This window comes from Podarcis tiliguerta (assembly GCF_965153285.1).
Source record: "Podarcis tiliguerta genome assembly, chromosome: 5".
NCBI classification, from domain to species: Eukaryota; Metazoa; Chordata; class Lepidosauria; order Squamata; family Lacertidae; genus Podarcis; species Podarcis tiliguerta.
This window is the reverse complement of record NC_139538.1, coordinates 96,630,463-97,783,895: the sequence shown is the minus strand read 5'-3', so window position 1 is coordinate 97,783,895 and position 1,153,433 is coordinate 96,630,463. Positions and strand designations below refer to the sequence as shown.

The 1,153,433-nt window shown below is 43.3% G+C and overlaps 18 protein-coding genes, 9 long non-coding RNA genes and 1 pseudogene across 75 annotated transcripts in view; 17 read left to right on the top strand and 11 right to left on the bottom strand.

Moving 5' to 3' along the window:
* The window catches only part of LOC310677659 (potassium voltage-gated channel subfamily KQT member 1-like), a 343,781-nt gene extending 239,530 nt beyond the window's left edge, over positions 1 to 104,251 (top strand). For all 8 annotated transcript variants that reach the window (XM_083440777.1, XM_083440775.1, XM_083440776.1 and 5 more), the window contains one exon: positions 101,935 to 104,251. In XM_083440777.1, coding sequence (XP_083296903.1) covers positions 101,935 to 102,093 — 159 coding nt within the window. In that variant the 3' untranslated portion in view covers positions 102,094 to 104,251. The remainder of the gene's footprint in view (positions 1 to 101,934) is intronic.
* Positions 104,252 to 167,516: 63,265 nt separating this feature from the next.
* Positions 167,517 to 178,588, top strand: LOC310677769. The gene is made up of 3 exons (XR_014511430.1): positions 167,517 to 167,674; positions 176,279 to 176,437; positions 178,437 to 178,588. It is a non-coding gene; the product is annotated as an uncharacterized lncRNA (long non-coding RNA).
* Positions 178,589 to 188,234: 9,646 nt separating this feature from the next.
* Positions 188,235 to 207,553, top strand: LOC310677761. 3 transcript variants are annotated; one of them, XR_014511419.1, is made up of 4 exons: positions 188,235 to 188,709; positions 189,432 to 191,353; positions 204,402 to 205,192; positions 205,786 to 207,553. It is a non-coding gene; the product is annotated as an uncharacterized lncRNA (long non-coding RNA). The 3 variants fall into 3 exon arrangements; XR_014511420.1 differs by lacking the exons at positions 188,235 to 188,709; positions 189,432 to 191,353 and adding an exon at positions 201,228 to 201,470; XR_014511421.1 differs by lacking the exons at positions 188,235 to 188,709; positions 189,432 to 191,353 and adding an exon at positions 201,228 to 202,316.
* A 2,717-nt stretch (positions 207,554 to 210,270) lies between these two features.
* Positions 210,271 to 215,389, bottom strand: CDKN1B (cyclin dependent kinase inhibitor 1B). The gene is made up of 3 exons (XM_083441242.1): positions 214,423 to 215,389; positions 213,243 to 213,376; positions 210,271 to 211,561 (listed from the first exon to the last, which is right to left on the bottom strand). The coding sequence occupies exons 1-2, from the start codon at positions 214,913 to 214,915 to the stop codon at positions 213,255 to 213,257; spliced, it is 615 nt and encodes a 204-aa protein (XP_083297368.1). The 5' UTR covers positions 214,916 to 215,389; the 3' UTR covers positions 210,271 to 211,561; positions 213,243 to 213,254.
* Positions 215,390 to 252,864: 37,475 nt separating this feature from the next.
* LOC310677744 (cyclin-dependent kinase inhibitor 1-like) lies at positions 252,865 to 273,474 on the top strand. 2 transcript variants are annotated; one of them, XR_014511393.1, is made up of 4 exons: positions 253,335 to 253,384; positions 258,954 to 259,384; positions 270,933 to 271,209; positions 271,453 to 273,474. XR_014511393.1 is itself a non-coding variant. In XM_083440986.1 (3 exons), the coding sequence occupies exons 1-3, from the start codon at positions 253,377 to 253,379 to the stop codon at positions 271,518 to 271,520; spliced, it is 507 nt and encodes a 168-aa protein (XP_083297112.1). In that variant the 5' UTR covers positions 252,865 to 253,376; the 3' UTR covers positions 271,521 to 273,474. The 2 variants fall into 2 exon arrangements, 1 of the variants encoding a protein (XP_083297112.1); XM_083440986.1 differs by lacking the exon at positions 270,933 to 271,209 and having other exon boundaries at positions 252,865 to 253,384.
* An 18,980-nt stretch (positions 273,475 to 292,454) lies between these two features.
* GPR19 (G protein-coupled receptor 19) lies at positions 292,455 to 300,470 on the top strand. 6 transcript variants are annotated; one of them, XM_083440885.1, is made up of 4 exons: positions 292,455 to 292,570; positions 293,215 to 293,324; positions 296,326 to 296,568; positions 298,040 to 300,063. In XM_083440885.1, the coding sequence occupies exon 4, from the start codon at positions 298,062 to 298,064 to the stop codon at positions 299,301 to 299,303; it is 1,242 nt and encodes a 413-aa protein (XP_083297011.1). In that variant the 5' UTR covers positions 292,455 to 292,570; positions 293,215 to 293,324; positions 296,326 to 296,568; positions 298,040 to 298,061; the 3' UTR covers positions 299,304 to 300,063. The 6 variants fall into 6 exon arrangements, with proteins under 6 accessions (XP_083297011.1, XP_083297014.1, XP_083297013.1 ...); XM_083440886.1 differs by lacking the exon at positions 292,455 to 292,570 and adding an exon at positions 292,577 to 292,664; XM_083440889.1 differs by lacking the exons at positions 292,455 to 292,570; positions 293,215 to 293,324 and adding exons at positions 292,591 to 292,664; positions 294,753 to 294,865.
* A 789-nt stretch (positions 300,471 to 301,259) lies between these two features.
* On the top strand, positions 301,260 to 303,231 carry LOC310677756. The gene is made up of 2 exons (XR_014511405.1): positions 301,260 to 302,763; positions 302,795 to 303,231. It is a non-coding gene; the product is annotated as an uncharacterized lncRNA (long non-coding RNA).
* On the bottom strand, positions 302,111 to 309,986 carry CREBL2 (cAMP responsive element binding protein like 2). Its single transcript, XM_083440993.1, has 4 exons — positions 309,867 to 309,986; positions 309,196 to 309,393; positions 307,570 to 307,717; positions 302,111 to 304,432 (listed from the first exon to the last, which is right to left on the bottom strand). Exons 1-4 carry the CDS (start codon positions 309,879 to 309,881, stop codon positions 304,428 to 304,430), a joined length of 366 nt encoding a protein of 121 aa, XP_083297119.1. The 5' UTR covers positions 309,882 to 309,986; the 3' UTR covers positions 302,111 to 304,427.
* A 16,245-nt stretch (positions 309,987 to 326,231) lies between these two features.
* Positions 326,232 to 430,495, top strand: LOC310677779. The gene is made up of 2 exons (XR_014511441.1): positions 326,232 to 326,327; positions 429,866 to 430,495. It is a non-coding gene; the product is annotated as an uncharacterized lncRNA (long non-coding RNA).
* DUSP16 (dual specificity phosphatase 16) lies at positions 331,706 to 373,719 on the top strand. Its single transcript, XM_083440781.1, has 7 exons — positions 331,706 to 332,228; positions 357,428 to 358,051; positions 358,411 to 358,549; positions 367,475 to 367,638; positions 368,169 to 368,328; positions 370,903 to 371,026; positions 372,460 to 373,719. Exons 2-7 carry the CDS (start codon positions 357,821 to 357,823, stop codon positions 373,640 to 373,642), a joined length of 2,001 nt encoding a protein of 666 aa, XP_083296907.1. The 5' UTR covers positions 331,706 to 332,228; positions 357,428 to 357,820; the 3' UTR covers positions 373,643 to 373,719.
* On the bottom strand, positions 380,527 to 417,079 carry BORCS5 (BLOC-1 related complex subunit 5). Of its 3 annotated transcripts, XM_083440972.1 has the most exons (5): positions 416,922 to 417,063; positions 415,096 to 415,239; positions 402,280 to 402,437; positions 386,882 to 386,933; positions 381,948 to 382,167 (listed from the first exon to the last, which is right to left on the bottom strand). In XM_083440972.1, the coding sequence occupies exons 1-5, from the start codon at positions 416,977 to 416,979 to the stop codon at positions 382,097 to 382,099; spliced, it is 483 nt and encodes a 160-aa protein (XP_083297098.1). In that variant the 5' UTR covers positions 416,980 to 417,063; the 3' UTR covers positions 381,948 to 382,096. The 3 variants fall into 3 exon arrangements, with proteins under 3 accessions (XP_083297097.1, XP_083297096.1, XP_083297098.1); XM_083440971.1 differs by lacking the exon at positions 386,882 to 386,933 and having other exon boundaries at positions 380,527 to 382,167; positions 416,922 to 417,079; XM_083440970.1 differs by lacking the exons at positions 386,882 to 386,933; positions 416,922 to 417,063 and having other exon boundaries at positions 380,527 to 382,167; positions 415,096 to 415,315.
* LOC310677786 lies at positions 382,174 to 389,452 on the top strand. Its single transcript, XR_014511447.1, has 2 exons — positions 382,174 to 384,352; positions 389,215 to 389,452. It is a non-coding gene; the product is annotated as an uncharacterized lncRNA (long non-coding RNA).
* Positions 417,029 to 429,371, top strand: MANSC1 (MANSC domain containing 1). 4 transcript variants are annotated; one of them, XM_083440895.1, is made up of 4 exons: positions 417,029 to 417,524; positions 423,447 to 423,768; positions 426,059 to 426,199; positions 427,583 to 429,371. In XM_083440895.1, the coding sequence occupies exons 2-4, from the start codon at positions 423,555 to 423,557 to the stop codon at positions 428,386 to 428,388; spliced, it is 1,161 nt and encodes a 386-aa protein (XP_083297021.1). In that variant the 5' UTR covers positions 417,029 to 417,524; positions 423,447 to 423,554; the 3' UTR covers positions 428,389 to 429,371. The 4 variants fall into 4 exon arrangements, with proteins under 4 accessions (XP_083297021.1, XP_083297024.1, XP_083297023.1 ...); XM_083440898.1 differs by lacking the exons at positions 417,029 to 417,524; positions 423,447 to 423,768 and adding an exon at positions 424,664 to 425,093; XM_083440897.1 differs by lacking the exons at positions 417,029 to 417,524; positions 423,447 to 423,768 and adding an exon at positions 425,063 to 425,114.
* A 17,987-nt stretch (positions 430,496 to 448,482) lies between the features above and the next one.
* On the top strand, positions 448,483 to 538,043 carry LRP6 (LDL receptor related protein 6). Of its 3 annotated transcripts, XM_083440704.1 has the most exons (25): positions 448,505 to 448,842; positions 448,886 to 449,270; positions 454,482 to 454,875; positions 471,902 to 472,099; positions 483,244 to 483,440; positions 485,912 to 486,043; positions 493,952 to 494,348; positions 495,686 to 495,857; positions 506,368 to 506,584; positions 507,705 to 507,994; positions 508,797 to 509,023; positions 511,242 to 511,426; positions 512,868 to 513,194; positions 513,904 to 514,106; positions 515,370 to 515,581; positions 516,016 to 516,209; positions 520,837 to 521,046; positions 521,291 to 521,416; positions 524,529 to 524,765; positions 525,775 to 525,885; positions 527,604 to 527,834; positions 529,269 to 529,405; positions 530,433 to 530,530; positions 531,743 to 536,288; positions 536,542 to 538,043. In XM_083440704.1, exons 2-24 carry the CDS (start codon positions 449,216 to 449,218, stop codon positions 532,035 to 532,037), a joined length of 4,845 nt encoding a protein of 1,614 aa, XP_083296830.1. In that variant the 5' UTR covers positions 448,505 to 448,842; positions 448,886 to 449,215; the 3' UTR covers positions 532,038 to 536,288; positions 536,542 to 538,043. The 3 variants fall into 3 exon arrangements, with proteins under 3 accessions (XP_083296829.1, XP_083296830.1, XP_083296831.1); XM_083440703.1 differs by having other exon boundaries at positions 448,483 to 449,270; positions 531,743 to 536,298; positions 536,566 to 538,043; XM_083440705.1 differs by lacking the exon at positions 471,902 to 472,099 and having other exon boundaries at positions 448,505 to 449,270.
* Positions 538,044 to 549,323: 11,280 nt separating this feature from the next.
* BCL2L14 (BCL2 like 14) lies at positions 549,324 to 563,743 on the bottom strand. The gene is made up of 7 exons (XM_083440932.1): positions 563,576 to 563,743; positions 562,662 to 562,837; positions 559,057 to 559,493; positions 557,794 to 557,952; positions 556,419 to 556,489; positions 555,181 to 555,453; positions 549,324 to 551,205 (listed from the first exon to the last, which is right to left on the bottom strand). The coding sequence occupies exons 3-7, from the start codon at positions 559,484 to 559,486 to the stop codon at positions 551,164 to 551,166; spliced, it is 975 nt and encodes a 324-aa protein (XP_083297058.1). The 5' UTR covers positions 559,487 to 559,493; positions 562,662 to 562,837; positions 563,576 to 563,743; the 3' UTR covers positions 549,324 to 551,163.
* Positions 553,052 to 554,435, bottom strand: LOC310677852 (minor histocompatibility antigen H13-like; annotated as a pseudogene). The gene is made up of 3 exons: positions 554,377 to 554,435; positions 553,906 to 554,090; positions 553,052 to 553,781 (listed from the first exon to the last, which is right to left on the bottom strand). The product of its transcript is annotated as a minor histocompatibility antigen H13-like (transcript).
* An 11,432-nt stretch (positions 563,744 to 575,175) lies between the features above and the next one.
* ETV6 (ETS variant transcription factor 6) lies at positions 575,176 to 719,357 on the bottom strand. Of its 2 annotated transcripts, none has more exons than XM_083440857.1 (8): positions 718,420 to 719,357; positions 655,967 to 656,096; positions 600,788 to 600,952; positions 598,984 to 599,118; positions 591,425 to 591,970; positions 583,533 to 583,675; positions 580,847 to 580,947; positions 575,176 to 578,539 (listed from the first exon to the last, which is right to left on the bottom strand). In XM_083440857.1, the coding sequence occupies exons 1-8, from the start codon at positions 718,450 to 718,452 to the stop codon at positions 578,434 to 578,436; spliced, it is 1,359 nt and encodes a 452-aa protein (XP_083296983.1). In that variant the 5' UTR covers positions 718,453 to 719,357; the 3' UTR covers positions 575,176 to 578,433. The 2 variants fall into 2 exon arrangements, with proteins under 2 accessions (XP_083296983.1, XP_083296982.1); XM_083440856.1 differs by having other exon boundaries at positions 655,967 to 656,099; positions 718,420 to 718,997.
* Positions 575,176 to 779,393, bottom strand: LOC310677770. The gene is made up of 2 exons (XR_014511431.1): positions 779,245 to 779,393; positions 575,176 to 575,559 (listed from the first exon to the last, which is right to left on the bottom strand). It is a non-coding gene; the product is annotated as an uncharacterized lncRNA (long non-coding RNA).
* On the top strand, positions 631,506 to 648,608 carry LOC310677782. The gene is made up of 3 exons (XR_014511443.1): positions 631,506 to 632,254; positions 645,668 to 645,838; positions 647,560 to 648,608. It is a non-coding gene; the product is annotated as an uncharacterized lncRNA (long non-coding RNA).
* On the bottom strand, positions 635,317 to 641,427 carry LOC310677605 (uncharacterized protein). Its single transcript, XM_083440681.1, has 2 exons — positions 640,707 to 641,427; positions 635,317 to 639,937 (listed from the first exon to the last, which is right to left on the bottom strand). The coding sequence occupies exon 2, from the start codon at positions 639,895 to 639,897 to the stop codon at positions 639,163 to 639,165; it is 735 nt and encodes a 244-aa protein (XP_083296807.1). The 5' UTR covers positions 639,898 to 639,937; positions 640,707 to 641,427; the 3' UTR covers positions 635,317 to 639,162.
* Positions 757,497 to 760,596, top strand: LOC310677821 (uncharacterized protein). The gene is made up of 2 exons (XM_083441014.1): positions 757,497 to 757,561; positions 759,212 to 760,596. The coding sequence occupies exon 2, from the start codon at positions 759,508 to 759,510 to the stop codon at positions 760,558 to 760,560; it is 1,053 nt and encodes a 350-aa protein (XP_083297140.1). The 5' UTR covers positions 757,497 to 757,561; positions 759,212 to 759,507; the 3' UTR covers positions 760,561 to 760,596.
* Positions 770,043 to 796,940, top strand: LOC310677653 (protein mono-ADP-ribosyltransferase PARP12-like). Of its 2 annotated transcripts, XM_083440759.1 has the most exons (14): positions 770,128 to 772,083; positions 772,163 to 772,709; positions 775,353 to 775,485; positions 778,141 to 778,393; positions 778,507 to 778,629; positions 781,313 to 781,405; positions 783,210 to 783,333; positions 786,611 to 786,782; positions 788,538 to 788,658; positions 788,988 to 789,081; positions 790,234 to 790,321; positions 790,739 to 790,869; positions 792,050 to 792,201; positions 795,508 to 796,940. In XM_083440759.1, the coding sequence occupies exons 2-14, from the start codon at positions 772,414 to 772,416 to the stop codon at positions 796,014 to 796,016; spliced, it is 2,289 nt and encodes a 762-aa protein (XP_083296885.1). In that variant the 5' UTR covers positions 770,128 to 772,083; positions 772,163 to 772,413; the 3' UTR covers positions 796,017 to 796,940. The 2 variants fall into 2 exon arrangements, with proteins under 2 accessions (XP_083296886.1, XP_083296885.1); XM_083440760.1 differs by lacking the exon at positions 772,163 to 772,709 and having other exon boundaries at positions 770,043 to 770,447.
* A 1,788-nt stretch (positions 796,941 to 798,728) lies between these two features.
* TTC38 (tetratricopeptide repeat domain 38) lies at positions 798,729 to 883,400 on the bottom strand. 8 transcript variants are annotated; one of them, XM_083440808.1, is made up of 16 exons: positions 882,791 to 883,400; positions 851,963 to 852,049; positions 840,326 to 840,412; positions 833,905 to 833,982; positions 830,352 to 830,433; positions 828,975 to 829,146; positions 825,473 to 825,646; positions 824,100 to 824,175; positions 823,167 to 823,286; positions 814,860 to 814,919; positions 810,059 to 810,097; positions 808,559 to 808,640; positions 807,537 to 807,702; positions 805,467 to 805,626; positions 803,942 to 804,015; positions 798,729 to 800,815 (listed from the first exon to the last, which is right to left on the bottom strand). In XM_083440808.1, the coding sequence occupies exons 1-16, from the start codon at positions 882,872 to 882,874 to the stop codon at positions 800,722 to 800,724; spliced, it is 1,635 nt and encodes a 544-aa protein (XP_083296934.1). In that variant the 5' UTR covers positions 882,875 to 883,400; the 3' UTR covers positions 798,729 to 800,721. The 8 variants fall into 8 exon arrangements, 4 of the variants coding, with proteins under 4 accessions (XP_083296934.1, XP_083296935.1, XP_083296936.1 ...); XR_014511355.1 differs by lacking the exons at positions 840,326 to 840,412; positions 851,963 to 852,049; positions 882,791 to 883,400 and adding an exon at positions 835,354 to 835,886 and having other exon boundaries at positions 798,729 to 800,394; positions 800,580 to 800,815; XR_014511356.1 differs by lacking the exons at positions 840,326 to 840,412; positions 851,963 to 852,049; positions 882,791 to 883,400 and adding an exon at positions 835,354 to 835,618 and having other exon boundaries at positions 798,729 to 800,394; positions 800,557 to 800,815.
* On the top strand, positions 863,690 to 887,006 carry CDPF1 (cysteine rich DPF motif domain containing 1). 6 transcript variants are annotated; one of them, XM_083440697.1, is made up of 4 exons: positions 874,529 to 874,772; positions 879,094 to 879,310; positions 881,098 to 881,209; positions 883,412 to 887,006. In XM_083440697.1, the coding sequence occupies exons 2-4, from the start codon at positions 879,198 to 879,200 to the stop codon at positions 883,568 to 883,570; spliced, it is 384 nt and encodes a 127-aa protein (XP_083296823.1). In that variant the 5' UTR covers positions 874,529 to 874,772; positions 879,094 to 879,197; the 3' UTR covers positions 883,571 to 887,006. The 6 variants fall into 6 exon arrangements, 2 of the variants coding, with proteins under 2 accessions (XP_083296823.1, XP_083296822.1); XM_083440696.1 differs by lacking the exon at positions 874,529 to 874,772 and adding an exon at positions 875,359 to 875,861; XR_014511347.1 differs by lacking the exons at positions 874,529 to 874,772; positions 881,098 to 881,209 and adding an exon at positions 863,690 to 871,975 and having other exon boundaries at positions 883,412 to 883,628.
* Positions 887,007 to 887,850: 844 nt separating this feature from the next.
* On the bottom strand, positions 887,851 to 929,574 carry PPARA (peroxisome proliferator activated receptor alpha). Its single transcript, XM_083440840.1, has 8 exons — positions 928,999 to 929,574; positions 920,278 to 920,403; positions 911,463 to 911,711; positions 910,352 to 910,512; positions 904,969 to 905,107; positions 902,345 to 902,547; positions 897,321 to 897,768; positions 887,851 to 896,718 (listed from the first exon to the last, which is right to left on the bottom strand). The coding sequence occupies exons 3-8, from the start codon at positions 911,698 to 911,700 to the stop codon at positions 896,471 to 896,473; spliced, it is 1,437 nt and encodes a 478-aa protein (XP_083296966.1). The 5' UTR covers positions 911,701 to 911,711; positions 920,278 to 920,403; positions 928,999 to 929,574; the 3' UTR covers positions 887,851 to 896,470.
* Positions 929,575 to 933,681: 4,107 nt separating this feature from the next.
* Positions 933,682 to 934,019, top strand: LOC310677626. The gene is made up of 2 exons (XR_014511344.1): positions 933,682 to 933,758; positions 933,910 to 934,019. It is a non-coding gene; the product is annotated as an uncharacterized lncRNA (long non-coding RNA).
* Positions 934,020 to 958,622: 24,603 nt separating this feature from the next.
* On the bottom strand, positions 958,623 to 1,107,598 carry LOC310677753 (uncharacterized protein). 12 transcript variants are annotated; one of them, XR_014511395.1, is made up of 6 exons: positions 1,107,579 to 1,107,598; positions 1,106,852 to 1,106,915; positions 1,039,498 to 1,039,580; positions 992,276 to 992,375; positions 963,946 to 964,160; positions 958,623 to 963,035 (listed from the first exon to the last, which is right to left on the bottom strand). XR_014511395.1 is itself a non-coding variant. In XM_083440997.1 (5 exons), the coding sequence occupies exons 1-4, from the start codon at positions 1,040,234 to 1,040,236 to the stop codon at positions 964,100 to 964,102; spliced, it is 276 nt and encodes a 91-aa protein (XP_083297123.1). In that variant the 5' UTR covers positions 1,040,237 to 1,041,635; the 3' UTR covers positions 958,623 to 963,035; positions 963,946 to 964,099. The 12 variants fall into 12 exon arrangements, 3 of the variants coding, with proteins under 3 accessions (XP_083297123.1, XP_083297122.1, XP_083297121.1); XR_014511396.1 differs by lacking the exons at positions 1,106,852 to 1,106,915; positions 1,107,579 to 1,107,598 and adding an exon at positions 1,040,884 to 1,041,635; XR_014511398.1 differs by lacking the exons at positions 1,106,852 to 1,106,915; positions 1,107,579 to 1,107,598 and adding an exon at positions 1,040,888 to 1,041,381.
* Positions 1,042,256 to 1,043,684, top strand: LOC310677794. Its single transcript, XR_014511456.1, has 2 exons — positions 1,042,256 to 1,042,448; positions 1,042,845 to 1,043,684. It is a non-coding gene; the product is annotated as an uncharacterized lncRNA (long non-coding RNA).
* Positions 1,107,599 to 1,153,433: the final 45,835 nt, after the last annotated feature.

Below are 1,153,433 nucleotides of genomic sequence, written 5' to 3'. Positions count from 1 at the left end.
TAGGTAGTGCATCTTGACGCTCATGTTGCAGCCCAGGTTTCTGAAAGCAGTCAGCATGTTGTTGACAAGTTCTGCATAGTTTCTGGCCTTATTGTTGCCAAGAAAGTTCTTCACTACCAGAACAAATGCCTTCCAAGCTTCCAGTTCAACTTCGTTCATTGACTTTCCGAACTCTGGATCTCTGATGGATCTGAGGACCGTCAAAGATGCCAGCTTTCAACTTCTCCATGGTCAATCCTGGAAAAGCCTGGCACAAGTAAGTGAAGCAGTCACCATCCTTGTCCAGAGCCTTGGTGAACTGCTTGATTAAGCCGAGCTTGATGTGCAGCGGTGGGAAGAGTATTCTGTCTCTGTCCACCAGAGGGTCGTTAATGACGTTCCTTTTTCTGCAAGGCACCAATTCCTCCCGCACAGGCCAGTCCTTCGTGTAAGGACGGTCTCTACTATCCCACACGCACAGAAAACATGGGTACTTGGTGAAGCCAGACTGTTGTCCCAACAAAACGTTCACCATCTTCAGGTCAACACAAATAAACCACTTATGCTGATCCTAACCAATTTTCTCCAGCACATACTTCACCGCTTCATAGTTCTCCTTCAGTGTAGTCGAGTGAGCCGGGGTATAGAGGCAAACTGGTTGCCGTTGTGTAGCAGAACACATTTCAGTGATCACTTGCTGCTGTCAATGAACAGTCTCCAATCTTTGGGTTCATATTGTGGCACTCCAAGCTTGAGCAGAAGCTGCGCAATATCTGCACAGTACACCAAGTCCTTATCTTCCAAGAAAAAACAGAGGGACTCTTGATGCCTGTTGACGGAGGTTTTATGACTTCAAACTGATCCCTTTTCGACATAATCACCCAGAACTATTGGACCTGAATACTTCTTGTCATTAATATAATTATTCGACATGGCATTTTACCCCCACCAACTTCTTCTAAAATGCTCCACACAAGCGTACATGTGAACAAAAACGTAAAAAAAGACATGTGACCATAGCTCAAAAACCTGACCTGATTGAGCAAAACTAATGTGATATTTGGATTCAGCGCATCAGATTCGTCCTAAATCAACTGAAAAAATGCAGACAACAAATTTGTGGTTGATCAGTGTAGTCTGTTAAACATTAAAACTTCCCTAAACAAGGCTGCCTTCAGATGTCTTCTAAAAGTCAGTAGTTGTTTTTCTCTTTGACATCTGGTGGGAGGGCATTCCACAGGGGAGGTGCCACTACTGAGAAGGCCCTCTGCCTGGTTCCCTGTAACTTGGCTTCTCGTAACGAGGGAACTGCCAGAATGCCCTTGGCACTGGACCTCAGTGTCCAGGCAGAATGATGGGGGTGGAGATGCTCCTTCAGATATACTGGACCGAGGCCGTTTAGGGCTTTAAAGGTCAGCACCAACACTTTGAATTGTTGTAGTTGTAGTTTCCGGGTCACCTTCAAAGGTAGCCCCACATAGAGCGCATTGCAGTAGTCCAAATGAGAGATAATTAGAGCATGCACTACCCTGGCGAGGCAGTCTGTGGGCAGGGAGGGTCTCAGTCTGCGTACCAGATGGAGCTGGTAAACAGCTGCCCTGGACACAGAATGGATCTGCGCTTCCATGGACAGCTGCGAGTCCAGAATGACTCCCAGGCTGCACACCTGGTCCTTCAGAGGCACAGTTACCCCATTCAGAACCAGAGAGTCCTCCACACCTGCCTGCCTCCTGTCCCCCCAAAACAGTACTTCTGTCTTGTCAGGATTCAACCTCAATCTCTTAGCCGCCATCCATCCTCCAGACACTCACACAGGACCTTCACTGCCTTCATGGTTCTGATTTGAAAGAGAGGTAGAGCTGGGTATCATCCGCATACTGATGAACACCCAGCCCATACCCCCTGCTGATCTCTCCCAGCAGCTGCATGTAGATGTTGAAAAGCATGGGGGGAGGACAGAACCCTGAGGCACCCCACAAGTGAGAGCCCAGGGGTCTGAACACTCATCCCCCACCACCACTTTCTGGACACGGCCCAGGAGGAAGGAGCGGAACCACCGTATAACAGTGCCCCCAGCTCCCAGCCCCTCTAGATGGTCCAGAAGGATGTTATGGTCAACGGTGTCAAAGGCCACTGAGAGATCCAGCAGAACTAGGAAACAGGTTGGACAGGGTTCTCGAAGCTGTGAACATGAGTTTGACCAAACTGTGGGAGGCAGTGGAAGACGGGAGTGCTTGGCGTGCTCTGGTCCATGGGGTCACGAAAAGTCAGACGTGACTAAACGACTAAACAACAACAACAACTGCTAATAGCCTTGTCTTCCCCCAGGAAGGAATGTTTTCACCTGGCACCTGTCGGTGAAACAATGTCTCCAGATGAGCCTACCTGGGGAGAGCATTCCACAAACAGAGAACCACCACTAAAAAGACTCATTCTCCTGCTGCCACCCTCTGGACCTCCTGTAGAGGGGCCCAGTAAGAAGGGCCTCAGATTATGACTGCAGGGTCCCAGTTGGTTTATATGGGGAGAGGTGGTTCTTAAGGTATTGGGGTCCTGAGAGTCAAAACTAGCACATTGAATTGGGCCCAGAAACTAATATGTAATTATTATAATTGAAGTACTTAATTTCTATCCCACATCTTCCTCCAAAGGCACCCAAGACAGCAAACATTACATCACTAAAATAATACAATTAAAAATGTCAAAAAATATTTTAATAAAACCTTTCAAAAAACAGTTTAAAAATCCTAAAAATGATTACCCACTCTCAGACTAATAATTTGCGGCTTTCCAGGAACAGCACTATCAACCATCAAATGCCTGGTTAGACCAGAGCATTTTAACATTTCTCCTGAACTGAGGCTGACACACCACACTGGGGGTGGAGACCATTCCACAAAGCAGGGACCACCACTGTGAAGGAACATCAAATAAGGCTGTAATCCTAACTCCATTTACCTTGGAGAAAGCCCCATGAAATTCAGCAGGACTTACTTCTGAGTAGGCATGGTTGAGATTGAGCTCTAAAGGCTCATCCAGGGCACATTCACGTTTCACTTTGTCTGAGCGGTTTTCCGTTTTCTCCACTGCTTTCCCCAGGAAGCCCGCTCTTTCTTGCCAATGTAAATCTGTGGAAAACTTTATTCATGTTTGATCTGATTCAGTGGTAATGAGTGGGTTTCCCCGTGGGAGAGCGATGGGACAAATGCAAATATGGACAAGCTCCCAGACTTCATTTTGTGTTATGTTTCTAGGCACAGATCTGTGCTTTACCTCTATTGCTGAATTGGAGCAAACTGCAATCCAGAGAAAACCTGAATTGCCATGTGTTCCGATTCAGCAATAAAGAGCAGGTTTTCCTGGGGAAAGTGGCAGGGCAAAAAATAAAGGTGCTCAGGCACAAAGCTTTGAAGCACAGACCTTTGCCCAGAAAGTGTGGGGCTGAAGTGTGGATGAGCCCTAAGTCTTCCACGTACCTGAACAGCAGGTGTTTGCAGGGGTTCCAGGTGCTTACCTAACATTCATGTTTCCTTTGGAATGAGTGGTCTTTATGATATATGGTTTATGTGTATATAGACAACCTGAGCCTATGGTGGTGGGGTTTGCAGCATCAACACCCCAAGAGGATCTAGCTTCCCCTACAGCCATGCCTTGGATTCTAGTTCTGACCCTCTGCCTTCCCAGTCTGCTGCCTTGCTTCCAGCTTCTAGCTTCCAGCTCACATAACTCAGCTATCAACACTGGCCTTTGTCTTTCTAACTACCAGCAGGTTCAGGGAAGGGATCCCATCCATTTGCCATCTGGCACAGCAAATCTACTTCCTTTGTTACATTAATCACCCATTTAGAGGGCCATTATCACACCAAGAAGCAATTCCTGGAATTCCAGGAATTTAAATCCTTGCTTAGATTTTAACACTTCTCAGAAAGATGCCACACTGCTATGATGTCTGAATGCTAAGATGTGCATAATTGGCTCAAATCTCATGTGAGGTTCCTACTTCATTGCCAGGAACAGAGGCAATGAATGTGTGTTATTGGCTGTGGCTACATGTTTCTGATAACCACACACACCAGTCTCATAGATCCATGACACTGGAAATAAGTTTTGCACCATTAGACACAGTGGCACAGAAGTAGGGACCTTTGTGGTTGAGGCCCCCCTCCCAAGTTATTAGTATACAATGTTTATAGGGAGGATATCTTTGAAATGTGACTGTGAACAATGGATTGCCATGGTTGAATTCTAGTCTTTTAGTCCGTTGCATTGTTTCCTAGTCTCCGATTACAGTCAGTGGAGGCTGGTCCATTAGGCCAGGGGTTTCCTACATGGTGCCTGTGAAGGCCTTTATTAACTCCCCTGAACAGGGGCACATGATTGTGGGTTTCACTCCTTTAAAAAAAATAGGTCTCCAGCTCTTCTAAAATGGCTGTGAAACATACCCTTCTAAACAATTTCTATTAGATGAGTCAGCCTGACGTCTCCCGCCTGTCAGACTTTTTAGCCTGTGAGTGAAGTCAGACCTGTGATAAGTGAGCTTTTTGGGTCACCAGGCAATAGGAAGCACTAGAATTTAAAATGGTGCCGTTGGGGTAATTGCAGCAGGGCCAGCAGAGGCCTCAGAGTCCAGCGTTTTCATTTTTAAAAAGTAAGTCTCTTGCTGATCTATAAAGAAAGTTATGAAGCATAAGGTGCTTCTAAATTGGAGGTCACCAACCCAAAGCAAGCAGAGGAATGAATACAATGCTGCTGCTGCTGCTGCTGCTGCTGCACAGACCACTTACCTTGATGAAGGATGGAGCAGTGTGCTTGTGTGTGTGCGGGTGCGCACGCGCGCACACAGCTGAAGACCTCTGACTTTTGCATGGCTGGAATGTGTCCTACTCTACAAAAGTTTTTTAAAAACCACATCCATTGCTTTGCTTGCTTCTGCGTCTAGCCCTGCCCACTTTGGCCTCTGGTCCCACCCACCAGTAGCTTGAGACAAGGGAATGCAGCCCTCAGGTTGAAAATGCTTCCCCATCCCTGATGTAGATAATCATATTTGGCTAGTTGATGGCGTCAGTGTGGGCAATGAATCTTAGGAGCAATGTTCGCACTCTGAACAATTTCATTTGCACTTGGTGATATCATCTTGCTAAAACTGACTAACTGTGTGAGGATCTCGTGCTGTCTAAGGTGAGAAAGTCGAAATTTAAACTAAAAAGTAGTGCCAAAGTGGCAGCTAATCAAGGGTGCAAATTGCAGCAAACTACCTTTAAAAAGGTTAGAAGTGGAGAGGGGAATTTGGGTGGAAATCCCTCCTTCCCCTTTTCATGCTGAGATTTGTATCCTGAGAAAGTTCAGTACAACACTGTTTCATACACACACACACACACACACACACACAGGTGGGTGTGGGTGTGAAGTCCTTATTATTGTCAGTGAAACATCTAGCTCCATGCATACAACTTGACTCAAGACAGTCATGCACATCAAATCTTACAGATGCACACTTGCACAACCTCCAGTGCCAAAGTGATAGCCAATAATAACAGCAGTGTAGCAGCTGGATTTTAAAAAGACCCAAACATAACATAATTTGGTACATAATGCTGCTTTTTCAGTGCTGCAATTACTGCCATTCTGACAGATGTAGTATCATGAGAGGTCTCAGAGTACTTCTTCAAAAGATATGTCAGATGTCTTGATCTGTAATTATTACTAATTGTTGTTTATTACTGCTTCAACTGCTATTAATAATCCTGCTGGTAAGCCCTGCTTATGTGCATGGAGACTCTGCTTCAAGCTAAGATGACACCAGGCCTTTTCAATGACCTTAACAAATCAGACCTCTGAGGTGGTATGGGAATATGCACCCAACTGCAGTGCCTCACTCTTGGCCTGGGGAGAATAATGGGACTCCTGTAGAGATGGAAGGGATGCAGCACCTCGCTCCAGGGCCAAAAGCTAGACCACCAGCTTCTGTGATAACAAGGGGAAACTATATGAAGCCAAGTACTAATAGTCTAATACCTCCAGAGACATTGCTACATTTTGGGGTGTTTGGGGTTTCTTTAATTTTACCTAGTATGTACAAAGCTGCTTATAGGTTCTGTCTTTTAAAGATTCTAATACCCTGGTTTTGTTTAACCAAAAAGAGAGTGAGGTGTTCAGATGAAGAGAAAGAGCTATGCAGAATGGATCTGAACTGGCTTAGTTCCTTGTGGCTTCCAATGCCATACACAGCTGTTCTGCTCATGGTTAACACTAAAATGTAGGGCCCAGGATGACTTCCCCATGACTTTGCAGCGGACCTGCATAGCATGTGACCCCTTCTCCAAGTCAAATTTAGCCCTCCAGTCATGCAGTGTGCCTGCCAGCCAGTTCTTGCAGTTGTCTGGCTTCTGCAGTCTCCACTAGGTCAGTAGTGGAGTTTCACTGAGACCCTGTTGGGTTACCCTAGCTGTCTGATCACCTCGAGAAGTCTGCCTCAGGGTGTTGATATTAGAAGGAAAGCAGGTCCCCATTGTGCCCTTTTTATGTTCCATGAATAAAGTGTTTCAATAAGTGTAGCTTTTCTTTCCCTCTGGCAGGTTTTGCTACAGTGTCGTTTATTTTAAGGTTGGCAGTATTTGATCTTTTGGGGCGAAACATGAGAAAATAGAGGATGCAAACTAGTGATTCTGCAGCAGGTGGTGCTGTTTCCTCTGTCTATCTTTGCTTATTCTAATACTGTTTGCTGTTAAGTGGAGGGGTGTGTGCAAAATATATTTTTGCCAGGCTGATTAGTCACTACTGTCTTGTGACCTGAAAGAATTCATGACTGAAATTTGTATTTCACTTACCTATATCTTTGCTTTTGTGGACTTCTAATGTACTGTAAAATTGTAGGGTGGTCATTAACAGCAGGTTTTCCGTGTCACCTGTCTTTCAGCATAGTTGGCCACTGGACAGGTAGCTGGTTCTTATACCAGCATTTTGCCCCCTTTCCCATCTTCCATATAGGAAAGTGGCTGCCATCCCTTTTGAGCATTCTTACTCACTTCATTTCCCTGTCTTAATAAAGCAGAAATCCTTAGTTTAATTTAGCTAAAATTCTGAATGGAATGAATGGAATCATGTTGCAAAACAGGGGTGGGTCTGAATGTGGCTGCCTTATCAGACCCTTTGGACTATCCCAGGCCACATGCCTCATTGGCAATAAGTGGTCAGAGGGAGAAGATGGGAAAGAGGAGGTGGTGTAAGCTGAAGAGGTAACAGAGCTTAGTGAACGGGGGAAGTTTGTGGCAGAGAGCAGTCCAGACTTGGGCAGAAGCTGAAGCAGGAGAGTGGGACGAGGTAGGCCAAGAGCAAGCCTTCATCCAGACCTTTGATACCTGCCCCGGTACCCGGAGCGGCGCAGGGGCAGGGCTAGCCGCCTGCTGCCCGCACAACGAGCGTTGGGGGCGTGCCACTAGCCGCCCGCGGTAGCATCGTCCCTAGTGGTTCACCACTCGCGCAGCGAGCATCCAGGGCGTCGCCTGCGTGACGAGTGCCCAGGGGCGCTGCCCACGCAACGAGCAGGGGTGGTTGTGGGGCGATGTCACCTGCCCTCACGGCTGACACCTGGTGTGCACCGCACCCCCCGCACCCGCCTTCCTCCGCCAGTGCTTTGATCATCTTGGTTGCCCTCCTCTGCACACATTCCAGCTTGCCAATATTCATCTTAAATTGTGGTACCCAGAACTGGACACAGTATTCTGAGTGTGCTCTGCAAGGCAGCATAGAGTGGTACTATTGCTTCCCTTGATCTAGATGTAATAGTAACTCACACAATTAAATGACGTCACTTTTCATCACCACACATTATAAAAGAAAGCAGAGCAAGAAAAGCAAGGCTCTGCTGTTGGCAGCAGCTGTACATTTGCAGGAATGTCTACTTTTTGTGTGCGTGTTCCAAACACAATCAGATTTCTAATAAATCAAGGAAGACTGCTATCTACACCTTAAAGCACCAACGTGGTGTAGAGAAGTGTTGGGCCTGGAAAAATGTGGCCCTCCACATCCATGAGGCTTTCTAGAGCAGGGTTTCCCAAACTTGGATCTCCAAGTTTTTGGACTAAAACTCCCATCAACCCTAGCTAGCAGGACCAGTGGTCAGGGACGATGGGAACTGTAGTTCAAAAACAGCTGGCAACTCAAGTTTGGGAAACCCTTTTCTTGAGGATCTTCATCACTTACTGTTTCTCAGCTAGCTCTTTTCCCAGTGTTATATGTATGCCAGCCACCCTGAGCTCCATAAAAGAAGGGTCAGATTAAAATGTAAGAGAGTATATCAGCTGAGACACATTAAGTTCCAGTTAACAACAACAACAACAACAACAACAATAATAATAATAATAATAATAATAATAATAATAATAATAATTTATTATTTACACCCCACCCATCTGGCTAGGTTTCCCCAGCCACTCTGGACGGCTCCCAACCAAATATTAAAACACAATACAGCATTAAATTGTATAAATCAGGAGAGCTGGAACTACTGGGCTTCATATAATGGAGGTTCTAGTTATGATTGAACCCTACTCTGATTGAACCCTACTTTGATACAGAACAATGATTTAACAGAGAGTTACGCTGGCAGCTGTTCCAGTTGCTGCCATGAGTTGACAGTGCTTATGATTTAATGGCACTTTGGTCACCATCTGCCATTTCTTTTCGCAGCACCACGCTCATTTTCCATTACATACCCACTGACCAATTTCAGTCCAGGGGAGGGGAGAAGCATATGATAGTATACATCACATATTATAAAGCATGTGGATGGCTTCACTGTTGCATTCTTGGCTAAGCATATGCCATAGTCTTCGTTTCTCATATTTTGACAGCAAGATCCAGGTGGCTGTCTTTATTCCAAGGTTTGGGAAAAGTAGAAACCCAACTTTTGAGTGAGCTGTTGGAATCCAAAGCCCCTTGGCCATTTTCCATTGCTAATCAAAATTCACTTGAGGTGTGCACCTGGCGTGCAGTTGAAGCTCTAAGCACAACTGACAATTGCCAGAGGAAAACAGTGTGGATTTCTAGACTTCCAGGCCATAGAACTCCCGTTGAGCACAAGAATGTCATTTCCATTATCTTTATTTGGGGAGGATTGACTGTTTCTTTAAAGGGATAGCTTGGTAAAGAGTAAACTTCACAACAGTGATGTGGTTTAGTTTTTTCTGGTTGGCCATTTCATTATGGTGAATCCCAAGAGGCTTCTGGATTAAAAACAAAGACTGGTTTGTAAAGAAAGTTGCTGTTGATGGATTAGGGCAGTGTGCCTGTTGTAACCAGACCCACAATGCAAGTTCATTCATTTAGAATGCGGCCCTCGGACTCACATTACTCTCCCTCCCAACTCCACCCGTTGCCATCCAGCCGGTGAAACTTAACACCTCCTGAGATTTTATTGCCTATCGCAGTTCACCAACAATGTGTGTCGTGCTGTGAAAAATATAGCTATAAATCAAAGTCAAGGGTACAGTGGAGTACTAGCCTTTCTAAGGGGCCTCATTTCAAAGCTGTAACTAAATAGATTTGTGTTGTGTTTGTGTGAGAGAGAGAAAGTGAGAGCAATATAGATAGATGCTAAGCAAACAAAGGTAGATGCAAAGCACCTCAATATTTTAACCTAGATTTTTTTAAGTATAACAGCTTAGTTTGGGCAATGTTTTACTTTTATTATTGTTTTTAAAAAGAGAGGAGCATAGTAACAATGAGGACTGCAGCCTGATTAAAATGTATGGAACTGATTAACCAGTGGATTTTAATCAATTAAGCTGTCATAGAATTTTGGTTATGTAAATACCATGAAATAAATAAACCAAATAACTAAATAAATAAAACAATTGTTTTGCATAACATATCATATTGAGTGTGCTGTTTTTCTCTTACGAGCCAATCCATAGCTTATTTCCATCTGGTATTCTGAAGTATACTTTCTTTGAATGTGGAAAGTTCATTACTTAGAATTCAAAATAAGAACAACATTGCTGGATGGGACCAGAGAACTAGGTTGAAGGGGGCCTTGGGCAAAGTAGCAGGCCCCTTCCCTGCTCCCAGGGCTCTGAGCACTGCTGGGACACCAAATCTAGCTGCTCTTTCCATTTCCTACAGCAATGCCAGGTCTGAGTATATTGTGGGAAATCTGATGCTCCTCAGATTCCCGGTCCAGGGGGAAAGGAAGAGGAGTAGCAGGGCAAACATTGGCACGAGATGGTGGCATGTAATGATGCCAATCTGCCGTGCACTGTATACTAAAGGGCAGCCAAGCAGATGCTTCCCAGATGCTCACAAGCAACAATGTCCCCTTCCAGAGACTGATATTCCTTTCCTCTGTGCCCCTAACCATTTCTCCTCTGATTTTGGTCCCATTACAAGGAAAAGAGAATAGGGAAGTAGGGTAGGGAAGATGCCAGGCTATGATTCCTTTGCTCCAGTCAGCTCGGATTCCTTACTGCTGACTCCTGGCTCCTGCTCCATAGTTCAGGGCTGACAACGGTTTTCATTATTTATTCAATTTCTACACCACTCTTCATCACACAGCAGATCCAAGGTGGGTTACAAATTAAAAACAAACGCAAAACACAAGCATCCATTAATATAGCACTAAAACAAAGCCAAAAGCCTTACATAACACACTCCTTTTTAAAAAAATTCTTAAGTTTTGCAATTTTACATTCATCACAATAATATTGTTTCAAACAAAGAAAGAAATACAGTTCCCCCACCCCCACGACTTCCCTCAACTTCCTCTTCTGGTTTGTTACACAATAACATCTGCTTATTTCCCTTCCTTACATTCTTCCAATTATATATTTTTATATTCTTATCATTTTTCTTTCCCCCGTACTTATTTTTAAATCACTTCTTATATTTTATTATTTTCCAATTATTACATCTTGCTCTCTATCTTTGTTTTGTTAATTGTAAGTGTTTACTCAAACGCTGCTAATGAGTCCACTTCTTTACAATGTTTCTGTAGATAGAACTTAAATTGTTCCCAATCTTTTTTAAAGTCTCCATTGTCCTTATCTCTCAATTTTCCAGTTAGTTTTGCCATTTCCGCATACTCCATCAACTTTTCTTGCCATTCTTCTTTAACACACATAACACACTCCTAATCATTACATTTACAGCTGGTCTCATCCCTTCCCAAAATCTCAGGCTCAAAAATAAACAAGTAAAAAGTTTTAAATTCTGACCCAAAGATTGGCACATTTGTGTGTGTGGTGGGGAGAATATATGTTTGTAGAGTACATGAAAAATATTTTCCAGTGGAGAGATAAACATTGTGGAAAGGCTTGGCAATAGTTTCAGCTCATTAAAAATACATTTCATTCACCAAGATAACAATAAAATGGAATTAATTCCCTGCATCAATTGAAATAAATCCAGGTGTGTTTTTTAATTGAGTCAGAACACAAATACAAGAAATATTTGTAGATTGATACTTTTGCATTATATTATTGCATACATTCCAAGTGCAAGTGTCCCGATTTTCCAGGGAGAGTTCTGGAATTGCGAAAGCCATTGCGGCTTCTATTTGATCTCTGGATGTCTCTGTTTCCCCTGCCAGTGCCACCGCTGTGGGGCTCGGGCAGTAGGATGAGCCAGCACTTGTCCCAAGCGGCAGCGGCGGCTGCAAGGGAGCAACCCGTTGCCTGTCCATGGCCGCCACTACCGGCCTCCTCCCTTGGGCAGCTTCTAACAGCTGCTGGAGAAGAGGCAAGGAGCAGAGGCTGAGGCCACTCAAGCCCAGCCCTGCATGATTCGCCAGTTCCGAAGGCCGCCCTGGGTGGGGGGAAAGGGGGAGGGGCAATGAGTATTGGGGGCTTTTGGGGGGTGCATCTGCATCTAATCTTGCCCCTTTCTAACATTTATTTATTATTGTGTGTTTATCTTTTTGTAAATCTACCAAAGAATAAAAATAAAATAAAATCAGGATTAAGGGACTTCCTCTGGGTGGTGGAGGTTGTGTGTGCTGTGTCCCGTTGGTGAAGTGGGGGTGGCACTCGCCCTTCTTCTGATACGAAATGCTCTGGGGGGTGGGGAGTGGGGGGGGAGGTTGAGAAGGGTTCGTTGTGGGGGAGTAAGAAATGTCCCATATTCACCTGAGGAATGTTATGCCTTTATGATGTTCAACAGATGGGTCTCATCCTGCTTCTTTCATACTTCAGATACTTTCCTACTTCTTCAATAATGTCCTTGATTTGGGACAGTAGAATTGGGTGTGTAGAATCTGTCTAAAGATTGCTTTGTATCCTTAGGGCTCGTGTTCATCAGCCTTAAAATATATTTTAAAGACTTGCTAGGATTTTGTGGAGAACTGTAACTACAGCTGAAAGAACACACACTAAACTGGATTTATGATTTATTTTATGGTGTTACTGTTGGTTTTATGTTCTGCTGCTTTTATTGCCTTTTATCACAGGCTTGGAGTTTTATTGAAGCTTTAGATGCTATGGCTTTATTTTTTATTTCACTTTGAATACTTTTGATGAGTAGAACATGTTAGAAACAATGAAATAAATTGAGAAGGGTAAATATTTAGATGTTGTTGTTCAGATACTGACAAGCTGAGTAATTTACAATTAGGAATAAAGGAGAAACTCATTTGGTCGATGTTTGATGGCAATTCCCTGACAGTAGTTCTTGCCCTCTCAAGGCCTAAATGGTTTGGGAAATCTCCTGAATGAGTTCCCTCAGTGATGATACCTACTCATGAAGCTCTGCTCCGTATACTATCTATGGTGGAACTAGATTAGTTTCCACCAAAAACAGGGCCTCCAAATAGGCCGCCCATGCTCTGGATGACACTTCCAAGAGAGGCCCTTGCATTGATCCCCTTTTCTTTTCTTTCACAAGGCCTTTGAGAACTGTGAATCAGAATTTATCACTGTTGTATACAGTGCTATCTTTCTAGCACAAGAGATGCCGGAACTCACCCTGAACACCTCCCTTGTTCTCTTATAATGGCAATGGCTTCCTCCTGAGAGGTGCCGGAATTGAGTTTCAGTGAGTTTCAGCGGGGGGAAAACACCTGGTTGTATCTTAAACTCCATCAGTACCTAAAGCATATTCTCTTCTGGTCCAATACACACATGTAACATACCAGCCTAATCCTTTGAGCTGTTGGAATCCAAAGGATCTGAATCCAGAGGATCTGAATGTGCCTTTTTAGTTTCTTTAGGTCCTTTCCTTTAAGCTCCTTGTGTTTCTGGATGCCTGCTCTGTATTTATTGCCAGACAAAGTGGTATGACCTGTGTTGATGCAAGTGCACACAGAAAATCCTATTTAGATACTGGTCCCATTCCAGTCTAATGGATGATGGGCAATATAGAAATTTAATAAAGAAGAAGAAAAAGAAGAAGAAGAAGTCTGGAAGGCAGAAGCCTGAGCATTTAGCCCACATATGCTCGGGGGCCTATAAACCCTGCCATCAACATTAAATTCTGCTATCCCTGAGATCTCATTGACCCTAGTTTTAGTAATGTGCTTGTCTCTCCATCCTGCTGTCAGTTGAATGACACACTTCCTGAGCCCTGTAAACGCAGGAAAGAGTTCTGGGATTTGTAGTTATTGAGAGAGCTTGGTGCACCTATCTCTGGCTGTGCAAGACCTACCTCTCTCTGGCTATGGATAAAGCATCGGCTCAGGTACTTGCTTCAAGAGTTTGTAAAGCTTGCTTCAAAAGAAGAGGTGAGGCTTAAAAGTACCCACATTCTCTTCCAGAGAAGAATTACCTAATCTGCAGTTCCCCCTTCCCTTTCAGTTGTATGTACTGAGCTGCACAGCAGGAGCAGCAGAGGTGCTTCAGCAAAAATCAGGAAAGATGGAAGGGTGGTGTTTGACTTGCAGAATCATGAAATCATATAATTATAGAGTTGGAAGGGAGCCCAAGGACCATCTAGTCCAACTTCCTGCAATGCAGGAATCTCTAAATCATGGGAGTCTGTTCCACTGTCAAACAGCTCTTACCATCAGAAAGTTCTTCTGATGTTTAGTAGAATCACCTTTCTTATATCTTGAATCCCTAGCCTCTGGGACAGGAGAAAACAAGCTTGCTTCATCCTCCATTTGACCAGTGGTGGACCAAGATTTTGAGGGGCCCTTCACACCAATGTGATCTTCTTCAGTAGGGTTATTTCATGACAGATCACCACAGTTTGCCCATCAGTTTACATTTTTGGTGTCCACTTAAGTACTTTCATGAACTCATTGTTATTCCTCTAGGGTCTTGGCCTCTGTTTAAAAAAAGGGGGGCGACATTAGCCACCACAGAACAACCAACTTTCTGCAACACTCCACCTTTACAGCGTCTGTGCTACTGACTCTAAATCTTTGGGATTGTTGAAATATATACAACAAAAAGTTAATCCATTTGAGTTGTGTGGCTCATATTGGGTCTACTATTGAGTTTAAGCAATATAGACTAAAGTCACTTCTGGGACCCCTTGGGGATTAGGGGCCCTGAAACTGAAGCTTCATTAGTTTCATAGTAGATCCGGCCTTGTGTTTGACAGCCCTTCAGATATTTGTAGATGGCAGTGGCGGAGGAAGAGGGGCAGGGGTGGGCCGCCCGGGGTGCCATCTCTGAATGGGTGACAAGAAGGCACCCCACCGCCATTGCACTGCCGCAGCCGCATGCAGAGGACTGCGCTGCCAGTGCTGCAGCCGTAAGGAGAGGATCCCTCTGCCATCCATACAGCGCGCATGCAGCACTGCCGTACGTAGCTGCTCGCGCACATGTGCCATTCGTAGCAGTGCTGTGCATGCATTCACCTTTTTTGCTACTGCATCAAACTGTTGACTCAAGTTAAGCTTGTGGACTACTAAGACCCCTAGTTCTATAGGGAAAATGCGGCAGACTTGTTTATTGCCTGCATTCCCCCTTATTCTGAGTAGAGGAACTCAGAAAGGTACTTGAGCTCATGTGCAAAACTCTTGCTCTTTGTGCCCTGAGACTGGAGAATATTGCTTAGCTACACTTACAAGGTCAGACACAGTATTTTGTTGCTAGAAAAATTAGTCCCAAACTTCGGGAAACTGAGCTTCTCCTGCTTGTCATGTTTCATTTACTCTGATTCTATTTGAATGAAACTAATATTTGTTTAACATTAGACAATCTACGCTAGGAGAAATTAGATCCCTTTTGTTAGCAGGATTTCCTTTAATAAGGCATAGGTTAGTACCTTAGTGAGAGCAGAGCAGGTCCAAAAATGTGTGAACACACTACCTTTTCCAAAGGATTAACATTACCAAATGATTCTATCAGTGTTCTGTACCGCGTTTCATGTCTATATCACACATAAGACATACATTTGAAAGTATTTCCAGCAGGCTGTCAGGTTAAAAGGTTTGACTTTCAAAAGGTCCTAAGTTGCTGAAACTATCTAGTTTCAGCATACATGCCTGGCCACTAAGATAGGTTGGACAATCTCTAGGTTGGACTAACGCAATGAGGTTTCTGTGAGGAGGGTGAGTTTGACTTTGACGAGTGTGCAGAAACTAGACCACTCTGGAAAAGTTACCCCAGCAAAGCTCAATGTAGCATATTGGCCCAATGTTCAGAAAGCTGCACTGGCTCCCTTGTACTTTCTAGGGTTAATTTAAAGGTGTTCTTGTTTAATTTTTAAAGCATTCCTACACATTAGCCTTCTTTAGCCTCGTGCCCTGACCATTGGCAAGACAGACTGGGGTTGATGAATGTCATAGTCCACTGGCGTAGTGTGGGTTGCCTGTGCCAAGGCTATGTGGAGAGAGGTGGGAGGGAAGCTGAACGTTGGGGGTGGAGACGCTCCTTCAGGTATACTGGGCTGAGGCCTTTTAGGGCTTTAAAAGTCAGCACCAACACTTTGAATTGTGCTCAGGAACTGGGAGCCAATGTAGATCTTTCAGGACCAGTGTTACATGGTCTTGGCAGTCACTTCCAGTCACCAGTCTAGCTGCTGCATTCGGCATTAATTGTAGTCACCTTCAGAGGTAGCCCCACGTAGAGTGCATTGCAGTAGTCCAAGAGGGAGATAACTAGAGCATGCACCACTCTGGCGACACAGTCTGCAGGCAGGTAGGGTCTCAGCCTGCGTACCAGATGGAGCTGGGAGACATCTGCCTAGGATACAGAAATGACCTGCACCTCCATGGACAGCTGTGAGTCCAAAATGACTCCCAGGCACTACACCTGGTCCTTCAGGGGCACAGTTACCCCATTCAGGACCAGGGAGTCCCTCACACCCATCCGACCCCTGCCCCACCAAAACAGTACTTCTGTCTTGTCAGGATTCAACCTCAATCTCTTAGCCGCCATCCATTTTCCAACCACCTCCAGACACACAGGACCTTCACCACCTTCACTGGTTCTGATTTTTAAAAGAGAGGTAGAGCTGGGTATCATCTGCATACTGATGAACACCCAGCCCAAACCCTGATGATCTCTCCCAGTGGCTTCATATCAATGTTAAAAAGCATGGGGGAGAGGACAGAACCCTGAGGCACCCCACAAGTGAGAACCCAGGGTCTGAAAACTCCACCACCACTTTCTGAACACAGCCCAGGAGGAAGGAGCGGAACCACCGTATAACAGTGCCCCCAGCTCCCAGCCCCTCTAGATTGTCCAGAAAGATGTCCTGGTAGATGGTATCAAAAGCCGCTGAGAGATCCAGCAGAACTAGGAAACAGCTTTCACTTTTGTCCCTAGCCCACCGGAGATCATCGACCAGTGCAACCAAGGCAGTTTCAGTTTCATGATGAGGCCTGAATCCTGATTGGAAGGGATCCAAATGGAAGGGGAACCCACAGACTTGTCTCCAGCTTGGATCACCAACCCACAGCAGAGGTGGACCCAGTGTCTCACTGGGGCACTTCCAAGCCAACCCATCTAAAAAAGAGAACGAAAAGGGGAAACTCCAGCCCTTCCTTGAAGCTGCCTTTCATCCTTCTCCATCAATGAATCCTTAAAGAGGGAAAGGGGGCTGCATTGAAGGCAAGCCTCTTCGTGTTGTCATACCCTAGGAATAGATTGGCATATCAGGCAGGAGGGATGGGGCAGCCCTTTCAGTGGGAAAATACCCTTGCCAGCTTCCCTTCTTTTTTTCCTCCCCACCCCCTTTTTTATTATTGGTACACCAAAAAAGGAAAAAAACAAGACAAGAAATACAAACCAAACCATGATAAGGACAATATTAATTACAAATCAGTGAAACAAAAAGCAGTCCTGGGACTATAGACCTGACATCCCGTCCATTCCTTATTTCAATTATCTATTATTTGTTGCCAATACAGGTTTTTGTCTTAAATTAATTATTGATTTATCTATGGTTTCAGATCTTTCTAAACTCTACTACTAAAGTTATTCAAACGCTGCAACAGTTTAAACTACTGTAATTGTTTATCAAATAAACTTTAAAGACTTCCCATTTTGGGAGGAATTCGTGTTTTGTTTTGTTCTATATTTTTTCTGATAAGCTATCTAACTCCACATAATCTGTTAACTTTTGGATCCATTCCTGAATAGAAGGGATTTCATCACTCTTCCACTTTGTAGCGATAAGGACTCTTGTTGCCACTGTGGCATATAAAAATATACTTTTCATTTTCTGCGGGATATCCAAATTTATGATCCCCAGGAGGTAAGCTTCTGGTTTTCTCTTAAAGGAAGTCTTTATTATTTTTTTGTATTTCTAAGTGGATCCCAGAATGCCTGGATTTTTTTGCATGACCAATTACATGTGGTAGAAAGTGCCTGATTTATCTGTTGTTGTTGTTTTAAAAAAATATTTTATTAAGTTTTACATAAAGGATGAAACAACAAAAAGTAGACAACAACAAAAACAAAGAAACATACAAAATTACACAAACACAAAACAGAAAAAGTATCAAAGAGAAGAAAAAAAAGAACAAAAATAAAAACAATTTTATCTTCATTATATTCCTTGCATTAACTTATTTCTCCGACTTCCCCAGACCTCCCTTCTCTGTATTCCAAATCATACATTCAAACAGCAAATCCCTACCCTCTGTCTTAATTAATTTTAAATCTTAATTTAGTATCCTATTATAACTTAATCTTCTTGTATCTTAAAATATTAGATCTTTTAATTTTTTTAACTTTTTACTAATAACCTTTTACATTCAATCTGATGTCTTCTAACATTCATTAATCTTATAATATTTCTGTAAATAATCTTTAAACTTCCTCCAATCTTCTTTCACCGTCTCTTCTCCCTGGTCTCTGATTCTGCCGGTCATTTCAGCCAATTCCATGTAGTCCATTACTTTCATCTGCCATTCTTCCAGAGTGGGTAGCTCTTGTGTCTTCCAATACTGCGCGATGAGTATTCTTGCTGCTGTTGTTGCATACATAAAGAAAGTCCTATCCTTCTTTTGCACCTGTTGGCCAACCATGCCCAAGAGAAAGGCCTCTGGTTTCTTCAGAAAGGTGTATTTAAACCCTTTTTTCATTTCATTATAGATCATCTCCCAGAAGGTCTTAATCTTCGGGCATGTCCACCAAAGGTGGAAAAAAGTACCTTCAGCTTCCTTACATTTCCAACATTTATTATCAGGCAAATGATAAATTTTTGCTAACCTGACTGGGGTCATGTACCATCTGTATATCATTTTCATAATATTCTCTCTAAGGGCATTACATGCCGTAAATTTCATAGCAGTGGTCCATAACCGTTTCCAGTCAGCCAGCATTATATTGTGACCAACATCCTGTGCCCATTTAATCATTGCCGATTTCACTTCCTCATCCTGTGTATTCCATTTCAACAGCAAGTTATACATTCTTGACAAGTTCTTAGCTTTGGGTTCTAGCAGTTCTGTTTCTAGTTTTGATTTTTCCACCTGGAAACCAATTTTCCTATCCAGTTTGTAAGCCTCCATTATCTGGTAATAATGGAGCCAATCACGGACTTTGCTTTTTAATTTATCAAAACTCTGCAATTTTAATTTGTCTCCCTCTTGCTCCAAAATCTCCCAGTATTTTGGCCAGTTGGCCTCCATATTGAGCCTTTTTAGAGCTTTTGCTTCCATTGGTGACAATCTCCACACCTCCAGCAATTACTTGGGACATTTTTGTATATCTTTGACAATTTCCAAGGTGTTAGATACCATCGGTGTTGCATTTTTAGGAAGTTTTCTTTTGAAGTATAACAGTTTGTGAATTTCCAATTATTCTTACACAAATTTCCCCACTGTGGCATGGTTATTGAATACCCAAAGTCCTGTGACCACTTAACCATTGCCGCAGTGACCTCCTCCTCCTTGACTTCCCAGTGGAGGAAGTGGAAGGAAACAAAAGAAAAATGTGTGGCTGCAATGTTCAGTCAATATCTTTACTTGACTAAGTAAGATTGCAACAAATGAAAATTTTCATATTACAGTCAGTGACTGTGCCATGTGTGTGTGCGCTCACGCGTGTGTGAGAGAGAGAGAGAATAATGCACAGAAAATCCAGTACCATCACATGTGATTTCAACAGAGGAAACTTCCCAAAAATAAATAAACGAGGTTGTGTTGAAAGAAAAAAAGACTCTAGAGAAGCCTTTTTCAACCTTGGGTCCCCAGATGTTGTTGGACTACAACTCCCATCATCCCTAGCTAGTAGTAACAGTGATCAGGGGTGATGGGAATCATAGTCTGACAACATCTGAGGACCCAAGGTTGAAAAAGGATGCTCTAAGCCAGATATCAGATACAGGTACCTTGCTGGGAACCAGTCAAAGCAAGTGAAAAGATGGGAAGTGAGAAGGAAGTTGATCAAAAGGGATTGATGTGATCAATTGTTGTTAGCCCTTGGGCTTTTGGTTCAGAATAAGGACTAAAGCTGCTTTGCAGTGCAGCCAGGAGCCTGTGGAAAGGAACAGGAAATTGTTCTGCCCATCCTGATGGGTGATCAGCTTCAGTTAAAAACTAGAGTTGGGACCAAGGGTTTCTCCCAGCCCCCACCGTATAGCCACATAGGTGGGGAGACTATTTTTGAGATAAGATCATGGGCATAGCCAAGGGGGGGCAGGGAGGGACAGCTCCCCCCTCCCAAATTCATAAAAATACATAACTAACTGAGGTTCTGGTCCCCCCCCAACAAAAGGCCTGACCCCCCAACAAAAATCATGGCTATGCCCATACATAAGATATCAAAAGTTGGCAATATTTGGTGAGTGTGGGTGCGTTACCATCTGCTGCAGCAAGTGGCACCAGTGTTCCCAGCACACGCCATAGCCAATTCTCCACATAGTGCCTCTGTGGAAGGACACTGTATCATGACAGCATCTGTCCACAGAGATAGATGTGGGTGGGAGCGCTCCAGTATAGGGTTGGAATCTTAATGACACTTGTCACATGAGCAAACCCGGGGGGGGGGTTAATAAAAGAAAATGTGGAGGGAGATGCCTATACTACCTAATATTTGAAAAGTAAGGCCCCTCCCCCATTCCAAAATTAATCTGACCTGTGACAGATAGGAGGAGGACTGGTTCAATTTTCTCCCCCCTGTTTTCACTGCCTCTGCAGCCCCACAAAAAAGGTAGGAAGAGTGCTGCTGAAATGTTTGGCCCTTTGCCACTAAAACATGCCTCACTTTGTGTCTAGGTTTGCACTCTAATGAGTTAAGCAAAGACTTCCCAGAAAGGTGGGCACTGAGGAGATACTTTGGGGGAGGTGGCATCATGCAGGAGATTTGAGGAGCAGGTTGAGGCATTAAAAGGCAGCAAGCAATGTCACAGTGGGTGGAGATACAATCAGACATTTATCATTGTTTTGCTAATATGTTTTTTGAAATCAGCTTTTCTGAGCAGAGCTCTTGTGGAAAGAATGGCTCCTGTTAGCCTGTCACTGTTTTTTCTTGAGGGGGAGGGGGAAGTCTTAATGTCAGAGCCAGTCTCTGAGCCAGACAAAGCGTCTTGAAAACCTAATGAGATAATCAAATTGGATTCTGAAGGGGGAAATAGAAACATTTTGAACATGAGTTAAGAATTGCCCCTTGTATATTGCATCTCTTGCACAATACACAAAAGGTAAGTAGCTTAATTGAGAGCCGTGCATTGCGGCAGGAGGAACACGTGATGTGAATGGCATGATCGTGATTCATTAGAGCCTTAGAAAAAGTCAGTTCAGGCTCCAGTCCTTCAACTCTAGCTTGTTAACCTTATTAGAAATGGAAGAATGGCCAAGAGTTGAGAGAAAGCAGAGCTCATTGGCAAACACCCTGATTTACAGATTCTCGATCCAAATACCACCATTGTTGGGGAGTGTTTTATTACCCTTGTCGGAATTTTAAAGTCTTTAATCACTGTGTTAGTTAATACCCTATTTATTACCATCACTTGCTGTATATTAAATGTGCTAAGTTCCACATGTGAAAGCGCTTAGTGTAATCAGGTAATACATTAGTAAGGTGCTGCTCAGCTGTCAGTCTTGGGGGAAATTGGGATATTCCATGCAAAGCACAGCAAAGTAGGAGGAAGGTTGGTTAATCAAGGATCTACTTTAGCTGCTTATAAAGCTGTTTATGTCCCAAGAAATTGCGTTGCTGCCACCTTTTTGAAGTAAAAGAAATATGGCAAGAGTGTAATTTTTTGCGTAATGTCAAAAGTCACTGAAAAGTAAGAAAATACTTTGGGGGGGAGGGGAAAATCTATTTCTTAATGTTACTTGGTTCTCTGTGTCAACAGTTTATTAAATATGTAAGTGTGTGTGCATGCATGTTAAGGAGTCAGAATGATTTTAAGGGATTGACTAATCTGCATTCTAAGAATAGAACAAAGGTGTCACAACAGTATGCAGGCTTTCAAACGAAAGCAAAGTGCTTCATCTGGTGAGATCAGTGTCAGCCTTAGCATAAAACAGGGGTCAACAAACTTTTTCAGCAGGGGGCCGGTTTACTGTCCCACAGATCTTGTGGGGGGGGGCCCACAAATAATCCAGAGATGCATTTTACACAAAAAGACACATTCTACTCCTGTAAACACACGCTGATTCCCGGACCAACAGTGGGCCGGATTTAGAAGGCGATTGGGCTGGATCCGGCCCCCGGGCCTTAGTTCACCTACCTATGGCATAAAGCTTTAGATGGAATCATAGAATCATAGAATTTAGAATCATAGAATCATAGAGTTGGAAGAGACCACAGGGGCCATCGAGTCCAACCCCCTGCCAAGCAGGAAACACCATCAGAGCACTCCTGACATATGGTTGTCAAGCCTCTGCTTAAAGACCTCCAAAGAAGGAGACTCCACCACACTCCTTGGCAGCAAATTCCACTGTCGATGTGAGGGACTGGGAGCTGAGGCATTGTTATACAGTGGTTTTGCTCCTCCTGGGCAGAAAAGAAAGAAAATACAACCCACCCCAAGTTCTGGGCTTCAGCTTTTGTTAGCACTGGGTTCAAAATAAACATTGTTCATATTCTTTTTCAGTGATCATGCATTTACACTTTTATGTCCCTTTCTAGAATACACATATTTTCATTCCCTCCAAATGCCCCAATTTTTCAGGGACAGTTTCTGGAATTTCGAACGACATCCTGGCTTCTGATTTGATCCTGGAATGTGCCTATTTTCCCTGCTGCAGATGAGTCAGCGCTTGTCCCAACCGACAGCGCTGGCAAGGGACTATCTCTTTGCCTTTCCATGGCTGCGGCTGCTTCTCCTGATAGGAAATGCTCTGCAGGGGGAGGAAAGTAATGGGGGTGGAGGAGGGCCAGTTGGGGTGGGGAGTAAGAAATGCCCTTATTTTTATCTGAGGAATATTTGAATGCCTATGCAGCTGATGCAGTCAGTGCAGAGATCCCCCCCCCGCCTTTTACTTGGGTTGTATGAATGCTTTGAAGTAATGTCCTCAAAGAAGTGAGAACCTGCTGAAATTGATTTTGCTCAGCTAATCCTAGTTGAAGCCTGTTATTCTGGCAACTAAAGCTGCAGATGTCCACCTTTATTAAATAGGGCACAGAGTGCATCTGTTCCAAAACAGAAAAAGTGCGATGTCTTGCGTGTGAAATTGCTAGCTGAGCAATGGATCGAAATGAAGAACAGATTGTCTTGCCTTACAGAAATTCTTGTATGCTCCCATTTCCTTCCTTCATACAAATCTTCAGGTGCTGAGAATTTCCCTCACAGAAGTATAATTCCAAACGTTCCCTTGCTAGAAGAAATTACCATTAAATCAATTCACACCTATAATGTAGATGTACTCTTCTGTGTGGTGTAGGCAGTTCTTGAATTATTCGGTTTGTCTCTCCTCATCTGCTTTTATTTTTAAGAATTTGAAAATATGAAAAAGTTGCCATGGGCTTAGAATTCTCACCAGTGAATTTCCCACTAGGGAGGTATGCATGTGCCTCAGCCGATCCCAGCATTCATTTGCACCTTGAGCCAGTATTTTATACAGTCATACCTCAGGTTAAAGTTGCTTCAGGTTGAGCGTTTTCCAGTTGCACTCTGCGGCAACCCGGAAGTAACAGAACACGTTACTTCTGGGTTTCGCCACATGCACAGACGCTCAAAATGACGCCACGCGGCGAGTCGCAACCCATGCACGCGCATGTGAATGGGGCTCCGGAGCAGATCCTGTTCGCATCCAGAGGTACCTGTATTCTGTATTCTGCTGCAATTGCACAAGTCTTTTTTCTGTTTCCTTGTCAACTGGTGCATATATATTTTATTACATACAGACATGCCATCAACAGGTTTTTTTCAAATCAGTTACTTTCCCTTCCCTTCCCTTCCAAAGTTAATGAATTTTCAGCGGGAGAGCCCCACCAGTCTTCTGTAGGAAGAACAAGGAAGAATCTTGTGGCATCTGCTTAAAGTGTGCATCTGCTGAAACATGTTGCTCATTTATGTTTCAAATCGTTGAAGTAAACTTGATTTTGTGTTTGACAGCCTGAATCCTCAGACTTTAACTGAGAACAGATAAAATCAACAAGGAAGAAAATAGACTCTTTCGTTCTATATGAAAAGAACCAGTGCTTTTTTCTGGGGATGTGTAGGGGTACGCCTGCCCCTAAACATTTTGTGAACCTAAATGTGACTGGGAAGGAGGTGGAGGAAGCAGCGGCGGCAGCAGGAGCAAAGAGGCAGGGAGGAAGCGGCCGCCTGCGAGCTCCGCGGTCCTCTGGTCCCAGCGAGAGGGAGACCCGCCTGGCCTGGGGGGCCCGCCAGAGCCTCCCCCCTTGCAGATGCGCCCCTGCCCTTCCCCAGATCCAGGGTTTCCTCGTGCTCACTGACCCAGCACATCCCTCCCTCTCTCGCCTGTTTTCGTGGGGAAAACGAATGTTAGGAAAAGAAAAGGCTGCCAGGTCATTTGGAGAGAAACTTGAAGGTCCTTCCTATTGACTTCGATCCCTCGGGTGGGGGCGAAACTCTCTGCTTTATTTGACACTCGTTCTCTTCCCCCTCCTTCTCTCATTTCACTAATTTTCTCTCTCTGCTTCCCACCCCAATTGGAAGTAGCTGTCAATGTGTGGTTGTTGTCCCCCTGTTTTAGCATTTATTTTTGGGTACAGGAAGGCTTGGGGAAGGATTTAAATTCCCCTTCTTTTCTGGATATTTTTTTTTAAAAAAAATAATAATTTCTGTGATCCTTAATAATCAGTTCTTTCTTCCTTTTTTGGCTTAACCACAAATTTCTGAGGATTTGTGTTTTCCCCTCTGGGTTCCCTTAATTCCCCCCCCCCGTCCCGTCCATTTACTGTATTTATTTTTCCTGCTTTGAACTATAAAATGGTGAATTTCTTGAGTCAAAATGAAACTACCCCTAAACATTTTTTTTAGAAAGAAAGCACTGAAAAAATCGATAAGGAGTGATGAATTTCACTATCTTTCAGAGCAGAAAGCGGATTAAGGCTGCAATCCTAAACACATTTACCTGGGAGTAAGCCCCTGTTGAATTCATGTTACTAACTTATGAATAGACATGGTTAGATGGTTTTGCTGTCAGGACAGCAGTAATGACACCTCAATGAATATGTCAATCACAAAGCAATTTACTTACCTATACAAAAATTGTTTAAAAAGAGCAAACTAAGGCAAAAAACATAGTTAGCAAGAGACTGAACAGGCAGACAAGAGGTAGTCTTGTTTCCAACAGATTCCTCCGAAATCTTATTTTGCCATGTACCCTCTGGCATCCAAATAGATGTCGAATCCTAACTTACAATATAAAGTCAATAGATTCAGTACATGCGCTGATATTATTATTATTATTATTTTGGTTAAATGATTTCTGATGCAGCAGACAGCTAAGGCAGTTGGTGTCTGCATGCTAGATAGCAAAGGTCTGAAGGACTACTGACAGTCAACCAGCCAAGCAGGTAATCTGGTGAAAGTCAAGTAAAACAGCTCATGCTAGAGAGAGAGAAATGCCTGAAAATTACTGCCCACTGTGGTTGCCATGGCATGCCATCAAGATTCAATTCCAATGGTGCTCTTCAGCTCTAGCTCTGTTGGTTATATGCTTGCTAAAGGCCAGTTAAAGGCAAAGCCATATGATCCTAGCATGATCCTGCCCCTGTAAACCCAGTGAGTCAACTCTAGGGTTGCCATATCTTGAAGAGCAAAACAGAGCTGGGCCCACACGCCTCTTTCCCCAGCTTGGGCTGGCAGCGGCCACGGCCTGCAGAGCCACCTGAGCCACTGCCAGCCCAAGCGGAGGCAGGACCCCAGCTCCTACCTCATCTTCGCTGCAACGGCCTTGCTCCGCTGTGCGCTCCCACTTCCAGAGCACAGTGCCCTCTCAAGCAGGTGCATGCCCCCCCCCAGATGTTTCCTTTAAAATATAGAAATCTGCCTGGATGGGCATGTTGGCCCCCCAAAAGAGGACATGTCCGGGTTTTCCCGGACATATGGCAACTCTAGAAGACTCTGAGGAGAAGAGTAACATTTCATGTCCTCCCATCCCTGGGCAAAGCTGTGGGTGTGGAAAGAGACAGTGCTGTCCACAAGGACTTTTCTGTCTCCCTATAGGAATGAACTTATAAGGGGGCACCACAAGGGGAGGATCTGTTTCCTGCCTCTGCTGACCCCAATGTTTAAGAAATCGAACCTGTTTAATGGTGGTCATTCCCTTGGGTGTTCAGCCTTCATCCAGGTTGGTGGTTGTTGTTCAGATCTTTGTGTGAGCAAGAATGCCTTCATCTGAGATTCTTTTTAATATCGCAGGGATCCCTGATATAAACCTTTTAGCCATCTGCAGAACCATGTAGGAACGGGGTGGGGGGGGGGTAGCAGCATAGCTTACGTTACAGATTTAACATCACTTCCCAGCAAAAGAAATAATTGGTTCACCAAAGTTACTATCGAGTGAATCCTTATTATAAGTGAAGTTTTTGAGTGCTATTTTGTTTCGGTTTTTTTCTGGACATATTTCTCAGAGAAATGAATGAACAGCAAGAAGGAGAGCAGTTAATGAATATTTGTGTTATTTTGTACATAACACAATTTTCCTGTTGGGAAACACAGCCCAAAATTGATTTCACATCTCATACAAATTTCAAAATTTTAATTGTTGTTACTGCATTGTGCGGCAGACACTTTAGATTGTGTTTGCAATCTTAAACTAGCATACCTTGGAGGAAGCCCCTCTGCAGTCACTAAGATGCACTTCTGAAGAAAGATGCACCAGATTGCGCTCTTAGTTAATTAGATTACTTGATTAAAACATTTTGACTGATTAAAAAGTGATTTTAAAAATTAGTTTTATTACTAATGACAAGTTTCATGTTAAAATATATAGAGACTGGGAAGTTTTCCAATATATTTTCTGACTGCAACACTTACATGTTTCATCTAAAAATAAAATACCGTATTTTTCGCCCCGTAGGACGCACTGCCCCATAGGACGCACCTAGGGTTTTTTTGGGGGGGGGGGAATAAAGAAAAAAAAATCCCCCCCCCAGGGGCAGGGCTGGCGTGGGGGAAGGCCGAGCTTCCCCCGACCCCAGCCCCGAGAACAGCCTGCTATCTGCAAGCCTAGGGAGCCTGGCGGGAAGTCGCAGCGGTCTCCCCAGGCTTGCAGAGAGTTGCGCGAAGCCCGGGCACGCTCTTCAGCACGCCCCAGGCTTCAGAATGCAGGCAGCTCTGCGCAACCCTCGGGAGACCGGCGCGACCTGAAGCCTGGAGAGCAAGAGGGGTCAGTGCGCACCGACGCCTCTTGCTCTCCAGGCTTCAGCGAAAGCCTGCATTCGCCCCATAGGACGCATATTGCCCCTTCATTTTTGGAGGGGAAAAAGTGCGTCCTATAGGGCGAAAAATACGGTACTTAGCATTCAGCTAAGTAGTACTTAGAATAGACCTGCTGAAATTAATGAGCATGACTAAGCATGCAATGAAGAGATGTACATAAATGGAGAAATGTGTGTGCGCGCTATCGCCTTTGAAGATAAACATGATCAGAGAAGAAAATGCTGTGAATGAGCGAAACGTTGCTGTATTACACAATGTCTGTGTGTCCAATGTAGCACTGCACTGTTGTTGCCTTTGGCTAAGATTTCTAGATACACCTGCTGAAGCACAGTGTGGATAATGTATCAAGAACTGTGACAGCATTGTGACCAACTAGTCTTACGCACCTTGGAAGATTAGCACACGTTTTGTGAAATCAGCCTTCATGGGCCCCTTCATTGGATACATCAGCTTTATGAGCTCTCTGGTAGAGAAGAGATGGCTTAATGATCTTAGTCCTTGCTGCATACCAACAGATTGCTAATACAATGAGTTTGACATCAAAATATTGGTAGTCTTCAGCATGATGGCCCAAGCTCAGGCTGACTAGAAACAGTGTGTTACAACAAGGCTGGATGCATGTTAGTTCCCTTGAGGTGATGTTTTGAATTCAAGGCAACTAACATGCAATTTGGATTCAAAACAGAGTAGAACTTGGAATTTGAAAGGCACACAGAACAACACCTTGACTTCTGAAGCACATCTGGAGACCTGCCATGAGCAGATTATATAAAATAAGTCAGGACACAGATAGGGCTTAGTTAATCTTGGGCAGAATGTGTTTCTTGAGACTTTAGAATCCATATTTAAGGAAATGGGGGGAAATAATAATAATAATAATAATTTTTTATTTATATCCCGCCCTCCCCAGCCAAAGCCTGGCTCAGAGTGGCTAACAACAATAAAAATAGCACAGTTTACATAAAATCACAATCAATTAATTAAAATACATTCTAAAATCAATTCAGAATCAAATTAATGACAACCATTGGGCTAGAGTTCTATGAGGGTCAGACTGTGCCTTGGCTAAAGGCCTGGTGGAACAGCTCTGTCTTGCAGGCCCTGCAGAAAGATGTCAAGTCTCGCAGGGCCCTAGTCTCTTGGGACAGAGCGTTCCACCAGATCAGGGCCACGGTCAAAAAAGCCCTGGCTCTGGTTGAGGCCAGCCTAACTTCCATGTGGTAGGTATGAGGGTCCTAGGCCGTATAGAACTTTAAAGGTTAAAACCAGCACCTTAAACCTGATCCTGTACTCCACCAGGAGCCAGTGCAGCTGGTATAGCACCGGGTGAATGTGATCCCGCGGCGAGGACCCTGTAAGGAATCTCGCCGTGGCATTCTGCACCCGCTGGAGTTTCTGGGTCAGTCTCAAGGGCAGCCCCACGTAGAGTGAGTTACAATAATCAAGCCTGGAGGTGACCGTCGCGTGGATCACAGTGACTAGGTCAGGGTGAGAGAGGTAAGGAGCCAACTGCTTAGCTTGGTGGAGATGAAAAAATGCCGCCTTTGTTATAGCTGCAATCTATGCCTCCATGGAAAGGGAGATGTCAAAGAATACACCCAAACTCTTAACGGATGGTGCTGGCACTAATTGCGCCCCCACAAGAGATGGGAGTTGCCCCCCACCAATCCCATATCATCCCGACCCAGCCAAAGGACCTCTGTCTTCAAACGATTTAACCAACTGGCTCCCATGTAACCATCCCGCCACAGCTTCCAAACATCTGATCAGTGTGTCTGGGACCGAGTCAGGATGGCCGTCCATCAACAGATAGGGAAGGGAAAAATCCTTACAGCCATGAAGGATATATAATGCCTTCTAGGAGATCTGGGAACCTTAATAACAATTTACTGCCTGATCGACAAAACACATTGAATGACTGCTTCCATAACATGTTGGAAGGGACATGATGTTGATAATGGCTTGTTTCTGTCTAAACTGTTGGGAGTTATTGACATCTTGGCCTTTATTTTTTAAGAGATCTTCTGAAATCAGAGGCCAAGCTCCTGGCCAAATTATTAGCATATGTATGAATCATTTCCCATAAGCCATGGGGCATCTCAAAGAAATTTACAATATAATAGCATTTTTAAAACAATTACATATATGTTATATATATAAAATGCATATACATTTTAAAACAACTGTACATACACAACATCAATTCAAATCCAAGACAAATACCAATTGGGATGGAGATCTTAGAAGGCTTGTTGAAAGAAGAGCATTGTTAGCAGGCTCTTCTTGGGTGACGGAGAGAAGGTGGAACTGCTTTGCCTCTGTCTCCACCCAGAAGGAAAGCAGTGCCCAACCTGGTGATGACAGAATAAATGATGTCAGGAGGGAGCTGCAGCCCAATATATAGGGAAAGGGGTAGTAAGGGAACACCAGGCGACCTTAAAGGAATTGAAATCTCCAGGGCCTGTTGACCCTTGTAATGTCAGAGCCTTTTTCTATAATTTTGAGAATTCTTTGAAAACAGGTGGGGTTCCTGCAGATTGGGCAAATGTGGTCCCCATTTTTAAAAGCGGTGTGTGAGGAGAAGATCCAAGCAACTATCGACTGGTGAGCTTGATATCAATACCAGGAAAGGCCCTAGAACAGATAAGCAAATGGTCACAAGTGAGCATTTAGAAAAGGATGCTGTGATTACTGAGACCCAGCAGGGGTTTCTCAAAAACAAGTCATGCCAGACAAATCTCATTTGTTTCCTTTCCTTTCCTTTCCTTACAAGCTTGGTGTATCTGTGGAATGCTGTGAACATAGTGTAACTTGATTTCAGTAAGGCTTTTGACAAAGTCCCTCATGATATTCTTGTGGAAAAGCTGGTAAAATGTATGATGGATGAGGTAACAGGTTTTTGTTTTGTTTTTTGCAAATGATAATTTGTTATCATGTTGCAGATTGGACCTCTAACTATGCCGTCACATATCTAATTCTTCCAATGATGCCATTTAGGACTACTAGTAATAGCAGAATGGCGCACCTATGAGATGTTCTCTCATCACTAGACCTATATTGGGCTCAAAATTATATACAATAATACAAGCAGAAGATGAGAGCAGGCAGACTTATCTTGATATCGTTTATTAAACTATATCCTGTGTGGTTCATCCTGGAGGCTATTAAGTTGAAGGCAAACTTATTTCTGTTTTTTGACATGGAAATGTACATTGGAATCATGCTGAAGATACAGGCAACAGAAAGGAAGAATACCCCAAAACGGGTCAAGGTCAGTAATTAAAAGATTGAAGGGGGGGGGGGGAGGAAAGTCTGTTATGAGTCTTTGGTTTATCATGGGTAGATTTGTGGCAAGTTAGAGTAAAACAGCCTCCAGAGAAATTCATTAGCTTTTAAGAGACTTTTGGATGTGTGCATTATGTAGGCTCATTCCCTTTTACATTCATTTGCATTTTCATCTGGTATTTTCCATTGTGCTGCAATTGGTTTATTTTGCACAAGCCTTCCATTTTCCCCCTCCACTGATACAAAAACATATATTTTTTTAAAACTACCTCATACTGCATAATATACCTGGATATCTCAACCATCAACAAATCAATCAGCTTCCCTTTCAGACTTAATGTATTTCCAGTCTTCTGCAGCAAAAACAACCAAGCCCCTTACAGACAAGGTGAGTGAAGTGTCTATGGTTCCAGTTCTAACCATGTCTACTCAGATGTGAGTCCTGTTGAATTCAGTGGGCCTTACTCCCACATAAATGGAGTTAGGATTGCAGCCTATCCTGCTAGCTTGATTTCACAGTTCAGAATAACTTTGTCATCCAGTCTCATTTCTGTCACTTGGGCATCAGGGATTTTGTCAACTGACAAACTGATCTGCAAAGGATTTCTGTGCTGCACTGATGTGCTCAAGTAGCAGCTGCTGGAAACAGAATTCTGAGTTGAGTGGACCATGGCCAGATACACACACACACAGAGAGAGAGAGAGAGAGAGAGCCTTTTTTAAAAAAAAATATGAGAGCAAACATATTTTTCTAGTATCTCCTCTTTAAATTATGGATATGCCTCCTGTATCTGATCTCAGTAATGACTAATAATAGTCCAAGAATGAACTGAATATTTTTGTTCTGTGGTAAAGGATGGACACATTTGACACATTACTCTAAAGACGAACCATTCTCTGTGTATGCAGTTAGAAAAAAAGGAGTCCCTTGCAATAGTTATTAAAAGGCTTGTCTGCAGACATGAGGGCAATAATCTGACTGGAGCCAGCCAGTCCATGACCTTACATGCCCTGCATGGAGGGTGGGGGAACCACACCTCAAATCTTACCCTCCAACTTACTCCACCCTCTGTAAAACAAATCACACAACTCTAGTTCATAAATTTAAAGATATATTGCCCGTTTTTGTAATAAAGCTGTCACCAATAGGGATGACCATGGAATTGGGTAAAGTGTTTTAGATTTTACGGAAAGGTTTTTCTGTGCTCATCTGTAAGTTTATAAACAAATTTAACTCGGAAGAACATATAAGTGTATATATGATTTCAGTCAAAGCTAAAATAGTCTTTTGTAAAAAAGAAAGAAAATCAATGAATTTTCAAAATATGCAACTTAAATTTTGATTTTGAAATCAAAACTTTATATCGGATGTTGCAATTCCTCAGTCTGCAGGGGTAAAAAAAAGTAAGGTTAATAGGAATTGTACTGTTTTCATTTGTGAATCGCATACTTCAAATGTTTAAACATACCGTTTGCCAGCTCTCAAAAACTGTCAAAGGTTGACTGCTATTGCAGAAATCTTCACATGTCAGATGCTGATACCAAGCAGTCAAATATTTCTTTGAAGATACAAAAGTTGCAAAGGAGAACTCTGAGGAGCATATTTGTTTTCAACTCTAATTTTAGCCCCATTCCTTGATCAAACGCCCTTCTGCACCATATATTATTTATTATTGATTTGAGTTTTTATTCAAAATGCACACTCTGATTTTAGCATTAAAATCAGCTTTTGCAGTGGCTTAGATCATCAAAAGATGGAGAAAAATTAATGGTAGACAGTTAAATTTAGTAACAAAAATAATACATTACCAAAATGTTTTTAAAAAACACGGAAAACACCAAACCCAGATAGTCCTCAAAACAGCAGAAAAGCATTGCAATCAATTTTATACAACCGATTATATTTGTTTTTACAGTTTAATACATAAGAATGTATTCACAAGCCTTCAGAAACTAGAGAAGTAACCTAGGCCTGAAAGATCTCTGCCCCTCTAGAAATCATTGGCTCTATCCTTGGTTTATTTCTCTTAGTAAAAATGGTTCAGCTTCCCCACCTGACTTAAAATGCCCTGGGTGTTAATACTGTGGGTTTAAGCACACCTGGGGGGGGGGGCTTCTTTTTCCTTGTTTCCTTGTAGCTACTTGCCTAATTGAGACTTTCAAAGAAGAGCCTCTGCAGCTGCCCTTTGGGGGTTGCACTGATACGCATGAGTTATCTGACATAATCAAATATGGTGATAAACTGCCAAAAAAACCCTGTTAAGATTGGGTTATATTAGTATTAGAATCATAGAATTGTGGAGTTGGAAGGGACTATGAGGGTCATTGATTTCAACTCCCTGCAATGCAGGAATCTTTTGCCCAACGTGGGGCTCAAGTTCGCAACCCTCTCATGCTCTACCATTTGTCTGAATGCAATATTATATGTTATTGCTTGTTTAAACAGTTTCAAGAATTACGATATAGTATATCTCTTGCACAAAAGGTAAAGGTACCCCTGACCGTTAGGTCCAGTCGTGAATGACTCTGGGGTTGCGGCGCTCATCTCGCTTTACTGGCCGAGGGAGCCGGCATTTGTCCGCTTCCACGGACAGTTTTTCCGGATCATGTGGCCAGCATGACTAAGCCGCTTCTGGCGAAACCAGAGCAGCACACAGAAACGCCATTTACCTTCCTGCCAGAGCAGTACCTAATTATCTACTTGCACTTTGACGTGCTTTCAAACTGCTAGGTGGGCAAGAGCAGGGACCGAGCAACGGGAGCTCATCCGGTCACGGGGATTCGAACCGCCAACCTTCTGATTGGCAAGCCCAAGTGGCTCAGTGGTTTAGACCACAGCACCACCCATGTCCCAAACACCTGTATAAATGCATTTAATGAAGATTTTAAAGTGTGGACTTATTTTGTTGCAGATTCTGAAATTGAAATAGGGAGCTAAATTGTCATTTGATACTCCTCTAAGTACTGTAGGTATACAAATCTAAGAGAAAGTGACAGAAAGCAAGACATCATATTTATTTTTCAAAAGTGTCAATACTCCCTGAAGGTCAGCACTTCCTTTTTCTGGTCCTATTTCTGTGTCCTCCTAACACAAACAAAACAGCAGGTGGAACTTTTACTGGGAGGAAAATAAAGGCCGGGGGGGTGGAATCAAGTGAATAATTCATGTCAGGCTGTTGTTAAATGCAATGGAGCAGATCCAATAAACATGTGTCAACTGGAATTTTCTAGGCTCAGGGGCAGGCCGCCCATGAGGCAGCCACCTCAGGTGGCAGAATCCAAGGGGCACTGCCATGGGCACACCTGCCACTGCTGCCGGAGAAGTGAGGTGAAGTGGCAGTGGCAGCTTCTGGGTTCCAGGAAGATCTCACGAGAGCTGAGCTGAGAAATCTCACCAGAAGCCACAGCCGCGTGACCCTGTTAGTCACTAGGTTTGAATACTGGATGTGTCCAAATTTTTGATAAAAGCAAAATCAGCACAATAGTCATATGTATGGATGCTGCTGTGACTACCTGAAAACAGATAAATTTGAAAACAAATTAAAATTTAGTAGAGGTTCCACAGAGAAAGTTTGCAAATTTGCATTCTGAGAGTCATCTTTCACAGTCATCTTTCACAAACTTGAGAACAAAAATACTGATTATTTTGACTAATAATTCCAGATACTAAAATCTACTATCCATTAGTACTGAGGCAATTTGAAATACAAACAATATTATTTTTCAGCAATCCAATTGTGAAAATGGTTAGGAGTATTCATTATGGCAAATTTCCTTATTGAAATGCTGGTAATAGCATCCTCCTAAAGCAAGTGGCACTGTGGTCTAAACCACAGAGCCTAGGGCTTGCCGATCAGAAGGTCAGCGGTTCGAATCTCCGCGACGGGGTGAGCTCCCGTTGCTCGGTCCCTGCTCCTGCCAACCTAGCAGTTTGAAAGCACGTCAAAGTGCAAGTAAATAAATAGGTACCGCTCTGGCAGGAAGGTAAACGGTGTTTCCGTGCGCTGCTCTGGTTGGCCAGAAGCAGCTTAGTCATGCTGGTCACATGACCCGGAAGCTGTCTGTGGACAAACACCGGCTCCCTCGGCCAATAAAGCGAGATGAGCGCCGCAATCCCAGAGTCGTTCGCGACTGGACCTAGCGGTCAGGGGTACCTTTACCTTCACCTTTAATGCTCCAGAGGAGAATCTGGTCTGGATTAAACAGGTCTCTGTATGTTCCTAGATTCCACGTGATCACTGAAAAAGTGCAGTGAGAATGAATTTTGAGAATCTTGGTTCTGGGAGTTTTTCATTTAAAGAAAAACAAAACCAAGTAAGGTTTTAGCACTTACATCTGCAAATATAAGCTTTTATAAGTATAAGAAATGACTTCTGGAATATAACATTATAAGATGGAGGAACCTAACCTCTCCCTTTGCACACAGACACCCATGTTCACGTCCTGGATCTTCCTCCCCCCACCCAATCGCAACCACTCAGCCCCATTTTGACATGCACCCAATTTTGAAGCACCCAGCCACTCCTCTTCAGCCTTCTTTGTACTCAAGTTTTCACTTTCATCCCTATTTCCTTGCCTTTCCCTTTCCCCTCTTTCCCCGTCAATCTTGAAATGTTGTATGTGGGCAAAGAAGTCTCCTCTGAACATGTGCAGAGTGCTATCCCTTCCCCCACTGTGTCTTTTCCTATGACCTCATGGCACTTCATTTCCCCCTCTCTTCCCCCCCCCCTCACCCTTTGCCACACTCCCTCCTACTATTTCCTGTTTGGGACACTTCTCATTATCGTCTAACTTCTAACTAACTAATGGTTCTTTTGATTTCTATTATAGTATTGATTAGTTATGCCATGCATCAAGCCGAAACATTTATTATTTGCCTCATTTTTGCTACATAAAATATGAGATTGAATTTTTCTGTATCAATCTGCCCCACTTCCCCCTACCACTGTGGTGGGAAGGTCAACTGCGTTTCTGCGCTCTCTGGTTTCCATCAAGTTGTTCCATTTCACCAGAAGCTGTTTAGTCCTGCTGGTCACATGACCCGGAAAGCTGTCTGTGGACAAACTCCCTTGGCCTGAAGCGAGATGAGCGCCGCAACCCCAGAGTTGCCTTTGACTGGACTTAACTGTCCAGGGGTCCTTTACCTTTTTACCTATTGACTCACCCTTCCTGTTTTGGATCGTTGGAACACCCCACTTTTCCTTTTGTCCCCCACTTCTCCCAAACCATTTCAGGATGTCATAAATACCATGTGTGTGTCCTGCATATTTCACTGATGGTGTAGAAATGACAAAGGTAAGACAGGATGAGGCTGACTGCATTTTCCTCACCCCATGGTGACCAAGACAGCCGAGCTCATTCCTTAATTCTCATGGCATCCTTGCTCCAGTCTGCTAAAGGATTCAGGCATATTTTCCAACCTGAAGTCAGCAGACTCAAGCTGATAGAATGGCAGATCTGCCTCTTTAGGTCATAGGAAAATGCTTTTGCACTGGACATTTACAGTAGATGAGCCTTTTCCTTGCTTCAGGTTTATTTGGTGGCAGCAATAACACAAACGCAGTTGTTTGTCAAGCCTGTGGGTGAAATGGTTTGGTGATTGTCTGCTTGTCTCTCCAAGCCTTTCTGTCACTGTACTGTTTCCTGGTGATGGCTGTCAGCTTGTGATTTCAGGGTGCCACCTTCAAAGAGGCTTGGTGGCTGTCGCTTCTGCAAGAAAGGCTAGTGATGTTTGTGTTCTTCATTGAGATACGTTCTTTTAATGTGGAAGGGGTGGAACCAGGCCTACATTTGTATCAGGATTTCAGCCCTAGCATTTGTTTCCAGCTCCAGGGCTTAACCCTGGAGAAAAAGGATGAAAAAAAGTTCTCCAGGACAATTGCCAGAGCAGTTCCTTCACTATGAAATGGAACGAGGAATTAGTGAGAAGAGCTTCCAGGTCAGAGGGTTTGATGTCAGATAGACTTGAGCCTAGGCATTGCTGTTGCTAAAGAATAAATCCCGGGTATAGTTCTACCCAACACTTGGCTCCATTTTGTTCAGGTTATGTAGGAACCTCACATTAGAGATGAACTTAGTGTGTGGCTTTTATCACTAGCCACTCTTTTCTCCGCAGTATGAGTTAATAAGGTTGGACCTCCATATCAGAGTGATACAGGTAGGACCAGTTCCTGTGTATTCTAATACAGAATACAGGTTAGTCCATCCATCACCTTAGCATTCTACAACTTAATTCTGTGACCTGTGTAGATCAAGCTTAAGGCTACCCTACAAATTGTTGCACAGATTGTTAAGATAATGTAGGTTTGTAAAGTTGTTTGGAAAAACTCAATAATCAATCTATAGCAAAATATTTCAAAAATTGCAGGTATTGAATCTCCACCTGGAATTAATTTTCTCTGTGTTCCCTTAATGCATATATTAGTGATAACATAATATGGGTTTTAGGGACGCGGGTGGCGCTGTGGGTTAAACCACAGAGCCTTGGACTTGCCGATCAGAATGTTGGCCGTTCGAATCCCCATGACGGGGTGAGCTCCCGTTGCTTGGTCACAGCTCCTGCCCACCTAGCAGTTCGAAAGCACGTCAAAGTGCAAGTAGGTAAATAGGTACCACTCCAACAGGAAGGTAAATGGCGTTTCCATGCGCTGCTCTGGTTTGTCAGAAGCGGCTTAGTCATGCTGGCCACATGACCCGAAAGCTGTATGCCGGCTCCCTCGGCCAGTAAAGCGAGATGAGCGCCGCAACCCCAGAGTCGGCCGCAACTGGAGCTAATGGTCAGGGGTCCTTTTACCTTTAATATGGGTTTTCTGCAGCATTTTCAGCCAGAAATTTATCAAAGCCTCCTGGGCTTCTCTGTTAAGCTCTCTGTTTTTCATGAAACCAAACAGAATTGTCCCAGGATGTGTGTTCATTGCGGACACTTGTTGCATCTTGTCAGAGCCTGCAGTGGAGGTTAACGAAGCGCATGATAACATCAAACCTTACAAACAGAGATGTGGGGATATTTTTCTGCATTAATATCTTAGTGCACAAAAGCTGCTTAAATAAAATTAGCTCTCAGTAAATGACCATGAAATCATCACCTTAGTAATTAAGGCTAAAGCAACATTCTCATCTTCAAATAGTAGTATCTCTTTATATAACTATATTTTAAAAATTATTTTCACTTACAAAGCAATTTACAGTTGCCATTTCAAGTACCAAAAGCAACAGAAACAAAATTAAAGTAGCCTGTGAAAATATTTTAAATTACTCCAGGAACAGTTGTAACTGGCAAACCAGATGAAGCTGGTAAAAGGCACTCCTAGCCATGGGGGATATTTGGGTCACCAGTGACCATGATGTATCCAGGAGTACCCTCAAGCTATGTACTTCCTTTTTCAGAGGAAGTGCCACTCTATCCAGAACAGGTCTTCACCTGGGTAGGGAATATAAAACTCGCAAGGAGATGGAACCATTTTGCTTTTGCTTCTTCATTGCCCCTTCCCCCAACCTGAGTGCAGCTCCCAGTGACCTTGGGTGGCTGGGTAAGGGGAGGACAAAGCTACTGGACTTTACATTACACAGAAAAATGCTTCCTGCAGGTCAAAAAATGTCAAGAGACAGAGTAGTGTGTCCTTGGCACACTGGGGACCTTTCGCACACAGCCCCCTCCTGATGACCTGACCTCACAGTTTCATGTGGCTTTTGAGTAGTATGTTTATACACTCCTGTGAAAATATTAATTACAGGGATTTTTGTTAATAATTTAGGGGCTTCGTATATTTCATTAAGGGAGGTTTTTGGAATAAGAGACTACAGAACTGCAACAGTCAGGCAGCTGGGAGGAGGAGAAAACCATAGTGGAATATGCAAAACCAAACAAAAATAAGCAAAAAAGGAATAGTGTCTTGTTTAAGTCCATGCTCTTTCTTCTCACCTATAATTAAATCTTAAAATAAAATTCAAATTTATGTTTTCAAGTGAAAAAACCCCCTTTAAAATAGAATAAAATTATTTTGAGTTTCAAAAAGGCATCATTATGTGGAATATTTTTAAAGAACAGCTCCCGCCCCCAATCTAAGGAAAAAGTGAGCAGTTTGGTGTCTGCTTGGATTGGAAACAGATGTGGAAAGTTTGTAGGTGTGGAGTATTTCTATTTCTAAGTTAAGTTTTAAAATGGAAAGGAGGCAAGCTGGAAAGTTTCCTTTGGTTAAAATGCCTCTCATTGAAATGTTTTCATCCTTTCTCTTTTTATTAATAATATATTTGCATTTAAATGTTCAAAGCACTTCATGTCCTTTATCGCAGTAAACCTTATGAGAGCTCTGTAAAGTAAACAAAAATTATTTACGTTCTTATAGGTTTATCTTGTCCTTCCTCCAAGGAGCTGCATAGATATGCATAGACCCTCTGGCAGTTTATCATTTTCCAAATTCTAAGAAGCACGGAGGAGGCTGGAGGGAAGGACCTGGAACCTTTAATGCTGAATCTTGTTCTGGAATCATCAAGCCTTATTAATGATAGCAGAAAATTTGCAAGTGTGTGGAGTGGGGGGCAGGGAAGACACCAGTTTGTAGTTGCCTGCTCACCATGGAGTCATTTCACATTAGACCCTGAACCATCCAGGCATTGGGGGGGAATGAATCCAGATTGGCCCACTGCTTGCATATCTTGTGGAACGGGGAGCACCTTTTTTGCGACAAGTTCCATGGAGTATGGAAAGCAAGGAAACTTGAAGATAAGCAATAGAAACTTGAAGATAAGCACGAAACAGGAGGGGTCCCATGGGTGTGTTGCAACTCTGCAGCTCCTTTAGCATTATGGATAAGGCAGCCTCAGCTGAAGCTGTGGATCCGCAGAAAGGAAAGGAGGGAGCTGGAGGCAGGAGCTCTGGACCAGGCAGCTCTGGACACGCATTGCAACAGCCTGCTGCATTTTTCTTTAAAGCAGTGAAATGAGTGGTCTCTACTGTAAAAGCTCTTGGAGTAATCTCTCTACTCCAGCTCTTGAAGTAATCTCAGTCCTGCACCCCTTCAGTAGAAAGTTTGTACATCTTACCAGGAAAACATAACTTAGGTTGCGTTATACCTGAAAAGAATACCGGTATATTGGCACAAACATCTGGCCCTCCAGATGTTGTTGGACTCCAGATCCCATCATTCCTGACTGCTTGCTGGGGCTGATAAAAAGGTAAAGGTAGCGCTGACCGTTAGGTCCAGTCGCGGACGACTCATAGGAGCCCAACAATACTTGGAGGGCCAAGTTAGCCATTCCTGATCTAGAACCTGAAACATCTCTGCTCCCTGCTGCTTTCACCAGTTGGGCAAGGCTTTGAAATCAAATACCCTGCGAGGAAGAGAAGCTGCACCATCTGATCTTGGTACAATGGTGTTAGCTGGGCACCTGTCAACCTTACCTGCCACAGCAGGAGAGACAGGACACCAACAGGTGACTGAGGCCTGACCCTTCATGGTCAACAATTGTGGCTGCATTACAGTCACTTCTGAGGTCTGTTTTTTGACAATGAGCAGCCTCTTTCCATTCCAGCTGCTTATTGTAACATTAAGAACTTGGTACCCAGGTTTGCTTGTTTTCCTCTTTCCTCCCTATCTCCTTTTCTTTTCGAGTTGTTTCTTTTAAACGTTTAAGTCAGAGGGCAGTAAATGTCTTGCTTTCATTCAGTGATGGCCCAACTTGGCCCTCCAGCTGTTTTGGGACTACAACTCCCATCATCCCTAGCTAGCAGGACCAGTGGTCAGGGATGATAGGAATTGTAGTCCCAAAACAGCTGGAGGGCTGAGGTTGGCCATCACTACTTTAATTGATCTGTAAGCTGCTCTGGAAGTCTTTTTAGCTGAAGAGTGAGGGTATAAAATCAGAGGGTATAACAAGCACTCCCAATATCACCAACACAGTCCCCTTCTGCTTTACCATTTTTCTGGTGGCTGCTGCTTCTGTATCTTTTATGTCTTATTCTCTCCTAGTGTAGCTAAGGGAAGAGAATAAGGGAAGACATGGTTCAGGAACAAAAAGTTATTGCCCCAGGCTGCATACAGAAAATACAAGCAATTTAGAAGTTGGCTCATGCTGTTTCTCGATTACTTTCTTACTGCTGTATGGAAACTAGTCTGGTCATAATTTTGCAATCATTTTTGTAATTACACTCTCATGGGAAGTGGAGTATGAGCCCCCATTGTGCAAATATGGGCTTTTTCTGACATAACATGAATGATATCATAGGAGAGCATGGTGTTTGCTCATGCAAACGTATGCATGATTCACCTGGTTTATGTGAGTTGTATATGCTTTAATATATAATATACACAGGTACTTGATTCATATGTGACATTATTTGAATATACATTTATGTTCTCAGGATAGCTAAGAAAGCACTGTAGTAAGAAGCAATAACAAATAAAATACAAATGTAGATTTAAAAAAAAAACTTACAAACCAGCACAACAAACTAAAAGCTATAGCAAATAAATAAATAAAGTGAACTAAATTAAATACACTAACAGTGATTCTTAAAAGCCTGGGAAACAAAAGGGTTTATTACTGGGTGCCTAAATCATAGTAACAACATGGAGTGAGAAGCCGTAATTGCACAAAAGCTGTTTCTCAGTTACTACCTACTCCACTTCAGATAGGGACACGGGTGGCGCTGTGGGTTAAACCACAGAACCTAGGGCTTGCCGATCGGAAGGTCGGCGGTTTGAATCCCCGCGACGGGGTGAGCTCCCGTTGCTCGGTCCCTGCTCCTGCCAACCTAGCAGTTTGAAAGCATGTAAGCATGTTTGAAAGCATGGTGCTTTTAAAAAATAAAATCATATTATAAAAATCATGCATATAAAGTGCCATATAGTGATAGATTTTAGCAACTAGAGACGCAAGAGGTGAATGTGTCTGGTTTATTTTTTTATTACCTTTATAAATGGTATTTCTTCCATTACAGTCTAAATGTGTAACAAAAGATCCAACTTCAGTGAACTGTGTGTGTCTTTCTGTTGCTCATGAAGCACGCAGTGCTGTTATTCACCAGAGTCAGAGTACTGTTTCATATCTCCCAGTTTTGTCCTGCTGCAAAGCCTTTCTCAGCCCTTCTACATGAAATCTCTTTTGACCAATTCTTCTAGAATTGGCCCCTGTGACCTTCTGAGTTAAGGCTCCAGGTGGTTAGAGCACCCTGCATGCACTACTTTACTGGATGAAGTGCATCTTCTAACCGCCTTAAAAGGGTGTTTTAGGGCTCCTCAGTGAGAGCCCTTGTGGCCTCAGGGTCCTAGCGAATACCTCTTCCCTGAGCATTTTACCATGGGAAATAAGTGGACGCTAAACAAGGGAAATCATTTCGATATCTACCACTAATGGTAGATATCTGATGTACAGAAAGTTCAGTGCACGAGAGAAGAGTAAAACACCAACATCTTCTTTTCATAAATGTGTTTGGTTTTCCTTAGGCTTTCACGTTTTAGACAAACTTGCTGACTCTTACTGCTGTTGCTTTTCTGTTCCTTGGGGGCCCCAGCAGCTGCACATGTTGGCTGGGCAAGTGTTGCGTTTTGAAACAACAGCAGGCTAACCAGCCAGCTGTGCTGGGGTTCCTCACTTTGTGACACACAGGCATCCTTTCTGACTCTCACAATTCTACATAGGCTGACCACAATCCTATGCATGTTTGCTCAGAAATAAGTCCCAGTGAGTTCAATGAAACTGAACTCCCTACTGAGGGTGCATTGGACTGAACATGAGTCATTGCAGAATCATTAATAGGGTTGTACTGTGCACCTTAAGGCTTTGTGAGAAATCCATTATCAGAATTAATAGTTTAGAATTTAAATGCAATATACCTTATTAAACATTGACTCAAGCCTTAGTGTTCGTCCGATTTCCAGGGCAAGAGGATTGGGATTGAGAAAGGAGATGAAAGACTTCTTTATTTCCTATCTGTTCTTATGAAAATCCTGAAAGCAGTTGTATTCTTCATTCACTTTAAGCGGTCTAGCGTTCAGACTATAAGTTCATCTAAAAGGGTGGTCAATATAAAAAGAGAAGTGAATTATCTTAACGGACATGAAAAGTTTAACAGTCCAATGAGAGGTGCACTTTCAGATTTCAGTGGAAGAAATAGTTATTTAACAAATTCTATATACCACTTATATAGGGATGCGGGTGGCACTGTGGTCTAAACCACACAGCCTAGGGCTTGCCGATCAGAAGGTTGGCGGTTCGAATCCCTGCAACAGGGTGAGCTCCCATTGCTCGGTCCCTGCTCCTGCCCACCTAGCAGTTCGAAAGCACATCAAAGTGCAAGTAGATAAATAGGTACCACTCCAGCAGGAAGGTAAACGGTGTTTCCGTGCGCTGCTCTGGTTGGCCAGAAGCTGCTTAGTCATGCTGGCCACATGACCCGGAAGCTGTAAGCCAGCTCCCTCGGCCAGTAAAGCGAGATGAGCGCCGCAACCCCAGAGTCGTCCGCGACTGGACTTAACTGTCAGGGGTCCTTTACCTTTTTATATACCACTTTATTGTAAATAAAACCTCTAAGCAGGTGTGTGTGTGAGAGAGACAGAGAGAGAGAGATAGAGAGAGAGACTGAGGCAAGTGTCTGTTAGTTTCTAGGGTTCATTCTTGAATATCTTCAAAGTTCAACTAGGGGAGGGGTATCTGCTATTCTTCGGGGGAGCACATCACAGTAACTTTATGAATGTTATGAACATGAAAGATGTGTATGATTGGCATGACCAGCCTATATAATTGGTTTGGGGTGTTGGTTAATACTTCCTATTAAACGGCGAGACTCTGTAATGGGTCCTCCTAAGTGTTCATGGATATTGAGACTTTATAGGGCTCCTCCCAGTCAGGGTTACCAGGTGCAAAGAAAAGGGGGGCTTCTGTATCTTTAATAGCTGTTTAGAGAATCTGCAGGGGCAGATTTTGTACCTTTAGAGAATTGCAGTAAGTGCGGTTTTTCTCACTGTTGTTTGAAAAGCTAAACCTGCCCGTCAGAAGAGTATTCCAAGCCTCCCCTTGAAGGTTTCGTGGATTTTAAGCAAAAGGCAAAAATGCCAGCAAGACAGGACAAAACTACGTGTGGTGCTTGGTAGCCTGAGAGAATGAAGTCTGAAGGATAAGGAACGCAGGCAAGCTGTTTAAAAATAAATGGCACCTTAATTGTTTTATGGTACCATTAACTCCAAACTTTTCAACATCATTAACTATGGAATGGAAATGCTACCAGTGTTCAAGACTATAAATTAAGCTAAAAAAACCCCTTCTGCTTACTGAAACACTGAGGAAGGCTGCCAAGAAAGACTTTTAAGAAAGCAAGACAGAATGCATGCAGCAAAAGTTCAGAAGTACAGTACATCTATGCTTCCGTCTGGCCAGAGCAAACCAAATGCTCCTAGGCAAATAAAATGCATTTGCTTTGTTGTGCCAGGTTCATAAGATTAGGAAAGATTGTATGTAAAAAAAACACAGATAAAAATATTATTTTTAAAAAAGATTGTATTAAATATGTTTCCCCGTTGTCTGATCAGCCTAGAAATTGCAGTACAGGGGTGGGGAATCTCAGGCCTGCAGACCAAATATCTGACCAATTCTAGGCATCCATACTTGGTCCACAGGACTCTCTCCAGGCCACCCACCACACAGACCAATAATTGCCATGCTTCATACACTCTCCAAGTGCTTTTCTTTCCTTTTTTTGCCTGGAGAATGAATAATAGAATCATAGAGTTGGAAGAGACCACAGGGGCCATCGAGTCCAACCCCCTGCCAAGCAGGAAACACCATCAGAGCACTCCTGACATATGGTTGTCAAGCCTCTGCTTAAAGACCTCCAAAGAAGGAGACTCCACCACACTCCTTGGCAGCAAATTCCACTGTCGAACAGCTCTTACTGTCAGGAAGTTCTTCCTAATGTTTAGGTGGAATCTTCTTTCTTGTAGTTTGGATCCATTGCTCCGTGTCCGCTTCTCTGGAGCAGCAGAAAACAACCTTTCTCCCTCCTCTATGTGACATCCTTTTATATATTTGAACATGGCTATCATATCACCCCTTAACCTCCTCTTCTCCAGGCTAAACATGCCCAGCTCCCTTAGCCGTTCCTCATAAGGCATCGTTTCCAGGCCTTTGACCATTTTGGTTGCTCTCCTCTGAATGGAGAGGTGTGATGCGTCCAGGGCTGGCGAGTGGTGGTGGTGAGATTCTGGACTATATGGATGTATCACTGGAGTTAATTGGTTGCTCCTGCCAGTGAGTTCACCTCAGCCCCATCCAGATAAACTGCAGTAATGCTAGTGGGGATTTTTTTTGCTGGGGGGGGGCAGTTGTTCCAACACACCACAGGCAATGTGAAGAACCCTCTCTTTTTACATGGCTGAAATGTAAATATTTTCAGGCAGATGTTATGTTAACTTAACTGTATAAAAACAAGAGTCACATCCATTGTTCCTCCCACCTTTGACATGCTGCTCCCTGGAAGACTGGCAGTGACAGAATGCAGCTGTCAAGATGAAATAGGTTGCCCATCCCTATTGTGGTACATCACCAAGTGATCTGTTAACTGCCCAGATATTCAGAAGTAACAACTGCTTACATGTGAGGTGGAAACTGAATGTACCCAGTATCCCCTCCCCATGATATCTGTATGTAGAATATAGGCAGCGGAAGTTTTTTCTTCAGAAGCAGTGCTGTATATAAATTTATTAAAGATACCTGTATAAACAGATACAAACATATGAGGAAACACATTTTCAACAATGTGGCATCAGTTCAGTTGTTTTTAACACAGCCATGGCTGCAAATCACATGTCCAGATTTCTCTTTACTGTATTTTAAATACTTAAATTAATAGGTTGTAACCTATGCTGCATTTCTTTGTTTAACAGACACCCCATTACCAAGGTTATCTGAGTTACAACCTTTAAAGCGGTTGCCAACTTTTATCTCAATCATTGTGAGACCTGGGAGGGGTATGGGGAACAACAACAACAACAACAACAGTTTATTGTTTATACCCCGCCCATCTGGCTGAGTGTCCCCAGCCACTCTGGGTGGCTCCCAACAGAACATTAAACAAAATAAAACTTCAAACAGTAAAAACTTCCCTGAACAGGGCTGCCTTCAAATGTCTTCTAAAAGTCAGATCGTTGTTTATTTCCTTGACATTTGATGGGAGGGCGTTCCACAAGGCGGGCATCACTACTGAGAAGGCCCTCTGCCTGGTTCCCTGTAACCTCACTTCTCGCAGGGAGGAAGCCAGAAGGCCCTCGGAGCTGGACCTCCGTGTCTAGGCTGAACAATGGGGGTGGAGATGCTCCTTCAGGTATACTGGGCCGAGGCCGTTTAGGGCTTTCAAGGTCAGCACCAACACTTTGAATTGTGCTCAGAAACATACTGGGAACCAATGTAGGTCTTTCAGGACCAGTGTTATGTGGTCTCGGCGGCCGCTCCCAGTCACCAGTCTAGCTACTGCATTCTGGATTAGTTGTTTCCGGGTCACCTTCAAAGGTAGCCCCACGTAGAGTGGATTACAGTAGTCGAAGCAGGAGATAACCAGAGCATGCACCACTAAGGGCAGGGAGGGTCTCATCCTGCATACCAGATGGAGCTGGCAGACAGCTGCCCTGGACACAGAATTGACCTGCGCCTCCATGGACAGCTGTGAGTCCAAAATGACTCCCAGGCTGTGAACCTGGTCCTTCAGCGGCACAGTTCCCCCATTCAGGACCAGGGAGTGGCCCCCACCTGTCCACCCCATGTTTCCCCAAAACAGTACTTCTGTCTTGTCAGGATTCAACCTCAATCTGTTAGCCGCCATCCATCCTCCAACCGCCTCCAGACACTCACACAGGACCTTCACCGTCGTCACTGGTTCTGCCTTAAAAGAGAGGTAGAGTTTGGTATCATCCACATACTGATGAACACTCAGCCCAAACCCTGATGATCTCTCCCAGCAGCTTCATATCAATGTTAAAAAGCATGGGGGAGAGGACAGAACCCTGAGCCACCCCACAAGTGAGAGCCCCGGGGTCTGAACACTCATCCCCCAACACCACTCTCTGGACACGGCCCAGGAGGAAGAAGCAGAACCACTGTGTAACAGTGCCCCCAGCTTCCAGCCTTTCTAATCAGTCCAGAAGAATGTTGTGGTTGATGGTATCAAATAATAATTTATTGTATATACTCTGCCCATCTGGCTGCGTTTCCCCAGCCACTCTGGGCAGCTCCTAATAGAATATTAAAAACACTTGTGGTCCACAAGCAGAGATATTGGCATGAAAGCACTTTTCACAGCTGACAGATTACCTTGTTGCTATGCCAACAACACCCACCTTTGGAGAAGGTGGTTACGGTAGAACCACATGCATGCAGCTTACAGCCTCACGTAAAGCCATGTGTGAAAAAGTGTACTGGTGCTTGACACTAAGAGAAAACAATACTGCTCACTTTTACTAAAATTCTGATGTTACCAATCAAGGAAGCAATAAAAAGCCCTACAATTAACTTATAGACACTAAAGCTATGCTGTTGGCTTTCCTCACTAATTTGCCTACTAGGTTACGTCTGTATTTTCTGCATATGATATTTCTTTTTAAAAAATTGTTATAAGTACAAACCTGAGGGCTGATATTTTCTTTCAGCATGGCTGAAAAGCATTCTTAGTCTCCTTATTTGGAAAATTCTGCTGCCAAATCGGATATATAAAACCACAGAAGAGGGATATTGCTCCTTAAAAATAACATTTGAAGTTCATATCAGGCAAATGTATGAATTTATTGTCTGGCACTATATCCTGTACTTCGAGTGAGCCACGTGCCGTGGGGGTGTTCAAGTGTGGGGGGGGGCACTGTGTTGCTTTTGGATAGTCTCTGCTTGTATAGATGTGCTTTTGGCCTGTGTGGGCCGGAAGGGAAAGCAATGACCTGAAGAGCTGAGCACGGATCCCAGTTAAAACATTTACACAGCTGAAACCAAGAATCTCTCCGGCAAATAGGAAAAAAACAGATGAAACTGTGAAGCACTGCTAAAGCAAGCCCTGCCAAAGGAGGTTGGAGAATGAAGACAAGGCTTTCTTTTTTATACCTGGCTGGTACAGAATGTTGTCTGACTGTCTTTCTAAACTTGCTTCTTGAATAGCAGTTAGTAACCGATGACCCCTGGGCTAAATCCAGTCTCTTGAGGGGTTCCCACTGGCCTCCTAGTTACTATTCCAGAGATGAAAAGGGATATGAAAAGAGAAACCTCTGCCACAGTAGGATTTACCAGTGTGCTACTTTGGAAGTGTTTGGAAGAGAATAATAGTCTCTTCTCAAAGTAGCCCTCTAGTTGCTAACCAGGGAACAAAGAGGGGGCATAGTGCAAAAAGTCAAATCCTGGCAGGATTGGGATTGAAGTTGATTGAAGTTCTGAGACAGATCAACAATAAAGTTGATCCAGATGTAGTCAAGTACAGAGACATGAACTTTCCCCAAAACTGAGCTGCAGTCAATGCAAGAAGTGATAACCTTGAGAGAACTAGGAAGCCACAGCAACGTCAGGGTGTGACTATTGCCCAGGCCTGGCATGGAAACCTTTAAACCCAGACTAGGGACTCAGTTATACAGCTGCAAATACAGTCGTACCTTGGATCCCGAGCGCCCTGGAACTCAGATGTTTTGGCTCCCAAATGCCGTGATTGTTCCGGTTTACAAACCTCACAATGGCCGGCAGTTTTTTCCTGGTTCTCAGCCTCAATGCTGAGGCATTGGTTCCATTACTGTTGCAAAGGCTGACATACACATTCCATTTGGTTGGTTGGTTTGCTTCTTTTTTGTCTGTTAAGAGCTAAATAAAATCTTTTAAGTATGAATGCTAACATACAAATAAAGCACAGTAAAAACAATCCCCCAGTAAAGCAGTATTTATTAAACACAGCCATTTTAAAAGCAGATTAGCAGATAAGAGTGATTTCAGCTAATGTTAAAAAGAAGTCATGGCGGAAATGAAAAGGTCTTTGCCTAGTATGGAAAACACATTAGAGTCTGCACCAGGTGAACTTCCCTTGGAAGAGCACCATGACTTGTGCCCTTTTCAGAGATTGCTCTTGGCTGCATGACACCTGTGGCAGGAGAGATCCATCACAGAAGTAGGTTCAGTAGAATGCATGTAGAGAGCCCCTTTAATGCATGCAGCACCTCTCTGTGTGCTTAAAGAGCCCAAGAAGAGCCAGTGGCCCATGGAGTCCAGCATCCTGTTCTCACAGCGGCCAGCCAGAGGCCCCAAGAGGAAACCCACAAGCAGGATTCAAGCCCAAGAGCCCTCCCCTCCCCTGTGGTATTCAGAAGCATGGCTGCCTCCAGCTGTGGAGGCAGAGCAGAGCCATCCTGGCTAGTAGCCATTGATAGTCCTCTTCTCCATGAAGCACATACCACAGTGCTACACATTCACATACCACTATGCCACACATTCATTTAGGCCTAATATAACAACTGAAAAAAGCTTGGCTTAGTTTTGTATAAATTTTAGATATGGAGTGGTCAGAACAGAAGAAGATCAGCCCAAAGGCCTCCCTAGTCCAGAATCCTGTTGATGAAGAGCATCTACTGGGATGGTCCTGTGCCTGAAATCTTGTCCAGCTGCATTGGGGGAATCTAAATATGGCAGAGATCAGGCCAGCAAGCAGTAATGCCAGTGGACAGCGTACGACACCTGCATCTGGTTGCCAGGCTTGCTGTTGGAGGCAGTTCTTCGCCTGCCTGCACACCATCAGCAGTAGAACAGGGCAACTGACCAGCCCATTACCCATCCCAAGTGCAGTAGGCAGACGAGAGGTTGCTGCAACAAACTGCTCAGAGAAGTTGTGGATCAGGCTTTCAGAAAGCAGGGTTTGTTTTTCTCACTGTGCTGTTTTTTTACTTTTTTGCCTGGCAAAATAAAATAAAAACTAGAAACATGGGCTTTCCTTTGCTACTCCAGTTTATTTGAAACAAGATGTTTGGCAAAGTGAGTTTTTGCTCAGCTAAATACAGAATTTTTGATGACTTGGAAAACCCTTTACGTCACTCCAGTGACAAGGATGTGGTTGCATGTATAATTGAGAGGTGGCATTTCTTTCCAAGCAATACACTCCCTCGCATGAGAACTGAATGCATAGGGCAGTTGTCCAGCTGATGAGAAGGAAGGTCAGTTCTGACCAAACCAAGAAAGCTGTGCTGTAAAATCCGGCAGAAGTAACATACCATCAGATGCTGTGATGTCTGTCACTTGTGGCAAACAGTTTCTGAGGACTAAAATCAGAGCTTTTCATAAATATTTAGGATGAAATGTTGAGACTGAAAGGGTTCCATTTTACAGTATGAAAACCAATGATTTTACAACTGTCTTATGTAATCTTCTACTGCTCTTTAAAAAACAAAAAACAAACCTGACCTGAAAGAGTTTCCATTTCTGACTCATTTTAGAAACTCCAGTGAGCTGCTGGAACAGCTTTCAAAAATATTCATTCAAGAGCAGCACCAAATGTTATCCCAAAATAACCTCCAGTGGAAGCCTATGTGCTGTGCTAAAAACATTTTAAAATCTTCATTAAATTAATTCAAAATCTTCAAGAAAGTAAAACTGGATTTGAGGACTGTATACATTATGCATATTCCTCTGGATTTGCCAGGCCTTGAGAAGAGGAAGAAGTGGTGCAGAGCATTAAGTCCCATTTCTGATCACTAGGAATGATTCTAAGGTTTCAGCAGCCAGCGCTCACACACTTTGGGCATATTTTGAAGAGGGAGGAGGGGGTCCCTTTAAAATGGAAGCTGAGATCAGACCACCCTCAATACCTGCAATCCTTAGTGCTGGTGGGACCTGCAGTTGGCCAAGACCTCATCTGAATACCTATGTGCTTCCCCCTATGCTGCCAATCCACACACCCCCCCTGTGCCAGCACTGCCATGCCCTGACTGGCATCAGCGCCAACAGCACCGGGGGAGCCACCAGCAGGTAAAGCAGGAGGCATTCACTGGCAGCACCATAAAGGGAAACATGTGGCGCTTTACTGATGGCCCACTCAAACCTGGCAACCACCCCAAGAATTTGAGCTGTGTGCTCAGCACCACACTCTGTGTTGTTTGGAAACTGCAGTGAGGAATATATAAATCGGTCAGTCTTCCTTTCTTGATTTCTCCCTAGAGAAACGAACAAATGGCTATGAACAGTATTCCTTTTGACAAAATTTAATAAAATCTGCTGTCCTAGTAGCTTCTTTGAGTGCATAAAGCCTTCCACATTTCAGGCAGAGAAGGGCAAGGGTTCCTGTTCTCGTTGCATTTAAACTTTGAGGGTTTTTTAAGGGAGGGATAGGAGATAAAACAATTATAAACAGGGGCTATAATTCAGAGAAAGATTGTAGGCATGGTTGGATTGTCATGAGCTCAGGGTTTCTAAATGGTGGTTCATTTCCACCAAGACACGCAGCCGAGACTTTAGTGTCTCTGCTAGTGGTATAAAAGGCTCATTCACAGATATCTGAGTGAAAATACATTTTGTGGCTGAGCGTTCTTCAAATAACACTCCATTGCGTTGCATTGCATTGCCTTTGATTTTCCTTTGTATATTTAGGGTAAGATCTAAAGAGTGGACATTTAGGGTAAGATCTAAATAGTGGACATTCACCGGCAGAAGACAGAGAATCACTGATGGGTTTGTCCTAGCTGTTTTCCTCACAGCGGAAGAAATGGCTTGTTTTTTAATGGAGTACTGAGTTGTTTCTGCAACATTAGGAATTGCTGTGAGCAAAATGTCTAGAAAAACTCAATGAATGACATACACAATTCTTTCTTGCATGCGCAGGGACCTTCTTTGGATCTTGGCCATAGGGCAGGCTTTGTGTTGTAATGTGATAGCATTGGATTACTGTCCAACTAACACAGTACCCAAAAGCTGAAGGTATTTAAAGATAATATTGATAATTAAAATTCCTATCATAGAGAAGGACTTTTCTTTTGCTTTATTGTACAGAGTAACTGATGCTACGGAACAGTGCCAGCCCTATTGGATTGTTCTGATAAGCTCTTGGAAGGTTGATTAAAGGGGCCCAGGGCAATTTCAGACATAAAGGCAAGTCTAATCATGTTTTTTTTAAAGTCAGCCTTAGTATGCACAATTCATTATTAACCCAATAAGCCTCTGTTATCCCATTTCTTGAGTTCTATTGAAGTCTCTGTTTGAGGTTAAAAGTGTCCCACATCTGTTAATTAAGGCGCATAATCACAGAGGAAAATGCTGCATCTTTGTGCACTTGGATAATTAGCTAATGCTTGGCTATGGACACAAACGAAGTCTGAATCTTAGCCTGGCATGTGTTTGCACTGCAATTGCTCCATGCAATTTCTCCCTCTCTCACTGGGGGATTGTTCTAAAGATTATTTCAGTGACAATGAAAAATGAGTACCGGGTTCTCAAACTGGGAACGTCAAGGCCTTCACCGAGGAGCCATTGTGCTCACAGTCCCTTGAGTCATAAAAGGGAACAGGGTGTGCTCAAACACATCCCAGCCATTCACAGTGGGTCTTCAGCCGAGGAATTCAGAATATACTTAAAAGTAACATATATATGAATCTGTCACAGCTATGTATACCCTATATTCCAGTGAGTTCAAGTCAGCATAAAGAGAGTTTACATGTGGTTTCCTGCTTAGCTTCAGCATTGCAGTGGCTTGGACTATTTGGGCCCTTGCAATCTCTTCTGACTGTACAATCCTATGTTTCCGCAAGGTGCCTCTAGGAATTTTAAACGATGGAGGTCAGAGGAAAATGTAATGCAGAAAGTACAAAAAGTAGCCATTCACAAAGCAGTTGTTCAAAGCTCAGACATCCTGACATATAGTGTGATTAAAAACAAAAAACAACTCAAGCCACAGCTGATAACATTGAACTTTATGATGAACTGTAATTCTTTTTTCCTCAGTAATATTTATTAGTTTTTCATTTCGCTACAAAGAACAACCACATTTCTTATCTTCACATTTATTCTGACTCTCTCGAGTCAACTCCTTCCTCCCTTCCCCCTAGTTAGCTTTCTAATTACATTTCCTATCTTCTTCAGATTTCTATTTCCTCTTATTTACTTTATCTTGCTTAATTCAATATACTATGTAATTGTAAATAAGTTACAGATTCTATTTGCAAGAACCTTTAAGTCAAACCTGTTAGCGTTGTTGAATTTTTACAATGTTCTTTTAAATATATTATAAATTTACTCCAGTCTCTTTTGAACAGTTGGTCTCGGATCTTCCCGGACAATCTTGCCAGTTCTGCGCGTTCCATCATCTTAGTCTGCCATTCACTTACTGTTGGTATTTCTTGTTGCTTCCATTTCTGGGCTAAAAGCATTCTTGCAACCGTTGTGGTGTAAAGGAATATATTATAGTCTTTTTGGGGATTTCATCTCCAATGATACCTAATAAGAAGGCTTCTGGTTTTTTTGGAAATGTGTTTTTAAACCTTTTTTTCAGCTCATTCTATATCATATCCCAATAAACTTTGACTTTAGTGCAAGTTCACCACATATGATAGAAAAACCCCTCATGTTCCTTACATTTCCACCATAATTTGTCACTTGTCCTGTACATTTTGGCCAGTTTTGATGGTGTCAAATACCATCTATACATCATTTTCATTATATTTTCTTTTAGAGCTTTACAGGCAGTAAAATTAATACCCTTTTCCCACAATCTTTCCCATGCCTCTAGTTGAAGATTATAACCAAAGTATTTAGCCCATTCAATCATAACTGTCTTAACTTCTTTGTCCTTAGTATTCCACTCTAACAAATGATACATTTTGACATCATTTTACTTTTGCTTTCTAACAACTCAGTCTCCAGTTTTGACCTTATGTTTGCAAAGCCATTTTTCTTATTATCCGCTTTAAATACATCATTCAATTGGTGATACTGCAACCAGTCTGTCAGCATTCCTCTTAAATCTTGAAAAGATTTTAATTTTAATGTATCCTCCACTTCTACTAATAAGTGTTTATATGTGGCCCAGTTTCCTAACATATTTTTTCTTTTTGACTGAAATAGCTTCCAATAGTGTGATTCAGGAAACCTCTATGGACTTTCACTTTATCATACCCATAAGCCAGCCAAATCTATTATCAAATCCTTCCAAATCTAACATCTCAGTATTTTCTAACAAAATCCAGTCTTTTAACCAGCAGAAACAGGACACCTCATAATAAATTTTCAAGTCTGGCAGGGCAAATCCACCTCTTTTTCTTGCATCCGTAAGTAGTTTATATTTAATTCTAGGTCCCCGCCCCCCGCCAGATGAATTTTGATAAGATTTTTTGCCATTCTTTGAATTGTCTTGTTCCACTGATCACTGGAATTGTTTGAAATAGAAATAACAATCTCGGCAGCACGTTCATTTTTATGGTTGAAATTCTTCCTGGAAAAGATAATTTCATACTTCCCCATACTTCTAAATCTCTTTTGATCTCATTCCAAACTTTAACATAATTGTCTTTATATAAATTCATATTTTTGGCTGTTAACCAGACTCCTAAATATTTAACTTTCTTTACAGTCATCAATCCAGTATGCTGTTGCAGTTCATCTATTACTTTTTGGTCCATATTTTTAGTTATTAACTTCGTTATGGCTTTATTTAATTTGAATCCTGTTAGTTGCCCAAATTCTTCTAGCTTTTCCAGCGCTTCAACTGCACTGGATATTGGGTCTTCTAAGGTTAAAACAAGGTCATCAGCAAAGACCTTTAATTTATATGATGGTGAATTGTAATTCAGTGGTTTCACATGGCAATCTCCCTTTGGAGTTTCTTTGTTCAAAGGTGGCCATTTTCTAATCAGTTACAGAGTGTCCTCGCAGTCGGAAATGTTTTCCCATTTGTTTTTGAATACTGCCGTTTCAGATGTTAGATGTGTATCCGCCTTTTCTTTTGCATAGAGACTGGCCTGTGTCCTGTTCTCTGGGCTGGCGCTTCATATGGGGAGCCCAGCAGTATTTCAAGGCACCTGCAAGGATTCTGGCAACGTTCCAGGGTTCAACTGTAGTCCCATTGTGAGCTGTTGTCTCCACAAGTATCTCGCTCCAACCCTTATAGATGTTGACAGGACTGCAGTGCACAAAGCCCTCCCTTCCCCAGGAGCTGGCTGGCTGGCAGTTAAAGGGCCCCTGCCTTATTATGCCGTTTTGGGCTCCTGTGGGGTTGGAGTGACAAGGGGACCATGAATCAAAGGAGGGCAGCAAGACTATGGCCTCTGCTGAGGAGGGTCCTGAAGAAGGTCCTGGTGGGTCTTCCCCCAATGACAGAGCTACACCCTTCATAGCTCAGTTGGTAGAGCATTAGACTCTTAATCTCAGGGTCGGGGGTTCGGTATTCCTGCTTTGTAGGGGTTGGGCTAAATGACCCTCATGGGGTCTATGATTCTATTCTCATCCTCTGAGTCTTTCACACAGTGCATGGTCTCTGGGTCATGACAGCGTTCCCACATAGAATGCAGAAGGGCATTGCTAGCAGATGATGTGGAATCATAGAGGAATTGTAGAGTTGGAAGGGACCCCAGGGGTCATTAGGGAGGCAGTTCCACTGTCAATCAGCTCTTACTGTCAGAAGATTCTTCCTGATCTTTAGTCAGAATTTCCTTTCTTGGTGCATGTGACAGTCCTCATAAGGCTTGGTTTCCGCACCCTTTATCATCTTGGTCGCTCTCTTCTGCACATGTCCCAGCTTGTCAATATCTTTCTTCAATTGTGCTGCCCAGAACTGGACACAGTACTCCAGGTGTGGTCTGCTCTGGCTTTGGTGTTCCATTGTGCCAGAAGCTGCTTAGTCATGCTGGCCACATGACCTGGAAAAACTGTCTGTGGAAAATGCCAGCTTCATCAGCCTGTAAAGCAAGATGAGCACCACAACCCCACAGTCATTCGCAACTCGGCTTAACAGTGGTCCCTTTACCTTTACCTTTATAATTGATTGGGACACTAGACTTCCATTGATGCAGCCTAGAATACCAATAACTTTTTTTGCTGCTCCATCACACTGTTGACTCACGTTAAGCTTGCAGTCTACTAAGAGCCCTAGATCCTTTTTACATGTACTAATGGCAAGCCACGTGTTCCCCATCTTACATTTGTGCTGCTGGTTATTCCTGTTAGTATTTTTTGTTGTGAACTGCCCCGTGATCTTCTGATGAAGGGTGGAATACAAAACAAACAAACAAACAAACAAACAGTTTTTAAAACTGTTTTAAAAACAGTGCTATTATTGGCAACTCTTCTATTCAAAAGCCCTTGTAAATCACCTGCCACACAATTTCTCCCAACTGAAATTCATGTTGTTAGTTTGGGCGCAGTTCTCCAATCTGTTAAAGTCCTGTTGAATCTCACTTCTGTCTTATGCAGCATTAGCTATCCTTCCCAGTTTGGTGTCATCTGAAATTTTGATGAGCATCCCCTCCATTCCTTCACTCAAGTCGTTTATAAAGACATTAAGCAACAACAGTCCCAGGGCAGAGTCTTTCAGCACCCACTTTGGCCCTATACTGTGGTACCTCAGGTTACAGATGCTTCAGGTTACAGATTCCGCTAACCCAGAAATAGTACCTCGGGTTAAGAACTTTGCTTCAGGGTGAGAACAGAAATCACGCAGCAGCGGCGCGGTGGCAGCAGCAGAAGGTCCCATTAGCTAAAGTGGTGTTTCAGGTTAAGAACAGTTTCAGGTTAAGAATGGACCCCAGAATGAATTAAGTTCTTAACTTGAGGTACCTCTGTATTCCAGGATGATGAGGAACCGTTACTGAGAATTCTTTCTGAGTATTTCTCTGAGCACAATTCAAAGTGTTGGTGCTGACCTTTAAAGCCCTAAATGGCTTTGGCCCTGCATACCTGAAGGAGTGTCTTCACCCTCATCATTCAGCCCGAACACTGAGGTCCAGCTCCGAGGGCCTTCTGGCAGTTCCCTCACTACAAGAAGTGAGGTTACAGGGAACCAGGCAGAGGGCTTTTTTGGTAGTCACACCCGCCTTGTGGAATGCCCTCCCATCAGATGTCAAGGAAATAAACAACTATTTGACTTGTAAAAGACATCTGAAAGCAGCCCTGTATAGGGAGGTTTTTGATGTTTGATGTCTTACTTGTTTTGATTTGTTGGAAGCCGCCCAGAGTGGTTGGGGCAACCCAGTCAAATGGGTGGCATATAAATAATAAATTGTTATTATCAGTAGTAGGGTTCAGTCAGCCAACAAGCTACAAATCCTCCTAACAGTAGCCTTGTCCAGTCTGCATTTTACCAGTTTCTCTGCAATAATATAATGGGGGATTCTGTCAAAAGCCTTACTGAAATCAATATACATTATGTCCACAGCATTCTCCTGATCCACCAAGCCTGCAACTCTTAAAAAAAAAAGTCATGACTTATTTTTGAGAAACCCCTGCTGGGTCTCAGTAATCACAGCATCCTTTTCTAAGTGCTCACAGGCCAACCATTTAATTATAATTATCTGTTCTAGGACCTTTCCTGGTATCAGTACCAAGTGGACCAGTTGCTAGTTACCTGGATCTTATTTTTCCCATTTTTTGAAGATGGGGAGCAGATTTACTCATCTCCAGTTTGCAGAGACCTCACCTGTTTTCAAAGAATTCTCGAATATTATAGATAGAGGCTCTGAGATTCTATCTGCAATGTCCTTTAGTACACATTTGAATTCATTTAAAGTAGCTAGGTGTTCCCTTACCACCTCTTTTCCCATCTTGGGCTGCAGATTCTTCATTACGTCACTTATTCTGTTATCACAAGGTTAGGCCCTGCTTTCCTCCAGGGTGAAGACAGAGGCAAAGCCTTCTCTCTGTCACCCAAATGCATTTCTCTGTCTTTTTCTCGCAGACTACTTGCTCATTCTTCCTCTTGCTTTGAACATAGCTGAAGAAATCCTTTTTTACTATTTTTAACCTCTCTTGCAAGCCTGAGCTCATTTTGATCTTTGGCCTACCTGACCTTTTCTCTGAAGCTGTTGGCTATTGTGTACTTTTCTTTCGTAATTTCCCCTTTCTTCATTTTGTTATACGTGCCCATCTTAAATCTCAGCTCATCTGTGAGCAACTTATGCAGCCACATTGATTTCTTTAGATGCCTCCCACTTTCCTTTATTGTTGGAATTATCTGCATTTGTGCCTTCCATATTTTACCTTAAAGAAACTCCCATCCATCTTGGTCTCCCTTCTCTTTCAGTATTTCTGACCATGGGATCTCTCCCAGCCATTCTTTAAGCTTTAAGAGCATCAAGGTAGCTATTATCACCAGGACCAGGTGTTCCCCTGTCACCTGTAATATCTCACACACCCCCTCAGGATTTAGTTTAAAGCTCTCCTGATCAGTTTCACAAGACACTTAGCAAACACATTCTTGCCAACTGCTGTGATATGCTGCTGCCCATCTTTTCCCATAAGTTCTTTTTCAAGCAAGCCAAGACTATGGGCCAAGAAGCCAAGCTTTTCCTGACAACACCACCTGCACATTAAGTCGTTCACTTCTAGTATTTTCTTCTCTCATCCTGGATCCCAACCTTCAAGAGGAAGGAGTGATAATAAGACTACTTATGCCCCAAGGCTTTTCAGCTTCCTACCCAGAGTTCCTTGCTATACTTTGAAGGCTGTGTCTGACACTATGGTTTGTACCCACATGAATCACATGGCTATAGATTACATGTTTTAAATGGTTTTAACTGGGGACTACAAGTGATAAGTGGTGTTTGGTCATTTTCTCTTCTAGATCTGTCCTGTAATAGATAGTTATTGGGTTGATCAATCAATAGATAGCTCTGGCCTTGTTGATTTGTGGTTTCTTTCTTCAATGGCTGAGTATTGTCATTTGAGGAATGCCTGATGTAAATTCTGAAGTTGTGAGTCATTATCCAATTGGTGATTGCCTCCTATAGCTTGGTTGGAGACCAGGGATGGGAAATCTGTGCTGCCTTAGATGTTCTGAGAGCCCAGTTTCCATCAACTGCAGCCAACATAGCCAATAGTCAGGGGGGATAAGAGTCCCAACTTCTGGAGGGCCACAAATTAGCACCTGCTGTTGTAGAGAACGATATTCTAGGTGGACGCCAGAAGTGTGAAGTACATGTAGTGATCCGCAATACCTCTTTTATGTAGTAGTTGCACACTAGTGTCTAGAACGTGGACCTCATGCATGGGTTGGTCTAGCTTCAGGTTGGTGGTGTGGCAAAAGTTACGGAACTCCTGGTGGAATTAGACAAGTGGTCCTTGTCCATGAGTTCAGATGGTAGAGTTGTCATTAATATATCTTAGGTAGGGAATGAGCTTTTGGGAAAAGGGGCTGAGAAGGCATTGTTCTACATCAGCCGTGAAGATGTTGGCATATTGTGGTACTACACATGTGGACAGTGGGAAGAGCTCTGGGCTAAGTCAGAGGGGTGGCATTTTTGGAGTAGTGGGCCCTTGGTCCAGCCTTGAAGCCCTGGCCAGTACCTTAACCCCATACTCTCTAGAACTTGCCCTGAAAACAGCAATAACTATTTTAAAATGTGTAGATTCCTTTCTCATTTCATACTATTCAATTAATGACAATAATGTTTTACAGGTGCTTCCTTAAACTCTGTGATTATACCCTCAGGTTGTTGTTGTTGTTTTTTAAAAAATCCACTATGAGGTTTTGCTCCATTTATCATATTTAAATTATAACTTAAAGGTGTATCCTGTTTACCAAGTCATAATTATATCCTGGACTAAACAAGCCATTTTGGATACTTTCCAGTCTATTGTAGTCTGTCAAAATGGAGTATGACATATTAGGAAGTTCAACAGCAGCCAGTAGTAAAAGTTAAAAGCTCACACTTTAGCACTCTTCTACAAAACCGTAAAGAAAGTTTTATCTATTTTGGGGGAAACAATTTTTAAAAATGCAATTTGTATCCAGAATAAAAGACTTGAAAATATTAATAATCTAGCTGATCAGTCAAAACAAAACAAATTTGTCCTGATTCTTTAGGAGGTTATGCATTGTTTGGGTGAAATGTTAACTTCTGTACATGAGCTTTCATAAATGTGTGAGAAGTTTGAAAGTAGTGTCGTGTATGTCACCAAGAGTGTGAGTTGTAAAATCTGTCCCCAAGTTTCACCTCTGCTATGAGCTCCCCAGCTGATATTTTGCAAGCTACTTTTTGCACCATACGTTTAATGAGATATGATTCCTCTTTAAACAGTCATGGCTTCCCCTAAATAATTCTGGGAGTTGCAGTTAAGGGTTCTTAGAGGCACCAGAAAATAGAGCCTATCCCTGGTAAATTGGGACATTTGTACTAATCCATCTGAATTGATTGTCTTAGGACTTGTTTTACACAGACCTCTGCATCCCCCCCAAAAAAGTATTCATTCACTCCTCCAAACACTTCTGTTCTGAGAATCCATTAATCCTGCACTTGTCAGACAAAAATGTCAGGAGCACGCACCACCTCAGAGACTGTGGTGACTCTTCCATTCCAGGGCAAGGATGGACGACTGGCAGGTGTGGGGGCTACATCCAGCCCCTAAGGCAACTCCATTCGTGTGTGTGTGTGGTGTGTGTGTGTGTTTCCAAATGAGGCCTTAGAAGGGTACATAAAAATTCATGGCTTTGCAATTGGCATTAAACGTTTACTGTGTTATTTCTTAGAATCATAGAATCATAGAGTTGGAAGAGACCACAAGGGTCATCGAGTCCAACCCCCTGCCAAGCAGGAAACACCATCAGAGCACTCCTGACATATGGTTGTCAAGCCTCTGCTTAAAGACCTCCAAAGAAGGAGACTCCACCACACTCCTTGGCAGCAAATTCCACTGTCGAACAGCTCTTACTGTCAGGAAGTTCTTCCTAATGTTTAGGTGGAATCTTCCTTCTTGTAGTTTGTATCCATTGCTCCGTGTCCGCTTCTCTGGAGCAGCAGAAAACAACCTTTCTCCCTCCTCCATGTGACATCCTTTTATATATTTGAACATGGCTATCATATCACCCCTTAACCTCCTCTTCTCCAGGCTAAACATGCCCAGCTCCCTTAGCCGTTCCTCATAAGGCATTGTTTCCAGGCCTTTGACCATTTTGGTTGCCCTCCTCTGTACACGTTCTAGTTTGTCAGTGTCCTTCTTGAACTGTGGTGCCCAGAACTAGACACAGTACTCCAGGTGAGGTCTGACCAGAGTGGCACTATAACTATACAGTGGCACTATAACTTCCCTTGATCTAGATGCTATACTCCTATTGATGCAGCCCAGAATTGCATTGGCTTTTTTAGCTGCCGCGTCACACTGTTGGCTCATGTCAAGTTTGTGGTCAACCAAGACTCCTAGATCCTATTCACACGTACTGCTCTCAAGCCAGGTGTCACCCATCTTGTATTTGTGCCTCTCATTTTTTTTGCCCAAGTGCAATACTTTACATTTCTCCCTGTTAAAATTCATCTTGTTTGTTTTGGCCCAGTTCTCTAATCTGTCAAGGTCGTTTTGAAGTGTGATCCTGTCATCTGGGGTGTTAGCCACCCCTCCCAGTTTGGTTTCATCTGCAAATTTGATCAGGATGCCCTTGAGTCCATCATCCAAGTCGTTGATAATGATGTTGAATAAGACCGGGCCCAAGACAGAACCCTGTGGCACCCCACTAGTCACTCTTCTCCAGGATGAAGAGGAACCATTGATGAGCACCCTTTGGGTCCGGTCAGTCAACCAGTTACAAATCCACTGAGTGGTAGCATAGTCAAGACCGCATTTTACCAGCTTCTTTACAAGAATATCATGGGGCACCTTGTCAAATGCCTTGCTGAAATCAAGGTAGACTACATCCACTGCGTTCCCTTCATCTACCAGGCTTGTAATTTGTCAAAAAATGAGATCAGGTTAGTCTGACATGACTTATTTTTCAGAAATCCATGCTGACTATTGGTGATCACAGCATTCCTTTCTAGGTGCTCACAGATTGTTTGCTTAATGATCTGCTCTAGAATCTTCCCTGGTATTGATGTCAGACTGACTGGGCGGTAATTATTTGGGTCCTCTCTTTTCCCCTTTTTGAAAATAGGGACAACATTTGCCCTCCTCCAGTCTGCCGGGACTTCGCCTGTTCTCCAGGAATTCTCAAAGATGATTGCCAGTGGTTCTGAGATCACATCTGCCAGTTCTTTTAATACTCTTGGATGCAGTTCATCTGGCCCTGGAGACTTGAATACATCTAAACTAGCCAAGTATTCTTGTACTATCTCCTTAGTTATTCTGGGCTGTGTTTTCTCTGCTGAATCATTTGCTCCAAATTCTTCAGGTCGGGCATTGTTTTCTTTATCGGAGAAGACTGAGGCAAAGAAGGCATTGAGGAGTTCAGCCCTTTCTGTGTCCCCTGTTTGCATTTCACCATCTTCTCCTCTGAGTGACCCCACTGTTTCTTTGTTCTTCCTTTTGCTACGAACATACCCATAAAAACCTTTTTTGTTGCTTTTAACCTCTCTAGCAAGCCTGAGTTCATTCTGTGCTTTAGCTTTTCTGACTTTGTGTCTACATGTGCTGGCTATTTGTTTGAATTCCTCTTTGGTGGTTTCCCCCCTTTTCCATTTTTTGTACACATCCTTTTTTAATCTTAACTCAGTTAAAAGTTCTTTAGATAGCCACCCTGGCTTCTTTAGGCACCTTCCATGTTTCCGTCTCATTGGTATTGCCTGAAGTTGTGCTTTTACTATCTCCCTCTTAACAAACTCCCAGCCATCATGAACTCCCTTTCCTTTTAGTATTACTGTCCATGGGATCTCACCCAGCACTTCCCTAAGTTTTATGAAGTCGGCTTTCTTAAAGTGAAGAAATTGAGTCCTAGTATGCTTGGCTGCTCCTTTCCGCTGTATAGTAAACTTCAGAAGAGCATGATCACTTGCGCCTAATGATCCTTCCACTTCTACCCCATTAACCAGGTCATCAACATTGGTTAGGACCAGATCTAAAATGGCTGTTCCTCTTGTTGCTTCTCCCACTTTCTGGACAATGAAGTTGTCTGCAAGGCCAGTGAGGAATCTGTTTGACCTTATGCTCTTGGCTGAGTTTGACATCCAACAAATATCCGGGTAATTGAAGTCCCCCATTACTACTATCTCCCTTCCTTTTGCATGCTTGGCCATCTGTTCCAGGAAGGCATCATCTATGTCCTCCGTTTGGCTTGGGGATCTATAGTAAACTCCCACAATGAGGTCACTGTTATTCTTCTCTCCCTTAATTTTGACCCAAATGCTCTCACTTTGGCTTTGAGGTTCTAAATCTTGGATCTCTTCACAGGGATACACATCCCTGACATATAACGCCACTCCTCCTCCTTTCTTGTCTGGTCTGTTTCTCTGAAATAGATTGTATCCCTCCATTTTTACATTCCAATCATGGGACTTATCCCACCAGGTTTCAGTGATGCCTATTATGTCATATTTAGGTTGCTGTACCAAGAGCTCAAGCTCATCTTGTTTATTTCCCATGCTTTGTGCATTAGTGTACAGACATTGAAGTCCATTAGTCATTCCCCCGTGTCTCTTATTTAAGGATTTTTTCCTCCCACCACTAGGTCTGCTTGCTGTTTGCTCCATTTGGTCTATGACATTTGGATGATCATCTTCATCAATTGATAGACTCCTACCTTCAGGAGCACTGTCTCCCTCCCCCACATTAGTCAGTTTAAAGCCCTCCTGATGAGGTTTCTGAGTTTTTTGGCAAAAACATTCCTCCCAACCGTTGTGAGGTGCAGCCCATCGCTTGCCAAAAGTCCATCTTCAAGAAACTGCAGTCCGTGATCTAAGAATCCAAACCGTTCCTGTTTACACCATTTGCGAAGCCAGCTGTTTGCTTCCACTATTTTCCCCTCTCTCCCTGGGCCACGTCGTTGAACTGGGAGGACAGATGAGATGACGATTTGTGCATTTAATTGCTTCAATTTCCTGCCCAGAGCCTCGTAGTCTCTTTTGATCTTCTGGAGGCTATTGCTTGCAGTGTCATTGGTTCCCACATGAACCAAGAGGAAGGGGTATTTGTCAGTGGGTTTTATGATTCCTTGCAGTCGTTCAGTTACGTCTTGGATCTTAGCCCCGGGGAGACAGCACACTTCCCGAGACATCTTGTCAGGCCCACAGATCACTGCTTCTGTTCCCCTCAGTAGGGAATCCCCTATCACCACTACACGCCTCCTCTTAGGTTTGGTCGGGGTTCTTCCGTGAGCGGTCCGTTCCAAGGTCGCCTGCACATTCCCTGAGGACTGACTTTGCTGCTCATCTTCATATACCTGATCGACTGTAATGAGGGAGAGTTCCTCAAATGGAGTCTGCTCTTTGTCTTCCATGCTAGGGGAGAGGACCTCAAAGCGATTGTGTATTTCTAAACAATCAGAGCGAATCCTGGGCCTCCTACTTCTTTGAGTCACGTTTCTCCACATATCGGGCTCCTGTGTTGGTGAACTAGCCTCCTTCCCAGGGGAGTCTCCTGTCTCCTCCTTGGTGGAGACGGTGTGCTCTGCTGCTTCCAAGAAGAGCTCCAGCTCTCTAATTCTTTGGAGTGTAGCTACATGTTCCTCCAGTTGCTGGACTTTGTCTTTTAGGAGGGCAATCAACATGCAATTGCTGCAGGTAAAGCTGCCTGCAACCTTTGGCAAGATGGCAAACATTGCGCAGGAACCGCAGGCGACTGCAGCTGTTCCCTCCTCCTCCATCTTGAGAACGTGACGTTGGGGGTGGCTACTGCTGTCCTGCATCATAAAAAGCGTGAAGACAGGACAAATAACTCCCCCCCAAAAAACCTAGGTCTCCCCCAACAAACGTTTGAGACTAGCTCCCCTAAATCTAAAAGATGGATTAAGCTCCTCCCACAGCTAATCACCTGCCTCAACAGAAACCCTGCCCCCTCTGACCTTTGCACAGGGAGAGCAGCTAATCAGCCACAAAGAATCTCACACACAAGCAAACCCTTTTGGCTCCTTCTTCAGCCGCTGGCCTGCAAGGTCTGATAAGCTCCTCCCACAGCTAATCACCTGCCTCAACAGAAACCCTGCCCCCTCTGACCTTTGCACAGGGAGAGCAGCTAATCAGCCACAAAGAATCACACACACAAGAAAACCCTTTTGGCTCCTTCTTCAGCCGCTGGCCTGCAAGGTCTGATAAGCTCCTCCCACAGCTAATCACCTTCTTGAAGGACAAAAGAACCCCACTAAACATGAAGCTATATACTGCACAGTATGAGTTACTCAAGCAAAGGCAAGCTTGATAGAAAATGCTTTTCCGAGTAGATACTAAACTTACAGCTCTCCAGTAGAAGTATGGAGCAGAGAAAATAATGGCAGCAACATTTCTTATAAGCTAGGGTTGCCATGATCGTGAAGCTGAGGCTCCAATACTTTGGCCACCTCATGAGAAGAGAAGACTCCCTGGAAGGGACCCTGATGTTGGGAAAGATGGAGAGCACAAGGAGAAGGGGACAACAGAGGACGAGATGGTTGGATAGTGTTCTCGAAGCGACCAGCATGAGTTTGTCCAAACTGTGGGAGGCTGTGGAAGACAGGAGTGCCTGGCGTGCTCTGATCCAGGGGGTCACGAAGAGTCGGACACGACTAAATGACTAAACAACAACAAAGGGTTGCCATACGTCCAGAATTTCCTGGACATAGCCAGAATACTGCAGTCAGAAGCAGCTGGACATATGGCAACCCTTGGTCTAGAGTTTGCCGAATTTCTTTTCTTTTATTTATTGGATCTGAAACCTGTTTCTTTATTCAATACATCTACACACTGATACAAATATATGGTTTTATTTCAGAAATTGAAAGTGTCACATAGCCATTAATCTCTGCACATTCCACATTAGAAATGAATTCATAGGATTGGTCTAAATCACATTCCATGTCTGTTTTGTGCAGGAATATTTGTTAACATTACAGTAGAAGGATGATGGGCATAAAGGATGGTGGGCCCATGAGTCCATCCCCAATGCACTTTACAATGTACATAACATGGTCATACACAATTTTTACCATTAAAAAACAAAAGAGTTGCTGCAAGAGTTGCTGTGAATCACTTTGATCGTCTGCAAATATAGAGAGATGGGGGTGTGCCTACATCACAGGCTGCGCATAAGATTCTGTTTCTGTACAATGCAATTTGACTTGAGAGTGCAAGCATGGTTTCATTTGACTTTCTGCTTTCAAGGGAACCCTTTGCAACAATGACTTGGCTGCTGAAAAAGAGTTACTTGGCTGCCATGCAAAATACAGTACACAGGACTGAGACGCATGTTCCGGGACAGGGAAAGCCCAAGTTGGTTACGTCTCCCACCATCTTGACTGTGCTGGTTTGGTGGGCATTGATGGGTTTTGGAACCCAACAACAACTGGAGGGGACCCATATTCTCTGTTCCTGTTATTATTATTATTTTTCATTGCAAAATTACAACATAAAATATACAATAATCGAGAATATTGAAAGAAAAAAGAAGAAAATGACAAAGAAAAAGAAAACAAAACATGCATACATTTTGACTCCTTCCTACCCTTTAGAGACTTCCCCTTTTTCCCTTTATCTTAATTGTCGTGTTGTATATACATGTGTATATTAATTCTAACTTTAACCCTTTCCTATCTATTTCTTCCTCTCTTTTTTTAACCTTGCAAACTTCATACACACCGATATGTTTATTCCAGTACAATGTTTTTTCATATACTCTTTAACACAGTCCCATTCTTTTATTAGTTTTTGCTCTGATTGCCCTCTTAAGACTGCTGTTAATCTTGCCAAATTTATGTATTCACAGAGTTTGATTTGCCATTCTTTTATTGATGGGATTCCCCCCCCCCCCCTTTCCAGTTTTTTGCTATAAGTGTCCTGGCAGCTGTTGTCGCATATAGAAATATTTTCTTTTTATCGCCAAGGATATCATTTGTAATTAAGCCTAGAAGAAATGCTTCTTGCTTTTTAATAAAAGATATTTTAAACATCTTTTTGATTTCCTCATATATACTATTCCAAAATTGTTTAATAGGTCCACACTCCCACCACATATGATACATTGTTCTGATTTCTTTCTTACATCTACAGCAATTATTAGATTTTAATTTATAAATTTTTGCCAATTTGACCGGTGTTAAATACCATTGGTATATCATTTTCATAAAGTTCTCTTTGATTGTATAACAGGCTGTGAATTTAATATCGTATTTCCATAGCTTCTCCCACTGTTCCAGCCGAATTGTATAACCTATATCGCATGCCCACTTGATCATAACTTCCTTCACCTCTTCATTTTTCAAATCCCACTCCAGTAACAGGTTATACATTTTGGATATATTCTTTTTTGAATCTTGTAGGATTTTTTATTTTTTTGTAGTTTTGATTCTTCCCTTTCAAATCCTATTCTTTTATCCTGATTAAATATATGGGCAATTTAGTGATATTGTAGCCATGTGGTGCAGTATTGGTTCACTTCTTCGTAAGGTCTTAATCTTAATTGACCCTGCTCCTCTATTAAAAGTTGCTGGCATGTGACCAGTCCTCCTGTCATATTTTTCTTTTTAACGGATATTACTTCTAATGGTGATACCCACCATGGAGTTTTTGGTTCTACTAACCTCTGATGTCTCATCCAGACCTTATACAAAGTATTCCTAATTATATGATTTGGGAATTCTCTGTGCACCGTTACTTTGTTATAAATTAGATAGGTGTGCCAGCCATGTCTATTATTCCAGCCCTCCAAATCTAAAATATCTGTGTTGTCTAACGTAATCCAATCCTTGATCCAGCAAAAGCACAATAAGTTCTTAGGTCTGGGAGCCCAAGACCTCCTCGTTGCTTTTTATCTGTTAATAATTTATATTTGATCCGTGGCTTTTTGCCTTGCCAGATAGTCAAGTCCAATTTCCATTTTTTGAAACATTCTTCTTTACTTATTATGGGGATCATTTGAAAAAGGAACAGTAGTTTTGGTAAAATATTCATCTTTATACAGTGGTACCTTGGGTTAAGTACTTAATTCTTTCCGGAGGTCCGTTCTTAACCTGAAGCACCATTTTAGCTAATGGGGCCTCCTGCTGCCGCCATGCCACTGGAGCACGATTTCTGTTCTCATCCTGAAGCAAAGTTCTTAACCTGAAGCACTATTTCTGGGTTAGTGGAGTCTGTAACCTGAAGCGTATGTAACCTGAAGCATATGTAACCTGAGGTACCACTGTAGTCGAGTTTCTACCCCATAATGTTAATTTTAATTTTGTCCAAATTTCCATTTATTTCTTAATTTCATCCCTTTTTTTATAATTATTTTCAAGCAAATTTATATTTTATATGTACTTTCTCACTGGGGAAGCCTTCGGAGGTTGATCTTCCACTGCAGGCATGACATGGGGGTGGGGAGGCACAGATTCATGTACGTGTTTGTGTGGACTCTTACCAAATTTGAGCCAGGAGCTGCTGATATCAGACTGTCTGGTGTTCATATTAATGATTTCCTTCAGGTTTTCTTCTTTACATATTGACTTTTTAATATGGCAGTTCACTGGTTAAAGCATTTTAACTGATTGATTGTTTGCCTTTTAATAGTTCTAATTTAAGTGAATATACACATTATATAACCTAGTGCATGAAAGTGTCTTTTTAATGTACCAAAGGATACATGAGAACCTAACTTTTCATTCCATATTACTGGGACTGTATTAAATTCCTGTGAGCTTTGGTTTGTTTGCTTTTGTTTTTTGTTTTGTTTTTTAGCATGAAATAACATTTGGGGGGGACACAAAATGCTACCTGAAGACCAGGACTAGCTAAAATCCAAGTTTCTTTACACAATGCTTTTCTTCCTTTGCAGCTATGGTTTGTGGGTTCAGGGGGGAGGTCTCTCACATCTCTATTGCTTTATTTTATGCTCCCACTAATCCTCTCTCTCTCTCTCTCCCCTTGTCTCACTCACTCACAATAACACACCCATTACCAGGGCTTTTTTTCAGCTGGAACTTGCTAGCACTCAGTTCCGGCCCCTCTCAGGTGGGCTCCATTGCCATTATGAGAGAACAAAGGAGGTGTTATGGGTGAGTTCTAGCACCTCTTGTTCTAGAAAAATAGCCCTGCCCATTACAGTTGTTTGAAGGCTGGCATTCTTTTCTTTTTAAAAAGTTCAGGGATCTGCAAAATCGCTGCTCCATTCAAAAGTTATAAAACCAACACCGAAAGAATCAGGGTTTGTTTAAAGTCTCTCCAATCTGCCCTGCCCTCCGTTCCTTGTCCCTTTCCACCTGTTGAGACGTTTTCACAGTGGGATAGCAAACAGTCCCTTGGGAGCAGCCCCAGCTGTTAAGAATGGAAAACAAAGCCAAAGTTTGCAAAGAGGCTGTGTGCGCGTTTGCTTTTAGATCAGTTAAATAAATGACCACAGTGACCACATGCCCACCAGTTTCTTTGGTTTGGGAGCTCTGTACACAAACCCAAAAAGCAGGTGGTTGGTGGGCAACATATTGGTCCCATTGCTCCTACGTTGGGGTTAGTTCTTCAAACCAGCAACTCTGCTTTTTTCCCTAGAAGCCAAATAATTTGGCCTTGTCTGGCTTCATATCACTTGGACTTTCTTCACACAGTAGTGTACCTAGATTGAGCCAACAGTGACTCCTCCCTTGCCCATAAGCTGGACAGGGTGACAAAGTGGGTAAAGGTCATCTATAAACAACAATTAAGATGAGGTTCTCTTGCTTAGAGGCTTTCAGTTGGAGCCAAAGAACTCTGAGCAGAAATAAAATTGCCAACTAGTATTACTCTGTAGCGCAGATTGTTGTGTAACCTAATTTGAGTTCATTTGTTGTATTTTATGTATTCCCCACCCCTTCAACAGACTCCCAAGGGAGCTTTCAAAAAATCAAGATTACAATAAAACAGATAAGAGCAAGAACTTTAGAACATGATAAAAGCAGTCACTGCAATTAAAATGAATACTAAGCAGTGCAAAAACAATGTATAGAGCATTTTAAATCCTGAGAAAATACAAAGGTCTTTTCCTGGCACAGAAATGGTCTTGTGTTGTGCCTTCCTGGGACAGCACTCTGCCATCAGGGCATGGCCACTGGGCAGGCCCTTTGCCCTGTAGCCCCTCCATCTGCCATCCATCAAAGACGGTTGGTAAGGGATCATTCTCATGCTGCTTCATGCTCCAAAGGAAGCATTTTATGTATTTATTTATTGTGTGTGCGCGCTGCACCTTTATTTATTTATTTTTTTAAAGGTTGCAGTGTGGTGTTTCACTTTTTCCATGCACAGTAAAAACAGCCTCCTGGGAATGGAAGATGTCTCCCTCATGGGAAAGGGCATCTTTTGACCCAACCATAAATGCAGGCAGAAGCCGTTAGGATTTCCCTATGCTTACAGTCTAACATTTTACACAAATAGCCAGTCTTTGGTGACATAAACAGAAGCATCATGGGAAGTAATAGTTGCACCCTGTGTGTAACCAGGTTGCCATGTGTCCTCTTTTTCCAAGACATGTCCTCTTTTTCAGGGATAGAATTTGAGACAAATTGCATTTATTTGCTCTGAATGGCCATCATAGCATCCTCTTTGTTGCTCTTCAAAATATGGCAGCCCTAATACTATGTTCAGTTCGACCGAACAGACTGGTTTGCCTGTGCTGGGCTGAGCGGCATACATGGGGTGTGCAACAAAGATGAGGGGGGAGCTGAATGTTGGTGTCACCCAGGGCACTGCTGAAATTTTAAAGCCCAAAGTGTGCCACTGAACTGAATCTGGAGTATTGTGTCCAGTTCTGTATTTTTTTTATTCTTTATTTTAAATATGTTTATTAACAATTTCAACATAACAAATTATCAAACCATATAATCACTTACATTAATTTCCCCCCCTTTCCCCTCCCTTTCATCCTTCCCTCCCCCCCACCAAAGACTTCCCTCAGCTCCCATCTCTGATTTCTCAGCACATATTGTTCTCTGCATGTTATAAAATTGTACATATCCTTATATGTTATGTTACATCTAACATGTTATCAACCAATAAATTTGTGTATGTTTATTCAAAACCTGCCAAGGAGTCCAGTTCATTTTGTTGTCTTTTTAGATAATTTTTAAAAGCTCCCATTCTTCCTTAAAGTCACAGTTCTCCTTGTCCTGCAATTTATATGTCAATTTAGCCAACTCTGCATAGCTCATCAATTTTTCTTGCCACTGTTCTTTCGTTGGGGTTTCCTCATACTTCCATCCTTGTGCTATCCTATATCCTGTGCCCATTTGATCATAACCAATTTGACCTCCACATCTTTTGTTTCCCATTCTAGCAAAATACTATATGCTTTCTTCAGCAGCTTCCCTTCTTCTTCTATAACTTCCTTTTGAAATCTAGAAGTTGTATAACTAAACCCTTTCTTCTTATCTTGCTTGTACATCTCATGTAATTGTCTGTAGTGTAACCAACTCTGAAAATGGTCTTTAATTTCCTCATAGTCTTTTAGCTTCCATTTCCCTTCTTGATCCTTCAACAATTCTCTATATGTAGGACACTTCCCTTTTTTGCCAAGCGGTTTGAGTAACGAAGCTTCAATTGGTGATACCCACCAGGGAGTTTTTTGTTCCATTAAGTCTTTATATCTCTCCCACACCCTCATTAGTGATCTCCTAATTATATGATTGTAGAATCCTTTGTGGACTTTCCCTTTCCCACACCATAAGTATGCATGCCATCCAAATCTATTATCATGACCTTTCAAATCTAATGCTTATTCCATTTCCAGTTTTATCCAGTCCCTAACCCATACCAAACATGCAGCCTCGTAATACAATTTAAGGTCTAGGAGAGCAAACCCGCCTCTTTCTTTTATATCTGTAAATATCTTATGTTTAATCCTTGGCCTTTTGCCCCCCCCCCCCAACAAACTTCTAAATATCCTTCTGTCATTTTTTGAGGCAATCATCTTTCACCATTATTGGGACTGTCTGGAACAGAAAGAGCATTATTGGCAATACATTCATTTTTATCGCTGCTATTTTTCCTAGTAGGGAAAAGTTCATTCTGCTCCATATTTCTAAATTCCTTTTTATCTCAGACCACACTTTTTCATAATTGTCTTTGTAAACATTTATGTTTTTTGCTGTTAACCAAATCTCTAGGTATTTTACTTTTTTATGAGTTCTGGATGCTGTGTTTAAAGAAAGACATTGATGCACTGGAGCACGTCTGGAGACAGGTGACCAGGATGCTAGGAGGTCTGGAAACTACCTTGTGAGGAATGGTTAAAGAAATGGGTATGTTTAGCCTGAATAAAAGAACGTTAAGTGGAGACATCATGGCTGTCTTCAAACATCTGGAGGGCTGGCACAGAGAAAATGAAGCAGCGATTTATTTATTTTTAGGGTTATCTGTGAATTTGCTAAACGAGAATCATGAACCTAAAATGAGGTTTCTTCTCAAGTGAGGTAATTCAGAAGGCAGGACTAGAACCAATGGGTAAAAATGGCTGGGAAACAGATTTCAGATAAATCCAATGGTAGGAATGGAACAGGCAGCCTCAGGATGTGGTGGGCTCTTCTTCTCTTGAGGTGCTTAAGCAGAGGCTTGTATTATATTATATTATATTATATTATATTATATTATATTATTATAATTATTTCAATTATAGAAAATAAAGTGATGAAAGAGAAGGAAAGGGGGAAAGTGCAAAAATACATTAAGAAAATGTGGTATAAATCAGATACATTTCCATTCCTTTGGGAGTATAGGGCACTGTAAAAATAGATGTTTCAAAGAGGCATTATCCTTATTACATCTCCAACAAAGAACTACATTAGAGAGTCCTTTTTTATACATGCATAATGGAGTCCATTAAATTTTAAATATTATTTTCTGTTGTATAAGGCATAATTTAAGATCCATCAATACCATGGTTAGAGAAGCTAAAACATTTTCTCATTGACAAGGTACAACTGGAAGATCCAATTCTTTATTCCAATCATGTCTTAAAGTCTGCACATCAAACTTGTTTATTGATAACAAATATCTATAGAAAGCGATCGCTATTTTAATTTTATTTATAGTTTCAAAAGATTTATCCAATTCTTTCAATATCTCTGATGTCTCAGAAGCTGAAAAGCTGCCGGTTTGTTAGAAGATGTCATAGCTGTAGATATTGCCACTGGGCTGCGTCTGACAGATCACATTTACCTCTTAGAACAATATACATATACAACTCATCCTCCTCATCTATCAGTTGGTCCAAAGTCAATGCAACTGCTTCCATCCAATTTTTCTGTATTGCCATTTTTTTCCATTTTTAAAAAATAGAATTTCCCCACCAAGTTAGTTTAGTACGAGAAAGAGGATCAAATTTGTATTTTATTATACTTAAAGGCCCACAACAATTCTTAAGCTGTTTTAATTCTGATTCCTTTGACTGAGGTGCAGAGCTGGCTTCTGCAACAGTCACAGAAATTGCTACTTTTACGGCCCTGGTGCCATGTGTTGATCTCTTTTTAAAAACAAGTTAATCTGTTCAGTGGCAATTTTAATCTGCAGGTTGCAACTGTGTCTTCTCTTTCTTTCGGATTTGGTTTTTGCAAAAAGCAAAACATCCCAAAACAGGCTTCTGAGAAACTGATATCATCAGGGAATATGTTCCTAAATAGATGGCATGTGCTTTAGGCATACCTAAGAACTGACCCAGTTGTTGTTTGTAACAAATGGTTTTGGAGCAGCCTTCAAATGTCTGGGATATGTTTGATGGTATGTGCAACATGTGCACTACTGACAGTCGTCCTCTGTTACTAAAGTGCTTATTGCAGGTACAAATGTGCTTTGTAACACTGAAGAAAACAAAAAAGGGATGACAAGATTTTTTGTATGTGATATCATGCCTTATACACAGCTGTCATTCCAAATGCACCTAAGGATGGAACCATGTGCTATAACGATGCTATATAGACCTCTGAGTTGAGTAGAGTCATTCTAAGTTTGTTCAAGGCAGACTTGGGACATGAAATATGAAACCCAATTAATGTTTTGGCTGTACTGTATAGACATAATGCTGATCCCTGCACAAATACTGCCAAGTCCTGACACTCTTCTTCCCTCTTTACTGGTAAGTTACTCTTTTTTCTTTTCCTCCAAGCATGAAAAGTATTAGTGCTATTCTGAGAAGAATTCCTTAATCCTACACATTCACACAATCCCTTTGGACTCTGGATTACATCTTCAACAAGCACCTTGACAGCTGTGGATATATAATTCATATTAAAAGCCCTTAGACATCTGACAGTGATTTTCTGCAGCATTTTAAAGGCAGGTTTTCATGAATGTAAAAAATAAAAATGGGTCTGGTTTGAGAAAATATTTCTAAAAATAGTCACATTCCTTTAATTTGCTTTATGGTTGTGATGTGTGACTGGAGTGAATAGAATTGGAACCTCAACAAATCAGTAATCTGATGCAAATTACTGGATTTTTTTTCAGTTCTCCTAACTCACTACAATATGAAATGGAAGCTTTCAGAAATCCTCTTCAATTTTTTTTACCACTTTTATATCAGAATTGGTTCCTGAAGGACCTCATGGCAGTTAAAATACAATACAAATGATAATTCAAATGCAATACAAACTTCTGCTTGGGGGAGAGGATTGTCAGCGGGGCCTAAATCCAGGCATGTGCTCAGCTGTTGCTTCCCCTTGTCTCTGGCCTTGATTCTAGTAGTTGAAAGGAGGAGGATTTTTGCCTGGAGGAGGATTCAGACTGCTTAGAATCCCAGAATCAGAGAATTGTAGAGTTGGAAGCTACCTTGAGGGTCATCTAGTCCAACCCCCTGCAATGCAGGAATCTCATCTATATCACCCATGACAAGTGGCCATCCAATCTCTGCTGAAAACCTCTAAGCAATGAGAATCCACCACCTTTTAAGGTAGTATGTTTCATTATCCAATAGCTCTTATTGACAGAAGTTCTTCCTGATACTTAGCAGGAATCTCCTTTCATGTAACTTGAATCCGTTGGTTCAGGTCCTACCCTCCAGAGCAGGAGAAAACAAGCTTGCTCTGTCCTCCATGGGACAGCCCTTTAGATATTTGAAGATGAGTATCATATCTGCTCTTAGTCTTCTCTTTTCCGGGCTAAACATACACGGTCCTTCAACCAAGCCTCTTGTATTATTATTTTTTCCAAATAATATTTATTAAATTTTCCAAAGATACAAAAACAAAATTACAAATCCAAAAGAAGACAAAGTATCACAAAATGAAAAAAGGAAGAGAAAAAAATAAAAAAGCAAAAACCCAAAAATACATAAAAACACCCTCCCTCCACCCCACCTACATAGAAAAGAAACAAAAGGGGGGGGAAACCAAAAACATTCCAAAAATAAAAAATTTCCATTCTTCAGATTCCATCTTTCCAAAGCTTGTTTCCTCGGCCTCCTCCCACCTCCCTTTTTGTATTCCATTTATTAATCAAATCAGCAAATTCTTTCCATCTTTCACTTCTTACTATTTAATACTATTCACTTATGTGCCTTAGTCCATTTAAACTTTATTCTCCCTTCAGCATCTAAAGAAGAACAAAGAAAAACTTGTCCCAGCCCCAGTCTGCTTAATGGAGATAGAAGGGGGGAAAAGGAGAAAAAAGAAAACCTTAAATCTTATACCCTTAGGTCCTATTTTCTCAAATCTTTATCTTATTTTTACTAAAGCCAGATAAAAACATTCCACCATCTCCCAAAAATTCCTGGTCAAACAATCTTATGCCGAATACAAAAAAATTTTCTTTGAAAATTCCCAATTTTCCCCACCATCTCTTCCCCCTGGTTTCGGATTCTGCCAGTCCTTTTTACAATTCGTCAGTCTTTCCTGTCCACGATTAATTCCCTCAACCCGGTTCCCTTGTATCCGAGGCCCTTAATTCCTCTTCCTAAACTGCCTGCAAGTTTCTTTCTAAGCCTAAAATTGAGTCCCAAAGAACTTCTTTCCCAACATTTCCTTTTATCCTCATCAGCACACTTGCCCAAACTCCATATTTCAACTTATAGACCAAGAAATGTTCCAAAGCGTGCTCCACATTCTCTTTGAGGTTCCAAACTTTCCCGCAGTGCCACCCTCCAACATATCAACCACCCATCCTGCATCACTCAGTCCACATGGGGCACTGCCTTTCCAAATCTGTCCTTCAACCTCCGTAACCTCGAACTTAAGTTTATCTCCATCAATTTGAGGCTCTGTTACTGAGGCTTCCACATAAGGTTTCTCTTGCAGAAACAGAACCGGTTTGGGTTGCTTCATCTTCTTCTCCAGTGCTTGACTTTGCGAAGTTGATTCCATTTCTCGAACCACACCTGTTAAATTGCTCACATTCTGTACCAAAATCAATACATTTTCCTTCAGATCAGAAATGCCCTGTTCAAGAATGCTCACTTTCTTTATAACTTGATCCAACAGAGCTGTTATCCTGTCAGCCATGTTCCTAGGCTGTTTTCCCCAAAGTTGTCTGCTGCCCTTCAAGGTCACATTCACAGTCTCTTATCTGCAGTCTCCACGGGGATTTTCCATCCAAGGATGTAACAGTCCCAATTTCCAAACATGCGACAGTTAGCAACAGTTTCCTTTAGTTATTTTCCATTCACTTCAGTTACAAAAGTTACCGTTCAGCTCCTTTTTTTTCTTCCAAAAACCACAAATCAATGCCTAAAAATATATGTCTCTGATCCTCCTTCCGTAAAAATATAATCCATTCCTCCGTTGTTGTTATTTTTAGATTATAAGAACTTTTTTTTGACAGACCGATCCCCAGGCTTGAGACGGTAGTAAATTATGTCAACTTTTACTGTCCTGCAGGGCTCAATAATCCGTCAAAAGGATCTCCCCCTCTTCCCCTGCTTCCGAGGGGGGTTTCAGGAAACTTAAATGATGAGAATTTATACTTTGCGAAACACTTTTCAAAAGCTCCAGCTTGTAGCGGCTTTGCTTTGATCTTTCTACAAAACGGAAGGTGGGCTTCCTGTTTAAACCTTCACGTTCAAGTGCCAAATTCAGATAATTTTGTAATCCAATTCTGTTTACTTACGAAGATTATTTAAGTTCAAATGTCCACAGGAAAAGTCGGCACTTCTCTGGTAACAGCTATGCGGCTTCACTCCCTGAAAACAGCAGTTGACTCGATGTGCCGCGCCACTCACCCCACGTCACTCCGGAGCCCTGAAACCGGGGTCTCCCCACGAGTAGGGGAGGCACAAAAGGCACGTGCCGAATCCCAAGCCCACGGTCTTCCTCCAACCATGGTTTTTTGCGGGTCTCCGCCTCGCTGTGGCGGTCAGACCCTTCTTTCCAGGGAGCGGTCTCCTCCAGAGCGGAGGAAATCCACCATTAGCCAGGCGCGCCAACCCGGAAGCCCAACCAAGCTTCTTGTAAGGCTTGGTTTCCAGACCCTTCATCCTCTTAGTTGCCCTCCTCCGCACATGTTCCAGCTTGTCAATATCGTTCTACAATTGTAGTGCCCACAATTTGACACAGTACTGCAGGTACTGTGAGTCTGGAAAAGCCTATGTCCCAGCTGGAGGATCCTTTGGAAAAGATTGTAAGTCAAACATTGGCAAACATTTCAGCAAGAGCTGTGCTTGTTCAATTCCAACTTCAGCAGCTGACATAGAATCATAGAGTTGGAAGAGACCACAAGGGCCATCGAGTCCAACCCTCTGCCAAGCAGGAAACACCATCAGAGCACTCCTGACATATGGTTGTCAAGCCTCTGCTTAAAGACCTCCAAAGAAGGAGACTCCACCACACTCCTTGGCAGCAAATTCCACTGTCGAACAGCTCTTGAGGGCTCTGGACTCAGAACCACAGAAGATAAAAGCTAAGGGGATTCACTGCAGAGCTGTGGTTATTTCTGAAGGGCACAGACTTCCTACGTTTTCACTTTCCATCCTGTGTGCCTTGGACTGGTTGACTAGATTACAAATAACTTGAAAACTGGATGGTATGTTGAGGGAAGTTGGCCATGTTTTGCTTGCTTCTGGGCTAGACTATGTTTGGCTGGAGAGTTATTTTATTTATCAGCATGGTGACACTGTGCTATGAACTTTCTACACACACACACACATATATATCATGCTCATTGTAAGTCAGCAAGAGGCAGTGTTCCAGTTCAAGAGCACATTCCAGCCAGCATAAGAGGCTGCAAAGAGCACAGAGAGGAAGGCCAGTGAAGAGGTGTGTCCTGGGGAAAGGACTAGATAGAGAGGCATGAAAGTGCCCCTTCCCTCCCCACTCCACCATGGCCTGAGGTTATTGATGTTGTACCACCTTTATTTGCTTAGAACAGGGATGGGCAACTTGCAGCCCTTGACTAGTTTCATGCAGGGGAGAAGTCAGGAAATCAGGGATACAGGGTGACACAACTAAAGAGAAAGAAAGGGAGTGCCTCGCTCACTTCCGGCTCATGAATGGTATCCCAAACTCTCTTCAGTTCTTGGGGCGGGGGAGGGGAGGGAGCTATTGCCCAGCTCCAGCCTTGGATAATGTTGAAGTAAGGCATTTAACTGATGCCAGCCTAGCAGAAGTAGCTCACTGAGTCCTTTCTTCAGTGCACATTTTTAGCTGTAATTCACTGAAGAATTGGCGGTGAGAAATCATTTATATAATTATAGTCCCAGAACCCGAAGCATCCGCCCACAGGCGCAGTTTCACCACTTGCTGTGTGCTTTGTTACAATGATTTACTATCTAACTCTTCACTCTGAGGGCTTTCTGAGCTGCTTATGACAACTGATACATCTGAGGAAGTACCAATTCAATTCAGAAAATAAATGTGTCTCAGCTATCAGAAAACAATGTTTTGTGATTATGAAATGTTTTTGGCTCTGGTAGTGTCCTTGAGACATAGTTTGTCCTGATTCTAATGGTGATGGGTTTTGTTTTGTATCTGCATTGAGGGAAATGCTGGTACAGATCCAGCTTAGCTACCACAGAATCATGAGTTTACAAAGCTGAACACAGCTCAAATAAATGTGGGCCTAATTTATTTAATGATATTTCAAAATAGGAAAGTGAACATAGAGACCAGATGTTTGCACTGTATTTTTGCTGGAAGGTACACAGCTGCACAGAGGGGACGCGAGTGGCGCTGTGGGTTAAGCCACAGAGCCTAGGACTTGCTGATCAGAAGGTCGGCGGTTCGAATCCCCACGACGGGTGAGCTCCCGTTGCTCGGTCCCTGCTCCTGCCAACCTAGCAGTTCGAAAGCATGTCAAAGTGCAAGTAGATAAATAGGTACCGCTCCCGCAGGAAGGTAAACGGCGTTTCCGTGCGCTGCTCTGGTTTGCCAGAAGCGGCTTAGTCATGCTGGCCACATGACCCGGAAGCTGTACACTGCTCAGCCAATAAAGCGAGATGAGCGCCGCAACCCCAGAGTCGCCTGCGACTGGACCTAATGGTCAGGGATCCCTTTACCCTTTACCTTTACACAGCTTCCACAAGCTATCACGATGAATACAGAAGCTGTGCATGTCCTCCCTCAATATTTTGGAAATTCTCTAGCTCTGCTGCTATAGATATATATTTATTTTACAAACATCCACCCTAAAATAAATACTATCTGTCTATGCTAAGATTGAAAAAGGATGTCAGGACTTTGGAAGCTCTTCCTTCAAGCTGTCAGACATTGGTTCAGAAGTGGGGGGGGGGGGGGAGAGTGGTCCAAAATGGGCAGTAAACGTGACTTGTCAGGTTTGCTAGGGAAACAGAATGCCAGAGGCAAAGGAGTCAAGACACTTTTGCTTGGCTAGTGGAAGACATGGCTCAAGAGACAAACACACAGCTTACAAAGGCATCTGTGTTGTTACAATTTTAGGGTAAACCCTGGAAATGAATAAATTCTAGGATTGTAATTATTTGGTGTGGGAAGGGAGAAATATAAGCTGCAGAGGAATTCCTGGGTAGCCTGGCCAAGCTAGGGCCATTAAGGTAAGGTTACCAGACGTCCCCATTTCCTGGGGACAGTCCCTGGATTTACTAATCAGTCACCATACAAAATCCATTAAAGTTGAAAAGTGTCCCCAGATTCACTGAAAAAGATCTGGCAACCCTACATTAAGGGAACAATACGGGGCCATTGAGGGGCATTGCCAATGCAAGAGATATCCCCCCCCCTTCCCTGAGGTGTGAACAGAGACAGGGGTTTGAAAGGTTATCAAGGAAATGGGGTAGGCATTTTTTTAAAATATTTTTTATTAAAGATTTCATTGTTTACAAAAATACATGCATTGTCTCTTTTTTCAAGCTGTGTTTTCTACAGATCAGTTTCATTTGTTGTGAGACATTAGTATTGCATACAGAATTAGTTTAGGGGAAAAGAGGGGGAGTGGTGAGTGGGGTGGGGTGGTTGTGCTTCTATTCTACTTAGTGTATGTGTGGGGTTTTGTGTTGTGTTACTTGTATGGGCACTCCTATTATTCGCTTGTTGTGTTTCCTTGGTAGTGAGAGAGGTTGGGGTGGCCTAGGTTGTGGTTGGTTGTCTTTGATTGGCTGTAGTGAGATTTGGTTTTTTGTGTGAGTGGGGTGTATGTCTGTGTATTTTTGGATCAGGTTAGCCAGATTGATTCGTATGCTGTTGGCAGGTTATTGCCGTTTTCTTGTTGGGCTCTGTATTTGATAAAGGGTAACCATACCGGGGTGAAGGCATTTTCTTCTATTTGTCCTCATGTCAGTTTCAGCTTATTGGTTAGTTTTTCTAAGAAAGCTGTTCCCCATACTATTTGGTACCATTGGTCCATGCTTACTCCTGACAGGTCTCTCCAGTGTCTGGCTATGATGCTTCTGGCTGCTGAGAGTAGGTGGGTTATGAGCTCTTTATGATGTGAGATTATTATCTTGGAAGATGTTTAGTAGGGCCAGTTCTGGGGTGATTTCTAATACTTGTTTAGTTATTTTGCATATTTCTTGTATGACTGATGTCCCAAAGAGTTGGATTTGGGGGCATTTCCACCACATGTGGAAGTATGTGCCTGTGAAGGTGCATCCTCTCCAACATTTTGGTGAGGTTCCTGGATGTATTAGCGCTAGTTTCCATGGTGTTAGGTATCATCTGTAAGTGACAGAAAAAGGGTTTTCTGAGAGGAAGAAATGGAAAGAAGGGCTGCTATTCATCTTGGGAAAGGCTGGCTACAGGCAGATTACACTGCTGCCTCTGGGTATGACCATGCTGTAAGATCTGGACTCCCTCCATGCAGACTGAAGGTATAAATAGGTGAATAAACCATATTTCTTAAAGCATGACAGTCTCCGTCTCCAAAGACCTTGTGTGTGTGCCTGGGACCCCATGGGCTCTTACCACCACTCGACAGAGAGAGCGGCAGGCATCGGGCTTTTGTAATACTATAATATAAGAATGTCCTACATCTGGTAATATATATATAATATGTTTGTTTGTTTGAAATTTTGCAACAACTTTGCCCCCTCCCCTCAAAAAGCTTTTGTGTCTGGATTTTCACTTTTTGAAATATGACAACCCTACTATAACAGAAGAGCCAGTTTCCAATGTTCTGTCTCTTTGTCAGTATCTAGCATAGTCACCACAGCGCATCAATGAGGAAATCTGTCAGGAGGCTGGCTTTGGAAGAGAAGAGGAAAAAGAATTGCTTTCCTAGTTTTGGAGGAAAAGGCATAGCTTGGGAGAGCTGCCTGGGTATGTCCTTCCTTCCCCCTCGTTCATGCTAGGGAGAAGGAAGAAATGCCACTGTAGGGTATTTGGAAGGGGAGGGGAGGGCAAGGGGTACAAGACTGCAAGGGCCCTTCCCTTCACCCCGGGGCAGTTACCTCATTTTAGATGGTGGGCTACTGTAATGTTAACACTACTGTCTCAGCTCTGAAATGGGAGGGTAGAACAGAGACAAAAAAACCTGTATTGAATTTTCTGAGGTGAGTGGCAAAGCCTATATTTATGTCTGCAGGAAAGAAAGTTGCTGGGCAGTCAAACCTGTTCCATCAATATGTGTCAGTTTGCAAGATGCATCATTAATGTCAGTTAGGAGCCAAGAGTTGACAGCAAGAACTTGTCATAATGAGGCAAGCAAATAGTTTAATCATGGCAAATATTTGTTTAAGCCTGAAAGCTGAGGTGTTTGTCACAAATTTGTCCCTGAAGAAATACCTAGGCCTGTGTCAGGAGGACTGCTATTTGCTTAGTGTTACTGTGATTTAGTAGGGACGCGGGTGGCGCTGTGGGTAAAACCTCAGTGCCTAGGACTTGCCGATCGCATGGTCGGTGGTTCGAATCCCCGCGGCGGGGTGCGCTCCCATCGTTCGCTCCCAGCGCCTGCCAACCTAGCAGTTCAAAAGCACCCCCGGGTGCAAGTAGATAAATAGGGACCGCTTACCAGTGGGAAGGTAAATGGCATTCCGTGTGCTGCGCTGGCTCGCCAGATGCAGCTTGTCACGCTGGCCACGTGACCCGGAAGTGTCTGCAGACAGCACTGGCTCACGGCCTATAGAGTGAGATGAGCGCACAACCCTAGAGTCTGGCAAGACTGGCCCGTACAGGCAGGGGTACCTTTACCTTTACCTTTACTGTGATTTAGGATTACCAAATTAAAGCTGGTAACTGTTAAATGTATCTCTCGGATTCATAGGTGAAGAATTTGAGTATGATCTTCCCAAATAAAAAAGAGCCAAAGGATCATAGCAGCTGGGGCTAGTTTTGCAAAGAGGCACATGGATTTAGTAGTTGCAAGTTGCCCTTGCATGGGCGCACCAAGAATAACTGCAGCAGCAGCAGCAGGGCACAAAGTACAGGAAGGATCGCTGCAGGACATGAGTTACAACAGGATGGAAAAGGCACCACTTCTGGTGAATGGTTGTCAAGAGGAACAAAACAAGCTTCAAGCTTCAAGCTCCAAGCATCACAGCTATGAGTCTGCAGTGTAGATGAAGTCTTCTGGGAACCAATCAGAGTTTCCTTTCCGGAGCTGTCCAGACATGGGGACAAAGAGGAGTAATGCAGGAAGAATTGCAGCTGAGGAATGCTGGGGATGGCAGGAAAGGTGTACAACAGTAATAATTTTGGGGATTCTTTCTTACAGCTGCTTTAGGTTGTCCAGTTCCACATTTGGTAGGATGTTCTCAGGGCAGCCTTTTAGAGGATGTAGCTGCACCTTCTGTATGGTATGTGGCTTCTACCAAAAGAGAAGAAGAACGCCTCCTCCTTTTCTCTCCCCGGCAACATTTTGCAGTGTGCTGTTTTGCATTGCTTGAGGCTTCCTTCTACTTCCCTGTGTGATTCCGGCCCACGCATGCATTGTTCACATATGCACCAATGCTGCATTCTCTTGGGAAGAGGCCCATGACCTCACATCCGCTTCCTTCAACAGCAGTGCATTCTTCATTCTTGTCTGTGAAGCAGGTCACCATGTGTAAGAGCTACACATGATTGGAGCACCCGGTGTCCCATTTGCACACAGCAGGAATTTGGCTGTAGGAGTTGCTTCATAAACAGCCATGTTTAATGTATGGTTATCAAAGGAAGCAACTGTGATGCTGGGCTCCCATCATCTTACATGCAAGTAGCACATGTGTAGGGCTATAAAGGTAAAGGGACCCCTGACCATTAGGTCCAGTCGTGGCCAACTCTGGCTTTATTGGCCGAGGGAGCTGGCGTACAGGTCATGTGGCCAGCATGACTAAGACGCTTCTGGCAAACCAGAGCAGCGCACGGAAACGCCGTTTACCTTCCCGCTGGAGCGGTACCTATTTGTCTACTTGCACTTTGACATGCTTTTGAACTGCTAGGTTGGCAGGAGCAGGGACAGAGCAACGGGAGCTCACCCAGTCGCGGGGATTCCAACCGCCGACCTTCTGATCGGCAAGCCCAAGAGGCTCAGTGGTTTAACCCACAGCGCCACCCGTGTAGGGCTATAGTGAATGTCATTACACCCTAACACTATTTAGCTAGTCAGATTCAGCTGTGTGCTGGCATAAGTGAAGGCAAACAAAGCTAATTTAAAGAGAACATACTGTTTCCTGCACTAAATAATCAGGGAGCTAATGGCAAATGAAACCTATTTAGTGCTATGTCTGCTGAGCAGGTAAAGAATTTCATTTATTTTTCAATGATCACAAAGTGGGAGTATCTTGTTGTTGATGAAAAAACAATACCCCTCCTCCGCCTTCCAGCACACCCCTTCTTACAATATCACCCAACCAAATTGTTAAGCATCTATTGTTTCATCTCACACTTGCTTTCAAACCTGCTGCCATGCCTTGTTCTTTTCTCTGCTACAAGGAATAAATCCTTGACATTATGTGAACTGCTAGTCCTGGAAGATGAGATGACCTGCTGATTTATCCTATGGGGGCAGCACATTCTCAGATTTTGCTCACTGCTGTGTCATGCCTTTCTCATTGTCACTGCCATGCCTGTACTTTATTAATCTGCAGAAGCTGTAGCCTGACACTGTTCTACTTGGATCAGATATGAGTTAATTGGGCATCTGGCTTGTTGAAATTGTTACTAGAGCAGTCAAAACTGGAAATGTACACAAGAGCTCCCTCCCACCCCAAAACAAAAAATAACAATGGGAATCTAGTTTAAGATGAAAAGGAAGAAATAGGGTAGTGGGGGATTAGGGAAGACAGCCCGGGGCAGGGAGGGTAGACTTTCAAGTCTGGAGGCTTTGCTCCTTCCCCATCGCTCTGTGCAAGGCAAGTGATGAGAAATGCAGCACATTATCTGAACAGTCTAAGCCATTTGCATGTTGTTCAAAGGCTGAAGAGAAGGCTGCCTTAAATCCAAAGGGTGAAGGGGGTCAGTGAGGGAGGGAGGAAGCAGAAAGAGTGAAATGCAGAGGGGTGTTGTTATTCAGAGCCAGGATTAACCCTCTCTCCTCCAGTTCCTGGCAGTGATAAATGGCTGGGCTGACAGATCCTGTCAGGTCCTGCACACAGTGCCCCCCCCCCCCTGCTACTCAATTAAACTTCCCTCAGCTCTTCTCTCTCTCCCCCCCCCCCCCCCCTTCAGCAAACCCCTCAGTGGCAGCATTTGGGTCTGCAGGGGGTAATCGGAGATTCTGGGCAGTGCTCCATTTTAAAGCAATTGTTGGGGGAAGGGAAGTGGAAAGGATAAATGCTTTCCGTTGGTTTGATACCTTTCCAGTCTTTGCAGTGTACGGATTCACACACACTAGTTCAGTTTCAAATAGGCATTTCTATTGTTTATCCTTCTCACTTTGGGGGAAGGTGAAGAGGAAACCTCATAGAAACTGAGGCCTTTCTGAGAGGCTTATCCAACATATGATAGCTTACAGTTGTATACATTTGACAAGAAGATATAGGGGAGAACAGAAAGGGGAGGTGTGGAACCAGGGGCGATATCTATAAGGCACAACCTGGAAACAAAGCCAGAAAGAATGAGGCTCTATTGAAAATTCCCTCTTTGCCATAGATAAGAAGCAAACCTATTGTTACATCTGTTTGCTCTGAGGTCCACATAACACCTAAGAGGCCACCCTGAGGGCTATTTGTCTCCCAGTTGCCCAGCTTTGATGAGAGGAGGATGGAGGGATGGAGGAGACTTCAGCCGCCTCCCTCCTTTAGACCTGATACAGATTCCAAATGCTTGAAGGATTCAATGTCAATGACTTCCGTTTACAAGAAAGGAGCTTCTGACTCAGGAAGAACTTTCTGGTGGGAAGAGCTTTTTGACAGTGGAACAGTCTCCTTTGGGAGGTTCTCAGCTCTCCTTCGCTGGAGCTTTTAAAGCACAGATTGGATGGTCACCTGTCATGGATGCTTTAGTTGAGATTTCTGCATTGCAGGAGGTTGGACTAGATGACCCTCGGGGTCCCTTCCAACTGTGCAATGCTGTAGTTCTCTGAAGGGCAGCTAGAGTTTCAATCTACCCTTCACAGAAGAAGCTTGCAAACATCCAGGCCTTTCCTCCCGCGGCAACATGGCGTTTTATATGAACAGCTTTGCCACTTGATTTTACTGTACATATAGACTAAAGTCATACAGAGCAATCCTATTCAAGTCTGCTCAACACCAGGAAGCCACATTGAGTTCAGGGGGACTTATTCCCAGGTAAGCAGATCCCTTCCACTCATTCACGACAGCAATCATTTCCCTTTGGTGTTCCCATATGTAATGTGTAATAACCTTTATTTGACCGAAGAGCAGGATAAACAGAAGTTCCTATTACTGTATTGGCCTGAATATAAGCCACACTTTTTTTTCCAAATTCCAACCGTGAGAAGTTAAAGTGCAGCTTAAATTCACAACCTTGCAAAAATTGGTTTTTACAATATCACTGCTGAAACAGACATACAGTAAAATGGAACAAAAAATGTTTTATTGCCAATTTGCGAGCTTGAGACTGTTCACTTGCCATTTACGGGTGTGAGTGCCTGCAAAATTGTAGCAAACTGAACAGCGATTTGTGTTTCTAGCAATTCTGTGGTAATTTTTGCGGGCTTGCAAGATCAAAGGCTTAAATGGGCTCGGAGTTACCATTCTACCAATAGCAGTGATTTTCAGCCTGTAACCTAATTTTAAGGGAGCGGCTTATATTCGGGTATGGTCTTTTTTTCTCCACCCACCCTTGAATTTCAAAGGTGCGGCTTATTTGCAGGTGCGGCTTATATTCGGGCCAATACAGTATATAAAAGAGCAAGACCCTTAGCAGCATTTATGGATGGTCACATTTATATCATGCTTTTTCTGATGAAACTTAGCTTATTTTATCCTCAAAACAACCCTGTGGGTACACGAGTTTAGAGAAGGCAGGGGTTGCCAGGGAAGCAGGGCTTGGCCTGCCATGGAGTAGGGGGAGGCAGTCACCTCAGGTGGCAGGTGGCAACTCTCAGTTATTTCAATTGCCATTGGTTTTGTTTACAACTTGTCTGTAAAACATGATCTTGCGTAATATCTATATACTTAGTCCTGTAAAATGTAAGAGTTTAGAATTCAGAAGCAGATGCCTCCTGTGTTGTGTCTTGCACAAAACAGCCCAAGCATACACTAAATGCACAAGCATTTGGGGAAGCAGATTGGCTGAATTGTTGACCACAAGAATCAACACAGGGCTGGCATTTCAGGTTGCAAAACTTGGCCCATGGACAGTCAACTTGGATGGCCATGCAAGATGAGTTTAAACCAGTGCTTTTTTTTCCTAAAAAAATGTTTAGGGATACTCTCATTTTCCTACTCATATTGAAATACTGCCCTTAATGAGGCCAAACTTAGATTCACAAAATGTTTAGGGGTATGTGCACCCCTGCGTTCCCCCAGAAAAAAAGCACTGGTTTAAACCGATTGGCACAGAGAATGGGCAGCTTGAGCCAGGCTGCTGTTTTGTTTAGTGTCTGGAACGCTCGTTTTCATAATTAAGCCAGCTTTCCCCTTCCCCCTCCCCTCCCCCTTGTTTTGTTTTTTCAAAGGAGGCTGAGGAAATGAGGGACTCAAAGGGATTCCTCTCCCCTGTGTGTACACTGTTGTAGCAACTTTTACATTGCCTTTGTGTGACCCCTTGGATGTTGACTGATTTAAAAAGAAACTTCTGTGTGTCAATACATTGGATACTAGGGATGTGATTTCTGTTTTTTATAGGAAAGTAGGAAGCAATGAGAAGTAGTTTATATATTTTCTACCAACTATGAAAACAAGATTGCTGTGCAGTGAAAGAACTGGAGCCAGAATGAAGGATCATGGATTCATTCTATGTAGAAGTTGTTATGTCAATCAATAGTCTTGAGCTTTCTTCTTTTCCTCATTTTTTCCATCTTAAATTCTTAATATTTTAATCGAGTGGTGAAGGGTCTCCTCATTGTAGGTTCTGGGATACAAAACTAGAACACTTGAAGGTCCACTGTAACCAGTTTGATGTCCTGGATTAATTGTATGAACCTTACTTGCATGGATGGTTGTGTATTTTATGGGAATGCATTCCGTATCTTTCTTGTCTGATCATTGGGAATTATAGGGTTCACCAGCTACACCCTGAGGCACAAATGAGAAGGCAGTAGATCGTTGTTGTGTATGTGAGAAATGGCACATCTCTTGCCTGAGGGCAGGAAAATTAAAAACTCAAAGCTTCATGGAACCTGTAACCTGTTGGGAGATTGGCACAAGGCAGGTAGGCCTTTTTCAGCAGGGGGCCGGTCCACTGTCCCTCAGACCTTGTGGTGGGCCGGACTATATTTTGGGAGATGAACAAATTCCTGTGCCCCACAAATAACCCAGAAATGCATTTTAAATAAAAGCATACATTCTACTCATGTAAAAACACACCAGACCGTCTGCAGGCCAGATTTAGAAGGTGATTGGGCCAGATCCAGCCTCCGGGCCTTAGTTTGCCTACCCATGGCCTAATCTATAGCTAAAGTTAGCTAATCTGGAGCTGGACACTCAGTGTTACAGTGGTACCTCGGGTTAAGTACTTAATTCGTTCTGGAGGTCTGTTCTTAACCTGAAACTGTTCTTAACCTGAAGCACCACTTTAGCTAATGGGGCCTCCTGCTGCTACACCGCCGCCGCCACGCGATTTCTGTTCTCATCCTGAAGCAAAGTTCTTAACCTGAAGCACTATTCCTGGGTTAGCGGAGTGTGTAACCTGAAGGGTATGTAACCCGAGGTACCACTGTATATGGAAAAGCTTTTCATGCTTGGGAGAGAGGCAAACCCAGAAGAGAGGGCTGCTACTGAAGACTAGGACTCTCCTGAGAGTCTGGTCAGGACAGGGCTGTTTAAGTTCAGCAAAAGTGGGTGGTCTTTAAAGCTATTTTGCTCAGTTGGAGATTATACTGGCTTTCTGTAACTTTTACATACAATATGCTTTTCTTAAAATTCTACATTTTTGCTCGGTAAACTTTTTATTTCTTAAATCTGTGTGGTCTCTGCTTATTTTAAACACCCATGTGCTCAGAAGCCACAAAACCACACTACTCAGAGAGGTTTCAAGAGACCCAAGGAAGGTTATTGCATACTCTCCTACATTTCTCTGATGGAAATAGGGATGTCCTATTCAGTGATGATGATGATACCCCGCCCATCTGACTGGGTTGACCCAGCCACTCTGTGAGGCTTCCAACATATATAAAACACAATTCAACATTAAAAAACTTCCCTATGCAGGGCTGCCTTCAGATGTCTTTTAAATGTTGTAGAGTTACTTATCTCCTTTGCTCAGGGGTCACATAACTCCATACCCTCAAACATTTCTCCAATGAAAATAGGGACATCCTAAGGAAAAGTGCCAGGGACGTGGGTGGCGCTGTGGGTAAAAGCTCAGCGCCTAGGGCTTGCCAATCGCATGGTCGGCAGTTCGAATCCCCGCGGCGGCATGAGCTCCCATCTTTCAGTCGCAGCTCCTGCCCACCTTGCAGTTCGAAAGCACCCTTAAGTGCAAGTAGATAAATAGGTACCGCTTTATGGCGGGAAGGTAAACAGCGTTTCCGTGTGCTGCGCTGGTGCTGGCTCACCAGAGCAGCTTCGTCTCGCTGGCCACATGACCCAGAAGTGTCTCCGGACAGTGCTGGCCCCCGGCCTCTTAAGTGAGATGAGCGCACAACCCTAGAGTCGGACACGACTGCCCCATACGGGCAGGGGTACCTTTACCTTTTAAGGAAAAGTGGGGGGACGCTGGTGGCGCTGTGGGTTAAACCACAGAGCCTAGGACTTGCTGATCAGAAGGTCGGCAGTTTGAATCCCCGCGACAGGGTGAGCTCCCGTTGCTTGGTCCCTGCTTCTGCCAACCTAGCAGTTCGAAAGCATGTCAAAGTGCAAGTAGATAAATAGGTACTGCTCCGGCGGGAAGGTAAACGGCATTTCCATGCGCTGCTCTGGTTCACCAGAAGTGGCTTAGTCATGCTGGCCACATGACCCGGAAGCTGTACGCCGGCTCCCTTAGCCAGTAAAGCGAGATGAACGCCGCAACCCCAGAGTCGGACACGACTGGACCTAGAAAAATGGGATAATCCAGGATCATATCAGAAACTAGGATGGCTTCTGTCAATCTGGGACTGTCCCTGGAAAATAGGGGCACTTGGAGGGTCTATTATTTAGACTGATTTGCAGAAATAATTTCCCCATCAAGTGGTTGCAGCAAGTTCTAAAGTGGAGAAAGGAGGGTGCAGACAGAGGGGCACACAAGGCAGCTGCCAGGTTTCCCTTCCCAGGCCACACAGGATGCTCCTCAGGACAAGGACCTCCCTTTTTTTGCTTATGGTTACATAATTATGAACATTATTACCGTTATTTATAATGAGTCTGACACATTAAGGCAGAACATTTCTCCCTTCACTCTTTTTTCTAATAGCAGTATTATATACCGTATTTTTCGCCCTATAGGATGCACCGGCCCGTAGGACGCACCTAGATTGGGGGGGGGATAAAGGGGGGAATTATTCCCCCCCCCAGGCACGGGGCTGGGGTGGGGGAAGCCCGAGCTTGCCCCGACCCCAGCCCCCAGAACGGGAGCCAGAGCGATGGCGAAGCTGCGTGCAGCTTCAGCATTCCTCTGGGAGCTTGCGCGGCTGGGGGGATAGCTTCCTGAAGCCTGAAGAGCAAGAGGGGTAGGTGCGCACCGACCCCTCTCGCTCTCCAGGCTTCAGCAAAAGCCTGCATTCGCCCCATAGGAACGCACACACATTTCCCCTTCATTTTTGGAGGGGGGAAAGTGAGTCCTATAGGGCGAAAAATACGGTAATTTGCAGAATATCTTCTTTAAAATCCCAACAAAGATTCATTTTTTTAAAAAAGTATTTTATGCATGACTAGAGTTATCTAGAGTTATCCATCTATCAATGGACAGTTATTTGTGAAGCCTTTGTAACCAAAAAAGAAGTTGAAGATTTGAAAGCAAATCATCTTAGTGCAACAGACAGCAAATCCTGTCTTCAGAGCTAGTGACTTAACAACTTGAAAGGGGAAAAAACATGATGTTACTAAATCATTCTGATGCTGTTTGACATCATTTATGAATTCAGTTTTGCTGAAATAATTGGACTGAGCTATTAATGAACTGGGGCAATCCATCCACATGTCCATCTAGAGGAGATGAATGAGTTGCAGATTCATAAGTAGGGAGGATCTATAATAGAAAAAGGGGATTCCTAGGACATACCACTTTAGCTTCTATCTATGCCATATAAGGTTTCCTGCACATTTGAATTTCCCTATGTCTGTCTTGTATGCCTACAAATAGCTCTGAAATTTATTTTGGATTATGGAAATGCATTTCATAGAATCATAGAATCATAGAGTTGGAATAGACCACAAGGGTCATCGAGTCCAACCCCCTGCCAAGCAGGAAACACCATCAGAGCACTCTTGACATATGGTTGTCAAGCCTCTGCTTAAAGACCTCCAAAGAAGGAGACTCCACCACACTCCTTGGCAGCAAATTCCACTGTCGAACAGCTCTTACTGTCAGGAAGTTCTTCCTAATGTTTAGGTGGAATCTTCTTTCTTGTAGTTTGGATCCATTGCTCCGTGTCCGCTTCTCTGGAGCCGCAGAAAACAACCTTTCTCCCTCCTCTATATGACATCCTTTTATATATTTGAACATGGCTATCATATCACCCCTTAACCTCCTCTTCTCCAGGCTAAACATGCCCAGCTCCCTTAGCCATTCCTCATAATGCATCGTTTCCAGGCCTTTGACCATTTTGGTTGCCCTCCTCTGGACACGTTCCAGTTTGTCAGTGTCCTTCTTGAACTGTGGTGCCCAGAACTGGACACAGTACTCCAGGTGAGGTCTGACCAGAGCAGAATACAGTGGCACTATTACTTCCCTTGATCTAGATGCTATACTCCTATTGATGCAGCCCAGAATTGCATTGGCTTTTTTAGCTGCCGCGTCACACTGTTGGCTCATGTCAAGTTTGTGGTCAACCAAGACTCCTAGATCCTTTTCACACGTACTGCTCTCAAGCCAGGTGTCACCCATCTTGTATTTGTGCCTCTCATTTTTTTTGCCCAAGTGCAATACTTTACATTTTTCCCTTGTTTGTTATTACATTTAAATAACAAACAATCAGTAACCACTGGAATTTTATAGTCCTAAAGCTGCACAACTTCCTTTTGCTTAGAAGGAATAGAAAGGGCAAATGAATAACTGATTAAATAGGTCTGATCATTTCATGCAACCCAAAGTTGTATCCCTGCATTTTGTTACACTATCCTTGTATTTTGAATTGTTAATGATTAATTCAGCAGTGTACATGATGGAAAATCTGTTCCTTGGCACACTGGCCAAGATATCCTAATGGATATATGTATGTAAATTGATAAAGATCTTCTGTGAAAGCAAACTGAAATATCAAGAGTATTATACTAACCACGTCAAACTGATATGTAACACTGAAAAACTAAATAGTTTCTATTATTCTTGGTAGTAGTAATATTATCTTAAACCACTGATTGCAAGTCCTCTCTGTTGGTTAAGTCTGCTGCCCACTCAGTCATATTTCCAAAACAAGTATTCTGTGAAGAAAAGGGAATGACTGTTGTTAGTTTGCAGTATAGGCATGACCTTAGTGCAGTGGTTTTTGAAATGCTCAGCCTTGAAGAAACTATTTCTACATCAGCTAGTCAGCCACAGAATTCTTCACCTACCATGAGCAGTGGCAGACCTGGGGGTCTCAACTTTCAGCAGTGCCCTGTGCAACACCAAAATTCAGCACCCCCGCCTCTCACACTCCATTCTAAATCATAGATACAGCTCTGCGCCCAGGGCAACAGAACCAGTCACACTGCGCTAAATCCCCCTCTGCCATGAGCCCCTTGCATATTGCCCTAGTCCATTCTCTAGGGCACACATTCACTTTACATAAGCCTCTTGGGCCTCACTGTTGCCCAAAGTGACCTGTGAGTTCACATCAGAACACATCTGCACTGTCCCGTGCCTGCATACTGCAGGAAAGATTGGAAATGATGGAAAGCTTGTCCTCTATTACACCTATTTAGTTAATTATTTAATTGATGTAGAGATGGTATCGGACTCCTAGTAAATTGGCAAAAATCTGTAAGTCAGAATCGGTCCTGCTGGAAATGCAAAGGGAAAGAAGGTACTTCAAAATATGGTGGTCATGCAAAATAGCAAGAGCTTTCTGGGAATGATTTATAATGAGTTGGGGGAGAAATGATAACTTTTGTGAAAAAAACAGAAGCTTTTCTTTTAGGTATAATTGGTGGAGAAGTACCTAGTGAACAGAAGAAAACTTTTTAAGTATGCTACTACAGCTGCCTGAATGATTTATGCCCAAAAATGGAAGGAAAAAACAAGAGCCAGTGTGGTGTAGTGGTTAAGAGCAGTGGACTCGTAATCTGGGGAACCGGGTTCGCGTCTCCGCTCCTCCACATGCAGCTGCTGGGTGACCTTGGGCCAGTCACACTTCTCTGAAGTCTCTCAGCCCCACTCACCTCACAGAGTGTTTGTTGGGCGGGGAGGGATAGGAGAATGTTAGCCGCTTGGAGACTCCTGAAGGGGAGTGAAAGGCGGGATATCAGATCCAAACTCTTCTTCTTCTTCTTCTGACAAACAAAGATTGGCAATTAAAACTAATGGAGTACACAGAAATGGCAAAACTTACCGGAAAAATAAGAAAACAAGATTAAATACTTTTTAAAACAGAATGGGGGAAATTTAATACTTATTTGAAGGTACATTGTAAACAAAGTAAAACATTAGCAGGACTGATACGTGCAGTAAGTTAACTAGAGGGAACATAAGGGAAAATTAGTAAATAGACTTTAATTGGATATGCAATAATAAAATGACATAAAATAAATAACCATGGAAAGAAGGGGAGGAAAATCAAAGGGAAAGCACATTGGATTTGTAAAGATTATGTTTTTGTTTAAAATATTTGTAAAATGTGAAAATGAAAAATAAAATTATATAAAAATTATTTAATTGAAGGAACTACTCAGACTAATAAGGGCGCAGCAAGAGCACTGTGTGCTAGGAGCCGAATCCTATAATTTATATATATATATTTGAACTAGCATATGCAAATTTCAGTCTTTTTTTTTGGTAATGTTTCCTCTTTTTACCATCCTGTTCATAGTGAATGATCTACAAGGGCTAGTAGAGAATTTTTTTAAATGAAAGTTCAGAGTCTGGGCCCCCACTGGTCTTGGAGCAGCATATCAGTTCCTCCTCTAGCCGCTGCCCCCCCCCCCCATGGCAGACCTGAAAGAGCTGGTGCTGTGTGTTTCATGACTGTGCTTGAGAGATGCCACATGGGTGTGTTTGCTTGCATGCGTGAGATTGCCCCATACACACACACACACAAAAACACACAAAACCATCTGAAAAAAACCATCTGAAAAAGTCTGAGCTGTTGCTTTGATTCTGACATGCAACCTCTCACAAAGCTGATTTTAAGTTCTTGAGTGCATTGTTTAAGTAAAGATAAAATCAGCAAACGAAGTATTTAATTATAAAGGAAGGCTTTGTGAGAAAGAGGCAGATGCAGCCGCAAAATGAGTTGTTATGCCAATCTCTAAAAGCACCTGTGCCCCCAAGGTCCTGTAGGTATTAAGCAAACAGTAGTGTTTTGTAACAACTGCAATTTTTAAACATCATGTAATTTTTTTTGATGACTGAAATACTTCACACCTCAGTATAATTTTCATCTCAGATCCCTGCACAAACTTTTCAAGTTTTAATTAAATCTGCCACATCTTGTTGTAAGAAGGCATTTTCTACTCCCACTTTACTGAGCCAAGAGGACAAGAGTCACACAGGATGAGGCTGCTGGTGTTCAATGCCTACTCTAGCACAGTGTTTTCCAAACCAATAGCTGACGCTATTTTTTTCTGAAATGAAAAGAAAGGAAAAAATGCTGTTTCTTTCTGCCTCTGACCTTTCCTGCTTTCCAGAAGGCATTCTAGATTCTTGAGCACCTCCCACTGATAAGGAAGGTAGCGCTGTGCTCTTGAATGACCTCTTTAAGCGGAACTGCTTCCCAGATCCCAAGCAGCCCTACCCATGGCAAAGAAGGAAGAGCATTGATGAGCTCTTTGTAGGGTTGCCTCTTCAAACATTTCCCCCTGTCTTCCTTCGTTCTCGGATATTGTTTCCCAGTACGGGCGGGGAGAGAAATTATCTGAGGTAGGTGATTATCAAAATAAGAATTTCTGGCTTACATAAATGTATAGGCCTTTTATTTTGGACTGCAGTTAATTGATTAGTTAGATTAATCAATTGAAAACCTTTTGATTGATTAAAAGAGCCCACAATTAATTGAACGTCAGGTTTTTAAAAAAATAATAAGTTTAATACCGCTATAAAAACTTTAGTTTTTAGAAGAGGCATTCCCCGTTCTTACACAGAAAGGAATGCCTCTTGCAGGAAGGTGTCTTCTGCGACACACACTTCTGGCCATGCAAAACTGAAGAAAGGCTCCTGAAATTGCAGGAGAACTTGGAAAAGCAAACATATTTATTAAGCACCCCATTTTCCAGTGGTCACTTTGGCGTGTCCAAAAGAAGTGAGGGGAATGAGATATCCCTCCCTTTCCTCTTCCCACTTGCTATTTGGGTGCTGCTACAGAAGCCTAATAAACAGGGCAAGAAGAAAGATGGGAGGAGTTTGGGGGTGGATGACATGTTTCTGAATCTGGATTGCCTCAGAGATCAACCAAGCTATTTTCCAACTAATCTGACACAAGCTCAGAGGATTTTGCCCGTCTTCTGCCTCCATGGATATATAACAAATTTAAGACAATACAGACAACCAATTTACCAAGGCTCTTGTTTTATGTGTGTGCAAAGATATGTGGGTCCCATTAGTTATTTTGTCAACTAAAGCATATAGGATTGATAAACTAAGGCTTCTTTATTCAGGTAACAACCGTACTTTTATTGAAATGTTGGACATGCTACAAACCCCTGACTCTGGGAATCCTATAATTGAGCACAACCAATGCATTTGTAATTCCAAAACCTACAAGTGCATGCATTAATTTATCATGAAAAATTATCATTTAGACCCAGGCAGAGTTCTGTCTCTTCTCTCTTTCCTCCTCCATTTACCCCCTAATAATAAATAGTAAAATATGAGGAGGAGGAAACAGGATTTTTGTTAATTTAAACAGGAAAGGTTGATGGAAACCAAAACAAATGAAACTGTTGTCAAAGTAAAGTATGTTCTAGGTCACAAAGGTTCTAACACCTAACCTAAGAATGGGTGGGTATGTTTGGAATAAAGGAAGGGAGGACAGGAAAATGATGGAGTTTCATAGATAAGTTTGGTGGAATGAAAATAAACAAAAATGAATGGGAAATCAAAACAAGATAATCACATGGATTGCTGGTTTATTCCCTCCCTATATGGAAATGAATTATGTGTTTTTAGAGTTCAATATAATTTTAAAAGAACTCTGTTGAAATTTCCCTTCATTTTAATCACTGTTGGTTCCAATAACGTTGCCAATTATGTTGTTATGTTAACTATGTGTCATAGCTGAACCAGTGTAAAATGCCACACATGCAGCTACAACTTCAGAAAGGTCAGTGTGGTTCCACTTGGATCTATAAAACATCTTCACCCTGGCCTAGCTCCCTGGCTTAAATCTTGACCAGGCCAATTCCTATTTCTTCTCCAGATCACCAACCCTAACAACCAGCTTCTTAGGTACTGTGGCAGGTAACATTTCTTTATCTCATGACAACAAAAACTTTATAGATGGCCTACAATGTAGACATTACCACCTTAACTGACAGCTCAACCTATTTCTCTCTTTTTTTAAAAATAGCTAAAGTACGGGGTACCACGTGCATACCCTGCAACATTCGTCAGATGAAAATAGGGACATTTCTCACTCCCCCTCAAATGACCCCCCGTTACCCTCCATTGTTCGTCATCCCCCCCCCCCGAGCATTTCCACCACCACTACACAAATGGTACACAGCACACATGCCTGAGAAAACCCCTTAATCCCAGTTTTATTTTATTTTTTGGTAGATTTACAAAAAAGGGGGGCACCAATTAATAAATTTTAGAGGGGCAATAATAAATAAAGGGGCAAGTTTAGATGTGGACACACAAAGCATTCAATAAAAAAAATCAAAAAATCTATACTTCTTTGTACTCTCCTGTGCTTCCCCTTTCCTCCTGCCCAGAGCGGCCCTGCCCTCTGCTTGCCCACCAGAGCTGGCATGTCGTGCAGGGCTGGGCCTTGGTGGTGGCAGCTCCTTCCCCCCCCCCCCATTCTCCAGCAGCTGCCAGGAGCTGCCCAGTGGAGGAGGCCAGCAGCTGCCCTGGAGGGACAATGAGATGCTCCCTCCTGGCTGCCCAGGGCAAGCGTCAGCTCCTCTCCTCCTCCTCCCAGAGCTCAGTGGCAGCAGCACTGGTGGGAGAAATGGGGACATTCCAGGATCAAATCAGAAGCTGGGATTGCTTTCGTAATTCCTGGATTGTCCCGGGAAAATAGGGACTTTTACATATTGTGTTTTGAGTCTGGTCTACAGTTTAAACTGTTTTGTTTTGCTTTGGGAGACACCCAGAGAACTCCTGTTTTGGGAAGTCCTATAAATGCAGTTAATAAATTAACCTTAGTTTCCCAGGATTAAGCGCCACAGAATTCAATAGGACTTATTTCCAAGTAGACATGGTTAGACTTGCAGCCTACGGTAGCCATGAAACTAAAAAAACCTGGCTTGTTCATCTTGTTATATCTTCCCATGACCAGGAACTCTGTGTTGAACCCGTTAAAGTAAGGGAGCCTCATTTCCCTTCATTCATGTACGGTTCTGTTAGACGACTACGTGTATCCACGGTTACACTTGGTGCTCGTCCTACTGATACTAATTCTGCTGCATCTTTGTTGTCATCTGTGGGCCTGAGAGCACCTGGCCCCTTCCCAAGCCTCCTTTTTGCTGCTGAGGCAATTTTGGTTTTGTTGCTGGTGATTTTGTAATTTCTTCTAAATTTCTGGAACCTATCTACTCCAACTAAAACATTTCACTTCTACCTGCTAGGAACCTAAGGTGGCATTCATGTTTAGGAAGAAAACCATAACAACTTGTCCCCATCCATGTGAACTATCTGACCTCCGTGGTCATGAGCTGCCCCCCAGATCCAGAGCCTACCGGTTGCCACTGCCCAGCTAAAAATTTTGATTCAGTTCTCATATGGACTGTGCCAAGCTTGTGAAAGCCTTAGTTCTGTTGCTAACCTGTTGTTTAAATAGATTTTTTAAAAACTGTTTCCCTTCAGGGAAAAATAACATGCAATTAAATCGTTAGAACACTGAAACATACAATTCAAAGAGAACCCAACTTCACACTTTGAAGGGAATCTCAGGGAAAGTTTTCTGAACCATTTTGGGAGGGCTATGAGCTATTTTCAGTCTGTCTGATCCCATTTCTCCACATTTAGTGCTATTCATGTTGTGCCATTTGAACAAGTGGCTGTGTTTTAATTTTGGGACTGTGCGATCCATGGGCGTAGCCAAGGAGGGGCAGGTAGGCAGTTGCCCCCCCCATCAATATGAATCAATACAAATCTGAAGTTCTGCCCCCCCCCAAAGCCTGCCCCCCTCCCCAACAAAAATCCTGGCTGCACCCATAGTGCGATCATTTTGTAAATATTGTGTTGAGTCAGTCAGGACTGGTGGAAGCTAAACAAGCTTTTCAAGAAGCTGTGTGGCTTTTTCTATTTTTTTAAAGAGAGGAGCAATCCTTTAAATTCTTATTCCAGACTTGCAGTTAGCTTACTATTCAGCAAAATATGTAATTATCTCTGTCTCCATTCTTCTTTGCATTGTTTCAGTTTTCAATCCTATCCCAGGAGGACTTATGTTAAATCTTATCCAACATTGGTCCTTAAATCAAGGGAGCAGCTCCCCTGTGAGGAAAAGGGAGCAAGCAGTGTTTTGGACTTTTTAGTTTAAGGAAAAGGCAAGTAAGTAAAAATGATGTAAGGCATGGAGAGTGGGTGGAGGAAAGTTTCCCTCCCTTTCTCATAACACTGGATCTCATGGACATGCAATGAGGCCGGAGGCTGGAAGATTCAGGACAGAGAAAAGAAAATGCATCGTTAAAACTATGGAACTCACTTCCACAGGGGGCCACCAGCCTAGATGGCTTAGAAGAGGATTAGAGGAATTCATAGGGGAGGAGGAGAGGGCTATTGAAAGCTCCTAGCCAACAATGGAGGCAGCAGTGCTTCTGAATACCAGTTGCTGGAACCAGAAGGAGGGAAGACTTCCTCGTGTGCTCAGGTCTTGCTTTCAGGCTTCCCACCGGCATCTGTTGGCTACTGTGAGAACATGGGCTGCAGGGGCCACTGGCCCAATCCAGCAGGTTTTTCTGATGCTCTGATGCTCCTTTCTCTGCAAAACAACAAGAAAAATGCCACCCTGCCTGCTCTCTGAAAGGATCAGCTATGAGGGATGTAGTGAGGTAGCCCTACCTAGAATGCATAATAAATTGCTATTAAAGGCACATCCATCCTAACTAATTATTTGGATACATTTCTGGAGAAGATGGCATGCTCAGGTGTCTTCTCCCTCATGGGCTAATTTTTATATGCAGGAAACATATTGAGCTGCCACTATTTTTCTGAGCCAGCTGTTGTTAGATAAGCTCTGCTACAATAAGAAAGGATTCAGCCCAGCATTCGAAGCTTGTTTATGGCTTTACTTGACAATCTGTGCTTGCATGGGCTGTCACTTGGTCAAAGTTAGGCTGACACTGAATATGTTTTTGAAATGTCAACCCTTGGCCTTTGTCCCCCCTGTTTTATGTTCTCCAACCCTACACAGCTGTGTAAGCATCATGCAATGTAGACCCCATGGCCATCTCAGGGGTGGGTTACTTTGAGGCCAATGCCTTGACCCCTGCCAGGTGTTGCTGAGGCCTCCAGGTCCTTGTATTGATGTCACTGCCGTGGGCAGGAAAACAAAGTGGGAAGCACTGTGATAGGAGCAGAGAACTATTGAGCTACTCAACAGAATTGCATAAAGCGGGAGGGTGTAAAGAGGTAACCTGTAGCAGAACAGACTTGGGAGGTCTTAGGCAAATCTCTCTCTTTCCTTATGTCACCAGCAGAGAACCTGCAGAATGGGAGTGCTGATATTGATACTGATCTTGTATTGAGTTAATGTATGTAAAGCACTAGAGCATGTGTATCACTTCCTCCAATATTGAACACAAATGTTGAGAGCTGATAGGATCAGACCCAAAACAGTCGCTGGGAAACAACAGGGGAGGTGCCAGCCTCCAAGGAAACCCCAAGATTTACAAAATCTTTTTTAAAGAAAGTGCTAATGTCCCCAAAACCAATTTGGTGAGAAAAGATCATGCTCAACAATCATGGAATGCTGCATGTCAGCTGGAAATAAAGAACAGAAAATTGTGAGAGAGAGGGGAGACAGGGAGGTATCTAGATGTACAGCAGGGCTTTCCCTTTATTGGCAGAAAAGATGCAACAGCAAATGACCCATTTCAGATGTTTCCTTGTGATAACCTGAGAGTTGCTTCTCAGGTATAGGGTTGTTGTGCTAGTCTGCAGCTTTTGCATATGAGCCACGAGTGGCCCAAGTGAAGGCATTTTTTACACATTAGCACACCCAGCCACATGGGAGCTGCAATATACCATGGTGCTCTTCTGCATGGCTGTGGCACGCATGTGAGTACCCCAACCGCACTGGCAACATGAGTCTTTTCTATTCAAACATCACTGTTGTCTGTTGGTGCCAAATGTTCTCCATATGTTTTTGCTTCAAAAGTAGTGATTTGGGGTGACTAAATTTTTTTTAAATCTTTTTTTAAAAAAAATGTTTTAACTGTTTTAGCTGAGTTGATTGACATCCTACACCCTTTCAAAATGTGTTGGGGGTTTATTAGGTTGTTTTTATTTTGATTATTTTGTGGTTTTATATTCTGATTTTATCCTGTGAACCACCCTGAGACCTGCAGGTATAGGGTGGTATATCAATTCAATAAAAAATAATAAACACTGCACACACCACGGAAAAAACTATTCACACTCCCATGGTTTTCCACAGCTGTTTATAGTCATTGTCTCCCCTTTCTTTGTGGTGACCATTTCTCCTCTGCATAATTCTTCACTGAGTGATCTCAGTGCATCAGCGATACTGATATGATGACATTACAGGGTCACAGAACAAATCAGTGTATGTCCCTGCTACCATAACTTTTAATTTTATTTCATTCTATAAGCAAATTTGGTTCACAGAGGGAGGGCTATATTTCTTAGTCTGCTCACATGGCAATCTTAGAGAATCAGAATAAATTTTAAGAATCTAACTTTTAAGAATAATAATGATTGTCAAAAGGCGGAGGGGGCTTTCAATTCTAACTAAAAAAAGTTTACAAAACTGGTTGAGCACTAATTCACACATATTGCATCCATGTGAGGTAACACCAAGAGGAAGCAGCTGCAGTGAAGCTCTCCCCAGTGAGTTTTTGTGATGGGGGCCCATCTGTGCAGACACGTCACACACATGGTGGGCCTACCAATTAAGAGTCTTGGTGTGATATCAGCTACATGGAGTGGCTACATAACCAGTAATTATTTTTATGTGTGTGACCTCATCAGATTAAAATTTGCTGTAATACTCATTTGACTGGGTGAATGTAAGAAATTTAAAGGGACGCGGGTGGCGCTGTGGTCTAAACCACAGAGCCTAGGGCTTGCCGATCAGAAAGTCGACGGTTTGAATCCCTGTGATGGGATGAGCTCCTGTTGTTCGGTCCCTGCTCCTGCCAACCTAGCAGTTCGAAAGCACATTAAAATGCAAGTAGATAAATAGGTACCACTCTGGCGGGAAGGTAAACAGTGTTTCCATGCGCTGCTCTGGTTCACCAGAAGCGGCTTAGTCATGCTAGCCACATGACCCAGAAGTTGTTTGCGGAAAAACGCCGGCTCCCTCGGCCAGTAAAGTGAGATGAGCGCCACAACCCCAGAGTCGTCCGCGACTGGACTTAACGGTCAGGGGTCCCTTTACCTTTACCTATGTAAGAAATTAGCTACCAAGTGTTCTTTTGAAACTATTTGTATGCTGTCAACCATTGTTTAGCTTGTTAATCATCTGATTTTAAAAATTGATTTATTACATTTAAATAAATACATATCACACCAAAAGAAGTCTTTTGCAATGCCAAATGAAGTATAATTTGATGCTATTCATTGTTAAAAGGGTTTTTAATTTCGCTATAGCAGTAACAAAGCAAAATACCCTCAAGAATCAAGATGTATGCTCATGATTTGCAATCCCACCTATTAAAATGTCTCATCTCTGAGTTCTTACTTGTGCTGCCCAAGAAAGTACATTTTGCTGGTTACAACTAAGGTAATATGCACACTACAACCTAACCTAATGCAAAGTACAGATTTTGAGTGCCCTAACCAATCTACAATTCCAAGGATTTGGGGATAAAAATGGCATTACAGCTGCACTGTAGTATAATCATAGCCCACAACTGCATATGTGGTAAACTATATACTTTCTGGTTTCACAACAGGTCACACAGATTGACCAAAAGCTGAATGACATCCTGAATGCTCTTGAGGCTCAATTTATCAAGCAGCAATCAGCAGACTGGACATCATCTTCAGCTACCCCTAGAGCTAGGCGGTTGCGGTCTTCATCAGGCTCACCTCCGCTGAGCCGTAAGATGTGAAAACAACTCAACAGTATTGCACCATCTTTCTCATTCTTTCATAAATAGCTGTAGTTGGTGTTGAGATCCAAGTTTGCAACTGATTAAATGGATCCATGAACAGAAAGAGTAAGACACAAGGCACCTTCCCACATGCCCTTCTTTTAAACCTAACACCTTCCTCATCCTGTCTTCCTTCATTTCATCAAATGGAACCAACAGGATGTGGTGACGCTCAGAAGGAACAGAGGTAAGAAACTTGTTTGAGAGAGAGGCTTCACCAAGAAATAATATTAGTCAACTCTGTATGTTAGGATGAGTTCATTCCTACAAGAAGAGATGTCAAGGCTTGTCTGGAAACCATCTTCTGATCTGGACATTCTTTCTCTTGTTATTCAGCTGAGGACATTAGCACTCACTGATGAGGGAAATGCACTCTGTACTTGCTCAGAGGCAGTTTCATCTGCTCATGTGTATTCCAAAGTTGATCCACAACATCGAAAACATGTCATAGGCAAGTCCTGGCTCAAACAAAGCCCTGGATTGACAAGCCTTGTTTTCTAGTAGTGAGCTAACTCTGCTACAGTTTTCAAGCAAAGGATCCTAATCTAGTGAATGGTTAAGACATTACCTCTACACAAGACACCAGATTTTTCAGAATATATGTATAAAATGTGTTGAACCATACACATGCGTAATATGGCATTACCCAAGAACAGTAGTAGTGTGAATTCCCCTTTAATTTCCCCACTACCTTTCATAGTTTTGAGTTTTCCAGTTGGTTTTCAGTGAGATGAATATACTCCTTTGTGGAAAATTCCTGTTTTCCACAAGGTGGAGGAGTAGAAAACACCTTAAATTTATATTTTTTGATTAGCAAGTTATTGACAGCCATACTCTGTGTCACCGATGTAACACATCAAGGGAACTAAAAGAAGAACCTATGCTATTATTAGGAAACAGTGTTTGCAATGAGACAGAAACATGTTGAAATGAAGAGCAATGGTGCTTTGAATACAAATATTTTAATACCTGTAAGCTGCACGAATTCCCATTTATAAAGTTAATTTTCATTCATAAGTGAGACTAAGGGGAAACCTGACATTTTCTTTCTGCCGATGTTTCTGTCTTCCTACCATCTGGTGTCACATGATTTTTGTAAAGTGGATCCAAATTATTATTCTGTTTCACATGCATATTATTTACAACTGTGCATCTCATTCCACATTCAAAAGACAATGTTGAATTATTATTTTTGCATATTGCATTCACACTAGTATCCAGACTTGTGCTTCATGTTTTTCATTCAAAGGACAGGTCATGGTTTCATGTTGTCTATACAATTGACCCTCATGTTTCAGCCTATTGCCCATCATGTTCCTCCATTTTTAAAAAATCAGCAGTGAAATTCAAACCTGAGTAGATCCAAATTGTAGTTGTGTTGCCCCTTCAAATGTTCAAGCAGCAGCACTGTAATGTATTGCAAGTGCATTATTTATACATCAACACAGTTCTACACCCTTGTTGTTGCATATTGCATGGGAAGTTGGCTTGGTTGTCACAGGCACATTGAAGCCATTGCTTTTCAGCAACAATATTTGCAAACTTAAATTGTGGCTATGGAGATTTATTTATTTATTTATTTATTTATTGCTTTGGGGGGAGGAGGGCCCATAGCTCAGAGATAGATTCCTTTTGGTCATTTGCCCAGGTGGGCAAAGCTGAGTCTGATCCACTCCACCCAATTCACCCACCCAGGTCTCAGTAATACAGGCCAGGTCAACTCCCTCATCCACAGTTAAGTTAGAGGAGTGAGGTCTTAGTAGGAACCAACCAGCTATTTAAATGAAGCACTACTAAATCATCTCTGGCAGTATTGCTGTATATTGCAATAAACATTTTAATTTTTTTGAATGGACATGATGCAGATGGACACTAGCTGTTATGCAAATAAATGAGTTTTGTACATATAAAAATTGTTGCACTTTTAATGTAACTTTGATTGTTTATTGAATGCTAAAGTATTGTCTTTTTGAAATGTCCATGGTCTGTACATTGCCTATGTAATAAAGTATCTTGTACTTCAGAAAAGAATTCAAATGAACCAATTGGGAAATAATGTAAATAGCATGCCTCAACTGGAAAGTGTTCGTGTTTATTAAAGCCTCTTTAGACATTCCTTTTGGCATACAGTTTCTCTTGGAATTCTCCAGCTAGTTAGCATGATTGCAACATTAAAAGATGGCTTGCACATGTAAATGTCTCCTCACAGATGTGACTCCATCTTAGACAGAACAATCACATTGGCTCAAGTACAATGCTTTCCCATGGACTCAGTTCACACATACAGTTGCTGTTTGTCAAGGGTGGAATAATCCAGTGTAGCAAAGCAATGTGACATGCATGCACATGTGTGAAAAATCCTGTAGTGGGGTGAGGAACTTCAGGCCTAGAGGCCAAATGTGGCCTCCACGGCCTCTCCACCTGGACTTCATTATGCTCCCCAAGCTGCATCCCACACTCCTCGAGCCATACTCTTCACGGACCCTCAAGGGTGCTGACTTGGGCCAGCGTTGGAGCATGCTGTACTGTAGTGATGCTGCGATGTGACATGATGACATCACATGTGTCATGTCATCATGACAGAATGGCTCCGGCACTGTGGTGGTGGCTGGACCAGGGCCTCCGCACCCCCACCTGCCCCCACCGCCTTACCTCTGGCACTCAGTTCCTGGTCCAGTTGTTGCCATGACGGGGCCACACACTGAGGGAGCCACTGGGGTACGGGGCAGAGGCCAGGCACCCATGGGCACCCACAGTAAAAGGTTTGTGGGTGCCCAGGCACCAGTGCTGACCCTGCTTGGCACCCTCCTTGAGTGCTCTTGCCTGGGCCGACGGTGTCCCTGGACTGCAATAGCACTGCTTGCTTATCTGGATGGAGAATGGGCGTGTAAACGTGTAAAAAATTCCTCTGGCATCAGAATGGCTGGAACACAGCTGATTGCAAAGGTAAGTGTCACCTCTTGCTGTACCCATTTTTGCCTCTGGACCTACCTGTAATGGTAAATGTGACTATAACATTAAGGGCAAGCGGGAGGAAGGGCTGGAAGCCTGAATGAGATAGTACTTGAAGGAGAGAAGACCTGTTGTACATAGTTCTTTAATAAAACTGTTTCTTGATCAACTTCTCTGGCCTACTCATCATTAAACACAGAACATTACATTATTCACTGCTGGCAGAAACTCCCCGCTCCCTAGAACATGTGGCTTTTGTACTAAAAAGATTACCCACCCCAATCTGGAGAAATCCAAGTTACCCATGGTATCGCCCAATCCTTTCCATTGCCTAAGATGCAGGATGTTCTAGGTACAGCCGTTGCTTCTTTTCTAGAAAAATAGGTGCCAGTACTCACCGTGAAGTTGTTACAGTAAGTGCCACACTTTTTGACAACAAAAATAGAGATGACAATACTGTGTACCCTTGAGTGCCTCCTGAAAAAAAGCATTGCGTGCAGCATCCCAGAAAGGCGGTGCCTAATCCGTCCCTAAAAGTGGCTCCTGTGAGAGCTTCTGCACCTTCTCTGGACATTGCAAACTCCTATATGGACATGCCTTTAAGAATTTTGAACTGCTTCTGTCAGGGAACTTAGGGTATCATGCAGACTAAATAAATATGTCATTTGTTTTCTAATTTTTTGAATCTTAAATGCAGTTTGCACCATTCCCCATCAGGTTTTAAATGATTCCAATTTCATGCCCACCTTTCTCTCACCCAACATCACATTAAATTCAGCGTCATATGGGCTTAGATTGCAATCCCAACTGTTCCTTTGCAATGGTGCCTGCTTTCAGCGCTGTTTAAATACAGTGCCAGATGCAACCCACACTGTTTTCGTGCAGGCATGAATCCCCATTACAACATAAAATGTCAGGTGATTGACAAGTGGATAGTCCTGTCTGTCAATGGGAAGCAGCTGTTTGAGAAAGCTAGTAGTCTTGGACACATGGAGATGTCACATGAAGTGGCTGCGGAAACCCAGCCAGAAGGGTGGGGTATAAAAATAAACAAATAAATTATTATCTAGATAATAATGTCAGTACAGTATGGGGTGCGGGAAGAGGAGAAATGTAAAAGGGAAAAAACAGCTACAGAAAGTTTAAGCCAGAAATTGAGCTCAAAAATGGTTGAAGAAACCTTGTCATCATTCACAGAATACATGGTTCAGATTTTTAATCCCTCACACCCTACAGTGAAAAAGGTAGGAAGATGACTGGAAGGGGACAATGGAAGGCGGCCCGTGGTGGGTTCACTGCTGGTACGGTCCCTTACAAGCATGCCAGCTAAAAGCCCAGGCCAATAGTAAGAGTCTTAATTTATTTCTAGAGAATTTTGCTCCTATTGAATTTCATCTAATTCAAATGAATTTGATGCTTTTGTTGAAGCAAAGCCTATAAGGGAAACTGACAAAAAAAAAAAAAAAAGGTCCATACGGTGAGCAAAATTCCTAAGGCAATTTTTTTGCACCCCTAATTTTCCACTGAATTATGCTTATAAGCAATATATGACACCTATTTGAGGGCTCCTGCTTATTATTTAGAAAAAATACCTGCATACTGCTATTCATAAAAAAATTCAAAGCTGTTAAAACCTGTAAAATATGGTAAGAACAACAACATAATAATTAAAACATCATTAATTGACCATTAGCAGGCGTGTTTTTCTTAATTGTCTGCATAAGCCTGGCGGCAAATAAAAGTCTTCTGCAAATGCGTGAAAGTCAGCACAAATCTCTATTGGAAGAGCATTTCACAGGGATTATTGGGCCAATAATCCTGAAGCTCAGGTGAGCCTCACAAACTCCCATTTCCTCTCACAATTCCCAGGCTGGGTTAACATGCAGCCCCTCTCTGCAGGGAACTCTGAGGAATTATAGCTCTGTGAGGGGAACTGGGGTCTCTTAATATTATCACCCCTGCCTTAAAGTGACAATGATGATGCTTTAAATGTATAGTGCAGATGGGGCCTAAATCTAGACCAATTTATGACCCACAAAATAAGCTTCATGTGAAGGTGAAGTGCCCATACTGTAATAATTAAAATGATAACAAGGATATATGCAGCACACAGGAAGTTCTCGTCCTATACATTATCCTAAGAATTACCTCAGTAATTCTTTAAAATGCTCCATAACATGAAGCAATCTTATTGTCCTCCACTGCGGACTGGGGAAGGGCTGGGAGGGACAACAGCAGCAAGCTCAAGGCTGAGGTTAAATTTGAACTCAGGATTTCCTGGCTCATCACTTGCACTGTTTGCCACTACACTATTCCAGTTTATGCCTGAAGTTATTCTTTACTTCATGTTGCCCTATTTTCCCCAGAATACATTCTTCCCATCCTCCAGGGAACACTCAACCTTAAATAAGTTTTAGATAAGTTTTCTCAACCATGTGGTAAACAGTCTCATAAGACATAAAAGAGCGAGATTGCCATCTTATCTAAAACAAGCTTATTTGCCAAAATACCCATTATGCCGTGTTGGTCTTTACGATGGTGAATTATGGCTCCTGCGTCACTGTGAGAGCAGAGTGTCTGCCATCTTTCCCTAGTGCTTCGGGGGGGGGGGGGCAAACTGGATGGAAGTTTAGCATCTTCTGATGGCATTTGATCTCTTCTTTGGAGGGGGGCCTGGGGGAGGATGAATCAAAGTTCATTTTAAGCTTTGAAAGCAAAAGAGGGCTCTGTGCTCTGTGATTAATGCTGATCCTTTATATTGGATTTTGCACTCTATGATTAATGTCTCTTCAATCAAGATTGTGAGGGTTTCCTCTCCATTTTAGTGAAGCAACCATCATTTGAAGAAAGAGTGTCTAAGGCAGACATTTGCCTCAAATGTTTTGTTTCCTCTACGTGCAGTTTCATGCCTCACAAAACCTATTCCTAGCATGGCCTCAGATTCATTTATATATTTTTCTTAAGATAAAATACCATGCCACCTAACCCAATGGTTACAGTAACTTACAATACATATGTTACAGTAAAATAATAGTACAATACATATAATAAAACAATACATATTTTTCCTGTAAAATAATAAGCATTTAGCCCAATATTTTCCCTACAGTAAACCTTGCGTCTGTTTAAAAAAATAATTTTTATTGGGTTTTATAAACAAGAATAACGTTATACAAATAAGTATACCAAGTTTTCGCATGTCATTTGTATATCACAAATAAGCATAATAAATGGGCAGTAATATCTACAACGTATGGTTCATTATTAGTGGTCAATGTATAAGTTACGGGAAACCGTACCTGAGCCAAGTGCAACCCATTGTTGACTGAAGTGGGGGTTGCTCAGGAGTTTGCTTCCTTTGGGTTGTGTACTTCTTGTAGGAAGGCAATGTGTGGTTTCATGGTGTTTACATATGAGGTGATGTGTTTTCTTTTGATAGGGTTTCCCAACCCCCCCCCCCTTTAATGTAATTGCTTTTAAGCTTTTTTAATCTTGCTTATCTACTTTATAGGATGATTCCCTGCCAACTCGTCTGGGTTGCCCTGTGTCTCTCACCTTGTATTGTCTATCGAATCTTTTAAGTTGCGCTGACCTGGAGTGTGGTGGGTGGGGGAAGAGGGGGGTTGGGTTGGAATTAGACTTGGATTAAAGAATGGGTGGTAGATTACAGAAAGTAGCCTATAAGTATTCATATAGGTGTTTATTTGGGGTATCTTGGACCATCTGGCGTCTAGCCGGTTGGTCCTGGGTCTCACCTGGCACAGAGGGCCTTGTTTAAGGACAGGCCATCCTCCCTGTCATTTGGGAGTGGTCAGTGAGACGTGTTAAGCGTCTTTGTGACATCTGTGTTGGCTATAAGGTTTACACCCAAAAGTGTGAGTGGGGTCCAGTTAAGGGTGGAAGGTGGGGTTAGGGATTTGTAGAAAAGAGTTAAAAAGTAAAGGCTGGCAAGGGTGTGTTCAGAAACAGAACAACAACAACAACAACAAAACAGAAGCAAAACGGGGGAAAGGAGAGGGAAAAAAGGAAAAAGAAGAGAAAGGGGGATTAGAGTAAAAGAAGAAAGAAAGAAAGAAAGAAAGAAAGAAAGAAAGAAAGAAAGATTAAAAATTGCAGTGTGGTTCTAGTTATAATATGAGGTAAAAGACCACCAAAGGGGGGGGGTACTATTGAAAGTGGGTGGGGAGGTTTATGTATGTACGTGTAGGGGTGTGTGTATTTGTGTGTGTGTATTCTCTTTAAAGTGAAAAGGGAAAGAGGGAGGGGAAAAGGTGGGAAGGAAAAAAGAAAAAGAAAGGGGAAAATAACAATAGAAATAATAGTAACATGGAGTAAAAAGCTTTTTTGTTTTTTTAAAAAAGATGATCATGGGGGGGAGGACTCCCCCCTAAAAAGAAAGAAAAAAGGGATCAGGTTTTTATTTTATTCTATTTTCTTTCTTTCATTTTCCTATTTAATTTTTTAAAATGAGAAATAAAAAATAAATAAATAAGGTAGGAAGTCAGGGCTGAAGCTGTGTTCTCAGGAAGTAGCCTGTGTTGGTTCAGGGCTCCGTTTTGGATGCCGCCAATTTGATTCTTAAGAGTTAGAAAAAATGGAGGTAAAAAAATTGAAGAGAGAGTTAGAGAATGTATTAAAAATATTTTTTAAAAAAGTAAGGAAAAGGAATTAAAATAATAGTAAACATAATTTTTTTAAAAAATAATTTATTTATTTTTAAATCACACACATATATACATATACATTTACATATAGGTGTGTCCCTGCCCGCTTCCCTCGTGCCAGTCTCCAGAAAGGTCGGGTCAGGACCAGGTTGGGCCTGCCTGGCTCTCCCAGTCCCCTCCTCCCTCTCATCCCTATGGCTGCAGTGGTGGTTGCCAGTGACAGCAGAGGCTGGCAGGTGCTTGGCAGGGGGGTGGGGAGGCTCCGTTGCATTATCTGCTGGGTTCCCTCTGAGCTTCGCTGGATCCCTGCTACAGTCTAGGTCGTTGACTGAGTGGGGGCCTGGGGGCCTTGCACAGCCCCCTTGAGCATTGCGTTCAGTGTCCCTGGCTTCCCTTTGCCCTTATACCCCCCCAACCTGTTGCTGCCCTTACCTCGTTGCTAGTTTTGCATTTTCTGTATTTCCGCATTGCTGAAAAGGGATCAGGGCACTGTTGCCAGTTAGGCTTAGTTCGCTGTATTTAGGTTGCCAGGGGTGCTGTGGGCAGCTCAACAATTGAAGTGGCTGCGCGGCTGCAGCAAGCAGGATTAGCGTTAAAACTTTTAGCCCTTGCTCCACAGAGTTTTTTCTGATCCCCGCTGCATATTGCTGGGCAAAAATCCTTTTAAACTTTTGGGTTCATCCTTGCATACGGTGTTGTGACCACATGGCAATCACGGGGGCCGCTATTTTTGAGAGTTAAAGTAAAGGTTGTCTCTGCACTTGCTCAGAGCTTGCTAGCAACTTAGCTCTTTATCAGATCTATAAATCAGAGCTAGCATTTCAGGTTTTATGCTGGTTGCAGGGTTCTGCTAATTTCCTCAAAAGCTTGGTCCCAGTTCTTACCCCTTGGCTACATTGTTCCTTAATTGCCCAACAGTCCCCTGGGCAGCAGCTTGATTGCTACTTTGCTGATTACATTGTCCCTTAATTGCTCTGCAATTAACTGCCCAGCTGTTTGAATGCTATACTGCTAGCTGCTTTGTCCCTTGATTGTCTGCAGCTTCCTGCTCAGCTGCTTGTTGTTTTCCTAAGTGCACCGCAGTTACTTTATTGTTATGCTGGGCCTTTCTTTACTACAGGGCTAGCAGAGTTAATTCCTTTTCAGGGCATTGAACCCTTGTATTGAGGGAGAATCAGCTTTAATTTTGCCTGCTTCCTGACCATAGGTCTTATTGCCCATCCAGTTTAATATTGCCACGGGCCCCCCGGTGGCTGGTGCTAGCAACACACAAATTAAACGAAAGGAACTTTATTAGGAAAAGGATTATTGACAGCAACTAAGTAAATTGATTAGAAATACAACATTTCCCAACAATAACTAATAGTAACACACAATTATAGTGGTTGAGCAAATAAATAAATAAATAAATAAATAAATAAATAAATACTAACTCCTCACTTGGTTCCTATTGGGGAAAAGGGGAGGAGCTTTCAGGGCTCTTGGACTGGGCGTTGTCCAGGAGGGCCAATTCCCACCGTAAAAAATTTGGGGGAACACAGGAATGGAAAGATGGGGCCCTAGTGAAAGATACCACCATCTCCACATACTCCACTTCAGATGTGATACCAGGGGACCACCTCTCACCAAAAATGCAGGCCAAGATCTTGAATGGGGAATTTGTGGATATGTTTCACTTAGTGCCACCTTCTGAGGAGCTGGGGAGAGGTGAGAAGAGGCCTTCTTACAGCAAACGTAAAGAAAATGTATCCCAGGGTACCTAGTACTTTCGGAAACTGATGGTTTCCAAGCTTACATGGGGATGATTGTAGCTGCTTATTCTAAAAGAGCTGTTCATCTTGTGGCTTACTTATCTAATATTAGCCTACTCGCTCTCTGGGGAGGCTGCCGCTATTAGGTATGACAAGAAATTCCGTAGAAGGGCTTCTAGGATTCCAAATGCACATTGGGATCAAATTGAGAATGGCATTTGGTCAGTGGAGGTTGGTCCTTACATTGAGAAGAAGCCTCAGGATTTTTTTTGGACCGGAAAGTCAGATCCAAGGAAGGAAGAAAATGCAAGGTATGCTGGGAGTATAACAAGGGGCTTTGCAACAGACAATTGTGTACGTACCCACACGAGTGCGAAAGATGTGCAGATGCCCACCCAGCTTCTGCATGCTATAAAGGAAAACAGCCCTTTCATGGGGGACGGGCGTCCCATCAAAACGCGTGCCCCTGCAGCAGGGAACCGGAGATAGGGATCTCCTGGGCCTAGCCTTTTCGCTGATCAAGCTCCCCCCACCCACCCACCCACCCCATTGCAGAGCCTCTTAGCCTATTATCCAGACAGAAGGGCAGCATCCTACTTTTGGAAGGGTTTTTCCAAGGGCTTTAGAATTCCAGTGACCGACTCCCTAACTGCAAAAGAATCCCCAAACCAAAAGTCTGTCAGGGAAAGGCCCAAGGTAGCTGACAAGAAAATTGCAAAAGAGGTGGCTGTAGGGAGGGTGGCAGGCCCCTTTTTGCACCCCCCATACAGAATCTTCACCTCTCACCTCTTGGCATTGTACCTAAAAAGGCCCCAGGTGAATTCAGGTTAATCCACAACTTATCTTATCCCAAAGGAGGCTCAGTTAACGATGCAATACCCCCTGAGCTATGCTCGGTAAAATATCCCTCCTTTGATCAAGCTCCTTTGAGTCAAGCTCATCCGAGGCTTCGGGCGAGGAGATACAGTCCTTGCTGGGGCATTTTTAACTTTGCCTGCAGAGTGGTGTCCCCGGGATGCCCCTTTTGCTCTCGCCTGACTAGGTTATCAGCGGGCCTTAAGCACCCCCATCATAGAGTTAGGCTTCCAAAGTCAGTTAAGGCAGACCTTGAGATTTGAGTTAGATTTCTCCAACATGACAATGGGATCTCCCTATGGCAAGACAACCTTAGTTTGGCCTCAGATTTCCAGGTCCAATCTGATGCGGCTGGGTCACTGGGGTTCGGGCTGTTCTTTAAGGGTAGATGGTGCGCTCAGCGCTGGCCAGATAGTTGGCAAGGTGAAGCCATCACTCGGGATCTTCCTTTTTTGGAGTTTTTTCCCATAGTTGTGGCTGTCCACCTCTGGCCCGAGGAATTCCGAAATAACCAGGCTGTGGTTAACATACTGGCAAGACAGTCATTGCATTCCGAGAGGGTGTCTCGCCTGCTTCAATCATTTGTGCTGCTGTGCCTTGAGTGTAACATCAATTTTTTGGCCAAATTTATCCCAGGCGTTAATAGTGGCATAGCGGACGCTCTATCTCGTTTTCAGATGGTTCATTTCCGATTATTAGTGCCCTGGGCCCAGAGGCTGCCAGAACCTTTCCCAGACCACCTATGGAACCACGAAGTGATCAAGGGAGTATTGGCCTCTGTGGCACCCTCTACGCTCAGGTTTTATAAGAAAGTGTGGTGTGGTGTGATTTCATGGATTTCAGGTCCAAAGCCTCAGCCCTCTCCCCTAGCATCCCAGCCACTACCAATGATGTCTTGCAATACTTAACATACCTATATAGCTTGGGACGAGTAGCAAAAACCTTGAGAATTCACACAGCCGCCATCACGTTTTTTTAACAGATCCCTATTCTCCTCTGACCCATGCTCTGACTTCATTGTCCATAAAGCAATCGAAGGTTGGAGCAGGCTACAACCCTCAAGAAATGAAGGCCGTAAGCCTATTACGTTTGATCTACTTTGCCAGATTCGCAAGAAGCTTAGGTCTGTCTGCTGGTCCAAATATGAATCTCGGTTGTTCTCTGCAGCTTATGCTATCACCTTTTTTTGGCAATTTAAGGGTTGGTGAGATGGTAGCTGACGTTTGCTCAAGTGGCACCACACGTGGCCTCCTCATGGAGGACATTCAGTTGTCCGACTCAGATTTGATGGTGTGTGAACGTCAATCCAAGACCGACCAGAGCGGTAGAGGCGCTTTGGTCAAGCTCACAACTTCTGGTCACCAGGGTCCATGCTCAGTAAAAGATACTAGACAATACTTATATCTTAGACACACACCCCCCCCAGACCTGGCCCTCTGCTTATTCATAAGTATGGGTCCCGTCTGATGAGACACCAGTTCACTCGGGTATTACGTAAAGCAATTAATGCATGTGGATTCCCATCCAGTGATTATGCCGCACATTCGTTTAGGATCGGTGTTGCCACAATGGCCACCCATATGGACTTCCTGGCAGACAGGATCAAGGAGCTAGGTCACTGGAAGTCCAATGTGTACAAGGGTTACATTCAAAATAACATTTAGAACACTATCACTTACCTACTTTTTCATTTCTTTGTCTTCAGCCTCCCCCATTGTGCAAGTTTGGATCTGTGGCCACAGTATCGTCCACTGGGCCCGTCTGCAGGCTAAAGAATGTGGCTTTGGCTTCAATTTGGGTCTTCCATCAAGGGTTCAAGTTTCCTGGTTTTCAAGGTGTGGCATGTGCTGGGAAGATCGTATGCCACTGCTGAAGGTGAAAGCTGCTTCGTTTGGTTTTCCCGACATTCTAATCATCCAGCTGGGGGAGAATGATTTGACTTTCAGAAAGAGCGTGGACTTGCTTTGGAACATAAAAAAGGACTTTGATGAGCTGGCTGCTCTATTCCCCAGGACAACGTTGTTTTGTTTTTTAAAAAAATAATATTTATTAGAAGTTTAAAAGTTACAGAAAAAAAGCACAAGAAAAAAAAGAGAAAAAAGTTTAAAATACATAAAAAGACAACAAAAAACACAATACATCAAAACACAAAGAAAAATAAAAACAATTAAAAACACATCCAATATTTATCCTTATCTTTCATTAACTTATTTCCTCGACCTCCTCACATCTCCCTTTTTTGTATTCCAGTTATTAACTATATCAGCAAATCCTTTCCCTCTTTCACTGCTTTCTGTCATTTAATTATCTTAATTTATTGTAACATTATCTTACCATCAAAACCTTAACATTTATTTATACTTAACTTCTTATAATGTTTCTACTAAAGTCATGTAATTTCATTCCAACATTTCCCAACGTGCATTAATTTTACAATATTTCTCTAAATAGATTTTTTTTAAAAAATTCCCAATCTTCTTCCACCATCTCTTCTCCCTGGTCTCGGATTCTGTCAGTCCTTTCTATCAGTTCTATGTAGCCCATCAACCTGGTGATTTTCTATCCGAGGCTCTTAGCTCTTCTCCATGTCCCTTCTGCAGGTCTTCTTCATATTTATGCATACACTTTACTTTATCTTCTGCTGAGCTTGTTCTCAGTTTCCTTCCTTTGGTACCGAGGAGTAGATCCCGGGGGAACTCCATCTTGACAGTTCCTTTATTCCTTCTTGACAGGTCAGCCCATACTCCATAGTCAGAACTAAAGTCCAAAAGATATTTCAGGACATGTTCCAAAGTCCCTTCGAGGCTAAAGGCCTCCACAACTCCAATCTCCCCCTGGCCCAGATCCGAATCACAAAGTCCAGAGCATCCCTTCATAAGGGAGTCTGTCCAACTTTCCTTCTCCGATCCAAGCATGACACCATCTCTCCAAATCTGACTTTCAAAATCAATCACACATGGCATCAGCTTATATCCATCAAATTGTCTCTGTGAAGATGAGGCCTCCACCTGTGTTGCTTGAGATTCAAGAGCAGCTTTTTCCATCATCTTCTCCACAGCTTGCCATTTCGAGATGGGTTCCTGAGTCAATGCCTGAATATTTTCTGTACAAATGTTCACTTTTTGTCCAAAATCAGTTGTTTTTTGTCCCAAATTGTCAATTTTAATAATCATGACATCCGTCTTCTCATGAAGTTGTTCCAGTAAAGCACTTATCTTGCAAAATGCATTCACTAGGGCTTCTTGTTTTGACATTCTTGTCCAAGGTCACTTTATTTCTCACGGTCCTTGATTCTAACTGGAAAATTCCCCAGCTCCACTTCACTCCTGCAACAGTTTCAAAAGCTCCCTCTAGAGGAAAACAATTCTATTTGTATCTGTCCTTTTAGACACAGATCCAGCAACAAAGTTAATTTTCAATTTTCAGTTACTTTTTCTCCTTTTTAAATGCAGAGGCAAACAATGGAAACAATGTATATCTCTTATTTAGCTATCTGTCAGCATATGTTCTATTCACAGTCAATGAGTTTTCCCAAACCGTCAATCTTACTGACAGCCCGGTCCCAGGTTCAAAACGGTGGTAATTTATCTCTCCTCACTCTCTCTCCTGCAGGCTTAAACAGTCCAAAAAATTTTCCCCTCTTCTCCTGCTTCCAAGGGGGGTTTAATATTTTTGAATGATGAAAATTTAGTCCTTTACAAAAGGCTTTCCCCAGACTTTAGCTTGCGACATCTTTGCTTTGATCTATTTACAAAAAGGAAGGCGGACTTCCTGTTTAGAACCTTCCCGTTTCAGTGCCGAATTACGATATTTGAACATCCAATTTTCCGTTCTACTTACGAGTAGTTATTTAAAGTCCAATTGTCCACAGGAAAAAGTCAGCGCTCTCCGGCAACAGCAATGCGGCTTCACTCCGTGAAAAAAGCAGTCGATTCGAAGGGACAACGTTCTTTTGGTCCAACCTTCTGAAGAGAAGGGTTTAGTGAGGCTCCCATAGCCAGGGAAGATTCTGGAGCAGATCATTAAGCAAACAATCTGTGATCACCTAGAAAGGAATGCTGTGATCACCAATAGTCAGCATGGATTTCTGAAAAATAAGTCATGTCAGACTAACCTGATCTCATTTTTTGACAGAATTACAAGCCTGGTAGATGAAGGGAACGCAGTGGATGTAGCCTACCTTGATTTCAGCAAGGCATTTGACAAGGTGCCCCATGATATTCTTGTAAAGAAGCTGGTAAAATGCGGTCTTGACTATGCTACCACTCAGTGGATTTGTAACTGGCTGACTGACCGGACCCAAAGGGTGCTCATCAATGGTTCCTCTTCATCCTGGAGAAGAGTGACTAGTGGGGTGCCACAGGGTTCTGTCTTGGGCCCGGTCTTATTCAACATCATTATCAACGACTTGGAGGATGGACTCAAGGGCATTCTGATCAAATTTGCAGATGACACCAAACTGGGAGGGGTGGCTAACACCCCAGAGGACAGGATCACACTTCAAAACGACCTTGACAGATTAGAGAACTGGGCCAAAACAAACAAGATGAATTTTAACAGGGAGAAATGTAAAGTATTGCACTTGGGCAAAAAAAATGAGAGGCACAAATACAAGATGGGTGACACCTGGCTTGAGAGCAGTACATGTGAAAAGGATCTAGGAGTCTTGGTTGACCACAAACTTGACATGAGCCAACAGTGTGACGCGGCAGCTTAAAAAGCCAATGCAATTCTGGGCTGCATCAATAGGAGTATAGCATCTAGTTCAAGGGAAGTTATAGTGCCACTGTATTCTGCTCTGGTCAGACCTCACCTGGAGTACTGTGTCCAGTTCTGGGCACCACAGTTCAAGAAGGACACTGACAAACTAGAACGTGTACAGAGGAGGGCAACCAAAATGGTCAAAGGCCTGGAAACGATGCCTTATGAGGAATGGCTAAGGGAGCTGGGCATGTTTAGCCTGGAGAAGAGGAGGTTAAGGGGGTGATATGATAGCCATGTTCAAATATATAAAAGGATGTCACATGGAGGAGGGAGAAAGGTTGTTTTCTGCTGCTCCAGAGAAGCGGACACGGAGCAATGGATCCAAACTACAAGAAAGAAGATTCCACCTAAACATTAGGAAGAACTTCCTGACAGTAAGAGCTGTTCGACAGTGGAATTTGCTGCCAAGGAGTGTGGTGGAGTCTCCTTCTTTGGAGGTCTTTAAGCAGAGGCTTGACAACCATATGTCAGGAGTGCTCTGATGGTGTTTCCTGCTTGGCAGGGGGTTGGACTCGATGACCCTTGTGGTCTCTTCCAACTCTATGATTCTATGATTCTAGCCCTATGGCCATTGAAAAATCCAGGAAACTCTTAAATAACGTGGTGGTGTGCAAATTGTGCTATATGTATGGCCATGTGATTCTGCATGCTGACTTCTGCTTCAGCAAGTTGTCTTTGTTTTGTGATGAAGGTGTTCACCTTTCAGATCTCGGCAATGATATTTGGCTGGCCGACATCATCAGAAGCCTTAGGGATTGGTTGCAGCTGTGATGGTATTGGTGGCGAGTCTCTTTGGCTCGGGTGGCGGTTAGGCATTGGAATATGTTTGTGTATTGGAGGGCAAGATGTGGCCATCGCCTACCCCTCCACTTTATGGGTATTCTGGTAAAGGAATCCGGCGGTCGTGGGTCCTGTCTGACACCCTTGCTGGTGGCTAGGGTCATGGCACGACCCCCGGTGACATCAGGGGGAGCTTTCAGTTGTATTTGCATCAACAGGCTCCTCCCACTGGTGGTTAACCCTTGTTAGACTCACCCCTCCCTGAGGGGGTGGAGACATGCTCTGTTGTTTTATCCAGTGCCTAAGCCAATACCTCTCAAATGCTGTAATCAATAAAGTTGTGGCCTTTTTTAGCCCATTAACCTAATATACTGTGTCCATGTGTCTTTCTTATCCCCAAGCGGGTGGTGGGTCCTTGAATCACAACCAGTTGGTTGTTGGGTGCTTTGAATGTGCTGCATAAAGATGGCCTTGCAAGCACTGCCGTTTACCAAGCCCCACCTTTACCTGCCACCATATATGTTGTGAGGTGCAGGTAGATGGGCCTTGCCCTAAACAGTCTCACAGACCAAAGGGAGGCCAGATTAGTCCCACAGTCTGCAGGTTCGCCACCTCAATCTACCATTTTATTATTCTTATTTATTAAACTTGTTTGCCTCTTGTTACAAAAAGGTTGCCAAACAACTTGCAGTATATTAACAATATAAATGTTGTTGTTTAGTCGTTTAGTCGTGTCCGACTCTTCGTGACCCCATGGACCAGAGCACGCCAGGCACTCCTGTCTTCCAAAGACAGAAAAAAAAATATGTAAAGAAAAATATTGCATAGGAACAATATAAATACATTCTAATTATTACACATTCATCCAAAAACACTTTCATTTTTTAAATAACCCTCCATTTCAACCCCCCATTTAATGCTGAGCATGCTGCTGCTCTGCAGTTTTAATTTATATTTATCATTGTATGCATTTTTGTTTTTATTTTTTTTTAAAAAGTATGTACCTGCGAGAGTCTCTTGGGGACTGAAGAATGTATATTAAATTAAACATGAATTAATCTCTGTGTGTTGAGGAGCTTTATTAAGGTCACCAACAGACTTTTGTGGGTGACCAAAGTCAAAGTTATCAAAAGAGGATGGTTGAAAATAGTACAAGTGTTAAAGTTTGTAAGAGCAACTCTTTTTTTAAGTGTAGGTGGAGTAAAAGTGTCTGAGTCCTGAATGTTAATAGCAGATGCAAAAGGCCAACAGGTGCTTGGAAAGGTAAACAGAGCTGGAAAGCTGGAAACAGAAATTAAACTGCTTTCTTTCCTCCTCTCCCCCTCAAAATATTTCAGCTCTTTTTTCTTCTTTATCTGTCTCCAGCAGCCACTGACAGCTGACCTTTAAAGCTCCAGAGAGGGGCTCTAGCAGGTGATTTACTAACAGCTGTGCCAGGCGACAAAATGGAGAGTCAGGGGTCACCATGCAATGGATCCAGCTGGTGGATTCAAGAGCAGGATTTAATTAAATAAAGATGCATTGCACTTTTTATTGGTGGTATGGGGAGTGGGTGGGTGTATGTATCCGCACGCGCGTACGTACACACACACACACACAGACACACACAGTTTCTGTCCTGTGCTCCTGGACCTTTCTTCTGGTCTGCATCTCCCTTTTCCCCAGCCGCCCCTGTGGACAATGCACACTGGAATCTCATGTCTGCAACCGAGCCCTGAAATGCACAGGAACAGGTGGTGAGCAGTCCATAAACAGATGAGAATAGCAGCTGACAGAACATGGCAGTCTTCCATGAACCTCAATATTCATGAGGTGCTTTCTGGCTGTGTATTTCTCCTTCCACAACAGCCCTTTCTCCTCTGAGCGCTTCTATTTTTGGACTGTACCTTTAAGTGGATCAGATTAGTCTTGGCTCTTTTCCTCTATCATATATTTAAGGTTTGAGTCAGGTCCCACAAAAGGGATATGGGGAACCCACCTTGGGAAATGTGATTTTTTCATAGGAATGTGGGTTTGATTTTTGTTTTGCTTTCCTCAGAATGCTGTGTATGTGTAAGCAAGGACCCCCCCCCCAATTTTTTAAAAAAATCAGGTACAGGCAATGACCAATTGATGTGCGACTGTGAACATGTGCATCACACCAAACCCGGAAGTGACTTTAAAAATGGCAGAAAACAGCCCTAGAAGAGCCCAGAAAGGGCAAAAAATGTGCGAAAACAGCGCCTAGCAATCCCATGAGCCTTTGCAAGTGCAATTCCAGGAGCCCTTGCACCAACCAATGAAGCCTATGGAGAGTTGGAATTTGAGCAAGGAGGTTTGGAGGGAGCAATTGTGGTGGAGTTTGTCACCCATTCCCGCAGAGGGAGCTGAGGTGGCTTCACCCTGGCAACTCAGAGGGCCAGGGCTGATGCAGCTTGTTCCTCCCACTGGGCTGAGGAAATGAGCTACCAAGACCAGCGGGGGGCGGGGGGGCTCCAAGGCACCTGCCTGCCTTTGCCCGAACAGGCTCACTGTGTCTTTACTTCTCGGGTGACCGACCACAGGGGCGAGCTGGGGACTGGTGTGCTATGGCAGCGGTGGCTGAGACAGCTGTGTGAAAGCTTCATTTGCATGGTGGCCTCAGGCAGGGAGGAAGTAGTAACCCACTGAAGGGGGTAGTTTGATCAGCTGAGACACGGACTGACATGGGGCTGGGGCTGGCTCTTTCTCCTGGGAGAAAGAGGTAGTCGCCCATGCCAAGGCGGTTGCAGCAGCGGGAGAGGAAGGCACACAGGAATCTGCTTCAGCAACTGCCTTGGCATGGGCGGGGGGAGAGATGAGCAGGCTTTCCTGCTTCTCAGTTGATCAAGCCCTTGTTGATCCTTGATCCTTGATCAGTTGATCCTTGGGCTCATGCAGGGTGCCTCTTCCTCTCCTCACTCACCTGTGGTGGCACCTTGGCAAGGGGTATGTCAGGCGGGCTACCTCTTTCTTCTGGGATGAAGAGACATGTGAGCCCAAGAAGCCCACTTCTCAGCTGATCAGGCCCCCAGGCTCCAGCTCCTGTGCGGAGCAGTTTAAAGAAGCCACCTGCCCACACAGTTCCTCTGCAGGATGAGGGCCAGGGCATGCTGGTGGCTTCACCTGACATCTATTGTGGATGAAGCAGTCATCATGGTCTGGCCTGGGTGACATATCAGTACATAGTCCAGGCCTACCCAAGACCACAGTAGATCTTGAAGAAAGTCTGACATAGATGAAACGTGTGCATCATCAGCAACAACTCTGGACAGATGAAGGAAAGGAGGTGATTAACTGTAGGCTCAAGACAGATAACAGGCAGTCCTAATTCACACAGTACACAGTTAGTTTGTGGTATTCACTGCCACAGTTTGTAATGACTACTATTAGCTTGTCCAATGACTTCAACAGGAATTCAATACTTTTATGTAGGATATATTAACAGGCTTTAGCCATGATAACTAGATGGAAGTCCATGTACAGCAGCAGTATACTTAAGTACTAGAAGCCGTGGATAAAGACAGAGGCAGTCCATCACTTTCACATTTTACTTCCGGACTCCCACCTGGCTGCTAAAGGGAAGCAGTGGCATCAGTGAGGATTATAGGCGTATGGCTCTGAATTCATGTCACATAGAGGAGGGAGAAAGGTTGCTGCTCCAGAGAAGCGGACACGGAGCAATTGATCCAAACTTCTGCTGCTCCAGAGAAGCGGACACGGAGCAATGGATCCAAACTACAAGAAAGAAGATTCCACCTAAACATTAGGAAGAACTTCCTGACAGTAAGAGCTGTTCGACAGTGGAATTTGCTGCCAAGGAGTGTGGTGGAGTCTCCTTCTTTGAAGGTCTTTAAGCAGAGGCTTGACAACCATATGTCAGGAGTGCTCTGATGGTGGTTCCTGCTTGGCAGGGGGTTGGACTCGATGGCCCCTGTGGTCTCTTCCAACTCTATGATTCCATGATTCTATGATTCTATGACCTTCACTTGGAAATGAAGTCTCACTTTATTGGCCGAGGGAGCTCTTCCAACTCTATTATTCCAACTCTATTATTCTATGATTCTATGTACCTTTACCTTTCAGAAGTTGCCAAAACAGTGCCATTTCCCATACTATTTGGTACCAGAGTTCCATGTTCACTCCTGACAGGTGTCTCCAGTGTCTGGCTATGATGCGTCTGGCTGATGAAAGTAGATAGGTTATAAGCTCTTTATAATGTGAGTGAGCATTATTGTCTTGGAAAATATTCAGTACAGCCAGTTCTGGGGTGGCTTCCAATACCTGTTTAGCTATTTTGCATATTTCTTGTAGGACTGCTGTCCAAAAGGGTTAGATTTTGGGCAATCCCATCACATGTGGAGTTATCTGGCTCCCTCGGCCTGAAAGCGAGATGTGCACTCTAATCCCATAGTCGCCTTTGACTGGGGTCCTTTACCTTTTTTTTTTTACCTTATGTGCCAGTACAGGTGCAGCCTCTCCAGCATTTTGGTGAGGTTCCTGAGCGTATTAGCGCCAATTTCCATGGTCTTAGGTACCATCTATATGTAAGTTTCAAAGTGAGTTCCCTTCTTTTAGCTGAGATGGATTTAAAGGGAGGCTTAGACCAATTCTAGTCCATTGGGTAGGATTTGTTTTGTAGCCTATGTCGGGCTCCCATTGTTTTTTGATTGCATTGAATGGGTTTGTGAGATTCTGGAGCAGTATTTTGTATATTGTGGATACCATCTCCTTGCTGTGTCCCTTTGCTGTCAGAAGAAGGTTTTCGAAGGTGGTAGAGAGGCTGGTGCATGCACATAGCCAAGGGGGGCAGGGGGCAGCTGTCCCCCCTAGATCAAGTAAAACGATATAAATACTTAACTGACCAATCACATCTGTTTTGCCTCCCCCCCCAAAAAAAGGCCTGACCCCCAGAACAAAAACCCTGACTATGCCCATGACTAGTGGCCGCTGGTCTTGGGGAGGCTGGTCTGTGGGATGGAGGAGACAAGTAACCAGAAGGGATGGCTTTCACAGCACTCAAATATCAAAATGTGCCCACAGGCCTGAAAAGCTTGGTAAGCCCTATAATATACTTGCTATTGTAGGACTATGGCCTTCTGACTTCAGTCTGACCTTTAGACATTTCTAAATTTGCTTGCTTAAATATTTATAGACTCTCTTATCAGGTACACTTAAGATCTACTGTTATAATCAAAATCTTCCTTACGTTGGGGGTGGCTTCAAATACTCACGAACTTTCCATCTGCTAATGAGATACTGTACTAGCTGTTCTTGCACAAGCAAGTCTGGCTGGGAAACTGCTGGTTGAGAAAATAAATTTACTGTAAAACCACTGTTAAACCAGGGTACTTAGAACTGCTAGGAAAGATCCTTCCCTCCCCCTTTGAACTGTGATCTTAAGTTCAAGCCATCTTTGGTTAGCACAGGATGTGTACATACATATGTTGCTCAGAGGTGTGTGAACCAGTCCAGGGCATTTGCTAACCATGGTTCTCTTACCTGACACTTTGTTTCTGCAAGTTCATGTGCGTAATTTTAATATGCAACCATTACTCATGCACTCCCAAACTGTTGGCACCAAAAACATTAAAAATGTGCATTGCCTTGCTGTGCAATACACCACTTCACAGAATGTGACTAGGCTTTATCTGTACCACTACATATCTCTGTCAAAAGGAACCCTATGGCTGAGCCTGACAGCCTGAAAAATGAATGACAGTCTGCAATGAATGAGCACTGCGTCTGTGGTGATCACACAGGGTCCCTGGACATTTGACGGTCTATTGATCCCTGGGCCACCACTGTGCTCGCTTTCCCACTGCCACCAACCCATTACACACTGGGTACACACTGAGTCCAGACAGTTGTTAAAATTAAACCAAATAAACAAGTTTATTTTATAAGCATTAACAAGTTTATGGTATCTCAGATAATTTTCTTGCCAGTTTCTTAACCCTAGTTTCTTTACCGGCCTATACCTTCCTAATACCTTCTGACTGATTATCCCAACTGTTTAACTGACTCCTCTTAACAAATTATCTCACTCTCTCACATCAGACTTGCCCAACCCACCGACTTATCCTCCCTCTCTCTTCTCTAACTCCAGACTGACTTCTTAACAACTCTAGCTCCTCCCCTTGGGTTCCTATAGGTTAATCATTTTGCAATTAGTTAACCCTTTCCTTATGAACCCAGTATGATGTCACACACCTAGGAGGGCAAACGCCACATCGTCCTTTTCCAAAAGGTCTAGAATGGTGGTGTTTATATATCTAATGGTCCTTAGTACTATTTGATATTTTTATAGGTTAGGTGAGGGCTTGATTTGCCACACTCCAATGCTTTGTTGGCATGAGCCATCTCTGCTCCCTAACCAGTTGTTGCACCTTCTGGTTAGTTCTTTGTGACTAATGAGACCAATTACCTTCTTAAGAAGCATGCCTCAAGCTGAATACAAAGTGTGAGACAATACCGGCCCCAGGTCCAGCAGTGTACCTAGGCTCCCTTGCGCCCTTGGCAAGGAGGGCGGGTGGGCTCTTTAGCCACTCCAAGCCAGAATGGGGAGGCGCAATGTTTGCACTCCCCTGGCCAACCCCTAGGTACGCCCCTGCCAGGTTACATGGCTTCTTCTGGTCCCTTGCATGGTGAGAGATAACTTACAAAGCAGCCACTTCTGTCTATTTGGGCTTCTTATGTGATTTGGAGCCCAAGAAGAAAAGGGTTTTCATTTGTGCAGGAGCTTTCATGGGTAGAAAAGGCGCCCCATTTAAGAAGCCATCCCTTGACACAAGAGGGACTGGGAGGAGCTACACTCCTTGGGGCTAAATGTGTGGCCTTACGGTTCCTTTGAATCTGTGCTGCCCCTTCACACCAGTAGTGTGTGAAAAGGACTAAAGCAACTCTAACAAGCACTACTGCTCCTATGGCATTTCTTCCTTCTGCCCCCACCTGCCTCCCAGGGGCGTACGAAGTAGGGGGGGCAAAGGGGGCGGTCTGCCCCGGGTGCCACTCTGGGGTGTGTGTGTGACAAGATGGTCCCTGCCTCCCGCCAGCTGTAGAGTGGCCAAGGGCTCGCACTGTCCTTCTGGAATGCCACACATGCGCACTCCATATGGGCTGCTCCACCCGGGTGCTGGAGAAGGTTCCTCTGCCACTGCTGCCTCCCAGGCATCTTGGTGCAGTTGAGCCTCTATTGGAGCACAGAGTAGAAGAGGCAGACAGGAATAGAGATTTAGGCCTGACTATCAGCACACTCACTCAGTTCAGCTGCAGACCTGCTAATACGATGCTATGGGTGTATGCAAATTCCAGTGTCCTGGTTGGCTTGATTGCCCTCATGACAACAGGAGGGGGTGGAAACCTGTGAAGTACTAGTACAAGGTACAGTCGTACCTTGGTTTTAGAACAGCTTAGTTTATGAACAACTTGGAAATAGAACACTGCAAACCCGGAAGTAGGTGTTCTGGTTTGTAACTTTGCCTTGGAAGCTGAACCTGTTCCGCTTCCTGCTGCGTGTGTTCTGTTTGTAAATTGAGTCCTGCACTGCTAATCAGAGGCTTCCTGTTAAGTCTTTCAGCTGTTGAGACCCAAGCACCCATGCGACACAGAGGTGATATCTGGAGCTTTTGTTTTTTCTATTTTTTGCGTGTTGGTTTGTGTGGTTTTTTTGGTTTTTTTGACTGTGACTTGTTCTTCATTTTATGGGACTGATTTGTGACTGTGGCTTGTGACTTCGTTTAATACTGTCTTATTTATTTTATAGTACAGTACATTGGTTATTGCTTTCAGTTTATGGATCAGTGGCCTCGTTAGATAGTAAAATTCATGTTAAATTGCTGTTTTAGGGGTTGTTTTTAAAGGTCTGGAATGGATTACTCTGTTTTGCATTACTTTCTATGGGAAAGCACGCCTTGGTTTTAGAACACTTTGGTTTTGGAACAGATTTCTGGAATGGATTAAGTTTGGGAACCAAGGTCCCACTGTATTTCAATTGGCTGCCTGGAGACAGAAGGGAGGGACTGCCTAATCATAGCAATTGTTTTGGACTGGGACTGGCTGAGTAGTGCAGAAAGCTGATTGGCCTGAAAATGGGAGCCTAACAGAAGCATCACTCTAAATTCAAATGACAAGATAATCAGTGTATGGGAGATGGGAAAGACTGTGGCTTTGAGGTTTTTGTGAATTTGGGGAAAACTTCTTCTCACTCTTAAAAAGGCACCCCACTATTTATGTTAACCTGTCCCTTATAGAGAGACACCCAGGTGATTGTTTTCTGAAACCTTTGTGAACAGAAGCAAGCAGGTGCACCCTGGCAGAAATGTTTTGGTTTCTTTTGAGTGACAATAGCTTCATAACACACAGCCCTCTATGCACTGGCTGAAAAAAACAGGGAAAGGGTATTAGATAAAATGACTATAAACTATTGTGATAAACTATTGTGGTGATTTGGGGGTTTAATCTGAAATCAAGCTGGATTTGAGTTTGAGTTTGGTGTCTCGGGTAACTTCTCTCTCTTACATCATGGATGTTGGCAAATTGGATTTTAAAATGGCAAAATAATATTAGAACTGGATATATCATAAATGCATAAGGGAAACTCTATTTTAATGCTCAGGAACTTAGAAAATCTTTTTAAATATTATGGATGGATGTTCTGTATTATTTTATTCATACTATTGCCTAATACAAGTTTGCCATGGCCTTTGGCTAGAAAAATAAACTTACAAACTTTCCCAGACTTCTAAAAATGTAATCCCCAGTTGGGAACAGAGGCACTATGCCTCTAGTGTGCATGAATGCAAATCATGTGTATGGATATTAAGGGACCGGGTGGTTGACAGCCTTCCATTTTACATGCTGCAGCTCTTAAAATATATTTTCAACTGTTGGTAACACCCTATTGCCTGCATACTCTGTGGAATCATTGCCACGGGTTGGCCAACAAAACTCTGTAAGCTTCTTTGCACATTTACATGGGCCAAGTCCAAATTTTTCACTAACGGAACACTCCGCAGGAAGCCACAGCTGTTCTTGGCTCCCCAAAGTAAGTGTGTGTGTGGTAGGAATAACATGTTTGCAAACACAACTTTGTCCTACATTTTCAAGTGTGACCCTAATACCTAAAACATCTCAGATACACACCTAAACAATCTTGCATGTCATTTTATTAACTTGGCCTCATATTCAGGTAGTTCTTAAAATGCTTTCCTGAAAGCTCTCCTTTTAGTGTGCTGTGCAGGTACACTGAGTTGAGGACTGGTAGTAAAGGCAGAGTGCCAGGGGAAGGAAGGAAGGAAGGAAGGAAGGAAGGAAGGAAGGAAGGAAGGAAGACTGCTCAGTCCTTTCCTGTCAGCCATTTGTCTGCTCAAAGTTGCCCTCTCCGAAGCTTCTTGCCCAACCCCACATACCTGAAGAAAATTCCTCGGGGCGAAATGATTGCAGAATTACAGTTTTACTAGTGTTGGAATAATGGACATTTACTGTGAGGCCCACCACAGACCCCTGGAAGAAACAGACATTCCCTTTATTTTGTCAGAGACCTTGCCAGAGATTCATGGGCATCTGACAAGAAAAAGAATTGATGAAAATAATGGTATGGTGATAATGAAGGCTTATAGTTGAGCTCCTCTACAATAGAGGCTTTTAATTAGCCATCCTGTGTTACAATATCTCTGCTGTTAGTCACTATTTATATCTCTGAACATCTGCTCCAGCAGTGGAATGGCTTGCTGTGAATATTTCACATAGTGTAAATGGAGGCAGGGTATTATTTACTTAATTGTTCTGCCTTGAACAGCATAGGCAAGGAACTATTGTTTTAACTGTCTATGTGATCTGTCTCTCTCTCTCCATGTGTGTGTTTGTGTAAAAGGGGGGGGGGGATATATGTTTGAAATGTGGTGATGCTAATGTCACCCCAATCCCTTTTGATGGATAGTTCAGTTTCAGCTGCAGAACAACAGGCACACCGTGTTCCAATGTTGGTTGTTACCCAGGGGATGGAAAGTCCTACAAGTGAGTATAATGTTTTTTAAAGAGATTGTTAAGCAATTTGCCTGGGCAATTTCCCCTCAGTGCTTTACAGTCACTTGTAGCCTTTTCCCATGTCCAACGCACAACGCACCAATACTGGAAACCTTGAAGATGTTCATGGTGATTTATATGTACACCGCCCTAGACCCACATGTCTCTTGATCCAATAAAATAATAAATTACGGAGTTATTAGTAAAAGGGCATGTTTAATATGTCTGAAGAGTCAAGCATGCATGACTTTGGGGGTTATTTTTGAACCTAAGATATGGGAGAATTTACCAAAAGAATTGAAGGTGAGGGATACTCTTCTCAAAATTCCCCCAGGTTTGCATGTACATTAACATTCCAGTTGACAGGTGCATCTCAGTTTTTCTCCCTTCCTACACTACACTGAGACAGTTGCAAACTATTCTGAACTCTTAAAGGCACCAGATGAAGCAGTGGGTAAGAATCATAGGACAGTAGAAGTAGTGGGCTGTGGAAATCCGGGTGGATCCCCTTCTCTGGAGTTACAACACCTTATACCAGAGCAGGGCTGGCCCACCCAATAGGCAAGGCGAGGCAACTGCCTCAGGCAGCAGGATCCACAGGGGCAGCTGTTCTGGCCTCCAATGAATGCATTGTCCACTGTTGCTGCCACAGTGGCAGTGAGGGCTACAGCACATTTCTTGGAGGCTGGACCTGCCGTCTCCTCAACAGCCCCCCACCCCAATTTGCAATACCACCTCTACAGTGAGGGAGCACCATTTTGTGGTCCACCTCAGGTGCCAAAATGCTTTAGGCCAGCCCTGCACCAGAGCAACAATAGATTGACCAAACTATGTTTTTAGAGGAACCAAGAACCTTAACTAAGAAGGACAGAGACCAGGTTTAGGGCTGCCATATGTCCGGATGTCAAAAGCTGAATTGATCTTGTGGGGTTTGGGGCATTTTTGTAACTTTGCATTTATTTGGAAATTGGGGGGGGGGTGTTCCTTTAAAAAAGGGTCTAACCAGGCTGAGAATGTGAAAGTGCATATCAAGCTCCAGGACCCATGAGCAAGACAGAAAAGGTATTACAACAGACCCAAGACCACTGACTCAGAAAGTTACACTGTATGTAGGCTCTATTGGACTGTGCTCCTAAATCCCATCCCTCCTATTCCTCACCAGTGGTCTGTATCCAGTCTAAGGGGTCCAGAGCTGGTTTCTTTAGGACGTTGTTTCCCCTCTAGATTCCTTTAAAGTTACTTTAATACAGATCTGAGCCTGTGTTTGGTTATTATTATTAATATCTAGATCACCTGACCCAACCGTTAGATCATAAAATCAGTTGCCAATTAATGATGTATGTGTAACAGGTACCATCTCAAATTCTCTCTCTTATCCAATATTCTAGCAAGTTAACTAGTGTGTTGACAAAGCTGAAACATTCTTGCAAAGAAGGATAGCAGGCCCAAATCTCTTCCTCATCCAAATGCTGATATGTGTTTTATGTCAAATAATGCAAATTGCTACCTCTGGCACTCTTACACATGGGTTTCAGGCTATATGTTCGCATTATTGGCTTTAAACAGCTACCGTGCTATTCTTTCCCCTCAAACTGCATCAAGGCTGGGCTGGGGGCATGTATCAAAATGTAATATTTCCTAAGGAACAACAGGAAAGATAAAATAGTAGATATGGATTGTGGCCAATCTCCTCTATACACCACATTCCCACCCAGCAGTGGCAGCCCCCAAGATGCAGAGGGTGTACAAGCCTCAGTGCGTGTTGTGGGTGTGATGTCGTGTCTAACATGCGAGCCAGCAATTCACAAGGGCCAAAGAGGCAGCATCTAAGCAAACAGAACCACCTGGCTTCTGTTGCATGTGACTTGTCTTACAGATATAGGTTGATAATAACACGTTGCCATTTGTCTCCAATCCACTCCTGACCCTGTTCCTCAAGAGAAAATTGGCTCTAAGCCTTACTCCGTGCTTCACCCACCACAGCTATAATTGCCAGTGATTAATTAGAAGGCATTTCTAATTAGAACTAGAAGGCATTCATTCTGGTTGTGGTAGCTCCAAAGGAGGCTGTATTGTCACAATGGTAGAAAACACTATTTAAAGTTTAACAGCAGTAAGATGTTAAAATTAAAATTTTAAGAGTCTGCTGCTGTTAAACTTTAAGTGGTTTTTGCCACTGCAAAGCTGGAGCTGCCCAGGCACCTTCTGCAGCCCCCTCTCGCAGTAAACCTTGCTCAGGGGCCTTTCCTCAGAGCAAGGCGTGGGGAACCGGGTGCCAGGGATGCAGGTGGCGCTGTGGTCTAAACCACTGTGGCGATCACACAGAGCCCCCGGACGTTTCATGGTCTATTGACCCTCCGCCACCACTGCAGTTGCTTTCTTCGCTGCCACCACCCCGCTTCTCACGGGGACACACGGAGTCCAGACTCCGTTAACATAAACAAATAATCAAGTTTATTTTTAAATGCAGGAACAAGCGTATGGTTACAGTTTATTTTTCTCTTGTCAGTTTCCTAATCTTAGTGCCTAACAACTTCAAACTGAATTATTCCCAACTATCTATCTGACTCAACCTAACAATTCCTCTCACCCTCTCACAATACAACTCTGCCAACCCACACCTAAGCCTCCCTCTTCCTTCTCCAGCACCCAAGCCTCAACTCCCAACTGACAAACCTCAACTCTATCTTTTACTCCCCCCTTGCATTCTCACTGGCCAATCACATCACACCCATTTTAACCCTTTCCTTGACCCATCCTAGGAGGCAAACACCACAACCACTGAGCCTCTTGGGCTTGCCAATCAGGAGGCTGGTGGTTCGAATCCACACAACAGGGTGAGCTCCTGTTACTCTGTCTCAACTCCTGCCAGTTAAAAAGCACGCCAATGCAAGTAGATAAATAGGCACCACTCCTGCAGTGAAAACGCACCAGCTGTGCTCCTTGTGCTTAATGGTGGCAGGTGAGTGGCTTGGGTGGGGGAGGGATGCACAAATCCAGCGCCCTTTCCATTACACCACCTGAAGCAAATGCCTTGGTGCAACTAGCAGACACCAAGAAGCAACTCCACCATGTTTTTCTGAGCCTAACAGGCCCACCTTTTCTAAGCCTACCACCTTGCTCCCCTCACCCAACTATTGCTTTGAGCACAGGGAAAGGCAGCCTCTCTTCCTCCCAGAAGCAACTGAGGGCAGAGTGAAAAGTGGGCTCAGCTCAGCAGTGGGGATCCTTTCCACTTATAATCTTCACCCTCACTTTCTCTACTAGGGCAGAAGTAGGGAAAGGCAGTGTGTGCTTGTGGAAGAACACACCAGCTGCTTTCTACAGACGGACTCCTTTTCCCTTCTCCCAGTGGAGAAGATAAAAGAAGAGCCAGCATGCACAAGGAAAGCCACACCTGCGCAACCGTACGGCTCCCTGGGAGTTACAAATATGAGAGATCAGCAGTGTGATACATCTTCATCCATTGCAGGGAGAAAAAGAAGGGCCAAACTTTACCTCTCAATAACCAGTATTAACTATCCATTTTTCTGACTGCTGCCTCTAACAAGAGAAATACCTCTGTGCACCTGGCAAGGCTGATCCCATGCTGCAACTGCAGAGACGCCCTTCATTTGTTTTGCCATCAGTTTCAAAGGTGAAAATAACAGAACTGCTGTGCTTTAAAAAATATATTGTAGGCGCAAAATGGACACAGCTGAAATTGTCTTTGCTTTACCATCAGAATGTACAGGCCTGTTTTCGATTTGCGGGTGTTATAGTTTTGAATGCTATTATCTGCTCTAAGTCATTAGGCAAAAAGTTTAAATTATTGTTCAATAGCATTGCTGCCAATACTTTTAACATGTTTACTTCCAGAACACAGGTGTATTTTTTATTATTTATTTATTAAATTTCTATACCACCCATCAGGGACACAGGTGGCGCTGTGGGTTAAACCACAGAGCCTAGGACTTGCCAATCCGAAGGTCGGAGGTTCGAATCATCACGACGGGGTGAGCTCCCGTTGCTCGGTCCCTGCTCCTGCCAACCTAGCAGCTCGAAAGCACGTCAAAGTGCAGGTAGATAAATAGGTGGGAAGGTAAACAGCGCTTCCGTGCGCTGCTCTGGTTCGCCAGAAGCGGCTTAGTCATGCTGGCCACATGACCCAGAAGCTGTACGCCGGCTCCCTCGGCCAATAAAGCGAGATGAGCGCCGCAACCCCAGAGTCGGCCATGACTGGACCTAATGGTCAAGGGTCCCTTTACCTTTTACCACCCATCATCCAAGGTTCGCAGGGCAGTTTACATTTGTCCTGATCCCCTGGCCTACCTGGCAGTCAGACAGCCTGCCAAGACCAAGTCCAAAATCCGAGGGTCCATCAGCATTGGCAAAGTCCATAGTCCAAGATCCAAAGTTGAAGGCTGAAGCCAAGAAATAAGGTTCAGGGTCAATCCAAGTCTGAAGTCACGATGCAGTCCAGTGTCACGCCCAAAGTAGAAATCTGTAGCGGTCCAGGAGTAACCAATATGAGGTCCCTCAATGTCAGCAGTTGAGCAGCCACAGCCCCTCAGCTCTGCTGCCTTCTGATACTGTGTCTGCTGACTGCAGCATCTGGGCTTGATAAGCATGTGACCCTCGCCTGCTCCAGCTTGCCCCAGCTGAGGAGTCTATGCCTCCTTCCCCACCTGGCCAGCTAGTGAACTGGGCTGCAGGCCCTGGCCTGACTCTGCATCCTGGAGTGCTCTGCCCACTGTTCCCTATGTCTTAGGACCCGTTATGTTCATGGGGATGGGGGCCTCTCTGGCTCTGGGTCCCGCTGCTCAGCTTTCTGTGCACTGCCCCCTGCGCCCTCATCATCCTCTGTGAGTATTACCTACACCAACCTCTCCTTCCCAGCTTGCCCCCTTGTGACCCAGTCCCAGCTCCACCCCTCGCCGGGATCTTCTTCCTCCTCCCCAAATTCCTCCCAGTTCATGACAACAATATAAAAACACAAAAATACACATCATAATAACAAACAGGAAAAATAACCCCCACAGATAGAACCTCTGGCATGTATAAGTACCTTACCTTGGACTTCAGCATGAACTAATAAAACAGTACAGATACATCTGGAAGATAAACAATCGCTATCCCCAAAATGATTAAAATCAGGGGCATATGAAAAGAATGAATATGCACATTTCATTTAAAATCTATGGAATTATGGGGAATGCAGAGGGAGAATGGATGAGGGTTGTATATTGCCACTTGAATGGGCAAACCAAAAAAGCAAAGCAGTGCAAACCCTCCCCCCGTCGCCCTGTGCTGTGCTGTGCTGTGTTGGGGGGGGGGGATTAGATTGGGTGGAGGTGCAAGCTTGTCTCCACCAATGTGGTACTCCCTCTGTTGCCCACTGAACCTGGGGGCAGGCAGGTGGGCTCGTGGTGGGGTGCCCACTTTGGCAGCCTGCCAGACCCATTGAAATGGAGGCATTCAGAAGGCAAGGAAGGGTGAACCAGCCCAGTTAGACACTAAGCCTGTCTCACCACCATCACATGATGGCATCAGACCTGAGACGGGCTTGACTGGTGTCCCAGTTCCAGGGGCTGGTGCAACAATCTTACTGCCCCCACCTTCCAGCCCGTCTGCCACATGCAACAGGCATGTGGATGTGGTGATGGTGGCCCTGTGGCTCCATAAAGCCCCACTGGAGGGGGAGATTTGGACTGCAGACTAAACTATGTAAAATAGCAAGCATTGCAGACTAAATTATGAAAAATAAAAGCAAATTTGATTGCTGTGTGTAAAGTAAATGAACTTCAGACTGAATGTTTTTGTTTTGTTTTTTGTCCATTCTAATTAGCTACCCAACGTGAATGAGTAGACATAGATTTTAACAATGCAACCAATTACTATTGGTAATGGCAATAACATTTCCCCCCAGTCCTTAATTATCGTTTGCTTAATGCCACAATTGTCTCTGACTGTGATAAGCCTCAGTTAATAAGCTTCAAACCTGGACTACATCATCCACTCCCCTTTTCTCTGCCTCAGCTCTTTCTGTACTTAGCCGACTTAAAACTTGAAATTTCTACATTTCTCAGAGGCTGAAGTCTGCTGAATGTGACCATTGTCCCAAGTGGGAATACTGACTGGTACCAGCCACCACTTTGCCCTTCACAAGCTGCTTTGGTTATCTCAGCACAAATTACTAGGAAGGGTGAACTTTGTAAATTTTTGGTGGTGTTTCCCAAAAGTTTGTAACAAAACGTCACCCACTCTTTCTTCCTACCTCAGTCACCTTTATGCTAATAAGTTTTTATTCTTGAGTTTAATTGATTCACACATGGAGATCTTGAATACTCAACCCTCAATGAGAATGCTGTTGTTAATTAGGAAGATAGTGGTCATGGCCAGGGGCAAAACTAGGCTTTATTTCACTTGGCACCTGCACATTTACATACACAAACACACAGGCTGGGAGCCTCAATGGTGCCCTCTGGAGGCTTCACCCAGGGCAAAAAACCTGGCTAGCCCCTCCCTCCTCCATAGCTACGGCCCTGGTCATGGCCACCTTGTTGGTGTCGCTTGCCTGTGGTTCAATTAGGGCCAATTAATGTTGTCTCTAAGACAGAACAGAGGTCCTATTTTGAAAGCAGTTTCATTTAGCTGTCCTTTGAAGAGCAGCTGGGTCTGCAGCATTTCACATAGAAGGTCCATATTGAAAGGGTAGCATTTCCCCTCATACTGCAGCATACCCTCCAATGAAAATAGAGACATCCTAAGGAAAAGCGGGACATTCCAGGGTCAAATCAGAAACCAGGATTGTTTCTGTAAATCCAATACTGTTCCTGGAAAATAGGGGCACTTGGGGGGTCTGCTGCAGTGAAGTCTAGCAAATAGTGATTTTGTATTACAAACTTTCTCAACCTCTTCGGTTCGCCAGTAGTTTCCCCCAGTTGCCATTTTGTAATGTGTGACATTGCAGTCCCTTCCCTGCTGCCAGACTTGGGAGGAAAACTGGAAGAATGAACAGCAGAGAGAACGGCTGTGGAGAGAAGGTAAGGTAAGAAAGAACTATCCCCTCATGCCAGGGCCCAGCATGGAGACTCAGAGACAAACAGCAAGGCTGATTCTTTATTCAAGGAACAGAATACAGAGAAACCTACAGGCAAGATTGGCTCCAGTAAAGCAGTTGCCAGAACTGACGATCTGGGCCCCCCCCCCGTCCCCTGTCTCCTCCCCAGCCGGCTGTTTTTCCAGCAGTCTTAAACTCTTCATGCCCTTGGAGAGAAGGTAAAGGGGAAGCTGAATACCAGCAGGCTCCTGTGAATCTGTTGCAACCTCAGCCCCCTCAGCTGCCTGCAGTGCTTTCTGCCTCTTCTTCCTCTCTCTGACTCAAACGTGTTGTTTGTTCAGCATCCAACCATTCTGCCCCTCCTTCATCCTCTGACCTGTCTTCCGCGTTCCACCCCCCACTCCCCTCGCTCTGAGCTTTCCTCTTGTCAGGCTTCTCTAGGGGGTTCTCCAGCTGAAGCCTCCCCCCACTCCTCATCCAGCCCGTCCCTGACACCTCAGTTGTATTCACATCACAAGGTTGGGAAACCCACATTTGCTTCATAGCATGCAGGCCCACCTTGAGCAAGCCAATAATTTTTCATGCTCAGGCACCAATACCTCCATGTGAAATATAGGGATAAGAAGACTGGCCTGCCTCACAGGGCTATAGTAAGGATTCCGGAAAAGAATTATGCACTGATAATACTTAACAGCATGTGGCATTTTAAAGGCATTGCTATTGAGAATATGGAATTTTCATTTCTCAGTGGGATGCTTTGAAGTTCATAGAAATATGAACAGAAACAAGCACCTTTATTTTAACACCAGCATATCCCAAATGATCAAGAATAATAAATGCAACTTGGGCCATGATATTCCAACTCTGCCACATTTGGCGGTTGCCTCACTGAGCTCTTTTGGAGTCCTCTCATCCTTTGCAAGCAATCCTTTTATGAAGCAGCAATAGAATCTCACCCTACCACTCCTTTCACACCATCATGTTTTTGGTTATTCTGTGGGTTGTCTTGTGTACGTTTCCATGCAAGGAAATTGGTGTAGGCCCAAACAACAAGATTTAATACTTCCTGTGTGATCCATCACTAGGATGGGTTTGAACAGGTAGATTAATAGAGGCTGCTTAACTCTTTCAAGTCCAACCATTTTAGCTGGAAATTGCCTTCCACTCTGCACAGGGAAGTCCCTATTTCCCACATGGAGATGATAAAGCTGCTCAGGAGATTTTGAGCTGGAAAACTACTGGAGGGAGGAGAACAAACAGCCTCTCTTCATGCCCTTCCTCGACTCTTACAGCTTTAAAAAGTGGAGGGGGGGACGTGGAATCCATTGTAACATATAATTTAAGCTTCATAGCAGGAGTGGCCAATGTATTGCTCTCCAAATGCTTTTGGACTCCCAGTCAGCAGAGTGAGTGGTCAGGGATGATGGAAGTTGTAGTCCAGCTACACCAGGGTGGCAGATTTTCTAAGTCTGGCACCTGTGAGTCAGAGTGGAAGAAGGACGTGGAGAGAAGCTGCCAAACTTTCCAGGGGCCACAGCCCAATGGTAATTAATTTACAAATTAATTATTGAATTTGTATACCACCCTTCACCCAAAGATCTCAGGGCAGTTCACAGCACAAAAATACAGAATAAAACCACAAAGTACATAATAAAAACAAAACAAACCATTAACGCCACTGTTAATCAGCCAAAGGCCTGGTTGAAGAGGATCATTCACAGCATCATCGCCAACACACCTGCACCAGGCAAACAGTGCTGCCTCTCCCTTTCTCATGCATGCAGCCACACACTCACCATCAGGCAGGCAGGCAGGCAGGCAGGCGGAGAGGCCTGGCCTTCCCACCCAGCATTTCCTCTCCAGTGTTGGTGTGGGGTGCCTGCTCTTTAGAGAGGATCCAAGATTGGAGATGTTATGTACTGAAGTTCTCACCCTGGGCCAGCAGGGGGATACTGTAGATAGTTATGCAAATGAAGGATCGAAAGTGACGTTCAGTGATTGGATAGTTTGTATGCAAATGAAGGATCGAAAGTGACGTTCAGTGATTGGATAGTTTTAGAAAATGGCAATAGTTACATTGTTCTGGAGCTCTATATAAGTAGGCTGACTGAGCGCCTCAGTCAGTTCTGTTCCAGCTTACAAATAAAGAGCTGCTTTGGAAGAATCACTGTGTCGTCTGCTATGTCTACCCACAACTTAACACTGGAGACGAGGATGGGATCGATGGACATCAGAGCACAGCCAGATGTGGCCATCCTCTGAACTGAGCTGAATCACTGAGCGAAATCACTGAGCGAAGTCACTGAACAGAACCAATTCAGAGCTGACTGTTCTGGCTAGAGCACTGTGTTCCATCCATCGTCCTTCACGCCGGCATCGGAATCATGGCTTCACTTGTGCCTCTACCGCCGTTTGCGCCAGCCTCTGAATCATGGGACTCCTACCTTGCTCAGTTCGACTGCTACCTCCAAGCCAACGAGCAGACAGCAGTATCAAAGGAACAGAAGCGGGGCCTATTCCTCAGCCTCTGTGGGCCTGAGGTGTTTGAGACAGCCCGAGCATTGGTTGCGCCTGAAGCAGTCCAAGCAACACCATGGGACATGATCCAAGAGAAGCTCCGCAACCACTACGTGCCAAAGCCGTCCAAGATTGCTGCCCGCCATGCGTTTTACCACCGGAACCAGGCAGAGGGGGAGTCAATCAACAACTATGCCACCGCCCTGCGACAGGCTGCAATGCACTGCGCGTTCCAAGACTTAGACGGTGCCCTGATGGATTGAATCGTCTGTGGGGTCCGGGACATCCATCTGCAATGGCGTCTCCTCGCCAAGCCAGACCTCACGCTGCAGAAAGCCATTGAGGAGGCCGTGGCCTCAGAAGCTGCCGAACGCTCCGCCCAGGACATCCGCAAGGCCAGCAGCCCATGTCTTGCTAGGAAGCCAGTTCCAGTGCATCACGAAGAGGCCAGCAGTGATGAGGCATCCTCCAGTGAAGATGATGGTGCGCACCAGACAAAGCGGCAGCGCAGGAAGTTCCAACAGAAGTCCAAGGGCCAAGCGGAATGTGCCGGCTGCGGAGGCAACCATTCCCGTGCCAAGTGTCGATTCAGAGACGCCATCTGTCGGACGTGTTCCAGAAGGGGCCATATCGCTAAGGTCTGCCGATCGGCTCCGTCTGACACCCCCCCTTCACTGACTTGCAAGTCCAAGTTTTCACTCCAGTCCGCCAAGGAAAGCTGTTTCGCTCTCACCAACTGCCGCTGCCCATCTGGAACCACGATTGGCCAAACTGACTCGCCTACGCGACGCAAGCTGAACGTCACGGTGCTCATTGAAGGAGCTCCATGTGACATGGAGATCGACACTGGGTCTGCCCTGTCCATCGTGTCTTGGAGCACCATCAAAAGACTGGTACCCAGAGTGTCCAAAAGGCAACTCGACTCTCACCGCGTACACCTGAGAGACTACCAGGGAAACGACATTCCCGTGGTAGGCGTTGGCCGGTTCCGGATCACCTTCAAGGATTTCTCGGGCCTGCTCCGACTGGTGGTGGTCGAAGGTCAGCGGCCAAGCCTCCTAGGGCTAGACTGGTTTGATGCCCTCGGCCTGGAAGTCACCGGCATCAACGGCATCTCTAACGCAGAGACTGAGGGTCTGATCAAAGACTTTGCCAAGGTTTTTGACGGCACTTTGGGGCAATATACAGGTACGCCCATCTCCTTTAGCCTTGATCCACAAGTTGCCCCCATCAACCTAAAGCCACCTTTGCTAAGGTGGACGAACAACTGGACAAGCTGATCGCCCAAGGAGTTTTGGAGCCGGTTGACCACACCAAGTGGTTAACCCCCATCGTCACGCCTCTCAAGCCAGACGGGTCGGTGAGAATCTGTGCCGACTACAAGGCACTTCAGCAGCACGCTTATCCGGTTCCTGTTGTCCAACACCTGCTGCATTCCCTGGGTGAGGGTAAGGTCTTTGCTAAGCTGGACCTTGCCCAAGCCTATCAACAACTGCCCGTCGATGATGCCACTGCTGAAGCCCAGACGATCGTCACCCACTGAGGGGCATTCCGTTGCCGCCGGTTGCAGTTTGGGGTGAGTGTGGCTCCTGGCATCTTCCAAAGCCTTATGGAGCGTCTCCTGCAAGGGCTTCCGGGCGTGGTACCATATTTTCATGACGTCTTGGTGTCCGCAGACTCACACCAGCAGCTGTTTGAGCGCCTCCGTGCCGTGCTGACCAGGTTCCAGGAGGCCGGACTCAAGGTAAAGAGGGAGAAGTGCCAGATCGCCACAGGTGGAGTTCCTGGGCTATCTTATCGACGCCTCCGGCCTTCACCCGACCACATCCAAGATCCGCGCTATCCAGCAGGCCCCCATCCCAAAGAACAAGACGGAGTTGCAGGCATTCCTGGGGCTGCTGAACTTTTATAACATGTTCCTGCCCCACAAAGCCACGGTGGCTGAGCCTCTTCACCCACTCCTCAGCACAAAGACGCCTTGGTCCTGGGGTCATCGGGAGACAGCGGCCTTCAGCGCGGTCAAGGCTCTCCTTTCATCGGACAGTGTGCTGGTACAGTACAGTGAAGCCAGGCCACTGGTCCTTGCCTGCGACGCCTCACCTTTTGGCATCGGCGCTGTCCTTAGTCACTGTTTTCCAGACGGAAGAGAAGCACCGCTCGCCTACTTTTCCAGGACACTGTCTCCAACGGAACGGAATTACAGCCAGCTCGACAAGGTGGCACTTGTGGCTGGAGTGAAGAGGTTCCATGAATACCTCTATGGCAGGACTTTTGACCTCATCACTGACCACAAGCCGCTCCTGGGCCTCCTCGCCGGTGATCGTCCAACTCCACCGGTCCTCTCGCCGCGCATGCTGCGATGGACTGTTTTCCTGGCTGCCTACCACTACCGGCTCGTCCATCGCCTGGGGAAATCGATGGGCCATGCCGACGCCCTCAGCCATTGCCCTCTTCCAGCGTTTGTGGAAGACCCAGCTCCTGCTTCATCGCTCCTCCTGATTGAGGATCTTCTGGCAGCGCCTGTATCGGTTGCCACTGTGGCCTCCACATCTGCCCAGGATTGCACCATCAGCCGTGTGCTCAACTGGGTGTGGAGGGGGTGGCCACAAAGGCCTTTTGCATCGGAGTTCCAACCGTTCGTAACCAGACAACGTGATCTCTCAGCTCATCGCGGCCGTCTGCTGTGGGAAGACCACGTCGTGATTCCCCAAAGACTCCGTCAATGTGTCCTGGAGGCTCTGCACGTTGGCCACCCGGGAATTGTCAAAATGAAGGCGTTGGCTCGGTGTTACGTCTGGTGGCCTAACATGGACGATGCCATCACTGCCTGGGTGTCCGCCTGTCAAGCGTGCCAAGAATCGAGGCCTGCACCACCGGCAGCTAAGGGGGACACCTGGTCGAGGGTGCACATCGATCTGGCCGGCCCCTTTCACGGCCGGACCTTTATGGTAGTGGTGGACGCCTATTCCAAATGGCTGGAGGTGGCCCTGATGCCCTCCACCACTACCGAGGCTGTCATCCGGGTGCTGCGAGGCCTCTTTGCGACGCATGGGTGTCCTGATGTCCTTGTCTCTGACAACGGACCACAGTTCACATCAGGCACTTTTGAGTGGTATCTTTTGGGACTGGGCATCCGCCATGCCCTAACAGCACCATTTCATCCATCCAGCAACGGGCAAGTGGAGAGAATGGTGCACTCGGCAAGAGGCACTGGCACGCCTGGACCGGGGAGATTGGCATGAGCGGGTCGCCGAATACTTGTTCGTGCAACACATCACCCCTCATGCGGCCACAGGGCGGAGTCCTGCTGAACTGCTTATGGGCCGCCGCCTCAGGTCACCGCTCGACCGGCTGCACCCGGACTTTGCCATGGCCGAACCCCCAGGCTGTGCCAATGCGCCACGGTCATTTATTCCAGGAAACCAGGTCTTTGCCCGGAACTATGTGGGGGACATTCCTTGGGTGCCAGCCACAGTACTGGGAGTCACTGGACCTCGCTCGTACCAGGTGGCACTCGAAGACGGACGCTTGTGGTGCCGGCACATAGATCAGCTTAGGCGCGGGGTTGGGGACTTGGACACTACCGTGGTGCCCCCAACTGCACTCGTGGCTCCGGAAGAGACACTTTGAGATGGTGAGACTCCACCCACACCTCCCTCGCAAACTGCCAGCGTGGAGCCGAACCAAGCCACTTCAGAGGGTCTGCCAGACTTACCACAGGCTCAGACCACTCCACTTGCGGAGGCTCCACCCACAGCAGCGGATCCTGGGGATTTGGTTTCAACGCCACCTAGGGTCGCACCACAGCCTCAGCAAGAATTGTGTGCCCCCTCCCCCGGACTTGGCTACCAGTCCCCGACGGTCTGGCAGAGTTTCCAAGCGCCCAACTTATTTAAAGGACTATGTTGTTGGACTTGTATCACTGTTGGTCTAAGTATGTGAAATGTAACTAATATGCTTTTGTGCCTAATTGAACCATTACGTGTAGTGCTGTATATAAGGAAACCATTACGATTGTAACTAACGCCATATCTCGGTGGGGAGGGGTGTTATGTACTGAAGTTCTCACCCTGGGCTAGCAGGGGGATACTGTAGATAGTTATGCAAATGAAGGATTGAAAGTGATGTTCAGTGATTGGATAGTTTTAGAAAATGGCAACAGTTACATTGTTCTGGAGCTCTATATAAGCAGGCTGACTGAGCTCCTCAGTCAGTTCTGTTCCAGCTTACAAATAAAGAGCTGCTTTGGAAGAATCGCTGTGTCGTCTGCTATGTCTACCCACAACTTAACATTAACTGTCCCCTACAGTTAGAATGGACTTCCCATTCCATTCCATGTATTACATTTCTATGCCACTTTTCACTCACATGAGTCACAAAGCAGCTTACAAATAATAAATAACAATAACATAACAGATCACAATTATTAATTGTATTAATGAAACAACTAAAGAATAAGCTAAACAGCACAACGACAACAAAAGTAATAAATTCAAAAAGCATTATAGCACTCATAATCCACAAAGCATTATTAGCAACATTAACAGACCAAGACACACTAAGTTTAATATTGTATACACACACCTTCCCCACCCCCATGACACATAATCTCCACTCAGTTCATCACAAGACACAGACACATATTGCCCATGGCAGCAACTCAATTCTGAAGGCAAAAGGCAGGTGGAAAAAGTATTGCCTGATGGTCAGCACAAAGTCTCATGTTAGGTATTTGGCAAGAGGGTTTGCCCAAATTGGCCTCACGGCCCAGTGAAGAGGCCTGCTGTTCCCCAGCAATGTCTAGATCATGTACAGGTAAAGGTAAAGGGACCCCTGACCATTAGGTCCAGATGTGGCCGACTCTGGGGTTGCGGCACTCATCTCACTTTACTAGCCGAGGGAGTGGGCGTACAGCTTCTGGGTCATGTGGCCAGCATGACTAAGCCGCTTTTGGCAAACCAGAGCAGCACCTGGAAACACCGTTTACCTTACCTTACCTTTTTATCTACTTGCACTTTGACATGCTTTCGAACTGCTAGGTTGGCAGGAGCAGGGACCGAGCAACGGGAGCTCACCCCATGATGGGGATTCAAACCGCCGATCTTCTGATCAGCAAGTCCTAAGCTCTGTGGTTTAACCCACAGCACCACCCACGTCCCCTAGATCATGTAGGAACAAGTTAAAAAGCACAGGTCCCCAAACCAATCCATTTTCACATCCCTCTATTGAAAGAACTGCCAATTTCTTCCTACTTTGTTTCCAGTTTTTTAACCAGTTTGTCCCTAACCTCTGTTATTCTGGCTCACAAAAAATGTGCTACTCTTTCAAGTGCCACAGGGTGTTGTTGCTTTTGTTGCCACAGGCTTCTCTGGAAATTGTTCTGAGTGAGAAGCCAAAGCTCCTTGAGCATGCCAAAAGTAGCTCTTTGGATCTAGGTTTCGAAATGCACCATATAAATGCTAAGTCTTCTTCTTATTGTCGGCATGGATAGACATTCTATTGATAGCTCCACTTTGCCCTGCCAGGGCCCTTTCTGTACCCGTTCTGGGACAGCTGCTCCAAAGCCAAAAATTCTTTGCTCTCTCTGGCTAGTTCTTTTGACGCTGCCAGTGGAGCTCAGATTTCAGCAAAGAATTTGATGGTTGTCTGGTAAGTGTATAACTCATAATAGTAGCTTTGTTCCACAGGCCCATCAAACCTACTAGATCCCCTTATAGAGCTGCAGTTTACTGGCTTTCAATTTATTGCAATTAAGTTGTTAATATGAATTGTACAAGTTATTGGGAACCCATTGCATCTATTGCAGGAGGCTGAGATTTTGTGCTCATTAAAATAGTTTATTCAGAATGTTCCAACAATTTTTATTTATTGCATAAGCCCAGGAGGATGTGAAAGCCCCCTAGGGATAAGTAGCAGGAGGCTACTGTGTTTTATCCTAAAAGTTGCCTTCCCAATATGGTTTTTTAAAAACAAGTTTCTTAAGGCGTTCACAGGCCCCAGCAACACAAGATCATGAGCACTTTGCAGCCAAACATCCGATTTTAGGATACCTGCCCATTCTATAATGTGTGTTTCCAAAGAACAAAAAGATGGCAGACCTGGTGATTAAGTGCACACCGGTAGATGTTATGCATTTTGTGCCTTCAACCCAGGGGCATTGCAAGGTTTCTTGTGTGTGTGATTCTTGTGGCTGATAAGCTGCTTTCCCTGGTCAAAGGTCAGAGGGGGCAGGGTTTCTGTTGAGGCAGGTGATTAGCTGTGGGAGGAGCTTATCAGTGTTTGCAGGGCAGCGGCTGAAGAAGGAGCCAAAAGGGGTTTCTTGTGTGTGTGATTCTTGTGGCTGATTAGCTGCTTTCCCTGGTCAAAGGTCAGAGGGGGCAGGGTTTCTGTTGAGGCAGGTGATTAGCTGTGGGAGGAGCTTATCAGTGTTTGCAGGGCAGCGGCTGAAGAAGGAGCCAAAAGGGGTTTCTTGTGTGTGTGATTCTTGTGGCTGATTAGCTGCTTTCCCTGGTCAAAGGTCAGAGGGGGCAGGGTTTCTGTTGAGGCAGGTGATTAGCTGTGGGAGGAGCTTATCAGTGTTTGCAGGGCAGCGGCTGAAGAAGGAGCCAAAAGGGGTTTCTTGTGTGTGTGATTCTTGTGGCTGATTAGCTGCTTTCCCTGGTCAAAGGTCAGAGGGGGCAGGGTTTCTGTTGAGGCAGGTGATTAGCTGTGGGAGGAGCTTATCAGTGTTTGCAGGGCAGCGGCTGAAGAAGGAGCCAAAAGGGGTTTCTTGTGTGTGTGATTCTTGTGGCTGATTAGCTGCTTTCCCTGGTCAAAGGTCAGAGGGGGCAGGGTTTCTGTTGAGGCAGGTGATTAGCTGTGGGAGGAGCTTATCAGTGTTTGCAGGGCAGCGGCTGAAGAAGGAGCCAAAAGGGGTTTCTTGTGTGTGTGATTCTTGTGGCTGATTAGCTGCTTTCCCTGGTCAAAGGTCAGAGGGGGCAGGGTTTCTGTTGAGGCAGGTGATTAGCTGTGGGAGGAGCTTATCAGTGTTTGCAGGGCAGCGGCTGAAGAAGGAGCCAAAAGGGGTTTCTTGTGTGTGTGATTCTTGTGGCTGATTAGCTGCTTTCCCTGGTCAAAGGTCAGAGGGGGCAGGGTTTCTGTTGAGGCAGGTGATTAGCTGTGGGAGGAGCTTATCAGTGTTTGCAGGGCAGCGGCTGAAGAAGGAGCCAAAAGGGGTTTCTTGTGTGTGTGATTCTTGTGGCTGATTAGCTGCTTTCCCTGGTCAAAGGTCAGAGGGGGCAGGGTTTCTGTTGAGGCAGGTGATTAGCTGTGGGAGGAGCTTATCAGTGTTTGCAGGGCAGCGGCTGAAGAAGGAGCCAAAAGGGGTTTCTTGTGTGTGTGATTCTTGTGGCTGATTAGCTGCTTTCCCTGGTCAAAGGTCAGAGGGGGCAGGGTTTCTGTTGAGGCAGGTGATTAGCTGTGGGAGGAGCTTATCAGTGTTTGCAGGGCAGCGGCTGAAGAAGGAGCCAAAAGGGGTTTCTTGTGTGTGTGATTCTTGTGGCTGATTAGCTGCTTTCCCTGGTCAAAGGTCAGAGGGGGCAGGGTTTCTGTTGAGGCAGGTGATTAGCTGTGGGAGGAGCTTATCAGTGTTTGCAGGGCAGCGGCTGAAGAAGGAGCCAAAAGGGGTTTCTTGTGTGTGTGATTCTTGTGGCTGATTAGCTGCTTTCCCTGGTCAAAGGTCAGAGGGGGCAGGGTTTCTGTTGAGGCAGGTGATTAGCTGTGGGAGGAGCTTATCAGTGTTTGCAGGGCAGCGGCTGAAGAAGGAGCCAAAAGGGGTTTCTTGTGTGTGTGATTCTTGTGGCTGATTAGCTGCTTTCCCTGGTCAAAGGTCAGAGGGGGCAGGGTTTCTGTTGAGGCAGGTGATTAGCTGTGGGAGGAGCTTATCAGTGTTTGCAGGGCAGCGGCTGAAGAAGGAGCCAAAAGGGGTTTCTTGTGTGTGTGATTCTTGTGGCTGATTAGCCGCTTTCCCTGGTCAAAGGTCAGAGGGGGCAGGGTTTCTGTTGAGGCAGGTGATTAGCTGTGGGAGGAGCTTATCAGTGTTTGCAGGGCAGCGGCTGAAGAAGGAGCCAAAAGGGGTTTCTTGTGTGTGTGATTCTTGTGGCTGATTAGCCGCTTTCCCTGGTCAAAGGTCAGAGGGGGCAGGGTTTCTGTTGAGGCAGGTGATTAGCTGTGGGAGGAGCTTATCAGTGTTTGCAGGGCAGCGGCTGAAGAAGGAGCCAAAAGGGGTTTCTTGTGTGTGTGATTCTTGTGGCTGATTAGCCGCTTTCCCTGGTCAAAGGTCAGAGGGGGCAGGGTTTCTGTTGAGGCAGGTGATTAGCTGTGGGAGGAGCTTATCAGTGTTTGCAGGGCAGCGGCTGAAGAAGGAGCCAAAAGGGGTTTCTTGTGTGTGTGATTCTTGTGGCTGATTAGCCGCTTTCCCTGGTCAAAGGTCAGAGGGGGCAGGGTTTCTGTTGAGGCAGGTGATTAGCTGTGGGAGGAGCTTATCAGTGTTTGCAGGGCAGCGGCTGAAGAAGGAGCCAAAAGGGGTTTCTTGTGTGTGTGATTCTTGTGGCTGATTAGCCGCTTTCCCTGGTCAAAGGTCAGAGGGGGCAGGGTTTCTGTTGAGGCAGGTGATTAGCTGTGGGAGGAGCTTATCAGTGTTTGCAGGGCAGCGGCTGAAGAAGGAGCCAAAAGGGGTTTCTTGTGTGTGTGATTCTTGTGGCTGATTAGCTGCTTTCCCTGGTCAAAGGTCAGAGGGGGCAGGGTTTCTGTTGAGGCAGGTGATTAGCTGTGGGAGGAGCTTATCAGTGTTTGCAGGGCAGCGGCTGAAGAAGGAGCCAAAAGGGGTTTCTTGTGTGTGTGATTCTTGTGGCTGATTAGCTGCTTTCCCTGGTCAAAGGTCAGAGGGGGCAGGGTTTCTGTTGAGGCAGGTGATTAGTTGTGGGAGGAGCTTATCAGTGTTTGCAGGGCAGCGGCTGAAGAAGGAGCCAAAAGGGGTTTCTTGTGTGTGTGATTCTTGTGGCTGATTAGCTGCTTTCCCTGGTCAAAGGTCAGAGGGGGCAGGGTTTCTGTTGAGGCAGGTGATTAGCTGTGGGAGGAGCTTATCAGTGTTTGCAGGGCAGCGGCTGAAGAAGGAGCCAAAAGGGGTTTCTTGTGTGTGTGATTCTTGTGGCTGATTAGCTGCTTTCCCTGGTCAAAGGTCAGAGGGGGCAGGGTTTCTGTTGAGGCAGGTGATTAGCTGTGGGAGGAGCTTATCAGTGTTTGCAGGGCAGCGGCTGAAGAAGGAGCCAAAAGGGGTTTCTTGTGTGTGTGATTCTTGTGGCTGATTAGCTGCTTTCCCTGGTCAAAGGTCAGAGGGGGCAGGGTTTCTGTTGAGGCAGGTGATTAGCTGTGGGAGGAGCTTATCAGTGTTTGCAGGGCAGCGGCTGAAGAAGGAGCCAAAAGGGGTTTCTTGTGTGTGTGATTCTTGTGGCTGATTAGCTGCTTTCCCTGGTCAAAGGTCAGAGGGGGCAGGGTTTCTGTTGAGGCAGGTGATTAGCTGTGGGAGGAGCTTATCAGTGTTTGCAGGGCAGCGGCTGAAGAAGGAGCCAAAAGGGGTTTCTTGTGTGTGTGATTCTTGTGGCTGATTAGCTGCTTTCCCTGGTCAAAGGTCAGAGGGGGCAGGGTTTCTGTTGAGGCAGGTGATTAGCTGTGGGAGGAGCTTATCAGTGTTTGCAGGGCAGCGGCTGAAGAAGGAGCCAAAAGGGGTTTCTTGTGTGTGTGATTCTTGTGGCTGATTAGCTGCTTTCCCTGGTCAAAGGTCAGAGGGGGCAGGGTTTCTGTTGAGGCAGGTGATTAGCTGTGGGAGGAGCTTATCAGTGTTTGCAGGGCAGCGGCTGAAGAAGGAGCCAAAAGGGGTTTCTTGTGTGTGTGATTCTTGTGGCTGATTAGCTGCTTTCCCTGGTCAAAGGTCAGAGGGGGCAGGGTTTCTGTTGAGGCAGGTGATTAGCTGTGGGAGGAGCTTATCAGTGTTTGCAGGGCAGCGGCTGAAGAAGGAGCCAAAAGGGGTTTCTTGTGTGTGTGATTCTTGTGGCTGATTAGCTGTTTTCCCTGGTCAAAGGTCAGAGGGGGCAGGGTTTCTGTTGAGGCAGGTGATTAGCTGTGGGAGGAGCTTATCAGTGTTTGCAGGGCAGCGGCTGAAGAAGGAGCCAAAAGGGGTTTCTTGTGTGTGTGATTCTTGTGGCTGATTAGCTGCTTTCCCTGGTCAAAGGTCAGAGGGGGCAGGGTTTCTGTTGAGGCAGGTGATTAGCTGTGGGAGGAGCTTATCAGTGTTTGCAGGGCAGCGGCTGAAGAAGGAGCCAAAAGGGGTTTCTTGTGTGTGTGATTCTTGTGGCTGATTAGCTGCTTTCCCTGGTCAAAGGTCAGAGGGGGCAGGGTTTCTGTTGAGGCAGGTGATTAGCTGTGGGAGGAGCTTATCAGTGTTTGCAGGGCAGCGGCTGAAGAAGGAGCCAAAAGGGGTTTCTTGTGTGTGTGATTCTTGTGGCTGATTAGCTGCTTTCCCTGGTCAAAGGTCAGAGGGGGCAGGGTTTCTGTTGAGGCAGGTGATTAGCTGTGGGAGGAGCTTATCAGTGTTTGCAGGGCAGCGGCTGAAGAAGGAGCCAAAAGGGGTTTCTTGTGTGTGTGATTCTTGTGGCTGATTAGCCGCTTTCCCTGGTCAAAGGTCAGAGGGGGCAGGGTTTCTGTTGAGGCAGGTGATTAGCTGTGGGAGGAGCTTATCAGTGTTTGCAGGGCAGCGGCTGAAGAAGGAGCCAAAAGGGGTTTCTTGTGTGTGTGATTCTTGTGGCTGATTAGCCGCTTTCCCTGGTCAAAGGTCAGAGGGGGCAGGGTTTCTGTTGAGGCAGGTGATTAGCTGTGGGAGGAGCTTATCAGTGTTTGCAGGGCAGCGGCTGAAGAAGGAGCCAAAAGGGGTTTCTTGTGTGTGTGATTCTTGTGGCTGATTAGCTGCTTTCCCTGGTCAAAGGTCAGAGGGGGCAGGGTTTCTGTTGAGGCAGGTGATTAGCTGTGGGAGGAGCTTATCAGTGTTTGCAGGGCAGCGGCTGAAGAAGGAGCCAAAAGGGGTTTCTTGTGTGTGTGATTCTTGTGGCTGATTAGCTGCTTTCCCTGGTCAAAGGTCAGAGGGGGCAGGGTTTCTGTTGAGGCAGGTGATTAGCTGTGGGAGGAGCTTATCAGTGTTTGCAGGGCAGCGGCTGAAGAAGGAGCCAAAAGGGGTTTCTTGTGTGTGTGATTCTTGTGGCTGATTAGCTGCTTTCCCTGGTCAAAGGTCAGAGGGGGCAGGGTTTCTGTTGAGGCAGGTGATTAGCTGTGGGAGGAGCTTATCAGTGTTTGCAGGGCAGCGGCGCGCGCCGATAGGCGCGCGCAGTTTGAACCATCTTTTAGATTTAGGGGAGCTAGTCTCAAGCCCAACGACACATTCTCAAGATGGAGGGGGAGGGAACAGCTGCAGTCGCCTGCGGTTCCTGCGCAATGTTTGCCATCTTGCCAAAGGTTGCAGGCAGCTTTACGTGCAGCAATTGCATGTTGATTGCCCTCCTAAAAGACAAAGTCCAGCAACTGGAGGAACGTGTAGCTACTCTCCAAAGAATTAGAGAGCTGGAGCTCTTCTTGGAAGCAACAGAGCACACCGTCTCCACCAAGGAGGAGACAGGGGACTCCCCTGAGAAGGAGGCTAGTTCACCAACACAGGAGCCCGATATGTGGAGAAACGTGACTCAAAGAAGTAGGAGGCCCAGGGTTCGCTCTGATTGTCTAGAAATACACAATCGCTTTGAGGTCCTCTCCCCTAGCATGGAAGACGAAGAGCAGACTCCATTTGAGGATCTCTCCCTCATTACAGTCGATCAGGTATATGAAGATGAGCAGCAAAGTCAGTCCTCAGGGAATGTGCAGGCGACCTTGGAACGGACCGCTCACGGAACAACCCTGACCAAACCTAAGAGAAGGCGTGTAGTGGTGATAGGGGATTCCCTACTGAGGGGAACAGAAGCAGTGATCTGTGGGCCTGACAAGATGTCTCGGGAAGTGTGCTGTCTCCCCGGGGCTAAGATCCAAGATGTAACTGAACGACTGCAAGGAATCATAAAACCCACTGACAAATACCCCTTCCTCTTGGTTCATGTGGGAACCAATGACACTGCAAGCAATAGCCTCCAGAAGATCAAAAGAGACTACGAGACTCTGGGCAGGAAATTGAAGCAATTAAATGCACAAATCGTCATCTCATCTGTCCTCCCAGTTGAACGACGTGGCCCAGGGAGAGAGAGGAAAATAGTGGAAGTAAACAGCTGGCTTCGCAAATGGTGTAAACAGGAACGGTTTGGATTCTTAGATCACGGACTGCAGTTTCTTGAGGATGGACTTCTGGCAAGCGATGGGCTGCACCTCACAACGGTTGGGAGGAATGTTTTTGCCAAAAAACTAAGAAACCTCATCAGGAGGGCTTTAAACTGACTAATGTGGGGGAGGGAGACAGTGCTCCTGAAGGTAGGAGTCTATTAATTGATGAAGATGATCATCCAAATGTCATAGACCAAATGGAGCAAACAGCAAGCAGACCTAGTGGTGGGAGGAAAAAATCCTTAAATAAGAGACACGGGGGAATGACTAATGGACTTCAATGTCTGTACACTAATGCACAAAGCATGGGAAATAAACAAGATGAGCTTGAGCTCTTGGTACAGCAAACTAAATATGACATAATAGGCATCACTGAAACCTGGTGGGATAAGTCCCACGATTGGAATGTAAAAATGGAGGGATACAATCTATTTCAGAGAAACAGACCAGACAAGAAAGGAGGAGGAGTGGCGTTATATGTCAGGGATGTGTATACCTGTGAAGAGATCCAAGATTTAGAACCTCAAAGCCAAAGTGAGAGCATTTGGGTCAAAATTAAGGGAGAGAAGAATAACAGTGACCTCATTGTGGGAGTTTACTATAGATCCCCAAGCCAAACGGAGGACATAGATGATGCCTTCCTGGAACAGATGGCCAAGCATGCAAAAGGAAGGGAGATAGTAGTAATGGGGGACTTCAATTACCCAGATATTTGTTGGATGTCAAACTCAGCCAAGAGCATAAGGTCAAACAGATTCCTCACTGGCCTTGCAGACAACTTCATTGTCCAGAAAGTGGGAGAAGCAACAAGAGGAACAGCCATTTTAGATCTGGTCCTAACCAATGTCGATGACCTGGTTAATGGGGTAGAAGTGGAAGGATCATTAGGCGCAAGTGATCATGCTCTTCTGAAGTTTACTATACAACGGAAAGGAGCAGCCAAGCATACTAGGACTCAAATTCTTGACTTTAAGAAAGCCGACTTCATAAAACTTAGGGAAGTGCTAGGTGAGATCCCATGGACAGTAATACTAAAAGGAAAGGGAGTTCATGATGGCTGGGAGTTTGTTAAGAGGGAGATAGTAAAAGCACAACTTCAGGCAATACCAATGAGACGGAAACATGGAAGGTGCCTAAAGAAGCCAGGGTGGCTATCTAAAGAACTTTTAACTGAGTTAAGATTAAAAAAGGATGTGTACAAAAAATGGAAAAGGGGGGAAACCACCAAAGAGGAATTCAAACAAATAGCCAGCACGTGTAGACACAAAGTCAGAAAAGCTAAAGCACAGAATGAACTCAGGCTTGCTAGAGAGGTTAAAAGCAACAAAAAAGGCTTTTATGGTTATGTTCGTAGCAAAAGGAAGAACAAAGAAACAGTGGGGTCACTCAGAGGAGAAGATGGTGAAATGCAAACAGGGGACACAGAAAGGGCTGAACTCCTCAATGCCTTCTTTGCCTCAGTCTTCTCCGATAAAGAAAACAATGCCCGACCTGAAGAATTTGGAGGAAATGATTCAGCAGAGGAAACACAGCCCAGAATAACTAAGGAGATAGTACAAGAATACTTGGCTAGTTTAGATGTATTCAAGTCTCCAGGGCCAGATGAACTGCATCCAAGAGTATTAAAAGAACTGGCAGATGTGATCTCAGAACCACTGGCAGTCATCTTTGAGAATTCCTGGAGAACAGGCGAAGTCCCGGCAGACTGGAGGAGGGCAAATGTTGTCCCTATTTTCAAAAAGGGGAAAAGAGAGGACCCAAATAATTACCGCCCAGTCAGTCTAACATCAATACCAGGGAAGATTCTGGAGCAGATCATTAAGCAAACAATCTGTGAGCACCTAGAAAGGAATGCTGTGATCACCAATAGTCAGCATGGATTTCTGAAAAATAAGTCATGTCAGACTAACCTGATCTCATTTTTTGACAGAATTACAAGCCTGGTAGATGAAGGGAACGCAGTGGATGTAGTCTACCTTGATTTCAGCAAGGCATTTGACAAGGTGCCCCATGATATTCTTGTAAAGAAGCTAGTAAAATGCAGTCTTGACTATGCTACCACCCAGTGGATTTGTAACTGGCTGACTGACCGGACCCAAAGGGTGCTCATCAATGGTTCCTCTTCATCCTGGAGAAGAGTGACTAGTGGGGTGCCACAGGGTTCTGTCTTGGGCCCGGTCTTATTCAACATCTTTATCAACGACTTGGATGATGGACTCAAGGGCATCCTGATCAAGTTTGCAGATGACACCAAACTGGGAGGGGTGGCTAACACCCCAGAAGACAGGATCACACTTCAAAACGACCTTGACAGATTAGAGAACTGGGCCAAAACAAACAAGATGAATTTTAACAGGGAGAAATGTAAAGTATTGCACTTGGGCAAAAAAAATGAGAGGCACAAATACAAGATGGGTGACACCTGGCTTGAGAGCAGTACATGTGAAAAGGATCTAGGAGTCTTGGTTGACCACAAACTTAACATGAGCCAACAGTGTGACGCGGCAGCTAAAAAGCCAATGCAATTCTGGGCTGCATCAATAGGAGTATAGCATCTAGATCAAGGGAAGTTATAGTGCCACTGTATTCTGCTCTGGTCAGACCTCACCTGGAGTACTGTGTCCAGTTCTGGGCACCACAGTTCAAGAAGGACACTGACAAACTAGAACGTGTACAGAGGAGGGCAACCAAAATGGTCAAAGGCTGGAAACAATGCCTTATGAGGATCGGCTAAGGGAGCTGGGCATGTTTAGCCTGGAGAAGAGGAGGTTAAGGGGTGATATGATAGCCATGTTCAAATATATAAAAGGATGTCACATAGAGGAGGGAGAAAGGTTGTTTTCTGCTGCTCCAGAGAAGCGGACACGGAGCAATGGATACAAACTACAAGAAAGAAGATTCCACCTAAACATTAGGAAGAACTTCCTGACAGTAAGAGCTGTTCGACAGTGGAATTTGCTGCCAAGGAGTGTGGTGGAATCTCCTTCTTTGGAGGTCTTTAAGCAGAGGCTTGACAACCATATGTCAGGAGTGCTCTGATGGTGTTTCCTGCTTGGCAGGGGGTTGGACTCGATGACCCTTGTGGTCTCTTCCAACTCTATGATTCTATGATTCTATTCTAAGGTGGGGGAGCACAGATTCGTGATGCATTTGAAAAAAGTCCCAGGGCAAATTAAGATGGTGGCTAGCTGGGGCAGTTTGCAAAATGTGCAGTCACTTTGTAAGCAAAGCTTTATTCAATGTACAGTGGTACCTTGGTTCTCAAATGCTTTGGTTCCCCAATGCCTTGTTTCCCAAACACCCAAAACCCGGAAGTGTGTTTCGAACATTTTTCAGAAGCCAAACATCTGATGAGTCTGTCGGCTATTGTTTCTGAAGCACCTGCACTAATCACAAGCTGCACCTTGGTTTTCGAACATTTCAGAAGTCAAATGGACTTCTGGAACAGATTAAGTTTGGCGCTTTTGTTCTTGCTATTTATTTTGTGTTTTCATTTTTCAGGTTTTTTCGGTTAATTTCTTTTTGTGACTGTGTGGAACCCAGTTCAGCTACTGATTGATTGAATGTGTGACTGCAGAAATGGATAAAAGCCCCCCATCCAAACAATGACTATCATCAGTGCAGGTAAGAAAAAACAATTTTAATTTCAGTCATCTACAGTACTGTCTTATTTATTTCATAGTACAGTACATTGATTATTGCTTTCATCCTATGGATCAATGGTCTCGTTAGATAGTAAAATTCATGTTAAATTGCTGTTTTAGGGGTTGTTTTTAGAAGTCTGGAACAGATTATTCTGTTTTGCATTACTTTCTATGGGAAAGTGCGCCTTGATTTTGGAACGCTTTAGTTTTGGAACGGACTTCTGGAATAGATTAAGTTTGAGAACCAAGGTACCACTGTATGCTTTTTTAAAATGGTGGGAGGGGCAGGATATCTGGGACATGGCACAAAACACTCAGGGCCTGAATCCATTGGGATAGCCCCTTGGCAACACCCCTTCTTCAACCCATGCATGCCTAACTCACATAGTGGACCTGTCAATGCAGAAAAAAAGTTGTATGAAAATGTTACACATGGGAAGTCTGTTTTGGATTGTGGCTCCCATTTCTTGACTTCTTCCAAGGATTTAGCATCTTGTCACATCCCTTTTAACTCCTGTTATATATTTCCCCCCCCCCCCCATCTTTGTTACTTAGTTTTAAGTTAAACTCCGCTATTTTTGTTGCTAACCTTTGCCACTGTAAAAACTGGATTGTAAAAACTGGGGCAACTGATTGGGAAAGGTAGTTAGATGAGTTCATAACAGTTGACAGTCCAGTGGAGGTATGTAAAGCAGTGTTGTTACTATAAAAAGCCTCCAGTAAAATTGTTAACAATATAATCACAGAAACTGTTTTTAGAACAAGGAGCTATTAGCCAAAGTGAAGCAAGCAGTAAGCAGTAATGGTTCCTTTTTACCCTTTAACAAACATTTTGGGGTTGGTTAGAGTTGCCATTCTTCAAGTTTCAGTTCCCTTCCTCTGGTGTTTCAGAGTTAAATATTTGAGGGAGGTACAACCAAATAACATAAGAAGAGCCTACTGGATCAGGGTCACACCTTCTGTCTTTTCTTTTAATGATACACACTTATCCAACGTGACCTCTCCGGGGTGCAAGTCTGGGCCGTCTGCAGGTCCTGGCTGCCCAGATGACAAGACGGGGGCATCTTGACCTTGCTGATGTGGACCAAAGGAAAGGAAAGCAATAGTTTGGCACCAGCTTGGCTGCAGGAGTTGCAAGACATCATCCAACCGTCTTAGGGACTTCACTCCGGATTTGTGCAGGGTTTTCTTCTCCTAAGGATGTCCCAAAATGCAGTGGGTACAGATTTTTCCTCAGGGTTTACTCCCCAAACCTTTCTCATATATGAGTATCATCACAAAGGAGCAGAGGTTCAGGATCCGAGTTTTCCTTCTCCTGGATAGGCCACCTTCCCAGGTTGCTGAGCCCCACCTGCTCCTCACTCCCCTCTACGGTATGTGTAGATACTGCCTTTTTGACAGTTGAACCCATTATTTGTCTCATTTGCTCAATCCACCGGAGTCTGCCTTTGCCCACAGGGGAAGTCCCTAACTCACTGAGGGTTTGAAACACACACCTGCTTTAGCTGGCCAGTCAAAGCAATCCGTGCAGTGTGACCACTGTTGAATGCTGACAGCATCTAGAAGCTACCGGTAAGAGATGAGTGTGGGGTGGGGCTCAAAGGTGAATAAACTATCCCAGAATGAGCACCACGTGTCTCCCACCAAAGATACTGCCCCTCCCCTAACACTGCACACACCCCACACACTTATCCAGTATTTAGATGGAGATTAAATGAATAATTGTTAGATAACATAAAAAGCAGGAAAAGCCCTGAAAGATTATTTTGAATTAAATTTAAATCAATATATTGATAAGTTTGGGACGCCACGGTAATGAGAGGTTTCTTTATTCAGCAAAATGCTTATCAGAAAAAAGTTAGGGAAGAAAGAGAAGAAAAAGGAGGTATTGGAGGAATTGATTAAAAATGAGAAAGAATTAGTTTAAAAAGCCTGGAAAAGAATCAGTAAAACAGGCAATAAAAATGTTATATACACAATATTCAATGATAATTAACCAGGAAGTAGAGTGGAAAGGCTGGGCTGGATGAATCCCTAGCCGGAATTAAGATTGCTGGAAGAAATATCAACAACCTCAGATATGCAGATGACACAACCTTGATGGCAGAAAGTGAGGAGGAATTAAAAAACCTTTTATTGAGGGTGAAAGAGGAGAGCACAAAATATGGTCTGAAGCTCAACATCAAAAAAACGAAGATCATGGCCACTGGTCCCATCACCAGGATTCTAACCACACTTGTAAAGTAATGGAAACTGTGGATAATTTAGAAGGATAAAAACTTGGATAAGTATTGATATGCAGTTGTAAATATTAACATTAGGACCCAGGGAAGGGATGGGAGAAGTCAGGAGATTCAGAGCAATCTTGATATCTGAATTTTGAATTGTTTTTTGTTGTATGTTTATTCTTTTGAAAATCAAATTTATAATAAATACAAAAAGAAGAAAAGAAACACACACCTGATTTAGCCGGCCGGTCAAAGCCATTTGTGCAGTGTGACCACTGTTGAATGCTGACAGCATCTAGGAGCCACAGGTGAGGGGTGAGTGCAAGGTGGGGCCCAAAGGTGGACAAACTAGCACCGCATACACCCTACACACTTATCCAGGATCCAAATAAATAGTTTGGATGTGAAGTGCCATTAATGACAATTTCTTTAGGCTTCCAGGTAGGACTACCTTCCCTACTTCCCTCATGGCTAGTTCTTTCAAAGAGCATGCAAGGTGCTGTGCTTCTTGCTGTTTTATGAATAAAAGAACATAAGGGCATAAGATGAAAGGCCCACCTAGTGCAGAATCCTGTTCTTCCAGTGGCCAACCAGGTGCCTGTGCAAAGCCTGCAAACAGGACCTGAGCACTTGTATTCAGAAGCATTGCTGCCTCCGACTGTGGAAGTAGAGTGTGGCCACTGTGGCTAGTAGCTGTCAGAAGAGAGCAGGCAGTAAATCATACTGTTCAAGTTGGAGTTAACTCTTTATTAGCAAAAACTCAATCTGCACAGTCTTAGCAGAGTGTCAGGCCTAAGGAACACAGCAGGTCACCCCTGGTAGGACTTGCCCCATGGATCAGTTGCTGCGACTGAAAGCCCCCCCTCCCCACAGCCTGCACCTGTGTGAAGCCAACATTTCCTCTGGCCTTTTCATGCCTCTTCTGGTTCTGGGAGACAAGAGGGAAGTGGAGATATTTGCAGCAGTATATCTATATTGCAATGCGTAACTGTGTGCCATAGTGGTGGTTGAATGTCATATTTGCTGCTGCAAACTTTACAAAATGATGCCACAGGGAACTGATTTGTGGACCAAACAAACTTTGTGTATTGTTGTGAGGAAGAGAAGCACCAGCAGATAGTGAGGCTCTGCTGCCTCCGGTCATTGCTACTTTTACTTCCTGGGCTGGGCTCCCGCCCCACCATCTTCCCAGATGGGCTGGGAGTGTTGTTATCAAGTGAGCTCCCATGACCTTGGCTGCCCTGATGGGAATGACAAGAAGGCAGCATGTTCCAGCAAGGCCCCAGAAGGGCAAGACATCACCATGGAAGGTCAAAAACTTCTGGCTGCATTAGTCACTTCCAGGAAAAGTGGTTGTTTGGGTTTTTTTTTCTCAGGGGCTGCAAAAGCCTCCCTCGCTCTTCTTGGAAAAGTGAGTAACCACTTTCCATTATAGATGCTTATTATAAGACCTTGTGTTTGAGGGGGTTACACTCCCTCTGAAGGAATGGGTATGTAGCTTGGGGGTATTCCTGGATCCTTTGCTGCTGCCTGAGACTTGGGCCGCTTCAGTGGCACAGAGAGCCTTCCATCAGCTTTGGCTGGTGACCCAGCTGCACCTCTGTCTGGACAGATAGCCTAGCATCTGTTCTCTATTCTCTGGTAACCTCTAGGCTGGATTACTGCAGCATGGATTACTTCAGCTGCCTCTGAAGATGGTTTCGGAAACTTCACCCGGTGCAGAATTCAGCGGCCAGGGGCATATTACACCGATCCCGCCCCAGCTGCGCTGGCTGCCAGTTAGTTTCCAGGCCCAATTATTTTTGATCTATAAAGCCTCCACCATGAGAGGTCCAGAGGGTGGCAACACGAGAACGGGGCCTTCTCTGCAGTGACTCCCCGTCTGTGGAAAGCTCTCCCCAGGGAAGTTCACCTGGCACCTTCATTGTACATCTTTAGGTGCCAGGCGAAAATGTTTTTTCTTCAACCAGGCATTTGGCTAATTCACATTCTATAGCTTTTTTAATGTGTTTGTGGAAGAGAAGTTTCTTTGTTTTTCTTTTATTATACATTTTGCTTTCTCATTTTGTATTTTTCTGTTGTGAACCACCCTGGGATCTTCAGGTGTAGGCAGATATAAATAATAATAATAATAATAATAATAATAATAATAATAATAATAATAATAATAATAATTTTTTACTAAGACTATGACTATCAGTATTTTTCTTCATCTCTCTGCTAATGCACAGCAGTATTTTTCTTCATGTCTCTGCTAATGCACAGCAATAATAAAGTGGGAGTTATAGAAGCAATTTGAGAGGCGTGTGACAAAAGGAAGAATAAAAGTTAGCATGTGTATGTGTCCTCACTCCCCTAAGTAAGCTTCTGTCCAGGTTAACTTCCAACCTATCTGTAGACTTTAATAATGTACAAAGCTGCCCTCTTTTTAAAGAGCTGGTTGCACTTGCAGCCTGTCCAAAATCCTACACACAAGCCAGAAGCAGGCAAGTCAAAGGGGGCATTCTTGTGACATGGCTTGTGGTCAGCAGAGGAAGGGGGGAAAGGAACTGTGGATTTCTATTAAGCATAGGAAGAACTTCGGTTTAAAAAAATCTAGTGCATATTGCAGCAAATTTCAGGATGAGGGGAGTCAGTGTACATGAGCTGGTGGGACAACAGATGAGGAAAAAGTTTCTGTATTGACTGGCAGCCATTCTTCATGACAACGCTGCTCTCTTGCACAAGTTGCCGGTTTTTGATTCCAGACCTTCTGGCAGAGTCTTTTGGAAGCCTGAGGCAAAACAGGAAAGTGCCACCCTGCACTCATGCTGTGCACTACCCACCCCCTTGCTGCTTACTGGGGTCGAGTGGCTGTGGCTTTCAGGTTCTGGTGAGATCTCATGGGGCTCTCTCAAGATTGCGCTGGAAGCCTCCATAGCCACTTCTCTGGTGCTGGTGGTGCGGGCATGCCATGGAGGCACCTCTTGGATTCTGCTGCCTGAGGTGACTGCTTCAGTCTGCCTCGAGGATGGGCCAGCCTTGGCTACTGTCAACCCGTTTTTTATTGGTCTTGTGGCTGATGCTGGCAGATGTGGGCTGAACCTGTGCTTCTTTGGAGGTCTTTAAGCAGAGGCTTGACAACCATATGTCAGGAGTGCTCTGATGGTGTTTCCTGCTTGGCAGGGGGTTGGACTCGATGGCCCTTGTGGTCTCTTCCAACTCTAGGATTCTATGAATCCTAGCACACAGTGAAGGAGCTTCACACGAGGAATCTGGTTCTCCATGCATTGTAGCTGTCACCGCCAACAGACTCTGCAGCCACTGCTTGTCCTGTTAAGGATAGCTACAGAAAAGTACACACCCATGTACTCTGCAGTTTCTTTTTTTTAAAGTAATTTTGATAAAATTTTCATTAATAACAGTCCAATGGAGGCCACATTCATACCATACCAAATCATTTTTTGTTGTTTAGTTGTCTTAGTCGTGTTCAACTCTCCATGACCCCATGAACCAGAGCATGCCTTGGAAACTCTCACTTTCTTCTCAAAACTTCTCCTTTTTTCTGTCCATGGAGTTTTCTTGGCAAAATACTGGAGTGGATTGCCAGTTCCTTCTCCAGGTGGATCACATTTAGTCTAATCTCTCGGCTATGACCTGTCTGTCTTGGGTGGCCCTGCAAGGCATAGCTCATAGCTTCTTGGGGTTATTCAAGCCCCTTCGCCATGACAAGGCAGGGATCCATGAAGGGGTACCAAATCATAATACAATCAAAATAGCCCATTAATAAGTTCTGAATTCAATGTTTTGGATGACTTCCCGTGTTCCGGTTATCAGGAGTTGATGTTATTTCTTGGTCCTGCTCCAATTCTCTTAATTAGTCCAAATACAACAATTCTGATCTTAATCCTTTATTGTAGCAGCCACTGGTGTGATAACTTTCATTCATATTTTACAAATCCACATCCATGAACTTGCAAAGGGAATTTATATCCTGTACTTTCTGTGTGAAATATTTGTTTACATTCATCGTTTCCTTCATGTTGTAATCAATCAGTCCTCTTCAACATTGCCCCTCCTTCAAGGACTCATAGAATCATAGAATCACCCCACTAGTCACTCTTCTCCAGGATGAAGAGGAACCATTGATGAGCACCCTTTGGGTCCGGTCAGTCAGACTCAGTTCTCATTACGCCACAACTTCTCCATTTTGCCTTTCCAAAACCAAACGTATTCCAGCGTCTGGCCATGACTCCTGGCATACTTCCAGCATTAGTCTTCTTTTGATCCTTTCCAATCTTCTAACAAGCTGGTGTCTCGCCAAATCCATAATAAATCAGAGTTAGAGCCCTCTTCAGTAGACAGCATCACAAATCATCACAGTACCGTGGTACCTTGGGTAATGAACTTAATTCATTCCAGTTCATCCTGAAACCGTTCTTAACCTGAGGTGCGCTTTCACTAATGGGGCCTCCCACGGCCACCGCCACATGATTTTCGTTCTCACCCTGGGGCAAAGTTCTTAACCAGAGGTAACTACTTTGGGGTTAGCAGAGTTTGTAACCCGAAGCATTTGTAACCCGAGGTACCACTGTATTTCACACAGCCTATTTCTTCAAGTACTCCGTAAAGAAAATTTTAAAGTTCTTGTTGAATCCCTCTTGCATTGTATTCCATTAATAATTTCATTCCAGTAGTAATTAATTAATTAATCTTCAGTCAAGGCTTGCCAAATCATAGCATAGCAAATATAATGAAGAAAGAGAAGAAAGGCTCCCCTTCACTTACATAGCAATCCAATCACCACGAGAGTCCTCTCCAGATCAAAACCTTGGCACTCAGTGGCTGAAACATTTAGCAGGTTATCTTTCTCCTTCATCCAGAGCACGTCTGTTTCTTAAGTCCAAATTCAGAACCATTTTAAAAGAAACAGAAGTTTCATGGCGACTGCTTTGGAGAGTTTCCAATTCGTGCGGTGCTATGCACTCTGCGTCCCTGCCCCCACATTCCATCGGAGTGAGAGGCAGATATCAGACAATCTGTGAGAGGAAGCTCCCCCCCCCCCAACCTGGGGGGGGGGGCTTGCAAGGATAATTACTCCCAGATTATCCTTAATTAACTGCACGGCTGGCATCCGCTATCATGGCGGCAGCGCTGGAAGTCGGACTCTGCAGTTTCACATGCTGTAATATATGAAATGGTGCACCAAAACTGATCTCAGTAACCTGCTCTTGGGATAAAAGGAGATGCTGCTTTGAATCCGAGACAACAAAAAGCAAATGCGGGGCTCCTGCTACGGGCTGCGACTCTGATGTGGTGGGAAGCAGCGGTGGAGAGTGTTTTCATGGTGCCCAGGGCACACACATGTGCCAGGGGGACAGGGCACAGCCCACTGTGCACCAGCCCAGGCCCCACCACCAATGCTGCTGGAACAGCCCCAGCCCCAAGCTCAGCGCTGCTTTGCAAGGCCCTATTGGACTGAGGAGGCCCTATTGGCTGCTTTGCAAGCCCCTATTGGACTGATGAGAATGTTGCAAGCTCTACATGAATACTGTGATCAGCATGAGCTCCAACCCAACTATGCTAAGACCAAGATCATGGTCTTCTCTGCCCGACCGAGAATCCATCAATGGTCAATGAACGGGATCCCCCTAGAGCAGGTTAACTGCTTTAAATATCTGGGACAAGTAATACGGTCAAATAGGTCTTTTCTGGCCCATAGAGACTATATAACAACTAATGCATCTAAAGCAGCCATCCAGATTAGATCTCTATATGCTAAGAATCAGGCTCAATCAGTGAAGATAGCTTTGAGACTCTTTCAAATGAAAGTCCTCCCCCTTCTTTTGGTGGGCATCTCTTTAGGCTCCTGTAGGGATTTTTTGAAACTGGATTCTATTCAGACGCGATTCCTTAGAGCCATCCTTAGGATTCCCCCCTCGGTAGCAGGTGCGGTTATGAGATTAGAGGTCGGCTGGCAAGCTCTACGGTACGTGGCCTTGAAGACGAAGCTCTGGCTATGGCTCAAGCTTTGTTTTAAACCAGTGGGCATTGCCCCCTTGATATTGAGGGACGATTTCCAATCATCGTGGGAAAGGGAGGTCATTAATGAGGTTCAGTCCTGCGGATTGTCTCACCTTTACTTTGAGTCTATGACGTACAATCAAGCTAGAGCTGTGATCTCCCGGAGACTGAGTGACATTGCCAGGCAAGAGGACATAGCCCAGGTAAAACCAGGGATGGTCCTAGGGGACCAGATTTACCGGACCATACCAGCCCCCTACCTTGCAGAAATCTACTATGTGGAATACCGCAGACTTCTTACAGCGGCTAGATTAAATGTCCTTGACTCTGCGATATTGTGGGGAAGGTACAGGGGAGTACCATACGCCCAGAGAACCTGTCATTGTGCCATGGGTGTGGTTGAGTCCACCGAACACATTCTCTTGACTTGTCCTTCTTATGCAGAGCTTAGACAAAATTTTATAGCCCCACTTCTATGTCAATTTAGCTTCTTACCCGGAGAAAACCAGGTTTTACACTTGCTAAATAATGTCACTAGAGCTATACCTTCCTTGGTGGCCAAATTTCTTTTTTTAGCTTTTAAGCGTCGCAAGACTATAATTGACTGTATTGATATGGGGCTATCTGTTTAACCCATTTTAGTGTTGGTTAAGTTTTAAAAATCTTTTCGATGTTTTTAACTGTGTACTGACAAATGTTCCTTTTTTCTGACTGACGGTCGAATAAAAAGGTTGATGATTGATGATTGCAAGGCTGGGATCTGATCAGATCCAAGCCTCACAAAGTGGTGCAGGGCTGGTTCGGGGAGGGTTGTGTGAGCAGCATGCCCACCCAGAAAAATGTGCAATTCTGTTTATAAATAAAAGAGCAACACACACACAGCATTAATGCTTGTCCTAGGAAGCTGCCCCACAAAAAATATAAAGGGGGGGGGAACGTATTTTTTCTTCTTTGACTTATTCCTGCCTCCTCATCTGCCACCTTTGCTGAAGAAAAGAGCAGTTGCCAAAAGAGATTGGCTCTAAGACAAGCCTCTTTGGAAGACACAACTTGCCCACAGCTACTGATCTTCCTTTACCACACACAGCCTCAGGGAGTGTTGGGTGTCTTCCAGGGATTCTTTTCATTCCCGCCAAGTGATGTCAAGACTCTCCAAGCCTGGCCAGCATTGACTGACTGGGACAGGCCACGCGCATGCTTAGGGCACCAACAAAGCAGGGCCAATGCAGGGTTTTTTAATTTAAAAACAAACAAACAGATTTTTTTAAAGGACCAGAGTAGTCATCATGGGGAAAATCAGAACTCTGCTAGCTTAATTCCCCACATTTTTCTGTTCTTTTTATTATTTATTTTGAATTGCCTGCGGTGGACATAATCTTTGCATCTAAAAATCTTGATCAAGCCTGCTGGTGCCTCATAATTTTCTACAACTTCTAGGATTTCCAAAGCAGACATACTGTACAAGGATTCCTTGAAAGGAAAATTATTGTAATAATAATAATAATAATAATAATAATATACTGCGCTATGCCCAGAGGTCTCAGGGTGACACAAAATAATCATTAATAGGGCAGAGGACATCCATCAAATCAACCAAAGGCCTCGTTAAAAAGGAATGTTTTCGCCTGGTGTCTCTATTATACACCTTTAGGCACCAGGCGATTCTACACCCTTGGCCATACAGTGTGATTTCAGGCCCCACCCCAAGCCAGACGGAGAGAGGCGGGAGCAGGGCCCTCAGGCTCTCAGCAGGCAGTCCTCCTGGGCAGCAGCAGCAGTCCTTATAGATCAGGCATGTCCAAAGTCCGTTCCGCCGGTCGGTTTAATCCGGCCCTTTGGTCGACCCTCAGGACCCTTCAATTTGAAAAAAGTTTGGACATCACTGTTACAGCTAGAGCCTGTCCGGCCCCCCCTAGGCCAGGTGGAGAGAGGCAGAGTAGGTTCCTCAGGCTCTCAGCGGGTCAGGAGTCGAAAGCTGCCTGCCTGCGCTCTGCATACCCTTTGGAACAGGTCTCAGGTCTGTCTCTGCATCTCACAAGCAGCAGATGAGGTAGTAAGCAGGCATCTGGTCATTACTCTTCAGAGTGCAAGTCAGGATGATGCTTCGCACTGTTAAAAACAAACCCTCCTACAAAGAAAGCTCAAAGCAGGGAGAAAGGCTCTAGCCTAGCCCTTTCCTTGGCATGCTCATTTCTAGCTGTAGAAATCTTTTTTCTTCATAGTTAAGCATTCTATCCTGTGAGCTCCCCTCCCCACCTGGAATAGTACTGTCCAGACACACCTTTTACCACCTCCTCTGATGTTGTGAGCATTAGGTCGAAGTATCCTTGGCCTTAGCCAAGGCAAGCTATTTTAAGAGAAACATAGACGGTGCTTCCAGAAAACTGACTTGCCTTAAAGAAGACTATCTTCTTGTTCAGATTTCTCAGTTTCTGTGGACAAAACCATTTCCTTGGAGGGCCACTGCATCCTCAAATAACTCATATATAACTTGCCATAATCTCCTGGCCCTTTTAAGTCTATTTTTATATTACCTCATCCTAATTTCATCAAATTTATTTATTTCAAATTTCTATCTCAACCACTGCCAAAGTGGTCCAGGACAGCAAATATCAAAAGTTAACACAATACAATTTAAAATTAAAAACATAAACAAATTGAAAGCATTTCTAAGCAATTTAAAAGCTATCTAAAACATTTAGAGCACCTGAATACATTAAAAAGCAGTTGCAAACCCTCACAGTTACTAATTTCGATGTTCCATGACTTGTTGTCTTTGAGCCTGGAGAAGCAGGAAGGTTTTCACATTTTACCTGATGGTCAACACTGAAGAAGACAGACCCACCACACCAGGAATGGTGTTGCACTAACAGGGGACTGAGAAGCCCCTGTCATGGGCCAGCGCCAACAAGGAACGAAGGAGAAATTCAATTCGGTTCATATTTAAAGGCAAGCCTATCTAATTCACATTTTCCAAAACAATATGCAAATTGGGATGCAGATATCCTTTGAAATTTGCAGTTCCCCAAATCAGTTATTCTTTCCAGCTCTGTAAAAAAATAAATAAAAACAGACTTTGGACCAGAAGAAATGTAGTTAGAACAAGGTGCTTAGCTCTTTATCTTCTGTCATTTTTCAACTTAAAACCATACCCCCCCCACACACACCATTTTAATTGCTAGAGTAAAGCTACAGTGACCTTGCAGCTTCCCTCTTCTGTAGTTTGAGAGTGGTTTCAAAATTTAAAAAGGCTAGATAGAAAGAGATTAAGAAGCCTCTTCCCCGCACTACCCACAAGTGCTTGCCTGCCCCAGGCTGCTTCTGTTTTTTAAAAAATCCAGAAGAATAAAGCATCTCAGAACTGTGCCTAATGTTTAGTTTAGCCTCAGAGAAAAAGTTCTCCACTAGCTTTCTCCTCACCATACTAATATTGCAAGTATAGGAATTCCCCCAACTGTATTATGACATGGCACAGTCCCTCAAAAACTGCAGTTCTGCTGATTGTGTGGTTTGCCTGCAAATCCATAACTTTCTCCCAACATTTCTGACAAAATAAGATATTCTGTTGCTTCATTGTAAATAGAAGCTGCCAGAGAGACACCATCAGCACCACTCCAAAGCATGGTTTGACGAGGACGGCATCACTGCAAAAAAAAACCTTAGCAACTCCTACCCAGCATTTGCTTCAACTGCAACTCATTCAGTTGCATTAGCCCTCCTCCACAACAAAAGGCACTATAAACAGGTGCTGGCTCGGGGGGGGGGGGGAGGAAGCAGTAAGAAATAAATGGACAAAGGTTATTCAGGCAGCTAAATCCAATAACTCAGCCCTCTTCTGGAATGTTATAAAGCTTTCCCAACCAAACAATCACTAACGGAAGAACCCTATATAGCGCCAGAGGACTTTATAAGGACAGAGCAGTGGGGAGAAGCCAAAGCCCTGAAAGTACTGTGGATCTCCCAAATTGGGCCCCAGTAACAACGTCAGAGATTGAGAGTCTGGTAGCCCAACTGAAACAGGGGAAAGCCCCAGGGGCAGATTTAATACCAGTAGAGGCTATAAAAAATAATTTAGACTTTAAAGTATATTTACAGAAATACTGCAAAATTAATGAATGTTAGAAGAATGCTGGAATGAAGTTATATGGTTTTAGCAGAAATGTTATAAAGAATTAAGCAGAAACTGATTGTTAATGGGCCAAAGTGGAAAATTTAAAGTTAGATTGTGTTAAGATAAATTATAGAACAAAAAAATTGAGAAAGATGGAAAGGATTTGCTGAAATAGCTAACTGAACTAGAATACAAAAAAGGGAGGTGTGAGGAGGTCGAGGAAACAAGTAAATGAAAGGTAAAGATACGGAAATATTGGATGTGTTTTTAAATGTTTTTGTTTTTCCTGTTATTTTGATGTATTGTTTTCTTTTGTTTTTCTTTTTATTTTTGATGTATTGTTTGTTACATTTTCTATTGTTCCCCCCTTTTTTCTGTAACTATTAAACTTCTAATAAATATTATTTAAAAAAAAATATGGGTATGCTACACGGACAGGCATAAGATCGAGCAGGTCACCTGTTTTAAATACCTGGGTATAGCCTTCACTGATCGGGAAGCAGAAAAACCCATGGCGACGACCCCCCAAAACAAGGCTTTGCAAAAGAAGCTGCACAACTCTGAGCTGATCCCCCCCAAAATGGGGCTTCCTCCCTTTCCTTCTCTAAAAACTAGGTGTGTCTTATGGTCATGGAGCGAAAAATACGGTATGTTGCAGGGAATGCTCAGAGAAGCGCTAACGCCCTCCTTAGGTACCTTAGGTCCAAAGAGGGACTCTGCATACCGGCAGGCCTCAAACTGTTTGAGGTTAAATCGATTGCACAATTGTTATACGGTGCCCAATTAGGCCCCTTCGCCAACTGCGCTCTGTTAGAATTGGTGCAATCTAAATTCCTAAGATCTGTTCTACAAGTACCTAAATATGTATCCAATGCCACCATGTGCCTCGAAACTGGATTCATAAGAATCAAGGCCAGAGTGTGGCTTGCACTCTTAATTACTGGCTGAGACTAGCCTTCCTTCTGAGTGGCATTGCTTTCCTGACTATTAGATAAATTTCAGTCCACATGGAAACGAGCAGTGGAAAATATAATAACAACTATAGGACTCAATCCACAGATCCTACTCAACATGGGGCACGAACAAGCAAAAAACATTAAACAGTGTGTGGTAGATCTAGAACGACAGGTAGACCTAGCCAGGTCCCCCAAAATTTTAATTAGTGAAACTAGAAGATACTTGACTTCCCAAATGCCATACATAGCTAATCTCGAAATACCAAAACCACAAAGGGCTGCCAGGCAAATACCTCCTGCTTGGGTTCTTGGAGCAGTTCGACTGCCAGAGACACTGGACTCTGGATCTGCAACATTATCAACTCCATCAACCTGCTATATGCCACCCATCTCCCCTCTCACCTGTCACAGTTCAAAATTACAGAATTTAGGAAAATTCAGTTTGTAGTTGCAGATCTAGCATAACAGGTCATTTTACATGCCTGGAACCTGAATGTGAAAAAAAGGGTGAGGACTTGGATTTCTCTTCATTAGCTGCTTATTTTCCCATGCTAGGTTTCGCAAGAGTACAGGTGTTTGCCTCTAGTGTCCTGGCCACACTCCAAGTGCCAAACGATGTAATTACATGCTGCTTAACCTAAATTGCACCCCAGCCTCACGAATTTCCTTGAATGCAAGTAGTGTGTGTGAGAGAGAGTGTGTGTTCTCTTCTGCTAAAAGCTAACACGCTTGAGCTACACAAGCTGAGCAGAGTTAGAGCCTAGAGCAGCTGAAAGCACACCAGAACTGGTGGAATGTTGAAGAGCAAGCAAAGCCCTCCGGGCCTGAGAGAAAGAGTTGGTGAAGCATGTCATCCAAGGTAAGACGCTGCAAACTGGCACATATGATGCCACCACTGTACTGGAAATCATCATCTACAGGTTTATGTACTGACCCTCTGAACTAACAACATTGCTCAGGAGTAAAGCTATTGAAACAGCTGAACTTCTGGAGATGCTCTGACCTGTCCAACCACAAAGCCTTCTGCAGGTATATTCCAAACTGAGTTGCATCCACTCATCACTTCCATCATTCTTTATAAGTGAAGCACTCTTATTCACTCAATATATTTCTCAAGTAGGTGATTCCATGGGCTCGCTAAGTGACTTTTGCTGTTGTTCAATCACTCTGGAAGATGCTAAACCAACAGACTTGGCCAAAGTATAGATGTGCAACCAAAGACTTCCCAGAAACTCCACATAATAAAAATCAGGTCTCTGGTTGTGGCCTCCTCATTGGTTACCCATTGTACAATCTGTTCTGGGTACACACCCTCAGTGTGAGAAACTGGTTTTAGTGTCAGAAAACTGATCAGGTTATATGACTCTGCTAGGATCAGCTAAGGCCAGGAACTTTCTCGGTTTGTAAGCTGGTGTCCCATTTGAATTGGGGACAAACTAGAAGGGGCACTGGGACACACCTTTTTTATTTTTTTTACTGAAATGCAGCTGAGGAGGTTTTGAAACCTGTGTTTGTGTGTGTGTGTGCTTAACACATTCCCTCCCACAGAGTGGGGGAGAAGAGTGGGAGAGAGCCATCATCTTTCCTTCTGCAGGTGGGAAAGCAACAGGAAAAGGGGTGGTTTTGATAAGAAAAAATAGCCCAAGAAGTTGCAGTTGTGTTCCAGTGTTCTTTTAAGAAACTTCTGGCAGATTGATCATCTGCCTCACTGTTCCTCATGTAGTTTTGATATTGCTTGGGGCTGCAAAGTAGAGGGAGGCAGGTCAATATTGTCCGTGCAGCTCCCAAAATGCTTCCACTATCCTACGTCAGGGCCAAATGAGGAGCGGGGGCAGGAGAGCTGCTTGGCCTTTGCCTCAACCTCAAAAGCGGCTTCAGGTTTAGACATTGGTTGTGCTGGTGGTAGTCAGTGCTTTTTTTCTATAAAAATAGGTGCCAGTACTCACCATGAAGTTAAATAACACACTTTTTAACAACAACAAAAAGAGGTGCCCTGGAAAAAAGCACTGGTGGTAGTTATTTTAACATTTAATAAGTGTGTCATTCTAGTGACATAAATAGCAACCTGACTGAAGAATAGTCGTGGCTTCCATGAATTCACCAATCGTGTTGCAGGTAGCTTGGTTCTGGAAGCTTCTCATAGTTTCCAGCATTTTCTCCTGAGAATAGGCACCTGCACCACCTGTCAAGAAATAATTGGAAGTTTCCCACAGGCTATTTATAGTCCTTATTCAGTGTCTTTGTTGGAGCAACATTTCTCAGAAGAGCATTCACCTGCTTTTTCACTTTTGGCTCCGCACCCCATATAATGTTGGAGGTGACCATTCAAGACTTCAAGATGAAAGCCAAACAGTTCTTGAGTTTTTATAAGTTGCAAGTCTTAAGCTCCGAAGCTGAACTATGGTTCACTAGGTAGAAGAAGAAACTCAGCAAAGAGCACTTAAAAGAGCTGAACATAGCAGACCTAGTAAAAGAGGCAGAAATCTTTTGCCCAGCCACAAAAAAGGCTCTGCTCATCTCTTTTGCTCAGCCATGCCCAATTTGTACCATAGAGCATTCATTCAGTACCTTGTGGAGAGTAAAGACCTGGCTAAGGTCGACAAGGCCAGGGGAGCATCTCAGTGGGCGTTGCTTACAAAAACTGCACTGAAAAAAAGGAGGAATTTGAGGAGGAAGTGCTGAAAAGGTTTTCAGCAAATCCAAGAAAACTTGTTTTAGTTTAGATTTTTTTAAAATACTGTAAGATGAAAAAGGCATGTTCTTTGTAATTTTGCAAAATATACTTGTTAACCGCATGAAAGGTATTCCCTGATTTTAATTTTTTTAATTTAACTTCATAGTTTTCAAATGACTGAAAATTTTGACAGATATTTCTGAGCACATGGGGTCAAAAGAAAGTAATTTAATACAACTGTTGTTGAGACATTTCATTCCAAATCTGCTAGACAGAGTCAGACAGAGGATGATGACAGGTGGGTGTCCACCACCCCCCAATATAAATCCTGGCTACACCCATGATACTGGATTCCATCTACTGTCTAATTTGTTAACCTTTGCCTGGGGGAAACTGCCTAGTTTGCCCTGTCTGACTGAGGATCCATGACTGGCTCCCCAAGGCAAAACTGAAAACACCATCTCCAGATAGTTCTGGAGTTTGAGTAGTTCAAAATCTGTTTTATCTCTCAGTGAACCTTGCTTTCTTAAGTATTTGTACAACTTGAAATATCGGAAAATACTGACCCGCAGGATAACTATGGCTGCAATCCTCTACACACTTACCTGGGAGTAAGTCCACCTGAACTCAATGTGTCTCATTCCTGAGAATAGGAAGATGTAAGTTCTCCAAAGGTTCTGCCCCTGTGTTACCATATAGTACTACAAGATAGTTCTCCTCCTGTGCTTGCATGTCTTCTAAATATTCTTGCTCTTAATTTCTTGATCATCATAACATCATCATAATAGGAGACGAGTCAGAACTACATTTATATTTATACTTGAATTAGGCTAGAACATTTTTAAAAATGTTTTTTTATGGCTGATATCATGTATGTGGACTGTTTTAAGATCTAAAACACTATGAAAATTATAAGTATATTACATGCTTCTGCTCCATTGGTCTGTAGCTGTAATAAGTTATTCATTCATTCATAACTGCAACAGCCACTAATCCACCTCCTCTAATTTTTAATGCAGTTTGTCCTTCTTACTGTCATTTTTCATAATATAACTTCTTGTTAAAGGAAATGCATTTAGGACACCAAGGACAAAGTTTCCTCATTCTCTCTTTCCCTCAGCCCTTTTATCCCACCCCTTTTAACTGTGTTGAAAGAAATTGGGGCTCATTTTTGTTTTTCTGAAATATAGAAGATTATCAGGAAGGAATTGCTGGGTGCAACAAGGGTGGTCCTGCCTGCTTGCTGGTCCTCACCTCTCTCTCTCTCTCTCTCTCTCTCTCTCTCTCTCTCACACACACACACACACACACACACACACACACAGTACAAGGTAACTTCTAGCTCAGCCTTGAGCCAGGGGAAAGGACATGTGAGAACGTTAGCCCTAATAAACAGAAGAGGAAAGGGACGTGAATTTGGAAACCCACGCAAACTCATCTTCTGTTGTGTGTTTCTGATTTGCACAGATGGGGGAGGGGGCATTGTAAAGCTGAATTACTGTCTCCATCCTACAGCATCTCAGCCTCCTCCACCCCCACCCCACTCATCTATGAGAGCCCTTGTTGATGTGAGGATTTGCAGCGACTGAGGGTTATCTCTGGGCCACTTGCTGAATACAGGTCCATTGATCTGGAGAGAGAACATGTAGATGTTTTTAAAGTTTCCTCCCTTCCCCCACCTCTCCAAGCACCCGTGGAGATAATGAATCACTGTTTTTCCTCTATAAATGGCAGAACTTATTCCCATCCCAGTTTTCAAAGCCACAGGTTTTGTGGGCTTCAGCAGCAAGTATACAGCTTTCTTCACTGCTGTTCTAGTTATATATGGGAAATATTGATGTGGTGGCTGCACAGAATGTCCTGCAGTTTTTGGGTATGACTCCAAGCACGTAATAGCCACCATTCTGCAAAGCTGATGTTAGCATCCCCCCCCCCCCATGATGGGCCATCCATCAGCTTTCCCTGTAATTCTATTGCCCCAATTCTCACAAAGGTGATAAATCCATGTCTGGCTTGCAGCTCATCAGACTGCACATAGTTCAATACTCCTCTATACCAAAAGTGCCCTTCGCACTGTAAACTAGATGCAAGGCATTAGGTCAGTTTTGTAAACGGAAGGATCTTGTTTGTTTGGATGAGTGTGCCATCCTATGACCCCCCTTCTGCATTCTGTAGCAGCACAGCACTGATGACAGAGTCCAGACACTTCAGTGAGGATTCAGTGGTAGAGGGAAAGGAGCCACTTCATTCCCTGCATTTGTAAGAGGGCACCTGCAATTGTAGAGCATGAATAAAGGCAGAAGTTGAACACCTGTGTAAGGTCCGCTGCTTCTTCCCATATCACATGTGTGATGTGCCATTTTCAAGCCTCCCCACCCTCCCAGAGGTATCCAACAATTTGGAATTCATGTCATATGTCTGTCCCTGCATATTATGGAGAGAGCAGGAAGGACCTGATACCAAGGTTCCAGCATCACAGACAGTATTTATCAAACTCAGGTCCCAACTATTGTTAGATTACAACTTCCATAATCCCTAGCTAGCAGGACCAGTGGTCAGGGATGATGGGAGTTGTAGTCCCACTGTTGTTGAGGGCCCAACAGTTGGGGAGTGAACCTGTTTGAGAAACACTGGCTTATAATTTATTTGCCTGGAAACTCACATATGATGCATAGATTCACCGGCTGCAGCCATGAAGGGTTTTTCTGCCACATGATGTGGGGGAAGTGAGCTAGTAGTAAAAGTAAAGCCTATTTAAAATCAACCAGAGGCATGTTGTGGGGATGGGAAACCCTAGCTTAGGGAGATAAAATGCCTTTTTTATTTGCATTATAAATAACTTCATTTCTTATGCAAAACAGTTGCCTTTTCCAGGCTGCTCATTTTGATGTTGTTGGCAAAGCAAGAATAAAAGAAAGAAGAGGGGAGCCCTGCACAAAACACCATGCAAAAAGGGGGGCAAGCCTCAAAACAGTGCCAAAATATATAAGGAACTCTGATAAACGTGTCAGCTTCTCTGTATATTCACGCCCTCACCTTACGTGGGTGGGGTATGTGTGTGTTAAGCAAAATCAACTTCCAAATATTTCACTGGGCAAGAAATATTATGAAAGTAACCAGTCTTTCAAATACAGTCCCCTAAACCCAAGCAAGCTGTTTAGGACCTGAGGGAACCAGCATCATGATTGGGATTCGAAACAAACCCGAAGCCTGGGAAGAACAGAACATACTGGGCTGATATGCTCTGAATAACAAGCTCCTCAAACTAAGGTGGTAGCCTCATTCCACATGAGCTGAGCACTCCCTAAGAACTACCCCAGGTACAGGGCATCGCAGGTGCCTGACCTGGGTGTGACAAAAGGGTGTGATATAGAACTACTCTCCTGTCCACAGCCACAATCTGCCCCTCCAGGAGCAAAGCTGGTTCGGATGCACTCCCAGACTGCAGACCTGCTCCTTCAGGGGGTGATGCACAACAAACCACTTCCAGGAGAGGTTTCCTGCTGACCAAACAGCCTCTGTCTTATCTGGAGGAAGGATTGATGACGCACTCCAAATCCCCCAAAGTCCTATTGCAGTAGTTTCATATCTGCTGAAGGACATGTGGAATAAAACAGATACCTATGAGATAGCACAGACCCAAAATTCAGGAGCTACCTAAACAGTAGACCCCCAGCATCACCTTCTGGAACCTGCTCTCCAGGGAGAGCTGGACTTAGCACAGAACCTTTGGTTAATGTGGCTGGTCACTATGCCCAGAGCATAGATGCCAACTCCGAGGGGCCCAATAACATGTTTGAGGGGGGCCAGGCCCCCACAAAATTGGTGGACATGGCCATTGCCTCCGCAAGAAAGCACCAGCAACCTGGCTTCCCCCCAGCACTTGTTCACTTGCTCTCCAACTCCCCTCCCTCTCCCACCAAGCTTGGCACATGTGAATGGTGTGTGAGTGCCACTTCTTAAAATTAGAGAGACTGCGTGGCAAGGGCTCAAGGCACAACAGGGCAGGAGTTCTCTCAGTTCTGGCTAGGGCTGCCTGACATTCACAAGTCACCCATCTCAGGGCTGTCTGTATCATTCCAAGAGTGAGATTAAACTTCCCTTCCCCAAACACTTTAATCTTGCTGTAAAATCACCTCCCCATATCAATTTCAAAAAACAAAACAAAACATTGACAACACTACACACTTAATGTACTGTAACATGTCTAATTCCAAAAAGATTTTTATGCTCTCTTTTTTGCTGTATTTTATCTTTTATTTATTTTTACATTTATATACCACCTTTCTCTTCCAAGGATCTCAAGGTTGTGTACCTGGTTCTCCTCCTCCTTCCCATTTCATCCTCACAACAACCTGCGAAGGAGCTTGAGCTAAGAAGTGGCAACTGACTCCAGGGCCACCCAGGGAGCTTCATGGCTGAGTGGAGATTCGAACCCTGCTCTCCCAGATTGTAGCCCAACGCTCTAACCATTACGCCACCTGTGGTAAATACACACAGATGGAGAAACTGTTGCACATTTTTACACAATCAAAACAACTCCTTGCAATGTTTTCTCATCAATGATACGTACAGTACATATTTCAAAAGAAATATTACTATCTTCTGTCATGCAGTAGAGGAGACTACACATCTTAACATCTTTCAGGTCTCTTTGTGCCATCTTGGTTGGGTGTCACGGTACACCTGCTTTCAGGTTTGTTGCTTTAAAAAAGAACACCCATGTTTTTCCATATCTTTCCACATTGTAACATCCCCTTACTATGGAATGTTGAATAGGTCCCATTTTAATTTTCTGTTACTATATATACAATTTCAATCTAAACTGTAGTGTATTGTTATGAGATTTGGGGGGAGGTGAGTTTGGATGATGTCCTGAGTCCCTTCTAATTCTTGAGATCCTGTACCTGTTACAAAGCAAAATGTAGCTCCTCTCTGCTAAGACATCTTAAGAATTGCCACTGTCTGCCTTTTGCAGACTCCCCTGGTGAAGTTAATGTCTGAGAAGAGTTTTGAATTAGAACTGTAGCCACTGCACCAAACTGCCCTGGCTATCATGAGGGATAAGAGTGAGACCAAAGCCCCTGAGACGCTTCTGCAGTCTTCTTTTCCCATGATTCTTGGTGGAGGATGGCATTGGTGCTTTAAATGTATGGTGCGCTTGCATAACTAAACAGAAGGTTGCACTCAAACCTCCTAGATCCCAGTTTTGGCCTGCAGGACTCCAGCTGCAAAATCTGTATTTCAACACCAGCACACAACCCTGGAAGGTGGGATATAGTAAAGAAGAGAGGAGAAAGAGTCGTAATTCAGTGCCCTACACCCAAGATCCCTGGGAGGTGTGCAACATTAGCAACATAATTTATCATGGCTTTAAACACACAATACATTAAAATAAAATAATAATAATAGTAATAACAGATACCCCCCCAACACAATTTCTAGGCACAGGCAGAGTTATTTATTTGGTTATTATTTTCAGGGGTCTACGCTGAGTAAAATTAGTTGAAAAGAGCCATTGTGTATATTTTTCCCAGTGCTGCCCTGTAAAAATATTACTGGACTCAATACTCTTTCTGCATCACTTATTTCTATTTTTCACCTACCCCTGGTGACAGTTCTAAAAATATCTTCTTTTTATTGGTGACTTTTCTAAAAGCAGCAGGTGAAGACTTGGCCAGATAGATGCACAGTGCATTAGCTTATTTAGTTATAAAGTGTTTTATTCCAACCTTTAGCCAAAAAAAAAAAAAAAGCTTCCAGAGCAGATAAATAAAAAACAATCTAAAATAGTTGACATAAAAGGGAATGGGAATGGGGAGGGGAAAGGAAAGGAAAGGAACACGCTCATGCCCCAGTTCTTAAAGTTATATTGACCAGGTGGGGCGGAAACAGTGCAGACAGCTTGATGAAATGACTGCTGTTAGGTGATACTTGTGGAAGAGCCGAAACAGCTCTGCAAACTGGTGGAATATTGGCATTTGGTCAGTACCATGCGGGTAGTGCTGTGGGTTAAACCTAGGACTTGCCGATCAGAAGGTCGTTGGTTCGAATCCCGGCCACGTAGTGAGCTCCCGTTGCTTGGTCCCAGCTCCTGCCAACCTAGCAGTTCGAAAGCACGTCCAAGTGCAAGTAGATAAATAGGTACTGCTCCAGTGGGAAGGTAAACGGCATTTCCGTGCGCTGCTCTGGTTCGCCAGAAGCAGCTTAGTCATGCTGGCCACCCTCAAGAGATGAGCGCTGCAACCCCAGAGTCGGCCGCGACTGGACCTATAATGGTCAGGGGTCCCTTTACCTTTATGTCTATTTCCAGAATGGCCAACTTTTAAAATGTTTCCATCTAAGCCCTGATGTTTCATCCATCGTTTCATTTAAAGCCACACTGCACTGTGCACCTTCAACTACCAGACTTTTAGAAGACATCTGAAGGCAGCCCTGTTTAGGGAAGCTGTTAATGTTTGTTGGATTACTGTATTTTAATATTTTGTTGGAAGTTGCCCAGAGTGGCTGGGGAAGCCCAGCCAGATGGGCGGGGTATAAATAATAAATTATTATTATTAAATTATTATTATTCAAACAGCATTATCCATGGATGCAGCGGGAGACTCTGGACTCAGAGCATCAGCAGCTAAGACTTCTGTTCCTCTTTTTCATTTCAGATATCAAGAGAGATGCTTCTGCTGTAGTTCTTCTTGCCCATCCACTTACAGTAGTTGATGCAGCTCTCTTGTGTGGCAGCCTCCTTTAAGTTTCCCAACTCTGATAGGTGCAAATTGTTATATTTTACAGATGCAGTAGTTAATGGATGGCAGCTTGCTTCAGGCCTCCCACAAAGTTCTGTCGCCCAGGCTGGACTGCAACCCAGACCTCACAAGTAGCAAATATGCCTCAGCCAAGGGGACCACACAAGCTTGTATCTTACAACTCCTCCTGACAGGTCTCCCACAGGTATGCACACTGCTTTTTCTCTGGTTGCATGTATTCCTTTCTCCCCTCCCCTCTAAACATGGGGAGTAGTAGATGTTAAATGTAGTGGATAGCCAACATTTGAGAAGAGTTCTTCATTAAAAAATTGAGTTGAGTGGGGAGAAATGGCTAGAATATTTCTTCATGATGTACTAGTTTTCTAAGTTCAAGGATTGTTTCTGTAATTCTTTACCTGGGGTAGAATCAAACATGGAACAGCCCCAAATAAAGCTTCATCACATAGTTGTTGTTGCTATTTTGTTTACATTTTATCTTCATACCTACCTGCCAAGCAAAACGGAACCATCCGAAGTTTACAGTGGTTAGATATCATTTCACATAAATTTTGTGAGCAGTTTGCATGAAAATAGCATACATGAGAGAAGTGTCTCCAGGTAATAAACCTGACAAGCTACAGGCAAATAGATCAAGAGCAGTGCTATTTTTCTAAAAGAAGTGGTGCTGGAACTCACCCCAAACAGTGGTGCCAGAACTGAGTTCTGGTGAGCTCCAGCTGAACAAAAACCCTGGTTAAGAGTTTTTGTGCTGGGGACTTTTAAAGGGGGAGGGGTGTTGTGGGAAATGAGAACTCAGTGTGTTTTGCTTTCCCCCTGTGGTTTTGTGGGCAACAGTTTTATTATGAAAATGGCATACATTATAGAGGAGCCCCTAGTGAAGTAACTTTTCAGAAGGATGGGGTGGGGACTAGGGAGTTATGATGAATGAAAAAAGAAAGAAACCACCTCCACGCTTGTCTGCTGCTCAGCTGGCACGTTTGACAGCAGCAGAGGTATGGGTATGTGGCAGAGAGGCAGAAGGACTTAAACACCTGGCATTTTCCCAGCAAGCACCACTAACAGAACTAGCAAATACGTAAGAACAAGGTGGTACATGGCTTCAATTTCCCTTCTACAAAGCACAGCGACTGAGCCCTGGATCCCTCTTATTAGAAACCAAATCTGTCTTCCCCACCCCTACCTGTCACTGTGGCATTTTTCTTATCAAGTTTGGGAAGAAATGTTTCAAATTCTATGGGAATTTTAAACATCTGAAGCACTTTGGAGGCCCCCAATTCAGTTTGAGCCACTTTGGAGAGATCCCACTTCAGTTTAGACAAGTCCTAGATATACATGAAGTGGCTTCACTTTCTTTTTCTCTATTTGAGACTCATCAGAAACTTTTGCTAGCTAAAATGAAAGAATACACTCAACAGGAAGTGTGCCACACTTTCGATATTTGAGTATATTTCCTGTAGGTCTGCCTGTCTCCCTCGGTCCTCTTCCAGCCTTGCTGTCATCTGAATAATCCTTCTTGCTTGTGCCACAATCTTGGTTAGCAGCAACCAGGGGGAAGGGCCTTCTCGGTCATGGCCCCCCTTCCAATGGACTTGCCTGCTTTCTGCGTTCTGGAAGGCACACCAATGCTAATGACATTTTGTTTGTCATGCAAGATTTTTATTATGTCTGAGATCAAAGAACTGAATTCAGAGTGCCTGCTGGGCTGTCAGCTGCATTTTATTCTGATTTTGCTATTCTATTGTTTGAATATGTGCCATACAAATATTTATGAATAAAATCAGTATTACTAATATTCCAAGTAACTCCAAAGTGCAACCACACAATAATTATATTGGGTTAGTTGCATTTGGTTATCTTATTGCATTTTTGTTTTTGTGCCTTGTATGCCGCTCAGATAACTTTGGCCATAGGGTAAATTATAAATTGTAAAACTAAGATGAATATACAGTATATAAATGAATTAGATGTAGCTGTAGAGTTGTCAAGTATCACTGGAAATTTTACCCAAATTTCTCATATACCATTTCAGGTCTCTTGCAGATAGCAGAGTCTCAATTATACTCTTCATTTAAAGTTCATTTTAGCCATTAAAAATATTGACCCTGTTGGCCCTTTGGCATCTAAATGCCAAAGCAAACACAGTTAACAAGATTTTGCAACAAACAATTTTGTTTTTCTTTCAGTGAAATACAGCAGTTTACTTAAGAGCCCGACTCTCTGTCAACTTCCCTGACCCAGCTGCTGACCCATTGTAAACCAAATAAAGTGGTGGTGCAGAGTATCAGCCTAGCCCAGTGTTGTGTTATGTTCACAATAAAGCTAAGCTTCCAAGCAACTGAATGGAATTGCATCATATATCCATGATAAGTTTCTTCCCATGAGCAAAATAATAGGGCAATTCAGGACACTCTTACTTGGAAGTAAGTTTCATTAAAGTCAATGAGACTTGCCTCTTTTAGTAAATATACTTAGAAGCAAGAGTTCCTTTTGTAAGCACAGCTTTATTGTTTAGGCCAGGGGTCAGCAATCTTTTTCAGCCGTGGGCCGGTCCACTGTCCCTCAGACCATGTGGTGGGCTGGACTATATTGGGGGGGGGGGTGAACGAATTCCTATGCCCCACAAATAACCCAGAGATGCATTTTAAATAAAAGCACACATTCTACTCATGTAAAAACACGCTGATTCCCGGACCGTCTGTGGGCTGGATTTAGAAGGCGATTGGGCCCCTGGGCCTTAGGTTGCCTACCCCATTTAGGCAATGGGGAAATGTAAAGTGTATATATTGTTATAGATTATGGGGGGGAACCCCCTAAACCCTAGAAATTAATAAATGCTAGGATATTGGTTATTTGTGATATCAAGCAGTTCCAGGGCTAGCTTACGCAAAACAACCTGGCTGAGCCACATGTAAACAGAGACTGGGAATTTGGAAGGTTGCCAGGGCAACTGCCCAGGGGTGGAGGTTTGTTGGGAGGAATAAGAAGGAAGAAGAGCTGAGATCCATCTTGGGCAGGCAGGCTGAAGGACGCCTGCACTGCTGCCTCTTGAAATGACCATGACGTAAGACCTCCATGCAGACTGCAGGTGTAAATGGGTGAATAAACCATATTTCTTAACAGCATGAACAATCTCTGCTTTGTCTTCCATTCTCCAAAGGGAAACAGACCCTTTGTGGGTGCCTGGGACCCCATGGGGGCTTGCCAGTACTCAGCTGAGAGAGGGGCAGCACCCAACTTTTGTAACAATATGTTTAAATGATTTTACAGGTGACTCATATAGACTAGGGACGCGGGTGGCGCTGTGGGTTAAACCACAGAGCCTAGGACTTGCCGATCAGAAGGTCGGCAGTTCGAATCCCCGCGATGGGGTAAGCTCCCTTGCTCGGTCCCTGCTCCTGCCAACCTGGCAGTTCAAAAGCACATCAAAGTGCAAGTAGATAAATAGGTACCGCTCCAGCAGGAAGGTAAACGGCGTTTCCATGCTCTGGTTCGCCAGAAATGGCTGTCATGGTGGCCACATGACCCGGAAGCTGTACGCCAGCTCCCTCGGCCAATAAAGTGAGACTTCATTTCCAAGTGAAGGTCATAGAATCATAGAATCATAGAATCATGGAATCATAGAGTTGGAAGAGACCACAGGGGCCATCGAGTCCAACCCCCTGCCAAGCAGGAACCACCATCAGAGCACTCCTGACATATGGTTGTCAAGCCTCTGCTTAAAGACCTCCAAAGAAGGAGACTCCACCACACTCCTTGGCAGCAAATTCCACTGTCGAACAGCTCTTACTGTCAGGAGGTTCTTCCTAATGTTTAAGTGGAATCTTCTTTCTTGTAGTTTGGATCCATTGCTCCGTGTCCGCTTCTCTGGAGCAGCAGAAAACAACCTTTCTCCCTCCTCTATATGACATCCTTTTATATATTTGAACATGGCTATCATATCACCCCTTAACCTCCTCTTCTCCAGGCTAAACATGCCCAGCTCCCTTAGCCGTTCCTCATAAGGCATCGTTTCCAGGCCTTTGACCATTTTGATTGCCCTCCTCTGGACACGTTCCAGTTTGTCAGTGTCCTTCTTGAACTGTGGTGCCCAGAACTGGACACAGTACTCCAGGTGAGGTCTGACCAGAGCAGAATACAGTGGCACTATTACTTCCCTTGATCTAGATGCTATACTCCTATTGATGCAGCCCAGAATTGTATTGGCTTTTTTAGCTGCCGCGTCACACTGTTGGCTCATGTCAAGTTTGTGGTCAACCAAGACTCCTAGATCCTTTTCACATGTACTGCTCTCAAGCCAGGTGTCACCCATCTTGTATTTGTGCCTCTCATTTTTTTTGCCCAAGTGCAATACTTTACATTTCTCCCTGTTAAAATTCATCTTGTTTGTTTTTGCCCAGTTCTCCAATCTGTCAAGGTCGTTTTGAAGTGTGATCCTGTCCTCTGGGGTGTTAGCCACCCCTCCCAGTTTGGTGTCATCTGCAAATTTGATCAGGATGCCCTTGAGTCCATCATCCAAGTTGTTGATAAAGATGTTGAATAAGACAGAACCCTGTGGCACCCCACTAGTCACTCTTCTCCAGGATGAAGAGGAACCATTGATGAGCACCCTTTGGGTCCGGTCAGTCAGCCAGTTACAAATCCACTGAGTGGTAGCATAGTCAAGGTCACATGACTGAACACAATCCTAGATGCAAAAAGTCCCTCCACTTAGAAAAATTGTATCTCAGGGGAAAGTATTGGCTGAAATCCTTTTCTTTGCCATCTAAAGTTCTATGTGGATAGATTGCTCATTTATTTGTTTTTGTCCCCATATAGACAAGCATTCCAGGATCTGAACTGATATATTCCAGTCATAGTTCAACCACCTCAGTCAGGAGGACTAAATGTTAGAATGTTTTAGGGCATCTCTCTCTGTCTCTGTCTCTCATATAGCTCCCCTGAATATTCATAAGCTGAAATGTAGTACAGTATCCAAAAGTGAAAAAAGCTACAGATGAATTTTCTCAGAGAGTCTCGTCAGCGCTGATTTTAGGCTGGTGTGGGCACCCCTTACAGAGTGTCAAGCCAAGGAGGTGCAAAACTATGATGTACTGCACTAGAGAGCATGTAGAGAATGAAACGCAAGAGAGAGCCTTGCAATTTTACCAAAGTTGGCCCCTGGTCTCATTGTTGAAAACATTCTTGAAGTAGAAGGGAAAGGAAAGGGAAAGGAGGCGGGTGAAATGAAGAGAAAGACCTTCTTGCTCTCCTTGGAGCAGACCGGCACAACTTGGCAGTAGGTAGGGCGCAGAATTAAAATAGGCTCAACTTCTTCAAGCTTACTTTCCAGTTAAATGTATAATTGATGAGGGGGAGGGGGAGAGAAAACCCCAAAGTTACACACACCCAAAAAGAAAAGGGGGGGAGGGGAGGGCCAGAAGAATATAAAATAATAATAATAGTAACAGTAATAAATAAAAAGTAAAACTGTCCCTCAATGTCCTTTTCACCCCTCAGTGGCCTCCTTTTTGGCGCCCCAGCCACCCCTGTGTTCATGGCTGGCGGTGGTGGGTCCTCTTCAGGTCCCCTTCCATTTCTCGCCTCGGCTGGGCAGGGAGTTTTCCAGTTGGCCAGCTGGAACGCACCTGGCTGCATCTCGGGCTCAGCTCGTGGTTTCTTTTTCTCTCAGCAGACTTCCCTGAATGTCCCACTTCCTTCCTGTCTTCCTTGTTCCTTGGGGCTCAGGGAAGATCCGTGAGGAGGGCCAGTGGCGTGAGACATGGGGGCTGTTCCAAGCCTTGGTTGAGCCCTGAAGGTTGGTTTTGAGACAGGAAAGCACAAGGTGCCTGAGGCAGGGACGTAGGAAGGGGGTGCGGGGGTGCGCCCCCCCCCAGGTGTCATCCTTGAGGGGGGTGACAAAATGGCACACAGTGGGGGTCGGCACTTACTGCGGGGCCTGGCCAGCAGCACACCCGAGCCACGCATCTCCCCTGGGAGTGACATGGTGGCTCGGGGCCCCCCACTGCCCGAAACAGCAGCATGGGGCTTGCGTCCGCCAGGCAGACCCTGTGGGCAGCTCACCCCACTGCCATCCAGGGCAGATCCTGCAACGCCCCCCTAGGTGGATTGCTGCAGCAGCCCCGTGCGGCGCCCCCATGCGTGGATCTCTGCGGTGTCCCCATGGATGGCTCGCCCCCACTGCTCCAGGTGCCGGAGCAGCTAGCTACGCCCCTGGTGTGAGGCACTACTGCCACCACTGCCTCAAGAGGAGAGGGAAAGTAGGTGGGGGAGAGGCTGGGCGAGATGAGTGCTCAGCTACCTGCTAGGGCCAGGCGGGCACAGACAAAGCATTTTTCACAAGCCACCCATAATCCTTTGTTCAGCTGCAAGTGGCTCCTTAGAGCAACCAAGGAGTGGTGATCACAACTCAAAACATACTGTGCTATGCTTTTGTGCAACATTTTAGGGAAAATACCATAAATCTTTTTTTTATTTTATTTCATTGCTAGGTCAGCCATTGAATTAAGACTTCCTCCAAGCAGTTTCCTGTCTTTGCTGCAACCCCCTCGAGCTTCAGGGAAGGACCATGTGGCATGTACCCTGGTGCATGGGAAATTATACCAAGTATAACATCAAAGTGATGTCACAGATCATAAATCTGCTCCGTGGGAGCAGGGCCGGGGCGGGAGAGTGCTAGAGTCCTGTCTAGTCAAACTGCGTGGGATCAGTTCCAATCTGTTACCTCCGAGGATGTGGACAGGCTGCTTGGACGACTGAAACCAACTACCTGTCTCCTTGATCCTTGTCCATCCTGGCTTATAAAAGCTAGCCGGGAAGGGCTGGGCGATGGGCTTCTTGGGGTGGTGAATGCTTCCCTCCGTGAGGGAGCCTTCCCAGACCCGCTGAAAGAGGTGGTTATCAAACTGCTTCTTAAAAAACCATCTTTGATGCTGCCAATATGGCCAACTATTGCCCAGTCTCAAATCCTCCATTATTGGGCAAGGTGATTGAGCGGGTGGTTGCTGAACAACTCCAGGCACGCCTGGAAGAAGCGGACCATTTGGATCCCTTCCAGTCGGGATTCAGGCCTCATCATGGGACTGAAGCTGCCTTGGTTGCACTGGTTGATGATCTCCGGCGGGCTAGGGACAAAGGTGAGAGCTGTTTCCTAGTTCTGCTGGATCTCTCAGCGGCATTTGATACCATCAACCATAACATCCTTCTGGACCGTCTTGAGGGGCTGGGAGCTGGGGGCACTGTCATACAGTGGTTCCGCTCCTTACTCTTGGGCCGTGTTCAGAAAGTGGTGGTGGGGGATGAGTGTTCAGACCCTTGGGCTCTCACTTGTGGGGTGCCTCAGGGTTCTGTCCTCTCCCCCATGCTTTTCAACATCTACATGCAGCCGCTGGGAGAGATCATCAGGGGGTTTGGGCTGGGTGTTCATCAGTATGCAGATGACACCCAGCTCTACCTCTCTTTCAAATCAGAACCAGTGAAGGCAGTGACGGTCCTGTGTGAGTGTCTGGAGGCGGTTGGAGGATGGATGGCGGCTTACAGATTGAGACTGAATCCTGGTAAGACAGAAGTACTGTTTTGGGGGGACAGGAGGCGGGCAGGTGTGGAGGATTCCCTGTCCTGAATGGGGTAACTGTGCCCCTGAAGGACCAGGTGCGCAGCCTGGGAGTCATTTTGGACTCACAGCTGTTCATGGAGGCACAGTTCAAATCTGTATCCAGGGCAGCTGTTTACCAGCTCCATCTGGTACGTAGGCTGAGACCCTATCTGCCTGCGGACTGCCTCACCAGAGTGGTGCATGCTCTGGTTATCTCCTGCTTGGACTACTGCAATGCGCTCTACGAGGGGCTACCTTTGAAGGTGACCCGGAAACTACAACTAATCCAGATCGCAGCAGCCAGACTGGTGACTGGGAGCAGCCGCCGAGACCATATAACACCAGTCTTGAAAGACCTACATTGGCTCCCAGTACGTTTCCGAGCACAATTCAAAGTGTTGGTGCTGACCTTTAAAGCCCTAAACGGTCTCGGTCCAGTATATCTGAAGGAGCGTCTCCACCCCCATCGTTCTACCCAGACACTGAGGTTCAGCACCGAGGGCCTTCTGGCAGTTCCCTCACTGCGAGAAGCCAAGTTATAGGGAACCAGGCAGAGGGCCTTCTTGGTAGTGGCACCCTCCCACCAGATGTCAAAGAGAACAACAACTACCAGACTTTTAGAAGACATCTGAAGGCAGCCCTGTTTAGGGAAGCTTTTAATGTTTGATGTATTATAGTATTTTAATATATATATTTTTGGAAGCTGCCCATAGTGGCTGGGGAAGCCCAGCCAGATGGGCGGGGTATAAATAATAAAATTATTATTATTATTATTATTATTATTATTATTATTATTATTAATCTCTTCACAATATGTTTGCAGGTTGTGGATCCCTCCTCCCAGCAGTGTCCATCTCTACTCAATGTTTTATTGTGGGGAACCACCAGCAAACATCCCTGGCAGCAATGCTGCACTTCCCCATCATGCATCATGGAAGGACAGCATGAGATCCAAGCTAGTGCTACGTTAGTGCTGAAATCCACTTTCAACCACTGTGTGTATACAACTAAAGAAACTGAAAAACTACAGTACCACCTAAGACACACACACACACACAAACATCTCTGAAAAGCAAAAGCATAGCACTTCTTTTGAAATACAGGAAATCTCACAAGATCAAAATGCCATATAGGTACATAGACAGAGTTGAGCATTTTTGCATACTACCCCAATCTCTGAGTGGTGTGAGATTCCAAGGGTTCCACATACTTACCCAGGGAATGAGGGACAAGGTTCCAGAGGCTTACGTCCTTTGGGAATGAGGGACAGCACAAACAGTGGTGTCTTTATGATTTATGGTTCATTTACATCTGAGCCCACGCTGGAGGGGTTCACAGCATTAACACCTCGAAAAGGTCTTGCTTCTCCCATAGCCACAGACTTGGATTCAAACAGAAATCAAGCATTGCTCTCAAATGTTTCTCCGACTCTCTCCAACTTGCTGCTTACTTCTAGGATACACCACGGCCAAATTCTGCACTCACCTCTGGCTTTTTCTGTTGAGGGAGGGTGTCCTATACATCTTAACACCCCAAACTTACAGCAATATGTGCTCTACAATTCAGCCTCCATTTTTTTCTTCATGGTCATAGGGTGTTACCCTGGCTAGCCTCCCATCCCTTGATTCCTGGGCCCAGTAAAGTCTACCTGCCTCTTCCTACCTGGGCCCAGTAGACATCCTGAAAAGCATTTAACTACTTTGTAACTGGCTATTGTCCTTTTGATGTAGGAGAGAGGTAAATCTTATGGTTGGGAAATCATGCAAGTTAAACAATAAAGATGTGAAAAAGCAGCAATCATATTTAAACATGCTTGATTGTTATGTGCTCCCACAAACACTTTAAATGACCCTCTCGGCAAACCCTCTAATAACAGAATAAAGCGTTAATGAAGGAAGGAACAACATCTCCGTGGCTCTTCAATAAAGGGCAGGCTAGGAAGCAGTGAAGTGATTTTGCGTGGGCCTCATGTATGAAGGACAAGCATAAAGGTTTAGCACAGGAGGCACACTCACAGCTTAGGGAGGGCTTCCTTCCCCCTGCTTTGAAGTTATCTACATAGCAGCATAATGTTATATTGCATTATATTTATACTATAACAGAAAAAATGAAGGGGAGGAACTGTCAGTCATGTGTAAAGATTTGAGGGAAAAGAGAAATTAATTATAATAGAAAAACTAGCTATTTTTTGTTGTAAGAAGCACATGGCCAAAGATGTGGGGGGTTGTTGCAGGAAAGGAGGCAAGGCAACAACACCCACAGTACCTGCCTGAGATGTGTATTCTGCTGATGCCACTGGGCCCCAGCACCTACTTGGAGTTATGCCAGACTAGCCTGCCAGTTCAAGGGAGGAAGTAAAAGAGATTTAAATCAATAGCATTAATTTATATCTGTGTGGATATAAACAGTTGTAAATGCATCTCCAGTAGTTTTGGGTTCCAAACACTAATGGTCCTGAAAAGACAATACTTTGCTATGTTTCTGGGTGAACACTGGCAGAGCTCAGGACAGGAAGGGATGGCTCCTGGGTGCTTCATAAGAGCACAAGAAGAGTCCTGACTCAGGAGGCAGAATGTAAGGGGCAACTCTGTGGGCACAACACATACCTACACAAACATGCTGCCGGAGAAGTGGCTGTGGTGGTTTCTGGGTTCTGGCGAGAATGCAAAAGAGCCCCACAGAATCACACAGAAGTCTCCAGAGTCCTTGTGAGGTTTCTTTTTAAAAAAATATTTATACATTTTCTAAAATTACAATTAATCCAACATTTTCCAATTTACATTCCCTTGGTGTTTGACTTCCCCTCCACCCTTCCGTGGTTTCCTTGGATTATCTATCACTGCTGCATATTATGGTTATTTTATACCTGAACAGCAAACAGCTCAGCCGGCCTGCTTTTATAGGCAGCTGGCTGTCAACATTGTAGCAACAACAACCCAGGGTTTCCCGCCTAAAGTAACTGACGTGGACCTGAGTGAAAACTATATACACAATACTCCTGGTGGCCAGGGTGAGAACTTCAATACATAACATTACACATCCTGGAAACTAATTTTTCTCTATTTTCTATTAGTTCCGTCTCAGATTGGGAGCTTTCATCAAGCAATTTTCATCAACCCCATACTTTGCACGCAAAATGTCCCAGCTTCAATTCCTGGCATTTCAGCAAGTAACAGCATGAGGATAGCACCTCTGCCCCTGTCCTCAGAGAGCCACCATTGATCAAAACGCAATAGGCCAATGGTCTCATCCCGAATTAGGCAATTTAAAGCTCACAACCTTTAAAGGAGTATTAAACAAATTCCTGAAGGAGGATAGGCCTAATTGTGGGAACATTTATATAATTTAGCAGAGTTTAAACGATCCCCTGTTTGAGTTTATGTAGCGACAAGTTGGTTGCTAACTCGTTTGAGTCCTGTCAATAATTATACCTTCCTGGTTGATAATCCCTTTCTGTCCCTCTTAAAGAAAACACACATGAATCTGAATCATATTAACATAAACTACTCTACTATCAGATTCATTCAGGTTTACAGAGTTGTTCCTGAAGGCAGGCTTAGGTTACATAACAGATAAACAATGTACTAGATAGTAGTGAGTCATGAGAAGACTGCATCTGAGCAGTTACCAGTTAACATTCCTTGCAACAGCCAACCGACCGCCCAACTGACAAAACACAGAGGCAGTTAGTCCCCTCGGAATGTTGGACTTGACTGACAGCTTTATATCCCACACTATCGACAGCTAAATAGAACCTCCATGTGCAGGTGCCAGGTCCTGCCGGCCCATGAGGCAAGGTGAGGTAACTGCCTCAGGTGGCAGGATCCAGAGGGGCAGCAGATCCAGCCTGCAAGGAGTGCACTGCCCGCTGCTGCTGCTGCTGCTGCTGCTGCTGCTGCTGCTGCTGCGGTGGCAGAAATGGCTGCAGTGCACTCCTTGGAACCAAGATGTCCTCTCCCCAGCAGCCGCCCATGCTGCCTCCACAGTGGCCTCTTGGCAAATAGGAGGTGCTGCTGGTCTCCTCCTACCCCTAGGGAGGAAATGAGGGTTGCCCTCTGGGGTCTCCTGGGCTCTGCACCCACCCAGCATGATTCAGAGTGCACCCTTCCCCCCCCCCACAATGACCTTTGATTCCCACTTCAGCTGTCAAGTAAGGTTGATTAGATTCTCCCCACAATCTGTTCCCAGTGTAGTTTTTCACTCCTACCATCGTCCCAATATAGATCTTTATTCCCTCCTTGTTCCTGATGAATATTTTCACTCACCCTTTCTTCCTGGCGTGTGTGTGTGTGTCCATGGGCACAGTCGGGGGGGCAGTTCCCCCCAATTAAGTAAATCAATAAAAAATACTTTATTAACTGAGGTTCTAACCCCCCCCCCCAACATAAAACCTGACTACACCCATGTGTGTGTCCTATTTTGTAGCTCACCTCTGCTGTTCTTGGGCTGGCACTGCCAGCTGCACCATACCTCTGGGTATCAGTTTATGGGGATCAATCAAAAGTAGGGCTGCTGTATTCATGCCCTCTTTATGGCTTCCCAGAGGCTCCTAGTTGGCCATTGCTGGAATCAGGATGCCACACTGGATGGACCTTTGTTCAGATCTGACAATCCACACACACACACACACACACACACACACACACCGCTGCAGATGATTGGCTTTCGTTTGGAGGAGGGATCACAGGAGACTTGTGGTGCTTTTGTAGAAGTTGATTTATTCACAAATCTACAAATAGAGCGAGGTGGAAACCATCAGAATAGCACTGCTAGCATGCAGTGCCCCACATCTGCTGCATCCCAAGATGTTTTCTCTCCCCTTATCTCTGACTCTCCTAAGGGGGTATTTCTTCCCAAGTATACATGTAGCAGGAAACACCCCCCCCCCATCATTCAGTTTGTACAGACTTCACACACACTCACACTCACACACTACATACGCTACACTTCTGTTATAAATTCATAGAAAATCAACCATACATCAGATTTGCACTGTTCCACTTTTATTTTACTCCATGAAGGAAGGACTACAAAATGGGGAAGGTTTGATACAGGCCAGCCATAATCCCTTGAACATTCCAGCACATTCACAGGAGCCCTGCCCAGTTGCTATGCCAACCCTGATGGTTTCAGACAGAAAACCATCAACCCTGCATACACGAGTGGATTCAACCTGGACTATAACAAAAGAACAGTGATTGGATTTCCCCTCAGGGGGCAGGAAACTGCAATCTCCCCTTTGTCACCTGGAAAGTACTCATGGGGAGGGGGAAAGGAGGAACCAGCCAGGTGACAAGACACTCAGGTTACCACCACAACTCCTCCCTCAACCCCTCCTTTCTGTAATGTATGCATGATGTTTCTGGGGGTGGGCTTGACCTAGAGGAGGGGAATTTCAAAAGTTTTTGTAAGGTCTTGCACACCATTTTTCTGTGTCTTTCCTCTCTCCTGCGAGTGAGGGGAACACCCTGCTGCAACAGTACAATAAAGGCCAAGCCTACAGGCTGCTGATTTGCTCCAATTTACTCTGGTTGGTGTCTTTACTTTTTGTCCAAGGGAGCCCTCGGATTTTTCCGGCAACATACAGACCTTAGACCAATAAGAAAACAGCAGTTATCCATCCTGAGCAATCACCTCAACAAAGGAAAGGTATGGCCAGAAGAATGTAGACATGGCTGCAAAGCTGCACCCTGTTCAGTCAGCAAGCAGGGTGCAGAGTAGCTCCTACAGGGACCAGAGTTAACTTCCCTACTCCCTTCACAGCCTCTATACACAGATCAAGGAGAAATCTGTGTCAAGAAACAATATTTCATCCCAGTACAGATAAGTTTTAATGTCATATATTCTTGTAAGAAGGAGAGATATTTTACTTGACACCTAAAGATCTGGGTTGGTTGAGGCAGGGTGAGGTGAAAATGTGTATTTAATGTGTATTTAAAGAAAATGTGTATTTAATTTCCCTGGGAAAGCAGCAGGAAAGTTGAGAAGCAACACAATCTGAATGCTAAGACCAGAAATCCTAGTTTAGCAAAATATGTATGTGATTATTATATTTGTAGCTATGCTGCTACTGCCAGCAGAGGTCTCTCTTCCACTGACCCAACACTATTTGTTTTTCACTTTTAAAAGACTATTTTAAACAAATCTACACACATGCCTATATTAATGCAGGGATCAATTTAGCTACAATGGCTGCAAATGCACAAGCCTTTCATCTTGGAAAATTCATGATACTGGCAAACCATTATCTTCTGAATGGAGTATGGTATGTTTCTCCCCAACTTCTAGGAGAAAGGAAAAGTAGCCTTGAGGTGGAAGCTCTGGATGCTTTTGGCAGGAAGAATGTGGCTAGGCAAGGGAGATTTAGAGGGATGGGAACGGTAAAGGTGCCCCCAGATGACTTGTTTATTGACCATTTCTCCTGATTTTTTTGTGGGAAAATTAGACAATGTTGGCTATTTAATGAGCATTTGTTTTTATTTTCTTGCAGGGAGCCAATGGGACTGCGCCACTAGCTTTTTTGGTGGCCACCTTAGGTACTGTGAGGGAAGCATTCCCACCACCCCCTAGATCTCTCCACCATGTCTCTCTGCGGCTGCCTACAGAAGGCAGTTTTTGTCTCCAGCTCCGCATTGCTACATTTCTTCAGGCTGCCTGTCCAGATCTATCCATGGTATATCCCCAGGCAGGATCTTGCTTTAGTTAGCTGGCTGGAGGGTAGCCTGTTCCTCTCTGCCCACCCTACCCTTCGTATTAATCTGAGTCTCCCACTGCACTCCCAGGGTCCCAGCTATCTCAGCGCCTCTGAACACCGGCTGAGAGAATAGCCTCACTAAGTGCTTTGAAACTTAGCATATATCTGGGCCGGGCAATGTCAGGATCCCAAAGAGCTCTGGTCTCAAGCTGAGCACATGCTTACACTCCAGCAGGAGAATGGATGGAGTGGGGTTTGGGAGGCATCCTATACAAATGGCTATAGACTTGGAAGATGCGCTAGAACAAAGACCGAATTTCTCCCGCAGAAGAAATATCTAGGCCAGGCTTCCTCAACCTCGGTCCTCCAGATGTTTTTGGCCTACAACTCCCATGATCCCTAGCTAGCAGAACCAGTGGTCAGGGATGCTGGGAATTGTAGTCTCAAAACATCTGGAGGGCCGAGGTTGAGGAAGCCTGATCTAGGCCTATCTGGCTTCATTGCTTTTTGAAGGATTCATTCCAGGAAGCTTATGTGAAAACAAAAAAATTAATTCCTGGAAATTCCCTTCTGTATTTAAGATGTGGTGGAGGTGGTGGCAGGATGGTGGGCTCCTGGCGTGGAGATTTTTGTTGGTCAATGAGAATCGTAGAGTTGTAGAGTTGGAAGGGACCTGGAGGGTCACCTAGACCATCCCCCTGATTATCCACTCTGAATTTCAATTTGTGTCCCTTCCCTATATAATATTCTGGGTGAACCCAGCACTGGTGCTGTTTGGATGACCACTCCTCACCAGCACAGGAAACACAAAGCAGGTGAAGAGTTTCAATTTTCAATTTTTTCAATTTGTCTTTTGTGCTAGGCGCACACAAAAAAGTTCATGGGAGCCTACAGACTGGTTTGCTGCCAACTAGGTTATACTCTGAGTGGACCCATTGAAATTAGTGGCCCAAAGTGAGTCAGAGGGTCTACCCTGAGTATGGCTAATATTGGATAAAATCTGTAGTTCCCCCATCTCAGTGCAGATGAACTGAATCAGCATATGTGGTTTATGAGGTCAAGCAGGAGGTGGGCTTGGTAACCTGAAAGGTAAAGAGTGGAAAGGTTTTGTGACTGGACAAATAAGACCCACATTGGGTGCAAAGAGTACAAATTGAGAGCATTTGCATTTGTCAGACTAAGGAAATGCAATTATCTATTAGTCTTTAAGAGTATTAGAAAATCAAAGTACGATAGAGGACAAGAATTTGCAGACAGAATATATGATTTGGAATACAGAGAAGGAAGGCCTGGGGAAGTCGGAGAAATAAGTTAATGTAAAGAATACAAGGAGACAAAAATTGTTTTTAATATGTTTTATTTTCTATGTTGTATTTTGCTGTTTTGTGTCTGTGTGTTGTAATACTTATCTTTTCTGTTTTTTCCTTTTCTTTTTCTTTATGTTGTTTTTCTGAGGTTGTTGGTTTAATGTTGTTTCAAGTTTCTGTTGTAAAACTCAATAAAATATTATTTAAAAAAAAAAAGAGAGCATTTGCAGATAATCTTGTAATAACAGTAGAGAACCCATTGGTGAGTATACCAAGGGTATTGGATAAAATGTACGAGTTTGGACAGGTAGCAGGATTTAGGCTAAACCAAAATGAAACGAAAGTATTGGTAAAAAAAGATGACTGAAAAAGATAAAAATGAATTACGACTAGCAACACAATTAACATTTTTTTAAAAAGGTGAAATATCTGGGTGCATGGCTAACTATGAAGAATATAAATATATTTAAGGATAACTATGTAACAACTTGGAAAGAGATAAAGAGGAATTTGGAGATTTGGGGAAGAATGAATTTATCACTTTGGGGAAGAATTTCTGTTATAAAGATGAATGTATTGTCGAGAATGTTGTTTTTGTTTCAGACAATACCTGTGGCAAGTAGGGAGGGACACTTCAAGCAATGGCAAAAATATATAACTAAATTTAGCTGGCAAGGGAAGAAACCAAGGTTTACATATAAACTATTAGCAGATGACAAAGAAAGAGGGGGCTTCTCTCTGTCAGGTCTAAAATTGTATTATGAGACATCTTGTCTCTGCTGGCTAAAGGAATGGATAACTTTAAAAAACAGAGAGATATTAGAACTTGAGGTCATGACAACAGATCTGGATGGCATGCATATCTGTGATATGAAAAGACCACAGCACATAAAGGTTTTTTAAATCATGTAATAAGAAAAGCAATCTATGGTGTATGGGAAAAGTATAATTATTAAAAGTATAATTATTCTGTTGGAATAGAAAACACCATGGTGGCTTTCTCCAATAGAAGCAAAATCCTTTTAAAAAGGTTAACACAAAAGCTGAATGGGCAACTTATAAAGAATTGCTCACTAAGGGAGAACAACAATTGAAATTAAAAAGCATGGAAGATATAAGACAGCCACAAATTAGTTGCAATATCATCAAGTAAATGCTGTGTTTAAAGCAGATAAGAAAAGAGGATTTCATACAAAATTTTCAAGGTTTGAAAAGGAATTACTGGAAAATAATTAGAAACTATTATCTAGAATGTATAAATTGTTGCTAGAATGGCATACAAAAGACAAAGAAGTCAAATCAGTAATGATAAAACGGGCACAAGATATAGGCCTTAATATTCAACTTGAGTCTTGGGGAAACAATGGAAGGAAAATTTAAAATTTATAGCGTGCTGTTCGATGAAAATTTACAGCGTGCTGTTCGTGAAAATGATGTACCGATGGTATTTAACACCAGTAAAATTAGCAAAGATGTGTAGAACTGCTTCTAATTTATGTTGGAAATGTAAAGAAAAAGAAGGCACTTTCTACCATATGTGGTGGAAGTCCAAGGTAACAAAAGCATTCTGGGAAATGATATATAATGAATTGAAGAAAATGTTTAAAATAACATTTGTGGGGGGGAAACAGAGACTTTTTTACTAGGTATTTTAGGTACAGAGATTCCGAGAGAGCAGAAAATACCTTTTATGTACACGACAACAGCAGCGCAGATACTACTGGCCCAGAGATGGAAAGAAGATAAAGTTCCAACCAAAGAGGAGTGGCTGATGAAGATGATGGAATAGGCCAAAATGGCAAAATTGACCGGGAGAATCAGAGACCAGGATGAGAAGACGTTTAGGAAGGAATGGGGAAAATTTACAGTCTATTTAAGAGAACATTATAAACAACTAAAAACTTTGGCAGAATTAGAGAAAAACTTGTAAAAGGCAAAATATAATGGAAAAGTTAATAATAGATATAATAAATTTGGGGGGGGGGGATAAGCTGAAGAAAACGGGATTGGCAATGAAAACCAGAGAAGGGCGGGGGGGGAGTCAAGGGATTCCGAGAATCCTAAATGTGAAGGTGAATGATATGTTTAAACTGAAATCTGTTATGTAAAACATAATAAAAATATTTTAATATATATATAAGGCCCACTAGCACACAAACACTCTTAAAATGCTGTGATCCTTCGGGTAGGAAAGAATAATGGGTGGATGGTCATCTGTCATGTATGATCTTGTTGAGAATCCAGCATTGCAGAGGGTTAGACTAGGTGACCCTCAGAGTCTCTTCCAACTCAACAATTCTTTGATTCCATGATGCTAATTTATCATGGTAGGCTTTGACAGTTTTCATGGGGAGTGAAATATGCTTGAATTGGCCCTATGGGCAAAATATCAGTACTTTGCAATGGGATTATGGAAAAATTGCAGGTTTCTTTTCTGAACTATAAAATACCATTCATTATAATTATTACTATTATTATGATTGCACAATTGAGCCAACAGATATCATTGGGAAATGGGTTTTTTTTAAAAAAAAAATTATTTTTCCATTTTACAGCATTAAACAATACATATAAATCTACACAAATCAAATAATATTTTCTGCAACTTTCCTCTCTCCCCTTTTGTGGTTTCTTATCTTTCTATCGTTTTCTTACTGCGTATCTAAATTTATCCTTTTTTACAAATTTATCCTTAATAATTCCTTTAAATTTCTTACTGCTCGTGTTTATACTAATCCTGCTAATGTTCTTAAGTGTTTACAATTTGCTTTCATATATTCAATAAATTTCCCCCATTCTTTTATAAAAAAATCATCATGATCTCTTAATCTTCTGGTAAGTTTCGCCATCTCTGCGTATTCCATCAGTTTTAATCGCCAGTCATCTCCTTTAGAGCCAGATCCTCTTTCCAATTTTGGGCATATATCATTCAGACATAAATAGTTTTTTTTCTGCTCTTTCATCACCTCTTCTCTAAGTATGCCTAGAAGGAAGGCTTCAGGGTGTGTGTTTTTTAACAAAAGTTATTTTCAACATTTTTTTTCAATTCATTATCATTTCCCAATCTTACAAAACCACCACATATAAACAAAGGTACCTTCTTTCTCTTAACATTTGCAAAAAATATTGGATTCAGACTTTTACATTTTAGCTAGCTTACTAGCCGTCAAATACCACCTATACTGAGGATATTTCACCCCTCCCATTGCAAGGATCTGCTGATTTTCTAGAGAGGAGGGGGCGGATTGTGCTCCAGTACTTATTCCGCTCCAGCCTCACTTCAAAGAGGGAGAGACTGAGTGTTATCTCTGTGTAGATACGGTCGCTGCAGAAAGCAGCTGTAACACTCAGTGCAGTCCAGCGTCCCCATTTGTATATAGTTTGTATAGTACAGTAGCTGTAGTGAATAAAAGAAGATATTCTTCAGCACTATCGTCCGAGTGATTTATGCTCTGCTGTACTCTGCTGTGCATGGCTGTCTTCTGGAAGTGAGTTCGGTGCCCACAGCTCTCAGTTGTGAGTCCACAGCACTTAGACCTGTTCCTGCAGAAGAAGGTCTCTGGAAGTGCTACCCCAGCTCGCCAGGCCCAGTCGGGGCTGAAGTGGTTGAGCCCAGTCGGTGGCACTGGCTCAAGGGCAAAGCTGACATATACATCATCTTCATGTAATTTTATTTTAATGCATAGCAAGCTGTGAATTTTAAATCTCCATTCCAAAGTCTTCCCCATGCTGTCATGTCAATATTATGACCTATATTCATTGCACAGTTTCTCCTTGATGATGTGACCATTTCATCCTTTGTTTGCCATTCTAATAATAATTTATACATTTTAGACATTATTTTTTTATTATTCTTTAGCAGGTCTTCTAATTGAGAGGTTTGAATTGTAAAACCATTTTTCTTATCAATCTTAAATATCTCATTTAGTTGGTAATATTGTAGCTAACTTGTTAATATTCCACTTATTTCTTTATACTTCTTTAGTTTAACCTCCCCTTCCACCTCTATTAACAACTCCCTGAATGTTACCAGTCCTTTCCTCTTCCATAAATCCTCCCCCCCCTTACTGCTATGGCTGCTACTGGTGAGAGTCACATTGATGTTTTATTTTCCAGCAAGTTTTTATATTTATCCCATACTCTACATAATTTTTCCTAATTATATAATTGATGAAACCTTTATGCATTCCAGTTTCCCATACCACAAGTATGCATGCCAGCCAAAATTAATATCATGTCCTTCTAGGTTCAAAATCTGCATATTCTTCAATATAAACCACTCCTTTAACCAGCAAAGCCAAGATGCCTCATAGTATAATCATAAATCATTTGGAAATGTTAAAGAAGTACTTTACTCTCACTCACCTCACAGGGTGTTGTTTTGGGGTTGGAAGGGAAAGGAGATTGTTAGCTGCTTTGAAACTCCTTAAGGGGAGTGAAAGGCGGGATATCAAGTCCAAACTCTTCTTCTACTACTACACTCACATACTGAAGCTAAGAGAACTGCACCGAGGGCATGCATTGAAGGCATATGATGCCACAGTCTTACTAAAGGCAAGCATCTCTGGGTCTGCACAGTGCCTGGCTGGGAGATTTGCCTGGGTACGCTGTGGGTGCCACTTCGAGTTCCACGGGGAAAGGAGGGAGATTTAAATGCAGCAAGTAAATGAACTTTAATAGGATTATGTATTTACAGTGCCATTCTAGCCAGATGCATGCGCAATGAGGCTCACTTCTAAGTGAGGACTCAGCCACACATCCTCTTGCCCTGCTTTCCCCTGAGAAAACCCAGTTTACCCCTGAATCAGAACAAACGTCAATCACTTTTTCTGCGGATTGGCATTTGTTCTGATTCAGAGGTAAACAGTGGGCGTCCCTGTGGGAAGTGGGGGACAGCCACAAAATGGCTTGGAAACTTGGGACAAGCGGGAAGCCTCTCAGATCCATGCTTTCTAGGCACAGGACAAGTGGAAGTGGAAGCCCTGAGTGTGGCTAGGACTGCAGCTTCAGTCTCTAATCTTTTTCCCTAGAGGAATATACTGTAAAATGAGCAAGTTGTTTCCAACTGCTCACTATGCTCTGGCCAATGGATAGACATGTATGAGGATTATTGATTATTGACAAATGCTCAATTTAAAAAAGGAAATAAATTATTTAACAAATTAAAAACTTTTATGCAAACCTACTGCTTGTACCCTAAAATGTGTATTTTAAAAAACCAAACCCTTGGCTCCCTGTCATTACGTTTTGAGACCAGAGGGTTGCAAGGGGGATGGATGCTGGAGCCAGCATGGTGCAAGTACACAGTTGTCCCAGCATAGGACACCTCCACCATCAGAAGGACTGTCCACTCAGCAACATGTGCTTCCATGGTGCTGGCTGCAGCACTCCATGCCTCCACCTACCACTGCCTAAAGGTAAAAGCAAGAAGGCACATCCCACCTTCCCCTGCTACACTTCGGCAGCAGGCCATTTTACCTCACTTAGCAAACTACCTCTCCAGCTTCCACTGCCTCTAAGGGCATTTGCACTTGTTGCTCATTATCTGCTTTTGGCTTAAAATGCCTTTTATGTGCAATGTATATTCTAGCCACTGTCATTTTTAAGTTCTCGTTCTAAACATGAGAAATAGAAAATATTCTTTTGGTGTTCGGGTAAAAGTGCCCTTAGAGGATGAAGAAGCAAAACTAGGGCACCATCCAGAATTTAAACAACATGCCCAAAGGATAGGCAGCAAGTCTGAACTGCAGGAAACTGGTTCTCCCTCCTGCGTTCCAGTCCGGCGCCATGGCCACATCCCCCCCCCCCCCCGAAATAGATCTGAATGAGATTAAAGAAATAAATTTCAAAGGGAGAAATAGTAAAGCAGACAAAGAGGCTTCTTTAATTACTACACAGAGAAGAATCCTCTGTCCGTTGCTAGATCTTACTCACCACTCCCCATCCTTGGGAAACCCTCAGTAAGGCAGAGGGAAACTCCCATGTTGACTGATTGTTAATTGTGATGCCTTTTTAGAAAGGTGATGGGAGGGAGAGAGATCTGGGGGCGATGAGTTTTTTGCTTTGCCTTGTTTTTTGTAGTGCAGCCTGATCCTCTCCGTGCTTACTTGGAAGTTAAGCCTTGCTGAGTTCTACACAACCTAAACCACGTATTGAATTGAGTAGCTTTGAAGGAGAGAGAAAACGTTTATTTTTGTCACAGGTTTTTTAAAAAGATTATCACCAGCACATCATAATTTATATAATGCTTTACAGTGTTCAGTGGGTGTGATAAACACTATCTTGTTACAACCTCATGATGGCCCTGCAAGAAGCTGAGGCTAGAGATGGCCCGAGACCACCTCTTGAACATAGGTGAGATTTGAAGCAGGCAGTTATCGCTCTGGAGTTCAGCCTTTTATCCACCACATTTATCTCTACATTTCACATCCTTCTGGAACTAGAATTGCCATGTCTTTTCTAATGTCTTTTTCTATGCCTTTATAAACTTTCTTTTAACCACCCTGCCAGATTGACTAGAAGGCCACCATTGTTCTGTTTCTGATGGCAGCAAGGTGAGAGGTGTGACTGGTCGCTCCCAAGGAGCGCATAAAGGCAATGGCCAACCCCCTTTTTCTGCACTGAGAAGCAAACTGCCTCTGAACAGATGGCCACTGACAGACCCACCACCCATGAATCTCTATCTCTCTGTTGTTTCATATGTGTCATGTAAGCCAGTGGTCATCACTATATCTTGAATTCCATCAGTCACTTGCACATTTTGTGAAGAAAAAGAAGAGGAGGAAAAGAAGCTTTCCCCTTTAGCTTCCTTGCTAAATTTCAGTGTGTCAGCCTGCTGTTAACAACACAGGTGCAAGTCCAGTCAAAAGGGTAGTTGTCAACTTGAATTAAAAACCAACAAACACAGAATTTCTGACCTGTCGGCCATTCACCCAATCATAACAAAGCTTACTACCTTCTGCTCTGATTGTTCTCTATCGCTCCAGCCGCTTTCTTGCATGGAGAAATTCCACATCCACCAAATTATTAACTGTTTGGTTGCTCCACCCCTGCAACACACTCCTTGCTTGCCATCCATGGTAGAAATGAGGGAGAGGGGAAACAGCTGTGAGGAAATAACATGGCATTGGGACCCTGTCCCATATTCCATAACATAATGACCCCAGTATAGAACATTGCAAAAAGGACTGTCCATGCAGAGAGTTAACATGGGTGTTGAGTCAGGGGGATGGGGAAAGGTGAGGGGGAGAGCCCCACAGCTGCACAGCACACGATCTCCTGCCAAAAGATTTCAGGTTATAAATCTGGGAGAGAAATTCTGGAAAGCTGCTGTCAGTTAGAGTGTCAGCTCTAGGCTAGATGGACCACCAACCTGCTCAGTATGAGACAATTTTTTATGTTTGTTCAGTATATTGTGTATGTGTTGCTTGTGGGTTCTTTCTATGGGGAAGCTTTATTTTGTTTCTCTTCTCTTCATAAAAATGTAAAGCATTGGAAATAATGCTATTGGGATTGTTTTCAAATTGCAAACCACACAGCCAGGCACCACTGATTGTAACTTATTTTAATTCTGAATTTGTGGTTCTGATTTAGCTGGAACCTATGTGAGTGAGCACCATTGACCTCAACGACAGGCCTCTGCAGAAACACACCTGGCTTCCCATCTCAGGGTTGCGCACTTGTGACCCTCCAAACTACGCCCGGTATGTTGCTATCAGGGCAAAGTCGGTCTTGCTGGGAAGTCAATCCCCCGGACGTCGATTTGACGAAGTTCCACGCGAGGACGTGGGCTCCGGCCAGCCCCCAAAGCCGGCAAGGCTTCTCTCCCGGTCGGGCCCCGCCGCGCTCCCTGGCCGGGCGACGCACCAGCGCCGCTTGCTTGCTTCCTTCGCGCGGGGCCTGGCTCTTTGCTTCTGGCTGCGTCGGTCAGAGAGCGAAGCAGAGGCGGCCAGGATCTTGGCATTCGCAGTTGGGCAAGCACGTCAGGCCGGGGCGGCGGCGGGGCTGAGGGAGGAGGCCGCTCTCTTCCCTTCAAATTGCCTGCCTGGCCCAATGGGCGAGCAAGGAAGGGCAGGCGAGCGGACGGGACCCCCCCCCCCTTTGCCGGAGCCGCCTTAACGAGGGGAGAGGCAGCCGCCGGCGCCCCTGGCTGCCCGAGGCCCTTCGCGGCGCGGCCCCGCTTGGCGGGTTGGGGGCGCGCCCAGTGTGGCCCCCGGCGGGGAGCGAGGCGGCAGGCTTACTCGAGGTCGGGAAGAGGTTCCGCTGAATTCAGCGGGAGGCGGCAGCTCCCCGTCGGATGATCCGGCTTGCGGGGCTTACGCGGGAGGAAGGCTCTTCGAACCTCTCCGGCGGGGGGCTGGTTTCCGACTGGTAAACCCGCCAAGTGCCCGGTCCTCTCGCCGGGGAAGGGCACCGAGAGCGGGTTTAGTCCGCGCGCCCCACCAGAGAAGCAGCGCGGGCAGCTCGGCCCTCGGGGTGCGGCGGGTCCGCTTGTAAAGATTGTCTTCAAAAATAAAAATCCCCCCGGATGAAATCCGCGGGGTTTCAGCTGCCGCGAGGTGAGGGAGCGGAGGAGGAAGAGGAGGAGCGGCAGCGGCTCCGCTGGGCCACATTGTAAACGCCATGCTTGTTGCTACACTTTCGCGCGGGGCGGCGAAGAGCTACAACTGCGCCGCCTTCCTCCGCCTCCGCCTCCGCTTGACTTTTGAGTTTTCCTTTCAGGCCGGGGGGGGGGAGGGGCGGGCTTCCTCGCTTTCCCCTCCCCTCCCCCCGCTCGGGGATTCAAGCGCAAAGGCAGAAGAGGCTTCGAGGCGAGGAAACGAGCTGGGCGGGAGGGGCGGCCGCTTGCTCGCCTTCCCGCCCCTTCTCCGCAAACAACTACTCATCTGGGCGGGGCGCCCCACGCAGCCCGAGAGGGCAGCCCAGTTTACTCGGGAGTAAGCGCCGCTGGTTCCAATGGGGCTTACTTCTGAGCAGGCGTGCCCTCCTCTGAGCTCCTTCTGCGCGAGAATCAGACCCGGGGCGTTTGTTCCCTCCCGAAGCCCCACTTCGCGCCTTCTGTCTCTGGCCTGAGAAATCTTTCCCGGCGGCAACTCTGGTTTCCTTTCATAAAATGGGGCCTCTGCTCAGGAGAGCAGCCTTGCTCTTCCCGCTTCCACGCACCTTCCAGGCGAACCTGGGTCTGCTCTTGTCGCTGACGGTGCAGGAAGCAATGGGGGGGGGGGGTGACTGTAACGAGCGGGGCGGCGGCGTCTCCGTTAGTGTGGCTTGTCGGTGCTTCGTCGCCGGCGGCTCCGTGAGGGGGTTTCTCAAGGAAACGTGGCCTGGAGGAAAGAGGCGCTTGGGGGTCTTCGGTTCGCCTCCGTTTCGGGCTCGAGCCCAGGACTCCTGGCAGGAAGACGAGGAAAGCGGGCGAGGGGTTTTCTTAGAGAAAATCACTGCGCGCTGCTTCTGCCCCCTTCCGAAGCAGAGCCCCAAGACCCGAGCTGTGTAGCGGCGACCGAGAGCCCATTCAGAAAGGGGGGCGAGGAAGCAGGATGGTTTTCTGCCTGCATTGGAGGGTAGGGCGAGAGGGACCCCCAATCCTGGCCAGAACCCCCCTCTATCCTCACCCCAACCCCAGCAGGTGAGCCAGGCTGAGAGAGAGTGACAGGCCCAAGGTCACCCAGGGAAGCTTAAGGGGCGGTGTCAAAAGGCCATGCAACCTGTTGACATAGTTTTAAATTGTGTGATTTCACTTTTTCATTACAGAATTATTAAAAGTTGCTACTCCTGTGATTACTTGTCCAGTGGAGTGGGGTTGTAGAAATGGGTACTTGCGGCACTGAGCAGCCTCTTAACTGAAGGTAGGTGCAATACAGTGGTGCCGTTCCGGAGCCCTGTTCGCATCCTGAAGTGAACACAACCCGCGTCTGCACGTGCGTGATTCGCCGCTTCTGCGCATGCGCATGACATCATTTTGAGCGTCTGCGCAAGTGGCAAAACCCGGAAGTAACATGTTCTGTTACTTCCGGGTCGCTGCAGAACATAACCTGAAAATGCTCAACCCGAAGCTACTTCAACCCGAGGTATGACGGTATAAGCAGAACTGGTGGATATGCATTTATTTATTTTTCTTACATTTATATACCGCTTGAGGTAGAAAACCTCAAAGTGGGGGCCCATCTGAGCAGGAGCCAGTGCCAGAGGAGACAGACACACCCACAGCTTGTCACTCAATGTTATGCATATTTATCCAAAATATGTCCTACTGAGTTTAGTGGGGTTTACTCAAATGCCCATATGGCTGTGATTGTAGATGCCAGTACAGTGGTACCTCAGGTTAAGTACTTAATTCGTTCCGGAGGTCCGTTCTTAACCTGAAACTGTTCTTAACCTGAAGCACCACTTTAGGTAATGGGGCCTCCCGCTGCCACTGCGCCACCACCGCACAATTTCTCTTCTCATCCTGAAGCAAAGTTCTTAACCCGAGGTACTATTTCTGGGTTAGCGGAGTCTGCAACCTGAAGCGTATGTAACCTGAAGTATATGTACCACTGTAGTCACATATTCCCCCACACATTCAGGAAGCAATTGCTGATATTTACAGCTCCACAAGCTTTCCCCTCAACCCATCTTTGAAAAGTATTCTTTCTTGATAAAATAGAAAGGACAAAGAGAGTAGACTAGAACTTTGTGGAAATGGTTTTACTATTTATATGTTCACATTAGTCATTTGAGAGGACTCCAGACATAACAAGGGATGGTTGGTCTGCTGGAATGGTTTACTTCATCACATTTGTGAAGGTAAAGGACCCCTGACAGTTAAGTCCAGTCGTGAACGACTCTGGGGTTGCGGCGCTCACCTCACTTTACTGGCCGAGGAAGCCGGCGTTTGTCCAAAGACAGTTTTTCTGGGTCATGTGGCCAGCATGACTAAGCCGCTTCTTTTGAAACCAGAGCAGCACATGGAAATGCCATTTACCTTCCCGTCGGAGCAGTACCCATTTTTCTACTTGCACTTGACATGCTTTCAAACTGCTAGGTTGGCAGGAGCTGGGACCTAGCAACTAGAACTAACCTGTCGCGGGGATTTGAACCACCAACCTTCCAATCAGCAAGCCCTAGGCTCAGTGGTTTAGACCACAGCGCCACCCATGTCCCCCATCACATTTGTGTATCCCACCTTATTTCTAGGGCAGCCAGGGCAGCATAGTTGGGAACACCCCCATCTTATCCTATCAGTCCCGTAAAATGCGATAAGGTAAAAGGTAGTGTGACTTTGATAAGAACACTTCCTGGTAGTTTGTTTTAGTGACTAGGTGGGTGGAGTAGGGTTAGATCAGGAAAAAAGCCATTCTGGGCAGCCTGCATGTCCTTAATTGTAGCTTGATCTGCTGAAATAAGCAGGTGAAGCTTTCATGGCATGGAGATAAGAATTTCCCCTGCTAATCTTTACAGATCTTGCTGCTGCTAAAGCCATATAAGCAGGGACCTATTTTGAAAAAGTTGGCAAGACTTTTAATGGTTGTGTGAATATGTGCCATTTGGATTTTCTGCCTCAAGTAACAAAATGTCTTTGTCCCAGAACTGATTTTTATAAGGTTGCCCTTATAGCAACTTATTTAAGAATAGCATTATTGGAATACTTTTGGGTAGGTAACTTTAGTTATACAGTCTGAGGTATAGTGTTGCCACCAAAATCCTACTGTTGCTGGGATCATAGTACAAGGCAGGCATGATCACCCCCTAAAAAGTTATGTAATTTTTAATGAGGTCTAGGTCCAGGGCCATCTTTACCCGGGGGTGCAAGGCGTGCAGGGCACCTGGGTACTGAATTCTGAGGGGCGCCGGGCGCCCACCGCTGCAGCCACCTAAGCGTATTGTATTGAGCTGCTATGGGACAGCGGGGTCAGCGGCACCTTTGACATGACTGATTTCGTACCACCTGCCTGCTAATGCTGGTACAGGGAGAGCTCTTTGAGAAGTCTCACACACCAAAGCCGGGAGGAGGGGGAGTGGCAGGAAAGAGGGCGAGACAGACAGAAAGAGAACGTGCCTATCTAGCAACAGGAGCGTGCACAGAGTCCAGAAGAAGGACTTGTATATGCACGCTCGCAAGGGCCCTCCCAGCTCCTCTAGAAATACGGTTGCTCCCACAAGATGGCTCTCCCACGCATGCGCACAATGCCCACCCATCTCATCTTTCAGACACCTCCCTACGACCGTGAGTGCATGCATGGAGTCTTTACACTGACTCCCAGTGTGTTCTTTGTCTTCTTTAGAAAAGCTGGTTTTAAATAACCCCCCCCCCCCAAAAAAAAACTCCTTTTGGAGCCGCGCAGGCATGAGTGCTATTCCTCAAATGATAATAGTTACATAAGGCATAATAAAAGTTAATTTGGGGACACTGGGCGGATCTTTGCACCCCTGCGGTGCATATGCTAAAGATGGCCCTGTCTAGGTCTAGTGCTCTTTACACCTAGTAGCATCCCATGTGGTGTTGAGGGAGGGGGAGACCTTCCACTGATTGATCTAACAATTGGTCCATCTAATGTAGCACTGTTTATGCTGACAGATGTTCTCCAGGATTCCAGATGGATCTTCTCCCAGCCCTACCTGAAGATATCAGAAGTTGAAACAGTGACCTTCTGCATGCAAGACAGGTGCTCTGCCACTGAACTATGAACCACTGAGCTCCATCCCCCTGCTGCCAAAGCAGCAACTAAGGGAAAGTGGGCACAGGAAGCTCAATGCAGGTGAGAAAAGGGTCAGATCCCACCATACTCCCAACAACATCATTAGGGTGGCAGAGTCCAAAGAGAGTTTAGAATAAACCAAGCTCTTTTCTGAGTTCTTGAGACAGAGTTCATTTTTTCCAAGCCTGCCATGGGACATGCACCCCATCACTGATTAGACATTTATGGATGTTCCTTGTTTCCCTATTGAGGCATTACTCGTGTGAAAGAGTAACACAAGTTTAAAGGGCCTCACTTTTAGCCCTGTCCCCATTATCATGCAGCCCATAACAGCTTCTTTGTGCCCAGCTGTAACTTTTGCAGTTGGGAGCCTTTTCTGTCCATGAAGGCTCCCTGTGTTGTTTCAGGATATTGCAGGTGTTTGTGAACCAATCCCCAAATAACAGAGGCAGATTTGGGGCAGCGCAACTGGTTCCCCTGCACTGGACGCTGAGCCTAGAGAACAATGCAGGGCGTCACAGCTACGATGAAGTGGATTGAGCAGAACAGAAAGCAAGAGACTGGAGGCCTCGCAAGGGCGCCACTGAAATTTGAAAGACCAAAGTCTGCCCTGTAACTGGCTGCTAAAGGGGAAGACCAGACTTCACTATGGCCTGGCCTATTTACATAGGTGAGACTCACAGTAGAATCCTGAGGGGAAAGAGTGGGCTGTACCACTTCAGACTCCAGGTGCAGGGAGTGCCATTTTTGAATGTGCACTCATGTTAAAGAAAAGGAAGGAAAACTTTCTTGCAAGTATTATTAATAAAACTACCAGAGAGATGCAGCCCAACTTGTACCATACTGTGCTTTTATATTTCCAGTAAGTGACCTGATCGTGGATGGAGGACTTGACCTGGCATGTGTAACAGAGACTTGATTGGATAAAACAGATGGGCCTGTCCTTGCCGCTGATTGTCCACCAGGTTTCTCTTACGCACAGTAACCCAAGTCATGTGGGCGGGGGGGGGGGAGGAGGGTTGCAGTGATTTTTAGGCACTGCTATACAGTGGTTCCACTCCTTCCTCCTGGGTCGTGTCTAGAAAGTGGTGTTGGGGGATGAGTGTTCGGACGCCTGGGCTCTCACTTGTGGGGTCCCTCAGGGTTCTGTCCTCTCCCCCATGCCTTTTAACATCTATATGAAGCCACTGGAAGAGATCATCAGGGTTTGGGCTGGGTGTTCATCAGTTTGCGGATGATACCAAACTCTACCTCTCTTTTAAGTCAGAACCAGTGCGGGCGATGAATGTCCTGTGTGAGTGTCTGGAGGCAGTTGGAGGATGGATGGCAGCTAACAGATTGAAGGTGAATCCTGACAAGACAGAAGTACTGTTTTGGGGAAACATGGGGCGGGCAGGTGGGGCCACTCCCTGGTCCTGAATGGTGTAACTGTGCCGCTGAAGGACCAGGTTCACAGCCTGGGAGTCATTTTGGACTCACAGCTGTCCATGGAGGCGCAGGTCAATTCTGTGTCCAGGGCAGCTGTCTCCCAGCTCCATCTGGCACGGAGGCTGAGACCCTACCCACCCGCAGACTGTCTTGCCAGAGTGGTGCATGCTCTAGTTATCTCCCACTTGGACTATTGCAATGCGCTCTATGTGGGGCCACCTCTGAAGGTGACCCAGATGTTGGGATGCTGTCGGGGAGATGGGGGCATTAGGCAGGCCCCCAGCTGGCTCCAGCCACTGGCCGGCAGCCGGGCAATCTCCGGTTCTCGGAACAGCATCAAACAGCGACACAAGCCTCAGATACCTTTAGAGACTTGGCACGCTCTATCAGCAGAGTGAATAAATCTTCTCACAATGGAAGTGGCGGACAGAGACATGTGTAAGCGTTATTTACAGGCGTTTATTCAGCATAGTTCAGGAACAAAGGAAAAACATGTCTGCTTCCCTTTGTGTCCAGCAAACAGGAAGAAAACAAAAGCTACATACAAATGGAAGTTCCCAGCAGACTGTGCTGGATGTAAAAAGGCATGTGACACAACAGTCATGCATGTTCCCTTTTAAGGTGGAACGGAAATATATCCTAACACCGGAAACTGCAACCAATCCAGAATGCGGCAGTTAGATGGTGACTGGGAATGGCCACCAAGACCATATAACACCGGTCCAGAAAGACCTACAGTGGTTCCCAGTATGTTTCCAAGCACAATTCAAAGTGTTGGTGCTGACTTTTAAAGCCCTAAACGGCCTTGGTCCTGTATACCTGAAGGAGAATCTCCACCCCCATCGTTCACTGACGTCCAGCTCTGAGGGCCTTCTGGCATCTGAAGGCAGCCCTGTTTAGGGAAGTTTTTAATGTTTGATGTTTCATCGCTTTATTATTATTAATATTAATATTCTGTTGGGAGCTGCCCAGAGTGGCTGGGGAAACCCAGCCAGATGGGCAGGGTATAAATAATAAAATAATAATAAAATTATTATTATTAGCATTTGGGGTTTGTTTTTGTTCTGTTTTCTAACATAGGGAAGCATTCAGAACTGTAAGACACACCTGCAGTCAGAACACCACAGTTCTGCCTCCTCAGGGCTCCACTACCTTATTTTACTGCATGTGAGGCCTAAGCTTGAAAGCTTTGCGTTTCAAACACTGAAGGTTCACTGTGTGCTTTTGATCATCACAATCACTGTGATGAATGTGCACATGTGAAGCAGCCCAAGTTATGACTGAACAGATACAATTATGGTCCCAGGGCTATAACTGTGCTCTGCAGAGGTACTGCCAAGTTATAGAATAGTTTAGAGGCACCCAAAAAGTCCTTAGTTTCACCTCCAGTCTCTGGTTGGTTATTTGTATGTTAGTTGCTTTGTGTGTGTTTTTTCCTTCACTGCTGTCTTCCTGTGGTGGTGTTAGGGTTTTCTCTGTTTTGGGTTTCTTCATCGGAAAGTCATCTGTTTCTACAGGATCATGTATCCCTCCAAAGAAATGCATGCTTTCGTGAGATGGTTGTTTTCATAATGGTGATTTAAAATTAGATGCAAAGTGTGAATGCTGGCTAGGTTCAACTTCTTTCTCAATCCACTGTGCAGCATGGTGAATTGAGCACAGTTGAGTGCTTCAGGTTGAACAACTTGGATGTGAAGGGTTTTTTAAAAAACATTTTTAGAAAAGCTTATTCTGCCAGCATGTAGTGCACTGATTTTTTTTTATTAAAAAAAAGTTTTATTGAGATTTTTCATAATACATTAAAGACAAACTAATCTAAACAAAAATAAAAACATAAAAGAGAGAGAGATAGAGATGCAAAGTTCTCTCTCATAGGTAGATCTTAACTATTATTCCACACAGAAAAAGGTGAGCCCTCCCAGCTCTCACCTAGGAGCTTCCCTTTCTTCTCCCAGCCTTGTACCCTGGGAGATCTTTTCTTCCCTGCCTCTCACACAGGATTGGTCATCAACTAGCCTATCCTACTGGTTTGGAAGGGGAGAATTTATGTGATTGCTAACATTTCACTAGCACTCCCCCCCCCCCCCGCTTTTAATTGCACTAAATTCTGAGCTCAAGGAAACTGCCAGAGTGCCATGAGAAATAAATTACAAATGAATTTGTATAACCAAGGTATCAGCCTTTAGAGAAGGCTGCTTGCTACACCTCTAGTTTATTCTAGTCCTATACCCTTCTTAACTGGACTCATTTGGAGGATGGATGGTTTTGTCTCATCTCTTTGTATTGGCTGCTATTAGATAATCCAGTCACTTCTGATGCAGAGATGTAGCCATTATCTGCCCTGAGAAGTGGCATCCCCAGAATAGTGATTCATAGGGGTCTGGCAGGTAGTCTTTATGCTTTTGCAAATGTTCAAAAATTAAACTTTCTAAGATGTAAGAATGAAGTGTGCTTCGATTTTTTGTTCAATAAAGGACCCTTGAGTTTTCGAATTTGGGGGATTGCTGCTTTAACCATGATGTGGGATACAGAAATTTACCCAGTGAAGCATTTATTGGCAGAGGCAGTGCAAGACATTTTGGTGCCTGAAGTAAAACAATCTAAGTGGTGAAACTTCCTTGCACCCTGCCACATGGAGCGATGAACTAGCTAGTTTTTTCTGCACATACTCAATTAAAGTAAATACAGCAATCATTTCAATTAAGTTTGTATGGGATAACTTTCCAGTGAATGGGTCAGATGCGGGTTGTGTACACATTACTGGCTTAACACAGCTAGGTCATTCTTTTTCTCAATTTGGATCAAAGCTCACTGAGGGGAAGACACAGCAAAATGTAATATCCCATTAGAAACAGCTGGATAGATGTGGATTGTAGACAACATCCTGTGTACACAGCTTCCCAAACCAGTGGTGGGAACCAGTGTGTACCCAGCCTCTGTTAGATCTGGATTGCTTTTAATCCTAATCTTAGCATCTTGTTCAGACCTTAACTGAATTTGGGAGCAAACCCAGGCAAGAAGGAAAGGTGTCTGGACTCCCAGTTCCCAGTAGCAGCAAGAGGGTCAGCAGGCCCTGTTCCCATCCCTCTCTGTGCAGGTCCCTGCTAGGATGGATTATGGCATAAATTGCCATGGCCAATGGTATGTGCCATAAGCATGGAACACATTGAAATAGGCAAATTATTGGAGTCTTAAGGTGCCTGTGCTGTTCTGTACCACAGGTCAGGCCTGGGTCCCACACCAGCACACAGCAAGGAAGCATTTCCCTCCCACCAGAAATATGGCTTTGGCAATGGGAGCTAGTCTTACCTGCTACAACTAGTCACCAACCGACCCGAGAGTATTTATGATGTTGCTTGGGAAATAATTGAAAAGGCCTTTAGGTTAAGATTTGGGATATAGTGTGTTAGGAGCCAAGACTGATACTCCTGCTTCCTGTTTCCATGGGAGGTAATTTGTGGGAATGTTCACCTCCTACCATTTACAGCAGCATAGAATATTAGCACTAAGCAAAGGAGAGGGGGTCAGGGATTACGTGTGAGGCTGGGTTTCCCCGCGCATCAGTTTATTTGGACAGCAGATTCTAGAGTGGGTACTATTTTTGACCCTCCCATTTTTGCACATGGGTTGGGGTTTTTTTTTTTAATTTTCACTTCCAGACTACAAACCATATTATTTAGTAGGGAGCTAGGCTGACCTATGAACAAGTCCAACTGAGTTCAGTAAGACTTTCTTCTGAGTATGCAGCATTAGGTTTGTGCTGTAAATCCCTTTCAATTTACCACACACTTAGGACTGCGTGTACAGTGGTACCTCGGGTTACAGACACTTCAGCTTACAGACTCCGCTAACCCAGAAATAGTACCTCAGGTTAAGAACTTTGCTTCAGGATGAGAACAGAAATCGCATCTGGCAGCAGGAGGCCCCATTAGCTAAAGTGGTGATTCAGGTTAAGAACAGTTTCAGGTTAAGAAGAGACCTCCAGAATGAACTAAGTTCTTAACCCGAGGTACCACTGTGATGGTCATAGTACTGTCTGCTTGCTATCTTTTAAACCTTGCAGAAGTTTGTGTATTTATTGGACTTGGCTTGCAGGGCTTAAGGAAGGGTTAACTCTCCCCTCCACTAACTGTTTCCCCAGTGTAAATCCCCCTTAGCTGCTCTTTGCCTTGTTAGAGAGAGGGACTCTGGCTGGATACACCTTTACACATTGAAGAGGAGGAAAAATAGACCCAATGTATATATTTGGGAAGTGGCAGAAATTCCTTATTTTTTCAGGATTTATAAAACACACAACAAAAGTTAGTTAACATATATATATATATTTATATATGGCAGTTTTCTTTATTGATTGCTTGATGTAAAACAATATCAATTGGCAACTGTTTTCACACATTACAAAAAAAATATTAAACTTGGCTCAGTCTGCAATCATTTAAGCACAGCCATATTAATTAACAAAACAAATCCCCCCCAATAAAAACTAAAAAAACACACCCTATCAAATAGAGCATTTACAAATGCACAAGACACAGGCCGCTTTGGCTTTATGGGAAAATATCTTCTAGATTAAAAAAAAAATCTTTAACATAAATAAGTTAGTATAATTTCTCAGTGTCTTTACAAAGTTATGTACACAGGTACAATTCAAAACTTTATTTTTTAAACATACAGGCAATGTAAAAAATACTGTTTAAAGATGTAGTTTTCCTTTCATTTACCCAGCCATGAACATCAGGGACGTGAGTGAGATGAAGAAAGGTTGAAGTTCAGGGTTTTACTAATTTTCCTTCCATTCTATTCAGATGATTTATTTATAAATTACTTTTGAAATCATTTATAGTAATATATTATAGGTGGCAAAAATAAAAAGAAATAGAATTGAACACTTAAAGGGTCCTGGAGCAGGAGCAGGAGCCTTTATGCTGCTACATAATGGAAACACAGTTCCTCCATAAAGTCTAGGGCACAATTCCATGGAACATTCGTCTGCACTTGCTGTGAGCTTGATGTCTTCCACAACTGCCATTCATTTTAGTGGGATTTAGCATAGGCAAACTTCCCACTGAAACATGCTCTGAATAAGTAGAAATTTCACCAGCAAATTCTATCAATCTGCTGTAGCCAGTGTTAACATTGATTTTTAGATTCCATTAATAGGGACAGTACATCTTTAAGAAATAAACACATATGCTGCTTCTCTTCATACAAATCTCTGCTTTCTGGATCTTGGAAGCAGATTTTTTAACCCATCACCTTTTACCACCCCACCCTTTCCCAGAACAAACTAACCCCAAAGGGGGGGGGCGCAAGGAGAGGTTTATGTGCTACATAATGTAGGAACTATATACACAGGTAGTAGAGTGAAGCAAATGAGGAAAAACTGAATTGCAGAATGCTACATCCAATGCTTTAAGAGGCAGCTCTTTTAAGAGTGCCCGACTTTAGTGTTATTAAATTATGGGTTTGTTTTGTTTCAGTGCGTGTACAAGTTCTCCACTGAGGAGAATCAGTGATATGTTTTCTTTCTTTTTTCATATATAAACTCTGCATCTTCCTTGCTTCATGAACTTGATGCCTTCAAAGAACAAGGAAATGAATGTTCTTAATTCTGAAATTAAAGAAGAGAGCGGGCATTAAGTCGGTGAAGACTACAATAGCTCATTTCATTATTAAGGGTACAAAAAGTCACAAATGGCTATCAAAACACAGTTGGTCAACATTGTTGCTAGAGGTGGATCAAGGTTCTACTTTGCATGTGGGGCAGAAATCTGTGTACAAATAATCACTACTTGTTAAGTATAACTTGTCTCACCCAACCAACCAATTTTGTATGTGTTTTTAATAGCCTATCCAATAGAACCATATTTGTTTGTCAGGTTAAACTCTGTTCTGTCAGATTCTGATAGAAGCCTCCAGATTCTTTTAAGCAACAGCCATCTCACGCCTGATTTCATCCTAGCTCAGACTACAGCTAGTCACAGACAGAAACACACAGACACACCAGTGATGTCCATCAAGATGGGTCCCTACCTTCAAGAAACCTGCAATCTATATTTTGACAGAGGTGATGACAGCAGACAAGAAATCAGGGAGGGGAGACCTGCACTGGCTCTGTCTGCCCCAGCCCTACGACCAACTCCACTCAAGGGAACAGTATTTTTCAAATCAAAAGTTGGCACGGCTACCTGTAGGTACATCTAAATTGTTGTGAGGCACTGCTAATTTTGGCTGTTTTCTGGGGATGGGGAAGCACTGAAAACAAAATAATTGCAAACTCCCAATTTCTTTAATGCAATTTTTCTTTCAAATAACCAAATCAACAGAAACAATTGAATTTACACACTTGCCCCTGCTCACCCAAACAGAATGGATTTCTTTAAAAGTATCTGGTTCCAAAGCTTAACCTTTCTACTCATTTGTAGGTCATGTTTGTCAACTTTCTTTACAATACTACTGCTCTAAAAACTCTACTCAGGGGCTGCATTTCCTATACTCTTGTCTCTTTAATTAAGAATTTTTATTCCCCAGGTAGCTTTGTGTCACTACTATTAAGACAAAGTCCTAAACTCATTTCACTATCAAGTTCTATTGAACTCAGTAGGGCTTACTTCTGAGTAAAGAGTGTTGGGCTGCAAGCTTTTTAAGGATGGTAGACAAAAGTTCACCACATCCAAAAGCCAAATTAGACTACATATTTGAGCTGAAGAAATACTTTATTTTAAAAGAAGACAAAACCAGTATTTGCAGAGAATGGCCTTGCTTGAACATGTCCATTAATATTAAACCAGAACAACATTGTTCATTACAGTTAAGTGTAGAATAAGAATCAGTGGGGGGGAATTGAAATCTCTTTAGTACACACATTAATTAATGTGGCTATCAGCTCAACAGTAAATACAAATGAAGCATGTGCAAATTTACTCAGAAGTAAGTCCTACGGAGTTTAATGAAGCTCTGCTTCCCAGTAAGCACAGATAGGATTACAAACCCTAATTGGAAATATGTTCTCCAGGTTTTGGTTACTTTCTAATTAAACTGTAACTCCCACTGAAATCAATGAGTAAAAGTGGTATGGATCAGGCTGTAGGTGTGTTTTTAAGATTACAAAAAAAGACAGACTAGAGTCCTGTTCTGATATTATCCCCTCAGCTTGACAAAATTGCACTGACTAATTTGCAAAGGTTTACCAATAAGCTCAATCCACGGCACTGAGGTGCTCTCATAATGCATCCTTCATTTTCTGCCATCTGTAGAGATTTCACTAAATGCTATCAGGAAAGGAAACCTACCTAATAAACAATTTACGTTTGATGCCGTCTTGGGCTGGATTTCTTGGGTGTTTGTTCCACTGAGCAGGCACTGGAAGAGTCTTCTGAAATAGCCTCTTCTGTCATGTTGGCTCTTTTGTTTCGAGGAGAGGAATCTAGGAGGGGTGGAGGGGGGAAGAAGCTTAATGTTAAAAATATTTTTGCTGCCGGATCTTGTACTAAATATGAAGGAGGCAGTCGAATGAAGGGGGCGGGAGAAAACACATCCCACAGGCCACTCCTTGAGTCATCTGCCATTTGCAGGGAAGATGGGGCAACAAAGTTGCATGCCTTGATTATATGGTCTCTTTCACTATCTGCTACATCAGAAAGAATACCAAGTTTTGTAGAGTTGGGTTGGTGGCAGGGGGAGCCCAGGCCATTTGATTAGGGAATCTGATGCCCAGCGAACCTTTCACCTCCCTATGAGGGTAGACAACCATTTCAAGTCACTTATTTTAGAGCAGTCCCACTGGCTTCAGTTGAACTGCTCCAGAAAAAAATAGATGTGGCATTTGAAGCTCACTAGTAACCTTAATATCCCCAAGATTAAAACACCCCAGCCCCAAATATGCGGAAGTCACTATCATCGATTTCAGTGGAACCACCTAGCCTGCCTGACAGCTTGGGTTGTGGTTTTTAGGTCAACTTATGCTTTGGAGCTGCCCTGCTGCTTTATGGGAGACTTTCCCTACACAACTATCCTGAGGACTGCAACCTTGAAAAAGCACAGCTAACACAAGTGCCTCAAATAACTGGTAATGCAAAGTGCATTGCCCTCAGCTCCTTGGAGGAAGGGCAGGATACAACCCATCAAGAACAAGTAAGTAGGGTGCACTTCCTCATAAAATCCATGTGGAAGCAAAGAGATGTCCTTTCCCTCAGCTGACTGCTTGGCTTGGCTTTAAAAAGAAGAAAACAAATCCACGGAGTCCCAGGAGTTAGCTTAATGAAGTCTGCAGACTTCGAAGTACCGGTAGTTTAACTGCCAGGCGCTGGGAGCAAACAGAAAGATTTCCCTGCGGCACCTGGCTGGCGGCTGCTGCTAGATGGACCTTTGGTCGGATCCTGCAACGCAGGTCACGGGCAGCGCTCTCCTCCTCAATGCAACCCCGAGCTGGCCTGTTTGCGTGAAGGAGAGAGGAGCAAGTGGGTACTTTACCGTCCGCAGCAGGTCGCTTCCTTGGCCCGGGGCTCTGGCGCCCTAGATCCGTGGCAGCGCCCGCCGCTCCCGTCTCTTGCTCCGGCCGCCGCGCGGCGTCCTCCTCCGCCTCCTCGGAGATTCCCTGAGCGCGCCGGAGCGCCGTGGCGGGGCCGCGGCCGTCCAAGCCCCCCCGGCGCGGCTGGCTGCCGGCCTTGGCTCGGCCTCGGCTCAGCCGGGGGGGTCTGCTGTAGAAGTCGGGCAGGGCGTCCTTGGCCACGGCTTGCCACTCGTACCTGCCCTGCAGGGGCTGGCAGCGCTGGAAGTCGAAGTTCCACTTGCTCCGGCCGGCCTCCTCCAGCGCGCGGCTGTGCTTCTCCAGCTCGCGGGCCAGCTGCTCGTGGTCCACCGGGCCGAAGAGGCTCCGGCAAGCCGACGGCTTCGGGTAGTCCGCCTGCCGGGCTTCCATCCTCTCCAGCGTCGGGCTCCCATTCGAGAGGCGGACGTTGGACATCGCCCGGAGCTGTCCCCGCCGCCCGCCCGCGAGATCCGCCGGCCGATCGCTCGATCCCGACGAGCCCCGCGCCCTGCTCTTGCGCGAAGGGGGAGAGCGCAGCGGGCGGGTTTAAAACCGGAGCCCGACCGAGATGAAGACTTCAAAACAAAAACACAGCGAAGAGCCCCCCCGCCCGCCCGCCCCCGAGCAGCAGCAGCAGCCCTTGCATAAGCCAGAGGCGGGGAAAGGCGGAGAGGAGGGGCGCGGGGGGGGGCAAGCGGAATGTCTTATTGCGGACCAAGTGCACCAGCGGGGGGGGGGGGGGGAGAGAGAAGCAGATCGCGGAGGCGGCGGGGGGGGGGGGGAGCGGAGCAGCAGCAGCGCCCGGACAAATAGCTGGGCTTCTTCCCCGCGAAGGCGACGCCTGCCCCGCAGATCCTGCGCTTTGGCCCAAAGCCTCGTCCCGATGTCAACGCTTCGCTCTGTGCGGGTGTTTAAGGGGGGGGGAGACGAGCCTTTTTTTCAGCCAGTGGCCCAATATGGCGATTGAAGGGAGGCGGACGGAGGAGAAGCTGATTGACACGGCCCGTCTATTTAAACGGAGGCGCCGCGCCATTGGCTCGAGGCTCGGGCGCCGCCCCGTCGCCGCGCTGGGCTCCGGCGGAGCGAGCGCCGCTTTGTCAAGGGGGCCGGGACCGAGGCGCCGCCGCCCGGCCGACGGGCTGCTGCTGCTGCTGGGCCGCCGGGGCGCCTTGGTCGCGCCGGGCCCCTGGGGGACTCCCAGCCGGGAGGGGCCTCCGAGCGGATCCTTCGGGGGAAGGTTTTCTTCTGTTCGGTTGGTTCGTGAAATTTATACGCCGCTTGATTGTAAAAGCACACGCAAGCAAACAAATCCCTCAAAGCGAGAAAACAATAAAACCGAGAGAAATTCGCAGCTGTACTTGAAAACATACAAACGCCAGAATGCTGGAAACAACAAATTAAAGTAGGTCTGTTGCAGCTCTTCGCCCTCCGTGTCTTGCGGGGAGCTGCTGCTTGGTGGCTTCCCGACTGCAGTTTTTCCTCCCCCCTAAGAACTTAGAGCTGAATGGAATGGAAGGAACTTAAAATGGGGGGAAGGTGGAGACCTCCCTCTTTTTATCATTGAGTCCATACAGCTGAAACGAGATTATTTTATTATTATTTATTAAGCTTCTATCCCACCCTTCATCCAAAGATCACAGGGTCGTTTACAGCAGAGGTAGGCAACCTAAGGCCCCGGGGGCTGGATGCGGCCCAATCACCTTCTCAATCCGGCCCACGGCTGGTCCAAGAATCAGCGTGTTTTTACATGAGTAGAATGTGCCCTTTTATTTAACATGCACCTCTGGGTTATTTGTGGAGCATAGGAATTCGTTAATTCCCCCCACCCCAAAAAAAATACAGTACAGCCCACCACATGGTCTGAGGGATGGTGGCTCTTTCCTTCCAGTTGGAGGCACATTACAGCCCACGGCTGTAAAAGGTTGCTGGCCCCTGGTTTACAGCATTAAAAGACAAAATAGGTAATACAACAAAACCAAACAAACAGATAAACCAATACACGCGCACACACAAACACATTTTAAAGGCCCTAGGCTGTGTTATAGAGGAACATTTTCTCCCGGTGCCTAAATTACAGATTGGAGCCAAAGAAATGGGGGAAACCTGTCTGGGGAGGCACAAGACCCTCTTGCCTGAAGGGCCAGAGGCAGGGCAGAAGGCCGTTGTGTACCCTATTAACTATGCTGCCTGTTGGATATTAGGTTATTTATTTACTTGATTGAGGGCCAGCAGACCCCCTGCAACCCCTGGCTATGCCCATGACTGGATTCTCAATGCAGAGATAACTGCAGAAGAGGCTGCACATAGCAGCTCTGCATGAGTCACTGCTCTGCATCTTTCCTTCCAGTTGGAGGCACATTCAGAAGAGTGACCTATGTAGACTCGAAAAGAAAAAATCTGGAGCAGAGTGAAGTGTGCTTCCAGGTTTTATTCAGAAAGAAAGTGAGCATCAGCTACCAGAAATTTGGGGGAACATTGATCTACAAGATGGCATGATGACTGGCACCCAAAAGTACTCTTAATTAAGCTTGTTCTCCAGTTAGGATGGAATATTGCTTCCGACTGTCTCTGCGAAATGCACACCAGGCCTAGGGAATGTGCCACTCTGTAGAAAGGTGAACTGATGTGCTTGATGGTTGATGTATGTGTATAATTACTTGTTATTTATTTGTGGTGACTAGTTAGAATTTTGGCACATAACATTTATTCCAATAATCTGTAACATTTCTGGAGGAAATTTCTGTTCTATCAAAGATTCCCCCCCCCCATGTGCATGCAAGGTAATCTAATGAATGTAAATTGCCACCTGACTAAGAATGTCCCTTGAAAAGCAGAATATAAATGTGTTAACTAAATAAATAAAGCCTGCCCCAGTGTTGCTCCTTTCAGGTGAGGAGGAGAAAGGGAAAGCACCATTTGTGAAGAAAGGCAGCAGTTTCCCTAAGCAGGGGCTCCGCCAAAGACAAAGCAGGCAGACTCTTCTAAGTGCTAGTACAGTGGTACCTCGGGTGAAGAACTTACTTCATTCCAGAGGTCTGTTCTTAACCTGAAACTGTTCTTAACCTGATGCACCACTTTAGCTAATGGGGCCGCCCGCTGCCGCCACGCCACCACCATGCAATTTCTCATCCTGAAGCAAATTTCTTAACCCGAGGTACTATTTCTGGGTTAGCAGAGTCTATAACCCGAAGCGTCTGTAACCTGAAGTGTCTGTAACCCGAGATACCACTGTAATTCTGCTGTGTTTCTGCAATAGTGATTAGGAGGCAAGGCTGGAACAGGTGATTATTGCAGAGATGCAGCAGCCAACAAGGGATGGGTCCAAGTAGTTCCTATTACTATGAAGAAGGCAACTGCAATTACCCCACCCTTAAAGGATTCTAGCCAATCAAGGCAGAGGAGGGAGAAATTTTCCTGTTACAGTTTGACACCTTCCTCTTCTTCTTCTTCTTCTTCTTCTTCTTCTTCTTCTTCTTCTTCTTCTTCTTCTTCTTCTTCTTCTTCTTCTTCTTCTTCCTGGCACAGTGAAGTTATATATTTGTCCCCTTGTTGAAACCTGAGTTTAGTGAGTGGAGCAGAAAAGTTGGTAAGATGGAGCTGATCCAGAGGTTAATGGTCACACACATTTGCACACAATCGTTTGCAGAAGGAAATATCAGTTTGTCTCCCAAGTTTGCTATTGGTCGGAAAGCTTCGTTCACACATGGATTGCTGTACACTTGGGTTTGGTTCACACATGCATGCTCTATTCTTGTAGTATACAATATTAAGTACGTAGTCTTTTCTATGTGTGGACAGGCCATCATAGATATAAAAGCACTTGCACATTTCCCTTAAGACTACTACTTATACCTGCTTTTCAATGAAGTCGTTTAAAGCATTCAACAGCCATCATTAAATGAGTTCTCAAATATAAAGAAATCATATGATGAACATATATGCATGAAAAGCCAGGCCTTGATTTTGGGCTGTGGAATATGCGAACCAACTCCATTAAGAAGAAGAAGAAGAAGAAGAGTTTGGATTTGATATCCCGCCTTTCACTCCCTTTAAGGAGTCTCAAAGCGGCTAACATTCTCCTTTCCCTTCCTCCCCCACAACAAACACTCTGTGAGGTGAGTGGGGCTGAGAGACTGTGACTGGCCCAAGGTCACCCAGCAGCTGCATGTGGAGGAGCGGAGACGCGAACCCGGTTCCCCAGATTACGTGACCACCGCTCTTAACCACTACACCACACTGGCTCTCACTGGCCTAAAAGGCATTGCTGTGAACCGCCCTTTTTATGCTGTGAAACACCCTAAGATCTTTGGATCTCAGTATACAAATGTATTGTTGATGATGATGATGATGATGATGATGATGTGAGAAGGAAAGGACATTCCATTTGTAGTGTTATATTTGTGATGGTGCCTTCACACAGGTAAGTCATCATTCAGTGTTGTAAGTGTTGTAAGCCTGGAGTTGCAGCCAGTCACGGCTTCCTGAGAAATATACTTCGTCTTTTCTTTTTTTTTAATAGCTTTTATTTTGTTTAAACAGGTACATATAAATATAAACAACCAAAAATTACAAAGGAAAATTCCTTAATAGTAATGGGGGGGGAAACTACAAAAACTACAAAAAATATCGAAGTACATGACACAGAACATAAGCAACTATGGGAAATATAAAAGAAAAGGGGAAAAAAGGAAAGAAGAAAAAAAGAGGGGGGGGGAAGGAAGATGAGCCAAAGCAGGAAAGTTCATCAATTGTACACTTCCGTCAAGCTCACAACAGATCATTATTCTTATCAATTATCTCTATCTGCATTCCAAAGGAATCCCTCATTTTGGTATCAGGGAGCATTTCTCTATGCGGTATCATTCTAAACATAGCCAGATCTTTCTTGCTGAGCCCTTGTCCCCTAAATAATTATTTAAACATTCCCATTCTTCTTTCACCAATTTTTTAGGTTTCTCTCTTATTGCATCTGTCAGCTTTGCGAGCTCCAAGTACTCGCACAATTGGACTACCCATTCCTCTTTAGTGGGTATATTTTTATCTTTCCAGTGTTTTCCACTATAACCCTTGCTGCTGACGTTGCATACATAAATAGCCTAGTTTTGTTTTTGGGAATATTATCTGAAACCATTCCTAGTAAAAATTCTTCCGATTTCTTGCTAAATATAGTTTTTATCAATCTCTTTATCTCTTCATAAATCATATTCCAAACTCTTTCTATCTCTAGACAGGACCACCACATATGGTGGTATGTTCCTATCTGTTCCTTACATCGCCAGCAGTTGTTATTGTTCGATTTATTTATTTTTGCAAGTTTTACAGGGGTCAGGTACCACCTATAGTACATTTTCATAAGATTTTCCCTTATAATGAAACAAGCCGTGAATTTTATATTTTTAGTCCATAATTCGTTCCAAATATTGGGTTTGATCGTATGTCCCAGGTCCCTCTCCCATTTTACTGTAATTTCTTTGATATCTTCCTCCTTTCTTTGCCAATTCAAAAGTAGTTTGTACATTTTAGAAAGTGTCTTTTGATTATTATATAAAATATCCTTCTCCAGATAGGATATTTTTTTGTCAAATCCTTTGGTTCTTTTATCCTCTTCAAGGGCAGCTTTTAATTGATAATACTCCAGCCAGGTTATTCCCTTCTGTTTCAATTCATTTAGGTCCTTTATTTTCGGATCACTACTTGTTTCCTCTACTAAATCCTTATATGTTAGCCAATCGCTGTTCATATTCATCCTGTGAACCGACATAGATTCCATTGGTGACAGCCACCATGGTGTTTTGGTTACTACTCATCCATACTTCATATAATGCCCTTCTCACAATATAATTTAAAAATCCTTTGTGGGATTTAACCTTGTCATAGCCTATGTAGCCATGCCACCCGTACACAATATCCCATCCCTCCAGATCTAGGACTTCTTTGTTTTTAATTAATATCCAGTCCTTAATCCATGTCCAGCACGCTGCCTCAAAGTACAGTTTAAGGTCAGGGACCGCGAAACCTCCTTTTTCCTTCAACTCTGTTAGTAGCTTAAATTTTATGCGTGGTTTTTTCCCTTGCCAAATAAACTTGGCAAGGTCTTTCTGCCAATCCTTAAAACACTTAACGCCTCTAATTATAGGTATTGTTTGGAACATAAAAATCATCTTTGGCAATACCATCATTTTAACTGTGGATATTCTCCCCCACAGGGACAAATTCAATTTTCCCCAAGTCTCTAATTCTTTTTTTATTTCCTTCCACTTCTTCTCATAATTGTCCTTATATAGGTTTATATTCTTATTGGTGATCCAAACCCCCAAATAATTTACCTTATTGGCTACCTGTTGTATTTTCCAGTTCCTCTTGTTCTAACTTTCATAAATTTTTCGTTAATAATTTGGATTTTCCTTTATTCAGTTTGAACCCCGAGACCTTCCCAAATTCTTCCAATTGTGCAAACTTTTTTGGATACTTTCCACTGGATTTTCAGTGGTTGCGATTACATCATCGGCAAAGGCTTTAATTTTGTAGTATCGAGTTCCTAGGTTAATTCCTCTTATATTTTTATCCTTTCTTATTGCTATTAAAAGTGGTTCCAAGGTGGCAATAAAAAGAAGTGGGGAGAGAGGGCACCCCTGTCTAGTCCCCCTTTCGATGCTGAACTCTTCGGTGATCTTGTTATTTATTAGCAATTTTGCTTTTTGGTTATCATATATCGCCCTAATTCCATTAATTACTTTCTCCCCTATGTCCAGACCTTTGAAAGTTTCCAATAGGAAATTCCATGATACTCTATCAAAAGCTTTTTCTGCATCAACCAATAACATGGCCATCTTTTTACTTGGTTTCATTTCCACATATTCCAACAGGTCAATTATTATTCTTGTATTGTCTTTTATATGTCTATCCGGTAAGAAGCCCGCCTGGTCTCTGCTGATTATTTTGTTTAGAGTCTTGTTTAGAGTCTTTTTTAATCTATTAGCCATCACCCCAGCATAGATTTTATAGTCTGTATTCAACAGGGAGATTGGTCTATAATTTTTCATGTCTGCCAACTCCACTCCCTGTTTCGGGATTAGAGTGATCAGTGCTTCTTTCCATGATTGTGGTATATCTTTTCCTCCCAGTATATTATTCATTATTCTTTGTAATATAGGGAGGATTACTTCTTCCAGGTTCTTATAGTACATTAGTGTGATTCCGTCAAGACCTGGTGATTTGCCACTCTTCATTTTTTTTATTACTTGTGCTATTGTGCAAATATGTGCTTGTCTGTCAGCATATTGCACCACTGCTCAGAGACCTACACTGACTGGGGGGGTTGTTCCAGGCCGTATTCAAGAGTTACTGTTGGTATGTGAAGCCCTTAATAGTTTGAGACCAGTTTATTTCAAAAACTACCTAACCACCCAACCACTTCAATCTGAGGAACTGGTGCTTTCACAAGTACCACATAATGTTTGTTCCACAACAGCAATGAATTGATTTTTCATATCAGAGGCAGATTTAGGGTAGCATGATTGGTTCGCCTGCATTGGGCCCTGATCTGAGAGGACACTGCAGGGGGTGCCTCAAGAAGGACAAACAACAGAAGGCGAGAGGCAGGGGGCACTGAATTTTGGTGTTGCACAGGGTGCTGCTGAAATGTGAAAGTCCAAAGTCTGCAATTGTTCAGCTTTGGAACTCCCTGCCCATTGATATTCAGTAGTTGCCTTCACTGTACTGTTTCAAGCACCTGCTGAAAACTTATTTGTTTAAGCAAGTCAAACCAGACATGTAAATCTGATTTCTTCAGTAATTTTAATGCATATTTTATGTAAGCCACTTAGAGGGTTTGATGATTAAGTGGTGTATAAATCCTGTAAAATATGTGTGTGTGTGGCAATCAGATGCCTTTGTTACCAGGCAATAATGAATAAGGTACTGGAGGGGCTGAGCACCAGGCATGATAATTTTTGTTTCATCTGCACAGGAAAGAGAGAGAAGAAAGGTGAAAAATGAGCTCTAAGGTGAAAAATGAGCTCCAAGGCCTGCCATGGATGTTAACCATCCAAGGCTGTTTAAAATTGGTTTGTGTCATGAAGGCAGGTAAGATGGTCCATGAAATTAAAACCCACCATGAGATTTTAATTTAACCCCCCCCCCCCCGTCTATGGAGCCAGCTTTAGCCAGTTTGCTCCTGCTCCAAGGGATGGGGTAAAAACTGACACCTTGTGTCTCTTTTGGCAATTTTCTGTGCACACTGTGATATCCTTTGTTCAAGAAAGGAAGTCATAGAAGGAAAGTGTTAGTGGCTGGCATTTAATGCCTGTGCTTACATACCTGGCAGTCAGCCCCAATGAGTTCAGCAGAGTTGAGTCTAAAGTGAGCAGTGGAAGAGTTAAACTGGATCTATTACAAAGCTAGGGACTATCCTTAAAGTTTGTCATTCTGTGTAAATAAAAATGATCACTCCCTTGCCACTTATATCACTTTGCTCTGTTTTAACCTTTAATCATGCTGCGGTGCTCCTTTTGGATGGTACGTAAGCAAACAGCTCTCTCGCTAGCCATGTCTGTGTTGGCTGAGGCTGATGGGAGCTGGGGCCCAACAACTTCCAGAGGGCCACCCTGAATTAGAGAAATGTTTAATAGCAGATTCCAGGGCAGAAGTAGAGTCTGGGTGCCTGAATACCAGTAGCTGGGCTTCAAACAAGTTGGAGAGCTGTTGCCTTCATACCAAGCTTGTGCACCTTGCAAAAGAAGCTGACTGGTGGCCTGAGAAGCAAGTCCAAACCTTGACATTTCAAGTTCATTTTGAGCCCCAGCATGCTGCCTTTCCACTTCTAGCCTCACCTTCTTGGCATTCTGTGACTCCAGTTGTGCCAAGGCCTCTACCCAAAGGTTCTGAGTCCTCAACTCCAAGTAGGGAGTGGTAGATCTGGCAGAATAAGGAGGTGTGGCATGTATTCATTTTGTAGGAGATCTGGCCAAGAACTGTAACAGCTTAGCTCAGAGCCAGCTGGACTACAAAGATGGTGGTTTTGTCCTTGGCAAGGCTCCACCCTGATTAATTCCTGTTTCACCATTGAATTCAGAATTGCAAGTGACACAGCAGCAAAAGAAAGACATTTAACACATACTCAAATGCACAAGCCCCAACACTGAAAGCAGATTTCAGGGGTAGAGCCTTGTAAACTCCAGCTCCAGCCTTGCCTGCCTCATATGGCTGATTTGCATAAAATCAACAATCTCTTACATTGAGGGAAAATCCCTTATTGCAAAACAAACAAACCACAGTGACCTAGATTAAAAGATATACTGTTTAGCTGAGGTCACTCATGTTCTAGAGGATTCCATAAAACAAGACACCATTGATCCATAGTTTTCATTTTCCAAGTTATTTACACTTAAGTTCTTATTCCCCACATTTCTGGGACAATAAATGTAAGCTGAGCATATAAGGTTGCCAACTGACCAGCATGGGGGACAAAGCAACAAACTACCCAAGCCAGGTTTTTAAAATCCCCAAACTCTCCAAACTAGTTGTCAGATTTTATTTTTGTGCAATTTTGGCTAGTTGCCAAAACTCTTTGAGAAAACTTGCAATAAAAGTGGGGGAAGAAATGGAGAGCCAAAAGCCACCACCATCATTTTCATTTATTATGTGTGCTAGAACCATTTCACCCATGTATATTAAGAAGCCAGGCTGCTGAACTCAGTCCAAAATCCCATGACTCACAGGTTGCAGTGTTGGAGTCAGCAAGTTGCATATGGCTGCCTCCTCCACATGCAGGATCTGGCAAACTGAGATGGGCAGGTGAGAGAGTGATGTGGTGAGTCAGCTTGGTAGGGATTGTACCCAACACCCATTTTCCTGTGCAGCTCAATAGCCCTACACTGCTCATCAGTATGCTGATGACAACGTAGTGTGTGCACGCTCAGAGGATAACCTCCAAACCATCCTAAATATCTTTTCAGAAGCTTACAAAATGCTTGGCCTATCATTCAACATCCCAAAAACCAAAGTGCTGCACCAACAAGTACAAAATAACTCCTCTTAAGCATCACAAATCCACCTCAATGGTGTAACGTTGAAAAATGTTGATCACTTCTCCTACCTGGGCAGTTATCTTTCCACAAGGGCCAACATTGATGCTGAAAACCAGCATCACCTGAGCTCTATGAGTGTGGCTTTCTTCTGATTGAAGTGCAGAGTGTTTGAGGACCGGGACATTCACAGGGAAACCAAAATGCTTGTTTACAAAGCTACTGTACTACCAACCTTACTTTGCTTGCGGAACATGGACCACTTATAAATGCCATCTCCAACTCCTCAAAAGAGGAAAATTTTTACAAATCACTTGGGAAGACAGGCAAACTAATGCCAGTGTAGCAGAAGATGCAAAGATCACCAGTGTTGAAGCAATGATTCTTCAACATCAACTTCGTTGGACTGGTCATGTTGTGCGGATGCCTGATGATCGTCTTCCAAAGCAACTACAATGGTACCTTGGTTTGCAACCATAATACATTCTGGAGGTCCGTTTGTAAACCAAAAGAGGTTGTAACCCAAGGCGTGCTTTTGCCAATGGGGCCTCCCCAAAAAAATTGTTCATAATTCAAAAAAAAGAAAGGGTTGTAATCCAAAAATAGTTTGCAAACCGGGACATGCACTTCTGGGGTTGACGTGTTTGTAATCCAAAACGTATGCAAACCAGACTGTTTGCAAACCAAGGTACCACTGTACTCTATTCCGAACTTAAAAATGGAAAGTGTAATGCTGGTGGTCAACAAAACAGGTTTAAAGACTATCTCAAGACAAAGCTGAAAAAATGTAGTATAAACACCAACAATTGGGAAACACTTGCCTGTGAGCGCTCCAACTGGAGAACAGTCTTTACGAAAGGTGTCATGGGCTTTGAAGACACTCGAACTCGGGACGCAAGGGAGAAACGTGCTAAGAGGAAGGCATGCCCGGCAAATCCACACCGTGATCAACTCCCACCCGGAAACCAATGTCCCCACTGTGGAAGGACGTGTGGATCCAGAATTGGCCTCCACAGTCACTTACAGACTCACTGTTAAAATTGTGTTTATGGAAGACAATCTTCCTCAGCTAGTGAGTGATTGCCAAAGCAGCAGCAGCAGCAGCAGCAATGTTGCGTGCCCCCAACTGTGGGCACTACCACCTTTAGCTTTCCCCATTCCCTTCTCCTCCACCCCCCTTCTCCATGCACTGCTCTCTCATTGCTCCCAGGCAGCTCATGGGCTGAACTTTCCAGTCTTCTCCTTAGCTGCTGAAGGGGATCAACAGACCCCAAGGTCTCGGATGGACTGACTGGTGATTTTCCAGTTGCATACAAGCCACACTTGCACGCAGGCACCCACCCACCCTTGAGGAGGGTCGGGGGGTGAGAAATGTCCCTATTTTCACCCAAGGAATGTTGGAGGGTATGGGTTTGTGGAATGCTCTTCCTAAAGAGCTTCTTTAGGAATTAAATTTCTATGACCTTTGACCTTTTGAAGGAAAATGTTATGAAAATGTTATGAAAATGTTTTATAGATGGTACATTACACTGGTAAAATTAGCTAAAATGTTTAAAACATGTAATAAGTGTTGGAAATGCAAAGAAAAGGAAGGAAGGTTTTATCATATGTGGTGGGAATGTAAGAAAGTGAAAAGTTTCTGGGAAGCGATATATAATGAATTGAAAAAGATGTTAAAATATACTTTTGTAAAGAAACCAGAAGCATTTCTTTTAGGGATTACAGGAAAAGAAATAAGAAGAAAAGACTGTAAACTTTTCCATTATGTAGTTACAATAGCAAGAATTCTACTGGCCCAGAAATGGAAACGAGAGGAAATACTGACGATAGAAGAACGGAGAATGTAACTGACAGACTATGCGGAATTGGATAAACTAACTGGGAAAATTAGATATGTGCGAGACCAAAAGTTCATCGAAGACTGGGGAAAGTTTGTAGAATATCTGAAAAGTGTATGTGATGTGCAAACAACTCTAGTGGGGTTTCAAGAAGCACTGTAAAAGTTGAGATGTATTGTTAAAAGAAATAGAAGGGGGAGGGAAGACAAATGGCAATACAAATGAAGGGAATGCGTACTAAAAAGGTAAATATGGATAATTACCAGATAAGCTGAAGGAAGTTCAAAAAGAGATAATTTGTTAAAATTTGGATAAAACTGTATAATTGTATTGGAAAATTAATAACAATTTATGGATAAAAAAATAAAAAAATAATTCTATGACCTTTTAAATGTGTTTGTTGGGGATATTGTTTTGTTTTGAATCTATTTATTTTGTGCTTTTATCCTCTATTTTTATCTTGTGGAACATCTTGAGATCTTTTGATGAAGGGTGGTAAATAAATCTAATAAATAATAATAACTTTACAAAATCCTGGGAGATAGGTTAGGATTGCAACCTTGTGAGCATTTTTCCTTCAGAAAGGTATAAAGCACCAGGCCAGCTGGAGTGGCTGAGGAAAGGCAATAGCGACCTTGCTATGATCTAAAGTGTTTTGTTTATTGTCAGCCACCCCCATCCCTGTAGCACATAGTGAGTGATTGGGGGGCTAGGAGTGCACAGGCCGAGGTGTAAAATCTCCAAATATCACAGCAGCGCCATCCTCTTGTGCAACGAGGACATGACAACCAAGTGAGATGCAGAAGGGAACTGATAAACAATATGAAGGAGACACAGAGTGCTTTTAAAATCCTGCTTGACATTGTTCTAAACTCTGGCTGGAAATAAGCAGCAGCTTGATCCCGTCCTCTCAAATACTTCCTCCCAGCCCTGCAAGTCAAGCATTTTGCATGAATATTCTCCCTCCTTTTCTATAACTTTCCCTATAATTATATGTTTATTTATACCCTGCCTTTTCCTCTGACAAAGACTCAAGGCAGCTTACATATAAAATAGGAACACCTAAAGCATACAGGGCAGTGGCACGGGGGAATCAATCTTTTTTAAAAATTAAACATTAATAGGATTAAAACTATATATGGATGTAAAATATCTATTAAAAACATACAAAAAACCCACATTGCACACTGATTTCTCTTGGAGGAGAAAGTGAATGAAAGGAAGAGAAAGGCCATGTCATCTGCAGCTCAGTTAAGTGAAAGAATGGGTCTGAGTCCATTATTAGTTTCAGTAAATCCAAGAAATCTGCCTAAACTCAGCATAAATCAGCGTAGTTGTGGAGGGCAGGGGTAGGTCAGTTTGAAGAGCCCAGCACACAGGCAGAGGGAAGAGAGAATCTGGGCACAATCTGGCAAGCAGTTCTCCTGCATAAGCCCATTGATATGAGCTCTTACTGCTGCTGTTGCTGCTGCTGCTGCTGCTGCTGCTGCTTCTTTCAGTTGGGATGGTGCCTATTAACTGGCAGGGGCAGATGCAGAGGAAGACAGCGATGAATCGGAGCTCCTGTATCTTTGCTAGAAGGAAGTGCAGGAGCCATGTCTTTTTTTGGCATCAGGGCACCATAGATGCCAGTTTTTCCTCACTGAGCTCCTTTACCTGGAATGTAAACTTCGGCCACCTCTTATCTTAACGCTAGAAAAAGCTTCACCAAGAGATTTCTGCTGTTTGGAAGCACAGGAACTGTCCGTTGTCAAGAAGCACCTGCTTTTAAGCCTTCAACAGCTGCTTGATTGGGATATATTTAGACTTTTAAAAAATGTGATCTAAACCAGAAAGCCTATCTGCAAAATTTTTGAAAATGTAAACACCACCATTAAGGCCTACACCAAGTGAGGAGAAAGAGCGGAGCTACAGTTTGCTCACTGACACCTCCAGCTTCCAAGCTAGGTCTAGAATCTCATCCAAACTCTCCAATCACATCCGGAGCGACGTGGGGTGAGTGGCACGGCACATCAAATCAATCGCTGTTTTCGGGGAGTGAAGCCGCACAGCTGTTACCAGAAAGCGCCGACTTTTCCTGTGGACATTTGGACTTAAATAAACTTCGTAAGTAAACGGAATTGGACTACAAAATATTTGAATTTGGCACTTGAACGTGAAGTTTTAAACTGGAAGCCCACCTTCCGTTTTGTAGAAAGATCAAAGCAAATCTGCTGTAAGCTGGAGCTTTTGTAAAGTACTTGGCAAAGTATAAATTTTCATCATTTAAGTTTTCTGAACCCCCCCTCGGAAGCAGGGGAAGAGGGGGAGACTCTCTTGGTGGATGATTGAGACCTGCAGGACAGTAAAAAGACGACCTAATTTACTACCGTCCAAAGCCTGGGATCGGGCTGTCAAAAAAGTTTTATAACTTAAAAATAACAACAACGGAGGAATGGAGTATACCTTTATGGAAGGACAATCAGAGATATATATTTTTAGGTACTGATTTTCTGGTATTTGGAAGGAAAAGGAGCTGATCTGTAATTTTGTAACTGAAACTCGAATGGAAAATAACCAGTACGATTTGGAATATTTCTTGGTCTATAAAGTGGAATATGGAGTTTGGGCAAGCGTGCTGAAGAGGATTAAAGGAGACGTTGGGAAAGAAGTTCTTTGGGACTCAATTTTAGGCTGGGAAAGAAACTTGCAGGCAGTTCAGGGAGATGATTTAAGGGCCTCGGACATAAGGGAACCGGGTTGAGGGAATTAATCACTGACAAGAAAGACTGATAAAATTTGTAAAAAGGACTGGCAGAATCCAAAACCAGGGGGAAGAGATGGTGGGAAAAATTGGGAACTTTTAAAAATAGTATTTAGTATAATATTGTATGATTAAGAACTTTTGGGGGATGGTGGAATGATTCTATCTGGCTTTAGTGGAAATAAGATAAAGATTTGAGATATTAGGATTTAAGGGTATATGATATTAGGATTTAAGGGTATAAGATCTAAGGTTTTTTCTTTTCTTTTTTTTTCATTTAGTGAATTGGAGTTTGGACAATTTCTTTTTTAGATGCTTACTTACCTCGTGATGTTGATGGGAGAATAAGGTTTAAATGGATTAAGGTAAATAAGTGAGTAAGCAGTGAAAGATGGAAAGAATTGCTGATCTGATTAATAACTGGAATACAAAAAGGGAGGTGGGAGGAGGCCGAGGAAACAAGTTATTGAAAGAGGGAATTTGAAAAGTGGAAATCTTTTCTTTTTGAATGTTTTTCTTTTTTGTTCTCTTTTTGTGTTGGTGGGGTGGAGGGAGGGTGTTTTTTAGGTATTTTTGGGGTTTTGCTTTTTCTCCTTTTTCCTTTTCCCCCTCTTTTTATCTTGTTGTATTTGGTTTTGTTGCTCTTGCAACTTTGTTTTTGTATTTGTGGAAAATCTAATAAATATTATTATTTTTTTTAAAAAAAGAAGAAGTAACATTTATCAACTTGATGGTAGCGTCTAAAAGAGTAACTCTTGCCCCGTTCCCATCACACGCATAGATTCCTTCCACTTCCTGATTTTTGGGAAATTTAGTTTGCCATGCTGTTTCAACCAGGCAGTCTATGGTTGCTGTTGACCAACATTTGCCTTCAGCCAGATCACAGCCATGGCATACATTTAAAGTACACAGCTTCCCCAAAAGAGTCCTGGGAATGTACAGTTCTCAGCACTCTTCACAAATTCCCAGGGTTATTTGGAGGAAGCCATGTGCTGTAACCCAGATTCAGAAATCAGCTTAATACTGTGCTTTTTGTCTAGTCCTGCTTTGAAGACAAGCAATAGCTACTCCTAACTAGGGTGTAAAGAAGGTTATTATCACATGCAAATAAGAGGAAGAGTGAACAACCACACAGTACACTCTTAATAGCCAAACTATGGTTTTGCAATGATGTATAAGCTGGGCCTGAGTTATGAACCAGGAAGTCCTTGGTTCAAATCTTGCCTTAGTCATGAACACCCTAGTTGGCCTTGGGTGCAGTTCACATTTGCAATATAATAGGGGGATAATGCTACTCTGCTTTCTTGCAAGGTTCTTGTAATGATTACTGAGATAATATATGTGGAATACTGTGTAGAGACTCTATTATGTAAATCCTTAGTATTATTATGAGGAGTGGAATGTTGCACATTCTTTAAATGTACACTGCCAAAGCACTTTCTGAAAGATGTGGGCAATACATTTATGAATGCTTATAATATTGCTTTCCTTAGATTTCTTGAGGATACCACTGCATTACTTGAGGACTGTCCTGGTTCCTAAGACCCCATGGGAATGGCAAGTGGTATCCTCGTCGTTACTGTTAGTGGAGACCAGCCCACATTACTAATTTCAGTTGTGGCTGTTTGCATAGCAAGGCACCATAGCTAAAACTAATCAATGGTGTAATACATTCACAGATTCATGATGAAAATACATGTGTCAGATGAGACAGCGCTGGTCCCAGCACAGCAAATACCTCCTTATCCCTGTTATGTTATTTACACTGGAAATCGGGCTCCTCCCCCCCCCCCCCCCGCTGCTACACACATATATACATGATTTAGCATGGGGTAGAGGAAATTCTGATTTATGGCTGTGAAGGGACTGAAAGCCTGGGAACTCTATGCATCCATGGTGCATCCAGAAAAGCCGGGATCCCTGAGGTAAGAGTTCCTGCATCATTTCCATTGCTGCCACCACATGGCAAAGTATAAGGGCCTGATCAGGACCCAGATCTGGAGTTGTCTAGGGAACACCCAGGAACCATTCTGGATTATCTTCAGGAACAGATTCTGAGACTGGGTCTACTTTATTCTACACAGAATGATTGTGCTGCATTTAAGGGTCTAGCCTTTTGGGGTCAGAAATGTCTTCATTTCAAATCCTTTAAATTAAGATGTCTGGAAAAGATTGCTACAGCTTTTCTTTCTTTCTGAAGCATTGTAAAAATGTTTTTTCCCCTGTACTGAATTATAACTCTAAGAAAGGGGGAAAACTTACTGCAGTACCACACAATTAAACACTTGCCCACTCCATGATCTGGGTAAACAAGTTTCTCAAAGGGTTAGATTACATCCAGCCAGGATGACTCTGCGTTTGTTTTTCTACTGCCAAACTTGGAACCTTCCTGGGAAGGGGTTGTTATTTTCTGCCAGTATTTTCCCAAGTTCAATTCTTGAGGTTCCCAACTGATGACATGCTCTGAATGCAATGCTTTTTTGGCACAGGATGTACATCTGTGAAAGGGACACTGGCCCTGGTTTTAAGAGCCATTCATTAAATAAAAACACCCAGTGTCATATGTTATGTTTCCCTGAAATGTTTAAAGTCTTTAGTGCATGAAATTAGACAATGGCTGTAAATATTCTTCCCCTAGAATTCAAAGACTAGCTTCCAACAATTTTGGAAGAGGTTGTAGTTTTATTTCTCTTTGGAAATTAAAAGGGCAGGTTTTTCTGCCTTGCTTCCTTTGTTCCTTTCAGTAAAACACATATTTGGGTAAAGAAAGAAGACTGAAGATTTTCTGTGTGGCTCAGTTTGAACCATAGATAAGCCAGTTATGGCTAGTACATACACTGGTACCTCGGGTTACATACGCTTCAGGTTACAGACTCCGCTAACCCAGAAATAGTACCTCAGGTTAAGAACTTTGCTTCAGGACGAGAACAGAAATCGCACGGCGGTGGCAATGGGAGGCCCCATTAGCTAAAGTGGTACTTCAGGTTAAGAACAGTTTCAGGTTAAGAATGGACCTCTGGAATGAATTAAGTACTTAACCCGAGGTACCACTGTATTAACTTGTACCTGTGCTGTTACCAGTTCTTGAACACAGGAAGGGAGAGGCCTAGGCTAAACCCTTCTCCAGGAGATATTAGTTTTCTATGTGCAGGGAACTATTTTCAGTAGGCGAAACATTCAGACATTATCTCCCACTTTATTCTGCTGATAGTATAAATTGTAATTTGTAAAAACTATCATTCCAACACTTCCTTTGCTTTCACTGCCTCTGCCCCCACCGCACATTTTAGCATGATTTGAACATGCCACTTGGTTAGAAGCAAGCAAGCAAGCACCAAGCACTGTGCAGTCATTTGAGACTTCGTTTTCCCTTTCTTAAGTTGCACATATGCTTATAGCATTGTTGTGCCAATGTGGATCTTCTCCATTTGCAAGTGGCTGACCATGCTATTTTATAAGAAAAGTGATGAAGACATGACCTTGAATTTGCATTGTTTGGGCAGCAGCCTGCAGCAGGTGCTCCATCTTCTGAAGTGGGCCTGGCTCACTGTGATCACTGCTACCTGTGCTGCTCACATATATTTGCTGGCTGGTGTATGGGATTCAGAGGAAGCAGCAATTGCCGGAATAAAAGTTTCAAATCTCAGCAGTGCCGTATGTGATGCCCAAATTTGGTGCCCCTCTGCCTCTCATGCTCCATTCTAAATCATAGTTGTGGCACCAGCAGCACCCCAAGGCTCTGCGCCCAGAGCAGCCAAACCAGTCACACTCTCCTACATCCACTTCTGCTTTCTTTCTCTCCTCCTGCTCCCAGCCCAACCTTGGACGACTGTGCCTTCTGGAGAGCCTGTGTCAGTGTGTGCAGAACACAGAAGGGGCAGCTGAAGTGAAAACTGGAGCTGGCTTTGTGGAAGGTGGTGACCTAAAGTCTTGCTCTCCTTCTTTTTCTGTATTTGAGGTGGTGGTGGTGGCAGCAGCAGCAGCAGCAGGAGAGTCCTGTCACTGTAACGTGCAAATACAGAACAGCTTTGTGTTGATCAGTACTAGCCATGAGCACTGGCAGTTGTCTGATTACATTATTTCCCCCCAGAATTTATATGCCACACCTCAAAATGGACTACACAATACAATATTTAAAATAAGCAAAGCATTAAACAAACAAACAAACAAAAACTAGGAGTGTACACATTGGTCCAATTCTGTTGCATTCTGCTGCCCGTGGTCCTGGAGAGTTCATCTAATTTCCTGGAGATTCATCTAATTTCCATATAAAATTGTCAGGGGAAATCCTGAAAAGTAAATATGCAATGCACTGCCCCATGAAACTACTTGCAAGATGGTCCAAGGCATGGAGTGCTTTTGAAAGGTAGTTGTAGCTGCCAAGATGAGTAGTGAGTGCAGGGCTCCTATCCTGCCATGACACACATTGGTTTTGCTTGTTTGTTTAGATATTCATTTTTGAAATTATTTTCATGCTAGAGGGGAAAAACACTCAGCCCAAAACTCATGAAAAGTATGAAGGTTCATAACTCCTTGAAAAAGCATCTGTTAAGTAGGTCCAAGGACTATTTGACTTGATACAGTGAACAGTATTACACAAACTAGTGGATTTGTTCATCATGTAAATGTACATAACTCTCTAGAAATCCCTCCAGGCTTCACATTGTGCAGGTGAGATGCACTTCAACAGATCATAATTTATCCTGGCAACTGGACAGTTTAGAGCCATTGAATTAAGCAGCTGGAAGAAAATCACCAGGCTTTTCCAGACTTTGATGGGAAACTCTTTGTCATATTACACGAGAGTCAAATCCTTACTTCCTCCCCTCCAAAACCACCCATATCCAAGAATTTGGTGAGTGGATGGGGCAGACTGCCTGTCAATCACCTGGCGTCACATCAGGTGGTCCATTGTCACTTGCCTTTGCAAGGCCCAGAGATTAGCTGATTGTCAATGCTTGCAAAGCCCCTTACACAGCATTTTGCAAGCCCCAATGACTAGCTTATTTTTGGCCTTGCAAAGCACAGGGCACAGAGGCCATGTCTCTACCTGTCTCACGCCTGATATGAGGTGTCATACAGCTGTACACGGCTTCCCGGGTTAAATCATTGCGCTCTGCAAGAGAGGGCCTCCTGGAGAGACTATCTGATCTGGAGGTCCATCCTGTATGGAATCGGGCCTTTAATGTGATGGCACCTCCCCTCTGGAATCCCCTCCCACTAAATATCAAGCAGATGCAGCCTCTGCTGCATTTTTGGGGGCCCAACAAGTATTTCAAGGGGAGCTCTTTATCCATTTCTGAATTGGAACTATTTTAAAGCTGTTTTTATGTACGAAATATATGAAACTGTATGGGGTAACTGTGCCCCTGAAGGACCAGGTGCACAGCCTGGCGCAGATATGAGGCCTACTTCTGCAGACCTATAGCCCCTGGCCAGATAGGGACAAATATACACCACATCTAATGCAGCTAAATGAGATTGACAAAACATCCCTGATAGGAGGTTTGCTTGCTCCCCTCTGGGAGTTATATGTCGTTTCTCCTTTTTAATTTTGCTTGGTTTCCCTGTAGTGCAAAACCTCCTCATTGCTCAGCTTCTGTCTTCTAATATTCCAGTCACCAGAGCCCTTCCTCACTCACCTTAAAAAAAAAATCAGGAAAAACCAGTCTGAAGCTGGTGTGTGTTAACAGAAGAAAAACAGCAGGATTTAAATTTCTTTAGGCTTGTTTTTGTTTTGATGAAAAGAAGTGGGGTGAGGAGGAACACCACACCCATTTTCTCCGCCCTGGCAGTTTGGTGCACCTGTTATTCTGCAGGCTGTACAGCAAGGGAAGGGGGCAAATTTGGGCTTGGTGTAACCAGGAGGAGGGAAGGACACAGTCTCATTAGCATCAAGAAAACCACATTCCTCTTACGCCCATACTGACATGTGACCTGACCCTGAATTTTAATTTATTTTTGTTACCTCACACTAAAATAATACCCTCCATTTAAGGATTAATATTGTGCAGCAACTGGTTAGAAGGATGTGGATTAAACTCTGACTGTTGTATGTGCAGGCTTCAAAACAAAAATAACTTGAGCTTAATTTTCCCTTTGGTTGGGAAGTAAAGCATCATGGGCTGCACGAAGTGCCGTTGTACAAGCGCAGGCAACAAACCCCTGTGTTGGCCAGTGGTGGATTTAAGGGGAAGCAGTTCCAGGAGGGGGTGACTTGGAGCAAAGCACCTCCTCACAGCTGTGTTTTTTCCTGCTCCAAAGGGCCTCTTCTTGAAGCTGCTTTCTTAAGGCTGTAAGGGCTAAAATGCAGGAATCATTGTAGCTAGGAACAGAACATCCTGGGGTAACTGCAGTTGTCCCTTTTTGGAGCATGTGATGGCAGCCGGAACATTGTCCACTTGTCAACCACAGGACCCCATGGGGTGCAGGGGTGCTGCAGTTGGCAGGCAGAAGCCTGAAGAAGCCTGTCACTCAGCCTTTGCCTGGTCGAAGATAGCAGCACATTCTGCTGCCCGTGGTCCTGGATAGTGCAGCTTCCAGATTTGGCCTTCAGAGTAGCCACCTCTGACTTTTACCTGGCTTTGGCAGCACTGAAACAGTACATGCTGCAAGTTACTAGTTCTCATATGAGAGGGTTGCTCTAATCAGGGGTAAGTAAATTAGTAGTCAAAGGGGTGTAAGAGGTATTTGGGGAGGGGTACTCCCACCGATGTGAGGCATGGCATAGTTAGTTCACTTTTGGTACTCAGCCTGCACTCAGCTCTCTCCCGTGGCTCCTGGAAGCTGTCAGCATGCGACAGCGGCCACAGCCCAAGAATGGCTAAACCAGTTGAGGATAGTCAATGGGTCTCAAACGCTTTGTGAGTTACAGACTTCCCCTGCATGCAAAGGCAGACTCTAGCAGATTGAGTGGATGAGACCAAGAGTGGGTCCAACAGTCAAGAAGGCAGTGTCTGCATGTGCTGTAAAGGGAAGTGAGGTGTAGATGTGACACATTAACCTGGAACAATTGCAACAGTTGAGTAGCCTGGGCCTAGAAATTCTTATTTGAAGTATCTGATCACAGAGCATAAAGAGATACGGGTGGGAGATCTGTAGAATGGGTTTTTCTATCCAACTCAGAAGAATCAGAAATGAAGTGCAGGAGGAGAAAGGATCATATCTAGGGTTCATGCACGCTTGTCCCATGCCTAGAAGCTATGGATCCAAGCAGTTTCCCCCTTGCCCGGCTCCTTTCCGAGGGAAAGCCTGCTATTTAGTGCTAAATTGGAGCAAATGTCAATCCAGGGAAAGTCCGAATTACTGTTGTTCCTATTGAGTGCTAAAGAGTGGTTTTCTTTTGAGGAAAGTGGCAGGACAAAAGGAAGTGTTGTAGTGCTCTGAAATAGCTGCAAAATTTACAATACAACAGCCATACAAGAAATATGTAAAATAACTAAGCAAGTAATAGACATCACCCCAGAATTGGCCCTACTAAACATTTTCCAAGACAACAATGCCCATTTACACCACAAAGAACTCATAACCCACCTACTCTCAGCAGCCAGAAGCATCATAGCCAGACACTGGAGAAACCTGTCAGGAGTAAGTATGGACCAATGGTACCAAATAGTATGGGAAATAGCCCTACTAGAAAAATTAACTAATAAACTGAAACTGACACGGGGACAAACAGAAGAAGACGCCTTCACCCCGGTATGGCTCCCCTTTATCACATACACAGCCCAACAGGACAATGACAATAATCCACCAACAGCATACAAATCAATATGGCTAACCTGATCCAAAACACCCACCCACCTCACTCACACACGAAAACAAAGATCACCACAGCCAATCACAAGCAAACAATCACACCCTAGGCCAACCCCAAACTCTCTCACCACCAAAGGAACACAAGTGAACAACACAAACAACGCTGACCCCAAACTCTACATACATTAAACATAATAGAAACACCGCCACCCGACCCCACCCCCTTCCATTTTCCCTCTCTCCACCCCCCCTTTTTCTTTTTTCTTTTCTTCTCCCCCTAATGCCTCAACAAATGAAATGGATTTGTAAAAATGTTACATGGAAAAACAACAACGAGGCATTACACTTACTTCTGTAAAACAAGAAAACCCTTAATAAAAATTAAACTTAAAAAAAAAAATACAGTAGTTCATTCCCATGCTGTAAACACTAGATGTCACTCTAACCTTCAGATGAGAGGAAGAATTAGAAATTCACTTAGGATGTGTACACATGAGTGGCTTAAAATGCTTCTTGTCATTCTTTTCTCAATTCAGATTGAAGCTGGTTTGGGGAAAATGCATCAAAAAGCAGTATTTCATAAGAGATTACAGATAGGGATTGTGGTTTATGTCATCCTGTGTATGCCACTTCCCAAAACAGCAGGAGTGCAAACGGGAGTGTACAGCCTAACATGTCAGCTTTGGGATTCCCAATTCTGCAGATCCCATTCCTTTAATGTTACAGAGTATTGTTTAGGCAAGACGCAAAATTCATGTCATGCACCACATCTTCTGAGTTTGGGTCTCTATATGAATGGCATAGTGCAAGAGCTGTCCCTTTGTACGTCAAATGTGGGGGAAAGAGTACAAGCCAGACTTTTCCAGGGAATCTCTGTGGGTTGTTTAACATAAGACTATGTTTAAGGCTTCGAATCCCCACAATGGGCTGAGCTCCCGTTGCTCGGTCCCTGCTCCTGCCAACCTAGCAGTTCAGAAGCACGTCAAAGTACAAAGGCTGGGCTTTAAACAGGTACCGCTCCGGCGGGAAGGTAAACGGCGTTTCCATGCGCTGCTCTAGTTCACCAAAGCGGCTTAGTCATGCTGGCCACATGATCCGGAAGCTGTACTCCAGCTCCCTCGGCCAGTAAAGCGAAATGAGCGCCGCAACCCCAGAGTCGGTCACAACTGGACCTAATGGTCAGGGGTCGCTTTACCTTTTATGTTTAAGGTTGTACAAATGGAAATGACAAAGAACTGAAAGTGCAGGGGGACAAGATAGCCTTTTGAGTATCCAAAATACCATAGGGGAAAATTCATGTACCAAAGACAATTGGGGAGAGTCACCATGTGCAAGTGTTGGTATGTTAATACTAGCTGCTTCCCAGCCATAGATATAATAATGGAAACCTGGTGGAATGGAGACGATAGGGAGGACACAGTGATCTTGGAATACAAAGTGCATATGAAGGACAGAGAAGGGAGTCCTTGGGATAGATCACTCTGTACCCAAAAGGGCAAACTCTTCCACAGAATCTCTATGGGTGATATCAGACCCCCAAAGTAATTTAGTAGTGGAGATATGCTATCACTCCCCTGACCAAAATATATAGGGTGCTCTTGCATGGAGAATGAAATCAGAGAGGAAAGAGGAAGTGACATAGTAATGGGTGACTTCAATTATCCACACATAAACTGGGTAAATATGTGTTCCAGTCATGACCAAGTGGTAATGTGTCTAAATATGCTAATTGACTGTGTCAATGAATTAATCAATTTGTATTGTGGTCAAAGACCAGACAGCAGAAATAAATCAGCACCAAGGGGCAGATGTGATAGACAAAACTGAAAATTCCCTATATACTTATTTACATTAAAAACCCACACAATCCCTCAGCTAAAATCTATGATCCAGAGTTAAAAATGAGTATTCATTCACTGACCATCGCTGTCACTGCAGCCTGTCTTGTCCTCATTGCCATAAAACAGAATTTCACGACAGGCCTGGTGATATTCAGATCTTTGTCAGCAAGAAGGTATTTAACATGGGTTTCCTCTGAGCAGCCATGTAGTTTCCTTAATAATGGTTGAATTAGCTCCCTTCGGGTATCACAATGTAGCGGGCAATATAGGAGAACATGCCCAATGGATTCAATCTCATCAGAATTACATGCACATAATCTCTCTTTGACTGGGATATCATGGTCCAGAGACCATGATCAATAGTGCTCTAATAGTACTAAGGGGAGAGAAAAAAATAGAAATACTTTATTGTCACTGTACCACTTGTTTACAGTGAGATCAAACAAGCCCCCCACCCCCCAGTCTCTCAGTCCTTGTTACACTCTTTGTGCTGTCCTATGACCACCAACCCCAAATGTCAGCTGCAATGTTGCTGTCTTCCATTCAGCAGCCTCACGACCCACAGGTAGAAACTGTTCTTTAACCTGTTGGTGCGGCTTATCATTCTTCTGTATCTCCTGTCCGAGGGCAGGAGATTTAAAAGGTGCTGGCCAGGGTGTGAGTCATCCCTGAGAATGTTCCTTGCTCTTCTGAGGCGATGGTCTCCTGCAATGACATCTAGCGGACTCAGGGGACAGCCCATGATATCGTCTTCACCACCCTCTGTAGGGACTTTCTGTCCATGGCTGTCAAACCAGCGTACCACACCGTAATACAGTATGAGAGAACACTTTCTGTCGTGGACCGATATAAGGAAATAATCAGTTGCTGTCTAACATTGTTTTTTTGCAAGACCCTAAGGAAATGAAGTCTCTGTTGGGTCTTCCTAACCACCTGGGCTGTATTGACCTTCCAAGTAAGGTCTTCACTAAGATGGACTCCCAGGAATTTAAAGGAAGAGACTCTCTCCACACAGCCCCTCCGATATACAATGGGGCTAGCTCCCCTCTTTTCCTCCGAAGGTCCAACACCATCTCCTTTGTCTTGCCAATGTTTAGGTGCAGATTGTTCTCTGAGCACCATGTGGATACCTTTTGAACCTCCCCCCTGTACACAGATTTGTCTCCACCTGTAATTAAACCCATTATGGTGGTGTCATCAGCAAACTTAATAATTGCAGTAGATGGGTCCAGATGAAATGCAATCATATGTATACAACGAATACAGGTATGGACTTAGCATGCATCCCTGTGGAGTGCCAGTGCTGAGCTTCAGGGAGGTAGATGTAACAGGTCCAATCCTTACTCTTTGTGTCCGATCTCTCAGAAAGTCTTTAATCCAATCACAGATGTTAGAAGAAAGGTCTAGGTCCCTTAACTTTCCGATGAGAATATCCAGAAGGATGGTATTGAAAGCCGAGCTATAATCAATAAACAGCATTCTGACATAATTCCCTGGTCTCTCCAGATGACTCACTGCAAGGTGAAAAGCTGTAGCAATGGCATCATCTGTTGACCTATTTCTCCTATTTCTCCTCTGTTTATCAAAGTCCGGGGGGGAACATGTTCTAAGGTGTTGAAGGACCAATCTCTTGAAGCATTTCATTAGTACAGATGCTAATGCAATGGGTCTATAGTTATTTAGGCAGTTAATTGCTGTTTTCTTTGGGACTGGGATAATGGTGGCTGCTTTCAAACATGATGGAACACAGGCGGTTTGAAGAAATGTTAAAAATCCTTGTCAAGACCCATGCTAATTGATTGGCGCAATTTTTTACCCCTATTCCCAGCACCCCATCTGGGCCAGCAGCTTTGCTGGGATTCACTGCCCACAATGCAGCTTTCACCTGATGGTCATATAAAACAAGTAGATGTGAGTTTGTAGGCTGGCAGACAGGAGCCGAGATATCTGCTCTTTTTGTCTCATAGTGGGTGAAGTAGATGTTCAGCTGCTCTGCCAACATATCATTGGCCGTGACCATGTTCATCCTATTGCCTTTAGGTGCTGCAATCCTTCCCACACTTCTTTCGTATTGTTCTCAGCTAAGCAGTTCTCAACCTTGAGCTTATATTGTTGCTTTGCCGCCTTGATGCCTTTCCTAAGCTTTATTCTTGCCTCTCTATATGTTAAAGGCAGTATTTCGGGCTTTCAAGAGTAACCTAACCTCAGCAGTCATCCAGGGTTTGCTGTTCCCATAAACTCTAATGTTCCTCTCTGTCGTTACATTGTCGGTGCACACTTTAATATAGGGAAGTATAGTGTCTGTGTATCTGTGCAGATCTTGATGTTCAAACACACTCCAATCAGTACTTTCAAAACAGTCCTGGAGCTGACTAAGAGCCCCCTCTGGCCAGATTCTAACTGTTTTTATAGCTGGCTGAATTCTTCTTCTAAGGGGGATGTACTTCGGACATAAAAAGAGTGAGGAATGGTCAGATGAACCTAAGTGGGGGAGGGAGATTGCCCTGTACGTCTGCTTCAGATTAGAGTACACTCAGTCCAAAATATTCTTCCCTCTAGTGGGTGATTTCACATACTGTTCAAACTTAGGAAAAACTGTCTTCAGACAAGCTTGATTAAAGTCCCCCGCCACAACCAGGGCACCCTCTGAATGTATTTGCTGCTGCATGGAGATGAATTCATATAATTTAGAAAGTGCTGCTGTGACATTAGCAGCAGGTGGAATGTAAACGGCCATGATAATTATCACAGCTACTTCACTAGGCAGATATAATGGCCTGCATGTAACTGCCATCAATTCCACATCTGGTGAGCAGTGTGTATAGACTACTTTGCTATTAACACACCTCTCCCTATATATGTAAATGCAGATTCCTCCTCCTCTTGTCTTACCAGAATGACTGTCTCTGTCATGACGATAAATTACTTGATTAGTCAGCTCCACCGCTGTGTCTGGTACTGCTGGTCGTAACCAGGTTTCAGTGATACATTAAAATGGGCTCTGGAAAATGCCCAGTGGTGTTTAGGGTTGACCAGGGCACTTAAATAATTTGCTGGAAAGGATCTTTGAGGTTCATATAAGAATTTTGGAGGATCAGTTAAGATCAATTTGAAATTCTGTATCCTAGATTCATTCTTTAATTATACTTCTAGCACTTCCATTTCCAGGCCTAAAATATATTCAGGAGAAAGGTCATATAAAGCCAGTTTTCCCTTCCACCATTTTGTTTGATAATTATTACTCAAAGAGAGCAGCCCAGTTGGGGTCTTATTAAGTCTTAGCCGTGTGTACAGAGTAACTAACCACACCAGCTTCAATCCTATATAGGCCCATCTCCAGTCACAGGGATACATTGGGGACACATTTAGGGGTTTGGAGACTTGATATTAGAAATCCTGATTGTATTTTTTCATAAGGCTCCAAATTAGAGAAGGGGACTAGTTGTGCACCGTCTAATAATAGTGCTAGGGGTTTTGCAGCAAATAGTTTGATAGCAGCTGAGATGAAATTTCTTCCCTTTGCTCAATGGAATCTTAAGATTGCTGCAGTACTTTTTTGGACTGTAGAAGAGGTGTAATTAATATGGACAGTGTTCTTTCTTGAAGCTTGAAAGATGACACCCAGATATTTGAAACAGGTGATTTATTCAATGTCTTGGTTGTCTATATGCCTTCTGTAAGTTTTCCTTCTATGGGAGAAAACATTTTTTTCCGTAGTTTATTACTTATTGATCCTCCTTACAAGTTGGGTTAATTCCATAAGAGCTCTTTTAAGGCCAGTCTGTGTCTGAGACAGATGATGGCATCATCTTCATGAATCAGGATAGACAGCCTTTTATCTGTTAATTTTGGGGCATGTATATCTGCCCATTGAATATGTTTAATAAGAGAATTATATAAATGTTAAACACAAAGGGGGGGGGGCAATATGCAACCTTGTTTGACTCCCTTAGCTGTTATACTGTATTTGGATTAGAAAGTTGACCTGTCTGGCTGCATCTCACACAAAGCCTTGTGTTGCTGTAAAATTTGTATATCAGCAACAGCAGGCGTTGGATTTGACTGTACCCTAGAACAGCTGGTCATGGAATTGACCAGCAGGGTGGTGATTCTGGACTTAATATTGATGGGTGCCCAGGACCTGGTGTGCAATGTACATGCTGTTGAACTGATAGAGAAAATTGCCCCCAGTGCTATCAAATTCAACATTTATGTAAGTGGTAAGGCTGTGCACTGGATTCCCAGCCAAATCGAGCTGATTTGTGCCCTGTCCAGAATGTGTTGAAGCAATCACATAGTGCTATGAAGTTGTGCCTTGTCACAACTAAAGAGGGAGAAAGGGAGAAGGGGGAGATTCAAAGCCATGCCTGCCACTGTTGCCACCTCTGGAAGCAGTAGTGGGGGGGAAGAGTAGGTGTAGGTCTATAGCACTATACCCACTAGTCCTACACAGCTGACAGCAATGGCTTTGAACTTCCACTTTCCCCTCTCTCCCTATCTCCCCAGCTGCAGCTCTTGTGGGTGACTCAGATTCTCCAGAAGGATCCTAGCTCAGCATCACAGAAGAGGGAGAGGGAAAGAGTCCTCTCTTCTGAATCATAGAGTTGGAAGAGACCACAAGGGTCATCGAGTCCAACCCCCTGCCAAGCAGGAAACACCATCAGATCACTCCTGACATATGGTTGTCAAGCCTCTGCTTAAAGACCTCCAAAGAAGGAGACTCCACCACACTCCTTGGCAGCAAATTCCACTGTTGAACACCTCTTACTGTCAGGAAGTTCTTCCTAATGTTGAGGTGGAATCTTCTTTCTTGTAGTTTGGATCCATTGCTCCGTGTCCGCTTCTCTGGAGCAGCAGAAAACAACCTTTCTCCCTCCTCCATGTGACATCCCTTCATATATTTGAACATGGCTATCATATCACCCCTTAACCTCCTCTTCTCCAGGCTAAACATGCCCAGCTCCCTTAGCCGTTCCTCATAAGGCATCGTTTCCAGGCCTTTGACCATTTTGGTTGCCCTCCTCTGGACACGTTCCAGTTTGTCAGTGTCCTTCTTGAACTGTGGTGCCCAGAACTGGACACAGTACTCCAGGTGAGGTCTGACCAGAGCAGAATACAGTGGCACTATAACTTCCCTTGATCTAGATGCTATACTCCTATTGATGCAGCCCAGAATTGCATTGGCTTTTTTAGCTGCCGCGTCACACTGTTGGCTCATGTCAAGTTTGTGGTCAACCAAGACTCCTAGATCCTTTTCACATGTACTGCTCTCAAGCCAGGTGTCACCCATCTTGTATTTGTGCCTCTCATTTTTTTTTGCCCAAGTGCAATACTTTACATTTCTCCCTGTTAAAATTAATCTTGTTTGTTTTGGCCCAGTTCTCTAATCTGTCAAGGTCGTTTTGAAGTGTGATCCTGTCCTCTGGGGTGTTAGCCACCCCTCCCAGTTTGGTGTCATCTGCAAATTTGATCAGGATGCCCTTGAGTCCATCATCCAAGTCGTTGATAAAGATGTTGAATAAGACCGGGCCCAAGACAGAACCCTGTGGCACCCCACTAGTCACTCTTCTCCAGGATGAAGAGGAACCATTGATGAGCACCCTTTGGGTTCGGTCAGTCAGCCAGTTACAAATCCACTGAGTGGTAGCATAGTCAAGACCGCATTTTACCAGCTTCTTTACAAGAATATCATGGGGCACCTTGTCAAATGCCTTGCTGAAATCAAGGTAGGCTACATCCACTGCGTTCTCTTCATCTACCAGGCACTCTTCTGGACTCTTCCAAGAGAAGAACTGTCACACAGGAGTGTGGCTGAAACTTGGCCCTCCCTTTTCTCTTTCCATTCTCAAGTCCTCTCATTATTTTTGGCTTCACAATTTTTGGATATTCCTACAGAGCCAGCTGGTTCAGAAGAGGACATCCCATTCAATGGCCCAGTTCCCAGTGTGGGTTGATGCTTTGTTTCCCCATCTCCTCTCATTCTAAACAGTTGTAAAATGTTTGGTACAGTTTGTCTGACCCACATTTTTAAAGATGGCGTGGCCTGGATTATACCATTGCCCTACATTGTGTATTTGAATTTATTTATTTTTCAAAAGCCCTGGAAACGAAAAGCCAGAAGCTATGGACTGGAACAGAAAGGTCTTATCTAATGAGGGGTAAAAGCAAACAGGCAGGCAGTTTTTTGATAGAGAAGCTGGCTACACACACACACACACATTTCCAGATTAATTCAAGAGGAAGAGCATTCTTTCCATTCAACCTTTAAAAAGAGTTGAGCTTTTGCAAACGATTAGGTTCAAAAGCTTCCAAAAGTAGCCAATCCGAGTGCTCTGAAAAGTCTCAGAGGTGTTTGCTGAATGTCTACCTCCACCACTACAGTATACTTTCTCCCTATTAAGAAAAGAGAGTGGCAGCTGCAATGGGTGGGCCCAGGTTCCCAGCAGAGCGTTTCCCCCTCCTGGGTATGGGACCTTCAGCCTTAGAATCTCTGCAAGCAAAATGAGTCTATTTGCATCCTTCCCTCCAAGGACCAGGGGAGGCCCATCCCCACTGCCACTACTTGTCTCCTCCCTCTGCTCCAAGGTAAGCTAGTGGATCCTGGGGCATGGAACCAGGCGGAGGGGTTCCTTTGGCATTTGCAGGACTGAGGTGAGCAAGGCCTTGACCTTGGTTGTGTGCATTCATAGAATCATAGAACTGTAGAGCACCCCAAGAGTCATCTAGTCCACCCCCCTGCAATGCAGGAATCTCAACTAAAGCATCCCTGGCAGATGGCCACCCAACCTCTGCTTAAAACCTCCAAGGAAGGAGAGTATACCACCTTCCAAGGGACTCTGTTCCACCATCTAACTGACAGAAAGGTCTTCCTGATGTTTAGTTGGAATCTCTTTTCTTGTAACTTGAAGCAATTGGTCCTTTTCTCTGGAGTAGGAGAAAACAAGCTTGCTCTATCCTCCATGTGACAGCCCTTCAGATATTTGAAGATGGCTATCATATTTCCTCTCAGTCTCCTCTTTTCCAGGCTAAACATACCAACATTCATACTTATTTAAATGCTTGCAGCATCTGATTGCCAATTCATTTTCAAGCTGTGGTAAAGTCTGGAAGAACTTTGTATGGACAAACTCTCTATCCTTTTTCTGCATGGAAACATCATGCATGGAGGGGTTAAGACCTGGGGAGGGACTAGGTAATCAAGCCTTTGTTCCCTGCAGTCTACTCAGACCACAGGGCTCTCACAAGTCATTATCAAGTTCCTATAGTAATAATTAAGTTTCACCACTTGGGAACCATGTCTAGTTATACTGCCTGTGGAACTTGGATTTGACCTTTGGAGAATTTGTAAGTAAACCAATTTTAACTTACCAAACATGTGGTCTTTTTCTATGCTAGAGGAAGAGGGAAACTTTAGAAGGAGCGCAGACGGGCATATTTTAAAGGTCCAACAGACTATATTTCCACACTTCACTTTGCAGCGTATTTTGTGATTTTAAATCTCTGGTGGGGTTCTCTCAACAAAGAATACTTGCCCAAACCTGAATCTTGGCATCCAGAGAATTCTCCTTTTATATCTATTTTTCCTTGAACCAACATTTTTCTCCCCCACCCCAGGTGGAACATGGCATTTTGAAATGTCTGCACTGGCTCCTTGTTGTCTTTTGAAGTTCAAATCATGATGCTGGTTATAACAAAGGATGTTTTAAAGTTTGAAAATGTGGAGTCCAAGCAGATCGTAAATGGATCCATTTTGACCTCTGACACCTCCCTTGCCACAAGCACCCACCCCTGTGGTTTTTTGCCTCTCCAAGCTTTTACCAAAAGCAAGGGTTTTTTGTTGGTGCTGTCAAGAACTCAGGGCTGCTGGTTGAGGCCTGATCTTACACAGGGCATCCCATGAATACCAGAGAGTATGGAGAAACTGCACTTCTTTGCTCCCTCCTGGACCTGGATGCTGCATATGGGAATTCTCAAGGTATGCCTAGATAACGTGACCCATAGTCACAAAAACATCCAAGCCTCCATCAGAAGCCCCAGAGGTTCGTGGGAACCCTCTTTGATGCCTCCTGCCTTTCATACGTTTTGGCAAGTGTGCTGTTGGCATGCTCAGGGTGGGATTGATGGGGGTGGGAGGGGGCCTCTAAAACCCATCTTGCTCCCAGTAACATGATCAAGAGGACACTGGAGCCTGGAGGCATTGCAGTTTCAGAAGTTCAGTAATGAATTGTCAGCAACTGCCCATCAAATGAATCTAATTCACACAGACACATTCTGAATCAGACAAGCAGGGTCTGTCACTGGTGTGTGGGTGCTTTCTGCACTTAAAATGTTTGCATTTTGTGCTCAGGTTATTCACATCCTGTGTCTTCCAAAAAGCTCATGCCCCACTCAGGTGTCTGGTACATAATAAGGAGGGGGCCAGTCAGCTCTGCAAACTACTGTTGTAATACAGTGGTACCTCGGGTTAAGAACTTAATTTGTTGTTACTTCCGGGTTGGTGCCTCCGGTAATGGCGGAATTCCTCTGATCGGGAGGAATCTGCCCCGTGGAAATCTGGGTCTGGCCGCCACGGCGAAGGCGGAGACCCACAAAAAATCACAGGCGGGAGAAGCCTGTGAATGTGGGATTCGGCAGGCACCTTTTGCGCCTCATCTACTCACGGGGAAACCCAGTTTCGGGGATCCAGAGCGACGTGGGGTGAGTGGCGCGGTGCTTCGAATCGTCTGCTTCTTCCACGGAGTGAAGCCGCACAGCTGTTGCCGGAGAGCACTGACTTCTTCTTGCGGACAATTTGACTTCAAAGTAATTACCCGTGAGTAGAGCTGAAGTGGGAGAATTGGATTTCTAAAAGTTTAATTTGGCATTGAAACAGGGGGGTTCAACATAGGAAGTCCGCCTTCCCCTTTTGTAAATAGACTGAAGCAATGAGGCTGCAAGCTGTAGTCTTGGAAAGCCCTTTATAAAAAATTAAATTTCCACCAGTAAAGAACATTAAACCCCCCTTGGAGGCAGGAGAAGGCGGGGGGGAGTTGTGGACTGAGTATGCCTGCAGGAGAGAGTGAGGAGAGTTAAAATACCGCCACTCTGACCCTAGAAACGGGCTGCTAGCAGGACTGACGTCTTTTGGAATGTTCATTGACAGCGCTTAGAACGTTCATTGACAGCTAGCTAAATAAGAGAGATACATTGTTTCTACTGTCTTTGGCTGCTTCTAAAAAGGAGTAAAAGTAACTGAAAACTGAAACTAACTTTGGATTGTTTGAACTGTGCTTAAAAGAAGACATTAATGATTAATATAAAAAGAAAATGTTTCCCCCTAGTGGAAGCCTTTGAAACTGGTTATTTTACAAGAGCTGGGCTAGGGGAATTTCCAGCTGCAAGATAAAAAATTGTGAGACTCTGGGACTGACCTTGAATCTTTTAAGTGTTATGGCAAATGGAAAGGAAAAAACAGATCAGTCAACTGCTGAAAAAACATTAAGGCCCAGGAGAGGCTCAACATCAGGCCTTTCTGCTTCTCCTGCTGCTGCTTTTGCATTAGTACAATCAAAACCAAGAGGAATGTCGACTGAAGAAGTCTTAGCGGTTGTATTAAATAAGATAAATGACTCATTGGAACAACTAAACAGGAAAACAGACGTGATAAATGTGAAAGTTGATGCTACAACTATTAAAATCGACTTAAATACAGAAAGTATAAATAGTCTGGGACAAAAGGTGAATACTAATACAGAAACCATCCAGAAATTGATACAGGAATCCACTTTGATACAGCAAACTGCGGAGGAAGTCAGGGAGAAAGCTGTTGCTGTTGAACGCGAAGTAGTACAATTGGAGAGAGAGAGAGTCCCAGCCCTGCAGAGGCATCTTGATGAACATAAGGTGATGCTTGCTAAGAGTGAACTTAAAGAAAAACAGACGAATTTGAGGATTGGAGCCCTACTTGAATTGGAGGGGGAAAGTTTGACAGATTTTCCCACACAGGAATTTGCTGACTTTTGGGACTTGGACTTGGCTCAAGGAGAGTTTAGAATTCTGAGGGCCCTTAGACGTGGAAGAGGAGGGAAAAAAGAGAAGAATAGACTAAGAGACTGTTTGATCACCCTTCGAACTAAAGAAGAGAGAGATAGAATTTTGGGTTGGCATCACCAGAAGAACCTGGAAGTACAACAGTCAAGAGTGGAAATTTTTTAAGACGTCTTGAAATATCTTTTGGATCTTAGGCCTAACTATGGAGATATTGTTGCCCTGCTGAGAAGGAATAAAATCATCTTTAGGTGGAAGTTTCCCCAAGACTATCTTTCAGTTTTAAAAGAAGGAGAATAAAAATAAGATCAGTAGAGGACAAAGTGAAGTTTTTCTTTAAATACGAAGAAGGTTGATGGACTATATGGAATTGGCGGAAAGGACTGGCAGAATCCGAGACCAGGGAGAAGAGTCGGTGGAAGAAGATTGGAAAAAGTTTAAAGACTATGTATAGAAATATTGTAAAATTATGAATGTTAGAAAAATGTTGGAATGAAGTTATATGGCTTTAGTAGAAATGTTATAAGGAATTAAGTGTAAATAGATTAATGGAGTATTAAAGGGAAAAATAAGGTTAGAATGTGTTAAGATGATTATAGGATAGAAAACAGAGGAAGATGGAAATGAATTGCTGAAACAATTAACAGAAGTGGAATACAAAAAGGGAGGTGTGAGGAGGTCGTTGAAATAAGTGAATGAAAGATAAGATATTGAAAGTGTTGGATGTGTTTGATGTATTTTAAATTGTTTTTGTTCTGTTTTGTTAGTTTAATGTGTTAGTGGTATGTAGTGTTTTTGTATTGTATTGTATTGTTCTTTTTTCTTTTTCTTTTTTCATTTTTATTTTATCTCTTTTTTGTAACTGTTGGAAAAGTAATCAATATTATTTATTAAAGAAAAGAACTTAATTTGTTCTGGAGGTCTGTTCTTAACTGAAACTGTTCTTAACCTGAAGCATCACTTTAGCTAATGGGGCCTCCCACTGCCGCCACGCGATTTCTGTTCTTATCCTGAAGCAAAGTTCTTAACTCGAGGTACTATTTCTGGGTTAGCGGAGTCTGTAACCTGAAGCGTATGTAACCTGAAGTGTGTGTAGCCCGAGGTACCACTGTATGTAGTTTAGGCCTTAAGCAGAGACACAAAACTCACCTAAATTCTATGCCAAATATTATATCTAAACTGCTGACCTCTTCCATGAATCCAGTGCAGAAAAGCCCTCTCTCACACTGAGAGAGACATGCCCAGGCAGGAGGAGAGAGACATGCCGGGGGGGGGGGGGGTTGCCTAGATGACTAATCAAAGACTTTGAGGGACTTGCAGGGAAGAGCTAAGATAAACAACTTGAACATGTGAGGAAGTGGTCACATTGCAGCCAAGCAGGGGAAAGCAGAAACTGTGAATATTTCCACACAAAGGCCTCTTATAAGCAAGGAAGGTGCAGGTGGCAATGTTTTTCAAGCTGGAAAGGGAGTGCAGCAAGAGGTGTCAAAGGGCTGGCAGGTAAAGGGCAGCTCCAGGAGGTGAGTCCCTTGCTGAAGCAAATGATAAAGATCCTGGGGAGAAGTAAATGTGACTTCACCTTGTTTTGACTTGAAATAGGCCTCCAGCATTAGACGCAGAACTTGTATACACAATATATATTTTCATTTCATCCCCCCTCTCTCACACACATACTCCTGTTTCTCTTCTTAACATCAGATCATATAAAGTTCTCCCACTGTTTCTCTCCAGCAACTAGGAGAGGTCCGCTGCCTCTGAACATGCAGATCTTGCATGGCTAACAGCAACTGAGCAACTTTTTAAAACCTGGGCATAAATGAACATCACCATCTTGGTCACAACTATATTAATCACCTGTGTTCCAAATATTTAAGCTGAAATAATGTTCTTATCCAGGGGTCAGCAAATTAAGATCGGCGGGCTGGATCAGGCCCACCTGGGTTGTAAATCCAGCCCACACCCCGCGCTGCGAAGCCAAGACTCCCATCGATGGCGACGGGAGGAAGAGGCCAAGCAGTGGCGGCTCTGCCACTCAGTCACTGAGCCTGGTTCACCTCAGCACGGCACGGAGATGTCTCTGCCTGGTTTACCTCAGTGGCGTTTGATTGGCAGAGACGTCCCTGCACCACACCGAGGTAAACCAGGCACGGCGTGTGATTGGCAAGCCGTTCGGCCTCTTCCTCCTGTCGCAAGGAGGCAAGGCAGTGCCCACCGCCGGCTCTGGCTCCTCCTGCCTCGCCACCTCTGGAAGTTCATTTCTCCCTGCTGCCAGCTCCCACCTGTGCCGCCAGGAGACCGGCAGGAGATGCTGCGTCTCGGCGTGTAGCTGCACCCTGCCCTGCCGCTGGATGCACAGACACTAAGAGCCCTAAAGATGCGCTTACTCGCAAGTAAGCAGCAATTGTTTCAAGGCCACTTGTTCAGTGCCTAAAGATGTGCTCAAGCCCACCCACTGAGATAAAATGCGCTCCTGGGAAGGTAAACGCAGTGGCTGGCTGCCCTCACCTCTTCTTCCAGCCCCCCCCCCCGTGCCACTTCTCTGGCCCCCCACAAGGTCTGAGGGACAGTGGACCAGTCCACGGCTAAAAAAAGTTTCCAACCCCTGTTCTTATCCATAGAGCAGTAGCCTTATCCTACTGCTACCTTTCATTCGCTGTTGAATTTACCTTTTTTTTAAAGCCTGAAGGAAAACTGTTTACCAGTTTCTCACCAAATTATAGCAAGGGCATAGCGTGCTACAACTGGAAATAAATGGGAGTGCTTTTTCCTAATTTAGGAACAGACATTTTGTATCAGCGTTTTCGTGCCATTGGAAAACATGAGTACTGTACATCAAATCTTGAGAATGTTTTCAGCAGGACTTTCCTTTCTTGGAAAATAATGCTACTGTTACATTGTTTATTTGTGACTTTAAAACAAAGGCAGTCATGATTTAAGAGATTCAATAGTGGTTAATTGATAACTTACTAGGTTTGTTTCCCAGCCCTCTCATGATATTTGTTCTGTAACAACAACAACAACACCCTTTAAGCAGACAGACATGCTCATGGGATGGTTTACAACTGTACATTCATCATTTGATAACTACATTGGTGATTTGTATATGTGAAAAATTCCTCACTAATCAGACACTATGGACGGAACTTGTACATTAATTCAAATACAATGCAGTTTACAGAAGCAAAATGAGGTGACAGTTTCAAGTGGTAAAACGGACTTTGGTGTGTGGAGGTTGGCATTTTTAAATCAACCCCTGTGTAAAGGGGAATGTAAAGAAGAAATCTAGGACTGCAAGGGGGAACCAGCCAGGTGACAGGACTCAGGTCACCACCATAGCTCCTCCCTCAACCCCTCCTTTCTGTGATGTATGTATGATGTTTCTGGGGGTGGTCTTGATCTACAGGATGGGAATTTCAAAAGACTTTATAAGACCTTGCACACCATTTTTTCTGTGTCCTTCCTCTCTCCTGCAAGTGAGGGGAGCACCCTGTTGAAACAGTACAATAAAGGCCAAGCCTACAGGCTGCTGTTTTGCTCCAAGTTATCCTGGTTGGTGTCTTTGTTTTTGTCCAAGGGAGGCCTCGGATTTTTCCGTTAACAACAGAAACACAGGATTGTAGAGATGGAAGAGACTCCGAGGGTCATCTAGTCCAACCCCCTGCAATGTCCGGCATGAGGCTTCCCATAGGCATCTGGAGCGAGAGAGTTGAGAGAGTTTCTACTCTGATCCAGCAAGGCTCTCCTTATGTTCACGATTACACATTATCCAAATTCTGTAATGTAGGCAAATCACATAGACAAGTAGCTAACTCTCAATTCTGCAGAGAACTCAGTTATAGCAAATGCTCCCGTTTTGTGAACATTCTCCCCTCCTCAAGCGTATCGCCATTTCGTACTTATGTATTTACACGTTTTAAAAGGAAGAGTTTTCGTATTTCTACCTGGTATTGGCTTGTGCACTTAAATCAGTTGATCTGCACTTAATTGCACCAATCCAAGTCCCACCTCAGCAGCAAGTCTTAAAACAGTGCAGAATCGCATTTTCGCCTCGTCACTCTGCAAGCGGGCGCCGGCTTTCTCTCTCGGGTTTTATTTGGCAAACCTTTCCCAGTTGCGCGGCGGGCAAAGTCACGTTGCAAATCCAGGTGCCAGCGGGAGCCCGGAGTGAATCGGGCGAGGAGAAGCGAAGCGACGGATTTGCGGGCGGAGAGGGCTGAGCCGAGAGGCGCGCCACCTTTTCTCTCCCGGCTGACGTGCAAACGCAACAGCGGCAGCAGCACTGTCTTCCTGCCGTCTCCGGCAAGCGGCGCGGGCCCTGGATGTCGGCTGAGCTGCCCCGCGAAATTTGAAAGTGGCCCGAAGGCGCGCGGCGCTCCCCATCTTCTTCCCGCTGCTCTCCTTCGGGATCCCAGCCGAGGTCGCCGCCCGCATTCAATGTAAGCGGCCTCCCTTGCCCCGCGGTCAAGGAAGAGTTGCAAGCGGCCGACGATTCCGATGGCGGCTGATGCTCCCGCTTCAGAAGGCCGAGGCCGGGCCGCTTCCTGGGGAGCCAGCCGCGCTGACACGCCGGAGCTGAGGAACTGCAGCCTCGCGGGCGACCATCGCGCGGGCGCCCAGCATTGAGGGACCCTGCATTTCTGGGGCTGAGCCCACTGGATCAGTGGCATGCTGAGGTCAGTTTACCGCGTGGGTGTGCAGTGCTTGGGTGGTTTTGTTATATTGCACTTCGAAAAATCCTTTGTTGAAAAGTGCATGATAACTTAAAAAAAAACCAAAAAAATGTCCAGTAGCACCTTAGAGACCCACTAAGTTTGTTCTTGGTATAAGCTTTCATGTGTATGCACACTTCTTCAGATACTGGCATGCACACGAAAGCTTATACCAAGAACAAACTTAGTGGGTCTCTAAGGTGCCACTGGACATTTTTTTATTTTTTTTATATATATTTTGACTGTGTCAGACCAACATGGCTACTACCTGAATTAAAAATATATATATAATTGAATTTGAAACATATTTTAGGAAAGTAAGAGATTTTTAGCAACCGCGGCAACATTAAGTCATGTTGAATTTTGCTAATGTGCGTGATCGGCTTGCTTCTCAATAGTAAATAACAAGAGCGCTTCCAGGTCTTCTGTGTACAGTATGCGCACCTTTGAAATAGTGCTCTTCGAGGATACAATTTGATACAGTGGTACCTCTGGATGTGAACGGGATCCCTTCCGGAGCCCCGTTCACATCCTGAGCAGAACGCAAACCACGTCTGCGCATGCATGGGTCGTGATTCGCCGCTTCTGCACATGTGCGTGACGTCATTTTGAGCGCATGCACAAGCAACAAAACCTGGAAGTAACCCATTCCCTTACTTTTGGGTTGACACGGAACGCAACCCGAAAACGCTCAACCTGAAGCTACTTTAACCCGAGGTAATGACTGTACTTGGTCAATGCAGGCAGAGAAGGAAAGGGTAAGCTGGAGGAGCTGGAAGCAAGGTGGTTGCACTGCGGCCCCACAAATATACAGAATTTAAGCACAGTTTATTTGGGAGTAATTCCCACTTAGCGCAACGGGGATTGATCTTAAGTGAATAGGTGGTAGGACCCGGCTGCACAAACCTTAAGGAATCTCCAGATCTGTTCCTTTAAGCTTGTGCAACTTTCAGTGCAATCCTGTGCTTATGTGAAACCGTCTTGAGTAAATTCAGCAGCACAGCACACCTCCACGAAGCCCTATTGAGTTCATAGAAGCATAGAATTGTTGAGATGGAAGGGATCACGAGGTCATCTAGTCCAGCTGCCTGCAGTACAGGAATCTTTTGCCCAGCATTCAGTGGGACTTGTTTTTGAATAAGGCTGCTTGACTTCAACCGTAAGCCTGCTTTTTTTAGGTCTAAGGCTGTAAACTTGGGAAAATTTACCTTGAGGTAGGTACCATCAGACCTTTGAGTGAATATGCGTAGGTTTGCATGGTAAATCTCATTTAGCTCAGGCTTACCTCAGAGTAACCATGCATAAGATCAGAGTGTACAACAGCCCACTTTAAAAAGAAGGAAATAAGCTTATCCTTGTTCCCAGCCAAAAAAAGCCGACACCTGGCTTCATAGAATCATAGAATTGCTGAGTTGGAAGGGATCCTGAGGATCATCTAGTTCAGCCCCTGCAATGAGGGGGTCCCATACAGGGATCGAAGCTGCAACCTTGGCCTTAATTCACAAGGCTTTGTTTGCATAGTTTTGCAAGATGAAAAAATGGTACATTCTAAATTGAATATACTTACATATATAGAGATAGATAGATAGATATTTACATGACAACAGCTTGTATCCAGTGCATTACCTTCCCATTTATTGTGCAAGTTGGATTGGTTATCTGAAAAGCAAGATTTTGCGGGTCAAAGTCCGCCTCTGGAGAGGTGTTTACTCTGCTTGCAGAGAAAGGACTCAGCCATTCGAGACTCCCCTAGTGCCAGGCTGACGTCTGCCAAAGACCTGCCTCCTGCAAAGCCCAATTCCCGGGAGAAGTGGTGCGTTGGCTTCCTCCGAGAACTAAGGGGCAGACCTGTCAAAATGTAACCGCCTGAAGCCAACAGAGTTTGCTCTTTGTGAATGATCAGTTTTTTCAGATGCCCAAGTAAAACCTGACTTGAGCCGGTCAGCTTAGCACACCGACTAGACCCCCTAGCAGAGTGATGAAGAGGGAGTAGAAATGGGTGTGTTTGTTTCATTTATGTCCTTACCCCACAGTTCTTCCAACAAGCTCAGGGCCTTTCCCTGTTTTATCCTGGCAGCAACCCTGCTAGGTAGGCTAGACTGAGAGGGGGCAACTAGCTCTGGGTGAGCTTTGTGAGCCAGTGGGTATCTGAACCAAAGTTAACTCTGCTGAATATGTAAATAGCATTTTAAGCATTTGATGCAGTGCCCAATTAAACCCTGTGGAGGCCCCTAGGCAATCTGAATCTCAGGGGCTCCCTTGTTCATTTGCTATAGTGGGGTAACATGGAACTAAGAAAGCTTGATTGTAATTTTGTTTCAAGATCAAATTGATATTATTTGGTAATCCGCCATATTGGTAATCCTACTCTGCCTGTTTGGTAATCCGGCAGTGGTTTGATGTGCTTCACACACATTATCCTGTAGGAATCCTTGCAAGAAGCTTTAAGGCAAGTATTACTATTCCATAAGCCAGATGAGAGAGAGCAGGGCTTCCCTAGGGCACCTACTGAGCTGATTTGAATGTGAGCCTAATGCATAGCTCACGCTGCAATCCTTTACTTACAGTATCTAGGAGTAAGTCTCACTAAGCTCCAGGGACTTACTTCTGAGAAGAAATGTATAGGGTTGCACACTGTCCGTCTTTCAGTCACTTTTATCACATGCTGCACCACCTGTCTGTCATTAGATTAACCTCCCTACCTCTAGGTTAGATCACTGCCATGTGCTGTATGTTGGCCTGCTTCTGAAGACTGCTCAAAAACTGTATCCAGTGCAGAATTCAGTGCAGACTATCAATTGAGATCTGGTGATCTGAACATGCAACTCCATTTGTTGCCCAACTGCACTGGCTGCCAATTTGTTTCTGAGCCCAATTACTCAATTCAAAGTGCGATTTTTTTTACCTACCAAGCCCCACATGGCTCAGGCCCTCATAGCTCAAGGCTTTTAAATAAAACAAATCTACTCCAAGAGGTAAATCGTACTGAGTTCAGGGGGCTTACTTGCCAGGGTTGCATGTGTAAGAGTGCAATTCCATGCACTTCTACTCTGAAGTAGAACAGGCCAGTGGAAACTACTCCCAGATAAGTGTGTATGGGTCCTCAGCCTTTGATTTGTCAAATTCAGCAGGATTGTGGCATACACACTATGCCTGCTAACCACGTTGGAAACACATCCTTCTGTACCTCAAAGAATCCTGGCCACTGTACTTTGTTAAGGGTTGTTAGGAATTGCAACTTTGGGAGGGGGTAAGCTACAGTGCCCAGAATTCTTTGAGGGAAGGAATGTGTTTTGCATGTGCTTTAAAGGTCTAGTCTCCAAGCATGTTGTGAACTGTGCTCCAGGAACATGCCATCTTTCTTAATAAGAGTTTTCAAAGCCAGCATTAACCTGCAGCCCTCTGCAAGCCTGTTTGGGAGTAAGCTGCAGTGAGTAAATATGCTAAGGCAGAGGTTTTCAACCTTTTTTGGGTCCACGGCTCCCTTGACCAACCATATTCTTTCTGTGGCACCCCTGTGGGACTCAGGAGCCCAGTTAGGTCACCCCTTGCCTGCAGAGCCCCTCTCTTCTCCCCTCTCCTGGGGAGTCCTCTGGGCAGCTGCAGCTGCCACCCCTGGTCTCTGAGTTGCCTCCCTCCCCCCAAAAGGGGTGCCTCTTCACACTGCCCCACAGGGGCCTGGGAAGCATCCCTGGCCAGCCCCAGGCACCATTCCCCTGGGGAGCTTGCAGCCAGGGCTGCTGCAACAAACAGCTGTGCAAGCCTTGGGGAGGCAGAGATGCGAGAGGGCCTCCGAGGAGGGAGGGAAGGAAAGAGGGACAGCATTCAAGTCACCCCAAGGTGCCACGGCACACTGCTTAGCACACTTAGAAAGATCAGTTTTCAGTGGAAATTACATAGGCACTTCTCCCTGCCATGGAGGTCAGGGGAACTCAAAACATGCAGCTTAAAGGTGGTTAAGTCGGTGCCCTTTGCTTGCAAGTAACTGGAAAAGCTGCAAGGCAAAAGCAGAGTGAGAAGGAAAGGGAGAAACCTTAGACCGGTTTAAAATGGGAGGAGGCTGCTCAGGGCAGCTCAGGAGGGAAATGTGCAATTAAGTGGGAAAATCTCTTGGGAAAGAAATTGTGTTGGGGGCAGCAGAGATTGGAGGAAACTCAAATGGCGTGCCAGTTTCAGCCTGAGCAGGGGCAGGTTGGGATAGCAACCTGCATGATCCGTGGAGGTGGCTCTGCAGGTAAGCAGAGTGGGAGGCGCGTGGCGGGAAAGAAAGAGAAAGGTGGAGATGAAGCGGCTTCATGCTTTTATTGCGTGGCTTCGTGTTTGGGGGAAAATAGGAGAGAAAGCGAAATAATATTTGCTACTGGGCTCTTTTTTTAGGGTCCTCCCCAGTACCCAAGTAGAACTTTGCAGAGCTTGCAAAAGTTCAGAGTTCTACTTTCCTTAATTAACTGCTTCGGCCCAAGTTATTTTTTCCTGCAAGGAAACCCCGGATCCTTCACAACGTACAGGTGTGGCCCTCTTCCTTGGCAGTTTGAGTGCAGAAGTGAGTGGTGTGGAAATCCTTCAGGGCACTTAGGTCCTGAACCCATACACAGCTACATGGGAGTTATTCACACTGAACTTGGACTTATTTCAGAGTAAACACCTTTTGCAAAGTAAAACCCTATGCAGAACCTCAAAACAGCAGTCCTGGCAGTTAGCGCCATTTAACTCAATGGGGCTTACTTATGAGTAGACACATATAAGGTTACTTCAAAGTAAACCCCCTTAAATAAAGTAGGAGTTACTTCTAAATAAACATGCATAGGATCTGCCTGCACACATATTGTGGGGAGGAATTTGAAGGCTGAATTAAGAACAAAGGACCTCTTGCAACAGAGTGGAGCAATAGCAGAACAAGACTGGGTCCCTCCAGATGAACTTTCTATGGAGCATTCATCCTGATTTGCTTGCATAAAACTTGTGTGGAAGTTAGATTGTTGCTGGTCTTTATTGAACATTGTGACTATTTCCTTGTGGGATATCATTCCTTCATCCCACTCTTTTCAATGTATTTCCCCATCACTTCCCAAAAAACAAAAGGTCAGATTCTTCTTTAAACTGGGTTTGTTGCACTAAGGTGACAGAAACCTTTCATCTGCTTTAATTGCGCAAACCTAAAATTCCAGTATGCAGGCACATGAAGATGGCAGTCTGTGGCACCCTATAATGAATGAAAAATATTGTTGTCCCTCCAAGCCAAGATCATCTGCAGCAGTCGTTGTCTGCAAATCCAAGTCTGCCTGCAGGTTCAACTACTACTCAGCTATTTGGGGAGAATACTGCCAGCTTGCTTTTCCTTATATATAAGGGAAGCAGGTAGCTTTCAAAAATATGAGAACAGAAAACTGAAGGGAGGGCTTTGGTGTTTCCCGGGGGGCAGTGACTAGGCCTTCACAGAACCTGCCTCCTCTGGCTATGTCTCCATAAGCATGCAACACTTTGGCTTTGTGTGATAAAAAGATCTCAGTGAGTGTATTTCTGTTTTTGTTAGGGAACTGCTGCTTTGCTCTGTGATGAAGGACAGGCGGAAGGGAGAGACGGTGGAGCCAAGGAGATGGGCAAAAACAAACCATGTGAGAAGGAATCTTTTTGGCCCTGTGGACCACAGTAATCTGCAGCAGGACATCCAGCACATCTTGTGCACTAGCATGGAAAAGGCAAAGCGGAGGTGGAACTTTGACTTCCGGCAAGAGGTTCCGACTGAAGGCCTGCTGCGGTGGGAAGAGTTGCAGAGCCACGAGGTCCCCCCCTTTTACCATACTTGTGTGGTAAGAGAGGCTCCCAGACCCTTGCAGCCCATGAACCGAGCCGCAGCCAAGGAACCCAAAGCTCGCCACAATGGCAAAGTGATGGAGAAACTCCCAAAGATGGCAGGGAAGAAGAGTTGGCCTGGGAGGAAGCGGAGGCAGACCTCATTGACTGGTAAGCAGCATTTGCACTTTCATTTAATGTTTGTTGCTACCAGTATGCAGCACCACATGACAAAGGATGCACAACCCAGAAAAATCACCATTCACATGTCAGGTATTTGGTAATACAGAAAGTCATGTTGTAGTAGCTGTTCCACTCCCAGTGGCGCCCTGCATTTTAAAATTGAAATAGGAAGGCTGGGAAAGTTATAACTTTTCCCCACTGTGAGATGGCTTGTGAGATGTGAAGCCCTAAAGCTGTCATCCTAAACCCACTTACTGGAGAGTAAACCCCATTGAACACTGAAGTGCTTACTTTGGAGTAAACAGACATAGGATTCAACAGAAGTGTAGAGTTTTTAGAGTTTGAAGGGACCTGGGACTTCAGCGAATTCCACCACAGCAGAAGGCCATCAAGCCTCCAGCCGTGGAGAGACCCCTAGTCCCACCCCAGGGATTTCTTCAATTTTTGAACAGCTCTTACTATCAAAAGTGTCTTTTAACACTTAACTGTGGGCTGCGATTTTTATCCAAATACCAATAATTCTCTGCACACAAAAAGGTAACTTGCAGCTTTAAAAGGGCTTTAGCTCAACCTCTTTTCTGACATGCTAGTTTCCTCTGTGCAAGGAGTTGCCACGTGAGTCCCAACCTGCACTCTATAGTGGTAGAGTCCGGATAAAGCGAGAACTAGGAATCAGCTAAGTAAATCTCAAGTTGATCTGGTCCCATAATTTGTATTTAATTTAGACTTCAATAGCAACTTTGTTGAAGTTGATATCGGTGCATTAATATTGATGTTGATTATCCTTATCATCAAAGATTCTAACATGTACGACATTGTTGTTGTTGTTTAGTCGTTTAGTCATGTCCGACTTTTTGTGACCCCCTGGACCAGAGCACGCCAGGCACTTCTGTCTTCCACTGCCTCCTGCAGTTTAGTCAAACTCATTCTAGTAGCTTCGAGAACACTATCCAGCCATCTCGTCCTCTGTCATCCCCTTCTCCTTGTGCCCTCCATCTTTCCCAACATCAGGGTCTTTTCCAGGGAGTCTTCTCTTCTCATGAGGTGGCCAAAGTATTGGAGTCTCAGCTTCAGGATCTGTCCTTCCAGTGAGCACTCAGGGCTGATTTCCTTCAGAATGGAGAGGTTGGATCTTCTTGCAGTCCATGGGACTCTCAAGAGTCTCCTCCAGCACCAGAATTCAAAAGCATCAATTCTTCAGCGATCAGCCTTCTTTATGGTCCAGCTCTCACTTCCATACATCACTACTGGGAAAACCATAGCTTTAACTATACGGACCTTTGTTGGGGGCCACTAGGGGGCGCATTGGAAAATGGCCCACAATACCATCTCTCCGACCCACACGGGGTAATTAAGAGGCTGTTATGGGAGTAGGCAGCCTCCCTTGTTGCCCCAAGGAAATGGGGAACACTGCCCTTGCCTGCTGTGCCCATAAATCACCCCCTAATTCGAAAGAAGGGGGTGAGGGCCCTAGGCAGAATGCCCCCGTGTGGACCTCGGCTCTCCTGGACGCTGTCTCTGATCGCGCACTAGCTGCAGCAATTTGGAATAATTAATTACAAAAGAAGCAAATGCACATATTTCAAGTGAAGAAGGGGAGTGAAGTCTGCTAATTTAAATGACCTCTGCGAAAGAAGACGACGGGTTGGAGAAACAGGAATATTTTACGATGAAGATACACCAAAGGCTGGGTAAGTTGACAACGGGACTGAATGGGGGGGGGGAACCTTTTTTACTTTCCTTCTATATGATTTACAAGAACCCCTCCTCATTAGAATCGTCGGTTGAACTAACCCAAGCAGGATGATTAAGGTCTGTGTGGAGATAAACTTTAACCAAAAGTATGCTTTATGGAGATCGAGAAGCAATAAGAGCTTTTGGGAATGGCGCAGCAATTAATTCGGAGTCGCCATCTTGCCAAAGGATTTATAGCCGGGAGGAAGAACGGACTTGTTTTCAGACTGCATTTCTGGTGAATCTCCTCAGAGGTTTTGAGAAAGGAGGCAGATTGGTGAAGATTAATGACGCTAAGACTGTTTTGATGCATGGAAGTGATGTTATATGGAAAACGTCTGGATATGGCTACTGGATAAAAAAAATAACATCCACGCAGGATTACAAAATGTTCTAACCAGCTTGTGGAGACTATTAGAGGTCACAAAGAGAAAGGAAAAATATATGAAAATAACAACAAGAGATGTGGAAAAACAATAAGAAAGGGCTGGATAGTACTGTGAACATCATAAGGTTAGATTTGTGGACATTAAAACAGCAGCAAGAAGCAAGAAGTTGATTGGATCCCCTTTGGAACTTGAAATATGGGTACCCCCAACAAAAATTTAAAATTCGGCTGTGTAATTTGGAATTTATGTAATTTGGTTTGATTTGATGTGATTGGTCGGTTAATAAAAAATCATTCTAAAAAAAAAAACTATACGGACCTTTGTTGGCAAGGTGATGTCTCTGCTTTTTAAGATGCTGTCTAGGTTTGCCATTCTTTCCTCCCAAGAAGCAGGCGTCTCTTAATTTCGTGGCTGCTGTCACCATCTGCAGTGATCATGGAGCCCAAGAAAGTCAAATCTCTCACTGCCTCCATTTCTTTCCCTTCTATTTGCTAGGAGGTGATGGGCCCAGTGGCCATGATCTTCGTTTTTTTTGATGTTGAACTTCAGACCATATTTTGCGCTCTCCTCTTTCACCCTCATTAAAAGGTTCTTTAATTCCTCCTCACTTTCTGTCATCAATGTTATGTCATCTGCACATCTGAGTAGGACATAGGCACTATTAACAAATATAGAAATGCCTGACTACTTTCACACCACCATCTGATATAAGTTGATCCAATAATAGATGGATACTTGTTACCTCTGCAGCTGCAAATGAGACTTAAGAAAGAAGTAGCCAGCTTGGTCCCCCCCCTCCAGAATTTCTGGGCTACAATTCCCACCAGCTGTAGCCAGCAGGTCCAATGGTCAAGGATTATAGAAGTGGTCATTCAAGAGTTATGGAGAGCACCACACTGCCTGCTTCTGGCACCAGGTTGGCTGCTTCTGTCCAGTGAACTACAAACAGCTCAGAAGAAATGTTGCATTTTGTGTTGATAGGGGGAAAGCTCTTAAGATTTACCTTGCCACCTTTTATTAGTTAATAAACTAGGACTGAGCAAGCCACGGTACCAAAAGTCTGAGCAGCAGTGCTTTTAATGGCCACACATGAAATGAAGCCTGGTGCCACTTGCTAGAATAGTAAATATTGAGGTTGGGTGTGCTCACCCAGCACCTAGGCTGCAGCATATGATAATGAAAGTGGTGTTGCCTGCAAAGCCTTCAGTTCCTGCTGCAATGGTTCCCAGTAGCCTTCTCTGTTGCTGTCTCCCTTTACCACAACAGAGACAAGGGAAGACATCAGAAAGGCTCATGCATTCCTGCAATTTTGGGTAGAGCCCTGATTCCTGGGGGATGACAGATGGTCAAATGAAGGTGGGAGCAGATTCCAAAAGCCTTCCATCCTTAGTAAATGTGTATGCCAACTATGAATGAAACTTCTACTATTTAATTCATCATATGTTCCCCCTCCTGCTGTCATAGGCATTTCTATGGCCTTACATCTGATAGCCTATGTGAGATCCTAGCTAGCTGGTCCTCCCTCCCTCCCAGAGGTCTTCTTCCTATGGAAGGTTGTGATAACTGTGGACTTTGTTTTCCATCACCCATGCTCCTTATGCTCATCAGCAGTACGTGGCTCACCAATGTACACATTATCCCCCATCACAAATTGGTACTGGAGCAACTTAACAAAGTTGGCTCTGCAAATCCTACAGAATTCCAGGGACCTTGCCAAGAACATCTTTCTTTGGACCAAATCACGGCTTCAGCTGTTAGCAGAATGCTGGTTGCATTGATTGCTGGTTGGGTTGCATGGGGTTGGTTAAGCGATCATGGGAACTGCTTCTTCACCTAGTTTCATTTGGCACTGGATTGCTACTTTGATCATTTGCCATTGGCCCCTGGCTGGGTAGATACTTTGATTTTTCTTTGTAATTCATGGTAATTCTGAATGGCAACAGTCTCTGTTTGTAGAGGTAGTGATAGTGTCAAGTGCATTCACTGCTATTTATTAATTGCCAATGACCACTGGAGGAGGAAGAGGAGTGCGGGGGGAGCACACGTCTGCAGCGTGATCCCGGCAGGGTGCCATTGCAGCTGCTCCCCCGCCCGCACTGGGCGCCATGCCCCCGCCTGCTCTCCGCCCCCGGTGCCGGAGCATGAAGCTGCCACTGCCAATGACCAACGTACTGTTTGACATTTGAAGGAGGAATTTAAATCCCAAAACTTTGCAGCATTTTATTTTAAGCTATTGTGCAGTGAAGCCTCATTCATATGAGACACTGTTCACTTGAGACTTAGTACACCAAGGGATCTAAATGTGCATGTTACTAGACTGACCCCATTTTAGTTGCTGTTTCTAAGTCTTTGTATAGCAACTTCGGTGTACATGGACTGTCGTTACATATGCAGGGGAAATGCTTACAATCCAAATTTCAACACTGTGGGAGACAGGAAAGGGAGACAACAGTTTCTGCTATATGGGAATAATAATCTGCTCTTACATTATAGGACTCCTGCCTTACAAGGATTACTGAAGTTGTTTTTTAATGTATTTTTATTGAGCAGTTTTAACAAACAAATTATCAATCAATATAACCAATTACATTCCCCCCTTTTTATTCCCTCCCATCCCTCCCTCTCCCACCCTCCGGAGACTTCCCTCAGCTCCCCTCTCCGATTTGTTTGCACATATTATTCTCTGCATGTTAAAAAGTTGTACATATCATTACCTTATCTATCCTATGTTCTACTAATAAATTTGTGGATGTTTATTCAAAACCTGCCAAGGAATCCAAGTCCTTTTGTTGTCTTTTTAAATAATTTGTAAAAAGTTCTCATTTTTCCTTGAAGTCACGGTTTTCCTTCTCTCGTAGTTTATATCTTAACTTTGCCATTTCCACATAGCTCATCAGTCTTTCTTGCCATTGTTCTTTCGTTGAGACTTCCTCATTCTTCCATCCTTGTGCTAAGAAGACTCTTGCCGCTGTTGTAGCATACATGAATAAATTCTTTGTTTTCCTTCGCAAGTCTTGTCCTAAAATCCCTAACAAAAATGCTTCTGGTTTTTTTACAAATGTCATTTTGAACATTTTTTTCAGTTCATTATATATCATCTCCCAAGAATTTTAACTTCTCTACATTCCCACCACATATGCTACAAAGTACCTTCTTTTTCCTTACATTTCCAACAGGTGTTTGACCCAGTTTTATACATTTTTGCCATTTTTACTGGTGTGATATACCATCTATACATCATTTTCATACAGTTTTCCTTCAAAGGAGAACAGTCTGTGAATTTCAAATCTAATATCCACAATTTTTCCCAGTCCTCAAATTTATATTATGTCCTGTATCTTGCGCCCATATAATCATAACTGATTTGACCTCCTCGCCTTTCGTTTCCATTCTAGCAGAATACTATATGCTTTCTTCAATAACTTTGTGTCATCTTCTATAACCTCCTTTTGGAATTTAGAGATTGTATAACTAAACCCATTTTTGTTATACCTCAGGATAAATACGCTTCAAGTTGAGCGCTTTCGGGTTGTGCTCCGCGGTGACCCGGAAGTAACGGAGCAAATTACTTCCAGGTTTCACCACTCGCGCATGCGCAGATGGTCAAAATGATGCCCTGCGCATGTGCGGAAGCGGCAAAACGTGACCCGCAGATGCGCTGTCGCATCTTACATTCCATTTGGGATGCGAACGGGGCTCTGGAACAGATCCCGTTTGCATCCCGAGGTACCACTATACATCTCATTTAATTGTCTGTAATGCAACCAACTCTGAAAATGGTCTTTAATCTCATCATATTATTTTAGTTTCCATTTTCCTTCTTGATCTCTCAATAAGTCTCTGTATGTAGACCATTTTCCCTTTTTACCAAGCGGTTTGAGTAACAAAGCTTCAGTTGGTGATAGCCACCAAGGTGTTTTTTGTTCTATTAAATCTTTATATCTCTCCCATACTCTCATTAATGATTTCCTAATTAAATGATTGTAAAATCCTTTATGTATTTTCCCTTTTCCATACCATAAATATCCATGCCATCCATATCTGTTATCATGACCTTCTAAATCTAATGCTTCTTCCTTTTCCAGTTTTATCCAGTCCCTAACCCAAACCAAGCATGCAGCCTCATAGTACAGTTTAATGTCTGGGAGGGCGAAGCCTCCTCTTTCTCTTGTGTCTGTAACTATCTTATGTTTAATCCTTGGCCTTTCCCCCGCCCGCCCCCCCTTGGACTAACTTAGAAATATCCTTTTGCCATCTTTTGAGGCAGTCATCCTTAACCATTACTGGGACTGTCTGAAAAAGGAAGAGCATCTTCGGCAACACATTCATATTAATCGCAGCAATTCTTCCTAGTAGGGAGAGATTCATTCTGCTCCAAATTTCTAAATTCCTTTTTATCTCACACCATACTTTTTTGTAGTTATATTTATACACATTTATATCCCTTATTGTTAACTATATCTCTAGATATTTTACTTTTTATAGATTTCTATCTCAATGCTTTGCACCAAATCTTTTTTCTCTTCTTCTTTTAGATTTTTAACTAATAATTTAGTTTTATTTCTATTTAATTCAAATCCTGCCACTTCCCCAAATTCTTGAATTTTTTCTATTACCTTAGGGAGATAAATTTTTGGATCCTCTACTGTAATTACTAAATCATCAGCAAAGGCTTTCAATTTAAATTCATTTTTTCCCTTTTTTATCCCTTTAATCTCTTTATCTGCTCTTATATTTCTTGCAAGTACTTCTAGGACCAAGATGAACAGCAACCGTGATAACGGGCATCCTTGCCTAGTTCCTTTTTGTATTTTACATTAATTCATTATCACTTGATTTATAATTAACTTTGCATTTTGTTCTGAATATATTGCTTGTATTCCTTTTAAAAATTTATATCCGCAATTAATTTCTTCCAGCAATTTTTTCATGAAATCGCAGGAAATGTTGTCGAAAGCTTTTTCAGCATCTATAAACATCATTGTTGCTTTTTTCATTTTTTACCTCCAGGTATTCTATCAAGTTCAGAATATTTATGGTATTCTCTTTCATTTGTCTACCTGGAAGGAATCCTGCCTGATCTTGATATATATATTCACCTAATATTTTTTTCATTCTACTGGCTAAAATATTTGCAAATAATTTATCATCATTGTTTAATAATGAAATAGGCCTGTGATTTTTTTATTTGCATTAAATCCGAATCTTGTTTTGGAATCACTGTTATATAAGCTTCCTTCCATGTTCTTGGAATTTCACCTGTCTTTAAAATCTCATTCATCACATCTTTCGACGGGTTTGCTAATTGTTCACTTAGCTTTTTATAATATTTTGCCGTTAATCCATCTGGTCCTGGAGACTTGCCACTTTTTGTCCAGTTTATTGCCTCTAATACTTCTGGAGCTGTTATTTGGGTATTTAATATCACTAACTGTTCCTCTTTTATTTTTGGCAGATACTATTTTTTATATATTCCTCTATTTTAAACAAAAAACCCTTTCCTTTCTTACACAATTCTGAAAAGAATTTCACAAATGCTTCTCTTATTTCCCTCGTCTTACCTGTAATTTTTCCATTTATATTGATTTTATTTATAAAATTTCTTTGTTCACTTTTTTCAGTTGCCACGGTAGCAGTTTTCCTGACTTATTGCCATGTTCAAAATATTTTTGCTTCATTCTTTTTATTTGCCAACTAATTTCTTCATTAACTATCATGGAATATTGTATCCTAATTGCCTACTTTACTGACTCTTTATTAGCTTTTTTTGCAATTCCTTCTCCTTTTTCATAATTTCATCTAAAATTTCTTTTTTCTTTCAATTTCCTTTTAATTGAATTTTGTTGTATAAACAGTCCCCTCATCACCGCTTTACTAGCATCCCAGACCATTTGAAATTTAGTCTGACCCTGGAGATTTATTTCAAAATAATTCCCCAAGGTCTTCTTTGCTTTTTCCATAAAATTTTGGTCTTCTAATTAATCTTCATTCAATCTGTATCTAAATGTAGTTTGACTTTCTTTTTGGATTTCCATTATCATGGAATTGTGATCTGACAATGTTCTGGGATTAATTTCTTTCTTCTTTTTTTTTTTTTTACTTTGGGTTTCAACTCTTCGGAAATCCATAAAGCGTCTATCCTTGAACTGCTACCATGGACATAAGAATGAAAAATGAACTGTTTGTCGAATAAATGTTTTACTCTCCAGATATCTATCAAATTTAAAATTTGAACCAAATAAAAAAAGATCTTTGGTAATCTGCCTTCTTTTGTATCTTTCTTCCTAGCTGATCTGTCCTCTTTCTAATGATGGAACTCCGTTTAAATCTTCCATTAAGATGATTTTTTGATCTGCATATTCAAGTAATTCTGTTTCCAATTTTTATTTTTTTAAAAACTGCTTTTTTCTCATTTGGGGTGTATACGCCAACCAAAATTATGTTCTCTCGAATTTTTATTAGTACTATTAAAATTCTGCCTTTCTCATCTTTTTGGATCAATTTGGGTTCTAGTGCAGGATTAATATAAAAGACAACTCCTCTCTTTTTGACATTGTCTGCTGTGATGAAATCCATTCCTAATCTTTTGTTAATTAAAATTATTTTATTTTATTTTTGAAATATGTGTTTCCTGAAGACAAATAATATCCAATTTTTGTTTTACAATTACATGTTGAATTCTGTTACGTTTAGTTTTTGTCATTCAAACCGTTAACATTCCAACTTAATATAAAATATCCATTTTTCCACCTACTGCTCCCTCCAAAGACAGCCGCTCCAAGGCAGCTCTTTGTTCTGCTAGTGGGTCTGTTTTTATGTCATGTCTGGCATCTAGGTCTCTTCTGTGTTTTTCAAAAAATTCTCTGGCCTGGTTTTCTGTTATCAGCCTATATCTCTTTTTCATAGATGTAAATGAGAATCCCCTCTGGGTATTCCCATTTATATTTTATGTCTGCTCTTCTCAGAGCTGTTGTCAGAAAACTATATCTCTGCCTTCTAATTCTGAGTTTAAAAGGGATTTCCCTAAAAATGTCTACTTTCTGTCCAGCAGCCACAAGATTGTCCTCAAAGCTTTTTTGAAGGATTGCATCCCTTGCTCTTTTTGTAACAAATGTTAGTAGGACATCTCCTGGCTGCTTTCTCTGTCTAGTTTCCCTCGTGCGGACTCTGAAACAACTCTCAGTCATTTCCACCACCTTGACTCTCCCCCATCCATTCTGAAATTATTTTTGCAACATATGTTTCTAGATTCTGTTCTTCCTCTGAAATTGGTAATCCTCTTTTAGCCGCAAAAGAAGGATTTAGTCTTCTAAATCATTTTGTCTTTCTTGAAGGCCTCCCACAGTCCCCATAAGAACTTTCTGCTCCTCTTTCAGATGGCCCAGTTCCTCGGTGGTTTTTTCCAACTTGTCAACCTTAATTTCTAAATTGTTAACCTTCTCTCCCATCTTCCCAAACTGTTCCGTCAATAGGTTAGTAGATTTTTCCAAGTCTGAGTGCACTTGTTGCGCCAAACTCTTCATTTCCTGGGCCATCTCCTTCCTAAAATCAATAAATTGCTTCATAAGAAAGTCAGTGTAATCTGCCTTCCCTGTTTTCTCTGTTGTTGTCTCTTCCTTTACACTTGCATGTCACTTTTCAATGGAGGCCTTCCTGGTGACAGCTCCCATATCCTGCTTCCCTTTTTCCATGTCTGCACTAGAGGTTGGAATCTTTGTTCCTATTCAAAGTCACACCTGCATTTCTTAGTCCTGCCCAGAAGTGAAAACATTTTTCCACTCCCGAGCTCAACCATAAAATCTTCCCTTTGCACTTTTGGACCCTTTTCCTGCCCTTGCAAATCCTTACAACGAATAGAAAATAAAAAAGAAGGGGGAAAGTAAAAAAGAACAAGGCAAAAGTAAAAATATGACTCTGTTGCCATACCTCTTTCACCCAAAGGTTAGTAAATTAACTTCACCAAATCTTACTCATTCAAAATAGCAAGCCATATATCAAACAGGACAGTTCCCACATGAAATAAGACTGAAAAATAAGCAAAACCAACACAAACAATCAATGCAGAATTGTATACTTCTCTTCAATAATTCCTTTCCTTTCGAGAAGGTGGCGGTGAATGGGAAGTAGTCCAACTTTATGACTGTAATCCAATATGTTATACTCCACTTCTTTAACTTTATAATTCAGTATATTATAATACAGATCTTCAAGTTTTAAGCTTTAAAAGAGATGCATCCAAAAATATCAGAAGGTGTTAAAAAGTTACTTATTGGCAGGTAGTATTGCAATAAATTTCCCTGGTCTTCAGTAAGCACTTATATCCAATCCAATTCCAGGTTCTCTATTCTTCCTGGGGAATTCCTCCCCCAATATAAATAGAGAGTTCTCCTGCTTAGCTTCGGTTTTGTGCCTCCAAGTTCCAGAGTTTAAAGTTTTAAAGCTTTTCTACTCTGCCAAAGTATCAATCTGTCAAATTATCTCTGTCTGACTGTCAACTTGTATCTTAAAGTTACCCGAAGAACAACTTGAGACAACTATAGCCAATATGTACCCAAAAGAAAAAGAGTCTCTTAAAACTGAAAGTAGCTAAAAAGTCTCCATTGGCTGCAGTTACTATGCTCTGCTCCCATTCACAAAAAGTCCCCTTGCAGAGCCTGTCCACAGAAATCGGAAGCTGACTTCCTTTTTGGCTTCCATTTTACCAAATCAATTAATTTACACCTAATTTCTTCTTTTTGAAGCTTTATTTGGTTTTTGACCTCTAATTGGAAAATCCACTGCTTATGGTGACGGCATGTGGCTTCGGCTGTGGGGTGTGATGGAGCCGTGAGCTGACTCAAGCCTCTTCCCTTCCCGATGGGCAGGTCTGGGTTGCGGCAAGTTCTCCGACGCTCTGCTAGACCCCTGGAGTCCCCACTTGTCTGTGGGGGTTTTCGGGGGGGTGCCTAAGGATTACTGAAGTATTGAATGTGAATTTCTTAGAACTTAGCATAAGAAATATAAAATGCTAAGCAGCAGTAGTAGCAGAGAAATGTTACTTCTGTGTAAATAAGCAGTTGTATACTTCTCTAGATTTAGGTTCCAGCAGAAATGTTATTGTGTGCATTTTCTGCCTTCATCTGTTTCATATTATGTAAAGTATTCATATTTTGCTCAACTCTAAGCAAAATGGTTCCAAGAGCCATTCTAGAGCCAAAGACCATTCATAAGGCAGCCTCTGTCCTTGGACTTACAATCTAAAAGACGTGACACAAAAGGATTGGGCGTAAAGAGTGAGACCGTAACACACACACTCACCGCACTAGCTCTTACCTAAAAAGCTCTCATGGTGGAATAGAAGCAGTGGCCGGACACGAGGAGCCAAGAGTTGCAAGGCTTTCAGCTGAGCTTTGCTTCTCTCCCTTGATTTGCAGCCTGCTGGAATGGCATAGTATCCTAGAAATACCCAGCTGTGTACAGAAAATGTTAAAGGTTTGTTCCTTCTTGGACTTGAAAGCTTTGAACCTTTCAGACTTCATTACTGAGAGCCATTCTGTACATTACATTCAGAGTGAGATGGTAAACCAAGCTGAGAGGATTCTGGACTGCAGCACTTCAGCCTGTAGGAGGATTTCTTGCACTTTGTGGTGCGTTTCCCCAAGTAAAACCTTCTGCATGTGGTTAAGCTACATCAGGAAATAGATGATACAGGTAAATCTTTATATGTGATATGTTGGCTTTCTATATGCAGGTAGTTTCCCTTTTGCTTTTCTTGGCAGGGCTGGCAGCAGATAAAATAGGATGAGTCCATCTGAAGTGGTGCTGTTCAGAATTCTACTGCTGGACTCTGTAATGTGGCCGTTGGAGCTCAGAGCAATCGCACTGTCTCCCTTACTGCATGCATAGTTTCTCATTTCTAATTCTAATTCACCTGTTTGTTTGGTTTTGCCACAGATTATTACCAAGCAAAGAAGCAGATCAGAACGGATATGCAAACTCCTGTAAAGAAACCGGCCTTCTAGAATGGAACTTTGTCACTGGTTTGCTGGTTTTGTTGGCTGGTTGATTTTTTAAAGGAGCTTCCCAAATTATACAACATCTTGAAATGGTGCATTTAAATAATGAACACTTGGGCACTTCACACAGAGGCACAGGTTTTTGAAATAAAAAATGTGAACTTTCAGAACATCAGAATGCAGTCAGGCCGATTACGTTGTGTACCCTCTTCCTGCCTACTGCTTTGAAAAATAAGAGGAAGACGAGGAAGCAGATAACCAAGCAAGAAACAGACTAATTGTAGCCATAGTAGCACCTCAAAGGATGTTGCTTATCAGGAATTGGTCAGCATAAGAGTAAATATAAAAAATACTGTGTATGAACAATTTGTGAGTGCCATTATATGGTCTTGCATACTATGTGTTGTTATTTAATTACTATATAGACTTGCATGTCAGTGTGATCATCAATAATATTTTTCCAGCTAACTGAATCCCTCCCCAGCTTTTAACATTTTAAGTAAGCATAACAAATCCTTAATTTGGCTTGTATAAATGTTTGCCACTATTTTGCATATAAAAGTTATTTATGCAGATATACACAGATCTCCTGCCAGCAGTTGTCCTTGGTATCTGTGTCCAAACAGAGTCCATTAATATTGAAATCCTGGAATAGCAGTTCGATCTGAACTATACAGTCAGCAGAATCGTGGTTCATCTCTTGCTGGACACCCACTGTTACAGATTGCATGCCATATGTACAACTCACTGTTTAGAGAAAATTAGCATGCCTGGGAGAAGGGTTCTAACTTAACATTCTTTTTGCCATGCTACATTTTCTACATCTTACATTAGAACATTCCTACATGATATTTTACCTGTAGGCTGCCATTGGACTGTGTGATTAGTTGAATGTGTAGTTCTGCTTTAGGTTTACAGTACTGACCTTACCCATGTCCAGCCTTCATCTTATTCACTCCTTCTAGAGGCTCAACAGAAAAAGATTTTTTGTCTCCAAGTATGTTATGCTAATGTGTCTTAATTCTCTAGGGATACTAGGCTTGCCACTGGTGTGCACTTGAAGAGGATTCCTGTGCATTTAATAGATGTTTACTGGTTTGCTAAACATACTTTCCCCATGACTGTATTGAGAGTTGCTGTACCTCCATACACCTCTCTCCTGTGCAGCTATAAAAGGCACATGTAGGATAGAATAGATGGAGCACATTAGGAGCAGTTGAGTTTCAAAGTTTTATTTAGTTACCTGTCTTACAGCCCAGAATTTCTTCTCATTTCAAAATGATTCGGGCACTGTTTGTTTTAATTAATTGTCCTCTTATATTTTCTTACTTCTTACTTTGCAGCTTCCATTGCATCCACTAGCTCTCACCCAGCACAACTTTTTAGAATAATTAGGTCGATAAGGTCCTTAGGAGGACAACCAAATTTAAGCACAAATTTGACCCACAGCCGTGAGGCATTTGGAAGCTTTTTTGCGGAGAAAGTCCTGTGGCTCCACCATGACCTCCCTGCCAATTTAGATACAGTGACTGAACTTGACTGTCTTTGGGTCCAGTGTTGGACCATTTCGATCGGATACTCCCTGCTGATGTGTATAGATTCCTCCAAGCTGGTAGGCCCACCATCTGCCTCCTCGATCCGTGCCCGTCTTGGCTGATTAGGGCGTGTCCATATTTCACACAGACCCCGCTGGTTGAAATTATCATTTGTCCCTTGGCAGGGGGACATTCCCAGGGGAACTGAAGGAAGCAGTGGTGTGTCTGCTCTTAAAGAAAACTTCACTAGATCCTTTGTTGTTGTTTAGTTGTTTAGTTGTGTCCGACTCTTCGTGACCCCATGGACCAGAGCACAAGATGCTCCTGAACTGTGTGTGTTTATGTAACTTTGTGTGGTGGTATGTTCATTGTTTGTCCTAACACTCTGGATTATTATTCAAAAATAAATAAAAGTTGAAACTATTTGTGCTGAATCAACTAGCATTCATGAAAAAGATATCCTGGGAATGGGGGAGATGTTCATAAAGTATTGTGCCACTCTCCTGTTCTGCCTTTCTCTGGAAAGAAATATGGCAATTCAAACGTAGCAGGTGTGACGTACAACTTTGAACAGCTGTAATAACTGCATTGTATAGTTGCAGAACTCTCCAAAGTTTGATTTGAAATCTACCCTTGAAGAGTTTGTAGTCTAATGCAGAAGAGACTGCCATTCATTAAATTATACTGAATTAATTATGTATCATTAATAAAAACCCTGATCCTAACTACATTTACCTGGAGGTAAGTCCCCTTGTGAGACTTACTGGCAAGTAGGCATGTGCCCAAGTATGCACACTTACTGAGGAGTAAGCCCTTTGAACTCAATGGGACTTGCAGACCAATATCCTAATAATAATAATAATAATAATAATAATAATAATAATGTATTTATACCCTGCCCATCTGGCTGATTCATCCAGTATTAAAAGCTTCCCTAAACAGGACTGCCTTCAGATGCCTTCTAAAAGTCCGCTACTTGTTTTTTTCCTTGATATCTGCTGGGAGGGTGTTCCACAGGGCAGGCGCCACTACCAAGAAGGCCCTCTGCCTGGTTCACTGTAACTTGGCTTCTCGCAGTGAGGGAACTGCCAGAAGGCACTCAGCGTCTGGGCAGAACGATGTGGGTGGAGATGCTCCTTCAGGTATACTGCCAAACTAAATATTATTAAGGGAAAATAATTTTGAAATACTTGCTTTTTTCTGTCCAATAGTAAGGGTTTGGGGAAGAGACTCCACAAGGTACATTAGAAAAATATCTGCTCACCGGTCCGGTGGTGGGTGAGGTTTGGGGCCCGATACGCAGCCCCATCATCCTCCTGCAGCTACGCCACTCCAGCGGCTGTTGCTCCACCCCTTGGTTTCCATGAAGCTTTCCAGGTTACCGCCAAACCCTTTTCAAATTGACCTATCCACGGCTGCCTGAGGGGCCGGGCAAGAAGAGCGGACCATGACTGAGCAGGCTTCACTCCAGTCCGCTCCAAAAGTCCGCTCCAAAAGCCAGCAGCGGAGTCAGCCCCGGAGCGTCACCCCAGCTAGCCCTCCCTCTAATTGTAGTTTTCCTTTCAGGCTGACCTTTTTCCTTTCCAGGTCCATGGGCATTGCTACGCTCGGACGATGGTTGCTGTTTTTCAGAGCAAGGAAGGAATTTCCCCTGTTCTGCAGGTTTTGCTTTCCCCATAGCAATTGTCACAACTTTGGTGTTTTTAGGCCTTGGGCGGAATCCTTTAGTCCAGCCATCAAGGAAGGGGTAGTGTGGTGACTGACACCTTTTGTGGCGGTGATATCAGGGTTCTCTGGGGGTCTTGAGGGGAATGTCTCTGACCACAAGTGCACAGCAATGCAGGAGGGGGCCAGCTGTTTAAACACATGTTTTGCAGTGTCCCCATATTCCCTATTGACCCTGTTGGCCTCTGACCCCCAGCTGGGGGCTGAGAGAGATATATGCCCAATGCCTAAGCAAAGGTTTCCTACATCTGAAATTTAATAAAGTTGTGACCATTTTAATCCCAAATATGCTGTCATGTGTTTTCCTCGACCTGAGGTCTGGCTCGCGGAGGGGGTGGTCTGCGACTGGGTGTGCAAAGAAAGTTGCATCAAGACATTTTGATGTCACTTGAATCTTGTTTGCAGGTTTCTCTGAAAAGGTCAAGAATGGTGTCATCAGTATTAGCTTATGTGCTGTATGTAGAGAACATGCATTATGGCAGCAATCAATGGGGAAACCATACTCAGCCACATGGGCGGGGTATAAATAATAAATTGTTATTATTATTATTATATTATTATTATTATCTCTGTTCTCCAAAACAAGGTCCTTGTTTCTGCTGCTGCTTTTCACCACATTAGCCTCTAAAATGTGGACCATTAACTGTATTTAACAACTGATGTGGAAAATCAAAAGTGAATCTTTTAAAACAGACGTTCTAGAATATTACAAATGCACGAGTAGAGTATAGGAATAAATTCATTTAGAAGGATTGCCCTATTTGCAATATATTCCTGGCAAATGTATTTCCTCAGCGATAAACCCTATTGAGTTCGTTGGAGTTACTCCCTCTAGTGAGTGTGATTGGAATTACAGCATCTGAAAGTTTCAGAAACCTGATCCAGGTATTAAAAGTTGCTTTCTTCTTTACCCTTAAATTCAAAGATAGTGACTCTTTTCTTTGTGAAGGGTGCAAAGTGTATGTAACATTTGCTATGAATGATACATTATATAAAGTGTTTGTATATATAGTAAATAGATTTTAGGTGCAACACTGTGCATGTTTTTTCATAATATTTAGAAATGATGAATCTACTGTTAGTCTGTCTTGCTTTAGCAGAGTTTACAGCAAAACCACAATTCAGATTAGAACAGTGTTTCTCAAACTTGAGTTCCAGCAGGAGTTGTTGGACTACAGCTCCCATCATTCCCAGCTAGCAGAACCAGTAATCAGGGATGATGGGAGTTGTAGTCCAACAGTTGGGGACCCAAGTTTGAGAAAAACTGGATTAAAACTAAATTCAGAAATCTTGTCTGAAGTTGTCCATAAATTGGGTTACAGTTTGTCATAGTTCCATTAACAGCCAGCATACTGACCCTATCCTCATTTGCAGTCTCTGAGTCTGACGCTGAAGGGCTCTCTTTGGTGTCACACTTTAGTGCTTGTCCAAGACACAGCTTCTGGCTGCCAGTGATGATTCCTGTGAAGGAAAGGCACTAGGTCAGTGCGAGAGGCCTGTGGTGGCTCCCTATGGCTGACAGAAGGAATTAGTCCAGTCTGGATAATGAAGGTCAGTCAACAGCTGGGGGAGGAATGGGTGGGATTGCCTTCTGCCTTGGTTCCTCTTGCTGTCCTAGTGGCTGATGGAGAGGTCCCAGCAGTGGTGCTGAGGGCCTTGTGAAACTGTCAAGTTGCCATAGAAAGCTTTCTAAAGTTGCTTTAGAAAATCTTGGCAGAGAGGAAATTGCAGATTGAGTAATGCGTGAAACTAGAGCACTAGATAACCAAGACAGTTGAACCATCTGAGCCTCATGGTTTCATTTATATGTCCATGCACAGCACAGTGTTAGCAGAGAGCGGGACAGAGAAAGACAATAGCTGCCTCTGCCTTGTTTATATAGGTTTTGCCCAATACAAATGGAACTATTGTCCTAATAAAGCAAAACTGTCCTTGGAACATTCAAAATACTTGTTTGTTATAGTCAGGGTAAGCATAATATTTGCGTGTATTGTTTAAGCAGAATTTCATACACATCTGCTAAGATGGTACCTGGCATTTCTATATACAGTGGTATCTCGGGTTACAGACGCTTCAGGTTACAGACTCCACTAACCCAGAAATAGTACCTCGAGTTAAGAACTTTGCTTCAGGATGAGAATAGAAATTGTGCGGCAGTGGCAGCGGGAGGCCCCATTAGCTAAAGTGGTGATTCAGGTTAAGAACAGTTTCAGGTTAAGAACAGACCTCCGGAACGAATTAAGTACTTAACCTGAGGTACCACTATACATTTGTTACAGTATAAATCCTCTATTTTTTTTTAATTCAATGAGTGAGATTTGTTGTTATTTTTCAGGTACTTTTTCTGTTATGTTTGGGTTTTTGCAGTATTGTGCAGAATTATGTAAATAAGCTGAATGTTAGTGTATTATATCATCTGGTTATAAACTATTGACTTTTGCAATGTTTTCAATAAAATATGGTTTCTACATTATACATTTCAATAAAATATGGTTTTTCAACATTATATTGATATTGATTTGTCATGTGTAAAGTGTGTGTGTATCTTCAGTTCTGTTCTTCTCCAGGCAGCCAGTGCTGAGGTTGAAAACCTGCCCTTTGGGAAGGGGCCTCCTGCCCCAGCGCCTTCTCCCCAAGCTCTCATGGTTTGCTTCCTGATAGCTCCTTCTCCAGGATCCTTCTCAAATATGGATCTAGACCTTTACTACCATGGGAAAAACTCCCTCCAATTTAATAATGAATGAATGAATGCTCTCCCCAGGGAAACATTCGTGGCACCCACACTGTCAGCCTCAGATACCAGGCTGAGAAAGATGTTTAGGTAGGCTCATCAATTGATATGAGATTAATATCTGCTATGATGGTTTATTTTGTTCAATTAACTAGCACAAAATACAAAATCTAGAATCTAATATTAATTTTCTTCTTAACTATAAGGATTTTGGTGAATATATTGAAAAATTGCACAGCGCTAAAACAGACCAGTACATGACCATTACTAATTAACTGATCAGGAATAGGCCTGCATAGCCTGTGTTCTGATATTTGCGGCCAATCTGGACATTATGTTAAATATATTTTAAAAAATTAAAAAAATGTCCAGTAGCACCTTAGAGACCAACTAAGTTTGTTCTTGGTATGAGCTTTCATGTGCCTGCACACACAAAAGCTCATACCAAGAACAAACCTAGTTGGTCTCTAAGGTGCTGGACATTATATATGTATATATATTTCTACTACATCAGACCAACACGGCTACTTACCTGAATCTAGAACTAAGTATATTCAGAAATGGATAGTGAACAGCACTACCTTGGCTCTTTGCATATACGGGATCCTTTTACTTCTAGTTGCCATGCCGCTGCGTTTGCTAGCTGAGCTCTTGCTTTGTTTAGAGACACCAGGGTTTACATGCAAGGAAGTTCTCAGAATAGGACTCAGAATGCCGTATTCTCCAGCATTCCCCAACATTCTTATTTCATGCAATTTTGTAATTGAGAAGTAGAACTTGGTGCAAGCGGGAAGAGCTGAGATTTCAACTTAGGGCAGTGTTTGTCAACCTGTGGGTCCCCAGATGTTGTTGAACTACAACTCCCATCATTCCTAGCCAGCATGACCAGTGGTCAGGGATGATGGGGGTTGTAGTCCAACAACATCTGGGGACCCACAGGTTGAGAACTGCTGGATTAAGGGCACTATTGGGCATTGCTGGGCACTTGCACAAGGACCCTCCCACTGCATGGTCATCATACTGCCAGTTCTTGCTGCTTGGCATCACCACCTGTTTGCTCCTCCAGCTTTTTCCTTCAGTGATAGAGGGAGCAAGCAAGTGTGGACAAGGGAGAAAGAACATTTGTTGTCATCTGCTCATTCACTTCTTGCCTGTTGCCTGGACAGGTGAGCAGGCAATGGTGGTTGGAGAGCAATAGAACGAGGGGATGGACATATAATCAATCTATACCCAACCTGAAATACCTTAATTTATTGAAAGTTTTTTGGGGGGCATATGTCAAAGAGTTCTCTCCTCCCCACTTATAACAATGTATAAGGATCCGCAGGGGAAAGGTCGAGATCCCTTGTCTGAGGAGATGAAGTTAAAATCAGGATTTGGCGAGGAGGGGTTGGAGTCAGGATAGGCAAGTGGAAGAGAATCATGGTCGGGGCAGAGTTTGACAGGATTTGACAGGGTGTGTGCAGATTATGAGGAGCTCCAGGGTCAGTCACAAAACAATAGATACTGCTTCGTGAAAAGGACCACCTCTCCCAATAAGAACTGACCTGGACCCTGCAATTATCATCTAAGGCCCTTCTTTGTGTGCCTCCTACATGGCAGGTCCAGAGGGTGACAACAAGAGAACTGGCCTTTTCCTTTCCTTTCCTTTTTAATTAATTTTTTTTTGATTTTCGACCAGAATACATTTATGTACATTTGTTATACAAATAGATCTCATATACAACCTTTAGCTCTGCCGAGCTTCAGACTTCCTTCCCCCCCTTAGGTAAGTATCTTATAGTTTCATTACATCTCGTACTTTATTCGTTTATCTAATTAACCATATGCTGTTGAAGTTAATCAAACCCTGCCAGTGTCTTTAAAGATTTACAATTATCTCTTATATACACCAAATATTTACTCCAATTTTCAGAAAACTTCTGATCTTCCTAATCTCGAATTCTCCCTGATAATCTAGCCAGTTCCGCATAATTTATCAATTTAACCTGCCAGTCCGAAATAGTTGGTATTACATTTGTCTTCCAATTCTGGGCCAACATAATCCTTGCTGCCGTCGTGACATACAAAAATAAATTCTTATCCTTCTTTTTAACCTCCTTTCCCACTAATCCCAAAAGAAAGGCTTCAGGGTTTTTTTTTGGAAAGGTATACTTAAAGATTTTTTTAAGCTCGTTATAAATTAAATCCCAAAAGCCCTTCACCTTTCCACATTTCCACCACATGTTGTACAATCAATCCCAGTGATATGCAATGTGTTGTTGTTTTTTTTAAATAATATTTTATTGAGTTTTACAACAAAAACTTAAAACAACAATAAACAAACAACCTCAGAACAGCAACAGAAAGAAAAAGAAAGGGAAAAAACAGAAAAATAGGTACTACAACACACAAACACAAAACAGCAAAATACATCGAAGAAAATAAACATATTAAAAACAATTTTTGTCTCCTTATATTCTTTACATTAACTTATTTCTCCGACTTCCCCAGACCTTCCTTCTCTGTATTCCAAATCAAATATTCTGTCTGCAAATTCTTTTCCTCTATCATATTTGATTTTCTAATACTCTTAAAGTCTAGTAGATAGTTGCATTTCCTTAAGTCTGACAAAATATTAAATCTTTCTCTGATCACTTTTTCCCAAATACCCATTCACCCTCAATCCGATGTCATCAAACGTTCGTTATCTTATAATGTTTCTGTAAGTAGTCCTTGAATTTCCTCCAGTCTTCCTTCACCGTCTCTTCACCCTGGTCTCTGATTCTGCCGGTCATTTCTGCCAATTCCATATAGTCAATAACTTTCATCTGCCATTCTTCCAGTGTGGGTAGCTGTTGAGTCTTCCAATACTGTGCGATGAGTATCCTTGCTGCTGCTGTAGCATACATGAAAAATGTCCTATCCTTCTTGTGCACCTGTTGGCTAACCATACCCAGGAGAAAGGCCTCTGGTTTCTTCGAGAATGTGTATTTAAAGACTTTTTTCAGTTCGTTATAAATCATCTCCCAGAATGTCTTTATCCTTGGGCATGTCCACCAAAGGTGAAAGAATGTACCTTCAACCTCTTGACATTTCCAACATTTATTGTCAGGTAAGTGATAGATTTTTGCAAGCTTGACTGGTGTCATGTACCACCTGTATATCATTTTCATAATATTCTCTCTTAAGGCATTAGATGCTGTAAATTTCATACCAGTGGTCTATAACCTTTCCCAGTCAGCAAACATTATGTTATGACCCAAGTCTTGGGCCCACTTAACCATCGCTGATTTCACTTCCTCATCTTGTGTATTCCATTTCAACAGCAAGTTATACATTCTTGACAGAGTCTTAGTTTTGGGTTCTAACAGTTCTGTTTCCAATTTTGATTTTTCCACCTGGAAACCAATTTTTCTATCCATTTTGAAAGCCTCCATTATTTGATGATAATGAAGCCAATCTCGAACCTTACTTTTTAATTTGTCATAACTCTGTAATTTCACTTTATCACCATCTTGCTCTAAAATCTCCCAATATTTTGGCCAATTGGCCTCCATATTGAGTTTTTTTAGTGCTTTTGCTTCCATTGGAGACAACCACCTTGGAGTCTTATTTTCAAGCAAATCTTTATACCTCATCCAAACTTTAAACAATGCATTTCTGACAATGTGGATTTTAAACATTTTATGCACTTTGACCTTGTCATACCATAAATATGCATGCCAACCAAAAACATTATTAAATCCTTCTAAGTCCAACATGTCGGTGTTTTCAAGAAGTAGCCATTCTTTTAGCCAGCAAAAAGCTGCTGCTTCATAGTAAAGTTTCAGATCTGGCAGGGCAAAGCCCCCTCTTTCCTTAACATCAGTTAATATTTTAAATTTTATCCTTGGCTTTTTGCCCTGCCAGACAAATCTAGATATATCCTTTTGCCACTTCCTGAAACAGTCAGTTTTGTCTATAATCTGCAACGTCTGAAATAGAAACAACATTCTTGGCAGTACATTCATCTTTATCACAGCAATGCGACCCATTAGCGAGAGTTTCAAATTAGACCATGTTTCTAGATCTTTCTTTATCTCCGACCAACATTTATCGTAATTATCTTTATATAAGTTCCCATTTTTAGCAGACATGGTAATTCCCAAGTATTTCACTTTTTTCACTACTGTCAATCCTGTCTCATTCTGAAACCTTTCTTTCTCTATTTCTGTTAAATTCTTTGTCAAAACCTTGGTTTTGACTTTGTTTAATTTGAACCCTGCCAATCGACCAAACTCTTGAATCAATTCTAAGACTCTTTTTACACTGGATTCTGGCTCCTGCAATGTCAAAACTAAATCATCTGCAAATGCTCTTAATTTATATTGTTTAGATCCGACCTGTATCCCTCTAACCAATTGGTCCTTTCTAATCATATTCAGCAACACCTCCAGGACTGATATAAAAAGTAAAGGGGAAATTGGGCAACCTTGTCGTGTACCTTTCTCTATTCTGAACTCCTCAGTTATTACATTATTTACAATTAGTTTAGCTTTTTGTTCAGAATAGATTGCACTTATACCATTTTCAAATTCTTGGCCTACCCCCATACCTTGGAGATTCTTCTTCAAAAAGCTCCAAGAAATATTGTCGAAGGCCTTCTCCGCATCCACAAATATCAGAACTGCTTTTGTATTTATTTTTTCCTCCAAAAATTCCAATATATCTATTATATTCCTCACATTGTCAGATAGATGTCTTCCTGGGAGAAAACCTGCTTGATCTTTATGAATCTCCTCTATTAATACTTTCTTGAATCTTCTAGCCAAAATATCTGCAAAGATTTTGTAATCCACATTCAGTAGCGATATTGGGCGGTAGTTTTTAAGTTGATGTTTTTCAGTCTCTGTCTTCGGTATAAGCGTGACAAAAGCTTCTTTCCACGTTTCTGGTGCTTTTTTCCCCTGAAGTATTTCATTACAAACATCTTTCAACGGCTGAATTAACCAGTCCTTCAATACTTTGTAGTATTTGGCAGTCAGTCCGTCCGGTCCTGGAGACTTGCCTAGTTGCATATTCTGAATGGCACTCTGAATTTCTTGATCTGTTATCCTATCGCTCAGTTTCAATCTGCTTTCTTGAGATATTTTCGATAGCCCGTTCTCTTTCAAAAATTCCTCTATATCTGCTTCATTCTGGGGTTGCTGAAAGTAAAGCTGTTTAAAGTATTTTTGAAAGGCAGTCCTTATTTCCACTGGGTTCTGTATATTTCTTCCTTCCACTTCCAAATTTGTTATCGTGTTCTGTTTTTGTCTCTTCTTTATTTGCCATGCCAATAACTTTCCACATTTGTTTGCTGATTCAAAAGTCCGTTGTCTCATTTGCCTTATTTTCCATTCAATTTCTTGATTTATCATTTGCATGTATTCAACTTGATATAACTTAATTTCTCTTAAAATTTCCTGTGATTTTGGTTTTACTCTTAGTCTCTTTTCTCCCTCATTGATTTTCTCTAAGATCTTTTCTCTTTTTTCCTTTTGTAATCTCTTCTTAAACGTATTCTGTTGAATCAGAAACCCCCTCATAACAGCTTTACTTGCGTCCCATACAGTTCTTTTCTCCACCGTAGTGTTTAAATTTATCTCAAAATAGTCCTTCAGGGTTTTCTGGGCCTTCTTAGTTATTTCCTCGTCTCTAAACAGAGCGTCATTCATCCTCCATCTAAAGGAGCCAGTTGGTATTAAGTTCATTACCATCTTAACAGCATTATGGTCGGAACAAGTCTTTGGGCAGATTACCGCTTTTTTTGTCTTCGGTGCCAGTCCTCTCGTAATCCATATCTGGTCGATTCTTGTCCAGGTCATTTTGGCTTCAGAGAAGAAAGTACCCTCTTTTCCTAGGGGGTTTTTAGTTCTCCAAATGTCCACCAAATCCAGGTTATCAGTCAATTCAAAAAAGGTTTTTGGTAGTCTCCCGTCTTTGGTGACTACCTGTCGTTGTGCCTTGTCCATATTTGTCGAAACTACTCCATTCATGTCACCCATCAACATCACATTGTACTCCAAATAATCCATCAATGTCTCATGCAACTTCTTGAAAAACTCGGATTTTCCATCATTAGGTGCATACACACCTACTATCAGATATTTTTGTCCATGATATTGGATTTCAATTGCCAAATATCTCCCTTGTTCATCTTTGAACATAAACTTTGGTGAGAGGCTCTCTTTAGCATATATTACAACCCCTCTTTTTTTAACTTTGTCAGATGAGATAAATTCTTGGCCCAGTCTTTTATTAATTAAAATTTTCCTATGGAGCCTTGTCACATGTGTTTCTTGTAAGCAAATTAAGTCCAATTGTTCCTTTTTTAAGATATGAAAGATCGATTTCCTCCTTCGAATCGAGTTAAGACCATTGCAGTTCCAACTTAAGATTTGCAGAGACATGGTGAATTTATTCTATTATGTTCCTCCAGTTGCTCCCAACGTCTTATCCTTATCTGTCGAATCCGGTGGTGTCTTTTTCTTCCGAGTCCTCTTTGGTTTTGCTCCTGTCACGCCTTCACTCCCTTCCTCTGATGATTCCGATGGGTCTGTTACTTTTAAAATTCCCTTCTGTAGGTCCTCCTCGTAGGTTTCTAGGAATATATTCTTGTCCTCCACTGATTTTATCTTTATCTTTCTTCCCTTGATACTGAAAGAAATTCCTTCCGGGAATTCCCACCTGAAGATGATATTGTTTTTTCTTAGTTGGGTAACCAGGTCCTTGTAGTTTGACCTAAGGTCCAAAAGAAATTTTGGAATATCTTTAAAGATCTCAACTTTGGATTGATTAATTACCAAGGGTTTTTGAAAATGTAGTCCAAGAACCTTGTCTCTTTCTTCTTTGGTTCGAAACGTAACCAAACAGTCTCTAATTTTGATCCTTTTACTTGTTCTTCCCAATCGAAAGGCACTCAAGATCTTAAATTCCTCTTTCTCGGGTTCCAAGTTCCAAAATTTCTCAAATTCTTGTGTAAGAAGGTCCCGCAGGCTTCCTTCCTCAATTTCTGGTATATTTCTAATTCTCAGATTCGTTTGTCTCTCTTTCAGGTCCAGCATAGAAAATCTTGCTCTATATTCCTCTAGTTGCTTATTCATCGGTGGTAATTTCTCCTCTGTGGCAACTGCAACTTCCCTTGCCTCCTCAGCAATTTTTCTTGTCTCGGCCGATGCTTCCAATAATTCCTTAATTGAAGCTGTATTTTGCTTTATATTTGCAGAATTTTGTTCTATTTTTTGGAAGGCCTCTGTTACTCCTTTATTTGTTTCTGCGACCTGGCTTTTTAATTCCGTAACTTGTCTTTTAGTGTGTGCCAGTTCTTCTGTCAGTTTGTCTAAGGATCCCTGTACCCTTGCAAATCCTGCCGTAATAAGGTCTTCTGTCCCCGACATTACTTTAACTTTAGGTGTAACAGAGGCACTTCCTGTAGGTTCTGGGAAGGATCCCCTCCTTCCCGTGTGAAAAGATTTGCCAGATCTTGTTGTTTTGTCTTGAAATTGCTGTACTTTCCCTCTTTCCTCTGCCATAAGCCGACTGTTTCAAGGTTACTCTGCAGCTGTAACTTGTTATCTACTCCAAAGTAAACAGTGGAAATTTTTCTCAGTTATTTTGTAGCTCTGTAACAATTCCAGTAGCCACCAGGGGGACCTAGCAGATGTTGCAGCTGAAGGGTTAATATGTCTCCCACTCTCCTTTCACAGCAAACTTGTATCAGTAATGTTCCCTCTCAATATCCACAACTCACAACTCCATATCCATTACTCCAGTCCTTGTAAAAAATCCCTTTAAGCACTTCCACAGTCCATATGGCTTAACTTTCAGATCTGACAGGTCAGGACCAGGAGTCCAGGCAGTGAACTTTATAGTAAACTTCTTTCAATGCAGGCAATAAAAAAAAAGTTTTTTTAAACTCCCCCCCTCCCCAGTAATATGCAATGTGAGTTGCTTCAAAGAGTGGCAGAAGGATATTGCAAGAAGCCAAGAAGAAAATATAAATTATTAACAGATCTTAAAGACAGAGGTGGCTTTTCCTTACCAGATTTAAAATTATATTATTAAGCTTATTGCATTTGCTGGATCTGGGGTTGGATAATATTAAAAAAAAACACAGATCTATTAGATTTAGAAGGACATGATAATAGATTTGGTTGGTATGTGTATTTGTGGTACCAGAAGGCAAAAGTACATAAAAGCTTCCAGAATCATATAATAGGAAATGTGATTTTTAAAGTTTGGGGAAAATACAAAGATTTATTAGAACAAAAACCACCATGGCGGCTTTGCCCACTGGAAGCAATATCCATGAAAAAAAGTAAACATGAAACCTAATTGGGCAACATATAGAGAGCTGTTAACGGAAAGGGAATTTCAAGAAGTAAAGGAAAGGTAACAGATTGGCTACAATATTTCCAATTAAATGAAGTATTCAAAAATGATGAAAAAAATCACCTATGTAATTTCAAATTTACAGAGATAAATAATAGAAAGATATTAAATTATTATCAAAAATGTACAATATATTGTTAGAATGGAAACTAAGGATGAAGTGGTCAAGTGTATTATGACAAAGTGGGCAAAAGACGTGGGACATAATATTCAGATGACAGATTGGGAAAGACTACAGAAGAATGATAAGGCATGTACCTTACTTAAAGAGAACTATATTGTTATGGAAATTAGGGGGGGGGCATCTTTAAAGTTAAATGTTACAAATATTATGTCTGAATGTATCCTTTCAACTTGACAGCTCAGGGAAGTTACCTAGCTTTAAAAATAATATAAAATCAACTCCTTTGCCAGTTTCCTCCATTCCAAAGCTATTTTCCCCTTGAAAAAAGGACTCCAGGAAGTTCCCAGAGGTGACAATTGCTGAGCTGATTGTTGGCCAAGGAAAGCCTAACCCCATCACCAGACTTGCCAAGGGGTCCAGACATGCAAAGGAAATGTTATTGTACTTTGGGTGGTGGGACTTCAGAGGTGTTTGCCTATGCTAATCTTATACCTGGGTCTTGCCTTGACATGTCTGCTTATGCTAATCTTGTCCCAAGGACTTGTCTGGACATGTTTGCCAAGGTTAAACTAGTGTAACCCCTGTCTACCCCTCCCCTTTGTGACATGTCAGTGATGTAGCAATGATGTAGCAATGAAGCTGTATGAACTGTATTCTGGGATATGGTGGGAAAGTTTTAAACGTCTTTGTCACCCCATCCTCTGGGTTCAAAATTCCTCTTTGAACCTGTTGCGCAATAAACTTTGGTCTACAGCTATTTGCTCCGGTTGGTGGCTCGGCTCCTTTATTCCGCAGGGACCCGCGGTCTCTGCCCAACGAGCTGGGTGACTGAGTAGCCTCGCACCTAGATTTTTCCGTAACAATATGAAAATGATGTATAGGTGGTATTTAATTGGCAAAAATGTATAAAACAAGGGGAAATAAGTGTTGGAAATATAAAGTAAAAGGTACGTTTTATCATATGTGGAGGCAATGTAAGGCTATTTAAAAAGTGGGGGGGGAGATAGATAAAGAATTGGAAAAAAATGTTAAAAATAACCTTTGTTAAACAACCAGAAGCTTTCTTACTAGGTATCACAGGAATGGATCTACGTAAAGAATACAAGAATTTGTTCATATATGCAACAACGGCCGCTCAGATATTGCTAGCCCAACACTGGGAAGAAGAAAAAGTCCTCACTGAGGAAGATTGGCAAATTAAGTTAATGGAATATGCAGAAATGGCTAAATTAACTTGAAAAATTAGAAATTAAGATGATAACAAATATACAAAAGAATTGGAAATGATTATTGCATATTTACAAAGGCAATGTATGCAAGTTAATACATTAGCATAATTTTTTTAAAAAACACACTTGAAATGTGATAGACAATGTTTAAATTTGGAGGTAATTAGAGATAGCCTTTATTGACATACATAAATGAAGATGATATAATGGAACCAAGAGAGGGAGGGAAGTTGGTGGATTCAAATAATCCCACAGTGTGGATTTAATATTGATTGTGTATACAGTTGTTATAAATGTTTTATTTTATGTTTGTTTTCTTTAATGTAATGATTTTGTTTGTTTGTTTCTGTAGAATTTAATAAAAATATTATTTTTTAAAAAAATTGAGACCCAAAGTCTGTCACTGTTCCAGGCACTTAACCAGGGTTCGTGTTTCCTTTTGGAAATGAGACACAGTGGAGACTGTGGCGTCTTTATGAGATATGGCTTATTTAGACATATATACAAGCTGAGCCTATGATGGAGGGATTCACAGCATTAACAACCCAAAAAGGTATTGTTTCTCCCATAGCCACAGCCTTGGATTCAAACAGAAATCAAACATTGCTCTGAAATGTTGCTCTGACTCTCTCTCCAGCATGCTGCCTTTCTTCCAGGTCACATCACTCCAAACCTCAACTCTAAACTGGTTCTATCCTTCTAACTAACTGCAAGCTGAGAGAGGGGCTGCACCCATTTGCCATCTCACCCAGAGCCCCTTTCCTTTCTTTCCCTTAATGGCCCATCATGCAGGCTCTCAACACAGGAAGGTAGCCAGGCTTATATTTTAACACTTGCTGGATCCAGGCGTTAGAAAGGTCTCACATACAGCCTACTTCTTGCCCCCCCCCAACATCCCTCCCCCCAAAAAACACCTCATCACACTAATATTGAATAAATTTGTGACTTGTTTAAGAAAAGCATACAAATGGTAATAGGAAAAGGTCAAACCACTATTTAAGGGTAAAAAAATTCCACAACTTATTTATATAAGCAGGATGCTCCCTTCATAACTGTTGTGATTTGTGCTAATTTGTAAGGTTCCAAAACTGATGTACAAAATATTTATTAAGAAATAGCCTTCAGCATTGAAAGATAATAATTAAGCAACAATGGTGAGAGAAAGAGAATGGTGCATAAACACCATCAGCTGTACTGAAAATGTATTCTACCATGTAAAACTGAATATTTGTCTCTTCTCTCCTATTTAATCAAAACAGGCCCACAGCCTCACCTGGTGGAAATCAGTATATCTGTGTGAAACTGGCTTTTATATTACAATTACCATTTTTCTGTCATATACTTTTTTATTTTATTATTAATTCATTAAAATTTGAGGGGATCATCACACCTTATATGCTTAGTCTTCTTAAAGTTGCTACCCTGTTTTAACTTGCTAACTCACAGGTTGTTTTCAGCATCTGCTTTGAGGTCATTAACTTAACAAATGATACAAGAAGAAAATGAAGCTACTATGGGTGACAAGCTGCTTTCAGTTTCTGTTGGCAAAGAGACAATCTATTCCCTGTTCTTCAAGCATTGAAAAGATCTAGCAAGCTTGTTGGGTGGAAATAGATCTTCCATTTTACAGTCTCAGGATGGAATTATATGTTCTGCTCAAAATGGAACTAGCACCAAAAATGTAGCCCCACATTGTGTTCTCCCCATTTCACTCTATAACATTTAGGTTTACATTGTCTTTTTTTTCTTTTCACTTCTGCTTGAGGCGCCACGGAAGATGGCTGACAATACCATTGCTCCAGCTCCCACCAGGTAATTAGAGGCTGAGATGGGAGTAATCAGCCTCCCAAATTCTTCCCGGGGTAAGGGAAGATGCAGTCTTATCTGCGGATGCCCAATAAACCACCCCCAAGTTCGTAAAGAAGGAGGGGTGGGGGCACTGGATGGAAAGCCCCCAAGGGAGTTCGGATCTCCTGGACTCTGTCGCCGTGAGGACACCAAGTTCCATTACTTAAGATGAAAAATTGGATTAAAGTTTTGGACATGCTTCAAGTGAGGAGGGGGAAATTGATCTGCCAATTAAGCCAGCCACTGAGGTGCGAAAAGAGACGGAGTGGAAGAAGGATAACATCTAAGTTGGTATGTTGGAATGGAACAGAAAAAGGAGGGGGATACAGCCTTTTTTTACTATTGTACTCTGATTTATTATAATACTTGGCAACCCCCTCCCCCAGAACCGTTTGGATTTGAGAGTTTGGATTTGATATCCCGCTTTATCACTACCCGAAGGAGTCTCAAAGCGGCTCACATTCTCTTTTCCCTTCCTCCCCCACAACAAACACTCTGTGAAGTGAGTGAGGCTGAGAGACTTCAGAGAAGTGTGACTGGCCCAAGGTCACCCAGCAGCTGCAGGTGGAGGAGCGGGGAATCGAACCCGGTTCACCAGATTACGAGTCTACTGCTCTTAACCACTACACCACACTTTACACTATTTATGGCAAGCGAGATTGGAAAATACAAACTGTGTGGAAATAATAATATTATATAATTAAAGCTTCTGTTTTTTGAATTGCCTGGAAGAAGATAAAAGACTTTCCAAATGCTGATTTTAGAAAGAAGCAGGATCCCGTTAGCCGCTGGAGAGACTTCAAAAAACTTTGGACGGGTTCTTATAATTGGGAATCCGCCATTATGGAATAAAACCAAGCTGCAGAGTTATAAATAGTCATAGGGGGAGGTGAGCTCTGAATATGTCATTATATCTGTATTTCAAGTCCGATTTGGTATATCTCCTCTGGAAAGGCTAACATTTGATGCAACTGGTCTGGGAAAATTAATGAGCAAACGCCTAGATTTGATTTCATCGGAATTGAGAGAATATGGCATCTGCCAGCAGCGAAATGACTTTTGGATTGATTCAGCATAAACACCAGCGTGCGAGGAGATACTGCAACAATAGAGGAGAGTCATACATGAAACCCTCACAGAAATACATCATTGCGGGGGGCCACTAGGGGGCGCATTGGAAGATGGCCAACAATACCATCTCTCCGACCCACACGGGGTAATTAAGAAGCTGTTATGGGAGTAGGCAGCCTCCCTTGTTGCCCCAAGGAAATGGGGAACACTGCCCTTGCCTGCTGTGCCCATAAATCACCCCCTAATTCGAAAGAAGGGGGTGAGGGCCCTAGGCAGAATGCCCCCGTGTGGACCTCGGCTCTCCTGGACGCTGTCTCTGATCGCGCACTAGCTGCAGCAATTTGGAATAATTAATTACAAAAGAAGCAAATGCACATATTTCAAGTGAAGAAGGGGAGTGAAGTCTGCTAATTTAAGTGACCTCTGCGAAAGAAGACGACGGGTTGGAGAAACAGGAATATTTTACGATGAAGATACACCAAAGGCGGGGTATGTTGACAACAGGGCTGAATGGGGGGGGGGACCTTTTTTACTTTCCTTCTATGTGATTTACAAGAACCCCTCCTCATTAGAATCGTCGGTTGAACTGACCCAAGCAGGATGATTAAGGTCTGTGTAGAGATAAACTTTAACCAAAAGTATGCTTTACGGAGATGGAGAAGCAATAAGAGCTTTTGGGAATGGCGCAGCAATTAATTCGGAGTCGCCTTCTTGCCAAAGGATTTATAGCCGGGAGGAAGAACGGATTTGTTTTCAGACTGCATTCCTAGTGAATCTCCTCAGAGGTTTTGAGAAAGGAGGCAGATTGGTGAAGATTAATGACGCTAAGACTGTTTTGATGCATGGAAGTGATGTTATATGGAAAACGTCTGGATATGGCTACTGGATTAAAAAAAATAATATCCACGCAGGATTACAAACTGTTCTAACCAGCTTGCGGAGACTATCAGAGGTCACAAAGAGAAAGGAAAAATATATGAAAATAACAAGAGATGTGGAAAAATAATAAGAAAGGACTGGATAGTACTGTGAACATCATAAGGTTAGATTTGTGGACATTAAAACAGCAGTAAGAAGCAAGAAGTTGATTGGATCCCCTTTGGAACTTGAAATATGGGTACTCCCAACAAAAATGTAAAATTCGGCTGTGTAATTTGGAATTTATGTAATTTGGTTTGATTTGATGTGATTGGTCGGTTAATAAAAAATTATTCTTAAGAAAAAAAAAGAAATACATCATTGCTTATTTCAACTCGCTTGTGGAAAGAACTCAGAGGCCAACAGGAAGATTTAAAGGAACTATTGGAAAGACTATTCAAGGCAGCAGAGATATGAGATGATCAGAGCCCCCCTGAACTTGAAGCATGGGGAGTCCCAACAAAAAAAAATATAATTTAGGCAGAATATTTGGACTGTTTGATATGTATTTGTATAATTTGGAACATTCAATGTGATTTGATTGGATTGTTAAAATGGGAAACTTAATAAAAATGATTTTAAAAACCCAAAACATTTAGGTTTACTTTTCCGCATGGTTTCCCTGCCTTGCTCCTACAGTGGTATATAAAATGGTGTTGGGGAAACATGATATTATGCTACAGGTAAGTCTGCCTAAACATTAGAGAGGATAACTTTTCTTTGTGGTAGACCAGAAGACACTTCATGTCATGCTTACAGACTTCCCAAGGGCATCTGTGAAAACCGGAAGTTGAACTAGGTGGGCCTTTGGTCTGATCCAGCAGGAATCTTCTTATGTTTATTCTTTCATACAAAGTACACATGCTTCTTGATGTTGGCTCCATTAGAATACTAATCTCTATGGGATATACCATAGTAGAGGCCATGTGTGTGTACTTCTTGCTCACCCATCATACATTTAATTAATGCATTTTGCAAGTAATGCCATGAGCAGAGCATTCCTGGGGACCTCTTGTAAGCAGCTCTGATCTTTGGGAGGAAGAACAGGGTATCAGTGCAATCAATACATAGACAAAGGGGAATCAAACAAGCTGCAATTCCAGCAAGCTTTTATCTTTTAAACATCTATTTAGAAAAGATTAAGCAAAATTAGAATGCACAACAGACTGAATAAAGGTGATTAAAAACTCAATGCTATGATCCATACTCCTGTCTCTTTTAACCTGCTTCCCAAATCATGCTTTGCTGAAGCAGCAGAAGGCGGTCTCCTACCTCTTTACACATCTGCACAGATTTTCTCCCTCCGTTTTCTCCCTTTTTTATTTCCTCTAATTGCCAGGAGGGGGGCATGGTGACTGTTGCGGAAGAAAATAATCCCCTTCAACAATCACACAGCTCCATAGCAACCAGGACGTCAGCATGAGACAGCTGCAGGTTTCCATCCTAATTTCTGCCTTTCCTCGGGATCTGAAACATTTGAGGTGAGCAAGCAATGTGCGTGTCATGGGAAATGAGAATGATGGACAAAAGCAGTGGTTATAAAGGGAGATATTTCTCAACACAGTGACTGCAAAGGTAGGGTGTGGTTGTGAGCAGCTTTGTTTTTTAGATGGAATGCTTTTCCTTTAATTTTGATGCTGGCTATGCTGTGGAAGAGGGTGGCTGGAGAGCTGGAACAGAAGCTGATGAAATTATTTATTTGCCAGCATGGCAATTACTTTTGAGGGAATGCAGAGCAGGTTCACTCACCAGCCGTCCTCCAGAGACCCCATTGCTGTCCGTGCTGCTGCAGGTCTTTTTGATTATTTTTTTTAATGGCAAAAATGACTTCTAAAAATGGAAATGGTGGAAGTGGGGAATCACAGAATAATATACTCTTTTCTTTGACAGCAGGCAAGTACTGGTAAAAGGAGAGGGTTGGAAATAAAACATTTTCTTGAGGTGGACTGTTTCTGTTGCATAATAAACTGGCAGTTTTGGCCACAGATTTACCTGCTTAAATAAAAGGCAGTTGAGGGGGAGCCATGTGACCCATTTCTCATGTGATCAGTTCCATTAGCAACAGGGAGGGAGGATTGTACAAAATATTGTCTCCCTTTTAAACCTCTGTTGGATTAATGTGCAGGTGTAGACGTCTTCAGAGCAACTGTGAACATGTGTTTGATCTCCGATACAATGAGTGACAGAAATCCTAATGGAAAACCCATCTGAACTCTGGATTATACTTAGAAGCAGGTATGGCTTATTCAACCTTGAAAATTGTTTGGTTAAAGAAGGGAAGGGCAGCTCTCTCAATCAGATTTGCTGCTGAATTCATTTGTTGCTTTCTTTGAGCATTGCTAGTCTGCTTTTTAAAATCCATCCTGGCAGAGCTGAATAAGAAAAAAAATCTTTGAAATACACCCCACCCCCTGTTTAAATAGAAATTTGCCCCTTAAATACATAAGAAAGGTGACTTCACCAGTGATAATTTTACTTGGTGCAAAAATAGTGATTAAACAGAAATTTGACTTAAGCTAAAAGAACTACAAGCCCTTTTATCTTTCACTAATGGGCTTCCGTATAGCCACAGGTGTGTGTGTTCTCTCCCTTCATTGTCTTATAAATATGCCTTTGTGTTCCATAGTTGCTATTTTGCTCTCCTGATTTTAGGAGTGACACAAAATTTGAATGCATCAAGTCCTAGGTTCAATCTCCAGTTCAGTCTCTAATTCAATGAAAGAATGTGCAGGAAAATAAACCCCAGCTGGAGAGCTGCTGCCCCTAAGAGTAGGAGCAGGCCACACTGGGCCAGCAGGACCAGTGGTCAGACTTTGCACAAGGCAGTCCTATAGCTGGTCTCCTGTTGCAAGCAGGTAAATGCAAAGGTGGACTTATTGCATTTGAGCAGAAGTAAATGCATGACAGGAAGTTTATACCAGGCAGCCAATTTATTTCTTCTAATTAGAAGGATGGGAAAAAGTAAAAAACAAACAAAAAGTGAAAATCCTCTTTTGAAAGCTTAAGCTCATGACAACCTCCTCCAGTGACTGGAGGAAGTGGAGGCGAATTCCAGGTATCTTGGGAAATGTAGGAAATGTTTGTGGGTTTGAAGCTACAGACACTGATGCAGAAGGCTGGGTGGAAGCTGGTCTGTTCCTGAAAGGAGGCTGTTAAGAAATAACAAGACGTCATTAAAACTTTGTCACTGAAATGCCAAGCATATTAGAAGTCTTACAAACAGGGTAGTTTTACCAAACTCGGACCCTTGTAGGTTTTGCTGGGGGGGGGGGTTGCCTCAACAGCTTAAGAACAAGAACAACAAGGTGGGATATAAATTGAATGAATTGATAGTAACAACAGCAACAAGAAACTCCACAGAAGACTGTTAACAAACTCACTACTGGATGATTCCCTACTAAAGGGTAGCTATCCTTCAACTAAATTTTGGATTGGAACAGTGAGCTAAAATCAGTAAAGCATCTTGGTTAATTCAAATCCCGGTCCCGAAATTTGAACACCATCACTGGAGATGAATGAGGCCCACTTGCCCTGCCAGCACCCAGCTCACTGTGGCCTTGAAGCCTTCCCTATTCCCCCTCTCGTTTTTTGTCTTCCATTCTCTCTCTCTTCCTCCCTTTCTCCTCCTCTGTACTTTCCTCCGCCCCGACACTTGAAACGCAGCAGCTGTAGCTTCCCAGGCCCCTGGATGCCGTGGGAACGACAGGCCTCCCCCATCTCTAGCATAGCAGTGTCCCTGCTGTTGCCATTGTGGCCACTGCAGCAAAATAGTCCAGGTACTGAGTGACTCTTAAACATCACAGGAATTAAATATTATTGGCATGAAGTGATTACAGGCATTTACTGACTCTCGTCTTATTGAGAGAAGTTGCTCCTGAAAGCTCAAATATCTGCACTCTCTTGCCAATAAAACTAATTTGATTGGTTGTAGATTCAGGATAAGGGACGCGGGTGGCGCTGTGGGTAAAAGCCTCAGCGCCTAGGGCTTGCCGATCGAAAGGTCGGCGGTTCGAATCCCAGCGGCGGGGTGCGCTCCCATTGCTCGGTCCCAGCGCCTGCCAACCTAGCAGTTCGAAAGCACTCCCAGGTACAAGTAGATAAATAGGTACCACTTTCTAGCGGGAAGGTAAACGGCGTTTCCGTGTGCGGCTCTGGCTCGCCAGAGCAGCTTCATCACGCTGGCCACGTGACCCGGAAGTGTCTCCGGACAGCGCTGGCCCCCGGCCTCTTGAGTGAGATGGGCGCACAACCCTAGAGTCTGTCAAGACTGGCCCGTACAGGCAGGGGTACCTTTACCTTTACCTTTAGATTCAGGACAGACAAAAGAAAAGTATTTCTTTCCACAATGGATATTAAGCATATGGAACTTGCTGCCACAAGATACAGTAACGACCACTGCCAGTGCTTTTTTCAGGAGGTACTCAAGGGTATGCAGTGCTGGCACCTTTTTGTTGTTAAAAAATGTGGCACTTACTGTAACAACTTCATGGCGAGTACAGTGGTGCCTCACAAGACGAAAAGAATCCGTTCCGCGAGTCTCTTTGTCTAGCGGTTTTTTCGTCTTGCGAAGCAAGCCCATTAGCGGATTAGCGCTATTAGCGGTTTAGCGGCTATTAGCGGCTATTAAAGGCTTAAGGGATTAGCGGATTAGCTGCTAAAAGGCTATTAGCAGCTTAGTGCCTTAGAAAAAGGGGGTGGGGAGCGGAAAAAAACCCCCAGGAATCGCAAGACATTTTCGTCTTGCGAAGCAAGCCCATAGAGAAATTCGTCCTGCGAAGCACCTCCAAAACGGAAAACCCTTTCGTCTAGCGGGTTTTCCGTCTTGCGAGGCATTCGTCTTGCGGGGCACCACTGTACCGTCACCTATTTTCATTGGGGGGGGGGCACACAGGCCACTGGCACTGATGGCTTCAAAAGTAGAGTTAGCATATTGCCTGGACGACTGATCAGTGGCATTTCCCTCCAAGTTCAGCAGCAGTCTACCCTAAGAGAGAACAAAAAGTGTGGGGAGGCTTCATGCCTTCAGGAAGCTTGTAGGCTTTTTGGAAGTATATGACTGGTAATTGTTAGCAAGAGGATCATGATCTCAGTCTGTTTTGTGGGGGCAATTTACATTAAGGCTTTGAATGAATGCTCAAATATATTTTAAATTCATGAAAGCAAGTGATTAATCAAATGAAAATTATTTTATTTGACTGAGAATATTTTCTTTCTACAAACTACATCAATCATGCAGGCAAGAAAAATGTGGTGCTAAAACAAAGGAATTTATGCTGAATCAGAGCTGGCTATTCTGTGACCCTGCAGCCAGTCAAGGATGACCTGACCAGCATAATTGCAGTGAAAATGTGACCAATGGCAACAAGCTGAAGCAACTGAGCTTCCTATATATTCCTCTGAAGAAAGAAGCAGGTTTGACATCTCCGAATAAGTCTTTGAAAGAAGATGATTTTTGCCCAAAGTAAATTACGTGTCTTTGGTGAGTCAGCACGTAATGTTTTCAGCTCAGACTACAGAAGAACTCATAAAGTCATGTCTTTTATTCTGATGTATAATTTATACATGAACTGTGCTGCTGTTAAATATAGTGATGCAGGTAGCTTTGCATCATGATCCTCTGCATAATGACTCAGAATTAAGTCCCACTGAGGCCAATGGAGTTTGCTCCAAAGTAGGTGGATATAGGATTGCACCCTTGGGATACCTGTATGTAGAATATCTATATATAGGGATCTGTTTAGAGAGGAACGGTTTTATTCTGAAGATTTTTGCCAGAGAGATTTGAACCTGGAGTGGGATGCAGTATCCAGAAGGGAGGCCACAGTCTGTAAGAAGCAGAGCCGGCTTGGCCATTGGGCACAGTGAGAGCACTGCTTCAGGCAGCAAAAGCATCCCAGGCAGCAGACCCACCAGTAGAGAAATGCAACCGTTAGCAGCACCATTTTGGACGAGGGCATGCCAATGTCACCAAAAACCAGCATGATCTTGCCCCCAATCAGTGCTCCCTGAGTGGTGGATGCAGCAGGGCACATGGTGGCAGCAGAGCAAGGGGCCTCAGCAGCAGCAGCAGCTCCACTTTCTGTTTTGCCTCAAGCAGCAAATGGGATGGGCTACACACCACTTGCATTGCTTAAAAGTGTAAATAAAACAGAAAGACTCATAGAATTGTAGATTTGGAAGGGACCCTGAGGGTCACCCAGTCCAACTCCCTGCAATGCAGGAATCTCAGCTAAAGCATCCATGACAGAGGGATGTCCAATCTCTTAGAAACATCCAAGGAAGTAGAACATCCACTGTCAAACAGCTCTTACCATCAGAAAGTTCTTCCTGATGTTTAATCTCCTTTGTTGTAGCTTGAAGTCAGTGGCTCTCAAACTTTTTTCACAGGGCCGAACTTTCAGAACAAAAATTTTCTCATATCACACCAAATTTTTAATTGATAAACAGTGCTTGATTTATAATATAGAACACAACTACTTTGTAAGGTGATCATGGGACACCCAAAAAACAATGTAGCTATATAAGAACAAGAATCATTCTCTAAATATAATTATAAATGTGTCCTCTCCAGCCAACGGCGCTTCTGGTTACAGCTAAGATTGTCCTCAGCATCACTTGATGTTCTTGCTCTCTTTTTGAAAAGATAACTATCCATATTCTGCAAATAAATGAAAATATTTTGATACTATACTATAGTACCCTGAAATGTTTAAATGTTTCTTTGATTGTCCTTGAATCTTCCCTTCACCTTTGCCATCCTTTGCCAGGATGGTGCTCCACACCTTTTGAGAACTAGTGCTTAATAGGATTAGGGCAGTGGACTCAGCTAGGATTAATTATTGGCTGGGATTAATCCAGTATATATTTAAGGGCAAAATATATTGTTCTTTACTAAGAGTGCTTTCCCCCACCCCATTCAGACTAACACTTGGACTTCTCTCTCCATGCAGCCCTTGGAAGCAAAGGCTGAATATGTTGCTTGCCCATGATATGGATACCAACGCTGCTCTACTTCTTACCCCAACTTCAGGGCTGCTGCCGCAGAACCATGAAGAAACCTCTAGCCCTCTGGCAAGCAATGAAATGATTGCTTTACCCAAGGAACACGGGCTTGAGAAAAATGGTACAGCCTCACCGTATGAGTTGATGAAAGGAGAGATCATAGCAGCCAGCCTGCTTTTTGGAGCCTTATGGCTATTCTCCATCTTTGGAAACTCCCTGGTTTGCCTGGTGATCCACAGGAGCAGGCGGACTCAGTCTACCACCAATTACTTTGTGGTCTCCATGGCCTGTGCAGACTTACTGATCAGCGTAGGGAGTGCTCCATTTGTGTTTCTTCAGCTAGCCTCTGGGAGCTGGGCACTTGGGAGCATGATGTGTAAGCTAGTAAGATATTTTCAGTATCTTATACCCGGTGTCCAGAACTACGTGTTGCTTTCCATCTGTGTTGACAGATTCTATACTATTGTCTACCCGCTAAGTTTCAAGGTGTCCCGGGGAAAAGCCAAGAAAATGATTGCAGCATCTTGGATCTTCGATGCCGCACTAGTGTCTCCAGCTTTCTTCTTTTTTGGGTCTGGTTGGGACAACCATTGCAACTTTTTCCTGCCATATTCTTGGGACGGGGCTCTTTATGGTACCATCCATTTGTTGGTGGCTTTTCTGATTCCATCTGTTCTGATCATCCTTTTTTACCAAAAAGTAATAAAATATATTTGGCGGATAGGTACAGATGGTAGGACGGTTCGGAGGACTATGAATATAGTTCCGAGGACAAAGGTGAAAACTATCAAGATGTTCCTAATGTTAAATTTGCTTTTTCTGCTCTCGTGGCTCCCATTTTATGTGGTTCAACTTTGGCATCCACTTGAGACAGACTACAGAAAGAGCTCCTTGGTCTTTATGTCAGTCACTTGGATATCCTTTAGTTCCTCTGCTTCAAAGCCTACGTTGTACTCTGTGTATAATGCAAACTTCAGGAGAGGGATGAAAGAGACCTTCTGCATGTCCTCTATGAAATGCTACCGGAGCAATGCATATACCATCACCACCAGTTCAAAGATAGCCAAAAAAAATTATGTTGGGATCTCCGAAATCCCTGCGCCAGCCAAAACTGTTTCCAAGGACTCCATATATGATTCATTTGATAGAGAAGCAAAAGAGAAGAAGCTTGCCTGGCCTATTAATTCAAACCCAACAAATACATTTCTCTGATTAATTCCAGTCCTTTCAACAATTATTTGCACAATTGGAGCAAAGAACTATGAAAAGATTTGATCTATTTTGAGCTGGGGGGCGGGTTTGCATACAATTTGGCAGGGAGAATAAATGTTTTCTTAAATCCACCGATTTATTGTATACTGGATGTTTTCTGTTTTTGTTTTAAATAACTATTTCATGCTCTCTGAATTTAAATTTATTTTTCAACTGATGGGAGTACTGCAGATTGAACTGTTAATGTAAAAAGCAGTAAACTCATCAATTACTTCACAGCACAAGTGTCCTGCTAAAGACAGACCATCTTGTTATGTCTCTTCTATTATGCCTTTGGGGGATATGTTGGGGAGCCTTTTAAGAGATCTAGAGCCAAGTGGTTTTCACCCTTTCCCAATCTAGAAGTTAAGTGAGAGGATGCATCTTGACTGTAGTGTGTAAGCATGTAAATGCACACACATTGGCATGAAATGCTAGTGCACTGCTTCCTTTCCCCCATCCCAGTAATAATCTACACTAACAATAAAACTTGCTAAATGCATTTGACTTGCAGCTACTCCTTAAGTAAAGCCAGATCCGCTCTGAGTTTAAACATGGGAGGATCTCTGAGAATTGTGGTCCTATGACAAAGGCTAGGGAAATGCCTGCACAGATGGCTATGCAGCTGTGGTCATAGAGCGGAGTGGGCATCTGTGGCCCTGTCTAACTCCCACTCCTGGGAGGTCCCATCTGTACACAAGGCCTATGCATTTTGAGGAAAATGGACCTGTGAAATGGGGGCTTCTAGCAAAAGGATTGTCAGAGCCTCGTGACATGGGACCTTGATGTCACCGTTTATAGACATCCTTTCAAGTAAGGCTGCCACAACTAATCAAAGGCATCTCTAAAAAAGATACCTTTGGCACGATCTGGTCTCCCTTTTTCTCTTTTATTGAAGAACAGGATATTTTAATGCCACCGTCATCATAGAGGTGCTTGTGGAGGGGATATATCGATTGAAAATGTTGGGTTCCTATTTGGCAAGCTAACATGCCAGTGATGTGGGATTGAGAATCGGAGTGATCATTTTGTGATATTATGGCAGTGGACAAAGCTGTATACTTTTGAATAAATGTTTATTTAATTTTAAAAAGAAGAAAAAGAAAGCCACCACTGACCTTTTTTTCATTGCAGCACCTCCTTAAAGCACATTAGTTTTTTCTTATGCTTTGGGGGGAGGGTATTTTATTGTTTGTACCCTGCCCTTGGATTTACTTTGACAAAAGGCAAGCTTGAAATATGTTAAACCAAATAGGAGGTTATGAAAACAGGGGAAGGAATAAATCAATTCCTCTTCTGATCCAATTTCTTCTAAGAATCCTAATAAAATTATAATAGGATCTAAAGAAATTCATAGTTCTGCTCTACACATTCTAGGCTTTGCAGGCACAATGTAAACCCTGAATTAATGACTATCCTATGCTGATTAAATCAGTGAAGTATAGATGTTGTAGTCTGGGGAGGCTGGGTGCTACCTTGGTAAGATGCCTCCAAGGTTGTTGTTTTTAATTATTTAATTATTTCAGCTGGGAGTCGCCCAGCCCAGGGAAGAGAAACCCCCTTTCACATTTTACACATGTGAAGGAAAGGGGGGGGGGGGATGCCTCTTACTTCTGCCACAGGACACTGCTGTTCCCTGCTGCTCCAGAGAAGCGGACACGGAGCAATGGATCCAAACTACAAGAAAGAAGATTCCACCTAAACATTAGGAAGAACTTCCTGACAGTAAGAGCTGTTCGACAGTGGAATTTGCTGCCAAGGAGTGTGGTGGAGTCTCCTTCTTTGGAGGTCTTTAAGCAGAGGCTTGACAACCATATGTCAGGAGTGCTCTGATGGTGGTTCCTGCTTGGCAGGGGGTTGGACTCGATGGCCCTTGTGGTCTCTTCCAACTCTATGATTCTATGATTCTATGACACAGCTTCCCATTGTCCAACGCATTGATTCACGACAGACATGGATGCTATTCCCCATTTCCTCATCAATGTGGGTAATGTGGTCTGTTCCTGTGACCTACTTATCAGAATCCATTCATTCGTTGATTTATAGCACCTATGTAGCTTTCATTTATTTTAATGGAGCCCAGTCATGTCAACTGGTATGCACAACTTTCTATGGGCTCTCAGATATCTCCCACTGGGCAGTCTTGTCATTCACATTAGTACATCTAGTGAAGAAGCCTTTGTGCATCACATATAACTTCCCTGGATCTTGGAACCCTGAGATCCAGCCTTCACTGAGAGTTAACGAGGAAACCTTCCTACAGTCCTAGATTTTTCCCTGCACAAGAAAGAAGCATGGCAACTAAGATGTGCAAAGTGCTATACTAGAGGACACCCTTAGATGGGTAAGAAAACCTGCCTTCAATCTCTTACACAAGATGGGCCAATGTGTGAAAGCCCCAAAATATGTAACTTTAAACACGTGAATGCATTTAATGGGCTGAATTTCCCTTAAATAATAACAGTCACCATGACGAAGGCAAACAAAGTTCAGACCAGAGTGTGTATTGGGGAAGTGGGGTTAACGCTTTTACACCTCTGCCAGTTCCACCAAAACCTCCCCTCCCACGTTTGACCCAAGATGGGAGCTTTCATTGACACCCTTGGTAAGGGATGGGACAGGGCAGGGCAGGAATATACTAAAAGCACTTAATGTCATAGCTGTTCTGGCCCTGAAGTGCAGCGGACAGTGTGCAACGCAGTCCTTCTTTCTGCCCCCACCCTATGAAGAGCTTTTTGTTACCCCTGCTAATAAAAAGTGAACAAATGTTTGAAGTCACATCCACTTTAATATAAAACAAAAAAAGGACAGACTTGGGAGTCTTACAAGAATTTAAGCGTTTTCTTCACAGCAAATATATGTGTGTGATCAAGACATCAAGCTGAAAGAGATTAAATTTTCCCTTTCTGATGCACAATGCTACAGTCGGACTCTAAATCAGAGCTTTCCAAACTGTGTGTCACAACACATTAGTGTGTAGGTGTGTCACGTGAACGATCTTATAAGGGGTCAGTTTGACCTCAGGTTTGCTAGTAAAACTGAATTATTGTGTTGCGAAATGATGCATGTCTAAAAAGTGTGTCACCAACATGAAAAGTTTGGAAAGCTCTGCTCTAAATGGAGTCTGCAGGGCATCCTGCATCAAAAGCCCTGCATGGAGTCAGCCTGTTATAATACATCTACTCAACATGCTGCCTAAAATACCCACCCCACCCCAGTTCACCCTCTTGTCAATTTATGCACGGTCCCACTAATGAAGTTGCTTCAGCAAGAGCAAAGTCAATGTGATGAGAGATAGGCAGACCATTTCTCTTCCTCTCTTTCTCCAGCTGTCAGCCAGCCAGGTGAGAAACGCCATCCCACCCCATTCCCACTCAGCTGCTCCTTGGGTGCGTTGAGGAAGCAAGGAATAATGCATTAGGTTTTGACTCAACGATAGCATCAATAAGCAGGTTCCAAACAGGCACACAGTTACACAAGCTAAAGAAGTCTAAAGCAAAAGGGTGCCTGTTCAGATACACTCCAGCAGCATTTTACTTTCAAGGAGATAGTTTCACTTGGGTGTAAAAAGGGCCATCTCATGTCACAAAACAATGAACCCTTGAAAGATTTAATTTAATAGGTCAAATTAATCCATGGCTGGGTAGGCCTGCAGTAGGGGAGCCTTAAGGAGTGCCGGCATGCGGCATGCCTGAATGGGAGGAGGATGGCCCAGAGTCCCGACTGTGGCATAGAACAGCAATTCACCAACTGTGGGAATAGGGCTCACAAGCATGGCTCCATTTTTATAAAGGTACGTTTAAGCCACTATGTTGGACGTCTTCACCACCACTTTCATGCTGCTCAGTGCAGAGCAATCCTGCGTGGGGCTGCCTTCCCCTGCTCTCTACCAATAAGTGGACAGTGACATCATCCCAAAGGAGAAATGGGACACAGGGGGCTGCTAATGGAGCTTGCCCCAGAGCTGGTGGGTGTGGGAGAATCCCAGGAGTGTTGGCATGGCCCAGCCAACACAGTGCCATCCCCGATCCCTGGCTGACTGGGCAGAAGGGAGGGTGGGAAGCCATGTTAACTGGGCTGCCCTGGAACTGCAAGGAGAATGCCTGTCCATTAATTCTGCAAACAGAGATATATTTTTGAAAAAGAATGGAAAGTCTCCCTTCAAGCTTGATTTAACAATACACTTATTTACAGTTCTTTGCCTGTCAAATGTTTGGGAAACATTGACTGAGGCCTGGTCTACACAGGTGGCAGACTGAGGTGACAGAAGAACTTTAGCACTATAGACAGTAGGTGGGACATACTGTTTTTGATTGGTTCCTTACTACCAAAAAAGCAAGCACACACCTAGCATAACAGCCCGTTCCCACCTGCACCTGTGCTAGTTTTTTGTCTGCAGGGAGTTTTGCATAGGAATGTACGCGAAAAGCATCTCACAGACATGATAGCACTTGTGTGCTTAAAACAACCCTGTAGAAAGAAAGTCAGTATGATCACTCTGAATTGCCTTGCCTAAGGGAATTCATGGCAGAGGCGAGATTTGAACCAGGGACCTCCTCTTCTCAGCCACAATGCTGCACTAGGTCAGAAATAACAGAAGTGTAAACCCATTACATATTTCCAGCCCACCATGGGAAACTGGAATTATTATTACAACATGGACCACAGATAAATACCATACACATAACAGACTACTTTGATGCCAGATGGCCAAGATCTCAGCCTTTGCTGCACATGGTTTCTTAAATAGCCACTCCTATGAATACTAAACAGAAAAATCCAACACATAAACCATGAGCAATTATAACAGCAAGTTCAGAAATTTCCTTCACTGTCACAGCAGAAATATCTACATACACGTAAGTTGTAGTTTCTATATCTATATAACAAACTGGGGTTTTTTTTAAGTTGTAGGTTTAATTCTGTTGGCTTGCCATTGGGTTATTTTGGTAATTCACCTCAACGATCAAGTTCTTTGCTGCTGCAGCATTGCCACACATCATAGTGGAAGGGAAGCTTAGCATAAAGACTACAAATCAGTGTTGGTAGTATAAAATAGGGACTTTGATCTTGGCTGTTCCACCTTCACCCTGAAAGAGAAATAAAATACAACAATATTTTATAGCTATTCACAATTTCAACCAGTCAGACCAAGAAATCTTATCTGCATTTGTTATAGCCAGCATTAAAATATCTGATGGAAGGTTAAAGAGCCATTAGCCCGTGACTCAGTTTCTGTGGGAGTGAGATAATCCTGATGACCCCTCTGCCTTTGCTCAGTTCAAAATACAACCCGCCAAGCATGTAGTGGTCTGGCTTGCACAACATGCAAAGCTAAAACTGTATCTTAGTATGAATGCATGAGTGCTCTGAGAGAGGTAATAATGGCTGATTTGCTCCTCCTTTGGGTCATTCTGCTGTACTAAATCATCGCTTGGCATGTCATTCAAACACAGGCTCCTGGTTCAGCTTTCCACACACTAACCACACCCTGTAACCCAAACCCAAGTTTTTCCAATGGTGGTGGTTTGCCTTGGAGAACTAAACTGGGTTCAAACACCATGCTAAGCCAAGTCATGGCTTAGGACTGCAGAAAAGTAAAGAGGCTTTTATATTCTGTCTAGTAACCCACTGTGAGGCATAAGATTGGCCTTGCGCAATCAACCTTTCCTTTAAGGCCATAAGTCCTCACAGGAGCACTCCTGACCTTGTGGGTGCCCCAGCTGGGGTTCAATTGCCCAAATTATGGGACCAGAAGGAGCCCTAATCACCACAGGTAGCAGCCGTGGAAGGATCCAGCCCTGCCTGGTTGGGGTTGGCAGGTATAAATGATGCAGAGCTTGGGTACAGGACAACGTAGTTGATGTTGCTGCATCACGGACCAGACACAGCTGTTCCAGGGCTCCCCATGGCTGGAACAAGAAATTTGGTGATCTGATGCTGTATCTGGTTTGTCTGGGTGAAGGTCTTGTGGGGACAGTTTATTTGGGATTGTTTTTATGTGTAAGAGAGTGGTTCATGGGTTGGGGAAGTTTTACATTAGAAGTTTATTTTGTTCAGACAAAAGTTTTCCCCTCAATAAGTGTTTTATTGTCTATCAAAGATCCATTAAAGAACCTGTAATTGGCTAGGCAAAACAAGAACTTACATGTAAGTGTTGCTTAGGTACTGACTAGAAAATTTGCTGGACAAAAGACAGAATAACATTCCCAATCCTACAGATTGATGCCACCAGCAAATAAGTGACAAAGACAAGATGCAACCACAAGATGTTAAGACAATGGCCTTACATAAAGCATAGAAGGCAAGTTTACTTAAGGGTGTACATTGCTTCATTGCTCAAGACTTGGGGACTTTCAGTTGAATGTATGAACGGAATTCAATGAATTGAATAAGTATTGAGCTGCTTCATAAGCCATCCAGCCTGGCTTCACACTGTGGCCTCACTTCCCCTCCACCACATAATTAGCCTTCTATTTTTAATTTGAGGGGTCTGCACCCTACTCTTCAGGCAAAAGCTTCCCATACAGTGTCTACCAAAGGGAGAAGTGTGCACATGTGCACATACAGGTGAAACTCAAAAAATTAGAATATTGTGGAAAAGTTCATTTATTTCAGTAATTCAACTTAAAAGGTGAAACTAATATATGAGATAGACTCATGACATGCAAAGCGAGATATGTCAAGCCTTTATTTGTTACAATTGTGATGTTTATGGTGTACAGCTGATGAAAACCCCAAATTAACAATCTCAGAAAATTAGAACATTAAATGAAATCAGCAAAACAAGGACTGCAAATAGACCAATATTGGACCTCTGAGAAGTAGAAGCATGCATATGTACTCAGTACTTGGTTTGGGCCCCTTTTGCATCAATTACTGCCTCAATGCGGCGTGGCATGGATGCTATCAGCTTGTGGCACTGCTGAGGTGTTATGGAAGACCAGGATGCTTCAATAGCAGCCTTCAGCTATTCTGCATTGCTCGGTCTCATGTCTCTCATCTTTCTCTTGGCAATGCCCCATAGATTTCTCTATGGGGTTCAGGTCAGGCAAGTTTGCTGGCCAATCAAGCACAGTAATCCATGGGCATTGAACCAGGTTTTGGTACTTTTGGCACTGTGGACAGGTGACAAAGTCCTGCTGGAAAATGAAATCAGCATCCCCATAAAGTTCATCTGTGGAAGGAAGCATGAAGTGCTCCAAATTCTCCTGGTAGATGGCTGCATTGACCCTGGACTTAATGAAGCACAGTGGACTAACACCAGCTGTACTGAGTACATGTGCATGCTTCTACTTCTCAGAGGTCCAATATTGCTCTATTTCCAGTCCTTGTTTTGCTGATTTCATTTAATATTCTAATTTTCTGAGATTGTTAATTTGGGGTTTTCATCAGCTGTACGCCATAAACATCACAATTGTAACAAATAAAGGCTTGACATATCTCGCTTTGCATGTCATGAGTCTATCTCATATATTAGTTTCACCTTTTAAGTTGCATTACTGAAATAAATGAACTGCATTACTGAAATAAATGAACTTTTCCACAATATTCTAATTTTCTGAGTTTCACCTGTACACAGAAATAACAAATCCATGGTTGGAAAACCAGGGGCAGTCAGACAAACCCATACATAAAAACTGGACCTAGAAGGTCAGGGCAAATAAAAAGGTCTTCACCTCAGAAGACATCAGGCAGCAGCACTGGGAGTCCAGGTGTCAGAAACTGAAAAAGCCATATCACAGGTCACTGCCCAGCTCACCAGAAAGGCCTCTGAGACCGATCACGGAGACCAAGAAGACAGGAAAAGGTAGACCTTGAGCTACCCTGTCCCTCGACCCATTTTTTTAAGCCCTTAAGAAAGCACCTGGAATTTTCTAAGCTCGGTGAATGAGTTAAAAAATAAGTTGGCCTCCCCGCAGGTTCACAAACTAATAAAAAGGGGAATGGATAACAAAGAGAAAAGCACTCAAACAGGTTCTCCTTCACATCTGCTCAGCCAGGGTGCTCACAGGACAATCCACGATTTTGTGATGGACCTATGCTGTTATTTTCACATTGCCCTATTAATAAGCCTCCAGGTAGGCATGTTCTTTCTAAATGTAAGTTGCTGTACAGTGTGTAGCACTTGAGGCACTTAGCAGTAAGACCATATGACCCCTCTTCCCCACGTGCACATCTTGGTCTACTCTCGTAGCCATAAGAACCTTCATAAACTCGTACTTACAGGAACTGTGACTGTTTGCATCCATCTTTGAAGCCTTGCCAACCTTGGCCATGTTCTGCTGTGGTTTGCTTTGCTCTTCCCCGCTTAGCAGAGCTTTAATTTCAGAGGGGATTTTCCCTTGATCCATTGCTAAGCACCACTGCTTGTACTAAAAACACAAACATAAAAATAAACTGGATTGCAAAAGCAGAGGGCTGAACTTTTTTACTTTCAGTTGTGATCATTAGAGTTCTGTTGTTCAATACCAAAGATTAAAGCCATGGCTATCATCAATCAGCATGTAATTAGTTCTATCGGGAAGTTGCTTGAGGAAGACGTTCGTCTGCCATGTTCCTCCCCGGAAGTGTTGACATTTATTAATAATGAAGAGTCTCTTTTGGTCTTTTTATGTAAAAAGGAAGATGAATTAATCTATTTGGGTTGGACGATTGGGGAGATACTGCCTAACAGAAGGTAGATCAGCTTGGAGTCATTCTAGAGTGAATATTTTGTTTTGTGTAACTGACAGATGGAAAATCAGAAGTCCCTTTTATTTTTCTTCTCATCTTTTATTTTCTTCTTTTTTTGGTTTTCCTTTGTTTTGTTCTCTCTTTCTCTGTTTATTTTTGTTTTTATTTAGATTAGTTTCTTTCCTTTTCCTGTTTTAGGAAAAATCTTTAATAAAATCTTATTTTTAAAACAGAGAATTCTGCAGTTGTACATGTGTCATTACTGGACTGAGGATGTGGAAATGTTCATCAGCAGGGCTATGTGGCATTGCAGCAAGTTCTTCTCTTGGTTGCTTGTCTGTTGGTCACTTGGCAAGATTTTCTTCTTGGTCAAGGGCCATATTTTCAGTGTCCGGCGAAGTTCCTTGCCAAGTGGCAAAAATGGCAGAATAAAGGATGACAAAAAAATCAATAAACCTGGGAAATCTGCTTAATTTAAATAGTGTCAAACTTTTATTGGAGTTTAATTTGGATTTGTTTGTTTGTTTAAGTACACACAACTCTGTTGATGTACAGGGCGTCTCACTTTTCTGTCCCAGCAACCCTTCCTCGGCTATAGTAATTACATTCTGCCTTTCAATAAAGTTTTCAAATCAGCTGTCATAAGAAAACTGGGTAATAATTAAGATATCTTAAAAATCATATTCTGTACGAGTTTTCTGTTCTCTTCCTTGAACAGGACATGCCTTCAGGCATGTAAGCATTTCCAAGTAGAGAGTGGCAACTCCCTGCTCTCAGACACCTAAGCAGAGATCCTGGGGACATAATGACATTGGCCACAGGGGAAAACAGCACACAGTGGTACCTCTGGTTGCGAACGGGATCCGTTCTGGAGCCCCGTTCGCAACATGAGCAGAACACAACCCGCGCCTGTGCGTGCGCGAGTTGCCGCTTCTGCACATGACATCATTTTGAGCGTCTGCGCATGCGTGAGTGGCGAGGCCCGGAAGTAACCCGTTTTGTTACTTCCAGGTCGCTGTGGGACGCAACCTGAAAAGATTTAACCTGAAGCAAACGCAACAAAAGGTATGACTGTACTTGCATGAACGCACACAACTCAGAAGCTGTTACTATGCTCTAGACCCAAAGAACTGACTCAAAAGTGGGGGTAAGGTGGAAAAGAGAAAAAGCCTATTACCATTTCCAGCTCTTCTCTAAGAGCACATATGGCTCTCTCTCTGCTTGAAACCAGCTCTTCCAGGTACTGGTACCTCAGCTTCTTCCTCGCCCTGCATTCTCTCGCGCTCTGCCGGCTCCTCTCAAGTTTAGCTTTCAAATCTATTTTGGCTGGTTTACGGCCCCGTTTCCCTGGTTTCTTCACTTTCCCTCCAGCTACCTAGAAAGCAGAAACACATTTTACTTCGGTCAGGGCAGCATCAGGAAGAGTTCTCCATGGTGGTTCTTACAAAATTTATAACAGGACAGAAAACAAACGGGCAGAATTTGGTTTGAGAATGTTTCTGCCTCGACTGTGCTCCTGCTGCCTGGGGCTTCTACCAACAGAACACGTTGCAGAGAGCAGAGTGCCTGTGCACACGGGGCCAAAAGGGTTGGCAACCCTGGGATTAAGGCATATACAAATTTGATATATAATAATAACCATATGGCTTGGAGAGACTCCCTGCCTTCCAGTCGCCTTCCTGCAGCTGTTGGACTACAACTCCCACGACCCCCAGCTCTCAGGCCCGGTGGCCGGGGGACGAGACTTGTCGTCCAGCAGCTCCTCGGCCCGCCACCGCCTCCCGGGACGGAGAAGGGCCGCCGCCCCCCGCGGAGCCGCGAGCAGCTCGACGCGGCGCCTCCACTTACTTTGCTGTCGTCCATGGGTGCAGCCCAGCGCCTCCCGCGAAGGACAAGGCCTCCGGAGCCCCGCCCGCCCTAGGCCGTCGCCCCCCGGGGCCGCCCGCCCGCCGCCGCTTCCGGCTCCTGGCGGTGACGCTCTTTGCCCCGCGGGTGGGGGCGGCGGCGGCGGCGGCAAGTCCGGCCAGCCCAGTGCATTTCGGGAGCTGTAGTCCCGCTCGGCTCTGTCCTCCGCCCAGCAAGACGGAGGAGGGGCGTCCCAGGGCGCGAGACGCGGCTGCGTAATGACGTAGGATATCCTGGCGGGGGTGGGAAGTCGGAGCGGCGAGCCATAGAGGAGGCGGCGCTGCTAGAGCGGCGCAGGAGGCTGGCCGGGCGGGGCGCGTCTGCTCGCGGGGAGGAGGGCTTTCTTCCTCTCTCGTGGGTCCCGGGAAGCTGAGCTCTGGAAGAGGCAGGAGTCCTTCTAAGCTGATGGGGGGCTCAAACTGGGAGGCGGAGCTGATGCCCAGAAGACAGAATCGGAAATCAATAGGACCTGAGCAGATTGGAGAACTGGGCGCTAGCTAACAAAGTGAATTTCAAGAGGGACCAATGGAAGGTTCTGCACTTAGGCAGGAAGAAGCGGGTGCGCAAATATAAGTTGGGGAACACCTGGCTTACCAGCAGTACATGTGAAAAGGATCTAGGGTCTCGCTGGACCCCAAGCTGAACATGAGTCAACAGTGTGATGGAGCAGCAAAAAAAGCTAACACTATTCTAGGCTGCATCAACAAAAGTCTTGTCGGTATAGATCAAGGGATGTAATAGGAGCACTATTCTGCCTTAGTCAGACCACACCTGGAATACTGTGCCCGGTTCTGGGCACCACAGATTCCTGCATTGCGGGGGGGGGGGGTTGGACTAGATGACCCTCGGGACCCTTCAAGCTCTAATATTCTATATTCTATTATTCTAATTCAAACAGTGCAGAGTTAAACTGTGGAACTCACTCTTGCAGGAGGCAGTGTTAGAGGCTTAGACAAATGCATAGAGGAGGAGAGGGCTATTGATGCCTACTAGCCAGGATGGCCAATGGAAATCCTTATTATATATTTTATGTGGTTGTTTATTTGTATATATTTTAAATTTTTATATATGGATGTTTTATGATGGCGAAGAAGGCAAAAAAGAAGGCACTAATCTGAATCTGTGCCTCTTAGGAGATACAGAAATGTGATGTTTATGTGTATGTTTTTTGTTATGAAAGTGAAATGCTTCCTTAGGGTTTGCCAGTTGCAAAGAAGAATATGTTTCGTGTTCTGCTCCCTTTTAATCATTTTGTAGATGAAAGAATTGTGTGTTTTTTCAGATACAGCTTTTACATCTTCTTGACAAGCTGGAGCCAAGATTCCCTGTTCTACCTATTAAATTAATAATTCCTGGCCTCCTCTGTACCTCATCGCCCTAAGAAAACAACTTTTGTCTTAAAGTTTTGAATGTAGCAGAAATAAAAGTCTAAAACCTCCTGCACATTCATGCCCCATCTTTGACATTCACAGGTAAAGAAGTGACATCCTCAACATGGAAAAAGGGTGACCGAAATAATCAAGGGGGTGGAGTGAAAGATTTCTTAGCATTTCTGGCTAAGTGATGGTACTTCATAGAGGGCAGAGCCTGGCTGTGTCTTGAGGCTCAAGGTGAAGTATATTAAATCAGGCAGAAAACCCCAGACCAACAATGTTCTTTCTGCTGCTCTCATGTGGGGAAATGTGCTCCAAGTCTCAGAAGCCCAGTTATGTCACCCCTTGCCTGCAGGAGCTGGCAGCCCTTCACCCCTTTTTGAACACCCTCCATGGTGGAGTGTTCCCTCAGCCTCCTCTCCTCCAGGCAGCCCCTGAGCAAACCCCCCACCACCACCACCACCCCAATGAGAGGTTCCTCCTCACTCCACACACACACACACACACACACACACACACCCCGGGGCCGGGAAGAGGATTCCCCCAGCCTTAGCTGCCCTGACAGATACTGGCCAAAGGTGAATGTGAGGCCAGCAGCTTAATCACCCTGGGAGGCAGCAGTGGATACTGCTGGGCCGGCCTGGCAGAAAGACTCCCCTTTGGTGCGGGGGACTCAACTCCCAGGCAGGCATCGCACACAGCAAGCACAAGAAAGGCCAACAAGGCGCCTGCCCGGCCTCCCATTTGTCCGTCTGTTCCCAACAGCAAGGGCTGGTGGTATCACGGGCCAGGAGTCGGCTTCACCTGCTGAGCAGCAGCCTGAAGGAGCAGAAGGCAAAGTGACTCCACCTTCTGCTGATCAGCCTTCTTGCTCCTGATGAGAACCAGCTGGTTCCAGCTTTCTGAAGCAGGATTTCCAGCCTCAGTCAGTTGCTGGAAACAACATTGCTCGTTCCTGAGCAGACCTTGCTGTTTCGTGCTCCTCGTGACCCTCGGCTTTCTTGACCCCTGGATCGTCTGACTACATGAACTGAGATACTTCTGATCTTAGGACTGGACTGGACCTTGTATATGGACACTGCCTCCAGGAGAGCACCCCCCTGAGAGTTGGCTGATTGGCTGGCTTCTCCCTCCACTGAGGTCTGCCGTGGCTGGCAGCACAGGACCACGACAGGTCCAGCTGGCTGGCTGGGCTCCCTCACTCATTTGCTTGCTTACTCCGAGGCCACCTCAGCTCCTGGCAACCAGCACCCCATGGACAGCCCCAGAGGCACCTTCGTCTGGGGAGCTTGTAGCCAGGGCTGCTGCAACAAACAGCCACAGAAGTCTTTGGCAGAGGCAGAGATGCGAGAGGGCATCAGAGGAGGGAGGGAAGGAAAGAGGGACAGAGGCCAATGTTGCCCGCGGCACCCCTGACCAGCATTCAAGGCACTCCTGGGTGCCACAGTACACTGGCTGAAAACCACTTGCCTACCCTATTATCTCTATCCACTGACCCTGTGGGTCCCCCTGCCATCTCTTAGAGAACCTTAGAAGATAGATAAAGCCATGATACTTGAGGTCATATTCTAACAATTGACAATGTTGCTTGATGGTGGAAGCATAACATGGCATAAATATGATCTGGAACATGCTTCATGTTGCTTCCGAGGATGCCACCAAAATAAATATATTTTTGATGAGCTCTTGCCCCTGCCCTCTGCTCTGGAGGGGAGGACTAGAACCAATGGATTCAAGTTACAAGAAAGGAGATTCCAACTTTCTGATAGCTCAGCAGTGGAATGGTCTCCGGAGGATGTGGACTCTCCTTCCTTGGAGGCTTTTAAGCAGAGCTTGGGTCACGGATCTGTCACGGATGTGATTTAGTTGAGCTTTCTGTATTGCAGGGGGTTGGACTAGATGATCCTTGGGTCCTTTCCAGCTCTATAGTTCTATCATAATACTAACAGTTTATGAAATTCTCATCCTTTGGGATTAATGCATAATTGCATTTATTGTATAGGAATCATTTGAAGGAGCAGAGATTCTAATACAGCATAAATTACAATGTTTGCAGTATGTCAACAAGAAATTATGTATCTATTAAAATAATTAAAATAATTCTCCAACATAATATTGCAAAACTTGTGTACCTGATACCAAGAACTTTTCCATAAAAGGGCCTAACAGTTTGGTTGTTGTTTTCTCAGAGGTATGCCAATGTTCTGCAGCACTTTCTCAAAATTAAGCATTCATGAACATTTCAGGCTGAGGTTGCACGTCTCTTCATGTAACAACAACAATAACACCACATTTACCTTGGAGTTAGTCTCACTGGACTTAGTGGGGAGGATAACAGGAAGTAGAACCACGAACTCCTTGGAGGAAGGGCAAGGAATAATAATGATGATAATAAGAACAACGGAATGGGCTGTGTTACTGATGCTCAGTGATAGCCAGCTCTAATCTGGAGGGATGTATTTTAAATTATTGGTCATGTCCCATGGGCGTAGCCAAGTGGGGTAGGGGGCAGTTGCCCCCATAAATAAATAAAATAACTAACTAACTGAGGTTCTGCCCCACCAACAAAAATCCTGGCTACGCTCATGTCATGTCCCCAGAATGGAAGATACCACACTTAACTGCACTTTGCTTCGATGTGCTTTGCAGCTACAGTGATACCTCAGGTTACATACGCTTCAGGTTACAGACTCCGCTAACCCAGAAATAGTGCTTCAGGTTAAGAACTTTGCTTCAGGATGAGAACAGAAATCATGCTCCGACGGCACGGCAGCAGCGGGAGGCCCCATTAGCTAAAGTGGTGCTTCAGGTTAAGAACAGTTTCAGGTTAAGTACGGACCTCCGGAACAAATTAAGTACTTAACCCGAGGTACCACTGTATTGCTTCTTAGTAGGAGGTGGGTGCAGGTGCAAGCAGCCCAGCTGCTTCCAGGGGAAGGAAGCCCCCTGCCCCTCCCTTCTAGCCACAGGAGTGGAGCTGTCTAGGGCTGAATCCAGGTTTTCCCACTTCCACACCTGCAGCCAGGGGGGCCTGGCTTAATGGACTACACAGTATAGTACACAGTAACTTTGTGCATTGGGGAACAAATTTTTCTGTGTGTGACTTGCTTTATTGAGATACTCACTTTATTGTGGTGGTCTGGAACTCTGCCCACAATATTTCCAAGGTATGTCTGTATTAGACACATTTTTCTGCAACTAGAACTTTGCAGCCAAATGCCTGACTTGATATATCAAATAAATGTGTTAACTTCAGCTTTCTTTGCTTCTGCAGTTCCTGCCCATGTCCCCCTCTTCCTCCACCTATGTGTTCTTCCTGTGGACCCCACAAAGACTCTGAAGCCCAGCTCCCATTCTTCCCTGCTCTAGGTCAGTAGTGGCAACCATAAATTTAATTCTGGCAACTAGTAGGCCAAATTTCAAGCATACTTCACCATAGATATAATATTCCTTTTAAAGGGTTTTGTTTGGGACACTTCAAATTTGAATGGAAATTTTGCTATGAACACACTGCTGGCTGCTCTCCCCATGAAAGAAAACCCAACAATAGCTCCTATCCAAACAGCAGGGACAAAGATTAACTTAGGTTGCTTCTGTGGGGCAGAGCTTATCAACCCCAAGCAAAAGGGTTGGAACCCTGCCCAGCCAAGGACACCAAGAGACCCTCTGCTTGTCTTCCCTCTCCGGGACATAAGGGCATCTCAGCCAATTACTGGCAACAACCGACTGAAGCAAGTCCCAGAAGTGGCTGGAGAAGGAGGCGGAACAGGGGTTGGAAGGGCAGCAGCAAAGAAAGCTGAGCAGGGGGCAATGGGGCAGAGTGGCCTTAGGCATGCTCCGCCATCACATGAAATGACCTGGAACGCAGCCCCCACGCAAGTGCAGAGGCTTCACCACTGCACCTCAGCATATCTCAGTGCATTAACATATACACTGGAAGGAACACTGAGATTTTTGCAAAGACTTAACAAGGATTTAAAATACACAACTTGAAAGAAAAATCTCTGGCTATAAGAAAGGGTGGTGTTAAATTCTATGAATTTAGAAAACGGATAAAAGTTGGCCTTGCAGCAGCATCAACAAACAAGGTAGAGCATTACAATGTAGTTCATTCAGGGGTGTTGCAGCCATGCTGATATGTGTATATGGCACTTAAACAACAGGGAATTATGGCTGCTGATATGGTAATTCCAGAGGTACAGAGAAAAAAGTGGGTGGGTCATGTGAAATTCATGACATTCTTGAGGTGAACTCAGACAGCACAAGCATGAGTCACTTCAGTGGTGTGTGCTTGGTGTGACTTGCTTTGTACAAGTGCATTGTTCATTTTCAAAAGAGGCTCAAACATGTGCTCCATCTCAGAGCTATTTTTTTGTTTTTGTTTGCTGCTTTTTGTTCTAGAGAGATTTTTCTGACGTGTTTTCACTCCTTTGGCCTACGCAGAGAAATATGTCTATATATGCATACCTATTACAACCAGAGAACACATTGTGGTCTATGAATGACCCTTTCAGACTCTGCTGTGGATGTGTCCGTGCCTATATTTTAAAACCAGAAGGAAAAGAAGGGCAACAACAAATTAGTAATGCCTTGCACATTTCAGCAATGTGCCTTGAGCACATTCCCCATAAGAACCAGAACTCTGAGAATATACTCAATAGCTACACAACAGCCTTAAACTATAGTTTAGCTCCATGTGAATGCTGAAAATGGTAGTTTTGTGGGAGGAGTGACTAGGGATACTGAGAAAACCCAGCAAATTACAATTGCCAGGATTCCTAATGGGAGGCAGCCATTCAGAGTTGTACCTAGGGTTCCTTGCGCCCTTGGTAAGGAGCTGTATCTGCACACAACGCCCCTCCCATCACTTTATCTCAATAGAAACATTAGAAATGACTACATTTTATGCAACCCAAGTACTTGAAGCATCCAGAGTGAGGGTGAGACAAGGGGCAGAGACAGAAAAAGTTGCACACCTTTGTGCTGCAATGTGAGGACAGGAAACTTCCCCACATTTCCTCTCACCGCCACAGCGGCAGCAATCATGTACTCCATAGTCTCCAGCAGTAAACCTTCATACCACCTTGTCATTTCTCCTACTGTTCAGCTCCCAGCTCTTGTCTAAATATACAATCTTACACAGAAAACTGAAGAGGGATTTCTGGAGTGATTTTTTGCCCCCCCTCCCCCTTCCAGCCTGCACCCTTGATTTTACCAACTCCTAGGTACAACTCTGCAGTTAAACTCATATCAAACTGTTGTAAGTCCTTGAGTAGATATACCCTGAAGGAGAACACTGCTTTGAGAGGAGGCGGGTGTTAAGTTGTGGGTGAACATATCAGACGACACAGCGATTCTTTAAACGGCTCTTGTTTATTCACAGGCCAGAACAGCCAGCCTGCTGGCTAGAAAGCAACAGTAACCATTTTCTGTAACTATCCAATCACTGAATGTCACTTTCGATCCCTTATTTGTATACGTGACCTGAGTGAAAACTATCTGCAGTATCCCCCTGCTGGCCCAGGGTGAGAACTTCAGTACATAACACCCCTCCCCACTGAGATAAGGCGTTAGTTACAATCGTAATGGTTTTCTTATATACAGCACTACACGTAATGGTTCAATTAGGCACAAAAGCATATTGGTTACATTTCAGCTCCACGCCTGCAGTTTGTGAGAGAGGTGTAGGTGGAGCCTCACCATCTGTAAGTGTCTGTTCCGGAGGTAGAACGCATGGCGGGCAGCAATCTTGGACGGCTTTGGCGCATAGTGGTTGCGGAGCTTCTCTTGAATCGTGTCCCACGGTGTTGCCTGGACTGCTACAGGCACAACCAATGCTCGGGCCGTCTCAAACACTTCAGGCCCACAGAGGCTGAGCTTACGCTCCTGTGACACTTCCGTCAGCTCGTTGGCTTGGAGGTAGCAGTCGAACCGAGCGAGGTAGGAGTCCCATGATTCAGAGGCTGGCGCAAACAGCTGTAGAGGCACAAATGAAGCCATGGTTCTGATGCTGATGTGGAGGCGATGGATGGAACACAGTGCTCTAGCCAGAACGGTCAGCTCTGAATTGGTTCTGTTCAGTGATTTCGCTTGGTGTTTCAGCTCAGTGATTCAGCCACATCTGGATGTGCTCTGTTGTCCATCCATCCCATCCTCGTCGCCAGTGTTAAGTTGTGGGGGAATGTGTCAGACGACACAGCGATTTTTCAAACAGCTCTTGTTTATTCACAGGCCAGAACAGAACTGAACTGAAGGGTTCAGCCAGCCTGCCTATATAGAGCTCCACTAGAACGCAACAATAACCATTTTCTGTAACTATCCAATCACTGAACGTCACTTTCGATCCCTTATTTGTATATGTGGACCTGAGTGAAAACTATCTACAGTATCCCCCTGCTGGCCCAGGGTGAGAACTTCAGTACATAACAGCGGATGTTTTTGCTTGTGAAGAAGACACCTTGCCAAAACATGCTGCAGATTATTATTCAGTCCAGTTGATTTGCTATTTGGCACTGTGACATTTGTGACCGGTCTTTTCCTTTATTCAAGCAGGCCACTGTTTCAGAACACTTTAGTTTGATCACAGGTCAGCCTGTCCCAGGACTTATTTTACAGGACAAGGAAATTTTTGTAAACTGCAGTTGGAATCTCTACATGGAAAAACAGAAACATTACAATCTATACTGGTTAAACTGATTTTGCAGTCATATTCTTATTCCTAAGAGCCCCATGCATTGACTACAACATAACTCAGCTTAAAGTTTCCAGTTTATTTTATTTAACAGGATTTATATGCTGCTTAGAATGATAGATAACTACCACTGCAATGGTGGTTGGAGTTTCCCATGACTATCATATGTCTGCTTTTTGAATGTTTTATAATCTGATGTAGGAAAACATCATCCAAATCTTCAGTCTGGCTTTGAAGTCTATAGTAGAGACCCACACTAACAGTTGTTAGGTAACAGTTGTTTCTCTCTCCTGCAATTTTTACCCAAATACCTGGTACTCTCAATCTGCTTTTAATGCTCCAAGTCATGGATCTCTTCACAAGTGTACACATCTTTTACATATAATGCTCCTACTTCTCCTTTCCTGTTTCATCTATTCCTTTTGAACAGGTTATACCCCTTCATTTCTACATTCCAGTCATGTGTCTCATCCCACCAGGTTTCAGTAATGCCTACCCATAGGGTTGCCATATGTCCAGGAAAATGCAGACATGTTCTCTTTTGGGGGCCAACATGCCCACCTGGGCGGATTTTTACATTTTAAAGGAAATGTCTGGGTTGGGGGGTGGTGGCTTGGGCTCAGGCGTCTTGGGCTGTTCTGCATGCCACAGCCACTGCCAGCCTGGGCCAGGGAAAGAGACGCACATCCACAATACCACCCCCCCCACCTGGGCTCACCTGCTTCTTTCTCCTGCTTGGGCTATCCTCTTTTTTGCTCTTCAATATATGGCAACCCTACCTACCAGGTCATATTTTCCATTCTATAATAAAAGTTGAATTCATCTTTATTGTTTCCCATACTCTGTGCATTAGTATAGAGAAAACTGAAACCATGAGCTGTTCCCTCCAGCTGCTTCCTTCTTGTAGTTTCATGTCCCTTAGCAGATTTTTGTAGCACCACCACAGTTTCCTGTGCATCAATGAAACTATTATGCCTAGTACCAGGTGTTCCCCTGTCGTCCATAATATTGTCTTCCTCTCCCTCAGGATTTAGTTTAAACCTCTCCTGATCTGGGTCACAAGACTCTTAGCAACCACGCGCTTACCAACCACTGTTAAGGTGCAACCCATTTTGTCACAAGTCCTTCCTCAAGGAACTGGAGACCTGTGATTTTTTTTCAGGGGGTACTCAAAGCTACACAGTACCAGCACCTCTTTTATGTTGTTGTTAAAAAGTGTGGGACTTACTGTAACAACTTCATGGTGAGTACCGACACCTCTTTTTCTAGGGGAAAAAGCACTGCCGGAGACGATGGCCTCCAAAACCAAACCTTTCCTGATAACACAATCAGCACAGCCAGTGGTTTAGTTCCAGTATTTTCCTCTGTCTTTCTGGGCCATGACCTTCGACAGGAAGGAGTAATGAAAATACCATCTGTGCTCTAAGTCTCTTCAGCTTCCTGCCCATAGTCCCTTGCTATATGTTGAAGACTGTGTTTGCCAATATTGTTTGTACCCACATGAATCAGAAGGAAGGGGTAATGGTCAGCAAGCTTTATAAGACTTGGCAACTTCTCTGTAATATCATGACTCTTTGCACCTGGAAGACAGCACAGCTCCCGGGACATCCTGTTACCTCCACACACTGCTGCTCCAGTCCCCCTCAGTAGGGAGTCACCTACCACCTCCACATGTCTCTACCTCCTCTAGGGAGTGGCAGGAATTGTTTTGTACCTTCCATAGCCACATCAGTATATTCTGAGGTCTGCAGCTGCTGGCTTGCTCCTCTAGCCCAGAATCGGTGTCCAAAGTGAGGGCACAGAATTTGCAGCTCCAGCAGCTCACGGAAGAACCCCGACCAAACCTAAGAGGAGGCGTGTAGTGGTGATAGGGGATTCCCTACTGAGGGGAACAGAAGCAGTGATCTGTGGGCCTGACAAGATGTCTCGGGAAGTGTGCTGTCTCCCCGGGGCTAAGATCCAAGACGTAACTGAACGACTGCAAGGAATCATAAAACCCACTGACAAATATTGGTTCATGTGGGAACCAATGACACTGCAAGCAATAGCCTCCAGAAGATCAAAAGAGACTACGAGGCTCTGGGCAGGAAATTGAAGCAATTAAATGCACAAATCGTCATCTCATCTGTCCTCCCAGTTGAACGACGTGGCCCAGGGAGAGAGGGGGAAATAGTGGAAGTAAACAGCTGGCCTCGCAAATGGTGTAAACAGGAACGGTTTGGATTCTTAGGTCACGGACTGCAGTTTCTTGAAGATGGACTTCTGGCAAGCGATGGGCTGCACCTCACAACGGTTGGGAGGAATGTTTTTGCCAAAAAACTCAGAAACCTCATCAGGAGGGCTTTAAACTGACTAATGTGGGGGAGGGAGACAGTGCTCCTGAAGATGATCATCCAAATGTCATAGACCAAATGGAGCAAACAGCAAGCAGACCTAGTAGTGGTGGGAGGAAAAAATCCTTAAATAAGAGACACGGGGGAATGACTAATGGACTTCAATGTCTGTACACTAATGCACAAAGCATGGGAAATAAACAAGATGAGCTTGAGCTCTTGGTACAGCAAACTAAATATGACATAATAGGCATCAATGAAACCTGGTGGGATAAGTCCCACGATTGGAATGTAAAAATGGAGGGATACAATCTATTTCAGAGAAACAGACCAGACAAGAAAGGAGGAGGAGTGGCGTTATATGTCAGGGATGTGTATACCTGTGAAGAGATCCAAGATTTAGAACCTCAAAGCCAAAGTGAGAGCATTTGGGTCAAAATTAAGGGAGAGAAGAATAACAGAGACCTCATTGTGGGAGTTTACTATAGATCCCCAAGCCAAACGGAGGACATAGATGATGCCTTCCTGGAACAGATGGCCAATCATGCAAAAGGAAGGGAGATAGTAGTAATGGGGGACTTCAATTACCCGGATATTTGTTGGATGTCAAACTCAGCCAAGAGCATAAGGTCAAACAGATTCCTCACTGGCCTTGCGGACAACTTCATTGTCCAGAAAGTGGGAGAAGCAACAAGAGGAACAGCCATTTTAGATCTGGTCCTAACCAATGTTGATGACCTGGTTAATGGGGTAGAAGTGGAAGGATCATTAGGCACAAGTGATCATGCTCTTCTGAAGTTTACTATACAGCGGAAAGGAGCAGCCAAGCATACTAGGACTCAATTTCTTGACTTTAAGAAAGCCGACTTCATAAAACTTAGGGAAGTGCTGGGTGAGATCCCATGGACAGTAATACTAAAAGGAAAGGGAGTTCATGATGGCTGGGAGTTTGTTAAGAGGGAGATAGTAAAAGCACAACTTCAGGCAATACCAATGAGACGGAAACATGGAAGGTGCCTAAAGAAGCCAGGGCGGCTATCTAAAGAACTTTTAACTGAGTTAAGATTAAAAAAGGATGTGTACAAAAAATGGAAAAGGGGGGAACCACCAAAGAGGAATTCAAACAAATAGCCAGCACGTGTAGACACAAAGTCAGAAAAGCTAAAGCACAGAATGAACTCAGGCTTGCTAGAGAGGTTAAAAGCAACAAAAAAGGCTTCTATGGGTATGTTCGTAGCAAAAGGAAGAACAAAGAAACAGTGGGGTCACTCAGAGGAGAAGATGGAGAAATGCAAACAGGGGACACAGAAAGGGCTGAACTCCTCAATGCCTTCTTTGCCTCAGTCTTCTCTGATAAAGAAAACAATGCCCGACCTGAAGAATTTGGAGCAAATGATTCAGCAGAGGAAACACAGCCCAGAATAACTAAGGAGATAGTACAAGAATACTTGGCTAGTTTAGATGTATTCAAGTCTCCAGGGCCAGATGAACTGCATCCAAGAGTATTAAAAGAACTGGCAGATGTGATCTCAGAACCACTGGCAATCATCTTTGAGAATTCCTGGAGAACAGGCGAAGTCCCAGCAGACTGGAGGAGGGCAAATGTTGTCCCTATTTTCAAAAAGGGGGAAAGAGAGGACCCAAATAATTACCGCCCAGTCAGTCTGACATCAATACTAGGGAAGATTCTGGAGCAGATCATTAAGCAAACAATCTGTGAGCACCTAGAAAGGAATGCTGTGATCACCAATAGTCAGCATGGATTTCTGAAAAATAAGTCATGTCAGACTAACCTGATCTCGTTTTTTGACAGAATTACAAGCCTGGTAGATGAAGGGAACGCAGTGGATGTAGTCTACCTTGATTTCAGCAAGGCATTTGACAAGGTGCCCCATGATATTCTTGTAAAGCAGCTGGTAAAATGCGGTATTGACTATGCTACCACTCAGTGGATTTGTAACTGGCTGACTGACCGGACCCAAAGGGTGCTCATCAATGGTTCCTCTTCATCCTGGAGAAGAGTGACTAGTGGGGTGCCAGAGGGTTCTGTCTTGGGCCCGGTCTTATTCAACATCTTTATCAACGACTTGGAGGATGGACTCAAGGGCATTCTGATCAAATTTGCAGATGACACCAAACTGGGAGGGGTGGCTAACACCCCAGAGGACAGGATCACACTTCAAAACGACCTTGACAGATTAGAGAACTGGGCCAAAACAAACAAGATGAATTTTAACAGGGAGAAATGTAAAGTATTGCACTTGGGCAAAAAAAATGAGAGGCACAAATACAAGATGGGTGACACCTGGCTTGAGAGCAGTACATGTGAAAAGGATCTAGGAGTCTTGGTTGACCACAAACTTGACATGAGCCAACAGTGTGACGCGGCAGCTAAAAAAGCCAATGCAATTCTGGGCTGCATCAATAGGAGTATAGCATCTAGATCAAGGGAAGTTATAGTGCCACTGTATTCTGCTCTGGTCAGACCTCACCTGGAGTACTGTGTCCAGTTCTGGGCACCACAGTTCAAGAAGGACACTGACAAACTGGAACGTGTCCAGAGGAGGGCAACCAAAATGGTCAAAGGCCTGGAAACGATGCCTTATGAGGAACGGCTAAGGGAGCTGGGCATGTTTAGCCTGGAGAAGAGGAGGTTAAGGGGGGATATGATAGCCATGTTCAAATATATAAAAGGATGTCACATAGAGGAGGGAGAAAGGTTGTTTTCTGCTGCTCCAGAGAAGCGGACACGGAGCAATGGATCCAAACTACAAGAAAGAAGATTCCACCTCAACATTAGGAAGAACTTCCTGACAGTAAGAGCTGTTCGACAGTGGAATTTGCTGCCAAGGAGTGTGGTGGAGTCTCCTTCTTTGGAGGTCTTTAAGCAGAGGCTTGACAACCATATGTCAGGAGTGCTCTGATGGTGTTTCCTGCTTGGCAGGGGGTTGGACTCGATGACCCTTGTGGTCTCTTCCAACTCTATGATTCTATGATTCTACATGGCCTGTTTAGGGAAGCTTTTAATGTTTAACAGACTATTATATTTTTATATTTTGTTGGAAGCTGCCCAGAATTGCTGGGGAAACCCAGCCAGATGGGCAGGGTATAAATTATTATTATTATTATTATTATTATTATTATTATTATTATTATTATTATTAATAGTGGACAGTCCACTCTGCTCTATTAATAAATTTCTTATCTTGTCCCATATTCAAAGTGTTTGTAGGTGAACCTCATGTTCTTGCAGCTTCTCTTCCAGCAAGGCAACCACCTTGCACTTGCTGCAGGTATGGTTTTTCACATTCTCAGGCAGGAAGACAGGCATGGTTCAGGTGTTGCCGGACACTGCAGCAGTTCCCTCAGCATCCATGTCTCTTGGTACCATGCACACCATTAAGCAGCACTCTGGGCTTCCCCATCAAAACGCCCTCACAAACATCCCTGTTTAATCTAAATAGTTTATGTAAAAAATAATAATTAAAACATTGAAAATTACTGATAAAACCAGATGTTAATAACTCAAACTCTCTGTCTATTAATATTAGGCAGGTTTCTTTGGTGTAAAATCTTCTATGCCTGCTATCAGGGCCATCTTAACCATAGGTGCCAGGGTACGGGGCACCGAGGGGCGCCAGGCCAAGAGTCCGGGGCCCAAGAGTTGGAGTCCAGGGAAGAGCCTGCCCATTGGAGCTTCTATTTCGCCACTTGGTTTCACCGCCTCATGGGCAGTGTAGTTCCCCCACCTCGAAGAAAACAACGTCGCCTCAGGGTTGGGCTCCAGTAACGGGAGAAAGACCGTTTGGGAGGCAAGTGATGCCTGGTTGGCCCTTTGTTCGGTGCCATCTTGTCACATTTCTATGTTCTGCTTGCATGCTAGTCTTAGCGCCCGGTTGCCCTGTCGAGGAAAAGGGTGCTACCCAGCATCCTGTTCGCGCTTGGCATGGCCCTGGAGGAGCCGAGGCGCCTCGGGGAAGGATGCCGCCGACAGAATCAGGTGGGACTGGTTGCCAGGTAGGCTGGCCCCGCCTTGAGGGAAGGCCGGCAGCAGGGTCCACACGGGCAGCTTTTCCTTCCCCGCTTGCTCCCGAAGCAGATCTTCACTCTACTTCTTCCCTGGGAGGGTTGCGGCTTCTCCTGCTGCCAGGTAAACAAGAAAAGCCGCTCTCAGAGAATCATAGAATCATAGAATCATAGAATCATAGAGTTGGAAGAGACCACAAGGGTCATCGAGTCCAACCCCCTGCCAAGCAGGAAACACCATCAGAGCACTCCTGACATATGGTTGTCAAGCCTCTGCTTAAAGACCTCCAAAGAAGGAGACTCCACCACACTCCTTGGCAGCAAATTCCACTGTCGAACAGCTCTTACTGTCAGGAAGTTCTTCCTAATGTTGAGGTGGAATCTTCTTTCTTGTAGTTTGGATCCATTGCTCCGTGTCCGCTTCTCTGGAGCAGCAGAAAACAACCTTTCTCCCTCCTCTATGTGACATCCTTTTATATATTTGAACATGGCTATCATATCCCCCCTTAACCTCCTCTTCTCCAGGCTAAACATGCCCAGCTCCCTTAGCCGTTCCTCATAAGGCATCGTTTCCAGGCCTTTGACCATTTTGGTTGCCCTCCTCTGTACACGTTCTAGTTTGTCAGTGTCCTTCTTGAACTGTGGTGCCCAGAACTGGACACAGTACTCCAGGTGAGGTCTGACCAGAGCAGAATACAGTGGCACTATAACTTCCCTTGATCTAGATGCTATACTCCTATTGATGCAGCCCAGAATTGCATTGGCTTTTTTAGCTGCCGCGTCACACTGTTGAAAAGGGTGCTACCCAGCATCCTGTTCGCGCTTGGCATGGCCCTGGAGGAGCCGAGGCGCCTCGGGGAAGGATGCCGCTGACAGAATCAGGTGGGACTGGTTGCCAGGTAGGCTGGCCCCGCCTTGAGGGAAGGCCGGCAGCAGGGTCCACACGGGCAGCTTTTCCTTCCCCACTTGCTCCCGAAGCAGATCTTCACTCTACTTCTTCCCTGGGAGGGTTGCGGCTTCTCCTGCTGCCAGGTAAACAAGAAAAGCCGCTCTCAGAGGATTCGCACAGGGCCCGAGACCGCAGCCCACATTGGGCAGAGGTGCACCGACCCCGGCAGGTGGGTCAGTGTGGAGGCAGCATGGCACAGTGGTTAGAGCGGGTAGCTCTGTGCCACGAGTTGGGGGTGAGTGAGACAGCGAGGCGCTGAGGCAGCCGGCCGGCTCCACCCTCCTGCACACCTGGGATTGGCGTAGGGCCATGAAGAGGCGCTCCCAGCGCATGTTGCTCACACCATGAGCCACAGCCGCCCACCGCCTCCAGCTGGTTTGTAAAAAAGGTTGACAACTCTGGGGTCCCCCCCTAAAAACCGGGGAGGCTTGCTGGGCAGATCTTTGCACCCCAGCACTGCATATGGTTAAGACAGCCCTGCCTGCTATAACCTTTTTTGTTTAGTTAAGCCTACCTAGACACATAATTTTATTATGTAGAGTTGTTTTTAAAACTGTTAATTTAATTAACATTTGGATAATTTTGTATTTTATACTATACCATACACTTAGAGATTTTTATTTAAGCCCCGTATAAACCTTGCTAAATAAACATTCTGGAGAGTCATATGTTTTCTGGCCCCTTTTACAGGGATTTCAACTAGATAATATATGTGAAGTGATTGGAAAGCTTGAAATGGATGCATAAATGTGAAGTATTATTAACAACCTCCACTCCTCCCATCAAAAAAAGGGGCAAAGACTGTTATCCTTAGTAACCTGGAAATACAGTGGTACGTCAGGTTAAGTACTTAATTCGTTCTGGAGATCCGTTCTTAACCTGAAGCACCACTTGAGAGACCCGAGAGAAAGCTAATGGGGCCTCCCGCTGCTGCCGCACCGCCGGAGCACGATTTCTGTTCTCATCCTGAAGCAAAGTTCTTAACCCGAGGTACTATTTCTGGGTTAGCAGAGTCTGTAACCTGAAGTGTATGTAACCCGAAGTGTATGTAACCCGAGGTACCATTGTAAATGGTCAAGTGGACATACGGAGGTGAACAATGACCAGCACTCAGCTACCCTCTCAGCCTGTCCTTATGGCCACATTTCCACGCACATTACCCACATTTCCTAGTCGTAAACAATGCTTAATAATTTAAACATCAAACTTGAGCTATACAGTGGAGAGAGGTGTGTCTTTTTCTAAAATATACCTCCTCCGCTCCACTTCAATCTTTACACAGCAAAGCTATTTATTAACCAGAGACCTTGTTACTATAATATCCCACATATAAACATTAACCAAAGAGGCAATGGGTCTACAGTACTAACTCCTGACCTTTCAGATGGAACAGGTTGGCAGACAGCCACCACCTGCCTGGTGGGTCAGCTTAGCACTCCACACGCAAAGTAGCCAATCAATTAGATCATTTGCAAATTTTCTCAAATGCCTTATCAGATGCTTCAGGTCACTGGTCCTCCTAGCCCAATTACTATATTGTCTTTGTCAGCAATTTCCAAACTTGTGAGAGAAAGCAAGTATGTCCTGGTGATCAGTGGTGATGAAAGCTAGGTAATGTGGGACTCTCATCTTAACGGCCTTAGCAAGCCTTGGATAGCTCCACAGACCACTTCACCTGTGGAGCATACAATTAACACCCCAGTCTTCTCTGAAACCCTTCCTTTCCATGGCCATGCCATTCGGCAATGGCTTCTGCGTTCTAGATATATTAGAGCAAATGAACAAACAATATAGTAATGACTTATACATATATCAACAGTGAGCACAGGCACTTAACCCACTTAAGTCCTAGCACCACCATAGCTACAGGAAGAAAATGTGGCATTTACTTCTGCCCTGATCCTAAAGGCATTTACTTGGGAATAAGCATTATTTTGTAATAAAAAGGTAAAGGGACCACTGACCATTAGGTCCAGTCGTGGCCGACTCTGGGGTTGAGGCGCTCATCTCACTTTATCGGCCGAGGGAGCTGGCGTACAGCTTCCGGGTCATGTGGCCAGCATGACTAAGCCGCTTCTGGCAAACCAGAGCAGCGCACGGAAACGCCGTTTACCTTATTTATCTACTTGCACTTTGACGTGCTTTCGAACTGTTAGGTTGGCAGGAGCAGGGACTGAGTAATGGGAGCTCATCCGGTCGCGGGGATTCGAACTGCCAACCTCCTGATCAGTAAGTCCTAGGCTCTGTGGTTTAACCACAGCGCCACGTGTCCCTTATTTTATAGTAGAAGGGGGATAATGTAGTTTTAAAAGGAAGACATCATAAAATTTACTTTGGTTACCACATACATGTCTGGCCGGCTGCCCCATAGCTCTAAACTGTTTTTAATAATATGAAGAATGAATGGATTATGTAGCAGCTAGCATCACTTAAGGTACTGGCACCAGGCATACTTGTTACCGCTCCCTTCACCTGCCACTTTGAGTCATGGCAGCACGCATGGGCATGGCCAGAAAACAAGAGAAATACTTAACTGACCAATCACATCAGTTCTGCCCCTCCCTCCACAAAAGTCCTGCCCCCTCAACAAAAATCCTGACTGTTCTGCTTCGCTGCCAATGGTGAGATGTGAAGGTGCTTCGCTGCATGCCTGCCACCTGCTCAGCTTGCCCCCCCTGCTGAAGCCTTGCTTACCAGGGTTGTGAGGCCATAGTTTCCAGGTTCTGGCAAGATCTCGTGGGGCTCTGATGCAATCTTGCAGGGCTGTTGTGCATTTTCTCCTGAACCTGGAGGCTGCTGCAGCTGCTTCTTGTTGCTTCTCCCATAGCAGCAGCATTGGGGACACACCCACAGAGACGCCCCTTGGATTTTGTTGCCTGAGGCAGCTGCCTTAGTCTGCCTCATGAACAGGCTGGCCCTGCTCTGGGTGCTTGGGTGAGGGAGGCTCCAAAGTCCAGTCCTAGCTGTACCACTTATTAATTAAAGTTTTTTGCAGATAAAGTCGCTCAGATTCGGGAAGAGGTAGACTCCACCATGGGAGCAGGGCTGGGGCGGGAGAGTGCTAGGCTCCTATCTAGTCAAGTTGCGTGGGATCAGTTCCAATCTGTTACCTCTGAGGATGTGGACAGGCTGCTTGGACGAGTAAAACCAACCACCTGTCTCCTTGATCCTTGCCCATCCTGGCTTATAAAAGCTAGCCGGGGAGAGCTGGGCAATGGGCTTCACAGGGTGGTGAATGCTTCTCTCTGTGAGGGAGCCTTCTGAAAGAGGCGGTTATCAAACCGCTTCTTTAAAAACCATCTTTAGATGTGGTCAATATAGCCAACTATCGCCAAGTCTCAAATATTCCATTCTTGGGCAAGGTGATTGAGCGAGTGGTTGCTGAACAACTCCAGGCACGCCTGGAAGAAGCAGACCATTTGGATCCCTTCCAGTTGGGATTCAGGCCTCATCATGGCACTGAAACTGCCTTGGTTGCACTGGTTGATGATCTCCGGTGGGCTAGGGACAAAGGTGAGAGCTGTTTCCTAGTTCTGCTGGATCTCTCAGCAGCTTTTCACACCTTCGACCATAAGATCCTTCTGGACCATCTAGAGAGGCTGGGAGCTGGGGGAGCTGTTATATAGTAGTTCCACTCCTTCCTCCTGGGCTGTGTTCAGAAAGTGGTGGTGGAGTTTTCAGACCCCTGGGTTCTCACTTGTGGGGTGCCTCAGGGTTCCGTCCTCTCCCCCATGCTTTTAAACATCTACATGCAGCCGCTGGGAGAGATCATCGGGGGGTTTGGGCTGGGTGTTCATCAGTATGCGGATGATACCCAGCTCTATATCTCTTTCAAATCAGAAAGATTCCTGCAGCCAATCCAAAGCAGTGCCAGTGTTGTGGAAGTCAGTCCTTCAGTCTTCTGAAGGAAATGCTGCACCGGCTTAGCTCAGCGCGCGGGGACTGACTGAGTGGGCGGCAGGGTCCACGGGCTGGATTTACGAGCCTGGTGGGCCTCAGTGTCTACAACATGCTGTTTTATGAGAACTTTGCCCTGTTCGTATCCCATGCTGAGTAGCAAACCTGGAGAGAAGCTCAGGGTTGAGATTTTAGTTGCCACTGCCTGCTTCCATGTGGATTGGAAATCATCATTCATAGTTAGTGGGTCAAGTCCAAGGGGAAATAAAGATAGTCTGAGCCAGTAGTTGAGTATGGTCACCCACACTCTAGCCTCGACCTGTCTCTAGTCTCAGGGTGGCATTAGGGACACATTTTGGGACTTGCACAAGTTCTGGGGGTGCAAAAATGGAGAAGGGGCCCAGCTGGGCACCATAGAGAAGTTGTGCTATTGGTTTGGCTTCAAATAATTTGCATGCTGCAGGTATATAGTAGCCATCTCTTGTTTTAAGAAATTTAAGGATTGCAGATGAGCTCCTCTGAGCAATATCAGCAACATAACCCCCATGGGCTTTCCTACTGCCAGCAGAATGAAAAACTACCCCCAGATATTTGAAACAAGAGGCCTGATCAGTCTTGTGGCCATCTATGCTCCAAGAGCAGCTCATAGGCCGTTTGGCAAATGCCATGATCTTAGTTTTCTGATAGTTGAGTTCTAGCTGGTGCTCCTTGCAGTACTGTGTTAGTGCTCTCAGTGCTCTTTTGAACCCAATAGGTGTTCTTGAGAGTATTGCTGCATCGTCTGCATACAGCAGAACAGAGATGTGTCTTCCAGCAAGCTTTGGGGAGTGAAAGTTCATGTTGTGGAGATGGCCCACCATGGAATTAATGTAAGCCTTCACAATCTACTTTTCAGTTCTCCAGAGGCACATGTGTGAATCAGGATGTGCATTCTATGGTCTTATTTGGCAGGGCTTTTATTAAAAAAATCCATACACATTCATGAATCACTCTACCTAGAGTGGCAAACAACCTTGGCCCCACACTTACTGTAAATGCTATGAAGATGACAGCTTAAAAAATGATTGTTAACTCTGCAATCTTTCCAAGAGTTTGTGCTCATTTTGTTTCCCTCCACTATGTAGGAAGCAACAGATGTTTTCAATACGACAATGGGGAATGATTTTAGTTCCTTCAAATGTAAAACAAATCACTTCAGGTAATTTGCAAACTACTTCTAAAGATGAATTAAATCTGTAAGTCATTGCAGGTCAGCATTTGTTTCTTCCTCACATCATTGGAAAAAAATGTGCCATTAGTTATTGTAACATGTATATCCATGTTAGATGGTTATATGCATTATTAGATAAGTGAATAAAGGAACAATCTGTTAATATTTTTTAGGTAACAGGATTAAATTAAGATATAATTCATTCCTTCATGAGACCAAAATTGAATTTTGATATTTTCCCTGTCACCAATGCAGATTGCAAAATCTCGATTGGTTAGAATGTGCACTTGATTTACAGCACAGGGAGGAAGTTAATAGTTGATCTTTATCATTAGGATGATCTTCTTTCCTTGGCTATCACTCATAGCAGAGTAAGATTTACTTCCATGAATATGGTCTTAGCGGTTTATGGTGGTACAAGGAGGTCTCCATGGCAGGGGTCAGCAAACTAAGGGCCGCGGGCCAGATCAGGCCCAATTGCCTTCAGGATCCGGCACACGGACTGTCTGTGGCAGCGCCTCCTCCCTCCCTCCTCCCGGCTTCTCCCCGCCCTGCCTAGAGAAGGAAGGGGGCTGGGCTGAGCTGGCTCAGCATCATTTTAAGCAGCCCCTCTCTGGAGCCAGCCCTTTTGTGCTGCTCATCTCTCCCCCGCCCTGGTGCCCCTGTGGGCCAGAGAGCAAAGCGGACGAGCTCCCTCTGCCTACTCATGAGAAGCAGCGGCGGCGGCAGCCCCTGGGAAGGTAAGAGCAGTGGCTGGGTCTAGGGGGAGGACTAACTGCCCCCCTCGCCTCTTTTTCCAGCCCCCACCCCCTGGTGCCGCTTATCTGGCCTGCCACAAGGTCTGAGGGGCAGTGGACTGGCCCGAGGCGAAAATTTTTGCCGACCTCTGCTCCCTGGTATGAAGGCAGGGGTCAGCCTGACACTCCTTTGCCCCTCAGGTGTGTTGCCAGAGGGCCTCTCCTCCTCTCCCCTTCAGCTGCTCACTACCACGTGCAAATCGAGGCCCCGAGGAAGTGACCAAGTGCCCTCCCACGAGATCCTATGGGTGCTTTTAGGATGTGCTTTAGCCAAGGCCTTTAGTGCACGCAGTCCCGGCCTTTCCCCGTGACTTGGCACTTTAGAAATGCTCTGACATATTACAAACATTTAAAGAAGAAAGGGGGGGGGGGGAGAAGGGAGAGCAGCAGCAGCAGCGCGAAAGCGCAGGAGGGAGGGAGGGAGGGGGGGCTCTTTCTGGTCCCAACTTCAGGCCCGCGAGGCGAGCTCAGGGAGCTGCAGTCCCGGCCGGGCTCCTCTGGCTCCCGGTGCCTGGGCCGGTCTCTGCGCAGGCCAGGCTGGCCTCCCTCCCTCCCTCCGCCTCGGAGCCGCCCCTCTTCCCTCAGGCGGAGCTCATTCCCGGGGATTGGTTTCCAATGACGCCATCGCTTTTATTTTTACACCGATGACCTCATCCCCGCGGCAGCGGCAGCAGCAGCCTGCAAGTTGACTGACCAGCCAAACTCTTCTCTCCCCCCCCCCCTCCTTCCCCGTTTGTTTTGTTCCCCACATTCAGTTGTTAAACGTGTTGGCTCCCCCTTTCCTATGAGCCGCGGCTTTGGAGAAAGCGACCGGGCGGCGGGGTCCCCGGCTCCCCTCGAGTCATCTTCAGTGAGGAAGAAAGAGCTCGCCGCGCTTCCTCCCTCGCCTTCCTCCTCCTCCTCCTCCTCCTGCCCTCTTTCTCTCAGCGGAGAGGGGGGTCCCGCTCCCCCCAGAGGAGGCTCCGAAGCGCCGCCTGGCAGAGTCAGAAGAGGCTGAGGGCAGCTGCCAGTTTAGAAAGAGGGAAAAAAGTAAGTCTTGGGGGGGGGGGCGAAGAGGAGAAGGGGGTTGGCAAGGAAGGGGGGGAATGTTGTCCTGTGCTCCCCCCCCCCATATGCAGTTCTGGGGTCACTGCCTGGAAGCCACATGGGGGGGAGTTCTAAAAAATGTTTGGTGTGTCCCCCTCCCTCTAAAGAAAATGGAAAAGAAATAAAAGGTTCTCCACCCCCTGTTAAAGCACAGAAACAATCCTGGATTTCTTAGAAATATCTTCACTCCATGTCTTCTCCATTGCTGACTTGAGTTAAACGCCTGCTCTTCCTCCTTTAAATGGTTCTGCTGTAAAATAGTTTCATTATTTCACACACACAGTTATTTCAGATGGGATGAGAAACTACATATATGTAAAGATTTTGTGTGTGCTTCTGTGTGTGAGAGAAAGTTATATTCTTGCTACTATTAGCATTGTTTTTCCTTTTCTGTCTCTCGTTCCTTTTCTGTTCCTTATGGTCTCCAGTTGCTTTGGGGGTTGGTTTGTCCTTTAGGATTTTTATCTGTTGTCTGTATGAAGTCCCCTCTCATGGAATCAAAGAGGATCAGTGTGAGGCGCCACTAAAAACAAATATTTAAATGAAGTATCTTGTAAGATCTTTTTTAAAATGATCTTTTGTTTTTCAAATATCCAGTCACCTGTTCCTCTAGTTTTCAGTATCATGGCCTCAGGTTATTCACAGACTTTTACGATATTAAAACTTTTACATAGGAAAATGGGGCAGAAGAAGGAATGTGCCTCAGAAATGTAGAATTGTCTAGAGATCATGCTGGGTTAAATGATAGTTTATTAATCATCTTATAGTACATATTTGTGTAGAAGTAAATTCTGTTGAGTTCAATGGGATTTAAGTAAGTGGGTACTCTAGGATTGCAGCTTAGTCCACAGAGAGGTGGTGGACTCTCCTTCCTGGTATGACTTAGTTGAAATTCTTGCACTGCACCTGATGCCTCTTCCAACTCCAGAGTTCTATGATTCTAGGATGTCTGGATAATGTATAATGTATACAATTAGTGCTGCTTCCCTTTTCTCCCTGGCGGAACGGCTGTGCCTAAATCAGCTGCTCTAATCAGTAAAACTCTATGCTGGAAGCTTCACCTGGTGAATTTCTGCTTATCAAAGGATAGGGGGACCCTCCTCACAAACATTCGTTATTCTTGCTTCTAGTCTTTATGAGGAAATATTATGGTTTTGACTAATTTAAATAAAGTGCTACATGTATCTAGTTCCACTAAAGTACCATCCCAGAGAGATTGGAACACTTTTAAGAAAACTCTGTATTGCAGTAAAAGAAACAAAGAGAAATACTGTAGTTGGTGACTAACCTGTTGTTTTCTGTTCAGGTATTAGCTGATTTTTTTTTTTTTTAAATTTTGGTCACCCTCATTTGACTGATAGTTTAAAAAAAATTGTAGGGCCTTCTGCAAAAATGTCATTGGCAGAGAGAGAAATATCTTAGCTAGTTGATATTTTGCTGAGTAAGGTATGTGCAGTAATTCTGTTGCAGGCAGTTCTGGCCCACAAGCAGAGGTTGTGTTTCACTTATTAATTTTATGTAAAAAGAAATATATTGAGCTGTTAATTCTCAATCCATACATAGTTGTCTGGAAACACAGTACAGTAGTTCTACATTGGTGTGTTCAGGATTGTAGCCATTGCAATACTTTACTTCCATAATACTTAGAAATTATACCAGTAGATGAGTAACTTGTGAATTGACAATTTGGACAAAACAGGACTTGAGGAAAATGATCATATACTTGTTGAAGGCAACAAAGTTTTAATGCTTACCTTAGTGCGGGAATTGGTTTGTTTTTAAATTGCAAATATGTACACCTGTTTGAAAAAGATGTCTAATTAATAAAATGTTGATTTCAGAAAATATAATATGGCAGCACAATATAACCTACATACATGGCTGTCATGAGTGAGAATAAACATCAACTTCTCCATGCAACTTTAGGGCATGCTCATGTCTGCAGTGATTGTGTGCAGGTTGGAACTGACTGTGTGAAGAGCGCTGACATTAGGTGTGCAAGAATCAGTTTATTAAGGGCCTTAGTTCTCTTATCAAACTGCTCATATCATCAAGACGTTTCTCCTGAAGTTCAGCTGAAGACTTCTTAATTGTAACCCGAGCCCTTTAGATCTTGTCTTGGGGCAAAAAGAACAAGTCTTTGCCCCCTTTTTGTGGCAACCCTTCAGGTATAGTATTCCCCATCAGTCTTCTCCAGGCGAAACATAGTCAGTTTTTTTCATCTTTCCTCCTAGGACTTGTTTCCATATCATTGAACATTTCTGTTGTTTGCTTCTGAATCCATTCCATATTCATATACCTTTCTTAAAGTGGTGCTTGGAACTGGACACAGTACTCCAGATGCAATTGTACTAATGCAGAATAAAGTGGATATTTTACACCCCAAAACTTGGAAACTGTTCTATTAATGCAGCTTAAAATCACATTATCCTTTATTGTAACTATGCTGCACGGCTGATTTATATTTGGCTTGTGATTGACTACGATCCCAAGTTCCTTTTCACATGTAGCACTGCCAAGCCCAGGTATCTCCAATCCTGCATGTTTTATTTTAGTTTTAGCCTAAATGCAGAATGTTGCATTTCTCTCTCTTTTTAAGTTGGTTTCATAGAATCATAGAATTATAGAGTTGGAAGGGATCCCAAGGGTCATCGAGTCCAACCCCCTGCAATGACAGATGGAGAACCAACCTCGGCTTAAAAACCTCCAAGGAAGGAGAGTCCACAACCTCCCAAGGAAGACTGTTCCTTTGTTGAACAGCTCTTATTATCAGAAAGTTCTTCCTGATGTTTAATCAGAATCTTCTTTCTTAAGATTTCCTTTTCCTTTTTGTCTGTATCAGGCCAGTCTCCTATCAAAGTCATTTTGAATTTTATTGCTGTATTCTGAGGAGGTGTTAGATGTTGCTCAGAGTTTTTGTCATCTCTAAACTTGATAAGGATTTTCTCTACCCCATCACCTAAATAATTGAATGGCATCTTGAAAGGGTTTGGGCCCACAACAGAGCCTCCCCCCATTTGATGAGAAATCATAGATGAGCACTCATTGAGTATTGTTTGTATCACCATCTATACTATAAACAGTTTGCTAACCAAAATATGTGCTGACATCAAGATGATTTGATCCAGAGCATTCCTACAATGCACCAAGATTTTTTAAAAGAGATAAAATTTATCTGGCAGGATCTATTCTTGACAAATCCATGCTGCTAATCAAAACATTGTTAAAACACTTAGAAATTGACTCCTGTGCGCATCTTTATAACAATAATGCAGCCAGAATAACTGCTGAGAGAGTCCTGCACATTACCAGAATACATTGTGGATGGAAATTATTCCAGGTATTCCAATCCAAAATGAAATGGTGTCATTCATGTTGTGCTTATACTCTTCTCGATACTTCTTCGCTCATATACTTTCATCTTGGTTTTGCAATGGTCATTTGCTTGGGTGCTTGTGGCAAGTGAGAATTGCATCCAGGTGACAACAAAAATTTAAAAAGATTGTTATGACATGTTCAAACAAATGGCTTAACGTTGAAGATGTGTAGGCCAGCGGGTTCATAATTTTTCTGTGGTCTATTAATTGGCTATTAACTTCTGTGAATTTATTTGCAAGGCAGGTTTCAGCCAAGTTTGTAGCACTTTGTCAGAACTGGCTTCAGGTTCCCATGCTGAGTAATATTTACCGTATTTTTTGCTCTATAAGACTCACTTTGCCCCTCCTAAAAAGTAAGGGGAAATGTGTGTGCGTCTTATGGAGCGAATGCAGGCTGCGCAGCTATCCCAGAAGCCAGAACAGCAAGAGAAGAGGGATTGCTACTTTCACTGCCCAGCGATCCCTCTTGCTGTTCTGGCTTATGAGATTCAGAATTTTTTTTCTTCTTGTTTTCCTCCTCCAAAAACTAGGTGCGTCTTGTGGTCTGCTGCGTCTTATAGAGCGAAAAATACGGTATTTTCCAAAGATTTGGTCAGTTCTGCATGGTTATAAGTGGTCAATATAAAAAAATAAATAAAGGTACTGCATTATTCAAATGTTAAGTATGACTGTTTACTAAAGGATTATTTGAGCAAAAATATCTATATCTGTAGCTAGCTATGCTCGCATACCACACACAAACACTGATTTTATTTTATTTTTAAATAACTTTCCAAATTAGCTGTTACCAAACAGTAACTAATATATTGGAGTCATTGTTGCTTTGACTTCTTTAATCTGCTCTGTGAGCTGAAGCTGTTGACAAGGCAAACATCATATAGTACAGATTCACAATGAGTGTTTACTGTGCAGCATGTGCTCCTTAAAGTGCGCACTGCAGCAGCACATGAATTGATGGGATCTCCCCTCCCCACACCCACCTCTAGATCATTTTGGTAATCTCTTAATCAAATATATGAATGTGGATCTGGGGGCAGTAAAAAACACTACTCAATATTTTCTGTGGGTAGTTTAGAATGTTGAAAGTGCTTCATGACACATGCCAGTAATCCTTCTGGCAATTCTGTAAGTTGGCCATTATTATTGTCTTTATATGGCTGGTTATAGAATGAATCTGAGAGAAAAGTGAAATTTGAAAGCATACTGGCCCCTGCTTAGCTTTGCAAATGTATAGAGTCCGTGGATATACATCTATCCTTCACACGCATATCCACCAGTGTCCCAGTGAGTGTGAAGCAATTCTGCACGAATTCCCTCTCTCATCTTCTTGGCCCCATAAGCCCCATAAGAGCAGTATAGTAGCACCCTCAGGTCGTCTGCTCTGAGTCTTCTCAGCTTCCAGTTTTGTTCAGGTCTAGCTTGGCTTTGTAGATGTGAGACAACTCACCATTTTTTCCTCACCTTTGTACCACCTCCTTCTGTTGTCAGTACTGCCCTCTTTCTCTTCTCTTCCCTTTTTCCTTCAGCCTGTAGCCCTGGTGCTGATACTGCACCCTTTAAACCATTGCTGTATCTGTTTGTGTTTTCCTGTGAGCATTGACCTTGTAAGCTGCAAGTAGCTTAGCTGTTGTTTCAGCAGCAGTCTGAGATGAATTCTTCCGAGTCAGAGGAGGACGACATGGCAGCCTTGGGCCAGGCAGCTGCTAGCACCACAGGCTGTTCTTGTGAAAGTGCCCAGTTGCCAGGGGGGCATGTTGGCCAGTACTGCTATGCTGCCCTCTCCTCTGCTGCTTGCCAGGCAGGGATGGGGCAGAACAGGAAGGCGGCAAGGACAGGAATGCACCAGTTTGCTGGTAGGCGCAAGGGCAGGTTCCCCTACAGTGGCGTAACTGGGGCTTTTCCCACCTGGGGCAGTCACTGAGTTTGCCTCCCCCTCACTGTTCCTCATCTGGGAGCCCCACAGCCAGCATGCCAAGCGTGGTCAAACAAAACCAGGCTTTCTTGCACCCGGGTCAAAGACTCTGTTTGGCCCCCACACCCACCTTCCAGCACACATTTGCATACACAACACACACATCTACACACCCCTCAACACATTTGTTCTTAAAGCACATTAAAAAGTAGATCTCCTCAGAGACTAATTGATCATTGGACGAATCCTAAGAAGTATTATGACTGTAAAAGTGAATTGTTTGTCAAAAGTAGAACTTCCATGTGCAACAGTTATAATTATAATTATTTATGCCCCACCCATCTGGCTGGGTTTCCCCAGCCACTCTGGGTGGCTTCCAACAAAATATTAAAAATACAATAAAACATCAGACATTAAAAACTTCCCTAAACAGGGCTGCCTTCAGATGTCTTCTAAAAGTCAGATAGTTGTTTATTTCCTTGACGTCTGATGGGAGGGCATTCCACAGGGTGGGTGCCACTACCAAGAAGGCCCTCTGCATGGTTCCCTGTAAGCTCACATCTCACGGTGAGGGAACCACCAGAAGGCCCTCAGAGCTGGACCTCAGTGTCTGGGCTGAACGATGGGGAAGGAGACGCTCCTTCAGGTATAATGGGCCGAGGCCATTTTCAGATTATCTACCTGAGGTCTAGCTGAGTAAATCCTGTGGGACTCAGTGGGACTGACTTCTGAGTAATTATGCTTAAGATCGCAGTATACGACTGCACAATCTTTACACAGTTGCCTAGGAGTAGGCTTCATTCAGTGGGACTTCTGCGTAGACATGTAAAGACTTGCAGTATAAAACTCTAAAGAATAATATAAAAGAATAAACAATAACAGAATAAACACTCCACAAGTTTCCTTAAAAAAATGCTGGCTGCTGATCCACTGCAATTAAAGAATTTAAAGTGGATTGGCTACATTTTCCTTGAAAATTAAAGGAAGGGATGTCAGCATCACATTTCTTTCATTGCAGGTATTTTATTTTCAGTATAAACAAGACTCAGTTTTTGTAGCTGATTGTTTGCAGCAGTGCCCTCATTATGTATTCACATGGTGTAAACATGTATGTGGACCTGTATATCCAAACACACACACACACACACACACACACACACACACACACACACACACATTATAAGCAAGCAACAAGTGCTTATCTTGTGAACTTGCCATTTAAATTATTTAATCACGACAAAATATTCTGTTTCCAAAAAGGACAGGGGGGGTGGTGGTCTGATCTCTTCACCACTTTTAATTGATCTCTGAGACATTGAGGCGAAGAAAACAAGAAGAAATGATATTTCAGGAGGTTGGCTGGGTTGTGTACACATTACTGTTTACTCCAACTTTGCTTGGAGGGCATCCTTCCCCCACCCCTTCCTCTCGCCAGGTTTTCTTTCCCTCCCAGTTGCAAAACCAGAGAGAGCAGCAGCAGCCCACCCTTCTGCTTCAAAGGAAAAGAGTTAGTTGCCAGGTAAGAAAAGTGCCAGCACAGCGAAGGGGCCGTCCAGTGGCTCTCCCCCCCCCCACTCCACCGGCCTAGTGCCCCCTGGGGCAGCCCGCCCCATCTGCCCCTCCCTAGCCCCTCCCTGTGCTCCTCACCACTGCCAGCCCAGTGTTCCCACACTCTTACCACCTCCCTACCCCCTTCTACCCCAGTTCCTGCACCTCATACTCTGTGCCTTCAACTGCTTCTAGTTTCTTAGGTGCTTCTGGGGCTGGCTCAGAGTGCAACTCCCTGTCCTTCTTTGTGCCTCCAGTCTCATCCCTGAAGAAAGGGCGTCTGACCTGAGGGCATTGACTTACTGAGGGCATTGACTTATGTATCCAAGATCTTACCTTGTGTCAGCCTGGTGTCTTTTGTGCTCTCATTTCTTTTTTGGCAGGTCTTTCCCTACAATCCCCAACAAAAATGCCTCGGGTTTTTAAACAAATGTTAAATGGAACATTTTCTTCAATTCGTTGTATATCATTTCCCAAAAAATTTTAATTACCTTACAATCCCACCACATATGTTAAAATGTCCCCTCCTTTTCTTTACACTTCCAACATATATTTGAACGACTATGAACATTTAAAAACACAAGAAAAACCCTCTAAAACTGTTGTGGTGAAGAAGAAGAAGAAGAAGAAGGAGGAGGAGGAGGAGGAGGAGGAGGAGGAGGAGGAGGAAAGGAAGGAAGGAAGGAAGGAAGGAAGGAAGGAAGGAAGGAGAGAGAGGCGGCAGCATGGTAGACATTGTTTCATTTATAGCATTTCTATATTGCCTTTTTATCAGTGATTAATGAAAACATCAGAGTCTGTGTAAAAGCCAAGGCTTTACCCGAAGGGAAGGAACCAGTTGGGCAGGAAAGCCAAAGACTCATGACCCACGTGGCCACACAAGATTTCACAAGGAAGCAGAGCTCAGCTCTGGGAAATGTCCCTTTTTAATGCTTCACAGAAACACTTGCCCATAAAGAAACACAGTGTTGCTCTTGGGCTTGATTTAAGGACAAAAGTACCTGCGACGTGTAAATCTGTGCAACAAAGCAGTGGTTTTTTTCCTCCTGTGGTGGCCGTGAAACGATGGAATCCTGACCCTCAGGAAGTTCATTTTATCACTTGTTTCTTTTGGGAAGTAAATAAAGACGTTCCTATTTCCTACTTGAATTTATCTTATTTCTGCTGCTGATTTCTTATGCTAGCTTTTGTGTTTTAAATTGGCTTTTATGTTTTTTGTGTATTTCAATTGATGTTCTTACTTTGTAAATGGACTTGAAATTTTCTTGAAGTGTCGTTTATCAGTGGCATTGAGAGCAGACATCTCCTTTCCTACTTCTGTCAAGTCAGCTCTGGGAGGGGCAGCTCAGAAGACAGAAGGGGCGCTTGGCTTTTCAGCTGCTTTCCCTTCCCTACTAGGTTCCCGGTGCAAAGCCTTGATCTATGGATAGAGAAGCTTGGTGAGGTGCTCACACTTATTATGAAAGCATCCTTCGCTGTGTGTGTGAAAAATTAAAATGTTATTCAGGGAAGCTTCTACTTCTAATAGCTGTCATTCCTGCTATTAGTTTTCTTGGGTGGGGGTGGGTGGGCAATGGATGCAATGACTTATTGGCAACTGTTAGAACTCCCTAGTGGAGATCTTTTTGGCTCTCTGTATATTACTTTTTCTTCAATGACTGTAGCAGGTCCACGTTTTGGAAGAAGAGAAAAGAATTTAGGTTGGAGGCTTGTGTGAGAGAGAACAGGGTTTGTCCTTTCCTTGTGCTCCATTTGTGGTTTGCTACTGAGCCAAGAGTGACCTACTCAGAGTTGGCTCTGAATAGACTGGCAGGCTTCCATTTTGTGTCTCTGTGAAATGCTCTTGTAGATTTTTAATAACTGAGGTGGGATTTAAGAAGAAAGAGGGGAAGGAAAGAAAATTGTAATTAGTTTCCAGAGTAAAGAACTGCCCCCAGCCCTCCCAATTTTGTTTTACTCAGCAACCAAGTGGTGGGGAGAGTGATTTTCCTCCAAGATGTCTTACTTCTGCCTTTGTTTTCTCTCTCACTCCTTTGGGCTTCCTCTTGAGCATGGACCAGCTGATGTTCACAGCCCATTGGTAGGATTAGGATGTGAGTCACTTGATGCAGTAATTGCCAAAATTGTCTGGACACAGATTTTGTCCAGTAGAGTTGCCAAATTAGCTAGGCAATAAGGCATCATTGGAAGTAGTCACTTCTAGTATCATTAAGCATTAAATTCTGCTTACTTTCACAAACATTTGAAGTGTTTTATGAATAAATTACAGAAATATAAAAATAAAGTTAAAATGCTTTTATATTATGAACCACCTCTCCATAAGTAAGTTGCAGCCGAGAACAACTCAAACAGCCAATATGACATAAGTACTCTCCTTACCTGATAAAGTACTCAGCACTCCTGCCCCAAATACTGCTGCAACTTCCGGGGGTTTGTAGCCCAAACAGTGGAGGTAACAATATGCTGAAGCAAACGTTATGGATCTCTGACCCCATGCAATAACAGGGTCATGTCTGGACAACCAGGTCATCCCTAAGACTAGTTCTGAAGACAAAAGTTGGGATGAACTGGGAAGTGAACAGCGAAGTGAAGAAGGACTGGAAGAGAGAGAGCTAACAGACTCTCTCTCACTGGAAAGTGTCCAGCCTATCTGCCCAAGGTCACGGAGAGCAGATAAGGTAGCTACACAAAAAGCATATGGTTGCAAGATCAGGTTGCAAGAGGCGGAAGTGACTAGGGAGGAAGTGGGTGGAAACCTTAATTGGTCATTCTGAGAATGGCTGCTTTCTTCTTTTGCTGTGATCATTAAAGACTCTTTAAATGGTAAGCGACACTTTTTGCTTTGTCCTGCTTATCTACGGCCAAAGGTAGAGAAAGCCAAGTCCCCAAAGTCTGACAGGTGCCTTAGAGCTTACTTATATTTAGCAATCCTAAATATATGCACAGCTGCATGAAAATGTAGCATGTTAAATGAAGCATTACTTCCCACCCCCAGAGCTAAAATAAGGTTATTTGAGGGCTGTTTTGGCCCAGTTCTGTGTTCAGATGATCATCTCATTGACTGAATACTTAACATTTGCTGGTGGTTTCATGTGTTGATTGGCGTGTACAAGCACGACCTCACGGCTGCAACACAGCAGTTCTGTCTCATCTCACACTGCCTCACCTCAGATGCAACTTTCTTCACAAAGAGCACCTCTCATGCACTGTATGCAAGAAGGGGCAACATACAACTAAAAGGGTTGTGGGGTGTAGCTTCCCCTGCTACTGTATAAGGTGATGTGGCTTCCCCTAGCACTGATGTTAGATGTCCATACCCGAGCCAGGGAAATCTACATGCATAGGTTTCTGTGGCTCTGATGATATGGACTAGTAGTCATCAGGAGCAGGGGATGCTAAACAAGCTTGGAGGCAGGGCTGTTTTTGGAGCCCCAGCCCTTTATATCATGTGATATCCTTCAGGTGTATGACACAGGAAGGGGGATAGAGTCTCTGAGCACTTGTACACCCGAGAAAAGCTAGCTTCAGAATATTCCAGAACTTTAGCTGGAAAACCATTGCTCACTTCCTCCTTCCCCCAAAGTGAAAATCCGGCATGAGTGCTCTGCTTGAAGATTTGTTTCTAACTGCAGCAGAATGACAGTCTAGCCCAGTGGTTCCCAATTGGGGGTTTGTGAAATGCACCCAGGGGGTCTGCGGCCCCATTCCTTGCCTCCCCCCAAACTATGCTTTGTCATTTTTGCATGGGAATGTCAGGCTTCAGGGACTCGGCTTCCTCACCCACCCTTTGGCAGTAGATAAGCAGAACAAAGTGAAAGGAGTCTCTTAGCAGTTAGAAATTTTAATGATTACAGTGAGAGAACAAAGAATCCATTTCTCGGAATGAAGGTGCTCCCAATTAAGGGTTCCACCCACTTCCCCACCCAGTACTTCGCAGCTCCCACCATTCCTCCTCAGTGCAGCCCTCCTCAGCACAGTACCTGACAAGTAATATCACAAATTTTATTGTCTGTTTTAGCGCTGTGTGATTTTTCAATATGTTGGCCAAAAACGGTTTTGAAATCACACCTTGATAACGATTTTGACCTGGCAATAAGCAGCAATATATCGCTCCTTGCTTGAGGGAGAGGAGCGCTGCCAATTTCAAGGCACTGCCGATATCGCACAGTGATCTCAGCCGATCACACTGCTGATCTGAGCTGCCTTCCTTCATGCTGAGGGAGACCAGGGCAGTCAATAGCGCTGCAGCCTTCCCTCACACTGACGGAGAACAAGGCACTGTGGCATTAGCTTCCCCTGACACTGAGGCCGAGAAGCTTTTCTCAGCAGGATAACAGCAGGAGCCACAGTGGACATGCATCTCTGCTGGCTGCCACCACTGGCTTCCCTGCTGACAGAGACTTCATGCACCCCAGGTCCCCCTTCCCTCCCCCTCAAACCATGTGCTGGAGGTGACTCCGCTTGCTCTCCTTTCCCATCCATCTGATCTCCACAGCTGCTTTTTCCCTTATCCCCCGCCTGACACACAAACCCCCCTGCCCAATCTCCGTGACTGCTCCTTCTATCATTCCCACTCCTGATCTCCAATTTCAGACATTATGCTATATTGGAATATTGCACTGTTTAGTTGCTGATATTGAACACCAGGTATTGCTAGTCTGTTTTCTAGTATTCCCTAATCTGTCGGACTCTGTTGCCACCAGGGGGGCCTGACTTCCTCTCCGGCTGGAATCCTAGTACCTCTGAAGTCAACTGCATGAGTCTTTTGGGCACCAAACCACCTCTGGTGCATAACAGCACATCGGAGCCCATTAACGTGCCCATTCCATCATCTCAAAACATTGCTCCAAAGTTTAGTAACCTGTCTATCCTCTTCCCAAGTCAGTTTTTGCATTCATTTCTCAGTCAGCAAGTGTACAATAATGTACAGTAGACAAGCAATATATGAGCTTATATAAACCATGCCTCGGAGACGAGCAGCAGAATGCTGAAATATCCATTTCATGCTGTGCAAGTATAATGGTTTTGTAATGCGTACCTAGTCACATTTGCTTAAGAAACTGATTATGTTAAAACAGCATTTTAGACTAGGCAGCTCTAAACAGCTGATCCTTTTGAGCAATCCTTAGATCTCATCCTCTTTACTCGTATGGTGGGATTATTCCCTAGAAAGTAGCCAATTCAGATATGAGGAAATGCCCAGTGATTCTCTTATCTGTAGTTTTTATGGAGAATTAAATTCTGTTCTAAGCAATGAGGAAGTTTTGGTCTCCTTTTTGTTAGGACTTTGCACCAGTATATCAGCTGCACCAGAGTTTCATTAGCAATACTAATTAACTATTTGTTAATTAAAAATAAATAAAATTTCATAGAATCATAGAATCATAGAGTTGGAAGAGACCACAAGGGCCATCGAGTCCAACCCCCTGCCAAGCAGGAAACACCATCAGAGCACTCCTGACATATGGTTGTCAAGCCTCTGCTTAAAGACCTCCAAAGAAGGAGACTCCACCACACTCCTTGGCAGCAAATTCCACTGTCGAACAGCTCTTCCTGTCAGGAAGTTCTTCCTAATGTTTAGGTGGAATCTTCTTTCTTGTAGTTTGCATCCATTGCTCTGTGTCCGCTTCTCTGGAGCAGCAGAAAACAACCTTTCTCCCTCCTCTATGTGACATCCTTTTATATATTTGAACATGGCTATCATATCACCCCTTAACCTCCTCTTCTCCAGGCTAAACATGCCCAGCTCCCTTAGCCGTTCCTCATAAGGCATCGTTTCCAGGCCTTTGACCATTTTGGTTCCCCTCCTCTGGACACGTTCTAGTTTGTCAGTGTCCTTCTTGAACTGTGGTGCCCAGAACTGGACACAGTACTCCAGGTGAGGTCTGACCAGAGCAGAATACAGTGGCACTATAACTTCCCTTGATCTAGATGCTATACTCCTATTGATGCAGCCCAGAATTGCATTGGCTTTTTTAGCTGCCGCGTCACACTGTTGGCTCATGTCAAGTTTGTGGTCAACCAAGACTCCTAGATCCTTTTCACATGTACTGCTCTCAAGCCAGGTGTCACCCATCTTGTATTTGTGCCTCTCATTTTTTTTGCCCAAGTGCAATACTTTACATTTCTCCCTGTTAAAATTCATCTTGTTTGTTTTGGCCCAGTTCTCTAATCTGTCAAGGTCGTTTTGAAGTGTGATCCTGTCCTCTGGGGTGTTAGCCACCCCTCCCAGTTTGGTGTCATCTGCAAATTTGATCAGGATGCCCTTGAGTCCATCATCCAAGTCGTTGATAAAGATGTTGAATAAGACCGGTCCCAAGACAGAACCCTGTGGCACCCCACTAGTCACTCTTCTCCAGGATGAAGAGGAACCATTGATGAGCACCCTTTGGGTCCGGTCAGTCAGCCAGTTACAAATCCACTGAGTGGTAGCATAGTCAAGACCGCATTTTACCAGCTTCTTTACAAGAATATCATGGGGCACCTTGTCAAATGCCTTGCTGAAATCATTTCCTTTCTGATGATTCATAATAAATAGCATTATTATGCTAGTTCTAGAAAGGTAGCTGTATTTGACTGTCACTCTAAGTTTGCAGCACTTTGAAGACTGATAAATTTATCGTGGCATGTGTTTTTATTGGCAAGAGTGTGTTTTGCATGTGTTATATATCTGTCACAGTGTTAGAAAGATCTCTGGACAATCAACCCCTGAAAACAGGAATCTTGGCTAGTTTTGCTATATTTAGAATCGTTGCAGTTGTAACACTCAAAGGCCAAAGGGCCATGATTTTGCATGTATCCAGCAGTCTTGCTCGCCTGTCTGCAGTGGGCCTAAAACATCATACTCAGATCTTCTCTGCTTCGATTTCACTTTGCATTTTGCTGACTAGTTATGGATTTTAACAGTTTACCTGTTGACCTTTGAAAACAGCTGAGCAGTTTTATGGAAGCTTTGATAGTGACCTTCCTAGCTGCTTTAAGACTATGCTGCATTATGTCAATAAACATGACAGCCCTGTACAAATACAGTAGAATCTTCCAGGTCAAATGTTCCCCATAACTGTTGTTGCTACATTGAGGCCCACTCTAGAACATTAAACTACTGCTCTATATTTTTCTTCATTAGTAGTTCAGAGTAATACTTGCTTTGGTCCATAATCCTTTGCTACGTGCTTGTTGGTTACATATTAATATGTGTCTTTCTTCTGTTTGCAATCTTTCCTCTTTCTGTAATAATTCTGGGAACCGAATGTTGTAAGCTTAATGATGTAACTGTGACATAACCTTGAGATAAGTGGTGATTTCATTTGGCTAATGAAATAAATCCTTGCCTTCACCCTTGGCTCCCAAAGTTGTTTTTCTGTCACCTCTTTCTTCTTATTGCCACATAAATGAGTAATTAACCATCCCAAATAAATTTCTACATTTTACAATGATGTGGTAATTTCCTCCTGTCACTTGTCATTATATGGAGAAAGGGAAATTGCTGAGAAGCTTGTACTCTCTCTTAGAGTTAATGTAAAAACATGAACTTCTCTGGGTGTCTGGAATTTTCCCAATATTTTTGCTCTGAGATCTCTGTATAACTCCTTACTTTACAGATTATTTTTAACCAATTAATATATAAAGTTGTCAGAATCTCACTGGGGCTTGGATGGCTCTGTCCAAATCCAGACCTATAGTGTGTGTTCAAGTTCCTGAGCTCAGATTCTGCCAGCAGCTACCTAAGACATTTCTGTCTCTTAGATGAAGATGAGATAGTGCCACCAGTTGTACATACAGAGGCTAACTGTGTATCAGCCCTGATGATGGAACATGGTCCTCCGCTTCAGCTGAGGACAATAGCCTAGTTTAGGGGATACAGGACAGACTTTATGGCACACACGGCTCTGTCCTAAGAAGAATCCTGGTGAACCAGACCAAACGCCCTGCTTAGTCCAGCACTCTGTTTTCACAGTGGCCAAACCAATGCCTATGGGAGGTCTCCAAGCAGGACTGAGTGGAACAGCATTCCCACCTGAGATCCCCAGCAACTGGTGTTCAGAGGTCTACTACCTCCAGCACATCAGCTTCCTGGGGCAGTCTCCTCACTCTGTCTAATGGCAAGGGCCAGACGAACCCAGCTTGTACTCGGCCCTGTTAAGCAAACAAAGCCCAAAAACCACATTGCTGGAAGGCCTGGTCTCAGCACTTGGCATGGCTGGGCAAATGCCAGTGCCCCAGAGGACCCAGTGAGACTGACAGCAGAGTGCAATATTTCCCTTAGAACTGTCTTTATGTATTGTAGAACACCTGGTTTTGAAAGCACTTAGGTAATAATATTATTATGCCACCACTTCTTGGTGGTTGTATACCTGTTAGAACTTGATCATGCCGTGGCTCTTGAACTGGCAGCTTGTGTGGTGTCAGATAGGGATTCGGACAATGACTGAGCCAAATATAGCTTGGCTTTTCCACTGTTTGCAGGCTTCAGCTAGTGACCCCTTCTTGGACTGTTTTGCAGGGACCCTGTAAACATTGTTGAAGTATTTGCCCCACCCTTACCTGGTGCTGTTTTTATTTCTTTTACTCACAAGACTCCAGAGTGAGGGCAGGAAGCTTTGCCCCTATTCTGAGTTGGTTTCATATCAAAGCCACGTAACCAATGAGTTTTGGATATGAATTCAAATCGGACCAAGGGTCAGTGCTTTCTGCTCTCACTCTGAAGTCTCATGGGTAAAAGAAAAGAAAAAGTCCTGTGCTTCAAGAATCTGGAGTATGTTTTTTGGCATTCCCAAGACCACAGGCAGGAAGCAGAGGAGTGCAAAAGGTGAGCAAAGAGGACCTTTCATAAAACATCCCCATCTAAGGAATCCTTTTTGAGCCCAAAAAGTCCAGCTAAGAAATTCTGTCTCAGGCTGTGTGTGACACCATTCAGCACTGACGAAGGGAGGCAAGTGTAGAGACAGACAAGAATGCCTCTTTACACCTGTAGGCCAGAGCAAACCAGGTGATATTTGTTTGTTGTGTTGACCATATTCACCCTAAATTCCTAGGGTAGAAATAACACAGTTAAAACAAAAATGAGACAATATTAAATTTCATAATAATGCAGCAGTAATAAAAACCCAAGCCAATGTACCTGACCTTTCCCCAAAAGTCTGAGGGAAAAGGTAGCGCTTCACTTAAGGGCAAAATTCTGATCAAACTAATTCTGACCATACTTGTTTGGTCATTATCAAGTATACACTTCCAGAGTTGATGCTAAATACATTACTTTTGGTAAATGAGCCACCATAGCCACAGAAATTTGCGTCCTGGGCTTTTTAAACTCGTCTACCAATGTACTATCTGAAACAAAAGGCACGCATTTTTTCCCCAGCTCTCCTACCTCACTAAAGCAACAAAAAATCCCTGTGCAATGTCTTTTGACAGGAAGCCAATGTGACTTTCTTAAAGTCAGTGTGGTGTGTCAGGTTAAAGGCACAAGGGAATGAGAAGAGTTAAGAAAACTAAGCAGTGTTAAATGGGGCATGTTTAAACATGAGGCTGACATCACAGGCCTGAATGAACAATGCACTGTCAACTGAAAATTAAGCCAACCCACATTTTTTCTTTCAAGTTTTGAAAACTATGCTACATAGATATAACAGTACCATATCAGTCCAACCACTTTAAAGTCCCTTTATTTTAAACAGGTTCAAGCTGCACATGACATCTGCACACCAATATAGTGTCTAGGAAGCTATTCCTGCGCTCTGTGGAGCAGTTGCAGCAACTGGGGATCACGCCCCCTCCACCAGACAGAGACTATGCCTATGTGGAAGCTGCCTCTGCTCTTCCCGCTTCAATTCTCTACTGGTTCTGGGAAGCAGGGGTGCAGGAGTGTGTGGGGAAGCACCCAGCCCTTCACATGCCTTGCCCACTCTTCCTTCTCTTCCTCCCCACTGGCCACTCCTCCCTCTCCCAAGCCCAGCCCTCCTTTCCCCAGTGCAGGCCCTGATAGCATCTGGCTGGGTGCTGTGAGAACAAAGTGCTGGACTAGAATGTGCCATTGGCCTGATCCAAGTTCTTATGGACTCTCTAAAGTTTTATGGGTGCACCTGGGAGGCGTACAAAATGAGGAAATGAAACCGAGTGCAAAAGCACCTAAATGATGCTGTGAATCAGCCGTGCTCTGTTGTATTTCCCATGACTTAATGTGGAGCAGCCCTGGCCAGCGGCTCTTAACACAGAAACCACTTTGACATTTGAATGAACTAATGTGGTTTATTTACAAACTTAAGTGCAAGTGAGGTTAGTTATGGACATGTGAACCAGCATTTTTGGAGGGGTGTGTGGTGACAGAAATAGCCTTCAGCGGCTGCTGTTCAGAAATGCCATTCAGATGCAAGTCTTGCAAACTTGGGAGCTGATAACAGCAGATAACAGATCATGCAGTAAAAGGTTCCTGGGTGGTATTATTTGAATGTGGAGACATGGGGTCACTGAGCCTGAATGTTCCCTGGTTTTAGCAAAGTGGTATTAAAATGTTTACTTCAGGGAACCATTCTGTTCGTTTGATGAGGAATTCTTGTGCGCTGTGGAAGACTCTGACACCTGCATATCTGCAGACATTTCAGAGGTGAAAGCAGGGAGGCTCCTGTGCATGGGAGTGTGGGGTAGAGGCAGCATTTAGTGGAACAGCTGTGTAGCTTCTGGATAATGATCGGGCAACACAATATAGACACAATAATAAATTGTGTCATAAATCTCAAAAGGGAACTAAAAGTGTGTGAAAGTATATAGAGTCAGGAAACACAGAAGAAAGTACTTTTTCGCACAGTGCATAGTTGAACTATGGAGTTTGTTCCCACAGTAGGTAGCGATGGCCATCAACTGGGATGACTTTAAAAGAGGATTAGACAAATTTACAAAGAATAAAGCTATCAATGGCAAATAGCCCCCCCCCCTTCCCAGAGGCAGCCCAGAGTGCCTCTAAGACAAGTTGGGGGTTGCAAGTGGGGAGGGTGTTGTTGCGCTCACCCATCATGGACACGTAGCTGGTCACTGTGAGGACAAAGTGTTCAACTAGATGTGCTGATCCAGCATTGCTCTTTGTATGTTGTTGAAAGCAATGAGACAAGCTACACACAAATTAAACACATATAATATGTGTTCAATTATTATATGTGTTTACTATGCATACTATGTGATATTCATAACATTTGGAATTCTTACCTAAAATTAAGAAGCAAGGCTTACATAATGATGGTATATCTACCACACAGATTAAAGCTCTAGCCCTCTTCTCTATGGAAATTAAGCAGGGACCTGTACCTCTGTTGTAAGCAAACTACAACTTGAGAACATATGGATTTTGTTGTCCACACAATATGCAGTTTATTTCCCCTCCTCAAGCAGTTCTTCATAAAACATTCTGTTTGTACAACAACCGTCCCCTTTCTTCTTACAGGGAAGTTCTCCTTGTTTCCTGTTACGTTATGTAATTTGTGCCAAGACCTCATCAGGATTCAGTCTAGGATCTGTGTTCAGTACCAGCCATGGACAAAGCCAAGGGTGGGGCAGGGGGCATCTGTCCCCCCCCCCATCAATACAAATCAATACAGATCTGAGCTTCTGCCCCTCCCAACGAAAGCCTGCCCCCCTAACAAAAATCCTGGCTACGCCTATGGTACTAGCACTGAATCCTACAATATGGGGAAAAGAGCATGTAAGAACACAAGAATTCCCTTCTTGTCCATCTCGTCTTGCATCCTGTTTCCTACAAAAGGCATCAGGCAAGGATTGAAGACAATGACAAGTCATTAGCAGAGTGCCTTTCCCTCATTCTTGAACAACTGCTGTCTGCTGCATTCATACACATTTAAAATTTGCTAGCTGTTTGCGTTGGAGCATGTACTTAGGCAGTATTTTTATTATAAGAACTGAGCCTTCAATCTTTCACCCCACACTCCTCCTTTCTTCTTCTCTCCTACACATCCAAAAAAGGGAGTCTTTTTATTTTAAACTTAATAGCACAGTGGAATGAGGCAATTCATGTGTGTGTGTGTGTGTGTGTGTGTGTGTGTGTGTTTTATTAGAACATGAGCAACCTCATTCCTTGCCATTGCTCAGGAATTATAAGAAATCAAAAAATCGGTGCAGTTTTGAAATCAGTGCACTTTTCCATGCTTCAGTGTGCCATCTTGATTCCAGATAGTTCCAGTTGTATCTAAACATAGAGAAAAACCTGCTTAATTTCAGAAATGACCTCACAAATTTGGTAAAATCAGTGCAGTTTCCTCCCTCCAGTCTTTATTATTTTAAAATATATACATTTATGCAACATTTATATAACACTCTCTGTTTTTGTTTGTAACAAAAAAGAAAATGTTTTTCTTCTAATATTACTCAGTATGTGGCCCCATACCCCTCCATGTTCTTTTTCTTAACTTCCATTGCTTCTGTTGGCGAGGTCCACAGAGGTATTTTTGGTTCCAATATTCCTTTATATTTTATCCAGATCTTATATAATGATTTCCTTATTAGAGGATTCAATAAACCCCTGTGGACCTTCACCTTCTCATAAATTAGATAGGCATGCAACCCATATCGATTATCATATCCCTCCAAATCCAACACATCTGAATCTCTTAATGTTATCCAGTCTTTGAGCCATAGAAGACCTGTGGCTGCGTGGTATAGTTCTAAATCAGGAAGTGCAAAGCCTCCTCTCTCTTTTTTATCTGTTAATAGTTGGCATTTTATTATCGGTTTCTCCCCGTTCCATATGAATCTCGCCATATCTCTTTTTCATTCCTGAATGGTTAGCACTCTGGGCTCTGAATCAGTGCGGTTTTGGAAGGTCTAGTCTGCCATATTGACTCAAAATGGTATCCAGTTGTAGCCAAACATAGAAAACCACCTGCTCCTTGATCTTGGGAACCATAGTGCAAAATATGGTTACAATTATCTTAAGAGGTGTCAAAGTCCATAGTGAACAGGCAAGTGATTTTCAAAAATAAATAGTAGACTAGGCTATTTGTGTTTGAGACTCAATAAGTTATCCTCTCCCTCAAAATCCTTCTGCTCTTCATTGCCCTTCCCCCTTCAAGTTTAAATTGTTGCTCTTGGCAGCCTCGATCAAGCAGAAATCACCTGTAGTAAAATTATGTAATCTGCATGTAACTAATTCTTGTCTGTGGAAAGTGGATGGGGAAGAATTAGTAAATGCATTCAATATATTTTGCCAGTTTTTTTATCTCACAACTCAGAACCACAAATTATGTGAGAATTAGAGTTTTTTACATGCTCATGTTCTTGGGTATCCATTATACAAAACTATGTATGCTGCTTTGCTAAGCATTTAAACAAATGCCCATCCTGGTCTTCAGTTTATATACTGCACAATGCAAAAATAGAGGAAGACTGAAGACACAAACTTAGCTGTTCCAGTATGTTTTGGAGGCTAGAGGAACAGAGCTCTGAAAAAATAGGTCAGTCCTGGGTGAAATGGACTAAAATATGTGACATTTGGTTCATACAGAGCTGTGAGCTTATTATTGTGCTCTTGAATGAGTTCTAGACCACGTCCAATGCTCTCATGCAGCTGTAGATGGCAATAAATGTTCAGCAGTAGAAAGACAAGCTGTCCTTTCAGCAAAGTGTTTTCGGTCATTACTCATCCTCTGACTGAGGACCCCTCTGATTAGCTCAAAGGAATCCAGTTTGAAAACCAAATTTTAGAATACAGTATTGAAGTGTTGCTTTTAAAACAGTTATAGCATTTACTTTTCCTACTGCTGCTACAATAATTTTAATTTTTCCCTTGCTTGCTTTTGTTCCCATATTACAGTAGAAACTTTCACAAGGCATTCACAAAGAAATGAGGGGTGGGAAAAATTAACTTCAAGTAAAAGGAGACTTGCTTACAAACAATCATATGCATACACTATGACCAGGGAAATGTTTTTAAAAACATTAATTTTAAAATAGCTTTTAATATTCTTTTAGTAGACAAATTTTAGGGGGCATGGACAGCCACAAAAAACTGTAGGCATTGCAATGGGGATTCTATGGAAGCAGTCAGCAAGATATGCATATAACATAAAATATGTTGAGAGGAGGGATCCCTAGGAGCCATGGAACACTCTTCTAAAAATGATAATTTGCGGAGGAACAAAATATATTTGCGGGAGGAAGATAAGCAGCCTCAATTATTGGACAATATCCAACTGAAATAAAACATTTCAGAGGTCTGTTTCATACACTTATTGGGCTGTGATCTTCTTCACGTGGTAAAAATTATGATGTATTGTTATACAGTGGTACCTCAGGTTACATACGCTTCAGGTTACATATGCTTCAGGTTACAGACTCCGCTAACCCAGAAATAGTACCTTGGGTTAAGAACTTTGCTTCAGGATGAGAACAAAAATTGTGCTCTGGAGCTGCGGCGGGGGCGGGAGGCCCCATTAGCTAAAGTGGTGCTTCAGGTTAAGAACAGTTTCAGGTTAAGTACGGACTTCCAGAATGAATTAAGTACTTAACCCGAGGTACCACTGTACTGATAGTGCCAACTGACGAGGGACTCAGCTATACAGCTGCAAATAAAACGTTTGAAATGTGTTGTAAAGTGCAATAAACAAATGTGACACTAGATGGCGGCGGTGAGCAATGCAAAATTCAATGTACAGTCAAACCTCAGTTGTCAAACATAATCCATTCCAGAAGCCCATTCGGTTTCTGAAATGTTCAACAACCAAGGTGCGGCTTCCAATTGGCTGCAGGAGCTTCTTGCACTGAAGCAGAAGCCCTGTCGAACATTCAGCTTCCGAAAAACGTTCAAAAACTGGAGCATTTACTTCCGGGTTTTCATTGTTCAGGAGCCGAAATGTTCCAAAATGGAGGCATTCAGGACTGTATTTTTCAAAACGGTTTTTAAAAAAGCATTTTCACAGGTTTTTTACATGCGTGTAGATTCCACTACAGTTTCCTCAAAGGATGATGTTTCATGGACCCACCTGCTAACTTGAGAATGTTGCTCCACGTTTATCAAGGTGTTCATCGTTCAGAGAACAAGCAGGCAAAACTTGTTTTTAATTGCCTGATAGCGTCCTGTCAGAATATCAACAAATGATGTGGCAGCTGACCTCATCTGTATGAAGGTGGCTTTGCTCTGCTCATAAAGATTATCTTGCAAACATGGTATTAGTTGTACTTTAGATCAGTAGTTTTCAAAGGTTTTCAAATCACTGGGAATGTGATTCTGGGACACACCCTGTACTCCACTGCAGCAGTGCATTGTGGGAGAAGATTGGTACAGTGAACAAATGGCTTCTTCATGGAAGCTCATCCATCATTACTGATCATATTCCAAATATTACTGATCTTCTCGTGGAAGGGTTGCTGTAGTTTCAAAATTACTATTTAGGAAAAAGACCAAGGTTCTTTCACACAACTTTTTAAAAGTGCTTCCTTTGATGTGTATGTATTAGAGGGAGAAATACTACTCAAAGAGCACTTTGATAGACTTGGAAGAAGATATTTGGGGATATATTTTTATACCATCACAACATAACACCCCACTCCCCAAAAGAAAGGCTTGGCTTTTAAAAAAATATATCTGTTTAAAAGTTTCTAAGTTGGTTAATAAAAGTGTGGGGGGGGGGAGTATCCATTTAGAAAGTTCATTACATTTTTTCTGTTTTCCTTTTCTACTGGCCAGGCATAAACTCTAGTCCTTTATCCACATCCAAGCAGACTGTCTGGCTGCCTCATTAACAGGTCTGATCTTCTGCTCATTGAAGCAAACAGAACGACTTCTATTAGAATTGTGGGTGGGTAGGTAATGAGGTCCCCAAGAGTCTTTGAAAGTAGAAGCTCATTCTGTTCCAAAGAGCAGGGCATGAATTGTGCAGGAAGCCTCACTCCATGGGTTTTGTTCTTTTCCCTACCTTTTGCTAATTTTAGACAGTGGATCTTTGTTGGGAAGAAGTTGCCACATTCTCGATGCCTTCACGACTGGCAAAATATCCATAATTATGACCTACGTGTTTCTGTGGATGTAGTGAGTTTGCATATTGCAGAGAACCCTGGAGAGTGCAGTATATCTTTGCAGATTCTATATATAAACACACATAATTCCCTTCTCTTGAATTCGTGTCATTGGAGGTTGGATGCATGTCCTTGCAACATAGGACAAAGATTTGTGGTTCAGAAATGCATAAATGGGGATGTGACTAGTATCCCAAGATCTGTATTTTCTTTGTTGCTCACTATTTTTATTGGCTGCTTAGGCAGAAGACTGACTATGCTTCTGTTGTTAAATCAAAATTGTTTGAAAAATAGTGATTCTTGAATTAGTTACAGATGGGAGTGGAATTCAACATAGTGATAAGGTGGTTTCTGCTTGTGCAATGAAATGTTCTGCAGCTCTCCTCCCCCTCAGGCCCCCCTGAATCTGTTCTGGGTGTTCCCCCCTCACTCCTCTGGAGCAGATTTGGGGAAGGCACAGAGCAAGCATGTGCAGAGAGTGAAAGTCCTATTGTGCGAGTGGAAATCCTTGCAGTGACGGAACTCATTAGTTAAAATACTGCCCATTGTTTAGTTCATCTTCGCCAAATAATAATTTCTTTAATTCAAGAATTACCAACTGATGGCACATGGGCCATAACTGCTACCCAGAACAATTTTATCTGGTTGCTAGGCCCCATGTTTTGATTGGTATGGGAGAAATCATCTCCCCTGCTTCCATGAAAACTGTGTGAGCAAGGATGCTTTTTCAGCTTGAAAGAACAAGAGCTATTCAATATATTTAAATTGCATATCTCTTAAAATGAAATAAATCTTACGAAACTGCAGTTTTGTTCATATATTCATCTACTGCAGTTTCATAAGAGTATATATTTAAAGTAGATGAATAAATGAACAAATAAATTTGGATATTCAAAATATATTAAAAACAAATTTAAGGAACCACAGAAAGTGGAAAGGAAGTCAAGTATTGAACTGTTAAAATGACTGTAAAATTATTGAAATGTATAAATCTGAAAATCATAAGTAAAATTTAAAAAGAAAGAAAGAAAGAAATCTTTGCTATGCTCCAACAGTGCCCAGTTTCTCTAATGACAAAGCTGTCTCCTAGCTGATACCATTAATTTCAGACTATTACAGACTCTCATCACCTATGAGGGGCTTGGTTTTTGTGCAGCAAAAGGTATTTATGGTCCCTGGATCACTGGGGAATAAAACACACCCTAAGGAAATGACTGTTCTTATTCCAGTCAACATTTCATTCCAGTTGGGTACATTCAGCCTTTTAATAGTTGAGGTTTCTTCCTCATTAGTTTGGCTCAGCTCAGGGGAAATGTACATCTGGTTCACCTCTAACCAACTACAATGCTATAATTAAAACAGGACCCACACGTGTTGCATAATGATGGTGTGCGTAAACCCAGGGCCCTCCCTGCGAGTAGAAAGCTAGCAAGTCATGAAAGCTAGATCCTTTCTTCTGGGTAAGCTCTATGATATATTTAGGTTTCTGTTTTTAGCAGTGAGGAGCATTTAAAGAAAAACAGCATTCTCCACCAGCTGTCTGTAGTGGTGAAGTCTCTACCACTTAGGATGCTTTCATCTCATTCTTCTGCATGCCTTACAGGCAGCATCGTATACAGTTTCCCCCCCACAAAGGACTTGCCACAGCAGCAGTGTTCTAGATTCAGGTCTGGCTACTTTTCCTCACTGAAGGAAAATCTTACAGCAGACGCTGGAAAATTCTCAGACCAACTGCACACTAGGGTTAGAATTAGAACGTTGGTGGCAGACCTGGGTGGGAAAGCCAGGCCTCTGCTGAACTCCTGAAAAGCAGTGGGAGAAAAGATGAGGCCGTTTGGGGAGCAGAAGGAGTGCCTCTCTCTCTCTCCTGCCCAACTCTTCCCCCCTGTGCTCCACTCCCCTGCTCTTCCCTGGCACGTGTGTTGAGGAAAAAAGCAACTTCTCAGTACATGAGAAATGTAGGACTCACCTGCTACCTCCCCATCTCCGAAACCAAAGGGTCTGTGTCCTTGGAGACCAAGGTTTCTGGATCAAGGTCTCTCCACTAAACATCTAGTTTTGCCCTTAGGTGGGGGAATAAATGAAGTAAGGGAATCAATTATCATGTATGCATTTATTTTAAGAAAAGAAAAGAAGAAGGTGGTTCACAGCACATGTGAGACTTTATTGTGACAACAGGGAGAGTTAAGGGGGGATGGGATTATGGGTTGCAAACTCCTAGAGTCTGTCTTGTTTGTTTTGCTTTTCTTTCTGTCTGCCACTTGTCACCTCTTTCCATGTCTCAACAGGCTCCTAGTCCACTCTAAAAGCCGATGATGTGGGAACAAAGGTAAAGAATGATGTAATGGCAGGACCAGTCGAAAAGCAGCTTTTGTTTGAGTTGTGAAATGGCTACTCTATAGCCCAGGATGAATGGGATGTGAGGGGCTGCTTTAGCAAGCCCTATATAACCAGAATATCAACTGGGAGCCGGACGGGGCATTCATCTTTGGAGGACCCTCTCAAGAGAAAATGGGTCTAACTTTTCTCTTGCCAGTCACTGCCAGTATGACCTCATATACTGAATACAATGGAATGGCTAAGCCTTTAAGTCCATAGCCATTACATCACCTTCTTCATCTCTGCTGCAAATTGGAGAGGAAAAAGAAGGCAGTGGCAAAAGAAGGGCCTCTGCTGTTGTCATGGCTGATGAGATGAATGGTACTCAGCTGATAGTTGGTGAGAGGCTGGTGGCTTTGCTGGAAAGCGGCACAGAAAAATTGCTGGTGATTGACAGCCGCCCCTTTGTGGAATACAATACATCACACATCTTGGATGCCATCAATATCAACTGCTCCAAGCTCATGAAGCGAAGGCTGCAACAAGATAAAGTGCTGATCACTGAGCTCATCCAGCATTCTGCAAAGCACAAGGTAAAGAAAGCAGTGAGGGGTGTTGGTGAAATTCCTTTTTATAATATGCACTTATGCATAGGCACAGAATTAGAGGTGGAAGATTGCCAGTGAAGACATAGGAGCTCAGTTAGCATATAATGTTAAACCCAAGCTAGCAAGCAAGTGCACAGAGCAAATGTGGCTGCTTCACTTCTCCCCTGGTTCTGCTGCTGCTGCCATGTTACCCAGGACACAACAAAACAAAATCCAAGGGAAGATTAATATGGTCTGAATTAATAATAATAGGCATATAAATAAGAGCTTTCTTTTGAAAAATGTGCTAAAGTTTTTAAAAACTTGATTACATCTGATCAATCCTCCCCAATTATTTTTTCCAGGTTGAAATTGACAGCAAGCAAGAAGTTGTGGTGTATGACCAAAGCTCAAATAATGTGGCTTCTGTTTCATCTGACTCATTCCTCACTGTCCTGCTGGGAAAACTGGAGAAAAACTTCAGCTCTGTTCACCTGCTTGCAGGTAGGATGCTGGAAAACCACATGAGTGTGACACACATAGGGTAGTGCATATAATGCAAAGAGAGAGAGGAGAGAGGCAGTGACTGTGCCAATGTCACTCCGTGTGCTTCATGGCCAAGTGGGGATTTGAATCCTGGACCAAATCCAACACACTAACCACTACGCAACACTGACTAATGTTAGGGGAACATTAGGGAAATGGAATAAACTGCCATGTGAACTCAGTCTCGATGGGCTGTTTGGCTGCTGCAACAAGCTCATTATGTTTGTGAGTGTTTGTGTGTATGTTCACGACTGATTATTGTGTTAGATTTCAGTTGTGTTTATCCTTAATGCAATACTGTTGACAAATGGCTGAGATTCTACATATGCAGGAACTGAGGCAGGAAGCTGGGGGCCTCTCCAAACTGTCGGTATTTTGCAGGAGAGATTTAAGAGTGTACTAGAACTTTAGCTTTATGCAGTTGAAGCGGATTTAAGCACTCTGGGCTAGAGATGTAAAATTTCCAGAAATTTTGAAGCCCTGAGAAAAAACCATTCCCACCCTCCTGTTTTTTTCCAGAAAAAATGGAAATTTTGGAAAAATTGAAAAAAAGTTCAGTGTGGAGTAGTTTTACAAATTGTGTGAAATGCAGTGTACATAAAAGTATTATGTTTGCAATAAAACAGGTAACCACTGCTCTTTCCCTCAAAAGTAACAAAAAAACCAAGAATCTATCAACATAAAAAATAATCAGATTTGCCCCTTAGCAACAAATAAAGTTAAGAACCACCTCAATATTTAAGCTCCATAGAAGGTCTACCCTTTGAGTGGTGCTTAAAAAAAACAAAAAACAGAATACACAACATATACATGCAGTTTATACTATCTCATTTTTCTGAACATTTCCATATCTTCTTCCTCTGCCACTTTGTCATTTTTCTAAAAAACAGCTTTGGGGAAAAACGGGGGGACTGTTTTTCCAGGGGTTTTCCAGGCCTTCCCATCTCTACTTGAGGACAGCCGGGGCAAAGTTACTGAATAGTATGTTGCACTAAGGCTCAAACTCTGTTTGAAAGGAAAAGGAGTGTGTTTTTAAAATTGAATTTGTTATTATATATTATAAACCGCATGATGGTAAAAGAGCTTCTAAACAGTTTACAAAAATATACAACAGAACATTAAAATGATTGATAAAACACAGTTAAAAGCAGGTATTTAAGAGTATTCAGAAGATGATTAAAGTCAGCAATGGTTAAAAGGACGTAAATCGCATGCAGCTTCTACTTCTTCAGATGGGCGGCCCTCACAAAAATGTTTTGAGCAGTTGCCGGAAAGAGTACAGTGAGAGCACCTGCCTGGTGTCAGTTGGCAGGGAGCTCCAAAGTGGGGGTGCTGGAAGGCTGGGGGGGGGGAATGGAAAAACGGGCGGGGGGCAGTTTTTTCCTGTTTTTTTCCAAAGCCATTTTTTTCAGGGAAAATTGGGGAGGGGGGAATAGTGTGTGGAATATTCAAACTACATCAAACTATTTTTTTCAATTTTTCCAGGAAAAAAAATGGCTTTGAAAAAAACAAAAAAACCAACCTCTGGGATTTCCCCCCAATTTTTCTGTTTTTTCCCCTGGCCTTCCCATCTCTACTCTGGGCTTGTCCACACTTTTGCTTGACCTGTTTTGTGATCATGTTGTGTAGCAGTTGATTCCCCCGGCTCCGAGACCGTTTGTTATTGCTCTGTGGCTGTGCCTTGTGAAAATAGGAACTTACCTGCTGAATCAGATCTTATCAGATATGCAGAAAATCTGAAGAGATTTTGCTTACCAACCTTCTGATTCAGCAAATAAGATTTGTTTTTCTTGAGGCACAGCTGTGGAGCGGTATGAGGGGAAATCAATCAGGGCACAAATAGTGTCAAGATACAGGGCAAGCAAAAGTATGAATAACAAGTTCCTGTTTTAAAAAACAAAAAGCCACGTATAATGGGGGAAATGCACTAGAACATGTGGGTGAATGAATGGCTAATGGAAGAAATCAGGATGAATGCAGGTCATTGTCATATGTAAGCTTTGTGCAAGCAAACCAGGATGACTGCTGAAAAACAGGTCATCAGGAGGAGCCCTTAGACAGAGCCTTGTGGTAGCGGCAGAGGAAGCCGCTTGGGCACCTGGGGCGGCGCGTCCTGGGACGGGGCACTCCGCCCATAGGGGCAGGGGGCACCGCAGGGCCTCCGGAGTCTGCCTGCCTCCTCCCACTCAGCTGCCCTTTAGCTGGGGGGGGGGAGGCAGCGGGCAAACCATTTGGGCAGTGCAGAGCCTGCGCACGCCAAAGCTACCTCTGAAGAGATGCATGGCTCGGGCGTGCTGCGGTGAGTGCCACCCGGCATTTTGTCACCCCCCTCAGTGGTGACACTTGGGGTGGCTGCACCCCCCTTCCTCCGGCCCTGCCTTGTGGAGACATTCCCACTTCTGCCTCATGAAGCTGGGCTTCGTTCTTAGACAGGCATGTGGACTGCAACAACAACAATACTGAAAATTCCTGCACAGAGAAAACAAGCATCTCAGGAAAGATGGGCCTAGCCTAGCCTTCATCTGACAGTGAACATCCCATCAGGAGGGGAGAAAACTGACAAAAGGATGCTCCATCAGCACAACTGAAAGACCAGCAACCTCTGGTGCTTCCTTGAACTTATTCCACCCCAGAAGGTCATTAGAAAAACTTGCAACTTAACAACGTTTATTTCCTCCTACTTCCCAATACGTTTTCTTTTAGATTGCAAGCCAGTTGAGAGGCAGAGAAATACCATCTTGTCTGTAAGATCACCTGCAGGAGCTACTCTGCTTATTTCATGAGTTGATGGGTCTTATGTACCCAAGGGATGGTCAAGCTGGCCCGAACAAGGGCACATGCCCAGAGGGGATGCAAAAATCTCACCCCTGGTTCAGCTCCTGGGCGTGAATGGGGTGGCAAGACGCCTCTGCCTTGTGTATCCAAATAGAGAGAGAAACAGAGATGCTTCTCCCACCCCTCCAGCTCTCTCCTCATTCTACAGCTGTTCGGTGTGGGCAGGAGCCGTAGCCTGGCAGGGCAGGCAGCTGAGAGGAGAAGCAGGGCAGGCAGGCAGGCAGGTGTGGAAGGCTAGTGGGAAGGAGCAGGATCCTGTGCATGGCTTGATGTGAAGAGGAGGCTGACAGGTGAGGTGGGAGAAAAGAAGAGGCCACGGGAAAATGCTGCAGGAAAAGGAATAGCAAGGCTGCTGCTTTTCAAGGGAAAGCAGCGCTTTAAACAGCTATGCAGCAGAACAGGAGCATAAGAGTTGGAAAGACTGAGCACCCAGAGTTTTTTTAATATATATATATATATTATTTTTAAAGCAACTTTTAAAGGTGGGTAGCATGAAAATTCCTGGAGCTGCCTATCTAAAATTTGGAAGGTTAATCCCCTCTATTATAGGGGCTACTATGTCTCCATATTACATAGATTTTTTTAAAATAAAAAAAGTTACAGCTGTTTGGGTTTCCCAATGCAAGTCAATGTGATTTCCAATTAATTGGTTTTTCTGGATCGTGACATGGATTAGGGAGTCTGCTCCTGATTGCTACGAGTTGAGACTGATCCAAAGTACTGAATCAGGTCTTAAATCAGATCAGGTGTGTTTTGTGTGTACATTGACAGCCCTAGTAGACTGTCCTTTGTTACGCAGCTTCCTCCTTAAAAACTTCTATCAGTTGTATTTTATTTTTTTTTGTTAAAATTTTACTCATTTTCAATAACAATCTTCTAATTAATGACAAATCAAATCAATCCAAATTACAATAATAGCAATACACCAATTATATATTCCAATTATAAATAAAATAATTGAGACTTCCCATGTTCCAGATGTCTAGAGATAATCATCCTCATTCATATCTCTGCATTTTTGGCTATTTTTCAAATTCAAAACTAATATTATCCATCCTTATTCTCAATCTGATCAGTCGTTGTTTCTGTGGCTCTCATCTTCTGTAGCAAAGTTTTTATATTGTTAACACACAGGAGGCGTCCCGTCCCCCCATCATCTTATTCTCTATCCAATTATTTTGGTATTCAGTCCTCTTATCTCTCCTTTGTTCATCAAGTTCTCATTAAAGGCACCAGGCTTCATTCCAAAAATAGAGTTTATAAATGGCAAGTCAACAAGTTCTCTCCGATGTCTCTTAATGAGCTGGTATCCATATATGTCTGTATATAATGCTGTGTTGTGGGGCATGCTTCCCGGCTGTATATTATGTGAAAATTATTTAAATTCCTCCAAGAGCAAAAGCCCCCCCCCCCGCACTCCAGGCCATGAAAGAGCTGGCAGGGATCCGGCGCTCTCCATCCTCCTGTCCACAATTTTTGTCCACAATCATGTATAAAAATAATCCATACGAGCAGATGCATTTTAGAACAAAACACACCCCAAGTCCAAGGGAGCTCTTTTCCATAAGAATTCCATTTTTTATAACTGCACAATAATGATCGCCATTTTGGTTCCGTCTTCAGTCCAAGCTGCCATATCTGATCTTATTTTGCCAGCTCTGATTCTAATTAGAGTCTGTTGAGGCCTGTGCACCATACATTCAATTAAAATTTTCACCTCTTATGTTTCATTTAAGTAATTAAATTCTTTCTGGATGAGCTTCACCAAATCGTGATCTAATATAACAAATAAGGAAAGATAGTGGTCACTCACCTGTTTAATCCATGTTTCAAGATGAGAGTCTGTTTGATGTCCGAAATTCAGCATCCAATGACTGTATAATTTGGCAGTTTTTCCCCTTTTCCACCCTCCATCTGGAACATGCCTGTTTCTCCCCCAAATCTTATTATTTTATAAAACAGGTGTCTCCTGCATGTAGGAGTGGCTCTGGAGAGTGCCAGCCATGCTGTGCTTAGACCCAGCATCCCTGCAGCTTGCACCTCAATGCGAGCCGACAGATCACGGATGATCTGCGGGTCTGTGAGACAGTCCTCCCCCACCCTGGGCAGTCTGCCAGGGCTAATTACCCCCATATCAACCCTGAATTACTGGCAGGGCTGGGGTCCGTTCATGTGGTAGGCAGCCATTTTCCACAGCAGGAAGTCGGAAGTCCCTATCGGTTGGATTCTTGTATTGACATGGAGTTGCCTGAGATTACCTTTAAGGTCCCTTCCAACTGTGATTCTAACTTAGAAATAATATCTCAACATTGCCATGGTTTCTATCTGACTGATTTGATTCATGTTACGTTTCAGTATTGTTTTTATTTACTGTATTTGCTAACGAGTATTGCTTATAGAGTCTCCGGTGTTTGGTGTAAGGAGTACCTACCTTAGTATAATTGTGTAGGTGTAAGACCCATTACTTGCTTCTGAGTAGAGTTTCATTAGAATGCCCTCCCTTTGATCTATGTCTTTGAGTGCCACTTTTAGGCACCAGGGTAAACATGGTTTTATTTTAATCCAGTTTACTATGCTTTTATTGACTGCTGCTTGTAGAGTTGTTCGTGCTTATAAGAACTGGATGCTTTGTAACTTCATTTTTTCTGCTGTGGACTTTATTCTGTTATGATGTGCATGCTTTTATCATAAACACTGAAAGTTTATAAAGTGGCAAAATCCCATAAAAACAGGTAAAAATGTGAACCCACCTGGTGCTTTTGGATAGAAAGAAACCTTCACCAAAAGTTTAGCTCAAGTCTCATAAGTTTGTCAGCATTGCTTCCACCACAATCTCTAATTGCGTAGGTGGAGCTTCGTGTGGTATTGTAACCATCAGGCCTAATCATAATGTTACGTTACTGTTACAGCTGATGGTAACTTTCACATAACAAGCTGTTAGTGTGATAAAGACAATTTGGTCTCTATAAAGTCAAATTAAAAGAAACTTAAATGCTAGGGGTGCCAAGAGCTTCAGTAAGGTTCCCCATTCCATCCAAAGTATATTAGGATGGAACCTCCAGAAAACTGAGGTCCATTTTAATACATTTTTTATTAGAAAAATCAAGATATTATAGCTGCACTGTTACGGATTAGCATAAAACATATATGACTTTCTTAAAGTCGATTTAGTGCTACCCAAGAAAAAGAACAAAAGCAGGGAAATGTGAAACATCTGCAATGTGTTTAATTCTTAGTTTTCCTCTTTCTCCTTGCAGAAGAGTCTGCATGTGTGTCTGTGGCAGGTAATTGCCACTTCCTCAGTGCAGAGAATTCCCTAAGAAAAGTGATCATACCTTTGGAATTATAACAGTAACAAACATGTATGCAGAGTTTGAGGAAACTCCATTGTGCTTTGATCACAGAGAGGCTTTCAAACCACCCTATTTTCATGCCCACTTGTTGCATCCTGATAATTAAGTATGATACTTGATCTTGGCAAGCTTCTGCAAATGGAAGTGGGAGAGAGCCTGCTTTTTGCAAGCAAAGATCCGGGAGGTATTTGGTTACTGGAAAACAAAAGCAATTTGGGTTTTCTCAACCACAAACAGCTTTTGGCGCCTTAAGTTGGTTTCATAGAAACTCCCATCTGAGAATTGCAGCCACAAGTAATAAACGGAACAAGCCAGCACTGGAAAAGTTGCACGCTGCATGAATGTGGGGAAATATCCAGAAACCACCAACTAAATAAAACAGCTGGATTGTCTTTTAACTGACACCCTGACTTTCCATTGATGTATCCTCTCTGTTCTACAAGCTAACAAAGGGAACCAAGGATATTCTCACTCTGTTAAATAATCCCAAATTTAGCCATACAATCGCATCTGTTAATTTGCAAAAGGGTGGAGTTCCAAGTAGACAGCATAGCATAATAACCTTATTAATTTGTTGGGGGGGGGGTGTTTCCAAGCTGGAAAACAATACATCTAAAACAAAATTGGCCTTTCACCCTGTCCTTTCCCTGCTGCAAGGACAGCCAACGTAATACCCTCCAGATGTTGTTGGTCTACAGCTTCCATCTTCCTTGACCATTTGTCATGCTGGCTGTGGCTGATGGGGAGTCTGGTAACATTTTGAGGGCACTACACTGGCAATGCTGATCCACTGTTTGTTTCTGCATTGTCCTTTGCGTACACTGGAGTAAGCAGCTGGGGGAGCCAGTGCAAAATCTGGGCCCACCTCTGTGAGCTAACTATTTGGTCCTGCCAGTGTGGTGTGAAGAAGTGCAGCAACAGTGCTGGCTAGCTGGCCGCACAGCTCCTATGGATGCTCCCACTGGCGGAGGAAGAGGGGGCGGGGGGAGTGCACCGCCCCCAGCAGCGTGATCCCGGTGGGGTGCCATTGCGGCTTCCCCCCCCCCCCCCCGCTGGGCACCACACCCCCACAGGCAGCGTGTCACGCCTCCTGGGACGCACGGCAGCCGTGCCCCTGCATGAAGCTCCGCCACTGGCTGCCCCTTCCATCATAAATGACCTGCAAGATAAGAGCTCATCCAGGCTTCCTTCTTGCACCATGTTTTTAGGCACAGGTCCAGGTTTTCCAGGTCTACGCCCTACCTAGCATTCTTCTTCTTTTTGTCCCACCTCTTTCCCCAGGAAAACTGATCTTAACTACTGAATCCGAACAAATGGTAATTGGGTTTCCCGTTTGCTCCGATTCAGCAGTACAACACAGGTTTTCACAGGGAAAGCGCCAGAGCAAAAAACAAAAAGGCTCAGACCCAGACCCACAAATCCCAGATCTGTGCCCAGAAAGGTCCTTTAGGGTGAGCCCTAACTCATTGCTGGCTGGAGACTTGTAGCAAAACTTAAACCCTCTAAGCAGTTTGCAGACTCTGTAGGTTTTTTTTGGGGGGGGGGAGGGGGGCAAGCAGTATATACCATTTTGTTAAATATACATATCTATAGTCTATATATATATATATATATATAGTCACCTTTATAGAGAAGTACAGCCTTTTTTGTTCAGTACTGGAATAATAAAATACAACTCAGCAAATCCATATACCTTGCTAGGGGAATTTTCCTAAGTAATCCTAAATAATTAAGGACTGCAAGACTAATAAATTTGAGAAATGATCATATTTATCTATTGTATAATATTGCAATTTATGTGAATGGTGAAACATGCAGTAGAAATATCCTGTATCAGTTCATTCACTGTTTTGGAATGGTGTTTATGATTTTTTTTTTTTTGTCTATGCAGTAGAAATAAAATATACAATAATGAAGAAACTTGTGTAATCCACACAAAAATAGCAACTTTTTATTGCCTTTAATTAGCTAAATCCATAAATACCACTTCAAGATAGGCAGAAGGGGGAAAGGTTAATAAATGAGGCTGTGTCTTTGCAATCTTGCGTGCTCTCTCTCTCTCTCTCTCTCTGTTACAGAATTGCTTGTTTTCCATGTGTGCAGATGCAAGGAGGACATAATATGATTAGAAACGTTACATAAGAAGACAGTCGTGATATTCTTGATAGCTGTAGTTGGGTCTTCAGCTAACCATAGTTAGCCCAAACGATAAGGTTGTATCCAACTAAGTTATACTCAGAGTAGAAACATGAAAATGAATGAACCTAATTTAGCCATGTCCATCAATATCAATGAGTCTGCTCTGAGTAGGACTAGCATTGGCTACAACTTCTAGTTTGCAAACACTCTTCTAACCACGGTTCCAAACTGTATTGCAAAGTTTAGTTGGAGGGGGAAGCCAGGTACATATCTGTATACTGCCCTTATTTTACATCCTTGACGATTGGTGCTGAATGTGTGTACTGATTCAATTGACAAGCATGTTGTATGAAATAGGTAAGTTCTGTAATGGCCCATTCACATATGCATGAATGATATTTCAGCCACCATGTGACTTAATGTACATGTTTGACTCACCTTGATGTCTTTTCTGGTGATTTAAATCTGGTGATTTAAACAGAAAAAATAGGCTTCATTATGCATCACACTACCATCCTACACTTAAAACTGAAACTGGGGCTGTTGTTTCCTTCAGGTGGATTTGCTGAATTTTCCAGTTGTTTCCCTGGCCTTTGTGAAGGAAAATCTATTCTGGTGCCTTCTTGTATTTCTCAACCCTGCTTACCAGTCTCCAACACTGGGCCAACACGGATTCTTCCTCACCTTTACCTTGGGTGCCAGCGGGATGTCCTCAACAAGGTGGGTGCCCGGAAATAATATGGCACTGATAAGTGACTCAAAGGACAATCTCCCCCTGGCGTTGCATTTTCATGCGATACTCACCAATCAGTTACCTTGACTTCTTTCGCTGTCAAGCTGAATTAATTTCCCTTAATTGGTGATATTATCACTTAACCAACTCTGATTTTAAAAAATATGTTTTTAACAGCAAATTTTCACAATTCTGAAAAGTTTTCTCCATAAGAAGAACTTGCATTTAACCTGTATGACAACACAATGCTACATAGCCAGACAAATATAGCTAAGTGATACCACTGATAAAATGAGAGTGACACCAAGAGATGATAACATAGTGTGGTGAGCATTTGCATGAAAAAATAATTGAAAAGGGATTTGTTTGTTTGTTTTACACTGCCAAAAATATTTGTGAAAACCAGGAATAGTTTCGGGTCCCCTCAAATATATTTTCAATTAACATTCTCTTTCTTATATTGATCTGTGCGTGGTGAGACTTGTAACAGCTGGCCTTGGCTTCCTTTCTTTAATAGGAGCTGATGCAGCAGAACGACATTGGCTACGTACTGAACGCCAGTAATACTTGCCCCAAGCCTGACTTTATCGCGGAATCCCACTTCTTAAGAGTGCCTGTGAATGACAGCTTCTGTGAGAAAATCTTTCCGTGGTTGGACAAGTCTGTGGATTTTATAGGTAAAAAGATGGTGTCTCTTTTAAAAAAGAAAAAGAAAACCTATGCCAAATGGTTTACTTCCACTAAATGTTCTTCAAGCAGAAACATGTTTGCTTGACTCTGCGCTGCTTGCACGACTTCTCTCTGCTGACACGTCTGATGGGGTGGGATGCTTTCAGCATGAAGCCCAAGAAGCTCGCTTTCAGGTGGGCCTGCAGAAGGATGGGCCCCAGAGGCACAGGAAGTTGCTACAGCACCAATCCTGTCCAACTGTCCACTTACCACTGAAAATTAAAATTTGATTATTCATATGCAGGTGTGAAGAAGCCAGTGGCAGTATGAACCTGTATGTGGTGTCATGTTGAGAGTCCTGGATGTAAATAAGTAGGGGAGGGTTGGTGGTAGCCATTGGAGTTGGACCCCAGGGTGAAATCTAGTTGGCCTAGAGCAGTTTACATGTTCCTTTTTATTTTTATTATTTTTTATATCATTCCCATTTTTCTATTTGCATATCATACATTACTGTCAAATATTCTTTCCATATAGACTTCCCAGCCTAGCCTTCCATGGCATTTGTAATAGATCTAGTATCGCTGTATATCTGTCAGGGACCAGCAGGAATGGTGAGACCGCCTCTCCAGCCTGACCCTTCCAGAGAAGAAGACAGTTCGAAATTACAACAGGGGTTTGAGGGAGGTCACAGCTCAGAGGAAGATGAGGGGGAAAGTTGGGAAATAATGGGGGAGGAGGAGGAAGCAGAGCCGGAGCAGCAGCTGGCTGACCTGTTATCACTAGAAAGCATTCCAGACCCTCCATCTCCCAGAACCTGGCCAGCCATAAAAGTAGGAGAGCAAACGGCACAGAAGGGATGACGAATGAGGACGTGGGAGAGAATGGGAGTGGAGATTTACTCGGGATGCCATTATTCCAAGAGGCTGCATTCACAAGCCTCTCTCTGGAAATATTGAATAAAAGCAGATGGTAAAGACTTTTCCTTGTCTTATCTATTCCTGGCAACCTGCCCTGGGGTTGGTTCCTCTGCTGCCTGACAATATCCATATATTAATCCACCCTACTTTTTCTTTCCTAGTCCTTCTTTGTATTTAACTGTTGTTCAGAGAATTACCCCCTACTTGTAGTTTTTAGTATCAATTTTGTTTAAGGGCTCCCCAAAAGTTTCCCATTTGCCATTTATTTGTTTTCCATCCTGATTCCTTATTTTTGGCTGTCATGCTCACAAGTTTGGCATATTCTGTCAATTAATACAGCCATTGTTCTATTGTTGGTATTTCTTCTTCCTTCCAACTTTTAGCATAGAGTATGCTGGCTGCTGCTGTGACATAGTCTTTGGGGGAGCTCATCACCAATTATCGCTAATACAAAGGCTTCTGTTTTCTTTGGAAATGTATTTTTAAATTTTAAAAAATTGAGCTCATTGTAGACCATCTCTCAATATTTTTGGGAATATTTACACTGTCCATATGTATGAAAGATCCTTCAATCTCTTCACATTTCCAGCACAGTTTGTTTTTTAAAAATTTCTATATCACTTTCTATTTAGAGAATTTCAAGGTGGTTCACATTAAAACTTTAAAACAGCACTGAAATAACAGTATTGAAATAACAGTACTGTGTCACAACATCCACAGTGGGCAGCGGCAATGATCAGGGTGTTTTGGGTATAGGTTGAAAACCTACTAGCTGGAGCTCACTTCCTATCGATGGGAAGACACAAGGTAGGCAGCACCAAAGTTCATCTTGTGGATGCTTCAGGGTCCACATTCTGTAGCTCAACCAGGGGAGCCTCATGCAAAGGTTTTATTGAATGGGCAGGTCCATATGCAAGAAGGCATTCTCTCAAGTGACCTGTTCCCAGGTTGTTTAGGGATTGATAAATCAGTAATAAAACCTTAAACTTTGCTCAGAAGCTATGCAAGAAGTAAAGAAAATAGGAGGAAGTGGAAGTGAGTTGCTTTCCTCTTTCCTTAGGCTATGTGTGAGCATGCAATGTGGGAGTGGACACCTCTTACCTCACTTACAGGAGGCACAACTCCTCCTGTTGCACAATATCCTGGAAATGCAGAAAAGGGGCATGTCCTCTCACTCACTCCCTGTTTTGATCCTTCCTCATATCTTGCAAAGCTACCAAGTATCCACTTTGTATGAATTAATATCACCTACAGAGCCTTAAGTCAGCCCTGCAGGCATTTAGGCAGGATTATATGTATGTTAATGGATGGTGAAAAGAGGCAGCCGCTTGGCGCAAGACCTGCATCCAGTTTATCTCCATAGCTTGATTTACTTAAACAGCTCCAAGGATTATTACCAGTATTCAATGCATTCTTAGGTTTTGTCATAGTTGATGGTGCTTAGCATTTCAGGATAAAACTGCACATGGTTATGGCTATAGTGAAGCCACCATGAGAGCAGGGAGATATGCTTTTTAAAAAAACTAGTTGAAAATGGCTGTATGCTGCAATTTATTGATTTTTATTTTTGCCTGCGGATCCCTGGGAGATTAAACAGATTTTTCTCATTTTCAGCATCTTTTAGAGCACTAATGAGTGGTTTCCGCTTTCTTTCGTTTCCCACAGAAAAGGCAAAAGCCTCAAACGATCGTGTCCTAGTCCACTGTTTAGCTGGGATATCTCGCTCTGCCACCATCGCAATTGCATATATAATGAAAAGAATGGATATGTCATTAGATGAGGCCTACAGGTAAGGAAGAAGGGTCATTTTCTTGAGGAAACCAACACAAAGGGCTGACTTCAAATATTCTCATGGCCTCAGCTGCTTTCAATGGTTTCAGTGTGATTGGGGCATGCATGCTCAGAAGCCGTTAAATATCCCTGATTTTGTGTTTTCCCTGGGCATTGTGTGAAACTTACCGGTAATTGGTAGCTCCTGGACTCAGCTGCTTTTTGAAAGTGGAGTCCAGGACTGTGTGTTGATGCTTGGCCCACAATGGGCCCTGCATGGCTTCAGTAACGTTTATTTGATTGGGCTTCCTATGTAAATGGAACAGTAAGTGTGCAGTAAGTACTCTGCAGCAATTCTGCCAGCATCTGGGAGATATCTCCCCAGTCTTGCCATTTAGACCCCGTTTACCTTATTCTATATAGCTGTAATGCAAGCCCACCTTTCTTTTCAAGGGACTATGCTGTGCACACACCACTGTTTGTGCACCTACAAGACGAAGGTGACTGAAGTATCACCACACATACCTGTATACATACCTGTTCAAATGATCAACATTTTTTTTAAAAAACACACACCATCCTGAGGAAAATGTAGAGGAGACTACTTCTGTAGCAGCTCTCCTCATCAAGAATGAATTATTGCTATAGCAGTGAATAGGTACCTCTGTGGCAGGAAGGTAAACGGTGTTTCCATGCGCTCTGACACTCATCACGGTCCTCCATGGGCCAGTAGCGGTTTAGTCATGCTGGCCACATGACCCAGAAAACTGTCTGTGGACAAACGCCGGCTCCCTCGGCCTCAAAGTGAGATGAGCGCCACAACCCCATAATAGTTGCCTTTGACTGGACTTACCCATCCAGGGGACCTTTGCCTTTACCTTTTTACATGAGGTTCTACTGGTCAAGGGGTTGGGGTTTTGCAATAGTTTCTGGTCCTTCCCAAAGACGAGTTGATTGTCCTGAGCAGGAAAACTTTCTGCATAAATTGTGCTTAGCACTGCTACTACTGTTACAATGATGTTTCAGAGTGTTCCACTAACAGAAAAGACAGCTTCCTGGTCCAGTGAGTTTGCAATCTAAATTACAAATATGAGGGAGAAGGGGATGGGGGAAATGGGTTAGTTTGCGCAAATGCAGTTATGTGCCTAGGAGAAGATGAAGACTAAGGGGTAAAACCAACACTTTCAAGGGTAGATTGGAGGAAGAACTTTAAGGAAGGAGGATGCTCCAGCTATAGGGGCTGTCAGGGTTGCTTGAGGGAATAGGAGAATTTTGGATAGCAGGAGGTGAATTTGCTTAATGTGTGCACCTTACCTTGGTATAGCCTAGTGTGCAACACATGAGCTCTGGTCACTCTCAGCTCATGGCTTGCATTCAGAATTCAGTTGTGGTGTCATAGGCTAATGGATTGGCTGAACTCTTTTTTTTTTTTTAACACACATTTCTGTTTAGATTCGTAAAAGAGAAGAGGCCAACAATTTCTCCCAACTTCAACTTCCTTGGCCAGCTTCTAGACTTTGAGAAGAAAATCAAGAACCAAAGTGGCCAATCTGGATCCCTTAGCAAACTGAAGATTATGCATTTGGAAAAAAGCAGTGATCATGGACTGAGACTGGACAGCGGGCAGAGCAGCAGCAGCAGCCTTTCCTCTTTCCCGCTCTGTGCTACATCTACCTCGGAGACTGTGGAGCAAAAGCCAGTGGAATCTGGAAGCCACCCAGGTTCCCCTTTGCTGTCATCAGAGGACAGCCCATTGGTACAAGGCATTATTGGACTAAACATATCCTCGGACAAAGTTGAAGACAATAACAGGCTAAAGCGGTCGTTTTCCTTGGATATAAAATCTGTGTCATGTGTGGCAACCAGCACCTGTGTTGCTGCTTCAGGAGAGGGCTACCCCTCCTTGGAGGACACACTGGAATATTACAAGCATTCAGCCACCTTGGAAGGTGGAGCCAAACTGTGCCACTTCTCCCCTGTACAGGAGGTCTCAGAACAGACTCCTGAAAGCAGCCCCGATAAAGAGGAAGCAAAGCTTCCAGAGAAGTCCCAGAATACCTGGCTGCTGGACAGCCACAGCAAATGGCAGCACTTGGGGAGAACCGCTAGCAGCACCCAGAGGTCACTCTTGTACCCACTGCATCGAAGTGGCAGCATGGAAGACAACTATAAAACTAACTTCCTCTTTGGCCTTTCCACCAGCCAGCAGCATTTGGCCAAGTCTGCCGCTGGGCTGGGCCTGAAGGGCTGGCACTCAGACATCTTAGCCCCACAGGCTTCCGCGACACCTTTGGCCAACAGCTGGTATTTTGCCACGGACACCTCTCGCTTTTACTCTGCGTCGGCTATATATGGGAGCAGCACAGCAGCCTACTCTGCCTATAGCTGCAGCCAGCTGCCCACGGGGTGTGAGCAAGCCTATGCCGTTCGCCGGAGGGAGAAGCATGGCGACAGGGGGGACTCTCGGCGCAGCTGGCATGAGGAGAGCTCCTTTGAGAAGCAGCTCAAGAGAAGGAGCTGCCAGATGGAATTTGGGGAAAGTATCATGTCCGAGAACAGGTCCCGAGAGGAACTTGGGAAAGTGGGCAGCCAGTCTAGCTTCTCAGGCAGCATGGAGATTATTGAAGTATCCTGAAGCTCTGTTCTAAGATTTACATTTCTCCCTTTCTTCTGTGTCAAACAATTCCCTGTAAATCTGAAATTTGAAAAGAATGCAAATTGTGTGGCTTCAATGTGAAGGAAGTGAATAGGTTTGTGTGTGTTTGTATGTGTGCACAAGTGAAAAACTAAATGACAAATCTAACACATGCAATGGGCAATTGCTATTTCCCTGCTCCCCTCCCTTAAGGCAGAAGGCGTAGATACTCCTAATGTTTTTATTTCCCATAAGAGCTGGGGCAGTGAGATGCAAAAATGGTCCAACTTTACTGTGTTTTAAAAAATATTCCTTTGTAAACTAAGCAAATCTTATGGTTCATTTGAAGTAGTATTTAAACTGAACCTCACACGTGGTATTATCCACCTATTTCTTCAGCAATGCAGCTTAGACCTGGAAGGCCTTGGCTTGTTTCAAGAGAGGAAAACGAATGCAGCACTCACACTGCTCAATGCTAGTGCAGTTTGACTGAAAACCAGCATGTATTTTGTCTGGATAGTTTGAATACCCAGTTACATTGCTAAATCATATTCTTAAAATAAGAGACTTCAGCAGGTGTTTCCAGCTCCCTGTCTGTCAGTAAGTAATGCTATTTGAAAAATAGATGGCTTTTAATTGACAAGTGGTGCTATTTCAAAGGACAGATGGATTTCAAGTTCTCTACCCCATACAAATATTCTTTGGCTGGCATCAAGGATGGCATTAAATGTTTATGGTGCCCAGCATGCCTGCATCTGATTTCCAGCTTGTGCACTATTGGAGAAGCTGGTGTGTATTGAAAAATTAAGGCATCAGGTCAGAATCTAATATCTGATGTAGCCACCATTTTTGGAACAGAGCGTCTCCAATTAAACACCCCCTCAAAAAAATTGCCACTATATAGCCAAGGGAGGGAGAGCAGGTATCTGACTTCTGTCATACTGACTTCGCCTGTTCTCCAGAATTCCTGGAGAACAGGCGAAGTCCCGGCAGACTGGAGGAGGGCAAATGTTGTCCCTATTTTCAAAAAGGGGGAAAGAGAGGACCCAGATAATTACCGCCCAGTCAGTCTGACATCAATACCAGGGAAGATTCTGGAGCAGATCATTAAGCAAACAGTCTGTGAGCACCTAGAAAGGAATGCTGTGATCACCAATAGTCAGCATGGATTTCTGAAAGTAAGTCATGTCAGACTAACCTGATCTCGTTTTTTAATCATAGAATCATAGAATCATAGAGTTGGAAGAGACCACAAGGGTCATCGAGATTCATTTGACAGAATTACAACCCTGGTAGATGAAGGGAACGCAGTGGATGTAGCCTACCTTGATTTCAGCAAGGCATTTGACAAGGTGCCCCATGATATTCATGTTTAGCCTGGAGAAGAGGAGGTTAAGGGGTGATATGATAGCCATGTTCAAATATATAAAAGGATGTCACATAGAGGAGGGAGAAAGGTTGTTTTCTGCTGCTCCAGAGAAGCGGACACGGAGCAATGGATACAAACTACAAGAAAGAAGATTCCACCTAAACATTAGGAAGAACTTCCTGACAGTAAGAGCTGTTCGACAGTGGAATTTGCTGCCAAGGAGTGTGGTGAAGTCTCCTTCTTTGGAGGTCTTTAAGCAGAGGCTTGACAACCATATGTCAGGAATGCTCTGATGGTGGTTTCCTGCTTGGCAGGGGGTTGGACTCGATGGCCCTTGTGGTCTCTTCCAACTCTATGATTCTATACAACCCAGAAACATCACCATTCTCTAGAAAGGTGGTGGTGGTGGTGAAGATGAAGAAGTCAGCTGAGTATGCTTCAGTTTCTAACTTCATCAAAACTATTCAAGTAGCAGGTGTTTAGGTTTAAGCACTGAACAGGTCAGCAGAGAAATACAATTGCAGACAGGTGTGTTAAGATTTTAGGATAGATTTTAAATGTTGTCAAATAACGACCTATCCCTAACTGCATAAAATATTTGCCTGTGGCAGGAACAACTGATGGCAAAACTGAGCTTTTTTGTAGGGGGAGCAAAAAGAGGCAAAGGGGTGGAGCTTTTGTTTTTGTTTTGTTCAAAACTAAATTCAACTAGGTGGTGCCCTTCAGCTTTCCAAGAAAGTTTGGTAGCACTGTTTTCCGTGCAGGCTGCTGCTCTTAAAGAGAAGGGCTTTCTACTTCGGAGAAGAGATCGTGCTCTTCATTCTCCCCTCTACAAATGTTTATTTTCAACTCTAGGTCCAAGGGGTTGAAACTCTACCTAACTCTGTGTCATGTACTCTAGTTTCATATGAGAATGTATGATTACACTGGCATTTGGCTCATTCAAAAATTGAAGGGAGAGTACAAAAAGCATTAATGCTCAGTGGTTATGAGATACAAAAAGACACTAGTTGTGAGGGGAACATGGACACTTCATTTCACCAATCACTGTTTCCATGCATAGTGCAGCCTTTTAGGAATGCCATTCACTGCTGATGCTGCCACAAACGTATTTTGCCAAATAACACCTAGGGATTTTTTTGGTACCCCTTGCTGAAAACGAAGTACAAACTGTCTGTGCTGAAGAAGCAAGGATCAAAGGGCCTGTGATGCATTGCTGTCCTTGTAAAAAAGAGGATATTGGAGAAACTGGTGGGATCAAAATCAAACTGATCAGAGCTTTCACAACTAGATTCACAACTAGACTTCGTAATCTTATTTCAACTTTATTAGGACACATTACTAGGAGGGTTTAGTTTGTGCTTCAACATGGATGAATCTAACTCTGGATCAAAGAATTACATGGATTATATCAGAAGAAACCATATACATACTACTTCTAAGTGGAGGCTGATGGTTGAAAACAAACCCAGGACATCCCCAGTTCAAATCTTACCTCCACCATGAAGAAGGAGGAGGAGGAGTTTGGATTTGATACCCCGCTTTATCACTACCCGAAGGAGTCTCAAAGCGGCTAACATTCTCCTTTCCCTTCCTCCCCCACAACAAACACTCTGTGAGGTGAGTGGGGCTGAGAGGCTTCAGAGAAGTGTGACTGGCCCAGGTCACCCAGCAGCTGCATGTGGAGGAGCGGAGATGCAAACCCGGTTCCCCAGATTACAAATCTACCGCTCTTAACCACTACACCACACTGGCTCTCATGAGGATGACAAAGCCTCAATCTTACCCGTAGCATCTTAACTGCAATATGGGGATGCTAACTGCCTACCTTGCTAGGATGTCACGAGTTACTGTGACCACGTATAAGAAGTGTTAATATTAAGTCTTAATTGGTCCTATACTATCTGTCTATTCCATGTGATTCCCTTATCTAAACTATGAGTGGGCAAAAGAGCAAACCAAAAATATGGTCAAGATCAAATTTTAAAGGCAAAATGGCTTCTGAATTGCAACCCCTCCCCTCAGCCATTGGTGTTAGTGGGCACTCCAACGCCATGCCGGTAGCCTTCCCTTTAACATCACTCTGGGGAGATCAGTAGTATGAGCACACATCACTATTGAGTCCAGGATCAGTCTGTACTTAGTCCAATTTTATAATATACAAATACTTAAAATATTTCTTTTAAGCACAGGTCAGCAACTGCAGACACAAAGCCAAATCCAGCCAACTAAGAAACACCATCTTACTCCCAATTGTCAAGTCAGGGGGAAGTGAAGTGTGGGGAACAACTGGAGTGATAGCAACAGGACTTCAGGGGACTCTGTTTTTGGGAAATGGTGGGAGTAAGGAGAGTTTTCCATCTGCTGATAGAACAGCTGGGCTGTTTCTTAAAAAACAAACACCAGAAACACAACTCAGAAGAAAGCTGGCATGTCACATGTCCTTTAATTAATAATAAAACCAAACAGTAATAAATATTCCCAGCTGAAATAACATTGTGTTAGAGTAGCATCTACATCTTGCAATGTAATGCAAGACTCATCAAATTTGTACAAGCTGCATTGCAATAAAGGGAAACTACACAGTGCACCTGACACAAAGCTGTCAGAAACTGCTTCACCACCACTGATTCCCCCTTCTCTATTTCCAAGGCCTAAAAATATGAACACATTAGACGTCCAAATGTGCACCTTCAGCAAGCACTTTAAAACCCTGAAGAACGCTGCACGTCTGCCTGGGGGGGTTCCCTGAAGTTTCTGGGACATGTTCTAGAGCACAGTTTTCATAAGTGTTAGACAGAACTGTGAGGGCAGAAATGACAGCATAGGGTCACATTTCACAGACCCCTGGAGGGACAACTTCCCCAAAAGGAAATTCCACTTTGAAAACCACTGATCTAGGAAAAGTAGGCAAGCAATGTGTTTTCACTGCAGAGCATTTTAACATCTGGGTACCCTAGCAAGCCAAGTCTCAGTAAGGATCACCTACAGGTTTTCCTCAGAATTAAATTATTACAGTAGATAACAGTTGTGCTCAAAAGCGCAAATGCAGATTGAGAAAATGGTTAGAGAGCTGCATTTCTACCTGCATTCCAACTGGATAGAAATATGTTTAAAATTTAAGAGTGATGAGGTTGCATCATAGCCAAATACACACTGCAAAGCAGATATGCTTTCCGGGTTCCCAATCCAGTCTGGAAATCTGCATATGGCATCTCTCTTGCTAGCTCACGAGGGGCATATCGGCTGCTTGGACCGAATACCCCCCACCTCCCTTGATGGTTCGCTAACTACATAACTCTTTGCACTTTTACGCAGGAGTCCAATGCACAATATATTTGTACATGTTACATTTTCTACTGCTATTACACATAATTAAATGGAACACTGTGCCAAATTTGGCTCTCAACAGATCCAATACAATTCAATGCATTTCAGGAATTCAGTGCCTTTGCCTACCAAGTTCCACCCTGGTGGACAGCTTTGTGAATACATGCTTGGAGCAGAATGAGTAATGAAGACATTTATTTTCCCCCTCCATACTTTAAGGCTTCAATCCTGTACCCACTTACCTGAAAAGTAAGAGCCATTGAACTAAATGAGGCTTACTTTTGAGTAGACGTGACTTGCAGTGAAAATAGCTCAAAGGTTTTCCTGACTAGAACTATAGTCAATAAAGCAAGCAGAACTGGTCCCCCAAAATGAGAAACAAAGTGGTGTGATAACATTTTCCTAGAGCACAGCTTTTAGAATAATGCGTCCAAAGAACATGTTATCAGCCTTCAGTGTATGCCTTTGACTACCAGTGCTTGAATCTGGCAACACTGAGCATATTGTTCCAAATATGGCTTTAGCATTTCAAAGGCCAGCTGGTCTGCTAAATGCTATTTCTTCGCTAGAGTTGTGTTGTACAACAAAAAGTGTAATGCAGAAATAACACTAACTTGCATCCATTTTTAAGAGACCATGCCATATTTTGAAAGTAAAGCAATCAGAATATGACATTAGAATCTTCTAGAACTACAGCTGAACCCTTTCCCCACTTTTGGCTGCATCTGGGGGTTTTTGCAACACCTTGGCAGCCATCCATGTAAGATTGCTTATTATTTATTTACCATACTAATTTTCAACCAAAATAGTTATTTAAAATTAATAAGCAATTGTGCCAACAAAATAATACAGAAGGCAAAAATATAAAACAATGGCACAGTTGTCAAACTCCAAAACTATCAGGTAAAATCAAAGAAAAAAGGCACAATAAAATAAAGGTAAAGGTACCCCTGCCCGTACGGGCCAGTCTTGACAGACTCTAGGGTTGTGCGCCCATCTCACTTAAGAGGCCGGGGGCCAGCGCTGTCCGGAGACACTTCCGGGTCACGTGGCCAGCGTGACATCGCTGCTCTGGCAAGCCAGAGCTACACACGGAAACGCCGTTTACCTTCCCGCTAGTAAGCGGTCCCTATTTATCTACTTGCACCCGAGAGTGCTTTCGAACTGCTAGGTTGGCAGGCACTGGGACCGAACAACGGGAGCGCACCCCGCCGCGGGGATTCGAACCGCCGACCTTTCGATCAGCAAGCCCTAGGCGCTGAGGCTTTAACCCACAGCACCACCCGTGTCCCTGCACAATAAAATACTTCCCTCTAAAAGAAGGGAGGGCAAGAGTGTGCCAACCAGGATTCAAGGGGGCATGAACTACATAACTCAAGGGTTATTTTTGAAAAGGACCTGATGAATAGCTTCTTTGGAAAAAGCATTCCTTAAAATAAGAGGTTGCATGCGTAGGCGCTGTGTGGAACTTCTGTTAGCTGAAGAGGCACTCTGTCGCTGACCTCAAACCACAGATTGCTCATGTGTATTTGGGTAAAAGCTCTCCTACTATTCATAATCATTTCTGATAGTTAAGCATAGCCCTTTTTAGACATTTTCCTCTCACTTCCTTAATCATGATTTAGTGGTTGCTTCTCCTTTTCAAAGGAAGAGTGCACACTTCTGAGAACAAGTGGTTACATATACATATACCACTGGAAACATATACAGTAGTAAGAGCTGTAGGAGACAGACTTTGTCAATCCCTTCTTCAGCCTTGGAGCAATACAGCAGATTTCCTTTTTCCCCACCAGGAGTCCCTTCTCCAGTGGCTACCCCCACGTAGACCCTACTACCACAGAGAGGAGTATCAAGTGTCTTCTTTTTCCTTTTCACTCTTGGATTCATCTCTCAAGCTAAGTAATAACAGATAAAAGCAACTTTCCATTCCTTCCTTCAAAGACTTGGAGATAAGAGGGAATTCGAGTGTGGATAATATGACAATATTAGGATTCCTCAGACCCAGCCAGCAAAGGAATCACATAGGGAAAACAAAGCGGCAATCGCTCCAGTTGGTCAAGCAGCTACATACACAGACTGAAGACTTCAGTGGTATTTTCCACACTAGTGTACTACATAGGCTTGGATCAAAATCAAGTGCTTTACATAAATAAAAGTGTTTGAAATGCAGAAGGCAACTCTGAAATAGCCTCCAAACCCTTTTTAATTCTAGGCACAGCACAGCTTCAAAGCCGCACCAGAATTACAGAGCAGGAGACATCAGTCCAAACTAACATGGTTAGTTAGTTCAGGTTGCCCCTGAACTGAGACCATAAAGCAGCCATCTTTGGAGAGATTCAACTGCAAACAGCAAGGTGGCATTTTTATGGCATACCTCTGAGGTGCCTTTGGCATATGAGCCAACCTGTCCCAGCTTAGCAGGCTTTGCAGTTTCCTTTGGATATGGACATAACCTTGCCTCGTCATGCTTTATCCATTGTGTTAAGAATCATCTGGCAAAGCAAATTAATAGGATAGGGCAAGAGGCACTCCTTTCATTCAGGTGTTGGAAAACCAGCCTAAACCATCACCCAGGCTCTAGCTCTGCTGCCTGCAAAGCTGTGATAGTCACATAGCTCAAGCAGTTGCACATTTAATAGCCCTATAAAATAAGAAGCCAATTTAAAGAAAAACCCTAAAGGAGGGAGATCCTGCCCACCACCACAGGTCAACAAAGGTGGGAAAGATGACTCACCCATCAATCACCAGATTGACTTATGACTTCATATGATTGGCAGGCAGGTTGTCTCACCCCTCTGTCAAAGTCCCTTCCACAGCGCTTCTCAAGTGCCTGACAGCTTACTGGTTATTGGGCGCTTGGGAACCACAGCACAAGGGGGTTTGCCCTATAATTGTGCAAAGCACTTAGCACAGGATGGCAATGCTGTTTTCTGCAGAGACTGGCTGTGTGAACAAGTTGCAAAGCTGAATCTAGCCATGTCTCTACCTGCCCCACACATGATGTGCAGGTGGACATGGTTTAGGGGAAATGGCCTCATGGCCCAAACTGGGACCCTGCTCTAGAACAATGACCATCAAACTTCCTCTTCTCTGTGTTTTTCACACTCATGTGTATGCTGGAATTGCTAGGAGTGAGTTGTAGAATTCAGGTGTGTTAGAGAGGAAGGCTGGCAATGATGGTGAAGCTCTTGTGGGCAGTTTGTTTGCCAACACCAATCTTACAAGAAAGAGTTGAAAAACTACATTAGAGCATGCCCCAGAATCCTCTGCAGCTGGAAGGATTCCTCAGTAAGCACACTAATGTGCACAACAGTAGAGGAAGGATGTGAAGGTTTAAATCTGAACCTTGTTAAAGCAATGTTTTGGTAGGTGGAGGCAGTGGTGGCAAGCAGCTGGGAGCAGGAGAGGTAAGAAATGGCATTTCATTCCAAGTTGATGTGTGTATTTAACATTCCCTGCAAGCCAAACACAGTCTTTCTACCTAACACAGAACTGATACCTCTGCTCTACTCACTCAGCTTGTGAAGCATGTTCCAAGTAAGTTCCTTATCAAGTAGGGTCCAGGAAAAAGATGACTGAAGGCTGTATCAGAAAACTACAGCTTGAGCTCCCTGTCAGGGCTCATAGTAAAGGGTTCCAGCCTCTCGCTCTCGGGCAGCATGGCATTCAGTCTCTCCATCAGGGGAATGGTCAGGTCGACGCCCATCTGGATGCGACGCAAGATGGCAGACATCTCATTGACCTTCTGGATCTGCTCAGCGTATTTGGCATATCTTTTCTGGCGCTCCTGCATCAAGCTGTAGAGGGTTTCTACCGAAAGGTCCATCTGTTTACAAAAACAACAGGACGGTTGTGTTCAATTAGTCACCTCTTGGAGGAACGAGATGTTCTTTCCATGGACTGTGGGTGTGGAGCCAAATGTGGCCCCTGAGACTTTTCCTCAGCCCTCCATCTCTCCCAGCCCCCAACAGTACGGGGGTTAGCTGTACCAGGCAGGCACAGCAGTAAGGAATCTCCAGTTGGCAGCCCTAATGAGTCCTGCCAGGTCCCATTTGGCGCACGAAGCTGTTTGGGGCCAAAGAGGGGTTGCGGGCACTGCTGATCAGTGGTCCCTACAAAGCCCTAAGCACAGCACTTCGCAAGCACCAACAATCAGCTGATAACACCCACACTAGGAAATGTCTTCAAAATTAACCAGGAAATAAATCCTTTCTCCAGACAATTGAGAAAAGACTTTCTGGTTCACTCTGAAGCCATTTCCCACCCGCACTTTCCCTGGTAAAGGGATTTTGTAACCAGCCCATCTCAACCACAGCCCGCTCCTCACAATATACTAGAGGTGTGGGCAGGTGGGTGTGCATGGGGAGAGGAGTGCAGAAAGTTCCTGATTTTTGCATGACTGGAATATAGCCAACTGTACAGAGGCAATAGTTGCTGCCATTTTTCTGCTCGCTATAATAATAATAATAATAATAATAATAACAATAATAATAATTTATTTATACCCCGCCCATCTGGCTGGGTCCCCCCAGCCACTCTCCAAGCGAGAGATAACCAGAGCATGCACCACTCTGGCGAGACAGTCTGCGGGCAGGGAGGGTCTCAGCCTGCGTACCAGATGGAGCTGGTAAACAGCTGCCCTGGACACAGAATTGACCTGCACCTCCATGGACAGCTGCGAGTCCAGAATGACTCCCAGGCTGCGCACCTGGTCCTTCAGGGCCACAGTTACCCCATTCAGGACAGGGAGTCCCTCACACCTGCCCGCTTCCTGTCTTGTCAGGATTCAACCTCAATCTGTTAGCCGCCATCCATCCTCCAACCGCCTCCAGACACTCACACAAGCCTCTGGTCCTGCACACCACTGACATGCGAGCCCCCGATGGAAGCCCTTGGGGAATGTTATCCTTGTGCTGAGAAAGCTTTCCCCCCTCTTCCACAGCGACCACCAAGATTACTGACAAGTCATTAACCATTTTAAAAAACCTCTCTGTCCTTTGGTTTGCACCTCTCACATTGCTCCTTCCTTGTCTTCCCGATTTTTTGCCTCTCCCCCTGTATTACTGCCCCTTTGTAAACTCCTTGGGGCAGCTGGAGCTGTGCTTTCTTAGCTCTTGATGGAACTGTGCCCTAACAATAAGAGGCAGAAATAAACTTCTGGCTAGTCCTAGCTAGTGCTATTTTTCTAGCACAAGAGGTGCTGGAACTCACCCTGAACACCTCCCTTGTTCTCTTAGAATGCAAATGGCGCCCACCTGAGAGGTGCTGGGACTGAAAAAAAGCCTTGGTCCTACCAAACATTACAAGATTCCCCCCCCCCACAACACTTCTCTTAAATTAGTAAGATATACAAAGACACAATGTAGTAAGGATTAGTCATACACCAAACTTTCAGAAGTTGGTCTTGTAAAACAATCACCACCTCCGGAAAAACCATTTCTTGTTTAAACTTCTGTGAGGTAATGCATTTTCTAACCACTGATTTGGGGTGGATCAGCAAAAGTGTTCCAACAAATTTGGACTGCATTATCTCCCAATAATAGGTTTGAAATTTCCAAGTAGACACATGTAACCTTGCTTCGTGCTCTGGTTTGTGCTTCTTAAATGTTTGGGAACACCCGCCAAAAATAAAAAATAAAATTGGAGGCGCACTTACACTAGAAAATGATTACTTTTTAGAGTTAGTCAACCTCTGAAGAGCCCCTCTCTCAATCTGCCTTGAGCATAACTCTAGATTAAGAGATGGCAAGTTCAGAAGTACAACTCACACAACTGGCCTCCTCCTCTGAGGGTAGCTAATTCTGCTGTGCCTTGACTGTAGGAATGACTGAACGTCGGGATGTAACTGGAACCACCCAACTATAGTGGAGACTTATCTGAATAAAGCAAGACCAGAGCAGATACTCATGCCGAGTGGGCAGCCTCACCTGTGAACAGGTGCTATGGAATCACAGGTCCCCTTCATCATATTTCTTGCAGCACAGAGATTGGGAATCACTGACACAAGCCAGGTACTGTACTGGTGGCTAACAACATCACCAATTTCTCCCTGTGCTTTTTATTAGACAATAATACTGTATTTTAACCAGCTTGTGCTGGTTAAAATTGTTATCAGCTTTATCACAGCCATGACATGCCAACTGATGGGAATGTTAGATTTGCACTATTCAGGCAATAAAGTTCAGTTCCTCATCCTGCTTCGCAATCCCACCAGTGGTGTTTTGGGAATATGATCTCGTACTTTTTCTAACCTTGGGGCCCACCACCTTCAGACTGGCTTACAACACCACAATACCACCCATCCGCATGCAATTTGCACTGGTGGTTTTGTATGACAGCTCTTTTCAGAGCAGCTCCTTGGTGAACTTCAACTACAGTCCTGCACTTTTTAAATTTATTTGAACACCGCATACCTGGAGAGATCACAACATTGACAGAGTAATGACAGAACAAAGCAAACCTATAGTTAATGTACCTGCACACATTAAACACATGTATGGAAGGTTACGCATGTTCATAGATTTTTATTTGCTTTCTGAATTAACTCTACCAAATTCTTCTGTCTGTTTTTACATTGTTAATGTATGGTACTATCAACATACATGGCACCAGAGGTTTTTTCCCTTGGGGAACGCAGGGTTCGCATACCCCTTAACATTTTGTGAATCTAAGTTTGGCCTCATTGAGGGGCAGTATTTCAACCTGAGTAGGAAAATGAGAGTACCCCTAAACATTTTTTTAGGAAAAAAAGCACTGCATGGCGCCTCATGAAAACTATACATTTATGATTTATTGCCTTTTACCATCTCTGTTAAAATGTGAAGTAATTAAGAGAAAGAAAGAGAGAGAGAGAGAGAGAGAGAGAGAGAGAGAGAGAAAGAAAGAAAGAAAGAAAGAAAGAAACCCCAGAGTTTCCGCTGTTAGTCAGTCATAACAAATTCATGGCAGGCCAAGTTCCTGCTTCTATTATTTAAAACTGTGTCATTCAGTGAACAATCTCAAGCATAAGAGTCTCATTCAAAGTTGGCAGAAATATTCCAAACTCTCTGAAATCATCCCTTGCTGAAATTAGTGACCATAAGGCGAGTTCAGCCAGGCAATCTCAGTCTCTCTCCACGTTATGCTGAGCAGGACACTCAGGCCTTAAACGTGTTTCTCAGAATTTTGAAGAGGCCCCTTGCATGCAAGTCAACCAAAGTATGCTAGACACTGATACGGGATTGCAATTCCTTCACCCCTTTTAATAGCTCCCTAGATAGAACCTGACACACAATTACAGAAATTCTAAGAGTTGCCTTCCATTAAAAATAAACCTGTTGAGTAGAGGTTGCTTCACACTTTCAAGTCAAGGGCAAGTGAGAGTTGGCTGCGTCCATCTGATGGACAAAGAAACTGGCCTTAGAAATGGACTACTCAAGGAAGCAGCACATTTCTACAAGATGACACAAGGAACGTGCCATTGCCCAGCTCCTGGAAAGACAAGGGCAGCATCTATGCAAGTGATGCACTGCTCACATGAGTAAACCACTTGAACAAGCAGGGCTTTTGTGGGCGAGTCAATCCCGACACATTGCTGCAGGCCCCGCACAAAGAGAATGTGAATTTTCTTGTGGGCTTATGTGCATATTCCCCTGCTCCTCTGCAGTAGTACAGAAAGTGTGGGGTAAATGTGAATTTTCCTATAGGGGTTGTGATGGCACCTTTTTGGCAAGACTTTTAAACTGGTGATTTAAAAGGCTTCTGCTCATCCCCAAATTAATAATGCAAGTTCTCATATTCAAGATTATCATTTGGTCATGTAGACAAAGCCTGGGGGTTTTTCCACGCAGGAGCTGAAACCATCACTTTCCCCTGTTCTTTCTTGTGGCTTCCTTTCTTTTCACTCATGGAACAAAATTAAAAAGAGCATGCTGGGCATGGAAACAATATAAGCTTTGTGCATAAGTTTCCATTAAAAATAGATACACTGGACTTTAAAAACTTTTGTGTACTGGGGTTAGCCATGTAAATTGCAAAATGGAAAACAGACCACCTGCAGGTCAACTGTTGCCTGGGATGGAAGCAAATAGAAGCCATAATTTTAAACTGATCGTCCCACCTAATGAGACAGGGCTGCAGAATGGGAGCCAGCTAGAATGCTACCAAAACCATGTACTCATTAAACAGAGCAACACAAGGACTCCTGGTTTTTGAAAGGCTGACTCCAAAGAAGTGGCTTGGGATGGCTTTGCAATGCAAAGTTGTATAAAATGGACTGAGATTACAACATCCAAAGCTGGCAACTAATAAGCAGGAAATTGACTGCTCTTTGAATGCTGCAGCCCACTTTCTGATGGGGTTCAGTTGCACAGAGTGCCCTGAAACAGGACTTTAGGGTCTCCACTGTCTCCCTGCTGCTTTCCAGTATGAGGTCAAAATGGTGGCCATGATGTACACAAACCTAAATGGCCTGGGTTTGGCATATAAATCCACTTCCACGTTCCTATGAGTCATCCCAATCTATAAAGCTGTCCAGGAAATACTTGGGGAAAGTCTCTCACCTCTGGAATTCATTTCACCTGGAGACTCACAGAAACTGGGCCTCTTTGTTTCCTAAGAAGAAGTGAAAAACTTTTCATTCAAATGAGGAAATATGGAATTTAAACAATGTACCGTAAATTAAGGGTTTTGATAAACCTAGCCATAAATCAAATGGACAGAAAATTGGAATTTAAGGGCAAACGTTCAAGCAGATTAGCTTATGAACCTGGTCTCCCCACCAAAAAAAATTCAAGGCACATTTCAAGGTGCTGGTTTTGTTCTACCAGCTCACAGCTGCTGCTGTTGCTGAATTTGTTTAATTTATATCCCACCCTTCCTCCCCAAGGAGCTCTGGGCTGCATAAAGTTTTAGGCCTTACGCCCAAAACTTATTGGAGACCACCTGCTTGTTTTATTATCTCACAACTGTTGACAGATCAGCAGAAACTGCTTCCTTGACTTTACCATTCAAGAACCAAGTTGGAATAGCAACAAAACAGAGAGAGGTGTTCTCCTAGGCTGCCCTACAGTTGTGGTACTCTCTTCTATTGGAGACTTCTCAAAACCAGAGCTTGGTCCAGAAGAGGGGGGCTGGCATTCTTTTCCTTGAGAACTGGAGATTTTGTTTGGTTTGTGTGGTGTGTAGGTTCTTGTTTTTAACATTATAATTCACTCCAAGGCTTTGGAATGAGGAAGGAAAGATTACTAATACCTGAGGAAATGAAAGTTTGGTTAAAACCTAGCTAGTATCTATTCTACAATCCTGTACACATGCTAATTTCCAGAGAGAGTAGGAAGAAAGCAGCAGCAATGTCTTCTCCTCCCCTTACCACATTATCAACAGTAGCATTTTAAATGCTCTAGTAAAGCATTTATGTGCAGACAGAAACCCTGGGTACTTGTGATCCAATCCTCAGATTGAAAATGCACCAGGATTGGGAGGACTAGGGAATCCTGAGGGCTGATAAATACAAAAGAGTTCAATTTGCAAGTTACCTTCTGTGCATGGTAAGGGAAGAAAGTGCCTTCAAACTTCCGGATCACGGAATTGAGTTTTCTCTTCAAATGTAGCATCTGAACTTAATTTGAAGTTCAATACAATAAGAAACATGGCAAGCAAGCCAACCAACAATACACAACACAAAGGAGACACAAAGTCAACCAGGAAGCCTTCACCCCACTGCTGAACAGCCAGGGTCAATTGAAAATAGTGTTTTCCTGGATAGCTACCAAACAGACGCCTTTCATCTAGGTTTATTCTCTAAATCCAAATCCAGCGCCTTCTCTTCTATTTATGTAGCTTTATCTTGACCACAACTCAATACAAAGACATCACTATACTGGTACATTTACAAGAACACGGCAGGGCTAAAACCTCCCTCCTAATGCAGTGCCTTATATAATTAGGGCTGTGTACCTGCTCTCAGTCTACCAGAACACAGGCTATGTCTCAGGAACTAGGTTCTTGGAAACTTCAGCTTACAGAAAAAGCAAGTTTCTAATTCTTGTGGCTATAAATATACATATGAAGGTGTGACATAAGGAGGAATCTCAGAAGCCAGAGAAGTAGCCAAACAGGTTTTCCAATAGTTGAGTGAGAATTAGGATCACTGTCCTGTATAGCGCTTTTTAAAAATCTGTAATTAGCAAAACAAGAACAAATAATGCAAAACTCTAAAAGTTGCAGAACTGTGCAAATTAGGAAAATTTGCATAACACATATGGGTTTTGGAATTCAACTTTTCTTGGAATAGGATTTTTATTGAGAGTATACAGAACCCTGATTATAATGTTCTGAGCAAAATATTGTTCCCGAACATCCTTTCCTATGACTTCTTTAATGAAGAAATTATATCTCTGCAGATAATAAATATCTAAGGACCCACCCAGCTATCAAAGGGGTCTGCTGGGGGTGGGGGAAGCCAGGATCCAGCTTTCTGGCTGGAAAATATTCCTTACCACTGCATTAAAACAATAATACATGGTCCACCATAATATAACAATTCACAATAATCACAGCAACCAGCCATCTGGGTGAATGGTATTAATGGCCAGGAAATGCCTGAATAAACAGATACGTTTTCAAGATGTGCCGGAAACGTAATTCCATTGGCGCATAACTTATTTCTAAGAGGACGCTGTTCCAGATGGAAGATGCTACTACTATGAAGACCCTCCTTCAGCATGATTTATTTTCTGAAGGCTGCAGTACTAGGAGGCCTTCATCTGATGATCTCAGGAACTAACAGGGTGGTCTTCCCTTGGCTATCTTGGCAAAGCCATGATCTTTTAATATTCTCTAGAGCCAATATAAGCACAACTATATTCTTATCTGCTGTAACTTCCTTCCACAGGTCTCTCTGAAAGTAGAGATTTCTTGAGCGCAAATCACTGGAATTGTTCATCCTGGAATTGTATGCTGCTAAACATAAACCGAATGCCAGCAAGATGTGGAGGAAGCAAAAATCATGGAAATCTTTCATATTCATATTTTTCACCAGACCATATGTCATCTCTTTTTTTCCTAGAAAAATAGGTACCGGAACTCATAATGAAGTTGTTACAGTAAGTGTTACACTTTTTAAACCCCCCCCCAAAAAGAGGTGCGGGTACTGCGTACCCTTGAGTACACCCGGGGGGAAAGCAGTGTCTATGTGTCATTTCATTTTGGCTTCCGCTGCTAGTCAAAAACTGCTGCTACAAGGTGCAGTCCCAAACCACAGTATTTGAGGGTTCATCTGGTAAGAACTGACAGTAGTTAAGTGTGTCAGACTTGCACTATTAATTATTGTTTCCTTCTAGTTTTATGACTCTCTGTTATTACCTACATTTTTTACTTTTATACCATGCACACCATAAACTTTTAATAAAATTATGTTACTCTCTCTCTCTCTCTCTCTCTCTCTCTATATATATATATCAGTCTACTACTGCCACAAGATTAGTCTACTACTGCCTGAAGATTAGTTCCCACTCATAATAATAATAATAATAATAATAATAATAATACAGTGGTACCTCAGGTTACATACACTTCAGGTTACAGACTCCGCTAACCCAGAAATAGTGCTTTAGGTTAAGAACTTTGCTTCAGGATGAGAACAGAAATCGTGCTCCGGCGGCGTGGCAGCAGCAGGAGGTCCCATTAGCTAAAGTGGTGCTTCAGGTTAAGAACAGTTTCAGGTTAAGTACCGACCTCCGGAATGAATTAAGTACTTAACCCGAGGTACCACTGTAATAGTAATAATAATAATAATAATAATTAATAATAATAATAATAATTTATTATTTATACCCCACCCATCTGGCTCGGTTTCCCCAGCCACTCTGGGTGGCTTCCAACAAAATACTAAAATACAATAATCTGTCAAACATTAAAAGCTTCCCTAAACAGGGCTGCCTTCAGATGTCTTCTAAAAGTCTGGTAGTTGTTTTTCTCTTTGACATCTGGTGGGAGGGCATTCCACAGGGCGGGTGCCACTACCGAGAAGACCCTCTGCCTGGTTCCCTGTAACTTGCCTTCTTGCAGCGAGGAAACTGCCAGAAGGCCCTCAGTGCTGGACCTCAGTGTCCGGGCAGAACGATGGAGGTGGAGATGCTCCTTCAGGTATACTGGGTCGAGGCCATTTAGGGCTTTAAAGGTCAGCACCAACACTTTGAACTGTGCTCAGAAACGTACTGGGAGCCAATGTAGGTCTTTCAAGACAGTGTTATGTGGTCTTGGTGGCTGCTCCCAGTCACTAGTCTACCTGCCGCATTCTGGATTAGTTGTAGTCACCTTCAAAGGTAGCCCCACGTAGAGCGCATTGCAGTAGTCCAAGCGGGAGAAAACTAGAGAATGCCCCACTCTGGCGAGACAGTCTGTGGGCAGGGAGGGTCTCAGCCTACGTACCAGATGGAGCTGGTAGACAGCTGCCCAGGATACAGAATTGACCTGCACCTCCATGGACAGCTGTGAACCCAAAATGACTCCCAGGCTGTACACCTGGTCCTTCAGGGGCACAGTTACCCCATTCAGGACCAGGGAATCCCCCACACCCGCCCGCCCCCTGTCCCCCAAAAACAGTACTTCTGTCTTGTCAGGATTCAACCTCAATCTGTTAGCCGCCATCCATCCTCCAACCGCCTCCAGACATGGACTGTGCCCATTCTATTAATGCATTTTGAGACACTCCTATATAAGAGGCATCCTTTTGGCTTCTTTTCAGCCGGGTTTTCATTGAGGTTTTTATCCAAGCTGAATCCAATGTAATTGGCAGCCTGTTAACAAGTGTGTCTTTTACACATTTTGGAGGCACTTGAACCCCAACACATCATATCTACTCTCAGAAGAGACATGCCTCCCACACACCCCTGTCTCAAATAAGGACATGCTGAAACAAGAGTGGTTAGTTTCTCTGAGCCAGGTGACTCTTACCCTATTCAGCTGAAAGAATGAAGTATGCCCCCAATTTTATTTCAGGAAAAGGTTTGCTTCAGTCATCAAGAGGTTTGTGAAGTACAAGAACTCTGGAGAAGGAAAGACCCTGTAGGACAAAAATTAGGAAGCAGCTGTCTATTTTAAATTAAAAAGAGGAAAGTTAAAGTGCAGAGAGATATTATACAACATTAGCTTTCTGCACCTTAATATTATGACCTGCAGTGTCACAGGCCTCCTGTTTCCAATAATGACAACACATTAATCATCGTTAGAAATTTTAGAGGCAGACACAGCTGGAAATCTGTTATGCATAATGATAATTTAACATTAAGACAAATTCTGGGTTTCTTCCAGCACATCAGGATGAATAACCTGTTAAAAAGCAATAGACCAAACAGGAAGGGAGGAGTAGCAGCATTGTATATAAAGGATGTGTACACTTGTGAAGAAATCCATAACCTGGAGCATGAAAAGCTGATTGAGAGCATATGGGTAAAAAATGCAGGGGAGAGAAATGACAATGACCTTACTGTGGGTGTCTGCTATAGACCACCAAGCCAGACTGAAGACTTGGATGATGCCTTATTAGAGCATTCAAAAAGGAGAAAAATAGTAATCATGGGGGACTTCAACTTCCCCAATATCTGTTGGGACTCAGACTCTGCCAAGAGTGTAAGGTCTGATAAATTCCTCCATTGCCTCACTGACAATTTCATTTCTCAGAAGGTGGAAGAACCAACAAGAGGATTGTCTATCTTGGACCTGGTCCTCACCAGTAGGGAGGAATTGATTGCTGAAGTGGAAGTGCTTGGAAACTTGGGAGGAAGTGATCATGTTCTCCTGGGTTTCAGGATACAGAGGCAAGGAGAAATCGAGTGTAGTCGGACACGCACTCTGGACTTTAAGAAGGCCAATTTTGAAAAGCGGAAGGAGCTCCTGGGTGTGATCCCATGGTCAGAAATACTCAATGTGAAGGGAGTCCAAGAAGGATGGGAGTTTCTAGAAGGAGAAATGTTGAAGGCACAAATGCAGGCAATACTAACAAGAAAGAAAAGTGAGAGGCGTCAAAGAAAGCTGGTGTGGCTGCATAAGGAGCTTACAGATGAGCTGAGGGTTAAGAAGGGCATGTATAAGAAATGGAAGAAAGAGGAAATCACAGAGGAGGAGCCAACGAGTAGCCAACAGGGGGAAGGTCAGGCCGGCAAAAGCTCAGAATGAGCTCAGGCTTGCAAGAGAGGTTTAAAAAAAAGTTCATTTGGCCAAAGTAAGAGGAAAAACAAGCACGTGGTAGGTCCTCTGTGTGGGGAAGATGGAGAAATGCTATTGGATGACAGAGAAAAGGCAGAACTTCTCAACACCTACTTTACCTCTGTCTTCACCCAAAAGGAAAGTGATGCCCAACCTGGTGATAACAGAATAAGTGACATAAGGAGGGAGCTGCAGCCCAAGATAGGAAAAGAGGTAGTAAGGGAACACCTAGCTGCTTTAAATGGATTCGAATCTCCAGGGTTTGATGAGCTGCATCCAAGGGTACTAAAGGAGCTGCAGATGTAATTTCAGAGCCTTTGTCTATTATCTTTGAGAATTCTTGGAGAACAGGTGAGGTCCCTACAGACTGGAGGCGGGCAAATGTAGTCCTCATCTTCAAAAAGGGGGTAAAGGAAGACCAGGTAACTACCGACTATTGAGTTTCACATCATACCAGGGAAGGTCCTAGAACAGATAATTTAGCAGTTGAGCTGTGAGCATTTTGAAAAGGATGCTGTGATTACTAAGACCCAGCATGGGTTTCTCAAAAATAAGTCATGCTAGACCAATCTATTTTCTTTTTGTGATGGAATTACAAACTTGGTGGATCAGGGAAATGCTGTGGAGATAGTGTATCTTGATTTCAGTAAGGCTTTTGACAAAGTCCCCATGATATTCTTGTGAAGAAGCTGGTAAAATGTGGGTTGAATGAGGTAACTGTTAGGTGGATTTGTAGCTGGTTGACTGGCCGAACCCAAAGAGCACTCATTAACAGTTCCTCGTCATCCTGGGGAAAAGTGACAAGTGGGGTGCCACAGGGTTCTGTCCTGGGCCCGTTGTTGTTCAACGTCTTTATAAATGACTTGGATGAAGGAATTGAGGGGATGCTCATCAAATTTGCAGATGACACGAAACTGCAGCTAATGCCGCAGAAGACAGAATCAGAATTCAAAATGACCTTAACAGATTGGAGAACTGGGCCCAAACTAACAAAATGAATTTCAATAGGGACCAATGTAAGGTCCCTATTCATCTTAGGAAGAACCAGATGCACAAATATAGGATGGGGAACACCTGCCTTAATATGTGAAAAGGATCTCTGGGTCTTGGTGGACCACAAGCTTAACATGAGTCAATAGTGTGATGCAGCAGCAAAAAAAGCTAAAGCTATTCTAGTTTGGATCAACAGAAGTATAGTGTCCAGATCAAGGGAAGTCATAGTACCACTCTATTCTGCCTTAGTCAGACCACACTTGGAATACTGTGTCCAATTCTGGGCACCACAATTTAAGATGGATGTTGACAAGCTGGAATGTGTGCAGAGGAGCATGAACAAGATGATCAAGGGTCTGGAAACCAAGTGCTATGAGGAATGGTTGAGGGAGCTGGGTATGTTTAGCCTGGAAAAGAGGAGACTGAGAGGAGATATGACAGCCATCGTCAAATATCTGAAGGGCTGTCCCATGGAGGAGGGAGCATGCTTGTTTTCTCCTGCTCTGGAGGGTAGGACTCAAACCAATGGCCTCAAGTTGCAAGAAAGTAGATTCTGACTAAACATTTGGAAAAACTTTCTGACAGTAAGAGATACTCAGCAGTGAACAGACTCCCACGAGAGGTGGTGGCCTCTCCTTCCTTGGAGGTTTTTAAGCAGGATGCTCATCTGTCATGTATGCTTTAGCTGAGATTCCTGCATTGCAGGGGGTTGGACTAGATGACCCTTGGGTCCCTTCCAAATCTAAGATTCCATGACTCTCTGATTCTCTGATTCTAAGCATATTTTCCCCAAGTGCATTCTTTACCGAAATCCTGTCCTCCTCCTCCTCCCATTCCCCACATGCACATCTTTCAATATTTTTATTTCTAAAATTCAACTGATTTTTAGTTTAACTAAGTGAACTGCTTTTGTTTCAATGGCAAAATATTTTTATGTAAAATGTGTCATCAAAGTTCATCCCATCTGATTTGCAGGCTTTCAATTTGCTGTTAATCAGGTTCTTCTGTTCAGCTAGCAGCTGGTGCTTTCTACAGCCAAAGAATAAGGTATATGGCAACTCTTATCCAGAGTTTAAAATTTCAGCTGGAAGCTGCGCTAAGGCACTGTGGCACAGGGAGGCACAGGTCCCTCTTCCACCCACTCTCCAGCGTGCGCCCGGTCTACCATGCTACTGACTGTGGAAACTGCTCCAGGTGCGTTAGCTGAATCTGTGCATGATTCAGCTCACAATGGAGGCTGTGATGGGGGAGGGGGGTATTTGAGCACAGCCTCACTATATGCACTGCACATAATTAAAAACAATCCCAAAAGAAGCACACCTTTCTTTTTAAGCATGCATGTGTCAGAAATGGAATCATCTCAAAAGAGGTATTCTTGGATAATTTAGTTAATCATCTAAATTGTTTGTCTGTTGCTTTTCAAAATATCTGTATGACCAACCTGGTGCAGACCAAATGTGGCATCAAATGTGCCTGGGATTGGGAGCCCTGCAGAGATGCTTGGAACAGAAAACTATCCTGGGTTTCATTCGCTTAGATTCTGCCCCCCTATTGTGATGCTTTTTATGGGGAATTCTTCAACAGAAAGGAAGGGGGAAACTCCCCACCCCCCTGGATCCATTACAAATTGTTTAAATAAAAGTCTAGTGATCAATCAAAGGCACCTTTTAAAACTGATCCAAGGTTTTCTAACCAGTTCATTGGCAGGGGTTGTCAATGGGATGTCCGAGGGCATTTACCCACAGACGCCCTTCCTGGAGCACACCAGGGCCTGTTTCTGGACTGAAATTAGGCTTTACAATGACCCTATTGCCCAGCCGTGGTCAAGACACAGAGTCAAGGGCTTCAGTGTCTCCTGCTATGGAGTCCAGATCAGGTTCAGGTTCTGGATCTGTTGCCAGGCCCATCTCTAACCAGTGGTGCAGCTGCCGAGGGCGCTGCGGGGAGTCCGGAGTTGAGCTGAGTCGTCCGGGAAGAGCCGAGAGAGCCTAGCAGCAGGCAGGCAGAGCTCTTTTGCCAATGGCTCCCTCTCTGCTTATTCAGCGGCTCCGCCCCCTGCGCGCCACTGGTGTAGGGCCAGCCACGCAGCGCGCTACTCACACGAGGCTCCGTTGGCCGGCTTCAACAGTCGCCTCGGCTCGTGCAGCGATACTTGGACAGGGCCGGGGCAGGAGAGTGCTAGTCCTGTCTAGTCAAATTGCGTGGGATCAATTCCAATCTGTTACCTCCGAGGATGTGGACAGGCTGCTTGGACGAGTGAAACCAACCACCTGTCTCCTTGATCCTTGCCCATCTGGCTTATAAAAGCTAGCCGGGAAGGGCTGGGCGATGGGCTTCGTGGGGTGGTGAATGCTTCCCTCCGTGAGGGAGCCTTCCCAGACTCGCTGAAAGAGGCGGTTATCATCTTTAGATGCGGCCACGATGGCCAACTATTGCCCAGTCTCAAATCTTCCATTCTTGGGCAAGGTGATTGAGCAAGTGGTTGCTGAACAACTCCAGGCACGCCTGGAAGAAGCGGACCATTTGGATCCCTTCCAGTTGGGATTCAGGCCTCATCATGGGACTGAAACTGCCTTGGTCGCACTGGTTGATGATCTCCGGCGGGCTAGGGACAAAGGTGAGAGAGCTGTTTCCTAGTTCTGCTGGATCTCTCAGCGGCGTTTGACACCATCGACCATAACATCCTTCTGGACCGTCTTGAGGGGCTGGGAGCTGGGGGCACTGTTATACAGTGGTTCCGCTCCTTCCTCCTGGGCCGTGTTCAGAAAGTGGTGTTGGGGGATGAGTGTTCAGACCCCTGGGCTCTCACTTGTGGGGTGCCTCAGGGTTCTGTCCTCTCCCCCATGCTTTTCAACATCTACATGCAGCCGCTGGGAGAGATCATCAGGGGGTTTGGGCTGGGTGTTCATCAGTATGCAGATGACACGCAGCTCTACCTCTCTTTCAAATCAGAACCAGTGAAGGCAGTGAAGGTCCTGTGTGAGTATCTGGAGGCGGTTGGAGGACGGATGGCGGCTAACAGATTGAGATTGAATCCTGACAAGACAGAAGTACTGTTTCTGGGGGACAGGAGGCGGGCAGGTGTGGAGGATTCCCTGGTCCTGAATGGGGTAACTGTGCCCCTGAAGGACCAGGTGTGCAGCCTGGGAGTCATTTTGGACTCACAGCTGTCCATGGAGGCACAGGTTAAATCAGTGTCCAGGGCAGCTGTGTACCAGCTCCATCTGGTACGTAGGCTGAGACCCTATCTGCCTGCAGACTGTCTCACCAGAGTGGTGCATGCTCTGGTTATCTCCCGCTTGGACTACTGCAATGCACTCTACGTGGGGCTACCTTTGAAGGTGACCCGGAAACTACAACTAATCCAGAACACAGCAGCCAGACTGGTGACTGGGAGCGGCTGCCGAGACCATATAACACCAGTCTTGAAAGACCTACATTGGCTCCCAGTACGTTTCCGAGCACAATTCAAAGTGTTGGTGCTGACACTGAGGTCCAGCACCGAGGGCCTTCTGGCGGTTCCCTCACTGCGACAAGCCAAGTTACAGGGAACCAGGCAGAGGGCCTTCTCGGTAGTGGTGCCCGCCCTGTGGAACGCCCTCCCACCAGATGTCAAAGAGAAAAACAACTACCAGACTTTTAGAAGACATCTGAAGGCAGCCCTGTTTAGGGAAGCTTTTAATGTTTGATGTATCACAGTATTTTAATATGCTTTTGGAAGCCGCCCAGAGTGGTTGGGGAAGCCCAGCCAGATGGGCGGGGTATAAATAATAAATTATTATTGTTATTATTTGTGCACCCGACCTTGCAGCCTCCACCGCCCGCCGCCGACTCGGGACTCAGGCTCCGGCTGCTGCTTAGGAGCGCCAAGCAGGAGGCGTTGAGGCGCTGCCAGTCTGCGCAGAGGCTGAGTGCGCCCGGCCTTGCAGCCTCCGCTGCCTGCCACCTCAGGAGTCGGGCTCCTGCTGCTCAACAGCCAAGCAGCCGGGGCGTAGTAAAGGGGGGGCGGTGACCAATTATCAAGGAACAATTACTGCCCTACTAGGGCGGTTCATAAAAAACTGTTTTTTAGAAAATGCCTACTCCAAAGGTCTTATCTTACTACACTAGGGATTATATAGCTACATATGAAATTTCATGCATATCAGTTAGTATCTTGACCCTCCTCCATGAAAATAGCTGTTTACTTAGCCGTTTTCCTATGTTGTGAAGGCTGAAATTTCAACAAAGCATGTGCCTTTGCTAGACTCTTTTCAGGCACCTGCTAAAAGCATTCTTCTTAAGGCAAGCATACCTGGATGCTTAGGAAGCTGAAGTAATTTTAATCTTAATATTTTAGCTTTTGTACGTTTTAAAGTAGGATTGTTATTTTTTCCTGATTTTACTGCTGTGATTTTTTTTTTTTGGTTTTTTAAAATAAATTTTATTAAATAAATAAACAAACAATAAATATAAATAAAATACCACAAGCCAAAACACAATCCATCCTGTAGATTTAAGTATCTGTCCATAGTCACCTGCTTGTTATCAGAGGCTCAGATAACGTAAAACCATTTTTGCAGGTGAAAAAAACACAATGGGGGGGAGGTGACAAGAAATTTTCTGCACCGGGTACCACTTCATAGAATCATAGAATCATAGAGTTGGAAGAGACCACAAGGGCCATCGAGTCCAACCCCCTGCCAAGCAGGAAACACCATCAGAGCACTCCTGACATATGGTTGTCAAGCCTCTGCTTAAAGACCTCCAAAGAAGGAGACTCCACCACACTCCTTGGCAGCAAATTCCACTGTCGAACAGCTCTTACTGTCAGGAAGTTCTTCCTAATGTTTAGGTGGAATCTTCTTTCTTGTAGTTTGGATCCATTGCTCCGTGTCCGCTTCTCTGGAGCAGCACTTGACCTTCCTAGGCCTCTGCTGGCCTGTGCGCACCTCAGCCTGCCTAGAGGCTGTGTGCTTCCCACTAGGCGCACAGCCCAGCCTTGCCTCCGCCACCCTCCGCCTGCCCAGAGTCCAAGGCGGAGCAAGGGAGGCGTTGAGGTGGCCGGCCTAGATCCCTCAGACGTGCAGTCATGTACTCAAGCCCTTGCCACTGAGGAGCCATCCTTCAGCCCACCGGGTCTCACCTGGTGAATGGGGCTTGGGCCACAGGGCACATACCAAACTTTCTGTGGGATGGCCACCCCTGGAGCCCTTTCCAGTGACTGCCACAGAGAAGCCCGTTTATTTATTTCTTGGAGTATTTTAATCATAAGATCACAGAACTGGATGGTTGGAAGGGACCCCAGTAGACAGGCTTTTTCGAGCCTAACTACAGTGCAGGTAGGTGATTTCAGGGCTGTTGCCAGCCTCTTCCCTGCTGTGCCCCGCTCACCACAATTATGCTTCAAAGAAGCAATTTATTGGCTTTAGTAGAAACCATTTATGGGCTGGGTGGGTGTAGTTGTGGTGTGTGCATAGTGCCCAGAGCATTTATTTTCCGGTTTGTATAAGCTTCTGAGGTAATGGAAAGTCAACTCCAATTTTTAAAAAAGTTACGCCACAAATAACATCCCGCTCTATTCTTTGGAGCTAAATAGTAACTCTGTTTCTGGGAAGTGGCACAGTGCCAATCTCTCATTCTTTACTACTGAATTTGGCTGGTGTTTACTTACAGGGTCTACAGCTCCAGTGAGTTACATACAACAACTGGGCACCTTAATTACTGCTGTGTAGGACAGGCGCTGAAAACAGACACATTATGTGACAAATGCCTCTCTGCACTGCACTGGCCTCCAGTTCAGATAGCCAGTACAGGCAGTCCCATGGAGAGAGCTCTCTTCCTGTCTGTAATTCTGTTACCACAATTCCTCAAAGCATGTCTAAACTACTACTCTGTTTTCAGGGAATAAGCCAGGAGCATGAATGCTTGGGGGAATCTGGCGTGAAGGCTGCTGTTGTTAAAAAATAAACATTATTGTTTCATTCATGAATCACTTCCTATGAGATAACTCAAAAGCAATTAACATAAATAAAACAATTTTTAAAACAAAAAGCCAATTACATACAAAACTATTCAAAAAAACTACCAAAAACTATTACAATATAAAAAATCAATTTCAAATCCAATGCAGATATGAACGTGGATACCAATATCCACTTATAAGACTCGCTGATAGAGAAAAGTCTTCAACAAGTACCTAAAGGGCACTAAGATATGGCATTTGTGTGACATGTGATGGGTAACTTCCTCCGACACCATCGTGCAGAACAGACTTCCTAAGAAGAGGGTGTCTGCAGGATACAGTGGCTGACGGGGCAGATGAGATGACCTCTTAGGTTTCCTGCTCCCTCTCTAGATGGTCCTTTCTTCACCAGCAACCTGAACCACGTTGAGCTTGGGAACCTTTTCCAATGGGACCATGGCATTATTCTGCTACAGGACAGGTCGGTGGCAGTCCAGACATCATGTCTGAAGAAAAATACCATTGAGCGCAAATCACTGGAATTGTTCATCCTGGAATTGTATGCTGCTAAACATAAACCGAATGCCAGCAAGATGTGGAGGAAGCAACAATCATGGAAATCTTTCATATTCATATTTTTCACCAGACCATATGTCATCTCTTTTTTTCCTAGAAAAATAGGTACCGGAACTCATAATGAAGTTGTTACAGTAAGTGTTACACTTTTTAACCCCCCCCCCCCCAAAAGAGGTTCGGGTACTGCGTACCCTTGAGTACACCCTGGGGGGGGGGAAGCAGTGTCTATGTGTCATTTCATTTTGGCTTCCGCTGCTAGTCAAAAACTGCTGCTACAAGGTGCAGTCCCAAACCACAGTATTTGAGGGGTCATCTGGTAAGAACTGACAGTAGTTAAGTGTGTCAGACTTGCACTATTAATTATTGTTTCCTTCTAGTTTTATGACTCTCTGTTATTACCTACATTTTTTACTTTTATACCATGCACACCATAAACTTTTAATAAAATTATGTTACTCTCTCTCTCTCTCTCTCTCTATATATATATATATATCAGTCTACTACTGCCACAAGATTAGTCTACTACTGCCTGAAGATTAGTTTCCACTCATAATAATAATAATAATAATAATAATAATAATAATAATACAGTGGTACCTCAGGTTACATACGCTTCAGGTTACATACGCTTCAGGTTACAGACTCTGCTAACCCAGAAATAGTGCTTTAGGTTAAGAACTTTGCTTCAGGATGAGAACAGAAATCATGCAACGGTGGCGCCGCGGCAGCAGGAGGCCCCATTAGCTAAAGTGGTGCTTCAGGTTAAGAACAGGTTCAGGTTAAGAACGGACCTCTGGAACGAATTAAGTACTTAACCTGAGGTACCACTGTACAAGCTGTTTTGTTTCCCTCTGTTGGCAGATAGACTTCCCTGTTAGTTCTCCACTCAAGCTAAAAGCAAGAGAGTGACAGAAAGATGAATCTAGTTTCAGGAAGGTTTACAGGCTTTATTTGAATTAGCACAGTTTCTTCAAGTTGGCAATTAAAAAAATTGCTGGATATCGAAGTAATCTGCGTCATCAACATCTGCAGATACATTCACACCTTGTGTAATTAGTTGGCTTCAGATTATGTGTTGACCAAAATACTTTAAAAAAATAAAAACGGTTCACATCTGAACTGGGATTCAACACAGCATGAAATGATTGCAGGCATTTAATAAATGCAGTGAATCACATTATTGTTCATCTAGCCATATGGAAGTTCTGAGTTCTGAGTCATGCTAGCTATGAATCTTGGCTGCCCTGTATGGAAAGTAAGTAAAGATTAAGCAACCACCCAATAAAAATAGCATGTTATGTTCATTGCTTATTTTAAGAAAGGGAGAAAAATAAGAGAGAAAAGACACAGTGGTACAATCTGGTTTGCAAAAGGAAGTTGGGCAGAAATACTGATTGTGACATTTGCACAATTATTACCTGTTTAGAACAGAGTATGTTGAATTGTGTAATACAAGCCAATGATCTAACAATCTAAGTGATAACAACATTCACTGGTCAATGATTTTCTCCACATATTTGCTCAAATGCAATATTAATGCCAACTATCAAGCATCTACAACAGCAAGGAGATGTTCACAATCAAGCAACTGGTCAGTATTTACAGGAGTTTATAATCTAAAACAGATGATACACGAAGAAAGTAGGACTGCAGCTGAAGAATGGAAAGTGCAGCTTGCTTTGATTTATCTAACTTGTATATCACTTTTTACTAAAAAAATAAAGTCTCCATGATGTAATTTACAATGCAATGAAGTGTAATAAAAATACATTAAACCAAGCAAAATATCAAAACAAAAATGATGACCAAAACGCATACGACAGCCTGGACTGAGGATTCCTCCTCTCCATAAAGGGGTTCCCTCAATAAAGCTGGTAAGAGGGGCTTCCGTGGCTGAAGAGGCAGATGGACCTTTGCGTGGATGGAACTGAGGAAAGCTGTGACAGAAGCAGCTTAGAGCGGATGCTGGTGGGAAGAGGGGTGGAGCATGGCAACGCCTAGTAACACCACCACTTTGGTCCGACACAACTAGTGTAAATAGGACTTTAACCTGCTTTAAACTACTGTTCTCTCCCTCAGAGAGACATAATTATAGAGCAGTTTTCTCCAGTCATGTTACAAATGAGAGGTGGGGGGAATAAAGTGGGAAAGCTGAAGGGCTTTTCTTGCCTCAAAAGGGCTGTTGAAGAGGGCTTCACAGAACCCCCTTTGCTTCTCCAACCCCAGCATATTCCATACCTCTTTGATCCGTTTGACTAAAGCATTCTGGTCAAAGGCAACCGCTTCTGCGCATTGGTGAAGGTGGTCTTGGTATCGCAGGCAGAGCTGTAGAACTTGCTGAGAATCCAGTTTCTCCAGTTTTATGTTGGTAGGAGCTGTCTGCCCACTGAGAAGACCTAGAAGAAAATTGACAGCAAAGGAATTTACTAAAATGGCTAACAGCAGAACTAGCAAAGGGATTGGTGTGATCAAAAACAAAACACATGTAACAGCATCTCCACATAAATCCCCAGTTGTAATCAGCCTGTTCTTAGTGCCATTTACTATGTTACACAAAGACAAATCCAGAAGCAGCTCAACAGCTTACTGGTGATCTATCATGTAGGATACAAAGGCCTTCAAAGCACCTTGCAGGCAGCAAGACACTGCTAAAATGGAGGGGGGGGGGGCTTCATCTTGATCAGGAAGGCGTTTGCACTGCGTTAGATGTGGGAAACCTGCCTGCAATGGGAACTTGAGTAAACCTGATACTGTATACGCAGCTTACACAAAATTGAACACTACCCTCTGCCCATCAGCTCATGTCCCCCACCCATCAGAGTGATGTCAGCTGACTGTCCGGGGGGTGGGGGCATGGTATTGAAAAAATGACCTGATGGACTAAACACCTCCGAATCACCACAATGATTTTGTCTAACTCCCTTTTCCTTTCTCTCTTTCCTTCCAGCCAGTGCATGAAGGGCCACTCTGTGTGTTGCAAAACTATTATTGTGACTCCAAAGAAACCAGACCATTTCTGCTGGGGTGGTGTTCTTGCCTGTTTGCAGCATTTATTTCTTTATTGTGTTTTACTGTGTTTTGTCAGGCCACATGTTGTATACAGTGGTACCTCTGGATGCGAATGGGATCCATTCCGAAGCCCCGTTCGCATCCAGAAGCGAACACAACCCGCGTGCGTGCAGGTCGCGATTCGCCTCTTCCGCACATGCGCGTGACGTCATTTTGACCGTCTGTGCATGCGCGAACGGCAAAACCCGGAAGTAACGTGCTCCATTACTTCCGGGTCACCGCAGCGCACAACCCAAAAATACTTATCCCGAAGCTATTTCAACTCGAGGTATAACTATTGCTTTGGGCAGAACTCTCTGGAAACGAGTGACTGACACTTCGCTAGTAATTACTCATCATGCATGTAAAAATCTTCCATTAGGAATACAGTAAGCCCACAACTGATGCACATTTAACTTGTGTGCATTCAGCTATACACATATGGCAAAAAATGTAAAAAAGGGGGGAAGCAAAAGAGGGTGGAGTTTTGTTTTTTTTTAAAAAAAGGCTTTGCCAATCCCGCCCATCATTGAACCCAATGCGCTTTGACTACAAGATTTTGGCTTTAGGAGCAAACCCCAGGACATCACCCCACGTAATTTGCAAGCATGCTCTACTCATGCTGCTAGAAAAAAATGTTGAAATTGTTGCCTCTTACATTAACAGGAGAACAGTAACACTATTTCCTTGCTTTATTCGTTTTTTAAAACAGCAACGTATTCTCAGCTTTTCCAAGTGTCTATTTGCAATCATATTCTGGGAGGCAGAGACAACATGGGTGGCTGAATTATAAAAAGGAAAAGCCATGCAGAAGGTCTGCTAACAATCATATTCCATTTCCCCTCCCCTTCCCCACATTCAATAGTCATAAAGCTGTTTTACTCTCTCACACACAGCACCTCTGGCTATTCAGTTTCTAAATAAAGAGTGAGGTAGTTTAGACTATTTATTCCCAATCCAGTGTGCTGTTAGAGAAGTGCTGGTGCCACGTAAATTAAATTACATATTTAAAAAGCCTCTTGAGGGCCCACCCACAGAAGAGGGTGCCTGCTGTGTCCCTACATCATATACTGCACTTCTCTACCCTAATTGCCTACACTGAATCTTCCCTTCCTGGGATCAAGTAATTCTTCCCCAACCAATTCTTCCTGAGTAGTTCTTCCTGAGTCCAGTCAGGAAGCACTCCGCCATCCCTTCCAGGGAAACACAGAGAGGGCTCTTTTGGGGGAGTCTAATTTGTACTTTACCTTTACTCACAAAGTAAACGGCTGTGGGGGCAAATGTGAAACTGTGCATGCAAAATTTAATTCAAGGGGCAAAACTCCCCGGGAAGCACTGGAAGCTTAAGGAAAATAAAAACCTGTGCCACCAGGTGCCTGATCTGCAGCTAGGAACATCGCCTGGCTGTGAGGAATGAAGGCCGCTCTCCGCAAGGCCCTTTCCACCTGGCCTAGGGGGCGAGGCCCACACTTACCAGCCCCACTGAAGAGGCTCCTCATGGGGCTGGAGGAATATCGCCTGGCTGTGGGGGGGTGTAGGCCGCTCCCCGCAAGGCCCTTTCCACCTGGACTTCGGAGTTAGGCCCACACTTACCAGCCCCACTATGTTAAATATGTATTCTGTGGTTGACCTCCTTTGTAATGTTTTATTTTGAAATCTTTAAGAAAATATTTTAGTTTTCTGTTATGTTGCTTTGACTGTATACTCTGTATACAGAGTATACAGATTCTTTTATTTATGTTTTATTGAATTAATATGCTGTAAACCACTCTGAGAGTTTGCTTAAAAATATAAAGCAGTATAGAAATTTTAAAAATAAAACAAATAAAAATAAAACTAGTTTGCCAAACAGCCACTGGGGAGCTGCTCGTGTACCCTTCCCCTTGAACTTCCGCAAATGCCTTGCTGTCATGGCTTTACAGATACTGCTCCGCCACTCTCTCTTGTTTGGCTTGGCATCTCTCGGTGTGTGTCTGGATGCCTGTCTGTAACTTGGTGGCAGCTGCTGGTTTTGCGTTCCCGGGCTTCCACTTGCCAGTGCAGACACCTGACGTGCCTAACGGCCATAATTGCGTTGCTGCTCACAGGGTGCATATAGGAAAGTTTTAAGGGGCTTTGGGGTCTGTGCCTCATCTCACAAAGGAGAAAGTGACAAAGCAGAAAAATTCTTTAGGAGCAGGGGCTTCTCAGGCCCAGATGCCAGAGGCTGGCTCAAGCTATCAGGTGGCCAGCTGACTACTCACAAACGGCAATTGCCATGAGTTTCATAAGCCTGGCAAAATTTTGCTGTTGAATTTTGGCAATTTTGCTGGAGTGGAGACTTAAATCAGGGCAGCCCCCAAAATATCACCGGACAAGAACCACAAAGAATTATGCAACTTTAAGTAGGGAATTCTGTGCCATGGTTATACTATGGCGTAGAAAGACAGCAAAAGCATCCCTAATTTTTGTATATTTATGTACTCAAAGCCTGCAAACAAAGCAAACAAAGCAAGCTGCTTTTTTGTATATAATATGTTCAAACAAGAATTATGTCTGCAATGTTATCCAGTCCTCCTTGATTCCTTTCCCTGCCCCCTTCCTTCACCCCCTCCCTGCTTCTCATGTTATGCTGTTTGTGCAGAGGGGGGGGGGGGAAGAGCCCTACTCTTGCCAAGAGTGACCTCAGCTCATTCTTATTTGGTGATACACAGGAGAATTTCACTCAAGCAAACATTTGCAAAGTTTCAAAGTCTCAAGGTTATTGGCATCTTGTTGCTGGCTACATTTGCTGCTTCTTTTTCATTATTCTTTACTTGGTTTGCTCATGCAAGAAGTCATTATACTGGAAGAAGCATTAAAAATAAAGAGGTGACACTTTCAGGTCCCTGCACCAGTCTTTAGGAGACGCCTTTTGTCAGGAATTAGGACTCGTTCCCCCCTCGCCCCCCCCAACAGCAAGTGTGACTTTTGAGTCTTTTTGCATAAGGAATGTGCAATACTGAAGCAAGAGATGGTCAAAAATGCAATACAGGATTACACCCAAGATTAAAACTATCAAATAAATCACCCTCCCTATGAACAACATTTTTACAAGAGTCAAACTGTCAGAGAACTGCCATCGCCTCAGAGGCAAGAGATAGAAGGGCAGTTGTGTCACAGGGAGCCTCCGAAAATCTTGCGAAGCAGTTCCTCTTCTGGGGAGGAGGAAAGCCCCACCTCCAGTGGAGAAGAGAGGCAAGGACCAGAGGATGCTAGGGAGAGCCTCAACACCGCTCCTGAGCAAGCCAAGAGGAGGGAAGCACGCCCTTGCCATTGCCCGTCCTGCGCAGGGAGGGGCGGAAACGTCTGGGGGTAACGAAACTTTTATGTTGGGGGAGGTACAAAAACAGACCACTCCCGGATTCTGCTAGCGACTGAGCCAGACATGAACTTATGACGCTCTTTACTGTAAATAGTTTGCACCAAAATAAAGCCTGTAAAAGACAGGCCGGAGTCCTGCCTGGTTACTCTTGAGCAACCGCAACAGCCATCTGACACAAACCAAATCATTTTATGCAAGTGCAAAATAGAGTTATGAAGTCCCTACAAGATGACACAGCAAAGGAACTGGTCACTATTCATTTGCACATTTAAACAGCAACAAGCCTAAAATAAATACCTAAAAATTTGACTAGAGGCAGAACATTTAAGGCTCATCATAATTATGACCATATTTCCAGCACACTACAAAACTGATTTAGTAGTTTCTCACTAACTTGGTAAATCTGTGTCTGGGCTGTACCACTTCTGACTGTTCATATGACTGAATGTTCTTTCATAAAAAAATATCCTCCACAGAACTCTAGATGGGGGGGGGGGCAGAATGGTTTGAGCTAGCTTTCTATTTGCAAGGACTCTTTCTCTTTTTGCATGGAGAGCACTGAACTGTGTGGGGCCACAGCTGCAGGCTGAAGGTGTACAGTTCAGACACAGCCATGACAGCAGATGAACAACACAAGAACAGCAAGAGGTTGTGCATCCTTGTCTTCTATTGCTACAACAGCCCCCAGCCACACACACTGCTTGTCAGGTAACAATTCTGGACATGTACAGGTTCTCTGACTATGTAGATCTGTCAGGATGAGACTTGCTGGATGCAAAAGAAAATTAAGAGGGGTATTACTGTCATGATCATATCAAGGTCCCTTGCAGGCACATGATAAATTGTGCAGCAAGTTTTAGCGAAATGTCTCAATTTTTATTGTATAGGTAGCAAAATACTCCTACAATGCCATACTTAACGAGTAAACTAAAATTTTGGTGAAATGAAAGGCAATATCACCTGCCGCAGAAGAATTTAAATCTTTCTTGCAGGAAAACTGTCTAAGGGCAGAGATGCAGGCAGATGGGTGAGGGAGTGCAGCTCAGGGGTTTAATGATCACAACAGAAATACTGAGAAAAACTTTCTCCATCAGCACTCTCTCTCTCTCTCTGTGTGCATTCTGCTAAGGCAGGAACACTACTAGCCTAGGGAGAATGAGCAGAATTTCAATATATACAATGCATAAGCTTCAGAGGGCAAAGTGACATTTCTTCAGAATCAGGTTGGCTTCAACCCTCAGAAGTCTGAAACTAACACCAACAGGGATACATTTTGACTTCAGCAGCACACCAAAAAGCCAGCATCTTTTCACATCTTTGTACAAGTTGTTACACTCTTAAGTTTTTAACACAAGAGCTGCTATATCTTCTTTTTTGCCCCCTTTGCGGTTAACAAGAGTCCTGGGAGAGGAGGAAGTTAATCTAAATCAGAGGAAGCACTTTAAGTTTTGCAACATCAATTTGGCACTGTCTTCATCTATCCCTTCATTCCCTCACAGAACCATAGAATTGGAAGGGACCACAAAGGTCATCTAGTCCAAACCCCTGCAATGAAGGAATCTTTGACCCAATGTGGGGCTCGAACCCACAACCGAGCTCTACTGCTACATTGCCTGAGCTATCCCAGGCCCGGCCATGATGCTGCCTGGAAGGTCTGGAAATGTTATCTGAGTGGTCCCACTATCAGCCCATTTCAAACCGCACTGTTTCATTGGCATTAGAGCCTTTGCACTGTGGCCTCTGCAAGCAAGCCAATATTCAATGGTTCAATGCCCTATGGCAAGGGACCCCAACAATTCAAAATGTTTTTCGATTAGGAATGTCATCAATGGAGGAACAGAAGAGAAAGATTAGGAATTGACAACATGCTATTAACTGCTAACCCCCCCCCCCAATGTATCTATACAGATTAGGGGCTTATGGGTTGGTTGGTTTCTTTTAATTGACCCATTCTTTAAGATGCAGAATCAAATCATATATAAGAAAAGGGAAGCTGTGATTGGAAATATTTAGGATTCACAAAATCTCTAGGAAACTACAGAAATGCAATGTATGTATCTGGCAAATGATCGAGATTCACTTGGCTTGGTATACGCCCTGAAAATAGTTTCGCAGCTTCAAACTTCTGAGGTTGGTATGGCTGCATTTTTTATAGCTTTGTTAATAATCCTTTGAACTAGAGGTTTTCATAGATTTTTTTTTAACTTGCCTTTTGAGGTTTTATAAGACTGCTTTTCCTTAGCAGCAATTTGTGTGCCACACACACTTTTTATAAAGTCAATGGATTATTAGGGCATCCCTTCAAAAAAAAAAAAAAAAAACAGGAGCCAAAAAAAACTTAAACTCATAAAACTCCTTAAACTTATACAACAAAAAAGAAGGGAAATTGACTCTCTAGAAATCAATAAAACAATGATTAACATCCTATACTCTAAACAATGCTTTTACGAATATAGAGGGAAGAACTCCAGACTATTAGCAAATAGATGCAGGAAAAAAATCACTCAAAACAGGAATACACTGTGTCACTTAAAAAGACGGTAATAAGGCATCCTCCAGCAAAGAAATAACCTCAGAATTTTATGCCAACCTATACACCTCCTGCAACCCAACAGAACAAGAAATCAGAAGACTCCTAACAGGGCTGACCATGCCAACCTTATCTGCAGAGGAACAAGAATTCACGGAGAGCCCTCTCACCCCAGAGGCAATAGAGACGGTACTCAAAAACCTGAAACCACACAAAGCCCCAGGCCCGAATGGCTGTACAGCAGAATTATAGGGGGGAAATCAAAGAACCCCTGATGCCTTACATGACCCGCCTATTTAACGACATCAATAAAAAGGGCCCCCTCCCCAAAACCTGGGCCTCTTCCAAAATAGTCTCTATCCCAAAAGCACTCAAAGATAGCCTCAAAATAGAATCATACAAACCAATCTCATTGATAAACCAAGACTACAAGATATTCACATCAATCTAACCACCTAAAAATCTTCCTCCACAAACTTATCACCCCAGATCAGGCAGGCTTTGTTCCTGGTTGCAACGTAACAGACCCCAGGAGGAAACTATTGAATCTGGTAGAACACAGCAAAACGACCAAACTCCCACTGGCAATCAGGTCCCTAGACATATTTAAAGCCTTTGATTGCTTAGAGTTGAAATATCTATTAGCAGTATTAACTAACATGAAATTTGGGCCCAACTTCCTACAAATTTACTCTCAAACCTAAGCAAAATGCAGAATTAACAATATGGACTCCAATACCATAGCAATCCCAAGAGGCACAAGACAGGGATGCCCACTGTCTCCCTTCCTATTCATCTTGGCCCTGGAACCCCTTGCAATCCAACTCTGAGCAGCCCCAGATATCAAGGGTGTGGAAATAAAAGGTAAAACCTATAAACTAGGGTCGCAGGTCAACCTGATGGTCACGACACCAGACCCCATAAACACAGCAACTCAACACATCCGCAATGGTGTCGGGCCTGCAAGTAAACTTTGCAAAAACTGAGGCTATGTGCTTCAACACACACACACACACCGCATACCCAAAAGGAATTCACCAACATCACAAAGATAAAACTTTGCCGCACCAAATTCAGGTACCTAGGGGTTCAAATAACCAGAAACCTCAACAAATTATACCTCCACAATTACAAGCCCCTGTGGCGACAAATCAACAGTTACTTGAGGAAATGGAACAGTGCCAACTTCACCTTCTCAGACAAAATAGCCATGATCAAAATGATCACTCTCTCAAAGCTAACCTATTGATTCCAAATCCTCCCAATCTGGATTCCTCCAACCAATTCCAGAAGTGGCAGAAAAAACTACACTCGTTTATTTTATCACACAAAGAGCCAAGAATAAGCCCTAAATACCTGCACCTCGCCTCTTCAGAAGGAGGATAGGGAATCCCCAACACGGAATTATGTTACATCGCCAACCAAGTATACCACGTAATCCCGTATATTCTAGAAAACGAGTCTTGGAAGGGTCTTGGAGAGAGACACCGTTGAAAACATCTCCACAACAGCACACCCATTTCTCCAAAACAAACTAAAGAAAATCCCCACAACACTGAACAGATTCACACAGGGAGTGAAAAGTAGGCAAACTATCCCCATCCCCATTAACCCCCTGGCCTAACACCCACTATTCCAACACGCAGCACAAAACCTCCAGATAAACACCTGGCAAGCCGAAGGCCTGCACTGCCTAAAAGACTTCTACAAAAACAACAAACCCATACCAACACAAGAAATACAAGACAAACTAGGGGACACCCAAATACCTTGGCTAACACATTGTCAACTACAGTGGGGCCTCGCAAGACGAAATTAATTTGTTCTGCGAGTTTTTTCGTCTTGTGAGTTTTTTCGTCTTGCGAAGCACTGCTGTGTATTGATGGTTTCCCATAGGAATGCATTGGCGGTTAAAAAAAAAAGGCGCAAGACGTTTCGTCTTGCAAAGCAAGCCCATAGGGAAATCCGTCTTGCGAAGCAACTCAGAAAACGAAAAACTCTTTCGTCTTGCGAGTTTTTCGTCTTCCGAGGCATTCGTCTTGCGAGGTACCACTGTATACGCTTTCTTAAACAATCCAGCAGTAAAATCAGCAGCCATTAGGCCCTGGACCACCTTCTCCTGACAGCAGAGGGACACGGCAAAGGGATGGCATCCACAGTGTACAAAATACTGCTCCAGAATCCCACAACCCCCTTGACGCAATCGAAGAACAGTGGGAGCATGACATTGGCTATGCAATTAACCCCACCGAATGGACTAGAATGTGGTCTTACCCCTCTACTATTGTCCATGTCGGGTCGCTCAACCATTCTTTTAGCAGATCAAGATGATCAGGTGATAGCAAAAACTGCAAGGTTTTTAGCGGGGCAATTAGAATAAGATCTATTATTTGATTATTGATGTAAACCCCCAAAATGTATTTTCTATAGTTAAGTTTTTACCTCTATCTTCAGTACATTTTATTTTATTTTATTGTTATGGCTAGTGGCTGATGCAAATAATGATTCTATCTAATCTCCATATCAGCCAAAAGGGAACTTACTCTGAAACTCACCTACAGGTGGAGTCTCCTTCTTTGGAGGTCTTTAAGCAGAGGCTTGACAACCATATGTCAGGAGTGTTCTGATGGTGTTTCCTGCTTGGCAGGGGGTTGGACTCGATGGCCCTTGTGGTCTCTTCCAACTCTATGATTCTAGGTGGTACTTAACACCACGGAAAGTGGCGCTGATACGCCCAGGAACCTCAGCAACAAAAAAACCCTCTCCCCAGTCCTAGACTGACACTCCAACCACTACCTCCACCCCTGGATTATTCTAAGGAAGAGAAGGCTACACATTTCTTAAAAGAAATAAAGTAAGCATGTCACATTGTCCCGGCATTTGTCCAGTTTGACCAGTCCTGGGGGAGCTCTTTCTGAGCCCTGCTCCCCAACACTATAAACTGGGGGCTGAATCTGGGGCCGTGGGCTTTTCTGCCACATTCCAAGCGTCTCCCTCATTTCCACTCCGTTTTAGAAATGATTACAAAACCAATTTTTCATGAGGGTTTAACACGGAAAGGGCTTCACTCAATCCCCACTCTAGAGCTTGCAGATTGCTATTCTGCTGCAAACACCGCGAGTCCCTACCAAATAAAATTCTTTTATTGAGCTCTGAACGTCTGCTGCTCTTGGGAGCTGCAAGGCACCAGAGGCAGTGAAGAGTGCCCCCTGTGGGCTGCACTGGAATTGGCAAATTGAAAAGATCAACAATATCAGACCAGGCATCCCAGAAAACGACGTCAACTCACAGCTTGATGTGGTGAAGAGCTGCAGTGGTGAACTGGTTGGGGCACTTCACAACATTTCTGCAGCCTGGGCATATGAATCTCACTCTGGGCGTAGTCTTTACAGTAACTTAGGGCGAAAGTAGACCATGCAGTTTTACAGGCCTCTTTTTTAAAAAAAAACCCTGATGCAATTAAAATAATAGTGTGGCTCTTTGCCAAATGTGATCACTGTTAGGTAACTGAAAGACTCAAGGGTGGAGATCCGGAGGGGGGGGAGAGAGAGAGTGTGTGTGTGTGTGTGTGTTCCTGTCAGGGCTTACTCTAACTTCCCACTGACTGAGAAGGAAGATTCCTCAGAACCAAGAGGAAAATGTCTCTGCTTTGTAATGCAGCAAGACAGCAGATGAAGAAAAAAACAGCAAATGTGCAACAATAAAGGGAAAATGCTCAACTGTGCTTACTTCCACACAAATTATTTTTAGTTTAATGGAGTCTTAAACTTGCATTGGACTCCTGTTCTTGCCGCCAGACACAATGATGCAAAGGTCATATGAAGGAGTTTTGTAGAGAGTCAAACCACTGACTTAGTCCAGTATTGATTGATTGATTGATTGATTGATTGCATATCCCTCCTTTTCTCCAACGTGCTCAAGGTGGTGTACACTCACATGACGTCTGCCACTTCTCCCCTCCAAAACTGTCTCACTGGGTAGCAGGTACAAAAAGGAATGAACTTACCTGCCTTTGTGGAGGCATTGCCTATTGGAAGCAAGAGCTGGTTACCAGAACCAGCCCATGTTTGAGGCCTGGCCTCCTGAACAGTTGGCAGAGAAAATAGCTGTGCACTTTTCCCCGAGCACTAGTTTTTGTGAACATTTAATAAATGCTGTGTTTCCAATTATGCTTCTACCATTTATGTTGTATATTCCATGCACAATAGAATATTCCTATTATATACTCATCCTGTTCCGACTGTTAGTAAAATACAAAATAAACTCACTCACATCTTAGTGTTTCAATAACATAACAATAATGCAGATTCCCAAATCAAAATGTCTCACTATTTTTTGTAAAATGCTTAGAAGTTTTATTACAAGCAAGTAGTATATAAATTTTGGTGAATAGGCAAAATAAATAAACAAGGTTCACTGGCTGAAGTGCTTCCCAACTGGCACCAGATGTCAGTATATATGGATTGCCTAAAACAGTGGTTTTCAACCAGTGCGCCAATGGCCCCCTTGGGGTGCCTTGAATGCTGGTCAGGGGTGCCGCGGGCAAGGAATTGGCCTCTGTCCCTCTCTCCTTCCATCCCTCCTGTGATGCCCTCTCGCATCTCTGCCTCCCAAAGGCTTGTGTGGCTGTTTGTTGCAGCAGCCCTGGACCATGGGGTGCTGGCTGCCAGGAGCTGAGTAAGCAAGCAAATGGGTGAGGGAGCCCAGCTCGCCAGCCCTTGCTCTTGGGAATGGACAGCCAAGTGGGAGGCGGAGCAGGCAGGCGCTGCGCTGGCCTTTCTTTGCCTGCTGTGTGCAAAGCCTGCCTGGGAGCTGAAGGGGAGCCTTTACGCCATGCAGGCCTGGCAGTACCTTCTGCTGCCCCTGCTGCCTCCCTAGGTAAAGTGCCGGTCTCACATTCACCTTTGGCCAGTCTCCATTGGGCCACTAAGGCTGGGGGCATCCTCTTCCCTGGCCCCTGTGGGGCAGTGTGAGGAGGCACCTGTCTTTGGGGCGGGGGGGGGGGACAGGACTCGAGACCAGGAGCAGCAGCTGCCCGGAGGACTTCCAAAAAGAAGAGAGAGGAGGCTGAGGGAGGGAGCACTCCACCATGGAGGGTGTTCAAAAAGGGTTGATGGGCTGCCAGCTCTGCAGGCAAGGGGTGACATAACTGGTCTCCTGTGCCCCAGTAGTTGGTCAAGGGACCCATGGACTCAAATTTTAAAATTACTTCCATACCGTTTTCAAAAAACATATCCCGGTCTTTTAAGATTCCCCTCTTTGGCATGGAGAAAACTGGGAAACTGCCATTTTATTTACCAATGTACAGATCAAGATGATGTTGAAAGAGTGCAGAAGAAAGCATGCAGGCAGTACAGGCACCCGAAAATCAAGAGCAACGTTTACTGAATTTACTGTCAGATTATGAACAAGGGGATGCCTAGTCTGAGATAATGGGCATCAAAATACCATCTTAACTAAAGCACTACTGTTTCCCAGTTTATTCCTAGGCCAGGGGTGGGAAGCCTTACACCTAGGTTCCAAATGCAGCACTCTAGGCCTCTGTCTGGTCCACAGAATTCTCCCCAAGGCTACACCTCCCTGCTCAGCCACACACCTTCTCCCCAAATCTATTTTGCACCCTCCTGGAGGGATTTTGCCTAACTAGAATGTGTCCTTGGACTCCAATAATGCTTCTTTTTTGCCTTGATAGAGGAGAAACAGAGGAGTGTGTGAGTGTCTGTAGAAGCTGTACATTCATTGCTCCCTGCCCAATCTTGCCTGTGGACCCACCTGCCACTTGCATCCTGGGTCCAAAAGGGGTTCTCCACCCTTATCCCAAGCCTCCCATAAGGTTCATCTCTTCACACTGCAGAACAAAAAACTCAACAGAACTAGAAGCACAAATATAACTGCTTCCTGGACAAACTACAAACCACTAGCTTTAACACATCAATACATTAAAACATGTTTGTGTTTTACCCAGTTCTCTCTACCACTTTATAGCAGCATGAGGACTCAGCAATGCATGACAAAACAAATGAGAAGAGTAAAATGGGATCATCAAAAATCGGCACTGTTATGAACCAGGAGGCTCAAAGGGGAATGTGGGGGGGCAGACATGGGAACCTTATTTTTTCATGTAATATCTTACCTTTCAGAAGGGGTTGGAAAGTTGGGATTTCCTGCAACTTAATGACATCTGGGTCATTGCTGACATTCCGCGAAGACTGCGTCCCTTGTGCCACCACCACAATATCATCCATTTTAGCTCGCTGCTTGGCCGGTGAAGGAGATGCTGGGGAAAATATCCAGTCAAGTATAAGGAAGCACAAAGCACACCTAGGATTACCCTTCATCTGGTACCAGCAAAAAAGAATGACTTAACAGTGTGTTGTCGTAAAACACCCACACACTCAATTATTGTGATAGAAAGGTCCATTGGCCTGGTTTGCACATAATTTGAATCCATAGTCTAAAGCAGACCACAGTTTATTGTAAATGCGAAACATGCCAGTGCACCGTGTTCATTCACCCGCACCCCCTTCTCCCTATGCCACAGAGAGGGAGCAATCAGACCCCTGACATAATGCTACACGCACTTCTCCCAAACAAACCACAAGAACAGACCTTGGCTTACCACTTGTGGTTTGCATGTAACACAAAGTCAGTGTGTTGGTTGTTTCCTCTTCCCTGTGGCACAAGGAGCAGGGGTTTGGGCACGAATTAGCCACGCACACTCGCTTGCTTGAGACAGGCAAAAATCCATTTTAGACCATGATTTCACAAAACAGGCCGCTGAGCGAATTACAAGCAATCATCATCATTTTGTGCGGGAGTCCCGTTCTGGAGCCCACTCTGCCCCTTTTCATGACATCTCTATGATGTTTCGAGGAGACTTCCAGGTTCGGGGCTGGGCACGTCATGCATCATTTGGAGGCGCCTAAATCAGGAGTTGCCCGTATACATTTCTCACTATAATACTTGTAAAATTTAATTTCTTATTACACTGCACATTTTCTGTTCTTGTCTCTAGTTCTAGTAACTTCTATTTTGGGAGGCCAAGGTCCAATTCTTACATGCACGCCCATCACTTTGCAGAAAGTGTCACTTGCAAATATATATATGAACTGTGTCAGTTGTAAAGTGGACCCTGAGATGGGACTGGGCCCTGAATGTGGCATTTTATCTTGCTCTTCCTGGTCAACTCAGCTAAGATAAAGAGAATGACAAATTAGAGCAGGGGTCTGCAACCCGCGGCTCCGGAGCCGCATGTGGCTCTTTTACACCTTTGCCGCGGCTCCGGGGCGGATACTAGCGAGGGGAGGAGGCGCATTGTGCGCCCCGACACTCCCCACTGTGGCGGGCGCTGTACTGGCTGTGACGTTGCATGGGGGCGGTGCGTGCGTTAGTCACTCACCGTCCCGACGTCACCTTCCCAGTTTTGCGGCTCCCAGGGTTTTTTCTTCGGAAACGGGTCCAAGTGGCTCTTTTTGTCTTAAAGGTTGCAGACCCCTGAATTAGAGGAAAGTTCTGCAAAAGGCTGAAATAAAGAATGGTGCTCAGTCTGCACATGTAAGCAGAATGAAACGTGATCGGGCTGTCAGATAGCAGAGGAGAGAGTACCAGTTCAGGCTGCAGATCAGGGAACATTTTTGAGCATTGGGGGCAAGGCGCCTAGAACAGGCACCTTTTCCTCTCCGCCTGATCTGTTCGTTCGTTCGTAGCAAGTAATTTTAAAAACGTTGGTTTCACAAGTTTGTTTCCCCGGTGCCCACAAAGTAAGCTGATGGGATGCGGCTCACTGGCTGGGAGTGGGAGAGCAGATGCGACGCGTCCCAGAAGGCGAGCCTTTCTCCCGGTTTGCACCGCGGAGCATCCCGGAGCAGCAGCCTGGAGAGGCGCGGCTGGTGCGCGCGGGCTCCGTTTGAAAGAGCCCCCAAAGCAACCCCCGAAAGTGGGAGGGAAAGGGAGCCCCACCTGACGTGCTGGGCTCGGGGTGCCGGTTTTCCGCCTCTGCGCTCTGCTCGGCCCCCATGGCGAGAGAAATCCCCGGCAGAGCAGGAAGCGCTGCGCGTGCGAGGCGCAGGCAAGACTCCCCGGGCAAAGGCCTCTCTCCTCCCGCCGCCGCTTCCGCCTTCCCAGCAAGCAGCCTGTTTCGGTTCCCGGGTCAGCCTCGCCCAGCCGAGAGGCGGAGCGGAGGGCGCGGCGGGGCGGAAGCAGCGACTGCCTCCCGGCCAGATGGCGCGGCGCTGCAAAGCCCGGTGAGCTCAGCGGCGCTTGCTTCAAGGAGGAGACATTCCTGGAGCCGCAGCTTGAAAGGCAGTAAATCCCACCAGAGTCAATGCAGGCACAGGTCGGGTTGCTCGCTCGTAGAAATCATTCCCTCTGAGTGAAGGCGACGTCTGCTCGGGGTGCAGCTTTGCTCCGGTCCACCTCTTCCTTTCCCGCAGCTACTCGCCCCGGCCACGAACTCCTCCCTTGACTCCCGGGCGGAGACACAGCCGAGGAGATCTTCCCACGCAGCGGTGGAGGAAGCCGGCCAGCTTCGTCGGAGGGAGAGCGCGCCGGCTGCCTTGCCAGGTAAGCCCCACAAAGCGGAGCAGAGTTGAGCCGAGCGCTTCGTGGCCTTCTTGGCCGTGGGAGCGCGTGGGGCTGCAGACCCGAGCTTGGGATCGGACTCGGCTTCACTGCTCCTCGGAACAAGAGAAGAAAGATCCGGATTCCAAAGGATCTCTAGGATTCCTGGTGGAGAAAACGGATTGGCAGTCTGACCTGCAACCTGCAGCGCTGGACGCCCAGGAACGAGGCGTGTCCTCTTCGTGCTGCCTTTGGCAGAGGCCGCCGCTTCCTCGAGGTCAGGGATGGGGCATCTGTGGCCCTCCGGGGGCCGGGGCGGTGGCAAGGGTCAAGGGGAGCCGAAGTCGAAGAGCATCTGGAGCGCCTGGAGGTCTCCATCCCTGCTCTGGACCATAGTTTCCCCCTGTGCAGTAGTTCTGATAGCCCATTCTGGGGACGCCAAAACTCCAAGCGAGTCAGCTAGCAGAACTTTATATTTTGATGAAGCTTGATTTGTGCCTGGGCTCAGGCTTCTCCCCCACTCAGTCGTCTTTTAGTCACAGCCCTCTGCCCTAAAACAGCAAGTGAGAAGGCTAGTATTAATACTAGAAGCCTGCATCCAAACATTAGCTGGTTGGCTCAACTTAATGTGCAAATTCAGGCCTCCACCCCTTTTCTTGGACCTTGCAGCCCTCTTGGGGTTGCCAGGTCAAAATACAGCAGTGGCAGAAGAAACCACAACAAGCAGATTAATCTCCATTCATGCAGTGAACAGAGTCATGTTTCCTCCCCCTATCCCCAGTGTCCACACATTGAGTGTGGATGTCCATAGGCTTCTGCCCAGGGGTGTAGACATAATTTCCACAGGAACGGAAACCCCAACTGCACAGGGTTCCAGCTTTCATAGAAACTGAAGGGATATGTGTGGACCTCTTCACATTTATCGTGTGCGCAGGGGAATGCAGTAGTCCAGTGCTCCAACTCCCACCCTTCCATCACCATGATTACTATTTGTATTTGCATAATAGCCTTCCTCCCATCAGAGCCCAGGGGCGTGTATAACGTCATTAAAATACAATAATCTCAAAATATTAATTAAAAACCATGTGTCTGTTAAGAATAGGATTCTAGTTTAACACAGCCCACAATACTGCATCATCTATGAGGTTTTGCCACCGCCCTCCTTCCTTGGCTCCTCTGTGCTTCCACTCCCCACAGTTTTCTTTGGTCCCTGCTGTTCAAGCACTCTGCCTCTTGTCCTGACCCAGACAAGGCCCTTCCTTCTCCCTGGGAGTTTCTTCAGCGTTCTTAGCTCAGTTAATGTTTCCGTGGCCCTTTTCCTCAAGCAGCAAGGGGGCTGGAGAGGGATTGCCCTTACCTTTTGTGCAGCCCCCCCCCCCACTGTTGGTTTTTAGAAAGTAAGGGAGGGCATAATGTGGCTAAAATTAGGGCACTGAAGCAGCCAGCATTATCACCTCCAGACTCACCAGCATGGCCAGTGTCCAGGGATGGTGGGAATTGCTGTGTGAGCTTTCAGGAGGGTCCCTCTCCCTTTCCCCTCATGAGACCCAGGCCTCTTTGTCTGCTTCTTTGTATCCCAAGACTTCTTACCACACCACAGCTGCCTCTTGCCTGGGGCTTTAATTACAACCAAACTGACCAGTTTTCTTCCCTCATAGACATTGGTCTGGTTCATGTCAGAGGTGCTTAAGAAATAGTCAATGGTGCTTAAGAAATAGATTCTTAGAATCATAGAACTGTAGAATTGGAAGGAACCACAAGGGTCATCTAGTCCAACCACTTGCAATACAGAAATCTTTTGCCCAATGTGGTCCTGAGATTAAGAGAGTCAAGTAAGCTGTGCATCCTGGACACTGTACAAAAGTGGAAAGTGACAAACCTGCCCATCAGTGAATGAATGAGCTCCAGAAGAGGCACAGACTATAGTTCTCTTAGTGTTAAATAATTTTATGTAAAATGTTTTTGAACTGCACTTCATCTTTGCAAATATCAGGGCAGCACCCAATGGACATGACTAAAGTAATCATGCCAGAATAAAATGCAATAATACAAAAAATGAAATAAGTAAAACCAATTCTGAAACACTGAAAGTAGGAGAACAGACATATAGGATGATGACTATTTTAAATGCCTGGGCAAATTAAAAGGGTGTTACACAACTGGGGCACCACTCCTTTGTTGCTGCCTAATGCACCTCCTTTGGCAAAGGAACTCTGGGAAGGGCCTTTGTGGACATTCTTCGCCAGCCTGGGCAGATTGAAATAGGGAGAGGTATTTGGGTCTTAAGTCATTGAGGGTTTTAAGGTAAAGATGCCCACCTGGAACTGGGCTCTGAAGTGAATAGGTAACTAGTACAGCTCTTTGAGAATAATATGATGCCATCTAGCTGTGGCAGTTTGCATTCTGCCTGTTATATTCTGCATTGGTTGCGACTTCTGGGACGTCTTCACAGGCAGCCGTATGTAAACACTGTGAAGCAACTGGGGGGAGCATGGATCACTGGAGCCAAGCTATTCCTGTCCAGAAGATGCAACGCTGCTGCTAAAGGGTATGATCCTGGATCAAGAAGTCTCCTCAGCTGTGCGCCTCTTTTTTCAGTGCAAGGCCATCTGGAATGGATGGCGCACCCATTTCCTGGCCAGTGAGAAGCACCCCTGTGCTACTGTCTTGTCAGGATGTCTTATGGCTTTTCCCTCAACTTGTTAGTCCTTCAGATTCTTCAAGCATTAGGAGAAATGCCATGTAAATCACAGGATATTGTTCTTAGAATGGCTTATTCAGCCATCACATTTCCCCCAGGAAAATTAAGTGTGATGTATTAACAATAATGTAATGTGTGACTCTGTCTCACACATCAGGTAATTATGCTACTTTTTAAAATAAGGGTGTGGATCCCAGCCCGCCCCCTTGCCCTCAGTGGATTTAACACAATCTTATCTGTTATGGAGACACCCTTTAAGTCATACAAAGTTCTTTTCTTTGCTGTATGTGCTGAATTGCCCTGTGATAGAAATCTGTTGACACACCCAGTAATCTGACCCACCAGAAGGAAGTATTGCTTTATAAGATGGAGTGGTTGGGTTGGATCTGGAGTCACTTCCTTTTCCTTTTCTGGCAGAGCTTTGGATCCGCATAACTATGAAATATTGTTACTGTTAAAATAGTTAAGTATTGTTATAGCTCGCTTCCTGGCAAGCAGAAATTCAGCAAGCAAAGACTTCTCTGTCTTGAGGAAATGCATATCTATAGCTGTTTACAAAGTGCGTGAGCCCTGCCAGAAAGGAAAGGCCTCCATCACTTCATCACTCGCCCCAGTGACTTACGGTAATTTCTGTATGCCGGGCTGTTGAGAAAAACATTAGATGAACTCTCACCTGAACTACGTGGGAGATGATGATAAATTATGATAAGGATTCTCCCCCCCCCCCCCGGACAATATGTATGAGGCTGGAACAAAGGAATTTGCTTCACAAACAAGGCGCAGGATACAACAAAATATTAAAGGTACTGAATGTTCCTAGAGACTTTGGATGCTTCAAGTGGGGAAACACCTTGAAGCATTTGTTTTGTTGAGCTATTTCAATTGTTTTTGTTTGATTTGCTCATTGCAAATAGCAGAAAGTCTGTAAATTTTGATAATAAACCCAATTTGCAATGGGGGTTGAATGATTTCAGTTGCAACTGTAGTCCAAAGCACCCTAAGATTGCAACTCGCATTTCTCCCCCAATCCTCTCAATCGCTCCCTTTACCTCTTTCCTCTGGCCCTGCGCTTGTGCCTTTCAATGTAAAATGTAGGTGTACATTAAATGTATATAACATTTTATTGGGTATTCTGCCTACAGCACTCCTTAAAGTAACATGGGCAAGAAGGCAATTCAGAGTATTTTAGTACATAAACAAACTGAAGGAAGCCTTTTATGGCAAGCTCTCTTTGGGAAAGTGGATTTTCACAGGAAATCCAGCTACTTTGGTGAAATCTGCCTCGGGTCTAGGAAAGAAGGAAGGAGAGGGCCCAAACACACACATTCTTGCCCCACCTGTGCTCTGAAGACTGCGCAGATACCACCTATGTGGTGTGAGTCACACATCCCTGAGGAGGTGGTGGTGGTTGTTGTTATGCCTTCCATCTGACTCTCACCTGAGCAGAATGGATGGGACAGGAGGCAAGACCTTCAGTGGAGTCCTGGTTCAATGAAGCAGGAGACCTTCCAGAATGTCCAAGAGCTACTAAAATTACAATAAAACCTGCAAGAATCTGACACTGAACAGCTAGGTGAAGATCAGCTGTAATTACTTGGTTTAATTTTTTTTAAGACAAATTTTTATCATTGTTGGGTTTTTTTAATGCAAATGCACATCCAAAAACTAGTAAACACTTATCCAGCATTCAACATTCAGACATATTACTTTATGTAACCTCTCCACTGAGAATATTGAGCAGTTGGTACGAGATCTTGATTTTGTTCATTAACCTAGTAAAAGAAAGGGGTCCACGTTCCATGGAAGGTGTCTCTATTTGCTAAGCCTGAAATTGTCCTCCTATGTCTGGTGAGACGCTCAGACATTGCTGTATTCCAGATAATATTTTCGCATATGTTCATGGGTTTTTCAGTCTGGTTCTTCCATTGCTGAGCTAACTTGTTTGGTTTAATAAAATTAATAATATAATGCAACAAAACATGTCTTTCCCAAATTGGTCTCTACAGCCACAACAAGTTCTGTAACCTTCCAGCAGTGTGACTTCACCCCCAAAGGTGCAGCTCCTCCATTGTCTCCCAAGACAGATGGATGCCAATTCTCCGTGTATTTAATTGCCACAAACCTGGTGGGAGCCAGACCTAGCAGACTCCAGTTTGTGATAGTCTTGTAAAACTGTGGGTCTCAAATGCAGAAAAACTTCAGAAATCTTGAAATATGTTATCTGAGAGTGTCAGGACATTAAAATACAATCAGAAGCAAAGCTGGAAGAGTTAAATGTTTTATGCTACTGTGAGGATAAGAGCCCCCTCATTATATCCCCTTTCCTTCACTATTCTCACTATCCTTCCCCTCCTTTTTCATCCCTTCACTCATTGTAAGGATGATTCTAAATTTTTTGAAAGACTAGTGGTTCATATCTAGGTTGCCTACCCAGAAAAGAAAAAGTGGCATGGGAAAGAGAATGTGTTTAATTTGCCTTTTTTCTTAAGCCTTAAACTGGTGGGGGACATGTCATGCTCCTTCTGGAGTCCCCACCCTGCACTCAGCTCTCACCTGTGGCTCCTAGAAGCTGTCAGCATGCAACAACGGCCACACTCTGGGAGTAGCTTCAACTGGCCGGCTAAACCAGGTGAGGGTAGCCAACGGGTCTCAAACCCTCCGTGAGTTAGGAACTTCCCTGCATGGGAAGACCGGCTCTGGCGGATTGAGCAGACGAGACCAATAGTGGGTCTAACCATCAAGAAGGCGGTTTCTGCACATCCTGTAGAGGGAAGTGAGGAGCATCCACCTGAAAAGGTGGCCCATCTAAGAGAAGGAAAACTCTGACCTTAAACATTCACTGTCTTGTGGGATATCTTTGGGAGAAGGAAAGGCTAAGGAGTAAGTCCTCCTTTTGGCAACTCCTGCAGCCAACCTGGTGCCAACCCAATTGCTTTGCTTTGGACCACATCAGTGAGACTGAGAGGGTGGTGTCACCTGGCCAGGACCTCCACACTCACTGCCCGGCCTGGCGCCCTGGGGAGGTCACTTGGGTGCTGCTAACACAGCCGTTTGACTTCACCCCTGGAGGCACACTCTCTTGTCTTTCAAGACAGATGGATGCCAACAAACTTCCTTTTAATTGGTTTGAAAAATTAATTATACGTGAATATTAATGGAACTGAGAATTTATTTTTGTTTGTGGCATTAAACAGTAAGATATTATCTCATCATTTTTTCACTAGAACAAATGCAAACACCACAGCTTTCTTAAAATTGCTGTACCCTGAGTTTTGCTCACCCTGATGTTAACAAAAGAACTGTAAGGAGTCTGTCACAGCTAAGGGAAAGAGATGTCCATCCGGATTGCATGGTGCTCTGCTTGCCTCTTTGCCATGGCCTTTTATACCTTGCCAAAGCCATCCCAAAATCAAGTGTGTTCCACGGAGAAGATGGAGAACATCACTATTGACATCAAAGCAGCCTTTTCCAAAGGCATCCGGGGGGAAGATCCACTCCATGCTTCATCTTGGGAAGCCTGTGTTGATGTCTGCTGCTTGGGTGCAGGTAAAAACGGTGCTCTTTAGGTGCATCTACATTATAGGCTTAAATTGGTTTAACAGCCAGTCATTTCCCCACTCTAGGAAACCCTGAGAACTATTGTCCTGTGTTTGTGTGTGTGTGTGTGTGTGTGTGTGAATTATAGAATTCTCAGCACTTACACCAAACTACAGTTCCCAGAATTGAGGGAGGGGTGAGTATGGGGATCCATGACAGCTATAGTTGGCATAAAATCAGTCTATGTTTATCATATAGATGTGTCACTTGACTGCACTTGAAATAGCTGGGATGGACTGAGTTGGAGCTTGCAATCAATTGTGGGAGCTCAGATATGGCTAGTGCTTTCCTTCTAATCCCCTCTCCAAAAGTGACTTCTCCCCACCCCTCCTTCAGTCCCATGTTTCCAGCCACGTGCAGCTATATGTCAAGAGCATCTATAGCTCTGGAAATCATGAAGTACAGAAAATTTAATGTTGAGTATATTCAATAAGAGGGCTTAGAGTCTTGCTTTAATCTGCCCCCTCTAATAGTTCTTCCATGATGCTTACCAGAACGCACCCTGAGCCCCCCTCCCTGGAGCTACTCCCCACTTCCTGACCCTAATGTTTCACTCCTTTTCTGCCAGGCTTTGTCCCCTCAGTCTCAGGTTTAAGACTCAGGAGACCTGCCCACTCTAAGCCTCATCTTGGCTGGTAGTCTCACCACCTAGCTTTTTCAAAGCAGCTATGTCTGGCACACATGGGGAGCAGATGCTCCCAGAGTTCATATTCATGCTGCTTTTAGAAAGCCAAGTTCACAGCTGCTGACTAGGATGAATCATAGAATCATAGAATTATGGAGTTGGAAGGGACCCAAGGGTCCTCTGGTCTAACCCCCTTCAATGCAAGACTCTCAACGAAAGCATCCATGACAGATAGTCATCCAAGCTCTGCCTAAAAATCTCCCAGGAAGGAGAGTCCACCATCTCTAATGGGAGTGTTCCACTGCCAAACAGCTCTTACTGTCAGAAGGGTTTCCAAATGTTTAGTCAGAATCTCTTTTCTTGTTACTTGAGGCCATTGGTCCCACCCTCCAGAGCAGGAGAAAACAAGCATGCTCCCTCTTCCATGTGAAAGCCCTTAAGATATTTGAAGATGGCTATCATATCTCCTCTCAGTCTCCTCTTTTCCAGGCTAACCATACCAACTCCCTCAAGGCTTGGTTTCCAGACCTTTGATTATCTTGGTTGCCCTCCTCTGCACACGTTCCAGCTTGTTGACATCATTAAATTGTGACGCCCACAATTTGTGATTGTCATCTAGTCCAATCCCCTGCAATGCAGGAATGGATTGGTGAGTGCATAGCTAGTAACAGTTAAGTCTTTTCCTTCTCAGTATGGGACAGAGCCGGCTGCTGGTGTGGTTTTTCAACCTAATCTACCTCACAGGGTATATGAGTGTACAGAATGGGAGAAAAAGCACAGATTGCCTGGTACTCCAGAAGGAGGGTGGGATAAAAATGTCACAAAATAAGTTGAAAGGTTAATGAACCAGTTCCTCTGAGTTTTTTCAGCCTCTCCACCCAGAGGCAGATTTGCGGCAGCACCGAGCCAAGGGGGGCTCTGCAGGATACTGCAACCATGACATAGTGCACAGAATGGAAGGCGAGAGGCAGGTGGCACCAAATTTGGGGTTTGCACAGAGCACCACTGAAATTTGAAAGACCAGAGTCTGCCCTGTCAAGTTCAGAGAGGGCACTGGGGAGGAGAATGAGAGTGGTACCCATTGCTAGTGCTACTCAGAGTAGACCCATCAAAATTAAGGGCCATGACAAACTTAGTTTCATTAATTTCAGTGGGTCTACACTGAATTGAACTGGGCTGGATGCAACTCTGAATCTCCAACTAACATTGGGCTGCCCTAAACTGTGCCACTTCTGGAGCCTGACAAAGGTCTGGAATTCTTCTCATAGTGAGCATGACGTCATGACTGGGGTATACCACTTCAGAATGAGGGGAGCCCCACCATATGAAAAAAACAATTCTCCTTCATATAGAAACTAGCCTATTGGGTAGAAAGCTAGGCTAATAATAACGCTGACTAGCTAGCTAGTTACACACACACACAGAGAGATGAACGAACGAACTCTGGAAAGGTACAGCCCAGTAACAGGTTTCCTTCCCAAGTGGGAACTAAGCCAGCAAGGTGGAATATTGAGGACTATTCCACTCTAGATTGAGATGTCTTATAAATATATCAGATATAAAGTCTCTCCAGTGTTAATATTTAGGTTGTGTGTTTGTGTGTGTGTTTTCCAGACAGCAAGAAGTGCAACTATGTGGTCTTTAATACCAGGAGCAAAGGAAATTACACAAATTGCTACCTGTTCTATTATCCCACTAATGAAACCTTCCTGGTGAGACAAGTGTCAGGACTGGTGACCTACCGAATGATAAAAGGTAAACAATGATTTTTAAAAAGAAAAAGTGTTGATTGATAGTGGAAGATTTTCTTGCTTCGTGTTGCTGTTTTATTATTGACTGTTTTATTCAAAGTGCTGGTGCTGACCTTTAAAGCCCTAAACAGCCTCGGTCCAGTATACCTGAAGGAGCGTCTCCACCCCCATCGTTCAGCCCGGACACTGAGGTCCAGCTCCGAGGGTCTTCTGGAGGTTCCCTCACTGCGAGATGTGAGCTTACAGGGAACCATGCAGAGGGCCTTCTTGGTAGTGGTGCCCACCCTGTGGAACACCCTCCCATCAGACGTCAAGGAAATAAACAACTATCTGACTTTTAGAAGACCTCTGAAGGCAGCCCTGTTTAGGGAAGTTTTTAATGTTTGATGTTTTTATTATATTTTCAGATATGATGTAAGTTGCCCAGGGTGGCTGGGGAAACCCAGCCAGATGGGTGCAGTATAGATAACGAAGTTGTGGTGGTGGTGGTGGTGGTAATAATAATAATAATAATAATAATAATAATAATAATAATAATAATTTTATTATTTATACCCCTCCCATCTGGCTGGGTTTCCCTAGCTACTCTGGGCTGCTCCCAGCAGAACACTAAAAACAGAATAAAACTTCAAATATTAAAACTTCCCTAAACAGGGTTATGTTGATTTTATGATAAATTTTGATTTTATTATGTATTGCAATCTGTTAAACTGAATCTGTCAAAGATTCTTTAGCTGTGATTTCTGCACTGTAGGGGGTTCAACTAAATGATCCTTGGGGTCCCTCCAAAACCTACAGTTATATGATTCTAAGATCCAGTAAGTGTTGTGGTGTGTTCTTGTTTTAGCCAGACCATTTGCGGACAACACAGCTTCGCCATGCCAATAGGGATGTTTCACCGATTGTACAGGTTGTGCATTGTAGTCTTGTGTTAGAGCATCTAAGCATACTTGATCCTAGGAAAGTTTACTCTTAAGTAACTTCCACCAAATTTAATAAGGCTTACTCACAAGCAAGTGTGCATAGGATTGTTTTCCTACCAGGAGGCAAATCCCATTGAACTGAAGGCATGTCTAAACTATACATGTGAGCCAGTTTTGAACTTTTTGACAGTAATGGTTCCCCAGCAAGGGATTCTGGAAATTGTAGTTCTGTATAGGATTCTGAGTAATAATAATAATAATAATAATTCCCAACATTCCTGCAGAATCTGCAATCTCTAGGGTTCTTTGTAAGCAGAATCAGAATGCGAGTCTCCTCTACTGGGGTGCAGGATAGTGATTCTGAAATAAATTAAGGGCTCTTCACCCTTAATTTGTATTTGTGTGGGGACTTGCTTGTTGAGAGTATTAACAAATAATAACATACCTCCTTTCTTCCTTTTTAGATGCAAAGGTTCCCATGCCAACTCCTTCTTCAGTTCCGCTCTCCCACCCAAGTGTGAAGGGGAAGTCTGTGTCTGCACTGGCTGCTATGTTCAATCCTCACATCCCAACAAGCCCTCTGCATGGGTCAGGTCCTTTGCAAAAGCCAAGTCCCTCAAAGAGTGTGGAAATATTGAACCGCTTAGATGAGATGGATGGACACTCCCAGCATCCACAAAGCAGAGGGGCAAATGGTTCAAAGAGCTTGGGTTCTTCAACAATGCCTGAACTCAAGAGTCTGTTGTCCCCAAGTACTCCAAATGCTATTGAGCCTGGTATTCCCACTGCGCAGCCCACAGTTAAGTCACCTGCTATTACCAATGGCACCCAGCCAGGTACTATAATTCCTCACGTGTCTCCTAGAAAGGCAACAACCACTAGGTCTTCTACATCTTATCATAAGAATGCACCTTGGGCAACTACAAGTCTAAGAAGAAGTACCACTGTTCCCAACCCATCTACCACGGCTGGATCTACGGCTCGTAGCCTCAGCCCACTGCTTATGAAGATCTCTTCTGCTTCTTTACATGATGTCCATCTTGGCAATGGGCAACAAGGCTTGAAAGGCGATATGCTTAATGGAGAGCCAAGCAAGGAACTTTCCCCTCACTTTGGTGACAAAAGCATACTTACAGCTGCATTGCTTTTGGGGGTGGTCTTCTTTCTCTTCGTTACAGTGCTGGTAGGTAGAAAGATGCTTGAATCTCTTCAGAGAAGGCGTTACACTAAGCTAGACTACTTGATCAATGGCATGTATGCGAACATGTGACAGAGGAAAAACATGAAGAAGTACATTAGTGGTAAATTTGGAAGCTTTATAGATGGACTGGATTTGTCACAGCAGAGAACATGTTATCTTTCCTACAAGGTCAAGTTTAAATGTTTCAGTTCCCTCACAAATGGAGTCTCATGTGGTATCTTTGCTTGTTTGCAGTGTGTATCATGTGTTGGTTGCATATCAAATCCCCTGCTTTCTGCAACAAGAAGTCTGTGATAGTTTGGCATTCTATCCCACTTGCATAATAAGGGCAACATTTACATTTAGCCAGAGAAGACTGTGCAGCAGCCAAACTGACCAGACTGACAACCTCTTTCTCTGAATGGTTGCTGAGAATATGACATGCAGGAAGGGGGTAATCAGTCTGCCCAAAAAGAGTGGGGATGTTAGACATTACAGAAACAGAAGGCAGAACTTAGTTTAAATACGGTCTGTGTCTGACTGTATCTCCACACACAGTAAAAAAGCAACACAAATATCTGTGTGATTGGAGACAAGATGCCACACAGCACACAAGAGGCTTTCAGAGCAAACCATTTTACATTTCGCTTCTCACACAAAGTGCTAAGTATAACACTTAGAGCAGGCTTCAGTCAAAATGGGGCAGAGCAAAATGTTAAAAGAAACACGGGGCCTCTGCTAAGAATGGGGACTCCCTGCCATGTTCCTTGTGATCTCATTGCATTGTGCGGTAGGGCAACACGCAGTACAGTGATGTTAATTATGGACGAGTATCCCATTTTAGCAGCAGTCCCACATTAATAGCATATAGCTCTGCCATGAGGGTTTTCTTATGGGAAATATTGCGTCATCATTTGCTGTAACAATTAATTTTGAAAAAATAAACCCAAGCACAATTTAGACAACATTTCCCCCTTTAAAAACATTGTTTAGTCACTTGAAGACTATAGCCTACAGCTGCTTCAATGTATTTTGTAATTAGATTAAAACAAATCATATTTGGATTTTCTAAACGGTTTATAGCTGTTTCTGTTTTAAACATAATCATCTGCTCAAATTCTTGGTACAGATACTTTCTCTGGACATTTTGATTCATTGGTCTGCAATTCTTGATATCCTACCTAAATCTGCTCTTCTGCTATTTGAATTCATTACTTCTTCTCTGTCTACCACTAGATCAGCCAAAATCAGCAATATAGATAAGCGTTAGCTAATGCTTGCAGGAACACCCCCACCCCCATATTCTGCTACTGAATGTGGGTTTTTTCACTTTAAATTTGCTTACAGATACAGTGGTACCTCGGGTTAAGTACTTAATTCGTTCTGGAGGTCCGTTCTTAACCTGAAACTGTTCTTAACCTGAAGCACCACTTTAGCTAATGGGGCCTCCTGCTGCCGCCGCACCGCCGGAGCACGGTTTCTGTTTTCATCCTGAAGCAAAGTTCTTAACCTGAAGCACTATTTCTGGGTTAGCGGAGTCTGTAACCTGAAGCATATGTACCCCGAGGTACGACTGTACTATTTCTTGAAGGGGGGGGCCCTGAACAGTGGGCAAAGTTAATGTTCTATGTGAACACCAGAGGGCAGCAAATATGCTAACATGCAGGCTGCAATCCTAAACCCACCTTCCATGGAGTAAGCTACTAGGTCAGTGTGCTGTGGCCCCCTGGGCTGCCTTGAATACTGGCCGGGTGCTGCGTGCAACACTGGCCTCTGTCCCTTTCTCCTTCCTCCTCCGATGCCCTCGCACTCTCACGCGTCTGCCTCCCCAAGGCTTGCACAGCTGTTTGTTGCAGCAGCCCTGGCTGCAAGCTCCCCAGAGGAATGGTGCCTGGGGCTCCCAACATGGCAAAGAAATATATTCACTCTGCTGACACTGAGAGCTCAGAAAGATTAGCCACGTCCCACTGGGCTCAAGAAGGAACAATTTATTGCCCCACCGTATATATATGGCATTTATATGTGACTAAATCATTAGTGTACATAAAAATAACTCTACAGAGAATAAAAGAATAAAAGCAAAGCTGAGAATATAAAAAGGGGAAAGCATAGGTCCATGTTTTCCATTTCAGACAGTGTCCAGTATGGTGTCATCGGTCAACTGACTTCTGCTTAAATAAAAAATAGATTAAATTGCTGTTTTGCATACAGGGCTTTGCTTATGTCAGGGTGGTCAGCATACATCTCCAGCAACGGCTAACGGGAGTCCGATGGTGGAAACGGAGAAATCATTGATTACAAGAGCTGAAGCAGGCAGGAAAGTGTTTGTTGTTCTCATCCCACTATTATCTCTGGAATTATGCGGAACTCTGGAAATTGCATTGCCAGATTGATCAGAAGCAATAGTGAGACAAACTGGGTGGTATTGCTTTAGCATTCCACATTGCAATCTTTTAAAATTATAGTCTGTCTTCAGACATAATTCTGTTTTTACTGCTGAATCCTTTATTGTGCCAGGGTGCACACTGCCATGTTACAAGGTACAAATTAATTCAAAACTGAGGAGTTTCATCCACTGAAGAAGTTATATGCTTCATTCCTGTTTTATTTACTGCTGTGACCCTGCCAAATTCTAATCCGTCTGGATTTTGCAGGTAGAAGAAAGCTTCAAATAATTCTGCAATACTTCTGCATCGAACCTGATTAGAACTTTCAATCTTTCAATCACTCCTGATTAAAAGATAAAACATTATCGAATAAGTTTGCCCATTAAAATCTCTGAACAGATCATATCCAATCAGGAGACATACTCAGCACTGTGATTTATGCTACACAGGGAGGTGGAAAGTTGTTACTATTAAATTTGTATCCTGCCCTTCATCCATAGGTCTTGGGGCAGTTCACAGTTTGTAGTCACACAGACTTGGGATATGAGAGATACTGAGATATTGCTGTGAGATACTGTAGAATATAACATAATCCAGCCAGGTTTTGTCCCCTTTTTGTGTGCAGTTTTCATTTCTGCCACTGGGAACTGAAAACATGGATAGTTTATACTTTTTAATGTGATGTATGTAAAATAATTGGGACGTGGGTGGCGCTGTGGTCTAAACCACTGAGCCTTGGGGTTGCCGGTTGGAAGGTCACGGTTCGAATCCCTGCGATGGGGTGAGCTCCGGTTGCTCGGTCCCAGCTCCTGCCCACCTAGCAGTTTGCAAGCACGTAAAAGTGCAAGTAGATAAATAGGTACCACTCCGGCGGGAAGGTAAACGGCGTTTCCATGCGCTGCTCTGGTTCACCAGAAGAGGCTTAGTCATGCTAGCCACATGACCCAGAAAAACTGTCTTTGGACAAATGCCAGCTTCCTCGGCCAGTAAAGTGAGATGAGTGCCGCAACCCCAGAGTCGTTCGCGACTGGACTTAACTGTCAGGGGTCCTTTACCTTTTTATGTAAAATAATAGAATCATAGGGATCCTGAAGGTCATCTAGTCCAACTCCCTGCAATGCAATCTCAGCTAAAGCAACCTTGACAGATGGCTATTTAACATCTGCTTCTAAACCTCCAAGGAAGGAGAGTCTGCCTCTGCCACCTTCTGAGGGAGTCTGTTTCATGGTCAAATAGCTCTTAATGATCTTTAGTCTGAATCTCCTTTCTTGTAATTTAAATCCATTGCTTCAGGTCTTACCCTCTAGAGCAGGAGAAAACAAGCTTGTTCCATTTCCCATGTGACAGCCCTTAAGATATTTGAAGATGGCTATCACATCTCCTCTCAGTCTCCTCTTTCCCAGGCTAAACCAACCGAGCTCCCTCAACCCTTCGAGCGCTCTTGTTATTAGCAGTGGTTTCTAAGGCCCATTTGACTTCACACTCCAGGATGTCTGGCTCAAGGTCAGCAACCACACTACCTGGGGTGTACGAGACATCCATATCTTTCTGGTATAATTCCTCTGTGTATTCTTGCCACCCCTTCTTGATTTCTTCTGCTTCTGTTAGGTCCTTTCCACTTTTGTCCTTTATTATGGTAATCTTTGTACGAAATGTTCCTTTCGTATCTCCAATTTTCTTGAACAGATCTCTGGTTTTTCCCATTCTATTGTTTTCCTCTATTTCTTTGCATTGCTCGTTTAAGAAGGCCTTCTTGTCTCTCCTTGCTATTTTTTGGAAATCTGCATTCAATTTCCTCTATCTTTCACTATCTCCCTCGCATTTTGCTTGCCTTCTCTCCCCCGCTATTTGTAAGGCCTCGTTGGACAGCCACTTTGCTTTCTTGCATTTCCTTTTCATTCGGATGGTTTTCGCTGCTGCCTCCTGCATAATGTTACGAGCCTCCATCCATAGTTCTTCAGGCACTCTGTCCACCAAATCTACATCCTTAAACCTGTTCCTCACTTCCACTGTGTATTCATAAGGGATTTGGTTTAGATTGTATCTTACCGGCCCAGTGGTTTTTCCTACTTTCCTCAGTTTAAGCTTGAATTTTGCTATAAGAAGCTGATGATCTGAGCCACAGTCAGCTCCAGGTCTTGTTTTTGCGGACTGTATAGAGCTTCTCCATTTGGCTGCAGAGAATATAATAAATCTGATTTTGATGCTGACCATCTGGTGATGTCCATGTGTAGAGTCGTCTCTTGTGTTGTTGGAAAAGAGTGTTTGTGATGACTAGCTTGTTCTCTTGGCAGAACTCTATTAGCCTTTGCCCTGCTTCGTTTTTGAACTCCAAGGCCAATTTGCCAGTTGTTCCTTTTATCTCTTGATTCCCTACTTTAGCATTCCAATCCTCTATAATGAGAAGAACATCCTTCTTTGGTGTCATTTCTATAAGATGTTGTAAGTCTTCATAGAACTGGTCAATTTCAGTTTCTTCAGCACCAGTAGTTGGTGCATAAACTTGGATTACTGTGATGTTAAAAGGTCTGCCTTGGATTTGTATCAGGATCATTCTATCATTTTTGAGATTGTATGCCAGTATAGCTTTTGCCACTCTTTTGTTGACTATGAGGGCCACTCCATTTATTTTACAGGATTCTTGCCCACAGTAGTAGATATGATGGTCATCCAAACTGAATTCGCCCATTCCCGTCCATTTTAGTTCACTGATGCCCAGGATGTCAATATTTATTCTTGCCATCTCATTTTTGACCACATCCAGCTTACCAAAGTTCATGGTTCTTGCATTCCAGGTTCCTATGCAATATTTTTCTTTACAGCATTGGACTTTCCTTTCGCTTCCAGGCATATCCGCAACTGAGTGTCCTTTCGGCTTTGGCCTAGCCGCTTCATCAGCTCTGAATCTACTTGTACTTGTCCTCCGCTCTTCCTCAGTAGCATGTTGGACGCCTTCCAACCTGAGGGGCTCATCTTCCAGTGTCATAACTTTTATATGCCTGTTGTCTTTGTCCATGGAGTTTTCTTGGCAGGGATACTGGAATGGCTTGCCGGTTCCTGCTCCAGGTGGATCACGTTTGGTCAAAACTCTCCACTATGACCTGTCCATCTTGGGTGGCCCTGCACGGCATAGCTCATAGCTTCTCTGAGTTATTCAAGCCCCTTCACCACGGCAAGGCAGTGATCCATGAAGGGGAACCAAAATCCTAGCATTTATTAATTTATAGGTTTATCCTGTCTATAACAGTACTTAATAATTTCAAAAGCTATTGTCTAAAGTCATGGTTCCTTGTGCAATTTTCCTCAGCTTAAAGGTAATAGTTATAAGAGACTTTAAAAACAATTTATCAAATGTTGATTAATTGAGTTTATTTAAATGCCACTTTTCCACAATGAGTTGTGCCTGAAGAAGTTTACAGAAAACATTCAAAACACCGAAATACAGAGCATTAGAAATACAGATATACAAAATGCAAACAGGTCAGTAAACTAAAAAATGACCAAAAAAAAAGATTTTGTAAAGACAGAATAAATTACAAAAACCCCACATTCTAGGCCCACACACTCCTCCTCCAGAAAAGAGATCCAAATGTTTGTGATTATCCAATGTATCTTGGGTTTGAACTAGTCTTTTTAATATGAAGCATAAAATGAACATTCAAACAAGGATATATAATAAAGCAACACCGGCTGAATGCTGAACAATAGAAAATGGGTAGTCAACTAAGTTTTACTCAAATAGACCTTGAGTAACTTTTTCTCTTAAATTGTGTATATGTTTGTGCAACACCCCCCCCCAGCTTATTGTCCTCATTTTATGTCTGCTGGGTGGAAGAGGGTTGTTCAAAATGAAACCTTGCACCAATGGGGTGCAGCACTAGACTGGTGGAGAAGTCACACTACTAGAGGAATATCCTTGTGTGGGTGAGAAGCAGCCACTGCACAGCCCTGACAACCAGGATTTGCTAAGGCGGAGACGGGCGGAGGGGAGGGGGGAGGACATCCCACGCAGGAGCAAGTTCTGCCCCCCAACACGAAGGTAGCCTTACTTACTCTGCAAGTTGAAACATTCCAATGAGAGTAATGAAGAGCCCCAGATTACTGTCCTCACAGTTACAATCAAGGATAGGATTTTGACAGACTCTGTGGCAGTGGCGTAGCGTGGGTTGTCAGCACCCGGGGCAAGGCAAGTAATTTGTGCCCCCCCCCACGCTGCACTGTCCCTCCCCCAGATAGTCCCTCACTCTCCGCTCTGCACCGCACCGCACGCCTGGCACCCTCCCCTCCACAGTGGGCGGCGACCAGGGGCAAGGCAAGTAATTTGCACCCCCCCCCCGCTGCACTGTCCCTCCCCCAGATAGTCCCTCACTCTCTCTCCGCACCGCACCGCACACCTGGCACCCTCTCCCCTCCACAGTGGGCGGCGACCCGGCGCGGATCGGATTCGCACAGCCAGCACTGCAGTGAGAGAGAGTGAGTGAGCCAGGTAGGGGCAGAGAGCTGCGAGTGCGAGCGCGCAGTGGCATGGCATGGGTTTTCTGAGCTTGCACAGAGTGCTTTTCCTCCCTTTGGGCAGAGCCAGCTTGCTCCTAAATACCTGAGCTCTATAGTTAGAGACTCACCATTTCCCCAGTTGGCTTGGCCCCCAATTTCTCTTACTATAGAATTTGGGGCTGGTGGTGGAGGAAATCATTATTCTTCCCCCTTGCTACCCCCCCCCCCCAAAGCATAAGAGAGGGACTCCCAAGAAGGTGAAGCAGGATTTCACTCCAGGGTATCTCGGAAGCCCAGACCCCCGATCTCTCCCATCGCCGCTGGAGGGGTCATGGAGGCACTGAGCCCGGGAGGCGGGCAGCCAGCCAGGGCGCACGCACCTACCCAACCTCGCTGCGCCCAGGCGCGCTGCTCTCTCCAACTTTCCTCCCTGCCGGGCCAGTGGCTCCACCTCCACCTCTTCCTTTGCCTCTTTGAGCAAGCGATTAGCAGGCTCGGATTGGATCCTGCGGCAGGCAGGCGGCGCCTCCACCCTCCTCCTCCCGGCTTTGCTGCTCCTCCACCTCCTCCTCCTCCACCTCCTCCTCCCTGCTGCTGCAGCTGCTGCGCGGCTCTTTTCCCTCCCGCTTCCTCCGGCCAAAGGGAGACGACGATCCCTCCCCCCAACCAAGCCTCGATTGCTTGTCCCTTCCCTCTGGACTTGCGCCCCCCCAAATGTTGCGCCCGGTGCGGCTCGCACCCCTGGCACCCCCCACGCTACGCCACTGCTCTGTGGCACATAATAGCACAGCATCATACGTAGCTGTGTTGCCATGTGCCCGGAGTTTCCCGGACACGGGGGGGGGGGGGTCCGGGTGTGAACTCGACATCCTGGCGGCTTTTCCTGATTTTTGCAAAATGTCCGGGTTTGGTGGGCAGCATCGTGGTGACAGCGGGAGCGAGGGGGAAGCCCGCAGGCCCCCATCCCGCCTTCCCTTCAGGGCTCCTGGGCTCGCCTCTTCCTCCTGGGGGGTCGCGAGAGGCGGAGGCGAGCGGGGGAGCGGCGGGGCTCGGCAAAGCGGTGGCCGTGGACCGAGCCTCCCGCGCCCTTTGGCGAAGGGGCGGCCCGGGCGGCCCGCGATGCCGCGTCTCCTCCGCAGCCAGGAGCCTCGCTTGGACGCCGCGCCGCCAGGTTCCCGGAGGAGGGCGGGGGTCGCGATGCCCGGAGCTCAGGAAGGAGCCCCAGCCTCCCTGAGAAAAGGAAGAGAGAGCGGCAATCCCCGGGCCAGGGCTCCCCCCCCCCCCCATCAAACTCTGCGCGCCCGCGCTTGCTGGACTGCGCGGAGGGAGTTCCCCGGCCGGGGCGAGGCAGGCTCAGGCCGGAGCCAAGGGAGGCATGGCGGGAGCGCCTTGAAACCTGCCCCTCGAGGGGCGGGCAGGCAGGGACCCTCGGCGGAGAAGCGGAGCGAGCCCGCAGCTGCCCTGCTGAGCCAGGCTCTGCCAGACCCCCCCCCCCCGCCAAGACTCCCCGCCCTCTTTTTTGGTCTTGAAGATCTGGCAACTCTATCATATGGAAAATCCAGTGGAGAAAAATTGCTTTCCTCCTCGAGGAACCAGAAACGCCTTCCAACTCTACACTTCTATGATTATAGAAATGGAACATCTGCCCAGTTGTGGGGCAAGGCAGCCCTGTGTGGTTTGGGCAGCGAGTCTCATACTTTTCTCCTGCAAAACTGGAGTTCTTCGTGCCGGCCTCCTACCTGCAGCCCTGTGGTAGTTTGCGCAAGGAGTAGCACTGATACTTTCCTGGCTGCCCGGTTATATGCCGTGTGAGAACTGGGTTAGGGTCCATTAGGCCACCCTAGTATATTGATGGGTGTTTTCTGCACATGGCTACTATGATGCCCCCGTAAACAACATCATATTAGTGGGTGGTGTGGGGAGTTGCCAGAAATGTGGTGGTGCGGTCTGCTGGTACTGCCGTTGTGGCCTTTGTTCTGCAGTGAATGTTTTCCTTACTACGAAGAGAGCGCTGGGAATCAGGATTGGTGTGACTCTTGGCAGAGCAACAGACTACTCATAGCAGGATCTGAGGAGCATCCTGTCAATCAGTGTTCTTGGAAAAATCTTTTGGCCTGGCAAACTGCTTGAGGCAGACCTCACTAAGAGTCTCTGTATTTGTGGAAAGTTCAAAAGTAATTTGATTATGAAACATGGACTTGAAACAAGTGAAAATGGTTTGCTTGACATGCACACTCTTAAATCTGAGCAGTGTGTCACAGCATGCGTGTGGTACTTCTAGTCACCAGACCACAGGAACATGCAACTTCCAAATGTCCAAATGAGAGAGGGGAAGAATTCAGCAATGAAAATGTAGGATATGTTACAAGAGGTTCAAAGAGACCAAAGCTTCATAGCAGAAAAGGCATGTGCCAGAGGTACTGGAGGGAGTCACTGTTTCCACTGGCTTATAATATGCTAATGCGAGAAGCCTCTAAGCCAGAGATGAAGAACCTGTGGCAATACACATGTTCACTGACCTAAGCTCTGTAAAGGCAAGGCAACAACAAAAAATGTTTAAGGTTTTATTGACTTCTAGAACTGAAGGGGCCAAGCAAACATTAACTGGAAGAGTTAAGACCCTGTCCCATATGCTCACCAGCATAACCAATATCACCTAAGAATCAGATCTTTTTCAAAACAAATATGTCTTTATTTATAAAATCATGATTTACACAGAAATAATAATTTACATGAATAAATCTGATATTACTAAAATCAGCATTGCAATATATAAAAAATGCCCAAATTATGTTTTGTAAATTTGAATCATAGAACATATCATTCCTCTTATAAATCAGATAGGTCAATTTGTCCATTTCTGCTAATTCAAGACACTTCCTTAGCCATTCCCATATGGTTGGAGAATCTTTCCACTGCTGCAGTCAAGAAAATATTTACTGATTCTGCAGATACCTTCTCATTGATCCAATTAAATAAAATCAACATAGGATAGAGTCTCACATTATGCGATGCAAGACTCATCTCCAAAATTCAGAGGTACACTGGCAATCACACCACATATGTGTTAGATGCATGTTTACTGCAAAACACTTCTAGCATTCAAACCCAGAATCTTTATACATTCCGCTCAGCCTGATGGGACTTAAATACCAACAGCAAAGGTTTAAATTGAGCTTAACATATTGACAAACTCGGTTATCTCTCACAAAACACTATATCCAGGGTTATCTTGAGTCTTAGATGGTGAAATCCAGTTGTCGCTCCCCACCTTAACCTGGCTACTGACTCCACCAACAGGCCACAGGGGGGTTGGGGTTCTTTTGCTAGCAGACCCTTCAACTTATTATTTTTATTAGCACTTCCCATGCTGTCAGATTCAGTATCATCCATGTAGGACTTATAGCTGCCAAAAGCAATACTCCTTTGCTGGAAATATTGGAACCATGGTGGTAACCATCTTTCTACAATTTGAGCTATCTCATTCCAGTTACCATTCTTCTGTTATCTTTTAAATCCTTAACTTTATGTTCCCACTTTTCTTAAATTAGCAAATCTGATGATTAATTTCCTATTAGAAATCTATTATTTAAATAATAATTTATTTAAATTTCCTCTTGGAAATTTGTGTGTCTTAGAATATATTCTAATAGCAATACATCTGGGCTTACGGTAACACTGATTTGTATTCTACGTTTTCATTATTTAGAATGGTATTAAATTTTGTTTTAGCTAGTCTGTTTCAATTTATATACCCCACAGATGTTTCTAGTGCTTTGATGTTAAACTGTTCTAGCTGGTACAAAGTCTCATACCACTCTTCTGTGTTATCCAGAGAGTTATCCAAGCAGAACTTAGATTATGGGCAGAGTCAGACATGTGCAGGCTGTCCTTTAGGTAACCTGGTCCCAAACCATTTAAGGTCTTAAATATTAATAGATGCCAATGCAATTGACCCAAAATTGGTGTCACATATCCAGTCCAATCTGCAACCTGCTGCAACAGCTGAAGGTTCTTAGCCATCTTTAGAAGCAGCCCCAGTTAGTTCAAATTGCAATAATCCAGTTGAAAATAACAGACCAGAGGTGATCAAGGTCAGGTTATGCCACCCAAGTTAGGGCAGCAGCTGGTGGCCACAGGGGATGTACAAGCCTGAGATGACAGAATGCGGTCCGAGCTACAGCTACAAGCAACAAGCTCAAGAGCACTTCAAGCTGCAGACATGGTCTTCAAGGGGAATTGCAGCTCCATCTATAAGATCAAAATAATGCCATAGTTCTTAACGTTGTGGTGAAAAATCAAAATCCCACAACTGTTACAAAGTGCTGATTGTATAATTTCCTGTATTCCTGCAAGTGTGATAGACCACAAGTGCCTACAAATCATTGGGTGAGGGGATTGTTTTGAAGCTTTATGCTGAAAAGAGGAAAAATTGAATGTAAAACTTAATTGTTCAAAGGCAAAATCTCTTAATGTGCTGTGATTAAATAGGGATTTTGTTCTGTGTAAGCTACTTTGAGATCATCTTAAAGGTATTATGTTTTTCGTAAACACTAAAATGAGAAAAATGAGAAAAAGTTGCTAGAAAACATAATCAAAACTGTATTATAAGAATGGAATTCTAAGGTTTAGTCCAGCCTCTCAACCTTGGGTCCCCAGATGTTGTTGGTCTTCAACTCGCAATATCCCAACTAGCAGGAGGAGTGTTCAGGGAAGATGGAAGTTGTAGTCCAACATCTGGAGACCCCCCCAAAGGTTGAGAAAGCTGGTCTAATCATTCATTTTCTCATAAATTATAATGTGCCTATGTTTTAATTTGTTATTATGATACATTCCCTGGTAATGACAAGATTTGATTATTGTAATGTGCTCAATAATGGGGCTTCCTTTGGAAAATGCAACAGGTTCAGAATTCAGTGCCCTGAATTTTATGGTACAAAATATAGGGGTCATAGAGGGGTTGCTTTCCCAGGCTCAATTGAAATAGATGGTTTTGATTGTATAAAAAGTTTAGGCCTGTCCACACATGCCTCAGGGTCATGCGAGGCTGTACTTCAGGTGTCTCTCAGCCCCTGAGGTTTTTGAAGTCATTGTGCTATGAGTATCTAGGCTGTTTCTGCTGCCCTCCCCCATAAGTGGAAGCCAATGAAACTGATCCAGCACAGTGAATTTTACAGCACCATGGTGCCATGTCATGTGTTGTTTATTCATGACATTATTAACAGAATGAGTAGGAAGCCAGAAGGCATGTCCAAAGCCTTTGGCTGCTGCTTTGCTGCTTTGTTTCAAAAAATAAATGATCACACACATATGTATATAATATATCTGATGCCCCCTCCAATTAATAAACACCTTAAAATAATTTCAAAACAGCTTGGAGAGTTGATGTTGAAGAAGAGGTAGGTAGTGTCATGGCACTTGAAAAGATGAGTTCAATACCACCACCACCAGTGTATAGATCGTGATCTTGAGCAGAAAAATATATGTGTGTTCCAGGAGTGTGAAGGTACACTTTGGACACTTAAAAGTATCATGTCTGTCTTCACATTTAAACAGTGGGTTTTACTCCTGTAAGGTTAAAAGATAAAGGTAAACGTAAAGGACCTCTGGATGCTTAAGTCCAGTCAAAGGCGACTATGGGGTGCAGCACTCATCTCACTTTCAGATTGAGGGAGCCAGCGTTTGTCCACAGACAGCGTTCTGGTTCATGTGGCCAGGATGACTACACCGCTTCTGCCACAATGGAACACCATGACGAGTGCAAGAGCACACAGAAATGCAGTTTACCTTCCCACCACAGCAGTACCTATTTATCTACTAGCACTGGTATGCTTTTGAACTGCTAGGTTGGCAGAAGCTGGGACAGAGCAACTGGAGCTCACTCCATTGCACGGATTCAAACCACCGACCTTCCAATCAGCAACCTCAAGAGGCTCAGTGGTTTAGACCACAGCACCAACATGCTTAATAGGATTGATCTGCAAAGCTGAGAGGCATGGACTTCCGCCATTGTTCCGATCTAAGTATACTACAATACTAGAAATAAATTACAATACATATATAATTATTTCATTTTAAAGGTGCAGTGCAAACCACAATCTACAGTCTCCTGAGATGTGCAGGGCAGAATGTTGAATTCCTCTATAGAGTTCTAAGAAGAAAGCTATTTGCAGTTGCTGTTGTTTAAAAGGGACTCGCATGATAGTTAATGCAACCCATGTGCTGAATGTTCTTGAATGTTCTGTAAGCTCAAACAAATAATGTTTCAGGGCTTGGTGGTTAAAACACGATCTCGTTAACAAACAAAAAAGTATGTTTTGCCAATGAAGCCTAAAGTACTTCCAGTACAATAATAAGAAATTTCTTCAGATGTTTTAATAATTCTGCTGAATAATTTAGCAATTGAAAAGCAGTTGCCTGCCCTACGTACATCTTTCTAGCCAGGACTTTCCTTTTTCAAGCCTATTTCTTATAACCTTTTCTAGCTCTTGGGATGCCCTCCAGCCCTGTGATGTTATAATATAGCTGCAAGAGTGGCTTATGCAGAAGAGGAGGATGGCTAAAATGGGCAATCCAGTTCTTTTGTGAAGTAAACAGCCCTTGCCAAATCTGTTAAGCAACCCCTTCTGAAATGCAAGCTAGTGGCTGTAGCCACTGAAACTAAATAGATGGAGGCATTTTAGGAAGCTGACAGCCAGTATGGCAAAAGAGGCAAGGACTTCCTTCCCACCTCCCCCTGACTGTTTATGTGCAAGAGAGGAAAATAGATTGGTAGTTTTAGGAGACCCAGAGTCAAAAGGAGAGAGCAGACACAAAAGCTGAACCATCTTGAACAGTGCTGGAAACTCCCTAGAAAACTAATGGGTGAACAGGCTCTTTGGGGCTGCTAGTACTATGATTTCACCTACATGAAAGAAATGCCATAAACCTTGTGAAACATAAACTCAAAGGAAACAGCAGGGGTATAGACTGGAACCCCTGAATCTTCTCACTGCTCTGAGATTGGGCCATATGGTGTTAGAAACGGAAATCTGACTTACTTTGGCAGTACAGACCTGCCTGCATCTCTCATATTGGGTAGAAGAGTCAATGGGGATAAGAAGAGAGCCTCACCCAGGTTGCTGGCTGCTGGTCCTCCAATATGCTAATGGAAAGCCCGCAAGCAGAACTTGAGTGTAACAGTACAGTTTCCAGCAACTGGTATTCAGAAGCACACTTGTCTCTAACAGTGGAGGAAGAACATAGCCGTGTAGGAGCAATCCCATCAGGTGGTGCAGGTAGGACTGCAGCCAATAGCCAAAGTCCATGGCCCCACCGCCCCACCCCACCTGTGGCTACCCAAAGGGCAGCAGATGAAGGCAGATGAAGCAGACCCAGCATCAGTGCCTGGGCCAGCATAAGCATATTGAGGACTTTATTTTTAAAAGCGTGTTATAGTTGGAGGGAAACCAGCCTGGCATGTACACGGTAACAGAAGCTCAGTTTCTTATTAAAGGTAAAGGTAAAGGTACCCCTGCCCGTACGGGCCAGTCTTGACAGACTTGACAGATGGGTTGTGCGCCCATCTCACTCAAAGAGGCCAAGGGCCAGCGCTGTCCGGAGACACTTCCGGGTCACGTGGCCAGCATGACATCGCTGCTCTGGCGAGCCAGAGCCGCACACGGAAACGCCGTTTACCTTCCCGCTAGTAAGCGGTCCCTATTTATCTACTTGCACCCGGGGGTGCTTTCGAACTGCTAGGTTGGCAGGCGCTGGGACCGAACAGCGGGAGCGCACCCCGCCGCGGGGATTCGAACCGCCGACCTTTCGATCGGCAAGCCCTAGGCACTGAGGCTTTAACCCACAGCGCCACCCGCGTCCCTTCCAGTTTCTTATTACACATTAGATAATAAAAAAGTAAAAAGAAAGTAAAGGACCCCTGGTCCTAGGTCCAGTCAAAGGTGACTATGGGGTTGCGGCACTCATCTCGCTTCAGGTCAAGGAGCTGGCGTTTGTTCACAGACAGCTTTTGGGTCATGTGGCCAGCATGACTAAGCTGCTTCTGGTGCAACAAGTGCCAACCATGACAAGTGTCAGAGCGCACAGAAAAACCATTTACCTTCCCACCACATTGGTACCTATTTATCTATAGTGGTACATTGTTTCTCGAACTTAATCTGTTCCGGGAGTCTGTTCAACTCCTGAAACGGTTCGAAAACCAAGGCGTGGCTTCCGATTGGCTGCACGAGCTTCCTGCACTCAAGTGGAAACCGCGCCAGATATTCGGCTTCCGAAAAACGTTCGCAAACTGGAACACTTATTTCCAGGTTTGTGGCATTCGGGAGCCGATTTGTGTGGCAACTAGGCCATTTGAGAACCAAAGTATGACTGTACTTGCACTTGGTATGCTTTCGAACTGCTAGGTTGGCAGAAGCTGGGATAGAGCAACGGGAGCTCACCCCATCAAGGGGATTCGAACTGCCAACCTTCTGATCAGCAAGTGATAACACCATAAATGGTGTTTATGGCTAAGTAAGGCTACAGTCCTACCCCAGTTTACCTGAGTATAAGCTCCAATGAATTTAATACAGCATCTGTGTAGACATGGTTAGGATTGTACTGTAAATCTGTTCAGCATCAGGGCAGCACAAACAATTTTTAAAAATTTTATTTCTTGTGCTTTAAGTAAGTTAAAAATATAGAGCCTTCCTGAATCATGTCATAAGGAAGCCGCTATATAAATTATGGAAGAAGTATAAAGATTTACTGGAACCAAAAACTCCCTGGTGGCTATCCCCTCTGGAGCCCATTGCAGTGAAAAGAAAAAGATAATCAATTTAAAGTGAAAAAAAATCAAAGAAATCAGACATTACCTAAAGGACTGGCTACAATATTATCAATTAAACGAGGTTTTTAAAACAGACAGGAAAAAGGGTTTTGCAACCGAAGAATCAAAAGTAGATAAAGAATTAATACAAAATAAGAAGAGTAATATCCAGAATGTACAGGATTCTTTTAGAACAGGAGGTGAAAAATGAAGAGGTGTAAGAAGTAATGATTAAGTAGGTGAAAGATTTTGGTAAAAATATTCAACTATCAGCATGGGAAAGAGTATGGAATAAAGAATGGCCTGTCATACACTAAAGGAAAATTTTTTGAAGATGTCCTATAGGTGGTAAATAAACTCCCAGCAAACTGCCCAAAATGTATAAAATTAGAAATCTAATGCTTGCTGGAGGTTTAAACAGGCAGAAGGGACACTGTTTCATAAGTGGTGCGGCTGCAAAAAAAAAAAAAAAAAAAGAATTTCTGGGATATTATTTATGAGGTATTGAAAAAAATGTCCAAGCAAACCAGAAGCCTTTCTCTTGGGCATTTTGGACTCAGATATTCCAAATGAAAAAAGGAGAATATTCTTATATGCTACAACAGCAGCAAGAATATTAATTGCCAGAAAATGGGGAGGAGAATTAGTACCAACAAAAGAAGAGGAATGTCAGGATAAATTATTTGAATATCTCAAATTGGCAAAAATGACAGAGACAATTAGGAGACAGCCAAACCAAAATTTCAGAAAGCAGTGGGAAACTTATAAAGAATATTTAAAAAAAGTGTCCTCAAGTCAAAACCTGGACCATTGTAATGATAACTGTGAGACTGCATATGGACTGCTGATAACATTTAACATTGGATTTATCATCCACAGTGTAATTTTTTAATGAAATTGTTGGGTTTTATATAATTTTTATATAATATTTTAAATGTATTTATATATTTTTCTTAATTTTTTAAAAATCTATTATTATTATTATTATATCTTAGTCTTCTTTTTATTATTCTAATTCCTTTTCCTTAATTTTTCAAAAATATTTTTTTAAAAAAATTCTTTCCCCCTTCCCTTCCCCAAATTTCTAACCTCCATTTCCCCCTAACTCTTAAGAATCAAAATGGTGGTGCCCAGAAGGGAGCCCTGAACCAACACAGGCCACTTCGACTTCCTACTTATTTTTTATTACTCATCTTTTAAAATTAAATAGGAAAAATAAAGAAAATAGAAATAAAAACCTGATTCCTTTATTTTTCTATTTTTTTTTTAAGGGGGGAGTCCTCCCTCCACCTGCCCTCCCATTTCTATTGTAAGGTGGGAGTGTGGTTGCTCACGAGGATAACAGCCAGGACTCCAGCCTGTCCAGCAGTAGCTGAACAGCTTAGTAGGTTTCTGGACGAAACATCGGCTTTAGAACTATTTCAGTCCGGGTTCCGTCCGGGTTTTGGGACCGGCACGGCTCTGGTTGCCCTAACAGATGATCTCCGTAGACAACTGGATCGAGGCGGGTCAGGACTACTGATCCTTTTAGATTTGTCAGCAGCCTTTGACATGGTCAATCATGATCTTCTGGACCACCGCCTCGCCGACGTGGGGATACAGGGCATAGCCCGTAAATGGCTGTGCTCTTTTATCTCTGGTCGGGGACAGAGGGTGGCACTAGGGAGGGAAATGTCGTCGCGCCACACCTTGGTGTGTGGAGTGCCGCAGGGCGCAATCCTCTCCCCGATGCTTTTTAACATCTTTATGCGCTCCCTTGCCCAGATTATCCGGAGCTTTGGGCTGGGCTGCCACCAATATGCTGGTGACACTCAGCTCTATCTGCTGATGGATGGCCGCACCAACTCGGCCCCAGACACACTGATCAGATGCTTGGAAGCTGTGGCTGGATGGTTTCGTGGGAGCTGATTGAAACTAAAGCCTTCGAAGACAGAGGTCCTATGGCTGGGTCGGGATGGCATGGGGATGAGGGACCAACTCCCTTCTCTTGCAGGGCCCAATTAGTGCCATTGCCTTCCGTTAAGAGTTTGGGTGTAATCCTTGACGCCTCCCTTTCTATGGAGGTGCAAGTTACAGCAACAGCCAAGGCGACAATTTTCCACCTTCGCCGCATCAAGCAGTTGGTCCCTTACCTTTCCCGCCCCGACCTGGCCACAGTGATCCATGCGACGGTCATCTCCAGGCTTGACTACTGTAATTCGCTCTACGCAGGGTTGCCCTTGAAGCTGTCCCAGAAACTCTAGCGGGTGCAGAATGCTGCAGCGAGGCTCCTCACGGGGTCTCTGCCATGGGAGCATATTCACCCAGTGCTTTTCAAGCTGCACTGGCTCCCGGTGGAGTACAGGGTCAGGTTCAAGGTGCTGGTTTTGACCTTTCAAGCCCTTCACGGCCTAGGACCCTCGTACCTACGGGACCGCCTCTCCTGGTATGCCCCACGGAGAGCCTCAAGGTCCATAAATAACAACACCCTAGTGGTCCCAGGCCCTAAGGAGCCAGGGCCTTTTCAACTCTGGCTCCGGCCTGGTGGAACGCTCTGCCTCATGAGACCAGGGCCCTGCAGGATCTGATTTCTTTCCGCAGGGCCTGTAAGACAGAGTTGTTCCACCTGGCCTTTGGCTTGGAGCCAATTTGATTCCCTCCCCCTTTCTTTTTCCTTTCTCCTCCTGTGATGAGGCTGCATTTTAATATTTGTATTCTTTTGTATTTGTTGTATTTTAATCTTGTTTTTAAGTTGTATTCATTCAACTTCTTTTTATTATTGCTTGTTAGCTGCCCTTAGCCCAGCCTTGGCTGGGGAGGGCGGGGTATAAATAATAATAATAATAATAATAATAATAATAATAAATCACATACCTACCTACATAAACCTCCCCACCCACTTTCAATAGTAATGCCCCCCGCAGTGGTTCTTTAAAGGTCAAGGTCAAGGACTCCTGACAGTTAAGTCCAGTCACGGATGACTCTGGGATTGCGGCGCTCATCTCGCTTTACTGGCTGAGGGAGCCGACGTTTGTCCACAGACGAGTTGGCAGGGAATCATCCTATAAAGTAGATAAGCAAGATGGCTAGCTTAAAAGCAATTACATTAAATGTGGGGGTTGGGAAACCCTATCAAAGAAAATGCATCACCTCATATGTAAACACCATGAAACCACACATTGCCTTCCTACAAGAAGTACACAACCCAAAGGAAGCAAACTCCTTAGCGATCCCTGCTTCAATCAACAATGGGTTGCACTTGGCTTAGGTAAGGCCTACAGAGTTGCCATAATACTCAAAGCAAGACAATATTTCCAGTTTTGTGGAGTTTGTAAACCAAATCATTCTTAAACCAGACCGTTCTTAACCCGAGGTACCACCGTATTCCTCTCCTCTCTTTTACTTTGACCAGCATTGGATGCAGACATGCCTCTACTTGCTCCAGCTTTAAACACATGCCTGAAGCTGGTTATAGTGTGATATACTGTAAAGTATAAGTATTTTGCCTGCACAGTTTTTACTGCTGCTGCTGTGAACCAATGCACGATTATAAGCAAGTAAATTATATATATTTTTAATTTATTTATCAAGTTGTTGCTTGATTCTTTGATAAGTGAAGTAAGAAAGGGAGAGCTAGCTTATTTCATAGCTAGACTTGCTCAAAACAAGGTTTTACAGCCTAATTCCTATGCTTTTAATTTTGCTCCCAAGGATGGGATTTTAAAACTGTGTGCAACCCACGCCTTGGAACCGGGAGGGATAAGTTGCAATTAATATATCTTATGCCATCCATTAAAACCCAAAAGAGGACAGCTGTACAGAACAGGGAAATTCTGTAGATTGCATGTTTACCATTTCTATAGCATTTTCAGTACTGTTAAAGATTCATACGCATAGATGCAGTAATCCTGACACGGATCCTCTTAAAGATAAGCCAATATTATTGTCTTAATGTCTGAAGGAGGGAGGTACTGGTCGTGGTTTAAGCCTGAGCGCAGAGCAGCCTTGCTTGAGTTTAGGTAAAGCTGATGCCAAGGCTGGCTCTCCCGTTAGGGTTACCTGCGCGGTACTTCCTTGAAAGCAACCCTGCGAGGTGAGCCCCAGCCCCCTCCCCATTTCGAAAGGGGGCGCTGCCCCCTCTGAGACTGAGGGGCGGGGGGGGGGCTGCAGGCGCTCGGGCCGCCCGTCCCGGAGGCCTTGCCCGGCGGGGGGGGGGCGTGTGTGACGTCATGCACACACGAGCCCCCCCCCGTGTTGGACCCCCCTCGGCGCGTCCTTTTTCCGCCCAGTTATGTAAGCCGCCTGCGTGGCTGCCAGCTTGGAGCCTCCCCTTAGCTCGCCCGCAAGCGAGTCGCTCAGAACGTTCACCGAGGAAATAAAAGCGCAGCCGGTTAAGAGAGAGAGGGGGAGGGAGCCTCCTCCTCCTCCGCCGCCGCCGCCGCTCTTTGTGCCGCTCTCGCCGCGCAGCCCGCGTCCCCGAAAGTAGTTCCGACCCTCCTCCGGTCCAGAGCGTGAGATTCTGCAGCGCAGGACCTGATTCGCGGCGAGAGCGAGCGAGCGAGCGAGGCGGCGAAGGAGTCCCTGAGGAATGCGGCTGCCGCGTCGCCCCCTTTCCCGGGGGAGCTTCGCGGGGCGGGATCGGCAGCCCTTCGCGCGGCGGCCTTCGGGGCGTCTCTTCCCGGAAAAGGGGGGCAGGAGCGCCGGGCGGGGGGGCTCTTCGCGGGCACAGATGTGAGGCGCCCCATAGTTGCCGGAGGAGGAGGAGGGATCTTCTCTGGCTTTGCACCGGGGAGCCAGGAGGCGGCGGCCGAGAAGAAGGGGCTGTGCTGCTGCGCCTTGCCTTTCTCTCGGCTTCCCGAGGAGGAGGAGGAGGAAGAGGCTGCCCGAGGAGGAAGGAGCGCGGCCTGAGGAGCAGCAGCAGCAGCAGCCGCCCGGTGGCTTGGCAGCGGGCATGGAGGGCGAGGGCTTCTCCCCCCCGCTCTGGCCTTCCTCCTCCTCGCCGGGGCCAAGAGCCGAGGGCCAAGCAGCCCTTTAAGAGAAACAAAGAGGGCCAGGTTCGGGCGGCGGTTCCTCCGGTGCGGCTCCCTCGCTTCCTGCCGGCCTCCCCCCGCACCCACCCCGAAAGTATGAGCGGGCGGCCGAGGTGCTGCTGCCCCCGCTGCCCCCGCTCTCCGCCGCCGCAGCCTCCGCCGCCGCCCCCGCCGCCGCCTCCCCCTCCCCGCTGCCGCCGGTGAGAGCCCGAGGAGAGAAGATGGGCGCCGTCCTGAGGAGCCTCCTGGTCTGCGGCTTGTGCTCCCTGGCGAGAGGTGAGGCGGAGGCCCCGCGCGGGGCCAGAGGGGGAAGGAAGGTCCCCCGCGTGTCGCGTGTTTGTGTGTACGGTGCGCATCTCCGGGGGAGGGCAAGGCCTGGCTGGCCTGGAGACGAGGCCCCGGGAAGGGGCGCAGGCTCGCTCCTTCCTTCCTTCCTTGCCCAAATCCTGGAACATGGAGGAATTTGCAGGGGGAGAGATTGCCAGTACACACAAACACACGGAAGACAGTTCTCTTTCCTTCATGGAGGATTGCTTTTAAGTCTTTCCTTAAAAAAAGAACAGCATACTAGTCTTTATTAGATTTGGTGATTTTGGGGGAATTAGAACTTCGGAAAATTGTTTCCATCATTTCCAAGAAATGTGTGGCCATTGTAAACAAACAGCCCATTCCTATGTCTGTCTGCGGGTGCCATTGATTGATAGTGGTGGGACTTCTTTACAGTGAATCATGTTTAGAATCGCGGACTGGATATTCTTGGTTTGGGAGTGCTGATTTTCCCTTAGCAAGGTCTCCGATCCTAGCTAAATAGTTACTTGGGAGTAAGCCACGTTGAAATGAGTGGAACTTACAGCAGTCAACATAGTTAAGATCAGGCTGGAAGCTGTAATTAATAATGCAGTCCTGTACACAATTACCTGAGAAAGGCCTATTGAACTTAATGGAGCTTACTTCTGTGTAGACATGTACTGTATAGGATTGCACCGCTGGCAAATAACACATTTTAGATAGCAACTGTGTGGTCTGATCCACCAAGTTTAATGGAGTTTGCTTCCTTGTAATTGTGTGTGAGATAATATTTAGCCCGCAATCAGTTTGGAAAAGTTGAGTGACTCCTGAGCACACCTGTTTTCGGACATAAGTTCTGATGAATAAAGCAAGTGAAATTTACAGCTGATCATGACCATGCATACTCAGAAATAATATGCAATTAATATCCCTTTATGCAAAAGCTATGAAATGTTCAGGTCTCCTGCAAAGAACAGGTTTTTTTATTGCATCTGTGAAGTCTGAATCCTGTCTCAATTTTTTACAATTCCTCTGCATTTGCTTGCTTTGATGAACATTTTGGGGAGTTGAACTGGATTGGAGGGGAGACCTAGAAAGGCATTTGATAAAAACAACATACCGTATTTTTCGCTCTATAAGACGCACCAGACCACAAGACGCACCTAATTTTTGGAGGAGGAAAACAAGAAAAAAAATATTCTGAATCTCAGAAGCCAGAACAGCAAGAGGGATCGCTGCGCAGTGAAAGCAGCAATCCCTCTTGCTGTTCTGGCTTCTGGGATAGCTGCGCAGCCTGCATTCGCTCCATAAGACGCACACACATTTCCCCTTACTTTTTAGGAGGGAAAAAGTGAGTCTTATAGAGCAAAAAATACGGTAAATCCCATGTGCAAGTATATTCCTTTGAGGAAGGATAGTTGATTTATATGGCTCTCTGATTTTCAAAGGAAAAATGATTGTTTAAGTTAACTTTTTAATGCATAAAGTTTAGTCTAGTTCTGCTGTGTTGTCCATAATCAATAACCTGACTGAGAGTACAAAAATTAGCAGGATTTTGCCACAAATTATTCTTTTCTCCAAATGTTATGCCAAACTTCCATATTTATGAGAATTTCTACAGACTTCCTCGTGTATTGTAGAAAAAATGTTTCTAAAGATGCTTACTTTATAATCAAATATGGATTTAATATGCTTACCTTACAATCAAAACTAGGTATATTGACTGCGTTCGGATGATCGTATCTTGGATTAATAATAATAGAATCAGAATCATAGAAGGGGCCCTGAGGGTCATCTAGTCCAACCTCCTGCATTGCAGGAATCACAGCTGAAGAATCCTTAACAAATGGCCATCCAACCTATGCTTAAAAACCTTCAAGGAAGGAGAGTCCACCACCTTCTGAACAACTCTTACCATCAGAAAGTTCTTCCTGATGTGTAGTCGGAATCTCCTTTATTGTAACTTGAATCCATTGGTCCATTCGGGTCCTGCCTTCCGTAGCAGGAGAAAGCAAGCTTGCTCCATCTTCCATGACACAGCCCTTTAGATAGCTAAAGATGGCTATCATATCGCCTCTTATCTAGGTTAAGCATACTTAACTCTCTCAACCATTCCTTATAAGACTTTGTCTCCAGACCCTTGATCACCTTGGTTGCCCTCCTCTACACACATTCCAGCTTGTCAACATCCCTTCTTGAATTGTGGTGCCCAGAACAGTACTCCTGGTGTGATCTGACCGAGGCAGAATAGATCCTATCATGGATTAATTATGGTTTTCATGTTTGTATTATTTTGCTAATCTTCTTGGGTTACTTTTGTGTAAAAATCAACAAATACAATAATCATAAGACCCAATATGAATGAGCCTTATGGACACACACACCTGTTTCATACCCCACATCATGCTTGCAAAGCCATAAAGTCTTTAGTTAATTTCATCAGAACCACGAAACGGTCTAATGGCTTCAGAAAAATCCAGGATAAACCAAGAAACTCGTTAATTGCTTCAGAACAAGCCAGGAGATAAAGCTAACTTCAAGTCTGGTATAATATAATGACTTGTTCTGAAGCCCTTAACCATTGTTCCTGGTTCAGTTCAGATGAAATGGACAACTTTAGTTAACAGAAGGCCTGCATGCTTGCTGAAGTTATTAAATGAAGGCTCATTTGAATTTGGCTATACTGTATCTTCTATATGTTACATAATTTATATTGGATCTATGTGTGGGTTCAAGTGGGAATAAGAAATCGGAGCATTTGAACTCTGATTTTAAGGTGAATTATTTTATCTAAGAAAAAAATTGATGTTGGCTAGCTCTTTAGATTACGCAGAATTTCAGTATAAATACCTTTGGATTACAGAGAGTTTGTGGCTGTATTTTACAGAGGACCAGTTAGCTAGTATATTACTGCTGAGAAAAACAGGAATTTGGTAGGGTATAGAGGGTTAAAGATTGTGTATGCTTGTTAATTTGCTGATGAATGATGTCAGGCTGCCAAAGGCTGGAGATCCAGTCATTGGGACCCCAGTATTAAGATGTCACATTTTTAAATATACAGGATGAACATAGCAATTTTTCATAAATATATGTGTATGGCCAGAAACTTTTACCATTAATATGTACTAGTTATCTTTTAATTAGTATATTGTAAACTGTATAAAATGAGTATGCTTATATATAACGTATGATGTAGTGATATTTGGGTGGAGAGGGACTGATTTCAAATTCCCACTTGGCCATGAAACTCATTGTGTAACCTTGGGCTAGTCACAGTCTCCCAGGTTAACCCCAGCATACAGTATCGCTGTGAATATAAAATGGGGAGGGGTCACCCTGAATGTTAGGAATATAATAAAATATTCATGCTGGATTGCTGCATCCTTTTTCTGCTGTACTGCTAAGGCTGCTAGTTTTGACTTCAATGAAAATCAGGAAATTGCTTTCAAAAGCAACAGTAATTACTTTGCCATTAAATATGCAATCTGTTGGGACTGTATTTGCCAACTTGGCTAAAAACAGTTTTTAGACAGTCTTTTTTTACTTTGGAAAATATATTTCCTGATGTAAGGCACCTAGGTAAACATACCAGACGTGGGAATGCTCTTTACTAGACAAACTGACAACTCAATCCCAGGTTTGCTTCCTTTTTAGTGAGTTCCAGAGTTCATTAGGGCTTTCTGTACTCCTTTATGTTAATTCCAGAGTGGGTAGTTGTGTTAGTCACCATAGCCTTGTGGTACTTTGGAGATTAGCATGTATTTTGTGGCACAAGCCTTTGTGCATTACAAACGATCGGATGCAGTTGGCTCTAGTCCATCAATGCTTATTCTGTTAATTCTCAAGGTGTCCACAAACTTAGTTATTCCTTGCATAATTACTTGGATGGAAGTCTCATTGAACTAAGTGGTATTAATTTGCATGTAAACAAACACAAGGTCAGCTATAAACCTGCCAGGGTAATATATATGAACAAAAAAGGCATATAAGGATAATGCTCCCAGGGAGTAGGATTCTTTCTATCAGTTGTTAATTTGGGAATTCACTGAGATTTTTGTAACCACCTTATTCCTGAGCCTGTGAGTGCTGCTGCATTATCCAGTAATAAAGCCTGAGTTGCCGCTGAATATATGTAACAGAGAAACACAGCAAATCCTACCTGTCCCATGAGTGGTACTATATAGGTGTCACATTCACACTGGATACTATTTTAAAAATATTAATGCTCCAATTTTCCTATGATGATATGTTGAAAAGGAATTTCCATTATGCCCCTAAATAGTGTTCAAAATTCTATAGGCGCCAGGTGCATTTTGCACCTGGCTATAAGTTAAAAAAGGTAAAGCTACCCCTGCCCATACGGGCCAGTCTTGACAGACTCTAGGGTTGTGCGCCCATCTCACTCAAGAGGCCGGGGGCCAGCGCTGTCAGGAGACACTTCCGGGTCACGTGGCCAGCGTGACATCGCTGCTCTGGCGAGCCAGAGCCGCACACGGAAACGCCGTTTACCTTCCCGCTAGTAAGCGGTCCCTATTTATCTACTTGCACCCGGGAGTGCTTTGGAACTGCTAGGTTGGCAGGCGCTGGGACCGAACAACGGGAGCGCACCCCGCCACGGGGATTCGAACCGCCGACCTTTAGATAGGCAAGCCCTAGGCGAAGAGACTCACGGAACAGATTCTTTTCGTCTTGCGAGGCACCACTGTATACTGCTTCTAAATGCATAGGCTCTGTTCAGCTATCCTCCTTAGGAAAGCGCCTTTGACAGATCTATTCTCTGTGAATTTATCAAATCCCACTTAAAACAATCTTAACCAGTGCACATTTTTACTATTTGTGGCAGAACAACCTATCATTTAATGATGTGTGGTGTGAAGAAGTGCTTTTTGTCTTGTTGTCCAGACCCTGGGCTAGTCAGCTCAATTGTGTGTCTCCTGTGTTGTTACCTTAGGAGTGGAGGAGAAAGACTATATCCATTCTTACTTGCAAAGCTCTTACAGTGTTAAGAGTGAGTTATTGAAGTTGTTGTAACTATGATCACGATCACCTGTGATTTCAAATCCCTCATATTTTTTAGAAAGGTTCTTTTTTAATAAAAATTAAATATTAACTTGCTAATTACTTCACGTTGTGACTTGATGTCTGTTGAATCCTTAATTTGTGCAAAGCCCAGCTTAATGCTTTTCTCTTCTTTCCTAGGTTCTCCTCTGTTGCTATATGCAAATCGGCGCGACCTGCGACTGGTAGACGCTGCACAGGTGAATGAGAATGCTACAGTTGTGGTGGGTGGCTTGGAGGATGCAGCTGCTGTGGACTTTGTATTCATCCACAGCTTGATATACTGGAGTGATGTAAGCGAAGAAGCCATTAAACGAACAGAATTCAACAAATCAGGGAGTGTGCAAAATGTGGTTATTTCTGGGCTTTTATCACCTGATGGGCTAGCTTGTGATTGGCTAGGCGAAAAACTATACTGGACGGATTCTGAAACAAACCGGATTGAAGTTTCCAATTTAGATGGATCTTTGCGAAAAGTTTTATTCTGGCAAGAATTGGATCAACCCAGAGCAATTGCCTTAGATCCTGCAAGAGGGTAAGTTTTATTGTCCTTTAAAACTCTTGGTTGAGTGTGGGGCTCCTTTTGCTAGCTTGGTAAAAGGAAAAGAGTACAGATCAAAATTCATTTTGCTACAGCATTAGCTGCCAAAGCCTATATTCCAGTTGCAGTGTAATGGTGCTTATTACTAGGTGAACCTTTCTTGCAGAATGTCCTCTTTCTGAACTTCTGTTTGTGTCCTGAAAAGCTGTTCAGTTATCAAACAAACTAATAAGACTAAATATGTTAGTATATTATTTACTTGAGGGGTTGTCATGCACAGTGTCTATTCTGCGTGTGTCAGGAGTCACGCCTTTAGTATATCAGGACCTGCACTTTGGAACTTCATGCCTATTGACATTAGGCAGGTGCTATTATTGTATTCTTTTTAAAGCTTGTTGGAAATGTTTCTCTTTTGGGAGGCCTATTCACACACGATTGGCCACATATTTTATTGTGTTGCATTGTTTTTAGATGTTTTTAACAAGTTTAAAATATTTTTTAACATGTTTTGTTTAATTTTTAATTTTAGTTTTATTACAGGAGTGTTTGTCATCGGCTTCTTTGGTAGGAAGGGCGGGATATAAATCTGATAAATAAAAATACAGTGGTACCTTGGGTTACAAGCACTTCGGGTTACAAACACTTCAGGTTACAAACTCGGCTAACCTTGGGTTAAGAACTTTACTGCAGGATGAGAACTGAAATCGCGCAGCGGCAGCAGCAGGAGGCCCCATTAGCTAAAGTGGTACCTCAGGTTAAGAACGGACCTCCAGAACGAATTAAGTTCGTAACTTGAGGTACCATTGTATTTTAAGACTATTGTATTTTAATATTTTGTTGGAAGCTGCCCAGAGTGGCTGGGGAAACCCAGCCAGAAGGGTGGGGTATAAATAATAATAATAATAATAATAATAATAATTATTATTATTATTACTATTACTATTATTACTATTACTACTACTATCACCACTGTAAACAACTCCTATCAACCAGCATGGCCAGGGTTCTGGAATGATAGAACTTACAGTGGGAGGGCATCACACTGGCTACCCTTGCTCCAGACAATTAATTTTTAAACTGTTCAAAGAACGGTGTGAATCCTTAGAGGTAGATTGCCATTACTTTTTAATGAACCTAGAGACATGTTTCTGTTAAAGTCTGCTGGTGCATCAATGAGCTATCTACTTCTATAATGAGAAACTAATGAAGGATTGTTGATTGTGTGTCTAAGGCAGAGCTTTCCAAACTGTGTGCCACGACATGTTAGTGTGTCAGCTGCAGTGTGTATGTGTGTCAGGCGAACGCTCCCTGTGCTCCTCTGAGGGCTGGAAAGGGGTTAGTTTAACCTCCAGTTTGCTAGTAAAACTGAATTTCTGTGTTGCGAAATGATGCATGTCTAAAAGGTATGTCACCAACACGAAAAGTTTGGAAAACTCTAGTCTAAGGCATACTCTCAGTTCATGGTGAAATCGAACAGACCAGTATGAAATGTGTGCATACTTTTGCACAGTTCCTCAAATCCTTGTCATTGTACAGGGATTCCTTGGCAGACTAATCAAAATGGAAAATGTTCCATAACATTGGTCAAGATGTGAGTTGCTTTCCATGTATGTTTTTTAATAAGTTGGTTAGACATCTTAATTACTGAGCTAAAAACGTGTTTTCTGGGGGGAGAAAAAAGTAACATAGTTTTCTGTGTCTATCTGCACATCAATTCCTATGTGACTACAACACTATCCCTTATTCATATGGTATTAATTGCAACTCATAAAAACCTACTGTGGGCTACAAGATTTATTAACTTCCTTGAAATTGTCATTTTAAGTGTTGCCAGCAGCTCATTAGAAACATTTTTGGGGCTTCACTCAGTTTTTTGTGTCTTCACCTTGTTGTCACTTTGACACTGAAGTGGTTTTGACAGGTGAAATGCTAAACTTGTTAAATGGCTCAAAGATTGTGTAGAATTGTGTATTACTTTGCATGTATGGACACTTACCAAATTCTGTGAACTTTGCATTGAATCATGACTAAATGATCTGTTACTTGCACATATGTAGCTATACTGTCACATAAACATTTCGGGAAGCAAGTTCCACAGATTTACTGTACGTGGAATTTACTTTCAAGCTAACATGTTACTTCGTTGGGTATTCATTTCAGTTTTGTCCTTTTTTGTGTTCATTGCTTTAAAGCTGCATTAAGTGTGGTGGAGTCTCCTTCTTTGGACGTCTTTAAGCAGAGGCTTGACAGCCATATGTCAGGAGTGCTCTGATGGTGTTTCCTGCTTGGCAGGGGGTTGGACTCGATGGCCCTTGTGGTCTCTTCCAACTCTATGATTCTATGATTCTAAGAACAAGTCTTGGTTCCTGAATGTAGGATGCAAATAATAATTGTTGTATGTGGTTGTCTTGGCTGTTTCACAAAAAGAGCATGTACTAAGGATGTGGTAGTTTCTGTTTTGCAGCTAGGTTTACCAAGTGGATGAAGCTACTGATTTAGCAAAGTCCAATTTCTGCTCCTCACCCAGACTTGTTATCATGTCCTCCAAAGTTGCTGGCGTTCAAACATTTTACTTGCCTGCATTTTGCACTTCATAACCCTTTTTTCAGTAGAAGGCAGACAAGTAAAACATTTTACAGGCAAGATTAGAAATGCAGAAGACTGTCCAGCTCATTCAAAATGGAGGAAGAGGCTTTGCCTCCTAGGAGAGAATGCAATGGGCTACATGTGGACGTGAGGATTGCGCCATGGACAGACATATTTAAATGGGTCTAGGAAGACTCCCTCACAGAGGGAAGCATTCACTACCCCAAAGAGCCGATTGCCCTGCCCTGCCTGGCCTTTGGTTTTTTGGGAAATGTGAGTTTTAGAATCTTTTTAAATTGTGTATGGAACATTTCCCAATACAGTCTTGTACCTTGGCTGTCGAACGGAATCCGTTCTGAAAGTCCACTCGACTTCCGAAAACGTTCAAAAACCAAGGCACGGCTTCCAATTACCTGCAGGAGCTTCCTGCACTCAATCAGAAGCCACGGAAGCCGCGTTGAACGTTCAGCTTCCAAATTACATTCTCAAACTTTAACACTCACTTCTGCGTTTGCGGTGCTTGGGAGCCAAAGAAGAGTACCAAGGCGTTTGACAACCAGGGTATGCCTGTACTCTCTAGCATATTTACATGACCACCACATATGGATCAGTACAGCATAAATGAGACCTTTTTATATATTTTCACTAATTTCCTGGGTGTCAAGTACCACCTGTACATCATCTTTTGTCGGTTTTCCTTAATAAGATAACAAGTAGAAAAATTCATGGTTTCCCCCCCTATTTTTCTCCATGCGGACAATTTCATGCTGTAACCAATATCTGTGGTTCATTTTGTCATTGTTGCCTTTACCATTGCAGCTTTGGTCTCTCACTCCAGTAGAAATTTATAAATTTTCAAGATTAATTCATCATCCTTTCTTCTTACAAGTTTTTCAAATTCTGAACTCATTTCCACAAATCCTTTTTCCTTATTATCTCTTTTAAATACCGTATTTTTCGCCCTATAGGACGCACCGTCCCATAAGGCGCACCTAGTTTTTTGGGGGGGAAATAAAGGAAAAAAATTATTTCCCCCCCAGGCGCGGGGTTGGGGAAGCCCGAGCTTCCCCCGACCCCAGCCCCCAAACAGGCAGCTCTCTGCAAGCCGTGGGAGCCCAGTGCTGGCTCCCGCTGCTAGCGGAGAGGTCCGCGAAGCCTGGACGCGCTGAGCTCAGCGCGCGCAGGCTTCGGCATGCAGGCACCTCTCCGCCAGCAGCGGGAGCGCTCCCGCTGCTAGCGGAGAGGTCCGCGAAGCCTGGGCGCGCTGAGCTCAGCGCGCGCAGGCTTCGGCATGCAGGCACCTCTCCGCCAGCAGCGGGAGCGTTCCCGCTGCTAGCGGAGAGGTCCGCGAAGCCTGGGCGCGCTGAGCTCAGCGCGCGCAGGCTTCCGCATGCAGGCACCTCTCCGCCAGCAGCGGGAGCGCTCCCGCTGCTAGCGGAGAGGTCCGCGAAGCCTGGGCGCGCTGAGCTCAGCGCGCGCAGGCTTCCGCATGCAGGCACCTCTCCGCCAGCAGCGGGAGCGTTCCCGCTGCTAGCGGAGAGGTCCGCGAAGCCTGGGCGCGCTGAGCTCAGCGCGCGCAGGCTTCGGCATGCAGGCACCTCTCCGCCAGCAGCGGGAGCGTTCCCGCTGCTAGCGGAGAGGTCCGCGAAGCCTGGGCGCGCTGAGCTCAGCGCGCGCAGGCTTCGGCATGCAGGCACCTCTCCGCCAGCAGCGGGAGCGCTCCCGCTGCTAGCGGAGAGGTCCGCGAAGCCTGGGCGCGCTGAGCTCAGCGCGCGCAGGCTTCGGCATGCAGGCACCTCTCCGCCAGCAGCGGGAGCGCTCCCGCTGCTAGCGGAGAGGTCCGCGAAGCCTGGGCGCGCTGAGCTCAGCGCGCGCAGGCTTCGGCATGCAGGCACGTCTCCGCCAGCAGCGGGAGCGTTCCCGCTGCTAGCGGAGAGGTCCGCGAAGCCTGGGCGCGCTGAGCTCAGCGCGGGCAGGCTTCGGCATGCAGGCACCTCTCCGCCAGCAGCGGGAGCGCTCCCGCTGCTGGCGGAGAGGTCCGCGAAGCCTGGGCGCGCTGAGCTCAGCGCGCGCAGGCTTCCGCATGCAGGCACCTCTCCGCCAGCAGCGGGAGCGCTCCCGCTGCTAGCGGAGAGGTCCGCGAAGCCTGGGCGCGCTGAGCTCAGCGCGCGCAGGCTTCCGCATGCAGGCACCTCTCCGCCAGCAGCGGGAGCGTTCCCGCTGCTAGCGGAGAGGTCCGCGAAGCCTGCATTCGCCCCATAGGACGCACCCAGATTTCCCCTTCATTTTTGGAGGGGAAAAAGTGCGTCCTATAGGGCGAAAAATACGGTAACTTGTTCATCTGAAAGTACTGAAACCAATCTACTGTATGATCCAAAATCTGTTCTCTTTTTTTCAAGCAAACTCCTCCTCCTCTAAACTCTATAAGATTTTTGTAAGTGGTCCACTTCTCGTCTATGTTCAACCTTTTCAACTGAGATCACCTCAGTTGGTGATATCCATTTTGAGGTTTTTCACTCTAAAAGATCTTTGTGTCTCTGCCAAACCATGTATATACTTCTTCCTATGACATGGTTTTGGAAACGTTTGTGCACCCTTGATTTGTCATAATGCAGCTTTGCATGCCATCCAAAGCGTAGGTCAAAACCTTCTAGGTCTAAAGTGTTGGTATCCATTCTTTCATCCAGCAGAAGCACACTACCTCATAATAAAGTCTGAGGTCAGGAAGGGCAAAAACCCCTCTTCCTCTTATGTCTTGTCAGATTTTCTATGATTAATTTGGGGGTTTCTCCCCTCCCAGATGTTGTGAACGTTGTTCACAAAGGCTTTCACTTTGTACTCTCTCTGCCCAACCTTGATTCCTGTTATTTCATCATTTTTTCATATTTCTCTAGTTAATACTTCTAACATTAGGATAAACACAGTGGTGACAGGGACATCTCTGCCTTGTCTCCTTCTTGATACTACATTTTCCCATAACATTACTATTTATTATTAAGTTTGTCCATTGCTCTGTATAAACTCCATTTATTTTGTTGGAGAATGCTGTTCTGAATGCTATAATCTCTATTACTTTCCTCAGGAAGACCCAGGACATGTTGTCAAAGGTCATTTCAGCATCTGGGAATATTAGTGCTCCTTCTTTTACATTTCTTTTTTCCAAGTATTCAATCACATTTAATACATTTCTAGTATTATTCCTTAGGTGTCTCCTTGGTAAAAAAACAAACACACCAACCTGCTTGATCCTCATGAATATATGATTCTAAGAACACCGTCAGCCTTTTTGCTATTATTGCCGCATACAATTTATAATCATTGTTCAGTAAGGAGATCGGCCTATAGTTCTTGGGTTGGAGTATATCCTGATCTTGTTTGGGGAAGAGAGTAATGTAAGAATTCTTCCACAATGTTGGTGTCATTTTCCCTTGTAAAATTTCATTCATAAGATCTTTAAGGGGAGCGGATAATGTTTCTTTTAATGTTTTGTAATAGCGGCTGAAAGTCCTTCTGGACCAGGCTATTTGCCAGACTTTGCCTGCCATATTGATTTGTGGATTCTTGTTGTTTTATTGTTGGGCAGTGTATGTGATAAAGGGGAGCCATGCCAGAGTTTTGATATGCTAAAGAGACTCCATAAGCCAACTTTGCAGGAGACAAAGCCACTTCTGGCCTGCCCAGGAGGTGGGGTTGCGGGCTTCACGCCCACCCCACGTGAGCGGGGGCTGGTTTCAGCCCCGCGAGAGCAGGGGAATCCCGGCCGCGTTGTCCACCCAGCCAGCCAATTAGGTGGCTGGGGGGCGTGGCCTGCCCCATTTAGGGCCGGCATGGCCGGGGCTCGCCCTCTTTTGCCGGCTAGCCCCCACGTTTTTCCCACCCTCCCTCCCTTTAGGTAGGTTTCTGACTTTGCTATGGATTTCGGTCTGTCGCCACAAGGGGCATGGTAGGAATTTTTCCCAATTGGCAATTTATAGCCATTCGTTTTTTCGCCTACCTCGTAGCAACTCGTCACAACTTCTTGGCAGTTAGGCATTGGTAAGACGGGGATTAGAGGACGTGGGGGGGGGGAACGCCATCACCTCCCCCCAGAGAATGAAGGGTGGTCCGATAAAGGACTCCAGGGGGCGTGGCCCTGTCCGAAGCCTATGGAGGTGTGGGCCTAAGGCACGTCCCCGAGTGGTGACCCTGGGGAGCTCCTAGTTGACGTGCCTCAGCAGGAGACTCCCCCTCTCTGGTGTTAACCCTTCCAATGTCTCCAGCAAATGGGCTGGAGCCGGATAGTCGATAGGACCAATGCCTAAGCCAATGCCTCTCATTCCTGAATTCAATAAAGTTGTGGCCTAATTCGCCCATTTAACCTTAAGTTCTGGTGTCTGGTGTCTTTATTTATCCTTGGTGGGGGGCAGGAACTCGCCCCGCAAAGCTAATTTTGTAGGAGACAAAGCAAACTGTCCTGCAGTCCAGCAGATTCCGAAGACAGTAGCAACCTATTTTTGACCCACCCACCTCCACCTCTCCCTTTGCCCCCTCTGCCTTTGCTCAGCTGTTAATGAGGCACACATTTTAGCTTGCTTTCCCTTCCTTGCTTCTAGATAGGAGAGGGTGAATTGGTCTCTCTCAACCTCCTCCAAGTGGTCATCTCCCTCCACCCCCTTAATTCAGAAGAGAAGGGGAGTGTCTGGATGTGCTTTTAAGCAAAGTGAGCTTTGCTTCTGGAGAGAGGGAAGGGAATCAAGGAAGTGGGGTTGCTTTTTTATTTTGACAACTAATTTACTTCCTCCATTTGTGGGCATTCCTGTCTTATTTACATAATGAGGCGCTGGAAGTCTGCTTTTGAGAGGTTTGTGACCTCTTCTCTTCCCCCAACCCCTAATATTTAGGAAAACTATCATGGAATAATATTTAGGAGGATTATATGACATTTTAAAGATTTAACACATTTAAGCCCACTTTGTAAGTCTGACTTCTCCTTGTTTTATTGTAATGAATCTCATAATATTGGAGTCCCATTGCCTGGGACAAGAAAACCCTCATGATAGGACCTGGTGCCCATCAAGGGACAGTTGGAGGATGGTGCTCACATTAATCTTTTAATGTTTTAAGAGAGTCGCAAATTCTGGATATTAAAAGGAAAGCCTGCAAAATGCATTCACATTTGTTTGCCATGGTAAATGTGGTACCTTTCATGCAACAGGATTTTTGAAGGCTCGTCTGTACAGGCAGTCCTGCAAAAAACGTTATCTTGTGATTGGAGAGGTACTGCTCAAAAATAATGAAATAGGCTGCAATCTCAATCCCATCTGTCTGGGTCTATTTCGGTAGGATCTATTTCTGGGTAGAAATGGTTAGGATTGTGCTGTTAGGCCTGTTCTTCTAAGAAGTTGGATATAATAGACATATTTAACTGCGACTGCAGTCCCTGCTGAAGCAGTGACATAGCATATTGAGCTGGCATGGAATAGGGACAAAGTGGGTGCAGCCATGTGCCAACGCAGCTGACGCCCGCTATGCGATGAGCAGCAGCAGCAGCACGAAGGCTTCTTTCCCTCAGTCTCTGCACGGCCCCCTCTAAGTTACATGAGGGTCTGGCGCCCTTGTAGGTGAGCAGTTGCTGCAGAGATTTTTTGGTTTGAACATTAAAGTTTTTGGGATGACCTTGTAAAATGGGTGATAAAAAGAAACGGATGATCAAATCATAACATAGAGTATTTAATCCGGAGTGGACAAATAGATAATTACTTACTTACACAAGATACAAAATATTGTGCCTTGTTTGCTGAGAAGTAATAGCCGTTCTGAAGGAATGCAATCATTGTCGCCATTTCGAATTGAAACATCCTGACTTAAGTAAATTGGACACCAATGAAAAACAGATTAAAGCGTCCAATTTGTTGAAAACTCTCAGTCGGGAACAATGGTTTTTCAAAAAAGCAAAGACAGAAAATGAGGCAGCTACTAAGGTTAGTTTTCAGATTTTTAAAAAATTGCTGCTGCTGGGAAGTCTTTTACTGAAGATGACTTCATAAAGAAGTGTTTGCTGACTACACTTTCTGGATTATGTCCCGATCAAAAAGTGTTTTTGAGAATTAAGTTTGTCCTGTATGACAGTGCAGCGAAGAGTAGCTGATATATCCAATAACTTTAACGATCAATTTAATCAGAAGGCAAATGAATTCAGCTATGGGCAAAATAGTTTAATCTTTAATTATACCTTTACTTGGAAAGTGAGTTGCTAAAAACCTAACTTCGGTCCAAAGAAGTTTAGCCTGTTTTAATTTTTGCCCCTACCTACAGTGGTACCTTGGGTTATAAACACCTTGAGTTACAAACACTTTGGGTTACAAACTCTATTAACCCGGCAGTAGTGCCTCGGATTAAGAACTTTGCCCCAGGATGAGAACAGAAATCATGCAGCGGCAGCGGGAGGCCCCATTAGCTAAAATGGTACCTCAGGTTAAGAACGGATTCAGGTTAAGAATGGACCTCCGGAATGAATTAAGTTCATAACCCAAGGTACCACTGTACTGCCAAGTTGTGCGTTTCTGTTCTATGGGTTGACTTTTGAATGGTATTGCCTATTTTACCCTTTCTCCTGAAGCTTAGCAATCAGTAAGTGAAGCTATTCAGGGTACTGGCTTTTTCTGTCATGGCTATTCAATTACTGTCATGGCTATTCAATTACCTAGCCTCATTAGACTGAACTGTTTACTTTTGCTGGTCTTCAAAATGAGACAAACAATGTTATTCTCCTTTACTTTTGTAAGCAGTACATATATTTGTTTTCTAGTGTGCATTTTTTAGAACTTGTGCCGGAGTGCCAGAGGTAAGGTGGTGACAAGGCGGGGGGTCAGAGCTGGGCACTCAAAGCAAACGTTTTGTGGGTGCCTGGGCCTCCAGGGTCTCCGGAGCTGGCACCACTGCCATGGAGTTTTGAAGGTTGTGCTTCACATAATTGTTTTCAAACTCTTCTCACAATGTGGTCTACAAACCGGTGTTGGACAGTGTATTGATACATTGCCTAGCCCTATTAATCAGGGTTGGGAAAATAATTCTAACTTCCTAGGCACCACCTGGAACCAAACTATTAGGTTGTTAGCATACTTAGGAATCAAACGTTTTGTGTCTCTTTTTGTAGGAAATGTATACTTTTTGTGCATTCTGCAATTTCCATTTTTATTCAATTTATTGATTTGTTTATTTGCAACAAAGAGCAGGAGAATGTGCATAGACTAGCAGTACAACTTCAGACATTGGTGGGAGACCCCTGTATGAATGAACTTGGACTGTCACCTTTCATTCTCCTCTCTGATCCCTTTCTCATCTTGCACTATTGATCCATAGGAATTTGAGCACTCTGGGGAATTCCAGTTTTCCCTCTTTGCCAGGGCTCCTCTTGGTTGGTAATTAACAGTGTGATGTGTAAATAGTTCCTTGTAATATGTTTCTTCTTTTTACAGTTATATATTGTTTCTAAAGACACTAGACACTTGGACTGGGGATGAATCTGTTTCTATTAGTCTGAATAGAATTGTGATAGAGCAAATGCTTTGCATACTGTAAGTTGCTGATTCAGTCTTTTGCATCTCTAGTTAAAGGATCTTGGGTATCAGATCTGGGGAAGAATCTTTCCCTGACAACTTGGAACACTCCATGATAAAAGGAGTAGGCCAGTTCAGACTGTAATTCCCATCAGTCCCAGGCAGCATGAGCAGAAGTTGCAGTCCGAAACATCTGGATGGAATGAGGTTAGCAAAGGCGGGAGTAGCCAGTATAGGCTAGATGAATCAATTATCTGACTGACTGAAATCAGCATCATATGTTTGCTTTATTTTTAAAGAAACTTTTCTAACCCATTCTTCATCACAAGCAATATTCCTCCTTTGACAAACCTTTGTGGTAAATTCACATTAGTTGCTCTCATTAGCAGTGACATCTCATATTCCCCCACTATATAGAATTAATTTAAGATGCATTGCTATACTAATTTTGCTGATCTATTACTAATATTCTGCTGCAGTCTTCAATGGGAATGGCAAATGGCATTTGTGTTGTTGCTTCTTGGCAATGGAACAGGATGGGAAGTTGGAACTCACAATATGGTTCTCATTTAAGCAAGTTCTCTTTCCTCTGACATTCCCTTTTGAAGTTGAAACGAATGTTCATAGTTTGAAGGTTCTGACAAGATTGGCTGCTTAGCATGTCTCATAAGGAGTTATGCAGGGGATGCACACAATTATTGGCATGCATTTGGTTCCCTTCCCTTTTATTATTATTTTTCTTTCCAGATGACTTTTTAATATCTCCCAGATCACTTCTCTCAGCCTGCTATTGAAAGTCATGTGTTATATTAAGAAATCTTACACCATTGGTGAACATACATATAGCAGTGATATATAAACATGTTGCTCAATAGTTTTAAGCCTGTGGGTTTTGGTGTATCCTCATCTCTTGCTGGCCTATCCTAATCTTCTATTCGTTTTACTGCCTCAAGCACAGTCACTCTCTTTGTATATTTACAGTGGTACCTCAGGTTACAGACGCTTCAGGTTACAGATGCTTCAGGTTACAGACTCCGCTAAACCAGAAATAGTACCTCGGGTTAAAAACTTTGCTTCAGGATGAGAACAGAAATTGCGTAGCAATGGCGCGGCGGCAGCGGGAGGCCCCATTAGCTAAAGTGGTGCTTCAGGTTTAGAACAGTTTCAGGTTAAGAACGGACCTCCAGACGAATGAAGTTCTTAACCCGAGGTACCACTGTACTTTCTTTTCTTACAGTGACCACAACCTGGTATGATCCAAAATGAAGAATATGCTTTTAAATAGGGGACAATCTGCTTTTGCATGTGTTTAATGCCCTCTTCAACTACAAGTCAAGGTGACAAAATAGATATTGCGTTAAACCCAATTTCTTCTTGTTGGTTGTTTCACAGATATTTTTGTCTTGTAGATATGTAGTAACTCCTGTGAATAAATCTTAAAGGTAGAGAAAGGTAGAGACAGCTGTTAACTAGATTAGTTTCTACTCTGGAGATCTAAAAAATCTAGAGTGAGGCGGTTGGAGTAAAACCCAGATGAATCAAAACAAACAATGAACTAAATCACTTTAAATGAATTTTGAGAAAGATTTGTATATTGTAAAGATACATATTACATAATAAGATTTATTTTTATGGTACAGTTTAAAATACAACTGGAGCAATTAATCTTATAAACAAGGGTACAACAAGACATGCAACGCTTTGTATTCATCAATCGTGAGATCACTTGAGCCCTTACCTTCATTACACAGTCATTAGATGGATTTAAACAGATTTTTATAAGAAGAGGTAATGTGAGAAATGGCTTTTTGGCTTTGAAGAGAAATAGTATTTTAGGCCCACCTTGTGTTGTTCAGTTATAATAGAACCAGAAAGAAGACAGAACAAAAAAAGGGGGGGGGGTGCACCTGAATATCTTCTTATAGAAGGTACCTTCATTTTCACAAGAGTCTACATAGATATCAATGAATTCTTGCCATATTGCTGTGAATTTGTCCCTTTTTTAGGGTTGCCATATGTTAAGAGGTCAAAATCTGGACTCAAAAAGTCGCAATCGTCCAATAGTCCCTCTGCTGTAGCCGATCCAGAGCCTGAACTAGAGCCCAGGCTGTCCAGAACCTGAACCAGAGCCCAGGCCAGAGCGTGCGCGCGCGCGCACACACCCACACACACAAAGATTCAGGACAGTTGTTTTAAAATGTAACACATCACACACACACAATGGACATGTAGGACCCCCAAGAGAAGACACGTCCAGGAATTCCTGGGTGTATGGCAACTCTGCTTTTTTGTAATTTTTATCTGCTGCCAAAGCTGGCATGTCCTGAATCCATTTATTTACTTATGGGCCTTTTTGTTTATTATAAAGGTACCGTCATGTTTGTCTGTGCCCCCCCCTTAAACTGATTCTCTCCACGTTTGGAATGGGAATAGAAGGGTTCTCAGTCACTCACCCCCTTAAGAATATGGAGGTTTTTACTCCTCTTCTTGCCTCAAGAAGAACTTAGTTTCAGTATCCATTTAAATGTTCACTTAAACTCCTCTTCTTAGCGATCCTTTGACATCTGATAAATTCAATCTCAGTCCTTTACATTTCTTCTCCTGTATAATTTTTCCTTGCAGTGAGTGCTTAGACCACGTTGGGGGGACCTCCTTTTTTCCTCCCATTGTGTTGTCAGATTAAAGTCTGTCAAATTTTACGCTGATCAGGTAAGAATTTCGTTTGTTAATAAGTGGAAAATTTACCACTTGATGCTCAGGGCTTCTCGCCATGGGGCAATAAATGCTTCTTGCGCTGGAGTTTTACTCCGCCCCGTTCCTTGTGAAGTGGCAAAGAGCTCCTTAAAAGGTGCCACCGAATCTTCTCCGGGCTCAAGACTCCCTCTTGAGCTTTTTGGGGATACGCAGCACCTTCGCGTTTCCTCCTAAACCCCTTCCAACGTTTGGTTCCTTCTCTGAGGTGCAGACTCGCGCCCCGACACCATTATGCAGCAAACTGGAAGTCTCCTTGAAGACCCTGCCTGTCTCCAGTAGAGGAGAGTCATCCCAATCAGGAATGTCGTTCCCCCATCTGTAAACTGAAATTCACAGTAATAAAAATTTCCTTGTTTTAAATGCAAGAACAATAAGCCTGCAAACAACATTCAATAAAATCACCTTAAAATGGAGAAAAATGCAACTATATATCACAAACAAAACTGACAAGTGTACAAAAGAATAAAAAGTCCATTAAAGCTTGGGTAACCGCTTAAGTTTTAAACAGCTATCATTACTGTCCTGGCTGCAGGAATTAACTGAGGTAGGGCATTCCAAAAGATGGGTACTGCTGCCAAGAAGGGCTTATTCCTGCGCTGTCACCAAGTGACAATTCACAATTCTATTATTCTATTGTATAATTTAGTTGAGATTCCTGTATCACAGCGGGTTGGACTTGATGACCCTCGGGGTCCCTTGCAACTCTACAATTCTATGATTCTATGTTGTAGAATGAGCAGCAGGGTCTCCTTCGCTTTGCCTGTACCTGGGGCAGTGGACTGTAAGTTGTGCAGGGCTTTAAATTACAGCAAAACCTTCAACATCCTTTGGGAGCTAATACACGGCCAGTGCAGATATTTCAACACTGGTGTAACATATATATGTTACTTATAACTCATTTATAAGTTGAATACATAATTTTGCCTCCATTACATGCTAACAGCTGAAAGTCATTTGCATCTCCCCCCTCCCCACTCTTTGAGTCAAGTTCGTTATGTTGACATGATATAAATGAAAATTGACATCTTGCAATGAAGTGTTTGTGTGAATCTTTTTTTTAAAAAAAACTAGATGTAAACTTAAAATAACAGGGAACAAAATTTTCAAGGTTTATTTTTGGAGATGTTTAAAAACAAAATTATTTTTAAAAATAGCATATCAATAGAATTTAATTGTATGCCCTTTCCTCTTTCAATAAAAGAAACACAAAACTTCTCTTGATCCTGTTTGTTTTATAAGATTGAAGGAACACTTATTTATTACCCTTCCTCTAGTCCTAGCTTGATAAAGATTTCCCTTATTTCCCTTATTCAAATGGGTCTTGCAAATGAAACCACTTGTGTGATAAATAATAGGAGCTGTGGGTTCTTATTTCCTATTTGTCATATCTCTGAACTCCTATTTTGTATGCATAAGTAGGTGGTGTTGATTCATAGAATCATAGAATCATAGAGTTGGAAGAGACCACAAGGGCCATCGAGTCCAACCCCCTGCCAAGCAGGAAACACCATCAGAGCACTCCTGACATATGGTTGTCAAGCCTCTGCTTAAAGACCTCCAAAGAAGGAGACTCCACCACACTCCTTGGCAGCAAATTCCACTGTCAAACAGCTCTTACTGTCAGGAAGTTCTTCCTAATGTTTAGGTGGAATCTTCTTTCTTGTAGTTTGGATCCATTGCTCCGTGTCCGCTTCTCTGGAGCAGCAGAAAACAACCTTTCTCCCTCCTCCATGTGACATCCCTTCATATATTTGAACATGGCTATCATATCACCCCTTAACCTCCTCTTCTCCAGGCTAAACATGCCCAGCTCCCTTAGACGTTCCTCATAAGGCATCGTTTCCAGGCCTTTGACCATTTTGATTCTTACTGAGAAAGCCGGTGAGTGACTTACATCAGGGACGTCCAACTCCCAAGAGACTGTGATCTACTCAGAGAATAAAAAACTGGCATTGAGCTTTTTTTTTTAGGGAGGAAAGACAAAGTTGTTGAGCTCTTTGGGGTTTTTTTTAGGGAGATGAGGAAAAAGTCACTCACCGAAAGATCGATCAGAGGAAACAAGCAGCCTCACAGGGAAAACTCCGTCTTCCGTTCTAGCAATCATACGCGAATGGAGGGCGGGGCTGGATCCTCTTTTTCCCACGCAAACCCAAACCTCCCGAGGATCGACCAGTCTATCGCAGTTGACCAGTTGGACACCCCTGACTTACATGAAGAGCATTGGCTACATGTGATAATTGCTTGTATTGTACAGTGGTATCTCTAGTTGCGGAGTTAATCCGTTTCAGGGTGCCGTTCGCACCCCAAAAAGTCCACAACTAGAGCGCCTCTTCCGCGCATGTGCGCGGTGCGATCGAGCACTTTTACGCATGCATGAAGCGTACAGATCACTTCTGCACATGTGCGTGTGGCGAACCCGGAAGTAAACACTTCTGGGTTTGCCGCGTTCGTAAGCTGGAAGTCCGTAATGAGCGGAATGCAACTAGAGGTACCACTGTACATGTGTTTTCAATTTGGATGCCGTGTGCATTTAATATTGAAAAATTGATGGCTCCTTAGTGATAGCTGTCAATGCACAGGATCCCTTGCTCTTTCCTTACATAAAAGCCACATCATTTATTTTGCTACCTGTTATATTCCTTCATTGTTCCAGACCTTTCCAGAGCTTCCCACTTAATGGGGAGTGGAAGGAACTCAATGCACTTTGAGAAATGTATATGTATGATACAAATAAATGCAAATTCATTTGCTGTGTGTATCCCACATTGATTGCATTTTAAATTGTATCTTTAAAATATATAGAATATAATGCCTGAAGAGATTAGCTGTATTTCCAAGAGACTGCCATTTTCTCATTAAGAAAAGGCAGAATATTAATAAATAGAAGGTAGAACATACAGTGATGACTCATTGTTGTTTTGCCCTGCTGTCTAGGATATTGTTCAAGCTAGAATGATTTGCACCGTGTGATGTGGTGCATGTTTCTAATAGCCTAAGTGTGGAGAAGACCTTGTGCCATTTATGTCTGGCATATGAAGCCTGAAAAGGCCCCACTGAGGTATATGAAAAAGCACTTTCTTAGTGTTCCTGATGTTGGAAGACATAGTGAATTTTAACAAACTGTAGAATCAATTTTCTAATCTTAATTCCAATCATGGGAGGGGCTGTGGCAAAATGTTTTTCAGGAACCTTCAGCTTTTATTTTAAAAAGAAAAAAGCAAACCTCCGAGTCTCACCCTTTTTAGTCATGGAAATATACAGGAAAATGTTGTTGCTAAGATATTTGTTTGCTCTCAGCACTCCAGCCACTAAGACCAAGAGCATCGTTGCCTGTTTCTTTCTTAAAATTTATAACTATGCTTCTGAATACCTAGCAGGTAGCGAGTATGCAGAACCACTACCTTACTTTCATATTCATAGGACCATGTTTGGCGCATCCCATTTTGCCTCCTTGTCATTCTGCTGCCTGTTGCCAAGGCCTCCCTGGATGGTGTGGGAGTGCCCACGAAGTGGAGTCCAGGATGGTGGGTTCTGGCAAGTTTCTGCACAATCTTGTGGAGTGCACAAGATCTCGGAAGATTTCAGTGGAAGCTGGCAACGGTGGGGTGGGCGGGAATCCGCAAGGGCGCTGCATCTTGTGGTTCTGTCGCTTGAGGCAGCTGCCTCACCCTACCTTATGGGTGGGCCAGAGCTGCATAGGGCCACCCAAGTTCAGTGGTATTAGTGGATGAAAAGATGATAGAGACTTTCAGCAGTGTTGTCCATATTATAACCTTGCCGTCCCAGTTGCACCTGAAAGGCCCATTCACTTGACAGTGGTTCTGAAAATGTGTTGATTTTTATGTTTTAATGTTTAATGTTGCCATTATTTTCAGTCTATTACTACCTAATAATTTTTCCACAGTTTTATTTTTCATGTGACCATATATTATCTTCCACTGTGCAAAGTTGGTTTGATTACTGTTTGGCAGAAAAGTGGTATAAAAGCTTAATTAAAATGTCTATAATATAGCTCAGGGTGAAAGAGAATTGACATAATCCGAGTACTGATTATTGTTTGTTCCTCCCGTTGATTGGAAGAAGGTCTTGAAGGGCATGGGGAAAATGTGCTTAATATCTGATTTCCCTTTAAAAAACAATAGGTTCATGTACTGGACAGACTGGGGAGAAGTGCCAAAGATAGAACGTGCTGGGATGGATGGCTCAAGCCGCTCAGTTATAATCAACGCAGATATTTATTGGCCAAATGGATTGACCTTGGATTATGAAGAACAGAAGCTCTATTGGGCAGATGCTAAACTGAACTTCATTCACAAATCAAATCTGGATGGAACAAATAGGTAAGAGTTGTGTTTTGCTTTAAAAAAGGGAAAAAAACTTTGTGATATTGTATTCTAAATAAATACAACAGTGGTACAAGTATATGAACCAACTGAAGCCCTTGAATACCATGTTTATAGTTTGTTAAATTTCAGATGTTTGAGTTTAGAAGCATAATGTAGAGAGAGATCATAATGCAGAGAGAGATCAGACTGCAATTTGCTGAGAATCCCAAAGGGAAACTTCTTAACTTGCTTTATTCAAAAATGAGCCTATATTAATCTTCATAAAATGTAGTTCTTCAGAGTCTCCCTACAGTGCTATAGCAATGGTGCCTTTTAAAAGTACCGTATTTTAATCCCCTGCTTGGAAAATATGTGCATGTTGATCAAATGCACAGAAAAAAATAATGTAGGCAGTGCTCTGACTAAATTGGTTTGCTGGGGTGCCCAAAGTGTACTTTAGGTGGGGTCCAATAGCTTGGGCAAGCTCAGTGGAACTTTTGGTGTTTTCCTTTTGAATTGACAGATCTCTATCACATACCACAACCAACCTTTGAAAATTCTTCAGTTTCAAAAGATGATTGCCATGTATTATGGGAGGCGAGAGATAAAACTTTTGTTCAGGAAACACATGGGAGGCCCACACATTTTGGCCTGCTTAGGTAGCCAGCCGAAACTAAAATCTGATCTCTAACATTACACTGCACTTTGGAGCTACTTGTAAAATATTAAGAATATACTGCTTCTGCCCCCCCCCCCCGCAACCAGTGCTTCCAGTGTGAGTGAAAGAAGCAGCCCCACTTTCCTCATTAGATTAAAATATGTACTGGCAACTGGCAAGTATCTGTAAATTTATCCATAGCAGAGTTCTGAAATCTACTACATTGGTTGTGCCCTTTAAAGACTCATCTAAGCTGAGACTGTCAGAATATAAAATGATAGCCTTCTGCATTACAAATTGCAAACGAAGGGTAGTTTTTCTTGGAGTTATGAAATAATAATAGTTTGCATAACTGTGGCAATGTTCAGTTTGTTCTTGACAGCTGATTTTTCTTTTTGAATTGTAAGTTATTTTGCAACCCAGATATTCGAGCTCTGGAAGATTAGTGTGGCCTCATTTGCACATAACACTAAGATGAACATGGCTTAGTGAGAATGAGCAAACATGCAGCTATATTGCCACTTTACTTCCCCAGTCTTGCTGCTACCACACAATGCAGAGCTAAGCTATGACTTGGCTTAGCATTATGTGCAAACTTGGGGTCATGGTTTATCTTTCTCCCAGTAAATCAACAGTGGTAAACCAAGGGCATACCTTTATATGTTGGAAACAATACAAACCATGAACCTAGGTTTACATGCCATGCTAAACTAAACCATATCTTAGCTGTGGGTAGTGTTTCAGCAACAACTGGGCAGGAGCATAGTGGCCACAGTTTTGCTCTGGGTACCGACATGCTTGCTTGTTCTTGCAATGCTGTAGTTTGCTTTTGTGTGAACTGAGCCTGTGTTGAAAATAATGTTTGAAAGACTGTAGGTTTGTAAATGAATGGTGCTGTCCATCACATATATCAAAAAATGGTGTTCTTGGGGACCTCTCTAGGCAGTAGCTTAAGGCTGAGAAGGTGTGAATCAGCTTAGTGTGCTTAAGATTGAGGTTTTTGAGAACTTTTAATAGTGGTATGATACTGACTTAGTACTCAAAATTCACTGCCAGCCTTGAAAGATAAGTGCTGTTTTCCCATACAGTGGTACCTCGGGTTACATACGCTTCAGGTTACAGACTCCGCTAACCCAGAAATAGTGCTTCAGGTTAAGAACTGTGCTTCAGGATGAGAACAGAAATCGGGCTCCAGTGGCACGGCAGCAGCAGGAGGCCCCATTAGCTAAAGTGGTGCTTCAGGTTAAGAACAGTTTCAGGTTAAGTACAGACCTCCAGAACGATTTAAGTTCCTAATCCGAGGTACCACTGTATCACATTTAAGTTACAGCTGCAAAGGAAAAAGATTGAATTTTGTTATTTGTTTAGGTTTTTCGGTTGGTTGGTTGGTTGGTTTTTTGGTGTAACCTGCCTTGTGATCTCATGTTGCCGAGTGGGTAGCAATAAGAATATTTGAATTTGAATTCAGAGCTCAAATTGGGGGTGCAAAGGAAAATAATGGTCCACTTTGTCCTAGGTATTCATTTTAAAATTAAAACCAAATGCTACGGATCTGTGTGGTAGGGAGAAGCAGTTCCTGTTTAAACCATGACTTAAGTCCCAGGGCTGTGACATGAATATTTATTATTACGGCCATACTGAAACCAGAATTTCTGTACAGTTCTTTACAAAAACGATAAAAACAACCAGAGCGAAATTTTACAATCAATATACTAATTAAATAGACTTAAAATGTATATCTAAGGAAATAAGAACTCCATTTAAGAATTTAAAGAATAAGAAAAATTAACTATAAGCTGTAATGGTTAATGACTGTGCAGCAGCTTTTGCTTTCTTTGACTTATGGCTATTGCACAAAATCTAGCTGACATATGGATTCCAGTCAGACAAGAGCTAATTTAAATAATATTCCTCCATTTTCCCTGGTACTTTTTGTACAAGTGGGCTTATGAGAGAGGCTCTGGGATCTGTATAAAATCTGCAGTGGAATGGAACACGGTCCACTGCTTCACTTTGACCCCTCTTACACGGCAGACCCTCTCACCGTGACGGATCTTTCTGTATCTGTCTTCCAACAGTGCAGATGGCAAGACATGGACTTTAGCTTGCTTAATGCCTTTCTAAATTTGGGGGTGTTCAAATTCGTCAAATAATTTGTAAGTGCCGGGACCATTCTGTTTGTCCAAAGCATAGGATATAGATCAGCTTGAGCTAAATGGGTTTGTAGTTCAATATTTCTAACTCTTTGTGAAATTTTCACTTTTGCTTTATCGTATCCCTGAGTTAGGATTTCAGTCAAAAGCTTTCACAGACGACATGGTCCTGACATTAGAACAACCTCTGGAAAGTACCCCAGAGGCACTGGAGTTTGGGAAATTAGCAGGCTTTAAACTAAATAAAGATGAAACTAAAATTTTAGTTAAAAAAAATGGATGGACAATCAAAAAATAATTTAGAAATAATCAGTGGACTGAAAATAGAGAAAAAAGTGAAGTATCTGGGAATATGAATAACGGCTAACAACCATAATATTTTTAATGATAACTACGTGAAGAAATGGAAAGAAATCAAGAAAGATCTGAAAATACGGGGTAGAATGCAATTGTCCTTTTGGGAGGGAAATCTCTACTATAGAAATGAATGTTCTCCCAAAAATACTGTTTCTGTTTCAAACAGTACCAATACTTATTGATGCACGATGCAAAAAGAATGATCCAAATTTATTTGGCAGGGGAAGAAACCCAGAATAAAGCATATGATTATACTTTGAGGCATCGTGTTTGTGCTGGATTAAGGAATGGATCTTACTGAAGAACACCCAACTGCTAGATTCGGGAGGGCATGTTGTTAAATATGGACGGCACAGGTGTATGTGATATGGCAAAGCCCAAATTTACAAGAGCTTCTCCAACTATTCTCCAACAATCCTCTCCCCGCTGCTTTTTAACATCTTTATGCGCCCCCTTGCCCAGATTATCCGGAGCTTTGGGCTGGGCTGTCACCAATATGCTGATGACACTCAGCTCTATCTGCTGATGGATGGCCACACCGACTCGGCCCTGATTACACTGTTCAGATGCTTGGAAGCTGTGGCTGGATGGTTTCGTGGGAGCTGATTGAAACTAAATCCTTCAAACACAGAGGTCCTATGGCTGGGTCGGGATGGCATGGGGATGAGGGACCAACTCCCTTCTCTTGCGGGGGCCCAATTAGTGCCATTGCCTTCCGTTAAGAGTTTGGGTGTAATCCTTGATGCCTCCCTTTCCATGGAGGCGCAAGTTACAGCAACAGCCAAGGCGACATTTTTCCACCTTCGCCGCATCAAGCAGTTGGTCCCTTACTTTTCCCGCCCCGACCTGGCCACAGTGATCCATGCGACGGTCATCTCCAGGCTTGACTACTGTAATTCGCTCTACGCGGGGCTGCCCTTGAAGCTGTCCCAGAAACTCCAGCGGGTGCAGAATGCTGCAGCGAGGCTCCTCACGGGGTCTCTGCCATGGGAGCATATTCACCCAGTGCTTTTCCAGCTGCACTGGCTCCCGGTGGAGTACAGGGTCAGGTTCAAGGTGCTGGTTTTGACCTTTCAAGCCCTTCACGGCCTAGGACCCTCGTACCTACGGGACCGCCTCTCCTGGTATGCCCCACGGAGAGCCTCAAGGTCCATAAATAGCAACACCCTAGTGGTCCCAGGCCCTAAGGAAGTTAGATTGGCTTCAACCAGAGCCAGGGCCTTTTCAACTCTGGTCTGGTGGAACGGCCGGGTGGAACGCTCTGCCTCATGAGACCAGGGCCCCGCAGGATCTGATTTCTTTCCGCAGGGCCTGTAAAACAGAGTTGTTCCGCCTGGCCTTTGGCTTGGAGCCAATTTGATTCCCTCCCTCTCTACCTTTTTTCTTTTCCTTCTCCTCCTGTGATGAAGCTGCATTTTAATATTTTAATGTTTCAATATTTTAATGTTGTATTTTAATTTTGTTTTTAAGTTGTAATCATTCAACTTGTTTTTATTATTGCTTGTAAGCCGCTCTGAGCCCGGCCTTGGCTGGGGAGGGCGGGGTATAAATAAAAATTATTATTATTATTATTATTATTATTATGTGATCAGAAAGAACTTGATTAGAGTCTGGGCAAACACAAAAACCTGCTGGAAAGAAAGACACCACTGTGGTTATCCCTGACAGAAGCAATAGCTCGGAAAAAGATTAATATGGAGAAACAGTGGGGTACATATAGAGATCTGTTGGATCTTGTGGGGGGGACGGGACCAAAAATGAAAAAATAAATAAATAGAAGAAATTAAAGAGTATGCAGCGCCTGGTAAACTATTACCAACTTAATGCTCTATTTAAGGTAGACAAAAAATATGGTTTTGCATGCTCCACTTTTAAAGAAGAACGAGAGAAGTGCCTTTAAGCTTCTTTGTATATCTGCAACAGCATTTTTCAGTTGTAACTTCTATGTACCTGTTGAGAGCTATATCATTCCTAGATACCTGTAGGAAGTTACCTGCTCTATTTTATGGCTGTTCATTTGCCGTCTGTATTTCATCCTTTTCCTAGAGAACATAATAATCTTAGTTTTATCATAATTAATTTGTAATGATTCCTTTTTGCAATAACTCCCCAAGGCTCTCAACAATCACCTCAAGTCCACTTTTGTGAGAGACAAGAGTACTACATCGTATGCATATAATGTAATTTGCAGGGCTTTGTTTGACAGACTAGGATATTGAGTGTGTTGCACTTGTAAGCTTCCTACCAAAGAATTTATATAAGAAATAAAGAGTAGGGGCAAGGGCGCATCCCCGTTTTACTCCATTGAGAGAAGGGGTGGAGCAGGATAGATGACCTTTGCTATTACATCTCAGCCGCAAACGAGTGTTTTCATAGAGGCAGCGTATCAAAGTCAGTAAATGACAGTCTATATTTGTTTCTTCCATCTTGTCCCACAGCCTCTGTCTTGGTATAAGGTCAAAAGTAGATTTTAAATCAATGAAGGCAGCATAAAGTGCACCTCCAACTGGGGCTGTGTATTTCTCAACCAAGTGCTGTAGGACAAGCCCACTGGATTGATCCTTCCTGGAGCCTTCCTGCTCGTCATTTGGAATTTTTTCTTGTTCAAGACAGCCTGTCATTTTCCCAATTGATGGCTGACGTACAGTTTCCTAATAATGTTGGGTAGACCAATGGGTCCGTAGTTTGCAGGTTCTGTTCTTTTCCCTTTTTATATATTGGAAAGATTAACACTAGACCCCAGTCCTCAGGTATACATGGTGAAAGATCAATGCTTGTGAATAAAGCTACCAACATGGGCATCCACCAGTTGAAGCAGGATTTAAATACTTCAGGTGGAATACCATCGTTTTTGGGGGCCTTGCCTCTTTTGCGCATAGAGATAAGACTCTTAATTTCCAAGATGGTTACTGGGGGACAGTTTGGAAGTTAACATGTATTTACCCTTTTATTCTGTGCTACCTCTTGCCCTGTTTGCCCAGTAGCATATATACTATTAAAATGGGATTCCCAAGTCCTTGCAGGGATACGATACTCCACTCTGGTTGTAAGGTTGGGCCAGCCTTTGGCAACCAGCTTCCCAAAAGTCTCCATGTCTTTGCCCTTTGCTTCTTTTCTTAAATTACACCAAGCCTCTCTCTGGGCAGGGCCGTGACATAGTTACCTGAAGTTCCACCTTTCCCACAAACCCGTCCAGCAGCTGATAGTTATTAGAGGCCTTTCTCTGGTTGCCCCTTACTTCTGAGGTTTCCAGGAGAACAGAGCAGAGGAAACTATTGAGGGCAAAAAAGTTCCTTCAGAAACAAGAACTCTTGCTCAAATAAGGAGAACAAAAAGAACCACAATATTCAGCAAAAGAATTTTGCAGACAAAAATGAAATTAAAAAATGGAGAATTATACATTTGATGAATGTATAATTGGAAATAAAAAATTACCGTATTTATTGCTCTATAAGACTCACTTTTTCCCTCCTAAAAAGTAAGGGGGAATGTGTGTGCGTCTTATGGAGCGAATGCAGGCTGCACAGCTATCCCAGAAGCCAGAACAGCAAGAGGGATCGCTGCTTTCACTGCGCAGCGATCCCTCTTGTTGTTCTGGCTTCTGAGATTCAGAATATTTTTTTTCTTGTTTTCCTCCTCCAAAAACTAGGTGCGTCTTGTGGTCTGGTGCGTCTTATAGAGCGAAAAATACGGTAATTATACCAGAAACAGGAAATTAGCTAGGGAAGCAGCTGGACAGGAGACAAGGGAGTTAAAGGAATGCTGAAGCATTATAAGGAAAAGCTGAATTATTTGTTTGTTTATGTCCTCTTTGTGGAAGATGTAGGGCAGAAACCTGTGCCTGAACTAAGTTTTTCAGGAAGGGAGTCTGAAAAGCCGAGGAATATAGTGGAATGGTTTTATTCCTCTTAGTTTTATTGCATTGTTAGTTAAGTAGATTCATAAATTTTAAAATTTCTTTGCATGTTGTCCTGAAATCCGTTTTTGAACACAAATATAGTGGTGACGCTATTAGGTGGCCTTATGGACAACTAAAAAAATGAACAAGTTGCTAGCTCTGGATGTTACCCAGCCAAAAGTTCTTAAGAACTCAAAGGTGAAATTGCTGATCTTCTAACAAAAGCATGTAACTTAGTTGCTGAAATTGGCTGTAGTAGCCCATCCAATATTATTTTTGAAAGGGCTCTGTGGTGAATTCAGGAAACTAGTCCTGCTTGCTTAATGTCTTTTCTGTGGAAATCACTATTAAATATAATCAGGTATATAGGAGAGCATGTGTTGCTAAAGAAGAATTGGCATGTCTTCTGCAAAAGCCTGTCTACCTCTCTGAAAAAGTCATTCAATAAATGCTGCTGAGTAATGTGATCAGCCATGGCATAAGAGAATGAGTTATGTTATGGATCACTAATAACTTTAAAAAACAACTGAAGAATAGGAATAAATTAACAGTCCCTCACAATGGAGGGATGTAAAAGGAGGATCCACACATTCTATTTTGGGCCAGTGATTTTAAACTTGTTCATCAATGACCTAGAGTTAGAGCAAAGTGGGTATTGCTGACACACAATAATTCAGGGTGGTAAAAACAAAACTGGGTTTGCAAAGAGCTCCAATCCAAGCTTCCTTCAAGGAGCTGAGTGTGCTGTACGTGGTTCTCATGAAGGGATACGATCATGTTTGTTCAGAAATCAACATCTCTTCCTTAAATCATAAAAAAGCACAGCTGAAGTCCATTTGGGTGCCTTGCAAGCTCTTCCCTGCTTTTCCACATAGTTGCACTCAGGCAATTGTGATTAGTGTTTAGGAACAAACCTGTGTGCTTTTATAGCATGATAGTTATTGGTGAATTTGAAGTTTTCAGATTAAAGACTGCCCTGTTGGAGAATGCAGTGTTGATAATACTAGTGATTTGCATATGTGGTGGGAACATCAGGTTATAAAATACGAAAGCATGCCATTGGGTGGTATAAGTAAGTATAGAGTGCTGTTGAAAGCCCTCATTGTATTATTGAGATTTAGAAAAGATACTGAGGAACCACAGGAGTTGATGCTAATCTCATTACTACTTAAATAGCGCTAGCATGTGCATACACACACACTTGTGCACCAACCACAAGAGTCAGTTTGGATCCCGGTTCAACATGTTGAAAAATTGCCCAATTTAATCCAAGGTATTGTAAGGGCTGTCTAGTTCAGATCAGGTCTAAATCCCAACCCCCCAAAACACAGAATTGTGACTAACCCATTTATTAGAATCATAGAATCATAGAATCATAGTTGGAAGAGACCACAAGGGCCATCGAGTCCAACCCCCTGCCAAGCAGGAACCACCATTATTATGGGGACCTTTTTTTTTTAAAGGCTATAATGTGTTTTTTTACTCTTGATAGAATTGGTTGACATTTGCAGACATAGTAGCCCTTCTTAAGTGAATGAAGCCCGCCAAATAGGATTATATATTTAATTAATTTGCCCCAGCCCTTCCTTCCAAAGGAAGCCAGGGAATTATTGTGCTGATCACCTTTAAAAGGTTTAGGGAGGAGAAGATGAAACTTCTCATTCCTGCCAGCCTCCCAGGGTGAGGAGGGGTGCATGAGAGGGCTTTCTCAGGGGCTGCTCCCAGACTTTGGAACTCCCTCCCTGGAGAAGATGGACTGGTTCCCTCCTTGCTGTCGCCTGCTGTCAAGTGAAGACTTTCTTCTTCCAACAGGCTTTTGGGAACTGATTGCTTTGATCAAAAGGGTTGGTGCTGTTTTTATTGAAATTATCTGTATGTTTTTAAATACATGATAGGTAGGTAGGTAGTTTTATTCTATCAATGTTTAATTGTTTTTTAATTATTGTTTTCCTCTCTATGTGGATGGCAGCTAACGTATTGAGGTTGAATCCCAACAAGACAGAAGTACTGTTTTTGGGGGACAGGGTGGGCAGGTGTGCGGGACTCACAGGTCCTGAATGGGGTAACTGTGCCACTAAAGGACAAGGTGCTCAGCCTAGGAGTCATTTTGGACTCACAGCCGTCCATGGAAGCTCAGGTTTACCAGCTCCATCTGATACACCGGCTAAGACCCTTCCTGCTTGTGTACTGTCTCATCAGAGTGGTACATGCCCTGCTTATCTCCCACTTGGACTTCTGCAATGGAAATTTACATGGGGCTGCCTTTGAAGGTGACCCGGAAACTACAACTAATCCAGAATGCAGTAGTTAGACTGGTGACTGGGAGCAGCCGCTGGGACCATTTAACACTGGTCCTGAAAGACCTACATTGGCTCCCAGTATGTTTTTGAGCACAATTCAAAGTCTTGGTGCTGACCTTTCAAGCCCTAAACGGCCAAAGCCAAGTATACCTGAAGGATTATCTCCACCCCCATCGTTCAGCCTGGACATTGAGGTCCAGCTCCAAGGGCCTTCTGGCGGTATCTCACTGCAAGAAGAGAAGTTACAGGGAATCAGACAGAGGGCATTCTCAGCAGTGGCGCCCAGTAATTTTGTTGTTGTTGTTGCTGCTGCTATTTATTTGGTAGATGACTTTTATCCAAATGCCCTCTCCTTCTAAATAGAATTTCTATGGCTCCTTGTTATACATCTGTGCTGGGAGCAATGAAATAAGACGGGAAATGGCTAGAGCCCAAGTAGAGGAAGACTCATGCCTCATGTTGTATCTGACCAAACACAGGAGCATGGTCATGTGCACAGGGTGTGCCTGGGCACAGCCTAATGTTTTTTTTTTTAAAAAAGCCCAGGAATCATGGCAAGGAGGGAGATAGCACACAGCAACCTGGCTCCCTCAGCTGCCCAAGCAACTCACCATCATTTGTGGAGAGAGCTCAGTGGGAGTGAGGGGCTGTTTTTGCGGTGCGCAAGCAAGGAGGAGGAGGAGCCATCTGCCCTCCAGATCTGCCCTCCCTCTCGTCAGCCATGGGTCTTTTTCTGTGCATGAAAAATATATTATTTTGTCTTCTTGACCACTCTTGTTGTGGTTGTTTTGCTAGCTTTCTGACTCTTTACCTCTTTCTTGTCCTCATTTGCCTCGTCATTTCCCCCACCTTCCTTCCTTCCTTCCTTCCCGAAATAAATAAATGGAAAATTCCCCCAGTTGAAATGCCCAGTTGAAATGTGCTGTGCATGCCTATGCACAGGATAGAGCTCATCGTTGACCCTATTCTAGTGGTGGTGATGGTGAGAATTAACTGGATTAAATATTATTCTCTCTGGCTAGAATCTCTGTTAGAATATTAGATATCAAAATGCATCTCCTAAAATTCTCATGTTCTGAATGTTTTATCACGTTTTTCTTTTTTGAAATGCACCTCTTTGCAGTCCATTGTTTGTGCGACCTCTTTTTTCTTTCAGTGCATTTTGTATACTGATGTATAAAATATTAATTCAAATGTCAAGACCGCAATCCTATGTGCAGTGAATTGCAAGTGTAAGAATATATGTAACCCTGCGGCATATATAAAGTAGTATTAGAGAGAGGGACAGCAAAGGTTGGAGTCTGCATTGTTGAAGTTGACAGAAAGAGAAAGTGTATTTGAGAAGTGGTGCAATACTGGGTGGAGGAAGACTAATCCTGGATGATTTCTGTAAGGAAATTTTACTGTATATATTCTGTAAATGTGTAAAACATTGAAAGTGTACTGTATTAGCTTCCTGGGTTGTTTTGGTTACAAACTGCTTTTTAATGCTAAAATATTGACACGTTGACGTCCTTAGCAAATCATGAGTTTGCCTCTATGAGTTACTTCAAGCAGTGTGCAACCCTAAAACTATAAAATCCTCAGTTAAGATTTAAAATAAACCTATTCAGGTTCTCTTAGCCGATTAAGGGAAGATAAGGTTGTCCTAATTTTTAAAATAAATTTAGGCAATTTAGCAGTTCAGACCTAAGAAAAAGGATGGTTGATAAGAGTCCAATTAGAGCTTCTTTCCTAGATCTAAGGACTTTGTTTGTAGATTGAACATACGTTTTCCATTTGTTTTCCACCAGGCAAGCTGTCATTAAAGGGTCTCTTCCACATCCTTTTGCTCTGACATTATTTGAGGATACACTGTACTGGACTGACTGGACCACACGTTCTGTCCTGGCTTGCAACAAATACACTGGGGAGAACCTGCGTGAAATACATTCCAATATATTTTCTCCCATGGATATTCATGTGTTCAACCAACAACGACAGCCCAGTGGTGAGTTCTCTGTTCCCCCACCATTGCTAACTGCAACTTTGAACAGATTTGTAGAAGTCCCAATTTGCCTTAGAGTGGAAGAGTTCATTATAGATGCTTTCCTTGGTACAATTTATAAGGCAGTGAATTAAAAATATATCCCAAGAAACACTGGCACCAGTTCAGACAACACACCAAGTCATGGTTAAAGAACCTTAGCTATGATTAATCTCTGCATGATGGCTTGCTGTTGGCCAAAGAACAAAATTATGATTGACATGAACTGGTGAGTGAATCACCAACTCTTAATGTTTTTGATCTGAGTAGTAAAATCGTATTATTTTACTCTCCCTGTGTTTGTGTTTTCAGTTTGTGGCAGGTAGCCAGGTTGCTTTTTCTTTTACAACTCCACACAGAATTGCAGAATTAGAAGAGAACCCAAAGTTCATCTAGTCCAACCCCGTGCCATGCAGGAATCTCAATGAAAGTATCCTGATGTTGAGTTAAAATCTCCTTTCTTGTAACTTGAATCCACTGGTTTGAGTCCTACCCATCAGAGCAGGCAAAAAAACCACCCCTTCCTCTTTCAAATGACAGCCCTTTAGATATCGTAGGCGGCTATCATATCAGTTTTCAGTCTCCTCTTTCCCAGTTTGGTGTCATCTGCAGATGGGAAGAGCATCTCCTCATTTCCTTCATCCAAGTGATCTATATACATTTTGAACAACAATGGGCCCAGGACAGAACCCTGCGGCATCCCGCTTGTCACTTTCCCCCAGTATGGCGAGGAACTGCTAGGCAGCATTGGCCCAGCTCCTAAAGGTGTGGGGTGAAATCCATTCCAGCGCCTAGCGGACCAGGGCCGTCTGGTGCTGCTGATTTGCATCTAGTAAATAGGTGTCTACTCAGAAGAAAGCCGCACTGAGTTCAGATAAGGGGGGGGGGGGCTATAGTTTTTTATCTAGGCAGCCAGGGCTCCTCTGAATGACAAGACCTTTTTGCATCAGGTAAGTGAGGACCACTTGCTTTTTAAAATTCTCTGATATATACAGAGCTGTGTGCCATTTGGACTGTATCTGTAGGTTTCCCCTTCTGTGTCAGTTAACTGGGGTCAAATCAGTATTGTTTACTTTTTATAAGACATGGAAGATGGATCTCCCTTGGGAGTTTCTGGACTCTCCTTCCTTGAAGGTTTCTAAGCAGAGGTTGGGTGGCCATCTGCCATGGATGCTTTAGCTGAGTTTCCTACCTTGGAGGGGGCTGCACTAGAATGATGACCCTTGGGGTCCCTTCCAGCTCCATGATTCTATGTTTTTCTGCTTCAACAATATTTCATTGTGTTCTTATAATTTTATAGAAGTCATGTTTCACCTTTAATGCTATTTTAGATTCAACTTCTAATTTAGCTAACAGGACAGTAAAATACCCCCCCCCCCCGAGATAATTTGAACCCATGTTCTTTTGGCACAGATGTAGTACACACATTCCATTGTGGAGGAGTAAAACGTGTTTTTATAAATAAAACATATTCTGTTTACAGAGAGAACATTTAAATCGCTACCTTTCTACTGGTGGCGGCGGGGGCCACAGTCAGAAAAAAGTTGAGAAACACTGTCATAGGGGGGGAAAAGGAGACTGAGGGAGAAACAGCTTGTCAATTTAACTCCTCAGAGAGACAGAGGTGGCATTTATGCTTCTAATTATTTTGATCCTATGAAAGTGGATTTTCCCATGCTCAGATGGCTCCCTGGGATCAACCTCTAGGAGGGATTGCTATTTAGGCTATTGCTTTACATTCCTGACAAGGCAGGTCAGAGGATGAAATGTGGTGCAGAGGAAATGGTAATAGTTCCTGTTAACAGTAAGGAGGCTTCTGCTGTGCCAAAGTTTTCTGTGCCGCTTTCTTCACTTTGCATATCTCATATCATCTGTCTGTGTGAAGGCGGACCAGTCATTACGATAATAAAGTCAAAATTGGGTTTTATATTTATTTATTTTATTTATAAAATACTATGCCCCTTAATATATTAAAATTTCAGAGCAGTTTACAACAGAAATACAATAACAACAATAAAATGCAAATAGCATACAATAAAATTACCTCAGAAACTGAAAAAAATAAAATCACAACTGTATATCACAAACAAAACTGAAGGTTGTGAAAATGAAATTCTCAATACAGCTTTTCTTCAAAAGGATGAAATGCAGCTTTGGAGGCTAACATTATTTTGCAGATGTGGGGTGGGAGGCTTGGGTTGGTGTGCAATGCCTTCTTTGTATTTTTCGCCTCCTGTGTACACACAGTTCCCCAATCACATAAATATACACATATTCAAGTCACATATATCCTGTGTATGTGCACTTCCTTACTTATTTTGCTTGTTTCTGCTGTCCATGTTTCTCTTCCCTTAAACACATGTTATTCTTGATGTGCAATGTAATGTTTTTTAGTATTACTACACACTGATCTGCATGGTCTCTGTACTTGACAGCTGCAAACCCATGTGGAACCAATAACGGTGGTTGCTCCCATTTGTGTTTGATGTCTCCTGTCAAGCCCTCTTATCAGTGTGCATGTCCCACAGGCGTGAAACTCCTCGAAAATGAAAAAACCTGCAAAGATGGTATGTTATAATTTTAAAAGTTATTCAGATAATAGAGTTTAAACTGGCAAAGAATTTGATCTGTTAGCATAATTGAATAGTGTACCTTTCTGGCAAGGATGCTACAAGTCAAGTACAAAATGTACACTGCCACTTCAGTGTATGTTACAACAGTGGTTTCTCAAATTGTGGGGAGGGTGCAAGATACCTGGAGGAATGTGTGTGGAATTTTGATGTCACTCTGATCACATCAAACACAATGCTTTTAAAATGGTCTGTTCACATATTCTAGCTGTAAGTTATCAAGTGTTAGAAATTATAAAAAAATAAAACACCAAATTACTTTTTCAACTAATGTCAAGATTTTACTTAGAAATGCAGATAGCTTTTTTTAAAAAAAGAGAGCATTTTATAGGTTCATCAGCTGTTTCTCCTTGCTCATTTCCCCCCTTTGTTTCTATTTAATCATTGCTATGTGAATCCACAGAAAGCTTGCTTAAAATAATTTGTGCCATATATATCGTATTTTTCACTCCATAAGACACACCTGACCTAGTTTTTAGAGGTGGAAAACAAAAACAAAAAAATCTGAATCAAATGTTGTACTAAACTGTTAAATAAACTACCGGTATATCAGAATAATATTTCAGCCATGTAAAGTGAACAGGAGTCAACAGTGGCATTAAGAACCATCACTGTCATTAACAAATGAAGAGAGACTTTATCCCCTGGTAAGGGGGGCAGGCAGTGGAAATATATGAGCTTCCCACATTGAGTCCCTTAGATCTAAGGACTGTATGGTTTGGCCCTACACAATTATTTTAATAAAGCCAAAAGAAGTGGGACTTTCTTCCTTTTTTTTTCATTGCAGAGATCTCTGGGGGCTTTTATATGAGAGAGGAATGAGTGGGAAATCCTGTCCCGCTTTGCTGCTTTAAAACAAGCCAAGGAGGAGGGTATTTGCTTCATAAGACGCACAGACATTTCCACTTAATTTATAGGAGGGGAAAAGTGCGTCTTATGGAGTGAAAAATACGGTATATCGTAAAGAAACTGAAAGGCTAAACTAAACTTGCAGAATTTGTCCCTGTAAATTACCAACTCATTAAAAAACAGTTTCATTACTGTGACTTATAACTGCATAATACATAAACTAATTATCTTTATGTTGTCTGTCTAAATATTCTTTCAGGCAAGGAAGGATACAGTTCTGCAAAATTTGTTGTAGCTTCTTTTTCAAATATTCAAATCTTTACTCAAATATTCCAATCATTTATTTAATGACAATATAGCATTAGAGGCCTAGATTTGTTAGTACACTATTCTTTCATCTGTTCTCAGTTGTCACTTTGAAAATCTAACGGAAAAAGCAAATCCGTGTTTTCAGGAGATATAAATCCAAACAATGTTTTCTTTTCAGGTACGGAACAATCTATGCTGTTCTTTCAGTAAATATATCTGCCAAGAGCCAGTGCGATATAATGAACAGACTTAAATTTAAGAGACTAATGTCCAAATCCTGTCTCTGTCATGAACCTTATTGGGTGTCCCTGGGGCCTGAAATACAGGACAAAACTGTAGCAATAGAGGATATAGCATTTTATATGGAAATACAGGACAATCCTGTATAGGTACGATGGCAACCCTACCTGTTACAGACCAGATAGGTGCTTCTGGACCACATGGCATAACTTTTATATTATTTCTCTGTTGTTCATCCCTGTTATTTATGAAATCAATTTATCACTTTTTTATTTAAATAAATTCCATATTTGGCTTTGGAAACATATCAGCACAACACTTTCAGTTAGGCTTACATTATGTCCCAAGACTTTCCTTGGTAGTCAAAATTGCATAAAGCAATCAACATAAAATATTAACAGTGAGAATATGCTAAGTAATAATCCTGCAGAAAATTTACAACTGTTCTACAGATGCTGTAGATCATTGTTGCATAGGTTTGTCGCAAGGATGGAAAATGGAGGGAAGGTCTGGTCTTCTTCTTCTGTGACAGATAAGACTTGCTATGCCAGCAACAGTACCAGAGCTTGATGAATGCTAGATTTAGGATAGAGAAAAGAAGGTACTTCTTTATCAAATACTCCCATAAATTTAGGAATTGCTGTAACAAACTCTGGTGATGGTTACTGGCTTAGACGGCTTTTTGAAGGGGATTAGGCAACTGCAGTTCCATCAGTGGTGGTAAGCCAACATAGCAAGATGGAAGCTCCAATGTGCAGAGGAAGTATTTATCTCTATAGCATTTGTCTTTGGGACAAGCACGTGCAGAGGGCCCATTGCCTTCATATCCTGCTTGTGGAATTCACTGGACACAGATGGAAAGAGGCTGCTGGAATAGGCAAACTTGAAAGGGAATTCTTATTTTGTTAAGTAGCATAGATGACTAATGGGTAGCCAAATTTGAATTTACTTCCCATTCTTCACATCTGCCACTCCTTTGCACACCTAACATAGTTTTGAGTTATAAAACTGAGTTCTTTATAGATAGGCAGACTGCTTCCCATGTGCTATTTAATCATGCCAGTGAAGTCAATTAAACTTACGTTATTGCTTTACAATTTGTTTTAATTAAATTAAACAATAAGTATGGGAAGATGCAGTACGTTTCCGAGCACAATTCAAAGTATTAGTGCTGACCTTTAATGCCCTAAACGGTCTCGGCCCAGTATACCTGAAGGAGCGTCTCCAACCCCATCATTCAGCCCAGACACTGAGGTCCAGCTCCGAGGGCCTTCTGGCAGTTTTCTCACTGTGAGAAGTGAAGCTACAGGGAACCAGGCAGAAGGCCTTCTTGGTAGTGGCACCTGCCCTGTGGAATGCTCTCCCATCAGATGTCAAGGAAATAAACAACTATCTGACTTTAAGAAGACATCTGAAGGCAGCCCTGTTTACGGAAGTTTTTAATGTCTGATGCTTTACTGTACTTTTAATATTTTGTTGGAAGCCGCCCAGAGTGGCTGGGGAAAGCCCAGCCAGATGAGTGGGGTATAAATTATTATTATTATTATTATTATTATTATTATTATTATTATTATTATGCAAAATTGAAGACCGCTGGAAGAGAGGCGAGTGCTGAAATATTTTTTATTTTTAACCCACATAAATTAAATCCAACTGACCAATGTTGGTGCCTAAACAATACCAACATCCATTTTCCCAAATGGATTGAAAATGAAGAGGGAGGGTTCTCTGTGAAATACTGGTAGCTTAAATCTTATACTGGTTTTACTTATGTGATCACAGCTTTGCATGGGGCGGGTGGGAGGGTTTAAACAAATAAACAAAGAGTGGAGGAAACCCACTCTCTATTTGCTTATTTCCATACAACTGTCAGGCTGTCAGCAACTCCCATGGCTGGTTGCCCAGGAACGTACAAAGACAAGGAATGTTCTTACCGTCTGCTTTTTATTCAGTATTTACAGAGAGAGGCTATAGAACCCAGCCTCTTGGATAATGGCGTTGACCCGAGTGAATCTCCAGCCCGCCCGCCCCGTCTCTCCCACTTCCTCATTCGTCATCCTCATCACCTCCGCTATGGCTACTGGCAAGCGACCTCTGTCTTTGAGCCCTTTGCTCTCCTACTTTCAAGGCTTGCCAGGTTCTGGGAGATGGTGGGTCTGGAATGCTTTCTAAAGACACTGTCCATCAGCTGTTGCCCCCCTGGTGCTTCCTCTCCCTCCTCCTCTCCCATTATTTCCCAACTTTCCCCTTCATCTGCCTCTCAGCTATGACCTCCCTCAAACCCCTGTTATAAATATAAACTGTCTTCTCCTCTAGAAAGGTCAGGCTGGGGAGGTGGTCTCCACCATTCCTCCTCTGCCCAGTCCCTGACAGCCACCACCTGTGCTGCTTGAAGGCTTCGGCGGCATCCCAGAGCTGCCTTCCCAAAGCTGGTTAAGTGCAGCACTGTGCTTTGTTAATGAGGCGCGAGGGCTCTGGCAGGGTTCTGGAGGTTCCTTCCCAAAGCTGGGCAGGTGCTTACTGGGCTTTGAAAGGTGGCAAGAGGGCTCTGGGACACTGCCAGAGCCCTTGTGCTGCCATTCTGAAGCCGGGTAGGCAGCCGTCTGCCATGGGGGGGGGGGGGCAGTTCCGGGGGTTCCTGGTTTTACCCATTTTTACGTTTATGAACTCCCGGAACCAAACCCTTGTGTAAGACCTAATAGCATTTTTTGCAAGTTTATGGCAAGCATAATTTTTTAAAAATTCAAGTGTTCTGATTCTTTAAGTAACAGGAGTATTTTATTCTTCGGTGCATAAGGCTGGATCATCAGGAAGAGGATTGGGAGTGAGGGAACACTCTGTGAATTACTACAATTTATAGTGCCTTGGCATTGACAGATGATCCATACAGCCAAAGGTGAACCTGGCTGACCCCAGCAGAGTAGTTTCCATGTCAATGAACTTTTGCTTTCTCAATTTGCAGCATATAAAAACCACCTTGTATGCATGTGTATCTGGGAGAGGCAGTTGTAAACAATCACTTTCCCCCCTAGTTTCCTGTTTCTAGCCATTTTGGAAATCTTCAAAAGAAATATTCATCAAGGAGCTGAAATTGCAAATGGCATAGTATTACTTAAATGCTGTGTGAATTAATTCTTTTTGTCTGATAATAACTGAGTTGGGCACCTAATTTCAGTTTCCACATGTTTTCAAAATAACACTTAGCAATGGATGTAAGCCAAAAATCCTAGTTCATTAGTGAGCTGAGCCAAAATCATAGTTCAATACTCCTCCAGTGTCTCAGCTCGAAAGTGCCAAAACTCTTGTGCAGAGCAACAGAAATAAACTGAGTGTGATAGAGAAGCCAAGAGCAAGCAGTGTGTATGAATATGTGATGGCTACTGCTGACAACTTCATTTTACATAGGCTCTCCCTTTCATTGTACCAGATAAAGCTCTCCGGACTTTCCTCATGCCATGTTAGTGCGGTAGTGCTGTTGGGTGTGAAATAGTCTCTACCATAATAGAGGCTTGCAAAGTCAGGAATGGTATTGATCAAATAGATACAGAGACATTATTTCTCCGTCTCTCATAAAACTGAAACTCTGGCCATTCTCACCCACTGAAGTAGGTTCAGAAAAAAGGAAATCCTAATTAACACAAACTTCAACTAAGCTTATGGACTTCATTGCCACAAGTTCTGACAATGGCCACTGACTCAGGCAATTTTTGGAAAAAGATTTAACCTCTTCACTTCCTTTCTTATTTTAATGTACACTGAGCTGTTCACACATTATATACTGAGAATAACGGTCAGTCTGGTAAAAGCTTAAATGTACTGTCCATGTTTATGCTATTTCCATAATTCTGTGGTGGAAAACCTGTTTTTTGGGTTTGGGGGTTTGCAAAAAAAAAAAAGGTGTTTCTGTGGAAAATGCAGCACAGTTCTCTCTAATCTATGTTCACTGCATTCTAATTGTGCCTTGCTTTTGAGGGGCAATTATGTTTTAGTACTCCGGTGAGAAAAATAACCAAGAATACACTTCCTTCCTCCTGGCTGACAGTAGAAATGTACTGCTGCTGGTTACCAAACTAATAGAATCCTATATTTTCGTAGGAGGAGATGCTTTCAAGCTGTTTTCCAGAGGTGCCACTTGGCATTGTCTCTTCTCTCCCCTCAAAAAAATGAGTTTCAGACCATATGATTATTCCTCGGCAGTTTCAATACTTCTAGTTGCTGTGAGGTATACAAACTACAGCAAATCCTCTTACAATGTGTTGCTTTTTTGCAGTTTAGCCTGGAACATATCCAGGAGCAGTCCTTTGATCCTGGCTGTCAATCTATACTTCCCCCGTACCGAAACCTGAAATAATGCCCCTGAGTTTGCATTGACAAAGCCAGAATATATTAGCTGAATCTTCAAGCCGGCCGTTGGAGTCTTGTCTTACGTTTTTAATGTACACTGGTACCTCTAGTTGCCTTCACCTCCGGTTACATATCCTTCGGGATACGTACGCGGCAAACCCGGAAGTATTTTCCCGGGTTTTGCCGCATGCGCATGTATAGAAGATGAGAACCCAAAGATTTGCAATGGTTGTTGTATTTCCTGAACTGCCCCAGTAGAATAAAAATTTGGCTGTATATTCAACATGCTGAGGCTAGAACACCATTGCAGATAAGTCCATGAAAGTTAGTAGTCTACACACTACTGTGCTAGGATTTTATTATTATTATTATTATTTTATAGCACAGGGCTTGCCAGCCTTTTTTGGCCTGCTTTGCAAACCAGAAAAAACTTGTTGTGGACATCTATTGGCTATGATAGAATTTGTATTTCAATGGGGGGGGGGGGGGAGGAAACACTGTGGATGCCAAGAGAAGTAAGAGTAAAACAGAGACAAAATAACAGCTCCTGCTCCTGCTTGAAGATAGCTGATGGTACTGTCTCCAGTGGGTAGGTGAAGCGGAGTTGCAGAGCATAGGCGACAGAACACATAATCGTGTGCCCCACTCTTGGCTGCTTAATTGTGGCTAATGCCAATCAGGAAAGTCTGATGCTACTGTGCCGACAAATTCTTCATTTGCTTTTGTCTGTGTGGACTTGAAATTCAAAATGCTTTTCTGCTACCTGAACTATATTTGTGGGTAAATGCATTTTTAATGGTTCAGATATATGAGGGAATGTCTTGATCATTATGATACCAGAGTGCTCTTCTCATCTTAGCTTCTGAATGCTTAACACTATTCCAGACTTGTAAAGAAAACACCCTTAACGCCCTTAATGTTGTTTGGGGTGGATTTTCTATTTTAGGCTACATTCCAACACACCTTTGGAGTACTAAAGTGTCTCCAGATTGAACCATGGATGTGATGTTAGAAGAAGTCTGTTTTTCTGGATCAATATTTGTTTGGGAGACATTTTAAAAACCCCAATACATTAATAGTGGATAAGAGAAAAAGGCATTCCAGTGGCAAAAATCAACAATTTCTTTGAATTCCCCCCCCCCCAGCTTCTTTCTGGGTTTTTTTGCCTATTAATCCTACATTTTTGATGGATGCGGGGAAATACCCCAACATGCTACATTTACTGGGTGCACATGTTAACCCATTTAACATTCAGCTGATTTTCCTGGGATTTTCTTTGTCCCAGGTGCTTTATGTGTACAGAAGATAACTCCGAATGGTGAGCATTTGAAATTTGAAGAAACCATTTACATCTATGCATTTAACTATGTTCTAGAAGGATGGTAATGTAAACTTCGGTGTAAACTCTGAAAAGGAAGGGGCAACAGGCTGTAATTTTTACTCCTTCCCCAAAAAAAGTATGGTTAAGTGGTTCTGAATTGTGTTCCTTTAGGTTCTGAACTGGATTTTTCAGACAAGTGCTGCTTTTGTTCATGTGTTGTAGCTGCAAGAGATGATAATATTTTACTTTTTGAAAATAAAAATGTTTAGTTGTACAGGGTGGTCTTTGGCAAGTGACAAATTACCCAATCCATCTAAACCACAGAGCCTAGGGCTTGCCGATCGGAAGGTAGGCTGTTCAAATCCTTGCAACTGGATGAGCTCCCTTTGCTCGGTCCCAGCTCCTGCCAACCTAGCAGTTCGAAAGCATGTCAAAGTGCAAGTAGATAAATAGGTACCACTCCGGCATGAAGGTAAACGGCGTTTCCGTGCGCTGCTCTGGTTCGCCATAAGCGGCTTAGTCATGCTGGCCACATGACCCGGAAGCTGCACGCCGGCTCCCTCAGCCAATAAAGCGAGATGAGCATCGCAACCCCAGAGTCATTCGCGACTGGACCTAATGGTCAGGGGTCCCTTTACCTTTACTTGCTTGTGAAATGTGTAAAATTGGCACATTGAGCCTTTTAGATTAAGGGCATGGTACAAATGTAAGAACTTCTAAAAAAATATTTGGATATCTTTGTTCTAAGTTTTTTAAATATATGTATATATATATCTGTACAGGTGCCATGGAGCTGCTTCTGTTAGCCCGGAGAACTGATTTGAGACGGATATCATTGGACACTCCAGATTTCACTGATATTGTTTTGCAACTGGAAGATATTCGACATGCCATTGCTATTGACTATGATCCTGTAGAAGGGTACATCTACTGGACAGATGATGAGGTGAGGGCCATCCGGCGCTCTTTCATTGATGGGTCAGCTAGTGAGTTTATTGTCCAAGCACAAATTGCACATCCTGATGGCATTGCCGTGGACTGGATTGCCCGTAACCTTTATTGGACTGATACTGGCACAGACCGCATTGAAGTAACAAGGCTTAATGGAACCATGAGGAAGATCTTGATCTCAGAAGACTTGGAAGAACCTAGAGCTATAGTTTTGGATCCCATGGTTGGGTAAGATGCACTAATTTGCTATATCAAACCAATTCATTTCATGGGTTTCCAGTTTGCCCTGATTCAGAAACAGATATCTCAGTTCTGCATTACTTAGATTAAGGATAAGCAGTTGGAGACCTCAAGGCCACATCCATTCTAAAAGGATTTCCACTGTGTTTACAAATAGCCTGTCAGTCCCCTGACACAATACACTGTTATGCATCTCAGTCACTTAGCCGAGATGCAAGCAGAGGACTATTCTACAGTGGAAACAGCGTTGGCCCTTCTTACACACCTCAGCTACTTCCGTGGGAGAACTGGTAAATAGTGATGAGTAGCTGACATGACTGAACCAAGCAAGAGGCCAGCCTGGAGATTTGGACAATCAAAGAGGCCCCATTCTAGAGAGAGGCAGCTTTGATTTTTTATGTGAACCCCCTGCCTATGTTTCCTAGTCAGCTTCCTAAATAGCAGTCAATCAATCTACAAATCATTGGCTGAGTCTGTAAAGAGACAGTACCAGAAAAGTCCAGGCAGAGAATTGATCTGGTTACACAATCGCCAAGTCATTTGTACGCTGTTTCTGTGGGTCTAGGTGTTTTTCTGGAATATGGGATGCTTTAATATGCAGGCAATCCTTGTTAAGCCTGCCCCACCCCTTTTCACGGTGTCTTTGGGGCGTGTGATCGCGCCTCATTTGGACGCACCTAAATCGGGAGTTGCTGTTTTCTATTGTAATAAATCTCTGGAGTGGTTTAACAAAAGTTTAACATTGATGCATTTTTTTTTCTTTTTAAATTATTTTGATCAATTTTTAATCCTCATTTTATTTGTATGTTGCCTTTCCATAGTTAAAATCATGCTCAAGGTGGCTTACAACATGAAAAGATTTTAAATTGCCCTGAACCTTTTCAATAGATGACATGTTGACCATGTTTTAGGACAATATGGTGTAATTCCTGAATTACTTTTCAGTTCGTGTTTGAATAGCCACTCACTTGATCTCCCATATGCTTTATATGCAGTTTTATTCTTTCTGTCTTTAAAAATGTAAACATAAGCAGATGTAAGTCTCAGCCTGTAAGCATTAAATATTGTTCTATTTAAAACACTTTACTTTCCATTTGCATATACACTTCCAATGCGTATACACTTCTAGGTTATACATTTATGAGAAATTTACATCAGATTACAAAGCAGTTTAAATTAACTAATCTGTTTCAGTGAATCTCTTTAGCTAAAGAAAGCAAAGGCCACAGCCCAAATTCCCATCAACCCTGCTAAAATGCAAACAAATGACTATTTGTGTGTGTGATGATAGCGTTTTATTGCAGCATTTCTGTTTCTCCTTGCAGCTATATGTACTGGACTGACTGGGGAGAGAATCCAAAGATTGAGAGAGCTGCATTAGATGGATCAGACAGAATTGTCTTGGTGAATACTTCTCTCGGCTGGCCAAATGGCTTGGCTCTGGATTATGTTGAAAACAAGATATACTGGGGAGATGCCAAAACAGACAAAATTGAGGTCTGTTATTTCTGTTTTATATCAGTCGAAAATCCCAGATTTGCTTCTAGCTTCCTGAGACAGCCTATGATGAATTTGTGTTGAAAACTCATTAAGCAGTACAACTGGAAATAGCTAGTTCAGGATCATAATTAATTATTGGTGAATTTTAATATCGGCATTCTCTGTTGCCTTTCTCTGAGCCCTTTAAGGTTTATCTAAATTATATTTTATTTTCTGTTGAATAAAAGGTCAGTGCTGGTGAGTCAGAACAAATATATAAAACACAGAGTGTATTCACAAGGAAAGTGCTAGATATTACTGTCATTTCACAGAAATACGTAGCTTTTACCTGCTGTAGCTGTTGTGCATTTTTTTCACCAGCTTGGCTCCCAGTTCTGAACTTCATTGCTTCATACACACAGCTCTTAAAGCTGTAGACTAAAATGAGTATAAAACCCCACATTGACTGAAATTCTGAAAGTAGAGAAGCACCCCTGGGATAATCACAGAAATTTCCCGAGTTCTTCTGAAGGTTCAGAAAGGTTATCATCATCTTGGAAGGCTTTCCTCCACCTCCACAGAAACAGATGGCTCCATTCGTCCCCAAAGGAGAATTTGGCAGTCTTATAATATCCTCTTCTTTTGAGGCATGCTTTTATAAACCCCAAAGTTCTTTTTCAAGCTTGGCTCAGGAGAACTTCGCTAGCAATTCCCATTGTTTAGTTATTGTAGGTTTGCTTCTTACAAATTCTACTTTTGCATATGAAGCAATCTGCTTGTTCTTCCTGTGTTCCTGGCTGGATGTTAGACCCCCTTAATATATGTGCATATATATGTGCATATACGGCTATGTCCACAGCTACTTCCATGCCATTGAAAAAGCACGCAGGGTTTTCCACTCCTGTGGTTACTTCTGACAATGACCTGGTCTGCATGTCATGAAACCATAGTTAGACTGACCTATGACTTAAGTGCTGGTGCATGCTACTGAAATCACAAGTGCTTTGCTCCACTCCTGCTGCTGTTGGGAAACAAACCATACTGGGGGGCTTGGTGTTGCATCTGCACTAGGGTCAAGTTCAGACAAAAAGCTGAATGGTGGTTTAGCTTGTAGCATCAACAGGTGTTTCTACACATTTATTTCATGGGGCACTGGGAACAGTGGATTGGGTATATCCTCTCACATGACCTCAGGCAGGAGCAAAGACGTTTTCAATTTTGATCTCATTTTATTGTTGCTTTATTTTATCTAGTCTTCCTTAGTTTTAACTCCTGTCTTATGCAAATATCTATACAGTGGTACCTTGGTTTACAACCTTAATCTGTTCCTGAAGTCTAGTCTTAAACCAAAGCGGACTTAAACCAAGGCGTGCTTTCCTATAGAAAGTAATGGAAAACAGATTAATCCGTTCCAGACTATGAAAAGCAACCCCTAAAACAGCAATTAGACATGAATTTTACTATCTAACGAGGCCATTGAGCCATAAAATGAAAGCAATAGACCAGGCTGCAATCTACTACCCAGTATAAAAACTCTTACTGCATCCTGCCCACACCGTCCTGTGCCCTGTGAGGGAATGCCACGGCAGTCACTTCTGGGGCCGAGCCGCTTGGCGTTGCTCTGGGGCCTGGAGTGGCGGCTGCGCAGGGGACTCCCGGTACCAGGGAAGGGGGTGGTTGCTGCAGCAGCACAGCCTTTGATGCTGCAGTGACAGCGGCGGCAGAGGGACCCAGTGCCAGAGAAGAAGGAGGGAAAGAGAGGCACGCACAAGAGATGCCAGCTGCCCTACGCCAAAGCGCACTTTGGAGAGACCCCTGTTGGGACTTGGAGAGGAACGCGAGGGGGGTGTCACTTGTCCTTAGGATCCTGTGGCGGATAGAGCCGGGGGGTGCAGGGAGGAGAGTCCGTGGCAGCGAGCCCAATCCGGGTTGAGTTTCCTTTTGCTTTGCGCACACCTCCCTCCCCAAGGAGTGGAGATTATCGGTCCGCCTTCGGCCTCCTTCTCCCCCGAGGTGCGCTGCCTTTAGGGACCTCCTCGCGAGTCAGCCTGGCGGCTCCACCGTGCGCGCTGTTGCCGATGTGGACCGGCAGCAGCTCGCCGGGGGTTTGGGCAAGGGATGGCCTCCCTCTTTTCCCACCAGCCCTGTTGGTCTAGCCTCTTCGCCCGAGTTTTCTCGAAGATAATGATCACCCTAGTGGCGCACCTGCGTCTACAAGGTGTTCATATTTATCCATTCCTAGACCACCTGCTCCTCCAGGCAACAGGCTCACAATGTGAATTGATGTTATTGTTTTAAAACAATGCAGATCAATGTAGAAAGTGAAATAACACACGTGAAACTGGCATCAGGTATGGCTTTGGGGTAGCACGAATGGTTCAGTTGCACTGGGCGCGCAGCTTCGGGAGTGCTGAAACTATAATGAAGAATGGAGGGGCACCACTGAAATTTGAGACCCCAAAGCCCACCACTGCTGGCATAGTCCAGAAATAGACTGTCCAGAAATAGGTGATCACTAGGTGCATTGCAGAACTACTGGGTGATAGTACACAGCTATTACCTTGCAAAAGGAATATCCCCTTGAATCCCCATTTTACCACAGCAGGCTGGTTGAAGCCACATACTGCATTACGTCTATATCACTCTGTGGATTTAAAGGGTCTTGGCATCAAATCACATTGGGGGGGGGGAGCAGAAACTGGAGTAGGATGAGTAGCTCATTTTGCCTTAGTTTTCTTGGTGTGCAAAAATGGTTGTAGGATTAAAAGAGAATGAAAATTTCTTTCAGTTTACAAAGGCAGAGCATTATCTCAAACGCTTGTTATAATGCATAATTTAACCAACGTTAAATATAGCAACCAAGTTGCTATATTTGGTTAAAGTAAGCATCATAACAATGTAACCATGTGATATACAACACTACAGTGGTACCTAGTTTCCAACCGCTTTGGATTACAACCGTTTTGGATTACAACCACGTCAAACCCAGAAGTGCGTGTCCCTTTTTTTGGATTACAACCCATTTTCTTGGATTACAACCAATTTTGGAGGGGAGGCCCCACTGGTGAAAGTGCGCCTTGGGTTACAACCTGTTTTGGTTTTACAACCGGACCTCCGGAACGGATTATGGTTCTAAACCAAGGTAAAGGTAAAGAGACCCCTGACCATTAGGTCCAGTCGTGAACGACTCTGGGGTTGCGGCACTCATCTTGCTTTACTGGCCGAGGGAGCTGGCTTACAGCTTCCGGGTCATGTGGCCAGCATGACTAAGCCGCTTCTGGCGAATCAGAGCAGCGCACGGAAACGCCGTTTACCTTCCTGTCGGAGTGGTACCTATTTATCTACTTGCACTCTGGCGTGCTTTCGAACTGCTAGGTTGGCACGAGTAAACCAAGGTACAGTGGTGCCCCGCAAGACGAATGCCTCGCAAGACGGAAAACCCGCAAGACGAAAGGGTTTTCCGTTTTCAGAGGCGCTTCGCAAGACGAATTTCCCTATGGGCTTGCTTCGCAAGACGAAAATTGACGAAAAATTTTGAGGGTTTTTTCCGCTCCAAAACCCCTTTTTCTGAAGCGCTAAGCTGCTAAAAGCATTTTAGCAGCAAAACCGCTAATCCCTTAAGCCTTAAAAAGCCGTTTTTAGCCCTTAAACTGCTAATAGCGCTACTCTGCTAATGGGCTTGCTTCGTAAGACGAAAAAACCGCAAGACGAAAAGACTCGCGGAACGGATTCTTTTCGTCTTACGAGGCACCACTGTACCAATGTATTGATTCTGAAAACGTATAATGAACCTGGAGGCAGTTAAGTTTTATATGATTTTGCATGTAATATATAAAATCTGGGAGTGCTATAGACTAGAACAATAGGAAGTTATTTCAAAATACATAAAGTCACCTTTTTCTTTGCACATGCAGTATTAGTCATATAATAAGCTTGCCATATCACTAGAAAAACAGGGGATGTCTCTTGCAAATCCAGATTTTGCATGTGTTTTTTAACTGCTGCATATGTGGTTTTTTTCTTTCAGCTTACTGATTCATGCTGCACTGTTGCATAGCCCCCCGGGGGGGGGGGTGTGCTAATGGAGACTGGTGGGGGGAGGTTCAGCAGGGAGCTTTTGTTTCCATTTTATCTGGCAGCCTGCAGCAGGCAGAGGAAGGCTGTGGCTCAACTGCTTCCTCATTTATCTCGATCAGGTTTCACTGATAAACATCTATTGAATTGGATGGCTGCTATTGTGCTTACCAGTGGGGAAGATTTCTCATTGAATTGCTACAGGTTTAAAGCATATTTTCCCCTGCTGTGCCATGAGGTTAAAAATGTATGATATGCTCTGTTGAATTGACTTCATATTTATTCATTCCCTGCTCTAAGTTGAATATGAGTCGGGGTGAGGGTTTTCCCCTTTGCTTGTGCTGGTCACGTATGCTACCCATCTTCAAAGTATCTAGCATGGGTGTAGCATTTATATGTGTGTTGTGCATTTTTGCATATTAAGAGCAGGCTATATACCCTTGCAACTAACTTCCCAGCTTTTTGCATATGCATATGCTTTTTCTTTTTCTATTTATTATCTAACCATTCTCTGTTTTCTATTAATTACTTTGTTCTTCTCTCATCCAATCAAGATAGAAAACCATACACTAACACCCTAACACTAACACACCAACCCCCATTCTCTTTAATTTTTAGTACTTTTAGCAAGGGGTTTTTCACTCAGATGTCTGAATCTTGTTCTGCCATTATTTTGCTCAGCTTGATGATTATACACAAAGAAAGTGTTCCCCCTCAACATATGCATTCAATCCCTCAGAAGCCAGATCACTACCCTACTGCAAAAACCTTTCCTTTTAAATTCCCTCCCTGAAAGAGGGTCTTCCACACATTGTACTCAGAGAAATAAGGGTTTGCTTAAAGGTGAAGTCTACTGGCAAGTGCACCCTTATTCATTGTCAGAAATTTAAATGTTGCAAGTGCTTATCCATTTCTTGTATGCCAGATTTAGGAAGCCATTGGCTGCCAATCTACCACCTATAGTTTATCAGTCCACTTCAACGAAGTGTACTCCTATAATTGTTCTGGGTTCAGTTGAGATTTCACACAACAGTAATTTGTAGAGCAAGATAATTTTTGCATCAACTTTCTGTTTTTATTAATAAAGATACTGCTTCTACTAACAGAAGCACATTGGCTCGTAACATGCACAAACATATAGCCTAAAGTAAAAAATAGTGATTCTTAGACTTTACAAAGTCTAGATATTCACATTTCAGTAGTTCAAAGCAGGAAGCGTTTTTCCATGTCTAGGTCTTGCCCGCTGTTGTTGTTGGCCAGCATGGGTTCAGGCTAGTGAGCATTAGGAGCTGGTATATTCATACTCCAGAGCACATTTCTATAGTTTATGAAATAGTAAAATAAATAGTTTCTGATAATCTAAGCATATGAAGACTCCTTTAAAACAGTACAATTCCTTTTTGAACAAGGATGTTTTGGGTTGCATTTGCTCTGGGCCTGAGAAGGGATTATGTGAACCTACAGACATCAAGGGTAGGGCCAGCAATGAATTATTGTTTTTTTTAAAAAAACAATAACTGGGAGGGGCAAGATAGATATCATTAATCTTCCATTTACTATTTTCCAAGCGCAATTGAAATTTCTCTTTGTAATGCAAGGCATTTTATGTTTCCCCAGCTCCGTAAATCCTAGACTGTGTAGTGAGGAACCGTAGTGTGCAATGATAAGGATCAGGTGTGCCTTGAAAACTGAAGTCATTATGTTTTTGCATCTAACATCATGTGTTCCTCAGAACACACTCTTAATATTCATCATTAGTTCCCACATTCTCTGCCGAAATATGGACAGTGACTTAATTCCAAAGGACTTGGACACACCAGAATTCCCAGTGCTAACTAAACCGTAGCGGACTCCTGTGAGGGGAAATCCGAAGCATCGCCATTGCACCATGCTGCTTTGGCTTACTGGGTTCAGGGGAGGGTGAGAGGCAATATTAACTGGGCTGCCTCACTCTTGTAAGAAGAAAGTCTTCACTCGCTCTGAGCCAATCAAGAAATCAAAGATACAAAATTTTAAGAGTAGAGTGAAGTGTGCCTCTGCCTCCTGTTTTAATCCACCCATCCCCATATCAAGTATTTGGGGGAAATTGTCCTGGTTTTTAGACTCCCCCCCCCCATCTCAGAGACTTGAATTATGATGCACCAAGATTGATCCCACGTCATACCTACTGTTTTCTGTTCCATCCCCCTCTCTCCACAGCCCTTTCCAAAAAAAGAGATGAAAATGGATAGGCCAGAGCAGTTGACTCATTGCCAAACTGAGAGCAGACTGTTACACAGTTTGGTTTAGTAGGGGGCCAGAGCTTCTGCAAGTATTAAGGGAAAAATGCAGACGAAACAGATACTCCAAACCTGCTGACTATTGTAATTCTAGAGCTGGTCAGACTATTTCGAAATGAGCAAATGAGTTTGTATATAGTGTGCATATTAGGTTGTGATTAGGTAGGCATTTCTCCAAATTATTTAAAGTCCCCCACCCCTGCAGTGGTTATAATCCTAAATCCATTTGCTCTGGTTTGCATGGGTTTACTGAAACCAGTGGTCTCTCTGACTAGTAATAATCACTCATGGCGAGACCAACAGACCTTGAGATTTTGTTGGATATTTAAAAGTTTTACAGTTGAAGGTGGGGAACAAACCAAGAATGATTTTTATAGATTCAAATATCAAAATTGTCAATATTGAAGTTCAATTGAGACAATCCATATGAACCCCCTCCATCCTCCTGCACAGCACCTCTCTATGCTAAGCAGAGGAAGCAGGCGCATGAGACTGCAGCTCACACATGTTCCTCCAAATCATGGTATATTTAGGCTTTGCTTCAGTTGGAGACAAAGGAGTTAAGCCAAAGGATTCACATAAGGGGTCCTAGGAAGGAGATCCAAGCACAGGGAGACAACATGGAAAAATAGTAAAGTTATTTAAGGCAGTATTTAGACTTTGGGTGGCTGATAATAATCAGAATTTCAGAAAAAATGGTTGTGGACAAGACACAACAGATGGGGCATATCATGAAGGGCTGTGGGGGTACTTACACTTGCTTGGAAAGGAACAGGAGGCAAATAAAAAAAATTGAGGAGTATAACTGAATTGTATGGATAATGGGAGAAGAGAATGATTAAGTTCCAATGAGAAATATTACATGGAAAATGACTTGTATGCTGTTAGCACATGTATTTCAGAGCAGTTTTGCACTTACTTTATGTTACAAACCTGAACTGGAACTTTCAGTTCCTTCTGCTGCAGATGGATAGGACCCTGAACCAATGGCTTGAAGTTCAAGAAAGGAGATTCCAACCAAACATCAGGAAGAACTTTCTGACAGTAAGAGCTGTTTGCCAGTGGCACAGACTCCCTCAGGAGGTTGTGGACTCTCCTTCCTTGGAGATTCTTGCATTGCAGGGGTTGGGACTAGATGACTCTCAGTGTCCCTTCCAACTCTACAGTTCTCTGATTCTAGTTGTAATGGCTAAAACAGGCCTCCCCCCCCCCCCTTGTGGGGAGCTTAGTCACTCTAGGAAGAAATGTAGTGTGGGGAAGTCACATCTGTTTTCTGTCTTAGTCTGTATTGTTGCTGTGGTTTGAAGGGTTTTAGGAGTGGCCTCAAAATGTGAAATCCAACCACATAGTGGTTAAAATGAGCAGAAACCACTGGAGACACCAGCTGGATGCAGAAGGGTTTCTTGCAGATTGAGAGTTTTTCATTTTTATTGAAAAAGTAACTCTGCCTAGCACATTTCAAACAAAGTTACTGAACATTCATAGCTGAGCCTGTAATACTAATTTACTGAAGTGTATTTATTGTCTTATTTTCTTTTCTTCCCAAATATACTGTGAATGGACAGACATTTTGTCACCCTGGACCCACCTCTTTTTAAAAATATTATGGGATAGCACTTCCAATTCAGGTTAACAGCAGATTGCTGCAACCTAGTAACCCAAATAATTGCAAGGTTCTCAGTGGCCCCTAGTAAACCTTAAATTACCTGTTGGGGGATATCTATCTGTCTTGTCTGTCTGTCTACCTACCTACCTTCCTATCTATCTATTTCGTATACACATACTCTTCTTTTCGGCTGAAAAGGGGAGGGATTCAAAGTGTCATACAACAAAAGGGGAAAGGTACAATAAAAGGAAACAGAAGAAGACCAAGCAGCTTAGTAGACAGCTTTTGAAGCTAACTGAGGTGCCAGCCAGTCAAAAGAAGTGTGTGAAAAAGCCACTTCTCCCCTGGTAGTGTTTGCTTCTCATTCAGGGCTAAAAGAGGTGCTTTTCAGGTGAGAACCAACCCTTTGTATGGCACAGTGGGTGGTGTTGGCAGGCCTCAATGCAGCTTGAAGAATGAGCCTGCCTGGGTGGTAACATGCTTCCAGATTTTTCCCCTGTGCACATCTTCTTGTCCCACCAGGAATCCATGCATGGAAATCACATTTAAATAGGGCAAGTACACATGTAAATAGAAGCAAGTACTAAAAAGCCTGAAAAGCATAATAGACTTCCCTTATAGGCTCTGAGAACCGCTCATACTTACGACTTACTTCACCAAACCTTTATTAGGCATTACAAGTATAAATGTAAAGGGACCCCTGACCATTAGGTCCATTCGCAGACGACTCTGGGGTTGCGGTGCTCATCTCGCTTTATTGGCCGAGGGAGCCTTCATACAGTTTCCGGATCATGTGGCCAGCATGACTAAGCCGCTTCTGGAGAATCAGAGCAGCGCATGGAAACACCATTTACCTTCCCGCTGGAGTGGTACCTATTTATCTACTTGCACTTTCACGTGCTTTCAAACTGCTAGGTTGGCAGGAGCTGGGACTGAGCAACGGAAACTCACCCCGTTGCAGGGATTCGAACTGCTGACCACCTGATCGGCAAGCCCTAGGCTCTGTGGTTTAACCGACAGCGCCACCCGCGTCCATTATAAAACACTCATACAATTTGGGGCTATGCATGACTTGGGGCTAGATGGCACAATTTCACTTCCATAGAGATAAATTTGGGAAAGATATTAATTGGCTAGATCTGATTCTAGCCAATTAAAATCTAATTCTAATTCAAGCAACTTCAATTAACTATATTTAAATGTCATTTATGCTATTGAAAAGCATTTACTTTCTCCTTATGTGTATGAGACTTTGGTAGGGTTCCAGGCTTCAGTCTCTTTACAAACCAAATGTTTTATAATCCAGCTCTCACACATAATTCTTATTGTTTTAGGAAATAAGAAGTGTGGGATCTACATGGGATTCTGTTGGTAACATAAGAGGAGATGCTCTAGTGTTGTGCACCTGATATTTGGAACGGAGGGGGAAATCTTTCACAGGATGTTCGCAAGAATTGTCTCATACCACTAGGTTTTGTTTGCAAATCACCATCAATATATATATAGCATTTTACAGAGGAGCAAAAACACAAAGGGTTTTCAGTCTTAAGCAAGGAACAGACAAAGAAGGTGATCCACCAGATTGACTTTCCTTTCATGCACAGATGCACACACATCCTGTTTTCAAGTTAATCATTACTTATGCTTACATTTCTTGAGGGTATGGATATATGGTGGTGCAGTTCAGCACTCTGGTGATTTTCAGTGAATTCTGAAACATGCCATGGATTTGCAACTTCTGCAAAGGGCAACCTGTCCAAACGCAAAAAAGTGTGTTAGACAGTGCGGGGGGTGGGGAGTGGGCATTGCTGCCTTTCCATTGCTAGAGGCATGAATACGTCACCCGTATGACATAATTTTGTTAGTGTTTTCTGTAAAGGTGGTGTGTGTGTGTTTAACGTTTATGAGGAATTAAAGCCAAAAGAAGGAAAGAAGGAATGGCAGAGCATCATCTGTATATTCAGTGGATACTTCTTCTGTAGATGGATGCTGTTACAGAAGCCCGTCTCTCTGCCAAGAGCACATGGGGCCACAGGCTCACACACAAGGTGTGTGTCCCTTTGGAGAATGGAAGACCCAGGGGAGACTGTCATACACCTTCAGTCTGCATGGAGGGGGTCCAGATCTTACAGCATAGTCATTCCAAGAGGCAGCAGCATAAGCTGCCTGCAGCCAGCGCACTCCAAGGATGGATCTCCCCCTTTTTTCCTTCTTCCCAGAAGCCCCCTTGCCCTCCACCAGAGCAGTTGCCCTGGCAACTTCCAAATCCCCAGTCTCTGGTCCCACCTGGGGCAAGTCTTGTCTTGTTAACGTCCCTCAGTGGCTCTCTATTGTTCCCGTAAGGCCCCTAGCTTGGCCAGGCTACCCAAGAATCCCTTTGCAGCTTGTATTTCTCCCTTCATGCCACAAATACGGAAAATCCTAGCATTTATTAATTTTACCCACATCTATAACAATACTTTATAATGTTGAGTTGCGCAGTTTGAGATTTATTGATCTAAATGGTCTGATAATCATTGCTTTCTAGGTACTATCACTTATATTTGTATGTTTGTTTGTACCTGTGAAGGTCATGAACACAGATGGAACTAGCAGGAGAGTCCTTGTGGAGGATAAGCTTCCTCATATATTTGGTTTCACTTTGTTGGGGGACTATATTTATTGGACAGACTGGCAAAGGCGAAGCATTGAGCGAGTTCATAAGCAGACAGCGGAAAGGGAGATCATCATAGACCAGCTTCCTGACCTCATGGGTCTGAAGGCTGCAAATGTCCACCAGATACTTGGTGAGTATCCTAGAAATCTGAACTGCACACGATTAGGTTAAAGAGGGTGTTTAGTAATCAGGAGAAAAGGGAGGTGTTTCAATTTAGGAACCTTTCTGTGTGTTTAACCACAGAGTGAGAAAGTGGGGACTTACTTCATATTTTTTTAAAAGCAACAAACTCAGTCAAAAAAAGTCCACGTTAACTTTGGTGAAATGTTCTTTGTACCACCTCAGTATCCAAGATAAGGGACTAGATCTAATAGCAGCTCCAAACGGCAAACTTTATATTTAATTCACCTGGGGATACCCACCCTTTTCTCCATTCTCCAGAAAGAGAGTTCACGTTATGTTGTACGACAGCTTTCAGTTTACACTGGGTTAATGCCCCAGGGATAGTGTGCAAAGCAAAAAAAATCTTATAGTCGTAACACATTGGGTTCAATATCAGGGGGGATTGCCAAAGTCTCTTTTCCTGGACGCCCACCCCCGTTCCACTAAATGCATGCAAGTAGCGAGTTACCTGTACAGTTAAGTCCTGGGATTCTTTTTAAACAGCTTCCATAATTTATGCATGAAAGAGAAGGTTCCATAATTAACGCCAAAGAGAAGGTTTCCACTGCTCTAAGCAGCTGATAAATGAAACTAAAAATGCAACCCTCAGATTATTTATTTATGTATGCAGTTTTTATAGGATTTCCCCTTAAAAATATATGCTCAAATGGGACACAAGGTAGCACTAGCACAGGATGACAGTAGTTTGAGCCATCTGCCCCTAGTGAGAATGAGGAGGACCAAATGTTGTTTATTGTCAGTGGCCTGTAAAAAAAATGGATTCAGAAAGTATCTGCCCCCCCCCCCCCGTCATCATTTGGCAAGGATAATTACTCCCATATTATCCTCAATTAGCCACACGGAAAGGCTCCGCCGGTCTGGGAACAGCTGTACGCCATGGCAGCCAGACAGGAAGTAAGTCTGAATTGGTTCAGTCCACTTACGTGTGTGCGCAGATAACGTGAGTTAACTCTGTATTGCTGCACTTTTGGGAAACTTTGGAGCGCCAACAGTCCTTCAGAATCGTGTTTATATTAGTCTCACATCAGAGAAGAATCCTAAATGGTTTCCCCCTTCTCTCTTCTTAGGTACAAATCCCTGTGCAGAGTCCAACGGGGGTTGCAGCCACCTCTGCCTGTTCAGGCCTCAAGGTTTGCGCTGTGCCTGCCCCATAGGCCTGGAGCTGATCAGTGACATGAAGACCTGCATAGTCCCAGAAGCTTTCCTGCTGTTTTCTCGCAGAGCAGATATCAGGCGGATCTCTCTTGAGACGAACAACAACAATGTTGCCATCCCACTCACAGGAGTTAAAGAAGCTTCTGCTCTGGATTTTGATGTAACTGACAATCGCATATATTGGACAGACATTTCATTAAAGGTAATGCAGTCATGCAGTCAACACTCATTGACTTCAGGAAAAATTGAGCAAAGCCGCAACATTTTACTAGGTACTTGGAAGAGAGTTTTATCCCGTTGAAAGTTTTGAGAACCAGCCCAAATGTCTGCTGCTTAAGGGGAGTAAAAACGCTGAGGATATTGGATGCCCCCACTCTTCTGTCCCTTTGGAGTAGGGCAGCCCCATGCAGGACCAGCCAAATACATTTTGGCACCTGAGGCAGACCACGAAACAGTGTCCCCCTCCCCGCCAGGGAAGAAGGGGGGAGTGAAGACCTACATTAGGAACAAGGGGGACTAAAGCTCAGGGTCAGGATCAGCTGCCCCATGGATCCTGCCACCTGAGATGGTTGCCTCACCTCTTGGGTGGAGCACAGATACTTCCTCTGTTTGTCGATACAGTGACATTGCAAGCAAGGGAGTATAGATGTACCAGGGTTCCTTGATACAGTCCATACTGCAGCTGGTAGCTGTGGGGAATCCTAGAAATCTTTTCTGGCAAGACAAAGGGGGAGTGGAGGATGCCAGGAACGTTTACATGGAGGATATGTCCCCTAGAAGCTGCTTGAGAAAACTTAATCCAGTGGCACCTGGGAGAACCTGCACTAAATGCTGTGTGAATCAGATGGGGGCGGGGGGGAGAGACTTGACTAAGAAGAGCAACATTGCACAGGACCACACTGGAGCTCTAAATAAATGCACTAAAGGAGTGTGCTGTTTACTAGCTTTCATGTGTACGCTCTGTCTCTTGCATTCCCTCTCTCTTCTGCTACTTCCCATTGCAGACCATCAGCAGAGCATTCATGAATGGTAGTGCCTTGGAGCATGTAGTGGAGTTTGGCTTGGATTACCCGGAAGGCATGGCTGTGGATTGGCTTGGAAAGAACCTGTATTGGGCCGATACTGGAACAAATCGTATTGAAGTGTCAAAGTTGGATGGGCAGCATCGCCAGGTTCTAGTGTGGAAGGATTTGGATAGTCCTCGGGCATTAGCACTGGATCCTGCTGAAGGGTGAGGTGCTTGCTTAATTTTCTGTGTTAAGATGCCGACTCAATTTCAGCAAGGTTTGAGGAAATGCTGACTGTGCTATGAGAATGATCATTTAGCCAGTGATTTCAAACCTTGCTACCTTTCTGTTCTTCACATGTGTGCTGATGAATCTCTCTATGTCAGTCACAAACCCCTTACATGTTGCAGTGTTCTTGGTTATTTCCTACAGTACATTCTTAGTCCACATGTGGTGCAAGCCAGGCCTGCTGGGTCTCATCCTAGCAGTGGATGAGTTGAGAGTATATCCTGTTACATTGATCATGGCAGGAAAATATTAATTGTGGTAGACAAAAAGGAAATCTTCTTTACTTGTTGAATAACCCCAGGTAAACCCTAACTCATCAAAAACAAGGTTTGCCCATGACAATGATTTTCAAACATGTAAGGCCAAGGAATAATTGGAATAAAATAGGCAGTATAAGGGTATGATAATGTGATCCATAGAGTAGATAGGATCATATGTTGTTACACCAGAGGTAATGGACTTTACTGTACTACAGTTGCCATCATCCCTTCGTCTCTCACCATTGGCTGTGTTTGGTGGGAGTTGGAGTCCAACAATGTCTAGAGGGTCACAGGTTAGTCATCATCACTGTCCTCCTTACAATCCCATGCCATGACAGAAACAGTCTAGATCCAAAGCTACAGGTTACTTGGCAACTAACAAGCTGTAATAGCTTATTAAACCTTCAGTTTATTTTGCAGTATAAAAAGATGTCAAATTTCCCCTATACAGTGGTACCTCAGGTTACATACGCTTCAGGTTACAGACTCCGCTAACCCAGAAATAGTGCTTCAGGTTAAGAACTTTGCTTCAGGTTGAGAACAGAAATTGTGCTCCGGCAGCGCGGGAGCAGCAGGAGGCCCCATTAGCTAAAGTGGTGCTTCAGGTTAAGAACAGTTTCAGGTTAAGTACGGACCTCCGGAACGAATTGAGTACTTAACCCAAGGTACCACTGTACATTTTTCAGGCAAAACCATTAAAAGATGAGTGCCAATAAAAGCAATGTATCTTAATATAATAACCAGGGCTTTTTTTCAGCTGGAACTTACTAAAACTCAGTTCTGGCCCCTCTCAGGTGGGCTCCATTGCCATTATAAGAGAACAAGGGAAGCATTCATGGTCAGTTCCAGCACCTCTTTTTCTAGAAAAATAGTACTGATAACAACTAAAATAACCAATTAAAATACAATTAAAATCATCCAGCATCCAGCATAGTGGATTATAATTACCACAACAAACAGAAAAATCATTAGGTGGTCTGCCAAGACTCTAAGCAATTTTCAAGTGGTCTGTGGGGAAAAGGCTTGAGAACCACTTGCTCTAGTCCGTTGGCTGCTGCCCTCCATGATCTTACTGTATAGTCCACTTTTCCTCTAAGACACTCAGAGCGATGTACAGTGGTGCCTCGCAAGACGAAAAGAATCCGTTCCGCCAGTCTCTTCATCTTGCGGTTTTTTTTGTCTTGCGAAGCAAGCCCATTAGCCGATTAGCGGTTTAGCGGCTATTAGCGGCTATTAAAGGCTTAAGGGATTAGCGGATTAGCTGCTAAAAGGCTATTATCGGCTTAGATCAGCTGATAAGCGGCTTAGATCAGCTGATAAGCGGCTTAGATCAGCTGATAAGCGGCTTAGATCAGCTGTTAGGCGGCTTAGCCATCAGCTGTCAAGCGGCTTAGCGAACAGCTGTTAAGCGGCTTAGCGAACAGCTGTTAGCGGCTTAGGGGCTTGGGAAAAAGGGGGGGAGGGGAAAAAAACCCCAGGAATCGCAAGACATTTTCGTCTTGCGAAGCAAGCCCATAGCAAATTCGTTTTGCGAAGCACCTCCAAAACGGAAAACCCTTTCGTCCAGCGGGTTTTCCGTCTTGTGAGGCATTCGTCTTGCGGGGCACCACTGTACATATATTCCTTCTTTATCTTCCACAGCAGCCCTGTAAGGTAAGTTAGGCTGAGAGTCATTAGTTACCCAAAGCTACCCATTGTTTGCAATGGCTGGGTGAATATTTAAGCCTAGGGATCTATTATACACAGTAAAGTGAAACTATTTACCTCTCAAAAGAAATGAAAGTTATGTTGTGTGCTAAAACAAATGTTTAAGCATTATAGTTCTGATATATTTCTATGTTTTGTCTTTGGTTCTGTATGAGATGAATATGGAATATTTGATCTATATTTTCAGATTCATGTACTGGACAGAATGGGGTGGAAAGCCCAAAATTGACAGAGCTGCCATGGATGGTAGTGAACGTACAACATTGGTGCCAAATGTGGGACGGGCTAATGGGCTGACAATTGATTATGCTAAAAGAAGATTGTACTGGACTGATTTGGATACCAACCTAATTGAGTCTTCAAATATGCTAGGTACAGTTTTGCTGGTTTAGCTAGGATTCTTGAAGTCAGCTGAAGTGGGGATCAGGGTATTTAAAATACTGCCTGCTCCAGTAAACCCAACTGCTAAGGTCTCCAGTGAAATCTGACTGGCCGGCTAGCTGGCTGTCTCTTTCCCCCCTCTTCCAATCTACTGTATCTGATCCATTCCTCTTGATGTTTCATTGCCTTGTGAAGACTGTCATTCTCCAGTGTGCTCTCATGGTTAGTTATTTCAGTCCCTGTATTGTGATTGACTGGTTCTGATACTAATTTAGTGCCTTTGTTTTCTGCTGACACATATTTTGTTTTCTTACTTATTTTTTAATGGTATGCAATGTTTTGAACTGTGGTGCTTTTGAGAGACAGAAAGGGGATATGTACATTTATTTTACATTGTCAGAATTACTTTGTTCTGGTGTGACTAAAAGGTTTGCCCATAAATTTCTCCATTCATTCTCCATTCATTCATTTGCAAAGTTTCACTTACTGTATTTTTCGATCTATAGGATGCACTTTTTCCCCTCCAAAAATTGAGGGGAAATGTGTGTGCGTCCTATGGAGCAAATGCAGGCTCCTTGGCTTCAGCAATAGCAACGCTAAGCCTCCAAAGCGCAGAGGGAGTGCCCCCTCCGCGCTCCGGAGGCTTCGCGTTGCTTTTGCTGAAGCCTGGAGAGCGAGAGGGGTCGGTGCGCACCAACCCCTCTCACTCTCCAGGCTTCAGGGATAGCCGCCTGAAGACTTCCGAGTGCAGCACAAGTTCCCGCGGTGTTCTGGAGGCTTCAGGTTCCTTTCGCTGAAGCCAGGAGAGTCTGCGCTCGGAAGGCTTCAAGGATAGCCGCGCGCAGCCCCTCCAGTAGGAAGGGGCTGCACGGGGCTATGGCTTCTTTAGCCCCACGCAGCCTTTCCTGGCAGGGAGAGATTGCACGGGGCTAAAGAGGAAGCCAAGAGAGCGCTGTCGTGGCTTGTGCCATAGCCGTGCGCAGCCCCTCTGGAAGGGAGAGGTTGCGCGCAGCCTGTACGCTGCTCTGGGGGGGGGGGGGGATAAGATTTTTTTTCTTGATTTCCACCCCTAAAAACTAGGTGCGCCCTATGGTCCGGTGCGCCCTATGGAGCGAAAAGTACGGTAATACTTGTTTATCAAAAGGAGCTCAGGGTGGCATGCATTATTCTTCTTCCCATTTGTCCTTGCAGCAACCCTGTGAGGTAGGTTAGTGATTGGATGAAGGTTACGCAGCGTAGGTTTGAAACTGAGTGTAAATTTGAAACTGAGCTCCCAACTTGTAGTCCTAGTAGCTAATCACTGCACCACACTGGCTCCCATGTTCATTATATCTATGAGTTACTGTAGATGTATTTGATTGCAACTGTCCTTCCGAGTGTGGGAGAGGTGGGGAAATCTTGACATCAGTATAGATTTTTCTTTCTAAAACAGGTCTTGACCGTGATGTTATAGCAGATGACTTGCCTCATCCATTTGGTCTGACTCAGTACCAGGATTACATCTATTGGACAGACTGGAGCCGGCGAAGCATTGAACGTGCCAACAAGACCAGTGGCCAAAACAGAACTGTCATCCAAAACCACTTGGATTATGTGATGGATATCCTAGTATTCCATTCATCTCGCCAAGCGGGCTGGAACGAATGTGCCTCCAGTAATGGGCATTGTTCCCACCTCTGCTTGGCAGTGCCTGTTGGTGGTTTTGTCTGCGGATGTCCAGCTCACTATTCCTTGAATTCTGACAACAGAACATGTAGTGGTAAGCCATAAACACAGTTAGGTGGTGCAGAGGGCAAAGGGCTATGTTTTCGTGGTTCGTTTCAAATATTACAGTAACGTTTGAAATTCAAACCAAAATGAGCTATAGCTGTAGTGGATGGAGCAGGAATATGCCAAATACTGAGCCATTTCCACTTGTAACAGAGACAGGTTTGTTGATATAACTTGAATCATGCAAGATTTGAATATAGGTTGCATGTGTTAGGCTTTTTGTTTTTTATTCATGGCTGAAAAACTCAGTAATTTTCTGTTTAGTTGTTTCCCTAAATGCTCAAAACACATTGTATGAATTAGTTCTCTAATCCTAACACTAAGCATAGGCCACTAGTAATATACCTATATTTCAGATTGCAGAACTCAGGGAGCCTAGAGCCTTGTTGGAGGCTATCCAGCAAGTTCATGGCTGACAACATGCTTGAATTTAAGATTTGAGCTTAATTCTTAATACTAAAACCATAATGGAGACTATCAAGATATCCAGAGCAAAATAGATTAAAAAAATTGTGTGTGAAAAACAATTTGTATGTCACACACCCCTCGCTGTTTAGTTAGTTAGTTTTGTTTTGTTTTTGCCAATTAAAGATAGCAGCCCTAATTTGCTAAGTAGCATAAACATGTTTTTGTTAAATGAATAGTTTAATAATTGTTTTTGAAAATGACCGGTTGGCTTTTTTGTATTTATGTTTAAGCCCCTACCAGTTTCCTGCTCTTCAGTCAGAAGAATGCAATAAATCGCATGGTGATAGATGAGCAGCAGAGTCCAGATATTATCCTTCCAATCCATAGCCTCAGGAACATCCGAGCCATTGACTATGACCCTGTAGACAAGCACCTGTACTGGATTGACTCTCGGCAAAACATTATCAGGAGGTCACAGGAGGATGGCAGTCAGGTATCTTAAGTGTGGGTTCTTTGGGTTTCCAAAGTGGGGCGGGGGGGGGGGAATAGGGATCTTTAAAATGGTATTCATGTTCTAAATATTTTATAAATGAATTTTGTATACTAAAATCTACTGAGTACATGTTTGCTAGTGGAATATGGTCATAGATGGAGAACAGATGTAAATCGGAATACCTCAATTTTGAGGAGGAGATCATATTATTTTTCAAACCTACCTATCTCTTAGTTTTATGAGTCTTTGGCGAATTAGCTAAAATTAGCACAGATGCTGTAGATTTGTGAACAGACATCCCACAAAACTAGTAAAATACAACATTTGAGAGACCTTGCTTTAGAAGTAGAACCACAGTATATGTTATATTTTTTCTGTCCCTATTAAAATGGGCATGAGAAGTCAAGCTGATGTTTAAATATTCTGAATATATGTACTAAACTTCCTTCTGATACCTGAATATTAACTGTAGATTGTGTGTTACAAACAGTGCCAACCTGGTGAATTAAATATCAAAGACTGCATTTATCTGGACAGCTATTTTACTTCTTTGTTCACTTTAAAATGAAATAAAATGAAAATGAAATAAAAGACAACAGCAGGGGTGCATTCAAATGCTTCAACATGCACTAAATTGGGAAACATTTCCTGTTATATTCAAAAATGAACTCATGCATGGATATATACATGGCACCGACTGTGGGAACCACATACTGCTGACACAGCAATCTCTCTGTATTGGAATTACAGTAGAAGCATGAAAATGAGAAGTGCTGCACTTTTAATGGATTATTGAATCTTTCTTTCTTTCTTTCTTTCTTTCTTCCCTGTTTCCTTGCTTTCTTTCTTTCTAAACCGCCCTATACCCGAAGGTCTCAGGGCAGTACTTATATTTGATACAAGTTTATGTGACTTTTTGTATTGTATCAGATTGTTAATGTTTGAGGTTTTATTATGCTTTTAAATGTGTTGGAAGCCACCCTGAGTGGCTGGGGCAACCCATCCAAATGGGTGGGAAAGAAAGAGAAAGAAAGAAAGAAAGAAAGAGAAAGAAAGAAAGAAAGAAAGAGAGAGAAAGAAAGAAAGAAAGAACATTATTATTATATTCTGTTTCAACGCTTGGCTGTAACTTGAGCCAAGGAACTTTGAGGCTCTGAATTATTGTAAAGCCATTGCTTTCATATAGTAATTCTGCATCGTGTGGCTAATTCTCTTCTGGTTGCTTCCTTGGATCAGTCTTCAATCTTTTTCTTTCCACCCCAGAGCTTTACGGTTGTGATGAGTCCAGTTCCAAATCAAAACCTAGACATACAACCCTATGATCTGAGTATTGACATCTACAGTCGTTATGTTTATTGGACTTGTGAAGCCACAAATGTAATCAATGTTACACGCCTGGATGGAAGGCTGATGGGGGTGGTGCTGAAAGGAGATCAGGATAGGCCCAGGGCCATTGTTGTGAACCCAGAAAAAGGGTAGGTAGAGTGTTGCATGGAATATACATTCTTAAAACTCAGCAATTAAAGCGCCAGGTTCTCTTTTTCATCAGCTCACCTTCTTGAAATAGAAGGTGCTTCTGTGACAGAGTAACTAATGGAAGAACGGTTGGCAGCAGAGTGGAATGACATGTTGGGTGGACTTAGAGACTGGTAGAGGGATGGCAGTGGGGAGTGTGGCTGTGTAAGAGAGAAAAACGGGGTGGGGGAAATAAAATGAGAGAGATTGCTATAGTTGAATAGTTAGGGGATAGCTGTTATGAAATTTGACATTGATCGTTATTGGATCAGGGAAATACAACTTTAAAATATATATAATATCAACATCTTAGATATTATGCTCCATAAATAACTATGTGGGGAAGGACAGCTTTTAAGAAAAGGACATAAATGATCTAACTCTGTTTTTATAGGTACATGTATTTCACCAATCACCAGGAGAGGTCTCCTCCTAAAATAGAAAGGGCTGCATTAGATGGAACTGAACGTGAGGTCTTATTTTCCAGTGGACTGAGCAAGCCTGTAGCCTTGGCAATTGACAACCAGTTGGGGAAGTTATTCTGGGCAGATTTTGACCTCCGGAAAATTGAGAGCAGTGACCTTTCAGGTAGAGTAAAACAACAACTTCCTTTTACCAATTTTAATCAGTGTTGTAAGTATTTCATAAACTGGTAGGAAGGAATGGGTATTCTCTCTTGCTCCATTGCTGGTTTCCCCTTTCCTCTTTATATTTTCATTGTAGTGAATTTGCAGAAATTTTTAGGCAAGAGCAGACTACGCTCAGTTTAAATATACAGTCATACCTCGGGTTAAACGTGCTTCAGGTTGAGCATTTTCTGGTTACGCTCTGTGGCGACCAGGAAGTAACGGAGCATGTTGATTCCGGGTTTTGCCGCATGTGCAGACACTCAAAATGACGTCACGCAAATGCGCGGAAGCGGCGAATCGCGACCCGCAGGCGAGGGTTGTGTTCACGTCAGGATGCGAATGGGGCTCCGGAACAGATCCTGTTTGCATCCAGAGGTACCACTGTACTAAAAGAATTGCTAGTGTACCCACAGAGCATTTTCTTGTGCTAAGCACTATGGAATTGGGTGATAACCAGCTCTGTAAAGCAGCTTATCATTTTCCAGGACTTATTATTTTCCAGGACTGAGCTCTGCATTAATCTTGAGAATGTCAACTAAGGGATGGATTGGATCTTCTGGCTAGAATCCAGAATGGACCTACAACTAATTGGAAACACCAAATTTTTTCCTTGGTATCCACTCCTGAAAACAGTATTTTAGAGTTCATTATCTGACCAAACTCTCACTGGTTTCCTTAGGAAGTGCTTATATTGAGCTGCATTTCCAAGTGATGCCCATTGCAGTCTTGGATGGCTGCTATATAACAAGGTCTCCTCCATAGACAGAGCGTGTATTTGTAGTCATCTTCAGGTCAACACTCATTATCTGTTAGCCTGTCCCCTATGGCTGGGCAATATTTGGTTTTCAGGATCGCAATATACCACCAGCTAAACATCATGATTTTTCAGTACATCATGATGTCTGATAGCATGCTTCAACTCATACATGCCAACTTCATGGGTCTGAGGACAGTTCAGTGCCCCAAAGTATGCTGGGATGGGGCTGAGCACCCCCTGCCCCATGTTGAGGGGCCGGCCCCAGCTGGGCCTCCCCATGGTGGTGGATGGCCTCCCTGGGCCTCACAGCCTCCTCCCAACATGCGTAATGTTACATGTGTGTGACACATGCACATGCAATGCACATGCAATGAGCCCCCCCCCCCCAATGTCGCGTGGAACTCTGCGCCTCTATGCAATTTTGTGGGCATTTTTTCAATTTAAGTAAGTAGTTGATTTAATAAAAATATTAAATAAATTTCCATATAATATATTTAATATATTTTCAACTAAATTAAGAGTAGTTCAAGTTGCATCTGTTTCCGCACTCAGAGGTCTAAGTGGAATAAGCCCCATTGAATTCAGCAGGGCTTGCTTGTGAGTAGACCCATTTTCTTGCACTGCTTACTGACAAACACTCTCCCCATCATTCTCACCTCATGTCACATAGTACCCAACCTCCTATTTCAGCATAAGGCAGCTAGTTAAATCTTCCTCCTCCATTTCCCCCTGCCACAGAAGGACACCCCCCCGAAAAAAAACCCATCTCAAAGGGAGGGAGGGAGGGAAGGCAAGCAAGTAAAGAGATAGTAAAGGTAAAGGGACCCCTGACCATTAGGTCCAGTCGTGACCGACTCTAGGGTTGCAGCGCTCATCTCGCTTTACTAGCCGAGGGAGCCGGCATACAGCTTCCAGGTCATGTGGCCAGCATGACTAAGCTGCTTCTGGTGAACCAGAGCAGCGCACAGAAATGCTGTTTACCTTCCCATCAGAGTGGTACCTATTTATCTACTTGCACTTTGATGTGCTTTGGAACTGCTAGGTTGGCAGGAGCAGGGACCGAGCAACGGGAGCTCACCCCATCGCAGGGATTCGAACCGCCGACCTTCTGATCGGCAAGTCCTAGGCTCTGTGGTTTAACCCACAGCGCTACCCGTGTCCCTTCCAGCAAAGAGATAGCCTCCTTTAAATAAAATTTAAAAACCTTCATTTTTAATATGAGGGGTAGCTATTTATTGGGAACCAACAATGTAAACACCACCAGAAAATCAAAATACTCCCCCCTCATGGGTGTGGATCTTTGATTGTCTAGCCGTGGGGGGTTCCTCCTGGATTGTTAGCTGGCTCTGCACAATTAGTGCTGAAGAGTTTTGGGGGTGAGAGCAGGCAGTTCAGCTTAAAGAGTTTGTGCTGGTTTGTGTAAGTTTGCAGGTGAGGGCTTATTGTCATCACGAGGGGAGGGAGGAGCAGGGAGAGATGGTGCCTGCTCTCCAGAAAAGTTCAGCTGAGCTGTCCCCTGGGAAGCTGTCAGTCTTTTGTTCATATTTCACTCAAGTGTTTCAGCCAGGCAATATGCCTTATCATGATGTCATTTCAACATCAGTATTCAGCGGTATAGCAATTTATACAGACCCAAGAGATTGCCTTCTGAAACTTCCATTTGCACAAGCAAGCAAGTATGCCCCCACAAAAATGGTCCTGATTGTCTCTTTTGAGAGACAGTAATAGCTTTGTGACATGCAAAGTGGCCCCCTATGCACTGGCTGTCAAAAAAATAAAAACAAGGAAAAGGAATTAAATAAAATCACTATAAATTGTTGTGGTGATTGGGAGGTTCAATATGAAATCAAGCTGGATTTGCGTTTGTTGGTGTCTTTGGTAACTTTTCTCTCTTACATCATGAATGTTGTCATGGATGTATGGTCTGCGTTATTTTATTAATACTGTTACTACAAATTTGTCAAGGCCGTGGGCAACAATCGTATGAGCATAAAAATATAAATTTCTCTAAGATCTAATCTTTAAAAGTTGTTGTTTTTATTATGCTGATATAGTTCAATTTTAATTGATGAAAGCCACTGTGACGGACAGCAGAACCAGACCAGAGCCTGACGATGCAATCCCCTGAAATTCCACCAGAGGGCTGGAGCCTCTCTCTGATTGGCTCCAGAGTCAGCTAGACACAGAAGGGGAGGAGCAGCACTCTGGGAGGGAGAATAAAAGGAGCCGTTTCTGAGGGAGAGAGGAGATAAGGCTAAGGTTCAGGTTCAGGTAAGGCTGAGAAGGTAGATAGGGCTGGAGAGCTGATTCAGAGGAGAGCTAGGGGTAGGATAGGATTTGACTGAGGGAGACCTGGTTCTGAGTTGAGTTAAGCATCCACCCTGAGGAGACCATCTGGAGCAAGAGGACACTCTCAGGAGTGTTCTGGGAGGTGGAACCTGAGGGAATTCAGTCTCCCTGGGTCTCCGTCCAGCCAGGAGGGGAGAGTTCTTCCGGGTCCAGAAGACTCCCAGGAACAAGGGGGTCTGTTAGACCATTGGGAATATCTCAGGTTGTTAGGAGAGCGGAAAGTGAGGGAAAGTGCCCCTCACTCGTCAGCTAAGGTCTTGACCTAGGAGGGAAGCTGGGCTGCTTTAAAAGTATTTAACTGCCAAAGCTAAGTAACAGAAGCTAAAGTTTAAGAAGAGCTATACCCATAGAATTGTGTTTAAGCCTGTGTCATCTTTTTACCTCGTTTTAGTAATAAGTTAACCTCTACTTGAAAGAACACATTTCCTGACCTGTTTTGTTTCACAATCTTCTTTTTTAATAAAATGTTTCTTGTTTGCATGATCAGCTGCTGCCTGAGACTCTAAATCATTAAGTTTTCCCTCACACAAGTTCCCCCACATGATAGCCTGTGGTAAATTGAACAACTTCATGTAATTGGCATGCAGTGAGGTGTGTTGCTCTATATTTAATTACAGTGGTACCTCAGGTTACAGACGCTTCAGGTTACAGACTCCACTAACCCAGAAATAGTACCTCGGGTTAAGAACTTTGCTTCAGGATGAGAACAGAAATTGCGCAGCAATGGCGCGGCGGCAGCAGGAGGCCCCATTAGCTAAAGTGGTGCTTCAGGTTAAGAACAGTTCCAGGTTAAGAACGGACCTCCGGAATGAATTAAGTACTTAACCCGAGGTACCACTGTATTAATTGGTGATAAGTGATAGGATCTGCTACATATTAGTTATGTAATTCAACATGTATATTAGAAAGACAGGTTTTACACACCCACACCCACCCACCCACTGTCCTGGATCAGACAAACAGTTCACCTAGTACAGCTTTCTGTTTCCCACAGTGGCCCACCAGATGTCTTTGGGAAATCTAAGTTTGAGGGCAAAAGCTGTCTCCCACTGCTGAAACCTGGTGGTTGGTATTCAGTGGCACAGTGCCTTGTAATCTAGAGTTTATATATAGCATACAGGGGGTGTTGAAGGCTTTTGTTCCATCTTCTGGCTGTTGGCCATTGGGGTGCCTCAGGATGCGTCTTTTCCTCTTGTTTGTCTGAGGGAGGCTGTGAGGAATCCTGAACAGGTATGGAGGTTGCTTGCTTCCTTTCAGCCCAAAACTAATGTAATCCAGGTATTAAGATGGGTTGGGAAATTTGTTCATCTGGATAGAGACTTGTAATCCGTTTTGGATGGGGTGATTTCATGAGGTGACATTCTCCTTGGAAGACCAACCAAGCACGTGAGTGGGGGCAGTGAGTACTTACTTGGTGCATCATTTCTCATTGAACCCTTGTTGCCACATTTTCCAACTATATTTCCTCTCCACTCCATAGGAGCCAATCGGATAGTCTTAGAAGATACCAACATACTACAACCAGTAGGTCTGACTGTGTTTGAAAACTGGCTGTACTGGATTGACAGACATCAACAGATGATTGAAAAGATTGACACAACACTTCGAGAGGGACGTATGAAAGTTCAGGCTCGTATTACCCAGCTCAGCGATATTCATGCTGTTAAGGAACTCAACATACAGGAGTACAGTAAGTGTCAAGCAACGTAACAGGGAAGGAAAAACAAAATGACCCATATCATACATGGTTAAGATTTTGTTGGTTTCTTTGTTATGCTGTTCACTACCATTGAGGGATCCCCCAGTAAACTCCTAATGAGCCGTAGGGTTACCTGGAATGTAATTTGGAAACCACTGATATATGCTGTATTTTATTTTTTAAAAACAGTTTTAATACATGAACAATAAGTTTCCATTCTTATTTTGCTCCATAGGACAGCACCCCTGTTCCCAAGATAATGGTGGTTGCTCACACATTTGCATTGTCAAAGGTGATGGAACGACACGTTGTTCCTGCCCTGTGCACCTTGTCTTGCTTCAGGACGAACTTTCTTGTGGAGGTAAAGCTTCTTTTTATTTTGCTTCCATTTTTAAGTGGCATCATTCCCCCTATATAAGTCAATACATGGAGGGACGCAGGTGGCGCTGTGGTCTAAACCACTGAGCCTAGGGCTTGCTGATCAGAAGGTCAGCGGTTCGAATCCCCGCGATGATGGGGTGAGCTCCCGTTGCTCGGTCCCTGCTCCTGCCCACCTAGCAGTTTGAAAGCACACCAAAGTGGCGGGAAGTGGGAAGCCCAGGTAGTGCTAACCACGACTAAAATCATATCATTCTAAATCATGATTAAAACAGAGCTGGCTTTGGCTGGGTTGGGGGAAAGAGAGGAAGGAGGAGTGCACAAGCTTGCATCTTGCTCCAAACCATTGTTAAGAGAGATGCCTCTGCAGTCCAAAGCTAGACATTTAGGGCAGTTAACATTTTTTCTCTGTCTCTGACCTAACAGAGAAAGTGTGAGGATTTTGAAGTGTTAAACCAATGTGAATTAGCTAGCTTATTTCCACAGCAAACATGTCTACATGCTAGAACAAGGGTATTTCAGCAATGTTTTCCTAGACATTTAATGCTATGCTAAAATATAAGTGTATTTGAGAAAGAGAAAGAAATAGATATCTCCAAATTTATGCTCCATTCAATCAATAGTAACTACAGTTTTGCTAACTAGGGTGGAATCTACACACAAATAAAAACTGTTCTGAAAATGCTTTTTTTAAATGTGTTTTTAAAAATACATTGAATTTTCTATAAGGCTCAGCATCACCATCTAGTGTCACATTGTATATTTCACTTAAAACACACTTGAAATGTTTTATTTGCAGTTGTATAGCTGAGTCCTAGGTGTGAACAGCTGCAGTGAGATTGTGGTGGTGACTGGAAGGAGCTTAAAAAGCCCTCACTCTGAAACAAGACCTATTGAATGCATTTATAGAAAGCACATAACTAGACACTGAGTCACTGTAGTGCACCCATCTGCTGTACATTATATCCCTTTTTAATGTTTTCATATAGACTTATTGTAGAACATTGGAACATGAGCTGCCTTCATGAACACAACTGGATTGCACTAAAAACAGAACTCTTCATGTCCAACTGAAACATAAAGGCATAATAAGGAGCTTATTGCCCAGGCAGGTGCATTATATGACCCATAAGAGCAGCAAAATAACCAGACTGTACAACAGTGATGGCATAAAATCAGGCCAAAACTTTACTAGGATCAGTTCATAATTCCACAAGCCCCATATTGATGGAATGAATCCACTGGGTTTGGACTACTACAAACCTGTTCCATAGGAGTTGGCCAGTGTTGAACGTTCCCGTGGTGCAAGCCAAGCAAGCAAGATCTCACTGGGGGACCAGGGTGCAGATTCCAACCAGGCAGATACCCAACCCAAGCTTGGGTTTGCTGTGGTCAATCCCTCCCTCAGGCCCCTGTGTTGATCCTGTTCAATGCCATTTCCACCCTCATACAAACAGTGTTCTTCCACCTAACAAAGGAAGGCCATAATTTCACTGAGGGAAAGTGGGGAGGGAAGCCCAACGAAGTGCCAATCAGGTTGAGGGGGGCAGGAATCCTTCCTGGCCCTGTCAACCAGCAACCCAAAATTGCTCACTGTAGGCTCTCACCTGAGGTTGGGCAGGCAGGATGCTCTCAAAGCAAAATGGCTCTGAGTTCCAGGGAAAGCAGCCTTATATAGGCTTCCTCCCTCCCCCTTGCAAGGACTCATAGTACAGCTTTTCCCCATGAGCCATTGCACAGAGAGGATAGTGGGCAAAACCTTACCCAGTATTTTGCTATTTTGCTGCAATCTATAGGCCACAGCGCCGCCAAGCAAAGGCCCTTATTGGGCATGGAACACCTAGCAGAGGCAAAGAAGGATTCTCTGTGTGTGTGAACTTAACAGCCTAGTGTAGGGGTCAGCAACCTTTTTCAGCTGTGGGCCAGTCCACAGTCCCTCAGACCATGTGGTGGGCCGGACTACATTTTGAAGAAAAAAACTGAATGAATTCCTATGCCCCCAAAATAACCTAGAGATGCATTTTAAATAAAAGCACACATTCTACTCATGTAGAAACATCAGGCAGGCCCCACAAATAACCCAGAGATGCATTTTAAATAAAAGGACACATTCTAATAATGTAAAAACATGCTGATTCCCAGACTGTCTGTGGGCCGGATTGAGAAGGCGATTGGGCCGCATCTGGCCCCTGGGCCTTAGGTTGCCTACCAATGGCCTAGTGAGATGAGAAGAAAAGACAAAACTCAGCAGATTAGACCCAAGTGCTCATTGTTCCCAACAATGCCCAACAAAGCAACTGTTGCCCTGTTTATAACCAAGTATTTCATTTAGTGTATTGCCCAGAAGTGCCCTAAAATACTGCAAAGTTTGTATGCTAGTTGGCATAAGAGTAATGGCTCATGGCTTTCAGTTTATATAACCAAATGGCCCAAAGTACAACTCATCTGTGCCATAGCTTGACAACAGGCTAGTGGATTTCTCATTTTAAAACAAAGGGAGGAGAGACAGAGAGGGAAGATTTTACAAATAGTTGTGTAGCTGGACATGGGATTGCCCACTCCCTCCTCAGATTGAAATCTGCCTTCTTTCTTTGGTTGTGGCACTTTCAAAACCATAGTGAGAGTAGCTGGGAGGGGCAGTAGGAGGGGAGGGGTGGGGTGAGTCAGGCATCCTCACAATATCTCCTTGAGGATAATCCCAGGGACAAAATAACAAAATATAAATAGACCCATTATCAGCACTAGGTTGCAATTTATATTTAACACTGATTTTGTTTTGAACCCGGAGTGTCTATTGCTCTTGAAACCATGTAGATCTTGAGTAGAAAAGACATTACATTAGAGGCTGTTTCTGTTCTGCTGTGTAGATTCCGGAGTTTAGTTTGACTATACATCATTGCATCACCAAAGTTCAGTCATTGCAGTGGGAGAGGCAGAGGTTGGTTGTTCACAATTCAAGCAGAGCCTTAGTTTTGGTTTTCCATAAATATGGCTTCTATCTTCCCATAGATATTTTTGACACTTGATCAGACGTTTATGTGCTGTTACTTCACAGTTTCATTCTTCTGAAAAAAACCAAAACTTTTTCGTAACAGAACCACCAACATGCTCTCCTCAGCACTTCACATGTTTCACAGGGGAGATTGACTGTATTCCTGCGGCTTGGCGCTGTGATGGGTTCACTGAATGTGAAGATGCCAGTGATGAAAAGAACTGCCCTATGTGCTCAGAGTCCCAGTTCCAGTGCGAGAGTGGCCAGTGCATTGACAGTATCCTTCAGTGCAATGGAGAAGCAAATTGTCAGGACAGCTCAGATGAAAAGAAATGTGAAGGTATTAATTTTTCCAGCTCATGAAAGAAACTGGAAAATTGATTTGGAGATGAAAAGGAAGAGAAACAGTGGCAACTTTTTAAACAATCTTGATATACGTATTTCAAACAACGAAAATCTCTTTAGAATGAATTGTCTGTTCTAAAAGATACCTACTGCTGTATGTATTCTGTGCAGCAATAAGAAGTACAATTCTGAGCTTAGGAAATCCAGTTTCTTTACTGAGAGAAACTGAATTCTGAAACTTACTGAAACCTTGCAAATTGAGTGAATTTGCATAGTTCCTGTTCTGTAATTTTACCAGTTTGTGTATTCCAATTTTGTTTGCTGTTGGGAAAAGCAAAGAGTCATATGGGACAAGCACTGGAAGCCTTTTTAGTCCCCAGCCCCCGGCTCACACCTGTAAGGATATATTTACAGCCCAAATGATTTAAAATTTGCAAAACTCAAATTCTTGAGAAGCTGAATTTTGCATTCAGTGCCATAGACTCTCTGACTTGTGAGGAGTGATACCTGCCCTCTTCCCATTGGCAACTCCCTTTGTCCCTTCTTCCTTTATGAAATTTTCTGAAATGGATGGAGGACGGGAGAGCTAGAAAACAAGAGTGATTTTTATCTCTCACACTCTCTCTCAAGAGCCAACTCTGCTCTCTTCTTTTGCTAGTGCAGACTAGCCTGTTCCTCGCATGCTTGAGGTTTTAGGTAACATATAGTGGGCTACAATAGCGGTTTCTGAATTGCCGGAGGGTCTCTAGAGAAGGTGGATTAGGGTCTTATTGATTCTCCCTATTTACACCTGCTACAAAAAGCAGCCACCTGCCAGAGCCCCCAGGGCCTCAAATTTGTACATTGTTCAAGTCAAATAGGCTAGATTTGCCTCCTGATTTAGAACTCTCACAATGATAGGCTTTGATACTATTCATTATCTTGATTTTTATGCTGAGCATTTGGCTAGTTGTTTCAGAAATTTGTGATACTAAGTAAACACGTTTGCTTTTATCCTCCTCCAGTGCTTTGTTTAACAGATCAGTTCCGATGTGCCAGTGGGCAGTGCATTGGGAAAAACAAGAAATGTGACCACAACTTTGACTGCAGTGATAGCTCTGATGAACAGGGATGCTGTAAGTATGAAGTTTAAATACAAAACAACTACTATTTTGATCCAGTTCATAAGTTATATTGCTTGTAAAATACAAATGATAGAAGTTAGCTTTATATTAGTTGAAATAAAGATAAATAGCTTACGCTGCTGTTATTCTGGAATTGAAGTGAGAGAATGAACAGAATAAACAGAATTCGGAACCAGACAGCATCCGTATATCACATTCTTTACCCCAGCTACACCTTACAGGCTCTTATCATGTGGAAAGAATCAGTCTTCCTGCTCAACCTTCCTGACAGACTAGGACACGAAGACTTCCCACATGGTTGAGACCATCCATGCAGTTGAATTTTAATGTACAGCTGCACAATGCCATTTTTGCAACAATCCCATGGCTCCAAATGGTATGTGCTTCAGCTCTTAACTCTCATCATCTAGTTAAAGAATACCTTTATCCATTCTCAGGAGAGCTAAAATGTCCCCTTTCAAGCATCTCTGCACAATTCATGCACAATTTCATGCACAATTTCTGCATGAAATTCCACAATTTCAAGCATCTCTGCACAATTCCTGCTTGGCAGGGGGTTGGACTCGATGGCCCTTGTGGTCTCTTCCAACTCTATAATTCTATGATTCTAATCCCATCAGTTTCTTGCTACCTCACTTCTCACTTAAGCTAGGAGCAGATATTTCATCACATCCTACATCTCCCACTAAAGATGTGTGGCAACTTAAGATTCATAAGGGATCAAGGTATTCGATTTCTGGGAATGGAGTTGAGAGATGACCTAACCTGGGGAGAAAACAGCAAATACCTGATGAAGAGAGCACAGCAGAGGTTATATTTTCTGAGAATCCTCAGGAAAAAAAATCTCTCAAAGGACCTGTTGATGGCATTTTACCATTGTACTGTTGAGAGTGTATTAACTTATGGTCTGTGTGTGTGGTTTGGGAGCTCACGGTCAGGGAAAAAACAATGCTGTCTAGGGTTGTAAAGACTGCGGTGCACCCTTCCCACCTTGGATCAAATCTATGCTCCCAGGTGTCATAAGAAAGCTGCAGAGATAGTGCAGGATAGTATGCACCCCGGAAATGATCTCTTTCAGCTTCTGCCTTCTGGAAGAAGGTACAGGGTTATAAAGACTAGGACTAGCCACCTGAGAAACAGTTTCTACCCCAGAGCCTAGGACTTGCTGATTAGAAGGTCGGTGGTTTGAATCCCCACGACGGGGTGAGCTCCCATTGCTCAGTTCCTGCTCCTGCCCACCTAGCAGTTCCAAAGCACGTCAAAGTGCAAGTAGATAAATAGGCACCTCTCTGGCGGGAAGTTAAACGGCATTTCTGTGCGCTGCTCTGGTTCGCCAGAAGCGGCTTAGTCATGCTGGCCACATGACCTGGAAGCTGTACGCCGGCTCCCTCGGCCAGTAAAGCTAGATGAGCGCCGCAACCCCAGAGTTGGTCACGACTGGACCTAATGGTCAGGGGTCCCTTTACCTTTAAGGAGTCTCTATGGGAGTTATTGTAGTTAAAATGTGGTATCAGAGTTTTTAGGGGGCTAACCAGGTTGGAATAGCTGGCATAGCAGGCTTGTTGGGCTTTGAATGTTTTACGTAGATTTTTCAATTTCGTTGTTCCGTATGGGACAATGACAATAAAGATTATCGTAATCATATAGAGTGGCAGGACTCTAAGGTTCAAGTTATTTAAAATGTGTATTTGTTATCTCCTTACTTTTAGACACAACAGAGGAACCCGCCCCGCAAGCCACCAATACAATAGGTTCTATCATTGGTGTGATTCTCACAGTTTTTTTGGTTGGTGCTATGTACTTTGTTTGCCAGAGGGTATTGTGTCAGCGCATGAAAGGGGATGGAGAAACAATGAGCAATGACTATGTCGCACATGGACCAGCTTCTGTACCACTGGGCTACGTTCCTCACCCAAGCTCTCTCTCTGGATCTCTTCCTGGTTAGTCACCAGACATACAAGCATTTTGGAACTTTGTTGTCTCTTATGTTCTGTCTGAATGAAGCTTCTCATAGTTTTGCTGATGTGTGCCAACAAAACAATGTGAATTTTGGCTTCTATTTTTGGCAACTGTACTTGCAGAAGCTGCAACTAGAATCCTCAAACATTATTATTATAGTCAGTTGGAGTTTTATGCACCACCCGCTTCTTCCACTGGCATAAGTGTGGCAATTCCTAGGCTCAAATATATCCCAATTAACAGTTTACTGAAGCCCTAATAGGCTGATAGGAGTGGTGCTGAAAAGTGATTAGAGGTAGACCCGGTGGTGTTATTGTGAACTCAGAACAAGGGTAGGTGGAGTGTGCCATGTGGAAGTATATGTTTTAAGACTTACCAACTAAAACATCCACTCTAACTTTCACCAGTCTGGTGCCTTAGAGCTTTATTGGACTGCATCTTCCATCACCCCCAGCAAGCCCAACTTAGGTGGCTAATGCTGATGGGAGTTGTTGTCCAGTATAGCTGGAGGGCACCAGGTTGGCGATTGCTGGTCTAGTCCTTTTGATTGAGTGCTGGCTTTCCTCCGCCATCTTCAGATCTTCTTGGCAGGAATTAACTGCCTTCCAGTAGCACTCTGTGTAGTAGTCTTTCCTAAAGTACATGCATACGCCAGACCTGGACACATTATCTAATAGCAAATAAAGCTCAATTATGCAACCTGTGTAAGTTATGCAAATTGAAAACGTTTGTATGATTTCTTAAACTTTGAATATTTACTTTTGCCGTCATTACCTTCCTAGTAAAAGTGGGTGTCCAGTGTGTGGGTGATAGGACAGACCAGGAGGGATCTCTTTTATAGACATTTACAAACAAACGAAAAGCCCAAGCACAGGAACTGAGGGCTGTCAGCAAAAGTTGATAGCAGAGAGACTGGCAGGCAAATTGCTTCCCTTCAGCCCAGGACCCCAATGGAAGAAGGGTCATGTAAGCTGTGAGTTGTCGCTTTACAGTTACTGTCTTGTGTGAATAGTAGGAAGCCCCCACAGAGCTGACCTCCAAAGCAGCAAGGTCACAGGTGCTGGGAAGATGGGTGGGCAGGGTGACAGTGAGGGTGGGGTGGCATAGGAGTGCTGGACTAGCCCCACCTCTGCATCCAAACCAGTCTACCCCCACCCCATCCCGAAAAGTGGCAATGGCCCACGGCCCACTCGGTGGTTTAACAAATGTGTGTAGAAGTGGTACTTGGTGGAGATTCTTTAAAATGTGTAAAGCCTCCCTAAAAGAGTAGTTATTCATGTTATTTGGAGAAAATATGGGTGCTATTAAAGCTTGCTTGGGCATATGGTCCCTGCTATCCAGAATACTATTGTATTCTATATTGTCTTGTATACTATCAATGTTGTGAATGTTGATTGGTTTTCTTTGTGTTTTAGGAATGTCCCGTGGCAAATCTGTGATCAGCTCACTCAGTATTATGGGTGGAAGTAGTGGACCTCCATATGATAGGGCCCATGTTACTGGGGCATCATCCAGCAGTTCTTCAAGCACCAAGGGCACTTACTTCCCTCCAGTAAGTCACTTCTGATAAACTATTCTTTCTGTAATTTGTAGCACTGCTGAGCCTAGCTCTGAAAACTGGACCATAAAGCCTCTTTTTGCAGCACAAGAAAAGGACAAAGTTAGGTCAATATTCTAACAAATCTCTAATGTAATATTGAGCAGGAAAGCTAAATATTAGATAGAAACTTATTATATAAATATTTTTTCTCCTTGGAGCTTTCAGTTTGAAGGCATAGTCTGAAGGTACACAATATAGCAACTTTTCTGAATCTAAGAAGATTTGAATCTGATCAGTGCCTTAATGGGAGACTACCATGGAATTCAGGGTACACTTTCTTAAATTCCACTATGGAAATAAGACATATAAATGAAGTGAAATAAAAGCAAATGCTTCTGAGCAGTAAAAATGAGTAGTATGTTTAGACCACAGTGCCACCCGCATCCCCCTTAGACAAGCTTAGCCAGATGCTTAGAAAGTTGAAGTAATCTTAACCTGTTTTAGTATTTTAACTTTTGTATGTTTTACAGTATGGTTGTGTTTTTTTCTCAATTTTATTGTTTTATAGCTTTGAGGGTTTGGGGTTTTTTTACAATCAAGCAGTGTATAAATTTAATTAAGTAAATATATATGACATTTCTCAAAATTCTAAGAAACAAAAAAAAAAATCTACACTTTTGAAAGGTTAAGTCGTGATTCAAAATGGTGTTCAACAGTAGACAAAAACCTGCTCCTTGATCTCAGCGACTGTCAGAATGGTCACAATATATTATGAGGTGTCATAAAGAACTGACTGCAGGCCTAATCTCCCATGTTTTTTCCAGTGGTTTTGCTGCTCCTTTCTCACCTTTATTCCCACTCTAGGTGGTTTAACAAACTTGTGTGCACAAACAACTTTCCAAAATATATACTAAATGGTAGAAGCTAGTGCTGTGCTTACTAAGGATTGGCTTACTACTGCTGTGCTTAAAATATTGCTTTTAAACTTTGTTTTGGTTCTGTTAAAATTGTCTCCCCTCCTCTCCCTCTCTCTCAAAAGATTTTGAATCCTCCTCCATCGCCAGCTACTGAGCGTTCACATTACACGATGGAATTTGGTTATTCTTCAAATAGTCCATCTACCCATCGATCGTACAGGTAATTTTATTATTTGCATTCATTAGTACTGTAGTGTGGCATTTCAAATAAGTCTACTAAACCTGTCCAGTCCACAAACATTTTTACTCCATACATGGTGTGCATGTAGTCATTTGTAATACACAAATGTCATGCGGAAAGAGAAGAGTCCTCCTCCCACTTCACAAAACTCCATCTAGAGACTGCCCGGGCTTACAGGGTGCTGTTTACAAGCTTGCCCATGCGCCAGCTGCTTTCTTAGCAGTGAATCAAAGGCACCTTTAATTCCCAATATTTGTAAGCCCATGGGCTGCCTTTGGGATGGCCAATTGGGTTGTCTTTTGGGGTATGCATATATGCTTCCCGAGCCAGGACAGTATCAAAATGGAAGGCAGAAGCAGTGAACGAATATACCACTCCCTGAGCAAATAAGATTTACTGAAATTTCATGCAAAGCAGGTCTTTCCTTGCACTGTGGAGGCCACACAGGGAGCTGCCTTCATTTTTCATTTAATGCAAAAGCTGTCTAAGGAGAAAAACATAAAATGTGTTTGGACTTTTCCAAAATGTCTTTTTATTGTGCATTCATGATTATTTGTTGTGTTAATAATAGGATCAAGGCAGTTAAGCACAATCTCACTTTCCATTCTGTTTGCGCCTGCAAAATGTTCAGGACTGACATACTGCTTCATTTTCCTATCAGTGCATGTCCCATAGTTTCCTGCTGAAATCCTGTAACTTTTTGTACCAGAAATAGCTCAGATAGCTCACTTGGTCAGAGCATGGTCCTGATAACGCCAAGGTTCGATCCCTGTAAAGGACAGCTGCATATTCCTGCATTGCAGAGGGTTGTACTAGATGATGCTCAGGGTTGCTTCCAACTCTGTGATTCTATGAAATGTTCTGGGTTATGTTGCTGCTTTTGTTTTGATCCTGCCTTTGTTGGGCACATATTTCCCTTCCAGATGGCAGTAGTGCTGTAGTGCTCTAACACTGGGGAACCATTGCAGGACAACTAATAAAGTGAAATTGATGTGTGGATGGTGCAATATCATTCAGCCATCAATGTACTTTTATTGCACCAACAGCATGTTGCAGGAAACACCCACACCCACAAAAACAACCCTTTGCCTACTGATCATGTTGGCATGTTGCATGGTCAAGGAAATCTGAGATTCCTTTCAAGTGTTGATGCATCTTTTCTTCCTAACTCTTTTTCCCTTCCCATCCCAGTTACAGGCCATACAGCTACCGGCATTTTGCCCCTCCCACTACACCCTGCAGCACAGATGTTTGTGACAGTGACTACGCCCCCCCCAGCCGTAGAGTGATGGCAGCTGCGGGAAAGGGTTACACCAGTGATTTGAACTATGATTCTGAGCCTGTACCCCCACCGCCCACGCCGCGCAGCCAGTACTTGTCGGCAGAGGAGAACTACGAGAGCTGCCCCCCATCTCCATACACAGAACGGAGTTACTCTCACCACCTCTATCCGCCGCCCCCGTCTCCTTGCACAGACTCCTCATGAGAGACTCCCTCCCTCCTTTGACTGCCTCCAACCCACCAGTGTAAATACTAACTGTCCTTATCGAGAGGGGGGAGGACATGAGGCAGGCTATAGGGTGTACAGCTGAAGATTATTAAATGAGGGTGGGGGTTGTATTGCATATATCTTGTACAGAAAGGGGGTGGGGAGAGAGAGAAGGTTATTTATATATTTTCCTAAAACAGTTTGCTGCTTTGTGCCATAAGAAAATTTTAAAATTTGTATACGAAGTTTGTTGTTTATTTTTCCAAATGGAACACAAGAAGATGCCTTAAAATTTGTGAAGTGACTGAGCACATAGGGAAATAGAAGGATCAAGGTTGTGTTGCTGTTCAATGAGCCAAACACCAAAAAGGAAAAGAAGAGAGCTTTTGACAAGGACTAGAACGAAGGGAACCGACCATAAAGCAGCACATATAAACGTCTTCAAAGAGCTGAATAACCTCTGGCATTTGCTCTGATGGACCAGCAATTCAAATTAAAGCTGAAGAAAACTGATAACTAATGGTACATAAACCGGACAGATAACTAATGGTACATAAAGGGCTTTATTCTCAGAAGTGAAATCATGGATGCTTATACACTTTTGAAAATTCACATTTTCTGAAGTAGCCAAGTTGCATCATTTCTACGTTTGTCCCTTTCTAGGTGTTCTATCATTTTCTTGGCTGTGGTTATGTTTCAAGTCGCTGTGTGTGTGCTAAAAAGAACAATATAGGTGTTCAGTGGATTGTGGCTGTTTATTGGGTGCCACAATAACCTTCTGGCAGGAGCATAAGGAGTGGGCCTCGAGCTTGCTTACTTCTTCCCTTATGTCTCCCTGTTCCATTTTGCAGGGCCAGGAAGGTCTCTTTGTTAGCATCTGTCTGCTGTAAGAGAATCAAGAGAAGGAGTGCACAAACTTAAGGACTGTTCCTAGTTCCACCACCATGTTAACTCTTTGGAGCTGAGTAAAGAATGAATGGGCCTTTTGTGAATCTGTAAGTGTGGGTGGGTGCATGTGTGTGAGAGGAGTCTCCCCCCCCCCTTCCTTTCCTGGCAGTACAATAGGATTCTGTTCTACCAGGTCAGAGCTATTCCCATCATAAAGACAAGGGTAATTATACCTGAATACCTTTTCCTGCCAGCGCTTTAAAATGTTTCAGTGCCCAGAAAAGGTGTTGTTGTATAAAAATATAATGTCATCATCATCATCATCATCATCATCATCATCTAGATGTCATATTTATGAACTATAAAATTTTACTTTCAGTTCTTAGTTTAATGTAAATGAAATGTTATGTTCTTGCAGTACTTTCAGTGTCTAGTGAATACCGCAGTATACAATGCTTACATATATATTTTAAAATGATATTTTTCTTGATTAGGAAACATTTAAGCGTTTTTCATTCAGGATGCACTCTGGACCTCCTTGGTTGTTTGAAACACGTCTTCCTGTTGAAGTTAAGTAACCCAGTCTTTGCAGTGTGATTTCCACTTCCTCTTCTATGGCAGAAATTCAGTTCTTAAGCATAAACTGTTGTGAACAACAGGTTTTTTTACCATCATTCTTTGCCAAAGTATTTTGTTATCTATCTATCTAGTTAGTTTCATTTTCTCTACAACCCTTCCCTGATTTGGAAGGGGTGCCAGGGCTTCGTTTTATGGTAGCTTTACATGCTGGCAAGAAATCAACATGTGAAAAAGGCTTTTCTGAAGTTCAGGCTTTGGAACTTGGACAGCTATCACAAAGAGGCTACAGAACCTTTCTGCTAGAATAAAAATAATAGCATTGTTACACTGATTGTAAATAGATGTCAGGAAATCCCATTATTTTCACTAAGAGCTGTTTCATACATTTTGTGGAAATCATATTAGCCATGATTGCACCTGCATTCCCACATTGGATGCTGAACTAAATGAGAAAAACACAAAATTGAGATGCGTGTTTTCAAAAACTTGGGAATACAGAATAGACATGTCCCGGAAAGTTGCAATGGGCTACTCCTCCTTAGAGCCTCCTCCTATTGTATTTAGAAATAAATCACAATTTCATGCTTTGTGTCATGTAGGAAATACTAGTATAATACCAGCATGGGCATGGCAGCCGCAACTGCTATATAAAAGAAGCCCTTTTATGTCTGAAAGTTTTCAGGCTCCAAACATGACCTGCCTTTGAATCTGTAACTTTCATGGGGGAGTTTTTTGGGTTGTTTTGTTTTTTGCTAACTTGTGCACTGTTACATTTCATTCTCAGAAGCTCACTTTTATTTCAACTCCATGAGCAACCTTGGCATTTGGAAATCTAATGGATGTACACTATGTGCCTGAAGAAACTTTAAAGGAAATCTATTTGTATTCTAGACCTAAGTGCATTGACATGGAAGTAAACTTAAATGAGTTAAATGAAATTTGCTTCCAAAGTTATGCTTGTCAGGATTGCAGGCCAAATTTTGGAATTAGGCTTTGGTTTCAAAGGCTAGCTTGTACATTTCTACACCCCCCCCCCCAAAAAAAGTGCTGAATTACAGGAGCTTCATTTCACAAACTTGGAAGTTATCTAGCTGTCCATTTTGAATTTTTGAACACAAAATATTTACCTGGGATCACCTGGAAGTTGCAGAATAAGGAAACTTCATGCAGTACCTAATCTGTGAAGAATATTTGAGGTTGAACAGAGGCTGTAATGCTGGTGGGAAGTGACCCTTCATTGTTGACATCTTTAAGTGAACACCATTCTGACTGGAAATTAGCCCATATAAAATTGCACTGGGGAATTCAGAATATTGCGTTGCTTTATCTCAATCCAAATGTTTGTACTGCGTTGGCAACAATCTTCTTCTTGCAAAGTGTGTATTTGTGCCAATTTTTTTTACAAGGTGGTTGAGCTTATGCTGTGCTGTGCTATCTTCTTTCAGTGATGGAGTCAAGATTTCTTGCCTCCTGTGCAAATTCATTTAGATGACAGATAACTGTCAATTTTTTGTGGTGCACACGGGACAAACCCTGGAAAGAAAGCCACTAACTTAGAGCAAATGCTATGTTGAGTCAAGCCAAGGATAAGCTGTTTCGCATCTCTGTAGACCAACAGTTGCATACTAAAACAAATCAATCTAAGAGTTGAATTTACATTTGAAGATGAGCAAGAGCACTAAGAATAGAATCTTTGTTCTTGTTTATAAAATTGAAAGTGCAACAATATAATAAAATAAAAAGAATAGAATAGAATGAACCCATTCTAGGTGCCTAGCTTGTCAGCTTGACTTGCAGCATTTCCTCCACTTCTGTGCAGTGCAGTGTCATGGCTTGACTTTTCCTGTAATGCTCTGTTCATCATTACCCATGTTTTGCCTATAGCAACAGAAGGGCTTTCCGCCACCAAGAATCAGGGAGAAGGCTTGGCTAGAAAGAAATACAGGGTGGAGGCATCCAAAGTCACAGGAGAAAATTACATTTATTTGCGGGTGCTCTCCCACTTTCTTCAGCCTAACGTGTTTTGAGTTTAACTCTTCACCAGAGGTAGAGAGGTAGTAGTCAGTCACTTTTTGTTCCCTGAACCAAGGAGCTGTTTTCACTTAGGAGGTCATTTATACCCAACAGAAAACTTTCTCCTGCCTTCTGTTTTCCAGTTTGTCCATAGTTTTCATTAGCTGTCAGGATCCTTCCCCATATCATCCCCACAATTTTATGAAAGATTGTGTGAACAGGCTTCTTGTGCATATGGACCTATGCAAAGGGCAGCCAGGTCACAGGTTATGGAGTTTGGTACCACAAGATGTGGTGATGGCCAGCAACCCTGACTGCTTTCAAGGCGAATTGGACAAACCCAGGGAGGCTGTCAGGGGCTAGATTATTATGTAGGCATAACACCATTAAGACTTTATATGCAAAGTCCTATTGGTTATATGCTGACTGCAGAGGCATCTGGTTAGCCACTGTGAGAAACAGGATGCTGGGCTGGGTGGGCTCTTGGTCTGATCCCGCAGGTCCTTCTCTTAGGATGCCTGGGCATCCATTCGCCACCATGCGAAGACAATCCTTAGTCAGGCAGAGACCATAGCATTCCATATAATCAATATTATTTGTGTTTCAGTTACCAAGTGTTCACCTTTGACAAGTGTTTTTAAAATAAATACCTGTCTAATAGACATTTGCAGAAGGTATTCCTAAACTTCCTGATTGTAGCCTTTTCCAATTCTGCTTTGGCAAGATAAAGTCAGAAAGTCAAGTTAATCTTTCTCTAGTAAAGACTTTGTGAAATACCGTATTTTTTGCTCTATAAGACTCACTTTTTCCCTCCTAAAAAGTAAGGGGAAATGTGTGTGCGTCTTATGGAGCGAATGCAGGCTGCACAGCTATCCCAGAAGCCAGAACAGCAAGAGGGATCGCTGCTTTCACTGTGCAGCGATCCCTCTTGCTGTTCTGGCTTCTGAGATTCAGAATATTTTTTTTCTTGTTTTCCTCCTCCAAAAATTAGGTGCGTCTTGTGGTCTGGTGCATCTTATAGAGCGAAAAATACGGTATTTATCAGAAAAGCGACCATGATGAGCACCTGTATGATTGATAGGAACGGGCAACTTCCATTTTATGATATAGTATCATTTAGCTTTAATTGCTAAAACAGTACTCTACATTAAATTATTTTACAGCCACAGAAAAAATATTTATATTTATTTAACTGGGTTCCCAGTAAATGAGTTCTGCAGAAAGCTATTTAAAAATAGTTTCTAAATGCAGTAAACAAAGTACAAAGTTTTTATGTATGAAACTACTTTTAAAGTCTCTGGGTTTGTTTGTTTTTACTAAAATTACACTGGTGGGGATGCATGATGACAATCAGTCATGAATGCTACTTTTTATTTAAGAGATTTATAATTATTATTTTTTAAAAAGAAGCCAAATAGGAAGTTGAATGATCCAAACCATAGGTCACAATTACAAAACAGAATGCATGCAAAACTATATAACATGCATCCCACTACTAATGGGATGTTTAAGTAAATGTGCATAGAAACTGTAAATGCATTTTTTTTATTTCCATTGATTTCAGGGGGACAGAAATATGTATGTTTCAGTCTTTCCCATTGCAATCAATGGGACTGAAAAGAGCGGGCTTTTCACCACACAGATAAGCTACCATTCTGTTACATGCTACAGGGTGAAATCTGTTAGTTGTTAATTGGTGGAAAGCACCTGTTAACAGGAATGACTGAATTTCGTAAAACTGTACTTGTGTTGTTTGCAGGTAAAGTGATAACTCCAAAATCTGTGTGCGAGCACAGGCACGCTGAAATTTACTTGTCTCTGTCCATTTATGGCAGTTTTCATTAAGGAGGGCAATTTTTGTCTGGCATCCATTTTAAACTTTAAAATGGAAAATAAAAGAGATTTTTTTTGAGGGGGGAGTGGAGGAGAGTTCACTGTTGCAGTAGAAGCATTGGATGCCAAAAAGAGGCTAAAAGGATGCTGGCCCCGAGGCCTAAAACAACAGGGCAGGGGAATCTCCCAGTCAAATCTACCATTGCCTTTAGTCAAACTGGGGAAGGGATGGAGTCAGGATATTTTCACATTCGAAGATACCAGCCACCATAAGCTGAACAAGCCTTGTTTGCAAAGTGAAGGATCTGGTGCTGCTTTTAATATTTTAAATGCTCACATCTTGTAATTTTTATCTTTCTTTCACTGTCTTTAAAATCCAATTAGTGTGGTCATAGACTTATGTATGATGGTGCTTTGCAAGGATGTATTTGTTATAATGACCAACATTTGGTCAACCCTACTCACTCATTCGCTAACACTTCTTTTTGAATTGTAAAATAAAAGTGCTTTACTTGCAAACTGTATATAACCCTTGTACAAAGTTCCCATCCCCCCTTTTCAATTATTACTATACATGGAGTTGTAACAAATAAAATGTTGATTTTTTTATAATAAAATTGAATGGAAGATAAATTTATTGACAGGACACAGGAACTTACATATGGCTAATTAAATGATCTATGCCTTTTACACTGTGGAGGGGTTATTGTTTTTGTTCATTACTATGTTTTGTGTTTTATATTGTAACCTACCCTGTGATCCTTGGCTGAAGGGCTCTAGTTAGTTAGTTAGTTAGTTAGTTAGTTAGTTAGTTAGTTAATAAGAGCTGATAAACCTGAAATGACAAGACAAAAAAAGCCAAACTGATGTGTACAGTGAACATCTTTCCCTGAAGTATGTGCTATACTTTAACTTCTCATTCAATTTCATTGAAACACTGCAAGATGGAAGCAATAAAATAAGCTTTAAGAGGCTGCACCTGTAGCAAGAATAGATATGCAGATATGGATACATAAATGCAGCAGACTTCTTTTCCGTAGGGAATAGCATTTCATAGTGAAGATGTCACTATAGAGAAGAGCTGCTGTAGCCACCCCCTATCTGCAATGGTAATTTATTAAAGTCTTAAATATTGGCAGAATGTCTGTGTGTGGTGAGCCTGCTTGAAGACTTTATAGGGCTCCCATGATTTCTTTCTTGACCTTCAACATTTATTAGTTTTTAAATGTACAGAAAAACAAAAAGGAGGGAAAGAATCCCTCCCTTAGGAAACAACAATCCATCATGTACAATTTTCATATGCAGTCTGAATTACAAAACATAATTTCAAAAATCCATATACAAAGATAGTAGAAAGAGTTTAGTTAAAAATTAACTACAGATAAACTAAGTAAAAATATCAGGCTATGTTTTCAAATTAATATCTCGGAAAGACCTTCAGACCAAAAGGGCAAATTAGCATTTTGAGATCTAGTACAATTAAGACAAATAAAGTGTCTTCACAAAAGAATATACAGTGGTACCTCGCAAGACGAAAGAGTTTTTCGTTTTCTGAGTTGCTTCGCAAGATGGATTTCCCTATGGGCTTGCTTTTTTAAAAAACCGCCAATGCATTCCTATGGGAAACCGTCAATACACATAGGTGCTTCGCAAGACGAAAAAATTCACAAGACGAAAAAACTCGCAGAACGAATTAATTTCGTCTTGCGAGGCACCACTGTATAAGACAGGCCCCAGTGCCTGAACTATCTTTTGCAGGAACAGAGCCTGAGGAAGTAATAATGGACAGGCTTCAACTGGAGGACTATGTGTGGTTGGCAGAATATGCTTTTAGTCGTTAATCCTGCACACACACATACCTTTGGGGGGAAAGCCTAATGGGGGAGGGGGGCGAAAACTCAATGAGGATTGACTAAGCATGCTCTGTCGCCTCAGACTGTGTGATGGGGGGGGGGCAGAAGAGAAATCTGGGGGGGGGAGCAGCAATAGAATCACATACTCTAGTTGTCGCCCTGAGGTGGAGCACTCTACGAACCTTTTGAACTTGGGTGGTCAAGTGCCTCTCTGCTTAAAAGTGAAATGCTATAGCAAGTTATATTTGGAGAACTCTATGTATGCAGAATTATAGGCATTTGTAGATCAAAAAATGGTCCAGCAAGGGCCAGTGAGCTTCTGGGTCTTAATGCTGCTACTGGTGAAGCCTTTAGATATGATAGCCTGATAGACGCTTATTTTTTCCTCTCCCAGACCTTTCAGAGGCTGAGAATACACCACAATGTTTTGTTGTAGTCCTGTACTTTTATAAATGAACAGTAATGAGCATGTCCTGTGACACTAAATTTCTGTTAGCAAACTCACTTAAATTATGCAAATGAGCCGAGAGAGAAAAATCCTGATAACACTTTACTGAAGAAACTGAACAAAAATGGAATTTGCCTTTTCCAGTTGCCACTGCATAAACTGAACTGACATTTTCAGAGGTTTCCAATGAATGCATAACCTCTGGGTTTACATAGTCAGGCCACATATCAAGGGCGGGCAGTTGGGTGTCCTTTGGATGTTTGAAAAATAATTACCGTCAGACCCAGCCTCCATGGCCAATAGTTAGCGATGAGGCTCTTGATCTCAGGTTTGTAGGTTCAAGCAAAAAGATTCCTGCATTGCAGGGCATTGAGCTAGATTATCCTTGTGGTTCTTTCCAAAATTACAATTCTATGGTTCTCTGATGTGAGTTGTAGTTCAAAACAGCTTGAGGGTATGATGTTCCTGATCCCTGTTTAATCTGAGGAAAGTATGGTTAAGCAATCAATTTCCTTTATTCGACCGATAGTCAGAAATAAAACATTACACAATAAATATAATCTATAACATCATGGGGGTACATAAATAAAGTAGGGCGACAATACTAGACCTCTCACAGATAACCCACATTAGGCATTCAATTATACGCTTCCGACACTTGAGTGCCAGGAAAAGGAATTTAGCCACTGACAAAGTTGTTTTCCCAGAAGACTTATTTAGCAGATACGCTATCTGCTTTCCTCTTTGTCGGGAACTGAGCTGGGGTAAGTATGGAGTTATCCAGTACTGTCTTAAATCGTTGTAGATGGGACAGCTCAGTAAAATGTGCTCTGTGGATTCTACCTCGCCCAATGCACAGTGGCATAATCTCTGGTCATATGGGACTCCTCCATATCTTCCCTTCAGAACCGCCGAGTCAAGAACATTCAGCCTAGCCGCAGTAGGTAGCGAGCTGGAGCAGCCCGATACAACTGCTCCCCCAGAAACAACCCAGGTTTCACACGGGCCATGTCCTCCTGTCTGGCAATATCCCTTAATCTTTGAGCGATCACCGCCTTTGCATGGCTATACGTCATGGACTCTATATAAAGGGAGGACAACCCGCACTTCTGCACTTCCTCCACTATCTCCCCTTCCCAAGGAGATTTAAAGTTGTCCCTCAGAATCAAGGGGGCCAAACCCACCGGTCTAAAACAGAGCTTGAGCCATAGCCATAACTTCGCTTTCAGGGACACATACTTAAAGGCTTGACAACCAGTATGGTTAAGTGTTCTCCTCAGGCAATTTAAACTGAATTTGTTAGATTATGGCTGTGCCCCACACATTATATTTTCTATTGTTTTTGAAACCACCAAAAACTTTTTAAAAAGCAAAACCTGCAGAAACAAAGCAAAACCACCAGAAATAAAATCTCATAAAAATAAAGAAAACCACCTGAAGTGGAAAAGACAAGAAAGTACCCAGAAATGAAACAAAGTCAAAAGGAGCATGAAAAACAATGGAATAAATGCAAATTCACTTGAAAGCTAAAAACAAAACAATGTTGGCTATTTGCAGACTAGTTGCACCACAGAAGGCGTGCTGGAGAGACCACACATCACAAGGAACACAAAATAACTTTAGCTAGGTTTTAATAACAAAAACTCCTTTTACACTAATTATAATATTATTATTATAATATATCAATAAGCATGACCCAACCACCAGGGTGCTGAGAGAGCCAGGTGCTGCTCTTTATATACTATACCCAGCAGGTTAATTACCACACCTTAACAGCACCTGCTATACTGCTTCACAGCTGTAAAACTAGGTCACATTATTTGCTCTGGCCCTTAAAGAAATACACATCTTGTGGAACAATAATAAACCTTCAAATTTAAAGAGACCATTCAACACTCCAAACTCAAAAACTTGTGGAAAAGAACTAGAACCATTAGCAAACAACATGGAAGAACAAAATAACCAGAAACTGCAAAACAAAGCAACATTTAGCATATTAGCTTTCACTATCTCTGTTTCTTGCTTGTTTATTTTCTTCATTTGGTAGTTTTTCTTGCTTTGGGGATTATCGGGTCTCATCAAAATGAAGCAATACCAGCAGAAATGCAAAAGCCAAGAAAAAACAGAAATGAAGCAAAGACTGCAACACGAAAAACAAGCATTTCAATCAGGCTTATTTCTTCAATTCAGTATTTTGGGTGGTATTACTTCTGTTTTATAAGACCTTCAGACCAAAAGGGCAAATTAGCATTTTGAGATCTAGTACAATTAGGAGAAATAAAGTGTCTTCACAAAAGAATATATAAGACAGGCCCCAGTGCCTGAACTATCACAACTTTCAAAGGTGAAGAACCACCATACGCATTAACAAGCGAACAAAGGGCCTAAAAATCTGAAACATGAAGATGAAACAAAACCACTAGAAACTCAAAAACTAATGGAAAAGAATCTAATGGAAACTAATGGAACTAAAATCACTAGAAACTAATAAGCAAGCAGCATGAAAGAGCAAAATCACCAGAAACTCTGAAACCAAGCATCATTTAGCATACGAGTTTTCACTGGTTTGGCGTTTCTGGAGAATTTGCTTTCTTAATGGCCATTTGCCCCCCCCCCCCTTTCTTCTTCTTCTTCTTTTTTTCTTTTTGCTATTCTTTTAGTTCTGCTTCTTTATCATTGCCTTTTACGTTTCTGCTAGTTTCTTTGTTCCTACTTGTTTTGCTGGTTTCGGGTTTATCAAATATACCGCCTCGGAAGGTTTTGCTTTATTTTGGTATTCTGGTGACTTTGTTTCTTTTCTAGTGGCTTACTCTACCCCTAACCCTCATTCTAACCCTAACTGTAATTCTAATCCTAACCCTAATCTGAACCCTAATTCTAATCCTAACGCTAAAACTAACCATAACCCTAACTGTAATGCTAACACCAGTGCTTTTTTCTGGGGGGGGGGGCGCAGGAGGACTTTGGCCTCATTGAGGGGCAGCACTTCAATATGAGTAGGAAAAGTAGAGTACCCCTAAACATTTTTTTTAGGGGGGGAAGCACTGACTAACCCTAACCCTCATTCTAACCCTAACCGTAACTTAAATTCTAAAACTAACCTGGACACAAATTTTAACCCTAACCTTAATCCTCATTCTAACTCTAACACTTACCCTTATTGTACTTCTAATCATAATCCTAACCCTAATTCTAATCCTAACACTAAAACTTGTTGTGTTTCTTTTATTCCTGCTTCATTACAATTGCTTTTTGCTTTTCTACTAGTTCCCTTGTTTCTGCTTGTTTTTCTTGTTTTGGGTTTATCAAATATACTGCATCGGGAGGTCTTGCTTTATTTTGGGATTCTGGTGATATTGTTTCTTTTCCAGTGGCTTACTCGAACCCAAACTGTAATTCTAATCCTGACCCTAAGCATAATTCTAACTCCAACCCTAAACCTTATCCTTACATTAAGCTTAACCCTAACCATAACGCTAACCGTAACCCTCATTCTCACCCTAACCCTAATTCTGATTCTAAACTAACCATAACATTTAACCTAATTCTTACCCTAACACTTTTCCTTTGGCTTGGCTTGGCTTGTTTCTGTACTGCTTGTGGTTTTGTTTCATTTCGGCCGGGCTTATTTATTCAATTTAGTATTTTTGGTGTTTTATCAGCTTTGATTGATTTGTGTTTTATCAGCTTTGATTGATTTGTGGGTTTCTTGCAAAATTGAGGTCTTGGGGGTTGGATTCTTTCTGGTGCCTCATTTCACTCATATCATTTCCTTGTTTGTTGGTAGTTCTGTGTCAGGCTTCAGGGACTTTGGCTTCCTCCCCCACCCTTTGGCAGTAGATAAGCAGAACAAAGTGAAAGGAGTCTCTTACCAGTTAGAAGCTTTAATGATCAGAGAGAGAGAACAAAGAATCCATTTCTAGGAATGAAGGTGCTCCCAATTAAGGATTCCACCCACTTCCCCCCTCGTCATCCACATCACTTCCACGTCTTGCAACCTGATCTTGCAACCACTTTTTTCTTTCTCTGCTGCCACCTTATCTTCTCTCCTTGACCTTGGGCTGAGCGGGTGTAGGCTTTCCAGCGAAAGAGAGTCTGTTAAGTTTCTCTCTCCCAGTTCTTCTCTTAGCTGTTCACCACCCAGTTCCTCCCAACTTCTGTCTTCTGAACTATGTCCCTCTGCAAACCACTGTTCCAAATTTGTACTGTCCCGCTGCTCCTGGGAAGATTCAGGATCCTGATCAGGAGCAGGGGGAAGGGGAGACTCCCACCATTCCTCCTCAGCATGATCCCTGACATCATCCCCCCCCCCGAGCTCTCCTCCTTCTTCCACCCCACTGGCTTGGGTCTATGGAGGTGGCTTGCATGAAATGCCTTTCACAATTCTGGTGCATGCACATGCTCTGCATACTCCCACAATCTTTCTGCTGGCCCATACCCCTTCCACCCAATTAGGTACTACAATTTTTCCCCATTGCCATCAAGAGTCTAGGACTTGCTCTACTTCGTATTCCTCCTCTCCTTCCACTATGACAGGAGGTGGAGGAGCTTCCTTAGGAGTCTGGTACGGGTGTGCAGGCACCACTGGTGACAACAGTGATCTGTGGAACACCGGGTGAATCTTCATGGATACAGGCAACTGAAGTCTAAAAGTCACAGGATTAATCTGGTCTATCACTTCAAATGGACCCACTCTCTGATGATCTAATTTCTTGCATCTGCCTTTTTGCAAATCGCATGTTGACAACCACACTTGATTCCCCACCATGATCTCACTGCCAGGCTGACACTGAGCATCTGCTGCCTTCTTATAGGCCCCTTCTTATAGGCTCCTTTAGTAACTCCAGGATGGCTGCCAACTCCTCTACGAATTCTTCTGTGGCTGGCACTGACAAGGTGTTGGTTGGTGATGGAAAGGAACGAGGATGGTATCCATAGCTAGCAAAGAAGGGGGTCTGCTGAGTTGAAACGTGAAGGGCATTATTGTTTGTGAACTCTGCCAAAGGGAGCTTGGCTACCCAATCGTCTTGTTGGTAGTTTACGTAACAGCGAAGGTATTGTTGCAGTGTAGAGTTACTTCTCTCCAGCTCTCTTCGGGTGTCTGTCAGAGGAAAGGCACAACTCCAACTTGAGTAACTGCACGAGTTTCTTCCAGAACTGCGAGGTGAATTGGGTCCGCAATCTGAAATGACTTGGAGTGAAAGCCCATGCAACTGAACACGTGGTCTAGGAAGAGCTGTTCTGTTTCTTGGGCTGTTGGGAGTCCCTTACATGGCACAAAGTGTGCCATTTTGGTGAACAAGTCCACTACTACCCAGAATACTGTCTGCTGCTGCGACTTCAGTAGATCCATTATGAAGTCCATAGCAATGGTTTCCCAAGGCCTTTGCGGGGTAGTTAACGGTTGCAGCAACCCTGCTGGTGCTTCTTTGGGCCCCTTTGCCTGTTGACAAGTCTCACAGGCTCACACTTCTTCCTTCACCTCCTCTCTTACTCTTGGCCACCAAATATGCCCTGTCACCTGGTATAATGTCTTGTGCTGTCCAAAGTGATCCACTGTAGGGTTATCATGACATTGACGCAAGACCTTGGCTCTAAGGTCAACCACTGGAACATAAAGAGCTTCTCCTTTGTACAATAGTCCCTCTTTCTCAGAGAAGCCCTCTGCCTCATTGGTGTCTCCATGCCTCTGGCGAAGGCATCCTCTCAGGTCTGCCATTGGAAGTCTGCTTCATTCCCCACCGATCATGCAGCCAGCTCTAGCTGTGTCGGCTTCAAGATATGTCTACATACCGAGACTGGTGCGACTCTTTAAAATGAAAGTCCTCCCCCTTCTGCTGGTGGGCATTGCCTTGGGCTCACGTAGGGACTTTGAAAAATTGGAATCTATCCAAACCCAATTCCTTAGGGCCATACTCAGGATCCCCCCCCTCCGTGGCAGGCGCGATCATGAGATTGGAAACCGGTTGTCAAGCCTTTAAGTATGTGGCCCTGAAAGCGAAGTTATGGCTATGGCTCAAGCTCTGTTTTAGACCGGTGGGTTTGGCCCCCTTGATTCTGAGGGACAACTTTAAATCTCCTTGGGAAGGGGAGATAGTGGAGGAAGTGCAGAAGTGCGGGTTGTCCTCCCTTTATATAGAGTCCATGACGTATAGCCATGCAAAGGCGGTGATCGCTCAAAGATTAAGGGATATTGCCAGACAGGAGGACATGGCCCGTGTGAAACCTGGGTTGTTTCTGGGGGAGCAGTTGTATCGGGCTGCTCCAGCTCGCTACCTACTGCGGCTAGGCTGAATGTTCTTGACTCGGCGGTTCTGAAGGGAAGATATGGAGGAGTCCCATATGACCAGAGATTATGCCACTGTGCATTGGGCGAGGTAGAATCCACAGAGCACATTTTACTGAGCTGTCCCATCTACAACGATTTAAGACAGTACTGGATAACTCCATACTTACCCCAGCTCAGTTCCCGAGAAAGAGGAAAGCAGATAGCGTATCTGCTAAATAAGTCTTCTGGGAAAACAACTTTGTCAGTGGCTAAATTCCTTTTCCTGGCACTCAAGTGTCGGAAGCGTATAATTGAATGCCTAATGTGGGTTATCTGTGAGAGGTCTAGTACTGTGGCCCTACTTTATTTATGTACCCCCCATGATGTTATAGATTATATTTATTGTGTTATTTCTGTATTGTGTAATTTCTGACTATTGGTCGAATAAAGGAAATTGATTGATACCGAGACTGGTTCCTTGTCCTGATATTCCAGCTTCTTAGAAAGGCATCCACCCCCTGATTCTGACTGCCTGGACTCTGAAATCAAACCTGGCAAAGAACTGCACCCAGAGAATCTGCCTCTGATTCAAACACCTTGCCGTCTGCCAATAATCTAGATTATGATGGTCAGTGTGCACCTCTACCTGGTGCTGTGCCCCTTCCAGGAAGTGTCTTCACATTTCAAAGGCTTCCTTGATAGCTATAAGTTCCTTCTCCGAAATGGTGTAGTTCTGCTCAGAAGGAGTTACTTCCTAGAGTGGAAGGCACACAGAGGTTGCCATCTGGGTCTGACTGCAGCAGCACCACACCCACTGCCCTGTCAGAAGCATCCGTTTCCATTATCAGCGGCCGGTCGTGTGCTAGGTATACCTCCGAAGAGAACAGGGTTTTGAGCCATTCAAACGCCTGTCACGCCTCTGCGTGACACTGGAAGGACTTCTTGCCCTTCAAACAATCTGTGAGAGGTGTAGTCAGCCTTGAATAGGCCAGCACAAACTTATGGTAGTACAGTGGTGCCTTGCAAGACGAAAAGAATCCGTTCTGTGAGTCTCTTCGTCTAGCGGTTTTTTCGTCTTGCGAAGCAAGCCCATTAGCGGATTAGCGCTATTAGCTGTTTAGCGGCTATTAGCGGCTATTAAAGGCTTAAGGGATTAGCGGATTAGCTGCTGAAAGGCTATTAGCAGCTTAGTGGCTTAGAAAAAGGGGGTGAGGAGCGGAAAAAAACCCCCAGGAATCGCAAGACATTTTCGTCTTGCGAAGCAAGCCCATAGAGAAATTCGTCCTGCGAAGCACCTCCAAAACGGAAAACCCTTTCTTCTAGCGGGTTTTCCGTCTTGCGAGGCATTCGTCTTGCGGGGCACCACTGTAGTTTGCAAACCCCAAGAATCTCCCCCTCAGGCATGAGTCTGTAACCCAGGAAATCTACAGTTGAGACATGGAATTGGCACTTTTCCAACTTGGCATAAAGCTGATTGGGAGAAGATATGGACCAGTTGCATAAGCAACCTACTTCCGTGTTCAGAAGTGCATTGATTAGAAGTATGGGAGGACAGATATCAGAAGCAGATTCTGCCCCTGAGCACCCAGTTTCTCCTATCCAAGAGCAGCTGAGGTTTTACAGGACTTTCAAAATTTCCAGTAGGTAACATTTATTGGCCAAACTGTTCGACACAGACAGCTATAGTTAATTTTTAATGTGAAATTGGGCACCATATAAGAGAAAGCAGTGAGCAAGTTTTCTTTTCTTTAGTTTGTGAACAAAAGCTATTTTTAAAGAAAAAAGTGAAGCCTCCAGTCTACCTGGAAAATTAATACCCCTTGTTTTTGAGACTGCAGTTGTGGGGCCAGATATTCCCTACAAGTTAGGCAAATTAGAAAGTGTTTTACATAGGAGAAAGAATGGAGGCATTTTGCAGGAGTCCTTCCTGCCTCTTTTCCAAATTATTGCAGATTAGGCTAGTGGAGAGTAGTGACAAATTTAAAATGGGCCAGTACAATGGAAAGATTTTCTGTATGTATTTTGAACTAGAGGAAGAAGTGTCCATCAGCTGGGTTAATACAGCTGCAGAACTCTGTGTATGGAGAGACCATGTTTCTTAAAAGATTTTATGTGTATGTTTTATTAATGTCTTTTGATTTAAGTATATATATTTTTTATCATGGTAATACTAGATTTGGTTTGCAAACATAATTCCAACTAACAAGGAACCAAATTTGAATCTGGCTTTAAAAGATTTCCAAAGAATAAAAATTCAGAAATAAAAGGTTTTACTTTAATTGCAGGAAGAGGGACTAGATGTCTCTTGGGGTCACTTCCAACACTACATTTTTATGCTTCTCTGTGCGCAGGGTCACTGGCTCCCTGTCCCTTCTTGGACCCTCACTGGGGGACGGGGGCAATGTACTTGCAGGAGAGGTTCTGGGTAGGCATCTCTGCCAAGGCATCTCTGCATGGAATCACAGAACCAGGGTCATCCGATCCAACCCCCTGCAATGCAGGGGTCTCAACTAAAGCATCCATGACAGACGGCCATCTGACTTCTGCTTAAAAACCTCCATTGAAGGATTTATAGCAGATAAGAAGAGGGTTTCTGACACCTGGTTCTGCAGTGAAAACCGAAAAGAACAGCCTGTTGGGTGGCTGAAACCGAGAAAGCTTTGTGGATAAGAAGAATTTATATTTTGTTTTAGGGTGAAAAGACTGTGAGCTCAATTTATCAGTGTTTTGGCCACATTGCTGTTGGCACTCAGCCACATGGGGTTGAAATCAGAGGGAGTGATGTGCAGGTTATCCAAGTGCAGCCGGCAGTCGGGTCCACCACCCGTTACAGTGAACTTCATGCTCCCGTCAGCTCAGGTTAGGTTGGGGGAGAAATTTGATTCTGGTTGTTGTTTTTGTTTGCATATCCTACCTTGTGGGACATCTTCAGGAGAAGAAAAGGCTGAGGAGTAAACCCTACACAAATCTGAAGCGGAGTCCCTAAGGTGGTTGGATGGCGCCTTGTATGCCTTCTTCCAGGAACTTTTGCAACTCAGCTGGTGCCAGTTGTATTGTTCTGCTTTCCTTTGGGAGAGAGAGGGGGGAGTCTTGTCATCTGAGCAGCTCAGGACCTCCAGACCCATTGCCCAGGCTTGCGCCCAGGTCATGCAGCAAAAACAACTCAGGAAGCAGCAGTTACAGCAGGCGCTGTGGTTCTCCAGCAGGTGGGCTTCACTCCCATAGGCTCACTCCATTGTCTCTCAAGAAAGATGGATGCCAACAACATATAAGTATTTATAATGTAACAAAGTATAATAACGGATGCCAAATAAATCAAAAGTAGAAAGGGCAATCTAGAACTAAACATATAAGAACAAATCTCCGTACTAAAAGTGAATGTAAAAATTAATATCACAAGGTTGATTTCTTCTGTTTATTTCATAAAATTTATGCACTGCTCGATTGTAAAAAAAGAAAAAGAAACCTCAAAGTGGTTTACAAAAGATAAGACAAGAAAATCAAGAAAAATCTACAGCTATACCTTAAAACATACACAAATTAAAATACTAGAACAAATTCAAAATTCACATCAGTGTTTCTAAGCATCTGGGCAGGCTTGTCTGAACAATAATGTTTTTAGCAGGAGCCCAAAAGAGTACATGACCTGAACATGCAGGGGGTTCCACAGTGCAGGCGTTGCCACGCTAAACAATAAGAGTTCTCACAAATGTAGAATTATGTGGCACTTGTAGTAGGGTCAATTCTGCTTATCAAAGTGATCAAGTGGGTGCACGTAAGGTAATTTGGCACTAGATCCTGGTGTGGGGTCCCAGTGTTAGTCCTCCTGAAATGTAAGGTCACCCGGTGAGCTTCATGGCCAGGTGGGGATTCAAACCCTGGTCCCCCAGGTCCTAGTAGTCTGATGCTCTAACCACTATGCCGCGCTGGCTCAAATATAAATATATGTGTTTGTACATGTGCAGAGGCATACCTAGGGGTTGGTGAAACCAGCCTGGCTAGGGGTGCAAATATCACCTCAGAAATCTGCCTCCAGTTATCTCCCCCACCCCCGAGGTAACACCATATTTACTTGTGCTGCTTTAGAACAGCATCACAGTAGTGGCAAGATCTTTGTTTGGTTGCCTGTGTGAGCTGTTGTGATCTCAGAGGTTGCTCCTAGTGGGGGATAAGCTGGATCAGGTTAGATTCCCTCTACTGCCACAGTTCCTCTGGAGTCTTCCCCATTTGCCAGGTTGAAGTCCAAGCCGTGTGACACAGCAGGTCTCAGACCTGTCGGCAGCTTCCTGGGAAAGGCCGCTTTGTGGAAGGCGGCTCTGGCTGTCATTAAGCAGGAGTTTCTCTTGACCTGATGCTGTATTGGCCTTAGAGAGGCTCCTGCATCCCAGCCCTTCCTTTTTCATTTTCAGATTGTCGAGGTAGGAGAAAGAAAATGAAAGCCACCACAACCATCACAGTAATTGAGCTTGGAGAAGCTCTGCTTCTTCTGCTGCTGCCTGGGCACCTACTTTCTGGCTGCTCTGCCTCAATATTCTGCTTCAAGCTATTCCTGTCACTCCCAGGGTCATCTAGTCCAACCCCCTGCGATACAGGGGTCTCAATTAGAGCATCCATGACAGAAGTCCATCTGACTTCTGCTTAATAACCTCCAATGAAGGAGGTTCATTGGAAATGAATGCAAGGGAATTCTCACAGGGGAAAACTTTCAATTATTCTGTTACCCCACCAGGTCTCAAGTGGTATGGTTCAGGGATGCTACACAATGTAATGTAAACACACTTATCTGTGAGTCTGGGCTACAGCAATGGAAGAAACTGTAGCTGACTAATCTCTGTCCTCCAAGCACCCATTAAAAAGGCAGGAGCCCTGTCCCATGCGGAACCCATCAATCCTACTCCTGAGATCTCCATTTTTATATATAGGTTTTATTATTGTGATTACGTTCCATTTACACCTACAAAAATGTCTCTTGCACAAAAGTACTGAGAGGTTTCTCCACCCGAACAATGTGTCATTGAAGCATGTTAACCAAAGCACTAAAAATGCCACAACCTGCTGTGACTTGCAACATGTACTCCAGCATCGCAAAAGCAGCATGTTCTTATTGCACAATGCACTGAACTATCAGTGCCAATATGAAACCAACGAAGTCTTTTGATTTAAGGGGGGGGGGCGATTGTTCAGCCATCCCCGATCCCAGTTCCAAATGAAGAGATGTCTCATGAAGGACACAGGCTTTCATCATTCTACTTCTTCTTGGTCTGGTAATCCTAAAGCTTTCCCCTGGAAGTGAAAAGACAACCCAGTCAGTAAGATTTATACAATTCTGTATGTTTTGGGGTTCACAGCAGAGCAAGAATCTCTCCCCAGTGCTAAGGAGACCAAATACAGACTTATGCCAATTAATGCACAACGTCTGATCCATCAGTCCAAATGCATCACACTACAGATTTGCAACACAACCTGTTTCTTGTGCCTGCAAAAGCAGCAGGAGGCAGTGGATGCTAGTCGATTAGGGAGAATGAGGCAGTGGGGCATTGCAGATGAGCCTGCGAGAGATCCCTCCTGAAACCTGAGAGCTGCTGTCAGCCAGTGTAGACAATGCTGAGCTAGGTAGACCAATGGTCTGACTCCGTAAGACAGCCTCCTATGTTCCACTTTGCTCATACTTTATAGCCAAGAGGGTGGAGCTCATCCTGGGAAAATGATGGTGGTGGGGATAAACTTTTGGCTGATCAGCTACTGGAGATGGGAGGAAGAACAACACTGATTCCTGGACAAACCACTCTCTGAACCAGTTGCCTTGGTAATGCTGAGCAACTCTCAATACACTACTGGAGGTATGCACACTAATGTGCGTCTCTGCCTTGCTCACTTGACTCTTACAACCTATGTATCCACTTTGGACAACGCGTTAACCAGCTTCAGACAGATGGGCTCTTGGGAACCAGAAAAGGGAATCAAGCCTTCTCTGAAGCAACTAACAGTGCTACTCTAAAGCTTTGGACCCACTTTGAAGATTTGGAGAGACACAGTCAATTGAAAAGGCACACCCCTCTTCCTTCTTGCCCCAAGTGCTTTCTAAAAGGAAAATGCCAGATGGAGGGAGAAGATGGACTATAGTTTTGTGACTGACGAATCTAGCTCCTAACTAGTAAATGCTGGATATTCAACTCCCACCTCTGCCACACACATCCACCCATAATTGTCATAATTGTCACAAGCACTTTCAGTGAAAACTGATGCCAAATTCAGTCAGAAAACTTTAAAAGCTTCAAACTGTTATTCATCCATATTGACCCCTGCAATTTTGCAGGGAATTTACCTAGAGGTATCTATTTACCTAGAGGTATCTATATGATGGAGGGACACGGGTGGCGCTGTGGGTTAAACCACAGAGCCTAGGACTTGCCGATCAGAAGGTCAGTGGTTCGAATCCCCGCGATGGGGTAAGCTCCCGTTGCTCGGTCCCTGCTCCTGCCAATCTAGCTGTTTGAAAGCACACCCAAGTGCAAGTAGATAAATAGGTACCGCTCCGGCAGGAAGGTAAACGGCGTTTCTGTGCGCTGCTCTGGTTCGCCAGAAGCGGCTTAGTCATGTTGGCCATATGACCCGGAAGCTGTACGCCAGCTCCCTTGGCCAATAAAGCGAGATGAGTGCCGCAACCCCAGAGTCGGCCACGACTGAACCTAATGGTCAGGGGTCCCTTTACCTTTATCTATATGATGTACCATATGTTTATGCCAATTGCCAACAACATCGTGAGGGGAGGAATCCCTTTTTCAAACTAACTAACTAACTAACTAACTAACTAACTAACTTTAAAGGTTTATCTTTACCTTGTCTTAAACATGGCTCCACTCAGAAGAGGCTACTTTGCCCACAGATTTCATCCAGGTGTGACAAAAGTTTAAAAGTTCTTCAATAATTTTTTGTTTTGTTTTAATTTGTGAAGCAAATTCACAATACAAAATTTAAAAATCAACTCCAAGTTTCCCTTTCTCTCCCCCTTTCTTTCTCCCCCCCCCCCCCCGTTTTCTTCTTCGCACCAAGACAATGAAGCTGGCATCAAAAGACAGTTGGTGGAAGGGGCAAAGCTGCTTTCTTGCCCCCACCTGCCCCAGGCTGCAGACAGGCAAGTAGACAGACAGAGAGAAGATCAATAAACAGGCCCCTCCTCCTGTTTTCCACCCCCTGCCCCACCAGTCTTCAGACAGATGCAAACGTACAAACACACGTGGCTGTTATACGATCCAGTTGTCTTTTAAAAGACAAAATTCACTTGTGGGTGGGGTGGGGTGTGGCCAGCAGATGGAGCTCAGCTGGCTGAGCTTCCCAAAGTCATTTCTCCTTCTTCCCTTCTTTGGTATCCTCTGGCACCTCCTTGGGGGCAGAGTTCTCCTCATAGCTGAACATCTCTGCCACTTCTCTCTTCACCAGAGCCACCAGGAGAGGGAAGCCAATGCAGGCTGGGACCAGGTAGAGCAGGGCTGGCTGTGCATGTTTGAAGATGGTGAGGCCCAGCCCAAAAATACCGTATAAGCCACAAAACTGGTGTGGAAGTATGTGTGCTTGTTCCTTTTGAGGCTAAGCATGGCAGTAAAGCAATGAAGATTACTGGGATGACAATGCCCCCAAGCCCATCATGGCAAAGCTGTCAGCCTCCAAGTATTTCTCTAGCAGATCTTGGGGGGAAACCAATTTTATAGGTGCTTCAAATGACTTTGCGAACGTCACCATAATGTTGGTGCCAAAGACACAGAAGGCATCATACATGAAGAGCCCACCAAGCAGAATGCAGCCGGTGCTGACATTGTTCAAGTTCAGCAGCTCCACCCCACTGAGAGACCCACTGAGACCTCCGGGCAGTATATAAATTCACTGAATAATAAATAAATAAAAATTGAGAGGGAAGGCCAGGCCAAAGAAGTTGTTGGCAATCCAGTGCTTTCTCAACAGGTACCAGATTTCCAACACTGCTACTCATGGCCAGGCAGACAAGGTCCACGGTGTCAAACTCGTGGTCAACAAGCTCTTCCTTAGTTTCCTCAGAGCCCTGAGTGAAGAGAAGCTGGTACTGTTTGTTGGGAAAATTCAGGGAGAGTAACAGGCTGATGTATTCGTGAGATAATATTTTGAAGAAGAGGTGGAAGCCTAAGAGGGTGCAGCTGGCAACGACAGGAAAGCGGGCAGCATCTCAGTTGGCAATGGTCTCTGGCATATCCAAAGCACTCTTCCCCTTTGCGCAGGAGACGGAGCGCAGTGCCCCGAAGAAGATGGGCAGCAGGGCCATGAGCTGCCATAGGCCAGAGCATGCCCCTGGGGGTGGCAGGAGGCAGCCCTGGCCATGGAGGCATCTCTGGCCCCACTCCTGTTCTGCACCTCAGTGTGCTCCATAGCCTCCAGTCAAAAAAACGCAGTCCCCAAAGTTTAAAAGTTATAGCCATTTGTTACCCCGTCCCAAGAGGCAACTCAGCTTTCTGAAGCTTTGGTTTCCCAGACAAAATGAGCATTGCCTAAAGCAGACCGAGGGAGATAAGCTCTGACTGAATCTGAAGCACCAACTTAGAATCCAATTTGGGTCCCCCCTCCCCCCACGCCCGTCTTGAATATATACACTACAATCTTTTATCGGTTTTACAGTGGTACCTCGGATTAAGAACTTAATTCGTTCTGGAGGTCTGTTCTTAACCTGAAACTGTTCTTAACCTGAGGTACCACTTTAGCTAATGGGGCCTCCCACTGCCGCTGCGCCACAGCCGCACAATTTCTGTTCTCATCCTGAAGCAAAGTTCTTAACCCAAAGTACTATTTCTGGGTTAGCAGAGTCTGTAACCTGAAGCGTCTGTAACCCGAGGTACCACTGTATAGTCATTTCACTGCCACAGCTTTATCTGAAGAAAACTGGGAATAAAAAATTGGTAAATTGGCTGAGAATTTTCCTAGCCAATGGAATTGCAGTTTTCAAGATTCCCTAAGAAGGGGTATAGTTGTTAAACAAATTTTAATCTGTAACCTAGTTATATCCTAACATAGTGAGAGAGCTCAGTGCAAGCTTGTAGGAATAAGAGCACACATAATAATTTCTACTTTCAGAATGTCAGAACAAATGTCTGGTATGTAGCACAGGGTACCCAATGGATTCACACCCGACTGTCATGAATGGCTGCCAGGCCCAGCAGCCCCAATGGAAAGTTCAGAGGTAACTATTGTTTAGAAAGGGGCGGATGCGCCAGCAGAGGAAGCAAAATCTCTTACCCATCCACCTTGACTATGGATCCAAGGGCTGAAGTTTTCCTTGAGGTATTTTGCTCCAAAGCCCAGTATGGTGTTCATGGGATGGTTGTCTATAGCAGTGAGTCTAGTTATGACTTCAATAGCAAAAGCAACCTTGATACTTTGTGCTTGCACCTCAGAGTCTGCTGTAGAGTCTGCAGGTATCTCTTCTAGGAATTGATCGGCAACTCTGCTGAAGAATCCATAGGACATCAGTTCTGAGGCACACTGAAAGAAAGTCCTGTCATTTTGAACCTGGAAATGAATGTAAGGCATTTGTCATTAGGAACAAACAGAGGTATTGGTCCCATTTCAGGCACAACGATCTCTGAACACAGCAAGTTCAAGGAAGGCTTTTCCTTGTAAAATATACAAATAAGAAATAATTGCTCTCCAATTCTCTGGTAAGTGTGGATTTGTGAGACAACTTCTTTTTTACAGCCAACTTGTAAATGTAGTTCTGGAAAAGTGCTTTCAGCTCTCCAAAACCCCAAATAATTCTTTGGAAAAAGATTACTGAGGCCTCCTTAATGTACACACATTTTATGTGGATATAAACAAATCTGATGGATCAAATTGGGCACCACAGTGGATCTAGGGCAGCTGGAAGGTGTGCAGAAGAGGGTGACCAAGATGATCAAGGGTCTGGAAGCCAAGACTTAAAAGAAACAGTTGAGGGAGTTGGATATGTTTGGCCTGGACAAAAGAGACTGAGAGGAAATAAGATGTCACATGGAAGATGGAGTAAGCTTGTTTTCTGCTTCTCCATAGGGTTCCAGATACAAGAAAGTAGATTCTGACAAAACATTAGGAAAAACTTTCTGACAGTAAAAGCTATGTGGAACTGACTACCTCAGAAGGTGGAGGATGTTTTAAAGCAGAGGTTAGATGGCCATCTGTCTCCGATGCCTTAGTTGAGAGTTTTGCATTGCAGAGGGTTGGACTAGATGATCCTCAGGATCCCTTCCAATTCTACTATTCTATTATATTTTTATCCAAACCTACAGTAATATGATTCCACAAAAGGCTTTCTCCTGTCTTCCTTCCCCTGCAGCTGCTCTTTAAACTATATCTTTCTCCCCTTTCTATACATTCAACATTCTAGAAAAGCAATTCACAAAATTGTAAATAATAAAATAGAAAGTTCTGCAATTAAATGCTTTAAGATTCAATGCAAGTAAAAAACAACATAGTACAAATTGCAGCCTCAAACTGGTTACCTTTTCCTGCAGTTTATCTCCCGATGCTCTTAACAAGGCAACTATTTCTTTTATTAACTTTTCTTTCTCATCTGGTAAAACAGAAAAAAGAAGCAGCGAATTTTCTGGTTTAACACAGGATGTAAAATAATCATTTACATTCATTAAAACAAATTATTTCGTAAGCTGCCTCAAGAGCTTTAAGTATTTATGGAATGCTTTTTCCATGTGTTCTATGTATATTATCTCAATCAGAAGAGGTTGTCTGGCAATACTAGGGACACGGGTCTAAACACTCTTGGGCTGGCTGATCGGAAGGCTGGCAGTTCAAATCTGTGCGATGGGGTGAGCTCCCGTTACTCTGTCCCAGCTGCTGCCAACCTAGCAGTTTGAAAGCACACTAGTGCAAGTAGATAAATAAGTACTGCTGTGGCTGGATGGTAAAAGGCGTTTCATTGAGCTCTGGACTCGTCACGGTCCTCTGTACACCAGTAGTGGTTTAGTCATGCTGGCCACATGACCTGGAAAGCTGTCTGTGGACAAACACTGGTTCCCTCAGCCTGAAGTGAGATGAGTGCCGCACCCCATAGTCGCCTTTGACTGGACTTAACCGTCCAGGGTCCTTTACCTTTAACCTTTACCTGGCCATACTATCAGCTGCCTTGTGTGGAGAATACTGACCATCACTGAAGGTGGCTGAGAAACAGTGTGATAGATAACCCATAGGGCACAACTGTGTTATATATTTGAATATGTTTAAATAAATCTGAAGGTGTGTTTCAGTTACGGTGCTTCCAGACAAAAGCCATATTGCAGATGTCTGTTACTTTTCTGAACACACATACAGTTTTTAGTAAAGGTAAAGGGACCCCTGACCATTAAGTCCAGTCACAGATGACTCCATGGTTGCGCACTCACCTTGCTTTATTGGCTGAGGGAGCCGGCGTTTGTCTGCAGACAGCTTCCAGGTCATGTGGCCAGCATGACTAAGCCGCTTCTGGCGAACCAGAGCAGTGCACGGAAACGCCGTTTACCTTCCCTCCAGAGTGGTACCTATTTATCTACTTGCACTTTGACGTGCTTTCGAACTGCTAGCAGGCAGGAGCAGGGACCGAGCAACAGGAGCTCACCCTGTCGTGGGAATTCGAACCCCCGACCTTCTGATTGGCAAGCCCTAGGCTCAGTGGTTTAGACCACAGCGCCACCCAAAAGGCTTTGCCAGTATGCTGAAGAATGTGTGCTGGAATCCTTTGCAACATCCAGGGGTTATGTGGCAAGTGTGCAATGGTTCCTTGACAGACAAATCAATCAGGAAAAGGTTTCTTCAAGAAAAAAAGTTTTTGAAAACACAGACTCTACAGAAATGCCATTTGGCTGCTGAGGAAAAGCAGGTTACCTTTTTCAACATCATTTTCGGGTTTGGTGGCACACCCACCATCTGCTTCTAGGCTCAGAGTCTCTTCCAGTGCTTTGAATCCTGTCCTTTGAGGGAATGGCGTGGAATTATCAACTATTTCAGCAAGCTTGTCTACCACAGCATTGATGTCTGAATCACCTGTTCAGAAACAAATTGAGACAAATTCGCTGGCTGGTTTTCTTACACCCTGCACAATCTTGAAATTATCAAGCATGTCACCCTTAGAATCCTCAAATGCTTTAGCCTTTCTCCATAAGGAACATGCTCAAATGCTGATCCACTCAATCCGGTGCTGTAGATGGTCCTCGGGCAGCAAGCTCACCAACAAAGACCTTTCCCAGTGCTGCATGCGATCTACCACTGAGTCGCAGAGGCCAAGAGGACAGCTTTTCGGAACCCCAGTGGCATGGGAGACTATCTGCACTGTGAGTTCAGCCACCTGTGACCCTGCCCCACTTCTGAAAATGTTCCCTCCACCTCACATAGGATCGGGGAAAGCCTTCTGTCGCCTCTGATAGGAAGTTGAATGGTGATGTGCTTAGGCGTGTGGTGTGTGCATGCCTGTGGTGTGCCATACTTCCTTGGAGTACCCTTCCTTGCCATACCCACGTCTCCTGTGCGTTGGCAATGAGGCAATGTGGCCCTCAGGCTGAAAAGGGTTCCCAGTCCCTGAGGCAGACCCTCACAGAATTAAGAACCAGCCCTTCACAATGGACGTGCATCGCTTTGGTCAGAGAGGCTGCCAAGGGGAGCAGATTTCCCCATAAGAAGTCTTCTTCACTCTTTAGAGCTGTGGTTCCCAACGTGGGGCACACGCTCCAAAGGGGGGCAAGTTGATTTTTAAGGGGGGCAATTCGAGATAGACCAAGTTAATGGCTTTTTAGGCCTCCTCCATGTGAATAGGAGTTCACTTTTTGAATAATAAGAATTATATGTCATGAGGGGCGGGCATCAGGATTTTATAGATGCTTAGGTGGAGCATGGGGGGGAAAAAGGTTGGGAACCACTGCTTTAGATAGTTTGATAGATTAGCTATGTTACTTCTATTTATTTATTTCATAAAATTTAAGCCATTGCAGTGGCTTAGCTATCATCCCCTTAACCTACGGAACTGTAAGGAACTGCAGTTCTGGGAACTTAACCTGCAGAACTGTTTTGAAACCAAGGCTGAAAACCAAGCAATAGTTGCCACTAATGTGCTATTAGAGTGTTTAACAAATGGGGGGGGGGGATTAAACCCACCTTGCTCTTCTAGTGAAAAAGCAGAACAACTTCCAACACCCGCCAGCAGGCTTAGTGCGCGCCCATTTACAGCATCACCCCTTCTGAGCGTCTTCCCAGAATCCTCTTCAGCTTGCACCCTTAGACAGGAAGGAAAGAGAAAGTTCTTGCAATGGGACTTCTTCTTCTTCTTCGTCTTCCTCCTGACTCTGGTCAGCTGTCCTTGGTCCTTGGGAGACGAGTCTTGATGTGCCTTCTCCTTACCTGGCCTCTGCTCTCTGCCTAGAGATGATCCCTCTTGGCCTTTCGCTTCCCTTTCTAAAAGATGCCCGTATTTGCTCGCGGACAGGCGGCGCTGGGCATAAGCCATAAGCACTCTGTATTCTGTGCTGGTTCTACTGACATCATCCAAAGGGATTTCTTCCATACTGGAAGAATTTGTCAAATTCATGATGCACCTGCAAAGATAAAACAACAGCAACACCTTTTTATTGGTATTACCAAGTAAAGGTAGGAATTTCTCTGGAGTGCTTTGCTATAATCAATTTAGAGACGTTAACACATTGGCAAAAAGTGGGGAAAATCTGAGCAAGCCAAGTTCAAACAGGAAACAATTTGAATCTCCTTTTGTTCTGTCTTCTCACCTTAAAAATTTCAGTCCGGCTCTGAGGAGCAGCAAGTCTTTGTACACAGAGGAAGGGCATGGACAATCATTTGAACACCTTGTCAGGCTCCATGTAGTCTGTACTCAAATAAAGTAAAATTCTATTGCAAAGTAGCACAAACTTTTCATCCCATATAGGGTATGAACTTTTCCTATTCTGCAATTTTGCATATTTATTTTACTCTTCTGCTTCTGTTAGGCATGGTCAGGGGCAGGTGCAGCACCAAAGGCCAGTCAGGCCACACCAGGGTCTCTGAAGGGCCTTTCACGGTTCTTGCTGGGTACTTTTCATCAGCAGGTGGGAAGTGACTTTGGCTTCTGTTCACAAGCATCCCCAAGTAGGATGTTTTATCTCTGAAATCATTAGGTACAGGGCACTGCAATTTGGGTAACTTAAACTGGTGGGCAGTTACTGTGGGTGTGGGTCACACCTAGATGCCTTTCCATTGCTGAAGTGTGCCTAGAGATCTGGTGGAGGGTGCTGAGTGCTGCCACCACTGCTTTGGAAGCAGGGCTGGCCCCCACCCTAGAAGGGTTGTATGTGCTGAGGGAGGGGCATTGGCAGCACTATGCCAAGGGCTCTCTGATCAAATAAAACCTTATTTAACAACTTTTATCTAGGTGCTATAATTCCTCAATTTACATGCACTTTGACTTATGCAGTTTCAACCAGATGTAGTTGGTTGGCTGCATGAAATTTCATAAGCCAAGTCCCAAGCAAGGCAGAACACTTCAGAGCTCTTTTGGCACAGCGTCCACTTGGGGATAAAGGTAAAGGTAAAGGGACCCCTGACCATTAGGTCCTGTCATGGCCGACTCTGGGGTTGCAGTGCTCATCTTGCTTTATTGGCCGAGGGAGCCAGCATACAGCTTCCGGGTCATGTGGCCAGCATGACTAAGCCGCTTCTGGTGAACCAGAGCAGCACACAGAAACACCGTTTACCTTCCCACCGGAGCGGTACCTATTTATCTACTTGCACTTTGACGTGCTTTCGAACTGCTAGGTTGGCAGGAGCAGGGACCGAGCAACGGGAGCTCACCCCATCACAGGGATTTGAACCGCCGACCTTCTGATCGGAAAATCCCAGGCTCTGCGGTTTAACCCACAGTGCCACCCGCGTCCCCACTTGGGGATAAGGTAAAAGTACCCCTGCCCGTACGGGCCAGTCGTGTCCGACTCTAGGGCTGTGCGCTCATCTCGCTTAAGAGGCCGGGAGCCAGTGCTGTCCGCAGACACTTCTGGGTCACGTGGCCAGCGTGATGAAGCTGCTCTGGCGAGCCAGCACCAGCACAGCACACGGAAACGCTGTTTACCTTCCCGCCATAAAGCGGTACCTATTTATCTACTTGCACTTAGGGGTGCTTTCGAACTGCTAGATGGGCAGGAGCTGGGACCGAAAGACGGGAGCTCACCCCACCGCGGGGATTCCTAGGCACTGAGGTTTTGCCCACAGCGCCACCTGCGTCCCTCCACTTGGGGATACCTGGCCTTAAAAGAGCTTTTAAACTCTCTGTCTTGATTGCTAGGCAAGGCCCACTCAATGCAGAGCCTGGGAGACTCTGGGATGCAGACTCTCCCCACCCCCACCCCTCAGCTGCTAGCTACAGGGTGGCTCTGGGGGTTTGAATGTACACATATACATTTCCACATATACACATGTGAATGAGCTTTGGGCATAAGCACCTCTACAGACAGATAAAATTGCTATGTTCTCTCATGTTTGTGTTGTTCCTGAACATTTCACTGCAAATGTTTGGGAGGCAATATTATTCAAGAAAAATATCATTTCTAAGAAGTCTTAAAAATCATTGCCCCTTGGTAAGAGAAAGTACAGACTTACCATATATTTCAGAAAACCTGTCTCTGATCTTTGTAAGTCAGTCCTCACCTTCCTGCTTTCACTGACTAGAAACTAACATGGAAGTGGCAGCAAGTGATTTATTTTAGGATATGTCAGTTTGTTTGTAACAGATCCAAATTGGCACACCTGCTGTGGAACCAGATAAATGGCATAAAGGGCAACCGCTAATGATTTACAACAGAGCTTTCCAAACTGTCTGTTGCAACAAGATGTCAGCTGCAGTGTGTAGGTGTGTCACAGGAATGCTCCCCACATTTCTGGGGCTGGAAAGGGGTTAGTTTAACCTCTGGTTTGCTAGTAAAACTGAATTACTGTACTGCAAAATGATGCATATCTAAAAAGTGTTTCACCAACATGAAAAGTTTGGAAAACTCTAATGCTTCTGAAATACGAAGTGCCTCACAGCCACTGCTTCTACTTATAGTCTCTAATTCTATACTACCAGTACTCCTCCGGATTTATTACAATTAAGTTTACATAATTTCAATTTATTGTTTTTACATGAAACTTTAGTGCAACAAACTCATGAGCTATGCACTTTTTCAGGGTAGCCTAAGAGAAACAGGATCATTCCAAGATCTTTCAACAATACTTGTTTAACACTCAACCATGTCTGGTCAAGCGGAAATTCAATAGCTGAATGGAACACATTCAGCAACCATTCCAGCAGAAAGTGCCAGGAGACAGAGTTTCACTTGAGGCTAGAGTCTGATTCCCCCCCCCCCCCCCACATAATAGTTTTCAAAGTACCTTCCAGCGGGAAGGTGAACGGCATTTCCGTGCACTGCTCTGGCTCGCCAGAAGCGGCTTAGTCCTGCTGGCCACATGACCTGGAAGCTGTACGCCGGCTCCCTCAGCCAATAAAGCGAGATGAGCGCTGCAACCCCAGAGTCGGCCACGGCTGGACCTAACAGTCAGGGGTCCCTTTACCTTTAATTGCTTTCCACTTATGAAATATCTGCATTCCTGAGAGAAAGGCAGTTCTGACTGACTTTCCCCAGCCCAGTCATATATTACTCAGTATGAAAGTTCAAGAAAGTTTCCTGTAAGACAGACAGTATTCAGGCTTAAGCAAATTATAAAATACTTTGGGTAATTACCTTCAGATAATGTTTCACAAACAGCCCCCGAAAGGATCACTTGTTGGTGACCCGTGAATGCCGCAGTGTTGTGTCCGCTTCCTTGTTTTAAGTTCCGCTTTAGGAGAATAAGAAACCAGCTCAAAGAGCCCAGCTGCTTCGAGGGCACTTTCACTTCCTTATTGGAACTTTGTTTGCTGAGAAATGAAAAGGGGTGGAGCTAAGAGCCTGGACACTTTAGCCCAGCAGCCATTTCCCATTTGTTAAAAGAAACACACCCACTTAAAGCCATTCTGACCTTGCGCCATTCATTCACCATGGATCTAGGATTATCTGCAAACTGGAAGTATATGTGCCACAAAGGTCCTTCTGGTCCACCATCCTGTTTCTAGCAGTGTCCACTCAGATGTGCCAAAGGAGGCAGGAGAAGGAGCCTTCCTGGGCTTGGTAAACAGAGCTACGCTGCCTCACACCCACATCCGACATTCATCTCTAAACTAAAGCTTTCTATAGTCTAACTTTACCAAAAGTCTGCAAGTTTAGACTTTAACGATTTCTGTAGGAATAAGCATCTGTTTCCTGCAAACTCTGGCTGTGCCTCTGTTTCCACTGCTGTACTTAAGAATATGAAATGAATGTAGGGCAGCACTGACACCTAGTGAGCAAAAACGTTGCTACAACAAGCCAGTTGTTACTGTAAGAATACAACTTCTGGAATGGTACTTAGTAACTCCCTGATTTTCCATCAAAGGCATACCAAAATGCACAATTTTTCTGCTAAAATACATGGTGACATTTGATCTGTGCTGATAATATTATGCTTATGGTGAGTTATAAAAAGTAATTATAATAAATGCTCTCAATGCACATCAGTGATAATTTTGGATATAGAGTGAGTGGCGCTTTGAATCTAGCTCAGGGGTCAGCAAACTTACTGCGCCTCAGGCAGGTGTCTCCAGCGCCAAACGCACGGTGGGCTGGAGGGTGGGGGAGTGCGTGCCCATACGCATGCGCACACGCTATTTCCGGCGCACTTCCGGGTCGGAGGAGCACTGGAAATAGCTTGTGCACATATGCATGGGCCTCCTCTGACTCGGATGTGCACTGGAAATAACGCTTGCACATGCGCGCAAGCTATTTCTGGTGCTCCTCTGACCCGGCAGTGGGCAGCAGGAGGCGGGGGTCTCCGTGGGCCAGATAAGCAAGTCCCTCAAGCCTTATCCGGCCTGTGGGCCTTAGTTTGGGGACCCCTGATCTAGCTGAACCTGGCTCAGAAATATTGTTTGCCCTCACACTCCTGAGATCTGAAATGCAAATGGCACTTGCAGGGAAGGGTTTGCAAATGAAAGGCATCTTGATTTGTGAATGGCAAGACTATTCCTCCCCCCCCCTTTACAGGAGAGTAGTCTTGATAATTGCCCTCAAGCAGAAACCCATGTATGAAGATTGGTGGGTTCACACATTTTTTTCGTCTTATGTAGGGAAAGAAGTTTGGAGTGGACAAATTCTTAACACAATTTTTTAAACACATGTTTTTGTTTAACTCTTTGGTGAAAGAGTTATGCAACACACATGTTATAATCAAATCTGGAAATCTCCACAGCTGCATTAAAGTTTGGGTTGTTGTTTTTTTAAGTTACAAGTAATCTGAATAGTACAGATAAGGTCCTCTCTCTACATATGTAGCTTAATCCTAGAAATAATGTGAACTTGGAAGCCACTCACTGCAACAGGATTTCCTGGGCCCAGTACATACACTGAATGTGGATTGGGGCCTCTCAATTCCCCATCTCCCACAATATATTGACAAAAACTGCTGCTTATGTACATATATTACCTGCAGCCTACCTTACATGGCTATAGCCTTTCCTTATGTCACCTGCCCACCTAGCAGTTCCAAAGCACATCAAAGTGCAAGTAGATGAATAGGTACCACTCCGGTGGGAAGGTAAACGGCGTTTCCGTGTGCTGCTCTGGTTCACCAGAAGCGGCTTAATAATGCTGGCCACATTTATGATTAAATGGGCACAAGATGTAGGTCACAACATTATGATGGAAGATTGGGTTAAATTATGGAAAACGGACTTAAAATTTACAGATTGTTCTCTATTGAAGGAGAATTACATGAAGATGATGTACAAATGGTACACAACACCAGTGCAGTTAGGGAAAATGTACAAAACTAGTTCAAATATATGTTGGAAGTGTAAGGAAAAGGAGGGAACATTTTATCATATGTGGTGGGATTGTAAAGTAATTAAAAAATTTTGGGAAATGATATACAATGAACTGAAGAAAATGTTCCATTTAACTTTTGTTAATTTTTTGTTTGGCTGAAGCAGGGCCAAAATTGGCATTCTGTCACTTGGGTCAAAGACCCAGTTTGGCACTCCCCCAGATGCGGGTTTGTGTACACACACCCACACCCACACACCTCAACACATTTATTTGTAAAGGGCATAAAAAGTAGGCAATATATAATTTGAATACAAAGGAATCCTAAGAAGTATTATGACTGTATGACCAAAGGAAAAATGAGCATCCCTTCCATCCTATATCTGTGCATCTGGTGCAAAACCTTCCATTTGTCCCTATTGAAATTCATTCTGTTACTTGCACCCAGTTCTCCAATCTGTTAAGGTCATTTTGAATTCTGATTCTGTGGCATTAGCTACCCCTCCCAGATTGGTGCCATCTGCGAATTTGATGAGGATCCCCTCAATTCCTTCATCCAAGTCATTTATAATGTCGTTTAACAACAGCAAGCCCTGCGGCACCCCACTTGTCACTTTTTCCAGGATGGCGAGGAACCATTAATGAGTAGTCATTGGGTTCAGTCAAGCTGAACCTGCTCACAGGCCGACTGTTCTATCTAATTATCTATTCTAGGACCTTCCCTGGTATTGATGTCAAGCTCACTGGTCTGCAGTTCTCTGGGTCTTCCTTTCCCCCTCATTTTGAAGATGGGGACATTTGCCAGCCTCCAGTCTATACGGACCTCACCTGTTCTCCAATAATTCTCAAAGATAATAGACATGTGGGATGTACAGTACAGTCAAGTACAGCATGATTTAGTTCCTAGAGTGGACAGAGACAGGGGGATGTATAACTTCCTGTTCCTGCTGTAAGTGACTCAGCAGATGAGTGTGACTATAAAAGCTGAGTACTAAGCAAATTTAATAAAACAGAAAAACAAACAAACAAAAAACTCTATAAAAGCAGAGTTACACAGCCATTTTGTCTTTCTGTTTGATTCAACTCTTAGTTTAGCCTTATCCATTTTGTTGTCTGCTGGCTCTCAGCCAGCAGCGCTTGAGTCCATCCTCACAAAGGATGTGAGCCACGTTATAAGTTTGTAACCTGAAGCTTAAAGCCTGCCTTCTAGGATGTGTACTGTGAACAACTTGTGAGTAAACTTATTGTTATATTTTTAAAAACAGACTTGTGAGTCTTTATTGTATTTTAAGAGGCAGAAAAGGGGGCATCGGAGATAATCCATCTGGGCAAGCCAGTTTGGATTAGTCACTTTGTAGAGATTCAAATGAATCTATCAGCTAGCTTCTGGGAATATAGAGGGTATTTGTGGGAGTGAAGGAAGGATAATACTTAACAAATATTTCCTTGTCTATTATCCTAAACATCCCCACAAGACAAAGGCTCTGAGATTACATCTGCAAGCTCCTTTAGTACCCTTGGATGCAGCTCATCAGACCCTGGAGATTCGAATCCATTTAAATCAGCTAGGTGTTCCCTTACTGCCTCTTTTCCTATATATTGGGCTGCAGCTTCCTCCTAACATCATTTATTTTGCTATCACCAGGTTGGGCATCGCTTTCCTTTTGGGTGAAGACAGAGGCCACGTAGCACCACCTCAGTTTCCTGGGCATCAATGAAGCTCTTATCCCCAGTGCCAGGTGCCCTTTTGTCATTCTTTTGTTTTCTCCCTCCCCCTCAAGACCTTCTTTAAAGCTCTCCTGATCAGATTCTCAAGACTCTTGGCAAACACGCTGTGAGGTTGCAGCCCATCTTTCGCCAGAAGTCCTTCCTCAAGGAAGCGGAGACCATGATCTAAGAAGCCAAATCCTTCCTGACAACACCACCTGCGCAGCCAGTGGTTTATCTCCAGCATTTTCCTCATTGTAATACCTTTTAAATTGTTATACCTTTTAAAGCAACAACATCGTCTCTCTCTTTTTGCTCCCAAACAATGAACGCAGTGCCTTTGAATCAAACAAGGGTTGGCAGGCTATAGTAATGCAGTCTATCTCCATTCTATTGATACATCATCAGTGGCCTATGCTGTCCAAAGCCTTTGGAATAGAGATTGTATCAACATTTTGATATATGCTGGATATACGGAATGTCTGGATATTAGGACATCTCTGAGACTCCCTTATAAGCTTCACTCTTTAATATTTGAAGAAAAGTGCCATTATGATCAACCTGCTAATATCATCACTACCCAGGAATTCCTCAATTGAACCATTATGGGAGATCATGGGAAGGATTGAAAATAGACCCATTTTGAGTGAATTCATACTTCTGTTGATGACTTGGCTGGTGGAAAGAGAGCCCACAGCCACAAATTGTTGCAAGCAATAGATGTATTTCAGCAGGAGACAGAGGGCTCGTTTAGACAATCTGGACATACAAGCTGTCACCTAGCATGCTGATATCTGTGACCCTTCCTGCACACATTGTTGTGTGGTTCTGGCCAAGCACACTCCTGAGGTGAGTTCTGATTATTACCATGTGAAGGATATTATCAGCAAGGCCAAAAGAAACTAAAGCACAATCCTAACAGTGCAATAGGAAAAGTAAGACATATTGAATTAAATGCTGCTTGCTTCCAGGGAACTTAGGATTGTAGTCTAAGAAATGTAATCAACAAATAAATATTTAATATTTATTTTTAACATTTAGCTATTAACAATGTCTTCTGGGAGGGGCACAATTTTTAAGTAAACAAACAAATAAAAGCAATTTAAAAAATAAACTGTAAGATCAATGCAACTATTTCTGTAAAACACACACAAGCTGTAGAAAGCCATTCTAAAGCAGTATTAAAGCTCACCTAAAAATAATTTGTTCTCAATACTAGAACGGTTTGGTCTGTATAACCAAAGTTCTAATGACTTTTTAAATAGAAGGCTGGTCAACTTTGTGTTAAGAAACACAAGAAATAAAACAGAATAACACCGTGAACCCTCCACATTAATTAGTTCAGGACTTCTGCTAAATCAAAGTCGGCATATCAATCCAAGAGAAGCAGGAAGCACTGAATTGTCCTTCACTTTGCCAACAGTTGGTGGCACCTTGTGCTGATTTACTTCTCTTTGCTTTGGCAAGGATGACGGCAGAAAAACAGAATATGAGAGAACACTTTGCTCCCGGCTATTTTAGCAACAGGCAAGCTGAGCAGCTTTTCTATGAACAGGGTTAGCCAGCTTGGCCCTTGGTTGTTGGAGGGAGTTGGTTTGGTGGCAGGGGAGGATTTTGCCTTAGAGCATGGATTGTGAGGTGCTGTGGGGAGAAGGGATGGAAGGATCTGACTTTCTTGGTTCTCTCTCAGCCCCCCCCCCCACCCTGCAATCTGAAATTCAGTTCCGCACAACACTTACTTACTTACTTACTATGATCTTTAAGGAGGTTCTTCAACATTTTACAGTCAGAGATAGCAGTGCTTCTGAATACCAGTTGCTGGAAACCCCAAAGGGAGGCGGGCTCTTGTGCTCAGCTCCTGCTTGATGGCTTCCCACAGGCACCTGATTGGCCAACAGGAGAACAGGATGCTGGAACAAATGGAACATTTGCCTGACCCAGCAGGATCTTATGTTATTGGACACTGTGAAGATATGGATGGGAATATACAGCCCTAGAAATGGCACAACACAACTTTTGTGCAAGACTAATTTTGGATCTTGGCCCATATGGCTTGACATTTTATTAATGTTAAAAATAGGTTAAAAATTGCCAAAAAGTTCCATAACTGGACCATCTAGGTAAATGATTAGTTTACATTTCCTTAGAAGACTGATCTTGATCAAGAGAAGTTGGACAGTTCAGCAGAAAATCCTCTCCTTTTTTCAGTTCCAAACAGTGCATGACTCAAGGCTCACATTAAACCCTGAAATTCCTTCTACTCTTGTCATCTGGAATTTTTGTTCTTTGCTTCACAGTGAATTTGAATTCTTCATCAAGATGCATCTTTCACCCCCTTCCTCAACCCTTGCTCCTGAAAACCATGAAGCTGAGGCTCAAAATCCTGTCAAATGAAGTACTTGATGCAGCAATTATATTTCCCCGCCTCCAAATGCTCTTGGGTTGTCATAAGACCATGAAATGCATATTTCCTTGGAGAACCATGGAACTTCTCTTCAAATTTCTGGGTTTCTTAAGCATTGTTCATTGTTTCTTCAAGTAACACTTAGTTAATCGTGGCCACAATTCATAAGCTGACTGGGGTTGCAAGCTTGCATTTCTTAAATTGTTAGATTAATCAAGAGGATTGCCTCTGGGATTGCCTCTCTCTGCCTCCGGGTCTGAGCCCCTCCCTGGGGAAAAGGGTGCCTCACTGGCTGGGGAGAGAAAGAGGAGCTGTGGCTGCTGGCCACCACACACATTGTGTGTGTGTGATGTCCAGTGGCGTAGCGTGGGTTGTCAGCACCCGGGGCAAGGCAAGTAATTTGCGCCCCCTAACCCGGGGCAAAGCAAGTAATTTGCCCCCCCCGCTGCACTGTCCCTCCCCCAGATAGCCCCTCGCACCGCACCGCACGCCTGGCACCCCCCCCCCCACAGTGGGCGGCGACCCGGCGGCTCGGATCGGATTCGCACAGCCAGCACTGCAGTGAGAGAGAGTGAGCGAGCCAGGTAGGGGCAGAGAGCTGCGAGTGCAAGCGCACCCCCCCCAGATGTTGCGCCCGGTGTGGCCGGCCCCCCCTGCACCCCCACACTACGCCACTGGTGATGTCACATGTCCACGTTGCAGCAGAGGACACCCACAATCCTGAGGGCGAGATGGCCCCCCTGTCCCCGGCCAGGCTGCTTCTAGACCAGCCTAAAATACCTCACAGGATTGTTTTGGGATTGAATGAGGAAGTGGAGAATTATGTGTGCCACCTTTAGCTCATTGGTGAAAAATATGGGATATAAATGTAGAAATAATAAATAAATGCCCACTTGCTGTTTCCTCCCCAGGTTGCTTGTAATTGCCATCAATGTAATTGCCATCAGGGAATGTGGCAGAATTCGGAGAAGCTGCTGGGTGCAGCACTTATAGGATGTGAAGTGTGGCTGGAGAGCATTCAGCCCCCCCCCCCCCGCCTGTGCTTTTAATTGTCCCCAACTCCTCACTCTATATGATTCTTATGGCTGCTCTGATTTTAATACATAGTTATTACATGGAGTCTGAAACTAAGCTGCCTTTTGATGACACATGCCTGAGTGCAGGAGGACAGAAGAATCAAACGGATTTTCATAGTTTTTTGTACGTCAGATGCAGAGCAGAGAAATTCAATGGAACAAGAGAACAACATAATTTAACTTGAATGTTAGCCAATGCAGCTTTTATGTTTTTACCATGCTTGTCTGCTGTAGTTGTGAATCTTGAACTGCTTGCTTGGCTGGCCTGCTTGCTCTCTACCAGCTCACCTGTATATTTGTAAGCAGACAGATATGACAAAGTCAGCCCATGTCTTGGGCAATTTTCCTTTCATTCATAAGGAAACGGCTGCCCTGGAACTTCCTACCATTTGGGGGAAGTAGGAGCAGTAAAACAATGCTCACTTTGTTAGACTCACCTGTCATTCAGCCTCTTCCCCTTCACCTGCCAACACTGAAAAGGGATTGTTAAAAAACAATGCATACTGAACAGCTTTGGCTGCTAATCAATTACCTCAGGCTAGCAAACTGTCTTTATAAGCCAACTGAAGATCTGCTGGTCTCCTGAACATCTGCCGTTGACCCTGGTAACTGCCATTCTTCCAACGTTTTGAGACACTGGGAGATTCTTATGCACTGGGGTCTGCGGGGTTTTTCCTCACTGCATGTCTTGCAACTAAGTATGTCAGTTATAAAGGCCTGTATTGTGCTTTGTTTTTCTTTGTTAAAAGAAGAGATTGTGCCTTGTAAAATAAAAAAGCAAGTATGACCTCCAGCTGCCTCCCCCTTACCTGCACATACATTCAGCAGTTCTCTGGACCACAATTGAAGAATGGAAGAGGACACTAAATGGTTTATTCCTTTTGACCCTGCTGTGCATATTTATGTCCAGAGTTGCTGGAATATAGCTTCTAAGGACTGAAGTATGTCTGCCAAGGGCACCCACATTTTTGTGCTCAAGCCTTTCCCATTGAGCATGAGCAGCAGTCTGTGGTGAGCCAGAGGTCAGGACTGATAGCCTTGCCTGAGCTAAAATACTGGGGAGTCAGAACACATGGTTTGTGACTTCATTAAATGTCCCTTACTTTTCCTCTCTCCAGTTTTTAATATTGAAGAGTTTGGATTGGATATCCCGCCTTTCACTCCCCTTCAGGAGTCTCAAAGGGGCTAACATTCTCCTTTCCCTTCCTCCCCCACAACAAACACTCTGTGAGGTAAGTGGGGCTGAGAGACTTCAGAGAAGCGTGACTGGCCCAAGGTCACCCAGCAGCTGCATGTGGAGGAGCGGAGACGCGAACCCGGTTCCCCAGATTACCAGACTACCGCTCTTAACCACTACACCACACTGGTTCTCAAAAAAAAAGCTGTGCATTGGTGATTTTTGCCCTTCCTAATCTTCCTGCAGTTCTTGAAGCACTGTCAGGGACTGGACTTAGGAGGGTGAGATGCAGGAGGAGGAATGGTGGAAATCACTCCCCGCTTCTCCCGGCGCTGCAGGAGGAGGAGGAGGCAGCACTGACTTACAGCAGGGCTTTGAGGGGTCTGAGGAAAGGCACAGCTCAGAGATAGACAAACAGAAGAGTTGGGTTGTGTTAGAAAAAGTGGGGGACGGGACTGCGGCAGGGCAGCCAGATGACACATTGTCACTGGAGAGGATTTCTGATCCCCCGTCTCCCAGAACTCGGCATTTGTTAAGAGTGCAGGAACAATGGAATCAGACATTTGACCTCGAGCGGACACCGTAAGGGAAGGTGCTGTAGCGAGGAAGGAGGGAGGAGGAGCCCAGTTAGGAGCAACACCGTTGTTAAGGCTTGTTGCGTTCTTTTGCCTCTCGCTATTATGACTGAATAAACCCATTAAAAAGGACTATACCTTGTTTATCTACTCTTGCTGCAACTGGGGGAGGAATAGCCTTGACAGAAGCCTTGACAGGTACCATGAAACATTTTAAAGAACTGAGTGTGCAAATCCCGCTTAACTTTAGACAGGCCCAGAATCCTTCTGAATAATAGGATTTGTTGATATCTGCCTCCATCGTACTTGCCACTGACAGAGTATATCTGTGAAAAATTATTGCAGCTTCCCATGTCAGGTATGGGTGACTCCCCACTTATGTGGGGGTTACAGTCTGGGCCCCTGTGCACATAAATAAAATTGCATAAGGGGGTTTGTCTGGTTCCTAATTTTTCCTGTCATCTTTGCTAATTCTATATAGACATACAGACAAACCAAAAGTTTAACAAAGAATGGGATATATACAGATTATATTTAATCTGTTCCTGTATGAAATCTTTGACATGCTTTGATTAACTTCTGCAATGTCATATGCTACAAAGATTATAATTTATGATGAGTTAAATGTCATACAATATGCAGTCAACAAGGAAACGAAGGACCCACGCTGAGGAAGACGGAAGTCTCAACACATGGAAGAACTTTATTTTATATGTAACATTTTTTTTGTATTTGATGTGTTTTCTTTTTTCCCCTTTTTGTAGTGAATAGATGCAATATTTAAAATCAGTAAGGATTTAAAATTTTTGAAAAGAAATTGCGTAATGTGGGGCGCACCCTCTAAACACCCTTTCTGCTTCTCTCTCTTCAATTCATACCAAAATACTGTAGTTCCCTGGCTGGCAGGAGTCTGGGACATGCAGGGAAGTGGTTACTGCTGCTGCTCTCTCCCGCCCACCAGCTGCTAGGTGGGGAGGCTGAACAGTCTCTTCAGGGCTTCTTCCACCTTGACTGATGCCCTCTGGGCTCTGGGCAAGGTCTCCTCACAAGCCCCAAGGACTCTCCAGCTCTCTCCCACCATTTCTGGCTTTGAATGGAATTATTTACTTCCCTGCGCCACACATATACACGGTGCATGGAAGTGTGCCTGCATTACAGCCTCTTCACGCATTTTGCTTTATAGGCATACACCTAAAGATGCAAGATTTCAATGTATTACTTTATTCATACAGTATACTATGAGCAAAGAGCAATTCCGTTCTCCTTCTATTACCATAGTTAATTCCCAATATTATTGCATAATAAGTTAATGTTGTGAACTTCCCTGATATCTGTGGATATTTGTATAGGGCAATATACAAATTTAATAAAGAAATAAATGAGCAAATATTAAATATTTTGTATTACAAATAGCAATATCTAATGTTGCTGTTCAAGTTATTGTTCAAACTTCTTCCAGGAAACATCCAAATGGGGAATTTCCCCACTGCAAAGTTTCTGTAATGACTGTCATATGCATTCATGCCATGAACTTATTTAATAAGATAAATCACATAATCAAAGTGTCAAGAGATTGAAGTAATGTCATATTAAAAATCAGGGCTGCCATATGTCCCGGCGCTTAGTCCTGGATCTTAGGCAATTCTATCGAAAAACCAGTTTACTTTTTGAAATATGGCAACCCTATAAAAATAGCACTTAGCAGCCAATTGTTTCAGCCAAATCTATTAATTATGGAACAACTTTGAAAGTTAGTCAAAACTATGTTGTCTCCAAAGACAAAAACTTACGAAACACACCAAAGGAAGTTGTTACTGGAACAGCTTTTATTGGATTACTTTACTTCTGCAGTAAAACAGTGGCATTGGAACTGAGGCTTACCCCTGACAGCTGGGCTAAAAAGCAAGTTTCTTGCTTTGCAATTTTTAATTTATGAAGGCAGACCATCAATGTACCTGGCTTTTATTTTCCTCTCACTTCCCCCCTGTACTCTGTGACAGTGGGCAACCAAATAAACACTGAGGAAGATCATAAGTCCATTATTATCATGGTAATGCAAGAAAGTCCACCCAAGTCTGGGCTGTTTGAAAATCTTTGGAAATCTGCCAGTGTAAACTCTTTCCTAAAGCAAAATTTAAGTATATACTTCTGTCCCATATTAAACAAGTGAGCAAGCAAGCCTAGATTTGATCATGGTTACCAATATAATTTTGAGTAAAAACTTGCTGAAGTATAATATTCAATTCCATTTTCACATTCTGCTGGTTACATTGAAGGAAACAGGACATTATTACCTTTGCTATCAGATATTGCTGTCATCACCAGTAAATTTATCAGGCAGTGTAAAAGGTGAAGACTTGGACAAATGTTGATGTCAAAGGGGGAGGGAATGCAGACTGTATCTGTCCATGCAGACAGGGCATTATGTTTACGATGTTTGGGAAGGGGTGTTCCTTGATCATGCCTAAAGGTAAAGGGACCCCTGACCATTAGGTCCAGTCGTGGCCGACTCTGGGGTTGCAGCGCTCTCTAAATGGTGATGTGGGAGCCCCTGTTCAGACCTCGGCAGAACACAGCTGTAAGGGGGATTATGTGGGAGTCGGTCCAGCCCCAAACTTCCTCTCATGTGAAGGGCAAACCTCTATAGACCTATTGAAAGCCCAGATGCAGCAAGAACCAGAGCATATGGGAGAGAGGTTGGTGAAGAGGGAAGCTCCTTTCACGTTCCAAAGATCATCGGTGTGCAAACAGTAAATCCACTTCCACAGTCACAACACTTCCACAGTTACTTCAGCCACAGTTTACCCTCAGAGGTAAAGGACTGGTGCTCCTGTTACATGCTCAGTGGGAGAATTGTGCTATTCTCATGCACTATTTTAAAAATAAAATGCAGGGCCAACCTAGCAGTTCGATAGCACAGCAATGTGCAAGTAGATTTCCGTGCGCTGCTCTGGCCAGATGACCCGGAAGCTGTACGCCGGCTCCCTCGGCCAATAAAGCGAGATGAGCGCCACAACCCCAGAGTCGGCCACGACTGGACCTAACGGTCAAAGGTCCCTTTACCTTTAAGGTGCAAATGTGAACATAGTCCACATTAGACCTCTAGCAGGCAACTAGAAATCCTCTTAAGTTCTTAAAACAGACAAGACTTTTTCATGGAGGTGGAGCATGTTTCAAGTACATACCATTATACGAGAAGAAATGAGTTTGGAGCACAGAATAGAGCTTCAGACTCAATTACCTTTGTTTGCTGTGCATTACAACTTCAGTGTTCAGTGTTCTCTCACATGATTAGTGCGCTGCTAAAGGTGGCTATTAAAAAAGGTGGGTGTGGTGGAGAGAAGAGGGAAGGTAAAGCCTCAAACACCTTGAGTTCTTACCTGCAGCATATACTTGCTTAAGAAAAAAACAACAGAACAACTTTATATATTAAAATTTTTATTGAGATGATGTAATTACAAGCATTTAAAAATTATTTGCAACTCACTGGCCCTGAGAAGAGGCATTCTTGTTTTCTTTGTTACATTCATTCAGTTCAATCACCTTAACCCCCACACCTTGAAGAAACAAAAAGAAGAGCCATCATCAACAGGCTACAATTTACTTAAGATTTTTTAATAAAAGAAACAGCATTTCATTCTTAATTCGCACATAGCTGCAGCCATTTAAAGAGAATGTCAAAGAAATCTCTGCCCTTATGTGAACCCAGGGGTCCTTGCAATGTTCATTTTGTATACTGTGGTACCTGGGGTTAAGTACTTAATTCGTTCCAGAGGTCCGTACTTAACCTGAAACTGTTCTTAACCTGAAGCACCACTTTAGCTAATTTATTATCCACGCCGCCAGAGCACGATTTCTGTTCTCATCCTGAAGCAAAGTTCTTAACCTGAAGCACTACTTCTGGGTTAGCGGAGTCTGTAACCTGAAGCATCTGTAACCCGAGGTACCACTGTATAGGTATAGGTGGGTTTTATGGTAGGGTTCCCCATTCCCCAATAACTTTTAAGCATTTCCCTATTCCTATTTGTTCTACCCATCACTGACTACTGCTGGGGAGACAGGGAAGTGCAGGACATCTTGTGAACAGTTGCAAACCCGGCCCTACAGCTGCCATTTTCAGAAGCAGCCCCTTATTAATTGGTAATGGTTATAGTTTGGCCCCAGAGAAACAAGAACTCATATTCAGTTCCTGAATATGAAAAAACCACACTGTTGCATCCACAGTTTTATTTAACAGCCATCCAATGAAATGTCGTCCACCCCCCCCCCCCCGCCCACCTAGCTGTTGCTTCTGTAGTCACAGAAGCTGGGCTGCTTACATGGATGCAAGAACAATGGGACCATAGTGTGAGTGTGGATTCATGAGCTTTTAGAATTGCAGCCTTTGTTGTGACTGAAGGGAAAGTAGGCAGTAGGCTTCCCCCTTGTAAAAGTCTGCCATTCATAAAAATATGTTAAGAATCTGCATCAACAAAAATGAACTGCCAAATTCAAACACAATAAATGTAATTTGAGGCCCCTTTCATATAAAACAGACAATGTGAAGCTTCTTAAGTCAACAATGAGCAGGGTTTGAAGCTCGATAGAAACAATTCCATAAAACTTGTTGATCCACCTGCAGCTCTAAATCTGGGATGCAGCTGTTCTGCTGAGACTCCTTTCCATTAACACAGAGTGGATAGTATCTCTTGGCCAATGTATGCTGCACTGGCTACGTAACTGGTATGAAAATTAAGGGACCGGAGGAGCTACCTGTGGGGAATGAAGAGTGATGGACAAATGTGTGAAAATGAATGCTTTAAATGTATGTGCAAGGTTCTTTTATTTTCACATGTTGCATCTTAGATTTAAGAGTTTTATCCCTTATCAGTAGTATGTTTCATTTCACTATTTAATGTTTTCTCAGGGTGGGGGGAAAAGTCCCAGACCAGTTTTTAGTGAATACTGCTGTGAAATTTTTATAGTGAATGACTTTTACTGGAAACTGGTAAGAAACCAGCCAATGACCAGGGCTGTGTGTTTTATATAACCTTACCATGCAAATGCAGAAACATATTGAGTATTTCACTTTAATTTTTCTTTTTAAAGAGCAAGTTTTTAAAGATTCAGAATAAATTTTAGAAGCCAGAAGGTTGGCGGAGCAGAATTACCAGTGATGGAGAGGTGGAGAGACATCAGCATAGCCATTCCTTTCCACCTTACCCCACTTATAGACACAGAACTCTTTATGCAAATTAAATCACAGCAAATATGCTTAATTTGAATATCAGGTCCAAGTGATACAATTTCAAATTCTGCATTCCTGATGCAGAATTATGGCACAGAATACTGATTTCATTAGCATTTAAGATACATACAGCCCTGTGAACAGCTTTCCTTGAGTGTGCATGCTGCAGCACAGACAGAATTATGTCATTATGTGTACAGATGAACATATGAACTTTATGAAGAGTAAGATATTTTGTGGTAGAGAACCACAGGGTAGCATACTGCTAACTTCAGAATAATTTAACAACCTTCTTGATGTTTAAAGGGCTAAGACCTCCTACCAACAGAGGTGCACACAAAACTCCTCTCAGCAAAAAAGCTACAGACCAATCTGGAGCTGCAAGAACCTAAAACATTTAAAATTAACAGGGCATGAATCCTCATCCTTTAAAATGAAATTCCATATTTATGGGTAAGATAGCCAGAAAACTTCACTTACAACAGAGCGAAACATAACCAATGCAAAGATCAGCTCAGAAATGCAATCTGTGTTTCCCTGCCAGCACATATAGTTGTGATGACAACCCGTCAGAGCTTCTAGAAATGCAATTTTGCCATTTTAAGGGCCTTAAACCCCTTCCTTCTCTTTTTATGACAAACCTTTCTTCTGTCCTAGAGATTGTTGGCTGGCACAAAAAACAAAAACCCTCTTCAAACTGAAAATACCCTGGTGATGGCTCAACAAACTCAGTCAAGCAAAAATCCTGTCCTATTAGTATGGTTTTCATTTAAAGCTTCCTTGAGTTGGAAAATTGTGGAGATGCCTACTGACTTTGGCAGAGCTCTTCCATTTATCTCTCCTTGTGGGACTGAGGTGCTTTGCAGACACTTTCAAGTCACAATGCTCACTCAAGATAGGCCACTCATGGCTCTCAATTTCTTATACCTTTCACCATGGATCACCATCCAGAATCTTTAACCTTTGTGACAAGCGTGAATAAAAATAACTCCAGCTTTTATGGCATTTGTCACCATTTGTTCCTATCTTAGAATCATCTTATGAGACTTTGCACAGAAAACAGTTGTACTACATTTCCATAGGAAAGCCTTCAGAATAAGCAAAAACTTGATGTTTTGCTCAACAAACATTGCTTTAAAAAGGCCAAGTGGCATATTAATTAGAAAAGAAAATCCTCAACAAACCAACCAACCCAAAAACAAAACTAAACAAAAATATCCCCGGGTGAGGGAGACTCTAAAAGGAGCAGTGCAGTAGTGCTAAATTTCCCCTCACTCTTTCAAGTCTTGCTGCCAACACCTTGCCAATAGATTTGTTTTTTCTAAGGTACTCTGGGCTCTTGCACTGTCTCCAAAGTAAATGCTAAGTCCTGGGGTCTCATTTCCCATCTGACTGTGCCTCCATGTAGACTGCTCTTCCACAGACCAAAGTGAAGCAGGGGACTTGGTTTCTTCAGCACTCATCTTCCTGGTATATTTGCTCATCCAGTTCCTGAGATTCAAGATGCTCCAGGCGGTCGGTGCGACCACTCATAATCTCATCTGGAGTCTTCATGAACCTGAAAACACAAGCAACATAGAAATGCATGGGTAAGGTATTTTGTTCTTACTGTACTGGTATCTGAAAAAGTGTGCCCATTTTATCATAACATTTTAGATAGCAATTTACTTCTGCATTCCAACAGTTCAATTTGAAATCTAGATTTTTTTATCTTCATATCCTACTTTCTTATCACACAAAAAAACATCATTTACTTGATGATACTGCAACCTATCTGTAAAAGCATCTTCAATTTGTTCCTATGGCTTTAATTTCCAACCTCTGTCAGTTTTCATTAATATCTCTTCATAGGTGGCCCACCTCCCCTCTAAATTCAATTTCTTAACTTCCTGAACATCAGTTAATTTAAATCTTTTATCTTTGTAATAAAATGAGACCCCTTCTGGAAATTCCCATCTGTGTTGTATTCCATTTTTCTTCAACAATCCCATTAGTTGTTTATATCCATCTCTCTTTTGCAAAAATCCGGTAGGGATCTCCTTAAAAAATATGATTGGTTTCCCATCAATAAATAATTTATTATTATAACAGAACGTATTTCTTTCCAAAGGCTGGAGCTCAGCACGTTAGAGTTCTCCCAACCAAACCACAGAGTCTTCACCAGGGCAAAAAAAAAAAATCTCTTTAACTCCCACAAAAACCAAAATTCACTACAACGATAATCCCTGCCTCAGCACTTTATACAAAGTATCTGAGGACTTTCAGTTTAACACTCACACAGCAGGGTTGTTCACTTCTGTCTTTACTCCTGCAACTTTCTTTCCTGCACCATCTTCCTTTCCTGCTCACTCATCCACAGCGCCACATCACCCCTTTTGCTCAAACTACCCACTTCCACACCCTTGAGAGATGCTCAACTCTCACTGGCTGCCCCTCTTGCTTCCCCTTCTGCCACAAGCCGTGCTCACTTGCTGTGCCTGCCTGTCATTGATGCTTCCCTCATTCTGGAGCATGTGCCACCTGTCACCAGCGTGACAACGGACTTGTACAAATATTATAAAGAGCTATATGCAGTCCAGAAAAAGAAAACCCAGTCGCCTGTTTTGGTCTTAATAGCTCTGAATTTTTTGAAAATGCAATTTTTGGCTTCATGCTGACATTAATGCAATATCGCAAATTCACCACTTGCTGAATATAAGTCACAGTTTGATTTGATTAATCCTCCAAGTGCCAAACTGTATAATAATAATAATAATAATAATAATAATAATAATAATAATAATAATTTATTATTTGTACCCCGCCCATCTGGCTGGGTTTCCCCAGCCACTCTGGGTGGCTTCCATTAAAACCAAAAATACACTAAAATATCACAGATTAAAAACTTCCCTGAACTTAAGATGTTTTTTGAATGTCAGGTAGTTATTTATCGCTTTGACATCTGATGGGAGGGCATTCCACAGGGCGGGCGCCACTACCGAGAAGGCCCTCTGCCTGGTTCCCTGTAGCTTTGCTTCTCGCAATGAGAAAACCACCAGAAGGCCCTCAGCGCTGGACCTCAGAGTCCGGGCAGAACGATGGGGGTGGAGACGCTCCTTCAGGTATACTGGGCTGAGGCCGTTTAGGGCTTTAAAGGTCAACACCAACACTTTGAATTGTGCTCGGAAACGTACTGGGAGCCAATGTAGGTCTTTTAAGACCGGTGTTATGTGGTCTCGGCAGCCGCCCCCAGTCACCAGTCTAGCTGCCACATTCTGGATTAGTTGTAGTTTCCGAGTCACCTTCAAAGGTAGTCCCATGTAGAGCGCATTGCAGTAGTCCAAGAGGGAGATAACTAGAGCATGCACCACTCTGGCGAGACAGTCCGCGGGCAGGTAGGGTCTCAGCCTGCGTACCAGGTGGAGTTGGTAAACAGCTGCCCTGGATACAGAATTGACCTGCACCTTCATGGACAGCTGTGAGTCCAAAATGACTCCCAGGCTGCACACCTGGTCCTTCAGGGGCACAGTTACCCCATTCAGGACCAAGGAGTCCTCCACACCCGCCCGCCCCCTGTTCCCCAAGAACAGTCTTGTCAGGATTCAACCTCAATCCATTAGCCACCAGCTGCACATACAGTCTACTCAGTGGCCTCATGGAATACTTCAACACTGATAGATACTGAGATATTGGTTTTAATGCTGTGAACTGGTGAACCCATCCCCAGCCTTCAGATATTCAGAAGTTTGGTTTTTAGTCAGGTTAGCTACATTTCTGGAGGGCGATAACCATTCTATTTTATAGCTTCCTCTAACATTATCCATAAGGAAATTTAGAAAAAAGAATTTCTTGCAAACAACAAGGATGAAAAATGAGGAATTATCACCTGAACAAAAGTCGTTGTCCTGGCTCCTTTCTGATAATATTTAGTTTATAATAGTGGCGCAGGGCTCTAGACATTTTCTCATATGTCATATTTGTTCTGTTCTGTAAAGAAAGAAGAAAAGCATGAAGCAATAATTAAATCATAATAATACAAAGAAAAAGGTGGTTGATGTTTCTGTCTTTCCTTTTGTTCTGTTTCCCACATATATTAGTAGGCTACAGAATTGGGGAAGGAATCACTTTATCTCACAATATAATAAAAATCTAACAATGTCATCACACAGCCCCCAATTGCCTCATCCCAGTCCTTGATATGCAGTATAGGGGAGGAAAAAGGAAGGCAAAGTGCACAACAGCAGTGGTCATGGCATGGGAGCAAGAAGGGAAGAACAATGAGAGGGTTTAAAATAATGACAGAAGTTTGAATAAAGCAGCAATGGAGTAAACTAAGAGGAAAACGGTGGTGGTTTAAGTAAAGTATGGACTATTTGTGAACTTCTTGTCCTTTAGCTCTCACACATGAGGCAGCTCAGAACCATAGAATTGGAAGGGATTCCAAGGGTCATCTAGTCCAACCCCCTGCAATGCAGGAATCTCAACTCAAGCATACATGACAGATGGCCATCCAACTTCTGCTTAAAAACCTCCAAGGAAGGAAAGTCCACCACCACCTGGAAGAGGCACAAGTACAGCGAGAAGGGAAGAGCACTGAAAAGGCAAGAATGGTTGTTTTAAGCAACTGCAAAGTTTGAAGTGGGGATGGAGAAACATTGAGAGGAAAACTGCTGTTTTAAACAACAGCAACAATTTGTGTAAAGCTAGGTGGGAGAAAAGCAGAGGAAAACAGTGGTTTTAAACAGCAGAGATTTGAGTAAAGCAGGGATGAGTAGAAAACAGTGGCAATCTTAAACATTGCAGAGGTCTGAGTAGAGCATGCAGGGGATAACACTGGGGGGGGGAGTGGTAGTTGAGTACAGTGACAAGGGAGTTTGGAAAGGCTTGGTTATCTTAGCTTTTTGCTGTTCATTTCAAAGTACCCATCTCTGCTATTTCTCCTTGTTAAAACTGCGGCTTTTTTGGGGGGGGGGCAAGGGGAAAGCAACCCTCAGTGTATCTCCGTGCCTGCTTTACTAAACCCTGGGCTGCAATTTAAAAAGGCCACTTTTTCCTCTTCTGTCCCACTCTCTTCTTGCTGTACTTCCCCCTCATCAGGGCTGGAGTGAGGTGTAGGTCAGCACAACACAATGAATCGCTTGTGGCCAGTAAAGTGAATTATTCAAGGAAACAATCCACAGCTCCAGCCTAGTGGTCTTAGAAACGATGAAGCAGTTGCAAGGACTGAAGGTCCCCAGTGCCCACTAGGACTCCTCCTCTCCAGGGTCTTTCCCGCGCAGTCTTAGGCTATGTATGCACATAACCCCCCTCTGCTCTGCCCCTTTCATTTCTCTGTGTGTCCTAGGAGAATGGGGGGGGGGGGGGGAGCTAGTCACAGCAGCAGCAGATTCCTGGGCCTCTTCAGCAGCTTGCCTCTCTGTCTTCTGGTCCCCCTGCTCTCCAGCCCCCACTTCCACCTCAGAGTCTGAACGGTGCTCTGCCACAGCCTCTTCCTGTTCACTAAACCCTGCCACCTCTTCTGCTGTTGACACCTCCTCCTCCCAGTATTCTCCCTCAAACCACTCACTGTTGTCCCACCACCAGTCCCCTGGCTCTGAGCCTTCTTCCCCAGAGGGTTCCCCAGCTGGATCCCCCCCCCCACTCCTCTGCTTCCAGCCCCTCCATGACAGCCCTCCTCCATTCCTCAGCTGCCTCATGTGACAGATAAAGGATGTGGAGCCCTCATTCCTGGTAGCATTCAGCGAGAAGTTCTAGAATCAGTGTAATAACTTAGAATAGACAAGCGATGTACAACATATGGACAACATCCATTACTTAACTTAACCTTCTCTAACTGAACAGGATAACTGACAGACTTGCTCTTAAGATTCTATTCATCTTGGAGATACAGTGATATATATCAGCAAGGCAAGTGTGCCTAAAGGGGCTGCAGAAGAGGAGAGGAGGAGGCCTGCAAATGTGGGTGGTCTGTGTGCAAGGGGCAGTTGAGAAAATTAGGGAGGAGGTATGCAATGGGGTTGAAGATGAAAGCGGGGACTGAAAATGTATGCAGAAGAGGAGTGGTGGCAGAAGGTGAACAGGGTGGTGGCTGCAAGGTGTGGTAGGAGGAAGGTGCAGGAATTATGATTGTGTGCAAAGGGCATTGCACAAAAGGAGGATGCACAGACACAGGAGTGAAGATGAAAACGGATGTAAAGCACGGCTGCAGAACAGAAGAGTTGTGGCTTCACAAATGGGGCTTCAAAGGTGAAAAGCTCTATTTGTAGCTGCATGGTTTGACAAGGGAAAGCTCTAGGGATGTGGGGGGCTGGGAGGGAGGGAGGCAAGCAGAGTGAGTAAGGATGCAGCCCCTAGTCTACATAAAAAAAAATATCCCAGTTATCACAATTCTGTTACACCCAAGCCATGGACCAAGAAACAGCAACATGCATGGAGCCAGATTGTGTAGATTCTTCGTAGCCCCTGTCTCAGGGACACTGTTGCCTTGAGATCAACACCTCTCCCTTTCTCTGTCCAACATTGCTAGGTTAGGTCAGCAATACTTGGTGTACTAAAGCTAAGCTGCTCTTTACCTTATGGTTTCCCCACAGCCTGGCCAGTCCGTTAGGATCCACTATCCGGAATATTTTGGATTCTCTGTCCTCCCATCGGATGAAGTTCTCGTACCGGCTGTCTGACAGCAGCTGATAGACATAATCCCAAAGGAGCCTGCAGTCTGTGAAGAGGACACAAAGGTTTTGAAAAGGCCCACGCCTGGAATGAACTGGGCACCAGGAATGATGCTGACAATTCAGATTTCCACCTAAGAACACCAGAGTTGTCTCGGGAGATCAGATGAGAGGTTCATTCCATCTCCCACCGCCAGAAGTCAGTCAGACGCCTCAGGGAAATTATAAGCAAGATCAGGAAACAGACGACAGTTCCCTGTTGATTGTCCTCAGAATCTGGTATTCAAAGATATACCGTGTCTATATATGGCGGCTTTGGCTATCATGCACATTAGCCTTTGATAAACCATGTATTTGTCTAATTGTTCCTATTAAAAAATTATTGCACATTTGAAATAATTTGTTTCTAGAAATTTTGTGTTTTTGTCATGATCCTTGTTTGCTAATGTAACAGAAAATTCCATATGTATGTCCCTTAACACTTTTCTCCAACTCAGCATTTGCATAATTCTGTAAAAGCATTGCAATTACTTCAGAGCTATTAAGTAGTTAAATGCCTTCACTTTTGATAATTGGATTGAAATTTCACCCTCGCTAGATCTCTAATTAAAGGTCTAACAGATTATTTAAATTTTGATTACTTCTCCCCTCCTTCTTTCATGCCAGTATTTTTAGATTGGTTAAGCAAAAAGGTTAGTTCTCCCCACTCCTTCAGCTTCGTGCAAGTAAATTTTACACCACAGGCATATTCAGTGAGAAATTTAGAATTCAAAAACTGGTTGCAGACCAAAGCTAAGAAATCATCACACTTCAAAGGCAGCTTTTTTATTCTGAAAGGGGAAGGTTGAATTTCACACCCCATGGGATGGCATTCAGCATAGAATGTATTTATTTGAATTTGTTTATTGTCTCATCACACTAGTTTTCTAGGTGCCCTATAAGTACACTGGTGGACTTACAGCCCCTAATTTATTTAAACATTTCTGTACTGCTTTTCTGCTGAACATGGTCTTTAAATAGCTCATGCCAATATGAAAAGATACAGACAACATATCATTTAAAAGATTCAAATCTACTTTAAAACAAGCCAGCAAACCATAAACATTAATTGAGAAAGAATATGCACAAATAACAGTCTCAAACCAGCTTACAAAAGTATGGCAGAAAAACACTACCATTTATTTTCTACTGATGGAGCAGATCTGGTAAATTTCCTGCAGGAATAAATTCCAGCAGTGACAATGCCTGATTTATAGCACCAGGAAATTTTACCTCAGACAGAAATGGGAATCAAATTATATATATTTCATTTATTATTATAGAGGAAGAATAGATCATTTGTATTATAAAGAAGAGCATATTGTATATACTCTTGAATGTCTTCCTATATATCATGGAATTCTACTCAATTCTTGTTAGCAGAGTAAAAACTGAAACATGTTGCAGGATTCCCTCCCAAATAGACCAGAGGCAATCACCTGTATTTCATCCAGCAGAGCTTTACTGCTACTGAAGACAAATGAGCAATAATGGTCACAAATCCAATACATTCAGGATTGGCACTGCCCATAAGAAATCCAGTTGCAGCAGACTTAACTTAAACTTACAGAACTTATAATAAGTCTAAACCTTAATGCTAAGCATACTATGTACAGAACACTACACCAGAAGAAAAGAGAGAGAAAGTGAAACCCAGGCTCCTTCTGGCCTTACTTTTAGAGTCAGCATGACCTTGACAGAGAACCAGTTTAAGCCAGCTGTACTCAGCTTCTCTGAAGGAATAACCCAAACATCAGGATCCTTCTCATTGTTTCTTTCACACAGAGAAACTTCCAGAACCCTACACATCAGATCAATACTTTTTGTACTAAGAAATGCAAACTGACACTATATGCATAAAAAATGTGAGGCTGTTGTCATGCTGCCGTTCACATGGCATAACTGGCCACATCAGCTCCAGGATGGCAAATGGCAGGCAAGCAAGCAGCACTGGTGGCAACTTGCCCAGGAAAGCTATTTGACAGAGGAGGGAGAGGTGATTCAAGAGCGGTTTAGCAAGCCACTTTATGAAGCCCCCACTCCTTTATGAGGGGGTGGGGCTTGGGCCAAAGTGCAAGGGGAATGGGAGGGCCTTGGAGCAAAGGGGTGGGGGAGGTATGGGGGAAGGGCAGATGGCAAAGAAGCTGGAGGGTAGTTGGAGAAGTTGGAGGGTTGGTGAGCAGAGTGAGCAGGGGTGGTGGTCCTAGTACTGCACAAAGTCGCTCAATTAGGATTTGATTAATTCTGATTTATCAAGTATTAAATTTAGGTACTGACAAAGTGATACTGACATTAACCCTATCAAGACAAAAGGTTAGAAGGAACTCAACACATGTTGTCTCCCTTAGTAAGGACATTTTCTGGGGTACTTCCATATGGGGTCTGCATTTGCAAACTGGTCACTGAAAGATTGCAAACTGGTAGTTGGCAACAGGTTACTTATTCCATTTCCCTCAGTTAAATGGCGAGGAGTCCAAAGCTGTGTGGATGCTACACAATGTATGCAGGAATAACACCTTTAATAATAAACTAAACCTCAGGAAGAACTTTCTGATGGTGAGAGCTGTTTTGTGTGGTGCAGTGGTTAAGAAGGACAGATGTCCTAGTGCTCACTGGAAGGACAGATCCTGAAGCTGAGGCTCCAATACTTTGGCCACCTCATAAGAAGATAAGACTCCCTGGAAAAGACCCTGATGTTGGGAAAGATAGAGGGCAAAGGAGAAGGGGACGACAGAGGACGAGATGGTTAGACAGTGTTCTCGAAGCTACAAACATGAATCTGATTAAACTGCGGGAGGCAGTGGAGGACAGGAGTGCCTGGCGTGTTCTGGTCCATGGGGTCACGAAGAGTCGGACACAACTAAATGACAACAACAACAGTGGTTAAGAGCGGTGGACTCGTAATCTGGGGAACCGGGTTCGCGTCTCCGCTCCTCCACATGCAGCTGCTGGGTGACCTTGGGCTAGTCACACTTCTCTGAAGTCTCTCAGCCTCACTCACCTTACAGAGTGTTTGTTGTGGGGGAGGAAGAGAAAGGAGATTGATAGCCACCTTGAGACTCCTTAGGGTAGTGATAACTTCTGAGTGTGTTGAGAATTTCAGCTTGCATCTGCTCAGGGATCATGTCTTAGGTTCAGTCTCTGACTCGTGGTCTGTTGGAAGTCTTTTCAAAGTTTTGGAATGAAGCAAAGGGCTGTATGGTTTACATGATACCTCCTAAATGTTTGCTAATGCATTGTATATCTTGGCCATCTCTACAGTTTTCTGGGGAACTTGGAGGAATGAAATAGCTGGGGTGAAAGTGAAGGAAGCACCAGAGCACATGTTAGGGCTTATTCCACAGCAGTGGTGTCAGAAGAGGGCTTCTCTGCTTCTATTGTGTCTATGCAATGTTGGCTGCAGGATGCTTTTAGGGGCTGGGAAGCATTCTGAATGTTATAATTCATTAATATAATTACCATTCTTGTTAGGGAATGTGAATTATGGGAATATGATGCACCGAACTAATTGCCTAAGTGCATGGCAGAATATAAAAAAAGTAGTTTCATAGCTAGGTTGGTTGCATAAGGCTACAGGAATCAGGGAGCATGGGAACTGAAATGCACAGCCAGGAGGCACCAAAGATGAAAGAACAAGGCAGATGGAACTAAGTGCTGCCTTGTTCTTTATTTCTTGGCTATGACTAGCACCAAGCAAATATTCATGACTTGCTTGGAACCCTGAAGCCAAAAACAGCAAAGAAGGAGCAGCTTCCCACAGCAGGCAGGTATTTCCAGTACAGATGCAAGACTTTTCTCAAGCATATGTTTCTTCTACAAATCCAGGACTGGTCAAAACAGAATTCATAAACGCGGGACACTGAGTCATACCTGAATCGCCCTGTGATCTTCATATGAGGGGTGGTATATAATAATAATAATAATAATAATAATAATAATAATAATAATAAATAGTTCTATATAGTTAGCATTTGAATTTATTCTAGCAGGGCAAGTAGCCATTATGTGTGTGTAGGGGGTGGAAGTTAATCCCTCCACCTCAGTGCTGTGGCCCAGACCCAATTTCACCCCACCCATGTTTGCTTTTCAAGTAAATTAAAAGAGAGATAAGCAATCATAAATCTCCCCTGTCTCATCTAGTTGATGAGTGTTTGCGGGATTAATTGTTAAAATAAATGGAGAGGGGGGAAACTTGCATGGAAGTTTCTTATGACTGAAAGGGTGTTTTGCTTTATTATACAGTGATATAGGTTGCTTGTGCTTCTACATTCTTATTTTACACATCAGATAGAACTTTCATTGATATACCTTGGCTGTTTGTCCAGCTAAGAAGACTTTCTAGCAGATTACGTTTCATTCAGACTAACCAGATTAGCCAGGGGAAACCTAAGCAATCCTGCCATTTCCTTCTTGGTTTATCACTTTGCGTGAAGTATTAGAGCCCCCTTTTAGTTTCTTTTGAGTGTTGCTTTTTAATTATAAGTCAGCAAAAAGTGCTTCAGTGTTCAACAATGGAAAAATGTTTCATAGATTTCGTATAAAAATATTTGATGTATGCAAATGAGCAGCTGTCTCTTAAAATGAGACATGGCTTCAGCAAGCGCTGCAAAACTGGTTAGACGAAGAAAGCCCTGCCTCTGAGGAATAGTTACGGTTTCTCCGGGCTGCAGGTAGTAAAATCCCACCTGATTAATTCTGTTGGTTGTGGGCAGGGAAGAGCAGTGTTAAACAGTAAGCCATGTCATCAATTTATCAGTTTAATGACCTGCTCCAGGTTTCTGTGGGCTCCTTTCAACCTCTCTCCCCCCCCCCCCCACCTCATGGCTTCAGTAGTGGTCACTGCTTTCAGTCCTCCCTCGTGAGCATGCCAGCACAACAGGTCTGCACTGATAGCAAAAGTCACACTACAATCTCTCCAATGCAGTGGGAGATCTGCTCAGCGGTCCTTGCGCTCTGGGGCAAGTTCCCATTTCCCCATTCGAAACAAGGATTGTTCCATGATCCCTTGTCCGTAGTGGGCCCCCTGCTGCTCTGGGAATGTTGGAAGGAGCCCTGTTATCCCAGTCACTGACTCACGGTTCAGACTAATGGGACTGTTCTCCTGAGTTCTTACACTTGTGTCAATGGGTGCTATGCAAGTACAAGTAGACACAATAAGGGCCTGCATAAATCCTCATCCCACTAGTACAGACCCCGTGCACATCCAGTCACATTGGGCCAGTTCTCGCCTTCCACTGAAGACATGGCAGTCAAGCGATGGCAACAGCTGCTATAAACACTCCCCACTTCCATGCATTTATTCAATATATGGAATGGATAGTGAAAGAGAGCTAATGTTCCAAGCTGAAATATTTAGTATTTAGGTGAATTACCATATTTTTCTGTGTATAACACCATAATTTTTTTGCTTTAAAAAATTTGGCAAAAATTGGGGGTCGTCCTATACATGGATAGTAAATGCAGAGGGAGGAGTGCATGTGACCTGTGGCGGCAAGTGGGCAGGCGATTGCTGTTGGCGAGTGGATGTGTGACTGGTGGCTGTGGCAAGCGTGCATGCAGGTGATTGGCAGCGAGCGGGTGGGTGGTTGGGTGATCGGTGGCAAGTGACTGGCAGTGGCGACCTCCCCCACAAAAACTCAACAACGGAAGGGCAATCTCCCCCCCCCCAATAAATATTGATTTCTTAATTTGGGGTTCAAAAATTAGAGGTAGTCTTATTCATGGAAAAATACGGTAATACACACAAATGAGCAACAGTCTTTCCCCCCCTTTTAAATCTGCTACAAGCCTACAAATGTGCTGAAGAATCTCTCTCTGGCTCAAGGATTTTAACAGGCCTAGTAAACTTCACTCATCTGGAAGTCAGCCTTGAAAGGAAAGTATCACAGACCTCATTTCTGGTAAAAACTGGTATGGAGATCTACAGTCATACCTTGCTTCTTGAATGGAATCTGTTCCGGAAGTCTGTTCGACTTCCAAAAACGTTAAAAAACCAAGGTGCAGCTTCCGATTGGCTGCAGGAGCTTCCTGCACTCCAGCGGAAGCCGTGTTGGACATTCGGCTTCCAAAAAACATTCGCAAATTGGAACACTTACTTCCGGGTTTGTGGCGTTCAGGAGCCAAAACATTTCAGTCATAAGGCGTTTTAAACCAAGGTACAACTGTAGCAGTTTTGACAGCTTAGTCCCAAAACAGCCACCATTTAATTCTCAACATTGAGCTCAAGAGAGAAACAAGCAAGCAAGCAAGCAAGCAAACAAACAAACAAACAAACAAACCCAAAACAGCCAGTAGTCAGCAAAGCTGTTTTTGCAATAGCTGCAAGCATTGCAACCCCTTGGAGGTATAAGACTCTGGATTTCTCTAGTCTGGAGGCTCTTTCTAGTGAATAGGTGCACTGCCCTCTCACGCTTCCTTTGAAGAGGGAGGGAGTTTCAAGGAAGAGCAGATTATTCGACAGCCTGTCACATTTTTGTTGTTGCTGCTGTAATGCTTCAAGGAAGGAATAGCAATTCAGTAAGGACACAACATTATTGAATGCCAATTGGGAAGGCCTGTTTGTTTGATTTGTTTTTGAGTTACTGCTAAGAGCTGCTTGCTTCCATAAAAAACTTTTCACACAAACTGTGCAACGTGGTAACTACCAGCTCAGGAGATGTTGCTGCTGCTTCCATGAACCCAAAAATACAGACTGTTCAGTTCAGAGATGGAAATGGGCAATTACCTACCAGTTGTTGAATTTCTGCTAGGGTTGCCATATTTCAATAAAGTTCAGTAAGTGACAACAGGGGTTCTCATACATCCAGATTTTCCCAGACATTTTGCCGATTTCTGCCTGGGCACTGCTTCCGATAGCAGAATTCAGTGTATGTTCAGGAAACCCCAGATGTGTGGCAACCCTAATTTCTACCTTACATACACTGCTCACACAAGTAGACTGCTGATGTGAGCAGCTATCTGTGGAAGTGAGCAACTGCTTGATTAAACTGAGTCTGACTCTCAGATTCATGAAGCAGGTGGTCACAACCCTACCGACTGAGCTTCACATTATAATAAATGCAGAATGGCCCGTTTAAAGCAGCAGGCCTGCATTGTACCATGTATAACTGTCACAGACAGGGAAGGAAAACCTGTGGGCAGGACATTTTTTATTGTTTCACAGTGCTTACTAATGTTTAGGTAAATCGTAAAGAAGATTAATAATAACTTATTAGAACCCCTTTATGTTTGCACTGGCAGAAGAGAAATTAAGATCCCTCCTTCCCAGAGCCAATCCAAGCAAATAAGGAATGTGAATCTCTGTTAAATTTAATACAATAGAATTAAGCATCCTTTTACTGGAATCCTTCAAACTTAACAGCAGTTAGATTGACCTGGGCCATGCTCATTCATTTAACCTGTTGCAGTATTAATTTGTTTGCTGGGAAACCATGACATGTAATAATACATAAAAAGAATGTATTTTGAGGAAAGATGTTCATGGGAAAATGCAAGGAAGATTAATCAGGAGCTGGTGGTCGTTACTTTGTCAGAAAGACCATCCATAATTTTTGGGATTTGGGTTCTAAGAACAAGATGATGGCAGATCACCATAAAGTAAATACCTTTATTTACCCATTTGCTTCTCTAGTACCTTCAACCTACGGACTTCTGTTTGTCTTCAAATGAAATTAACAAATTTCCCAAGCATCAGCCCTTGGGAAAACGTATGGTGGATACCAAAGAAACATACATGACCTGGAAGATATCATACTAACCTGCTATCCTTCCAATTGGCATGGCATGCTCTTCGGGTGGAGAGACGGAGACCATGATGTGATTCATGTATGCTAATTCTTCCCGATGGGACAGGTTGATGGGTTTCACCTCTCTGTGCATCCCATCTTCAGACAACCTGGAGGCTTTGAAATCCACAGAGTGTCTGGGGTTCAGGATCAAGGGGTGCATGATGGGGCTGGGCATCAGCTGAATCACCCTTGTGTTTTCCTGGCGGGGACTGGAAGGCTTCTGAAGCACTTCGGAAGGGGTTGGGCAGTGGTTATTCTCAATAGGGGACACTGAGAGAGGGTAAGACTCTTGGCTATTGTTCTCCTGGTGGTGCCTCATTCCTGAGAGCCGATCAGCTGGTGAGAGGCGACGGATAGTGTTCTCCAATGGGGATTTCAATGACCGCTGCTCAGGTTCTGGTGAAGGCCTGTGGTTGGCACTAATGGGGGATCTAGAGCGATGCAATAATTCAATGGTAGGCGGGTTGTGATGCATTGTGTCAGCTGATTGTCTTGAAGGTCTCTGGACAAAGTTGTCTATATAGCAAAAGAAAAAGAAAGAAAAAAGTTGTGTATTCTGCGCAGGAATGGCCAACTGGGAGCTCATAGGTAACACACAGGGCTTTTTTTCAGCCTGAGCTCACTGGAACTCAGTTCTGGCACCTCTCAGGTGGGCGCCATTGCCATTATAAGCGAACAAGGGAGGCATTCATGGTAAGCTCTGGCACCTCTTTTTCCTGAAAAATAGCACTGGTGACACATAACTTAAGAGGCAATTTTAACTGGATCCTTTGGTTACAGCCAAATACTAACTAAGGTGGAGTAAAGACCTGCCCATATTTGTTCTCTCAAGGACAAAAACATTGTTTTGAAAAGATGAGACAAATATATTCATACCATGACAGGCTTTAAGATAGAGCATATGGACTGTGTTTACTCCCCATAAAAATGTTAAAATTCTATGCCAAGAAAAGCTGTCTTATATGACTTGCAACCATGATGCAAATTGTATCACATTTTGCATCAACTATTCTGCAAAATTTACCCTGGTTTTGCTAGACCTGTGGAGACAAGAACACTGGTGTCCTGTCTCCAAACCCTGAAAGGACTGTTCTCTCAGGCTTCTGAGATGTCAGCAGTGTAGGTAGAAGATCTGGAAACTTGCTTTTAAAAAAAAGAAAATGAAAGAAAGTGAAGACTCTCAGAAAGGAGAGTCCACTGTTCCATACTTTTTGTGGTCCTCTGCAATTATGGCATACACTATACACTTAGGATAAAGTTAGGTTGTTCAGTAAAAATTTATTTCTGTTATACACCCCCAGAACATTGTGGCTATCATCCAATTAATTTTGATTAAAAACAGATCCATTTATTTCAGTTAAGCATATGCTTAAATGCTTCCCATTAAAATTAATGGAATTTAAAAGTAATTAATATTGAATGAATATTGTCAGTAAAATTACAAAATAAATGGCTGTGAAAGTTTAAAAAAACTTAATTAAAAAATAACACATCCTTTTTAAAAATGTTTGCTCTAAAACACCTGCAATTCCAGATCCCTGAAGCACCACCCAAAAGATGCTATGTACTGTCCATACACAGCACTAGCACGAGATTTGCCAGTAGTGAAAATTGCATGATGTCTTGATGTGGAAAGTACACTGTTAAAACCATTTATTTAAGCCTTGCTCCATGTTCATCACTTAATAGAAATAATAAAAAATGTACAAAGCAAACATATGGCTACATATATATCCAAAAATCTGGGGGGGGGGGGGGGAACGACACATTCTTAATGGAGCTAAAACAATTTTCAGCCTTTCATGGCACTCCAAATCTGCCACACCTTGAGGTACGCATCTAGATTAGGTTGTTGTATTTGCTCCTTCTCTTCCTCCGTCTGTGGCTACCACTGTTGTCTTAAAGGGTCAGCTCAAAAAGAACAGAGTGGTGCCTTGCTTCTAAAATACAATTGCCATGAGGTGCAAGCAAAAGGCCTCTTTGAAGCCCTGTGAACTCGGCTCCCAAAGTTCTGCTTCCCCCGCACAAGCTCTGTGACCTTAGGCTGACTCCAGGCCCACTCATCAGGCTGTCCACCTCCCAATGGATCTTGCCAGCAACCACCAATTTCCTTGTTACTGCCCAGGAGGAAGCGACATTGGTGTGGATTTTATGATTCACACGCTCCAAATCATAAACAAGAAAGGTCTGTCTTTGTCTGACTACTCAGGTCAGTAATAACGAAATGGGCACAAGGAAGTGAAACTTCAGAGCCGGGCCATGCCCTGTCTGCGGTGACTGAACAACAATGTCTTAAAACTGGACTTGCAAAGAAATAACCCTTTAAGCATATTTCAGAGCCATGTGTGCCACCAGATTACCTAGTTGATGTGAACACAGGAAGTCATGATTTTTGTCCAAGGAGGAGTCGGGTGCAGCCGACAGAGTGGGGGGCTTGAACTGCAAAGTTCCAACCCTGAAGCCCATTGGGTGTCTTTGGGTACTGCTTCTCTGCCTAGACTACCAGACAGGGTGGCTATGAGGGTGAAATGGGAAGCTCCTTTGAGTCCTTAGGGAAATAGTAGGCATATAAATGAGTTGAAAAAACAAAAACAAACAAACCCCCAAATGATGTTGTAATGTGTAGAGTACAGCTGGGCATATAGTTCGCTGGATCTCATTAAGATTTCTAGAAATCTCAATTAAAAAAAAAGTTTCTAGTTCACATGGCTACACAGATACGCTCAGAAAAGCAGCAGAATTAGGATGAAAGAAAATGTCTGTAGAGTGGAACCTCAGGTTACAGACACTTCAGGTTACGTGATTTGGGTTGCACACCGCGTCGAACCCGGAAGTAACAGATCAGGTTACTTCCGGGTTTCGGCGCTCGCACATGCACAGAAGCACAACATCACGCTTTGCGCATGTGCAGAAGTACCAAATCACAACCTAGGCGTGTGCAGACACGGCGTTGAGGGTTGCAAACGTGCCTCCCGCACAGATCATGTTTGCAACCCGAGGTTCCACTGTAGTTGTATGAACATACAGAACTCAATGTGAATTATTTTTGAGAATTATTTCTGGGTGGGGTTATAGGCTTGCATTGTGTTTCTCTCTCTCTTTCTGTATCTGAGTTAAGTTTTTTGCATGTCAAGGTCACAATAACCAAGTAAGAAACATTTCACCATATGCAGTATACACGTTCACCCACTACACGCTATTTGCCATATGCATGGAAATAAATGCAAAATATTGATTGATAGGACATCACTTCAATTGATCTCACATCTCCTTAAAACTCTGCCCTTCTGTCAGGAAATGATAGTAAAGTGATGGCAAGATAGGGTTCTCTGATGTGCTCTCATAAGGAAGGTATGAGCAGCATCAGAGGAAAAGGTGGTTCACACATCAACTTCTGGAAGGCATTGGATTTTTGCCAAATAAATGATCAGGCTCTGCAATGAAGTTGGTGCCATCTAGAAGGCTTCCCAGGGCTCATGGAGCCCATTCGCTCAGACACTGCACATTGCATGATAAGCCATGGTCATTTGACACAATTCCTGCATGCAGTCCAATATAACATTAACATTAAACATACATAACATTAAACAGACATAACATTAAACATTTACACCTTTAAGGCAATGCAAAGATTACATTTGAAAAGAATGTGTTTCTTTTTCTGCATTAAAAAAGATCTGAATTAGGGAAGACACAGCCTGTGTGTTGCCATCCTCAGTGACACTTGGCAGGAGTGCCAGGGAGGGCCCTGTGAACTGCCGGTTATCAGCCAAAGTGTCCATTGAAAACATGGCTGTGCACCACAGAAATGGAACAGCCTGTGGTCTGTAGGGTCTGCGTAACAGCCTAGGAACTATTTTATCCTCAGTTAAAACTGGAGACCCTCTTCCATCATAAGCCTAAAATGTATTTTTAAACGCACATGAAAGAGCTATCATCATGATTTATTAAATTTATCTACTGCCCTTTATCCAAGGATCACAAGGCGGTTTATTACATAAAAACACAAAAAGACACACATGACATAGCAACCGACCAAAACAATACCCCTTCCAGTTAACCCTTCATCTGCAGAAGAGCCCACTTTCTGTATTTCTGCATTGAATCCCTAATCAGAAGTGCCCCTCCTGACTGGAAAAATTGCAACAGGACATCTCCTTTAAGGGCAAGTAATTTGTCTTCATATTAGGTGTGGCTGGCTCACTGGATCCTTCCAGATACAGAAATTATTCCCCCATCCTCACTGAGGCTGATTGGAAGGAGACAGGACCAGAACAGTAAATTGTGCAGAGATGCAGCCAGCAGTCTCCTTTGTAGGTGGGCTTTTGGGGCTGTTTGGACATAATGGCAAACCATGCCTAGGAATCAGAAGCACAAAACCCTTGAGGTTTTTCAGCAATTTAGTTCTTGCAGGGCTCCAACAGTTCTTTTCTCCTACACAACACTCAGGAGAGGAAACAGAAACCATACTCAAGACTGAATTGTAAAGATCGCCCGGAGAATGCTTGCCAGGCCCTTTCCCTCATATGGCCATTCAAAGTGAGCTGGTTGGAGCAGATACATACCCCAGAACCCAATGAACCACAAACCCAACAGGCAGTGCAGGGCTATATTTAGCTGTGTGAGTTCTTCCACCAACAGGAAAGAGGCAGCACAAGTGACTCAAAGTACACAAGAAGCCCTCATTACCTGCCTGTGAAGTCTTGGCACAAAGGGCTTCCCTCACTGCCCAGAGTCTGTGGCTGGAAGTAATCCATAATTAAAACAAAATGCTCCTCCTCGGCTTTTAATTTCTACCAAGAGGTGCCTTTTTTAAAAAAATGTATATGCGAAAGCTTTATTTTAGTGGTTGGAAGCAAAATTGAGGGGAAAGGAGCAAAGAGCCAAATTATTCACCAAGCACTTGGAGAATACAATAAAACAAGGGTAGAGTATGGCTATAAGGGACTGGAGGTGAAAAAGACCCCAGACTCCACTGAAGCGGAAGGTGCCATGGCACACCTGATGCTGCAGAACTAGCCAGCACCTCTTGGTCTTGGCATTCCTATCTGACATCACACACTTAGAACAAAAACCAGTCTTCCTTCTTATGGGTTGTGTCCATAGAAGAAGCTGAACAATGTGCAGTCCTTGAAATCCAGCCACCACATGTTTTGTGCAGAGCAGTGGTGGGGAACCTGTGGCTTATGGGAACCACATTTGGCCTGTGAGACTATGTTGGCTAAGCTGTGCCCAAATATGACATCAGGCATGGAGAAGGTAAAGACACAACTGGGCTGAGTTTGTGGGATGCCTACAAGTCTTCTGCAAAGTGTTCTGCACTTGACATTGCAAACTCCAATGACAGGTGCCTATGGTCAGGTGTCCATCAAAGGTGACAGGCTTCTGTCCACATGTTGAAATCAGGCCCTGTGCACCTGGTCTTGCAAGCTCAGGTGATCATAAGGTCTTATGAAGCGTTGTGCATGGAGATACGCAATCTCAAAGATCATAGAATCATAGAATCATAGAGTTGGAAGAGACCACAAGGGTCATCGAGTCCAACCCCCTGCCAAGCAGGAAACACCATCAGAGCACTCCTGACATATGGTTGTCAAGCCTCTGCTTAAAGACCTCCAAAGAAGGAGACTCCACCACACTCCTTGGCAGCAAATTCCACTGTTGAACAGCTCTTACTGTCAGGAAGTTCTTCCTAATGTTTAGGTGGAATCTTCTTTCTTGTAATTTGTATCCATTGCTCCGTGTCCGCTTCTTGTGAAGTTGCCTGCACAGTACTTTGCAAAACCAGACAATCTGTTGATTGTTGGTGCTTTTTGTCTTTGCCTGCATGGTTTGATCACAAACTGCATGAGCAAACAGTTACCAATGTCACTGTGATGCCAGGTAATTGGCTGCCAGTTCCAGTCCTGCATGTATCTCCGATGTAGCCCATACCCTGAAAGAGCAGGGAAGGGGATCAAGATACCAGCTGGTAAGAGAGCCTAAGGGGCATAGTAGCTGAAGTACTGAACTTAAACAAGGATGACCTGGCATCACAGTGACATCCTTCCTCAGAAATAGGGCTCTCTTGGGGAGCTTGATCCAGAGTTATTGTGAGGATACAATTCAGAAAGGGGGAACCGTGTATGTCCATACCTTTGTAGGATAAAAAGTAATAAATAAGATGAGGCAGAGAGTTCCCTAATGAATACATCTTGGGATCAGCTGATCACCTCTTCTCTGAACAAGTGCAGGGTGTACTGTACAGGGCAGCAGTGGAGTGTCCAGCCTTTGTGGCACAGAAAGGAGCTCCAAGTTTTCAAGAACTAAGATGGCACAACTTAAAACACAATTTTGAACAACAGAACTTTGGAATAGTTAGTTAGAGAATCAAGCCTTATGGTTCCAATGCAATGTGGCTGTTTGTCATGACAATGCACCCCAAGAGCCTTGGGTTTGTGTCCTCCTCCTCCCACACAGAGATTTGCAACTTCTGTTCCTGGTTTCCAGCAAATCAGAGTGGATTACAATCTTGGCACAAAGGGAAATGTGAACCATGCAGTTTGGATGAAACAGCACAACTACATTTTGCTGAAAACCAGGAACAGGAGGTGGTCATTGTAATGCATGAGGGAAACAGGAAGCATGTGAGACGTACGTTTGTGCTTCCAATTCCAAAGTATGATTTGGCATTACGCCCCCAAAGCCCCCATGTTTCCAATTAAATTTTTAGACCATACATCTAGTTCACAAGATGCACTAGCCAGGCCTGTTGCGGGACTCAACATGAACTAAAAGGTGCCTTGAAATACACCTGAGGTTGTGCATTGCAGAGAAGGATGGATTGTGGTGGGCAAAATCTCTTCTGAATACAGTTGGTATCTTTGGGGAAATTTTTCCACCCTTAATGCTCATCTTATTACAGTTCTTCCCCAGTCCTGTTACCCCTGGTCCATTTTAACTGGAGCAACCAGGAACTGATTCTACAGAGTTCTGCATGCAGACCATGTGCTTTCCCACGGAGCAACGGGCCACTGCCCAAATGATGTTTTGCTTTCTTTAAATAGAAACTTCATGTGAAAGGAAACTGAAGCAAAGCGGACACCCAGGATAAAAGGCCAATTCACACATTATGTAGTGGTTGCCACATACACACTTGTGTTTGATGCAGGTGTTACCAGCCTGCCATTTCACATTATGTAAGTGAAGCAAATAGGTCTACTCTGTAGAGCTAAACACTCTTTTGACAACAGAGTTAGACTCAGGATCTGGCTGTACGCCTTCTTTGCATATTATGACAAAAATAAAATAAACTTACCGTTATTACTTCAAACTCTGGCCTTCTTTGGTTTCCTTAGTAACATATTTTCTAACGGTATGGAGCAATTCTGAGTTCATTTTTAGAGGAGTGCTCTAAATTTGTAGCCACAACCATGGTTATAATGTAAGGGTTCGTTTTCACGTCCCCCCAAGTATCCTATTTAATTCCACAGAAAGCCTACAGCTAACACTGGTTGTAAACAAACAAACAAAGAGATATTTGTTGCTACCTTCATCATGGTTTTGATGTAACATGATATCTGGCTGAGCATGGATAGAGTTCCCAGGATGGAAGAAAGGTGAAAACAGCACATGAGAATTCCTTTGCTTCAAGATATGCTGAAGAAGCTCGTATAGCACATCACCTAAAAGACAAACAGACCATGCAAGTGAATGAAAGATATATGGTTACTCTATGTTTGCGCCCCTTGGGACACCAACTACTCAGGATGAAATGTTTCCCCATACAAAAAAAATTTCTGCACCATAGAAAACTATTACCATATTTTTCGCCCCATAGGGCGCACCGGCCCATACGGCACACCTAGGTTTTTTTTTGGGGGGGGGGGAATAAAGAAAAAAATATTATTTCCCCCACAGGCGCGGGGCTGGGGGGGAAAACCCCGAGCTTCCCCCGACCCCAGCCCCCCAGAACAGGCTGCTATCTGCCCGAAGGCTTCGGGATGCAGGCAACTCCGCAAACCAGGTCGGGGAATAGCGGGATGGTGGCGCTCCGCCTCCCCGTTGTCCCCCGAGCTTGTGGGGCTTCCCAATATCTGCACGATGCTGTGCAGCGCGCCCCAGGCTTCGGGATGCAGGCAGCTCTCCGCAAGCCGTGGGAGCCTGGCGGGAACTCCCACAGGCTCCCAAGGCTTGCAGATAGCTTCCTGAAGCCTGGAGAGCGAGAGGGGTCAGTGCGTACCGACCCCTCTCGCTCTCCAGGCTTCAGCGAAAGCCTGCATTCGCCCCATAGGACACACACACATTTCCCCTTCATTTTTGGAGGGGGGAAAGTACGTCCTACAGGGCGAAAAATATGGTACATTAGAGCAAGGATACCATCTCCTAGGAGGCAAGCTCTTTTGACCTCCCCTGATATTTTTGGGAGGGGCTGCCCCCCCCCCAACATTCAAAGGGAGAGGAGGAGGCCAAATGGGGAGCTGAGCACAGCAGCACTTCAGGGCCCAACTCCTTCTCCTCCTCCCCCTGCCATGGAAGGAATGAGATGGTCAAAGCAGCTCCCTGCCAGTGACAGCGGAAACAGCAGGAGTCACCAGCCACTGAAGCCACACTGCGGCCACATTCAGCTCTGCCCCCGGCTCCTCCCAATGGCCTGACGTCACGCTCAGTGTCCCCCCTCCCCATTGCCACCTCTAAATTTGACAGAAGAACATCTTTCCATGACATCTAGCTTTTGAAATGCAGCTCTCATCTGTGAGAAGGCTAGAGCCCTTCAACAGCCTGGGACCGGGGTACTTGAAGGACCACCTTCACCTGCACAAACCTGCCCAGGACTGCAAGACTGATTGCAGGCCCCACTGCTTCCACTGCTCTCAGAATTTACTTCAGCCCCCTTGCCCTTATTCCCAGTGGTGTGGTTGCTATGTCCCAAGAGACACAAAACAAATACCCAAAGAGGGCTTTTGTGTACCAGTCCTACGCAATTTGATAGGCCAAATCCTGGCTAAGTGTGAATGACCTAGTGTGCGGGTACTCACAGCAAAATGCACAGGGGCTTCACTCCTGCCATGCTCCTGTTGTGCTATCCATACCTAAGTCCTGTTTCGGTTTAGCATTAAGTTCAAATCTCACTCTAGACAAACCACAAGCACTAAACCAAGGCTTGGATATAGCGAAGTCAAGCCATGGCTTAGTTCTGGGTGCCACAACATTAGCAAGCCCAGAGCAGGAACAAAGCAGCTGCGATTTGTGTTAAGAATACCCACATGCTTTCTCGTTCATGCTTACCCATACTTTCGCTTAGCACTACATATGAATGAGGCCACATTTCCTTCCTTTTTTCTTAGTACTCACCCGAATGTGGAGACCTGTATCGAAAATCCTCTTTGGTTAAAAGCAAGAGCGCTTTGCCATTCATCTCAAAAGTGTTGCTGTCAATGGGTCTTAATGAGAACTCCTTTTCAGCCCACTTCAGCCAATGGGCTACATCATCTCTGCTCCAGTAAATGGGCTGCAAGCCTATAGAAATGATTGAATAATCATACACTGAAAAACTGAAACCAAAATAAAAATATTCCACAAAATACAAGGGAGAATCTGACGCAGGGATTTCACTATTTACTGAGCATCATGTTATGGGGTTACACATATCCCCAGTGCTTTTCTTCTGGGGGGACGCATACCCCTAAACCTTTTGTAAATCTTTGTACTTTTGTCCATTTACTGTATTTATTTTTCCCAATTTGAACTATAAAATGGTGATTTTCTTGAATCAAAGTAAGAGCACCCCTAAACATAGAATCATAGAATCATAGAATCCTAGAGTTGGAAGAGACCACAAGGGCCGTCGAGTCCAACCCCCTGCCAAGCAGGAAACACCATCAGAGCACTCCTGACATATGGTTGTCAAGCCTCTGCTTAAAGACCTCCAAAGAAGGAGACTCCACCACACTCCTTGGCAGCAAATTCCACTGTCGAACAGCTCTTACTGTCAGGAAGTTCTTCCTAATGTTTAGGAAACATTTAGGAAAAAACCTTTTTTTTTTTAAAGAAAAAAAGCACTGCGTATCCCTAACCTGGGCATCTGTATCACATTTTGTGCCTTCTATGATGGTACAGAAAATATCTTTTCAAGAAAAGAAGAACGCTTCCCCTCCACCCACAACGGCCCAGAAGAAAATAAGAAAAGACCTGCAGCATCAGATTGAAGGCCTCCCTAGCCCGGCATTCGGTTTCCCGCAGTGGGGAGCCCCACAAGCAGGACACCAGTGCAGTACCACTCTTACCCCAGGAATCCATGGGGACCCCTAAAGCTTTTAAATCATGAATGAAAAATCAAAACACTATGGAAAACCGTAGTACATACTGGAATTACAGTATGGGATAAACATAAGAGTATATCCAGTGCTTTTTTTCTGGGGGGACACAGGGGTACGCATACCCCTAAACAGTTTGTGAATCTAAGTTTGGCCTCATTTCAATATGAGTAGGAAAATGAGAGTACCCCTAAACATTCTTTTTAGAAAAAAGTACTGAGTATATCAGATATGTTGGAAGCGAGATATGCTCTGTGTTTATCCCATGTTTTAAGTTCAATATTTAAAACATGGGATAAACACAGAGCATATTCTGATTCTTTTGACCATCCATAATACATTTAAAATATCTGCTTCAAAATAAAATTCAAAATCAGGACTCCGCAGTCCTCCCTTCCAGTGATTCCCTCTCACTATAACTTTTGATATGCTTACCTTTTTCCCTAAGTTGATATTATTTTCCTTTACCATTTGTGATGTAAAAACATGGGAATGTTATGCAGAAAACACGTTATTCTTGTTAAAACATTTATCTTAATTAGGCTTATTGCCCCACAAACATTTTTCCAGAATTTTGGATCTTGTTGGATCTGTTATGCCAGATCTATCTAATCTAATTTAGATCTAATTATCTTTGAATAGTTCTGTTAGGTAATCTGTGATTTTGAGACCCAGATATTTTACTCTACTACACCAGCTAAATTCTTTTATGCGACTCTCATATTCAATCTCATCATAATATACATTTGCTGGTAATAATTCATGTTTTGTTATAATGATTTTTAATTCAGCCACTTATGCTCCTGTTTCATTTTCCCAATTTATTTTGGCTGATTCTGTGTAGTGAAATGAAAAAACTCCCATATCATCACAGTGAAAGCTGATTTTATGTTCTACTTCTGCTATTCTTATGCCTTTTATTGTCTTACTTTGTCTTATCAATTGCACTAGAGATGCCTCTGACAGCAGGCAGCCTTGTCTTACCACTCTGCTAGGATATAACATTGGGAAACCTCAGTCATTAAATATCACCCCAACCATATTTCTATATCTATCAGCTTACAGAAATATATATATACATATATTTAAACATCTGCATTGAAAGCATTGAAAGCTAAAAAAATACATAATTATATGTGCACTAAATATGGTGAGATGTAAATAAAAGAAAGAAAAAGAAAAAGAGAAACAGAACCGGTGTACAAGGAAAAACAAAGGGGGGAGAGGGAAAACCCCAAAACTGTATACAGTGGTACCTCAGGTTAAGTACTTAATTCGTTCTGGAGGTCCGTTCTTAACCTGAAACTGTTCTTAACCTGAAGCACCACTTTAGCTAATGGGGCCTCCAGCTGCCGCCGTGCCGCCGGAGCACGATTTCAGTTCTCGTCCTGAAGCAAAGTTCTTAACCCGAGGTACTATTTCTGGGTTAGCAGAGTCTGTAACCTGAGGTACCACTGTATTTTACAAGGTTGTTATTGTACTTCACCAGATCTTAACCTATTACAGTATTTGTAAGAATGGATTCAAAATATCATTGAATTTGTCCATGGCAAGTCTGTGTTTATATGCAAGTTGTTCAAATGTTGCAAATTTGTGTAAGTCCCCAATCCAATCATAGAAGGGAGCTGCATTTTTATTTTTCTACTAATTCATCAGTATCAGTCTTTTTGCTTTAGTCAAGGGCAGGGAGAGTCCACTCGTGTTGTCCTTTTGTAAGGTTCCATGTGCTGGGTATATAATTCAAGAGGATATTTTGCTCTGTAAATGTAAGGTTGTTCCGTACAGTTCTGTTGATCGTTTCAGTTACCTTCTGCCAAAAATATTTCAATCTTTCAGCTTACAGAAATTTGTTGGAAATACAATCCTTTCCAAAAAAAAATCCTTCATAACCCCAACTTGAACCAGCCATAAGCTTATTCTTCATCCAGAAACCAAGAGATCGCATAATATTTAACACCCTTCTTAAACTCATTATTATAGTTCGTCACTTAATAAAACCTGTTTGATCTTTATGCACACATTTTTCTGTTACCCTGTGGAGGTTAACATTTTACAATCAAAATTCAATAGGGCAGACATTGAATCTTCATTATTCTCCCCTTTTAATATAATACAGATATGATTCTTATTTTCTATTTCTGGGGCAGATTTCCAGTTTAAATTTAGTTTAACGGCTCCAATAATGGTGTTTCTATATTGTCAGTATTTCTTATATATATATTCTGCTATGAATCTATCTGGACCTGGAGATTTTCCACTCTTAGAAAGTTTTATAGCTTTTCTTATTTATGTCCTGTTTCTTGTTAGTGTTTACTTCTGGTAAATGAGCCCATGGCATAAAATCTTTAATGCCTTCTCTTGATAGTTTCTGTGACTTACCAAAAAAAATTGTGAATTTCTCTGTGCTTATTCAGGGCAGTGATCTCCAACCCCCCCCCCCCCGGACCATTTGACAAGTGCCAGGGGTCTTGTGGACTACCTAGTGGTTTTTGTTGCCGGCTGCAGCAACTGTAATGCCCCAGGTGCCATGTGAGTTCTAACTGCAATGTATACCATTGTTACATCTTTAGATCTTAAATCTCAAAACATTACTTTAACACCTCTCCCTTCTGCTGTCTTGTCTTTTCTGCACTGATTCTGTTTGCAGCCATATAAAGAGAGAGAGAGGTTCTGTACAAGCAGGCCCAAATATTATTGCAGACAATTCTTCTTTTTACAATACTAAATTCTCTCTCTCAACTTCCTCTTTTAAAGCTCTCATTTTTATTCCTGTCTTCCTGCCTAAATTGTCCTCTATTTCAACACTTCTATGCATTGCCTATCCTCAGCTATCAAGCATTATTGCACTTTTATCCTTACAATCTCTCTGAAACCTGTTCTGCTAGTTTCCCTCAATTCTCTTTAATCTCTTTAATTACATTACGTAACTATACGTAATATTAGTTTGTTTATTGTAATATATGCCCATTTTGAGAACCTTTCCAAATAATATTTTCTTCCATTTTTTTCTTTTATACGCTCTATTTTTAACTCTAATCATTCCTGAAACCCCTAAGCCAGTGTGGTGTAGTGGTTGAGAGCGGTAGATTTGTAATCTGGAGAACCGGGTTCACGTCTATGCTCCTCCACATGCAGCTGCTGGGTGACCTTGGGCTAGTCACACTTCTCTGAAGTCTCTCAGCCCCACTCACCTCACAGAGTGTTTGTTGTGGGGGAGGAAGGGAAAGGAGATTGTTAGCCACTTTGAGACTCCTTCGGGTAGTGATAAAGCGGGATATCAAATCCAAACTCCTCCTCCTCCTCCTCCTCCTCTTCTTCTTCCAAAAATGTTCTACCAATTCTAAATACAATTCCTCAACAACTGTTCTTACTTCCTTTTTATGATTCTTACAAGACATTGCCTACTACTATTTCCTTTTTTTCATACTCTTATTTCCAATTATGTTAGGAATTGTCTTTGAAAAGAGAGAAACAATCCTGCTCCTATACTAAAATTTTATCAACAAAGTTTGTGCCGTGTACAAAACCTAGACTGAAATCCTTATCTACATTCACATTTACACCTAAATATCTATGCAGCAATGATAACCATTAAATAATCGATCACACAAAAATGAAACTAAATGTATTTAAATTGATTATTACATATACTCATGAATTATATACATTTCCGGGAGATCTACCCAATTTATTACAGAACCTTCTTTTATATATATTAATAACTGATGAGTTAACAATTAACAATTTTATCCAGCTCTTAAAAATATCTGCCTGACACTTCCCTTTATACTTCCAATATCTTGTTAATGCCATTGGAGTTAGTCCATCAAAACCTATTAACATTAGCCCATCTGGAGACACACAATCAAAGCATGGTGATGACAACAACAACAACAACTATTATTATTATTTATACCCTGCCCATCTGGCTGGGTTTACCCAGCCACTCTGGACAGATGGCTTTTGTGTACCCAAGCACCTGGTATCCAGAGGTCCATGGCCTCCTGATCATCTCTAGCATCTCCTCCGGCACCAATTCAGCCGGCTCCAGGGCTTTCTTTCAGCCGAAACTCAGTACTGGCACCTCTCAGGTGAGTGGCATTGCCATTATAAGAGAACAGGCGATGGAAGGCTCCATTTTATGCTCCTCTTGCATGTTCACACACACCTCCAATTCCTCCTGCTCATGCGCACAGATCTCTTACACCTTGTCTTCCACAGCAGACTCCCAAGAAGTGAAGAACTCAATCAGCCGCAGCTCCTCAGCTCCAGACAGCTCCCCCTTGTACAAAGCAGTGTCTTCTCCCTTGCCTTCAGCTACCAGCTGCTTCTCTTCGCAGTCCCGGCCCCTCAGCTGCCCATCCACACTCCAGATCTCTTTGGCCACTCTTTCCATCTGGGTGCCTTGCAGCCGGGTTTCTGGGTCACTTTCAACCCCCTCTTGAAAGTTTTTCTGTCCACAGAGGCTTCTCAGTCACTCTGCTAGCAGCTGTTCCATTTTATGCAACTGCCGGCGCTGCTGCCGGCTTTCTTGCTGCTTCGTTTTCTTAAGTTCCTCAAGGAGTGTTGCTATTCTTCCCTCCATCTTGACTCAGGCACATCTCACTCACAGGCCCTCCTCCAGGAAACACAAATCCCACTTCTAATACCAGTGTTGCTCCCCCCACCAATCTCTGAGTGGTACAAGATGCCAGCGGTTCCAGGCACTTTCCCCAGGGTTCTTCTTTCCTTTGGGGAATGAGGCACAGCGGAGACTGTGTTATCTTTACGATATATGGTTTATTTACACATATATACAACCTGAATCTACAATGGAGGGCTTTGCAGCATTAGCACCCCGAAAAGGTCTTGCTTCTCCCATAGCCTGGATTCAAACAGAAATCAAACATTGCTCTCAAATGTTTTTCTGACTCTCTTCAGCTTGCTGCTTTACTTCTAGATCACATCAGTGCTAAACTCCGCACTCAACTCTGGCTTTTTCTGTTGATTTTAGATGATAATTTTGTTTTGTTTTTAAATTGGGCTGTGTGCTGAGGATGCTGCCAGTGTCTTCCTTGGAAGGAAGATGCTAATGAGGGTGGAGGTCACTCTGTACATGCTCTGTACTTTTCCTTGTCACTTCATATCTTCTTATTTTTAAAGTAGGGCATGGCCACAGGTGGAATGGGAGAAGGCTAAACGCTCATGGCTACAAGGTGAAGCTTGTGGTTACAAAAAAGGAATTCCAATAGTACCTCCAAGAGGATTCCTTCCCCACCACACCACACCCTATACAATTGCTCTGTGGTGCTGGAGGACATCTAAGTGATTTAACTGGAACGCTTCTGTGTGAGGGGGTGGCTAGAATGCATTTCTAGTGGGCAGGGGAATGGAAAGCAGCTAAGAAACTAGAATACCCGAAGGCAAGTCCTGCACATCATAAAAAGGGGTGGGGAGGGGGAGCAACCATCTCTAATTACAGCATCAAGACTCTGTCCAACCACGCAATCCTGGCAAAAACATACCAGCCTTGAAATTAAAGCCGGGAAGAAAGGGCAGGGGGCATTTCAGAACAGAAGATCAGGATAAAGGAAAGGGGGCTGTTTTGCCAGCCACAGATGCTCAAAATTATGAGTCAACCCCCAATCAAGAGAATGCATTTTACAGTAAGGGCTTGCTAACAAAATACTGTAAAATGTAAGCTTTGCTATTGTTCTTCTGTGAACTTTCAGGTCTTGCACATCAAAGCTGCATTTCAAAAATTTTACCAGTCATCATGACGACTAGGAAACTTAAAAATAAATAAATTAAAAAGTAGTAGTTTCATTGGAAGGGATTCAGAAAAATTATGGTTTCAGGCACACAGAATGTATCACACAATCACACAGATTGTTGGTGTATTTCTGAATGTTTATATGTAACTACAAGGAGTTCATTAACTGGTTATATAAGATACTGAGATCTGAAAAACTGATAAAATCCATATTTTTTAGGCTCCATTCTTAGACCACTAGTTTCTAGCAATAAGCTACCCGGTTTCTACACTAGCTCTACTCCAGGTTTCTCCAAGTGTTTCCCGTCCCCTCCAGATTCCATTAGATTTTTACAGGCTCCACCTCTCACTCATCAAGTTCTGCTTTTGTTGTGCTTATCATTCCCAAAACACTACGAAATCTTATGCCAGTCTTTATTATGATTAATTTTTTTATCTATTAAATCTCTGAGGCGGACCATCCTCCCTCTACAGTTTTTATTTTCTCCAATTTCTAGGACTAAAGTGGCTTAACTTCCTGATTAGGACCAATTTCCCTTTTCCCACTGGACGTTTTACTTGTTTTGATGTCTTAAAATTTTAGCCATGTTGCTTCTCATAGTCACAATGTTGGATAATGTCACAATCAACGAAGCTAGCAATAAATAAATCCCCCCCTCTGTTTAAATGGACTCCACTTATAAGATGCGAGAAAAGCGTATTGATTAAAACACTTGAGAAGAATGTTCAGACTCAGAGTCCTTGCTATGAGGAAATAAATCTTCCAGCTCTCCAGAATCAGAGCCAAGTGCTGCTTCCTGGAAGCAGTGACAGCCCCTTTCTGGAACCAGAGTGAAAATCCCATGTTCCATCAACCCTGCTGACCTGCTGACATAACACACCGCTTGCATTTGCTTATCAGGTGTACAAGCAGGACTCTAAATTAGCTCACTGGGCAGTGATCGCCTGCAGATTCATGAAAGTTGACTACGTCACCAATTTAAGGAAAAGGAGAGTGGGGTGGCCTGGAAGACAGAAGCTAAATTCCTATCCCTCTTAAACCCCTCCTCACATTAAAATTGCTCCACAAAGGGAAAATACGTTCTCTGTTCTGAAATCAAGAAATTTTTTAAAGGGCCAGGATCTACAGCTAAGGAACCTACCTGTTCCCAATACTGATCCTATATGATCCTACGGGGGAAATACTACAATAGCAAGGACAAAATAGTGACAAATTTCATTAGGCTACTGCAGCCAACAGTCTTGTAGTGTATGCTTTTCATGAACTACAACCCACAATGTTTACACTAAATTATTATTAGACCTAAACAGACTAGAAAAAAGCTAGGGATGCGTGGAATCCCATCCCCGCAGCTCTCTACCATGAAAGCCCAACATGAAAATAGGACGCCCATAGGTTTTTTTTGGGGGGGGGGATAAAGAAAAACAAATTATTCCCCCCCCCCCCAGGTGCGGGGCTGGGGTGGGGGAAGCCCGAGCTTCCCCCGCCCCAGCCCCCAGAACAGGCTGCTATCCGCAAGCCGTGGGAGAGCTGCGCGAAGCCGGAAGCCTGGGGTGTGCTGAGCTCAGCGCGCCCCAAGCTTCTGGGTGCAGGCAAGCTCTCCGCTAGCCGTGGGAGAGCTGCGAGAAGTCGCACAGCTCTCCCACGGCTTGCAAATAGCTTCCTGAAGCCTGCATTCACCCCATAGGACGCACACACATTTCCCCTTCATTTTTGGAGGGGGAAAAGTGTGTCCTATAGGGCGAAAAATACGGTACTTTCCTCCAAGTGCCTTCACTCCAATGAGCAACGGCCGTTTTTTATTCATTGGAAGCTTCAGGAGCTAAGAGCTAAGAACTTGGATGGTTGTGCATCTAGATGCACTCTCTATTCTCCATGGGCGAGAGGGAAGGAGGCCACAGGTGCATTTTGCCACACAAACTGACTACCCATTGAAAACAATGGTTCTATCTCGCACCAGGGGAAGTTATGTACTGTGCATTAAGGGAGGGTTGCCATATGTCCGGATATTCCTGGATATGTCCTCTTTTTCATTGTTAAAAGTTCATTACGACGGATTTTTAAGATTTGGTGACTGAGGGAATGGCAGCCAGCCGGGAGGGCTGAGAGGACATGCAGGCGGGAGTGCGAAGAGGTCCTTGCAGTAGCGGTGCGGAGAGATGCATGAGGGCTGCCTGCAGAGGCTTGGAACAATCGGTGCTGCAAAAGGGAAGAGCCTACAGGATGCTGGGTGCTAAGAGAAAAGGGTTGTGCGCAGAGAGGGTCCCTCAGGGCTGGCTAGGAGTGTGCCGGGGAGGGGGCTGGAGGCTGGGGGACTGGAAATGGGGCTGTGGGCCTTCGAGGGCAAAGCATGTGGAGCTGGAGGAAATGACTTCTGCCAAGGGATAGAGAATGCGAGAGGACCAGGGGATCTGGAGCAGCATCGCCAGGTGAGAAGGCAGAGAGGAGCTTCTGCACCTTTAGCAGGACGTGCATGCGTGGAAAGGCGAATTTCAGCAGGGGTGGTAGAAGTCAGCAATTTTTCCTCTTGTTTGCTCTTCAAAATATGGCAACCCTAACTAAGGCATAGGGTCAGCATACAAGCCCATATGTTAACAGATTGCACATGTTGCATACGAAGTACAAAAAAGGAACAGCAGCATTAAACTACAGAATATCTGTATTTCTTAGAACCTGAAAATGTCTTTCCTTTTCTTAGGAGTGCAAAGGTGAGTAACATTTTCCCCAGACCTTGATTCAATGTTTTAAGGACTAGTCAAAGTAAAGCAGAGTCACCTTGTGGTCTGCAGGCAGCATTCAGCCTGCAAAGCAATTTTATGGCCCCAATTTTACCAAATTTTAATGAAGGTATGGCGAAAAGCTTCCATTTTTGGAAGAAACGTAGCTTGCCATTTTCTCCATACCTGAAATGCCTACTTCAAACCATGGGTTATATTTTATTAGGCACAGTTTAGGATTCAGACATAGGGACGCGGGTGGCGCTGTGGTCTAAACCACTGAGCCTCTTGGGCCTACCAATCAGAAGGTCAGTGGTTAGAATCCCCGCGACGGGGTGAGCTCCCGTTGCTCGGTCCCAGCTCCTGCCAACCTAGCAGTTTGAAAGCATGCCAAAAAGTGCAAGTAGATAAGTAGGTACTCTCCAGCGGGAAAGTAAACAGCGTTTCTGTGCGCTGCTCTGGTTTTGGTGTTCCATTGCACCAGAAGAGGCTTAGTCCTGCTGGCCACGTGACCCGGAAAAACTGTCTGCGGATAAACGCCGGCTCCCTCGGCCTCTAAAGCGAGATGAGCGCCACAACCCCAGAGTCATCTGCAACTGGATTTAACTGTCAGGGGTCCTTTACCTTTAACTTTTTAGGGTTCAGACAAAATCACAATGTGCAGCATGTTGGAAGTGAAATTGGAAGTGAAACTTCCAACTGCCTCCTTATGGCTGTACCAGAGAAGGGGAAGGGCAGGGACAGCCCACGAGCCTAAGGCCTGCTGCAGTGGCCCACAGCGAGAATTGCTGCTTATACTTGTTTCTGTTCATAGACTCCTGCAGTTACATCACTTGCCCAGGATGAGAACCATGTGACCTAATTGAGAATAAAGAAAGCAGGAGGTCTCCTAAATGTGTATGCATGTGTGACTATGCTTCTTGCAGGCTGGGAGAGCAAGGGCCCTGTATTTCCTGCCACTGCGAAAGGAAATCATGTGCTGGAGGGGCACGTGCAGCGGGAGGCCCCATTAGCAAAAGTGCGCCTCAGGATAAGAATGGTTTCAGCTTAAGAACGGACCTCTGGCATGAATTAAGTTCATAACCAGAGGTACCACTGTATAAGGCATTTGTTAACTGATTGGCTCCAATATCATCAGCTAAATGACATTTTTAAAATGGATAAAGGAAAGAACTCTCAAGATTACAAAAAGACTTGTTGGAAAATAACAAAAAGGTTCTGTCAAAATATATAAAATGTTGCTGGAATGAGAGACAAAAGATGAAGAAGTAAAATCTTTAATGATACATTGGGCAAAAGATGTGGGTCATAATATCCAACTTGATTCATGGGGAAAGTTGTGGAATGTGGATTTAAGATTTGCTACTTGCTGTTCATTAAAAGAGAATTATATGAAAATGATGTACCAATGGTATTTAGCAAAAGCCTGGGAAATGATTTATAATGAATTTAAAAAATGTTTAAAATAACTTTTGTTAAAAAACCAGAGGCTTTTCTATTAGGTATAACAGGAGAAGAACTACCGAAGGAGAAAGAGGTCCTATTTATGTATGTGACAACAGCAGCAAGAATGTTGTATGCCCAGGGATGGAAGGAAGGAAGAAAGAACCCCATTGAAAGAAGAATGGATATCGAAACTGATGGACTATGCCGAAATGGCGAAATTGTCTGGGAAGACAATTTCCCGGACAATAAATTTTTAAAAGCATGGATTAACTTTATAGAATATATGAAGAAGCACTGCAAATACCTAAAAATGTTAGCAGGATTGGAGTAGCACAATATACCGGTAATTTGACAAGGGATATTAAAAAGGAGATTTAATAGTTTGGATAAGGGTATTTAGATGCAGAAAATAGAGGAGATAATTAGTGGAACTAGGCAGAGGGGTGGGGGGAAGTTCGGGGGCTGGAAGAACCCCCCATAAAGATACTGAGATTGTTTGTGGACTAATGCAAATAATAATGTATGTTAAAACTTTTAAAATATAACAACAATAACAACAAACAAACAAACAAACAAACAAACAACAAAAATTTATACCCCGCCCATCTGGCTGGGTTTCCCTAGCCACTCTGGGCGGCTTCCAACAAAATATTTAAAATACAATAAAACACCAGACATTAAAAACTTCCCTAAACAGGGCTGCCTTCAGATGTCATCTAAAAGTCAGATAGTTGTTTCTCTCCTTGACATCTGATGGGAGGGTTTTTTCACAGAGCGGGTGCCACTGGCTCCCTGCAACCTCACTTCTCACAGGGAGGGAACCACCAGAAGGCCCTCAGAGGTGGACTTCAGAACTTTTGGTAATATTATCAGTTTGTGAAAAACCACTCATCCCCATGGTCACTTTTTGGTTCATTAGAGAAAAGTGAATTCATTCCCCTGCACCAGACACTGGATTCTTCAAGAGATCATCTGCTTGGAAGGTTCAGAAAAATCTTTTCAAAAGTTCAAAGCACTCAAATCCTGGGAATCGAATATGTGGTTACTGCAAGTGCAACTCTCCTTAGAATCACAGACACATTTAGCTGTTTAGCACATCCCTAGTTAATAAACATAAAAAGAGAAAAGAAACATGGGAAGTGTGAACACATAATATCAGAATATGTGTGTAAGAGAAGCGGGATTTTATAGGAGCCATGAGGCTGGGAAAGGAGGGAGATTTTAGAAAAGCTTCGCCCTCCATGTTTACCTGACCACCATGCCCCTGAGGGTGCTGGTACTTGCCGTGTGGGACAAATGGTACCTTTGGGGGGGAATTAAGCCTGGAAAATGGTGTGCGGCCAGGGCTAACCTTCTCCCCGTAGTTATCTAATCCAGGGTCACTCATGGCTGCTTTTAAGAAGAAAAATAAAAGGAAGACCAGAAGTTCACAGAGTATTGTTTCCATTTGCTAAATTACACTATAGGCAACTTTTACTATCTTTCTTTCCCAATTCCATTTTTCTATGCAAACAATGACTGCAATTAGCTTTACTATCTTGCAAGTTTAGTGGAATTGAGGCTCAGTATTTCCCCATAATAATGTGGCCTAAAGCAGGGGCAAAACTAGGCATTATTTCACCCAGGTCAAAGACCCACTTTGGCACCTCCCATGCGAATCTGCGCACGTACACACACACTGGGAGCCTCAATGGGGCTGCTCTGGAGACTTCACCTGGGGCCAAAAACCTGGCTAGCACCCCTGTAGCTATGGTTCTGCCTAAAGTAGAAAATGTGCGCTCTTTCTCAGTCAAGTGATCAAAGGTTAATAATGCCAACTGCCCCAGTCTCCAACAGAGAATCCCCTTCCAGATCACTCTCATTATATTTACAGCTCAATCTGCTTGACAATGTCTATTTTGCAAAAGTAAAGACCAACAAGGAAGGTGGACTGAGTGCAGAGCAATCCTTTAATAAGGCTGGACGGGGTCCCCTGTGGAAACCAACAGCTGCTACAACCACCCAGAGGGTTCTGACCATGTGGAATCTTGTTTAGGGCTCCTGTGTCAATCAACCCATAGCAAGCCTCAGGAGGCTGTTCACATTTGGAACTACATTGGCTGAATTAAGATGGACTCAAGACAGCTTCTTCCACTGGGTATAATACGATGTTGTGCTCTGGCCTTGGGATCTCTTAGGCTGCAAATGCCTGGATGTCTGAAAAACCATACAGCAATGGAATCAATTTTCCAAAGAGAGAAGGCACGTCTGGAAGAGAATTCAGAACATCTAGCTTCCAACATAACAACTCTTGTTATATGCTCATCTAGATTAGCTAGTTTTTGTTCTTTCCTCCCACAAGTAATTCTGACCCCCACCCCCCTCCTTAGTTGCTGTGGTCTGAGGTTTAGAATGCTTCTATTATCTGCCCCCTCCAGCATCCTCTCTGACAGGAAGTTTCCCCAGCATTTTCCGTCACAGGAAATTTCCTGTGGGGAAGTGCTTATTGGGCAAACAAGTTCCACAGCGTAACAAAAACAGCAAGTGAAAAGCTGAAACAGCATTTAGGTTCTTTTGGTAAGGAGGCTGAGGCAGCATTAAATTGTTTTGGAAATGAAGAATTATTGTTTTAATTTATTGGATCAGCCCCTGGTCACATGAACGTTACTATTCCAGGGACAGGACAGGTAAGACAGGCATGAAGGGAAGCATCAGTTGTCTTGATAGCTTAGGAAACATAGACTCAATTTATAGCTGTATCTGTATCGCACCAGACTGAACTGGAATTGGAATTATTAACAGATCGCTACTTATTCTTTGTGCTGCAGTGATATTCAGTGGCCGTTGGGCAGGTGCAGTTTGTCCTACGCAGTGCAAAGAAACATTCCCAAAGCAGCTCATTGCACTGATAAAAAATAATAAATTAATATTTTACCTTCTGGTAGAAATAACACAATCATATATAAATGTTTACTCAAAAGTAAGTCCCATTGAGCTTAATGGGTCTTACATCCAAGTAAGTGGGTATAGGTTTTCGCACTTATTTGGAAGTAAGTCACATTGAACTCAGTAGCTCTCTTCTCCAAGTAGGGTCGTAGCTGGGGGGGGGGGCGAAGTGGGGCGCAAAATCAGCAGAAAAATATGTCCATACATATGTCTATAAATAAGAATATTGATTATTGCCTCACAAAAAGGTTTTAAATAGAGGGTGAATTGAAATGGGGGGGGGGGTTGGAGGTCAGGCGGAAAGAAGAGCTAATTTGTCCGTGTCTAGGGGGTGCAATCTGGATGGTTCAGGGGCGCAAGATCACCCAGCTACAGCTCTGTCTCCAAGTACAAATGTATATAATTGCAGAGTAAATCTATAAAAGGCATAACCAGTTCAAAGAATGCCCACTCTATCCCTGGAAGTTCAAAGGCAGTAATGAAGGTGTACATGTGCAAACTTGCAGGGTTGCCTTATTCTACTTATGCTCACTGGACTGCTTCAATCTGTGGTACCGACACTGTCACAGGTGCTTGTAAGAAATGGATCTGTTAGTTGTGGCAGCACCTGCACACGGGAACTCTGTGTGTACTGAAATCAGGCAAGTGCCTTCATTGTACTATTTTCAGTGTCTACCTATCCAGACATGCAGAGTGTTGATATGTGTTTTAATCCCTTTTTGATACTACAGCATTGATCTTAATAACCTTTTGAACATTTCTGAAATACCCATCTTTTACTAATAATTTAATTATTTTAATCATTTTGTAAGCCACTGATAGGTTTTATTACGATCAAACATGATATAAATGTTGTAGAATAAAAATTTAAAATCCGTCAGACTGGTTAATTCAGCCGTTGAAAGATGTTTGTAATGAAATACTTCAGGGGGGAAAAGCACCAGAAACGTGGAAAGAAGCTTTTGTCACACTTATACCAAAGATAGAGACCGAAAAACATCAACTTAAAAACTACCGCCCAATATCGTTGCTTAATGTGGATTATAAAATCTTTGCAGACATTTTGGCTAGAAGATTCAAGAAAATATTAATAGAAGAGATTCATAAAGATCAAGCAGGTTTTCTCCCAGGAAGACATCTATCTGACAATGTGAGGAATATAATAGATATATTGGAATTTCTAGAGGGAAAAATAAATACAAAAGCAGTTTTGATATTTGTGGATGCGGAGAAGGCCTTTGACAATATTTCTTGGAGCTTTTTGAAGAAGAATCTCCAAGGTATGGGGGTAGGCCAAGAATTTGAAAATGGTATAAGTGCAATCTATTCTGAACAAAAAGCTAAACTAATTGTAAATAATGTAATAACTGAGGAGTTCAGAATAGAGAAAGGAACACGACAAGGTTGCCCAATTTCCCCTTTGCTTTTTATATCAGTCCTGGAGGTGTTGCTGAATATGATTAGAAAGGACCAATTGGTTAGAGGGATACAGGTCGGAACTAAACAATATAAATTAAGAGCATTTGCAGATGACCTAGTCTTGACATTGCAGGAGCCACAATCCAGTGTGAAAAGAGTCTTAGTATTGATTCAAGAGTTTGGTCGATTGGCAGGGTTCAAATTAAACAAAGCAAAAACTAAGGTTTTTATAAAGAATTTAACAGAAATTGAGAAAGAAAGGTTTCAGAATGAGACAGGATTGACAGTAGTGAAAAAAGTGAAATACTTGGGAATTACTATGACTGCTAAAAATGGGAATTTATATAAAGATAATTACGATAAATGTTGGTCGGAGATAAAGAAAGATCTAGAAATATGGTCTAATTTGAAACTCTCGCTAATGGGTCGCATTGCTGTGATAAAGATGAATGTATTGCCAAGAATGTTGTTTCTATTTCAGACGTTGCAGATTATAGACAAAACTGACTGTTTCAGGAAGTGGCAAAAAGATATATCTAGATTCGTCTGGCAGGGCAAAAAGCCAAGGATAAAATTTAAAATATTAACTGATGCTAAGGAAAGAGGGGGCTTTGCCCTGCCAGATTTGAAACTTTACTATGAAGCAGCAGCTTTTTGCTGGTTAAAAGAATGGCTACTTCTTGAAAACACTGACATGTTGGATTTAGAAGGATTTAATAATGTTTTTGGTTGGCATGCATATCTATGGTATGACAAGGTCAAAGTGCATAAAATGTTTAAAATTCACATTGTTAGAAATGCATTGTTTAAAGTTTGGATGAGGTATAAAGATTTGCTTGAAAACAAGACTCCAAGGTGGTTGTCTCCAATGGAAGCAAAAGCACTAAAAAAACTCAATATGGAGGCCAATTGGCCAAAATATTGGGAGATTTTAGAGCAAGACGGTGATAAATTGAAACTACAGAGTTTTGATAAATTAAAAAGCAAGGTCCGAGATTGGCTTCATTACCATCAAATAATGGAGGCTTTTAAAATGGATAGAAAAATTGGCTTCCAGGTGGAAAAATCAAAATTGGAAACAGAACTGTTAGAACCCAAAACTAAGATTTTGTCAAGAATGTATAACTTGCTGTTGAAATGGAATACACAAGATGAGGAAGTGAAATCAGTGATGGTTAAGTGGGCCCAAGACTTGGGTCATAACATAATGTTCGCTGACTGGGAAAAGTTATGGACCACTGGTATGAAATTTACGGCATCTAATGCTTTGAGAGAGAATATTATGAAAATGATATACAGGTGGTACATGACACCAGTCAAGCTTGCAAAAATGTATCACTTACCTGATAATAAATGTTGGAAATGTCAAGAGGTTGAAGGTACATTCTTTCACCTTTGGTGGACATGCCCAAGGATAAAGGCATTCTGGGAGATGATATATAATGAGTTGAAAAAAGTGTTCAAATATACATTCCCGAAGAAACCAGAAGCCTTTCTCCTGGATATGGTCAACCAACAGGTGCACAAGAAGGACAGGACATTTTTTATGTATGCTACAGCAGCAGCAAGGATACTCATCGCACAGTATTGGAAGACTCAACAGCTACCCACACTGGAAGAATGGCAGATGAAAGTTATTGACTATATGGAGTTGGCAGAAATGACCGGCAGGATCAGAGACCAGGGAGAAGAGATGGTGAAGGAAGATTGGAGAAAATTCAAGGATTATCTACAGAAACATTATAAGATAATGAACGTTTGATGACATCGGATTGAGGGCGAATGGGTATTTGGGAAAAAGTGATTAGAGAAAGACTCAATGCAACTACCTATTAGACTCTAAGAGTATTAGAAAATTAAAATATGATAGAGGGAAAGAATTTGCAGACAGAATCTTTGATTTGGAATACAGAGAAGGAAGGTCTGGGGAAGTCGGAGAAACAAGTTAATGTAAAGAATATAAGGAGACAAAAATTGTTTTTTTTTTTAAATGTTTATTTTCTTTGTTGTATTCTGTTGTATTTTGCTGTTTTGTGTTTGGGTGTGGCAGTATTTATTGTTTTTGTTGTTTTTTCATTTTTGTTGTGAGGTGTTGTCTTATGTCTGTTTGTAAAACTTAATAAAAGATTATTTAAAAAATAAAATAAAAAAATAAAAATTTAAAATCCGTGGACCACATGCAGCCCTTTCCCACATCCCGCCATAGGTGTCCCAAGCCAATGCTTCCCGCTTCCTAAATGATCTCTGCCTGGGGGCAGAGAGCATGATTGCAATGTTTGTTTGTAAGGCTCAAACAAAGTCACTGCTGTGTACCTTCCTTTGGGCGTAAATCACATGTGCCTATTCTGCCAACAGTAAGATAGGGGAAGTAGTCTATAGTAAAGGTAAAGGGGCCCCTGACCATTAGGTCCAGTTGTGACCGACACTGGGGTTGTGGTGCCCATCTCGCTTTAGTAGCCTGCAGGAATTAAAGCTTCTGCCGAAGTGCACAACAGACACAGAATGGTCTGGTTACAGAACAGAGTTCCCTGAGAACCTCACCTTTCATTCAAATGGCAACAACAACTCTAGCCCTTATGCATGAAAAATCTCTGAGAAATAACTAAATAAAAGATGCAGGGGCCAAGGCTGCATTCTCCTATTTGCTCCTCCCCTGAGTTTGGATTTGAAGAGTTTGGATTTGATATCCCGCCTTTCACTCCCTTTAAGGAGTCTCAAAGCGGCTCACATTCTCCTTTCCCTTCCTCCTCCCCCACAACAAACACTCTGTGAGGTGAGTGGGGCTGAGAGACTTCAAAGAAGAGTGACTACCCCAAGGTCACCCAGCAGCTGCATGTGGAGGAGCAAGGAAGCGAACCCGGTTCCCCAGATTACGAGACTACCGCTCTTAACCACTACACCACACCTGAGTATCAAAACCATTTCTATAATTTATATAGGTTGCAAAATATTATTTGTTTGGCACATAATTTAGATACCATACACACAGATATATATTTTTAAGTGCCTTGCCTTGCTGTGCAAAGGGGACGACAGCACAACCACCAAGGAATGGATAAAGTAGGAATACCCCAATTCACTTCTTGAGGGCCAGAAGTATGAAGCTGCCTGAAAAGCAGCCTTTGACAGACTACAATGTGGCAGAAGTAAAACCTTTCCAGCCTTTGGATCTTTCACACGTAGAGAAGAATCCAGCTACAGCTAGGAGCCAGTTTTTCACTTCCTGCATATGAGCAACTTTCACCACAAATCCACAACTTTGATTGAATGCTTGTCCCTGCAACACTGAGAAGGGAAATATATAAAAAAACACAACCACATAGTTCAAATTCTATTTCTGGATTGTATCATAGCAGACATCTGATAATGATCCTTCCCTCCCGCCTTCTCTTCCACCCAGTTAACTGCAGCTGTGGTAAAGAGGCCAACAGACCCACAATGCACTCCTCCTCCACAGGAAGTTCCAAAGATCTCTTCCTGCACAGGAAATTTCCTGTGGTCCAACAGACATTCCTCTTAGCTTTTATCACCACCTTACATTTGTTTCGGCGCATATCTACTTAAGTAAGAATAAACAGAGAGCTTGCAAGTGGGTTACATAACTGGTCTGTCTTTCTTCTCCCATGATAGGCAAACTTTTACTGCAGAGGGAGATTTCAACTGTCCCCTACATGTATTTTTAGTTGTTACATGTGAGCTCTGTGTTAGGGAAAATTCTGGACTGAGAGACTACTCAACAGCTTAGCTCGTCAGGGTACAAGTGCCCGCGGGTCTATGTGGTCAGTAAAAGAAGGAAATTCCAGCCAAGCAATTTGGAGCAAAACAGCAGACAGCAGACGAAGATCCTTTACTGTTGCACAACAGGTTCAACAGCAGCGAGTGAACCCCGAGGATGGGGCGACATTGACTTTTAAAACTTCACACCGCATCCCAGAATACAGTTCGCACAGCATCATCAATACATCATCTTTACATCACTGACATGTCACAAAGGGGAGGGGTAGACAGGGGTTACACTAGTTTAACCTTGGCAAGCATGTCCAGACAAGTCCTTGGTACAAGATTAGCATAAGCAGACATGTCAGGGCAAGACTCAGGTATAAGATGAGCCTAGGCAAACACCTCTGAAGTCCCACCACCCAAAGTACAATAACATTTCCTTTGCATGTCTGGACCCCTTGGCAAGTCTGGTGATGGGGTTAGGCTTTCCCTGGCCAACAATCAGCTCAGCAATTGTCACCTCTGGGAACTTCCTGGAGTCCCTTTTCAAGAGCAAAATAGCTTTGGAATGGAGGAAACTGGCAAAGGAGTTGATTTTATATTACAGTAGGCGCTTGGGTTGCGAACGTGACCGCAGCGTTTGCAACCCGCGTCTGTGCGGGTTTGATTCAGTGCTTCTGCGCATGCGCAAAGCGTGATTTAGCACATCTGCGCATGTGTGACTGCTGAAACCCAGAAGTAACGCGTTCCAGTACTTCCGGGTTTCGGCAGTCTGCAACCCAAAAAAATGCAACCTGAAGCGGCTGTAACCCAAGGTATGATGGTATTTTTAAAGCTAGGTAACTTCCCTGAGCTGTCAAGTTGAAAGGATACATTCAGGCACGATATTTGTAACATTTAACAACTTTAAAAATGTGGGGGCCCCCCTGTAATTTCTGTGACAACTGTTTCATGTAATTTACTACATGTTAAAATGGGTGCTAAGCTTTTATTGAACTGAATGAAGGCTAATAAACGGAGGCTCAGTCCCTCTTTTGGATGGGGTTTCACTCCCCCTCAAATGTTTGCAGCTAAGACATGCTCAAATTCAGCCGGCTCTTGATGCCGAGGTGGCATGTGTGGCGTGACACATCTTTCATCACTGTAGTTCACTGCACTATCTGCAGTCCTTCCCAGACAGAGACAGGCTTGCTACAATTATCCATCCATACCATGTACCTTCAGAAGCTTCAACACAGCAGCCAGCCTCTTGACAAGTACTTGCTGGTCTGAAGACATTTCAATGGTGTTAAATATGATTTTAAATGTCTCCTAGTTTCTTTTCATAAACAACCATTCAAGACTGGCTAAAAGGGTTGGGAAGGGAAGCCTTCTGTTCCCCTAACCCCAATATGACCCTGTCCCTCCTAAAGATCACCTTCGGAGCAGGGCTGGCCCAGGACGCTTTGCCACTTGAAGCCAAACAGAAAATGGCTCCCTCACCTCCTTGGGGCATCGATGGTGGGGCAACGGTGGCAGCAGGCGACAAGTGTGAGAGGCAGCGATGGCACTTGTTTGGGGACCCTTTCCAGCTGGCCCCTGCCTTTCCATCCCGTTGCACCAGAAGCAGTTTAGTCCTGCTGGCCACATGACCTGGAAAGGTATCTACAGACAAATGCTGGCTCCCTTGGCCTGAAGCGAGATGAAGCCTGCACCCCATTGTCAAATTTGACTGGTCCAGGGGTCCTTTACCTTTACCTTAAAGACACATATTTTGGTGGATGACTTCATTAACATTGATATGTCTGCTAGTGCTTGACGCTGCAGTCATGAAGCCACTTACTTGGGGACAAGTTTATTGTTGTGTTTATTAAAGTTTGCTAATGTTCTTCATCATTCTCTGAATGAAATGTGGTATGCAAATCAGGACTGCATGATTTGATATTGCACTGGAGTCTCCTGTGTTTCTTTTAATAGTTTGACAGCTGCCTTGGAGGTTATTGCAACTGAACGTCAGGATATAACTGTCTTAATGAAGTAAGTACAAATATGGCTGCCACTTTTTGATTGCAAAATTTCTGGTGCAGGGCTACAGCCAGATGGTGGAATCAGGAAGGGGAGGAGCCACAATGCACAGACAGCACTAGCAGCAAACACTTTCTGCTTCTTCCCATGATTGGCGCTTGAAATTAAAAGTGTCTGAACCTGAGCTTGGATTTTAGGGCTCTGGAAGATGGAGTTGTACAGAGGCATGGGTACACCCAGTTGCTATATTGCTCTGCCGCCACCCCCCCCCCCCATCCTACTGCTTTGGCTTAAGCCAGGGGAGAGTCGAGGGAACTGCTGTGCATTCTATTTTCCCATGAAGCATCACGTGAAACAGTGAGCTAGAACTGAAGGGAATATCCTTAATGGGTTACTCACCACAAGCATATATACTAAATGGAAGTTGTGGGGTAAGGCAGAAAATGTTGTATGCATTATAAAACTTTTAAATGAAAACTTTCAAAAATGATAGGGAATACCTGGCTGCATTACACATAATGATAACCCACAGTTTCTTTTAACAAGCCACGAGTTGTCTCACAGATTAGTCATGATTTGTTTCTGAAAAGTTTGGGTTGTCTTCCAGCTGCTCTTGCCTTGTGCCTTTGTGGTAATAATTGCAATTGGAATGCAGAGGACAAAGTCAGGCTTCAGACTTAAGCAAGTAGTCTGGTATGGAAACTGAGGAAAAAATATCCAGGGAGTAGAATGAATGAAATAGTTAAAGAGGCCAGTTAGGTTTGAAGTGGTATCAATGAGAGTATGAAATATCAGGCAAAGAACTAATCTCAGTGCTTACTGATATATGGTACAATTGTGACCTGACCTCATTGAAAAGTGTAACTTCAGATGCAATGCAAATCAATATAAAATAATAATAATAATAATAATAATAATAATAATAATAATAATAATAATAATAATTTCATCTTGATTTACATTGCCTCAAAAGTTACACTTTTCAATGAGGTCAGGTCACAACATAGACATAGTTCTGCCAGTACCTTGTGCTCTGTTTTGTTCTTCAAAGCTAGCATTAGATCCAGGTGAGTAGGGTTGCAAACTGACCAGGAAAACAACGGCCTGGATTACCGTATTTTTTGCTCTATAAGACTCACTTTTTCCCTCCTAAAAAGTAAGGGGAAATGTGTGTGCGTCTTATGGAGCGAATGCAGGCTGTGCAGCTATCCCAGAAGCTAGAACAGCAAGAGGGGTTGCTGCTTTCACTGCGCTGCGATCCTTCTTGCTGTTCTGGCTTCTGAGATTTAGAATATTTTTTTTCTTGTTTTCCTCCTCCAAAAACTAGGTGCGTCTTGTGGTCTGGTGCATCTTATAGAGCGAAAAATACGGTATTTTTTGTCTTTGCCTTAGTTGCTTAAAAACCAGAATTTGACTTAGTCAAGTGGGATTTTAACACAAAGCCATGATTGGTGTAGCCTATGCACAGCATAGATTGTAATAATTACCTTCCTTATTAAGGCAGAAGGCAGAATATCAACAAAACTCAAGGTAATAGATAGACTTGGAAGAGGCCAGGGGACTAATTTGTACACTAGGGCGAGTTCCACACTTGCTTCCAAAAACCTTAGGGCTGTTTTATTTTCCAGCAAGACTTTGTTTACCCCAATGGCCTCTCTTGGTTCTTAATTCTTTCCATTCTTTTGAGATTTCAGACATTATTTCCTTGTTGGCAATCTGCTATATCTTTCTCTCCCATTCTCAGACAGTGAAGCACAAAGGCACTGAAAATTAAAACACTTATTTGCATCAACCTCACTCTCAGGCACCACTTGTCCATTTTACAATGGGCACACTTTTGCTTCTCTTAAGAGTGCCTGGCTGTGAGGAACATACAATGTTTCGTTTAATATTTGTCTCCTCAGGCCATACATACCTGAGGAGGCTGGCCAAACACATTTTGGCACCTGAGGAGAGCAACAACATGCCCCCTGCAATTAACCCAGTTGGGCCTGAGACGGCTGCTTGCAAAATTAAGTTCATATTGCATGAGGAATGCTTTATCTATAAACTATGATAAGACGCAGGTCATTGTATTTGGGAAGTGTTCTAAAAAGCATGTTTGGCACCTGGATGAACACATCATAAACCAAGTAAATACGTTTAAATATCTGGGATTGATTTATTCAGAAACGGCATCTTGGAATACACAGCTATCCAATATTAAATTGCAAGCCTATCAGCAAAAGCTATTTTGAAATTTGCTGCCTGTAAAGGTGGAAATCTGGTCAACCCAGCTCTATCTGTGTATAAAGCAAAAACAATGGCCCAGTGCAGAGGTTTGGGGTACCTCAAAGGTCTCTGGTTTGGAACCCCCACAAAATTATTTTTTAAGAGTTCTTTTAGGTTTACCCAAAGACGTGCAATCTGCCATGGTCAGCTTGGAAACTCACATGTTGAGCATAGAGAGCCAAATAGATAAAAGAATTCTCTGTTACTGGTTTAGAGTTCAACAGATGGACAACACTAGGCTACCCAAAAAATGCCTGATTGAGCTCTCAAATGGATTACCCCTTAAAAACTGGGTACATCACGCTGCCCAACTGATGGGCAAATATGACCTCTCAGTGACTGAGATTAAAGAACTTCCCTTATATTCCCAGAAAAATATCTTTAAATGAACCATAAGGGCAGTGGCAACTAAAAATGATCTATACTCTATGTACACATCTACATGCGCCCCATTAAATTTTTAACTCAGAGAGGCCAATGAACATACATCTTATTTTAATGAATTGACTTTTGCACAACTTCGGAAAGCTTTTACAGAGTTACAATTAAATACAATAAACTCTCCTTATAGAGATGGGAGACACAGAGGCATACCAAAAAACGAACATGTTTGCATTAGGGGATGTCCTGAAGTAGAGGACCTTATGCATTATATCTTGCGCTGCCCCTTATATAATGATGCAAGAGAAAGATTTTTAGCACCTATAATGACAAGGTCCCCTGGCCAGAACGCCTCTGTCATAATTTTATATCTCCTCACAGACACAGATGTGACCTGGCGTGTAGCACTCTTTGCAACTGCCGCTAGGAAAATCAGAGCAAATTATATAGCCAAGGTAGCCACCAAGTGTAAAGGATATGAATTTATTTGACCCTATCTACATCAAGCTATATTCTATCTTTATCACCAAACTCTGAATATAATTGCACACTGTATTAATTGACATTGATTTTTGATATATTAGTGGCCATGTGACGATTTTAGCTTATGAATTTTATTGTTTAATGTCTTGATTTGCATATTGGGGTACTTTTATAGCTCTGTTTAGAGTATGTAATGTTTTGATAATATAAATGTTTTAAGTCTTTTGTATCAATCTAGTATATTTTCTTTTAATTGTTGAATGATTCTGTGTACATTGTGGCAGCCTTTGGCTATGTGCAATAAAACTGACTGACAACTGCCCCCTGCAATTGTGCCTACCTCCACCTGGGCTCTCACATGGGCTGGGCTCTCCCTTTCCTATCAGCGATTTGTCTATAGAGACGAGATCCCACATTATTGATTGAAAAAGAGATTGGGGCAGGCATGTGTGTGGGGGGGGGGGAGAGAAATTAGGTCAGGGACTTCTTTCTTGCTAATAAAATAAAACAGCCTTGGGACATCCTACACAGGGCAGCCTCCCATCGCATTCATATGCCTACTACTTCGTGGGGTGAAGCAGTTGTTAAAAATGCACAAACTATCCCATATTCCTTCTACTCTTGATTTCATTTGCAAGGAAATTCTGCCCCTTAAGGCTGCAGCCCTGGGATACTTTCTTGGGAATAACTCCCCCTGAACTGGAGCAAGGGACTTCTGTCCTCTTCTGTGTGCCCTCAAAGTCCTTTCCGGAGGCTTGGGAACCCTCTGGAGCAGATTTTTGGGGCAGGTGGAAGAAGGGAAGGAAATGGAGATCCCATTGCACCAATGACAGATACAACTCACAGATACAAATTTTGAAATTTGGATTTTCGAACTGTGCGATTAAACATGCTTAACTTTGGGGAACCTGGCTACTGCAGAATAAATTACAGTGGTACCTTGGGTTACATACACTTCAGCTTACAGACACTTCAGGTTACAGACTCCGCTAACCCAGAAATAGTACCTCGGGTTAAGAACTTTGCTTCAGGATGAGAACAGAAATCGTGCAGCAGCGCGGTGGCAGCAGGAAGCCCAATTAACTAAAGTGGTGCTTTAGGATAAGAACAGTTTCAGGTTAAGAACGGACCTCCAGAGCGAATTAAGTTCTTAACCCGAGGTACCACTGTACAACAGGCAAAAAGGGGCTTTCAAAGTGTGTAATTGTAAAGGAAGATACTTGAGCAGCTGTTCTTGGTGAGGATATGGGGTGCCATAAATCCAGAGGATTGTATCTATTTTCATCAGTGAGATGTTGGGTTGTGAAGCTGACTTTGCAACACACTTGCAAGGCAAAGTCTAGTGATGCACTAGAAGCATTTTGCAAGTCACTTCGGGTCACATATCATGAAAAAGTGTCTAATAAATGCAGTTTATGTAAGAGTAACAGCCACCACCACCAGCAGCAGTCCTTTAGCTTCCAGGAATTACGATTCCCGTATCTGGTGCTAATGTCAACTCTTTCAACATTCAGCAACAACTTTGGCAAAAAAACGGTTTACATTTTTGTAAAATATGCAAAGCCATACAGGTGATTGATTACCTAGGGCTGCCATAAGTCCAGAATTTCCCGGACATAGCTGGGGTTCGCCCCTCGTAACCAGCATCTGGGTGGAAATCGCTTAAATGTCTGTGAAAATCCGGATGTATGGCAACACATGTTGAAAGTGTTGATTTTGGCAGATTTCTTTCTTTTTGCTCACCAAGTTTTGCGTCCGGATTTTCAGTATTTGATATATGGCAACCCTAGATTACCTAGTTAATATGTAAAGCACAGAGGCTAAGCAAGTTATTGATTAAAATATTAAATATGCTATAAACTCACACAATGGGGTTAGGCAAACCACTATTCACTTGGACTTTATCCCCTCTCTCCTATGATATGAGATTAATTATGTTTATTTTCCACATTGTAAAGATGGTTTAATAAGATACATTTAATAAATGCTTAGAACACTTGAAATGTGCTATATGAATATTTGTGTCATCACCATCATATTAATATTATCAATTCTTAATTTATCAGTGTGAGCAGTTGGTGGGGGCTGTGAAAGAAATACTGTGTCACCTTATGGTGGCTTCTGAGAAGGGAAGCAGGAACATCTTCCAGGGAGTGATTTAGTAATGTCAGAATTCTATCCCTCCCTAACTCTCTGCTAATGCACATCATTCTTTCCTGATTAAAAAAACAGGGTCCCACCTAAAATCCTACTTAAGCAGAGGTTTAGGTGTTTGATTCCAAAAAGATTCCTAATTCAAAGTATATTTTTCCAGCTACAGAGGGAAGCCTTAGTTCAATGCTGCCCTTCACACAGAAAGAAGGTGGTGGTGGAACTAAACGTATATTATTTATTTCTACTGACCTCCAAACCTGAAACATATTCAGCTGGGCAACTAATTTCTTTTAAGAATTAAAATTTATGCTGCCTCCAACACACATAAATCTGATGTGCAGATGAGAAAGATGAATACAACCCCATTATCTCACAGAGTTCCATTAAAGTATTGTATATTATCTGCTCTGTTACTCTGTGAATTATTATGGTTGTTTTTGCTGTTAATTCTACATAGTTGCAAGTAAATAAACTCTTACAGCTATCATTTATATTTCTGTATTATATTATGTTATTACACGAATGGAGTGTTCAGTACTTGCATGGAGTTAAGTTGCTTGAAAGGAATAAAAGGTGTTTATACTTCTGCCTTGATACTGATCCCACATGCTATGCTCTCCTTTCTTCACCATCAGAACTTCAGTTTAGAAGATAATTTCTCCTCCCTGAAAGTACGACGTGTTATGGAACAATACTATATCAGTTCTCATAAAAGCGGCGGGGCTTTCACTACCTCCCTCCCTCTCTCGCTTAACAAAAATTGCTTTACTCTGAAAACAGGTGGAACCAAGATCATCATAATGAAAGTTAAAACAAATCTGACTCAAAAAAAATAGACCTCCAACTCCAGAGACATCTCCATAGCTTGCTGCAAGACAGTTGTAAATTTTATAACACATTATCCAGCATTTCCTCCAAAAAGCTCAAGGTGGTCACATGGTTCTCTCCCAACACCTGCCTATTTTATCTTCACAACAACACTGAAGGGGTCCTGAGCCTTCAGTCCTAGTTTAGCAGTGTAACCCTGGCTTCCTTCTGCTCAGTCTCATCAGCAAGGCAGGATAAGTAGAAATAAAATGGGACACTGAAAACAGCAGCTTTCTGTCTGAGTAGCATAATCAGAGAAAGCCAAGTATCTATACAAATTCCACACTTTTATGTGTAAGCGCGTTTAGGAACTATGTCTTAAGGTGGCTTGGAAAGGCTGGGAACAAGAGCGGGAACTATTGTCTTTAAAACTCCTAGGGGCTGAGGGGGCTATTTGAGGGGGTTGGGCCATTCAAATACAGTGGTACCTCAGGTTACAGATGCTCCAGGTTACAGATTCCGCTAACCCAGAAATAGTGCTTCAGGTTAAGAACTTTGCTTCAGGATGAGAACAGAAATCGTGCTCCGGCGGCACAACGGCAGCGGGAGGCCACATTAGCTAAAGTGGTGCTTCAGGTTAAGAACAGTTTCAGGTTAAGTACGGACCTCCGGAACGAATTAAGTACTTAACCCGAGGTACCACTGTAGTTAATAGGTGCTGCCATTCAAACTGTGTGTGTGCACCATGTCATGTGATCGATTAAGTGGGGTGGGGCTTACCTGAGCCCCCTCAATGTTTATTCTAGTTGGCACCCCTGTTAGCACCTCAAAGTGAGTATACAAATCGCCTTTCCATCACAGTACATATGCCTTTGAAAACGAAGGTGGGCAAAGGACAAAGTCCTTTTAAAGACAGAGAAGGTGTCTTGTTTTGTGAAAGGAACCAGAAGAGTGAAACTAGGGACAGGGCATTTCTGAACATGCCCAGAATGCCCAGTGCTCTTTTCTTTGCACAGGCTGTCCTCATCTTTTAGCTCCATTTCATTCGCAGATCTAACTATTTGCACATGTGAGCCAAATGGAAGCTGAAACAAGTTTAGTTTAAGTGTTTATTAGCATACTAATAAGTTGTCTGTCTCACCTTTGCATCAGAAACGGAACTAGTGTATGATAAAAATAATTATACCACATATCAGCTAAGCAAAAGCCTAGAACATTTTTTTAAATGCCCTTTTGTCACTGAAGTGCTAACACATTTTGATTTTTTTATTGCCACTGTGCCAGGTGAAGACAATTAAGATGTCATCGGGATCCTTAATGCTTGTGGAAAATAAATGTCAGACAAGTTCCCTTTGGCATACCAAACAATTTGTTCACAGAAGATGCTTAATCTCCTAATGGTTATTTACTGAAGTGGCATTTGCTGTGCTAGAGAGAGAGGCATGTCAGAGGGTGGTTGCACTCCCTGAAAATGTTTTTGTATTAGTATTTTTTACTGACAATCTCAGCTCTTTAACATACATATGGGGGAAACTCTTGAGGCTTCCCACAATACCCAAATATGTGAATTGGGCCATTCTCTATGCAACGAGGAACATTGCCCCGCATAAGATGGCAACCTTCAGCCATCTTGCCTCTATAGTAAGCCGCTGCCCCCCCCCCCCATGCAATTAATTCTTTCGTTAAACCCCAAAATTTGGGGGGCATTTCTGCCTTCCCCAAAGAGACTTTTCAGCAGAAGAATGATGGTCAAGGGAAGCAGCTGTCACCCTCTGCTTGCCGGCCCCTTTTTTGCAGCAGACTGAACTGTAATAACTGCAGTTATGTGGCAGGGACCTTGGTTGCCAGACCCAGTTGTCTGCACAATGTGTGGTTTCTACATATTCCCTGAAAAAGAACTGAATACAGCTTAAAATTGGGGTGGGGGGCTGGACATTTTGCTTTAAACAAACAAAAATGGGAGTAACAAATAGCCACATCCCACACAGGAAATATTGTGTCAGAACACTTCGTCCTTGTGTTTCTTGTAGCCGCTCTTTGTCATCATCATTCAAAAAAACCTACATTTACAGTAATCATTCAAAGCCAAACATCTGTAAGTTTTTTTAAACATACACACACACCTCTTATGCCATCTGTTCAAATGGAACAAGTTACAATTAACCTTTTGCAGAGAGGGTGTTGAAAAGAATTCAACAAACAACGAAGGAAGATGGTAAGATGTGGGTTGAATGAGGTTACTGTTAGGTGGCTTTGTAGCTGGTTGACTGACTGAACCCAAAGAATACTCCTTAATGGTTCCTCGTCATCCTGGAAAAAAGTGAAAGTGGGGTGCCACAAGGTTCTGTCCTGGGCCCGTTGTTGTTCAACGTCTTTATAAATGATTTGGATGAAGGAATTGAGGGGATGCTCATCAAATCTGCAGATGACACAAAACTGCAGCTAATGCCGCAGAAGACAGAATTAGAATTCAAAATGACCTTAACAGATTGGAGAACTGGGCCCAAACTAACAAAATGAATTTCAATAGGGACCAATGTAAGGTTCTGCACCTAGGCAGGAAGAACCAGATATACAAATATAGAATGGGGACACCTGGCTTACTAGCAGTACATGTGAAAAGGATCTAGGGGTCTTGGTGGACCATAAGCTGAACATGAGTCAATAGTGTGATGCAGCAGCAAAAAAAGCTAACACTATTCTAGGTTACATCAACAAAAGTCTAGTGTTCAGATCAAGGGAAGTAATAGTACCATTCTATTTTGCCTTGGTCAGACTACATCTGGAGTACTGTGTCCAATTCTGGGCATCACAATTTAAGAAGGATGTTGACAAGCTGGAACATGTGCAGAGGAGCATGAACAAGATGATTAAGGGTCTGGAAACCAAGTGCTATGAGGAACGGTTGAGGGAGCTGGGTATGTTTAGCCTGGAAAAGAGGAGACTGAGAGGAGATATGACAGCCATCGTCAAATATCTGAAGGGCTGTCACATGGAGGAGGGAGCAAGATTGTTTTCTCCTGCTCTGGAGGGTAGGACTCAAACCAATGACCTCAAGTTGCAAGAAAGTAGATTCTGACTAAACATTTGGAAAAACTTTCTGACAGTAAGAGATACTCAGCAGTGAACAGACTCCCACAAGAGGTGGTGGCCTCTCCTTCCTTGGAGGTTTTTAAAAAGAGGTTGGGTGGCCATCTGTCATGGATGCTTTAGCTGAGATTCCTATTTTGCAGGGGGTTGGACAAGATGACCTTTGGGTCCTCTCCAACTCTATGTTTCTATGAATGAAGGCTGAGACACCCAATGCCAGGGGCAGGCATCCCGCCCTTACTGCAACATAGTTTTGCAATTTTCCACAGAGAAATGAACATTAGCTGCCATAGGCAAAAGTCAAGGGATGCACTGAGTGATATCACTGGTGGTAATGGGAAAGTAGAGAATCCCAACCTTTAAAAAAGCAACCCTGGAGCATAGCTGTCTCCTGCTTCTTGAACATTGCTCAAGAATGTTGGGGAAAGCATCTTAAGAGTCCCTGATCTAGGCACACAAATGCAATGACGCTGCCCAACCAAGTGCAAGCCCGGTCTCACCTAGAAGCATCTTCTGGATGCTTCTTACTCTTTTCTCTTAGGGAACAATGAAGGTGATAAGGGAAATGGACCACTCACCCTCTCTCCGCCATAATATGGAACTGGACACTTGCTTGCCTGGGAAGTCTCACAAAAGCCCAGTTCTACCAACAACAGCTTGCTGGTAATGAGCTGGGTTCAATTCCTGGGAGTTCTGTTACTGCAAGGCATAGAGGTGCTCTCCTGGTTAAGTGTTGCTGAGAGGTGGCTGCCAGAACCCTCCTCCATAGCTTTCGGGATAATGGAAGTTGTGCGGCTGGTAATATTGCTGTGTGTGGATACTTGGGCTGTTTCCCAGATTGCTGCTTGGACTTCTTCTTCTGTCACAGCGGCTATAAGGAGCTGTAGCTCAGTTCCTAGTTATTATTTTGGAACCAGTCGGCTTTGTTCTGGCTCTTCTGTGCACGCAATCTTCCTTGACTCTGATGCACCTTGCCAGTGCCTCCCTGGTCTCGTATCTGGGGTACACATTATATTAAAATGTCTTTTTCAGAAACTTGATGTGGACTTCCTTATAAATGGTCCTTTGCTGCCTTTCTCTAACTTTGGAGTGGCTTCCTTCTTGATTGGTGGTTTTCATCCTGCAAAAACTCTGTCTCACTCTCTTCTGAGATGGTTTTCCCTTGAAAATGGATACTTGTTCACCCAGGATCACTCTGATGACTCGATCATTTACTAAATTTGTGACCTGAGTAGTAAGACTATCCAGAGAGAAGCAGCAAAGAGGAAGAAGGATCAAGTAGGGTTAATGGATTACAGCTTCAATGTATGAAGAGCCCTCCACCACTGTTCCCTGGTGAGTAAGAGAGCTGAAAGTTAACAACAAAACAGTAGTAGATAGATGCCCGCCAGAGACATCTTTGGAATGTCTGTCAGGTTAGTGAGAAACAGTGCAAGGGCTGGACCTGAGCGAAGACTTCAGTTCAGAAACCAACCATTCAGTTCTGTTGAGAGCAGACTGGGATGGAAAGAGGAATTTGGCCCTTGATATAAACAGAGAGTTAACTAGACAAAGGGGACATCCTTATTCCTTAGTAACTATACCAAGTTTAAAGTGTGTGGGTGGGGGAGTTATGCATTAATCTGTTCTTGACCTTTTGGGATGAGACAGTCTGCAAATGGAACTATATCAATAACTGGTCATTATCAAATGAACTGTACCAGTAAGAGCAGCATACTAATTTAATAAATAATGATGATGATATCTTCATATCTAGGGTTGCCATATGTCTAGGGTTTCCCAAACATGTCCTCTTTTGGGGGGCCAGCATGCCCCTCCGGGAGGATTTTGGCACTGTACATTAAATGTCCAGGGTTTTTCTTTTTGGGGGGGGGGTTGTTTATTTTATTGGGGGGGTGGAGGGGGACACTCATGCCACCAAAGGGTGGGAGAGGGCAGGCGCTCTTCTGGACCAGCCCCTCTCTGCCCCCTTCATGCTCTGCGGCCTTTCCGGTCCTGCCTGGGCCTTCTCCAGTAGCGGTGGCAGCCCCCAACAGCTGCTCAAGCTACATTGGAGGGCAAGGCCCAGTCAGGACCAGAGGGCCACAGAGTGACAAGCCTCCCTGCCCAGGCACAACCTTGCTGGTGGCCACATGGAGGCCGAGGGCCTTGGGGGGGCTCCCCCTGGCACCAGCAAGCAGGAGCCTCGCGCACAAAGGGTCCTAGAAAACCATGCGACTGGGAGCAGGTGCTGGAAAGGAGTGCGGAAACAACAGGAGAAAAACCTTTGCTTGGTTGCAGCCTCCGTGTTAAGGGCAGGTCTGTCCGGGAAGGCCGTTTTCAAAATATGGCAACCCTATCACATCTCTTAAGGGACGCGGGTGGCGCTGTGGGTTAAAGCCTCAGTGCCTAGGACTTGCCGATCGAAAGGTCGGCGGTTCGAATCCCCCCCGTCGTTCGGTCCCAGCGCCTGCCAACCTAGCAGTTCGAAAGCACCCCTAAGTGCAAGTAGATAAATAGGGACCGCTTTATAGCGGGAAGGTAAACGGCGTTCCGTGTGCTGCGCTGGCTCGCCAGATGCAGCTTCGTCATGCTGGCCACGTGACCCGGAAGTGTCTGCGGACAGCGCTGGCTCCCGGCCTATAGAGTGAGATGAGCGCACAACCCTAGAGTCTGGCAAGACTGGCCCGTACGGGCAGGGGTACCTTTACCTTTTTATCACATCTCTTGCCAAAACAGTAAAGACGGAAGATGTGGATTCTCCTATCTACCAGTTCTCTAGCCCTGCTGTCCATCCATGGGAAGTAGATCTCCAGGTGCAACACCCAGCAGGTGAGGGAGAGTTGGCCAAGAGGCCTGGGAAGCAAACAGACGGGAGGAGCAGGGGTTGCCTTCTGCTGTGTTGCTCTGGCACATGTCCAGAGTAAGAGATGCCAATCCAGTTTTCAAACGTGCTGCTACTTGTATTCATGAACAGAAAGTAATGTGTGTGGATTATGAAATCTTCAACGTGCTGGAGAAGGAAGTGTGCCCCTTTCCCCTGCTTAAAGCCCCTTGCATTGATTGAGGAGGAAGAGAGTTATTTGCTTAGCTTTCTCAACACCTGAAGAAATATGCAGCTATTCAAATGTGTAGCAAAGGATTCAGTTCCTCCATTTGCTCAGATCATTTCTCAGGATTGTGTAATTTAGCCTAGGGAAAGTTCCCAGTTTGCACAACTCTGGTCAGTTGTTATGTATAAAATATGTAGATGGATGGTTTGCAATGGAAAAGAAAGAATCATCTGGTGGATACAGGCAGAAAAATCTAGCATTTTTCTTTTTGTCGATTACAAATGAGACCCTGAAGGTCATGCTTAATTCTAGGAGAATCTGTTGGGGTCATATTTACACCATGCATTTAAAGCACATTTATACCACTTTAATATATTGAGATCAATATATTGAGATCAAGTAGTCACTTTGATTGTATTCTTTTCTCTGCCTGCTAAAAATGTTCTTGTTTAGATAAGCCTAAACAGATGCTTGAAAGTTGAGGTAATTCTAATCTGATTAGTAGTTTATGTTTTAAGGTATGGTTGTGAATTTTTCCTGATATTGCTGTTGTTGTTATTAATTTATATGCCATCCTTCATCAAAGGAAATCAGAGCAGCTCACAAGATAAAAATACAAGATAAAAGCACAAATAGTTAAAACAGAAACATATAACACCGGACCTGAAAGACCTACATTGGTTCCCAGTACGTTCCCGAGCACAATTCAAAGTGTTGGTGCTGACCTTGAAAGCCCTAAACAGCTTCAGCCCAGTATACCTGAAGGAGCGTCTCCACCCCCATCGTCCAGTCTGGAGACTGAAGTCCAGCACTGAGGACCTCCTGGCAGTTCCCTACCTGTGAGAAGTGAGGTTACAGGGAACTAGGCAGAGGGCCTTCTTGGTAGTGGCGCCCGCCCTGTGAAACACCCTCCCATCAGATGTCAAGGAAATAAACAACTACAGTAGTACCTCGGGTTACAGACGCTTCAGGTTACAGACTCCGCTAACCCAGAAATAGTACCTTGGGTTAAGAACTTTGCTTCAGGATGAGAACAGAAATTGCGCAGCAATGGCGCGGCGGCAGCGGGAGGCCCCATTAGCTAAAGTGGTGCTTCAGGTTAAGAACAGTTTCAGGTTAAGAACAGACCTCCGGAACGAATTAAGTTCTTAATCCGAGGTACCACTGTTTCTGACTTTTAGAAGACATCTGAAAGCAGCCCTGTTTAGGGAAGTTTTTAATGTTTGAAGTTTTATGAAGTTTGAAGATGTTGATGGGAGCTGCCCAGAGTGGCTGGGGAAACCTAGTCAGATGGGCAGGATATAACTAATAAGGTATTATTATTATTATTACCCTCTCTCCTGTAAACATATTTGGCACCAGAAGTGGCAGCGGCCTGCAAGTCCTCACAGCGGCAGCGGGAGGTGGTGGCAGTGGCGGTGGCGGCCTGTGAGGACTTGCAGTGGCCACGACACAATCAGTGGGGCTTGCAAGGCCTTAGCCAGGCAGCGAGAAGTGGCAGTGACCTGCAAGTCCTCCTGGTGGTGGAAGAAGTGGCAGCTGCCTGTCTCAGCGAGGCCTTGCAGGCCGCCTCCACCTCTGCTGCCGCTACCGCAAGGCCTTGCAGGCCACCACTACTGCAGGCGCCCCGACAGGGCCTCGCAGGCTGCTGATTATTGTGCCACTTATGGCTGCCACCGCTTCTGCCCCCCGGCCATTGTTGATTCTGCCACCGCAAGGCTGCTGCCGCTTCTGCCGCTTGCAGTCCCTGATTATTTATATTCACTATGACTCAACACCGTACTTTGGATTGTCCTGAATACCACCATTTGGTAGCCAATCCCAAAACAAAAAATCCTGTTGGGATGCATTTTGGCTTGCCTGCTAACGAAAGTGACCATGAGGTGATTGGTAATATCATCATTTATCAGTTTTAGACCCTTAAGCAGTAACAGTTCCCAGGACACTATCCTGTTCACCTCTGGGTAGTTCCTATCAATATATCATAATATTTAGCTGATATTGAAAACCAGATATCGCCCAGCCCTAGGAGGTACACATAGAGGATGAGCACAAGGTCTGGTCAGTTTATATAGGGAGAGATGATCCAGTACTGAACCATTTAAGGCTTTATAAGTCAAAATTCGGCTCAGAAGGCAATTGTTAGCCAGTGCAGTCAGACCAGGATTGGTGTAGCATGCACAAACTGTACTGTCGCAGTGAGCAACCTCGCCACTGAATTCGGCACTAATTGAAATTTCCAAACTGCCTTCAGAGCCAGCCCTATGTATAATATGCTGCATTAATCCAGCTTTGAGTTTGTTTGTTTGTTTGTTTGTTTACAATCAAGCAGTGTAGAAATTTTATGAAATAAATAGCTAAAATAAATAGTAATTGCTTCCTCGAAGAATACAGGGAATTGCAGTTTAGCCCTCACAGAACTACAATTCCCAGCACCCTGAACAAACTAAGGTTCCCAGAGTTCTTTGGGGAACGCCATGTACTGTAAATTTATTGTATGGATGTAACAACCCAGATCCTATGTACAGTGGACCCTCTAGATATGGATGTAATTTGTTCCAGGGGTTCGTATGTACCCCAAAAAATCCGGAAGTAGAGGCGTTGCTTCTGCACATGTGCGCGCGCACAGAGTGCTTCTGTGCATGTGTGCGCGGCGAAACCCAGAAGAATACACTTCCGGGTTTTCCGGGTTCACAACCTGAGAGTTACGTTACCCAAAGGTAACATAACCCGAGGTTCCACACATCTCTCTTTAGCCATCTCTATTATCAATTACAGTATGCTACAAGTTTCATGCCAGATATATTAAAGCAAAGAACATATTATGAAATAAATACCTATGAATAAATTCTCTTAACTGAACTGCATTCTACAATGTTGATACATTACAGACTACAGAAACTATTAATAAGCCAGCATCTGAAGCCACAGTTGGCTTGTTTGAAGGCCATTAGGGACAGTTCTCGGTTCTAATATAATGGGAAGCTATGCTTAACTGTAGCATCTTGGATCGTCTTCCTACTTGTGTGACAGGAAGGGCAAAGCAGGAACATGAAGCTTGTTCACATCTGTTTATGAAGCTGAGATATGATCATGTGACCATGGCTAATGTAAAAAAAATAAAAAAAGACTGTACACATTTACTGGAGACATGCAGCCCTAAACCAGCATGCATAATATTGCAATCTCAAAATCTTAGCATGAGCATTCTGCAAAATATATTGGACATATGGATATCTATCCTGAATTATTAGGCTTCTAGAATTTCCAGTCTACTGAAGAGAGGTGGGTTCAGAAGTTTAATCACAGATTACTGTGCTTTTTGTTTTGGTTTCTTCTTCTTCAAAGTATTTCCTGATTTTGACAGTAGCATTTTCCTACTAAACAGGGGGTTTCCTCTGTTTGCATCTTTTTTCACCTCAGTGTCATGAAATGATGAAAAGCAAACTTTGTGGAAGTTCTGATACTTTAGATACAACTGGAACTCAGAACAGAATACCGAGAATGCCAACCTTCTTTTTTGTGTTTTTATATGAAAACATTTCTAGCCCCCAAACCTGCAAAAAATAAGTTGGGAGAGACAAGCAAAAGGTTAAAAGAAGCAGAAGGAAAGCAATCAGCTACCTCTCTATTCAGTTTTTCTTTGCTCATATTTTCAGAGTCTACATTTCTGAGATTTTTGAAGGTCTGGCTCACTTTTTCCATAATGGTGGGAACAATCCTGGCAGGGTCCTGGCCAGCTTCCTAGCAAGGGCTGGCTCAAAAGACCACAGCTACACCTCTCCATCAAGAGATGCAATGTCACCTGCTAGTTTCCAGATACAATTCACAGTGCTGGCTTTGACAATTACGGATCTCCATGAACAGGATACCTGCCATAAGTAAAAGTTGGTTTTGCTGAAGCAGGTTAACATGCCTACTCCTCTGGGGGTACTTGTTAAGGCAATTTAGGGGGTCAACTGAGCAGATAAAATTGCTTTATACTGAGTAGGTCTTTCACAGGCCTGATGCCTAAGCATTTTTAAACTGAGCAGTTCTAGTGGTTGAACCAAAAAAGCACCATGCAATGTCCCCTCCATGCCCTTTGGAATGAGAATCGAGAAAGGAGTTGTCTTCAAACAGACAGACTTTGCATTAGTCAATAGTATGTCAACAGCTGCCTTTTCCAGGAAATGTGCAACCAGGGCACTCCCTCTACCCACATTAGAGTCTTCTTTCACATTTTTGCATGACTAACTTCCTCAGAAAGGAAATTTCCCTCAAGCAAAACACCAGTTGTTCCTTTGAATAGTTCATCTGGTCATAACAAGGCAATATGTGTTAAAAGAGAGAGAGAAAAGACCCCATTTCTCATCAGGCCTTTCAGAAATACCTGCAGAAAGCTTTACCAGATGCCTTTGAAGCAGACACTAATTTTCAGACATCTAGGGACAGCTTTGCACATCATAGTTTTCAGAATACACTTTAAGTGCATTTTAAGTGTACACTTCACATATAGTGCAGAATGTGAATACAACACAAATGTATTACAAAGAGAAACTTGTCATATAGTTGTTATTGACTGCACTTTCCTGATGAGTTCACACTTGGTGGCAAATGTGGGTTTGCCTCTGGGGCATTTGAAATAACATTCAAAGCAGTAACTACATTATTCAACTCTAAACCTAATTCCATAATTACGAAATTCAAATTCTAAAGACCAGATAAATTTCCTTACATTTATCTGTCATACATAACTATTTTTGCATTTGAAATGTCCTGCTCTAAATTCTGTATGTGTGTACATATATGTGCTTATAGACTTCTCTTCTGAATCAGTGATTGGTTAAAGAACAGGAAGCAGAGAGTAGGGACTTTTCTCACAATGGAAGGGTGTAAGACGTCCACACCACACATCTAATGCTTCCCTCAAAGAATCCTGGGAACAGTAGTTTACCCCTCACAGAACTGCAATTCTTAGCACCCTTAACAAACTAGAAAGTAAGGAGCTTTGCATTTACTTCCCCAAAGCCCCTGCTCACAGAACGATACACTGGGCAACAATTTTTTACTTTTTGATTTCTACATCTGATTTAGGGTATTTTTGCACTGCTGAATCAGGAAATGGCATCCGTTTCTCTCCATCAGGTCAGGTTTACTGTAAACTGAATGGTGGGCATTGATAAAGGTAAGTACACGTAAATTGCATGTTGCTTCACCATTTTTCAAACTTCAGGGCTTGAACTTCTTGGAACTCCTGGAATGCTCAGCGGCAGGGAGGTCTCTCTTCAGAGTCCAACAGTAGTCAGCCATCATGACTGCGTCCCAGCGACCCTGATACCTGGTCTCCATCTCTTTCATGTCCTGATGGAATCTCTCCCCCTGCTCGTCACTCATTGAACACAGGTTCTCAGGAAACCGGTCCATATGTGAAAATAGGTAGTGCATCTTGACGCTCATGTTGCAGCCCAGGTTTCTGAAAGCAGTCAGCATGTTGTTGACAACTTCTGCGTAGTTTCTGGCCTTATTGTTGCCAAGAAAGTTCTTCACTACCAGAACAAATGCCTTCCAAGCTTCCAGTTCCACTTCGTTCATTGACTTTCCGAACTCTGGATCTCTGATGAGCTGACGGATCTGAGGACCGTCAAAGATGCCAGCTTTCAACTTCTCCATGGTCAATCCTGGAAAAGCCTGGCACAAGTAAGTGAAGCAGTCACCATCCTTGTCCAGAGCCTTGGTGAACTGCTTGATTAAGCCGAGCTTGATGTGCAGCGGTGGGAAGAGTATTCTGTCTCTGTCCACCAGAGGGTCGTTGATGACGTTCCTTTTTCTGCAAGGCACCAATTCCTCCCACACAAGCCAGTCCTTCTTCGTGTAATGCTGAGCACGGTCCCTACTATCCCACATGCACAGAAAACATGGGTACTTGGTGAAGCCAGACTGTTGTCCCAACAAAACATTCACCATCTTCAGGTCAACACAAATAAACCACTTATGCTGATCATAACTGTCAGGGGTTCAGGAGCAGAGGCACCAGAAAGGGAGGAAATGGAGAGCGAGGGGGAGGAGTCCGAAGGAAATGTTAGCGATGACAGCGGTCCGAGGTCTCTGAGTCTTTCCAGCGAATCGGAAGATTCACAGAAAGGGGCTCCCATGGTCAGAGCAAGGGGGGTGCCTAGGGGGGCACCCCAGGAAGAAGGGGCCAGAGGGGACTCAGAGAGCAGCCGTAGGGAATCAGTACCAGCGTCCACACCAGAGTGCAGTAGGGGGGAGGAGTCCCAGGCATCGGGATCAGGCGGCGCACTGCCAGCGGGAGGACATGAGTCAGGATTGGCCACGCCTCCATCGGGGAGCGAGGAAACGGTCGAGAGGAAGGTTGAAGGCTGGGCGCGCGCGCCAAGTTCAAATGTACAGGAGGGCGGCGCAGTTGGCAGCCCGGATAGGGAGCCAGGTCCCAAAGCCCGCCGAAAAGAGCGGGAGGAGTCAGGGGGGTCAGCATCAGCGTCAGAGGAATCCAGGAAGGAAGGGACCCCGGGGGGTAGCAGGACCCAGAGGAGAAAGGAGAGACGGAAGAGGTGGAGTAAGGCTAGAATCTTAAACTGGTGTACAGGGGGCGGAGATTCAGATGGAGCTTCGCCGATCTAAACCCTAGACGTAGAGCTGGGGCGCTCCGGCTTGAAAATGGAAACTGTACTTCAATAAAGACCTTTGTACATTACTACCGGCTAGCGTTGGTCCTCTGTGAGCTGGGACCTGGAGCCAGCTCTGACAATAACCAATTTTCTCCAGCATATACTTCACCGCTTCATAGTTCTCCTTCAGTGTACTCGAGTGAGCCAGGGGTATAGAGGCAAACTGGTTGCCGTTGTGTAGCAGAACACATTTCAGTGATTGCTTGCTGCTGTCAATGAACAGTCTCCAATCTTTAGGTTCGTACTGTGGCACTCCAAGCTTGAGCAGAAGCTGCTCAATATCTGCACAGTACACCAAGTCCTTTTTCCCCGAGAAAAAACGGAGGTACTCTTGATGCCTGTTGTGGAAGAAGCTGATGCGAGCACTGTCAGAGAGGAGGTTTTTTTCCTTCAATCTGGATGCCAACAGTTCGGCAGAGTCCTTTGACAAGCTGAGGTCGCGAACTAGATCATTCAACTCCTTTGGGGAAAATGGATGTGGAGCATCATCTTCAAGAACCACTTCTTCTTCTTCATGTCCTTCAACACTGGAGGCATCTTCGTCACTAATGCCAGTTGTTCTCCGAAGATAGGCACTGGAATTTCATCACAATGAGCTACAGGACGACGTGCTGATTGAAGATCAGGATACTTCATGGGGCGGCTGCCCCATTAACTTAGTTTTAATCCCCCAACTTTATGCTTTGCTGCACCAATTTATGGAAGATTTCAAGGTTTTATGACTTCAAACTAATCCCTTTTCGACATAATCACCCAGAACTATCGGACCTGAATACTTCTGGTCATTAAAATAATCATTTCCAATCAATTATTCGACATGGCATTTTACCCCCACCTGTGATTCAGGTAGGTAGCCGTGTTGGTCTAACGCAGTAGAAATATACAAATATATATATAAAAATTAAAAAAATGTCTAGTAGCACCTTAGAGACCAACTAAGTTTGTTGTTGGTACAGTGGTACCTTGGGTTACAGTCGCTTCAGGTTGCAGACGCTTCAGGTTACAGACTCCGCTAACCCAGAAATAGTACGTCGGGTTAAGAACTTTGCTTCAGAGTGAGAACAGAAATTGTGTGACAGCAGCACAGCGACAGTGGGAGGCCCCATTAGCTAAAGTGGTACCTCAGGTTAAGAACAGTTTCAGGTTAAGAACAGACCTCCAGAACGAATTAAGTTCTTAACCTGAGGTACCACTGTATAAGCTTTCGTGTGCATGCACACTTCTTCAGATGGTGCTACTAGACAATTTTTTTTAAAAAAAATTATATATATTTCATAAAAGTATGATGACAACAAAAGCCTGATACTAGCCTTGGAGACTGACAAACATAGAGATCCATCCCTCCTCCAGGGCTGACAACATTTTTATTCTGGTTGCCCAGGCTGGACTGTGCTCAATTCCTCCTCTGCCAGCCTGCTCACTTGCCTGCCTGCAGTTCCTTATCACCAATGGTCAGCAGATTAGTCCATAAAAAGCAAGTCCTTTTATATGTGAGGAGAGTGGGGTGTGGAAGTCAGGTATGTATGGCAATGAGCTAGACATGTGCCTCAGGCAGAGCCGGCCCGTCAATGAGGCGGGGTGAAGCAACTGCCTCAGGTGGTGGAAGTACTAGATGCAGCGCCCCGTTTGCCCACTGCTTCTCTTGGCAAAACGGGAAGGACTGCGCCTGGCCTCAGGGTGAAGTTTGGTGTAACAAGTTTATAAATGCTGGAGTCAAACTACTTCCCTGGGACTTTTGAGTCACGTGGTGGAAATAGCCAAACAAATTAAGAACAGTTCATAAAGGAAACCAGTATTTCTTTGGTAGGGAAAAAGGGAAAGGTTTACCTTGTGCAGATTTGCTTTTATAGAGAAGGTTCTTTCACAAAAGACATTTGCTCTTGATTGAAAATGAGTCAGACAAAGAAGCCATATTTAACTAGAACCATCAGCAGGTAATTGCTAACAAGGGTGAAACTGAGATCACAGTCAAGGGGAGTCTGTGGGAAGGATATGCTTGAAGCCTCAGAGTGAATCCTGTCAGGAGAGAAGCATTTTATTTTCATCCTGCGCGGGAGTGGAATGGTGCATGGGCTGAGCTCATCTGATAGCTGTTTTGAAGGGAATTGGACTGCTATGTCTTTAATTTGTCATTCCATTATGAACTCTTTCCCCATCCAATAAGCCTTCAAGTCAGGAAGCTATGTCTGCCCACACAGGAAATTCCTTTGCAGCAACTTCCCCAAAAAGGAAATTTCCCTCAGAAGTGTGGCCTTTGAGCGGAGGCTGTTTGAAGAGATTTCTTTTTTTCTTTTTCTTTTTTGCAAGCTCAACCTACGCTGCTGCTGGTTCTGCAGCCAGAATTTGGGAATGAACAGGTCCTCTTTCAGGCAGGGCAAGCAGCCCCCCCCCCCCCGGTTACCCATGATTGTTTGCCCACAAACCTCTCCCTTCCTCCACAGACAGCACTTTTTAAAAAGTAAGTCCACCTCAAACTCTCTCTCTCTCTCTCTGGAAAAGTCTTTGCACAAGCAGTGTTGGCTGGGATTTTAGGAAAGTGAAAAAGGAGAAATAATAGCAATGACGAAGCAGGGAAACGGGGAGAATATCCTACATGCTAATCCCCTGCTTTGAAATCAGGAACAAAGAACCCTGTGCTTAGCACACTGACAAATTGATTGTAAAACAACTTACGGACAGGCAAATGTGTTTAGGATTGGAGCCAAATTGTTCCATTATATTTCCTAAGATCTGGCAGGACAGCATTTTGGAGTCAGCTTTCGGGGTTGTTGCTTTTTTAATGTGTGTGTGTGTGTGTGTGTGTGTGTGTGTGTAAAGTGCAGTGTGGTTTTATTTTAAATAAACTTTCACAATGAGGAACTTTATTTTTAAAATGGGATTCTTTTGAAAGGGGAGCTAAAAGAGGGGAGCAAACCTATAAAAACTATTCTCACAGACCTCTTGTGAATCTTGTTGAGAGCCAACACTTAATGAATAACAGAAAACATTTTATGAAGCACCTTAGCACAAGGGATATAACCAGATGCACTGCCAGACTTACAGTAAGTTGCAATTTTCCAATTTCAGGTCAGAAAACAAGTGTCTCTCCCAGCATTCAGTAAATGATACAAAGATAAGGAAACTATTCATAATCTAAAGGTTTTTAAATATATATATACAGTTGCAGTTTTTTTGGGTTTCATTGAAGATTGCAGAACCAGGGGTAGGAGTTATCCTTTATCTTTTGCACAATCTACACCACCCCCTTCAGAATTTTCATAGTTTCTATCAATTTCTTCTGCCTTCATTTGCAACATTTCATACAATACACCGCAGCCATTGTTACGCATTTCATTCACATACACAAACACTTCATCTAGTTGTGGAAACATGCCAGTTTTAGGACCCCTTGCGCCTACGGAAATACAATACACTGGCAGCACATGCGCTGAGAATTCTACACTCACAGCTCACAATGCACGCGCGAGAAATGCGTATCCACAATGCCACCTTGTTGTTCTGTTTAAGTAGCGGGGGGAAACACAATTATATCATGCAACAATTACATAATGAAAGGTAATTAACCAATTTTTGGGACTGAAAAAACAGGGTGTGGCAATTATGCGGTGAAATAGGGTATTCTGTTGATCAAAAAATCTTCTCCCCTTTCAGGATCACATTGCCTCACACTCTTGGCACATCTTTTCTTTGACTGAACCATGGTTTTCTCTTTCCAGTTCCCCAACTCCTTCCACCCACTATATCCCACTCTCACAACCATGGAGACTTCTTTCTTACACAGCACTCTTGCTAATATGCACTCCATTTGTCATGTTCTCTCTCTCCTTCTAAGACGCTTCTGAACACGCTGTCCTTAATCTCATCAACTATGGAAAACCAAAGAGTAACTCTTTTAATATTTTTGCAGGCTTTCTTTTTTCAAAATGTGCACACCATACCTGATTTTCAGCACATCATACTCATGCATTACAGTTAATATTGGATTGATAACAGGCTTCTTTTTAGCATATACAGTGGTACCTCAGGTTAAGTACTTAATTTGTTCCGGAGGTCCGTTCTTAACCTGAAACTGTTCTTAACCTGAGGTACAACTTTAGCTAATGGGGCCTCCTGCTGCCGCCGCACCACTACTGCGCAATTTCTGTTCTCATCCTGAAGCAAAGTTCTTAACCCGAGGTACTATTTCTGGGTTAGCGGAGTCTGTAACCTGAAGTGTCTGTAACCTGAAGCATATGTAACCCAAGATACCACTGTATTTGCATCCATGAAGGCTTTAAACTTGCTTTAAGTAAAATTAAAGCAGAGACCCTTAGGACTCTGAATTCTGCCTGCAATGCTGTAATCTGGGATATTCTGCACTTGTATGGTAGCACAGCATATATATGGCTTGGATTGCCTTCTCCTCATGAAATGGAATCATAATTACTGTAGTAGAGTCAGTGAGAATAAAACGAAAAGCCTGGGCCCAAACCACAAAAAGGTCACAGAGATGTTTTTAAAGAAGCTGGATATTAACTCCAGTGCCTTACACAGGAAAAAAGAGGGAACAAGAAGTAACGGCATGAGTGGGGAATTTTGAAAAGATATCTCTGCCAAGTCATTAGAGGGAAGTGAAAACCAGCAAAAAGTGCAAATACTGAAAGGGGTAGTTGGCTTCGAGGAAATGAAAGAGAGAGAATAAGCTTGGTATTCTTGCAAATCAAGAAATTCATTTACCATCATCAGCAACTGCACCAAGACACATCCAACATGCATTGCCTTTCAGACTTCTCCCTATTCGCATTTTATTTCTGTTGTTGAAGAGCCAATGAAGTACTAGGTAGTTGTATTACAAGTAAGGGAAATTATATCCAGAATGATCCACCAAGCCACTTAATTGTTTAGCTTTTTGTGGCTTAAAAAACAAATTCACTTAAGGCAAACTTTATATCAAAATTGGGGTTGAACTTTTAAAATGTATTACTGCAGCAGCTTTCATATTGGTGGATTACGATCTTAAAGTTTTTTGTGGAATGATTAGAGCTCTAGATCTTCCTTGCTTCCAGAGAGGATCAGAAGGTAGCAAGGACAGAGAAATATACAAGTGACCTTGTGATGGGGAAGTCTATGCTCTAAATGGCTTCTGGCCTTCCATTCCTGCACCTTGTTCGCATGCAAGGCTGAAACATGCTTCACCCCTATCTGCGTGAGCAGGAAGGAGCCACCATGAGACTGGGGTTCGTATGTTGCCTCTCTTCCCTCCTTCACCAGCATTTGTTTTAATTTTAGTTTATCCTGAAACTTTGTCTAGTCATAAGTTCCAGCAATCATGATTTAAAATTCTGGTCACTCTCAAAGCAAGCCAACTTCAAACCACAGTAATTGAGGACTCAACTGCATTCCTTATAAGGGAGGATGTTATAATCAGGGCTTTTTTCTGCCGGAACTCAGTTCCAGCACCTCTCAGGTGGGAGCCATTGCCATTACTGTATAAGAGAACAAGGGAGATGTTCATGGTGAGTTCCGGCACCTCTTGTGCTAGAAAAATAGCACTGGATAAATATTAATAATATTAATTGTACCATAAGCGTTGAGAAAGCATCTTGACACTCATGGTAGAATTAATATTAAAGAAAAGTGAAATGGGATTTGAAGACAAAGCATCTTTTGGGAAACAAGGTAACTGAGTCAAGTTGCTGAACTGCATGTGTTGTTGTTGTAGTGTGTGTGTGTTATATTAAATATATATGCACTAAATATCTTCAGTGAATATATATATATATATATATATATATATATATATATATGAAATTAAATTCTGTGGGGGAAGTTGCTCTCCAAGGATTAAAAGAAAGAATATTATACTGCTCATATTCTCTTAGCAGCATTTATAACCATGGGGAAGAATTGCCCCTTCAGCCTCCTTCCTATTTTTATTAGTAGTAGTAGTAGTAGTAGTAGTAGTAGTAGTAGTAGTAAAAGTATATTAATATGCTGCCCTATACCCACAGGTTTCAGGGTGGTTCACAACATAATTGCCTGAACAAAATAGTCATTGAGGGGTACACTAGCACCCTTTCGAAAGTCATCTATTTGTTTTACAAATGGAAGCTTATGGAAATTGTCCTCCTGAGACTCTTGTACATGGGTAGGCAAACTAAGGCCCGGGGGCCTGATCCAGCCCAATCACCTTCTACATCTGGCCTGCATGTTTTTACATGAGTAGAATGTGTCCTTTTATTTAAAATGCATCTCTGGGTTATTTGTGGGGCATAGGAATTCGTTCATTCCCCCCCCCCCCAAAAAAAAATATAGTCCGGCCCCCACAAGGTCTGAGGGACAGTGGACCGGCCCCCTGCTGAAAAAGTCTGCTGCCCTCTGCTCTTGTCTCAGGTGTGGGGCGCCTGTGGAGCTGCAGGTGCTGTTGAACCCTTTCTCACTTCAGCCCCAGCCAGTCCTGGCCAAACGTCAGGGATGACAGAAGCTTTAGTCCAGTGGCTCTAGGCAGCCACCAGCTCCCCATCTCTCCTCTGTTTGAAGACTTCAGCAGTTCTTCTATTCTCCAATCCTTTGTTCTGTTGTGCTTTGAAAATTCTCTTCAGGACAGAGTGGTTCTTACTTTCTAAACTTGGTAAGGAGAGGCTGGTTTAAATATCATTCCGCTGCTCTGCTGGCTGGAGCTGACGGAAATGGTCTTTAAAGCTCAGCATCAAAGCATTTGCTTCATAAGCTGGAAAGCCTCACGTCTTGTGCCAGCAAAAACCTCTCCCCATAATTAATTAATACTGTATTAATTGTGCATGTTCTGTGGAAATGAAGGAGCATGGTGGGAAAAGCCCTCTGCGCAGGCTTGGGGGAGGGGGGCGGACAAAACAAAAAAGGGTTCTCTCAAAAAGGATTGTAGAGGAAAACCTGTCAAGAAGTCCACACAAAGATAGTAAAACTATGCCTTTCTTAGGACCAACCAAAAAGAAAAAAGGAGTGAGCAATTTTACCAGAACTCTACTTCAGACTGCATGTTTCCTTTAAAAAGGGTGCAGTGAGGAGAAGAAAAATATGGAGATTATGCTGGAACCTGCACTGTAATGAGCAGAAACACACCAGCACATCAGATTTCGTGTTGCTCATTTTATCCACTTAGCAGGATAAACAAGAGAGTAAACAGCTCTACAACAAGGATAACCTGTAAAAGGAAAACCTGTGCTTCTAATCCAAAAGCCATTCTCTCTTTAGAGGAACGTCAGTAAATAAATCTCCCTTCATTTTCAAAATTAACACACAGAGAGAGTTATTTATAGCTGCCTTTACTGGAGCTACTTCCTTATCAGGAAGCATGTAGCTGGGAACTGGTGTCTGCCTTCCTTGAAAATTCTTTCCAGAGACACAGAAACCCAAAAAGGGAAATTTCCCTTCAAATACACAGTGGGGGGTTTGTTGCTGTTGGCTTTAAGCAGAGAGGGCCTGGGAGGGGGAGTTTTATACCAGGCTGTATATAATGACCCAAAGCTCAGAGAAAACATTAAAATGTTCTTTTTAAAACTGAGACTGATCCAACTCTCTTGTTTTGAAATTAATTTGGACTTAAAATGCTTCATGTTGGCTCGATTACACCAGTGACAGGCTCCACATCAAGTTTAATTGTACACTACATTTTCAGTGTTTTAAGAACAATTCATGAGAAATAAAATTATCAGCTTAACAGTGGGTGTTTTTGGAATAATTCTTTTTTCACTCTTTACAGCATTACTTAACACACACACATAGGTGCCACCCATCGTGGATATAATCAGCATGCCAGCAGTGGTGGAGCATATGCCCACGCTGCCCTGCAGCCGGGGGCGCAGCAAGCCGCCCACAGGGATGGACCGAGCTGCACATGGCGGACATTCAGCCGCCGCCCGCCCGTGACTACCAAGCCCCTCCCAAGCCGTCAAAACAAAGGGGGAAGGGGGGAATGCTGCCAGCAAAGTGGCGCAGCTCCCCCACTTACCCCAACAGCTCCGGGGTAGGCTTGGGAGTCACGGGCACGCCAAATGTCACCCCCCTCAGTGAGGGCACCCAGGGTGGTCCGCCCCCCTCCTATGCCCCTGCATGCCAGAAGGACTTCAATCCAGGAGTTAGTACAGAATGTAGAAAAGCAATTCAAATGGCACCCAGTGGAAATCCACAGCATGAAGGCTTTCCTCACTGAAAAGTAGATTCAGAAAGGCCTGTAGCATATAAATCTAATAAAACTGAAACAATACAGAAAAAAGCCTGAAACAGTATCCAGTTAAGGCATGGAAGCAGGCTTTTGAAATAACCTCTCAATTAGGTTTGATGGCTACCAAGAGGTCACTGCTCCAGTAAGAATTGTATGATGTACTGCAGACAGGCACTTCTTAAAAATTCCTGCTCATGAATTTAAAAATGGGTGTAGGGGAACAGTTTGGGAAGGGAGTGAACTCTCTCCTTCCCCCTCAGCTTCCAAAATGTGCAACAACTGAGGCGCGGCTTCCTATTGGTTGTAGGAGCTTCCTGCACTCAAGCTGGGCTGGAAGAAAAGTGCCTGAAACATCCCCTTTAGACGCTTTGATTTAGGCACAAAAAGGGCAGGCAGATGAGCAACTGTAGGTGCCTCTGCCACGCCTAGGTTGGCCCTCAGGAGTGCAGCCTCTGGAGACCATTCGTTCACAGGGCCTTGAGCGGTTTTGCTGCCCCTGCTCCTCAAACACTGCACACACTCTGCTTGGAACAGTTCCTCAACAACCTCAGTATGCAGGCAGTAAACTAACACACATGTCAACAAGAAGCAAATCTGCTCTAAGTGCCAACTGAAGTAGGTCTTTGACTTTGGGTCAGCATATCAGTTCATTTCAGATCCAGGAACTCCTCATCACCCATATATGGGGAAGCTGAAGCCCACTGCACTGGACCAGAACAGCAAGAATTCTTTCCTAGCCACTTCCCACTTCACCAGAATGTTTTGGTTGCTTCTTACTTCCCAAGGGCTTGATAGTGTGACAGAGGCAGGGAAGCAAGTACAAATTAATACAGGCCTACCTCAGAGATATTGGGAGTTCGGTTCCAGACCACTGCAATAAAACAAGTTACACTTTTTTGGTTTTGTTTCCCAGGGCATATAAAAGTTATGTTTATACTGTAGTCTATTTAGCCAGGCCCCACCTGGCTGAGGGTCAGGAGGGGAAAATCCTAGCTCTAGCCCTAGCCAGCTCCACTCCCATGGCCTGAAGAGGGGCAGTGGGGGGGGGGGCTTCCTTCCCCTGGAAGTGGCCAGGCTGCCTGCAGCTGTAAGGAGCAATATCTGTGAAGTGCAATAAAGCAAAGTATAATAAAATGAGGTGTGCCTGCATGTGGTCACTGTTGACTTTTGCTGTGAGAGGTACATATACAGTAAGTGATCTGATGAATGAGAAACTGGAATGGTCACAAGCCTGTCTACTTTATTGCCCCACCTATTTTTATAAAGCACTGGAGCGCCTCACCGAAAAATATTCAGCCAGAAAACCAATGGAATATTTTTGGCCCAAAAATGGCACCCCATCAAAACTAGACAGGGACACTTTGGGGTTTGGGAGGGATGATCTTCCTGCTGTGAACTCCACTTGCTCAGTGGCTCCCTCCCTTTGGGCAGTGGCAACTGGGCTCAGAAAGCAAATTCATCACTATCACCTAGAAGAAGAAGGTAGCAAGCAAGCAAGCGGAGGTAAGTAAGCAAACAATCTGCAGGCAGATGCTTTGGCAGGGAGGCATGTGAACAAGCCACAGCAGAGCTGTATGGAGCAGCAGTGGCTCTGACCCCCCCATGCAACCGGGCAGGCACACATGCAGAGGAGGAGGGCCCACCAATCCAAGGGTGCCCAAATCTCCCAGGCAGTCCAGTTGTAATTGATGGTGGCTGGTGGCTGGTCCTCAGCAGTGGTTGCCCCAACGGTGTCAACTCTAAGGCCAGGTCCTAAGCACCTATGAATCCCATCCTACTCCCACATTTTATACTCACACACTGGCTGTGACAGCCCCTCTTAGCTCTGCCCCACCTCCAATAACAGCTATAGCTTGAAAGGGCTGCATCTGGCACATGAAGTCCTGGGCTTGTTCACGCTTAGCAGGGTCCCACCAGATTACAATCAGTAAACACGAAGTGGGGAGAGAAAGTGTGTGCCTTTAACTGCTCAAGGGAAAACATCTGGAGCTATGATATGCCACAGTTCCCTGGATGTATGTATGTATGTATGTATGAATCCAGGGTCTATAGAAATAAATGATTATAGGCTATTCCCCATTTGTGCATTCTGAGTCATTGTGTGGGTCGACGGAGTGAACGTAAACCCAGCCCAGGCCCCTTCTGGTGGGGCTGCCCCCTCTATAGACAAATGACTATATGCAGTGTCTTGCAAAACAGCAATAAGAATAAAATATTGGTGCAGCCTCTCAAATAAGCACACAGAGTTACTAGCTAACAACAACAAAATAATTACTAGCCCATCTCTCACCGCCCCACAGCCCCAAAAAAGGGTTGGCCGTTTTTGCCACAGCTGCAGCCTGGAAGAAAAACTGTCTGCCTTTGTCTTCTGGAAGCATTTGCCAACCACAACATGTGATGGGTTGTATGCAAATTGGCACTAGCAGTCATGCCGAGCTCTAATTAATGATTCTGAAAATTACAACACAAATAGGAAAACCCGTTTTTAATTATACTAATTTTCTTTTTATAAGTGGTGGGAAACAATAGATCAAAACAATTACAACTTTGCAATTAGAAAATTATCAGTGACAGTTAAAATGAATTCCTCTCAATATGCCTGACTTAAGAAGGACTTCAGGCACATCTTTTTACACTTCAGAGAGGCCCAAACCAGGCCTACCTAAACCACTCCTACTACCACCCGAGATCAGTGTTTCCCAAACTGTGGCTTGCGACCCACAAACCAACACCAAATAATAACTACTTTTAATCCTTAACTGAAATGATGAATACCTCTTCCAACTTCTTGTTTTCTTGGCATATTCTTAATGTTGTGTTGATACTTATAACTGAATGTCAGAATGCCACTCCAAGTGGCCTTGAGTGGTTTATCCTCAGGGAGGATAAGGAAAGGCAAGTGAGGTTTTCTAGCCCTGTACCAAAAGGCCAGGTGATATATGCTTTACAATCCAGGCACTGCCCTCAGACCACTCTTCTTTTTCTTCTTCACCACACCTTCCGCCACAGAATGGGCTTTGCTAGTTGCCCTTTGGAGGCCCAGTAGGAATTTGGTGGGGTAGCAGGAAGTCCCTGATTGGCCTTTGGAGATCTTACTTTTTGTGTACTTCATGCTGCTGGAAAATACTAATTGGGTTTGCAGCAGCATATACATTAATATAGGAAGGCGAGAGAAAATTTTAAAAACTGGTTGTTAAAAAATAGAAAAACACCTTTAGGGTTGGCATGCACACTTTGGCAAACGTTGGACAGCAAGGAGGGAGCATTTACCTCCAATTCTTTGCCGTGTTTGCAGGTGTAAATCCGCCAAGGAGAAAGAAAGGACCTGCCTCTACCTGATTCTTCCTTGCTATACGGACCACGATGACCAGGGCTATATTGCCCTGATGATTTGGTTTAATTGGTTTTTGCAGATCTTCTCATTTTATTATATTACATTTAATAAAATAGAACCATTTTAACACTTAACTTGCCTCTCAAGTTATTTTAGAGTCTGATGGCAAAGGCTTGAGTCTCACAATTTAACACTGGGGAGCTGCTCTCTGGCGGAAGAACTGTGGACCGTTTACTGCAAGGTGTGTGGACTGAGAGCTGTTTCAAGCAGCTATTACAATTTGTGTCTGATGCATGTAGGATTAGTTAATAGATAAGCCAAGAGTGATCTGAAATTTGCTTAGTCAAAATAATAAATACTATCTTTATCAATAATGATCTGAGCCTATGCCTGACAATCACCAACCCCTGCATAAATGTACTAGTTGCAAAATAGAAGCTCAGTGATCCCACTGACACCTGCCTACACACACACACACACACAGAGAGAGAGAGAGAGAGAGAGAGAGAGAGTGAGTTTGTATAACCATATGTTTTTAGAGTAATTTTTGTAGCTTATGAAGCAATATCCTGCAATCAGATGCCTGGTTTTCTTACATTCCCATAAAGAAAACTGTGAATAACTTTGTAAGTGCTACAATTGTGTAAACTTTTGCTTGGATGTCTCAAGCAATGGTTGCAAAACAGGCAGTATTGAAATTAAACTGTACAAAGCTTTTGGCTACTGGAGGTCTAAAGTCCAAAATTCATGTGCCAGTAAGACAAGAAGTCACCACACCAAAAAGTCTGGTAACCACTGCCCTAGACAGTTCTTATAGTCAAGGGCTGGTTTCTCCTCCACTCTCACCCAAAAAGGTTGGCCTGCTTTTCTCTCCTCCAAAACCCACAGCCCTCTCCCACTTGCTCTCACTTTCAGAATCTCTTAGATGTCTTTAACTGCACCATTCACTAGTGGAGAACTGTGTTAGAAAACAAACCCCAGCCTGTAAGCATGTGCCTATGAAATGCCTTAACCCATAAACACAGTTAAGTAATTGATCTTCAGTACATACATTGTTATGCTATATGGGAGCAAAAGAAATAAAAACTCCAATGCTGGGTTACATTTACTGCGAAGGCCATGGAAAAAGAGAGCAAAATAGAGTTCTACCCCATCCTTTCCGTCCTCCATGTACTTGTTAAAAATCAATGATTCAAACACACTTGCGATTTGGCACTACATCCAGTGCTTCTAAGGGAAGGGTTTTTGCTTACCTGTTTCTGGCAAACACTACAAAGTGCCCTCATATACTTTTTGGGCATTTCCAAGAAGAAATTGCCCCAGGGTATTCCACACACCACGTGAGAAAGCACTTAATGATACATGGTAAGACCATCTTGTGCAATAGCACAAAGAAACCAAAATTCTGGCAGCATTTCCCCCCTTGGGCTGTTTGAGTGGGGAGAGGAAGCAGTTTCAGGGCATCATTACAGATAATGAGCTGAGGTTAAAAAAGTTAAAATGGGACATTGAAAAGGGACAAGAGGAAGTCTGGAAATCCAAATAACCCAACAGATTAAAGCACAGTACTAAGGGGGCATATTAATATAGCTTCTTAAGCGCAAGCTTTCACTCCTGCAATCTGTCCCAAACACCTGGTGCCCCACAGATAATGAGGGACTCCCATCAGCCATAAGCAGCAGGGCTAATTTTCAGGAATGATAAGAGTTGTAATCTAAAACATAAGGAGGATACTGGGTTGGGAGCGGCTGCCCTATACTGATTTTAACATACAAAATTGTCCCCATTGAGTTTCTGAAGCACGTCTGGGAAAAATACTGGGCTAGATGAAGGTAAACAATCAGAACCTTAATCGAGGCAAGACAGAGATTCTGTGCAGGGGGAAACCAATTGCTCTATTCAACTTCTTTTAGATGGGGTTGTGCTCCCCCCGAAGGACCAAGTTTGAGCTTGTATGAGCTATTGGATTTGGTGCAAACAGAGAAGTCCAAGTGGCAGCAGTAGCAGGAGATAATTTTAATCTGCATGGCTGGTATGGCTGCTGGAATCCCTATCTAGGGAGAAGAAACCTTGCGACAGTCGGCAATGCACTGTGGTACCTTGGTTCTCAAACTTAATCTGTTCCGGAAGTCCGTTCCAAAACCAAAGCGTTCTAAAACCAAGACGTGCTTTCCTATAGAAAGTAATGCAAAATGGATCGATCCGTTTCAGACTTTTAAAAACCCCTAAAACAGCAATTCAACATGAATTTTACTATCTAATGAGACCATTGAGCCATAAAATGAAAGCAATAAACAATGAACTGCAGTCACACAATCAATCAATCAAGCTCAACTGGGTTCCACACAGTCACATAAACAAAACAAAAAAGCCACAAAAACAAAAAAGCAAAATAAATAGCAAAAACAGATAGACCTCAGCATAACACTCAAAACGGAAGTGTGGCACTCAAAACGGAGCACGTTCAGCTTCTGAAAAAAGTTCCCAAACCAGAACACTTACTTCGGGTTTGAAGTGTTTGGGTTCCAAGTTGCTTGAGTACCAAGGCATTTGAGAACTGAGGTACCACTGTATTAGTGAATTCTTGGTGCTGCTTCTGAAGACAGTTCAAAAACCAACTGGTTCAAAATGTGCCCACTCAGCTCTTGGTTGGGGCCAGGCAATTAGAACACATTACACATATTATTGTGTCAGGTACACTGGTTGCCAGTGTGTTCTGGGCCCAATTCAAAGTGTTGGGGCTGACTTTTAAAGCTCTAAATTGTTTGGGATGAGTTTACCTTAAGTGCCACATGCACCTGTATCAACCTGCCATCCCACACTTTAAGATCCGTTCAGGGGGAACCTGTGGAAATGCCAGATGTAGCACCAATGAGGTTGGTGAACGCATGGAATGCGGTCTTTCCAGGAAGTGTCTGCTCATTATGGAACTCGTTTCCAAATGGGGTCAGGCAAGCCCCATCCCTTGTTAAATGGGCCTTGCAGGTTTTATCTTTATGGCCTTCGGGTGCTGCTCTAGAATACTGGATGACTTTAGGTGAATTGCTTCTTTATCTGGAATGATGCCTATATACTTATTTTGGATAAAACTGGGCATTTTAAGTGTTCTGAATGGTTATATTGTTGAATTTTAAGCATATGTATTTGGATATTACTGTAAACAGCTTTGGTAGGCAATTTTGCCTAAAAAGAGGTCTAAAAGCCTATAAAATAGTTAAATAAAATAATCTGAAATACTACCAAACAGTTAAACACAGACCTTACTGGTTGTAGCATGAGCAAAGCAGCGCACTACATGGTGCTTAAGTCTTCACACACATCATTTAAATGCATGTGCACTTGAGTCAAGTGCCAGACATGCACACAATGGTAGGAACTCACACTAATCATTTTAATGTGATCTCCTAAAAGGCAAAATAGAGTAAACATTGGACACTGATTTACCAAGTGCTGGAAAAGTTGAGGTTGTTCATATTAGGTGTGCTCTGCCTATGCAGAATAATCTCCAGGGATCATTGCTAGCAAGTGGGACTATCTGGAGTAGAAAATGCACCTGAAAACACCATGCGACCAGTTCAGAGCACCCTGTGTTCTGCCAGTAAAGTAAGTCTTTGGGAAACACAAAGCCCAACATGCATCTGTCTGTTGGTGGTGCAATATGTATCACATGACAGTCAAAGAACCAGTCCGTGGAAGGAGGAAGGAAGAACAAGTGTCCATGGCATTTGTGAGGAAAGTCCACTGTTCTAAATAAAAGCTACAAATACAACAACAGCAAAAGAAAGGCGCCTCCCACCCCAATGATACCAGCACTGGAGGAACACTCACGGAGGTGGGCTGGGAGCCTGATGGCATCTTCCTCCATCCTGATCGCTCGAGGCACTGGGACATGTAATGGTGATGACGAGGAAGTATAAGTTGGTACAGGACTCACTGGAGGGGTGTATGAAATCCTTTCCTGCTGTGATGGATAGGAAAGAACAAATAGAATAATATGAAATTGGGGGCAAAAGATGATGAATTAAAATAAGACATCTTTGAAGAAAGGAACTCTATGGCAGAGAACTGATCGGCAAGCCCTAGGCTCTGTGGTTTAACCCACAGCACCACCTGCGTCAGGTAGTTTTTAATCAAATTTATTCAACAGAGCCTAGGACTTGCCGATCAGAAGGTTGGCGGTTCGAATCCCCGCGACGGGGTGAGCTCCCGTTGCTCGGTCCCTGCTCCTGCCAACCTAGCAGTTCGAAAGCACATCAAAGTGCAAGTAGATAAATAGGTACCGCTCTGGCGGGAAGGTAAACTACGTTTCCGTGCGCTGCTCTGGTTCACCAGAAGCAGCTTAGTCATGCTGGCCACATGACCTGGAAGAGGGCGCTGGCTCCCTCGGCCAGTAAAGTGAGATGAGTGCCGCCATCCCAGAGTCGGTCACGACTGGACCTAATGGTCAGGGGTCCCTTTACCTTTACCTGACACAACATGATTCCAAAAAATACTTGGTTGTGCTTAGATTAATTTCAGACATAATGTAAAAGAAAACTGATTAAATAAATGAAAACAGATTGTTTGTTATTTAAGAGAAGTGTTCAAGCCACAAAGAAATAGAGGGATGCCAAATAATATAGCAGGGATTCAAACTAGTTTAGCAGAACAGAAGGAAAGTGACTGTGAGGAAAGAAAGATGAAAAGAAATACAAATGCAATTATTTTTCTGAGAACCTTGGATATAGAATATTTAAATTACTGTTTGTATCCCCTCGCTTTTTTTGTGCTGTGGGAGAAAAGAAGGCACAAACACTTTGTTAATGGGGTTGAGTCTTCTTAGGGGTTCACGTATCCTGTTGAAAGGGAAAATTATTTCCTGTGAAAATTTCTGTCAGGAATGCTGTTCCCAAAATGCATAGGCCTACACACACAAAATAAAATCTATTATAAAATTCATTAAAATCCATTTAAAAAAACTACTCTAGAGACAAACTCAATGTGGGAGTACTCAGATATTTACCTGTGGAGAGTGATGGTCCAGTACTTAACCCTTTTATTTCTCTTAAACAACCCCTGGAGCAAAGGTTTAGGGCAATCTACATTTCACGCAAGGCACATATAAAGGGGTACTTCTCACTGCAGTGCCCTCAATGGTTCCAAGTTTTACATTAAGAAATTTCAATAAAGTTTCATTTGCACAGAATAGCTTTGCCACCTCTTGGTTTAAACCTCCTTTTTCTCTTTCTCTCTCTCTCAAGCTGACATAGCCTCTGTACATGTACAAAGGTAATGATTCAGCAAATCTATTATACCATTTAACAAGGGTGAAAGAGGAGAGCGGAAAAAATGATCTGAAGCTCAACATCAAAAAAACTATGATCATGGCCACTGGTCCCATCACCTCCTGGCAAATAGAAGGGGAAGAAATGGAGGCAGTGAGAGATTTTACTTTCTTTAGCAAACATTGCCCCCCTTTTGCCCCCCTGTAGCTCAAGACCACCCCTCAGATACATCATACCTCCAACACAGAAAAGGCGGGCTACAGCAGAAAACCTGTCTGGCAGGTTACCTGAGAATGATAACTGATTGCATTATTTGGGCAGTCTGGCAATTCCTTTGTAATGGTAAATACTCAGTTCCTGAGTCCAGGTCACAGGCTCACCCTATTCATATCTTAAATGTGCCCTTAAAACAGGATTTGTGAAAGAGGCAATGGGGAGATTTCCCATTTCCTTTGACCTGGCAGAGAAATATTTGAGGTCATTTTGGGAGAGAGAAAATAGTTTCAGGACTTTTCTGTGGGTTTCAGACATGTTTGGTACATTTATGAACATCTATTTAATATATATAAGACCTTAAGATTCTTATAACAGGTGGAAGGCAGGCAGCCTCTCTTCCTGCTTGGTTGCCCCCCCCCCCCCACTGAGATTAAGGAGAGAATGACAAGCAAGCACACAAACCAACTCTTCAAGCCTAACTTCCTGCTCGCTCACCAAAAACTCAGCGCTCAGCTAATTATGCAGAGCTTGCTAAGGATCCAGGAGCAACACCCCCCACCCCCACCCCCCCAGCTAGGCAATCAAAGATCCAGGCCAAGTAAACCAATAACATAGAACTCGAACGCGCTTCTTCCTTCCTTCCACTGTACCCACCCCTACTGGTGGAAAAAAGGAAGTGTTGTGTCCGTCCCCCCCTAAATAACTTTCCTCCATATTAAAAAGGAAGGTTGGTTGGTTGGTTAGTTATTTGAGACTAAGTCTTTGCTTGCTTGCACTCCCTCCCTCTGATAAAAAGGAAGAGATTGGTGGGATGGGGGGTTTTTCGGGGGGGGGGGCTTCTGTGTCTGGGGGAAATGGAGGGAAGAAGATTTAACTGGCTGCTTTCTGCCAAAATGGGAGATTAGGTACTGTGTGTAAATGGTGGGGAGGGTGTTTTTCGGTAAGCAGTGCAAGCAAATGTGTGTCTACTCACAAGGAAGCCCTACTGAATTCAATGGGGCTTACTCCCAGGAAAGTAGAGGTTTAGTTGAACTCAGTGGGGCTTATGCATGTTTGGATTCCACTTAGACCTCTGAGTGGGAAGCAGACACAACTTGACACACTACTCTTAAATAAGTTGAAAATACGGCAAAATATTATAAGACTCTTAGTGGACAACTGACACCAGTGCTATGGGAAGTTATTCTGGGAATAACATTATGAAAGAAGGGAAAATTCTGAATACCTGGAAAGAGGCATATATTACTTTGATCCCTAAGAAAGACACTGATTGCTTGAATGTAAAGAATTACAGACCCATTTCATTATTGAACAATGATTATAAGCTATTTGCAGACATCTTAGCCAATAGACTAAAAAGTATTTTAAATGAGCTAATTCATAAAGCAGGTTTTCTTCCTCGTCGACAACTGAAAGATAATGTTAGGAATATATTGCATATAATTGAATATTTGGAGACCAGGAACGACAAACAAGCGGCACTAATGTTTATTAATGCTGGAAAAGCTTTTGATAATATTTCTGGCATTTTATGAAAGAAAATTTGAAAATGATGGGAGTGGGGGAGATATTTTTGAGAGGTATGGAAGCTATATATTCATAGCAAAAAGCGAAATTGATAGTAAACAATACCTTGACTGATAATTTTGATATAACTAAAGGTACTAGACAGGGGTGCCCGTTGTCACCATTGTTATTTATTACGGTCCTGGAGGTATTAAATAAGAATTTGAGAGAATTGCCAGAAGTCAGAGGTATGAAGATTGGAGTAAAAGAGTATAAATTAAAAGCCTTTGTGGATGATTTGATCTTAACATTAGAAGATCCACAATCTAGCGTACAAGAAGCGCTGGTGAAAATTGAGGAATCTGGGCAAGTAGCAGGATTTAAACTCAATAAAAGTAAAACCAAAACCTTAGTGAAGAATATGGTTAAGGAACAGATAGATGAATTGCAACGTAGATTGGAAATCATGGTGGTAAAAAAAAATGAAATATCTTGGAATTTGGTTAACATCAAAAAGTATCAATTTGTTTAATGATAATTATAAATCCACATGGAAGGCAAATAAGAAGGATTTAGAAACAAGGAATAGATTAAAGTTGTCATTTTCTGGAAGAATATCAGTGGTAAAAATGAATGTACTACCCAAGATTTTATTTCTATTTCAAACAATTCCAGTGATCAAAGGGACAGGACAATTCAAAGAGTGGCAAAAAGTATTATTGAGATTCACCTAGCAGGGGAAAAGACCTAGGATAAAATTTAAATTGTTAATAGATAAAAAAGAAAGAGGTGGATTCGCCATACGAGACTTGAAACTCTATTATGAGGTGTCCTGTCTGTGTTGGTTAAAGGAATGGATAACGTTGGAAAATACAGATCTTTTGGATCTAGAAGGTTACGATAACAGATTTGGGTGGCATTTTTATCTTTGGTATGCCAAAGTGAAAGTGCTTAAAGGTTTACTGAATCATGTGATTAGAAGGTCGATTTATGAAGTGTGGGAAAGAAATAAAAACTTACTGGAAAGGAAAACACCAAGGTGGATTTCACCCATTGAGGCATTGACGGTCAAAAAATTAAATATGGAGGGAAGGTGGGCCACATATGAAGAGATGGAAACTGAGAAAGGTTTAAAACTTAAACCATTTGATCAAATTGAAGATCTTCTTACAGGGTGGTTGCAATATCATCAAGTTAATGATATCATCACATTAATGATATCACGTTAATGATATCATCAAGTTAATGATATGTTCAACGTGGATAAGAGGAAGGTTGGTTCTGAGAATAAAAAATCAAGATTTCAAACTGACTTGTTGGAAAGCAGAAATAAATTATTATCTAAGATGTATAATTTGCTGTTAGAATGGTTTACAAAAGATGAGTAATGATAAAAGAAGTGATGATAAAATGGACATTAGACTTTGGGCATAATACTGAATTTGATTCTTGGATAAAACTGTGGAATGAAGATTTGAAATTTACAGCATGTGCGGCATTAAAAGAAAATGTAATGAAGATGATGTATAGATGGCATTTGAGTAAAGTTAGCTAAAATGTATAGAATGAGAGATAAAACATGCTGGAAATGCAAAGAATCAGACGGGGACTTTTATCATATGTGGTGGACATGTGATAAAGTAAAAACATTTTGGGAATTGATCTATAATGAACTAAAAAAGATGTTTAGATATACCTTTCCCAAAAAACTGGAAGCATTTTTTGCTAGGTTTGATGGGAGAGGAAATTGCAAAGATAGATCAAAGACTATTTATGTACGCCACAGTGGCAACGAGAACTTTAATGGCCCCAAAGTGGAAGATACAGTAAGTACCTACGATTTCAGAGTGGTAGGTGAAGATGATGGACTTCGCAGAACACGAAGGACTGACCTGCAGGATTCGAGACCAGGACAATAAAAAATTTCAAAGGGACTGGAGGAAATTTATTGTATATTTGAATCATAATTGCAAAAATTTGAAGACACTGGCAGGACTGAAATAAATCCTACAATGTAGACAATAGATGAAAGAACTAAAATGCGAGACAGGATGTGAAAGCGGAAAACCTACTGAAGGGAAGGAGGGAAGTCGCAAGCTCTGCAGAGCAGAGTTATTGTATTGTTATTGTATTGTTGAAAATATTGTTTAAGGAAGAAAATAATAAAAATATATTTTTAAAAAATAAATAAGTTGAAAATATATTAAATATATTATATTGAAGTTTATTTTATCTTTTTATTAAATCTACTACTTCCTTACATTTTAAAGTCCTCAACCGCCATGGGGAGGCATACCAAGGCCCTCCACCACCGCTGGGAGGTGCGGCAAAGCTCTCCGCCACCCCAGGAAAGCGCAGCGCACCCTCCACCACGACAGGGCACGACAGGGCCCTCCGCTGCTGGGGATAGGTGTGGTGGGGCCCTCCTCCATCGCAGGGATGCCCGGTGAGGCCCTCTACCACTGCAGATAGGTGCAATGAGGCCTTCCTCCGCCATAGGGATGCCCGCGAAGTCCTCTGCTGCTGCGGGGAGGTGCAGCAGGGCAGTCCTCTGCTGCGGGGATTCCCAGTGAAGCCCATCGCCACCATGGATATGTATCATGATATACTGAGATACCGTGATGTTTAGCTGGTGATATATTGTGATACTGAAAAACAAATATCGCCCAGCCCTGCTCATTACCAGCCAGTGCAGTTGGATCTGGATTAGTGCTATATGCTCAAACCATCTTGCCCTGGTGAGCAAGGTGGTTGTACCGTCTTCATATAATGTGTTGCAGTAATCCAACCTAGAGGTTACAGAAGCATAGATGACAGATTATGCTATCCTTGGGCAGATGGGCCACCAGCTGAAGTTGACGGAAACCAAGGCCACCTCAGAATAGAATAAAAATTATTACAATGTGCCTCCACAGTTTTAAGCAAAGCAAAAATCAATAGCACTGAAAGTTATAAATTCATCTAATTGGCTAAGGCCACAAATATTATAGACAGTCACTTGAGCAGACATGCATAGGATTGCATTTTAAGTGATTAATTAGTGGGGATCAACTTTAATTGATGCTAAGGCAGACTGTTAATAATACAAGTTAAAATTCAGGGAGAGAGAGTCATATTGGTTGGTATTTAAGCACCTAATGACAAAAAGGCAATCTTCTTTAAAAAGTTAGCCTGGTAGATGAAGGGAACGCAGTGGATGTAGCCTACCTTGATTTCAGCAAGGCATTTGACAAGGTGCCCCATGATATTCTTGTAAAGAAGCTGGTAAAATGCGGTCTTGACTATGCTACCACTCAGTGGATTTGTAACTGGCTGACTGACTGGACCCAAAGGGTGCTCATCAATGGTTCCTCTTCATCCTGGAGAAGAGTGACTAGTGGGGTGCCACAGGGTTCTGTCTTGGGCCCGGTCTTATTCAACATCTTTATCAACGACTTGGATGATGGACTCAAGGGCATCCTGATCAAATTTGCAGATGACACCAAACTGGGAGGGGTGGCTAACACCCCAGAGGACAGGATCACACTTCAAAACGACCTTGACAGATTAGAGAACTGGGCCAAAACAAACAAGATGAATTTTAACAGGCAGAAATGTAAAGTATTGCACTTGGGCAAAAAAAATGAGAGGCACAAATACAAGATGGGTGACACCTGGCTTGAGAGCAGTACATGTGAAAAGGATCTAGGAGTCTTGGTTGACCACAAACTTGACATGAGCCAACAGTGTGACGCGGCAGCTAAAAAAGCCAATGCAATTCTGGGCTGCATCAATAGGAGAATAGCATCTAGATCAAGGGAAGTAATAGTGCCACTCTATTCTGCTCTGGTCAGACCTCACCTGGAGTACTGTGTCCAGTTCTGGGCACCACAGTTCAAGAAGGACACTGACAAACTGGAACGTGTCCAGAGTAGGGCAACCAAAATGGTCAAAGGCCTGGAAACGATGCCTTATGAGGAACGGCTAAGGGAGCTGGGCATGTTTAGCCTGGAGAAGAGGAGGTTAAGGGGTGATATGATAGCCATGTTCAAATATATAAAAGGATGTCACATGGAGGAGGGAGAAAGGTTGTTTTCTGCTGCTCCAGAGAAGCGGACACGGAGCAATGGATCCAAACTACAAGAAAGAAGATTCCACCTAAACATTAGGAAGAACTTCCTGACAGTAAGAGCTGTTCGACAGTGGAATTTGCTGCCAAGGAGTGTGGTGGAGTCTCCTTCTTTGGAGGTCTTTAAGCAGAGGCTTGACAACCATATGTCAGGAGTGCTCTGATGGTGTTTCCTGCTTGGCAGGGGGTTGGACTCGATGGCCCTTGTGGTCTATTCCAACTCTTTGATTCTATGATTCTTGGAAATTAATGACAAAGTTACTTGAAGAAATTAAATATGGTCCTAATTTTTAAAAAGGAATATTAGCAATTTACTCAGAGCAAAGAGCAAAACTAATCATAAATCAGGTGATAACAGACGAATGTAAGATACAAAAAGGAACTAGACAAGGATGTCCATTATCACCACTGCTGTTCATCCTGGTACTGGAAGTACTTGCCAGAAACATAAGAGCAGATAAAGAGATTACAGGAGTAAAAACTGGGAAAAGTGAGTTTAAATTAAAAGCATATGCTGATGACTTAGTGATAACTGTGGAAGATCCAAAAACTTCACTCCCTAAAGTTATAGAAAAGATTCAGAAATTTGGGGAAGTGGCAGGATTTAAGTTAAACAGGAATAAAACAAAATTACTAGTTAAAAATTTGAAGGGGGAAAAAAGGAATTGGAGCAAAACATTGAGATAGAAGTCCACAAAAAGGTTAAATATTTAGGGATATGGCTAACATCAAGAAATATAAATTTATATAAAGACAATTATGGAAAAAATTGGCTCAAGATAAAAAGAAATTTAGAAAATGGAGCAGAATGAATCTCTCACTGTTAGGGAAAATAGCAGCGGTTAAAATGAATGTGCTGCCAAAAATGCTATTCCTTTTTCAATCAGTCCCAGTAATTGTGAAAGATGAATGTTTTAAAAAATGGCAGAGAGAAATATCCAAGGTTATCGGGGGGGGGGGGGCAAAAGGCCAAGGATAAAACATAAGATACTTACAGACATAAAAGATAGAGGCGCTTTTGCCCTCCCAGACCTTAAATTATATTATGAAGCTGCATGCCTGGCATGGATTAGGGACTGGATGAAGTTGGAAAAGCAAGAAGCATTAGAACTGGAAGGACATGACAACAGATTTGGCTGGCACACATATTTTTGGTATGGGAAAAGGAAGGTACATAAAAGTTTCTATAATCATATAATTAGGAAGTCATTAATGAGAGTATGGGAAAGATATAAAGATCTGTTAGAACAGGAGACTCCTTGGTGGCTCTCACCACATGAAGCTTTACTGCTCAAACCACTCAGAAAGAAAGGAAAGTGGTTTACATATGCTGATTTGTTAAAAGATCAAGAAGGAAAATGGAAATAAAGAGATTATGAGGAAATAAAAGACCATTTTCAGAGTTGGTTACACTATCGACAATTACATGAAATATACAAAGACGATAAAAAGAAAGGATTTAGTTATACGACTTCCAGATTTCAAAAGGAAGTCATAGAAGGGAAGGTGAAGCTGCTGAAAGGTGCATATAATATTTTGCTAGAATAGGAAACAAAAGATGAAGAGGTAAAATCAGTTATGATTAAATGGGCACAAGATATAGGCCATAACATAATGTTTGAAGACTGGGAAAGATTGTGGAAAATTGATTTAAAATTTACAGATTGCTCTCTGCTGAAAGAAAATTATATGAAGATGATGTACAGATGGTATATAACACCAGTGAAGATAGGAAGAATGTATAAAACCGGTTCAAATATATGTTGGAAATGTAAGGAAAAAGAAGGGACTTTTTACCATATGTGGTGGGATTGTAGCAAAAAAATTTTTAAAAGGGAAATGATATATAATGAGTTGAAGAAAATGTTTCATTTAACATTTGGGGGGGGGGGAACCTGAAGCATTTTTGTTAGGGATTGTAGGAAAAGACCTGCCAAGGAAGCTGAAAAATATTTTCCTGTATGCGACAACGGCAGCAAGAGTCTTAATAGCACAAGGATGGAAGAATGAAGAAACCCCGACTAAAGAACTCTGGCAAGAGAAATTGATGGACTACGTGGAACTGGCAAAATTGACACACAAATTAAGAGATAAGGACAACTGTGACTTTAAAGAAGAATGGGAACCCTTTACAAAGTACTTAAAGAAACAAAGAACTGAACTGGACTCCTTGGCAGGCTTTGAATAAACATTCACAAATCTTGTATTGGCAATATACAGATAGAAAAATTAAGGATATTTACAATTTTATAACATGCAGAGAATAACATGTGTTGAAAAACCAGAGAGAGGAGTCGGGCGCGCGAGGGTTCTTTGCTTTTGGGGGAGGGGGGAATGAGGATGATAAATTGTTATGTTGAAACTTCTAATAAAAAATCTTTTTTTTAAAAAAAAAAAACTTTATTTGATGCTGCCAGAAAGGAAATACAAGGTAGTTTAATTTCTGACATTATTTATTTCTTGTATCCTATGGGAAATGTAAATATGAAACAGTCTAAAATCTGTGCCTATGCATCTTCCAGAAGTGATGGGACACATTCTTTTCCAAATTGGCTCTTGGTGAAGAGACAAATATGCTAGGAAGATCAGCACACTATTATGCCACTCAAAAGTCCATGAGGTGCAGTGGTCAGTTAAATAAGTAACTGACTGGAGGCAGTGGAAGACAGGAGTGCCTGGCGTGCTCTGGTCCATGGGGTCACGAAGAGTCGGGCACGACTGAACGACTAAACAACAAACAACAACAATCACAGATGTGCTATGTATTGTTTGTTTGTTTTTATCTTGAAAGTTGGAAGTATGAACAAGGAAAACAAAAATTAGCTGCTGTGGGCCTTGAAGCCCCAGACATCCACACACTTCCAGCAGCAAGCTGCCATTTCTCCTGGGAGCCCAGCTTCACTTGGGCAGACTAAGCCCATTGCTGGTTCCACACACACACCTTTTTGAAGGCTAAAATGTTATGCAGGAACAACTTATTACCATTTAAACTACTAGCACACAGTAGAGAACCCATCAAAGGAAAGACGTAGCCATTGATCATTTTCCTCATTCTGTGAGTTGCTCTATACCAGGAGTGGGGAACTGGATGCAGCTGGTGGGTCAGATCCTGCGTTCTCCCACCCTCTGTAGGTAAGGCTCTGCCCACCTGCCAGTCAGTCACCGGCTGTCACTATGATGTCAGAGGAACAATGTGTCCTTTGTACTGCAGCAAAGGAAAAGGATGAAGAGCAGAAACATGGACACTACCTTGAGCTCTTTGGAGGAAAACAGGATATAAATGCAGTAATCAATGAATGAATGAATGCCCATCTACTCCTGGGCAAAGTAGCCAAAATCTAGTAACATTTGTAATACATGATCCTGTAACTGGTTTAGGACAGTGAAAAATACATTGCAGAAGGAACATTCTGGGGGGTGGAATCTCTCTAGAAGGAGGAAGTGCAGAAATACTTGTGTTTGGTCTTCTGTCCCCTTGCTGTTTTCTTTAATAGATACTGTTTAATATAGCAATTCACTTCAGGATGTATAGCAGATCCAATTAAAATACTTTTAGCAAATAACGAAAATTAAAAACAACAGCAAAGAATGCAGAATTTTGGAAAGGACCCATATGCAAAGCAGCATTTGGAAAAAGATTAACATCTCATTTCCTGAACACAGGGAGCCAAGATTGTTTTATTGACCAGAGTGATTCCATGGAGTTCATTTCCTCTGCAATCTCCCTTTCAACAGAATTTGAATCTGCAAACACCAGGACAGGAGAGAGACTCTCATATTTCATTCCCTACTTGACCAAATTTCCTCAAACAACTGAAAACTATGGAGGTGCTGCAGTTGATCACAAGGAAAGGAAAGAATATGACACCTCGGCTCTCTTTTATTTCAGTTAAATTAAAATGTTGCCAATAGCTATATTAATTAGTGTTGCAAATGTTTAGCTGACTAAGAATACTTTGGTTGAACTAAAAAGTGCCCAAGATTAATCTTACAGCAAACTTATTTCACAGAATCATAGAGTTGGAAGGGACCCCAGAGTCATCTATTCCAACCCCCTGCAATGCAGGAATCTCAGCTACAGCATCCAGGACAGATGGCCATCCAACCTCTGCTTAAAAACCTCCAAGGAAGGAGAGTCCACAACCTCCCGAGGGAGACCGTTCCACTGTCAAACAGTTGTTACTGCCAGAAAGTTTTTCCGTATATTTAGTTGGAATCTCCTTTATTGTAACTTGAAGCCACTGGTTCAACTCCTACCCTCCAGAGCAGGAGAAAACAAGCTTGTTCGCTCTTCCATGTGACAGCCCTTCAGATTAAGGGAAGTAATAGTACCGCTCTATTCTGCCTTGGTCAGACCACACATGGAATACTGTGTCCAGTTCTGGGCACCACAATTTAAGAAGGCTGTTGACAAACTGGAGGGCAACCAAGATGATCAAGGGTCTGGAAACCAAGCCTTATGAGGAGCGCTTGAAGGAGCTGGGTATGTATAGCCTGGAAAGGAGGAGGCTGAGAGGAGATATGATGGCTAGCTTTAAATATCTTAAAGGCTGTCACATGGAAGAGGGAGCATGCTTGTTTTCTCCTGCTCTCTAGGGTAGGATTTGAACCAATGGCTTCAAGTTGCAAGAAAGGAGATTCTGACTCAACATCAGGAAGAACTTCCTGACAGTAAGAGCTGTTTGCCAGTGAAATGGTCTCCCCCGGGAGGTTGTGGACTCTCCATTGCAAGGCATTGGGAAGATGACCCTCAATGTCCCTTTCAATTCTACCATTCCATGATTCTATGAACTCAGCTGAGTTCACACTGTAATAGGGAGTTACAAAAATCTCTAGCAACAGAACTCTGCTGTCCAGATGAAAATGCTGCACCACAAACTTAGGGACAGGCTGGCGGTGGCAGAGGACGTACCTTGCATGCAGAAGGACAATGATTCAACCCCTGGCACCTCAAGGTAGGGCTGGAAATGTCTCTCTTATGAAACCTTGGGGCGCTACTGCCAGACCACCTCAGGCACAAGATACCGGAGGAGATACCTCCTGAGCCTCCTGGTCATTTCCTTCCATGGCTTGCCATAAAGCTCCCAAATTAGCCTGCTCCCCTCAGGTGCACTGGAGGGCACGATCCCATTTCCAGTGTTGAAGGAAGATTCAACTGCAAGGCTGCTCGGCTTCTGGTACATGGCATGGGAAGAATCATAGAATCATAGAATCATAGAGTTGGAAGAGACCACAAGGGTCATCGAGTCCAACCCCCTGCCAAGCAGGAAACACCATCAGAGCACTCCTGACATATGGTTGTCAAGCCTCTGCTTAAAGACCTCCAAAGAAGGAGACTCCATCTTACTATTTGACTATCAAAATGTCTTGAGTCCACATAGCAGAGCATACCAACTTAGACAGACCAGCAAGGGCCTGATTTGGTACAAAGCAGCTTCCTATGCTCCTAACATTTCTCCTGTTAGAAGCCCAATTAGCACACTGGTTACATGATCCGAACAAAGGGAAAGAACAAATTCGTTGACTCCAGGGACAACACAAAAGCAGCTCTCTCTCCCCTTATCTTTGATATGAAGATTCTAAAGAGCCACTTAAAATGCAGCTGGGAATGAAGAATTTGTCAGGCAGAGTGAGTATGCAAGGGGGAAAGCTGAAGGCTAGTTGGTGTGTTCAGAACAAAAGCAGCTCTAAGAGATTTCAAGCAACCAGTTTAGCTTTGGGATGAACAATGTCAGCTGAGCTCTTGCTTCTGCGCCTCCAGCAAAACCTGCTCAGTGTTTTCTCCAGTCTTCTCCCTCCTAATCCTATAGCTAATTTCCCTCCAGAAACTCTTACCCTTCAGGGAGTTGAGGTGCAAGGAAACAATATTAATAATCTACAAGGTGAGTGCAAGATAGCATGACCCCATCCATTACCCAGAAGTCTGCAACTTTTTAGTGCAAATAAACTATCACAATGTACTCCAAATATTCTGGTCATTTTTGCACTGTTTATCTAATTATTGGAAAAAACTCAATTTCTCAGTTCTTTTCCTCCATTTATATTTTATTTTTTAAATAGCACTGTAACCTACTACCACCTCAAGCCTTAGGGGTAGCATAGATTCTTCTAGAACAATGCTGTTCAACCTTTGGTCCTCATATGTTGCAGGGCTAAACCTCCCTTCATTGTGGCTGGAGATGACAGTTCAATCCAACAACATATGGGACCAAAGGTGGAAGAGCACTGTTCTAGAGTGATGTTCCAGAAATGCCTTTTGGTATTCACCTTCTGAAAGGTTTTGCATGCATAGATGAAATACTGCTGGTCAGCTGAAATAGAGGAGACAGGAATGGGCTGCATTTCAGGAACTTAGAATTGTTCTCCTGGGAGAGACAGCCTCCCATACATCCGTTTCCCATAGGAACTAGAAGGCTTGTGCCACTGTTTTCCTGTTCCTTTAGGGACATCAGTCTCAACCCTCATCTTGAAACTATTTGTATACTTGGCTATCAACACATATTAAGGAACGGTGAAAAGGCTACCATGCTTAGAAGACCAGGAAAGAAAGGCTAAAAAGTAAGTGTTGCCATACATAGATGAACAACAAGAAAGCACCTACTCAGCTATGGCCCACCTTAATGGTCATGCTTCTGGATGCTTCCCCACAATTTGGTGGGCAATTCACTAGTATAAATATAAACAAACTAAAGAAACAAATGAGATGCTGGCTCCATTTTTCTTCAGTATTAAATAAAACAACACCTCATTTTTAATCAGCAGAAGTCATAATGTTTATTCATGGAAAAAGTCCTGGAGGCTGTGAAACTGGGGTTTAGTGACATGGGGGATAATGTACAACATGATCTATGGCGAGTTGCCCATGTCACATGCTAGAATGATGACAGCCACCTCAGGTAAGTATTTCTGCATGCGCCATGATGAGAATGCAGCACACAGTAGTTTCACTTGGCAGCAATGTGGAATTTTTACTCCAGTGACTTTTTAAATGCAACTTGTCTCCTACAGAGACAGCGCAGTGGGGAAGCATGTGTTTTACAGCAGCCTTTGCCAACCTAGTAATCACCAGCTCTTTTGAACTACAACTTCCAACATCACTACCACTATTCCTACTTATTAGTTTTCAAAGCTTTATCAAAGTTCCTTATAGCTTCTCACCACAAACATTCCAACTCACTATGCCTGAATCCAGACTTAGCATAAAATAAAGGTAAATGACCCCTGGATGGTTAAGTCCAGTCAAAGGTGACTATGGGGTGTGGCACTCATCTCGCTTCAGGCCAAGGGAGCCAGTGTTTGTTCACAGACAGCTTTCCAGGTCATGTGGCCAGCAGGCCTAAACCACTTCTGGTGCAACGGGACACCGTGACGGAAGCCAGAGTACATGGAAATGCGGTTTATGTTCCCGCCGCAGTGGTACCTATTTATCTACTTGCACTGGCATGCTTTCGAACTGCTAGGTTGGCAGGAGCAGGGACTGAGCAACCATTGTGCAGATTCCAATGGCCGACCTTCCAATCAGCAAGCCCAAGAGGCTCAGTGGTTTAGACCACAGCGCCACTTGTGTCCGTGTGCTCTGGCTTCCGTCACGGTGTTTTGTTGCGGCAGAAGTGGTTTAGTCATGCTGGCCACATGACCCGTGACCTGTCTGTGGACAAACACTGTCTCCCTCGGCCTGAAATGAGATGAGCGCCGCACCCCACAGTCGCCTTTGACTGGACTTAACTGTCCAGGGGTCCTTTACCTTTTACCTAGCATAAAATGTGTCCCAATTCATTTTGGGGCAGCAAAAACCTTTTCCTTTTCCTTCAGGCATGCTCACAAGCATACAGTTGGAGAACCTGAAGCCATCAATGATTAGATCTTCCTTAGAGACCATTCACAGGTTACTTGGCAGTTGAATTGTGTGTGTGTGTGTGTGTGTGTGTGCGTGCATTTTATGAAATTTTATGAATTTAATAAATAAATGAGTCCAAGTTCTCACTGCATATAGTTCTCACTTTTTATACATAAGCTGCATATGAACGCTTACATGACAGCATGCCCTCCATACAAAACAAAAACAACCACCACCTTGCTTTCTACAAATTTAGATGACAGGTCAGTGACAGTGGTTCACCCTGACATTCTATGATGTGTAGGAAAAATTTGTTTCACTTCTGGTGAGGAGCTTTCAGTCATGTGAGCAGCCACCTGCAGTCTGACATGACACAGCCTGGACAGAGGTTTACCAACTTGGTGAGAACTGGGCCAGAGTGTTTGGTGACAAAAATAAATGGTTTTCAGTTTAATGAATGGAGCAAGTCACAAATGTAAAATGGCAAACACAACTACACTGCAGAGTGTAAGCTGACCGTTCTTTGGGAAGTGGAAGTGGAAAATAATTCCCATCTCAGTGGCAATGGACATAGGGAAGGAGTTATGAGAATTATCAAGCAAATATACTTGAGTCTAGTGATGAAAATTTCCAGAAATTTTGAAGCCACGAGGAAAAAACGTCCCCCCCCCGTCCCCCCGTCCCCCGGGGAAAATGGAAATTTTGGAAAAATTGAAAAAAAGTTCAGTGTGGAGTAGTTTTACAAATTGCACGAAACACAGTGTAGATAAAAAGTATTATGCTTGCAATAAAACAGGTAACCACCCCCTTTCCCTCAAAAACAACAAAAAAGCAAGAAACCATCAACATAAAAAATACTGTAATCAGATTTGCTCCTTAGCACCAACAGCAAAAAAAGTTAAGGTCCACCTCAATATTTAAGCTCCATAGAAGGTCTACTCTTTTTTAAAAAAATAAGACACAACATATGCATGCAGTTTATTCTATCTCATTTTCTGAACTACTGCTATCATTTTCCATTTCTTCTTCCTCTTCGCCATTTTTCTCATGGACTTCTAAAAAACGGCTTTGGGGGAAAACGGGGGGAGGGGAACGGACAGACACCTGTTCCCCCCTCCCCAATTTTTCTGGTTTCCCCCCAGGCCTTTCCATCTCTACTTGAAGACAGCCAGTGCAAAGCATAAGGGAATTTTTTTGCATGCCAGGCCCAGAAGGAAGCAACATCCAGTTACTGAATAGTATGTTGCACTAAGGCTCAAACTCTGTTTGAAAGGAAAAGGAGTGTGTTTTTTTAATTGAATTTGTTATTATATATTATAAAAAGCATGATGGTAAGAGAGCTTCTAAATATTTTATAAAAATATACAACAGAACATTAAAATGATTGATAAAACACAGTTAAAAGCAGGTATTTAAGAGTATTCAAAAGATTATTAAAATCAGCACTGGTTAAAAGGAAGTAAATCGCATGCAGCTTCTACTTCTTCAGATGGGCGGCCCTCACGAAAATGTTTTGAGCAGTTGCCGGAAAGAGTACAGTGAGAACACCTGCCTGGTGTCAGTTGGCAGGGAGCTCCAAAGTGGGGGTGCTGGAAGGCCGGGGGGGGGGATGGAAAAACTGGGGGGAGGGAATACTTTTTTCAGTTTTTTCCCCAAAGCCAATTTTTAAGGAAAAATTGGGGGGAAATAGTGTGCGGAATATTCAAACTATATCATTTTCCAGGCCTTCCCATATCTACTTGAGTCTAATGCACACCCAAGTTTTCAGAGCGTAATTTGGAAAGAAGGGTGCACATTAGACTTGAGTAAATACGGTGCTTTGTACACCATGCAAGCGAGAGTTTGCTTGGTGCTCTTCTGTATGATCCAGAACTATAGAACTGAAGCAGAATATCATTGGTCTGAAGCTGGACCCTAAGCCAGAGAGCGCTCCTCAATATGTACGTGTTCAGGCCTCGAAAACATCTTCAGGTTCAGAAGGGGAAACACCCAGAAGATTCTATATTTAATATGTGTCACTTCCAGGTAGATCTGGGGGTTGGGGGTAAAATCCTGCCTGACACTCCATAGTACCACTGCCAGCTAAATTAAACAATACTGAGGTGGATGGACCAAAAGTCTGTCTCTGCATGAGGCAGTTTTCTGCATTCCTTCCAGAGGAATTTAAGAGCCCTGCTGGATCAGGACCATCTGATCCAGTGTTTCCCAATCTTTTTCTGACTGTGCCCCCCATGGGTGGAACCAAGGGGGGCAGCTGCCCCCCAATAAGTAAAAAATCAATACAAATCAGAGGTTCTGCCCCCCAACAAAAGCCTGACCCCCCTAACAAAAAGCCTGGCTACGCCCATGCCCCCTCTTACCAGTAGAAAGGTAGCTATCTAATTTTTTTTTTTGTAAATAGAACATATTATGTTTATATTTCTTATAATTTATACAAAATTCCATTACTTAAAATGATAGGAACATAATGAAGTATTGTTGAAGCAGAAAAACATAGAATCATGGAGGTGGAAGGGACCCCAAGGGTCATCATTCTAGTGCAGCCCCCTCCAAGGTAGGAAACTCAGCTAAAGCATCCATGACAGATGGCCACCCAACCTCTGCTTAGAAACCTCCAAGGAAGGAGAGTCCAGAAACTCCCAAGGGAGATCCATCTTCCATGTATTATAAAAAGTAAACAATACTGATTTGACCCCAGTTAACTGACACAGAAGGGGAAACCTACAGATAGACTGTATTTTTCGCTCCATAAGACTCACCAGACCACAAGAAGCACCTAGTTTTTGGAAGAGGAAAACAAGAAAAAAAAAATTCTGAATCCCAGAAGCCAGAACAGCAAGAGGGATCTGGCTTCTGGGATAGCCTCTTGCTGTTCTGGCTTCTGGGATACCCAGGCGAAGCCACTTCCGGGCAGCGGGATGAAGGCTCCCCCAAGAGTTGCACTCCCTTTAAAGAGTGCGCGGAGCATGTGTGCGGCTCTTGGGGGCTTTTCCCCGAGGAAGGAGAAGGGCAGCCCTTCTCCCTCCTCGAGGAAAAGCCTCAAAGAGCCGCACACACGCTCCATGCGGCTCTTTAAAGGGAGCGCTGAGCAGAGCCTCCCGCCTGCACTCGCTCCATAAGACACACACACATTCCCCCTTACTTTTTAGGAGGGGAAAAGTGTGTCTTATAGAGCGAAAAAATGGTAGTCCAAAAGGTGCACAAGGAGTTTTGTGTGTGTGTGTATGAATTTTTAAAAGCAAGTGTTCCTCACTGACCTGGTGCGACAAGATCTTGTCATCCAAAGGAGCCCTGGCTGCCTAGATAAAACACAAAGGCCCCCACACAAAGGCCCACCTGGGAGCAAGGCCAGGGCCATCTTTACCTGGGGGTGCAATGGTTGCAGAACACCCGGGCACAAAATTCTGGAGGGCATGAAATGTATACCTACTGCTATATGCCGGTCCCTCTCGATCGGCGACAGTGAAAAGCAATGGAGCAAAAGTCCCCACCCCCTCCTCCGTCGCTCTGTTACTCCGTAGTGTTAAATATTCCCAAAGAGTCAGGGAACAAAAGAAGTTTTCCCCCCACTGTGTCATTGTTATGGGTGAGTGATTTCCCCTCGCTTCCCGCGGCCCAAAAAAAGCTTAATAAAAGTTCATTTGGGGGTGACTAAACTAAATTTGGGGGCCCTGGGCCGATTTTTGCACCCTGGCAGCACGTATGCTAGAGATGGCCCTGAGCAAGGCCCACTGAACTCAGTGAAGCTTTCTTCTGAGTAGACACTTGGTTATTTACTAGATGCAAGTCAGCAAAACCAGACGACCCCCGCTTGGCTAGGTGCTGGGGTAGATCGCACCATGCACCTTGCAGAGTCAGGCCCAGGCTGCCACCGGACCAAGCATTGGCGGCAGCAACAAGCAGCTCTCCCAGCCCTGCCCATTGCCACCCCACCACCCCACTTACCTGACCTGGGGGTTCTGGATCGCAGGCCCTACTGGTCAACATGGGAGGCCCAGCAATCGCCCTCTCCCTCCAGAAACAAACCAGGACTGCTCCAAGACAACGCAAGTGACAAAAAGGAGCATTAGGCCCTTGTGGGTCACCCCCTTACCCACTTCTGATTAGCCAAGCAGATAACCAGTCAATCAGATTTAAAAAAAAATAAATAATTCTTCACTTCTCCTTTGTAGTCTCCAAGCCTTGTGCTGTGCCCCCCCCCCCCATTTACGTGATTTTCACCTGTGGCCCTCTTGGAATATCTGGGGGGGGGGCATATGGCCCCAGTTGGAAAACACTGATCCAGTCCAACATTCTGGTTTTAGAGTGGCCAGTGAAATGGCCATTGGGATGCAAGCCGGGCCCAAGTGCAACGCTCAGCAGCTGCTATTCTGAAGGAAGCAGCCTCTGACAGCTATCATGGCTATCTTCTACCTCACCCTATTCTACCAGTCCAAGCATCCCTGTCTTCTAATGCTTTTCCTCCATAGGCCACCATCACCCAATTACACAGTCTTGGCTGCAGATGTATGCAAATATAATAAAATTCCTATACAGAGAGAATTAGTAGGTCAGGTTCTAGCCTACATTTCTCCGTGGCATGCTTATTTCCACACACATGAGCATCCAGTCATGTGAGCTCCCACCTGCAGCCTGAAACGGTGTAGTAAACACACCAGGCTTATTGACTCAGTATCGGCCACTCCCACCATTTCCACCATGCAGTGCACAGAGAGTGGAGCGTGGTGTTTGTCATGCACCCATATTTGCAGCTAAGGGGCAAGGGTGTGGAACTGACTGATTAGGAGAAAAGACTTGGATGACAACACGCCTGGGGTGGGGTGGGGGAGAAGAGCTGTTCTGGCATGTGAGAGGAGACAAGTTTACCAGCTCCATGAGAACTAGTCCAGAGGCACACAACTGCAACCAGTCCTGCTGCACCAGCCCATTTGCCCTCTTCAAGGCATTGCTTCCTAGCTCTGGGAGCTCCCGGGATAGCTCAGCTGGTAGAGCTTGAGACTCTTAATCTCAGGGATGTGGGTTCGAGCATTGCAAGGGGTAGGACTAGAGGATCCTTGTGGTCCCTTCCAACTGTACAATTCTATGATTCTATGAAGAAGAAGAGATGTCACAGGACTAAGGGGGAACCCCAAGCAGCTGGTAAGCAGGCTGCATGCGTGACTTTTGCTCTCTCTTTGGTCTTGGAATCAGAGATAACGTACAACATGAAAGCAGTATATTTTAGGGTCCTAAAAAAAACCCTTTGAAAAACCCTTTGTAGTTAAATTACACAGAAACACCAAGCACAAAATAAAAGGCCCAAGAACACCAGCGGCATGACCCATAACATTCTCTCCTATTATGGAAGACAACACTCACCTTTATCATATTTATCAGAGGTTTTTATTGCATCATAATTATCAGCTGGTGATTATTGTCCAGGCACTTGAATCAGTCATTATTATATTTTTCCAAATTGTGGCATATTGGGCTGGAACGTTTTTTTAAAAAACTATCAATCTTTTTAGAATGAAAAATAAAACTTCTAAATTCTGCATAAAGGTGCCCTGTTTCATTTATCACTTGATAGTGTAAATTTGATGTGCAAGCTTCCCCACAATGGCAGCCCCCCAACATTCACTCCACCAGGTTTCCATTGCTCTTCTGCAGTTGTGTTATCATAAATCTGACTGTGGCTAATGAATCTGTTAATGCCCTTAAATACTACTCCTACAATCCCTCACTGTAAGTCAAACAATGAAAGTAGCATTAAGTTTGGGTTTAAGAGTTGTCTGCCCAGTTTGGAAATTGATCTCCTTGAGTATCTCATGCTGAAAAGTGACAAAAGCTTTCAAAAGACAGATAAATCACCTTTTCACCATAATAAGTGTTTTTTTAATCAAAGAGCTGTAACTCTGGTATGACATAAAAATAACTCCTTAAAATACACCCACCCACACCCCTCAAACCATTGTGAATGATGAAGGATATTCAGGTTTAAGTTGAACTTCCCTGGCTTCAACAGATGTTGAATGCTCCCCCCCCCCATTTAAAATAAAGAACTAATTGGAACAAACTTCTTAGATGAAGGGAACGCAGTGGATGTAGTCTACCTTGATTTCAGCAAGGCATTTGACAAGGTGCCCCATGATATTCTTGTAAAGAAGCTGGTAAAATGCGGTCTTGACTATGCTACCACTCAGTGGATTTGTAACTGGCTGACTGACCGGACCCAAAGGGTGCTCATCAATGGTTCCTCTTCATCCTGGAGAAGAGTGACTAGTGGGGTGCCACAGGGTTCTGTCTTGGGCCCGGTCTTATTCAACATCTTTATCAACGACTTGGATGATGGACTCAAGGGCATCCTGATCAAATTTGCAGATGACACCAAACTGGGAGGGGTGGCTAACACCCCAGAAGACAGGATCACACTTCAAAACGACCTTGACAGATTAGAGAACTGGGCCAAAACAAACAAGATGAATTTTAACAGGGAGAAATGTAAAGTATTGCACTTGGGCAAAAAAAATGAGAGGCACAAATACAAGATGGGTGACACCTGGCTTGAGAGCAGTACATGTGAAAAGGATCTAGGAGTCTTGGTTGACCACAAACTTAACATGAGCCAACAGTGTGACGCGGCAGCTAAAAAAGCCAATGCAATTCTGGGCTGCATCAATAGGAGTATAGCATCTAGATCAAGGGAAGTTATAGTGCCACTGTATTCTGCTCTGGTCAGACCTCACCTGGAGTACTGTGTCCAGTTCTGGGCACCACAGTTCAAGAAGGACACTGACAAACTAGAACGTGTACAGAGGAGGGCAACCAAAATGGTCAAAGGCCTGGAAACAATGCCTTATGAGGATCGGCTAAGGGAGCTGGGCATGTTTAGCCTGGAGAAGAGGAGGTTAAGGGGTGATATGATAGCCATGTTCAAATATATAAAAGGATGTCACATAGAGGAGGGAGAAAGGTTGTTTTCTGCTGCTCCAGAGAAGCGGACACGGAGCAATGGATACAAACTACAAGAAAGAAGATTCCACCTAAACATTAGGAAGAACTTCCTGACAATAAGAGCTGTTCGACAGTGGAATTTGCTGCCAAGGAGTGTGGTGGAGTCTCCTTCTTTGGAGGTCTTTAAGCAGAGGCTTGACAACCATATGTCAGGAGTGCTCTGATGGTGTTTCCTGCTTGGCAGGGGGTTGGACTCGATGACCCTTGTGGTCTCTTCCAACTCTATGATTCTATGATTCTATGATTCTAGTCACACAACTGTTCCTCTAAGGCAGTGGTTTTCAGACTGTGTTTCTGGGAATCCTGGGATTTTTTTTGCATGCTTAAGGCTTTGTGTATAAAAAGTTCAGTGATGACAGAAACAATCTCTGCTCATGTCAGGAAACAGTGTGGTCCAAATGTCATGACCAACATGGAACATGAATGGAGTCTCTGGGCCAGATTCTTGTGGAAGAGGCAAGGGAAGACAGAAAGGTTTCTCCAAGTCCAGCCCAACCAGGTAAATCACCTGAGATGCCAAAATTCCAAGGAAATCCACTTCAGCTTTGTTGAAGCTTTGGGTGATTCTCTCGTTTGCTCCTGCATGTTCTGGCTTCTTTTCACCCCTACCAATTAAGCTTCCAATCTGCCAGATTTCTGAGGCTCAGGGAACGAGCCTGGGGGCTAAGTGGGGGCAGCCAGGAGATGGAGTCTGCTGTGTAAAGGTATAGCCTGGAAGAGGCAGAGGGCGGCACCTGGTGGGTCAAAGAGCAGTTCAAGGTAGAGCCTGATGGACACTGGGGCACAGTCAACAGCAGAAGCTCACAGGGAAACAAAATGCCCTGGCCCCTCAATGGTATCCCTCTCTCTCACTCTAAAGGTTTTACTCCTTTCTCCTGAAAACAAGATGTCCAGAACTCTGAAGGTTCAGCCCAAGTTCAAGAGATTGCTTTGCCCGTGAACATCCATGTTTCAGCCCTGCTCCTTTCCCAGTTGGACTTCTCACTCCATAGGCCGGCATGCAAGTGAATCTGCTTGCACTGACCATGTTTATCATAGAATCGTAGAGTTGGAAGAGACTCCCAAAGGTCCTCTAGTCCAACCCCTGCAGTGCAGGAATCTCAACTAAAGTATTCATTAAAGGCAGCCATCCAACTTGTGACGGATAAGGCAAATCATGCACACACTATGGGCCATTATTCCTGTGCTATATTGCTATTCACTCCTCTGCCCAAGAGAGATAAAACTGCAGTATGACACAGTGGAGTTGACATATAGTGAGACTTGTAGTGGCACCTGTACCTTTATGTTCACAGACTGTGGCGGGAGGATTCATTTAAACACACACACACACACACACACACACACACACTTTAATGCAAACTGGCAAAGTTCTGTGAATGCTCATGGCATTCATCTTGTTTGAGCAATAGTTGTGGAACCAGTTTCATTTATTTTTGGCAGTTCTCTCTCTCAGCTCTCAGACTCTTGTCAAGAACCAGGACAACAGAAAGCAAACAAGCATTAGACTTTCTTAATACTAGTTGAAAAAGAGCAAAGCAAGGTTATTGTCTGCAACAAAATGCCAATCATAAACTTCAGCTCAAATATGACTCAGAAGATACACCACTCGGTATAATCCATAAGTTGGGATAAGAATCCAGGTTTAATTATTGTTATAAGATTTACATTAGTTGCTCGGCCCACTTTTGCCGCCACTGTTCTGTGGCCCCTATAAAGTTGCCCAGAGGTTTTGACAGTATGCAACCTAAGAACAGAGAAGGGGTAAAGAGGCACACAACTCCTCCCTTGTGAGTGGGTAAAGGAGAAAGTTTGGTAGATAAATTAAAGGCTAACAAATTCATTATGGCAGAAGCTTTCATGAACATCCTACATCAAATGTATGTAGTGTAAAGGTAAAGGGACCCCTGACTGCTGGGTCCATTCGCAAACGACTCTGGGGTTGCGGTGCTCACCTCACTTTACTGGCTGAGGGAGCCGGCGTTTGTCCGCAGACAGTTTTTCTGGGTCATGTGGCCAGCATAACTAAGCCGCTTCTGGTAAAACCAGAGCAGCACATGGAAACACTGTTTACCTTACTGCCAGAGCGGTACCTATTTATCTACTTGCACTTTGACGTGCTTTCGAACTGCTAGGTTGGCAGGAGCAGGGACCGAGCAACAGGAGCTCACCCCGTCGCAGGGATTCAAACCGCCAACCTTCTGATCAGCAAGCCCCAGGCTCTGTGGTTTAGACCACAGCACCACCCGCATCCCTTGATGTAGTGTACAGTAATATAAAATGAGATACAGTACAATAAATACAGACTCTATAAACAATTTCTGCAATGCTACAATCAATATTCCATAATATGGCCAAGTAACACTTCAGGGAAAGCCTTCATAAACAAAAATGTCTTTGGTAGCTGCCTAAATACCAAGAGAGTGGGCACCTGTTGATGCCAGGGGGCTGGAGCCATGAATTCATGCACACACACATGATAGATATAGATGACAGATAGATAGATGATAGATAGATTAGATAGATGATAGAGCTAGATGATAGATAGATATGTATCCACAACTCAGGATAATATGGTACTTCATGATGAAGTTGACAGTAATCCATGAAAGCTTGTGCCTGATCATTGGCCATGGTAGCTGAGGATAATAAGAGCTGCAGTCCAGAACATTTGGCAAGCACCATGACAGCTACCCGTTTTAAATTAATTACGTTACTATAAAACTCACACCTGACAATAAACGTGGTCTTTCTTTAAAGTTTAATCCCACTCGGTTCTGAAGGTTTGGGAGTTAAAAGCCAGGAAACGCATACACTGGAAATCAAAGCTAGGAACGGAGGAAGCAGCATCACACCAAGTTAGACGGTTTGTTTTTCCATCTAGACTGTCTGCATTGCCTTTTTGGGCCCATGGGGATATTCAGGCAAGTGCCGTGGGCATTGCTCCCTTGGGCCTTTCCCTTCCCTCAGAAGCTCAAGGAAGAAAAAATGAGCCACCCTCACCACAATGTGGGCAGCGACAGGGTGGGAGCCAGAGGCTTTCTGAATGACAGGAGGTAACATCAAGGGCACAGGGGCCATACTGGCAACCTCTGCTCTACTCTGACAGGCAGACAACTCTCCGGGTGTCTCGGGCAGAAGTCCTTCTCACCACCTGTTACCTGATCTTTTTAACAGAAGATGGTATGGCTTGAACCGGGGACCTTCTGAATGGAAAGCACCTGTTCTATCACTGAGCTAGCCCTCCATGACATGTTAAAGTAAAAAAGGGGAGCCACTGAATAGTCACGAAATTCAGTTCTTAGGAAAAAAATCCTCCAGCTCCAGCTTCACCACAATCATCAAAAGCAGTAAGCAACAACAAATCTTCCAGATGTTTTGGTCCACATTTAGGCAAACCTATAACATTGAAGGAATTTCTTAATTAGAGGGCAGTAACCAAACTTTGGCTTACCACTCGTGGCTTGTTTATGAGAAAAAGAATCCACAAGCACCGCTTCATAGGTAATGCTAAGGAGGCGCTCTGTGGTTTGTTTCCCCTGACCAGTTAAGTAAGAAGTGGGCAAAACTGAGAGTGTGTCTCAGCACACTGGAGCCCAATGAAACAGTCCCAGAAAGCAACAGGAGGAAGCTGCCCAGAGTGGCTGGGGAAACCCAGCCAGATGGGTGGGGTAGAAATAATCAATAAATTATTATTATTATTATTATTATTATTATTATTATTATTATTATTTATTATCTGGTCTAATCCTGATATTTTCCACTAATGAACAATTAGGACCCTACCCCAACTACATAAAGTGCACCCAATACAGTGGTACCTCGGGTTAAGAACTTAATTCGTTCTGGAGGTCCATTCTTAACCTGAAACTGTTCTTAACCTGAGGTACCACTTTAGCTAATGGGGCCTCCCTCTGTCACTGTGCAATTTCTGTTCTCATCCTGAAGCAAAGTTCTTAACCCGAGGTACTATTTCTGGGTTAGCGGAGTCTGTAACCTGAAGCTTTTGTAACCCAAAGCGTTTGTAACCTAAGGTACCACTGTACATGCAACCACTTAGCTCTGCAGGGATCCACCATCAAGCACAAATTGCCAACATGCCCCCCCCCCAATCTACACTGGAGCCCAACTATGGAAGATTGTGGATTAGGACCCAACTGTGAACCTTCGATATTGTGTTTCAATGTTGTAACCCACCCAGGGAATTGAGGGTGACCAGCAGGTAATAAATTCTAAACAACAATAATAGTACTAGTAGTAGTCCCCACCCCAGGAATTGGAATGTGGGGGGGGGGGGGAGTTCCCACTGAAGTGAATGGAGATTCCCCCCCCATGTAAATTGCTAGTGGGGGGCGTCAGATCTGAATTGTGATCAGACCAAGAGCACAAAGGGACCCCCCACGCTAGTTTAACATAGTTTAACCCTCAGTCTAGCCCCGTATCAGTTTCCTATCTTGTCTTCACTATATAATCCTCCATTCCACCTGCCCCTGCCTTCTTCAAATCCTCAGCCACTCTCTCCCGCACAAGCACACATTGAGACAAATGACTCCCTAAGTTCCTGTTCACACTGGAAAGGAGGAAGAGGGAGGAGGGCAGAGTCCTCCCCTTACTGAGCAGAGGACAGAGCCCCTCTTCCTGTCCACAACTGGATGAAAGAGGTTCACAGCTCTTTGGCCTCTGCTCTTGTCAGCAGAGTCAATGCTGTGTCGCCCTGGCTGCACATGGTGCTTGTTAAAAAATGGTTGTTGATAAGGGCATAAATATTCTCATAAAGGAATATCCTTTTCAACAAGTAAACTGCATTTATCAAGCCATGCCAGGACTGAAGCAGTAAAGACTCTTTACATCAAGGTATTGTTGCAAAAAGGTCAGATAAAATCACGGGCCAAAGTTTTAGGCCCGAGCTGTTTCTCAAGAGGTCACTCTGAACTGACACACCTACTTCTCTGGACAGAGTTTTCCTCCAGAATGATCTGGACTTTCCTTTCAGAGAAAAAAAAAGTCTTAAAATGTCCCACTAAGCCCTGAGTTTAGGAAGGTTTTTCTAGTATTGTTGCATGCTTTTTACAAGGAAAAAATTAAGGCACCAGACATGCAACTTTCATTCTAGAATTTAAATTTAAAACCTATTGCCTATTAGAAAGCGTGTAAAGCTTCACAGGTATGTTAACAGGATTTGGATTCACTTTCCCCAAGGATGTCCCAGGAGCACCTGTGGCAAATCACATTTCATCTTCCTTTCAAGTAGAGGTAAGAGGAGAAAGGGAAGGGGCAATCTGGACTTGCATTTCAGATCAAGGTTATATATGTTGTATATCATGCAGTCTTTACTTCCTTATTGTTCTTCCCCAAAAGGTTGCCAACCAATCAGGAAAAACATGCCACAACCCGCTCCTCTCCTTTTAACCAGCAGCTTGGTCTACGGAAGCCCATTCTCCAAGATGCCCTCAAGCTATTCGTTTGCACGTCTGCAAAAAGCAAAAACAAAGGGGGGGGGGTTCTGCCCCAATAGTTCTGCATAATTACACCTGACAATACTGGAAATTAAAGGCCTTGCAAAGCAGGTCAAAACTGGACTCAAATGTCATACCACCGTGTAAACTCTTTAGAATGCACAGTGTTCATTCTGAGTGTTCACACTTTACAGTGTGAACAGTTTCTCCACAGCTCAAAGGCCTCAGATTTTAATGTTTCTTTCTTCAGACTCAGACAACGGGGATCAAACAGGTTGGAATGTCCTTTGCCACAAAACTAGAAGCCCAGTCAATACAGTGGAAGAATGGGATGTACACTTTCTCAGTGGCATAGTGTGGGCTGCTAGCGCACAGGGCCATGTGGGGTGGGGGGTGGGAGGGAGGCAGAAAAACGGACGGAATACGCCTGCGCATTCAACTGCCTAGTGACATCCGAGTCACCCAGAAGATCACAGCCACAGAGATAAGAAAAGAAGAGCCTTTCTGTTGTCCGGAGAAGTCACTTCCTCGTTCACAAGAAGAAGCTGTTTTCAATGGAGCCCAGCGACGGAAGCACACAGCGGTATTGCGGCAGCACCGGATGCTGAAATTTTGTGCCCCTAACAATTTTGTGACCACTTTGCAAGTTTCCCTTCTGCTACCAAATCAAGAATTACTTTCTCCACCTCTCACTCCCCTTTTTAGTCAAGAACTTTTTGAACTCATTACTTAATTTTTTTTGTTGATAGCAGTATTTTATTTTAATTTTGATATTGTTTGTCTTCCATATTAGTTAAAGGTTTAGGTACCCCTGACCATTAGGTCCAGTCATGGCCGACTCTGGGGTTGCGACGCTCATCTCGCTCTATAGGCCGAGGAGCCGGTGTTTGTCCGCAGACAGCTTCCGGGTCATGTGGCCAGCATGACTAAGCTGCTTCTGGCGAACCAGAGCAGCGCACTGAAACGCCGTTTACCTTCCCGCTGGAGCGGTACCTATTTATCTACTTGCACTTTGATGTGCTTTCGAACTGCTAGGTTGGCAGGAGCTGGGACCAAGCAACGGGAGCTCACCCTGTGGCGGGGATTCAAACTGCCGACCTTCGGATCGGCAAACTCTAGGCTCTGTGGTATAGACCACAGCGCCACCTGCGTCCCGTCTGCCAGATTAGTTACCTTGATTGGGGCGGAAACCAGGTATCAGCTGATAACTGAACATTTTAAAATGTGGTATACAATGGGTGGGTGAGAACCTAAAAATAATCTCTTTCTCTCATTTACTCCCACTCTAGTTGGACCCCTATCTCCCAGCATGGTCAGTGGCCATCAAGGATGGGAACTGTAGTCCAAACAACAACTTGAGGGCCACAGGTTCCCCATCCCTACCCTGCACACCAAGTGAAGTATGCACAGGAATAGTGTGAGATGGGATAGAGAAAGCTGCCAGGTTCTCTGTTGCTCTCTGTATACTAGCTTAATGTTCTGAACAAGAGTCCAGTGTAACCTGAAAACAATAAGTAAATTGCTGCTTAGGGAGCACTAGGGTGAAGGCTTAGGACATCACAGGGTCTGACCTAGCTCACAGAGTGAGTGAGGAAGTAGCAGCACCGGAAAAGCAGCCATCATCTTTCAGCTTCATAACAACTCTGGTGTAGCTTATGCAAAGAGGGTGTGTGAGTGGCCCAAGAGCATCATTGCAGCTCACCGGGATTTGGAGGTCTCCCAAGTCCAAATCCAGCACAGTAGCATTTCTGTTTATAGTTAGATGCGCTTGAGTTCCAGAAGAAGAAGAAGAAGAAGAAGAAGAAGAAGAAGAAGAAGAAGAAGAAGACGAAGACGACATATGTGGTATCTAATCACTTATCCATAGTACTTGACAGTAGGGATGTCAACTAACCAGAACTTTGCCTTTGACCAGAAGGTTGATCTGTGAAAGTCATCAGGTAAAACTTCATAGCATGGAGATGAGCATCATCATTTGCTTATTTGTACAGATAAAGTTAATGTTAAAGGACAAAACTGTAGAGACCAGGACTTTTGTTATGGGGGGCAGAACCTCAGCTTTGTATTGATTTTTACTGATTTGGGAGGGTAGCTCCCCCCCCCCTTTGGCTATGCCCATGGGCCAGAAACATTAGCAGTTCTGCTTCTCAATCCCAAGGGCTGACAGACCAAGAGCAGTCATGTGATCTTTCCTGGTGGTGGCAAGAGTTGACAACAGTAAATAAAGAGGCCACTGTAGCACAACAGGCAGGGAGGGTTTCATCTCCAAGAACTGGTTGGTCCCCGTCCCCCTCGCACTGAGTGTAATTATTGGGAAAGACTAGTTGAGGAAGGGTGGGGTGGAATCCAGCTTGAGTTATGGAAACAGTAACAACAATGCAAGATTGCAATATAGAAATTAAAACCAGATCAAATGATACACTAACAACTGTTGCATCCCTGGGGTAAGATAAGGACGCAGCATTGCTTCTAAAGTAGACTTCCCATACTCCTTCAATAAGTATTGCTACTAATATCCTGCCAGTTAATTAAGGGTGTGTCCACCATTTCTTTTCTTTGATCCTTTAACTGCTTCGCTAAAGCTGCCAGTAAAATGCAAGAATGGGTAATTCGACTCTGGGTATTTAAATCTGGTTTTTGAATCAAAGCCACTTGTTCCATATACCAGATACTAAATATATCATATTTAGTTCACATTATAGTACAGTACTCAGTGCATTCAGCCTGAATGAAGTGAATTGGGGGCGCCCACCCCTAGCGTATGTACATTTAAAAATCCCACATACGAAGGTCCTAATATCATGGTTGATTCCTGGAAATCAGTTCAGGCCTATGATAATCAGAATTTACCCACATATTTGCTTTAAAACAGTGTGACCATGCATGGACCTACGGCCTCCAAAGCAAGATAATCATGCAAATAGGCAGAAATTCATGCTTTCAGGCCCCCAATATGTACCCAGAGCATTTCCACACATTATATAGCAGCCACAGCCAATATAAGCTCCCCAATTAATCTATGTACATGTACAATTCTTGTATATGCATACATTTGTTACACATACACTTACTGTATTGGCCGGAATATAAGCCACACTTTCCTCTCCCCCAAATTCCGACCGTGAAAAGTTAAAGGGCGGCTTATATTCGCAACCTTATGATATCGCTGCTAAAACAGCTGCCCTAGGTCCTTCCAAGGCTGAAATGGAGAGTGGCCCCCCCCTCCCAGGAGGGCTGCCAGGGGTGCGGGACAACGGCGCCCGTCCCAACAGTGGCTCCCAAGCCTCCCCCAAATGCCAGACAGAAGGGGGAAGGGGGGAAGGCCACTGGAAAGTGGCACAGCTCCCCCCCCCCCGGAAGCAGCCCGGGAGCGCGGGTGTCAGAGCTGGCTCCTGGTCCCAGCTCACCAAGGACCAACGCTAACCGGTAGTAAAGTATCAAAGTCTTTATTGAAGAATAGTCTCCATTTACAAGCCTCAGCGTCCCAGCTCTACGTCTGGACTCTAGACCAGCGAAGCTCCGTCTGAGTCTCCGCCCCCTGTGCACCAGTTTAAGACTCTAATCTTACTCCACCTCTTCCTTCTCTCTCTCTTCCTCTGGGTCCTACTACCCCCCGGGGTCTCCTCCCTCCTGGACTCTTCTGAGGCAGACGTTGACCCCTCTGACTCCTCCCCCTCTCTTCGGCGGGCTTTAGGACCTGGCTCCCTACCCGGGCTGCCCACCTTGCCCCCCTCCTGTACATTTGAACTTGGCGCGCGCGCGCGTTTAACTTTCCTGATGACCGTTTCCTCGCTCCCTGACGAGGGTGTGGTCACTCCTGCCTCACGTTCTCCCTCTGCCCGCGCGCCACCTGATCCCGATGCCTGGGACTCCTCCCCCCTACTGCACTCTGGTGTGGACGCTGGTCCGGATTTCCAACTGCTGCTCTCTGAGTCCCCTCTGGCCCCTTCTTCCTGAGGTGCCCCCCTAGGCACCCCCCTTGCCCTGACCATGGGGGCCCCTTTCTGTGAATCATCCGATTCACTGGAAAGACTCAGAGACCTCGGACCGCTGTCATCGCTGACATTTCCTTCGGACTCCTCCCCCTCGCTCTCCATTTCCTCCCTCTCCTGTGACTCTGCTCCTGAACCCCTGACAGCGGGGGAATGTACCCGTAGGATTTTCTCCTACATTTGCCATTTACGGGTGTGAGTGCCTGCAGAATTTTAAGGGAGCAGCTTGTATTCAGGTATTGTCTCTCTCCCCCCCCCCTTGAATTTTAAAGGTGTGACTTATTTGCGAGTGTGGCTTATACTTGGGCCAATACGGTACATTTTTTATATTACCTTCACAAATAATTTAACGTATGACATAGTTTTATGATGTTCCAATAGAAAATAAGCAAGCACACTCCATTCTCAACATTTATTTGATGACACCTAAGTTTGCCATGTGGAAATCAGAAGCTTCATGGCAAATGCAGTATAATTCTATAGGAATAGACTGACTGTATGCACAAGGAAAGCGACCCGTTCCAAGCAGTTCCTTACTAAGATTACCTAGTATAAGAATACTATGGGGTAGCTACCCTTCAGATGTTGCTGGGTATTCAAAGCCAGGTCACTGGAGGTTTTTAAGCTGGATGGTCCTCTCTCACAGAAGCTTTAGCTGAGATTCCTGCACTGCAGGAAGTTGGACTAGATGACCTTCTGTGTCCCTTCCAGCTCTAAAATGGTAGCCTCTGGAATCTTCTCCCTCAGGATGCCCACAACTTTTCAGAGAAGTTATAATCTCTCTCTTCTGCAAGACTTGTGGGAATTTGCTGGCTGTGTGGAATAACTGTCTTGTGTTAACACAATATACATTCCAGTCTCTCAAGTAAGCCTACTTTGAAAAAGGATTTACCAGCCCCCCCTGCCCACACTAAGATGTGTTAGTAACGTGTGGCCTAAAGAGACACTTTTTGTAAAGCTGTTCACCCATCATTTGACAGAAGCAACTAAGCAAGAGTCTATTTACAAAGCTGATACAGCCATTAGCGTTTTATTGTTGAACAGCATTTTACAATTTTAAGTTCTTGATTTAAATGGCAACTACGTATTTTACTGTGTTTTAGCTTTATTTGCAGTGCTGGAGGTCTCTTTGAGGCAGACAGGTAAAATACAAATGACTGAGATAAATAATCATTGGCCAAATCTATAACACACACAAACAGACACACTGGAAGTAAACCACCTGTCCTGATGTCTGGCAGTTTTCATACACATTGCCAACAGCAATGCCAGCTTTGTGGGTCAACATCTGACCTTGTTTACCTCCCTGTTACCTGGACTCACTGACATTTGTAAAAAAGAAAACTCATCAAATTCTCCCCATGCATAATGTTATGGGTCACAATAAACATCAAAACATATTATGCTCAGTCAGACAATGCAAAGACCTACTAATAATTAGGTTCCCCACCTCCTGACTGAAGGGATGCTTTTTGTGTCTTCAACAGCTCCATGCCAGGAAGAAGTTTCTTCCCTCTTAGCCTATGCAGCCCTCACTGATAAATGATGCCAGCTATAACAGGGACTTTTACTATCTGGAAAGTGTGAGGTCTACAGTTCTGGGTCACAGATAAGGGTTGGACTGGCTCCCACAGAGAACACAGAAGCCAGACATCCCAGTATTTATTCTAGAAAAACTATTCACAATGTTGGCATAGATAAGGGTTTTAAAGCACACTGCTAGAAACTAAATTGCTATGTGTCCTGTATTCAGATTTTGTTCAGGAGGAGTCTTCAAACTTTTTCAGCAGGGGGCCGGTTCACTGTCCCTCAGACCTTGTGGGGGGACAGACTATATTTTTGGGGGGGAAATATGAACGAATTCCTATGCACACTGCACATATTGTATTTGTGGTGCAAAAAAAACAATACAATATTTAAAATGAAGAATGGTTTTAATCAACATAAACTTATAAATATTTCAATGGGAAGTACTGTGTCCAGTTCTGGGCACCACAGTTCAAGAAGGACACTGACAAACTGGAACGTGTCCAGAGGAGGGCAACCAAAATGGTCAAAGGCCTGGAGGAACGGCTAAGGGAGCTGGGCATGTTTAGCCTGGAGAAGAGGAGGTTAAGGGGTGATATGATAGCCATGTTCAAATATATAAAAGGATGTCACATAGAGGAGGGAGAAAGGTTGTTTTCTGCTGCTCCAGAGAAGCGGACACGGAGCAATGGATCCAAACTACAAGAAAGAAGATTCCACCTAAACATTAGGAAGAACTTCCTGACAGTAAGAGCTGTTTGACAGTGGAATTTGCTGCCAAGGAGTGTGGTGGAGTCTCCTTCTTTGGAGGTCTTTAAGCAGAGGCTTGACAACCATATGTCAGGAGTGCTCTGATGGTGTTTCCTGCTTGGCAGGGGGTTGGACTCGATGGCCCTTGTGGTCTCTTCCAACTCTATGATTCTATGATTCTATGATTCTAAGTATGGACTTGTTTTTGGCTAACAAGATAGTTGATATCCAGTTCCATATTTGTCACTGCTAGTACAGTGGTACCTCGGGATGCGAACATGATCTGTTTCGGAGCCCTGTTCGCAACCTGAAGCGAACGCACCTGCATCCGCACATGCGCGTGACATCATTTTGACCATCTGTGCATGTGCACGCGGCAAAACCTGGAAGTAACGCGCTCTGTTACTCCGTGGAGCACAACCCGAAAATACTTAACTTGAAGCACATTTATCCCGAGGTATGACTGTAGCAGCAAGTGATGCAAGTGTTCATCAGTTAGTCTGGATCTGGTTGGAGATTTCAGATGTTTCATTCGGGGAAAAGTCTGTTCACAGACATAGGTGCTGGCAAAGACGGCTGCAAATTTGAGTGCATGGTTCCTGAGATTAAGATATGTCTCAGAGGGGAGAGATGCATAGAAATTAGTGAGGCTGCTTGATTTGAATGCGTCTTTCAGAGAGTCACAATTCTGTAGTTTGGCCAATTCCATTTGGTAAATCAGATCAACAATTTCAACAGAAAATGGGTTCCGGAAAAGCTGTATGTCCTGTTCATGGAGATGAAGCTCTTTAAATCTAATTTGAAACTCCTTTTGCAACGTTTCTAGTAAATCCACACATGTTTTGTTTGGGAATGCAACTGCTGGTTTTTCCGCCAACAGGTTTTGAGTTGTGGGGAGATGGCAGAAGTTTTCCTCCTTCACTTGTTTAATGAGGAGGTCTAATTTTGAAAACTTGCTTCTGGAGCACAGGTTGCTTCTCCACCGACAGGTAATGTTCCTGCAACCTGGGTCAATAATGAATGGGGATAGTAGGTGTTTTGGGGGGCAGGCAGTTAAGGGAGTCACTGAGACTGCAATCCTAGACACGCTTTCTTGAGAGCAGGTCCTGCCAAACTCAGTGGCACTTACTTTTGAGTAGGCATGCCTAGGGTTGCCCTGCAAAACTTAAGAGATCCAAACCGTTCCACCAGGCAATAAAATCGTCCCTTAAAAAAAATGCGAGAAAGGACACATTCTACAAAATTAACCCAGAGATGCATTTTAAAAGGACACATTCTACTCAGGTAAGCCACACAACCCCACAACTCTCCCCTCCCTTCTCCACAGCACCGGACGAGCCCCGGTGGCTGCTTACCTGTGTCTTGCAAGCGGCAGGGGCTGGTGGCGGCAGAGGGATGATGAGCGGCATGCAAAAGGGCTCCAGAGATGGGCTGGCACCAAAAAAGCCCAAATTGAGCCTGCTTGCAATGTCGGCCGCTCGAGCGCTAACGCTGCTGCTGCTGACACCAACAAAGCCCAGCCCCCTTCCTCTTGGCTCTAGGCAGGGCGGGGAGAAGCCAGGAGGAGGGAGGGAGGAGGCGCCGCCGCGAAGTGAGAGAGGGGGAAAGAATGTGCTGTGCGCACTGGCGCAGCCCGAACAAGCAGACCCAATTCCCGGACCATTAAGCGGGCCGGATTCAGAAGGCTGGTGGGCCAGATCTGGCCCGTGGGCCTTAGTTTGAGGACCCTGATCTAAGGCATTGAGAATGGCTATTTGTGGCGTTCGTACGGAGCCCCCGGACGTCTCACGGACTATTGGCCCGTACACCACTAATCCGCTGCCACCAACCAGGTCCTCCCTGGTAAAATCACTTCAGTCTCAGTCAGCTTTTCAATTCATAAAGAAGAGTGTATTTTATTTCAGACTTAAAACAAAACTATTACAGCATTCCAAACAGTGTTCCTCTTTACTTTCTTAGTCTTATGTTCCTCTCTCTATCTCTGCTACCTCCCCCCCACACTCACGGACCAACTGCCCTAACTGTCTCTCTATTACCAACTGCCTTTCCCAACCAGCCAACCCATGAAATCCAACCAACTACCCACCCAACAAACTCCTCTCAGAACTAGTTTTATAGACCCACTGACTCCACCCCCCTGGGTCCTGTCTGTGCAGCCTACTTAACTATTTCCCCTCCAGCCATCTCTCATATATGGTAACGTCACACTATTGTTGAGTCTTTTACCTTCCCACTTAATGATGGAAACATCAGCTGTTGGATGCAGCTCTTATTTCTGTCTTTACCCTTCCAACCATGCTACACAAGCAAAATTCAGGACATCTCACAGATAGTTGACAAAAGTGTAGGCAGAAGGAGCAGACAAACAGAGGTTGTGACATTGTCACTGATGTTGCTCTTTAGTCTTAACTACAGTTATACAAAAACTATTCCCTTCATTACCACAAATAATCTGTGAAGAGTTTCAGAAATTCATTCTTTCCCAAACAACCCCTGCACATTCGGGATTCTTGTTTCTTGCCCTCACTGTCTGTCTTTCTCTGCCTCCCTTCCTCCTCTCTCTCTCTCTCTCTCACACACACACACACACAGAGAGAGAGAGAGAGAGAGAGAGAGAGAGAGAAGTTGTGCAAGCTGACTGAGACATGTGTTTTAAGTAGTTATGGAAACTGTGGCTAGAAATCTGATTTGAGGGTAATATAGCACTGGCAAGCATCTATAATCCAATGCATATATATTCATTCATTCATTTTAGATACTGCTTGATTGTAAGAAAGAAGCCTCAAAGTGATATGAATTCAGTGGTGTATAAATGGTGGCATATAGATCTAACACAATGAAAATATTGTTTGTGGGATGCTGGCCCCAGGAGGCTTGCCTGGAGCCTTCACTAGATATCTTTTGGTGCCAGGCAAAAGCATTCCTCTTCTCCCAGGCCTTTAGTTAATTAAACAATCTTTGGCCTTTTAAAGTGTGTTGGGGTTTTTTGTTTGTTATTATGTTATGTATTTTTGAGTGTGTGTTTTTTACTGTAAACTGCCCTGTGATCCTTGGATGAAGGGTGGTATAGAAATTTAATAAATAACAATAAAACTTTTATCCATTTAGTTATTTCAATAGTTTGCACACCCAGGCACCAAACCCCGCCCCCCCCCTTGACAAAACTGAATATTCAAAAGGTTTGAGATAACTGTCCACACCCATGCAGCACTGCCAGCAGAGGGCACAAAATATAATAACTGAGCACTGCTGTAACCCTAGGGGTGTCCACTTGAGGGACTTAGAATGAGAGATGGAAAAGGCTTCATATGTAGTGGAGCAAGATACACAGGCTGGACACACCCACCCATTCGCACCCTGATGGCAGCTGCACAGTCAGCTTTAGAGAGAAATGGATGTAATGAGTGTCCAGCTATTGCACTTAGACCTCTTTCTCACCAAAGCCAAACCCATGGCCACCACTGGATTCTAGACCAGAACCTGAAGCATGGGCCATTCTGTTTCTTTCTATGTACAGCTCCCACATCTCACTGCCGATTAGAGACACTCTTCCAGCACAAAGATTTCATTAAAGATAATGACTTCCCTCCGATTTACAAAAGCCAGGCCACCTGATAAGTAACTTGACAAAATGTTGTCCCCAGCGGATCCTTGTGTATCATGTTGACATTGATAACATGAAGCAGCAACAGTTAGGGAAACGGATGGACAAACCTGCCCAGATTTTGAGATCTTTGGGGGAGGCCCGTCTCTCAGTCCCACCACCCTCACAGGCGTGCTGGGTGCAGACACGGGAGAGCACCACCTCCGTGGCCGCCCCCAAGCAACTTTGGAGCTCCCTCCCTGGAGAAGCTGTCCAGCCTGGTTGTCCTTCCACCAGCAGGTGGAGACTTCCTTGTTCCAACAGGCTTTTGGGACCTGACTTTCAACGAAAGCGCTGGTGCCGTGCTATTCTTATTGTGATTATTGATATGGTTTGATTCTATTACTGTTTCATTGTTTTTTAATTATTGTCTTTTCTATGTTTTTTGTGTGTCTTGTTTTATCTGTAAGCTGTCTTGAGTCCCGTCAGGGAAAAAGGCAGGGTATCAATTAACATATAATGAAGAAATAATGATGGTGGTGGTGATGATGATGATGATGATAGGTGCACTCCTATTGCTTCCAGCAGAGGCTGGTTCACAGGGGCAAATAGACCACTGTCTGACCAACCTCAGACTGCCTTGAAACAGTCTCCTCCTGCTTGTCTTCTTACTTAAAACCGGTCCAGAGGGTAGCCCTGGATGTCAGCTTCCTTCCTTGTCTCTGAAGAACTCAACAGAGGGCTCATACAGACTTCCGCTTGCCTCACCGCTTTCCCTGAGAAAACCTGATCTTTATCACTGAATCAGAGTACATGTCAATCAGGTTTTCTGCAGATTGACATTTGCTCTGATTTGTTGCCAAAGAATTGGTTTTCCCAGGGAAAGTGGCAGGGCAAACAGAAAATCCTCAGACCCTTTTTTCCAGGCTTGGGATGAGTGGCAGTGTGGACAAGCCCAGGGAGGAGGGTGGGGCCCATAGCAGAATTGGTTGCTTTCAGCTGCTCTTGGCTCTGGCTCCATCCATTGTCGGCCTTGCTGTTTTCTGCTCTACCAGTCTCAATGTTCACTAGCCATCACTGGTGGGACATGCTTCAGAGTAGACATGCCTAGGAGTGTGCTGTTAATGTGGCTTTAAATGTTATGCTTCAACAAATACAAAACTTTGTTTGAAAATTGTTTTCGTTAGAGTATTGGAGAATATTTTAAGACATGACTATGCAACAGCATACAATTTCCTTAGGCTGTCATTTTCAGGGAGGGGGAAATAACCACTGAAAACTGTTAAAATACAGTACTAATGACAGCTTGTCCAAACAATTGTGCTTGATACTATGCATGTGTGTTTGTTTGTTTGTTTGTTTGATTATTTGTTTATACAAGCGCTCTGTATGTCTCCTAGGGATACACACCGGGGATGGTGGGTGGGGAGTACAACTTTGAAACTGCCCAAGTTGACCGGAAATGTATCAGTTTCTCGAGTTGCTAATTAATTTTATACAATAATGCCTTTTTAGAAATGATTTTTTTTTTCTGCAGAAAATTTACTGTAAACTTTCTATCTTACACCCCTGCTCACTTAGAGTAGGCTGCCCACTGCCGCTCTAAATGATTTGCTGGCTGGCTTTGCCTCTTTCCAAGCAGTCTCCGCTGAGGGAGGGAGTTCTGCTTCCTTTCTGCATCAAGTGCCATTAAATTGTTCAGGGTGTCCTTGATGCAGAGAAGCAGCAGGATTATCTGCCCCCAGAAAAGGGGCTGCTGCCCCACTACATTAATCACGGTTCTGTGTTCCAGCAAGGGAGCGCACCCAGATCAGTGGCCCTTCACAGAGTCACAAAGCACATAATCCTCCCATGCTGTAAAAGTAAAGCTTTTCAGGTGTAAAAATGAACTGTGACCAATTTTAATTCAGGGGTGAAAAAAGTTTTCGTTTTCTGAAATTTAGAAACACTGAACAAAAACAGATCAAATGTACAATTCCCAAACATCTTTCCAGTGACTCTACTTTAATGAATAATTGAAACTCCGGAATCACATCTAGGCAAACGAGGCAAACTTCTCCCTTGACCTAGAGAAGCTGAATGCATGGCTAAACAGGCTTGGACTGTCTGTCAGCAAAAGCGGTCCAGAACTGCACAGATTTGCAGCCATAAAAAGGTGGAGATTGCTATGTAGAGTTCTTAGACCTTAACAGAAGGTTCAGAATATGCAGTTACCCTTTAATTATATTTAAAGCAAATACATCTGTATCAAAATCTCAACTTGGAAAACGACAGAGAAATACAGAACACAGGTTGGAAGTATTTGAAAAACATGTAAGGTTGCAATGTTGTATTTGTTCTGTATTACAAGCACAGTCTTAATCCAGGTGCCAGATGTTTAATCGCAGTCAGTCCATCATTGGAAAAATAAGACTTTGGAGCTGTCTTGCCCATAAATGGCAACTAAACATTCCGTTTTGGCAACTGTATCCTTGGTTTAAAAAGCCATTTGGCTCCTAGCTTATATATCTGAGTTTCTACCACTGGAACACCGGACTGTGTGGCAGGCACGGATCCAGAGATTAATTCTCCACTGGCAAGTATCCCTCTCCCTGTGGGGCCAAGAAAGTGGGGTGGGCAAATTCAATGTGGTGAGAACACGTTTTGGATGATTACTAAGGCTGGTCAAAAACTGTGGACCTGTAGGAGGAGGAGTTCTTATGGATAAACTAAGAGAGTTTGGTTTATTAGCAGGTTTTAAGATTAACCATCAGAAAATGAAAATGTTAACCAAGAATATGACAACAGAAGACCAGAATATTTGGATGGAGAAAATAGTTTCAAACTGAATATAATAAGTACTTGGGTATAACCATGACAAAAAGGAACTGTACATTGTTTCAAAATAATTATGTCAAAACACAGGCTGAAGTTAAACAAGATGTGTCAAGATGGGAGAAGTTAAAATTGTCACTGCTTGGTAGAATTTCAGTGATAAAAGTGAATGTTTTGCCTAGAACGATGTTTCTGTTTCAATCAATACCTATTGTGAATAATAGATAGTTACAGTAACTATCACGTTTCTTAAAAGTAAAATGGTTTGAAAACAAATTTGAATTTAATATAGTGAGATGACTTGGTAACCCCTCAGTCCAATAGGGAGACCACAGCTATAAATGAGGATACAGCACATTACTTGAGAAGAATGCTAAATCTCAGAGTCCAGAGACCCCTCTTCCCACCCGCTTCTTTCTCAGATAGAAAAACAGTCTTTAATTAAACAGATGGGCATGTTTTAAGTGTATGCTTTAACATGTTTGGGTTACTCATACTCCATTTTAATCCAGAATTCTTTTTCAAGACAGACTATTAAACTGAACTGAAAAAAGTTTCAATAGTCATATATATATATATATATATATATATATATAATTTTTCTCCACCTGACAAACAACAAAAGAACTTCAACCTAATAAATATAGTGAATTACCCTAGAGTTTGTGCAATTAAAACAATAGGCCACCACACAATCCAGTTTCAACAAGAAGAGAGGAAGTGAAGAGTTTGGCCACAAGAACCGCCACGTCCTCACAGTGCCCTGGTTTCTACAAATTGCTTTTTTTCTCCTTGGGGTGGTTGCCATAAAAACCTGAGGACTGAGATTTCAAATTTCATCTGCCACCCACACTCTAATTAAAAAACATTCACGTAATCTCTTGCCATGGAAAATTACAACTGACAAAACTACAGAAGAAAGAAAAAGTTCACCATTGTTATTGTTGTGAGTTGGGAGGAGCATACCTGAGCCCCCTTCTAAATCCTGGATCCAGAAAGGGTTAAAATTTAAGCAAGGATTCAAATTGTTGAAATAGCCAGACAAGTGTCTTGGGAATGACCCTCCAAGTATGGGCGATAAGGTAAGAAGGAAGTGACTCTGTGCCAGGCAGCAAATGAGGGCCCTCAGCTCCTTGGTAATTGGAAAGACAAGGACCAGAATTGGTAGTGGAGATTGGTGTGAATTAGAAGCTGGAAGCAAGGCTGCAGGCTGGGCAGCTGGGAGACAGGGCCATGCTTGGTTTCTGCTGGAATTCAAAGCTGTACCTTTGGGAGAAGCAAGACCCTCTTGGTGTGTTAATGCTGTGAACCCCACCAACGCAGGTTCAGGTTGTAAATGTGTGTAAATAAGCCATATATCAGGCAGACATCACATTCTTTAATGCTCCTCATTTCAAGGAAACTGAACCCTGGGTAAGCGCCTGAAACTCCTGGAATCTTGCACCACTATGAGATTGGGGTAGTGTGCAGCATTATAATACTTCCAGTGTCAAGGATCATGGCTTATAGGAGCGGAGGGTTTTTTACTTAGCTTTTTTGCAAGGAGCTTGCATAAGGGTTGAAGCCTGGAGAGATTTCCAAGGGCCAGATGGACTTGTGGGAGATACCCCTGGGTCTGATGGTCCATATCTATGCTCAGAAAGGTAGACTTTCCTCTGCATCACAAAGCCTCAGCCAAACCTTCTCACACATTCTTAAAAAGCACAGGAATTCCAACTAGAAGAGGATCTTGCGGCCCGTATTTCCCTACTGATCCGAATGATATTTCTCAAAACACGCACAAAGGAAGCCAACACCCACCCACCCTCAAAATTTCAAGCCAAAAAGCTTGCATAAGGCAACTGTCAGGGACAGACACCTCTACCTAGAGGTGTGCACAACAGCTGCTATCAACATGTAAAGGCCCACCTACAATGTTTTTCCAAGGATGTGATTTTACGTTTTGGTAACTTAACCAAAAGACTAAAAAGTAATACTACACAAACAGTCCTCCTCTGTGAAAAAGAGCTTGTTGGTCATAAAGAAGTATGATTTCTTTCTGGGGAAGAGAAAGGAGGCCTCAACTGAGACATCATGTTTAACCATGGTTTGCAGTAATCATAGTTTAGAACACAACCCATGATTTGAGCTTTCAGAAACAAAACACATAAGCCATGGTTCAGAGTTGATGGTTTGCTTCTCTTTTCTCTTCTCTCTGTTCCCCACATCCATCACTTTTATCTTCATGATACAGCAGTCTCTGGAGGTGGAGCCATGGTCGTAACTATGATTTATCAATTCAGACATCACACCAAACCATAGTTAAGCTCATTTAAAACCAGTATGGCCACAATGAGCCTAAGTTTATACAACAAAGCAGTGAGGCCTAATGGCCAGTAACCACAAAAGAGGGGAAGGTAAAGAGGAGGGCTATAATGCCAATTGTAAAATAGGGGTGTATGTGAAAAACCACACAGAAACAAAACACATTTGAATATGTATTTTAATAACGTAAAGCTAAAATCAATGGGTTGTAGCCAACTAAGATATAGTCAGAGCAGACCTACTGAAAGCAATGGAATGGATGGATTTCAATGGGTCTAGTGATAGCTAGCTAAATGGCTCAGTTGGTAGAGAACGAGATTCCTGCATTGCAAGGGGTTGCACTAGATAACCCTCGTGGTCCCAACTCTACAATTCTGATTCTATACTTCAAGTGTGACTTAATTCAATTCTGTGTCCAGGGCAGCTGTCTACCAGCTCCATCTGGTATGCCGGCTAAGACCCAACCTGCCTGCAGACTATCTCACCAAAGTGGAGCATGCTCTGGTTATCTCCTGCATGGACTACTGCAATGCACTCTACGTGGGGCTACCTTTGAAGGTGACCTGGAAACTACAACTAATTCAGAATGTGGCAGCTAGACTGGTGACTAGGAGCGGCCGCCGAGACCACATAACACTGGCCATAAAGGATCTTCACTGGCTTCCAGTACATTTCTGAGCACAATTCAATTTGTTGGTTCTGACCCTAAACCATCTCAGCCCAGTATACCTGAAGGAGCGTCTCCACCCCCATTGTTCAGCCCAGACATTGAGATCCAGCTCCAACATCCTTCTGGCGGATCCCTCCCTGCAAGAAGTGAGATTACAGGGAACCAGGCAGAGGGCCTTCTTGGTAGTGGTGCCCATCCTGAGGAACGCCCTCCCATCAGATGTCAAAGAAATAAACAACTATCTGACTTTTAGAAGACTTCTGAAGGCAGCTGTGTATCAGGAAGCTTTTAATGCTTGATTTTTTTACTATGTTTTATATATGCTGTAAGTCACCCAGAGTGGCTGGAGAAACCCAGCCAGATAGACAGGGTATAAATAATAAAATTTATTATTATTATTATTATTATTATTATTATTATTATTTGGATAGAACCAGATATCTAAAAGAATAATACCAAAGTTTTGCAAGTGTCACTCTTCTTCAGGGGATCACTTACAACTATTCTGTTGACTTATAAAAGAATGATAACAGAAAACGCCTAAGATTAAACCAGCCATGTCTATGGTGGGCAAAGTGGAGAGACAAAGACATTACAGATGTAGGAGGGAGATAGAACAGGGTTACCCGACGTCCCGGTTTCCCGGGGACTGTCCCCAGATTTGCGAATAAGTCCATGGACAAATTCCATCCCCGGATTTTATCTAATGTCCCTGGGAAATGCAGCTGCGACAGTCTCAGCAGCCCGGAGCAGTTGGCTCTGCCTGGCTTCAGGAGCTGCTTGGAAGTCCCCATATGATGGTGGTGCAGGGGCTCTCAGATGCAGCTTCCGGGCTGCCTCCACCTTCCCTCACCCCAGCAACTAAGCTGTGAAAGAAGGCATCATGCCGTCTATCGGAGCAGCCCCGATCCCAACTCCTACTTTCATGCAAGCATGAGCAGGGCGGGGATCTCTCAGTTAGGCAATGGGAAGCCTCCCTTCCCAGCTGAGGGATCCCCACCCCCTCCTGCTTGCACGCAGGTAGGAATGGGATTGGGGCTGCTCCAATGGGAAGGGAGGCATCGCGCTGACTGAGCCTTGCCGCCGCCTCTCTCAGCCCTCCTTCTTCGCCTTCCATGCCTGACCCTCCGTGCACTGTTTCCCCACCACCACCACCACCACCAAAGAACCAACAACTCAGGGGCTGCCCAGGCTCATGGAGAAAGGAGATAGAAGCCTCGGAGGAAGGGGAAACATGGCGGTTGGGGTCAAGGTGGCAGCCGCCCCTCTGCCACTGCCACCACTGCAGCATCACCGTCCTGAACGTGCAGTATTGATTGATTGATTGATTGATTGAGTCCCTGGATTCATTGAAAAAAATCTGGTAACCTTAAGATAGAAGGCAGCTGTAAGGTCCATCACAGCTTCCCTTTTTATGGTATATTTTGGGGGTGGCATGACAAGAATTAATGGACACACAGGCAAACGGCACCATTTGAGGGACATTTGATGAAAATACTGAACAAAAAAAGGGAAGAAAGTGAAGAGAAGCTATAAACAGAAGCAATAAAAATCAGACTGATGAACATGGGAATAGATCCACAGTCAAATATTTACTTTGGACATTATTACTCTCCTGTTATTACATCAGGAAGTATGAAAGAAAGCTTTCCAATAGTAAACACACAGACCTTTCTTCTAAACACAAAAAGCCTCAAGGCAGAATTCTTAAGCTTGTCTGTTGTGGACCACTATTCTGGCCACTAATAAGTTAGCTCATTTTCTGTAGACTCCTGCATTATGATTACCATTTGCAAATCCACTTGAAATGCTTCCGGATTAAAACTTAACACTCTGTCTACACTCTGAGGAAGTTTTGTGAGTCCGCAGAGTAACAAAAAAGCTTTTTGTTCCATGTGATGCTCCTTTCAAAAAGTATCTGAAAGTTACAATTGGCTGTGAATGGAGCCACTTCCTGGGAGTCAGGAGGCCTAGTAAAACAACTACGCTGGCTTCTCTTTTCTTTTTTGTAAGTGTCCGGATCCAACTCAGAGTGAGCGCAAGATATCTGTAGGGCATCCTTCTCCCAAAATCTTCCAATGAAGCATCCCTAGAGGTTTATCTAGTTGGGGTCCGAGATGGGGATTCTCAGCCATGGGGCTCCAAAAGGATGGCTCATCTTTTCCCATGATCAACAGGTTTTGGCCATGCCGTAAAAGCCTGACATTTTTATGAAACCTTTGGGCCATAATTTTTAAAGTCCTGCTAGCTAAATTGTTTTAATTTGCTGGAAGCTGCATTGATGACACTGGTTTTTAATAGCAATTTTATTTCATTTTTTATTGTTCTGCTGTGCATTAAGTGTCATTGTTTTTATTTCTTATAACGGTTGTTTTCGGCTTCATTGCCTTTAGTCACCTTTGCCTCTATTGAGGAGAGATTGGGTGTAAATGATTTAAATAAAAGAAAAAGCTGGGTGTGCACCTGTCATTCAGACATTTGTCAGTCGTGCTATTATTTGGGATTTGTATTTCACCCAAAGCGCTCAGTAAAAGCCATATCAAAGTAGAGAAATATTATGCATTGCACAACCCACACCACTGCCATGAAATAAATTTTGAACAGAAAGAAGCACAGTAAAGAGCACTCTCATTTCACAAGGAGCACCACTCTCTGGCTCCTGAAGCCCCATCATTTTGCAAGTTATGGAAGCAGTCCCAAGATGTGCTGCCAACTCATTTTCAGGTCAAGGGTTTCAGATTCTGTACCGTTAAGCAATCCCAGTGCAGAGAACCAAACAAACCTGGAAACTGCCTATTTACAGCACAGCATTAAATCACGTGATTCTGCTTCAAAGGATCTTTCCGGTACTTTACTTGGCAGACTCTAACGTTTGCATCACTGATGCGATATATTGGCCTCTCTCTCGGCCTCTTAATAAATAGTAGTTATATGCCTTCTCTGTTTTGCTCCATTAATGGAAGCCGGTAATAGCTGCCATGATAAGTCTTGAGTTTCTAGTTGATTTAAATTGCTACGTTGCCACATTAAATTAATTTAAACACTGGATGTTTGGCAAAGGCTATGTGCAGATATTTATGGTTTTATGTTTCCCAGCTGGCAGTTCAATAGCCTACCATCTGCACTTACAAGGGCAGGAAGAATACAATCACAGAAAGAAAAAAATAACATAGGAAAGCTTCTGCTTCAGGTACTACTCCTGCCCCCCCCCCCATGCAAAGTTTCCCCCACATTGTTGTTGGCTTAAGTCTGTCCCAAGAGACAAAGGAGTGCACCTCCAGGGGTGAAGTCAAAGCACGGCATTAGCAGCACTTAACATGACCTCCCTGGGACACAAGCTTGGACAATGTGTCTGGAGGTCCTGGGCTTCCCAGACAACAAGGACCCGCCCCCCCAGCCTTGCAGATGTGGTTCCAAGGAAAGCAGAGCAAGATGTGTGGCACTAGCTTGGCTGTAGCAGTTACCAGGAGGCAGCATACAAGGCACCATCTAACCACCTTAGGAACTCCACTCCGGATTGGTGTAGGGTTTGCTCCTGAAGATATCCCGCAAGGCAGCAGAGGCATAGGATGAGAGTTTTTCTTCTCCTAGATGGGCTAGCTTCCCAGGTGGGCCACCCCCTACTTCCCTACACAGCACATGTAGAAACCACCTTCTTGATTGTTGGACCCACTACTGATCTCTTCCACTCCATCCGTGGAGCCTGTCTTTGCATGCAGGGGAGCTCTGTCACTCCCTGAGGGTTTGAGACCCATCAGCTTCCCTCACCTGGTTTAGTCAGCCACTTGAAGCCATTTCCTGGGGTGCATGGGGTGTTAGGGGAGGGGTAGTACCTCTGGTGGGGGACATGTCATGCTCATTTGGGGCTAATTTGTCCACCTTCGGTCCCCAGCCTGCACTCGGCTCTCACCTGTGGCTTCTAGAAGCTTCCCACACAAGACAAATGGCATTTACATGCTTTACACTATGTTCCCAGTACAGTCGTACCTCGGAAGTCGGACAGAATCTGTTCCGGAAGTCCGTTCGACTTCCAAAGCACAGCTTCTGATTGGCTGCAGGAATTGTTATACCTCAAAAAAATCAAACCAAAAAAAGAAAGAAAGAAATAAAGAAATAAAGAAAAAACCCCACCCCTGTACTTATGGAGTCAAACGTCATACCATGCCTTTATCTGATTGTGTCTTGATGTCATTTGGGGAAGATCAATTTTATATCTGATGAAATTATTATATTGTTATTAGGGATTTTGTATGGATGGGGGTTTGGGGGGGGTTGAGTTTGCTGAACTGATTTTACTGTTCTTTCCATCCCCTATATTCTGATTATATACATTGTCATCTTTCTGTGAACCACCCTGAGACCTCCAGGTACAGGGCGGTATATAAACTCAATCAACCAATAAGATGATAAGGTAAGATAAGATAAGATAATTGGGCCTTCAAGGCAGTATTCTGTTGTCAATGACAGCCAGCAATGTCCTTCCCTGTTATATATCAATGTATTATGTAAAGGTGTGCCGTTTTTAAATATAGAATCAATTTAATAACCATATCAACAAACCTGGGATAGCTAAGCCAGTAGCTCCATTTGGCACGCCGGCTGAGCCCCTGCCCGCCCGCGCACTGTCTCCCCAGAGTGGTACATGCTCTAGTTATTTCCCTGAATTCCTCTCTTTCCAGTTCCTTATGCTGTTCATGGTCTGGGAAAGGCTCCCAAGTCTGGAGGGTGGGATAAGGCATGTGGAAAAGCCATTGCCTGATGGACAGAAAGTCTCTCTCCCCTCACAGTTCTTCCTCTGGAGCAGCAGTCTTACGGCTTCCAGGGCTGGAGGGTGGGACAAGGCAAGCAGAAAAGTCACTGACTCACTGACTGTTGAAAACTTCCTCAGGGCTATAGCTCTCCCCCCCCCCCCAAATCTACCCCAAATAATCTAGCAAAGCAGATCCCAAGCAGAGGTCCTGCTGATTTGTGTTTGACATGTACAGCTAAGGGAAAGGAGGGGCTGGGGGGGCAAGACAAGGAGATATTTGTTTTTTAAGGAACTATTGCTTGTGTTGTTCCCAGCACTCCCCATCTCAGCAGCATTTGAAATTTGCCAGGTGCCCGTAGCATTTTGCACCTGGCTATCGGCCACTTGTGACGTCTCCACCATCTGGAGGTGCAGCCCTGGGGATCCTTGGATCGAGACTATTTTCACACCAGCAACAAATCCTGTAGAATTCTATTCCATAAATACCAGACTACATTCCAGTTTTCCTCTCAGCCACAGCACATAATCACCTAAACTTGCCCTGCAATATGAAGACTAAAAGAATGGTTTGCATTTGCAGGACATGTTTTGATGAGTTGTGGGGGATTGGCTGTATACCTGAGTCACCTTCTAATTCCAGGATCCAGCAAAGGGGATTCCAACTAAACATCAGAAAGAATTTTGACAGTGAAACAGACTCCCACGAGAGGTGGTGGCCTCTCCTCCCTTTTTAAGCAAAGGTTGGGTGGCCATCTCTCATGAATGTCCAAACTTTTTTCAAAGAGGGCCAGATGTGATGAAGTTGACATGCCTCAGGGCCGACCAAAGTTGTTGAGCTTTTTTCAGGATTTTAACCCAGGAAATAAACTGCCACAGGGGCAGGATTAAATTGACCGGTGGGCCAGGTTAGGCCCCCAGGATGGACTTTGGACATACCTGCTTTAGTTGGACTAGACCAGTGGTCCCCAATTAGGGGTCTGCCGAACATACCCAGGGGGTCCACAGCACCATCCCCTGCCAGGGACTCACTTAGCTTGTTAATTGCCCAGTGAATGCCTTGTGAGAATGTTGCCGGATGGCAAGTGAGCCGGGATTGGGTACAAACCTCTGACACAGTTTCTGAGGGTTCGTGTGATTGTAGGGGAGGGGGACGTACAAACAGCTCACCTGCTTATCATTAAAAAAAATGTATGGGATTCCTTCCCCCTAATCTCTACTTTTTAACTGAAAATAACTTCTAATTGCTTTCAGGTTTAGAGAACTCGCCCGCTGCTTGTAGGGAGGGTTTTCAGTGAATCTTGCCTTATGTGTTTGGGATCCGTGTCCCTCCTTGGAAGCCCAACAGGGGAAATAACTAAGCAAATTTCCACTATGATTAGCACAACAGCTCAAGCTCTGATGATTTAGTTTAGTGCTTGGACTGGGCGATGCTTTCTTTTCAACATCGTGAAATATCAGCAGCTAAATCCTGGTATATCACAATGATTGGAATTTATCTCAGCTGCTTCTTCCCGCCTTAGGGAAGGAAGCAGCAGCTAAGATAATGGCCCAGCTCTACACAGTGAGCAAGTCCCAATGAGCAAGTCCCTTTGTTGAACTGTTCAACTGGGGGGGGGGAGGCCTCCTGGCCCCCAGCTGAACGAGCCAGCGGCAGGCTAGGGGCTCTGTTAACTGCTTGGCTGAGGGAAGCGGCAACCGACCCCCCCCCCCCCAGCTTGTATGAGAAGGTGGCAGGTCAGGGGCTCCTAAAACTGCTTGGCTGGGGCAAGGGCAGTCACATGGTCCTCAGCCAAGCAGATTGAAGAAGCAGAGGCTCCTCGCCGATACAGATTGTTTCTCCCTCTGCCAGCATGAGGCCAGAGCAGGATGGTGGCTTCACTCAGCGGTATGTCAACCACTGCAGCTCCTGAGTCCCACTGCTACCAGCGCCAGCTGGAAGGAGCCAAGAGCAGTGGTGGGTTCATTTGCGACATACTGCCGAGTGAAGCTGCCATCACAGTCTGCCCTTCATACCAGTCCTGGGCGATGTCTCAATACATTACCCAGGCCGATTTAGTGCAAAAGGCAGCCTGCATGGATGCTGTTTTCTTGTTTTCTGCGGGAAGCTCTGTGGCTACATTTGGGGGTGGAAGGAAACAGATGTCCGGCAGAATCCTAATAAGGTAAAAAGTTCATTGTTCCTATTGGGTAATCAACAAGAATAAAAACCTCACTCCAAATAAGTACTGTATTTAACTAATTACAGTGGTACCTCGGGTTACATACGCTTCAGGTTACAGACACTTCAGGTTACAGACTCTGCTAACCCAGAAATAGTACCTTGGGTTAAGAACTTTGCTTCAGGATGAGAACAGAAATCGTGCTGCAGCAGGAGGCCCCATTAGCTAAAGTGGTGCTTCAGGTTAAGAACAGTTTCAGGTTAAGAACAGACCTCCAGAACGAATTAAGTTCTTAACCTGAGATACCACTGTAATCTCTTTAAGACAGGGATGAAACTTGGGCACAGGAGAAATAAATAAATAAATAAATAAATAAATAAATAAATCCAACATTACAAAATTACAGCTGTTTTCTACTCAGTCTTCACCAGTACTTTATCAAGCCCTGACCAAGTCTTCACCTATGTCTTGAAGGTGCAAGATCCCTCAATTAGAAGAACCATATGCTGCAAAGTTTTGCTAAGATGTACCATATCAGATTACGAGTAAGGAATACTCTCTCATATAAAAAGCCTTCTGCATATAGAATGCTTGCAAGTTGGGGACACAATTGCTTTTTTAATATTCAGCTGTAGTGGAGCAATGGAGAGAAGTCTGGGGACAGGCAATGTGTGGTAATATCACAATTTTTATGGTCTGTTTTTAGTATATCTAAAATCCTTTGCTTATTAAGGGCTACCCCACATTTTCTTCAAAAAATTGCTTTGCACAGGTAACTACCATAGAGCGATCAAAATTTTCAAAAGGAGGGGGTCTGTGGCTTGGCTTTTGAAAAATAGGGGGTCCTCAGTAATTTGCTAATTGTGAACCACTGAATTTGATGATCCTTGGGGTCCCTTCTAACTCTACATTCTATGATTCTATGAAATAAATGCCATTTTTCATGCAGAATCAGTCCAAAGGAGGAAAGAGTATGAATTCCTGTCCTTGCTTCTATTGATTGTTAGAAGAAGACACAGTGATGCCCAATCGCATAAATATGCTAAAAACTTACTTTCTCCACTGTTTCTTATGAGTGTCTGTCACATTGGCAAAGACATGAAAATAAAATCAAAGATAACCAGGAAATCCTGTTTTAGGCAAAGGAATGACCACTCTGCCTGTTGCAGTTGTTCTATGGTTGCCACAAACTGACTATGCCTGGTTCTGCCACAATAGGCACGGGGAGGGGTAGAGCTAATAACAAAGCTCTCAAGCCAAAAGAAGCCCATACCTTTGCTCCTGACCCCTCATCCTAAGATTTTGCTCCTGCCGCTGGATACCTTGGGTGGAACATGTGTCAGATGACCTCCCTATGCATCAGTGAAACATGCAAGGGGTGTCTGAGGTTACACAGATAAGCCGCACCTACAATGTGAATACACCAGTGACCATGTTTTCGAGGTTCTCATATACGTCAATGTACATGCATAAGGTTCTCTACGTGAGAAGGGCTCTAGGCCTGCATATTTTGTACTTGCCAAAGTACAAAGCTCCTTTCTGCACATAGGAAGCAGAGGGACACAAAATTCCTGCTGAACACATAGAGAACAGGGAGTCTGGTCCCGAGACACGACAGCAGCAGGGCAGTGCGAGCCTAGGCAGCAGCCCAGCCCCCATCATTCCTTGAATGCATAGGGCAGGTGTTGTTTGAACCCTACTCCTGAGAAGGAGACTAAAAGCCTGCAACTTCAGATCAAACTCAGAAGCCCTGGCAGTAGCTAGAGACTGCATTAAAGCAGAGCATTTTTATTTCAACAGCTCTATTTCCAAGCAGATGTGAAGTAATTTCTAATCACAAAGAATACTCTATGGATATTCAAAACACATCATGAAAAGGTCTTTGGTGATTTGGTACAATGGCCTGGGAGGCTCTGGAGTCCTCTAGAAAACAGTTTTCCTAACTAGTGTAACTTTCTGTGTTCATCATTACTGTTCTGACGAAGTAATGCTTTCAGTATTTGACCCTGGTTTTACTAACAGGGCAAACACCAATGCTATGCTCCCACAGGCAGGTGCTGTATACACAACACATTCCTATTTCAATAGTCTAGAAGACTGTTCCGCTAGCTAACAATTCTACACAATTGTAATCAATGTGTGGTAAAAACCTTCCTAACATTTTTACTGGAAAGGAAAAACAAAATGGTTCTCTAAAACCACGCAATGGAGCAAGAAATATACTATACTTAACGTCACAGCTCTTTGGGGGTTTCATGTTCAATAATGCCCCAGGCACACCAGATAACAGGTGCCCAGTAGCCATAGAGCTCTTCCTGAAGACTTGTAAATAGCTACAATTGCCTGTGGCAAGTAAGAATCTCCTCCAGGCAAAAACAAAAACAAAAAAAGCTGTCATAAACAGGAAGGGAGCTAGTGCTCTCCATCTTGTCCTAGGTTGCAGAAAAGACACAGGTGACAACACCTGCCCTTCACATATGAACATGGAGACACTTTGCACATAAACTCATCTGGTCCAGCGCCCTCTTCTCACAATGACCTATGAGATGCCCATGGAAAGCCCACAAAACAGAAACAAGGAGAAGGATGTCAATATGCAAGCATTTACATGCAGGTTCATCACCCCACCTGCAGACATCTAACTTTAGAGACCAAGGGAGGAAGCAGTAACCTTAACAAAGGCAATCATGTTCACAAATTCTTCAGAAGACATCTCCAAGGATGAAAAAAGAACTAAGAGTTTTCAGTACCGCAAAGCACAGTACCGTGTGCTGATCTACCGGTAGTTCTTTTGGTCAGACATGATGCTATTTTTTTCATACTGCTAAGTGTCCTGAAAGGGATGCGGGTGGCGCTGTGGGTTAAAGCTTCAGTGCCTAGGACTTGCCGATCAAAAGGTCGGCGGTTCGAATCCCCACGGCAGGGTGCGCTCCTGTTGCCCGGTCCCAGCGCCTGCCAACCTAGCAGTTCGAAAGCACCCCCAGGGGCAAGTAGATAAATAGGGACCGCTTACTAGCGGGAAGGTAAACGGCGTTTCCGTGTGCAGCTCTGGCTCGCCAGAGCAGCAATGTCACGCTGGCCACATGACCCGGAAGTGTCTTCGGACAGCGCTGGCCCTTGGCCTCTTTGAGTGAGATGGGCGCACAACCCTAGAGTCTGTCAAGACTGGCCCGTACGGGCGGGGGTACCTTTACCTTTAAGTGTCCTGAAGCTTAGATCCTCGGACACAAAGGGTGCAGATGGACATCTGGGAGGGGAAGGGACTTTAAATCCAAGTAGAAAATGGCTTTGCTACTTGATCCAGACTCCTTGCCCCAAGATTTAACTCCTTCCTCTGGAGACCTGAGAAGGCAGCTAAATTCCTAAAATGTCAGGACAGAAACCCAGTGACTTATCTATGTGGTGCTGGTGTTGTCTACTTTCAAACTTTGCTTACTGGAAAGCAGAGCTGAACCCCAAGGGTGCAAAAGTTGGGAGTCCCCAGTTCAGGAAAACTATGTGTAGCCAGAGTTAACAGTGTTCAGTAATCTCAGGTGCCCTGACTGAAGACAGCTGCTATCCAAGACACTTTCACTATTCCTTAAGGATGGGAGGAAGGTTTAGAAAAAGCTGCTCATATGCTGGGAATACAAAGCCCCGAGGAATCTTAATCTCAATAGTATATTCCACATACCATTCAGAGAACATAGGCACATAGATAAACAGTGTTTGGGACATGGGAGTGTACCGCTTATAATTTGTAAAATTGCTCTGAGATTAAAAAAAAGAGTTCTATAAAGAACTGAAGGTTTCCATTTAATTGGGATATCCCAGATCAGAAGTTTTTTTTATTAAGTTGCCTCCCAGAAAGCTCTCAAGTGGAACCTGTTGATTTAGTTTCTTAAATCAACTTCATCCAAGAAATACACTTTATCGTTTATATAGTACACATGTCAAACATCACACAACACATCAATTAGACATTAGTATTTTAAGTGGTGGAAGATCTTCACAAACATCATAAATAATAATTCTTACAACAACCCTGAATGGCAAGCCATTATCATTTATCTCCACTTTGAAAATGTAGACAAAAAAGAGCCATTCAAGAAATTCATACCAATTTATTTATTAATTAAGAGATTTATATGCAGACTTTCAGCAAAAAAAATAAATGTTTTCATAAGCATCATTAAACTGGTTTAAGTCATCAGCCTCCATAAGCCTGACAAAAAGGTGAGCTTTTACCTGGTTTCTAAAATAATATAAAGTTGGGGTGAGACTCACTTCAATGGGGAGGCCATTCCACAGATGTGAAGCTACCGCTTGCTGCAGTAACAGCACACCAGACTTACAAGAGGAGGCCTGCTATACTATTTACAGCTGCAATCTTAGGGACAATTTACATATTACTGCACACAAATTACTGCGAGAACAATTATATGGTTCCTAAGAGCAAGTAGCAAAACACACAAAGGGTAGTAATGTTTGACAATCCCTTACCACGTGCACTGCCAATTTTGAGGCTGGTGGTGGCAAGGGGATGCTGAGTTCTGCAAGATTCACACCTGTGAGTCCAAACATCAGACCAAGTGGGGTGCTGGCACCCACACAGGAGCAGCAGGATTTACGTACCCTGAGTTAAACATTCAACAGCAACTGAAATAGATGCCCTGCAGGCAAACAGATTCGAATTTGCCCTGGTCATATCCTGCTCCTACTGTAATAGCTTAGGAATATGAAGCAGTGATCACCCACAGAACTATGCCAGTGTCACTTCCAGACAATGATGTGGTTTTCTGAAAAAACTTGAAAGAATCCCCTAAACAGATTGAGATCATATTGATCATATATAACTTTTAATTTAGTAAACGGTAAGTGTGGCACGTTAATTTTTCATGTTTGTCTGAGCCAAACAATTTCATTAGGAAAAACAGGCAATAAAGCACCCTTAGCGTGCTTTAAAACTTATATACTTGAAAATTATATTTATTGGAAAACTTCCAGTAAATAGCATTTAAGCCATACTAAGGGTGCTTTATTGCTTATTTTTCCTGATCAAATGTTTTGGTTCAGAAATTTACAACACTTGTAAATATTTTAAGATAATTCAACAGCATGGACTTCCCTTATATTATTTAGATTTAAAGCAGGTGAAATATGGAGTAATTAAAAACCATTTAGCATATTAATTTTAGTATAACCAAAATGCTATGCACTAGGTATTTACTAGATACAGTCATCTGTGGCGGGGGGAGAGGGGGCTAATTACAACTTTGAAACTGCCCTGTATGACAGCAGTTTTTGAAATTAGCCAGGCACCGGGCGCATTTGGCACCTAGTTTTTGACCACTTGCGACCAAGTGAAGATGCCTGGGTGCCAGAATGGGGCCTGAAATCTCTACCATCTGGAGACGCCTGCCTGGGGATCCCTGGATCTGAACTGTTTTCACATACTAATATCCCAGCCTGTAGAATTATATCAGTTGTATGTTATCTGCACAACTGGAATGAATTTCTGGAAGCAAACTGCCTTCTGTGCAGCCTAAGCAGGAGCAATCTCCAAAAAAGAGGTGGTTGGAATATATGTGGCAGTGTTAGAAACTCAGATATATCAGCTAGGCACCAAATGGCTCCTTAAACCAGGGTTACAGTCGCCAAAATGGAATGCCTAGTTGTCATTTTGGGGCCAGACAGCTCGAAAGTCATATTTTTCAATACAAGCTTTTGGTTCCACTCAGAAATTCGTTCTGATTGTGCAGATAAAATATAACAGATAGAATTCTATAGGGTGCGTTGCTAGTGTGTGAAAGCAGTGGTGCCTGGTGCCTGGGCATCTCTGCTTGGTCGCAAGTGGCAAATAGCCAGGTGCAAAATGTGCCTGTCACCTGGCAAATTTTGAACGCTGATATGTGGACTGTTCCTGGATAAAGTGACTTTTCTTCTTCAAGCTCTTAACCTGGCTCAAGGCTGTCATCTGAACTAGCCAGATGTTTAACTGAGAATCAATCACAGTCAGTCCATCATTCAAAAAATAAGAGAGCTGTCTTGCCCAGGCAACTAGAAATTCCATTTTGGTGACTGTAACCTTCATATAAGGAGCCATTCTGCAGTGTAGATCGCATCCCTGACTCTGCACCCCTCAGAGTGGAGAGGCCCCCCTGTACACAAGCAGAGACATCATTCCAAAGCAAAGAAAATGACACCATAGAATTCCTTGGCACAGGTCAGAAGCCTCATCACTGCTCAGGATGGCCAAGAGGTGGGTGGGGTGTCAGGAGCAACTATTGACTGGGTTATCTTGCAGGGCACCCTGAAAGTTGTTGAGCTTTTTTTGTTTTTTAACGGAAATGCCAAAAAGACTCGATTTCTCATTTTACTTGCTGAAGATCCGGTTGCACCTCTGGTTAAGAACTTAATTCATTCTGGAGGTCCGTTCTTAACCTGAAACTGTTCTTAACCTAAAGCACCACTTTAGCTAATGGGGCCTCCCGCTGCCGCCATGCAATTTCTGTTCTCATCCTGAAGCAAAGTTCTTAACCCAAGGTACTACTTCCAGGTTAGCGGAGTGTGTAACCTGAAGCATCTGTAATCTGAGGTACCACTGTACATATGCTCTAGAGCTCCTCTATTCAACCAAGTCTCCTGTACATGTAAAGTCACCTCTTTTGAAAAAGTGAAAAAATACAGGCAACTCCCCATTTAGACATGCCAAACCTGGAAATGAATTTTAAAAATGCAAAAATGGCCTTAGAAGAGCCCAGAAGGGTTGTCCCCTGTTGCCATTATTGTTTCTTTTAGTATTAGAGACCCTGGCAAAGAACATAAGATCTGATGAAGAAATAAAAGGTGTAACAGTTGGGTGCAAAGCGTACAAACTGAGAGCATTTGCAGATGACCTTCTAGTAACAGTAGAAAACCCGTTGGTGAGTATACCAAGGGTATTAGATAAAATATCTGAGTTCGGACAGGTAGCAGGATTCAAGTTAAATAAAAAAAAAAGAAAGCATTGGTGAAAAATATGACAGAACAAAAAAATGAGCTACAACCAGCAACACAACTGATCATTGAAAAAAGGTGCAGTACTTGGGGGTATGGTTAACAGCTAAGAATATAAATATTTTTAAGGATAACTATGTAACAACATAGAAAGAGATGAAGAAAAATATGGATGTCTGGGGAAGGATGAACTTATCACTTTGGGGAAGAATTTCAGTTATGAAAATGAATGTATTGCCAAGAATGTTATTTTTATTTCAAAGAGCAGGACACTGGCAAAAATATGTTTCTAAATTTATCTGGCAGGGGAAGAAACCAAGGATTAAATATAAACTACTAATGGATACCAAAGAAAAAGGTGGCTTCTCTCTGCCAGATTTGAAATTATAGTATGAGGCGTCATGTCTCTGCTGGCTATGGGAATGGATAATCTTAAAAAATACAGATATTTTAGACCTTGGTTGGCATGCATATTTATGGTATGAGAAAACCTAGTGCATAAAGGGTTTTTGAATCATTTGGTAAGAAAAGCAATTTATGGTATATGGGGAAATATAAAAACCTGTTAGAGCAGAAGACACCAAGGTGGCTTTCCCCAGTGGAAGTGATATCCTTGAAAAAGACTAATGCAAAAAGTGAATGGGCAACCTATAAAGAGTTGCTCATGGAAGTAGAACAACAATTGAAATTGAAAAGTTTTGAGGACATAAGACAGTTAGTAACAGACTGGCTGCAATACCATCAATTAAATGAAGTGTTTAAAATAGATTTCAAAAATTGTTTTAGTAAAGAATTTTCAAGGTTTGAAAAAGATTTATGAAAAACAATGTGAAGTTACTTTCTAAAATGTATAAACTGTTGCTAGAATGGCATACCAAAGACGAAGAAGTTAAATCAGTAATGATACAATGGGAACAAGATAGTTGGTACAATATCCAATTTTCATCTTGGGAAAAGTTATGGAGGGAGCATTTAAAATTTGCAGCGTGCTGTGCGTTGAAGGAAAATTATATGAAAATGATGTATAGGTGGTACTTAACACCTGTAAAATTAGCAAAGATGTATAGAACTGATTCAAACGTCTGCTGGAAATGCAAGGAGAAAGAAGGCACATTCTACCACATGCGGTGGACGTGCAAGATAACAACAGCATTGTGGGAAATGATCTACAATGTTTAAAATAACGTTTGTGAAAAAACCAGAGGCTTTTTTACTTGGCATTTTAGGTGCAGAGATTCTGAAGGAGCAGAAATGACTATTTACGTACGTGACGACAGCAGCGCAGATACTTCTGGCCCAGAGTTGAAAGGAAGATAAAAGTCCCGACCAGAGACGAACGGCTGATGAAAATGATGGACTAGGCCGAAACGGCGAAATGACTGAGAAAATCAGAAACTAGGAAGAACTTTAAGAAGGAATAGGGAAAAATTACAATGTACCTAAGAGAACACTGTAAACAACTAAAAACTTTGGCATGATTTGAATAATGCTTGTAATGTACCAAAACAACTATAGTATAAATGGATGATTAAATTTTTTTTAGAGAAAATAAGGGAAGCAGTTGGAAAGAAAAAGATTGATAATGGTAGCCATGGAAGGGTGGAGGGGAATGCTAAATGATTATGGTGATATTTAATGTTTGAACTTAAATTTGTTTTGTATAACACAATAAAAATATATTTTAAAAAATAAATAGAAGAGCCCAGAAAGGGCAAAAAGGCATAAAAACAGCACCTAGCAATCCCACAAGCCCTTGCACTGACTGCTGAGGCTTGGGGGGAGTTGGAGTTGGAGCAAGGAGGTTTGGAGGGAGCGATTGTGGTGTGCTGGGGCAGAGTTTGGCATCTGGTAAGTGCTGCTGGTTTTTAAAGGGGTTTCCAAGGGTTTCCCAATGGGTTTAGAGGGTGTTTTCCCCTCTAATTATTTTTCCAATGGTGTTTCAAATACACACAATTTCACTGAGGTGTGTGGTGCTCAGAACATAACCCCGTGTAAATGGGGAGTTGCCTATACTTCCTTTCTGGAATGGAAACTTGGAAAGCCAATGACCAGCAAACAAGAAGAAAATCCTGTTTTAAACAGTCAGATCCATAAAAAGGTAAAGGGACCCCTGACCGTTAGGTCTAGTCGCGAACAACTCTGGGGTTGCGGCGCTCATCTCGCTTTACTGGCTGAGGGAGCCAGAGTCTGTCCACAGACAGTTTTTCCGGGTCATGTGGCCAGCAGAAGCATTTGCCGTTTCTGGCAAAACTAGAGCAGCGCACGGAAACGCTGTGTACCTTCCCGCCGAAGCGGTAACTATTTATCTACTTGCACTTCGTGCTTTTGAACTGCTAGGTTGGCAGGAGCAGGGACCGAGCAACGGGAGCTCATCCGGTAGCGGGGATTCAAACCACCAACCTTCTGATCTGCAAGCCCTAGGCTCTCTGGTTTAACCCCCAGGGCCACCCGCGTCCCAGTCAGATCCATAACCCTACCGAAATGCTTAGTTACAGTTGTACAAAAGAACACATTACTCAAAGAGCAATCCTACACATGTCTACTCAGAACTAAGTCCAACTGAGGTCAGAGGCACTCACAGGTTAGTAGATCTTAGTTTACCATAAACCTACTGTAAACAAACTATGTACTGTGTGCCCCAGAATGGTAAAGGAAAGATAAGGGGAAATATGTACTTAATACAGTTGGAGAACATAAAACAGTTTGAAAGTGAAACTTTCAGTTGCTATGTAATACTGTAAAGATTCAGTCAGCAGCCACCATAAGCAATATATACCTCACACACGAAATACCCTTCATTGGTGCTGATCACCCATCCCTAAAACGCCACATTACATAGAACCTTAAGTTTATTTGAGTGAACATGTTGAAATGGAAATCCTGGGTGTGAAGCAACACAACTTGTCCTGAATAAAAATATAAATTAGGGGAATAAAAAAGGAACTTTGCTGCCCATATATGGACCCTTGCAATTATTAGGCATAACTGCAGGGTGAAGCAAGCAGGGTGGGGTTGGGGGGGAGGTGGAAGATTCTCAAGGGCCTGTAGGAGCTCCTTAAAATGAGACATTTCACCACAAGCTTGTTCAACAGACCAAGAAATAACCATCTTCAGAGCGCTCACTGGGATGCAATCCTATACAAACCTGCTAGGAGTAAGTCCTACTGAAATCAGTAAGACTTGCTTTTCAATAAATGTAGATAGGATCAGGCTACACAATTAAATTCCCCACGTAATGCTACTACACATGTTCAGAGATAAACAGTAATACTAAGCATTTATATGGAGCATTTAGAATATTCAGTGCTTTACATTCCATTATTTCAGTAATCTTTTAAAGCCACCCCTCTAAAAGGTAGGAAAGTAGACGTAGCCCAATATTACAGATGAGACAACGGAGGCTGAAAACTATGGCTTGCCTAAGGCCATCTGGGGAAGGTTTGAATTGGCCACTGCAGAAAAACAGCTCTCAAAAGAGAGAAATGGTGCCATTCCTGAAATAAAACTGTGTACAAACTTGTGGTACATATTCAATCTGTATTCATGACCTTGGTGCAACCCTATCAATGTCCCCTGGGAAATGCATCTCACAACAGAGGAAGGACTACTGTATGTTGAAATTGCTGCTTTGCAATTTGAAGCAGATTTCCTCAGAGGGAAACCATCCAAGTTATATGGGACCTATTCCCTAATCAGCCTAGCAACTTATATGCTCACTTAGAAGTAAGTCTCCCTGGGCGAAAGAGTTCATTGGATCACAGCATCAGTAATTTTGAGAGAAATACATTGCTGGATTAAAAAAAAAAGTACAGAGAGTTAAAAGTTTTTGAGATGTGACAATACCTTTTCTGGCTAAATGGAAATGCATATTCAAAAATTTTCAAAAGCAAATTTTGGAATTAGCTCACTGAAATCATGCTTCCTTTTTCATAATCTGAATGAATCCCTTGGCCACTAGACACAGAGCAACCTATTTAATTCTATCAAATGTTCCAGAGAACTTTGAAGGAAGTTTGAAGTTTGTTAGAAAGAAATGCAACTTTGCAGCAGAAATATCAAACAACAAAACAGCCCCCTCTATTTATTTATTTATTTATTTTATTTCCTATCTATACGCTGTTTGATTGTAAAAAGCCTAAAAGCCATTTACAAAAAGATAAAAAAATAAAACTGAGAAAAGTTCACTGCCCTATTTCAAAACATTAAAAAGTTAAAATACTAAAACAGATTTAAACTACCTGAACTTTCTAAGCTTCTGGGTAGGCTTGCCTAACCAAGAAAGCCTTTTAGCAGGTGCTGAAGAGAGAACAGCAAAGGTGCCTCCTTGATCTCACCAGGCAGGCTGTCCCAAAGTGCAGGCGCTGCCATACTAAACAATTGTATTCTTACAAATGTGCAGCAGTGCCAATTCTATCCATTCTAGGCAACCAATAAGTAAATTAATCAAGTAGCAAATGTATGTAGTAATAGCAACACATTTTAAAAATAAGCTGCTGACAAAGGTTGTTTCACACGCACACCCTCTCCTCTCCCTTCCCTCCTTTGTATAGCGATCTCAAAATAATTTTGACATTAGCCTCTTAGCTGTCAGACTTAATCACCTGATTCTGGACGTTAGTAAGGCAGCCTATACAACGTGTTAAGCTCAATATTTATAAAACACAGAGCTCCCCTTCCTTATGGGCTGCACACATACATACCTCTACTCTGAAGCAAGTCTCACTGAGTTGAATGGGGCTTACTTCTGAGTAAATAGGAAAAGGATCACATTGCACAGCCACTCAGAAGTAAGGTTACAACTAACTCTGTATGTACTTGGGAGTAAGTGGGACTTACTATCAAGTAAACATACCTAGGCTGCTCAGGATTGGAACCTGCCATAAGCGTCTTTCTAGTTTGAAAGGGTGGAGAGCGGCATCTCTTTTTAACTGCAGCAGCTTTAGTGAAGAATTCCAGTTTGCAGTGTGGAGGAACTTCTCCTCTGAATACTACAGAAAGTTCAGGCTGGCTTCAGAGATCCCTGTGCAAAGCAACATACCAGCGGTGTAACAAGAGTAAAGCCCACTCTGGGTTTACAGCCAGAACTCCCCTGCAAATAAACAGAAAGCAAGCTTGATTTCTGCCTCCGTTTCTCCCGACGGATCAGGGTCGACCTCCTTTTTAGACGAAGAAACTCAAGGTTACAGGGAAGGGAGTCTCGCCAAGGCAGAGGAGGAAGAAAATGAAGAGACCCGGGCGCTTATTTCCGCTCTAGGCGACTCCTTAAAGCGACCGAGGATTAAATACACAATTGCATCTTTAGTTTCGGGGGTTGGAACATACATTATCAGCTCTAAGTACCTTTTAAAACAGGGTTTTTAAAAGGAGCTTTTACCTTGATGCAACACTGGCCAGGACCCTCAGACATGTCTCAGAAGAGGAGGAAATAAAGAGACCAGGAAGTTCTCGTCTTTCTTTTTTTTCTCCCCTTTCCTCTTTCCTTTCCTCTTCCTCCAACCCCCGCAGAAATCCTTTCCCAGCCAACCGCAGGCGCTTTAAGAAGTTCCTCCGATCATCTTTCCAGAAAGACAAATCCACAAGGACCGCAGCCGATCTGCCCGGGGAGATGCGCCCTGCATGGCTCACTTTGGCATTTGGGGTTCTCAGCAGATACAAAAAGAAGAGGACGGGAATTTGATTTTCCGATTCTTTAAAAAAAGAAAGTGTTTCGTGCTCCCGCAGAGCTGCAGTCGCTCCTCCGAGTCCGCCCCTTCCCCCTCCTGCTCTCGCTGCCCGCGAATGTGGGAATTCTCCCTTTCCTGGAAGAGAGAAACTGAAAGGCAGAACTGCGAAAAGCGGCTCTTCTTCGCTCATTGATCTGGAGAGTTTCTGGGTTGCAAAGTGACGTGAGTTCCCAGCACTGAGCTCTGCCTCTTAAAGGAGCCGGATCCACCAGGAAACGGAGAGAGCGGGGGGCGGGGGGGCGGCTGGCTCAGGTTACAGGGAAATAAATAAAAGGGATCTTGTGAGAGAGGAGGAGGGGGAGGATCGGTAGGCACAAAAGCGCGCTTCACCTTCGCGGGAAAAAGCAGCTGGAGGGAGCGGCGAGCTTACATTTCCAGACTGGCACGGAAATGGGAGCAAAATGACAAGAAGGCCACTTTCAATCGAGGAAACGAGAAAAGAGCGCAAGGAGATGCGCGGGGGTTGGTCTGGTCAGCTCACGGCTGCAAAGCTAGGATAGCAGGTTACTGGGTGCTGCCGCCGCCGCAGTCCTCCTGCACACCGAAGACGGAGCAAGCCTGCGGAACTCCGGGAGACTGACTTCGGAGACAGGCGCGTAGGATCGCGCAGACACTGCCAAGGGGGGCTGAGGCGCGGCTGTTGCGCGTGCACGGCGCGGCAGGCTAAGGGCGCGCTCCGAGCTGCCCGACTTGTAAAGCTGCAATAATAGACAGAGCTACTACTTGGGAGTAAGCCCCGCTGAGTTCGGCGGAGCCTCTGCCGAGTAAAATGCGCCCGGGCTCAGCCTGGCGGGGGGGGGGGGCTTCGCACGAACTTCCGCACAATCCGTGTTTCCTTTCGAAGGAAGGAGTCGCGGAGCAGCGCCCCCCCCCCCCCGCCGAGAGCCGGCAGCACCACGTGGTTGGCTTAAAAATCGCCGAGCCGCGGAAAGGTGAGGGAAGCAGCAGCACAAGGGCCTTTTGTCCGGGCTTCGCTCTGCGCTGCCTCTTTAAGAGGATCCGACCAGGAAACGAGCGCTTGGGGGGGGGGGGAGCTGCCTTCCCCCGCCAAGGAGACAAAGGCAAGACGGGGTCAGAGGAGCCGAGGGAGGAGGGAAGGAAGGAGTCCGGGGGAGGAATCTCTAGCATCTTTATTGCTGCTTTAGTCTCTTTACAGTGGTGAAGCGGTGTTTTCTTAGAATGTGTGTTTTTCCATCTTCTTCAATTTAAAGAAGAAAGGGAAGTTAAGTCCAATACTAAGTATTGGAGTCCCATTCAGCTCAGTCGACTTACTCTGCTCCGCGGTGGCCAGGGCTCCCTGATCCCCTTTACTTGCTTCGTTCTACCGCTCAGAAAGTGCAAACAATGATTTAAATTTGACATAAGGTAGTAAAACTTTTACATGCAGCTTTCCAATGCCTTTTTGGACATAGCTTACTACTATCTTTATACATGGAGGGAAACAATTCACAGACTGGGAAAACAAGTTAGTGTATCTAACTTGTTGGTTGCTGTTTGAAAGCTGCTTGTTGTTGTTTAGTCGTGTCTGACTCTTTGTGACCCCCTGGACCAGAGCACGCCAGGCACTTCTGTCCTCCACTGCCACCCGCAGTTTGGTCAAACTCATGCTGGTAGCTCACTGTCCCACCATCTCGCCCTCTGTCGTCCCCTTCTCCTTGTGCCCTCCATCTTTCCCAACATCAGGGTCTTTTCCAGGGAGTCTTCTCTTCTCATGAGGTGGCCAAAGTCTTGGAGCCTCAGCTTCACGATCTGTCCTTCCAGTGAGCACTCAGGGCTGATTTCCTTCAGAATGGATGCGTTTGATCTTCTTGCAGTCCATGGGACTCTCAAGAGTCTCCTCCAGCACCATAATTCAAAAGCATCAATTCTTCGGCGATCAGCCTTCTTTATGGTCCAGCTCTACTTCCATACATCACTACTGGGAAAACCATGGCTTTAACTATATGGACCTTTGTTGGCAAGGTGATGTCTCTGCTTTTTAAGATGCTGTCTAGGTTTGTCATTGCTTTTCTCCCAAGAAGCAGGTGTCTCTTAATTTCGTGACTGCTGTCACCATCTGCAGTGTTCATGGAGCCCAAGAAAGTAAAATCTCTCACTGCCTCCATTTCTTCCCCTTCTATTTGCCAGGAGGTGATGGGGCCAGTGGCCATGATCTTCCTTTTTTTGATGTTGAGCTTCAGACCATATTTTGCGCTCTCCTCTTTCACCCTCATTTAAAGGTTCTTTAATTGCTCCTCACTTTCTGCCATCAAGGTTGTGTCTTCTGCATATCTGAGGTTGCTGATACTTCTTCTGGCAATCTTAAGCTAGTCCTAAATAAATGCAGGAAAATATTATTCTGTTGGACGTGTGTGGACGGAAAGAAGACCCAAGAAAATATCTGTGAGCTTGAGATCAATACAAGGAAAGGTCCTAGAACAGATGATTTGACAGTCAGTCCGTGAGCACTTTGAAAAAGTATGCTATGACTACTAAGACCCCCTCCAAAAAACGTGCCCAGGACAATGGCCCCCTCTATCCCCTCCCCCACTCTACGCCACTGGACCTGCCAACCAGCAACAAATCCACCAAACAGTTCCCTTGTTGAATCCACATTTTACCAGCTTCCTCTCAACAGCATCATGGGGGACTTTGTCAAAAGCCTTACTGAAATCAAGATACACTATGTCCACAACATTCTCCTGATCCACTCATCAAAAAAAAAAAAAAGAAACAGAAACGAGGCTCCCCGTGATACTCTAGTGGAGAATCGGGTAAAATGTAGGCTGAATTAGATGAGTGTTAGGTGGATTTGTTGCTGGTTGACAAGTGGGGTGCTGCAGGGATCTGTCCTGCGCCCCTTGTTGTCCAATGTCATTCTAAATGACTTGGATAAAGGTGTTGAGGAGATGCTCATCCAATTTGCAGATGACACCAAACTGGGAGGTGTGGCCAGTCCCGCAGGAGACAGAATCGAGATTCAAGATTACTCATTCATTCAACCTTTATTGGCATAATTTCAATATTACTTTTAACAGATTGGAGAACTGGGCCCAAACTAACAGAATGAATTTCAGTAGGGACAAATGAAAGGTTCCACAGTTAGGCAAGAAGGACTAGATTCACAAAGATAATATAAGCTAAGGACACCTAGCTTACTACTTGTACGTGTGAAAAGGATCTAGGGGTCTTAGTAGGCCATATGCTTAACATGTCAGCAGTGTGATGCAGCAGCAAAAAAAGCTAATGCTATTCTAGGCTGCATCAACAGGAGTATAGTGTCCAGATCAAGGGAAGTAATAGTCCCACTCTATTTTACCTTGGTCAGACTACATCTGGAATACTGTGTCCAGTTCGGGGCACCACAATTTAAGAAGGATGTTGACAAGCTGGAACATGTGCAGAGGAGGGTGACCAGCATGAGACAGGGTCTGGAAACCAAGTGCTGTGAGGCATGGTTGAGGGAGCTGGGTATGTTTAGCCTGGAAAATAGGAGGTTTGACAGCTATCCTCAAATATCTAAAGGTCTGTTACAAAGAGGATGGAGGAAGCTCTGAAGGACAGGGCCTGAAACAGTGAATTCAGGTTACAAGAAACGATATTCTGACCAAACTTCAGATGTGGGGGGGGGGGGTGCGCCGCCTGCACTGAGCGTCCCGGTGGGGTGTGTGTTCCAGGGGGTGTGCTGCCTGCACCAAGCACTGTCCCGGGGGGTGGCACCTGGGGCAAGCCGTACCCACTGCACCCACCTTGCTCCGCCTCTGATAGCAACTAGCCATGATGATGGCGTACTATCTCCAATACTGGAGACAGGATGTCTCTGAATACCAGTTGCTGGAAAACGCAAGTTGGGAGAGTGCTATTTTGCTCCTGTCCTGCTTGTGAGCTTCCCATAGGCGTCTGGTTGGCCACTGGGAGAAGAGGATGTTTAACGAGATGGATCTCTGGTCTGGTCTGTGTGGGGCCTGCTTTCGAGGAATAACGAGCCAGGTAGGTGGCCTACCCACTGCCCTGCAAGGTGATCCAGGTCCAAGAGGATGCCACGGTCAAGGACAGTGAAATCCACCAAAAGAATCACACTCTGTCTGTCAACCTAGTAGCAATTTGTGCAGGGAGAAGTTTCTATCACATAATAGAAACTTAGCTTATTTCAAAATCCAGTATTTACCAGTGATGACCCAGCCAAATTTGAGCACTTTTAAGTTCCACTTACTAAAATAGGAGAGAGAGATGTGCTTAACTTACTCACTGAAAGCAATGAGGCTTAAATAGTGAACTCCCTTTACTTGGGAGATAGAATCATAGAATCATAGAGTTGGAAGAGACCACAAGGGCCATCGAGTCCAACCCCCTGCCAAGCAGGAAACACCATCAGAGCACTCCTGACATGGTTGTCAATATATTTTAGGAGAGTGAACAATAAAATAAATAATAAAGGGAATATTATAATTCCAATCAGATAGAAAATAGATATGCATACACAAACAAATATTGGAATTATATACTTATAAATGGGTAAAACAAACTGCAAAATAAAGAAATTTTGTGAAACTCTTCAACTTTTATAGGAATGAATGTATAGGCACAACAGAAATACTGTTTTACCAGTCTGTTGTGCAAGTTTACTAACAAAATGTTTGCTAATTTAAAATGCAAAAGTGGGCAGAATTTCTCCAGCTACTGCTAGATTGCCTGACCAATAAAGGAGATAAACAATATGTTCTCTGTTACAAGTGAGCCAGCAGTTAGAGAATTGGATGTTCTACAACTCTGTTTCTACAAGTACAGCGTTCCTTCGTTCTGTCTTCTTGCACAGCACCCTTTCGCAACTGCTGTGTGCATTGCCTGGAAATAAGACGCTTGGTCTGGAAGCTGAACTTCCACAGGCATTCGTGGCTGCACTATAATCATTTTTAGCTGCTGGCAATCTAACTTTCATGAGCATTACTATGATTGTTGATATACTTATCCTCAATTAGTTAATATGTTTTCTAATAATATGCTAGCTAAAAGTTCTTACCAGCTATACAGGCTTTGATGGCTGGTGTACATTTGGTCCTGTACACAGGGGTGGGGAGGACATGGATTTTCTGATCCAGTACTTTGTATGTGGATGAGGTTCTCTGACCCACTCACAGAAGAGGACACACATTTACATAAAATTTGCATGTGCAAATTTATGCCCTCTTTGCAGGTGGTGTGGAGGTCCCAAAAATAAATCATTAGCTACACACATAAAAAATGTGAACAAGTGAAGCTCTCCCAATAATTGCATTTCCATACTAGAAGTAGCTTAATTTCTGCAGGCCACATAGCTGATCCCTACCTTTCCCCAATGCCAATCTTAAACCAAAGTCTAGTCTATAATCCAGTGCCCACCTTCCTGGGAGTGCACCCATTAGAGACAGATAAACATGCACACCATTGCACTGGAAGTTGGTTGTGCAGTGGATTCTTAATGAGTCTTCAGTTCCTGCCCAGCTGAAGACATGCTAAGCCTCTCTGCAAAGCTCTCAGTTTTCTTTAACTTCCACTCACACTTATTGGTATTTGCAGATATATATATTATATTTGCAGATAATAACATATATTATATTATTGGTATTTGCAGATAATAACTTATAGGGAGTACCAGATCTCAGACGAACCCACACAGAAAATATGCATCCTGGTTGTTAGGAAAAAAAGAAAGGACAAACTACAGAAATTAAAAGGACTAGAAAATGAGCAGAAGTGCACTAAAGGAGGGGGGTGAACATAGCTCTTTGGGACCCCAGAAATTCCTGTCACCTAGTGTCCAGACAACTCACTCATCAATCACATCTCTGACTTTACTCATTGGAAAAAAGGACTGAAGGGCTGGCTCATCTCACTGAAATCCTAGAAGGGTACATGCACATTTTGCTTCATGGCTTCCTTTCTAGGAGGGCTAGACACTTGCCTTAAAAAGAAATGAAGATGAAAGCTGTGTCTGAGGCCCCTGCTGGCCAATGGCCCATCAGCCACTTGCCAACAGCATGGCCAGCAGTACCTACTTGACAGTGGTCCTTCTTGTACTTTCCATTCCCAACCATCAGGCAGTATCAGCATGCTATTTTGAGGAAACTGATGCTGCTTTGCATACAAGGGCTGGACAGAGAGGGATGCCACAAGTTATGCCAGGGAATTTGAGGCGAGGGACCAAGCCAGGAGTCAGAGCTGAAGAACACACTGAAACTTGAGAGCAAGGAAAACTGGAGTTGCTCAAACAGGAAGCCCTTTATATCCTTTTCTATCCTTGGACCATCGGCTGGGTGAGGACTGCAGGGCCTGCTCCCTTCCAGGGCCTTCTCCAACTGGCCCAGGGGGCGTGGCCCAGGCCCTCTCTCCCGGCTATAAAGGGACTCCTGCTGCAGGAAAGCCTCGGACCATCGGCTGGGTGAGGACTGCAGGGCCTGCTCCCTTCCAGGGCCTTTTCCAACTGGCCCAGGGGGCGTGGCCCAGGCCCTTATCTGGAACAAACTTTTGGGGAAGTGTGGGAAGTGTTCTGCCATTGCTTCCCTGTTCCAGGTGGTCATCGTGCTTTAAAATGTCCTCAAGCAGTCGGTGGCAATTTAGGTTTTTATTCCTTTTTTTCTTTTTTCCTTTGTTGGGGGTGGGTGGGTGGGATGGATAGTTGGTTGGGGATTAATTTTAGTACAATTGTTCTGTTCCTTTTGTTGTTGTTTTATTGGTTTTGTATAGTTTGTGTTTTGTTTTTAAGGGGTGGGATCAGGGCTGCCTGGGAGTGGCTCCCCAGCCAACATAATGGCTGGGACAAGTTTCACAGGGGGGAAAGCACTGGGACATCCGATCTCGGTGATCATGGGCAGGAGGCGGAGTTACGCTAAGACCAGACCATGTCATTACCGAGGAGGCAGGTTTAGTCGTTGTCTGAGGACTATCCCTGCCTCCGGGTCTGGCCTTGACCGGATGGATACTGGAATCAACAGGGGAAACCCACATGACCTGAAAGTGTTGCTGTGCAATGCCAGGTCAATGATGAATAAAACCACTGCCATCCACGACTTGATTGTGGATGGAGGATTTGACCTGGCATGTGTGACGGAGACCTGGCTGGAGGAAGCAGATGGGCCTGTCCTTGCCGCTGCTTGCCCACCAGGTTTCTCTTACGCACAGCAACCCAGGTCATGTGGGCGGGGAGGGGGGGTTGCAGTGATTTTTAGGAAGTCACTAGCTTGCACCAGGCGTCCTACTGGGAAGATCCAGCTCTCTGAGTGCATGTTCTGGAAGTTGGGCAATAGGGGCAGTACAGGATTCCTTTTGGTGTACCGACCTCCCCGCTGCACCAAGGATTCCCTGTCCGAGCTGCTTCAGGTCGTGGCGGATTTTCTCCTGGAGACACCTAGTTTGGTTGTCCTAGGGGATTTTAACATCCATGCCGACACGACCTTACAAGGGGCTGCTCGGGACTTCGTGGAAAGCATGGCCTCCATGGGGCTGTCCCTGAATAAGTTTGGCCCAACTCATAGTCATGGACATGCCTTAGACCTGGTGTTCACCTCTAGTGACGTGGGTGATCTGACACTAAGTAAAAGTGAAACAAAAGAAGTGCCATGGTCAGATCACTTCCTGGTGCAACTGGACTTCTCCGCGACCCTTCCCCTCTGCAGGGAGGTGGGACCAATTAGGATGGTCCGCCCCCGCCACTTAATGGATCCAAATGGTTTCCAGAGAGTGGTAGGGGATGCTTTAGCCCATGTTGATCGCCTTTCAGCTGATTCCCTGGTGGCCCGCTGGAATGCGGAGTTAACCAGGGCTATCGACTGTCTGGCTCCGAAGCGCCCTCTCCGATTGCATGGAGCCCGAACAGCCCCGTGGTTTTCTTCGGAGCTGAGGGCGATGAAACAATCGTTGAGACGGTTAGAGCGTCGGTGGCAGAAAACTCACTCCGAATCTGACCGGACACAGGTTAGAGCTCAACGTCGAGCCTACCAAGTGGCGATAGCGACGGCGAAGAAGACTTTCTTCACCGCCTCTATTGCATCTGCAGAAAATAGTAGCAGGAGACTCTTTCAGGTGGTTCGTAATTTAACGGAACCACCTTTACCACCGGGGCCTTGTAAAGACCCCAAGATCTCCTGCAACGATTTTGCAAAGTTTTTTGCAGATAAAATCACTCATATTCGGAAGGAGCTAGACACCACCGTGGGAGCAGGGCCGGGGCGGGAGAGTGCTAGAGCTCTGTCTGGTCAAGTTGCATGGAATCAATTTCAATCCGTTACCCCCGAGGATGTGGACAGGCTGCTTGGACGCGTGAAACCAACCACCTGTCTCCTTGATCCTTGCCCATCCTGGCTAATAAAAGCAAGCCGGGAAGGGCTGGGCGATGGGCTCTGCGGGGTGGTGAATGCTTCCCTCTGTGAGGGAACATTCCCAGATCCGCTGAAAGAGGCGGTCATTAAACCGCTTCTTAAAAAACCATCTTTAGACCCGGCCAGTATGGCCAACTATCGCCCAGTCTCAAATCTTCCATTCTTGGGCAAGGTGATTGAGCGCGTGGTTGCTGAACAACTCCAGGCACGCCTGGAGGATGCGGACCATTTGGATCCCTTCCAATCGGGATTCAGGCCTCACCATGGGACTGAAACTGCCTTGGTCGCGCTGGTTGATGATCTCCGGCGAGCTAGGGACAAAGGTGAGAGTTGTTTCCTGGTTCTGCTGGATCTCTCAGCGGCCTTTGATACAATCGACCATAACATCCTTCTGGACCGTCTAGAGGGGCTGGGAGCTGGGGGCACTGTTATACAGTGGTTTCGCTCCTTCCTCCTGGGCCGTGTTCAGAAAGTGGTGGTGGGGGATGAGTGTTCAGACCCCTGGGCTCTCACTTGTGGGGTGCCTCAGGGCTCCGTCCTCTCCCCCATGCTTTTTAACATCTATATGAAGCCACTGGGAGAGATCATCAGGGGGTTTGGACTGGGTGTCCATCAATATGCAGATGATACCCAGCTCTACCTCTCTTTCAAATCAGAACCAGTGAAGGCGGTGAAGGTCCTGTGTGAGTGCCTGGAGGCGGTTGGAGGATGGATGGTGGCTAATGGATTGAAGTTGAATCCTGACAAGACAGAAGTACTGTTTTTGGGGGACAGGAGGCGGGCTGGTGTGGAGGACTCCCTGGTCCTGAATAGGGTAACTGTGCCCCTGAAGGACCAGGTGCGCAGCCTGGGAGTCATTTTGGACTCACAGCTGTCCATGGAGGCACAGGTCAATTCTGTATCCAGGGCAGCTGTCTACCAACTCCACCTGGTACGCAGGCTGAGACCCTACCTGCCCGCGGACTGTCTCGCCAGAGTGGTGCATGCTCTGGTTATCTCCCGCTTGGACTACTGCAATGCGCTCTACGTGGGGCTACCTTTGAAGGTGACTCGGAAACTACAACTAATCCAGAATGCGGCAGCTAGACTGGTGACTGGGGGCGGCCGCCGAGACCACATAACACCGGTCTTGAAAGACCTACATTGGCTCCCAGTACGTTTCCGAGCACAATTCAAAGTGTTGGTGTTGACCTTTAAAGCCCTAAACGGCCTCGGCCCAGTATACCTGAAGGAGCGTCTCCACCCCCATCGTTCTGCCCGGACACTGAGGTCCAGCTCCGAGGGCCTCCTGGCGGTTCCCTCATTGCGAGAAGTAAAGCTACAGGGAACCAGGCAGAGGGCCTTCTCGGTAGTGGCGCCCGCCCTGTGGAACGCCCTCCCAGCAGATGTCAAAGCGATAAATAACTACCTGACATTCAGAAGACATCTTAAGGCAGCCCTGTTCAGGGAAGTTTTTAATCTGTGATATTTTATTGTATTTTTTGTTTCTATGGAAGCCGCCCAGAGTGGTTGGGGAAACCCAGCCAGATGGGCGGGGTACAAATAATAAATTATTATTATTATTATTATTATTATCCAGGAGGGCTCAATGGCCAACCCAAAGCCTGAGAAAATTTTGCACACCCTTCCCCTGCCAAAGATGCTTCCACTTGCAGTTCTGGTGGTTCACCACATGGGGCAGCTGTGCACAAAGATTAGGGTTCCTGGTTCTAACCCCAGCAGCTCCTGACATTGGTTGCCTACCTGCTGTCTCTTATGCACAACTAGTGTTATTTGTTGTTTGTTTCACAAAATTTATACACCACTTGATTGCAGAAAAACCTCAAAGCAGTTTACAAAAAAACAACAACACAATAAAATCATCACTAAAAAAATTACAACCATAATTTAAAGCATACAAAAGGTTAAAACCACAATAGAATAGACTAAAACAAATTAAAACTCATACAAACTTTCTAAACATCTGAGGAGGCTTGTTTAAATAAGAATGTTTTTCTCAGGCACCAGAAAGAATTCAGTGAAGACCCCTGCCTGATCTCAATAGGCAGGGAGTTCCCAAGTACTCGTGCCGCCACACTAAACGACCGAGTTCTTACAAATGCAGTGCAGGTATTATGCGGCACCTGAAAAAGTTCCAGTTCCATCAATCAAAGCCGTTGCATAGGTGCATATTGGGTAAGGCAGTCTTGAAGATCAACTGGACCCGAGTTGTTAAGGGCTTACATTATGGCCTAGTGCATTTCTCCAGAAACAGATACTACAGGAACAGAATTAAACACCTGACGAGAAAACTTGCTAGGACTGCCTTTAAAGCTCTCGCTATTAGGGAAGGATTCATTCCACCCTGAATTTCATTTAAAATAACATTCAACGCCACATTCAACTGCCCCTCCTCAGCCATGGCACATCCCACACCTGGTGGCAGCAGAGAGCAGCCTCCCTGCCCCTCTCCTACCCTGAACTGTTGTGCACCCCACCCCTCCGCGCCCCACCCCCCTTGGGCACAAAAGTGCCAAGATAAGTTTAGGACTTATAATCTTTAAATGGAGAACTACTTAGCCCTACATTAGTTTCAAGGTGAATTGGAGAACTTTGAAATACCTTGCAGGGTTTGGGAGAAGATAAAAATGGAGCAGAAGGCGAACCATGTTGGAGCTTCTTGGACGAAAGGTGAGATATAAATGTAGTACATAATAAACTCTGTTTTCCCCTTATTTTTGGTCATAGTTTTCATCAGGACCAAAGCATTGGGCAGGGGTAAAGTAAAAGGCAAAGGACCCCTGGACGGTTAAGTCAAGTCAAAGGCGACTCTGGGGCGGCAGTGCTCATATCACTTCAGGCTGAGGGAACCAGTGCTTGTCTGCAGACAACTTTCCGAGCCAAGTGGCCAGCATGACTAAACTGCTTCTGGCGCGACGGGACACCATGACGGAAACCAGAGCGCACAACAATGCTGTTTACCTTCCCATCAGCAAGCGCCAGAGGTGCAGTGGTTTAGACCATGGTGCTCAACGTCGAGCCTATCAAGTGGTGATAGCGATGGCGAAGAGGACTTTATTCACTGCCTCTATTGCATCTGCAGAAAATAGCAGCTCTAACCTGTGTCCGGTCAGATTCAGAGTGAGTTTTCCACCACCAGCGCTCCAGCCATCTCAGCAATTGTTTCATTGCCCCAGTGGCGTAGCGTGGGTTGTCAGCACCCGGGGCAAGGCAAGTAATTTGCGTCCCCTAACCCGTGGATTTGCGCCCCCTAACCTGTGGATTTGCGCCCCCTAACCCTAACCCCCATATGTTGCGGCCGGTGCGGCCGGGGCCCCCCTGCACCCCCCACACTACGCCACTGCATTGCCCTCAGCTCTGGGGAAAACTGTCTGCAGTGGGGCTGTCTGGGCTCCATTGCAATCGGAGAGGGCGCTTCGTAGCCAGACAGTCAATAGCTCTGGTTAACTCTGCATTCCAGTGGGCCACCAGGGAATCAGCTGAAAGGCCATCAACATAGGATATAACATCCCCTATCACTCTCTGGAAATCATTTGGATCCATTAAGTGGCAGGGGCAGACCACCCAGATCAGTCCCACCTTCCTGTAGAGGGGAAGAGTTGTGGAGAAGTCCAGTTGCACCAGGAAGTGGTCTGACCATGGCACTTGTTTCACTTTTACTTAGTGTCAGATCACCCACATCTATAGAGGTGAACACCAGGTCTAAGGCATTTCCGCGACTATGATTCGGGCCAGACTTATTCAGGGACAGCCCCATGGAGGCCATGCTTTTCACGAAGTCCCGAATGACCCCTTGTAAGGTCATGTCGGCATGGATGTTAAAATCCCCTAGGACAACCAAACTAGGTGTCTCCAGGAGAACATCTGCTCAGGCAGGGAATCCTTGGTGCAGCGGGGAGGTCGGTACACCAAAAGGAATCCTGTACTGTCCCTATTGCCCAACTTCCAGAACATGCACTCGGAGAACTTGGTCTTTCCAATACCAGAATATTTCCTTTTGGGAATTATAGGGACAGAACTACCTAAACTGTATAGAAACTGATTCATGTATGCCACTACAGCGGCAAGAATGTTGCAAAGAATGTTACAAAATGGAAAGAAACAGAAGTCCCAGAAAAGGAAGAATGGATACAAAACCTTATGGAAAATGCAGAAATGGCGAAACTTACCAGAAGAATAAGAAATCAATATAACATATTTTAATAAAAGAATGGAAATGGTTTATTGAATATTTACAGATAAATTGTAAACAGATAAAAACATTGGCAGGATTATTGTAATAACCTGCAGTTTCTTAAGAGTATATATTTAAAGAAGATGAATAAATGAGCAAATTAAGTTAATTTGGGTGAGATATGCAGAAGATATTAAAAATAAATTTAAGGAACTACAGAAAGAGGGGGAAGGAAGTCAAGTTTTGAAATGTCAAAATGATTGTAAAAATAATGAAATGTATAAACTTGAAAAATATAAATAAAAAATAATTAAAAAGCTATGCAAGCTAGTGACCACCATATAATTTGACAATAAATTCCATAGGGGTATTATTGTGCAAGAGAATTTTTTCCCTTTATCTGTGCTGAACCTTCTTCCAATTGGTTTTGTTGGATGACACCCGCTCATCCCATCCCAGCAAGCACCAGTATTATCAGAGAGAGAACAAATTCCCACCCCTCATACTTTCCACACCATTCATAATTTTACACACCTTTCTCCTTTGTGATGTCAGATCATGCTAAAGCTGTTTCATGGCAGGTCTGAAAAACAAGCAGTAGCTCGCAACTCTTGATTAAACTCACCTAATATTCTTTAACTACTGTTCAATTCAAATTTCATGGAATATTGTTCTTCACTCTCATGACCTCAAAGTAGAGTTCATGATGCCTCATTATCTCAGGCAAATATGCCAGTGAGAAAAATGGGAGGGAAGTCTTCTTTGCGATTAATCTTGGATAAGGCCAGAAAAAGAGATCTTATCAGCTGCCCCACTTTCCAGCACTGGCAATTATGAAAAAGACTGAATTGCTCCTGGGGCAATCTGAGCAGAAGACGCAAAGGGAACACCAACTCAGCAAAACAGATCAGTTAACAAAATGGGACTGGTTTGGCTGGGATAAGCTATATATATATCTTTCTTTCAAAAGTGAAGTGTCTTATCTACAAGCATATAATCAGGAATGAGGAAATGCCACAAGTTATTGGTAAGTCTGGCCTTTCTTCGGACACTCCGAGTTCATTAGACTTTGAGATGGCATCTCGCCACATGAAAAGATTGCATTTCTGCCTGCCTGCCTGTCTTGCTATGGCAAACTCCCCATTCAGACTCCTCACAAATATCAAATGAAGACAAACCTTTACAGCTCTGCGGCTACAGCCTATGCGCTCGGCCATAGTTGAAGGGTGCCTTCGTCAGATCCCTGAAGAAAAGAGAGTTTGCCAATGTGGCGATGATGTGCCTGAAGATTTATTTACCCCACTACTTACTAGTCTGCCCAAACTGCAAGGACGTAAGAGCAGTCTTGTTCAAAGACTTATTATTATTTATTAAATGTGTATACGTAGATCTCAGAACACAAAATTACAATATAAAAAACACAAAATACATAATGAAAACACAAAGACAACCCAAAAATCCCCCCTTCCACAACACCTGAAGCAACACCTGAGTTCTGCTCCCATGTCATCCTGCACAAAGCTGTGCAAGGTACTCTGGCCTTGTCTTCTGCTGAGGCTTGCACCCAGAAAACAGAACAGTGTACACTCACAATATTCCAAGCAGAAAGGAAAAAATCAAATAAAATCACTGGGGTTTTTTGTACAAAGTAAGGTCAAGAGGTCAAGCACCGCAAAAGACAACAGCAGGTGTGTCACTCTACATCTAGAGCAGTGTGGGAGTGATCCACTCCCCACAAGCAGCCGCTGGTGATGAATAGGCACATCAAGATCAATAGCATAAAAACACACCTCAAGAGAGACAATTACTTACGTTAATGAGCTGGCCGCTCCCAGAATGTGTTGAGACCAATCTCCAGAGTGTCAAATAATTCCAATTCAGCAGCTTGCATATTGCAGTGTCTTTGCGAAATGCTCATTTTCCAAGTGTGGCACTTGAAGGCTTGCTCTAGAAGTCCTTGGGGAAACACTGTTTTCTTAGTGCCGCCCTCTTTTAATGTCTGTGTTGTGTCCATTTATTCTCTCAGACAGGGGCTGACCTGTTTTGACCCGCACAACAAGAGAAGGGCATTGATGGCAAATGTTGGCATACATGACATTTTAAAATGTGCAGGTATGGCCAATGTTGTTTGGTCCCATTAAAGGTAAAGGTAAAGGTACCCCTGCCCGTACGGGCCAGTCTTGACAGACTCTAGGGTTGTGCGCCCATCTCACTCAAAGAGGCCGGGGGCCAGCGCTGTCCGAAGACAGTTCCGGGTCACGTGGCCAGCGTGACATCGCTGGTCTCATTAGTGTTGCCTAAATAGATGGGGGACAGAGCTGTCCTTGGGTCTTGCAGCAGCTTTGAACTCCACAAGAGAAAGGTGGAGATGGCGAAACTACACATGATGTTAATCCCACTGCCTGTTCTCCAGTGCAGGATTTTGCTTTCACAAATAATCCAGCCTGGGGCCTTGATCTCTGTGTGTGAGGCAAAGGGACCTTAACCCTTTGTCCCCTGTTGCAGTCCAAATTGCATCATAGACACCTGCCATTTGCATGAGAAAATTCACATTAGTTTCAATTTGAATTGGAGAATTTTGAAAGCTACTTAGGACAGCTACTTAATATCTTCCTAGAGTACAATTTGGTGCTGGAGGAGACTCTTGAGAGTCCTATGGACTGCAAGAAGAACAAACCTATCAGTTCTTAAGGAAATCAGCCCTGAGTGCTCACTGGAAGGACAGATCGTGAAGATGAGGCTCCAAGACTTTGGCCACCTCATGAGAAGAGAAGACTCCCTGGAAAAGACCCTGATGCTGGGAAAGATGGAGGGCACAAGGAGAAGGGGACAACAGAGGACGAGATGGCTGGACAGTGTTCTCGAAGCTACAAACATGAGTCTAAGCAAACTGCAGGAGGCAGTGGAAGACAGGAGGGCCTGGCCTGCTCTGGTCCAGGGGGTCACGAAGAGTCGGACACGACTAAACGACTAAACAACAACAGAGTACAATTGCATTTTCCAAATAGTTGGGAAACCTTGGAAATCTACGCCACCAAATATGTCATACTAAATAATAGATTTATGTTATCAAGAATGTTTTTGGTGGTGATATCATTGGACATTTCACACTTTACAAAAATTCCAAATTCCAAATGGAATACTGAAGAGTGGGTAAAGACTGACAGCCTTTAATTTGAAATAATAATAATAATCAACAGTACAGTGATGTCTACTAAGACCTTTCTGAATATTTTATTTATAATTTTCCAACAATACAGTAATTCACACGTTAATAATAAACATCACGTTAACCATTGACTTCCCTTCCACCCTTCCATGGTTTCTTCTAAATACCATTTGCTGCTGCATATTATAATCAAGCCATACCTTATTTTTCTCCTTTTATTCTCAAAATCCCTTTTACTGCTGAATTTACTCTCGTCCTACTAACAATCTAACCTGTTTACAATACTTCTTCATACAGTCTACAAACATTTTCCAGTCCTCCGTAAAAGCTGTTTTGTCTTGGCCTCTAATTCTGCTGGTTAGACTTGCTAATTCTGCATTCTCCATCAGTTCCAACTGCCGCCTCCCACCATCTGTGAGCATATAGAATTTGGGCCGCAGTAGTTGCACATTTAGGTCTTCTCCTAAGCCCTATTTAGTTCAAGAAGGTTTAATGTTAGCAGTATAATTTTTTATGAATACTAGAGGCTGATAGCCCTGCTTGTTTTGCTTGCCCTCCCCCACCAATCCCTTTCCCGTCCCAGTTTCTGATTTGTGCCTATTTTCATAGGAGCAATGTTGGAGGGTATGTTCTAACTTGCAACCACCCAACTCCCAACTCTGGCCTTTGTCTTTCTAACTGCCAGCGAGTTGAGGGGGGGGGGCATTTGTAATCTGGCACAGAGCCACATCCTTTGTTACCTTAATGGCCCATATTTACCTCACAAGGAAGCTAGCCTGGCTGCTCCAGGAATTGAATCCATGCTGTATCCAGGAATTAGAAGGGGCCCTAGCATACAGCCTACTCCTTGCAAAACTCATAACAATATCAAATGTTCTGTGCCCTAAAAACACCTAATTGATATTCAATGTTAATTTTGGTGGAATAAAATTGTTTTACTTCTTGGCAAACAGTGACGTACACAAAAGCTCTGCAGAATGTGCAGCTCTACAAAGCACAGGAAATCCTTGCAAAAGCCAGGCATTAGTCACCCAAGAGACAATATAAAGCAGTAATTATGATACTCTTTATCGTAACAATTTCCAGATGGGTAGTAGCTGTGCTAGTCCATTGCAGCAAAACAACATGCTCACGTCACCTTTATTATGACATAAGATTTTGTGGGCCCACTTCATCAGATGCACAAAAGCTAATGCCATAAAATTTGTTAATCTTTCAGATCCCACATGTCCCTTTCTGTATAAGTTTGTGAGATGTTTTATTGTGTTTTTAATATCCTGTTGGGTGCTGCCCAGAGTGGCAGGGGCAACCCAGTCAGATGGGCGGCATACAAATAATAAAATTACTGTCTATTTCTATTACTATTATTACTTTGCCTGTCTCTTGCCTTAGCTAAACAAGCCTAGATGACAGATCCAGACCTTTCAACATTCCTTCATCCCTACATCTTCTTTGCTAAACCTCTTCCCAAGGACTGGGACATGCTGGAAGAGGAGCCCTTACAGATCATCTACACTACACCTGCCCAGGATGTCTATGTTGGTGGTCTATATCATTCTGCCAAGTGATTTTACTATAGATAGAATCATAAAGGTAAAGGTAAAGGTACCCCTGCCCGTACGGGCCAGTCTTGCCAGACTCTAGGGTTGTGCGCCCATCTCACTCAAAGAGGCCGGGGGCCAGCGCTGTCCGGAGACACTTCCGGGTCACGTGGCCAGCGTGACATCGCTGCTCTGGCGAGCCAGAGCCGCACACAGAAACTCCGTTTACCTTCCCGCTAGTAAGCGGTCCCTATTTATCTACTTGCACCCGGGGGTGCTTTCGAACTGCTAGGTTGACAGGTGCTGGGACCGAACAATGGGAGCGCTCCCCGCCACGGGGATTCGAACTGCCGACCTTTCGATTGGCAAGCCCTAGGCGCTGAGGCTTTAACCCACAGCGCCACCCGCATCCCTGATAGAATCATAGAAGCACATAATTGTAGAGTTGGAAGGGACCACGAGGATCATCTAGTCCAACTCCCTGCAATGCAGGAATATTTTGCCCAACGTGGGTCTCAAACCCACGACCCTGAGATTAAGACTCTCATGCTCTACCAACTGAGCTACCCCATATCTGCTACAGATGTTTGGTAAACCCTAAGGTTTAGCACTGTGAGGAAGGGAGGAAAAATTATTTTCACACTGTGCAAAACTTTAGAAACCTGGAGTAAGAAAAGGTTAGGGGAGACGTTAATGTCATCAACCTCTTTTTTAAAAAAATAATATTTATTACTTTTCCAACAATTACAAAGAAGAGATAAAATAAAAAATAAAAAGAGAAAGAAGAAGAAAAAAAACACAACACAATACAATACAAAAACACTACATACCACTAACACATTAAACTGACAAAACAAAACAAAAACAATTTAAAATACATCAAACACATCCAACAGTTTCAATATCTTATCTTTCATTCACTTATTTCCACGACCTCCTCACACCTCCCTTTTTGTATTCCACTTCTATTAATTGTTTCAGCAATTCCTTTCCATCTTCCTCTGTTTTCTTTCCTATAATCATCTTAACACATTCTAACCTTATTCTTCCCTTTAATACTCTATTAATCTATTTACACTTTTTTCCTTATAACATTTCTACTAAAGCCATATAACTTCATTCCAACATTTTTCTAACATTCATAATTTTACAATATTTCTATACATAGTCTTTAAACTTTTTCCAATCTTCTTCCACCGACTCTTCTCCCTGGTCTCGGATTCTGCCAGTCCTTTCCGCCAATTCCATATAGTCCATCAACCTTCTTCATATTTAAAGAAGAACTTTACTTTGTCCTCTACTGATCTTATTTTTATTTTCCTTCTTTTAAAACTGAAAGATAGTCCTTGGGGAAACTTCCACCTGAAGATGATTTTATTCCTTCTCAGCAGGGCAACAATATCTCCATAGTTAGGCCTAAGATCCAAAAGATATTTCGAGACGTCTTTAGAAGTTTCCACTCTTAACTGTTGTACTTCCAGGTTCTTCTGGTAATGCCAACCCAAAATTCTATCTCTCTCTTCTTTAGTTCGAAGGGTGATCAAACAGTCTCTTAGTCTATTCTTCTCTTTTTTTCCCTCCTCTTCCACGTCTAAGGGCCCTCAGAATTCTAAACTCTCCTTGAGCCAAGTCCAAGTCCCAAAAGTCAGCAAATTCCTGTGTGGGAAAATCTATCAAACTTTCCCCCTCCAGGTAATGTCATCAACCTCAAGGAACACTTCTTCATCAGATGAGTCCATAGTAATTGGATAGGGCAGGCAGAGAAATCTTCAGAACTGGTTAACATCCAGTAGCTTTTTGTTCACAGGGTGACCTTGGGCCAGTCACACTTCTCTGAAGTCTCTCAGCCTCACTCACCTCACAAGGTGTCTGTTGTGGGGGTGGAAGGGAAAGGAGAATGTAAACCGCTTTGAGACTCCTTAATGGGAGTGAAAGGCGGGATATCAAATCCAAACTCTTCTTCTTCTTCTTCACAGTGAGGTGGGTGCACTATATTTAACTGGGGGCAGTTAGCGGGAGTGGATCCACCATTAAGTGGTGGGTCTTTAGGGAAACACCAGGTCTCCATCTTGGAGCCCCGCAAGGCTTGTTCCCAGAGTAGTTTAACAATCAAACCCTCATCCTAGGGAACTCTGGGAACAGGGCTCTCCTAACTCTCAGCACCCTTAACAGACTACAGTTTCCGGGGTTCTATGGGGGGAATCCATTGCCATTTAAAGTGGTATGCCACTGCTTGTAAATGCATAGTGCAGATGGGACCTTAGTCCCAGCCTGTTTACAGCTTTAAAATCAATGCCAGTGCTTTGAATTGGGTCCACAAACCAAGTGAAAGGAAATAGCATTGGAGTTATATGCAAGGGTTAAATCCATTGCTTCCACATTCTGGATCAGTTGTGGTTTTCAAACATTTTCAAAAGGCAGCACCACACAGAGCACATGGCAGTAGTCTAAGCGGGACGTTATCAAGTCATGGCAGTGTCAGATCCTTTTTATCCAAGAGATGACACATCTGGCTACCAGACAAAGGGCTAAAATGTGCCCCTGCCCATGCTGTATCCTGAGCATCCAAGAGCAGCGCTCGATTCAGAGGTATCTCCACACAGTGAACTTGAGAATGTGACTCTGAACTTCAAGCCATTCACAACTCCATTGGTCCAAATTAATTTTCAGTTTATTTTTCCTCATTTATCCCATAACTGATCCAAGACATCAGCTAAGGAGCACAGCTGTCACCTGAAGTCTAGGGTTTGTCAAAGTAGTGCCTGTGGGTGCCAATAAGCCTGCCAGGAACTCCTATGGTGGCAACAAAAACCCACAATGTGTGAGAAAGTGTTAGTTCCTCTTCTTCACTCCCTGATTATACTCTCCTACATGGAACATTCTTACATTTTATTGGATGCCAGGATTGAACACACTCCTATTCTGAACAGAGGATAAGTGCAAAAATGTTTCTCTCTGTGAGCAAGCATAGTGATGGTGGATGTTTTCCCATTGATGTGGAGAATGTCCACATCATGCTCTTAGATGTGGCAGCCATTATGTGCTACGCCACACCTCATGAGATTATCTCAAAATTCCAAATGTGCCAAACATTTGGTGACCCATCATCTACATGAGTAGGAGAAGCAGAGTTGGGTGCCATACACATAGCAGAGACACTGTACCCCAAACTCTTGCAAGCCTCTACCCAAGTGCTTTGTGTAGATGTTAAATAGCATGGGTTACAGGATGGAATCTTGCTGACAATTGAATAGTTACCAACATCTGATAGCTATACTCTAGCAAGGACTAGACTCACTGCAAAACAGTAGCTCATTTTCTGAGGTCAGCAAGGCACTCAAAAACGTTAGCATAGTTGCTGGTATCAAATGTTGAGAGGTCCAGAAGAACCACACTCCACAAAAAATTGTGAAAGCAGCCTTCAACGAAAAACCAGGCCACAAAGCAGATTCATTGCTACAATATCCAGCAGAGCTCAGAGCTAGATTATCACCACACATTCAGGTACTTAGAAACAGCATGTTAGAAACATAGCAGTGTTATGTAGAAAATGAATTTTGTAGACACATGAATCCCACAAACAACACTCTCCCTCTCCCAAACAACACACGCATACCTAGTTACAGGTGCTTGTCCATTGTATTCTGTGGGACAGACATCAAATACAGAACCTCAAACTGTCTAGTGCTATATGAAAGGTTATATGAAAGCAATTTCATACTATCATCAAATATCTAATATTTTCTCAAAAATGATAAAATATCAGATAGAGGCACCTGGGAGATATTTTCTGCCAGGGCTGGTTCAGCTGCAGTTCAGCACAGAAACTCAGATGAGCAGTAAGCTTGATTCTTTACTCAGACAGACAGAACCCAACAGAGAACTCCACGGGCAGGACTAGCCTGATGAAGCAGCGGCCAGAACCCAGGATCTGAGTCTCTCACTTCCTGCATGCCCAACCGTTGCAAACTCCTTTGAGGAGGGGCTCTCTGTACCTTTTGTTCTGCTACGTGTAACACCCTCACCCCCAATTCTTGGGGACAGAGAAGGGAGAAGGAAACAGTGGAACTGGCAGGGGCTGGAGGTTCAAGTCTCACTTAAACCTGTTGCTTGCTCAGCCTCCAACCCGTCTGCACTCCCTCTTATCTGTCTCCTGCATCCATCACCATTCTCCTGGCTCACAGCCTTTCCACTCTGATGCTTCCCTGGGGGGTTCCCTGGCTGTAGCCTCCCACCATTCCTCCTTGTCTAGCCAGTCCCTGACATCACCCCCCTCCAGGGTCCACCTCCTCCCTCCCACCAGTGATTGTGGCTTGAATTCCTTCTGAAGCAGTGGAGCATGGATGTCTTCCACAGGCTTCCAGGATCTCTTGTCCAGTGCATAGCTTTTCCAGGCAACAAGATATTGCAGCCTTCCCCTCCTTTCTGCATCTCCCTTTCCGCAGCTGGTCCCGAGTGGAGAGCCACACTTGATCTTGATTTCTGCTCCAGTTTTTTGGTGCGTGTCCTCCGTCTGCTTTGTAGGCTTCTTTGGCATGTTTGAGCTGCTCCTGCGGCAAGAATTGCATGGCTGTCAAATCCTCAGCTATTGACACTGAAAGCATGGTAGCTGAGTTGGGGAGGTTCATGGGTAGAATCCATAACTGGCAAAGAAAAGGGTCTACTGCAAGGAAGGAAGCATGCAGTGCATTGTTGCAAGCAAACTCGGTCAAAAGGAGCAAAACCACCCAGTCATGTTGGTGATAATTGACATAATAGCGCAGGTATTGCTGCATTGCTGCATTGCTTCTCTTCACCTCTCCTTTTGTCTCCAGATGACTAGCTGAGGAGTTCCATTCCCAGAAGTTGTATGACCTTTTTACAGAACTGGAAGGTGAACTGTGTTCCTCTCTCAGACATGATCTTCTGTGGCAGCCTGTGCAGCCTGAAGACATGTTCTACAAAGAGCGGGACTTTCTCTTGGGCTCTTGGAAGTTCCTTACACGGCACAAAGTGCACCATCTTGGTGAACCACCATCCAGATCATGGCAAGTTTGGTAACTCAGTGATGAAGTCCATGACTATGGTCTCCCAGGATCCTTGAGATGTGGGAAGTGGTTGTAGCAATCTAGCTGGTGCTCCTCGTGGCCGCTTGGTGTGCTGGCAGGTCTCACATGTGAGAATGTGCTCCTTGATATCCTTGCACACCCGTGGCCACCAGAACTTGTCACAACAAGTGGTACAGGGTCTTGTGCGAAGTGGCCGGCGGCCAAGCTGTCATGGCACTGATGCAGGCTCTTGGCACGAAACCCCCCAGCGGGCACATGGTGCAGCAGGCTATCTTTCTCAGAGAATGCCTCCGCCTTGCGGCTTCCCTCCCATAGTGCTGCCAGCTTGTCTCTGGTAAAGGCACCTGCTGGTGTCTGTTGTTGAAAGTCAGTGGCTGCCATGGCAGGCCTCACCGCTAGCTGTAGCTGTGCTGGACACAGTATGTCTTGTGACCTGGGTGACCTTGAGCATTCAGGCAAACACTTCATTATTGACCTATGGCCCAGGTTGTGCCTTTCAGGCACCTGTGCTCTTGAAGGCTAGTGTGAGGGACTGGCTGGATGAGGAAGAGTGGTGGCAGCCAGTGGTCCAGGAAGCACCTGAGGGGTAAGGGGACTTGGAAGTGATTTGCCCGGGAATCTCAAGGGCTTCTTATGCAAGCACCCAGGCAATCAGAACATTGTGCTTCTGACTGTCAGTGACATAGAGCTTGTTGGCTCTTGCCTCTCTCACAGCTTGAGGTGGGGCCTGCTTTCCTGCAATCCAACCTCCCACAGGATTATTCTGGGGTAGCAAATTGTGACTGTTCTACTCCTGTGGGGGTATGTGAAATAGCTAAGTTTGCTAGACTCTGAGAACGTGTGTGTTTGTATGTATGTGTGTGTGTATATAATATAATTGTTTGATTAATAGTTATTTTCACTCATCAGAAAACTCTTGGAACTATAGTTCTGGGAGGGGGCTAGGAAGTCTCTAGAAGAGAATTCACAGTAACCTTGTCAAACTACAATTCAAAATGTGTGTGAGAGGAGGAAGGGGGTGCCAGCCTGCCTGCCTGCCAGAATATAAAACACACACCAACTTATTCAAGTTTGTAGCACAGATATGTTCATAATTGCTATCCTTCTGCATGTCTTCCTTTTGGCTATTCCCTGGTAGAAGAGCAATTCATTCCAAAGAAATTGGAAAACTGGGATTTGCTTCCGTAAATCTGGCTACCCATGGGATTTCTAGAGTAACCACATGCAAAAGGGGATGAGGCTTCCTGAGTGTTCCACCTCCTTACTAGACAGAAGAGGGAGTTTCTGCAGGTGTAGGTGCACCTGCTGTAGTTCCCTCTTCTACACAGGCAAGCACCCTGTCCTGTTTTGCATCTGGTCACCATAAGGATTTTGTTCTTGCCATTGACTAAATCTGATTATCCTAGTTCAACTGGAACCTTCAGTGGTTTCCTCCCTGGGGAAAAGGAGGGGAAGTGCAATGAGAGTTGTGATGTCAACACTTTCCACACATTGTATATTTATACATTCTTTGATGGCACTCCTGATATAATTGTTGCCCTCACGCAGAAGCCCAATATAGCATCAGCAAAGCTTGGGCACCAGTTATGAGTCTCCAGTGATGTTTCAATTGTTTCTGAGCCAGTGTGGTGTAGTGGTCACCAAGAGCAGTAGTTTCGTAATCTGGGGAACCGGGTTCGCGTCTCTGCTCCTCCACCTGCAGCTGCTGGGTGACCTTGGGCCAGTCACACTTCTCTGAAGTCTCTCAGCCCCACTCACCTCACAGAGTGTTTGTTGTGGGAGAGGAAGGGAAAGGAGATTGTTAGCCGCTTTGAGACTCCTTCGGGTAGTGATAAAGCGGGATATCAAATCCAAACTCTTCTTCTTTTTCTTTTTCTTTTTCTTCTTCTTCTTCTTCTTCTTCTTCTCCTCCTCCTCCTCCAGACTGAGTTCACATGGAGTATCAATGATAATAAGTTCTAGATTAGGCTTGACTCCAAAAGTCCCAACGATTGTGGCTACAACAGGTGGCGCAAGATTCTTTCCAGTGATTAAGATAAAGCAATAGGAAGGGAAGCCCTGTTCCCAGTTCCCACTGCCTGGCCGCTGGGAGTATGCTGCCTCTAAATAGGGAGGTTTCATTCCTTCCCTATCATTATATCTATAGATAAAGCTCCTGCCCCCTCACCAATTAATTTTGTACACAGAGGTCACTCTGGTAGTAGAAGGAGAGAGGAAAATTACAAAAGCTGCTACAAATCCAGTGGTAACTTTATGATCATTAAGTATTCTCAGAATATAACATGTACTGCAATATGATTCTTTTTAAGAGGTCAGTTTATTTAGAAAAAGAACTATACTTAGCCATTATTTGCAGTTATCTGTCTATGCATATCTAACAGTGGCAGTATTTTCCATCTACAAGCTTTATAGCAGTGAACAGAATGTGGTGATTAGCTAACAGTTTTAATTTGTTACCTAGTAAAAACCAGCACCTTTTCCAGCTTTACTCCTGTATGGTTTAAGACTACAGTCCTGTTCCCACTTACCTGGAAGCAAGCCCCATTGAATTCAGTAGGACTCACAATTGCTTTGAAAGTTCAGCTGTGTTCACACATTCAGAATACTTTGTGGGGGCTTTCAGTTCCATCCTATGTGCATCTATCCAAAGTTAACTCCCAGGTATGTGGCTATAGGACTGCAGCCTTAAACTGAGGAGGAGTCAGTAGCATGTCCATGACAGCTGAATTTTACAAGCCTCCCCGTGATTGGGGCCCCTGCTCCCAATCATGAGAAGGCTTGTAAGGGTATCTATTCAAACAGGGTCAAACTGCACTTAGGCATTTGCTCAGGCGACACAACAGGAACAGCGCTGGATTTGAGAACCCTTTCCACCCACCCACCCACCCACTGCCAGCATGCAGGACTCTAGGGGTGCAGCCACAACTTTGCTGCTGTACTTCCTCAGAGCAAGGGATTGTGGGCAAGTTGGCCTCGGATAACGTCTGCACTGCACCGCTATGCTTTGGTGTATCAAATGCTGTTTAAAATTTACAAGTTTAACATCTTACTACTGTTAAGGTCTACCAGTTTGCTGCTCTTAAGCTTTAAATAACAATTGTCCTGGCAGCAGCAAAGCAATGCCGGTGCTCTCTGAGGTCCCCTCATCCACAATGGCCTCACCTCTCTGGGAAGACCCCCTGTTCCTTAGGGTTTTATGTCAGAGGGGGTATTACCAGGTGGGAGTTTCTGGAAAGCCTTTTCACACACAAACTACTGTTGTTGATACAGAAGGAAACACAAAAGGATGAGGAGGGAGAATAATGTCATGCATGTGGGGGGGGGGGGGCAGCAGCAGTATCTCTTCTTCAGGGGACACAGAATGTCTTGCACGAACCCTGCTGCTGCATCTGCATATTGTTGGAAAATAACTGGGGAATAGCAATTAATCCTGAAGTCCCACATGTGTAGGAAATTAGAAAAAACCCCGACCAATTGCCTGAAATCTGTAGCTCTGTGGTCTTTAACCCTTCCTTTGCAAATAGATATGCATTGCTAGGTTTGACTCAGACTTTTCCACACCTATAAGCCCCCTTAGACTTTCCTGCTTAATGTGGAGATGTTGTGGCTGGAGAAGGCCTGTCCACCTTGACCTCTCCACTTCAAGCCTTCGTGCTTACTTTTGACCACATAACTAGAGCTTTTGTCAGACTGGAAATATGTAAAATGTTGGTCAGGAATTTTCAGATAGCTATATCCCCCATTTTTTGTTTTTTGCATCAGTTGACCTGAGATGACCGGGGAGCAGTTTTCCCATTGCACATTTATACAGTGGTACCTCGGGTTAAGTACTTAATTCGTTCCGGAGGTCCGTTCTTAACCTGAATCTGTTCTTAACCTGAAGCACCACTTTAGCTAATGGGGCATCCTGCTGCTGCCGTGCCGCTGCTGTGCGATTTCTGTTCTCATCCTGAAGCAAAGTTCTTAACCTGAGGTACTATTTCTGGGTTAGCGGAGTCTGTAACCTGTAGCGTATGTAACCCAAGGTACCACTGTACTACGTTTTGTCTTGAGGGATTGGCAGCTGTGAACCCTGGGCCAAACCTAGTTCCATTGAGCACAGCTTTCTAGTTTCCAGGCTGATAGAGGGATTTGGAAGAAGTTGCACCTGTTATAAAACGAAGCACTAGAAGAGGTTTTGTGGGATGAGGCTTGTGCATTGCTGAGCCAAAACTAGTTTCTGATTAACATCTTATGACGTTTTCTCCGGAGGAGCCCCATATCAAAACATCTTGACCTGCCATGGCACTGAGCTGAGCTGTAGTATCTTTCTGGGCATTTTGATGGAATCCTAGCAGCTCCATTTCACCCTAGGGCAGCTGTTCATATTTTTCATATACTGTCATCCAGCAAGGGATCCCCTCCCACGTATGGATCTAGGACTTAATTAAGCATGCTATTTACTTCTCTTAAGGACTAATTATTGATTCCATGCTCTGTTGTAATACTGCACCTGCAAAGGTAGGATCTACTTCCTAATTATCTTATGTGTGCAATCAAACCATTTCCTCCCATGGTGAGAAATGAAACTGTTCCATTAAAGACACACGCGCTATTGTTCAGGCACAGCAAAGGACTCTAAAGTTCTGTTCACTTCTGTAAGAGAGTTAAGCAGATGTTTTCCGGATAGGACTGAGGGAGTACAATGTAGATTCAGAAAATGTTGCAAGGGAAGAAAGGGGTGGGGGTGCGGAAGTGAAGAGCAGTAGCTTATGTCAGAGGATCGACTGTTGCTTCTCCTGTGCTAGTTAAGAAAATTAAAGAGATGAGATCGCTATCAAGAACATGTTATCCATTGATTCTGAAATTGAAAATAATTCAATAACTGAGTGGAATAAGTTATTATTGTTCTTAGGATTTATAGTCCTGATTTTAAAAAATACTTCAAAATAAAATTGGTTATTGTTCATCTTCTGCATTCCTTGAAGTTTATTACTGAAGTCTTTTCTTTTTACTTTATTGAGTAATTTGAATAAGGAAAAATGAAAGATTTAACATACAGAATGAGAGAACAAGAAGAATGTACGTTCAAAGAAGACTGGAAAATATTTACTGAATATATGGGTGAAAACTGTGTTCATTTAAAAACACTGGTAGCATTAAGATAAATTCAACAGTGTAAATAAGTTTTGATGGATGTAACAATGGATTACTGAATGGTTTAGTTCATATATATATATGAGCTTAACGGTGGTTCAAATAAACAATATAGCCAGATATGTCAAAGAAGAAGAAGATAACTATTTTTTACAAGAGACCCATATTAAGTCTCAAAAGGAGTTATACCTTAGGAGTTTAAAAACCCACATCAACACAAAAAGAATAGTTATATACATTAAACCAACCATTGTTCGCATTATTAAATGTAAAGAGAAAATACAGGAGGATATATTATGTTAAAAGGAATAATGATTGATTTAAAAAAGTAACTTTGGTTAATGTGCATGCCCAGAAACATAGGTTTCTCTGTAAGAAATTGTTTGATGAGATAATGGCCTTTTATATTGGAGGCGAATTTTCCCTGGTGGCAGACGACAGAACCACGAGACTGATGTAAAATACTCAAACAAGAGTTTTATTAGGACTATACAAACAAGAAACAAAAAGCATGTGGGCGTTCTCTTTCTGCAGGCAGTTGCAAACTGCAACTTCTCTCTTTATACACATCACCAGCTATGCCTAATTAGCCTGGAAAACCACACCCAGAACTCATAGAAAATGTCCTTAAAGCTATCTGCACCCTTTTCCTGTTTCGTGACGAATGATACCTAACATTTTATGTATTTGTGATATATGCAGGGGACCTTAATAGGATTATAAATCCAAAGTTGAACATGAGACCAGAAATACCAATAATATTCTACCTCAGAGCTACTTTAAGGGAACCAAACTTTATATCTGATTGATGCATGGATATGGAATAATATAAATTTATGAGAGAATTTATTGAGGACTACAGAAATACATTAGATCCGCAAAATGTTCATGAGGCAGAAAACATCTTGAATTTTACTCAAAAAAAATATTTTGAGAAAGGGAATATAGCTGATATGGTATTAGCATGGAAACTAACAAGAGAATGTGAAAAAGCCCTGATCCCACATGTATTTTTGAAAGAACAGAATAGAGGTCGGCCTCTGAAGATGGTTTGGAAACTTCAGTTAGTGCAGAATTCAGCGGCCAGGTTGCTCACCGGAGCAAGACGGTTTGAGCAGATTACACCGACCCTGGCCAACTCCACTGGCTACCAATTAGTTTCCGGGCCCAATTCAAAATGCCGGTCTTGACCTATAAAGCCTTAAATGGCTCAGGACGCAATACCTCAAGGACCGCCTCTTTCCATATGAACCTATCCAGACCTGAGATCATCTTCAGAGGCCCTCCTTCATGTGCCCCCTCCTTGAGAGGTTTGGAGGATGGCAACACAAGAACCGGCCTTCTCTGCAGTGGCTCCCCATCTGTGGAATGCTCTGCCCAGGGAAGTTTGCCTGGCGCCTTCATTATACATCTTTAGGCGCCAGGCGAAAATGTTCCTTTTAAAGCAGGCCTTTGGTTGATCTGATTTACATCCTGTGCCCTTTTAAAATGTGTTTTTTGGGGGAGGGAGTTACTGGGTTGTTGTTTTTATTTTGATTATATATTTTCTGATTTTATATTTTAATTTTGTTCTGTGAACCGCCCAGAGACTTCCAGGTATAGGGTGATATATAAACTCAATCAATCAAATGCCTGAAACTCAGGATTTGCTAAGCATTGCAGCAGAGATCTTGTGCCATAATTCCTATTAGCTGAAGTCACCAAGTAGCAGCTCAGGGCTCATCCATACTCTGTCTTGTCCCAGGTTTCTTCCACTTGTCCTGCCATTTCCTCCAGGAAAACTCACTGCTTACCGTTGAATAGGAACAAACGTCAATTGGGAGAATTGTGAACTACACTAGCAACTTGGATCCTATTGGCTGAAGCTGCAGAGATCCTATAGGTCCTTTTGCTGCTGCCTGGAGTAGAAATTTGCTACCATCCGCTACCAGCTTCAGTACTGCACTGCCTCCAGTCTGCTGCTGCCACCTGCTGGAACAGTTGTTCCTAAAAGACCCCAATTCACTTATTGAATCCTTGAACTACTGTATGAGTAAGGGCAAAGAACATAGGCTTTTGTTAGCACATCTAGGCCTTGGGAGAAGGGGGACAGTGTTCTTGAACTTGATGATATCTTTGTGCTTTTGTCTATATAATCTGTTGTTGATGGTGCCGTTTGTCAATTTGAATAATTATGGTTCTTTGGGTTGGGCTCAAGACAGGATTAAATACAAGAGAAGGAAAATAAAGAGTAAAAAGTCACCTAAAGAAAAGCCAAATTAAGCTCCATCTATTTCAATAGGGGAGTTAAACACATATCATATGAGAAATCAATAGAATTTAAATGTGTCTTATTCTGACTGTACAGTATTTTGCCATGCTCATTTAAGTATTTGAACAGCTTCTCAAGAAGACAATACTATTATACAAACTGATATTTGTAAAGTCACTCACATACTCCGTGAATGATCTTCCAATGATATTACATGCATCATTTTAGCAGAAAATTTTTTATTTCCACAGTTACTGACATGTTGGACATCATAGCACCCTTTGTTTCAATTCAGAGCAGCTGGAAAAGTGGATATATTACAACTGCAAAAGGCACACTACGTGGTATTCCACACCAAGTGACACTTTCCATTATCCTCCCATTCTTGTAGTGGCAGCAGCCTAGTGGGCACCTGTGTCCTTCACCAGCCCTTGCCTCTCTCTATGGCTGGTAAAATACTGCAGGAGGCACCAGATGTAGGTAATTGGGTGCCACTTGTTCCTAAAAAAATGTTCTGGTGCTGAGGTTCATTCTCCTGGGGGGGGGAGGAGGGAGCAGCTGCCCCCCTAATACAAATCTGAGGTTCTGCCCTCATAACAAAAGCCTGCCTCCCCAAAAAAATCCTGGCTACGCCCATGCATGGGTTGCTGAAGGAAGCAGGTGGCATCTGTCTGGTTCTGAAGTTTTGCAAAAAAAAAAAAAAATTTGGTCTTTTCAAAAGCAGAATGGTGCAAATAAGCCAAGGAGAGAATGTAGAGAGAGCGAGAGCAAGCAGGAAGGCAGATGAGCAGAAGCACATGAGTTTAAACCACTGGGTACAAGTAGGAACTAGTTCCCAGAAAAATGCTTCTAACAAACTGTGATGGACAGCAGGGTCTGGTGATGCAGTCCCCCTGAAACTCCACCAGAGGGCTGGAGCCTCTCTCTGATTGGCTACAGAGTCGGCCAGACACAGAATTGGGAGGAGCAGCACTTTGGGAGGGAGAATAAAAAGAACCATTTCTTGGAATATAAGCAGTTTACTTTTGAAAACAGACTGAGTGTAATCCAAACTCCACTTACACAGAAGTAGGCTTGCCATATGTCGGGCATACTCCTGACACACCCTGGTTTTGGGATGTAAAAATGGTGTCAGGGGGTGTTTGCCAAATGGGTAAAATGTTTGGGGAAACGTGGATGTACGGTAACATGATGGAAAAAGCAGCGGAAACAGCTCTAAAAGCTTAAAATGACTAACAATTTTGGTTTGTTCCACAAAAAACAATTTTGGGGTCTTCCTAAAAAAAATCTCAATAACTTTGCGCGTTTCAGGAACTAATTTACTTTTTGAAACACGGCAATCCTACACAGAAGTAAAACCCCATTGCATTTAATGGACATGGTTAGGATTGCAGTGAAAGAAGAAAAGCCACAAAGCTTTCAAGCACTGAAGCTTTCAAGCACTGAAGTAGCACTGAGAGCCAGTGTGGTGTAGTGGTTAAGAGCGGTAGTCTCGTAATCTGGGGAACCGGGTTCGCTTCCTTGCTCCTCCACATGCAGCTGCTGGGTGACCTTGGGCCAGTCACACTTCTCTGAAGTCTCTCAGCCCCACTCACCTCACAGAGTGTTTGTTGGGCGGGGAGGGATAGGAGAATGTTAGCCGCTTTGAGACTCCTGAAGGGGAGTGAAAGGCGGGATATCAAATCCAAACTCTTCTTCTTCTTCTTCTTCTTCTTCTTCTTCTTCTGAAGTAGTCCAATGGCAAAAATGGAAACAGGAGGTCCAGCTGCTTCCTCAGTGCTGGTAGACTTGTCTGCCTGCTCTAAAGTCCCAAACCTTAGTGGTAGTCCCCGGGTTCCCCTACCGGGAGAGTAAGGCCAACGCTGCCCAGCTGTCTAGGGCCAACTCTGATATCTCTTTAAAATATATATATATATATTTATTAGAAGTTTAAAAGTTACACAAAAAAGAAAAACAAAGAGAAAAGAGAAGAGGGAAAAAAAGAATAAAAAGTTACATAGAAAAAAAGCAAAAAACCCACAATACATCAAAACACAAGGAAAAAAACAATACATCAAAAAAAAACACAATACATCAAAATCCTTATCTTTCATTGACTTATTTCCTCGACCTCCTCCCACCTCCCATTTTTGTATTCCAGTTGTTAATTATATCAGCAAATCTTTCCGTCTTTCACTGCTTTCTATCTTTTAGTTATCTTAATTTATTTTTACCTTATCTTATCATCAAAACCTTAAAATTTATTTATACTTAACTCCTTATAACATTTCTACTAAAGTCATGTAATTTGATTCCAACATTTCCTAACATTCATTAATTTTACAATATTTCTCTAAATAGATTTTTAATTTTTTTTCCACCGTCTCTTCTCCCTGGTCTCGGATTCTGTCAGTCCTTTCTCTCAGTTCTATATAGCCCATCAGCCTGGTGATCTTCTATCCGAGGCTCTTAACTCTTCTCCATGTCCCATCTGCAGGTCTTCTTCAAATTTATGCTTACACTTTACTTCCATCTTGACAGTTCCTTTATTCCTTGTCGGCAAGTCAGCCCATACTCCATAGTCAAAACTAAAGTCCAAAAGATGTTTCAGGGCATGCTCCAAAGTCCCTTCGAGGCTAAAGGCCTCCACAACTCCAATCTCCCCCTGGCCCAGATCCGAATCACAAAGTCCAGAGCATCCCTTCATAAGGGAGTCTGTCCAACTTTCCTTCTTCGATCCAAGCAGGGCATCGTCTCTCCAGGTCTGGCTTTCAAAATCAATCACGCATGGCATCAGCTTATATCTATCAAATTGTCTCTGTGAAGACGAGACCTCCACTTGTATTACTTGAGATTCAGAAGCAGTTTTTTCCATTGTCTTCTCCACAGCTTGCCATTTTGAAATGGGTTCCTGAGTCAATACCCGAATATTTTCTGTATAAATGTTCACTTTTTGTCCAAAATCAGTTGTTTTTTGTCCCAAATTGTCAATTTTATTAGCCGTCACATCAGTCTTCTCATGAAGTTGTTCCAGTAGGGCGCTTATCTTGCAAAATGCATTCACTAGGGCTTCTTGTTTTGACATTCTTGACCAAGTTCACTTTTATTTCTCACAGTCCTTGATTCTATGGAAAATTCCTTCACTCATGCAACAGTTTCAAAGGCTCCCTCTAGAGGAAACAATTTCTATTTGTATCTGTCCTTTTAGACCCAAATCCAATAACAAAGTTAATTCTCAATTTTCAGTTACTTTTTTTCTCCTTTTTAAATGCAGAGGAAAGCACTGGAAACAATGTATGTCTCTTATTTAGCTATCTGTCAACATATGTTCTATTTGCAGTCAATGAGTTTTCCCAGACTTACTGACAGCCCGGTCCCAGGTTCAAAACTGTGGAAATTTCTCTCTCCTCACTCTCTCTCCTGCAGGCTTAAACAGTCCAAAAAGAATTCCCCCTCTTCTCCTGCTTCCAAGGGGGATTTAATATTTTAAATGATGAAAATTTAGTCCTTTACAATAGGCTTTCCCCAGACTTTAGCTTGCGACGTCTTTGTTTTGATCTATTTACAAAACGGAAGGCGGACTTCCTGTTTAGAACCTTCCCATTTCAGTGCCGAATTACGATGTTTAAAAATCCAATTTTCCGTTCTACTTACAAATAGTTGTTTAAAGTCCAATTGTCCACAGGAAAAAGTCAGCGCTCTCCAGCAACAGCAATGCGGCTTCGCTCCACGAAAAAAGCGATCGATTTGAAGCACCGCGCCGCTCACCCCACGTCGCTCCGGATCCCCAAAACCGGGTTTCCCCGCGAGTAGGGGAGGCGCAAAAGGTGCCAGCCAAATCCCAAGTCCACAGGCTTCTCCCGCCTGTGGTTTTTAATGGGTCTCCGCCTCGCTGTGGCGGTCAGACCCTCGTTTTCGCGGAGCGGATTCCTCTAGATTAGAGGAAATCCGCCATTGCCTGGAGGCGTTAACCCGGAAGTCCAACCAACTCTGATATCTCAGTAGTCATGGAAATAATGAGGATTAAATATCCAGCTGAACAAGCAGCAATAAACAGGAAAGGAATAGTCGTGTCATTTGAGGCTGTGGAAAGATGGAACTAATAATGATAATGATGATTTATATACTGCCCTATACCTGTAGATCTCAAGACAATTCACAAAACAAAGTTACAACACAAAATACATAATAAAAATAATTTCAACAATTAACAATACTAGTGCTCGCTTCGGTAGCATATTTACTATTAACAATACTAATGTATACCAACTAATACAAAATACACTCCCCAACAAAAGCCCCTAAACAATCCCCCAGCCCACAAATACAACTATAAATATACAAACAAAAATAAATAAATAAAGACAAAAAATCCAAATTAACATACAGTGGTACCTCGGGTTACATACGCTTCAGGTTACATACGCTTCAGATTACAGACTCCGCTAACCCAGAAATAGTACCTCGGGTTAAGAACTTTGCTTCAGGATGAGAACAGAAATCGTGCTCTGGCGGCGCGGCAGCAGCGGGAGGCCCCATTAGCTAAAGTGGTGCTTCAGGTTAAGAACAGTTTCAGGTTAAGAACGAACCTCCAGAACAAATTAAGTACTTAACGCGAGGTACCACTGTGTAACAATTTAAAACAACTCCACCCAAGTTAAAATTCTATCCTCTGTTAAAACTCTGACGTGCCAAGCCCCAAAAGACTACTCCCTTTGGTGTCGTCCGCTTTGGGGGCAGCCCCGCCCCTCGGGTAGGCAGGCTTTATAGCAACTGGTGCACACCTACCTGGGGCAGCAGGTGTTTCCCATGCTGCCTGTCTGTCTGCCCAGGGTCCTGCTCCCTGCACTACTTGCACAGCTGAAGGCAGGTCCTGGTCTGGAAGTCCCTCAAGAAGCCACAGGTTCAGCAGGTGGGGGGAGATGGAGATTCCCCTAGGTAGCAGCTGAAGGCAGGTCCAAAGTTTGCTCTTTGTGAAATAAAAATTGGCAAGAGGTTTGGTGCATGTGATAATTCATAGCAGCTTGTTATCTGGCTTGAAAAGCATAATTTCTGGGTGATCGGCCTTTAGCATAGGGGTAGGGCCCTAAAATATCTGGCAACCCTGCCTGCTTGATCACCAATGGGTCCCGAGAGAACTGCCATACTTGATTTGATTCAAAATCACTTGGCACTCTGGATTTCAGTGCTATATGTGTTTACATGGTTGTCATGACAATATGGCTTTGAGTCAGCTCAATTTGTTGTGAAGAAGGCTTCGGGTTCCAATATTGTTCATTGACTTTGTGTGCTGTGCTGTTGGAAAGCTTCTTCCCAGCTCTGGGATCTAAAAGCCTTTCACAAACATAGATGCCTTTGAGCAGCCATGGTTTTGCATAAAAGTGTGGTGAGATTTTGGCAGGTGCTTCTGGTCAGGACAGAGACCTGCAGGGGCACCTGCCAAAACCCTTTCTTCTACACAAATATTAAAGCTACCAGAAGCTCCATCAGTCACCCTATACAAAATGTAATAGTCAGTTGTGTGGGTTAGTTACGTTGAAGGACATTATGGGAGATGGTGATTACCCTTGTGGCCTTCTTCCAGGCTTCCTGGAGCATCTGTTTTGTCACTTTTGGAAACTGGATGGTGGGCTACAGGGAAAAGAATCTGAAAGTGATGTGTGCTTTGGACCACACCAGATACCCCCCCCCCTTAAAGAAAGGAGTATGCCTTAGATGCACTAGCGTTATAACTGGCCTAAAGTTTCATTTTTGTGCAACACACATTACTATGTGATAGGGTTGCCATGTGTCTGGGAATTCCTGGGCATGTCCTCTTTTGGGGTCCTCCATCCCCATCGGGGGGGGGATTTTATATTTTTAAGCAAATATCCTGGATTTGGGGTGTTTTTTTTAATGTGGGGGTGGCTGTGGTTCAGGATCTGGCGCAGGTGACCTGGGCCTCTGGCTCTGGCGTGGGCAGCTTGGGCTCAGTGGCGATGGAGGGGCTATCAGGCAATTTCCCTAAAAAAGCTCAATAGTACACAACTTTTTGTGTCCGGATTTTTACCACTTGAAATATGGCAACCCTCGTATGTAATCCCCCCAAGTGAATCCTTAGGAATAAGGAAGTAGGAGATGGGCCTAGGCACAAACTAAGCTCTGGGGTTCCCAGCTGCTACTGGAGGACTAATCATTACGAGGCATCAGCGCTGTATTTTGCCCAAAGTTTGCTTTTTGTGCATTTACATTGGCATGGGGGCAGCACTGAGACAGGGCACAGCTTCTAGGTGGTGCAACGGTGTAATTTGGGGTGACCCAAAGCTTATTTCTTTGGGTGGTGTCAAATCCATGGTTCCTTGTTTATAAGCATGGTAAGCTTGCTGGACAAGGGGATACTAGGTGATGGTGACATGTACGATTACTCAGTGTTAATGTGAGTTATGTAAACCTGAGTTTTTCCTCTGCAGGTTGCTCATGCAGCTCTTTTGTCTAGACATGCTGTCAAGACATTTTGTTAATAAATTGCACAGCTTGTTATAATGAAGTGGTTAATTGTTCACAACTCTTTCTGCTAGAGCAACACTCCACATGGGCGTAGCTGCCCCACCATATCAAGTAAATAAGTAAAAATACTTAACTAAATGTAGAAATAATCAGAATAACTGAAATTGAAATGCTTGCTGAGGTCACTTTGATGATGGAAAAAGAGGAGACTGAGACTAGCCATCTTCAAACAGCTTAAGGGCTGTCACATGGAAGAAAGAGCGTGCTTGTTTTTTCCTGCTCTGAAGGGTAGGACTCGAGCCAAGCAGAGGTTGGATGGCCATCTGTCATGGATGCAGAGGGTTGGACCAGATGACCCTTGGGTCCCTTCCGACTCTTAAGATTGTACGATTCTATGTTGTGGTGCATTCTAGAAAGGCAACTGGCAACCCAACAGAGTGATAGGTGTGGCTTCTGCGAACTGACCAATCGTGTCGGAGATAGCTTGGTTCTGTGTTCCTTTGGAGAATTGAGACACAGAGTGGAATCATAGAATCTTAAGAGTTGGAAGTGATCCAATGGCCTTCAACCGGCCTGCCCAAGATGGATCCCAGTCTTCCTTCCTTCTTCTTCCTCCCAGCAACCCTTGCTCAAGCTTCTCTTTTCCTGTCACCTCACACGCAGTTACCATGGCAACCTTCAAAATGCCCAGTCTCGACCAGGCAGGATTTCTTCCTGGGAGACAAATGAAAGATAACATAAGAAATATAGATGTTATAGAATACCTGTGTAGCCTTATTGGAGTGCACTAATTGGGTCTGCGTTGCTCCAGGACAGGAGGAAGGAAGTCAAATGACACCGAGGTTGATTCAAAGAAAGAGTTTATTCTGCTCTCCGGATAGCAGAAGGCACTTGCGTGATCAAGTCCACAGGAAGTACAAAGAAATGACAGGTTTCATGCAGTATATATACCCTCCAGGCACCCTCTCCCTCCTTCCCATATAAATCCAACCACATCAGCCTATGTACGCAGGTTGACATCACATATGTTCTTGCTCTGGTATTCTTAACCATAAAAGGGAATTCCTTCCTGTACTTCTGACCATAAAAGGATCTTCCTCTTCCTACTCTTATCTTGGAGGAAGAGGTCGTCATCTCAGAGAACACGCTTTGGCGTTGTTCCGGACTTAGGTCTGTGCGTCTTTTGTGGTCAGCACATAAGATAAGGTACAGATGTGTCTTCTCTGTTCTGCTGGTGCAGTCAGGGTCATCCCTGCCGTCACAAACTGATAAAGGAGAGGGCTCTGAGCACAGCCGGGTTTGTGTTTATACATTGACTCAGAGCTCAAGTTAATGGATTTTAGCTAAGGAAAAATAGGGATTTTGGTGCCGTTTCAAACTGCCTGCACAGTCAGTTTTGGGTTTGGGAAACCCATTCCTTCACCTGGAAGTGAAAAAGCAAGCAGCATTGATGTTTATAGATGCAGATAAATCCTTTGATAATGTCTCTTGGGAATTTATGAAAAAAGTATTTGAAGAAATGAATTTTGGAGATAATTTTAGAAAAGGAATTCAAGCTATTTATTCAGATCAAAAAGCAAAATTAATTGTTAATCAGGTGGTAACAGTTGAACTTAAAATACAGAAAGGAACAAGGCAAGGATGTCAGTTATCACCTTTATTATTTATTTTGGTTCTAGAAGTCCTGACGAGAAATATAAGGGCAGATGAAAGGATTACAGGAATCAAAGTACGGAAAAAGTCATATAAATAGAAAGCATATGCCGACAATCTGGTAATTACAGTTGAAGATCCAAAAAATTCTCTTCCGATAGTGTTAGAAAAATTCAGGAGTTTGGGCAAGTTGCAGGTTTTAAATTAAATAAAAATAAGACAAAGTTATTAGTCAAAAACCTAACAGCAGTAGATAAAAAGGAATTATCTCATGCTACAGGAATAGAGATTCATAAAAAAGTGAAATATTTAGGCATATGGCTCACAACTAGAAATATCAATATTTATAAAGATAACTATGAAAAATGTTGGAATGAAGTTATAAGGAATTTAGAAATATGGGGAAGAATGAATTTATTCTTCCCCTAGAAATATGGAGAAGAATGAATTCTTTAGAAAGAATTGCAGCAATTAAAATGAACACATTGCCAAAAGTGTTATTTTTATTCCACACAATACTGGTAATAAGTAACATGGTATGCTTCAAGAAATGGCAAAAATATATTTCTAAATTTATCTGGAAAGGGAAGAAACTAAGGATAAAATATAAAACACTTACAGATAATAAAAAGAGAGGAGGATTCTCCCTGCCAGATTTCAAACTTTACTATAAAGCAGCTTGTGTTACTTGGATCCGGAATTGGATCAAACTAGAAAACATAAGATTTGTTAGATCTGGAAGGACATGGCAACAGAGTTGGATGGCATGAGTATTTATGGTATAATAAAGTCAGGCATAGGAGGACTTCCGGCGAGGCAACATGGCGGCTGCAGCAGTAGAAAGCTCCTGGAGCCAGCCAGAGTAAACGGCTCTTTCTGGCCCCTCCACGACCCCCAGGACTGCTGCCGCTAACGCAGAGAGGGAGTGAAGGGGGGGAAGAAGAAGGAAAAGAAAGAGAGAAAAAAGAGCCCCTACTTTACCGCTGCTGCCCCCATCTCTGCCGACGGGAAACAAGAGGAGAGGTGAGCACGCGAAGGCAAAAGAGGCTCTGAAAAAACACGTGGCTGAGCCGGCAAGGAAAGCCGCATAACAAGGGAAGAAGCTACCCCCTTCTCTTTTCCCTTTTTTAAAAATCCTTTTTTTAACCCCTTCCTCCCCCTCTCCCTTTTTAAAATAATAATAATAATAATAATAATATTTTTTATTCCCCCCCATATACCCACTTTTACCATTCTTCTTTTTAAGAGGAGCCACTGCTGCTGTAGCCACCCTTTATTTGAATTTTTATTTTTATTTCTACCTTTTCTACACACTATTTAAAGACACACTTTTCCACACACACACACCCTCAATTTAAACCCCACTTTATTTTCACCTCAAACTCCCCTCTTAAGAATTAAAATGGCAGTACCCAGAAAACAGCTCTGAACCACCACAGGCTGTTTCCTGGGACTGCCACTTCGCCCCAGACTTTCCACTCTCTTTTAAAAATTTTTTATAAATAAATAAATAAATAAATAAATAAATAAATAAAAAGCTCTATCTATCTATATAGAAAGACAACCCCCCCCTTTTTTTCCTTTACCTTTAATTCTCATTCTTATCTTTTACCCGTACATTTTGAATTACTTTTTTACAAACAAAGAATAATAACAATAATTAGGGGGAAATATTGTGTGTGGTTTTTGTTGTTGTTGTTGTTTTTAAAAGAAGACTAACAAAAACCACACAATTATTATTATTTCCCCCCCCCCTTTCTTACTCTTTTTAAAGCCCTTTATTCTCTATTTGTTGGCTTGCTCTTGAGGGGGGAACCTCTCACCCCCAGCTACGACCACCACTCTCCTTTAAAACAAAAATTTCCTCCATACCACAACTATTGCTATTGATACTCTCCCCCTCAACTCCCCCCCTTTTATTTTCCTCTCCCTTTTTGCCCTCCTCCCTTTCTTTCTCTCTTCACCCCTCATTTTTTTCCCTTCCTATTATTCACCTCTTACTTTCCATCCCCAATTTTGTTTTCTATCCCCTTTATCTTTTAAAACCAACCCCCCTTTTTTAGCCTGTTTGTCAGTTTGTCTTTGAGGGGAGAACCCTTTCTCCCCACCCCCTCTTTTAAAATAAGACTTTCCCCCCATACCATTGCCACAGCTCACCCTCCCTCCCTCCCCTCTCTCCCCCCCTCTCTTCTTCTCCTTCCTTTCCCCACCCTTCCCCCTCCTCCTCTCCTTTTCTCTCCCTCCTCCCTCTCACCATCCCCCCTTCCCCTAAAGGAAACACACACACACATTCATCATACTTTGCCCACCCCATACTATAGCTAAAACCACCGCTACAACCCAACACCGCCGATATTACTGTACCATCTATCCTCTCTTTTTTCAACGCTCTTTTTGTCTCTCTCTTTTACTCCAATCTCCCCCCGCCTCTCCCCCTCTTCTCTCTTTCTTCTTCCTCCCTCCTTTCCCCTCCACCCTTCACATATAGCCTACTTGTCTGTCTCTGTTTCTGAGCGCACTCCCAACCCCAACTTCCACCTCAACTGGACCCCAGTACCCCTTTTGGGCACATACAACCCCCTCCTAAACACATACTTCCCCTGGCCCCACCCCTCTAATCTCTTGCATCTCTACCTGCTAACCCCCCCTTTATACGACCTGTCTGTCCGTTAGTCTACCCATCTCTGCTTACCTGCCCCCCCCCCCCGCTTTGGCGGCACTGCAAAGGCAACTATAGAAATCCTAGAGAAGTTCTTAAAACACAGGCTAGAAGTGACACAAATGACCACCTAATCAAATGCTCTGCGAAAGCCACCAGCCAGCAAAGCCTGATCAGCTCAGCAACCCAACAATACCCAGGAACCACCACTGCCACAACTCCTAACTACCACACGCCCTACCCCAAGAGGACGCCAAGCCAACCTCAAACCAAAACCATCAGGGAGGCTGAGGTGACACCAACCAGGGAGATGGCAAACAATGCTAAGACGGTAACTCCCCTTCAAGATGATGAGCACCCAATAACGAAACGAGATCTGAGGGAAATGGAAGCAAGATTAGAAGCACGATTAGAAGAAACACTGAAGGCCACAGTGGCTCCCATACAGGTACTAATCAACAATCTAACCTCCAAAGTGGAAGCTCTAGAGAACAAGAACCAAATGCAAGAAAGAATAATAGAGCAATACCGGGAGGAGAACGCACGTGTGAACAAGAAACTGGACGAACTGGTAAACCAAATGGAAGCAGAACACAGAGAGATGAAAATTAAGCAAGCCGACCTTGAAGACCGAAATAGACGTTGTAACATCCGTTTCCGCAACTTCCCTGAAAAAACAGAGGAGAAAAGCCCAGCAGACCTAATTATACACTGGCTGAAAAACACAATCCCAAACCTGAAACTTGAGGCAGATGACTTGGAGAGGGCTCACAGAGCCCTAAAACCTATGCCAAAACCCAACGCCCCCCCAAGAGACATCATTGTATGCTTCACACGCTACAAAAAGAAGGAAGAGGTGTGGAACAGCCTCAAAAACTCAACCAACCTCCGATATGGAGAAACCCCCATTCTGGCCTTACAGGACTTATCTCAGGACACCCTAAACCGGAGGAAAAGCCTGCGCCCATGCACCCAGCGTCTCCAACAAGCAGGGATCAAATACCGATGGGGCTTCCCCTTCCGCCTCATTGTAACAACCAAGACAACACAACACATGGCTAGCAACATAACTGAGGCCCTGCAACTACTAAAGAAGCTTGAACTCGACCTCCCACCGGAATGGCAACTGACAAACCCACCAAGTGACAGCCCCAACCACGAGGAAACAACAGCAAGCAACTGGACAACGGTACAGAAGAAAAAGAAACAACAGAAGCGGCACAACAGTGTAAACCAATACAGAGAAGCATCACGCTCAGAATCGTCCCGCCGGCCATACGACACAAGAAACCAGACCAAGATCAACCAAACCAATTCATCGCAGACGGACAACCCTACAACAACAACAACCCCAGCTGAATGAAGCAACCAAGAAAAAAACCACCACAAACTGAAGGACTGGTGATTCCCCTCCCTTTCCCCCCTCCCCCCCCAAAAACATAGAGTTAGTTAACACCATCAACACCCCCCCAGCCCCGCACCCCCACAGAAATCCCCAACCCAACACCAGTCCAGACGACCTCAACCACATTACCCATCACCCACACCTTCAACACCCCCACACTCCATACTAAGGAAAAACAACTCTTCCAACCTTAATAACACAACCCACAATCAGGCTAAAATCTGATACCCAACCAGCACTATGGTGGCACCAGAGCGTACCAGCACCCACATCCCCACCCCAGCACACCAACAATGTTGCTCATAACATTGGCAACATTGCTTATGAACCTTATACCTGACAGTGACGTTACAAAGTCACTTCACACTGTCTCACTGATCACCCCGTATCGCAAACAACAGGGGGGAGGGCCTGTCTTTGAAGACGGCCTTCCACACCAGCTGAGACCTAGGACCAACCGGCTAAATGCCAGATGGCCTAAAATATCCCAAACAAACACCTACATGACTACATATAGGAAACTCTCTACAACTTACCCCCTACTCTTCAACCCAAACCTTACTCTAACCCCATTAGCCACCCACCCACCACACCCGAGGTCAGCGCAACCCCACTGGTACCTTAAACAACACGAAGAGAGAGATACAAGACAACCCAAACGGGTTGGCAGGGAATCGCCCCACACAATAGATAAGCAAGATGGCTAACCTAAAAGCAATTACATTAAACGTGAGGGGGCTGGGAAACCCTATCAAAAGAAAACGCATCACCTCATACATAAACACCATGAAACCACACATCACCTTCCTACAAGAAATACACAACCCACCCAAAGGCAGCAAACTCCTGAGCGACCCCCGCTTCAGTCAACAGTGGGTCGCACGAGGCTCAGGGAAAGCTCGTGGTGTAGCCATAATACTCAGTAGAGACCTGAACTTCACTGCCACAACAGTCCTCAAGGACAAAAAAGGCAGATTCATTTTCGCCAAAGGGACACTAGATGGCAAAATCAAACTGACAGTCGGCTCCATATATGCCCCAAACACGAAACAACTAGAATTCTTCCAGAAGACACTAAACAAATTCCTCTCCTTCTCTGAAGGGGAAGCAATCCTAGGAGGGGACCTCAATCTAAATATGAAAGGTATATCCCTGAGAGATATCCACCCTACAACCCCATGGGCAACCTTCCTCCGAAGGAAACCCCCAACAACTAGGAACCCTTACAAGTTACTAAAAATGCTAAAAAACAGGGGTCTCTACGACAGTTGGGGTGAGCAAAACCTGGGAGACACCAGCCATACATTCCAATCGGGACGCCATAATACAGTGTCCAGACTGGACAGCATTCTACTCACACAGGGTCTGATCCCCTCAGTGGAATCAACAAACATAGGTAACATTAAAATCACAGATCACGCCCCAGTAGAAGTCATAGTTAAAATAGGAGAAGGAACACAAACCACCCCAACATGGTCCTTCAGTCCCATCCTAACTACAAACAAACAAACAAACTAGAGAGAGTCTCACAAAAACCCTCCAAAACTACTTCAAGGAAAATGATGTAAACAATATAACAACCCCCCTCCTATGGGACGCAATGAAAGCGGTCACCAGAGGAGCTTGCATAAGAGAAAACATTCCTTAAAAAACAAACCTCCTCAAAAATTAGCAAAATAGAACAAGACATCACAGCCCTCTCATCACGCTACAAACAAACAGAATCTAAAAAACTCCTCAAAATTATAGAACAAAAAAGGAGAGAACTAGACTCCCTAGAAATTGACAAAACAATGATCAACATTCTATACTCTAAACAACGTTTCTACGAATATGGAGGGAAAAACTCCAGATTACTAGCAAATAGATGTAGAAAAAAAGCACTCAAAACAAGAATACACTGCATCACCAAAAAAGACGGCAACATAACATTCTCCCCCAAAGAAATAACCTCAGAATTTGCAGAATTCTACTCCAACCTATACACCTCCCATAACCCACCAGAGAAGGAAATCAGAAAATTTCTAGCAGGACTGACCATGCCTACCCTAACTGATGAGGAACAGGAATTCATGGACAGCCCTATTACCCCAGAGGAAATAGATGCGGTCCTCAAAAACCTGAAACCACACAAAGCCCCAGGACCAGACGGCTTCACAGCAGAATTCTATAGGAAATTCAAAGAACCCTTGATGCCCTACATGACCCGCCTATTCAATGACATCATAAAAGGGGGCCCCATCCCCAAAACCTGGACCCACTCCAAAATAGTCTCCATCCCAAAACCACTAAAAGACAGCCTCAAAGTAGAATCATACCGCCCAATCTCATTAATAAACCAAGACTACAAGATATTCACATCAATCTTGGCCAACCGCCTAAAAATCTTCCTACACAAGTTAATAGCCCCAGACCAGACTGGCTTTGTCCCTGGCCGCAATATAACAGACCCCATCAGGAAACTACTGAACCTGATCGAGCACAGCAAGGCAACCAAACTCCCGTTGACAATTATGTCCCTAGACATCCTCAAAGCCTTTGATTGCTTAGAGTGGAAATACATATTAGCAGTACTAACTAACAAGAAATTTGGCCCCAACTTCCTACAAATCCTCAAACAAATATACTCCCAAGCCTCAGCAAAATGCAGAACTAACAATTCGGATTCTAATACTATAGCTATCCAAAGAGGCACGAAACAAGGATGCCCGCTGTCTCCCTTCTTATTTATCCTGGCTCTGGAACCCTTAGCAATCCGCATCCGAGCAGCCACAGACATCAAGGGAGTGGAAATAAAAGGCAGAACCTATAAATTAAGGCTCTTTGCAGATGACCTAATGGTCACAACACCAGACCCCATAAGCACAGCAACCTCCCTAATCAGAGAACTCAACACATTTGCAATGGTGTCGGGCCTACAGGTAAATTTTACAAAGTCAGAAGCTATGTGCTTCAACACCCCTCCTCACATCCAAAAGGAACTCATGAAGGTCACCAAAATAAAACTTTGCCACACCAAGTTCATATACCTAGGGGTACAAATAACCAGAAACCTCAGTAAATTGTACCTCCACAACTACAAGCCCCTGTGGCGACAAATTAACAAAGACTTAACGAGGTGGAATAGCATGAATTTCACTCTCTCAGACAAAATAGCCATGATCAAAATGATCACACTCCCAAAACTAACCTATCTATTCCAGGCCCTCCCAATCTGGATCCCCTCAACCCAACTTCGCAGTTGGCAGAGAAAAATACATTCTTTCATCTTCTCACATAAAAAAACAAGAATAAGCCCCAAATACCTGCACCTCCCCACCTCAGAAGGAGGATGGGGAATCCCCAACATAGAAGCATATTACAATGCCAACCAAATACGCCATATAATCCCATATATACTAGAAGATGAGACAAAACAATGGGTACACCTAGAGAGGGACACAATTGAAAATACCTGCACCACAACATACCCACTCCTCCCAAACAAACTAAAGAAAATTCCCACAACACTTAACAGATACACACAGACCATGCTCAAAGCATGGAAAACACAAATAGGCAAACTATCCCCAACCCCATCCCCACTAATCCCCCTGGCGCACCACCCATTATTCCACCATGCAGCACAAAACCTCCAGATAAAAACCTGGCAAACCAAAGGCTTATATCACCTAATAGACTTTTATAAAAATAACAAACCTTTGTCAACACAAGAAATACAAGACAAACTAGAAGACACCCAAATGCCCTGGTTAACACAACACCAATTACATGCCCTCTTAAACAACCCAACAGTAAAATCAGCAGCAACTAGGCCCCTGACAACCTTCGAAAACCTCCTCCTGACAACAAAGGGAAACGGTAAAGGGACGGTATCCGCAATATACAAAATACGGTAGTAAATCCCCTAGATGCAATCAAAAAACAATGGGAGAATGACATAGGCTATGAGATTAACCCCACTCAATGGACCAGAATGTGGTCTAAACCCCCCTTTAAATCCATATCAACGAAAAGAAAAGAACTCACACTGAAACTCACCTACAGGTGGTACCTAACACCAAGGAAACTAGCGCTAATACAACCAGGAACCTTACCAAAATGCTGGAGAGGGTGCATCTCCACAGGCACATACCTCCACATGTGGTGGGAGTGTCCCAAAATCCAACTATTCTGGACAACAGCCATACAAGAAATATGTAAAATAACTAAGCAGGTAATAGACATCACCCCAGAATTGGCCCTACTAAACATTTTCCAAGACAACAATGCCCATTTACACCACAAAGAACTCATAACCCACCTACTCTCAGCAGCCAGAAGCATCATAGCCAGACACTGGAGAGACCTGTCAGGAGTAAGTATGGACCAATGGTACCAAATAGTATGGGAAATAGCCCTACTAGAAAAATTAACTAATAAACTGAAACTGACACGGGGACAAACAGAAGAAGACGCCTTCAACCCAGTATGGCTCCCCTTTATCACATACACAGCCCAACAGGACAATGACAATAATCCACCAACAGCATACAAATCAATATGGCTAACCTGATCCAAAACACCCACCCACCTCACTCACACACGAAAACAAAGATCACCACAGCCAATCACAAGCAAACAATCACACCCTAAGCCAACCCCAACCTCTCTCACCACCAAAGGAACACAAGTGAACAACACAAACAACGCTGACCCCAAACTCTACATACATTAAACACAATAGAAACACCGCCACCCGACCCCACCCCCTTCCATTTTCCCTCTCTCCACCCCCCCTTTTTCTTTTCTTCTCCCCCTAATGCCTCAACAAATGAAATGGATTTGTAAAAATGTTACATGGAAAAACAACGAGGCATTACACTTACTTCTGTAAAACAAGAAAACCCTTAATAAAGTCAGGCATAGGCAAACTCGGCCCTCCAGATGTTTTTGGGACTACAACTCCCATCATCCCTAGCTAACAAGACCAGTGGTCAGGGATGATGGGAGTTGTAGTCCCAAAACATATGGAGGGCCAAGTTTGCCTATGCCTGTAATAAAGGGAAGGTACATAAAGGATTCCATAATCATATAATTAGGAAATCATTGGTAAAAGTATGGGGAAAATATAAAGATTTATTAGAACAAAAAATGCCATGGTGGGTATCCCCAACAGAAGCAATTTCAGTTAAAAGAATAAATATAGAATTAAGATGGCCTACATATAGAGCTGTTGATAGAGAGAGAAGGAAAGCTACAGCTTAAGGATTTTGACGAGATAAGAGAATATGTTTATGACTGGCTACAACATTGCCAATTAAATGAGGTTTTTAAAGAAGATAATAAGAAAGGACTTAGCTATACCATATGTAGATTCCAAAGAGAAATAATAGATGATAACACTAAACTTCTGAAGAAAGTGTTTAATATACTATTAGAATGAGAAACTAAAGATGAAGAGGTCAAAAGGTAATGATCAAGTGGGCACAAGATTTGGGACATAATATTCAAATGGAAGACAGAAAAATTATGGCAAGTAAATTTAAAATTTACCGATTGCATATTGTTAAGAGAGGATTACATGAAGATGATGTATCGATGGTATGTTACACCTGCTAAAATTGCCAAAATGTATAGAACAAGCTCCTGTACTGCGTTAAAATAAAATGTTATGAAAATGGTATATAGATGGTATATAACACCAGTGAAGTTAGCAAGAATGTACAAAATGTGTAATAAATGTTGGAAATGTAAAGAAATGGAAGGGACTTTTTATCATATGTGGTGGGAATGTAAGAAGGTGAAAGGCTTCTGGGAAATGATATATAATGAATTGAAAAAAATGTTGAAATATACCGTTTTTTTTGCCCTATAGGACGCACTTTTCCCCCTCCAAAAATGAAGGGGAAATGTGTGTGCGTCCTATGGGGTGAATGCAGGCTTCAGGAAGCTCTCCGCAAGCCGTGGGAGAGTTGCGCGGAGTCGCAACTCTTCCAGAGTGGGTAGTTCTTGTGTCTTCCAATACTGCGTGATGAGTGTTCTTGCTGCTGTTGCTTCTTTAACACCAGTTGGCCAACCATGCCCAGGAGAAAGGCCTCTGGTTTCTTCAGGAAGGTATATTTAAACACCTTTTTCATTTCATTATAGATCATTTCCCAGAAGGTCTTAATCCTTGGGCACGTCCACCAAAGGTGAAAAAATGTGCCTTCCATTTCTTTACATTTCCAGCATTTATTATCGGGCAAATTATAGATTTTTGCTAGCTTGACTGGTGTCATGTACCACCTGTATATCATTTTCATAATATTCTCTCTTAAGGCATTACATGCCGTAAATTTCATACCAGTGGTCCATAACTGTTCCCAATCAGCCATCATTATGTTATGTCCAACATCTTGTGCCCATTTAATCATAGCAGATTTTACTGTTTCTTCCTGAGTATTCCATTTCAACAGCAAGTTATACATTCTTGACAAAATCTTAGTTTTGGGTTCTAACAGTTCTGTTTCCAATTTTGATTTTTCCACCTGGAAGCCAATTTTTCTATCCAATTTGTATGCCTCCATTATCTGATAATAATGAAGCCAGTCTCGCACTTTGCTTTTTAGTTTTTTAAAACTCTGCAATTTTAATTTGTCTCCCTCCTGTTCCAAAATTTCCCAATATTTCGGCCATTTGGCCTCCATATTGAGCTTTTTTAGGGCTTTCGCTTCCATTGGTGAAAACCACCTTGGGGTTTTATTTTCAAGTAGGTCTTTATACCTTATCCAAACATTAAACAGTGCTTTCCTGACAATATGGTTTTTAAACATTCTGTGCACTTTAACCTTTTCATACCATAGATATGCATGCCAACCAAAAACATTATTAAATCCTTCCAAATCCAAAATGTCTGTGTTTTCAAGGAGCAGCCATTCTTTCAACCAGCAGAAAGCTGCTGATTCATAGTAAAGTTTTAGGTCTGGCAGGGCAAAGCCTCCTCTTTCTTTTGCATCAGTTAGAATTTTAAATTTTATTCTTGGCTTTTTGCCCTGCCAGACAAATCTAGAAATATCTTTCTGCCACTTCTTGAAACAGTCCATTTTGTCAATAATTTGCAGTGTCTGAAACAAAAACAGCATTCTAGGCAATACATTCATTTTTATCACAGCAATATGGCCTAGCAGTGAAAGCTTCAAATTAGACCAAATTTCTAAATCTTTCTTCACCTCCGTCCAACATTTATCATAATTGTCTTTAAATAAGTTCCCATTCTTAGCTGTCATATTAATCCCCAGGTACTTCACTTTCTTGACCACTGTCAAAAGCTCTTATTGCTTCTCGATCTCCATAAAGCATACTTTTGGTTAAAGTTTATCTCCACACAGACCTTAATCATCCTGCTTGGGTCAGTTCAACCGACGATTATAATGAGGTGGGGTTCTTGTAAGGCATTTTTGCTGGGAATGGTAGGAAATGAAATAAACAGAAAAGATTATAAGCTTTTTTTATATGCAGTAACAGCATCAAGAATACTTCTAGCCCAAAAATGGAAACAAGAAGAATTACCGTCGATGGAAGAATGGAGAATGAAGTTAATGGAATACGCAGAACTTGGTAAATTAACAGGAAGGATCCGAGGCCTACGAGACCACAGATTCACTGAAGACTGGAGTAAATTTGTAGACTATTTGAAAAGTATTTGCGATGAACAATTAACGTTTGTAGGTTTGCAAGAGGCTCTGTGAAAATAATATTAGAAATATTGTAAAAAAGGGAATAAGAGGGAGGAGGTTTTTAATAAAAGGCAATATTAGATTAAGAAATGCGGAAGGACTAAAATGGAGGATTTGCAGAAGAGCTGAGGGAAGTCAAAAAAATGTATTTGTGAAAAATTGTGTTATGTGTTTTTATATTTTTGTATTGCAAAATGAATAAAAATAATTTATTTAAAAAATGTATAGAACAGGCTCCAATAAGTGTTGGAAGTGTAAAGAAAAAGAAGGCATGTTCTTTCATATGTGGTGGAATTGTAAAATAATTAAAAAGTTTTGGGAAATGATTTATAATGAAAAGAATGTTTAAGATAACTTTTGTTAAAAGACCAGAAGCTTTTTTATTAGGCATTTCAGGTCAAGATATGCCAAAACAGAAGAAAAAAACTGTTCATGTATGCTACAACAGTGGCTAGGATTTTACTAGCCCAAAGATGGAAAAATGATGAAATACCAGTCAAAGAACAATGGCAAGAAAAACTGATGGAATATGCTGAAATGGCGAAGTTAACTGAAAGACTTTGAGACAAAGACAACAGAGATTTCAGAGAAGATTGGGATTCTGTACGGAATCAATGTAAAGAAATGGACTCACTAGCAGGGTTTGAGTAAACGCTTACAATTAACAATACAAAACATAGAAGCTATAAAGATGAGGTTAAAATGATAAGAATATAACAACATTTAATTTAAGGATATAATACTGAAGTATAGTATTGAAAGCGGGACAAGTTCTTATGTAAAAACCAGACGGGGAAGTTGAGGGAAGTCATGGGGGGGGGGAGAGTCGGGAACTCAATTTGTTACTGTTTGGTATGATGTAATTGTGATAATAACAAAAAAATTAAAATTCAACAAATATTATTTTAAAAAACAAAATGCCCCGTCTCTGTTCACACCTCCAGGCCGGGGGGGGGGCATTTCTTTTGCATTGTCAATGACTCTCAGTGGCCCTGTCTTGTTGCTTAATGGCCTAGCCAGCCTGACCTGGTCTTTGGCAGAGGCCAGCCCAGGAATTCCTCCGCAGCTTCTCTTCTCCATGCTACCATTTATTTCTAGGGTTTAGACCCACCCCCATCTCTAAGAATATTCTAAAGTAGTTTTGTTCTGTTATAAATCAAGTATCATCACTCAATCATTTATTGTATTTGACTAAAAGCCATTACAAATCCAGTTGCAGGTGCTGCAAGTCGAATAAAAGCTATTAAAATAAATCCAGAAATATAGCGCCATTTACAAGAAAATCAAATGAATGAATCCCCTGCACAATCTACAGCATTGTCTTTTATGTAGCTAACACAAATACTTTTAGCGGTTTTTGCAAATAAGGCTGTTTTATATGTCACAAGCAGGTCGCAGTCAGTTAACAGCCAACACATTTTCTCTTTCTGGGGTTTTGACAGAGCCTACAATTGAGTATGTAACGGGAAAGATCTTCCCCACAAATGCAAAATCTGAAACGCCTTGCAAGAGCCCCAGGCAGCGGCTTCCATCCCGGACCGGCGGGGCCACGGCGAGCTGTTGCTTCTTTTTGCTTTACAATGTATTTCTTAGCGGTAAAAAGGCAGGCCCGGCCCTCGCAAATGGGGATGCTGAGAGGGGGGCCCAGAGAACAAAGTTTGAGAAGCGCCGCGCTCGCCAGTTGGCCGCCTGGGAGCAGCCCGAGGGCCCGCCAGAGCGCAGCCAAGGCGCTGGCCCCGGCCCGCGTCCCCACGTGCGCTCTCCCCGCGGGTCTCCGCCTCCCTGGGGCGGAGCGGGCCGGCCCCGCCCGGCGGCTGCCTTCGCTTTCGTTTCCTCGCGCAGAGCGGCGCGGCGGGCTGGGGCGAGCATGTCGGACCCGGCGGTGTCGGGCTTCCTGGCCAAGCTGCTGTGCGCGCACGGGGGCCGCCTGGAGCGAGCCGCGCTGGGGCAGCAGCTGGAGCTCCCCGAGGAGCAGCTGCGCCAGATCCTGGAGGCGGCGGGCCCGGAGAGGTTTCTGGTGCGCGCGGAAGGGCCCGCCACTTGGGTGCTGGCCGTCTCCCCGCTGCGCCTCTGCGTGCGCAAGGAGTGTCCCGGCTGCGCGCAGCTCCACCTCTGCAAGCTCAACCTCAAGGGCCGCTGCCGAGCCAGGTGAGGGGCTCCGGGGGGCGCAACAAGGACGGCGGAGAAAGTTCTCTCGGGGCGGTGCCATCGTGGTCATGCGCCGGACCCGGGGAAGGGAAAGGCAGGCGGGGCCCAGGACTCACATCCTAGGAGCCCACACAACACTCTTGCTGGATGGAGGCTTTATTTTGTTTTTTATCTTATATTTTGGAAATGCACATCCAGGCCCCCCCTTAAGTTCTTTGGGGGGCCCCAAGAGAGTGGAACCCTAAGCTATAGTTTGTTTAGCATATACATAAATCCGGCCCTGGCCATACCAGATGCCTGACGGGTCTCTTGCTTTATTGAAAACGCTTATTGTCTTAACACTAAATAAAGGTGGTTTGGGGTAGGACTTGGGAGGCCAGATCCCCACCCAGCTGTGCGGCTCAGCCTCACCTGATGTTATTATTAAAATTTATATGCCCCCCCTTCACCCAACGATCACAGGGCGGTGAGGAGGAGCCTGAGGACCAAGCGCATCATCTGAAACTCCTTGGAGGAAAAGGTGGGGAGATGGGTGTTACTAAGAGTTAATCCTGTACTTAAATCTCAGAAAGTTAAAAGTGCTTAACTCTTCTCCCCCCCCCCATGGTGTTCTCCTTTCTAACCATTTATGTTTCTTTAAAATATTAAATATCTTCTGTAGATAATGAGAGCCAACAGTGCTATAATGATGAGATCAAGCCACCCACAAGTTAAGGGATTTTAGCACCTTACTGAAATCCAAGGGATTTGAAAGTGCTTCCAGTAAATGCCTTTCTGGAACTAGATTAAAATGGGGGTCAAATGCTCTTGACAATAGTTGAGAGTTGCAACTTGTAATGTTTATCCATACCCACTCAGAAACAATCCTCTATCCTGAAAAATAATGCCATGCCGTGGTCACTAATCAGTTGTGCGGTACAGTATAAGGTGCTTTATAAATCAAAGTGTTTGGGCTATTTAGTTTAGCCCTGAGGGTGGAAGATGCCGACTAGGCAAAATAAGATTGCATGCACACATTACATTTAAAGTACTGTGTTTATGTGAAGCTAATGGGCCATCGAATCTAATGCACACCTCAAATTTCAAAACCTTGAAACCAAAAAAGTATTTGCTGGCGCCATCAAATCTAAAGTGCACCCTAATTTTCATGACATAATTTGGCCAAAAAAGGGGTGCATTAAATTCAAGTAAATATGGTATCCAGGGAACTCACAGAGCTACAATTCCCAACACCCATAACAACCATAATTCCTAGGATTCTTTGTGTGGGAGGCAGGTGCTTTTAATGTCTAGTGTGGATGGAAATATGTCTTAAATTGTAAAATCAAGCCTGTTTTGAACAGAGTTTGTGGCTGGACATGTACAGTGGTACCTCGGGTTACAGACGCTTCAGGTTACAGACTCCACCAACTCAGAAATAGTACCTCGGGTTAAGAACTTTGCTACAGGATGAGAACAGAAATTGTGTGGCGGCAGCAGGAGGCCCCATTATCTAAAGTGGTGCTTCAGGTTAAGAACAGTTTCAGGTTAAGAACGGACCTGCAGAACGAATTAAGTGCTTAACCCAAGGTACCACTGTACTCTGCTTTGGCACTCCTGCATTTAATACTTGACCCTTCATTTAACATTCAAAATAGTTGATAATTATGTTTATAAAATAGCTGCCTTCATCTGAATGGAGACTTGGTAAGAACCACCCATGTAGCTTCTGGGAGAGTCTGATGATTCATCATTTGTGAATCCTGCAGCCCCCAAGTCACATGAGAACTGAAACTGAAGGCAAACAGAACTAACAGGAAGGAACAGGAGGGCAGAGTCTACACAGGTGCTCAGTTGCTAGGGAGCTGCTGCGTTTGGCTTAAGTTTCGATTCTCGTGTGAGCTGGGCTGGGAAAGGTGGAGCCTAATCTGTGCTGGAAACTAACCAAGCCTTTTAAGTACAAAGGAAGGCAGATCAGAGAAGGAACATGTCCGACGCCGTTGTGTGCAGTTTCATCACAAAGATCCTCTGCTCTAAAGGAGGGGGCTTGGGCTTCAGTGAGCTCCCCTCGCTCTCGGGGCTGCCTGAGCGCCAGCTAGAGGAGATCCTGCAGGATGCAGGGAGGGAAAAGTTTCTGGTTGTCCCCCGGGACTCCTTGCGCCAGGTGCTGGCTGTGACCCCAGTGCGGCTCTGCCTGAGGAACAGCTGTGGGGGGTGCGAAAACCTCCATATCTGCAAGAACTACATCAAGGGCAGATGCTTCAGGCCGGCTTGTGGCAGATGGTGAGTGCGAAGGAATGAGAGAATCTGTTGTTATGGCACAAGGATAAACTGAATAGCAGGGAAATCAGCATCTTACAAAGGGAAAGCTTGTGGCTTGGTCTGTCTGTCCCCCTCCTTGCTCACCACAAACACAAATGTGCCTAGGCAAACTGATTTGTGACAAGAAAATCCTCCAACTTTGAGGATACACCAAATTGCTGACTTTTTTTTTACTGAGTAAACTCTGGCTTCTCAGATTTTAGCAGACATTGCCTACCAGTGTTTATCAAACGTGAGTCTCCAGCTGTTGTTTGACTACAACTCCCATCATCCCTAGCTAGCAGGACGTGTGATCAGGAATAATGGGTATATAGTTCAACAACAGCTGGCGACCCAATTTTGAGAAACACTGGCCTGCACACTTCCTTCAAGAGTATCTAAACAACTATAAAGTGCTGAACACCTGAGTTTTGTGAGGGTTTTGAGAGAAGAAATGAAAAGTGAAGTTCTCAGAGAACTGAATTCTTTGCCCACTACCACATTCTATACTTTTATGTACACCTGCGGAATTGCAACATATAAGAACCCTGGATATGCCACAGTAGAAGTACTACTAGTAAATTCTATATGAATTGTATTTAGATAATTTTGCCCTGAAGCAGAAAGGGATGTCCAGTCCTTCGGCACCGGTGTCATATTTCCCCCCCTTTTTCTTTCTTTTTATTTGAAAACAATTAATTTTATACAGTCTTAACATCAGAAGGTTTTACAATGATAATAACCCAAATACAGTCAAGAGCACATCTCATATGTTTTCAGTAAGTAATGGGTATGGGGGAGGGAGGCATTGGGGTGCATCTGGAAAACTGTTAAGGATGTATATGTGACTTAAGAGGTTAAAATGATGGAGTCCAAAGAAGGAGAATAATATGAATGAAGAGCAAAACAAAGGATTTCGTGAGGAATTTGGTACTACTGGAAACAGTGTCAGATTTTCTAGTGTCAGCATTGCATGGGATTCCAAATACAGTTTCAAATTCCTATGTGCTTCCAGCAACAGATGTTTAGCTGTCTGGGTGACTACTAGGTAACAACTGTTTCCCCCCCACTTGTATTTTTTCATGAGTGCAACTCAAAGGCACAAACTACACAAGCCCTTGTAGTCAGTGTTAATGAATTTTTCCTCATTTTTTCTGAGGTGGAGATTTTGTGTGACTCATAATATTGTTGGTCCAGGGTTGATTTGCTTTGTACAAAAGCCTTTTCATATTTTTTTTTTACGTATATAACCAGTCCTGCAAGGAAGATTTCATGAGTCTCCCTCTGCTGATCCGTCCAAGCACTGTCATACATTCTGTTGTCCTAAAGAAGTGCTGGGAAATCCTCCCCACTTCCTTAATTTAAGACTAGAATGAGAAAAACACAACATAGCCTGAGGGGTTGAAAGACAAAGCAGAGAGATCCTGCAGTTCAACCACGGCTGGTGAACCTGTGCCCCAGATGTTGTGGGACTCCAAGTCCCATCAGCCCCAGCAAGCATGGTCAATAGTCAGAGATGGTAGGAACTGGAGTCTAACAACATTCTGTAAAAGCACAGGCTTCCCATACCTGATCTAAACAGTCAGGTTGTAGCAATTCTATAACAAGTCGTCCCTTGATACAGTATGAAGAAGGTGGTTTTTTAAAGTCTGAGCTGTTTGCTTGTGCTTTTAAATACCATCGTCACTAATCTCTTGTAAAGTGTCCTGTCAGTCAGACTTTGACCTCGGTTCCTCAGAATAAACACTGAGCAGAATTTGTTTCTAGGAGTAAAAATTCAGCTCCTGGATTGTTTGGGCCTTGAATCAGATTCCAAAAGGAGAACCAAGAGTAGACTCAGTGGATTGGAATCTGCCAGGAATAATGCATTAGGTGCAGACACTGAAATGGTACCTTAGGCTGAAATCTCACAGCATGAGAATTGGGTGGAAGGTATTCAGTGCGGTTACTAATTTACCAGCCTTATCAGTGTGGTGACTGATGTGTGCATCTAGGAGGGGGATTTGCATTTTGGAGCAACCTTGTGCAGTGCTGACCACACAGTGGTGGAGAGCAGGCTCTTCCCCCCCCCCCCACCGCAATGGACCCCCAGGCAGTGCTTTGCCTTCAGCTGCAAGAGTGAGTGGCAACTATTCACGTAAAGGAGGCACTCAAGGACACGGTTGTGGCACAAGCTAAGCATTCTCTCTGCCATTATTGATGTTTGCCATGCTGAGGATCTTCAAATGTTTTACCTCACCTTGGCATTTTGTTTCTTGGTCACTTTAAAGTAGGGGATCTATGGCCTTTAAGATGCCTTTTCCCACAACTCCCATCGTTCCTGACTATTGGTCAAGCTTTCTGGGGCTGTTGGGAGTCCAAAAATATCTACAGGCCAAAATTTTCCCATCCTTGGTGTAGAGTATGCAAGAATTTGGAAAATGTGTTCAATAGAACAGAATAGATAATACAATTTTTTTAATAGTACATTATTTCAAGGAACTCAGGTTATTGTACAAATTCAGGATTTGTAGCCTACAAAAAAGTGAAGGGTCCTTGGAATATATAGGCTCTCACTCCACATACATATTCCCAGGTATTTCTAATACCTTGATTATGATTTTTCTCCTTTTACTTTTATCCCAGGGCATGCAAGTATTCTCATGAAGTTTTTTCAGAGGCTAACCGAAAAGTCCTGAAGGCTCATGAACTTTCTGGGCTCAATGAGAATGAACTGCGTGTTCTCCTCCTCCAAAATGATCATTTTCTCTGGCCTGATGTAAGTTATGAATATACTGTAGCATCACCTAGATATTTGTTTGCCCTCTTCTATAGGTTGCCTTTTTAACTGGTTAAGGTGAGGAAACAGAATGGATGATGACAAGAATTTTTTGTAGAATTTCTGCATTATGAAGTTAGATGAGGCAGGGTTAGCCACATTTGTTTAATCGCGTTTCTGTCCCACTCATGTGTCAAGAACCTTCACTACAAAATATGTGCATGTGTAACATGGTCAAAATTCATTGACACAGGTCACACATTACTTATAAGCATAAGAAGAGCCTTCTAGATCAGGCCATCTAGTCCACCATCCTGTTTTCATGGTGGCCAAGCAGATGCTTATGGGAAACCTGGAAGAAGGACTTCAGCCAAACAGCTTTCTCCTCACTTGCAATTCTCAGCATCTGGAGGAATGCTGCCCCTGACAGAAGAGGCAAAGCAGAGCCATCGTGGCTCGCGGCCCTTGCTAGCCCCATCCTCTGTGAATCTGTCTAATCCTCTCTTAAAGTTATGCCACTCCCAGGCTTGTTTTTGTTTGTTACCATGGTGTGTGTTTTTATATTGAAAACCACCGTGCGGTCCTCAGAAGGACAGTGTAGAAATTTAAATTTAAAAGTAAGTAAAAGCCTTCCAAGTTGCTGGCCTCGCTGCTTCTTGTAGGACCAAATTCCCCTGTTACCTATATCCTTCACTTCCTTTTGTTTGTCCTAAATCTTCAAACGCTCAGAGTTTTTGGGCGTTCATGAGTTTTAGTGTTATGGAGAAGGAGAAAAGCCTCTGTGTCCTCTCTGTCCATACCAGGCAACGTTTTATGCAGCTCTGTTGTGTCTCCTCTTTACTCTCCTTTACACTGAAAAGGCCCAAGTGGAGCCTCTCCATGCTGTTGATCATTTTAATTGTCCTTTTCTGAAACTTTGCCTGGTGTATTTTTTGTGACTCAGCAAGATCATAACATTTCTTTCAGGGAAAAAATCAGATGGCCCAAATATCCAAACATAGAATATTTTGCCATAATTTGTGGAAATAACTAACTAACAGCATGTTCACAGCAAACAGTAACAATCTCCATGGTCTTCAGTGCCCCTTGAAGAGGGTGCTCTCTGTAGGCCCATGAGAGAGGCACACACAAGAGAGAGGAAGGCCGAGTCCTCAGCCACAAGGTGTCTTATCTCCCTCTGGAATTTTGAAGAGGCCTCCTCTTGCTGCTACTACAGTTTGGGCTTGTAATCAAATTGCAGACTAATCTGTCAGCCTAACCCCTGCCACATGCCTTCTTCCTTATGTGGAGTTTCTGTTGCCTGATTAATTGCTTGAACACTTTTTCCATAGGAAGAAGGGAACTCCAAATGCAAAATTGGCATGTTGAAGAGAAGAGTTCAGCTGATCTGCAGTTATGCTTGCTGTGTTTTTCAAATATCACCCTGTGCTCTCCCTGCTATATATTCTATAATATCACTGGATGCTACCTACTAGGGCTGGGTGATATATCAATATATCGCCCCAAACCAGTTTGAAGTTCATATCACCATACCGGTTTCAGAATTTTCGACCTGACAGTTCATCGCAAATCATGGTGTGTAGGTGTGCTATGCAAAAATCATGCCACGGGAAAAACTGAAGCCAACCAATGCCTCTACATAACTCCATCCATACTTCAGACATCGTGATATATCAGTATAGCACAATGTTACCTGGTATGGTGTCATGTATGTCTGGGTATATCGCCCAGGACCGGTATGAGGAGCAGACCACAGTGACAGCTTCACTCAGTGGTATATCGCTGGTGAAACCACCACTGCTTAGTCCCTTTGCTAGCGACTTGGTCCAGCGAGTGTTGCTAGCAGAGGGTCTCATGAGAGGTGGCAGTATCACAAGCAATATATCACTGAGTGAAACTGCCATCCCACTCTGCCCTCCTACCATGCAGAGGGAGAAAAAGTGCACCGGCGAGGCGCCAATACAGCTTGTTCCCCCCTCTGCATCTTTAATCTGCTCAGCTGAGGAGAGTGTGATTGCTGCTCCCCTCAGCCGAACAGTTAAGGGCTCACCGAGCCCAGCACTGCCTCCCGCAGAAGTGGGGGGAGCAGCGGGGATGGCTCTGCTGGGGATACAGAGCCCTCCCCATCCCTGGCAGAGCCGCAAAAAGGAGCCCCGTTGCTCTCCCCACAAGGAGGGGGAGCACAGGGGATGACTCAGCTGGGGACCAGGAGCCCTCCCATGCCCCACCTAAGCCGTACAAACAAGCTGTGTTGCACCACAGCCCACTAGGCACTGAGGTGAAACAGCCTCAGCTCCTGCGGTGAGGGCTGTGGCAATTTCACCCAGCGCCTTGCAGGCTGAGGCCAATGCAGCTTGTTTTTTCAACATTGCGGCATATCGCCAGACCACAATGTTTGGCTGGCGTTGAAAAGCTGAAATCGCCCAGCCCTAATACTGTGATGCTGACAACCAGATATCTCCTGGCCCTACTGTCTACACATTTTAAAAATACATCTTTGCAACCATAAGCAGGAAGTCTTCAGCTTCTGTATGTGATACAGCTGCTAAGGATATTATCAAAACTGGTGTATTTGGCCACATTACATGCAATTCAGACCAGTGCAGTATTAATTGAAATTCTTGTGTGTTTCTTACTTTCACTTCCTGTTTCCAGGTATGCAATTTCTACAATAAAGGGGATGGGAATTGTGCCCAGCAAGATAATTGCACAAAGCTTCACATTTGCCGGTATTTCCTGAGAGGGGAATGTAGGTTTCCTAAGTGCAAGAGGTCTCACAACCTTTTGCAACCAAATGCTCTGAAGCTGTTGCTCGAAGGAGGAGTGGATGATCAAGTGGCCTGGAACATCCAGACAATCTGCGAACACAAAACTGCTGTACTGTCGAGAGAATTGGGTCCTCGCAAGGGTGAGTGATTTATAGGAAGGGGCTTGTGGGCATCATGTCCGGCTTGCATCACTCTGGCGTGTGAAAGGACCTCATTTCTCCTCATCCCTTGAAGCCCTTTCCTATTCTTTTAGGTAATTTTGCAAGACCTGCATCAAGTGGAGAAAAATCAAGTGCAGGAAATCCGAGAGAAGCCAGACTTAAGCAAGCATCTAGCATACCTAATCTCATGGACCTCAACCTGGGCCCTGACCAAGGTGAACCAATTTACTTTCTTAGCAAAGGATCCAAGTTGATTGAATTAGGCCTGAGATAGAATATCTGCGTAACTTACATTGATCAATTACCAACTACATTTTTCAGCAGTTGCCAGAAATTTGGGTAACGCTGATGTTTTCATAGCTATGTGCCAATAAACTCAGATAAATTTGGGGAATGGCAGAATATACAGTGGTACCTCGATTTTTGAGTGTCTCAGAAGCCAAACGTTTCAGTTTTTGAATGCCAAAAACCCAGAAGTACAGTCGTACCTCGGAAGTTGAACAGAATTCATTCCGGAAGTCCGTTCGACTTCCAAAATGTTTGGAAACCAAGGTGCGGCTTCTGATTGGCTGCAGGAAGCTCCTGCAGTCAGTCAGAAGCTACGGAAGCCGCATTGGACATTCCGGTTCCAAATAATGTTTGCAAACTGAAACACTCTCTTCCGGGTTCGTGGCGCTCAGGAGCCAAAACGTTCGAGATCCAAGGCATGACTATAATGGCTTCCATTTTCTAACGCACCTCGGAAGTCAAATGGTCTTCCAGAACAGATTACATTCGAGAACCGAGGTACAGTTCTGGAGGTCTGTTCTTAACCTGAAACTGTTCTTAACCTGAAGCACCACTTTAGCTAATGGGGCCTCCCACTGCCGCCGCACAATTTCTGTTCTCATCCTAAAGCAAAGTTCTTAACCCGAGGTAATATTTCTGTGTTAGCAGAGTCTGTAACCTGAAGCATATGTAGCCCCAGGTACCACTGTAATATATCCCACAAACAGCGTAGATTGCATACACAAACTGCCACAGTATGTTACAGTGCTGAGTGCTACTGCTCCAATTTTGTCAGACAGCCATTGTAATGGGTTTGGCTGCACAAATAAATAATATATGAGAGCCATGCTTTGCTCTACTTTAATCTTTTCCACCAACCCCATCCAGCATTCTATGAGTCCTCCGTTCTCCCCTGCATAATGGTGGCAGTGGTGGGTTCTCAAAGCCTGCCGATGTGTCCCTGTTACATGTGGATGGTACCATTCTGGACTAGCAAGCACTTACATATGACTACTGCTGCTGCCACCACATATTTGGTATATATCTTTCTCTCGCACACAATAAACTACTGCTGTATGTGAACTGACCCAGACCCTGCAAGCCTCCTGGTTACCTCCTTGGCAAGAGACCTGGAGGGCAGCAATATGAGACGGGCCTCCTTGTGGAATGCCTGGCCTGGCACCTTCGTTGCATATCTTCAGGCGCCAGGCAAAAACATTCCTCTTCTCCTGACCTTTGGCTAATTAAACAAGCTATGGCTTTTAAACTCTCTGTGTGGCGAGGGGTGGGTATTGTTTTTGTTTGCTTTATGCTTTGTATTTTTGTGTTTTTATATTGTAGACTGCTCTGTGATCTTCGGATGAAGGGCAGTATATAATTTTAAAATTTATTAATTATACTAACTTATATCAGTTTTATAACAATGTAGTGTTGGGTTGGAAATAACTGGCAGCAGAGTCGGAGGTGTGCATCTGGGAGGCGTCTCAAAGCCGGAGGCTAAGAGTGTCCCTTTTATTGTATATTGGGTCAGTTGCACCATATATGCTAGGTGCTGATTGGATGCAGTGGGCAACGTGGGTAACGTTCAAACGTCGCACATATTACATACATAGAACATACGCATCAATATAGATACAGAGGGAGAGAGCACAAGAACATAACAACCTAAGATAACAACCTAAGATAGATAGGGATGTCTTACGCAGGGATTATAAGAGTGCACTTAACATTCTTCTAGTCCGTGGCAATAAACATGGGAAGTTTATAGTTAGATTAGGGGGTCATGACATCAGCTAAGCTTAGGGATCTTTCCGTACCAGGGCCGGACAGAGAAGGCACAAAGTGAGGCTTTTCATCTACGCAGTGTCTCTGAGATATGCAAGGGAACAGACAGACACAGACCATAAAGGGGGGGGGGGGGAGAATCCCTTTCTAGGCATACACAGGGATCCAGAAAACCCACTCTACATCGTAGCTGTTGTTGCCTCTCAAAGAATTATTCAAACTAGTTTGATGCTGATGCTGATTTAATTCTGTTTGGGATCCCTCACTCACCCAACCCCAACACAGTTCCCGGGGGGGGGGGGGCGGAGAAAAAGGTGCCCCTGGTGCCATGCCCACTTCAGGTAAGATTGTGGTGGACCACACTGTCAGTCTTAAAATTAGGAACAATGCATTGTGCCTTGTAGCATAATTTAGGGTTGATTCCCTGTACTCCTAATTTGCATTAGCCTTATCCTGAACTGACAGTGTTGCTGGCTGCTCTTTGTCGGTGTTTGGATTTGGATTTGATATCCCGCTTTATCACTCCCTTTAAGGAGTCTCAAAGCGGCTCACATTCTCCTTTCCCTTCCTCCCCCATAACAAACACTCTGTGAGGTGAGTGGGGCTGAGAGACTTCAGAGAAGTGTGTGGCTTTTTCAAAAAATGAATTTTTTTATTCAGAATTTTTATAAAATACATATAACAATAAACTAAGAAATCCAAACAAGGTATAGTGGTGAGCATAGTTGCCTTCCAAGCAAGGCACATATTTGATACCTCTTTGCATGCTTTATCACGTGATTCTTCTTAAGCAAGGTTTACTAAAGATTATGTTCCTTTATTTCTCCCCCCGTCCATCTTTTACAGGTGTCAAAGCCACTAAACCACCTCAGAACGCAGAGAAGGAGAAAAGTGATGAGATATGTCTTTTCTATGTCTGGCGGTTCTGCAAAAATAAAAGTAAGTCCCAACAGGCAAGTCCAAGGCCAGTTTTCCATTTAGGCCTTCCCCAGGAGTAATAATGCTTTCATTTGCTTTGCCAACTTTGCTTACATTGCTTCCACCTGCCCCATTTGCCCACTCAAGAAATGGCCTTGGGTGCAGCAACAGGATCCAGTGTATCAGAATGAGGAGTGAGGGTGTCAAAGAAACTGGAATGTTGGGACGGGGAGGGGGCTGGAGCTCTCTGCTCCCCCAACCATCACATTTGATAGTCATATTATTTGTCTGATGAAAGGATATGCCAGGTATTGATTTGTAAATGTTGTTGGCATCTGTCTGCCTCAAGGCTCAGTGGAGTGTGTGCCGGGGGGGGGGGGGTTAAGTCAGACTGCTGTGTTAGCAGCACTGAAGTGACCTCCCTGGGGTGTAAGTCTGGGCTGCCCACCCTATTTTTTATTTTTATCTTAATTGAGTAGTGATGCTGCCATTGAACGAGTGACCGGGTACTGTTACGGGCTATTCAGTGGAAGCTTAACCTGAGCAAGACCTAACGGCTGATGGCAGGCTGCCTTAGGAATGAGGAATCCGTGTTTTTGCTTGTCATGGATGAGATCAGCCTCCTGAAGCAGCTGCTTCCTGGCCCTGTCTTGCTGCCTGATCTTCACTGGCAGCGGGGACTAGGAGCACCTCTTTACCAGCTCTGGTTGTAGTGCATCTTCCTCAGATAAGAATCTGTCTAACTACCATCCTTGGCTAGATGGCTGTGATCAGTGTGAGATGGAAGGAACGTATAGCCCTAAGTTTAAGTCACTTGTTTGCTTTTGAGTCTTGACTCAAGTCTTGCTTCCAGTTCAGGACAGTGGTGCCTTGTCATTCAGACCATGAATGTTCTTTGACTCTGCTCTGATACTCTGCCCTGTTCCCTGAGAAAGGGGGGCGGAGAGGCTCTGCTTGATATTCTGTTATTTCCTCAAATAAAACGGTAAGAGTTTCTATATAGTGGCATCCACACTGTGGCATTTCTTACAAAAATAAACAAGGGTTGGATCTGTGTCCAGACCTTCTGCTCTGCATCAGTTCACATGCTCATTTGTAAGTCTGCTGTTCTGTTCCCACATCAATGCCAAAAAGTCAATGTCAAAAATAAGAATACATATAAATTCACTTTTTTTACAAAATATATTTTGTATGCATTTACTAAAAAAATAAATGTATATGTATCTTAACCTATAATACACATTTTGATACTTTTTTCATAATACATTACAATAAAAAATGGTTTGTTTGTTTATGCTAAACAAAAGCATTAAAAAGAAAGTGAAAATACAATGTCCTCTTTTGCAGATAAATCTTAACTAGTCCCCCACAGAGAAAGGTGAACCCTCCCAGCTCTCGCCTGGGAACTTCCCTTGCTCCCCCCATCCTCCCCCCCCCCCCCCGACGAGAGCTTCTCTTCTCTGCTTCTGCCACAGGTCCTTCATCAGCTTTCCATCTCCTTCATTTGTGTGTGCCACGTCTTGTGATCGATTATGTGGGGTGGGGTTTACCTGGATAAAATACCCAGTATTTTACTCAATTTGTCATCCCTGCTCTTGCTGATTCTGATTGTTTGCTCATATGTTTCTCTCATTTTAGCATAATTTGGCTTTTTATGGCTTTTAATAGCAGCTGTGTTAGCCACTTTCAGCATTTTGTTAAGGAAGATTTAAAACATACAATGTTTTACAGGCATGCAGAAGTTGGACTCTGATTAGTTTTGTTTTCTCACCTTGCATATCAGTTGAAGCAACCTGTGACTCACTTTTGCTTGTTCTCTTTACAGCTAACTGTAACATGATTCATTACGATATGCCTTATCGATGGCAGGTACAGACTGCAAATGGTTGGAAGGATTTGCCCCGAAGAGAGGAAATAGAAAAAGCTTATTCTGACCCAAGTATTACCAGGTATAAAGCTGGTCTTGGTATTCCACAGATATGTGCAGACCTCTGCCAGTCAGCTGGTCCCACAGACATGCTTAAGCTGAGTGGGCAGTTGCTGCAATGGAGGAGGAGTGGGGAGGGGGGCTTGCCTGGAAACACTCCCCACCCACCCCCAAAAAGGGGGTGCGATGAAGGGAAAAAGAGTCTCTCGCTGAGGGTGAGTGGCTTGGAAGGAAGCTATCTACAGTGAGGGGGGAAAGTATTTGATCCCCTGCTAAATTTGCCCGTTTGCCCTCTGACAAAGAAATGACCAGTCCATAATTTGAATGGTAGGTTTATTGTAGCTGTGAGAGACGGAATAACAACAGGAAGAAACCCAGAAGACAAAAGTCTGAGATTGATGTGCATTATAATGAGTGAAATAAGTATTTGATCCCTTTGCAAAAGATGACTTAGCACTTGGTGGCAAAGCCCTTGTTGGCAATTACAGAGATCAGACGTTTCTTGTAGGTGGCCACCAGGTTTGCACACATCTCGGGAGGTATTTTGTCCCATTCCTCTTTGCAGATCCTCTCCAAGTCAGTAAGATTTCGAGGCTGATGTGTAGCTACTCGAACCTTCAGCTCCCTCCACAGATTTTCGATGGGATTTAGGTCTGGAGACTGGCTAGGCCACTCCAGGACCTTAATGTGCTTCTTCTTGAGCCACTCCTTTGTTGCCTTGGCCGTGTGTTTTGGGTCATTGTCATGCTGGAATACCCATCCTCGACCCATTTTCAATTCCCTGGCTGAGGAAAGGAGGTGCTCACCCAAGATTTGATGATACATCGTCCCTTCAATGCGGTGAAGGTGTCCTGTCCCCTTAGCAGAGAAACACCCCCCCCAAAGCATAATATGTCCCCCTCCATGTTTGACGGTGGGGGTGGTGTTCTGGGGTCGTAGGCAGCATTCTTCCTCCTCCCAACACTGCAAGTTGAGTTGATGCCAAAGAGCTCAATTTTGGTCTCATCTGACCACAACACTTTCACCCAGTTCTCCTCTGGGTCATTCACATGTGCATTGGCAAACTGAAGACGGGCCTGTACATGTGCGGTCTTGAGCAAGGGGATCTTGTGGACCCTGCAAGATCTCAGTCCTTCATGGTGTAGTGTGTTACCAGTTGTTTTCATGGTGACTATGGTCCCAGCTGCCCTGAGATCACTGACAAGTTCCCCCGGTGTAGTTCTGGGCTGCTTCACGAGATGAGATCTTGCATGGAGCCCCAGACTGAGGGAGGTTGACAGTTATTTTGTGTTTCTTCCATTTGCGAATTGTTGCACCATATTCTCACCAAGCTGCTTGGCAATAGTCTTGTAGCCCAGTCCAGCCTTGTCCCTGACATCCTTGGACAGCTCTTTGGTCTTGGTCATGGTGGCTACTTTGGAATCTGCTGGATTGATTGCTTCTATCGACAGGTGTCTTTTGTACAGGTACAAGCGAACGAGCTGGGATTACAGGTAAGACCTCTCCCTTACAGCAGGTGCTTCTAATCTCAGCTCTTTACATACAGTGAAGATACCAGGTAGCCTGACATCTGGCTGGTTGATAGGGGATCAAATACTTATTTCACTCACTATAATGCACATCAATCTCTGACTTTTGTCTTCTGGGTTTCTGGGGTTTTCCTGTTGTTATTCTGTCTCTCACAGCTACAATAAACCTACCATTCAAATTATGGACTGGTCATTTCTTCGTCAGAGGGCAAACGGGCAAATTTAGCAGGGGATCAAATACTTTCCCCCCTCACTGTACCAGCTCCAAAAGTTCTCTTTCCCCTCCCCAGTTCATGAACAGATGGAATGAAGCCTTGGGGAAATGTTCGTTATTGCTTGCTTGAAAAAAATATATTCTGAATCCTAGAAGCCAGAACAGCAAGAGGGATCGCTGCGCAGTGAAAGCAGCAATCCCTCTTGCTGTTCTGGCTTCTGTGATAGCTGCGGGGCCTGCATTCGCTCCAATAAGACGCACATACATTTCCCCTTACTTTTTAGGAGGGAAAAAGTGAGTCTTATAGAGCAAGAAATTCGGTACTACAGAGAAGTTTAGGAACTTTTGCTGGAATTATGACGTGTTTGTTATGAATATGTGTTAACCCATAACCTTAATGCCCACAAGAATATCTCACACCAAAGGAATAAAGAAATAAAGAAATATGAAATAGCAGTGACAGAATATATAAATGCTGCTAAAGACCAAAAAATTACAATTTAAGCAGGCAGCAACTCCTACAATACCCACGCCTTGTTATGAAAAGTGAAAGATTATTTTAAAAAGCCTACAGAAACGTAGGTGTGACCGTTTTGCTAGCAGGACCCATACTAAGAGCAAGAAATGGAAAGGGAAGAATATACCTATCCTTAAGGCAGAGTGGGTGTGTGCTGTTCTTGAGAGTACTGAGAAAAAATGAGTTCTTCTCTTTGGAGCTGGAATAGGAGCTAAAATAGCTACTGGGTACAGGAAAGTTTTAGTAATATTTTTAGCTAATGCCTTTTAATAGGGAAGGGAGGGGCTTTCAAATGAGTAAATTCTGCTCATTTTTCACCTTGTCCATCTCCATCTTGCAAATTAAGAGTTTGGAAGAACTCTTAATTTCTTAAGGAGAAAATGACTAAAACTGGCCATCTTGTTTGCTTCCCACTCTGGTGTTTTGCTTTAACGTGAAAAACTGTGATCTTAGTAAATGATTAGCTGAGCCTTGTCATCTTTTTGTCTGTTCCTTGCCTTTGTCTTGATAGCCTCCTATTCAAGTGGGAGGTAGACTGTACTTGGGAACTTAATTTTATGGCATGAGGCATTTCCTGAATGTTGTGAACTGCCCTGAGATCTATGGGTATAGGGCGGTACACAAATTTAATAAATAATATAATGCCTTTAGGATAGTTTTGAGAACAGGCTGGTATCAGGGTTCAAAAATGGTTCAACGTGGAGGGTCTCCTGTCTTAGAATTAATGTCAACCGTCTCGTTTTGCCATGGTCTAATAAACCACAGAAATAAGTTCAGATCCACACCTTCTTGTTCACAAAATAACTTATTCAGAATATTTCCAGTCCTAATGGTCAGGAAATAAAGAGCATATCCCCATGGGCTTACCTTTGTCTTCTCCATGCCAGTTCCATCATGGCAGAAAACTTGGGTGTTGGAAGGTATGATGATAATATATATTGGAAGATCATTAATTGTCTAATTAGAATGTGCAGTATTGTATCTGTAAAGTTGGTACCCATTTACAATTAGACATGTTCCCTCTTGCACATTCGCATAGTATTTCAGATCCAGAATACATCGATTTCAGCACCATGACCACTTCTATGTCCCTTGTTCGACGTCTGTCCACCCCATCATCTGTCACCAAACCTCCTAAGTTTGTAATGACAACAAAGTGGCTTTGGTACTGGAAGAATGAACTGGGCCAGTGGACTGAATATGGGACACAGGTCAGTATGAATTCTGTTTGTTTCTGGTATTGTGCAGAATGCCTGCTGCCAGGGTCTCTGGACCTGTTCAGACATTGCTACTTGGAGAGAAATCTCAAGCCCATTAAGAGTCTCCAGTTTTTGCAAACAATGAAGACAAAGTAACATTTGATCCAGGCTCCTATTTGTTTGGTATCATAAGTGACCCCCCCAACAACTCATGCAAAAATGCTCCTTTGCACTCTAATCCTATGTCCCACTGTGCTTAACTGGGTTTCCTTCCCAACAATAATGTTTAGAATTGTACAGCTGGGCTGTCAGTATATTCCATTTGTTGTTGCAAGATAACTTTTATTTGAGGATTTCACTATAAAAGCACTGAGTGCATCTAGGGCAGTTGTATTTAAATGATCCCTACTTTCATTTTTACAACACAGTAGATTCTTTTCATTGAAGATAAGGTTCAATTTATAAATTTATTTTATACACACACACATACACACACCCCTCTCTCTCTCTCTCTCTGGGAGGCTTCATAGTCAAAGGTAAACATGCAGGAGTAAGATATGAGGTTTATGGAGAGCCCATACCACTTACGAGCTATTCTGGAAAGGAGGGAATTTTGACATTCCTGCACTTAGACCATGGTAAGAATTGCCAACATTTGACACTCCTGAGCCCAAACCCCTTTCTCCGATTATTGCTGTTTCCCATTTCCTGATCTGCCAAAATTGTGTCGCTTAAGAACATAAGAGTCTGCTGGAAAATATACTTTTTATGGGTGGCTGGAAAAAGCAAAGCTCTTGTGGTGTGAATAGTCTTTTGCCTGCTATCCAGATGCATCTTGTGTTAATGGGTGGGAGGCCTGAGGGCTGAATGTGCTCCTCCTGGCCTCTTCTTCTTGGGACTCTGCCCAGGCCTCACTGGTCTTGCTTTGCACATTCCTTGAGTGTATTTGAATTCTGATAATCTTTCTTGCATTCCTTGATGGAGGATAGAGGGGTGGGGTATGTGTAGAAACTATTCTACTGTACAAAGGTAACATTGAATCCTCCTGTTTGCTCACTCTTGCCTCGGACTCTCATCCACAAGTGGCATATAATGCCCAGAAAGAAATGCAGTTCTCTGGCGGAAACAGGTTCTCTACTCCTGATGTATTATAGAAATCATAGAATTGTAGAGTTGGAAGGGACCCCAAGGGTCCTCTAGTCCAGCCCCCTGCAATGCAGGAATCTCAGCTGAAGCATCCATGACCGATGGCCACCCAACCTCTGCTTAAAAAGCTCCAGGGAAGGAGAGTCCACCATCTCTCCTGGGAGTCTGTTCCACTGCTGAACAGCTCTTACTGTCAGAAAGTTCTTCCTGATGTTGAGTTGGTATTTCCTTTTTTGTAATTTGAATGCATTGGTTTGAGTCCTCCTCTGCAGAGCGGGTGAAAACAAGCATGCTCCTTCCTACATGTGATAGCCCTTTAGATATTTGAAGATGCCTACCATATCTCCTCCCAATCTCCTCTTTTCCAGGCTAAACATACCCAACTCCCTCAACTGTTCCTCATAAGGCTTGGTTTCCAAGTTCTAAAGTCAGTTTCAGTACTTTGATTCATTTTCATTTGCACTAATGTGCATCCAGTAAGCTGTTTTAGCAGTGTTTGTATTTGCATGCCAGTGGTATTACATAAGCATTTCATTTTAAATTGGGAAAACACTTGGCTGTGCTGATCCTAATGACTTTCATGTGGCTTTCCTTGTCACATTTCACATTTTTCCTTTACAGGGTGGACAACTCCAGGAATCCAGTTTAGGTTCTGATGATTTGGAGAATTTATTTCTAGCAGTTCCAGAGGGCAGTGTCCAGTTCAAAGCTGGCTCCCAGCAATACGAGATCAGCTTTAAAGGTACTGTAACTACAATGGCCTGCAGTATATTCAAGGTTTCCCAGAATTCCATAGCATCTAAGAGACCTTTGTATTCCATCGTAACATTTAATGCTGACTATGAAAATACCCACTTAAAGCTTAGAAATGATACATAAAGGAAGAATTGCAAGGGTGCGCAGAGAATCTGCCATTCTGCTCTCAAATTCCCTTGGAGGTGTAAGACTTTTTAGTTGGCTTTTGGTGGCCAAAGAACAGCTGCTCTGCTTCACCCTTTACTGTTGGGAAAACAGAAAGTTGGCTTGTGTTCTCTGACTTGCTGGATTAAAACATGTGTCCTCTTTTTCAAGATATGAAACAGAGAAACTTGCAGTATCAAACCCAGAGAGAGGTTCGGAGACGCCCCAAGTTTGTTTCCTCTGAAGATGTAAAGACAAAGAAGGGGTATAAAGTCAACATTTTTATCATCTTTTGCTTTAAAAAGCAGACTATCCAGCGTATGAAATTATATCTATCTGTGCTTATACCCCAGAGAGACTGAATAATTTCATTACACACTTTGGGAAAATGTGCTGTCTTGTTTTTAGCCCCCTTATGCTACCATAGAGTGTTTGGCTTGTGTGGTTTCTGACCATGGTGCCAGGCGATGATTAGAGCCTAGTTTCTCAAACTAGGATTTGGTAAGATGTCCCTGGAATGAGACATGTGAGAATGGTGGATACATAGTTCCAGTGAGGTAAATAAAGAACCCTGAATGAGACAGGCTGCCCCCACACAACCACAAATCCTTGTGTGTTAGCATTGCACCTTCTCTCTCTCTCTCTCTCTCTCTCTCTCTCTCATTCTCTCTCTGTCTCTCTCTCTTTCTCTTTCTCTCGCTTTTCTTTCTGTCTTTCTTCCTCCCTCCCTCCCTCCCTCCCTCCCTCAACTGCTTGACATACAACACAACATTCAGTATGGGAAATTTCCTATATACAGTGGTACCTCTGGATGCGAACGGGATCCGTTCCGGAGCACCGTTCGCATCCTGAAGCAAACACAACCCGCGTCTGCACGTGCATGAGCAGCAAAACCCGGAAGTAATGTGTTCCGTTACTTCTGGGTCACCGCAGAGCGTAACCTGAAAACACTCAACCTGAAGCTACTTCAACCCGAGGTATGACTTGTACAAGTATTGATGAGCAGGGGAATCACCTGCAGCTAAAGACAAAATGTATTACTTGTGATAAGTGAGTACAGTGGTACCTCTGGTTGCATATCCTTCAGGATGTGAACGTGGCAAACCCGGAAGTATTTTTCCGGGTCTCACCCTGCACACATGCACAGAAGTGCTCTACTGCGCCACACGCTTGCACAGAACAGGCACCTCTGGTTGCAAATTCCTCGGGATCCGACCGGAGCTCCGGAACGGATCCCGTGCGCAACTGGAGGTACCACTGTATTGTGAAAAAGAGGAATATACAAATCAAACATAACGTCGGCTGTCATGTTTACAGATAAAACAGTTTCTTATTGCAAGTGGCAGCAGCCATGAGGAGCTGCTGCATTTAGAGAAAAAGAAGCTGCAGTCAAATATGTTCTCTCTCTTCCCTCCAGCCACACAAATCAGGCTCCAGCGTCTACTCCATTCACAGACTATCCAAACACCTGGGATAAATCAGCACTGCCTGCAATTGGGTACAAGGTAACTGATTCACTGCAGGAAAGGATATAATTTTTCTAGGCTGACACTTGTACATGTCATTAATGCCGTCTATGTCTAGAAAGATCTTTTTACATTTTTCTTTAGTAAAATGACAAATGCAAACATACACACTTGCGGGATCTGAACTAACAGTGACTGACAAGGAGCAAGACCTTCAGGGTGTAGAGGATTTCTTAGTGAAGATTTCTGTGGTTTGCCAAGATATTCAGCACTTGTCAGCTGATTGATGGGTGGGAAACTGGGAACCACTGACATATTAAATGATATTGTGTATCACATTAGGATTTTGTATATTGTATAACTGTTTAATATAACAATTTTTAAAAATTGAATGCAGTCAGTTTTCTCTGGGGCCATGGGAATACATTCAACACATTGTGATACCTTTCATTTTAGGCTGTTGAAGTCATCAAGACGTCTCCTGAATATACTAAGATTGAGACTCTTTTTCAAAAGACAATGAGCAATTATGCCATCGATAAAATAAAAAGAATTCAGAATCCGTCCCTTTGGCAAATCTTCCAATGGTTTGTTTCTATTTTATCACATTATCCTAGTCAACAGTGCAAACCAGATGTTTAATCACTGATTAATCACTGAAAAGCAGCATATGATCAGGAGTTTTAAAGTATTCAACAATTTCTCTCCCGCGTGGCTCATTCAAAATCTTCATCTCTCAACTTGGGAAATTAAATTTTGAATGGCAAACAGCAGAGGGGCGAAGCTTAAAACTTTAACTGCTTCTGTTCTTTTTAACTACAATAGTCCAACTATAGTCAGGTTGTTCATGCAGCTCATGTGTACAACCTCGTTGGTGCTGATAACTTTGCCTGCATCATATGAAGTTTGGCATGGACTCCTAAATCTTAGCACCTTCACCTTCTTGGGGGAAAAAAAAAAAAAAAAGCTTTGAGGACAAAACTGGATAACTCACTAATCCTGGTTCTAGACATGGGCACACTGTAAACAATAAAACGTAAGTCACTTGCTTTAGAGTAAATGTAGTTCCAGTGCTGTGGTTCCCTAGAAGCAAGAAAAGCACAGAATGTGGCATAGAATTCAGAATCTGTTTCCACAAGCATTTGCCATTTCATTTCACGCAGTCTGACACCAGTGCGTCCGTCATGTGAGGTTATTGACACAATGCCCATCAAGGACGTCTCTGGGCTGACACTTTCCTAGGTCATGATGGGGATAATAATGCAGATGATAATAACAATGCAGGGTGGGATTTGTAAACTGTACCACAAATGCTAATCTTTTCATATTGCTGGCAGAATGAAACACATATGTGAAAGTGTCATTGTATTACAGTCAAGTATTTATGGGGGAGACATTTGTTGTGTAAAAAATAAATGAACAAAGTACTGTCTACTCTCGTTGTGGTAGCTCAGTACTGAGCTCTTGCCTATGTTCAGCTGGACTTCCTTGGCACTTTCCATTTGTTCTGGTCATCTCCCCTACTAAACTGGTGAAGATGGCCCTGAGGAGCGATTGCTGCTTGACTCATCTACCTTTCACAGAGAGACCAGGGCATTGATAGAAACTGGCCAGCTGTGCCAGCTGGAAACTCCCAGAGTGTTTAGGAATCCTTCAAATCTCATTTGATCCAAATTCAAGGGGCAGATTTTGCCCATCACTCCAGCAGAGGGCAATGGTTGCTGCCTAAACTTCAACAGGAAGTGAGAAACGTTTGTTTCATTCTAGGCAAAAAGAACAGATGAAGAAGAAAAATGGGGGAAAGACAGTGGATGAGAGACTTCTGTTCCATGGGACTAATCCTTCTAGCTTGGAGGCCATCTGCAGTGACAACTTTGATTGGAGAATCTGTGGAACCAATGGGACAGCCTTTGGAAAAGGTATGTAGAGTGTTAAATAAGATACCAGCAAGCTCACTATAGAAGCCACCGCCCCTGCTAAAAACCGAAATTAAAAAGCTTCAGGAGTTTCCAGGGAAGAGAGATAAACAAGGGTATTTCCCATTTGAAAGGATGTTTTTTCGATCAATGATGATTTCCCTTAGGAATCTGTTCCTGACTGTGATGTGAAAGTTGAGGAAATTAAAATCTGAAAGAGCAGATTTTGGAGTTGTGATGGCCAGGTATGTCAACGTACAGTTCACCCTCCACCCCAAAAACAAAGAGGAGAGTGATGTGAGTGCTGACTTCACCTCTCTTCCAATTGAACTCCCTTTCATCAGTGGGGGCTGGGAGCCCTGTGACCTGTTCAGGTGCCATGGCAAAGCAGGTGGCTGAGCCATCCCTTAGGACCTGTAGCTGAGCAACATCTGGCGCCACCTGGTGTGAAGTCCCATTGGTTTCAGGGGCACTTAGCACACACCAGTCTTTCTCACTGAAACAAGTGGGTTTTAAAAGTGCTTAAATTGTGAGTTCAATGTGCCCCATTGTTGGTTTTAAAATATGATATGATATTATTACATTACATTACATTATAATTTATACCCCACCTTTTCCCCTGACAGGGATTCTTAGTGGCTTACAGATAAAAATAAGAACAGCTAAAAGCCTAGGGAGGGAAACAATTAGGCACTGAAATATTTCTTTCCCTCCCCCCCCCCAATATATTAAAACTATACAAGTAATTACTATAAAAACAGCATAGCACCAGCCCTTCCTAGAAGAAGATTCAAATCCTGTAAGCTCTTACATAGGAGTAAGTTGCTCTGAGAAGACATGTAGAGTTGCACAAGACAGGTCCCTGCCCAGAGACGTTTACACTCTAAAATGTAAGAAGAGACACGTTGAGGGTTGTACTGTTCATCTTCTTTCCACCCAGCTTACATGTTTCAGCCTTGGCCCAGTCATTGGCCTCACCTCCCTTGACATGGATGTTGTGAGGATGCAGTGGGAGAGCTTCCTGTTTTGGCACACTCAGTTCCTTGTGGAAAGGACAACATACTGAGACGATTGGTTCTTATCTCTGTTCAACCATGAGACTGATGAGCTGCCCTTGGGACAGCCATTGTTTAGTCTCCTGGCTGGTGGTGTGAGGTGCCTTGAAACAAATGCAGGATTTAAACGAGAGTCACCTCATTTTTATATACTTTGATTTTACTATTTTTCATAGTTTGATCTCATCCTCTATAAAATAAAATCAGTCAGATGCAGAACTAGAATAGTGGGCTGCACGTGAGGCAAATCAGTTAACGGACCGTTCGCACTTAGTATTCCAATGGATACTTCTGGGAACTGTATGTTGGAAAGTGCCGCCTATCAATCAGATGTGGTTTTCATAGCTTTTATGTGAGAAAAAAACCGTAGTCTGTTCAAGGCTCTGACTGACACAGACTTGTTCTACCGCCTCATGCTCCAGGGATTCTGTTTAAATGTCCCCTAGTGAGTTGATTGAAGTCAGCACTCACAGTCCCCAACAGTGGTGTAAAGGAAGATTCCAGGATTTCTTTAACAAGCTCATCGCTGCACTTCACAATGCCTTTCAAAAATACTTTTTTAGTATCCTATCCTTCCAAGAAGCCAGGTGGCTGTACATTTTTTTTAAAATAAAATTTATACACCGCTTGATTGTAAAAAGCCTGAAAATGTTTTACTAAAAATAAAACTGTAAAATCAAGAAAAAATCACAACCATACTATAAAATATGCAAAAGTTAAAATACTAGAACAGATTTAAATTACCTGAACTTTCTAAGCATCTGGGTAGGTTTGTCTAAACAAGAAAGCTTTTTAGCAGGCCCTGAAAAAAGTGCCCAATAGGCAACCACGCTCTTATCAGTGCAGAATGACCACTATGTGGCACCCGTAGTAATGCCAGTTTCACCTCTAGAAGCCATTGAGTGGGCAGGTATGGGGTGAGGCAAGCTCATAGGTAGTCTAGTCCCAAGTTGTTCAGGGCTTTATATACTAAGAGCAACACCTTGAACTTGGCCCAGTAGCAAAGTGGCCAGCAGCACAGATCTCTGAGCACAGGGCTTAGATGCTGACAAGGTCTCCTTCGACCAGCGGTTGTGCTGCTGCTGCTTCTGCATCACGTCCAGGGCAGTTCAGCCATCCAGTCTTGAAGTAACCAGTGAGCTACTGTGGCAGGTACATGGCTGTTAGCCATTTGGATCCTCGCTACAACCGTGGAGTAAGTGTGACGTCCGGCCCCTGGTCCTTTAGTGAGCTTCCTGGATGAGTGAGAATTTCAACCTAGGCCAGCACAAAATCTGCTTATTCAGCCGCAGGATTGGGTTGGATCTGTCAGTATATTGAGTTATGGAAGGGACTCGCTCAGCACTTCATGCGATGATTTCCCTCATATTAAAATATAGCACATAATGCTCAGATATTTTACTATACAGTTGCCATTGACCATGGACTGGCCCAGCTGACTAATTTCAACTAGTATTTTTATTCACTTTATTTAAAATGGGTGATAATCTAACATTAGTTGTACTCGGAATAGACCCATGGAAACCAAAGGAATCAAATAACTTCATTGTTTTCATTCTTTGAGACAGAGCCATAGCTAGGTGATCTTGCGCCCCTGGCAGAACCATCCAGATTGCGCCCCCAGCCAGGGACAAATTATCTCTTCTTTCTGCCTCTCCTCCAACCCCCCCTTATTCAATTCACCCTCTATTTAAAACCTTTTCCTATGAAGCAATAATAAATATTTTTATTTATGGACATATTTTTGGCTGATTTTGCACCTCCGTCCCTGGCGGGGACCCACCTCACACACACCATATTTTTATTTATGGACATATTTTTGGCTGATTTTGCACCTCCGTCCCTGGCGGGGACCCACCTCACACATTCCCTGACTGGGAATGGATCTACTCTGAGTATGGCTTGTTTAGATATCACCTTATTTTATATACCATCTCAAACCATATCAAGGCAGCTTACAAATCTATTAATTCAATGTTAAAATATTCATTAAAATCTGGGGACTATTACTGCATGGAGTACCAAGTACTTCTAGTGTCTATGTTTTTAATTGCTCCATACAGGGAAAGCTTTCATTTAATTTCCTTTTGGTTTTAACTTTTTCCCAAAGACTTATCAAAAATGCTTGTAGTTTGAAATGTCTTCAGCTGCATAAAGTGTCAGCTGTCCAAACCTGTGTCAGCTCTGTTAACAGCACTCAGCTGTATGTGTATGGACTTAACATTTTGAACCCCTGCCCCTTGCTTCTTCCTAGGGAGCTACTTTGCCAGAGATGCATCCTATTCCCACCACTACTGCCCACGGGATGCAAACGTGAAGGCCATGTTTGTAGCTCAGGTTCTGGTCGGTGATTTTGTTGCGGGGAATGCAGCATATACTCGTCCCCCAGAAAAATCCAGTGGCATGATCAACTGTTATGACAGCTGCGTGAATGATGTGGCAGACCCGTCAATTTTTGTCATATTTGAGAAGCCTCAGATTTATCCTGCATATCTGATCTCTTATCGTGAAGACAGACCGTCAGGCTATGTAACCATAGCAAGAGGAACGACCTCCGGGAGGAGCAGCACCCAGGTGTATCTGCAGCAGCAGCACCAGTGGGTGCCTTCATCTCGGCCAGCTGCAACAAATTATGTCCCTCCCGTATCGGTTGCCACAGCCACAGCACGCGCTGCAACTTCCACTTTCACTCCCACATACCTCCCGAGACAGATGGCTGCCAACAACAACAAAGAAGAAGAAAAGAAATGTGTTATATCATAGACAACTAGATGGCATTTTCATTGCTGTTATGTATAATTTACGTACTGAAGTCTTGTTTTGTAATGAATCAGATTTTGGGGAAGCAATAGGTCTCTTCGGATAAGTAAGAAATGTTGAATCATTGCTGTAGGAAGACAGGAATCAGATACTCAGTTTGTATCAAGTAGCAGTGTTAAAATACACCGCATGAAGGTTTTACGGAAGCAATAGATCTCTTCAGATAAGAAATGCTGAATCATTGCTCTTGAGGAAGATAGGAATTGGATATTCAGTTTTTATCAGTTGGCAGTGCTAAAGGACACTGCATGGAGAAAAATGGATAACCGAATAGTCCATTATAGACGAAGCTGTAAAATTGCAGCATTTTTAATGTATATTACTGGTTTCATATGTTAAATAAAAGTAAGTTTAAAGCCATTGGAATGCTTAGATTTCAATGTCTTGCGATCTTTTATGGATAATGTTTCATACGTCAAATATGGTAGGACGCACTGATACATTATTTTCTGTCCTACTAGATTGATATTAATCTGCGTTGTACCAGGGATATATTCCGAATGGTTGTATGAAAAGATAGTCCTGTGCATTACGGCACAGTACAACCTCCTGTCAAGCGTAAGACTTGGCTGGTTGCGATACTCTTTATTTCATTGGCCTAAGCTGTGAAAATTAATAAGTGTTGGATGGCAAAAGGTTTCTTCCCTTTAGTATTTTAGCTGAGCAATATTATTACGTGCCTTTGATTGATACGCATAATTATACATGAAAAATAGTTTCCTATTAATTAGCAGAGCAGAAGACTTTTGACATGAAACTTCTTGTCCAGAGGTGCTCCGCAACTTCGCTTCAGTGCACAACCCTGATAGGATGCATAAAAAAGACTGTACTTGGTTTTTGATTTTAATAAAATTACTTGAAATTTTATTGGTTTGTTAACAATTCTCTTCCCAGAACATCTGTGAGTGGTATAAATCTGTTTGCGGTTAGTGCCGAAAAGCCCCAACCTAGTAGTAACTGAGGCAGTGGGGTGGTGACAAAGAAAAGAATGGAACACTGAATAAGATATACTCCTGTTTTGAATTTCCATTCCACTCTTTCTCTACTTTTTAAAAAAGGTGAAGATCTTAAGATTTAGGTTGGCCGGAACCAATGCCACATGAATAAGCTTTAGTCAATGCCTCCCCATGACTATCTTTTCCATATCACAATAAGCTTGGGCCAGCCCAAATCCTACATCTACACCTCCAGAGAGAGTGCCTTCTATAAAAAGGCCATTATAGCATGTGTGGCCCAATGCTGCTTTCCGTGGTAGGTCATCGTCAAACAAAAAATCAGAACCTTCCTCCGGAAAAGTTTAATGAGGGAGGAAATGACTTTACATCAGAGGCTACAGCTTTATCCTTTCAGGAAAACACTAGCTCTATAGATGTACAACACGTTCATGATAGGAGAGTCAAGGCTCAAATTAGGCCTTCATTCCTGAAGGGAGAATCTGTTTGCAGTAGTCTGGATGTATTGAGCATGACAAGAAAATGTGTTCACTAGTATTTCAACTGGGATCTTTCAAAAAAGGGGAAAATATGATAGTAAACTTTGTACACCAGGGTAAAAGACCCAGATTACAATTTGCTGTGATCTATCAGCATTCTCGGGAGTCTTGCTTGACCTCATATGGCTATTACCTAGCCATATTCAAAATATAATTGGAGTAATACGTAACGCAAATGATAAAAGGGTGGCAAATGGAGTCTGGTAGAAATATATAGAGTACTAAATCTACCATTTTTAATATAAAAATATTTTTAATTCTATAATCCATTTGCAAAGGCAGATCTGAAGGTAGGGAATACATGGGCTCCTAAATTAGCTCCTTCAATCTCACCAGGGATACTTTTTGTACTGCATCCACTTTTCTTAGATGACAGGAAGATAACTTCAGAAAGAGAACAAATGAGCCACAAGGACACTCCAGTGCTCTCCCTCCATTTCCAGGTCGGTATCTATTTCCTGGCACTGCACATATACATAGTCATGCACACGTCGATCACGCGTAAGTGGGGGGTCACCTGGAGTGTCTCTTACATCACACCCGAAGTTAAACTGCAAAGTGCCACAAAACCTTTTACTCTATTGGAAAATTTGATTTTACATATAGATGAATATACCAAAAAAATCTTTATCTACACTCTTATCAAATAATGAGTTAACAATTGGAGGTTGTAACTCCTTGAAACATCGGTGGGAATGAGATTGCAGAGGTAGAGTGGAATAATTTGTGGACTAAAAAAACCACTAAAATCAGTATCTAAACTCTGATATGAGAAAATACATTTAAATTATTACATGGGTGGCATTTGACACCATTACAGCGTAGGTATGTTAATAAAACAATCCCACCTTTGTGCTGGAGAGGCTGCAATAGTACAACATTTCACATGTGGGCATGTGAACATAGACGCCCTTCTGAGAGAGGGTATTTACAGATAAGAGCTATATTACAGGTCAACATGTTGAATGTACCACAAGTTTGGGAACTGTTTTTAAAGAAGGGCAATCCGACCTTTGCTATAAAGAACCATTTCCTTTTTTAGTAGCAGCATGCCTACTAGTGGCACAGAATGGGAAACGATTGGAACACCAGTGTATTTCTCATTGGGGGGAAAAGTATGGTTTATTGCTGTATCAGAAAAATTAACAAAGAGATTACATGCATTGTATTATTCAATATATGTAATATCTTTATTTTTATATATATATGGTTTTGTTGAACTATTGCATCCTTATATAAAATACTGATAACCCTTCTTGTAATTGTTATATATTGGAAATCAATAAATCTCTTTTTTTAAAAAAATCCCAACCCACAAGTAATCTCTGTATCTTTACAGTCAAGACTAGACAGTAAGAGCAGCCTTGTCTCTTTCCTTTCTTCCTCCAGAACCTGTACTTTGTCCTTATTACCACATTCAAAAGAGATACTGGTGATTTTATCACTACATATGAGATTGTGTTTGCTAGTTGCTTGCTTTTTTAAAAAAACATGGCTTTTCTATTGTATTATTTTTCAGTGACCAAAGAGGATTAGTTTTTGCAAGGTGTTAAGTGTTAATAAAAAAGAAATTCTGGGCCTCTTCAGATGAGCGCTTGTAAAATGCTGTTCCCACATCATCTGAGTATTCTCATGCTATCCATGCGTCACAGGAAGGCAGCACACGGCAGTTCTCATACCACAAACCTAAAGTTGGAAGAAGCGCATAAAGTGTGAGGAGCTGGTGCAAAAAAAAAAGAAAGAGCCACTGGAAGATGACATGTATATGCTCATCAAATTTTATCTGTTGCTCTGAATGAGAGCTTCTGCTGAACTGTACATCCAAAAATTAAATTTTGTTAAAGAACTGTTTCATTTCTACCCTGGGAAGCAGCAATTATAGTGACAAATTTCCATTCCATTAATGAATTACATAAAATGTTCATTGTCCAAAACGTAAGGTAAGACGGGCACAGGGAATGTTATTCAAACGGAAACACGGAGATGTTTATGGTCGATGGGAAACAATTTTTATGCATAAACAGAAGATAAAATTATTAATAAAATTATAGTTTGCATAATTATTCCAGTACTGCCCCCCCGCCCCCGCCAAAGCATGATTAACAAACACTCACTACAATTCTGGGTATTGAATGTTTTGCGAAAAACAAGGCTATTTTTACTACATGGCATCAATTCCTAGTCATAAAAATATTGTTGGAAATTACAGGCATTAATGAAAAAAATGTTATTCTATCTGATCAGATCCACAGTTGCTCTTGTTGATTTACACACAATTTAGTTAAGAAGAGAACATTGTAACTATATGATAACATTTTCCAGTTTACAAATGATAAGAGAGCAGGGAAATAACGTAAAGCAACTATTGCCATAATCCCCCCCCAAAATGAAAGAAAACACTTCCATACTCCAAGGTTGTCCACAAGATATATTCACAAGCATACCCAAGGCACTTTTGGAGGTACCATGTGGAAAATTTGTATTATAAAATTTGTGTATTCAACTTGTAGTCCCCAAACTATTAATTGCATCATGATAATAGTTTCTGAGGCTGCCAAGGCACAAAGGCAATGCAGTTTTTACAGCACTGGTGCATTAGTTTCCCAGTTATACCATACAACTTCATCCCATGCTATTCTGGAAACAGCAGTACAGTCATAAATAAATGCGCTTTAGGATAAGTATTTTTGGGTTGCGCTCTGCGGAAACCCGGAAATAACGGAGTGCGTTGCTTCTGGGTTTCGCCACTTGCGCATGCGCAGACGGTCAAAATGACGTCATGTGCATGTGCGGAAGCGGCAAAATGCGACCCGCGCACATGCAGATGCGCTGTCGCGTCTTATGTTCTGTTCAGGATGCAAACAGGGCTCCGGAACGGATCCTGTTTGCATCCCAAGGTACCACTGTAACCTTAAAAAAGAATCTTCCTGTAGCTATCTTGTCATGCCCCACTCCCCTTAGCCTCCCTAAATAGATATGGGAGCCATTTACTTTGGACAGTTCAAGAAAGCAACTTTATGAAAGTGGTGCAAAAGCTGAAGTGAAAAAAAGGCAACATAGTGTCTCCTCAATGTGGTTTGCTTCTTGCCATAATAGGAAATTGTTGATTAGTAAAGCTGATGACGAATCTGTTGAACAACAAGGCTTTTCCGAGGTTTATCCCAGAGCATGAAGGGCTGTGGTCTTCCGCAACAGTCGCTCAGTCAATGGTGAATTTGGTCTCAGCTCATCACGTTCTAGAAGCAGGCACCTGAAGGTGAAGAGTATAAATAATAATAATATATTTATCTGCTTGCCCATCTGCCTGGGGTGCGGCAGCCACTCTGGGTGGCTCCCAACAAAAAATAGTAAAAACAATATAGCATCAAACGCTAAAACTTCCCTGAACAGAATCCTTTGACTGGTCAATGGTCATCTAAGTTAACAGGCCCACTCCATTGTTTCTGTTTTTTGTAAGACTCTCCATTAAGAGCTCAAGTTACTTAGTTTAATGCTTTTGAGAACTGCATCCCATTAGAAGCTCCAAAGTAATTTATATGGTAATAAAAATCACGTTAGGAGCAGTGCTACCTTACCACGGCATCTTATCGATATTTCATCTACATCTGTGAAACAAACAAAAACCGCTAGTGATAAAGCACTTACCAATTCTATGACATTAAATTGAAGAGTAGAAGAGTAGAAGATGTGGTACCTCCAGTTACGATTTTAATTCGTTCTGGAGGTCCATTCTCAGCCTGAAACCTCTTGTAACATGAGGTGCGCTTTCACTAATGGCGCCTCCCGCTGCTGCTGGCGTGCGACTTCCGCACGGGGCAAAGGTCGCAACCGGGAGCATCTACTTCCGGGTTAGCGGAGCTCGTAACCCGCAACGTTCACAAGGGGGACGGGACATAACACGAGGTTCCACTGTACTATATAATACACCCAAAGAAGTGCAACACGAGGAATCTTGCTTGAGCAGTTATTCACACTATTGTTTGGGGCCCTCTGGCATATTATAGCAAACATTTATTTTATTTTTATTTTTTATTTGCAATATTGATATTACATACAAACAAAAAGAAATACAGTTATACAAATAATACAAATTACCTTAACTAACATGTACCAAAAATGAATAATAAAAAGAAAAAATACAAAAATACAAAAAATAAAAAGTAGGAAAAGAAAAAATAAAAATATCAAAAGAAAAAGAGAAAAGGAGATATTTTTTTTACTTCCTTCAACTACTACATGGTTCCCATAATCTCATATTTTTTGGTTGTCTGTAATCATTTTAAACTTTGTGGAGAGATAATTTGTTTACCTGTGGAGTTTTTAATCTAGACTGAGCCAATCGTAATTTGGGGAACCTACCTTCTTCATATAATTTATAAAGACATCCCATTCTCTCCTGATTTTTTCACTTGATTGATTTCTTACTATTTCAGTTAGTTTCACCAATTCAAGATATTTGCTTAATTTTAGTAACTATTCGCCTTTTGTTGGAATTGTATTGCTTTTCCAGTATTTTGCAATCGTAATATTATAGCAATCATGACAAAATGGGTTCTTGAGGGTATTGTGACACAGACCACTTTTAATGTTCCAGAAAAGCAGGGCGAGATAAAGTGTGAGCGAAATATAATACTTAGCTTCTTCTTTCCAAGTCTCTTTGAAAAGAGAGAAATGTGTGTTGTCAGAATGTCATGTGCAAAATCTACATTTCTCTGCTTTGAGTGGAACGTGGTGAGAAGGGAGGAAGCGCAGGCCACTCCATGTTTCCTCTTCTGCTTCTTTTTTGGAGTGTTTAAAATGGCTCACAGTGATGCCTCCTCCCCACTCAAAGTGCTTCTCTCCCAGCAAGTCAGGGGACAGCCAGCCCTATCAGACAACAGTGCACTGAGTCAGCAAGCTCAAAACTTACTAGTTACGTTGGGTGCCAGGACTGATTAATGGACCCAGCCTATGCCGGATGGGGACAAAACCCTCCCTGGAACACCCGAGAGACCATGGGCAACGGAGCAAGTTGGAACCAAAGGTGTGAACCAGAGCACTCTTCCTAGTTTCCTGCTGGAAACATATCTCCATATATATCATCCAGAAGGGAGAGAGAAACACAACACAATGGCAATGTGTTGAACTGCCTAGAAGGGCATGATAAAAAAGTCCATGGCAGAAAAGGAGAAAGGGGGCTGAGTTTTGTTTTCTTACAGGATAAGCATATGGAGAGCAGCTTTCACCAGGCTGGTGCCTGGTCGGCAGGTTCTATCAGCTTCCCTCCCGTATTGTAATAGAACTTTATCAATGCCCCGGTGGTTTTCTGTGCTTTGAGCTTCATTGCAGAGTACACCCAGATATCTAAATGAAGAAGTTTGTTCTATGGACTGCTGATCCAAGCACCATCTGTAACTAGGATTGTGTCTGCCAAAAACCACAATCTTGGAGTAATTTATAGACAGACCTTCCTGTTCACAGTAAATGTTGAACACCTCCAAGAGATTTTTGAGACTCCGTTGGGAAGAGAGAGGATCACTAAATCACTTTCATACATTAATATGGAGATCTTTCTCTTCCTAATATTACTGGAGAGGGGGAGTTTGCATTGGCTAAATAAGGCACCAAATCATTAATATAAAAGTTAAAGAGAGTGGAAGCCAGAATGTGACTGTGCTTTACTCCTTGTGACATTTTAAAAGCATCAGTCAAACCACCACTTAAACCAGGGGTCAGCAAGGCTTGCCAGCCATGGGCCGGATCACTCCCACAGAGATTGTCTGTGGGCCGGACCAGCGCAGCGCTACATCGGAAATCCCATCTGTGCATGTCTGTGGCACTGGAAATCACTTCTCTGCATGCCCAGACGCTGAAAATCGCGCCTGCACAGAAGTGATTTTCGGCACCTGGGCATGTGCAGAAGTGATTTCTGGTATTTGCGTGTGCGCAGATGTGATTTCCGGTGCCGCTCGGCGAGTCCCCACGCCGCACTGCGTTGGTTTAGCACAGCATGCAGAGGACTTGCTGAGCGGGCGGCTCGTAGGTCAGTAAAATGGTCTTCGTGGGCCGGATCTGGCCCATGGGCCACACGTTGCCAACCCCTGATTTAAACCTACTCTGACCCTCCATTCTGTGTTGCTGTATAGTTATTAGATCAGTAGCAGAAGTCTGCAGCTGATGGTTAACATAAGGAGAACATTCACATTCCCCCTAAGGGGATTTAAACAGGTAGGGCTGCCATAGTTTCAATAGAACAAAATTGCTTCAGCTGGGCAGATTCCATCCTTCCTCCCTTCACTGGCCATTGCCACCCCCCCCTCCCACATTTATGAATACATCCCAATGCTTAATTCAAGTAATAATCAGAAATTTGTATTTTTCAGAAGGTGGCACTTACCTAGCAAGTTTTTGGTTAGCTTTAGATTTACATTTCAAAGCAGCATGAATCAGTAACTGGGCAAAAATATCTCTCTGGAAAAAAGATAACACCACAAGATAAGTTATGGGGGACTGGCATTGGGAGAGAAATCCCAATTGCTAACCATTTATCCATAACTATAGTTTGGATTTGCTACTGTTTTTGTGTTCACTTGCCTGTTAGTTCCTTTAAATACTACATGGAACAGTAAATTAATATTGCAGCCCAAATTCCCTGAGTACATTGCTGGTAAAGTGATTCAACAAAGGCAACCAAGGGCTCAATATCAGACAATACCCATTTGCTTCTGTTATATAGTACCTGTCAGGCACGCCAAGTAGGAGGGCCCCCTTAAAATTTCCAATGAAGGGGACACTCCTCACAAAGTTCCACAACGGCCATATGCACACACCATGGGGCATCTGAGCAACACATCAGCCTGCACCGTGGTGATGTCAGCACACTATGGGGCATGCATGCACGGCACGACCACACTGCGGGATATACTGACATCATGCATGCACACAGCAGGGTGTGCTTACGTCATGTGCACACTCCATGGGGAATGCATACATTGCATGCTGACATCGCGCGGGGTCAAGGCAGTGCACGCGATACCTGTTGCTACTGATCATAGGGAAACAGAATAAGACTGGAATTGTTGGGGAAGATCGGACTGCATATCAACTATCTATTATATTTGGTATATGGGTGTCAGCTGCGAAACAGGTAAGTGCCGGCTCAGTTGACCAGATGGCTCAGGAGAGCAAGCAATGCAAAATGCTTCAGATACTCAAACACTCCACATGCATCATTCAGGCAACTACTCATTGATACAGGGGTTATGTTCCAAGGCATCACATGTGAAATCATGTATATTGGGAACACCATTGAAAAAGCCTGAAAATAATGATGATGATGATGATGATGATAATGATAATAATTTATTATTTATACCCCACCCATCTGGCTGAGTCTCCCCAGCCACTCTCTAAACCACTGGAAACCCTTGAAAAACCCTCTTGCTCAAATGGAAGATTTGAGACTGGGCCATATTGACCAGGTCCAAAGATGCTTTTTAAGAAGCGGCTTAATAACTGCCTTTTCATAGCATTCAGAGAGTGGCAGCATTTGCCCTCAGTGATCGTCTTTCAACCAGCGTGAAAGAATGGTTGCTTATTATGTCTACATTTGTAGAGTTACAGAGAGACTATGAAGCAGAATGGGAGCAGCTTCTAGCAGGAAAACATACCTTTAGCTAGGGGGAGCTCAAGCTGTCAAGCTCTGGGCATCTATGGAGCAAGATCACAGAACAGTTCTGACATGGTGTACTCAACTAACCCTAATACAACGACTCTTTTTAAGATTTTGTTTTCAAAGCTGAAGCTATGCCTTCACTGTGCCCTCACCCACGACTCTGGCCTCCATTCTTCATGCTTTAATGTCACTCCACCAACAATGAACAGAACAGTCAACAAACTGAGCATTAAAAAAAATCCCTCACCTGAGCATTGCTCCCTCCTATTTCAACAATTTGGTAGCGAATGGGATACAGTAATTCCACTGCCTTGTCATAATTGCCATTATCAAACTCTACAAATGCTTTCAAAAGAGGCAGCCCTAATTTTGGAACTAAGTTTAGCTCATGGTCTTCATCAGGTGCCCTGGAGAAGAGAAAGAGAGGGAGAAGCGAAAAAAGGAGATCAAAATATTTATAAACCAGTAAGTTGTTGGTGAATTTGCACATCCAGATACTCAGGACTCTGGCAGAAAACTGAACACCTATTTAACAGAATATACCGTAATTACTGTAGGAATTGTGTTGTAATTAGCTGCTTTATTTTACCTGGATGGTCGTACACCACCAACCTGATGCATCAGTTTATATCTTTAAGCAGATTATATACAGCTGTTAAGCAACACTCATTTTGTTTGACAAAATAATACCTAATTAACACTTCAGTATGGTGTGGTGTGCACAGACAAGATCTTAAAAGCATCGCACGGAGACACACACTTGGGACACATGGAAGATAATGAGATGCTGGGAAGCTCCAGCCATTCCCTGGACTTATGGGACAAAATGCCACAGTATCTAATTTGCTAATCAATTCCAATTCCCGAGTGGTCTTCCTCTGAAACTTTTTAAAATTAACTTTAAGGTCTGCTACAATATGTTGTGGGAGAAAGAAATGCTTCCCAGGCAGATTTCCAAGTGTTCCCTTTTCATGTATCTCAACTGCGTCTGTCTATCTTCATATACAGATCAACCTGCTTGGCCTTCTGGAGGGACATTGTTGGCAGACAATGATATATATTACAACAGAAGATGCACAGATGATTAAGCCCGTAATGCTATGGTTATTGTTTAGTTCCACAATAGTACTGGAATGATTTGACTTGCTCACTTATTTACACTAGCCATCTTGCAATGGCTATTTATCACCAGTGGCTAGTTGGGGACTAGGTCACATCCATGTTGATTGCATTTTACTCATTTGTTTATATTTTCTATCCCATTTTGCAGAGATTGCACAGCATTGACTCTTGCATTGCTTGAAATTTTGGCCTCATTGTGTTTGTTTGTTTTTTAAAGGCACAATTATTTTCTCCACCATGACCAGGTATTCATTATTTACCCATCTGGGTGATCATTTTATGTATCTGATTAAATGGCTCTGGCCCACAAATGCTTATGCCACCAGTGCTGGGTTCAGGGTGGTGCGGGGGGTTCCCCAGCACAGGGTGCTGAGCCGAGGGGCTGCAAAACTGAGAAGATCAATAACAGAAGTTCCATTTGGGGGCACCAAATTTTGGCCCTGCACAGGGCACCATATTACAGAAGATTACCGAAGTCCGCCCTGGACACTACAGTAAACCTTACAGCATCTTCAAGCAGCAACAAGCTATCACTTTTGAATCTCTGTTCTGGGTTCAGATAGCAAGGGCACAATGTAAGGGAGACTGCTCTACCCCTCAATGTGGCTCTTCCTCCCGCTGCATAGCCTGAGTGCCTTTCTGAGAGAACTGCATTACTTGCCTGCTAGGGCTTAGCATTAAATTGGGCAATAGAGAAATTTCCATAATTTAGATGACATCTTACTGCATTGTGCTTATTTTTTCCCTTCCTGTGCTTGAGCTGAGCTTTCATGGTATTTCTGGGCTATACATCTAAAATAAGCAAACTAACCATTTCCCAACACGTCTGTTTTGTACCCGCTGACAGCAAGTACGAGAGTAACAGCCAAATCCTCTCCCCTCCTGCAGCAGAGAAAGCACCCCATTTGAGATAGACAGGGTAGACATGTCTCACTCAGCTCCACTTGGCTCTAAATACAAAAAAAGATCTCCTTGTACATTCTCCTAGCATGAAGCAAGGTCGGGCAGGGGTTAGGTGCAAGGTTGCCCTCAACCCTTCGCACATCTTCTTGAAGTCTGGCAGCTCCATCTTTACACTGAGTAGAAATTCTAAGGAGGGGGTTTCACATGGCATTCAGTGCCCACCCAGTCCCCTGAAAGGGGGCAAAAGCTAAGAAGAAGAAAATGCCTATTCATAAAACTGTTTGCTGCTTACTGGGAGACTTCATGAAGAGTTGCTAAGAGTTCATCAGTAGTTTTGTGGTCCTGGGCTCCTAATGAAGACATCAGAATATGAGCATCATTGAAAACCAGGATGTGATCTTTGGCATGTTTTTTTGTCAGCTGGTTTACTGCTTTCCACCTGTCACCAACCTTCAGACCTAGGAGAAAAGTTAACACGTTTTTTAAAAAGCAACTTAGAATATTAAAAATGGCCATGCACATTTACTTCAGAGCAGACCCCACTGGAAATAGTGGAACATACTTTGGAGTAAAGATGCTTTTGCTGCAAAGCCACTGAGTGCAAAACACTTCTTTATATGCACTTTAATGTCTATACTCATACATAAGCATTTAGGACTTCTCCAGAGTGGTTTTTTGATTTTGAGATTATTCTGTAACATGTTTTTGACATAATAATGCTGTATTAGTGGCTGATTTATTCTGCTTTAATTTGTTCTGCAATGCTTCCACATTATTGCTGTCTGGAGGACTATAGCACAACAAAACAAAAGTAGTACAAAAAATATTTGTTGTATGAAAAATTATGGGATTTCAACAGGACGATGCAGGATTGGAAATGAAGGAGCCCCAAGAGATTTGCAGGTGAAAGTCTTGAAAGTGGACTCACTTATGACTGTCCTGAACACAAATCACTAGGCATATGCAATAAAAATGATGTCTGGAGGATCCTTTACTGGCTATATGGATTCATGTCTCAGTCACTGCTGACTGGAAGCTGCCTCTAACCCAATTCAGTTGGTATGGGTACCCAATACATTGAAACAAAACAAAAGAGATGGAGGGGCAGAGAAAAGTAGCCAAGAAAATTGTGAGATCTGCTATAGTAGCTCATGCACAGTATTGATCAGGCCAGCTCTTTTTCAGTCCTTCTTCTGTTTAGCCAGGGAAGGGAGTGAAAGGTAGAGCAAAGAGATTCAAATGCATAAAATAAAAAGAAAACTGTTGCCAGCCTAAATAGGCAAGAGCACAGCCTCTTCAGAGTTTCTCTTTTACCTTCTAACTGAAGCCGATACAGCATGGAGCAATTGTCAACAACATCCAGCATGGTTCCACTCAACTGGCACCTGGGAGCAATCTGTAAACCGCAAAGCATTCAGAATTTGGATTGGCCTCACAATCCAGATTTAAGATTTCTAATATTCTCCTTAAACTGTGCTTTAGGAGACAGCTATCTTGCACTTTGCACTTCCTCCATCCCCTTGTGAACCTCTGAGCACCATCCGTGTAAGAAGAGTTTGGTTCTCCTCCTCCTCCTCCTCCTCTTTACACAGACTCTTTTTTGCTGCTGCTTCTCTATCTCCAGTTCTTCTAATTCAATAAGGGACTGTTCTTTCACAAAACTGATTAGAAAGTCTCATTGGGAGAGAGAGAGCACCACATACTTTTGCTGTTCTTGTTGATCCAAAACCACATATAAAAATTAAAAGAATTAATAGAAGTTACATGTTTCTTTGGAAGACTGAAATAGCCCAACAAATGCTTATGATAGGAAGAAAGACATGGGTGTTGATAAAGATACAAGGCGCTTTCTATTTCACATAACACAGAACTATAGAAAAGCTACTTCTCAGATTGCCAGGCCAATGTGGATCAGGAAGCTAGGATGTGCCAGCAACACACCTCCTTTAGCAACCCATAGTGCAGTTAATGCCCAAATTGTGACCTGGCCATAGCAATGCCACATGTAACAATGGGAAGTCCCATGTGAGAGATCAATGAAATAATGAAAAGGATTCTGTGAGCCCAAGGCTCCTCTCCACAGAGGAGCCTCTGAAGGGAACCTGCAATTCTGCGAAACCCCTGCCTGAAAGCTAACCTTCCCAATCGAGACAGAACATTTCCTACCCACAGAGGAGACTCAACAGTTGTACCTCTGTGTAAGTTGCTACCTTGAGTTTGCCTTCTTTCAATCAGAATGAATGTCCAGAGCAATAATTTCTACAAGGAGTTATTTCCTTCTGTTACATACTCCCAGGGTAAACCTTTCTAATGCAACAATGAAGAGAACTTCCAAATTTACTTCAGAAGAAAAAAGAGTGCATCTCAACTATCAGAAACAACGTTTTAGTGCAAACTCAAGAGAGTTCAAAGCAGATGAACTAGCCAACCCCCCGAAACACTTGAACTATGCTTTCATCTTACAAAATCAAGGTTGTAAAGCAGAGCTATGTATATTCTGAGCTAAAGCACTGTTTAAAAAATGGACCAAACTGGCTCAAATTCTGCAACAAAGTAGGCTGGATTATCAAATCTGCATCTATTATGTTGTATCTGGCTAATGTTGTAAAATCAAGCATGAGCCTGCAATCCTATACACACCCACCAGGGTGTAATTCCCCTTGAAGCCAGGACTTAGCTCTGAGAAAATATGTTCTTCCTGGTGCTGAAATTATAGTTATTTTAATGGGGAGTGAAAATGCCAGCCTATATACAGCAGAAGGAAAGGCACAAATATGGTTTCACGTGTCTGTTAAGTATGCTGCTCATACTTACATGAGTGTCATAAATTGTCAAAGCAGCCTCGTAGTCACCCTACAAGAACAAGGAGGATTTCATTTTATTCGTGCATTTGCAAACAGTCAACTCATCATATTGTAACTTCTGTAATTAACCATGCATTGGGATCAATAAATTAGACTACAGTGGTACCTCGGGTTACATACACTTCAGGTTACAGACTCCGCTATCCCAGAAATAGTACCTCGGGTTAAGAACTTTGCTTCAGGATGAGAACAGAAATCGTGCGGCAGCAGCGGGAGGCCCCATTAGCTAAAGTGGTGCTTCAGGTTAAGAACAGTTTCAGGTTAAGAACGAACCTCCGGAACAAATTAAGTACTTAACCCGAGGTACTACTGTATCAGATTTCTGACAAACTGAAAGATGTTTTAAATGTGCAGGTAAGAGAAAATGTAGTTTTGTTGGTGGGTGGGGGCACTGCACATTGGCCACAAAGTTACCACCCTTTGCCCCCAGGGAAACAGCTGCTTCGGTGTTGAGGTATACAACCCAAGGTACTGCCTGCCACCAGAATGCAGTTCCTGGGAGTAGATTATCCCCAAGGGAGTGCAGCTCCCCATAGAGCGGAAAAGCCATACCATGATCTATAGCCACACCCACAAGTTGCTCCTTCATGTGTTGTTCTAATGGGGCTTCCCATGGCATCTACTGAAGGTTCATGCCTATTTAGCCTGAGCAGTGCTGCAGGATGGTATGGAAGCACTTAGAATCATAGAATCATAGAATCATAGAGTTGGAAGAGACCACAAGGGTCATCGAGTCCAACCCCCTGCCAAGCAGGAAACACCATCAGAGCACTCCTGACATATGGTTGTCAAGCCTCTGCTTAAAGACCTCCAAAGAAGGAGACTCCACCACACTCCTTGGCAGCAAATTCCACTGTCGAACAGCTCTTACTGTCAGGAAGTTCTTCCTAATGTTTAGGTGGAATCTTCTTTCTTGTAGTTTGTATCCATTGCTCCGTGTCCGCTTCTCTGGAGCAGCAGAAAACAACCTTTCTCCCTCCTCTATGTGACATCCTTTTATATATTTGAACATGGCTATCATATCACCCCTTAACCTCCTCTTCTCCAGGCTAAACATGCCCAGCTCCCTTAGCCGATCCTCATAAGGCATTGTTTCCAGGCCTTTGACCATTTTGGTTGCCCTCCTCTGTACACGTTCTAGTTTGTCAGTGTCCTTCTTGAACTGTGGTGCCCAGAACTGGACACAGTACTCCAGGTGAGGTCTGACCAGAGCAGAATACAGTGGCACTATAACTTCCCTTGATCTAGATGCTATACTCCTATCGATGCAGCCCAGAATTGCATTGGCCTTTTTAGCTGCCGCGTCACACTGTTGGCTCATGTTAAGTTTGTGGTCAACCAAGACTCCTAGATCCTTTTCACATGTACTGCTCTCAAGCCAGGTGTCACCCATCTTGTATTTGTGCCTCTCATTTTTTTTGCCCAAGTGCAATACTTTACATTTCTCCCTGTTAAAATTCATCTTGTTTGTTTTGGCCCAGTTCTCTAATCTGTCAAGGTCGTTTTGAAGTGTGATCCTGTCTTCTGGGGTGTTAGCCACCCCTCCCAGTTTGGTGTCATCTGCAAATTTGATCAGGATGCCCTTGAGTCCATCCTCCAAGTCGTTGATAAAGATGTTGAATAAGACCGGGCCCAAGACAGAACCCTGTGGCACCCCGCTAGTCACTCTTCTCCAGGATGAAGAGGAACCATTGATGAGCACCCTTTGGGTCCGGTCAGTCAGCCAGTTACAAATCCACTGAGTGGTAGCATAGTCAAGACCGCATTTTACCAGCTTCTTTACAAGAATATCATGGGGCACCTTGTCAAATGCCTTGCTGAAATCAAGGTAGACTACATCCACTGCGTTCCCTTCATCTACCAGGCTTGTAATTCTGTCAAAAAATGAGATCAGGTTAGTCTGACATGACTTATTTTTCAGAAATCCATGCTGACTATTGGTGATCACAGCATTCCTTTCTAGGTGCTCACAGACTGTTCGCTTAATGATCTGCTCCAGAATCTTCCCTGGTATTGATGTTAGACTGACTGGGCGGTAATTATTTGGGTCCTCTCTTTTCCCCTTTTTGAAAATAGGGACAACATTTGCCCTCCTCCAGTCTGCCGGGACTTCGCCTGTTCTCCAGGAATTCTCAAAGATGATTGCCAGTGGTTCTGAGATCACATCTGCCAGTTCTTTTAATACTCTTGGATGCAGTTCATCTGGCCCTGGAGACTTGAATACATCTAAACTAGCCAAGTATTCTTGTACTATCTCCTTAGTTATTCTGGGCTGTGTTTCCTCTGCTGAATCATTTCCTCCAAATTCTTCAGGTCGGGCATTGTTTTCTTTATCGGAGAAGACTGAGGCAAAGAAGGCATTGAGGAGTTCAGCCCTTTCTGTGTCCCCTGTTTGCATTTCACCATCTTCTCCTCTGAGTGACCCCACTGTTTCTTTGTTCTTCCTTTTGCTACGAACATACCCATAAAAGCCTTTTTTGTTGCTTTTAACCTCTCTAGCAAGCCTGAGTTCATTCTGTGCTTTAGCTTTTCTGACTTTGTGTCTACACGTGCTGGCTATTTGTTTGAATTCCTCTTTGGTGGTTTCCCCCCTTTTCCATTTTTTGTACACATCCTTTTTTAATCTTAACTCAGTTAAAAGTTCTTTAGATAGCCACCCTGGCTTCTTTAGGCACCTTCCATGTTTCCGTCTCATTGGTATTGCCTGAAGTTGTGCTTTTACTATCTCCCTCTTAACAAACTCCCAGCCATCATGAACTCCCTTTCCTTTTAGTATTACTGTCCATGGGATCTCACCCAGCACTTCCCTAAGTTTTATGAAGTCGGCTTTCTTAAAGTCAAGAAATTGAGTCCTAGTATGCTTGGCTGCTCCTTTCCGTTGTATAGTAAACTTCAGAAGAGCATGATCACTTGCGCCTAGTGATCCTTCCACTTCTACCCCATTAACCAGGTCATCGACATTGGTTAGGACCAGATCTAAAATGGCTGTTCCTCTTGTTGCTTCTCCCACTTTCTGGACAATGAAGTTGTCTGCAAGGCCAGTGAGGAATCTGTTTGACCTTATGCTCTTGGCTGAGTTTGACATCCAACAAATATCTGGGTAATTGAAGTCCCCCATTACTACTATCTCCCTTCCTTTTGCATGCTTGGCCATCTGTTCCAGGAAGGCATCATCTATGTCCTCCGTTTGGCTTGGGGATCTATAGTAAACTCCCACAATGAGGTCACTATTATTCTTCTCTCCCTTAATTTTGACCCAAATGCTCTCACTTTGGCTTTGAGGTTCTAAATCTTGGATCTCTTCACAGGTATACACATCCCTGACATATAACGCCACTCCTCCTCCTTTCTTGTCTGGTCTGTTTCTCTGAAATAGATTGTATCCCTCCATTTTTACATTCCAATCGTGGGACTTATCCCACCAGGTTTCAGTGATGCCTATTATGTCATATTTAGTTTGCTGTATCAAGAGCTCAAGCTCATCTTGTTTATTTCCCATGCTTTGTGCATTAGTGTACAGACATTGAAGTCCATTAGTCATTCCCCCGTGTCTCTTATTTAAGGATTTTTTCCTCCCACCACTAGGTCTGCTTGCTGTTTGCTCAATTTGGTCTATGACATTTGGATGATCATCTTCATCAATTAATAGACTCCTACCTTCAGGAGCACTGTCTCCCTCCCCCACATTAGTCAGTTTAAAGCCCTCCTGATGAGGTTTCTTAGTTTTTTGGCAAAAACATTCCTCCCAACCGTTGTGAGGTGCAGCCCATCGCTTGCCAGAAGTCCATCCTCAAGAAACTGCAGTCCGTGATCTAAGAATCCAAACCGTTCCTGTTTACACCATTTGCGAAGCCAGCTGTTTACTTCCACTATTTTCCTCTCTCTCCCTGGGCCACGTCGTTCAACTGGGAGGACAGATGAGATGACGATTTGTGCATTTAATTGCTTCAATTTCCTGCCCAGAGCCTCGTAGTCTCTTTTGATCTTCTGGAGGCTATTGCTTGCAGTGTCATTGGTTCCCACATGAACCAAGAGGAAGGGGTATTTGTCCCTTCCTCTTGGTTCATGTGTCACTTCATTTTCTAAACCCGCATTCAGCTGATTTTAGCGAAGATAAGTGACTCGCAGGCAGGCACAACCTTACTATAGAAATGGGCTATCACGTGTTATCATGCTGTGTTGCCATTGGTTTTACTGTATTCAAATGAGTTCTATATGTTCATAAAATAATTATACATTGCTTTGAGCACTTAAATGGAAAGGAAGTTGGCCTGGAGATCAAATTCACTGCTTCTTACTAATTAAAGTCTCTAACTGTAGACAGACACAAGAGGCACCCTGTCATTCTGCAGAGCATTCAGGGCAGAAAAGAATTTAAAGACCCTAGCAAATATTTTGACCTCACCATGGATCACTATCTGGTTTTCCCAGCTGTAAAGAATAATTTATCACATTCCTGCACTGGTTGGGGGTGATGAGAGAGTGCAAAATATGAGGCGGGAGTGTACTTGTTCCCAAGTATGAGAAAACTTCAAGTCAGGTATCCAATATGAAGAAAAATGTCAATGCTCTCTGTCCGTAACAATTTTTGTGTGAATGTGAGATACAAATATATTAAAGAAACTAAAATGAGATAAGGAACTTAAGTGTAAGGGTAGTCAAAGGATGAAAGATGAAAGGATAGCAGCAAATGAAATGCATTGAAAGGATTTTCTTGCAGACTCAATACAGTTACAGAAGCATCCACATACCTTTTCAATAAAATACAAAGCCCAGTGCCAGTAGTTATGGCAAGCAAGCATGTCGCTATCCTGGAAAAGATGAAAGAATGATGAATAAATGTTAAACATAGTTTTTTAATGGTCTACCATTAGAAAGTTACAGAATGTTAACATCAGAAAGTAATCATAGATTGTCTAAGGGAAACTGTAGCATTTAGACTTGGCTAGTACAGTGGTACCTCGGGATATATACGTTTCAGGTTACAGACTTTGCTAACCCAGAAATAGTACCTTGGGTTAAGAACTTTGCTTCAGGATGAGAACAGAAATCGTGCAGCAGTGGCGCAGCAGCAGCAGCAGTGGGAGGCCCCATTAGCTAAAGTGGTGCTTCAGGTTAAGAACAGTTTCAGATTACGAACGGACCACCGGAACGAATTAAGTACTTAACCCGAGGTACCACTGTAATGAAAAAAACAGAGAGCTCCAATATAATGATCAAAATTAGGTTTTGAGAGCAAAACATTAAAGCATGCCAGAGGAAAAAAACTTTCCTATATTTGGGAACAAATAGCCAATTTAAATAAAGCATCTCATTCTTAGAACTGGAACCTGGCAAACACTGAGAATATGAAATAAGGATTAACAAACTAGAATCATAGAACTGCAAAAACAGAAGGGACTCAAGGTCCTGAGCTGCCACAGGAAACTGTGTAATAAGGACAGTCAGCTCAGATGCTCAGGGCCTCAGCCTGGCCCACTGAGGAGCTGGTGGCCTCTACCAGACCTCCTGCAACCATAATCTTTCCACTAACCTTGTAGGGTAGGCCAGTTTTCATGTGACTGATGGAAAGGACTGAGGTTGAGAAAATACTGCCTTGTCTATCAATACCTTCAGCATGTCCGTTTGCATTTTTGGGTGAAGAAAGTATTGAACTATTAGGTGAAGAAAGTATTCATCCTATTCTAACTGATTCAAGATCAAGGGAGTTCTGGAAGCTTCTCTGTGTGATACAAGCTGGAAGTTTCTAGCTGACAAGCAAGCTTCTATTCCAGGGATCAGCAAATCTTTTCAGCAGAGGGCCGGTCCACTGTCCCTCAGACCTTGTGGGGGGGGGGGGACTATATTTTGAAAAAGAAAGAAAGAATTCCTATGCCCCACAAATAACCCAGAGATGCATTTTAAATAAAAGGACATATTCTACTCATGTAAAAACACGCTGATTCCTGGACCGTCCACAGGACGGATTGAGAAGGTGATTGGGCCGCATCCAGCCCCTGGCCTTAGGTTGCCTACTCATGTTCTATTCTGCCTAGAAACAGGAAGAAGATTCCTGATGTTTAGGTTATTCCTAAACAGCTGGTTTAAACTGGTTCTGTTATCTCTTTCACTCAGGGTCATGCTGGAAGCCAGAAGGAGCCTGGGTTTCGCTTTATCTCTCTTTTCTTCTGGTGTGATGTTCTGTATATAGTATGCTTAGTGTTAATGTTTTAGTCTTATTATAAGTTCTTGTAAGTTTAAGTTAAGTCTGCTGCAACTGGATTTCTTATGGGCAGTGCCAATCCTAAATGTATTGGATTTGTGACCTTTATGCTCATCTGCCTTCAGCAGCAGTAAAACTCTGCTGGATGAAACACAAATGCCCCTGGTATATATTTCTGGGAATCAAAACTGCAATGTGTTTAAAATTTTACTTTGTTAACTATACAGTGGTGTCCCGCAAGACGAATGCCTCGCAAGACGGAAAACCCGCTAGACGAAAGGGTTTTCCATTTTGGAGGTGCTTCGCAAAACGAATTTCCTGTGAGCTTGCTTTGCAAGACGAAAATGTCTTGCGAGTTCCTGTGGGTTTTTTTTCCTCCCCCCCCCTTTTCCCAAGCCGCTAAGCCGCTTAACAGCTGATCCGCTAAGCCACTTATCAGCTGATCCGCTAAGCCCGCTAAGCCGCTAATAGCGCTAAGCCGCTAATGGGCTTGATACGGAAGACGTATCAAGGAGAGCCTGCGGGACTACCTGTCACAAGAGTTTGTGAAATTTTGGGAATTAGATCCAGAAAAGGAAGAAATAAAAATTTTGAGTGCCTTCCGACTGGGAAGAGCAAGTAAAAAGATTAAAACCAGAGATTGTCTGATCACATTAAGATCCAAGGAGGAGAGGGATAAGATCCTAGGTCTGCATTTTCACAAACCTTTGGAAATTTCTCAATCGAGAGCTGAAATTTTTAAAGACATCCCCAAACTTTTGCTCGATCTCAGAGCCAGATATAAAGACTTGGTGACCTTGCTGAGAAGAAATAATATCATCTTCAGGTGGGAATTCCCAGAAGGACTCTCCTTTAGTTTCAAAGGACGAAAGATTAAAATAAAGTCAGTGGAAGACAGAGACAGTTTTTTGGAGGCCTGCGGGGAGGACCTACAGAAAGGGACAGCAGACCTACTAGAGGAAAGAAGGAAGAAGACAGCAGAGGCAATATTGAATCTAAATTTGGATGGAAAGACTCCACCAGGAGCAGAAGAAGACAAGTTATCAGAAGCAACGGGAGGAACAGAATAACAATAATACAACATGTCTCTGCAGCTTTTGAGTTGGAATTGTAATGGTTTGAACATTTCTCGGAAGAGGAAATCCATTTTTCACATATTAAAAAAAGAACATGTGGATTTGATTTGCTTGCAAGAAACACATGTGACCAGGCTTCACAGAAAAATTTTAATTAACAAAAAGTTGGGACAAGAATTTATCTCATCGGACAAAGTTAAAAAAAGAGGAGTTGTAATTTATGCTAAAGAAGGCCTGGCGCCAAAATTTGTTTTTAAAGATGAGCAAGGAAGATACTTGGCTATTGAAATACAGTATCATGGACAGAAATATTTGATGGTGGGCGTATACGCACCCAATGAAGGAAAATCAGAATTCTTTAAAAGACTGCATGAGACATTGTTGGATTATATGGAGTACAATGTGATTCTAATGGGAGATATGAACGGAGTAGTCTCAACGAATATGGATAAGGCACAAAGACAGGTAGTTACCAAAGATGGGAGACTACCGAAAACCTTTTTTGAAATGACTGATAACTTGGATTTGATTGACATTTGGAGAACGAAACATCCCCTGGAAAGAGAGGGAACCTTCTTTTCTGAAGCCCAAAAGACTTGGACTAGAATTGACCAAATTTGGACCACTAGAGAACTGGCCCCAAAGATAAATAAGGTGGAAATCTGCCCAAAGACTTGCTCCGACCATAACGCTATTAAGATGGTAATGAACTTACAACCAACTGGATCCTTCAGATGGAGGATGAATGACTCTCTTTTTAGAGATGCGGAATTTGTGAAGAAAGCCCAGAAAACTCTGAAAGATTATTTTGAAATAAATTTGAACACTACGGTGGAGAAAAGAATTATATGGGACGCAAGTAAGGCGGTTATGAGAGGCTTTTTGATCCAACAAAATGCACTCAAGAGAAGATTACAACAGGAAAAAAGAGAAAAGATTTTGGATAAGATCAAGGAAGGTGAAAAGAGATTGAGAACAAACCCAAAATCACAGGAAATATTAAGAGAGATAAAGTTGTATCAAGTACAATACATGCAATTAATAAACCAAGAGATTGAATGGAAAATCAAACAGATGAGACAAAGAACATTTGATTCGGCAAATAAGTGTGGAAAGTTATTGGCATGGCAAATAAAGAAGAGACAAAAAATGAACACTATTACAAGTGTGGAAGTTGAAGGAAGAATGTTGCAATATCCCAACGAGATCAGGAGTGCTTTTCAAAAATATTTTAAAAAGCTCTACTCTCAACAACCACAGAAAGAAACAGAGATAGAAGAATTTTTGAAAGTGAATGGGCTACCAAAAATATCGCAAGAAAACAAACTTAAACTGAGCAGTAGGATAACAGAACAAGAGATAGAGAGTGCCATCCAAAATATGCAACTAGGCAAAGCTCCGGGACCTGATGGGCTGACTGCAAGATATTATAAATCATTGAAAGACTGGCTAACTCAACCCTTAAAAGAAATATGTAATGAAATACTTCAGGGGAAAAAGGCTCCAGAATCGTGGAAAGAAGCTTTTGTGACTCTTATACCAAAGACAGACGTTGAAAAACATCAACTTAGGAATTACCGGCCTATATCATTGTTAAATGTGGATTATAAAATATTTGCGGATATCTTGGCGAGAAGATTGAAGAAGGTACTAACAGAGGAGATTCATAAAGATCAAGCAGGCTTTCTCCCAGGAAGACATCTATCAGAGAACGTAAGAAATATAATTGATATTTTGGAACTTTTACAGGAAAATATAAATACAAAAGCGGCGCTGATATTTGTGGATGCGGAGAAAGCCTTTGACAATATCTCTTGGAGTTTTATGAAGAAGAATCTCCAAGGCATGGGGGTAGGCCAAGAATTTGAAAATGGTATAGGGGTAATCTATTCTGAACAAAAAGCTAAATTAATTGTAAATAATGTTTTGACAGAAGAGTTCAGAATAGAAAAAGGAACACGACAAGGGTGCCCAATTTCCCCACTACTTTTTATATCGGTCCTGGAGGTGTTGCTGAATACGATCAGAAAGGACCAATTGGTTAAAGGGATACAGGTCGGAGCTAAACAATATAAATTAAGAGCTTTTGCAGATGACCTGGTTTTGATGTTGCAGGAGCCAGAATCTAGTGGAAAAAAAGTTTTAGAACTGATTCAAGAATTTGGCCAATTGGCAGGCTTTAAATTAAATAAAACAAAAACTAAGGTTTTGACAAAAAATCTGACAGAAATTGAAAATGAAAGGTTTCAGAAAGAAACAGGTTTAACAGTAGTGAAGAAAGTTAAATATTTGGGAATAACTATGACAGCAAAAAATGGGAACTTATTTAAAGACAACTATGAGAAATGCTGGACGGAGATAAAAAAGGATCTAGATACGTGGTCTAGCTTGAAACTCTCACTACTGGGGCGCATTGCTGTAATTAAGATGAATGTATTGCCAAGAATGCTATTTTTGTTTCAGACACTGCAGATTATTGATAAAACTGACTGTTTCAAGAAGTGGCAAAAAGATCTATCTAAATTTGTCTGGCAGGGCAAAAAGCCAAGGATAAAATTTAAAATATTAACAGACGTTAAAGAAAGAGGGGGCTTTGTCCTGCCAGACCTAAAACTCTATTATGAAGCAGCAGCTTTCTGCTGGTTGAAGGAATGGCTACTTCTTGAAAACACAGACATATTGGATTTAGAAGGGTTCAATAATGCATTTGGCTGGCATGCATATCTATGGTATGATAAAGTTAAAGTGCATAGAATGTTCAAAATTCACATTGTCAGAAAAGCACTGTTCAATGTCTGGATTAGATATAAAGATCTTTTGGAAAACAAAACCCCAAGGTGGTTGTCTCCAATGGAAGCTAAGGCAGTAAAGAGACTCAATATGGAGGCAAATTGGCCGAAGTATTGGGAGATCTTAGAACAGGATGGTGACAAACTGAAACTGCAGAGTTTTGACAAACTAAAAAGTAAAGTCCGAGACTGGCTTCATTATTATCAAATAATGGAGGTATTTAAAATGGACAGAAAAATTGGCTTCCAGGTGGAAAAATCAAAATTGGAAACAGAACTATTAGAACCTAAAACAAAAATATTGTCTAGAATGTATAATTTGCTGCTGAAATGGAACACACAGGATGAGGAAGTGAAATCGGCTATGATTAAATGGGCTCAAGACGTTGGCCATAACATAATGTTTGCTGACTGGGAAAGGTTGTGGACCACTGGAATAAAGTTTACGGCATGTAATGCCTTAAGAGAGAACATAATGAAAATGATATATAGGTGGTACATGACACCAGTCAAGCTTGCAAAAATGTATCATATGCCTGATAACAAATGCTGGAAATGTAAAGAAGCAGAAGGTACCTTTTTTCACCTTTGGTGGACGTGCCCAAGGATTAAGGTCTTCTGGGAAATGATTTATAATGAATTGAAAAAAATATTTAAATACACATTTAGAAAGACCCCAGAAGCCTTTCTCCTGGGTATGGTAAACCAACAGGTTCAAGTGAAGGACAGAACTTTTTTTATGTACGCTACAACAGCAGCAAGAATACTCATCGCGCAATATTGGAAGACGCAAGATCTACCCACGCTGGAAGAATGGCAAATGAAGCTCATCGACTATATGGAACTTGCAGAAATGACCGGCAGAATCAGAGACCAGGGAGAAGAGATGGTGAAGGAAGACTGGAGGAAATTTAAAGACTATTTACAGAAGCATTATAAAATTACGAACGTTTGAGGTTATCAGATTGAATGTAAAAGAATGTTATTATAAAAATGACAATGTTAAAGAAAGTATACTTAATAAGACATAGGGAAATGTAAGGATAAATAAGACAATAATATTAATCTGAACCAAAGATACGCCAGAGGGAAAGAGTTTACTACCAGAATATAAGACCTAGAATACAGAGTGGGAAGGCATGGGGAAGTCGCAGACCTAAGTTAATGCTGAAGAATATAATGATACAATATTTGTTTTTAACTCTTTTATTCTTACCGTTTTCATTTTTCTTTTTCTTTTTGTATAATGTATGTATTGTTTTTCTTTTGCTTTTTTCCTTTTGATGTGTTTGTCGATTTGTTCTTTTTTTTGTTTATTGAATGTGGAAAATAAAATATTATATATATAAAAAAAAAAAGATACGGAAGACGAAAAAAACCGCAAGACGAAGAGACTCGCGGAACGGATTCTTTTCGTCTTGCAAGGCACCACTGTATATTGGAAGCTGCTCTGGATCAATATGAGTAGAATTCTTGACACAGAAATTTTGATGACTGTGGCAAGATGTGAAGCAGAGATTTTCCAGCTCACAAGTAAACTACAACAATTCTCAAAACATGTGGTGCTTAATTCATTATTAAAAATGTAAATCCATAGGAAAGTTTGAATTAAAAATTCCATGAAAAACATGTTCCAACACAATGCCCTATTTCAAACAATAAGGTATAAGAACAGGGAAATTAACCAGGTTTCCCAGAAGGTCTCTGAAATCGAAAGGTTTTGCCCATCTTTTCAAAAGATACATGTGAGCACCCCAAATTACAATCTGAAAAGGCCCTTTTGTCTCTGACTTACCTCAGAATGACAAGGCACTCAAAGCGTAGCCTCATCGGATGTGCTGATATTTACACACTAGTGGCTGTGCTCCTGCTTGCTCCATTTACACCCCCCCCCCATGCCACTCCCATTAATCACCTAGAGCTTCCCCCACCACCACATGTAATGACTAAGTATACAAAGCACTATCACCTTCACCCCCGCATTTCCTACTTCTTCCGTCCTTTTTTCCAAACTCTCCCTTGCACACTCCCTTATTTCCATGCCTTCTCCATGCAGCCTCTTACACAAGCTACTGTATTTTCAAGATGAATAGATTTTTAAGAGCAAGCCTGTGAATTAAACTATTCAGTTGAAGAAGATCAAGTTCAGTCACTTGTTAATCAACTATCTCTAATCACTACACTGATTCTGGAACTTCACGTGGAAGACAATACATGGTAAAAGGAGTGAAAAACCAGATTGTACGAAGGAACTATGGAATATTTGAAGTGAACAAAACAGACCTTTCCCCAGTTCCCTTCTTCAGATCATCATCATGATTTATTAATTAAATTTGTATACCGCCCTTCATCCAAAGATCTCAAGGCAGTAAACTGCTCAGAAATACAGAACAGCACCACAGACCTTGTTTGAAACTGCTGTGCACACAGCCGTTCCCTTTACTCACGCCTCTGCCATTGTTTAAAATCAAAACTTTGCTGCTCTTTGTTTCCTTTATTCAAATCTCTGCTTGATTCAAACCGTTATTGTTGTTTTATACAACCATTTTGAACATGCCTTCTCTTATACTCCCCTCTCCCATGCAGACTTAATGCAAATCCAGGATTGTGACGAGGCACCACAAATACAGTGGTACCTCGGGTTAAGGAATTAATTCGTTCTGGAGGTCTGCTCTTAACCTGAAACTGTTCTTAACCTGAAGCACCACTTTAGCTAATGGGGCCTCCTGCTGTGCCACCACCACATGATTTCTGTTCTCATCCTGAAGAAAAGTTCTTAACCCGAGGTACTATCTCTGGGTTAGCGGAGTCTGTAAGCTGAAGCGTCTATAACCCGAGGTACCACTGTACTACAATCTGGACTGCATAATGGCAGCCTTACATTTTTATGTATATAGGAAGATAACTTGCTGTGCGGAAGAACATGCCATGGAGCAGGCCTTTCAGGGTGAGAGTGTGTGAGCAACCACCTCAGAAAGCAATATATTTTACCTTCCAGTTGTTTTCAGTTTGCTTCATAAATGACAGCCCACTCTTCAGATCTGCCTTCATTTCGTTCACGTGAGCTATGGTGTGGACAGACCATGCATCTGTTTGGTTGATAGCTAAAGCCTAACAAAAGGTTAAGAGGAAAAAATTGTACTTGTTAGCTAATGTGCTCTGTTGCTAGAAAAGCATAAATAACACTTGGCTTGGTTTCCTCTTGGCTGAGTGACATGGTGGAAAGGTCATTCCAGATGCAGCTGAAGAATATTAGAGTGGTACACCACAACGAGGAGCAGGGGAAAGGATTCTAGAATGTTTCTGGAAGAGTCTGTTGACACCTATGAGGAAGTCACTTAAACTGAGGACATCAGAATAGCAAAACGAGGTTGCGTGAGATGAGGAAATGAAAATATGGTCTGCAATATCTCCCAAGCTGTGCCCATTCCTGGCAGTATAAACTGGGGAAGCCAGGAAATCTCAAGAGGCCAAAAGAACTATTCCTTTTAGTTCTTGATGGGCCAGACTGGCATAACTACTAGGCGGTTCATAAAAAACTTTTTTTAAAAAAATGCCTGCTCCAAAGGTCTTATCTTACTACACTAGGGATTATATAGCTGTATCTGAAATTTCATGCATATCACTTTCTTGACCCTGTTCCACTGAATTGAAATTTCAGCCTTCACAACATAGGGAAATGGCCAAATAAACAGCTATTTTTGTGGAGGAGGGTCAAGATATTAACTGATATGCATGAAATTTCAGATATAGCTATATAATCCCTAGTGTAGTAAGATGAGATCTTTGGAACAGGCATTTTTTTAAAAAAAGTTTTTTATGAACCACCCTAATAACTATCCAGCTTACCACCAATTACCTCTCTCACTCACCTACACAAAAAAATAACTTGAACACCCCATATTTCAGCCTTTTATTTTTTACCTCATAGGCAAGCTTCTCAGCACGATCAAAGAAATTGGTTTCCATCAGTCCAAAGGAGTACATGCCTTTTAAGTAGCTAAACAGAAAAGGTAAAAACTGACAGTCAATATGAGATTACTTAACAGCACCTTGATAAATACCTTAAAATAAAAAAGAGAATTTTACTTGATGAAACTACATAAGAACTAGCATTTGCAACAGGTTCTCACTAGAAATTAGTACATTCAGGAAATTGACACTTTATTCTTAACACATGAGAGCATGTGTCCAAATTTCACTTCAGTCTGTAAAGCGTGTCAGCTCCATCCCTCCTCTGGTCCCGGGTGCCGCAGAACCCCAGGTGGTCTCTTGTACTCAGAGGACCTTGAGGGAGTCCCTTACTCGGTTGCATCCGTTTATCACAGGACACTACTCTGTTTGGTTCTGTATGTAGTTTATTTTCCTGACAGTCTTTCCTCTCTTCTCTGAAGTTAACAGCCACAGACCCTTCCATATGCCCCTCATGTCTGTCTCCTTGCTCTGCTGGATTCCTCGTCTCTTCTCATGGTCCTCCTCTTCCCTGCTGGGACCTGGGCTGGATGCTGACCCTGGCCTTTAAAGAGCGGCTGGGTGCTCTCTACTTCCTTAGGATGAATGGCATTTGCAGGTAGGTCCTTCTCCGGTCCCAAGGCCTCCGTGTTGCATCAGACTGGCCAAGGAGCTGCATGGAGACTGACAATGCCTGCCAGGCACCTTACACACAAGCCTTCTGTTCTCTCAGCCTCAGATCCTCTTTCTAGAATCTTCCCCTCCAGTTCAAAGGCAAGTGCCAACCATTCTGTAGGCAAACAGCACCGACCTCACACAAGAGGGAGGTATGAGTAAGGCTCAGGGAACTGTTTGTATTTGTGTTTACCTCAAACAACAACCACTTTAGGCGGGAAACAGCTCAATGAGGAAAGGATTATGTGGGATCAGAATGCAGATTAACAGTTGTCAGGTGGGGTTTATAAAACCATGGGGGATGGAATTGTCATGGAGATGGATGCAGCTGACTGATGGGAATAGTGAATGGGAGCCCTCCAGTTTGTCACAGGTCTCACTTGCTTAAGAATATTAGTACTGGGGGGGGGGGGGACAGTTATTCTGAAAATTGAGCTTTTTATTATGAATCTTTCTCTAAAATCCAGGTGTATTGATTTACATGTACTTTTAGATCGTACACTTGTAGACTGATCTGGACACCTTTTTTGGCTGAAGAGTAGGGTAAACATGTTTTAAAATAATAAACAAATAAGCTGGACTGCAAGATCTGATAATATTTCTTATCTGAGGTTCTTGAATTTGAGCATGCAGTAGAATCAGAGAGCGCAGCAGAAGCAAAATGATCTTACCTACTAAGAGGAATGTCTGGTGTCCAATAAGGATAGACTCGAGCAATGGAGTCTCTCATCTGGGTTTGATGTCCCAAGTAGAAATACGTGTCATGTGCAAATTTGAGAGCTAACAGGTCAGTTGGGTGGTTCTGCAAGATTTGATCCCAGGTGTCACAAGCTTTTGGGAGCTGCCTACACAGGGGGAAAACCCAAGGCATATAAATATCCTTCAAGGCGTATAAATATCCATTCACTTAGTCGGTGCCTATTTTGCACAGATAACCAGGAAGAAATGCTGCAATAAATAATGTATTCCCCGCCCCCGCCCCCCTTTAGCCAACAGATCATAACCTTGTTTGGACAAGAGGGTTAGTAAAAGTTGTTTGCACCAACTGGTAACTTTTGTGGGTTTGCGTGCAAGACTTTTTCATACTATAGACCCGTATTCTTATATTTAAAGGTGTACAATGCTGCTAAAATAATGTGAATGAGATCTCCCATATTTAATTACTGATTACTTGTGACTTTCTTTTTTGAAGTGCTATTTGCTTACTCAAGCCTTCACAGCTTATGACCCAGGCCACCTAGGGCAGCCTGCCAGGGGCTGGGGGTGGGGAGAGTTGCCAGCAGGCGCCTGTGGGTGGCTGGAGGGCTGTGTATGTCCTTGTGGGACACAAGAAGCACAGGTATGACTTAATTTTAAGAGCTATATGTTAAAAGAAGCAGCCCAAAGGAACTGTTTCTAATCCTTCTGTGTCTGAAGGGAGCAACTAAAACTATTGGCACTGAGTGTTGAGAGCTACCGTTTGTGGAAGAGATTCCATACAATTAACAACAATAAGCTAGAAGCAGGTTAGACCCTTGAAAATATATTTTTCGTTTAAGAACTCAATTTGAAACATCATGTGTTATTTCACTCATTATATAGGACTATCAAACAGCATTATAACATTATGCCTTATGGACAATGAGGAAAGGAAGTTATTACAAGAAAAGACGGGCCTAGTCTTTGAAAAAAAGTTAAATATCTGGGGGTCAATTTGTCGGTGAAAAACTTGAATCTACATAAAGATAACTATGAGATAACTACGAAGGACCTGGGTGGCGCTGTAGGGACCCGGGTGGCGCTGTGGGTAAAAGCCTCAGCGCCTAGGACTTGCCGATCGTATCGTCGGCGGTTCGAATCCCCGCGGCGGGGTGCGCTCCCGTCGTTCGGTCCCAGCGCCTGCCAAGCTAGCAGTTCGAAAGCACCCCCGGGTGCAAGTAGATAAATAGGGACCGCTTACTGGCGGGAAGGTAAACGGCGTTTCCGTGTGCGGCTCTGGCTCGCCAGATGCAGCTTGTCACGCTGGCCACGTGACCCGGAAGTGTCTGCGGACAGCGCTGGCTCCCAGCCTCTAGAGTGAGGTGAGCGCACAACCCTAGAGTCCGGCAAGACTGGCCCGTACGGGCAGGGGTACCTTTACCTTTACCTATGAGAAATTATGGAATGAAATTAAGAGAGATTTGGAGATTTGGTCGAGTTTGAAATTGTCATTAATGGGCAGGATATCTGTAGTTAAGATGAATGTATTGCCAAAGATGTTTCAAGCCCTACCAATTATTGATAATGTGAAGTGTTTCAAAGAATGGCAAAAAGCACTATCTAGATTAACTGGCAGGGGGAAAAACCCAGAATCAAATATAAATTACTAACGGACTTGAAAGAAAGAGAAAGAGAAAATAGATTTGAAGATCTATTTTGAAGCAGCAGCTTTTTGCTGGATTAAGGAATGGATACAACTAGAGGACACTGATGTTTTAAATTTGGAGGGATTTGACAATGTGTTTGGATGGCATGCATATCTATGGTATGACAAGGTAAATGGCTTTAAAAATCATGTGATTAGAAAATCTCTATATAATGTTTGGATTAAATACAAAGATCTTCTAGAAAGGAAAACCCCCAGATGGCTTTCGCCAATGGAGGCAAAGGCCCAGAAAAAGTCAAATATGGAATCCAAGTGGTTGAGATATTCAGATTTGTTATTGGAAGATAATGAAGGATTTAAATTAAAACCATTTGACCAAATCAAAGATAAAATAAATTGGTTACATTATCACCAGATTAATGAATTGTACAAAATAGATAAGAAAAATGGTTTTGCTTTGGAAAAAACTAAATTGGAAATGAAGTTGTTAGATTCTAAAGTTAAAAATTTGTCTAACATGTGTAATTTATTGTTGGAGTGGCATACAAAGGATGAACAAGTTAAATCCGTGATGATAGATTGGGCAAGAGATGTGGGACATAACATAATGTTTGAAGACTGGGAGGAAGATTGTGGAGTAAAGGGGTCCAGTTCACTGCATGTACAATGTTAAAGGAAAATATAATGAAAATGATGTACAGATGGTACTTGACTCCTGTAAAGTTAGCAAACATTTATCACAATAGTGATAATCTATGCTGGAAATGTAAAGAAAAGGAGGGTACCTTTTACCATATGTGGTGGACCTGTCCCAAGGTGAAAGACTTCTGGGAGAAGATTTATAATGAGTTGAAAACAATGTTGAAATATACATTTGTTAAGAAACCAGAGGCCTTTCTTCTTGGAATAATAGGTTTGGAATTGCCCAAAAAAGATGCTAGACTGTTTTTGTATGCCACAGCTGCAACTCGAATTTTATTAGCCAAAATTTGAAAAACACAAGAAATACCAACAGTAGAGGAATGGCAGATGAAGATACAGACTTTTCGGAGCTAGCCAACCTGACCAGAAGAATCAGTGACCAGAAGGAGGAGGAACATCAGGAAGAATGGAAGAAATTTAAAGACTGTTTATCGAAATATGCTAAGATAAATTAAACAGAAATACTTGCAAAATAACAGATAGGCTAAGGACTTAAATATGTGAAATTATAAAACAGTATGATTAAAGTTAAGATGAAAAGAGACAAAGATGTTAAGGAGTAAGTAAATTTTATGAGAAACTGTCTTGGAAAAGCGTTACAATGATATATAATGAAATTCAGTCAAGGGAATTTGAGGAAGTCATTTAACTATGATATTAATATTGCACTAAGTTCATTTTTGATTTCTGTTTGTTTAAAAATGTGGAAAATTAATATTTTTTTGAAATATATATATAACATTATGCCTTAGGTCCAAGGGTAGATGTTGCAAAGCTATTGTTTGGCAAAGGAAAAAAAGCAAAATCAGAAATGTTTTAAAGGAAAGTAGGGAGGGCAGGTGCCAGGCCTTTTTTTCAGCCAGAACCCACCAGAAATCAGTTCTGGCACCTCTCAGGTGGGCGCCAATGTCACTGCAAGAGAATGAGGGAGGTGTTCATGGTGAGTTCTAGCACCTCCTTTTCTAGAAAAATAGCACTGGCAGGTACACCAAATCAAGTTTTTTACAACAGACATTGCCCCTGAGAAAATGAAAATAAACTGCTTGTTCTGCAGATTTTGAGAGCTAGTTTTTACAGAAAAGGCAAAAAAGCTTTCCAACTTCACTGCCTAAAAACCAAGGACTTACCCATTAGCAAAGAGCTCCAATGCAGAAACGTGTAATTTCTCTCGTTCAGTCAATGGCTGAGACTGTGACAGGGCCACCATTTTCTTTATTGCACCATCTAGTTTTCTGTCAAGTCGAGGTGAACTCCCAGTACCAATCAGAACCAAACCATTAGCAATCACATGACCCATTACTGCAGATAAAGTCAGAAGTAAAAACTGTACGTAAAAGATTGTATCAGTGGACAAAACCTGCGTCCTTTACCTAATTTCATGCAGATTAGGAGGAGCCTGGAAGGAGAGGAGTGGGGACGAAGTCAAAACTGATGGAGTGATGGAGTGAAAGGGTGGCAAGCCCTCTGGAAATTATTAATTCAGACTTATTACAGGAGTGGTCTGTGTGTCCACTGGCAACTCCTTGGTGGGCAGGAAGAGAAAGGGGTGGCAGAAAGAGGGGGAGAGGAAGAAAGCGAGAAGGGGGCGCCCCCAGTTGCTTTGGGCTTGTGCATGCAGCCCTCAAAAGATTGCCCAAGAAAAGGGGGCCCTCAAGAAATAAAAGTTATAGTCATCTTTTAGTTATATAATAGGTTGTTCCTCAAACATATTTCTTTATTTTCTCAACTATACGGACAGCCTGTTTGTAATGAACCTCTATGTGGTTTACAAAGAATCAAAACAAAATATTAAAAATATCAATAAAAGACTATTAAAAACAGGTATTTAAATAAAAAAGATAGTTCAAATCAACAAGAGGTTTAAAAGATGTGTTTTAACCTCAATGTTTACATATGTGGATAGGCTTGCATAAACAGAAATGTTTTAGACAGGTTCCAAAAAGGGTAAAGTAAGGGAACCTGCCTGGTGTCAATACAGAGAAGGCGGCCAGGTAAAAAAAAAAAAAGTTCTATCCATTCACCTCCAAGAATCACATCCAAAGTATTTTTCACCATATATTTGAATCCATGAAGACTAGAAACATTAGCTTTTCTTTTTAAAAAAAAGAAAAACAAAACTTAAGATCCGACTATGGTGAGAAACTGGCCAATCTAGATTCAAACCGTGGCTTACAATGCAAGTTTATTTTAAAGTAACCATATATACTGTTAAGAGAAGTTTTTTTCTGTTGAGATGAAATGACAAATCTCAGGTAACTAAAAGCTGAATGCATAAGTTTCTGAAGGAGAGAGGATGGGGGGGCAGGTGAGCCCAGGGGCCAGAGTGGGTCAGAGTTCAACCATTATGGGCATTGGTGGTCCCAAAGAAAATAAGCATTGCCCCTCCCTCCCTCCCTCCCTTCCTCTCTCTCTCTCATACACTTTTTTGGCCAATTCTTCACATTTTCTACAAGGAAACAACGTTAGGGCACACAAAGATGGACTGAAGTCGTTTTGTTACTTACAAAAATTAGGGTCAGCTGCCTGTAGTTTTGAAAAAGTTCCTTCAAGGCCCCCTAAACTATTATCGTTTTTCCAGGTGAAATACTGTAAGAAATACAAACAATACACTGGTTAAGAATCCAAGAAGAGATAAGTTTCTTTTCATCATCTCATGCAAGCGAATCTTACATTAAGCAGAAAACAAATTTAATATATTTCTGCTTCTAGCTCATGTGGCTAGAATATGTGGCATGGGAATATTCTTAAGGTGATTTTCTTAGTTCCATTAATACAGAATTCAGAACTACTAACCAACTTTAATTCTGTTATTCCAGTCTGGGACAGATAAGTCCAATTATTCCTGAGTTGAGTTCATGATTCCGGGAACTAAGATACTACTGGGGGCGGGGGGGGGGGGGGCTGAGCACTGCATTTCCCTGCAAAGGCAAGAAGGGCAAAAAATATTGCTCCTGACCTGACTGCAGCATGTCTGTTGCTGTGCATGGAAGCGCTGTTGCTTCAATTGTTTTAACTCTTTTTAATTTGTGTGGTGGGTGTGTTGTTGTTTGTTTTTATTGAATGAGAGGGGCTCTCGTGTTGGGGAGAGCAGGGAGGTTCCCCAATTGCAGTGGTTCAGGGTGGGGGGAGGCGTGGTGTGGGAGGTGGTGCAGGCTGGGTAAGGGGCAAATGGCACAGGCAGTTATTAGTATTATTAAATTTGTTTATATCCTGCCTTTTTCCTAGACTGGGTCTCAAGCCAGCTCCTCCTCCGACCTGGGCAATTGTGGTTGTCCTGTCAGCCAACCTTTGGGTCTGTTGATGAATGCCAGGCTGGCTCGGAGTAAGACCTCCCTCACCCATGACCTGATTGTGGATGAGGAAGCACATCTAGCCTGCATCACTGAGCCTGGACGGGTGAACAGAGCAGAGTTGATCTCACCCAGCTATCCCCACCTGGGTACTTAGGGCAGCAGCAGCATCAGGACAGATTTGAGTATTGGGGAGGAAGAGATACTGTGGTCCAGAGATTTTCCTCTCCCTCTCTCTCCAGGCTGTTTGTACACTTGGTGGGAAATCTAGAGTGTGTGTTCCTGGCACTGGACAACCAGGACAGAAAAGGGGATTCTGCTGGTTTACCACCTGCCTCGCTGCCAAGCAGTCTCCCTGCCTGAGCTGACAGAGATGGTTTTAAAGGTAGTGTTGAGCACTCCCAGACTGCTGGTTTTGGGGGACTTCCAACGGCCATACTGAAGCAACTGTCTCTGGGGTGGCTTAGGACTTCATGGCTGCCACGACCATCATGGGGCTGGTTCAACATGTCATTGGTGCATTGCATGTGGCAGGCCACACACTGAACCTTCATTTCTCAACCGGTCAGGAACGTTTTTATAGGAGCATCTCCACCCCCATCATCCATTCTGTGCACTGAAGTCCAGCGCTGAGGGTCTTCTGGCGGTTCCCTCACTGCGAGAAGTGAGGTTACAGGGAACCAGGCAGAGGGCCTTCTCGGTAGTGGCGCCCTCCCATGAGATGTCAAGGAAATATACAACTGCCTGACTTTTAGAAAACATCTGAAGGCAGCCCAGTTCAGAGAAGTTTTTAATGTTTGATGTTTTATCATGTTTTTAATATTCTATTGGGAGCCGCTCAGAATGGCTGGGGAAACCCAGCCAGATGGGAGGGGTATAAATAAATAGATAGATAGATAGATAGATCTGAAAGTGGAGGATATGGACATCAGTTCCTTGTCAAGGTCAGATCACTCCCTTTTCAGCACCTTTTTTCCTCTTCAGAGCCAGGGGACTTATTAGGATGGTCTGCCCTTGGAGACTGATGGATCCAGTAGGTTTCAAGGTGATTCTGGGGGATTTTCCAGTTACTATGACTGGTTCTCTTGTCAAAGTCCTGACCGACTTCTGGAACATCTGAATGTATCAGGCTGCTGCATTATAGTTCATGAGCAACCTGCTTGGCTCCTTGGTATACTCCAGAACTTAGGACAATGAGACAAGCTACAGCAAGGCCTGAAGGCAAGTGGAGGAAAACTGGGACTGTCTCTGAAGATGGTTCAGAAACTTCAGGTGGTGCAGAATTTGGGGGTTACCAGAGCAAGACAGTTTGAGCATAGAATGCCAATCCTGGCTTGACTGCACTGGCTGCCAGTTAGTTTCTGTGCTGAATTCAAAGTGCTGGTTTTGAAATATAGAGCCTTAAACAGCTGAGGACTGCAATGCTTTAAGGACTGCCTTCTCTCAATATGAACTGACCTGGACCCTGCAATCAGCATCTGAGGCCCTTCTTTGCTTGTCCCCTGCTTAAGAGGTCCAGAGGGCGACAACATTAGAACAGGCCTTTTCTGTGGTGGCTGCCCACTTGTGGAATGCTCACCTGGTGCCTTCATTATGTGTCGTTAGGTGCCGGGCAAAAAGACTCCTCCTTTAACAGGCCTTTTGCTAAATAAACTCTCTATGGCCTCTTAAACTATTGGGGATGCAAGTGGCACTGTGGTCTAAACCACTGAGCCTCTTGGGCATGCTGATCGGAAGGTCGGTAGTTCGAATCCCCATGACAGGGTGAGCTCCCATTGCTCTGTCCCAGCTCCTGCCAACCTAGCAGTTTGAAAGCACGCCAGTGCAAGTATATAAATAGGTACCGCTCCGTCAGGAAGGTAAACGGCGTTTCCGTGTGCTCTGGTACTCATCACGGTCCTCTGTGAACCAGTAGCGGTTTAGTCATGCTGCCCACATGACCCGGAAAGCTGTCTGTGGACAAATGCTGGCTCCCTCGGCCTGAAAGTGAGACGAGCGCCGCAACCCCAGAGTCGCCTTTGACTGGACTTAACCGTCCAGGGGTCCTTTACCTTTTAAACTATGGGGGGGGGGGATTATTGTTTTTGTTTGTTACTATGTTACGTATTTTTGTGTTTTTATGTTGTAATCCTGTGATCCTTGGATAAAGGGAGGTACAGAAATTGAATAAAAATAAAGATTGCTTTAGATGGCTTCACAAAAATAATGGCTCTCAGACACAGCAGCAACCATATCTTTTAAATGCAACTATAACTACTGCTATTATAGTCTAACTAGGGGCTGTGTTCCTGCTCACTCCACTCATCAAGAACCTGGGAGACCAGGGCTGAAGTCCCCAGCTAGTCAAGAAGCTCACGGGGTGACCAGGCCCAGCCGCCATCTCCCAGGGTAGTTGTGAGGAGGATGAAATGGGGAGGAGAGGAACCAGGTGCGCCACCTTGAGTTCCTCGGAAGATTAAGGTGGTATGTAAATGTAATAAAAATATTCATTTATCAAACAACCATTTCCTTCACCTTTCTTCATACTTTTCGAGAGCATGCAAAAGCAAACTAAAGGGAATTTTATCACTAAAGGGGATCTTTATTTTCCCTTTATTGATATGAATTTTCCCTTCACACCTGAAAGACTAACACGGCCCCTCTGTAATTGCAATTTTCTTACTTCACCCCTCCAAAATATATGGGAAAACATATCTAATATTTACAAAAGGTTATCCATTAGAATAAATATTGTTTTTATGTGCCATAATCTCTTCTTCTTTCCTACCTGAGTCAGGGCAGCATCATACATTTTACAGGCCTCATTACTGGTGGTTGAAAGAACAAGTCCCGCATCCTGCCAGGCCTGGAAGGCATAAGACACTGCTTACTTTATCTCTGAGGTAGAAATATTAAAATTCTGGAAACTCTGAAGTCATAACAGAAAAACACTTAAAAATTTTTACACACACACACTTACATTTTATATACTACAGTGGTACCTCGCAAGACGAATGCCTCGCAAGACGAAAAACAAGACGAAAGAGTTTTTCATTTTTTGAGTTGCTTCGCAAGACGAATTTCCCTATGGGCTTGCTTTGCAAGACGAAAACGTATTGCGCCTTTTTTTAAAAACTGTCAATGCATTCCTATGGGAAACCGTCAATGCACAGTGGTGCTTCGCAAGACGAAAAAATTCACAAGACGAAAAAACTCGCAGAACGAATTAATTTCGTCTTGCGAGGCACCACTGTACTTGAGTGTAGTAAGATCTCAAAGCAGTTTAATAAATACATGAATTGTTAACTGTCCTCTTCAGATGAAGAGTGGTATTGAAATTTAATAAATAAAAAAATAATTTAGAGCATTTGTACCCTTGCTCTTCAGCCAAAAAAGGCTCCCAGAGAAACTTGAATACAATCAATTAAAACAAGACAGCTTCAGCCTGCAGGCTTACAAACCCACAAGCGCTGCAGCCAAGGGGAAAGGGACAGGGAGGGAGGAGGAAAGAAGCAAACTCAGGCACCAGCTGGCAGAGCAAGGGCCCAGGGGCAAGAGGCAGAAGACGGGGCTGGCCTGGAAGAAGCCCTGCCCACCATCACGCCCACCAAAGCAATGCTGGCTTATCCATCATGCCTAAAACTTAGGAGTTTAAGAACATTAACCGTATTAAGGTTCAACAATGCATTTTCCCACAGAGCCTCTAAAATCTCTCTTCTGCTATTACAGTGTCATCATGAGAAGGAAATGTGGAAGTGAGCATTTTATGTCCACAAAGACATTTTATGTCCACGGACTTTGACCACTGTTTAATTTTCCAGTATGTTGCGTTTTATCTCTGCCTTTTTAGTTAATAGCTGCATCGTAAAACCTTTATGTTTCTGAACGTAGATTATACAACTTAGAAAGATTCAAAATCAACTGCATTGAGCAGATGAAGGCTGCGATCCTAGCCCCATTTCCCTGGGAGTAAGCACCGTGGAATTCAACAGGACTTGCTTCTGAGTCGCATCAAATAAAGCATTTCCAAAGGGCTGCTGCTAAAAGTTTTCCGTTTCCGCGGTGTAAAGAGCACCTGCTCGCGCGCCCTCCGCCCTTTCTCTCGAGTAAGCGCAGCGGGACACTGGACTTTGCTCCAGGCAAAGCCAACCTTCTCCGTTTCTCCCGCTCTCTCTCCGCGCCTTCGCCCCCCATTTCTGCCCCGGAACTGAAGCGACGGGGGAGCCGCGCGACTCACCTTGCAGTCGCGGAGATGCGCCATCTTCCCGCCGAGAGAGAGGCTTCGCTCTCCGCCCCGAATCCGGAAGCGGCGTCGGAAAAGAGCCTGGGAACCAGAAGTCAGCCCGGAGTAGCGAAGGCGAGGTTGCGGCGCCCCCGCGCGACTCCTTCTCGGAAAGAGGGGCTTCGCCGGAGGAAGGAGCCTGGCTGCCCCGCGGCCTCGGGGGCTGGCCGGACCCGGGTGGGGCGGGGAGGCTGCTCCGAGGGGCCGGGAGAGCCTCGCCTCCTCCGGGCGCGCCAGCCGCGCCTGGGCTGCCAGCTGACTGGTTTGGCGTGGCGTGCGAGGGTGCTCACTTTTTTAGTTTTAGAGGAAGTGCATATTTTATTACCCAGTCTTAAACGGAAAGCATTTAAATTTGGGCCACTTTAATTTCTTAAGTGTGCCGAGAATGTAGGTGCGCGCGTACTTGTTTCAAATGTGTGGTGCAGACACGGGTCGGGTGTGGGTAAACGAGCTCAGGGCTTCCTTCTCAGGCTTTGCTCTGATGGAAATAAATGGTGTTAGGGAAGCTTCTTTTGTAGCAATGGCCTGCTCTTCTGTGGCAGAGGCCTTCATCCTCTCCCTGACCCGTCTGGATTTCAAGGTCAGACCCCCATCGGAGTATGGGGGCTTGACCTTGTGGCCCATAACTTGGTGGCCTTTTGAAGGTGAAACTATAACGTTGTGAGAATTGTGTGATGCCAGTGTGACTTGCTGCAAATGCATAACTGGGGGGGGGGGGGGGGGTTAGGCAATGTTAGGTTTTCAACATCACAGTGTATCATCAGCCGAACATCATGGTTTGGCTATAAACCACCTCCGCTCTCCCCACGGGAGCTGAGGCGCTTTCAGCCCAGCGCTTTGCAGGCCTGCCGCTCAGCTCCCCAGATGAGCCAGCCCATCTCTCTTTCCTTGGGGCTCCTTCCTGAGGCTTCCTTCGCCAGCATGGGGGCAGGTGAGCTACCTCTTTCTTCCCGCTCGCCCCCCCCCCTAAGACAGAACAGGCGGCGTTAGCCAAGTGCACAGAACCTGATGTGGAACTGGAGGGCGAAGTCTGCAAGGCCCAGGGTGCAAAGCCACCCTATCTGTGGCTTGCAGAGTGGGGCTGCCTGAGGCTGCTGGCGGGCAAGCAGGAGCAGGATGGGGGCTCTTTCAGCTGGGGAGCGGGAGGGAGTCTTTTGGTGCTGTGCACACCAGCTGGCTGGCACGACATTGCAGCCACACCAGCCTGGCCAAGTGGAGACATTAGGCACTGACCTGGACACCTCCATTTCCTCACAAAAGGCTGGCACCCAGCTAATTTTGAACGCTGCCTGAGAGTTGCTGGAACTGAGTTCTGGCATGTTCCGGCTGAAAAAAGCCCTGTTTACATCTGTCCTGTTATGTACTGAGTTGAATAGGATCCAAAATGCAGCAGTCTGATTGGTCCTAGAACAATAGGATTCAGAATGCAGTAGTCTGATTGGTCCTAGAACAATGCAGCGGTATGATTGGTCTGCAGGAGCCACCCAATCCAGCTCCAGGTGGAAGTGAATCCGCAACCTGATTGGCCTACAGGAGAATCCCAGAATTAGCCAATCATGTGCCGCCCATTGTGTAAATAATGTATATAAAGCAGATTTTGGGGGGAACTTTCATTCCTCCTCACCACTATGAGCTGAATAAAGAGCATGAAATCCACTCTCGCCTCTGAGTATATTTCATGTCCTTCAACTTGTTTAATTTCCCTAGCTCTGATGTATAGCAAGAAGCCAGATGGGCTCTATAAAGCAGGATCATCACCTTGTCATGGGGAGTGGGCTTGAATGTTCCTGTTACCCTTGTGAGCGAAGCCGTCCGGAGTCTCGTACTCCTGGTAGGGTCACCCAAGGCGGTAAGGTCAAGGGGAAGGAGTTAGACCAGGGGTCAGCAACCTATTTCAGCCGTGGGCTAGTCCCTCAGACCTTGTGGGGGGGCGGAATGAACAAATTCCTGTGCTCCACAAATAACCCAGAGATGCATTTTAAATAAAAGGACACATTCTACTCATTTACAAACAGACTGATTCCCAGACCATCTGAGGGTCAGATTTAGAAGGTGATTGGGCCGCATCTGGCCCCAGGGCCTTAGGTTGCCTATCCCTGCACTAGACAAAGAATGATCCAGGAAGTCCTCAATGGCAAAATAGGCAGAAGATAAGTGACATGTTACAATGGCTGTGAAGGCAAATGAAGGCTGCAGCATGCTATCGTAACAGAGTCTTACTGCAAAGACTGTGCGGTGCTCAGCATGCACTGATCTGATTCATGCACAGGCATCTTCCAAAACCCCATAACGGACTCACTGTTAATACTGTGTTCATGGAAGACAATCTTACTCTGCTACAAGTGATCAAAGAAGAAAAAGAAGAAGGTAAAGCAGGAGAGGGCACGTAGGAGTGATCATGGCCCAAGGGCATTTGTGTATTCCACAAGTCAGCCAGGACTTCAACATAGCAGCCATAAGGTCCTGAGCCGCCCCAGAATTAATGGAACCAACAGTTTTGGAGTCCAAGACTATCTCTGTCAGCTCAGGCAGGGAGACTGCTGGGCAGTGAGGCAGGCAGTAAACCAGCAGAATCCTTAATCTGTACCAACTGCCCAGTACCAGGCACAAGCCCTCTAGGTCTCCATTCAAGCAGGGCAAAGCCTGGAGAGAGAAATAATTCCTATAGACTACAGTAAATTCTATCTGACCCCAGAGTGTGCCCAGTGCTCCACTAAATACCCAGGTGGGCAAAGCAGGGTGAGACCATCTCCACCGTGCTCATCCAGACAGGTCTTGATAATGCAAACCAACTCAGCTTCCTCATCCATAATCAAATCATGGATAAAAGAAATACATCAGTAATAACTTTTGATACAAAATAGCAACAGGAGCGAATTCCAACTCATCTAAAACTTTAACCATATCATTCATATAAAAATTAAATTTAAAAATGTCAATATATATTCTTGCTGATGCTAACAAGTGTCTATATTTTCTAGGTAATTTTAACCTATACAGTGGTACCTCAGGTTACATACGCTTCAGGTTACATACGCTTCAGGTTAAGAACTTTGCTTCAGGATGAGAACAGAAATTGTGCTCCGGCGGCGCGGCAGCAGCAGGAGGCCCTATTGGCTAAAGTGGCGCTTCAGGTTAAGAACAGTTTCAGGTTAAGAACAGACCTCTGGAACGAATTAAGTATTTAACCCGAGGTACCACTGTACTGATGTATAGGAAATAGTCAATTATATTTACTGTTTATAATTTCTGACCCAGTGGGAGTCTAGCAATATTACGGCATGCTACTTTCAAATCAATGAAGGCAAAATAATAGCCTATGGAATTTCTAAAATGCAGACAGCCAGCAATTTATTCAAGTAAATATACATAACCTTTTATTCATTTGTACAGCACAAACATAATCATTGCTTTATATTTAAAAAGATCAGGAACAACTTGTTATACACACACACACACACACACACACACACACACACACATATTGAAGAGGAATCAGGAATATAAAGAAAGAAATAAAGAAATGTTACTTCTGTATTGCACGTGAACCTTAGTTGCTTGGGGCAACAGGTAAAAGATTCTAGAATTAAAACAATTATTGTGTGTGGAACTGTTGATGCTGGTAGTCAGCTGCTGCTCCTGAACCATCAAACCAAAGATGCTTCTTGTCTTCCTCTTCTGTTACTGTTCTCAGTATGCAACAGCTGTACCCTTTCGTTTTCTACCACCCCCACTGTTGGTCACCTGCTCAAACCCACAACACCGTGTCTATCAGAAGCATGACAATGAACTTCGTGTTTCATGCTTCTGGGATGAGAGAATTGACCTGAAATATTCAAGAGCCCAAAGTCTGCCTTCAGAGATCAAGGAGGAAAAGCTGGACACCGTACCCCCTCCTCATTGTCAGTGGTACCAAGACTCCATCTTGGTAAAGAATACAAATCGCTGGTCAGGTGAGCTGCTGTTAGGTGCAGCTCTGACTCGGGGAGGCCTCCATCCACCATGGGCTTTTATTCGTATCACCGTGCAGTGTGTATCTGTTTCGTGCCATGTAGCCACATGTGCTCATAAGAACCTAACAATTGAAATTTCCAGGCAGGATGTCCGTCTTTTCCTCCTCTCGCCACGTACTTTACCTATTCATGAGTGGCAGCCAGTGCAGCTGGGTTGGTGTGCACGCCTCAAGAGTTCCACCTGGAGTTACCGCTTCAAGAGTCCAGGGGGTATTCCTGAAGACCTCCTCATCCCCAGCAACCTCTATAGCGAGCCACTTGCACCTACTGTTTATCCTCATGCAGAAATGCACCAAGCGTGTACATCATATTACAGCTACTACATAACTGTGCGCTACCACCTCCGTGGATTCTACACCGCTTCACTCCATATTGAGAATGGGCCTCCACTTGGACGTAGCCTGAGCTTCTATGTGCAGCCTACTCTGCTCCATGTGTTCAGCACCTCCTCCACACTGCTCAGCCTTCCTCACAGGACCCTCAATCTTTCATGGACTCTCCAACCCCTCAGCTCCAAAATAACAGCTTACACACTGGTGGATGTGCAGGGTGTGGAGGAATGGTCTGACTCCTACAGTTACAATCCTTTTGCTCTGCAAAGTGATTTCTGTGCTGTTCGCAAACTACAAAATTCCAGGGAGAAAGTGGTGGCCAGTGTCTATTTTCGTACTAATGAGAAGATGCCTGAAAAGCTGGCAGGAAAACTTGATTTCTTTAATAAGACTTTGATTTTCAGAGCAAGCACTGGAGCCGCAACTTATCTCACACTCAATCCACAGAAAACTAGAAGAGGCATCTACATTTTTAGCCATACACTGGGATTGTACTATTCTACACAGGAAGACAGCACTGCTACCACTAGGAAGGGCTACAGCTCCCACTATATCTTTTATGAGGAGCAGAGCCTCTGTTACCTGATCATTGTTGAATTCATGCAGCTGCAATTGTCCAAGTTCAGCATCCATGTGTATCTGAATCGTAAAGGGACTTTGTTCAGGTCTCTAGGAGAAAAAGATATTGAAGTTCACGTTTTCAATGGACATTCTCCTGACAAAAGTTTGGTCTATATTGTGTGGTTTATTCCCATGCAACATCCACTGCTGCAGTGTGAGTGGGTCTTTAACCTTCAACTTTTTAATTCCAGGAAAGAGTACCTCCTTTGGAACAACACTTATTCTTACAGTAACGGTGTCAAAGATGCTGCCCATTTTCTCCCTCCCTCTGTTTTATCTATCCGACCTTCACAATACATGGGCTTTGTAGCCAAAGTGAATTGCAGCAAAAGTGGACTTGCACGTGCTGTTTTAAAAGCCAGTATCAATACTTTCGCGTCAAAGGTCCTACACCCAACAGTGGCCTGTCAGCAAAGTTACTGTCATGAACTGACAGCTGTAATCCATAAACCCGGTTTCTCTGATCCAATCATACATTATAAGAGAGAGTCAGCAATTACCTTGCAAGCGACTGCAAAGGCACAGTGCAGAACAAGTGCAGATATAGAGATACTGTGGAAAATCTATAGCCTTGAAGCTGCATATTCTATTCCAGACTGGCCAAATCCTCTTAAGCTACCTGATGAGATAAATACAAGTGGAATCATATTTCATATACCTAGAAATGTCTTATTTTATGGCTTTCATCATGTAAATATGACCATGACAGTGTACCTTCCTGCATATAATATAAAAATCATGGAGTCTGATTCAGTATTTCTCCAAATTCTAGAAAATGACCTGGTAGCAATCATAGCTGGTGGTTTGTTCCGGACAGTTGGTGTTTCTGATCATTGGACTTTGGATGCATCTGCTTCTTCTGATCCTTATTCAGCCAACCCCCTTGAAGGAATCACCTTTAATTGGTATTGCACCAAACGGGAATTGGACTATTCAACAATGAGGTTGAGCCCAGAGGGAAAATGCTGTCCAAATCAAGTAGATATACGCTGGACACATTCAAGTGCTCCAGTTCAAAAAGTAGAACCTAATACATTTCAGGCAAACACAAAATATTATTTTATTCTAGTAATTCTGAAGCAGCACAAATCAGCCCATGCATTCCAAACAGTTCATGTGCTGCCTGGTTCGGTACCAATACTGGATGCCACTTGTTTAGAAAATTGTGGGAAAACCATCAAAGTAACAGAGCGATTCATTCTGTCCGCAAGATGTCTAAATTGTGCAAAAACTAGTCAAACAGTCTACCTTTGGTCACTTCTTTCAGCAGACTTTAAGGAAATACATTTTGATTGGGCTTCCAAAACTACAACTGGGAGATCAAAGCCATACATGCATATAAATTCATTGGCATTCAGATACATGGAAGACAAATTCTATACTCTTAGCCTGAAAGTAAGCACAAAGGGGAAACAATCAGCTGTTTATAGGCATTCATTTTATGTTAGCTCTCCACCTCGGACTGGAAAATGTATCATTTATCCAAGGGAAGGCATAGCATTCCATACAAAATTCATTGTCCAGTGTACTGGATTTGAAGAAAAAAATGGACCTCTTACATACAAAGTGATAGCACATTCAGATCTAACAAGAATGACTGCAATATCTTCTGTGCAAAATAATACATTTGGAATAATAGTGTATATTGGTCATCAGCAAAAAACCCCTCCGTCATTTCTTCCTGCTGGTATTCCATCTAAAAAGTATGCCTTGGGCATATATGTTCAAGTATATGATGCCTATGGAGTATTTTCTGAAGTAACTTTGGAAGCAAATGTTTATGATCCAAGAAGTAAACCAACTGTTCTTCTCCATGAACTGTATGGTTTAATCAGTGGGCAAAGTGGCCCTATGTCCTTTTTCCTTGAAACTAAAGATTACTTTAATATAGGCTTTCTTACCTATATGGTGGCCTCTGTATTAAATAATATTGAGACTCTGCCAACCAGTCAAGGCTCTAAAACTGATATGCGGGAAACCCTCCTTAATGTGTCTGCAGTGATTCCTTTGACTGAAATACAGATGATAGCCCAAACGGTCTCAAGTATTTGTCAAGTGACACAGGATGCTAATGAAGTTAATAGGAAAGCACAACTGTTTGCGGTCAGAACACTAAAAGAGGCCACTGAAGCTCTCAAAAGGCTCAGGGACAAAGATCTAGGGTCACAGGAAGCAGAAGTCCTTGGCAATGGTATATTTACTGGCTTGTCCAATGTGTTGAGTGCTTCTCTCTTAAACCATAGAAATGTCAATGTCAATGCAATTAAAGAAATAATTTCTGTGACAGGAATATTAGCTGACCTCATCTTACAAGGTAAAGTCCCTGGGGAACATGAAACTAATATGGAAGCTAAAAACTGGTCAATTCACTTATGGAAAGGTGAAAAGTGGGAGGTTTCTAGGACTTTCTCTAAGGGAAGACAATGCAAGAACTACTTTTATCCTCAGCTGAAGCAGGAGAACCACATTGAGTTACCAGCAGATGCTGTGGTTTCCACAATTCATTATGTGTTTGAAGAGAATCCCTTCCCTTGGGTGGCAGATGCAGCAGATATTCATACAGCGGTGACTGGATTCAAAATGGTAGGAGTCAAAGCTAATGGTGATATCTTGGGGGTTACCCCTGCGGTGGTGGAAGTTATCATGGCAAGGAAAAATAAGGACTTTGCAACATTTAATCTGACAATTGGGCCAGATAAAAAGCTTTCCAAAACAACTGGTGGATTTAGTATTGAAGTCAAAGGAAACTTCAAGTATGTATTTATCCAGATTTTGTGCAATATGGAAGTTACTTTCAACATATCAATCTATCTGGGACTCAATGTCAGCCATTCTCCACTAGCTTCTTATATTGTTTTCCATGACAAACCTCCAGCACCACGTGAAATGAATCCTGGCATCACTAACTGTGCATTTAAGGCTGTGCGCATACTTTGTCTTCCTCAGTCATTGCTTCAGTCTTCACTCCAAGGCAATAAAGCAAGCAAGTGGAACATTTCAGTTGTACTACAATCACACCCAATTGTGAGAGGACAAACCAGAAAGATTGTCCGCATTGCTGTTTATACACCCAATTGTCTAGGTATGGATGGCATTCAGAAACAGTGGAAAGAAGGATTGTGCCGTCTGGGCTCTCAGACCACCTGGTCCAAGATACACTGCATCTGTGAAGCAAAAGCCCACAGCACAACAAGAAGTAGACGCCGATCACCAGAGGCTTCTCATGCTGTCAGATTTGTAGCTGGCAGCTTCATTTTGTACCCTAATCCTTTGGATATAAACAAGGTCCTCTCAGCAGACTTTGACACAAACCCAGTGACAATGCTGGCTGTGTTTTTCATTTTTTCAGCCTACATCTTGTGTACTACCTGGGCCATGATCAAAGATAAAGCTGATTTGAAAAGAAAAAACAAAATACTAGTTTTACCTGACAATGACCCCTACCATAAAGTGCGCTATGTGGTCACTGTATACACAGGAAGTCGCTTGGGATCAGGAACCACAGCAGATGTTTTTCTTGAATTGATAGGTAAAAATGGCGTCAGTGATGTGCATCACTTGAAACACCCACAGTTTCCAACTCTCTTTCGTGCAGCTGTTGACACATTTCTCCTAACTACTAAATATGATTTAGGGGATCTTCTTTCTCTTCATGTCTGGCACAATACAGGGGGTTCCTCCCCTAACTGGTTCTTAAGCAGAATCAAAGTACAAAATATGCACACTAAAAAATATTGGCTGTTTATATGTAGAAACTGGTTAGGTCTTGGCAAGGCTGATGGCAAAATAGAACGGACAGTTGTTGCTAAAAACCTAAAATCAAGCTTAGATAAAATGGATTACTTCTGGATAAGCTTTGCCAAGGACTTGGAAGACAATCATATATGGCTCTCAATATTTTCTCAGGTTGTCACCGGTTCTTTCACAAGGGTACAAAGGGTATCTTGTTGCTTAGTAATCATGCTGTGTAATTTGCTATTCAACATCATGTTCTTCAGTGGTGCAGATGATCGGGAGATTCTTTCAGTGCAACTACGGTATCTGAAATCCATGTATATTGGATTTGTGAGCGCTTTGTTTTCTATTCCTTTACAACTGACCATACAAATCTTGTTTACATATTCCGAGGAGAAGCCTTTGCTGCATAACACGAGAAATGGGTCAAAAAGAAGCCCCTCTCTTATGCCTGAAACCCTTGAGAAAGAAGGCGAATCAGCAGATTCAAATGGGAAAGACCAGCATCTGCCATTACCAGAAAGCAATGCTAGCAACAATAATGCAACAGACAAGGACACAAGTACTACTTTCGAAAAAGAGGAGCAGCTGCACCCAGAGTTCATGTTCTTTAATAAAAAGCCACGCTTTTCATGGTGGTGCAGATATGTCTCTTGGACACTGGTCTTTCTCATCTCTGGAGTTTCTTCTTCTTTCATTATATTATATGGTTTGACCTATGGCTATACAACATCAATGGAGTGGTTTATAGCATCCATGACATCATTTTTTGAGAGTGTGTTTTTGCTGCAAACCATGAAGTTGTCTCTCATATCTGCTATGAGTACTATAAGTCTCAAATACTGTAAAAACATCCCCTGGATAAGCACAGAACAGTACCAGAATATGAAGCTGATCCAATCAAGTGTGGATGAGAAAGATCTGAGAAAGATTCACCATGATCTTTCCAAACTTAGACACAGCAAGGAATACGAACCTTTAACAGAGGATGAAGTCATAGTTTTGAGGAAAAGAGTGAGGGCTCAACACTTAGCATTTGTGTTTGTAAAGGACATCGTAATTCACCTTGTCTATTCATCCTGTGTTTTCATTGCTGCATTTTCCGCAGAACCCACCACCACTTTTTATTACAATAAAGCTATATATAATCAATTCTCGTTTGGTTTATCAGATGTAAATAAGCTGGAGCATATTTACACGTGGACGAGCAATGTCTTCCTGCCCTTAATACACAATGACTACCACCCTACCTATGTTTCAGAATCTTGGTCTAAAATTCTTGGTTTGCCCAGAATGAGGCAAGTAAGAGCGAAGAATACTGAAAAGGAATGTTTCCCTGCTCACAACTTTGTGCAAGGTCATATGATTAGAGAAAGCCACTGCCGCTATAAATATAACAGTGATCCAGAAGATCAAAGTAACTATCTTGGGTCATGGACAATCCCAACCGATCAACCAACTTCCAAGCACTCCAGCAGTTTTCAAGGATTTACATACCAGTCAGACATTGACCAATGGGAATATAAATCATATGGTGTTGTAGATTCATACGGGCCTGGAGGATATTCCTTTTATTTTTTTCCTGGAGAGCAACGAACCAATACAACAATGAGGATGGATGATCTGCAAAGAAACAACTGGCTTGATAATCGGACCTGGGCAGTGATTTTTGAGTTAACAACTTTTAATCCAGATGTGGATCTATTCTGCAGCATTTCTATTGTATTTGAGACTACTGATGTAGGTGTCGTTAATTCAAGTTTGGTAGTTCATTCTTACAAACTCTCTATTTTCCAGTATGAACCCACCTCTAAGAGGGTTGTGTATGGAGTTATAGTGTATATTCTTGCCTTTTATCTTGCTGATGAATTTAACATGTTACGTCAAGAAAGGATAGGTTATCTTCAAACAGCAACTAACGTAAATAACTTTGCAATAAAGACAACCTCTATGTTTTTTCTGTTGTTAATTGCACTGAAATTTAAGTTGGCATTTACATTGTTGGAATTTCATCTACTTAATCCAGAACAATTTGTTCCCTTCCATGTAGTTTCCCAAATCGATCAACTCTACATGATGATTTCAGGTTTTTTGGTCTTCCTTCTGATTTTGAAACCATACCGATATTTCAGATTCCTGTACAATGTGCGCCTTGCAGAAAAAACTATGTCAGTAGCTTTTCCTGAGTTTGTTAATTTGACTCTGTTTGCGGCCGTATACTTTTCTGTATTCACATCATTTGGGTACCTAACATTTGGCCAAAGTGAGTGGAGTTTTCATACTTGGATTCTTGCCCTCCAGACTGTAGTTTCATATTGTTTTGGAGCAGTTAAACTGGCTAGTTTTAAATCCAACCTGTGGCTAGGGATATTTTTTCAGGCTTCATGTTTGTTTACAATGATGTTTATTTTCATCAATTTATGGAGAGCCCTAATAATCTCTACTTATAGCTCAATGAAACAACCTACTTATGAACAACATTCTGATGAAGCAGAAGCAATAAACTTTGTGGTTCTGAAGATCCAAAGTATTTGGTTTTCCATCACCCGTCAGACACCACCCACAAGTGACAGTGATCATGTCAGCACTGTGATATTTGGAAGATCTGTGGTCAAGGATGACTACGTGTGCGGCTTGAGAAGCAGGGAAGTAAATGGCAAGAAAATTGTTTATCTTTCTGTTTGAGAAAGACAGAGTAAACGGTGAATAAATTGCATAATATTTCTATCCCAAGCTGATCTCCACAGTTTCCGTTCTCTTCCTTCATAATTATTTCCACTTCAGATGGTTATCTCATAATTTAAAATTGATTCTCCTTGGGTTTCAAGTACGTATGAACTCTTATACAAAATTAGGAAAAAGATATTTAGTTCAATGTCCTTTAATAGACCAGTCATCCCAAGCAGAGCCTGCAGGGGTGGGTCAGATGCCATGTGCCAAGGGGGGGGGGGGCGAGGCTAAGCTCACCTTTTCCACTCACTCACTCTCTCTCTCTCTCTCACACACACACACATATACACGCACAGCTTTTGTCCACTCAGAAGGTCTGTCTGTCTGTCTGTCGATCATATCACACTCCTGCACTCAGCCCCACATGCATAAAGATACACACACAGGCTATGTACACAAGGCATTTTAAAGTGGATTTGATCTATCCAATATTTGCATTTTTTAAGGATTCTCCAAATGAGATTGTCCTCATCCAAGTGGCAAACTGCACTTTACCCCCCTTTAATTTGAATTCTTCCAATCTGTGGGAAATGTGGTAAGGAAAAAAAATCCAGCATAGAATCAAATGTTACCCAACTGGTTGTACTGTAGCACATTGTATGGGTAGGTTTTTAAAACATGTTCAGGGATGTTTGGGTGGGTGCCATTTTATCACCACACTCCCCTACTTTCATTGGTGAGGCATTCCTGGTGAGCTGCTGGTGAGACTGAGCACAGGATCACACTTTTTAAAAAAGACAACTGGTTATTTTGTTCCAAGTCTGGCATATCAGAAAACTTGTATCTCATAAACGAATGAATGGCTAAATGCACAGTCAAACAAATACTTGTGCACATGCCCACAAGGGACCTTGGGTTTGCAGAACTCTCAGAGGATTTTGTTGTTGTTGCCATCTGTCTGTCTGAAGAGACAGTGGAGTGTGCCTCTGGGGGCAAAGTCAAACTGTTGAAGAATCGCAGCATTTGCTCATAACTGCTGCCTCCCATGTTTTGCTGCATCAACAGCACCAAAGTGGCTTGAGCAGTGCATATGGAGGTCCTGGGCTGCCCAGACAAGACCCCCTTCTCGGCCTCAGTGATATGGTCCAAAAGAAAGCAGAGCAATGCGTTTAGCACCAGCTTGGCTGCAGGAGTTGCTGAAAGGAGGTATACAAGGTGCCATCCAACCATCTTAGGAACTTCACTCCTAGTTCGTGAAGGGTTTATTCCTTAGCCTTTTCTTCCCCATAAGATATTCTGCAAAGCAGCGGTTGTTTACGATCAGTTTTCCTTCTCCCAGATGGGCTATCTTCCTTGGTTGACCAGCCTCACACTTCCCTCTATAGCATGTGCAGAAGCTGCCTTCTTGACTATTGGACCCACAATTGGTCTCGTCTGCTCAATCTGCCGGAGCCTGTCTTGGCATGCAGGTGAGGCCCATAGGCTACCCGCACCTGGTTTAGCTGGCAGTCAGGCTGTTTCCCGGGGTGTGGACGCTGTCACATGCTGACAGCTTCTAAGAGCCACAGAGTGGGGACCAAGGGAGGACAAACTACCCCAGAAGGAGCACAACATGCCCCCCACTAGAGGCACTGTTTTTCACCTAACATCCCATAGAACCCTCTGGGAGGATAGGAAGTAGTAATTGAGGGGATGGGGAGACAAACAGTGTGAATACATTCCATCAAGCGCTACCCACTAGTGTGGATTGGAAATATTGAGATAGAGTTCAACTGAAGGCATGCACAAAAGTGCACATGGGAAAATCGGATCTGTGTATGTGCTTTAATACTCTGTTATGTACATAGCCATAGTCTGTCGCGTGTGCACTCACCCTAAGTGCACCAGGATTGTGAGGTTTAAACCTCCACTTGCACCTCTCCACTGCCATACCCTCCAACACTTCCTCACCCAAATCTGGGGCATCCCCTTCCCCGCATCATGCTGTCCCCCTGTCCCCACATCACCTCAGCCTCCTCAGCCTCTTTGCGGTCTCCTTGGCCTCACCGTGGCTGCCGGAAGTGGTGCATGCATTTCCAGAAGTGTGCTTCTAGATGTGCTGTGCCCGCTTCCGGGAGTGCAGTGGAGGCCGCCATGGAGGCCGCGGCAGCTATCATGGCTGCCACATTGGAGGAGGCAGCAGCAAGACAGCGGAAGCAAGACACCCTTGATTTCAAACAGAAGCCACATTTGCTTCTGTAAATCTCACACTAAATACAGTGGTACCTCGGGTTAAGTACTTAATTCGTTCCAGAGGTCCGTTCTTAACCTGAAACTGTTCTTAACCTGAAGCACCACTTTAGCTAATGGGGCCTCCCGCTGCTGCCGCACGATTTCTGTTCTCATCCTGAAGCAAAGTTCTTAACCCGAGGTAATATTTCTGGGTTAGCGGAGTTTGTAACCTGAAGCGTATGTACCCTGAAGCGTATGTAACCCGAGGTACCACTTTAACTCTGTACAGTATATAGTTTACAAAAACTCGTTAATAGTAATATACAGATTCATGAAACAGAGATTGAAATCTGGGTACCTCGTTGTTGGAGTGTCATTGGAAGTGCACCAACACAAGTCTACACACAGAGAGTTTCTCTCATGGACTTGAAATGCTATATAGTACTGTTGGAATGCTGTATATTACTGTTAATGAGTTTTTGTAAACTATATGCAGAGTTGTTTAGTTTGTGGTTTCTCTCTATGTATTCCTTGGGCTTCTGTAAATCTGGCCTATCCCAGACAAAGCTGGACTGTTGGGTGGTATGCAGCTGATTTGTGCTGGAAGATTCTGATGGTCCTGTGTGAGCTTCTGATTTACCAAGGCAGCCCACTCCTAGACTGCAGGAAGGCCATTGTATCTCCAATTGTAAAGAAATGGCAAAATAAAGTAATGATTTCATTAGACCACTTAGAGGATGCCTTTAACACACAGGACTGGTTTTTGTTGACTCCCCCCTCTCCCCTACATCCCCAACACTCTTATTTTATCTTATAGGTCGCAAATTACAATGGCCTTTGGTGAGTTAGGATATGAGCTCTTTATTTTAGTGTATTTGTAAGCCATTTGTTCTGTATTTTAATTCCTTATTTTTGAGATTTCATTGTAGGCTGTCCTTTTTTGTAATTTTTTTGAATTCCATTCCTGTGGAAAGCTGAGGTATACATGTTTTAAATATCACCATTTTTACCACTTACTCATTCTAATAGTGACCTCTAATAGTATCATTAATGTGCATGACATAAATTCAGCTTGAAGGAGGGGGAGGTGAAGGGGAAAAGGAGAAGTTATTTAGGCTAAATTTCTGTGTGATGAGTTGTGTACTCAGTGGTTCTGCCAAAGACTCCATAGGAAGAGTTGGCTTGAAAGAAAAGAGAGGCACCTTTACCCAAAAGCCAACAGGTAGCAGTTGTAATATGTTCCCATCTCTCATGGGGTAATTTACAGAGAAAACTCAAGATCTGGGATTCCCAGTGCTTATGGGATTCATAAGATATAGAGATAAGCATACATGCTCTTTAGATGGAATATAATCATGGGAAATAATCAGTCAGGCTCCAGTTTTATCACAGTCATTGCCTTTTCAAAATTAAAGTCCTACCAAATATTCTCCAGTAAAATTGTAATAGATACATCTGGGCAACGTGGCAATAACACGGGTTTATACAAATCCAGGGTAATGTGATATGTGAGGACTATGAAGAGGAGTGTGGGATTCAAACACAGAAAAAGACAAGGACTATTGTGGCCATATTGAAAATGGGCATGAGTTGCCTAAGGCAACAGCGGTTCTAGAATCCATGCAGACTTTCTTTTTGTGCTGTTGCTAGGAGATAACTGTTACCACTGAGTCAGGTTTCTTTTTCCTGTCAATGATGAGGTACCTTTTATGTCATGTCTTCCTCTTCTGCTGTTCATGTTGCTTGCAATACCGAGTGGCAGCAGCTCCTCTTGATCTCCTTCCACCACCATTGTTAGTCACTTGTTCAAAGCCAGAAAATCGTGTTTATCAACGTCAAGATAATGAACTCCAGGTTTCATGTCTGTGGGATGAATACATTGAATTGTGCTACTCAAGAGCACGAGGAGTGAATTCTAAAAAGAGAGAGACAGACTTACAACCCGCTCCTCATTGCCACTGGTACCGAGATTCCATCCTGGTAAACAGTACAGATAACTGGCTAGGTGAGTTGGTACTGGGTCAAGGCCTGCCAGGGGAAGGTCCCTATCCACCATGGGCTTATAGTCAGATCACAGTCCAGTGTACATCAACTTTGTGCTCTGCACCCTTGTGCTTTCACCACAACCTGAGCATTGAGGTTACCGGGCAAGATGTCCGGCTTTTCCTGCTCTGGCCACGCACCCTTCCAGTTTTTGAATGGCAGCCAGTGCACCTGGGTTGGTGCGCACGCCTCAAGAGTTCCTCATGGAGCTATCGCTTCAGGAGCCGAGGGGGCAGTCCAGAAGACCTCCTCATTCCCAGCAACCAGCACAGTGAACCACTTCCATTTGCTGGCTACCCTAATGCAGAATTGTACCAGGTCTGCGCATCGTACTATAGCTACCACCTGACAGTGTGCTATCCCCATCGTGGATTCTATACCGCTTCAGTCAGTGTTCAGCATCGACCTCTGATTAGCCTTAGCATAGAATTATATGTGGAGCCTGCCCTGTTGCATGTCTTTAGTGTACGTTCCAAATTGCTGAGCCACCCACATGGGACAACCAGCCTTTCCTGGAGTCTTCTACAGCTCAGCCAAGGAATAGTAGCTTATAAACTATTAAGCACGCATGATACAAGAGAGTGGTCTCACTTCTACAATTACAACCATTTTGCTCTACGCAGCAATTTCTGTGCTGTTCGCAAACCACAAAATTCCAGGGAGAAGGTGGTGGCCAGTGTCTATTTTCGTACTAATGAGAAGATGCCTGAAAAGCTGGCAGGAAAACTTGATTTCTTTAATGAGACTTTGATTTTCAGAGCAAGCACTGGAGCCGCAACTTATCTCACACTCAATCCACAGAAAACTAGAAGAGGCATCTACATTTTTAGCCATACACTGGGATTGTACTATTCTACACAGGAAGACAGCACTGCCACCACCACCAGGAAGGGCTACAGCTCCCACTATATCTTTTACGAGGAGCAGAGCCTCTGTTACCTGATCATTGTTGAATTCATGCAGCTGCAATTGTCCAAGTTCAGCATCCATGTGTATCTGAATCGGAAAGGGACTTTGTTCAGGTCTCTAGGTGAAAAAGATATTGAAGTTCACGTTTTCAATAACAGTTCTCCTGAAGACAGTTTGGTCTCTATTGTGTGGTTTATTCCTGTGCAACATCCACTGCTGCAGTGTGAGTGGACCTTCAACCTTCAACTTTTTGATTCTAGAGGCGAGTACCCAGTTCAGAACTATACTTTCACCTACATAAATCATGTCAAAAATGCAATGCAATTCATTTCTGATTCTTTCTTAACTTTCAACTCTGCCCTCTTCACTGGTTTTGTAGCAAAGGTGAAATGCATTGGAAATGGACTTATGCCAACTATTTTAAAAGCCACAGTCAACACTTATGCTTCAAAGGCCCTCAGATTTAGCATAGCTTGCCATCAAGAACCCTGTTCTATTAAGGAAATTAGTATCCAGAAGCCAGACGCTTCTCAGCGTGTGGTGTATTATACCCAAGGAACAGAGTTTACTCTGGCTGCTGATATACATATCACTTGTCCAGGTCCTAATCAAACAAATGCCATTTGGAACATCTATAAAGTTCCAGATCTGACTACTACACCAGATTGGTCAAAACCTTTTAATCCACCTGGCATTGGAAGAAGAAATTCCACCATATTAAAAGTACCTGGTCCTGTCTTAGATAATGGCTTGTATCTCTTTAATTTTACAATGAATTTAACCTCTTTGGATACATGGAAGAGCATGGAAGGATCTGATTCACTGTTTGTCAAGATTGGATCAGATGCCTTTGTGGCTGTCATTGCTGGAGGCAGTATCCGGACGGTTGGATTTTCTGATGAGTGGATACTTAATGGATCTGCATACTACAATGGTAAGGCAGTCCAACCCTCTAAAGGGCTGTCCTTTACGTGGTATTGCAGCAAACAAAAAACAGACTACACATCAATGACTCTAAGTGAAAACGGGAAATGTCATCCAGATCAGGTAGATTTAAAATGGATAACATGCTCTGTTCCAGTTCAAAGAGTGCAACCTGAAACACTTCAAGGAAATAATGTGTATTATTTTCGCCTGGTGGTTCAAAATGGTAGCAGAATAGCTCAGACGGAACAAATAGTACATGTGGAAGCTCCTCTTGCCATAATCCTAAATGTCACATGTATTGAGAATTGTGGTGAGTCAGTAATTCCAACAGAAAGATTTTGTCTTTCTGGCAAATGCCTAAATTGCAGAAGTGGCAAATCTCTCTATTACTGGTCACTTTACTCAGCACAGTCCAGTGAAATAAATTTTGATTGGTCTTCAAAAAGTGCAACTGGAAGATCCAGTCCATATCTGCATATAAATGCTTATGCATTTGTTTCCATGGCAGAGCAGTCATTTACATTTAGTCTGAAAGTCACCACAAAGGAAGGACAGTCAGCCATCTACAAATATTCTTTTTATGTGAATGGCCCACCTCAGATAGGAAAGTGTGTTATCAATCCAAAGGTAGGCATGGCATTCCTAACAAAATTCATCATTCAGTGCAGTGGATTTGAAGACAAAAATGGACCTCTTACATATAAAGTGATAGCATCATCAAATCAAATCAAAACCAGTGCCGTATCTTCAGTAGAGAATAATGTTTTGGGAATAATAGTGTATGCTGGTCATGAGCCTAAAACTCCTCGTTCTTTTCTTCCAGTTGGTATACCATCTCAGAACTCCACCTTAATCATATATGTTCAAGTGTATGATGCTCTTGGAGCATCTTCTCAGGTAATATTACAAGCAACTGTGTATGAGCAAAGAAAAAATAAGCCAACTCGTGTTGCTCAGCATGATCTACGTGGTTTAATCAGCGGACCAACCGCTCCTATGACAACTTTGCTTGCAGCTAAAGATTACTTTAATATAGGTTATTTTGTATATATGGTGGCCTCTGTATTAAATAATATAGAGACTTTGCCAACCAATCAAGGCTCTAAAACTGATTTGCGACAAATCCTTCTTAATATAACTACGAGGATACCTACAACTGATGTTCTGAAAATAAACCAAGTGATTTTGAGTATTTGTCAGGTAACACATGAAACTACTGAAGTAAACAGGGAATCACAACTGCTTGCAGTCAGAAAACTAAAAGAGGTCAGTGAAGCTCTAAAAAGGCTCAGGGCCAAAGACTTAGGTTCTAAGGAAGCAGAGATCCTTGGCAATGGTATATTTATCGGGTTGTCCAGTGTGCTGAGCGCTTCTCTCTTGAACCATGGAAATGTCAATGCCAATGCAATTAAAGAAACCATTTCAGTGACAGAAATATTAGCAGATCTAGTATTACAAGGTAAAGTCCCTGGGGAGCAAGAAACTAACATGGAGACTGAAATCTGGGCCATGCATTTACGGAAAGATGAGAAATGGGATGTTTCAGGAACTTTCTCTGACAGACAATATTGCAGGAACTGCTTTTATACTGAACTGAAAAAGAGTAATCATGCTGAATTACAGGTAGATGCTGTGGTATCCACTGTTCTTTATGAATTTGACAGAAATCCCTTTCCATGGTTGCTTTATACAGAAGACATTGGAACAATGGTGACTGGATTAAAAATGACAGGAACCAAAGCTAATGGTGACGTAATCAGTATCACACCTCATGTGGTTGAAATGATCATGGCTAGAAAAGAGGAGGCCATCTTTGACTTGACAATAGGACCAGACAAAAATCTCCCTAAAACAACTGGTGGCTTTAGTTTTGAAGTAAAAAGAAGCTCCAAAGATATTTTTATCCAGATTGTGTCTAAAATAAATATTACTTTTCATGTATTTATATACCTAGGCCACAATATCAGCCACCCCCCTGTAGCTGTGTATGCTGCTTCCCATTCCAGTCCTCCTACACCAACTAAAATGGATACTAATGTCACTGATTGTGCAGTTAAGGCTCCATATATCCTTTGTCTTCCTCAGTCATTGCTTTGGTCTCTTTTCCAGAGCAATAGAGCAGACAGACTGAATATCTCTGTTGTGTTACAATCACATCCAATTGTCAGAGACCAAACCACAAAGATAGTTCGCATTGCTCATTTTGCAGCAGCCTGCCTAGACCTGGATGGAATTCAGAACCAGTGGAAAGAAGGGAGTTGCCATCTTGGCCCTCAGACCACCTATTCCAAGATACATTGCATCTGTAAAGCAAAAGAGCGTAGCAGAAGAACAGCCAACCCCAGGCCATCAAGGACTTCAGGACTTGGTATCCAATTTTTGGCTGCCAAAGTACTTTTATTTCCCAATCAAGTTGATATGAAAAGGTTCCTTTTAGCATCGAGTGGCCAAAATCCTGTAACAGGGTTGACAGTTCTTGCTATTTTTATAATCTACATCTCTTTGGCTATCTGGGTCATAAGAAAAGATAAAGCTGGCATCAGGGATCAGGTCATAGATTTGCCAGACAATGATCCCTTTCACGAGGTGAGGTATCTAGTCACAATATACACAGGAAGTCGTTTAAGATCAGGCACCAATGCTGATGTCTTCATTGAACTGATTGGCCAAAATGGGGCCAGTGATGTCCATCATTTAAAACATCCACAGTTCCCAGGGATCTTTCAGGACGGATCCATTGACACCTTTCTCTTAACTACTGAGAGAGACTTAGGAAACATTTGTTCTCTTCATCTCTGGCGCAATAATCATGGCTTTGGTCCTAACTGGTTCTTAAGCCGAATCAAAGTACAAAACATGGATACTAAACAGTCATGGCTATTTATATGTAGGAAATGGTTTGATCCTGGCAGGGATGATTGCCAAATAGAAAGGTCATTTACTGTTACAAATCCCAGTGTACCCTTAAGCAAGACTGATTATTTTTGTATTATGATTAGCAATGACCTGTTCAAGAACCATCTTTGGCTGTCTGTCTTTGTTCATTTAGACGATGACTCTTTCAGCAGATTCCTCAGGCTGACTTGTTGCTTAGCAATACTCTTAAGCTGCCTGATGTTTAACACTCTATTCTTCAACAATATTGATCAACATATTTATTCAGTAGAACTACAGTATTTGAGATCTATAACAATTGGAATAGAAAGTTCTTTGATTTCAGTTCCTGTGCAATTGGTTCTGGTAACCTTGTTTAAGCATTTATCAAAGAAACCTTCAGCCCACAATGCAGCCCAAGCTCACCCAAAAGGAAGGTCCTCCTTTTCATCTGAAAACCTTTGTGAAGAAGGCAATTTAAAAGCTGCTCCACCCTCAGAGATGAAGTCCCAGCAATTCCCCCACAGAGACACCAATTCCAGCAATAATGTTGAAACAGAAAATGAAACAATTTCTGAGAAAATACACAAACCACAGTCTACTTGGTGGGTTCTATACATCAGCTGGATCATTGTGCTTTTTGTATCTGGTGTGCTCTCATTCTTCATTGTACTACTTGGCCAATCCTATTCCACTAAAACCTCTTTTGAGTGGTTAATAGCTTCCATTACCTCATTTTGCCTAACTGTGCTTTTCCTTGAGACCTTTAAGGTAGTTTTTTTTACAGCCTGGAATAGCATTTATCCAAAATACTGCAGAAATATCCCATGGACAAGATACCAAGATCTTACGTTTAATGATAGAACTATCTCTGCAAACGAGATGAAACAGTTACATGATAACCTTGTCAAACTTAGAGCTTCAAAGAAATACCAACCAATTAAAGGCGAAGAGCTTATAATATTGAGGAAGAAAGCAACTATTAAGAGTCTAGGTTATACTTTAGCAAAAAATATGGTCTGTCACTTTGTCTTTTTAGGTTTAATTTTAAAGTATACTCATCCTACAGAAACCACCAGTAGCTTTCACTACAATCGATTTATGCGTAAGAAATTTTCTCTTGGTTTATCTGAAGTAAATAAAGTAGAAGATATTTACAAATGGGTGAAAAATATCCTTCTGCCGTTGATACACAATGACTATCAACCAACCTATATTTCAGAGACCTGGTCCAAAGTCCTCGGGTCGCCCAGAATGAGACAAATAAGAGGTATACATTCTGACAGGGCATGTACCTATTTACATAGCTTTCAAAAAGCATTTCTGACGGATATTCACTGTGTGCACCGATATGGAGGTGACCCAGAAGATCAGGCTGACTACAATGGGTCGTGGTCAGCGCCAGTCAATCGGCCAGCTGCCCACCCCACCAGCTTTTCAGGCTACACTTATGAACAAACCATTGCTGAGTGGGAATATGTGTCTTATGGCGAATTAAGCAGCTACCCATCCAGAGGATACAGCTTTTATTTTTTCACAGGAGAACCACAAATAAATTCAACAGAAAGATTGAAGACTTTGGAAAGGAACACCTGGCTTGATCACAGGACCTGGGTAACTATTATTGAGCTGACCACTTTTAATCCAGATGCAGATCTGTTTTGCAGTATTTCTGTCATATTTGAATTTTCATATGTTGGCCCTCTTGTCAGCAGTGTGTCAGTTCATTCTTATAAGCTCCCACTTTTAGCTGACCAAACCAGTAGTCGAGTTTTCTTATTTTTATGTATTGTAGCTATACTTATATTTTATATTGTGGATGAATATCGCATGCTGCGTCAAGAAAGGCTGAATTATATAAAAACAGCTGCCAATTTAATTAATTTTGGAATTAAGACATTCTGTCTAATTTTTTTGCTGCTGATTCTATTCAGATTTAAGCTTGCTTTTGAGTTAATGCAGTTTTATTTGTATAATCAAGAAGAATTCATTCCCTTCCATGCAGCTGCTCATTTCGATCGAGTTGTCAGAACAATTAAGGCATTATTGGCTTTTTTCCTAGTTATGAAAACATACCGGTATCTCAGGTTTATGTTTGATGTCCGCTTGGCCCAAAAGTCATTGTTTGAGGCTCTTCCTACAATTACTAACTTGTCTATAGGAGGGGCCATTTTTTTTTTGGCATATATGTCAGTTGGGTATTTAGGATTTGGCCAACATGAAGAAAGTTACCGTACTTTGCTTTATTCCTTTACTACTGTGTTATCTTACTGTGCCTTAGCATTCAGGGGTACTGAATTTACAGCTGATAGGTTTCTGGCAGGTCTCTTTTTAACTTCCTTTTTGTTTGTGATGATTTGTGTTATCCTCAATTTATTGCAAGCTATTATGATCTCTGCTTATACGGAGGCAAAGAGATCTATCTATCCAGAACATGCACATGAAGCTGAAATGATGGATTTTGTGATCCAAAAGATCTATAGTGGATGGGTTTTTCTCACCACTGGTACACGGACCACAACACGGACAGTCATGTTTAACAGAATGCTGTATGGAAAACAAAGAAAAAACTATGTGCAACAGTTTAAAAAGGAAGAATAATAATAGAATAATTGATAAATAGCTTACCTTCCAGTTTGAAAAAGAGATTGATAAGAAATTGATTAATTTCTGCCATGTTTTCCTATACATTTCTTATACATTTTCTTGCTATATCATCCAAATACGCAAACTTGCGTTAAGGTGACTTATCAGTCACCTTTCCGTGATCCCATCTCTGATATCTCTAGTGATTTCCATAATTACTGGCAGAAGACTTATCAGTGAACATATACATTCTAAATATACACTGATTCAGTAATTTCAGGAACTTCTCAGCATGCACATGTTTCTGCAGAGGAGGGAGAACCTCTAAAAAGATGGGGAACTGAACAGTTAAATGTGAAATAGATCTTGCTACGCTTGGGGATGTGTTTGGCACACAGCTGCTGAATTGTGGTTATTATCCAGCCTGTATCCCTACCACAAATTTACCTCAACAGCTCCAAAGTTTTCCAAATAAAGATGAGTGATAACCAGAGATAACCAGCAGGCAGGATGCACTGCATATATAGAAACTTTTGATGGTAATGGAATAGAAATGCTTTACACAGCATGCCTTCCTCTCCGAGTTTTAAACTCAAATTTCATCATTTTCCAGGAAGCCAGTTTTCTGTGGCTGCATCCAGGTGTCTTAGAGTAACATTACCTAGTTGTTAACACAAGATAGTTACTCTATGTAGTTAGAAGTGTTTGTTCATACAATTAGTCTACACCTTTTCTTAGGAATTCCACTGTTATTGCACAATATATGTTTGATGTTTAAGAAGTTAAAGTGGGGTGGGGTTTTCTTTTTTAATGAAACCATAGTAAACATCCCTTCAGTGTTAACTTTTCCTGCTCATTTGAATAAATTCTATAGGTTTCACAAAGTTTTGGTCTTTGACAATTCCTCCTTGAATTGTGTTTATTTCTTTAATTTACATAAAATAATAAAACATAATTAAAATAAGGTTGCTTCTACCCATCTGACTGACACACAGTATTGCTCTGGAGAGGAATAGGTGGACTTTGGGCTTTAAAATTTCAGTGGTGCCTTGTGTGGTGCCAAGTGTTGGTGCCCCCACTTTGCCTTCTGTTATTTATCATTGTTGCAGCACCCCCTGCACCCCCTCTTGGCTCAGCACCCAGTGCGAGCAAACGGATTGGGCTCCCCGGGGTCTGCTGTTGGGGCTGTGCCCACTCCCTTCCATTCTGTCCCTGAGGGCTTGGCCGGGTGCTCTTCCTTCCTTCTCCTGCAATGGCAGATGTTTTCATACCCAGTGGCGCAGCGATAGGAGCCATGTGAAGCAGCTGTACTGTGCAGTGATGATAAGATTTGATACCTGATAAGGAGACTTGAATTCAGCCTCCCAAATTTTACAAGTTGCTCTGCTAAAGTATAAATCTACTTAACACTAAGAAAACATAGGTTCAAAAGACAACAGCAAATCACTCCTTTCATGCTTAAGGGAAAATAGGAAGAACCGGTGAGGTTGACATCAATACAGTGGTACCTCGGGTTAAGTACTTAATTCGTTCCGGAGGTCCGTTCTTAACCTGAAACTGTTCTTAACCTGAAGCACCACTTTAGCTAATGGGGCCTCCCGCTGCTGCTGCACAATTTCTGTTCTCATTCTGAAGCAAAGTTTTTAACCCGAGATACTATTTCTGGGTTAGCGGAGTCTGTAACCTGAAGCGTATGGAACCTGAAGCGTATGGAACCCGAGGTACCACTGTACCAGGAATGGTCCTAGAAAAGATAATCAAATGGTCTTTCCATGATTATTTAGAAAAAGATGCTGTGACTACTAAGACCCAGCATGGGTTTCTCAAAAATAAGTCCGGTCAGACAGATCACATTTCCTTTTTTGAAGGAGTTACAAGCTGTCTTTGCATTCAGAGAAAGTTCCTAACTCACCAAGGGTTTGAGATCCATTGCCTACCCTCACCTGTTTGAGCCAGCCAGTTGGGGTGTGTCCTCTGTCACACGCTGGCAGCTTCTAGGAGCCCCAGGTGAGAGCTAAGTGCAGGGTGGCGACACCAGAAGGAGAACAACATGCCCCCCACCAGAGGTACTGCCTCTCCCGTAACACCTTACCCATTACTTTAGCTGCTGGATCACACATAAAACTCGAATGTTAAAAAGAGAAAAGAAAAGCACATTTGATGGCAATGGGGAGTGGAGTGAACGAAGCTGAAGGGATCGTTCTTGGGCCACAGCAATTTAAGGTTGTGTAGCTGAAGTTTTTTGGGGGCGGGGAGGTTGTTGGTTATGACAACTAAATGTTCCTCCAGAGCAGGGATGCCGACAGGATTTTGGGGTCCCAATAAACTCTTTGTAGATTGCCTTCCTCTGCTCACACATAGCAGACACCGCAATCTATTGCAGAGTTTTCCCAACTTTTCATGTTGGTGATACACTTTTTAGACATGCATCATTTCATGACACAGCAATTCAGTTTTACTAGCAAACTGGAGGTTAAACTAATCCATAAGAGCTCAGGGAGCATTTGCACGACACACCCACACACTGCAGCCAACACACTAGCGTGTTGCAACACACAGTTTGGAAAGCTCTGATCTATTGGCAAGAACTTAGCCTACCTTACCTCATAAGGCTGTTGCAAAGATAACAGGTGGAGGGAATAATGCATATAACCTGGAGTTCCTGGTGGAAGAGCAAGATACAAATGCATATTGCAGGTCATGCAAAGCAAAATAAACAAGCACGAACCTTAGAAAAGCCTTGCTTTAATTGAAATGTTTCATAGTCCTGATGATGCAGGAAAATGTAAAAAAGAAAAAAGAAAAAAAAAGCATTTTGCTAACCCTGAAGCACTGCAATATCAATGTTAAAACGTTGCAACTCTCTTGCAGTGATGGCAGTCCTGTGCTCGGGATTCTCATTATCTGTGTTATCCAACAAAGTCTGTATATTCCAGTTCCAAAGTTCAATTGTCTTTTACGACTGCTGGGTGGTGATCCAGTCAGGGGAAAAGGGAGGCAGACTGTGTTTAGAGCACCTTTTCTAGCCCTTTCCCTTTTTGGGGTGAGCAGAGTGGATCCTAAATAGGGCTGCTCAGTATTGCCTTAGAATCATAGAATTGCAGAGTTGGAAGGGACCTTGAGGAATGGGCAGCTGCCCCATATGGTGCTCAAACCTGCGAATCTGGTGTTATCAGCACCGCACTCTAACCAGCTGAGCTACCCAGGCCTTTCCTGATTTTAAATTTGTATACATTCTTTCTTTTGTATAGAGACTGGCCTGTTTGTCCTTTGTAGAACTCAGTGGACTCAGCGCTAACTGGGAGTGCTTAGGTGGTAGTAGAGGCCAGGGGCAGCTTTTACCAGCTTAGGGTCCAATTAGGTCCTTATCCAGCCTATCTGGAGAGAGTGGACTTTGCCCCAGTTATCCATGGGGGCTAGACTACTGTAAGGCACTCTGCAGGCAGCTGCCTTTGAAGATCATCCAGAAATTTCAGTTGACGCAATTGTAGCCATCTGTCTACTGGTTGGAGCCAGATTGTCAGAAGTAAAGGTAAAGGACCCTTAGATGGTTGAGTCCAGTCAAATTTGACAATGGGGTGCAGGCCTCATCTCATTTCAGGCCGAGGAAACCGGCGTTTGTCCGCAGACAGCTTTCCAGGTCATGTGGCCAGCAGGACGAAACCACTTCTGGCGCAATAGAACACCGAGACAAGGGCCAGAGTGCATGGAAACGTTGTTTACCTTCCTGCTGCAATAGTACCTATTTACTCGCACTGGTATGCTTTCAAACTGCTAGGTTGTCAGGAGCTGAGACAAAGCAATGAGAGCTCACCCCATTGCATGGACTTGAACTGCTGACCTTCCAATCGGCAAGCCCAAGAGACTGAGTGCCAGCCACCCCCAGATGGTCAGAATACATATTGTACCAGTGTATTTCCAGACCCAATTCAAAGTCCTGGTGATTACCTTTAAATCCCTGAATGGTTTGGGCCTGGGTTACCTTACATTTTGCCTGCAGCTGTATCAACCTATGTGTACTCTATGATCTTGGAGGCCCCGTTGAGATGTCTTCAAATAAAGATAAAAAGGTTGTTGGGCACATGGAACAGGGCCATTTTGGCAGTGGCCCCAGAGTTATGGGATTCAGTCCCACATTAGATAAGGCAAGCCCCATCCCTCAGTATTCTCAAATGGGTCCCCCCACAAATACTTTATTATTTTCACTTATTTATATGAGAAACACGAAGCAACAATCAACGTTCAGCAATCCCACCCAACCCCATCAGAGGCAGCAGTTGACTACTTACAATTAACTTGTTCTATCAATGCTGCACGTTGGGTCTCTCTCTCTCTCTCTCTTTTTTTAATGGCATATTTATTTCTGGTGTCATTCAGGCACTGGGTCGGGTGAGATCCCTGGTCACATGACAAGGAAGGAGCAGAGATTTCTGAGAAGTGGGCCAGCACATCTCCTGCTTTCTTCCCTGCCTTGTTGACAGCCTTTTATTTGCTCTGCAATACTTGGGCCTTTTTATTTCCTGATCTTATCTTTGTTCTAGTTGACTTTAGCCTTCTCTGCCTTACGGATTATTCTGCCTGAGCTCCCTCACAGCCCTTCTCCTCACCCTCCAGAGTGGCTGTGCGCCTTCGCCCACCCACATTTAGTTTCCTTCTGCAGCTATTTTTTCCACTAAAACTTTATGAAATTACAAAGAACCTTTCTTCATTTTCTCCCTTTCCTTGCTGCTGCTATTGGGTGGGAGTGATCAGAGGACATGACGGGGGGGGGGGGCCTCAGAGTAGTCCTACTGCTTGCCTGCAGTTTCCCACCCAAAATGCTTGCTTTGTGGCTGGTGGCCTTGCGCCCTCGCTCCTGGCACAGGTGCATATCTAGCCTTAGCCCTGCTGAAGGGCTATTTTATTGAGCTATTCCTCTTCTGTACCCAGGAAGGAGATAGAGCAGGAGATGGTGGCAGCAACAGTACCTGAACCCTCTTGTGGGTCCAAGGAAAGCAGTGCAGGAGTCTAAGCATATAGACTGTGCAGCAGAGGCTTTGTGCGTGCAGAAAAAGGCAGGCTGTGCTGAGATAGAATCAAGAAGAGGGTGACCTGATAAAATCTACTCCTCTCCCTCAGCAAAAGGCTGCAGCGTCCTCTGAAGTGCCTGGGGCACAATTCCAAAAACTGGAGTGGGGGATTACTTCAGCCATCAGAGGAATTATGTAGTGTTTTTCATTCTTCCTCCTTTGAGGAGGATGAATTTATGGGGTTTTAAGAAACAGCTTCTTAAAACCATCTTCCTGAGACCTTAGGGAACTGCTGCTGTTCTATGTTTTAGGGAACTGCTGTGGTACTATGATCAAGGGAGGAGATTTTTATTTTTATTTTGATGAGCTGGGAAGCATGGATACTGGTTGCCCAGTGATGAGTAGAATTCTAGAATTCCCAGTCATTCACTCTATGGCAGTTGGGGCTATCAGGAGACGGTGGCTGCTTCTGGTCCAAGTTTTTATTCTCACCCACAAGATGCACCTTCTATTATTCTTCACTCTCCTCTTCTTAGGCTGGGGTCATTTTCAATATGCAGCAGCCATGACCCCTTATTTACTGCTACCGCCATTGCTGGTCACATGCTCTGACCAACAAAACTCCATCCATCAGCTACAAGAGGACAAACTCCAGACTTCATGTCTGCAGGATGGGCATCCTGGGCATAATCATTTAACAGCTGTAAGATTTGTTTCAAGGACTGGGAAACAGCAGACAGTATTACCATCTGCTCACTGCTGCTGGCGCTGGAAGGTTGCTTTCATGTGTAATATGATTCTTTGGTCAGGCCGGATAGTGCTGGGCCCTAAGTTAGGAAGAGGAGACATCCGTCCATCGCGCTGCATTCTCATACAGTGTGCGTCACCTGCATGCCTTCACCGCAACCTGAGCATTGAAGTGTTTGGGCAGGATGTCCACCTCTTCCTGCTTTGGCCGCTCACACGTCCCATCCACGAGTGGCAGCTGGTGCAGCTGGGCTGGTGTGCACACCTCAAGACTTCAAGCTGGCGTTATCACTACAGCAGTCGGCAGGGTCGTCTCCTCCCCACCAGCTATCATCCAGATTCTGCACACTTTGCCCACTACCATAGTGGTGAACTGCTCCACAAGTGCAAATCCTTCTTCAGCTATCGCCTGACTGTGCATTACACGCACCAAGGGATATATATTTCTTCCCTCCACATTAAGCAGAGGCCCCAGATTAGCCTTAGCCTCGATTTGCAGGTGGAACCCATTCTGCTACACATTTGCAGTACCCATTCCAAATTGCTCAGCATCTCTCATAAGAGCATCAGCCTCTCTTGGAGCCTCCTACCTGTCAACTCCCAAAAAATGGCCTACAGACTATGGGATGTTAAGGGTAGAAGGGTCTGGTCTACTTTCTACAATCCGTATGCTCTACAGAACAATTACACTGTTGTGCATATCCCACAGCATTCCAGGAAGAAAACAGTGGCCAGTATCTACTTTTGTGTAGATGAGGCAGGCTCTGGGGAGCTAGGTGGAGAACTTGGCTACTCTAATACCACCTTAAATCTAACATCAAAGAGTGAGCCCCGGGCGCACCTCACTCTCAACACACAGAAAATCAAGATGGGCACTTACATTTTTAGCCGCACGCAGGGGCTTTACTATTTCACCCAAGGAGGAAATGCTGCCAGTTCCTCCGGCAACCTCTCAAGCACTCACTACTTTTTCTATCAGCATCAGTCTCTGTCTTATTTGATCGCAATAGAGTTTATCCAACTACGGTGGTACAAGTTCAGTGTACATCTATACCTTAACAGGAAAGGAGCCCTTCTGAGTTATTTTTCAAGGAAAGATATAGAGATTCACATTTTCAACAGTAGTCCTTCTTTTTTACAAAGTGTGGTCTATATTGTGTGGTTTATTCCACTGCAACACCCTCTCTTGCAATTCAAGTGGGCCTTCAACTTAGAATATTTTGATTCAAGGAAAGAATACCTCTTTTGGAACAATACCTATGCTTACAGGGATCATGTCAGAAATGCTGCCCAATTCATTCCTCATACAGTTTTACCTTTCAACCCTGCCCTGTATGCAGGGTATGTAGCCCAAGTAAACTGCACAAGAACTGGGAATGCTCAAGCTGCTTTGAAAGCTACAGTCCACACTTATGCTTCAAAGACTGTGGAATCCACAGTGACTTGCCTTCAAATGAGTTGTTTAATTAAGAAAGTGAAGATCCAGAAACCTCATCCTAAAAACTGTATCTTAAACCATATTAAAAGGGTACCATTTACTTTGTCTGCTGACACAGAGGTGAATTGTCCAGGTTCTAAACTACGAGACCTAACCTGGAAAATCTATAAAATCCCAGATGTGAACAGTACTCCAGACTGGTCAAAACCATTTAATGCACCTGGCATTGGAAGCAGAAATCTTCTCATGTTAGAAGTTCCTGCATCTAGCTTAGATTATGGTTTGTACCTCTTTAATTTTACAGTGAAATTAATTGCAATGGATACTTTGGAGAGTGTGGAAGACTCTGATTCAGTCTTTGTAGCGATTGGACCAGGCAGTCTTGTGGCTGTCATTGCTGGAGGTGCTGTGCAGAGAGTTGGTTTTTCTAGCCAGTGGACTCTGGATGGATCCGCTTCTTCTGATCCTGATGCAGCCCAACCCTTTGAAGGACTCACATTTACTTGGTACTGCACTAAACAAAAAACAGACTTTGCATCCATGATCTTAAGTGGAAATGGAAAATGTTATCCAGAACAAGTGGATTTGAAATGGACATCTTCCTCTGACCCAGTTCAAACAGTTCTACCCAAAACGCTTCAGGGAAATGCTGTTTATTATTTTCTCCTGGTAGTTCAAAAAGGAAGCCGAACGGCTCAAGCTCAGCAAATGATACATGTGCAGTCTGACTCTGCACTGATGCTGAATATCACATGTATTGAAAATTGTGGTAGGTCAATAATACCAACAGAAAGATTTTGTCTTTCTGGTAAATGTCTAAATTGCAGAAAATCTAGCAGACCACTCTACCACTGGTCGCTTTTCTCACCAAGTTCCACCGAAATACATTTTGACTGGGACTCTAAGACTACAACTGGGAGATCAAGTCCATACTTATGTATACGTTCTTTGAGTTTTGTGAATATGAGAGAACAATCATATATGCTTGTTTTAAAAGTGAGTATGTGGAAAGGAGAGTCATCAGTCTATAGTTACTTATTTTTTGTAAACTTTCCACCAGTACCCGGAAAGTGTGTCCTTAGCCCTGCCACGGGAATGTCATTCTTAACAAAATTCATTGTACACTGTAGTGGGTTTAAAGATACAAATTTGCCTCTTACATATAAAGTCAAAGCAGTATCAGATAAATGGAGCTCTACTAGACTACATTCTCCAGACAGCGGTATATTGGGGACAATTGTGTATTGTGGGCATCAGCCTAAAACTCCACCAACTTTTTTACCCACTGGTGCTTTAACAGTATATGTTGAAATTCATGATGCACTTGGCGCATACTCCCAGATAACTTTACAGGCAAGAGTGAATAGTCCATTGAAAGGCAAGCAAAATGATGCCATAATAAATGAATTACATGATTTAACCCACGGACCCACAGCTCCAATAGCATCTTTCCTCAAAAGTGGAGACTATTTTAGGGCAGGTTATTTTGTCTACATGGTGGCTTCTACTTTAAATGATATTGAAGCCTTGCAAAAATTTCATTCCTCTAAAACTGAACTGCGGGAAATCCTTCTAAATAGGTCTGCAGCTATCCCTACAATAGACGTAACAGGGACAAACCAAATGATCTCAAGTATTTCTCAGATAACACAGGAAACCACTGAAATAAATAGGAAATCGCAACTACTTGCCATAAGAAAACTCAAAGATTTAAGTGAAGAAGTGCAAAGGCAGAGCAATGACAACCTAGGTTCTAAAGAAACAGAGGTTCTTTGCACTAGTATTTTTGCAGGGTTGTCCAATGTCCTGAAAGCTGCTCTGTTAGAACATAGAACTGTTCACAAAAATGGGGTTAAGGAAACCATCTCTGTCAGTGAGATTTTAGCGGACCTAATTTTACAAGGTAAAGTTCCTGGAGAGAGTGAAACTATTATGGAAGCCAACGGTTGGAGCATCACATTAAGAAAGCACGAAAAGTGGGATGTTATCAGTGCTTTCTCAAAGAGGAAAGACTGCAGGAACTGCTTTTATCCCAAAATGAGACAGGAGAACAATGAATTACCAGTGGATGCTGTGATCTCCACTGTTGTTTATGAGTTTGACAAGAATCCTTTTCCTTGGTTGCCAAATTCAGATAACATTGGCACAATGGTGACTGGATTCAAGATGATAGGGACCAAATCTAATGGTGACATGCTTGGAATCATGCCTGATACAGCAGAAATTATAATGACCAGAAAAAATGAAGAAACTGTCATCTTTGAGTTGATGATGGGACATGGTAGCAAACTCCCTAAAACAACTGGAGAATTTAGTTTTGAAGTCTGTAAGAATTCCAAAGATATTTTCATTCAGATTATGCCAAAACTAAAGGTCACTTTCCAGGCGTTTGTATACCTAGGTTTAAGGAACAGCAATCTTCCTGTAGCGGCTTTTAGTATTTTCCATAACAAACCTGCAATACCAAGCAGAAATAGCTCCAGTAATAATGGCTGTGCACTTCAGACTCCGTACATATTTTGTCTTTCCCAGACATTGCTCAGAACAATATTCCAAGGCAACAGTGCAAAACAACTGAACATATCCATTGTTTTACAATCCGACCTTTCTGTAAGTCAGCTAGTTGGCATTGTGATTTTTACTGCCAACTGCTTACACATGGATGGAGTCCAAAGTCATTGGAAAGAAGACCTCTGCAGCCTTGGCCCTCAGACCAGTTGGCAAAAATTACATTGCATTTGCACAGGCAAAAAGCGTATTCCAAGGACTGCAAATTCTCAGCCAAGAAGAACCTACAGAGATAACATCAACTTTTTGGTTGGGGAAGTAACTGCATATCCCAGTCCAGTAGAAATGAAAAAGGTCCAGTTAACCCAAAACGACAAAAATCCTGTGACAATGTTGACGGTACTTTTCATTTTGATAGTATACATCTTCTTGGCTATTTGGACAATAAGAAAAGATAGGGCCGATTTGAAGAGCAGAGACCATGCCATAGTCTTGCCAGACAATGATCCTTTTGACCAAGTGTGCTACCTGGTCACAATATACACAGGCAGCCGTTTTGGAGCAGCAACCACAGCCAATGTTTTTATTCAGCTAATAGGCCAAAGTGCTGTCAGTGACGTACATTGCTTAAGACACCCCAAACACCCGACTTTTCTTCGAGGGGCCATTGATACTTTTCTCTTGACGAGTAAGAATGACCTCGGAGAAGTTTATTGCCTTCAAATCTGGCACAATAATGCAGGTTCTTCCCCTGATTGGTTCTTGAGTAGAGTCAAAGTGGAAAACATATACTCCAAACAGTCTTGGGTGTTCATGTGCCGGAAATGGTTTGCTCTTGACAAGGCAGACGGCCTAATAGAGAGGACATTAGTTGTTACTCAGCCAGCAGCACCTTTAAACAAAATTGATTTCATAATGATAAACATTGCCAATGACCTGGTGGATTGTCACTTATGGTTCTCGATCTTTGCTCCTGTCTGTACAACTTCTTTGAACAGGCTTCAACGGCTTTCTTGTTGCTTAGTAATACTATTGTGCATCCTGCTTATCAACGTTATGTTCTTCAACGCAGATGAGGATCGAAACATGTTTTCTGAAGAGTTACAGTATTTGAGATCCATAATAATCGGAATCCAAAGTGCTTTCATTGCTTTTCCTTTGCTAATGATTGTAACAGCTTCCCTGAAATATTCTCAGAAGGAACCTTCACCACTGAATGCAATGGAGACCTACCCTCCAGAATACTCTGCTTTCATGTCTGGGGACTTTAGAAATTGGCAGGAGCGTCTGCAGAAGTGGTACCTTGTAGAAACTGGTTCAAACATCCCAGGACCTAATTTCCCAAGGAGGCCTTCCAGTGTCTCAGAATCATCCGAACTGGAACAATCAAAAAAGATAAAATGGCGACAGGCAGGAAAAAGTTGGACGAACTGCACAATTTCTGAGGGTGATGCAAATGTAATTGCAACAGAAGAGGACATAACCCAAGATTCTAAGCCCAATATCAATTCTAGTAATAATTATGTGAAGAATGATATGTATCCTCAGATAAAACCACCAAATATTCCCCACATGCTCTTTTATAGAAAGCCACAAATAGTGTTTTCATGGTGGAATCAATCTATTTTGTGGATGGTGGCCTTGGTCATATCTGCCGTGTCATCATTTTTTATCATATTTTATGGTCTGCACTATGACTATGAAACATCATTTGAGTGGCTAACAGCATCCACCATCTCTTTTTCTGCTTGTGTATTTTTGCTTCAAACTCTGACCATAGGGATTTTTTCAGCCTTGGAGACACTTTATCCCAAATACTGTGAAAGTGTTCCATGGTCAAGCAAAAACACCTTCTTAGAGATTAATCTGGAAGATGCAACTATGGATGCTGATGATATGCGAGAACTGCATTATGATCTCGTTAGAGCGAGAGGTACCAAGCACTACCAACCCCTGGAAGAGGATGAAATCACAATTTTTAAGAAAAAACAGAAGATTGAACAACAAGCTTTCATTTTCATAAAGGACATAATATGTCACTTTGTCTTCTTAATTCTTGTTTTAAACATTGCTTACTCAATGGAAAACACTGCTAGTTTTTACTACAACCAGGATATTCAAAACAGGTTCTCTCCGGAGCTTTCAAGTATCACTAAAATAGAGCACATTTACAGTTGGCTTAGCAATGTCTTTTTGCCTTTGATCCACAACAATAACCAACCATCCTATCTTTCAGATACCTGGTCCAAAATCCTTGGGTTACCCAGAATGCGGCAAGTTAGAGCAAAGAATACAATAAAGGAATGTTTCTATCCACATAGTTTTGTACATAAATTTGTGATTAGTACAAGCCATTGCCTTCACAAGTATGGCCATGACAGCGAAGAGCAAAGAAACCACTTTGGGTCTTGGGCAAACACAGCCAATAGGTCTGTCTCAAATAATTTTGCCAATTTTCCAGGCTTCACTTACCACTCCCTCACTGATCCTTGGCAATATAATTCATATGGAGAACTAAACACTTATGGCGCAGGAGGATACACTTTGGATTTTTATCCAGAAGAGCAACTGCATAACTCAACAAAAAGAATCAATGCTTTAAAAGGGAGCAGCTGGCTTGATGAAAATACCTGGGCACTGATAGTTGAGATGACAACTTTTAATCCAGATGTCGATTTATTTTGCAGTATCTCAGTTGTATTTGAGATTTCTAATTTAGGCCCTGTTAACACAAGCTTGATGATCCATTCATACACACTCCCCATTTTCAAGCAGCTAAGTGGTATGAAAAAGTTTGTCTATATAGCTGTTGGCTATATTCTTGTCTTTTACATCATCGATGAGTTTTCTGTGGTGGAGCAACAAAGGCTAAAATACATAAAAACTGTTTCAAATTTAATTAATTTTGGGATAAAGGGTGTGTGTCTCTTCTTCCTTTTGCAGCTTGCCTTCAAATTTAAATTGGCTTCTGCAATAACAGAATTGTTTTTACTTCACCCAGATGAATTTGTTCCGTTCCATAAAGTTTCCCATGTTGATCACACATTGCGGATAACTCTGGGTTTCTTGGTCTTCCTCATAGTCTTGAAAACTCTCCGGTATTCCCGATTCTTTTATGATGTGCGCCTGGCTCAGCGATCTATTTTAGCAGCCCTTCCTGGCATCTGTTCTATGGCTTTAGTGGTGGCGGTGTACTTCTTTGTATACATGGCATTTGGTTACCTGGTATTTGGACAACACGAATGGAATTACAACACAATGACTCATTCTGCTCAGACAGTATTCTCTTACTGTGTTTCGGCTTTTAAAGACACTGCCTTTACATCCAATAGGATTCTGGGGGGTCTCTTTCTAGCCTCATTCATGATGGTGATGATCTGCGTTTTGATCAATTTATTTCAAGCTGTGATTATGTCTGCCTATGAGGACATGAAGCAACCCGTCTATGAAGAGCCTTCTGATGAAGCAGAGGTAGTGAATTTTCTGTTTCATAAGATTCGCAGGGTCTGGTTTTTTGTAACCTGCAGGTCGGCATCCACAGCTGAGGCAGAGCTTTTCAACAGAGTTCTGTTTGGGCATCCTGAGAGGAAAAGCACTCACCACCTGGGGCTCAAAGCCAGAAAAATAAACGGCAAAAAAATGGTTTATCTTGTCATTTGATTCTTAAGCTGGCTTTTTCAAAACTGAATGAAAACTGCACATTTAAAAAGACAGAAAGGAAGAAGTAAGGAAAAATGGATTGCTCCGAATATTAATCAGTGCTAATTCCCAATGAAACTGCTTTTCAGTGCCGCCCTCCACATCATCCCATTTATTCACAGAAGCTATTATGGAATGATTACACTTAATTAACTGCAAGCACTCCCATACCACTAGTCTGGATGAAGAACCAGTATCGGTGTAACCTCAGTTTCTTACACCTCCACCTGTGCCTCCCTCAACCTCTCTTGTCAGGTGAGAAAACAAGGAGGGAGGGGTTATAAAACTGTAGGAAAGGGTTGGGGAGCAGGTCTTTGGTGTATGTATCCTGCATTAAAAAACCCTGTTATTATTATTGTTGTTGTTTCAAATAGAGATTTCATTTGGGTGACCTAATTTATTATCTCTTAATCTCTTAAAATACAGCAATATACAATGTCTGAGATGAGAGGGTGTGTGTGAAGTGTAATGAGTGCCTTTTTGCCAAAGAGGAAGACTGTAACCTTAATAGTAAAACTGTCCTGCCATATGCATGAGGCGTTTTGTTTGCTTCACTATTTTATTTGTATGTCATTACTACTATTATTTTACAATTACTTTGTGGCATTATTAATATCAGGCTGGATCAATTGCAGAGCCATGAGAGGTAATAACATTCAGGAATGAAACACATTGCCCTTGATTTCATCTTTTGTACCCCATATGTTTGTAGGACTACTGTGCCAGGCATGTGCTTATGAAGATGCAGCTGAGCATGCAAATAGCTATGGTGTGCACAGACTGTACAGTACTCATGTTGACAAATGCAGCATATATGCTAGTGAATCTAGAGACCAGCCCACTAATTCATGGGTTATTAAAGATATTTCAGCTGAACCCTATTGTGTAAGGCTACCGCAACCCCTGCTCATGGCACCCCTAGCAACTGTGTCTTCAGCATACATAAGAAGTAACACTACACATCTAGAGGGCTTCCTCTGAAGAGGTGTTCCTGACTGGGCCAGGACCATCACCAACACCTTTGCCATGGAGCAGCTCTGCATGTGTACATCAGTTTGCATGTGCTCCTGGGTGAGTGGGTGGCCAATCAGTGTGTCAGCAATGGGAGCAATGGGGTTAGCCCATGCAACCCTGCAGCTCCTTTGAACCTGGTTAGGGATACTTGGCAAGCTGAAATGTGGCACATATGTGGTCCAATAAATATTGAACACTAAAAGTCTAGAATGAGACAGGACATAAAATGCTCTGCCTATGTTACTTCCAGACTAGCTGAAATTTTGTCATTTGGTATAGACAGAGTATGGGGGGGGGGTCCATTCCATTTACAGGTGTAAAGGTGCTTTTGGATGGAAATCTGCTGATTTCTTTACCTTCTCATTCCACTTTTATCAGAATATCATTTAGTACAGCACCATTCCTTACAGATTTATACATTTTTACATCTATGGTATCCAGGCAACACCAATGCATGGTGCATCACTGAAAGGGCCTATTTTTTCCCTTCCTGCCTGCCCTTTCTCCATGCTTCCCATATGCTACACTTCATTGAGCATGTACAAAAATGACCAAGCTAGGAGTATTTTTTTGTAATTGTCTGGCCACGGAAAGCATCTGAGTGTACCATGGATTGTGCAATTGTTGTGCACAATTCTTGCTGCACTTGCACGTGTGTGTGCTTAAACAGGAGCTGAGCAGAGCTTGGCCACCAGCAACAAGCCCAGCCGGGAATGTATTACAGTGCTTCTCGTCTTTCCCTTGCCCAGTGTAGTGGACTGAGTGGGCAGTTTGAGGCTACATGGCAAAGGGCAAAGGGCTTGCTTGACCCTTCCTACTGCCCCTTTCCTTTTACACACTTAACACATCCCACCAGTGCCACAAGAGAATCACAACCAGTCAGACTTGGTTTCTGCAGGAAGGGAAGGAGGAACTACTGAGGAGGCAGCCCATTTCACCACAAGCACCTTGGATGCCTCACCTGTTTTGCAAACTTTACACACGCCCCGGGACGTGCACACCAACAAAGAGTTGAGCAGCAAAATTCCAGGTTAGGCTTTTAATGGTGCATGAGTCCTGTTCCACTGCTACAAAGATGATAGATAGATAGATAGATAGATAGATAGATAGATAGATGGATAGCTGTGCCAAACGAGAGCTGAGGAAGCATGGCAGTAGAGCAGCTCTCCCAAGAAATGTCACAAAACACGTCAGACATCAACCGCCTCCCCAAATCAAATGGTTCCACTTTGAAACAGCTGCAGCTTTGAAGCTTTTGCCCCTACGCCACCCTTAACTGCACCGACTAGATCCCCTCCCCCAAGGAAGGGTGGGGAGAAATGGGATGCTGTTGACTCCAGCACCATGTTGTGTGGATGCCACCCCCAAAATTAGTGCCCTCCACCTCAGAGGCTTTGCAGTGGCCACCAGAAATGTTTCTGGAAATGAGAAAAAAACTTATGATAGGAGGGGAAACTATTAAGTTACATCATCACATGTCTTAACAATCAGATCTGCAGATTTTATTGAAGAACTATTGTTTATCTTTACTGAAGAATTAGAGCTGAACCTTTACAAAATGATACCTCTTTAAAGTTTGCATTGAACTTACACCTGCAGCTCCCCAATTCTCCAAGTAGTGTGGGAATTTCCAAGGGCAGCTGCTACAGGGGTGTGTTTGTAATCAGAGTCAACACTGACAGTCAGCATCGCTAACCACTTGCCAAGACCCACACCTCAGCTGGGGGCCCACGGCCAACTCTTAGAGCTCCCGGGCCCTCCCGCTGCTGCCGCTGCCTGCACACGCCTACCCACCCTCTCCAAGCAAGCCAGCTCTGAGAGGAGCAAGGAAAAGAAGCAGCAAGCTCTCTTCCTCTCTGGAGAGACGTTGCCAATGAGCCTGCAGGGAAGACCTAGTCAGGCATTCAGGGCCAGCCCAAGACATTTTGGCACCAGAGGCGAACCAGAAAATGGCATCACCCCCGCACCAGGGAACTAGAGGCTGAGTGAAGATCTACATCAGGAACAAGGGGGAATGAAGACCCACATCGAGAACAAGGTGAAAATCTCTGTGCATTTAGTGTCAATGAAAATCACTCCATGCAAAATAATAATAATAATAATAATAATAATAATAATAATAATAATATAAAACCTCCCCATGTCAAAGAGAAAAACAACTACCAGACTTTTAGAAGACATTTGAAGGCAGCCCTGTTTAGGGAAGCTTTTAAGGTTTAATGTTTAATAGGTTATTGTATTTGAATATTCCATTGGAAGCCGCCCAGAGTGGGGGCTGGGGATACCCAGCCAGATGGGCGGGGTATAAATAATAAATTAATTATGATGATGTGAAATTTGATGAACATGTATTGAATTCCGCCCCCCTCAAAAACTGGCGTAGCTGGGTTTATTTTATACCTCTGGAGGAACTAGAGCTACACTGGTTTTTATCACCTGCGTGATTCAGTTTAGATTCGTGCCTTGGAGCGGGGACGGACACATGGCCCTCGGGGGGGTCCTTTCCAACTCTACAGTTCTATGATTTACTTGGAGCCTAGACCTGCCCCTTTCAGCGGGATTTAATTCCAAGTATTTTTCATTGCTTGCAGACTTCACTTCCGCTGGTCCTATTTATAGGTTTGCTCGGAAATGAAGTCATGGAAGTGGGACTTGCGTCCGAGTCAGGGAACTCTCTCCGAATCGGAAGACGTCGCGGCGGCCGGGAGAAGCAGCTGGTTCCCCGCGGGGCGCCTGCCACGCTTCCCCGAAGGGAGCCTTCCTCTCCCGCTCCCTTAGAAGGAGGCGCCGGCGCAGGATCGGAGGAACAGGAAGTGGCTGCCGAGCTGGGAGCCCCCAAAAGAGGAGAGCAGCGCCACGCCGCCGCCGCCGCCGCCGGCCTCTTGGTTTCTTTTTTGCAGGCGGTTCTGACTCGAAGCCGACTTCAAGAGGGAAGCGACGTTGCAATGAGCATTAGCTAAAGCCACGCCTTCTCTTTCCGCCGGCAGCTGCCTGGTCCTGTCCGCTGCTTCCTCGGAAGTAAAGGTCTTTTGTTTGCAGCAGCGCTCGCTGCTGCCTCTCCAAGTGGCGCCTCCTCGCTGGGCAGCGGACCTTAGGAAGCGGCCCCTTCGGCCAGGGCGCTCCGAGCGTAAGTGACCCTTCGGGCTCGACTGCTCTAGGGCGGAATCGGGGCCCGCGCCATGTGGGGAAGAAGTTTGGCGAGCGAGTGAGGAGACTCCGGCGCCGCCGCCCTCCGCCCTTGGAGGCGCGTCTCCCTCTCGCACTCGGAGCTGCACATCGCACAAGTGTCTCTTGCTTCTCGCCGCTTCCTGGTCAAGCATAGCAGGTCCCTTCGAGGGTCATCTAGTAGTTTCAACATGCGCCCCCCCCCCATCCACTTTGAAACCATACCGGCCCCCGCTTCACTCTGCCAATGTGCGAGCAGTTTTATTGCTGCCAGGTCTGCGAAAAACAGATGTGGAGATAGACATGCCCTTCTCAATAATGGAATTGCAACTAGACTGTAATGGCCGGCTTTGTGAGTTTTCTCACGGGGGGGCGGGATGTGCACCGGGAAGTTCTGTTCCTGCCCTCTAGATGGCAAGCGGAGTGGGATTCTTGAATGAGCTCCCGACCTTGAGTGCAGGGACTGCCAAACTTTGTGGTCCAAGAAGGCACATATTGAAGTTTGAGGAAAATGCTGTGGGCACCACAAACTGGCTGCTATTTGGGGTTTGTGGCATAACAAAATTAGAAGAGGGTCATTTGCTGTTGCTCTTCACACCCAGACAGCGTCAGGTGGTAAGTCTGGAAGGTCCTGCTGGAACCGGTCTCATCACCACACATGCCTCTTCCTCTCTCCCTCCCATTCACAGGTCACAATTCATGCTCTTGGTCTTTCTCACCTGCCTGCCCCTCTCCATCTCTCTTTCTGACGCAGAGCACACTTCAGTAACCCCCCCCCCCATGCACACATTCAGAAAAGAAGGAAGGGCCTGCTGTCAGCTCCACAAATTCTGGTGGGCTACAGCCAGCTGAGCATATGGGATTATCCCTGTCACTTCTCCCTCAGCTAGTAATGCAACACCCCTTTTAAAAAATAAATATCTGATACCTTCATTTTACATTTGCAAATTGAGTTACTTAATATAATTACCAATAAGTGAAAAAATGATGATGAGCACACCAACTCCAAATATTTACAGGCCCCGATCTTATTCATTCACGTAGTAGTCCACATATTTCCCCTCCTCATTGACTAAGAGTTGATAAAATAGCTGACTTCCATGTTTTGCCGTTGATGTGCATGCTATGGTTAGCATATATGCAGCTAATACAATGTTTGTGCTCTTCTAACTTCTTATTTTATTGCTCTCTAACAACATGATTTGAGGGTTTTGTTGCATCCCATTTCCTACTTTCTAATACCTTGGAGACCCCTTTAATCATGTCTGAATGGAGGTGAGGAGGCAGTTTACACCTTCAGGGGTAGATGAGGGCAGCTTGATCCTGAGAACACTCTGCTACCCAAAGCTGTAAATATGCTAATTGGTCCTCCTTGGCATTTAAACAACCACGTGTGCGAACTCCCTGCAGCGGAGGAAGGCCACAAGTGCCAGTATGAATTTAATCTGGTAAAATTAAATAAAGGGTATGGAAGGCCTCCCTGACATAAACCCAAGATTCAGTTCAGGCTTGTCTGTGCAAAGTACATCTGTTTGTGCTTCCTTAATATGCAGAACAATTAGCTGATAAAGAGCAGCTGTGGAGAATTAAAAGCCACATAAAAATAGTCACTCTTAAAGGCTTGCATAAGAAGAGGAGAAGCAAGTAAAACACGATACCTGCCCTCCTTACTTTGCTGTCCTCTCTGGATTTGTAAGAGAGCTTCTGGAAGGAGCCTCCATCCTTACTGGTTCCCAGCTCACACATTCACATGCCTGAAGATTCCCTCCCAGCAGTGCACATGTGTTATGTGGGCACGACATGCATTGGCCTCTATGCCTTTAGGCCTGATTTGTGTGACTATCCTCCCCTCCCCCCACAACACTTTTGAGGGCGAAGGACATTGGCCCAGCATGTTCAAGCATCGTATCCCTGTTCTCCCACCCTGTGGAAATCACAACCCTCAGTTGGTTGAGCATATAAACTGGGCGCATGGTGGTAAATAGCATGTCTTCTAGTGCAAATAGTTGTATGATAATGACAGTCTAATCTCCTACTGGTTCAACATCATGCTATCTTCTCAGTGAAATCTCATTATACTCTACACCATTCATGGTTAACTTGTTTAAGGATTTCACGTGGAGCCACCTAGACGGTCAGAGCAGTTGCACAACACAGCCCTGTTGTGACTAAATGCTCCCCCTCCATTTCTCTTTAATTAAACAACAACAACAACAATCCCTGCTATACATTCAAAATTAGAACATCAGAAGGAGATTTCTGACCTATTTCCCAGGTACACTAAGTTTGTAAGTGCTGAGAGTTTTGGTGCATAGTTAATACAGTGGTATCTTGGTTTACAAACTTAATCTGTTCCGGAAGTCCGTTCTTAAACCGAAACTGTTCTTAAACTGAGGCGCCCTTTCCCTAATGAGGCTTCCTACCGCCGATCCCCTTCCACCGTTCGGATTCCGTTCTTAGACTGAGGTAAAGTTCGCAAACCGGGACACAATTTCCGGTTTTGTGGAGTTCGTAAACCGAATAGTTCATAAGCAGGGCTGTTCTTAAACTGAGGTACCACTGTATTTAGTCCCCAGTTCAAATTACTCCTTAGCCTTAACACTCATGTATCCTGTACATGCCTACAACCTGGAATATGGAGATACTCTCATCTACAAGATTGTAGAAATGAATAAGCTAAAACATGTAACCTGATCCCCATGTGCTCCTGTAACTAGTCAGTCATTCTTCTTCCTCTTTCTCCCGGCCTCCTTTCCTCTGCTGTCTCTTCTGCACCTGTTGGGGAAGAGACCTTTCCTCCTCGCTCTTTGTAAAAGGTGGCGTCTGCTTTGAACACTCAAAAGTTCTAGGTTTGTCTTATCCCCAGCTGCTAATCCCAAAATATTTGGTGACATGAGTTCCACACATTTTCAGAGTAAGCAAATAATAGCTCCCATCTTAATTCCACACTGGCTGCTTTGAGATGTTATGAAACGGCTGACTGTTTTGAGCAGATGAGAAGATCCCTATTTAAATCAAAAGCCCACCTCACCCCACCTTCTGTTCCCTGTATGGTGGCCAGCCAGATGCAGACCTCACTCTTTGCATTCTGCCTCTGACACTGGAGGAAATTAAGACCCAGGACTGTGATTGCCCCCCCCCCTCCCTGGGTGTGTAAAAACATGGGGTGCTGCTAATGCAAGTCTAGCTTTCAGTTTCAGGTGCAGCACATGTGGACCACTCTGGACAGTCCTGGACCAGCTGAGTGGCTCCACGTACAAATCCATCTGTTTGGGCATTTGGTCAGCAGCAGTCCCAGATGAAGTGCAGCAAGGAGTCCCAGTGCTGTGGCACTTTTGAGTGTGAGTTGTGTGGATTAACTGCCCCGTACAGCTACTACGGACAGAAACCTCCAAATGCTGCCTGTGTTACGTAAGTACATCTCTTACCACTTACTCCCTGTGCTGTCCACCAATGATAGTATCTCCACTATGGCAAGCAGCTCCTTTGAATGATCAGTGCCATGGAGCTGAGGGCCAGTGGCTAGCCCAGAGATGGGAATTTCAGCCACCTGGTCTCTTTTTGCAGTGATTTGCAGAGCAGCCGTGATGGGTGGTCCCCGGCTTCTCTTCCCTTCCCTTGTCTGCTGCTTTCTCCTTGCAAACCCCAAGCAGATTTTCCTATGAAATTGGGAAAAGTAACAGATTATGTGTGTAAGCACCTCCCACACCTGTGTCTTCTGAAAACTAGGTTTGCACCTGCACAGAGAAGGGGAGTCTCAGTCATGTGTTTTTTGCCAAATGTGTAGCTAGGACCAAAATATTTGAGGAGTCTTGCTTTCCAAAAAGTACAAAGAGCCTTGTGGCACCTTCAAGCTGAACTGATGTCGGGCCTCTTCCCACATAAAGTATGAATGTGGCAAACAGGCATCCAAGAACAACTGGTTCTTATAAGTTCACTTCAGAAGAGGTCCAGAAATTATACTTGGTGAGGGTCTCAAGAATTCCCTGCTAGAAATCTTGAGCTCTGCTCACTGTTTCCTGAGAACTGAGAATGAAAGTTCCAGAGTGTGACCTATAGCTATGGCCTTACTGCAAAGTGATGCCCTCCAGATGTTTTCGGCTACAACTTCCAGTGGCCACAGTCAGCATTGGAAGCCGTTGGAAGCCGCCCAGAGTGGCTGGGGAAACCCAGCCAGATGGGCGGGGTATAAATAATAAATTATTATTATTATTATTATTATGATGATGATGATGCTGGCCTGTGCTGAAGGGAGCTGTCGTCAAAACATCTTGAGGGCACCAGGTTGCAGAATCCTGCATTATGGATTCAAGAATGGCTTGCTAATAAGACAGCAGAAACTGTGGCCATCTAACACGGGACACAGTTTTATTGAGAGCTTGATATTTAATGGGGACCATGTTTCTATCCTTTACTTTTTGCAGGGAGTGGGGAGAAGGATCATTTTCAGTTTACCTGTCAGTGATAAACAAAACTGTTCCTTTGCCTCACAGTGACCCTTCACTGTTTTTCAGCTGCATTCAAGAGTCCCCTAGTTTCATGATGAGAAAATCTATTTTGGTCCCTGGAGCATTCAGCATCTGGTGTCTGCCAAAGACAGGCAGGGTTGGGGCCAGGAGCAAGTTGTTCTGTGCCCTTTTGGAGTGTGAGAATTGTCCTTTGGAAACAGCAGGTTAATTCCAGAGAGGGCACAAAACGGTTGCCGTCTCTGGCAGATCCCTTCTCTTGTTTTGCCCCTCAGCTGCTCTCTCCGACTTGCCTGTGTCTTGGCTCATGCACGGGAGTTGGTTGCTGAAGGCCGGAAAGAAAGCAACTCCTGACATCCCCACTGCTGTGGTCCTTGCTGGGATGGGCTGTGGCCTCTAGAGCCTTCGCCTTTGTCTTGAGAAAGTCGGCTGAAGAGGGGAGCTTAGGGAGGGATTCAGTTAAAGCTTCCATTCCTGTTCACTTTTGAGGGAGGTCTGGTGTGCTGCTTCCCACAGTGGTGAATGGAAAGCCCGTGAGAAGGGTATCATGCCTCTCCCCCGAAAATGGCTCTGCCCTGACTCAGTGCCATTAGCCCTTCAGCCCTTTACTCAGTGCAGATCTAGTCCCTGCTGAGTATTAGCCACCGACCTGGTCCTTAAGATTGGATATGGGAATGTGAGTTGCTCCTTGCCAGTGCTATCTCTTTAAAATGTGGAATGATTCTTTCCCAGCCTTCTGGAGGAATGCTACGTCATGAAAGATCCATTCACCTCTGACAAGGACAAATTCCTCATACTTGGATCTCAGTGCAGTTTGTGTTGCAAGCATGTGTGCGTTGGCACAGTAAGTAGCACGTGATGCCTGCTGCCTTTATATCTCTGATGTTAGTTCCATAGGCTGTGACCTAGAGGCTGAAAATCAAGCCAAGTGGAACATAACCTTTTTTCCACCCTTGCTTTGCCGTTACCTTTTATATACTACAGTTCAAAATACAGTCCCATAATTCAGTTTTTTAATGGCCCTCTGAAGGATCAACACCTTAAGTGCTCCTTTTCTCTGGTCATTCTCTTATCAACAGTTCAGGGTCATTCTGTTCCCAGGCCTTCTGTGAATCTCCTGCCAGGCTCAACAGAAAGTCTTCACCAGCAGGTGAACAATTGGCCATCTCACACTTGCCCTTCAGCTGCTTGAATCTTCATAAATATGCTGTGGAACCACAGGACCTTAACTACTGGGTGGGTGTGTTCGTGATCTCAGGACAGTTGGTTCCAGTCACCAGAGTGAGCCTGTTATTTACATTGCTCACCGTAGCAACATGCCATATCTAATGCCTGGATTATTTGACCATGAAGGGAATACTTATACTGCAAATGTATATTGGTTTTATGCCATTTTCATTTCTGTGACTTCCTCCAAAGAATGCTAAGAATTGGATTTTGCTGACGCATTGAGAGTGTTCCTTGAGGAGACACTTCTCCCCTAGGCTGTGTTTCTAGAGTTTTGGGGGGCAACAAGAATTCTGCCATTTATTTTCATTTGCACAGGACATAGCAAACCGCACAGTCCTTTTGGGAGACTGTTTCTTAGCTTTTGAGCTTTGTTTGGCTTCTTTTGTGATGAAGATCTGTGGGTTGCTTTGGTGTTGCAAACTTCTCTGGATGTTATCTCATATAGCCACATTGCTACACGTTGCGTCATGACAGGCAGCCCTTGCTTGAAGGAGTTGTGGATATAAGGAACCATTATGGGGCGTTGCAGGAAAAACGGATTTTCCCAAGTTGTGCAACTTGAGGAACTGTTTCATCACATCTGCTACATGCTAAATGTTTCCCTTCCAACAGTAAGATTCTCTGAAAAACATAATCCATAACCCATTTCTTTCCCTGCTTCCAGTTCTCTAAAATGATATTGAGCTAAGGATTCCAGATTTGTTCAAAGCAAGTCTGATAGGAATCAGTTTTGGCCTCCTCCTGGAACAGATCTTACACCCTTCATTGGCCTATAGCAAAATATATTTATTTAGGCTCATTATATAGACCTTGCACAAGTTGTAATTGACCAGGGAGCCCCATGCAGTCAGGCCAAGGCTCCATTAATGTTGGCTATAGGTCAACCTTCTGCACTCTGATGCCCTGCATATGTTGAACTCCCACCAGCCCCATTCAACCTGGTCAAGGGTCAGGGGTGATGGGAGTGGTAGTTCCAAATGGCTAGAGAGCATGAGGTAAGCTTCCATAAGGGCTGCATTGAAGATGGTGAGCAGGGCTTGAAAGGAAAGCAAGAAGAGTGTTGCTGTGTTGCTTGCCCACAGCTTTTGGTATTCAGCTTTTCATTGCCTCTGACCTTGGAGCTTCCATTTAGCCATTGAGAGACCATGGATTTGCAGATTTTTAAAAATTAAAAAGCAATCCTGTGCACATTTACCTGGGAGAAAGCTCTACTGGACATGGTGGGACTTCTGAGTAAACATGAACAGGGTTGGACTGCACGGCCAGTGGCCATCACCATGTCTTTGACCACGATTTCCTTAAGTGGAGGAGGATTGCAGACATCTTAATTCTCCTGCTGGATTAAAGAGACCTTTGATCTTAGATTTTGCTTCATTAATTAGTCACCCTCAATCCAGCTGCAACCGAGCTACTGCCCCATTGGGTGTGTGGTCCGCTTGCTGAAAATTGGTGTAGTAAAATGTAATAAAGAAACAGAGGCTGCTTGTGAGGAACGTTTAAAAGAGCTCATACAAGCAGGTGGAGCGCAAGCCACCCCAGATGGCAAGACTGGCTGTTAAATTTTAAGAAGTGGCTGGATCTGTATGTATCTTAATTGCTGAGCACAAGGGGGGGGGGGGTTCCAGAGCAGTTCAGCAGCAGCATCCTCGAGTCCTTTGAGTTTCAGGTGCCACTGAAAGCTAAGAAATGAGTTAGTCACAACTACGCCTCATTAAAAGCACTTGGACTAACCTTTTGGCTGGATTGGGGCCATACATAAGAGTAGATGTAATGTGTTAAGTTTGGTGAGTTTAGGAATTTCTCTGTTCTTTTTCAGGACTGTAGCCTTTTCTACGCAAAAAGATTCTGCCTCCCCTGTCTTAAGTTACACTTAAATGAGTTTCCAGTGGAAATAAGGCAAGATTTGGAAAAGAAAACTCATTCTCAACACCAATCTTCAAAAAAGGGAGATTCCAAGACTTCAAAGAAAAACTAGGTTGTTTTTGGCCCAAGTGGGGGTTTTTTGTAACAAATATAAAGCTGTGTCTGATGAATCTCTTCTAGAACAGTTTTTATGCAATAGTTCAGATGGAGGATTTAATTTAAATTTTTGCAGTGTGTCAGCCTGGTGCCCACCACGTGTTTTGAACTAGAGCATCCATCAGCCCCAGGCAGCACAGCCGTGGCAGAAAGCCCCAGTGAACAAAGTGCAGGCTTACTTCTGACTAAACAGTAGGCATGCACTGAACAAGTTTGCACTGCAGGTAAGGAAACAAGCCTGAGCAGCATCAGACAGAGCTCTTTTCCTGTTTAGACTTGTTGATTGATTAAACAGGAAAGTTTTATCACCAGATTAGAAGAATAATGAACTGTGATTACCATACATATAACTAACGAGCATTTATGACTGTTCTATCACCTCTCTGCATATTTTATTAAAAACTTACCACCTTGGGGCAATGAAGGGTCGTCATGACTTTCAGCATGACTCCAACTTCTCTGTGCTATCACCACATTTTAACTGTACCTCAGAATTTTTCCAGCTGCTAAAATCTTATAATTATGCCAGGGGATGTTATCAATAGTTAAATCCTCCAGCTCAACAATGAAAATTGTGTTGGTTAAATTGAACACCCAAGGCAGCTCATTGCTACCCCTTTATGTCAACCATTGTCATAGCGAGTAGCCAGTAGGTATGCTGGAGAAGGGCTGGTTAAAAACATAAGAAATAAAACTACCAAGATCCTGCCGCATTCAATGTGGTTCTGGTAGAGCAACAATTCAGCAGTCCATATCTATCAGCCGATGACTATGGAAGCCTGCATTGAAATAACTGCACTTAAAGGACCAAGCCCATTCCTAAGGCTCTGTAGGAGCTGCATTTGCACAGGAAGTCCCATAAAGTACAGAACAGGATACAGAGTGCACCATTCTTGATTTTGCTTGCTATGCTAAAAGGAAGACTTCACCCTTTTTCAGTTGCAAATACAGACCTGCAATTGTAGACACTGCTTCTGAAAGCTGGGAAGTGAAGCAAAGAGAGAGTCCCGGTGATTTGGGAGGGGCAGATCTTCAGTGCCTTTGCTCTTCTCCACAACTGGCAAGACCAGAATGATGCAAGAAAGGATAAAATGAATAATAACATTAGGGGGAAGCAAAGCCATGCAAATTATGTGGACTGCAGAAGTCTGCTTGTGTTGGAGCTGTATTTTAATCACCATTGCATGACCAGTCTTATCTCTCTTTAGCACACACAGCCTATCCAAACACATCAACAGACAATAGCTTGAATGACCTTCCTCTCCGTCTATCTTGAACCTCTTGGCTATTGGATATTAAACTACATTTTAAGGGCATTTCATAGATAAATTATTGCATAGGTGCAATGAATTTAAGTGATGTAGTAGAGCATCACATAGGGGTTTCATACTATAAAGGTTTTGCTGAGAAATTGCAAATGGGTCATTGACAACAGGTGGTGGTGTTTTTACACTTACCCCAGAAAAGAGAACACTAAATTAAATGGGGAAAATGTGGGCTGGCATGATGTCATATGGATGCAGCAAAAAACTTCGCGTTTGAGAGCACAGATCCCACAACACACACATACCTGGAGGCATCCTAAAGGTGCAATCCTAAAAAAACCAGAAACCTGGGAGGTGAGCCCTCTTGAAAACAAAGGGACATATCTCTAAGTAACATGCATATAATTTTGCTACTGTGTTAAATGTCACCACCAGAGGGTAGCAAATAAGTCATGATATTGTAGGATTGTTTTTAAAAAATGCACTCTATATTTATGATTGGCTAACAACAGCACTATATGTTATTTTAGCAAAGTGTAACTTTCAGGGGTTGACTTGGCAAATGTTGACTTTCAGAATATGTCCCAATCCCAAGACTGAATAACTTGCTTAGTGTCAAACAGGTCACTCATTACAAGCTTTCTTTAACAAGCACATGTTTTACTTACCATCTTCAGAAGTCTCAAATGAATTGGGGGAATAATGAGCAAAGGGATCAAACATCCTAAATTAGGCTACCAAGAAAGATCAAATACAAAATCCCAATAATACATCTAATTGTAAAGAAACTTTTAAAAAATAAAATAAAATGCAAAACTATTGAATTTTAGAGAAACTAAATTCTCTTTAGTATCTCCTGTTCACATCAGTGGGACTTCTGCAGGAAATTTTCAAGATTGTGGCCTGTCATCTTAGTTCAATATTTGCTGAACACATAGCCTGTCTTCTATATAATGGAGCCACAAATTCTAGTCACACAAAAGTTCAGAAGCCTATGTGACAAGTACTGTCTAAGCCTTGAACTTTAAGCAGTAGCATATGATAGAAATATGCATTTTAGAGTAGAAGGTGCAATTTAAGTGATTTCTGCTGTAGATTTAATCTTTGTACTACAAGCAAGTAAAGTGGAACTTACAAAACATCATAGTATGAAGTGCTTCTTTTCAGGATACTTCTCTATGTTCCTCCACCTGTTTTCCACTCCTCCAACATTCAGCCAATATTGCATGCACATCAAACACTTCAAGTCTTCAGTGTGATGGCTTTTGTTCCTAAATGTTTCGTACTTTTGCAACCGTGCTGGTCCCTCCCTTCCCCTGAAACAGCTTCCTCCTGTGTGCAGCTGGTGACATTTTGACTTCAGAGACCAGTGATCACCTCTTTAACATCAGAAATAGAGGAAATAATAGTGATTGAGCATCTACTGCATGCATCAAAGGATGCTTCCACACAAGGCCTTTAAGGGAGAACAGCCATGCCCTGTTCACTTAGCATCACCTATCCTGTTTCCCAAGGCTGCGTCTGGCTTTGAGAAATGTAGAAGAGGAACACAATCCCTAAAGTTATCGATGCCCTTAGCTCTACTGTTTCAAGCGTTAAGAGGTGTGGTTTGGATGTGAGCAGGTGACCCTTTCACAGCTCGTCACACATTCAATATAGCCTTTGTGGCAGGCAGCATTTTATCACCTTTAATTTTAAAAGTTGCTCTTTCGTGTAGCAATGTAGTGCTTTGCTATATTAAAAAATTTCTGCAACCTGCCTTTTTACACCTGTCTTGCCCCACCCTCCAGCCCTAGGGGTCTTCAGGGGGAGCTGTTTCTCCCCTCACAGTTCTTGCTCTGGACACTCTCTTTGCCATGGGGGGGGGCTGGTTTCACCTGTGCTGCCCCACCTGCAGCCTGAGGAACCTTCAGAAGGGAGTTGCTGCCACAGGCATTATTGGCAAGGGCCTTTTAATGCACTGAAAGATTATGAGTCATGGGGGTGTGGAGTGTGCCTGAACTTAACCCTGCTTAGTTTGTTTCTTGGCTCCTGTTGTTATGAATACTGTTTTATAGCTCATAAATGCAGTATTGATTTGTTAATTAAATATGACTTAATTATTAAAGATTTTCTAGTTTTACAAAAGAACGTGCGTTCTCTTTTTTCCAAATTGTAGAATCTTCTTTACTTTTGATGTGAGAATGTGTTGTTTCGAATACTGTTGGGGAAGGAGAAGGGGGTGGAGGGAGGTGGGGTGGTAATACTTAATAGTGGGCATGTGTGGTTTTACACCCGTGTCACTGGAGTTCTTTCTATTTAATTATACAGCCAAGACAACCAACCACGCCCAACTTCTCTCACTACCAAGGGAAATAATATATGACTTTTGCTTTAATTGTGGTGGCGTTTTCAGTTGTTGCTTTGTTAACAGTGTTTTATAGATTGCAATTGTTTCACTGATGATTTGTTAGTTATTCTATGTTATTTATGCTGTGTTTGTGATGTTCTATTGTGTTTTATCATTTTACTGTTATTTATTGTTTGCAAGCTGCTTTAGAATTCATTTGAACAGAAAGCAGCACAGGAATATAATCCGTCAATTAAGTGCAAGATGCAATGCTTTTTCTTAGAGCAGGCATGTCCCAAGTCTGTTTTGGGGGCCTAATCTGGCCCTTGTGGGTAAAAAAAAGCTCAACTTCATTCCTAAAAAAAGGTCATCTTTGGTTGGCCCTCACGCATGTTCACATCATCAGATCTGGCCCTCTTTGAAAAAAGTTTGGGCACCCCTGTCTTAGAGGCTAACAAAAGCTGTCGTTAAATGTGAGAGGGGTTGCTCTGGGGGTGATAGTGCCCAGAGTTTGTTTTTTCCTACACTTTTCTTGTGTGTCATGTGTTTCAGAATAAGCTTAAGGGCTGTGGTTGTACTGTGTGTGGCAAAAGGGTGGGGTAAAAATGCTTTCAGAATCTAAAGTAATAACAATAACCAAGATACATTTTAAATGAATATTTTATTTTATGAAAGACTATTTTAAACCATTAAGGCAAAAATCACACTGTGAAGTGTTTTTACATACATTCATCAGTCCTTACAGAGTTTAAAGTACACACAGATTTGGACAATATTCCAGCAGACTCATTAAATACATTTTTTCTTATTCAATCCTTTGTTGTCTGAACAGGAAAATCAAAATGTCAAAAATTAGAAAAATACATTGTCAATTAATAGGCATTTTTATTCTAAAATGGAACGACCAGATTTTAATATTCTGGGTGAGTTTTTCTGCAAGCAGAAAAGGGAAGAATCAATGTTACTCCTCTATAAAACTCATATTTTACTAAAGAGATTTCATACCCACATCTAAATGCTACTACATGCAGCTGTTTTATTACTGAATTTAACCTGAGTTAAGATTCCAATCCTGTAAGCCCCTTTCAACTCAGCAAAACCTTATTTCTGAGTGAACATGCTAGGATTGCATTGTTAGTGTTACTCTAAAGAAGGCAAATAAGAATCCTCCATCATGTAGAGAAGCTACATACAAGAATATAGACTGTTCGCCCAGCCCCCCGCAGGCAGCAGGGCACACTATCCATTCCCACCAGTGGGGGAATGTGCAAATTCCCCTTTTTTCTTTTTTAAAGGAGCTTGTTTCATTTTCACTTCCTCTAACCGTAAATGCAGAGAATGACTTAAACCAATCTCATAAATCTCTTCAACAGTTTTTGCAAACAATATGATGCATTTCCACAGGCTATTGTACATTGCAATATAATCCAAGGTTAAGTTTAAAACAAATAATCCAAAATACGTGTGAAGTTATTTCATTTTTATACATTTGTATCAAAGAATGTAGTATCGCCTATGATACTGTACTTAAATACCGCTATTCAAAATTTCTTAAGTCTCTGAACCTGCAGATCACTCCAAAAGGCACATGACAGGATAGTAGAATTAAGGAAAACATTTTAAAAATCAAGTTGCTCTTCTGCCCTGCTTCACAGCTTTAACCCTGTAACTGATCACTTCAGCCAGCAATGCATATAGCTATTAACTGGTAATAAATGAAACCTGCATGTCTAGGATTTCCCATGCCTTAATCCTGGTAGCTTTTATGAAGCTTGAAGTTGCATTTAGCTTATTCAACCAGAATGTTGTTACCTATCATATGAACTGAAAGACTGAGCTGCTCAATAACCAGGACCTGAATTTAAAACCCAACACAAAATCCAGATTATGATGTGCTAGACGATGAAGTCTCCCCTAGTTACAACTATTACATTATGAAAAATGTTGTTAAGCATTGCTTTGTTGTTTAATGCAAGGCCAATTAAAGCTGGAATGCTCTCCTCCACTACTATTTCTCAAGTGTATTTATTTATAAAGGAAGTATAATACACATTTCCTCTTCCTAAAAGCTGTTTTGCATTTCTCAGCTCCCTGCCTCATGCTTAAAAGCAGGTGAAACATAGCAAGTCTTGCAGTAAGTCAACCCTTGAGGTGGGATGAGGGAATGCATTGAAGGGAAACAAAGGAAAGCTGCTAACAGGCCCCCTTTGTATTACCCAACTATCACTTTCATAGTGAACATAACAAGTCTTTTCCCTTCTCCGACTCAAGTCCCTAGAGAGAGAGAGATCTATAGATTATTTGAAGTGCAGCTGTCTAGCAGAAAAGCACTATTAATAGAACTCAGTACAGCCATACCTCGGGATAAATGTGCTTCAAGTTAAGTATTTTTGGGTTGTGCTCTGTGGCCATGCACACATGCATGCGCAGATGGTCAAAATGATGTTGCGCGCATGCGCAGAAGCGGCAAAACACGACCCACGCGGACAGGGGGTGCGTTCGCTTCAGGATGCGAACAGGGCTCCGGAACAGATCCCATTTGCATCCCGAGGTACCACTGTACTTTGATACTGTGCACATGGATGCACAAATTCTCACAATAGTGGCAGCTCTAAAAGTATCCCAATCATTGTGGAAATCAGACCATGGTGATGCTCCCTATATAGAGAAGTCAGATGAACCCAACCAGGCCATGCCCCCCCTCCCGGTGATTTTAATGGTGGGGGAGGGGCTGCATTTCTCATGAAGCATGTGTCATGAAGCATAAACCCAAGTTGTTTCTCTTCCCTCCGTTTTGAACAAATATGACTAAAGTTCCTTAAAAGCTACTGAACTGGAAGGCAGAGCTGGGAAGTCTAAAGGCCACCAGACTCTCTCAAGGGAGATGCCTGGAGTTAAGTTCTCATCCCCAGTATTTCATTAAGTAACCCACCTTCAAAATAAGGCAAAAAACCCAGCTTCAACTGAATTCTGATAATAGTTGCATTAGGCGCATTGAAAAAACTGAAAACATCAGATTGTTCAAGTGGCAATCTAAACGGGGGGTGTTTGAAGCAGCCTGGATTCCCTTCATCTCATTTGCCAACTTGTCAGTGGGATCTCGTTTTGGAAAGAATCAATTAGATAAATGACTGTTCCTCTTTGCCCATCATGTCAGTGTAACCCTAACTGTTTTCTTTCATTGCCTTGGAAATCAACATGTTGATAGAATTTTCATTAATTGTACATTTCCTAGGCATTAGCTAGTAAAGCTTTTAAAAAGCAACACAAGTCATTGAATTAGAAAGGACGCTCAGGGATTACTTCCTTCTCCATATCTGTAATGAGTCTACCTGGCATTCATTGAGTCCATTAATCCTTGGGTGAAATCCTAAGATCTTTCCTTAATAAGTCTCCATTTGTGAAAACTGTTCTAAATGCAGACATAAGGTTTGATCCTTGGTCATTTTCTTAGTCTAACTCTTGCTTTGCTTCCCCCTCTCCCAATTATGATTTAACAAACATCTTTAGAAAAGCCTGATGACCCAGGAGCATAACAGATTCAGAAGCAGAGTCTCAGAAAGTAAGCTTACAATACAGTTATAATACATCTGATAGAGCTTTTCACTGGTTGTTTTATTGCTGCCTAGAAAAAAATAAACAGTGCAGAAAAATAAAGTTATAGACTATGTTGTCAGTTAGGTACTCTGGTTCAAGTCCACGTTTTAAAATTGTTCTACACAAGGAGGTGTAAATTGTAAATATCAATCAGTAAAAGCCATTGCAAGTAGAGCAGGTATCACCTATGTTGCTCAAGGCAACATATTAGAATGCTTCCAAATAAAACTAAAACCACAAATATTTAAGTTACTAACATGTTTTTATATGAGGTTTGTTTCCATTAGCTCCAAAGTAGACATAATTGGAAGCATCAGGCTCTGTCTCTATGGCTTGTCTCTTTCCTTGGGCAATCAAAAGTCACCATTAAATAGCACAGCCTACCCAGGAATGGTGCTGTGCAACTCTCCCATCCATCTCAATGGTGCTGGCACATTAAGTGGGTTGCATAGTAATGTTGGCTTATTAATTGTTCCCTATATGTTTTTTAAAAAGTTTTAATTACAAATGCAGTGCAAATTCAGTGCAAAACATACTTAAATCTAAAGTTTATAGCAACAGAAATAAGCTGGTGGGTCTAATTATGCCTACTAGACCACAGATAAAAATCCTAAAAACTGTAAAATTCAGGTTTATAACTATTGTAAACAGTTATATTAGAGTCTCCTTTACTCACTGAAGAACTAGCCGTGCGCATGGATGGCAACTGTAACTGTAACATAACTCTAAACAAGCCCATTACTGCTATAATATACAGCTCCCAATTTTTCATCTGTGAAAGTGTCCATATTATTGAAAATATTTGCATATTTATAACTGTGAAAAATTAAATTTAACCCAATGCTTTCTTTAAAAATTGTTACACCACCAATTTTCTATAGGTTTGTTCATGGCATTATTTATATGAAATGGATCAAAACTATCACGTTTGATTAAATAATAGCAGCACAACATCAAATATATTTCAAAACGGAGAAGCATAGCAAATTCAACATATATAATTATTTCCAGGTCACAGTGAAACATCATGAAATGAAACCCAGAGGAGAGTTACACATATAGAAAAGACAGAACAATAGGATCAGTATGGGCTCACTTCTCAATTACTCTTATTATCCCATTGAAGTCAAAGTCAACAACATCAACTGAGACTCAGTTTGAGGGGGACAGCACAACTGCACCACGCCCCAGTATAACATGCTGAGGTGGTGCTAGATGTCAAAGTGAAGAAATTCTACAAGGCACTGATAAGCAGCAGCTATAAATATGGGCTTAAAAAGAAATCTAGTCACAGGGCCACAGCTCAATCTACGCCTACTTCCTGTGCTCTCATTGAAAGTGAGCTTGTGTCAGTGTCCATGTGGTGCCATTGCTGCCCAAGCCACGTGAGGTACTGCCCACCCTCCACTTCTTTTGGTGGAAGTCAACTGTACGGATCTGTTTTAAGAAGCATTTTTGTTACGTAGAGCTCTCTGGTTTTGGTTAGCACAGGGGAAGAGAAGGGAACTGGTATCTCCAGCGCAGAGGCCACAGAGAAAAATCACGAACTTGGCAGCTGGTGCTGAGAGATCTTTGCAGGACTGAAAAGCGTGTTCGGCAACATGGGACTTTACAGGAAAACTGCATTTGCCACTCCTATGGCACACAAAATCTTGCTGTAGTGTGAAAAATGTCAAGCTTTATGGGCTCACTTGGGGAATAGGGAAAAGTCTACCCCAATGTGCTCGAGGAAGCGAGGGGAGCAGACTCAGCTCAAATGTCCATGCCTTTAAGTGCCCCCTCACATTATAAGTAATAATTAGTAGCTAACAGTTAATGAAAGTGCCACAGGTTAAATACACAGAAATAATGCAACATGGATATGTGTGCAAAAAATAAAGTAGTGTGACTCCCCCCACAAGCTACACAATTTGCATGATGAGAGTAGATATTAGAACTGTTTCCAGTTACCTTGGACTTGCAACCCTGAGTCATATATTATAAATTTATTGAGCTAGTCAGCTTGCTGCCTTCTTTTTCATAATTTGTTGAGGTAGCCAATTTCATTTTTGGAAAACATTTTTTTCTTCAACATTGCACCTTGAGTTATGGTCCCAATCCTGAGTACTCTGAATGATAGTGCAAGCAGTCTTCTAGTGCACTTTCTGACAGTGCTTCTCCTAAAATCCACTGATTAACATATTACTGAAGTTCTGTAGGCTCTCAAAAGTTATTTCAGCACTTGTAATTCATAGGTGCAACCCACAGGTATTCACAAAATACTAGAGATCTTCACATCATCTTACAACTGCATCCCATAGCATTCTAAATTATTCTAAATTACATGGAAGGCCACGGAAGGGAAGTCCACAGAGAGAAAGCAAAATGCTGGTGATTGGTTAGTTAGAAACCAACAGCAGCTTGCAAACTTTTAAAAACAACATGGTAAAAAACCCCAGGTATGATCCTAGTTGATTGACATTCAGCCAGAGTTCTCCAGCTTGGACACCAGAGTGAGCCCGGCCTTAATATAAGCGAGGCTCTTCATGCCACAGCTGGGGCACAAGATGAGGAGAGCCAAAGGGCTCTAATACTGGTTTCAGTCTTAATAAGCCATGGTTTAGGAAATACAAAAGATTTAAATGATCTGGAGAAAAACCAGCATATAGTAGCCAGGAACAGAAACCTGAGGCAGGCCACCGTTTCAGGCTATACAGAAACCAGGTCGAATTTTAAAAATAAGGGATTGTCATTCGGTAAAGTAATTAAGAATGTAAAGGGTGGAACTATTTGGATCTTGCAATAAAACCCGATACTTTTTACAAAATCACAGAATGCCCCTCTTGCAAATGCCGTCCATGTATTTTAGTGGGAAGATATTTAATGGAAAGATGGAGTTGCCACAAAGATAACCAACTAAAGCAGATCTAGGATTTTTCTTCTTCTAGCCAAAATCAAGGTGACTGATTTTGCTGTGATCTTATATAAAATGTTATCTTTGAAACAGATGTTCTAATAAGGTATTTGCACAGAATATAAATGAAGCTATCCTAAAGAATACAGAGGACCTCACAAATTACAGTTTTAGCAGACACATGTGACTAGTTGCAGTGTGTAGCCTATAAAATAAAAGGTAAAGGGACCCCTGACCATTAGGTCTAGTCGTGGCCGACTCTGGGGTTGCGGCGCTCATCTCGCTTTATTGGCCAAGGGAGCCGCCGTACAGCTTCCGGGTCATGTGGCCAGCAGGACTAAGCCGCTTCTGGTGAACTAGAGCTGCGTACGGAAACGCCGTTTACCTTCCCGCTATAAAGCGGTCCCTATTTATCTACTTGCACTTTGATGTGCTTTTGAACTGCTAAGTTGGCAGGAGCAGGGACCGAGCAAAGGGAGCTCACCCCATTGTGGGGATTCGAACCGCTGACCTTCTGATTGGCAAGTCCTAGGCTCTGTGGTTTAACCCACAGCGCCACCCGCGTCCCTAGCCTATAAAATAGTAGTATTTAAAAACATCAAATGTACACACCTAGAAATACAATGAATTAAAAACAAACAAACCCCAGCACAGTTTTTGTAATATCTGCAGCCTTTCATGTGCATCCATTAAAAATGATCCTCCAGGGAAACACTGTTGTGAGAAGTTGTGTATGCATCTGATATAAAGAGCTCTAGGGACATATCTACACTGCAGACATGTTTGATACCATTTTAAAGGTTATGACTTTCTCCAAAGAATCCTGGCAACTGTAGAATGGTGAAAGTTCTGAGACATCTGAATGAGATTCAGAGCCCCCACCCCAAAAAGAGTTCTCAGGGTTCCAGGAGAGGGAAAGCCTATATGATCGGTTTTTGTCTATAGAATACAAAAACTATGTGTAACAACTTGCGTTAGTGCTGAGCGTCTGGTTTAAACATAACCTTAATAAGCTACTTATCTAGGTTACAGTATTGGAACACCTTGGCCTCTATGTGCCCCCCCCCCCCCGGTATTATTGCTTCGGTAGTGAAGAAAGGGCACTGAATTAGAATATCATCCACAAGTCCAAACAACACACTACTCTCACTCCTATTCCTTGTTTCAGTGCTGCATGGAAGCAACATTCTGCCAGATACATCAACTTTCTTGTATCTATGGTTCACTATAAGACCAAACAGCAGGTTAACATGAAGTTTGCCCAGAGCAGAGCTGTTTTAGAAATTCAATGTTTCAAATTCAAACTCAAGCGCCAGAATACACAAGAAATTATGAATTGGCTGTGTATTGATCCTGCATAGCTGACTGGAAATAAGCAGTTTGGCATGAACCATGGAAGAGGGAGGGCCTGGTTGCACATCATGAAATCTATTTCCCAATATCATTATGGCTTTGACATGCCAATGGGATTTCATTTCAGTTAAATAAATAAAACAGCACAGCAATCTTACACAAGTCCCAGTGGCTTCTGTGGAATTTATTTCCCAGAAATTGTGCATAGGATTGCAGCCTTAAGTAGGAAGAGAGCTTTTAAAAAATGCATCCTTTATGGAAAACAATCGAGGTAGGGACAGGATCTAAAGAAACTACAGTAAGCCTACAATTTATTTACCTTTCAGTTTGTGCGCATTCAGTTTTATGCACTTGGCAAATACAAAAATAAATAAAAGGGGGACAGACATCTGGGGAAAAAGACTTTGGCAATCCTACCCGCCGGTGTGGGAGCCCAATGTACTTTGACTATACACAATTTTGGCTTTAAGCGCAATCGCCAGAACATAACCCCAGCATAAATTGCGGGCTTACTGTACTTCAGATGCAGGGCTAGTGACTAGGGTGCTCTTCAGATATTTTATTTTATTATTTTTAAAATTTCTATACCGCTTTATATTTTTAATAAAAACCTCAAAGCGGTGTACAGCATATTAAATCAATAAATAATAAACCAATAGCTGGGCGATGTTCCTCTGGCCTCATGAGGAGCCTCTTCAGTAGGGCTGGGCGAGTGTGGGCCTCGCCCGCTAGGCCAGGTGGATTGTGGACCACAATTCACATTACCTCTGACTTTTGGTCATGCTGGCTGGGGCTTATGGGAGATGTAGTCCACAACATCTGGAGAATACAATATTGGCTATCCCTGATTTAAGGGATAGGGTATGTCCAGTAGCATATGACTTATTTTAATGGCAGACATCTCTGCCCCCACCATGTCAAATCCCAAACTGCTTTTGAAACACCTTTGAGTTTCAAAATGTAACTCAGCACAAAGCACGGAGGACTGCTGTTGGAGAAAAGCTGCTAAAGCTTTAATGGACATCACATAAAAGCTTTTGGATCTTGGCCAAAACCCCTAGCTTTCTTACAGTAATGAAGATGATGGGAGAAAGGCTTAAAAGTGCAGAAACTTCAGAAGAAGTGTATGTTGTTAGTAAGTTCAGATGTACTATAAATGATATTATCACTGTTGCCCAAATTTCAAGTCAATCACAGCTTATTGCCATTTTTTATACATACCAGACAGTTTCTCTTAAGTACTTAAAAATAACTCCTGGCAAGAAAAACATGATATTGCAGCTACCTATCTTTTAGCTCACTAATGCTTTGAAATAAAAGCACAACAGAGAGAACTGTGCAAAGTAGTTTGCTCCCATCTATTGCTTTTGTATTTTCACGTCATACGAAACAAAAAACAAAACGAAACAAAAAACAGCCTTAGTACATATCCTTGTAGATTTCTTGTAGTAAAGGATGTAAGTGTGCATCAGATTCAGTCTTTTTGATAATCTGAACAAGCTGAGCATGTTCTGTGACAAGCTGCCGGAGGTCGGCCATTTTCTGTAGAAGCTTTGGGAAAAGGAAGATGTCATCAGGATGGTTGTTCTGCAAGTGGAGTTTCAGTACATGAACAATGCTCTCCTGCATCTTTTCAATGTGCCTTATGTTTACAAGACCAGGGCGATCTGTTCACCAAAACAAAACAAAAAAGCGCATCAAGTTATTGTAGAAGAGTTAATCTGTGACCACAAATTATATTTGCTTAAGACCCTACTGAAAGACCCAAGAATGAGGGTAGTAGAGTTTTTAAGACTGCTAGACTAGGAAAAACCCGCTTCAAGTCCTCATACAGCCACAAACCACGAGACCAATATAAACAGAAAGTAGCTTTTAAGCAGACAAAAACATGTTTTTGATCTGTTAAACTGTTTTGCCTTGTCATTTATAGCTATCCTTTTGTCCATTTTTGCGCTCAACCAACTCAAACAACTTATGAAAGGAAATTACTAGAAACAGGGAAAGGTAAAATTCATACGAGGTTAATGAGGAACAGCTGCTAATCATTCATTCTGCACAGTATAACGCAAGAAATATTCCAGTCTTTCCATCTGTTTCTCAACCACCCAAAATCTACTGTTATATTCTTTACCTTACTGTAACTTGCTTAAATAATTGCTTTATTGCTATTGTTAGGTGCCCTGAATACTATTGTAGAAAGGTGGGAAGGTAGTATAAATGGAAATAATCATTAATTAGAATACATAGGTATAGAAGCTTTAAGTCTTACCTCCGCAACAAATTATAGCAGCCACAAAAAGAGCTATATCACTGTCATCTAACTCCAATGCATTGAATTTCATTGCAAAATCAAACTTCGGTTCCATGATATCACAAAACGGCTTCCTTAAACTTTTGAGGAATTCTCGAGTTATAAAACCATTTCCGTAGGCTACTAGCATTCCATCTTTGTTCATTACAGAGGCTAACGTGGCAAAAATGGCTTCATAAACTCCGTATTTTAATAGCGTCACCTGGTCATTCAAGTCTAGAGTAGAGAAGCCAGGGATGGATTTGGCAAATTCTGTAAGTTCTGTTACAGCTTCGACGGAGGTACATTGGCAGCAGTGGAAAATGCGAACTTCTGCCTCCTTGTTTTGTATTCCATTGGCTACCAGTTTTGCCACCAGTGTCTTCTCTGCCATACACAACGTATCCATATCATGTATAACAAATGGCTACAAAGAGATAGTAAAAGTAAATATGTTAACTATTTACAAATATACTAATAGCAATGGAATATACTAAGATATTAAGAGGAACAAAACCAATATAATCAAAGCCCCGACTGAAGGTGTGTCTTCAGAACCAGGTTCAATGGAAGATGGGATCCACCAATGTAATAAATTGTTTCAAGAACATTCAGCGTTTTGAAAGAGGTAATGAATACACTGTAGGTTGACACCACCAGAAGCATTTGCCACATGTGGATTTGCTTGTCTCACAGCCTAAGGTAGTAAGCTTGTAAGACAATGGTTTGGAACCCACAGCTTTGGGACCACATCTCACAATGGCACCCCAACCCCACAGGGGCATATTCTCAGAAGGCAGAGAGAGCCGCAGGTGGAAGGCACAAGCTAATGGCTTTGTCACCAAAATGCCCACACCCACAAGCAAGAGGGAGACATCTGTGAGCATGGGTGAATCCCAAGATCAGGCGGCTGCACACAAGGAGGGGTAGAGGAAGAGTTATGCCTGCGTAGGAGAAGGCACTCAAAGCACCTTCAGTGAGGGGCTTGTCAGCCAAGCCACCTGTTCATTGCACAAGCAGCATTCAAAATAGTCAATGGAAAAAATGACTGTATTGGGTCTTGAGGGAGGAGGAAACAAGACCACTAGTGTGGGGAAGGGAGCAGGAGCACATGGAGATATCACACAGGTTTGGTTGAGGGTCTCACACATGCATTTATTTCCCTATAAAAACAATTTAAAATATTAGGGTGTTTTATATTTTTAAAAAATATATATAAATCAAAATCAAAATATAAATATATCAAAATCAAAATATATATAAATCAAAAAGAAAAAGTCTATAAAGATCAGGATAATGGTTGAGGTTGGAAAAAGTTTCCCTGCCGATCAGAAAAAATAGGGGTTTTGGGTGCATAGGCTGCTGGTGCTGGTATAAACACCTAAATGGGCATATTGATGTCAAAGGGTCAAATCCTTTTTGCTCAAAAAAGAAACGGAAACGGTGCTTGTTTGATCTGTGTTGACAACACTGCTATTGTCATTGGGATATTTAAAAAGTGATCACAGCCAATGTTCTTACAGTATATACCTTTTGCATTTAACCATTTAATACTGACTCCGACACCACCTCCATCTAATATATCACACCTTATCTTGAAATGTATCCAGCCTTACATGACAGACCCACAATAACAACCCTTATATAATGCACCTGAGATCTTTCTATAGTTTAGGACTGGCATTGTGAGAGAGCAGGGCTCTTGTGCCTTAAACACCGGTAACAGAAGAGGCACTATATTTGCGGCAAGCAAGAATACAAAAGTTTTTGCTAGTATGGAAGTACAACTATGAAAAAGCTGTGCCTGCCAATCGGATAGCTTTTTACTTCTGTGTGTGTGTCTCAATTTATCTTTTCTGTGGGTCAATGGCCCTTCATATAAAAAGGTTTCCTACCAGTTTGATATTTACCAAAGGAAAAAGATGGGGACAATATGTCCCCTGACCTGGTAACATAGCTGTCAACATTTCCCTTTTTTAAAGGGAAATCCCCTTATTCCGAATAGGATTCCTCGCAAGAAAAGGGAAAAGTTGACAGCTATGCCTGGTTCTTACCACTTATTCTTCTCACTTATTTACTTATAAATCTGCAGCTACACAAGTAAATTAACATATTCCATTGTTATGCAAATATGCTTATCTTTTGAGGGGAGGGTAGAGGATCTGATCGGCAGCGCACTTTGCCCAGAAAATTATGTTAGCACCTTTGCCTCTGTTTGGAGGAATGCCTTTGAACAGGCAGTACTAGAGTCATTGACTGAGTTCATTCATGTGCTGCTTTTCCGCAATGAGCTATGCCTAAAGTGGCTTAAAGCAAACTTTCAAAACAAATACAGAGTATTAGATATATGAATATACAAAATACAGAACATGTCAGAAAATTCAAAAACGACAAAAAAATTTAGCATACACAAAATAAATTCAATATAAGTAACAACAACCATGTAGGTTGTTGAATAGGTACATTGAATAGGTACAAAGCAAAACAAAAGTTAACTGCCAATAAAGATTCTGCACTCCTAGGAGCCTGCCTTAAATGCAGCTCAGAGGGAGGGGTAGATGGCCATCAGCTGGCTCCCCCACCTCTCCTCCAGAGGAGGCTGACAGCAACACAAGGTAAGTGTTGGGGAGAGCAATGATGGCAAGTCTCTTCTCCAGCCTCCTGGAAGTACCAACTGGTAGTGCGGGTCTTAAAGCACTTGGCTATTGCACTGCTAACTGTGCCACTGAGGCCTGCTAGAGTGAGGGTGCTTTTCCACTACTGTGCGTGTTGCGATGCAGGGTGTGTCTTGCAGGGTGTACAGGTTCATTGGCTGCCTGTGTGTCGTGATAGTAGACTGTGGCAATGTTTCTGCAGATGCTGTGGGCATTTGGTTGTTTGTCTGATGTGCTTATTTCTCCTGATGTTGTACTTCTCTGCTCCTGACTACATGGACATAGGATTTGGAGGCTGCCTCAATAGAGGTGTATCAGCACACCTAGCATAAGGCAAGTACAGGATTGCAAAATGTAACTACAATCCGATGCCCATTTATCTGGAAGCAAGTCCCATTGCCATTATTGAATTTGTTGCGGAGTAATCCTGGATAGAATTGCACCCATCAACCAAATATTTCAATTCAGTGTGGTAAAGACTCCAATTCAGTTTATTCTGGAAAACCCACATCATTAGGACTATTCATGTGGATTAAAGAAAAAAACACAACACATTTTTCTTTCTTTGACACTCTAGCAACTCTGGCAAAATTACAACTTACTTTTGAAAACTGCCCATTCAAAATCAGGTTATTATGTACCACCATGGATTGTAAGACGAAGTCATGGTATACTGAGCAATTAATTATACGTATACATTGCCTGAATACTTTCATAGTTACATGTGATCTTAAAATAATATAATCTTTACTGCGATGAGGGCGGAAGAGCTCCCTATTGATTCAAATAGACATACTACCTTTAAATGGTGAAATAACAATCCCAATTTTCTTTTCAATCCTGTGTTCATTTTTTTTGCTTTTGATGTAAATACAATTAGAGAGGAATGATGTAAGGCCATTTCAGACCATTTTAAACTAGATGTTGTAAAACTTTGCTGCTTTTGCTTTTGCTGGAGAACTAAGGTATTGCAAGCTTAGTCATTTCTAAAACCCAGTTAATCATTTCCCAATGCAGTCAAAGTAGTTCATTTAGTAACAGAATCTCTCCCCGTCTCCCTCATTCACCCCCCCTGCCCCCACAAACACACCCCAGTGGATCTCTCCCCCCCCCCCACAGCTTTAGGAACTGTCCAGTGTAAATTTGGCACCCTTGACTTGAAATGAATGAGGCTGAAGCATGGATTATGGCATTAATATTTTAGTTCAACTTTGGCTAGTGTTAGTATTAGTATTAGTATTAGTATTTTAATCCAACTTTGGCTGGATTATGGCATTAGTATTTTAGTTGATTCGTTTACGACTTACATCCTCTAAAAGAGGGGGAGCAGGGGAAACCACCTTCAGGGCAAGATCCAACCAAAAGATAAGCACTTCTAAATCCTGTTGGACTTGTGAGAAAAAAATTCTGTGTTTCCTGGCGCCAAGCAGATAAAGTTTCACATATCTCCAATTTATCTCTTCCTCCTCCCTTTCCTTCTGTCCCTCTCACCCCCAAGGCAAAATCACCTAGCCTAGTATGGCTACCACATAGAACAACAGGCTCAAAAGTAAAAGGGACCATTTCAGCATACAGGCTGCAACTTTTCATCTATGGGCAACACGACAAGGGGTGTGGGTGTCCCTATAATTAAAGCCCCATATCCTTTATTTCTTTTTCATTTGCTTAGAAGCAGTTGAAGAGGTTACGTGGTATGAGACTGCCCAGTTCAGCTGTATACTTCTATGAAAATGGCTAAATACGCAATAGTCAACTGCCTAGCAACAATACTTCAAAATGCCAGAAGTTACGAAGTTCCAGTCCTTAGGAAAGCTTTCATCACCAGCTGCTCAGAACGATTGGTGTGGGTTTAACTCACCATTTACAAAAGTATCCAGAGGACACTCTCTTTAAGTGTTACTTTCATGCTGCTCTTTTATATTGTGCAATTTTTATCTTTCTGCTTTTATTTGTTTTACTGTCTTTTTAACTTTATGTAAACTGTCCAGAAAACTTGTTAAAGGTGGGGTACATATCCTCAAAATAAACAAATAATAATAATAATAAGGCTGCCTCCAGATTAAAATAAAATTTGCTCATACAAAGGCTTTAACAGATCAAGCAATTAGTCATTAAAATCTACATAAATTTGCACTGAAATAAACTAATATACTTTGAAGCAATTTCCATAATGCATGTCACCAAATAAGCCCCTCCTCCTCCTGAGAGAGAGAGAATGGGAGAAGGCCTCTTCTAGCACAGCCAGTTCCATCCGCAGGTCCTAGAAGGGCTTTTACTTGTCTTACATACACACTAGCTCACCATTTGCTTAGTTTGCTATTTTTAAACTTTATGATGGCAAATACTTACTGGATTGTTGCTGGTTTTTCCTGCAAGTATGAGTCTGGCTTTGACCTTGTTCATATTAAAGTTTTTCAAATACGCTTCATAAATTCTCTTGGCGAGTGATTTAAGATCTGCGATTTCAGAATTTTCTATACAATGATCACCTGTTAGAATTTCAGCTTTCAGCTTTGCCTTCTCTGACCTTGGCATCCGCCCAAATCGAATTGCTGAGGAGAAAACATACATTTAAAGTGGAACAGCAAAAACATTTGTTCTCCAGTTGTAAGCCTGATCTTAAGCTCAAATACTAGCTTACCAGGATCCTAGCACCAGCAGCACAAGGAGTAAACTAGCCCCACAGGCTGAGGCCCCATTCCTATCTATTTGTGACCCCATAAAGACTTCAAGATACCGGGTCTGCAGCTCATTCCCACATCTTTTTGGGAAAGGTCTACTCAAGCCCATCAGAAGTGGGAGAATCTCCTTTTACTAAGAAGCACATGGTAGCAGTGCCACAGTTTTTACAGCCTTTGTGGGTAGCTAACCCACAACTCCTTAATTATGTGAATTGCTGGAAAGCTGCAGCTAAACTGAGGAAGAAGGCTTAGAGAAGGTGTGTGAAGAGGAAAGAAACACTGCAAAAACAGAGACAGAATAAATGGATGGGAGAAAGATGAGGCTTTGGAGAAACCTGTAGAGAAGGGAAAGAAAAAGGGGCAACAATGAGGTGCAGAGTGATGAAGTGAGAAGAAGAGGGTGCAATTTGAAGCAGAGAAAGAAACAGAGTGTTAATGTAGTGAGTTCCCACACACTGCATTAAAACTGCAATACAAACACTTCCCACAGATAAATGCATCAAAAACATCTTTCTTATATTAATAAAAACCAAGAAGTGGCTTATTTGAGTTGTGTATCACCAACCAGACCACAGTCCAATATAGCAGCCACCAGTACTGTCCCTCCCTAAACTGAATTCCTATCTGCACCAACAGCACACAAACAGTGCAACAACTGAAGCAGTGACATTGATTCAGTCACTGGTGTTATCTCGGAATGGCGCACCTTCAGATTCAGACCTAGCAACATTCTGTGTCCTATTGTAGCAATTTTACATTGAAATTTGTGAATGAATTTTAACTACAGTGTTCAATACATGAATAGTTTGAAACTGATTAGAGGCTTGTAGCCCAAGATAGGAAAAGAGGTGATAAGGGAACACCAAGCTGCTTTAAATGGATTCAAATCTCCAGGGCCTGATGAGCTGCATCCAAGGGTACTAAAGGAGCTTGCAGATGTAATCTCAGAGCCTTTGTCTATGATGTTGGAGAATTCTTGGAAAACAGGTGAAGTCCTTGCAGACTGGAGGTGGGCAAATGGTGTCCCCATCTTCAAAAATGAGGAAAAAAAGGATGCAGGTAACTACCGACCAGTGGACTTCAATACCAGGAAAGGTCCTAGAATAATCAAATGGTCGGTCTGTGAGCATTTAGAAAAGGATGATGTGACTACTAAGACCTAGCAAGGGTTTCTCAAAAACAAATCTCATTTCTTTTTTTGATGGAGTTACAAGCTTGGTGGATCAGAGGAATGCTGTGGACATAGTGTATCTTGATTTCAGGAAGGCTTTTGACAAAGTCCCCCATGATGAAACTGGCAAAATGTGGGTTGACTGAGGTAACTGTTAAGTGGATTTGTAGCTGGTTGACTGTCCAAACCCAAAGTGTATTCATTAATGGTTCCTCATCATCCTGGAAAAGGGGCACCACAGTTTAAGCTGGAATGTGTGCAGAGGAGAGCAACCAAGACAATTGTTTAAGGGTCTGGAGACCATGCCTTAGGAGGAACGGTTGAAGGAGCAGAGTATGGTTAGCCTGGAAAAGAGGAGACTTAGATGAGATATGATAGCCATCTTCAAATATCTAAAGGGCTGTCACATGAAAGATGGAGCTAGCTTGTTTTCTTCTGCTCTGGAGGGTAGGACTCGAACCAGTGGTTTCAAGTTACAAGAAATGATATTCTGACTGAACATCAGGAATAACTTTCTGAAAGTAAGAGCTGTTCAACCAGGGAACAGACTCCAATGGGAGGTTGTGGACTTTCCTTCCTTGGAGGTTTTTAAGCACAGGTCAGATGGCCATCTGTCTTGGATGCTTTAGATGAGATTCCTGCATTGCAGGGGGTTGGACTAGATGATCCTTGGGGTCCCTTCCAACTCTACGATGATTGCATTCTTTTCCCTTTGCTACCTTGCAATATCTGGAATTGCTCATGACAATTCTGTGTTTCTTCGCCTTCTGACATCAAACTAGATCCGAAGACTGGAGAACAGAAGAAACATAGCATTCAATAAATGCTTGTGCAAACATTCATGCAGTGTTATATTTAGTAGGCTCCTATAGCAGTTCTCATGTTTCTCTCTGTGCAAGTAGACCATCAACTTTGGATTTGACTTTTCTAGCGCAAGATACAGAACAATATTTGCATGAGCAGAAAATGTATTCCATATCTGGATGGGAACATATGAATCCAAACCATGTTTGCTTCAGTCCTGTATTTGCATAAGATGTCATACCAGCTATCCATGTAGAACCATTGTCCAACTTATTTTTTGTTGAAGTAAAACAAAAATTATGGTCACTCTTACCTACCATTATGAGACATTCCAACTGAAAGGCACTTTTGAAAACGGCAGTACTGACATTTATTTCGATTCTTTTTCTGAATTTTGCAGTTGCGATCACACTTGTCGTATATAAGTTTTAGTCTGATTGTTCGCCTAAAAAAGCCCTGTGAAAAGTTTAAAGACCAGACATTAGCATATAATAAAAGCTTTTTATATTTGAATTGCATTACAATCCTAAACCTGTTTTTTTATGAGAAAACACTTAAAGACAGTAGGACTTACTTCCAAGTAAAAATGTCTAGGATCGTTCTATACATTTCCCCCCCTATTCAGCTATACAGTATGTAGATGTTAGAGTAATAGTAGCAAATTTTATGTAAAATATTAATTTACACATAATACTACACTCCTTGCTCTGATGAACATATCTACCTATGGTTAACATGGACATAAGAGCCAGATTTTCAGGCTCTTAATTTTCTCCATCTCATATATACTCAGGGTGTGAATGTTTTCAGTGGATCTGTTCAATACCTTGCCTAAAGGATCATTTATATGGTAACTGGTTTAGTCATCATCAATCTTTATTATGGTCCAGAGACCCAACAAATCATTACAAAGCAATACACAATTCATACAGCCTACCTCCAGGTTAAACAAGCATTTTGTTTAGAATATAGGGATCATTTGTTCTTGCAACCACCGATAAAAACTTTGCCACTGCTAATGTTCTAGCATTTGTCCGGTCTTCCAGTACTGGTTTAGTAGTATAAGGATGTATAAGGAAGTATAAGGAATTATGTTCCTTTGTGTATGATCCCTTTTTATAGGACCATTATTAGCATCCATACTTTTTTGCATTTCATTTCCTTCTGACATATCTACTACTCAGGATAATACTTTGTACATCTGATGTAGACTGTAGTCTACAAAAGCTTATGAACCAATGTAGGTCTTTAAGGTGCCAAAGGACTCTTCGTTTTTATTATTCCTACGATCATTTCTGGTTTTGCCAGGGCTTTAAAAATTGTAGATCGATAGATTCAACAGAAGCCTCAGCTGGACAAAAATGTGTGTACACATTTTGTGCAGGGATAACTCTCTCAAACCACATTCAGTTCTCTTAATCTCTCTCTAGCCCTTATTAGAAGAGGAATCTAGCAATTTCAATCCAATCTTAAATTCCAAACAAACTGTCCACTAAATTACACCACCACTCAAATTATTTGCTTAGATTACATGAAATAATTGGGATATTTGAAGCTTTTACAGAATCAAGACATGTGGGAACCTAAATTATCGTGTCTTATCAGAAAAACAGACTTCCAACTTTACACAGGTAAATTCCAACACAATTAATGCAAATCTTATTCAACAACCTTCTGCAGCTCTGCCAACTCCCCAAAGGCAAGTCTGATGAAGCGAAGGTGGTAAAACATCCCACACAGTTGCACCAAGCTTTAGAGATGCAATTATGAGAAATGATTCCCACCCACCTCTCCAGCTCAAAACTAGAAAGGAGCTGCTGTCTGGCCGGTGGGAGACCCGTGAACTCCAAAAGCCTCTGTCACCCCCTGCCAATATGAGCCAAAGCATTCCTTTTCTAAGGAGAAAGGTGGAGGCAGATGTTTGAGCACAGCTGTGGGCAGGAGTGCCTCTGCCACCACCCACCAATGGCCACATGAATGGCAAGCAGCAGAGGCAGGCCAAGTGTTTCTACACCCAGCCAACCAGCAAAACAAGTCCCAGAGGGGAAGGCAGGAGTGGCTGTTTGGGTTGCATGGTGCCACTATACAAGATCCTGCTCCCCGCCTCTAACACTGTTCTCAGAGTTAAAAGAATGGCAGAAACTATTCCCACAGTGAACCTGGTTTTCCAAGCTCCTCCAATGCCTGGTGCAGGTTGTGGAAACCCGGCCACCCTGTCTCCAGCTACAGACTTGGAAGGCCGAGGAGGGAAGCAGGCAATGGACCCTAATATTGTATGTAGGATACAGCAAGAGGTCAGGGGCGAACAGCCCAAATTTATGCATATCTGCAGTCCAAAGCACAGTTACTTATAAGTAAGCCCCACTGAACACAGTGAGACTTGTTTCTGAGTAGATATGCATAAATTTGTTCCAGCAGGATCTCAATTACAAGTTTTGCCTTGGTTACCAAGGTCTGCCCAAGTTTATGGAGCTCTGAACATAACAAGTCAAATGAGATACTTTGAGTTAACAGCATAGTGTTAAAACAGATCGCATGAGGCCTGTGTACCAATAATTCTTTATATGGCATTTGTCATAGGCACGTCCCATTTTTCTTAATTTCCAGTTCTTTAGCTCGCTTTGCTACTAGATGAATCCTTATTTTGCCCCAGTACAAATCTCTCAATTATCTGTCAGTAAAAGCATTATGATACTCATTTCATAATGCATTGTATGCTAAAGCCGCCTCCCCAAGAAGCCTTCCCCAGCCTGGTGCCCTTCAGACTCTGGACCACATTTCCATGAGCCCCGGCCAGCCTGGCCAATGGTCAGGTATGATGGACATATGATGGAGGTATGATGGCACCTCTTAGACCAGCCTTTTGGAACCTGTGGGTCCCCAGATGTTGTTGAACAAGGCCAGAGCTCAGGGATGATGGGAGTTGTAGTCCAACAACATCTGGGGACCCACAGGATAAGAACCACTGTCTTAGACTATGTTATTGTCCGTGCTAAAGATCGCCATGATATGCTCCTTATCAGAGCCATGACAAGCACCGACGACTGCTGGACAGATCACCGATTAATACGCTCCACGATGGCTATCAAAATTATACTTCAACGCAGGCTACAAGGAAGGAGACCAAGGTGCAAAATGAACACTCAAGTGCTTCAAGATCCCATTAAGTGAGATTGCTTCCAAATGACTCTTAAGGACCATCTGCATTCAGAATTCCCTGATAACATCGAGGAACACTGGACCAAGCTAAAAACATCCATTATTGCAGCCTGTGAACAAACTATTGGCTGAAATCTTCAAAGTGGGTGGAACTGAACTTACGCAACAACTTCACAAGCTCATCAAAAAAATCTGGAAAAGAGAAGAAATCCCAGCAAACTTTTGGGATGCCAAAATTATCAATCTCTTTTTAAAAAGGTGACAGAACTGATTGTGGAAACTATCAAGGCATCTCTCTATTAGCGGCAGCTGGCAAAATTTTTGCAAGGATCTTAGCAAACCATCTCTTAACAATATCCGAGGCGACCCTTCCTGAATCCCAAAATGGTTTTTGGCCTTCTAGGGGGAAAGTGGACATGATTTACACCACTTGACAGCTTCAAGAAAAATGCAGAGAGCAAACCCAACCCCTGTATATGGCGTTTATTGACCTGACTAAGGCTTTCAACACTGTAGATCGTAATGCCCTGTGGACTGTCCTTCTGAAAATTGATTGCCCAGATAAATTTGTAAACATCATTCGGCTCCTCCATGATAATATGACAGCAAGAATCACAGATAACAATGGCTCTCAAAGTGCACCATTCACAGTGGGATCAGGTGTTAAACAGGGTTGTGTTATTGCCCCAACTCCATTATTTTCATTGCCATGATCCTACACTTTGTCGAAGGGAAACTCCCCACCGAAGTAGAAATCATATATCGAACAGATGGAAAGCTCTTCAATCTGAGCAGGCTGAAAGCAAAGAGTAAGGTTACCGTAACTTCCATCATAGATGGATGACAACGCTGATGACAACGTAGTGTGCGCACGCTCAGAGGATGACCTCCACGCCATCCTAAATATCTTTGCAGAAGCTTACAAAAAACTTGGCCTATCATTCAACATCCAAAAAAAATCAAAGTGCTGCACCAGCAAGTACAAAATAACCCCTCTGCAGCGCCACAAATCCAACTCAATGGTGTAACGTTGGGAAATGTTGATCACTTCTCCTACCTATCTTTCCACAAGGGTATCGCTTGAGCTCTGAGAGTGTGCCTTTCTCCCAACTGAAGGGCAGAGTGTTTGAGATTCACAAGGAAACCAAAATGCTTGTTTACAAAGCTATTGTACTGCCAACCTTACTATATGCTTGTGAAACATGGACCACTTATTAACGCCATCTCCAACTCCTCAAAAGATTCCATCAGTGGTTTCTCCGAAAAATTTTACACATCACTTGGGGAGACAGGCGAACATGTATCAGCATACTGGAAGAAGCAAAGATCACCAGTGTTGAAGCAATGATTCTTCAACATCAACTTCGCTGAATGGATCATGTTGTGCAGATGCCTGATGATCGTCTTCCAAAGCAACTACTCTATTTTGAACTTTAAAATGGAAAGCGTAATGCTGGTGGTCAACAAAAGAGGTGTAAAGACTCTCTCAAGGCAAATCTAAAATAATGTAGTATAAACACTGACAACTGGGAAACACTGGCCTGCGAGCCCTCCAGTTGGAGAACCAAAGGTGTCCTGGGCTTTGAAGACACTCAAACTCAGTACGCAAGGGAGAAACATGCTAAGAGGGAGGCACGCCTGGCAAATCCACACTGTGATCAACTCCCGCCTGGAAACCAATGTCCCCACTGTGGAAGGATGTGTGGATCCAGAATTGGCCTCCACAGTCACTTACGGACTCACTGTTAAAACCGTGTTTATGGAAGACAATCTTACTCGGCTACGAGTGATTGCCAAAGAAGAAGAGAAGGAGGAGGAGGAGGAGGAGGACATTGTAGTCCACAACCTGTAGGGTGCACCAGGTTGGAGAAGGATAACCCAGAACATCAGAGGCTATCCCTCAATCCACACTTAAGCACATTCCTGCCCAAACCCATTACAGTTGTGCTCACAAACTGAGGAATGCTGAGTCTTACTAAAGCTGAAGCCATTGTCCAATTTACAAAATGGTCAAATAAAACCATTCTCAAAACATCAAACAAAAGCCTGGTTTATGAGCAAAGTAGTTATAAACTTATTCCAGACTATTTTCAGTAATGTAATTTTCTGACTGAATTGTATATAGTAAAACAACATAGTTATGTGCCCTGCTGCACAGGAAAAGGTAGTTTCCATCTTAAATCATAGTTTACATTTAAGTTGTAATACCAAAAAACTTCATGTAAAAAAATGACACACTACACTTTGAAGCAAAATTAATTAGAAGTAAGGCACATGGGTGTCAATAGAGTTTGTTTCCAAGTAATCATGCTTGGAAACTTACAGCACATTCTCCCCATATCTCAGAAGCTAGCTTTACTGAATTCATAGGGGCTTACTCCCAGGTAAATGGAGCTAGGACTGCTAACTTCACAAAGGACTTCTCAATAAGATCCAACTACTAATTTCTAGATTAAAAAAAAAACCTTTTATTCAACAGCTCTAAAGTAATTAATTCGCTATTCTGGAATATCGTCATGCAGGGAATATTGTGGACAGTACCTTACAACCTTCACAAGCATGGACTCCATAATGGTAGCCTGAAGCTTTATCTCCACATATTCTACATTCAATATTTAACGATGCACTTGGCAGTTCATCTTTGCTACCCGAAACTGTGGAAAAATTCACAGACGAGGGACTGGATGCTGGCGAGAGAGAGTCTGAAAGTTAAAAAAAAAAGTTAGCAAATACTAACAGCAAACTCAGGTGACTGAAAGCCTATAAGTTTGGAAGCTAAACAAGACAACTAAAAATATTTGAGAGGCACCTATTTAAGCAAAAGAATATATACCTGTGAATTAAAAGAAATTACTATTTTCCAACTGCATGACAGGAACCTGTGAGAAAATATGGAATTCTGATGGCAGCTGAACTTATAGAGGATGGGTGGGTGGAGTATGGAAGAAAAGGGTTCTAATAAATAATAGACAAGCACACTGTATTGTGTCTACCAATCAAGTTTATGGCTGAGCGTGCCTGTCCCATCTTGGCAACCCCTGTTTAAGCCGGGGAGATCTAAACGGAAGAGGCAAGAGCTGAGCAACGAGAGCAAACAGTCTCTTGGGCACGGTGGGTCTCTTTTGCAGGTCCCTTGGGGGTGCTGGTGGACACACTGATGACCCCTGGTTTACACAAATCCCAAATCATGTTTCAGCAATATAGCAAACCAAGTACAGTGGTGCCCCGCAAGACGAATAACCCGCAAGACGAAAGGGTTTTCCGTTTGCAGAGGCACTTCGCAGGACGAATTTCCCTATGGGCTTGCTTCGCAAGACGAAAAATGACGAAAAAAATTGAATTTTTTTTTTGCTCCAAAACCCCTTATTCTGAATCGCTAAGCTGCTAAAAGCATGTTAGCAGCAAAACCGCTAATCCCCCACCCCTTAAAAAGCCGTTTTTAGCCCTTAAATCGCCAATAGCGCTAATAGCGCTACTCCGTCAATGGGCTTGCTTCGCAAGACGAAAAAACCGCAAGACGAAAAGACCCGCGGAACGGATTCTTTTCGTCTTGCGAGGCACCACTGTATTTCAAATTGTATTAGGTGTCATAAGGGTACATAAAAGGTTGCTGCCATACATTAAAACAAAATCTGATTAAATCCATTCTTACCTGTGATGATTGATCCATCAGACCCAGCTCCATTTCCCAGTGACTGGAAGTCTGTTACACTTAATGCTCCTGAACTATCCCCACTTATAGATTGTGAGAGCTCTTGTATGGAATCCATATCTTGTAAGAATTCTTCAGATAAAGGACTACCAAGATCCTCATCCTTTAAGGGAAGGAGGGGGCAAAGCTGGCTTTCTGTGTCCACCATTTCGGTGAAGCAAAGTATGTCGCTCAGCATTTATTAGGCGTCTGAAAGCAAAACAAATATCTTAGCAAGGTAAGATGAGCCACTTATTTGCCATATTTGTATGATTCCCACTCAAAATACCCAGGGATGTAGCTTATAGCATCAATGGTACAAACCACGTTCAAATTTTCCGTATTTCCGTACTTCCCAGTGTATAAGACGACCCCCAACTTTTCCAGTTAAAATATAGAATTTGGGATATACTCGCTGTATAAGACTACCCCTCTTCCAACGCATAACAGGTTAAGAACGTGCTTCAGGTTAAGAATGGACCTCTGGAACGAATTAAGTTCTTAACCTGAGGTACCACTGTATTCACATGTTGCTTTTTCATAGAAGTGAAAAGCAGGACAGCAAGTCATGGACTCAACATTCCTATGGAATGCCTACCAAAGTCCCCCCCCGGGGGGGGGGGGGCTTGAATACAATAAAAGGTAAAGGGACCCCTGACCATTAGGTCCAGTCGTGACCGACTCTGGGGTTGCGGTGCTCATCTCGCTTAACTGGTCAAGGGAGCCTGCGTACAGCTTCCGGGTCATGTGGCCAGCATGACTAAGCCGCTTCTGGCGAACCAGAGCAGCGCACAGAAACACCGTTTACCTTCCCGCCAGAACAGTACCTATTTATCCACTTGCACTTTGATGTGCTTTCAAACTGCTAGGTTGGCAGGAGCAGGGACCGAGCAACGGGAGCTCACCCTGTCACGGGGATTGGAACCGCCAAACTTCTGATCAGCAAGTCCTAGGCTCTGTGGTTTAACCCACAGCGCCACCTGTGTCCCATTGAATACAATACAATACAATACAATACAATACAATAGCAACGCAGCAGAAAAATGGCAGGCACCAGAACATACCTGTGAAAAATGCAAACCAAAGCTCATTTTTTTGAATATTTTAAATGGCTGTTTTAAACTGATTTTACCATTATGTTTATTGTTTTATCTCTCTGTTTTAAAATATATAATCAAGTGGTGTACAATTTTTAGAAATGGAAATAAATAAAAAGATAAAAAATGCCTGGGGGAAAGGAAAAAAAATAGTCTAGTCAAGTCATGGGTTCATGTTTGCAAGTTCAATCACAGTCGTAAACTAGCATTATTTATTTTTCATTTATTTAATAAATTTGTACACCACTCTTCATTTGTAATATCAAGGCAGTTCGCAACATAAAAATACAATATAAAAAACACAAAATACATAGTAAAAATTAAACATGTCATGGGGGATGTTTCCCCACCCACACTGGGCTCTAAATTGCATATAAATATGTAACTAACATTTTGGAGGTGATATCAGAATTCTCAACACTGCTACCATAACTTGGGATCTGAGATAACCGATCTCCCTTAAAACATCTCCCCTCCCCAAGAATTGCTGTACTGCCTGGCATTCTCACAAGTGCTGGTAGGTGTGGGCTTACATTTCTTGGTAAAGGATTGACAATTCAAGAATAAAGCTAGCTTTCAATGGCAAACTTGTGCATCATCATCATCATCATCAGCTGGACCAGATCAACAGCCCAGCTGTTCCAGCATCTTGTTCTTGCAGTGGCCAACCAGATGCCTGTAGAAAGCCCACCTTCCGTTTCTAACAACTGATATTCAGAAGCATGCTGCCTTCAAGAATAGCCATGATGACTATGCTCCATGCCCAACAGCCACTGGTAGCCTTATCCCCCATAACTTTGTGTCTAATAATCTTTTAAAGCTATCCAGATTGGTATTCCAGATCATCTTTCCTCACTGCACTGCTAGCTACTCTGCCAGCTACTCTGTTAGGGAGTTGGACATGTTAAATCTCTTTCATTCTGTCAGATAAGAAAAATATTGGTTTTTTCCATCGAAATAGTTTAGTTCTCATTAATTATTATGAAATGTCCAAGCAAATAATTTTACATAGAGAAAATGGAATGCACATGCAGCAGTAAGGAAGTGTGAATGTTGCACATATAAACAAATAGGCAAGGAGGGACAAAATAAACAGCAAATAAATAGATCCATTCATAGTTTTTTCGTGCTAGGAGTCTTTTGTTGGTGGGGAAAGGTAGTACAGGATTAGGGAAAAAATGTAAAGGAACTCACCACCATAAGGTGGGGGCAGGCAGAGAGAAGGAAGACAATGCTTAAATCCAAGATCTGCCCCCCCAAAAAACATTCTCTGGTGATTCACGGTGTGTCTCATTTTTATTATGGAATGGTCTTTTAAATCCACAGGCTGCACTGCTCTGGCAGCCAAAACCATCCAGAGTCATATCTCTTTGGAGTTGTTTTCAACCCTCTAATCTCATGTTCCAATAAAGAAAGATTACCAACTGTCCTTGAAAGAGTAGTTAAATATTCACTTCTCATTTAGGACTTTTGACCTCAAGACAACAACACCAGCTTCAACAATAATTCAAGTGCAGAATACTGCGTGATCACGCCACGTGTCCAGGCCCCCCCCCCCCCTGTATCTGTTATGTTATAACTGCATTGGTTTGTGGTCTTTACAAACCATGATTTAGCCTTCAAACTATGCTGAATCTCTGGTTTATGCAGATTCTTTATTTAGAGATAATCTTTTAGAACTCTGCCCTGCTCTCGGTTTTATTTCATTTTTCTTACTTGACTACTTTGCAAAACAGTTATTGAACTCTTGCCAGTTTTGTACAATTCTACCTCTTATGTATTCTCAAAGATACTCAACAGCACAATGCTACTTGGTCTCCAATTAATACTTTGGCCTTGTTTTTATTAGTAGTATGGCTCAATAAGGGCACCATTTGGGAAAACTTGAATGCAAAATTGAGATATGAAATACAGTATAGACACATTGCTTCCCAGCAAACTATGCTAAAGTTTCTTAAATAATGATTCTATAGAAAACTTAAAATTAATTGGAGAGCTATAATCATATGCAAGGAGAATTTAAGGGGGGGGAGGGAAACCAGAGGGGGTGGAGGGAGTCATTAAATGCAAATTTGGATTGGATATGTATAAACAAAAGAAAAATGCTGTTATTCTGAAACTTGAAAAAGAAAATATTAAAAAGGAAAAAAAACTTGTAATCCATACAGAAGTATAGTAAGCAATTCCATCCACAGTCACAGTTTTCTATGCTGCTTCTGCTGAATCCACAGGGCTAGAGGCAAGTCATTGTTTTCATTGCCTCTTCAGCAGTAGGAAGCACAGTAACAGAAATTCCATGCGAGATTCTCTCCAGATGTGCATTTTGTTTATTTGGACTGTACCATAGTTTCTAGCTACACAAGAATAATCTATCACATGCTACATTTTCTTGTGAACTCAAACCCAGAGGAAGATCATTTAGGAAACTAGTATCATGACTTCACAGCATAACATCTGAACGAAATGTTAGTACACTCTGACTTTTTTTATTTAGCAATTAAATATGTTCAGCAATTTTCCAGTCCTAGATAAGTGTCTTACCTCATCAATATCCAGCACAACCAATGCTTATTATTCCTATTCACAGCAAAACTTAAATTTCCTTCAGTTCAATTTATTTCTCCCACTCCCGTTCATTTTCTCTCTCAGCTCTTTTCCTCCTCTCCTGCCTCCTAAGGCGGCCAGTGCACTCCTCCAGCTCCCCCCCCCATCCCAGCTCTTCCTGCATCTGCACAGCTGCAGCCCCCACACCATCTGTAGCCCCGGCACCATTCATTACAAAATACAAACAGACCACAATTATTTACAAGTTGAAAAGCTACAGTGAAACTAGCATCTGTTTGCGGAAGAAACTGCACAAGAATGAATTCTTCTTCTGGGCTGAAGAGAAAAACGATACTATGTCCTTTCACTGGTATTCTTTCTTGCTTTTACTGCCAATGCATTGCATCACTCAGTGCTACAATACAATATCGGGAAATACTGAATACAACAACTCATATCAGCGTCTTCTTCCTTGTTTGGTTATACACTTTATACATGAACACGTTTTCTGCTGCATTTTCTCAGCAGTAGATACAGAAGCACACATGCTCTCTCATTCTCTCTCTCTCTGGTCAGCACTTGCATGTTCTGGCAACACAGAGGGAGGGGGGCGAGGAGTCTTCCTAGCACCTGCTCTCCTCTTCATCCCCTCACCTGTATTTATGTACAGTGGTACCTCGGGTTACATACGCTTCAGGTTACAGACTCCACTAACCCAGAAATAATACCTCGGGTTAAGAACTTTGCTTCAGGATGAGAACAGAAATTGTGCTCTGGTGGTACGGCGGCCGCGGGAGGCCCCATTAGCTAAAATGGTGCTTCAGGTTAAGAACTGTTTCAGGTTAAGAACGGACCTCTGGAAAGAATTAAGTACGTAACCAGAGGTACCACTGTATACAGAACAGTGGAAGTTAAGTTAAAATAGCTCATAAAGGTTTTCAAGAATATAACCTATTCAGCATATATCTACTTCAATAAATAGCTTTATTTCTTTTTTATTTAAGTATTTATAAACCACACATTCATAGGAAACATAACAAGGACAGGGCCGTCTTACCCATAGGCACTAGCGGTGTGGGGCACCCGGGCGCGGGCTGAGAGTCTGGGGCAGAGATTTGGAGTCTGGGGATTGGGAAGTGCTGACAGCTGCTGCCGAGTGGAGCAGAGCCTGTCAGAGTACCACAGCTCTTCTGCTGCGGGCGAGCAAGGTGCTGTGGCAGCCAGCCGGCCGGATCCACCCTCCTGCGCGCCTGGGATTGGTGGGCTGTTGAGAGGCCTGCCCAGCGCACACTGCTCACACAAGGCACCTGGCTTCAGTCGCTGCCACCGCTGCCACCTCGGGTTTGACTGTTGTTGCACTGGGCTCTGCTTGCACACACCCCAGGTGCCCGGCCCCGCTCTGCTGCTGCCTTGGGCTTCTCTGTTGCTGCTAGGGCAGCTGGCCAGGCCAGCTCTGCGTGCCTCACCAGCCCACCCTAAAAAAGGTCAACAACTCCGGGCAACCTGGGGGGGGGGGCGCCAGGCGGGTCTTTGCACCCCGGCGCCGCATATGCTTAAGATGGCCCTGAACAAGGCAGTATATAACATAAACCTTAATATAACAGCATCTGCAAAAATATAAGTACGATGTCAATATAACTTGGTTGGGGGGAGGGAATCACATTCCAAATGCTGGTTTGAGAAATAGTTTTTAGGACCCTAAAGGAAAGCAGGTAAGGAGTTCCACAGGACAGGGCCTGCCACACTAAAGGATCACTCTTGCTAAAAGCTGGCTGAACTTCAGGGGCACGGAGGACCACCAAAAGTGGCCCATCAGAAGATTTCTGTGATCCCAAGGAACCAGGCAGCTCTTAAGGTACTTTGGAGGCAAACTGTTTAGGGCAGGCATAAGCAAAATCGGCCCTTCAAATGTTTTAGGACTAGAACTCCCACCATCCCTGACCACTGGTCTTGTTAGCTAGGGCTGATGGGAGTTGTAATCCCAAAACATCTGGAGGACCGAGTTTGCTTATGCCTGGTTTAGGGCTTTGGGACTTAACACAAGAACCTTGCCCCTGGGCAAATCAGCAACCAGTGGAGTTTTCTCAGCAAAAGAGTTAACATTTTGCCAGTAACCTGTCCCAATGAGCAGTTTGGCCACCGCACTGCACACTAGCTGCAGCTTCTAGACCCCATACAAAGGCACACATGAAGCACATTCCACTAATCAAGTACTGATATCATCTGAAGTAGTTATATTCCGTAATTAGTAGCTCCTGCACTAATTATTTACTTTTTTGTTTTAATAAAATTATTCATATTTACAAACACATTACATACTCCTGAATACAAAGTTGTAGGATACCCTACATACTAACCTCTCTTTCCTTAATTCCCTGCATTTCCCATCATCCCAGGAAAGCCTATTATACACCCTGACACCATAAATAAGCTCCAGAGTAGTGGCTGCAGCCCCAAGCAGCTGTCCGTCCATGGCCAGTTTCTGCATCCCCAAATGCCACTCTCTCAGATTTAAGGATATCCTCAGACAATTCACAAGCCCAGTTGCCAGTTCTTAAAATGCAGACATACAGGCTCCTTGATCTTCTACAAGGATAAAAGAGAGATGTAGTAGCACTTTACTCATCAAAAGTAAAGATTAGATCTTCTAAACTAGTAAAATAAATACAACAGAATTCTATAATGCATTATTAATTTAATATTATGCTGCTGTAATGCTATTTATAGGCACAGGACAGATAAGAAAATGTAGAAGTCTACATTTTTTCATTAAGAAGGAACGCACAGTAACATCATTCTGCAACACCCAGGGGGGAAAATCCCCCAGAAGGTGAGGAGTAGAAACCCGTGAGAGGGAATTTCTTTGAGCATCCAGTCTCTGATTCTAAGCTGAAATGACTAGATAGCTACATTAGTCTCTGACTCTAAGACTTGTGAAATACCACCGCTATCCTAAATCATGTCATTTCCACAGCTAGACATTGCTATTTATCGAGACTTGCAACGTGCCATTCTTTCCCATAGACCTGGGTGGTGTACCCTCTCAGACCAAGTGGGCTGCAAGAGTACATTGACATAGAATTTGTGTGCCAGCACTGAATTAAATTTCCGTATCGTTAATTAAAGTATTGACAATATAATATTAGTTAATATACACGACTAATATATTTTATTAAATAGATAATCAAATACACCTTTAATAAATGTAATATAGTTAATTATTAAACAAATTTAATATACACAATCGGGATGAGTACCTGACAGATTGATACCGGTAGAAGCACAAGACAGAAATGCAGGAGAACTCAGGATGGGAATGTGTGTGAGAATCTGACTGCTGAAATCCCACCCAGAGAAGAGACAAGTGCAGGGAAAGGGAATCAAAGCAGCCTCCAAACAAGTGACTTCCCAGTCAAGGAGGAGCTGGTACATTTTGGAAAGAGTTTTCATTTAGGAGTTGACCAAATCTGTTTCCAATCTAGATGTTTCTGTCGCAAACAGAATCTATTTTTAATCTATTTTGAATGTTTCAAATAGTTGATAACATTGGAACCAATCCACTATCCGTTCTCTTATCTCTTCAAAGCTTTTCAGCTTTAGTTAATATTATATTCCGGTAGTAGTTTTGGATCTAAATAAGGCTTTGCATGTATTACTAAACCACTTTTTATCAAATTATTAGAAGAGATAAAGTCTAGTCCCCGTCTCTTATTTGATAAAACTCTTTTATGTTTTTTTTGCAACATGGGCCTCTCACAGGCATATTATGTCATGCTTTTGTTTTTCTAAAACATGTGCCACCCTGTTTGTCTTTGCTTTTTCGTTAAGTGCATTCACATTCCATGTGATAATTTTGAGATCCATACTTTATTATAAATTATGACACCTGACACATTAAGTCCTTTCACAGCTACTGAGTGAGCAGTGCTCAAAATTGGGATAGGAGAGCAAGGCGCCACATGGCACCTGGAACCTGGGTTGTGGGTGTCAAAACACAATGTGTAAATACATTTCTTCCCTGCAGATCTCCCCGCTCGCTTCGTCCTTTTTTATTACTTGGTGGAAGCTGCCTGGGTCTGGTTTTGTCTGACCTCAGGCAGCGATTCTCGAGCCTCAGCAGCAGAGGGCTGCTCCTGGTGGCCGTGGGGGACAGCAGCAAAGGTGGCAGCAGGATGCTGATGGCCTCGGCAAGAGGTGCTGGGGGTGCTGCCAAGGAAAGGAGCGCTGCAAATGTGGAGCTGCTTGTTTGGCTGTTCCAACTTCGTAAGCAGCTCTGGCAGCTTCTGCACTTCAGCATCAGCACGACCATGGCTCCAAAGAAGCCCGTCACTCTTTCACCCCACAAGGCAGCAGCAGGAGAGCTCCTCTCCCCTTCTTCTATTCTCTCTGTCTGGTGAAGCTCCCCCCTCCCTCCCCTTCTTCCGCATCTCCAACGTGGGGAGAACACTCTAAGGCCGGGGGAATCAGCTGGCTTCCGCAGTATTGGAGAATAGAAAGAAGAGAACAGAATGAGGAAGCTTCACGCTGAAGTGCAGAAGCTTCTACAGCTGCTTAAGAAGTTGGAGCAGCCAAACGAACAGCTCCACATTTGCAGCACTGATGAAGCTCTGAGTGGCAGCCCCAAACAGCTCCTCTCCTCGGCAGCATCCCATCAGCACTTCTCCTCAGCAGCAGAGGAGACCCTTCAAGAGTTGCTGCCTAGGATGTTTCGGCACATGCGTCTTCTGGTACCGTGCTACCCTGTCAATCAGGCAGGGCAGTACAGCAGCAAAAGAGGCATGTATTTTGGTGCCCTGATGCCCCACAGACCAACTGACTGGTGTGGTATTGCCAGGGGGAGATGTTAGGCACCAAACAATGGCGCCTGGACATCTGCACTGCCTCACAAAAGGTCGGCTGCCAGTCAAAATTAGATGGGCTAATTTTGAACGCTGTGAGTGAGCCAACAACAAAATAAGAATTGAACTCTTGAGCTAATGTGAAACAAAACAGATCAGGAGTTATGATATTATAAAAAATACTATTTTGTCAACTTACACCTATTCAAGCAAGAATATCTGTAATAGTTTCTTTCCACAGTGCCTTAAAGAAATCAGAGTGGTTTGCATAATATACAAAATGCTAATTTTACTTACCATTTACAATAGATTCTTGGAAAACTAGAAACAAAAACTGTATCCATAATATGTTTCCCTTCCATTTTCTTGGCAGACTTGCTTGTTGTTAGATTCACCATGAATTCTGGATTTCTAGTGTTTTCACTTAAAAAGAAAAAGAGTACTACATAAGATAAACAGAACCTGGAAAGGGGGCTCTTAAATGCAGCTAAGGCACATGCAAACTTCCGCAAGTCTGTTGCCCCCTCCCCCACACTTTAATAAGGTATGTCTATTACTATCCAATCTAGCAACCGCACTTTCAAAAAATCTAATCAGCAGGTAAATTATTAGTCCCATATATTAAGATCTATACAAGCAGATACTAGATATCAAGAACAAGCCTGGTTTTATCAATTTGCCCAAGGCTTCTGTCTAGGTATCTTTAATGTTAGCTCTCTAAGCAAAGTGCAGACTTCAAAGCTCTTTGGGACGCAGCGCAAGACACATAACTATTTTACAAAGATTTCAACTATATCTTGAATATTGCATAATTCATGCTTAAGCAGTGCATTAAGAGTTGTGCTCTAAGCTGCTGTTTTCTTCCCATTTTAAACTTTTGCTAAATATCTTCAAGATTTATGTGCATGAGATCACTATTATTTCCTCCTTTCAGTTCTCCTGCAAGGGAGCCTAGAAAAGCTTTTCTATTTCAGAGGACCCGCCCCTTCCAGGTAGATCTGCTCTCAACCTTTTATGTCCTTACCAAAAAGTTTTATTTGTTTAATTTGTGTGACTCATATTGCTGCAACTGAATAAATATTCCAGCCTTTTCTTACATTTTCCCCTATGTATACTATTTCTAAGGTTGCCATTTCCACCCTTCGTCCTGTGAATTTTAACAGTCCGGCTCACACAAAAAAACTAAGAAAATGAAATATTTCGTGGCATGGAGAAAAAGTTATGAGGAAAAAACCATCAGCTTAATTTCTATATGCCAGGCTGCTGCTAAATGCATAGGACTAGGGCCAAGAAAAGAGGTGGCAACCAAAGCAAAAGTCCACATTCAGAATCAAATTTGGGAAAAGATTAGATTAGCGATCTTGGTGAATGGAAATTACACAGTGGCCAAGAATGAAAATTAACAATGAAAATTAACAAAAATGACTGATTATCGACTTTAAAGTATTATTATGCTTAGGTGCAACCACCCAAATATCCAATGCAGCATAATTTTGTAGTGTTTTAACTACACAGTTACTTGCCCAAGGCTTAGAGATAGCAGTATGTGATACAAACTAAAATAATTCTATTTCTAAAAAGAGTGCGTTTTCTGACACCTTAAAGATTAATAACCTAGATGATCTAAATATCTAAATTAGCATATTTAGTTTACCTGTAATTAGTTTATTTTACCTTTATTTAGTTTTTTAAAAGCTAAAAACTTTTGAAATATCAGACCAAGCTTGCCTAATACTGTATTTGGAATTGGTAGCCATGGTGAGAACAATATGAAATGAAGAAAAGTAAAGCTTGTTATAACTATGCTATTAACTACGCCAGTGGTTTGCAACCAGTGTGCCTTGGCACCCTGGGGTGCTTTGAATGATGGTTAATAATAATAATAATAATAATAATAATAATAATAATAATAATAATAAATAATTTATTATTTATACCCCGCCCATCTGGCTGGGTTTCCCCAGACACTCTGGGCAGCTTCCAACCGACTATTAAAAACACAATACCGCATTAAACATTAAAAACTTCCCTAAACAGGGCTGCCTTCGGATGTCTTTGAAAAGTAAGATAGTTGCTTATTTCCTCCTCTAATGCCCTCTTGCATCTCTGCCTCCCCAAGGCTTGCACAGCTTTTTATTGCAGCAGCCCTGGCTATAAGCTCCCCATGTGAATGGTGTCTCTGGGGCTGGCCAGGGTTGCTTCCCAGGCCCCTGTGGGGCAATGTGAGGAGGCCCCTCTCTTTGGGGCAGGTGCGAGGGCAGCAGCTGTTCATAGGACTCCCCAGGAGAGGGAAGAGGAGAACACTCCAAAAGGGAAGGTGTTTGAAAAAGGGTGAGAGGCTGTCAGCTCTGCAGACAAGGGGTCAAATAGCGGGGCTCCTGAGCTCCACTGGGGTGCCACAGAAAGAATGTAAGTTGGTCAAGGGAGCAGTGGACTCAAATAGGTTGAAAACGACTGAACTAAGCTATTAACTAGAAGCTGTCAGCATGCGACAGTGGCCACACCCTGGGAATGGCTTCAACAGGCTGGCTAAACCAGGTGAGGGTAGCCAATGGGTCTCAAACCCTCAGTGAGTTACAGACTTCCCCCGCATGTGAAGACAGGCTCCAGCAGACTGAGTGGACAAGACCAAGAGTGGGTCCAATGGTCAAGAAAGCGGATTCTGCACACACTGTAGAGGGAAGTGAGGGGCAGATGGGGCTCATCAACCTGGGAAGGGAGCCCAACTAGGAGAAGGAAAATTCTGGTCCTAAGCCTCTGCCACCTTATAGCTATACTCACGGTAAACCATGAGGAAGAATCCATACCTGCTGCCTCTTTGGGAGAATAAAAGGCTTAGGAGTAAACCCTACATAAACCCGGACAAGACAATCGGATGGCGTCTTGTGCACCTCCTTCGGGCAACTGCTGCAGCCCAGCTGATGCCAAACATCTTGCTCTGCTTTCCTTTGGGCTGAGAGGGTCTTGTTACCTGGCACTCAACTGTGTAACTGACCTTAAGGTGGTCATTCTTAAACAAAGCAATTAGAAAGAGTAACACTTTGCATTGACCAGAATAATACTTTGCATTGAAGTGGACTGTAGACAACAAAAGCTTATGTCATGAGCAAGAATAAATTTGTTTAAGATGATATCCTACAACTTCCTTCCAGTGCATGCACACTTCTTCAGATGCACACGAAAGCTCATACCGATAACAAACTTAGTTGATCTCCAAGGTGCTACTGGAAGGAATTTTTTTATTTTGTTTTGACTACGGCAGACCAACACGGCTACCTATCTGTTATCCTACAGCTTAGTTGAATATCACCCAGTCTTTAAGATGCCACAAGACTCTTCGTTGCTTTTGCTGCCACATAAGCTACCCATCTAGAAATAGTTACATTTCTAAAGCTGAAATTGTGCAACAAAACTATATTTATGTCACCTACAAATACCCACAGTCCTGAGAACCACAATTACTTATGTTCATACATTTCTCCAGTTGGACTCTTCCACCCTTTACAAGTCTCAATTGCAGAAAATAGCTTTCACAATGAATATTCATCATACACAAATAGAATCATAGAATCATAGAGTTGGAAGAGACCACAAGGGCCATCGAGTCCAACCCCCTGCCAAGCAGGAAACACCATCAGAGCACTCCTGACATATGGTTGTCAAGCCTCTGCTTAAAGACCTCCAAAGAAGGAGACTCCACCACACTCCTTGGCAGCAAATTCCACTGTCGAACAGCTCTTACTGTCAGGAAGTTCTTCCTAATGTTTAGGTCGAATCTTCTTTCTTGTAGTTTGGATCCATTGCTCCGTGTCCGCTTCTCTGGAGCAGCAGAAAACAACCTTTCTCCCTCCTCTAGGTGACATCCTTTTGTATATTTGAACATGGCTATCATATCACCCCTTAACCTCCTCTTCTCCAGGCTAAACATGCCCAGCTCCCTTAGCCGTTCCTCATAAGGCATCGTTTCCAGGCCTTTGACCATTTTGGTTGCCCTCCTCTGGACACGTTCCAGTTTCTCAGTGTCCTTCTTGAACTGTGGTGCCCAGAACTGGACACAGTACTCCAGGTGAGGTCTGACCAGAGCAGAATACAGTGGCACTATTACTTCCCTTGATCTAGACGCTATACTCCTATTGATGCAGCCCAGCATTGCATTGGCTTTTTTAGCTGCCGCATCACACTGTTGGCTCATGTCAAGTTTGTGGTCAACCAAGACTCCTAGATCCTTTTCACATGTACTGCTCTCAAGCCAGGTGTCACCCATCTTGTATTTGTGCCTCTCATTTTTTTTGCCCAAGTGCAATACTTTACATTTCTCCCTGTTAAAATTCATCTTGTTTGTTTTGGCCCAGTTCTCTAATCTGTCAAGGTCGTTTTGAAGTGTGATCCTGTCCTCTGGGGTGTTAGCCACCCCTCCCAGTTGGGTGTCATCTGCAAATTTGATCAGGACGCCCTTGAGTCCATCATCCAAGTCGTTGATAAAGATGTTGAATAAGGCCGGGCCCAAGACAGAACCCTGTGGCACCCCACTAGTCACTCTTCTCCAGGATGAAGAGGAACCATTGATGAGCACCCTTTGGGTCCGGTCAGTCAGCCAGTTTCTGGCTGTTTCAGTTTCATATATTTCATATATTTTATATATTTTCATATATATTTCATATAGTTTCATATATTTCATATATTTTATATATTTTCATATATATTTCATATAGTTTCATATATTTCATATAATTCATATATATCCCTGTTTCAGTTTCATATATTTTAACATCACTATATCAACCAATCAATCCATCATACACTTTATCAAAGTCACAGCTAACCTTAGAAGACACAACAGAAAAACTCTGCAACATATAGGAAATATAATTAAAAACCTTATTTGTTGTTCTGTATTAAAACCTGTCAGAAATTCTAACAAGCTGTGCAATAGGTCTTCCAATTTGCTGTTTTACTTCTCTGTGAAAATATTAACAGCATTCTACAATTCAAAAGTCTCACAATTGTAGTAAAAGATTAAGGATAAGTACATTCCTTGTTTCTGCTGGTGTTATGTACACAAAAACAATACCATGCTTTTGCAGTATCAGTAACACCCCTATGGTAGGCGTTTCATTTACATACATTAAAATGCTCATTTAAAAATGAATACACACCTAGTCACAAGAGGCCTAAATTTAAAAATGACCTGAATAAATCCTATCTCTTCCACACCCATCCCAAAGGGGGAAAAACAAATGGAAACTTAGGCTTAATGGATGAGAGCAAAAGCTGGAAGGTATACGAGTCTAAATAAGTAACAGACAATTCTTACATTTAAATTAACTCCTACAACAAATTAAAGAAAATATTTGAAACATTACTTTCATTTACTTGCTACAACAAGCTTTTAATTTCTCCACAACTAATCTTTCCATGTTTGATTTAAATCTCAACAGGTAAATTAAAACAGATTAATAAAGTGTATTTTGTGGCAAAGTTTCCCATCTAGAATTACATCAAAACAACCCATCACATTTGGGCTAATAAAACTCTTGTGATGACTAACACACTGCGTTTGGGGGGGGGGGGGATCCAACCTGATAAGGCAGCCATCATTACCCATGAGAACACCAGGCGTGCAATGCTGGTCCACAGCTACATTTATTCCAATGCAAAAACTTTGAAATTCACATTATATTAATGAAAAAGGCAAGGGTGAAAAAGTAACAAATAGTTAATGTTTAAAAGTAAAGCAAGCAGGTTTAACATAATCTAGCCACACAAATCCTCAATTCCAAAATCCCTACCTCCATCTTATTACTGCAGCAATGCAGGGCACAAGGAACTTGGCAAGATTCCTCCTCCCACGTCCCATGATAACTATGCCATGCTTTCCCAAAATGGAAAGTGGGGGAGGGGAAGGAGAGAAGGAATATCCTATGTACTTGGATCATAGAAAGCAGGAGAGTCACCAAGGTCAATCACCAAAACGCTCTTTGCTAACATAAGATGAACAATATGCCTCTGAACACAGAAAGATCACCAAGGAAAGTGTTGTTGCCACATGTTTAAACTTATAATTAGATGCTTTTGCAGGCCAATCTTTCTAGTGTTTACCTGGAAATAAATAATCCCACTAAAATGATGGAGCAGCCTTCATTATTATGCAGTGTACAGCACAAGTTCAATTATAGTATAGTATAGTATAGTATAGTATAGTATAGTATAGTACAGTACAGTACAGTACAGTGGTACCTCAGGTTAAGTACTTAATTCGTTCCGGAGGTCCGTACTTAACCTGAAACTGTTCTTAACCTGAAGCACCACTTTAGCTAATAGGACCTCCTGCTGCCGCTGCACCGCCGGAGCACGATTTCTGTTCTAAACCTGAAGCAAAGTTACTAACATGAAGCACTATTTCTGGGTTAGCGGAGTCTGTAACCTGAAGCGTATGTAACCTGAGGTACCACTGTATAGTATAGTATAGTATAGTATAGTATAGTATAGTATAGTCATACCCTGGGATAAATACGCTTCAGGATAATTATTTTCGGGTTGCGCTCCGCGGAGTCCCGGAAGTAACGGAGCGCGTTACTTCCGGGTATCGCCACTTGCGCATGTGCAGACGGTCAAAATGACGTCACGTGCATGTGCAGAAGCGGCGAAACGCAACCCGTGCACGGGCAGTCGCATCTTATGTTCTGTTCAGGATGCGAACGGGGCTCTGGAACGGATCCCGTTTGCATCCCGAGGTACCACTGTATACCACTATATAGTATAGAGTATAGAGTATAGAGTATATAGTATAGTATAGTATAGTATAGTATAGTATAGTATAGTACAGTGGTGCCCCGCAAGACGAATGCCTCGCAAGACGGAAAACCCGCTAGACGAAAGGGTTTTCCGTTTTGGAGGTGCTTCGCAAAACGAATTTCCTATGGGCTTGCTTCGCGAGACGAGAATGTCTTGCGAGTTCCTGCAATTTTTTTTCGCTCCCCACCCCCTTTTTCTAAGGCACTAAGCTGCTAATAGCCTTTTAGCAGCTAATCCGCTAATCCCTTAAGCCTTTAATAGCCGCTAATAGCCGCTAAACCGCTAATAGTGCTAATCCGCTAATGGGCTTGCTTCGCAAGACGAAAAAACCGCTAGACGAAGAGACTCGTGGAACGGATTCTTTTCGTCTTGCGAGGCACCACTGTATACTATAGTATAGTATAGTATAGTATAGTATAGTATAGTATAGTATAGTATAGTATAGTATAGTATAGCAATGTATTTCACCTACAAAGTGTAGTTACAACCTACTAAGGCGTTACTCCAGTTATGAGTTGAAGGCTGGGTATAAGTGTCAGCTTACAACTGATAATTCAGATAAAATGGTAATTTTGTCTAGTCTGCCACCTAAATGCCATTTGCCAGAAATACTACATTTTAATAAAATAAATTATATTCATCAATCCACCCAGGAGCAACAAGCCTCCTGCTTTGTGGGCATGGATAGCTTCCAACTATTGTTTATGCCAGGGACACAACTGTTCTGCCCTCGTCTCAAGGATAACACTATCACCCATCCAAGACAACATAATCAACCCACCTATGTTGGTGTGCATATGACCCACATCCAAAACCAAAGAAATACTTCACATATTCAACAGAAAGAATTACCACCTAAATTGTGATGGCAGCTTCTTACAAGATCTTTCTTTTGCGCCAACCTCTATGTTATAGATATTTTAAGGCCCTTTACGTCAGAATTCACAGGCAGTTTCTCTTGAAACACCCAGCCTTTGGTTAGGATACAGGGCGCAGTCTACCAACACAAAGTCCAAGAGTGTGATAAAATGCAATTACATCATCCCAGCCTGAGCTTTTGATTCACAAGAACTGATACAGATCATCGTTCCCCACGTCATCTTGAAGAGGAGTTCTGCGAAACTCAATCGTTTACATAATCCTCAATAGTCTAGCCAATAAAATATGTAAGATACTGGTTTTGCTAGCCTACCACATTGGTACTGCACCCTGCCTTTAATGAGTTCAGGGCGGCAGACACAAATGTAGGTTGCCATCCTCACAACAAGCATGCCAAGCTGGTTAGGCCAGGAGGGAGCAATGGGCCCAAGGTCACCGGCTGAGTTTCAGAGCTGAGCAGGGATTTGAACTGTGACCCCTTGATTCCTGAGACCAGGAAGACGGTGGGGTGGGGGAAATCCACTCTTTTATCACCACTAATCCCTGCATAACTTGCACATAGCTCTGAAGACTTTTTTAAAAGTTTGAAATAAATAATAATTGCTAAGAGATCTTGACCTATTTTAGCCTATTTTAACAAGAATATTGTTGGAACATTTCCCCCTCAAGCTATTTATGCAATACCATTAGAGTACAGTGGTACCTCAGGTTAAGTACTTAATCCGTTCCGGAGGTCCGTACTTAACCTGAAACTGTTCTTAACCCGAAGCACCACTTCAGCTAATGGGGCCTCCTGCTGCTGTCGCGCCACCGCCACACGATTTCTCTTCTCATCCTGAAGCAAAGTTCTTAACCTGAAGCACTATTTCTGGGTTAGCGGAGTCTGTAACCTGAAGTGTCTGTAACCCGAGGTACCACTGTATCTGGACTTTACAAGGTGACAAAAATGGAGCTTAAACTCTGCGTTTAGACCAAGAAAAGGGAGAAGACCATATAAGACAAAGTTAATTATGCTGCACTTAGGTTTTATTTCAACTGAAAGAGAGGAATACGCAGCCAAACAAACACAGGGTTTCCACTTTTTAATCTGAAAAGGATTCCTATACTCTCTGCAGTCTTTGACAGGCAGGAATTCAACATGTGCAGCGTTCCCTCCCCAGGTGAAACTTTCCCAATTGCTACACCTGTTGCATTTCTTCTTGACTGCAAAGTTTGAAGGGAAGCAGGCGGCCCAACGATCCCTTCTTACTTCTGTCCTCCCCGAAGGAAGGAAAGAAGGAAGATTAGAAGCAGGAGGAAAGGCGGCTACAAGCCTAGCATTGGGGAGCAAAGGAATACACATACCGTGGAGCAAAACTGACAGGCAGAACTTCAGGCAGCGCGGATTCCCTCAGCCTGGAAGCGCTGCCGGGACGAGGAGCTTCGCCGGACGGCGCGCCAGGGGCCTTTCGCGGGTCCGCGCGCCGCGCAGCAACCACCTCGCCTCGCCGGCGGCTTTTATATAAATAAGCGAGGAAAGAAGGTCACGGGCGCCCTTCTGGAGCCCGCCAGACAGACAGCGATTCAACCAGTATAGCTCCTCCTCCTCTTCCCGCCCGGAGAGGTTCACTTGTTGAATGTGCGCCTTGGAGACGCCGCTTCAATGCACAAAGGAGCCGCTGCAGAAAAAGGCCGAGCCGCTCGCCGCGCTTCCGCCGAGGAAGGAGGTCGCGCACACCTGGCTCCCGACCTCCTGCTCGGGCGCCCTGGCTCCCCTCCGCGCGCTCCAGCCAGCCGGCCGCGTCCCGGGCGCGGGGTTGGGGGTCCCAGCTGGCCCGGCCCCCCTCGGACTCTGCCCGCGGAGTGGCAGGTACCGGAAATGAGGTCGCCGTGTACACAGCAGCCCACGTCCCCGGCCCACGCCCGCACACACCTCCCGCCAGGGCCGCCTGCTATTGGGCCGCGAAGGCCAGGGGGACGGGCCAAGCCAGCGGGCGGGGGAGGAGGCGGAGGAGGAGGGGGGCCGCCCGGGCGGGAAGGTCGGAGGCGCGCCAGGCGTCGCTTGGGCAGCCGGGTCCGCGGGAGACGCGGCGCCCCGAGGCAGCAGCGGGGCAGAAAATGGGCTCAGTTGCATTTGCCATGTTCTGTTTGTGGGAATGTTCAGGAGGCAGGAGAGGATAGATTGTTTAATTATATCCTTCCCAACTTGTGTTAACAAGTTCTACAATTTTTAAACTTACACCGCGGACAGCGTTTTTGCCAGGCTTGTTTAAGCCTCTAAAATAAGTTTCCTGGTAATTCCCCTTTTTTGTTGTTTAGTTGTTTAGTCGTGTCCGCCTCTTGGTAACCCCCTGGACCAGGCACTCCTGTCTTCAAGTCCCCTTTTACTCCCTCCTAAAAAGAATAGAGGACAGAGGACGAGATGGTGGGACGGTGTTCTCCAACTACCAGCATCAGTTTGCCCAAACTGCGGGAGGCAGTGGAAGACAGGAGTGCCTGGCGTGCTCTGGTCCAGGGGGTCACAAAGAGGCGGACACGACTAAACACACACACACAAAGAATAGACACAGCAGTCTTACATAAAAGTATAAAATAGCTTTCTCACTCTTCCTTTTCACAAATGGATCCCAGAAGGCAGACTTAAGTTACAAAATATATACACCTGGAATCTATCCCATAAGGAGATAGTTCCTTTGAAGCCAGGAGAGCATCTCAGGCGGATGCTTCTTCAAGGGAAGCAAAATGAAGAGCACAGGTCCTCAGCACAGGTGAGGTCACGCCCACCTCGGGTCACATGTGGAGGAAGTTTGTCCCAGCCCAGGAGGAAACAAGAAGTTTATCTCCTAGCTGGACAAACATCCCTCCTCGTGTCTTAACACGTCCACTCTAGGAATGTTGTATTTGACTGCTCTGTGTTTCACACCCCACAAATTCTGTTGTGTCGTGTTATTGTTATTTATTGCTTGTAGGCTGCTTTGGGATTGGTTTAATGAAAAGCGGCATGGAAATACATAATCAAACCAAACCACCAACTCAGCAGGTGCATTTGCGGCAAAAGGGTTCATTTGGGCAGGTGCGAGGGTTTTCCAAACAGGGAGGGCAAAATTGCTGCACCTGTAGAAGGTCAACAGCTATGGCAAACACAGACCGCCGCCTCCTCCTCAGGAAACAAAAAGGAAGCAGCCGGCCTCAGGTGTGGGGAGAATTGCAGAGTTGGAAGGGACCCCAAGGGTCATATAGTCCATCCCTGAACTGCAAGACTCAGCCCAAAGCATCCACAACAGGTGGCCACCCAACCTCTGCTTAAAAACCTCCAAGGAAGGAGAGTCCACAACCTCCCAAGGGAGACCATTCCACTGTGGAACAGCTCTTGCTGTCCAAAAGTTCTTTCTGGTGTTTAGCTGGAATCTTCTCCCATTGGATTTCAATGACTCTGTGTGCCATTCTTTTCAAGGTGCCCCATAACCAACTGGCTGCTTCCTCAATTGGTGTGGGAAATGGCCTTCCTAACTTAAATTGAGGAACACTAGCAGCACCCAGCCACTTTTGGTTTTTACCATTTTTAAAAGAAGAGCTGGATGCCATTGTCCCTAAAATGAAATAAATAAAAGGAAGAGGTAGCTGGTCATTGTTGGAAATCAAATGTTGGACTAAACAGACCTTAGTTTCTTAAGATTCTAAACATAAGGGGAGAAGAAGACATATACAGCATATTCTCAGCATTTTAAAATTAATTAATTTTTTTGTTGGCGGGGGGCTGGAACGGATATGCAGTACACCCAATGCCTGAGCCAAAAATCCACCTATATCTGTAATCAATAAAGTTGTGGCCATTTCTAATCCAGATCATTGTCTGCTTGAGTTTTTAAATCACAGCTTACACTTGGTCACTGCCTGTCAGGGTGGCACTGTGACTGGGCTTGCAAGAAACTAATTTTGTGGTGAGTTTCCCCACCTTTTCTCAGTAAGAAAATCACTGAGTATATTAAAAATAATAATGGAAGCTAAATCTGGGTGCATAAAGATGGAGGCTAGGTGGTGATTCATTAGCATGGTATGCTGCAGGGTAGAGAGCTGGTGGTTTCCCCCCCTCCTGCCTAGGAAACGGGAGCAGAGCCAGTAAATGAAGTGGGCATGTACAACTCATCCTATGTAGTAAACGTCCCTGGAAGGTACCTTCAGGAAGGTTCTATACTTTGGGAGAATTGTCCGAATACAGTGGTACCTCTGGATGTGAACGGGTTCTGTTCTGGAATAGAAAGACTGTGGCCTTGCTGATTATGCTGGATCCTTGGCAGCGCTTGATAGCATTGGCCATGGTAATCTTCAGGATATGCTCTCAGGAATGGAGGCACGCTGCCCACTCCCAGTGGTCCCACAAGGTGCTTGTGCTCCATGACATTTGTGGAATGGGGTCCCTCAAGGATCCCTTCTGCCCCCCATTTGTTCAACATGAAGCTGCTGAATGAGGCTGTCAGAAGATGTGTGTCATCAATACCCCAATCACACCCGGAAGAAGCTTTTATGTGGTGTTTGAAAGCAATCACAGACTGGGAAAGGGTTAAGGAATTTAATTTAATTTAATTCTTAAGGAAGATGTGTTCAATCACAAAGTGCGTGGTCTGGGAATGTTATTAGACTCCTCTTTATTTCTTGATAGTGGGACGCGGGTGGCGCTGTGGGTAAAACCTCAGCGCCTAGGACTTGCCAATCACATGGTCGGCGGTTCGAATCCCCGCGGCGGGGTGCGCTCCCGTTGTTCGGTCCCAGCGCCTGCCAACCTAGCAGTTCGAAAGCACCCCCGGGTGCAAGTAGATAAATAGGTACCGCTTTATAGCGGGAAGGTAAACGGCGTTCCGTGTGCTGCTCTGGTGCCGGTTCGCCAGAGCAGCTTCGTCACGCTGGCCACGTGACCCGGAAGTGTCTGCAGACAGCGCTGGCTCCTGGCCTATAGAGTGAGATGAGCGCACAACCCTAGAGTCGGACACGACTGGCCCGTACGGGCAGGGGTACCTTTACCTTTTTTACTTATTTCTTGATAGTTACGTACCCTTGGTGGCAAAAAGAATATCTCAGCTGAGCTGATTCACTGCCTGCAACTACTGGACTGACATAACCTAGCCACAGTTATCCAGTGATGGTAACTTCAAGACTGGAGTACTGCAATGTGGTTTTGTGGGGCTTTTTTGTGTCAAAAACAAGCAAGCAACCATCCAAAATATATAGTAGATGCAAGCAGCATTTGAGAGTCTCTTGGATTAGAAGGCATGGTTTAAATTAAATAACCTGCTTTAAATAGCTTGGGTTGGTCTATTTCCCCTCTCCCTCTGTCTTGACCATATATAAGCAGTCAGCAAGAGTTGATGATCATTTCTTCTTTTTTTGCAATACATCTTTATTGGTTTTTAACAACAGAAATGCTTTCTTAACGTAAGATCACAGTATAAAGTTTCAGTTTCTTGTTGATGTACATGTGTTTCTAAATCATAATAAAGAAAAACAAAAATATATTCTTAATCATTTGACTCATTAATATTCTAATTACGTCTGACTTCCCTCCCCTTCTTACTTGGGTCCTTTAGAGTCCAAGCTGCTGCATTGCACCCCCATCATTCAGCCTGAGGTCCAACTCCAAGGGCCTCCTGGCGGTTCCCCCACCGTGATAAGTGAAGTTACAGGGAACAAGCTTCTGCCTTCAGGAAGAAGGTCCAGGATTATAAAGACCAGGACTAGCCGCCTGAGAAACAGTTTCTACCCAAATGCAGTTCTGGTTTTAAACGCAGTATAAGGAGTATCTATAGGAGTATATTGTATTTTAAAATGGGGTTTCAGAGTTTTTAGGGGTTTTTGAATGTCTTATGTAGATTTTTCAATTTCATTCTTCTGTATGGGACAATGGCAATAAAGATATTGTATCATATCATATCGTATCATAGAGGACACTGTTGGACAGCATTGTTTTTCCCCTGACCGTGAGCTCCCAAACCACACACACAGACCATAAGTTAATACACTCTCCACAGTAAATAGTAAAATGCCATCAACAGGTCCTTTGAGAGATTGTTTTTCCGGAGGATTCTCAGAAAATATAACCTCTGCTGTGCTCTCTTCATCAGGCCTTTACTGTTTTCTCCCCAGGTTAGGTCATATCTCAACTCCATTCCCAGAAATCCAAACACTGAGACCTGTTCCATGCACTTCCCCTCAATAATAAGTTGCTGAATATTCAATTTGCATTTCCTAAAGTCCACAATGATCTCTTTTGTTTTCTTTAAGTTAAGGAGTAAGTTGTTTTTCCTGCACCACTCCCCCAACTGCTCAACTTCCTTCCTATAGGCCGCCTCCCCCTCTCCAGCCGTGATTAAACCAACCACCGTTGTATCATCTGCAAACTTAATGAACTTATTACTGGGGTATTTGGGGGCACAGTCAGCTGTATAGAGTGTATATAAAGTGGGCTCAACATGCACCCCTGCGGCGTCCCCGTATTCATGACGAGATCCGCAGAGACGTGTGAACCCAACCTGACCCATTGGGAACGGTTTGATAGAAAATCTAATATCCACCTGCACAAACACGGTGGAAGTCCCAGGTCTAATAATTTGTGCACCAATCTATGCGGAAGAATAGTATTAAATGCAGAACTAAAGTCTACAAAGTCTAAGTCTCGCATAGTTCCCTTGCTTCTCCAAATGAGTCAGGACAGCATGTAAAGCCATTGCCACAGCATCTCTGACCATCATAAAAGAGAGGGAATAAAACTGAGCAACGGGGGCAGAGGGAGCCCTCCCCCCTCCCCCAACTGATTGATGAGAATTCTCAACCAGTTGTTTTTTAATACAGCAAGCAATGTAGAGATTACTCATCCGGTAAGCATCAATAAAACATTTGCATAGAAAAGATCCACCTCAACTCTATTATTAAAGTGTGAGTAAAGTTAACAAAAAACACTTAGTCACAGTTGCTGAGCTGGACTTCCTTCTTTGCTGCAGACCTTTTGTGATGACAATTATTGCAAACAAACTCTTCTATTTTTTCAGAAAGCAAACATGACAAATTGGTAAGAGTTCAGCCAATGGAAATAGCACATAAATTCCTGCTTGTTAAACCACATGGAGAGTTTTACATAGATGTAATTTTGGAGATCTCGCTAACGTCCTTGATAAGGTTCAATTACACATGGAGTAATGCTAATGCATGTACTTTTATTTTCTAATTCAGTAACATTTGTATTCTTGGAGTGTTTTACATATTACATTTTCATACTCAAATGTCTGTGGTCATGAATAAGAAATGTACACATTTGTAATGTGAAAATGGATGCAACAACAGGCTTCATTTAATCAGAGAGTCACAGAATTGTGGAGTTGGAAGGGACGCCACGGGTCCTCTAGTCCAAGCTGCTGCATGGCACCCCCATCATTCAGCCTGAGGTCCAACTCCAAGGGCCTCCTGGCGGTTCCCCCACCGTGATAAGTGAAGTTACAGGGAACAAGACAGAGGGCCTTCTTGGTAGTGGAATACCCTCCCATCAGAAGGCGATAAATAACTAATCAACTTTTAGAATGCAGCCCTGCATAGTTTTTAATTTTGTTTTTAATTTTGATGTTTTATTGTGCTTTTATATTTGTTGGAAGCCGGCCAGATTTGCATATCCATTCTACAGATACAAAACGCTGGTACATCATACAGAAGACTTGATCTTCTGCATGAAAATTAATGTGCAAGGCAACACTTGATCTGTATTTATATGAGCTGCCCACAGGTCATTAAGAATTTCATTAGTTTATTGAAACCAAAATATTAGTTACACCTGCCTCTCCCCTAATGTAGGGCCTGCAAGACTTCCTCATGGGCACTGCTTTCTACTCCACCCTCTTAAGCAGCTGGAACCAAAGATTTCCTCTTTCGGTACTAGTTTCCTCTTTTGAAACTAGTCGTTCCAAAATATAATCTCACGTTCCTTGGGCAAGTGATTAATTGTTGTTACAATGTGCTACCTGGAGGGGGAGGGGTCCCCATAGGACCAACGAGGCCAGTCCACATTGTGTAGGGTGGGAAACAAGAATAAGATAATCCTGCTCTCCACAGTGAAATTTCATGATAGAAACTCTGGCAATGAAATTAAGGTCATTTAGGGAGATACATTATAATATTCCTGGATGGATTGCATCTCTGTGGTACTGTGAATAAAACATCTTGGGGACACCTTGCTTGCCCGATTTGATGACTTTCAGAAAATGGAGGAAACAGATGGTATAGGCATGAACATTATTGCTTTTAAATTTCTGCATTTGATTGTATCAGTGTTCCACAAATGAATATCATTAATGACCTTAATCTCTTTGTTTTGATTGCTTCTGACCACCATGCCAAGATAGTTGTACCTAAGAGTTATGCACACCCTTAGAAATGGATTCAATAATAGAAATGGTGGTTTATTGAGCACAAATTTAACACCTATTAGGGAACTAAAATGAAAGAAGCCCAATGTAAACTATAGTTAAACTGATAAAGGCATATATAAATAGGAATGTTATGTGAATATAATATAATAAGATTGCCTTTCATAATGCAGTTTCATAAACACAGATCTAGAAATATATGTTGTAATATATGAATTTTGTAATAAGAGCATGCCTCAACCAATGACTTTTTATTGCTCGTTTTGAAGCAACCAATTAGTTTTATTGCTGGCTGTAGCTATGACAGCTAAGTCGAACCTCCATGTTCAGAGTTAGTCTGTTTATTTCTTTTCAAAATATATTAAAAAGGTTTTCTTGGTTTACAAAAGTATGTGCATTGTCTCTTTTTCAGGTTGTAAAGTCTTTTCTACAAATCAGTTACATTTGATACGAGACATTAGTTTTGTATTCAGCATGGGGTTGGGGAAGAAGAGAGGGGGAGAGGAGGGGTGAGGTGGTCAAACATATTATTTTATATATGTACATGTGAGGGTTTTGTGTCAGCGTCAACTAGGTAGGTTCTCTTTCTATTTGCTTTTTGCATTTCTTGGTGGTGAGAGGGATGGGAGGCAGGGGGTGGGGTTGGTTGTCTGTTGTTGGATGTGGTGAGGTTTGCAGTGGGTGGGGGGGTCAAGTAAGCTATATTGATTCGTATGCTGTCAATGGGTTCTTGTTGTAGTCCCATTGAGTTGATAAAGGGGAGCCATACTGAGGTGAAGGTAACCTCTTCTATTTGTCCCCATGTCAGGTTCAGTCTGTTGGTTAGCTTTTCTAGTAAATCTGTTTCCCATACGATTTAGTATCAGTAGTCCATGTTCACATTTGACAGGTCTCTCCAGGGTCTGGCTAGGATGCTTCTAGATGCTGAGAGTAGGTGGCTTATGAGCTCTTTATAGTGTGAGTGGAAATTATTATCTTGGAAGATGTTCAGCAGGGCAAGTTCTGAGGTGACTTCTAATAACTGCTTAGTTATTCTGTGTATTTCCTGTAGGACTGATGTCCAAAAGGGTTGGATTTGGGCGCATTGCCACCACATGTGGAGGTATGGGCCTGTAGCGGCAAAGCCTCTCCAGCATTTTGGTGAGGTTCCTGGGTGTATCAGTGCCAGCGGTATTTGGTACCATCTGTAAGTAAGTTTCAGAGTAACTTCCCCCCCTTTTTTGGATGAGATGGGTCTAAACCATGGGTAGGCAAACTAAGGCCCGGGGGCCAAATCCGGTCCAATCGCCTTCTAAATCTGGCCTGCAGATGGTCTGGGAATCAGCGTGTTTTTACATGTGCAGAATGTGTCCTTTTATTTAAAATGCATCTCTGGGTTATTTGTGGGGCATATGAATTTATTCATTCCCCCCCCAAAAAAAATATAGTCCGGCCCCCCACAAGGTCTGAGGGACAGTGGACTAGCCCCCTGCTGACCCCTGGTCTAAACAGATATTTAGACCATATTTTAGCGTATCGAGTAGGGTTTATTTCATAGACGACTTCTCATTGTTTTTTGAGTGCATCAAGGGGAGTTAGGGATTTTGGAGCAGTATTTTGTATATTGTGGATACCATCCCCTCTGTAGTCTGGAGAAGGTTTTGGAAGGTGGTCAAGGTGAGAGCTGGACCATAAAGAAGGCTGATCGCCGAAGAATTGATGCTTTTGAATTATGGTGCTGGAGAAGACTCTTGAGAGTCCCATGGACTGCAAGAAGATCAAACGCAGGGAAATTAGCCCTGAGTGCTCACTGGAAGGACAGATCGTGAAGCTGAGGCTCCAATACTTTGGCCACCTCATGAGAAGAGAAGACTCCCTAGAAAAGACCCTGATGTTGGGAAAGACGGAGGGCACAAGGAGAAGGGGACGACAGAGGACGGGATGGTTGGACAGTGTTCTCGAAGCTACAAACATGAGTCTGATCAAACTGCGGGAGCCAGTGGAAGACAGGAGTGCCTGGCGTGCTCTGGTCCATGGGGTCACAAAGAGTCGGACACAACTAAACAACTAAACAACAACAAGGGCCTACTGCAGGGGTTGTCAACCTAAGACCCAAGGGCCAGTAGCAGCCCACAGGGCTCGTCTATCCAGCCCATGGTGACCCCTTCCGCTCATTCTTACCGGTGCGATGTGGCGTGGCACGGTGCGAGGACCGACTTCCAGGGTGATGGTGCCTGTGCACATGTGCATGGGTGCTCCTCCGACCCGGATGTATGCCGGAAATAGCATGTGCGCACCCATGCAGGACAAAGAAGCGCCTGTGCGCATGCGCACACACTATTTCTGGCACACATCCAGGTCGGAGGAGTGCCGGAAATAGGATGTGCGCACGCACACTCCTCCGACCTGGAAGAGCGCACACGCCCCGGCCCACCCTCTGACGGATCCATTGGTCCATCGTCCGGTAAGCTTGCCGACCCCTGGCCTAGTGGCTGCTGATTTTACTGCTGGATTGTTTAAGAAGGCATGTAGTTGATGGTGTGTTAGCCAAGGTGTTTGGGTGTCCCCTAGTTTGTCTTGTATTTCTTGTGTTGGTATGGATTTCTTTTTGTAGAAGTCTTTTAGGCAGTGTAGGCCTTTGGCTTGCCAGGTGTTTATCGGGAGATTTTGCACCATGTGATGGAATAGTGGGTGATAGGCCAGGGGGGTTTGCGACTGTGTGGACCTGTTCAGTGTTGTGGGGATTTTCTTTAGTTTGTTTTGGAGAAATGGTCCTACCCCGAACATGCCCAATCCTGTCTGATCTCGGAAGCTAAGGAGGGTCAGGCCTGGTTAGTACTTGGATGGGAGTTAGTCTGTTTCTGAGCAAGTGTTGGCCTTCTTAGCTGCCTGCCACAGCCAACAGCTCAGTAGGGGTCTCACCCCTAATGCCTGCCTTCTGACCTTGCTCCTTCTCCTGACAATTGCTGCCTCATCACCTCCTGAGGAAGCGAGTTGTGAGGAAGAGCAAGAAGCGGTGATTTTCTTTCTAGGTTGCTGATTGGAAGAAAAATTGTAGCAGCAAGTAGAGGCCTCCATTGGGATGACATTGTACAAAAGAGTGAGCAATCTTTGTGTCCTGGCTGCAAACTTCCAAAAGGTGAGTACTGCACCGTATGGGTCTTGGATTCAACCACCAAGGCAATTCATATGTTTTCACTGCAGTTTATTGTAATTGGATATCCAGGATGTATTAGCTCTGGTATCACTGCACCTAAATATGGTGTTACAGCACTAATGCTCAGTAACAGTATAAACTTAGGAAATTGTCTTGTTTTCTGAAATTATTATTTTGATATTGCAGCCAGAGTTCCACTGCATGTAGGAGCAACTGCAACAAGATTTGTACTGTTTACCAGTTTTATTCTTTTCACAGGATTTTATCTATGGTGAAAAGATGCAGCCAAGTGGCAAGAGATGCTGCTTCCCAGATGCCACAATGGGGAACCTGCAAGCAGGATGTGGGCACAAATGCATTCTTCCCTCCTGCAATTCCCAGGAACTCGTATTCAGACAGCGGAGGCAGAACACAGCCTTTTGCGCCATGAATTTGTCTAATCCTCTTTTAAAGCTTCCCAAGTTAGGGGATATCAATTTCATGAAGAAGGACTTTATTTTATCTGTCCTGAATCTTCCAACATTCAGCTTCACTGGATGTCCACCACGAGGCTTAGTGTTCTGGGGGGACAGACTTCTTCCTATCCACTTTCTCCATGCCATGCACAACTTTTGTAAATTTCTGTCCTGTTGCCTCTTACTCACTATTTCTCTAAGCAAAAAGCCTCAGATGTTGTAACCTTTCCTCATAGGGGAGTTGCTCCATCTCCATGATAATTTTGCTTGTCCTTTTCTAAATATTTTCCAGTTCCACAACATCTTTTTTGAGATGAAGTGAGCAGAACTCTATACTCTCTTCCTGATGCAGGGATGGAATGGAGTATTCTGAACAGAAGCACTTCACTCTGCAACCAGTCCTACCAGTCTCCCCCCACTGGGCACCAAGCAGGTGGGGGAGGGGGCCCCACTATGTTGCTCTGAGTTGAGCAGAACTGAAGGTGAGAAGGGTGCTGAATTTGGGCCTCGCACAGGCGCCACTGAAATCTGAAAGACCCAAGTCCGCTCTTGCTGCAGCACTTCGTTGCATGCCCTACTTGCTAGTAGAACTATTTGGCAATGTGCATTCAGTGCAAACTCTAGGATAATTATGAGATTAACATTATGATGTGCCAACTTCTAATCAAACCAGATATCTGATTTTAAACATATGAATACCTGTAAGGCATGGCAACTTAATACTGGAACACTAGAATGTATTTTGTACAGTACAGGTTTTAACCATGATGGTCCCATTCCAGCTATGATGTACTTTATCTGGATATCTACTCATGAAGATTGGCTGCCTGTGAAAGACATCATTACCTGTTTGATGTGGGGAAGGGAGCTGGGTTCATTCCCCTCTACTTCCAGCCAAGAGACCAGCACTGACAGAACCAGATCCAATTATATGATTTGCAGAAATAACACCAGAACCTGGACATGGCCAGAACCAAATATGCAGTGATCATCAAAACGTGCAGTTCCTTTATCAGTTAAGTTTAGAGGGAGGAGATAGAAAACAGCAAAGCGAGGAACGGTTGTTCACTTAGCTCCATTCAATCACCCAGTGTCCTTCCTAGCAAACTGTACTCACGGAATTGCAACCCTAGGGGAGAGAGGCACCACAGATCTGGTCTTCTGGCCCTTATTTACCCACTGAGAGCCAGTGTGGCCTTGTTGCTAGGATGCTGGGGACCAGGACTTGAGAGAACAGGGTTCAAGTCCTTGTTCAGCCATCAAGGTCACTGTGTGATCTTGGGCTAGTCATGGTCTCTCAGCCTATCCTACCTCAAAGGGTTGTTGTAATGATACAAATAAAGGAGAACAATTTATCTCACCTTGAGCTCTTTGAAGGAAAGGTAGGATAGAAATGTAAGAGAGAGAGCGCGGCTGCGCTTTAGTGATGTACTTTGAACTGTATAGTTGTTATCGCACCATGAAAGGGCTGAGATCAATAAGAAGCAGCTGAGTGTTCAAGCTTAAACCAGTTCTAACTGTGTTGCTTCCTAATCTAATTATAATACAGATTCCCAATCAAAACATGGAATCTGCGACCACTCGCCTAACAATCACCTTAGGTGGATCAGGACATAAACAAATGGCTCAAAGTCCATAGCAGAGCTGCCTAAATTTAGAAGCAGTGAAGTTGGGATTGCTTTTTAACTTCAGCATCAGTCAAGATGGAACAATAGGATACCATTTTTAAGAATAAAAATATGTTCTACTTCAATAATGATTCTTGTCAAAGGATACAAAAGTCAGGATGTGTTTACAAGTTTGAGCTGTTAATATTTTACTTGTGGTTACTATACAACACTCATCCTAATACAGACTGGCAATTTAAACATTTGCAAAGTAGGTTGGTGCACTTAATAATCCTCTCGATACTGACACAGTTTTAACCACATTCAGAAGCAGGAACTCCTTGATGAAAGGATTAATGTTGTTATGTGGGGGATTTTAAAATCACTGGAACACATTTTTCAAACTCATACCAAACCATATTCAAAAGAATGTCTGCTTGGTGTGCATTTTTAACTTTTTGTAGTAAAATTCCAACTAATGTGAGTTGCCTGTTTAAAGGGCTGATGCTGACGTTTCCCCCTCACCAAGAAAAATAACATTTGTACTACAGTGGTACCTCAGGTTAAGTACTTAATTCGTTCCGGAGGTCCGTACTTAACCTGAAACTGTTCTTAACCTGAAGCGCCACTTTAGCTAATGGGGCCTCCCACTGCTGCTGCACCGCCGCTGCACGATTTCTGTTCTCATCCTGAAGCAAAGTTCTTAACCTGAAGCACTATTTCTGGGTTAGGGGAGTCTGTAACCTGAAGCGTATGTAACCTGAAGCATATGTAACCCGAGGTACCACTGTACAGGAACAGAATTTAATGGAGTTAAATTTTCCCCATTTGCAATTTATGGGGTACTGCTACATGATGAATAAAAGTAGTCATTCAAGGGCAGTGTAGCCTTATAAGGATCTTTTTTCCAGTTAAGTTGTTCTGAAGTTTGTATTAACACACTGACAATCCTAGCTCTCCTCTTTAAGAAGGCTGTTGAAAAGGAGTAGCATGCATTAGAGGGGTAGGAAAGATGCTACGGACACCTGAAATGTGCCCCTCACAGTCAAACGCAGCAGTTCCAAGTCTACTCACTGGGTTAATACAAAAAGCAAGGTCTGGTAGCGGCTGAAAGTCAAAACACAAGAGCAAGGTTCAGAAACATGCTAAGTTCACAAGGCTCAGCAGGGAGCTGGTGTCCAGATATTGGCTCCAGCAACTGAAAACTTTAACCTCTCAGCTTTCGGAGTCCCACCCAGAGCACAGCAGTGTGAGAGGAATGCCCTGATCTGGACCTTGTGCAGAGTACAAATCAATAAGCCCTCCACATCAAGAAAGAGTCCCAGGGTTTTACTGCAAACTGTATTTAAACTTGTGACCAAAAAGTGCTGTAAATACAAATCAACATATTGCTCTTAAACAACTAGCAATGAAGTCCAGTTTTCTTTAAGATCTTACTTGGTAATATAGTCCAAGAACTACTAGCCTCTCTCTGGTCCCAGAGAGAGATTCAGATAACCAAGCTGCTTCTTCAATGTGCTGGCAGCTTCTGAGAGAGACTGAGACTTCTAGGGCTGAGTCATCAATTAACATAAACACTGAAACAAAGACTCCATCCTCTTTATGTAGCTTTAGCTGTAAAAGCACCTTTCAGCATTAAACCACTTTTATTTCTACAATTCAAAATTTTAAATTATCTTGCTTTGCACTGCAATTTTTAACATCTAAATGAAGGAATAATTGTTGTACTGAAAGCTAAAGACATCAGAGATATGAATGAAGTAATAATGGTAAATGTGAGCATTTGAACTTGAATATGCTATATTTAATCTCTGGCTATACTTAACATTATTCCTTGAGCTTCTGGTTAGTACATTTTAAAATACCCATATATGTGTTTGCACAAATGACTACTCACAGGTAAACAACCTGTTATTTCCTTTAAGGAGTCACTATACCAACACTTTAAGGGACGCAGGTGTCGCTGTGGGTTAAACCACAGAGCCTAGGACTTGGCGATCAGAAGGTCGCCGGTTCGAATCCCCGCGATGGAGTGAGCTCCCGTTGCTCAGTCTCTGCTCCTGCCAACCTAGCAGTTCGAAAGCACATCAAAGTGCAAGTAGATAAATAGGCGGGAGGTAAATGGCGTTTCCGTGCGCTGCTCTGGTTCGCCAGAAGCGGCTTAGTCATGCTGGCCACATGATCCGGAAGCTGTCTGTGGACAAACGCTGGCTCCCTCGGCCTGTAAAGCGAGATGAGCACTGCAACCCCAGAGTCGGTCACGACTGGACCTAATGGTCAGGGGTCCCTTTACCTTTACCTTTTATACCAACACTTCAACTGACTAAATGCTAAAAATCCCAGTGCTGCCAGTTGTATGTTGTGAACAGTATACAAATTTAATAATAATAGAGTTCTTGTATAAACATAAACCTAAGTTATTCTTGTTTAACTGAAGAAATTCCACTACATAAACAACTCTTGCAAAAAGCTTTATTCCATGCAGACACTTTATATGCAAATACTATAGTCAGTCAAAAGTAAATTCACTTCCACAGTCTTTTTCAGGTTTCAGATATAATATGTGGATTATATGAGTGATGAACCTGAGGCACTTTCATCCGACCAATGTATTGTACACTTTATTCCAACCGGAAGGGTTATCTGCATGCTTAAATGTCAGTAAACTGTAGAGTAATGTAACTGAGGTCAGTTCCAAACAGCCACCCACCAGCCTCCCCTCCAGCCACCCCAGGGCTTCCAGAGGCAGAGGTCAGCCAGTAGCAAGGTGACCACAGTGGACACCACTCTTTTTTTGCCTGATGTCCCTTGTCCTATTCTGCACTACTGTTCTTAGAACTACTATTTTATCATATGAAAAATAAACTAACAGCTATGTCACCCTCCACTAACATCTTGACAAAAGCATTGGAAGCAACACTGAAAACCACTCTTCTTATCGTTGCTCCCCTCTGCCGCCAGATTGTCAACATCCTGTCAATATATTAATTCTTCCATTTCTGATTGCCCACCCAGGGAAAAGGGCTGCCTTGCTGTTTTCCTGTTACTGAGTACCACCACATCACGCACACCATCCTGGGTAGCTCAGCGCCACAGACTGAAATAAGGCTGCAGTAGAACGGACGTGGTGCTGCCCCCACCCCATGCATAGCCGCGGGGAAATAATGCAGGGTGGGCTGGGGTGGCAAGAACAGCAACTGCTCCAGCTGTCTAGACAAAGTATATGCAAGTCCTACTATGTTTTAAACTTGTCTTTCTCAGGGTAAAAAAAAACATAGATAAGGCAGTTGGATCTGCTTTCCCATGGATCTTCTGCCTCGGGGAAGAATGAGCCACCCCATGCAAGGTGATGTGCAAAACATCTACTCTTGAGTACAGTATACAATCAGCAATTTTTAATTAAGAAAGAAGGGAGCATTTGCCACCTAGTGGCTGAAAGTTACATTTGGCAAAATGGTGGATACAAATCTTTCTAGGTCTGTTTTCTTATGTCACACCCAAACAGTTCTAATTTATGACTGCCCCCAAATTTCAGCTGAAGAGAAGTTCTGGAAGTTCCTGCTCAGGTGAGGGGACATTAGGGATTTAAAGAGAAGTAGAATACTTTCCCCTAATAGATATATTTTTGTACATATTTTTGGATTGAAGAACTTCAAAATTGAGAGAAGCCTATGTTTTGTGGAATATCTGTTTTTTTGTTCATATATTGGGTTTGGAAGTTACATTGGCATTAACCTGTGAACTAGAGGATTTTTTTCCAAATAGGGAAGCAGGCATTAGCACAATGTGTATTTCTAAATCAGCGCTGCCCTTTCTTACCACCTCATTTTGCCTCTCCCCACAACTGCCAGATATCTACTCTGACTGGTAGGGGTCTCAGACAGAGATCACATTTCTCCAGTGAAAATAGGGACATCCTATTTGGTAATAATAATAACACCCCACCCACTGACTGAGTTGCATCAGCCACTCTGGGTGGCTTCCAACATATATAAAAGCATAATAAAACAATAAACATTAAAAAAGCTTCCCTATACAGGGCTGCCTTCAGATGTCTTTGAAAGGTTGTATAGTTACTTATCGCCTTGGCTTGGTGGTCACATAACTCCAGACTCTCCAACATGTCTCCCCTGAACATTGGGACGTCCTAAGGATGAGGGGCATTCTGGGATCAAATAAGAATTTATAGGATGGCTCCTGTAAATCCGGGACTGTCCCTGGAAAATAGGGACACTTGCTGAGGGTCTGAGATCTTTTAACTAGAGATGCCAGGAATTGAACCTAGGGCTTTGTCAGGGGCCAGCCCTACCATTCGGCAGAGGGAGGCATGCACCTCCAGAAGAAGCAGCTGAGAAGCATTGGCAAGGGGTTGTAAGACAGAGCTTTGTGTGCTTCACAGCCTGCTTTACATACCCTAAGCCAGCTTGCTGTGAGGTACATTGGAGGATACAGCCCCATCACCAGTGCTGAAGTAAAATACTACCAGTGTGATTCTATTTTGTACCCGGTATGAGTGAGGGTGTCATCTTGCCTGCCTCATGCAGCAGCAATATGTCTTTGATTACCCCTGGATTTTATACATGTGAACTATAGCTCTTTGCCAAACTACTCCAGAACCCCTACCCTACCTTGGACCACCACCAGTAAGGGCACACTTTGCAAGGCACATGGTCTGCACCAAATATAAGGACTGCTTTGTTCATGTGAGAAGGTCACAGGCAAGGTATTACGGTAATGGCCTTCCCCTCTTGGTTGTCCTAAATAGCTTGCTTTCATAAGTACGGTATGTAGATTCAAAACAGAAGTTCCAATTAGGTTTCATGGCAAACTGCCATTGATAGACCTACCCTCCTTAAACATATCTAATCCTTTTCTTTAAACCATCTAACATTAAGTATAGTGGGAGAGGACCTTTCTGATTATGACACCCAAGCTGTGGAATCCTCTCTCCCATTGTGATCAAGATTGCAGGCCACTCAGAGGACTTTTGTTATTTAGCAGCAATAAATCCAATATGTAAATAAAATAATGAATAAACTCACAATGCAGCCTTATGTACATTTCCTCAGATGAATATGTATAGGATTACAGCCTAAATCCTTTACTGAAATGATATCAAAAAAAATTCTTAAGATCATTACATTCATTATCATACAGCAGAGATCAGCAAGGTTTACCGGCCATGGGCCAGATCACTCCCACGGAGATCGTCCGTGGGCCGGACCAGCGCAGCCTGTTTAGCGCAGCATGCGGGGGACTCGCTGAGAGGGCGGCTGGGTTCATGGGCAGCTCATGGGCCAGTAAAACGGTCTTTGTGGGCCACACCCAGCCCATGGGCCGCACGTTGCTGACCCCTATCATACAGCATTCTGCATGCAGCCTCCTACTCACTTTTCATTCTGAATGAACAGAGTACAAAATATCCTAATGCTTTCTTTGCCCAATACCAAATGCAATAGTTATTTTTTATTCAATCACAATAACACTAGCGGAGAGAAATTCAGTGCTTTTATTAAGTAGCAGGCTTAAACACAGACTAAAAAGCCATGGAAGCAGTTTTCAAACAGTATAACATAGCATAAGCAATATAAAATAATCCCCACTTCAGTTATCAGAGACAATAATGGAGAGACTCCAACTAGGCAGAACAAAGCTGATATGCATGTTGAAGCTGACATCCAAATGCCTCACACCTGTTCCAGAAACCATTCCTGGGATGGTGTGAGGGATGTTACATCATTGGCCAGGGCAGATAAGCTAATAGACCAGGACCAGCATAGGTATTTAATCCTACAGATTTACTACTGTGGGCAGGCACTCAGCCTTCAGCTGCAGGCACTTATCCCTGAAGCAGAAACAGAAAATCAAGACAGTAATGCAAACCCAAAATGCATAAGAGTCAAGGGTTTAACCCTTTAGGATGTGCCAATAAGCAAGGAGGAAGTATCGTACATACCAATAATCCTATCTCCCCAATACACAAAATTCTTCCACAATAGGCTTCCCCTACATCCCCATTTAAAATTCTTGTCTGTATGTGTGAGAGAGATGCACCTTGGTTCCATTCTTGTTTCTTTCCATTAGAAAATGTCATTTCTGAGCTTTTCGTCCCAGAGTGTTATCCAGCTCCAGCATTTGAGATTTCATGCTGTTTAATTCATTCACAAAAGGCACTTTGCCTGCAAAGTTAAGAGCAGACCAAGAAGCTTGCAGCTGATATCAAAGCTGCTGCAAATGGGACTCCAGAAGGGACTGACATGAAAATGAGCAGCTCTGCAGCCGAAATCTTAAAGGGAAAGGAGAATAAAGTTAAAACAGAAATATTTACAACAGCCAAGAGGGAAAGATGCATGAAGTGATTTTTTTTGTATAAAGATTGCCAGAAAAAAAATGAAGAAATTGGGAGGGGGGAGCGGGGGGGGGGGGGAGAGCAGCTTCTTAAAAAACAGAACAATAACAGCATTTATGTTACCAAGCCCTTTGTTTTAAATTTTCACATGTTACCAGGAGAGGTTTTCTTGACTATCTGAGCAGTAACCATTGGAAGCTAACAATGACTTATTCTGAGATTCCATCATAAATAACGATAACTCTATAATCCTCTCTGCAGCCCCTCTGTCCATGGGGCATATGCCACAAGCTTAACAGACACTTAAGGTTTAATGGTCTGCTACTCAAACTTCAAAAGTAGTTACCATGGGAGAGTAGCAGCACCACAGGTCCCCTCTGAGTCCACCTCGCCCAGAATGCCTCTCACTGAGGAAGGACCCTTCACCTGAGCTTGCCATTCTGGCCTTGGCACTCCTGGAGAGTCCCACAGGAGCTCCCTTTGCGGCAGCGACAAAGCAGCAGTTGTGGTCCTTGTGTGGTAAATGGTGGTGGTTGGCAAAGGGACTCCTCTATCCTTCTTTTGCACCTCTGAGGCAAAGGGCCTAGTGGGGCTACTGAGTGGCCGACTCACCTGCTGCTTCTCCAGCCAATGCCCTCTTCCTGTTTCTTTTCTGCCCCTGTTGTGATTGTCATATTTAACAAGTCTAGGACTGGAGGAGGAGAGGGAAGCAAGCCTGAGGCTCCTTCACAGACCAATAAATCATGGTTGAACGTGTTTCTTGTGTCCCATGAGTACTCCTCATCTATAAGAGGAGAACCAACGTATCAGTTCTCATTATATGGCTTTCCTCAGAAAGTGACTCTCTTCTGGTAAGTGGCCCTATTTTTGAAGGTCTGGAATACAGGCCAATCTCTCATGGCCAAAGGCATGGTTGGTGGGGATTTAAAGCCAGGGTGTTGCCCTCGCCATGTGTGTGCAGCTACCTTCACTCATCTCTGCAGATACGTCACAAAAAAGTACAGAGAGCTTTGATTGTGGATGGGCATGCTTTGGATTGCGTTTATGAATGCTGGTTTCTAGGGTTTGTTTATATGACTTAACTATTGTGTCTTTGGCACTATGTTGACAGGCTTAATCACTTTTTGCTGAAAGGTGCTTATATTTTTTACATCAAGCTAAGTAAGAAACTATTTGATTTTCTAAGTGGGCATTCACTTTCAGGGTTGGATATACTGCATAGCTGGCGTATTTGAAAATTGCACTGTATATACATACCTGCATGTGTAGACACACTGTATGATGGGAAAAGGTGGGGTACAAATATTTTAAGTAAATAAGTAATAAAATGACCACACACAGGCACTTCAGTGCATGGGAAGGCTGAAGTCAAAATCCAGAGTTGGTGACAACTGGTGCCTTAAAAATTGACCCTTGTGGTATTTCTCCATTTGCTGAAAAGCTCCCCCAAACCCTTTTAAGGCCTAGGATCTGGTGCCGGGTCTCAGCAATAGAAGATAAAAAGCACCAAGAAGTGACCGTGAGCATATGCAAAATGCCCTTTTCTTAATACTGTAATTACCACCAGCAACATTTTGATAAGGACTCCCTACTCAGAGCCCATGGGTTAACATTTCCTGACTTTTAAGAACAAATATAAATGGAGCAGGGGGAGGGGGTTCTGTTAGAAGAAGCAGGGAAATTCTTTTTAACAAAACCGCCTTCCCCCCAATGTCATTTTCCTGATCAAAATTGTCCTCAATGCTGTTTGCCCCTCAGGGAGAAAATACCTGTAAGTTTTAGCTTAACAAGCAACTGATGTCTGTTAAAGCAAGGATAATATACCTTTCAGTTTTAAAGTACATAAATTACCCTGCTGGAAACCCGCTTCCTGTTCACAATATTCTCTCTGCAATATTTCACATCGGTACTTTTTCAACAGTAATTTGAACAGATGGCTCACGGCATGAGCAGAAGGGGGGAAAGTCTGGCACCAGGGGCACAAAGTCAGCCCACATTAGGCCAGGTCAGCTTGAAAAGTTGACCACAGTGGAAAACCGTGGAGCAGTCCAATGTCAATTCCAAACAAATTGTATCTTTGAGGTGGTAAGTAGAGCTTTGCAACCAACATTTAATGTTGTTTCTTTGCAAAGGTGAGAACATTATGAGAACTAAATAACCACCAAATTTACAGGTTGGGGAATCCTGGTAATTGACTTGTTACATATTCCCCGATCAGCCAACTTTGGGAGAGAGATGCATGATTTAAAGGTTATTGCTCTTTCTGTCACTTTTAAAAGTGATTTCTGAAGGTTGCCTTTGAGAGCCTTTCCACATATGCTGCATTTTTCAGGGTATACCTAGGGTATACCATGCAAAATGGTAAAGTGTGAATGAAACGAACATAGACATAATCCAGGTAACTTAACCAGAAAGCTGTAGCTGGCTGCAGCTACCATTCTTTTAGCGCAGCCAACTCTGCCACCTTTAGTGGTGCCTAAAATCCTGAAGCTGCTGCATCATCTTCTCTCAGAGTGGTGCCACCTGTTCCTGCTTCTTGTTTATTCCTAAGACCTTCTTGTTGTAGAGAGAAGTTTGGAAGAGAGATTCCCACTGTCCAGTAGTGGAGCTAAGCACAATGGTGATTGTTCTAAGCACATTAAAACTTGGTTAGATTTGCATCTGCCCTCATCCACCTTTAAAGAAATGTTCCCCACAAAAATACTTAGGCTAGAATAAATCACAGACACTTAGCTTTGCAAATAAGTGAATGTTTTACTCACAGAGATTCCAGATTTTACTGCAAACAGATCTCCAACTGCAGGCAGTAAAACAAGGGGGGGGGGGAGATTCTAAACAACTTTAAAAGAAAAGAACTTGGTTTCCTTACAAAAAGGATTGTGCAAAGATGCAGGCTATAAAAATCTCCCTTTTGGAGTAATTCAGTTCACCCACAGCATTTTCTGAGTTGGGAGCCAAGTCGCATGGTTCCTTCTTTGCTTGCTCCAGGAAGCATGGGCTGCTGTGAGCCTGCCAAACTACACACACACTGGTAACTTGAACTCAAGGCTCAGGTTAACCCTTTAATGCACGTAAATGTAAGTAAGTAACTGTATATTACAATTATTCCCCTTCTATGACGAGCATACACTTCTGGCATAGATTTTATTAGGCAAACTGCTTACTCCCAATTATGGTGCCATTTATGCATCACCAAAAGAAGACAATGAAAAGCATAAAGTTGTATATGCTGTTTGATATGTATAGATACAAATTTGGAAACAATTCCTATAATTTAGAAAGAAATATATCTTACCATATCAGAGAAGACAGTGACTAGATGACCTGTGTGCCTGGCCCTGCTCCATCTGCTGATCAGATGCAGCAAACTTTGTGGATGGACAATTCCAGGGCCTCCTGTTATCCCTTCTTATGGTTCTTTAAACTGGACTTGGGCTGGGCAACCATTCAAATAAAGGATACCTTCAAACAGAGGACTGCCTCTGTAAAGTAGGTCACTTGGCCAATGTACTCCCAATAGCTTCATTAGAAATCCATTAAAATCCATTGTCGGTATAATTATTATGCATGCTGATCCTATATTTCTTCATATGTAACTTCATATGTGAATTGGTGAAAATATTTTCCATTAAATGAGGGGAGAGGAGTTTGGCTTTGTGATTGAAGCCTAGAAAGAAAAGGAAATGCTAAACCACTATATTATATTCAGCTTCCACCACATCAACATCATTTGGCCTGTTGGGTTTTTTCTTTAAACATCATATTTCATCATGTACTGCCAGGCTTAAAAACTATCGTAAATCTATAGAACACAGTAAGAATAACAGAGACAGCACTATGTGACGAAAGGGGGCTGTAATTCCACCCAGTGAGGTCAGTCAGCTTCATAAATCAACCAAGGAAACTTTCAGTTGGGAGAAGGAAGAGGCAGAAGGGCTGAGAGTGACTGAGGCTCAAAGTACACACGGCCACAGCAGACATATTTGTCAAGAATAAGTCAGGGTGATCTCAAGACCCAGCAGGACGATTGGTTGAGGGGAACTGAACTTTCTCATGGCTTATAGCATTGTAATCAGTTGCTAGAGCTCCCATTGACCCCATTCAATGGGTCTCCAGAACAAGAACATAGCTCAATTGGGGTGGGGGGCTGCAGGGAGATAAATTGCAGCAGGAGGGGTTGATTCAGTGCCCCCTTCACTCTTAAAATGACACCTCATCTGTCTGATACATGATTGGAGCATAGTTAGGTTTAAGCAAATGAGCTGGGGACTGTGGCCTTAGAACCTCAAAACACTGTGTGGTTCAATGACAAAAGTTCCTCACTGACCTAGTAATCCCCAAATAGCTTATCAACAGCAGTAGCAGCAGCAGCAACAACAACATCATTTATACCCCATCCATCTGGCTGGGTTTCCCTAGCGACTCTAGGCTGGTGGAAGAAGTGTTCTGGTTTGTGAACGTTCATTGGAACCTGAATGCCCAACGCAGCTTCTGTGGCTTCCTGCAGCCAATCGGAAGCCGTACCTTGGTTTCTGAATGTTTTGGAAGTCAAACGGACTTCCGGAATGGATTTGGTTCAACTTCCGAGGGTTAAAAAGAGACACCATAAAGTAATTATGGGATGATAGCTGAACCAAGTATAATTGCAAGGTTGGAATGGTACTAAATGGTACAAAATGTTTATTGAAAAAAGGTGTGAGGTAGTGAAAAGGGTATGACTTGTTGGTCATTTCCATTCATATGGAAAGCATTTCTCAAAGCATTTAATGTAGAAAATACAACTCAAAGCATTTCACACAATCAAGTCTTACAATATTAATTCATGCATAGGTACATTTTTATGAGACAAGCATAAACCTCTCCAACTTGGTGTCAGGTACTGGAGCACAGATTTGCAGTTTCCACTAACCAATACTGCAGGGTGCAAAGGAAAAAAATAAAGTCCTTCTATTTTTAAATCAAACCCCCAAACTGGTTTTTGGAACTCTCACCTAGTCTCAAGGAAGTACTTTTGGAAAAGTCTGCCTGCCTGCCTGCCTGCCTTAACTAGCTACTGGTGCAGCATTTTTTCTTGCTCTTAGCTGGTATATTTTAATTTTGAAATGTTAAAGTGATATGGCATTAATTTGTGCAAATTTATTTGAAAGCTTTTAGGGTGATAAATCTAAAACAAATGCAGAGGTAACAACTCTCCAATCGTTCAAATTACTCAGTCATGAACAACACATACGCAAAGCTCCATTAAAAGGATTATAGGGAGATGTTCTTAAAGGACTGGCGAAAGCCATGGAGGACAGAGCGATCAGTAATGTTCTGCCTCTGCTCTTGGAGGCCTTCCTTCCAAGGCTGGGAATCCCAAGCTTGCCGGCTTCCCACAGGCATCTCATTGGTTCCTGTGAAAACAGAAAGCTGGACTAGATGGAACTTTGGCAGCCTGATCCCGCTGGGGTCTTGTCATGTTTGCACAGGAGTTTGAAAAACAACAACACTAAGTCAGCCAGTAGGTGTCTCTGCATGCATATCAAGTGGATGGTTTTGTAACTGCTCTGCTTCTGTAATAAATGTGCTTCTGTAGTAGCTGCACCTTGAGCAGCAATCTGATGTGCAGACACTTAATAGGGGAAGGTTTTCCTGGCATAGGGATAAAGTAACCGGGAAAACTTTATCCTCATCATTTCTGCATTACAAGCTGCTATTTAAGGGCACAGGACTGAAAAAGGTGACATCCATAGCCCAAAGAAGGGAATCAATGGGGGTGGAGGAAGATGAGGCTTCTACAGTTTGCAGTCTTGGATTGCAGAATGTCAGGTGCTTTGCAGTTTCCCAGAAGTCCCAAACAGACAGAAAACATTGATTGCATTCAGCCTGTTGAGTTACCAGTTGCGCAATCAGGAGTAGCACTCAGACACTCCAAGTGTCCCTATTTTCCAGAGACAGTCCCAGAGTTACGGAAGCCATCCTGGTTTCTGATCTGATTCTAGAATGTCCCGCTTTCCTTCATCAGCAAAATGTTGGGGGGTCTGGAGCCCTGAGCCGTCTACAGGCAGCGCTGTATAGGGAAGCTTTTTAATGTTTCATGTTTTATTATGTTTTTATGTATGTGGGAAGTTATCCAGAGTTGCTGGGACAACCCAGTCAGATGGGTGGGGTATAAATAGTATAATAAGAATAGAAAAAGACACCCCTATTTTCATTGGAGAAATGTTGGAGGGCATGCCTTCAAAAATATTGTTGGCTTCTTATGCTGGAGCTGTGAGTGCTGCACAGCCTGCTTCACATACCTTAAGCCAGCTTGCTGTGAGATACATTGATATTGATATATGTATTTAATTTCATAAGATATATACACTGCTTGATTGAAAAAATACCTCAGAGTGGTTTAAAAAAGATAAATATTCTGATTTGGGATACTCCTCCATATGAAATTAGGCTCTAGGCCATCTTCCTGGCATGCTAGTTTTCTATGTGGAGAGATTTTTAGTTGTAGCATGAAGGAAATTCTAAACGTGAACCCTACATGCAGTCTAAAGTGGTACAGATTAGACAGGGCGTAATAGTAAGTAAGGGACACGGGTGGCGCTGTGGTCTAAACCAGAGCCTAGGACTTGCCAATCAGAAATTCGGTGGTTCAGATCCCTGCGACGGGGTGAGCTCCCTTTGCTTGGTCCCAGCTCCTGCCAACCTAGCAGTTCGAAAGCACGTCAAAGTGCAAGTAGAGAAATAGGTACCGCTCCGGCAGGAAGGTAAACGGCGTTTCCGCGAGCTGCTCTGGTTCGCCAGAAGCGGCTTAGTCATGCTGGCCACACAGCCCGGAAGCTGTCTGTGGACAAACGCCGGCTCCCTCGGCCTGTAAAGCGAGATGAGCGCCGCAACTGCGACTGGACTTAATGGTCAGGGTTCCCTTTACCTTCTACTTCTTTTAACATATATGAATACTTGTACATAACCTTTTCTGCACATGACCTGGCCATTACTTTGTACCAAAACAAATGAGTTATTTAAGAAAGTCGGGCAAAAATAGCTGCAAAGAAAATTGCTTAAAATAATTTGATCTACAAACACTTACTTTAAAAAGTGGTGTAAAACCCTCACAGGTATGGTGGATCTATCTCCCTTGTTAGTGAAGTTTAACCCAGGCATTGAAAACCAACTCTGTAATTTATTCCTATTGCTGGGGCCACATTCCATTGGGTAGAAAGTGGCCAGGCCCCAAGTGTGTGGGACCAAACCCCCGCAGGCACAGACACCTTCTCTCTCACACACTGCACCTGAAAAAGCACACAGGTGAATTGGCCAAGAATAGAGGGCTCTCTTCCCCACTGGCCAGATATATTGTGCTGCTGGAGCAGTGCTCTCTCTGTCCCTGTCTTGCAAGCTTGATTGGCATCCGTACCCGCAGAGGAAGCCTCTTCCGCCTCTTTGCAACCAGTGGGCTGACTGAGCAGGGATCAGGTGCCCGTTTTTGCCAGCCTGACTGGCCTGACGAAGCAGAGCACATTTGGCTCCCATACTGGCAGAGAAAGTGTTTTCACTCTTGCAGCAGCCAGTTATGGAATCAGACTGTGCTGCTGAAGCAGAGATAGCATGCTCTCCTTTGTTGGCAATCACAGGACACTAAGAAAAGCAGGGAGTGAAGCCAGTTGGGGCCATGGTCTGGGGAAAGAGTCCAGCAGGCCATACTGAGCCAGCTGTCATGTCACATCTGGCCTGTGGGCAGGAGGTACGCATCCCTGTGTGACAATGTTGAGCATGGGTAGGCAAACTAAGGCCCGGGGGCCGGATACAGCCCAATTGCCTTCTAAATCCAGCCCATGGACGGTCTTGGGATTAGTGTGTTTTTACATGAGTAGAAGGTGTGCTTCTATTTAAAATGCATCTCTGGATTATTTGTGGGGTGTAGGAATTCGCTCAGATTTCCCCCCAAAAATATAGTCTGGCCCCCCACAAGGTCTGAGGGACACTGGACTGGCCCCCTGCTGAAGATGTTTGCTGACCCCTGATGTTGATAGTATGGGATAGAATTTGAGGGACTCGGGTGTGCCTTATTAACAAAAAGTAGCATCAATATTTTAGATGTGATGACAACTGCTTTGTGTGAGAATTGTTCTAGCTAAGGGATAAGCAAAGCTAGGTATTGTTGTTTCAAGGTGTTGATTTTAAATACAGCATGTGTTACTCATTCTTCCAAGTGTTCATTACAGATGGGTACTAATAGATCAGCTGTTGTAAACGTTCAGCTGATTCAGAAAAAAAAGTTTTTTTATATTCAACTCCTTTTCCACAGGCTCATTAGGGAGGTAGACTTACAGCTGTTCTACGGATTATGCAGAATGGAGTAGAATTCCGGACTGCAAATAGGGGGTTTGCTTTTCTTATGCATCTTTACATAAAACAGTCCCTGCATGTAGCCATCCAACTTATTGGGGGAGAAATGTTCAACATATCTCTGCCAAGTTTTCAGCTTGTTGGGAGTTTGTGTATGTGCTTTATATACAGGTGCATTCAGAAATATGTTCCCTGCAGTCTGAAGTTGCACATCCCAGAATTCTACCGCTCTGGTCTATCACCTCATTTTGTGCAATGTTTATGAAAGCTCTTTGCTTCCATTCATCCATTCTCTTCAAATAGAATCCTCCTGTTTGAAATTCTGAGCGAGTCTTCAGAACAGTCAGCTGGTGGAAGAGGGAGCATCATGGACTGACTTGTTCTGCGTCCGCAGAGAAGTGAAAGGAGGCTCCCTGCATTTCTCACTGGGAAGATGCCGCTCAGCTTACTTACAGTGCCAGCCTGTCTTCTCAGAAACAAGCCCAGCTGAGTTCATTGGGGCTTACTTCCAGTTAAGTGGTGGTTAAGACTGTTGCCTGCTCAGATAGCAGCGAATTTCCCCTGCCTAGTCACAAGAGAAATCCACCAGAGTAAAGGAGGTTTCCCAAAAAATCAGCATGGGTTTGGTGGGCCAACATTCAGAACTTATGTCGCCCCATGTTTTGCCAGTTAAAATATAGGCTAGCCTTCAAAATCTGCATTTAAAAATGAGCACAAACTGTATCAAAGAATTCTGCCATAGCTCTGGTTATGCATTGGTATCACCTGTTTGGATCCCTCCAACACAGACGGTGATGGAAAATGTTTATTTATTTGTATTTATTGAGAAAGCTTTTACACTCACTTTTCTCACAGAGACTCAAAGTGCTTTTCAATAAATAATGCATCATAATGCAAATAAGATATTTCTGCTGTAAATGAATACTTTGAAATTCCACGTATTCTCCTGCTGATGTTTGATGTCTCTTCTTAATGCATTTCTTCTTTCAGAGACTCTGCTGCTGGTTTCATTTGCTGCTATTTGAATGCCTACAGGGAATCCACATTCCAATCCTGACAATTTTATCTGAATACTCTGTGGCTGATTGTCAGAAACAACCAAGAGAAACTTTCTTGCTGATACTTAATGCTCCAAGATAGCAGGATCACAATAAATGTTGTTTTCTAATGCTTGGCAAAGACTGGAGGGAGCTACTTACAATGGATCTGTTGGTTAAAAGGGGAGTTCGTCTAGCAAGGCAGGGGTGGGGGGGTGGGGGGGTGGCCAGCACCAAGCAGTTTGTTTGTCCCTCCATCTGGGAAACCCACCAAGCTGAACACAAGCCATCCTTTGTGGCCTGCCAAAGGCTTTGCAACTCCCCTATTTTTGTAGTCTCTGACAGACATAAAAATGAGGTTTGTCAAGATCCTGTTCTACCATGTTGGTGGATTATGTGTGCTTTGATAGGTCACAGGTTGTGCTTCCTTCATTGTGCCCTGGTGGGAGGGAAAGGCAAAGAGGTAGCTCCATTGGCTGGATGAGAGCCATTAAAATGTTTCCCATTGTAGGCTTGATCAACCTATGACCCACCAAGACAATTCTAGCAACACAGCAAAGTATTGCGGTTTGACTGATGTTTAACAGCATTCTCTTGCAAACAGGAAAAAGAGCAAGTTCAGTTGCCACACATAATGGGTGATCTGTATGCTGCTTGGTGGGTCCCAAGCTGGGCAGGCCTGGATAAAATCTTGCACCTTTAATAAACAGTAATAATAGATACCAGATTTGATGGTGGGCAATGGGCCATTCTCTCTCCCCCCCCCCTCACCTCCCAACCAGTTAAATAACTTGCTATAAGGTTACTAAAGCTCTTCCCAAGCTTTCCATTAGAGGCAGGCAAAATTTCCAGGAACAGATCCAGATTTCACACCTGGTAAATCGACAAGCCTCAAAGGAGGTTGTGAGGCAAGTACCTTTTCCCTCACAGACTATTAGAAATGAATTTGAGTGCTGCTTGCAAACCTGTGGCATTCCCACCCGCCACCCTCCCACTTTCTGCAATCACCATTTGGCAAACTCAGTTACTAGTATTTACATATGTAGGTTTATGCACAGATGTGAAGCTGATAACAGAAGCAGTTATTCCATTTCTGTAAAACATGGCTTGTAGGCTTATGTACCTGAGGACATGCATTCACTAAGTTAGTTTCAGAAACGAAAGATCCCTTACGGCTCGGCCTCCTGTAAAAACACACCACAGGGGTCTGGTAGGACCTGATTCACTTGTGCTTAAAGTGTGGCTGCCTGCGGTCATCAGCATTGAAAGAGACGGCATCATGGGCTGCTTCACGGGGTTAAATGAGGGGAGCCTTGTTTTTCCAACCTCAGTAAGAGGGAGCAAAAGAGGACTGAAGCTTGTGCACAGCTCAGGTGGGGAAGAAGCATAAGCTGAGGTTGGGAGCGGGGTCTCTCCGTTGCTGCAACTGCATCATTGGGGGCACATCTATGGAGAGCTGAGAGACGCAGGACGGGTGGACATGCCTTTTCCAAACTTGTAAGTGTACTTTTGGCAGTAAAGAGTTAAATCCTCACCCTGACAACTTAGTGACACCCACTGTAGCGGTTTGTAAGCCAAGTGGCAGTCTTGCAAATATGCTGAATAGGAGGGTCAAAGTGTTACTCTTCAGAACATAACAACAATTTTACTCCACTCAATTGACACTTAAGGCAAATTTTTTACAGCCCAAAACATTTTATTGAACTTATGAGATAAATCAGATCTTTTTCTAAAATATGAATTAATTGACAAGCATAAAATTATACAAATTCTAAATATAAAATCCCAAATAAAACTATTTTCACATATGTTTACTCTGGAGATGACCATAACATCTTCTTTAATTTATACTGTCCCATTTCATAGATTGAAGCTGGCTTAAAAGTCATATTGCCCTTGGGAACTGCATTTTTAGGTGAGGGGAGTGGTTCTCCAACACAGAATTCCCAGCATAATCATACAGTTCCCAAGATACTTTGGGAGGACTGTGGCATGGATGGTCTACTTGAAAGTGAAATGGGTTTTCTGGGCAAGCTGCAAAGCTGCTCCTCAGGGAAGGCAGTAGGTTGTATAGTTATCTCCTGATTGGGGCAAAATCACTACCCTGAAACCACACAACCTACTACCTCATCCTGCCAGAGCGCTGGGTGGCGTTGATAGAACATAGCTACTTCTTGGCTTTTGCTTCCACAATCAAGAGAGTCTTGCATGTGGTGATGCATAAATGTATTTGGAGTGAAAGGCAAGCCTGCCATTTCCACTGGGTGACAACCAGGGGTTGCTCTTCAAGGAATCCAACAGAGCCAAAGAGGGGATGATGGTGCTCATTCCACTAGGATACACCTGTATTTAGTGCTGCTGGCCATTCTCCAGGTGTTGCAGTACAGCGCTGGCATCATGCTCTCCTTCCTATGTCCACCAGCCCTTTCCCCACCTCCTAGTCACTCCTCAGTACTAGCAGCAGCCTTGAAATGCCTTCTGCTTCCACTCATGAGTCACTACTCCAGGTCTATTGTGTGGGATTTTCCTACCATGTGGTCTTGGTCCATACTTTACCTCTGCTGCCACATTGTAGCACCCTCTGATAATAACCAAATGGGCCCTCTCCTCTTCTTCACTGCCACCTGCCAAATGGGTCTATTCCTGTCTCAACTGGAAACCTTTAGTGGCCAAGTAGTGCTGTAATTTACATTTGGAGGATATTGCGATCTGTGCAAACTTCCTATGGAACTACTGTACTAAAGAAAGATGCTCTCTTCCACAAGAGTTATTTTTTTTGCAAAACATTTTAAAGAAGACCATACTGTTTGGTTAGCCAAAATGTGTACACCTAGACACAGAGGCCACCCTTATCCAGCACAACTCAGTAAGAGGACATTATTTGGTTGGTGTGTTTGGCCCTTGAATCACGTCCTTGGCTCAACGAGGTCAGTGGATGGGCTGATTCAAATACTTTAAGGTTCCGCTCTCCTGTCCCATACATTCAGTATGCATCAGTAACAGATGTTGTTTCCTGATACGGTGATGGAACGTCCTGTGCCGCTATCACAGCCACTTCAGGAAAGACAGTAGATTGTATAGTTATCTGACAGGCAGGGTATAACCCTAAAACTATACAACCTACTACCTCACCCCAAAGGACAGTCTCACTCTGATGCAGATGAGGTCCAACAAATCCCTGGGTTGAATTATAGTAACCTGCAAGACAAAAAAGATCTCTAGAGGGAGGAAAAATTAATGGTGTTGCTAATCAGTGCATTACTAGTTTAGACACAATACAATCTTTTAGGAATATTCTACAAATTCCACATTTATAACAATCATACTTTAGCTTTTATTGTTGTTAGTAATCCAGGTAGTCCATCTTTATTATTTATAACCTGACATTTAACTTAAAGTATGTATGCATGACTAACATGGGTTAATATCCTGCATTCTATGCACAGGGCATGGAGCTGTTGGGGTCTGGCCAGGCACCACCAGGCTTGGCCAGTGGGTGTTCACCTACTGGAGGCTACACAAAGCCCATTCTTAATAATATATCAGCCAGGGGGCCTGATAATTTTCTGAACACTGTGATGCCCCAACCGAGATGGCACCCCACACAAGTCACCCTGAATTTATTTTATTAATTCATATAGAAGCAAGCTTTAAAGACTATGTTCAGCATCTGAAAGAGATGCCAGAACCATACTGGGCCAAAACTAATGCATACATTAACGCTCCATTTTGTCTACCTCTATCTTCCCATTTTGGGATCTGCTCTGGAAGATCTCAGGCCGGAGTCTTTCCACGTACTGCTGCTTGGTACCCTTTAACTGGAGACAGCATGGGCTGAATCTGGGTCCCTCTGCATGCAAAGCTTGTGCTCTACTGCTTAATAAAGGCATCTTCAATGCAACTATCAAGGCAAGCTACTGTGCCAACACAATTCATCAAACAAAAGGTGTCAAAAGATCCCATCTTTCTTTATGACCAATGCAGTGATTGCTCTAATGATTCATTAATTCCCAGATGTGTATGGTATTTATCTGTTGCATTTAGATTCCATTCTTCCTCCAGGAAGCTCAAGGTGTACATAGTTTTCAGCTCTCATTTTATCTCCACAACAATTCTGTGAAGCTGTTAGATTGAGAAAATGTGGGTGGCCCAAAGTCACCTCGTGAACTTCGTGGCCAAATGGCGCTTTGATTTTTTGGCCTTCCCAGTCCTACTTCAACTCTCTAACCACTACACCACCCTGACTCCATGTCCGCCTGACCTAATCTGTAAGGACCAAACCCTCTGAAAACATGAAGAACCATTTGTGTGGCAATATGCAAGGCAGAATTACTTGTTATCAGAAACTCTGGGCTAAATAAAAAATAACAGTCCTCTGCCAAATTCCATCCCAGAGCTTAGAAACATGTTGTTGGAGTGAAAATCCCATCAGGCCCAGGGACAGGAATGATGGAAAGAGTCCAGCAACATTGCAAGACAGTGTATGGACTACCCCAATATGAAATCATGAAATATGATTTACTAGTATCCTGAGAAACTTTATGCAGAGCATTTCACTGCCACTGCTGGCAGGCGCCAATGATGTAGGGCTAGGACAGGGAAAGTCTCAAGGACACCCAGTCAGTTAACATGTTGTTGTTTGATACATGGGTCTTGACATGGGGTTGCCACTCTCACATTTTTTGATAATGTGTACTGTCACCCACAGGTGTGTGTGTATGTCTCATCTGCTGACCTCAGCTGATCTGATCATTTGGGGTTTAATGTGCTGTTTTGATGTACTGATATTATCTGGTCTGACCCAGACATACAACGGTCTTTAGAAGTATAAACTCAGCAATAATTAACATGTCTGTTATCTGTTCAGCAGAATAATGTACAATGTTTAGAAAGATCAGTGTTTAAAGCAAGCAGGTTGCAGGAGATTCACATGGGCATGCAGAAAATACTTTTTGTGTGTGTAAAAAAACCCCAAACCTCAGTCTTTAAGAGCAGCACTTAATTGCTCCACAGGTGAGTCATAAGCTCCGTCATAAATATTAACTACAAACTGTTAGTCTTACACATGATTGTCCTGTGGTTGTCAACAATAAAAAGGTTTGGTTACATTAATGCTTAATGTGCCTGTTATGAAATGTTTTTGCTCAAGGGTGAAAACCAATTACTTTTGGGATTTTATAAGTGCTTGTAAATTTATTTTAACTGGTTAAAATGTTGCTTAATAAACCAAAGCGGCACGTACGGAGTCCATCAGAGATCCATTCCACAGTAGGAAAGCCGGTACTCTTCCCCCACCTCCATTCCCAGCAGTTTCAGTGCTGAGTGAAGAACGCACTTTGGGAGAGGGGGACTGATGGTAATAAACACCTCAACAGTCTCTCCTCCAAAGGCACCAAGCCAGCTATTTTTGTTATGTAATGGGAAAAACGACAGTTTTAAGGTAGGAGAGATATACAACCCCAAAGGATAACAACTGCCAGGATCAGAAGCTTCATAAAAAATTATAATGATATGGCCATAAACAGGGCTGTCAACCTTTCATTTTAAAAAAATCACCAGCCAATGGCAGCTTCCAGTCTGCCCGGGGGGGGGGGGGGGGGACAGCAGCATTGGGAATTTCCTTCCCCCATCAAGACTGCTGCACCAGTGTGTGTGTGTGTGTGTGTGTGTGTGTGTGTGTGTGTGTGTGTGGTGTGTGTATGTTTGAGTTCTCCCTCCCCAGCCCTCCCATGGCTGCTATTTAAATTTCTTATGCCAGGCATATTAAATACATACATGCATGCATCTCATGAGTTATAGTGCCAATGTTAAAACCTCTTACACTGTAATATGCAAAAGTAAGTCTAGTGTCATCTTGGTTAATTTTAGAAGGGATCAAGGGTAATGGTATTTGCCTGACCATCATCAACAACCACCTGGAGTGGGAACCCATCATGTGGTAGGTATCCTGTCCAAATGCGTCTTGACAAACTCCTCCAAGTAAGCTGGCACCAGAAGAGTGGCTCCTGGGCTTGCCGATCAGAAGGTCGGCAGTTTGAATCCCCGCGACGGGGGGAGCTCCCGTTGCTCAGTCCCAGCTCCTGTCAACCTAGGAGTTTGAAAGCATGCAAAAAAGTGCAAGTAGATTAATAGGTACTGCTCCGGCGGGAAAGTAAACAATGTTTCTGTGCGCTGCTCTGGTTTTGGTGTTCCATTGCACCAGAAGAGATTTAGTCATGCTGGCCACACGACCCGGAAAGCTGTCTGTGGACAAATGCTGGCTCCCTCAGCCTGTAAAGCGAGATGAGCGCTGCAAGCCCAGAGTCGTCTGCGACTGGACTTACCTGTCAGGGTTCCTTTACCTTTACAACATAGTGGTTACCTGCAGTGGATGGGACCCAAGCAGTGTCACCCTACACTTCGGTGAGGATGTCCAGGAGAAGTCAACTGGTAGCAGCAGTTTGGGGTGGGGGGCCTAAGGGTGGCAGGGGTTATAGCAAATCTTGGCAAAACCTGAAATCAGTGTTGGGGCAGAGGGACTACTAAAGTCTGATGCAAACCCTGATGTCTTCAATCTCTTCCACCTTCCCTTGCCTGTAAGAAGGGGCCTTTCATAGTTCTGAACAAGTAGAGCCAGGCTGCTTTGGTCTAGCTCTGTGAGGTCAAGATAGGATTCAGAGAGGCTAGTTGAGTTTACAGTCTGAAAGCCAGGCCCACAGAAAAGACCCTCTATCCTTTTTCTCATACGGAATAATTCCTTATACCCAGTCCATTGAAGCAGATTGTTTCCAAATAAAATGGGACAGGATTTAAATGGGGAGCAATCCAGTCGAAGATAAGAGCTTTTAATTCCCATCAATTTCTCTCTCTCTGCGTATGCATGTACAAATGCGTCTGAGCGAGAGTTAAAGCACGTGCTCAGCTCTGGAACTGAAATCAGTGAAAATGATTTCAGTGAAACCAGAAGTACTTGACTGTGGCTGGATTGGGGCCTTATAATTTTTCCAGGACCCTCTTACCTGTGCTCCTCCGTTGCTTTGCTGTGTTAGTGCCAATGGGCTTTATGCCCACCGCCGCATGGTGCTGAAATGTGACATGTGCAGCTGAGGGAGGCAGTGGCAGCAGCAGCATGGCGGAACCAGTTTCCATGATCTCAACAGGAGGCTGTGATGGCTACCAGATGGTCTGAGTTCCGAAAGCGGTACCAAGCCAATTTTTGGGATGGTTAAGAAACCTGAGGGGAGAAGAGAAAGAAAGAAAGAAAGAGAGATGGGAAATGTATTGAGGAAGAAAAACAATCACCTTAAATAACAATTCAAAGTAAGGCTTTGTGTACACTACCTGACAAGAAAAAAAAGGGGCCAAGCAGAGCGAGGACTAAGAAGAGGTTTCAGACAATTTTGTAGAAGTCATACACCTTTTGGATATCCAGTGGGCCATGAATGAAACCGGGCCAAGGATTACAAAAGAGTTAGAGAAACCATTTAAATTATTTATCTAGCCCAATGCATAAAACTCATAAGAAAGCCACAGTCTGCACAGTGGGAACTGCCCCCTAGCAAGGACTGCTGCCTTCAAGTTGCTAATTATATAGGTTGCTATTTCCAAATCTATCAAGTTTTCACCACACAGCAGTTTTAAAATAACACAACATCCTGGTAGTCAGAAGTAACATATAACAGGACCATAGCATTGAGCAAGATGAAATAAGGGATGCAAAACCTGGGTGTTTGGGCCTAGTGCAAATGTCTGAGATCCAGCCACCTGGAGGCACAGAGCCTGCAAAGCACGTAACAAAAGAGCACTTTGTGAGACAGGACTGTAACTCAACTGCAGTAGGGATGCTGCTTTCCAGTGATTTCCATTTTTTAAAAAAACTATTCTGTTGCTCTGAAATGGAGTATGTGTGTCTTTAACTCACAGTATAAAGCTTTTATGTAGTTAAACCTTCATTAATGGAGTGAAACAAAGGCTTCAAAGTGTCAGAAAGCAAGCAGATCGCTGCTGCCATGGTGCTCAACAGCATGCTATTCTCAGTGTCAATTATTCATGATGCTTTTGCTGAGGGCTCTAATTTTACATAAGTGAAAGTAGCAAGGGAACCGTTACGACGATCAGCTAAGAAAAGCACGGAAAAATGGAAACTCGACTCAGAACTGAAGGTGCACTTTACTGCGCTATGTTTTACAGGATTTCCTGTTCAGAAGCTGCCCCCACAGAAGTGACCAACTTCTCTTTAATTTCAGTGGTCTTGATGAGGGATGTGGGCACACAGTACTGGTGATGGCACCAATCAACTGGCCAAGTGGAGGATGGTGATGGGAAGAAGACAATCCCACCTCCAATCTCAAGCGCTGCTGCTGGTTTGCTAACCAGGGATGTGGCACACAGCCATGAAGATGGATTGGGTACCCGCCCCCAGCTACGAATAGTGCATATGCAGAATCAAAAAGAGCAGCTTAAAGAAAGAGGCCGTGACCCTCTTTGGTCTTCAGGAAGGGTCCTGGCCTTGATGCCCGCAGGAGACATGGGCACAGCCTCTTCACCAGCAACCCTGCCTCATCTTCCAGAACTGCCTTTCAAAAGAAGGTCTCCAGTGCTCAGAGTTTCCAGTATTTCCGGCTACACACGTCAAACCCCCCCCCCCCTTTTAAATCATGCCTTCATGGATAATGTTTTTCAGCTTCTTAAAACTACAGTTTTCATTTTTGAATTGTTACTCTTTTGCTTTGTTTTTGATTGTGACTCCAAGTTCTTAAGCACCCACCCAGCTGGCATTAGAGAGGTGGATTCTCTGTGGCGCCCACAGCCCTGCTGGTTCCAGCTGACTAGGGAAATCAGTGGGAAATCAGTCGGCCTTGGCTCCATCAGAGGCATGGTCCTACTCCTGGCTACAGAAAGTGGGAACGCAGCCTGTGGTGGCCTGTGCTCTGCAGCGCTTTGAGTGGGCCCATTTGGAGCCTCTGCAGCACCTCAGCCCCTCCAGCAAGGCAGTCCAGGGATTAGGACTGCTCTGCTTATAACCGGAAAGCCTCCTCAATTTTAATTTAGAGGAAAAAACCCATACATAGAATAAGCAGAAAAAGAAAAACTGCTACTGTTGTGTGTACTGTTCTCCATCTACGCAGTTTTCTTTCCAACTATTTATACCCAATCACCGTATGCCAGACGTCATGGATGCCTCAGCTGCATTGCAGGGGAGAAGGCACCCCTGGGTGCCTCCAACTCTAAGATTCTGGGATTCTATGAAACTTTCTCTCTTCTAGTGACAATGATAATGAGTGCATGTTTTTATATGAACATTTATATGTTTTAGGAAAAAAGGATGCAAACTTCTTAGAATGGGCTGTTCTCTCTGTATCTCCCTCTGTCTCACTTTGTCTGTAAAGCTCTATATACATTGTCCATGCTATATAAACAAACAAACAATCAAATAACAGTAAAATGTTCATGCATTTCCCACCTACAGCATAAATATAGTCAGAAAATTAAGATTCTATGATGTCCAGCAGGAAATTACAGAAATGTTTAGAGTTGCTTTCACTGTTCACACTTGTGGTAGTATATATGTCTGTTTCTTGTAGATGACGGAAAGGAGAATTAGTATCATTGTTATAATTATTTATTAAATTTGCATACCGGCCTATGCCTGTAGATCTCAGGGCAGTTTACAACATAAAATTATATTATACAAAGCACAAAATACTTAACAAAAACCAATATTCCCCCACTTCCACAACACATGTAAAAGGGCATCAGATAATAATCACCCAAGGTCTGGTTAAAGAGGAATGTCTTCACCTGGTGCCTACAGGACATTCACTTTCACTTGGCTTTTACATTTATTTGAAATTGTCAGGATTTTCTGGAAATTCTCTCCTGGACTCCTGCCATTTGAAAACTTGTAGTATGCATAACAGTAATACAGTATTAATATAGAACATTTCAAGCAAAGCAAGCAAGTATAATTAGTCCTATGCCACAGTTGCTGAGGCAGATGTAGAGTTAAAACAGCTTGCCTTGGGCCAGCTAGAGAGTTCATAGCAGGGGGAGTCAAACTTTGGACTTCCCAACTAGCTCAGTCTTAGCCCATAAACTGCACGAAACTGACTAGTACAAAACTACTATGAGTAAAAACTTCTAGTCTAGAATATGAGTCCAGTAATAATTACAATAGTCGGAAATACCAGCACAATGACCACTAGGTGTCATAAGACAATCTTACAAACAAATGAGCAGCAATTAGCTGCTCAATGCACCAATGTGCTACATCAGCAAAAAAATGTTTTGACATGAAATCTGTTTAAACTTGTCATGAGTCACGTGAAAACACATGTACACACACTCTCTCTGACTCACAGTGTACTGGAGTAGCAGGCAAAGATCTGAAAACACCATCAAAAGTTTCTCTAGCCTACAACCATATTCTCCCATACATGATTATGTGTGCTAAAACCTGCTTTCCAGCCTGTGGTTTTCCCTTCCATTCATGTTCAGGACACAACTGCTGGATTACACACCATATCAACATGCAATCTGAGATGTCTAAGATCTCTAAATGCTAACTACAGTACCTTGAAGCTATAATAATAAAGCAATAATAATAATTTTATTATTTCAACCCTGCCCTTCTAACTGGGTTGCCTCAGCCATTCTGTTGTTTTCAAAGGTCTCGGCATCTGCTACATCTGGAACTTCCCATCCGTCCTGGGCAGCATGGACAATAACAGTCAGGGATGCTGGAGTCCAACAACTTACGGAAGGCATTGCATTGGCTATCCCCAAACTACACTTTAAAAACTTTTATCAGAGGGGGATCTTTTTTGAACCAAAATTTCAAGAGTATGTAGCTGAGAAGATAAGAGTCACAATCAAATGGCCTGTCTCATCTCCAAAATACTGGGGTTGTCAAGTTTCTAATATATTGTATTATACTGCTAGCACACAAAGAGTGCCTCAAAATCCCCAAACCAGTCAACGATAGTCTCAAAGTAGAATCATACTGCCCAATCTCATTGATAAATCAGGACTACAAGATATTCACATCAATCTTGGCTAACCACATAAAATTTTCCTACACAAATTAGTAGCCCCAGACCCCATTAGGAAATTACTGAACCTGATTGAACATAGCAAAACAACCAAACTCCCACTGATAGTTATGTCCTTGGACATCCTCAAAGCATTTGATTGTCTGGAATGGAAATACCTAATAGCAGTATTAGCCAACATGACATTTGGCCCCAACCGCCTACAAACCCTCAAACAAATTTACTCCCAAGCCTCAGCAAAATGCAGAATTAACAATATGGACTCCAATACCATAGCAATCCCAAGAGGCACAAGACAAGGATGCCCACTGCCCCCCTTCCTATTCATCCTGGCCCTGGAACCCCTTGCAATCTGACTCTGGGCAGCCCTCGACATCAAGGGAGTGGAAATAAAAGGCAAAACCTATAAAGTAAGTGATGGTCATGACACCAGACCTCACAACCACAGCAATCACTCTTCACAATGGTGTCAGCCCCACAGGTGAACTTTGCAAAATCTGAGGCTATATGTTTCAACACCCTCCCTCATATCCAAAAAGAATTCACCTACATCATAAAAATAAAGCTCTGCTGCACCATATTCAGGGGTACAAATAGCCAGAAACCTCCTCCACAACTACAACCCCCTGTGGCAAGAAATCAATGAATACCTGAAGTCCAACTTCACCCCCTCAGACTAAAAATCATGATCAAAATGATCACCACCCCAAAATTAACCTACCTATTCCAAACCCTTTCAATTTGGATTTCCCCAACCCAACTCTGCTAATGGCAGAAAAAACTGCCAGGAATAAGCTCCAAATACCCTCCTCAGAAGAAGGATGGGGGAATTCCCAATATAGGACTATACTACATTGCCAACCAAATGTGCCACATAATCCCATACATCCTAGAAGATGAAAGGAAACAGGGAGATAGACACAATCAAAAAAACACCCCACAACACCATACCAACTCCTCTAAAACAAACTAAGGAAAATCCCCACAACACTAAAAGGTTCACACAGACCATGCTTTAAGCATGGAAGGAAAAAGGTGGAAAACTGTTCCAACCCCATCCCCATTAACCCTCCTGGGCCACCACCCACTATTCGATCATGCAGCCCAAAACTTCCAAATGAAAACTTGGCAAGCCAAAGGTTTATATTGTCACAGACTTCTACAAAAATAATAAACCCATACCAACACAATAAATACAAACTAGGGGATAACCCACTCTCAACTGCATGCCTTCTTAAACAATCCAGCAATAAAAAGCAGCCACAAGGCCCTTGAAAACCTTCTGCTGACAGCAGAGGGACATGGCAAGGGGACTGTATCTACAATATAAAAAGCGCTGCTCCAAAATCCCACAAATCCCCTCAACTCAATCAAAAAACAATGACTGTGGTCTAAACCTCCTTTTATCTTCATCTCAGCCAAAAGAAGGGAACTCACCTTGAAACTTATCTAACCTAACACCATATATGTTGGCGTTGATAACACTCAGGAACATCAAAAACATGCTGAAGAGGCTGTGCCTCTACAAGCACAAGCATCCACTTGTGGTGGGATTGCCCCCAAATGCAGCCCTTTTTGGACATCAGTCCTATAAGAAGTATGCAAAATAACTCAACAGGTATTAGAAGCCACCCCAGAACTAGCTCTATTGAATATTTTCCAAGACAATAGCACACATTCACACCACAAAGAGCTTATAACCTATCTACTCTCAGCAGCCAGGAGCATCATAGCTAGACACTGAAGGGACCTGTCAGGAGTGAACATGAACCACTGGTACCAAATAGTAGGGGAAACAGCTTAGTAGAAAAGCTAACCAACAAACTGAAACTAACACGGGAGTAAAAAAAGAGAGAGGATGACTTCACCCTGGTGCGGCTCCCCTTTCTTACACACACAGCCCAACAGGACAACAAGAACCCACTGACAGCATATGAATTGATATGGCTAACTTGACCCAACTAGCCCACCCCACCGGCAAACAGAACTCACTGCAGTCAACTGTAGACAACTAACCATCCTCCGGGCATCCTAATCTCTCAGTGCCAATGAAAACAAATAAATGAATAGAAAGAGAACCTACCCATGTGACACTGACACAAAAACCTCGCACACGTACCATGTAAAAGAACAGAAATTTATTACCCCCTTTCTCTCCCACCTTTGCTCTTTCTTCCCAACCCTCCTTTTCCCCAAACCTATACTGTATACAACCTCAAAGTCTCACATTGAATACAGCTGAACTGTTGAAAGAACTTTATGATCTGAAAATGGAAACGATATATGCACTTCTGTAAGCCCACAAAATCTTTAATAAAAAACATTTTTAAAAAGAGTGCCTCAAAAATAAGATTATTCAAGCACATCCTGAAAATTAAGGCTTGTGCCATTAAAGTTAATTAAAGCACTGCCGTGCCCTAATGCAACAAATGTATTAAAAATGGCTTTCTGCAGGTAGGAAAGTTATGGGAAAATGCACTGAAAAATGTGAAATGAGTGAATGACACAAAGGAAGACATATACAAAGCCATTTTGGCATATAAGTTGTACATAAATTTTAAAAAATCACCATAAGCGATCTGCAAAGCAATTCAGGATGAATGCATAATAAGCAGGTTGTCTGGAGAAGCCCTAACACGCCTCCAAATACGTGTCTACAGCCGAACCGCATAAAAAGACATATTTGCTCCAGTCTTTCATTCAAAAACAGATCAGAAGGAATTGTATCAAGCATTTGGAAACCTACAATACCCATCCAGCAAAGTGAAGAGAAAGATTAACTAGGCCCGAGTGGTATCTGCAAGCAACAGGACAACTGAAGTCTTTGTTCTTGGTGCAAACTTTGGTAATGAATATGACCTGTACCCCTCATATGACTGGCTGGGGAAATAAAATGCAGTAACATACAGGTCCTTTCAAAACAGTAGATCATAGTCACCAAGGAGAGTATTTAGAAAGCTATGCATGGTGAAATAATCTTGCAACTGTACTTTCATGCCTGAAGTCATAACTTTTTGTAGGAGTCCAGTAACACATCTGATAGTGCAGTTGCTTTCAATATGTAGCACCCCATATCTATTCCCCACCCACCCGTCATTCAAGCTGTACAGCACTGACAGTACTGTACTGCCTGACTATTTTCATTTGGGATGTTCTCATGCCCTGCCCTGCCTGTACCTGGGTACTTTCTGTCTCTTTTGAGGCAGAAATATTGGGTGCTGCTACTTGTATGATCCCCTTCATGTTGTGGCAAAGGGGCTTGAATAACTCAGAGAAGCTATGAGCTATGCCGTGCAGGGCCACCCAAGATGGGCAGGTCATAGTGGAGAGTTTTGACCAAACGTGATCCACCTGGAGGAGGAACCGGCAAGCTACTCCAGTATCCCTGCTAAGAAAACTCCATGGACAAAGACAACTCCATGGACAAAGACACTCAATATGCCAGCAAGTTTGGAAAACTCAGCAGTGGCCAGAGGATTGGAGATCAGTCTACATCCCAATCGCAAAGAAGGGCAGTGCCAAAGAATGCTCCACCTACCGCACAATTGCACTCATTTCACATGCTAGCAAGATTATGCTTAAAATTCTACAAGGAAGGCTCAAGCAGTATGTGGACCGAGAACTCCCAGAAGTGCAAGCTGGATTTAGAAGAGGCAGAGGAACCACAGACCAAATTGCAAACATGCGCTGGATTATGGAGAAAGCTAGAGAGTTCCAGAAAGACATCTACTTTTGCTTCATTGACTATGCAAAAGCCTTTGACTGTGTCGACCATGGCAAACTATGGCAAGTTCTTAAAGAAATGGGAGTGCCTGATCACCTCATCTGTCTCCTGAGAAATCTCTATGTGGGACAAGAAGCTACAGTTAGAACTGGATATGGAACAACTGATTGGTTCAAAATTGGGAAAGGAGTACGGCAAGGCTGTATATTGTCTCCCTGCTTATTTAACTTATATGCAGAATTCATCATGCGAAAGGCTGGGCTGGATGAATCCCTAGCCGGAATTAAGATTGCTGGAAGAAATATCAACAACCTCAGATATGCAGATGACGCAACCATGTTGAAGCTGTATCAGTGGACCAGGAGGCTCCCCAAGCATGTCCTGACCATCTCTACCATCTGCCCATCATCATGTTCAGTGGCAAGACACCACCAGCCCCACAAGTGCATCTGACCCAGACTTTGCACTTGCAAATCGTCTTCCAATTATGAGGAAGACTGAGTGCCACCATTGCCACCATTCCTGCCTGTCTGGTAGGGCTGCTGGTTTTTAAAAGAGCTTTTCTAAGTTTTCCAGAGGTTTAGAGGGTGTTTTCAGGCTTTGTCAATGGATGCTTCAATTATACACAATTTCACATACATGAACAGTGCCTTGGAACGTAACCCCCACGTAAATTTAGGATTTGGTGGATGAGGAGTACCTCACCTGCAGACAACCATGCAGATGGTTACATAGCTCATTTATTTAGAAATATCTCAATCCTTTCCTTATCTGGCATGGCTTTTTCATGGCACATTAGAAGAACTACCTTGCCCTGAACATGGCAACGTTCTAAAATTGTAGTCACCCCTAAACCCTTCCAGGACCTCTCTAAAATTTAATCACACTGACCAATTTCATTATTTAATCATTATTATAAATTATTTATAGCACTTTTTTAAAGCAAATACTGAGATAATACATCTATCCTGTTTTTGCTGGCCTTGTCCTTCGCTGCCAAATCTCAAAACTCCATTGGGGAACTGCTAATACAATAGAAATCATTACAGGAAGACTCAAAAACCTAGATAGTTCTAAACATCTATAGGACCTTTGACTGTGTAGAGATGAATTACTTAGTTGGCATAACAAAAAAGAAGAGATTTAGCCAATATACTAGGTTATTGGAACAAATTCATGGAAAGGTAATTTTATTGTATTCTGCCCTGAGATCATTGTGATAAATATAAATATTTTATAAATATAAATTTTGTAAATATAAATATATAAAATATTCTAGATATAAACATTTTAAAGAAATATATGTATATAAAAAATATGCATACCCCATAATTTTCCAATCACAGGTGAGACTGTAACTGTTAAAACAATTTTTTCTCAAAGAAATGTGTTGATACCCAGCAAATCTCATATCCTGTTTAAAACAAAAATAAGGTTTGGGAACCAGATGTAACACTTATAATTGAAACCCTAGAAAAACGGCCTAAACACAGATAATCCTACAGGATTTTTCTATTTAGAGGATTAATATAATCTATGGAAATCACATTACAAAAATTAAGAAACATTAAAAATGGTTTCAACAGACTTTTAGACATGGAAAAGTATTATTATTTGGTAGCACAAGCCCAAAATTATTTAGTGCAGTTTGTCATATAGAAGGCAAATGATAGTTGCTATTTTGATAGTTGGCAAGTTTTGAGATTTCATATTTGACAACTGCAAAAAAAGATGGGTGGGATATAAACTCTCTGTTCGACTTCTGTTCTATGTCATATTTTGTCTCTGGTTGCAACTCAGCTAGTTGCCTCTCCCCCATCCGGTACTCCATATTTAAAGGCATTTGACAGATTGTGGAGATAATCCTTCTCCTTCTCTGAGAGAAACATAGACCGTCAAAAAGTGTTAACAATCACGGAGGACTCTCTGTTCAGTAAATGTATTGCACAAAGGACAAAATCTGAGCCTTCTGAAAGCATGTTACAGGCAAGGGTCAAAGCTGAGCTTCAAGTTTGTCTGGAGTTATATAGGTCAGCCCCTGCTATGCAGATGCCGCATGAACCTCATGTCTTTATGCGCCCAGCTCTTCAGTTGCAAGTACTTGTCTGGGTGCCAGAACTTGGGATGGACCAAGAAAGGGGGCTGGGTGAGGGTGGCAGAGGTTGGACTTCCCAGTCTATGTCTTTACAACCTTGTCTGTCAACTAAAACTAATATTGTTAGTAATTTCCATCCCCACTCAAGAAAAATCCTATCTGCCTTGACTGCACTTTTGCCAATGCCATTTTAAAAAATAATTTCATCTTCTCAGCTTAACATTTTTCTAAACCCTTTTCTCAAGGCAACTAGAAACAATGCATCTGAAAGCTAGTCCCTCCCTCAGATGCACTGTGATTAATGTCTATGTCGAATGGACCTGGGGCTCGCTGAAAATGTCAAAATGCTGCCTTGTGTAGTGTCCATTCCCCTGGGTACAGTGTGGTGCGGCTCAACCAGTCAGCGTGTGCATTGGACCTCCTAGATAATATGTGTTCCAGTGAGGTGGTTCTCCACCCAGAGTAGGAATAACGTAGATTCCTGTTGTAGATTGGCTGATTTGGTCCTGCCTTCCCTGTTGATACAGGAGGGAGCACCTGTGTTGTCCATTCAGATTAGGATGTGAGACAGACACATGCTATGGAAGAAGTGTTCAGTGGCTAGACGAGCTGCCCAAAGTTTGAGTCAGTTGATGCTAGTAGGCCCCTGAAAGTGCTCACACAAGGTCTCACACAAGGCCTTATGGGGCTACTAGGCCACATTATCACCCATCAGGGCTTCCAGCTCTACGATTCTATGATTCTAACTCAGTTTGGAAACCTAAGAGAATGAGTTCATGGTGAGTTTCGGCACCTCTTTTTCTAGGAAAAAACACTGTGGAAAGCTACCCCTCCCTTTGTCCGCTAGGGGCACAAATAAGCCCAACTGAGTGATGCTACACGCACAATCTCTGCCTTATCAGGATTCCCAAATAATGTGGTCGCTTCCAAGCACGTCCAGGGAAACACACTTAGAGGAGTTAGGCTTGAATATCAACAATTCTAAACCAAAGGGATTTCAAAATGCTTAGTTTGGGTTGGGTTGTGAAAAAGGCATGTAAGTAAAGAGAAGTGTGAACAATTACGTACCCTAGACTCTCCCAATGCTTACCAAGATTTCCTAAATAACCTAATATTCAGCTCAGGATTATGACACAATATTGCACAAAGTATTGAAAACTGAGAGTACAAGCCAGTTGAAGTTAAAACATTTCAAAAACTCATGGATTCCAATGTGTATGCTTAAATATGTCATACTGAAATTAATGCAATTAAAAAACGCTCACTCGCAAGAGGTCGTTTGGGGACAATATAAACTTGTAGAGTTTAGAGTTAAGAGAGCAAATGTACGTTTGTGCGCATGCTTTAACTATGCTGGTACAGAATACAGAATAAAAAAGAGGCAGGTTCCAGCCAAAAATTCAGTAATTTGACTGATTTCAGTTGGAGTCAAACACGTGCTAGATCATGTCTGAAATTATTCAACATTACCTTTCTTTAACAGTGAATATTAGCTTTAGTTTATTATTTCACATTTCTATCCATATCCCCAAAATGAAACCCCAACTCGACAATTGGTTGCCTGAGGTACAGGTGTGCACCAACTGCACAATTTGGTTTGGGCTCTGATTTGGCACAGCCCAATTCAGTCTGAGGTACTTTATAGACTGCCTGAGTAGATTTAAGTCCAAATCCTAATCCAGAAGAATAAAACTCTTCTGTTATCCCCTTTTACAGCTATAGAGATAGAATCATAGAATCATAGAGTTGGAAGAGACCACAAGGGCCATCGAGTCCACCCCCCTGCCAAGCAGGAAACACCATCAGAGCACTCCTGACATATGGTTGTCAAGCCTCTGCTTAAAGACCTCCAAAGAAGGAGACTCCACCACACTCCTTGGCAGCAAATTCCACTGTCGAACAGCTCTTACTGTCAGGAAGTTCTTCCTAATGTTTAGGTGGAATCTTCTTTAAAACAAAGAAACAAACAAAAACAAACAAACAAACAAACAAACAAACTGAATCCCCCCCCCTTGATATAATTGGATAAAATTTGCAGGCACACCAACCCTTTCTGAGGTAATGAATCCTGCTGTATTTCAAAAGGATGGTTGCAGTGGTTTTCTTGTGAGAGCAGCATTTTCCATGGAGTGATAAAAAAAGGATTAATGCCATTTCTCCTATTGTTTTGTTGCAATTTGTATGAAAATAGCACAAATATTTCTGCAAGTGCCCCTAGGCAAGAAACGCGACAAATATCCGCAGGAGAGGTGCAGGGGCTGTTGTTCATTTTTGGGGTGCCTTCAAAGTTGATTTGGAATGGGCAAAACTAAGAGGGATTCAGTTTCACACTTGTGTTTTTGTGGGAATGGTTTTGGAATGAAAATGGCATACAAAGTAACCTATATAATTTCAAAGGGGGTTCCCCAGTCTACCCCTTCAGACTGTTAGTGCTGCTGGTTTTTGAATGTCTGAATAGGGCTCTAGTGTGACCAAGAAAAATAACCCAGGATGGGGCTATGCAGGATTGATTCTCGGTGCCTCAGGGCACCAGGAACAGGGCACAGGTATAGCTAGCCCAGACTCCAAGTGTGTCCCTGACGACATCCCTTCACTATCTCCCATATAACCAAGGGACTGCCATTCTGTGGCACTCCAACAACACTAATGGAGTAGGGCCAATATATCAATATAGCTTCATTTTTACTTACGTTACATCTCTGCATTTACTACGAAATGTGCAATCCAAATATGCAATGTGCAACTCCCGTTATTGCTAGAATGTGATATTAAAGGCAGTGTTCCTAATTATTTTTTTAGTCCAAGCCCTTCAGTTTGTAGCTCTTTATTAACACAGTGCATCAAAAAGATACTAAAAGATTATCTTTAGGATTAATGGAAATCGTTGCCACTCTTTTAGCTTGCTGGATAAATAATCTTACAGTCTGATGGTATGAACAACCAGATTATGAAAAGAACCCTTTTCATAATTATGTGACACAATTCTGTAGGCTTTTCCCTTTTCCTGCTGTGAGAAGCTTATGGATTTCCTTTTTGCCTGTTTGTTTGTTATAAGCCTAAAATGATATTTGAGAATGAATGAGTTTGGTCCCATAGAGTTTTAAATGAACATTTAATTGTTTAGTACCTCACTGAAATAATTTCTTTCCCCCACTAACTACCTTGTCACTTCAGGTATGTACAAACACCACTGGGTTCATGCATAAAGCAAAGCAAAACAAAACCTTGCATCTAATATATTTTACAAGGGCATCATTCAGTGTTACCACTGAAATGTTGCCTAAAGCAAAATAAGAAGGGGAAAGTATAAGAAATTTCATGAAGAAACTAAAAGCATTTCAGTACAATTACTAAAAATGTTCAGGGTGGGTGGGTGCAGTTCTACTGGGTATCACCTGATTTAGCCTACCATGAAATTAAAAATGAAATTTTATTTTGCCAACAAATTTTAAATAGATTAAATCAGTAAGACTGGCAATAATTTATTTGTGCAAGCTTTTTGAAGCTTGAAAATAAAATTACCTCCTATGACTTCATAGAAACATCCTACTAGATTGCACAAAAGACAGAAGCCGTGTGTACAGCAGCTTACCCTAACCTGGTGCAATCCAAATGTTTTGTGCTACTACAATTCCTGATTGTTGGCTATGCTGGCTGGGGCTGGTGCAAGTTGGAGTAAATTGGGAAGGACTAGTGCTTCCACTTTGGGAGTCTCATGTTCTGTATGATTATGAACAGAAGACAGATCTCAGAAATGATAACCTCATTCAGGCATTTGGGGTCTTTGTTAAAAATCATGAAAGGAAGGAAGCACACAGCTCTCAAGTGGCAACTGGTTGCTACTGGACCCAGAGAGCACCCAGGTCCTGTTGAGTCTTCTGTGCGATGTAGAGCCTTGGGAAATCAGGGTTCTACATGACATGAGGAGCCTAACCAAGTAGAAGCAGGCTCTTCACGTCATACAGCTGCTCCTGAACTCGTGGAAGGCAATGAGGGAATAGAGCTAGCATGCTTATGCTCACTCTTCCTTCCCTGTGTTTAACCAGGATGCTGAATAGAGTTCATAGCTATTACTCATGAGCAAAAGACTGATTCCTGGAAATGGTAGCTGTCTCTCACAGGGAAAGTGATTGCAAGATTATGCCATACAAATTGTGTGGTTTGTTATACTAGTCACCAGTGCTTTCTTAGCAGAAGAAACATTGGGGTTGACATCAACCACAAAGATGACTCAATGCATGACAACAAGCTGAGCAATTGAGTAAAGGTCTATAACAATCATGCTTCAAGCTCAGATATTAGAAAACAGTTTTAGCAAGAAGTGCAATGTACTGCAGTGTGGTGCTATAGCAATTGGGGGAACGGAAAAGGGGAGTTTAATAGACAATGTGTATCAGACCTCTTAGATTCTTTGTCATTAGGAGTTTCAAATACAGAAGTTCAATATTCTGTTACTCTGTCTCCACTCACCACCAAATCTCATTTGCCTGGGGCTCATCTTTTGTGCTATGCAGTACTTGCTGGTGCTACACAAGCAAATTAGTGCTGCAGGCTATTTCTGAAATATTTTTAATGCAAAAAGTTGGGCTTCTGAGATTTTAAAATAGCAAATCACCTCCCTTTGTGGTGTTTCAGTTTTCTGTATTTGTTCACAACTGTGATATTATTATAATTTATTGAATTTGTTAGTCCCCTTTATATTGCCCAGGGCACCCCAAAACGACTTATAACCAACCAGACAGACAACCATGCTCGCTGCCTTGCCCCTGTGATTGAGGGGGCCCGGGGCTTCATGATATCAGCGTGCCATGTGCACACACCCCACAATAAACCCCACATAGAGACATTAATACCAATAGGAAATAGTTATGCAACTTTCAAGCCAACAATACACTTTCTTTTTCAGGACAACACAGAGATGTGGCCACACGACATTCCTGAGGGCAAAAAGGAGGACACACACCCAAACCCCACTACGAAACCTTTCCGCATTGCCTTCACTCTGAATGGAAGGCAATCAAACTTTGTCCACTGCTATGGATGGCAAGTGGTGGAACAGTAATGAATATTATGGCTGAAATAATGGGAATGTATGGGAGCTAACAGGCTAGGCACGCACAGACAAAATGGATCTTGCAATATATAAAGGGCCCTGTCTGGAAGCGTCCATGTACAAGGGTTAAACAAAAACAGTGGTGGCTGCACCTACTGGGACTGAGTGAAAGGCAGAAAGCCAACAGGAGGTGGCACCAGAGCCAGCTAATTGGCCTTTTCTGCAGTGGCTCGCCATTTATGGTATGCTCTCCCCAGGGACGCTCACCTGGCACCTTCATCACATATCTCAAGGTGCCAGGTGAAAACGTATCTCTTCAACCAGCCTGATTAACACTCTATGGCTTTTAAAATGTGTTTGTGGGAGGGGGTTCATTGGCTTGTTTTTGTTTTATTATATATTTTGTATTTTTATGTTGTGAACTGCTGTGTAAATTTTAAATGATACAAATTTAATACACAACAACAACAACAACAAATATTCTAGTTTTGTCCCTGGTGCAAAGTTCTATAATGGCAACGCTGAGGAGGAAGCTGAGCGCCAGTGCCACTTCCTCTTGGGCTGGGTGTAAGTAAGCAGGCAGGTGAGGGCTGGCTCAGTACAGGCTGAGGATGCTGAAGGCAACCTGAAGACCAACCTCCACTGGAAAGGAAAAGGCGGCTTAGATATTACCAGCAGGGTTCAAATGCTGGAGTGGATAGCGATGAGTCCACAAAAGTGCTCAGCACAGCAGGTATCCCTCTTCCTTCTGGTAAACACCTTGGTAGTCCAGTTTAGAGAAGATGAAAGCTGTCTCTTCTTCCCAAGGTTGGAGCACTTCTTGTGCACATATTTTAAAAGGGAAAGTTTAAAAGAACCAGGGAAACAAAAATGAGGAGGGGCGCCTCCAAGGTGAGAGGGACACATGAGACAGGAGCTTCAAACTGGTGCTGACTGAGATATGGAAATATAACCATCGAAAAAATTCTCTTTAAGAAAATAGCATTAAAATTCATTGCCCCAGGAAAGCCTTTTTAATCAAAACTCCTTAGGCTTTTTATACTTTTTAAAAATTAAATCTCATTTGACATCAGCTTGAGGCTCTTTTCTCTAAAAAGTGGAAGGCTTTTTAATGGCCAATTTCATTTTGGCTTCTGTGCTCCCTTGCTGGAGGAGTTAAGCTGTGTTTTCACAATGTTAAATTTTTTTTTTAGATCAGGTCTTCTGCACATCCTGTGACCCACCCGGCACAACACAGCCTGCCTTGGACTGAGAAAACAGTCAAGCACTTGGCAGACATATGACTGGTGGGCTGCATTTGCCTTGGTGGGGCATGTTGTGGCAGACCTTTTTGGCAAAGGAATGGCAGTACTAAGAGTGCATTTACTGAACTAGGGCCCGTTTCCGTAACCAGGTTGAACTATTGCTGTTTGAAAGGGAGATTGATCTATTCACAGAGGGTTATAAATTTCACCACTGGGCAACTTACGTTAGTCACAGACACAAGGTAACAGCCTACGGAAGTATAGGATCTGACAAATGTTTAAAATTTGAGAAGAATGAGAGCTGACTGCATGAGGAAAAAGATCTTTTTGCCTAAGGTATTCTATTAACAGTCCCCCCCCCCACTAAATCTGCCACATCAGTTTCTGTCAATGCACTTTCCCACATGGCTACCTGATAAAGGGGCAGGCCTCTGAAAGAAATACTAAAGAAATAAGGCCACACATTTATGTGGTGTCTCTTCTGCATCACGAAATGTGGATTAGCCAGTGAAGCTTTCAAACTGGCTGACATGAAAATTAGTGCTTGGCAAGGTTTGTGGACATCTGCTTGCGGCAACTTTCTGCACCCCTCGGACATTCGCTGGAGGTCTGGCATTTGAGTGCTTTGGCCGCACCACACCAGACCAAGTGCAGACGGGCGGGAATGCAGACGGACACGCAAAGCGTTTAAAATAGGAAACACAGCTTTTGTGCTAGGGAGGGTGGTATAACAGGTGCATGTATATCAGGAACTTATTTTAACAAGGTTTCTATTACACTCGGACTGCCAGCACTCTTTCTTACACACACAGAGAGAAGTTGGATGGGGGTTTTTTGTGTGAAAGTCAGACAGCATAACCTCACAATGACCTCCAAACTGGCACACGGCCATGAGGGAGAATTTTGAAGGACTGTCCCTCAGCGCTGCATTGATTAGATTTCTTCCCATAATACTCCCACTGTTTCTGCTCAGTAAACCTTACTGATGATGGAGCAGAGAATAAAGGCAGATGCGGAAAATAAAAGCTGATCTCCATGTGAAAATGGGCCATAAAATTAACAAGACTCTTAACATCAAGGTAGTCCTCTATTCACTCTCCAGACTGGGGTGGGGAAATGCTATGCTTACAAACAAACAAACCCCAACCTCATTCAAATTCTCTTGTATTAAAGCACTGTCACTCTCAATTACTTATAAGAACAAGCTTCAAGCAACCAAGTTCTCGGACTAAAATTAACTTTTTGCATACATTGTTGGACGGGATTTATATACAGTGGTACCTCTGGATACGAACGGGATACGTTTCGGATCCCCATTTGCATCCTGAAGTGAACGTAACCCGCGCCTGTGTGTCATGATTCGCCGTTTCCGCACATGCGCGTGACGTCATTTTGAGCGTCTGCACATGCAACCCGAAAGTGCTCAACCTGAAGCATATTTAGCTTGAGGTATGACTGTATTGATAAAAAGTACAGCTATCTGTATATTAGCTATCTATTTAATAATGAGAAGAAACTGAATGTGTGTCGCAGTAGGGATGTCTCTGGTGTTGTGTTCCAAATTTTCTAACCTCAAAGTCAAAGGTGTTAGGAAATCAACTGAAAACTCCTTGGGGCACAGTGGGCAAATACTAGCCAAGGAGATGATCCACACTTGTGGGAAGGCTGTGAAGGGGAAGGAACTGGTAAGGGCTCTTCTTTCCATGCCCAAAATAGGACTTGTTTCCTGAGTTTTGTTTCCCATGAACATGGTTGACCTGATTCCTCTCTGGGTCTGATACAGCAGTAAGAGTCCTACAATGGGAAGAGTTTCATATACACTCAAGAGTCCCTTAGTTCTATGGTGCCTGTATTTCAACAAACCCTCAAGCCATTTCAACATGTGCTAATCTTCGCCAAACAATGGTACCTTGGCTGTCAAACCTAATCTGTTCCAGGAGTCTGTTCGACTCTTGGTACCGTTCGAAAACCAAGGTGTGGCTTCCGATTGGCTGCAGGAGCCAGCAGAACATGGGAAAAGGATCTCTGAGTATTTGTAGACCCCGAGCTTAACATAAGTCAATAGTGTGACGCAGCAGCAAAAAAAGCTTAAGCTATTCTAGGCTGCATCAACTGAAGTCTAGTGTCCTGATCATAGGAAGTCATAGTACTAATAGGGCTGCCACACATCCAGGAATTGGACTGTCAAAATGCAGGTTTTTGCTGACTCAGCAAAATGACCAGGAAAACCTGGCTGTATGGCAACTAGGGTGATTTTTTTAAAAGAAAAATGCTGCAAAAGACTTTAGTTTTGGGGAGAGAGATGTTCCCCAAAAAAACTCAACAAAAGCTTACTTTTGGAAGTATGGCAACCCTGAGTGTGGTCAGAAGGACATCATGGTGCTGGAGTCTGTGTAGAAGATGATTGAGGGTTTGGAAACCAAGCCTTATGAGAAGAGCTAGATAAAGACCTTTAGAGGTACTAAGCACTTGGTGCCCCCATATATATCTAAATCAAAATATAAACAATAATAAACCATATTTTGTATTTTTTAAAATGAAACAAAACCTACAGTAAGATGGAAAATAATGTTAAGTTTTGTATACTTCCACTTTATATTTGAAAAAAATATCCTCCTTTTTCTAATTGCAAAGTCTTTGATCACATCCTCAAAACTAATCCTACATAACACTTCTGCCTCTACCTAGAAGAGATAAGGCGTCCTGCCTGCCTTGTTGCACAGTTGTTCTGTTGGGATTTTAAATATAGTGGTATCTCGGGTTAAGAACTTAATTCGTTCCGGAGATCCGTTCTTAACCTGAAATTGTTCTTAACCTGAAGCACCACTTTAGCTAATGGGGCCTGCTGCTGCTGCTGCGCCACCGCCACACCATTTCTGTTCTCATCCTGAAGCAAAGTTCTTAACCCGAGGTAATATTTCTGGGTTAGCGGAGTCTGTAACCTGAGGTGTATGTAACCTGAAGCATATGTAACCCAAGGTACCACTGTATACTTCAGCTGAGAAAATGAACACACAGCTGAGCATTTTGTGACCATTAATGCTTAAAATCCAGCAATGGAAAATTACTGTGGTGCCCCCCCTTCTCTAGATAATAATAATAATAATAGGGTGGCTAACAAGCAATAATAAAAACAAGTTGAATGAATACAACTTAAAAACAAGATTAAAATACAACATTAAAATATTGAAACATTAAAATATTAAAATGCAGCCTCATCACAGGAGGAGAAAGGAAAAAGAAAGAGGGGGAGGGAATCAAATTGGCTCCAAGCCAAAGGCCAGGCAGAACAACTCTGTCTTACAGGCCCTGCAGAAAGAAATCAGATCCTGCAGGGCCCTGGTCTCATGAGACAGAGCATTCCACCAGGCCGGGGCCAGAGTTGAAAAGGCCCTGGCTCTGGTTGAGGCTAATCTGACTTCCTTAGGGCCCGGGACCACTAGGGTGTTGCTATTTATGGACCTTGAGGCTCTCCGTGGGGCATACCGGGAGAGGCGGTCCCGTAGGTACGAGGGTCCTAGGCCGTGAAGGGCTTAAAAGGTCAAAAGCAGCACCTTGAACCTGACCCTGTACTCCACCGGGAGCCAGTGAAAAAGCATTGGGTGAATATGCTCCCATGGCAGAGACCCCGTGAGGAGCCTCGCTGCAGCATTCTGCACCCGCTGGAGTTTCTGGGACAGCTTCAAGGGCAGCCCCACTTAGAGCGAATTACAGTAGTCAAGCCTGGAGGTGACTGTCGCATGGATCACTGTGGCCAGGTCGGGGTGGGAAAGGTAAGGGACCAACTGCTAGATGACCTAAGGACAAACTTATTTTGCTTAATGGTTAATTCAGCCTTGCTTATAAGGCACAGTTGAGGGTATTGGGTATGTTTAGCCTGGAAAAGAGAAGACTGAGAGGAGATGTGATAACCATCTTCAAATATGTAAAGGTCTGTCCCATGGAAGATGGAACAAGCTTCTTTTCTCCTGCTCCAGAGGGTAGGACCTGAACCAATGTCTTCAAGTTGCAAGAAAGGCGATTCCGACTAAACATCAAGAAGAACTTTCTGACGCTAAGAGCTGTTCAACAGTGGACTCCCATGAGAGGTGGTGGAGTCTCCTTCCTTGGGAGGTTTTTAAGCAGAGGTTGGATGGTCTTGAATGATCTAGCTGCAATCCCTGCATTGCCGGGGGTTGGACTCTATGACCCTCAGTGTCCCTTCCTGTTACACAATTCTATGATTGTATGTCCATGAGTTCTAGTGTTAGGACAAAGGCTTTACTCTATCTCAGTGGATGAGCAGCTTCTTTTTCCATAGACCACTTGAAAATTGCCGAGGGCCTTCAGGGACCACTTTATGATTTTTCTGCCTATTGTAGCAACTGAAATATGGCTGTGCTAGATGTGGTGTGATTTTAATTATATTTTTATTACCTATTCTATATTGTCCAACAGGTCAATCGTGATCTACAGGTAGATCCCTGTGAGGTTTTGATCACTGTCGATTGCTGGGTCCGTTTCCTTTGTGTTGGTAAAACAGAATCCTGCCCCACCCTCCACTGTTGCACAATCTGCAGAACGGAAGAGGAGTTCACTCAGTGAGGCTGTTTGTTTCCCCAGCAATCTGTTTGTCTCCCCTTGATCTTAGGCCCTGTAGCCATAAAAAAGTAGATCGCAGTCTCTTGGGAGTTGGCCACTCCTGCTATATTGTATTACAATTTAATTCCATAGAATTCAAATTGTAATACAATAAAATACCATGTAAGGGATAAAAGAAGCAATTAGAATTTGATCAAAGATCAATATGAATTGCTAATGCTATGGATGTGCTGCCTGGCATGTCTTTCATTTTAAAAGATAAGGAAGAAGAAAAAGAAATTGATGGAGAGTATATGGTGATTGAGTGTGTGAATGAGTTTTTGTGTGCAATGTCGTGTCACAAATCCACCACAATATGGAGAGAGGAAGGGATAGGGCAATGCCCATAGAAAATGTGAACTTTCCTGCAGTGACAATGGATCAGAGACTGTAAATGGGGGAGTTTGCCATCTCACCATGTAATCAATTATCAAGACTGGTAGGGAGAAATTCTTAGACACAGCAGCTCCAACTCTGTACTCCATAGCAAAAGGTTGCAGCAGGTAATATTCAGAGAAAAGCACAGCTGGTTTAGCGTCTCTGTACATTCAGGCGGCTCTGATGGAGAAATGAGTTAGAGGCCTCTCTGTAGTATTTGCTTCTTGCCAGGAACACATCAGTGCCAAAAGAAAAGAACCGTTGGTGGCACTTGCCCAAGTTTGGCTCCTCAGATTCTGGGCCTGGACTCCTTCCAGACACTGTAAAGTCGTTTGCAAAGGCAGCCAGTCAGCAACAATAAAAAGGCTAAACAAAACACACCAATCTTGTATTCCCATTGAAATGCCTTCCATGCCACAGTTTACTTTCTATTCCTCACAGTCTTTGTTAGTCATCAATCAGCCACAAAATGGCGATCTATTTATTTCTGAGAGGGGGAAAGACATGTAATAATAACGCACAATTAAAAAGGAAAAAGAGAGAGCCTGTCTTTCACTACCAACAAGGAGACAGTGTGGAAATTATATAGTTTGGGAACCAGGCTAAAGTGTTTCTCGATTTTAAAGATTAATATTCTATATTCCCCTCAGTGTTTTTTTCTACGAGTGCTTCTGTACTTAATTAGGATGTTCCATCTATGCAACATTGATTTTAGCAAATTTACATGTTTTACTCACAACGCTGGTAAGTTTGGCCCATGTTCCAGTACGCCCATATAAAAATATACCGAAATTCAGCATGCATCATGAATGGCCAGGGCAACCCAGGGATTGCGAGTCAAATTTTTAAAGTGCCTTATAGCGCAACCCCATCTATGCTCAAAATAAGGTGCACTGAGTTCAGTGGGACTTACTCCCAGGTAAGTGAGTATAGGATAGCATCCTTAATGGGTTGCCATATTTTGAAGAGCAAAAAAGAGGATGTGGAGCCCCCTCGCCTTCCACATGCACACTGTGGACACGCATGCCAGACCCTCCAACACATCTCGGGTGAAAATAGGGACATCCGATTCCATTAGTAGTAGTAATAATACCTGCCTATCTGACAGGGTTGCCCAGCCACTCTGGGCGGCTTCCAACATATATAAAAACATAATAAAACATTAAACATTTAAAAACTTCCCTACAGAGGGCTGCCTTCAGATGTCTTCTAAGAAAAAGATGCAATATAGAAATACAATATGAATACAATATAAAGAAATACAGTATGAAGATCCAAGCAGTATGGTGCTCAAAGGAAAGGAACAAAGCCTGGGGGGGGGGGGGATGGGGTGCCAAGTGCTTCAGCCATTTCCTCCACACTTTCCCTCCCCCACCCCCACCCCTTTCTTTGGTAGGTGCTTCAGTCTGCTAAGATTTCAGGACAAACACATACGGAGAGGGGGGGGGGCTTTCCCTGACCTTACATGAGAGCTGTGCATTTTAACTTGCATTCAAGAATTGCACATAGAGGTTCCCAAAATGATGTGGTTCATCTCCAAGCTAGCTCTCCAAATGCCCATTGGCCTTAGGGAAAGAACTTTTAATTAGCGCTGAGAGAGCGGAGGGGGGTGTTGTCAGAGTATATGGGAGACCCCAAAGGCAGAGGGGGGGCCGCTAAAAGAGGGGCCAGCAGAGACCCCTCAGGGAGTCTTTCCCACCTGCTCACGGGCAGCTTACTGGGCACAGGCTTGGCCAACAGCTCGGAAAGGTCTAGGGAGCAGCCAGTTGATCTGCCCTTTGGATGAGCCCAATCTCAGCATGTAAACTAAGAAGAGATTCAAACATGTCAACTTCTACATGTCTGGATAGCCTTGCCTAAAAGGGGGGGGGGAGTTTTAAGCGGGTGCTGAAAAGAATAGACACCTGCCTGGTGTCAATAGTCAGGGAGCTCCAAAGTGTAGGTGTGGCACCTGTAATGGTGCCTGCTCTGCTGACTGAAGTGGTGGACTGGGCAAATATGGGATAAGATGACCCTGCAAGCTGTTAAGGGCTTTTTGTACCAACTTTGCCTGGTAACAAATCGGCAGCTAGTCCCAATCTCTGAACAGAGGTGATATATGCTGACAGGGTCTCACTCCTGTCAGCAACCACACTGCAGTATTTTGCAGTAGCTGCAGTATCCAGATCAAGTGCAAGGAATGCTCCACACAAAGAGCACTGTTGAAATCCAGCCTTGAAGCCACCACTGCCTGAACCACAGTATCCAAATTCTCCCAATTCAGGAGCGGTCAGAGCTGCCACTCCAGGTATGGCTGCTAAATGTGCTTCTAGCCACTGAAGCTACTTCGGCCTCCAGTGACAGAGCTGTTCCAGAAACACCCCCAGACTGCATAGCTGCTCCTTCAGGATGAATGAAACTCCATCCAGGGCAGGCAATCGGACAGTTTCCCTGACATGGGAAAACATATAAACTAAGGCCAGTAGAGCCTGAAAACATATAAACTAAGGAAACCATTACAAATTAACATAAAAATTACATAGTTCCAGAGCTGTATCACTATCAGTTCCAATGTTAAGAAATGTACAGAATAGAGGGATCCAAAAGAGCCAAGGTCTCAACCCTCTGGGGAAAAAACAGGCAACCACATGCTACCGATTAAACTTTGTGTGTTTGTCAAATTTCAGGGTTAAAGATTCAGCTGTTTTGAATTATTCCCTCAAAGGAAAATACCAGGACTGTGTTTTAAAAAGTGTTTGGGTAGAGTGGGAAGTTATCTACCCTCCTATATGTCAAAAGGGGTTAGGATGAGGGTGGTGCTGAATTCAAATACAGAAAACGGGAAATATAGAAAATATATGCTTAGTTAGATTTGTGACACACTGGAAGCATTCAGTTTGCAAATTATGTCAGAGCAGGCCTGCATAACTTGTGACTTTGCATAACTTGGGATCTTGCCATGTGCTTGACAGAAAAAAACTGTCAAACAACTTTTAAAAAATACCATGTGTGAAGGTATGTGGGATATACAGTGGTACCTCGAGTTACAAACACCTCAGGTTACAAACTCCACTAACCTGGAAGAGTTACCTTGAGTTGATAACTTTGCCCCAGGATGAGAACGGAAATTGTGTGCTGGCGGCGCAGCGGCAGCAAGAGGCCCCATTAGCGAAAGGATGCCTCTAGTTAAGAACAGTTTCAGGTTAAGAACGGACCTCCGGAATGAATTAAGTTCGTAACTAGAGGTACCACTATAAATGATTTTTAGCTACGTGAGGCAAAATTACAGGGGCAAAACCCATGACAGTGAAGTAATGGTTTAACCAAGAAAGAGGATCCATTCCATGCTGTTTTGCTGTGCTCTATAGTGGTGGTCTGCACACTACAAATACCCTAGGAGACACTCCTTGAAGAACTCCAGCTGCTGAATGGCCCTCTTTAAACATACTACGTGCCCCTGTGTGTTTATAAAGTATCTGTTTCCTTTAGACAATACTTCTGCAGCATTCCATCTCTCCTGGCAGCTCCCAGGAATGCTATGGCAACAGGTGGGAAAACCATGCACAGTTCTATCAAAATCTTAAGAGCCTGTGCGTTTGGCATAGTGCCCTCAAAGCTCATGGAACATCTCTAAAACCACTATGTTGATTACAGCCTGCATTTTGTGTTTGTTAGAAAAACCCCAAACCCTGTAATACCATATGGAACAAAACCTGAAACCTAACCCCGGTTCATAGAAAAGTTCACTAAAGGTCAATATCCTCTTGAGAAAAGTTTGCTTGATGTGTGTGTGTTGTATGTTTGTCACGTTAGGTCCTGATCTGACATTTCTCTTTCTCTGGGTCTCTAGGAGGAATAAAATCTCCCAGAACAAACGAGGCTCAGCTATTTCAGCTCTCTTTTGCTGTCTGAGCCATCGCCCTGTCTTGTCTGTCCTGCAAGCCCTACGGCCAAGGCACTCGGCGCTGCCATGGTCTTACCTTGACTGACCAGGTGCCATTTTCTGCTCCCAAACTGGTCTGGTGCCTTTTTCCCGAGGCTCTGCCCTTTGCTGGGTTGTTCCTACTGGACAGAGTTTGTGTTCGTCCCTCAAAAACCATATCAGGTTCAAAAATTTCAAGTTAAGCCACATTCAAAACCGATCTGCAAATCAAGCTATCACTAGGGCTGGCCAGGGAGTGGCGGGGAGATCAATGCTCCAAAGTGGCAGTTTGGTGTTTTCAAAGTATTGGAGTTACCATAACGACCTAATGTGCCATTTTATATAAATCTTTTTCATAATCATGTATGTAAGCATTGTTGCCTTGACAACTAAAATAATAGTTTTAATATTTCCTTTTCTTTTAAAAAATCAAGCTATTGTTAGATTAACTGAGAAGTGAATCTTGAAGACATTCAACACCCAAACTAAATAAAAATGAATTAATATTAAGCAACCCTTTTATGCCTTCCTTAAAACTAAACTTCCCCCAAAGAAAAGTGATATTTTGACACAGCTTGCTTCTCTTGATCCTTCTCCTAAATTTGTATACTGGAGCCACACAGCAACAGAAAGGATCCCAACAAATTTAGAAAAGAGGAGAGGTGGGCTTCACACAAGTGCAGTCTCCAATTGCTTGGGAAAGCCCTGGAGAGGAGGGGACTTTAGGAGCTGCGGAGAGGCAGGGATCTTCCGTCTCAGCAGCTGCCTCATGGGGGCAAGGCCTACCAGGTATGAGTTGCTGTGCTTATTAGGCCTGACACTCCACCAATTCTGTGCAGATCGTGTTTTTGCTTATAAAGAGTTAACTCCAGCTTCATTGTGTGGTTTACTGTTGGCCAATGACACCTTTAGAATTATCAACACACAATGAACATCACAGAGTCAAGAAGAAATATGGAGGCAGATGACTATCTCTCATATTTGTCCAACTCTTACTTTGCCTTGGGATTTTGACACACTCTAGGATGCAACTCAGTCCTGTGGATTTCAACCAGAGCTGCAGATTTAGCCAATTCATGGGTTCCATCTTTAGATTACGAAGTATTTTGACTCAAATTAATTGGTTAAAAGGTGGTATTGTAAGGATTCTCAGAGCAGGGTTCAATAAGTCCAAAAACCCATCTTGTCTAGCATTCTGTTCTCACAGTGGCCAAGCAGATGTGTGTAGGAAGACCACAAGCAGGATCTGAGCACAACTGCACTCTCTCCAGTAACTGTTTTCTCCAGTAACTGGTCCTTACAACTCTACCCAGAAACCTTTGCTCCCTAAACCACTCTTCCACCTGCCAGGTTCCAGACGCAGGTGGGGGGAATGTAAGTAACCAACTCAACACTTCTGACAACAAATAATCCATTCCCAATTTCTGGGAAAGTTCTGATCTAGTCTCTGCATCTCTGATTACTGTATGCGGGCACTCTGCCATGTTGCACATGCTGTGCTCCTGAGTATTTCAGGAAAGAGGCTACTTTAGGGCTCTGCTGAATTCAACAGACAGCAGTCTGTCCTCAAGCAGAATAGAACCAGGGTTGGAGTGGTAACAGGTTTTTCTAGCACAGGGGTTTCCAGTCTGTGGTCCAGGGACCACCAGTAATCCACAAGTTTCATTCAAGGGCTCCACTGTATGTCCACAGTAAATATTAACATTCATTTTTTAACTGAAATTTGTTGCTTATTTAATTTCTTAAATTGCCTTTTAGTGGATTACAATCTGAAATGGAATACAAAAAGCAATATAATAAAATATAGAAGAAATAAATAAAAGAAATAAAATAAGCAATAAAAACACAATTAAAATCATACAGCATTAATAACAGGCAAAAAAATCATTAAGTGGTCCACCAAGACCATTAACAATTTTTAAGGGGTCCACTGGGGGGGGGGTAGGTTTGGGGAGCAAATCTGAGCTAAAATCCTTTAGAACCACCCCACTTCCAGTCATTCACTTTCCAGAAAGCCCTCCCCCCAAACACAGAGATGTAGGTTGTAGATGTTATGATGCTGATCTTTCTCCAAATCCCGGACAACCTAGATTAAAAACCAGAAGAAAAGTTTCCTCTTGGATGACCTTGCCTGGTCACCTGGTGAGACTTCCTGTTCACCCGAAGCAATCAGGCAAGTGGCTATTTACGCAAAAGGAAATATTATGTGGAACTAAATTTGGCATTTTATTCAAGTCCTGTAATGAATGTTTTAATTTGACATTCAGAAAGTGTGTTGCCTTTCAAAAGAAAATCAGTATAGCTGGCCAAGCACAATAAAGCCAAACAAAGGCCACTCGTTTGTTTTTTTCATAGCAACAAACAGATCAAATGTTACTTCTTATTAAAAATGTGTTCTATATATTTAATTTTAACATGACGCCCCACCCCCGCAAAAAAACCCCTAGTATAGCACCACAGATTTAAAACCACCAACTGATGCTTACCTTAGATTATTTCACTATTTTCCCCAAACCCCTTCTCACTTTTCTCCAGAAATTAAAATACTGTTTCCTCCTACAGAATCAAAGTTTCTTTTGAGTTCACAACATTTAACATTACTGGTAGTGGAATAATTTAGTTGCATTGGTATTACATTTCAGCCAAATGAGGGTAACATGTAATGCGCCCATATAAAGCTTATGCGACCATATCATCATCACTGTGACGCAATAAGGCTCTTTACTGCTTATAATTGGTCCACACACCTACGTGAGAAGTAGCCTTTGAAAGATTTTATAACCCTGCAGCTGACACAGAGTGAAGCCTTCTTCCCCTGTTCCATTTCTGTATGCCCAGCTAAGCAGAAGTGGTCGAAGCATTGCAGCACAGAAAGGAGAAGCCAGAAAAAGCATGATGGGAGTCCAGTTCCAGCCAAGCTGGGTGTTTCCTCCCGCCCCACAGAAACAAAGTGCACATCCTAAGCAAGTGCAGGACATCAATTCCATTATATCCATTACTCTGAAGGAATTTCATTTTGATTTAATTCCAAGTTCAGTAAAGTTAGGATGGTAGCTTGAAACAGGTAAAATAAATATTTTGCTTCTTTCCTTGTTCAGACTGTAGCTAGAAAGAAAACATTCTTTGAAAACATTGATATCCAAAAAAAATTCTCCTTTAAAAATACAGCATTGAAATTTAAACATTGTGGGAGGGTATTGTGAAAAAGTAGCTTCCACACAGCTAGGACAACATGCATTTTAATAACTTGTAAATTTTGATCTAAAAGGTACAGTTTGCTTACCTAGTAGCACGCAGATCATCTAACAAATGTAGACTGGCCTTGCTGAAAGAAACTTGGAACAGTGAGTGGCAGTGCATGGAGCCCACATTTCTTGAGGGTGCTGAAAAGAAAAAAATGGGAGAGAAAGAAAGAGGTAAGTTCATCTGGAGTGTCTGCCTTTAGAACTCGCTAAAAGAATATTAGTGATGTTAATGAGTTTATGGGTGCCAGAACTCTTGAATCCCTGGACTCAGCAAGTGTCAGGCTAGCCTCCTGGTGAGGTGCAAAAAGAAAACCAAGGAAGGAGTGAGTGGGCAGGGCTCCTTCCTCAACTCGCAAATAGTGAGGAGGACTAAAGCTGAGAGCAGTGATGTGGCCTAGGAAGGAAAACAGCAAGCAGAGAGAGAGAGACCTCAGTTTGAATCCATGCCAGATCTCTGTTTGAATTCAATGTTGTGGGAGAAACAGGAGAAACAAGACCCTTTTGGGGTGTTAGGGCTGTGAACCCTTGCAGTGCAGACTCACGTTGTAGATACGTATAAATAAATCCTATATCACAGACACCACAGCCTCCAGGGTCCCTCACTCCAAAAGGAAACCTGCACCCTGGGATATCTCCACACTCAGCGAGATGCAACAGGACTGTTTTATTGCTTCAGAAAACCCAGCCCACGTGATGATATCTGGGGAAGAACCCCAAAGGCACTGGAAAGAATCAGAAAATTTGGAGAAGTAGCAGGTATCTGATTAAAAAAGACTAAGTCTAAAATGTTGGTGAAAAATATGAGAGAAAATGTTAAAACTGAACTACAGATAAGTATTGGTCTAACAACAGAGAAAATGGTTAAATACCTAGAAATATGGTTAACAGCAAGAAGTATTAATTTATTTAAATATAATTATATTAAAATCTGGTAAGAGTTTTAAAAATACTGAAATATGAGGAAGGATGAAACTTTCATCAATGGGAAGGATGTCAGTCATCAAAATGAATGTGTTAGCAAAGATGTTATTTTTATTTCAAACAGCTCTGGCAATCAGCAATGCAGGATGCTTTAAAGAATGGCAAAAGGATGTTTCTAGATTTGTCTGCCAGGGATGGGGGACAAGGATAATGTTATGTATTGAAGTTCTCACCCTGGCCACCAGGAGTATCGTCAGTTACTTTAGGCGGGAAACCCTGGGTTGTTGTTACTACAATGTTGACAGCCAGCTCCTATAAAAGCAGGCCGGCTGAGCTGTTTGCTGTTCAGTTCTGTTCCAGCTTACAAAGAAAGAGCTGCTTTGGAGAAATCGCTGCGTCGTCTGCTATGTCTACCCACTATTTAACAGATAAAATATAAAATTCTGATAGATGCTAAAGGAAGAGGGGGATTCTCTCTACCAGATTTAAGATTATATTATGAGACATCCTGTTTTTGCTGGTTAAAGGAGTGATTGACACTGAGAAACACACAGGTTTTGGATCTAGGTCACAATAATAAATTTGGCTGGCATGCCTATTTGTGGTATGGAAAAACTAAAATGCATAAAGGTTTCCTGAATCATGTAATCATGAAAAAATGTATAGAGTATGGAATAAATATAAAAACTTGATGGGAAGGAAAACACCCTTATGGCTTTCACCTATACAAGGCATAGAGGTTAAAAAAAGGAATATGAGAGAGGACTGGGTAACATTTAGAATTTTATTAACAGAAGTGGATGGTGAGATTAAATTAAAGAGGTTTGAGGAAGTTGCAGGAATGGTAAGAAGCTGGTTGCAATACTATCAGCTTAATGAGGTATTTAAACTGGATAAGAAAAATGGCTATGACTCAAACTTCCCAACCAGAAAGAGACCTGCTAGATAATAATAATAATAATAAAGTTCTGTCAAAAATGAATAAGATGCTACTAGAATGGCAAACCAAAGATAACAGGTGATCAATTATACACTGGGCAATGGATATAGGACATAACGAAATGTCAGATTATGGAATGTTGAGCTAAAATTTACAGCATGTTACGTGATAAAAGAAAATTATATGAAAATGATATATAGATGGTATCTCACACCTAGTAAACTAGCAAAAATGTAGAAGTCAGAATCGGATACCTGTTGGAAGTTTAAGGAGAAAGAGGGTACCTTTTTCACATATGGTGCACTTGTAAGGTGGTAACAAAACATTCTGGGAAATGATTTTAATATGAGTTGAAAATAATATTTCTTTAAAAACCAGAGGTTTAGGAATAATAGGCTCAGAGGTTCCCAAAGAACAAAGGAAGCTATTCATGTACGCTACCACGATGCTCAAATGACATATGCCCAGAGGTAGGAAGAAGAAACGGTTCCAACCAAGGAAGATTCACAACAACAACTGTTGGAAGTATGCAGAAATGGTGAAACTTACTGGAAGATTAAGAAGTCAGGAAGAGAGACATTTTAATACAGAATGGAGAAAAAATTATTGATTATTTGTAGAATTATTGTAAACAATTTAAATCATTAGCAGGATTGACATAAAAGAATGTAGTGAGAATAACTTAAATAGAATATAAAAAATAAATTAATTAGGTATGAACTGGATATGCAGTGATAAAATATATAACATAAGTAACCACAGAAAGTGGGGAGGAGGGTCGAGGATTTGATGTTTTAAATTTGTTGTATAAATGTATTTGTGTGATAATATTTGTAAAATGGGGAAATGAAAAATAAAATTATAAAAAAGAAAACCTAGTCCAGCTTTGTCTTGTTCAACACACATTCCTTACCTTACATACTTTTTAAAAAAGCTGTTAAAAAAACCAAACTTGTCTTACCTGAACAAAAAAAGTGATATATGTAAACCCGTAAGGTGCGCAAATTCAAGACAAAATGTTTTGCATTTCCAATATCCCTGTTTACCCCACTACTTACCATCCTGCCTTTTTTACTTGATTTTTACTAGAACTCAGAGCCAATTAGAAGAAAGTATTGCAGGAGAAACCTGGAACTCTAGGATGTAACTGGCTGGTCTTGAGGCAAACCACTGATTTCATATCAAGACAAGAAATAAGAGGCTCAAGCTACCAATGCTGTCACCGATTTTGATGAGCTTCTACTTTCAAGAGTTGTCAACATGAGAGGACTGACATCTAAACTATACAGAATACTTTTATCCTGTGACTGGCTATTTACAGAACCTAAAGTGTGATATAGGGGATACAAGAGATGAGTCCAAATGGGGGAGGGAGTGGGGTGACCCTAGAATGAATAATTTCAGCACAGTTGAAATAAGTCATTCTCAAAATAGTATTATAGTGACATTATACCCCCCATAATTAGCTAGAACATTAAAAATAACTTCCCCAAAATGTTAGTGATGTGGGCAGCAGAAAGGGATGCATGTCTATCTTTGGTAGAATGTCTCAATGTACTCATTTTGGGGGATCTTGAAAGAGGAGAGCACAAAATATGGTCCGAAGCTCAACATCAAAAAAACCAAGATCATGGCCACTGGTCCCATTACCTCCTGGCAAATAGAAGGGGAAGAAATGGAGGCAGTGAGAGATTTTACTTTCTTGGGCTCCATGATCACTGCAGATGGTGACAGCAGCCACAAAATTAAAAGACGCCTGCTTCTTGGGAGAAAAGCAATGACAAACCTAGACAGCATCTTAAAAAGCAGAGACATAACCTTGCCAACAAAGGTCCGTATAGTTAAAGCTCTGGTTTTTCCAGTAGTGATGTATGGAAGTGAGAGCTGGACCATAAAGAAGGCTGATCGCCAAAGAATTGATGCTTTTGAATTATGGGGCTGGAGGAGACTCTTGAGAGTCCCATGGACTGCAAGAAGATCAAACCTATCCATTCTTAAGGAAATCAGCCCTGAGTGCTTGCTGGAAGGACAGATCCTGAAGCTAAGGCTCCAATACTTTGGCCACCTCATGAGAAGAGAAGACTCCCTTAAAAAGACCCTGATGTTGGGGAAGATTGAGGTCACAAGGAGAAGGGGACGGCAGAGGACGAGATGGTTGGACGGTGTTCTCAAAGCTACGACCATGAGTTTGACCAAGCTGCGGGAGGCAGTGGAAGACAGGAGTGCCTGGCCTGCTCTGGTCCATGGAGACACGAAGAGTTGGACACGACTAAACAACAACAACAACCAAATGACAGCAAAGGATTTATGACCAATGCGATCACTGTCACTGCTAGTGTTTGGAACAACCAGAACAAAGATGGGGGGAGGACCTCAAGGTGCTGAAATTTGAATTTTTGTTTCACAATGGCTCATGGGCTTGTTTACACAAAGATATTCATCATGTCACTGAAACATCCAGTGAAGACTTATATGTGTCAATGATGCATCAACTACTTTAGGCAGAACTTAACATCAATTCAAATATCACACACTGCACATGGATTCCTATGTAGAAATGACATGGAGAAAAGACAGAGTGACCCAGTCATCCCTGTCCCAAAGTCAATGGTTATAATTTCCTGATAGGCCAGAGCTCAGGCACTTCTCAGTTCAGCACTGCCTGGAAATTGAGGGAGATCAGATACAACTGCAGAAAGCAGGGTTCCCCATACTCACTGAGCTCTCTCTCCCCCTCACAGCAAATGCCCAAAACATTTGCACCCCTAGCCTACTTCCTTTCTTCAACAAGCACCATACCTGCAAGGACCGGTCCACCCATGAGGCAAAGTGAGGAGACTGCCCCGGGTGGCAGGCTCCACAGGAGCAGCAGATTCTGATGTAGATCTTTATCCCCCCCCCCCTTGTTCCTGATGCAGATATCCACTCACCCCTTCTTTCCTGGCAGGGAGGGAGGCACCATTTTGTGGTTCACCTCAGGTGCCAAAATATATTGGGCCAGCCCTGATACCTGGATAAAAGAAATTACTCCATATATGAAAATGAATCTGTTTTATTTTTCCCACTCCACACAAGTCTGATGAAGACCTTACAGATTCAAAAGCTTACAACATTTTAATCTATAATATGTTGGAAATTCCAGCTTTCCCTATTTCTTTTCCACCTTTTACAAGTGGTTATGAAGTTCTGAAAGAAGCAGGACAAGATAAGTGACTGCTTATACTTAGAATAGGGCAACGTAACTTCAGGGGGAAAAATATTTTCTTGACAAGAGTCACTGTTAATAATACTCAAAGGAATGTGCATTATAATATATACAGATGTGTGTGTGTTGTGGCAAATATTAGTTGCAATTGCAACCCAAAACAGCAGAAAACAACAGAATGTAGTTGCAACTAAGCTAAGCTGTAGTCAACTGCACTGATTTCAATTAAGTCATGAAAACTAACTTTTGCTAGGAAGTATTCAGGTTATAACCAAGGTTTTGAGATGATTTAACTGTCTTTTAAATAGATGCTAAATCAGTTAACTTAAAAGTGGTGGCTGGGTTCAGAAACAAAAGTGGGTAAATAACAAATGTACACGTTACTTTTCCAGTAAGCTACTTTTCACGCACACACGCAAACACCTTTCTCTATCCTCCATTCAGGCAAGCAAAGGGCAGAGTTCCAGGAGACATTCCAGTCACAGGGAGGTGTGTGGTCTGGGGAGAGTCTCGAGGGCCAAACAGAGAGGGTTGGAAGGCCACATTTGGTACCTGGGCCTCAGGGTCCCCACTCCTGTCTAAGCTGATTAACCTACTGTTTAAACAGATTTTTAAAAATTCAGCCCTGTTTCCCCTACATAATAATTAAAAAATAATTTGTCAATATCTTTAGTAGTGCAATGTCTGACTTGGAAAACGTAATGCATGCCAGATGGGTTTGCTTGTAATCCCTTCATCTTTAGAAATGGTACCAAATTTAACTGCTGACACAAGCAGAAGTTATTCCAGCTGAGCAGACAGGCCTGCAAACATTACTGGCAGAAGTAGCTGAATGTATTTCACATCCTTTTTAATTATAAGATGGGGAAATAATATTGTTACCTGATTGAGTCAGGTGTTGATTTTTATTGCTTAGGAAACATAAGTAAGTTCACAAGTTCTAGGCAGGGTAATGTTGGTTGTCAACATGAAACCTGTCTTCCTCTGAAGAGCCAGATGTAAATCACCCTCGAGCAGCCCATTACTACTTCCATACATCTGAATGCCACTTTAAAATCTGTGAAATGAGTTTGGAACAGAACTATGAAACCAATTAGAAGTCTTTTATACAACTATTTGGTGAATCAGCAAAATAATGACGATAGTGCCACATAACTTCACATGACCACACTTTTATATGTGAGTCACTCAAGTCTGCTACAGAGCTATGCTGCCAACATTACACTTCTCTATTTGCATAGTTTAAAACATATATTTTATTTATTCATTTTACAGTTTCACTTCATTTAAATTCAAAGGCTGTGGGCACAAAACATCTATATGATAATGATCCACATGTATGTGAGAGCGCGTGCTGTCAACCAATTGCTCTTGAATCACTTAATTGGCCCACACATCAGAAGGGTAAGAGGAATGAGATGGTAATAGTCTGAAGAACCCTTGCCCCTTCATATGCAATGCATCCCTCCAATGCAATAGCTCATTTAAAAAACAAAAGGAAAATGGTCTTTTAAGGATCCCTGTGACATCAAATGTCAGTAGATTAGTTTGAAAATTCAGAACTCATATGGCAAGCTGGCCTTGCCCATGTCCCTGCACAGACATACAAAACACACGCACCAAGCCCAAGAGTATGAAGTGCAGTATAAAGGCGCCCCTGTGTTCCCCTAGGGTCTTCCAAATTAAGAGTCCCTTTCATTGCTTCATAAAAGTGAATAGATACTTTTGCTTCATTCACTTGTATGGAACCAGAAAAATAGGCGACAATCAGAGGGAGCACCACTGTCCCCACATATCAGAAAGGAATGTTGTTGCCCAAAGGGGTTAGGGTGGGAAAGCGGGGGAAACTGAGCTTCCCCTTGAGGGGTTTTCCAATTAGCTTGGAAACTCTATAATTTCTGTTGCCTCAAGGAATTTCTTGGTCAGACTATTAGGTTGGGTTACCCAGCCTGCCTTTTCCACTGCCGTAAGTCAACATCACCTCTGTTAAAATTTGAAGAGGAGTTGTGCATTATTTAATGCTGAACACTTGATTGGAAGCTGCCCAGAGTGGCTGGGGAAACTCAGCCAGATGGGTGGGGTCTAAATAATAAAAAATATTATTATTATTATTATTAGGGATGCGGGTGGCGCTGTGGGTAAAACCTCAGTGCCTAGGACTTGCTGATGGTATGGTCGGTGGTTCGAATCCCCGTGGCGGGGTGAGCTCCCATCGCTCGGCCCCAGCTCCTGCCCACCTAGCAGTTCGAAAGCACCCCCAAGTGCAAGTAGATAAATAGGGACCGCTTTATAGCGGGAAGGTAAACGGCGTTTCCGTGTGCTGCGCTGGTGCAGGCTCACCAGAGCAGCTTCGTCACGATGGGCACGTGACCCGGAAGTGTCTTCGGACGGCGCTGGCTCACAGCCTCTAGAGCGAGATGAGCGCACAACCCTAGAGTCGGACACGACTGATCCGTATGGGCAGGGGTACCTTTACCTTTTTAAAAAATATATTATTATTATTTCAATTCCTAGACTTTCCCTTCCAATGAACACTTTTGTCCACCCAAGGTTTTAGTACCAAGTGACGATCTCCATTTAAAAAAACACCTAACTGAAACCTCAGACTAAGAGCAATATCCTTTTGAGTCAATGAAGTCAGGAATAGCATTTAATTTCCTTTTAAGATACACAAAGCTGTATGATTTTCATTTGCCTAGACTGGTGCATAAGCACGAAAGTGCAGTATATAAATCTTTGTGTAAGAAGTAAAGCCCAACAACCTCAAACTAAGAAAGCAAATAAAATATCAACATTTGTTATAGTACTCTAGGAGTGCCTGAATAAAAAAGTGAACTGGAACTTAACACCTTCCTGCAAACATTAATATAAGAATATGTTCATCTCTTACTAAAATAAACAGGAGATTGTGGTTAGTTTTTACATAAAAAGTTTTACTAAACAATGACAATTTAAAGATAAACTGGGCTGACAACAGAAAGTTTCGTGATGAGAGTATTGCTGCTTCCTTGGGAATGAAGCCAGATTTTTAGGATCCTATTTCACCTTTCAGAGAAAATGTTCGTGAAACGTACTTCCAAGGAAACTAACATTGTTCTGTAAGTGGTCAGGGCGAATACTCAGCTGTGAATTGGTATCTGCTTTACCACTTCATAAAGAAAAATTAAATTAACATTTATAGCTATGCCAATCCCTTTGACTAAAAAAGCCAGCAGTTTTCTGAAATGAAATGCAGTACATGCAGCAGCGAGGCAAGACTTGTACTTTACCTTGGACCTTTGTTCTTCTTTACTTGCTCTGGCTTTCCTTGTGGGTCTACTTTACATCTGCAAATGGGTCCTTAAGTTATAAAAGGGCACCAAGATGCATAATGGGCTGCGTGGCCGAAATGGCTTCCGGAAGGAGGATGCAAATCTAAGCTGCCACCCCCAACTCTCTCTAGCCCGGCCAGCCCCCACCCCTCCCTAAAACTGAGATGGACTTCCACAAATAGCTGGAAAGTTATATTAAGAGACTGTCTGATGTGCTGCCAAGATCTTTGATAGTCTTCCAGAGTCCAGAGGTCAGATTCTGTTTATTTCGAAGGAATATAGGTACTTTGTAAGCCATCCGATATGTGATACTTTAGTGTACAAGAAAGCATCAGAAAATGCATTAAATACATGAAAAATAAAGGTGGTCGTTCCCATTTCCACAGCCACAACGAGTGATGTGATGTGAGAATATTCTTGAGAATATTCTCTGCTAGAAAATTATCCAGAGAATATTCTCCACAAACTGTAAACTCTAATGTAAGAACCAGTTTTATAACCCACATTTAAAAAATCTAGTAAATAATAAGTCAAGCTGTGATATAGCCAGTGTAAGTAATGAATAATGATTTTTTGATCTAGTTACATTACTGGGAATTGTGTCATTCACCAGTGGCAGTTCTGAAATGTGAGATATAGAAAGCATTTTTTTAAAAAAAGTTTTAAAAATGCTATTCATTTAATTTGATGAACATTTGAATTCATATGTATTTCAACTATATGTAATGGCCTTTTTCTATTTTGGTGTGACCTTATTCTTAGCAATTCTATACCCTTGGACATACAGTGTGATTATTTTTTTAACAGAAAGTAGCTTTAATGCTTTGTAGACTTAAAGTACCTAGGCCTATACAATTATGTGTAACAGCATGTGAGGTGGCCTTGATTTAAACAGTGATGTTTCAAGCTGACGGGTAGTAGCAGGCTTAGTGATTAACCCGAGTCATTCACGTTGAATTTTCAATTTCAAGTTTGGTGCAAAAAATCAAAGAATATGAATTCACTGCATTGCCCCACTGAATAAATATCTGTACAGTTTTTGGTTGCCATCTGAACAAGTTTACCCATGAATAAACATCTATATTAACTAATCATATCATTTTCAATGCATTAAAACGAATATTCTCCTATTTTAAATGAAAATTCTCTATTATTCTCATTAATCAAGAATATCCTTGAGAATATTCTTGAGAATATTCTCCAAAAGATTTTTCTCGAGAATTTAACATCACTAGCCACAACTGGATTAAAAGAAATGGGATGAGCATATCACAATCTTAAACAGATTTTGTAATGGTTTACTGATTTAAAACATTTGCATCTGATTGCCCCTGAGGTGGGATGACTTACAGTAGCTAAATTCATAAAACTAACAAAAAAGAATTTTCTTTAAAGTTACAAAAATATTTCTCATATAACTGTGAGAACTATTCATGCAGAGCTTAACTGAAATGCCCCTCATTTTCTCACCCCCTTCAAGAGCAGTGGAAAAGAGGAATGGGTTGGCTATTTTTGTAGGATGGGCCAATTTTGAGGTTGCAAGGGGATGAAACTTGCTGGCAGTCCTAGTTGCTGTTGGCTGACATCTTAATTCCCCTTGATGTCCCTGGAAAAAACACGACACCTAATGTAGCATTCTAGGGGTATTGAGAAACTTTGGCAGCCAGCAGGGGCGAGACACCTAAGGAGTGTTGGGGTGTTTTGTCCTCACCCTCAAAATTTGCCCCACCCTCAAAATGCTAAAGAAGGGACGTAGTTTTAGTTGAGAAATTTAGCTCAGCCCAAATAACAAGGAGAAAACTATCATTCCCTTCCATATTCCTGTGTGTGTGAGAGAGAGGGACAAACTAAGCCCCTTCCTCGTCCTTCCCCATCTAGCCAGGCTGGGGACGGGCAGAATTAACTGGTCATTACTTCCAATGGAAGGGTTAGCTATAAGGCTCCTATGTAGGTCCAGTACATCTGTAGGATGGGAAGACCCAGAACTCAGTGCATGTAGAAGATCCTCTGTTTATTTTACTATTTATGTGTGTATATTCAACTTACAGACTGCTTAAGATAAAGGTAAAGGGACCCCTGACCATTAGGTCCAGTCGTGCCCGACTCTGGGGTTGTGGCGCTCATCTCGCTTTACAGACCGAGGGAACCGGCGTACAGCTTCCAAGTCATGTGGCCAGCATGACTAAGCCGTTTCTGGCGAACCAGAGCAGCGCACGGAAACGCTGCTTACCTTTCCGCCAGAGTGGTACCTATTTATCTACTTGCACTTTGACGTGCTTGCTTTCAAACTGCTAGGTGGGCAGGAGCTCACCACGTCGCGGGGATTCGAACCGCCGACCTTCTGATCGGCAAGTCCTAGGCTCTGTGGTTTACGGATTGCTTACCATATATATAATGGTTAGGTGTGGTATTGGTGTTGTTGTTGTTGTTTTATAATTATTTATTGAATTTATATGCCACACTGTACCTGGAGGTCTCAGGGTGGTTCAGAGAAAAAAATTAAAATATAAAATCACAAAATACATAATCAAATTAAAAACAACAACCCAATAACCCCCCTAAACCCACATTTTAAAAGGGCACAGGGTGTCAATCAAATCAACCAAAGGCCTGCTTTAAAAGGAACATTTTCGCCTGACGCCTAAAGATGTATAATGAAGGTGTCAGGTGAACTTCCCTGGGCAGAGCATTCCACAGACGGGGAGCCACTGCAGAGAAGGCCCGTTCTCATGCTGCCACCCTGCAGACCTCCCAAGGAGGGGGCACATGAAGGAGGGCCTCCAAAGATGATCTCAGGTCTGGATAGGTTCATATGGAAAGAGGCGGTCCTTGAGGTATTGCGGTCCTGAGCCATTTCAGGCTTTATAGGTCAAGATCGGCATTTTGAATTGGGCCTGGAAACTAATTGGTAGCCAGTGCAGTTGGCCAGGGTCGGTGTAATATGCTCAAACCGTCTTGCTCCGGTGAGCAACCTGGCCGCTGAATTCTGCACTAACTGAAGTTTCCAAACCATCTTCAGAGGCAGCCCTAATATTACCATTGCAGTAATATAACCTTGAGGTTACCAGAGCATAGACTACAGAAGTTAGGCTATCACTGTCCAGATAGGGGCACAGGTGGCCACCAGTCAAAGCTGATGGAAGGCACTCGGGGCCACTGAACCCACCTGAGACTCAAGTGACAGCAAAGGATCCAGGAGGAACCCCAAGCTGTGAACCTGCTGCCCATCAAGAGCAGGTGATCTCCCACCCATCTAGTCTAGGGAAGCACCCACTAACAGTGCCTCCGTCTTATCTGGATTGAGTTTCAGTTTGTTGGCTCTCATCCAGTCCATTACCGAGGTAAGACACGGGTCTAGCACTCCCACTGCCTCACCTGGTGAAATAAGAGCTGAGTGTCATCTGCATACAGTGGTACCTCGGGTTAAGAACTTAATTTGTTCTGGAGGTCTGTTCTTAACCTTAAGAACCTGAAACTGTTCTTAACCTGAAGCACCACTTTAGCTAATGGGGCCTCCCACTGCTGCTGCGCCGCCAGCACACAATTTCTGTTCTCATCCCGAAGCAAAGTGCTTGCCCCAGGTACTATTTCTGGGTTAGCGGAGTCTGTAACCTGAAGCGTATGTAACCCGAGGTACCACTGTACTGCTGACAACATACTCCACACCTATGGATAACTCCACCCAGCGGTTTCATGTAAATGTTAAACAACATGGGGGCTGAAAAGCACTCCCCAAGTAACACCCTCCGGAAATGACCATAGTACTGGAACCACTGCAAAGTGGTGCCACCCACCCCTAGTTCAGACAGTTGATTCAGAAGGATACCATGGTCAATGGTATCAAAAGCCGCTGAGAGGTTGAGAAGAATTAACAGGGTCCTGTTTCCCTTGTCTCTCACTCTACAGAGGTCAGGACGACCAAAGTAGTTTCTGTGCCAAAACTGGAACTAAACCCCGACTGAAATGGACCCAGAAAATCAGTTTCTTCCAAAAGCGCCTGGATCTGGTCTGCAACCACTCACGCCAAAACCTTGCTCAGGAAAGGGAGATTAGAAACTGGCCAGTAGTTGATCACCTTCCGGGCCCAGCCTGCTGGTTTTTATCAGCTAAGAGGGGCAAGGGTCTAGGGCACAAGTGGTCGCCCTAACCGATCCGAGCACCTTGTCCACATCCTCAGGCCTTACCAACTGAAACTCATCCAACACAATGGGGCTAGACTGTGCTCTGGACACCCCATGAAATTCATCTGCTGTAACAGCAGAGCATCTTAAAAAGCAGAGACATCACCTTGCCAACAAAGGTAGTTAAAGCTATGGTTTTCCCAGTAGTGATATATGGAAGTGAAAGCTGGACCATAAAGAAGGCTGATCGCCGAAGAATTGATGCTTTTGAATTCTGGTGCTGGAGGAGACTCTTGAGAGTCCCATGGACTGCAAGAAGATTAAACCTATCCATTCTTAAGGAAATTAGCCCTCACTGGAAGGACAGATCGTGAAGCTGAGGCTCCTATACTTTGGCCACCTCATGAGAAGAGAAGACTCCCTGGAAAAGACCCTGATGTTGGGAAAGAGCACAAGGAGAAGGGGACAACAGAGGATGAGATGGTGGGACAGTGTTCTCGAAGCTACCAGCATGAGTTTGACCAAACTGCGGGAGGCAGTGGAAGAGAGGAGTGCCTGGCGTGCTCTGGTCCAGGGGGTCACGAAGAGTCGGAAATGACTAAATGACTAAACAACAACAACAGCAACAGCAACAACAACATAACAGCAGAGTGAAGGTCTTGGTGGATGCAAGCAATTTTATCCTCAAAATGCTTTGCAAACAAGTCACAGCGAGCTACCATTGGTTCTATCACCTCCTCTGGGCCAGCCTATAAAAGGCCCCATACAACCCAGGAAAGTTCTGCCGGACGACATGATGAGGATGCAATGGAGGCAGCAATGTATGCCTTCTTTGCTGCCTGCACTGCCACTAAGTAGGCTCGATAATGAGCTCTTGCTAGTGTTTGGTTGCATTCATTCGGATCTTTCCTCCACTTGCGTTCAAGACGTCTCCCAGCTTGTTTCCTCGCCCTAAGCTCTGGAGTATACCAGGGGACCAATTGGGCTGTATGTGGGAGAGGGCACTCAGGGGCAATTGTGTCAATGGCCCGAGCCACTTGGGTGTTCCAGAGGTCAGCCAGGGCTTCAACAGGAGCTCCAGTCGTATCAGCTGGAAACGCCCCCCCCCCCCGAGCCGTTTGGAATCCCACTGGATCCATCAGCCTCCGAGGGCGGACCTTCCTAATAGGTCCCCCACCTCTGCGGATGGGAAAGATACTGTACTGGATCAAACCTTTGCCACCAATTTGTAGTGGATCCCTCTCTCTGCCACCAATTGAAGCAAATCTCACCTCTGTATACACTATATATAACCACCAGGGGTTATCATATGAGTTTTGTGTGAGAGTACACTTGGATTCTTGGAGACTCAGGCAGAAGTTTGACAAATAAGAAAGATTTAGTTTACAGAACGAAGTTGATAAAACAAAGGATGTGTCAGGAGATAAAAGGTCTTTCAGGAAACAGTTAACTTATTAATAATTATACTTAATCAGGTGGATGATACAGGCTTCTAAAGAAGGTAATAAATGCACAGCTTCTTTTAAATGTCAGCTGCTTTAATTCAGTTTTTACTCCTCAGTTAGATGTTACAGGTTTCTAGACAAAAGTTTATTTCCACTTCTTTCACTTCAGTTCCCAAACTTAGTTGTTGTGTAGGTGTTACAGCTTAATACTTTGGTTCTTAAACAAGGAGGTGGTACTTTCTGTCCATTTCCCAGCCTTTGACCAGTCATACTCCTGAGATACCTCTGGCAGTCTAACAGACCCAGGGGATCCCCACGCACCCCTTTTACCTGGTTTGGGAGTCTTCTCTTTCTGGAAGATCTCTCCCCTCCTGACTGGAAGGAGACCCAAGGAGACCGTCTCCTCACAGCTTCTGCTTCTCCTGGCTCCATCTCAGCCCTCCGGTTAACTCCTGTCTGAATGCTCTCCCAAGACACTCAACACAGTCTTCCTTTCTAAGCTCAGAGACTCCTTTCTCTAGCTGTAGGTATTTTTCCCTGGGTGGATGTTACACACAGAGACCAGGACCAACTCTCCAACTCTCCTTTTCAGTAAGTGTCAAACACACTAGAGATGGATTTTCCCGTATTGCAGGCAGGGAAAACATCCCAGAGACAGGCACCAACACAAAGTAGGCCCAGTAGCTGGAAGTTTGCAGGTTGTGGCACCATCAACAACAGTCTCCTCGGATGATCTCAGCGGTCATCCGATCATTCACACACACACACACACACACACACACAGAGCCCTCTGCTACTCTGCAAAACCAAACTATATTCAGTATTCATTTGTTTTGTTTTTGCTTTTTCTGACTTGAAAAGTAAAATGTAAGGAAGAAAATAGAAAGGAAGAAAAATCTAAAACACTGGTGAAAAGGAACAAATAAGATCGTACAAAAGAATGATCAAAAAGTGCATGAGACAAATCTGTATTCAACTTCAAACAACTTATGATTTTCTTTTCTATTCAAGAAGTTCTTGATATAAGGAGTTCCAGGATAGCTTTGCCAGGCTAATTTCCCTGCAAGAGATGGCAATGAGGGAGCAGTGGCTCTTCTATAACATTTTCCAAAGTGCAGGTGGAGCCTGGGGGAAGTGTGTGAGCCCCTGCCAGGCCCCCCCCCCAAGCAGCAGCTCCCCCTCTTTTCTCCCCCCTCCCCTCTCTCTCCAACTCTCCTCTCCCCAACCTCAGCCTCTATATAACATTAAAGTCTCACATCCAATATAACTGATCTGTAAAAAAAACACTTTATAATCTGAAAATAGAGACAATGTATGTACTTCTTTAACCCAATAAAATCTTTAATAAAAACATTTTTAAAAGATACATCTTTAAAAGCCAGCAAGAAACCTATTTTCAGCCTTTTCTCCCAGATCCAAACTGCAAACTTTCCTTTTAGCCACAGGCAGAAGAAACCCCCAATAGCAACTGATGGGCCATTAAGGAAAGAAAGAAAAAGAGGGCTCCCTCTCTGCTTGGCTCAGCAGAATACCATGACCTATAATGCTACGCAAGCCTATTCCTCTGACATTTTCAGTCAACAGATTCTACGAAATGCTCAAAAGAAACTTCTCAAAGGAATTGTATAGCTTGAAATTAAAACTTGTAAAAAAAGCCTGAGCACATGAACAATTTCATAAATATGTCACCAAATCAACTTGCAGGCAGCTAAATTTATCTGTTTTTAGGGCTGATGTTTTTAAAATGCTGCATTTTTATAATGGATTATAATTGTGCCAATTGAAGCTGCTTTTAAGTGGGTTTAGCAAGCAATCAATACCCGCCATTTCTAGACCAAAATAAAAGCTCTGGTTGTAGCATGGCACAAAAGAGACAGTCAATTATGTGGAAAGAAGCTTTTTGGTTTTGGTAATAGGAAGCAATTTTTAACGTTTTAAGGAAACCGCCCCATTGTCTAGACAAGAAGACAGGAGACAAAATCCTCACTGGCAGTCTAAACAATATCAGACTTCCCTTAAAATGTTACAAATTGTTTGCCTTGATGTAAATTGAATGCCATCTTGAAGAAAGCCCTGCAAATTATTATAGACTGTATCGCCAAAATTAAATTTATTGGTGTCTTTAAAAGTATGGAGGTTGTAGATACTGCCTGTTATTTTTCTTTTGTTTTTAGTAATCAATAAGGTAAAAATAAAAATATACTAACTTCAAGCATTCTGTTAGCAATTCTAGTATTGAAACATTTTTAATCTGTCTTCCCCTAGAAGAGACTTGCCATCAAAATGTCACTTAAAATTAGATTCAGAGCTAATTTGGGCATCGTTCCTCAGGCAAACCACCTGAAGGATTTCAAGAAATTTCAAAATGGGTTTTGATGAATGTAGCAACTTTTATTGGGATCAGCACTGTCCCAGGCTGTCCTCAAATTTCACCTAAAATAAAATTCAAAATTAATCTGTGGTTCAGGCAAAATGCCAGTGGGATTTCAAGGGAAGTGGAGTTTTTTTGATAAGACCAGTAGCATTTCTCAGAGGACTTTTGCACATCTATGCCCTGGGGATCTAATTGTCTTTCCTCCCCTTGCTGATATTTCCCTTACTGACATTCTTCTATCAAACAGATGTTACAGAGTTAGAGTGAGAGGACACAGCGGCCCCCCCCCCAGCCCAAGACCTAAAAGGTTTAGGAAGAACTTTATTAATGCTCAGGAGCCACAACTGCATGGACAGTATGCAAGATAAAATACTTCAATGGAATTTATCATGGAAAATCCAATCGTCAACTCTTTTGGTACCTAACCTGCACCACTGTTAACACCTTATAATACTTGTTACTATTTATATAGGTAGAACCAAGTATTCACCAGAATATTAACATGTTATGTTCCGGAGGCAAAACAGTGCTTTCGGAATATGTTAGAAGGCATCTTCCACCACATCTCTCCTTACCTTGTTCCGTTACTTCCCCTATCGGCTGCTGCTTTGGTGCTGTTTTTCCCCTATTAGGTGGGCATCATTGCCGGCCGGCATTCCCCACACCTGCTTCCTGCCTTTACATACATCTGAGAAGCCCCAAATGAGCACTGCAAATCAAAATGGAAGCTGGCCACCATGTGCAAGTCTACTGTTACGTACTGAAGTTCTCACCCTGGGCCAGCAGGGGGATACTGTAGATAGTTTTCACTCAGGTCCACATATGCAAATAAAGGATTGAAAGTGACGTTCAGTGATTGGATAGTTACAGAAAATGGTTACTGTTGCGTTCTAGTGGAGCTCTATATAAGCAGGTTGGCTGAACCCTTCAGTTCAGTTCTGTTCTGGCCTGTGAATAAACAAGAACTGTTTGAAAAATCGCTGTGTCATCTGATATGTTCACAACTTAACATCTACACTTTGGTGGGGATGCAGGAGAGGGCCTTCTCGGTGGCTGCTCCCAGACACTGGAACTCCCTCCCTGGAAAAGCTAGATTGGCTCCCTCAAGCTTTTGGCAACAGGCTGCTTTTTTAATGGAAGGGCTGGTGCTGTGCTGTTTTTAGTGTAATTACTGGCATGGTTTTAATAGGTTTTATAAATGTACAGTGGTACCTCCGGTTACGTACTTAATTCGTTCTGGAGGTCCGTTCTTAACCTCAAACTGTTCTTAACCTGAAGCACCACTTTAGCTAATGGGGCCTCCCGCTACTGCTGCACCGCCGGAGCACGATTTCTGTTCTCATCCTGAAGCAAAGTTCTTAACCCGAGGTACTATTTCTGGGTTAGCAGAGTCTGTAACCTGAAGTGTGTGTAACCTGAAGCATATGTAACCCGAGGTACCACTGTATATAGTTTTACTTCTAACAATGTTGACTTATTTTTAATGTTTTTTCCTACGTTTTTAGTTCTCATTTTTATATGTAAGCCACCTTAAGTCCCATCAGGGGAAAAGGCATGGTATAAATAAATAATAACCATAATAACAACAGAACAACAACAAACATAGGACTGACCAAAACTGGCACCCCTGTTCACTGTCCCAGTTGCAGGCAGTGGAATTTTGGGGGGAAGGAGGAAACCCAGGCAGATGGGCAGGGTATCAATTTTATTATTATTATTATTATTATTATTATTACTACTACTACTACTATTGGCAAAGGAACAAAAATGTGGGCCATGCCCACAGCGGCTCTCCTGGATAACTGGCAACTGCCATTTTTATTTCCCACAATTCCTAGAGAATGGCAAGGTGTCATCACACAGCAGCATTTCCAGTTAGCTACCTGGAGGAGCACCCCCACCCAAGTTTTGGAGCAACTTTCATCCTCCAGATTTCAAGCAGGAGAACCGCGGTTCAGTCCTAGTGAAAGCCACAAATTTGCTGTTGCTGATTAATGTTCTGAAGAAGCAGCAGCTCAATATTGCTGTCAGATCAATCAAGGAGGAAAGTCGTGACAGAATGTTCAAGATGTTGTGCAAGCAAACCAACTGCAGACAATAATGACACTCAAGAAGATCTGCATGGCTAAAACTACATATGTGCCTTCTGAGACGAGTGCCCAGGACATGTGAAGCCAGAATGCTAGAAAGACGAAATAGGGACAGATTTCACATATATCTATGTACATCTTGTCTCTAAACATTGCCCTCCTATTCCACTGAATGGCCATGTTCAAAAAAACGTTCACTCCTACTAACTAGATGCCTTTTTGATCAGTGTATGATCCTTTATAATGATTACTGATTGAACAGCCACTTGAGAACTAGATTTGCTAGAATCTTAAGGCGTATTTTGCTACCACAAATATCTATGTTGTGCTTTTTTAGGTATGTTCAAAGAGGTATACTGAATGGCAGTCTGAATGGCAGAGTGCCCTTGGCCTTTGTCAGCTTCAGCATTTTTGTTGAGTAAAATGGCATTAAACTGGACTCCCCACACCTCACACACTAGAATTAGACTATGCTGATGAGCTCTCATTTTTTTCCTTAGAATGAACACAACACAAACACTGCAAAAGGGGGAAACAAGGAACAAAAGCACAAATGGTAGAGTAAAGGCTTGTGGAATTCACAAACTTTTCCAGAGTGATTTGCAAGATTACGCCCCCCCCCAAAAAAGTGAGGAGGGTCCCCATTATGCACAACTGCTGTGCACTTCCTGGAGCTTCTCTGTTTCATTTGCATTTCATATTGTACGCTGTCATCTCACCCACCTCCATTCCTGGCACTGAAATGTGATAGCTCAATTTCAGCCCCAACTGAGGATGCAGGAAACAGGAAGCCCAAGTCAATCACACATTCTGTCTCACCCCCTTTTGTCATGTTCAAAATAGTTCAGCAATCCTTTTATGCTTTTGCACCTGCTTCTAGTTTCAAAAAATGGCTGACCTTCATAATCGTCATAGCGCTCATGCCCCAGGAGATGCTAAGTTCTTTGAGGATCACAGCTTAACTTTAATTCTCCTCACAATAATTTTACATGGAGAGTTTGTGATTATAAGGCCCTTTCTAAAAATGTAACATGATGCAATATCTTCCCGTTCCTTTCAGATGTGTGTTGGTGGACTTGAAATTAAAAGTGTCTTACTACAGGGACTCTGCTACAAAATATTGCTTTCTCTTAAAATAGCAATTTTGTCCATGTCAGATAACACGTACAACAGTGGACAAATTTTTTGATGCCCTATGTCATTTGAGAAAATATTTGTTGCAGCCTCCTCCTTTTAAAAATGAAGGAAGATCAAATAAGTATAAGGGTCTCTGTTTTGTCCAAAAGCAGCAGCAGGAAACTCCTACTAGATACACAACACAAACTGTATCTAAAATTTCTGATTCTATTCCTGCAAAACTAGCCATTTATTTATTTGATAGCCATTTATTTATTTGATAACTATATACTAAGAAAGGCAAGCCTATGGAAGAAAGAGCAAGTTGTAATTCAACATACAGTCGTACCTTGGAAGTCAAACAGAATTTGTTCTGGAAGATGTTTGACTTCCAAAACATGTGAAAACTAAATCATGGCTTCTGATTGGCTGCAGGAAGCTCCTGCAGCCAATCAGAAGCCACGGAAGCCCCACTGGATGTTCAGGTTCCAAAAGAACATTCACAATCTTGAACGGTCACTTCCGGGTTTGCGATGTTCAGGAGCCAAAACGTCCGAGTTCCAGGGCATTCGGGATCCAAGGTATGACTGTAGTCATAAACCAGATATAGTTAAGCTGATGACCACAAATTAGATTCTCATTTCTTAATTTTTTCCTCAATATTTGAAATAGTACCCAGGACAATGTGCAAAAACGCACTGCAAACTGACTAGAGATTATTTGGGAGTTAAGAAGGATTTATCCAAGTCAGATTCATTGAAGAGGAATCCCAGTCGGGTCTGACATGGCTCATTTGCTTTCAGCCATGCTTTGGATTCCCCTCCCCCACTATTAGGTGTATTCCTCATCCTATTGGAACATCTGGTCTGTTTCTCTGCTTGTGGAAGAGTTCCCACTGAAAATGCCTAATTTTTGTTGTTGTTGTGCATTGTCATATTCAATGAGGGAAAGGTGATACTCTAATTATTGATCTGAATTCAGCAGCATTATCTGGTACTGATATATATTTTTTTTAATGTGTAAGATCTTTGGCTCTATAATGAAAAGAACATCAGCATATGATATCTTGTGCCACTGTAGAAATTCTTACCTAGGCACTTTTCTTTCAGCAATTTAAATTGCCACAACTATATTGCCCACATGAGATATAATTATCACAACTGTACACTTAGCATAACAGATAAATGGGGAGATTGAGTGACTTGCCAAAGGTCACACAGGAAAGTGGGAATAAAGCTAGGAATAGAAGCATCATTTCCTGTCTTTTGGAACTGAGGCCACAAGACCCACCTTCCTGTTTAGGATGCTATGTTGAACAGACATATGTTTTTTGTGTCATTACTTGCTTGGGAATGAAACTTTTTTGGCAAGGCTCTTCATGAACTGGATGCAGCTAATTAATCTGAATACATGTAATTTGGGGGGGGGGAGGAATCTGAAACCTGATAAGACATAGTATAAATGAGAATAGTAGAAATGAGATTAACTTGTATTCTGAAATTTAGAAAAATTGGAAAAAGAGCTCACGATAAAGCTTTGTAAACAGTGGCATTCCAAAACCGTAAGGAGGTCCTAGATTCCATCTCTTGGCTACACTGTCATGTGACAAAAAATGAAATCTGGGGATGGTCTAGGTACCTGAGGTAGACTGCAAATTGAGATGAATTCAGTTCCTAATGTCTCCCACTATGGCAGCTGCCGTGAGTGTTTGTGAAATGGTCCTTCCACCTGCAGAACTTGTGATCTACCAAGATAGACAGACGGCAAAAACAAGGACAGCTCTGCGGATAATCTGCATATAGCCTGTGAGCTGGTAAGGCCTGGGGTGAAGTGCAGGGTTTGGGTGTGCAAGTAAAAACTTTACTGGGAGGTATAGATATAAGGGTCTGGGTGTGGTGGCATGAAAATGATTGGGAAATTAGGTTTACCTTCCACATTTTTCTGGGGAATTTTAAATTTAGTTCCCAATGGGGGGGGATTATGGGAAAATTGTAAAAACTAATGATAACTGTTTTTTCTTCTAGAATGATAAATGTTTTATAACGAAATATTTTAAATAAATAATTTAGCAGCTTTTTTTTCCTTTATAACTATTTAATAACTTCATAAGACAATTGCATTGTATTATTGTTATTCTTGTATACAGTTCTCAAATATTACTGTCTGCTTCAGATTATTCCATCTTCTGCAGTATGTGAAAGATATGTGTTCTGAAGCAGACATAACAAATCAAGGAATTAAGGTACCGTATTTTTCGTCCCATAGGGTGCACCGGCCAATAGGACGCACCTAGTTTTTTTTTGGGGGGGGGGAAATAACGGAAATTTCCCCCCCTTTATTTCCCCCCCAAAACCAGGTTGAGGAAACCAAACCGGGCCGGGGAACAGTGGGATGGCGGTGCTCCGCCTCCCAGCTGTCCCCCGAGCTTGTGGGGCTGGCGCTGGGGAGAAGCGCGCTTCTCCCCAGCGCCAGCCTCCAAACCAGGTCGGGGAACAGCAGGAAGGTGGCGCTCCGCCTCCCCACTGTCCCTCAAGCTTGTGGGCTGCAGGCTGCTGCCCACAAGCCTTGCGAGCCCGCGGGAACTCCCACCGGACTCCCACGGCTTGCGGATAGCTTCCTGAAGCCTGGAGAGCGAGAGGGGTTGGTGCGCACTGCCCCCTCTCGCTCTCCAGGCTTCAGCGAAAGCCTGTATTCGCCCCATAGGACGCACACACATTTCCCCTTCATTTTTGGAGGGGGAAAAGTGCGTCCTATAGGGCGAAAAATATGGTAATACAGTACATGAAAGAATAAAGAACCTTGTTTCAAGCCACACAAAGCCTCAGTTCTCCGAACTGGATATAAACAAGGATAAACAAGGAAAATGGAGCTCTCCTGAGGACCTGCTGCAACGGCATTTGCTACTGCTGCTTCTTCAAGGTAAGGAAGGGGTTAGAGGTCAATGTGCTTTGAGATGGGGGTGAAATGGATTTGGGGAACAGGAAAGGGCAAAGTGTCAGGTGGGTGGGGAGAGTGAGGAATTGCTTGCCAGGTGGGATTTTGATCTGAGCTAAAGAATAATCTCAGATTTGCCTCTCATCCAAGGTGTGCTTTTATAAGCTCCCAAGTATAATTTCATATTTTGGTTTGGAGAACTTTGCTGACATCTCTAATTTAATATATAAATCTGGTTCTGCATAGTTTAATCTACATATTCACTGTTGCATTTCGTACTCTGCTTTCTAGCCTCACAAATGTACTCCCATGCTAGGGCAGGGAAAAGTTATATACAATTTTAAACTAGCACTATAAAACAATACCAAAATTAGTATGAAAAAATAAATTTTGAAACATTGGTCTAAGTACCAGCCATGGCCTGGCCTTGCTGCACCTCTTAGGAGCAACACCCCCCCCCCCCCCGCCTTTAGAGCATGAGTACCTATACACACACCTTAGTCCCCCAGGCCATTCTCAGGAAAGGAAAGTCTGGACTCCTCATCCCTAGTTACCTTTCACCTTGATGCAGATGAGCTACATGTTTCTGTTTGCAAGGTACCCAGATGTCCCAACAACACTGCCTGGCTCAGTGGTGTGCGCACACGGGGGGGGGGGGGGGCTCTACTGCACACAAAGCAACTTCCCATAGGCGTGGGCATTGCTCCTATGCTAGGATGGTGTGCTCTTTCTATTGGCAACAGCAAGTTAGCAATTACACTGACTGCACCAGTCAAGCAAATGCTTTCTAAGTCTTCAGAGAACAGACCAAAGATGGAGATAAACACTTTGCTTAGTTACAAATACATCTTTTTCTATAGAATTGTAGAGTTGGATCACCTAGTTTAGCCCACGGAAATGCAGGAAATATGTTCTATATCTATTTCTTCAACCAGGCCTTTGAGTGTTAAACAATCTATGGCCTTTTAAATGAGTGTGTCTATGTGTGTGTTATTGTTCTTTTATTGTTATGCATTTCGTATTTTGTGTCTTTATGTTGCAAACCTTTGGTTTTACCCAGATGCACTTCCTGCATTTTGCTGAAGGAAGGATATCTCTGCTGTACTAAAGAATAAAAAAATACGTGCCCAAGAAATTCAACTTCCACAACAGGAATTCCATGGAAATCGAGCAAATCTGCAATGCTTTTTATTTTATTTTGCACTGTATATTCTTCTTTTCTATTTATGGGAAGCAAAATGAGATACATTTGGCACTGAAATGTACCCTCCTCAATTCATGAAAATTTTATTCACCAGCTGCCACCCATTCTGAAGTGTATTGCTGCAGCTATAAAGGCCAGCAACTTTCTTATTTTTTAAAACAGTGCAGTAATTAACAAAATTCTGCACTAAATACAAGATCCTGCAGTCCATGGATCTGTGGTATAGAGATAAAAATAGAAACCTAGGGCTATTTACACACACACACACACATTTAATCTTTGATTTCACACCAGACTTATTGAAAATAATTTCCACATTTCAACTTGGAATCATTATTACATATTATTCAAACAAATGTGTTTTTCAGAACAGCACATGCTCAGCACAATCAGGTCATTGTGGGTGAATCTGGGAGCCTACACGGAAAGGATGGCAGGGTTAGGGTTTAGGAGAGCCAGAAATAGAAAATTAATCTTACTTCTACGGAGGTACAGCACCTGGCACTGCCAATACAGTAAAAAGCTTTTATTAGCACCTGCCCACACTGATGCCTGAGGACAAAAATGGGATCAAAGCAGTAGGGAGAGCTGAAAATGAATTACTATGGCGTTTTCTTCACAGAAAAACCAACTTTCCTTTTTAATTAAAAGTCAAATTGACATAAGCTGGAGCTCCAAATAGGCATTGTAAAAATATTTATTTCAAATTTTCCATATACACACAAAGATAAAATCAATAGGAAAGTACAAAATTAATAAGTTAAAACAGAAATGATTAATACCAAGATGTTCTTTCTTGGTATACCCATACCTTTATTTCACATTCTTCAGTTACTTAACAAACTCCTAAGGACCACTTCACATGTTACAACTGTATGTGTAAAAAACTGCACACGTGAAAACTGCCTGTGCAGGCAGACAACTGTATCACACAGAGAGATGCTGTATTTCCTGACTCAGGAAGGTGAACCTCACCAAACTCATATTGAAATATATGAAGAAACATTTTAAAGCTCAAATATTGCCTAAGGAAAGTCCTGCTGGGTCAGGCAAAAGGCCCACATAGTCCAGAATCCTCTAACAGCAGCCAAGCAGATGAGAAGCCCGCAAGCAGGACGTTAGTACAGAAGCACGGAAAGTAGACCACAGCCATCAAGGCTGGTAGCCAGTGTCTGTCTAATCCTCTTTCAAAGCCATTCAAGCTGATGGCCACCACTACATCTTGAGGGAGTGGATTTCATAGCATAATTATTCACTGAGATGAAGTTCCTCTTCTTGTCTGTCCTGAATCTTCCAACATTCACTTTCAAGGGATGGTCCTGGGTTCTAGTAATGTCACCTCTTACTCCCCCTGTCTGTAAGCTAAAAAGGCCCCAATGCTGCCACTTTTCCTCCATCCTTCTTGATCACCTTGCTCTTTTCTGAGCCTTCTCTACAATACTCTTTTTGAGGTGAGGTAACCAGAATGGTACATAGTATTCCAAGTGCAGTCATACCACAGCTTTGCATGATGACATGATTTTAGTAGTTTTGTTTTCAATCCCCTTCCAATTTTTCCTAGCATGGAATAGTTTGGTTTTCCAAGGCTGACATCTGGGAAAGTCATCCTATACAAGCTCACCTGACAAGACCAAAAGACATCAAGAGGTCCTTGTTGCAGGTACAGCTAGTGGAAAACACAGATTTGCCTTTCCGTATTGTGTGACATTACCACAGGAGTAGATTACCAGGAGGGAGAGATTCCACAATGACATTCGGAACATCTAGTATCTACTCCTCCACCAAGGTTGTAGGAGAACTTATGCCACTTGCAGCCTCAATGTCAATTCAAGGACACATAGAGGATGATGTCCAATATCCCTATTAAATGCAGCACCACAGGTTTCTATACAAGTCTGATAAACATGGAAAGCGCCTGTAATACACAGGCCTCACTGTATGTTTCTACCCCGTCATCTACTGAACAATTTGCTAATCAAGAAGGAATGGAGGGAGAGCAGAAACAGGTATAAAAAGATCCACTTCCGTACTATTATTAGAATACAGTGGTACCTTCGTTGTCAAACTTAATCCGTTCCAGAAGTCGGTTTGACCCACTTCTGGGTTTGTGGCATTTGGGAGCCAATTTGTTCAGGAGCCAAGCTGTTCGACAACCAAGGCGCTGCTGTAATTGTGAACAGATTCCGTACGTCTAGAGATGTTAAAAATCTGGAGAGCAGTACACCAAAACCAATAGGAATGGATGGGTGCAAGTAGCTCTCTTTGATAAGCAGAGTCCTGACTCCAAGGCACTGGCATTAGCTAGTTCCTTTTCAAAGTACCAAAAAGAACTGATGAAGTAGGTTGCTGTCTGCTAAAACTCATGCCATTTTGTAATGAAAAGATTATTAACAGTTAGTATCCAGTGCCAAACACATTTATCTTTATCACAAAAGACTAACATTGTATGTATGTGTCAATAAAGTGGAAACAGTAATGCATTTCAGAAAGTTAGTTTTCGAGTTAACAAAGTGGCTGAGCATGATAGTAGCAGGGGATAGGCTACAGCTCATCAGTAAGAGGAAGATGAACCAAGTGAACTGGAAGTCATGGGCCTAATTCTGCTGATTCTATTATTCTACTTATGATTTGAAAGTCTGGTGATTGATGTGCACTATGCGGCTTGAACCCTTTGTCACTTGCCCTTAGTGACAAAAGCTCAATAAAGACCAATGTATAACAATAAGTCAATGCATTCATCGCTTTGCACCAAAGCCTGAAGCCAACTACCAAATAGTAATTCAATAGCAATCAGTCAAAGAGAAGAAATATAAAAAACACAACACATCTGCTATTATAAAGAATCACTGCAATAATCAGAAACATTTACCCAGCAGCAGCAGCACCAAACACGAATTGATCAGATTAAAAAATAGCCAATAGAAACTGCAATAAAGATGTTTAAAATCATTCAAAAGCCTGGCACCAAAAATATGTTAATGTGAACACCAGGTGAGATTCTTTGGATAGAGCATTCAATAGGCTGGGGGGGGGGCGTCATTAAGAAGGCCCTCTCTCTTGCTGCCACCTGACATTCTTATGCTGGGGGAGGGGGGAACTTAGAGGCAGCATTCAAAATTCACCAGGCACTCTTTGCACCTGGCTATCGGCTACTTATGACCAAGGATGGCACCTGACATCGCCACCATCTGGAGATGCATGGCTGGGGATTGTTGGATATTGACTGTTGACACTTGCAACACATCCTGTAGAATTCTACCCATTATATTTTATTTGCACAATCAGAATGAATTCCAGGAACCAAAAAATCATATTGAAAAATACAACTTTTGAGCAGTCTGGCCCAAAAATGGCAGCTAGGCATTCTGTTTTGGCGACAGTAACCCTGGTTTAAGGAGTCATATATTAGCCTAGTTTATATATCCGATTTTCTAACACTGCTTAGAGGCAGGTCTCTAAGGATGACCAAGTAGGTTTGTATGGCAAGAGGCATTCAATGAGGTACCTGAGTTCCCTAGGCACTTGAGGGATTGTAGGTTATACCTAATGCTTTTCTGGACCAGATTACAGGGACAGGCAGGAGTCCAAAGGGTGGGCACAGGAGGCAGTGGGCAGGAGGATGATATCATTTGATCCCCATGGTTAATTAACTGATGTCTGACTCCTCTCCCACAAAATATCATCTTATTCCATGGATCAAATCACAGTTCATCATTAATAAAATAAACGTAACAGTTGCTTTGCACCGTGCTTCTAATGATTAATTACAAGAGAAACTGAGTAATTCCCAACTGCTGTATTTTAAAACTGCTTAAATGCTAAAGCTCTTGGTTATTTGCTTTCTCTAGGTGTTATATAGACTGGATAACCATGGGATAATTCTCCTGTATGATCTCTAGCACTATAGTGCAGTCAGCTTAATTTTCTACTCCTCTCTTTACTGACTTTGCCTCTATGAGCAAGTGTGCCTTGAGAAGGTGTGTTTACAGAAAGGAGGGTGAGGAGAAGAAAGTACACTTGCAGGATAGGAGGATGCTTTTACCTGTGGGATTATCCTGCTGCCGTCCATCTCCTTTCAGTATCATGAATAAATCGAGCCCAAGGCAACCATTTGCCTGGAAAGAAGACCAGGAGGCCCTGAGCTGAAACAGTGTACAAGACCTTTCTTGTCTATATTCCTCTTCTCTTGCACCACCTCCATTCCTGTGCCCTCTCACCCTATTTGCTAAATCAAAGCCAACTTTGCATAATCTTTAGGGCTGCCAATTGACCAGAAGAAAATCCAGCATTGCCCGCTCTTGTGCCTTCAACACAGCTTGACCAGCAGATATTAGTAGAATAAACTTTTCATAGCATGGGAGATAAATGTCCCCGTGGCTTATCATTGCAAACCAAATGGCTGTCAAATACAGTTTCAGGGACTGCTTGAAAAGTTGGAGGTTGATTGTGAAGTAACAAATGAAGCAAAATGTTATTCACAGAAAGGATGTTCACCTTAATATTATTGCTGATATGAGTATTAATGTTTGTGTGAAAAAAATGATGGAGGACTGGACAGGCTTGAAAGCAAAAGATAAAAGTTTATGTTTTATGTTGCTTCCCAGCCCCCAGTTAGTTATTGCTATTATATTACCAAATTTGGAGTTGTAATATTTTCATGGGCGTTACTTAACGGAACAGTTTTGCTCTATCTACTGAGGGGTCAACAGAATAGGTCTAGGTGGTCAGGACAGTTACTGTTTTACATGGATCCCCAAAACTCAGAAACTCTTCATACATTGTTGGCCCTTGATGGTGGGTGTGCAGCTCTCAAACAAAGCAACAGCGTGTTGCATCAGAGTCTATGTAGTTAGATCTGATGTACTACAATCATGCATGTTTTAATATCCCCCTTTCTCAGTCAGTTATGAATCTTACCCCCCCCCCAATTTTACAACTCTGTTTAGAACATTCAATATGCAGATATCAATTCTGTCTTTCTTTTTCTTCTCCAGGTGTGCAAAATGCATTACAGTCGTACCTTGGATCCCAAACGCCTTGCAAGTCGAACATTTTGGCTCCCAAACGCCGCAAACCCAGAAGTGAGTGTTTCGGTTGATGAACGTTCTTTGGAACCCCAATGTCTGACGTGGGTTCTGCAGCTTCCGATTGGCTGCAGGAGCCTGCTGCAGCCAATTGGAAGCCGTGCCTTGGTTTCTGAACATTTTTGAAGTCAAACGGACTTCTGGAACGGATTCCATTCATTTTCCGAGGTATGACTGTATTTTCCAATGTATATTCTCTCTGAGTGTGAAAGGACTGACACGGCTGGTGCAAATCCAGCCCCCCCCCCCCCCCGTCTCCATGCCTGAATTCAGCAACTCCAGTGCTTGGGCAGAAAGCAGCAGAGTAGCAAATGCATGGGATCCATCTCCTGTGCAGAGTGCAAATACAATACACACACAGGCAGCAGAATTCTTCAGTAATAGTTTAGTGAGGAGGCTTAAAAGTGTAAAAATTGATCCTCAGTAAGGTACAAAAACTTCAGCTCATAAGAGGGTGTCCAGTTACAGAAGTAAAAACAGAGAGGAAAACAGAAAGAAAGGACTGATACAGAACTGCTCAGCAGGCAGAAGATATATTGGCCGCCGCCAAGCAGTGACCTTGAGTCCCACAGACTCGCGTGACTAAACAGATAAACAACAGCTGCAAGCGTGTTTTTCGAGAAAGTTCAAGAAAGTTCTGCACCAATAAAACTCACAATCCTTGACAAGGACCAGATAGCTTCAGCTGTTTTGGGCTAAAAGAGTCAACATTACAATGATGCAAAAGACTGACATTGAAATTCATGATTTGGCAAAAGAAAAAGTCATAAAGCTATTATCGGAAATTCAAGACCCAAACCTCCATGTCAAGTCTGTCAATTCATTTCAGTAGGCATTTAAGTCCGTGGTAGAGATATATTTTTCACAGTATGTGAAGAGCCTAGAACTCAGAACCAAACCAGACACAACAGAAGCAGTTCTGTGCATTTTTACCTGCATCTGTCACAACCACATAGAAAACAAGGTATGTGTGTTCTGTATGCCTGAAAGGGAATTCTTAATAATGGCCAACAGCATGGGCTGCCACATTTATTGGTATTTATAAAATAAAGATACATAATGTGCCTCGTGCATTTATCTGCACATTGTAAATAAGGTCTTTGCAATTTCTTTGATTTGAGTTTGTCCTTGTCAACACATTCCCAATCAGGCATATGCATTTTATTGGGCACAGCCCTTTGCTCACACACACACTTCTTCAGGTTGCAGCTAAAATATTAGTGCTGTGCTGAAACCTGTCCTCAAATATTTTCTTATTCTGCAAAACTGCTTCACTTTCCATCCCTGCTGCCATTGGAATTTCTTCATAATTTCAGCAAATGCAGGGTTGAACATAGCATAGCACACATTTGGTGTGCACACATTCATTCCACTGAACATTTCCCCAATGCTCTGCAGCCTTCTGGCTGAAAAGGCCTCCTGGGAGGAGTTAGGCCATCACATCTTCCCGCTGGGCAAGAGGGCTACGGAGTGCCTGAGATCACTGTGCGCACTGGTATTACTTTCAGGAGAAGTCTTTCCTTTAATTTTAAAATAAATATGCACAAATTTCTTTGAAAGTAAAACAAGAGTTCACTAGAATAAAAAAAGAACAGCAGTCAGGAACGCAGCCTCCATGGGTTCCCACACTAAAAGCAAAACTGAAGGTATCAGAGCTTTGTTTAAGGAAGTGGAGGCACCTAGGAAGGCTGCAGAACATAAATAATTGGAGAGACAAGTTGCAGAATGAAGGCCACCCTGAAAGACAAATGTGACAAAAACTCTACACCCCACCCATGACAATTTCAAAATTTTTATCTTTTAAAGCAATTTATTTTCATTTTTTTATTGATGGAGAATGTTATGGGGGAGATACGGGATAAAATTAAGGACAACACTATAAAATATTGTGCTCTGTACACAAATTATTAAAACACAACCCAGATATTCACCACCATTTAATGCTTTTCACACTGCCTGTCTTTTAATGGCTTGCGTGTGTGACTCCTCATAAATGAGAAGCATATAATTTTTATCTTTTGCTTTCAAGCCTGCCATTTCACAATTCAGCTCTGAGTCATCAAGGAGACTGATGTTCAATGCATGTGTTGGACCAGCCCTAAGATGTCACACACATATTTAAGTTCATTTTTAGCAGAACTGTAAAACTTGTTGCCCCCAAGCCATGCATCACCACGCATGGTCTCTAGGGTAGAGAAATTAGTTTTGCTACTTGCCTCAGAATGAAAAAACAGGAGATTGTCAGACCTTGGCAACCTATACAGCTGATGAGGCTGCATTTCTCAACCTCATGAGTCCATTGGCTCTGCAGGCCTGAACCCCAGCCATCCTTTGAAACTGGTCCTTCTCCAAATTTTATAATGCAGTTCGCTAGCCAAGTAATATGTAATAAAATGCATATCTTGGTGAAAATTGCATACAAAAATCCATTATATTAGGGGAAATGTGGAGAACAGAAGATTGAAAAAAATGAGCAGCCTGTCCTTAATGATTGATGGAATCAAATGCAACCTGACAGCAATGAAAACTTTTGTGTCATCCTTCTACAACTCCAAGTCCCAGGTAGTCTTAAGCTATGACAAGGTATGAATTGCCATATGGTGCTTCAGCCCTCAATTTAGTGAACCATTTGTGGTTTTGCTCTTTCAGCTTTTGTGGTCAAATTCTACTACTATGGAAATGACTGAGAGAACAAAAAAACAACAACAACCAACCACACATCCACAAAACACCAAGCACAGGAAGTGCTAGGGATTGAAATGACCCTGCAAGATGCAATATAAAGTTATTAGTTACTCAACATAGCTGCAGAAGATCTAACCCTGGCCTTCTATGCCCATTCGGTGTGAGAAATAAGCATGAAGGATGACTCAAAATATGTTTTCTTTTCCATATTTATTTTACCTTAAAACATTTAATGGTTTATTTATTGATGCATTTATTGATCGATGATGATAATGCTGATGATGTTCCCTTAACATAGGAGGCAAATGAATCACATTCAGTTCCCTTAACATCAGCACAGGGTCCAGGCTTGGGGTTGGGACCAAAATGGCTGCCCTGATGACCTTCTTCAAGAGACGGATGGAGCATGTCACCCGGTTGCTTTATCTCAACAGCTTCTGACCACTCTATGCTCCTGTATGGTTTGTGTGAGCCTGTGGTACTCTTTTGCAGTGGCTCCATTCCTACTTGTAGGACCTAGAATCGCCCTGGGGCTTTTGTGTCTGCCCTCTGGCAGTTGTGCTATAGAAACCACGGAAACAGTCCTAAGGAAATCTGGGGCATGTTTTTATCAATATGCTGATGACGCCCAGCTCTATTTCTCTGTTATCTGAATACAGAGAGGCTGTGATTGTTTTGAAACCATGCCTGAAAGATGGATGAGGGCTAGGTGCATCAAAAGTCAGTTAACCTTCCTGCAAAATTATATAATAAAGATACTGTGTGCAATATAAATAGGGTAAACTCAAAGCAAAGAAACTTGCAAAAAATCATCTCTCTCTCTCTCTTCCACCAGCACACGCTGTTACTCTCATTGTTCACAGCTTCCTTGCCTTCCTCCTTTGAGGAAACATTTGTTGCTCTCAAGGGCTCTCCATTGCCAGAATGCTGGGGGTTTTTTTCCTTCTGTACTTCCAACAATCCTTTCCCACCTTATTAGTAATAATAATATATGTTATTGGAATTATATTTCAGGAAATGTTTCTCTCTCTTTTTACAACTACCACCACAACTTTTGATCCCTGAAAAATATGGGGAGTATTCTACACATTTCTGTCTCTGCCCACATGGAAAAACAGGTTCTATATTTCATGCATCAATCTGCACATGCAGACATGTCTTTAGCTACAATAATTTTGGGGGATACTGTTAATATAAATTTAGAAACATTAAGCAAGCAAAGCCCCATAACTGCTATGAGCAGTTTCTCCCTTCCAGACAGCTTTCAATAAACCAGATGTGGTGACTGCAGATCTGTGTGTCTTTGAGCCTGGGTGTACCAATAATCACACAGAAACTAGGAACCTGGAGTTGATTTACACCAAAAAATGGTTGCACGGATGAGGAGCACTGAGCTTCCTCCCTGCCATTACATTCCAGTAGCCATTCTTCCAAGGCAGTTTTGCTGAGCCCCTCTGAGGCTAAAATACAGCAATGTACCAGGTGCGCCAGGTCCAAGGGCTTGGGATCTGCCCAGTGACTTGAAAATCAAGGTTGGCAGATCACTTGAGGCCCCTCATTTTATTTTTATATTGACAATTCATATACAGCTTAACCACAAATGTATCTAATGGGTGTACAAAAAATGAAAATGAAAATCAGTTACAATTACAAAATCTGAATTCAGTTTAATAATAATGATTCAGTGCTTTTTTTCTGGACATACCCAATGGTACACAGTACTGGCACCTCTTTTTCTGGAAAAAAGCACTGATCTTTCCATCCAACAGCAAGTGAGAGCAGCGGGAGGGAAAGGGCAGTGACACATCTGTCTCCCCAAGCGAAGCTCTCTTCTCCCAGCCTTTCGAGTGGCTCCATGCGCCACAGCAAGCATGAAGTGAAGGCCGGAGCACTGCTGCTGAGCATGTCCAAAGGGTGGCGCAAGTGTGCTCTGGAGGAGCTCTGCTGTTCTGGACATGCCTCACGGAGGGGAGGAAGCGCAGGCAGCCTTCCCTTTTCCTGCCAGAGAGTGGGGTGGCCATGGAGGGAAGAGGGGTCATGCTGCTCATCGAAAGGGTGGGCAAGCAGCAAGAAACGCTGCTCTGTGAGCAGAGATCAACCACAGGCTGGAGAAAGGCAAAAATGGCAGGCCCTCTTGGGAACAAGAGCCTCCAGCCCACCTGTAATCAGCATTCTTCTGCTGACCTTGCAAAGCCATTCCCAAAATCTGTGGGCCACTTATGATCAGCGTCTTTGTCGGTGCCCAAGCAACGACGCTAGCGTTGGGAAAGAGCTGCATGCCTCTGAGCATGTGCAGAGTACCCTCCCCCTGACCCCCACTTGCAGCTGAGCAGTACCGGCATCCTTTTTTTCTAGAAAAAGCACTGCTAATTAATAATAATAATGTCTTTGAAGCTCAGTGACTGGGCAGGGATATAAGGGATCAGGTGGCCTCTGAAATATCCTGGCCCCAAGTTGTTCATATACAGGTGCCGACCATTCCTGCCCCCCCCCCATCAACAGAGCATGTATAAACACCCCCCGACCTGTTCCACCCCCATTCTGCCTTCTTCTGGGTCCAAGAGGACCCATGCGTCAGCGATTGCATATCAACTGGAGATGTCTAAAATGACCGCTGCCCGTATATTAACACATGAACCACAAATCGGATCTGATAGTACAAGCTTTTGAGTGCCAGAGTCACATGCTGTTGATAGCCTCTTTCCATCAATCATCTAGCCACAGTGTTGTCTGTATGTGGCAGACCCATATAGAGTACATTACAGAACAACCCTGACCATGTGCATCTTCTAGAAGACACTTCTATCCTTGCTGGTAGAGAAGGAAGCATCATAATAATTAACATATTGTTATGCCCACATCATCCCAAGGGCTTGGGAAGAATAAATCCAATTAATTAAAAAATAAAAATAACTGATAATCTCAATTTAAGACAGGCAGTACATATTTTTATTTCAAACTTTACTTTTCCAAATTTATTCTGTTTATTTTAACCTCAATCCATAACAATATTTTGCTGCCACATTTTAAAAAATATGCTCCAGAGTTCTGAAAAAAAGCACTAAATTATTTTAATGACATAATCTTCTATCTGTGCTATTGTTGTAGATAAATAGGCTACAGTTCAAAATATACTCTAACAGGTATGATAGCAAATATTATTTCTAATGTTTACTGCACCATCTACAAAGCTTTTATTGTGCTATTTATATCTCTATGGTTTGACATTTTAGCCTGAGAAATTAGGAACTCCTTTATAAAATTTCCAAGGATGATGGGTTTGAAAAAAGAAGTGATTCTTTCAAATTTCTAGCAGAGTATTATACTGAAGTAACAAGGAATACCTTGAAGGCCCTAAGATTAGCTGCGGAAACTTATGGAAGACAATAACTTTTCTCTTTTACTTCTGTGTGAGGTAGCTGTGAAAAACCTTCTCTTGTGCGAACTGAACTCTTTCTCTCTACCAAGGTCTGGTATCAATTACTAGGGATTTAGAGACCCCATATAAAAGACAGTGCCTATTTGTTTTGAAATTTGTTTTGTGATTAAGCTGTCAGAATGTCGCACAAATGCCAAGGTAAGTTAATTTTTAAAATAATGCTTTAATGAGCTATGCAAGAAAGGTGAAACTGCATGTCTTTTTAAAAATGCTGATTGTTCAGTTTTTTAGTTGATTTTCCTACTTTTTATCATGCTGACCTTAACTAGTCATTTGGATAGAGCAGAAATATATTTCAGATAATGTAATTCCTACACATTTTGAAACTATAAGCAAGGCTATGGAACTGCTACAAGTTTACCACATTCTCTATTTTGACCTGTATAATTTTTCACCACAGATATCGCAATAGTCTGAAATAAAAATGGAATTATTCAAGAAAACAGGCAAATTTGGGGCAACCTTATTAACTTACTTTATTCCAGTTATATTTTTCTACCTACTTATGGCTGTGATCCTACATACATTTTAAAATAATTCAAAGGTGCCTACTTCCAAGGAAATCTGCTTAGGAATTAAATGTAAAACTGGAGACATATAGTACTCCAAATTAGATGGGGGGAAACCCAGGAACATTAAAATAAAAAACATTTAACTCAATCACAATACAAACTGTTCTGATGGGCAAAAAGAAAACCATCAGGGACTATGTAAGCAAGTGTCTGAGTTGGCTTAGATACCAAACTAATTCTGCATTCAGACAATCCTCCAAACCATGAAGGAAGTCATGGGGAAAGTTTGCAGCCTTGGCCTGGAGGGCTTGCTCAAACCTTGCTCGTGCACATAGCAGCATTTGATAAGGCCAGAAAGTAATATACTTAGTTGTGAGCATGAGGAAAGGGAAAGGAGGAGCTCTCAAATCCCAGTCCTCCAGTTATGGTTTGAAGGACTGTCTGAATGCAGTCTGAAAGTGTAGCAGCTGTCAAAAGTGATAGTCACAAGTGTAGTTCCCCTGCTGTAACACAGTGGTACCTTGGTTTACGAACTTAATCCATTCCGAAGTCCATTCTTAAACCAAAGCGTTCTTAAACTAAGGCATACTTTCCCATAGCAGCGGGCAGGGCCGTCTTACCCATGGGCCATAGTGCTGCGGGGCACCGGGCTCTCAGGGGCGCCAGGCCAGGAGTCCAGGGCCCGAGAGCTGGAGTCCGGGGAAACGGCTATGGCTGTGGGCGATGGCCGGGGGAGAAGAGGGGAGCCCCAGGCCCCCCTGCCACCCTGCCAGAAACGGCGCCGAGCGAGGCTGAGGCCGGCGGAGGGAGTTCCCAGTGCCTTGCTCCACCACATTTGCCCCGGCTGGGCCTGGCCTTGGTGCTGGTGGCGGAACTGTGGGTCGCAAAGTCCTATCAGGACTCGGGGGTGGCCCAGAGGCAGGTACCGCTGGAGGGAGCCTCGCCACGGGGGACGGAGAAAACTTTGTGAGGCGCCCGCGGGGAGGGATGCTAGAAGTCGGGGCTGCTTGGGGGGCAGCAAAGGGGAGCATGAGCGGGGTCGGGGCTAGTCTTGTGTGGCTGAGAAGTTAGCAGGCAAAAAAGGCATTTCGGGGGTAACTTTTGTTTTGCATTTGGGGAGCCTTTTTGTTTTGCAATCTGTGTATGGTGCAGCTCCAGAGCTGCCTGTTCAGAAAGGAAGCCTTGTGACTTCCAAGTAAAGTGTGCATCCCTTGCAACTTCACAGTGCTGTCCTCTCCCAAATCCCATGTGGGATTTTCCAGTGGGATATACCAGTGAATAGGCTGGTAGCCTGAGGTTTGTGCTGGGGAGCAAGTCCGCTTGAATCCCGCGGGGTGCACTTCTGCCTAGACATGCATATGCTTGCAATGCAAATATACCTCACATAGCATTTAATGAATGTAGCCAATTAACAGCCCCAGGGAGGGGATCGCCTTCATTGCGCATCTTCTGTAACACTAGTCATCCAATGAAGCACAATGGTGGGAGATTCCTAGGCACAAATTTATTCACCCCGTACAATCCAGATGCTGTTGAACTACAACTCCCACCAACCGAAGCCATCAGGTATGGGGGCTGGTAGGAGCTGATGGGAATTGTAGTCCAACAACATAATATGGGGTGCGCCACAATATCTGCCCCTGCGGTACATAGTCAGACTATGAGATTTGTTGCCACAAGATGTGATGATGGCTACAGGCTTAGATGATGTTAACAGGATGTGTGTGGCATGTTCATGAAAGGTCTGTTGTGGCTATTGGCTATAACAGCTACCTAGAAACCTCTGTGTTTATAGGCAATATATATCTGAAGTGGGAAGTGCCAGGCACTGACCAGGAATTGAAGGAAAACAAAAGTCCTCTGGAGGTTTTTAAGCAGGGGTTGGATGGCCATCTGTCATGGATGCTTTAGTTGAAACTCCCGCATTGCAGGGGCTGGACTAGATGACCCTCAGGGTCCCTTCCAACTCGACAATTCTATGCTCTCCAGTGCCAGAGGCATCATGCCTCTGAGACTGTGTGCACACCATACTTCAAAGGAACGGGGGTGTAGGGAGAATCCAGGGCTTATCTGCAGTGTGGAAGGAAAGGAGGACATTTTTTCTGCCTCCCCACTTCCAGCCACTCTCTGAAGACTGGAGAAGAGACCCTCTTCAGAATATGAAGGGGGCGGGCAGGGGATAGCGTGGCTTTGTTTTTTGAAGCCTTCAGATCAGGACCAGACCATGTGAAAAATGAACGTAAGGTTTCAGCTGCAGTTCATTCATTTCGAGCTTTGTATTCTTGTTATAAAAAGTGTGCCGTTGTTGTGCCCATAGCCTTGGTTTAAGGCACCATTTAGCTCCCAGCTTTCTTATCTCCGTTTCTAACACTGTTGCAGAGCTACATTACTCAAGTCACCAACTAGAACTATTTTGCTACACTTGCTTCTAGAACGTGAAGCAACACAAATAATTTATTTCAGACAGCAAATTTCAGAGGTTAATGTCATTTTTGGGTATCACCCTCCATTCTCCTACAGTGCTTTAAAAAAAGCTTCAGTCTCTATGTGGGGTGGGGTGATGCTCCTCTAAAGTATTGAAGACCAGTCTTGAAGTTTTCTTTGGTGCTATTTCTCTTGGATGTCATGGTACCATGGTTGCCACCGCTAAAGATCTGCAGATGCAGTTGGAGGAGTACAATCTCAGAGAACGAAGGGAGAAGCAGTGGGACAGGTTATTTCTTGCCCGTCTTGGGAGCGTTCACCTTTTTCCACCACCATCCCTCCTCTGTCTGCCAGGCTTCATCCAGTCCCAGCCGCCTCCTGGCCCACCAGGCACGGGGTCATCTTCACAGCATCTCAGGATCTCTCCCTGCACCTCAACAACAGCACAATCAAAAGATCTGGCAATATGGTTTTTATGATGTGGTTTTCTGTATGATTTTTCTAAACCGCTCTGATTTTTTAAAGAATGAATAGCTATATATAAATGTTTTTATAAATAACATAAATGAAACTCTGTATTGCAGTGTGATGTATCTTTATTTTTGGTGTGGAATTTTATGGTTGCCATTCTAAGATACCTTGAAGACTTTTTTTGTCAAAAAGCAAATAAAAATAAGGCAATTTAAACTACAAATAATTTAACATGTCAAACATGGTACACTTGCCTCTTGAGCCTTGAGACTACACAACTTCTTTATCCTTCAAATATGTTTTCTCCCTATTTTTAAACATCTCAGATACTACAACTAGCTAATAGGGCAAAGTCTAAGAACATGAATGCGGAGGCAACATTCTCTCAAACCACATTTTATTGTTCTTTCAATTAGTAAAAATAGTGATCAGATATTCAAAACACAGGTCCAGACATGTAGCTCCAAAATTGGACTCGGATCCCTGCATTTATGGATAGCATACATCTGTGCTTAATTTTTTTTTTTTTTTTTTTGCTTTACAGTAATGTATTAGTCCAATTAAAACTCAACGGAATAAAGAGACACAAGAAACTTCGGATTAGAGCCTGAGAATGGAATATGCTGTGGCTTACCAAAAGAGTAACTGACTAGCAAAATTTGCTGACTTTAAAAACAAACATGGGCAGCAAAGATGTACAGTGGTACCTCAGGTTAAGAACTTAATTCGTTCTGGAGGTCCGTTCTTAACCTGAAACTGTTCTTAACCTGAAGCACCACTTTAGCTAATGGGGCCTCCCGCTGCCGCCACACGATTTCTGTTCTCATCCTGAAGCAAAGTTCTTAACCCGAAATACTATTACTGGGGTAGCGGAGTCTGTAACCTGAAGCGTCTGTAACCCGAGGTACCACTGTACTGTAATATGTACTGTAACACAATATTGAATTGTAGGATTGTGGTATAGTTCTTAAAACTCTTTTTATATAACACAGAAAACAGACTGTGGTTTCGAAAACAGAGATGATGATAATTATAGATAATTCTATATCATTCTGCACCATATGCTAATTAAATACCAAAATGTAAAGTGTTTTAGTAGCTTACTTTGTGCTTTACATTTATTTATGACTTCTACATAACACAATTCCTACTTAAAAGAAAAAATAAATCTTAAATTGATTATTATTATCCATATCATGACACCTGCCAATAATGCTATGCAGAGGGAATTGAAATTACACGTATCCATAACTTTAGCTTGTGATGAATTACAATTTTAATTATGTATTACACATTATTTCCTATTAAATTATCTACTGCATTTAGAAATATATGGTAATGTAGGAAAAACAACATCATGGTCTCAAAAAATGTACGGCTCAACTTGAAACACAAACACAAGTTGGTTTGCCATGTAACATATGAACATTGCTTCTGCAACTATTTCCCTTTCATTATGTTGACTTTACCTTATTAGCCATAGTTAATTAGGATAAGGCAATGGTTGCAAAAACCCTAACAACTTTTATGGAACTTAAACACTGAAACTCAGAAAAGTAACAAATACAAAACCAGTATTTTTTCCAACAACAGCATCTTCATCCCTACTTAGAATTTGCGGCTATATTCAGAATAATTTTTACTATTTAACATACACCACTCCTGTGCCTGCCAGGGGATGATTTCTGTCTATCCCAGGTGAGCAGGTTGTGTGCAGCTGTGCGAATGTGGAGGGGACTAGTCAGGAAGAGGAAATTCTGCACACAGATCAGCTGGCAGGGAAGTTGGAGAGGGGAAGGATAGAGCAAGGGATTGAGCAGATCAAGCTCTTCATTTTGAAATGAGCTCCCTTAAAATCAATGGGTCTTACGTACCAGGAAATTTACTGAGGAATAGGATATAAGTACGCAAATCCTAAATAAATGTGGCTGACACTGCTAAAACTACAGAGTACCAAGAATGAACTGTTTTGTCAAAATAAACTTTTTGATACCTATTTTCTTCCCTTTACAAAAACTCTGTCTTGCAAAGTGAAATACTGTGTTTGTTGCAAGATGATCTAACTATGTTATAAAGAAGCCCTTAAACTGCAGCTAAGTGGATGTTTCTGCTCCAATGCATGTCTTTATGTCAGAGAGCTTGGAACAAAAACACATAGCAAATGATAGCAAGAATAAAAGCAACGTTAAAAGAAAATCAAAGCATGCTATAATATCTTAGCAAAAAAAGCTTACTAATGTCTCTCAGCAGAAAAAAGGATGGCAAGCTGCATGGGCCTTTGTTGTGCATCTTTCTGAGTCATAATTTAAATTCAATACAATACTCATTCCAAACTCCTCAAAGTACACATAATTTCTCATTTTGAAAGCCTGCATGCTGGCATGGCCCATCCTAAGCAACACGTCTTCAGAGTTATATGTTAAGATAAGCAATACCTTGGAATTCTCACCCCAAAATATTTTCAGGGCAAAAGGCACGCTTTAAAGGGGACATGATATGTCATGAAGGAGATGTTGTCACAGTGCCTCACGGCGAAATGGATTTTATATTATTCAGACAACCGGGCGAACTCTTGCCGTCGTAGTGTGCCACACTGCGGTTATTTCACTTCAGCAAGAGGAAACAGGGCCCTGTGTGGTTGAGGTGGGCAGGCAATACGCCCTGGCCTTGCTGTGCTGTAAGGGCAGCCAATGGAAGCGCAGCAGGACGCCAAGGCAGGGATCAGCAGTTCAGCCCCTTGGGCCCAGGGAGCATTTCCATGTCCTTCTGAGTCATATGAAAAGGAAAAAGTCAAAAAGCGGCCCTGCTGTGGGAAGGCATTATAAAGAACATTTGCAAAATGGTTCCCTCAGTTTGGCTCTACTCTAGTTAAGATGTTTTGATAGATTCTCTATGGGGTTCAGATCAGGCAAGTTTGCTGGCCAATCAAGCACAGTAATCCCATGGGCACTGAACCAGGTTTTGGTACTCCCCAAATCTCTTTTCTGATGAGAGCAGCTTTTGCATCTCATTTGGAATCCAAGGACCCAGAGTCTGGAGGAAGAATGGGGAGGCACACAATGCCAGATGCTTGAAGTCCAGTGTGAAGTTTCCACAGTCTGTGTTGATTTGGGGAGCCATGTCATCAGCTGGTGTTGGTACACTGTGTTTCATTAAGTCCAGGGTCAACGCAGCCGTCTACCAGGAGATATTGGAGCACTTCATGCTTCCTTCCGGAGATGAGCTTTATGGGGATGCTGACTTCATTTTCCAGCAGGACTTGGCACCTGCCCACACTGCCAAAAGTACCAAAACCTGGTTCAATGCCCATGGGATTACTGTGCTTGATTGGCCAGCAAACTCGCCTGACCTGAACCCCATAGAGAATCTATGGGGCATTGCCAAGAGACAGATGAGAGACATGAGACCGAGCAATGCAGAAGAGCTGAAGGCTGCTATTGAAGCTTCCTGGTCTTCCATTACACCTCAGCAGTGCCACAAGCTGATAGCATCCATGCCACGCCGCAATGAGGCAGTAATTGATGCAAAAGGGGCCCAAACCAAGTACTGAGTACATGTGCATGCTTCTACTTCTCAGAGGTCCAGTATTGCTCTATTTGCAATCCTTGTTTTGCTGATTTCATTTAATATTCTAATTTTCTGAGATTGTTAATTTGGGGTTTTCATCAGCTGTACACCATGATCATCACAATTATAACAAATAAAGGCTTGACATATCTCGCTTTGCATGTCATGAGTCTATCTTATATATTAGTTTCACCTTTTAAGTTGAATTTCTGAAATAAATGAACTTTTCCACGATATTCTAATTTTCCGAGTTTCAACTGTCTATTTGAAAACTATGGCTGGTACACAAACGATCTGCAGTGACCATGGCTAAGGATAACAACTTATAAAGTGATGGGAAGGTTTAACTAATGCTTTTCTATACATATGTGTCCTCACAGCTTAGCTTACTGACCTAAACCATGATTCTGTGCTGTATGTTTGGGAACTATTATTTACATCTGTGTTAGGCCAATGTATACCCTTCTAAAAGGAATCAAATCCACAGGAATTGTCCAGAGAAAGATAGTGTGCAAAGTAGGAAAGAAAACAATTACAGCACTAGTTAAAAAATGATTTCTTTAAAAAAATTTAAACATTAAGGGAACCCACTTTGCAGCTGTCTCTCTTGTGCATATAATCCCTTATTAACTACAAAGTGAAGGCCTGCATTGTCTGACTTAGTTTTTCTGACACAGGCATGGATTCAACTGAACTATGATTCAACAGAAGCCACAAAGAATGCTTGCAAAAGGGTGCAAATTACCACAAGGTATGTATCATTATTATCATTTATGTTTCTAAGCCAACTTTCTAGTATGTATACTCTCCAGGCAGGTCACAGATCAACAAAATAAAGTATTAATAAAAACCATGGCAAAATATTTTGTAAAACATAGTTGCTCTGAATAATGACTTCTGACAGAAACATCCTCCTTATCTTGTGGAAGATAACCAAAAACTGGACCCCACAAGTCTCCTGATGAAGTGAGTTCCACAGCTGTGGCATCACAGCAAAAGAATGCCTGCCTCTTCCAATCCAAGCCTGTCTAAATTCTAAAATTCATGGGATACTCTGCAAGATTTCTCCTGACGATCTGTGACGAGGATGCTGTAGAGAAGGAACAGACAATATGGTACCCTCCTGGTACTGCTGAACTACAACTCCAATCATCCCTAACCAGTGGCCACGTTACCTAGGATAATGTGAGCTGTGGTGCAATATCTAGAGAACACCATGCTGGCTACCTATCTCTGTTACGTATAAGAGCTAATGCCCCAGTAAATAGAAGGCAGTTTAACATGCTGTTGTCACTTACAATTTTATTCTTAAAAACTGTTACAGAAAGCCAAGATTTACTAGTGCTTAATGATCCTAATCTGAGCATTTAATACCAATTTCTCAATCATATAAATGCAGCTTTTGATCTACCGAAATGACTGGGTTATCTATTGACTGCACACTCAATGCTGGAGTCATTCAAGGCCTAACTCAAGCGTTTCTCAAATTTCAATCACAGTTTTAGCTTTGCATACTCCTTACTATACATCTACCTAGCTTTATCAATACACCTAATATAGCAGTCCCAGTATGTCATCTTCAACAAGGATCTCTCGTTATGTTAATCTGCAGTTTGTGTGTATGCATACACAGAATTCAATGTCGCTACAATCAGGCCCTTCAGCTCTTGGGATACTGGGTGTCAATACCTCTTTCCATTGTAAAATGTGTGCGTTTCCTCAACCCAGCCCAGTCATGTACAGCTTTACAAAATACAATTGAGTAAGATTTTAACCTAGCAATGCATGGCTGCACTTTCACACAGATAGCGCAATAAAAAACCAACCCACTCATTATTACCAGTAGCTGCATCAGGATATGACCAGGGCAAGATATGATCATGGAATGCCCAGAAGATGCTATGATAACTTCCTTCTCAGGGGAAAGGCTCACTATTCTGAACTCAGTTCATATGGACATTTTACTACATGGCAGCGCATTCCTATCTTTCCCTTTCCATCACAATACCTGATTGCTATGTATTTGGGATCTCCACGAACCTACTCTGTATACACCCCCTTTACGAGTACGACGAGTCTATCTTAAACAAGAAACCGTGTGGGTGTGAATGTAAGACTTGAGCATTGTTGCTTAAGAAAGGTACCTCCATAATAACAAGAATCCTGTGAAGATAAGACAGAGGCTAAGCAAAAGTATTTGAGAAGCTGTGAATTTTTAAGAAAATGGAACTTTTTTTGCAGGAAAAATGTGGATAATAAAGAGAATTCCATTTATCATTTTAAAAGTTATCTATGTTTTCTGAATATATAGATGATGTACAATAGTATATACATCTAGTATATACATTTAGTATGCATATATTTGTGCATACTAAATGTGGGGAAATTCTGGTACTACTGTACGTTATTTCTTTGTTTTGCGCATTTTTCAAAAATAAAATAAATGTACTATGGGGGGGGGGAATACACCTACCCTGATCTTGCTTATTTCCTCCCCCCCCCATGCTTTTGCTGAATTTTTAACTACAGTTCCATTATACTTGGTGTAATAGGAAATAGTACTTTTCTAAAAGAAAACGAAGGCTCTCAGGACGTCCATTCTCATCTATTATCTTCACATGCGGTTATTTATCTAACCATAATCTGTCTGTTTCTAGGAAGTGGTCACTTCAGGCCTCATTTTATTTTACTGCTGGTTGCCCTTCTGCTTTTTACGCATATCGTAGTGCCTTTAATAACATGCTTCTGCCACGATAGGAAGGATTCTGTGTACATCTCCCAGGCTGGATAGCAAGCCATGTGCAGGACTGGGTGCGGCCCCTGTAATTCCCACACGTGGATTTTTAAAAGCTAAAATCCTGGTGATCAGCCATTCCAGAGAGGAACCAGAGGAAAGCATCCAGTCCTTCCTGCCCCCCCCCCCAAAAAAACTGCTGAGCAGGGGGGATTTCAGGTTTGTAAAAAAAGGCTGCATCACTTGTGCTTCACTGAGGTGTTTGACTGCAGTTTTATACACAGATAGATAGAGTACTTCAGTAGGGCTATATTGCATATAATGGAGCTCAGGACTCCCAACTTTATCTAGCTCTGGTGTGAATTTTACTTTTAAATAAGGAATCCCTTCCTGCTCAGTACTTGGTACAGCAAAACCTGCAATGCTGGTAGATTTTCATGAAGGAAATACTTTTTTGATACACAGTATTTCTTTGCCAAACCCTTGAAAAGGACAAAGTTAGGCAAGAAAGGTAAAATCCCAACTTATTTGTAGCATATCCAACACCTAAATATCACAATTATTATCTGTACACACCGTATATGCTATATATTACAGGAACACACTCACGCATGATCATAATTTCTGTCTTGGCACTAACCTAGAATTCTAGTCCTAAAAAGACTCCCTGAAATTATTCCCATTAATTTCAATACGCCTTTCTTCCACTGACTTGGCTTAGGATCACCGTCTCTGCAAGTACTTACTTTACAATGGTATGAAAATTGCAGAAGAGTAAATAACCTAATCATGTTGTTCCTGTTCATCTCTTACCAATTTATCCAATTGACTTCCTCTCACATCCCCCCAAATTCCCATAGTTAATTTAAAGAGAATATTATCTTAAGTATGCTTTCAAATGTGACTTTCCAACATAATAAATTAGTATCCACAATAACTTTTCTTCATATAACACAAAAACAAAATAGCCATAAAAATCTTGGACGTGGATGCAATTTACTGAAAGTACAAATGCTAAAAAGTGGTAGCGATTTAATACGTACACTTCTATTACAGTTGTTTGGGGAAGGCATAGGCCTTTCTGAACAATGAAGAAAGCAATGCTGTATTTCCTCCAGAATGTTTTATCTCTTTGGTCTCAGATTATCGGCATAAACACACACACCAGCTATAGACACAGATGTTATTATTTGCATTTTACATTATGTTACCATTAAACAATTCTCCACAAGAGCTACTACACGGCTGCCATCCTCATATTGGCTAATGTCTCTGTTTAAAAAGTGTCTCTATACAACCCCACCTATTTTTTAAAGTGTACTTAAATTTAGGATATACACAAGCAGATGTACTGCAATTAAATACATTCCCCTCCTTGGCTAAACTGAAATTTCCCATACTTGTCTAAAAAAAAAAAAAGAGGAAGAAGCTTCGACATCAGAAACGAAAGCTCGACCAAAGTATTTTTTTCATTTAGCAAAGAACAATACTTTCTTTTTTATCTATGCATATTTTAATTGGGAATATGAATAAAACTAAGCATATTAGAGGTTCAGCTTATGCACAGTATGAATATATCTAAAATGTACAGTGTTTGCCAAACTGGCTGACTGTCAAGTTCATCAAAAGAGCATCCATATCCACACGTTGTTTTGATGTATACATTGGTTTCCAGTAAAAAAAGAAAAAGAAAAGCATTTGCATAAATGCTTTTGTTATGAATAATTAAAAAGTAGACGTCCATATATTATAACTGGCCATAGACGCAATATGTATACATAGTGCAGTGACATACTTCAGATTCCTCTGGGGATTTTACAAAAATAATGTAACATTTATGATTATAATATTAATCCCTCTCCTTATCAAATCACGTATGGTACAGATGTGCCTAAATACATGTCATTGCACAACTTGGGCAAAGGTTATTGCCACTGAATTGTGTTACCAAAGAATATAGTTTTAAATGTTGTCGTTTTTTAAAAGCCTATTGGTTCCTCGATACATGTGAGCGTGCACCAGACAGACACGCAAAGCTTCGCAATAAGGGAGAGAATAAAGCTTCCAGTTCCAAGAGAAAGCATGGTCAAATAAAAGTCAGAACAGACTACACAATCTGATTCAGTGCCATATCTCTGCAAAGTGCCATTCTGGTAAAAAGGCATATCATCTATATAATAATTTTTATGTATCATGTATGTATACCTCCACCTACGCACCAAAAGGTAAGGAAACACACCACTCATGAAAACTTGTCAGTGAAGCAAAACCAAAACTGCCACAAGACCCATAACATTTGCATTCAAAAACAAACCATGCATCTGGTTTTCTGAAAAATGAAAGGTTGCTGGTTTTAAATCAGGTTGACAAAATGATAGAATGAAAACGATAGGCACAGAAACTGAAAAAAAACAAACAGTAACTACACAACATCCTTAAATCTAAAAGCCGTCATTTTTAGCAAGCCAGACTGAGACCCGGCTAGGCCAATGAAGATGTTGCTGGTTAGGTGGTCTAACTTAGTGAATCCTAGGACAATCCACCGATATCCAATCTGAGTGATTAAACGTCGTTTTCCTCTCGGCAATTTTACTCTGTTCCCCCACTCTGTTGTGAATGCTGCTAAATGTGAAATGTTGCGACATAATAATCAGAAGCATCTAAGGAAGGGACTGACTCTTACCCGGGGAAGAGTAGGAATCCGGCCACAAGGACAAGAAGCAGAGAGAGGACGGCAGTGTGTTCACCTTGCAGTTCTGCGGTCTCCTGTGGAAGCAGACGGAAGACACTCGGTGATCTCCGTGGCATTTCTTGATTTTGCAAGTGCTCACAGGCCTGGCAAATGTGGGAAGGCGGTCCTCACCTAGCAACCACAGGGCTCCAGCCTCGCAGCCACATGCTTTCCCCTGCCACCGCTGCCCCCCTGGCTGCCAGCTCCCAGCAACAACAATAGAAGAGGCAGAGAGGGGTGGCATGAGAGAGAAGGAAAGACACTGTGAGGGAGGGAGGTAGAATGAGAAAGGAAAGGGGGGAGAGGAGGAGAGGAGCGTGTTAAGCTTGTCTGGCAGTTAACAAGTCTTGAATGAAGAATGTTAGCAAACAGACAAACAGCATGCCTGGTGCATGCTAATGTCCCTGGATTCACCACTGACAGTTTGAATAATTCAGTAGGCAAGGGAAGAAAGAAAGAAAGAAAGAAAGAAAGAAAGAAAGAAAGAGTCTCTTCACCCCTTTTGAATGCATGCAGAAAAAGTATCTTTTCAACTTTTCCCTTTCCCTTCGCCCATTTGGATGGCAAAATTCAATCATAATTTCAGATAGACTTTGTAATTCCTGATTGTCTGCTCTCCCCCCCCCCATCCTCCTATCACCTATTTTACTGCTTTTTACCTTGAAGTTGGCACCTGTCCTGGAGGTAGCATTTTTAATGCACCAGCCCTGTGTTTCCATTAGGGTGGAGGATGAGAAGCAGAAGAAAATGCCAGGATGCTTGGGCAACCAAAACATGTAAATATTTCCACTTGTATCGGGCTAACTTTTCAAAGGGGCGCAGGTGAATAGCCTTTCCCACACAGGAGATTCTCTTATACATTCCAGACAATCCAAAAGAGAGAGAAAAAGCGGGGAGGAAGGAGAAACGCACCAGCATTCTATTCAGAAAAGGAAAAACATTTTTAAAATATCACATTTTCATAGCTGGGTTGGTAAAAAGAAATAAACCCCCCGATAACGAGAGAAAACAGCAGGGTTTGGGGAAGTACTTAAACCTCAAAGCAGAGTGCAGTAAAGGAGATGAAAAAATATTCCAAATATTGTAAGAGGGGGAAGAGGAGTTAAAAATACAGCCAAGGGGAAGGGGAGCAGAGGTCCTTTTTGGCCATGTTTTAAAAATAATAATACAAAAGTTTTTGAAGGCCATCTGAAGGGGAGGCGGCCCTTGAAGCAAGCGGCAAAGGAATCGCCTTGCCCTCCCCCGCTCGCTCTCTCTCTCGCGCGCAATCGGGCCGAGGCGAGCGAGACGGAGCGCGCGGCGGAAGCCCAGGATGAAGCAGGCGCGGCCCAGACGTACTTACGCGCAGATGCATCTCTCGCTCGCGCGCGCGCGCACGGGGGCGCGCCGACACACACACGGTTCCTTGCGCCAGATCTGCGACGCACCGAGGTCTCTTTGCTTTGCTTTCGCTCGCCTGCCTTCGGCCGCCGCCCCTGCAAGCCAGCAAGAGCTCTTCCTCTGCCAGCCCAATGCGGGCTTGGGCTTGTGACGCGGCGGGGGGGGGGGCGGAGGACTGGTGCAATGGCAGAGAAAGAAGGGAGCCCGAGGGGGATCTGGGGCTGGGGGGGCTTCGCACGCGCGCGCGCACGACGCGCCCAGATGCTGTAGAAAGGCGCTTTGCTGAATTCAACTTTGGAGGCGCCTCCTCCGCCTGGTCTCCCCCGCCCGACTCGGTGCCAAAGAGGAAAAGGCACACAAAGCCCGGAGAGAAACTCACTCCATCTTTAGAGAGAGCGGGCTGCGGGTTGGCAGTGCAAAGCCGTCCGCAGGCCCCGTTGGAGAAGCTGCGCCCGAGGCGGGGAAGGGGAAATCAGGGCAGCCGCTGGCGGAGACGAGAGAGGCGGGGGGAGCAGCAGCCCTCGCGGAGCCCTCGTTTCCCGCCGCCCTTCCTTCGCCAGCAGCTGCGCAGCCCAGCCGAGGCTGCTCGGCCCTCGCAACGAGCTTGGCAGCGAGTCAAGCGCCGATAAGCGTTTGGGCGAGACGGCTCAACTGCGGGGCTGGAAGAGAAACAGCTGCCACGGGCGCGCCTGGAGGGAAGGGGCGAGGCGAGCGGGCGGCCAAGCGCCCCCCCTCGCGGCCACGCGCGCCCCGGGGCTGCCCCACGCGGGGGGGGGGGCATCCTGAGGAGACTCGAGGAGTCGGGCCAAAAGCCCGTGGCTAGTTACCCAGTACTTTTGAAAAAGGGCCCTTTGGTGCCCGCCCCCGGTTGACACTTCCTGCCGACTTTCCAAGCACAGATAACCCTTCCATTTCTTCGAGGAAACGAAGCCTCCGCCTCCTTTATATATGTATGAGGGAAGACACGTTCAAAGAGAGATACTGTGTCCCTGTCTCTTCTCCGGCCTCGCTCGGGGCTTTTCCCACGTCGCGCTCCTGAGGCGTCGCGTCCCCGGCGAAACTCCCCTTTGCCCGAGAAGGCTCCCCCCCCCCCCGACCCGGGCGAACTTCTGCTCCCGACTGATGCGCCGGACGAAGGTGGGCTCTTCTCCGCGGACGCCTTTCCTTTTCCATTTTCAAGGTGCGCCCTCCTGGCGTCGGGGCTGGGCTGGCTTCTGCTGCTTCGGGCGCTGCGTTTCACGTGTGAATGTGTCCCTGCCCAGGGCGACAGCTCTCTCTCCCCCCCCCCCGCGCCCCCTGGGCTCTGACTCGCAGCTCCGCCTGGGCTGCTGCTGGGCCGAGACAGACAGGCATTGGAAAGTGGGGTGAAAGTGGACTGAAGGCGCCCCTTGCCTAGCTTCGAGGGGGGAGAGGGTGCTCAGCAGACCCTTCCACCACACTTGGCAATGTCTTCCTTTCTCTTCTGCTTTGTAGATAGATCGACCCGTCACACATATCTCAGCCCTGAGATATTCAGTCAAAGGGTGAGCAAAAAAGAAAGTGCAAGGCCTGCACAACCCCCCCCCCCCACACACACAGCAGCAACAACAACAACTCTATTTCTTGGTGTGCCTGCTTTGGCACACATCAGCATTTCTACCCATCCAAGTGTCCTTTTGCGTCACATCTCACCATTTCAATCAACCAATTGAAATCCCACTTTCATATTTTAAATAGATAGATAGATTTCCCCCCTATTGGTGTATTTGTAAATCAGCGTATTTTGTACGGCTTCTCTCTCTCATACACACAGATACGCACAAGCTTTATAATGCTCGATTACCCAACACATTTTTTAAAGGATGCCTTGCAATATTCGAGCACAAAATCTCAGACTTCTATGAAGATACTTTGCCAAACCTGCTCTACTTTCTCTTCAGAAAATGGTGCAGGACTGCAGCCTCAGGGAGCAGCTAGGGAAGCTGCTTTTGCCTGGATGTGGAATTGCCATCATTTCATTTTGACTCAACTCTCTTCAAATTCTGCTGACAGGATTATGACAAATATTTGCCCGTGTACTGCCATGAGGAAAATTCTCATTAGAAATAGCACCTTTTGTTCCTAAGAACTGACAGGAAAATATATCAACTGGAAGAAGTCAACTGTCTAGTTTTGCTTTATTCAAAATATTTTCCACTTCTGGGATAGTGACCACCTTGCCTTTTACTTGACAGCTCATCATAGGCAGGCAGCAGCGCAGCTCATCCCCCTTCCCAAATGCAAGCTCATAAGTAGTACTAGAAATCCACAGCACTGAAATTATCTGGTCTCCTGTCCATTTACATAGTTTGTCTATATTTAAGCTTACTTTGAAACAGCAAAGCTCACGTTGTAACTACTGCTAGTCTGGTGGGCATCTTATCTAACAGCTAGTATAGGGGAAACAGCCTATTTGTCTTAACCAGAACTGCAGCCTGACAGTGTATATATAGCAGCGAGTTACAAATATTGCAATACATGCCAATTTCCCTCTCCCCCCCTCCCCCGGCTTTGTCCACATTTGGCCATTTTAAAAAGGCACCTGCCATCCTCAGAAAGTGTCTCAGAAAATTTGGCTTCCCACGGACCTTGTCTCATCTTTGCTTTGGTCTGCTGCTGCTGCTGCTGCTGCTGCTTGCTTGCTTTTGAGATGGAGAGGATACACGAATGTTTTTAATATCTGTGTTGAGATACTATGATACGAAAATTGAATAAAACCATTAAACCACCTATTCAATTAACACTCGTTTCCCATTATTTATTCTGAAGTAGAGAATCATGAATCAAGCATATAGTAAACTATAAAATATTTCTGCATTGACACAGATTTGTAATATTATCTTAAATGCTGGTTATCTGCCACTAATAAATTATATTTTCAGATGCAAAATGCAGTAGCGAGATGAATATATAAACCCCACCCAAATGAATTAAAACTTTTACTAGCTCTAGATCCACAATAACATTTTATCTATCTTTTATTTGTTTACATTAATCATGGGAGCATATGGTGGCAAATTTACTTTTGATTTTATTCAGTAAGAAACAGAAATGTGAAGTATACATTCCTTCTGAATTATTGTATGATTTTATCTTTTGGAGATGACATAAACCAACACTTAAATGGTTCTGGAAAGTGAAAATAATTACCTGGATACTTCTGAAGCAATCTTCTCTGGTATGAGAATTTTAAGAAGACAGAGAATTTAGTGATTGTTTTTTTGTCAGTGAGCCATATTATGGGGTTGTTGTTTTTCATTTTCTTAATGTTTACTTCAAGCAATTTTTTTTTTTTAATGTCTCTCAGTCTCTTCATGTCTGTCTGTGTTCAGGATATATATTTTTTTAAAACACAACAGTTTTTTTATTTGTAAGGATTAAAAACTCTTGATAGAGACTTGAAATATTCTAGGAAAGACACGTTTCCTATTTCATAAATCAAAACTACATAAATGATTAATTTTAATATGGCACTTGAAATGGCAAATATTAAATGCTGCTGTCTTTTAATACTGAGATTTTGGGTGACACAAGGACAGAATTACTATACTTAATATTCTCTTGTACATGTAATTAGCTACACATGTTTTTACTTGTGCTGTATTTCCTTATGTGAGATGCATCTGGTGGCGAAAGAGCCATCAGACATGAAGCACAGCTGAGAACGGCAGCGCAGCACATAAGACCATAACACTGCACTATGGTCACAATCCACACAACCACCATGGAAAGGAAGGAGGAAACTGTAGTGCTCTCCTTCAGCTCCCATCAATTTCAATAGGACTTCACTGTCCTATTTCGTAGGGAACTTGGCACCGAACTGGTAAACCTATATAAATGATACTTCGGATGTAGAACAAAGTTTCACCCCTCAACACACAATTTGTTTCCACATAAAAAATAAAAATAACAGTGCATTGAATTAGTCGAATTAGTGAATTAAACACAGAGTATTGAGAGGTTACTTTCCTTTTTTAAAAAATGGAGGGACAGAACAGCTTACTTTAAAATACATTTTCAGCAAATCTAAAGCAGTAAAGATTCACATCTGCTCAGTATCAACACACATTGGCTATTAACACTGGATATTAATATTCATGGGTTTAAAGAGCTATTTGGTGTACCATATAATTAAGATAAAAATAAATATATTTCATATATTTACTCTTAATACTACCTTCATCTTTTCACATTGCTTTAACTTTGCATTATGTTGTATCAAAACTCATTTCACTGCAGCACATTTGAACCCCATTGATATATAAGAAAGTCAATGCTACATTTTTAATACTTGCTATATTTACGACACATTATATATTCTGTCATTTACTAAGCTGCTTCATTAGTATCTATTTGCGAAACAAAACAGCCACTTTCAGTGTATTGGACAGTAATTCCAAAATAACGTGGTAAGAATTAACGTGACTGTTGTTATGCTTAGCTTGTTGCTATGGCAGTCCCGTCACTGACATCTAAGATTATGCTAATATTTAACAAAAATTTGCTTTTCCTTTAATATTTTATTCCCCATATAAGGCAATAAATAAATATAGGTTCAATAATTATAGACAATATTATTGGAGCTGTATTTCAAAAACTTTACCCTTCTCAGCCTTCTGTATGCTCATCTGCTTACTTAGGTGTGCAGCCTTGTCATGGAATGATGCCCAACTAATTTTTATAATTTGGATAACCCTTTGTATCATTGAGTTTTTATGCTAACCCATTTAAATGCATTCCCCCCCCCCATTTGTACTGTTTGGAAGGTTCCAAAAAATACCCTTCCAGAATAGACTTTGCTCTGGTGGTATGAATACACCAGATACAATATTCCATATAATTTTGGACTGCCTTCTCTTTTATACTCTTCGGAGACACCTATTGGTGACTCCTTTGAAGTTTAAAGTATCTACTTGCAAAGAATTTGTAATGCAATATTTGCTGAGGGGTGATATTCTTGAAACTACTGAGATTGGTTTCAGGATATTTAGCAGAGATTTTTAAAGTCAAATCTGAAGTTACTTAATATTACTTAATGTTGGGTATTGAATCTTTTGTATGTTTTATGTGTTTTAATATGTCCGGATTACCAATGTTTGAGGACCCCCCCCCCTTATGATTTAATTATCTAAATTATGGCAATAAAGGCTGGATGAATGCATGAGACAACATCAGCCCTCCATTAAATATACTGGATGTGATTTCCCCCTCATCCTTGTTTTTAGGATTTTCTGCATCTATTCACATTTTTGCCTATAAAGATGTGGGCTTTTGCCTTTCTCACTTTTATTTTTAAGGTAGAAATTTTACTTATTTCATTTTAAAAATGAAGCACTGTGATACAATAGTAGAACTCTACCCTAGTTTGATGCACTTAGCAGTACAATCCTATACATTGAGTTCAGTGGAGTTTACTGCCAGACAATTGTGTATAGCAGCCTAAAGAAGATAAGCACAGTGAAATACTTGAGAAGCACTTTTGAAACCCTTTTAATATTTGAAACACAGTGATCTATAAACTGAAAACTACATAGATAATAAAATCTTATGAATTTACAATCTTTCCTCAGTGAATTTTGTGTATCATGCTAATAATGACACATGGACACACAAGCTGGGCTTGGCCACTTAATTTCCCCACTAATTGTAATCTTGCTTCAAAAAAATGACGCAGTAGGGCTGATAGCAAAAAATATTATTTTAAAAGTATTTTTAAGCAACTTGCACATTTATTTTCCTTTCAGCATTTACAAATATTTATGCATTGAACCATAACAGAATATAAATAAATATGTAAAATAAACATGTGCTATGTGTTAAAAATTGTGTGGTTCAGAAAATTGCTCAGAACTGCAGGTTGTAAATATTTCTTCTCAGTTCATTCTAGACCAACCTATTTCAAATTTCACCAGTAAGTCAACTGCAATGTTTTTAAAAAGCCTTCGCCACAGTAAGTAATGTTAATTATACAAAGTACCACATTCTGGACTCTTCAACTTTTAAAAATGGAAGCATTGACAAGGATATAATACAAATTGGTTGATACACTTACATTATATGCAGTATTATATTAATGTGTCATGAGGCTTTCATTCTAAAACTTGTGATAACAAACTTGAATGCTCTTGCTTGGGCTTAAGGTTCTTTCTTTTCAGTGGTGTTGCTTATGAATAAGGAGCAAGTTTTATTACCTTGTTTCAATAAATAATTTAATCCCCATTTAGAAGGGAATTATAACACGGACTGTTTTACAACTAGCTTCAACCTTCACTCTGCCTGCACTCCCATAAACAGAAAAGTCTGACTCCAGCAAGAGAGATCCCAAAAATGAGATTTAAAAGTGCTTAATTTTGGCTGGATTTGTGTGAGAGAGACTTATCACACACACACACACACACACACACACACACACACTTAGAAGGACACACTTGGCAGGCTACTGGCTTTTTTTTTTTTTTTAAAGCCTCTATATATGCACATGCAGTTTTTCTGCACAGGTAGCGATCAAAATAGCTTTCTGATCAATTAAGAACCCGTATTTACTAAACAGCCAAAATGCTTTATATTCTGTCAAGGTAGACCAACATATATTGCTTTTTCTTTGTGTAATGTTAGACACATTGACATTTTTAATTATAACACAATATACATTACAAAACATTGTGGGAGGGAGGGGGAAATAAAGAAATGTGGTGAATATTAATTGTTGTTGTTTTTAGTTAGGAAACAATCTATGCAATATATAACCATAGTTTATACACAGTGGGAAAATTACAATAATATATTTTCAAATATAAATTTGCAAATGAGTGTATAATAAGAATAGGTCTCCACTATGGTGATATTAATTCTCTCGAACTCTTCACTCCCATTAATGGAAGCATATGAAAATAATAGAAAAGAAAATACCCAAAAATCCTTAATTTGAAATTAATAATGGTTATACATGAGAGAAAGAAAGGAAATCTAATACTAAGAATATTTCCCCTTCAGATTTGCAGCAAATGCCAGGTTCAACCACTTAGACAAAACTTCTCTTTGCTTATCCTCTTTTTAAAACACATTAACTTTAACCACATTACATATTCTGTAATCTAAAGATATACAGATATACAACCTAAAGGATTATAAATATTAAGGAAAACACCTCATTTTGGATTTTTTGGAGTTGCCACAGCTTTAAAATTATTTAGTTTATTTATCATCTGTCTTTGATTAATTAGGTGGCCAATAAATTAAATTACTTGAGCTTGTGTACTGCTACATTTATGTGGATATTTAATTCATGGTTACTGAATGTGAGAGGCCTTGGTATTAAAGTGCAAGGGTCATCATCAGTACTTGCTGTCTTCAATATTTATTTAAATATAGAGTGTCCACTGCTAGAGTGATCAGAATGCAAAATGGCTTTAAAATAGTTAACAAGTTCAAGCCCCATCAGTATTGTGGAAAAAGTTTAATATATACTGACTATGAATTGAATTCAGTGATGTCTTGTATGAGCCGATGAGCATTTTGAGTAGAAAGCCCCATTGGGTGAGCAGGGTTCTGCTCAGTGTCTGGATCCATGTGGTTGGCTTCAACTTCTGTCACATGTGATTCCTAATTCTAGATGAAAAATGATTTGTTGTTTCACCCACAAACACAAATTATCTGCCAACTTTGGATGCAACCTTGAAAGAAAGGTATATTTAAATTGTTTCCCCTTAGATCTGGCAAAGGTAACTGTATGACCTGTGTACTTTAATTTCAACCTCAGTAAGAACTACCAAGTAAGTCCAAAAACATGCGCCCCCTACATTTTCCTGGCCACCACAAAAATCAGTAATGCTTCTTACATACAAATGAGTAAACACCACACTTTTTGGTTTTTCCAGAGCAGAAACAACAGTTGACAATACTAATATCTAACGTCTCATTTAAGAAAATAAAAATGGCGATTTATTACCCAGGGTGTGCATACAAGTTGAATATAAGCAGAAACATTTTGCTAAGGGCTTAAAAATCTATTGTTACCAAGCCAAGTGCTGTAGAAATAAATGCTCTTTAAAATCACTCTGAGAAATCTATTAAAATAGTTCTTTTGGGTTAGGTATGACATACGAGCTAGTTTATAAAAATAACAACAGCTAGATGTTATGTGTATAATTTAAAAGAGAATTTGGAAGCTGTTCAAAGCATGATTGGTCCCTGAATACAAGCACATCCTTGTCATTTATAAAGGCACAATCCTTAGTTTTATCTGCCAGCCCCATAACTGAAATTAATGGGAGCCCTGCTGTACATGAAGAGCATGACAGTGGCTTGTTTCTTTTTCAGAGCTTCCATTCATTTCAATGGACTTCCTGAAGGATTACTTGATTACTCTACATTTACAGTATAAGTAAACAAATGTTGCTGGCAATTAAGTAAATGCTTGACTTTACCTCAAATACTGAGATCCAACTGTTGGGTAAATTGGGCATGACCATTTTCAAAGCACATGCGCACACAGATTCTCAGTAACTACTTCCTTACTTAATAAATTTCTTCTTTCAGAAGTTTGAAAAAGGCTAATATGAGCAAGTATTCTGCAGTCAGGGATGAAGCTGGTTCTTTCTTGACATTAGCTTATTGTTTTAATGTTCGTTTGCCATCCTATGCACATTTACTTGAGAGTAACCTTTGACCACCTGTGAGATTCATTTCAGAGTAAAAATACCTAAGGTTCTGCTGGTAATGTCATATAAGGCAGGTTATGGAACTAACTAATTGAATATAATAATTGATTAAGTTCATTTGAATCAGAATTGTAAACCCTGGGGTCATCTAGTCCAACCCCCTGTGATGCAGGAATTCTGCCGACAGCCATTCCTGGGTGGGTTGGAACCACCAGCCTTCTGGTGAACAGCCAGATGCACTGACCCATTGCGCCGCAATATCTTAGAGCAGGCTTCCTCAGCCTTGGCCCTCCAGATGTTTTGAGACTACAATTCCTATCATCCCTGACCACTGGTTCTGCTAGCTAGGGATCATATGTCAGGAGTGCTCTGATGGTGTTTCCTGCTTGGCAGGGGGTTGGACTCGATGGCCCTTGTGGTCTCTTCCAACTCTATGATTCTATGATTCTATTCTATGGGAGTTGTAGGCCAAAAACATCTCTGGTTGCAAGAATGGCTAACACTTCCACTTCTGCTGGAAGGGGTGCAAGTTGGCTGATAGTCACTCAGTCTACAGCCTCACTGAGCCACCCATGAAGCTTGGGAAAGAGCTGTAGCAGAAGTCCCTGGTTCAATCTCAGCCATCTACAGATAGGGCTAGGAATGTCTCCTGTCTGAAACCTTGGGAGACCCAGGCAGTGGAGGCAACACTGAGCTGGATGGAGCAACGGTTTGACCCAAAATGAAGCAGCTTCCAGGGGATCTGCTGAAGAGATTGTCCAAGAGACGGGAGGCTGCAGACAGAGGAGGTCACAAAGCAGAAATGCTCCCTCCAGCAGAAAGGCACAGCCTCACTAGAAATGTATCTGATTTCCTTCCGTGCACAAAATGTCAGATGACTTTGGAACCCATATTCCTACCTAATATTGACTATAATTTTCTATGTACCTACGAAATGAAAAAGTGGGGAGATATCATGCAAAGCTATTCTAAGTGATGTTCCACACAGCTGCAAAAGCTGAGACATAGTCCTGTCTCGACAAAAGGGATCTCACAGTAGCTGTGAAGACACAGCTACATTTTGATCCGCCTCAACCAAAATGTGACCATTTTCAGCAGGACTTGAGTTCTGTCCAGACAATGGAGCACTGCGTGAAAATGCTGCGTGGCTAAGTGAAGTTGGAACAACATTGCTGTTAGTACAACTGATGATACTATGGAAAAGAACTGGCTCAGTGAAGCTGTGAAGCTGAAATTCTTAATAATATCATTATGAGTCTTTATACAAGACATAAGGCTAAATCTATTTTCCTGCTATACTGATGCAATACTAATGAGGAAAACTGGGAAAGGGCTAGAGGCCACGTCAGCAGATGCATAAAGTGGTCACCTAAATGGGTAAGTTATATATGCCCTGAGCAGAAAGCAATTTCCCCCCTCTTTCTTTTAATTTATTTATTTACTTTATTCAAACATAAAAAAACTAAAAAACCTGTATGGCCACTTCAGAAAGCTGCTGGATATTTATTATCAGGACTTTTCATTGCTGTTATTTTTGCTGCTACAGATTAACATGTCTGCAATTTATTATGACAGAATTATCCTTATGCAATTTCATTGTGCTTGTCACTATCTTGATTTTTAGGCTACCACATAAAACAATTGCTATTGGCAGTGACAAAAGATTTCTTGTTAAGCTTCTGAAAATGTCAAGAAAACTGTATAGGAAAAAGTCACCAAAACTGTAAGTCGGAAGCTGATCCATTATACAGAGACAGTTAACAGAACACATACAAAACCAAACCAAAACCTTTTTGAGGCAGGAGGGAGAGAACACACCCTAAAGGAGGTAGAAAAACTTTAAATATTAATTAAAAAATATTGTCTGTGGTCTGCTTCATTGCATCAACACTCTATATTACATATTGCATCAAAATATACAAAGGGGACTCCTTTTTGTAAAAGAAGGCATTACATTAACCATAGAAAGATCAGACCCTTTCAGAACTCCAAATTTGTGCCATGGAGCTCTAAGCACTTTATATATAGAAGTAATTCTTAAAGAAAAGGGGTTATGTGCCAGATAAAGCGTACTCACATCACAGAGTCTTTTTAACAGTAGAATAATTTTTGCAACTTTAAAATGAATATATTAAATATTTCCAGGTTTTTCTACACTCTTAAGTAAAGCAGGTTCCACAACCTCCCCACCCCCAGCATTTTTCAAAGAAGTATATCGTTTGCTTTTTTACGAAATGCTGAGGAAAAACCAAAGCTTGTGGTTCTGTTTCACTGTCCAAACTAAATTCAAAAAGCAAATAACTGAAATGTCCCACTGCCTAAGAAATGCAAGTGTAAAAAAGCAGTCACTTTTATATTGCATATATCCAAGAAGACAGTTGCCAAGTGTACGTTGCTTTTCCTTTGCTTGTAATTATCATAAATTTTAATTAGTCTCTACTTCTGCTGCATTTTCTTGTTTTGGATAAAATGATTGAACAGAGGTATTGTTTTACATCACATGCAGGTAGTTTTTCTTTCTGCATGTTACTTTCTAAAAAACATGCTGTACAAAGCATTTTTTATCATAATGCTGGGGAATCTTCTGTTTCAATCCTTTATTCACTATGCTGGTGAAATTATAGAACTCCCCTTCACCCAGGAGCTGCAATAAATTGAAATGAAGAGGGATTTAAAACAAATAACCAGTAATATATTGAAAGTTAAGCATTTTGTTTTCTCTAAACAGAACAGATTCTGAGTACTAAAAGGGCTATAAGCCTTTTGTTGTGCAAATTCCCAACATTTCTTCATAGCAAATGGCTACAATTAAATCAACAGCTCAGTAAATATATTTATAAATGACTTCCTTTAAAAAAGTAGTTTTATAATTGCATATGACAACTATCATTCAGCATTATCACTGCAAACTGTAAGACCTCTTAAACCTCAATACATTCATCTTTCTCAAACTAATCATTTATGAAGCTAAGCAGCCCTTCGTCTGCTGGATGGGCCACGAGGCAGCAAAGGCTGTGAGCAAACCAAGTGAAGCCTCTGAAGAACCTGGCCTCTCCCCTTCCTCCACAGCACCTGCATTTTGGGTGTACTGAACGTTTGCCTCTTCATGTGAATGGGAACACAGGTTGTTAAGAGACCTCCAATATTATCCTACTTCTCTTATTTAACCTCACTAATTAAATGTCAAGACTCTACATTTCTGCATGCTGAGCAGCAAGTTACAGCTCATAATACAGTATTTATTGATATGAAATGGAGAATATCTTAGCTAGTACATTTGAGGTTCTATTTATACTACCAAATAGAATAAAAAATTTCTGGCTATTGCTTGGTGTGACAAAATTGGAGCCAACAGCAGTTGAATAGAACCGTCTCTATCCCGGGGTACGACAGATATGTCTCAGACTCTGCTTTCCAGACTGTTTTGGAATTTAATCACATAGTGGCCATTTCGCACCGATCCATGAAAGTGGGCTGGGTCTCAGTCAGTTTTATTGTACATAGCCCAGTGGGATGGGGGCTCTTACCAGCAGATCAGGGCTGGGCAGCGTTCACCAGGCCTCCAAATCCAGAGGGAGGCCGGAGGTTGGTCCCGTCTGCTGTGCTCCCCTCACCCTCTCATTTCTGGGAGTCACCTGCATTGGGAAACCAGGTGAGCAACGCTGCCCCATTCCAATCTGACCCACTAAACCACTACTGGTTCTTGCAGAATAAACCCACTCCCCTCTCATATTGGACTTTCTGTAGTAAGGAAAGTGTGGCGCGGCAATTGCTTGACCCCGCATCATAGAAAGGAATGCTCTGTAAACAGCTGATATCATATAATCTTCCTGCAAACAAATCAGGATGAATGTTCAAAAACAGGTCTTCTGGAAGCAACCTCAGTTTGGAACTAATGCAGAAGATTGTGACATTAAACTTCAAAATAAAATGTGTGGTTTATGTAGATTTCCATCAGCTATTTTATCACATCCCACAGGAAATCCTTCACTGGGATCCACTTATGTAGATGTGTGAAGAAGTATGTAAAATAGGTTATTATAATACAAGTATAAACTTGATAATTCAGTATTGGAAGGATTCTCCTACATTCTGGTTGTTGTTTTTTTCGAGAATAATTTTTTATTAACCGACCAATCACATCAAATCAAACCAAATTACATAAATTCCAAATTACACAGCCGAATTTTAAATTTTTGTTGGGGGTACCCATATTTCAAGTTCCGAAAGGGATCCAATCAACTTCTTGCTTCTTGCTGCTGTTTTAATGTCCCCAAATCTTTTTTTTTTTATGCAGTAGCCATATCCAGACGTTTTCCATATAACATCACTTCCATACATCAAAACAGTCTTAGCGTCATTAATCTTCACCAATCTGCCTCCTTTCTCAAAACCTCTGAGGAGATTCACCAGAAATGCAATCTGAAAACAAGTCCGTTCTTCCTCCCAGCTATAAATCCTTTGGCAAGATGGCGACTCCGAATTAATTGCTGCGCCATTCCCAAAAGCTCTTATTGCTTCTCGATCTCCATAAAGCATACTTTTGGTTAAAGTTTATCTCCACACAGACCTTAATCATCCGGCTTGGGTCAGTTCAACCGACAATTCTAATGAGGAGGGGTTCTTGTAAATCACATAGAAGGAAAGTAAAAAAGGTCCCGTCCCCCCATTCAGCCCCGTGGTCAACATACCCAGCCTTTGGTGTATCTTCATCGTAAAATATTCCTGTTTCTCCAACCCGTCGTCTTCTTTCGCAGAGGTCACTTAAATTAGCAGACTTCACTCCCCTTCTTCACTTGAAATATGTGCATTTGCTTCTTTTGTAATTAATTATTCCAAATTGCTGCAACAAGTGCGCGATCAGAGACAGCGTCCAGGAGAGCCGAGGTCCACACGGGGGCATTCTGCCTAGGGCCCTCACCACCTTTTTTCGAATTAGGGGGTGATTTATGGGCACAGCAGGCAAGGGCAGTGTTCCCCATTTCCTTGGGGCAACAAGGGAGGCTCCCATAACAGCCTCTTAATTACCCTGTGTGGGTTGGAGAGATGGTATTGTTGGCCATCTTCCAATGCGCCCCCTAGTGGCCCCCGATTCTCCTACATTCTGTAGGTTCCCTGATGATTCTATGTATGTAATTTGTTATATTACGTAATATATGTTATTTTAGTTTTTCACTCAGAAAGTATTTTGTTATTTTAAAAATAATGTAAATGTCTTCTGAACTGCTTGTTTTCTATGTATTTCACTGTCTGGATCACATATGTGCAGGAAAAATAAACAGCTAACACTAATTCTATATGTATATAAGGATAAAATTTTGTTCTTTAGATTTTTTCCCCTTTTGTTCTTTAGAATTTAGCTACAGTTCCAAAAGATACATTTCACTTAATTTCTCTTAATTTCCACAACTCCCATTTCAATATGACATCATTCTAGTAAAGCCCTAAGATGGATGGTTTTCCATGGTATGTTACAATTCAAGATTATTATTTAAATGTATGCTGAGGAAATATCATACGCCATTTCCCTGAAAAGCTGGAAGACACTGCACACACTTTTAAACAATATATTTGCAAGACAGATTATCTGTAAAGCACCATAGTTCAGGTTTTTATGCTGCTCTAATTATATATATATATATATATATATATATATATATATATGCTTTCGTAGATTTTCACGGGTACAGGAATGCAGGTTTTGGTGTCCTCGGGTGTCTTCCCGTGTAAAAGTTGGGGTGTCTAGGCGACGTTTCGACGAGGTCTCACTCGTCATCTTCAGGCTGGTGCTTTCGGCTTCTTGTTACTGGAACAGAGCAGGATCTCAGTGTTTGAGTTCCTATAAATACTGTTGAGGAGGTGTGGTGTATAGCCTCCAATGTTCTGGGCAGAGAGGAGGTTCCCAGGCTAGTGTGCCTTTTCTTCTTTTGTTCCTTAATTACTTGAGGGATATCTTGAGTGATTTCTTGAGTGATTTCCTGAATCCCACTTAGGTGGGTCATTAGGTGTGGATTAGTTGCTAAAGCCTTCGTGTCTTGAACTCTTGAACTTTGTGAAGAGTTTTTCTGAGAAGATGGCTGTACTGCACTTGGTTGTGCTCTGGCTTGGCTTCGTGTATAGGGGCGAGCTGTGGTTTTGTGGCCTGTGCCAGAGCACAACCAAGTGCAGTACAGCCATCTTCTCAGAAAAACTCTTCACAAAGTTCAAGAGTTCAAGACACGAAGGCTTTAGCAACTAATCCACACCTAATGACCCACCTAAGTGGGATTCAGGAAATCACTCAAGAAATCACTCAAGATATCCCTCAAGTAATTAAGGAACAAAAGAAGAAAAGGCACACTAGCCTGGGAACCTCCTCTCTGCCCAGAACATTGGAGGCTATACACCACACCTCCTCAACAGTATTTATAGGAACTCAAACACTGAGATCCTGCTCTGTTCCAGTAACAAGAAGCCGAAAGCACCAGCCTGAAGATGACGAGTGAGACCTCGTCGAAACGTCGCCTAGACACCCCAACTTTTACACGGGAAGACACCCGAGGACACCAAAACCTGCATATATATATATATATATATATCACACACACACACTTCAGTGTTCCAAACAGAAACTATTATTATATAATTGTTTATCTTTGACAAATCGCAGTGAGGAATTGAACAATTAAACTTTGCAAACAACCAATCTAGCAAAACTAGTTTAAAGTATTTTTCACAGAATGTTAACAACAACCTACTTCAATTTTGTGGGTGTAAATGTTGGGTATTGAAGTGTTTAAAATGATATAATCCTGATGCTCTGCCTTTCTATGCTCGCACGTGCCTAAATTAGTTCTCCATTTTGTGGTGGCCCTCGGAGAGCAATTCCTATTGAGAAGCGAACAAAGGCCATGACCTCTGGGTCAGAGTGTAATGCAGGAAGCATGACCTCCTCTTTGTTCAGATCAGCACTGTTTACTTTGCCTAAGTAAAGATCACCAATACATTAACTAAAGAGGATTAAAGGGGTCATATCCTCAGCGCAGACAAGTGGCAGCCCTCCTTAGCCACCAAAATCATTTGACTTTGGTTTTTTGAAACTTTATATACACACGTGCGAGCACACAAACAGCCTTAAGTGGTTTTTAAAAGGGAGAGAGAAATAACTGAAACATTCATTTTTAATAGTTGGTGACTTACAGTTTTTAAGAAAAGCATATTCTGAATATACTTTCCTACATTCTTATTTTTCAAAATACAAATAGGATGATGATGATAAACAGAGCAATTTGCAAGATGATTTTTTTTGGTTCTTCTAACTTCACACTCAATAGTCTAAGGCATTTATTAAGTTAGAAATATGGCTAGTTTTAATTTATATGTATTCTGAAGAAAAATTCACTGATAACATTGGTTACACAAAAATAATTTGTCATCATTTGCATGCCATACAACTACATAGCGGTAAAAAAATGGACATTTGGGACCTGGATCCACAGTTTTCCAATAAAGGGAAGCAATGCCAAGCACAGCAGGAAGTAACGCCAAGTCCTGAATCCCAGGCACACTTGGATTGGGTTGACTGCCGGTCCCACTACCCCATTCCTGCCCAGGTTTGTTTCTGGAAGTGAAACAAGCCGTGCCAGTAATCTCTAGCCAGGAGTTACAGATCTGCAGTGCCCTATTGAAGTCTAGCAGCAGAATCTATGTCTTTGGGGCCTGCTGCAAGTGGCTGGGAAGTATTGAAGCTCCTCCCCCCCAGGTACAGGAGAAGGAAGGCTTCTGGGCTGTGTCTCAATGCCATCCAACTCCAGACGAGAGGGCAAAGCAGTGCCCTGCAGTGGAGGACAGCACAGGGAGATCTTGCACTGGGATCTCACTGTGAAGTGGTTCCTGTTTCTAAATAACAGAGGTGATTTTTTTGTCTAGAATGAACGGATGAAACAAAAACCCTGCCTCGTCTGTTCCAATACCCTGCCTTCTCCAGGATGATATGGAAGCGCCTTCCAATTAATTGTGAATTGTTGAATTGACCAGAAATAGGAATGAGCTCAGTGTTCATTCAGTTAAAATATTTCTATACCACTCTTCAATTAAAAGTAAAAATAAATCCAAGTTGTTTATTTAAAATAAATAAATACTCAATATGGCAAATATGCCCACCCAATCACTTCAATCTGTGAAACTGCTGCTGTGACAGGAGCCACATAATATGAATTCTGTGCAGACAATAAATTGCTTTTTTCGTTTGCCAACACCTTAACTTTGCAACTCTTTGCCTCTTAATATCAGGCAGGTGCCTCCACTGTGTGCACTTCCTACTTAAAACATTTTTTCAAAGCAAGGTATCAAGATATGTAGAAATTACATGTGTTTTATTTCTTTTTAGTTACTATTGACTTTAAATATCTTTTGAATATTTTAAATACTTGCTTTTAATGGTTTTTATTGATAATTTTAACAATTTGTTTTATATATTTGTAAACCATTCAGAGGATTACACACACACAATCAAGCAGCATATAAATTTTGTTGAATAAATAAAATAATAATGTTTCCTTAAAGCAGATGTTGGAGATTCCCCACAAAAAGTGAAATCTTCAGAAATTGAAGGATATGCCCAGACTTTCACTACTCTGATCCATCTCCCACAAGAGGCTCTCTCCAAGAAGTGAGTAAGGCTCTTGGCTCTCCAGAATATTTCACATTCTGTTTTCACTGTTGCGGGAATTTCCCCACAAGAGGCCAACTAAATTAAATCCCAGTGTACCTCACCTAACTTTTCCTCCTGCAAACAGTCACATCAAATCATAATATGACACATATTATATGGCTTCATAATAGTAAAGCATAGGAGCCTACTCTTAGCGGCTGAGGGGTCTTGGGTCTTATTTCTCAATTATGTAAATCTCTGGGTTATTTGTGGGGCATAGGAATTTGTTCATATTTTTCCCCAAAATATAGTCCGGCCCCCAACAAGGTCTGAGGGACAGTGGACCGGCCCCCTGATGAAAATTTTGCTGACCCCTGGGCTAGGTTTATATAATAACTGAGAAATAAGCCCCAGTTGATGGGGAGTGAGGGAATAGAGATGGGGCAACAGCAGATCAGAATACAAAAAGACATTAAAAAGGTGTTCAGTAAAATAATCTATCTTCTTACCTCAAGGAAAATTAACCCAAATCTACATCAATATCATCTATATGTATTAAATTGTGAGTGGTGGCTGTGAGTAATATGGTGGAACAACTTGCCTGGAAAAGGAATAAGGAGCTGTTTATGATTTACCAAGCAAGTAGCAAGAAGAAATTGAGATAACGTACTGGTATCTAAAATTTCTCAGAACTTATTGAGGGAGGGGGAATTTTGTACTCATTAGCTGTAGCAAATGGTCGATTTTCTATTTTTATTTTTTTGCTCTCTGCTCTTAAAACTACTGTTGTACCAAAAAATTCTTTTGCGTTTTTTCATCCATTCTCCATCAGTTAATGAGAAAAGAAACTGCATTCAAAAATTATCAAAAGGGGTGGAATATTTTGGTGAAATACTAGGTGACCGTCTGTGTTTTGCCTCCCCTGCTTTGAAGGTGCCCCGGTGTTTGTGACTGTCCTTCATTTCCTTCTACAAATCATCTCACCAGTGGTCTGCACTCTCAGGGTTCCCACACTTCAGATAAAGTCTGGGGAGCCTGAAGAGTGCTTGGGAAATTTTTGCTGGAAAGCAAAAATACTCACACTATCCTCAGCCACCTCCAAGCTCCAAGCTCACCACCTGCCCAAATTCTAAAGGAATTCTAAAATGTCCTGAGAACGAGGGAAGAAAACTTTCAAGAAATTGGAAGGTGGATTTCAACACTGGGCTCCTTAAAAATGTTGTTGAAAGCATGCTTGCAACAGTGTGAAGGCCTCAGCCTCCTGGCTTCCAGTCCACTAGCACATCATGGATGGCACACACTGCATCTAAAGTGGTAGCAAGCCACTTTGAACATTTGCAGGACTGTTAAGTGTGCTGAGAGTTGCTCGCACTGTCTCGCCAGAGTGATGCATGCTCTAGTTATCTCCCACTTGGACTACTGCAATGCGCTCTACATGGCGCTACCTTTGAAGGTGACCCGGAAACTACAACTAATTCAGAATGCGGCAGCTAGACTGGTGACTGGGAATGGCCGCCGAGACCATTGGCTCCCAGTACGTTTCTGAGCTGACCTTTAAAGCCTTAAACAGCCTTAAGGAGTGTCTCCATCCCCATCGGACACTGAGGTCCAGCTCCGAGGGCCTTCCAGCGGTTCCCTCCCTGCGAGAAGTGAGGTTACAAGGAACCAGGCAGAGGGCCTTCTCGGTAGTGGCGCCTGCCCTGTGGAACACCCTCCCACCAGATGTCAAGGAATTTAACAACTACCTGACTTTTAGAAAACATCTGAAGGCAGCCCTGTTTAGGAAAGTTTTAATGTTTGATTCTGTTTTTAATATTCTGTTGGGAGCTGCCCAGACTGGCTGGGGAAACCCAGCCAGATTGGGTGGGGTATAAATAAATGATGATGATGATGAGACCCCTATTCCCCCCAGAAAGCTACAACTCCTACAGTAGTTGAACAAACTCCTCATTTTTCTAGGGAACTCTGGGGAATGTAGCTCTGTGAGGAAAAAGGGCTCTCCTAAAAATCTCTAAACAAGCTACAGTACCCATGGTTCTTTGAGGGTTTAAAGTGGTTTAGCTATATAGTGCAGGTGGGGCCTATTGTATGGCAAAATGGATGTTCCAGGATGTGGGCCAGGCTGGATGGTGGCAGGTAGAGACTTTTGTGGCACCAAGAACAGGCATGGGACATTTATAGTGCCTTAAGAGCAGAACAATAACAGCACATTCAACCACCTCATACAATTAACAAAGTAAGTGCAAAATCCCCCTCCCCCCCAATTTGAACATTTCTGTTAAATCCTCAAGGCTCCTGGAAAAGTATGGAAAACAGATTTGCAGTTTTGAAAAGAGACAAATAGCCCTGCAAAATTGTAGAGTGACTCTCAGCCCAGCCTAGCTTCAGATGAATAGTATGTGCTTCTCCCTTCGCTGCCTCGCCATTTATCCACTCCAAATTGCTGCACAAGTTGCCTTTTCAGCCAGAGTGGTTCAAAATATGTACCTATTAGCTACATATGAAAATTGATGCAGGAAAAGCTGCTTGGGGGAGGCATCATTTGAGAATGGAGAAATGGTGGATGGGTGAAGCATTAAAGGTACACATAAAGGAACACACATTCAGCTCTCCTGATATTTCTTGAAGATTTCATTTTTTAAAATCCTTTTTCAAAAAGTTAACGTGCAATACAGTATGGATTTCATGCCTGGGTTGCACAATCCTGGCTCAATAAGGCCGGGTACATGCAAGCTTTGTGTACCTAGATGCAGCTCCTTTGCTCTCCTTTGTCTCCACTTTTCATTGTGAGCAGTAATACAAACCAGGAACTTGCAAAAAACAGTAGGTTCCTGTTACATGAGGACCAGGAACTATCTTTAATGGCTTGACTTTTTTATTGCAGCTTGTTTGGAAGCCATTAACCATAGATCCTGGTTCACATGTAACAGGAAGCTATAGTAAATGAAGCAGCTTCCTGGCTCATTTTTCTGTTTACATGAAGGACCTGCATATGGTGACTGTCATGTGCATTCTGGTTTCTGGTTTATCAAGCCAGATATGATTGCGCAAATGCATCCAATGTAACAAGCATGCTGGTATCTATACTGGACTGTATTTGAAGACTTTTAGCTGAGTTAAACACACACCACATTATCCCATAACTTAATTTGCATTCGTTAATTTCATGATAACGGGTCACCAATATTTTGGTGTTCCACAGAAAACTTCATCCTGAGTCTGGGATCCAAACATTCTTTCTCAATACGGTAGTGATATTTTGGAAATTTTAATTTGCTTGCCAGAATAACAGTTTGGTCCCTGAAGGCAAACAGTGGTGAATCCCTCTACTCCAAGAGATGCCACACTACTTTGTGAATCTTTTCTATGTAAAATCTTATTTCATGTACTTTTTGAAATTTGTGAACTCTGCGGACATACACATTTGTAACGATATTTTTAAAAAATGCATAATCACACAACGATTTCCTTTTAACAAAGTGAATCCGCTTCCTCAAATCACATGCTCACTGAATAGTATACTACTTGGAATATTATGTTGAAATATGCAGTCATTCTTCACCTGGGAAGTATGTGTCAATATTTGTAGCTTTGTAGAAATTTCAGTTAATCAATCTGCTGCAAATAGAAACAGCCTATTTTCTTTCTATTGTTGCAAGTAGGTAAACTGTTACAGTATAATGATGAATCAAGACCACTGGCTTTGCTTTTTTTTTGGTGTTGTTACTGTTAAAGATAGGATTTATGGGGTTACCACAAGCCATTTAACACAGAATATTTTAAATGGTTTGTGGCCATATTCACTAGGGATTAAATTCCACTGCTTTCAATAAGATTCAATTCCAGGTATGTTTACTGCAAGGAAGTAATATTATTCATTGGTTGGTCAAACTAGCTGGAAGGTCTGTCTTGAATGACATTTATATCTGCTGATAAATACCATTTTAAATTCAGGCCGTCTTTTGAAATCACTACACTTCTGCAGGGTAAGGGACCTTGCTATTTGATGTTTTCCCCTGAATAAGTACCTTTTCATCACAAGCGAGTCAGTATAATTGTATATAGAGCCCTTAACAACTTGGGAATGGTTACCTATGAAATCGCCTTACCCCACATGTACCCACTCAGCTGCTTCGATTGGTAGAATTGGCACGACTACAGGTGCCACATAATGCCCGTTCTGCATTTGTAAGAAGGTGATTGTTTAGCATGGCAGTGCCAGAACTTTGGAGCTCCCTGCCCATTGCGATCAAGCAGTCACTTTCACTGTATTCTTTTCTGTGCCTGCTAAAAACGTTCTTCTTTAGACAAGCTTAGCCAGATACTTAGAAAGTTGAGGTAATCTTAACCTGCTTTAGTATTTTAACTTTTGTATGGTTTACAGAATGGCCATATTTTTTCCTTGATTTTCTTGTCTTATATGTTTGTAAACCACTTTGAGGGGTTTATTTAACAATCAAGCCTGCTCTTCTTTAAGTACTTTAAACACAAACTGTCACGGAGCAGAATATTTTATTATTTGCATTCCATAATCAACTTCATACATGCTATCCTATTTAGATGAAAATCCACACTACCTATAAGGATATGAATGAGGTTGCCCTTGTATATTTCATCACCTTAAGATTTACTTTTGAAATGTTCTCCTTTGTATGTACTAACACTGTCATATACAGACAAGCATGGAAGACTTTTAGGTGAATGTTTCAGAAAGCTGATTAAGCAAAATTCTGTATCCTGTACACTGAATTAAGGCTCTGCTGTGGGCTCTGCTGCATCACCATTACAAGGGCCAACATGTTTCTCTCCTTCCATCAGCTCAGTTGCACAAAAAAGAATATATTCAAATAATGTCCAAATTGGTTATGCTCACTTAAATCAATTTCTATTTTAGATCTCCAAAATGATAAAATGTAATATGGGATTGCAGAATTTATATTTTGCTATCTCTTGCTCTATATCTCAGCTCATCTAATCTCTTTCTCTCTCTCTTTTTTGAGCAAACATTCAAGTCTAATATTCATGAAAATTATGGATGTTATATTTTAACAAAAACATTCTTCATTATCATACCATAATTGGTAAATATTGCCATTATTGCATATTCAGCATTCCATAGCACAGCAAAGGAAACTATTATTCTTTAGTTTAGAAAATATCCTTCTGCTGCTGCTTTTTTTTATGTAGCTGGTATATAATGATGCAGATATTCACTGATTATTACTGTGCTATTAATATGTTCAACAGTTAAAGTAATTGCTTATCTGACATGAATTATGAATGTGTTGTCAATAATATCCTAAATAATCACAACTATTTTAATGTTAATGTACTTTTCAAAAATAATCTTCAGTTTGGAAAAGGGCCAAGCTAGTATTTCTTCATGCAGTGGGGAGTGGAAATCAGTGGTGTTACCTATTATTTAAAATATGACTCAGGCTACAAGCATTGCACACCCTGCTTGTGATTGCTGCAAAGGAAGAAGAACAGCTACCTCCCAGAAAATTGGATGGTCTTTGCATGTATCACTCTAAAACATGCAATGATGGTTGCATCAAATTTAGGCATCTGGCTTTAATAATCCCTTCTTGTTGCAATCCAGTGCCTTCTGGAATGAATGGGGTTTAAGAATAAGTTCAATGAGTTTCTATAGAATGTATTATTTATTTTGTTAAATCGAATAAATAGCAGTCACCCAACGAAAACCATTCTCTGCATTAACCTTCTCTAGTTTGCACGCTTTCCCCCCTGCAAATCGATACAATCTGCAGATATTAAAAATCAGCATCCTCAGTCAGAAGCAATAGTTTACATAACTATAGTATATATATATATATATATATATATATATATATATATATATATATATAAATAAATTTCTCTTTATTTATGGTCTTCATTTTTTAGAGATACCAAAAAAGACTAGGATGTAGTGAGTTCTGAGATCTCAATCCTTGACCAAGGGGAGAGAATGGCCGTGTGGGAGGCCTTCCCATTCCCCAAAACGAAGGAAGAGAGAAAACGGGGCTCCATTTGGTTTTATGGCAAGACCTCCTATAGGCATCATTGTCTGTGAATTATTGTATTGAATTCTTAATATATTGCTCCACTTTATCTAGCAGGATACCTTTACAAAAGTTTATTGATAACTGCTGAGAGAAGAAATAAGCATATTTAGCATTGGGTGTGTGTGTCATGTTTTATAATATCATTTGACAAAAACACACCTGGCTTGGCTAGACCTGTGATGCCAGGTCTAGCCAAGAAACCCTTGTAGGGGGTTTCTCCCTTAATTATTCTGTCTCCGATTCTTAATTCCCACAATGAAAGGGTCAAAGTGCTGGCAGATTTCAAGTGTTTTGCCAGCTTGTAAGACAGTGTGTCCCCACAGGGATATTATTGAGCTTGTGCAAAAAGTTATCAAGGCTGCCTGAGAAAATACTCAGCAAAGCTAATTTGGGGCAGGCTAAAAGGTTGGCCTGTGAATACCCCAAGCCCTGGATTATTATTATTACTATTATTAATTGAATTTATATACCACCCTTTGTCCAAGGATCACAGGGTAGTTTACCATATAAAAACACTAAAATGCGTATCATCGTAACAATGGCATCAATGATACCTTCTCCCAGTAACTTCCTAATTGTTTCAGATGTCAATTACATGTCTTACATAAAGGGGCTTAGGGCACTATAGCTTTCCCAGTAAATAATTTTTTATAACAGACCTAGCCCCTTCCTTAAACCAGCATTCTTTGCATAATGATACTGTTTTGATCTTTTTTCAGGTGCTGCAAGCCTTCCATTGAAGACAATAAATTGGACTCATAATAAAATAAAATAAAATAAGCAGACATCAGAAATGGCCTAAATAGATCAACAAAGGCCTGATACAAAGAATAGCAGAAGAAGAATAGTCTGCAACTGATGAAGACCCCCAGATTATACAAAATCCTAGCCATTCCTGTACTACTTTCTCCCAGCTACACATTTAAACAGTAACTAATTACCACGTGGAACTGATCCTAGGACCTTCCGAAGCAAACTTACTGTACAGTTTTATATTGCTTTCAGTTCTAACCAAATGTAGTTGATTTACCTACGATACAAGTTGGTCAACAGTATTTTTTTTACCCAAGCTCCAATGAACAATATATGAGAACTATTTTGAAAATCAGCACAGATGGGTTTTAAGTCATGGCAGAAGTCCAGGACTTCACCATGCTTAAAATGGATAGAATTTAGGAAGAAAAACGTTATCTAGGTTGCATTTCTCTCTGGATTGCAAATCTGTAGTGGTTCCATATGCAGCAAAACTGATCCATATGCAGCAAAACTGATACCGAATGCAAACAAATACTAACAGGTCCCTTATCATGTAAGGGAATATCAAAAGTTATTATTACCAACTAGCTGTATATCTAGCAAATGAATTAACAATATTTACCGCATTTGTAAAATGACTTATTCGGTGTGTTTGATCTGTTTAGGACTGATAATTTTCAAAATGTTTTATAAATAACCTCACTCCATTTATACTAAGGGTTATTTGAAAGGCCTCCAGTATCTCTCCTCTGTAGGTACATCATAAACAAATCTCATTTCTCTAAGATTTGTTTTATCCATTATAAGATCCCTAGACAAATACTCTATTAAAAAATGCAGCAACAAGAAATTGCCCTTTAAAAGCACGGCAACTTGACTACCATTCAAAACAGTAATATAGTTTCTGTGATGCAAGATACTCCTACAGCAGGCATTTTTTAAAAAAAATTATGCTTATTTAAACACAAATGTATTGACAAAATGTAGGACAAGATGTAATTTCATTAAGGCTGCCCTCACTATGATTTATTTACTTAATTTGTTCAAAGTAAACACCTCTAGCATTTTGCCTTTTCTGAATCATATCTTTCATTTTATAACTTCCTGCATTCAAACCATCACCATGTTTCATGTGAGGTTTATAGAGGGAAAGGAAAAGAAAGGGCAAGTCAATAAATTAAGGGGAGGCCATTTGAGATACAAAGGGCCAAGATTAGGAGACAAAAAAGGTAAAAATTGCCTTGCATAAATGTAAGCAGGAACGTTGGGGGGGGGGGGGCGGAATTTCCCACCAGGAATTCTTAAAAAGTGCTTTCAATAAGCTAAGTCTGCTGTGGTTGTTTTTTAAATGCTTCTTTATTTGTGTGTGTTTTTACAACTGTTATACAAGGATTTATATAATATAGCTGGTATCATTCCGAAAGAGAGGAAATGCTGCAGTGAGAAACTCCGTCGCTGCCCCCCCCCCCGTTCCCTGCCAGCCTTCAGCCTCGGAGCTGGCACTCGGCCAGGCATTCAAAAGCAAAGCCCCCCCCCCCCCCCGCAACTCAAATCACGGCCTTCTCTTCGCGCTTCTTCCACCTCGAAATGACACCAAACTTTACCTTTCCACCCTCCCCCCCACCTCCGGACATTGTCTATGTTCCAGTGCAGAATTGGGGGGGGGGTGAGGGGGAGGCGAGGCCCCCCGAAGAAGGGGCTTCCCTCGCCTCCTGCAAGATGAAGTCCGGCGGGGAGCGGGCAGGCTGGAGCCCCGCAGCTGCAGAGAGGAGGGAAAAGCTCGGGCTTTCCAACGGCTCCATTTCCCCGCCTCTTTCTTATTTTATTTTTCAGGCTTTGAAGCTTTACCCCCCCCACGCCCCCCCCTCTCGCGCTCATTATTCCGCCCTCATTTTCTTCTCCTCTCCATTTCGAAGGTTCTGGGTCTTTGTTCGCCTTCTCTGTTTCCAAGCCCGCAAACACAGCCTGAGGTACGCATATCGGGACTGGGGGGGGGGGCAGGAATGCTGCATCTCCCCCCCCCGCCCCCCCTAGAAGCAATCCTCTTCATTATCCCCCCGCGGCAGACGCGGGCGGGCGGGCCAAGCCTCTTCCGAGACCAGCGCCTCGCTCCTTCCTCTTCCAAGGTCTCCACAAGGCGCAGGTTTGTCCTGCCGCCCGCCCGGCCTCGTCCTCGGCTGGGAACCTGGCGGGCGGCCAAGTCTGCCTGTCAGCCGGGCGGGTGTCAGTCAAGGGCAAAGGAGCCCCCCTTCGGCCGCGGTGGCCTTTCTCTGAAAGCAGAAAATCCCCCCGACCCTTCGGAAGTTTGCTGGCTGGCAGCGCCCTGGATCCCTCGCTCCCTCTCCTCTCGGCGTAACAGAAAACACAGACATCAGGGCGATGGTCTAGCCAGGCGCTCTGCGAGGGGAAGCCAACAAAAACCAGCATTTCTGCCTGTATTTCTTCGGTTCCTTCGGGCCTGGGCGGCGGAGGGGGAGCGCACATGCACACAGATACCTCCATGTTTCACACACGCAAGCTCTTCATAATAATTACAAAGGAGAGGCTGATGTTCTGAGGGGGCCAGCGAGCCTTTGCTTCAAAACGCCACAGGACAGCCTGGAGGCTCATTAATAATTGCGGATGGCTTTCCATTTCCATATTTAAATTGTGGAGCAGTGTATGGTTAATTAAGAAGCAGAAAACATCCCTCCCTTCCCCCTTCACAAGCACACAGAGAGGGAGAAGGGGAGAGGGAAGGCTTCTGGCAAAACTGAATTTTCCAAAGGTGAGATGGTAGCCAAGGTGGCCATTCTAGGGCACTGAATGTTCAGGAGGGGGGGTGGCATTTGTTGTAGCTGAGTGATGTCCAGTTACTATCCTCCAGGCTGAGGCGATGTGATGTTAAAGTGTCAAACACGTATAACGTATACAAAGTAGATATCTAGATTTTTTCTCTTGTTCCCTGTGTTCTTGGATCCAATGACATCTTAATTGCAATAAGTGACAAATTGCAGAGGCTGTTATTATCCTCCAAACCAAAGTTCTTTGCAACTACTTGTTTCATTTTTTCTCAAGATAATTCAGTCTCTCCAATTAAGTATATTTCCAAAAAGAAGACAACGTTTACTGTGTTTGGATCACATCTGATTAATCCTCATGAGCATCTTGAGCTTGCTCACTTGTATAGAACAAATATTATTATATAATACTATTAGAAAGAGTAATTACCTACATGCTTCCAACCACAGAGAAAATAGCAGCACAGGCAAAGTGATTTTCAGTAGGAAAACAGCATGGGAGAAAAGAGGTAACCCCAGCACCACCACCACCACTCTGCCAGCACCATCAACCTGCTTTCTGCAGCTGCTATTCAATTTGAAAAATTCAGACCTTTCTGAATTTTTAATTTAACTGCAGCTAATTTAACGGCAAGTATCCAGGTTTCTCACTGTCACTGCTTAACTTCATGAATTTTTAGCTCTCTGATATATTCCCATACCTTGAAAATCTCTGCCAAGTTAGCATGTAAAGGTCCTTCCATGCGGAGGCCTTCCGAGATCCTCGTCACTTTTGCCTTGTTCTTTTCTCAGCTCTTATTTTTTATACGTTGCAACACAGGATGGGCAGAACGACTGATTTAGGCTGCCTGCTACGCATGTTACGTGTGTCCAGTCTGGAAATCAGTGCACTCTAACTGAAACCCATGGGCCCAACCTGATATTGGATGGAATTTGGGAACATCCTTAATGTAAAAACAACAACGAAATCTTGTTTTCTTTTCCCTCTTCACTGAAAGGTTCACCAGTTTTATTAGATATAGCTGAGAGCTGCATATGTTTATTGACTTCCCTGCCCCAAAACACTTATAGTCTAAAATGTGACACCAGGGAGGCAACCGAGGGAGAGGGCAAGATGGAGGCAATGTTAAACCAAAGAAGAACATGTCTTCGGTTATACTATGTATTAGCACACAGAGAGTTCTAACAAGTTCTACCAAAGATGTCACAGAAAGGGAAGAAAGATAAAGAGGTGGCCTCGTATTCCTGGAGCCAGAAGCAAAAATAGGGTTGAATCTGCTAAGAGCAGGAGATACTCAAATAGATTAGGCTGGTTGTGCTGGAGGAGAAGATGTCCGGGTGGAGATATATCAGGAGATAGCCAGGCGATCCTGGTTCTCAGATGTAAACTGATTCAAGTGACTTTGACAGTTCTTCAATGCTTTATTCTTATTCTTATTCCCAGCCCATACAGTGCTGCCTTCAGATGTCTTCTAAAAGTCAGATAATTGTTTATTTCCTTGACATCTGACAGGAGGGAATATTAAAAAAAAACATGAAACATTCTTATTAGGTATTACTGGTTTGGATATCCCCCCAAAAACCAGGAAAACCTTTCTGTATGCCACCACAGCTGCGAGGGTTATAATAGCTACACATTGGAAAAGCAGGTATGTACCCACCAGATATAATTGGATACAAAAGCTAACGGAGTATCAGAAAGAATCAAAGATAAATCCAAACAGGTGTTTGTCGCAAATTGGAATTGTTTAAAGGAATACTTGAGGAGTAATTGCTGCAATCTGAAAACAGTGACGGCCTTTGAGTAGTTTCTGTGGATAACAATTTTAAAAGGAAAATCGATAGATAAGAAAATATTATAAATAAAAAGACAAGGGACAAATATAGGCAATAAGTTTATTAGTACAAAATGGATGAGACGGGAAGTCATTTATTTATGAGGAATATTACGATTTTAAAATTACATCTTTTTTCTTTTTTGTGTGGAGTAATACTTGCCGATCTATGATAATAATTATGAACATACTTTGAAAACAGGAATATGTATAATTGTAAGATGTAAAGTTATGATGTAAAGATATACTTGTGAGTAATAAAGCAAAAACTAATTTTTAAAAAAGACATCTGACAGGAGGATGTTTCACAGTGTGGGCACCACACTTGTCTCGTCCCCTGTGGCTTCAGTTCTCGCGTTGAGGGAACATCCAGAAGACCCTCAGAGGTGGACCCCGGGGTCCAGGCTGAACGATATGGGGGCGGGACTCGCCTTCAGGTCTACTGGGCTGAGGCCATTCAGGGCTCTAAAGGTCAGCTCCAACATGTTGAATTGTGCTTGGAAACGTACTGGGAGCAGTGTAAATCCTTTCCCTTTTTTGTCACTGCTGCCACAATTGGTGGGCTCTTTCTGTAAGCGTAGGCCTCAAACTGGGGATTACTCATCCCTAACTTACAGGTTACGATGGAAAACATCATTTTCCAGCTAATCTACTTTTTCGTTGTATTTGAATAGGAAAAGGTGGGTTTAATCAAAATTAAAGTCACAAATTACTCAAAAGTATTTTACTCCTCCACTTTTTTCCTTTAAAGTGGCTGCAATTGAACTGTATCATCTTGGTGACTAATGCTTTTATGCACCTCTCTGACATTTCTAAACTACTGCTTTGCACGAGCTCTTGTGCAGCCACAGCCTGATCCTACTCATGAGTAAGTCCCACTGTATTCAATGTAGCTTACTGCCACGTAGGTGTGCATAGGGTTGTAGGCCCACCATCTTTGGATGCTTGTTAATACAGTGGAATTTGAACACACTTAAAAGACCATTCATCTCTACAAACCATGTTTAAAATACAAATATTTTTATCACCTGATATTCTCAATATAGAGACAGAGCAATGGCTATAGAGTGTAGAAGAGGAAACCAGAACAGTTTCTCTGACCACGAGACTAGTGGAAGCAGCTGTCGGGTGGCAAATCAAGGGGCTATTAGGAGTAATAGGCAGATCTGAGCCATAGGCACAATCCATGAGATGATTTTCTTTCGCAAGACCCATAAAAATGAATGGGAGCTCTCCAAGATGGGCCTTGCCCCTTAGAACCTCCACTTATTCCGGACGTAGTGGACTCTTTTTCATTGAAGGCTTTTCAACAGAGCTTAGAAGCTGCACACACACACAGGACAGAGAGTGGTATCTAGAAGTAAACCCTTTTCTTATTTTCTTGACTGGCAGATGTTATTCACACAGTGGGTTGCTTGATACCATTGCCTATTTCATGAATGATGAAAAGAAACTGGGAGCATACAGTTTTCCCTAAATGAGCAATCATTTATTCCATTGTATTCTTTACAGGGGGGAAGGTTAGGTCAGGTGTGAAGTGTGCTGTCACAAGGTTTGATGATGGTCCTGGAATACCATCATAGTCTGTAAGGTTTTTAATTTATTACAAATATCACTCATTTATTTACAGAATGGGCATGGCCAAGGATATGAGGGATAGCCTTAAATGGACATGAATAATAAAAAAGGAATGGTGAGGCTAAAAGATGAGCAGTGTTTGTAGGACCTTTCTTCATTTTTTTATTTTTTTAAATTTTACTTCAGGCATTGATTTGTAGTGGAGACTCTTCAGCAATTGCTTTTTGTAGCACATGGCATAAAAGAATGACTGTCTATTATCTGAAAAATATGACTCCATCATCTCTACATGCTGGAAACCATTTGTTTCCATGGAAACCATTGCTTGTACCAACAGGTTCTCTAGCCTGTATCACCACTTAGTTTTCATGCCTGAGATTTTTCTGGAAGTTGCTCTAATTGCATATCTTTATGTTACCTGCATTTCTATGCATGACTGCTTATCTTCTGCACGGATGCATAGCTAACATTTTATTGTTTTAACCATTCTGCACAAAAATGCAAAATAAGAATGTGTGTGTGTGTGCTTCTTTTACATTGCCAGGAACTATTTATATTGTTATTGATATCAACACTCTCTAATGGAAAGTACAATTTTAGAACAGTTGTCCCAAGAAAAGTATAGCCAAGAACCAGGGCTATATACAGGCTATATTTAAGCAAAAAAAAATAATGAAGCAGTTCTTCTGTATTATGTTCTCCTATTGAATTTTGTGATACATCCTAGAATCATAGATGAATCAAAATAAGGGACAAACTACATACTACAAGATCTGATGTCTTTTTCATCCCTCCAAAGGAGCTGCAGGTTGATGCTAATTTGACCAGGGAAACTGTACTGTGTGGGTGAAGGCTTAACCCCTTTCCCTCACCTGTTTCTCTGATCAAAATCCACCCCTCCCACAGCTACTACTAGCCTTGGTGAAGACAACAACAACCTCAGTGTGATCTATGTATAATCATAGCATCAAGATTCATTTGTGTAATACTACCAATCTTGTAGGGACACGGGTGACGCTGTGGTCTAAACCACTGAGTCTAGGGCTTGCCCATCAAGAAGGTCAGCGGTTTGAAGCGGAGTGAGCTCCCGTTGTTTGGTCCCTGCTCCTGTCAACCTAGCAGTTTGAAAGCATGTCAAAGTGCAAGTAGGTAAATAGGTACTGCTCTGGTGGGAAGGTTAACGGTGTTTTCACGTGCTGCTCTGGTTCGCCAGAAGTGGCTTAGTCATGCTGGCCACATGACCTGGAAAAACTGTCTGCGGACAATCATTGGCTCACTCGGCGAGTAAAGCGAGATGAGCGCCGCAACCCCAGAGATGTCTGTGACTGAGCCTTACTGTCAGGGGTCCTTTACCTTTACCACCAATCTTGTGCACTGGTAAAATGCCAACTAAAAATAAACTTTATGTACATACGCTGCTTTTGCAGTGTTTCTTGAATGCACACAGATGCACAAGTAAAAGACTGCACATTGGTGAGAACACTTTCTCTGTTTTAAATCCAGCATGGCCTGTGCACTCCTATGAGCAGAAGGTAAACAGACAAACTCTAGCCATTCACAGGTTGACAGCAAGAGGAACTTTACTTGCACATGAAACTCTGAATACTGGGCATGAGCTGTTAAGTACATGTAGACACACTGATTTCCATGGGACTCATAGCAGTTGCTGCTCTAAAACTTGCATCAGACACATGGAACAGAAGATGGAAGGAACCTCAAAGTTCACTGGAAACACGGCAGCAAACACATATTTTCTCAAATACAACAGAAACTATTTCTGGAAAGGAACAGCTTAAAGAAAATGTCATGCACTGATACTGCTGTGTTGCATAATGGAAATCTATTCCTGCCCATAGTTCCCAATTGACAGAGACTCTGTGATTCTTTGCCAACTGCGAACTACATGCCTGCATCCTATAGTATTGCCCAGCCCTGCAGGTTAATTGTGTATAACACAGCCTAGAAGGCGAGGCAGGGAAAGTGTGCCAATTATGACTCAATCATGTCACCTTAAACACTTGGAGTGGGGGGGGGGGGGAGAGGCAACTATTGTCCTTTCTCCAGTCTTAGCTGGTTCCCTGGGTGTCACAACAGCAACCCCTTTCCACCACTAATCCTGTGTCTCCCTTTACCCAGCTTCCGCGGTCAAAGGGAAGAGTTCTTTGAATGAGCAAGGAAAGCTGCGGTGAACTGTGCTTTGTGAGAAGTGATAAAGAAGACACAATTTGAAGGCACTCAGGTGTGCAAATACATGACAGATACTGACATCCAGTGATTTTCCTCCCCAACCCCATTGTCCTCCCAAAACTGCACGGGACACTAGCCAACAGGTTCAGAAGCACAAAAATGTTCTACATGTCAACAGGTAAACCACACACTCTAAAAAAATGTTTGGTTTATGTGTGAAAAAGGCTTCTAGAAAAATCCACCAACAGCTTCTTTTATAGTGGCCACACGTAATATCCAATATGTAAAATCCAACAGAAATATGTTAGTGAGAGTTTTAGTCCTAAATCACAATCAAGCTGAATTTAAACATTGGATTTCTCTGGAAGAAACTACCGTATTTTTCGCTCTATAAGATGCACCAGACCATAAGACGCACCTAGTTTTTGGAGGAGGAAAACAAGAAAAAAAATATTCTGAATCTCAGAAGCCAGAACAACAAGAGGGACCACTGCGCAGCGAAAGCAGCGATCCCTCTTGCTGTTCTGGCTTCTGGGATAGCTGCGCAGCCTGCATTCGCTCCATAAGATGCGCACACATTTCCCCTTACTTTTTAGGAGGGAAAAAGTGAGTCTTATAGAGCAAAAAATACAGTATTTCCTTTGAAACCATGGAGGCTTAAATGTACTGGTTTGTGCTCCTGAGATTAAGAATTTCCCTGGGAATGATATACTCTGTGTTTTTATTAATCGATTTTTAAAATCAATGACTTGTTTCTTTGCTTCCATTGCTTTTGGAACAATGTAAAGTGTGCACATGCCTGCACATGTGCGCACACAAGCACACCACTCCACCTGGCTAATGGTCATTAGCTGCTGCAACAAAACTTGAGTTAATTGTTTCTTCTAGGAAGAAAGAAACAGGACTAATAAAGTCGATGGTGGTGTCACCAGAGTCACCACCATAGCACACACAAACACAGTTTCAATGCAGCCCAGTCTTTCCCAAGCAGACTGCATACAAATGCTCTCGGGTCTCTCCCTCCCCCCTCCCTCATTCTCACCACTTGTTTTCTGCTGCCAACCAACTGCAAGGAGCGTCTTTTGTTGTTCTCCTCTGCCCATCGATTATCAACACCATAAAAACTACAGCTTGGCACTGGTGGCCAGACGGATATGCTAATTCCAGAGCACCCAGTTGAAGTCTTGGCATCCAAATGGCCTCTGTCTGCAATTTCACCTTCCATTCAACATTTTCCCAAAGAGGTTGGCAACTGACAGAACCTGTCTGCGTGCAATGAATTGAATGTCTGGGGTTTTGTGCTTTGTATTTTTTTTTATACATGTTCCATGAGGTCATGAAAACAATATTTTTCTATTCTAGTTTATTAAATTCTTGATTTAGATGAAGGGGAGAAAGCACAACATTAAAAAAGCACAATATTAAAAAAAACACCCTGATAGTCAGCATTACCTTATTTACTGTGCGATAAATGTTTCAACCTAAGTGTTCCTAAAAGCGCTGCTGTATATATGTGTATGCTTTATTATTAATGAGTATAATTCAGCAAAGGTTAATCAGAGCTATGAGTGTACGCAGTCACCTTATTCTGAGTCAGTTGGTGGAGGAGGACCTTGTTCAGCCTGCTTTTTGCAGCAGCCCTACACTTGCTTATGGATCAGAATACAGCTCCCAATCAGATGACACACATCTCTGGATTTTGCAATGCAATTTCGGTGCACAAAGGTGCACACAAAAATATGCACATTATGATTAAAGTGCATGTAAAATGTGTTTTTAACACACACAAAAAACACATTGGAAAATGCATACTTTGGGGGCAATGCATACTAAAAAATGCAAAGCAGGACAAAACAGATCTATGATTGCCAGAAAAATGAGATTGGACAGACTTAAGGGGATCTGCCGATCCTTGAGGGAGACCATTTAATCCAGCACTGCTTTACCTGACTGGCAGAAGCTCTGTGAAATCTCAGGCTGTGCCCTACCCCACCCTCCATCCTCTTAATGCTCCGGCATTAATATATAAAAAATGGGGTGCATGAGTTGGATAGTTATAGCACCCATATTTTCACACCAATGCAAGGGCAATCCTCCTCCACTCGCACATTACTAAATATGCTTTTCTGGCTGTTGCTTATCAAACTAAAAATAGCAGCTTACTTTTGTTAAAAAAGACAACCACCACAAGGGTGTTTGACTAAACGTTTCAATTTACAGTGGATCTGGCTTTACTTAGCTGCTACTCACACACGTGTGAGGGTGGAAGGGAAGCCATCTGCTGCCATTTTGGGTCCACAAGCACACATTTGCGCACATGTGCACTACAGTCAAAAAGTATCAATCAAAGATTTGATTTCTAGACACGCAACCTCTCCCCAAAAGGCAAAACGACAAAATGATGCTAGTGCTTTAGAAGAGATAGGTAAGAGAAAATAGGTTTGTCTTCTGCCAAATATGAGCTCCACCACCGAGCAATGGATTCATTCCATTGAAACGTCACTTGGGGAAAGGCAGGAAGCCCACCCCCACCCCCATGTTTCTGAGCAAGTTATTATCTAGCAACATCTATATTTCTGGATATTTTGAGGTATTAAAATGTAACCACATATTTTCTTCAGAGAAATGTTGAAGGGTATGCAACCAATGCTCTTTAGAAGGCTTTCCTGCCATTTTTGAATATGAACAGAATGACTTTATATCTTTCTAAGAATCCTGTCTCCTCCCCGGCAAAACCTCTTCTTACAACACTGAAAGCTGAAACGGTGCAAGCGAAAGTCATGGATGAAAAAGCGAAAAATACTAAGTCATAACAATTCCCAGTTTTAAGTAGACCAGCAGAGCAAACCTAACCCTGCCTGGAGCGGAGGAAAGAGAGTAAGTGATCCCAGTGGCACAGCCCCCAGCACATCCCAAGCCCTGCTGGTGTCTGCCAGCCGGGGAGGAAGTGGGGACAGTTCTTGCTGCACAACCTCCAGGCGGCCGCAGCAGAGGGGCCCGAATTAGGCAACAGGCTGGCAAAGAATACAGTGGATACTTGGCCACCCCGTACCCATTCCTCAAGCGTCCCACTTTGAGCCCTACACTGGTTACAACCGGTGGAGGCTCCCCATATGGTAGTGTCCTGTCCATTCAGGTGGAGGACAGGCCAGAGACCAGCACAGAGAGGGGGGGCTCCATCATGCCCCCTTCTTAGAACAAAGGAGGGGAGGAAAGAGAGAGGTATGGATAGCAGAAAATGCTTTTATACCTAGTTAGGCTTTGCTTCAGTTGGGGTTGAGGAATAACAGAGTGGATAAAAAGATATGTGTTTTATTTAAGGAATTAATAGCAAAAAATTATTAACTTTGCATATCGTACACAATAAGCAGGAATCATCTGCAGCTCTAGGAGCCCATTTTTGCCAAGAAAAGCTGCTTCTATGATAAAGTCAACATGACTTGAGAGGGAAATATGATTTATAATCATATCAATATCACGTTTACATTGGACAATTAACACCCTCCTTTGCCTCAAAAAGCCATTAAGAATAAAAAAAGAAATATGTAAAGGGGGGAAATGTGAGAAGAAAGCAGGTCTGCCTATGCTTGGATCACAGTCTAAGATTTCTTTTGATCTGATGCCACATCTAAAGCCAGTTTTAAGGAGCCTCCAGCACCCTAAAATACACTTGTGATTATGAAAGTATTTTCAACCACAGAAAGTGCATATGACTGCAAACTAAACAAAATTAAAAATGAAATAGCAGACTTTTTACAAATTGTTTTCCTCTAATCTCAAAATATGGTAATACCATGGTGTGTTGGGTCTGTCTTGCTCTGGTTCTCCTGGAATGCAGAATAATTCTATTCAGCAGTAGGCCTGGCTGCATTGAATGGGGCTGACTCCCAAAGGGTGCAGAATCCGTCCTAGATCTTCCTTTAATGGTTCTGGATGTTTCTTGACTAGACAAGTTACTTGCAGAGGCGGTTTGTCAGATATACTGCTCTGCAGGGTGGGGGGGTGTGACTGTGAGAGTTAAAAACAAATTGTCAATTGCATGGACATAGAGAAGCAAACTGAGAACTGAGAGTTGCTAGCTGGAGTTAGTAGGAAACTGGGGGGGGGGGGCAGCCTTAGAAGTAGGGTTGTGGGGTATGTGGCTGCACAGTTTATTCTCTGGGAATCTCTAGGATTGACAAACTATGCTTTGTATTATATTTGTAAATAAAGCAAATATATGAAGACTCTTTAAATCTCCAGGGCTCTCCTATTCAAAGGAAAACAAGCCCTGGATAGCTGCTCCTAGAACTTTTCGATATTGTACTCAGAAACAACCAACAATGCATAATGCATTCCAACAGCACATGAAATATTCTGTATCCTATATCTTCCTATGGAAGAAAGTGCAATTATGGCAAAAAGAAGCACTAATCAGCTACATGGGGTGGAATCCAGCAATAAGTGCTCCTACACAAGTTTCACTGGAGAACACAGTGCAATTCTTGAAGGGCTCTTTTGCACTTCCCGTTGATTTCCAATGAGTGTGGGTCATGCAGAGTGGCCATTAGTGGTCTGCCAGTGTGTTTGCACCCTACCCCTCCTAGTAAGCCACAGCGACACTGCTGAAAGATTAGATCAATGCTCCCACCCCACCAAATGTTATGGCAGCTACCCATCATCAAAAAGGAGGACAGTTTTGCATAATATATAGTGGTACCTCTAGATGCGAACGGGATCCGTTCCGGAGCCCCGTTCGCATCTAGAAGCAAATGTAACTAGCGACGGCACATCTGCGCTTTTCGCTGCTTCTGCGCATGCGCGTGGCGTCATTTTGAGCGTCTGCGCATGCGCAAGCAGCGAAACCCGGAAGTAACGCGCTCCATTACTTCCAGGTTGCCGCGGAGCGCAACTTGAACATGCTCATCCCGAAGCACATTCAACCCGAGGTATGACTGTATGTGTTAATTTACATGCATCAAAGTAGTACTAAAATTTAAACAGAAGTACAATATCTCTTACTATAATTGGGAAGACTATAACCAGATGACCTATGTGCCTATTCAATCTATGGTAATGTCCATTGACATGTTAACTGTTGAATATACTGAATTCCATTCTTATGGTTCTTACAGTGATATGGATTGGGCAGGCCATCAAGCAGAGCATGTCTTTGAATTGAGGACTGTAAAGCAGGATATATGCCACCATGACCAAAATCAGATACGTTCCACAGAACAGAGCGTTTTACGAGATCTCCATAAGAAAAGGTGAAATGACAGAATTTAACTCAGGCTTCCACAACTTGTGGCCTATCGGACAGGTCTGCTGGTCTGCCACGACAACTTATATCACCATGACCTTAATTACTGCACAGTCACAGATGGGCAGCAAAACCATGTTCACAAAGCCACCGCCTGGCCACTCAGTGTAGCTTGAGGATGGGGGGGAGGCAATAGGCGGCTGCATCAGGGCCAACATAGCAAACAAGAGGCAAATATATAACTCTCCAACTGTCCGTAGTGTGACTTAATATGTTCTTAATTTTGACTGGATCATACTATTATTTATTACTCTTAAAAACAATTTTTATTTTGTACTGTCACTATTTCAAATCAAATATTTATAGTTTAATTAGCTATAATATATTGTCACATCATTAGTATTAGCATTATGCATGCACTGCTTTACAAAATATTATAAAAATGCATATAAGTCCCAGTCCCAATAAGTTTATAAGTTGAATTTCTCATAGCTACAAAATGTATTTTTAGCACAATCCAAGCATTCTTTCACCCTCTCGATTTTATATCACCCCCCTCTCCATTTATACATATTTTATGAGAATTTGCTGCTCATGATGCTAGCTGGCATGTCCAAAGTCTGTTTCGGGGGTCTAATCCGGCCCGCTGGTCGGTTTAATTCGTCTCCTTGGCAGTTTATTTCCTGGGGTAAAAAAATAAAAAAGCACAACAACTTCAATCCTAAAAAAAAGGTTGGCCCTTTGGTCGGCCCTCACGGCCCTTCACTTCATCAAATCTGGCCCTCTTTGAAAAAAGTTTGGACACCACTGCAGGAATTCTTAATATCAACATATCAATAACTTGCATTATTTATCATTTGGCAGAAATTAATGTTATGGGTTTGTTATGGGAGGTTACTACTGTAGATCTGATGGATAAGAGACAATTGATGAATTTCCTAAGTGTCTGAAACAAGGAGCGAATAAGGACATTAAAACAAGTGGTTTGCATTGAAGTAATTATAACTAGGATATGTCCACCAACATTATTTTTACTTGATTAATTTTCCACATTGTCACTAAAAGCATGAAATGTAAATAAACTGGTACATTACCAATCCCTAAACATCAGCACTTTTTGAGAGACTGAAGAAAGCTTAACACAACTTAAAATTTAATAAACAAAGGCTACAATTTACTATCACAAGAAAATGCCATCTCTTAAAATTTTCATTTTTCTCTATTGCATTATACAACACTACCAAAATAGCTTTAAAAATTTAACAAGACGGCCCTTAACCTCATTTCCTTGATTAAAATTGGCGTCCAGCAACTAATCATGGGGTTCCATACAATACATGCCTACTCAAAGTAAGTCCCCAGGCATTCAACGGGGCTCACTCCAAGGCAAGTGAGAACAGGGTTGTGCTCCTGTACTTAGTGGGGCTTACCTCTGAGCAGATATGTATAGGATTGTGCTAGGCATTGATTAATCTGCTAAATATTGCAGTCTGACTATAATGTAACACATACACAAGTGTGTGTTTAAAGTAAAAATAAAGCACCAATTTTAAAAAGCAATAACAAAATTGGGAACTGTATTTTTTCAATAACAGAATCTGATGTTTGATCCTTTAAAAAGTTATGATGCATTTGTTTGCATGTGTATTAAATACGTAAATGGTGCATGTTCCTAAGTGAATAGTGTAACAGGACCTGATTGAGACAGCAGGAGAATAAAGCAATTGTACCTGAACATTTGTTTAGGGCAATGTTGTTTTGCAGCCTGTGCAGCTGAAGAGTTAAAGACATGGGCTGAATTCTAATCTGTGAATGAAAGGCAGTGCCAACCTGGCAGCGATTCATATATTCAAATGGGTTTCCCTGGCCGTTTCAAATGGAGGCATCAATGTGATATTCAGCCAGGGTCTCACTCGTTCACAGAAGCAGCCACCCTACCAAGTGAAGTCTCACTGGCTGGAAAACAATTCATATTCTACAGAAAGCCTCTTTCAAGTAGATTCAGAATGGGAGAATCACCGCTTGCATTTAAATAGAGGCATTAAAACACCATGCTTGGCACATTTTCAGGTATCTGTAAGGAAAATCTCTGGACTGCAGATTTCAGGCAGTTATGGGATGAACTGGTTTTTGCAACTGAAACTGATCTTCTCATCAACTCAGGAGAGGGAGGGCGATCTGACATCAAAACCAGTGCAAAATGCATTTCGAGCTCAGGCTAAGCCTCCTGCAAGCAGAGTTGCCAGCATTTAATAGGACAGCATCTTGCCATGGTCTCCTTTAATCTGTGTGACACTTCACAGTTTCAAACTGCAGATATTTCTTTCAAAACCTCTTGCTTTATCTAAAATGAAAGTCTAGTAATGTTTAAAATATATATTTTCTTTCTATCTAGGAACCCTCTATATCCAACATAGATAAACTTAACACCATTATATAAATGGTACATTTATATTATTATATTCCACAAAAATCCTGTATTGTGAGGGGTTCCTCCTCCACCTCCAATGCCAAAAACAAAAGGCTGTCTGAATTAATGCATGCCTTAAATAAAACGTGCTATTTATCTGGCTTGTGAGACAGAAGCATGGCTTTTCTTCCTACATAGCTAAGCAGCCCCCCCCCTTCAGCTTTTAAACCTGCATGAACTGAAATACACAGTGACAACAACAGCATGGAGATTAAGCTCCTGCAAAGCTCCCAATGAAAACGGCAAATGTTGCCTTTTATTCATCTGGGTTCTTTTCTCAGAAGAGAAGAAACGTAAGAGGCACAGCACACAGGTGAGCAGTGCCCTCTCACTGTCTCTGGCTGTACTGACATCCAAGCAGATGCGGATTAGTATGGGCAAAAGGAAGAGGGTGAGAGGCAGAGAAGCGGGGGGGGGGGGGGGAGGAGGCAGGCTGGCATCAAGCCATGTCCTCCATCTTAGTCCCAGCTGGTACCAGGCTCCCAAGGAACAAAGCAGCTCCAGACTGCGCCATCATATATTCATGGCCGAGAAGAAATATACAAACCAGCCTGTTTGAATTCCTGACAACCATAGAAGAATGGTGCAAAAGCATGGTGATTTTTTTTTCCAGCCAGCCTCCACTGACCTATAAACCTTTGTGACTGGAACAAATGCAAATCAAGCTGACTTGCTTCACAAGCTACTCCTGAACGGCTCTGAGACGGAGTTGTGTCTCACAGACTAACAATAGCCCACTGTCCCACGCATGCAAAATACATGGTCTGGGGCAGGAGGGGTGGGGGTGAACAGCTTTAGAAAAGCACTTGACTGAGACATGAAACCACAATCTTACAAGGGAACAGCCATCTTTCTTCATTCACGTTTCTTTGCATCAAATGCCTGCGTGCCTGCGTGGGCATGCCAGGGAAAGACAAGAGGCTGCCCCAGCACACTGGGACAGCATGGCAGTGTCCAGAAAGAAAAACCAAGCTCAGGGTCTTTTTAAAAACAGAAGTGACTGCAAACATGAAGCAATGCTGGGGAGGGGGGAGACTGCCTTGCTGAGATATGCAAGCATATGTGGGGTTTGGAGGAGGAGCGGCAATCTTTATCTCCCAGGTGCACAGAGCAGGAAAGGGGCTGAGAGGAGAGACCAAAGGGTTGCTAACATCTAATGTGTGCAGCTGAAGAGTGGCAAACTTCAGAATGGAATAACGGGCTTGGCCTCCAAGGTCCTGTATGCCATTTCTCTTAGGCTTTAAACTCTCCCCTGTTTGGTTTTAAGGTGTTAGATTAGATGATGATGATGATTTATTGAATTTATATACAGTCCTACCTCATGTTACGTCTGCTTCATGTTATGTTCTTTCAGGATACGTCCCGCAGTGACCCGGAAGTACTGGAAAGGGTTACTTCCGGGTTTCGCCGCTTGCGCAGATGCGCAAAATGATGTCATGCACATGCGCAGAAGTGGCAAATCGCAACCCGCGCATGCGCAGACGTGCAGACGCAGGTTGTGTTCTTTTCATGTTGCTAACGAGCCTCTGGAACGGATCCCGTTCCCAACCACTGTACTGCCCTATACCCGGAGGTCTCTGGGCGATTCACATAAAAGGATGACAGTATATAAAATTAAAATAAAAACAAATGAGCCACATTTTAAAAGGGTATGGGATGTTGTTCAGGTCCACCCAAGGCCTGGTTAAAAAGGACCATTTTTGCCAGGCGAACTTCCCTGGGGAGAGCATGCCACAGACAGGGAGGCACTGCAGAGAAGACCCATTCTCGTGTTGCCATGTAGATCAGTTTATTTGCCTTGTTTTACATGCTGCTTCAGTTGTACTGAATTGTTTATATTCTTTAATGGTGCATTTATTTGGTAATGGTATGGGGATTTGTGCCTGTAATTGCTCATGCTCTGTTTTTTTGACTATTGTCTTTACCACTCTTCATTGATATGTTTTGAACTGCTTTGAGCATCATTTTGTGCGGAAAGTTCACAGGACTACACAAATTATCTCGTAAATGTAGTATCTCTGCCCAGGAATACTGCTTTTTCAACTTTACTGCTCTCCAGTCACTCAAAAGTCTCTTGCTCTCTTGATTTTAGTTACATTATGTACTATGGTCTTCTTTTCAATTTGTAAACCCTGGACTCAGTATTTTAGCAACATTGAAAAATGTAAAAAATATTTAAAAGTCATTACTTCTTAATGTTAAAGGTGTTTATTAAATTATTACACTTGCAAATGCATTCAGGTGTGCTGAACTGATTCTCTGAGTGAGCAACATTTCAACCATGTGCACCTGGGTTCATTCGTATAATGATTTGATTCTTTCTGTTCAGATAAATGCAGGTGCGTGTACAAAATAGGCAGTAACAGCTATTTGTTTAATTTTCAGTTAAGAAGCATGGACTCAACACACTTATGGCATCGGAATGCAACTCACTATGGAATTTCCCAAAGTATAATACTTGATGAAGCATAATATACCATTTTAAATGAACTGAACAGTACACTGATCCATTCAAGCACCATATCCAAGACTATGTACTTATTAACACAGAAATAATGATAAAATAAAATTATACACCCAAGCAATTCACATTCTTTCAAACAGTAAAATTTCCCCAGACTCTCCATATAAGGAGCAGGGAGAGTTGTGCAACCTCTTTGGACTAAATCCAAATTCTGAACCGAAACAAGCCAACTGGACTTGGTTCAAAGTGGGTCAAGGCAGCTCTGAATTTCGTCAAATTAATCCAAATTTATTCAGACCAGCCCAAAACTCAAAACACTTTCTAAAAAAGCACAAAGGCCTGTCTCCCAAGTGTTGCAAAAATTCAAAACAAAACCATTTAAGAGGGAGAGGCGTAGGAGGAAAGCTGGACTTTGCTCCTTGATAGATCCAGCTTCCAATCCAGGGCTGGAATCTCACCCAACCTTCTCTAACCCTAGTGCTTGGGAGGAAGAAGGCTGAACTATTTCAAAAAGCAGTTTGTCTCAGTGCTTATTTTTAGGGTTGCCATATTTCAAAAAGTAAAAACCAGAAATGTAAAGAGAAAGAAGGTTCTTTTCATCATATGTGCTGGCCTTGTAGTAAGGTTAAAGGTTACTGGGAAATGATAAATAATGAATTGAAAAAGATCTTTAAAAAAACCACACCCCAGAAGCTTTCCTTTTGGGAATTATAGGGACAGAACTACCCAAACTGTAAAGAAATGTATTCACATATGCTGCTACAGCGGCAAGAATGTTACTTGCTCAAAAATGGAAAGAAGTAGAAGTCCCAGCAAAGGAAGAATGGATACAAAAACTAATGGAAAATGCAGAAATTGCGAAACTTTTTATAAAAGAATGGAAACGGTTTATTGAATATTTACAAATAAATTGTAAACAGATAAGAAAGAACATTGGCAGGATTATTATAATAACCTGCAGTTTTATAAGAGTATATATTTAAAGTAGATGAATAAATGAGTAAATTAAGTTAATTTGGATATGCAGAAAATATTAAAAAATAAGCTTAAGGAACCGCAGAAAGAGGGGGAAGGAAGTCAAGTTTTGAAATGTTAAAATGATTATATAATTATTGACATGTACAAAATTGAAAATCATAAATAAAATAATAAAGGAGTTTTTTGAACCCAGTCCAAACACATAGCAAGGTACCCCCCTCCCATGCACATACCATGATCCTATCCCACACAAATGATCTAATAAGTCTAAAATCTACTGTATTTCTTAAATTACTATGTGGTTCTCACTTGGACTTTTCTACCATGTTCCAAAACAGACTCGGCCCCCTTCTTTTTGCTAAAAAAGAGTCCTATAAAGATTTACTGATATCTTCTTTTCTTTCTGATGAATTGAATCTGTATTGCCTGGATTTTTGAAAACACCTGCATCAAATAATGTAACACTAATCTCTCTCTCTCTCTCTCTCTTTGGTAAACCTTATTCTGTGTGTGGCAATATTATTGATACAAGTTCACAGCTCTGCCAAGGTGCTACCCAGGAGTAGCTCACCTAGTGGGACGGAACTGCAATAATAGCCTCCTGGCAGTAAGCTCCTAGTATGTTTCTGAACACAATTCAAAGTGTTGGTGCTGACCTTTAAAGCCCTCAACAGCCTGAAGGAGCATCTCCACCCCCATCGTTCTGCCCGGACACTGAGTTCCAGCTCCGAGGGCCTTCTGGCGGTTCCCTCATTGCAAGAAGTGAGGTTACAGGGAACCAGGCAGAGGGCCTTCTTGGTAGTGGCACCTGCCCTGTGGAACACCCTCCCTTCAGATGTCAAGGAGATAAAGAATTACACAACTTTTAGAAGACATCTGAAGGCAGCCCTGTATCAGGAAGTTTTTAATGCTTGATGTTTTTATTATGTTTTTAGATATGCTATAAGCTGCCCAGAGTGGCTGGGGAAACTCAGCAAGATGGGTGGGGTATTATTATTATTATTGGTGTCACTGCTACTTACCAGGAGGGGAAGGTGAGGCAGTGGCAGAGTTGTGAAGGCGCCACCGGTGGAGCCCACCGAGTGGTCCCACAGGTGTATCTGCCCAACACCCACCTTGCCACTTTCATGCCCCTTCCCCTATCATAAATGGCAGTGCTGCTGCCAGGAGGCTATTGCTGTGGGCCCACCCCACTGGGCAAGCCACTCCCTGATGCTACCTTGGGGGAGGGAGATGAAACAGGCTCAAGGAAGGCACTGTGACTATCTCTGCCAAGGCTCTCCCTTCAATGTGACTTGGCGGAGGGCAGACAGACAACTTCAGTGAGCAGGTACTTGAGCAGGCACTGTCCCCAGCAGACTTCACACCAACACACCTATATGGTAACAAATGCCATCGTGACATTTAAGAACCAAGGATGCTGTTAACGACATTAGTTTTCTCAAACTTCAAGCTGTCCACACTCGCCACCCATTCCCCCCCCCCCTTCTTGGCTTCCATTCACCTGGACCATATTCTTGTGCCAGCTGGTATTTTCCCTGCATTTCACATATTGACGATAAACTGACATACTATGCCCTCTGCCTATTTTTGCACAAATCGTTCCTAATATAAAACAAACATACACAACTGATTATTAAACTTGTTGTGGTGTGAGTTGCTTGTGCCAATAGCTATTTATGGAAACATAAATAACTAAACTCTTGCTGAAAAGCTGTTTTAATAAATTTGCATGGTTTGCTAAGATAGGATCAGTATCCTGATGATCCTCATCTCTATTTCTTTTTGTCATCTGAGTCTAGTGAGGCTGTACAGGTGTTGCATTGCTGCTTGGATTTGGAAATCAACTGCCAATAAACTGAAGCTGAATCCTGATGAGGCAGAAATGCTGTGGGCATCTGGTCCTTCTGTCTGAGAATCAAGTGTATGGCCTGTTCTCAATGGTGTTCTGCTCCCCTTGGAGAAAAAGGCACATATAGTCTTGGGGGCACAGTAATCCTAGAACCAGCACCAGCACTACTAGAAGTCTCAGTGGTGCAAAGCATATTTTAACAGCTTTAGCTGGTTCGCTAGCCACAACTATTCCTGCCTAAGGATGGTATTTCTAAGAGGAGCCATGCTCTGGAAACCCCCCAATGGGATTACTGTAATCCATTGCTCAAGGGCTGCCCTTGAAGGCAATCTCAACCTTCACTTACTACAGAACACAGCTGCCATAATTTTAACCAGTGCAGGCAGAGTCACATAACACAGACCGATTCTAGATGCTGACACTTACTTTTAGAGCCCCAGATGCTTTGGGACCCCAACACCTGAAAGAACGCTTCTCCCTATAGCAACCTGCCTGTGCCTTAAGAACTCCAGAGGGGGCTTTTTCTATGTTCCATCATTAAGGGAAATCACAATCTGGTGACACAAGACAGTCTTCTCTGTAGCCGTGCCCTCTTTGTGGACCTCTCCCTCCCCAGCAAAAGTGTGTCTCATGCCAACCCTGTAATCATTTGGCAGCCAGGCTAAGACATACTTCTTTGCCCAGACATTTTAAATATCTCAAAGGGTTTTACATGAGCAATTGTTTAACCTGCTCTAGTGCTGGTGCTTTTAGCAACTTTTTATTTTTATTACATGTTTATTATTTTATATTTGATGACCTACACCCAGGGGCGGGGATGTGGGTGGTGCTGTGGGTTAAACCACAGAGCCTAGGACTTGCCGATCAGAAGGTCAGCGGTTTGAATCCCCGCGATAGGGTGAGCTCCCGTTGCTTGGTCCCTGCTCCTGCCAACCTAGCAGTTGGCAGAAAGCACCTCAAAGTGCAAGTAGATAAATAGGTACCGCTCCAGTGGGAAGGTAAACGGCATTTCCGTGTGCTGCTCTGGTTCATAGCAGTTTGCTGCCGGCGCCACTCCAGCGCCATACGGACGGTTCCGGGATCCTCTGCTCACGGCTGCAGCTGTGAATGGAGGATCCTCCACATGCGGATGCGGCAGCGTGATGGCTGCTTGCGCCGCCATGAGCCTCTGCAGGGTGCCTTCTTGTCACCCCCGCAGACATGGCACCTGCCCCCCCCCCCCCGTTGCGACACCACTGCCTACACTGCCCTGGTATCTGTAAAGAATCTGTACTACAGATGAAGGGTGGGATTACAAATATTTTAATTAAGATATAAATAAAACCAATAGTGCTTCTTTTAGCAAATATCAGCTATGTCAGAAGACAAGGTTTTTGTACAATAAGCTACCTTTTTAATTTCATGCATTTGCTGCTCAGCCTACGATTCCCAAACTGAATACCAGAACTAGAGCACACCAGGGTGCTCCAACAGAGGCTGAAGTGAGCCTTGAAAAATAAAGCCACCATGTCGGGCTCAGCTACCACTCTTGGCCTGTTGGAAGTGCCATAGGTGCCACCTCACTTGGTGACACTATCCTGAAGGGTATGGCGGGGGGTTACCAGAAGCATCATCACTGATTATGCTTTCCTACATTGGGTGGTTTTTTGTTTGTTTATATATGTGGTTTTAATATTTTAATTGTTGGATTGTTTGGGTTTTCTTTTATTATGTTATAAACTACCCTGGATTCCTGTAAGATAAAAGGTGGGATAGAAAACAACAACAAAATGCATGTTTCCTGCATGCAGAGAGTGAAATACAGGGTTGCACTGTATATTTGTAAGAAGGGGAGCAAGACAGAATCAGAGCATTAAGAGACACTGGGTAGCGGTTGAATCCAGCACAATAGGTTAATTTTCAATGTTTGACAATATTAACTGGGCTCTTTGCAGTTGCAGGGTATATATCTGCCCATTATTCTCATTTCTCTCTCTCTCTGAATAATCTTTTCATGTGTGAATTATGCCTGCTTCCAATTTTAATCAGTGTGTGTGTGTGTGTATGTTGTGGACTAGGTTTCAGAAGTTTAGGTAACACTTAACTTCAGTGTCCAAAAATCAGCTTTCCAGACCATGAACTGTATGAAGTTTACACTTGCAGGCATGTTTCAAGTATGCCAAAATGCTGGTCCATCCCCCGTTTCACAATTTGCCAGCATATTTCTGCTAATTATCAAATCTGCATGATGGAGGACATTGTTTGGACCCCTCACTGCTTGTCTCCTCCCTTTCCAATTAAACATGATCCGTCACTGAATATGTATCATTCCATTTGTAAATGACAAAGTGTTCCCTTCAAGTGATAATAAATGCTTTGCACAACAGAGAGGGGGCAAAAATTGCAAATGATAAAATCAAGTTCAGAATTAACTACTTACATGTGCAGATGAACCCACTGACCATCATCTGAAATGATTAGATTGAAAAGCAAAATACATCACCAAACTAGACACAGTTCTTCAGCTGTGTCTTCATATAGTTTACACTACTATTTAATTTTGCAAAATATTTCAACTTTTCCATATATCAGCAAAATGAATACTACATAGTCATACTTTATTGGGTGAAAAGTTTTTGCATGCTCATCTAATGTGTATATGCTGATAGTCCTTCTCTAATTTTAGATGAAGATACTTTATGGGAAGGGTTTTTGTGGGATGGGGGGAGATACACAGACTAGGATGGAAGTGATAGGTTACCGTCTACAAAGGAGGAGATGGCTCCTTCATTGTGGATATGAGAGTATTCAGAAGTCATAGCTTTTCTCACCCCTGAATAACAAGTAGCCATAGAGGTAAGACAGACTTGCCTGGTTGACAACTGCTTTTTAATAATGACCAGATTCTGCACTAAACAATGACAAAAGGGCAAAAAGCATCGGTTCTTCCACAAGCAAAAGCTTCTTCCTCCCCAGTGTGAGCACAAGTTGAAGCTGGAGCACTAGCAGAACTGTCCTTTTTTGTCTACACCAGGGGTAGTCAACCTTTTTATACCTACCGCCAACTAATGCATCTTTCTTGATGGTAAAATTTCCTTGCCGCCCCCCAGTGCTCGGTGGAAGGAGGATTCAGCTTGTGCCGTAGAACCCCCTACCACCCACATAGAATCCTGAAACACCCACTAGTGGAGGGACCAGGTTGACAACCCCTGGTCTACACCTTTGCTGCTCATCCCCACATCTTGGCTCATACACAAGGGCAAGCAGTTGGAGTAGAAGAGAGGAGAATGCTGTCAGAGCCCATGTTGCTGTTCATAGTTGAAGTGAATGGGCTAAAGAGCCCTTAGTTGGATCTTGGCTCGGAAGAAACTGGTTGATGTTCCTAATGAGATCATGCAGGAGCCAGAACGGAAGCCCATGTTAGCTGGACACTTGGACAACCAGTTGCCTATCCCAAAGATAACATAGTTTTTGTTAGCAAAATAATTCCAAATACAAAATCGATTTTGTGTAATATGCCCGGAAGGCAATAATAAAAAGGCCACCCAAAAATATGTCACAGTGCTTCTCCAAATGGTATCAACTAATAATTCTTTTGATAGGTCTATAAAGTAATTTTTAAACTCTAATCCTAAATTATTCAACCAAATGTGAAGAATAGTTTGCCTATAGCTGTGATAAATAATTAGGAAAAGCGGAATGGCTCTATTCATTTGGGAGCACGCAACTGCGCATCAAGAAATGACTTCAAACACTAGAAGAGGGTGCAGCAGAATCAGTTACTGGCTCCCTAAATCCCAAAGGTAAAATGTGATAAAATGGTAAAAGGGAATCCCTGGGTGAAGATTAGCATCCTGAATCTTCAAGGATGGATTCCAAATCACCAACAATCCACCTTGCAGGGCACATCTGATAAGGTTCTCAGCTATGCAGCACTGGGTGCAATGAGTCAATTCAAACGTCTGAGTAAGAGCCCTGTGGTACCAGCCCTGTACACAATTCTACCACATAAAATGCATATGGGAGGTAGTTTGTTAGAAAATGCCCACAACTCTAAATTACTCTCAAAAGGATGAGGAGGATATTTAGCATTTGTATAGCAATTTTGAGTGTTCAAAGTATTTCACAAAGATTATTTGTAAAGTAGATGAGAATTATTATTATTATTACAGAATTATTATTACAGCTGTGGCACACTCCTTGGAGGCCAAATGAGCCGCCTCCTCGGCAGCCCCCCCTCCATGCAGCGAATAGGAGGCACTGCTGGTCTCCTCCCACCCCTAAGGAGGAAATTTCAGGGGCAGTGGAGTGGGGGGGGGGCAAGGGGGCTGTGGCCCAAGGCATAAAATCCTGAGAGGGGTGCAACCAGGCAGGCCCGCAACAGACTCCCTGCTGAGCTCCCGCAGCTTTCCAGAGTCCTGGGCTGGGCCTTCAACCTTCAGGGCTGCCTCCTTCTCCTTGGACACCTGCAAGTCCCTGGGCTGGCCGAGAGCTGAGGGTCCCGAGAGCTGAGAGCCCTGGGGAACGCTGGGCACCGGTAGAAGCAGTGACCAAAGCGTAGGTCGGGGAGGAGCTTGCTCCCAAGGAGGGGTAGAAGGAGGCTGCAGCGGAGGCTGTGTCACCAGGGTCACTGCAGTCAGAGCAGCAGCGCTACTCAGTGCTCCTGGTGCTGGTCTTGCTGGCAGCAGCAGTGGTGGTGGTGGTGGTGATATGGCCAGTAGGCAATACTCCCAAGGGCAGCCCCAAGCTCTCCCAGCACAGGTGGTCACCAGCCTGCCCCCGCCCCCAGCCTGCCGCCTCCACCTGCATGGCTGAGAGGGATGGAGGGGGAGGGTGGTGCTGCCACCTTCCACCAAGGAGTGAGGGAGGCAGGAAAGCACCCAAGGGGGGAAACACGCGCCTCCACCCCAGCTGCCCAATCCATTAGGGGGCACAAGACTTGCCCCGCCCCGGGCACCAGCAACCCACGCTATGCCACTGCTGCCTGAAGTTGAATTCAATGGGAATCACTTTCAGGTAAATTGAGGTTAGGATTAGGACTTGTCCTGGTTGCACCTGAGAGATTTATGGCAATTTCCATAACATGGTTTTCTCTTTTTTGCCTCTTCTTCACTTCCCGCAAACCGAGTTGCCATTTTCATTATCCACCATTACCCTAAAATCTCTAATATTAAGAAAAATATTTACATTTTTAAAAGTAAATGTGCAGCAAACAAATGGTCTATAATAAGTAGAAATGTATATGTATATGTGGAGTGCTGCATCTCTTTCCTATATTAAATTCTAATTCAGAGCTTGCCCCTCTTCTTGTTCTTCTTTTGCTTTCTCCCTGAAATTCCTCAGACATTTCACCTGAGTATTGCCCTGGTTTGGTTCCTACAATACAATCTTTTCTTGACCCATGGCGAAACAGACCGAAAGCAGCAGCGGGAATTCTGTGAAACTCAAGAGGTAGATGGATCAGCCTTGAGGTTTTTATTCTTGGCCAGAAAGTGACCCTGAACTCTCGCTTCCCTCTCTGGAGGACGGAAAGGGTGTGCCAGGGGGCAAAGAAACTGGCCTACTGCACAAAGATAAATTCCTCAGCCCATTCTTGCCTCTGTCCCAGAAAGTTACCCAGAAGTGAATGTAGCCCTTAGGTTGAAAAAAGGTCTCCCCCTCCCCGCATTATAGTAGGAGCCCCTCCAAATTCACTTGAATATTACTCTATGTGGCAACTCCATTCAAGGGTGTATACCAATTAAGTCTGCCCACCCTCATACACTCACAGCATAACCAAAATTCAGAACTTATTAAATAAACACATAGCTAATGTATGAAGCTTTTGTTTCAGGAATGTAGATTTGGCATAAATTCAGAGCTTCCTTTCCCGGCTTTGAAACCCTTTTATAAATTCTATTTGGGACCTTGAGCAGCTTGGCCAACTGCCAATTATGATTTAACCCACTTTATGGTTAGGATTCAATAATCTCTGCTTCCCACCCACCCAACTCCTAGCAGGGCAGAGCTGAATCACGGCTTCTACGCCTGGGAAGATGTGATCATAAGCAGTCACCCAATATTAGTATTCATCATATCCATCAATTACCTCATCTACTCCAGGGTATTATAGTCAGTTTTTCTTATCATCTCTCCCCCCTCCCCCCACCTGCCAGAGTATTAACCCAACTACTGAATCAGCAATACACAGGCACCACAGAGCTATTTCAAGTAATGAGCCAGAACATTTGCGGCTACATAGCCAGGCAGATCTATCCTGCCTGTGTGAGCCAGTGGCGCAGAGTCCAGATCTGTGGGGTTGCAACTTAGCATTCTTGACACTTTTATCTGTGAATCTTAAAGGTAAGTGGCAAATTACAAAATGCTCATTTAGAACTACAAGTACAAATAGGAAAACATGTTTCACTTCATGTCCTCCCTGCTGTATGGTATAAATCACTAAGGAGGGAGCATGAAAGTCCGTTTTCAAGAAGGACACTCCATATTGGCCAGCTATAGTCAAGCCTAAAAATAATGCTTATTATGGTGTCACATGTGGAAGGCATTTACTGCCCCAGGGTGGAAAATGTTATCCATTCTGTCACCGTCATAGCCAACAAACATCTTCTTTAATGGTCAATACAATAGGCCACAGGGAGCAATCTATAATACTGCAGATATCGCTGGGCAAGTGTATGACTGAAGGACTGAATCTCTCCAGATTTTTCTCCTGCTTCACCAGGGTGGGCAGAAGAGAGACACAAGCAGAAAGTCAACTGGAACAGGAAAGTAATTTGGGCAAGCTGTCCCAACTAATGCCACATCCCATTGAGATCAGCAATAAGGAAAAGGCTCTTATCAATGCACCGTAAGTCTGTTTGTCATCTACATACAGTAGACTAATCCTCTTCCTACGCTATCTGCATGTTAGAAAATTCTGATCTCACATGGGCAAGCTGCAGTAGGCTGCAGAATACTGTAATCATAAACTGCCTAATCCTCACAGCTCCTGGCTGGACAGACAACAGAAAGGCAGCCTGCATAGCAGGGAGGCAAAGTGACATTGTCCAGGCTGACTAAAGGAATCTACACCTTTTTCTGTTCTGAAGAAATGTGAGTATTAGTGAAGATCCAGAGGTATAGACCAATCTGAAACATTGGGGTGGGGGCAGTTAAAATAGCTAAAGACACTGTGCTAAATAGCAGACACTGGTGGTGACAAGTAAGTAATTCGTGCACCGGCTGCTTTGAACTACTTGCTATTTTCTGATGGGTTGACAACGCACACATCAGAAAACCTAAGGCTTCAGCTAACTAAAAAGTGAAGGGGGGAAATGCAAAAGTTGTGATAAGCTGGACATCACCTACCATCTTCACATCTCAATGGTGCCAGAACTTGCTTTGTCACTCCTGAGGGGACTCCTTTACCTTGTCATCCCCATATAATCTGATCCCGACTTATAGCGATACATTTAAAAAAGTATTTGATCTAATTACAAATACCTCTTCTAATAAAAATCTGTGTTGCAATGTAATAAAGCTCTCTTGATTGTAAATTAACATTCTTTATTATTCATATATTATGTGTGTATGCAATAAGTTCCTTAGATTTTTCCTGGCATACAGGTTTAGTGGATATTTTTCTTTTCCCACATTCAGTTTTCATTGACTATGAATTAAACATTCCTAAGCAGTTCTGCAAGTACTGATGTATCATGGAAAAGAGATTCACTGATGCTGTAAAGACTTCATTTTAGGAAAGTGGAGGAAAGAGCTGAATGAATGCAACCAAACACTGGTCAGGGCTCATTATCGAGCCTACCTAGTGGCAGTGAAGCCCATCCTCATTATGTCATCCGGCAGAGATTTCCCGGGATGTATGGGGCCTTTTACAAGCCAGCCCAAGGAGGTGGTAGAACCAACGGTAGCTCGCTGTGACTTGCTTGCAAAGCATTTTGAGGATGAAATTGCTTGTCTCCACCAAGACCTCAAAGTTATTGGCTTGCATAAGCTATTCTTCTAAATGGACTCTGTACATTCCCTCAAATTCCCCATGAATCAACTGAGCCATAATGCAGCCACAGATCAGGTATAGTGAGTGACCATCGAGCTATGTAAGAGGTACAGTATTTATCTTGCGTCCAAGACTACCCCAACTGCTTGGGAAAGAATTTTCTGTTCCTGCTCTTCCTTTGTTTGCTGAATCAGGTTATTGCCTCTTATAGTAAATCCGAATGTGTTATTTACAGAAAGCATGTGAAAGAACAACCCACATTCATTGAGCTAACCACTACACGGACTGCATTCTTGTCAACCAAACTACACATGGACATTGTGCATGAAATATATCTGAAACACAAGATTTTCCCAAGTACAGTGGTACCTCGGTTTAGGAACAGCCCTGTTTGCGAACTATTCGGTATACGAACTCCACAAAACTGGAAGTTGTGTTCCGGTTAGCGAACTTTACCTCAGTCTAAGAACGGAACCAAACGGTGGAAGGGAACCGGTGGGAGGCCTCATTAGGGAAAGCGCACCTCGGTTTAAGAACAGTTTCGGTTTAAGAACGGACTTCCATAACTGATTAAGTTCATAAACCGAGGTACCACTGTACAAATATTTGATTCAAACTATATAGCCATCTTTCTCTCTCATCTGAACCCACTGCATATGTGGTACATAATTCATTCTTACTTATTAACCACCACCACCACCATCATCAGCGGGAAGGTAAACGGCGTTTCCGTGTGCTGCGCTGGCTCACCAGATGCAGCTTGTCACGCTGGCCACGTGACCCAGAAGTGTCTCCAGACAGCGCTGGCCCCCGGCCTCTTAAGTGAGATGGGCGCACAACCCTAGAGTCTGTCAAGACTGGCCCGTACGGGAAGGGGTACCTTTACCTTTACCTTTACCACCATCATCATTAGAAGTAGTATTAGCTTTCTTCCTTACACAGACCCCAGGTCAACTCTGTGAGGTAGATTATGGTAATAAACATTGACTTGTCCAAAGCCACCCACAGAGCTTCATACCTGGCTAGGAATCTGAACCCGAAGTTCAAGCCCAACAATCCAGTTATTGCATCACATTTCGACAATAAAACCTGTAGGTGGAATTAGATGGACCCAAAAGGTAAGGGCACAGGGATTGGTGTTTTTTATTCCAGGAACCTTGCTGATGGGAACAAACTGAACTGATCAAATAGGGTCCTGTAAGTGTGATAAAAATATAAATCACAATACAGACCGATGCTAAACAATGAAATGTATTCAGTGCACAATCACAGTGGATGCATTTGTCCCCTGTTAAACACTTGGTGAATATTTTCACATAAAGCCACTGTAACTGTTGAAGTGCCACAGGCAAGTTCTAAACCAGGTTTCAGTTAAGCTAATAGATAAAATTCTTATTAACACAGAATATCAGAACTGTAGGTCAGTGTAAATAACCAACAGTATCAAGATTACACATGTGCTTTAGCCCAACCGTCAAAAGCCTATCCAAGGGCTCATCCATGTTAAGTATAACTGTTAAATTATACATTGAAATGCTATTGCTAGAGGTGTAACATCAGAAAATTCCATTGACGCTAAGCAAGAGCAGCAGAGTGCCTAAAAGTACGTTAACTTAGAATGTATCTCTGCTAGCTTTCATGTGGTGTTTAACTTAGATCACATGAGAAAGGTTTTCAGTTGCAAATATCCATTTTGTGGGAGTTGGTCTTTGTTCTCTCTCTCAAGCTACCAAAGAGAAAATTGACACGGCATGGAACTTGTTCCCTCTTGCCTCATCTGCCTTTGACATTTCCTGGGTCAGCTTCGGGTTGCACACCGGCGACACCACCATGTGAGCTATTCAGCTTCTTTCACCCATCCCACTTGTAAACCACCGGAATTTTATGGAATGAAGCAGTAAAATGAAACGCCCTTCCCCATTTGCAATGGATCTTCTTCTAAGCACAAATCTTTTTCCATCATTTTTATTTCTATACATTTCTACTCTGCTCTTCTGTCCAAGGACGCTCAGACTGGCTAGCATAGTTAGAACATCACTAAATATAATATAGTAAAAATAGTACCATGAAACAAATAAGAGAAACAGCGCAGCCTAGCAAACTGAAACACGTTGATTGGACTTTTACCTCCATGACAAAAAAATAAGGCTGTTTGGACATTGCAAGGAGCTTTCCAAATGGGCTCTTGCCATATCTGCAAACTTTACAGCTATGATTTTAAACAGTACTCCAAAGAACACAGGATTTCCATGGACACTTACTAAGATTTATTCAGTGAGAAGTTTAGCAACGGCAGCTAAATTTCTCTGAAAGACAGTTTGGTGAACACAAATGCTCTTTATGGTCAGAGATGATGCCCTAGTTCTCACTAAGGTAGTAAAACAATGTCTCAGCTGTACCATTTCAGAGTGAAAGGCGATGCCACACAATTGAATGTTCCTACATACAAGTAAATCCTTCCAAATAGAAAATTAGCGTGTCAGGAAAAAACAACATGCAGGCACAGGTTTGCCCCCTCAGAGACACATAGGCCCCAAATGCAAAGTGTTGCTGCAGAATAATATTTTGTATGTTCTAGGTCACACGTGATTTTGATGAGACCCAAGAAACCTGGAGACTATACCTCCTAAACTGCCTGTGGGTACTCTGAAAAAGAATTCAGAATCCTCTACCACACACAGTAGTTCTGTAAAAGGTCAATTGGTTCGTTAGCAGACAAACTTTCTGTGGGTAGTGCAATTTGAGATCGTTACAGTGGTACCTCAGGTCCGTACTTTACCTGAAACTGTTCTTAACCTGAAGCACCACTTTAGCTAATGGGGCCTCCTGCTGCTACCGTGCTGCTGGAGCACGATTTCTGTTCTCATCCTGAAGGAAAAATTCTTAACCTGAAGCACTATTTCTGGGTTAGCGGAGTCTGTAACTGAAGTGTATGTAACCTGAGGTACCACTGTACTGTACTTTGGAGCCAAAATGCTGGTCAGGAATAGTTACAGAAACTGAAGACATTTTTGTATCCTATGCTACTTAATTCCTCTCTAAAATTGCAAGCCTTGGCATTAAAGAAGCATAAAAATCTGGTTGAGGAAAATGAATACAGAAGTCATTCGGAATGTGAAGTACAGACACAATATGGCTAAATGTTATTATGAATCACTTTTCTAATTATTAGCACGCACACACACATATGGAATTAAAGTTTTAACACATGAGGCAGAGACTGGCTTCAGTGCTTTTCTACAGAAGAAGCAGATGTCTTATCACTTAAACTGAACCTGAACCAAATGAATGGTTTTTACTGAAGGATATATAAATCAAATGCTGCATCGCAAGAGGTTGAACTAGAGAAGCCTCAGGGCCCTCACAACTCCACAATCTTATGACATGGCATGATTACAAAAGAAGTCATCACAATACAAACACAGAATTCTACTGTGGGTTTGGAAGCAGCCCAAACTGTTTTGGAGCTGCTCTATATCTTTCCAATTCAACTCATTATTCAGAACTAAATTAGATATGCAAACAATGAAGCTATGTTTTTCTCTGTTCACTATAATGAGGAATCTAAAAAATGGCTATAACACCCTCCCCACTTTTCATAGAAACCAATGAAATATGCCGGCATTGCAGATCCCCTCCACGCTGGATTAAGCCTGCAAAACTGTAGGCAGATACATTAAGGGGTTTTCAGGAGCCTAACAAATTTCAGAATGATAGCTGGGGTGATCCTCTTGCGAGGGCAGATTGTACCATTTTGGCATGGGAACAATAGGAATCACAGATATGTTTCTTTAAGGGTTTCTGGTGGCAATAGACTTCTCCCACAACCAAAGATTTTTGAGGATGCAGCCGCTTCTCTCCAGTTTTCTTGCAGTTCAATCCTACATTCCTTTGGAGAAAAGTAAGGCACTCCACATGGAGGAGAGAGGGCATAGTGCGGAGGACCACATTCCCCTCCATCCCAGTCACTGGCAGACCTGACAAGGGTCCCAAGGGGAGGTGCAATGTGTTTCTGTGTGCACTGAGGAACGCAGACTTACAGCACCTTTTTAAATTCCATGAGAAATAGGCACCACACTTTTAACAGTGGCAATTGTCAGCTGAACAACATTTGATGGGCCTGGTGCATCATTAACGGTCTCACTGGACCAGACAAACATATCTGCTTGTCCTCCCTTGACATTGAGCTTCTACAAAGTCGACACAGAATCTCACTAGATTGACTGAATTGGTATAATTGTTGAAGGAGTAAGATGCTTGATCTATTTAGGGGTCTGATGATTTATTTTGCCATCAGGATCACTGCATGCCTTTGTCTTCTAGGACCCCTTTCTCATCATATAAATAGACCTTTTGTCTACTGCCAGCCTCAGATGGACCACATGACGCTTTGGTCTAGCTTATGGCTTTTTAAACCATCAACTTTCTTTCTGTGGCCTCTGAGAAATAATAGTTTTGAGGGAGTTTGTGAAGGATGTGAAAAGCAAATGTAAAGAAAACATATATTTATCTGTCTATCATTCCACACCTATTCTGTATTTTCAATATTAAAAGTCTTTTGGATTGTGTACAAAGAGCACAGTTCTTGGAATTGCTTGCTCATGTCCAAATTAATCCTCCTAAAATGAATGAGAAGATGAGGCAATCAACAGCTATTAGCCATGATTGCTAAATGGGTTGTGCATGCACAGAGGCCGCATTTACTCTGCTTACCAGATGCTGGGGACAAACCACAGGGGAAAGTCGATCACTTTCATGTCCTGTTTCTGAGTGCCCAGATTATCTGGCTAGTCACCACTAGAAATGGAAGCCTGAATGAAGCCGACCTTCGCTGATCCAGAAAGGCCATTATAGACACAATCCAGCTTGTTAGACTCATTTAAGTCTCATGGATTTATATGGGAAAGGAAAACAAGCTTATAGCCAAAAGTAGTGGATCTTAAAAGTTATTACTTCTAGCCAATTTCTGTAGCAATGTTCAATTTTGGTAGCAACACTGGTTGTGGTGGGATGCCCTAGGACCAAAACCCAGGCTGTCCTTGAGTTAGCGGAGCGATAATTTCATGTGGAAAACACTACACAAACATTCACCATTTTGTGCTAGTCTAGGACCTGGGAGACCAGGATTCAAATCGTCACTCAGCCATGAAGCTCACTGGATAATCTTGGGCCAGTCACTATCTCTCAGCCTAACCCTCAGAGGAAAGGAGATAAATTTGCTACCATGAGGTATTGGGGGAAATGTGGGGTGTAAATGTAATTATATACTGCTGCTGCTACTGTTACTACTACTACTACTACTACAGATATAGTAGACTGGATGGGGCAGCAACATTTGTTGTGTATGTTTCTGTTCCATTTAGGTTGGCCCTAGTGGCTTAAAGTGAAGCTACACAGGAAATGCAGGGTTTTCATTTGGGTTTGAAGGAAGAGAAGCAAAGAGGTGACATCACACAGCTGTTACAAAAGGAGGAGTGGGCAGCGCCATTGACATTTGAGTAGCTAAGAGTAGTAAAGTGGAAAAAGTGAAGGCAAAGGTCAACTTTCAAAGGTAAGATGATTTTCTGAACTGAGCCTTATTTTAAAAAAATATAAAAATGCCTATGTAGAGATTAAGACTTTTGTTTGCATGTTTTAATATTTTACCCTCCAAGATCCTAGATGGCACAGTTGCTAAAGTTACCTTCAAGGACAGGTTCTGTCCTTGAAATCAGAGTGTCTTGTGTGTGCTTCTACTGTAGGCTTTATGAAGGGGCTGCAGACAGAATACCGTATTTTTCGCCCTATAGGACGCACCGTCCCATAAGGCGCACCTAGTTTTTTTGGGGGGAAATAAAGGAAAAAAATTATTTCCCCCCCCAGGCGCGGGGTTGGGGAAGCCCGAGCTTCCCCCGACCCCAGCCCCCAAACAGGCAGCTCTCTGCAAGCCGTGGGAGCCCAGTGCTGGCTCCCGCTGCTAGCGGAGAGGTCCGCGAAGCCTGGACGCGCTGAGCTCAGCGCGCGCAGGCTTCAGCATGCAGGCACCCCTCCGCCAGCAGCGGGAGCGCTCCCGCTGCTGGCGGAGAGGTCCGCGAAGCCTGGACGCGCTGAGCTCAGCGCGCGCAGGCTCCAGCATGCAGGCACCCCTCCGCCAGCAGCGGGAGCGCTCCCGCTGCTGGCGGAGAGGTCCGCGAAGCCTGGACGCGCTGAGCTCAGCGCGCGCAGGCTCCAGCATGCAGGCACCCCTCCGCCAGCAGCGGGAGCGCTCCCGCTGCTGGCGGAGAGGTCCGCGAAGCCTGGACGCGCTGAGCTCAGCGCGCGCAGGCTCCAGCATGCAGGCACCCCTCCGCCAGCAGCGGGAGCGCTCCCGCTGCTGGCGGAGAGGTCCGCGAAGCCTGGACGCGCTGAGCTCAGCGCGCGCAGGCTTCAGCATGCAGGCACCCCTCCGCCAGCAGCGGGAGCGCTCCCGCTGCTGGCGGAGAGGTCCGCGAAGCCTGGACGCGCTGAGCTCAGCGCGCGCAGGCTCCAGCATGCAGGCACCCCTCCGCCAGCAGTGGGAGCGCTCCCGCTGCTGGCGGAGAGGTCCGCGAAGCCTGGACGCGCTGAGCTCAGCGCGCGCAGGCTCCAGCATGCAGGCACCCCTCCGCCAGCAGCGGGAGCGCTCCCGCTGCTGGCGGAGAGGTCCGTGATGCCTGCATTCGCCCCATAGGACGCACCCAGATTTCCCCTTCATTTTTGGAGGGGAAAAAGTGCGTCTTATAGGGCGAAAAATACGGTACATACCGGTAATTTATTCCTGCATGAGAAAGTTTCTTGGTTCATACTTAGAGACCTTTCCCAGCAAATTCTATTTTTGCCACTTACTTTTATGCAAGGGAAATGGTCACCATTTTGAAGGGTGGAGCAGGAAAAGGACCTGTATCTTCCAGGGGGAGGTGGATGGTGGCAATGTGTGAGACATAGAGCATCTTTGGCATCACCACTGTAGAGGCCTGTTTATCCAGGGTCCGGGCAGGGGGACTAGGGGCCAGGTTCTTCTAACTTGTGTCTTAAATGTGGTATTTGCATCCCTCCTGCCTAAGAAATGCGCAAGTTCCTCATACAGAGATAGATTGGAATTTCAGGCAAAGGGACAGGAAGCAGGGGGAAAGTTACACATCCTATTTCCGCACAACAAGAAATCATTGGAAACCACTCTAATGGTAGTATCCTTCTTCTTCTTTTAAAAAAATCCAACTACACATTTTGATGAGGGCTAAAACTATGGCTGAACATGGACAGTGGACAGTGAATGCGAGGAAGTTTACCTGCTTCATAAATGTGTGCTAAAAAGTGGTGTAGATGATTGTGGCTGGCTTTGTCTCCTTCTATGGCTGCTGTTGCTCAACCCCAGTTACTGCCTTCTTCTGTTGCTATGGAATGAAGACCAATCACTTCCTAGCATCGACTGCTGTGTTTTGCCCTTACTTCCTATATTTAGGGAAAGCCCAATTTGGATGTCCCCGCCCCCTCTATTAACAAATATGTCAAGAGAGAAAGTGGGGCTGGGCTTCCCCAGTACTGACCAGTAGTTGATAACATGGAACAGGAATAGCAATGGGAATTACATTGGTGTCATCCTGCAAAGTGCTCTCATAACTTCTTGTTATCGTGACAGGAAGTGGGATTTAGTGAGGGCTGCTATTCTCCTTTCTAGTTCCATCCTTACGATGGTGGCCTTGGTTCATGACAGAGGTCATAATGCAGCACATGGGAGAAAGCATTATCCAAGTTCCATAACTATTTCACAATGAAAAATACCAAAGTCTCTGTTGGCTACACTTGTTGGAAATATATTGTGAATGGAAAAACACAAACAGCTCAGTCTAAACCCCTAAACTGGAAGTAATTTATTAAGGCATGTAAGCCCACAAGGACTACAGAGAACAGGATAAAGCTGCATCCCTTTCACTTGCAGAGTTCTGTTGTCAACTATTGTTTCAGTAAAAGTTGGATAGAGGAGAATTAAAACAGAGTTTCTTGAATTTGCCTGATTGTACAAAATTAAGTTTACAGTGTTAAATTTACATATCCAATGCTTGCAACCACTAGGAAAATGTTGATCGGAGGCACAGATCTTCATGTGTCACAGAGGATATCTGTGTGCAGAGAGGGGATCTATGATTTGATAGTGGTTTTGAGCAGATCCGTTGTAAAAACAACTATGAGGATGCATAAGTATCTTTGAGTGATGCAGATCCATGTCTGTGCACCACAGCAGTACTGGAAAGCACCAAATCCACAATTTTTATGAATCATCAGTGGAGACAGATGTGATCTGCAATCTGATGGTTCTGATGGTAGTGGGAAACTGGCGCAATTTCAAGAGGATCACTTTTAATGGATCCAGTACGTGTGTGTGTGTGTGTGTGTGTGTGTGTGCATGCGCAAATACGTCCATTCTCCCCCTGCTACTCAGTAAAAGATGACACTGCAGGGCTGTGCCTCCTACCTGACCTCCCTCCAGTCATTGCCACATACTGGGACTGAGGTGGGCACAGTGTAAACACACACTGGGTGAGTCAATCTGGTGCCCCTGCCAGCACAACTTGCCACCACTGCCACCACTCCCTTCGCAGGAGGGAGGTCAGGTAAGCAGTGTGGCCCAACCCACCTCGCTCTACTGCTGCTACTTTATCCTCCCTCTGCTCCCCCTCTGTCCCAGCTCCTGTGACATCCCCTCCCCCTCCGTCTCCCACATCACTCCTTTTTCTATCCTCTCCTCCTTTCTCTCCTCTCCTCTTGGTCACTCCACTCTCTGTGCAGCTGCTCAGGTGCCAACCTAAGCCTTGAAAAGTGGTTGCAACTGACAGGGGATGTGGGAAGGGACATCATTTCTTAGGAAAAAAAACATGTATCCAGTCTCACCTTCTCATGACAAAGGCTGAAGTGAAGGGGGGGGGCTCAGAAACCCGTGGGATCCAGGGGACAGCCTCAAGAAAGCCATTGCACCCAAGGGTGGTGTGCTAGTGACCCTCACCCCAGAGCCTAGGCTAAATATGCATTGAATTGCAGCCTTTGGCTTTTACAGAAAATGCCAAGTTTTGTGGCACCCTAAAGACTGAAAAATTGAATGAGACACAAGCATTTGTGGGCTAGAGTCCACTTCATCCGATGCATCAAATATATCAAAAACGGGTTAGCATTTAAGGCATCACAAAACCTGTGCGTATGTCTATTTATTTGAATGTTTGCACAGATACTCATTCAGTCACAAGACACACAAATGCGCACAACTGCAGTATTCTTATATTCCTATAACAATATAAAATAGAAAATCATGCTGTTGATACTAGATAACCTAAAAACCAAGGGCAGCATTGAAATCAATGGGAGGCAAAGTGCTTAACTAAACATCTTACATGAAGTGAAGCAAAATTAAAGTAAGCAACTGGGTAGGGTAATTGTAATTATTTTTTAACAAAAGGGGATGAGTTTATTTGATGTTTTCTGTATTGTTGCCTATGGAAAACAAGAAGTTAGAAATGCAGAAATTCTATACTCAGGCCTCAACTTTGTACATATCAATTTCTGTACTGTATTTCAGGTTGAAATATGTAATCATTACATTATTTAGATTTATAAAGAAAAGTAGAAGAGAAGCATTTTCCCTCAGAGGTGTTATTTGCTAATTGAAAATGGAGGCAGGTTTTATACAGTCAACCACATTCCTATTTATTTTAAGCTTTCCCCCTTTTAAAACACAAACACTTCACTGGCACTTACTAGTGTTGCTTTCTCTTTATTTGCAAAGTTGCTTCATGAGGCTATTGAAACTGCATCCGCATTCACATTTACCAAAATTATTTCTCTGAATACAGAAGTGAAGGCTTCCAAGTTTTTACGTTTGAAAATAATACCAAAAATGTTACACTAATGTTACCTAACAAAAAAGAGATGAATTTTCTGGAGGGCAAAGCACCATGCTTTTATTATGTAACATAATAGATATTAAAACTGTAAATGAACAAGATCTCTAGCTCATAACTGATCTCTGGAACCTGTTAAGAAAACAGATCTCTTTGGACCTGTAAAAACAAATAAACTGAAAATACAGAGACTTGAAATCTTGTATATGAGTTATTTTCAGCTGTGTTTACAGGTTGTTAATCTGCCCTCACAGCTGAGCCTATACGTGTTTACTTGGCAGTTAACCTCTTTGGCATTAGTGGGACTTACTCCCGTGTAATTATGCACAGGATTGCAAAACACTCTTCAGAAATATAAAACCTTATTGAAATGGGAGAATCATCTTTATAGAGGGAATAAGCCTATATACAATAACTAACCTACAAAATTAATATTCAGCCCCTACATGTGATGAATGTTATTTTACTACCATATCATTTTTGCTAATATAATGCATTGATCTCTGTAAATACTGTGTATCATGTAAAGAGGAGCTAACATTTTCAACTGTTGTGAAAAGAAGCATACTTCCTAAAACATGTCTGAAGAACAGTAGACACTGTTGCTTTAGATATCAATAGTCATTTGCTTATGACATGTCTCCACATAAGTAATGAAGTTAGGATTAGTGCATAAAGTAGATACATTGAAACTAGCAACCTTATTTTTGCTGTTTTCCTACTTTCTTGTCATTTGGAGTAATCACATATCAAATAACGTGATTTCCCCCAGCTTAGCTCTTACAAATTGGAAAAACAGACTGTGCTGTACATTTGTTTAGATTTGTGCTAAAGCTAAATGCTTTATAAACACTTCAAAGCTATGCAAAGTTTTCTCTTCCTTCTTTTATAAATTCAAATGACAAGGGAAGAAATTGACAGCTGCTTCACGTTTTATGCTAAACCAAAGTAGAGAAAATATAGTTGTTTTAAATCAAAACCACTGTTGGATGCACTGAATTCTCTCATTCAGTTCAATGAGATAGTGGAGGGGGGTTTCTATTATCTCAGAATGGATTGTGCATCTGCTTTTGCAATTGTCTGATCTGCATTAACACAAATGTAATATAAATTATTAATTTTAATTGTAAAATTTTAAAAAATAAACTTACTGCAAGTGGAAACCTCTTAGAGAATGAATTCATTGTCAACCCAAGCTTTGAGAAAGACTTCAGTGGAAGCAATGAGTATTTTGTTCAATCTGATGTCATTTACTCATGTTAAAAAATATTATTTTACCTCACTACAATCTCTCCCCCCCCCCCTTTTCCCACAGAAACCTATGGCCTGATCTAACCACATTAACTCAGAAGTAAATCTTACTAATTTCAATGAAATTTACCTCCAGGAAAACTTGCTTAGGAAAACTGCCCTCCTTGAACTGAAGGATACACTGAAATCCATCCTAAAAAGAGGAACATTTCCCCTTGAAAATGGAAGGGGGAAATGTTATTGGTTAGATATTGTGTTCACGCTATAACCCTAGCTAATGCAAATCTGTTCTCCTGAGAATTGCATTTATTTTTTTGCCTGGATGGATTCCTGATGAGATAATGGCATTCAAAAAAGACCAAGATGTTATGTAGGGAACGCAGATAACTTGGCCCGGATTTGAACCTCCTTAATTACATTAACTAGGTCGACAGAATTGCTTCACGTCTACGACTTTTGCTCTAGAAGTGCCAGGTTCTCAGTAATGCAAGGCATCAATATGCAGGGTTTCAAGTTAACCCCAGAAAATACTTGACTGAAAGGATTTTGCCTCTTAGAAGGATGTGCCATATGACGGATGCTGAGTAGGGCCCTGCTGGCTTCTTATCTTCAGCCTAACTAAAGACTTGCCCAGTGTGATGTCCACTCAAGGCACTGGCGCACCAACAGACAAGGCCTTCGCAATTTCCCTTCCTTGCATCTTCCAGGCACCATCTGCAAATTCAAGATTCTGTTTCTGATCACTGAGAGATGTTTTGCCTTCAATAATTCTCGAAACAAACAGGCTCTGCATTGAGTAAAGACATATTTGAACTAACCCTTGGGCTATTGCAATCAAAGATCTCAGGAGCCCATCATTAAAACTGGCTGGTGTTTAGAGAGGGGGGGGGTTATGCTGCTACTACAACTGTCAAAATATTTGCTGGAGAGGTGAAGAGGGCAAGAAAAAGAACATTTTTAAAGAAATATGCAAAAAGATCCAAAATCAGTATGACAATGAAGATTCACTAGCCACTACTCCTTTGCTAGCAGTGTCTGGCATCTTTTCAATAAGGTTTAAAATATGTGTACACACACACACACATTCTCCACACTCCACACTTCAGGAAACATAGCAATATCTGGTACATACTTAACCACACATTTGGAATACAATTTATGTAGCAGATAACAGTTTAAGAAAAAGTGCCAGTTATCTAGTCAAAAACAGAAAGCCTTTCAAAGTCTAATTTTAGATTTTGTTTTTTAAAAATAAATAAATCCCAAAACAGATTAGTTATGAAACCAATTCCTTACCTTTTGTGTTATTTCTGGACAAGAATTATAATAAGTGGCACCTGGTACTTCTCTTGCTTTGATCCTGTATTTAAAAGAAAATAAATGTTAGTTTGGAAGAAATTATTGCCAGTTAAGCACAGAATATAATATGAAATGGGTGACAGTTTAAATTAGCCAACCACAGACCTTGTTTTAAAATGTAAAATTCACTGGAAAAAGTTTGATTTTAAAAGCAAGAATATGCTATCCTGCAAAACACACATCTGAGCGTGCAATCCAACCTTTCTCAGTCGCAAAATGAATCATGTACAAATCTGTCTGTTTGCCATGAGTACAGTACAGCTCTTACCAACTTGCTCACAGTGGCCTTATCTGCAACTACCAAAGCTTCAATATCAGTGTAAATAAATAAATGAATGAATAAATTAAAATTGCAAACATGCATCCTTAAATCATTAGCATGTTTAAAATCTAGAGAGGCTCAACTTTATATTCCCTTGGGGGGGGTCACCTTAGGACAGTTTACTCTGGGTATCTACCAAAAGTTGTGTATGTTTAGAGATGGATAATGCTCTGCAAATTATACAATCTGAAACATTAGAAGTTGTTAAGAAAACACAGTGGTATGAAACCATTACTATAAATTAACCACTTGTCATCATCACCAGAAATCTTAAATTTACACAATACGTGACAGAAGTACGCAGTCCAGCACTGAGGAAGACCGAACCCTCTCCTAACTTACCTTGCATATCAAAAACAGGCTAGTGGAACTAAGAGCGCTAGAAATCTGAAGCCTTTTGTCCACTGTAGTCTGACTTTGTGCCGACTTTTTCCGTTTTGGTGCCATCTGCTGGCAGGCAGCACCTTCTGCACTGCTTTACTGCAGTACATAAAATTGGATTACACAACTATCATACAGTACAAATGTGGAAGATCGCAGCCCCCCTTCGCATTCTCTGTTTTCATGGCCAACCAATCAGAGACGCCTACAGTTCCAGTTCATATATTTTGAAATACAGCAGAATGGATACAGAGGTCGACATATGACTTCTCTTGGCTCTGCTTCAGCAGCAGCTCAGTGTGGAAAAGCAGCGTTTGCAAAATGCATTAGGCTTCTTCATTTCCAATTCAAACTGCAAGGATTTTTAAACGATGAGGCATTAGCTGAGGCTTCCAGGCATATTACAGTTGCATTTGTAAGAGTACTAACAAAGCTTTCTATGGGACTTTGGGAGAAATATAAGGACTAGAGATAAACGATAGTTCACTTTTTTCATATACTGTAGAAATAATTGCTGCTTATGGGTATGCTTTTGACTCTTGTAAAGAAGGGTTTGCAGGTTTTCTGTTCCTTGATTCAAGAACCTGCGAAATCTATTTGATGCTTTCCAGTATCTTGTCAGCCTTAAAATTCAAGGAATAGTCCAAATCTTATTTCTCTCCAAAAAAATTCAATTCAAAGTAATCCATACAAGACAACATTGTAAGTATTTGCTCTGGCTCTCACTGGTGGACACAGCACTAGGGTGGAATCTACACATACAAAAAAACACTGTGAAAATGCTTTTTTAAAAACGTTCTGAAAAATATATTGAATTTGCCATAGTTCAGATTTGTATATTGCACTTCACAACACAGTGAAAACATTTTATTTGCACCTGTATAGATGAGTAGGTCTCTCGACTCTGTTTCTGCAAAAGGCTTCAACACAAACATCATGACAACATCATGTAAGTGCTGCAGAGGTTAAGCTACATGGTTAAACACAAGTGAAGATTCCCAGTGTTTGACACACACCCAGGCGCTCCTTTTGCAGAGAGGATCGGGCGGGTCATTCATGCAGATGGTGTCCCAAACCATGGGCAAGCAGACGGGCATGCCTCTCAATATGCTGGGTGTGTGCGCGCGTGCTAAATCTATTTGTGCCAGTGCAGTCATCTCCACATAACACAAAACAGCCATTAGTGTGATTCTGTGCTCCACATGGACACTACCTTCATGGATACTTTGGTTCTGCGGTCACCATGAAGGAAAGGACAAGGACACTCAAGGAAACCATGGTGGCCGCATAGCACCCACTGTGGGGATTTCACTCCCCACAAATGGCAGTGCCAAAGGAGTCTCCATACATTCCCCAAGCACTCAGGTGGGTCCACAGGTGGAGTTCAGTCCATCTCGTGCCCCCTGCACTCCCAGTAGCTTTGCTTCAAAATGCTGACATCAAGTGAAAGACTGGAGCATTAATGACACCAGCCACTTAAATAATGGGCAAAATAAATATTGGCAGAAGCTATTAATATTGAATGCAAGCTAATGTATCTCAATTGGAACAGTCAACCTTTTAGCTCCTTGATTAATAACTGGTCAAATGTTACAACAGTCGACATGCTGGGTGCGAAATGAAATAAAGGTATCTATTTTTGCTGAAATACATGACCCTAAATGAATCCATTAAAAAAATTAATGTTACTGGAAATAAGTGGCTTTTACACTTACTTAAACATGGCACAGAGAAGGCAGCATATGATAAGCAGATAAATTGCTATTGCCAGAACCATTAATATTTTAAAAATCACTGCACTGTTGGGTGGGGATGAGGGGAAGGCCGGTGCAGGAATTTTAAAAATGCCTTGTGCTTTCTCCATCATAGCACATCATCAGATCTCTGAACTAGATGTCATATTATATTTCTCATTTAACCAACATTTCCTGCTGGTTATGGCTCTGTGCCTGTAAAAGGCACCAAGTTCATTCCCTAGCATCTTTCCTTAAAGGGTCTCGGATTATGGGATGGGGAAACACCTCTTAAAGTCTTGGAGGGTTACTTCTAACAGGGCCTCCTCATATATTATAATTTCTAGGTGTACAACCTATTGTTTATCAAGCACACCTATGTACGTGCTCATCAGAAGGCCTTGACTGGCTGTGGCTTGTTGCTGTGTAATGGGCAAAACAACCCACAGAGCAGACATGAACTGGGGCCAAAAATGCCCACCATCTCAACTTTCAGATAACACTGCTCAGTATTTCTATTTTAATGTTTTATCAGCTTTTTGTGATATTTTGATTGTGCATTGCGCATTTACTTTTTGTTTGTGATTTTATCATTGTAACTTGTGGTAAATGGCTTAGAAATCTTGTTTTATTAAATAGTAAAAATGAATCAATGAATAAAATCCCAAACTTGCTTTGTTGGAGTTTGAACTGGTGGTGGCTACCTAAGGAAATATCTCAATATGGCAGTGGAACAGTTTGCAGAAAATATTGTATGGTTGTGCAATGGTAGTGCATCTGCATGAAGCTGCTGAAGGACATCATATTGCAAGATGTCACTAATATATGCCTAGGGAACAGTTGACGCTCTCCTTTTTATCAAATCCAGATGATGCTGTTTTTAAATCGGTCTCAGGACATAGTAACATACTGGTCAAAGACAAATAAACTGGCACTCAATCCCATTAAGATGGAGGTGCTGTTAATGGGCAGTTTGCCAGCGAAGTGGTGTTCACTTTGTTTTGGAGGACTTGCACTCATCCTCAGCCTTGTTGCTGGCGAGAATGAGCAGCTTCTATGTCTCAGAGTGTTTTTTTTACCAGGATACTGTGTAATCTAAACCTGGAGCTGGCTCAGTGATTGTGGTTGACTGAGGATACAGCCGATCTTGGGCCAGCTGAGACCTGCCCACTCCTCACCCATTTGGGGGATTTTTGCAGGCTGCCACCCGGTGGGAATCTGGTAGCATTTCCACCTGCTTGTTTGGCAGATGGAACAGAAAGAGGTCCATGCCTGCTCAATTATGCTGGTGTCACTGTAGTTGGAGGCCAGCAGGGCTGGGCACAATCCAAGCGCTCACCCAACCAGCTCAGAACATAGGGAGATTGGACTGTAGTACTTGATTGATACGTATACTGTACCAGCCTTCCTCTAGTTATCCATGCTGATAACCTGCATCATACATGGGCCTGCCTTTGAAAATGCTCCAGACACTTGGTCCAGAATAGGGCCACAAGACAACAGAATATGGTCATATATGAAACCAGTGCTTTTTCACTAGCAGTGGCTTCCTGTCCATTTCTGGGCCCAGGCTTTTTAAACTTTAAAAACTTTTAGTGACTAAAGATATTTATTAAAGTATCATAACTTTACCTGCAGTTGCTGACTTTAATCTGTATTTGCTTTATGATTTTATATGTTTTTGGTTTAACATGTACTGTAAGCTGCCCAAAAAAACTTCTGCTCGAGTGGTCTAAAAACTTCTGCTCTTGAGTGGTCTATACTGCAATCCTAAGCATTTTTGCTCAGAAGTAAATCCCACTGAGTGCAGTAGGATTTACTCTCTGGTGTGTTTCTGATCATTCTGACCATTTCTATTTTTTATTGTTGTTATTATTGTTAGCTGGCTTTTTCCCTGACAGGGACTCAAGCCAGCTTACCTCTGAAAAATTATTTCATTCCATTTATCTGCGGAAGGTATTGTACACAATCCCTTCCCTCACACATGTTTTCTTTACAACAATCTTGTGAGGTAGGTTCGGTGGAGAGGTTGCCATTGGCCCAAGGTGACAGATGTACCATACATGATGTCTCTGTGTGCAGCAAGATCAGAAAAGCTTCCTGGTGTAGAATAGGACGCCCTTATTTTCACCTGAGAAATGTTGGAGGGTGTGAGAGGGCACTACAAGGAAGAACATGCTGGAACATATTATAGAATCATAGAATCATAGAATCATAGAATCATAGAATCATAGAGTTGGAAGAGACCACAAGGGTCATCGAGTCCAACCCCCTGCCAAGCAGGAAACACCATCAGAGCACTCCTGACATATGGTTGTCAAGCCTCTGCTTAAAGACCTCCAAAGAAGGAGACTCCACCACACTCCTTGGCAGCAAATTCCACTGTCGAACAGCTCTTACTGTCAGGAAGTTCTTCCTAATGTTTAGGTGGAATCTTCTTTCTTGTAGTTTGTATCCATTGCTCCGTGTCCGCTTCTCTGGAGCAGCAGAAAACAACCTTTCTCCCTCCTCTATGTGACATCCTTTTATATATTTGAACATGGCTATCATATCACCCCTTAACCTCCTCTTCTCCAGGCTAAACATGCCCAGCTCCCTTAGCCGATCCTCATAAGGCATTGTTTCCAGGCCTTTGACCATTTTGGTTGCCCTCCTCTGTACACGTTCTAGTTTGTCAGTGTCCTTCTTGAACTGTGGTGCCCAGAACTGGACGCAGTACTCCAGGTGAGGTCTGACCAGAGCAGAATACAGTGGCACTATAACTTCCCTTGATCTAGATGCTATACTCCTATTGATGCAGCCCAGAATTGCATTGGCTTTTTTAGCTGCCGCGTCACACTGTTGGCTCATGTTAAGTTTGTGGTCAACCAAGACTCCTAGATCCTTTTCACATGTACTGCTCTCAAGCCAGGTGTCACCCATCTTGTATTTGTGCCTCTCATTTTTTTTGCCCAAGTGCAATACTTTACATTTCTCCCTGTTAAAATTCATCTTGTTTGTTTTGGCCCAGTTCTCTAATCTGTCAAGGTCGTTTTGAAGTGTGATCCTGTCTTCTGGGGTGTTAGCCACCCCTCCCAGTTTGGTGTCATCTGCAAATTTGATCAGGATGCCCTTGAGTCCATCATCCAAGTCGTTGATAAAGATGTTGAATAAGACCGGGCCCAAGACAGAACCCTGTGGCACCCCACTAGTCACTCTTCTCCAGGATGAAGAGGAACCATTGATGAGCACCCTTTGGGTCCGGTCAGTCAGCCAGTTACAAATCCACTGAGTGGTAGCATAGTCAAGACCGCATTTTACCAGCTTCTTTACAAGAATATCATGGGGCACCTTGTCAAATGCCTTGCTGAAATCAAGGTAGACTACATCCACTGCGTTCCCTTCATCTACCAGGCTTGTAATTCTGTCAAAAAATGAGATCAGGTTAGTCTGACATGACTTATTTTTCAGAAATCCATGCTGACTATTGGTGATCACAGCATTCCTTTCTAGGTGCTCACAGATTGTTTGCTTAATGATCTGCTCCAGAATCTTCCCTGGTATTGATGTTAGACTGACTGGGCGGTAATTATTTGGGTCCTCTCTTTTCCCCTTTTTGAAAATAGGGACAACATTTGCCCTCCTCCAGTCTGCCGGGACTTCGCCTGTTCTCCAGGAATTCTCAAAGATGACTGCCAGTGGTTCTGAGATCACATCTGCCAGTTCTTTTAATACTCTTGGATGCAGTTCATCTGGCCCTGGAGACTTGAATACATCTAAACTAGCCAAGTATTCTTGTACTATCTCCTTAGTTATTCTGGGCTGTGTTTCCTCTGCTGAATCATTTCCTCCAAATTCTTCAGGTCGGGCATTGTTTTCTTTATCGGAGAAGACTGAGGCAAAGAAGGCATTGAGGAGTTCAGCCCTTTCTGTGTCCCCTGTTTGCATTTCACCATCTTCTCCTCTGAGTGACCCCACTGTTTCTTTGTTCTTCCTTTTGCTACGAACATACCCATAGAAGCCTTTTTTGTTGCTTTTAACCTCTCTAGCAAGCCTGAGTTCATTCTGTGCTTTAGCTTTTCTGACTTTGTGTCTACACGTGCTGGCTATTTGTTTGAATTCCTCTTTGGTGGTTTCCCCCCTTTTCCATTTTTTGTACACATCCTTTTTTAATCTTAACTCAGTTAAAAGTTCTTTAGATAGCCACCCTGGCTTCTTTAGGCACCTTCCATGTTTCCGTCTCATTGGTATTGCCTGAAGTTGTGCTTTTACTATCTCCCTCTTAACAAACTCCCAGCCATCATGAACTCCCTTTCCTTTTAGTATTACTGTCCATGGGATCTCACCCAGCACTTCCCTAAGTTTTATGAAGTCGGCTTTCTTAAAGTCAAGAAATTGAGTCCTAGTATGCTTGGCTGCTCCTTTCCGTTGTATAGTAAACTTCAGAAGAGCATGATCACTTGCGCCTAATGATCCTTCCACTTCTACCCCATTAACCAGGTCATCGACATTGGTTAGGACCAGATCTAAAATGGCTGTTCCTCTTGTTGCTTCTCCCACTTTCTGGACAATGAAGTTGTCTGCAAGGCCAGTGAGGAATCTGTTTGACCTTATACTCTTGGCTGAGTTTGACCTCCAACAAATATCTGGGTAATTGAAGTCCCCCATTACTACTATCAAGTCCCCCATTACTACTATCAGTCCCCCATTACTACTATACACTATACTACTTATACACAATTACAATTAGTATGGAAACTTCTGATAAAAATAAATGTTTCTTCCTCCCTACAATACTAGAATCCAAGTGTACCCAATTAAGTTTATTGGCAATAGCTTCAGAAATTACAAAAGGAAGTATATATATTGTAACCTGCCCTGTGATCCTCGGATGAAGGGTGGTAAAGACATTTAATAAATAATAGCCAATTCTTCACATATTTTTCTTTATTTTTATTTTAAAAATATTTTTAGGCTGGTCATCATGCTCATGGATACTAGGACAGTATATACAGTTGCAATCAAAATTATTCAACCCCCACTGTAAATTGTGTTTATTATCAAAATTTCAGCTGTCTGCAATGAGCAAATCAAACAAAAGCGATTGAAATAGAAGAGTTTGGATTTGATATCCCGCCTTTCACTCCCTTTAAGGAGTCTCAAAGCGGCTAACATTCTCCTTTCCCTTCCTCCCCCACAACAAACACTCTGTGAGGTGAGTGGGGCTGAGAGATTGTGACTGGCCCAAGGTCACCCAGCAGCTGCATGTGGAGGAGCGGAGACGCGAACCCGGTTACCCAGATTACGTGACTACCGCTCTTAACCACTACACCACACTGGCTCTCTCAACCCGGGGGCTCCGCTAGGGGCGCCATGGAAGATGGCCAACAATACCATCTCCAGCTCACACGAGGTAATTAAGAGGCTGAGATGGGAGTAATCAGCCTCCCAAGTTTCTTCCCGGTGGAAGGGAAGACGCAGTCTCATCCGCAGCTGCCCACGAACCACCCCTGAGTTCGAAAAGAAGGAGGGGGTGGGGGCACTGGATGGAAAGCCCTCAAGCGAGCTCGGATCTCCTGGACGCTGTCTCTATGAGCGCTCCAAGTTCCATTTCTTAAGATAAAAGATTGGATATAAGATTTATGGACATGCTTTGAGCGAAGAAAGGGTATTTTATCTGCTAATTAAGCCAGCCACTGAGATGCTAAGAGTGACGGATTGGAAGAAAGATAACATCAAAGAATAACATCTAAGCCGGTATGTTGAAACGGAACGGAAAGGAGGGGGGATAAAACTTTTTCTTTTTCTACTACGATACTACCTGGAAGAATATTTGGAAGAAGATAAAAGACTCTTGTGACACACTATTTAATCAGGATCCGCCATTATGAGACAGACTGTGTTGCAGAGATTAATAGTCATAGGGGGTGGCGAGCCCTTACTTTGTTATTATATCAGTATCTCAAGTTTGATTTGGCAATCCTCCCCTGGAAAGACTAGTGTTTGGTGCAACCTGTCTGAGAAAATTAATGAGCAAACGCCTAGGTTCTATTTCATAATTTGGAAAAATATTTGGACTTCATGATATATATTTATATAATTTGGAATATTTAATGTGATTTGATTGGATTGTTAAAATGGAAAACTTAATAAAAATTATTATTTTAAAAAATGAAATAGCTCAACACAATGGATGCTTCAGGTTGAATTTCAGCTGAAATTGCAACTTACACTGGCTTCTCCAGTGTCACTATTTTTCAACCCCTTCATGGCAAGCATCTTTAGTACTTAGTAGAGCAGACTTTTGCTGCTATGACCTGCTGCAAACCAGATGCATAGCCAGACAGCAGCTTCCGGCAGCGTTCCTGAGGAATCTTAGCCCATTCCGCATGAGCAATGGCCTCCAGTTCAATAATATTCTTGCATTTGCCTTCTTCAAATCTCACCAGACATTGGGGTTCAAGTCAGATGACTGTGATGGCCACTGTAGAACCTTCCAAGACTTCTTCTGCAACCAAGCCTTGGTGGAATTTGAGGGGTGCTTGGGATCATTGTCCTGTTGGAAGGTCCAATGACACCCAAGCTTCAGCTTCCTCACAGACAGCATGATGTTTCCTCCTAGGATTTCCTGATACTTCAATGAATCCATCCTGCCTTATTATCGTTTCTTCATCAAAGTGGCTGGGGCAACCCAATCAGATGGATTAGATAGGCCAGTATTAGCCTTTTGGTATTAATAATCCAGAATGCTTTGAGGTGAACTGGATCTTCCTGGTATTATCTCCTTTTTTCTCCCTTAAAATAATAACCACACAGAAACAAGTCTTCTAAAAGGTAGAAAAAACATTTACTCACTCAGTATACATCTTGAAGAATAGCAGATCCAGCAGATTTGTGCAGGCAGGCTTAATATGCTAATTGAGTTACTAAGACATACGGTACTAAGGTCTAGCTTAAAAATGGAGTCTGAGCTTGAGCTCCTATTTGCAGTTGTTCTAATGTTGTAGCCATAGGTATGATGGAGAAGAGCGGGGGTGGGAGTGTGCTCAGGCAAGGAGGAGCAGATATATAGCTATGCCCTCAGGCCACAATAGGGAAGTGATCCCTACGAGCCTCAGCTCCTTCATGTGCCTATCTGCCAAAACATGATTTGTTGGTTTGACTGCAATGAATATTCCACAGAGCCCTTGTAAAATAAGCATAAGATGCAAGTTACACACACAGTCAGGAGGAAGGCAGGGGAAGGTGGCACTCAATCTCATTTCCCCCTCGTTACCACCCTGCAAAGAGCAGGATGGCTCCGTTTGCTGGGTGCTGCTTTGTGTTTAGTCGTTTAGTCGTTTAGTCATGTCCCACTCTTCGTGACTCCCTGGACCAGAGCACGCCAGGCACTCCTGTCTTCCACTGCCTCCCGCAGTTTGGTCAAACTCATGCTGGTAGCTTCGAGAACACTGTCCAACCATCTCGTCCTCTGTCGTCCCTTTCTCCTTGTACCCTCCATCTTTCCCAACATCAGGGTCTTTTCCAGGGAGTCTTCTCTTCTCATGAGGTGGCCAAAGTCTTGGAGCCTCAGCTTCAGGATCTGTCCTTCCAGTGAGCACTCAGGGCTGATTTCCTTCAGAATGGAGAGGTTGGATCTTCTTGCAGTCCATGGGACTCTCAAGAATCTCCTCCAGCACCATAATTCAAAAGCATCAATTCTTTGGCGATCAGCCTTCTTTATGGTCCAGCTCTCACTTCCATACATCACTACTGAGAAAACCATAATTTAATTATACAGACCTTTGTTGGAAAGGTGATGTTGCTCCAGTGCTTTTTTTCTGGGGGAACGTAGGGGGACGCATACCCATAAACATTTTGTGAATCTAACGGGAGAAGAAACAAAAATTTTTAAATTGTTAATTTCTTCTCTAGCACGGTGAATCGTCAGTTCCGCTGCTACCCCTGATGGCGGCCTCATTTCCTCTCATGGTGTTTCCTGAGTCTCAGATGGAAGCAAGCATTTAATGTGTGAAGTAGGAGCTGGAATCTAGCACAGTGATTGGTCAGTTTTGTTGTTACCACCTCCGATGGTGGCTTCCTTTCCTTTCCCAGTGATTTTCTTGAGTCACAATGAGAGTACCCCTAAACATTTTTTTAGAAAAAAAGCACTGAGTTGCTCCCATTATGCACCTGACACCCCCCCCCCAGCCAGGCTGATACCAGGAGTGGGTTAGGCTTGTTGAAATTTACCTGGCATGATGTAGCACAAAGTGGTGGCATGGAGAAGGCCTTAGCTATGAACTGTTTTGCACACGTGTCGGCTTTTTCACTTCTTTGCCCAGACACACAGGACACCCACGTTCCTTCTGCTGAACATGTAGAAGTACCTATAAATAATTTAATATTAACATCTGCTACATATGGTGGGCTGCTTCACCATACATAATCACAGAGCACTGTATATCTTCCATACCATTCAGCCACTAATTGTAAGTAGAATTTTCTTATTTCTTTTTTTCCTTTAAAAAACAGTCCCTTTCCCCTGCAGTCACCATGGTGACTGAAATTTGCTTGGAGAAATTTTTCCCCAGAAAAAAAACCCAACTACTGTGTAAGTAAACTTTTCTCGTAACATTTCTCATTATTGTGGATATTGCTCCTGAAATGGGACCAGGCCATACAGTTATGAGCGAGGAGCAACCCTACTGGTCTTCCCTCTGTTCTACCTGAAAGACTAAAATTTTTATTTCTAATAAGAGCATGCAGGCTTCTAGAGAACACAAAGTTAAGCTCCCCACTCCCTTTAAAGCAAAAGCCATTGTTCCTGCCAGGAAAATTTGATATATATACGTTAGACTCTGAGGGAAGAAACAGAAGACTGAGCAGTAGCCTCCTAAAGGCAGGAGCACTGTCAGAGCATGCAGTCCAAGCCGGGAGGACTCCTAGCCTCAATCCCCTCCTAATCGCCAAATTAGCCTGGAGGAGCAAAGGGGAACGTCGCGGGAAGTTTAAGAAGGCACTGAAGACTTCTTTCCAATTGCTGGCTGAAATCACAGAAGGAGAACCACAAGGCTGAGAGGGAAGCCTCAGCATGTTAACAGATCAACGTCTCAAGAAGCAGCAGGAATGCTGAGCAAAGTATCTTTACAGAACTTACATGGCATGATAAAAGTGGAATAAATTTCTGCCAGGAGAAATCCTGACCCTCCTAATTCCAGATTGCAACCGCTGCCCAGTATCTCACTCCACACAGGTTGACCTACAACTTGGAGGGGAGGGCAGTAGCCAGGATGCCGAGCTGTCCCTTGGACCCCGGTTGTGTCTAACAGAATGTTCCCCTTCTGTGCCTAAAGCACAAGTTGCCACCTTCTCCAAGCTGCCACCCTTCAGAGGTTTTGAACTACCATTTCCACCAGTTCTGGCCAGCATAGTCAATGGTTAGGATAGAACAGTTGGCACTTTAGCCCAAAACATCTGGAGGGCACCAGGTTGGGGAACAATGGCCTAACATGTGAAAGTAAATATACTGCTACCTGCTCCCCACCTCCCCAAGCATTGAGAAGTTCTGCGGGCTGCACTTGCCAGAGATTGACTTTGGGAAGACTTATGACATTTTTGTCACCCATGATTTATTGACAAATGCACAAGACGACCAGGAAATCCATCACCCCTTATCAGTTCCCTCTCATAGCACCTTCTATGGGTTTAATGAGAACCATTGAAGCTCAAAGGTGAGGTAGTGTCCTGATCCCCTGGACTACCTGGCAGACCATGTGCCAAGACAAAGTTCCAAGTTCCAGATGCCAATCCACACAAGCCAAGTCAGGAAATGCAGTCCAGAGTCAGTCCAAGTAAGCAGTAAGTAGCTCAGCAGGCAATCTCAAAGTAGAAACCTGTGAAGGTCCAAGGCAAATCCCAGACAGGATTCCTCAGCGTGGCCAGTTGAACAAACACAGCCCCTCAGCTCTGCTGCCTTCTGATACTGTGTCTGCTGACTGCAGCATCTGGGCTTGATAAGCATGTGACCCTCGCCTGCTCCAGCTTGCCCCAGCTGAGGAGTCTATGCCTCCTTCCCCACCTGGCCAGCTAGTGAACTGGGCTGCAGGCCCTGGCCTGACTCTGCATCCTGGAGTGCTCTGCCCACTGTTCCCTATGTCTTGGGACCTGTCATGTTCATGGGAATGGGGGCCTCTCTGGCTCTGGGTCCCGCTGCTCAGCTTCCTGTGCACTGCCCCCTGCGCCCTCATCATCCTCTGTCACCCTGTGAGTATTGTCTACACCAACCTCTCCTTCCCCATCCCTAGCCTGCTCCCGTGTGACCCAGTCCCAGCTGCACCTATCAGCAAAATCCTGTTCCTCCCCAAAATCCTGCCAGTTCAAGACAGGTAGCCTAGGACTATGTTAGTATTTATAACATATACAATAATATATATATTCTAAGGTGTATAAGAATATTTTTTATACTTATTGGATTTACTATCCATGATTTTCAAAGAGGAGAATGTTGAAGATAATTTTGTGGCAATGATATTTTTTTCAGTCCTAGCTTATTATTCAGTATTCGTCATTTCAATATACGAGAGCCAATGTGGTGTGACAGATCAGGGAGACCTCATGCGCACTCAGCCACAAAGTTCCCCTGGACCACTCAGGGCTATTGTAAGGATAGCATCCAGCCACTCCCCCACCTCACATAGGCTGCTTTGACCTCCTTGGGGGAAATACAGGATATAAATGTGATAAATAAATGAGAAAGAAGTATGAGAGACATACGTCCAATGAAGTTCTATCTCTGTTGGTCACCTTGTATGGGCACAATATAGGCTCACTTTGTCGCAGGACCAGTTCTCCATAGTGAAATGGATGCATTTTTTTCTTTTCTTTTTGTGCTGATGCAAAAGTGTTGCAGCTGCATTGGGATGGTCAATGGGTCAACTGACCTCTTGAACCAGCAAGGTGGAGGGTGCTGTGGTTTCTGGCTGCTGCACTGAAAACCTGGAAGGTAAAATCCCAAAGTCCCCTGCCTTGGGATGCAATAGCAGAATATCCATCTTGGGAAACTACAGGGCAGGAGAGCAGTGTCCCCGCTCACCAGTGCTTTTTTTTTAAAAAAAAGAAAAATAGGTGCTGGTACTTGCCATGAAGTTGTTACACTACGTGCCACACTTTTTAACAACAACAAAAAATTCAATTAACCAATAAACTGAAACTGACACGGGAACAAATAGAAGAAGACACCTTCACCCCGGTATGGCTCCCCTTTATCACATACACAGCCCAACAAGACAATGACAAGAATCCATCAACAGCCTAAGAATCAATCTGGCTTACCTGACCTAACAAGCCCCCCACCCCCACCCCTCGTAAATGCAAACCCCACTGCAGACAACCACAGACAGCCGCCCACCCCCTGGCCCCCAATGCCTCTCACTACCAAGGAAACGTAATAAACGAATAGAAAGAGAACTTACCCAATTGGCGCTGACACAAAACCCCACACGGACACACCATACGAAAGTATATAAACCTCCCCTCCCCCCTCTACTTCCCTAACCTTATATTGCACTCAACACTAATGTCTCACAGCAAGTGTAACTGATTTGTAAGAAGGACTACAACCTGAAAAAAGAGACAAGGTGTGCACTTTTGTAAACCAAGAAAATTATATATATTGAACAAATGAGGTGCTGGTACTGCATAGCCTTGAGTACCCTTGACCCTATGTTTTGGGACTTTGTTCATTTCACCTCCTTCCTTACAGAAGTGTAATAAAAGAAAGGTCATTATCAAACAAAGGTAACAAAGAAGCAAAGGTGACAGTTTTTAAGCCCCAGTGATTTCAGTGAGGAGAAATTTCAGTTGAAATCAGTGGGCTTTCAAAGTGCTTAACTGTTGGCAGGATTGTACTCATAATTCTTAAAAACCCTGAAGCATTTATAGGTTTAACGTCCTATATGGCAACAGCCTGAGAGCAAAACCACACTGAGCAGCTCAGATGCGCAAGAGTGATAGATAGATTTTACATTGTTTGTCTTGTTTAAAATGTGCAAAAACCTGAACTGACGAATAATTTTCCCACTGGAGGCTGTAAATCTGCACCTTGACTTGACTGAATGAGGGGAAGGGGGCGGCATGCCGGGTAAGAGAGCCGTGAGGCACTTGAACACTTTTTACTTGATGCAAAGGAAAACGGTTTCATTCCTACTTGGAATCCAAAAAGGAGAACAGGAAAGAACGTCTGAGCTCCATAGAGATTTGGTTTTTATTTGCCTACAGGACGTGGCAGATTTAAAAACTGGCTTTATTTTTCAGTATCCTTAAAGGACCTAACATTTCCCCCCTTTCTTTTTGGCAGGCAACTCTAACTGGAACTTTGAGTCCAGCCAAAGTAGACAATAAAACAGTCAAGAGGCAGAATGCCAAAATACAACAGCATCAGAGTCCAGAGCCTAATTCTCCCCCCCCCCCCCATGATTTACACAGGAAGACATTTTAAAACACACACACACACACAGGAAAACTTATGTCCTGAAATGAACTCTTCATATGTTAAAACTGCTTGTAAATTAGCCCAGTGAAGTTAAACTATTTCAAAGAGAAGTTTTAAAGAAATCCATATGTTCTTTCATTTGTTTCTTTTGAAGCAGAGCGCGCTAACTTTTGAATGCAATAATTATCCCCATATTTCTAACTCAGCACAGTGTGGAGATTAAATAAACAGTGTTTAGCTATCTAACTTTTTCAGCTTAACCAGAGTGAAATATACTGGTTTATTTCTCTATACAGGGTAACTGTTTATACTGGCATTTAGGGACCTGGCAATAACGCACAATAAAATGCAGGGACTGTGAATGCTTTAAGAACAGAAGAAGAGCTTTGTAGATTCTACCAAGATCCATCTAGTCTAGTCATCCCTAGCCAGATGTTGCATTCCTGCCCCCCCCATGCTCCCCTGCATAAGCCCCTCCCACCCACGCCCTACCTCGTTATGCCCCCTTTTCTGGCCACTTCCAGGTCTGTGGCAATGAGCATGTGTGTGGTCGTAAGTCAACGAGACACACATAAAATGGCCACTGTCTGTAATTCCCGTCAGGCCCATCCAGCACAGGCATGCTGATTGATGCTGATGAGAGTTGTACTCCAGAGTATCTGGAGGGCAACAGGTGGGGGAATATTGTTGTGGTCCAGCATTCTGTTTCCAGCCACAGCTAGTCAGGTCAGCTTCCCAGGAGTCCCCAGCATGTAGGGGACAAATGTGTCAGCTTCAGGTTCTCTTGGTATCTTCTTTTTTTTGCAAATGTGAGTTTATTTCTCCACATTTAGGCAACAATCTGCAAAAATCCCCAAGAGAATTCATCGCCATTTTTGTGTTAATTTCTCCCAATGAACACATTTTTGTATGCAGTTTTGACTAATGTACACGTTACTGCCAAAATAATCCCACAATATACACAATATGCTTTTTTCATAAATATATGCCTTCATATTCACCCTTTTCCCCAACATACACATTTTTGCAAAGAGTGGTCGGAGAATAGCACTGCAAAATTTGGAGAAGTGCAAATATTGAAGGACAGCTGGGTTTCAGTTCACGTTTTGATTCAAGAAGTGTGAATGAGGTAGTTTCTTATTAAAATACAAGCAGAATCAAATTTCTTTCCCATCTCTACTAGCAGGACACAAAGATGGCAGTCATCATCTCCTGTTTGTGTAGAGAAGCGCTTCCTTCTAGCTGCCAATCAACTTGGCAAGGGGGTGAATTTGGCCCTGCTGTTATGTGAGAAGGTGACAAGTGGTGCTTGATGCTTTCTTTCCATGCAGTTTACGATTTGGTAAACTCAAACCTTGCTTCTAAGCTAAACCAGGCTTTACATGTATGCATGTAATGTGTGAAACTCACAAGCAGTGGCACTTGTTCTCTGTCTGTTCCCACACAAAAAAGCTTACTGTGGGGACCGTGTGAATCAGGGAGTGGGAAAGTTGTAGCAAAACCTCCGTGAGGTGGGGAAACCGTGGAGGAACTGCAGACTTTCCCATTCCAAGAGTTAAATGCCACTTCCTCTCGGCTTCTTATTGCTTCTCCCAAAGATGCTTTCCTTTCCTTTCCTTTTTTAACAAGGAAGTGAATAAATTAAGCTTTGTATGTAGCAGACACAGTTTTATTTGTCACATTTTAGTGATCCCGTGAAACTGCACGTTCTGAGCATTTTTGTTTATCAGGGCTGGCAAACTGTTTTGCTGTAAAATATCAGGAGAGGAGCACAGCAATCAGATCTTACTTCACCCGAAAACCCTCTGGATTTAGTGAAGCCATTGTCTCTCAAACTCAACCCCTCATTTAATAACACAGAGCCAACAAAACTACCTTGTAAGGATTACAGAAAAATAATGATGATAATAATGAATGTGAAGAACCTTGAACACTTTAATAGTTCTATTTACATGCACTTTACTAGATTCTTTTATTTTTTTATTTTTAAGGGCAAATAAAAGCATTTTAAAATAACATGTAGGCCAATCCATTGCACAAGTCTTGCAGAATGAGGTGGTATAATTTGGGACTGTGGGTATATATCTTTGAATGCCCCACACATAAAAAAATCTCTGATATGCTAATTTATTACATGTAGAGAAGTGATATTTTTAAGTGTTTAATGTTTTCATAGTGATGTTGCTTTTAATGCAGGGGAGAGTGTCTGCATGTTTACACCTGTGAGTGCTGTCAACAGCTGCCAGTCATGGTGGCAACACGCAGTCTGCAAGATTAGAGACACCAGTTGCTGGGGAACACATGGCTTATTGGGCACTGTAGTTTTTCAAGGGCTGCTGGGAGTTGTAGCTCTGAGGGGGGTAAGAAACTAAGAAGGTAAGAATAGCTTGCTGGGTCAGTCCAACGGCCCCTCTGTCCAGCATCCTGATGGAGGGTGTTGAGATATCCAACCCCCGAGGTGTCTGAAGGCAATCTTGTACAGTGGTACCTCTAGTTATGAACTTAATTAGTTCCAGAAGTCTGTTCTTAATCTGAAACTGTTCTTAACTAGAGGCATGCTTTCGCTAATGGGGCCTCTTGCTGCCGCTGCGCTACGGCACACGATTTCCGTTCTCATTCTGGGGCAAAGCTCTCAACTCAAGGTAACTCTTCCAGGTTAGCGGAGTTTGTAACCTGAAGCGTTTGTAACCTGAGGTGTTTGTAACTCGAGGTACCACTGTATAGGTTTTTTAGATGTCTAATGTTTTATTATTGGTTTTTTGTATGTTGGAAGCTACCCAGAGTGGCTGGGGCAACCCAGTAAGATGTGTGAAAGATGTGTGTGATATTATCATTATGGAATGGGACGCCCCTATTTTCATCAGATAAATGTTGGAGGGTGTGTACTTGATACATTTGGCCACCTGCCTACCCAGCAGTGTGAAAAGAGGGGTGTTGCCAATATAATACCAGGCCAAAACACATGCCCAGTGAACTATGCTTAGCTTGGTGGGTAAGTATTTATGAACACCCCTGTAAGTATCAGTTAGACAGCTTGTTCTCCCTTTCTTTTTCCAAAGTGCCTCAGTCCCAGCATACCTCTGCCTAGCCCAAAAGCCTTTACTCAAGGTGCGGCCTTTACAGTTCAGGTGCAGCTTCCTCCATTTCCATGAAGAGAGGAAAAAACTGCAGATGAGCTTAAGGCCATGCACCATAAATACCCTCTATCTCCCCCCCTTTTTAAAACCTGAGGAAGAGTTCACATACTGCATTGAAACATTAGCTGGTCCTAATACAGAAAATATTTCTGGTGCTAATAAAAAAATCAAGAGTCAGAAATGTTGGAGAAAATTTAGCAGAGAAACATTCCATAATAATTTTGTGTAATCTTAGCCCTGCTTTACGTCTGGTAGCATGACAGGATCCTGAGGGATGTAGAAATGTAAAACTTTCCTGCTTAATCTATGCCACTTCATATTCTATGTATTCTTCTGCAATGAGGTGTTCCGTTGATTTGTGGTGTGGGAAACCCTCATGTTAAAAGCAAAAATCACAGCCAAAAAAAGTATTCCCTCCTCCCCACCAACCAGACCTACATTGGCGAGGGAACATTTATGAGGGCCTCAGAATCATCTCTGGACTAGTTCATATGAAAGACAGATGGTGGATCAACGTGTTACTGTCTGTGCCAATTCCACAGTCTTGTTTCCTCATTAAGTGGCCTCTCTGCCATGGCACCCCTGGGCACCCCTGGGCACAAGCATGGGCCTCTTCTGCCCTGGCTTCCCTTTTGTGGGGTGCTCTCCCCAGGGAGGCCTTCCTGGCAGCTTCTCTACATATTTTTAGGCATCAGGTGAAAATGTTTCTCCAAAGCCAGGACTTTGGCTGATTAAACAATCTTTTAAATGTGTTTGTGGGAAGGGGGTTATTGGCTTAGTTTTGTTTTCTTATATTGTCTTCTAATTTTGTATTTTTATGTTGTGATCTGTGAATGAAGAGTGGTCTACAAATTTAAACAAACAAATAATGTGGGTCTTCCCCACTAGGCTCTTCACGTGCTTAATTTCAACTATCAAAGAGTTCCCAACACCTCACTATGCTATCCACTACCATCCCCCCCCCCCCATAATCACATAGAAGGAGCTACATGACATAGTCCTACAGGAAATTAATGACATATTTATTCCGAAATTTGCTGCCAATGAAGCAGCTGGAACACAAGGCAATGGGAAACATAAAGAAATGTAAATGACCTATAAAGAGAAACCAATATGTACTTGGCTTGGAAAGTTCAGGTTAAATGTACAGATATACTTTGGCAAAGTCCCAGTTCCCAACACAGAAGAAACCTCAAAACCTGTTCAGATCTCAAACCTATTAAATTTGAAGTGGATTTGAAATTAGTCAAAACAATATTTGCCTATTCCTATTTATAATTCCACAAAAAGCCGTTGGCTGTCAATGCAATATATAGAATCAATATATGCCCTTTGGTGGACTGAAGACGAAACTCTGACTCTCTTGCTGTGGTGGAGTGGCCCAGTCGAAGCACAAAAGTCTTCTCTCTGTTTTCTAAATGGTTGTCATTGGCTCTGTACACTCAGTCCCATCTCAAGGAACTCTAGTTGCTGACTAAGGAAATAAACCTTTCACTCATGGGAGCCCAGGCAGGCCTGATGCAGTTGAAAATAGTTACTGGCTAGCTGGTTTATTCATTTAATAGTCTTACCTTGCCTTTCTTCAACAGGCCTTCATTTCTAACGTGAAGTGGAAGATAACACATAATAAACATAGGATTCATCTTTAAAAGGAGCATCACTTACTGCTCCAGGAGAGGATTGAGGTGGAACAGGAACAGGGGGCACACAGATGGAGTCTTTGCACACAGCTCAGGTGGGGAAGGGACATAAGTTCTGGTTGGGGCCAGGCCTCTCGGTTGCTGCTGCTGCTGCCTCATTGGGTGCAAACCTAGGAGTAGCTGAGAGGCTTAGGACTCACGGACATGCCTTTTCCTAACGTGTAAGTGTACTTTTCACAAAAAAAGAGAGTTAATTCCTCACTTTGGACATTCCTTGCCTGGCAGTGGTGACAGTGTCTCAAAGTGTGCTCCCTTTGCTAAATTAGGAAGGTCTCTCCAGCTGGGAGACTGGCAGTGCTCTAACCGTAATCAACAATCTCAGGAGGAGAAGGAAACCTGCTTTTCTCAGCTCTGGAAACTGAGCAAGTTATTTGGGCCTTCGCAACTTACGCTGCTAGGGGGAAGATGCATTAACAGCAGTATTGAGACGCTGCCTCTTCCACAATCCCGCTGGCCCCCCTGCCTCCACCTAGAATGGTTCTTTCAGAGGGCCTTAAAAAAATGTGCTATTCTGTTGTTCTATTGGGTAGTTTTTATTTTATTTATTAACCAGATCTGTTGACTTCCCTTCATTACATGGTCATCACTGTGTGGTTTCCAGCATAACATGTAAAAACAGAAGACAAATACAACAAACCCTGCAATGCCAGTAAAATGAAATCAAAATAAAACCATTACATATAAGCATTTCAGCATAATGAAAAATCCTCTGAAAGTCCCAATAGTGTTTTCCAATCATGACTTTGCATATCCATTTCATTGCTCCACTGTTGTTTGAAAGCAAATTCTGAGATATCATAAGCTCATATTATCTTCTTGTGTTTGTTTGTTTGTGGGTTTTTTTTTTTTTTTGGCCATCAAACAGTTGCTGGAATATTTTTGTTTAAAAAATGTTTGAATTCTAAATACTGGAAAAAGTGTAACCTCAAATCTTAAGTTCCCCATACATTATTATTTTTAGAAGGTTTACTTATAAAATAATAGAGAACCTGTAAGCCTCCACTTGCTGCTGAGCCTCACCTCCTCTCATCCCTGACCATTGGTTATGCTGGCTGTGCTGTTGGGAATTGATACTAAACAACATCTGGAGAGCCACAGAGTCACCGTCCCCCTTATAAAGCTTTTTTTAAAAGCACATCTGTAATAGCTAGTGTGTTTTTTCTTTTAAAAAAAGTTTAGGTGTACTCTCATTTTCCTACTCGTATTGAAATACTGCCCCTCAATGAGGCCAAACTTGGAGTCACAAAATGTTTAGGGGTATGTGTACCTCTGTGTCCCCCCAGAAAAAAAGCACTGGTGATAGCAACTAAATTGATGCCACAGCTTGATTCTGTGATAGAATTACTGGAGTTTTTGGCTCAAATAAATGGAGTCCCAGCAAAGGTTCTTGTTCTGTCCTGAACTGAAACAGCCACTTGTGTGAATACCAGTAATAAGAACATCACACGCAGTATAAATCTAAAGGCAGAGAAAATGTAGCAACAGCAGATTAGCATCCCTTTAAAGTCTCCCTACCTGTCTTGATTGTGGGGTAATGCCTCCTATTTTAAGATAAGGCAGCTTTTTTAAAACACACAAATTCCGGTAGACAGGTTTAAGGGTTAATTACATACAACCCAAGGGCTCATTATGTATGCTAAAATGTTGGTTTGGGCAACAAAAGAAGCCTTCATTTCTTTTGTTTTCTGAAAGTTGAGCCTAGACTATCAAAATTGCATTACGCTTCCCACCCACTTCTCCCCTCTTGCAGGTCCCCCCCCCATCAGCCCTTGCTTTAAATTCTTCCACATGCACAGAGCCCATAACTTCAATTTCTGTTGAGAATTCATAGTTAAACAGCAAAAGCTTCTCCGTTTCTTCAGCACTGGCAGGGAACTCCGCCCTGCAATAAGCTCCAATTACTGGCCTTCGACTGGGACTGATGAAGGATTATCCTCTCCCTCCGCCATGGCCGGCTCTCCAGCCTAATCTTCAATTAGTTCAATTCATAGAGCATGCTGGCAAGGCCAGCCACTAGATTTCCCACGACTTGCACAAACAGCCTTTCTTTCACGCCCCCCACTCGTCCACTCCCCCCACCCACCCAAACAATGCACAGATGGTCTAAGGACTGTCTGTTGCAAACTTCAGTGCATCTGGCCACTAAACCCACCTAACGCACAAGCAGTGAAACAAAGAGGGGGTCTCAGATGCCCGACAGTACCGACTTGTTTCAGTAACTGCACGGCTGTCTTTTTCGGGGAGAGAGAGACAGAGAGAAAAGTTATTCAAGGAGTCAGAAAACAGGTGGATAAACAAAAACAACAAGCAACAAATCTCCTAGGCCAACACTATAAATTCTTCCTTCTAGTCACTTGCCAATGAGCCTGGAATACCCCTCTCAAAGGGGGTGGGGGTGGGAGGGAGTTAATGTTATATTGAAATGAACATCTTGATGTTTTCCTTTCGACTGGAAAAAAGTCGGCACTGGTCTGGAAGACAGCTCTATTCTTCACCCTTGTCTGTCTCCCCCTCCCCTGACAATGATAGGAAATGCTCCCTCTTTGCTCAAGACCAGGGGTCGTGCTCAAGAGTTCAAGAGCAGGGGTTGGCAACCTAAGGCCCATGGGCCACAAGCGGTCCATGGGGGTCATTTAACCGGCCCATGGACCCCTGCCGCCCACTCAGGGACCCCCGCCACCCGCTCGGTCGGCTCCCATGCACCACACTAAACCGGTGTGGAGCAGAGTGGGGACCCCCTTCTGCGACTCTGGCCGGCTTCCCATTGGCTGCAGGAAGCTCCTGCAGCCAATGGGAAGCTGTGCACACCTCCTCTGCACCGGAAATAGCATTTGCACAAGCACGCACTCGTGGCGTCTGCGGGACCGTGAACCAGCCCAAGCCACAAAAACTTTGCCGACCCCTGCATAAGACCAAGACAGAGCAGAAGAATCCCAGGACATGGATTCAGCCATTACACTGAGGTCTAGCATGCTGTATAGAAGCTACAGCCCTTCTCAACAACTAGTTTTCCTGAAGCCCCACTTTGGGGAGTGACCAGGCTAACACATGAACTCTAACTTGGCCCACCCAGGACTTTCTGTCACTGTGGATGTCACTTTCTCCTCTTTACCAGCAACTGGTGGGCAGTTGGCATCCCTGAGGGAGAGGGACTTGGCCCAGAGACATTCAGCTGCTGACCCCTAGAGTGTTTGGTGTCAACTCTAGGGATCTGGGTTCAACTGTCAGTTTGGACACCACAGTCACAGGATGGCCTTGTGCCAGTCACAAACACCTCCGATTAACTTGTTCCACAGAGTTCTTGGGAGGGTGTGTGTAATATACACTTCCCTGAAATGCATGGAAGAACAGCATATTTTGTTCTTCGTGCCTTTCTGTGTATGCAGGACACATTGGTGGTGTGGACATTTTAGTCTTATGCCCCCTTTTGTGAAAGCAAACAACCTCCTTGATTTGTGAGGTTTACCTCTTGAGAAAATATGCTGTTTGATTTAATGACTGAATTTGTTTTTTAAAAGTCAAAAACATATAACATTTTGAGGGTGGTAATGACTATGGTTATGATTTGGAAACTTTAGGAATGCCAATACATTTAGAGGGAAAAGGTAAAAAAGATAAAGGACTCCTGGACGGTTAAGTCCAGTCAAAGGCAACTGTGGGGTGCGGCGCTCACCTCGCTTCAGGCTGAGGGAGCCAGTGTTTGTCCACAGACAGGTTCACGGGTCATGTGGCCAGCAAGACTAAACAGCTTCTGGCGCAACATAACACTGTGACAGAAACCAGAGTGCACGGAAATGCCGTTTACCTTCCCGCCGGAGCGGTACCTTTTTATCTACTTGCACTTTGACGTGCTTTTGAACTCCTAGGTTGGCAGGAGCAGGGACCGAGCAACGGGAGCTCACCCCATTGTAGGGTTTTGAACCGGCAACCTTCTGACTGGCAAGCCCAAGAGGCTCAGTGGTTTAGACCACAGCGTCACCTGTGTCCCTTTATTTTAGTGTAAAGGCATGGGAGAGTATGGAAGCCATTGCTTATTTGCATACTCACTTACATGTATGAGAATTTTAAATTGAAACTAACTTTATAATTTTAGGCTAGACTTTGGAACAAGGGGAGAGAGGTTAAAAAGATCTAAAACAGCTCAGTGGGGAACCTGGTTTGCTTTCTAGGAATAAAATGATAAAGAAGCAGTTTCGTCTCTGCATTTTTCCTATGAAAGACATGCAGTAGTGGACCTACATCTTTGGGGCCCTGAGGCTGGAGCTGTTAAGGGGGCCCTTTTGCAACCAGCAACAAGCTCTAGGTAACCACTCTTCTCTTCTTCAATGGGGTTCTTCCATGACAGATCACCACACCCTTACAACATCTGTGCTACTGACTTTCAAACTTTGGGATTATTGAAATATATACAATGAAAACTTGATCAATCTGAGTTGAGTGACTCAGATTGGGTCTACTAGACCCCAAATGCGGACTAAAGTCATTTCTGGGACCCCTCTGGGGTTAGGAGTCCTGAAGCTTGAGCTTCATTAGTTTCATAGTAGATCTGCCCCTGAAGACATGTGTCATTTTCAGTCAGATCCACTTAACTTAAATCTTAAGTTAACTGAAGCTACATTCCTCTATACCAACTCCCCCCCCCAACCTTTTTCTGACCGTGGCCCCCTTCTGTCCTTGTTTCCTTCCTGTGCCCCTTGTATGGACGTAGCCAAGGGGGGGCCGAGGGGGCAGCTGCCCCCCCATAAGAAAAAATCAATACAAATCTGAGGTTCTGCCCCCCCAACAAAAGCCTGCCCCCTAACAAAAATCCTGGCTATGCCCATGCCCTCCCCCATTCTACCAGTAGAAAGGTAGCTATTTAAATATTTTGTTTGTAAATAGAACATTTTTTATTTATAATTTATATAATGTATACAAAATACAATTACTTAAAATGATAAGAACATAATGAAATATTGTTGAAGCAGAAAAACATGGAATCTTGGAGCTGGAAGGGACTTCAAGGGTCATCTTTCCAGTGCAACGCCCTCCAACGTAGGAAACTCAACCAAAGCATCCATGACAGACGACCATCCAACCTCTGCTTAGAAACCTCCAAAGAAGGAGAGTCCAGAACCTCACGAGGGAGCTCTATCTTCCATGTATTATAAAGAGCAAACAACATTTATTTGACCTCAGTTATCTGACACAGAGGGAGAAACCTACAGATTCAGTCCAAAAGGTGCACAGGGAGTTCTGTATATATGGGATAATTTTTAAAAGTAAGTGGTCCTCACTGACCTGGTGCAAAAAGGTCTTGTCATCTGGAGGATCCTTGGCTGCCTAGATAAAACACAAAGGCCCATACACCCTTACCTGGGAGTAAGGCCCACTGAACTCAGTGCAGTTTTCTTCTAAGTAAACACTTAGTTATTTACTAGATGCAGGTCAGCAGCACTAGATGACCCTACTCGGTTAGATGCTGGGGTGGATTTCCCCCCCTTCACTTCTCAGTTCCCTCTGTGCCCGCCAAGACTCGTGCTGTGTCCACCTATTTACGTGATTTTCACCTGTGGCCCCCTTGGAATATCTGGGGGGGCAGGAGGCAATATGGCCCCCCAGCTGGGAAACACTGCTTTAGACACTTACTTAAGAATAAGTCTGATTGAGTATAGTGGAAGTTACTTCTGAGTAAACATGTAGAGATTAGCAATGCCAAGTAGCTTTAGTCCTGTTATATTTAAATTCTTACAAATGCCAAGTCCCACAAAATGGATATTTGCAACTGAATACCTTTCTCATGTGATCTAAAGTTAAACACTTCATGACAGAGTAGCAGAGATACATTCTAAGATAATTATCAATCTGTTAGGCTTTCTGCAACACCTTTGTTTAGCTACAGTAGAAGTTTCCATGCTATGCATGCAGAGTTGTTTTCCATTTCAATGTACAATTAAGCAATTATACTTAACACACTGTATGTACAGCATCTTGCTAGTGCACAGGCTCCACCCAGTATAGTTTTCCTCATGTTACAGATAGGGGTTTGAGAGGGGCAGACCAACATACCGCAGGGGGACATGCCAGATGGAATGGAGTCATCATTCATGCATCTGCCCCATTTACAAATAAAGCAGGATGGGATGTGTGTCTTGCTTCAAAAACAGGGATGGTTGAACCCTCAACCATCCTGCATCTGACCTGAGTCAGGAATGGGTAAAAGTGACTGGAGAAAAGGACCTGCACACACAATTAAGGCCACCTACTGAGTCCTTGGCTGTGTGTAGTTCACACTTTGGCAGTTTGCTGCACCACTTTTTTATTATTATTGTGTTATTTTTTACAAAAGGATTCTCTATTTTTTACCTTGGTTTTATTTCTTTTTCTTCTCTCGCTGAATCTGGAGCCTCTGCACTCCTCTCACCCAATGCTTGAATGTAGATCTCAGCAATTTTATTGCCCCGCCCCCCGCCAGCTATCTCTGGAGTTAAAGCCCACCCCACTCTGCCAGCCAGCATGGCAACTCCCCATTTCCATTGCAGAGGTTGAGGTTGTTGCTACAAATGGCTCCTGATACAACACTAGGCATTTGCAGATTATAGCCATGTGTAGAATCCCTTAATGTGAGCATACCCAGTGTCAGATTGAGAGACAAATTTAAAATCTTGCCCTGTCTAGAGCAGATGTGTTGAAACTCATTAACCTCAAGACAGTTTATTGACTATCTTGTCAGTTTCATGTGCAGGCAAATATACCAACTGCTTTTTTTGTGTGTTGAATCTGTAGGCCACTTTACATATATTTTGGTTTACAGCTAAGATACTTTAAGTATGGATCTAAAATATAGTGTCTATTGACTATGTATGTGAACTGTGGCAACTGTGTGTGAGAGACACACACAGAGACAGACACACACACACAGAGCAGGGGCTGCTTCACACACCAGGTGGACTATACTTGTCTTTGCAGGTCACAGTTTGTGGAGGCCTGCTATTGCCACAATGTCTGTGGGAATCAGATATTTCCTTCATCATATAGGAGAAAAGTCTGCACATGACTTTGTTTACTTTGTGGGGAAAGTGAAATGATTCACATACTAATGAATATGTCATTCAGATGGTCTTTTGTTTTGTGTGAATGAAAGTAGTGGCTTCAGGCAAACTTGGCATGGAAAACGAGGGAGAAACCAAAAAACAGCAATGCTGCTCCTTAAAAGGAAATGTCTCAGTGCAGTTTTCTGTATAGCCCAAGAGCAAAGGGATCAACAGCAAACTCCCATACGTAACTGTGCTGTGATATGGACCTCTGGCACTGCTGGGTCTGCCCTACTGAATATGGTTCTAGTCACCATCTAGTCACAGGGGCCTTGTTCGCCAGTGCCCAGGATGGGTGCGCACGCCCAGCCCTCACTGCTGGTGGCCCACGAGGGGTGCTCTTCACCCTCCACACTCCTCAGCCCACACAACTGCCAGGCAGGCGCTCACACACTGGGTGGGGGTGGGGCTTGGAGGATGAAGAGCTTCAAATATATAAAAGGATGTCACATAGAGGAGGGAGAAAGGTTGTTTTCTGCTGCTCCAGAGAAGCGGACATGGAGCAATGGATCCAAACTACAAGAAAGAAGATTCCACCTAAACATGAGGAAGAACTTCCTGAGAATAAGAGCTGTTTGACAGTGGAATTTGCTGCCAAGGAGTGTGGTGGAGTCTCCTTCTTTGGAGGTCTTTAAGCAGAGGCTTGACAACCATATGTCAGGAGTGCTCTGCTGGTGTTTCCTGCTTGGCAGGGGGTTGGACTCGATGACCCTTGTGGTCTCTTCCAACTCTGTGATTCTATGATTCCTTTGCCACTGGGCGGGCACTTGTGCACCGGGTGGGGACAGGGCATGGAGGGGGCTCTTCACCCTCCACTCCCCAGCCCTCTTGCAAGCTGGGCACGCAATGGGGATCTCTGGGGGGAGGGAGGACCTAGTTCACACAGACCCAGACTGTGCGCCCGGGGCCTCACTGGCACCCCCAACACTACGCCACTAGACTGGAAACAGATACAGGATACATTAGGCCAACTAAAATGAGAATAGGATTCCTGTGGTGGGAAAGCAAAATCACGTTCTCACAGAAGTGCTAAACCTCCAGGATACTGTAGGAAGAGGCTCATATGACTGAATTGTCCCTCTATTTTAATTTTTTTAAAAAATCAACATGGAAAAATAGCATGCTACGGACAGGGCTTCTAGCTTAGTCTGGTCCACAGCCGTTAGTTTTCTGTGTGCTGGTATTTGGAACTGGACCTAATGGCTGAGGGACAGGGAAGAAGTGGTGAGGGGGGGGGGTATGGCGCCGACTCTTACGCTTTGCTGCCTGAGACATGTCCTTCATCTCGCCTCCTTGGTGGGCTGGCTCTGGTTGCTAATCTTCTAGGTTGAAGTGCAAAGCCCAGTAACCACAAGGTGCCACATCACAATAATTCCCCTGCCTTCCAAACAGGAGCAGGAAAGAGTTCAAGCAGCAGCCAGAGCACCATGAAGGGCATTGGGCAGTGACTGGAGGCTTCTGAATTAACATAGGATTTGACACTGCACCAGATGTTCACGTTTGTGCCCCCTGGTGTTCATGGGATAGATGTCCCATTGGAACAGTCCTCTCCTTTAAAAAATGCATTGGTTGTACATAGTATAAGTAATACATATAATTTAGAACACAGAAAAATAACAGTAATCAACTTTACAAATATTAACTGAAACTGAATACTAGTATCTTAAGTTGTTAAGTAATAAATTTTAACTACCCTACAATATGAAAAAACTTACTGTTGTACAAATATTAAAAAGAAGCAGACCAGATTTCAACTTCAGCTAAATAAATGATGGACATAATTTAAATATGGAACGTATTAAATACCTAATCTTTGTGATTCAGCTGTTTGTTGTGTAAATTATATTTAATATATAGCATCCAATGTCTTCCAGAGAGCAAAACAAAATGGAAATAAAAGAGATAAAAAAAAAAGAGAGGAAAATAAGTCAATTTTTTCTTCTTCTTCTTTTTGGCTTATAGCAAGGGGAGAGGGTTGCCACAATCCGCTTTTCATTTGTTGTTGTTGTTGTTTAGTCGTTAAGTCGTGCCCGACTCTTCGTGACCCCATGGACCAGAGCACGCCAGGCACTCCTGTCTTCCACTGCCCCCCGCAGTTTGGACAGACTCATGTTTGTTGCTTCGAGAACACTGTCCAACCATCTTGTCCTCTCTCGTCCCCTTCTTCTTGTGCCCTTAATCTTGCCCAACATCAGGGTCTTTTCCAGTCTTCTCTTCTCATGAGGTGGCCAAAGTATTGGAGCCTCAGCTTCACGATCTGTCCTTCCAGTGAGCACTCAGGGCTGATTTCCTTCAGAATGGATATGTTTGATCTTCTTGCAGTCCATGGGACTCTCAAGTCTCCTCCAGCACCATAATTCAAAAGCATCAATTCTTCGGCGATCAGCCTTCTTTATGGTCCAGCTCTCACTTCCATACATCACTACTGGGAAAACCATGGCTTTAACTATACGGACCTTTGTTGGCTTTTCATTTAGTGGTCAATAACACTCTAAAATAGTGATCTCCAGCCTTTGGGGGGGGGGGGGTCAGTGAACAATTTTGCAAATTAGAGAAACTGTTGTGGGCACCATACATATCCTACAACCAAGCACACATGACAAACTATTCTGTTAGCTACAATGGGATACTTGTTTCAAGCCTAATTTCAGCTAGGGTGCTGAGGACCCTGTGGGCACCAGGAAAGGCCTCTGGGGGCGCTGACATGGACAATCCCTGCCCTGAAAGATTGCAATTCCTCCTCAAAAGTATTTCCTTGATTTCTTCCTTGCTTGACCTACAGGGTCCGTGTAATTTTACTTAGTATTGCTAGATCTCAGGGTTTAATGTGCTGTTTTTGAATAGGTGTGTGTCTAGCTTTTGTTTCTGCTAGTTGGCCTGCAGTATTGAGCCACTATAATTACTGTAATCAATGTTATGGAACTGATACTTTGAGAGACATTGATAGGTAGACTTTTGGGTCTTAGAGTATGTCAGCCTAAAATCATTTACTGATTATTTATTTATTTATTTATTTATTTATTTATTTATTTGGCCACAACTGTTTGGCTTCTAGGCAAGTCCACCAACCATGACAAAAAAACATCCTTTCTCCTCCTCTGCTTCCAGCAATTATGCCTACACATTTTTGCTAACCTAACTAGAGTCAAATGCCACTATGTTAATAATTTAATAGGAACCTGTACTGAGAATGTAGACAGTAATGCTTGCATTTATTGTTCTCATTATGGGATCAAAAAAGTCCTTCAAATATTTTTAGTAGAATTTCTCTGTTTTTTAATGGAATTTCTTCTCTGCCTGCTGTTCATCTGCATGGGTAGGCAAACTAAGGCCTGGGGGCCAGATCTGGCCCAAGCGCCTTCTAAATCCGGCCCATGGACGGTCCGGGATTCAGCATGTTTTTACATGAGTAGAATGTGTTCTTTTATTCAAAATGCATCTCTGGGTTATTTCTGGGGCATAGGAATTTATTCATCCCCCCCAAAAAAATAGTCTGGCCCCCCACAAGGTCTGACGGACAGTGGACCGGCCCTCTGCTGAAAAGGTTTGCTGACCCCTGATCTAATGCCTCTCTGTCGATGCTTTCTCCATGCCTTGCATAATTATACATACCTCTGTCATGTCTCATCTTACTTGCCCTTTCTCTAAACTGAACGCACAGTACATTGTCACCTTTCCCCAGGGGGGAGTTGCTTCATCCACTACATTATCTGAACTGCTCTTTTCCAAATAGTTTCCAGAAATATCCTGTTTGGAGTCCAGTGATAAGAAATGTGCACAATATTCCAAGTGGGGTTGCATCATAGATTTGTACAACAGCATTATCTTTCTGGAAGTTTTATCTACATTTCCTTTTCTAAGGATCCCTAACATGGAATTGGCCTTTTACAAAGCTGTCACACCTTGGGCCAACGTCTTCATTCAGCTCTCCACTCTGACCCAATATCTCATTCCTTGTCACTCACGGCTAGTTCTGACCCCATTAGTGTATATGTGAAATTCATATATTTTATTGCTCCAATTGCATTGCTTTACACCTCCTTACATTGAATTGGCCGGTTTATTTCCCATTCACCCAGTGGAGAGTTCCAATTTGCTTATAAGAACAAATTGTTCAGGGGAGTTAAAACAAAAGCGGGATTGCGAGAAGCTCCTTGGAGTAAAGGTGGAATATGTGGTCGTGTTCACCAAGTATGGCTTTGCTTATCACAGCATTATACATGACAAGATGGCCCAGTTCTGCATCTCAGAAAGACAAAGCAGCCCTCTCTGGCTTCCACATCCCTCTTGCCTTTAGGGCTGCCACCATTCCTCAGGCCCTGCTCCTGCGCTTTAATAACAGCTGACCTGAAGAGATTAAACAGATGGAACTTTTTCCTGCCACTTTATCTTCCTGCGGGGGGGGGGACCTATCTGCTTTTTTGAGGTTTAAGCATCAGACATATGTGGGCATCGTATGTGCAGCAAAGAGAGGGGGAATATGTACCCACTCCAAGCACATGCTTACTCATAATCTTGTATATGTGGTAGATTCTGCAACTGTCTGGACCCAAAACCACAGTCTGTGGCAGAAATTCACTGATAATCATGGCTCTGGATAGTATCATTTTTTAATTTTATTTTTTAAAAGAATATCCTCACCATGATATGGTTTTATGCTTAAGCATCACCACCACTGGCCAGGACTGAAACCTGTAGACAAAACACAAAACCCTCACAGCTTGCAAAGCAGTACAATTCTGCCTGTCTCCTCTTCGCAAGCAAGTTTGCAGGAGGACGCGGCAGGAAGCCCCACTAATCATCTGAGTGAAAGGGACTTCCTGCTGAAGAGATGGCACTTGCATTGTTCTGCATGTGCACCCTCTAAATCCGTTATTGCCTTCTTTGTATACCCTCAGAACAAAGGTCTCACCAGCCTCTCACCGGGCACCATGCCATGTGAACAGATGGGTAGAGAAAGTTGGGCAGCCAGACATCCGTGTCTGCCTGTTCAGGGAGAGTATTGAGAGCAGAATTAACTAGCTGCTCTGACGGCTATTCACCCCTGAGCCTACATGACTGGAGAGAGACTGAAGGGAAAACAGGAATCCAGATGGAGACACAGCCACCCTCGAGATTTTAATGTGGGGAAAACAAATTTGGAAGCCAGCTGAAGCCTAAGTGCATGCTGGTGTTTCCTGGGAAAGGCAAGACTGGGGGAAGCCAAGGCCACAGCAAGGGAAGGAGTTTTCACACTGATGATTTGCAATTAAAACTCCCAGGATTACAATGAGAGATAAATGGGTATATGTTTTGGGGGTAAATATTTAGGGAACCCTGAAATTTTAGAGGGTATCCTGATTGCTTTGTTCTCACCTTTATAGGAGGACTGGTGTACACAAAATAACATTTCCCTCCCACTGGAGATCCTGTGGAGATGGAGCAAGATCATGTCCATTGTCCCTGCTCCCAATCTTCAAGCATCCCGTGCCCTCCTTCTGAACAGCACTTATGCCTGTAGAGCATGCATGCTTATCACAGACTCTCCACCCAACTGGGGGCCTTGCACAATGTACCTGATCAAATGGAGAGGGCCTATGCATATATACAACTTGTGTGCACATGGGCTAATGCTCACACAAGGGGACACTGAACCTATGCAGGTCAGGAGCAGGAAAGGAGTATGACCCCATTCAGTCACCCCCTATCTCACTGATGTGAAAACAGCGAGTAACAGAGGCAACAAACAGCTTTGGTCCTCACAGGAGAAGCAGTCCACACATCCCTCCACAACTGTAGTGAATGGAACCTGACATTGTTTTGTAAGAAAGGAAAGGTAGGTGATAGGGACGTGGGTGGCGCTGTGGGTTAAACCACAGAGCCAAGGGCTTGCCGATCAGAAGGTTGGCGGTTCGAATCCCCACGACGGGGTGAGCTCCCGTGGCTCGGTCCCAGCGCCTGCCAACCTAGCAGTTCAAAAGCATGTCAAAGTTCAAGTAGATAAATAGGGACCGCTCCTGCGAGAAGGTAAATGGCGTTTCCGTGCGCTGCTCTGGTTCACCAGAAGCGGTTTAGTCATGCTGCCACATGACCCGGAAGCTGTACGCCAGCTCCCTCGACCAGTAAAGCGAGATGAGCGCCGCAACCCCAGAGTCGTCCGCGACTGGACCTAACGGTCAGGGGTCCCTTTACCTTTACCTAAAGGTGATGACTCAAGGACATAGCCTCCTCCTGGCCCATCCTAGATTGCTTACCCCAGTGTGTGACAGAGCCATACATCTGGAACTCATATTCACACGATTAGGCTTATATCGCAGTCTACTTTGGCAACACAGGAACAGTGGATAAACAAGGAGACAAGAAGGGAAGGTGAGGAAAGACAAAGCGCCAAGCTGTATTAGCATAAGGTTACCAGATTTTTTTCAATGAATTTGGGGATGCTTTTCAACTTCCTGCTAAATAGATGGATTTTGTCAGGGGGCTGATTTGTAAATCCAGGGACTGTCCCTGGGAAACAGGGATGTCTGGTAACCTTACATTAGCACAGTGTTTTTCAACCTTTTTTGGGCAAAGGCACACTTGTTTCATGAAAAAAATCACGAGGCACACCACCATTAGAAAATGTTAAAAAATTTAACTCTGTGCCTATATTGACTATATATAAAGTAATTCTCTTGAATAGGAATCAAATAAACACAAAGAAAGTATTTTATAATTACTTTATTATGAAATAGTAAGTAAACAGAAATATGAAAAATTATAAAATACTTTATTCAGTGGGCAACCTGGGCCTGTTTGGCTGAACACAAAGCTGATATTCTGGCTGGAATCGAAGAAAGACACACACGTAGCTCTTCGTCAACCGCTCTCAGTCTCTCTCTGTATTTAGTTCAGTTAGTTCCTCCTGTAAAGTCATGTCCTTTCCACCAACTGATGCTGAGCTATAAGGATCCCTAACCCAGTCAAGGCATTCAGTGGAGACTGAAGAGAAATAAAATGACAACTTCTCCGGTCCTCCGTGGTGACTCGAGTCACGACGTCTTCTTCTCTCCGCTGCTGCGCACACTGTGCTCGGGCGGGAAGGAAGTCGGAAGATGATGTCCTACTGTGATAGGTCCAGGCTGGAGGGTGTCCCTCTGAGGAGCCCCAATCGGCACCCCTGCTGGCTGAGGGTGGGGTCAAACCCCCCCCCCCATACCCAGGACACAGTCCGGCACCCGCCTAGTGGGCGAAAATTCGATTTATTCTTTTTAATTCCCCCCCCCAATTTTTCAGTTTTTCCCACGGCACACCAGGCAACATCTCGTGGCACACTAGTGTGCCGTGGAACAGTGGTTGAAAAACACTGCATTAGCACATAATTAGGCAGTGTGTGTGTGTGTGTTTCTTTGTTGAAAAGGCAGTCCAGAGTAGAACTGTGGCATGTGGTGGGTGAGTGGAAGAATGGATTTAACCCTTTAGCCCTGCTGTGGTCCCAACAGTGGCGAGCCTTACTGTGGATGCAGAGTAAGTCAGGACCCCTCCCAGCACACTCGCACCCAGGCCCTATCCAGGCCCAAACACGCTTCCAGTGGCCATCCAGCGTCACTCCCACATGGCCCAGTCTTGAGGTCATGGAGGCTGGCTTTTGTGGCAACATAGTGAAGGTTCAGCCTCGGAGGGTAGGGCCTTCATTCCCAGGATAGCGGCAGAGCATGCACTCTGCATGCAGAAGTCCCAGGACTGGCTGTTTAAGGTCTAGAAGAAGATCAGTCGCAACGGTAAGACAACTGAGAGAAGGGAGGCAGACAGTTTGAGATGAAAAGCTACATAAGAATGTACATAAGAATCTTGGCTCTTTAAACCATTTTAAGGTTTTGCTGTTTCACTGGATGTCTTTGCTCTTACTCTGTGAATACATGCTATTCTTCTTCTTTCTTCTTAAATGAAAAATATTGGGGTTTTCCGAGATCTTTATAAAATGAAAAATCTCCCACCTCCACCCATTTGGTGTTGGATGGGCCAGAGAAGGCGTTCAAATAGTAAATAACATTCCCTCTGATTTATGTTTTATTCTTTTTCCTTTAGTCTCTTCCCTCCCCCCCCTCCCCACCCCCAGCAGCTGCTACTGCAGCCTCAACTTTTAATAGAAAAGCTAGCAGGAGACAGCGATTCCTTTGAAGACCAAGCCAATGCCCTCCGCCCATTGGCATGGGGTGGGTGCTGCTCCCTTTGAAAGGCTCTCTTGGCAGCCGCTCAGAGACCAATGATGGGAGCCATTTTAATGGGAGAAGCTTCTCCACTCTGTAATGTACAGTTGGCGGCCCCTCCAAAAGCTCATTCAGATTTTACGGGACTATATATAAAGTTATTTATGACCACCTCCTGGCTACTGACTTTTTAACAGGGGAGTGTGACCCCAAAACAGTTACCTGGGGCTCAGCATCTTTTGTTGCTCCTGCAGACAGAGCTGAAACACAAAAAGAGTGCTTTGTCTGAAGTTAGTTATTTTACTTAAAGGGGGGGGGGGCAGCGGCAGCAGCAGCTTCTGTTAGGTTTGTCAAAACTCAATATAGCCTAGCAAAACCTGAAGTATTAACTGCAACATGTTTAATATTTAGTTCCCAGGCTTTATATACCACCTGCACCACCTAGTGACTCCATCCAGTGGCTTTGAGGGCGGTCCAGGGTCTTCCTTGACAGAGGACAGGTCTTCTGTTTGCGCAGATGTCTGGTCCAAGATGCAGAGCCCCAAGGAGGGAGAGCAGGAAGCCTGAGGTTGCCCATCAACAGTTGGCACCAGGACAAGCGACTGCACACACAGACCACCTGGTCAGCCAGGTGAACTGATGGGGGTCTACTGTTATATTATTACTTTCTTATTATTAATTTGTTGCTTTCTCTTCTTCCTCCTCCTTCTTTAATTTTATTTCATCTTGTTCTCTTTTCCCTTATTTTCTTAAATTATGAATAAAAATAATAATAGTGATTTTAAAAAGGTCACTGGGCAGAGTCTTCTCCACAAAAGCTGCTCCCTGTGTCTGCCCCCTCCCACTGTCCCCTGCTATGGTAAGCTTAGGGACATCGGGTGGAATTAAATATATTACAAAGGAGATCGTTTCATCACCACAAGGTTGCCTGATGGAACAATCTCCCCTGTCCTGTCCTGTCCTCTTCCTGCACACTGTTCTGGGTGAACTCTGGACCCTCCAGATTTGGGGGAGGCATGAAGGATACGTGGGGCAGGGAGAAGGGGAAACCCCACAGCACTAGCAGGAGGCCTTGCTCCGGCTTCCACTAGTGGAACAGCAAAGTTGCAGCCATAGGTTCACTTTTATAGGAGCTTCTCTGCAGCATTTTTCAAAAATGTCTGGATTGCTGAGGTGCTGCTGAAATGCTTCAGGGATCCCTCTTTTGCATGTTCAGACCCAGAGACCTTCCCCCTAAATAAATTCACACTTGACTCAAATTTTAGTTTTGGTTTTTGGCATAATTTAGGCCACAACTTTATTGATCACAGAAGGTGAGTGGTTGCATAGGCTCTGGTTCGACTATCCCTGCAGCCTTGCAGGCAGCGCTGACCCAGGGCACCAGCATAGGTCAGCCAAGGTTGAACACCTGGGAAGGTGAAAAGCCGGGAACAGACTATGTTCACCACCCAGATGCCCCCCTGGACTCAGGCACGGGCACAACTCCCTCTCGGGCATTGATCAAACCAGTTGAGTCCCTGGATTCCTTTAACGGAATACCCTTCACATAGGGATGGCGAGACTGCTCTTCCATCCCTATCACCTGAACCAGTGCCTATCCGCCACACGAGCACCGCGCTCACCACCAACCACTCACACCTGTAACCAATCCCTTAACCCCGCTGACACGGAGGTCAGCCACAAATCATTCCCAATTACAGACAGATGAACCCCATCAAGCCTGTAAAGGGACACATCGCGGAAGGTAATGCCCAGGTGACGGATCACTGTCCTGCCCAAGGCCAGAACCTTCTTGGCCACTATGCTCTGCATGCGCCTCCTGGCCCTCTCGGTGGCAGCTGGGCATCGGCTACCACACCACACATGTCGCTGCAACAGCTGTGACCAAAATACTTTGCGTGCAGGAAGAGCTGCACTCAACTCTATGCTCTGCATGCGCCTCCTGGCCCTCTCGGTGGCAGCTGGGCATCGGCTACCACACCACACATGTCGCTGCAACAGCTGTGACCAAAATACTTTGCGTGCAGGAAGAGCTGCATTCAACTCTTCCAAGTCCTCCTGCATGCAGGTCTCCAGGCTCAAGCCAGGAGCTTCCGGCAAATCCTTCTCACCCAGCTGCATCAGTCTTCTCCGATAAAGAAAACAATGCCCGACCTGAAGAATTTGGAGCAAATGATTCAGCAGAGAAAACACAGCCCAGAATAACTAAGGAGATAGTACAAGAATACTTGGCTAGTTTAGATGTATTCAAGTCTCCAGGGCCAGATGAACTGCATCCAAGAGTATTAAAAGAACTGGCAGATGTGATCTCAGAACCACTGGCAATCATCTTTGAGAATTCCTGGAGAACAGGCGAAGTCCCGGCAGACTGGAGGAGGGCAAATGTTGTCCCTATTTTCAAAAAGGGGGAAAGAGAGGACCCAAATAATTACCGCCCAGTCAGTCTGACATCAATACCAGGGAAGATTCTGGAGGAGATCATTAAGCAAACAATCTGTGAGCACCTAGAAAGGAATGCTGTGATCACCAATAGTCAGCATGGATTTCTGAAAAATAAGTCATGTCAGACTAACCTGATCTCATTTTTTGACAGAATTACAAGCCTGGTAGATGAAGGGAACGCAGTGGATGTAGTCTACCTTGATTTCAGCAAGGCATTTGACAAGGTGCCCCATGATATTCTTGTAAAGAAGCTGGTAAAATGCGGTCTTGACTATGCTACCACTCAGTGGATTTGTAACTGGCTGACTGACCGGACCCAAAGGGTGCTCATCAATGGTTCCTCTTCATCCTGGAGAAGAGTGACTAGCGGGGTGCCACAGGGTTCTGTCTTGGGCCCGGTCTTATTCAACATCTTTATCAACGACTTGGATGATGGACTCAAGGGCATCCTGATCAAATTTGCAGATGACACCAAACTGGGAGGGGTGACTAACACCCCAGAGGACAGGATCACACTTCAAAACGACCTTGACAGATTAGAGAACTGGGCCAAAACAAACAAGATGAATTTTAACAGGGAGAAATGTAAAGTATTGCACTTGGGCAAAAAAAATGAGAGGCACAAATACAAGATGGGTGACACCTGGCTTGAGAGCAGTATATGTGAAAAGGATCTAGGAGTCTTGGTTGACCACAAACTTGACATGAGCCAACAGTGTGACGCGGCAGCTAAAAAAGCCAATGCAATTCTGGGCTGCATCAATAGTATAGCATCTAGATCAAGGGAAGTTATAGTGCCACTGTATTCTGCTCTGGTCAGACCTCACCTGGAGTACTGTGTCCAGTTCTGGGCACCACAGTTCAAGAAGGACACTGACAAACTGGAACGTGTCCAGAGGAGGGCAACCAAAATGGTCAAAGGCCTGGAAACGTTGCCTTATGAGGAACGGCTAAGGGAGCTGGGCATGTTTAGCCTGGAGAAGAGGAGGTTAAGGGGTGATATGATAGCCATGTTCAAATATATAAAAGGATGTCACATAGAGGAGGGAGAAAGGTTGTTTTCTGCTGCTCCAGAGAAGCGGACATGGAGCAATGGATCCAAACTACAAGAAAGAAGATTCCACCTAAACATTAGGAAGAACTTCCTGACAGTAAGAGCTGTTTGACAGTGGAATTTGCTGCCAAGGAGTGTGGTGGAGTCTCCTTCTTTGGAGGTCTTTAAGCAGAGGCTTGACAACCATATGTCAGGAGTGCTCTGATGGTGTTTCCTGCTTGGCAGGGGGTTGGACTCGATGACCCTTGTGGTCTCTTCCAACTCTATGATTCTATGATTCTATGTCAGCAGGGGCTGAACCAATATTAGCCATAATTGCACTCAAGCGATCCAGCGTAAGCTGAGGGACTGCAGGGGCCGGAGCTGAACACAGTGACTGAGATGGACCTCTAATTAAGCTCTTAGAAGGGAGAGAAGGACTGGGATTCCTTTTAATAGGCATCTTCACACAATACCAATGGGATCCAGGCAGACTAAGATGGCTCTCCCACCAAAACAAGATGGCGCTCCCGCCAAAACAAGATGGCGCTCCCACCAAAACTAGGCAGGGACGAACCTCTCCTTGCAAAAGGAACCCAAAATGGCAGCCGGAATGAAAAGAAGGGGGTTTCCCACCCTCAGACAAATACCCAACCATCCTTTCCTCAAAAGGGGCACACAGAAATCAATATTGCAATGGAGAGGGAACTCTTGATGCAGTGAAACTAGTCAAAGCACTGAACGAAAGCGCCCAGAGAGTGATAAACGCAAATTCCCCAAGTCGCGTTAGCTGAAAAAACCCAAAGCTGCAGCCGCAGCCAAATTACAGGGACACCAGCCGCTGTAAGGGGAGCCGACTGGAGCGGCAAGCCCCGCAACTGGGAGTGCTCTGGGGCTGGAGCCCCTGTCGGACAAAGCCCTGCTAGAAAAGGGAAGGAGAAGGAGGCGGGGAAGAGGACAACTCAAAAGGGGAAAACTAAAGGAAGCATTAACGAAAGGGGAAGAATAACGGAAAGAAATCACTGGGACGATCTGTCGAAGGTAAGTCTCTCAGCTGCACAAAGGACACGCTGTCAGCTTGTTCCGAATGCACGAGCCGAAAGAGGAAGCTCTGGGTCACGTGCATGGGCATATATAGGTCCCTCTATCCATTTAGACTGCGTCCCATTGGCCAGATTGAACCCAACATCAAGGGACCTGCCAATCGGGTGTTGTGGCTAGCCAATCCAACCCACCCACAACACTGGAGGTCAGTCTCCAGGTCTCACCGCAACACGTGCCCTCTTTGAGGGAGGACATGATTTAGCTTGTGAGGCCTTGTGCAGATCCTGCTTTGCCTTGGCCAAATCCCTCTTTGGTTGTCAGTCAAAGCAGACTAGAGCTGGTTAGATGAACCTGTACTCTGAATGAATACAAGGCAGCTTCATGTCACCCCCTTTTGCCCAATATACAATTTTTTACAAAGTGATTTCTCCTAAAATAATGCATTTTTATCTTCTTTCCCCCCATTAACACATGCATTTTTAGGAACGCTTACTCTGGTATATGCATTTTTGTACACATTACTTGACTGAAGTATTCAGAGAAGTGTGACTTCTGAAGGACAGCTGTGTTCCGGTTCTTGTTTTGTTTCAGATCATGTGAATTAGGTAGGTTTGCTTTTAAAAGGAAACTAAATTGAATCCCCCCCCCCATCCCTAGTTCTGTATAATTAGGAAGCTTGATTATTGCATTTTGAATTGGTCCTACTAAATGTGTTGTTTTACATATCCAATGAATGTTGTTAAAATTCAATAATATGTCTACTTTGTGCCACTTGGGAGGGTTTTCAGTGGGGCAGAAATAAACAGGCAGCCAAGTAACGAAATGGTTCAGCTGTACACACCCTCAGATAAACTGATGTTGTTGTTTTAATTACAGTGTCAAGATAAATCCAGAATTCAGTCTGAGCCAGATCTCAACACAACCCAGATCTGAAATGTATTTTCAGTGCCAGAAAAGCCTTGGAAGCTAGTCGGAAGTGCCTCTGAGGATGTGAAAATGCTGAGAGCCTTTTATAACCACAGTGAGGAGACAAGCAGATCACACCCTTCTTAGCTTAGCAACACAATTTTGCACATTGTTCTAGTATGTAAATTAGATTAACAGGAAACAAATAATCCAGATTTTTCTTGTGCTGTTTAGGAAAGAGCAAAATATTATTGATAAGCATACATTTTTTAAAAAAGAAAGTATTAAAATGGAACTCATAAAATGGATTTTTAAAACAAGAAAAATAATTTAAACATGGGGTCAGTAACTTAAAGTCAGCTCCTAAGAGTTCACCATGAATATTGGAAGGAACCCTTTCGGAGGAATATGAAACAGCAATTTTAGAAGGAGTATACTGCCCCCTGGTGGGAAAAGGGGTTACTAAAATTCCGTCCGGGATCCAGCTTGAAACTGCAATGGACTCACTGGCTTTCTTCAAAGGAATATGCTCTATGCCCCAACTGTTTCACTTCTCCTTTTCCTTACCTTGTGAATTCAGTTATAAACTACATTTTAGGCAGGTGCAACCTGAACTGTACATGCTGTTCTAAACTGGAGTGTGCAATAGATCTTGGCATTAAAATGCTGCCATTAAAATACTTGCTGTTTTATTTTGAATTCCATTCCCAATTATCCATATATATATATATATATATTCCCCCTTTTTCACTGATGCAGCTCAAAGAACAGATGTTATCAGTCAGTTTCCCACTATGATCAGGATATTTTTCCCATTTAGAACTTCTTGCTATATATGTGCAGCACGAATTGTCAGTTTTCCTAATTTGGTAAGATTCTTCTGGCGCTCTTCACAGTCTACTTAGAATTTATCATTGTGCCTTATTTGGTCCTATAAAAATATATAGATACTTGGATTGTTTGAGAGGGGTAGCTGGGTGTGTTATTTTTGCCTCAACAGACTAAAGCTTAGTTCTCTCTGAAGTGGTAAAACGTGTGTCTGGGCTGCACCATTTCAGACGGCCACTGTGGGGCTTACAGGCTCACTTGTCCCAGACATTTCCTCTGCACAGAAAGGTGGATGTGTGAAAGAAATATTCTAGTCGTGACTAGATGCTAGCCCTGACATGCTAGTTTCTATGTGGAGGGATTTTTTTTTCTTGTAGTCAAATGCATTTGATGGTCATCTGATCTAGCGCAGATTCCTGAATTGCAGGGGGCTGGACTAGATGACCCTTGGGGTCCCTCCCAACTGTACAGTTCTATAAGTATATGGTTCTCTATGTCTAAAGTGGCACACCCCAAACACAGGCTTATGGCCTGAAGAAGAGCAATGCCCAAGGAGGAGGAGGAAGAAGAGATTTGGTTGTCTCCAAGTGGCAAAACTATATAACTCCAAATAATATGGAATGATTATGCCTAATTTTGGTAGGAAATTCTAGAGAAGGCAAATTAACGAGAGAGAGTATGATTGTAGGGAGGGAAAAGAGAGACTTTAACCTCCAGTTTGTATTGTTTATCATGCAGTGCTATTTTTCTAGCACAAGAGGTGTAGGAACTCAGCCTGAACACCTCCCTTGTTCTCTGAGAATGGCAATGGTGCCCACCGGAGAACCAGTTAGTTCTGGCTGAAAAAAAGCCCTCTTATCCTGGATGACTAGCAACAGGCATCAATGTTCTTGGTCTGTCGCTGCTTTACACCCCCCCCCCTGTCATTCCTCCCTAACCTCTGCTGCCTTTTTCTATTCTGGGCTTGTGCTCAGATATTTCTGTGTCTGTGCAGCCACCTTTAAGAAAATCAAGACATGTGCAGGTATATCAAGCCAGTTATCATATTTCACATGGGGGGGGGGAGATATCCACTTCTGCAGATTTATTTATTTTTTAAATACTCAGGTATTGTACAATAGTGATAAAGAATCTTCTGCAACTCCTTAGCATTATCTTATAAAATTTTAAAAGCACACAGAAAGGGAAGTGCCTTCAGTATAGAAAATGACCTGCCTTGTATAAACCAGCCATGTTATTTTTGATTCATTGCCATCCGAGTCCTGTGATAAAGTTAGTAGCGAAACAAATCAATAATGATATAGCTGCAACAATAGGAAATCAGTGTATGATAACTTACTTGATTTGAAATTGCTGTTGGTCTCATGTTAAAAGTAGTTCCTTCGTGATATCTCATGTTTCTGTTGATTTTGTTTTTATTTGATTTTTTTGTATTTTCAGTATCTTCTGCAGCCATTATTATGTCAAAAAAATAATAAAAATAATTTGGAAAGAGAGAGGCAAGGCCTGACGTCTTTGCTGTGGTTACAGCCCTTTGTTGTGGTCATGTCCCACATTTACTATGTGGAAACTGTGTGGGCCATTGCTCCACTTATGTCCATAGTTCTTCAGAAACACACCTGCAGCCTCTTGGTGAAGGCTGGAGAAATTGCTTGTAGCTGTCCAGCGTCTGGGTGTGTGTTTGTCTCCTCTCATCTCTACTGGTCCATAAGCCACTGGGTTTGTCTGAGATGTGACCTGAAGTGCAAGAGGCAAAGGTCTCTTCACGGTGATTTGCCTTTTGCTAGCAGCCTTTGACTAGAGTCCATACCAGGAGCCTCTGGATGAAGCCAGCAAATTCTGGGAGTGGCTGCTCTTGCTTTGCTCCTGAGAACAGGAAGAGTGAGCTCAGCACAGGAACAGTGAAAGCTAGGAGAAGATTGAAGAAACATTTATCCATTGCTGCTGCAAGCTGAAACCACTTGCATCAGCCAAACGCTTAGAGGAGACTACTACTGGAATTGGATATTGCTTAAGCAACAAGAACTCTGCTGTTTCTTGTGATTCTAGTCTTGCTCTTTGGTTCTGACTCATTCTCTTGCTCCTGCCCTCTAGTTGCCTTCTGATCCCAACTGCCTTTCAGTTTCGGCTTGCTACAGTCTACTATTCATGGCCTAGCAAGATACATTCTAGAACAGGGATGCTTCCAAAATTTTCTTCATCAAAATTTCTCCCTGTATTTTGGAGTACCCCCAGAGGAGCACTTCATTGTCTCTTGAGACAGGCAGGCGCCAAAAAAAGTTTGAGTACCAAATTAACTAATTATTTCCAAAGTAGAATCAATGCATTATAAATCCTTCATTGCACTATATTGTATGACTGCTATGCAAGCAGTTTTTATTTTATTTATTTATTCCAGTATTTATACTCTGCTATATCTTTGTTTACAATAATATCTTTATATAATAGTAACACCAAAAAATTAAAAACCAGAGACCATCAACTAACTTACGGAAATATATTTTTTAAATTGCCTGCATAAGCTTGGAGGCATAGAAACATTTTCAGCAGGGATTTTAAAGTTGAAACAGAAAGCACCTGCTGAATATTTATTTCACAAGACTGGGCTGATGGCACTCAAGGCTCAGTTTTGTGTTGATGTCAAATGAACCTTGCCAATTTGGGGGGGGGGGGCGACAATCAACAACACTGTTGCAAATGATACAGTGATCAAGCTGGTATAGTATGAGTTTCGGCAGTCCCTGAGGTCCCCTAGATCTAAGTTGTTCAGGGCTTTGTAAATAAATACAGGTTTTCTTCAGCTTTCAGTTCATTGAGATACCATATTTCCTCCCAAAATATTATTGATGCACACAACCACCACACCATAGTATTGACTCTTGATTTAAGTGCTGTTTGAGGAGATGTTTGCAGATGGTATGGAAACTGTCTCTGGAGTGGCTTCTTCACACATAGAAGCTGTCACTTGATGTTGCCGTCTTTGAGCGGCGAGTGTGCGTGTCTCTCCAACTGGCTCATGATGACAAAACAAAGCCAAGAGAAAACATTCTCCTTTCTTACTTTAAGGGGGAAATTGATTCAAGTCTGTTGCTATTCTTAACCTCTAGATGGCAGTGCTATCCTGGAGGTCACAAATGCGGCGACTAAGGCATGAAACCAGAATCCGTGCTTGTGTTTGCTGCCACCAGATGGTGAGGCGCTCCTCTCCGGGACTCCGCCCTGCCCCGCCTCGCCTCCAAAGGATGGAATTAGGTTGGGCTGTTGGGAAAATAAGAGCCCTCGTGTGCTATCTATGCTCACCATCTCTGCTCCTGTCACAATCCTCCAAACATCTCAATCACCTTTACTTCATCCACCCAAGCCTATTTTAAGACTTCTGTTTATGTTTGCAGATCAAAACAAGAGACTGTTTCAGAGTCCTTAAGTGCAGTCACCCATTTCCTACCTCTGCTACAAAGTCCCACATCCTAAACATTATGGGTATTCTGTAATATTACAGTGGGATCCACAAAGCTTTGTATGCTACTGGAAATGTTGCACATTTGGTGGAAGAAATGAAGGATAGAAGTTATTTGAATAGCAGTCTGAAAGAATGCGAACTTTAGAACCTAAAAAAAAAAGAGCTTCCTGCAGCTTCAGTAGAGAACATTCACTGAGAACTATCTATCTGCATAAATTTACATTTAACTCATTAATTCAATGAGCATAAGTTAATCATTCATGCCAAAGCCAGACAGTTAATCTATTTATTTTCTTTTAAAAACACAGCTATGCAGTTGAAATCGATGAGACAGAACTGTTTGAATTTAGATGAATGACGATGACGACCACTGGAGGATTGTAACTGCATTTATCACATTCCTTGCCAAGCATTTTATGTCCATTGCTGTTAAGTATAAGAATCACATATCTGGCGTTATTATTCCATAGTGCTCAACTACTGTAACAATGACCCTCGGTAGTCTAAAATTATACCACAAAAGTCTGATTTAAAATGCTTGCAAACATTGTCATAAAGCCCCCAGGTCCCGGGTAGGGCATCTCTGCCATGTGCTGCCACAATGGAATGAACACACAGATGTGCTTCGTGCATTGGAATCACTGCAGCTGGAAGAATTCCCTTCTCTGTATGTGGATTGAAGATTAGATTAGGATATAATGGTGATAGAGGAATGCGTGTGTGTGTTTTATTATTATTATCATTATTACTAATTTATTTCCTCCGTCCCCCCTCCTTCTCCTCTTATATTTTTTCCTTTCTTGCTATGTAGTCTTTTTTTCAGTATTTCTCTTTAGACCACTTTGGTTTTAACTGTGTCATATGTTGGAAATAAACTTTATTGCACATTTTAAAAACAATTACCAAACTCAAAGTGTCTTCCAAGACATATATGTGTATACTGGGCCTTGTACTTGTATGCAGGCATCCACATGGCATCAACTTTGAAAATCTTTTACATTATGAATTCAGTTCACATCCACAGCATAAGTGGCAACCACTTATCATTTATTGTTAATAAATGATATAAATCAAGACCATACTGAGTCAAACCCATGTTTCTTTGTTATTCCTCTGATCACCCTCTGATGGTGAATTAAGTGCTCCATAAGGGCTATATTCCACAAATATTGGGTCCAGGTTTCTGTCGTGGGAGGTGGTTTTTTCCAGTTGGAAGCAGATATTTGTCTTACTGCTGTCATAAGAAAAAGGACTAACTCTTTATGCTTGACATTTGAATTAATATCATTTTCCATTGACAGCAGAGCTAACAGGGGTTCAGGTACAAGATGTTGCCCCATAATGGCAAACAGTCTAGAAATCTTTAACAGGTGGACACTCCCACCACATGTGGAGGAAAGCACCGTTAAGCTCACATCCTCTCCAGCATAAAGCTGAGAGAGTGCCATTAACTCTGGAAAGGTGTAGGAATGCCCCAGGCCATCTCACCTTTAGAGGCTTCCTGAAGTTTAGCCAAAATGATATGAAGTGGGGTTTAGAACATAAAGAGCTCCATTTGTGTTCATCAGTTAATTGACCTAAGTCCCACGCTTCTCTAAAATTCTACCCATTGCCCATTAGTAGGTCCAATGGTGCTTTATAAAGTAAAGAAGCTTAACCTTTACGCTCTATATTAGATGTCAGGAGCCGAAGTCAGGATTAGGTCAGCAATAAAAAACACCGGTGTCAGTGAAGTTAACTTTTTATTCAAAACAACCAAAACAGTGCAGGCCTCGTGATCACAGCAACTCTTCCTAGAAGGTCTTGCTCCAATGATGCAGCTGTGAGGACTGAAGGTCCAC

Bases quoted from the DNA above. Each gene is read 5' to 3' on its own strand.
- CDKN1B (XM_083441242.1), bottom strand. From the start codon at position 214,915: ATGTCCAACGTCCGCCTCTCGAATGGGAGCCCGACGCTGGAGAGGATG. The intron at 213,377-214,422 runs GTAAAGTACCCA...CACCCCTCCTAG, and splicing joins GAAGCGACCTGCTGCGGACG to ATTCCTCTCCTCGAAACAAA.
- LOC310677744 (XM_083440986.1), top strand. The intron at 259,385-271,452 runs GTAAGCAGCATT...GTTTTGCCACAG, and splicing joins GAGGCAGACCTCATTGACTG to ATTATTACCAAGCAAAGAAG.
- GPR19 (XM_083440890.1), top strand. From the start codon at position 298,062: ATGTTGCTTGCCCATGATATGGATACCAACGCTGCTCTACTTCTTACC.
- CREBL2 (XM_083440993.1), bottom strand. The intron at 307,718-309,195 runs GTAATAGGCTTT...TTGTGTTTTTAG, and splicing joins TTAGAGAAGAGCTGGAAATG to TACAAGCAGTGGTGCTTAGC.
- DUSP16 (XM_083440781.1), top strand. From the start codon at position 357,821: ATGGCTGATGAGATGAATGGTACTCAGCTGATAGTTGGTGAGAGGCTG. The intron at 358,550-367,474 runs GTAGGATGCTGG...TGTTTCCTTCAG, and splicing joins CTCTGTTCACCTGCTTGCAG to GTGGATTTGCTGAATTTTCC. The intron at 367,639-368,168 runs GTGGGTGCCCGG...TTTCTTTAATAG, and splicing joins AGCGGGATGTCCTCAACAAG to GAGCTGATGCAGCAGAACGA.
- BORCS5 (XM_083440970.1), bottom strand. From the start codon at position 415,300: ATGAAGGGTAATCCTAGGTGTGCTTTGTGCTTCCTTATACTTGACTGG. The intron at 402,438-415,095 runs GTAAGATATTAC...ATTTTCTTCTAG, and splicing joins TTTCCAACCCCTTCTGAAAG to GTCTTCTCAGTGGGCAGACA. The intron at 382,168-402,279 runs GTATGGAATATG...TTTTGTAAACAG, and splicing joins TAGTCAAACGGATCAAAGAG to ATGGACCTTTCGGTAGAAAC.
- MANSC1 (XM_083440895.1), top strand. From the start codon at position 423,555: ATGTCCATCCGGATTGCATGGTGCTCTGCTTGCCTCTTTGCCATGGCC. The intron at 423,769-426,058 runs GTAAAAACGGTG...TGTGTTTTCCAG, and splicing joins TGTCTGCTGCTTGGGTGCAG to ACAGCAAGAAGTGCAACTAT. The intron at 426,200-427,582 runs GTAAACAATGAT...CTTCCTTTTTAG, and splicing joins GACCTACCGAATGATAAAAG to ATGCAAAGGTTCCCATGCCA.
- LRP6 (XM_083440703.1), top strand. From the start codon at position 449,216: ATGGGCGCCGTCCTGAGGAGCCTCCTGGTCTGCGGCTTGTGCTCCCTG. The intron at 472,100-483,243 runs GTAAGAGTTGTG...GTTTTCCACCAG, and splicing joins AATCTGGATGGAACAAATAG to GCAAGCTGTCATTAAAGGGT. The intron at 494,349-495,685 runs GTAAGATGCACT...TTCTCCTTGCAG, and splicing joins GTTTTGGATCCCATGGTTGG to CTATATGTACTGGACTGACT.
- BCL2L14 (XM_083440932.1), bottom strand. From the start codon at position 559,486: ATGAATTTGACAAATTCTTCCAGTATGGAAGAAATCCCTTTGGATGAT. The intron at 556,490-557,793 runs GTAACCTGCTTT...CTGTTTTACCAG, and splicing joins CGAAAATGATGTTGAAAAAG to ATGAGAAAGAAAAGTTAATA. The intron at 555,454-556,418 runs GTAACCAGTTTG...ATTCATTTCCAG, and splicing joins GAGATAAACTGCAGGAAAAG to GTTCAAAATGACAGGACTTT.
- LOC310677605 (XM_083440681.1), bottom strand. From the start codon at position 639,897: ATGGTGAATGTTTTGTTGGGACAACAGTCTGGCTTCACCAAGTACCCA.
- ETV6 (XM_083440856.1), bottom strand. From the start codon at position 718,452: ATGTCTGAGGGTCCTGGCCAGTGTTGCATCAAG. The intron at 600,953-655,966 runs GTGAGTGTTCCT...TCATTTCTATAG, and splicing joins CAGGCTCCCAGCCCACCTCC to GCTTGCAGCCCATTTACTGG. The intron at 583,676-591,424 runs GTTAGTATGATA...TCCTCTTCACAG, and splicing joins GCCAATTGGAAGGATAGCAG to ACTGCAGGCTCCTTTGGGAT.
- LOC310677821 (XM_083441014.1), top strand. From the start codon at position 759,508: ATGGCAAACAATGCTAAGACGGTAACTCCCCTTCAAGATGATGAGCAC.
- LOC310677653 (XM_083440759.1), top strand. From the start codon at position 772,414: ATGTCCGACGCCGTTGTGTGCAGTTTCATCACAAAGATCCTCTGCTCT. The intron at 783,334-786,610 runs GTATAAAGCTGG...ACATTCGCATAG, and splicing joins TCTGACCCAAGTATTACCAG to TATTTCAGATCCAGAATACA. The intron at 790,870-792,049 runs GTTTGTTTCTAT...GTTTCATTCTAG, and splicing joins CTTTGGCAAATCTTCCAATG to GCAAAAAGAACAGATGAAGA.
- CDPF1 (XM_083440697.1), top strand. From the start codon at position 879,198: ATGAAGTGCAGCAAGGAGTCCCAGTGCTGTGGCACTTTTGAGTGTGAG. The intron at 879,311-881,097 runs GTAAGTACATCT...ATTCTTTCCCAG, and splicing joins CCAAATGCTGCCTGTGTTAC to CCTTCTGGAGGAATGCTACG. The intron at 881,210-883,411 runs GTAAGTAGCACG...GTTCTTTTTCAG, and splicing joins AGCATGTGTGCGTTGGCACA to GACTGTAGCCTTTTCTACGC.
- TTC38 (XM_083440808.1), bottom strand. From the start codon at position 882,874: ATGGTGATGGCCACTGGCCGTGCAGTCCAACCCTGTTCATGTTTACTC. The intron at 814,920-823,166 runs GTAAAATATATT...CATCTTTTCCAG, and splicing joins AAACTGAAAACAACTGGAAG to GATAGCGACATGCTTGCTTG. The intron at 808,641-810,058 runs GTAAGTATGAGC...TGCGGTTTACAG, and splicing joins TGACAATTTATGACACTCAT to ATTGCTCCCAGGTGCCAGTT.
- PPARA (XM_083440840.1), bottom strand. From the start codon at position 911,700: ATGCTGAGCGACATACTTTGCTTCACCGAAATGGTGGACACAGAAAGC. The intron at 902,548-904,968 runs GTAGGTAAGAGT...TTTTCTCCTCAG, and splicing joins AGTTGGAATGTCTCATAATG to CAATTCGATTTGGGCGGATG. The intron at 897,769-902,344 runs GTAAGTATTTGC...ATCTCTTTGTAG, and splicing joins GAAAAACCAGCAACAATCCA to CCATTTGTTATACATGATAT.
- LOC310677753 (XM_083440995.1), bottom strand. From the start codon at position 1,039,712: ATGTGGCTGCGAGGCTGGAGCCCTGTGGTTGCTAG. The intron at 1,039,581-1,039,677 runs GTGAGGACCGCC...CTGCTTCCACAG, and splicing joins TGGAGCCCTGTGGTTGCTAG to GAGACCGCAGAACTGCAAGG. The intron at 992,376-1,039,497 runs GTAAGAGTCAGT...TTTTCTTTTCAG, and splicing joins GGATTCCTACTCTTCCCCGG to CACCCTCAAGAAATGTGGGC.